The 1,153,433-nt window shown below is 38.5% G+C and overlaps 2 protein-coding genes, 4 long non-coding RNA genes and 5 pseudogenes across 69 annotated transcripts, besides 34 other annotated features; 5 read left to right on the forward strand and 6 right to left on the reverse strand.

The window, feature by feature from the left end:
• Positions 1–9,446: 9,446 nt before the first annotated feature.
• On the forward strand, positions 9,447–36,083 carry LOC124902125 (uncharacterized). Its single transcript, XR_007061425.1, has 3 exons — positions 9,447–9,689; positions 26,970–27,194; positions 35,996–36,083. It is a non-coding gene; the product is annotated as an uncharacterized LOC124902125 (long non-coding RNA).
• Positions 30,210–491,377, reverse strand: BNC2 (basonuclin zinc finger protein 2). Of its 40 annotated transcripts, XM_047423480.1 has the most exons (11): positions 453,917–466,196; positions 452,951–453,057; positions 359,067–359,192; positions 348,504–348,704; positions 306,252–306,335; positions 203,690–203,792; positions 173,237–173,472; positions 56,262–58,231; positions 55,745–55,806; positions 52,110–52,194; positions 37,111–40,350 (listed from the first exon to the last, which is right to left on the reverse strand). In XM_047423480.1, exons 2-11 carry the CDS (start codon positions 452,993–452,995, stop codon positions 39,696–39,698), a joined length of 3,567 nt encoding a protein of 1,188 aa, XP_047279436.1. In that variant the 5' UTR covers positions 452,996–453,057; positions 453,917–466,196; the 3' UTR covers positions 37,111–39,695. The 40 variants fall into 40 exon arrangements, with proteins under 40 accessions (XP_047279471.1, XP_047279437.1, XP_047279466.1 ...); XM_047423515.1 differs by lacking the exons at positions 306,252–306,335; positions 452,951–453,057; positions 453,917–466,196 and adding an exon at positions 491,052–491,377 and having other exon boundaries at positions 30,210–40,356; XM_047423481.1 differs by lacking the exon at positions 52,110–52,194 and having other exon boundaries at positions 30,210–40,356; positions 55,741–55,806; positions 452,951–466,196.
• Positions 55,968–57,167: an enhancer, noted in NCBI's record as "MED14-independent group 3 enhancer chr9:16435259-16436458 (GRCh37/hg19 assembly coordinates)". NCBI's record gives its function as "activates an origin of replication core promoter dependent on BRD2, BRD4, P300/CBP and CDK7 cofactors, and independent of MED14, by STARR-seq in HCT116 cells {active_cell/tissue: HCT116}" and the evidence as "EXISTENCE:reporter gene assay evidence [ECO:0000049][PMID:35650434]".
• Positions 80,533–80,612: an enhancer, noted in NCBI's record as "active region_28216". NCBI's record gives its function as "activates an Ori minimal core promoter by ATAC-STARR-seq in GM12878 lymphoblastoid cells {active_cell/tissue: GM12878}" and the evidence as "EXISTENCE:reporter gene assay evidence [ECO:0000049][PMID:35858748]".
• Positions 105,917–106,569: an enhancer, noted in NCBI's record as "NANOG-H3K27ac hESC enhancer chr9:16485208-16485860 (GRCh37/hg19 assembly coordinates)". NCBI's record gives its function as "activates a minimal SCP1, AML or CMV promoter by ChIP-STARR-seq in primed H9 embryonic stem cells {active_cell/tissue: H9 hESC(primed)}" and the evidence as "EXISTENCE:reporter gene assay evidence [ECO:0000049][PMID:30033119]".
• Positions 106,570–107,221: an enhancer, noted in NCBI's record as "OCT4-NANOG-H3K27ac hESC enhancer chr9:16485861-16486512 (GRCh37/hg19 assembly coordinates)". NCBI's record gives its function as "activates a minimal SCP1, AML or CMV promoter by ChIP-STARR-seq in naive and primed H9 embryonic stem cells {active_cell/tissue: H9 hESC(naive and primed)}" and the evidence as "EXISTENCE:reporter gene assay evidence [ECO:0000049][PMID:30033119]".
• Positions 134,797–135,379: an enhancer, noted in NCBI's record as "OCT4-NANOG hESC enhancer chr9:16514088-16514670 (GRCh37/hg19 assembly coordinates)". NCBI's record gives its function as "activates a minimal SCP1, AML or CMV promoter by ChIP-STARR-seq in naive and primed H9 embryonic stem cells {active_cell/tissue: H9 hESC(naive and primed)}" and the evidence as "EXISTENCE:reporter gene assay evidence [ECO:0000049][PMID:30033119]".
• Positions 135,475–136,043: an enhancer, noted in NCBI's record as "H3K27ac-H3K4me1 hESC enhancer chr9:16514766-16515334 (GRCh37/hg19 assembly coordinates)". NCBI's record gives its function as "activates a minimal SCP1, AML or CMV promoter by ChIP-STARR-seq in primed H9 embryonic stem cells {active_cell/tissue: H9 hESC(primed)}" and the evidence as "EXISTENCE:reporter gene assay evidence [ECO:0000049][PMID:30033119]".
• Positions 136,044–136,610: an enhancer, noted in NCBI's record as "H3K27ac-H3K4me1 hESC enhancer chr9:16515335-16515901 (GRCh37/hg19 assembly coordinates)". NCBI's record gives its function as "activates a minimal SCP1, AML or CMV promoter by ChIP-STARR-seq in primed H9 embryonic stem cells {active_cell/tissue: H9 hESC(primed)}" and the evidence as "EXISTENCE:reporter gene assay evidence [ECO:0000049][PMID:30033119]".
• Positions 136,625–137,185: an enhancer, noted in NCBI's record as "OCT4-NANOG hESC enhancer chr9:16515916-16516476 (GRCh37/hg19 assembly coordinates)". NCBI's record gives its function as "activates a minimal SCP1, AML or CMV promoter by ChIP-STARR-seq in naive H9 embryonic stem cells {active_cell/tissue: H9 hESC(naive)}" and the evidence as "EXISTENCE:reporter gene assay evidence [ECO:0000049][PMID:30033119]".
• Positions 247,671–248,204: an enhancer, noted in NCBI's record as "H3K27ac hESC enhancer chr9:16626962-16627495 (GRCh37/hg19 assembly coordinates)". NCBI's record gives its function as "activates a minimal SCP1, AML or CMV promoter by ChIP-STARR-seq in naive and primed H9 embryonic stem cells {active_cell/tissue: H9 hESC(naive and primed)}" and the evidence as "EXISTENCE:reporter gene assay evidence [ECO:0000049][PMID:30033119]".
• Positions 273,981–274,481: an enhancer, noted in NCBI's record as "H3K27ac hESC enhancer chr9:16653272-16653772 (GRCh37/hg19 assembly coordinates)". NCBI's record gives its function as "activates a minimal SCP1, AML or CMV promoter by ChIP-STARR-seq in primed H9 embryonic stem cells {active_cell/tissue: H9 hESC(primed)}" and the evidence as "EXISTENCE:reporter gene assay evidence [ECO:0000049][PMID:30033119]".
• Positions 325,107–325,861: an enhancer, noted in NCBI's record as "H3K27ac-H3K4me1 hESC enhancer chr9:16704398-16705152 (GRCh37/hg19 assembly coordinates)". NCBI's record gives its function as "activates a minimal SCP1, AML or CMV promoter by ChIP-STARR-seq in primed H9 embryonic stem cells {active_cell/tissue: H9 hESC(primed)}" and the evidence as "EXISTENCE:reporter gene assay evidence [ECO:0000049][PMID:30033119]".
• Positions 327,269–327,769: an enhancer, noted in NCBI's record as "H3K4me1 hESC enhancer chr9:16706560-16707060 (GRCh37/hg19 assembly coordinates)". NCBI's record gives its function as "activates a minimal SCP1, AML or CMV promoter by ChIP-STARR-seq in primed H9 embryonic stem cells {active_cell/tissue: H9 hESC(primed)}" and the evidence as "EXISTENCE:reporter gene assay evidence [ECO:0000049][PMID:30033119]".
• Positions 331,245–331,893: an enhancer, noted in NCBI's record as "VISTA enhancer hs307". NCBI's record gives its function as "enhancer in: hindbrain (rhombencephalon)[13/15]" and the evidence as "EXISTENCE:transgenic organism evidence [ECO:0001131][PMID:17130149]".
• Positions 347,104–347,605: an enhancer, noted in NCBI's record as "H3K27ac hESC enhancer chr9:16726395-16726896 (GRCh37/hg19 assembly coordinates)". NCBI's record gives its function as "activates a minimal SCP1, AML or CMV promoter by ChIP-STARR-seq in primed H9 embryonic stem cells {active_cell/tissue: H9 hESC(primed)}" and the evidence as "EXISTENCE:reporter gene assay evidence [ECO:0000049][PMID:30033119]".
• BNC2-AS1 (BNC2 antisense RNA 1) lies at positions 347,521–348,231 on the forward strand. Its single transcript, NR_151723.1, has 3 exons — positions 347,521–347,662; positions 347,738–347,813; positions 348,022–348,231. It is a non-coding gene; the product is annotated as a BNC2 antisense RNA 1 (long non-coding RNA).
• Positions 350,856–351,403: an enhancer, noted in NCBI's record as "OCT4-NANOG hESC enhancer chr9:16730147-16730694 (GRCh37/hg19 assembly coordinates)". NCBI's record gives its function as "activates a minimal SCP1, AML or CMV promoter by ChIP-STARR-seq in naive H9 embryonic stem cells {active_cell/tissue: H9 hESC(naive)}" and the evidence as "EXISTENCE:reporter gene assay evidence [ECO:0000049][PMID:30033119]".
• Positions 389,494–390,239: an enhancer, noted in NCBI's record as "OCT4-NANOG-H3K27ac-H3K4me1 hESC enhancer chr9:16768785-16769530 (GRCh37/hg19 assembly coordinates)". NCBI's record gives its function as "activates a minimal SCP1, AML or CMV promoter by ChIP-STARR-seq in primed H9 embryonic stem cells {active_cell/tissue: H9 hESC(primed)}" and the evidence as "EXISTENCE:reporter gene assay evidence [ECO:0000049][PMID:30033119]".
• Positions 389,494–390,392: a biological region, named in NCBI's record as "Sharpr-MPRA regulatory region 7975".
• Positions 390,098–390,392: an enhancer, noted in NCBI's record as "tiled region #7975; HepG2 Activating non-DNase unmatched - State 24:Quies". NCBI's record gives its function as "activates a minimal TATA promoter and a strong SV40 promoter by Sharpr-MPRA in HepG2 cells {active_cell/tissue: HepG2}" and the evidence as "EXISTENCE:reporter gene assay evidence [ECO:0000049][PMID:27701403]".
• LSM1P1 (LSM1 homolog, mRNA degradation associated pseudogene 1) lies at positions 395,955–396,450 on the reverse strand (annotated as a pseudogene).
• Positions 416,543–417,044: an enhancer, noted in NCBI's record as "NANOG hESC enhancer chr9:16795834-16796335 (GRCh37/hg19 assembly coordinates)". NCBI's record gives its function as "activates a minimal SCP1, AML or CMV promoter by ChIP-STARR-seq in primed H9 embryonic stem cells {active_cell/tissue: H9 hESC(primed)}" and the evidence as "EXISTENCE:reporter gene assay evidence [ECO:0000049][PMID:30033119]".
• Positions 429,698–429,992: an enhancer, noted in NCBI's record as "tiled region #8712; K562 Activating non-DNase unmatched - State 24:Quies". NCBI's record gives its function as "activates a minimal TATA promoter and a strong SV40 promoter by Sharpr-MPRA in K562 cells {active_cell/tissue: K562}" and the evidence as "EXISTENCE:reporter gene assay evidence [ECO:0000049][PMID:27701403]".
• Positions 430,695–431,222: an enhancer, noted in NCBI's record as "OCT4-NANOG-H3K27ac hESC enhancer chr9:16809986-16810513 (GRCh37/hg19 assembly coordinates)". NCBI's record gives its function as "activates a minimal SCP1, AML or CMV promoter by ChIP-STARR-seq in primed H9 embryonic stem cells {active_cell/tissue: H9 hESC(primed)}" and the evidence as "EXISTENCE:reporter gene assay evidence [ECO:0000049][PMID:30033119]".
• Positions 431,223–431,751: an enhancer, noted in NCBI's record as "OCT4-NANOG-H3K27ac-H3K4me1 hESC enhancer chr9:16810514-16811042 (GRCh37/hg19 assembly coordinates)". NCBI's record gives its function as "activates a minimal SCP1, AML or CMV promoter by ChIP-STARR-seq in primed H9 embryonic stem cells {active_cell/tissue: H9 hESC(primed)}" and the evidence as "EXISTENCE:reporter gene assay evidence [ECO:0000049][PMID:30033119]".
• Positions 449,585–449,754: an enhancer, noted in NCBI's record as "experimental_107116 CRE fragment used in MPRA reporter constructs". NCBI's record gives its function as "activates a minimal promoter by MPRAs in K562 erythroleukemia cells, with activity observed for both the introgressed and non-introgressed 9:16828961 variant alleles {active_cell/tissue: K562}" and the evidence as "EXISTENCE:reporter gene assay evidence [ECO:0000049][PMID:34662402]".
• Positions 488,141–489,340: an enhancer, noted in NCBI's record as "MED14-independent group 3 enhancer chr9:16867432-16868631 (GRCh37/hg19 assembly coordinates)". NCBI's record gives its function as "activates an origin of replication core promoter dependent on BRD2, BRD4, P300/CBP and CDK7 cofactors, and independent of MED14, by STARR-seq in HCT116 cells {active_cell/tissue: HCT116}" and the evidence as "EXISTENCE:reporter gene assay evidence [ECO:0000049][PMID:35650434]".
• Positions 542,375–542,982: an enhancer, noted in NCBI's record as "OCT4-NANOG hESC enhancer chr9:16921666-16922273 (GRCh37/hg19 assembly coordinates)". NCBI's record gives its function as "activates a minimal SCP1, AML or CMV promoter by ChIP-STARR-seq in naive H9 embryonic stem cells {active_cell/tissue: H9 hESC(naive)}" and the evidence as "EXISTENCE:reporter gene assay evidence [ECO:0000049][PMID:30033119]".
• LOC124902126 (uncharacterized) lies at positions 629,866–640,321 on the reverse strand. Its single transcript, XR_007061426.1, has 3 exons — positions 640,232–640,321; positions 638,985–639,144; positions 629,866–634,287 (listed from the first exon to the last, which is right to left on the reverse strand). It is a non-coding gene; the product is annotated as an uncharacterized LOC124902126 (long non-coding RNA).
• Positions 634,779–671,925, forward strand: LOC105375983 (uncharacterized). 3 transcript variants are annotated; one of them, XR_001746629.2, is made up of 4 exons: positions 639,105–639,496; positions 640,949–641,023; positions 669,626–669,748; positions 671,264–671,925. It is a non-coding gene; the product is annotated as an uncharacterized LOC105375983 (long non-coding RNA). The 3 variants fall into 3 exon arrangements; XR_001746628.1 differs by lacking the exons at positions 639,105–639,496; positions 671,264–671,925 and adding an exon at positions 634,779–634,928 and having other exon boundaries at positions 669,626–671,257; XR_001746630.2 differs by lacking the exons at positions 669,626–669,748; positions 671,264–671,925 and adding an exon at positions 654,286–657,788.
• Positions 674,608–674,909, forward strand: RN7SL720P (RNA, 7SL, cytoplasmic 720, pseudogene; annotated as a pseudogene).
• RPS29P33 (ribosomal protein S29 pseudogene 33) lies at positions 717,010–717,153 on the reverse strand (annotated as a pseudogene).
• On the reverse strand, positions 729,008–729,341 carry RPL31P42 (ribosomal protein L31 pseudogene 42; annotated as a pseudogene).
• Positions 755,747–1,149,341, forward strand: CNTLN (centlein). Of its 23 annotated transcripts, none has more exons than XR_007061321.1 (27): positions 755,747–756,132; positions 763,995–764,083; positions 846,910–846,994; positions 856,365–856,499; positions 857,116–857,295; positions 894,440–894,573; positions 918,897–919,059; positions 929,765–929,959; positions 951,339–951,515; positions 953,312–953,437; positions 961,534–961,655; positions 963,032–963,151; positions 987,324–987,424; positions 1,008,869–1,008,960; positions 1,015,241–1,015,776; positions 1,030,000–1,030,180; positions 1,036,495–1,036,588; positions 1,036,673–1,036,896; positions 1,078,231–1,078,422; positions 1,083,623–1,083,720; positions 1,085,204–1,085,330; positions 1,086,688–1,086,825; positions 1,087,413–1,087,598; positions 1,105,002–1,105,187; positions 1,107,696–1,107,773; positions 1,130,528–1,130,728; positions 1,149,095–1,149,341. XR_007061321.1 is itself a non-coding variant. In XM_017014839.2 (27 exons), exons 1-26 carry the CDS (start codon positions 755,773–755,775, stop codon positions 1,115,710–1,115,712), a joined length of 4,218 nt encoding a protein of 1,405 aa, XP_016870328.1. In that variant the 5' UTR covers positions 755,747–755,772; the 3' UTR covers positions 1,115,713–1,115,728; positions 1,123,258–1,124,630. The 23 variants fall into 23 exon arrangements, 20 of the variants coding, with proteins under 20 accessions (XP_016870328.1, NP_060208.2, NP_001351958.1 ...); XR_007061322.1 differs by having other exon boundaries at positions 1,030,003–1,030,180; XM_017014839.2 differs by lacking the exons at positions 1,130,528–1,130,728; positions 1,149,095–1,149,341 and adding exons at positions 1,115,614–1,115,728; positions 1,123,258–1,124,630.
• Positions 756,028–756,591: an enhancer, noted in NCBI's record as "H3K27ac hESC enhancer chr9:17135319-17135882 (GRCh37/hg19 assembly coordinates)". NCBI's record gives its function as "activates a minimal SCP1, AML or CMV promoter by ChIP-STARR-seq in primed H9 embryonic stem cells {active_cell/tissue: H9 hESC(primed)}" and the evidence as "EXISTENCE:reporter gene assay evidence [ECO:0000049][PMID:30033119]".
• Positions 911,425–912,030: an enhancer, noted in NCBI's record as "NANOG-H3K27ac-H3K4me1 hESC enhancer chr9:17290716-17291321 (GRCh37/hg19 assembly coordinates)". NCBI's record gives its function as "activates a minimal SCP1, AML or CMV promoter by ChIP-STARR-seq in naive H9 embryonic stem cells {active_cell/tissue: H9 hESC(naive)}" and the evidence as "EXISTENCE:reporter gene assay evidence [ECO:0000049][PMID:30033119]".
• Positions 915,447–915,969: an enhancer, noted in NCBI's record as "H3K27ac-H3K4me1 hESC enhancer chr9:17294738-17295260 (GRCh37/hg19 assembly coordinates)". NCBI's record gives its function as "activates a minimal SCP1, AML or CMV promoter by ChIP-STARR-seq in primed H9 embryonic stem cells {active_cell/tissue: H9 hESC(primed)}" and the evidence as "EXISTENCE:reporter gene assay evidence [ECO:0000049][PMID:30033119]".
• Positions 915,970–916,492: an enhancer, noted in NCBI's record as "H3K27ac-H3K4me1 hESC enhancer chr9:17295261-17295783 (GRCh37/hg19 assembly coordinates)". NCBI's record gives its function as "activates a minimal SCP1, AML or CMV promoter by ChIP-STARR-seq in primed H9 embryonic stem cells {active_cell/tissue: H9 hESC(primed)}" and the evidence as "EXISTENCE:reporter gene assay evidence [ECO:0000049][PMID:30033119]".
• Positions 942,909–945,080: an enhancer, noted in NCBI's record as "VISTA enhancer hs529". NCBI's record gives its function as "enhancer in: hindbrain (rhombencephalon)[5/8]" and the evidence as "EXISTENCE:transgenic organism evidence [ECO:0001131][PMID:17130149]".
• Positions 952,731–953,377: an enhancer, noted in NCBI's record as "OCT4-NANOG hESC enhancer chr9:17332022-17332668 (GRCh37/hg19 assembly coordinates)". NCBI's record gives its function as "activates a minimal SCP1, AML or CMV promoter by ChIP-STARR-seq in primed H9 embryonic stem cells {active_cell/tissue: H9 hESC(primed)}" and the evidence as "EXISTENCE:reporter gene assay evidence [ECO:0000049][PMID:30033119]".
• Positions 974,362–974,877: an enhancer, noted in NCBI's record as "H3K27ac-H3K4me1 hESC enhancer chr9:17353653-17354168 (GRCh37/hg19 assembly coordinates)". NCBI's record gives its function as "activates a minimal SCP1, AML or CMV promoter by ChIP-STARR-seq in primed H9 embryonic stem cells {active_cell/tissue: H9 hESC(primed)}" and the evidence as "EXISTENCE:reporter gene assay evidence [ECO:0000049][PMID:30033119]".
• Positions 1,017,916–1,018,437: an enhancer, noted in NCBI's record as "OCT4-NANOG hESC enhancer chr9:17397207-17397728 (GRCh37/hg19 assembly coordinates)". NCBI's record gives its function as "activates a minimal SCP1, AML or CMV promoter by ChIP-STARR-seq in naive and primed H9 embryonic stem cells {active_cell/tissue: H9 hESC(naive and primed)}" and the evidence as "EXISTENCE:reporter gene assay evidence [ECO:0000049][PMID:30033119]".
• Positions 1,017,958–1,018,252: a silencer, noted in NCBI's record as "tiled region #9002; HepG2 Repressive non-DNase unmatched - State 24:Quies, and K562 Repressive non-DNase unmatched - State 24:Quies". NCBI's record gives its function as "represses a minimal TATA promoter and a strong SV40 promoter by Sharpr-MPRA in HepG2 and K562 cells {active_cell/tissue: HepG2 | K562}" and the evidence as "EXISTENCE:reporter gene assay evidence [ECO:0000049][PMID:27701403]".
• Positions 1,067,709–1,069,322, reverse strand: SAMM50P1 (SAMM50 sorting and assembly machinery component pseudogene 1; annotated as a pseudogene).
• Positions 1,149,342–1,153,433: the final 4,092 nt, after the last annotated feature.

Raw genomic sequence — 1,153,433 nt, forward strand, 5'->3', positions numbered from 1 at the left:
GTCAATGTTCGTTTGATGGGAATAGCACTGAATTTATAAATTTCTTTGGGCAGTATGACCAATTTCATGATATTGATTCTTCTTATCCATGAGGATGAAATGTTTTTCCATTTGTTTGTGTCCTCTCTTATTTCCTTGAGCAGTGGTTTGTAGTTCTCCTTGAAGAGGTCCTTCACATTCCTTGCTAACTGTATTCCTAGATATTTTATTCTCTTTGTAGCAATTGTGAATGGGAGTTCTTTCATGATTTGGCTCTCTGCTTCCCTGTTGTTGGTTTAAAAGAATGCTTGTGATTTCTGCACATTGATTTTGTATCCTGAGACTTTGCTGAAGATGCTTATCAGTTCAAGAAGTTTTGGGGCTGACATGATGGAGTTTTCTAAATATAAAATCATGTCATCTGCCAACAGAGACAAAGTGACTTCCTCTCTTCCTACTTGAATACCATTTATTTCTTTCTCTTGCCTGATTGCCCTGGCCAGAACTTCCAATACTATATTGAATAGGAGTGGTGAGAGAGGGCATCCTTGTCTTGTACCAGTTTTCAAAGGGAATACTTTCAGCTTTTGCCCATTCCATATGATATTGGCTGTGGGTTTGTCATAAATAGCTCATTATTTTGAAATACATTCTATCAATACCTAGTTTATTGAGAGTTTTTAACATGAAGGAATGTTGAATTTTATCAAAGGCCTTCTCTGCATCTACTGAGATAATCATGTGGTTTTTGTCTTTGGTTCTGTTTACGTGATGGATTACGTTTATTGATTTGCATATGTTGAATGAGCCTTGCATCCCAGGAATAAAGCTGACTTGATCGTGGTGGGTAAGGTTTTTGATGTGGGGCTGGATTTGGTTTTCTAGTATTTTATTGAGGATTTTCACATTGATGTTCATGGGAGATGTTGGCCTGAATTTTTCTTTTTTTGTTGTGTCTCTTCCTGGTTTTGGTATCAGGATGATGCCGACTTCATAAAATGAGTTAGGGAGGAGTCCCTCCTTTTTCAGAAGGAATGGTACCAGCTCCTCTTTGTTTTTCTGGTAGAATTCAGCTGTGAATCTGTCTGGTCCTGGGCTTTTTTTTGGTTGGTAGGTTATTAATTACTGCTTCAATTTCAGAGCTTGTTATTGGTCTATTCAGGGATTCAACTTCCTCCTGATTTAGCCATGGTAGGGTACATGCATCCAGGAATTTATCCATTTCATCTAGATTTCCTAGTTTATTTGTGTAGACGTGTTTATACTATTCTCTGATGGGAGTTTGTATTTCTGTGGGGTCAGTGGTGATATCCCTTTTATAAATTTTTTGTTGTCTATTTGATTCTTCTCTCTCTTATTAGTCTAGCTAGCAGTCTATCTATTATGTTAATTAAAAAAAACAGCTCCTGGATTCGTTGATTTTTTGCAGGGTTTTTCGTGTCTCTGTCTCCTTCAATTCTTCTTTTACCTTAGTTATTCCTTGTTGTCTGCTAGATTTTAGATTAATTTGCTCTTGCCTCCCTTGCTCTTTTAATTGTGATGTTAGGGTGTCAATTTGAGATCTTTCTAACTTTCTGATGTGGACATTTAGTGCTATAAAGTTCCCTCAAAAATAAGTTAAATTTCTATGCATTAACGTAGAAGGAAATGTTATTAATATATAATTATATAAAAATAAAATACAGTTTTTATGGAAATCTGCATGGTACAGTACCATTTTTATTTTCTTGATTTCATTTTTTTAATTGACAAATAAATGCACATATTCATGGGGTACATAAGTGATGTTTCAATACATATAGTGTACAGTGATGAGATCAGGGTAATTAGCATATGCATCATCTCAATGACTTATCATTTCTTTGTGTTAAGAATGTTCATATCCTTCGTCCACTTTTTGATGGTGTTGTTTGTTTGAGTTCATTGTAGATTCTGGATATTAGCCCTTTATCCGATGAGTAGGTTGCAAAAATTTTCTCCCATTCTGTAGGTTGCCTGTTCACTCTGATGGTGGTTTCTTTTGCTGTGCAGAAGCTCTTTAGTTTAATTAGATCCCATTTGTCAATTTTGGCTTTTGTTGCTATTGCTTTTGGTGTTTTAGACATGAAATCCTTGCCCATGCCTATGTCCTGAATGGTATTGCCTAGGTTTTCTTCTAGGGGGTTTATGGTTTTAGGTCTAACATATAAGTCTTTAATCCATCTTGAGTTAATTTTTGTATAAGGTGTAAGGAAGGGATTCAATTTCAGCTTTCTACATATGGCTAGCCAGTTTTCCCAGCACCATTTATTAAATAGGGAATCCTTTCCCCATTGCTTGTTTTTGTCAGGTTTGTCAAAGATCAGATAGTTGTAGATATGCAGCATTATTTCTGAGGGCTCTGTTCTGTTCCATTGGTCTATATCTCTGTTTTGGTACCAGTGCCATGCTATTTTGGTGACTGTAGCCTTGTAGTATAGCTTGAAGTCAGGTAGCGTGATGCCTCCAGCTTTGTTCTTTTGGCTTAGGATTGACTTGGCGATGTGGGCTCTTTTTTGGTTCCATATGAATTTTAAAGTAGTTTTTTCCAATTCTATGAAGAAAGTCATTGGTAGCTTGATGGGGATGGCATTGAATCTATAAATTACCTTGGGCAGTATGGCCATTTTCACGATATTGATTCTTCCTACCCATGAGCATGGAATGTTCTTCCATTTGTTTGTATCCTCTTTTATTTCATTGAGCAGTGGTTTGTAGTTCTCCTTGAAGAGATCCTTTACATCCCTTGTAAGTTGGATTCCTAGGTATTTTATTCTCTTTGAAGCAATTGTGAATGGGAGTTCACTCATGATCTGGCTCTCTGTTATTGGTGTACAAGAATGCTTGTGATTTTTGCACATTGATTTTGTATCCTGAGATTTTGCTGAAGTTGCTTATCAGCTTAAGGAGATTTTGGGCTGAGACAATGGGGTTTTCTAGATATACAATAACGTCATCTGCAAACAGGGAGAATTTGACTTCCTCTTTTCCTAATTGAATGCCCTTTATTTCCTTCTCCTGCCTGATTGCCCTGGCCAGAACTTCCAACACTATGTTGAATAGGAGTGGTGAGAGAGGGCATCCCTGTCTTGTGCCAGTTTTCAAAGGGAATGCTTGCAGTTTTTGTCCATTCAGTATGATATTGGCTGTGGGTTTGTCATAGATAGCTCTTATTATTTTGAGATACGTCCCATCAATACCTAATTTATTGAGAGTTTTTAGCATGAAGGGTTGTTGAATTATGAACAGACACTTCTCAAAAGAAGACATTTATGCAGCCAAAAAACACATGAAAAAATGCTCATCATCACTGGCTATCAGAGAAATGCAAATCAAAACCACAATGAGATACCATCTCACACCAGTTAGAATAGAGATCATCAAAAAGTCAGGAAACAACAGGTGCTAGAGAGGATGTGGAGAAATAGGAACACTTTTACACTGTTGGTGGGACTGTAAACTAGTTCAACCATTGTGGAAGTCAGTGTGGTGATTCCTCAGGGATCTAGAACTAGAAATACCATTTGACCCAGCCATCCCATTACTGGGTATATACCCAAAGGATTATAAATCATGCTGCTGTAAAGAGACATGCACGTGTGTTTATTGTGGCACTGTTCACAATAGCAAAGACTTGGAAACAACCCAGATGTCCAACAATGATAGACTGGATTAAGAAAATGTGGCACATCTACACCATGGAATACTATGCAGGCATAAAAATGATGAGTTCATGTCCTTAGTAGGGACATGGATGAAGCTGGAAACCATCATTCTCAGCAAACTATCGCAAGGACAAAAAACTGAACACCACATGTTCTCACTCATAGGTGGGAATTGAACAGTGAGAACACATGGACACAGGAAGGGGAACATCACACACCGGGGACTGTTGTGGGGTGGTGGGGGGGAGGGAGACCATTAGGAGATATACCTAATGCTAAATGATGAGTTAATGGGTGCAGCACACCAGCATGGCACATGTATACATATGTAACAAACCTGCACGTTGTGCACATGTACCATAAAACTTAAAGTCTAATAATAATAAAATTTAAAAAAAGAATAAAACAGTTGAGCAAACAGAAAAAAAAAAGAATGTTCAACATTCTCTCTAGCTATTTGAGACTACATATTATTCTTAACTCGTCATCCTACAGTGGTACAAAATGCTAGAACTTACTGCTTCTATCTAGCTGTAATTTTGTATCCTTTAACAAATCTCTCCCTATCCTTCCCAGCCTCTAGTACACTCCATTCTACTTTTAACTTTAATCTTCTATGAGATCAACTTTTTTGAACATATGGTGTTTAACTTTTTTCTGTTCCTGGAATATTTCACCTAACATAATATCCTCCAGTTCCATCCATGTTGCTGCGAATGACAGGATTTCATTTTTTATAATGTCTGAATAGTATTCCACTATGTAAATATACAACGTTTTCTTTATCCATTTATCTGTTATTGGACACCCAGGTGGATTCCATATCTTGGCTATTGTGAATAGTGTTGCAATAAATATGAAGGTACAGATGTCTCTTTGATATAATTATTTCCTTTCCTTTGGATAAATGCCCACTAGTGGGATTGCCAGATCATATGGTAGGTCTAATCGTAGTTTTTTGAGGAACCTCCATACTGTTCTCCATAATGGTTGTATTAGTTTACATTTCCACCAACAGTGTATAAGTTCCCTTTTCTCTGCATCCTTACCAACACTTGTTATATTTTGTCTTTTTGAAAACAGCCATCCTAACTGAGGTGAGATACCTCCTTGTAGTTTTGATTTGCATTTCCCTGATGTTTACTTATGTTGAACAATTTTTCATGTTTATTGGCTTTTTATGTTTTTCATGTTTATTGGCTTTTTTCATGTTTATTGGCTTTATATGTCTTCTTTTGAGAAATCTCTTTTCAGATCACTTGATCACTTTTTAATAGGACTGTCTTTCCTGTTGAGATGTTTGAGTTCCTATATATTCTGTATATTAATCCCCTGCCAGATGAGTAATTTGAACATTTTTTTTCTGCCATTCAGTAGGTTGTCTTTTCATTTTGCTGATTGTTTCCTTTTCTGTGCAGAAGCTCTTTTGCTTAATATAATCTCATTTGTATATTTTTGCTTTTGTTGCCTATTCTTTTGAGGATTTATTTATAAAATCTTTTACCAGTCCAAAGTCCTGAAGCATTTCCCCTATATTTTCTTCTAGCAGGGTTATGGTTCCGGGTATTACTTTAGGTCTTTGATCCATTTTGAATTGATTTTTATATAGGATGAAAGACGGGCATCTAGTTTCATTTTTTCTGCATGTGGATATTCAGTTTCCCCAGAATCATTTATTGAAAAGGCTGTCCTTTCCCCAGTGAGTGTTCTTGGCACCTTTTTCAAAAATCAATTGGCTGTAGATAATGTGGATTAATTTGAGTTGTCTTTTCTGCTCCTTTGGTCTAGGTGTCTGTTTTTATGCCAGTACCATGCTGTTTTGGTTACTATAGCTTTGTAGTACATTTTAAGGTCTGGTAATATAATACCTCCAGTTTTGTTCTTTTTGCTCAGTACTGCTTTGGCTATTTGGGGTCTTGTGATTCTATACAAATTTTAGGGCTTTTTTTCTATTTCTGTGAAGAATGTCATTTGTATTTTGATAGGAATTGCATTCAATCTATAGATCACTTTGGGTAGCATTGTCATTTTAACAATATTAATTCTTCTGATCTATGAGCATGGGATGTCTTTTCATTTGTTTGTATCCTATTCAATTTCTTTCTTCAATGTTTGATAGTTTTCCTTGTAGCGATCTTTCAGTTATTTGGTTAAATCTGTTCCTATTTTATTTTATGTCGCAATTGCAAATGGGTGTCTTCAAGATATTCCAGGAATTGTCTTCAAGACAATCCAGGGAATCTGTGAGGTCCTGCCTTTTCCAATTATGTCTCTGTATGAGACTGAATTTTCAACTAAAACATCGCACCAGTCTGAACACAAAAGCAGATACGAGAATCCCGCTGTCTTCTATCGATCCAGACACTAAAGACATTTGTAAATATGTCAAATAATATCTCATTAGTATTTTGTGTTAGAAAACATGTTAGTTTTCCATAAAACATGTTATTTATGCTGGCATAGAATGAGCTTATTATTGCTATTTTTAAGAGAAATATTTTTTAAATTCTAAGTTTTAATTTTTATGTATAAAACATTGATAGATGTAACCCACATAAACAAAAATTACTTGGTGTCCTCAATAAAATTGAAGAGTGCAAAGAGGTCCTGACACTAAAATGTTCAACTTAGAATAAGGGGTCAGCAAACTATGGCCCTTGGGCAAAATCCAGCCCACCACCTTTTTTTTGAAATAAAGTTTTGGGTTTTTAAAACATTGTTATACTCATGCATTAATATATTGCCTACAGCTGCCTTTACACTAGTAGCAGTGAGTAGTGGTGACAAATCCTATATGGCCACAAAGCCTAAAACATTTACCATCTGGCCCTTTAACAAAACAATTGCCAACCTTGACTTAGGCCATCATGATTCATCACTTGGGAATCAGTTCAAAAGATGAATCTGATGAAGTCTGATTTTTTTCTACCCTGGAAAGAAAAATCAAAATAAATTTTAATCTATTTTCTATATAGGTCTGTATCCATTCAGAAACAAAAAATCAGGGTTCTGTTAGCTGTGAACAAGGCAGACCTAACAACCTCTGTCCCCATGAAACTTATTTTCCTGTTGGGAGTAGAGGGTAGAGGACAATCAATAAGTCAGTGTTGTGTTCCCAGCAGCCAGGACAGTGCCCAGCACAGAACATACTCAGAAGACACTGTTCGATTCTTGTCATGAGGAGTTTAGCAATCTGAGTTTCCTCTCAGCTTTAGTGGGCAGAATTTTCTAACATGTTTCTGATTCTAGTTCCCACTTCTGCAAGTAGCAATCTCCATGGACTTTTACAGTCTCTCTGTAATGCTGATCAATTATGATGAAACTCCTGCCAGGCATTCTTCCAGAAGGATTTCAGCAGCATTAACCTCTAATGAAACAATCTTTGCGGCACCAGGGTGGGACTATTTCCCCACTTCCATGTTGAAACTGACAGAACGAATTGTGTCTTAGAGACTCTCAAACACTAATGTCCCCTTTGACTATCTAAGCTGTTGAGCATATTTTAAATGGCTACTCTGCTTAAACCACACTGGCCCAGGGGAGTCTAACCTCTGCCCAATGTTGATAGTCAAAATATTTAGCAACCAATATGGCCTAGCATGGAAGCCAGCTCCAACAACCCTATGGCCATACTGATGCCCCCAAGCCGAAAATGAGCCCTGCCTCCATGGTCTACCGGGAATGGCTTCCTGAATTCCTCTTTTGGGGGTGTTGAATAAGGTTTCTCATATTATGAAACCACTATTTTCTAGATTCTTTGCAGTCCACTAAAAGAGAAAAGCCATTCTTCTGGAGATTATGCTATCTGGAAATGTCCTGTGGTCACGTCCTGACAAGACCTTTGGAGAAGGCATCAAAGCAGCATGTGTTAGTCTTCCCTGCCTAACCCAGCTAGAAGGCATGCCAAGGAAGAGAAAGCACGTGGCCCAGAGAGACCAGCAGGAGGCAGGAGGATCTTAATGCAGCTCTAGCTCTTATGACCCCAGGTGAGTGTTACATTTAGGCTTGGCTAGACTATCGTCCCCAGGTTATTCAATCAAACACTAGTCTAAGTGTTACTGTGAAGGTATTTTGTCAATGTGATTAAAATCTATAATCAGTTTAATTAAGGAAGATTATCCTAGATTATCTGAGTGGGCTTGATTCAATCCATTGAAAGGTTTAGGAATAGAACTAAGGCTTCCTTGAAGAAGAAATTCCACCTGTGGGGCAGGTGAGATTTCCAGCCTGATCTTCCTGCCCTGCCGATTTCAGATTTGTCTAGCTAGCTTCCCACAACTGTGTAAGGCAATTCCTTGCAATAAATTCTGATCTATATATTCTACATATATCTGTATGTATATCCATATATCTGTCTAGCTATCTAGCTAGCTATGATTTGAATGTGAAATGACGGACAAGAGAGGAAGTGTTCCAGGCCAGGATTTGCTGATGCCTGCCCATTCCAGGGAACCTCTTCTCCTCATGGGACTTTTGGAACTAGCTCTCCACTCACTAAGGAAAATGCATACTCTGTTGTCCCTGAGCTTCCTGCATCATCATAGCCATGGTGATGCCAAAAAGCAACAAGTGTAGAATGAGAATGAGCAATTTCATTTTTTTTTTTTTTCATTCAGCCAGTATTTCCTGTGTGCTACTCTGAGTCAGGCGCTGTGCTACATCAAGCATACAGCAGTGAATGAAGGAAACGGGCCTCCTGCCCTCTTGGAGCTTGTCATCTAGTGGAAGAGGCAGGCATGTCAATGAGTAATTCAGTGAGAATACATGGGGCTTTCATGGGGTCCCAGCAGGCTGCTGAGGAAGCACAAGGGAGGGGCACCCAACTCAAGCAGGAGGGCTCAGGGAAGGAAGGCTTCACTTAAGATGCAAGAGCCAAGTCAAGCCCTGAAGTCAGCCAGGTGAGGCTCACCAAGGGGTGCAGGGAGGAAATTCTAAGCACAGGGAAGAGTACACATAACCCACAGGTGGGCACCACAGAACATGAGATTGCCCGGGAACTTAAAGAAGGCCAATATGATGAAATGCAGAGTGCAAAGTGTAGAGATTAGAAAAGATCAGTCACCCCTTTTTGTACACACTGGTAAGGAGCTTTACACTTTATCCTAAACGGGACCCCCTTAACATATTTTTTAAAGCAGGGGAGTGACAAGGTAAAGTCTGTATTTTTGAAGTGTCAGCATGAGAAAGACAACAGCATGGTCAGAGAAAGCAATTGGGCCTGAGGAAGAGGATCTAACACAGGCTTTAGCTGCTCCAGGCCAAGGGCTTCCCCTCCCACTAGGGCAGCTGAGGGACCCAGGACAGTGTGTCTGCTGCTTAAGACCATTCCTCAGTGTGCCTCTCCCATCAGCCCTGCCATAGCCAACTTCTTCAGCCTTGAAGAAGTTCAAGGGTCTTTTTGGCTTTTGTTAAGACAACAGAAAGATGCAGGGAAGGGAGGAGAGGGAAGTCAGCATTTATCAAGCACAGTTTGTTTTCCAGGTGCTAGGGTTACGTTTTTTGTATGTCTTCCTTTCACTTAATCCTCACTCTAACTCGGCGAATATCTAACGCCCATCCCTCCAGGCATAGCCCAGTTGCTCAAGGAGACAGACAGGCTGGTTAACTGGTAGAGTGTCTGCCCCAAACCACGCTCTTCACCTTCCTGCAACACACCAGGAACCCCTGCAGCTCCTCTCCTGCCACGTCTAGGGTGGACCAGGTAAGGGCCCTCACAGCTAGAGTGTGGGAGCCAAGACAGGCTCGCTTCCTGTACAGTCACAGTAGCAACTGTGATGACACCAACACACATGCAGGCTTAGCTCAGGCCAGACCCTCACTGCTAAGGAGTTGCCATTATCATCCCCGATATGGAGGCGGGGAACCCAAAACACCAAGAGCAGTGGGTGCTTAGGAAGCCACAGAGCTGGGAGTAGAGCCCCAGCAGCCTGATCCAGAGCCCCTGTTCTTCACCACCACCCTGCCCTCCTCCAGGGAGCACAATGGGGGTCCCGGAGCCTCTTTCCATCTGTTGGATCTCGGTGAGAGGTACGAATTGATCTTGAATGAAAGCCATGGGCTCCTCACCTCTCTCTTGCAAGATTCCTAATTTTTAGGCACTCTTACTTGGTTTGATATAGCTAAAACTCTGATACCTTTCATTGTCCTTCATGATTTTACCAACCTCCTTGGTTCTAACAATTGGAGTTTAAGAGTTACTATAGAAAATGTTCTGTATTTTAATGTACAATATGATTGCTGGCCATTTATATACAAGGTATAGACTTCAAAGGAACAGAGTAGGAGTGATCAAATGACTGAATTATCCAAGTATTTCTTCCACAATCCCTTTTTTGGTGTGGGGTCATTGTCTTGGTGCATGTAGACATCTGCGCGATAGAGCAACCAGGGGAGCCGCAACACTCAGCCCAGCCTAAGCCTTTGTGTACAGGATCAGGTCCTAAGAGTGACAGCCGGCCGGGCGCGGTGGCTCACGCCTGTAATCCCAGCACTTTGGGAGGCCGAGGCGGGCGGATCACGAGGTCAGGAGATCGAGACCATCCCGGCTAAAAAAACGGTGAAACCCCGTCTCTACTAAAAATACAAAAAATTAGCCGGGCGTAGTGGCGGGCGCCTGTAGTCCCAGCTACTTGGGAGGCTGAGGCAGGAGAATGGCGTGAACCCGGGAGGCGGAGCTTGCAGTGAGCCGAGATCCCGCCACTGCACTCCAGCCTGGGCGACAGAGCGAGACTCCGTCTCAAAAAAAAAAAAAAAAAAAAAAAAAAAAAAAAAAAAAAAAAGAGTGACAGCCATCTCCAGGTCATATTCTTCCAAGGAAAAGTCAGTGGTACCATGAAGGGGCTGGGTAAGCATTTGGAAGCTCACCCAGAAGAGGGGGCCTCATTGGTCCACGCCTGTCCTTCTGAAGGCCCACAGTTGGACCTGGGGCCGCCCCCTCCGGGATGGCTTCGTGTTAATTATGATGCAATCCCCTGGCCATGCAGCCTCAGCAACAATTTCGGGAGTCAGGGTCCATGCGCAAGGCCATTAACACTAAACATGTTTTAATCCATAATTGTGTGAGATTTATTTAATTTAGGGGCTTTATTTATAGTTCGATTGGAATTGTAATGTATTTTCAGCCCTCCGCACTGTGATCTGTCAATTTTTATGGCGTCTTTTAATTGTGTTCTTCCAGGCCAGGTGCAAGCAGTTTTCCAAAGCAGGCTGATCAGAGAAGGCCTCCAATTATGTGTGGGGGAGGGGAAGTGGCCTCACACAGACATGACCCTGTGCCACCACGAAAGCAGGGACACTCATGCTGGGTCCTAGGTCTTCTGAGAGCCACCATTCACTGATTGCAGGCACGGTGACCCTCCACCCCCAGCCTAGCCTCCCATTCCCTGCTCTGGCAGAGCTTGTATGCTAGAATGAGCTTCCAAAAATTCCTCCACTCAGTTTGTTCCTTTGTTCATTCCTTTGTCCATTTAACAAACATTTACTGCGGGTCTACACTGTGGTAGACTCTGTGTTCAGAATAATACAAAGATGAATAAGACGATGGCCCAGACTTCAGGCAACTTATGGTGCCATAGGGGAAGACAAATAAAAAATGATAGAATTTGCTAGAATTTGCTGAGCATCTATCTAGTGCCAGGCATTGAAGAATGCACTAGGGACACAAAGCTTGTGGATTCAGGGGATTTGGTCAAAGCTAATTTATCCTAGAGTAATTTGAATGACTGTAAGTTGGCCAAGACCTAGGTGCAGGAACGCAAGTTTGTTAATACGGCAATTTGATCCAAACACCTCCAGGTCTCTCGCCATCCAAACTGAACAGCTCCTGATGGTGAGAAATACTTCACTTAGTTAAACATGAGTGTGTCTTAGTCTTGTTTGAGTCTTGGTAATTTTCAAACACCATGGGAGTACTTTTGCAATTCTTTATGCATCTTTAAGCATTTTATCTGTTTTTCTAAGTTATTTTCTTCCAAATCATACACTGCCACAAGCAATCAGTATTGGAGTACAGCACCAGAAAATGAAGTAAAAGAAGATGAAGGAATTGAAATGAGGTTCCCCCAGCTGGGAACACACGATGCAGAAAGGCTAATTCCAACAAAACTGGAGAATAATGTACCCCCAACTCTGTGCTAACACCGAGGCACTCAGCGAAGTCATGGGCCTTGTCCATGTGATTCATTGAGGTATCCCGGAACCTAGAACAATGCCTGGCATGCACAAGTGATCAACAAATGTTCAATGAATAAATAATGGGTGGGGATTTAAAAAACAACAACTAGAGACAATGCTTTACTGGTTTAAAAAATGAACGGGTTTTGTCAGGAAACAAGGGAAGAAATCTGTATTAATTGAGTCCCTACTGTGGGCCAGGCACAGAGCTAAGTGATTTAGTTCTAAGTCATTAAATCCTCACAACAGTGAGGTGAAGTATTGTCATTCCCACCTAACAGAGGACACTGAGGCTCAGGGAGCTTATGTAGCTTGCTTAGGGTTACCAAATGTAAGAGCTATAAGAAGAAAGGTGAAGGACGCCCCTGGCTAAGACGGTGTACTTTCCTGCAGGCTTGCATAAGGCATAATGCATCCTAATTCAGGAACAGCTAATCATGGCCAAACATTACTCCAGAAAGAATTTTAAATATTGTTAATGTGTAACTATTCAAAATGCTTTCCTTTTATAGGTTTATAGAAGAATAGTTTCAGGGCTGTAGCAGTGATATCCAGTAACATTCAATATGAAGGAGCTCTGTGAAGGCTAATTTACAGAATCATGGCTGTGCTTTTTTAACTCTTCATGTATATTTAGGCATTTTCCTGTGTTTCCAAATGAACCCTGTTCCTCCTGTTCCTCCTCCTCCTCCTGTTCCTCTTCCTGTTCCTGCTCCTGTTCCTGCTCCTTTAGGAAAGGCTCATGCAATGGAATCTGAGGCCTGTTGGTCATTTGCAAATCTTCATGGCAGTGGGCTCAAGTCAAGGGTGAGAGAGCCATGGGCTCTGATTTGGAAATGACCAAAGCTCAAGAAGCCTACATTCCTCAACATGAGTCCTAACTGAGGCTAAAGCAACGGGACACCCCCACAGCCACAAGACCATCCACCACCCAGAGGTCCTGTAGCTGAATAAAATATCAATCCTTTGGGAGTTAAGGAGAAATATAGCACCTGCTTGGGAAAAACTGGAGAATACAAGAAAATTCAGTGCCATTCACTAAGCACTTATTGAGGACCCCTGAGCTCCAAGCCTTAAGTAGGACGGAGGATTAGAAAAGATAGCAACTAAGACAAGATTGTTCTCAAGAATATTACCGCAAGTGTTGCTAACACTGCTAGCCCTTTAAGGCCAGCTGGGAAAAGCACAATCAGGCAGCCATCCAGGCAAACTGGAGAAAGCACCCATTTAGACATTAGAGAGATCGCAGTTCAAATCCCCACTCCTCCCATTAATACCTAACTGACATGGAGGGAATTACCTAACTTCTCTGAGCCCAAGTCTTCTCCTCAGTGTAACTAAGCTGAAGAGTTCTGAGGTTAAGGGGTGCCTTTGAAAGAAGAGGATCTGGGTGAGAGGAGGCAATGCTGAGGGAGTCTTGCTGGAAAAAGCAGCAATGTGGCAGAGGGCCTGATACAAAGGACACAAGTCACTATTATCCTGGAAGGTTGCACGTGGAGGCAGGTGAAACCTAATCTCCAGAGATTCTCTCATCTCTAGACTCTAGAGATTCTAGAGAACCTCCCAGTTTCTGTAGAGAGTCAGGAAGCCTTTATTTTCTTAAATCCATAGGGATTGATGAGAAGATTCATGGAACAAACGAAGGGCTAGTAGTAGATAAGGCTTTACAGGTAGGCTGGAGCAAATTGAGAAGTTGAGTGCTGTCCTAAGGCAGTAAACTTTATCCTTGAGGAGATGAAGGTTTGAAGACAGGAAGCTGGTGCCTTAGGAGGTTCACACTGGTGGCTGGGGTCTGGGAGAGCAGTTAAGAGGCTATACTGATGGGCCCAGTGAGAACCCACAGGAGCGGGAGGGAAGGAGGAGAGGTGTTTGTCAAGTGAAGGGATACAAGTGAGAATTGTTATTAATGGGATCTGGTGGGGAGAGAAGATGGCTTTATCACTGGAGAGTTCACTGAATTCAGAAACCCAGGAGGCAGACAAGTAGGGCTGGCAGGAAGAGGATCAGCCTAGATTTACAGCTGCCAAAACGAAAATGCTAGAAGGATGCTTGCGTGCAGGGAATATCCTGCCGGCAGCGGGAAAGGGGCACAGGGCACAAGGAGAAGCTGATGGCCAGATGTAGACGTGGGAACCAGCTTCACAAAAGTAAGGGCTGAAAATGTGTCGTTGGATACAAATCCCTAAGGGAGAAAAGGCAGGGAGAAGAGGGTCAAGGCAATACCCCGAAAGACCACTGAGAAATATAGACTTTGGGATGGAGACCAAGAAAGAGCAATCTCAAAGGAGTGAAGGGAGAAGAGTTTCAAGAATGGTGCTGTCCATGGCCAGAAACTGCGGCTGTCATGGGGTATGGAGGAGACAGCATGTGAGTAGGTGACAGCGAGGACACAGGTGACCTCTGTGAGAGTGACACAGTAATAGGTGAAGAACTGACATTGTGAGGGTTGAAGGTCAATGGTTGAAACTGCTGAAGAAGAAGCGGGAGATGACAGGAAGGGACTGGGCCTTCTAGAAGATCTGTAAGAGAGGAGAGGAAGGCCAGGTAGTGGTAGCTTGTAGAGAAAGTTTTCTTGAAGATTTGGTGTTTTCTACAGACACACAGGGGAGGGAGCAGGGGAATGAGACAGACAGGAAGACGTGAGAGAGAAAGGATTCATAGAAGACAAGAAGACAGGCCCAGCAGCCCTGAACAGGACCTGGAAATGCAGAACTCCATGCAAGTCTGACTTCTGGTGCTGAAGAACATCAGCCACTAAGCAGCACAGACAGAGCCCATGCCTGTGCTGTCCTCACACCCAACATGAGGACTAAGTATTGGCTTCATCATCAGTGAGATTTCCTAAGGAGAATTTCACACCGAGGTGATCAGTTGTGTGTTGCGGGAAGTCAGGGACCCCGAACGGAGGGACTGGCTGGAGCTGTGGCAGAGGAACATGAATTGTGAAGATTTCATGGACATTTATCAGTTCCCAAATAATACTTTTATAATTTCTTATGCCTGTCTTTAATCTCTTAATCCTGTTATCTTCATAAGCTGAGGATATATGTCACCTCAGGACCACTGTGATAATTGTGTTAACTGTACAAATTGATTGTAAAACATGTGTGTTTGAACAATATGAAATCAGTGCACCTTGAAAAAGAACAGAATAACAGAAATTTTTAGGGAACAAGGGAAGACAACCATAAGGTCTGACTGCCTGTGGGGTCGGGCAAAAAGAGTCATATTTTTCTTCCTGCAGAGAGCCTATAAATGGACTTGCAAGTAGGAAAGATATCGCTAAATTCTTTTCCTAGCAAGGAATATTAATATCCTGGGAAAGGAATGCATTCCTGGGGGAGGTTGATAAATGGCTGCTCTGGGAGTGTCTATCTTATGCAGTTGACATAAGGACTGAGATACGCCCTGGTCTCCTGCAGTACCCTCAGGCTTCCTAGGGTGGGGAAAAACTCTGCCCTGATAAATCTGTGGTCAGACCGGTTCTCTGCTCTCGAACCCTGTTTTCTGTTGTTTAAGATGTTTATCAAGAAAATATGTGCACCACTGAACACAGACCCTTATCAGTAGTGCTGCTTTTGCCCTTTTCATTGTCATCTTTGTTGGACCCTTATCAGTAGTTGTGCTTTTGCCCTTTGTCCTGTTCCCTCAGAAGCATGCGATCTTTGTTAGACCCTTATTAGTAGTTCTGCTTTTTGCCCTTTGAAGCATGTGATCTTTGTACCTACTCCCTGTTGTTACACCCCCTCCCCTTTTGAAACCCTTAATAAGAAACTTGCTGGTTTGAGGCTCAGGCAGGCATCATGGTCCTACCAATATGTGATGTCACCAATGGTGGCCCAGCTGTAAAATTCCCCTCTTTATATTGTCTCTCTTTATTTCTCAGCCGGGCAACACTTACGGAAAATAGAAAGAACCTATGTTGAAATATTGGGGCAGGTTTCCCCGATAGTTGTGGACTCCATCAGAGGCTGTTTCAAAACTCTTTGCTGTCTCAAAAGTAAGAGTGAAAACAGGTGACTAGGTCCTCACGACACACCTGAAAGTGGGTGTAGTTGTGACAGATGTTGTGTCCCTGTGGCAAGGCCCTAAGTTTCAGATTTCCTGGGAGGTTAAGGTCACATGTTGCGTGCATGCATAGGAACCTTGCTTCTCCGCAGCCTGGGCTTTTCTGATTTGAGAAAGGACAAGGCTGCCGAGCTCCTTTTAAATACTAGGTTCTTTTTATCTAGATTTACATTGCCAGCACTGTCACGTGTGTGTGTGTGTGCATGCGTGCACGTGTGTGTGTGTATTCTAATGGTCTCCAGAATCTGACCTTGCACAGTTCTACATTTTTATTTTAAACTTTATGATTCATGATTATACGAGTACCACATAAATACATTCTTTTTAATTTTTATTTATTTATTTATTTTGAGACAGGGTCTCACTCTGTCACCCAGGCTGGAGCTCTGTGGCACGATTGCACTGCAGCCTCAGATTCCCAGGCTCAAGCAATCCTCCTGCCTCAGCCTCCCAAGTAGCTGGGACTACAGGTATGTGCCACCACACCCGACTAAACATAAAGACATTCTCATGGTTAAAATTTTTCAAGCAAAATAGGTTTTGTCTCCAGCTCCCTATCTAATCCCATCCCTACCAAGGAAAATGTACTTACACATTCAAATATGTAATTATATTTTGTGGGAAGTTTTCCATAAAAAAATTAGATATTGATCTTTGCCTTGCTTTTTAAACTTAGCTACAGGTCTTAGAGATCTTTCCATGTCAGTATATTCAAATCTGCCAACATTATTTTGAAACGATGCGTAACTTGTTCTATAGTATGGATGAAGCATGGTTCATTTAATAACCACCCCCTCCCCATGATGAGAATACAGGTTGCTCCAATTTACAAGAAAAACAACCCCTTTAAAAAGTGGGCAAAGACATGAACAGACATTTCTCAAAATAAGACATATATGCAGCCAACAAACATATGAAAAAATGCTCAACATCACCGATCATTAGAAAAATGCAAATCAAAACCACAATGAGAAGCCATCTCTCACTAGTCAGAATAGGTACACTAAACAGACAAAAAACAGCTGCTGGAAGTTTGCGGAGAAAAAGGAATACTTTTACACGGTTGCTGGGAGTGTAAATTATTTCAACCATTGTGGATGACCGTATGGCGATTCCTCAAAGATCTAGAGGCAGAAATACCATTTGACCCAGAAATCCCATTAGTGGGTATATACCCAAAGGAATATAAATCATTCTATTATAAAGATACATGCACACATATGTTCACTGCAGCGCTGTTCACAATAACATAGGAGCATGTTATGTTCTTGAGGATGGGACCACTTCTCACAACTGCAACCAAAACGGCAGCTGGAATTGGTGGCTGAGTCATCATGCTCATTGGGATTGCAGTGAAAATGGTGTGACCCCTATCATGCATCAGAGGTTGCACAAACTACCTCCCAGTCACTCTGGGATATCTTTGGGAAATTTTTACTTACTCAGAGACCTCTGACTCAAGCCCCCACTTCCACTGTGTTGATGCTTCTTAGGGATCATTTCACCGCCTCAAGTGCACAGTCCCTTTCCTCATAGCACTATTCACACAGGGACTCTTGATAAGGCGGATTTAAAGTAAACCCTTTTTAACAATATCTTAAGGTTTAGTGCTGTTGATAGTGGGCATCCTTGCCTATCCTTGTTCCTGGGAATTTCTCATCGCCTCCTGTCTCCCAGCCAGTTGCTCAATACTCTCCCCTTCCCACCTTTCCCTCTGTATCTTTCCATGCAAAGCAGCTGCTCCATCCCCTTGTTTTCATGTGTTCTGTATAGATGATCCCCTTTACTCTTCTTCCCACACTCACAAAAAAAAAGGCTTGGGAAATTATTTACTAAACAAAGACTTTCCTATCCCTAAGAGGAGCTCCGATGCCAGTGATTAAGGTAACATTTTTTCACCTCTTAAACAGGTAACTACATTATCCTGTGATGCCAAGGTGGTACATGCACCCCAGGTCACATTGTAGGTACTCAAAAGATGTGTAGATTGGCCAGGCAGTGGACAAATGACATCACCCATTGAAAAGAGTGGATTGATGGACTGATTTAAGAGTGGCGGAAAGGAAATGTGTGGAATTTCATAGGTATGTCCCATACTAAAAAGAAAAAAAGTGGATTTTTAAAAACCATTTTAGATTACTTTTTAAATAGGAATTGCTTCTTTTGGACTAAAGTAACAAGAGGCTGGATCTCCAAATTATCTCCATGCCTTGGGTTAGCCAACACCTGGTACCACTGCCAAGTTCTGCCCTACCTTTTCTGAAAGGCCTCTAAGGCAAATTCTCTTTGGAATTCATTGGTTGACCTGCTTCTTAATGTAAGGATTCTTTTTAGTCTGTGAACCAAGTCTTAAAAACTGAACGTCATGAGCAGATGTGAATGAAATTGTGGAACCTTAAAACTTTCAAGAAAGCCAGGAAGTTGTGTTGAACTTAATTTCCTTAGGAGAAGAAAAATAATTTCATAGAAAACAGCCACAACTATGTATTTTCATTGTGTAGCTAAGAAATAGTAGATTCCTTATTTTCATTACATGTTAAAATAAAATATGTAACTACTTTTTTAGCAATAAAACCACCTAAAAACTAATTTGCTATTTGCGTGCACACACACACACAAACACACATTTTACAATGTTTTATTGTCTCAACTTGCCTTGAGTGTTTTTCACAAACCATTCTTTCCCAGCAGAAGCCTTCCCTGATCAATTTTAACATTCAGTGATTTTTTTAAGATCAATATAAATAATCTCTAACATACACACACCAGAGATTGTGAAGAATTTGCTGATTTTGCCCCAAGGGTTCTTCTACCCACGCAAACTGTGTACTCTTATAGTGCTGTGAGGACCATAGGGCAGCCCCTGGGAGAGCCACAGGGAAACTGAGAACTTAAGGAAGGTGACTCATTTAACATTCTATATTTACATGAATGTTCTATATGAAAATGAATTTTTTAATTGTTTGTTTTTTTTTTTTAACTTTTTGGCCAAGCATCTGAACTCTCTTTCTCTGTGTTTGGGAATTCTCCATCACATGTGTTTTGGTGAGAGCATGTATCAGTCAGATAGATTGCTTTATACCCTGGTAACAAATAACCCCTGCAAATCTTAGTGGCTTGCAAAGGTTTAATTCTTGCTAATGCTGCATGCCCCTCATGGGCTCGTTGTGGCTCTGTTCCATGTCATCTTCCACTTTTGGGATTCAGGTTGATGCAATAGTCCAATCTAGAACATTGGTGTTCTTGAGGCAGAGGGAAAGTAGATGGCAGAGCACGCATTGGCTCTTAACGCTTCCACTAGCACACCACCCACAGATTTTCCTCTAATATGCTACTGGCCAAAACAAGCAACGTGGTCAAGCCTGATGGCAAAAGGGCAGGGAAGCGTAATCCTTTCCCCTCGGAGGGAAAAATGAATATTTGGGGGCAAAATTACAGTTCTTGGAGGCAGAACCCTCCTTTCCACTATGGGCCTGAAAAGACTAGACTAGCAGGGATAGCCTAGGATTGACCAATCAGATCCACCCACTTGGACTCTCTGAATTGAGAGTTGGCATTACAAAAAAAAGCAGGAGCAGTGGAGAAGTCATTCTGGGTCTACATGGCAGCAGTGCTGGCTGCGGTATACAACATGCAGTGCCAATGACAGCAGCCAGGTCCTCACTGGGTTAGTTCTGTGATGTCATTTTGGCTGTCATTTGCCTGTTTTTCAGTCTGTCTTATTCCTGTTTGCTTTCTGTGCTTAGTAATGCAGCCTTCTTAGCAATTCTGTGAGCCACCAGTACTATCTATCTTTTCTGTCAGGGCTGTTCTCTGTTGCTTTCAACTAAGAACCTGATTGATACGGCAAGGCTTCCGGCCAACCCAAACCTTTCCTAAACTCAGTTTCTGATCACCAGATGATTATTGCCCTGGGCTTCTTATCCCTACACAAATTAAGAACATATCTGCCCAATTTGCACTAAAAGCTATCAGATAGGAAAGCCTGGGAGGTTCCCAATTCAGCATGGGTTCCCTGCCCTCATAGATTGAGAGGTACTGGGTATTTTTTGAAAGACAATAAATGTGAGAAGGGCCTTGTTAGTAGTTGGAGGCCTTAGTAATCTTGAATCAGGAAGTATAATATTACAGCAAGGTTTCATTAGGGTAACTATATGTTCTGATTTGTTCAGGACAGTTCCTAATTACTACTATTTTGGAACTGTTAATGCCAGTCAATTAATTTTAGTGCCTCCCTTTCACCTTAGACAATAAATTATATATAACATATAATAAATTTTATATATATCATAACTTTTATGTATAATATATCATAAATTATATGTGTGTGTGTAGATAGATAGATAGATAGATAGATAAAACCCTGACTGGTCTACTTCAAGCAGTCCCTTGCCATGTTACACGTATTTTTGTTTATTTCTCAACTATATTGGAAACTTTTAAATTTCATCCTGAGCCACACCCATAGGAAATCAGCAGGTGTGCTTGTTAATTATTAAGGGTATAAGATTCATAAATGGGGGAAGTATGAAAGGTGAAAAGATCAGGATCTCTCTCAGATAAACAGATCTCGGTTCAACTTCCAGTTTTAATGGTCTCTGTTATTTCCTGGGGCCTCAAATCTTCTGAACTTTAAAGCGAGAACAATCATGCTTATTTACAGGTGTTGTGGGGCTTAAATGAGGAAACGTGGGTAAAGTGCTTAACATAGAACCATGTGCACAGTACAGACTCGCAAATAATGCCCTTCCCTCCACAATTTGATCACTGTGAATATTCTGCAGTTCCTATGGCCACCAGGTAGCTGGCCATCCCTGGGCACTTCTCTGTCCTTTGGATATTTGTAGGAGAAACATGATTCTCCCTAACTGTAGGGCTGGATTGAGAGTCAGAATTTAGGTGAGTCACATAGTAGCATTCCTCACATTCTCTATCATGATTAAGTCTTTTCTCTTATTACACACACACACACACACACACACACACACACACACTTTTCTACCACGGCCCTTCTTCCCAATCCAACACAAGGTTCATTCTTTTAGACAGGTAACTTCGTAATAAAATTCCCACACATTCTCATCAGAGCAGCTGGACGGACCGGCACCATTATCTACCTCTCTCGGTACACATAGCTTGTGTCTCGGTCTCAGTCCATTTTGTGCTCCTATAAAAGAATATCACAGACTTGATAATTTATAAAGAACAAAAAATTATTTCTCACGTTCTGGAGACTGAGACGTCCATGATCGAGGCGCCAGTGGCTTCGGTGTATGGTGAGAGCCGCTGTTTCCAGGATGGTGCATTGATACTGTATTGTCTGGAGGGAAGGCACGGCGTCCACCCCCATGGCTGAAGGTGGAAGGGCAAGAGGGTCAAATGCTGCACGAAGCCTCTTTTGTAAGGGCTTTAATCACATTCATTTGTGAAGCCTCGTTTATAAGGACTTTTCGTGACCTAATTACCTCTTATAGGCCCCACCTGTTAATGTGATTGCATTGGCCATTAAGTTGCAACACCTGAATTTTAGAGGGGATGTATTCAAAACCATAGCAGTCTCTCTCTCTCTTGCTCTCTCTATCTCTCTTTCTCTCTTCAAGCCTGCTGTATTTTCCTCTCACATGCAAATGGCCAATCCACTTTATATCTCACAGTCCAAATCCTGGACAGAGCCAGGTGAAACAGCTAATTGTGATCTTTGTGCTAGGCCTCCTCAAAGGTCACCTACCAGCCTAGGAATGGGCTGCCCTTGAGTCAGGTGCCCATGCCTGGTCAGGCTCTGACCACTGTTTTGCGAAAATCAACCTAACACAGCTTGCCTGTGTAGGGGCTGAGGTTGAAGCAGTTTTAACCAGCAGGGGAAGTTGGGCTGGGCAGACACTGTGATGCATATATCATATGTTTGCACTAAAATATTGAAAAATGCCCTAATTATTAAATTCAATGAATGCTTCCCAATTTTTGCCTTACCTGACCTCTCTGGAGTGTTTTATATGGTCGACCACCCACTCTTTGATACTTCTAACTTCTTTACTTTCACTTAACTTCTTTCCTTTCCTTTCACTAGAGTCTAGTTCTCGCGTTACCACTCTTGTCGATCTCTGTTGCTGGTTTCTCTTCCCCACTCACCTTTTACTTTGAAGAAGCAGCTAGCCCATGACATTACCGACATGGACATAACATCTAAGATGTTCTTCATACCTAAGCTCTTGTTCCCCAGTGTTTCTTCAACCTGTACGTGTGTGAAAGCAACCTGGAGGGTGTAGATAGCGACTCAGGGGTTCTGTCTATTAACCGCAATTACAGGGCACTGAAGAGCTCTAGTGCCATGGTCAGGAGTTAGGAGTTATTTACTATTCTAGAGGGAAAGAACTTTGCTTGTTAATATCACAGAATTCCTCCTCTATCCCTGTCCATCACAAATTTTTGAAGTGTTCTCCATATCTACCAACATATGACATATCTACCAACATGAAAGCTGTTCACTTCAGACCAATCATTTTTGTAGTCACTAGCTGTACCTCCTGCTGTAACGTCTTATGCCACTCATCCGACTTTCAGGCTCTCTTGCTGGAAACGAGCCAAAGAATATTTAAACCTAAAGCAGAATTTAAGTCCATGGGTTTTCCTATCTGCTTTTATTTTAAATCTCATCATTTTTATATGAACTTCCCTCTTTTAAGGACATTCCTATAGAAACCAAAAGGAAGAAATGCATCATTTAGAGCTGTGGGGTGAGAGGGCGCGGGAGGCAGATTTCCTTCCCTTTTAAATCAGACTGCCGGGGGACCTAACTATATACTTCCTGTTCTTTTTTTTAGAATTAATATACAGTAGAATTGACTTTTTCTCTGTGTGTAGTTCTATGAAATTTACTACATATATAAATTTGATTTACCACTACCACAAACAAGATACAGTAATGTTTTATCACCTCAAAAACTCCTTCCTGCTCTCTCTCTGCAATCAAAGCCCACCTCCACCCCAAGACCTGGCCATCACTTACATGTCCTCTACCACTATGGTTATGTCTTCTAGAGAACATTGTAGAAATGGAAGCATACAGAGTATAGCCTTCTATCATAGTTGTCTTATGTATTATGTCCACATACATTGAAAATGCCATCAGATGGTGTTGTATTTTTTGCTTTCAAACCATCAAAAAACAACAGAATAAAAATAATATATTAGCCCATATATTTATCATTTCCATTGCTCTCTTTTTTTTTCTTAAGGCTCCAACTTTTCTTCTGGTATCATTTCTCTTCTTTCTGAAGAATTTCCTGTAGCAGCTCTTTTGGAAGATGTATGCTGGAAAACAATGAGAATTCCTTCCTCTGAGAATGTCTTTAATTCAGGTTAATTCTTGAAGAATATTTTTCCTGGATTTAGAATTTGAGTTGACAGTTATTTTCTTTTAGTACTTTGAAAATATTTTTCTACTTTCTTCTGGCTTTCTTGGTTTCTGATGCAAAAACACAATCATTCCAATGTCCCCCCTGTAAGTAAGGCATCATTTCTCTTGGGTTCTTTTCTTTTTGAGATTTGCTTCCTTATCTGTAGAATTCAGCGGTTTGTTGTGCTGCACGTGAGTGTGCATTTCCTTAGCTTTATCCAATTCAGGTTTACCGAGTCTCTTGAATCTGTAGGTTTGTGTCTCTTGTGAAATAAGTTTTTAGCCATTATTTTTGCAAATATTTTTCTTCACTGAACTCTTTCTCCTCTATGTCTGAAACTTTAATAACAGACATGTTAGGTGTTTTGTTGTTGTTTCATGGTTCCCTGAGACTCTGTTCAATGGTGTTGTCTCTATTGTTCAGATTGGATAACTGCTATTTTCCTGTCTTCAAGTTCACTGGATTTCTTCTATCATCTCCATTCTGCTTTTGAACTATCCAGTGGCTTTTTAATCTTAATGACCTTATTTTTCAGGCCAAAAATTTCCGTTTTGTTCTTTATATCTTCTATTTCCTCCTTAAGGCTTTCTAGCATTTCATTTGTTTCAAAAGTATCTGCCCTTATTGTTGGAGGATTTAAATAATCCTTGCTCTTAAATGTTTTTTCTGATAATTCCAACACCTTCATCATCTCTGTACTGGCATCTGTTTTTGTTTTCCCTCATGTAAAAGGAGATTTTCCTAGTTCTTCATAGACTGAAAAAATTTGGATTGTTTCTTGGACATACTGAATATTGTGTTGTATTAGTTATCTCTTGCTGCATTACAAATTACTCCAAAACTCAGTTGCTTGAAACAACATTTATTGTCCCATTGTTTCTTTAGTTTGGGCCTAGTTGAGTCCTCTGCTGTGGGGTCTCTCAAAGGGCTACAAGCAATATGTTGACCAAGGATCTGTGATCTTATCTAAAGGCCCAATTCAGCTAAACTGGTGGTCACTGGCAGCATTTAGTTCCTTGCTGGCTGTTGAACTGAGGACCTCAGTTCCTCTCTGGCTGTTGACTAGAGGCCACCATCAGTTCTTTTTGACATGAGCCTCTCTCACACGGCAGCTTGCTTCATCAAAGTGTGTAAGCCAAGAGGGCAATAAGTTAGAGTACTGAAGATAGAATACAGAGTATAGAGGCAGAACACAGAGTATGCAGACATTGCACATTAGCAGGACAGAAGCCAGAGTGTTTTATAACCCAATCATGGAAGGGATAGCTCAAGATTTTTACCATAGTCTCCCACAGTTAAGGAAAGGGGATATGAAACTCAGTATCTGGGATCATCAGGGGATATCTTAGAAGTCCGCCTACTGGTGGAAGCAACCCAAGTGTCCATCGATGGATGGATGAATAAACAAAATGTGGCACACACACACAATGGAATCATATTCAACCTTAAAAAGGAAGGAAATCCTGACACATGCTATACAACATGGATGAACCTTGACGACATCATGCGGAGTGAAATAAGCCAGACACAGAAGGACAAACATTGTATGATTCCATTTATATGAGGTAACTGGAGTCATCAAATTCATAGAGATGGAAAGAACGGCAAGGGAAATGAGGAATGGGGAGTTAGAGTTGAATGGGTACAGAGTTTCATTTGGGGAACACACAAAAGTTCTTGAGATGGATGGTGGTGATGGTTGCACACCAGTGTGGATGTGCTTTATGCCACAGAACCATACACTTAAAAATTATTCAAATGGTAAATTTTATGCTTTGTATATTTAACACCACAATTTTTGAAAAAGAAGTCTGCCTACCACACATGTTACGAGATTCTGGGTCTTGTTAAAATCTTATGGAGAATGTTGATATGATTTTTAGGAGGCATTTGACCTCACTGGGTTTAGGCTGCAAGTTCCAACCAGCCTTCTGAGGGTGATAGTTCCATCATCAGTTCAGTGTCCAAAATCGTTGCAGCACTGTTTGGATCTGTCCCATGTGTGCACCACGCAGTAGCCAGTTTGGGACATAGTCGACCATCTATCCCATAACACACTTCTCAATGTCTGTGCTGTGCAGGGTCAGCCCCGTGCATGCGCTCCTCAGGGGTAAGCTCAGGAACTGCTAACTCTAAGGGGTCACTTTCCCAAGGACCTCCCTCTCCATGTCTCCCTGGAACTTTTCAGCCTGGCCTTTTCAGTCCTCCGGCTGGAAGGCTGGTGCTCTGCCCTGCACCTACTGTCACTGTGCTCACTTCCAGGGCCAAGCGGTGGGAGGACAGATGGAAATAAAAAGCAAAAGGGAATTTGCCACCTTCTTGGGACAATGGCTCCTCCACTAAGGCAGGAGGATTCCCTCCCGCAGAGTTTTCACCCCTGACGGTTCCTGCTGCCACTGCTTCTTATGTGGGTTTGGGGCAGGCACGAGAAAATGGGCAAAAAAGAAAGAGAAATAGGAAATTTCTCCCTCTCTCTCTGAGCATTTGGTGTTTTCTTCTCTACTCCTTGACTGGAGGAGGGTTTCTTCTAGAGACCTCTCTGATCACACCCTGATGTCCACTTCCGGGTTTTGGATTTTGATGAGTTCGGCCCAGGGCATCCTGGAGGGGAACAAATGGCAAAGTGCCGCTATTTCGGTGGGGCTTTGGAGCCTGGTCTTCGTCCTCGGCGCTTCTGCTTACTGTTTACTTTTCAGAGCCCTCAAATGGCTGACCCATGCACCTGTCTGGGTTTTAAGCTGTGATCAGTGAGAGAGATGGGGTGTGCTTACCCCGTTTTAAGCCTGGCTCTGACTTTGGCATTTAACAAAGGACTCCATCCGCCTTCCCACCCCCATTCCCCAATCACTCACCCAGTTATGCTATTAATATGAATTGAATGCCTACTATGTACCACAAACTATGAGGGCAAGAGAAACATTGCATCTTGAAGGTATTTAGAACACAATCCCATCCAAGACACAGCTTCCTAGATTTCACCTACATTTCACCTTCCTGGATTTCACAACTTACTGGCTTCCCACGCCCCTCCCCTCCCCGTTTATGCTCACAGTAGATATAAGAAAAGTGAGTGGGTTTTGTGTTTTCTTGTTTCCTTGAGAAGGCAAGTACATATATAAGCCTGAAACCATCCTTACTTCCAAGCTCTGTGGGTGAGGCCGAGGGCTTTGGAAAGAGTGATATTTTCAAACACACAGGTTTGTGGTTTTTGAAAGAACAGAAAGCATAAAAGCATAACATCTTGTAGGATTACTTTCGGCTGAAGACCAATTGATGTGACATCTGAAAATAATCAAATAAGTGTCTTGTTTTGAGCCTGCAAATAAGTTTGTGAAACTTTGGGAGGAAATTCTCCACTTATGGAAAAAAAAATAAGAAAAATTGAAATTGAGATCATGGGGTAAGAACAAAGAACGGGAATTATGAGAGTGCTTTGAATTGTTAATAGCATTTATATTTGTAAAAATGAATCTCTCTAAAAAGGTGGAAGTGGCTAATAATCTTAAATCACCTAACACGGCACATGCCCCAAACCCTGATAACCTCCAAATTCCATTGCTTATAATCATTTTTTGGAGCATTCCAAAAACTCGAAGTTGCTGCACAATGCACGGAACTCTGGATTTAAAATTTTTGAAGCCCTTGATTTTTTTTTTTTTTTTCCTGAAAGATCTTACATTTGGAAAGAAGTCAAGGTATAGTCTAACCCCAGAAGATCAAAATATATTGAACTTTTTTTGTAAAGATGATAACAGCCAAGAAAACAAAAATTGAAGTGAACACGATGATGAAGAGAGTAAAGAAAGATAAAGACAAGGCTGAAGGTGGCATTCATAAAAGTCCCAGCGCTGAAGGGAGAGGCTGTGCTTGAAGAAGAAAAAGTCTGCTAGCCACGGTAAGACAAATTAAGACGGGTTGGTGAGGATACTCTGAGGCAAAGAAAATTCAACGTTATCAAAAACCCATGCTCAAGTTAGGAGAGACTGCAGTAAAGAGAAACTTCCCTCTTGCTTCCATGGTTAAAGGGTGACTTAGAGTTCCTGCACTGTTTCATTAATATACAAGTCGAGTGTTGCTAATACCAGTGGGGATGACAGACAGTTTTACTTTGTGAATTTCTGGTTTCTAATGATGCATTTGAGCTTTATTTTTTACAGCTGTCCTTGTCTTAATCCTTTACTTTTTTCTCCCTGGGGTTTAATGGTTTCTAGTTACATATCAGCATTTTAAGCAGCATGTTGCCCGTCAGGCAGCACAAGGCTTCTGATGGTTATGGCATTTGGGTCACCACTAGTTCTCTGGAAGGACAAGTGCTCCTGTGAACAGCACAGCAAACTCCCTCGTATGATTGGAACACGGCAGCGCAGGTTCAGGGCGCATGCTAGAAATCCAACCAAATGCCTTTTGCAAACAGCAGCTCAATGAGGATTCCTGCCACGAGGCAAAATGCTTGGAAAGTTACTATGCGCTGGCATCACTGGGTTTGGGGTCAGCATGCTGAAACCGGGACTCATTATGTTCCTACCATGCCAACTTGGTGCAATTAGCCTAACACGATAATTTCCTGAAGCCATATGTTGATCTTTAGGGGAGGTAGGGGAGGGAAAGCTTCATACGCCTGATGGCTCTAAGCTCTGACTGGCATGTCCCAGCTTCCAGCAAATTTCTGTAAATCAAGATAACACACAGCAATCAAAGATGAGGTCGGATGGCCAGCCTGGACAGAGAGAAAACTTAGAGCAGGGTTATGTACTTGTTGCAGAGAGTGGGGCTTTTTCTTTTCTTTCCAAGGAGGGTTTCAGAGAAAGGTCATAGGGGTAGCACTGTGTGTAAGGCTGTTCCTCCCCACCCCGCCCCCACCCAAATCAAATCAACAGAAGGACCTAGAATACAATAAGTTATGTTCCAGGGCTGCATGGCCTGTATTCCCATTGGAGACCTATCAATGTGAACTAGCACTGTTGGGAAATCTCCTCAGCTACCCCTGTTAATCAATACCTCTGTTCATTATACAGCTTTGATGAATATGGCTAATGATTGGGTGCCCAAGAGTCAGGTGACTAAAAATAACTGCTCCTTACTGAGGATCTATAGATTTTCCCCCCAGTATTACTTCAGGCAATTCAATATTCTCTGCTGCCCCTCTCCAAGCCCCCACCAATGCGATCCTCTCTAGTCTTCATTGATAGGTCAGCTCTGGCCTCAGAGCAGCTTTATTAAATTAGTAGCACTTAATCTACTGTCATATTGTCAACTGACACAGGGCAAACTAGCAGGCGGCAAGCCTTCCAGTGGCTCAGGAGAGCAAGTTGCCACAACCCAGGCAGTTTTGACTAGCTTTGTGCCAAGAGCTGCCTTCATGGGTGTCTCTTCACTGAACAGGAGTATTTCCATCATTTGATAGCATTTAAAACAACTTTTTTTTTTTCCTAAGGAGAAGGGGGAGCTATTCGAGGGAGAATTCTTGCCGATTACAGACTTATTATGACAGATGAAAAGATCATAATTATACTTGGATTCCCTGCAGGAGTGCCTTAACACATCTGTGACATCTAATAACCACATGCCTCAATGGGAGGCTGACTTTTCCAAAGTTGCTTAACCTTTCATTTCTTTGCTGTCACCGAAAACCCATCTATGGGTGCTCAGAGAAATCAAGGAGGGAGACACCATCAAGGCTAGGTGGCTGGCATCCCTGATGCTTTGGGAGAGACACTCAGTCAGTGATACCTGAGCCTGGGTAGCTCCCTACTGGGGGCCTGAGGGGTACAGGCAGCCTGTCCAGAGGCCTGAGGCCAGGGCATCGCTCTAGAGTCCAGGTAGCTTAGGTGTCTGCGTTAGAGTCCAGGGAAAACTGGAGAGGTGGGTAGGACAACCTGGGGAGATTTGAGCAGATCTGGTTCTGCAGATGAACAGACAATACTAAATCGAAGGGGAGATTTCAGCAAAAGTTATAGTCTTGGTTAGTCTAATTTTTAACTTGGATTGGTTTAAGAGGTGGGGGTGATATTAAACACTGCTGAGTTGAAAGCAGTTTTTATATAATTTCAACTTTTATCTTAGATACAGGGTGAACATGTGCAGCTTTGTGAGATGGGTGTATTGTGTGACACAGAGGTTTGGGGTACGAATGGTCCCATCACCCAGGTGGTGAGCACAGCACCCAATAGGCAGCCTTTCAGTCCTCGCACCCCTCCTCCTCTCCCCAGTGTTTACTGTTCCCATCTTTATGCCAGTGTGTGCCCAACGTTTAGTTCCCAAAACGCACCTTCTCTACGCTTCATCCCATAGTCCCCAGGCAGGACGACAGGAGGAGGAAATGTTGCTGATTATGACATCTTTCCATCTGCCAGTTTTATTTCTAGATTATAACAAGGACAATTTGTGGAAAGTTGCTGCCAAGAGACTATAAACTGAAAGACAAGCATTCAGTGTGAAAAAATATGAAGTCATCATCCTGGTGGCTGCTGTCCACAAATTTGAAAGGGTTGGGAAGAAAATTTATTTTTGAAAAGCTCAGGTGCAAAGACACCTAAGTTCTTCCTTTAGTCTTCTTTTCCTCAAAAGAGCAGGGGCAAAGGCTTTGGGAAAAGGACTTCTGGAAAGTCACAGAAAAGGCATCCCTGATAGCTGTGGGAAGGAAGATGGAGGGCAGTGTCTGCTGTGCTCCATTGGGAGCGGCCAGGACCTCTGCAGCTCTGACCCAGCTTTGCCATCTGAGCAAAAGATGAGCTTGGTCTTCCTGAGAAATCTATTAAATAATACAGTGGTTGAGCTTGGCTCTGAGTTCACCAACAAGTGTGCTTAAATAAGGTGAATTACACTGTGAGCTGAAGGGCTGCTCGGTGTATTTTGTAAAGATCTACTGGAGCGTGTGGAGGTTTCTTGAAATCAGAAAGGTAAGAAGAGATCAGTGACTGATAAATCTTTAATATAAAAATTGTACAAGAATTTTGATACAAATTACAAGAGGTATTTGGACAAAATATGAATAAAATTCCATTTACATCCCCAAACCCTTATGCATTTTATGCAAAAGACATACTGTAGGCAGTTATAGTACAGAAAATACAACCAAAGTAACAGCAAATTAAAAAATTTAATTACCTTAGCCTACCAATAAAAACAAAAAGCAAAACAGAACAAAACAAAAATAAAACCCTTGTTCAAGGTACATACAGTATTTAGGAAGCTACCAACGTCACAATGATTAGATCAGGGTGATGCACACTGTCCCATCCCTTGGTGCAGTTACCTTTTGAAGTACAGACTTTGATTCTGCGGCAGGCTTATTGCAAGAGACTGGTTTTATGCAGATGAGAACAATATAAACAAAAAAAAGGAATAAACAGCTAAACTCTGGGAGAGGGAGAGGACATATCTTAGTGAAAATTCCTTTTCTTCAAGATATTTCAACTCCCTCTGGCCACTTTTGCTGTCAAATATGGAGGCTGAGTCCAATAATTTTGTTACTGGAGACACACCAATGGGTCTGGAGTAAGAAAGGTGTGTGTTCTCCCAGCTGTGTGAGGGATCTTGCTAGTTCTAAAAGGCCTAGTCCATCACCAGCAGGAGAGAACAGAGAACTGGCTTTCCCAGATCCCCAACCAGCCCCTTCCCCTCACCTTTGGGGAGGCAGAAAAGCAGCAAGGACTTCATGGAAGAAGCCAGGCAAGGTGTGAGGGGAGAGGGGAAATGGGCATTTGCCTCACTTGGAAACCACCCACTGGTGTGTCAGTCATCCTCATACTGCTGAGTGAGCTACACATGAAAAGCCCAGGTCGTCTCAAGCCCAAGTCTTCTCCCCATTTCTCGACCGTCCTCACCCCTCTGACCTTCATGTACCCAGGTTTAGCTCTCCTGCATTCTTTATACTGGCACTGGCAGGAAAATGGTGAGATTCTCTGCAGGGCAGCTGAACCAAAGTTTGCACAGGAAAGCAAATGCACCATATACTAGAAATCTTAGATAGTCTTATCAGGTTAAGATATAATACTAGAACATCTCATTCACTTAATTCACGTTATGCAAACCCTGGACAGGGTAGAACACGTTTCCAAAGCAATTAAAACCAAGATGAGGGAGGGCGTGTTCTACCTTCTTGCTCAAACATGATTTATTTTTTAAGGGGGGTTGGTGAGATCCGAAGAGCAAAGGGTGGGATTGAGAAAGACAATGGAAAAGTCAGAGGAGATTAAGATACACAATGAGAGGAATGGATTACTCTGTACAAAAACATGCAAAAATACTCCAAATTGGGGACTAGATTTAAAAAAAGAAACAGCCTTGGTGTATACATCTCAAGTGAACCTATTAACTCAGCACATTGTCTGGGAGCTCAAGAGCATCATACCTCATGAATCATGCTTCTCGCAGTGGCCACAGCACCGATTCACAGATGGGGTAGAGGATGCTTTGTCTCCTAGCATGGAAAAGGCAGGCAGTGAGGCTCCCACTGAAACAGTGCCAGGTCAGTTCACCTTGCAGGGACTGGCGCTTTCTCCCTCTCTTTTGAAAAACATATCCAGGGCCAGATGAATGGAGCTCTCTCACACACCCAGGGTCTCCCCAGAGTCACCTCTCAATCCTTGCATTCCATGACAGAAGTGGGCAGAGCCAGTTAATAATTGATGGATTTGCCATCTTAGCTGTGCATTATCTCAACATCACATTTGGCAACAGGAAGCCCTATAAAATCTTGGTATAGCACTTAGATACTCTCTCTTCAAGAAATATACTTTCAATACTATCTACTTCTCTCCATTTTTCTTAAAATACTTCTTTCTGCTCTTCCTTCCCTTCAAAGATTCTTTTTTAAAAAAGTGAAACAAAGCATTAAAAAAACTATTACAAACGTCCTTAAGCATCCCTGGTATTTTAGAGTTAAGGGGAGAAAGCTAGTATCAGCGAGCAGAACTTGTGCAATTTTGGCAACTGGTTTTTCAATTAGGATTCTATTAAGATGTCTGATAAACGATTGTAACATATACATACTGAGGAACTTAAGAAGTATCATGTCAACTAATTGCCTTTGCTCGAACCCAAGAGTCCTTGCTCAAAGTGCTTTTCTTCCCAGTCCCCACACTGGTTCATGAAATTATTTAGCACAGATTTGTCAACATAGACCTGTTACATTGTCTATCCCTAAATCTGCTGCTGTTCTCTCCTTGCTAAAGTTCATATGGAAGATGATACCGATACCTGCACGTGTCTTACCTGGCTGACTAATATCTTACTGAAATGTGACTGTTTGTAATGGGGCCAACTATCTTCTCTGAGATGCGCTGCGGGAAGGTTGGAAGGAAGCATGGCATCCCCTAGTCCCAGAAAGAAGACGCTTGATAGATCTTGCACTTCATTTAGTCACTAACTAGTCACTTTCCAACCATCATTTGAGTATTTCAATATACAAAAATAGCAGCCAATCTTTGGGCTCAGGGCATTTTGGAATATAACATTTTCATGTATTCTTCCTTTGTACCTTTGGTCCCCATCACTCGATTTTCTAAAGCTCCCTGTACTTGTACTTACCAAAGTTCTTCAAAGTGGAGAATTTACCTTTTACTCATAGGGTGGTCCTTGTTTTAACGATTAAAGTCAAAAGCCTGACGCCATCTTTTTTAGATTGTCAGTCCAGTTTGACAAAAGTTAATCTATCATGTTACACTATGGATTTGGAGGGGTCATTGAAAGATGCATTTGTACACCTACGTCCATGGTTTGATGCCAAGGATAAGAAAAAAAAATGACCACTGTGCGTAACCAGTTTACAACATGTGCACTTTTTGAAGGGGAAGAAAAATATTTTAATCTTTTCCCTACAGATTAGGGGGCAATATAATCTTACTTATGCCACTGACTTGCAGGAAAATTTGCTCTAATTATAGGGCCACACCCATTACTCTCAAGATGGAATTGTTAACACTTAAGTTTTCAAAGAAGCAAAGGATGCCGTCACAGACAGCATCTCTCTACTGACCCTTTATTTAAGAAGTCATCTTGTTACTGTCCACTTAATAGCTGGAGAGGGCATCGAGAGGCAGCCTTGGGCTTCCCACAGATACAGTAGGTGTGTGTATGTGCTTGTATGTTAGGAGGGGAGAATAAGAGGGAAGGAGAGAGAGAGGGGAGAGAGAGAGAGAGAGAGAGAGAGAGAGAGAGAGAGAGAGAGAGACTGACTGATTGTGGATGTGTGTGTACATCAGGGAACTCGATGGGAAAGCCTAGCCCTTGTAGTCAATTTCTCCTTCACAAGGGGATAAACAGGCAATTACGCATCCTTTTATATTTGATGGCCAAGTGCTGAACTGGAAAGCACACTATTAGTTTGTGTCCCTTCAGGGCCAGGGCAATAAGTAGCCAGGAGAGCTGGGCTGAAGCAGAGAGGGTGTTGTCTGCTGTTAGTGTGACAGTCTTGTCAGCAGCGTTCACATTACTGGAAGGTAATAAAGTGACAAGTATGTTATTAGAAAGATACGAGGTGAAATTGAACTGAAGCTTCTTGCTGCTCAGCCCTGGCTTTTTTCTTTCCTCTTTTGTAATGGTCCACTATTTGTTACAGACTGAGCCTTGGTCTTCATATCCTATATAAAAAAGATTTTTTTTTTTCCTGCAGTAAAGGTCAAATGAATTTACAACAGCACTTTAGAGGAGAAGAATAAAGATAGTTTTATGACAACTATAGTATGTTGCTCCAAAAATATATATAGCATTATAATGAACAATAATGCTGATCCAATTCAGTGTACATGTAAAAATGCTTAGTTTTTTTTTTTTTTTTAACCTCCTGTTATTTGGATTTGGATTAAAATCATTTGGATTAAAAAAGATTTGGATTAATCTTTTGGATTAAAAGCATTTGGATTTTTCAACAAATGCCAAAAAGACAGTATGCCGAATAACATAGTTATTGCCGAATGAGCACAGAAAATCATTTTGCGCAAGATGTGGGAAGGATGAGGATGATGAAACTACACAAGGAAGGACGGGTATGTGGGCAACAGTGATGACAGATAACTCACTGGTCAGTTGTACAGCTGGAATTACACAATACTTTTTGAAAATGACCATTTATGGTGAGCAACACTCCAGCTACAGGAAATATGCGACTCGTCTGGGACAGATCAAACATGACCTTAGTACTAACGCAAACAAGACTACCACGTGTGGTTTATCTCTGAGGGAAAATGTGAAGAGAAGTTACTTACATACCTCATAGAACAGTAAATGAGCTCCCATTTTGATCAAGGTCTTTAGCCTAGTATTAATTACAATCATGGCTTTGTTGTGTTGCTACAGTGGCAAGCATGAGTAATGATCAAGAAAGGAACGATCCATGCTGGTGCCATTCGCACCTACTCCTCTGTTAGGATGAAAACGAGGTGTTACCACTGGCCTTTTCTATAGCCTTGCTGACCCCTGGCATCTTTCGGTTCTCAGGGGATTCCAGCAACACTTCCCACTCAAAAACAAAGCAAAAGCAACCAAAACCCCACAATTGTCGGCTCTTCCTGACCCCAAAGGAACTTCAGCTATTTCATGCAGCTGTACTTGCTTTCCTAACCCCTTCCTCAGAGCCGACTCACCTGGTCATAGGAACTCTGCAGGTCCCTACGATCAATACGCTCTCACCCACTGCGAGGCAGAGCTATGCCAGTCTTTTCTCTCGAGCCAACATTTCCAGTGCATTCATGATTTCCTTTTCTAGCTACCCCAAAACCAGGGCAGGAACCGACCCTCTACTTAGTTCTGATGAAAACACTGTGATCCCTCCAGTCTTTCTGGTATCTTTTATTGCTCATCTTACTCATTTAGATCCATCCCCAAAAAATAAACAATGAGAGGGAAAAGCAAAACCACCTAATTTAAATACTTCAAGTTTGGGAGAAGATAAGTGATTTTAAAGAATGAAATTCGTTTGTCATAATTTTAAAAAAGAAGCTCTTAAGAAAAGGGTGTGACCACAGGATGAAAAAAAGTTTCTTCTGGATGATTTGTTTCTTGATGATAGCAGATGTAGCGTGTCTTATGACAGGTGAATTTTATTTACTCTGTTAGTCAATCTAACCCAATGCTAACAGACCAGATACAAGTTAGGACTGCTCAGGTCAAGCTGTCAGCAGTTAGCAGCATGTCCATCTCAATCTGGTGACTAGCTTCTTTATGCTTTAATTGTCAACGGCCCTCATTCTCATTTGCTTGGCACATATCTGGGGTGTGTACAGAGAAAGGGGAAAAAAAGGTCACATTGTATTTGGTGGGAACCTAGTGCATAGTTTCTCCTGAGGAGAAGCCTCTGGAATAGCCCATTCTTGATATATTCAAAGTTTTTTTTTTTTTTTTTTCCTTAGAGCAATGTATAATAATGGGGCTGTTAACCAGTTAAGTGCCTTTCTCCTCTTACTGGAAGGGCCTGAAAATTCATGACCAAAGAAATAACACTATGAGGACAGTGGCACCATTGTGCCAAAAAGGTTTTAAAAAATGTTTGCCATGTTGAAAAGGAAAACATTAACACCTTTAAACCTTTAAAAGGCATCAGGCTGAACAGGGCAGCTGGACTAAGATCTGGAATGAGTTACATTGGGTTGACTTATTTAAATACAATTAATATCAGAACAAAGAATGCCAAGGATTTTTATCACACTTTTAAACCAAATTCCTCATTATCTATCCTTTTTTTCTCTCTTTCCATAGCATGCAGATATTCCCGAAAGCGGACTAAACCTGATATTTACAAAAACATAGTTTTAAATGATCAAGACAGTACAAGTTTCAACATCAGCTAGAGAACATGCACAGTCATACCGCCTAATTTTGTACCTGTGATAAACTCTGGCTAAAACCAATCACATGGGGAAAAGCTTGTCGGATGAACATCTACATCACTATTAATTTTCAGCCAGCATAGAATGCATGTGGCTTGAGAGAAACTGTTTAACAACAAAAAACTCCTATGAAAAAGCAAATGAGTAGGAATGGGCAAAGATGAGCTCCATGACTAAAACGCTGATCTCTTTATCCTTCCTGTTTGCAAATAAGCCATGGGATCACCATCTTAACTAGAATTCTAGTTAAGTCAAAACAAGACACTCAGGCACACACTCAAGAACGAGCAATACTTTGGAAACAGAAGAATTGTACATTTTATGATTTTCCATTGCATGTACTACATCCATCCACTCCCCTGTCCCTTTTAAGCAAATAGGCTTTATATTGGAAAATGTTATTTACTCATTTAGAAGGCCACCGTAACGACTGGGCACTTGAGGCACAAAAGTAGTAGCAAATAGGGGAGATACTTAAAAAGTGTCAGCTGTCCAGGACTTATTGCCACTTCTCTGACAAAACACAGGTGAACACATTCATGTTTCCAAGCAAGGGAAACTCTACTTCTAGAATCTCATTACTTCTGGACTTTTTCTAACTGGCTATACACATTAGCTTGGTTTGCAGCAAGTAACAAACATTTGTTCTAAGCCTGGTGCATTTGCTGATGTGACTGCCGACAGCTATGTAATTCACTCACGAGGGCTATCTGACCTTTTATTTGACATTAAATTAAACAGACTAAACATTGCTGTTGTACAAGATGAGTTCTAGTAACTCAACTGAGTGTAACTTTTCAAAGTTGCTGAAATAAAAATGTGTATTTATTTTCATAAAACTACATGTAGTCTATGCACACTGCAAAAGCCAGAGTTTCTATAATGTTTTGTTGGGATATTAAAAATCTTTTCCCACCCTTTTTGAATCTAACCATTTGGTAATGGGGCAACAGCACAACACAGAGAACGCTGAGAGGACCAAAATGTTTGCAAACAAACTTTCATTATTCTAGTTCAATCTTTCACAAACATACTGTACAGAGTCTTATATGGTATAAAACAAAGGAAAACATCTGTCTGTTCAATTTAACACAACACCAAAATAAAGCAATTAAGACTTTGGGGAATTCAAAGTACAAGAAAACAAAAACGATTATTACTAATTCCTCAGCTTTTTACCATAAACACTTGTCATTTAACATAGTGTTTGATATAGTTTCTTTTGTACTGCAAATACTTTTGGTCTTTCCTCCCCGTAGAACAAATGAAGAATTAAAATGGACCCCATAGCATCCTCTGAAGGAGGTGAAAAGATAAAGCTCCTAGACATAGCTAGCTTATCTTTAAGAATCTATTGTTTCTGAAATTTTCACAACAAAAATACTGAATCCCCAACTAATGATGCTTATTTTGGGAAACAATAAATACTGTGAGGTACAATAAATCCTACAGGAATAATAACAACAGAAACATATTAACAGTTTCCTTTGGCAAATTTAACGGAAGTGAATGCTGATGTGAACATAGAAAAAATAATTACAAAAACATGAAAAATGGAAACGACATAAAAGTTAAAATAAAGGGATATTTCTAACTTTTAGACTGATGAAAGAAATGTCTGAGGCCATTAAATGCAAAAAAGAAATACATTCTCTTTAAATTATTGTGTACTGTTTGACAAAATATTCCTTGTTTATCTCTTCTTTTCCCCTCCACTTAAAAAAAAAGGAAAAAAGAAAAAAAAAAGACAACAAAACAGTCTGCAATGCACACCCTAATGGTTTTGGCTGCAGACTGAACTTGAGTAAATATCATCATTTAGTCAGTATGTTGTGGTAGCTGAGGCTGCCGATGTGGTTAACCAGCTCAGGCAACATGTGTAAACATCGGAAACAAAACAAAACAAAAAAGGTTTGGAGAATAGTCTCTCTCCTCTTTCTCACTCTCAATTGCTTGGTTTCAGGCTTGCTTTCATTTCTCTCTGACAAATCGTGTGGGGAAACACAAAACACTGAACATTGAGAGATCCTGCTTTAAAACCCCCTTCTTCTGGCTTTTCAGAAAGGAGTGTTGCTCCATTCAAGTTTAGCACATGTTTTCAAAGCTTCCAAGTACTGCTGCTGTTAAATGCCTTTTGATTTTGTCTACCAAACAGGCCTGAATTATAGTACGACTGCAGAATTTGCAACAAATTAGACAGCCATACAACAGACCGACCCAGTTCAGAGGATTTCTTTTTAAAGGATAAGGGTTAGGGCCTTGGAAATGAGTGTTCGACTCTTTTACTGTATTCATCTTTGTTCCGTAGCGGGTAATTTGGGCTTTTGTATCCTGAAATATTATCCTGCCTCTGAAGAATAAATGCCTTGGCTGTTTCACACCACATAATTTTGTTTTCCTTTTATGTAACTTAACGTATAAGCAAGAAGGATGCAATGTTGATTCTAATAACATTCGGCACTTGAAAGAATCACCAAGTGTTTTTTTAAAAAGCGGTTTTCTGGTGGCCAACAAATTGGCCTGTGGTTATGTTGAGTGACTAATTGTATTTTCTTTTCTGGAAACTTGTGCAAAGTTGGCAGTTTTGTGTTAACACTAATACTTTGTTTGGCATTTGTGCCCTATACTGACCAGACCATTTTTATACAAGTGAATTTTTTTTAAAAAAGACACTTACTGAAGTATGGCAATAGTTTAAGGATAAAAAAGAAGCATGGTTATTACACATCCCCTTGTAGTGTATGAAAAAAAGTGCATGACGGGATTTATGTACTAGTACAGGACATTTTAAAAAATCAGATCTGTGCTGTAAAGCATGCCAGCACCTCTTTAGCACTATATCTAACAGGTAGTAAAAACAAGACCATGTTTTTTTCTTTTTTTAAAAATGTGCATTAATGCTAACATAAATGAATAGAGCTAGCCAGCAAACTATCTTTTCCTGCATATCTAACAGCTGGATGTAACTGTAAAAATTAAACAAAAAAGTTAAACAACCATCAATACAATTGTTTTACATCAATGGCCCCTCAAGGCTAAATATTTACAGGTGAATCTGCCATGCTTTAATTGAAGATTCTTTCAAAACCTTAAAGTTCACAAAAGACAACTATAAGAAGTTCCTTTTTGTTTCTTTTTTCTTTTTTTTCCCTTTTATTTTTGCAGGCAACAGTCATGGGTACAACAAATTGTCTCTTTGGGGAAGACCAAGAATTATTCTGTCAAAACTGGGGCTAGTTGCACACTGTGTGTGTGTGTGTGTGTGTGTGTGTATGTGCATGTGTGTGTGTGTGTGTTTAAAGGGGTACTCTGTTTTCACCCTGAAATCAAAGATCCCACTCCTTTCCCAAAACTATAAAGGGAAGTGAAAAAAATTCAAAAGCACCTAGTGTTTATCTTGTTTATCTCAAGGAAATACGTGTGTGTATATGTAGCCACAGAGCATACATAAATGCACACACACACACACACACACACACACCCCAAGTACATAAGCGCACACTGACTATGGCAGTTCAAACACGTAGGCCATCTGGTGAGAGCTGGCATTTGTAGTGTCCATTCTGAGACTAATCTACTGAAGTGAAGGGAATGTTTTTGTGGAGATTAGGGTTCTGACTGTGCCGATTTCGGCTTCGTACAGAGGAAAACATCATATTGCAACCTGGGACTTTGCACTTGTGCATTTCTCTCAAATGCACAGTTTTGTAGTGCACTCTCAGGGTCCCCTTGTTGCTGTACATTTTGTGGCAAATGTTGCACATGATCCCACCATTGCTCCCAGACAAGCTGCTGAACATAAGAGATCCTGAAACTTCAGCCCCTAGGCTGCCAGGGAGGGCAGGGGCCTCGGCCTTGTGTGCCGACTCCCCACTGTCACTCGCCCCGTCAATGTCATCGAGAAGAATCCCCTCATCGCTGCCTGCGTCGGATTCTCTGGAGGAATGGATACTGCTGCTGGACTGGAGGCTGGAGGTGGTGCTCAAGTCAAGGACCATGTAGTCCTCTGCCATGCCTCTCCCATACCCGTTCAGGTGGGAGTCTTCAGTCCCTGCGGGAGAGGAGGCGTCTTCCCTGACATCGAGCCCCATGGGGTGCTGGGCACCATATATCTTCACCAAAAATTCATCGCGGAGGTCCTTGCTAAGGGAGGGCTGCGACGAGTCCAGGCCCATGTCATCGAGTTCTTTGGTCAACAGTTTACGATGTAGGTTTATGTTGGCACTGTGTCTAGGAAAACAAGAGGGAAGGGGGGGTACGTGGATGGGGGGTGGGGAAAGGTGAGAAAAAGGAAAGCATTTTAAAATTGATTCAGCTTTCACTAGGTATCAAATAAGCACATTCACTTCTAATTACACCATTATAAAAGCAAGCATTCCCCTATATCCTCAGGATCTGGGAGTTAGTGGTGGTGGTGAGAGGTGCAATCAGGGGAACTTTCCATTAACATTATTTTTATAAGAGAGTTGACTCTGTCAATGGTAGGATGAATGCAAACCCGTGCACCTTTTTCTCAATGATTACTCTGTTAGTTTTACTATGTAGCAGCATCAGCTGCAGAGAATTTCATGGCAGAGATTTTAGAATATATATTAAATAGGATAAAAGAATAGAAACTTTCTGCTTGTCTAAATGGAATAGTCTAAATTTACCTAAAAACAAGAAAAAGTAAACATCTTTTCTATACAGCACACACTTTATTTTGAGGTATAGAAAAAATTCATTTTTTAAAAAAGTAGCCTAGATAATTTAGATATAACTTCAAAAAATAATGAAATCTTCCGTCTCTACCCTCCACATTTCAAGTTTTAAGGAAAAACAATAGCTTAACAGATTAAGCAATTTGAAATAGGGTTACAGACTGTCTTTTAACAACACGAATGCCTTTTCTCAGAATGATTTGGGAATCCCAGTTAAATCTAATAATAAAATACATTTACTTTTTAGAAGTATGTGCATTTTAGTGTCCAAAATATTTTCATCGAGTAGTTCTACTTTAAAATTTAATTCTTTAAGACAAAAACGGAAAAACAGAAACTTTTTAAAAAAATAAAACCCACCCACCTTTTTAAAAAAAATCACACTGAACAACAGAAAGAAAACTCAGAGGTACAAAAATTAAAACACAGTAAGTACAAAAAAATCAAGCACAACAATAACATAGGGTTCCTTTACTTTAACAACTGGAACCCATACTTCTTCGACAAGCAAAACTTTTATTCTACTCACTCAGTGCTTTGCTTGTATGTATGTATGTATATACATACACATATACATATTTTTTTACATATATATATATAAAGACAGGATTTGTCCCAGAGAATCCATAGGGACATCATGATTTACAAAGCCTGATATGTTATCATCTATCTGGAAACATTGTCTTTGTATTTATATCCCCCATTATTTTTAAAGTGCCCTTGGGCACATACCTCTCTCCACCTGCAAAGGCTCACATGTTCAACAGTACCTAAATTGAAGGTTACCCTTCCAAAAAATAAACTGACATATCTACAGATACATAAAAGCTTCTCAATACTGGTGGAAGCTCTACAGCTTGGAGAAGTAATTGTGATAAAAGAAATGACCTAAATGGCTGATATAAAGTTCAACAGACCTCCCGATTATACTTAAAAGTATGGAAGACCAAAATGTGTCATTCCATTTGGTGACAAACGTGGGTGATATTTCCTAGAGATGGTTGAGAGGTATGTGCCTCAGAGACAAGAAAGGTGGGGAAGACTTCTCCACCTTTCCACACAAGACAATATACAGCACTCTGGGTTTTAAGGGGCAGAGGGCAGCAGCCCTCTCCAACTGCACTTAGGAAGGCTGAGCTTACCTTGTGACAATAAGATCAGCTTTCTAATCTTTTGCTAAATCGATCACAAAAGAAAGCAAGAATAAGAGACAGAGAGAGAGAAAGAAAGAGAAAGAGAGAGAGAGAAAACAAATTCACATTCTAGACATCTGGTTTTGAAAAACTTAAACAATAAAATAGGGATTTAAAACGTTCTGATCACAAAATTATTTTCTGTCATAAGCGATCATCCCATACGCTGTCTTGATGATTTTCAGATCAGCTGTATAATCCAAAAATCATAAATCGAATTAACACAAACCAAATTCACAGCATCATCATCCACAAATGAGTTCTAAACAGATGCATGCAGTGTGTGGGTATGTGAATGATAAACAGAAGTTGTCCCCACGGTCCCTGCTCTGACACAGTAATTCCCCGTTTCCTTGGTGTCAGATGGCAGATGACTCCAAGTGCAGGTTGCTAAGCAAAGTGCAGGAAATGCCTACTGTGAGGTCTTTACTCTGACATGTGGGTACAACACCACCAGTTATTACAAGAATGTGGAAGTAGAGTTACGCTATGCGCTATTATTCTATTGATAAAACTATCTGCCAACTATGAGCAGCTCATGAAATCCTACCCGTTTATTATTTTTAACACCCTCCCCCTTTCTTAATTTCACGAGCACACATTTTGCGATGACTGTAATCTAGAACTCTGTTGCTTCTCACACATCTGCAGTTACCACTTCCTAGGTTCACTGCTGAGAAAACAGCAGCCAGACACACAGCAGTTGCATCAAGACACACTGAATAAGGAAGAATAAATTAACATTGAGAAAAGGACACACTGATCACCCAGATGGACACATCTTCCCTAAGATGACTTGTGAAATTACACATCTCCACCAATATGTTACCAGAAAGAGATTTTCTCTTCATTTCTCACTTACAGCAGTAGAAATCTGTAATCTAATTAGACGATGTACCAGCCCTCAATATCTGTCAACCAAACGATGTGCAGAAATGTGTAGACCAGCTCTGGCACTCTGTTCAACAGTGTCCCTTTTCCGCTGTCAGCAGTACTGTTGGCCTCTGCTAATATAATTACATTGACTTTTATTCAATTAAGTGCCATCCCTCACTTTAAAAAAAACAGCTACTTTATCAATTGATTCAGGTGTAATGCAATAATAAAGATGAACTCATGGCAGTGCATTAGCTCTGCTCTTCATAACTTCAGTACACGGGTTCATTCATGGTAGTCGATTTCCATTATGCAACCACAGTTCAAGAGAATTGATTCTTTTACGTTCAATTCCTAATCTATTTCATTTTTGTTTAATAATCCTCCTAAATGCCATATGCAAAACACTTGAAGTGGAGATGGGAAGGATGGACTGAGGAAAGTCTGCTGTTCACTCTCATGATAGTGGGCTTGAAGATTTTCTCACAAACTCACACAGTATTCCTAAGGTGGAAGGAAGGAAAGCACGAGAAGGAAAGCAGACTAAAATTCTTTAGAGGGTACCGATCCTACCCAAGAGGTTACGGTTCAGTCTCCAAAGAAGGGACAAAAGACAGCACTTGATTTTAACAAAGACCTATTGTTGGACTCTTGAATCAGTCAATCCAGACCATTAGCTGTCATAAAATACTGTCCTCATGAGACACAAAGACCTAGGGTTAATAGCAATTTGAGGACTATTACAAGTTTATCCGGATCAGCAAAACTGAAGAGGTGAAAAGAGAAGTTGGGAGAGACACAGAAAGAACTCTCACCTACTGATAATCAGATGTCGAGAGAAGACCCTAAAATGGCAGGAAGGCCAGAGAGTGCTGGAAACAGGAGGGGGACTCCCTGGCAGAGGAAGCCCTACTCAGTTGTATGTAACAATTGGAACAAAGAATCCAACAAGGAACCAATTTTGAGCTCTCCAGCGACAGAGATGGTTTTTCTAGAAACAGATTTAGTGTTCTGAATATTTATCTCTAGGAAAGAGGGAAGAATACTCAATAACAAATATCTAAGACTGTATTAGAACTTCTTACATTCTATAAGAACATGAACAGTAGAAAGGTTGTTTCTACTTGCTTTGATTTGGAAGGCAAGAAAGATATATGGAAGGAAGTTCCTCTTACAGAAAAAAAGTGACTGGAATGCAGAGAGAAAATGAGTTCATAGGTATAAGGGGTAAGGACTTGGTCTTAAGAAGTGCAGTGGTAATCATTAAGGCAGTGGTCCAAACCTTAGCCCCAGACGTTCACTTTCAAGAACATAACTAAATCTTACTCAATCTTATGTGTCCTGCACGTAAAGTAGAATACTTTGCACAGAGGAGGTACTTAAAAGTACATTGGTTTCCCTTCCATCAATAATATGCATGAGTCTTCAAAAAGTATTTCCCAAAATACACTGTAGAAGGGAAGAAAGCAATGATCCCAAGGTAGGACTCATGTAACAGAATATCCAAGGAAAGGTGGTGGCGACAAAACAAACGGTGATCCTGACGCTATTAATACCATAGTATGTTATAAGGGAATGCCACAAAATTAGGGCTTGAAAAAGCCCTGTAACTTGGGCTATGCTTGGAACTACAAATGCTTCCTTTAAACCTCTGTACTCTTTCTATACTGTGAATCTACCAAAAGCTTGTTAAAGACCAATATCACCCTTAAAAGCAAAAAGTTACAAAACCTTGGACTGAGGGGAGGGTGCTGCAGAACCAAACTTCCTTCTTCTTTGAAATGCTGAGTGGAAGTACTCTAACTGGACTAAAGTGGACTACCAGTCTTTTTCTGTTCCTTTGATGAAAACTTTACCATGCAACCACAGAAGACATGAAATCCATCAAACGTAGTCAAGTAAGTGCAAATGCCCTTTAGAGAGAAAGCAAGTCTTGCCTTGGACTTCTCTTTTCTCATCACATTAAGTTAGATTTAATGTGATGTCTGGCCCATAAAACTAAAAACAAAAACACTATCTAAAGAAAGTGTTTTGAGGTTTTAAACTTGGCTTTAAGATATCGGGGAGACACGAAAAAGAAAAAAAAAAAAAACAAGTTGCATGACCAAATTAGAAAGTAAGACTGTGGCAGTCAGAGACTGAATAATGAACCAAGCTATAGGTTGCATGAAGTGTCTTAATTCTTAATCAGATTTGAGACATTCTGAACTTGGTGAATTGAAACAAAATACTTAATAATTAATTAGAATGCCTCAAGGGAAAAATAACTGAGGCCCCACTTTGGATTAGTTTTTGCCTTTATTTTCCAGCTCAACTCTGCCGTTCAACACACACATTCACAAATTCTCAAATGATATTGTACAGAATGATCATAACAACATATACATAGCGTAACAATAACATATACATACCATATGCATGCCTATTTGTCTGTATGTATGTGTGTACATATATGTATATGGGGAGAATGGGAGAGAGAGAGATAAATTTATATCCAATCTGGGTAAGTCTAGATGCTAGGGTTAAGTACATTGTAAGACTACTGAGTCAACAATACTTTTGAGTAGAAATGTAAACCTGCTATCAAAATCCACAGAAATGAAAAATTAAAACTTCTGCCTTCATTAGTCCTTTTCTTATCTGGATTGCTACAACACTATCTATTACACTTACCTCAACATTTTTGTATTATCATTTATTAACGATAGGATGCTTATGGCTCTGTGCACAAAATGATACTTTTGACACTATACCTTTCTGTAAAATTAGTAGTTGTTCTACAGGTTATTATTTAAAGATTCTGTCCAAAAGATCTGAAAACCATCCCCTAGCTCAGGAAGAAAATTCAATGTGAAATTCTAGTGGGTAACACTCAAAAAGCCCCAAATGTAAGGAAGTACATATTAAATGCAAGAAACAAAATCTAAGCAAATTCTTGCAAATTAAAAGTATGAAACTCAGTCATTTCAACCCCTTTCAATATAAAACAAATCATCCATACTAGTCACGCAGACAGTTTCCTCTACATTCAAATTATTCACTTGAAGATAAGCTCCTACCAAACTCTTTAGGGGTTTAGCTAATTTACTGCACAGATACGGCACGTCTGTTGTAATAACAGGTAGGATGTATTGGGGTCGACCATTTATCAGAATTAGACTTCTTTTCTCAATTCACAGTGAATTATGCTGCCTACACGACTCCCCTCTCTCAGAGCCTGCCATCCCCGTATGGCCCCTAATGTGGCAGGCAGACAAAATTGACAGTCTCATCTTGTCAACAAGGGGCGATTCTCCTGAGAAGCCATTTAACTTTGCAGGGGAAGCAATGTATTAATGTGCTTGTCCCAGGAATGTTAATCATCTTCAAGCTTCCGATCTAACTTTGACGTGAACGAAATCACCAAATTTGTTTACTAAATGAATCGTAATATGCTAATAAGAAAGCATGACATATATGGAAAAGCCAAACAGATGGTTTGTTTACTCCACTTTGCAACTTTATAAATGTTGTAACTCTGAAGACGTTAGTGAGAATTATTGGTTTGTTGGCAGAGGCAAACATGTCTTTCGCATACTAAATCTGGCCCTACAGTTAGAAAACAATTTGTCATTGCTGTGGAATGCATAAAAAATGTTAATGTAGTGATGGCATTTGGGAAGGCAGATTGGTAGATGGAAAATGTGTAGCTGGATGCACAGGTTAAGTGTAGAATTGATATCCAGCAGCCCCATTCCCTAACCATTTTACTTTTGAGTTGTATCTGAGACATCGAGGCTTCTCAAGGGTGCTGATTATTCAATAGGTACCTGTTGCGCTGTAATGTGAGATGAGTGTTACACTGTGAACAGGATTATGTTTTCACAGCATTTGGAAGTGTTCTCAATCAAGCAGCTCATATGGTGCTCAGTTTACTACTATTGTTGGGTAAGAAAAAGCAAAGCCATGAGCCCTGGCATCTTTTAAGGACTTACTGAGAATAAATCTGAGCTTTGAGTTTTATATTTACACTGGACAAATTAACCCTCAAGCTTTCCATTCCTTGTTTTATATAGCCTTACTTTATAAAGATTTTAGAAGATATATTTCCAAAATAATAGGAGCTAATTTTTACAGGCATGTGCCACCATGCCCAGCTTTTTTTTTTTTTTTTGTCAGTATAGATGGGTTTTTGCTATGTTGGCCAGGCTGGTCTTGAACTCCTGGCCTCCAGCAATCTGCCTGCCTCAGCCTCCCAAAGTGCTGGAATTACAGGTGTGAGCCACCACACCCAGCCTAAAATGGTTAATTTATGATCTTCTTAAAAGGTAACAGTCAGGATGCATGAGTTCCCCAAGGGAGGTGACACTATTTTGTAGGACAATCAATATTAGTATTTAGCTATGGCTTTATCTAGAATTCTGTGTTGAAAATGAAACTAATAAAGACACCTGAACAAAAAGAGTGAGCATAATCTAATTTACAACTTTGATTAAATGTCAAAACTACCAGCCAAAACATGAAAACTTCATTTAACCAACCAGCAATGCATGCATGCTACTAAATGTTTTAATATTTAGAAACGGATGATTTTTGTGAAGTTCTTTTTACTTTTTATTTGCACAGGCAGAGTCTGAAATGCAGGATTTTGTATTAAAGAAGTACTTATTCCCTCTGATGTTATTAACCACTCCCAACATCCCAGTCATACAGATACATGTTGAGACTACCACTAATCTTGTGGGATTTCCTGGTGTATCACCATATAGCACTGAACTTTTTACCCGAGAAATGAGAGAGCAAAGTGATCTAAAGAAACCACTGAGTTCATCTTGCTGCCCAAGGATCACTTTGAAGCAAGAAGCATTAGCAACTGTTCCAGCCTGGTGCTTATATCTCATTTGAAACATCTCATTCCTGACCAACAAAGAAAATTTCAATAAAGTACTTTTACTGATTTAACAACAGTGAGCCCTTGGGATTGTCAAAGTGCTAAGCCTTTTCCAAGGAGAGAAGAAATCAGCAGCTCAAATATAATTAACCTTCCATTCTCAATGCAAACTGCCACGCATAGGAGCTCTGCAGTCTATTAGTGAAGTTATAATGGCCAACAGGCAGAAGCAAAATTGGTCAAAAAGTTGGCTGCTGCTGTCATATTTTTGGAATTATGATTAATGGCACTAATAATGTGGATGATTACTGATATGTGTGTTTCCAGCAGTTTATCATATTGCTTTGGCTGCCTACGTCCACAATAAACAGGATACTATCATTTACCTCTTTATTGAAGGCAATCCTTCTCTTGAAGGAGCATATTCTAATTACTTCGTAATGTTTTATGTCTTAAACATTTTGCAGCTCTGGACCTTGCCAACTGCTTCGTGTCTACCATTGATTAATTACTGAATGTTTAATCAAAATTTAGAAACTAATGTAGTCATTTATGAGCACATTGCAGTGCCAAAGTAGTTAGGCTTTGCTCCCAAGTTTGGAGAGTGTTGGGTTCAAAATCAAATCCCAGTCACGCATGAGGATCCAAGAATTTCACCTTGGGTGCTCTGAGGTTGCCAATTCCATCTCTGCTGATGAATGGAAGGTAATCTAACTACAGGGTAAACAGCATCTTTACCTACCCTCTCTTCACTGGATTTCCCTTTCCTCTTTCCTCAGTTCCCTAATCAACCGAGCACCACTGTCAGCTGTTGCTGAGAACAAGAAAGTCCTCGTGAACACCCGTCATGAGAATATAGTTTTGAAGTGGTTAAACAAGTGAAAAATAATTTGCTGGGACAAATACATAAGTTTTTTTTAATGTGGATTTTTTATGGTACTGTCATACAACCATTCACCATTGAAGTTAAGTGTTTTTTTAATACCATTACTGAACTGCTGAAATGGATGCTAATATAGCTTGGAGTGCTAATGTCAAGTCCTGGTAATAAAAAAGACAGACTGCTGAATGAAATAATTTCAAGTAAAAAATAGAACAAAAGTGCTCTCTCTCTTGCTCTCCACTTTTATTGAATTGGGACTGACTGAGCCAATTGCTTTAGAAGTCTGTAAAACACAATTACGAGTGAGCGAACTGACCCACCAGTGCCCCCTCAGTGACAGAGCAGACTAAAAAGGCAGCAGAGTTAGAGCGGCTCCCCTCCACTGCCCATCAGACCTACAGGGCTTCCAGCTGCAGGTCTGTGGTTCTTGGTGCCCAAATGGGTCTTGTTTTACTTACGAAATCTTATTTCCCATCAATGTGATAAAGTTACTTCATACATCACTTTCCGAGATGTAGATGTCTATTCTGGCAATTAAGAATGATCTGTCTTTTGATATTCTTATTTATGTGGATGTTTATGTGTAAACACACATATACATTACGTGGATGAATTTAGATTAGAACATTAGCACAATTTTTGAGTGGCTGGTAATAATTCAGATTGATATATGCAATAGCAATACCGAGGCATCGCTTACATATATTCTGTTAGAAACACTTGTCTTTTTTTTTCTTTCCTAAGGTAAAGTCAAAATTAGAGCAAGCAACAAAAAGAATTAAACTAGAAGTGGGTAACATTTTTCCCCCTAGTTAATAAAAGAAGTAATAAACTCTATAAAGTACTAGAGTTAGGATCACTAACACTTTAGGTGTAACAGCTTTTTACCAGGAATTTACAACTCCTGTTTTAATTCAAGCAGCTTGCATTAGGACATAAAATCTAGGTATATTTTAAAAGTGTAGTTTTATGTGAAATAACTGAAGAAAAATTGTCCTTTCCTAAAAAGTATTCTTTCTTCCTCGGTCTTAGCTTGCCTGCCTCTCCCTCATACACATATCTTGGCACTCAAGAATCAAAGTTACCAAATCCCTCTTTTATGACATTGCAATTTTTTGGCAAGGACAAGCTTCTTTCCAATTCTGCCACATTCATTTATTTGAAGCTTGTGGGAGTCTTATGGCAAGCACATTATTTCTGAGAAGGCTTTAAAAAAAGAAAAAAAATGCTTCATGGCTAAACCTTCACTATGGCATTTAGGCAAAGAAGGTATCCCTTCCTCTTAGTACAACCACGAATGATCACTTACAGCAAAAGAGTTGATAGCAGCCTTTCATCTAAGACAAAACGGAACTTACCTGAGTTATACAAGTGAATGTTAACGTACATGTACAGTCTTACCACCCTCTTCTGGGTAGAAACCAGCCCATGTTTTTTAAAAAGAAAAGATGGGCTACAAAAATGAGCATCTCAAATAAATGGTTAAATATAAGAAAGATTCACACCAATAAAGTCTGTGAGAAGGTCAGATAGATTCTGAGGGAGGTGGAAATCAGGAAGACCCTTTCAAAGTGGTCTCTTCATGAAAAATACCACCGGTGCACTCAGTATGTGCATTCTGCTCAGATATTTTGGCCTGAATTTTCAAGATAATGCTGGCAAGAACAGTAGATTGTTCCTTTATAAGGAAGGTAAAAATAAGAGTTATATAGAAGCATTGTATTTGTGCAACAGAGGTTATAATGCCACAAGAGACTTAATGTTAACTCTCATCAATAGAAATTTGTAAAAATCTCTTTGCATCATGAAAAGGAAATCATTCGTCAGCCATGAAGCTTTGTGGTCTATTTGGTGCACAGTTCTGAAGACGGTGGAAATGAGTGGTGCAGTTCTTGTAGTGGAGGAGTGAAAGGTCAGCAGAGGCTTAAACGAGCTTGTCTTGCATCCAGCTGGGCCAGCAGGAGGTCATTAGGAAGATCCGAGGCTCACTTTAGGCTTGACAGAGTCTCTCCCCATGATACAAGGAGACCGTTTTGCTCATTGCTCTTCTCCCAGTATCTAAAAAGAACCCCAGGGACAGGAATGACACTGAAGTTTATCTTACTACCAAAGTTTTGCTTGAGGAGGGCACAACTAGCAATTACTCAGGAGGGGGATGTATTTTGTGTGTTTGCTTCTGATGGAAAGTAATGGAAGATAAGTACAAAAGGTCTATTGATCTTGCTCTATTGTGAAACCAAATAGAGTAGCAGGGAAAAAAAAAAAACTCTTCCTTAACATTTAGAAGTCAGAGGACCTGCACAACTTCATGTTGTAAGAGAATTTTAGAAATGGAGACTTGTAGTTTGATTGGCAATGAAATGAAACAGCTAATGCTTTAAAATGTTCTCCTCTTTTACTTGGAGGGGATTACCACATCGTATTTGACAGCTAATTATATTAGGGCAAATATACTAATAGTTATCTTGAATTGGTGCTAAGTGGCTCATTTCTTAGAGGTATTGCCTGGTGAAATCATGTGTATTTACTGAAAAGCCCTCCCTAGAAAAAGTTCTGTATAAGTTTCCAAACATAGAGAATGATGGAAAAAATGGTTGTTGCTATGCTGAGAAGGTGGTAACAGGAGGCAGGTAACATGTTTTCGCATCTTCACCTCTGTCGTTAATGTATGCAGTGGCTCATCAGAGGTAGCTCATGTTAATTTATTCCTGCACACCTGTACAGGGCTGGAAGTCAGGTAATCAGACAAGCTAATACTATACATTTCTGCTTTTTAGCTACCGCTAACCCAGAGGCCTACAAAGGAACAAATTTAGTTCTGGAGACATCAGCAGGTTTTAATACATCAAATACACATGTCTTCCGCCATAGGAATACAGAACTTTCCACATTTAGATGTGGACTGATCAAACTAGCAATCGAATGGAAGGTTCACACTTGACACCAATGGTTACCTCATATTTATTTATAAATCACCCTCAGCAAATATAATTTGGTCTTTAAATTTATTCATATGGCTAAATCATCTTTCTACAACTTGAAGATCAAGCATATATGCTTACCTTTCAGATGAAATTTAAGACAAACCTTGACAACTACTGGCCACTACTCTGAGAAGAAGAAAGGAACAAAGATAGTAAAACTCATGTAGGATGAAAAAGAGACAATGACTTCTTACTATACAGATCATCTAGTTTCTGAGTACAAAGTCTTCATTTTAGATGGAATTTTAGAACTGCCAATCATTAAGACAAATATAAATAGATTTTAACATATGAGCCAATGATAAGAAATATTAGGAAACAGAACAGAGGGTATTTGTTATTTTTCTTCCTGAATAAAAACCAAATGCAACTTATAAATAGGCTTCCCTTCAAAATGGGTGACCTATGCCACTCAGCTCCTGGGGATCAAAAATCAAGTCAGAGTATGAGAAATGATGAAAGGTAAATTACACCCACCAGCTAATTCTGACTATCACGCTCTCTTCAAGAGAATCTCCCGTATGAAGACAGCAGGTTCCAGGCCGGTTAGAATTTCCTCTTCCTAGGAAAGATTTCATATGTATACTTCATAATGGAGGGGCAGCCTCCTGTTCCTTAACAGAACAGCACCTCAGCAGCAGACAGATCAAGGGATAAACAAGAAGGAGGAAAGGGTCTTTAGAGACTTTCAAAATCTAACACTACACCTTGCTATCAGGATATACTTGAAGACTTCAGCAGTCACCTTAGAGCAGCAGTCCCCAACCTTTTTGGCACCAGGGACCACTTTCATGGAAGACAATTTTTCCACAGATGTGAGTAGGGGGTATAGTTTTGGGATGATTCAATGATTCAGGCACGTTACATTTATCATTAGATTCTCATAAGGAGTACGCAGCCTAGATCCCTCACATGCACATTTCACAATAGGGTTTGCACTCCTGTGAGAATCTAATGCCACCACTGACAGGAGGTGGAGCTCAGGCAGTAATGCTCACCCACCCACCACTCACCTCCTGCTGTGCAGCCTGGTTCCTAACAGGCCATGGACCAGTACTAGTCTGCAGCCCCGGGGTTGGGGACCCCTGCTTTAGAGCATCAGAGTTCTTTACAGAGAAAATTCTTTACATTTCACTTCTATCACTCAGAATAAAAATTATTCTAACAGCTACCTAGTAACAAAGATGAATCAGATTTTGTGTGTATTAGCTTGCTCTTTGTCAGTGTGGAATGGTCCTCTTGGCTTCTGAATTTGTTAAACACACACTCATTTACAACTATATAGAAAAGAATAGCTTTGACACTGTTGCTTGGAATCTTCAGCCCTAACAAATCTTGCATGTGTCTCTCCCCTTCCTCTGTGTCACTTTACACAAAGAGCATTCTTGCTTTTGAAAAATCTTCAACTTGATCTTATAAAATCTAGAAGGACCATAAACAAAGACCTGGAAATCTTTGCTAATTAACTGCCAAACCTAAAAGACACTATTTAACATCTTTCTGCTTTCCATCTTACTAACATGCCTATCTGGAGACCAAAAATGCAACTACCTCATGTATAACCACTTTGGGAGAAGCCCAGGCAGACCTGTGTAAAACTCCTCCAAGGTGTTCGAATCATGAAGAAGTCTGCTTTCGTAAACAGAAGGAAGAGGGCAATTCTGTTAGCTTTATGACAGGAATCCTAGAAACCCTATAGCCCTGCACACTTCAGCCCCCACTCAAAATCCCCTCTAATGCTTTATTTGCACAAGGAAGACATTGTGGAGTCAAGGATGGATGAAACTGAGACTCTGGGGAGAGGAAAGAAATGGGCCTGAGGACAGCAGGATTAAAGACAAAGGAGGGTTTCTGTTTGAGAAGGTCTGTTGGCTCAAGAAAAAGGTAAGAAAACTTGTCTTAGCTTCACAGCAAATTAAAAGGGAAAAACCAAGGAGATAAAATTCCTGGGGTTCTCGTGACTAACAAAGTAAAAGTGAAGAGACAGGAGAAGGTAAGTCTAAGAGACAGATCAGAGATGTAATCCAAGAGGCTTTGTGAATAATGAGATTAAATCACAGGTTGACATTCATTGACAAAATAACAATAAAAGGCTAAAACAGGAATACAATTATGTTTCACAGTTCACTCTGCTGAGCTGCAGGAAGAGGCAGGCACCCCAATGGCATCACTGGTTATTTGGTGTAGCTAAACTCATAACATTATATTAATTCAAGTCATAGACTCAACCAAGATGAACACTTTTCTTAAGAAAATATAATGTCAAAATTAAAGTATCAGAACTTGTGTGTTTCTAACCTAAGATCAAAAGAGTTGCATATTGTTAAAAAGCAAAATTTCAAGTGAGAATAAAAAAAGTTTTTATTCTACAATGTTTGCAATTTGCTTTTTCATTTATCTTATGTGACAAAGCTCCAAAATGAAAAAGACTGGGCATACTGTGATTTCAGCCAAATGAAATGTATCAACTGTCTTCTGAAGCTTGCTATCTTCTATGTGACTGAACACCCTGGGAGCACATCTGTACTCTTCTTCCCACCTAGAATATCCTCGTCATCCTAGACGCGGGTCTAAACGTATATATGGCTAGTCACTCACTAAAATCCTGATACCTACAATAAAAATGAAGACTGAAATATTTTCCTGCTATCAATAAATGTTTTTCCTCAGATAAACCAACAAGCAGTACCTCAACAGTGCCTCCCTATGTGTTAAGACATAAATATACAAGCGCTTGCGTTTTCTAGGAATTTTACATAAATGAAGGCTTCAAACACTGGGTGTGTAGCCTTTTGGTCTCACAGCTATTTATTCCAGTGCTGTGACTTGCAATATTTTCAGCAAACCAACTAAAACTGTGACAGGAATTCATGCAATTAAGCTTAAATTTTGGCTTGTCTTCAAACACTCCATTTCCATAAATATTTTATGCAGGTTTTCATGAGTCTTTTATTTTTGTTTAAAAAAATACAATGCATTAACCTCGTTATTAGTAGTGTACTATCTCAAATTTAAAAGAATGAATATTACTGACAACTTGGAGGAGGTTGGGTACAGTATTTTATTATTCAAAATATAGCTATCTTATCTGATGCATTCTGGGACTGTCAATGATAACTTGGAACTGAAATAACGTTGTGACTATAAACCATGTTTACAGAACAAAGTAAATGGGGGTGGGAAAATCATTAAAAAAATGGTTTCTCCTCAAACCATGTTTTGGGTTGTATAAGAAAGTTACTTATTTTTCTTAAATATTTTGCTTTTCAAAGATTGGCCCCCTTTTATTTCAGTAGAAAGGAAAAAAATATTCTTCAAACTTTTATTTTAAAAAGGATTGATCTCCAAATATGAAGACAAAACTGAATATTCCAGGGACAGGACACTACTTTTCAGTGGTACTTTTAATGTTACTTTGCCAAAGAACTCTACACAATTGACAAGCACTAGAATTACTGCTTACTATTGGTGGCTCTGTAGAAACTTTCTAGTTAATTTTAATGTGTTTCTTCCATTGATTTCCACCATGTTATAAAATTTTCTCTAAAATATTTTTAGAAGACAATGTAGAACCAAAAACCGCATCTGATATAATGGGAATAACTAACTGCTGTGTGACCCGAGTTGGGCTGGTGGTGTATTATGTACGTGATCTGCTCACAAGCTTATCTGAACAAATGCAGGATAACCGCACTATCCTGCCACTGACCACCTTGACACATTCCATTTATACTGCATTTTCTTGAGGATTAATAAAGAACCTTGTAGGTTTAGGACCATCTGCTTCTGCTTAAGCCCAACTGTTTCAGAGCTGCAACTACATAGCAAGAGTGTGATGTCATCTGAAGGCTGGACATAATATATTCGTGCTGATCCTCAAAGTATATGCATGCCTCCCCTTCTGTGCATAATCCGCATGGTAGACTATAGTTTAGAGATGTGCTCAAAGACATTATGAAGTTAAGATAAAGAAACCCACACGACCATACCATTTTCCCACATCAACAATTACATCTATCCCATTTCCTTCTGATATTTTCACAACTCTTAAAGAATTCAAGGACACACTAAATACTCATGTAAGGAATGATAACATTACTGGTTATACCTACGGAGATGCAGGCTGTCTCGATGTCCTGGACCTATGGTTCTTTCCATCCGTAAATTTCTGTTTCTATATTGGATAAATATGTGTGTATGAAGATAATATACTGATTTAATTAAAAAGCCACATGGCAAAGCAGAAATATAAATATATAAATATATATATAACAGAAGCTGTGGCTTCTAAGTGAAGGTTCACGGGGAAGCAGGGAACCGTGTACATAGTTAACTTATTCACACCTAGATGCATGAAAACACATACACACACGTATACACAGAGCACAGAGAAAAATGGCGTGCATTACGGGTAAGATGGCACATGATTCTGCATGCTTAATCATCACAAGCACCAACTGCAACAATCCTTCATGAGCATGGCAGCCTAGTTATCACATGATCACTGTGGACAATCTTTACAGTGCACCAAAAACATCTAAGTTGGATTTCTTTTAGTGTGAAGTCCAACATGACTGAAAACTGGCACCCTCCACCCCCAGCAGGAGCAGCCAATGGAGATTTACTGACCTGTCTCGGCTTCGGCGAGAGGGGAATGCAGCATTGCAACCAGCCACTGTGCAGACGTGCATCTCTTTCAAGTGAACGTTCCTGTAGTGAAGTTTCACACTGTAGGAGCTTTTGAAACTCTTCTTGCACACATAACAGATTTTGGGGTCTGGGCTAGAACATAGGTCACCTTCTGGGGAGAACTTTTGAGGGCTGCCATAATTCAGAGACGATGTAAAGCTCTCATGCAAGGCGGCCATGCTGGCACCCCCACCATTGTACAGTCCATACTGGCTCATGTAAAACATGTCGTAAGTGGGGTCTGTAAATTCTTCCTTCACCTTGATGACGTCCTGGTGAGAGGGCTCACTGTGGTTCTCATCAGGCCTCTCACTATTCATCAGGACTTTTTCACTCACTTCGCTGTGAATGTGCTCATCCCCTTCCATGGATTCCTCGCCCAGTTTGGGCTCCGAAGACTCAGACTCGTTCTCATAGTCCCGCTCAGGTTCTTGGTCTTCAGAAGTCATGCTGTCGGCCCTCCTTATTTCAGTCCTTGAAATGCACCGGGTCCTGTTATGCTTAGAAAAGTCCTTCACAGACATGCCTGGGCTCATCTCCTCTTGGGAGTGACAATGATTGTCATGGCTCATGTCATTGACCACAGCTCCACCATCATTGGGGTCATCATCTTCATCATCAAACTCATCGGCGGTATCAATAATTTCCTTCTCAATCTTCACAGGCATGCTTGACTTCCTGGGCTTTTTCTTGGGTGCCAGGTCAGCACTGGGCTCATGGGTGGCCATCATCACTGCTGGCACTACTGGCTCAGAGGGTGGCGGGGGGTGCTGCTCTATGGTACCACTGGTTGGAATGATGGGACTGGTTGGGAGGGAGGTTGGAGGACTCACCATTTCCCCTGGAGTGAGTAAACTTCTATAAAATGGAGGAACTGGTTGTACAGTCTTTAGCCCAGAAAATACTAGCTGGCTAGGGAGAGGATTTTGCAAGACAGGGTCTAGAGGGGGAGTGGTAAAACCCATTGGGGGTCGGCCAGGGCTTGTGAGTGCCAGATTTGATTTTGTACTTGCTATGACAGGGGTGGCAGCTCCTGAGGTGGCCCGAATTAAATCTTTATCTCGGTTATTCCTTAGCATAGGCATGTGAAGGCGAGGATTGGGGTTTGCACTGTGGCGATTACGACTTCGGAGGGAGCTAAAGACCATGTTGCAACCTTCAATGGTGCATCGATGTTTGATCTTCAGGTGAACAGCATTGTAATGAATTTTGAGAGTACCTTTGTCATAGAATGTCTTCCCACATGCATTACAGAACACTCTTCCTTTCCTAGAGGCTGACCCCATCCTTCTCATCCGATGAATCCGGAATGAGCTTTTTGGGTGTTCAGTTTTGGTTAGATCACTGACTGGGGCAGAATTCTGAATGGGAGAGACACAGGCTGGCTCGGTTTTGGGCTCCACATTAGTAATGCTGGTCAGGGCATTTCTATTGGGTGTTTGATCATTCTTATAAGGTGTGGGAGAAACTTCGGATTCGCTGCTCTCATTATATTCATTCTGAGTTGAAAGGCTGGGTTCCCGCAGCCTCAACCCTGGTTGCTCTAACAGTAGCCCATTTGGAGGCAACCCTAGCAGTGGTGCTGAGACAGGGTTTATGTACTGGAATGGAAGCAGAAATGCAAGGCTGTTTGGGATGTTTTCGAAGTGATGAATGCTGGAAGGATTGCTGTTCTCTAAGTGAGCAAGGAGGCTGGGACTCCTGGTGCGATTATTGCTCTCAATGAAAGTCCTTATATCTGAGTCTGTCTTTGAAGATGGTACAGCCACGGCCTGCCCTTCTTTCTCCTGAATTGCCATCAGCTCCACAATGGATTTGGTTTCTCCAAACCGCAGAAACTGCTGAAGGGTGATGATTTCCTCTTCTCGAGACATGATGGCCCAGCGGTCCAGCACCTTGCCAGCAGCATCCTAGAGGCCACATCAAAGAAACAACAAAGACAAACACAAAAACTTATTGATTGTGCATAATTATTCAATGCAACTGAAGGTGCTCTGTGTGCTCATAAAACACTGAGCAAGAGCAGAAAACAACATGCAAGCACTGTTAATAAAAGTCAACCCACAAAGCAAACTTTTCTGCCATGCAAATGTAGTAATTAGAGTCACAGTTAGAGAAACAGATTGAGTTTAATAATGTCAAAGCAAACAAAATGTAGACCACTGGGGCTCTGTGATCTAAAATGCCTTCAGTACTGCTTTTTTAACAACAATGATCTATATACTATGCAACTATTTAGCATATATTAGTATAAGATGTGAACTCTTGCTGTGAAATCCAATATAAATGAAAAAAATGGTACCTTAGTCCTTATTAAATAGTGATACTATAGGAAGGAATTAAGTACTTCTTGTGAAATTTACTTCTTCAACATAAGCAGACATGACACTGGATTCAATGATGAAAATTCCTTTAAATAGGAGTTATGTGAATTTCTGAATCAAAAAGATGAATAAAGTAGCACTACCCCTCATACCTTGTTACTAAACTGTATCTTTTTTTTTTGAGTGGCTATATTTTAGTATCATTTAATAGCAGGCAATTTCATAAGGAAGAGTAAGAAAAACATCACTCATAAAAGGTAATTGTACTTTTCCTGAAAATTGGTTGTAATCCTATGATTCAAAGTTTGAGTTAGACTTAATGTATTTGACTTTTTATGATCTTGTTATAAATGACAGTCATAGATATTTAAAAAGTAAACATGTGATGGATTTAGACAGAATAAATGTGTAAAAAGTTGTCTCTCAGCATCCTCCTCTGATAGCAAAGGGAGTCCACAGAGAATACACATCAGTAATCACCAGACTATGTGTTGTTAAATATACATTAAAAAGCATTTCACACTTTCATTTTTGCCAGTAACTATGAGATTTGCCTGGAGGTAGGACTTTAAAATCCTGCAATGTAATGTCAGGCGATCCATTTCAGCATGGATTGAGAGAGATCTATTCAAACACTTAAATAATGACTCCATCACTTTCTAGGGCACCATTTCTTCCCATTGGGACAGCACACTTTGTATCCCTCTGTGAGTGACACTTGCCCTAACCCTGACCATGAATTTAAGAAAGCAAAGAATCTTCTTAAAAACAAAATGACAAGATACTTATTAATTACAAAGGGAAAATCATAACATTATCGCAAAAAACCTAACAGACCCTACCTTAAAAGGGTGATCGACGTTACCACCGTGAGTAGAAATCACGCCATCATGTTCCGCTTGTTAGGACACACTAAGAAGGGCACGACATCACTTTTGTGGCATTCTTCTAATGATATGGTTTGGCTGTGTCCCCACCCAAATCTCATCTTGAATTGTAGCTCCCATAATCCCCAAATGTCATGGGAGGGAGCCGGTGGAAGTTAGTTGAATCATGGGGGTGAGTCTTTCCCGTACTGTTCCTATGACAGTGAGTAAGTCTCATGAGATCTGATGGTTTATAAAGGGGAATTCCCCTGCGCATGCTCTTGCCTGCTTCCATGTAAGATGTGACTTTGCTCCTCCTTTGCCTTCTGCCATGATTGTGGGGCCTCCCCGGCCATGTGGAATTATGAGTCCATTAAAACTCTTTCCTTTATAAATTACCCAGTCTTGGGTATGTCTTTATTAGTACATGGGAATGGACAAACACATTGTAAAAATTTTACAACCTCAACTCAATCATCAGAAATCATCAGGCAAACCAAAATTGAGGGGCATTCTACAAAACAGTAGATAGTACTCTTCAAAGTGTAAAGTTCAGGAAAGATTTATAAAAAATGAAGAATGGTTCCAGATTAGAGGGGACTAATAAAAAATAATTGTGTGATCCTAGACCAGAAAAAAGACATTAGTGGGAAAATTAGCAACATTTGAATAAAGTCTCTAGATTAGCTAGTAGTAGTATACCCATCTGAATTTTCCGGTTTCAGCCACTGTGCTTTATGTAGGATGTTACACTAGGGGAAGCATGATGAGAGGCATAAGGGATCTGTACTGCTTTTGCAAGGGAAAAGTCTCTCCTCAACCTGTGGATGTAAAATTCTCTCTGAAACACTGCCCTATGGTCTGAATCATCACAGCTAGTTTGATTAAGTGGGTATTTGGCATTTACTTGAATTACTTTTTTAAAAAAGCTCTGATAGTTATGTGCCCCCCTTTGTAAGGCTCACTCCTAGCATCCTACCATTTTACATAAAGAATATGTGTGAGTACGTGCATGTGGGTGTCCATTCCTATGAAAACTGTCAAACACAGATGTCCCTCCTTCATCATGTAGATAGAATTGGCCTTCAGATCAAATACTCTTATACAACTATCTGCTCAGAAGAGTCACATAAGGGTGCAGGCACATGGCAACCCCAGATGATCCTGAAGTCCGGCCATCGCCATTTTCAAAACCTCACTCACAGCAGTTGGTATCATTCACATTCTGCTTTTGGAACAGGGGTAACATGGAAGAATGTTGGTGCTATAGGTAAATAGAGAAATAAGTTGTGACTTTAAATACATTATCTCATTTCACCCCTATCGTAACTTCCAGAGCTCAGAGAACAGATGAGAAATCAGGGGAGAAGAAAGCTAAGATAGGTTGTTAAGGCTGTCAAGATACTAATTGAAGGCCCAGGAGTTGAACACAAAAATTCTGACTCTAAGTTTAGAGTGTGTCCACAGTACTCAGTGGCTGTCATTCCATGATGCCATTCCCCAGGTAAGCCCATTGAGTCTGTGGTAGTAAAGAGCAGGACTTCTGAGGAAGTCTTTCTCTAGAGTGCTATAATGTCCTCTTCTATACCATCTTTCTTGTACCATCAAATCTACTCTCTTGAGTGTTCTTTTACAGAGCCTTTCACTACGGATTAATTTCTCAGGCTGAGCCTCAATCTGAGCAATGTACAGTCATATCTTCCCCAGGTTCTTCCAAGGTAGCCTGTACCTAAATCTACATGTCAGTGATATACTTATACAACTGGCAGCCTCTGGCATTAAAATGCACCTCAGAAACCATAGGAACTGATCAGTCCCACCTGAGGCATCTCATTTCCATCACCCTTTATCTTCTTTCTCCCTACAGTACAGAGCAGTCCCATATGGTTTCTCCTGGCCCACCACAATGCCCACTACTATTTCTAAAACCACTGCTTTTCAGATTGTCTTCTAGCGCTTAGTTGCTGTCTCTGCTAAAATGGAGTCTGTTACATTAAACCACTTGCTTCTGGTGAAAGAGATCCAGGTAAGTATGATTTAGAACTTTGCTAGTTCCTGAATCATAAAAGAGAAGCTTTATTTATAGTGGTAATAGAAGCAGCAATTTATATTTACACAGATAAACAACAAAGCATATTTGCAAACAAATAGACTTAAGAACGGGACACATAGCTCTATAACACCAAACTAGAGTCCCCTTGATAGTGCCATAGGTGTCCTTTCCAAAGAAGTCATCATTGGCTGCGCGTTGTGGCTCATGCCTATAATCCCGACATTTAGGAAGGCCAAGGTGGAAGATGGCTTAAGCCCTAGGCAACATGGCAAGACCCTGTCTACAAAAATTAAAAAACTAGCCAAGTGTGGTGGTCCGTGCCTATAGTCCTAGCTACTTGGGAGTTTGAGGTGGAAGGACTGCTTGAATCCAGGAGGTTGAAGCTGCAGTGAGCCATGATAGTGCCACTGCACTCCAGCCTGAGCAACAGAGCAAGACTGTCTCAAAAACCAAAAAATCATTATCAATTTGATCAAGATTATCTAATTCACCACATTTATAAATGGAGAGACTGCAACAAGAAACAAATTGATCTTACACAACCTAACAAGTGTGCAAGCTGGATGCTAAGAATGGCTAGCAGTTTTACTGTATCTTTGACTAACCTCGTTGAAGGGAGTTAGAAAGCATCAAAGGGAAAAAAGAAATGCCAAGTTTTTTTCTGAAGATCTTTGTGATAGAAATAAGTATGGTTTGGTGCTTTGATTCTGAATCACTAGTTTAAGAGTCTTCTGTGAAGGTAACGACCTCTATGCATGGTCTATATTGCTATTCAAAAATGGACCAATGTCAGTTGGATGGCTCTTTTCTTTTTTTAACTCATCTGGAACAAAAGTAACCATTTGGAAAATTTGGGACAAGTGGACACTGCTGCAACAACTAAAGGCATGATACATTTTTTTAGTCAATTTATTTTTATTGTATTTAACTTAAGTATTGGAAAAACTAGTCCTCCTTGCAAACAGTATAAATTGTCAAATAAACTTTACAAAAGTAAATTGGAGCTATAAAAAGAATTAGGTATTATCGTGGAATAAACACTAATAAAACAAAAATTCAGTCTGTTAGGCTAGGACGAAGATCCCAACTACCGACCAACTCATGCTGGGCCACTGGTCTTATGCATGAATAATATGTTAACATCAGAGTACATAACTGAACTCTTGGCCCTCCCTGCAATTTTGTAGCTGGTAAGTCAATTCTTTTAGGTTTTCCCATTTGTAACCAGAGTACAGTGACTTTTAACCCTTCAGGTTGAAAAATGTTATTGACAAAATGAGGATAATAAGATTTACCCTGTTAAGTTAAATGCGAGTTATTATCATAAGTGTTGATTTCCTGTGAAAATAACTGGCTATACTGTTAATTAAAAGATGAGTAACACCAAATAATATAGACTTATAAACCAGTTTTACTGGGTTCAGAAAAAGTATAAAAGACTTAAAATATTTACACCTACACATTTGAAATAAAAAGACTTCCTTTTGTTACTTCATTGGAACTGGTGATTATCACTTGTAGAAATCTGGCACCCTGTTCCTGTATGGCTCTGCCAAGTGACTTTTTAAAACTTTTTGTTGTAGGATCAAATGCATGGTTTAAATGGTTTTATCTGAGTCCTTTCCCACATCAAAGCACTTCAATGATTTATAGTTTTAAAATCAAAGTAAAATAAGGTTGATTGGTTTCCCTTATTGGGAAAGAGGGATAGTAGGGAAGGAACAGATGTGAAGAGATGGAAGAGAAACCAAATAAGGGGCTTTGGGATAATCAGACTGTCGAGGGACCTCAAGCTCAGTCCAACAAGGAGCCCACCTGTGTTCATGGCAGGCTACAACTCACATCACAGCATACAGGAAAACAACTGCTTTCTTTCTGTCCAAGAATGGAAGTGAGGAAGAAACACTGGACGCAGCACGGATCTAAGGCCTATGTGCTCCAGTAGTCAAATTGTTAAGAAATAAGCAGCCGGGCACGGTGACTCATGCCTGTAATCCCAGCAGTTTGGGAGGCAGAGGCAGGCGGATCACCTGGGGTCAGGAATTCAAGACCAGCCTGGCCAACACCATGAAAACCCGTCTCTACTAAAAATACAAAAAAATTAGCCAGGTGTGGCAGAGGGCACCTCTAACCCCAGCTACTCGGGAGGCTGAGGCATGAGAATCACTTGAACCCAGGAAGTGAAGGTTGCAGAGTGAGACTCTGTCAAAAAAAAAAAAAAAAAAAAGCAAAACAAGAAGCAAACAGTTTAAAAGACTCAATCATATGAACTTATTTTCAGTCAAGTTTAAGGTATAATTTAATGGAAAATACTAAAATGATTAGCTAAAAACTAAAAGTATTTCCCCCTTGATATAACTGTAGAGCTTTTAATTAAATGACACTGACCTGTAGGGACTGCTGACTACCTAAAACAAAATCAGAGGTTTGTGAGATATGTTTATTTTTTCATGTCTAGATTGGCACAGTGTGCTATCTTAAGAAATTATTTCATCATAACCACATTGGCAATTTATTTTCATAATCAGTTTCCTATTGTACTTTTCTATTCTTTTTCCTTCTGGGTTAATTCAAATATCAAAGCAAGAGAAACAGATTGGATAGAAAGTAGAGAAATTACCAAATTTCAAGCCTACCTAGCTTAAGTATTCCATTAGGTAAAATGAAACAGTAATTGCTGAATTAAAAATTGATGAAACAATGCTATGCAAAACTTAAATCATAAATTTTACCAGGTTTTCTAGATGTTCAAGTCTTAGGGGTAAAGAAATTGTGAGATATCTATACAATGGAATAGTACTGCACAATAAAAAGAACTAAGCTACCGACTACAACATGGACGACTCTTCAAAAGCATTATGCTAAGAATGAAAGACGTTAGACCCAAAGACATACATACGCTACTGTTCCAAGCATATGAAATTCTGGAAAAGGTAAGATTATGGGAACATAAAGTGGATTAGTAGTTGCCAGGGGAAAGGGACTGAGTGTAAAGCAACACTAGGGAACTTTTGGGGTGGTGAGAATGTTGTACACCATGATTGTGCTGAGGTTTTTATGGCCACATAGATTGTACACTTAAAATTGGCGGATTTTATTGTATGGAAAGTATACTTCAATGAAGTTAATTCAAAAAATTAAATCACGCAAATTGCTTGAACTCTCACACACATAACTCAACATGTACAGCTTTCCACTGTTTATAAGCCACCTTACTCCTTTCCTCCTGTATTACAGCACGGCCAAATCACAGGCACACATGCTCCCATTTGCTCCTATTAGTGGAATATGCAAGACAATCCACTGTGACATGGTGAGTCAACATGAAAACTCCTATTTATTTTTACCTAAAGGTGATTTTTTGCTAGTATCATTCATACACACACACACACAGAGTTTAGAAACAGCTTTACATATATATAAATGGGGGTACATGCTCACAAATTTTTACTAATGGGGTGTGTAATCATAAAACTATGGAGACTACCTCCCTACAGAGCTAACACCAATATATAGCAGGTATGTGCTATGCACACACACCTTCGCAGACACTCTGCAAGACACTGATAATCCGCCTTTGCTTGCCTACACCTGCCGGTGTGCTGACCTCTTGGTTAGGTGGACATGTATCAGAATGTGACCCAGAAATTAGGAGATATACCATCTAACTTCTGGATCACCTCAGGAGTGAGTGATAGGCTCAGACCATTATCTCAGGTAATATGAACAGGGGCATTCAACAAACTTCTAGCTAGGGGTCAGCAAATGGAAAACTCCTAGATCCCACATGTGGGTTGGAAAGAGGTGGCTCTGAGTGCTGAAAGCAGGAGTTTCAGGGAGATATTCTGTGGAAGAGAAACCTTTGAGCATTACAAACAGTTCTGAAGAAAACACTTATACATAATATGTGCAGTCCTCTTCTCTCTCATTCTCCCGCTATTTACCTGTTTTGTAACTGAGATGGGTCCATATGTAATAAGCAGATATTTCAACCTTAAATTGTCATTCTAAAGCCAGTATTTAAACCCTCAGTCAAAAAGTTTAACTGATCTGACTGCTCCCTACTATTTCAGAGTCATTTTTTCCCTTTTTTGTTAGATTATGTTTATCTCTCTAATTTATAAGACTTGGCTTTCCAAAGTGTGCATGGATCAATGTTGTGTGTCTATGTGCCTGCAAGTGTGTAAGTATGAGCAGGCAAGATGGGGAGAAGAATAAAAATGGCCACACAAAAAAAATTCTCATTGAAAACAATAGATTCTGGGAAGCATTTAGGGAAATTTTTCAAGCAATGTTTTGATAATTTCTGAGAAACACTTAAAATCGTGGAAAAAGAACTTGGCATGTTTATTTGTTTTAGCAGATTTACATTAAACACATATTTCTTGCTGGGCACTGACGGAGGAAGATGCACCGCTAGCATACACAATATACATCAGAGCACTTTGCTTGTGTAAGTAAACAAAATTACACCATTCTCTATTCACACAAAGCTCTTTTATGTGACTGTGCTTTTCCAGAACTTCGGGCTAATGTTTCTAGGAGGCCAGCTGGAACAACTGTAATATTTGTAGGCAGAATGAAACATACTCATTCATATCACGGTTGTATGTACCAAATGGTTCAAATTAGAACTTTTTTTTTTTTAAATCAACATTTGTTTTGGGTAACGAAAGCCCTACTCAATTTTCATGATTTGGAAATTTGTATTTTGCAGAATTTCTCAACAGCATCCCTTTACCTTCAAAATACAATGCTGACCAATCACATCCCTACTCTCCTCTCTAGGACAGGGATGCCCCATGAGTGAGAGTCTTCAGGGTGTGGCATGGGCAGAAAGAATGATTTCGAAATAAAAATTCAGACTGGACTTTACTTGTTAACATTGACCTATGTGAACAAATATGCTTTCCTCATCCACCCCAAACTGCCTTTGTCATGAAGTAAGTATGCAAACATTAGAGATAGGTGTATACCAGCTTGCTGTGATTACACAGCTAATGCTACATTCAGTTCATCCAGATAATAAAGGACTTAATTTGAAATATCTTTCCTATTCTTCCTCTGCCCAAGGGGAAATGAATGCTACAGGAATATCCACCATTAGTTAGAATGTTGGGGCTCTCAGAAAACTTTGTATTAAAGAAGTTCCCATCAAGATAAATAACTTATTAGTCTTTGTTAGCTGACATGCTAACATTAACATTAAATCTTCTTTCTGTAAACACTGACTGCATATAAAGATTGATACTTTAAAGGAGTTACTCATTACACACATGTGCATGTACACAAACACACACAGGAATACAGAAACTACTGACCTTGGCTCACTCTTATTATATACTACTCTCATTATAAATCACTCTTATTATAGCATTCAAAGTGCTTCAACTTAGCGAATGGTGATATAATGAGGTGAGGTATATCAAACTACTAGCAAAAAAAAAGTACATAGTCAAAAGAATGCCTCTCCTTGGATTAAAGTGGAAGTTTGAGGAGCATGGCCCTTGACTCTAGTTTTTAGAAGGAAGAAGCAACATGATAATTTTATGTGACTTTGAAGTAGTGGCTTTGATATATTTCCCAGTATACAAATATTTATAATTTTTTTCTGATCCATATTTGAAAAAAATTTCACAATGGAAAGGATATATTTTTAAAAGAAGTAATGTATTCACAAGTTGAACAATATACTCTCCAAAAATGATCACCTCTCTAACCAAAATAACATTATCAAAATGCCAGGGCACTAGTTTCATGTGGTTCTTCTGATTTTTAAAATATTGCTTGACATTTGATTTAAAAAATTTACTGTTACAGAATGTTCTTGATTACGGACCAGATAAGAATGTATAATTCATAGAGTACTATGCCTTTTTTCTTCAGTAACAGTCTATACAGCGTTTTTATTTTAAAAACAGTGATTATGATAGATCACTCTGGGGTACAACATATTTAATCATAGAAGCTCCAGCTAAGCTCTATTACAGGCCTGTCAGGATTTCTTCCTTGTACTGAGGAATTTTAGCTTGTCTAGCTTAAAACCAGCCATATGCATTTCCTCTATGGGCATTTGTTTGCAAATAAATAAAGCAGGTGCCTTGCTTTGCCATATTAAAAAAATTCAAAGGAGTAAATTACTTTCTGCAATGTCTGGAATTGGACTTCAAAGATTCCAAAGTATTTTTCAAGTTACCTCGCTGCATTGTAAATCAAACCTGAGAAACTTTTAAAGACACATTTTAATATTTAATAAGAATATCTTAGGAATCATTTAAGTTTCAAAATAGAAAATACTAAATCCAGTTGATATTCCTAGTATACCAATCTTTAAAATCAAATTACCTATGAGTCCTTAACTTAAGCACAGAATATCTAGCCCTATACCTTTAGGCTAAAGCAGATTTTGTATCTTGATTAGGCTAAATATAACATACACAAATTCAACCTCAGAGGAAAATAAAATTAATGTTCACATGTAAAGAGGAGTCATACTAAAATTTGTAAGCCTTACTAAAAACTCAGCTTTACAATTCTATTATTCTACTATTTATGCCTAGAATCTGAACATATGAATCACTTTAATTAAAATGTTAAAACCCTTTTACTTTTAACCAACTTGTGTAACCAACGTATTTTTAGAATATGTGTATTTATGACTGAAAGTATGCCTTTATCTGAAAGTTCCTGTATTATCGTATATTCTGGATGTTTCCCCTGATGTTTCTGTCTGGTGCTGCTTGTCAGTGATGTGATTACAGTCACTAATTCTTTTGGATTAATTTTGACTCCTGGTCAATTCAATCATCAATCAGTTCAAGTAAAAATTCTGCTTGTAAACTAAGGAAACTGCCCAAAGACTCCCTAAGAGGCCTTGGAAACCCCCAAATCATACCAGTAGGGTTTGTGAACATTCTGCAACTTGAAGGTACAAAATAAATGTTATATATCAAAAAAACTATGTAAACAAATATCGGTAGTCTTTCGGAAATCTTTGCAGCTCCAAAAACTAGCAGTATTTGTACAGAAGACCCTCACCTCAATTAAACCCTTTAATAGTTCTTCATATGGAGATGATAACTAGTGGAGATTCTAGAGGGTACTTATTTTATAGTTTAGAACAGCAAAGGAACCGTTTATGATCCTTAAGGAAAACACTAGAAACAGGAGGAAAGAAAGGGACAGTCCCTGCAGCGGCCTTGTTTTCTTGTCCACTCAGACATAAAGATAAATCCCTGGTCTTAGGACAGCTATAAATCTGCTTGCTTTACAATAAACAGAACTCACCAGAGCCCTCTCTGACATTTTTGCTTTGAGGTCTACATTTTCTAGCTTACCTCTCCTTGCATAAACCAAAGTTCCACTACTAAATTTGTAGATAGTTGAGGCTTTACATTTCTAAACATAAATGCCAGAGTCCCTGGGATTTCCAGATATGCTTTTCCACAATGTCTGAAAAACAGCAAAAATAGGCGCAAAAAATTTTTTTACATGATGATGGTGATTTTACACATCAAGTAAGGGCCAAAACTTGAACAATTCAAGGCTACAACCTCTTATCTTTGAGGTTCCATAAGGTTCCATCTGCACAATCAAGATTACTGATATTGGTATAGAACTTCCAAAGCTTGAATGGATGATTCTCCTTCACATATTATACTTTGAATTACTTTACAAATGAAGCTGATTGAACAACCCCAAGGAACTTTAACATATTCATTAGGATGTGAGGGAGCAGGGCGAGAAAGGGATGGAATACTTAGTAAGCAGTATTCCATAAAACAGTGAGGATTGAGTATTCCATAAAACACACTGAGGACTGAGTGTGTGACTGAACAGAAAGATGTATTAGGAGATTTAACTTTGTTCTTTTCTGGGTATAAGAATAGCCGTAGAACACAAAGATTAATTTCCTGCTTTAGCATTCATCAGGGAACAACACATTATTACTTGTAACACATACACAAGGCTGTTAATGGATCTACTTTCCTTTGATTGCTCAGATTAAATGTGTTCCTATAAAAGGCACCCACACATACACATGTGTGTATAATTATAAATCCACATATGCATTAATAGTTTGTGTTTCTGTATATTAATAAGCCACTATCAACGTAGAGATTATATATTTTATTGGGCCACAAAAGAGAGGTGTTTGGGGTTTGGTGGCTGACTGAAGAAATATAGATCAAATACAGAATAATCAGAGTAAACAATCAATATATGTTACTATAACAAAACCTCAGAAATTCAAAATGAAAAAGGATAAAAGGAGAAAGCGTACATTATAGAGCACAAGGTAATAACGGCGTCTGCGTGCCTTAATACCCTCTTGTCCCAGCAGTCCTGACTTTCTAAGCAGCCCACTTCTCCACATTAACGGTAGTCATTTGGAGAGCTGCAAACGTGCCATTAGAAGCACTTTTACAAGTGTATATTCATCCACCAATTAGCTTAATGTGGCCGCTTTCTGCATATTTTCTATCCAGGCTTGCACAAATCTTATTAATATTTCCCCCTAGCGCTTTGACAGATTACCTTGTCATTATGCATCCTGGAGCCTTTTAAACAATATGGGTAAACTACTGTTTGTGAGGTTAATGACAATTATCCCCTAATTACTGCATAAGTCACTCAGTCCACTTTATCTCATAGGCAGGGTTCTGCTCTGTGTATCTGCCATTGTGTCACCGTAAATGAATCTTGTATTGCTATGTTTATCTGCCATTGCCTTGTAAATTATACTGACAGAAGAATGAACAAATTACTGCATGTCATCACTTAAATACTACTTCTGAAATAAAAATAAAAAGGCTTTGGCACAGAGCTTAAATTTTAGCGGATCACAATTAGTAAAAACATATTTAATGTTCTATGTTGCATTTCAGAGCTGATAGCTTGGAATTTAGTAGTGGAATCACAACAATGGAAATGGGGGTGAATGGGAGGTGAAAAGCAATGGGAATAAAAGTTAAAGGTGGGGCGGGGGGGGAGGGTAACTAAAATTGTAATGCCAATATGATGACCTGAATACATTTCCTATTATTTTGATAGCTGATATGGCATTCTGGAAGTATTTTCCAAGGTTCATCAATTTTAAATCAAATTAAACGGGTTAGGTATAAGCCACACTCTTCAGCTGGCATCATTTTTTTTCAGTGACTTATAACTAGTCCAGACATAAAACACAGAATCTTTGTAATTGAGAACAGATAATGTAATAAAGGCCACAGGCTAAGCCAATTTCATTGATGCATTTTTAAACATTATTAAACAGGTTCAGAAACAATGTTTCCAAAGTTGCATTTGAAATTGTTTAACAATGTTTACATCAGTGAAATTAGTTTAGGCCACTGCTGCATCACAGTGACCACATCTGCTCTGATAAAATTTACAGGGAAAATTAGGACAAAATGAGCATCTTTAAATAATAATTTAAAAAAGACAGACTGCATCAACTGCAGATAATTTAGAAGAATTTGTTTTTAATCTGAAATCTATGATTCTGCAGATTATCAGGTAAATAAATGTTTGTGTGAGAACAGGAAGAAACATCTGGCATTCTGAGATGACTGCCATTTATTATCTTAAAACATTTTCAGATGTAAAATATTCAAAATGCTTCCACTATATGACACCAAGGTGGCTGATAACTGGCAAGCATAAGTAACAGGGCCACACCAATCTGAAGGATAGCTTTCAACTCTCAATTAATTGGGCATGCAGAAAGCTTAAATCAAATCGCCTTATGACAGCCACAGGTTTGTACAGAGAGGCTTCTAACACCGATGATAAAGCTGTTTGGTAGAAACATGCATGTACACCATACAGTAACTCTTGGTGCACTTGCTGAACAGGCTGGAAGAAACAGCTGCAGCAAAAGGAAAGGGAAACATGAAAGCCAGAGTTGACAGGCCTTGCCCAGGGAGTCTAAGCACAACCCCTCGGGTTCTGATCCCCAGAGAGTAATCTCAGTGTCTGTCCTGCATGAAAGCAATGCAACTTCAACTGAGCAGGTGCTGCAGGGAAAAATGGAAGTGCCATACTCTTTTCTTTTAGTCTTTGCAGTTAAGGGGACTGAGATGCCAGTTAAGACAGACATCACTGTGACAACCACTAAGGGGTTAAAATCTTTCCTGATTTATTTAACTATCTAGGCTATCTATGGATGTACAGCTGAGTAAAGTGAATTTCTAAATCATTAACTTTATCTTTTAAGGCTGGATTTCGTTGCCTTTTTACCTTTTGCTAATGATATATCTACTTTGCAGCCTGGGGAAAATAATGTGTGTTTAGGGGAGACAATTAAGAGAGATAAACTCATGGTGCCACCTCAAAGAAGGTAAGCACCAACAGGATTTTACTGAGTTGGTGAAATCGGTGCTGGTTACAGAAATGGGGGCAATCCTGGAAGGATCAATATAAATGCCAAAAGGTACCTGGGTATAAGTTAACAGATGAAGATAGCCATTAAAAAAATAGCAGGATTTCCCTACTCACTTTAATCCACTTTCTACACACTTTCATCAAATTTCAAAAACATGAGGTTGGGAATATTTCACTCCCCTTCTTAGCAAACCTTTCATGGCTCCCTATTGTACACAGAATAAATAATAAATCCTCTTACCTGGCATCTGAAGTCCCCTCAATATAGACTCAACCTACATTTCTAACATCATCTCCTGCCAAGACCTCTGAAGCTCCAGCTACAAAGACCTACTTGCCATAAATGATCCTGAACACTACAAAATCTCACCTACCTCTGCACCCCTCTGCCTTTCTGGTATGCCCATTTTCATACTTCAAAGCCCAACTGAAATTAACCTCTCCATGAAATGTTTCCTCTCCTATCTTTTTCCTTCCACCTTCCCACTCCCATTAAAAATGACCTGCCCCTTCAGTGATCTGCTTATATTTCAGGGATCTGCTTATATTTCTCTGTCAAGTAGGTCTCTTTATTTCAGGTTTATCGTCCTTGATATCCCCACTGCCAAGAAGACTCAATGCTCACAGAGTTTATAAATGCTATGAATGTAGGACTTGGGAGGCAGCTTAGAAATCATCTAGTGCCATGTTTTGTCTTTACATAGAAGGAAATTAACAAGTAAGTATCTTGCTCAAGATCAGGAGGCTAAAGTGTAAGTAGCTGACTTGGGACAAGAATCTAGCTGACCTGACCTGGTCGAGTGCTTTTCCTAAAAATGTAAACTAGTTCCCCAGGACCAATGGTGCAGGGAGGCAGCATCATTACTAGTACGCTAGGGGTGAAGAACAAGTTAAGAATGACAGTTTTTGCAAAATGCATACATTTTAAAATTTAATCTTCATTGTTTTTTCCCCTGCAAGTACCAGTAAGTTACCTATTCTTAGAAAATGCTTTTGGGAATGAGATTACCTTTATGTGGTACATTTTCTTGATCAAAGGTAAATCCCAGTGTACAAAAAATCAGCAAACTGCAACACTGTCTCTCATATAGTTGGCAGTTCTGTAAAGGCTTATGGAGTGAATAAATGAATTAAATGAGCCAGTTTAATATTAGACACATAAATAATGAACCATTACAATTATTATTATTATTATTTTTTAGACAGTCTTTCTCTGTCGCCCAGGCTGGAATGCAGTGGCACGATATTGGCTCACTGCAACCTCCGCCTCCCAGGTTAATGCAATTCTCCCAAGTAGCTGGGATTATAGACGCCTGCTGCCATGCCCGGCTAATTTTTGTATATTCAGTAGAGACGGGGTTTCACCATGTTGACCAGGCTGGTCTTGAACTTCTGACCTCAGGTGATCCACCCGCCTCGGCCTCCCAAAATGCTGGGATCACAGGTGTGAGCCACCACGCCTGGCAGAACCATTACAATTATAAATGTTCGTGGGCGCATACTTTCTTCCTTCATCTTATCTTCTGCAAATAACTTTTTACATTGATTAATTCCTGAATTCTCTTCTGGTCTTCCCCTCCTTCCTGCAATTTCTAATTTCTGTTCTGCATCTGTTCAATCTATTTTATAAGGAAAACTTCAACTCTAAGGATGTCTTTAGGGATCTGGCCTACAGATCAATGTAATCAGTTGCTCAAAAAGAACTTCTATCTGAATTCTGAAAACAAAACAAAACTAAACCCAAACCTAGAACACATAAAGGCACAGAGGCTACTGGACGGATTTAAACAATGCAGTCTGTGCCTTGGTCTCCTCACATATGAAATGGGATTAAAAGTAACTATCTGGTAGAGCAAAGAAAATGAAAGAAAAATACTAGTACCTACACTTTGCTGAGGCCTGAAAATGAGCCAAGTAGGATGCTAGGTAATAGATATGTATTCTGTTCATCTATACCCAAATCAGGCTTGAGATACTATTATCAAACCCACTTAAGAGATGGGAAAACTGAGGTGCGTCAAAGTTGTCTAATATCATGAAGTGAGTAATTTTCGAAGCCATGATTCAAAGAAGCAGTTTGAGTTGAGCCCTCCACTGAGATGCTCTTCACAGAAGGCACTCCTGCCTGCTCACACCCATCCAAACCCCATCAATGTCCTCTCCTACTTTATTTCCCACTATTCTTCTGAAATCCAGGCCTGAAGAGTTAAGAGAGTTTCATATACCTATCTCTTTATACCTATTCTCCCAAGCTTAGTAATGGCTCACATTACATCCTAACTGGATTATTTTGATAGGTGCTCATTGTTTCCATTCACTCCTTTCACCCCACTCACATTCTGACGACATTCTGGTGTCAAGGTGCTTTTTCTAAAGTGCACCTCTGACCACATTACAACTCCTCCCTTTAAAATAAACCTCAGCCGGGCCCAGTGTCTCATGCCTGTAAGTTCCAGCTACTTCCATATTCAGCTGAGGCAGGAGAACTGCTTGAACCCCAGAGGCAGAGGTTGCAGTGAGCTGAGATCATGCCACTTTCCCGAGTGACAGAGTAGACTCCATCTTAAACAAAACAAAACAAACAAAACCTCAACGGTCCCATTTGCTAAATGATTTAAGCATAAATTCTTTAATGCTGCCATTCAAGAACTGCCCCAATCTACCTTTTATGTCTTAGTTCTCACATACACACTCTGACACTGCACCAGAACTAGAGAACTTAGCTTTCAGTGAACACACTATATACTCCCACCACCAACGTTTTGCTTATGCTACCTCTTCTACTTAGAATTCTGTCATCAGTCTGCTGGGGAATCATTTGTGGCCCACCTATCAAATGTTATCTCTCTCTCTTGAATTCTGTGATCTGTTCAGAAGTCCCATTCTGCTTTTTTTTGTGTTTTTTTAATCACATTCTATTTTATATCTATGTGCCACATGTAATCTCAGATAATCCCTTACAGTATAACCAGCTGAGTACAGAGTCTGTAAAATACACATCTTTCTACCCCTAGAGCAGAGCTTGGATGGTACTAAAACCATCACATTTATAATACAATTATTATTTTTTAATTTTAGAGAGAGGGTCTCACTCTGTTGCCCAGGCTGGAGTGCAGTGGTGTGATCATAGCTCACTTCAGCCTGACTCCTTGGCTCAAGCGATACTCTTGGCTCAGCCTCTCAAGTAGCTAGGACTACAGGCATGTGCCACCACACCCAGCTAATTTTTTATTTTAGTTGTACAGAGATGGGATCTCATTATGTTGCCTAGGCTGGTCTTGAACTCCTGAGTTCAAGTAATCCTCCTGCCTCAGTCTCCCAAAGTGCTGGGATTACAGGCGTGAGCCACACAACACAATTTTTATGAATTATGCTGTTCTTATACCTAATTTGTTTCTGTTGAAAACTAACCACTTGTTACTTCTGTAAACTCAACTACCTTCTTTAGCGACATCCTTACTAAAAAATAAAACAAACAAAAACAGCCAGTGTGAGCCTAAAACCTGTTTTTCAATGTCTGATTAGGCAGTCACATTTGCAAATGTAGATATCCAGAAGTTTTACATAATATACTCAGAAATAAGAATATTAATATTTTCTAATACAAGTAAATATTCATCTTTCTGAAAATATTTTAAGACCTTGGTTGAGCCTATGATTCTTAGTTCATTTGTTACAGAATTGTTTATAGTTTTAAGGGCAAAAACTTAAATTTCCTCAAATGTAAAAATAAATGGCAAGAGAGAAAAAGAGTGGCTATCTCAGAAAAACAAGTTGGAAAGAAAAAGAAATGCAGGGACTAGAGACTAAGTATGAGAAACGGAGCCCCAGGTGCAAATGTGAGAAATGAATATACATTTAAAAGCTGATAGACTAGAGGCAATTTCCAATTGTGGGCAAAAACTGAACTGCCCAATGGTGAAACTGAATATTAGCACATTTAAAATACTTTAACCAAAACAATATGTAGTTGAGTCCTGGCCAGAGTTTGAGATATATCAGCATCTGCAGGTGGGGCAGAGGGAGAAGTGGTAGAGAGCATCTTTTACAGAAGACTTGGTAAGACTAAAATGGCCAAGAGAAAATAAACACATAGATACATGAAAGGAGAGACTAATTAATTTTGAATATATCCATTTAATTCTTAATATGGAGCTCTGCTCCTATACCAAAAAGAAAATACACAGAGTGGGGGGAGTAGGGGAAAGCACAGAAATAAAACAATGTTAATGAATGGATATGAAATGTATTTTAAAAGAAATATTGGCCGGGCGTGATGGTTCACACCTGTAATCTCAGCACTTTGGGAGGCCAAGGCAGGTGGATCACCTGAGGTCAGGAGTTTAAGACCAGCCTGGCCAACATGGTGAAACCCTGTCTCTACTAATAATACAAAAAATTAGTGGGGCATGGTGGCACATGCCTGTAATCCCAGCTACTCAGGAGGCTGAGGCAGGAGAATCGCTTGAACCCAGGAGATGGAGGTTGTAGTGAGCCGAGATTGCACCATTGCACTCCAGCCTGGGAGACAAGAGCAAAACTCCATCTCCAAAAAAAAAAAAATCATACAAGGAACTTCAGGCAGTCTAAGGTATAAAATATAAAAGGCTTTCACTTATTTTACTTTTCATACCTAGTAGCATTTGTTATTTCCAAATCTGTAGCTATAATGGTTCCATGGAATAAAAAAGCTTGCCTTATTCCAACTTTTATAATTAGTGAATTGCTTCTCTCTGTGAACTACAGTGCAATGAAAGAGCTCAAGCCACTGCTTAGGATCAACAGGTAGCTGATTTTCTAAATCACCAGGAGGACTTTGTTCTTACTCATCATATCTATTAGAGGAAGAAAAGGTACTATTACATGACAACTACCTATCAAGGACTTAATGCCAGTTTAACATGAAATTAAGGTCAAAATTTCACTAATGAAAAGAAGGTGGAAAACATTTCATTTTTTACTTGTAATTACCTACCAAGTCAGGAGGCAACATTTTTGTCACCTAATCTTTCTTTCAGCATCTGTTTTTATGGAGTCTCAAATAGACATTGCCTATAAATTCACATGTTCTATTTGCTCTATGTTCAATTTTCTTTGGAGTAAGGCATGAAGGTTACCCCACTAGATCAAAAAGGCAAAGTTTATGTGAGGTGAACACTTGCAGACAAAATCAGAGTCCTGGGAGGCTGAGGCAGGAGAATGGCATGAACCCAGGGGATGGAGCTTGCAGTGAGCCGAGATCACACCACTGCATTCCAGCCTGGGAGACAGAGCAAGACTCCGTCTCAAAAAAAAAAAAAAAAAAAATCAGAGTCCTACCAGGCCAAGAGCAGCAGGTAAAGTCACTGGTGGCCAGCAGCCACTCCTGCATCCAGTCTCTGTCCTGTACTTTCTCCCCAAATGCTCTGGCAGATATTTCCTAGCAGCACTTCTGCTTCTTTCTTGTCCTGATAAGGAAGCAACTAAAGAGTCCTTGAAAATGGAGATAGACATGAAAAACTCTAGCAAATTATCTGTCGGTAGGGTAGGGAAAGACATATTCTAGATAAATATCCAAGAAGTGGGACAGTGGTGGAATATTGTAAAAAACATCAAAAAATTTAACTCTAATTTCAGGTAATTTTTATTTTAATTTGTTAACTCATAAAGAATTTCCATATGAGGGTCAACTGTCACTTTATCAGTAAGAAGAATTCTAGTTAGTACTGGTTTCTAATTATTCAATAGTAGAAAGCAGGGAAAATGTGTGAGTATATGTGGTGGGGAGAGAGAGAGACAAAGAGAACGAACATTGTGTTATGTCTCTCTCCTTTATCCCTCAGTTCTAATGGTAGTGGAGAACAATAAATGAATTTGCAGTAATATGTAAATATGCAAGAAGTGCCTACCTGATTACATTATATTCCAAAAATATTCACTGACTAAACTCAATGACAAAATGAAGTAGTCCTTAGGAAGAAGATCATATGGAACAAGGGGTGTCAATAGAAAAAATTTTCAGGCACACCTTCTGAATTTCTGACTTTTCTCCTCATATGGAATCTTATGTAAGTTAGTTTTGGGGGGACTAACTTACTTAGGGACCTGTGTTGGGGGTCCAGGTCCCTAAGATCAGTCCCAGGATTGCGAGACTCACAGGACTCAGCACGTGGTCATACGCACACCTAAGACTCACTACAGTGATGGGATACAAAGCAGCATCAGCACAGGGCAACATGCATGGAGCAAACTCCAGGGGAAACCAAGTGCACGCTTCCAGTGGTGCTCCCAGAGGAGTCACATAGGATGCATGTAATTTCTCCAGCATTAAATTGTGACAACAGGTGTGAGGTGCTGTCTACAAGGGAAGCTCATTTGCAACTCAGTGCCCACAGTTTTTGTGGGAGTGGTCACGTAGGCATGCTTTGCCTAGCATGGACCAAAATTCCAGATTCCCAGAAGGAAAGCGCGTGTTCGGCATAAAGCATATTATTTACAGTGTAGAAGCAATGAGCCACTCTTTCATCAGGTGAGGAAATGGTGGGAATACTCCCAAAATCCAAGTTCCTGGATGCCAGCCAAGGGCCAACCTGGCAAGCAGGCCTCCCTAAAGAGGGCAGTCTCAGGCCTGCTAACCCTTTTTTCCACACCTTCCCATTGTTGTTTCAGATGCACTAGTGTTTCAGATCTGCATCCCCACTGCCATCCAACATAAAGAGAGATTCTGTGATGGTGGCTCTAGGTGGCCTTAAGCTCAGTTCTGTTGCTCGATCCAGGAATGGGTGGGTAGGTGGGAGAAAGAGGTAGAATGTCTGTCTTTATTTGAGCACAGAGAGGTGTGATTTATTAGTGCCCTCTACGGTGTCCAGTTAGGTTGAGTTAAAAAAAAATAACATTACTGAAAACATAGTCAGTCCTAAGGGGGAAAACCCCTACCATTATAAACTGTGCAATAACAGATACATGAGATTAAGGCTCATGGAAGCCAAGGGACCATGCTAGCTTCATTTCCTTTAGAGAGCAGCCATCAAATGAGTATTTAATATATCAAAAGTTATTTATTGGAAGATGCAACTAATCATTTCCCAAAAGAGGCTGCTGGTCCATTAGAGGCTGGAAAAGCAGCTTTTGTGGTCCTTTTCAACATTTACTTCTAAAATTTACTTCTAATAACAAAAATCAATATTGGGATATTAACAAATATCTTGGTTTTGATTTTGTATTCAAATAGGGTAGAAAATCTTCATTGTTGTCTGAAACTGGGTTGTCAATTCTTGGCCTACAAATATGATATACCCTACTTATTTATAGCAATCTGCTAGAGTCATGAGATAATTTAGGGAGAGGAAAACAATGTAGGTAGCATTTTTAAAAAACAATCCGCCAACTACATGTAGAAGTGTACAAAAAACATTTCCTACAGCCCTATGGCAAGAACACACTGACCTTCAGACTTAACTAATGGGCTATCATAAATATGTATTACAGAAAGGGAGGTGTGATATACATTTGGCTCCAATGAAAAGTAACAACTACTGTTTACTAAGCACTCACTATGTGCCGGGCACCAAGGGAACAAGCACTTCATATGCATTTACCTCACTTAATTACTCCATCACTCAGTGCACACATGAAGCCCTGAAACCACATTTCAGCTCAAGTCCAGCACGAGGAGAGAACAATGAGCAAATACATGCACCGTCCTTCTGTTTAGTTTCCTGGTTTTAATAAGAGCACCCCTGTTGAGGAGGGACATGGCAAAAGAAAACACATTCCTTCCCCTTCACAAGGGTGAAGCAAGTACAGAAACCCTACAGTCTCTTGTGAATAACACCATTAATCAAGAAGAAATCCTTATTTAAGGGAAAAAAGAAACAATTATAGAGTTAAATAGAAGCCAAAACACATCCATATACATGCATTTCCTCTCCCTTAGGATGAGTCAGAATTCAGTGTCATGAATCGGCCTGTGTCCTAGCATGCATTCTAACACGTGCAATCACGTTCTCCTATAGCATGACCTTCCTGCACCTCTACAAAAGAGTTTCATGCTCACATGTAGCTAGAAAGGAAACAAGAAACACAACTGAGGGTGTACTTTATAAACAGCATTCAGGGAGTTTCCAGGCCTTTGTAAGTAATGCTCTTAGGGTCACAGGTGTTGCATTTGTTTTCTGTGTCTTTAGGGTAAAGCTCTCTGCAAAGGATTTTACTGAGGGTGGTGGGTGGGATTCGAAGGCTCTGGGCAAAATGAAACATGGTGGTCTTTGATCACTCCAAGCCAACTAGGAAGAACACACCTATTTGTAAAAGTCCCTGATCCAAGAACATTACAATTCTCCACAGAAACACAAGCAATACACGGCAGGAGAATGGGGACTCAGGACTTGGGCCTGAGGCACCCACACACATAGCAACAAAGAAAACAGCATGCAAACAGCAGCTGCACTGCCATACAGTGAAGACGGAGGCTGGTTTTTAGATCCCACATTGGAGAGAACAAAGATGTCCCAATTAATCACAAGTTAGTCTAGTGGAAAGTTGGGGCTTATGCACCTTATCAACAAATAAAAAGAAAAAAAACCATAGTAAATGCATATATTTTGGCATATATTTTTCATGTATATAAACCACAGATTGCACAGACTTCCTATGGCCACAGCTGCCAGCTACATTATCCCTTTCTGAAACGGCTTTGAGAAAGAAAATGAAAGAGGTAAAAATATTTCCATCTTATTACCTAGAGAGGGAAAGCGCACGTGCAAGTGAGTAGACTGTTGTCAGGTAATTTTTTGTTTGCCCTAAAGACTATTTTAATACAGATTTCTGGTAAATTTTAAGTCATCTAATACATATTTTATTAAAGTTGATAACAATTATCAAAGTACCAACTTTAAGTTATAATATAGAGAAGTCATAATTTAAAAGGCAGCAAGACAACAAGAGCAATAGTACATCATTGAAGGGAAATTCAGTAAAAGATCACTGTTATTACAAAGCACTGGCCATCAGGAAAAAAGGATTAAGCTCTGGTTCTAACAACCCTGAAATTCTCCCTTCTTGGAAATAAGTGGAGGTAAAACGGAACAGAAAAAAAAAAAAAGTCAAAACAAAATAAGGCCGGGCACAGTGGCTCATGCCTGTAATCCTAACACTTTGGGAGGCCAAGGCGGGTGGATTGCTTGAGGCCAGCAGTTCGAGACCAGCCTGGCCAACATGGTGAAACCCCGTCTCTACTAAAAATACAAAAATTAGCCAGGTGTGATGGTGCAAGCCTGTAATCCCAGTTACTCAGGGGGTGGAGACACAAGAATCACTTGTACTCGGGAGGCAAAGGTGGCAGTGAACCGAGATCATGCCGCTGCACTCTAGCCTGTGTGACAGGGTGAGATTCTATCAAAAAACCCAAACCAAAACAAAATACAATGCAATCCTCTATTATATGAGGCATGGAGTCACAGAGCGGTGCTTCAACACCGAGTCTTTTACTTACTATGATCTGCGTTGACTACCCTGAGCCTCAGTTACCCAGGTGTAAAACAAGATGAGAAATCCCTGATTTTTAGCGTTATTATCAGGATTGAATTAAATGACACAGCAGTACTCGTGAAAGGCCTCACGGAATTCTAGGCATATGGCAGGCACTCCATAAATGGTTGTTCATACAGATAATACATACTTGTGGCCTTAGCATAAACCCAAGGATTAACTGAAATCTTGATCCTACATCTAGAAATATGACTGTACAACTTGATCTACCAAGACGGCAGACAAGATAGTATACAGTAAGTACCATAATAGACTTTTAAGGATAACATTTTTAATTACATCAATATTCATTTTTAATTACTAGAAAAACTATACTTTGATCAATTGAGGCTCTCTTGGTTATAGGTAAAACATGCAGGGATAAGATTCTTTATCATAAATAACAGAATAAATTTTCGGAACATTTTACATGTGAATGCCGCTCACTTGAATCAGTAAGTCTTTTTCAAAAATGATCATTTTATATCCCTCTGTTGATCTCTTTGTTGGGGCTGTGTGTGTAAGAACAAGAATGTGCACGTGTGGAGAAACCAGGCGCTTCCATGTTTTTAATTAAAGTATGGCAGGAATCTGTTTCTGCTTCTCCAGAAGAACAAGTACAGAACTTCCTTCACAGAACAGAGAAGCCACTTGAATGAGGATTTATGCTGTGATAAGAGGCAAATATCTTTAAAATGAAGCAATTGCATAGGTTATTTTGTAAATATTTTATTAATCCTCTAAGAGCCTCCTAAGTGAGGCCTCACAGATACTTAGACTCTTAATCTACTATGAATAAACGTTTCAATCCAGCGCCTGCATTCCAATGATCCAGGACAACGTGGTGGGGGGTGGCGGGGGGAGTTTGTAAGGAGGTTTCGGGTATCACAGGTGCAACTCCCTATCAAGGCACAGAGCCCTGCAACACGCTGCATCACCAGGGACTGCTCGCTCCAGTGATTCAAGGAGGTTACAAAAGTGCAACAGGCCTTGATGTCAGCTACGTGGTTTTACATACCTACTGTGTCAGGGACTCACAACCTTCTTGTGAATTTATTCAAGTATAAGAGTTATTTTGTTTCTAACATCATCTTGCACCTGCCACTGAGCTGGAAGCCTGCTCACTTCTCATGTGCATGCAGTTCACAAATGCTGGTAGTGTTCTCTTTAGTATGAAAGTAAACAAACTCTTGCTTCTGCTTCCTAACAAATAATTTCTTTAATGCCTTTCCTTGATTTCATTCACACACCTCCAGTTGTAGACATACAGTTACAAGATGAATCCAGAGCCGCCTGCCTTTCATCACATGCAGTTCCTATTAACATTTAATGAGTGTCCATTGGCAAGTCTATGGATTGCTTTTTCCTCAGCCACTCTCTCAGAAATCCTCCTGCTGTCTCTGAGCTAACCCAGGATTTCCTCACTCACGTTCTTTACTTTTTTATAACTCAAAACCATCTCCATCCACCAGCCAAAGAAAAAAATTATTAAAGCCAGTTAGAACATGACATGCCGACATCAATTCAATTTGGCTTTATTGTAAGAATTAATAAAGTGATACATCTAAGAACAGCTCAGGAGCCATCTCCTGAGATTCTGCCCCCAACTTTTATATTGAGATAAAGCACCTATGCCTATACCTTCTCTACCTTCTCCAAAGCTTGAATTAAATGTTTGCCTTTAAGTGTAAACTGGTGTAAAGTGGAAACCAAAACCAAATCTTGTAACTCCTGCTGGCAAAATGATTAACACGAAGAGCCAAAAGACAAAGTTTGGAGAAAAGTAAGAGAAAAAAAGCCCTATCTAACACCAGGAAAAAACTCCACATAATGGAAAGTGGCAAAGGCACACACGAAGGGCTTTACTTGTAGGATACTTTATCAAGTTTCTTCCAGCTACATCATACCTCTTCCACAATGGAAATGGCGGGGGAGACAGAACCTATCATCAGTCTGCAACACAGATCCAAAGACCAGATCATTTTCTCCATTCCTGCTTGTTCCTGGTCTTCACATTGTCCTCCTTTGACAAAGAGATGCCCCTCCCTCTTTCTGTTCTTTGTTTTTGTGTATGATGTTCTAGTTATTTAATATTATGTCTCTTTTGTGCTCCAGATCCTGAATGACCCCAGCTGAAGTTTCTTCCCTTCATCCAGGCTTGTTTGATGTCCTAGTTTTATGCCCAAATTTTAGAACTATCCTCTTCCTTCTCCAGAACCGACCATTTCTGGGGAACTGATCATTTCCCCCGCAGCCCACCCATTTCCTTCTTTCCTCACATTACTCCACTGGCCTCTCTCTTTCCATTTTTACTACTGAAAGCAATGTTGTTCTGAAAGGTGTGCAGGGAGACTAGTACACTAAGAGTGTACTGACTGTGTGTGTAACAGGAAACATGGATCATCTCACAGAAAATGAGACAGGAGTTAACTTTCAGGAGATTGAATGAGAGTGAATGACAGCACGTTCTGACAACATTTTGGAAAGTTAACAAAAATGACTATGCTGAAAATTTGCCACTGTGAGCATACAAGTATTAAATTCTTTTTTTTTTTTTTTTTTTTGAGACGGAGTCTCGCTCTGTCGCCCAGGCTGGAGTGCAGTGGCGGGATCTCGGCTCACTGCAAGCTCCGCCTCCCGGGTTCACGCCATTCTCCTGCCTCAGCCTCCCAAGTAGCTGGGACTACAGGCGCCCGCCACTACGCCCGGCTAATTTTTTGTATTTTTAGTAGAGACGGGGTTTCACCGTTTTAGCCAGGATGGTCTCAATCTCCTGACCTCGTGATCCGCCCGCCTCGGCCTCCCAAAGTGCTGGGACTACAGGCGTGAGCCACCGCGCCCGGCCAAATTCTTGACTAATCTATCCAAATGAAGGGTATACTTGATGCTATCTCACCGCACTGACAAAAACAGAATTAAATTTCCATTTGTTGCAAATGACGGTTACATATTAACAATGATAGGAGATTATTTTCTAATTCCTCCTCCAACTACAAAATTCACAACTGAAAAAGACAAAAATAGGGTCAGGCATGGTGGTTCACGTCTGTAATCCCAGCACTTTGGGAGGCCCGGTGGCTCATGTCTGTAATCCCAGCACTTCGGGAGGCCAAGGCAGGCAGATCACTTGAGGTTAGGTGTTTGAGACCACCTGGGCCAACATGGCGAAACCTTGTCTCTACTTAAAATACAAAAATTGGCCAGGCTTGGTGGTGCACACCTGTAATCCCAGCTACTTGAGGCTGAAACAAGAGAATTGCTTGAACCTGGAAGGCAGAGGTTACAGTGAGCCAAGATTGTGCTACCGAACTCCAGCCTAGGAGACAGGGCAAGACCCTGTCTCCAAAAAAAAAAAAAAAAAAAGAAAGAAGACAAATATAAATGATTTAAAATGGGAGGAGCTAGTAGTAGACCCTAATAATAGCTAACAACTCTTTAAGATCCTCAAATAAATAAATAATTGTTAAAAATGTATTTATTCATTTTCTCTCCAGGCTGATGTTCAGACAATCTGCACAGGACTGGCATGGCACACAGGCCAATGTCTGGACATCTGCTCCAAGAGTACAGTGTCTTTGCCATTCAGGTCATTAGGATTAAGATTAAATATTACCCATATTATTTTTTAATATTTAAATACTTAATATTTAAGTATCAAACAAACCTGGAAGAAGGGAAGAAACTTCAGCTGAGGTCATTCAGGATCCGAAGCACAAAAGAGACACAATATTAAATAACTAGCACATCATACATGAAGACAAAGAACAAAGACAGGGAGGGGCATCTCTTTGCAGACTGATAAGATTAAATAATTAATATAAGATTAAATATTTCCTAAACATATCTACTTTCCTTTCTTCTCAGAATATTTTGAAAGAACAGTCTTTAATTTTTGTCTCGGGTTCAAGCAATTCTCATGCCTCAGCCTCCATAGTAGCTGTGACTACAGGTGCCTGCCACCACGCCTGGCTAATTTTTGTATTTTAGCAGAGATGGTAACTATATCATTATATGATGTGATGCAATGGTTTTTTCAAAATTCATCTCCTATCCTTTCTACTTATTAATCCTGAAAAAGTTAAAACTAATCATGTTCTTCTTTCATAAGTCTTCCATCAAGATGGGTGATGTCTGTGACTGAACTATGATCTATATGCTTACACCTAAATAAATTAGGAAGTGATAGCTCCTCCTATGGCCTTTCCAATGCTAACTTAGCCCTCAGGATGATTCAGTGAATTCTAACACACGACTTTTAATCATTTCACTCTCTTGCCCAAAGTTCTGTAATGGCTCCCTGTCTTCCAGAAGAGTAGTCAACAGGCCCATGATCAGTTACAAAATATTAGCACACAGTGCCACTCTGGTATATTTACAGGAGTAAGATTGAAATGTGTTAATAAGGCCAGGCCTGGCGGCTCACGCCTGTAATCCCAACACTTTGAGAGGCTAAGGCAGGTGGATGATCTGAGGTCGGCAGTTCAAGACCAGCCTGGCCAACATGGCAAAACCCCATCTCTACTAAAAATACAAAAATTAGCCAGGTGTGGTGGCAGGCGCCTGTAGTCCCAGCTACTATGGAGGCTTAGGCATGAGAATCGCTTGAACCCAAAAGGCAGAGGTTGCAATGAGCTGAGATTGTGCAACTACACTGTAGCCTGGGCGACAGTGAGACTCCAACTCCAAAAAAAAAAAAAAAAAAGGGTTAATAACCGGTAGGGCCAGGCAACAAGGCAACAATCAATCTGAACAGATGCCAACATGCCATTACTGATTAGAACAAACACCAGCCATAAAAACAATTATTGGGTCACAATTGTATACTGGTTGACTATCACGTTCAAATTACATACACGTACTTACAATACTAATATTTAATGCCTTATAAATATATTACACATATAACATGAATATTATAAGACAAATTATAACAAGATAAGGAAAAAAATCAACAGAAATTCAACACTTTCTTAACATATCTCAATAAACTGCCTAAATTAGCTATCTAAAAAAAGTTCCACTTAGGAGATGACTGGTACAGAGTATGCAATTAAAATGCCTTCTTCTGGTTCTGGCCAGGGCATTCAGGCAGGAGAAGGAAATAAAGGGTATTCAATTAGGAAAAGAGGAAGTCAAATTGTCCCTGTTTGCAGACGACATGACTGTTTATCTAGAAAACCCCATCGTCTCAGCCCAAAATCTCCTTAAGCTGATAAGCAACTTCAGCAAAGTCTCAGGATACAAAATCAATGTACAAAAATCACAAGCATTCTTATACACCAACAACAGACAAACAGAGAGCCAAATCATGAGTGAACTCCCATTCACAATTGCTTCAAAGAGAATAAAATACCTAGGAATCCAACTTACAAGGGATGTGAAGGACCTCTTCAAGGAGAACTACAAACCACTGCTCAAGGAAATAAAAGAGGACACAAACAAATGGAAGAACATTCCATGCTCATGGGTAGGAAGAATCAATATCGTGAAAATGGCCATACTGCCCAAGGTAATTTACAGATTCAATGCCATCCCCATCAAGCTACCAATGACTTTCTTCACAGAATTGGAAAAAACTACTTTAAAGTTCATATGGAACCAAAAAAGAGCCCGCATCGCCAAGTCAATCCTAAGCCAAAAGAACAAAGCTGGAGGCATCACACTACCTGACTTCAAACTATACTACAAGGCTACAGTAACCAAAACAGCATGGTACTGGTACCAAAACAGAGATATAGATCAATGGAACAGAACAGAGCCCTCAGAAATAATGCCGCATATCTACAACTATCTGATCTTTGACAAACCTGAGAAAAACAAGCAATGGGGAAAGGATTCCCTATTTAATAAATGGTGCTGGGAAAACTGGCTAGCCATATGTAGAAAGCTGAAACTGGATCCCTTCCTTATACCTTATACAAAAATCAATTCAAGATGGATTAAAGATTTAAACGTTAGACCTAAAACCATAAAAACCCTAGAAGAAAACCTAGGCATTACCATTCAGGACATAGGCGTGGGCAAGGACTTCATGTCCAAAACACCAAAAGCAATGGCAACAAAAGCCAAAATTGACAAATGGGATCTAATTAAACTAAAGAGCTTCTGCACAGCAAAAGAAACTACCATCAGAGTGAACAGGCAACCTACAACATGGGAGAAAATTTTCGCAACCTACTCATCTGACAAAGGGCTAATATCCAGAATCTACAATGAACTCAAACAAATTTACAAGAAAAAAACAAACAACCCCATCAAAAAGTGGGCGAAGGACATGAACAGACACTTCTCAAAAGAAGACATTTATGCAGCCAAAAAACACATGAAGAAATGCTCATCATCACTGGCCATCAGAGAAATGCAAATCAAAACCACTATGAGATATCATCTCACACCAGTTAGAATGGCAATCATTAAAAAGTCAGGAAACAACAGGTGCTGGAGAGGATGTGGAGAAATAGGAACACTTTTACACTGTTGGTGGGACTGTAAACTAGTTCAACCATTGTGGAAGTCAGTGTGGCGATTCCTCAGGGATCTAGAACTAGAAATACCATTTGACCCAGCCATCCCATTACTGGGTATATACCCAAAGGACTATAAATCATGCTGCTATAGAGACACAGGCACACGTATGTTTATTGCGGCACTATTCACAATAGCAAAGACTTGGAACCAACCCAAATGTCCAACAATGATAGACTGGATTAAGAAAATGTGGCACATATACACCATGGAATACTATGCAGCCATAAAAAATGATGAGTTCATGTCCTTTGTAGGGACATGGATGAAATTGGAAACCATCATTCTCAGTAAACTATCGCAAGAACAAAAAACCAAACACCGCATATTCTCACTCATAGGTGGGAACTGAACAATGAGATCACATGGACACAGGAAGGGGAATATCACACTCTGGGGACTGTGGTGGGGTCGTGGGAGGGGGGAGGGATAGCATTGGGAGATATACCTAATGCTAGATGACACGTTAGTGGGTGCAGCGCACCAGCATGGCACATGTATACATATGTAACTAACCTGCACAATGTGCACATGTACCCTAAAACTTAGAGTATAATAAAAAAAAAAAATTAAAAAAAAAAAAATGCCATCTTCTGGATAACAAGGTCTCTCATGATCTGGTGCCTGACCAGGTTCTTATGCTTCAGAAATACTGATGCACAAAATCCTGGAACATGCTATCACTTCTTCCAATTCTATCCTTGAGTGGATGCTGTTCTGTTACTGTGTTCCTGAAAAACTCCTAATCTCATTTCTTTCTTTCTCTTTTTTTTTTTTTTTTTTTGAGACAGGTTCTCACCTGTCACCCAGGCTGGAGTGCAGTGGCACCAACATGGCTCACTGCAGCCTTGACCTCCTGGGCTCAAGTGATTTTCCTGCCTCGACCCTCCAAAGTGCTAGGATTATAGGCATGAGCCACCATGCCTGGCCCTACACTCATTTCTTGAGCATCACTTTGAATGCTACCTACCTCTTTTGCAAAGTCTTCCTTGACTGCCCAAGACACACTTAGAGACTCCTTTCGCTACTAGAGTTACAATAACAATAGCTAATATGTTTTGAACATTTGTTTTCCACCAAGTATTCTGCTAGGTATTTTATATGCAGTATCTTTATTTTTTTTTATTTTTTATTTTTTTGAGATGGAGTCTCGCTCTGTCACCAGGCTGGAGTACAGAGGCATGATCTCGGCTCACTGCAACCTCTGCCTCCCAGGTTCAAGCAACTCTCCCGCCTCAGCCTCCCGAATAGCTGGGACTACAGGCGTGCACCACCACGCCTGGCTACTTTTTGTATTTTTAGTAGAGACGAGGTTTCACCACGTTGGCCAGAATGGTCTTGATCTCTTGACCTCATGATCCCACCTCGGCCTCCCAAAGTGCTGGGATTACAGGTGTGAGCCACCACACCCGGACTATATGCAGTATCTTGAATAATTTCCCCAACAACCACCAGAAGGTAGGTACTATTATCATCTCCAAGCTGAGGTTTAAGAGGCTTAAAAGTGTTATTCAAGGTGACACAGCTAACAGAAGGCAGAGGAGGTATCTAGGCCCAAATGTGACACTGAGGTGCATACTCATATACCTCTAGTTGTCCATATCCCCAATAATACAAATATCACATAGCATTGCAATTGTCAGTTTGCATGACAACAGGGATAGTAACTTTTCACTCTTATATTCACAGAAAACTAATGAAAATGTTTGCTGAATGAATATATCTAGTTAAAATCTTGGATTTTAAAAATTAATTATGAGCTTTTCAGCTTATGTGCTATGGAACATTATACTTTATACCTGTGTGTGCTTTTTATATTTTAAACACTGCTAACAAACTAGGTACTGTATATGACTAAATTTTAGTTTATAAGGAGTAAAACTTGCTTTCACCTACAGCAATAAGCAGCTCAGAAAAAGTGAACATGCTCTCAAACAGTACTAATGATTTGATATGGTTTGGCTCTGTCCCCACCAAAATCTCAACTTGAGTAGTATCTCCCAGAATTCCCACATGTTGTAGGAAGGACCCGGGGGAGGTAACTGAATCATGGGGGCTGGTCTTTCCCATGCTGTTCTCGAGATAGTGATGAAGCCTCACGAGATTTGATGGGTTTTTCAGGGGTTTCTGCTTTTGCTTCTTCCTCATTTTTTCTCTTGCTGTCACTATGTAAGCAGTGGCTTTCGCCTCTCACCATGATTCTGAGGCCTCCTTAGCCATGGGGAACTGTAAGTCCAATTAAACCTCTTTTTGTTCCTAGTCTCTGGTATGTCTTTATCAGCAACATGAAAACAAACTAATACAGTAAATTGGTACCAGTAGAGTGGGGCGTTGCTGAAAAGACACCCGAAAATGTGAAAGCGACTTAGGAACTGGGTAACAGGCAGAGGCTGGAACAGTTTGGAGGGCTCAACAGACAGGAAAATGTGGAAGTTTGGAACTTCCTAGAGATGTGTTGAATGGCTTTGCCCAAAATGCTGATAGCAATATGGACAATAAAATTCAGATGACGTGGTCTCAGATGAAGATGAGGAACTTGAAGGGAACTGGAGCAAAGGTGACTTTTGTTATGTTTTAGCAAAGAGACTGGCAGCATTTTGCCCCTGCTCTAGAGATCTGTGGAACTTTGAACTTGAGAGAGATGATTTAGGGTTATCTGGCAGAAGAAATTTCTAAGCAGCAAAGCACTCAACACTTGCATGCTGCTAATGGCATTCTTTTTTTTTTTTTTTTTTTTTTTGAGATGGAGTCCCGCTCTGTTGCCCAGGCTGGAGTGCAGTGGCATGATCTTGGCTCACTGCAAGCTCTGCCTCCCGGGTTCATGCCATTCTCCTGCCTCAGCCTCCTGAGTAGCTGGGACTACAGGCGCCCACCACCACGCCCAGCTAATTTTTTATATTTTTAGTATAGATGGGGTTTCATCATGTTAGCCAGGATGGTCTCAATCTCCTGACCTCATGATCCGCCCACCTCGGCCTCCGAAAGTGCTTGGATTACAGGCATGAGCCACCATGCCCAGCCGGCATTCAGTTTTATAAGGGAAGCAGAGCACAAAAGTTTAAAAAATTTGCAGGCTGACTATGTGATAGAAAAGAAAACCCCATTTTCTGGGGAGAACTTCAAGCCAGATGCAGAAATTTGCATAAGCAGCAAGGAGCCTAATGTTAATCCCCAAGAACATGGGGAAAATGTCTCCATGCCATGTCAGAGAACTTCCTGTCAGCCCCTCCCATCACAGGCCCAGAGGCCCAGAAGGCAAAGGTGGTTTCATGGGCTGAGCCCAGGGTCCCCATGCTGTGTGCAGCCTAGGAACTTGGTGCCCTGTATCCCAGCCGCTCTAGCTGTGGCTGAAAGGGGCCAACATACAGCTTGGGCTGTGGCTTCAGAGGGTGGAAGCCCCAAGCCTTAGCAGCTTCTACATGGCGTTCTGTGCGCAGATGCACAGAAGTCAAGAATCGAAGTTTCGGAACCTCCGCCTAGATTTCAGAAGATGTATGGAAACACCTGGATGCCCTGGCAAAAGTTTGCTGCAGGGGCGGGGCCCTCATGGAGAACCTCTGCTGCAGCAGTGCAAAAGGGAAACATAGGGAAGGAGACCCCACACAGAGTCCCTGCTAGGGCACTGCTTCGTGGAGCTGTGAGAAGAGGGCCACCGACCTTTAGACCCGAGAATGGTAAATCCACCGACAACTTGTACTATGCACCTGGAAAAGACACAGACACTCAATGCCAGCCCATGAAAGCAGCTGGGAGGGAGGTTGTCCCCTGCAAAGCCACAAGGGCGGAGCTGCCCAAGACCATGGGAACCCACCTCTTACATCAGCGTGATGTGGATGTGAGACCTGGAGTCAAAGGAGATCATTTTGCAGCTTTAAAATTTGACTGCCCTGCTGGATTTCAGACTTGCATGAACCCTGTAACCCCTCTGTTTTGGCCAATTTCTCCCATTTGGAATGGCTGTATTTACCCAATACCTATACCTCCATTGTATCTGGGAAGTAACTAGCTTGCTTTTGATTTTTTTTTTTTTTTTTTTAAGATAGAGTCTCACTCTGTTGCCCAGGCTGGAGTGCAGTGGCACGATCTTGGCTCACTGCAACCCCCGCCTCCCGGATTCAAGCGATTCTCCTGACTCAGCCTCCCAAGTAGCTGGGACTACAGGCATGCACCACCATGCCCAGCTGATTTTTGTAGTTTTAGTAGAGACAGGGTTTCACTATGTTGGCCAGGCTGGTCTCAAACTCCTGACCTCGTGATCCGCCCGCCTTGGCCACCCAAAGTGCCAGGATTACAGGCGTGAGCCACTGCACCCAGCTGCTTGCTTTTGATTTTACAGGCCTGTAGGCGGAAGGGACTTTAGCCTTGTCTCAGATGAGACTTTGGACTGTGGACTTTTGGGTTAATGCTGAAATGAGTTAAGACTTTGGGGGACTGCTGGGAAGGCATGACTGGTTTTGAAATGTGAGGACATAAGATTTGGAGGGGCCAGGTGCAGAATGATATGGTTTGGCTGTGTCCCCACCAAAATCTCAACTTGAGCTGTATCTCCCAGAATTCCCACATGTTGTAGGAGGCACCGAGGGGGAGGTAACTGAATCATGGGGGCGGGTCTTTGCCGTGCTATTCTTGCAATAGTGAATAAGTCTCACAAGATCTGATGGGTTTATCAGGGCTTTCTGCTTTTGCTTCTTCCTCATTTTTTCTCTTGCCTCTGCCATGTAAGAAGTGCCTTTCACCTTCCACCATGATTCTGAGGCCTTCCCAGTCATGTGGAACTGTAAGTCCAATTAAACCTCTTTTTGTTCCCAGTTTCAGTTATGTCTTTATCAACAGCATGAAAACGAACTAATACATGATTTTCTTAAGATCTGTAAGGATATATTCCAAAGGCCTCACAAGCACTATATTGTCCTGTAGTAACACAAAGGGAAAGGAGTCTGGACAGTACAGGTATATAACCTCACTGCTTTCTCATCTTACTTCTCCTTCCCCTCTCACTTCCTAGGAGAAAGAGGGGAGAAAGGGTCAGTGTGAGACAGAGTTGCAGGGGTAAATAGAAAAGCTGGTAGTAAGCTTACATGAGGTGCTGCCCTGCATTTGTCAGTGAGAATGATGGAAATTAGGAAAAACTGAGATCTAAGCCTTCAAAACATGTTCTGGTAGCTTTACCTTCACCTAGGTTCTTATATATACCTACTCTCCTCTACAGGCTGTGCACTCTTTTAGGATAAAAATTCAGAAGAGGTCACATGGCTTAGTTACCTTCCAACTCCTTCCAGACTGGCTCGCCTATTCACTCAGTCCTAAACCAGCCTCTTAGCCTTCAAACATAGTGAAACTTCTAAAATCCAAGAATGGTCCACTTCTTATAATCCTTCTTCTTTTTACATCTCTTAGAGGCAAGTGCTGCTTTATGGAACTTTAGAAATGCCAAGAGATGCACCAGAAAATTCAGCCATTGGAGGCTCAATGAATAGTAAATGAAAGGTTAATGTTGGAAGTTATGAGAAACAGCTACTTAATGAAAGGGGTGAAATATAAAAAATTAAGTTTTAGTTATGTTGATATGGATTTGTGGATCGTGCCAACAGGCATCAGAAGTCAGTGGACATTTGAAAATGTGTAACTGGTACAGAAGGAAGGTGGAAGCATGGGAAATGGACATGGGTCATCCACAGAGAGGCAGCAGCTGTATGTGGATACTATGGCAGAGTCCCAAGGCACATCTAGACAGACAGGAGACAACAGTGGAAAAGGACACACATCTGGGAGACTACTTTGGAGCTAAGCATGATACAAGAAGAGCAAATCAGGTGGCTCTTACTTCTTTCCCTATTGAGGTGTTCCTAGTGTGTGGGCAGACAAAATGGCACTTGTCACAGTGGAACCTTACATCTCTGCAGAAGAGAAGAAACTATTTTAATTAGCATTATACAGTGGAATGCCATGGACGAAGAGTCAGAAGAATTCAGATTCTTTAACAACCGACCATCCTTCAAATTTCTCATCTTCAGAAGGGGATCCTACTTTTTTCCCTTGTGGGGTTCTAACAAGAAACAAACCGGAAAGTGCTCTGTAAAGGTAAGACTGCTATACAGGGATATGAGGTAGCACTTATGAATTCCTTTAAGAAACTAAAGTTAACTTTTCTGAATTAAAAGGCTAAGAGGAAGTATATTTTAAAATATAAAAATAAAAGTGTTGATCCCAGCTCCACCACTGTCAAAGCAACCTTAGACAGTCACCTCACCTCTCCATGTTCCAATTTAAAGTATTCAAATTCCATTCCTGACTATCTCATGAAGATACGATGATGGGACCGGGCGTGGTGGCTCATGCGTAATCCCAGCACTTTGGGAGGCTGAGGCAGGTGGATCACCTGAGGTTAGGAGTTCGAGACCAGCCTGACCAATATGGTGAAACTCTGTCTCTACTAAAATTACAAAAATTAGCCGGGTGTGGTGGTGTACTCCTGTAGTCCCAGCTACTTGGGAGGCTGAGGCAGGAGAATCACTCGAACCCAGGAGGCGGAGGTTGCAGTGAGCCGAGATTGTGCCACTGCACTCCAGCCTGGGCAACACAGCGAGACTCTGTCTCAAAAATAAATAAATAAGAAATAAAAAATTTAAAAAAGATACGATGATGATTAAGTACTTAAAAGTGTTTTCAGATCCACTGGGCAATGTCTTACCACTCAGGGGGCAGTCATGTGATATTATAGCTTGTCTAAATAACTTTTCAAGCTGTGTGATGTTTCTCCAAATTCTCTGGGTCTTTGATACCAAAGATAAACAAAGACACCCAATCTTGACTGATGTAGCATTTGCTTTAAAGTTCTGAGAGAACTGTAATTTTTAACTGCACTAACAGAATGCACAGTGATCAGCTGTAAAAATTAAGTCACTTATCCTTGCATACTGAATAAAAGTTAGGATTATACATCCTAATTGAAAAGAATATCTCCCAGGAAAAAATAAATTAACTCCACATACAAATCACTATATGTTGTTTTTTAAAAATTATTTCATGAAACAGCAGAAAGAAGAACACTTGGGAACATTAGATGTGAAAATAGGCAAGAGACAATGAGGACCTGAATGAAGGGAGAAAAGTGTTCAAGGGCTATTTAGAAGGCTGAGGCAATGGTATTTACTTAGATGGCTGAGGCAGCACCATTTTTCTTTCTTTTGTTTTGTAATTGAATAGAGGAGGTGACAAAGAGGAGAGCATGGGAGATGAACCCTCAATATTGCACCCTGGATGTCCTCCAGGTATGTGCTGGTGGGGAGAAGGTTTGATGAGAAAGATGAGTCAAGTTATTAATACACATACTGAGAATAAAGTATCTCTGCAACACTTTGTTTTGAAAATTGCCTTACTGACTCCTAGTTTATCTTCATATAGTGTAATAGAAAAACGCAAAGTGTTTTAATTGCACTTGAAGCTTTCGTTGAAAAAAAATCAAATTGGTAGAATGTTTAACTACTCAGAGAATATCCCAAAACTGAGTTATTTGTAGAAGGAATATTCACATACCATAGTAATTCTAATCTCCCAGTCATTAAAAAAACCCATGATGAACACCACATGGTGGGCTCATCTTGGGAGCTCTCTATCAAAAGGTACTGAAAATGGCATTAAAGCAAAAGAACTTCAATCAGACTTCTGTGTTCCAGCTTCAACACAGAAAGAACTACATAGACCTGGACAGCTGGAAATGCCATGCCATATGAGATTGCAGCAAAGGAGGGAAATATTAAAAGGCTTTTCCACACTCTAGGTACAACACTATTCAGAAAGTAGGTCTGACTTTACACCATGGTGAACTCCAGGAAGGCTTTACTCTCGTGAAAATAGCAGAGAATCTATTAAATTCATGAAGATAAGGACACTGGGTTAGATTTTTCCAAGCCATAATGTTAGCAGGGGTTAATGTGCCTATATAATAGATGATCTTACTGTACATATAACATAGCCTTGTGAACACATCTGTGTTCACCTGTACACATTATATATACTTGCCTCTTACCCTAAACATGGCTATGTTTTTTAAAACAATGTCAAAAGTTATTTTAGAAACTCACACTATGTTGCTATGGTGCATGCTGCTGCAAAGAAAAAGCTAATGGGCTCTCTACTTAATGTGATTACAGCCATTATTGACATAATGCCAGGAAGACGCAAAACCATTAGCATTACGCTACAGCTCACTTAAGCATCCACTCAGATTCGGTATTTGATCCACAATTTTAATTTTGTTCTGCTCTATTCAGAGCTGCATTACACAAAATGCATAATTAAAAGCTGCTGTGATTCTCTCTACTTCTCAAATTAAAAACATAGCAAACATTTGTAGTTCTAATCCACTAGAAATTAATAAATCAAACAGTGTCTTTTATCCCCTTTCCTCCATACAATTCAGATTGCAGGTTGGGAATACTTTTGCCTGCAACAGAGTATGCTACAGAAGGAGCAGCTGCTCAAAGAAAAGTCTCCAAACTGCCTACTGTAAAGGCAAGTGAGAACCTAGAGGGCCTAGCAGCACCGATAGCCTTACAATTCCAAGCTTTAAGCTGGAAGGGTTTTCTGGAAAGAAAAATTTTAATCAATTCACCATAAATCCTTTTGATGCATTTTCCTTCATTAGCTCACTTTGTCAAGCATACACATGCTCCTAATTTAATTTAATCAAATGCACCATGTCTTTCTGTCAACAGTGAAGCAATTCCCGTGTCCAAAAGATCTCCTATCAACTCCCTACCCAGGACAGCCTAGAGGGGAAACTGATGAGAACGAGGAGTTTTGCTTTATCCACCATTAAAACTGAAAGGGTTTCCCCCTAAAGATCTGCCATCAAGAGCTGAGCCACTGACGCCATTCCTAGTTCCACTGCTACTAGAAGCCTTCATCACTTGCAATAATAGAGGATGATGATTCATTACAATAAAAACAGTATCTACTCCCCTGTGGAAGATAATCCTAGGGAAGTTCTGGAAGAAGTATTAAAAACAGCAGCAGAGCAAAGAGGGGGAATGCGTATCTAAACCTAGGCTCCCACACCGCCCTGGAGTTTCTCCTGTACACACCTGAGGTGCTCCCTTTAGGTCGCCGTGGCCAGTTCTTTCAGCAGGCCATGCTTCTCCAAGTATCTCACCCCTCATCATCACCATTTTCCTCATTAATTGCAACTCATCCTTCAGACCTCTGCTCAAAGCTCACTTTGTCAAGGAAGTGATTCCAGAAGTACTCTAGATAACTTGCTTTTTAACCCGTGTGTGTGTGTTGTTTTTTTTAAAAAAAAAAAAAAACTCTGGCAGTTTGACACTGTCCCCTCCCCCTAGTCTGTAAGCTCCAAGAAAGCAGGGACCACGGGTTTATCTAGCTCACCATTTTAACTTCTAGAACCTCTCAGCTTTGGCACATAGTAGGCACCCAAAAAATACATGTCAAATGACTGAATGCTGAGTTAATCTACTGTGATCCAATGGTCTTCCTATACATGCCAAATTTCTGTCATTTTCTACAGCTATTTAATATTACAAGGTGATCATTCCTGAAATCGTATTTTTGAAAAAAGCATAATGATGCAAGGGGTTTGAAATGTACAAAAATTGTCCAATTTGTGGGTTTTACATGTGTCTGTGGTAGGGAAAGAACATTAGCAGGGAGGGTGTCAGAAGTAATGTAGGATCCAGAAGAGCCTTCAAGAGGAACCCCGATATTCAATGAGAACTTAAATACAAGTGTCCCAAACCACCATGTTGCTCCATCAGGGTAGAAAAGGAGAGGACAGGAAGAAAAGGAGCAAGAGAGAAAAAGACCTCTCCCTGAAGAACAGCCAAAGTATCATTTGGGTCTGTAATCCCAGCACTTTGGGAAACCGAGGCAGGAGGATCACTTGAGGCCAGGAGCTGGAGGTTCCCAAGTGAGCAATGGTCACTCCACTGCCCTCCAGCGTGGGTGACAGAGCAACACACTGCCTTTAAAAAGAGAAAATTTTAAAACTATCATGCAGCTTCGGAATACTCTTTGATTACCTTTAGGGTCTAGTATTGGCTTTTAAAGAAAATCTTTCCTTGATAACAATGTGACAAGGAGATTAAAAAAAAAAAGTCCTTGATTTTCTTAACAAATCAAGATTTTAAAATGTCTAAGCAACAGCCAAAGCTGTCTCACTTAGACAATCATTTATTAATGGCAAACTTAAACATTTTTTCAAAAAGAATTAGTTATTTGTCTCTTACTCTCTTGGATCTGTTTTGTAAGCTTCCTGACTTTAAATTTTTAGCTATTTCTTCTTGCTGAAAAGCTAAGAACTTCATTTAGACATTTAATATATCTAGACTATTTCCTTATAACCCTAAAAAAAGTTTAAAAATATTCATGGGGAAACATATATAATTATATTTCATTTCAGTTTTAACATTATAGAATTTTCTTTTTTATCAAAAATTTGATATCTCTATTTCTTTGTATCATGATCCTGAATCAAGAGGTGTTTTTTCTTGAATGCTTTCAAAAGGACAGGCATCCTCAGAGTAGGCCTGGAGGGAAACTTCCTTTGGCTCCTACTTTAGAAGCAACTCATAGAACAAAGGGGATAGTCTCCTCCGGTGGGGGTACCTGGCCCCCAATTTGAACTTCTCAGCATGTCTTTTTTTAGGTGCTTAGGAACTAAAATTTCTCCTTAGAAAAAGACTTGAGCGGGCCCCTGCATCTTTCCATATCCTGCAAACAGATGACAGGAGTAGTCAGGCAGGAAAAAAAACCCAGCTGTATCTGGCTCATCACAGTCTGAGGTAGTTCATTTCATTGTTTCATGGCTCGAACTGTTCTATGTCTTTCCTTCCACTGGGCTGAAATCTGCCTTCGTATAAATTTCGGTCCTCTGAGATATTAACAAAAGCAATATGCTTCCTGGTCCACGTGGAAGCCCTTACAGATGGGGAGGAGGACTCCATTCTGGCAGGCTTTTCTCCAGGCCAAACACTGTCAATGGCTTCCCCGTGGTCAGTCTGCAGACCCTTCACCACCCTGGTCATGAGTGGTGATCACATTTCAATTGCTCAATGCTCCTCATACACAGTGGTACCCAGAATTAAAAGCAAGATCCCAGAAGTGATCTGTGAAGAAGGAGATAATACCACCGTAATTCTGTTGTTAATGAGCAAAGACACTTTTTCTTAAAAAGGCATATGACATAAATGACACAAAATACAAACATTTTCAGCTTAATATTTCTTCCACATGGTTATAAAATACTGCCTTTTTTTAGATGTAATCTATAACCTAATTTCTGATCTTATTCTTCAATGAACAGTGTTAGTGTAACAGAATATTCAGCTTAAAAACATCTTTTACCACAAATTATAAGAGGAAAGGACCATTAGATGTTGTAAGTGTAGATCACAGAATGTACAGATGCTTATTAGCTTCAGAAAATGTGAACTCCATATTAACCATACAGCTGCTGGCAAACTCTTCTAGGTCAAAAAGGAATGTCAGTGTGTAAGAGTACCTCTAAATTGAAGTAACTATTTTGTGGCTCCCTGCATTCTCATCTCTCAAAGCTCTTCCCGCTCGGACTAAAGAAAAGAAGCATGACCCTGATATTAAACAGATGACCAATAAGCAAATGGGACTTCAATTCACAAAAACCAAGAGGACTCCAAAAAAGAAAAACTTGGTGGTTGGGGCTGGGCACGGTGGCTCACGCCTGTAATCCCAGCACTTTGGAAGGCCGAAGTGGGCAGATAACCTGAGATCAGGAGTTCGAGACCAGCCTGGTCAACATGGTGAAACCCTGTCTCTACCAAAAAAATAAAAATTAGCCAGGCGCGTTGGCGCACACCTGTAATCCCAGCTACTCGGGAGTCTGAGGCAGGAGAACTGCTTGAATCTGGGAGGCGGAGGCTGCAGTGAGCCCACTGCGCCACTGTACTCCAGCCTGGGCGACAGAACGAGACTCTGTCTCAAAAAAAAAAAAAAGAAAAGAAAAGAAAAAGAAAAAGAAAAGAAAAAATTGGTGGTTGGAAATTTATCCCCAACTTTGACTAAAATGGGATTTCAGAGGGTGTGTTCATGTGTGTGTTTCAGACCACTTCAACTGCTATCTCTCATGCCAAAGAATACAGCACCTAGCAAAAGTTTTCAAGTTTCAAAAAGGTTCATTTTCCCTTCAGTGATAGGGAGGTATAAGAGCCTTCCTCTTCAATATTTTATTATTAAAATTTTCAAATACACAGAAAAGTCGAATGAATTGTACAGTGAGCACTTATGTATCTACCATCTAAATTCTACAATTAACATTTTATTACATTTGCTTGTAAGAGTCTTTTTTATGTATCATTGATCAGCATAACAGTCCTATAATTTACAATTTTGGGGGGAAAGTTCCTGATATCACTGGGTCAGCACTCATTTTTAAAGTACAGAAATAAACATTTCAAGTGCTTAAGTTAGGCTAATATAATTTTGCTTGCATTTAAGATCTGACTTCTTTCTTTATGCACGTTGGGTAAAATATTTGTTAGATTATTTATGTTTATTTTAATAGCTCGGCACAAAGATACTAAAATGTTATCTGTAACAGCTTAACCTTTGGAAGAATACTTACCTTTGACAGTTTCCAAATGTTTCTAAAATCTTTAAAATTATTTGCAAGCTACTTGTGGTCCCCCATGAATCAGCTAAAGTTATTATCATAAAATAAGTATAGCAGCTATTATAATATTCAGTATTTACTATGTGGCAAGTACCATTCTAAGTTCATTCAACACATGTAACAACATTCAACACAGGTAACATCATTCGATACATGTAACATCTCCATTAAATAGGTACTTTTAATATTATCATCTCCATTTTAAAAATAAGAAACATGGGGCATAAAGAGTCAAAGACCTCACAAGTGGCAGAAATGGGATTCAAACTCTGGCAACCTAGCACTGCACACTTTTCGGCTTCTCAGTACACTGCACAGCCTCTCTAGCAAACAAAAACAACCCTCTGCCTGATGAAAACCCAATCTGTTAAATCATTACCATCCCATTGAGAGGTGACAGCGTGCTGGCAGTCCTCACAGCCCTCGCTCACTCTCGGCGCCTCCTCTGCCTGGGCTCCCACTTTGGCGGCACTTGAGGAGCCCTTCAGCCCACCGCTGCACTGTGGGAGCCCCTTTCTGGGCTGGCCAAGGCCAGAGCCGGCTCCCTCGGCTTGCAGGGAGGTGTGGAGGGAGAGGCGGGAGCAGGAACCGGGGCTGCAGGCGGCGCTTGCGGGCCAGCTGGAGTTCCGGGTGGGCGTGGGCTTGGCGGGCCCCACACTTGGAGCAGCAGGCCGGCCCTGCTGGACCGGGCAATGAGGGGTTTAGCACCCGGGCCAGCGGCTGCGGAGGGTGTACTGGGTCCCCCAGCAGTGCCAGCCCACTGGCGCTGTACTTGATTTCTCACCGGGCCCTAGCTGCCTTCCGGCGGGGCAGGGCTCGGGACCTGCAGTCCGCCATGCCTGAGCCTCCCACCCCCTCCATGGGCTCCTGTGCGGCCTGAGCCTCCCCGACAAGTGCCACCCCCTGCTCCACGGCGCCCAGTCCCATCGACCACCCAAGGGCTGAGGAGTGCGAGCACATGGCACGGGACTGGCAGGCAGCTCCACCTGCAGCCTGGTGCGGGATCCACTGGGTGAAGCCAGCTGGGCTCCTGAGTCTGGTAGGGAAGTGAAGAACCTTTATGTCTAGCTCAGGGATTGTAAATACACCAGTTGGCACTCTGTATCTAGCTCAAGGTTTGTAAACGCACCAATCAGCACCCTGTGTCTAGCTCAGGGTTTGGGCTCTGGTGGGGCCTTGGAGAACCTTTGTGTCCATACTCTGTATCTAACTAATCTGATGGGGAGGTGGAGAACCTTTGTGTCTAGCTCAGGGATTGTAAACGCACCAATCAGCGCCCTGTCAAAACAGACTACTCGGCTCTACCAATCAGCAGGATGTGGGTGGGGCCACATAAGAGAATAAAAGCAGGCTGCCCGAGCCAGCAGTGGCAACCCGCTCGGGTCCCCTTCCACATCGTGGAAGCTTTGTTCTTTCGCTCCTTGCAATAAATCTTGCTACTGCTCACTCTTTGGGTCCACACTGCTTTTATGAGCTGTAACACTCACCACGAAGGTCTGCAACTTCACTCCTGAAGCCAGCGAGACCACGAGCCCACTAGAAGGAAGAAACTCCAAACACATCCGAACATCAGAAAGAACTCCAGACACGCCACCTTAAGAGCTGTAACATTCACCGCGAGGGTCCGCGACTTCATTCTTGAAGTCAGTGAGACCAAGGACCCACCAATTCCGGACACACCATCGCTGATATCACTGCTAACTTAGGAACTGGTTATTTTCATTTCAGAAACTGAAGCAATGTTCAATTTCAATGAGTATTTTTTAAAGCCAACAAGTTGTTAGTTTCTGAGTAAAAATTACATGTACAAGGTACAGTGTGGTTATAATATATTTGGAAAAGAAAGTACAGATCTACACTGAGAATGAAATTAATGCCTATACACAAACACATACAGTCCAATATGCAAAGAATATGTGTGATCTTAGACAAGATAATTAATTTCTCTGAACCTACATCCTTGTTGACAAAATGAGGGTAATACTATAATCTTAGTACCAACTTCACGGGATCATTATGTGAATTATACTGGATAATCTGAGCTCCAAAGTATGTGTAATAAAATAAGTACTCAATAAATGTTAGCTACAAACACATATAAAAACCTTAGCACTATATGTGGCACATGCTAAATACTAAAAACTGTTGTCAGTAATAAAAATATTAGTAATAATAGAAGACCAATATATGTCAATAATAACTAATGTTCACTGATACCACAGGGGAAATTATAGATCCATAATTGTGTTTTAATGTTTTCAAAAGAATAAGTTTAATCTTGGCCAAACACAGTCTTCCAGCAGATTGCATCATAAAGGATACTTCTGATTAAATCAAAATGACTAAATAGTACTACAGCAGATTTAGCAGAATAATTTAATTTATAAATAAATCAAATTGGTATCAGTGCAAGGTCCCTGTTGGCTATTATATCCCATTGTGTCAACCCAATAGTGTTGGGAAACCTTTAAAAAAATGCTATAAATAGTCATCTATAGAAACTCAAACTAATAGGCAGAAAAAAAAAACCCTCTTCTTATATTGAACAACAAAAGAAGGAAATAAAGTCTATTTTGACAGTTTAAATTGTAAGCTAGCACCGATGAAGGTGATTGCAGACACTGATTCTAAGACTCTCGTTTCTACATACTCATAGAAGGATGATGAGACATATAATCTTACTTACTTTCCAACCCCACAGCCGGCAGATAATTTAGAAAATCTGCTACTTCTTCTCTATCAGGAATAACTGGGATCACAAGAAAAGATTCCCTTCCCTCTGTGTTTCTAATTTAAATGAATAAACTCAGAGGAATCAACCTCTGTATCATCACAAACTTCAGACTCCAGGACTCTCTGGACCAGACTGGGGTCTCAGAGAACAGCCACGGAGTCACTGAACCCCTCAGATGGCTCTAAGTGAAAAGTCATGCAAAGGTCCGGGGCTTTCCGTGGCCAGCCCATCAGTCTACTCATGTGTGACTAACACCCCAACTATCCATCTTTCTGGACCATTTAGTCTTTGCAGGTACAAATGGCAATTTGCTGTCCATTTTCGATTACACATGTATTTTCTCCACCACATCCAACAGCATGTAAAACAAAAAGTGCCATTTTGTATACACAAAGGCACTTACCAGGGCTCAGTGGATCTTAACACCATGCACTCTGAAAGGATTAATGATGGTGTGATGGGAATGAGACGGGAAATGAAAAACTCGGTTTTCCCCTGTTTATACCATAATGTAACTTGATTGCTAAAATGAAAAGTATATTCTCTACCACCTTGGCCACTGAAAAAGACACTGCTGAAACCAAGAGGCTTCTGTCCTGATACAAGCAACTGACCATATTTCATTTCCTTACATACTATTCCCTTCCTTTCATTTCCATTATTTCATTGCTCTCAAATTACATGTATCTGCATGGTTTCTTCAAGACACAAGATTCAAATACTATAAAGCTATGTGGTTTTGGCTGCAGGTGGGCAATCCAGTCCTTAAGCAGATGCTAAACAAGACCATGTCCAGGTTTCCCAAAATTTTGGTAAAACTTATTTAGCAATAATTAGCAATGATTACATGGTATACAGAGTGGTATACACAGTATATGCCATGAAATAGGAGGAAGCCATAAATCTCCAGAGATGAAAATATTAATTTCATACCCCACATAGCTAATTCTATTGCTATTGCAGGATCAAGAACTTTGAAAAGCATCTGCTTTAACTCAAATCCAAGCAAATTCACACGCATATGTGGAGATTATTTTCAGGGATACTTATTTCTACAGCAGCAAAAAGGGAGTGGGATAAAAGGCAAGCTGCCCTTGTATAAGATTTCCTAAGGAATGGTCCCTGAGCAAAAGGACTTGAGAGCCACCCATGGAAGATGTCACGGACTTTCAGGCTTCTAAGTACTCATCTTCAAGCATGACCCTGTCCTAAAGCTTTTCTTTGCTCCACTCACCCAAACTACTTTGTAGACTTTTCTATACGCCATGGGTACTTAATAAATCCTGGCTGATAAAGGTAATGGCAAAAGAAAAATCTACCCAGAACTCCAAATCCCCTGCCAACTCTTTTATTCTTTCTGGCTCTCCCAGGAGAAAGTGGTTGTGATTAACTTCTTAAAATGACCCCAAGGCTTTTGACGTGGTGTCATGTCCCCTCCAAACTCAGGCACCTCTATCTGACTACTGACTTTCTCCTGTTTACTTATTAACTCTGTCTCTTGTTAAATTTTGAACAGTCTAGGCCGTTTTACACCTTATAGCTCAAAAAAGGCAGCACAGTAGCTGGTGTAGGGATGTGACAGAATGTTTTTATTCCACCCCCGAAATAAAGCTCCTTGTTTTTGACACACTGGAAAATGTACAGCCAGAGAGTGCTCGAGGCGAAGATGCCACCCCAGCCTTACATCTGTCTGCTTTCATTTGTCTACAACTGTGCTTATAGATAAAACAAGCTTTCCAGATGTCATCACAAGCAGGGCTCATATGCTGACTTCACTGAGACACCATTGTTGGCTGCCAGCATAACAGAGTTGTAAAACTAAAATATTTAAACTCTGAGCTACTCAAAACAACTCTGAATGTCACACAGGATCTTATTTCGGGATTAATTAATGTACACCCCAATAAAATAATCATGCGTTAAAAACAGAGCTGGCTGGCATGCAAGTGGTTCTAATTTTCCTTTTTCCAACTGTTCCAATGGCATGCAACAGCATCATGAAGAAATTTCTGAAGGACAGCCTTTATGTATATACCCGATCAAGCTCTTAAGTTTCAGGTGCTACATTTCACTGTGCCACGACCTATATGTTCTCATTGTTTAAAACAGACATAATGAACCTAAGATGAACAAAAGCAATATGCCAGGCACAGACTATAAAGACATTTCCACTGTCAGAGGGGAAGACCAATGACAAGTGATGGGGGAGATTACTAATAGGCATTGTTTTACACATCCATATGTGAAGCTTGGCTTCAGGCAACCTGGTATCAGGGAGCTTGAATGTTTGTTTGAGAACACAATATCCCTGTGGTTATAATTACAACCACTGTACAAGAAGAGGACTGCCGTGGTTTCATAATGCCCTTAACAAAGAAGAACACATCATTCCTGTGCTTCCAGAGAAATTACACACACACACACAGAGACACACACAGACACACACACACACACACACTATTTCTATTTTTTTTCTCTGAACCTGCCCAACAATTTAGTTTTCACTGAGTGAACGAAAGGGAGTTCAGCTTCCATCTAAATGATCGTTCCTCATAACCATCTAATACAATTGTTCTGAATTGGAAAAAGAAGCCCTTTCACAGTTGGGTACATGAGACTTCCACTCATCTCCCACTAACTTGGGCTTTCATCCTGCTCTGATTAAGTCTCTTGTAGCCCAGTTTGCATTTTTGTAAAGTTGGGTCAGGGATGTTCATTAAGCATCTGTTACTCAAAAACCTGTTTTGTGGGTCATTCTGGTTTTAGAGGCCAAATCCATCACCCAGCCACAAGCCTTCTGGAATTTCTGCTTAATTTAATAAGAGACCCAACTTTGCATTAACCCAGTCAAGGGATCATATAGGCTCTGTCAGGGCCGGTCCTCCACCCCACTGGGCTCATTTCATGTGGCTAGGGCTTACCAAAAAATTAAAATTAAAAAGCACATTCTAGCCTGAGCAACATAGTGAGACCCTGTCTCTACAAAAAGATTTTTAAAAACAGAGAAGCGTGGTGGTGCATGCCTGTAGTTCCAGCTGCGTGGGAGGACTGCTTGAGCCCACGAGGGCGAGACTGTAGTGAGCTGTTACCACACCACTGCACTCTAGCCTGGGCAACAGAGTGAGACCCTGTCTCAAAAAGAAAAGAGAAAAAGAAAAAAGCATGTTCCAGGCAGTCCACAACCCTTCTCAATCCCCCATTTGTACCCCCAAGGGTACAAATTTATGTGGAATAAAACATTTACTTGTGATGGCTTTCCAGGAGACCATTTACAGAGAGGAAAAGGAGGGAGTCAGTTACTTTGCTTTCCCACCATCCTGAATGTTCCCATCTTCTCTTGAGCTGATCTTAGTTCGAATCCTCTGAAAATAAATCACCCCAAAGCACTCAAGATTTCCCCAAGGCTCCAGCAGGCTTCCTGCTTTGTTGTTTCCACCCCCGTGCTGGGAGGCTAATGTGTTTGAGGAATGTTGTTTTAATGCAAAGAACTTAGAAGAGTCAAAACAACCTGCCATAGGGATCCATCTGCCTCTGATGATCCTGGCCTCTGTCACTCCTGTTTCAGCCAGAGGAAAATGAAGTCAGAGGAAAATGAAGACCTGGGTATTAAATTCTGGTCATTTCTAAGTGTTAGGACAGTAATTATACTTCTTGAAATCAGAATAGTAGTATCATTCCTAGTTCTGTGGGACTTGATGTTCCTTCTTTATTTGGTTAAATGTTTAGGTTGGGGCAGGAAGAATTAATACTGAAGCACACCCTGTACTTAATCTTCTGACACCCAAATAAATGCGCACACCTTTTATTATCCTCCCAGTACTATGCTTGGGCAATGTCATCTGCAAGATTCTCTTCATGAGATTATTATGAGTGATGCTTACACTAACCCTAATTTTCAGCTTTTCAGCAAACATATATTCCTCAGAAACATTTAATGACACATTAGGCTCTCAAATATTTGCACTAAAGTTTACTTTCTGTTCTTTAAAGTTCTCCTGGGTTTCTATAGGGATGCAAATTATTAAACTGTAGCAATTTGGGAGATTCACAGACAATTTTTTTTTTTGGTAGAGACAGGGTCTCACTCTGGTGCCCAGGATGGAGTGCAGTGGTGGGATCACAGCTGACTGTAACATCAAACTCCTGGGCTCAAGCGATCCTCCTGCCTCAGCCTCCTGAGGAGCTGGGACTACAGGCACATGACACCATGCCTAATTTTTTTTATAGAGATAACGTCTCGCTATGTTGCCCAGGCTGGTCTCTCGGATCATGCAGTCCTCCCATCTTGGCCTCAAAAAGTACCAAAATTACAGTTGTGAGCCACCATGCTTGGCCATAGACATCGTTAATCTCATTTTTGCCTTTTAAATCCACTGGGAATCCAGAAGTGACACTTTCTATATTCCCCTTTTACAGATGAGAAAAGAGATGTGTAACTCAAGTTACCTGTTTGCCTAAAGGCAAGACAGTAAGCCTGGGGCTGAGTCAGTTTACTTGAAGAACAACTAGAAGCACAGTCTTGAGGGGGTCAAACGTCCTCTCCTAGCTACAGACCAGAGGATGTAATAACAGCAGTAAGTCTGTCGGCTGGGGGTGGAGGGGGCGGGCAGTTCTGAACGCTGACACCTAACAGGACATGGAGTGTTACTCTCGGGTCCTTATTTGAATACAACTGCACTTAAAAAATAACCCAATTTAACAATTCAGAAGTTCTGATATATGTTTTATAAAAATGTATGAGAGACCTAAAAGCCACGGAGAGCCATAACTTTGAGCTGCCTCATTTGTTTCTCTTTTATTACAGTACTGCACAGTGGGCACAAGCTCTTCACTGAAAAGAGAACATTAAATCTTTATTCTAAACTGTTTTAGCAGAACAATATTAATAGTTGAATATTATTTTGTCTGACTTATAAAATACCATTCAAATAAGACCAAAGAGAGCACTGAACCCCAGCCAAGTCCTATGAGAAAAAAGTGACAAGCTATCTTCAGAAACAATAATTTCTTGTCACTCTTAAGATTCCAGTAACATGTCCACTGCTATGTAAGCCCAAAAGCCGATTTCTTGGAATGAAGGTAAGCTATTCAGAAATAAACATTTCTCTGGGTCCCCCTTAACAAGGAAAGCAGCCATATGAAATATTCTTTCTCTTCCTCGAATGTCTGTGTGGTCTTTCCTAATGCAGGATCAGTAAGCAACCCATGAGGAAGCCACTTTGTTTCCATGGATATTTTACCATAGATGGTGAAACAGGACAAGATTTAAGTTTAGAAGAGAGGGCTCAATCCCGGAAAATATTCAGCCATCAGTACAATTCAATTCAGCAAAAACCCCAATACGACTATTTTTGGCCGCATCTTTGGAGCTCTTTGCTTTATCTTTGTACTACTAAGCTACATATTCCCCATAGCATGCAAAAAGGCACCGTTTCCCCTCGCCTTATATGGCAGTGTGGGTTACTACAGACAATTTCGGTGAGATTAGCCAAAAACCTTAACAATGGCCTTTTTCTTGGGTTTCCAATTTTCTATCAAATTCACAAAGGATTTTTCTCCCCAACGTACTATATCTTGATATTCCAAATAACATAAAAAATAAAATATTAACAACTCATAAGTTAGGAAGTCTGTTTTCTGCTCTAGAGACCTCTTTAAGTAATCAGAGTGGTGACAACAGTACTAACAGCTAAATAGGGTTTACGTAACACTAGCAGGCCTATACTTACACTAATGGAAAAATTATACTGAACCTAGTTGGAACTCACAGAAATAAATTAAGCAACTTTGTAGGAATATTCACAGTATTTCTACATAAACACTACTGAGTAAAATGTTTTAGTGGGAAACAAATTTTTTTCTAATTAGCAAATGAATGCGTTTAGTCTGGAGATCTTTTCATGCACTAAAATATCTAATTCAGGGCTTAGCCTGCAAATATGACAGATTAAGTACTGCCTTATATACTGTATTGACTGTAACTTCCTATAAAAAGGAATGCTGTAGTGAAAGCATTCATGAAATATTTGAATCTTAATCCCGATCATTCAGTTTGCCTGTCACTAGCCAATCAAGGAGCAAAGATTAAAGGCTAAACAAGATCAAAACCAAAACAGTCTTAAAAGGTGATGGCCTGAACAAGGATAAAGGCTTCTTTTAGCAAAAAAAAACCCAAAAAACTGATTAGTAGACCCAGTAAAAATTACAGGCAAAAAATGGTAGGAATCATTAAATCATCTATATTATGTTTCAGTCATTGCTAATCACTCTGCTTTCCAAAATGCCTAGTAAGCTCATTCAGTATAAACCTATACACTAAGACAATAGAATTAAAAATTAAAATATGAACTTTCTAAGTCAGTGTTGTCAAACAGAAATATGTGATCCACAGTAGTAATTTTAAGCTTCTAAGTAACAATTATAAAAAAGTAAAAGAGGCAAAACTTTTAATAATGTGTCTTACTTAATAAAACAATCCAAAATATTGTCAGTTCAACATATTACCAATACAAAAATTTGTCAGTATTTTAAATTTGGTTTTTGTAATACATCTTTAAAATCTGGTATTTTACCTTTACTGCACATCTCAATTTGGTATGGAATACTTGAAATGTGGCTATGCAACTAAGGAAATCAATTTTTAATTTAATTTACATTTAAATAGACACATGTGGCTAGTGGCTACTGTGCTAGACAGCATAGGTTTATAGTTTATTATCTAATTTACCTTTCATTGAGATAAGAGTTTTAACATGCAGCAAAATCCTAGGACTAGAGAAATCTTTAAAAAGACAAAATACAAAGCATCAATCATTGCTGGTCTCAGGGTAGGAAGGCTGAGTTGAAATGTATATGCAAATATGATCCATGGTTTACATAAATGTGTTGCTGACATTTTTCATTTCCATGCACACATGTGGTGATATGTGATTTAACATCCTAAGGAGAAAAAACACATCACCCATCTTCAAAGCCTCTCAGTTGATATTTTATGTTACCTGCCTTTCTCCTTCCCAAAGGCTAACTCCATGGCAGGTTTGAAGTACTCTGAAAAGGAAACACTCCTGAGTGATTTGAGTGTTACATAACGGGGGCTAAAAAGTTTCTTACCCTCTAAAAATTTCATACATATGTTCAGGTGACTCAAAAGAATGTTAACAAAACTTGAGGAGGCAGCAGAACTTACTACTCAAAACTACCGGCAGTAGAACAAGAGCCCTCGTGTATCTGCCACTGATTAGTTACAAGAACTTGATCAAGTTATTAAGTTCCTTACTTCTTACTTAACAATACTGTTTCTCCTTCCCTCAAAAAATTTTTCTGCAAGAAAACAATACACGGATCTTTCTATTCTTCCAATAATGCTCAAATGCAAATGTCTAATTTAATACAATTCAAGTAGGAACCCCTCCAAATCAAAGACCTTTCTCCCCATTGTTAGAGTGAAAGCTCACTGTATTAGTCCATTTTCATGCTGCTGATAAAGACATACCAGAGACTGTGAAGAAAAAAAGGTTTAATTGGACTTACAGTTCCACATGGCTGGGGAGGCCTCAGAATCATGGTGGGAGGTGAGAGGCACTTCTAACATGGCAGCCGCAAGAGAAAATGAGGAAGAAGCAAAAGCGGAAACCCCTGATAAACCCATCAGATCTGGAGAGACTTATTCACCATCAAGAGAAGAGCAAGGGAACGACCAGCCCCCATGATTCAATTACCTCCCCCTGGGTCCCTCCCACAACACGTGGGAATTCTGGGAGATACAATTCAAGTTGAGATTTAGGTGGGGACACAGCCAAACCGTATCACTCACCTTCCTCCAAACTTTCATCTAATACACACCTTTATTAGTAGAAATTTTAGAGTTTTCTCACTTCATATCAGACGTCTATGTATCTGTGTGGGTGTGTGTATGTGTGTGTTTAAGGACACATCTGTTTTCCATTAGACTGTGAGCACCTAGAGGGAAGGGACCCTGGCCTAGTGATTCTTATGTTTCCTCAATCAGGTCTTTCATACAGTTGTGCTGGGTTGAAAGTATTCTACACTCCCTGAAGAAGAGAAGCTACAAAAAGAGAAACATTTAAGAGAAGAGTCCCAACTTTCAAAGGGGTTCATTTGGAGTTGAGGAGATAAACACAACTACATAACAATAAAATGCAGTGCAGCTGGTTTCATGTCAGAATGAGCAGTCCCTAATCTCTAGGTGCTCAAAGGTTTGCGGAGGAGTGTTCCTTGGAAGAGAGTCAAGCAGAATTGAATAAGGACTTTTAGGACATGAATCAGTGGCATATAAGACCTAAGATCCTACAGACCACATGGCTCCATATGAGCAGAGGTGTGGAGGCGGAGCACAAGTCTGGAGGACAGAGACGCAGACAGACAACGTGATTGTGGTGGGTTCCCACAGGGCATAAAAGAATAGAGACTGATACCTGAAATGAGGATGGATCTATGTTAAGCAAGGCACCGAGAGCAAAGACAAATATTTTTACATTACATGTTGCAGTCAGTGAAAAGCCACTGAGAATCTTGAATGGAGAGTGAACTGCTGAGAATGGGATTTGTGAAAAAAGGATCTTGCCACAGCTTTAAGGATACAAATGGCTGGAGGCAATGCTGCTAATCAAGTAAGATCCTTCCACTGCAGTGATATACTCAACAGGTGGAAAGGGTCTCATGCTGGGGAGGCCACTCAAATGAAGAGGAACATGCATTTCTCAGAAATGACAAGATCTGGTAATGACAAAACTTAAGAGGATCAGAGGTAAGGGTCAAAATAATTTTAAAAAACACACATAAAACTCCTACAGCACACGCAGTATTCCTTCAAAATAATTTTTTTCTAGCTATATTGGATACCTTGATAGCTGGGGAAATGGCAGTAATTCTAAGAGAGCCTGGGAAATGGGAGGAAGGCTTAAGAAAACAGTGAATTTAGTTTGGGCCATATTACAATGAAAGAGGATGGAAATTTATCCAACTGAAAAAGTCAAGTGAGCAGCTGAAGATATGCATCATACCTTGTTCACATGTGCACTCGCTCATTAGGGGTGGATTACCAGTCTCTAAGGGTTATTTCACTGCAGTTTAGTTTCATCTCTTTTTAAGTTATACAGAAACACCAACAAAGAAAAAGTTACTACTACATGTATGCTTACGCTACCAGATTAATCAAAATCGTTTTTCTTCTTTAAAATATATTGATGTCCATAGCATGCTAAATAAACAAAACTAATAAACTACACTCTGGTATGCTCACATACTTCCGCTTTTACAAATCAATTTAGTCAAGGATCAGTTATTTTTTCTCAGACCTGATTATAACCGTTTCATCTACAAATACGATTTTATCATTTAATGAAATATTATAAAAACCAGTGAAATACGATTGTAAAATAAAAAGTTCATTCTATCAAAATTAAGTTGAATGCTTTAGGGAGTCCTGACAATGTTTTTTTCTTTTTTTTCCCCACCCTTAAAAAAAAAACAAAAACAATCCTGCTTTCACATGGTGTGGGCAAGACAAATGCAAAATATTGGAGGATTGGATGATTCTACACTCAACCTATTCATGTCTAAGTTCCAGGTTCACTTTAAAGCAGCAAGAGGTGAAAATCTTGGTGATACATCACAGTTGTGGTATATGTAAGAAGTCAGAACTTTAATGAGCACAACCATCCATACTTAAGTAAAGGCCTTGGCTAATCTCAAAATGCACATTTCTATATTTTCAGCTAAAAATGCTTAAAACATGTAGTTTGTTTGTTTTGGTAAAGATTCACCACTTCAACTGATTAACTGGCTGTTGGTCCTGGTTGTGAAAACAGGAGGAATTTTCTACTGCATATGATTTCTTTAAAGCAACAAAAGCCTCTGAGAATTAACTTTAATATGTGTTTACCTGGCAGGTTGTAAAGGTGTTCCTGCTGTGATGTATGGTCCACTGAGAAATCATATGATGTATTTCTTGTCTTTTAGGAATACAGGTTATGCATCGAATAAATACCAAAAGCTCCATCCTTCGAGGGTGGTAAAGGCCTGCCCATTTTTTTTTTTTTTTCTGTATAGCTATCCATCAAGTCTACTCAATTAATGATGAGTAGTAAGCATCATTACAAATCAGTCACAGAACACTGCTGCTAAAATCTTTATGGGTAATCTGAAATGGTGTGTCTTCAGTCTGGGTAGTCTGAAACGTTGTGTCTTAAGTCAACTTAACATGTAGGTTAAGTTTTTTACAGGCATCACTAAGATGAAATTCGTGATCATTAGTATAAATAACATTCAGAATATTATGATGCCATTAAGAAAATGTTTCCTGGTGATCATCCATACTGCAGAGTATGAAACAGACTTAGAGCTCCCCTGCTTTATTTCATTTTTATTGAAAAATTTCATAGAGGAAACTGTAATTGAATGATTAAGCCACTTTGTTTTCACGTAAGTCCTATTTCGAAGAAATAAAGTACGCACGCAGAAAAAGCACTCATTATCAACACACAGGTAAGCAAAACCACTGATCTGTGTTTCTCAGAAAATACACTAAGGTGCTCTATCCATTTCCCAACCAGTGCATCCTGATAGGTTTTAGACTCAGGAAACAGTTACATCTACCTTATCTGACCACATCCAGATCTGGCCAACAACCTGAAGTTAGAAGCCATCAATTCAGAAGATCTTTTCAAAGTACAATATTGATACAAAAATGATTTGAATTTTTAATTAGGGGTGGGTATGTGTAAGAGGGAACAAACAACTCATTCATTCAGAGCTGTCTTGAGCACCTACTGTAATAAACGTGGCAACATGGTAGGTAGACTAGGTAGACTAAGGATGGATGAAATCCTGAAATAATCTTCCAGTTCTATGCTGGCCTCTGTCCCTCCTTTCTCCAGTTAATAAACATTTAAGACATGCCTATACTGTGCTATGTGCAGACTGAGACTACAAATCCAAATAAGACCCTCAAGGAGCTTATGTGGTTTAATGGAAGAGCTAGGCAAAAGGATAAAAGTAAGGCATTCAGGTTGCTCCCATGCTGGGAAAGGGTACTCTACTTGCACAGCAGGGGGCTAAGGCAGTCCTTCTAGCAGAGGTGACTTCTGAGCCATGCCTGAAGAGCCAAACAGGTGAAGATGAACCATCTAAATAGATGCAGCAGTAAGTAGAAAGGCACAGAGAGTGGAGGAAAGCATGGCGTGTTTAGAGAGAGCAGAAAGATGGAAAAGATGTGGGCATGTAGGACATGAAGAAGTCTGATGACACACGAGGGTAGAGAGGCAGGCAGGGGCCAAGTTCATTCAGTCCTCCACTCAACTAATAGGTCTTGACCATATGCTGCATGTTTGGTTTTGTCCTAGGCACTGGAGATACAACACTGAATAAAACAGACAAACCCCTACCCTGGTGGAGCTTAAATCCTGGTGGAAGAGAAACAGACACACTAAATAAAATACGAAATATATTAGAAAATAATTTTCTTTTTCTTTTTTTTGGAGACGGAGTCTTGCTCTGTCACCAGGCTGGAGTGCAGTGACACAATCTCGGCTCACTGCAAACTACACCTCCCAGATTCAAGCGATTCTCCTGTCTCAGCCTCCTGAGTAGCTAGGATTACAGGCCTGTGCCACCATGCCCAGCTAATTTTTATATTTTTAGTAGAGATGGGGTTTCACCATGTTGGCCGGGGTGGTCTCGATCTCTTGAACTCATGATCCACCTGCCTTGGCCTCCCAAAGTGCTGAGATTACAGGCATGAGCCACCGAGCCCAGCCAGAAAATAATTTTTAAGGAAGAAAAGACAAAGTGGAGAAAGAGGACCTGAAATGGTGTGGGTGAGGAAAGGCTGAAAATTCAGATACAGCAGTCAGGGCAAGAGTCATTGAGATGAGTTCTGAGTCAAGGTCTGAGATGTGAAGGCAAAATTTTTCAGGGAAAAGGAACAGCGAAGAAGCCAGTGTGACCAAAGTTGAACAAGTGAAGGAGGGAGAGAGGAGATGCAGTCAGAGATGAAGGGAAAAGGAGACACGTCATGTAGGCCTGGCACGTCCTGTAGGGTTTTGATCAAGATTTGGCAGGCCGTGTAGAAGAGTTTGGATTTTCATGAGAACACATGGACACAGGGAGGGGAACATCACACAGCAGGGCCTGTTGTGGGGTGGAGGGCTGGGGGAGGGATAGCATTAGGAGAAATACCTAATGTAAATGATGAGTTGATGGGTGCAGCAAACTAACGTGGCACATGTATACCTATGTAACAAACTTGCACATTGTGCACGTGTACCCTAGAACTTAAAGTATAATAAAATAAAATAAAAGAGTTTGGATGTTCTTTCAACCCAGGAGAAAGTCAATGACGTATCATTAGCAAGTGTGACTTTCCATGAGTTGGAGTAAAGAACAGGTTGGCGGAGAGAAGATCAGTTAAGAGGTTCTGCAGAGATCCAAGTGGATAGGGGATTATTACAGCCTGAATAAGGTGGTGATAAATCATCAGCCTCTATCTAAATTATTAGCAGATCCTAAAAAAGGACAGTCGTAGTTTAACCTCATTGGCTTTCTTGGCCTAACATGAGAGAGGGTAGCAGGAGGAAAAAAATCAACAGCAAATATTCCCAGATATTATTTAAATTCGACATAAAATGAAACACTTTTCTGTTCCATATAGTGAGATCATGCCATGAACTCTGAGGATTTGGGGCTCAAAGGCCAAAAGACCACTGTGGACTTAAGCAGATCACATACTCAAAAGCACCAGCATTGTGACGTGAATGTCAATCTGAAAAATAACATGGTTCCTGGGTTGCCTGTAAACAGTGCTTGCGTTCTGGCTAGAGATTTGGGTCCGGTCCTTCTGGGGACAGGGTGCTCAACATATGCACTGCCCAAAGTGCCACCAAAGTGGCAAGTGGTGCTGAATGTAGTTCAGGCCTGGCTCACCACGGCCAAGCCATGTGCTCTGGTTTGGGCTTTATCCGCTCAGAAAGAACACCTTTTCTAATTTCATAAAGGCTCAACATGAGCTTGCTAGGGCCCAGTGGCTGGGGCTTAGAAATCTGCACTTGATTTCATGGCTCTCTGAAGGTTAACGAAGACTCAGACATCAGTTTGACTCAAATCTGTAAAACTGATCCTAACGTAGGAAATGGCTGAGACTCTTAGGAGTGTTACACTACCCTGGACTAGGCAGGCTCCTACTACAAAATGTTTTGTTTTCTTTTTTCTTTTTCTTTTTCTTTTTTTTTTTTTTAAGATGGAGTTTCACTCTTGTTGCCCAGGCTGAAATGCAATGGTGTGATCTTGGCTTACTACAATCTCCACCTCCTGGGTTCAAGTGATTCTCCTGCCTCAGCCTCTCAAGTAGCTGGGATTACAGGTGCCCACCACCATGCCCGGCTAATCTTTGTATTTTTAGTAGAGACAGGGTTTCGCCATGTTGGACAGGCTGGTCTCTAACTCCTGACCTCAGGTGATCCGCCCGCCTCAGCCTCCCAAAGTGCTGGGATTACAAGCGTGAGCCACTGCACCCAGCCCTTTAGAATGTTTCATTAAAAACAAAAAAACAAAACAAAACAAAACAAAAACACCATAATGATACCAGAACCCATATCTAATGTGGTTCTGTGCTTCTTTTACTAAGATAAAGAATTCGGAGTCTACATTTTCTCCCTAGTCATGATTCTGTTTAGGACACACACAAAGAATATAGTTTATTTCTTTAGAACTAGGATTGGACTATTAAAAATAGCACCATTATTGTGACAATGACAAATATTCAGAAGAGCCCTAAGTTGTGCTTAAGCACAATTACCTTAATGTCAGTTGATATTTTATGATACAACTGTGAGGCACTTTATTTTTAAGGCAGTTTAACCTGATTCCTTCATGCCTAAGAACAGACATCTAAGGTTTAAATCTAGGATTCTTAATAAGATGATTAAGCAATGCTCTGCAGTTTCTTTAAATATTTAATATAATTTTCATCACATAAATATTTACAGTTTATATTTTTTCTTGTGTTTATCAGGAGCAGGGGATCCATATCTTTTTTAAAGATGGGGAGGGGATGATCTCAACAATCAAAATATTCTACCAAGCTCTTTAGAAGCCCAGGCTATGGTGAGAAAACCTTATTCAAATATGTCTATTCAAGCCGATGCTGTATTTACCAGACACCCAGTTGCTGTTTATAGGGCTAGGATCTGGAAGGTGTTTGCTTCTAAAGGATCTTCTTACCTCACAACTTTGGTTCCATCATCACATCAGCAGCCTCTCCGCAGTACTACTACCATCATCAACATGGCATTAGATATGCACGATGCTCTTTTTCTGAAGATAGCAGAGTAATTCCACACACATTAGGTTGTGATCCATATGTTCTGCAGAGTCAGGCATTGCCTGGCAGGAAGGGGAAGGGCTCAGAGAGTCTGTTCACCCTTGTGGTCACTATTGTGCATGGCCACTCTGGTAGCCTTTTTGGAGCTCTAATATCAGAAAGGGGTTTCCTAGTCATCTCAAAGTGTGGAACAGGGAAGTTCCCTAAATACCCAGTTTATGATGTAGGCCTAATTTCTAGATATTGCAGAAAACAGTATTCAGTATCTCATTTATCCTAAAAACATTTCTGTGAAGTAGATGTAGGTAGTTATTATTCTGTCCATATTAGATGATGAAAGTATAGCACTGAAAGTTTTAATAATGTTAATCCAAGTTGGTTTTATCAGCAAAAGCAGAGACCATGCCCTTTGACATATGTCTGAATATTACATATTCTCTAATTCATGAATTCATTCTCAAATTCCTATTTATTGCTTATTATATGCCACACATTATACCGGAAACCAAGTACCCTAAATAACAAAACAGAAATGATCTCTGCTCTCATGGACCTAAAAGTTTGGTGGGGGAGATGGGTATAAATAAACAAATAGGTAAACAAATATAGGACTACAAGGTATAAAAATCGCTCTAAAGAAAATACGTAGTGGCTAAGAAAAAAGGGTAAAAGTCATTTAGATTGGGTGGCATTTAAGTTGAAAGTAAAGTCGGAATTAACCAAGTAAAAAGGTTGGGCTAAAAACATCCACCAACATAAAGGACATACTATATACCCTGGAAAGAACAATTATACAGAAAAACGCAGGTTAGCCAGTCATATCTGTGAACAGATAAAGAGACTTTAAGAAATTCTCTGTTTTCCAAGATACTTGTACATGCATGTTTACAGCAGCACAATTCACAACTGCAAAATCGTGGAACCAACCCAAATGCCCACCGATCAATGAGTGGATAAAGAAACTGTGGTGTGTGTGTGTGTGTGTGTGTGTGTGTGTGTGTGTGTGTATGTATTCCACCATATATATATTCCATCATATATATTCCATCATATATATATATTCTATCATATATATATTCCATCATATATATATTCTATCATATGTATATATTCTATCATATATATATTCTATCATATATATTCCATCATATATATATTCTATCATATATATATTCCATCATATATATATTCCATCATATATATATTCCATCATATATATATATTCCATCATATATATATATATTCCATCATATATATATTCCATCATATATATATATATTCCATCATATATATATATGAATATATGATGGAACACTACGCAGCCATAAAAAGGAATGAATTAACAGCATTTGCAGTGACCTAGATGAGATTGGAGACTACTATCCAAAGTGAAGTAACTTAGGAATGGAAAACCAAACACCGTATGTACTCACTGATATGTGGGAGCTAAGCTATGAGGACGCAAACACCTAACAATGATACAACGGACTTTGGGGACTTAGGGGGAAGAGTGGGAGGGGGGTGAGGGATAAAAGACTACAAATATGGTACAGTGTATACGGCTGATGGGTGCACCAAAATCTCATAAATCACCACTAAAGAACTTACTCATGTAACCAAATACCACCTGTACCCCAATAACTTATAGAAAAATAAAAAATAAATAAAATCTATAATCAAGAAAAAAAAAAGACCCCCAAAAAATTATATGTTTTCTTCTGTCTCCTACCTTAATTTATGATGCCTCATATTGGGAAACAGACCTTTACCGACAATGAAGAAGCCTGGATTCCAGGTCCAGCTCTACCACTGATTCTAAATCCTATTGTCCAATTCTCAGTGGCCCGCAGAGGAGGTGCGTGTCCCTGCCAGGGGTTGTCACCATCTTCTCTGGGCTACTGGATATCAAATAGTAGAATAATGTGAATACAAACAACAGAAACTCTACAAATACTAGACAGATTGAACATATTTAATAACCGTTTTATTAGTTAACACAATTACTATACCTGCCATAAGAAAAGCACAGGTATGTTCAGCACTTACAACAAACCACAATGTAATCAAATTCCCATTTTAAAATATGGACGCTAATGATTATAGTTAAAATACACTGCACTCTTACTATTTGTTGGGCATCATGCCAAGGACTTTCTTATATAAATAAGAATTAAATCTCACTTAATTCTTAGTAAATCTTCCAAGGTGGGTATTACTATTCTCATTTAACAAATGAGAAAACTGAGGCTCAGTCAGTTAAGTTACTTTTTTGAGGTCAATGTGGAGGTTACTGCTTACTTAGGCAGTCTGATTCCAGAGCCTATGTTTAGAAATTAGTTTGTATTAATCTACTGTTAATTAATTAAATATTAATTATATTACTAGAAAATGACCTGGCATTTTAATTATACCACACTAAATCACACCAATTCTTCCTCTGGTGTATCTCAAGCCCATCCCTTATCTTTCCATTTGCACTGCCATCAAATATAGCTCCTCCCTAAATATCTTTTTTTTTCTTTTTTTTTTTTTTTTTGAGACAGAGTCTCACTCTGTTGTCCAAGCTGGAGTGCAATGGCACAATCTCAGCTCACTGTAACTTCTGCCTCCTGGGTTCAAGCAATTCTCGTGCCTCAGCTTCCCAAGTAGCTGGGACTACAGGCGCCTGCCACCCTGTCTGGCTAACTTTTTGAATTTTTAGTAGAGATGGGGTTTCACCATATTGGCCAGGAGGGTCTTGAACTCCTGACCTCAAGTGATAAGCCTGCCTCAGCCTCCCAAAGTGCTGGGATTACAGGCATGAGCTACTGCACCTGGCCCTCCCTAAATATCTTAAATAGCCTTCTAATTGGTTCTCCTGGCTAAGAAAATATGATCAATCTTCATTCTAACTACTCAATTTACTACTATCATACTAAGGCTCTTGGAACTCAGCTTTCTGGATTTCATTCTTCCACTTTAAACCTTCAGTAATCCCAGACTATGAAATGGGGCCCCATTTCATAGCTGGGAATTCACAAACTCCCAGATTCTTAGCCTAGTGGCCTGCTACTCCCAACTCCTCCTCAATTCCTGCAGCCCAGCCCACTGGCTGAAACATGTCTCTAGCCACATGCATGCTGACTCTACCCTGGTTTCCACTACATTCCCTCTCTCCTCTACCCCTTTTCAAGACTATTCTCCTCACCATTCAGAATCCTACCCATCCACCAAACTCAACTCAAGTCTGATGTGTCTCATTAAGCCTGCTCCAGTTTTTAGTAACCTTGCCTGTCCCCAAACCCTGGGCATTTAATGAACATCCAATTCATTTGACTTCTTGCCAACTCCTGCATTCTTATTTAATGTTTACCCTTTTAATTTTCTAAATGTATAGCACTTGTCTCGGGAACCATATGAAAGCTGATAGCAAGAACAAACAATTTTTTTCTTTGATTTTCTAAGGGTTCCAAACCCAAAACACATAAATAAAAAAAATCTAGAATGAACAAAACATTTCACTCACTTGAAGTATATATATAGCTCATATATGACTAAACAATTACAGAGTCTACTTTGTCCTTGCCCATACAGTCATAAATGCAAGTCTGAGTTATGCTAACCAATCTTCTATATGCGCTTGCAAATTTTGGCCAAAGAATTTAGTTTTTCAGGGTGGATGGAGCAGGAGGCATGAGGGAGGGAAAATAATGATCATCCCTTAATCATTTTAAAATACAGATGTGAAAAAAGCATTTCTAGTGGCAAAATAGGACACACCCATCACTCTGTTTTAAGAGTACACTACTACTATCTGTTGGTGCTTTATACCTAAATAAAGTCCTTTTGCAGGAATGAGACAGGTGGTTATTGGGTTGTCTAATGTCTCACAACTAGTAACTAACCATCAGTATTTGAACCAATCTGTATAAGACAGTGGTGTGTCTTCTAGTATCCTGGTATAAATCATACTAAGACAGTGGTTAACAGCATGGACTCCAGAGCTAGACTGTGTGAGTTCAAATCCCAGCTCTGCCACTTATAACTATATGATATTGAACAAGTTACCTAAGTGATCTGCGTCTTAGTTTTCCTCTTTGTAAAATAAAGTTAGTAATCATACTTACTACAGAGTTGGTGTGGTAACAAAATGAGCAAATATAAGTAACGCACTTAAAATTATATATGTGCTCTCTAATGCTATTATGATTGTACAATAACAGAAATGTAATTAGCCTTTCAAACATTCTTCTGAAGGGAGTCTTTATTATTCATACGAATGAGTAATGCTTAACATTTTCACCAAAAATCTTGAGGAACAAGGGAAGTAACTTATCTCATGAGTCAGCAATGAAAACCATTCCTCAACACACCTCTTGACTGATGATAATAATGATACCAATGCTTTTTATATAACCTTCTCAAAGTTTACAACTTTTCAACACTTTTCATACATTTTACCATCACAACCACTCAGTGAGATGGATGGATAGATGGCTGGGTGTCCAAATGGAAGATGAAAGATATATAAAACCTTAGAGTCAGATGACTTCATTAGGGTTGAGTAGCTCTTGCAGAGCCTAATACATGCTTTTAGAACTAAACTCCAGTCTCCCACAGTCTGCATAACATAGAGTATTTCTCTACAGTTCACTTATCCTGAGATACATAGAAAATCTAAGAAGCATAAATAAGGGCCCTAAAAACTCTCTGTCCACAATTGGTTTGATGGAAACGCTGATCCCATTAGGGGCTGGATGAATGGCTAAGTGGGTTTTAAAAAAGCGAATGTAACCAACACTCAAAGGAAGGTCAGGAAGCTAAGGTCTATGTTACCCTGACCTCTGGTAAGGTAGGTAAGACACCCACAGAAAACTACAGCCTCTACTCCATTGGTTGAATTGCTAAAGAACAGAGAATAAGTGACTAAGCCTGGGGAATACCAAGACACTTTGCCATTTTCTTGCATATTTAAAATGCATTTCTAATTTGTAAGGGCTTTTTTGACTGCTAGTCCCAAGAAAAAGGTCTCCTCAGATAAATGAGTTTAGGAAATGTAACATATCCTTTTTTTGGTTGGCATGGAAGGAGTGGGGGTCTAGTGGTTTATGCCTGTAATCCTAGATCTTTGGGAAGTCGAGATGGGAGGATAACTTGAGGGTAGGAGTTTGAGACTAGCCTGGGCAACATGGTGAGATCCCACCTGTACAAAAAATAAGAAAAATTAGCCAGACGTGATGGCACACATCTGTAGTGCTAGCTACTTGGAAGGATCACTTGAATTCAGTTCAAGGTCACAGCGAGCTATGGTCACGCCACTGCATTCTAGCCTGGGCGACAGAGCAAGACTCTGTCTCTAACAACAAAAAGAAGTTTCTAAAAAGTTTTGAATATAGGATTGGGTTAATTTTTTTTTTTAACACAGGCTTTCCCAAACTTATCAGATCTTTGTAACTTTTAAAGCACAACAGTTACTAACATTCCATAGAATAAATGGTTTTGGGATACCCTTGGGGACACTAGTTTAGACACATTTCCACACTGTTTTGTTTTGTCTTTTTTCCCCCCCTCTTACTTCTTCTTGGGGTGAATGGCTTACTTGAAGAATATCATTCTGCACTTAGCTTTCTGTCTGCTCAGATTTAGAGTCAAGGTCTTCCACAGGTCTGAGGAAGCCACAGAATCATGTAGGAAAGCTATACAAAGTCATAGCCAGAATTGCAGGAAAATCATACTTTACATAAAAATATAAAGATGTTCCATTTCAAAAGATTGTATCAACAGTAAGATTTATTCTGCTGAAAAGAAAGTCTGTGAATTGGTATACAGGCTTTTACTTGATGAAGAGATGGGGTTAATCCCACAGAGGGCAAAACAAAGGCATAAATATCAGAAGGTGGTTTCATGTGGCCTCATGAAGTACCTAAAGGAAGAGCTACAACAAGCGTATTCTAATCTACCCTAGATTTATGGGATTGTAACTCAATCAATGAAAGCGTACCAAGACTTTCCAAAAGCACATGGAAGTTAAATGAATTCATGACAGTTAAATGAATTGTCTCTTGCCCTGAGATAAATTTTCACATGAAGAAGAGAAATTGCGCACAGTTTGCTACAGAGAGTATTTGAAAGAAAAACAGAAAAGAATATAAGAGGAAAAACATTTTTAAAGTGTAATATATATGGTTTACCACCCTCCTCCAGCCCCCTCCCACAATTTTGTCCCAAAACGTTACAACAAACATCATTTCTAAGGAACTCTGGGTATAGCCAAGAACGAGGATATTTTGAGGGTCAAAAAACAAAGCAGAATATCATTCTTCCTGGGCCAAGCTCCAAACACTATACCACGGATGTGCAGAAGGAGACAAATTAACAATCCTGTGCCTACTCTAATTCATGCCCTCACAATCCATCTAACTTTTTTTTTACTCATTTTTGTTTCCCTAAGAATTTTTTTTTCTAAATCAAAAATACAAAATACATGGGCCCAAAGGCAGTGAGGAAAGGGGAGAGGACATTCATGTTTCAGTCAACATCAGGAAATACAGTCACTCGTTGAGAACTAGGTCTCTAATCATATGGTGATAGGACAAATTCAAGAAATAGGAAAATGGGGTCAAGCAGTCTCTCAAAAAAATCTGATTAATGATAATCTGGAAGAGTGGACCTAAATAAGGCATATCTCAACTTTTTACTATCACTGATATCCACAGACATGACAATGTTTACTCAAGTTTTTCTTTGTCACCAGAATGTTATAAATATATATGGATATACAAACTACAAATCAATAACACCTTTATAAATACCTTAAGGACCATTATTTAGCAATTATGTGGGCCTCTTCATGTGCCAACACAATACACTTTTCAACATGCCAATAAACCCATTAAACATATTTATGGTGATAGTTATTAAGTTCAAGAGGTTTTATCCAGGAATTATAGTTCAGTAAGAAAAATAACCTTGTAGTGAATCAGAAAACATACTTATTCTAGTCAAGAAATGAATATACTCTGATCTTATAAACATACCCAGCACCTACAGGCAAGTCGGAATCCATATGGCAAATTTAAGCAAAAACACATCACCTGCACCTACTAGATGTCATCTTAGCAACAGCACCCATTTATCTAAGTCATAGTTTCCTCATCTGCGAAATAAGGATTATTTTCCTACACTGTATGTGAAAATGCTTATAAAGATAAGTAATCATGTTCCAAAAAAAGTAGTTAGTCATACCATTTACTGAGAATCAAACTTCTTAAAGTTTGGAATAATACATGTATTCCAGAATGAATACATGTATTAATACATGTATTCCAGAATGAATACATGTATTAATACATGTATTCCAGAATCCAAGTCCACATATTCTGAAATAATTGTCTTCCTCTCTCACAATTATATCTATTCCAAATGATACAAGATGCTTCATGAACCTCTGTGACATACTGACTCCCAAAATAGACTGGTTAATAACTTTGCTTTTTCCCTGAATTCAGATTAAAATGTAAACTCTTAAATAAAGTAGACCCTGAAAGCTGCAAGAAAGATACAGACCCTCCAAATACTGGAGATCAGTCAAGATTTGATAAATTCCATTATCTCTAGATCTTCTGTAAAAAACTAGAAATAAATAAATAAAAATTTCAATACTAAAAATGTGTTCTCATCCTGCGCTAACAAATTAGAACTGTGGAACCAGCCAGGCACAGTAGGACATGCCTATAGTCCCAGCTACTGAGGAAGCTGAGGCGGCAGGATCACTTGAGGCCAGCTGTTCGAGGTTGCAGTGTGCCATGACCGCACCTGTGAACAGCCACTCCACTCCAGCATGGGCAACACAGCAAGACCTCATCTCTTAAAAAACAAAAAACCCCACAAAACTGTGGGACCATGTAATGGTTACAAGAAGCTCAAATTCTAGGTAACATTATTTTAAACAGTGTCATCTTTGGAATTTCTTTATCATGTAGTAGGTAAAAGAGAAGACTATGAAGTCAACTGTCCAGGTTTGAAACACAACTATCTGCCACTCACAACGTAAGTTGAGGCAATACTGCTAACTTTTCTGAGCCTTGTTTCCCTCATCTGTAAAATGGAAAGAACAGAACCTATCTTCTGGGAAGATAAATGAGATAAAATGTATAAATGAGATAAAATGTATAAAAGAGATGCAGCACAGAACTCAGAAATAATTATAACTGTCAAGTCAGTGCTATCCTGCCTGAGTAGCAAATCACATCCCACACCATGCCACTGCAATTTTCCAGTAACAGTCACCACTGCTTGGGGCCCAGTACTGACATTTTTTGCTCTAATCTTTGTTTATAGAAGGAGTAAATAATCGAAACAAAGAACATTCCAGTATGCAGTGCTGATGGTTACACGATAAGGCAGGGCCAGGCACCAACACTAAGACTGGCTATCTATGAAGGTGAAAACACATAACTTTGATAATGAAGCTGTCTCCTGATTTATAGAAGCTAGGCTGTCTTAACTCTTGGGATTCAGAGCCAACCAAGGTCTGGAGAAAACTCTGCCTGGAGGGAGAGAGCCAAATATGCAGCCAGGATTTAAAGAGAGAAGATTTTAAGCTTGAAACACTAAAGCTGTTCTAAAAGAAAATAGTGCTTTAAGTTTACAGAGAAAACTTTTTAAAAGAGAATCAGAAAGATTCTGAGTCCTTATCAGTAACAGTTAAAGACAAAAAAAAATCATATATAGTTCCCTCTCCTAAATTCATCCATTAATCACAGTGCTAAGAACTTCAATCAGGTGATTTGAATTTCATGTTAGCATTCGTAATAATATTAACACCCCAAGCAGAACAAGTCAGTTTCTGAAGCTGTAAGGCCAGAGTCTCATTTTAGCACATTTGTAGGACAGTCACAGGTACACAAAGTCGCATTAACCACATTTACAATCTCTTTCAAAAATTCTGGAGTACAGCAACCAGAAACACTTCCTCAAATAAAAAGCATAATTGTAGCTTTCTGGAAGCTCTTTTCACTTTTAGTCCAAAGACTTAGTAAGAAGTGGACTCTGAAAAGCCAGTTGACGAAACTGGCACAGACACTGGGCCATGAAAGCTTTTAAAAATCTATCGCAAACTTTTCCCATTAAAACTTGGATGGAAATTGTAGAAAAGTTTTTACCTTTTTAATGGTCAAGTGTAGGTTAAAAAAAATACTGAGTTCCACAAACTTTTTACAGGCATAACAAGTTTTTAGAAAAGTCACAAAAATACTTATGTGAGAGTAGACGAAGGCCACCCACTCGGCTCTGGATGAGACCTCAAAAGACCTTCAGGAAGACAACCATTATTTGTCAAGGAAAGTCCTGGATATAACTAGCTTCTTTCCTGTGACTCTTCTTAATCCCACGCTTAAGTGAAATTATCTGCTGTTTCCTAAATAGGTCTCATGATTTTCTGACCCTGTGTCATCTGGCAAGTTGAAATTTTATCTACCCTTACTGGATCAGATAAAGTACACTTCTCTCTCTCTCTCTCCTCTTTTTTTTTTTTTTTTTTTTTTTTTTTTTTTGACGGAATCTCACCTTGTCGCCCAGGCTTGGAATGCAATGGTGCAATCTCAGCTCACTGCAACCTCCACCTCCTTGCTTCAAACGATTCTCCTGCCTCAGCCTCCCGAGTAGCTGGGATTACAGTCACCCGCCACCACACCCAGCTAATTTTTGTATTTTTAGTTGAGACGGGGTTTCACCATGTTGGCCAGGCTGTTTGTTTGGTTTTTTTTGTTTGTTTGTTTGTTTGGAGTTTTGCTCTTGTCACCCAGGCTGGAGTGCAGTGGTGCAATCTGGGCTCACTGCCTCCTCTGCCTCCTGGGTTCAAGTGATGCTCCTGCCTCAGCCTCCCGAGTAGCTAGGATTACAGGCACATGCCACCACACTCGGCTAATTTTTGTATTTTTAGTAAGAGACAAGGTTTCACACCACATTGACCAGGCTGGTCTTGAACTCCTGACCTCAGTGATCTGCCCACCTCAGCCTCCCAAAGGGCTGGGATTACAGGCATGAGCCACCAAGCCCAGCCTACACTTCTCTATAAGGCCCGCCTGACCTTCTGGAATAAAAGGAACCTTTCCTACTTTCAAAAACTTCTACAGCACTTTATATCTAGACATCTCATATTGTACATAGTATTTTCTACCAAACAGTGCAGTTATTAATAGAGAAATCTCATCTTTCTCCCTTGTCTACAAGCCTTTTGAGGGCAGTGTGTCCATTTGCTTTTTTTTTTTTTTTTTTTTTTTTTGAGACGGAGTCTCGTTCTGTCGCCCATACCGGAGTGTGGAGTGCAGTGGCTTGATCTTGGCTCAGCCTACGCCTCCTGGGTTCAAACGATTCTCCTGCCTCAGCCTCCCAAGTAGCTGAGGCTACAGGCGCATGCCCCCACACCTAGCTCATTTTTTTCCTTTGGTTTTTTGAGACGAAGTCTCACTCTGTTGCCCAAGCTGGAGTGCAGTGACACAATTTCAGCTTACTGCAACCTCCACCTCCCGGGTTCAAGCGATTCTCCTGCCTCAGCCTCCTGAGTAGCTGGGACTACAGGCACGCACCACCATGCCTGGCTAATTTTTGTATTTTTAGTAGAGACAGGGTTTCATTATGTTGGCCAGGTTGGTCTTGAACTCCTGACCTTGTGATCCGCCTGCCTTGGCTTCCCAAAGTGCTGGGATTACAGGTGCGAGCCACCGCGCCTGGCCTATTTCCTTCTTCTACGCTTCCATTCAACAACTTGCTCATATAGTAGGTCCATAATAAACACTTAGTAATAAATAAATGAACCTTAATTACACATAGCACTAGTACAAACCCAAATATAATTGAGAATATTCTCCCACTTGCTTAAAGCGGCCAAACTATTGAGAACATTCCAAAATAGAGTTAAATGGAACAGTACATAACAATCGTTCATTATTATAATACTTCACTACCAATGAGAATGCAAATTACAGAAAATTTTAGTCATTGAGTATTGATGACCTATCAAGCATTTTACTAGGCACAGAGTATAAGAAGATAAGCAAGAAATACTTTCTCTGCCACAAGGAATTTGAAGTCTAGTGAGAGAGATAAAACAGGTAACAACAGCATATAAAGTTTAAGTACTGCAACAAAGGTCCGCATTGCTTCTTTGTCCATAATTCAACACACTAACAAATTTTAAGATTCTGCTATAAACCCTAAAAGGAGACTTACTTATTCTGCTCCATAGGTCCTCAGGACTTCTGGTCAAAGACATCTTGGACTTGATCATCGCGGACATTTCCAACACATCAGTCAACTCTTAAACAGGTTTTGGTATGTAGAATTCTTGCCACATACTTGGGTAGACTGTATCACCAACATCTTGCAATTAATAATACAAAGCAACAAAAGAGACACAGTCCTTCGATCTCTCACTATTAATGCTCAGTAAAAAAACATCATAATTCTTGTTGATTCTCTCCCTACAAGACGTTCAAGCCACTATCCATTCTGTTGTATTTCTGGCATGTACATGTTGGCTTGAATATCTGAAGAAAATTCTTCTAATTTCTTCACACCTGAATTTATTATGGCCAGAATTCTTTGGTCATGAAATTTTCATCCTATTGTTCCACGCAGGTCAAAATTCTTATTGGTTCTTGGCTCTTTATGCCCAGAGGCCCAAATCCAAATTTTCATACACTATGCTAGCCCCCACAAAGTTAATTTTTCAACTATCTGCTTTTCTTCTATCCAGGATATTCTGCCTTCTGCCCACAAATCAGTCTACTTCTCTACTCTTTCCCTCCTCTGTGTATGTTTTGCACATCTTTTTTTTTTTTTCTTTTTAGGACATTGTCTTGCTCTGTCACCGAGGCTGGGGTGCAGTGGCACAATTAGCTCATTGTAACCTCGAACTTCTGAGCCCAAGCAATCCTCCTGCCTCAGCCTCCCAAGTAGCTGGGACTACAAGTACATGCTATCACACCTGGCTGTTTTTTTAATTATTATTATTTTTAGTAAAGACAGAGTCTTACTATGTTGCCCAGGCTGGTCTTGAACTCCTGGCCTCAAACTCCTTCCCTCAGCCTCCCAAAGCATTGAGATTACAACCGTAAGCCACCATGTTCAGCCAATGTTTTGCACATCTTAAACTCACCCCAAATGTCCACTTCATCTTCAGCAACTTTGATATCTAGGCACAAGTCTCACCTTCTCCAGGAAGCTGTCAAAGAAAGCCACCTGGCTCTGGTATCTTCTCTTACAGATCACCTCAACACTTAAATCCTCAAATTCTAACATATACATTTCTACTTATTGGCATATAAATGTTGGTAAATGTACTACAATCATTTCATGCAAGGCAGCTGTTGTCTACAGTCCTCGAGGACAGGAAACACATAAATGTCTCTAACTGTTGGGAGTAAGGACCTTGCACACATAAGTTACTCAGCCAATTTCACTAGTAACATTGGTATCAGACATACTGGGAATCCATACCACGTCACAAGGTTTTCTAAAACAGTATTAAGAAACAACCGACTCCTCTGTGCATATCCATCCCAGTTACAGAAAACCAGGATAGCAAAAGGAACAGTTTAAACTGAGAGTAAGTCAAAGTTACTAACCTGGGTAAAAGTAATTCTGAAGGCTTCAAAGATCTATTCAGTTCCATACCAAAGTATAAGGTTCCAAAACCTGTCAAATTTCTATTCAGGAAAGCAGGAAAATTGTTATCTGGCCAAAGAAAGCAGTATTACTTGCTATTTTAAAAAGAATCTCCAAAGCTCCAAGTTATAAAGTCATTTAACTACTAAAGAAGAAATATGTAGAGGTTGTTTGTACATTTCTAAGAAACAGAGGTCACCTGGATGAACTTTCAACTGTAATGGTTAGCTGACATGGTTCTCTGTCCAGATTTTGGGTTCTAAAATTAAGGTGACTTTGAGTGCAAGTATTTTTGAAGATTCTAGGCTGTTTCCAGGTCTTACACTGGTTAGACCATTTTTTCTTCTGGTGTCTAGCAAATGGCTAAAAGACCTGTTTGTATCTCAGATGTTGGAGAAACCGTTCAGGAACAATTCATCTCTGCAAGGCTATGAGTCATAACACATTGCCACGGTCAGGGAGACCTCTGTTAATCAAGGAAGCGCTAGCCACACATTCACTCAAGCTGTCTTAGAGAAGCTGGCCTCAGTGCCCACTGTTCTTTTTCCACAGATCATCAGTCATCTCTACAAAAGAGAAAATGTCCAACTTCCTCACTGGGTGGACAGCCTCCTGCTAGGCCTGCATCCTGGTTTCCTTTCTGCTGAGTTGCTGATTTTCCTAGAGGTGCACAATAGCTACCAAAAGGAAAGTCTCCTACTTCGTCATGAAAAGAAAGCAAGGAGATCCACTTAACGCCCCTCTGTAATAAAATTAGGATATAAAAAGGCAGGAAACACAGAGGTATCTGACCTCCTTTCACGTACTCTTTCTTCTTTCGCTTACCCTTACATTTGGTGTATAATCTACAAAGTCAGGGAAATTCACCAAGTCCCGACATAGCTACATGCTGTATATATTTGCACCAGCTCTTCAAATACAAGACCTAAAACTTGGTTAATTTCTTTTTCCTAGGTCAGAAATCAACAGATAAGCCTTTACAGATTTTTGAATCATTTCCTCTTCCTCAAACTATGGCACATGACAGGATAGGGAAGGTGTAGAGGAAATTCCAGGGGAATAAATTGACCTACAAATGTTATCAAATTTTATCACTGAGTGATGGATGAAATTCTCAGGTGATTCACTGCCAGGGTGGTATTTGGTGCTAAAGTGAGGGAACTGAAAATTTAACTGAGCTAGCTGGCTTCACTTTGTCTTTAATCTGAGTAATGATTGCGAGATTTTACATGGGCAAAATATTACATTTCCTTCCAGATGACCTCAATATGCAATTCTCATTGAAATACTTTTTCAGACCTACACATATACCTGAAGGCTGTCAGGAAACACACATTTGTTCCACAAAAGGCAGAGAGAAGGATAGGCAAAACTTGGAATAGCCACTTAGCTTTTGTTTAATATGAAATCTTTCTCAGAAAAGCTAATGGAGATCACTAAACTTACTTTTTTTTTTTTTTTTTTTTTAAGAAACAGGTCTTGTTCTGTCACCCAGGCTGGAGTGCAGTGGTGCGATCATACCTCACTACAGCCTCAAACTCCTGGGCTCACAGGATCCTTCCACCTCAGCCTCCTGAGTAGGTGAGACTACAGGCACCTGACACCATGTCTGGCTGGTTTTTAAATTTTTTTGTAAAGAAAGGGTCTTGCTATGTTACCCAGGCTGGTCTTGAACTTCTGGACTCAAGGGATTGTCCCACCTCGTTTTCCCAAAGCACTGGGATCACAGCCATGAGCCACCATGCCTGGCAATAAATTTACTTTTTTTTTTTTTTTTTTTTTTTTTGAGGCAGGGTCTTGCTTTGTCACCCAGGCTGGACTGCAGTGGCTCAAACATAGCTCACTGCAGTCTCAACCTCCCAGGCTCAAGTGATCCTCCTACCTCATTCTCCCAAGTAGCTGGGACTATAGGTGTAAGCCACCATGCCTGGCTAATTTTTGTATTTTTTTGTAGAGACGGGGTTTCGCTGTGTTGCCCAGGCAGGTCTTGAACTTCTGAGCTCAAGGAATCCATGGGCCTCAGCCCCCCAAAGTGCTGAGATTACAGGCGTGAGACACACTGCACCTGGCTAATAAATATACTCTTAACCTAACTCCAGGGGCAGAAGAATAAAGACCTTTTGCCGATAAAGTAAGCAAAGGTATTTTTTCATGTATCATAGAAGTAATACTATTTCACCAAAACAAGCACAAGGCCATCACACTAAAGGATTTGTGTACTTGTGTGTCTGTGCCAGCCAATAATACATTAAAACATTCATTTAAAATTCCATCAAAAGTGCTCTCCGTAAAAATCTCATTATGATACTTATAATACTAATGCAAATATATACAACAGAATCAAAAATTTATGTGAAACCTACTTTTATTTGTTTGAATCAAGCGATTAATCTATTGATCTATTTTACCTATTAATCTATTGTATACACATGTGAATACACACAAACATAATTTGAAGAAAGCTTCACACGCATTACCCTCCTCAATATTAATATTTTTTCTTTCCTTGAAGTGATGAGGAAATGAAATCCTTAAAAGGGTGTTTGATCATCAAATTACTGATGAAATTATTCTATTCTGTCAAATAGAAGGACTGAGTACTTTTAAAAATCATGCTATTTCAACATGTGGTAAATAAAATTCTGAGCAATTTAAAAAGTTATTGTTACTGAGGACACTAAAATATCATGAGTCATAATAATCCTCAAGCCAATAACTCACAATCAAACTGATGAGAGCTTGTTTCTGCCTCCGTGGCATAACCTGTAAAATGGGATAATGCTGACACACAGCAGTCCTAAAGACCAATAAAGGTAACACACGCGCACACACACACACACACACACAAATAGAACCTGAGCACAATGTAATTAAATAAACAACCAACTGAACTAACTTGTTGCATGATGACAAAGGCACATCTAATAAAACTACTTTGTTGTTTTACTTTATACATTTATTTGCGAGGTTAGTATGTGGACAAACACATCTTTTATGTACACTATAAAACTTTGATGTTTTAAGGGGTTTCTATAAAAAACTAGTAAGAATCTTTTTGATATAAAAGTATCATTTTTCATCAAATAAAACAATCATCTCAACCATCAATTAGTTGTTTTACTGGAGAAGGGTAGCACTGGCATAAAGCATAACTTTCTTCATACAAAATAAACTTTTAAAAAATAATGAGATATGGCTGGGCGTGGTGGCTCATGCCTGAAATCCAAACACTTTGGGAGGCTGAGGGGGGAAGATCACTTGAGGCCAGGATTTCGAGACCAGCCTGGCCAACATGGTGAAACCCGTCTCCACTAAAAATAGAAAAATTAGCTGGGTATTTTGGCGCATGTTTGTAATCCCAGCTACTTGGGAGGCTGAGACATGAGAATCGCTTGAACCTGCAGAGGTTGCAGGGAGCTGAGATCACACCAGTGCACTCCAGCCTGGGTGACAGAATGAGACTCTGTCTCAAATGAAATAAAAAAGAAAAGAAAAGAAAAACATAATAATGAAATAAAGTGTTCATGCAAATGAAAGGTATAGAATGTTATTTATTACTATTTTCCCCTCAAAATGTGAAAACTTTATTAAAGTAAATAGCTTTTATGAAGACACGGGTCTAAGACATGAGAAAAGGTTCTTTTTTTTTTTTTTTTTTTTTTTTTGAGACAGAGTCTCGCTCTGTTGCCCAGGCTGGAGTGCAGTGGCACGATCTCGGCTCACTGCAAGCTCTGCCTCCTGGGTTCACACCATTCTCCTGCCTCAGCCTCCCGAGTAGCTGGGGCTACAGGTGCCTGCCACCATGCCCCGCTAATTTTTTGTATTTTTAGTGGAGACGGGTTTCACCATATTAGCCAGGATGGTCTCGATTTCCTGACCTCGTGATCCTCCCGCCTCGGCCTCCCAAGTGCTGGGATCACAGGCATGAGCCACCGCGCCAGGCCGAAAAGGTTCTTAATAAATAAGAAATTTCTCTAGTACAACGAAACACAGAGGGGTACAGGACCAGGAAGAAAACTAGACTCTTCTTTGAAAGATGCTAGTTTCATTCAGAGTTGTACATGAGTCCATAGTCGGGAAGGACCGTAGGTTGAAGACTGACACACAACTCAGAAGAGAGAAGGGCAGTCATGGGCCTGGGGATTAGAGCTACAGGTGAAATACTATGAATGATGAACTAGGGAGTTTCTTAATGGAACTTCCTATGGATTAGCAAATTCATGGGGTTCAAAACATTAGGCTGTTATTCCACCCTACGCTCGTGTTTATGCCCTATGAGATTAAATGTTAGCTTCCGTGAAGGCCCAAAACTAATTTCTTTTCAAAAATATTAGCAAGAATATTATTAGCCAGATAAGCAGGAATCACCTATACGTGTGGCTATCTCCTGCAACTTTCTTCTCTGAGATGGCAGGATGTCACAGTTTTCCAGTGGAAATCTGAACCACCAAAGTCCTTTCTACACCCTGGTCCAACCCTTCAGTGAAGCACCACCAGCCAGCAAGGCAGGTTCACCTGATTACTCAAGATTCGTCTGGTTTCAAGGGATGAAATACTTCTATTGTCTCCAGACCATGCAGCCTGAGAGTTACTAGGTTTCAAACCAAATTTTCATGTTCCTTCTGTGCAAAGAATAAATGTACTCTCTACCATTCAAAGAGGATAGCTGCCAACACACCCCTGACTGGTCTGAGTGGCTGAAATTCCACTGGGAGGACAACAAAAGGAAGTGGGGCTTCAGTATGCAGAGCAGGGAGATCAGAATGATGAGCAAAAGCCAGAATCTTTTGTTATGTGTTTTTCACCCAATGCTGACATCTAATTGTTTAGATTTTTTTTTAAAAAGGGGGGAAAAATACTGGTAATAAAGGAGAGGTTCTGAAAAAGCAGCTCTGTACTAGCAATCTGTTATCTGTATCATAAACTTTCTTTCCTCTCTTATTTATCTTTCAGATGTTTACAGTTGACATGCAAATTTCAGTTGTCCTCCCACCAACAGGTGAGCACATTTGTTTCTTTTTTGAATTGTAATAATAACATTTTTCTTCTAAGGAGTCTTAATTTCTATAGTCACCAGGAACTGTTGTTAGCAAGGGATCCACGTCTCGATGATGACAGAATTGAAAAACAAACAAACAAACAAAAAAACACTTTCACATGGAGAGAGAAATAAGTAGTTGTCAACAAAACCATTTCTTTCTTCATTGCTAATGGCAATCACTGGATAAGCAGATCATCTTGATTTTAAAAATTCCAATTATTGAACTCCAAACCACCACATTGATTACTGATTCCAGATATATATTCTGGTTTCTGGAACCAGCAAAACTGTCTGGCAGTTACACTGACCCAGAAGGGAACAGACGGGAGGAAAGAGAACTCCCTTTAATGCACAGCTATCAGTACTGTTGGCTATTTACATAATTCTTGCATCAATAGGACCACTGAACAAGTGTTAATATTGCAAGTGGAAGCAACATCCAGAGGGAATTCAACATCATTAGCTGCATGGAGCAGAGCATGGAGATCCGAGAGGGAATCATGTCAGCTCCAAGAAGCCAATAGTCTGTGGCTGTCAGTGTCTGAAATGGAGCCGCTTCAAAGCCGACTGGGCTGTGACCTGAACACTGCATCCCTGCGCCCGGTGAGAAGAGGATCAATGACTGTGTTTGCTGGGCTCCAGTCATCCCCTTGGCTAATGAAAGCTGTGCTGAAAGGAATGCTACGGGGCCTCTGGGCAGCCTGCAGCCTGGCATTAGCGGAGCTTGGCTGGTGAATGCACCCGGCACCAAAGCCTCCCTCACCCTCACCCGCCCTCTTCCCTGTTCTATCCCACCAACTCCCCTCTGGCTGTCTGTTTAGTGTCACTCAGTTGGGATGGATCCCGTTAAAGATCTGACGCTTAGTGAGGACTCGGAGGTGTCTGGAACGTCTGTCTCTAATCATAAACACCACAGCTGGCAATGATGTGGTCGAAAAAAAATCACCTTGATCCAGTACACATTCTCTTTGATGTCTCTGCAGTGAGTTCACTGCCCAGAGAAAAAGGTACAATTTGAAAAAAAAAAAAAATTTAAAAAAAACCTCTGAAAAAAAAAATCAAGCTTGACATTCTCAAATCATAACCATATGACTTTCAATTCCATGCTAAAAAAAAGATATATATATATATACATCTCATTGCATTATGTTCTAAGAAATTCAGAAAAGAGGCATCTGACAATTGTAACATGAAACAGGTTTGGAAGATAATGGCAGTTTGAGAGGAAAACACTTCCAAAAGGGAAAAAAAAAAAAGTCAGACTGCCACTACCATAAAAGGAAGAAGTCTTCTGCCAAAGATTGCAAACTGCAGTGACCTTAAGTAAGAGACTGTAGCTGATTCAAGGGAAAATGAAAACTTTTCAAAGACAACACTGCTTGAGCTGAGCCACTGTTTCTAAGTGCCTTATGCCCTCTTGCCTTTCGGGTGGCCTGGTAAACACACAGCCTAACTGTGCTTCCAGCCCCAGGCCGCAGGGTTCTAATGAATATTCAGCCACATTAACATGCATTTTCTTTGTGTTGTTCTTGGTTTGTTTGTTTTTTTTCAGTCCTACCAAGATGGGGCTGGTGTAGATAACGTTCTTGTGATGCCGCCTCAGGTATCAGAACTCTGAGAAGCGTTTGCAAGTTAAATGCTAAGATTCCCCAATGATTATGCGGAAACTTAAAAAAAAAAAAACTAACCACACTAACCTAAAGAAGCGAGTTTACAGTGGATAACAGTTATGCAGCTGTCAAGATAACTCATGAGACCTTCTATACCAACTGAGATAAATATCACTTATGTATCATCAATGTCCAAATTACATACATAGGTACCCAGAAACCCCCCCAATACAGGGTGAGAACTCAAAGAGTCTTTATTTCTATCCCAAAGCGGGTTCTTTCTAGTACACACAGTCTAAATATACAAACAAGCACACAAAACAAACTCAGTTAAATGTGTGCTTCTTTTTTTTTCTTTTTTCATCTTAAAATCCAAAGTCATTTGAAAAATCTCTTAAGACTAATAGGAGACTAATTATTAATTTATAGTTTTATCTTAATAAAAAAGTGAATAAAAAGGTGTTTTAATCCAGATAGTTTTAAAATTTGTCGTATTAAAAGCATCTCTTATGCTTATTCCAAATGTAGTAAAATAATCAGGTGATTCTAACTCTAAATGAGGTAAACGTTAATTAGATGTTTCTGGTTTCTTTGATTGTGAGCAAAATAGCAAAAGGCTTTAAACTGGTCAGTTGCACTGTGACACAACCAATGTTTAAGAAATCACTCTGTAAACGGCATCCAGGAATGCAGCACCAACACTTGCAGTAACAATATCCAGACGAAGCCAAAAAGTTTGGATACTGCTGTGTTGTTCTAAACTGACTGAGGTTTTGAGGACTAACAACATTCCCCCATAATGATGGTGGTGTCTTTAGATTGAGATAAGATTCAAATTTATTGAGGGTTATTTACTGTTGTGTATAAGGTTCTGTGTGTTGAGGAGGGAAGTAGCCAGTTGGAGGAGGGCAACTTGGCTGGGCTCACAGCTGAGAAACCTCAGGAGCTTGCATATCCCTATAAGGTAATTTCTTTCCTTTTTTAACATAGGCAAGGTAATTAAATGTTAGTCAATCTTAACAGACTGAAAGGCAAGGATATGCTACTATATACTGAAATACTGGCATTCACTGCAATATTTGCCTTACAGTATTAAGGCTTTAGTGGTATCTCATTAAATAAATAAAGCTCTACAAAATGTTTTAGCCCAATTCTGATCATGAGTATGTGTTTTAAACAGTATTGCTTGCCAGAAAGAAGGGGCAGTGGGAGGGTAATTCCTATATGCTGTAATTTACCTGACAAATTAATTGCAAACACACACACACGTACACAAGTGCACACAAACTTAAGTAAATGTACAAACCTGACCTGGTGTCCTATGATGCAAAGCATTACATTTACAAGAGCATAAAGTTCATTAGTTTACTTCCTTCCTCCAAAGCTTAAAGGAGACAAAAAAATCATATCATTCATTTCATTTTTGAAAGGAAATATGCCTGGGGTGTTTATATAAACACAGTAAATTGTAGGTTCCATGTAACCATATACATTTTTATTTCTAAAGCAGGGTGGACAAGTCATAGGGTCCTGAGTTTTCTAAGATGATTAATATACTAGATAATTGCAGAATTCTCAGCCATACTTCAGATGTGTAAACCAATCCGAAATGGTACTTGGCACAAATATCTCATGCCAGGGTTTCTACCAAATCCCTTAAAACTTACTGGTCTCGAAGGAACACAGACTGGTTATTGGGCCTACCAGTTGCATCTTGAGAGTGAAATCTGGAAAGAAGGGACAATAGATGTGTGTATTCATTTTCTATTATATATACTTCGGTGTAGCTTGAATTATTTATAAAAATATAATAATGAAAATTAAATTTAAAAATATGGCTGAACGTGGTTGCTCATGCATGTAATCCTAGTACTTTGGGAGGCCAAGGCGGGAGGATCACTTAGCCCAGGAGTTCAAGACCAGCCTGGGCAACATAGGGAGACCCTGTCTCTATTAAACATAAAAAATACAAAATTAGCTGGGCATGGCGGTGTGCACCTGTGGTCCCAGCTACTCAGTAGGCTGAGGTGGGAGGATTGCAAAAACCCAGGAGGTCAAGGCTGTACTGAGTACTCCACTGCACTCCAGCCAGTGTAATAGGGCGAAACCATATCTTTAAAAATAATAATAATAAAATAAAAATAGAAAACATGCCTTTTAGGTATAAAGGGCAAATGCCCCCACCTTACTATTATTAATCATATTCTACTAAAGTCTCTGTTACATGAGATTTGGGATGTACAGGTGCAAAAGTCATATATATATATATTTTTTGTTGTTGTTGTTGTTGTTTGTTTGTTTTTTGTTTTTTGTTTTGTTTTTGAGACAGAGTCTTGCTGGAGTGCAGTAGCACCGTCTTGGCTCACTGCAACCTCTGTCTCCCGGGTTCACGTGATTCTCCTGCCTCAGCCTCCTGAGTAGCTGGGACTACAGGTGCCCACCACCATGCCTGGCTAATGTTTGTATTTTTGGTAGGGACAGGGTTTCATCATGTTGGTCAGGCTGGTCCCGATCTCCTGACCTCAGGCAATCCACCTGCCTCGGCCTCCCCAAGTGCAGGGATTACAGGCGTGAGCCACTGAGCCCGGCCCTAAAGTCATATTTTAATAAAACCAGAAAACAAATGTCTTTATCATATAGTTTGGTGAGTCAAACAAACAAACAAAAAGCAAGTGTGTTATCAGCATGTCTCTATGCTGAGAAGAGAAGGTGTGCTTGCCAGAATTGTCAGATTAATTTTTAGAAAGAGACAGAGGTAAGCACTGTGCTTCGTTTTCTTTTAAACAGGGATGAATGCCTCCTTTACTGGCCCTACCTTCTCAGCTGTCATTAAAATATAACCCAGTAGTGTCTAGGGACTGTGTCTCTGGGAGGTGTGACCTTCATTTGCATGATAAATCCCAGTGCATTCCATTAGCAATAGAGGGGAGGGATAGGTATGAGGGGGTGATTCTTACAGAAGAAATTTTGTCTAGAGCTGGAAAGAGGAGTAGCCCTAGTTGAATGGATCAAGGGCCAGAGACAAGGATTCTGAAAATTCTAACGTAAAGTCCCAAAAGATAGGAATTGGAGCTTTTATCTCAAATCAACCTTAGCAGATTTAGGAGATAACCTCTTCGGATGTAGAGATGTGTTCCTTTGGACAGGTAGAGACAACCCTCACTTCTGGGAGAGTTTCTCATTTTGTAGTGGCGAATGAGCCCTAGTGGCAGTGGGTGGACTTCAAAGGCAGCACACTAGTTAGACCTGGGGCTGCTGCTGATCAAGTGAAACATGAGGTTAGACGGAAAGGCTGTCCAAGGCTGCCATGCTGTTAGCAGACAATGACAACAAAAATAGCTGCTACTTGTGGAGTTCTCATTAGGTACTAAGCACTTAACTACCATTTTCTCCAGTTTTTTCTACAACCCTGTAAGGTAGACATTATCATTTCTATTTCACAGAAGAGAAAAGTGAGGTTCATGGAGGTTAAGTAATTTGCTCAAGTCATACAACTGGCAAGAGAAAGAATCAGACTTTGAAACAACACCAAAGACTGTGTTTGGCCTCCTTCCAGGTAGAACTAAAGGAGTTATGTTCCAGTGGAGGACAGATGACCATACCCACGAGACAGTCAACAGACACTGGCAGGGACCAGTGCCATAGTTCCTGGGACCAAACATGGCAAGGCCCAGAATCCAAGGACCAAATCAAATTATCTTTAAGAATCCTTCTTGAGAAACTCTAATGGGCAGATACCGACACATTTTGGCTACCATAATCTGACTTCTGCAGGATGATGTCTGCTCCCTTCTCTTCCAGCTAAATGCACACGCACAGTAGTTCCAGGAGGCCTACGAGGAAACCTTTCCCGTGCTTCTTGATGGGACTCTCAGGCAAGAGTAAAACAATCATCTCACACTGCTGAACACCAACCCGACACTTGGGCTCTTCCAGCTTGAAGCATTCTTGTCATAAGGGTCACAGAAAAGGAAACATCGAAGGTCAGTGCTTCATTATGTGAGTGATTTTGAGGGAAAGGGAGAGAAGCAAGAGAGAAAACCTTGAACAAGAAAGAAGCCAAAGATTCAAAAAGAAAAGCAGGAATGGTTAAGTACAAAATCGAGAAGGAAAGGAACTGGTGTAAGAACAATCTGAATGGAGAGCATGAGATTCCTATTCCTCTGCAATATTGCAGGTAGTTGCATGCACAGACATTTTTCACTACCTAAATCTGTCTTCTTCCTGTGTTTAGACAATGATAGCATAGATAGCAAGAGTTGGAGAGCAAGAGATAGGACATTCTCTGAACAGCACATAAGAGAGTGTAGACCAAGGGAGACTCCTTTCATCCCAGCAGCCCAATCTAAGTAATTTATCTGAATCCATATCATTCCTGAGTACAGAGAGCTCAAGTTCACACAGTAAGGAGTAACTGTACTTTGTGATTCCAGGTTCCACTGTACCTGCATAAGCTATGGGCATATATGTTGTGTTACTATAAGTTTCTTATATCAGGCCACTTGAATGACTTTATAAATAAGAAATCCTGTCTTCAGTATGGCACAAGCATAGCTTTAAAAAAATTGCAAAGAAAAACAGAAATCCAAGGCAATTTTGAAGAATTTCCTCCAAGAATGACTGACTTGGGTCTTTCTCCAGACATACTAATATTAGTATTTTACTCCAGCTTCTCATCAATTTACATGGGTTTACTTCAATCCCAAGGGAACTGTGGGGCCATCCCCACACCATGGAGCAAGATATAAGAGGAACATACATCAGACAGGAGAATCACTTAAAAAAGTGATAAAGAGACAGAATTTAGGCTTCTTAAAGATAAAGAATGGCTAGCCTGCCCTGGGAGTTTTCTAGAAAACTCAAGATATGACAGATGTGGCCGACATATTTGGAAGAGACCAGGAAAGGTCTGCCAGAGGCTGCTTTTCAAAAGAAAGGAACAAAAATAGTGGAAGCTCTATCTCCCTCTACCTCCCCTGTCTGGTGCTCCGAATGTACCCACAACCCAACTGAAATCTTAAGTTAAATTTCCACCGGAAATAAAAGGTCTAAGTGGGAATGGGGACAATGTTGCTGATTTGGCAATGTGAGCAGCAATGTCATGACACTTCAGTGCTTTATGATATAACGTGTTAGCATGGCAGTATTCGTCATATACTGGCCATAAATAGGTAAAACGTGAATGGTTTACATCATTAGAGAAGAAAATATAATTTGCGCACATATACCTATTTCCTGCAGTATGAAAAGAGTAATGTACTCTTCTGAGGGAGGGGACGGGAATTAAAGACTCACCAATAATTCTTTCTATGTGTGTGCCTTTATGGTTTTTTGACATGTATTTTACGTTTTCCTTCCAGAGATTCTTTGTAACGTGAGATTCCTTAAAAGTGCTACTTCCTACTAACAGTAGTCACCAACATTAAAACTCCATATCATGTTAAATTGGATTACTGAGTTCTAATTTTACCTTAAATGGAGCAGAGGGGGGTGTAACATTTTTTAAGCCACAGCAAGAAATCCATGGGATAGCTGCAACCGTTTTTAAATACTCATATTTTTGTATGAGTATTAGGCCTGTCTGTGACAATGTTCTTGGAAAAAATTAAAAAGCTCCCTTCCTCCAATAATATGCTCAACATCCTCTTTTGCCAGAGGCACTCACTCATTATATAAATCAAACAAGCACACAGCACTAGACAAAAAGTGACTAGTAATGCCCAGCACATTCCTCTGCTTGAGCTGAGATGATTTTGGTGCATTGCATGCAGATGTCAGGTATTTTAATAAAGAGCTCCATTGTGCAGGCCCCACTACTCCTCCTTAGCTCCCAGCACTCCCTGAAAAGGGGGGCAGGAGGAGAGGGGAAGAGCAACAGCCATTCCAGCTGGAGCTGGAACCTAGTCTGAGTCAGGAAAACCACAGCTCATAAGCAAAGAGGAAGCATAATGTTCTACAAGGACAAAACATTAGCAGAAATGTCACTCAGCCCCAGTTCCACATGTTGGCTGCCACGGCCTCTTCCTCCTAGCATGCCCGATTGATATAAATTCCATCTGCTCAGCAGCCAAGTGACAGAGAAGAAATACCGGCATCTGGTCTCCATTGCTGTCGGGTTTTTGTTCCATGTAAGACCTTAGCTAGAGACATATGAAGAGATGAAGGTGCTGGCAAGCGACTAAAAGGCTGAACTGGCAAAAGGAGACTTTCTGATGCTTTTCACACTTCTCTTTAGATTTTTTACAGGGATGGGGGAGGGTGTGACTGAGACTTGATAACCTGAACAGTGGGAGCCAAGAGGCCTGAAGGTCATTTCGTGTTTTTTAAGGTTTGAAGCTTTTTAAAAGAGTTTTAATGTTAAAAACGATAAAGCACAACACTTATTCCCCCTTTCCATCCATTTAATGCAACAGAAGGCAACTAAGTCACAGAAGAATGTTCTTCAGCTATTTTTTCCCCCTTCTCTTAAACATCCACCGATTTGGACCTGCTCCACAGGCACTTTATATTCTCCTGAGGAGCAGCTGAAAAATGCCAAAAATCAAAACCACCACTCTGTTTTAACCCCCAGCTGTCCAGAAAAGTATAAAGTCATCTATCAAGCCTAAAACCATGATGGGAAAGAAAAGCCAGTCTAAGCCTCATAAAGAAAGCTGGATGCTCCAAGAGTTCACTCCCACCAATCTCTCAGGTCATCATTTAATTATTCACTCAATCAGAAGACTGAGAACAGTGAAAATGAAACATGGAAGCAGAACTGGTGAGAGAAAACACAGGTATCGAGTTTCAGTGTCTATTCGTGTGTTTTCAAAGCGGTATCAATGAAAATGGCTCTGTTCACAAACATAACACGGAAAGGGTTTTTAAAATAAAACAACTGGCCGGACGCGGTGGCTCACACCTGTAATCCCAGCACTTTGGGAGGCCGAGGTGGGTGGATCATGAAGTCAGGAGATGGAGACCATCCTGGCTAACACGATGAAACCCTGTCTCTACTAAAAACACAAAAAATTAGCCGGGCAGGGTGGCAGGCGCCTGTGGTCCCAGCTACTTGGGAGGCTAAGGCAGGAGAATGGCATGAACCCGGGAGGCGGAGCTTGCAGTGAGCCGAGATAGCGCCACTGCACTCCAGCCTGGACGAAATAGCAAGACCCCGTCTCAAAACAAAAAAAAAAAACAAAACAAAAAAAAACAATTAATGTCAGGTCCTAACGCTGCCTTGAAAAACAACTGTGAAGGTGAATCTTGTTAAACCCTCTTCAAAGTATGACTAAAGAGAAGAAAGGTATAAACTTTCTGGAAAAAGAATACAAAAAAAGATTAAAAGAATCTTTTGGCCCAGCGCGGTGGCTCACACCTATAATCCCAACACCAGAGGCCGAGGCGGGCGGATCACCTGAGGTCAATAGTTCGAGACCAGCCTGGCCAACATGGTGAAACCCTGTCTCTACTAAAAATACAAAAAATTAGCCAGGCATGGTGGCAGACGCCTGTAATCCCAGCTACTTGGGAGGCTGAGGCAGGAGAATCGCTTGAACCCAGGAGGCAGAGATTGCAGTGAACTGAGATCGTCCAGGAGGCAGAGATTGCAGTGAGCTGAGATTGTGCTACTGCACTCCAGCCTGGACAACAATTCCATCTCAAAAAAGAATATTTTAATAACTGTTCTATTTTACAACTCTAACAGATTTTAGCTTCACCCAAAAAAACAAAACACCACCATATGAGATTATGCTGTGAAATAAGCTGCTTCTTCAATCTCCACCTTTTCCTCTTTACTACCTAATGAGCACTTGGGGTGAGAACACCATGCATGGTAAAAGAAGCGAATTATAATAAAGACAAAAAAGTTAAATAAAATGACAAGGAAACCAGTAGCAACAGAGTTGACTGTGACCCCTTTGAAACTGCTACCAGTGTTAATGACTGATGAAACTGTAATGAAGTACAGTATGAGCTACTAGTAGACACCAGATTTAACCTGAGAGTGAATGGGGCTTCAGCTCAGGTCTCTCATTTGCCTAGGTCGTTAGGAGTTTCAGAGTAAGAGAACATCCTAGGTGGTAAGGAGACGCCAGAGTGCAAACAGGCAAGATTTCTAGGTAAGCACTTCTGACAAGTTCCCTAAGGAAATTTAGAAGGAAAGGGCCCAAATCTCCTTGATTCCTGTTTCCATTTCCTGTTTTTTTTTGGGGGGTGATTTCTTATTCTAAATACACATTCAGGATTATACCTAAAAATATTAGGAGCTTAAATTAGTCTATTTGCTAAATAGGACTCTGATGTTCCTATGTATAATAATCTACTGAACATGTTTAACATACTCTGTGTAAATAAATGTCATTAAAATAACAATACAGTGGAAGAAAAAATAGATGAATGAAAAATCTTATTAATAATAAGCTCTATACAACAACATTTATTACCTTAAGAAAATAACAATCCTGGCTGAAAAATTTTATTCAGTAAGACTGAAATTCAGGCCAGATGCAGTGGCTCATGCCAGCAATCCCAGCACTTTGGGAGGCCAAGGCAGGAAGATCATTTGAGGCCAGGAGTTCAAGACCAGCCTGGGCAACATAGTTTGACCCTGTCTCTACAAAAAATACAAAAATTAGCTGGGTGTGGTGGCACCACCTGCAGTCCTAGCCACTCAGAAGGCTAAGGTGGGAGGATCACTTGAGCCTGAAAGGTCAAAGCTGCAGTGAGCTGTGATAGCGCCACTGCACTCCAGCTGGGTGACAGACAGAGACCCGGAGTGGGGGAGGGGGGGGGAAGGAGATTGAAATTCACTGAATACAATTACTACATAAAATACTAGTAGATAACATTGATAACTAGATAACATTAACTAGTTCACATTGTTTTAAGGACTTGAAGATCTTTCTAAGCCAGACTCAAGAATCAAAAGTCAATCAAAAGGTAATAAAACCACACAAAACTTAAAAAAAGAAAACCAACTACGCAACAAAAACAAATGAAAAGCAAAAGCAAAAACAAGGTAAAGAGCTGAAAACCAACTATGAACAACTATTCACAATACAGATATACTATGGGCTAATACTCTTTAGATACAAAAAGGTGCTAAAAATGAAACGGATTTACAACGCAATAGAAATATAGAAAGAACCTGAAAAGACGTTTAGAAAAAAAATGGAAACAGAAATGACTGATAATCATAAAAGGATGGTAAACCTTACTCATTAAGAGAAATGCAAATAAAAGCAATGTACTACCATTTATCCCCTATCAACAACCAGAATACCAAAGATCAAAAATATGTTTCATCACCTAGTCTACCAGTGTATGAAGGAATAGGCACACAAATTACGATACATCCATACAATGCAGCTGTTAAAAAAGAATGAGGTAGCTCTTTATGTGCTGATATGAAGTTGTTTACAAGATATATTATTAAGTGAAAAAGGAAAAGTGCAGAATAATGTGCTCACTATATTCCCCTTCACCATTTTTATCAAACACACAGAAAGATATGTTGTGTTTTACATGCACAGACTATTTCTAGAACTATACCCCAATATCACTTACTTTCAACCACAGTCCTTTATATAATTTTTTTTTGCTAAAGGCATGTATTCCTTTTTAGAATACATTTTAACTTTAAAAGTGTATTTGATACAGCACAATCAAGAGTCTATCCTTGAACTTATGACTAAATACTTTTTGTTTCTTATTTTATCATTCTATCTACTAGATACTGTATATAAGTTCCTACAGACATAACCTGTCCTGATCTTTATAAAGGTAAACTAAAATGCTTCATCCTGGGTTTTTGTTTTTGTTCTCCCTAAAATGCTAAGTTTCTTACTCTTTTTGGTCTTTTCAGATCACTGTTGTATTTAATTATATATAAAGGAACACATACATACACATATATGTATGTATATGTGGCATATGCGTACATCTGTGTGGCAAAGAATATGGTATTTTTCTGGGTATTAAAAATGTGATCATTTGCTAACTCCTTACACCCAGTGAGATAAGGATAACAAAGATCGTTTACGAGGTAAATTCCTTTCCAAATGAAAACCAAACCAACATAATACCTAACTGATTTACCTCCTTGGAGGATTTATTTTTAAAAACATAATGTGTGTCCACCAATGCTGGGATTACTTCCCAACATAGTTTAATGCTTTTTTTTTTTTTTTTTTTTTTTTTTGCCTTGTGATTCACCTTACTCTCGGCCATTTCCTGAGCCACGTCTGAAGAAATCCTGTACTGCCAAGATATATCCTCAGACAAAGAAATGTCCATTAGTCACTCACTAAAAGGGTAAAAAGCAATCGAAATGTTTTCCTATCTGAACCCCTGGTGCCAGCACAGTATACAGTAGACAATATATGCCATAATTTATTGCCTGAACTCCCCATTGATATGACCATGATATGTCAATGGAAAGTGAGTTCATAAAAAATAAATTCTCATTCTCTTCACATAAATTTATTGAGATTCTATGACACTCCCAGAACGTGGATATAGCAAACAACACTATGTACCATCCATGAAAAAACTTACAATCCAGTAGGAGAAAAAGACAAGTAAACAAGCAGTTATTGTAGAGCATAATAAGAAATAAACGAAAACTGCCATATGGGCATTTTAGTTGGTACAGTCAATGCCAAATAGAGAGAGCAGTAGCAGTTTCCTGAAAAAGTGATGGCTAGGTTGAGACCTAAATGCAGGTAGGAATTAATTTGGGGAAGTGTTGGAAGCAGCACACTTCAGGAACAGAGAGAGGAAGAGAGGAAGCAAGAGAGCACATGTCCAAACAGAGGAATGACACACTGCTAAAGGACAAGGACTGGGGGGCAGTTCACATCTTCCGCATGATAGCTACTGGCTTCTCATTCTTAAGCTTCAGAAACAGGCAGAATGCCATACCTGACAGATTCACTAACCTGATCAAACACATCAACTCTTAGTTTGCAAACATCAGAGGATGATGATGATGCCATGATAATTAGGTGCAAAGAGATAATTAGCATCAAAGAGACAGGAAAGTTTATTTGCTGTTGGTCATCTTCACCACCCATCTTATCTCCCCCAGACCCCTGTCTACCCCTGTGGCACTGTTTTGCGGTCTAAATGGGAGTCTTATCATCTATTGTTCAAAATGTAATGCCACCTTTATCAAACTGTACGAAGTGTTCAGCTGCCTGCTTGTGAAGCCCACCAACACAACTTCCTACAAGTATATGGCTGCTGGGGTGACTGAGGAGCTGAAAGAACCTGCATAAGCTTCAATAGCAGGCCAGAGCACCACTTTTCTGTGAACGACAACTGATAGGTCAAATCACTAGGGAGCGGCTAAAGAGTTATTAATGGTGACAGGTACACTACCTGGGAGACAGGTTGAGAGGCAAAAAAGATTATTTATAAGCGAATAGTTAACAGCTGTACCTACTGCTAAGCATTACACGGATGCCACAAACTGTAGAATTCAAATCCTGAGTTATTCAAGCACGAACAACTGCCTGTCACCCAAATGCAACGCATCGCTACAAATTAAGGTGGGAGAGATGAGATGCTGCAACGCTGCCTCACCCAGGAAGGCAATGTCATCCTGGAGCTCAGGTAAGAGGTGGAAAAAGGATGAGATAACCATGAGGTAAATTACGGTTCTTAACAATAATGATGAATTTGCAAGAACAGCTTTATAATTTTTCCTGAGGGCTTTAACAACAGAACAGATGCCAAATGCATCTTGTATTATCAACAGTAAAATGGACTTGGAAGTGAGGAAAGATTGAAGAGCTGTGGGGTTAGAATGACAAAATGAGAAGAAAAATCATGACAAAGAAACGATAGAGGTTTGGTCTTTACAATTTTGAATAATTATTACTTAAGATAATTGTTACTAACAAACTCCATTAATAATATATGACTTATTTTCTAAAATGACAATAGTTCTTGAATATAACTTTTTCTCTTATTTTTTCTTGTCATCTCTTTAACAGCTCTTGTTTCATGGTGGGAAAACAATAGGTATGTCACAGAAATTTTCAGTTCCTAGAGAAACGAAAATACAAAAACTTGTTGAGGATATTTATTCTCATAGATTTTCAACTCAGTATATATTGAGCTTTCAGGCTTTTCAGAACACTGAGTTGAGAGGAACAACTTCCACTGTTGATTTTCTAAATGTTAATATATGAGATGGTTTCTATAGTTATCTACTTTGTTTATGGTCCAGAGTCATGATAGAGTAGCATAAATATTCCTATCAAAGTGGCAGATGTCATATTTACCCAAAATACAATAGTTTTAGAAGTACCTACATAATGACCTGGCAATTCTACTTCTAAATATTTATTCTACAAAAACAAACATACACAGTAATAAACACATATAAGGATATTTCCTACAACAGTGTTTGAAAAGCCCAAACACTGAAAACAACCCAACTGTCTTTAAATAAGTGACTAAATAAATTATGGTATATCCACATAATGGGAAATTATATGGAGGTTCAAAAAATGGATGAGATCTCTCTATACTAACGTGGAAAGAGGCCTGTATTAGTTTCCTAGGGCTGCCACACCAAATTACTACCACCGTAGTGGCTTATAACAATGGAAACATATTCTCTCTCTGTTCCAGAGGCCAGAAGTTTGCAATTGAGGTGTGAGTAGGGCTGTGTTCCACTCAGAGGCTCTGGGAAATAATCTGTTGCATGCCTCTCTCCTAGCTTCCGGAGGCTCTGCCGCCATCTTTACCTCACCTCCTCCTTTGCATATGTCTTCTGCTCTGTATGTAATCTCCTAATATCTTACACGGATACACAGGATGGTAGTTAGGGCCTACCCACAGAGTCCGAGATTATCTCCTTATCTTAAAATCCTTGACTTAATCACATCTGCAAAAACCCTTTTTTCCAAATAAGGTACCATTCACAGGCTCCAGGGATTTGACATGGATATTTTGAGTGGAAGTGGGTAGATATTTTTTGGTCAACCACAAGATATATTTTTTAAACAGTAGGATATAAGAAAAATATACATAGAATGAATCCATTTACTAATAATCATAATTAGTGCCACAGATACATGATAATGATAACATATGGAGAAGTGTTATCTCTACAAAAAGGGGCTATGGACAGTTTTCATTTTTGCATTATACATTACTGCAATGTTTCAATTTTATATTAATTTTGTATTACTTTCATAATCAAAAACCAATAACACATATTTAAAAGGAAGCTTTGATATATTTTGACATCTTCCCAAATTTTCTTACCTAATTCTGGTCCCTGTTGTGGAAAAAGGGTTTAGTCAAAACTGCATAATAGATGATGATTACTAGTTGTTCTAGTGGAATAAAATTTTATAAATAATAAAAATATTAAGTCATAATTTTTGAGTATGCTATTCATTAAATAGACTGCTGTAGTTTCTAAGGATGAAAAGTTTCATCCTTAATCCAACCTTCTATGAATACCTGACAACTGTTCCACTAAATAAATCCCCAAACCGAAATCTATGACCTCTCCTTCAAAACTGAGGTTTTAGTTTTATTTTTTATTTATTTATGAGATGGAGTCTCACTCTGTTGTCCAGGCTGGAGAGCAGTGGCATGATCGCGGCTCACCACAACCTCTGCCTCCCAGGCTCAACCGATTCTTCTGCCTCAGCTTCTGAGTAGCTGGGATTACAGGTACGGACCACCATGCCCAGCTAATTTTTGTATTTTTAGTAGAGATGGGGTTTCACTTTCATCATGTTGGCCAGTCTGGTCTTGAACTGCTGACTTCAAGTGGTCTGCCTACTTCGGCCTCCCAAAGTGCATGAGCCACCGCACCTGGCCAAAAAAGTGAAGTGTTTTTTGTTTTTTGTTTTTTTTTTTAAAAAAGCCTTTCTAAGGTTGACTATGCACAGGCATGAACTACTGAAGCGGCATTACTGTTCACCCTGCCCTTTACGAAATTCCTCTCTTTGCAGATTTTCTCCCTGAATATAGCTTCATCTTCAAGTTTTATTATACCTGCAAAATTTAGTTAACAACAACTTCACCTTATTAACATCTTCTGGAACAAAAGTTCCAGAAATCACTGTACATTTCTCTACTCCACATTTCACCCCCTTCATGAGAATTGCTAAGCACTATGAAAGCCAATTGGGGTTCCCTGGATTTTCTCTCTCATAAAAAAACTGACAAGGCTTTTCTCTGTCTAGGAGAGAGGGCGATGATCAAGATCCACTTTTATGGAAAACATGATATTATGCTGAGAAATCTGTCAAGAGCGGGAAAAGCACTTCATAGAGGGAGAATGTAAACCATAATGCTGAGAGAAATATCTGCATTAACTTTTTGCATTTGTTCACAAAAGTTTATGAAATGCCTACTGTGTGAAAGATTGCACCACAAACCATGGTATATGTTGTAAGCTGTGTGGGCAGAACTTCTGGTGTCTGAGAATCTGACAAGAAGAGAAATGAGTTCACTAACGGCAGACTGTTGCTCTGACGCACGGCCAGCCAGCAAGCCGAGGCATGAGGAGATGCAGGGGAAGAGCATGAGCTGGACAGGTGTCATGCACAAGCAGCTCTGCAGCAGGGCTCACGGTGCCTGATAATTATGGATATTGTCAGATCTGCCAAGAGACATATTTAGCAATGAGCCGGGAGGGGGCAGGAGGAGGTAGGCATATTACGAAACTTGCCACCCACCTCCCATTGGCACTATCAGTTTCCAAGGCTCTATTAAAGATAAACAAGGATGCCTAGCCTCCCCTGAGATCAAGAGGAGATGGTGATTATGAAAATAATAACAGTTTTAAAAATTACTTAAATGTTCTAAGGGAGCCTTTATTTCTGGCAGTGTTAAACACTTGCAAGGAAGAAGGTAGAAAACAAAAACAAACTAGAAGACCACAGTAGCCTCAGTCTGAAAGGCCACTCCAGGGCTACTTAAACCAAACACTCTCTGTGAGTTCAGTGGTTAGGCTTTTCCCTCCTCTGGGTGGCATTCCAAAGGCTTCTCCTTCACATGTGCAAAAACAAGAAAGCGGCGACAAGATGCTACAGCAGATTTCTGTTTGAGACGATGTTTCTGAGGGAATAAGAAAAAAAAAAACAAAAAACCAAGCGAGAGAGGGAGAAGTTTTTCTTTCATTTAATTTTTTTTTTAAACAAAAACCTAGAGACACTGGTCTGTGAAGCCAAGTTTGTTAACGTGCAAGTATAATTTACTTTTATGTAAACATAACTTCACAGAGTTATCAGTAGGTTCCATTTTCAGTAAAAACAAACAAACAAAAAAAAAGAAGCTGCAAAATAATTATAAAACATATGGTGCAAACTCCGGCTGTGTTTATTTTATGACAGTTAACATTATTTACAGTGTGATCTGGTCAGAATTAATACTCAAAGGGTTATACACAGAATATGTCAAATTTTTCTTCTTAATCATGCACACCATTAGTTTTGTCAACCCATCTAAATGAATTTATCTAGAGATCTCCTGTATTCCCCCAAAGAAATCAATTATATTTTTTAACATATTATTTTATTCAAAATGCTTGACTAACACCACCGATAAGCTGCCAATAGTAATATAGGAAGGAGCTCACCCTCTTCTTAAATGGGGAAGTTTGACAAAATGCACTTAAAATTCTGCCATTTGTTGCATGAGATTCTTTAACTCCACACTGTTCATTTCGTTATCTCAGTTGCTAACGCATATTAAATTTTTAAAGATTTAAGTTCTTTTTTTTTTGGTAACAACACAGCTACTACTTTCTGTTAACACATAAATTATCAATATATCCTGTTGAGTAAAACTATTTAAGTAGCTTATCCTTGATACTGGAGTGGCATTAGGAAGCACTGACTATAGGATCTGCTTATTATTCAAGTGGGAGATATACAACAGCCAAGAGACATACAGAAAAAAAAAAATAAGAATAATTTTGCAATGAAAATCTTTATTTTTGTAATCTTTGTAATGAAAATATTTATTTTCCCTGTCCTTTTATTAAAAGACTCTGGTATTTTGCTCTCATTCAAGGCCTTATATTAATATAAATACCAAAATTTATGGGACCAGGTGGTGTTTAGTAATGTGAGCTGAAACAGAAAATGGCTGCTTTTCCTCCCTGGGCACGCAGACACAAGACATCCTCTCCTACAATAGACACTGACCACAACCTATCTTCCTATTCACCAGAAATGGTTTTGTGCAGTAGTGTGCTAGGGCTGGCTCATGCCAGCCTATGAGAGCTGATTGCTAAACATTCGGAAATTTTGGGAGTTGGTGGTTCAAACAGACGACATTAAAAATTAAATTTTAGAAACATGCAATGAAAAAAATTAAAAACAATGATAATAGGTACTCAAAATTCATCACTTCTAATTATTTGACATTTTACTATTATCTATGTTCTTATAATTATTTGACTACATTTTACTATTATCTGTGCTCTGAAGATTACTTGCTTCTACTTACGTCTGGTATGGTGGAAATACCATATAATAATGTGTGACTAAGCATCTCTTCCCAACTCCATGTTCAGTGACTCATGTTGACAGGCTGAAATCAGCCATCATGGGATATTTTCACCAGAGAAATCAGCAAACACTTGCAAATCAGGGTTGGCTGGTTGCTTGGTTTGTTTTCATTTAGAAAGCTATTGTAATGCTACCAACACAACGCTAGCAATGTCTAAATAATAAATTACTGTCTAGTTTCAAAACTTAAGACTTTATTTGTAAATATACACTCATTTAAACTTTATAATCCCATCTGTACCCTTGTGGGAAAAAGAAGAGAAAGAGATAATTTTGCTATGACAGAAAAATTAACTATAAATTTTATTTGGATCACTTATTTTTATGAAGTCTTGTAAAACATAACATGGAGCATGATTTCTGGATATGAAAAACATTAGATATGACAAATGAAATATATGGTTTGTGTCTTGGACAGGAAACACCCTGCATGCCTCTGGAAACAAACACAAAGATTAAGTATCAGGCACACAGGTTTTTAATGCCTAGATTATTCTGTTTTTATAATAAATTAGTAAATGAGATTCTAGCCATTACAAATCTGTGTGTTGTTGAAAACTGTCATTTGATCTATGATAAAAATACAAATAAGGAATAAAGCATAAAAGAGAAATAATTCTGAATCAAAGCCAATAAAAATAAGACAGCTTATAGATATTAAAATGTAAGAAAAATTTAGGGATAAGTTACTTTTGGTTAAACATGTGGCAGTATCTGTTAAGATGAAAATGAGGATGAATCAAATATTCATATTTTTAAAACTAAACCTAGGTAGGAAGAAAAATCTGCCTATTTGTATTTCATGGTACATCCACAAACTCATTACTTCAATCTGTCGTTTATAAACTTAAAACAAACATTACATTTTTCAACATTACTGCTATTTGTAAATCACATATAAAAAGGAAGCACAATGTAACTAAATAGCAAATGCCAACAAGGAGATAATTAGGCAGGAAAAATATTTCTGAGTTAAAATGTATGTTTTTATAGGTCTTCCTATAGCAGCAGGCAAAATTTTATAGAAGTGAATTTTATTAGAGAGAAACATAATCTAAAAATCAACTTTTAAGACAATCATTCTTAGTAGTAATACAGCAGATTTCAATGTAACTACAAAAAACGTCTGACTTCTAAAATTCGTTTTTAAAAACATCCACGTCTACCTAACACTGGTAGACTTTGTGACCATCAGCTAAACCAATAATGGTGTAAGTGCTTTTTAAAATAGTCCTATCCTGAATGAATTACTACTGTTATGATTTAAAGAGAAATATTACTCAATGCAAAGAGCTCTAGATGTGATATTAGAAGATGCAATTTTGAGGATTACTAGTTTTGGCACTGTTAAGCTTTCTTACCATTATCAATTATGGTTTTCTTCCTCGATCTAACATTGTGGAAGTCTCCCTGTTTTAGTTTTACAGTAAATAAGACTGCCCGTGAAGGAGAGAATCACACAATAGTAATGCAGGAATGGACATCTAACTGTGCAACCTAATTCTGATTTGTACCATGGTTGCAAAACCACATCATAAAAAATCATGAGAAAATCATTTCTAAAAATCTGTGTCTCTCTTCCTCCTTCATTACCCTTTCCCTTAATCCGTCTCTCTAAACTGACATAATATAAAATTGAAATACATTGTCATTTATCATACTTAATAGTTTATGTACCCTGATCTTAATTTAAATTATAAATTGCATGTTTGTCTTCTGGAAACAAATAATGCACTAAGTTGCTTTCTCCCCAAGTATCTCTCTTTATCGTCTTTTGTAGGTAGGTATACTCTTTAACAAAAAAATGATTCTCCACCCATCTATAAGAAGTACAGAGAAACCATGAACAAACTAGTTTTCTATTTACTCAGCAGGAAGATGGCTTTTGTATATTTTCATAAATAACCTAGATATGATTTCTTTAAAAAACATTCACAGTTTGGAGGAGTTTAACCTAGATGACAAAGTAAATGGCAGAAAAAATCAAAACTTTTATACTTTGGCTCTGAAACGTAACTAAATAGCAAACCATTCAAAAATCCTAATCTTTTGGTTAAACATGTAGCAGTATCTGTTAAGATGAAAATGTGGATGAATCAAATATTCATATTCTTAAAATTAAATCTAGGTGGAAAGAAAAATCTGCCTATTTTTTTCTGTAGATCTGTAGATAATAAAATGATTTCCAAATTTTTAACTTTTGTCACAATTGACATTTCTACATATAAAAATAATCTTCATCACCTATAAAACTAAGTTTCCAAAAATCCTAGGTAGCTGCTCAGTTCAGAGAAATGAAACTAGGAAATCCAAACTTTTGGGTTTATTGTTTATGGCAACGTTGCCCATATGTTTTTAAAAGATGGGAGAAAACACTTGGTGTCATTTACACATCTTTGCAAGGCTGATGGTAAAGAAAGCACTGGCGTAATTTTTAAGCAACAGTTTCAAAAAAGGAATTTCATAGATTCCATCTCTTTCATATTAATACTTCTGGACAGAGGAATAGAAATTGTTTAGGAAGTTGCATGAATGTCCTATGTTCACTATAAACATAGTTAGGTCTACAACCTTACCAGTTTCCTAGATTCCCATATACCCAATCTTGAAGCCTGGAATCAACCTATGAGCACCTTTTTTTCTCCCTCATCTAGTGCATCTAGTCAGCAAGTAGTTGTATCTAACCCTGCTGTTTATCCTCCCTGCCATTACTCTTAAATGCCAGCCTTATGTCTGCTTGAACTACAGTGACAGCTTTCAAGCCAGACATCCTGGCTCAGGACTCCTTAGTTCCACATAGATACCACTACCAAATGAAGCTTCCTAAGACACTAAATCAGGTGAGTAAAGATTACAGTACTGGTCCCCAAATTGCTCATGTCTTTGGTATCCATGTCCTGGAGTAGTCATCTGCCACTGCAGCTCTGGGCTTTGTAATGTGACTGGCTTTGGCTGATGGCATGCTAGCAAATATGAAGCAAGTAGACACTTTAGAAGTGCCTGCACACTTGGACTTGCCCTCTCCTGCTGCCCTTAAGAACCCTACAACTATCTGCAGGTGAACAAGCCCAAATTAACCTGCTGAAGGACGCATGATAAATTGCCCAGTTATCTCCACTGCCCCAACCAACAGCCAGTAACAACCTAATAGCCAGATATGTAAATGGGCCATCCTAGACCAACCAACCCCAGGTCAACATGCCAGCTCACTGCAGATATGCCCAGCTGACCCACAGACTTGTGAAAAATAATAAAATGCTGGGAATTTAAACCACTATTAATATACTAATATATGCTTTACTCACTTTAAAAAAAAATCAGCTTTCAGTGAAATGAAACTCTTTAAACTAATAATAAACGCCCTTGGTGCTCTGGTTCTTGTATACCTTTCTATACCTCATCCAAATCTTTTATAGACAATTCTATATTTCAGAATGGACTTTGTTAAAGGCATGCAACATTGTGGAAAAATTAAAAATGCTAACTAAATTTAATAAAAGTGGTCTAAAATACCCTATGTGGTCTTTCTTGTTGTGAAGTTCAGCAAAATTCTTTTCTGTAGAAGGTCTCAAAAGTCAATCACTAATAAGCTGAGGTATGTGAGTTTTTATTCTATCTAAATGTATTTCTAGCCTCACAATTTAAGACTCACAAAAACACAGCCTTTTGTTTTTATTTTTTTCCCTTTCTTTTCATAAATTGGACAGCCTGTTTGACATGGAGAAAAAAAATTCCCCTTCTCCTTCAGTCTTGTATTTAAGCCCTGTCTACAATAACTGTAACATTAAATAAAGCTTTGTATATATATCCCATAAATATTTCATAGAATTCTAACTCAAGCTAATAATGTACTTTAAATGAAAAGAGAAAATATAATAATCTTTCAGATGAATCTTCGTATTTTTGCTCTTTCTTCCAAAGATATATTTTGGAAGGAAATAAGAGAAAATTATGGGAACATTATCTAAGCCAAATTTTAGTTTCTGTCCTAAACCAAATTTCTATAAACAAAAGCAGTTTTTATTACCTGTTTGTTTTACTCATGAACTGTATGCTCCTCAAGGTTAGTTCGGCTATATAGAGGCAATTCCTTCCATTTAGTATATTACTTTTATCAAAACTAAATATTTGAAATGTTACTAACATATTAGCATCTATAAATCTCACTACTATCCTGCTCATAAACCCTATAAAGTGAAAATTATATGGCATATTGTAGAGCTCATCCTAAGCAGAAAAATATTCCTGAAACATGTCTAGAAGCTCCAGATTTAACATAATTATTTAGGTTTTTCAACTACCCTGGATAGAAGATGTCTATACCATTTATACATTTATTCTGCAGGAAAATATGCTTTAATTTTCTGAATGTCATTTCAAAGTGAATACACCTCTTTAGGACTATCTTTTGATGTACACTGTAAAAGTCTGGTGTTATGAAATGCATGAGTACATACGGTTTCCTTGAATCGCACTCGAAACACTATAGTATTATTTGAAAAATCTTTTAAAAGTATTCTTAAAAACCACATATTACTCTTTTAGAAATATTATTGCTGTAAAAAAAAGTGGACAACAAAAAAAGAACCACATATCCTCCCAAGCCCTCCTCAATAGTTATGTAATATTTACCAAGTGAAAATGATCACAAAATATATATATCAAAAATGAAAGAAAGAACACTGTAGAAAAATAATGCTTACCTTTTCCACCACAATGGTATTTAAATTCTACCATCTTGACTTTCTATTAATATAAAATAACACATGTAGGAGAAGGTAGATGTATCTTTCATAAACCCAATGCAACAATTTTAACAAAAGCCAAACCTTGACTAAAATAAATGGCAACCAGACTCATAGCAAGGCATATTTGACCTGTGGCATAGGCAAATCTAAAAAGTTTGTGAAATTTAAACTATCAGACACTCCTTAGGTCTAGGAAACCACAACTTATGCTCAGGATGCTGTTTGGGCCTTCAAAGCAATATGCTCAAGTGAATAAATCATACGTGAAAACCCTATACTATAGCATTCTTTTATAAAGTTCCTTTTTAAGAAGTGTTCTCCTTCTAAGGGTGTGCCCCTTTCAGGTCCCAGATACTTTTCCATATGGGAAATGTAATACAGTAAAGCTTCCTTCCATCTGGTGCCTTGAAAAACATTTATGAAGAAGTTTACATCTTTGATAATTTTGATACTCCAGACGTCTCTTTGTCAAAGTTATCCTAAAATATGAACCTTAGCAATCATAATTTATATTAACAGCCTGGATCCAGGTGTAAGGTAGAACAGAGGAAAGAGAAGACAAAGCAGATGGTACTGCCTGAAGGTTCTTCTCACTGTCCTACCAATTGGACACTGCTTTTCAGAAGAACCTACTGGCACTAGACTATCACCTTCTTAATTATATACATATATTACTTATCAGTCAAGCTATCAGATGAACTAAAATTCTATGTACTGAGTGAAGGAAACTAACAAAGGGAATACAGACTAATTCTAAATCTGGTACTCTACTTTAACAGGCACCACAACTTAATATAAAACATCTACATTTTAATTGGCCCAATTACTCCCCACGTGGCACTGGCAACAGCAATTCCACAGAGATCGTCTCGTTCTAAATGAGTGACTTCACAGGCAGTTTTTCTAAAATGATCCTGATGGGGCTAAAAATGATCATCTTTGATTTCTCACTAAAAGGAAATTTTAAAATAAGTTTTCATTAACTTGTCGAAACATTTTAAGGAATGGGAAGGAAATATATCTTTTGCTGCTTACCTTCTATAATCTAATAAATAAGTGGGTTTTCCATAATGGACAGCAAAATCTCAGTAACTGAAACTAATATAAATGTTTTTAATTCAAAAAGTGGGGGCCAGGTTGAAATTTACGTTAGTCAGTCATTTAATTGCAGAGTTTGAATTAATATTATTAAAATACAACCAAGACAGTTGAAAAATGTTTAAAATTCCTTAAAGCATTGACTTTTCAAGTAAATTGGTAGTATGTCCAAAGAGTCTATTTACATATAATTAATGACTGCAATAATTATAGATCATACTTACGTTTTCATTAGAAAACATACCCAGTGATCTCCCCTTTCCCTTAATTTAGCCTGAGTCACCAACTTCCACTAAACTGAAAGCTGTAACAGAGGGGCATGGTGTCTGTCTGTTTACCACTTGTAATATACCATGGTGTGTGTGTGTTTACCACTTATAATATACCACTTCCACTAAATTGAAAGCTGTAACAGAGGGGCATGTTGTCTGTCTGTTTACTACTTGTAATATACCAGTTATCTCTTGAATAAATACATTTTCCTGAATCCTCAAAACAGGGGGAAAAAAACAAATAGAATATTTGTGGGGAAAAATAAATACGACTGGGCGTGTTGGCTCACGTCTGTAACCCCTAACCCCAACACTTTGGCAGGCCAAGGTGGGCAGATGGCTTGAGGTCAGGAGTTTGAGACCAGCCTGGGCAATACGATAAAATCCCATTTCTACAAAAAATTAAAAAGTGAAAAAAATAGCCAGGTGTGGTGGCACACACCTATAGTCACAGCTGCTCGGGAGGCTGAGGTGGGAGGATGACTTGAGCCAGGGAGGTGGAGGCTGTACTGAGCCAAGATCATTCCACTGCACTCCAGCCTGGGCAACAGAGGGAGAGAGGGATGGAGAGAGAGAGGAAGAGAGGGAGAGAGGGGGAGGGGGAGAGAGAGAGAGACAGAGAAGGGAGGGAGGGAGCGAGGGAGGGAGAGAGAGAGAGAAGGGAGGGAGGGAGCGAGGGAGGGAGAGAGAGAGAGAAGGGAGGGAGGGAGGGAGGGAGGAAGGAAGGAAGGGAGAAAGGAAGGGAGGAAGGAAGGAAGGGGAAGGAAAAGAGGGAAAGGGAAGGGAAGGGAAGGAAAGGAAAGGAAAAGAAAGGAAAGGAAAGGAAAGGAAAGGAAAGGAAAGGAAAGGAAAGGAAAGGAAAGGAAAGGAAGGGAAGGGAAGGGAAGGGAAAGGAAAGCAAAGGAAAGGAAAAGGAAAGGAAAATCTGTGACCTAATTGGAATTTTGAAAAGGAATAGAGGATCATATTTTAAAGACTACACACTAAATAAACAGAATATATCAAATTATATATCTTAAATTAGCAGTAATGAGTAGCAAACTTCTATTCACCACCTGTAACTTTTCTAGATGCACCTCCCAAAGTTTTAACCAGATGTCTCAATTCATTTTTATTAAAAATTAACATGCATAGTAAAAAAAAGACAATTTTCTTTCTGTATCTGACCCCCGCAACCATGCAACTATTTAACGTGATTTTTTTTTTTTTTTTTTTTTTTGGTAACTGCAAGACACAACCCAGGGTAACCAGAAGTTACTGTGAAATTCTCAAACTTGCAAAAGAAGCAAATATCTGCATATAAAAATTTTGTTTCAGGAGAATACTAGGGGGAATTTAGACTGGAGAAACATTTCCACTTGTGTATTGAAAAGAATAAAATCATTATTTAAACACTCTAAGCTTCAAACTTTCCATTAATCCAAACTGACCTACTTATTAACTCAAAATGCTAGTGTTTTCTCCTATCATATACGTCAATACGCATATTACAATGGTTGGGCACATGAGTATAGGGTCTCTATATCTAAAACTTTGACTTAAAGTTAACCAACTATTTCTCAAATCCTTAAAATAATTTTTGTGGATAATTTTTCAATAGCCTTATAAGGCATACAAGCATAACTGGCTACAAAAAAGTGTATATGTAAAGGGAGTTAATGGCCTTGCTTAATTAAAATGTAAAACTTCAGCATCTTAAATTCCATTTATGTGATTTTAAAGGAGGCTTCAGTAAGTCGCTCTTTTGACAGGAGCATTCAGATTGCAGAGAAGGCTACAAAGGCGCTAATGACATTTACCCCCCTAATAAGAGCTGTTCACACTTCATGGTTTTTCCTTGTTATTGCTCAGGACAGACACTAGCACCTCATTGAAAGATCAGTGCTGCAAGGGAAAAAGGCCCCCTGAGACATCTCAGACCTGAGGAAAAGCACTAAATCAGGTGATGCTACAAAGATGACATGTTTGATTCTCCAGGGTTCTTACTCGCCCTATGGCCATGGATTTGAGGCAGTTAACACACAGCCAATCAAAACCCTCCCCTACTCCCAGAAGACAGGGCCATCCTCTTCTGCAGCAGGCATAGTAAAGGCTAGAGAGAAAAGAAATAAACTTCCTTCAGGTGCCCTAGGTCTGGCAGGATCCAAATGTCTTGTACTGCTCTCAGTTAATCTCCATCGATGTGTGGCTGAATGAATAACACACTGACCTTTTCACCTAAGAGACCACAATTTGAATCCAACGGAAAGTCACCAGAGAATCAATGGACAGAGGCACTCATATTTTAAAGCAATAAAGCACTGCAAGAAAGGAAAGGGGGAAAAAGTTTTTTACCACGGTTTTGGCCACAGATTCAACCCGGTTTCCCTGGCTCAGCTATTATGAATTGGAACCCTGATTCAGAATTGAAAAGCTCCCAGAACTGCCTCTATGGATCTCAAAATCTGGCACAAGCCCATGGCTACTGCAAGACAGACATTCCCTCACATGTCAATACGTGGAAAAGCAGAAAAGCAATCCCTGCTGGTGATGGAATGATGGCTGACTCAATGGAATATACTCAGCAGGAACTCTAATTCTGGCAGAGATGACAGCACAGAGACAAGTAGCTCTTAATTACTCTTTCCAGGGGAATTTAAGTGTATTTTGTTGTTGTTAATTCAAAATTTCTCAATGTGTGTGCATGCTTAAAAAGAGGCAAATGAATGCAGCAATTTAAGGTGCTTCCCTGGTTACCTAATTTTCTTATCAACACATCATAAAATAAACAGACTTCATATTAACAGACTCTCTAGAGACAAAACCTATGGGATACTCTATTGTCAGTTTCTCTGAGGAAGCCTGACCTACCATGACCATAAACCAATATTGTCACTGATCTGTGTTCCAAACATTCTCCTATTTATCCTACTAAGGAATCTGAAAAAAAATGCCTATTGTGCACAGAGCCTTCCTTCAAAATTGCATCTCAGAGAAGATGCAATATACGCCAGTCTTCAAATAACCACATTTACTCAACTGCTGTTTTTAAAATCAAGAAAGAAAAAAAAATCCACAGCAGGAAAAGCACATTAAAATAAAAATAGAAAATACAGTAACCACATTACTCACACTAACTAGAAAGCTGCCTCTGACACTATTATTATGGCTTTAAGAGAGAAAATTACATGAGAACAAGGAAATCAGGTTAACACATTTCCTTACAGAGAGAACCTTTGGTTCTCAAAGTCTTTGAAAAATGCTTTTCTGGGGGCTAATGTAAGAAATACACAGAAAAATGACGATGAGTTCGAGCAGAAAATACATCCCAGACAATGTTTCACTCTCTTATTTGGGGGGCCTCATGTATTATGATCTACTATAGCCATGCAAGTCCCCTATCTCAAGTCTACCTTGACTGAAAAAAAGAGAGAAAGAAAAGAGAGAGAAGAAGATGGGGGAGGGGACAGGGAGAGAGGAAAAGTAGACATAACAGATCACTCAGTTGCCACCAACAAATGAAAAAACTTCCTAGATACCAACAGGACCACAATGGTAGGTTTCTAAAACAATTGTTCATGCATCACTAGCTAGTTAGCCACATCTTTAAAATCTAAGGCTATCGGCAACAAATGCCAAGTTTGTAAACAATCAGAATCACTAGTGACTTCCCTAAGAAAGAAGTGTATGCAAACATCAGACAAATCAAGAAGAGCTTCAGATCATCAGGCCTAGATGTGGCCTAACCATGCATGGTCACTCATTCTCCTAGCAAAGTATTGGCCCACATTTTGTTTTACACTTCCGTCAGCATTACATACAGGTATCATGAAGAAATCAAATAAATGTATCTTTATTTGCATTTGTCCCATCTGTATGAATTTAGCAAAAGCTTCCAGAAACCCACACAGATCCTTATCTCATTTTCTACTTTTCACAGCCCTTCAAGATTTCATACACCAGCACTTGAAGTAAGTCACTCAAAAGAAACAGATAGTAGACTAAGACTCAGCCTTGAGAGTTTTCTCATGACTCTTCATTATAGTCACAGAGGATTTCATTCCTGTACAAGTCCCCCTCATCTTCCACTGGGCTATTCTGTCAAATTGGGGGAAATACTAGAAAAGGACACAGTAGCTCAAATAAAACGTATGGGCAACTGGAAGACTCATAAAGCTCCCGTTGCTCTAGAAACTTAAGGGTTGGGGTGGGGGGACTAGGAGATCATTCTACTTCAGGAATTAAATTTACTAAGCTCCACTATGAATTTAACATATTACTTCTCTTCATCCTGAAAGCTCCTTTAAGAAGGCACCATCAAGAAAATACGGCTCATAGAAATTTTGTGCTTTTTGTATGGCTAGAGAGTTAATTGGTGCTAGAATTAAGGTTTAAACCCAAAGCTCAGAGCTTTCCACTTTAAATTCAACAAGAAGGATGTATGAGTGCTGCTCAGGAGATCATATGATTTAATCAGTGCCATCACAGACAATGTCCATTTCAAGTAAATCTGAACTGATTCTTATCAAATGGAGACTGGCCAGTGAGCTGTGGACTCATTTCTGCTCCTCCTGGGGGAATGCAAAAGCCTCTTCATGTCCCACAGGCGCAAATCCTATTCCGGCAGTCACTGCATTCCATCCTGGAATCTGGTAAGCCATATATTTTTATTTTGCAAGAGTAAAGGGAGGAATATTTTCATTTTAACTCTGAGCACAAAACATCAAGCTTTGTCCTTGGATCTAAGGTGTTTATTTTCATTGCCGTTCAAATAGTTAGAGCTTTGGCATGGGATTCAAAATCCCTGTATTCCACTTCCAGCTTTGCCTCTGCCTGAGGCCTCCCCATCACGGTAACTTTAAAACCAAGGATAATAGTCTCTGAAACTATCTCTCTAATAGGGAGGTTAGGAGGCTTGCCAGGACAGTGTTTGTAGAGTGGTCCAAGCACTTTAGAAAACAGACACTATAAATACAACACACTGCTCTGAATCATCTATTTTTTGTATATCCCTGCCAAAGACAGGGGGATCCTGACCAATCATACATGTGATCCTTCTTTCCTGAAAAAGAATCACATATTGGTGACATAATGCAGCGACACCTTCCTTATGTCATGGTGTTGATAATCCAATCTTTACTTGGTATCAAATAATCCCCCCTTTATGTCAATTTTCTGGGTGATCTGAATATTTTTGTAGTTTATATAATACAACTTTCCATCATTTGTTTAGAGCTCACCGATTAGAGTGCTGGTTTTCTGAGAGATCTCCTATCTCAATATATACCAATAAATCAATTTTTTTTGCTATTTGAAGGATTACCTAAATTAATTTATATCTAGATTCATTGATCTTTCTGCTCCAGAAATTTCCTAAAAACCTGTGAGGTCAGATAATACCTATTTCAAAGGCTGTTTTAAATGTTTTATTTTATGCGATAAGGTGCAATCCTAGATACTCTAATCATTTAAACAAATATATCAAGTAATCATTCATTCTGTGCCAGAGCTTGGAAAGTATTGGAAGAGTTGATAAAATAGGGAAATATAAAGGTGATAAAAATGACAGTGTCATATATAGAATAAACCATTACTTGGCCGGGTGCAGTGGCTCATGCCTGTAATCCCAGCATTTTGGGAGGCCGAGGTGAGTGGTTCACTTGAGGTCAGGAGTTTGAGACCAGCCTGGCCAACACTGGTAAAACCCCATCTCCACTAAAAATACAAAAATTAGCTAGGTGTGCTGGCAGACACCTGTAATTTAGGAGGCTGAGGCAGGAGAATCACCCGAATCCAGGAGATGGGGGTTGCAGTGAGCCGAGATCATGTCACTGCACTCCAGCCTGGGAGACAGAGTGAGACTCCACCTCAAAAAAAAAAAAAAAAGAATAAACCATTACTTTAAAAAATGCACACATGAAAATACACATCTTCACAATGTAGTAATGTTAATATTAATAAGAGTACTATGGGCTGGTTATTGCACTACATACTTTTAAAATATTCTTTGATTTAACCTTTATAGATGAAGAAACTGATGTTCAAGTATGTTCTCTCTGCTGGCTAACAGAGCTACCAAAAAGTGAAACCAAGATTCACAACCAAGTCTGTCCAACTCTGAAGTACAAAGTCTTTGTTACTGCATACTCCTGCCTCTTATTTATATCCAAGTACATTCATATGTACATACATATATACGTGTGTATGTGTATGTATTATTTATTGATAATTAAATAGTAGCTGCTCTTTTTCTCTACTGGTTAGAAAGGGATTCTTCTCTAAGAGGTACAGTGAAATCCAGGATTTAAGGCTACTTTATAGAAACAAAGTTCTAAAATCATCAGGTTGGCAGTAGTCTGTAACAGTCTGTATCATCATCTTTTTCACTATCATATTAATAGTTAGCATTGCCTGGATACTTAGCAAGTGGTACTACTAAGTGCTTTCTGTGAATCATTCTACTTTGTCTTCACATCAAAGCCATGAGTACTATTATTATCCCTGTTTTACAGGTGAGTGAACTGAGGTGAATAAAGACACGGGCCTAATTTTTTCACACATCTAGTAAGACCTGAAGCCAGGATGCAAGCCCATGAATCTGCCTTCACTGCATGACTCTGCTGCATTAAGCTTTTCTGGTCCAACTCTATAAAAAGAAGGCATAATTATAGCTATTCCACCACACATGAGTGGAGCACAGACCTGTACTCATTTTCCCTGAGAGTACCTGCCAAGCCCATACATCCTGGCTCCTCCTCTCAGTCACATGGCCTCATTTACAAATCAGTTCTGGTCAGTGATGGGAGAATAAGCACCCTACTACACTTCTGAGCCACATCCATGAAAATATCCCACAGAGAACCTTCATCTTCTCTCAGGGTTGCCACCTGGATGAGGAATCTACGATCCGAGAAAATGGCAGAGCCATAAAACAGCAATAGCCCTAAATTACCTCTTGTCAAATCACTTATGGAAGGAAAGCATTCACCACTAGACTAGGCTTGCAGAGAAAAGAGAAACTTCTGCTGTGTTATGCCACTAGTAGTATTTCAGGATGTACTTACTAAAACAACTGCAATTTATCTTATTGATACTAACGCCTAAAATGCATTCCCTATTTTTTTAAACATTTGGCATTGGTAGAGAAACATGTTTAGCAACTGATATTTCTCTGTTATAATTACTCAGAGTTAACTTTACACATAGATATAAGTGAAAAAATGCCAATTTATTGAGAAGGAGTTCACAACATACATTTCATCTATATTATTTCATCTTTTTAGACACTCAAAGGTAGAGACATGAAGGTTATCTTAATTTTAGAGAGGTATGGGGAGTTATCTTAATTGTAAAGATTAAGAAACTATGACTAAGAATGGCAAAGTCTTCCAGATTTAACCCAATCTTGTCTCAATATCCAGAGCCCTTTTGCCATCCAACTTGAAATGCTTTTATAAACCCAGGAAAGACTACTTCATCTCTCTTCCAATCCCTGCACATGGTATAGCTGAAATCTTACTAACTAGGTACAAAACCTTTGTTTTTATGCTCAACTACAAAAGGTATGTATCCCTGGAAAGGCCAAGTCAAAGACCGGAATTTACAATAAAGCATTAAGGATAAATACCAGATCTGGTTTTAGTCACAGAAATGAGAGCGAATAGAAGTAAAGATAACAAAATGGAGTATCAGGAAATAGGCAAGAAAAGGAACACGAAAGAGGAATCCATTTCACCCAATTTTACCTAAGGTCAGACATTTGGTGTGCCACTGAATATACGAGATCTTAAGTTAGTCTGTCAGTTCCAGACTCAGGCCTCTTCTCTTCCCCCAAATCATGCCACACTGCATCTACAGACTCTCACATATTACATTCTGGAAAGACAGGCTGGTAGCCTTAAAAACAAAAAACAAACATCCAAATATTGCCCATAGAGTCAAAGACCTGAATTCAAATCAAACTTCAAAACATCCTCCTTCCAATATTTAATACACCCTTTTATGTATAAGCCTGGGTGCTGGTGCTGGGAAGCGAGTTACAGTGATGAATAAGAGACATGTGTTATCTTCAGGAAGCTTACAGTGTATCAACTGTGCCAATTAACACTTCTGTGATCAGGGGAAAGTCACTTATTTGAGCCTCAACTATACCAAATGTTAATTCATTGGCAACATCTATAAGAGGATGGTGTAAGAGGAGGAAAAGAGGTAACTTACATGAACTTGCTCCGCAAAGAGCTGTTTAAATACAAGTGTTTGCTTAATATGGATGTTTTCTACCACATGGATACCATAAAACACTTACTCTACACAGATCACTAGCTAGAAGGCATGGGAGCCTTTACTTTTCTTCTTATTGCCCTCAACAGCCCAGCTGCTGCTATAGCAGTCAGTCCTTAGGAAGCCTGGAGAAAAAACTAAGGGCCTTTTGACAAACTGAAGTTACTGGTTATTCCATGAGTTCCATGGTGAAACATCAAGCTATACCAAGCTAAACAGGTTTCCCTAGCCATTCACTTAACAAATACTTATTCAGTGCTCTGCATTTGTGTTGTTCCCTAGTGAGGAGGCCAGAAAAATAAACATTTTAACAGTTGACTTAATTGACTGATTTTAAATTGTGATAGGAGTTTGAAGGAAACAGAGTCCTAAGATATAGCTACACTACAAAAGACCTACATTGGCTAAGATGGTCCTCTGTAAGAAAGTGAGACTTTGGCTGATGCCTAGAAGAGAAGAAATTACCCACGCAGAGACACAAGTAAGGTATTCCAGGCAGAAGAAACCTTACATGCAAATAGCTCATGTGGGAGAAGAACTGAGTGTGTTCAGAACTAAGTACTTCAAATGAGCTTGAAGGGAAGAGGTTATGAAGTGGGAAGGGTTGGAGAAAGCTACTTCCCTACTCTTACAGGCTCGTACCCTAGACCTCCTCAGAGCCTGTGTTATACTAATGAGTATCATGAAGGTTAAGAGAAAGATCCAGTATGTAGTTACTCCCAAATCTAAAGCTGGACCTCTAAAAGACGGATGGCCCCATTCGTCTTTGAGAAATGCTCTTCTAATGTACCAATTGTGCTGGTAAGACACAGAAGAGTTGAGAGGGGCATCAATACCACTCTTCTTATAAGGCTGTTGACATCTCAGCTAAATATTCAGAGTGTCTCAACTGCTTCTCTGAATTCTGGCAGGACCCACCTGCAAATGAGAAGATTTCCACAGACAGGCTGGTGGATGAGCCCAGGCAAGTCAGTTATACGTTCAAACTGAAAGAGACTATAAAAACTTGATTTTTAAATGACTAAATTCAACAATGATAATCACCCGTATTCTTATTTCCTAGGTCAAGGACAGAGGGGAAAATGGGGAAAGGACAAAAGAGGGGGCCACTGCTTCCATTCATGGTCAATAAATGTATCACAAGATACAGACCTGAACTAAGAATTCTTCTTCTTCTTCTTCTTCGTTTTTTTTTTTTTCTTTCGAGATGGAGTCTCGCTGCAATGCCCAGGCTGGAGTGCAATGGTACAATCTTGGCTCACTGCAACCTCTGCTTCCCGGGTTCAAGGAATTCTCCCACCTCAGCTTCCCAAGTAGCTGGGTTAACAGGCACATGCCACCATACCCGGCTAATTTTTGTATTTTAGTAGAGACAGGGTTTCACCATATTGGCCAGGCTGGTCTCAAACTCCTGACCTCAAGTGATCTGCCCGCCTTGGCCTCCGAAAGTGCTGGGATTACAGGCGTGAGCCACCACGCCTGGCCAGAATTATTCTTTAGTAGTAGAAAAACATCATATTCTCCCTTGTATTTAGATTTTATCATCTAATTGCATATTCCCATTTTTGTGGTTTTCTGGAAAATGCTTAAAAGCTAACTTTCTGTACTTTCTGAATAAATACTTTAATAAGTACACAGGAGAATATTGGGTTCTTAATATATTACCTGACTTCTTAAGTAGTTGTAGTCCAAGTTATGTTATGCATTTTATACCCAACTGGCTAGCTTGTGAATTATATAGACACTCACATAGGTGAAAATTAACTTTATAAAAAAAGTACAGGATCCTTGACCGATGTGCCAGCCTTTTAAATGTATCTGTAGCATCACTATCATCTCCCTTTTTCTAATAATAACCTCTTAAACCACATACTTTTGAAAGTTCTGCTCCCCTCTTCCCCCTACATCCAAAAATTCAAAATCAGATCAGACAACTGTCATTCTTCCACATTTAAAGGTATCTCAGAAGGCAGGAGTAGCTGTGTACACATAAAGGATGCAGGCTTTGTCCCACAGAGAGTTAAATTAATATCCTGGCTTGACTAGTTCAACTTACCGTACATCTTCATTTGCCCAGGAACACAATCTGTAGCCAACTGCTAACCAAGTCAATATGTGGTAAGACTAACAGCCACCCTAACCTGCCTTGATAATTATTCTCCTTTAACTGACATAATATTCAATATACTGTTGTTGAGAGCAATAATGCTAAAATTGATGCCTTGAGGGCTACAAGACAATTGAGTTTTAGCCAGATAAAATGACTTGTACACTAATAGAGCATTATGGGGTTCCACAGCCTTCGGACACACATTTTATAGCCTACTTTTACAAAAACGCCATATACAATTATATTCAAAGTAATTTGTGCACACCTTATCATTACCACATACAATCTTTAAAATATTGGCCAATTATCAAGTAACATTACTTTAGAAGAATGGGTTTACTTTTACAGTCTCTCTCTTTTTTCTTTACAAAACAAAGCATTTTCTCACTACAAAAGTGGTAACAGTTTTGGTGTTCTGGGACCATTTGCTTTTTTTTCCAAACCGAGAACTGTTTTAACAAAGAACAAGTAGATTATAAATGCTGAATGACAAAAACCATCATTTAAATAAAATCTATATTACATCAATTCTACCAATAAAACAAGACAGAAACTAAACCTAGAACTCCTCTAATGTAAAAATCATCTATCGTTTTCTCAAAATGTCAATTTTAGACTGAATGGAGAAATATTATATTAAATTTGAGACTGTCAAAATCTATATTAAAATAATAAAAATTAATTATAATTTAAGTATTACAATAAATGAAAATGCTCTCTATAAGCAGTATTTCACCCTAAAATAAGAGATTTATAAATTTTAGTTCCTGGTTTTACTGAATTTTCCTCTCAAATTTCATTTCTCTTGCAATTTTGTTTCTTTAAATCAAGCTTGTCCAACCCACAGCCCACGGGCTGCATGTGGCCCATGAAGGCTCTGAATGCGGCCCAACACAAATTTGTAAACTTTCTTAAAACATTATGAGAGTTTTTTTTTAAGCTCATCAGCTATTGTTAGTGTTAGTATATTTTATGTGTGGCCCAAAACAATTCTTCTTCCAATGTGGCCCAGGAAGCCAAAAGATTTGACACCCCTGCTAAATACTGGGCCCTCCCATACAAAGAAATACAGAGTACATTTACATTTTTTATACCTGCATTAGAGATATGTTCACAAGTTGGGGAAAAACTAACATCTAAATAATTATTTCAAGTAAAATAAAAAACAGGCACTGGCCAAGGCAGAACAATAGGACCATAACACAGAAACATTATCAGGCTTTATGTTTACTCCTATCAAAGTGCTACCTGAGCTTTGTTAAAATGGCAAACCAACATAGCCCTGCACATACCTATTTGTTTGGACAGAAAGATACAATGTATATGCTTGTGTCTCTGCGTAGGTATACAGGTGTAAGTATCTTAGGCAACACATACACATGAAACTGAAATACAATATTAATGACAGAAGTATAAGCAGCATAGTGGAGGTAATAAAGATGGTACCAGATTGGGGCAAAACACTTGTTGGTTTGGAATAAAGAAAGGACTGTTAGCCAAGCTAACAGTTCCATACAAACAACTGTAAGAGGTTTTTCTCTTTGTGTAGGGTAAAATCCATTCAAAACAGACATTAATAATCACGCTGTAGAAATGACTGTAGAAAGACGCAGCACTGTATGCATCTTGGGGCCAGTATAAGCAGGGATTGTGAAACCAGTTCCTGATTTATTTTTCCTGGCCCCTTCCTCCTAGATCTTGTTCCCCCTCATGCCCCCTGACCGTCCAAGACTTATCTTCCTACTTTAACCCACTGAAATGTCCCCATCCTGAGGCAAATGAGATAATGCTTGTAAACATTCTGTATAAACTGAAAACGTAATATATAATTGCTACTATTATCACCATCATCTCATCTTTTGAGGGCCAAATTTTCTGTGTCTTCCCAGTTGAGATTCTCACTAAATTAAGACGTCATTCTATTCTGAGAGCAGACAGGTTATTCCAACTCCCTTCCCTTTCCCTACTTCTACTTTCTATCCTTCCACTGCTCTCCTGTCCCAGCTAACAGCTGGAGGTACCACACAGGAAAATGACAAGAATCTGTGTGTTCTGATGCCAGGTTAAAACGAGAGGTAGACTGAGGCTCCCCACTCCTCACATGCCAAGCTGGCAGCTAATGCCCTTCATGTAACACACAGTAGCTCAGGGAATAAACAGTGGAGATATGTCTAGCACTATACAAGGCTGGCACAGCCAAAACCAATTGTTTTTGAAGGGGTCATGTCTCCTGGTATTATCCTCATGGGAAATTTGAAAAATTGCTTCAGATTCTACCTTCTCAAATTGAGATGTCCTTCGGCGAGAGGGGTATTTCTTCATCATCCAGTGTAGCCTCTTTGGATCCTGGGATCTCCCAAAATGCTGTTCTCAACATTGACCCCTCAAGGGTTACAGGAAGACAGATAGCCATAAACACATTTCAGAGGCAAAGTATACAGTGCAAATAACACATGACACATTGCAAAAATGAGATGAAGAAAGAGAGGGATGGGAGATGGGGGTGCATGAAGGCTGTGGGCCTCCCAGAAAACTCTTAGAGCCCTTACCAGGTCAGAAGTGCCATTGACACAAAGGAGACACTCAAGGCTGGAAGAACAGGTTCTGCAAAGACGAAATCTAAAATCATGTCTGTGTGTTTCAGAAGGTAGAAATCTGAAGGCTATCATGTGAGGGTTTACTGGTTATATAAGTTTATATGGATTATAGTTCTACCTTTGAGTTGGCTGAAAAAACAATAAATAGTAAAATGTGTACCTTTAGGTACAAAGACAACCAAGAAAAACACCGTACCTGCAAACTGAGTATGAGAAAAAGCCCTAATAAACCCAAATGAAGGGTAATCTCAGATTTTCACACACCCATTACCCGCCTCAAAGAGCCCTCCTTTTTAATAGGGTTATAATAAGACTTGTTGAAGAAGCCAGAAAGCCCATGATGTAGAGAAAGAGTTGAATTCAAAAAGGTGCAAACAAAGGTAACGCAAGTCAAGAGGCCAAGTTTTCCTTCTAATACAGCCTGAGGCCCGATGGTGGCCTGCTTTGTCTCTCTCCTTTCCCCTTCCCTGACAAGCCTGCTGAAACGACCACTTTAACCAGAGGAGGGTGTGCAGCCCTTCCTGCGAGGTTTGTCAAGGACTCTCACCCTTCCCCACCCACAGTCGGCCCCGGACACGGGCGGCGTTCAAGTCCTCTCCCTACCTGAAGGATGTATCCTCGGACATAGTCCCGCAGAGTCCAGCCAAGGCCGTGCAGTATGTGCAGTACCTCCTCTTGCTTCAGGACGCTGAAGAGACGGTCCAGCAGGATCTTTAGCCGCACAGGCACTGCTTGTGTCCCATAGAGCATCAGGCTGCTGATGTCAAACACGACGTTGGACTGCACAATCTCCACTTGGGTGGGGTGGTACAGGTGCTGCGTGCTGAGCTTATCCAAGGCTGTGGTGGTCCCGCCAAAGTTCCAGAGATGGGGGTGTTGGGAATAAGATAAAGAGAGAGAACAGGAGTTAGAAATATTGCTGGAAGTTACCAGGGCTCCATTTCTACACATGAATGTTCGCCATAGGTGTTTAAGCAAGATCTTGCAAAGAAAATAGTTCTCTGACACCTCCTTTCTGTTTTACCCCTTTTCTTTCCTATTTTTTTAATTGGATGTGTTTATAAATTGCAGGCAACAACAAATAGAAAACACATTCAACTTTCAGATAAAGAGTCACTGAGGGGGTTTTCAAATGACCGTGGCTGGTGCTAAAAACCTCATTGATTTGTTAACTGAACTGTGTTTCAACCCGAGTGACGATGGTGTCCCCTACCCCCCACCAAAAACAAAACAAAACAATTCCTAACTCATGCCATATGGGCAGGCTCAGTGAATATCACTTTTCTGAATAAGATTCACCCCTTATAATACCTGAATGGTTAAAGAGGAGGAAGAGAGTGTTCTTTAGACGACAGGGGTGAAAGACCTAATTTGGAGGGAATAAGGAAAGCTGACATCTGTGTGGAGGGCTAGTAATTTAAGTCAAGTCATATTAGCTATAGGGGGTTATCCAAAAACTTAGTTCTCTCAATTTCTCTCGTTAGTCACCTGTTAGATAGCTTTTGTGTTCATTGGCATGTTTTCTGAAAGTTATTCAGGATAAAAAAGAAAATTAAAGTCATAATTTTAAAAAGAAAGAAATAACAAGTCACTTTGTTAATAGCTCTAAGGGTACAGATGAAAATGGAAACAAATGACAAACCAACATTTGAGAATTTCTGGTGTATTTCAGCTAACTGTATTATCTCAGTAGAAAAAGCTGAGGATGACCATTCTCAGAGTAAACACTTTTAATAAAATGAAAAGTTCAACAATTGGGTGCTTTTTCTCCTCAAATTTAAGAAACGCCATCTCTTCTCTAGAACTAAAGGCCAAAATAAGGTCATAAATTCCAGTCCCCATCCATATCTGAGTTACTGCACACCCTATTGCTGATAATATAATTACATTTTGCCTCAGTTTCTCAAGCAATAACACTGTCTTATCTGTAGGGCTTAAAGAGATGCTGCAAAGATTAGTGAGATAACGAGTGAGAGGCACTCTAAACTCCTTAAGAGAACACAAAAGGCATTCAAAACTGTCAGAATTATATGCATATGCCCATTTAGGAATTAAACAAGATGAACACATAAGCCTGAAGGATGGTCATCTAACCTCATGAGTCAGGCAAATGGGTATCAGCCAACATCTAGGCTCAAGTCATAACTACACCTAAGTTATGAACCTAAGGTTTCTGCAAATTCTAAACTACAGTGTGGCCTTTCTCAGCGGCTTTTCCTAACACCTTATCCCTAATGGTACGGGCTACACTACACGTGCATTCTCAGCAACTCCTATTTTACTACACCAATATTACTGCATAATCATGGAGGAATTTAAAAGTGCGTGCACACAGATTTTTTAGTATTTCATATGTATTTTTTCAGGGCTCCTCCTCCACTCTCATTTCCTCCTGACTTGTGGTCACTAGAGAGTTCATGTACTCTTGATAAATTGCTTTCTTACATCCACAGTGTAAAGGCCCTTATCATTTACCCGCTGGCTTCATTCAACACATTTACTCCCAGGAATACTTTGTCAAAGAGTTCGGGTTTTCTCATACTTCATTTCTTGCAGCTGATTTGTCTGATCTTCCCTATTCTAGTGGTTAAGTCAACTTTGAATAAATAGCCTTAAAAATTAATTTAACGTTTGGGAAAGATAAGGGCTTCACAAGCCTAGGGATTGAAGTTTTCTCTCACTCCACAGGGCATTTAGACTGCAAAAAAGCAGGGATGGGGTATTACTATCCCTGTTCTTCTTCAAGTACAGCTTAACTACTCAGCCTTCTGATGAGTGGCTGCTCTGCTAACAGAATCCAGTGACCAGATCGGGGGCGATCTGCTCCTCCTCCATTTCCCTTCATCAGCTCTCCTCAACCGTTTCAGATAGTTCTTTACAAAACAGACTTCTATGACAACAGCAAATATGAAACTGACAGGAGTCAGTAGAAAGGAAATAAAATGACACAAAATCCTGATTTTTGTGTGTGTACTTGGCACCTTGCATGTCTGCATTAAATACATGCAGGTGTGTGTGCAAATGCGTTCAAATTGTAGGTGAAAAAAACCACAATCACTCTCCCTCCCACTCATTAAAAAAGGTTGGTTGTTTTATTTTGTATTATTTTTTAAGACGGAGTCTCGCTCTGTCGCCCAGGCTGGAGGGCAGTGGCGCGATCTCGGCTCACTGCAAGCTCCGCCTCCCAGTTTCACGCCATTCTCCTGCCTCAGCCTCCAGACTAGCTGGGACTCAGGCGCCCACCACCACGCCTGACTAATTTTTTTTTTTGTATTTTTGGTAGAGACGGGGTTTCACCATGTTAGCCAGGATGGTCTCGATCTCCTGACCTCGTGATCCACCCGCCTCGGCCTCCCAAAGTGCCGGGATTACAGGCATGAGCCACCACACCCGGCCAAGGTTGGTTGTTTTAAAGATGAAGAGCACTAAACTGTTAAGGGTACAGAAGAAAAGAGAATTAAAAGAGCACAGAAAGAACAAAAATATTTCCCTAGATATGCTTTCGAGAACACCTGAGACTGAGGATATTATAAGGACACTAGTTGATTCTTCTTCATAAGTGTACCATATGTTAGTAAGTATGAATACAGCTGGGCAAGGTGGCTCACACCTGTAATCCCAGCACTTTGGGAGGCGAGACGGCAGATTGCCTAAGCCAAGAGTTCAAGACCGGCCTGGGCAATGCGGTGAAACTCCCACCTCTACAAAAAATGGAAAAATTAGCTGGACATGGTGGCGCCCACCTGTGGTCCCAGCTACTCGGGATGCTGGAGTAGGAGGATTATCTGAGCCCAGGGGAGATCCAGGCTGCAGTGAGCCATGATTGTATCACTGTACTCCAGCCTGGGCAACAGAGTGAGACCCTGTCTCAAAAAAAAAGAAAAAAGTAGAAAAACTGTTATAAACCACATAAATATAGAGCAAAGGTCAACAACTTATTCTATAAAGGCCAGATATTAAATATTTTAGGTTTGTGGGTTATGCATTCTCTTTCACACCTATTCACCTCTGTTGTTATAGCAAGAAAGCAGCCATACACAGATAAGACTTAAACTATTAGGTGTGTCAATGTTCCAATAAAACTGTACTTAGGCCAGGTGCAGTGGCTCACACCTGTAATCCCAGCGCTGTGGGAGGCCAAGGCAGGAGAATTGCTTGAGCCCAAGAGTTTGAGATCAGCTTAGGCAACACATTGAAACCCTGTCTCTACAAAAAAATAAAATATTAGGCAGGCATACCTGTAGTCCCAGCTACTTGGGAGGCTGATGGGGGAGGACTGCTTGGGCCCTGGGGGTCAAGGCTGCAGTGGAGCAATGATTGTGCCACTGCACTTCAGCCTGGGTAGAAGAGTAAGACCCTGTCTCCAAAAACAAACAAACAAACTTTATTTACACAAACAGACACCTCACCAGCTTTGTTTGGGCCCTGAGGACGATGAAAAGGCGGACTAGATATTTAATGGAAGTCAATAGTAGATCACAAAAAAGCTCTAAGAGTGTGGTTTAGGAAGCAGTTACCTAGGAGATGAGCCATAGATGAAGACTTAAAAAATATTAAACTGGGCCAGGCACAGTGGCTCACACCTGTAATCCCAGCACTTTGGGAGGCTGAGGCGGGTGGATCATGAGGTCAAGAGATCAAGACCATTCTGGCCAATATGGTGAAACCCTGTTTCTACTAAAAATACAAAAATTAGCTGGGCATGATGGTGCGCGCCTGTAGTCCCAGTTACTCAGGAGGCTGAGGCAGGAGAATCGCTGGAACCTGGGAGGTGGAGGTTACAATGAGCCAAGATCATGCCACTGCACTCCAGCCTGGCGACAGAGCGAGACTCTAACTCAAAAAAAAAAAAAAATTAAACTGCCTAACTTGCAAATTTCAGCATAAACATATCATCAAAGATTATGATCTGTCAAATTTCTTGAATATATCAAAATTTTCTGCTTTATAATTACTAGATCATATCGAGTCACCAAGTTGTGACAACTTTTGGGGAAGTATCCATGGAACTATGATACATGATGATTTTTTAAGTGTCATAAAATCTGTAAGCTGAGAACTAGACTGCTGCCTAATTTCATGATCTTCACATATCTGACTGTGGAGGAGTCAGGTCTGGATCTTGTAGGGTTAGGAATATGAGTTAGGCCAATGGCGCTGTGGAAAAGGTAGGTCAAGAACTCATTTATCAGGATGGAGTGGGAAAAGATGTCACCTACTTTAATATATTATGGGCCTAACCATCTGCTGATGTGTCCCATACCAATGGTATTGTTAAGATTCATTTTCAGGCCAGGCACCGTGGCTCACACCTGTAATCCCAGCACTTTGGGAGGTTGCAGTGGGCGAATAACCCGAGGTCAGGAGTTTGAGACCAGGCTGGCCAACATGGGGAAACTCCACCTTTACTAAAAACACAAAAATAAGCCGGGCATGGTGGCACACGCCTGTAGTCCCAGCTACTTGGAAGGCTGAGGCAAGAGAATCACCTGAACCCAGGAGGCGAAGGTTGCAGTGAGCTGAGATCGTACCACTGCACTCTAGCCTGGGCGACAGAGTGAGACTCTGTCACAGGATTTAAAAAAAAAAAAAAATTCATTTCCAAATGCAATCTAACCAGAAGTTGCATATACAAAATATATAAAAGTGAAGCTGTTCTAGGTGAAGCTGGAGTAATCATGGGTCAGAGAACATCCAATCAGGTATTACTCCCTTTTTCTCTTCAACTTGCTTAAGTATCTCAGTGGGCTGAACTGTACTTGCTTAAGTACAGTTTGAAAAGCCCTTTTCTCTATAGTGAGTTGATACCAATTTTTTGCCTGACTTGTGTCCACTCCCCTTCACTCTGGTAATAGAAGCTACATTTCCTTTTGGGAACTTGTCCCTTACACTCAACACCAGTATTTCTTTCTTTTCTGTTTTTTTTTTGTTGTTGTTTGTTTGTTTTTTTTTGAGACAGGTTCTAACTCTATGACCCACGTTGGAGTGCAGTGGCAGGATCGCGGCTCCCCACAGCCTCCATCTCCTGGGACTCAGTCTCCCAAGCAGCTAGGACTAGAGGTGCATGCCACCATACCCAGCTAATTTTTCTGTATTTTTTTTGTAGAGATGGGGTTTCCCCATGTTGTTCAGCCTGGTCTCGAACTTCTGGGCTCAAGTGATCCACCTGCCTCGGCCTCCCAAAGTGTTGGGATTACAGGCATGAGCCACCATACTCAGACAATACCAGTATTTCATAGAACTGAATACTCCTTAGCCAGGCCTAGAAAACCAGTCTGCTCCCAGCACCCTGAGCATAACAACTGGTTCAAGAATAGGCAAGTGACCTAAGTCTGGACAGTGCAATTGAATCCAGGAACTTACTTAGAACTACTGGGAATTTCTTCTCTTTCCTCTAAATTTGTACCTAATGAATATGCTTGAGAATGCAAATCATATGAAGAAGATCTAGGCTGCAAGACAATCTGACAAATATCTAGTACTGATAATATTGTTTGATTGAGAAGATTTGGCAGTGCTTTGAGGCTGGTACTATCCCTGGAATCTTCTGTTACATGAGCCAACAAAATCTGTATTTCCTTGTCCCTCCACTACCTCTCCCTGTCCCCTCTGCCATTTTCTCACTGTCTACTTGAAGTCACATTCTGTAAGTTGGAACTAAAAGAGTTCTATTACAACTACCCTTTGAGGTACTTTTCTAGCTGATTAAAAAGTAATTTCAACGTCAGGTGCGGTGGCTCATGCCTGTCATCCCAGCACTTTGGGAGGTTGAGGCGGGCGGATCATGAGGTTAGGAGTTCGAGACCAACCTGGCCAACATGGTGAAACCACGTCTCTACTAAAAATACAAAAATTGTCCAGGCACGGTGGCGCGCACCTGTAGTCCCAGCTACTCTACTCAGGAGGCTGAAGCAGGAGAATCACTTGAACCCGGGAAGCAGAGGTTGCAGTGAGCTGAGATTGTGCCACTGCACTCCAGCCTGGGTGACAGAGCAAGACTCCGTCTCAAAAAAAAAAAAAAAAAAGTAATTTCAAAGTAGTGGTCGGTGTTCAACTAAAAGTATGTTAGTTCCAGGCTGAATGCAATTCACAATTTCTGCAATGAATGGAATGAAGAGTATTCTAAACAATTTCACATCTTATACGGATTTACAAAGAGGGACGAATGCCTTCAACAGCATTAATAAGGAAAAATAATGGTGAGGAAGAGTATAAAGAAAATAACCCTTTAAGTATCAACTATATATCAGGCATCATTCTAGAGCAAATTTGTCCAAACCATGGCCCAGGATGGCTTTGAATGCGGCCCAATACAAATTCATAAACTTTCTTAAATGAGATTTTTTTTTGCCATTTATTTTTAGTTTATCAGCTATCGTTAGTGTGTTAGTGTATTTTATGTGTGGCCCAAGCCAATTCTTCTTCCATTGTGGCCCAGGGAAGCCAAAAGATTGGACATCCCTGTTCTAGGGGCTATTAGCTCATTTAATCCTTCAATTAAAAAGCATACAAACACAGTATTATTATTATTGCTTATTCTGAGATTATAGGCTCAATCAGGTTAGGTAACTGGCCTAAGGTCACTTAGCAACTTCATTCAAGAAAATTCTGTTTTCACCACATGTTCGAATAAATAGTCAATATGAAACCTGCAAGTCCTCATCATGTCGGAAGTCCCTAACTGCCAGCAATCTGGGCTACTTGCCCATCACTCTGCTGAAGCAAGCATTTCAAAGGTCACCAACACCTGCCTTTCTGTGAAATCCAATAGCTTTTTTCCTTCATTATTCTCCACAGTCTCTCCATAGCAGCTGACCTTATTGATCACCACTCCTCCTAAAATGCTCTCCTCCTTCATTCATGCATACATTCATTTATCCACCAGCACCTATTAACTTATCTCTGAGGTACGTGCTGTATGCAGATGCAAAAGTAATTTATGTTGTGGCCTCCACCTTCAAAAGCAGACAGATGTAGGCAATATAAATGCCATAAAAAAGATTTGACAAAGTACTGTGGGACACAGAAGAGAGGGCAATGCTGCCGGGAATGCAGTCTCCTAACTCGGAAGTCAGCAGGCAAGAAAGGAGGAGGAGACTACTGTAGGTAGACGGAACTAAGGCAGTGATTCTCACTCATTGTGTGCATCAGAATCAAGTGGAGGACCTGTTGAAACAGACTGCTGGGCCACCTCCCCCAGAGTTTCTGATTCACTGGGTCTGGGCATCAAGAATCTGCATTTCTAACAAGTCTCCAGAAGATGCTGATGCTACTGGCCAGGACCATACTCTGAGAATCACTGAATTAATGGGTATGTGTTAGGGAACCATCTAAAGAATGTAACACTTGCAGCAAAATAGTTGGAAATTAGTCCAAAAAGATCAGATTAGCAGACTGTAAGTAAGGAGCTGTATTTATAAAGGCAAAGACCTGTGGAAAGCTTATAATTTTATTTCTTGTTAATAGGATTAGGAAAGTATTAAACATTTTATAAGAGGAAAATGGGTAGGTGTGGTGGTACATGCCTGAAATCTCAATGCTTTGGGAGGCTAAGATGGGAGGATCACTTGAAGATAGGAATTGGAGATCTGCCTGGACAACACAGTGAAACCATGTCCACAAAAAAAAAATAAAAAATTAACGAGCCAGGCAAGGACAAGTGTGGTAGAGCAAGCCTATAGTCCCAGTTACTTGAAGCAACAGAGACAGGAGGATCACTTGAGCCCAGGAGTTCCAGGCTGCAGTGAGCTATGATCCTGCACTATACTCCAGCGTGGATGACAGAATGAGACCGCATCTCTAAACAGCAAAAGATTAAAAGATAAAAATGATTTTTAGTTTTAGATGTAAAATTCTGATAAGAGTGCAGAAATTTAATTAAAGCAATAGTTGTCACATGGGAGACATGACACCTATCCAGCAGGAACAAAAGCTGGTGAAGGTACTGGATGAACCTTGGCCACAGAGCCAGAACCAACCAACGCAGGAAAGTTCAGAAGTAAGAGGGTTGTTTTAACTTTGAAAATTGTGGCCAGGCATGGTGGCTCATGCCTGTAATCCCAGCACTTTGGGAGGCCCAGCACTTTGGGATCACCAGAGGTCAGGAGTTTGTGACCAGCCTGGCGAATATAGTGAAACCACATCTCTATTAAAACTACAAAAATTAGCCAGGCATGGTGGTGGGCACCTGTAATCCCAGCTACTCAGGAGGCTGAGATAGGAGAATCTCTTGAACCCGGGAGGCAGAGGTGGCAGTGAGCCAAGACTGCCCTATTGCACTCCGCCTGGGCAACAAGAGTGAAACTCCGCCTCAAAAAAAAAAAAACAAAACCCACAGCCTTTGAAAATTGCCCCAGATGATCATGACACATATGCCCCCACTCACATACCACACTGAAAATTGGAGATAGAAACGGGGAGGGATGGCTTAGAGCCAAGTGAAGAGAGCAGGGCATTTTTGCATTACTCCACTGGGACATGACTTAATTCAGTGGACTTCTCAGTAGAGTATGCCTAAGCTCAGGGTATAAAAAGGCCTTCCATGAGGTATGCAAACACAAGGACCCAATTTCCAGATCTTGCAGTTCCATATTTACTCTAAAACTGATCCACTTGAGAATGGGCCTCCAAGTACATGAATTCATTCTTGTTTCTCTTCTGAAAATTGTACCCTTCCTTCTTTACAAAATAAAGGTAGATACTTGGCTTATATTCTATATGGTACACTAGCCCAGGGTGTAAAACTCTTCTGAGTGCTAAAATAATTCACAATTTGATTATTAAAAGAATTAATAGGCCAGCTGTGGTGGCTCACACCTGTAAATCCAGCACTTTTGAGAAGCTGAGCCAGGTGGATTGTTTGAGCCTAGGAGTTCGACACCAGCCTGGGCAACGTGGTGAAACCCCATCTCTACAAAAAATACAAAAATTAGCTGAGCATGGTGGCACGTGCCTGTAGTCCCAGCTACTCGGGAGGCTGAGGTGGGAGGATCACTTGAGCCCACGGAGGTCGAAGCTGCAGTGAGCCGTGACTGAGCCACTACACTCCAGCCTGAGCAACAGAGTGAGACCCTGTCTCAAAAAATAAACAAACAAAAAAAACAATTAATAAAGGCTCATATTTCCCTGACTATACACAGATGAGTAAAGTGTAGCTAGATCTCATACAGGATTTAGGACTATGCTGGAATGTTCAGAATTCAGACATCATGTAAAATGGGCAATGATAATGAACTCTCCTCTTACATTCTTATCTATTTTAGTAATGTATTGCTCTTTAGAAAGCATCCTATGGGAGCAAAGCATGAGTGTCCAATAATGAAAATGGTCTCCCTCCTCGAACCCCACATATTCAAAGCTAAGATATTCTTTTCAACTATCCTCAACACTCATTCATCCCTAGGAGGCGTCTTCACCTGGGAAGAAAAGCCCCTAAGCAAATGTAAGTGATGCCCACTCTTTTAATTTTAGTTTGAATATTTTCCTGTCCCTACAAAATTTGTAGAACACACTGAATAAAAGGTGTGGATAGAAATGTTACCTAATTTCTTTCAGAAACTATGTTTATCATTTAGTAAGGTAGTTACAGCCTACATAATCAAATAATAGCAAAATATTTACCATTAATCATCATTTTCATCTTAAAAGATTTTGAATACCTTCTACATACTGCTAATAAAATTAACAGAATAAATTATAATCCAAATGTCAAAGCACTTAATTTTTAGCAAGTATGTAAGTTCCTCTTTCATTAAGCATATAAAAACAGTTTGGTCATGATACCTAGCAAAATTGATAAATATTTTTATATATTACTCTTACCTAATTTTTTCCTAAAGTCCAACACTAAATTGTGTGATACACATGGAACCGTATTTATCAAAGTGATATCATGACTTCTAACATACTTCTCATTTCATAAATAAGTTATATATTATAGTACATAATTACTAATTAAGTAAAGAGAAATAGCATGTGTATTATAAGCTGAATAAATAAATTTTACTAGCACCACATTTTATTCTGGACTGTTTTAGTAATGTATCATAAAAGATGCATTCCATAACTTATTGATATGTTTTTATAAGTTTTCACAAAGTGCATTTATTTGAAGTGAAATGTGAACTCAGCTTTTTCTAATAAAAATTAAGTCAAATTTGTCAGTCCCACTGATCAAATATGATCATTTGACCATATCATTGGATTTGCAAATTAGGCTACCTGGTGGAAATTTTCATCAATTAAGATAGCTAAGTCTGCAACAGTAAGATAAAAGCATTTTGTTAAAAAAAAATTGCAGAAGTTATTTGAATTAAAAACTAATACAGTATTTTTATTTTCTCAATCTTTTCTGGGTATACAGGGATAAACAACATGCCTCTAAACTGAAGACTAACGATTAAATTTATAGGGCAGGACTTGGTCGCTCATGCCTATAATCCTAGCACTTTGGGAGGCCTAGGAGGACAGATCACTTGAGGCCAAGAGTTCGAGACCAGCCTGGCCAACAGAGCGAAACCCTGTATCTACCAAAAAAAAAAATTATAAATCATTATTTGATATAATTTCTTAAAGCCCTTTTCCATAAATTGAAAAAGAAATGACTATAACAATATCTGAGTAATACGTAGGATGGTTTCAATTTCTTAGCTTTTAGCAAACCAATCAAGTGCTGTGTAATTTTTGGCATATAACTTGAAATGACTTCTAAGAAATGAATGACAATGTGGTAACAAACCTCCTAGTCCCATGTATTCATGTGAACAGATGTCTCAGCAGTTACAGCTGTAGAAATGAAAATTGGGACTAGAACTGATAGTGTACCTTTTCTCTTTTTTGTAATAAGTACTATTCATCCATGGATACATGAACTAATCTGAGAAGAAAAAAATTTATAGTCCCAACTATTTCACCGGCAGATACTTCACTGACAGATACATTTCTAACAAAAACCCACTTTATGTTTAACAAATTGTTAAAATTAGTAATATTTATATCGCTTGGATTTTATCACTGTGATGACAGTTTTTAAAATAAAATTTCTATTTCTAAATATTTTATTAATTTTCATTGTAGGCATGCATGTTGAGTGATAAAAGACTTTCCAGTGAACATTTATGGTAATGTTATTTGGGGGAAAAGGAGTGGAAACAACAGTTAAGGTTAAAAAATAATGACAGAAAGCAACAATTTCATGTTTCCAGTGTTTTTAAAAGATGCTCGTTGTCTTCCAGATTAAAGACAGAGTCTCTAGGGCCAGAGTCTAATCCCAGCTCTGCCACTTACTTGCTGTAAGATATTCGTAAGTAACTCAGCATATGAGAATGTTAGGGTAGTCCTTAGTTTTCAAAATTATTTTAAGTATAAGCAAGCCAGTGACCTGAAGACTACAATCTTAATGTAAGGAGAAAGGAGAAGAAAGCATAAAATCAAGACCAAGCTAAGAAGTAGGAGGAAAAACAGATGCTTGTAGTAAAGATGAGGCACAGCTACAAAATGATTGGGATTTTCCAGTTTGGAAGATCTGGAGGCAAAATCAACGAGATTCAGAGGAAACATCAGGTTTCCAGACAAACTGCCTCTCCACCTGCCCACCTGTGATCATTTGCCCCTAGGAATCCAACTATTCCTACACTATGCAGATGATCCCTAACCTTTAAATTTCGCTCTGCCCAAGCTCAACTCCAAACACATACTTGACTCCTTTTGCTGTGAAAGGTAGAACTGGGAAACTAGGCCAAAATATTTGAAATCAGACTTCTTTGTGTGTCATTTTCTCATAGGTGCTTATTGACAAAATGTTCTAAATTCAAGAAAAAGGAAAACAAAAAGACAATTACCCATAATCCCACCACCCAAAACAATGATTGTCCACATGTTAAGATGTATCTACATCTACTTTTTTCAATACATAACTTTATATAGTTGAGGTCATACTGTAGATAAAAGTTTCTATCTTGGTGGCGGTGTTGTCTCCCTTAACATTATCTAGCACGAACATTCAAAATTATCTCTGACTACTTTCCCTTGCTTCCGTAGGTCATCGTCATCCTTAATCACTTTAAACTCTTCCATTGCAGTTTTTCCTGGATCAATTTCTTCTTTCTAGTCTAATTTATACCATTTTAGAGCAGGCTTTTAGACCTTCATAACTTCATTACTACAAGGGCTCCTAACTGATTTGGTCTCTCTCTGTTCTCACTGGCCTATTATATGCTAAAGAAAACCAAGTCAATCTTCTCAAAATACTGCTTAGTCTTTCCTCTGTTCAAAATTTCCAATGACGTCCCCAGCCTCTTCACACACATAACTGCCCCACTTCTCTCTCACCCACACACAAAATCCTTAACCTGGGTCAGAAGACCTTGGACAGATTGATTTACTTTCCAGTCTAGTAACTCTCTGACATGGGCCCTCTGATCTGCCCAAAGTAAGGTTCCCAGCACCTTCACATATTACTAGCACTTTACTATTTGGTCACTAAATGTGTATTTCCTGTCCCATGCTAAGTTTTAGAGATTTAGTGAAGAACAAAACAGCTATGATTTGGGCCCACTTGAAGTTAATACACTAGTGAAGAAAACAGACTTTTAAAAATTACACTGCAGGGCACAGTGGCTCATGCCTGTAATCCAGCACTCTGGGAGGCTGAGGTGGGTGGGTCACTTGAGCTCGAGTTTGAGATCAGCCTAAGCAACACGGTGAGACCCTGTCTCTACAAAAAATACAAAAATTAGCCAGGCATTGTGGTGCACACCTATAATCTCAGATCCTTGGGAGGCTGAGATGGGAGGATCACTTGAGCCTGGGAGGTCGAGGCTGCAGTGAGCCAAGATTGCGCCACTGCACTCCAGCCTAAGCAAAAGAATGAGCCCCATCTCAAAAAAAAAAAAAGCAACAAACAAATAAACAAACACATTAACACACAAAATTACAAACTGGATATGTGACATGAGAACATAATTTCAATGGGGTGGGAGTCGGGTATTCCAGGCAAAGCCAATTCGGCCAGGACATGAACAAGAGAAGAACCAAGATGACGCCAGAGAGATAAGCGAGGTTCCATCCGTAAAGCTGTATTTTCTCAGAACGTTTACTTTCAACGCTGTTCAAGTGTCTTTCTTCTTTCTTATTAACTCCTCTAACTACCTTTTCTTTCCCGTTTCGATTTATATTCTATTTTCTTTTTCCATGTAGCCTAGAGAGGCTCCCTCATATAAGAGGAAATGGACTCTACCATTTCCTGGGATCACTTATGTTCCTACTTATCTCAAGACCTTGATTTTGAGCAGCAACCATACCTGAAACAAAATCACTAAAGAGTGTTGAGTAATCATACTGTTGGATGGATGAACACAGTTAAGTGTATATAATAGAATAAAAAGCCATTATTCTATTTTCAATGGAAGGGGTAAATGTATGATTCCACCATGCCACCAAATTCTTAATTTCATCCATGTCCCTTTCTCAACCCTTCTTTTGTTCTAGACAGCACCCCCTCACAGAATAAGTGAAGGTGGGTAATTAAGGCAATTTGGAGGGTAAGGTGGCGCTGCTAGCTAAGCAGGAATCCTGAGTAAACTTGGCATATTTTCTTTCTTACTAGGTCAAGTATTACTTGGGAGATTACAATGCACTTTTAGTAGAAAAACAGGATAGAAGTCTAATATGGTTAAGAAAAAGAATCTTAATTGCAAGGTACACAGACTGAATCATAATACACAGACTTTATGAAAATCATCCATAATGGTAGCACAAATCACTAGATTTGTGATCAATACGCTAGACTGATGGCCTTATAGCTATAGAAAAAGGTGTAGTATAGACCCTGGAAAGTCGTCAGAGAATAGTCACACAGTAAGACTGTAAGAAGAGCATCTATAAAGACAGGATTATTTTTCTTTTGTAAAAGACCTGGAGGAAAAACAAACAAAGGGTCAATTAATCTCTTTTTAGTATGCAGAATTTCATCTGGAAAAAGCAAAAGCTTTAACTGCAAGATAAAGATATTAGAAAAAAGGAAAAAAATTCATACAATACAAGCTCCTTAAACTGTGAATGAGGTTACTGATGGGACATAATTTACTTGGATTTCCTAAAATGCTAGAAACAGAGGCCTAAACTGGCAATTTTATGGCTACAAAACAAAGGAGAAATTGAGGCCTGGATATAATTTCAATAAATATTTTGATAAGATCTATAGTTTTCCAAAGGAACATGGTGGCTAAGCCACAGGACCCCAAAATGACACTTGAGTCTGAATGAAGAAAACTCATTTATGTGGGAACAGAATTGCCATAAGGACAACAGCTGAGATTTCTGTGCTTCATTAATGTATGTAATATAAATGTAAAATGAGCATAAAACATAATGCAAAATGGGTAATAAATGTAAAGTAATATGTACTTTTAACTATACTGCTAACTTAAAGAACAAAGTAATGTCCTTTATAAAATTCAGTTTTCAAATGTATAAAATAGTGCTGGGGGTGGGTGAGGGGTAGTTATAAAAGAACACATCTATCACATGAAATGCGAATAACAATTTTTTATTTCTATTTTAAATAACAGGAATTGCTCCTCAAACCTTCAAATAAATTAAAATAAATGTAAACCTGTAATTCTACAGACTTCACTTCCAATATTTTCTGTGAAGGTCACAGAAATAAGAACATATTCAGATACTTTTTTTTCTTAATGTAAGAGTATAAAAGTGCTTTTCACTGATCCTACAAAATTGGCTCTCAGTGATAGTTTATAGTTCTTAGTTTTCCACAACTTTTTTTAAACACAACTTTCCTTAAAAGTCAAATTCAAGTGACTCAGTTGGTTTCCACAGGAATATGCTCATTTCAGGTCCTGAGGTCCAGTGGAGTCCATCTAGCTGTTCAGGCATGGCAGTGTGAAGCTAGCAGCCATTCAATAAGATAAGAAGTATGTGAAGTACAATGATTTTTCAAAACCACTTACTTTGTAGAATAAAACAATTAAAAATCTGTACGAAAAGGGTCTAAATGGAAACCTGTTATTTCACTAATTTTCAGTCCTGCCCTGGATATTTCAAAATTTTTAATGCTAATTTGAAGTAATTTTACAAGTTAAAAAAGAAGGCTTATTCTTTTATTTTGGGAGAAAGCCAAGTGAGCCTTAAATTACAAGGCTAATTGTTTCGAGAACTCTGGGTCTCTTGCCTCAACTCCCTTTAGAATTCCAAATTACAAGCATCAAGTGGTCAGCTTTTAGGAGCTCTGGATCCTAGACTACTATTTGAATTTCCAATAGATTAACATTTAACACACGTCTTTAGGGATTGTTTTTATGAAACTCTTTCCACGATTACTTTAAGAGTTCTAAAAGTTGTTAGCGATGAGATTTTTATTGGAGCAATTTCTGGGGTCAGATTTTAAAGTTTTCATTATTTATAAACAGAATATTTTTACCACTCCTATCTCAAATGTCCAGGCCATAACCTCTGAATTTATGAGGGTGGTGGCTCTTCATTTTTGCTAATACGACCAATAATTTTCAATTATACCACACTTCATAATAAGCACACTATACCCAATATAATGATATGTCATTTCAATGTACCTAGCCCATGCACTTCCACAGGTTTAATGGGATTTTGCGTATTTAGAATTTCATCATAAAGGGGCCCTTTGGAATCATTATCACATCAATCCTTTCCCATTGTAAGACTCAGCTCTCTTACCAGGCAAAAGCATCAGGGCTCAAGGCAAAGACTTAGTCTACTCTTAGATTGTAAGCTAGATCCTAATAAAAGCCTTAACACTTGGGGAGAACATTAATATAGGGCAATGATGACACATTAAAACTTTTTAGTGAATCAGGAGATCGTGAAGGCAGGCAACAATTGTGATTAAGAGAAAAATTTCTTATGACGTGAAGTAATATTTAGATCTGCACATTTTATTCACTACTTCTGGGGGAAAGAACTATGTAACTGGGAGCAAGTTAAGTACAAAATAACTCATGTTCCATTTAAGTCACAACTTTCTAACTGTAACTGTCAAGGTTGAATTAATTAGGATATTTAATACCAAGGCTTGCTTCTAGAGTTTTTTTTTTTTTTTTAAAGAGAAGAAGAAAACGAATGGTATTTAGCTAAAAGAGTTGATCCCCAAGTGTGGTGATAAAAACTGTCAACCCTTATGTACAAAGGGTTTTTTTTTTTTTCTTCAACAAATAGTGTGTCAGTGTTTTTTAAAATGAATAAACTCCACTGAACCTCTACAAATCCTCATTACATTACTATACCTTATATACATTATGTGAATGGCCCTTGATTTTTTTTCTCATCTCTTAATACATGAGGGATAATGTATAAATACTCTCATGGTTTATTATGAATGTAATTCCAAACTGTAGGGAGGGAAGAGGGACAAAAGTAGTTCCAGTTAAGCCCCACTGTCCTACGGATTTTAATCAACCTCAGTTGACATGTAGCTTTCAGGGTATGTGGATATACATACACATATAAACACCCACAATTAGTCCAGGGTAGACACTGAGCTCCACTCGAGACTATACAGCCAATATTTCAAACTGAATGGCATTTCCCCCTGTGGCCTTACGCATAATAAAGTCCTCAAAACAGACTTTGAAAAGCATTAAAGTCTGACTGAGGCACACATAAAAGTATTTCACCACTCGGTTGTTCAGAAGCTCTCTCTCCTGGCTAGTAGATTAAACAGGTCCTTGGTTATACTTATTCTCCCGCTTCTTCTTTCTTACATGGCCCACTTTTGGGGGCATGCCTTTGCTCTTTTGCAGCAACTCCACATGAAGGTGGTAACAGGCAAAGAGAAAATTTTATCTGCAAATTTGACAGTAGATCTAAGAAGAGATTTAGTAACTGAATCTACTTGCTGAAACCAGGTTTGGGAATTATTATTATTGCCACTGCTGTTCTATCCAATCTCCAGTTGCCTCAGCCAGCTTAAAGTTGGCTACACAAACCCTGCTTTATCCAGTTTATGTACCAATGGATTTAATACACAGTACACTGACTATAAAACATATCTCATTTTAAAAGTAACTATTGAGATTTGCTACCTGAATTAACTATGTACATCCTTTTATTAAACAAAAATACGAATTCTTCTGTAAGAAAATAATCACCCTACCCCCCAGTTATTCACTTTAAAGACTTAATTTTCTTAAAGGAACATATATCTATATAAGAATTTCATTAAGCAAAAAGTGCAAAGGCAAGGCATATTTACTATTTGATAAAATATATGCTTTAAACTATCACATGTGAAAAAATATTTCAAAATTGAGAGTCGTGGTATAAAAAGCCAGCATCTGGTAGGGAAATATCTAAAAGAAAGAAATTATTATACTCAGTCTTGAAAAAGAAAAATGAATGTCACCTTTGTGTCACAAGTAATTTTTCCTCCTTCCCCCAGTAATTCAGGCTGAAATCTCACTCTAAATCTATAATCAATCTGTTTTCCCCACTGTAATCCCTTAAAATCTCTAGGCTATCACACACACTTTTGGCACTGACGTGTGTTTTCTTCTGGACTGCTGGATTTGCTTAATGCATATATCAAGTATCAAACTGCTTTGTATCAGTAACCGGTGGGATAAAAAGACCCTATGTAAAGATTTCCTCATAAAAACGGGTTAAGAGGGCAGTCCTAGGGCTTAGGAAAAGTCTAACCTAACGAAATCTTAAATGCACAAGTAGAAAATGTTAAGAACTAAAGCAGTATCTGCCGATTTTTCCACTAATGTGATCAACATATCATTGAGCAGATAGGGAAACCTAAAGTTACCATCCCATTCTCTATTAGTGGGCTGTTTGACATGTATGAGTTATCAACAAGGCAAAAACTCTTTTGGGATTTAGACCATTGGCAAAACGAAAGTATTTTATACCATCACACATATTTAATGGAGCGCAAACTTTCAGAAAAGAAGTGACATCTGAAATAATGTGAATAAAGAAACAGAGGGGATATATTGGTTAGTGCTTTGAATTCTGTTTACTAATTTGATCATGATAGTAACCCTAATTTCTAATTAGAAAATTTCTAATTAGATAAGTTCAATTAATCAGTACCAACGGGCACAATCAAAAGAGTCAATACAAATTGTAAAATGTAGCAATTTTTCCTTGAGATATTTTACTGTATTTAAAAACCAGTAAAAGAAAACACTTGCCAAATTCATTTAGTCTCTGACTGAGGCACACATATGTGATCTCCTAATTTACAGCTTGCACATACAGATGTTCACACTTAGTAAAAGGGCTTCTTAATAGCTTTTTTTAATTAAAAGTGTGTTGATAATAGGTGTTTTAAATATATCCAAACAACACAGCTGAACTGACAAATGCCTGTCTTCATGCCTCACCATGTCTCACATTGTAGCAAGATTTTGTAAGAGAGAAAAGGTTATATGATTCATTCACATATATATAGGATAAATGTTATCCCCCAAGAACTCCAAATGAAATCTTTCATTAATTTTTCCTTCTATGATCTGTTTCCAAGTAGAAAATGTTAGATAGCTACTCGGTTTATGTAGCCGAAAGCAGAACCACACAGCCGTTGCTTGCTGCCTGCAGTTTTTTTCCTTTGCAAAACTTTGAACCCCATCCAGCTTTGACACACTGCCTCTTCAGTTAATAACTATCAAGTTTCCCCTTGTCTCCTGTCTACTTTTCTTTGAGGCAATTGCGCACTCAGCACCCCGAGATAATAACACACATCTATAAGATAAAAGCAATGGCATTAATGTAATTGTCTGCCTCTCTCTCTTTAGCCTAATCTTTTTTTTCCTTCAGTTTTGACTGCCTGTGTGACACCTGTTTTTGTCTCCTCTGATCCTACGACAGGTTTTCCGCTGACAAGGTTTTTGCCTGACACAGATTCTGCAGACAAGAACATAATAAAATATGAAGAACTGCTTGTCAGAGTTTCTGCCAATGCTCACATGAAATATAGAAAAAAAAATGACTTTTTTTTTAAGGGGCCTTGTGATGGTCGCTTTTGGCATGTCAGAAAAAACACCTCCCTAGCCAAGTTCTCCAAGCCAAACAGGTGTTTTCTTTTATGTTAGAGGTTGATTTGTTTTTTAATTTTTACTGATAGTGGAAAACACGATTAGCCAAAAGGAGGCGGGTGGGTAATGTCTTACCCTCAGATTTTTGCAGGCAAAGGAATATAAAAAAACTGGAAAGCCGAAGGTATTTCACTCAAGATCTTATCTTCTGAATAAAACAAAAACACCAACATCTGTTAATGATTAAACAAATTTAACTTCTCTAAAATTTACTTCCTGGATGTTTGGGCTGCTAAAACCTCCCACTTACCTTTCACTTATTTTGTTGTCTGAAGACAGAGGGAAACAGCAAAGGTGAAAATAGAATGAGAACTGGAAAAGAAAAACGCACAAATGGGCATAAAGACAAGGTGTTTGTGGGCTGTGCTTATACCTTAAAATGGGAAGAGGCTGCTGGAAAAGCAAATGGCAATTAGGAATCTGAGTGAGACTTTTCCATAAGCTTAGAGTTTCAATAAACCTTTGTTCCATGCACCACATGAGATGCTGCAGTATGTTCCAGCACACAAAGGTGAAGTGCCCTTCCTGAGCTTTTCAAGTTAGTGGAAGGATCAGTATTACCCAGAAACCTCTGGTCTCAGCAAAGTGTATTGAGAAAATAAAGAAGGGAGCACTTAATTGCTCCGGGGGTGGGGAGTGGTGGTGCAGAGGGGAGTAAAGGGGTGGGAATCCCACTTTCTTGATGAACAAGGCACAGGAAAAACTGGCCAGGATCAATAGTGCAGCAAGCGTCAAAGTACGAAAAACTGGGAAAGAGTTTACAGTGGTGACTCAAGGGACAAGAGCCTGGATTTAGGGTGTTAGGATTATCACACCAATTCTAACTACTCTGCCACCAAACCACTTTAACCTAGGCTTTAGCTCTCCAAATATATTCTCTCATACCTAGAGCCTACGATTACCACGTCTAATGGAAATATAATTTATGGCCGGGCACGGAGGCTCACAGCTGTAATCTCAGTGCTTTGGGAGCCAGTGCGGGAAGATCATTTGCATCTAGGAGCTTGAGACCAGCCTGGGCAACAAGACGAAACCCTATCTCTACAAAAAATACAAAAATTAGCTGGGCGTGGTAGCGCACACCTGTGGTCCCAGCTACTCAGGAGGCTGAGGTGGGAGGATTGCTTGAACCCAGGAAGGGGAAGTTGCAATGAGATGACATTGCACCATTGCATCTGGGTGACAGAGCAAGACCCTGTCTCAAAAAAAAAAAAAAAACAGAAAAAGAAAAAGAAAGAAATATAATTCAAGCCAAGATACAGAATTTTAATTTTTCTAGTTTCAAGTAAAATAGTAAAAAAGTGATGTTTAAAAACGTATTTGACATGATAAATCAAAAATATATGGAAGAACAACTCTTAATGACTATTTTACATTCTTTTTTTAAATAAGATGACAGCTCCAAAATTTGGTGTACACTTTATACCTACATCACATCTCAATTTGGACTAGCCACATTTCAAGTGTTCAAAGCCATAACAGTGGCTTCCTTATTGGACAGCCAGGTGTAGAGTTGCCTTTACATTTCTTGGCGAGTAGAATCTAAGGCCCAAGACTGTCCTTTCAATTAGATGGGTTTGCATTTAAATTTGTAGCGTCACTTGACTGTACAGAAGGCAAAGAGGCCCATGAGGTCAAAGTGGGGATCTCCCTGGGTACCAGGGAGCAGCTGAACGAAGAGAGGAATCTCACTACTGGGCCTTTTAACAAATACTGGTTACAAGTCTATCCAGTTGTGGTAATACTTAAAGTAATACTTAAAGCACTTCTTATACAATTCTTTGGGTATATGCGAACTAATAACAAATTAATTCAAGAACCTTTTGAAGATATATAAACATCTACAAAGGCAAAACCTGGTAAGAAATGGGATGTATAAACAACATTTTAGGGCTCCCAGAATACAATTCAGAGTTATCTTTGAAATACTGTACTTATCCAGCAATTTCACACTTCAGTAAAGAGGGGAGAGGAGTTAGAAGTCACCATTTATGACATAATAGAGAAGGAAGAGTGGTTGAAAGGATCAACATGATATTGCTGAGGCATATGGGGTCCTTACGACCCAGCCGAATCTCCTAGTTTATCCTGAGTAAAAGGAGAGGAGTTGAGTGTGTTTCATTTATAAACCCTTCAATTTGTGTTCTGCTTAACCTGGTGAACTCCAGTTAATTAAGATGCTCCTATAAACAATTAAGCTTCCTGTAGGATCGTTAGCAAGATATAAAAATTTATGATGTAATAAAATGCAATAAAATGATAAAGTGGCGAGCCCATCGAAGCACTTCACATGCAAAAAGACAGGTGTGAAAATAGGTAAAAGTAGCCTTAATCCTACCTAAAATTCACCTACTTATAGCTTTTGGATTTTTAGCAGGTAAATATTACTATAATTTATTTTAACTGGCGCAATTCTCAAAATGACTTTTGGTGTAAAATATTCCTTACTGTGTTCAAATAAGGGCTCAAATGACATTTTAGGGGAAATGGAAGGTATGGAACTATACTGGATTTGCTTGGGAAAACAATTTCACCTACGGAACACTTGGTCCAACAGCCAAAAGAACTGGTGACCTGACCTCTGCAACTGCATACTGAAGAAAACCTTCCCTGGAAGGAGAAATAGTTTCATCCCAACACATTCCACATTCGTACCTTAAGGGAGACACTAGATATTATCATTAATATTGATGTTTAATATTATTTTATTGACTTAGCAATAACAATACTAGCTCCTAAAATTGTTGTGCCAGAATATTGGGCTAACCCTACTCTTTCATGTAATCCTCTCTCAAAATGAATCTGTGTTATTTAGATGCATTGCTATTATTATCCGAATTTCTCGATGAAATAACTGAGTCTTAGAGAAGGCATTACTAACAAAAGGCAGAGAAGGGATTTGACCACTGGCCTGGCCACACCCAACTTTTAATCACTCTACTTTGCTAAAACATGTCTATCATGTCCACAGTGTTGAAGTCTTACTTTTATAGGAAGTTAGTGATAACAGCAACTAACACTTATTAAGTGTATACTATGTATGAGGCATCTGGATTATCTCATTTAATCTTAGAAGAACACTATGAGCTAGGAGCTATCATCACTCACATTTCACAGATGACAGAACAGAGAGATTATACAACTTGGCAAGATTCTACCTACAGTAGGTGACAGAGCCGCGACGTGAATGTAAACAGTCTCATTCAAGAACAACATTCTTACCTATTTTGTATATTGCCTCCCATTCATTCACCCGAAGCGGGATACAGCTCTGTGTGTTTCATTCTCAACACCCTCCCACGAAACTCCTTACCAGCAGACCAGCAGTGACTACACTGGAGGCCAGGTCTTGCCAGCCTCACTTTATGTTCCATCTGAATAAAACATAGCTAGGAAAAAAAGAAAATCTGGGGAGCTAATAGGCAGACAGCCCAGGACTTTGAAGGGGAGGCACTGTTTGCGCTGGGTTTAAAGAAAATTTAAGGAGTGCAAAGCACCATCCAAAAAGTGTGCAGGCTGAGAAACAAATCAAAAGCTGCTCAGAGACACAATAAGAAAATACTTAGTGCCATTAATCAAGCACCAAACCTTTGCATTTATGAGGATGTCTTCCCTTTAGAGCTTATCAGCAGTGATCAGCAAGTAAAGGAGAGAGGCAGAAGAGGGCACTGTGCCCTCAGGTCAAGCCCAAAAAAGCCTCCTGTGCCAGGCAGGAAAATGGCCTTGCTTTTGCTCTCTAAAACGAAGAAAAAAGTCCAAGGACTTTGCTCATGGAGAGACCAGAATCCAGCTGCCTCACCAAAACTAGGAGGCAGCTAAAAGCTGTTTTCCCTGAGCAAAAGAGAATTTTGCAGCTAGGCAAAGCCGGGTTTCAGCATTTACAATCTGGAAAAACTAAGTCCACTAGAAAGACAAATTCTTTAAGCAGATACTGCACCAGCTTCCGCTTTTTCCAAACGAGTGCACCAAGGGAAGAAGACGATAGTGTTTCTATCCTTGTGTTTCTGAACAAAGCCCTAGAAACATTTCCCCTAAGGATCTGGTTCTTACTTTGCCACTGCTAAGCATGTACTTCCCTTCCCCTGAGGACTCAAATTAGTGCCTGTGCTACTGTTCACCAAACCCTAAACACCCCTCTGGAAAAAAATTTCTACGAAAGAAAATGTTGTTTTCGTTGGGATAGTCTCCAAGCCAGAGCTTGCTGGGAACATTATCTCCCTTTGTCAGACGAAACTTAGTTGTTTTTTAGTCTCCTCTCTTTATCTTGACACATTTACAAATTATCATATGGACACTGTTGTGGAGTCACTCAGAATGAGCATGATATCACAGAAATGTCATGCTTTATTCTTATGATAAAGGAATTTCTATGCGGAGTGGGAAGGAGAGAAGACTAGGGAAGAAAAGAGATTGGCAAGGAAAAGACTGGACTACTTTAGTTATGCTAGGTTTTGGACTCAAGTCAGGGAGAATATTAGAGAGTTACCAGTTGGGAACAAACCACTTTCACAGATATTTAGACAATTTATAAGAACATAGACTGGGACAAATAATAAAGACATGTGAACTTTCATAGGACAAAATGAAAAATTACTTGTTTTGATCTGCCTTGCTTGTAAGTCCTTACAAACTACCATGCCTCCAACGAACTTGAGGAATTTGTAAATAAAATACTGAGATCTCATGATTCTAAATGTAGGACTGATATAATCAACAGCTTTTTTTGTTGTTGTTGTTGAGATGGAGTCTCGCTCTGTCGCCATGCTGGAGTGCAATGGCACAATCTCGGCTCACTGCAACCTCCACCTCCTGGGTTTAAGCGATTCTCATGCTTCAGCCTCCCGAGTAGCTGGGATTACAGGTACGCACCACCACACCCAGCTAATTTTTGTATTTTTAGTAGAGACGGGGTTTCACCATGTTGGCCAGGATGGTCTCAATCTCCTGACCTCCTGATCCACCTGCCTCGGCCTCCCAAAGTGCTGGGATTACAGGCGTGAGCCACCGCGCCTGGCCCAAAACCTTTTTGATTATAGGATGCTTATGACCAATAGCCCTGATTTAGGATTTATGCAAATTGAGTCTGAATAGGATTTTCTTTTAGGTATGGGCTTGCCAGATTTAGCAAATAAACATAAAGGACTCTCACCTAAATTTGCATGGTAATATTTATATTTAAAATCATTTATTGTTTATTGATATTCAGATTCAATCAAAAATTCTATATTTTCTATTTGGGTGAAGGTCTCTATAAATACCCCTGGTCTGATAAGACATATCAAGTACAAGCTGAAAATTCAAATTCAACCATGCTGAGAAAAAAAAAAGAAAAATTATATCCAGTGAATACAAAAAAAAAGGTTTGAAATTAATGGGTTATATGCATATTAAGTCTTACAGTACATTAAACCATAAAGCTGGTTGGTATATGATACTAAATTAACTTTATACTTCTCATCATTTCCGTGGAAGAACTGAAGGCTACCTGGCACAATCCTTCATGTATGAGATAGGTTTAATAAATATCTACTGACTGATGATCTGGATGATGTAGACCAGGTCTGCTTACTTTACATTAAAAAAAAATCAGGAGTTTGGAGAAAATATAGGCAGGAAAAAAGCTGGCTTAATTAGTAAATAATTAAAGTAATAATGTAAAACTATCTTTTCCTCGAATGAAATGCATGCAGTAAAAGGAAATCACATTTACAGAACATAATAAAAGAAAGGTCTCAAAATTCCAGTGCAACAAGCATTCTTGCAGGCAGACCTCAGCCAAAGGAAATAACACTGGTATTAATTCAGATCTCTTGAAAGTGAATGAAGATTCTAGTATTCATGCAGCTTGTTGGAATGGTATATCCTTTCATTTAAAGTCAAAGAAAAAAAAAGAAAATAATTTGCACAGAGAAAGCTGCTGTGGGTGCGTTAAGCTATAAAATGTATTTTTTATTCATCAAGTCTCATATTCTTGCCAAATGCTCACCTCACATACCTAGGAAACAGTGGAATTAAAAAAAAATTTTTTTTTGTTTTTTTCCAAAAAAGAGATGGTCTTAACAAATGAGCTTCATCAGAAGAAAAAGTTACTGATCTAGTTTAAAAAAAAATTCTAAATGAATTACCTCTGTAAAATCTGCCCACCTCTTTTATCAAATACACAAATCAAATATCATGGGATAAAAACAATTTTCCAGTTGTACTGGATTATCATTAAATATTTCCTAAAACGCCTTAGAATTCAGTTTGTTTTCTTTCTTATTTTTACTATTTTATTTACCTTCATCTTAATGGTTTAGAAATAAAGTCCTCATCTAAACTATGGACATTAAAACTAACTTGCAAATATTAAACAATAAAAATGGTTTCGTGCAGCAGTCCTCAACCTTTACATCATGCCTCCTGTTTTTTTTCACGAAGACAGCAAACTCCTATTGGTAATGCTTCCTGTTAGAAGCAGGTATTCTTCAAGGGAGAATAGTAAGTAGGACTCACTCCCACCTGCACCCAATGCTGAGTGTATTCTAGTTGTACCAGCTAATTTTTAACATTCTGTAAAATATTTGGCTGAAGTCTGAATTCTGTGAATGGCCAAATTGCTACTCTAGTGTGGAGGCAAAGGGTAAAAAGAAAAAAAAAAATTACATCACCAGAAAAGGAGCCCATTACTGCTCTTATCCTGATATCTTAATCTTATTTTGCCACTTTCGAACCAAAAAGAGCTCTAAAAAACTTTTGTTGTTATTGTTTTTCAAGCCATACTCAGATTGTTTTAGGTGAATGAAGGAAACGCACTGAGAAGATAAAGCAAACAAGGGAAAGTAAAAAATATAGTATTTATAGTATTTCAGTGAAGTAGTGGCAGTAAACTGGAGTCCTTTTACAGAGACTTGACAGAATTAGAAATTCTGAGCCATTTCTGGCCCATCAACTAAATTATTACAGACTAGGTATGGCCATCTTTTACCAAGAGAAAAAAAAATGTTTAAGTAAATTCAATAAGCCCTGCTTTCTATTATCAGAGTGAAAGAGCTAAGATTCCTTAATGTGGGCAGGGTGGTGGTAAGGTAGGAAATCCTTTATTAATTTAGTGGGAAATACCTACTGGTATTCAGAACTGCTCTGAGATTCCTTCCTCCCTTAACTCAATAGTGCTAAGGATTTTAAGAAAATACTCTGTGAAAAGTAACACAGCCCACTAAGTATTAATAATTTCAAAACCCAGGTGTTGCAGTATAATGAATTAATCACTCTTTAATTTATTATTTTTTTTTTATTTTTGAGACAGAGTCTTGCTCTGTCACCCAGATTGGAATGTGGTGGCATGATCTCAGCTCACTGCAGCCTTGACCTCTTAGGCTCAATCAAACCTCCCACCCCAGCCTTCAAAGTAGTTGGGACCGAGAGCACACGCAAACACACCGGACTAATTTTTGTACTTTTTGTAGAGACAAGATTTTGCCATGTTGCCCAGGTTGGTCTTGAACTCCTGGGCTCAAGCGATCCACCTGTCTCAACCTCGCAAAGTGCTGGGAATACAGGCTGTCAGACACACCACACCCAGCTTTTAATTTTTTAGAAACACATTTCTAAAGATTTTTGTAAAGTAGTTAACGTCAACAACTTACGCAGCTTTAGTAAGCAATCTGTAAGTCAACAGAGAGAATGTGCGTGTGTTTCTGTGTGTGTACATATACAGAGACACACATATGTGCATATATATGGTAGATAATGACCCATGAAATCCAACATCTTAGGAATGAACTGAAAATGCTGTTAACAAGGATAATTTATTCAAGAAAGGAGGTCAACAAATTTCTAAAAATCTGTTTTAGAGAGAATACATGATTTTGGCATTTGGTTATTTTTTAGCAGCAGATATTAAAAATTTTTTTATTGACATAATGACAGGTAGAATGCATTCAGTGCTACCATGAAACCATTCTGGGCAATGTATCTTGGTAGTTTTGTTGCTGTTCCATGCATTTCAGAGGAAAATTACACACTAGAAAACCCAAGTCACTTCCTCATTGCCCCACACCCAGGACACTGCACAGTATAAGGCAGCCGGAAAGAATGCTGTGTTTCACCTCTGAGCAGAAGTCATTGGAGACACGATTTCAGGGTTTCTGTGCAGAGAGAGGGAATGAAGCAATTAGTTGTAATGCTAGGGGCAAAAAGAGTGGGTGCTGTCATCCCACTGCCAACTCCAAGGCTAGAGGCCAACCCCTCACTGCTGTATTTGGCCTCATGAATGGGGAGAGTGTGGGATTCACATGCTTGGGTGTATGCATTTTGAGCTGTATACAGATATCTCCCTGTTGTGGGAAAAAAGAGGTCAAGGTGATAATTGTAAAGGAAAGAATTAGAATACATTTTGCTAAGGTCTGAGAAACACCAAAATTAATATCCTAGAAACATAGAATTTTTAATGGTACAGTAGAAAAAGCACAGTCTGGTGTAACAAAAACATCTTATTCAAGTTGGGTGAAAAATGACATTCTTCAGAAAGTCCTCGAAACAATCACTGGCCAGGAATAATTTATGTTGTTCAAGAAGGAAAAAACATTGCTTTTTCCTTTACATTACTAATGTAATATGCACATGGACATTAAATAGATAAAACAAACTGGTGACACAGTTAACTTTTATACTCCAAGGCTACCATAGTAGATAGATAATGATAATACAAGATGGCTTTGGCAAAAATGAGAGCGAATAAATGAAACGCCTTTGTTCAACGACTGGCCTCCCCTTTAGTGCTCATCTACTGTCCATTTTACTTTTAATATGTATTAGTTAGAAAGGCTTCATATATTTTCTCTTTAATTTTCATAATAAGACTGTAAAGTAGGAACTATTAATCCTATTTTACAGGCAAGAAAACTGAAGTCCAGCAATATTAACATGTCATGAGGTGACAGAGCCAGGATTTGACCTCAGAACAGTCTACAACCAAACTGCCTCCAATATTCATATGGTTCTGATGAGTTTAGGATATAAGCTCTGTACCTATTACCCAGCAAAACCAATACTTCTTCAGAGAAAAAAAGGATATTTGGGAACTGTTATGGGCTTGTGTTCTCCCAAAATTACTATGTTGAAGTCATAACCCCTACTACCTCAGAATGTGACTATATTTGAATATAGGGTATTTAAAGAGGTGATTAAGTTAAAATGAGGCCCTTAGGGTGGGCCCTAATCCAATCTGACTGGTGTCCTTATTAGAGGAAATCTGGATGCACAAGAAGACACCAGTGCTGGGCACAGTGGCTCACACCTATAATCCCAGCACTCTGGGAGGCCGAGGCTGGCAGATCATGAGGTCGGGAGTTCGAGACCAGCCTGGCCAACCTGGTGAAAACCCGTCTCTACTAAAAATACAAAAATTAGCTGGGTGTGGTGGCGCATGCCTGTAATCCCAGCTACTCAGAAGGCTGAGGAAGGAGAACCGCTTGAACCCGGGAGTTGGAGGTTGCAGACACCAGGGCATGCTCCCACAGAGGAGAGACCATGTAAAGGTGACCATCTACAAATGAGGAGGAGAAGCCTCAGAATGAAACCAACCCTGCCAACACTTTGATCTTGGAATTCTAGCCTCCAGAGCTTTGAGGATATAAATTTCTGCTCTCTAAGCCACCCAGCCTGTGGCATTTTGTTATGGCAGCCCTAGCAAACTAATATATGAAGAGAGACGAAATCATTGAATGTAGTAACATAAAGAGACTGCAGAAGTAAATGCAGCTCATCTGTTGTTCAAGACTGGACTGAGACCTGTTGCTGATTTGGGCCTTGTTAATAAAGCAGGAAAGCGCTCTATCCCTGTGGGCATGAAGGACTGCAGGATTGTGGCTGCATGGTGGAAACATACCCCTTCCCGGGTATTCCTCTCAGAGTACTCTCTCTCACAGAAACATGGCTGAAATGTCCCCGCAACTCCATCACACACGCCCTCACAAGCAAGGTACATGATAAATTAAAAGCATTTCGAGGCATGGCCCAGTGTTGTTACCTCAGATGTTGCTAGAATAACATGACATTTATAAAAATACAACCCACTGGATGTTTGGCACTGCTTGGGAATGAAGAATATGTCCACTTAAGAGGCAATACCCGGGGCTGTCAAAAAATCTCAAGCCAGGATTTCTTTTTATAAACATTACCTATCTTTTTAAATTCTACAGTCTGGGAGGTGGAAAAAAAAACGTCTGCTTATTTCCAAGTCTCCTTTTACTTAAACAGAATAAACATAAACCATACACAGGAATATGCTGAACGCTCGGTCAGGGCACACTGACAGAACGGCTCTGTGCACCTGGCAAAAACCCTCAACACTCATATCCTTCGCGTGGGGTCTCCCCACCCCAGCACACACCTACACAGAGCTCACACTCTACCTACGTCGACCACCTCCAATCCCCATGCACACTGAAAGGGAGTATTTACAGGTTATATTTTCAGATACCAGCCAAATAATGTTCCCGTTCACTCTCTCGTCCACCTGAGACCATACAACATTTAACATCTAGAAGGATAAGCTCAGCCCCGAGCACATACGACAAGGGTGAGCAGTCATCGAGGAGTTCTCAAGCAAGGAGGATTTGCCAGCTTCCCTCTGAGGTCCAGGCCCTGAAAGGCCAACTGTGGTATGTTTGAGTTTCCATCAGGCCTGGTGCTTGCTGGCTGCGCCCATGCTCAGTAAGAACTTCACAGCCCAACTGTCCTATAAACATCTTGGCCTTCTGCTGAGAGCTGCTCGCCTAGCTCCTTGGAGCTGAGAATATGCTGTTTTAGAGCCGCAGGCTGAATCTTAACTAACACTTGGAGCACAGCTGACCTCTCTCTTCTCCAGGCCAGTGACTCCTCTAAACAGACACACACACACACACACACACACACACACACACACACACACGAACATGAACATAATAAGAACGGGAAGAAAAGCCCAGATTTTCCTCACCATGTGCCACCCAGCCATGTTTACACTGATCACAAGTCCTCAGGTTAATCTTCCCTGGCTGAAAACATTCACATGTGCAGTTTACCAGTGTGCAACGGATGGCCTGAAAAATAAAGGAGGAAAAAAAGGTCAGCATCTGTTCAAAGATACTATACTCTTTTCACCATTTCAATAAATATTGCCCACTTCTATTTTTAAAGATTTTATGATGGTAGGGGCCTGGAGAGTTTTAAAAATAAATTTAGATATCACCAAAATCTCTTATTAAAAAAGGTAAAGAAAACAAAAGCTCATTCACTAATACAATGTTTTAGGTCATTCACAGTAACCTTTAAATTACAAACTTAGAATAAAAATAAAGGATTACATATTCGATAAGATACCGGATTTACGACATCACAAATCCAAAAAAGAAAAAAGTATATTGCTGCTAATATATATTTCCACTTAAATTTCTCTACTTGTCAATAAAGCAAAAAATACACTGTAACAAAATAATATTCAAGTGAAATGTTTGTGAAAGTAAAATATGGCACACAAATATTATTATTAGAATATTACTTTTCTTCTGCTGAATTTCAATTAAATGTTGTGCTAAACTCTCAAATATATTTTAAAGACACTCCTGTGCTCAATAAGACCTAACATATTTCTATTATTATTTAATCACATCCCAATTCCTTGAATATTTTTTATTCTATTTTCGTTCCTGTTTTGAAAAATAAAAAACAATCCTCCTCTTATTTCAACAGTGACATAAGAAAGAAAATAAGTTTAAATTTTGGTTTCAGATCAGACATGGAACAGAAAAAATCATTTATGTGAATATTTTATATCTGGAACAGTACACCTGTATTGCAGAAAACTGAAAAACACACTTAAAAATCTTTCATTTCCTTATAACCACTTTAAAAAACCATCTCACCAGTTAATATTATAAAATGAATCCATAGAAAATTAGCATAAATGGAGTGTAACTTTTTATGAATAAAAACCTATGTTTAAGAATAGTGCTAAAGCTGACCTAAGCTCCCGGACTACAGTTAATAAATTTATCTCATACAGTTAATTCTAATTTGCATAGAAATTCTGAAGACAGAAGGGATTTAGTCTGATCATTCGCAGATTAACAATCTACTGTAACTACTTGAACTGCCAGGAAAAGATCTCTCTGCAGATTTAGATGCAATCAATGATTACTGATTCTGGGGTGGAGGGGTGGGCATGGGGATACCTGAAACTGCAGCTCTGTGCCTGAAAGCCATGCTCACTCACACAGCTCCAGATGCTCATATTTCTGGAACCATTAGGATTTTTATAGAAACTGTCTCATTTGTAACAGGCAGTATTTTGGATATTGTTAACATGACTGGGACAAATTCCATTCACAGAGAATAAGACTGAGCAGGCTTTTACCATTCCCTATGCTTTAGATCAGGCAAGTGTAAAATATTTCTCTTCCATTAATTAATATTAAATCTATGGATCCCTATTGGTTTCAGATGTTGGAGTCCTCACTGTAGACTCCATTCATACTTCACCCCCATCTTTAATTTGTGCTTCAATTTAGCACTAGGGAAATATTTAATTGTATAATCTCCCTGATATTTCAGGATCTCTCTTCCAAACATGGTCCAATTGTAGCTAGGTTGTAAACTTTGTTGTATATAGAAGTGATTAATTTGTAGACTATAAGGAGAAACGTTTCTTCCAGAAGTTCTTAAATTTCAATAATTTGTTAACTGAGAAATATATCAGAACATCCCAAGTCAGAAATAGTTTATTTAAATAACATGTTCATTAGTTAATGAACTCAAAACTTGATTGTACTGTGACCAAAATAAAAAGAGCTTAGAGGACAGCATTTCCACTAAAAACAAGAACTTTACAAATTATCTAATTATAAATTCAGATACGGGAACTATGTTGACATTAAAACATTCATATAATTTGAAGTGCAATAATAAAAGCTTTCATAAATGCTTTAAAAAAAATAGCTCTGCTTTACCGAAATCAAGGGAGGGCCAATAAAATGAGATGGTATTTCAAGGACAGTTAATATAAACTCCAGCACAAAAGACACAAATATTTAAATCATTAATTTGATAATATTTAATTATTTTATAAAAATATCCTAATTTTGTATTGTCTTTAAAGCACACTTTCATCAACTTTAATTACAGCCATATTTAAGACGAGAACAAATTAACAGACTGTGGATTTGATTTATTTTTATGTGTATTTATTTTTTTTACTGGTTGAATCATTCATTCACTTACTCTGAACAAGTTTATGATTCAAATATTTTGTCTTCCTAAATAACTTTACACATTTGGTACATTCGGGAATTCAACTTTTTAGATCATTATTCCTTTTTATGAATTCTATTCTTTTTGTACCTAAACATGCAAACACTGGAACACCTCAACTCCTTTTGTATATAAACACTTAAGCACTAGAATATCCATTTTGTATATCTATGAATTCCAGAAGGTCTATTTGTTTTAAATTCAGATTTATATAGACTACAATTTTCCCTTAAGAGAATTATATATATTTAAACAATATGGTCTAAATAAATATTTTGAGTAAGAGACTATTGCCGCTTCAAAGGAAGTTTTATTCTAAATAACATTTTTGAAACAGCATAAAACTTTGACATACTATTTATTCACAACAAAATAGAACCAACGTGATCACTGGCCAACTCACCCACACGCAAATAACATAAGTTATCATAAAACTATCAAAACCAGTTAAGCCTCAAAAATGTACATGCATTACAAGGAGACAGTTGGGAAGAGTCGAAATGAATATGCTTTCATTCTTGTGAGCATGTTCACAGCTGCCTCCATTCAGCTCATGTCTGAGTGCCTCCAACCCTCTTCTGGGCACTCGGGACAAGACCAAGCTGTTATATTCTGTGAACTACACACTTTGAAAATGCAGGTATGCAGAAAGGAGCAGAGAGTTCAGTCAGAGTGTTCCCACCTATCTATGCAGAGATTAGTATTCAGGTCTGGGTAAAGCAGGCCTCCAGGACCCAGCCTAACAAGGGTGCCAGGGTGCCTTGTAATTCTTTCCTCAATTTCCATTATTGGAAACTGTCTGCTCTTTTCTTTATACCTGCATTTTCAAAGTTTGTCGTTCACAGAATGTACCACATACAGCTTGGTCTTGTTCCGAGTGCCCAGAAGAGGGTTGGAGGCTCTCAGACATGAGCTGAATGGAGGCAGCAGTGAAGATGATCAGCATATCCCAACTCCCCAAGAACAACCATAACAACAACCATACATTTTCTTAAGTCTGCACCTTATTGAAAGTAATTATTCCTTCTGCTTACCTTTACCATTGACTTCTTGAAAGAGAAATCCATGCACCCAGCAACCAGTGCTCCCACTTCCTCACCACCACCTACATTTTAACTCTACAATCCAGATTCTGCCCCACACGTGCCTGAAACTGTCTCTCTGAGAGGCAATGTTCTCATCCCATCTGGTCCTTTTTTCTAGTCTCCTTGTCCTCCCAGACTGTGATGCAGCTTGCTGCACTAACTCTCCTTCATTCCTGGGCTGTAGAGACTGACTATCCTAGTTTTTCTGGCATCAACTGCTCTCTCCTCTCTCTCTCTCTCTCTCCACTGTAAATAAATACAGGTGTTTCCCATGGCCAAGCTCTTCATTCTTTAATTTGGCAACTTCACGCCCTCCTACAGCTTCAAATATCACCACTAAGCAAAAACCGTCACTGTGGAGCCAGGCACTGCCTCTTAAGTGGTGGGAAGTGGATGGCAGTGTCCCTGTGATCAAGGACTTGATAGTTTGGGGTTTGGGGGCAGTGAGTTTAGAGGAGAGACCCTAACTAAGAACATAAATGAAACCCTTACACAGATTGGAGGACTATCTCCTATGCATTATTCCTCCTCTACCAAACCTCAGGATTTTAATTTATTTATTTACAATAGTAAATTATTACCTGTTATAATAATAGCTAGATGTATTGAATATCTTCCATTTTCCAGACACTGTGCTACAGAGTTTACAAACATCAGCATTCTTAGTTCTCAGAAAATAGCATAAAGTTGTTACTACTATTACTTTTATTTCACAGAGGAAACTAAGGTAGAGATAATTTACTAACTTACCTAAAGTCAATCAACTAGTAAAGTCACAGATCTATAAATCAGAAACAACTCTCCATTCCACTGACTAGGAATCTTTTTTTTTTTTTTTTCCTTCTGTTTTTCAAAGAGACAGAGTCTAGCTCTGTCACCCAGGCTGGAGTACAGTGGTGAGATCATGGCTCACTGCAGCCTCAACCTTTCAGGTTCAAGCAATCCTCCCACCTCAGCTTCCCCAGTAGCTGGGACTACAGGCGTGCACCATCACGTTGAGCTAAGAATCCTGAGCTACGATTCCATTCACAGCAAGTTATAGGGCAGAGTTTTCACTGATATTCTGCCTTTCTCCAAAGATTATGTATCCCTTCCTTTCCTGTCTTTTATTCTCACGGTTACTACCATAATTCCAGTCTTTTTTTCTAGACTATTTAAACTGTCTCCTAATTAACCTACACGTTTCTCTTCTCTCCCCATCTGCATGAACATTCTCTCTTCTTAAGAGATCCACACGGTTGATTGCTATTTGCTTGACTGAGGTTATTTTCACCCTCCTGTCAGATTCTGCCTACTAGAGTAGAAACAGTGGCTGTCCATTCTCCTTGGTTGGACAGCTGACTCCTCTGCTATCCAAATTCTCAATCCCTACTTCTCCAACACCGTGCTCTCTAGCTTCCCTCCTTCCAAGTCCTGCTTAAGTTGTTAACGGCTACTTATTCTTTGGAGTTCAAGTACCACTCATTTCCCAGGGCAGCTGCCCTGTCTCCCATTCAAGACAAGTTCCCCACTAGACTTCTGTATCATAATTGATCTGTCATAATGCTTAGTACAGGTTGTGAATATTATATTTATTGGTGTGATTATCGATATGGGTTTGTTTTCCCCTCTAGAATTTAAGTTCCATGAGGGCAGGATAGACATGTCTGTTGGGCTTTCAATGTATAGTGGCAAATAACAGGTGCTCAAAAGGCACTTTAAAAATACATGATTCTCTGAGCCCGCTTCCTCATCTGTAAAATGATAGTAACAATGACATTGCAACAGTGGCAAAACACTCAAATGAAATAATGAAGAAAAAGTAAGTGTTAACCTATCCGGCAACAGGAAAAGCTCAATAAATGACAACCATTTATGGCCACAAGAAACTTTCCACATATTACATTTAAATGATTGTTTTCTCTCTTATGATTCTTCCCAATGTATTGTTTTACTCCAACACCTTGCAAATTGCTTAACACATATTTAGTCTTAATAAATAAATGAACACTTTGACATACATAATACCATATTATTCATACTATAGTCCTCTAAGGTAGGCACACAGATTATTATTTCTGTTTTACTATTATGGTTCAGAAACGTTTATGTGTTTTACACGGCTCTTAAATGATCTAGTGGAGAAGAAGACAAATCTCCCAATTATGACTCAGTTTATTTCCATTACCTGTAGAAAACTAAAGAAAACTTACAATAAAAATAATTATAAATATTCATATGCAAAAGTACATCTAAAATATACAAAGAAGAATAATTTAGTAAAAAAACTAATCAATGTTTGGTCAGTAACACTTTTATATCTGAATATTAAATAAAAGTACATTTGAAAGTATTTTGGATGCATTCCAAAGCTCTAATACAGAGGATAGGTTCTGTTATCACTAAAGCTGAGGTCTCTAGCTCTACAGTTGGTTCCAATTCTGCAAGTTTATGTGAATTGAACCCCAATCTTCTGACCAAATCATATTTCTCAGGAAAGCACAAATTGTTGTTTCAGTAAATATATAGGGTACTTCACAAAAGAACTACACACAAGGCTAACTGATAAAACTCCTATTAGCAGTTGTTTAGGGACACTTATCCCAGTTATCTGACGCAAATTTAAAAATGCAAAATATGGCCTTTGGGCAAATAGAAGCATAAAGCACATATTCTGAACGACTAATCATAATGAGAGGGGAAAAAACTGATTCCGGTTCTGGGTTTTGGTGTTCCACACACAAACAAAACCAAAAACAACTATTCACAAGGAGCTCCCTTCATGGGTTCATTAACCTTCACCAATCTCCCATACATAACTAAAAAAAAAAATTTTGTTGTTTTTTTCTGAGACAGATCTCGCTCTGTTACCGAGGCTGGAGTGCAGTGGCATAATCTCGGCTCACTGCAACCTCTGCCTCTTGGGCTCAAACAATCCTCCCACCTCAGCCTCCCAAGTAGCTGGGACTACAGGTGCACACCACCACTTCTGGCTAATTTTTGTATTTTCAGTAGAGACAGGGTCTCACCATGTTGCCCAGACTGGTCTCAAACTCCTAAGCTCAAGCGATTTGCCCGCCTCAGCCTCCCAAAGTGCTGGGATTATAGGTGTGAGTCATTGCACCTGGCCTAAAAGCCATTTTTTGTTTGTTTGTTTGTTTGTTTGTTTTTGAGACGGAATCTCACTCTGTCACCCAGGCTGGAGTACGGTGGTGCAATCTCAGCTCACTGCAACCTCCGCCTCCAGGGTTCAAGTGATTCTCCCACCTCAGCCTCCTGAGTAGCTGGGATTACATGCACGCACCACCACACCGGGCTAATTTTTTATATTTTTAGTAGAGACAGGGTTTCACCATGTTGGTCAGGCTGGTCTCAAACTCCTGACTTCGTGATCCACCCGCCTCGGCCTCTCAAAGTGCTGGAATTACAGGCGTAAGCCACGGTGCCTGGCCCTAAAAACCTTTTTAACTCTTCTTTCCCCTTGTTAATTTCTGGAGAGTATAGCAAGATTTACAATATGAATTATGAAATTTTAAAATATTTTAAAATGCTTAATAGTTAAGTACATGACCTACATTAATATTAAATTATAGAAAAAGCTAGTCATTAACATAAGCAGCCACTCAGGTGTGGTGGCTTAAACCTGTAATCCCAGCACTTTGGGAGGCTGAGGCAGGAGGATGGCTTGAGCCCAGGAGTTCGAGACCAGCCTGGGCAACATGGCAAAACCCGGTCTCTACAAAAAATATAAAAATTAGCCAGTATGTACAGCGGTAAAAGAAAATGCATCACAATAATTAATAAAATGCTCTAATGGAGGGAAAAGAAGAAATTTTTTTTTAATTTTTCTTTTTGAGACAGAGTTTTGCTCTTGTTGCCCAGGCTAGAGTGCAATGGCACAATCTTGGCTCGCTGCAACCTCCGCCTCCCAGGTTCAAGAGATTCTCCTGCCTCAGCCTCCCACGTAGCTGGGATTTCAGGCGCCCACCATCATGGCTGGCTAATTTTGGTATTTTTAGTAGAGACAGGGTTTCACCATGTTGGCCAGGCTGTTCTTGAATTCTTGACCTCATGTGATCCACCTGCCTCGGCCTCCCAAAGTGCTAGGATTACAGGCATGAGCCACTGTGCCTGGCTTAAAAAAAGAAAATTTGTTCTTCAAAGACATTTCTATCCTAGCAGGGAATAGTGGCTCATGCCTGTAATCTCAGCAATTTGGGAGGCCGAGGAGAGCACATAGCTTGAGCCAAAGACCAGCCTGGACAACATGGCGAAACCTCGTCTCTATAAAAATATGAAAAATTCGCCGGGCGTGGTGGCATGCACCTGTGGTTCTAGCTACGCGGGAGGCTGAGGCGGGAAGACTGCTTGAGCCTCAGAGGTCAAGGATGCAGTAAACCATGATCATACCACTGCACTCCCAGCCTGGATGGAAGAGTGAGACCTTCATCTCACACACACACACAAAAGACGTCTATCCTAGTGGACGAAAATCTGGAATAGCAAATTATCTGTAATGAATCTGAAAGCTAATTATTCCAGGATTGCCATAGAATACACTGCAATAAACAAACTAATGGCTTGCTAGCATTGTGGATGCAGAGAGTGATCTTATAAACATGACCAAAAAGATGAAACAAGCACTTTTATATAGGTTGTGTATGATATGCTAAGACAGTACTTCAAACATTGCCACAAAGACTAAAAAACTCACATGATAGTAATGGTGATTAAGTCAGCAAATATCTCCCTGTATAATTTTCAGAATTTATATAATACTGCCTTGGGAGAAGAAATCAGCTTCCTAACTGGCCACATCACAATACAGCTTGAGCGAAAAAATTCTGCATTTTTTCTTGCACGGTGGACAACTACTAAGCTTACTTAAGACCAGCATGAACTACAAGACTACATATCAATTTCACTTGTACTTGATTACAAAACTCATCTATGACGAATGTAAAAGAATATCCACCTGTTGTACTGAAGAGTTTTGCAACCAAGTATCAAAAGGAGACAAGGAAGAGGTGAGTCAGAAAGATACAGAACATGGGTCAAAAGATCTACGGTTTTAAACATCCCACAAAAAAGCTTTATTAACAACCTAAAACGTCTATCTAATTCTGACCATGAGAGTATTAATATAAATCTATAGTTTTAGTAAGGTGGGTATGTTTTCTCCATTTATACAAAGAAATACATAAATCTAAGTCTGAATGAACAATGCACACAGAATTTACATGCTATGATTATCAGTGATTATAAAACTGATTATAAATGTTAAGGGTCCACAAGCATGTTAAACCATAGTGCAAATGTCACTACTCCTAATGTAATAGTAACAGCAGCAAATGAGAAACAATGAAGTTATTCTGTCTCCTTAAAAAAATCTACTCAAACATTCATATGATGGAAAATTATACCTAAAAGTATGTCTCTTATTTGGTGGTAACCAGAAAATTAAAAATTAATTAACAATTCAAAGAAAGGTCCTTACATTTGTCTAATTGTTTTTAATGTCATATGAAGAAATAGCAAGCTGGTAAAAAATGATTATTTTGTTGTACTTAATGTGTTCTGAAATTTCTTGGTGTCTTCTCAACGAAAAAACACATTAGATCTTATAACTGAGACAGGAGATTCGCAAGAGCCTGGGTTTGCTGGACTCACTAAAAGGCCAGGTACCATTGGTTTAAACTGCAGGCAACATGGTAAAAGACAAAAAGCTGGGCAATTTAAAGATGGTTAACCACCCCTCCCCTCCCCCCAAAAAAAACCTTGAGAAAAATGTTATGAACCAAAGAAATACATCATCTTCACAATAAACACATCCAAAATAATCGAAAGAGATTCACTGGGAAAAGTTGACCTTTGAACATCAAATGATGTTAAAAATCAGGAGATTTAAAACTTCATTTTATAAAACGCTATCCCTCCATCCACTGACAAATGGATAAACAAAATTCAGTATATTAATATAATGAAATTTTATTTGGCCATAAAAAGGAATGAACCACGGATACATACTACAACATGAATGAACATGAAAAACACTAAGCTGAGTTGCAGGAGCCAGTCATAAAAGACCAAATATTATTATTCCATTCAGATGAAATGTTCAGAAGAGGGAAATATGTAATGATAAAAAGTAGATTAGTGGCTGCCTTGTGGGGGATGAGGCTTAGGGTGACAGCTAAAGGGCATGGAGTTTCTTTTTGAGGTGATAAAAATGTTCAGTGATAACTGAACCTAACCATAAATATAGTAAAATACAGTGAGTATTTTAAATGGGTGGAATGTATGGTAAGTGAAACATATCTCAATCAAGCTGTTTAAAACAGGGAAAGGGTGGGAGGAATCCCACTGCCCCACCTACTTTCTTTTAGTGGTGTTAAAACCATTTAATCCCATAAGATATCATTCCCCAGGAGACATAATGCAGCACATCTTTTGCCCAGTAGGTCTCCAATACACAAATGCTAAGTGAGTTAATACACGGACGGTGAACAAAGAAATTTTACTGTTGCTTATATTTGAAAATCCTTTCTACTTTGAAAATATTAAAACCTAATATATCCATTTAAAAATCCACTGCCATTTTTCTATCCGGAAAAATCCAGTACATCTTTCAAATATTTGCGGGGCAAAAAAGCAAAAGCAAAAACAAAAACAAAACTTCTCAGTTATGATGCTCAGCAATATTAATATCAAAGTATTAAAAAAATTCTAAGATAATTTGTTAAAAATTGACAATGCTGAATTCTGTCATGTATACCAGCAAAAAAAAAAATCCTCAATTTACTGTGATGAAAAAAATTATTTCAGCAAAAGCCAAGATACAAATTTGGCTTAGGGGGAATAGGCAAAGAGGGAAAACCAGAAACTTCTGGGCATATGTTTATATATGAGTGTAAATGTTTCTACAACTGTGTGAATATATAAATACAAACAGGGAGAAAGGGACACACACAGGCATATAAATTTTCCCAGACAGAGATCCAATAAGCATCCATAGTCATTACCTACTATCACAACCTACTATCAATCGATATAAGAAAGGCCCCATTTAAATAATTTAGAAGTTCAGAGTAAAAATCAACAGCGGGATATAGCCAATTATATAAGGAAAATACCCATGCTTCTATGGCATCAAAGCATACGCAAGCTTTGGAGTGCGTGTGTGTGTGTGTGTTTCAATTAAATTAGGCCTATGATAATACATGCGATTTTGTTAGGCAATTAGTAATATTAAAGAAACATGAAATGAAAAGGCATTTCAATTTAGGCAAAAACATTTTATTTTCTTACCTAACATTTAACAATTAAGATACTCCATTTATTGCCTGTATACTTACAAATTTTACAGGCTACTTAGGCAGCTGTAATAACATAAATAGAAAGTAAATAGTCCTTCCATGAACAGACCTATCACCTAATTGAAAATAAGGGGTTAGCTCGCCATTAAAAAAAGAAAAACACACATTTTAACTCAGTCTATATTTACCAGAACACCTAACTTTATAGAAGGAGGCAAAGCACTTCTCATATCTGATGATGCTAAGTAATAATAATCTCATTTCATCTTAATGTTGAATCAGCAATTTTGTATTCCATTGATATATATTTTATTCATTTTCACTAATGCAATTTGAAAGATGGTAATGTGATTACATTTCTCTGTGGCATTCATGAAAACAATTACTAATATAATATGATAGAGAAGACATTAATAAGGACAGGATTTATAATGAGATGCAAAAAGACTTATAAACCTTTAAGCACTTTACAAAGAAACTATTCCTCATTAAGCAAGAAGCAAGACAAGATGAAGCTTAAATTCTGGTATGTTTCAAAAGCACCTCCAATCCTAGAAAGAACAATCGATTTGCATGATTATCACACACTTTGGTGACGAAGCAAAGATGTACAGAAGTAACACAAAAGTTGTCCCAAGTTGTGCCAAATATAACACCTCATCCTAAGTCAGTATCTTTCCCTTCCCAGATGCAATGTGAAGGGCTCCCTAAAGAAAGGAGTTCCTCTAAATCTTTACCCTCTTTATAAAAGGAGCTGCCCACCTTATTTCAAATGCCAAAGCACTGTAATCAATCCATTTCCTAAGCAAGAGCATAGGTAGGTGACCTTTTAACTAAATTTACTCCTCTAGGTTTGTGATAAAATTTACCCCAGTAAAGCAACAGGGGAGAAAAGTTGTTACGTTTTAGAATTTAACATTTCAGATGACAACTGATTACCCAGGCCAATTGAGACAGACTGTAAGACTAATAATATCCCATGTTTGTACAGTGCTATGAAGCTTGCATAACATTTCAAATACATTCTTGTATTTAATCATCAAAATCCCTAAAATTAGAGATTTTTTCAAACAGCAGAAAATGAGGCTCTGAGATGTCCCTAAATGGCCACAGCTACTAATCCAGGGCTCTTTCTACTCAGCCTGGGCATGGGAGGAAAGGAGCCTGATAATCCCCCTTGTTCCCCTCCTCCTCAAACAAATCTGAGATTTCCTCAGATATGTTTTCAGTTCCAATAGGAGCTTATAACCAAATAGGAGATGTGAACAAAACTACACAAAAAGGGAGAGGGATGGGTAAAGGTTTAAGCAACTTGAAAAGTGAAAATGCTAAGTAAGCAGTTAACCATATATACTAGGATTTTCTGCCAAAAAGTGGTACACTTTTAAATAAAGAAAGTGACCCAGCACAGTATTTTATAGTCTTTATATGGTTATATTAAGAAATGTCAAAATCTGAAAACAGTGAGACAAGATATTCCCAGGAACACTTGGTTTATTCTACAGCATTTTACTTATACCTGTCTTGGGACTGTCCATCAGCGACACATCTCAACAAACATTTTAATACCTTCTATTGTACATCTAACTGTGTATCATAATTATCTCTGATTATAAAAGAATATGTTTCTTCACTTAAAAGCAGGTATCAGCAAAGGAATCATACCTGTTACAAATAATAATAGTGATATGATGAACAGTCTATGTGCCCCCTTATACGTTATTTATGTTAGGTCATAGATTCCCCAGGGGTCTGTGCTGAGACCTGGACTGGCTTCATTAGCGCTTCACATAAATCAATGAAGGCACATCTTGATTTTACCAGTGGCTAGAGTCACTGGAATTTTTCAAGTGAAACCTCTCAGGTAATACATTTTTAAAAAACACAAATACAATGTTACCATTTCTTCTAAAAGGTGGTTTTCTCAAATTCAAAGGGCTAAATTCATATGCTCAGAGAAATTCCACAAATTTCTATGACATCTATATGAATCTGAAGGTAAAATGTGTGCTAGTATGCTGAAAAAAAATTATTCTCTTTTTTCTTTTAAAGATTAGATGGTTTTTAAAAACAGACATAAAGAGAAAGACAGGAAAAAACAGACTGACTAGCTAAAAACAAATGCTTCAACATCACTGAGCAAAGCAAGAGACCTATGTAATGGTTGTCAGGAACTTTGAGCTAACTCTTGAAAATTAAGAAATAAATACAAAGCCTTGTGGAGAAAAAAAAAGTCTTCTAGAACAACGTTAATGTCATCTTGGGCATGTGGACTGGGTTCACATGTGTGTCAGCTGAATCAACATAATGGGCTATAACAGCTTCGAAGCAGCTAATATGGTCCATTGGGTCAATAATCCGTGAACTAAGAAGGATTTACTTGATAGACTATAAATGGCTCGTAAGAACTCAAGAATCACTCCATCAGATCAAAAATCCAATTTTCATATGGTGCCTTTCTACAAATTAGTCAAAAGAAAGTAATGGCTATGAAGGACTTTAAGGTTTATCAGCTACAAATTCATGTTTTAAAGAACAGTGTAGAGGAAGAAATAAAAATTAAACATCTTGGGGCAGGGGAGATCAACCTATTTAAGGGGAAAAATATATTTTCTGAAGGAAAGCTAATATACAGTATGAAATATCCAAGGGGCTTTTTATGTTTTCCTATAGGTACGTGAATGTACAAATACAAACCACTAAAATACATACACATATACATTCATATTTTTCTCTCTCTCCCCTCCAGATATCTACACACACTAGGTAAATTGCAAAACCCGATTTCTAAGATAGCAACAATGCAAAATGAAAATTCGTATTTTATTTTTACCTCTTTACACCATTTGTTTGTGGATCTATGGAGACATTTGGGACAGAATATGGATACTGGCAAATTCTTTCATTTTCACTTACAGAGAAGCAGGCAGAAGAAACTACAAAAGGTAAACAGTAAAAACTACAATATATTTTGAACATTTAAGAGAAAGAGGAGAGTTGATTCCCTGGCTGGCCAACGATTATACAGCCAGCATTTTCAGATAACTGCAACTTCTGCCCTCTCTAGACTGCAGAGAAACAGGAGCCTTTACCCTGTGATTGTGAATTTCATTACATATTCATGCTAGGTGATTGTGGTTGTAGATTAATTTTTTAAAAAATAAGCCTATCTACATGAATAATTGTATTTACTAAGTTCATGGCAACGAAGAAAAGCAGAGAAAAATACTCCAAAAATATAACAGGCTGTAATTAGAATTCTTAACAAGAAAGAATTCCTTTACTCGGGAAGAAAATGTGATCTATCACCTCTCTCTCAAAATGCTATTAGCTTCTCTTCATCATAGGAACAACAAAAAGAAATCATTTCTTTTTCTTTTTATAGAAGTGACACTGAATAAAATAATGGATGTTTTTACATCAAAGTATATTAGCTATTGACATAAGCTCGGTCCTCTTAACTTTTACACAAGGGAAAGAAAAATTCCAATAATTCTGAACTAGACAGATAAAACTTTTCTCTGTGGCTACAGCCATGTACTATTGTATGTAACTGCTTATTTTTAAAAAGAGCCTTACTGGTGCTCTCTGAAGGATTTTCTTTTATACATAGCTTTATCCTATAATTTTGTCCCTGTTGGGCACGCTGCCTAAATTTAAACACAAACAGTCAAGCAATGAAGAAACATTAACACATTTACTGTGAACAAAAACTCCCAGTTGTACAGTGAAATTTTAATACATTTCAACTTATCACTTTTACTAATGGGGAGAGTACAAACCCTGCAGGAATTTGCTCTGCAAACTGGTAATTACAGTAGACTCACTTTTTTATAATGCATATGTATAGCCAGACAAAAAAAACGCTGGCTGCCCTTTTGATGTAGGTTACAATAGAAATGTTTTTAAAAAATTATGAAAATCTACAGCAATTCTAAAGGAATGTGTTATTTCATGGAAAAGTGTCCTTTAACTCTGTATGTGGACACAAATAGACATATATTTAGATATTTGTTTTACACATGAGAAGGCATAAGCTTTACCTGCATGAGCTTTTATGTCATTTCCCCCATAATCTTAAGTGTACAAAATAAATCTGCTCCTATTTGTACAAAGCTAGTTGTGATTTAAAATATAAATTTATCTATTTTAAATATAATTTATTTATTTATCGTATAAAGATGATATTCTTTCATTCCGTGCCTGGTTTTCGGGGCAGTTTTGAAGAGTTAAATCCATATATTGGGATCTCACTGTAATTTCTCATTAAATAATTAAGGACTGCAAATCAGTAATTTGTCTCTCAGTCCAGGTATATGTGCTTCTTGATGAAAGAGACCCTATGTGCATGCCTGAAGAGTAAGAACCATATACTGTAATATTCATAATAGTAGCATAATTGATAGAAATGAAATAAAATCTTTGTTACTATTCACATCACGTGCTAGACACTTTACATTTATCTGTCAAATTTTTGGTTCCATAACATCTTTCTAAGAAATTGAAATCTGCTAGACTGCTAAGAAGCTATCAATATATAATTTATGTTAACCTCAGGTTTTCTAAGTATGATCTGACTGGGGAAAAAATAAAAGCAGATAAAGCTTTTAAGTGGACATAACTTTTGTAAAATTATGTGAATTAAAAAATAAAAGTGATGAAGTTGCTAAAATGTCTATTACTGAGTATTATCTACAAATTCCAGGGACAACTTTCTAAAAATAGAAACTATAAAATTCACATGAAATATTTAGCATGTATTTACTAGCAGAATATGCAAAAGTTGCTGTTCAGAAATCACTGCCTTAGTCATCCAACTTCACATAAGAGAGACAAAAGATAATCATTCCTGGTAGGCTTGGCTGTGGCAGAATGAACTCACCACTACGGGGAAGAGACGTTTTGGATACACTAGAAATAAGTACCTTCTTCTAAGTCCACATGCCTTACTATTCTTCCAGGCAACGCTAGTAACATTCTAACCTTAGATCTCCCTGTCATTATAGAAAAGCATATGTTCCCCTCCACCATTCTCATCTCTACCACCAAAGGCTACTTTTACCATACTGTACCTGAAACCCAAAATAGGAAAACAGACTCATCACAGCTTAAGAGGCGGGCACTGGCTCACAGGCAGTGTATATATCCTGGGCAATACCTATTCCTTCTACCTGGAAATTAAATGAGATGCTTTGCATTTTTGAAAAAGCCAAACATCAAAATATGTATTTTTCACTTCTATTTCCTTAAAGTTGGTTTTTGCACAAAATATTAAATAGGGTTGTGCCTTAAATATGAATAAATTAACAACAAAAGTATACTTCAAGGACATGTAAAACTTTAGTCTCTCCAATATCCATTCACCCATATAAAAACAACTGAACATTAAAATGTATGTAGCCTATCACAAAGCATTCATCCCTTCATTTGCTAAGATTTGACTACTCCAAAGACAATGCTAGAAATTATGAAATATAAAAACATAAACAAATATACTTCCTGCTCCCTCATAAACAAATATGCTTCCTGCCTACAAATAACTGAACTGTGGAGCAAAGTGATTTGGAATATGAGCTTAATGTCAATCATATTCAAGTAATTTGGAGAGTTAGGTCATAACTTACATACTACAGAGATTTACAACTTTCATAGGATCAAAAGGAAAGAAGTAGAAATTCAATACTCTCTCTTGCTGCAAGGCAGAGATGGCTGTGAACGGAAGCCTAGGTACAAAAACGTGTCATAACAAAACACACACACCCTTCTAACACCTTCTTCAAATGAATGGTTCCCTCAACTTGTCTTTAAGTAAAGGTAAAAAGCAGTTTGAGGCCAGGCGCAGTGGCTCACGCCTGTAATCCCAGCACTTTGGGAGGCCGAGGTAGGTGGATCACCTGAGGTCAGAAGTTCAACACCAGCCTGGCCAACACGGTGAAACCCCATCTCTATTAAAAATACAAAAATAAGCCAGGCGTGGTGGCACATGCCTATAATCCCAGCTACTCGGGAGGCTGAGGCAGGAGAATCACTTGAACCCGGAGGCAGAGGTTGCAGTGAACCGAGATCACGCCACTGCACTCCCACCTAGGCGAAAGAGCGAGTCTCCATGTCAAAAAAAAGTAATATATTAAGATATGCTTAATACTTTCATACATCTGCATTTTTCATTGATAAATTGATAACAGCGCATGCCCATGTGTTGTGGTGCTTCCACTTCTTCCATACAAGCACCATAGGACAAGCCAATATATTATCGGATGACCAAATACACACAAACCAGCTTTGCTGGTCTACGAAGAATGATAAAGGAAAACAGGGGCAACCAACGGTTTTACTGTATCACTCACTCATATTTAAAACCCTGATATATAAGAAACCTATATCTAGACTACGGTATGTACTTTAAGTAATCCAAGAGGGGCCCTACATTGATGACCACAAATACTGCTATTTATGACACTGAACATCAGTTGGATTTCTGTAAAGTACCTTGTAAGTTTGTGAGATGGCTGTTTCCTACCCTATTTGCACAATTAGTGTGTTCTACTTGAGTGAATCATAAATAGATAAGGAAAGCACAATTCAATATGATTTTTCACTGAAACATTATCTGAATATCCATAGAGCTGGTGATAAGCATGCTTTAATACTTTGATCATATCCAATAAATGTGAGGCTATTATTTTAATTGTCAAATATATTACCTGTGCTCAAGTTGTTTAACACTGAGACACAGCTGCCAGATGGTATGTCTCCTAAAAAAGTAAAGCAGACGTAGTACAATTTTAAGTGGGTGTGTATTTGTACAGTATTATTTTCTTTAGATTTCCAGTCTATTGACAAATTCAGCATTTTATTCCTTAATCAGAAAATAACAGATTTTAAAGTTAAGGTATACATGCTTCCTCACCTAACCATATTCTAGCTGAAAAACATCATTTTTAATGTTTACCTATATTTAATATTTCAGTTTTGTGTTTCAATTAGTTAAAATAGTAACTCTCCCTCCCCTAAATCAACCTACTTGTTTTATTTTAAAAAGGTAATGATGCGGGGGTGCGGCGGGTGGCGAGAGTCTTCTGGTGTTAGAAGTAATATAAAGAGCTAGGGTTATACATGAATAAAGTTAGTTTGTGTATGAAGGAATTACACCTGAGCTAGTAACCTGAGGATCTCTGTACACAGTTGTCAGGTGTCCTACCTTTCATCTGAAATAATAATGCACAACAAAGGGTAGAAATGTAAAATATGTGCTAATAACGCCTTCAATGTGAAAGTGCCTCTTGCTTTAATTTGGGATCACAGAAAATGATGATGATACATCTTTTATTATTTAAACATCTTGGAAGGGGCAAGAGGAGTCTGTAAATTAAAGGTGAGATTTATCACGTGCTGCGAAAACAAGGTTCCACAGCACAATCTCATCTTCTTTAGCTATGAACCAAATGTCTCCACTTCCTTCAGCAAAAGAAAACTCTTACCTATTAAATATAAAAAAGAACAGGTATATGTCAGAATCATCTGTGGTGCTTTACATAAGTACAGATATCCAGGACCACACTCCAGAATCGGGGAATCGCAACTTCCAGTCCACTTGCACAACCCGAGAAGAAGTGCCTCCTCAAATTTTGTACCTCGGGCACCTCATTTGGCTCACCCTACTCCTGGCCCTATATTGTTAACACTTGTGGTACCAGAAGAGGCAGGGAACTGTGCTGAGATCTAAACGAACAGACACAAATGCAAGAAGATGCTCTGTTTAAAGGACTTCAGGGGTAAAGGGAAATCCCAAACTTGTTTCGAATCCCCTGGGACATTGCAAGAGAAGTAAGCAGTTTCCTGAGGAGGGCCTCATGAGCTTTTCCAAGATTTGAAAGCAGAGCTTCTCAGAGGGAGCTGAGTCCAAGCCAACTGTTGAAGCAAGATCCTACTACACACTCCTGAGCCTGAAAATGATGGAGAGGGGAAGAGGAAGCCAGGGAGGGCAGGGTCTGGGTACCTAAATGGCTATCCATTTTCATTTTAAATGGATGCAGGAGAAAAGATATAAATGATTAATATGACTAATCAATTCCCTTAGTAATTCCCTTCCTCCCCACTGCCACCACTCACTAATTTTTCAATACGCATTTAGGAAAGTAGAGAGATTGCGTACAACTGGCCGTAACTGCAGTCACACTTTTCTATAACCAGGAGTCTGGTAATATCTCTAAAGTTTAAAAGATAATGTTCTGGAAAGTACCCAGCACAACCCCTCCAATATAATAAGTGCTCAGTAATGTTTCTCTTCCCTGTCTTCTACATAATCGTCAAAGTATGGAGCCATATACAGCAATCAAGCTTTGACATAGTTAAAAGTTGTTAAGAGGAGGGTACCATTCTGCTTTCATAATTTTTGTCATTCTAACCCCCTTGCAGGAACTAAATCCTTCACTCCTGACCCTTATGAATACAAAGCAGGTTCTTTGCCTAATTTATGGTAATTGTAACTGAACTGGGCCAAGTGGCTCCCAAAGTGATTTCTGAAAGACTAATATGCCCTCTTCTGGTTTCTTATTTAAGAAAAAAGGAAAACAAAATGTTAGTTTATTAGATGTGTAAAAATGTGAGGTAAAAATGTGTACTTATTTATTGTATTTACTACTAATCATCTTAATTACTTCATAGAGATTTTCATAGGTAACTTAGTATTTGGAAGTCCCAACATTAGGTAAGGTGAAAATACTTTCTAATGACATGGTATTCACCAATGGGGCTTTGGAAAAATTTTTCCCAAGCCAGATGACAGCATAAAAATGATATAAATTGCATGAACAGGGGTCAGAAAACAAAAATCTAAATGTGGTATACTAGGAAAATCTACAATGTCTTTTCAGTGGTGCCACATACCCCCTCAGTGCTCCCCACTCTATGCCCACTCAGGCCCGCTTTCACAGCCCTGGGCCGAGAGCAATGCCAATTAGTGTCAGTTGTGATGGGGTTTTGGAGACATGGACCTTTGTCTTAGAGGAAGTGGGCTGCAACCACCAACTTACTGTACAGAAGCAACCTAACAACCCATTAGGTGGAAATGACTTTTCAGCCACTTCCTCCAGGGACTGTATCAGAAACTGATGGCTTAGACAGATGGGAACATTTTTACATTTCTGTTTTAACTGCATCCAGGAACATGGATTTTTATCATTTGATGCTGCCAAACCCTCATTTCATCTACTGCTCTTTTCTATAGTATTCCTTGACTAATAAAATGATAAACTAAATACTTTAGAAATAGAAGATGCCATCTTACTGTATATATTAAAAGCATTCTATGAGTTATCCACTGAATTTTTGGGAATTTCCGAAAACAAGAAATTTCCTTACTGGAATATTGTTCTCCAAGTAGCATTACATGCTTCGAAAAGATGCTGATGGTTACCCTTTATGCCTCCAATTGTCAAACCAGTAATAGATTAGGTTAAATCTATCAAGAAGCAAAAGTAATCCTTCCTTGGTCCAGGAAGCAATGAAGTCAGGCACTGCAAACAGAAATGTTCACACACTAGCAGATAAGTCAGGGCCAAAGGCTTTAATCCAGCATTGTATTTATGTGGTTACAGAGCTAAAATCAAAATTTACTTCTACACAGTGTCAGGTAGAATGCTAATGTTATACAAGAAAACTTGTAACCAGTTAAAATTACATTTTTCATATTATTTAAAACATATGATTTTAAAAATAAACATTTAATACACATTAACTGCTACCAATGCAAATATTTGTTAAACTTTTAACAATCAGGTTCACCCTAACATCACACACCAAAAGTCACAAATTTTTTGTCTGTGTGCAAAATTGCTCCATTGAAGAAAATAATTTTGAGACGCTAAACATATAGTACATAAACACTATTTATCAGCAATAAGCAGCTCTCAAATGCCATAATAAAGACTCAACAATTAGAGCATCCTTTCTGGTCTAAGATGCTTCACTTTAGGCAAAACTAAAAAGGAGGTTGCAAGTGCCATGAAATCTGGCAATAACTTAAAACTTTTAACTTAAGATTTTTAGGTAAGCTTCACTATCAACATCCCAAACCTGCTGTTAGTATTTCTGCTCATAACCTTGGCTGATTTTATTAATGCCCAGAAAAATATACACTTTTCTTTAATTTTTTTTCTGTTTAGGTATATTTTCAAACCTCTCTCAAATATTCTCTTAAAAATTAGGTATTTTATAAAAAAACATTCTGTCACAGTACTGCTTAAAATGTTAGAAATTTCATATAAATTGTCCATTTTTTTCTTTCCTCAAATCAAAAAGATACAAAAGAATGTAAACTCTAGTAAATAAAACTTTACATGAGTTTGTATACTAAATAACATCCTAAATAATAATAAAAGTCTAAATTTTATTTGATCTGGATGTTGGCAAGATAGATGTTCAATTCTCTTCGTATTGTTCTAATTAGTTCACAATTTTAAAACCACTAACAACTACCTGCTTAGTCAACAGAAGTACAATACAAACCAATACAAAGCAAACATCTGGGACCCATCTTAATTAGAACCTCTTTCTCTCTCTCTCTGTAAGAGAGATTTTTTAAAAAACACTTTATAAAAGAGAAGCAATGCCCCATTCATATTAATTAAATGCCAACTTTTGTTTAATTTTGTGAAACACAGAACTGCTATGTTTATTTTAGAAAAGCTGCATGACATAATTTAAATGCAAAGCAAAACTCATAAAACTTTAAATATAAATCCTTTTCAATTAGAAAGATCTTGAGAGACAGATGGCTACAAAACTATGCTAAACCTACGCTAAAAGCCACTGAATTATATACTTTAAAATGGTTAAAATGGGCTGGGCACGGTGGCTCATGCCTGTAACCCCAGCACTTAGGGACACTGAGCTGGGTGGATCACTTGAGGCCAGGAGTTTGAGACCAGCCTGGCCAACATGGCAAAACCGCAGCTCTACTAAAAAATACAAAAAAACACAATTAGCCGGGCGTGGTGGTGGGCGCCCGTAATCCCAGCTACTTGGAGGCTGAGGCAGAAGAATCACTTGAACCCAGGAGATGAGGTTGCAGTGAGCCGAGATCGCGTCACTACACTCCAGCCTGGGCAACAGAGAGAGATTCCAACTCAAGAAAAAAGAAAAGAAAAGAAAAGGTTAAAAATGATTAATTTTTATGCTATGTGAATTTTACTTCAATAAAGAAACCAGACCTTGTAAAACAAGACAAAAATACTTGTGGGTGTCAGTCTGTTTTTGTGTGTTTGTTTTAGTAAAGCTAATAAGGCTACTGTACCAAACAAATCCCTCCACTCTCGGGAATTACACAAATAGAGCACCAACTTTCTTAATGGACACATCTTTTTCAACAATGACTTCATGTGATGTCCCCTCATACACGCCAAAGAATAAGTCAGTATTTCAAAAGGAACACAACATTGTAACTACTTTCTGTAAAACACATGACTAGATTGTGACCTCTATCTAATTCACCAACAATAAATTAGTAGAGAATGAAAAGAGGAAATTATCCTAAAGATTTCATGTTTTCAAGTATATATTTCTACTTATTTGCATATTTCATATATTATCTGCAAAGTTAAGTTTAAAAATACTGGCAACGCTTCTTACGCACTTACTATCAAGCAGTGTTCTAAACACTCTGAATGGACAAACTCAGCTTATCCTGACTTTTCCCTCTTAGGAGGGTATCACGCTATCATTATCTCAATTTTACAGGTAAAAACAACAACAAAGCACAGACATTAACCACCTTTGCCAAGGCAGAGCCAGGACTTCCGATCAACTTCACTACCTACTCTCTAAACCACTATGCTTTACCACCTCTAAGCTTCAACATTTTTCTTTAAGTCCCATGACTACTGTTAAGTAACAAGTGCTACATAAAACTGTTTTCCACATTTAAGATGGACTGAATGGAAGCTTTTCTTATTGCCAAAGAAAGAACTCAAAGTGACAACTTCAGAAAATATGAAATGGAAGTTTATTACAGCACAACAGAGACCAGAGCCATGAAAACAAGCATTCTTAGAGTTCAGAGTCTGTGATATAATTAGTGATAACTAATAAAGAGTCCAACCTTTCAAGAATTCTTTTTTTTTTTTTTTTTTTTTTGAGACATGGTCCCGTTCTGTCACCCAGGCTGGAGCATAGTGGCACAACCACGGTTCACTGTAACCTTAACCCTCCCAGGCTCAGGTGATCCTCCCACCTCAGCCTCCCAAGTAGCTGGGACTACAGGTGCACACCACCATGCCTGGCTAACCTTTTCAAACCCCTGGCCTCAAGTGACCCACTCACCTTGGCCTCCCAAAGTGCTGGGATTACAGGCGTGACCCATGGCGCCCAGTCAAGAACTTTTTTTAAACAAGCCATTTAGAGTGCCTGCTGCTAGAACAGAAAATAAGGGCTTACAATTTCAATTATGAGCAACATTTGAGTCCTAAGTAAGAGAAGTAATTATAGTATTTATAAACCAGCTTACATGTATATTTAGAACAATGACTTAATTCAAACATGTATAAAAGACAAAAACTTGAGAGAATAGAAAAAATATTTTTTAAAGGATTAGCTTTAAAAGTTAATAATAAAGAAAAAAGTTCACTCTGTCAGAGACTCTGAGGAATGGATTAGAGGGGAGAAATATATAGGCATTCAATTTTATTTATTAATTTATTTATATGGTTTGGCTCTGTGTCCCCAACCAAATCTCATCTTGTAGCTCCCATAATTCCCACATGTTGTGGGACAGACCCATGGGAGATGGCTGAATCATCAGGGCAGGTCTTTCCCATGCTATTCTCTTGACAGTGAATGGGTCTCACAAGATCTGATAGCTTTTTTTTTTTTGTGGGTAGGGGGACGGAGTTTCACTCTTTCACCCAGGCTGGAGTGAAGTGGCGCAATCTCAGCTCACTGCAACCTCCACCCCACAACGTTCAAGCAATTCTCCAGCCCCAGCCTCAAGCAATTCTCCAGCCTCAGCCTCCCGAGTAGCTGGGATTATAGGCTCCCGCCACCATGCCCAGCTAACTTTTGTATTTTTAGCAGAGACGAGGTTTCGCCACGTTGGCCAGGCTGGTCTCAAACACCTGACTTCAGGTGATCCACTCACCTGGGCCTCCCAACGTGCTGGGATTAGAGGTGTGAGCCACCACGCCTGGCCGGCGATCTGATGGTTTTTAAAAACAGGAATTTATCTGCACAAGCTCCTTTGGCCTGCGGCCATCCACATAATGTGTGACTTGCTTCTAAACGGACTAACACATTTATTGAGGCAGGGTCTCACTCTGTCACCCAGGCTGGAGTGCAGTGGTGTGACCACAGCTCACTGCAGCCTCAACCTCCTGGGCTCGGGCGATCTTCCTGTCTCAGCCTCCCAAGTAGCTGGAACCACAGGAGTGTGCCACCACACTTGGCTGACTTTAAAAAAAAAAAAAATTTATAGAAACAGAGTCTCACCATGTTGCCCAGGCTGATCTCAAACTCCTGTGCTCAGGCAATCATTCTGTCTTGGCCTCCCAAAGTGCGTGAGCCACAGTGCGCTGTGGTATCCAGTTTTAAAAAGGGGATTCGTTTTGATAAAAGTAATGCAAAACCTCAGAGAAAGAAAAAAACAGACAACAAGGAGAGACGGAGAAAATAATTAGGGAATGTAGAAAAAAAGGGGTGGTCTTATGAAGTGGCATTTAAAAGAAACACAGGACCAAGTCCACACTTGTAAACTTGGCTGTAACAATTCAAACTCAGTGGTCCTTTAGGCAGGTGGTTAAACTAAACACGTCTAAAGGAAAGAGTTTTGATAACGGCTACACTTTAGGGTAAGTAAACAATTTTATTATATTCTTACAGAATAAATTTTCAAAGCAAAAAAAGTTTTGGTTTTCCTACTTTACCAATCTTGTTTAAAATAATACACAGAGAAATTAACAACTCTACTTGAACATAGCATAGTGTGCTAATGTATTTGTATATGCTACACGGATGCTTTCATTTTCAGATGAGGTTCATTTTAAGTCTTTTTGAAATCTAAGGTGATGTTTTCCTACCCTGTCTAGGCAGTTAAGACTTCCAGATGGAAGGCCCCTTAATACTGTAGTTCCAACTCTAGTGACCTAACTTATAGATTAACAAAATTGATCTCTTTTTTAAAAACACAAAACAGGCAAAATAAATTTGACTCTCCTGAAACATTAATGTGTGAACACAGTTTTTAAAGAGTAAGACAGGGTTCCCAGGATCCCCAATTTACTCTTATGACCAATATGGAGTTCCAGGTATCCAAAAACCCCCATGGTACAAGCATCAGTCACACTGCCAGAAGGGACCACAAAGCACTGTTTAAATAAAGCCTTCAAGAAATTTGAGACATCAAATTTACGTCAGGGGAGGGCAGGCTCAAAAAGAGTAGAAAGCTTGTGATTAACTAAATCTACCCTTATCCTCTACTTTCCATGAGCAGAAAAAGATTCCTTAGGGGTACTTCCTACTTCCTATTTTTAAGTTATTTATTTTCCCTGAGACCCCAATTCCTCACTTGTAACAACTGAATGGTACTACTTTTCACACAGCAATTTTGTACACATTAGAAATATTTTGCTTAAAAAGCTAAGCACAGTGATAGACACAGAGTAAATGGTAAATAAAAACGTTTCTTCCCCCTCCCTCTGTCTCTGTACAGGGGAGCTTCTTTTTTCTTTCTTCCCCCTTCTTTCTTGTCTATTAAACTCCCTGCTCCTTAAAACTAAAAGAAAAAAAAAGTTTATTATGATTATTAATTCTTAGACAAAATAAGCATTTAAAAATAATCAATTTTTTAAATTTTGTTTTAAAGAGATAGACTCTTGTTGTGTCACTCAGGCTGGACTCAGTGGCAAGATCATAGCTCACTGCAGCCTTGAACTCCTGGGCTCAAGGGATCTTCCTGCCTCAGCCTCCCAAGTACCTGGGACCACAGGTGCACACTGTACATTTCCAAAATATATGGCTCCCAGACATACACTTTACATGTTAAAATATGCCCTAATTACTTAATAGATAAGTTGATGTCATGAAAAGATAACCTGACAGGGAGTCAGTGAGATCTGAAAAATAGAGGTACTGTTTCCAAAGCCCGGCAGAAGCATGCAAACTTGAAATAGGCAAAAGTCAAACTCCACTTCCTCTTCCATTACATGCATAAGTTTCAATATGCTCAACATTTCTTCAAAGCTCTAGGTTTCCATATTTTATAATGTTTTTATTATGTACTTAAGGTTCCTAAACATCATACCTTGCCAACCTAAGTTCAGTCTCCTGTACAGGAAGGGATCTTGGGATTTTTCTGTGTTTCTTTAGCACCTAGAACACAGCCTTGTGAAAGATGCGCAACATGGGCTGTTTGAATGAAAGGGGATACAGCAGGCTTGGCTAACTCTGATCACTGATTGCCTAGAGAAAAGTGCACCCCAGGGGACCTTTCGGAGCCACTTTTCAAAGGCTCAGAGAGCTTTTATAACAAAAGTCTCAGACATGAAATCATTACTACAACAAGTATTTTGTGAATGCCTACTCTGTGCTGGGGATTGTATACATAGTATAAAACCCACAGTATCCTCAAGAAGCTTGAGCTGCAAGGAAAGTAAATAAGCAATTTCCAATAGAGGGGGGGAAACCATAGGGTGTTATGATATGAAGAGAAGGCGCACCAACCTAGTCTTGCTTCATGGAGGTGAACTGAGATAGGAATCTACAGGCCCAAAGGTGAAAGCTTGAGCTGCTCCAGGACAACAAAAATTGGAGCTCAGCTGGAAAACAAGCTAAATATGAGCATATAGAAATAACTGCTAAAACTGTGTCCAGCCTGCTAAGGAGAAGACCGAACTTCATCCTTGTATCTCCTATGCTTCCTTATGTTACAGGTAATAAAGGTATGTAGAAGATGGCTACAAACTATTCAGGTACCTGGACAGCAGAATCCCAGGAGTGTGCTTTATGGAATTTATCTATGGGACATATTTCTATTCTAGTTCTTAATTTAAACTAATCTCAAGAAAGGTCTTCTCTGCTGGACTTCCAGAAAGATCACTGATCTTTTTCTTTTTGACAAAACTGTTGCTCTTCCCCCTTGTCTCCAGTAGGTCTTGAATCCCTTACCTGCCCTTCTTACCTTTCCCTTGGTACCCCCTCCTCTCAGGACTCCTGTCTCTTAGTATCCTCCATTTTGACTGAATTGACAATAGAAGAAACAGGTTTGGCTTTGTTTTGCTCTTATTCTTCTCTGCCATCTTCTGTCTGATAATCACAAGCTCTTAAGAAGGCAAATCACTTATGTCCCTTAATACCAAATCATTTGTATCTCATCCATATTATGGATAAATATACCATTATTTCCACAAATTCTAAAGGAAAGGCCCAGCAACATAATATAGATATCACACAATGCAGTGATGAGGGAAGGGAAAAGGGGTGGCAAAAACTGGGCGCACCATGTAACCACAACCAGAAGGATAACAGTACAAGGCAATGTACCTAATAACGCAACTGAAGGAGGATTGCTGAATCCGAAGCATTTTAAATTATGCTCATAGAGTGGCATTTGGGAGCCCCCTTTGCTCATCTAATGGTTTTCATGCCTGCCAGATGCACCACTATAATTAAATTCAGTAAAACTTGAAAGGAACGGCCAGTGAGTAACATCTTTCCTTAAATACCCCCAGAAGGAATCCGAGGTTCCCAACAATGTATGTATGACAAGAAAGCAGACTACAGATACAAGTTTGAAGGAATGATAAACTGACAAAATATTTAAATTACTATAATTTATCAGGGTTATAAGGGTCTATGAATTGAAACAGAGATAGGTAGTCTCTGATCAGTTGGCCCAACAGAATTTAAACGCAATCAGTGAAGAAAATACAAAGTAGATCTTAAAAAACTCCTATCTGCTTTTAAAATGTCATCTACCCTGTGGTAACTTAACTCTCATTCTCATACATGGTATTTCACCTTTCCTTGCTTCACAGTTGAAGAAACGCAACACTCAGAAGATCATTAGGTACATGGAGTCTTTCCAGGGGTACAACATCATACACACACTTAAAATAATTAGTCATGAGTGCATACCCATTTTCAAGATGACGTGTATATAGCAAATTCTGTTGCTCCCTGGCACTTAAAAGAGTTTTTTAATTTGTCATGATAAAGCAAGGAGAAAGTAGCTGTCACTTAGGCTGCCACTGCTGTCATACTTTTTAATAATACAGCTCCTGTAATTACACTGCGGTTCTTTATATTAACTCAGTGAAAGCTTGCTTGGTTTTAGCATGAAAACAATTTATGAAATTATAGAAACAGACTGAACACAGCAGTTCATTTGTTGAAGCAATTATCCAGATCCTTGTCAAAAAAAAAGTACAAGCAAGAGAAGACTGTGATGTGCAAAAAATGGTTCTAATTCTATGCTTTAATATGTACAATATGTCTGTGGTTGTGCTGAATTATGTTAATAAACTGCAGCCGAAATATATTTGTTACAACACAAAGGAAAGGCGCTATCAATCGTCCTGCCAGATACTTTAAATTAGTCACCAAAGCATCCATCCAGCCAGAGTTTTTTCTATAACCTGCACATGAAGGGAAGGGCTCCAGGATAGTTTTCTAAAGGACCAGATGGATTTTTCTAGTATTTTGAATTATCTGGAAAACGGCTGTAAAGTGAACTGTGGCACAAATGCCATTTTTAAATGACACATAAAAATCCAACCCTGGACATCAATCTTATGTTATTTTTTGACTGGTTATCATACAAAAATCCAGGTTCCCAAGCAGCTCCCAAGATAGGAATTTAGAATACTTGTTGCTGAAAAGGTGAGGCTAATAGCACAATCAAGTGATGCCAGAGCTATTGTTTAAATGATTGCATAAAGAACAACAACAAAAAAATTCAAGGTAAAAAAAAGGTCTCACTTTACACTCTGATAAAGCAAGACATGCAGTCTGTTAGCATTCAGCCATGAAAATAATAACTTGTAAGACCAGCTTGTAAGGCTATGCCATCCAAGTTTCACTAAATGTGTTTATCAAATTCTCTGGAATAATGATTAAGCTCAATTTTAAAATATTCTACCTGCAGAGTAAAGGAACAATTCTTGATTTAACAAAATTTTTGAAAATTCATATACAAGTAAATTTATCATATAAATGTCTCCAAACAAAATAAATAACTCGAGGAAGAACAAATATTCCTCCATATAAAAATAACCTAGTCTCTTTCTTCTAACTAGACCACCTAACTTCAATAAAAGCACATTACTAAATGTTTCCTTTAAATTATTCTATTAGTTAATTTGTAAGAGGTAGAAGAGAGAACAGAGATCTAACACTAAAATAAATAACTAGAAAACAGAAGCAAAAAAAAAAAACCTCTAAGCTCAAATTGTGAATTGTGCAACAAAGTGTTATATGCAATAAAATGTGGACGTCTTTCTTTCTCCCCACATCTGGAGATAGTTTAGTATACCGACTTCCAGAAACCATGCAATCCTCCAGCCTGACTAGCCCCTTTCATTCACAAATAAACAATTAATAGAATGGGCAACTAATTTTCCAAGTGTTCATATTCATTAGGCTGTTTCCTGAAATTAAGTATCTGCCTCATGATACAATACTGTACACATGAAACAGTCTCACACACCCACCCCTTCCCCAGCCACTTTCTCATACCAAACTTAGAGAACTAGGCATTCATATTTCCATTTTCCATCCTTTTATTAGAGTAGAATTTGAAAATTAAATTCCCTTAACTGTACTGAATAAGAAATACAAAATATTATATGACAAGATCCCCTCACCAATTCTTAGCATGGATTTTTATTCTTGTGGCCCCATCAATTCAATAAATATTTATCAAATACCTACTATGTAGAAAACAGAATTCTAAACCCTGACATGTAAACATAAATATGTCCTTGAGGAATTTACAACTGAGTAGGGAGATAAACCTGACCACAAATAACTATACTATAAAGTGGAATGTGATCAATGTGACAAGACAGGCATAAACAAAATGCTTTAGGGTTCAGGGGAGACAGACTACTTCTATTGAGGTAATGAGAAAAAGCTTAGTGAAGGAAGTGGTTTGGAAGATGGATAGGCTTTCAAGAGGCACTGGACTCAAAGGTCCTCAAGGTCAGAGACCATGTCTTGTTTTACTTGGCACCCACACATATCTCCTAGCTCAGTGCTGGACCATCATCACTTATGACAAACCTATTTAAGTGATTTCAACAAGCCAAGATGGGGAAAGAAGATCATCCAAGAAGATGGACAAGTACTGCCAATGGTACGGAGGTAAAGCAGCATGGGGCTTGTTCAAAGAACATATGAGTTATAGCAAGGAGAATACCTAGGACCATAAGGTTAGAAAGGTAGTCTGAAAAATCAACTGGATCAAAATAAAAGATAGCAGTGAGTTTTATTTTAAATTTGTGAACCATGGGGAACACTGACAATTTCCAAGCATATGACTAATTATTAGAGCCTGTATGCCTATTGTGCCAGTTTGAATAAGCAAATACCCAGTGTACTTTTCCAATTTTAAAATGCAGATCACACAAGGGAAGGAAAACGTACTGTGTTAAAGAAATAACAAGAAATATGCAAAACTTCTAGGAAAAAAATCCATTTTGTGCTTGCAACCCAGAAAAATGTTGCTTTAATAAATTTTAAATGTAAAAGACAAAGTCAAAAGGAAAGGTGGCCCCAAATGCCACATGTTATTGAAAATCACTGGGGACAGCAGGTTATGGAGTATTCCCCATTACTGCTGTGCAGGCTTCTCAGAATAGGTATTTATAACAAACGCCAACACCTGTACCTTTTCTGAAAAGGAGATCAGCTACTACCTTCATTTTTCAATTACTGAGATTGTGCGCAAGAAGATCCCCCTGCTACTTTTCCTGAGTGACAACAGGTAAATGTAAGGAGGAGCCTCTTAGACCTCTTACCATAATTTGGGCGCCCCTGCATCCTTGAATCCAACCACCAATTCAGCTTTAAGTGAGAAATCCTGGGTAACCAGGACAGCAGACTATGACAATTCCCTGGGATTTCCCAGAAGAAATAGTGACAAGCACAGCTGTCACTGGGCATGTCATGGAAGACTGCAAAATTTTCTGAGTTGTCTCTGATTCCAGACAGGCAGTGTATTTTCAATTAATTGCCTCGATGACATCATGAGACAACTCGATTACAAAAGAAAGGTAACAGTCACAAGAGGGAGATGAGCAGTACCATATGGATAACAGCCACAAAAGAAAGGAATGAAAATAAGTTGTTTTCTGGTTTGTGTGTCCTTGGAGCCAAACCTAATGAAACAAGGCTCAAAACCAAATTACAGCATGTCCTATATATTAACACTTGGGAATGAAATTAACCAGAAATTAACGCTTGGGATTGAAACCCAAAAATGTTAAATTTCACTGTCACAAGCCTGAAGAAAAAATACAAAAGCAACAGACGTAGGGGTACACCCTGAGATCTACGGAAGAACTTCTAGTAGAAATAGTTGGCCATTGGCCAAAACTTAGAAATCTTTCTATAATATTACTGTCATAAAGACCTTATTAGCAAGGATGGGGGTCTTACTCATCACAGCCTCCAAAATCCAAGACAGTACCTAGCACAGAGTTAGCAATCAACACATGTATGCTTCAAAAGAGAAACAGATTCAGTTTACTGTGATTGCTTTTGTTTTAAAAGCCAACAAAACCACTTGGAAAAACCTTTTCTTGAAAAAAAAAAAAATCCAAAAAACTCCATCTAATCCATGTAAATGCCTTCACTATCATGGTAAAATGCACCTTTTCTCTAAATAAAAAGAAAGCAAGGTTAGAGTTTCCAGGTACTATTTAAAAGAAAGGTTTCTGGGGTATTGTTCCCTTTTATACAGTAAGGTGATATGGAAGAGCTACATGCATGAAGTTAAAAAAAATGGCCAGGAGTGGTGGCTCATGCCTGTAATTCCAGCACTTTGAGAGGCTGAGGCAGGAGGATCCCTTGAGCTCAGGAATTCAAGACCAGCCTTGGCAACACAGGGAAGCCCTGTCTCTACAAAAAAATAAAAATAAAAATAAAATAGCTGGGTGTGGTGGCACATGCCTGTGGCCCCAACTACTTGGGAAGTCGAGGTGGAAAGATTACTTGATCTCTGGAGGTCAAGGCTGCAGTTAGCTGTCATCGGGCCACTGTATTCCAGCTTGGATGACAGAGTGAGACTCTGTCTCTTTAAAAAAAAAAAAAAAAAAAAAAAAAAAAAAAAAAAAAAAAAAAAAAGCCAAGCAGGCCAGTTACCTTTCCACATACAAGAACAGTCTGCAGACACACCAGCATGCCCCAAATTAGGCAACATTTACTGCTAAGCACAAGGAACACTGCTTGCAAGAGTGAGGATACAGCATGATAAACCCATTATTATTGCCATAATTAACGAATGGTGGGCAGCTCATAGGTAATTTAGCAGGTAAGTTTACAATTCTGCCCCACATCTTCCTAGATGTCATAATTTTAGAGTCAGCATTTCTTAAGCTCTTGATATGTGCCAGGCATTAGGCTAAATATTTTTACATTAATGTTGATGGAGCTCAGGACATGCTACCCCAAAATATGGCACCTTGACATACTGAATATTTAAGATTAAGAGTTTTGAGAGATGATATATGCAAGGACTCTCTGACATTTCCCCATCCTTTTCCCCAGAAGCAGGCCATAAGATCGTCATGTGAGAGGTGCCCTTCCCAAAACCCAGAGGAAAAAAGCAACTGTATATCTGAAAATGGAAGGACATCAAAAGGAATCTAAATAAGAAGGCCTTGCTACGTTTCCTTCGGTTTACTACTCTTAGCACATACTCTTTTTTGTCTTATCACATTTTTCCAGGACTGTCCATTCTTCATCGAACCTATAAAAACATTCAGCTTTAATTGTTTCCTCAAGTCTTCATTTCCTTATGAAGGAAATGTGTCACATAAAATTTATATTAAATAAATTTGTATGCTTTTCTTTGTTAATTTGTCTTTTGTTACAGAGTTAGCAGCCAAGAACTTAGACGAGTGGAAGGAAAATAAATTTTTCTTCCTCTATAATGTAAATACTTCACATGCATGAATTAATTTAATTTTCATGACAATTGAGCATGATTGGTACTATTATATCGCCATTTTACAGATAAGGAGACTAAGGGTCAAGGAGATTAAGGAACTTGACTAAGGCCTCATAGCTGGTCAATGGAAAAAGTGGAATTCAAAACCAAGTCTGAGAGCTCAATGGTCACATTTGTTCAATTCCATTACATCAAGATAACTCCAATTAAGCTGAGAAATCAAGCAACTGTGTCCAGTTGATAATGTTTCCATAACCATATTGAAAATGTTCCGGGCCAGGCATGGTAGCTCACACCTATAATCTCAGCACTTTGGGAGGCTGGGGTGGGAGGATCATTTGAGTCCAGGAGTTGGAGATCAGCCTGGGCAACAAAGTAAGACACTGTCTCTACATAATAAAAAATAAATAAATTAGGTGGGCCTGGTAGTGCATACCTATAGTCCCAGCTCCTTGGGAGGCTGAGGCAGCAGGATTGCTTGAGCCTCGGATGTTGAGACTGCAGTGAGCCATGATCACACCACTGCACTCCAGCCTGGGTGACGGAGAGAGACCCTGTCTCGCAAAATAAAATAAAATAAAAGAGGCCAGACATGGTAGCTCACACCTGTAATCCCAGCACTTTGGGAAGCCCAGGCAGGTGGATCACTTGAGCCCAGGAGTTCAAGACCAGTGTGGGCAATATTGCAAGACCCTGTCTCTACAAAAAAAATTTTTTAAATTAGCCAGCCCCATGGTCTCAGCAACTTGGGAGGCTGAGGCAGGAGAATCTCTACTTGAGCCCAGGAGATCAAGGCTACAGGGAGCTGAGATTGTGGCACTTCACTCCAGCCTGGGCAACAGAGTGAGATCCTCTCTCAAAAAAAAAAAAAAATTAAAAATTAATGAATGAAAGAAAGGAAGAAAGGGGGAAAGGAAGGAGGGCAGGAAGACAGGGATGGGAGGGGAGGGGAGGAAGGAGGGAAGGAAGGAAGGAAGGAAGGAAGGAAGAAAGGAAGGAAGGAAGGAAGTTCTACTGACACGTGGGAATTTCGTAGGTGGCTCTCTATAGCATTTCATAGTATGTTCTTTCCTCTTGTTTTGAACCATTCTGTCCTAGTTGCCACCACTTGTGCAAGTATTATTACATCTTTGAGGAATCTTTAAAAAAAATAGTTGCCACAGATAATATGAAACCCAGTTTTGTGAATTACAACAGGTAATTTGTGAAAGGCTTAAATCACAGTGTTGGCAATCTGGAGTAACTATTCAGACAACCATATAATGCATTTGAGAACACAGAAATTGATATGGGGTCATGATCATCATCGATAAACGTAAATTTCAGTTTACTGTCAAGTCCACTTTAACCGTGGCCCTGCAATCAAAATGAGGTACTTCTTATAGAACAAACAAACAAACAAAAAAACCTACTTTTGAACTAAACTTGATTATCAGATATATCTTCTTAGCCACATGTAAATTGAAAATTAATCACTTTGGTTACGAAAAAATACAATTGAAAACATCATTCTATGACAAATTATACCTGATAAAGAATGTATCACCCAAAGAAAACAAAGCGGAATATGAAAAGAATTATGAAAATGGCCCTATTTTTAGTTCAAAGTAGAGTTTCCTCAGCTACACTGTCACCCAAGAGAATCCCCACAAAGCCCTGTAGAGCCAGCTCCTCCAAATTTTACGTACAGATGGAGGAAAAAAAAAAAAAAAAACCACGATTATCTATAGGAGCTTCTATACAAGGCACATATAAGTATGGTTTTTGTGGCAGGCACAAAGTTTAGTAAAACCTTGGGGCCTTAATGAAGGGTCAGGTTCCAGGGGTTAGGTTTCACTAATGGTTTTCTGAAGCATCAGCAGCTCTCAGCACCCAGTTTTATTTTACTACATAAACATGTATGCAGCATTTATTATGTTTCAGGCACTGTTCTAGGCACCATACATTCATTAAATCCTCACAATTAACTTCAGCTATGCAGGAAGTAGGTATTATCCCATTTCACTGATGATGAACTTGGGTGCCCAGACACTTCAGAAACCTGTCCAGTATCACAGAGACAGTACAAGTGGTGGAAACAGGATTCAAACCTAAGCAGCCTGGCTCCACAGTCCATGTTCTCTGCCACTGTGACATGCTGTACTTTCCCAGCAATGGCAGTAAAGCCATGCCTGGACTGAACTCTAAAATGGAGCGCCACTTTACGGTGACTAAAAGCAACTTTCGGGGCTACCTATTCTACGTGCCCTCACTGACAGACCTGTAACAATGCCATCAATAATCCCTGATCCCATACCCAATGGAACGCCAGCTACCCTCTCAGTGAGGCCAGTGCCTTGGGGACTGGTTGGCTACACTGGCTCTGTGACTTAAACCAGATCATCTGGACACCTTATTCTCTGAGCTGGGTTATCCCTGAAAAAAAATGTTCAGGTTGCATTTAACACCTCTTCTCTCTACCCAATTTTAGCTCTAGAGCTATTCTACGTAGATTTCAGTTCATTCTATAACAGCATAGAGAAAGCTATCCTGTGGACTGCTTTTTAGATGATGAACCTTCTCATTACCAGAATCTGTTCACGGGAGGACGCCAGGAGGAAGAAAGCTATATCGAGCATGGCCACGGACTAGGGACACAACATCAAACATCATGTTCAGAGCTCTCCCTTTATTTACAGAATGCAATCAGCAGCAAGATCTGTAAATTTCATCTTCAAAAAAGAGGAGTAGGACTTCACATTACAGTACTTAATATACCCTAGGATAAAAGAATCTACAAGTTCTCCAAAACTATGAATCAAAGATCAGGTGGAAACAAGGAGTGATAACAAGAGGTCCAGAAAGGACAGATACTCATCCTTTCCACATGAGCCTTGATTGCACAATTACTTAAGTTAAGTTATGCATTCTCAGAAAACCAATTAATTGTGCTGGTGCTCTCTGAAGCTCTAACACCGGCTTTGTCAACAGCTGAGTGGTTTCATAAAGGTGGAGGACAACAGTTGCAGCTCAAACAGTCCTGAAGCTCTAAGAAAAGGCGCCCTTCTAAAACTCAAACGACTTTCAGGAAAGAAGAAATGAAAATGATTTGTCACCAAAAATATTCATTTTCTGACATGGGAACAACTTTAGCTAAGTCACCAAATTTACCAGCATTTCTATAAGTGAAGCAATTCAAAGCATTCTTTATTGAACACCTAAGGTATGCTGGGTGCAAAGATCACTAAAACCAAGAATCTAAGGGCTCTCTATCCCCTGGGGACTTAGAGTGAGAGAGGGAAAGAGAATAATTCAAGAAAATTATAAAAATTCCAAGGAAGAGGTGACTCTGTTCAGGAGGAAAAGGGAAACATGAAGCCAAAATTCCTGGTTAAAATATTCACAGAAAAATAAATATGTACACCATCAATGTTTTTCTCAAGAATACGAAAGAAGGGAGCAAGGAGAAAATTCAAACCCAACATAATGCTTTAGAAAAACAAAAATAGTTTTCTTTAAAAACAAAAAACAAAAAAAAAATACCAAAAAGCACCCTTCTGGCACAGCAGGCTTCCTGTGATTGCAGAGTGAAAACTGTACCATAAAAATCCAGTCCACAAGTGCCAGAGGAAAAGAAACTTTCCCCAAATAACAAAATAAAAATAAACCTTCAGTTAAAATAATATATTACACACTGATGTAAACTGAAATGCTCTTGTCCATGGGTTGAGCTTATGAAACCCTTAAACATGAACATGTAACACTAACAAACTATTTGACATTATTATTTGGGTTCAAAGACTCCCTTTCTCTAAATGTTTATAGCACCATACCAGTTATTTCAACTGAGCTGACACAATGAATTTCAAATGATCTAATACTTTTGACTTACCAGAGGATTAGCACATGATTACCCTGAGTAAAAGGATTATTATTACTGCTGCTCTAAGATATTAACACTTTCTGTAACACACTCTAAGGGCACTGTATAGATCACTGAAAAATGTGACAAAATGCATGGGGGAAAGGGGATTTTAAAAAAGAAAGGTGGTAAGTGTTCTTCTCTTTTAAGTTTCCTTGCTTAAAATACAGTGGGCCTCCCAACGGTAGAATCAACATTTTGCATGATGCTTTCAGTGGACATACAAGTCACAGAAAAATAAGTCCAGCATTCAATGCACTCAGGAAATTAAGCCACGTATGGCCTTCTTCCCGTGAAGATCAGGCTCCAAACAAAAACCCCCACTTTGTAATAGACAACTAATTCTCATGTAATGAATGACAGAACACAGCATTAATGTACTTAACAAGACAGAGCTAAATTCAATGAAGCTTGACGCCATTGATATGAAAAAGGGCTACATTTGTAGACAGAGCCAAAGGGAGAGAAAAAATCATTCTGAATTCCGAGTTAAATAGTGCTGCTTCTGCTTTGGTTTAGCCCTCTCACTGGAAATAAAGATCAGAGCTAAAATATGACCCTTAAAACTGGCAGCAGCAAAGAAAGCTAAATACCACTGTATTAAACTCTCTTACTGACTGACAAAGAGGCAACAGCTAACGGACTTTGCTCGGAGCTTTTACTGGCAAAAGTGTTATTTCTTCATGGCTAAATTCCTGATCCATTAAAAATGTGCCCCTTCACTACCAGACTTCATGATATGCAATTCTGCCACCATCTGATATCATTATAAAAATTTCAGACAACCCAAATGATGACTTAGTAGCTACTGAAACTTCTACATACAGCATCAAAACAAAAGATATGGAAGCAAACCATGTGACACAAAATGAGTATGTAGCAAAGTTTCTTATGTAGAGCCACCATAAGAAAAGATTTGTAAAAGCCTATAAATACCATAGTGCCAACTCCCTTTTTTCAGTGTTAAGTGCAGAAAACAGATTTTAAACTACATTTTAAAATTCAGCATATGAACAATGCTGATCATTCTGAAAACAATTTATAAACTATAAGTAGATGAGTGAATATTTAAACTCCTTGAGCAGGATTACAGTAAGAACACTGATCTAAATAGCACACTTTATGCATCTGGTGATATGACTTATTTCTGTAGGATGTTCTTACACACACAGAGGTAACACCACCTGGAACTGCTATACCTTAAGGCAGGGAAACCTCGACTTTCCACTTCTCTCCTCTATCCACAATGTTATCTGGTTCCGCTGTTGTCACAGAGCCAGGGAATAAAGCTCTTCCAGAAAACTCACCCAAGATCAAATTGAGCCTGGTGACAGCAATGTCCAGGCCGTAAGTAATGTTCAAAGGATTCAACAACGCCTGTGACTGATCATTCTTTTTCCCTTGCCATCACCTGCTGATTTTGTCCAGGTGTTTTATGGCTATCTTGAGGATCTGGAGAGCAGACAGAGGGAAGACTTTGCCAATTTCTTTTGTCTGGGATTGTGAATTCCTTACACAGATGGTGGACAGCCTCAGTCCAGGGCAGCACCAGGGTATACTGCCTTCAACCTCCAAAAGGAGAAACAGAGGGAAACTTTTTCTTCTCCCACAACACTGCCTGTAATGTGTCTGTGGTTAGCAAAACTGAGACAGTATGGCTTCACAGGGAGTAAAGTGACGAAGGAAAAAAGTCTACAAGTAACTTGAAAATATTTACTTGAAGTATTACTAAGCATTTGCCAAGGAATCAAAAATGTTAATGAGAAAGATGATTCTAGAGCAATGTGCTTCTATTATAACGACTTATATAAGGTTTCAGTTACTTTTTCACTTGTATATCAAAGACACCAGGTCTCCTAAATTAACCAAAATAAGACTTTGAAAATCCAAGTCAACCCTTTAAAAGCTACTACACTGCTGTGGTGGAAAGAAAATTGGACTGGTGTCTAGACCTAAGCCATCCAATATGGTAGCCACTAGCCACATGTGGGTATTGACCACGTGAAATGTGGCTAGTCCAAGTTGAGATGTGCTGAAAGTGTAAAATACACTGAATTTTGAAGGCTCAGAATGAAAAAAGAAAAGAAAATGTCTCGATAAACACTCATATTGATTATATATTTTTTATATTTATTATACATGGAAATCATAATTTTTGATATACTGGGTCAAATGAAATACATTATTAAAATCAATTTCACCTGTTTCTTTTTACTTTTGTAGTGTGGCTACTAGAAAATTTTAAATTGCATATGTGGCTTGCAGAATTATTTCTATTGCACAGTACTGGTCTGGACACTAGGATTCTTGTCCATTTCAATCTCTTGTTGGTTGTGATGACCGTGGTCTTCTTAACCTCCTGAGCTTCATCATTTCCAAATGAGAGGGATGAAAATCAAGGAAATGGATTCTAAATTTTATAGCTCCCCAAATTATAAAATTTTATCTAGTTACTTTTCACACTTTCATTCCTAAACTCCATGATTCATTTTCATCTGCGCCCACTCTAAAAGAAGCAGTGAAGAACACCCAATAGGAAAATAGGTTTTATTCATTAGTCAATTAATTTAAGAACCTATAGCTCCCTCTGATGACTTTTAGACTAAAATTTTTCAGGATTTGTGTAATATTTTTAATGTAGACAAACTTACTAATCATGATGAATAAACCAAGATGACGTATCAAATAAAGAATATCTATGCCTTAAGTGGATGTGGATTAACAAAGCAATGAATCGAGTTGCTTGTTTTGTGAATTCAAGCTCACTATCACAGGTACACTTGATTGCAATCCATTTGGTCAGAAGGTTACCAAAGCCTCAGAGAAGGTTTTTCCACTAAATCCAAGAAAGTGTATCTGAAATTACAAGATATAATGTAGCTGATCCCTCTTGGAGGCACAATTTTTGACAGAAATAGCTGCACAGATTGCATCAGTTATACCTAACTTTCTGATAATTCACAAAACACCTCTTCACATGGTTCTTAGGTGGGTGGCCAGGCCAGGAGGAGGGTATTTTTAGAAGCCTGTTGCTCCCACAACTGGCGCTAACTGGCAGTGTTAGGTAATTACAAAGGGCTAAGGGAAACGCATGTAAAGAACAACAATTTCAGGTGACAATTTAAGTGCTTAATTATATACTAAAAAAACCTTATTATTTTTATTTCTCTACTGTTAAAAAACGATGAACAACTTTATTCTCTGGGTACCCTAATATTAATAAACCTTTGGTTTTATAGGTTATACTGAAGATTTGAATCAGTTTGCTGTCTGAATCAAAGAAAGAAAACATAAAACAGGAGGAGAAGATTAAATGCAAGTCAGAAATTCAGTATCTGTTTAATACATGTATTTTTACCAAAATGATGGTGAAACTAAGCCACACATCCTGGCTCACTGAAAGCCTTTGTTGGAATACGTTGTTGGACATGTAAGACACACATGTATCCTTGCTTTATGGACGTATTCCAGTAAACGAGACACAAAGTAGTCAGGTTAGCCACCAGAGATTGAAAGTGCGGCATACAAGACTCAGGACTTAAAAACTAGGAGAGAGAGGGCATATTGTACCAGACTGAATTATTTCCTGTCATGACGTGTTTAAAATTCTAATACAAAGGTAGCAGAAAAGAGAGATCAATAAATGACGTTATATTCTATGTATCCAAAAGGAAGAACTTTCTAAAGAAACGAAAAGACCAAAGTAAAAGGCACTAACAAGTAGATGCAAGTGAAGGAGTAGAACAGTATTGTCAAAGCTAAGGAGCCTGCAGAGAAAACCATCAGAATGGCTTAAACAACTACACTTTGTAAAGCAATTCAGTCGACTATTTAAAAATTTCAAGTTAATATGATGTGTAGCTGATTTTAAGGATCTAACTTACATGCAAGAAAAACATTAGTTTAAATTATTTGCTTTTTAAATATTCCTAATGCATAACAGATAAACACTGAAGTGAGGCTGGATTAATTCATAGTTGCTCTAATACCAGATGTATGTGGGTCATAAAGTAAATGGATCTTTCCAAAAGCCTTTGGGAAAACCCCGTGAGGCCAGTTTTGAGATCTATCAGTAGCAGGAAAGGTAAAAAGGATTCAGTAAAAAGCAAAGCAGAAGGTAGGAAATAATGTTACCTTAGAAACTGATGTATTGTGTATTTTTGTCTCCTTGTTTAATGTTTCTTAAAACAGAGAACATGATTTGCTTAAATGTCAAACTTGGAAATCATATTGATCTCAAAAGATCACTTCGTTCAATATTAAGTTTTAGCCTAGTCAAGAATTTCTTAAGATATACCAAATGTATTTTAAAATATTTTAAAGTGCTACTTCAAAACTCTAAACTACAATGTTTTTTAAAAGCCTTATTTCTTCACAGCAAGGAGCTTCCAGAAACCACTAAAACATTCTTGCCCTTTGAATGTCTGGGCATGGTCTCTTCATGTGTTATTAATAAGCTAGACGAAGTATTTATATTAATGGCCATACAATGAATATTCAACTGCATGTGGACTCATACCACAGGGCTATGAAAACCGAAAACCACCTTCACGTGGACTTGCCAAACTACCCGATTATACCAAACTTTTCATGGCTTAAACAAAGTTATATAAATGTTCACTATGGCAACAACACCAGATGTATGCACAAGGAAATATCTGCAATTTTAAAGGGGGAAACAAGAAAAACTGCTCACACAACATAAAAGTTAATTTTACATTAGTATCATTAATATTATACTCACACTGTAACAGCCAAATAAACCTTGTGCTTTAAAAACAGATCAGGTCACTTGAGTCGTCTGCTGCATTCCGCTAAGAAAGCAAAACCTACCATGCATGGCAAGTGTTGACACTCTTCCTCAATGACTTTTATTGTCTCTGGTCAACCTGTAGATCTTCTTTTTCCAAGCATGGAATCAGAATACCTCACTTGTAGAAAGTTACATCAGTGGTATTAAAAGCATATTGAAAACTTTAAAAAGTTGATCCAAATGGAAGTCATGTTTTTAAAAAAAATCAAAGTTATTTCTCTAGTTTATCGGAGCATTTAAGGTTTTTTTAATCCAACAAGTATTTATTTAAAGAATGATCTTTATGTGGCTGAAATGAGAATGCACACATGATAGTTTTTCAAGGCCAGCAAGCACTTCCTAACCAAATCCCCCACTTCCTTTGCTAGCTAAACATAACTACTTCAACTGTGTACATCCTTTAAAAAGTTAGAAGAGAGCACCTCGCATGTAATAGCAGGCAGCTGGGAAGCCAATTGGTGCAGTCGGAGTGCACATTTTAGAAAGCAGCTTTTTAACATTCAATAACTAAGTGGTAATTGGACACAGAAACATAAACTGTCAAACTGAATCAAAACCCCTTTGCTTTTCAGAGAATTATTTGTAAGATTATACTAGAATTAAATTTGAACATGCATCTACCCTATGCATTAGTCAAATTATGAAACAAAAAAAATGCTGTGCTTTCTTTGGATAAAATTAATGTCAGCTTTGCGTCCTTAAACCAGACCCGATCGGGAAATGAAATATGTTTAGTCCTGAAATAGTTGTGGTAATTCAATCCCTGCACTCTCCTTATTTTCTTGATGACAAAGAAAAACTCCCAACTGGCAGGGCCACCTGCACTGATTACTCCTCCATCCACACCCACAGAATATGAAAATGAGCCAATGATCATTAACCTTAATTTCTTCTAACATAAACCTCAGCTCTTTTTCAGTCTTGCTACTCAGGGAACTCCCCTGAGATAAAGGAAAAGAGAACGGGGGAAATAAGGAAACAGGGAGTGAATGCTCAGAGCAAAAGGCGGGGGGCGGTCCAAGTGAAAAGCGGAATCCACTGGCGTTTTAAAAACTGCACAGCCGGCTTATTAAACTTCATACAGAAAAGAGGTTACAAAGATAAAGAGATTCTGAGGCATCACTAACTCTCTAGATAGTGGGATACTTTCCTTTCTGAGCAAACAATGAGAAAGGCTGCTTCCTCTCCACCCTCCCTATCCCCGACCCTGGGCATCGCACTCCTCTACCTAGACATCACTATAAAAAGACAGCCAACAATAAAGATGGGTCTGGACAGTAGGAATGCATGTGTGGCGGTATGATCTCTAGTATGAGGACCAAAGGACCTCTACAACCAAAAGAGATTTCCAAGGTAAGCACTTGCAATTACAGTGGAGAATGTCTAGCACCTTCTGGTCATTCACATTCAAATACAGCCAACTGGAATCATTTTTGGTCCAAGCTGTGTGGAGCTAGATACCATTAGCATTACATCATCTTCTAATGGATGAGGAGCTAGTTGGGGCCCTTAAAAGAAACACAACTTGGAGGGGAGCAGGAAACCTTCAGAAATGCCAGTCTCTTTAGCACAGACATGTGTACTGAAAATTGTCTTGTAATGTTTGCCTACAGACCTTGGTATATCTAAAGAGGACTCCTCAAAGATAAGACCACAAAAGTGAGGAACAATTCAACAAGGCAACCACACATGACCCTGTGTAAAGCATTCCTGAAGCTGAAGGGAAAACAAACTTCAAAAATCATGACATTGCTGAATGAAAGCAGAAAGTCTTTAAAATGCGAGTTTTTCATTAAAAATATTAAATGCAAAGGCGATAAATGCTTAAAGAATATAATAAAAGTCGAAGTGTTTTTTCCTGCAAGTACATTTGCAAGATGCATGGTGCCCACCCAGTGCAGGCAGACAGAGCAAAACTTTCATCTCTCAGTTATCCCCTCATTATTTCAACCACAAATCAAGTAGCAGTCATGAGGAGGGTGAGACAGAAAGGCAGAGAAAATAAACAACAACAAAGACAGAGACCTGGTTGCAATTTAGTATTGGATTCAGAAGCCCAATTTAAACTAAAACCTGGCTCTGGGGTGCTGGCCCTCATCTCCTTCTTGCCTAGCCTACGAAACGTAAAAGGCAAACACACACACACACACACACACCCTGTATTCTCTTTTCTTTCTCCTTTTTTTCCTTCCGTAATCAGGCTCTCAAATGTCAACGGTCCCCTCTGGAAGGAAGCGAGAACAGGGTATTGAAGTATGCAGTGCCATGAGTCATCTTACTAGATGCTCTAGCAACTGCCTGTGACCCAGCAGTGAGCCAAGATAGCAGGGCTTTTAATAAAGCAGCACGTTTGCACACTCACAGCCCTGTTAATTTAATACCTGCCGCTTGTTTACCAAACAGCACGGGCATGTCTCCGTGTCGGTAACTTCCCAGTGACAGTGAGGCGACTGAATCAGGGCATGGAACAGATGCACCTTTTTACGCTCTGTTACACTGTGTCACAGACTACAGCCCCTGAGCGCATTCCTTTATTTATCCTGCAGCCAGTTGAGCTAATTGTCAGAGACAGACCTGGTTCTAATTCTGCAGAGTCCAGCAACTGCTGGAGTGTATGTAGTGAGGCATGAACGGTGCAGAACTTTAGAAGGGAACAGTTGAAAAACAGAGTCTGAGGGTAGAGGCATAATCTGCCAATATTTTACTTAGACTTTGAAAATACCACCTGTCTCAATAGCAGGCTATGGGAGTGGGGACAAAAGTAAAACAACTCCAGTGTCAGAATGAAGCAGAAGCAAGCAAATGTCAAAGCATATTCCTATGTAAGGAGAACACAACACAGCAGCAATGGCATTCATTTTCCAAAGAATATGGTTCGGCCTGTGCAGTTGTAAAATATTCACAAGCTCAAAAACCTGGTGATAACAGGCCAATATTCAATGCGGCTCACACCAGCAGTTCTGCACAATACCAGGATTGAGCATTACAGAGATACTGTGATGCAAGCCCATTAATGACACCAAAATTACTTAAAAGACTAGTCTCTCAATCCTCCAGCCATACAATTTGAGTCTGCTTGATCATGTGTAGACAAAGAAACTCCCATTTATTGTTCTCCTCACACCCTGTGGTATTAGAAGTGTTTCTTATGAGCTGTAATACCATACTCATATTTTATCAGTAGCAAGAGTTCACTCCAGTTAAAGTTCTTCACCCGTCATGGGCATTTTTCAGCAAATTAATGTCTTTTACTTGCATGACTTCCCTTCATATTATAATTTGGGGTTTAAACGGATCATAATACTTTGCAGAAAGTAAAAAGAGAAAAAGAGCTCAGTGTTGATAATTTTTACCACTTATGACTGAATGACCTCAACTGAGGAATAAAAAATTAAGTCATTTGTCTTATGAGGTACAAAGGACATTTTACGGTGTACAATTTAGCTAATAACGGGTTCAGGCCAATCCTTAAGAAGTCACATGTTTCCATTGTCCCTTCACCCCCTGCTTGTGTTTTTACCACATCCTAACAAAAACATGACCAGAACTGGTGAAAAACATACGGTTCCAACTAATGAATCACATACTTTCCCGCAAGTACAGTAAGTACTACCAGCTGTGTGACAGTCTTGCTTTGGCAGTGGGACCAGCTTAGAACAAGCCGGCTCATCTGAAAGCAGCTGTACTGAAAAACCACAAGCAATATAAGTGTGTCTGCCTTCTCAGGGCGGCTTTGTCTCTGTTCTATGTCTCTGCTCTGTCCCCATAATGTGCCAGCCATCTTGTTTAGAGAAAGTTTCAGAAATTACAGTGGTAGGGAGAAAATCCACACATTCAAAAACCTTAAGTTTTCAGAAAATGTTGTCACTTTATCAAGTGGAACGCCGTGAGAGGTCAATTAAAGGAAAACACCTCTCTCCCACATCCAGCCTTCCACATGCATCTTTTGGGGTTTGCCTTAGATGTAAAAGTGTGCGTATTTATGTATCTAAATAAGTGAGGTGGGAAACAGGGGGAGGAACGGCACAGGATCCAGCTACTTACAGATGGGCTGAGGCATGCATGCGAACACACACAAACACACACGCAGAGCAATTCGCAGATTATCAACTCATGCCATGAGCTACTGCAAAAAAGTTCTATGATTTTAAACTTGCCATTTATACAACAATAAGCTTCATTTGTAACCACAAAGCATTCTGAAAAAGATTCCCTGGCAAGCCCCAGATATTTTTACACAAATGCACTTTTCCTTTCTGTGAAACAACATTCAACTGGATAATCATTGCTGTTAAAGGGAAAGAAAGTCCAACAGCATTGGTCTAGAAATTTAAGTGGAAATAGTAGGATTTTTAAACTTCTGTAGTGTCTGAAGGCAATAAGTAATTAAAATTTTTTTAATGTCATTAAGTGATCAGTAGCTTGTATGTAAGCACCTAAGTACCATCTCAGGCTTGTTCTGCAAAAAAGAAATACCTACCGTTGTCATTCTTGACTTTTCCAAAGTCTCAATCAGAAAAATAAATACAGAGTAGTGAAATTATTTTTGGTTTTTGTCAGTGTTTCACATACAGAGAAGTCAAATGTAAGGACTAATCGGGAAGGTTTACCTTTTATGTTTACTTTTATTGCCTAATTTAGCCAAACACATTACTCTAAACTATAATGTTGTAAAGATGCTTGATTCGGCAATAATCTAATCCAAAAATTATATTAACATCACATCTTTTTATTTACACCATAGTTGTGTGAATAATTTTCGTTTTGAATGAGCTATCAATGTAATACTCAAAAAATGGCCAGAAGACTCACTACATTCAGAAGATTCACTACATTAATTAGAGAAGATCTTGGCCTCTGTGGTTTCTTCCTAAAATTCACTCTTTCTAAATGAACTTTAATGTTTGTGTGTTTGGGGGAGTTCAGTGCTGGGCTGATCAAGGGCAAGTACTTAGGGTGAATCTAGAAATCACATTGAGGCTTACAATTGGATAAAGGCAGACAGCAGAACTGGGAGCACCAACAGTAGTGGGGAAAGAGTAAAGGATGAGCATCTGCAGGCAAACATCGGACGAACTCAGGTTCCACTCCAAACCACCACATAAACCAAGTCACATGATTTTTTTTTGGTTTCCCAGTGCATATAAAATTTGTTTATTCGATGCTGTAGTCTATTAAGTGTGCAATAGCATTATGTCTAAAAAAAACAGCATACATACATCTAAAATACTTTATTGCTAAAAAATGCTAACAATCGTCTGAGCCTTCAGTGAGGTGTAATCTTTTTGCTGGCAGAGGGTCTTGCCTAGATGTTGATGGCTGCTGATTGATCAGGGTGGTGGTTGATGAAGACGGGTGGCTGTGGTGTCTACTCATAAAATAGACGGTTTGCCGCATCAATTGACTCTTCCATTCAGAAAAGATTTCTCTGTAGCATTGATGCTTTGGATAGCATGTTATCCACACTAGGACTTCTTTCAAAATTGGAGTCAATTCTTTCAAACTCTGCCACTGCTTCAATTTGTAAAAGAAATGCAGTATCTGCAGAGTGCAGTAAAGCCAAGTGCAATAAAAGGAGGTATGCCTATGTTCAAGCCTGAAGAACAGACTTAACTAATACATAGACTTGAAACAGTACACTGATAAACAGACATATAATTTTAAAAAAATATTGACTCATTTATAGCACTTAGTTCATGTTAAATCTAATAAAGAATACTAGTCTAAGTGGGAAAAGTCCAAAACTGGATTATTAAATTACACAGTAAAATCTATCAAGAAAGAGCTAATATGGCTGAGCCAAAATTATGATTAAATTATGATAAAAGCATTAAAACTCAGTTATTAATAACATGGAAAGATAGTTACAAAATGTTGATAAGCAAAAAGCAGCTTACAAAGCAGTGTACGCAATATGGTCCTCTATTTTTAAAATGAATACAAAAGACAAGTGAAAACAAAAAATGATTAACACCTGTGTGGAAGGAACTATTGGCGATGCTTTTACTCTTCTTAAATTCCATTTTCTAAACTTTATTTATTTAGCATGTATAAACTACACATAGGAAAAATAAGTGTACTTCTTTTCCTTTTTTTAAACAGTGTGAGAAATTTTATTTTTAAGAAATCTAGTAACTAGATTTCTGGTCCTCACCAGTAGTTACACTGCAAAACCTGTGTATTATTTAAAAATGTGGAGCGTTTCTTTTTTTGAAACAGAGTTTCACTCTTGTTGCCCAGGCTGGAGGGCAACGGTGCGATCTCGGCTCACTGCAACCTCCGCCTCCCGGGTTCAAGCGATTCTCCTGCCTCAGCCTCTCGAGTAGCTGGGATTACAGGCATGCGCCACCACGCCCAGCTAATTTTGTATTTTTAGTAGAGACGGGGTTTCTCCACGTTGGTCAGGCTGGTCTCGAACTCCTGATCTCAGGTGATCAGCCCACCTAGGCTTCCCAAGGTGGTGAGATTATAGGCATGAGCCACCATGTCCGGCCTGGAGCTTTTCTTAAAATCAAAAATTGATTTACTTTGAACAATTCTTTAAAACTACATTTATGGGGTACGTGTGTGTTCTCTATAAAATCTCAAGACAAATAACCAAACTTACTTATCCTCTCCCCGATACCCAGTTTCCCAAGAGTATTCTTTCATAATTTGAGCCAAAAACTAGCCTTTGCTAATTCAACTTTTACATAATTAATGAACCACAGATCTAAATCCTTATCTTTCTAACAAAAATAATACCTTTAAATAGCACTTAATTGCCAAAACACTCCCATAAAATAAGAACCCATACCCCCACCGAATCACCATTACTTAATCCCAAAGTCTAGAGGCTGCCCTGTAGCGCACAGTCCAGGGCACTGGAGTAGTATATAACACCATCACAGGATCAATGCAACAGAGCGAATCTGTTAAATACGCTTATCCACATTGAAACATGGCAGAAATAACTAGGTTAATAACCATACTCCTATAACAAGGGACTTAGAATCACAGCCAATAGTCAAGAAGATTTATTATTAAAGAAGCATTCAAAGTTTTTCATTCTGCAACTGAGAGGGCTGGTATGAACAATCATTTGGCAAATACTTATTAACTGATTTCCGTGGCCTACCATCGTGTCCAATGTTTGGGTTTGAACAAATATAAGGAAAAGCATCTTGACATAAAAACCATCTAGTGAAGGAGAAAATTCAAATAATTTATCACGTTGTGCAGAAGAGCAGAAACACACAGAGATTTCCAGAGAAACAGAAGAAGGCACCAACTCAGGTAGGGCTTTAGAACAACTTCAGAAAAAAAGACAGAACATAATGAAGCTTAAATACAAGTTTAGTAGCCAACCAGGCAAGATAAGGACTAGGGAGAACAACATGGGAGAATGTTCCACGATAGGAAATAGCACAAAATCGGCAAAGAACTACCAGCTGATCTGTGTTGCTGGGGCAATAAGGCTGAGGCAAGAAATGACAAGAATGGCAGACAGGGTAAGGGGCAGGTCCAATCATGTAGGGTCTTGTTTGTCCCTTTTAAGGAGATTCTAAGTTTCCCTTCACCTAATTCAGCAGTGAGAATGCTCAGTCTCCTTACTCCAGAAGAGTCAGGACTACCCATGTCATCTTGCATATGATGGTAGGAACTATTCCCTCCTTTTTTTTAATCGTTATTTTTATTTCAAACAAGTATTTACTGAACCCCTTCTATGTTTTAGGCACTGAGATCTCAGGATCAGACAGTCTTGCTCCTCCTCTGTCCCTCCAGGAGTTCACTTTCCGTGGATCCCCCACATTCGGTAATAATTTCTTTAAAAGCACAAACAAAAAAACTGGCATAGCCTTGTACATCTTCTGGAGTCTGATGGCTAAGAAAGACTAAAACGGGAAAAAAAAAAAATCTGTGTATGTAAAAGCACCATATTCCCAAATCATTTTATCAGGTCACATTCTGCCAAACTGATGAACTCTTAATTTAAGGGAACAATTTGTCAAGGCTCTGCTAATTGCAGATATTAGCATATCAGACCAACCAAAACTTAGAAAACTTATTCTCTTGATAAAATAACAGATGTGGCCATTTTATATAAGCCATAATGCAGACAGCATACACTTAGGTCTAGAACACATCTTTGCTCACCCATTACACTGAGTACAGACTGCCATGTCTCTGAATGAGACACCCATCCCAAGGTCTAATTTAACGCCATCTGGTAATATTCCAGATGCAAGAGTGTGATGCAAATTTTGATGAGTCAAATTTTAGCACCAACTTTTATGCAAAAGTCTATACCCTGTAAAAACCACTTTCTCAATAATTCCTAAAGCAATACTCTTAGGGAAAACAATATAATCGAGTTTTATAGGAGGGTAGGTTTCTTAATACCAGCTGGCAATATTTGGGCCCCGAAGCATGAGAACTGATCATATTAAAATCCAGATACCAGCTATTATATCTAAAATTGTTGCTTCATTCATATTTAGCATGAAGAGGAGCCTATCTAAAGCAGGCTCTATTTAATACAATGTGGTTTTAATTGGAGTCTGTTTTAGATGAGCCACCTGTATTTCATCTTTTTAAAATTATCCATAATTTTCTGCGCAATTTGCCTCTGCAACATAACGAAGAGCAGTTAGTTATAAATTATTGCCATTGTTTAGACGTCTAAGAAGAGAAAAAACTCTCTATTTACTGAAATACGATGGCCCTGTACCAAAGAACAAAATGGGGAGCCCAAGGTTCTAGTTCTGTCCCAGTGCACAAATGAACAAGGCCATACATAAATGTTATTAATAAGCCTTAACTAGAAAAACAACAGATTAAAACCCTGTTAGTCTTACTCCAGCTAAACTTCATTTATGGCTACTCTGAAGCCTACTGTTACAATAACTAAAGTCTCACATTCTTTTCTACTTAAAAGAGCCTCTTTTTAAGCATTTCTAACCGTGAAAATTCTGCTTCCAGCAACTACCTCAAATAACTTTTTTTGGTAGTGCGGTAGCTCTACTTTGCAATTATGTCTATACCAATATATTCTTGGTTTGTTTTCAACTAAAACCATTCAAAAGTTTTTATAATATCATTATTTCTTCAATATTTTCCATCTTCATCGTGTTTATCTAATAATTGTTAAGGTATCCGGAAATACAGTATATCGTAACATCGTGACAATGTTTCCTATTCAGATCCAAGTAAATAGCGGTTTGCAAACTAAGGTATGTTTATTTCTGTGATGGCTACAAGAACCACCCAAAGAAAACATCTAAAATGCAACTTTTAAAGAAGATTCTTCAATCAATCTGTTCTGAATTACCAAAAACATACCCCAACAGGTAAGTCAGAATTTCAGTGGGTGCCAAATATATTATAATTATTTTTGATAACATGCTAAAATAATGCTTACTCTAGGCTATTTAGCAAAAGATAAAACTGTCACAATCCATGTAAATGTGCTGACACTGTTTATTAAACTACCCTATCCAAGCGTTTCTCTTGATGCTTACCAGCTAATACAAGTGATTCCTAACTAGTACTTCTCTAAACAAACTGTTCCACAAGACTCTACTCATCCCGTGTTCTGACAGGACTATTTATATGAATAATATTCCCCAATTGCAATTTGTCCACTGTGCAAATTCAATGGACTTAGGTATGCTATAGAAACAGCATCTTTCTCTTTGCAAATGTCAATGTATTTTTTTCCTTCAATATACTGTATCTATTCCTCTATTATTAAGTTCTGAGCTTGCTTTACCTTGTCCGCTATTTAAAACATTCTGATTTGAAAGTATCACCAACAGCTTATGTGATTTTCCAAATTTCTCAAAATACAGTTGTCACCATTAGTCACATGAAGTCTGGATACTGTCTGGTGACAAATAGGTAAACCAAATATGATTATTGTTATTAAGAGTAACCTCTTAGTCACCAAATTTATCCTATAATTAGACCTTCAAATATCTTTTTTTTTTTTTTTTTGAGACAGAGTCTCATTCTGTCACCCAGGCTGGAGTGCAGTGGCGCAATCTCTGCTCACTGCAAGCTCTGCCTCCCGGATTCACACCATTCTAGTGCCTCAGCCTTCCGAGTAGCTGGGGCTACAGGCACCTGCCACCACACCTGGCTAATTTTTTGTATTTTTAGTAGAGATGGGGTTTCATTGTGTTAGCCAGGATGGTCTCGATCTCCTGACCTTGTGATCTACCCGCCTCAGCCTCCCAAAATGCTGGGATTACAGGCGTGAACAACCGCGCCCGGCCCAAATACCTCATTCTTAAACCCCAAAGTCTGAGCCCAAGAAGCAGTGTACACTGAGGGGAGGGGGAACACATACTAATAAAGGTGTTTTTTTTTTTCTTTTAATCCAACCCAATAACACCAGCAATTTCCTTACATATTCCATTATGGACATTGTAGCTTGAATTCAGTGCCACTTGACAGAATCTATTAGTAATGTGGTCTGTATAAATTACATACCGTATACTCCATATGGAAACCTATTTTCAAAATAACCTATGCTTAATAACAAACATAACTTGGGGTATCTTTTGCAGTTTCTCTTGCAGTCTTAGCTGCATTATTTCAGCAATTTGTCTGTTCAGGTATTTAGTCTATGAAGCCAAGGCTTTTAAATTTTCTCACTGTAGTTAAAAAGAGATTAACTTTAATCCCATGTCATATTAGTTACAAGATAACTAGACTCTTTAAAAGCACCATCAGAAATTATCTTGATTCAGAAATTACTCTGAACACTAGTAGGTTAACAGTGCTCCTGCATAAACATACTTGTTTGTGGAAATTACTGATTTTGTTTATTTACTTTATAATTTTATGTATTTTTTTCTTGGTCTCTGTCAGATAAAATTTGTTAGTCAATGTGCCACAAACTCTAACTTTATTTAATATTTTATAATACTTTTGAATACCTTGATAACAGCAAGTATTTTTTCATTTTAATAAATGTGGTCTGGTGTTTATGTCAAAAATTTACAAGAAAAAGCTATTTTACTGGAAAGTAACAAAAAATAATTGTGATTAGGACAGAGCTCAAATTAATACTGCAGATTTTTGTGTGTATGCAAAAGATATAATTAGAAGTCATATTTCAAAATTGGACAGACAATTCTATTATACAGATTTCTTGGCCAACTTTTGTTGGCAACTCAAACAAGCTAAATAAATTTCTAGATACGATCTATAATAAACTCAACAGATAAGCTACAGAAATGTTTAAGATTTGGTGCCTAGAGGCCATAATCAGTTTTTAAAAGTAAAGGTTTCTTCAACACAGAGAAGGCAAATTTGCTTATTTAAAACCTAACAAACAATACATCCCACACTCCATATGGCAAAGGGTAGGATGGTGGTGAGGGCAGGGGACAAAAGAGTTCCCAAAAAGTAAGGGAATGTGTAGAACAGGGGATACATTAAGAGGGTTGGTTTGTTTGTTTTATTAATATTCAGAAACTGGAAACAATTTAAACTTAAGATTGAAAAAGACTCAAAATCTGCACAAAGCATATGGCAAAATAATCTTAGGAATGTTCCTTGGACTACTCCAGAATTTTAGAATATGGAGACTGTTAAGATGAGTGAACCAGCAGACACTCAAAGGCTAAAATGTGAAATTACATTCGCATGTTGGTCATATAATCATAATGCTGAAAAATTATCTACAGAAAAAAAAATCTGCTAACATAAAAATAAGAAGGTCTGACCATCCATAGTTCATGGTTCTAGAAGATGCAAGTTTTTAGGTGAAGACTTTCTTTTTTTTTTGGAGACAGGGTCTTGCTCTGTCACCCAAACTGGAGTGCAGTGGCACAATCACAGCTCACTGCAGCTTCAAACTCCTGGACTCAAGCGATCCTCTCACCTCAGCCTCCCAAGTAGCTGGGACTATAAGAGCAGGCAACCACACCCAGCTAATTTTTTAATTTTTTGTAGAGATAAGGTCTCACTATGTTGCCTAGGGTGGTCTTGAACTCCTGAGCTCATGCGATCCTCCTACCTCGGCCTCCCAAAGTGCTAGGATTACAGGTGTGAGCCGCCACACCCAGCTAGATAAGCTTTTTGTATAATGCCTACATATCTATATGCCATGAAGCATGGATGAAAGAAGAATCCAGTAACAGATTCCAAATCTAAAGAACAACAAGAAAATACCTGAAGGGAAGTGGAGAACTTCCAGGTTATTCTATCTTTTATTTCTTCCTTTTTTAGCCAAGCTACTGGAATTCTACATCTCACCAGATCCTCAAACAAGGCAAACAGGTGGGATGTTATTTGAAACTACAGCATTTATTTAACCAATAAACTAGAAGAGTGTTCATGCAAAATCTAGATTCAATTTAAATCATTTGTCCTATATTATTCCATGATTTAAATATATATATATATGTATTTTTTTTTTAAAGCTCACATAGTGCTTTCCTAGCTAATGGGAAAAACAAGCTAGAAGACCCTTAAGAGTAAACCCTGCTGTGGTTCAAAGACAACTGCTCTTAATTTTTTTTTTCTTCTTCTTGCCATATAGAAAGAGGCAATTTTTTTTTCTCTATCTTCTTATCTTCTTTTCCTACCATACCCTTATGGCTTTTATTAGCCACATCAAAGGGTATAGAATTAATTTTGTGTTCAAAATTACTCAATAACAATCCCCATATATGAGCTCTTACAGGAAATCACATAAAGAAATAAGACTCTTAAAGTGCCTAACTGACAAGCAAAATTTAAAAGCAAACTGCCCCCTTTACTGTTCATGTATTCAGAACTAAAGTGAAGTTGGAATTATGTGAGAGATGCAGTGAGAGATTCAGCAAGCATTCTTACAGTGTAAACACAGCAGTTCAAGTTGTGATGTTCACCCAACATCAAAGCCATCTATCCAGAACATGCAGGGGCAAGCCTCCGCCAGGGAAGACCTGTCTGTGTCAAGTAGATTGCTCTAACTCCCCAAAATAACCAGTGTGTGATTTAAATCACAACAGTATATAATAAACTCTGGCTTTATCATGCTAATTCCAAGTGTTCAAAGCCATTACTAAATTTCTGAGGCTGGCCAAAATATTTATTTAAAAAAAAGCAAAAACAGTAACTTTTCTAAAAGGCAGCAGCCTCATGTATTTCAAAGATGTGTACACACAACCATGCATCTAACACACCTGTAGGGCAAAGCAGGCCTCACCTGGGTGAGGAGAGTGCCCCAGCTACTAGAAATTTTAAGATACAAATGAAACTAGATTAAAAGAAAAAAAGCCATCTGTCTCATCAAGGTTGAACAAGATATATCAGGCAAAGAAAAAAAAATGCATAGATTCAAAATGCGAACAGTATTGTGGTGTAATATACATACAGTGAAATAAACAGATTTTAAGTGCCCAGCAAGAATATATTTTGGAGGGAACATGCAAAAAATCAGAAATATACTTAGGTGTGGCTGATAACAAAATCACTGGGACATCATAGGCAACTATAATTAGCAATGGATGACTCCGAGCAGGATTGGATCCGCCTCCTAAATTTTAAATGATTGCTTCAAGCTAAATTTCTGGGAACTTCTTTGGTCTGGTAATCAGTCTGGGAGTCTTGTAGGAACAAGCTTTCTCGTGATATTTCCACTGCCTCGTGGTTTCTGGCAAGGTTGAGCCGTCTACAGAAACAAGATTTTCTAACAGTGTTTTGTTATTTCCATTTCCTATCTCATCTGAAACCAAGTGCATAGACATAAAAATGTTGAAAATACATACATAAGCAAACTTTTCATCAACAAAGTTGTTTCTAAATCAACTCAAATGAAATTCATCAATAGTACTTTGAAGAATCAAGGCAGATCATTACTGATTACTGGATAAAACAGAAAACTTGGATAAAAATAATTTTATATTTTTTAATATTCTCCTAACTGTCCAGCATTAAGAAAGTTTAATAATTAAGACATTTTAGTAAGTTAAACACCCAAAAAAAGTCTTAAGATTACAAGGATTTTTCCTACACATGATTCTTCAGGCTCAGGTTCTCCCCTGTACCCCTCAAATGGCCTGTATGGCTCTAATTACCTGTAAAACCCTTACATATAGGTTATGTTATCATGCATTATGTGACATTCCACTCATAAAACTATAGTCCTAGAGATAGACAACCTTTAAAAGAAAAAAAAACCTTCATCTACGAAAATACACTAAACAGAAAATGGCAAACTACAAATAGAGTACGATAATACTATTTTTAATGTTTCCTTCTCTCCATTTATTTTAAATGAGTAAAATTGAGTCTCTTTCTAAACGCACATAAATTGCCTCACTTAAAACCACTGGATAGGATTTATGATTCTCAGTAGGGAATGTAACATCTAAACACAATGATAATATAAATTGCAAAAGTTAAAGATAATAATTAGAAAGTAATAATGTCTAGCATAGCAATGTAATGTAAGAATAATGATTCAATTATTATTGATTTGAAAATACATTCTAAAAGTCCAAGGTTTAAGAAACTCTCATAAGAAGAAAAAGGATGTCATGTGTAATAGGCTATTTTCCCTCAAAAGAAACTTTTCCTTAATGTGAACTTAATAAGTTTGAGGTTATCAAAAAAATTACTGTACTTATTTTTTAAAAACAGAAGTTAATAAAGTATTCTTGGATGACACTTTAGGAGACATTTTATCAAAACCAAATTTTAGTTCAATAACAGAAATAATGAAAATTTATATTCATAACAATGTTGTTATTGGTCTCTGTTAAGCAATGGAAAAAATCTGGTCATTTTATTCTAATATTAAATTTTAGCATTTGCTTACTAATTACCAACATCTAGAAAGAAGAAAAGCTCAGTGTCTGGCATGTTTGTTTCTGTAGACATAGGTCTAACATATGTATTTCAAAAATGATTTCAAGTTTTAAGAAATAATTGCAATCTCAATACACCACTGTTGAATGCTACCACTATATTCTTTTCTATTATCTTTATGTTAGTGCCTCTTCGTTAATTCTCATATCAAATTTTTTTATGTCCTTATTAACAACAATAACAACAAAACCAAATGAACCTTACAACAACACATGTGAAAACACAGGAAAAAAAAAAATCTCAAGTCAGGCACACTGGCTCATGCCTGTAATCCCAGTGCTTTGAGAGGCTGAGGCAGGAAGACCGCTTGAGCCCAAGAGTTTCAGACCAGCCTCGGCAACACAGCAAGACCTCCATCTCTACAAAAATTTTTTTTAATACTTAGCCAGGTGTGGTGATGCATGCCTACCATCCTAGCTACTTGGAAGGCTGAAGCAGGAGGACTGCGTAAGCCCAGGAGTTCAAGGCTTCAGTGAGCTATGATCGCACCACTACATTCTAGCCTGGGCAACAGAGTGAGACCCTGTCTCATTAAAAAAAAAAATCTCCAAAGTGGATTACATTTTTTCCCCCATTAGTGACAGACAGCTTGAGGGATTTTTTAAGAGTGATTTTGATTTTTACAGATCTATGAACCCATTTCTATTATAGCTCTTCTAAAGATTATAAATAAAACGTAGTAATACAAATCTCTTCTTCACAAAAAAAAAAATAGAGACTAGCAAAGAATTTGATACACCTCTGTCCTTAATTTTGCCAAGTCACATTTCAGGTTAAGAAAATTAAGCAAAAGAAGAAAACAAAGTCCTCAGACTACAAAAGCCAAGAGTAATAAAATAAGTGCATTGGTGATTAAATCCAGAAACCAAATATTCAGAGAGGGTCTCAATCTCTCTCTCTTTCTCTCTAAGCTACAACCATCATTCCTATCACATTTCATATCCAGATCATCTAAACAGATTATATTAAATACAAATACATGAGAGTTCAGCTAATTTTGACACTTTTACAATGTTTAACAAAACACATGAGGGATAAAATCCTTTCATGTTAGAAAATGGCAATTATTAACTACTAGTTTTCAACTAAATTTTCATTTACTGGTTAATAGTTTCCAAAGAAAGCAGAGAGTCCTCCTGTTCTTATTGCACTTCAACATTTCAAATTATACAACTCAATTAAGCGGTCATTCTATTAGGCTGAGAAAACATGTAGAACATATTCAAGTTTATGCAAGAAACTGTGAGGGATGGTTTGCCGTATACATTAAGCATGACCTTAGGCATGTATTTTAAGAGTGTTTGATAACCCTATACACCCTTCAGAAATACCCCAACAGGAGGCATCAAATTTGTAAACTTCAGCTTGCAGCATAACAGACTAGCTAGGGAAGAGTCCAAACTGGGCATCAGAACAGCTGCAACCAAGACCTGGCTCTGCCCCTTGTGGTCACAGGACATCCAGGTTCTGGATTTCAGTTCTTACAGTGAAACTAACACTAGGATCCTGTTACTTTAGAAAGAGAGGTGTCTAAGAACTCAAGAAGCAGTACGTTCACAGCTCTAGAAAGAGTTAAGACACCATCACTGTGAGCATTTACAGATGTGCCAGGATGTGAATATAGGAAATTGGACCCTCAGAACAAGACCTTAGAAATGCTCACAGAGAAATGCATGAGAATTACTGGATAAAGTAACTACTGGAAAATACAAAGAATGAAGGCTTTGTTCTATGTTGTAGAAATCATTACCAGAAAAGTTCATTCTCAAAGAAAGACCACTGATTACTTTTTTAAATCCCTGCACAAAAGTAATCACACTATGTACAGTATGCACAGTATGATAATTTTTCAAAATACTTCAGATTGTAAATCATTGAAAAAGTCAGTGAGAAGATTAAAATAAAATCATGGAAAAGATCTTAAATTATAACAGAAAGGAAGTGGTCAGATGAGTGGGACATTTCTTCTCTCCTTCAAGAACCTTCCCTTTCCCATGTCTGGGAAACACAAAAATCTACACCAAATAAATTTGCTGAGGCACTTTCTCAGATATTTTAAAGTGAGCTATTATTAATATTACAAATAGGTTTACTATCCCAATCTGTTGCCTCTATTTAATTAATTTCCTGATTGTTTAGTCTAATTTGCTAGACTGTTTCAAAAGATAACTTAATTTCACCACTAAAAATTTCTAGATTAATAAAGTATTCGGATGCAAATTACATATTGGACTAAACAATCCTGCTATCACATAAGTGTCTGAAATCAGTGGTTCCAGCTAAGATTCCAAAACTTCTAGTCCAAATAAATGTTACATTTCAATGGGGGCATATGGATTAAATGAAATAAAGCATATATACAAAGATATGGCCATGTTAAATATGTATCAAATATGTAATCAAATATGTAAACTCTCTTTCTCTCTAAGCTACAGCCATCATTCCCACATGAGAATTCCCTTTTTTTGGAAGATGCCAAGAAATAATCAAAATACCATGTAAGATGATGCTATTTAATGGAATGGCCATTTTTCTGTTTGCTGTTAACATTTAATTAAAAGTCACAGGCAAATATCTACTAACGTACTGGTTAAAGATTTTTCCTTCGCAATTCAGTAAACACCCAATGCAGCAAGTTATTAAGCAACATTTATCATCTGATTTACCATCATGTTCTATAAGCCAAAATAAGTAGTGACCCTTCTTCTAAAACACTCACCTGATACTAGAAAATTACCTTGCCAACATGCTCCTTCCACTTCGTTATCCTTGAAATTACACCTAATATAATACAAGTTTTGTTGTTTACTTTTATACTTTAAAGTGAGCACATAAGGATTTTTTTAAGGAAAAGGAGAAAGAAAACAGTATCTGTAAACATTAACAAGTCTCAATAGCGTTCTGTTTTATAAATTCTATTTTAGGCAATACTGCAACAGCTTTTCATTCTGACCTAAGAAACATCTCCAAAGTTCTTTCAGGTGGCACTAGCATTGCTACTCACCCTGGACTCTTCTTTGAAAGGTAGAGTACATATTTTAACATATTCTTCCTTACTATATAGCTTTCCTTATTTTCTCCACACTGAGAAAACAACACAAACCATACTACAAAACCACTGACCAAACCACCCTTCCCACAGCATGTGCCTCACTAAAATTTTTCTTTCACTTCTGAGGACACAAAATCTTTGAAGCAAATCTACAACTAGTGGCCAAGCGTCCATTTGGCAGTAGGAAGACTGTCATCACTAATATCCCATGCTGTCTTAAGATTCAAGAATCAAGGAAGAAAAACAGTGAGTGCCTTGGGGCCACATTTTTTGTTTTCTTAATTTTGGCTTTCAAAATACAGTCTACAGTCCCTATGGCTTAAATAGTCTACACAAAACTTTGTTTTGGAATGAAAAGCAATAATCAAATCCTTCTAGGAGAAGGTACAGTTAAGTAGTTCAAGAGTCACAGTTCTGGAATCTAACTATCAGGGTTCCAATTCCAGCACCTCCACTTACTCTTGCTCTAAAAATGTAGACAAGTTACTTTCTCTTTGGGCCTGTTTCCTCATTTGTGAAACGAGAATATGAGTATACTTAATTAAGAAAGTAACCCTGTAAAACTGCTGTCATGGTGCCAGGCCAACAGTAAGTGCTCCCTAAACTGAGCTATGATTATCACAGTAGAAAGAAAACTACACAGATGAATAATGATCACAGACCTGTCTTTTCTATATAGAGCTGGCATTAATTTGGGATTAAAACGTATGAGGTTAGCCGGGCATGGTGGTGCGTACCTATAATCCCAGCTACTCGGGAGGCTGAGGCAGGAGAATCGCTTGAACCTGGGAAGTGGAGGTTGCAGTGAGCCAAGATCACGACAATGCACTCCAGCCTGGGTGAAAGAGCAAGACTCTGTCTCAAAAAAAAAAAAAAAAATGAGGTACCAAATTCTGGGAGACCAGAATTTGGGTCTCAAATAATTAGTTATCTACTCACAGAATAATTTTACTTTCTGTAAGTCTCAGCAACCCCAAACATAAGTAAGAAAGGCTGGTCTGGAATCCACATTCCTGGTTTTCAACCTTGGCTATACATTTGAATCACCTACGGAAAGTGAAAAAAATATCCACGCATAGCCCCCTCCAGCAAAGATTCAACTTTTACACTGGTTATGGTGTAGCATCTTAGGAGCTGCACCATATATGATCTTAGGTCCCTCTTATTTTTAATTCTAGAATTCTTTGCTTTTTTTGCATGAAAAAATATGGAGAAATTATATTCTAAGCATGTGAAAAGCAGCAATCACATCTGATGTTTCTTGGTACTTATAAGGGTAGCTGCTATTCAAAAATCATTTTTAGCTTCTTCTGGAGTAAATGGGACAAATACATGGCTCTTTTTCTGCCCCAAACTGACCTTCCTCAGCATGGTTTAAGATTAAAGATTTTATATTAAAGAAATCTTCAAACAGCTGTCTTCAGCACAATTTTCCTCAAGAACAATAGGAACAAGTAGCCAGTTTTAAAAATCTTGAGTTCTCTTAACACCATAAACTTTCAGAAGAACCTATGGGAGGTGTGGAATGGGGTAGGGCTACACCTATACGCCTGTAATAAGTACCCCAAGAGAACCTTAGAAGAGCTTTCTGATAACCTTTCAGGAAGTCAAAGCAGAGATTCACAGATTTACAAATGGTAACCTACATCAAAAGACTTTGAAATATCTTTTATTTCTATTCTGCCTTTCTACAATGATATCAAAGTTTCCTATACATACCAAATCAAAAGATATTCCAGAGAGATATTTTCATTCTCAATTTATCAATGGAGTCAAGGGGCAAGAAGAGGAAAAGAATCTAGATATCTAGAATAACCTTAGGTGGCCCCCTCAAGTTATTGCAAGATGAACAGAGAAATGACAAGGTTGAATCAAGTGATCCCTTAGGTTCCAAGCACCTTAAATATGTTTTGATTAAAATTTTTAAACAAGATTCTCTCTTGGATGGTATTGAGCATTGAAAATAAACTTCACAGGCAACAAAACTTAAAATTAAAGCTGGTACTATCTAATCATGATGACTATTAATAGAAAAAAATAAATCAACTCGGTGCATTCTAGATATGCTAAGTCATTTATAGTCATAGGGATTCTGAATAATCCCAAATTCTCTAAAATGTTCATCTTTTTCTTTAAGCTTATGTATTGTGTTTATAGAAAATCACCATTTATCCTTTAAACTAGTCATAACAAAGATGAAAGGAAAGATGTAATCAGTGGCATAAGACAGTTAACACAGTGTCAGTCTAAGAGCATCAAGAGAGAAACAGAAAGACAGTAAATAAGTAGCACATATCAAACATTGCACAGCCAGCCCAGCAACTGTCAAGGAGGGGATGAGCTTCCCAATGGAGAGTAGCTGCTGCCTTGTGCAGGTTTCTTTTCTCTTTCTCTTTCTTTTCTTTTGGCTAGTGCTGATTTAGGTACTTACTTTGCTTTTTCTCTTTCAATTCAAAGTTTGAAAGAAACTAGAAACTGTTCCAAAGTACACTTCGTAAAGCAGCCCCTAACTCTTCAACTTTCTCTGCTTCACAAAGTCGTCAGCATTGTAAATCTAAGCCATAATGAAGACGCTACATTTACATACTTTAAAGAAATCATTCCTGACTGCTGTCATAATAGTCTCTTAGGTAAACTCTTAACACATACAAGAATTTCTCTAGTCCTTGTCTATGACTTGCAGGTAAAAAAGATAACAATTAATAATGTTCCTTGAACCTTGGCTTGGATAAGAGAAAAAGAAGATTTGAAAGAGTAGAGGAAGAGGCACAGGGAGACAGTCTAGGTTTCTTCTAACTCTATATTGCTGTGGAAAAGTTAAAGAATCTTGTCTCAAAATCTTCACCTTCAAAATGTGCACAACAGTTCTTACTACTATTCTTTATAAAAAATTATTATTTTCTGCCTTTTCACATGTTCTAAGACCCTTAAATGAAAAGAATTCAATGCAGTTAGAGGCTCCAGTTCACGTCACATTTTTATACTTTTCATAATATTCAATAGCTTAACAATTATATTACACTGGATATTTTATACCCAATACTAAACACATGTACATTACCACACTGTCTATTTTATACTTGGGAGGAGATGTCCAGAAAGTATTTGTGGGACTTAGAATAGAATGTTGGTGGGACTGGATGTCAGATCTGGAATCACATCCTTGTCCCATCACAGCACAAGAGTTGTATAACCATGGGTAAGTTATTTAGGCTTAGTTTCCTCAGCTAGCAAGTGGGAATAATAACAGTATTAACATAAACAGGATGTTAGATTATATATAAATTAATGTACATAAATTCTTAGCATATTGCTTATAATGGTTAAATAGTTTAATAAAGAATAAGTATTATTAACCTAATCACCCAGCACTTCTGTCCTAAAGGTATCTAGAGACCAGCAGGATTACAAGATCCTCTCAAGTAGCAACTCAGGTCCAGAACCATTCTGGGACTTCTGAGGCCTTTAAAACCTACAGAGAAAAACACTGAGGGCAGGATACATTATCGAAAATACACATCAGGAGACGCTCAAAGACAAAGTTCCTTTCAGGTCATTCCACAGGGTTCTGAAAAGGCCTTCGTATTGTTTCAGAATCCTCACTTGTACACAGCAACACGTCTACCTTCCAGTTAGCAAAACAGTTTCACAACGTAAGTGAGGATAGCAAAAGTTTTAAGATGTTCTAAACCATCTCAGTGAACTGGAGGTCACCATTCCTTCTGAAGTTCAGGATGTGAACCAAGAATACCCAGAAGCCTGAGAATTTGGGATGGGCATTCAGCCCACAGCTGGGGAATTCCAGCACCCTTGGGCAGGGAAGTAGTAAAAAAGTGAAAGTCTGATGACAGTCAACTATTTGTTAAACTCAAGAGTTGCTGCAATTTTAAGATGTCTCCACTATATAGAAACAACTCATAAAATATGTCTAAATATTCATTTTTTAAATGGCTGTTGTTTACAGTGAAATACTACTTGGTAATAAAGAAGACACAAACTACTAATACACACAACAATATGAGAAAAACAAACAAAAAAAGCCAGACACAACATAGTACATACTGTATGATCCAATTTATATAAAGTTCTTGAACAGGTAAAATGAATCTATTGTGACAAATCAAAATAATGGTTGCCTTAGGGGAAAGGAGATTAACTGGAAAAGGCATAAGGGAACATTATGGGGTAAAGAAAATGATACGTACTTTGGTTGGGGCGATAGTTTAATATGAGTATACACATTTTGTCACAACTCATAAACTGTACACTTAAAATGGGTCTATTTCATTCTGTGTAAATTGTACCCACATTTAAGAAATTCGGGGTTAAATTAAAAAAATCCTAAATTTCTAAAAGGGATGCAAAAATAGAAGAAAAGGTCACAAAGGGTATGAGATATTGTAACAGCTGGGAATCCATAGAGGGTCTACTGGGATGTCATCCATAGCTGAGTCCCCCGCATAAGTTACATAAGGTTCCCCATATGAAGTATCACAGACAGATCTGTTTCATTTGTCAGTTTAGTAGACCATGCCCACCCATGAGCAGACATGAGAGAGCAAGTTAAAAGTATTACATGTGGGGGAAAGGGGTGTCGGAAGACAAAGAGGAGAATGATGGTTGATTTTATTTAAATGCAACCTGGTTGTAGATGATATTTCCCATGTACACTCATATTCCTCAAGCAAACATCTACATATGGTTGTGTTTTCCTGATGTCTATCAGCCCTTCTTTGTTGAGATTTGGGCACAGCACATGTTCCAATTAACTCCACTCTTTGTTGCAACTTGCTGACTCGGGTGTCCCTTGCCAAAAAGGGGTAGGTGGTAGGTTACATAACAAGGATTGGGGTGGAATCTTATGTCAAGTCTGCACAGAGAATTGGCGGAATGTGTGTGGTACGGGTGGGGGCCGGTAGAAGGTAGAAAGAAAAAGGGAGACCACAGGAAGAATAACATCCTTAGACAGACTTTGACAGAGGCCGACCTGGTTAGCTATGTGGCTCAGGGAAAGGAGGTCAAAGGGTAGCCAAATGGAAGATAATGAATGGTCAATGCATAGAATGCAGAGAGAGTTTTTCTATTACACAATCATTTTTCCCCTAGGGTGACGCTTCTGGGAAAAGTGTAAGATGACAATGACTTTATGAAGAAGCTTGATCCAAGTGCAACCATGATGAGATTTTTGAGAATGAGGGAGAGAGAGGGTTTATCAGGTTAAAGGATAAAGTAGCCTTCAACAGAATTTTTCAAGTAAAATATAAGAGATTCATCAATATGTGTATTCCCATCAATTTAGTAAGTACAATACTGCTCACTAGAAAATAAATATTAAATATGATCCTCTTAGGCAGGTTTAATAAAGGTATCTTATACATTTAGATCAATATGCTATTCCAGTTCACTTGTGGATTAGCTAGTCTATTCCACTGCCATGAACTATATTTCTAATCTTATTCAACCATCTCCCAATTTTGAAAAATTTTATACATTAACAAAAATGAATTCCCACCACCAGAAAAAATTAAGTGACAGAAACTAAATACTAAAAGGCAATCACTGTAAAGTATCTCTGAGACTGGTCCCTTTGAAGACAAAATTACAGAGAGTCACCAATGTACGCAATAAAATATGTGTGTGTGTGTGTTTAAAAAAAGACATATGAAGTTTCTCAGCACTAAGCAACAAACATGGGCAAACATAAAAATTATTCACTAGAGAGATAAATGCTCTGCTGCTAATGTGAAGATTTCCTAGATGAGGCAGATGCTATGAAAAACGAAAACTGCTCCACTACTGGAATTATCATCACAGTTACTACTGCCATACACTTGGCTGTTTTTAACTAAAACTATATGGTTCAGAGATTCTTTGGGTTTCTATTTAAGACAGTAGAACATCAGGACACCAAGCTCTGAGGAGAAATGACAGAGGGCTAAATAAGGACTGCATGGTGATAGCAGTGATTGAGAACACATCCAGGTTCTATTAGCCAAGTCAAGAGAGATGTGTGTAATGCTGGAAAGCAGCTTAAAAACACAATTCTGAACATGGAATTCCTTTGGCTTCCTCGAAGACTAAGGACCTGGGAGAGGTGTCACAAGACAAACACTATTCACTGTGCCGAATGCAAAGTAATGAGGACAGAACTTATCATGACATGTTTAATAACATAATTTTGCTAAGGCGAACTAAGGGGTGGTTAATGAGGCTCCATCAAATAAGTTATGGAAATTGTGTCACCTGCAAACCACAAACTATCACATTAGTTAAGAGAAACATTTGACAAGCAGTTTCCAGTCTCTTGACCAATTCCACATTAGACAATCTTGCAAATGACATAATTAACACAGCTTACTTAACTCATCTCCATTTGCAATTCATTAGGAATAGTTTTTTAGCAGAATTATGCCCTCTAAAGGTGACCATGCACATAAGGGCAGTGAACAAGTATGAGGTACTCAAACTATGATAAAAATATAGTTTGAGTCAATCACTTTGAGTTAAAACCAATGATATCTTTATGTGCTAAAATAGCATAACGACTTAGTCGCCTTAGACTCTGTATGAAAGACAAAAACATAGAAGAAGTGTATCTTTGATATGTAAGTGTGTGAATGCATATATCATCCCATGCTTTGTACACTACTGGGATATCAAATGATTTCTACAAAAATCTGTGCGCACATCAAGTGAAAGAGAATGAGCCTGACTAACACAGAATTTCCAAAGGTCTTCCAGGACGGACTCACGGGCCCCAGCACACCCACTGCATCTTGGAGTTGCAAAGCAGTGTGTGCTATCCACCTGAACCACCCAGTGTTTTGAGAGGCCAGTGGTCTGCAGCTGACCAATTCTTTAAGAACCATTAGTTTTGAACAAGACTTTCCCAGAGTCCTTGAGAAGAGAAGACCTGGAAGACTGCTTTCTCAGACCCTTATAAATCACAAGGGAGAATCAAGTCCACTGGCGACAGATCTTTCTTTCCATAAGCCTAATGCTTTTCTTATGAACTATCACTAAACTCAGAGGAAAAGTAGGAGCACTGGTGCACAAGAGCTTACAATTAGAGACAGAAAAGGGAAGTATGGGAGAGGGAAAAGCATATTCTGTCTTCCTTTGTTTTGTGTTGTTTAGGGATTAAAAAACCATCAGTGACTACAAGCTTGAAAAGCCACTTCTACAGGCCTCTGTTTCTTTTAATCTTAAAATCTTATTTTATGTTCAAGTGGCACAATCTATAAGAGAAAGGCATCTATTTCTGATGTATAAATTATGAATTAGCCAAAATTTTGTTCCAGATGATACGTCAATAAACTTCATTTGTTTGAGAGGCCAATGCTATAGAATCATAAATAATATAGCACAAACTTTGGCTCAGCCTATACTAACATGCCAAGATCATTCGCTCAGTAGTAAACTTCAGAGGTACCCCAAAGAACAGAGCTATGGAGACACAGAGGCCTTCATAAATCTTCTGTAATCTTGCATTTTCAAAGTGTGGGCTAGGGGAACATTAAATTCTCACCCACAGTTTCCAAAATGGAGACACCGAAGAGGTTCATCCAATCTGATAAGCTTAGACCTGCAGTCAGCACTCAACCCTGGGTGCATGGCAGAGGAAGGCAAAGACCAAGAAAGCAAAAATGGAGATAAATGCACAGTTGGTTTCAAAAGGACTCTGCCCTGAATACGGAATATTAAAGGCATAATGTCATTCACAAGACACAGGAACTCTTTAAAATTCAAAACAATATTGACTGTCTGCAGGTATTCTTAAACGGAATTTTACTTGTCGACCATTTTTAATAAGGAACAGAGGGCATAAATAGGACCATTCCATTTAAATTAGATGTATTTTTAAATTGAAAGTGCATTGTGTCTCAGTGTAGGCAGGACTGAGCTCAACTGGTTAGGGCATCACTGATGTGTTCATGCCTTAGTGGTAAAATATTCTGTTTTTACCTATTCTTTAAAGAAAATTAAAGCCTTTTCAGTTCTTCATTCTTCCCTGTACACTCAAGGTAATTCCCGTCTGACATATGAATAACAGAGTCCACCAAACTGCCTGGCTGTTTTCACAGTAGAAAAGATTATTTCAAAATTTTTTTTTATTTTTTTTACACAGTAGACTAATTACTCACTGATTTGTGTTTATAAATAATGGCATTTCAGACCAAAGTCTGACTTCTATAAATATGTAATACAGCTTTAACTGGATTATATATAGGTAAATGTAGTATTATGCAGTATAGCATAATCAATTGCATTCAGAAAAGGGAAATATCTTATAGAAGCTTCTAGCTCAAAATATATTGCAGCTTCCAGGTAGCAAAAAAATTATTCACAAAGCTATGCCTTTTCCAATCCTAAGTGTCGCCTACTTTCCAAACTTTTAGAAAATTATAGGTCCACAAAGTTATGTTTGTGTAAGTTTTGTAAATATTGACATGTGCTATACGTAATGCAAAATATTTTTCACTTCTAAAAATTAATTTTATCTTGCTTTTCTTTCTAGTCAGATAACTCTTTAAAAACAACCATTTCTATATGCCTCGGTTTCCTCACCAGAAAGGATAGTAACTGTTTACCCTAAGATGCCACCCACTCATCCTATTCCACAGGGATATTTTAAGGATTAATGAAAAAATAAAGGTAAAGTGTTGTAAGCTATGCAAAAAAGAAGGCTTGAATACAGAAACAATGGTCATCTTAAGCTATACTTTCAAAAGAGACCGTTACGATGTTGTAACTATATCTACCTGTTCCTTTTCCAAGCTATCAGGTAGATATTACATCATGTATATTTCAAAATGAGAATCTGTTTATTCAATTGATGACTTCAATCAGTAAAAGAAAAACAAGTAACTTAAAAAGCCTATCATCTTAACCTTAGATTTCAGCTATAAGCAAAATCAGACCCACTTTACATTTCCCTTTATTACTCTGACAGATTCTAAATGCATCTTTACTTTACTATTACTTCAAATGATTCATATTACAAGATTTTGTCACAGAACTGGGGAAAACAATACAGGGTTTGGGTTTCTTACCCTCCACCAGTCACTTGTCCTAGAAGCTAAACAAAACTCCCAGCTCTGGCTGATCATGGCTGGGAGCTCATTAGGCTGTTCCTCACGTTAAATTACTGAAAAGGGTGATGTATTTATAATACAGCTTGCGATGCTATAAAATGGCTCATCAATCTGTTTTATTCATGGAAAGTCCACATAAGGCCACTAGTCTGTTACTGGCAATAAACCTTGGGTGCGTCTTCAAAAGACCTGCATATGAGATAGTGATTTATGTCTCTGTCCAAGAAATCAAACATGATACTAACAAGGCAAGGGATAACTCAACTGACACTTTCAAAAGCAATATAATTTCAGTAGTAAATCAAGTGACTATAACATATACGGAGAAGAGAGAAAGACGATTAGCATGTATATATTAAAATAAAAAATAGAGTGTTAAGAAATACCAATCCTGAGTGTTCAGATCTTAAACCATTCCTAATCTATTCTATGCATTATTTTTCTTAGATGGTATTTCTTACACAGCATATGTGTTCCTCAGCTCCCATTTTATAAGTGGAATATCCTTTTGTAAAGACATTGATATATCCTAAATAGTTTGCTTATTTTGTTAATACCCAAAGGCAGACTTGTTCAGCTGTTTCTAACCTCAAAATGTAAATCTGTTTTGGATGAGACATAAAGACCCAACAAAGAGAAACAAGAAATATTTAGAATCAACATAAGAAACCAAAATAATTAATTGAGTCATTGTTTTCAGATAATAGCACTTTTATTAGAATTTTTTTTCTCTCAGGAGTCTGCAAAACTCAATACTACACAGAGATCTCATACTATAAAAACAAGTAAAAACTAACTATAAAACAAATGTTTTTTTTTAACCATTGGGTTTTCTTTTAGGTTGCCAAACCAGTCACTTAAACAAATAGGATGAATGTGAAAATGGAGATGTAGAAAATAATGGGGCTTTTCACGAAAGTGAATGCCTTACTTGTTATTTTTATCTTCAGTGGTCTACTTTTTGAAAAATTCACTTTAATAAAAGATTTAAAGTGAATTATACAAATGTAATATAGTATTACACACATTGAACCTGTCTGCATTATTTTACTTGAAAAAGAGAAACCTCGTTTTTAAAGGAGAGGTTTTTACACCCTAAGTGCACATGATATCATCACTTTTCTTCCCCATCAGTGTGCCTCATATTTTCCTTCGGGCAAATCTGAAATCTACTGGAGTTTTTCCTCATGGACAGCTCAATCTTATGGACAGAAGTTGTGCATGCAACAACATTCCTAAAAGTGAAAGGGAGAAAGGCATCCTCCCTGTTATTGTTAGTCAAAATAAAACACTCAGCTTCAGCAAAGAGTAACTGAAACACCTTCTACTTGGAGGCAAGCATTTCTGGCAAACCGAAGTCTTGACACACCAAGCCCAACAGGAGATAGGGTATACTTCCTCAAGGGCACCCTGTGGGCCCTACTCCCTAATGGTTTACGGGATCAAGTTTTGAACTCTTGATTTCAAAATGTTGGCGGTTATATGTTTCTATTTATATTAGATGATCTCCAAATTACAAACTAGTATTTTTAGTTTAAAATTACCTGATTTTCAGAATAAATGAATTTTTTAAATGCTGCAAAATGACTTAAGAGTACAGTGAATTTTAAGACTATAAAGAGACCTGCAGATTCATATGGACAAATGGGTCTGTGTAGTTTTACTGTTAAACAACTTTTAAAATAACTGCAGATCAATTAAGTGTGACAGTTGATTACTCTTCCCCATCTCACCAAAGCTTTTGAAATAGAGAAGAGGGGAAACACACGCACTCACAAATGTAAGTGCCCACACACAGAAATCTCCCCTTCGATATGTACAAACAGAAAATAAACTATCTCCTCTTGCCGCCTTAAATACAAAATGCACACATATACACCATTGCCCAGACATCCTTCAGTTTATCTCACGGACAAATGAAATAAAAAGGGCTTCTTTTTGTGTGTTTTAAGACACACACAAAAAAGCACACACGCTCCCTCCAAGAATCCTGCCTCCAATTTTCTGTCACAAGGAGCACTCTGGGGGCCTGGCGGGGGAAGTGTTTGGGAAACAGAAGGAGCCGTTTCAGCAGGCATCGGTTTCTCTCTGTGCCTGTGAAGTGGACATTGGCATATCTTGCCTAGGCTGCTCCTGTGGGGTTCATCTGGTCGGCAGGGTGGGGAATAGTTGTCTGCACCATACCAAGGTCAGCCTGCTAGGTCTGACAGTCTCTGTCTCTGTACAAAGAAAAGAATCAATACTTTTGGACTACGGCTGTGCCCTCAGTGTAAAACAACAAACATGCAGCGTCTGACATGTTTCTAGGTGATTTGTGGCAGAACCTCTTGTCTGATCTGTATCCAGGAGCTGCTGTGTTACTGCTCTTTGCTTTTCGCCTCCCCCACTCCTTCCTCGGCCCCCCTCCTGCCTGCCCCAGCTCTGTGATGTCTAATACTTTACTCAGGTACAGAGGCGGGTGTTCTACCCTACAGCTACTTGTCACTCAATAAATCACACCTACAAGCGCAGTCTGCACAGAGTGATCTGGGCTTTAACAAAGGATCAGAGGGACAAAGTGCAGGCAAGATGCTGTAATTATAGCAAAAATAAAACATTCAGAGAGAGGGACAAAAGCACAGGCTCTTAGGCAACTACAGTAGAAATTGTATTTTTTGTCCTCTCTTTTGGTTTCACTCTCTTAATGCACTCCTCCCATCTTTCCTCTGCCGAACCCCAACACCATTTATTTTTGTTGTTCTTGCTCATTTTCATTCTAACTAGAGTTCAGGGCATAACATAAGCATTATTAAAGAGTCCATTAAAATAAACAATGCTCATCTCAGATGTTAAAATGTACGTAAGTTGTGCTAATGAAAGAGAGGCACTTTTAATAATTACCTTTACTATCTTCAGTTTATATCCTTATCTAAAATATTTGCGCATGCAGGTCCCAAATCCTCCTGAAACAGACCAAAACATAACAACAGTACCAAAAGACAGCTATTAATTATGACTTGAACTTAATTATTTGAACAGCCATTAAACAATTTAACTTACACAAAAACACACTTGTTTTGTCTGAGTTAATTTGTGTAGATATACTTCTTCAGTAAAATATTAACATATAGGTTGCTCAATTTGCTTTGGAACAATTTTATACTAGATCTGTTCTTTTTTACCCATCCCCCATGCCCCCAAATTTATTTTCCAGAGCCTGAACCATTAGCCAAGTCAGATAAGAAGGTTTTGGACAGTGTATTCTGTTCTAAATATTTTAAATGCAGCAGTTTGAGTTATCCCAGCAATTTCAGTCACATCAGACACCTCTTAATGCAGGAAAAATGACGTTCCATCATGGAGGTCTTGCACAAGTCTCTACTGTAACTGTTGCTGATGAAAATAAAAGTGAGTTAGAATAGCTCTACACTTCCTTCCTAGTCAATCAATGCCTGACAGCACCAGTTCCTTCAGCCATGTACTTCAGAAATGATAGATCAATAACTGTGGTTTAACAACAGGGAGCCACCAATCATTATACGAATGATTAAAAGGGGTCTCACTCACATACACCTCTGCAGACAGACTAGGCCACGAGATCAGAATCCTTGCCACATTATGCTTCATATTACAGAAATTCAAGTAAAGGAGGAAAAAACTGGGGGAGGGAAAATCATTACGATACAGCATAAAGGAAATATTAAATGCTTCATGACCATGCTAATTTTAAGCCACTATCTTAAAACACAAATTCTCCAAATTCACTAAAATAAAGATGAATAAAAGCAAATATGGGGGGACAGTGCTTATTGCTAAATCCTACAAAGCATCAATGTATTAAGATTACTTGGAATTTGCCCCTATACACACCTGCAGGCCGCATCTGCCGACAGTATGAGACTCAGGTAACTATCTTGGAAATCTCCCCTGCAGTGACTTATTTTATCTCACTGTATTACAGTTCCTCCTTGACTATCTATCTGAAAAGTCTAAAAGGCCATAAAAAGGCAGGACTATTTCATCCAGGAATAAAAAAAGTCCCTAGCACAAAACAAAATTCAAGCATTACTGACAAATTAATTAAATGAATGAATCAGACTTTTAAAAAATCGAGTCTCTTTTTGAAATAATTCTAACAAAAGATATTATACAACTTCCCTCACGTGCCTATTATAGAATATTTTCCTTGAATTCACTTATTACAAAGCAAAGCCTTTTATCAAACTACCAAACTGTTCCAAATGGCAAAATTCTCCACAATTGCTGACTTTCCTTTCTCATTTGTCTAGAGCAGCAGCGAACGACTGTCCTGGCATGCACAGTCAGGCAGCAAAGAACACGTGCTGACTGGGGGCCACTCTGATCTCAGTACTGTTCTAGAAGCCACAGATGTACTGACCTCTGACAGAATGAAGATGGACACGTGTGGACATATTCGCCACGCATTGTAAGTACTTCAGAAGAGGCACATACAAGGCAGTGTTCTTAATAGGGGAGGTTTGTCACCCAGGAAACACTGGGAATGTCTGGAGACACTTTTGGTTGTCACAACTGAGTGTGGAGGACAGTTACTGGTAGCTATGAGTAGAGGTCAAGAAGCTGCTGAATATCCCACAGTGTAGCACAAAGAATTATCCAACACAAAATGTTACCAGTTCCAAGGCTGAGTAACCCTGTGTGTAGGTGCTCAGGGAACACAGAAGAGAATGTGCTTAATTCTACCTCGAGAATGGAGGAAAGGGAGAACTCTACTCACCCGTAAAAGCAGGAGACAAGAAAAGTGGTTACAAGAAAGGACAAAGGGACGACAATGGGGCCACCCATGCTGAGGAGTTTCTGTCTCATTCGATGCACCAGGAGAACTGATGGTAGGATTCGGGGGTGGGGAGAGACAGAATTCACAGTACCAGTAGGAGAAACAGCCTCAAGAATGTTGAAAGTGGAGTCTGAAGTCAAGAAATAATGGAAGGCTCCCTCACCTCAAGATTTGCTGAGGTATAACTGGTATACAAAAAACCACACAAAATTAATGTCTACAATTTGGTGAGTTTGGATATATGTATGCATTCATGCTACCATCACCACAACCAGAATAATAAACATATTCATCATCTCCAAAAGCTTCCATGTGGACCTTTAGGGTTTTATTTGTTTTTGTTTTGTGGTATGAATGCTTAACATGAGAAGTACTGTCTTAACAAATTTCTAGATGCACAATATCATATTGTTAACTGTAGGCAATATGTTGTACAGCAGATCTCTGGGACTTATTCATCTTATATAACTAAATTTATACCCATTCAAAACAACTCCTCACAGAGGGAATCTTTACAAGATTAGAGGCACTGGGGATGCAGAATAATGAATGGGGAAACAGAAGTCAGTTGCCATTTAAAATTGGGGAAGGAGGTATGAGCTAGGGAGAAGGACAAGTCTAAGCTGACTTTCTGGTTTCTAGCCAGATGGTGATGCTATTTAAAGAACGGTGGAGGCTGACTATAGTGGGGCAAGGGTAGACACTAAAAATTTAGCTTCTGACTGGCTTAGTTTTGAAGTGGATCAACCGAGAGAGCTCCATACAAATATGGAGCCCTACAGAGAAGCCTGGGTTGGAGAAACAGGTGGGCAGTTAACATCAAATCTGCAGAAATTTAAAATAATGGGAATGAGTACAACTACCCCAAGTGTGCAGGTGAAAACCCAGTATAGAATACCTGGAAAAGATTTATGTTTAAAAGGATACAAAGATGAACTAGAAAACAAGGAGTCAGAAAAATAAAGATTGAACTGGAACAATGAAGAGTTAGAAAATCCAAAGACTTAAAGGTGGAGCAAAAGTGGTCAGTGGCATCAAATGTCACAGAGAAATAAGTAAAAAAAACAGAAACGCTTCTACAATATGCTTCAGATGAGAGGTCAGCGCTCCAGAGCTGTTGTTGTGGAGAAGACAAGAAACAGAAGCTAGACTGTGGGAGGCTAAGGCAGAAGAGGAAACAAATTTTTTATGTCCTCTTTCTAAAGGCTGAGTTCTGAATGGAAGTTGAGAGAAAGGGACTGCCAGATGGAAACAGAGGTGTGACTTGGCCATCAGTAGGCTGAAGGGAATGTGCTTGGACCAGAAAGAGGCTTATCGTGTATTAATAATAGGAAAGAATTAGAAATAAACTCTAGGAGAACTGTTTTATCCATATAATGGAATAATGTGCAGACTCTTAAAGATGATAGAAGGCTGTTCATAATATCAGACATACAAATACACAAATGCATCAATGACATTACATCATATCAATATTATATATCATACTATGATGTCACCTGAAGCATAATTTGTGGGGGCTACTTGGGATACATAGGTGTGTTGATCTTAGGGCAGGCCAGTTAGGGTTACAGATGATGTTCCTGCTTTTTGTAATCTCTGATTTTCTAAAATTCTTATGTTTAATATATGTAATAATACACTTTTAAAGGAATCAACCCCCTAAGTAGAATAAACAGAAGTTCAATAATAGACCGGAATTTCGGGACAAGAGAAGGGATGGCATCCATAGCACTCAGAGGTAGAAGGAGATCCTAATTTACTAATTTGCAAGGGAATGGGGACATCTCTACATTGCAATAAAACTGTGCAGCAATTTAGAAATTCTCCAAATCAGTAATACATGTAGAATGAGTGAAAATTTTCATTGTTAAACTATTTAGACATTTACAAAAATTTTCATATGTGTGCCATTAAGTGTTTTTGCAGTAATCTCAAAACATGGAAACAGCTATAAGGCTGGAGAATTTGGAGTCAGGGGGAGTACTGTAAGGGAGAGGGGGAAAAAAGAAAACAAAACTTTAAACAGCCCAGTATATTTTAGTCAATGTTCCTAAATGTCACTGTGAAACAAAGCCACTTCAGTTTCTACTACCTGAAACTAAAACACACATTACCCTGGTCAAATGCTTGGGTAAATGCTTGTTTTCACCGTGAATAGTCCCCATATTGTTCAGCATATCACCTCCTGGATTCCTTAATATTTTTTTTCCCATCAAATGGTCTAAGCCACAATTAGAGGGAACAGTTCCAATGTCAAATTCTTAACAATTCTCTTATCCTTCCAAATTCTGGGAAAGATCATAGGTCTTATAAGCATGTGCCCAGCCCTTTTCCTCCCCAGCATCAATAAACAACTTGGTCTGTCTCTTAAGGAAAGACTGTACTTTGCCTCACAGCTAATTTACCAACTATCCCAGAACAGACAATCCAGCTACCAAATAACCAGTGCTCTCTTTACCCAGATGTTGAAGGCACTCTTTCTTATGCCCACACCCCCCACCCAACTTTTTTCTCTTACACTCTTTTCCCTCTAAAAAGCAATGGCTGAAGGACACATTAGATTTTAAGGTGACAGTTTACATTGTCTTAAAATCATCAACTAGGATCAGAAAAATACATTACGCCGATACACAAACCATTGATCATCGCAACTGTCTCTTTTTTTGAATGTGATTAAACTTAAGCATGAATTCATTTGAGAGCTAGGTCCTAGAACAGTGGCTAACTTAAGAGAGGTACTCAATAAATATTTGCTGAATGGCTGAATGGATGGATAGATGGACAGGTGTGGGTAAATGGCAGATGGATGGCGGGGGGGGGCATGTGAATGCACACACGTGCACTGACTTAATGCAGAGGGCCCTGACAATAGTATTACAGTCAAATTCTATTGTACCGCCATGTAAAAGGGCTCTCCGTTTCATCGTGCCCTTCTGCAATTTCAGGACCCCTGTTCACTGGCAACCACGCTGCTTCTCAAAATCCCAAGCTTGCGGCGGGCACAGTGGCTCACGCGTAATCACAGCACTTTGGGGGGCCGAGGTGGGCAGATCAGGAGGTCAGGAGATTGAGACCATCCTGGCCAACATGGTGAAACCCCATCTCTACTAAAAACACAAAAATTAGCTGTGTGTGGTGGTGCATGCCTGTAATCCCAGCTACTCGGGAGGCTGAGGCAGGAGAATCGCTTGAACCCAGGAGGCGGAAATTGAAGTTAGCCGAGATTGCACCACTGCACTCCAGCCCGGTGACAGAGCGAGACTCCGTCTCAAAAAAAAAAAAAAAAAAATTACCAAGCTTGTTTCTGCATCAGGGTCTTTGTCATTGTTGTTCTCTCTGCTAGAATATTCTTCCCTTGATCTGTGCAGGGCTTGCTCTCTCATTTTATTCAGTTCTCTGCTCAACTGTCATCTCCTCAGCGTTGCTTTTCTTGGCCACACGATGTAAAATAACAGGCTCCTCTCTAGCCTCACTTCCCATCCCCTTATTCTCTGCTTTTTTCTTCATAGCCCTTATTATACTCCCTATCTTATATGTTCTTTACTATTTGTCTTCTCCACTAGAATATAATCTCCAAGGGGAAAGGACTTTGTTACACTGTACCTCCAGCAACCAAATAGATGCCTGAAACAGAATTATATGTTCAGTTAATATCTGTATTCAGCCAAATTATTCCCTGCAAAATATTTTACAAATCTAACATCTCACCCCCAAATAAGTTTTACTCACACTAGGGACCCCATAATTAGTTGTTCTCCAATTGTACTATTTACTAGCACTTTGCATCCCTTGCCCACAATGTCTTGGACTTCCCCTTGAAAATTACACATCTTTGGGGCCGGGCGCGGTGGCTCAAGCCTGTAATCCCAGCACTTCGGGAGGCCGAGTCGGGCGGATCACCTGAGGTTGGCAGTTCAAGACCAGCCTGTCCAACATGGAGAAACTCTGTCTCTACTAAAAATACAAAATTAACCAGGCGTGGTGGCACACGCCTGTAATCCCAGCTACTAGGGAGGCTGAGGAAGGAGAATAGCTTGAACCTGGGAGGCAGAAGTTGCAGTGAGCTGAGATCGTGCCACTGCACTCCAGACTGGGCCATAAGAGCGAAAGTCCATCTCAAAAAAAAAAAAAAAATACATACCACTTTGTATTAGTTCCTTGTTTATGTGTGCACCTCCTACTCTTTAGCAGAACATAAGCTGCCTAAGGTATCCAATAGCACGGACTATAATTAGCCTTCACAAACAAAGCCAAACTTTATTGGATAGCAGAAAAAGAGAAAGGACAAAAAGGGGGAAAAACTAAGTTTCCACAGAATGTGCCAGCCAATATGACTGCTATACAATAGGCCCTCTGTATCTGTGGGTTCTGCATCCATGAATTCAACCAACTGCAGATTGAAAATACTCAGGAAAAAAAAATAACAACACAACAATAAAAATAATAGTAATTTAAAAATCAATACAGTATACCAATTATTTACATAGTATTTACATTTTATATTATACTATGTATTGTAAGTAATATAGAGATGATTTCAAGTGTACGGGAGGATGGACATAGATTATATGCATAGTAATGCCATTTATAAGGAACTAAACCGTCCTCAAATTTTGGTATTTGAGGGAGGTCCTGGAACCAATTCTCTACAGATACTGAAGGATGACTGTAGATGATCTAACTTAATCCTAAATATTCTAAAGTGTATATACCATTATTCCCATTTTAAATGTAAGGAAACTGAGGCTCAAGAAAAGCAATTAACCTTCCCAACGTCATGTGGTAAAATTGATTTTACAACCTAGGGGTTCCTTTCTTCATTCCTAGAGAGAAAGAAGGTGTGAGCCCTTACCTCATTCCTGTATCATCAGAAGAACAGATGTAATGGGTAATATACTCATCTTCTAACAAAAAAACCCTAGGTTTTAAGTCTTACTATAGCTAGTCCTTATTAACTGTTTGAACTTACTTGGATAAACCACATAAACTCTCTCAACCAGTTTCCTCATTTATAAAACAGCATGTACCACCTGCCCTTACTAAATCACAAGTTTACTTGGAGACTGACTTCAATAGTATATGGGGAAGTGATCAGTATACTATATAGCTGTATGTTAGTTCCCCAGAGATGAAAACAAAGCTAAGGTATGTATTATAGAAGACTCTGGAGTCCTCTGTCTCATAATTTCCGAGGCCATTAAAGTTTAGTGTTATCAGTTTCCTCTCTGCACTCAGGGATTCCCTCCATCAGAGTTCCAATATATTAATATTTCTATTGCTTTGGAGACTCCTATTAAGCAGGCATGAACATCTAATGATCTTATTTTCATGTCTATTTCTAAAGACTACATGTGTTGTGTGTGTGTGATTTGTTGTGAGAACATTCCTGAACTTAAAAACATCAATAAAATTAATTTCTTAAGATGTTTTTAATGTCCATGTAAATACACATAAGAAAAATTATTTTGTAAATGTCTACTACAGAGTTAAATAATAACAGAGGTTTTTAAAAATAAAACCAAACCATTTAATGCATAAAACTAATCTGAAATTATTTAACTCAACTACTTAGACAACTCCTTAGCATCAAAGACAAGTGACAGAGCAGGTCTAAGCTTTAAGTGTGTAGAAAACCACACTAACAATTGTCTTTAAACCACTAGTTATTTCGAACAGCTGCCAACATGTTTCCCTAGAAAAACAGATTGGGATTTAGGACCTTAAAAGTGATACCAGTTTGGTTAACCATTCAAAAGGAAATTTCTACTCAAGCTGTTAAACTCCCAATATTTCTCCTTCAGAGGGGAAAACATTCACATATTAGTTCATGAGTCTACTTTGTGTACTCAGAATAGATATTCTGGTCCTCTAAATGGTAGATGATGTGATGCTACATATTTAAAACATTCTAGAGCATATGGCTCAAAAAAGTAAACACAACAAACCTATGAAGTGTACAACAGGGCAAGGTCTCATTCTACTCTACACTAATTACACCACATCGCCAATACTTTATTTAAATTCTAGGAGTCATACCTTAAAATAAATACTGATTACAATGAGGCATGGTCAGAGGTAATTGGCCAGATTTTAACTCATCACAAGAGAAAATACCCGGGCTGAGCGTAGTGGCTCATGTCTGTAATTCCAGCACTTTGGGAGACCAAGGCAGGTGCATCACCTGAGGTCAAGAGTTCAAGGCCAGCCTGGCCAATATGGTGAAACCTCGTCTCCACTAAACATACAAAAATTAGCTGAACATGGTGGTGCATGCCTGTAGTCTCAGCTACTCAGGAGGCTGAGGCAGGAGAATCATTTAAACCCAGGAGGTGGAGGTTGCAGTGAGCTGAGATCAGGCCACTGCACTCCAGCCTGGGTGACAGAGTGAGACTGTCTCAAAAAATAAAATAAAACAAGAGAAAATATCCTACCTAAAACAGAAAAAGGAATGAATATTTGATGGCATAAAATCAGGGAGACTTTCTACTGCTTCCTTCTCTAGAAACACCATTCTTAAAAGGTTACTAAATCAATGTGTTTTTATTATAATTTTAAACAAATGCTTTTAAAGTTGCTATTACCTGCAGTAAGTGCCTTAAACAGTAGTAGCAATAGAAAAAGGAAAGCTTATGATCTGCCCTCAAGGAGGTTACAGTCTATTCTGGTTATACCCTTTCTGATTATCTCATCTGCTTCACTATACAGCCAAGTGATTTCATCAATAACATCCCTAACACCTCCCCTACTCGCTCGCTCAATTCCAGTGATCCATAGGCACTCCACTCTGTTTACTCTTTTTTTTTTTTTTTTGGAGACGGAGTCTTGCCCTGTTGCCCAGGCTAGAGTGCAGTGGCGCAATCCCGGCTCACTGCAACCTCCACCTCCCGGGTTCAAGCCATTCTCCTGCCTCAGCCGCCCGAGTAGCTGGGCTGATTACAGGCGCCCGCCACCGTCCCTGGCTAATTTTTGTATTTTTAGTAGAGACAGGGTTTCACCATCTTGGGGCTCGTCTCAAACTCCTAACCTCATGATCCACTGGCCTCAGCCTCCCAAAGTGCTGGGATTACAGGCGTGAGCTACCATGCCTGGCCCACTCTGTTTTCAAACTAATACAAATATGAGTTCTTTCTAATTTACCAAGAAGGTTATGTATTCCAGCTCTGTGATTCTGGACTATACTATAAAAAGAAGGGACTGAACTTCATGATCTCTAATATTATGATATTCTTGGTACTAATATTCTAGTTCTTAGAATATTTGCTCTAAAATTATGTATTTCTGTAACTGCATTCCGGTGACTTTACACAGGTAAAAAACACAAAAGAGCATTTCAAAAATCTCAGAAAGAGTAATAATGTCCAATAGCGTCAATTCAAATGTGCCTGCTGGGATATCTAATCCACTGAACAAAATTTTAAAGAGTCAGGTGTGAATATTATTTCCTTACTTAATAAGAAAGAAAAAAATCTGAAAGCAGACACATGAAAACAGATTTTTCCAAATAAATTTTTGCCTTAATAAGTAATTTCCTCATTGAATAAATGTACTGTTAAACCTATAGAAACTTGCCTAGAGTCTACCTATAAAGTCTTGCTATATTAAATGTGTGGTCCAAAACAAGGGAGGAGGTAAGCCCCTGGCAAGAAAAGGGCTAACCCAACTAACGTGCCATTATTATTAGAGATTAGTTATGAAAACTTAACCCTCCATTGATCCTCGATTCCACCTTTATCCTGCTTCTCGAAATAATAGGCCTTTATTCCTCCTGTTTCCCAATGTAAAGGGAAATACCACGACAAAAAAATGACACTCTGGACTTGTGACATCAGTATTCATTTCATCTCAAACACTGAATTTGATAGGGAATGCTCCACGTTATTGATTTCCTAAACATACTTCAGAGTCCCAAGGTTGTCCCTCCTTTCCACGCCAGTCCTTCCCTGGCTGGCATCTACATATTTTGTTGCTCAGAGGCATGCTAAATCTTCCCTAATGCTGCACTTTGCCCAGAATGTCTGACTCTCACTACCCCTCCCAACCACAAGTTCATGGGTCCAGAACTTTCCTATCCAGAGAAATTCCACTACAATTGCATCCAACCATGGTCTTGACTCATAAGCCTATACCAAGTTTTTGCTCAAGGCCTCTCTCCTTTTAGCTGAGACTGTCTGGGGACACTGAAGAGAATTTCTGGCCTTGTAGGAAGCAACTACAACTTCAGGGTTTCTATGCGGTAAAAATTCCTGTAAACTGCCTGTATCCTAATCTGGTCTGGTGTTGGGTAGGATGCTCATCAATGACAGATTCATAAAAATGAAAGGAAAATAAAAGTAGGGGCAATAAGGGTATTCAGGAAAAAAACAAAAACAAAAAAAACAAAAAAAAACAAAAACAAAAAAAAACAGGGGATCTACAAGAGACCCAATAAGGAGAAGGTTTTGTTGTCCTCAGCTGAAAACGCTGTTCTGCTCTGGAATAAACTCTCAGAATTCATGTCCACGTGAAATGTGAGCACCAGAATGCTTCACCTATACCATAAGCATTGTGCTGATGCTGCCTACACCCTGCCTATTCTTAGATTCAGAATATAGTGAATCTTAAATTCAGAATAGGCAGGTTATAGGCAGCATTAGCACAATGCTTCATGGCAGAAGCAGGGAAGTGCCTTAGATATCACAGCAACTATCCTAAACTAGACCTGTAACTTCTTTATAAATTAAGGAAGTACCTTAGAAATCATAGCAACTTTCAGCCGGGTGCAGTGGCTCACGCCTGTAATCCCAGCACTTTGGAAGTCCAAGACGGGTGGATCACCTGAGGTCAGGAGTTTGAGACCAGCCTGAAAAACAAGGTGAAATCCTGTTTCTACTAAAAATAGAAAAAATTAGCCAGGCATGGTGGTGCATGCCTGTAATCCCAGCTACTCCAGAGGCTGAGGCAGGAGAACTGCTTGAACCTAGGAGGTGGAGGTTGCAGTAAGCTAAGACCGTGCCACTGTACTCCAGCCTGGGCAATAAGAGTGAACCTCTGTCTCAAAAAAAAAAAAAAAAAGAGAGAGAGAGAGAGAAAGAGAGAAAAGAAAGGAAAGAAAGGAAAGAAAAGAAAGAAAGAAAGAAAGAAAGAAAGAAAGAAAGAAAGAAAGAAAGAAAGAAAGAGAGAGAGAGAAATCACAGCAAATTTCCTAAACTAGACCTGTAAATTCTTTGAGGTTGAGCAGTTCTTACCATCTTATTTTACCATTTGACACTATTTTATGCTACTAAGCATGAAAGTGTGTTTAATATTTGACTAGCATCATGAATTTATAGTCAAGACTGATTCAGAGATATGAAAATGCATAATGCAAGTTAATTTTCTAATCAGAACAAAATTTATTTCCTCTGAAACCAAGCCCTGGAACTGCACGGATCTAGGCACTCTGGAGTTAGTATCATTACAAACATGATCCTTACTAAGTAGGCATTTCATTTCTTAAAAATTATAATCCTAAACGATCTGTAAACAAATACTTCCTACCTGTTGAACCTCTCCTAGTAAATCATCTGTAACTAATTGAAAAAAACACATATTTCCATGATTAGTTTTTCAGTCATACTTGCAATAAGGACTTCCAGGATTAAAAATATTAAAGAAACTATCTTTAAAATTTTATCTGGTAAATTATCCCCATTTTTTTCCTTGTGCCATTTCAATGCAGATATTTATTTGTTAAAACACAGTAATTTTAATAACTACTTCATTGACAACTACTTTCAATGAGTTATTTCTTGTATAAAATTTGAATTCATATTTCAATAAATAGGAGATCATGTGGGTTTTTTAGAATATTTTTCCCATAAAATACATTTTTTTTTCTATGAAGAGCTACCTTCTAACATACTTTCCTCCAGAGCTATAGTTTGCCAGAGGGCATCTCTATCTATCTGATTTTGGTCTCATCTTCAGTTCTCTGTTTTCTTCACTCTGGTAATGTTGGCATTCCCTTGATCTCTGCTATGTCCGCTGCAAATGTTCTCTCCTATAACTCTATATAGAAATTTTATTTGGTTTTTCTCAACATCATGAATCCTCCAATAAAGCAGGTAGGTGGCATTAAAGATATTTAACGTGCTTCATTAAAAGAGAGAAACAACAGCTTAAAAACACACGCACAGAAAGGTTACCGACCAACACTATCAATTCTCTAAATGCTACAATGCAACTGACAACACAGTAAACAACATCTAAGCTATCTTGGCAATTAAGTAAAAACATCTTTCAAGAAACCACAGGTCAGCTTTCATTACTGAGACTCACTGGGTGATTCTGGAGCTAAACACTTCAACACACATCCAGCAGACCTGTTTTCCTAGTTTAAACATGGTATCTAAACAGCAAATATATCTGTTTTGCCGCCCATCTGAAATGTAGTCTACACTAATCTATACAAAGCCAGATGCACACACGTTTTGAAGCAATATATTCTTAACAAATTTTTCATGTTTTGAGGAAGTGCTAATTCACTTAAATGTAGTTAGCATTATTCAACCTGAACATTTTGTTTGCCTGACATATTTTGATTTTTTTTCTGCTTCAGTCTACAGTTAAAAAATTCACAGATAAATTCAAATAGTTATGAACTAGTACCAGAGTGATATTACACTCTGAAAAAATTTAAAACCAATAAAGAACACTGTAGGCTTCCTATTTCCACTAAAAAGCTAAATACTAATTTCAGAAAAGCACACATCACTCAGATACACATACACACACACACACACACACACACACACGCACACACGCACACACGCCGATGTTATAAAAGTACTGTCACTAGAATACATGTTTTGGTTGTTTATCCAAATGGTAATGAGATGTGATGATCTACCTTCTTTAGCCAAGTCCTCTTTTGTAATAATAGCATCCATTTATTTAACAGCTAACCAAAATTTGGAGTGCTGTCTATGTTTATTCAAGGAGTTTTTCCTTTTGCAAATTTAACCGGCCTATACAAGAATAAAATCCACAATCAAGCTCTTGTTAGTTCCATGATCTCCTCAACTGAGATTAGGTGGTAAAAACAACTAAAGCATTGTTACTGACAAGATAATCAACATTGTAGTTAATTGAAAATTAACAGTGGGACTCTCCACTTAGTGCCAAATGTAGTAATTTGAGGTGGTCATCCTTAACAGTCCAAGAAAGTCGATTTCCAATTATCAGAAAGTGAGGATTATCTGAGCAAATAATACTTTCAACTTCTTCTTGACATAATTAAATTAAATGAGATAGCCTTTTGACAGCATTTTCTTTCTAGCATAAATTATTTAGATATAATCAAACAAGAAATGTTTTGAAACCAAAACATTTACCACATTTGTAATATGAAAGTTAAGAAAGGTATAGTTCAAGTTTATATACAGAAAAAAATATAGCATATGTTTTGAGGACCTACTATGTATGGGGCACTATGCTGGATACAAGGATATACAAAGATCAACACAACTTTATTCTTGCCCTCAAGGAGAGCATCTTTTAGGTGGGCTTACCTATTCTCCACTCTATTTGCACCCCAAAACACTATTCAAGAACTCAACTAAAACTCCATCCCCTTTTTAAATTCTTCCTTGGTTTTCCTGTCCTCTGTGATTCCATGGCACAAAGATTGGCATTTATCACATCAAGCAATTATTAGGTACGTTCCTACTAAGTGCCAGACGCAATGGTAAGTGCTGAGACCTGAAAGATGAACAGGACTAAACCTGTCCTTCGGGAAGATCACATTTAGCGAAGCTCCCATGGAAAGACCAGCTTATTTTTATGCACCTTGTTTTTCTTCTAAAGGAAGGAGACCTCACTGGGAGACCTCACTGTGTTGCCCAGGCTAGTCTGGAAGAGATCCTCCTGCCTCAGCCTCCTGAGCAGCTGAGACTATAGTCACAAACCACTGCACCTAGCTTCTTCTTATGCATCTTTACACTGCCAGCCCCTGGCATACCGCGGGAGCTCGATGTGTTAATTAAGTATCCTATGAAAAGACCTTTAGATGAGAAATCAGAAAACCATTGTGACACTCTGGGCCTCACTTTTTCCACCAAACAATGCAGTCATTGTCATTCTCCGATATGATCTCAGGGTATACCATACATGAGTGAATATTCTGATTTCAAGTGAGAGTGGTAAACATACTTAACAACGTCAGGATGTACTTTAAACAATTTTAAACCCCTCTAAGCTATGATTAGTTCAATGACTAGGCCTATGCTAAAATACCATCTTGAAACATTATTGTAGCCATTATTGTGGAATTTACTTTCTGATTTTGATATATTGAGTTCTTTTCTTGTCTCCCCTTATCCACAGATGTATAATTTGGGTCTGCTGTATTCTTTCAAAGGAAGAATTGGCAGGGTGGTTGCTGTTACCTAGGGTAAGTGTGTAATCTCTTTGACTTTCTCTTGTTGGGCAAACTGCCCAGTGAATATCAATTTTTTTAGAGCTACAAATACGGTTTTAATAGATTCACAGATTTTAAATTATTATAATTCAGAGCACGTCTCTCCCAGGGTGAGCAAATAATTCACAACAATCCATGAGATGCAAAGGAGATGACAATGGATCAATCTGTATGTGAGTAAGTTGACGCAGTGCTTTACTGTTCCTTCTGTCTCTACAGACCCCACCCCCCTCAAGACACACGATTTTCATATGAAAAAAATTGCTTTGGTGTATGAAAGTTTAAATTAGTCATAATACCCACTTTGGGGACTGAGGAAGACTTACTGTAAATCAGCCACTCAGAAACCACATTTGACATATTTTGGTTATAATGTAACTATAAGTTGCATAATATTGTACGTATTGATTGGAGCCTGAGAATATAATGGAAAGCAACTGCCATATATTGAAAGTGACCAACCACAAGATAAAAAATTGTTCCTGAAGAGCCCACTAAGGGAGTAATTTTCCTTATAATCTAAAACTCCTTATCCTCTAGATGGAATATTCTATCACACCCCCAGGTTACATTTTGCCCTAAAGGTGCTAAGGTATGTTAACCTCAAATAATCCAACTATCCAACTCCCTCAGATCAAGAGAAAGTTCTAGCAGAGTAAACTAAATTTTTCCTTTATTGAAACAGTACTGGCTATTGTGAATTGGAGCAAAATAGCAAATGAGATGCACATCTCACTAGACAGCAACTTCCAATTGGTTGAGGATCTTATAACAGTTATAAATTCTTAGTAGAATCAGGCCCTCTGTTGTTTCTCTGTCCTGGTCTTTTACCTTTAAAATACAATAACTTATTGAGGGAATTAAAGTATGTGAGATACTATGTTATGCATTGGCAAGGTGTTCCTTCCATCTACCTGCACAAATAGAGAACTACTTCTTCTCTAACTGCTTAAATTATCATTCCTATAAGCAGTACATATTTCTTTAAACAGAAACAACCAGAAAGAAATCAGATACCACGGAAAAAGAAATGAAGATCAGCTCATCCACTTATAAGAAGCAAAAACGTGTTAGAAACTTGAACTGCAGCTTAGAGTGGACGGTAGGAAACTTTGATGTGGTTTCATCTCCTCTGCATGATACATGATAATAGTTAACCTTATAATTTGTGGACCATGACTCCAATAAAAATATGTAACTACAATTTAAAAACATATAATAATTGTGTAATTCAACTGCTTTTGTTAGAAGTTGGTTTCTGAAACAGATTCTTCTATCAAATAAGTACTGAAAGCATGCATAATGTTTCAATCCCACTGGGTACTATTTTTAGTTTTTCCTTACACTCTTCTCTAAATCTTCACTGATCTATCATATGTCATGGTTTAATAGAAGCATTAACTATACCTATTCGGGTTCCTAGGACCATTGGAAAATGCCAGTAAAGATTTGGGTCTACTTTTGAACATCTGAAAGAGCCAAATTACCCTGTGGCAGAATTCTGCTAAATACCTCTATTTAGAATATACATATAGAATATAAACATAAATAAAATATATTAGAGACAAGGTCTCACTCTGTCACCCAGGCTGGAATTCAGGGCGCGATCATAGTTCACTGTTCCCTTGAACTTCTGGGCTCAAGTCATCTTCCCACCTCTGCCTCCCAAAGTGCTGGGATTACAAGCATGAGCCACTGTATCCAGCCAATTTAAGAAGAATATTAAGAGTGGCTGAATAGCTGACAACTTTCTCCCACTCCAAAATCAAGGACATAGGATATAACTGTTTTATGCTTTAGTGTGGATAAAGCAGTAGACTTGTGTTAATAAAAGGGAAATGCGTTACCTATTCTAGATCATTCTGGTCCTAATGGTGAATGACCAATGTTCCAAGAGGTAAGATAAAATTATTGAAGGAAATGCAAACAATCCCTTCAAGTAACAAAGTGATGGTAAAGGTATACGTGAACTCACCTGAGAAGTACACTACAATAAATGCAAGAAAAGAGAAATTCAGAACAGCAAATACTCCAGAGCTCTCTATGCTTTTAGACCAAAACCAAAAACAATGTATGGGTTCCTTGGACTACTTAAAAATCCTCTCTGTCACGTCTCTTATTCTAGCCGCATGAACCAACTTCCCCCACTGATCGCTAATTAGCACCTTCCCCTGAGCTTGCCCCACCTGAGTCATGCTTCCTGACAACCTGAAGACGCACATGCACAAGCCAAAAAGTGTGGGAAGTTCATGCTCAGACGGCCATACGGATCAAGGGAAATGAGAGCCAATGGTTAAATATTTCCTCAGAAGGCCTCAGAGAGAATGAGAACCCATCAGTTGTGGCACTGATCATCTCAGTAATTCATCTTTGTGTTGGTTTTCCCTGGTCCTTCATTTCTACTCTAGGATCCTCCCTAAACAAAATGCCTTCATGCAAGTCACTCTCTCAACTGTTTACATAAGGGCCCACATCACATCGGCTCCTCCTAAAAGACATCCTAAAATGTATGGATAAAATAATATGTGATTGCATCAAAATGAACGAAAAGGTGAAGCAATGAAATAACTCACAGGAAAAAGGAAAGGATAAGTGGTAAAAAGAAAAGAGCTAGGGAAGTGCAGAAAGGCTGGAGAACACATCTAGCCTTTCACATCCAAAAGAACAGGCAGCCCATGGAAAAGCCAAACTCAGGAGACAATCTCTGTACAGTGCCTTTACCCCAACATCAGCCTTTACCTTTACCACGAGGGGTTCTGTTTGACAGAAAATTAGACTATATCCCAGAGTTTCTCATCAGCTCTGGTCCTATGCATCACTTCCAAAATAGAAACTGGACATACAGCTCATACTGTTTACTCAGCTCATTGAAGCCTGCCTCCCATGAGATTTGAGAAGCAGGCTCTGGTTGGCAAGTAAAGGAGAGCAGTTGGCCCACCGTTAGTCACCTCTTTAACCCAGAAGGCATCTTGTTTCACCATATGCCTGAACTCCAGTCAGCAGATCCTGGTTTTAACACTGGTTTGACAAGTACTGTTCTGAAAGGCTTACAGAAAACAGACCCAAACTCCACCAAATATATCTACATAGCTCAACAATGACTGAAAATGCAAGTTGCATAATCTAGAACAGAGCCAAGTGTAACAGTGAAAATATACCTGTACATACATTGTAAGGTTGTCTTATGCCACAGTTTCTCTCATTAAGCAAACTCTGAACAAATCATTCATGGGTGATTGGTCACAAATCTTTTAGTGGTTACTGATTCACAAAACCACAGAAATAATACATACTCTGCTAACAGCAAGGGGTGTTGCTATGGCATCACAGATAATCACAGGTGAAACAGGGAGATCTGGGGCACTCCTATGAAGATGAGACAAAAGATCTTTAAAATAATACATCCAAATATCTGACATGTCAAATTGAAAATGTTTAACATTGGCCGGACGCGGTGGCTCATGCCTGTAATCCCAGCACTTTGGGAGGCCGAGGCGGGCGGATCACGAGGTCAGGAGATCCAGACGGTCCTGGCTAACACGGTGAAACCCCGTCTCTACTAAAAATACAAAAAATTAGCTGGGCATGGTGGCGGGCACCTGTAGCCCCAGCTACTCAGGAGGCTGAGGCAGGAGAATGGCGTGAACCCGGGAGGCAGAGTTTGCAGTGAGCAGAGATCGTGCCACTGCACTCCAGCCTGGGCGACAGAGCAAGATCCATCTCAAAAAAAAAGAAAATGTTTAACATCAACTATAGACCAATCCAGAGCAAAAAATCCTAACTGTTCAGGACAAAATGAAATCATAATTACGATTTTATCGTATCACACTCATAATCACCCTATGCATAATCCTAAAAGAACATTGTTCTAAATCCATTCTCTTTATGAGATTAAGTAGGAACAACAAACTCCAGCCATCAGGCTCCATTCATAAAAGGTTTTACAAGAGAGATTACATGTGACATTTTTTTCCTACAATTTATTAGTTACTTTATTGGACACTGTCGCCAAATTCTGCTAAAGAGTAAGAGAACACCATGGAGTAGTGAAGCAATCTAAGAGCAAGGTAAATAAAATCTACATCTTTAACTTTCCAAAAACAAAGTTCTCATTTGGGGACATAAAGAAACCAACTTCACGGAGTCAAAGGAATAGAGACAAGGAAAGAAAGCAGGGTAAACAACACGAAGCAAAAATCCTGAATCAAATAGTAAATAATGACGCTGACAATTTTCCTACGAGCTGGAATCCCTGTTTAGTTTTGGGGGGGTTTTTTATTTTGTTTTGTCTTAGTGTATCTGTTTTCTGCTCTTTAGGTGACAGGAGTGCATTCTCATATAAAAGATAATGAATGATGCTTGCATGTATTAGACATAGACTTATATGACTATAATTACAAACAAAATTCCTCTGCATATCAAAGGGAGAAAAACCTTTGTTTATTCAAGAAATTCCTAATGGTTTCATTTATAAGTAAAACTTTCTCTTTATTTGAGACCCAGTAGCATAGCACAGTATAGCTGGAAGACAGCAGGTAGCTCTTATAATAAACTTTGCACAGTTTTGAGGAAATAACATCTGAAAGCACTTCATTCTTCTAGGGTGAGTAGATGAATGATTCAAAAAGAATAAACTCCCAGGGAACATTCTGAGATTTAAAAAAAAAAAAAACACACACACACACACACACATACAACTGAGAGGTGGAGGCATTCTTGCTAATTAAAATTTCCAGTTCTTATGGTCTTCTATATACACAAGTCCCAGTCAAGAAAGATCTGCAGGATCAGGCCTGTACCGAGAAAAAGTATACCATCATCACATCACATTAATTGTATTATTACTTCACAAGGCTAACCAGCCAGGTTTATACAGAATAGATTAAATAACAAGATAATCTCATAAACAATGATCATTTCATCAGTGTACCAAATAAGTTTGATTTATATCTTTGACTGTTCTAATTAATTTCTGCATCCACATGCTTTAATTTACACAGCCAGACACCTACACTGCAGTAGGGACAGCCATTTTTTTAATGTGTTGAACTCTGAGACGGGTTCATGTTTAGTCTCCCCAGCGTTGCTGTTTTAGTTCCCCTACACTTAAAAAATGAAGTGACTGTTATAATACCTTGCACTAAAATTGAAGCATGCAGAAAGAAAATATTTTATCAAACTCAATACCTATCTCTCTTGCCAACATTTTACATTTAATTTTAGTTGTTATAGCTTTACTCAAACGTACAACTAGAACTGTTCATTCCAAAGTTCTGAACCTGCCTTTTCGGACTAATATTCCACTCAAAGCCTTTTAGATATATAAGTTCATCTCATTACAGCATCAATTTCATATCCTCATCTTTGTTTTAGTGCAGTTCCCAGAGGCTTAGGGGACAGCTAATTTTAAAAACATATGATTTCTAATCACAGTGAGGGTCTGGATAAAATTTTTAAACTGTCCTCTAGAATGCTGGTTTACAACAGCAAGTACTACCATTGAATAGTTAGAAATAAAGAAATTCCAGAGATGGAGGAAAATTAATCTCATCCCAATTTCCTAGCCAGAAAGACAAAAACATCCCTGAATCCAGACCCACTTACAATACACCATCAGTGACATCATATTAATGTCAGCACTCTTTTAAAACCCCTAAAAAAAATAACAATCTAAAGGAGTATCCTGGTGTCATGATTATTTTAGTTTAGTCATTTTACAACTCGCATGGATAGTCTCAGTGTAGGGAAGAAGATGTGTGTTTACTTATTTAATCAGGCAAGCAAAAAGGTTTTTACTTGTCTTTGATATCAAACTTTTATTTATGGATCTAATCGATGTTTATTTGTAGGACTTTAAGACAATAACAGATATCAGCTATATCATCTGTTTTTGATTATAAACTCCTAGAGGGCAACGACCCTATCTATTCAGCTCACTTCTTATAAGATGTAAACATAGTACCATACCCAAGAAGGCACTTAAAGATGGTTTATATAACATTGATTTCAAGGGGACTTGGTCTGCGTATATGCTCCTTGAAGCTCTCCACTGGCACTCAATGAACAGTAGAGATTTACACTTTTATGTTCTTGGGCAATTCCACTGTTCAGTTGTCTATAATGGCAGTTTTGAAACAGATTATTAGATGGGAATATTTCCGATTCTTAAAGTTTAAGAATCGGCATTTGAGCAACACCCAAATTCTAAACTAACTGACACTAGAAAAGTAGAAGGGAAAAAATAAAAGCAAGACCCAAATATTCCATTTCTTAGCATCAAGCTAGCACATTTCACACACAGTGCAGGAAGATCTGCTATTTTCACAGGGAAACCTGCCAAGACAACTACTACAATGCCTAAAAATGTAGCCTCCTTGCATTCTTCTTCACCTTTCCCTCACCTTTCCTGAGGTCTAACTGATATTTACATCCTTTATTTAAGTCCACTTGGATTATACAAAACAAGGACTAAATTGAGTTAATTTTTTTTTTTTTAAGTCTCACTGTGTCACCCAGGCTGGAGTTCAGTGGTGCTGTCGTAATGTGATATCGACTCACCACAACCTCTGCCTCCGGGCTCAAGTGATGCTCCCGCCTCAGCCTTCAGAATAGCTGGGACTACAAGCACATGTCACCACACCCAGCTAATTTTTGTATTTTTATTTTTAGTAGAACCAGCCTTTTGCCATGTTGCCCACACTGGTCTTGAACTCCTGGGCTCAAGTGATAGGCCCACCTCGCCCACCTTCCAAAATGCTGGGATTAAAGGCATGAGCCACTGTGCCTGGCCTAATTTTCGAAGAAAAGAAAAAATTTAGAATACTGCTATATAATACTTGTTAAACTCTAAAGGAATAAAACCTAGTAAATTGTATCTTAAAGACTCTGACACATCAGCAATGAAGAATGTGTTACTAACTACGTGATTTTGGTTAAGTCTTAAAAGTTCTCTACCTTAGTTTCCAAATCTGTAAAGATATTAGGTTACATAACTTAAGTAATTTCCAGCTTTGGCCGGGCTCGGTGGCTCACAAGGGAAGCCGAGGCAGATCGATCACTTGAGGTCAGGAGTTTGAGACCAGCCTGGCCAACATGGTGAATCTCAGCTACCCATGTGAAATTTTGTATTTTAAAATACAAAAATTAGCTGGGTGTGGTGGTGCACGCCTGTAATCCCAGCTACTCAGGAGGCTGAGGCAGGAGAATCTCTTGAACCCGGGAGGCAGAGATTGCAGTGAGCCAAGATTTCACCACTGCGCTCCAGCCTGGGTGACAAAGCGAGACTCTGTCTCAATCAATCAATCAATTCCAGCTTTTAATTTCGAAAACATGAAAAAATACTGATCCTAAAGAATTGAAAACACAAATTGAGATTCCATTATCTACTCAAACAAAAGAATTTTTCTTTTTCTTTTGTGTACATGTAGGAGGGAATGTGTGCTCTTAAATTATTAATTATGACTAACTCCAACAAAATATTTGAACAGAACATCACTAGCTATTCTTATATAAAAATATGGATATATACATATATATGACATGTGTGTATGTACATACAAAATCCATGCATAGGCACACACCCAAACACAAACGCGTAATTCTATTTAAGCCAAGAATTAAAACATTTTGTTTTTCTCTATGTTTTCCTTCTTCTATGAAGCTGCTATGGCTTAGGAACATACATAAACATAAGCATCTTATTTAATACTTCTTACATTAATACTGGCAGTTGCCAACATGAACAGTGTATGTTAAGTTGGTTGTCCAAAATCTAGGTAACATTCTCTCACAGAAATATTGGTATTGAGAGAGAATGCAGAAATGTAGTTAAGTTCTCAGGCCATTCAACCAAAGTTTACTTAATCCACAATGTATCTGACATATAGAACCTGAGACACAGGAATTCACAAATTTAATGCTGCCTAAGCAGATGCTAAGTTAACCGCAGCAGCGGAATAAAGAAGGTCTCGAAAATATGTAGGGGCATCCAGTTCACACCACACCCAAGTGAGAACAAGGGAGGAGAAAAAAAAAGCAAGTTCATGAACTGTTTTTTTCCCTGTAAATATTCACTAACACACTTCTGAAAGAAAGCACAAGTCACTGTTGAAGATATTATCATTTTCTTATTTGTTTTGAGAAACAGATGTATTACAGAAGGCGAATTAAGAAAGATAAAAAGAAAAACATAGTTATCTTGTTCCAAAATTTTCTGTGTTCTTTAGATTCCTTATTTTAGGGAAAAATTATAAAACTGTTTTTAGGTAAATAATATTTAATTTTTCAAGATATGTGAAAATTTCAGAAAAAAATTCTGTCTAATTTTTATGTGCTTGGCCACCACAAGCTAGTAAAAGTAATTTACACAGTAACAACAATGCATTCACTATTAGCCAAAAGCTAATACACAGGCACAATCTCCTTCAATCTGTCCGACAGTGTCAAGAGATAGGCTGAAGAACTCATCTTTCTATACTATCCATCAATTAAAATAAAATTTAAAGATAAAAACACACATGGCCAGGCATGGTGCCTCACACCTGTAATCCCAGCACTTTGGGTGGCTGAGGCTGGCAGATTACTTGAGATCAAGAGTTCGAGACCAGCCCAGCCAACATGGTGAAACTCCATCTCTACTAAACATACAAAAATTAACTGGACATGGTGGTGAATGCCCGTAGTCCCAGCTACTCGGGAGGCTGAGGCAGGAGAATTGCTTGGACCTCGGAGGTGGAGGTTGCAGTGAGCCAAGATCGCGCCACTGCACTCCAGCCCGGGGGACAAAGCTAGACTTTGTCTCAAACAAACACACACACACACACACACACACACACAGTAGCAATATCCTGACTACTGGTCATTCTATTCAACTTCAAACACGTCTCAAGTTAGGGGAAACACAAGTGTTTCAACCTGAATGTCTTCCTCCTGTGTCCGGAGTTAAGAAGGGAGAGGGTAACCCAGAGCTGCAAACTTCTAGCTGGCTTTCACTAATAACAATTTCATTCTGGTCCAGGGAAGAGGATAACTCAATGAGTATTCTGCATTCCTTTTAAAAAGCTTAATCAAGGTTCAATTGCTTTCTTTCAAAAAATTCGCCAATGGTCACACAACTTTATGTAAAAATGTAACCTAAATTTTATAATTTTACAAACTAAGTAATTATAGATATAAATCTTTTAACTAGTAGCAGGAAAACCAACATTATAAATGAAAATGGAATTGCAGTTCACTTTCTGTGACGGTAGAGGATGAGAATCAATTGTAACAAAAATGAGAGGATGCAAAATAAAAAGAGAGAATAATGGAAAGGAAAAGAGAAAATGGAGAGAGAGGAGGAAGAAAAAAGGCAGCAGGTGACAGTGAATAAGAAAGGCAGTAAGGTAAGGGAGGGACGAAGGGGTGAAGGGAGATAAAATATTTTTAGCAAAACAACTCTTGTCCAAATTTGCCGAAGTTCCAGACCATAACTTGTAACTGTTTTCTTTCTTTTTCTTTTTTTTTTTTTTTTTTTTTTTTTTTTTGAGACAGAGTCTTGCTCTGTCGCCCAGGCTGGAGTGCAGTGGTGCAATCTCGGCTCACTGCAGCCTCTGCCTCCCAATTCTCGTGCCTCAGCCTCCAAATAGCTGGGATTACAGGCACACGCCACCATGCCCAGCTAATTTTCTGTATTTTTTTATTAGAGACAGGGTTTCACCATGTTGCCCAGGCTGCTCTTGAGCTCCTGACTCAGGCAATCCGCCCACCTCCCAAAGTGCTGGGATTACAGGCGTGAGCCACCGCGCCTGGCCATGTATCTGTTTTCTGACAGAGGTATTACCTACCTCTCCAGTAATTTTTTTAAAATTCTTTCTGTACCTAAACAGTAACAGTCTCTTTTTTTTTTTTTTCAAATTTCCATGATTGTTTTTACATAAAAGTTCAACTTTGAAAGCTTCACTTGTGTGTAAAGGAATGGCTTTTATTTTACAAATATACTTTGGAACCTACACACCATTGATCCATTTAGTGCACAAAAACTCAGAGTTGTCCTGACATTCCAAACCCAACAGTTTTTCCTTTGTAAAGAAACTGGAGATGTCTCCTTCGGTAGTGCCTGAAAATTACAATCGAAATCAGTGTTCACTGATTGTGCAAAGCCTTATAAATATGTTCCCTTGCTTGAGGAGTAACCTTCTATCGCCCAAGATAGTTGTTTTTAATAGCAAGAAAACAACATGGATGGGCCCAAAGTGTCAGAGGCTCTCACAGGAACATTCGTATCTGGTCATCAGAGAGAAACTGTCCTCCAAGCTGCACTATGTACACAGAGCGAGGGCACCTAATATTGCAATCACAGCCAGACTCTATAGAAAGCTACACTGTGCCTCAATTCAGCCTGGCAAAACACCTCCCACCCACCTCACTGCACCTTTACCTGGTGGCTTGCTTCTTTCTGCCCATCCACCTACACATCCTCTCTACCTACCCATAAACCACTGGTCCTTACTATACTCCATACCGTAGGAATGTTTTATAATATAAAAATTCATTAAATAATATACCACTTTTGATACAGTGATCCTACAAACTGTAACTCTGTGAAATGGTTCAACACGATGTCATCGCTATACAGCAACTTGTTTCATTTACAGTATCTGTTTCACTTCTACTCATGAGCTAATATAATTCAATTTCTTTTAACTGCACACAGGCTGCTAGACACATGTGCATGGCAAATGGAATCTGAACTTAGCTTAACAGCCTCATTTATTCCTGATGGTTTAAATTATTTCATCACAATTAATGACACCCCCTCAGCTTCCTGTGCAGCGCTGCCAGATGTTCAGAGACCACAAAGCCACTCTCTTCTTTGACGGCTGGTGACAAGTTGTCCTCTGAAGGACGTTCCCTAGATGCGCGGGCCGGATGACACCTCCATTGCTTAGCACCTCTCTGCCTCCCAGAGTAACCATGGAGAGGAAAAGGCAGGAAGGCGTGAGAAACCAGCAAATGCATTAGCAAGGGCACATTATGTGAAGTGATCTAAACTCGGAGGAACTTGGCTCCTGCCAGAGGAGTTCCTAACCTTGTTGTTTTATAAAAGGGCTCTTTGCCTCCACCTTCCACCACTGGTATCCACTGAGTGCCTACCATGGCGTCAGTCCTCAGGGAAAGTCAGAACAATAATCATACAAACTTTTCCACAGGGATCTGTTTGGTTCTTAGTAATTTTGTTTCGCATAGGGGGAGTGTTATTTAAACTTAACCCCTCCATCATGATCTTCATCTTCTTTTTAAGGGTAAACAGTTTGAAATCACTGTCCTCATGTTCAACTGTGATTATGTTCTATCCTATTCAGTGAAAACTTTCAATAGAAACATACAACATTTTGGCAACTTGTGGTAAATGGTTTTCCGCCATTTACTTAGGTTTAGGAGGATTTAATCTTTTCAGGGGCTTTTGTTGTTGTTGTTGTTGTTAGCTTTGTCGTTTTCTTAATTTTTTAAAGAAAATATTGAAAAACAGGCTTCACACTTTTTCTATGTTGATTCTGATGTGGGTATAATCACTTACCTCCTTTAATAACAAAAAATTTTTCCTCAGTACGGGAATTCAGAAATAATAATTATACTCCTCATTTAAATTTCATATAAAAATATAAATTCACATAATCACAGGTAGCTAAGAAGGTAGCAGAAATAGTAAACACACTAATACTTTTACAATAAGAATCCAATTCCACAAGTCTAATTTGGCAAACATTTCCATAAACTAGAGAACATGTGGCAGACATTTTATGGATTATTTTTTAAATGTTTAAAAAAAAAAAAACGTTGATCTTATTCAGGGAATAAGGGGCCTTTCCATTTGCCAAAAAGTGTAAAAGGAAAACAGACAGGCCACCTGTGTCAGCCCACCCTATGGTATGAACATGAGCTATAAGGGCATTTTGGAAAATATTTTCAAACTGAGATGAGAAAAAAAAAAAATCAGTATCAATACAGATTCCAAGCAGATGCAAAAGGCTTCTGTGCATGTTAGTGATTACGTGTGTGGCCTACACAGGCTAACTTCAGATTCCTCTGAAACTCAGTGTACTTTCTCTTTTTTAAGCTACTTGTGATTAAAACTAGAGCCTCATCCATATCAATTTCGACAATGGACACAAACACAGAGTAAACCAATCAAACCAAATAAGTTGAATTTTCTCCCTCTTAGATGGCTTTTTAAATTCTAAATGACTACTGAATTTTACCAGACACTCCACACTTAATATTTTGACAGCTGTTGATTAAAATTACTTTACTGGGAAGTCCTGTGAAACCAACAGTCTAGTTTTTATCAGAATTGAGGCACTCAAAGGGAAGCTGAGATGGTGGCATACTTGCAGCAAGCAGACAATAGGAAACTCTTAGCACTCCCAGAGTTACGTCAAATTTTCCATGGACCGAAACTAAAATGAAATACTTCAATTACTGAGAGGTAGATAAGTAAAATAAACAATTAATTTCATACGGTGAAGTCAGGAGAGAGTCATATGGACCTCATTCTGTTGTCTCCAAACATTTTATCGGAGGGGAAAAAGGAGCTGAATAAACTTTAAACTCTCATGTAGGGATGTATTGCTTGTGTGTCCCTGGCAGATGTGGAAAGGAGATGAAATGGGCAAGGGAGAATCAAATATCCCATCGCTGCAGGTTTGCTGAGGGAAAGAGCACTGCAAAGATCTCACATCTGGCAATCATTTGTCAATAGCTGGAAAGAGAACTGCAGGAAACTTTCTGGCTCTTGGAGAAGATGAAAAGACAAAAACCATGTGTCACACACACAAACTCACACACACACTCACTCACTCTGCAATGGTACAATGACTACTACACTTATTCTCTACCCCTCCCTTCCCCCACTAAATTTAATGATCTTCAGATATACTCTACTCCATGGTCAAAAACATGCAGTCACTTGACTTGTTAAAGCTGCAGTGTATGTACATTTTTCAAATAAACCGCAGGGCTGATGTTAGAAAATCAAAATCAGTCAAGCATAGACCGCCTGGTACTTTGGGCAGGAATCCTTGCGGTTTAGTCAATAAACAGAATCTGAATGAAAGACACCACAGTAACTAGACAGTAACGTTTTGAACAGATCTTAACCTGAAAGAGGGGGTTGGGGGACCGGTGCGCTGGTGACCAAGGATGTAAGGCTACTGGTCCACTTAGACTGCTCTACCGGCAACACCACTTTGTTTAGCACAAGGTCATCTATTTGGAACAGAAAAAAAAAAGAGAGAGTGAACTTTTATTTGGGGGGATGTTGTGGATGTATCTGTGAAGGAAACAACCTTTTTTTAAAAATAAGTTATACCCATTTAATAAGGTGGTAAGGAGAACTTCAGATTTTGTTTAGTTCATACTGTTGTTAAAAAATATAGAGAATTTGCTGGCTTCATTGTGAGTTCATAAACATGACCAGCTTTGCCCCAGTAGGTTTATCATGTAATAAAAAGTTTCAAGACACCCTATACAAAATTAATTAACTTCTCCAACATCATAGGAATTTAAATCCGTTCATAGTGATCGACAGACTTCGATGAGCAGCTTTTGGTTCACCCTTATGCTGCATTTAACTAGCAGCAGCAGCCGAGCTCATCTCCGTGATTCCAGAAGTGAATGCTGCAGGTTGTTTAATAACCTGGCAAATTCACAGTAGCTTGTCAAATTATTACAGGAACAGTGTCATCACTAAACAAGCCTGATCACGGTTAATTACAATGCAGACCAGAGAGCAGCCACAGTTGTTCATTAATTACAGGAAGCACCTCATTTAACTTTTATGGAAATTTACACTTGCACCCCAGTATGTCTGGAAAAAAAAGTGATCCTCCACGCATTCACATAAGAAAGGAGCCTGTGGTTTATAAAACATCACAGCAAATTGTGTCTAATCTAGTACTGAAATATTGGTTCATTATTTACTCTAATTTTTTAAGCACTTCAGTGGTGAAAAATACCAAGTCAAACCTCACATCCTGAATTCCCAACCAAGAAAAGAACTGTGCTGAGCTAAATGTAACAACTTAATACATGATGAGGCACAACTGAACTAACAAAGTAACTTTTCTCTGATAAAAGTAAAATATCAGCAATTAAGGAGAGTCTAAATTAGAATAACCATTTCTTAGAAGATGATTGCATAAGAGTGGGATTCTTTGCTGCTGTTCATCAGTTAACCTCCCAAACTGGAGTACCCACTTCAAAAGCCACTGGGGAAAGTAAATAAAGTTACAGAATCAAAATCTTGATTTCCAGTTATTTTTCTGAATCAAGCAATATTAACACAAACCACAGCAGAAGTCCTTGCAAAAGTCAAATCAGGCACAGACTTGAAGGTTGACAGTCATTCAAAACCAAAGATACATTCATTGACCACAGTAGGGGATCTTGGGATTATTAAAAATAAAGCTGCTAAGAAATCTGAAATTTTAGGAATAAAAGGCAAAGGTTTAAAAGGAAGAAGGCAAAGAGCAGAAAGGGGCTCCACCAGTCATGAGAACTTACGTCAGCTAAAACATAAAAGTAAACCAGATTTCAGGGCTGTATGTCTAAACAAAAATCCTTTCTAAGAAAGAATATAAACAAACCGCTGCTCCTAAATTGAGGTGTACGGAAGGTTATTCTCAGAATCAAGAGGCCAAACAGCAAAACCTCTAGTGATGATAATGCCTAGCCCTGGGGCAAAGCCTATGATACAAGCAGGAAAAGGAGATGACTGGCAAGTCCTATAGTGAGCTCCCTAGAGTATAAAGCTATGCTGAACAATAAGAAATGGCTCATTCTCTAGGAAAAAATTTAAAAAGGACTAGGACACATGACATGGCAAGAATGAAAGCAGTCTAAGCTAAAAAATACTCCTGAAATAGATAGCTGGTGAAAAGTATATTAAGCATCTTTATTATGGTGGACATAATATGTATATGTACTAGGTATTTCTAAAATGTGCAGAAGAAGCACATTTAGGAAGGCAGAAGAAAAAGAAGAGAGGAAGAAATGCTTCAAGTGGGTCCCAGCTACTTGACTAACTCTCCATAGCTGATCATCTTTTAACAGATTCAATCCTTCCACGCAGTCCACCAAAATGATGATCCACAATGAGGAATATCCAATAATGTCACTTTCATTACTTTGTCCAGGAACTTAGTCTTCTTTGCAAGGTCCTTTCTGAACTATCAACCCCACAATCTGGTTCATCTACAACCAGAATGTTACTTTAACCTGTAAATATAACATTTTCTACATTTTCTCCCATAGTATGTCAATGTACTCAATAGGTTTTTTTTTCCAGTTTTATTTTACACACTCACATCTGCAAAACCCAATTTTCTTTTCACTGTAATTCAAGGTTTAAAAACAGATTTCCAACAATCACCCATGACAGACCATTCCAGGTGATGTGTTTGAAGAACATCACTCGTCCTACCCAAAAAAGGTCAAGGATCAGACTACTCTCCACAAAAAGTCTTCCATCACTCTGCATTTGCATGTCACACACAAGCTGTTAGCTTTCTAGAACTAGGAAATACATGATCGTGTCTCATGTGTCCCACCTGCTTTTCTGTTGTATCACAGACATACACCACCCAGACAGTACCAGTTTGGGGCACAGCAGAGCTCAGGTGGTCTTCCCTGGGCCAAGAGCAGGTGTGCTAGAGATGGCATACCCTTCGGTACCATAAAAACTGAAACCTCCTCCTACCACCACTTCTACCCTCATTCTCACTGCATAGAAGTCCATTTTTTAAATGGTTCTCTCTTCTCATTTGTGGTTCTAAATCAGTAAAAACGTTTTAAAACTGAGCTCACTATGCTCATCTTATAAGCCTGAAAATTTAGAAAATAAGGCCAAATGGAGGTCCTAAAAAAAAAAGTATGAGTTTCCTCATGCTAGGGAGTGCTACCCATGTTGAAACTTCAGCCTGCATCTTTGCATTGGCACACACATTCCTTAAATATTATTATGTACATAGAAATGGAGGCATGCCTTTAGCCAAAATGTCACATTTACATTTTTAATTTGCAATACACCAAATCACTTCTAATGCCTCAAGACCATACAAAACGAACTGAATTTCAATCCAACAGTTTCACCAAAAAAAAAAAAAATGTACTTTGCTAATATACTCCTATTACACCACAAGACATATCTTCCAACGCATGAAGACAGAAGATATTTCATTAAGTCCTGCTTTTCTTATAAAGCACTCAGTTGAATGGCTGCTGTTCTCCTGAGCCGGGAGACCATATTGTAGGAAGCATGACTTACTCACATATATCCCAAAAGTCTTAGAAGATGAAAGCTAATATTTACTGGGTACCTGTTATGTGCCAGGTCCTGCACTAACTGCTGAATATATGTCAGGTCCTTTAAATTCTCATCATCACCTTGTGTGGTAAATCTCCATCTTACAGATGAGAAAACTAAGGTTCACTTAAATTAAGTGACTTGCCAAAGGTCTCACAGCAACTTGTATCAACTCTAGGTAGTCAACCTTCAGAGACCATGTACTTACTACAGTATGTATATATGTCTTGACTGAACAGACAAATGATCTACAGTTACAGACAACGCATCCTGAAAAGGACCTATGGCTGCACATACGCTACACTGGTTCCTCTTTACACCTAACTCAATGGTTGTCTTTTCCTGATGACGCTGATATACCCAAATGGCTTTCCAGGACCACTGTTTCTGTCACACCACCCCTAGCTGAGAAAACAGTTAAGACTCTAACCTGGACTTCCAGCCTGTGGTATGGCTCCTCCAGGTTTGGGCAGAAGTCTGCCCCCAGCACTCTGCCAGTACATGCCAATGGAACCTGAGGGAATACAGCCACGTTAGATGCTGTGTATGGAGGCTGCTGAGAACTGCACACAGTCACACTTGACCCAGGCAGAGAGAGGAAATCCCAACTGCGGGTCTCTAACAGGTCATCATGGCTTGACATGTATGTGACACTTAGTATGTCAAATATATAGTGAATACCATGTAACAAAGTTTATTAACTACCAGAAGGTAAATTCCAAGAAGAAAAAAGCAACATAAATTTTGTTCCTCCTTGTATTCACAGCAGGTAGCACACAGTAGGCACCTAATAAATAGCCACGGACAGGAGGAGGGAGACAGAAGGAAGGAAATGCAGGGATGGGAAAAGACTAAAATAGATAATTTCTGTTTCACATTGGTGACATAAATTTTTTCTTTTCCTCTTTCCTTTAATTTTCTTATGTAGGAATTTAAAAAAAAATACATTCAACAATGCCTAAGTTCCTTTACGTTCTTAAAATATTTGTTCAAATTTATTTTTCCTGTTCCTGGTGTAGGCTAGCACAGGCAGACTTCTATTTATCAATATTTATTATTAATAGTTACTCATTTAAACATGTTATCTTTAAGCTTAAAAACCTTGTTTTATGTATCTGTCCTAATAATAAAAAAACAAGGTTAAAACTTAATGAATGTTTCTCTATATCTAAAATTCTAAACTGAAAGCCACTAAGATCCCTTTTTAAAACTAAGCTATTATAATTAGTCAATATCATCCCTAAATACTGCCTACTGTCCCTTGCTTATTTCATTTCAGATTTTTTTAAGATTAAACAAGGTTTTAGATTCCACCTAAACATGTTTTCTGCTTTTTAAAAATTTCTAATTGTTCCTCATTATTTCCATACTTATACTACTCACACTAATCATATATCTGTCTATATGTCTCTAAACTCAATACATCAACTAAGCATCATCTCACCTTTGTCTTCTTTCCCTATCAAAGCACTCCTCTGTTTTGTTTTCTTTGACTTTTTTAAAACTCCAATTAAGATCATCTGTGCTAATCAATTTGCTTTGTTCAGACATCAGTTTTCAGCCATGCATGCTAGCTTAAAAGGTGCTTCCCTCTTTCTTTTCACCCAAAAATCAGTACAATCGTCCAAACTTAAACAACGTTCAGTATACTCCACTTTGCAAGTTCACTAGTGAATATCACTGGAAAGAAAAGAAAAATAAAAGGTACTCGGTCAACGCTTCAAACATTTTTAGGTCCAGTTCTCTCATTCTTTTCAAGTCTTTTATTCTTCTTTACTAGGCTCATAAGGTGAAATGGACAGAGTGTCATCTGTCTTTGAAGTTTACAACCACTCTTTACCCAAGAGTTTCACACGTGCAGGCCAATGCGCGAGTCACTATGTGGGGAATCTTACGTGTAGATTAACCCTCATTTTCCTCTCAACACTCTTACGGAGTATGAGCATCTCCAGTCTACAAACGAAAAAACTGAGGCTTAGAGTAGGTAAATAACTAGCTCAGAGTCACATGTTATTAGGTTGTAAAACCTGGATTCAAACTTAAGACATGAGAAAGAAAAGAAAGGTTGAGAATACATTTCCAAGAATTTAATTTTAAAAAAAAATGTAATAACTACATTTAGTGGCATCCATTCTAGAGGTATTTGTTGATGTTTCATATGAAAGAAATTACAAAGAAGACAACAAAGGAAAAAGGCGCTAACCGAAATCAAGACCTGCTACCTGCTCCTTGGTCTAGGACAACATAAGTAACAAAAAAGGGAATTTATCCTCTTAACTGAGGAATAAGAAAGAAATGCAGCAGGGAGAAGAGCGGGGGCACTGTGCATTTGTGTTGTGTCACACATAGAAATAATGCTCATTCTACCCCTCAGCTGACATATGGAAGGCCACTAATGAGTTCTGCAACAGTAATTCTCCCCAGGGAGCAATAGAAGGGAAAAGAAAAAAATTAACCTGAGAATATTCCAAATCAAAATGAATCCCCCCAAAACCTTATTATAAAACCTCAATAAATGGGACTTAACTAAGGCAGATTCAGTAAGCCATATATTGCAAATTAAGTGTAAACCTCACCCGATCTCACATACACAAAACAAATTGCTACTTACCTTAAGATTATTTGACCACGTCACAAACACTAAGTTTCTAGTTCTTTTTATCTTCACAGTCACAGAATGCACTTTATAAACATTCTCAAGAGGGAAGGAGAAAGTTAAACAACTAAAATTACATGCAATTACAACTTGAGACACTTAGAAATACACTGTTTCTAAGAGAAAACATAAAGGTCTGTGAGTAAGTTGGGAGGAAATGGTGGCAAACTACCAGTATGTTTCAACAATCATAATCACAAAAAGGAACTAGTAGGGAAGTGGGTACATTTTCAAACTTAGAGTGCTAGGATTTCTGAGCAGAAAAATATATCCATAAGAATCTTTGAAAGTTGACTCCCATATTCTAAAAAATGAGGGATAAGAGATTCAAATCAAAATTGGTTCACAAAGTTCACTGAACGGTTCATGGTCTAAAAATACACCACACTCTCACCCCATCCACCACAATCAGCGTCATCAGTTAGGGAAATCTTTCAACACGGAAAGGCAAACCATATCTCTTTCTGAATTCATCAAAATGTACTAAGGAAGATACAAAAGAGATAAAAGCTGATAACCTAATTAGTTGTAATTTAGCACATCTCATTCCACCTTTTGATTTAGAAGCCTCAGAAGTTAGCCAGCCACAAGCAATCAAAAAATGATTGAAGAAAAATCAGATATCAATTGTCTAACCCCTTATTATTAGTCTATTGTAAATTAGGATAATAAAATATGGGGTGTGCCTAACCATTATTTAATATAAATTTTAAACTGATTTGGGGAATTCCGTTTTATCCACTTTTCCTCTGTGCTAACACCTAGTGCCTGTTTTAATGACATACTTGACATACTATATAGTACAAAGTTCTACAAAGATTTTCCAAAATGTTCACAGTGATTAAGATTATAGGTACTTAACTTTTATTCTTTTTGTATGATTGTATATGTTGCTTTAAAAGTAATAAAATCATTTAACTTAAAAACAAAAAAAAATGGTGAACTGTTCAGCTAATATTTCTAAACATTATGCCACAGGTTTAATTATGGAATAACTGCCTACAACTGATGTAAATTTCATTATCTTAGTACTGTAACAGGAGGTCAGAGGCCTTGAAAGGGACCCTCTGAAATCCCCAGGGCAAGTGGAGGCTGAGTACATATCTACTCTCCTGTATATACATACCTTGAAGGAATCATGGTGTGTGAGAGAGCTATTTACAACTTACTTTGTGTATAATCAGCAGAAACAAAAGATATGACAAGTATAAAGGCCTCTCTCTCTCCCCTCAGGAGAATTCAACAAGGGAGGGCCAGTGGGCATTCACTTCGGTGTCAAAAGGGCTTCCAGAAAACATATTTTCTGTGGGGCAGGGAGGAAATATGGCAGGCTTCCTACACACATAACCACACACACACACACATACACACACTCTTTGTTTACTGAGATCACAAAAAAAAAAAAAAAAAAAAAAAATGTTAGGGACCAGACTTCTGAAAAGAAGACATAAAAAGCTCCAGGTTGTAAATGGGAGCTACCGTTGAAAATATTTGAAGATGAATGGCTGTGAAAAATGGGTGGCAGAAAGGGGACAAAGGAAAAAAGAGAAAAGTCACAGAAATGATAACTTGAGAGAAGAGTCATGTTACGATGAAAAGGGCTCGTAGTCAGGGATGCCCCCTGCAGAGCCAGGGTCCACTTGAAATTTCCATTTTACTTTTAAATATTAAACACGCAGGTAGGCATCTGCCTGATAGACACTATGAAAGTCACAGCCTAAATAAACAAACTAACTTCCATGTGAGCTCCAGTCTCCTCAGTCAAGCTGGCCCCAAGCCCAGATCAGTTCTGAAGTGTATGTGTTTTGGTGGCTTCAGTCTGGCAGTGTTGAAGGGACAAAGACCTTGGAAAAGAATGATATACAATGTAAGTTTAAAAAAAAAAAAAGAGGGAGAGAGATAAACAGAAATAAAGCCCCATCAGAGTGCTCCTCAGAGACATGGCTAGGTACAAGCACTGCCGGATTCCAAGCCAAAAGGAAGACCCAATAGCACTCCAGCCTAATTTCAGTGGTTATACAATGCCAAGCGGCAAGAGGAAAAATCACTCAGATAACACAAAGAGTTCAGGAAGACCATCAAGTGAAATAGATTTGACAATAAGCTCACCAGGAGTCCCTGTGAGAAAGAGCAGATAAAGAAATAAACAAATTATCCAACACTGTAAAGATGAAGATGCACGCTAAACACACTGCTGCAAAATAAATGAATACAAAAGCAGAAACACAGGAAGGTGAGCTACGTGGCAGAGTATGCAGTTAAATTATATCTCCATTTTTCAGCCTACAATTTAACTAGGAGACAAAATTCTGGGCCTAAACTTTCTCTACCATGGGACCCCAGACTAAGACTCAGAAGGACCAAGAATATAGAACCTAAGGGCGAAGAAGGAACCCACTGCTCACTGATCAGAAAGCAACTGGTAAATCAAAACAGAGTCAAATTGGATGTGGTGGATCACACATGTAATCCTAGCACTTAGGGAGGTCAAGGCAGGAGACCAGGAGTTCTAGACCAGCCTGGGCAACACAGAGAGAAAAGTAATAATGAAAGAAAAATTAGCTGGGTGTGGTGACATGTGCCTGTAATCCTAGGAGGATTACTTAAGCCCAAGAGTTCAAAGTTAAAAGGAGCCGTGAGTGTGCCACTGCACTCCAGGCTGGGTGACAGAGTGAAACCCTGTCTCAAATATATACATACATACATACATACATACTAACGACACAGTATTTATTATCCAGCCTGAGTGACAGAGTGAAACCCTGTTTCAAATAAATAAATACAACACAGTACTTATCCATTTTCAAGGATGGAATGACCAGAAATACATTCATTGTTATAGAGTCAGATAAGGCAGAGTTGTATCAATAGGAACATGATAAGGATGGGAGATATTTTATAGGAGAAGAACTGGATAGGACAGATGCCAGTGCCTGAAGGAGACACAGATCTCCTCTGGAGTCATCTCAGAGCAATGAACTATAGGATCAGCATAAGATAAAAGAAAATGGAAAAGAGTCAATCAGTATGTGATTCTGTTATGCAACAGGTTGAAAGACACAGAAGGTGACGGAGGTGGGGGGATGCCAGGGTGCGGGGTGGAGCAGGCACAATGTCCTCACAGCCACCAGGAGCTATTTCACTAAGGTTCACTCTTGCTCTTCCCTCAGGAGCTGATCCTCTGGGGTGAGCTGCCAAAGAACAGTGCCCTGGGCTCTGTGATAGGAGCAACCTCTGCAGGTACAATTACAGGAGATTTTTCACAGCCACAAACAACAACAGAAATACCTTGTTTTTATACTGTGAAATATGGGATAAAAGGTAAAAATCTCTCTTCCCTGGTGACACCCTGAGGAGCCTAATGGACCACGAATAATGCTAAAATTACATAGAATCTTTCTTCCAGAGTGCTCAAAGGGCTTTACACGTAATATTTATTAATTCCCACATCAGACAAGTAAGGAAGGGGAGAAATTTCCATTGTACTCCTTTTACTTCTAAATGAGAAAACTGAGACCTATCACTATGGTCTCCCTCTACATTTGATAAAAATGGATAGAAGTGAAATTAAGACAAAGTTCTCTCAATGACTTCGCTAGTGCTTTACTCGAAAAACATCCTACTATTGGACAGATTTCACGTACTTCCTGCAATTCTTGCTTTACCTGGGTTTTAGCATTGGAGAAAATGAGAATGAAGTCACTTGTACCAGATCCACGGATGGGTATGGGTTCTTTTTTTTTTTTTTTTTTTTTTTGAAACAGAGTCTCATTCTGTCACCCAGGCTGGAACGCAGTGGTGCGATCTTGGCTCACTGAAAGCTGTGCCTCCTGGGTTCAAGCGATTCTTCTGCCTCAGCCTCCCGAGTAGCTGGGACTACAAGCACCCACCACCACGCCCAGCTAATTTTTTGTATTTTTAATAGAGATGGGGTTTCACCACGTTAGCCAGGATGGTCTCGATCTCCTGACCTCATGATATGCCCGCCTCGGCCTCCCACAGTGCTGGGATTACAGGCATGAGCCACTGTGCCCAGCCATTTTTTTTTTTTTTTTTTAAAGATGGAGTCTCACTCTGTCACCCAGGCTGGAGTGCAGTGGCGCAATCTCAGCTCACTGCAACCTCTGCCTCCCGGGTTCAAGTGATTCTCCTGCCTCATTCTCCCGAGTAGCTGGGATTACAGGTGCCTGCCACCATGCCTGGCTAATTTTTGTACTTTTAGTAGAGATGGGGTTTCTCCATGCTGGCCAGGCTGGTCTTGAACTCCTGACCTAAAGTGATCTGCCCACCTTGGCCTCCCAAAGTGCTGGGATTACAGGCGTGAGCCACTGCACCCGGCGGGTTCTTATATTTAAGAAAAAAAGGTACAGAATTCTATTATTCTATTGGTTTGCAATCATTCTTGTAATACATTATTTTGGAAATTGAACACCACAGGTTGTTGCTTATGGGCAAATACATTGTCAACTCTGACAACTGACATTAAATGCAATTTCAAGTATGCCACACCCAGGTTAACTTACTTTCTATCCTCAACACTCAACTCCAGCTATCTTAAAGACAGGTAATACTGAAAGAGTTCTAGCTTTGCAATTAGATCTCTGTTTAAATCTCTACCGCAATATCTTGTAAAGTTGCTCAGTTACGTATCTCCGAGCCTTGTTTCCTGCACCTGTAAAATGAGGATACTTATATTTATTGTGCAGGGTTGGCAAGGTTGAATGAGATGACACATGTAAAGCACCTAAGGATTCAGTAGGTACACAGTATATCTGTAAATGGTACTCTGCCCCCAGCCCACAAAAGCAGCACCACAGCATACCAATCCAATGAAGGCTGAGAACTTTGAGACCACGATGGAAGCCGCATAGGGGAAAGGAAAGCAAGCCACAAGGGTCAAAGGAATATTATAAGCAACTGGGGAAACTAAAAAGAGACAGAGTCACTTGGTCTCACTTAGGGACCAAGGGCCAACTCAATCATCTTTTAGAAGGCTTCCTAGAGTGATGCTGTGTTTGGAATGACCGAAAAGATCGCTGTCAGCTCAGAGGGACTTAGTGTTAAAGACTTCACTGGGTGCTGGGCGTCGTGGCTCATGCCTGTAATTCCAGCACTTTGGGGGGCCAAGGTGGGTGGATTACCTGAGGTCAGGAATTCGACACTAGCCTGGCCGACATGGAGAAACTCCGTCTCTACTAAAAATACAAAAATTAGCTGGGCATGGTGGCGGGCACCTGTAATCCCAGCTACTTGGGAGGCTGAGGCAGGAGAATCGCTTGAACCTGGGAGGCAGAGGTTGCAGTGAGCCGAGATCTCACCACTGCACTCCAGCCTGGGCAACACAGTAAGACAGTCTCAAAAAAAAAAAAAAAAAAAAAAGACTTCACTGGGGGATGAGGGGGTGAGAGTGGCAAGAAGCAGCATATCTGCCCCTCCTGCAACCAACCGTTTCACAATTAAAATATAAGGTAATTTTCTGAGTTCTCTTATGCTAGCAGCCTGGCCTATAAATTATTAAAAAGTAAAGAGTTTCCAGAGAACGTGCATGAATAAAATCTGAAGAACCCAACCCTCTGGGGGTGGGCAGCACACTGACAGACAAGACCAATAGTCTCGGTCAGTGCCCAAGGCATGCTTCTTGGCCAAAGATTATTGTGATCATCACCTGAGAGCATGTCTGAAACTCATTTGCATGCCCCACCTGAGACCCACTGTGACAGAAACTGGAGGTGGAGTCCCTCACCTGTGTTTACAAGCCCTCCACGTGATGCTGATGAGCATTAAAGTTTGAGGCTCCCTAGCCCATGTAAACTAGAAAACCAAAAAGGAACCATAAGACAAAAGCTCTACAGATCATAACTTAGTTTTAGAAAAGATATAACTTAAAACAATGGAGAGAAAGAAGAAGGAGCATACACCAAGGCATAAAATTCTTATCTCCCAACATCTCACTCTGTAAAGAAAAGAAAGGAAGCCAGGAAAGGAAAAGCTTACGAGAAAAAGCCAAAATGAGCAAGCAGCTTGAGCAGTGGTAAGGCCAACTCCACATCTGCTGCAAACATTAGAAAGAAATTATGTGGGGACAGACATTAACTGTAGCATTTACATGAAAAGCACTTTAAAATGATCCAGGTCAACTTGAACTCAGCCATTGGGTTTGCTCCACTCAGCTTCTCTACCTATCTTTCCGCGGCAATCAAGAGTGAAGATGTATTTACCTCTAATGAGGAAAGAGACTGCCTTCAAGTAATCACCATCAAGCTATTGAATGCTTTATTTTGGGGGGAGGGTGTGGCATTTTTTTAGAAAAGAGTTTACTTAGGAAGAAAATACATCCGTCTGAGTTGCTCTTACTTCATCAGAGGCACAAAAATGGAACAAATTGAAAGGGTTTCCTCCCTTGCTAAACAACACCAAAGGGAAAAAGGGTGATTGAAAAACTTATGTGAAAAAAGCAGAATAGTGAATTTGAATGAAATAGGATAGAAGAATATGTTGTGGCATCAGAAAGGGAAAGAGCAAATATTAGTTCCCAAAAATTCAACTTCACAAACTACTCATTGAACCACCTACATTAAACCAATTATGATTTTAAAAAAAAGTTTCAGTAGCATACACAGTTTAAGAGACAAATACAACAGGCATTTACTACTAGAGTAAATGCACAGTGGTTGGCTAGAGATGCAAATTACTCTGGACTAGCACCTTGGCCCATTTGACATGAGTTAGACTTACTATGAAGACTGAGCCTGAAGGAAGGCCACAGATGGTACCAACAGACCAGAGGAATTCCGGCTGCTCTAAACAGGGGAGCCAGGGGAGCCTTTACCTTCTGCCAAGGCTCATAATGTAGCATGTCGAAGATCAATGAATCAACACGGTTTTCTTTGCATGCAAAGCTTGAACATAGGTAATGTTAAAAGAAGAAAGGAAATGAGAAAGCAGATTCAGTCCTGCTGTTCCATACAGGAAAAATTTTCCCAAGTCAAACATAAGTCATACTGTATACTACACAATCCCCCCTCCAAGCCTGCTGAGGACCCCAGACTAAAAAGAGAAAAATGTGCAAACGCATACAAAGTTGATTTCTAAGGGATACCCCCCCACCCCCATCCCAAATGCATGGATCTCAACTGGGGTGAGAACTAGGGGAGATGAAAAGCTGTAGTAGTCTGTATCAGACAGGTAAAAAGTGAATGTAAACCCGTCCTACCAGTAACATCTTTGTTACTAAGGTTCTCAGGAAGTGGAGAGAAGATAAAGTCAAAGGGAGTTATATTTTCCTTGGGAATCTTATGAAAATATTTTTTCCCCAAACTGAACATACTTTACCCCTGAAACCTAGTAGCTTTAGAAGCTAAGAAGAGAAGCTTAGTGGACAACAGAATGCTTTATAAATGGTAAAATACATGAGAGTTTCTTTTTTGCTTTTCTTTTGGTATTAGTTGCCTCACAAAAAGACAGAGCTACTTACGTAATTGACTTACCCAATGGTAAGTAATACTTAAAATAATACCATTTTCTTTTTCTTTATTTTTATTTTTGAGACAGGGTCTTGCTCTGTCACCCAGACTGGGATGCAGTGATGTGCATTTGTGACTCGCTGCAACCTTAAACTCCTAGACTTTCCTTTCAGTTTACTTCTGAATATCTCTAGAACATGACTCCAACTAAAGCAACCTTCTAGAAGGGGGAAAATACCCACGTGCCCTGCAATTTAGCTGAGAAGTGATTCTTTTTAGCTAAATTTTTTTCTTTTTCTTTCTTTTTTTTTTTTTTTTTTGATAAAAATGGGGGTCTTGCTAAGTTACCCAGGCTGGTCTTGAACTCCTGGCCTCAAGTGATCCTCCTGCTGCGGCCTCCCAAAGTACTGGGATTACAGGCATGAGCCACATCATGTGGCCGCATTTTCTCTCTTACACGCATTCTCGTTAAGTGACGTGAAGCTCTTCTCAAGTCTCATCTGTCACGTACCTCTGTGTGAACAGGGCTCCCAAATCCCTAATCCTTACCTCTCATGTGAATTTCAGTCCTGCATTTTCAAACTCTCACTAGATTTTTCTAAGTGTCCAGTTAACATCTCGAGCTAAACAAGCAAATAGGTTCACTGGTCTCCTTTCTTTACTACAGCTTTCCCTGGATTTTTCTATATTTTTCAATGTTATTACCATAAGCCCATTAACAAAGACTCAGAACCATACATCATTATTAAAAGGCTTCTCCTTATTTCCTGAACCCAGTCAGTTCTGATAGCCTGTCCATTCTGCCCTTTCAATCCCCTCAGCTGTCCCCCACACACTTTCCAGAATAATTCTAACAAGTACATGCTCAGACCTCTGCAATAACCCTTTAGCAATAATCCTGACTTTATCATTCCATACTTGCCAACTAGTGCTATACACCACCCCTCCAATTGTCGAACACATTCTCCTAGATCATGTTTATAGCTCCCCACCAATTACCAATTACAGTTCTTTCCAGGCCCTCTACAATCTAGCTCTAACCTGCCTTTCCAGCTTTATCTTCTCCTCCTTCTTCATGAAAAATGCTTGATAGACACTCTAATTAGAATATTTTATGTCTCTTGCATACTGATTTGGACTTTCCTAACCTGAAATAGTTCTCATGCTGCTCTTTTTGGAATACCCTCGCCTGTATTCTCCCTTTGAAAATGTCCCTATTTCCTGATGCCACTTCTTCCATGAAATTTCCTGATACCTTTGGATGAAAGGGATCTCATCGTCCCAAGTGCTCTATGTTCCTTAGGGCTCTAAGCACCACATGACCTTGAACCTTAAAAACATGTTTTTCTCTCCTTAGGATCAAGAACTAACTTATTTCTCTTTGTATTTCCCAATAGCACTTGCCATACTGCTTTACACATAGCAGATAGTCAACAAATACATACTGAATAATAAATAAATATCTTAAAATTCATAAGGGCACCAGTGACACAATGTTACAAATAGAGTGATTTTAACTATTTCATTATTCCAGCAGATCCTCAACAAATACCCGTAAGGCAAGTAGAGGCCAATAATTCCTGTTTTATAGAAACTCAAGATGCAAAAAGGTTATTATTTATGCACAGAGCATTTTTTCAAGTATAATTTAGCCTATTAAGGTTCAGTAACTAACTCAATGTCACCCTGTTGATCTGTGGTATATTTCTGCTGAAATGATTCTTCTCCTCTTATTGGACTTTCCTTTCAGCTTACTTCTGAATATCTCTAGAACATGACTCCAACTAAGCAACCTTCTAGAAAGGGGGAAATACCCATCTGCCCTGCAATATAAATTAAAGAGTGTGCCGTGCACGGTGGCTCATGCCTGTAATCCCAGCACTTTGGGAGGCTGAGGCGGGTGGATCACGAGGTCAGGATTTCGAGACCAGCCTAGCTAATATGGTGAAACCCTGTCTCTACTACACTACAAAAATTAGCTGGGCGTGGTGGCACGTGCCCGTAGTCCCAGCTACTCAGGAGGCTGAGGCAGGAGAATCGCTTGAACCAGGTAGTGAGCCGAGATTGCGCCACTGAACTCCAACCTAGGTGACAGAGCGAGACTCCACCTCAAAATATACAAAAATAAAATTAATTAATTAATTAAAGAGGTCGTTCCTTGCCCAACAAGTTGTCAACATATGCTGAAATCTAAAGTATACGATGTGGCAGGGCACGGTGGCTCACGCCTGTAATTCTAGCACTTTGGGAGGCTGAGGCAGGTGGACTGCTTGAGGCCAGGAGATCAAGACCAGCCTGGCCAACATAGCAAAACCCCATCTCTACTAAAATATTTTAAAAGGCTGGGTATGGTGGCACATGCCTGTAATCCCAGCTAGTTGGGAGGCTAAGAGGCACAAGAATTGCTTAAACCTGGGAGATGGAGGTGGCAGTGAGCCGAGATTGCCACTGCACTCCAGCCTAAGCAACAAGTGAGACTCGATTTCCAAAAAAAAAAAAAAAGTATAGAATGATAAAAATATATACTGGTATATATAACCTCTTAGTTTAAAATTTACTAGGCTTCAGGAGTAGGAGCTGGTATGAGAAGCTCCTTTAATAAGTTCTTTAAAATTAAGTATTGATTGCCACGTACCTGGAAAGAAAGTCAGTCATCAGCCCATTACATTGCCCTGAGATAGGAACACATTTCTAAGAAACTGTAAAAGCAGTTTACAGCAAACTAGGGATAAATTTTCATCCCAAATTAGTTTCTACTTAGTTTCAAGTCCAGGGTAGGCAAACAAGCCTGTGGGCCAAATGCTATCCTGCTGCCTACTTTTGTAAATAAAGTTTTATTGAAATAGAGCCCTGCCTATTCCTTTACATACACAGGGGCTTGGTCCTACAAAAACTTCAATAATTGCTACAGAAACCATACATCTACCTATTTACCATCTAGCCCTGCACAGAACAGATTTGCCAATCTCTCTCTTAAGCTGTGCAAAATTATGCTGCCTTCCCTAGCAGTATCACATCTGTCTTCACCTTTAGGAAATAAGCATACAAGGGCAAGCAAGGATGTTCATATTTAAGCACTACTGTTTATTAAAAAAAAAAAATCCACAAACCAAGAACTCATTAAATAAACTATGATACAATGGCAAGCTAAGAATCCATTAAAAGTCATGATGAGGGCCGGGCGCGGTGGCTCACGCCTGTAATCCCAGCACTTTGGGAAGCTGAGGCGGGAGGATCACCTGAGGTCAGGAGTTAGAGATCAGCCTGACCAACATGGAGAAACCCCATCTCTACTAAAAGTACAAAAAAATTAGCTGGGCGTGGTGGCGCATGCCTGTAATCCCAGATACTCGGGAGGCTGAGGCAGGAGAATCGCTTGAACCCGGGGAAACAGAGGTTGCGGTGAGCCAAGATGGCGCCACCGCACTCCAGCCTGGGCAACAAGAGCAAAACTCCATCTCAAAAAAAAAAGCCATGATGAATACCTATATTTACGGACATGGAAAGATACTTAGGATAACAATGCATTTTTTAAAAGTCACATATACATGTAACATCATCCCTTTATGAAACTACCACCTATTCATACATTGGTAGGTACTTGTAAATGAAGAAAGACGACTAAAAATACATTAACAGTTCCTTGGTGATAGCCCTTCAGGCAGTTTTCTCTCTTTGAGGTTTTCTTAATCAGATCTGCCCTATGAACACATATCCTTTTGTACAGAAGTTGTATTTAAAAGTTTTAAAACTATTAAAAATTAATATCAGTATGCAAACTTTAGATTCTACATTTTATAAAGCACTGGGTTTTCCAGAAAGCTAAGATGGTATTTTTAAGTTACTTTTGGTTTGGGTAGTGATTTTGTTGTTGCTGTTCTGTTTTTGTTTTTGTTTTTGTTTTGTCCTTTCCCTTTGTTTTAAAAACAGAAAGGCTATAAGGCTTACCAGTAACCTGCACATCTACAAACTGTCATCCCCACTATATGTGGCAACCTAAATAATGCAACAAAAAAGTCCCTTATAGAAGCATGCATGGGTTAGGAGGAGGAAGACAGGCCAACAGAATAGTCCCTTGATGGAAATGTATTAATTCAATCAGTGCCTTGCTTCTGGGTTACCATAAAAAGGTTCATAAAGTACCCAAAAGCCACATAAGATTTTAGAATTATGCTGCTCAGTGACTGATTCTCAGTGAAGAGTAAGAAAGAAGAGATTTCTCTCCACCCTCATTTTCTTCTGCAAAAGTAAGACTTCTGCAAGAGTGACACAAGTATTTTTTAAACTAGTAATTGAAAAGGCCAAGTATGTACATGATGCAAGTATAAAGAACACTGTGGCACTGTTGATAAACAGATACCAAGTGCAAACTGCATAAGACTAGCAATCTACAATAGTAACAGACAGAAGAAGAAATTGGTCTAACTAACCCTCTCTGTGCCAGAATTCACAGGCATCATTTACTTCTAAGCCCCATTTTATAAATGAAGCAACTAAGATTCAAAGAGGTTATATAACTTTTACAAAGTCACATAGGAAAGAGATCAGTTCAAATGCAGGTAAATCTAGCTAAAAAGTCTGGACTCTTCTCACTATATTCATGAAAGAGACATATTTCTAATAAAGAGCTACATAAATTCCCAATGTAAATTTATCTGGTGAGAAAACCTGTAATTTCTGGTTTATAAAGATATTACAGAATTATCATGGCAGTTAATTTGTTTTACAAGCAATTTATTTAAAATAGTGATTTTGACATTATTTTCCCAGTTAAGTTGATCCACTTTATCTTCTCCATCCTTATGTTTACACATATATGCCTGTATGATATGTATATGTCTTTAATAGATATGCTATAATGTGATATACAGCACCCAAACTTTAACCTTCAAAATGAAGTAGAGTCTGTAGACACAGACTTCAGTTAGACATAAAACTGTGACTTAGTTTTTTCAGACTCGTTCCATAGTAAAATTACTTCATTGCTATGGATGAAACAAAATTTATACCCTGAAAATTAACATTTACAATGAGGCCAAACATGGTTGCTCATGCCTATAATCCCAGCGCTTTGGGAAGCCGAGGGAGGAGGACTGCTTGAGGTCTTGATAGCAAGACCCCATATCTACAAAAAATTAGCCAGGCTTGGTGTAGCACAACTATAGTCCCAGCTATTCTGGAGGCTGAGGATCACGTGAGCCCAGGAATTGGAGGCTGCAGTGAGCTATGATCACACCACTGCACTCCATCCCAAGCAACAAAGCAACACCCTGTCTGTGCTGCGCAAGCTGGACTCAAAACTCCTCGGCTCAAGCAATCCTCCTGACTCAGCCTCCCAAGCAGCTGGGACTATAGGTGCGTGCCAGCAACCTGGCTTGTAATTTTTTTTGCGGTGGTATTTACCCCACAGTCTTTCATAAGCTTTTAAAATTATACTGATTAGCAGTCAGGTGCAGTGGCTCATGCCTGTAATCCCAGCCCTTTGGGAGGCTGATGCAGATGGATCACCTGAAGTCCAGAGTTCGAAACCAGCCTGGCTAACATGGTGAAACCCCATCCCTGCTAAAAATACAAAAGAAAAAAATTAACTGAGCGTGGTGGCACACACCTGTAATCGCGGTTATTTGGGAGGCTGAGACATGAGACTTTCTTGAACCTGAGATCGGGCCCCTGCACTCTAGCCAGACTCTGTCTCAAGAATAAATAAATAAATAATAAATAAAATTATACTGATTAGCTTTTCCTGTGAATTCCACATAATAACATCGCCAAGCACAAGATAAACAAAACCTTCAAGTCCCAGATGGGGAAACTGAAGAGTTGCACTAGGCCCCATTTTCTGGGGTGTGGAGGTATTAGGCTAAGGCTTTCTCATCAAGTATTCCAGGGATCCCTAGGAGAGGCTTAAAAGATGGGACTGTGGCTCTATCTCTTTTCATCTAGAACAACTCTGATTTTTATCAGTTCTACATACTGACTTCCTCATAAAATTTAATTTGAAAGGAAATAAAACCAGTGGTTTCTACAACTAACTTTCTTTTTTCTTTTTAAATAGCTAGCTTAAATGATATATGAAGAATGCAGCAAGGGGGAAAGCAAGGGATTTGGAATCAACTTTGCTGGATTACACATGTTAGGCCTTGATTTCTTCATCTGTAAAATGAAAATATGGGTACCTTCCATGAATGCTTTTGTAAGCATAAATAAGATATCATGACTAGCATCCCTAGCACACTATGTGTGCTAAAAGGTAGCAATAAAGTTATTAGTTAACAATTTTCATTTTTTTATGCTTACTAACAAGCCAAAGTAAACACTAAGTCAAATATTTATTTTAGATCTTAAGATGCAGTATGTTCAAACTTTGGCAGGCTAAAAGAAGTTAGATGTTAAGCAAAATAGCAATACTAAATAAAGACCATCTACAGGCAGGCGTGGTGGCTCACACCTGTAATCCCAGCACTTTGGAAGGCTGAGGGGGGCAGATCGTTTTAGGCCAGGAGTTCAAGACTAGCCTGGCCAACAAGGTGAAACCCCGTCTCTACTGAAAATACAAAAATTAGCCAGGCGTGGTGGCAGGCACCTGTAATCCAAGCTACTCAGCAGGCTGAGGCAGGAGAATCACTTGAACCCGGGAGGCGGAGGCTGCAGTGAGCCAAGATCATGCCATTGCACTCCAGCCTGGGTGACAGAACGAGACTCTCCAAAAAAAAAAAAAAAAAAAGACCAACCACAATAATATTAATGTACTTCACATGGGAACACAATTATTTTTTATGAAAACATAATCCTGGGCTAAAAAACAATAAAAAGAAGCACATTATTTTGCTCAACAAATAGTTCCTAAGTCCTTAACTACCCTTTAGGCATTCTGCAAGATTCTAAATGAAGATAAAGTATTGCCCAGATACATGTATGTTGACTGCTGCTGTTTTGTTTAATTCTACAGAGGTGTAAACACTCGAAGCTTTAGTGTGGTCTTAGTTCCATGATTATAAGTAGATTTTCACAAAACCAGGGACAGACGCTGGAGTCTAACTTGCAAAATCAAGTTTCAAGATCCACTATCAAATGCTAATGACTATAAGGCAGGAAGCTTTAATTCAAGCAAATGATTAGAAAAGATTATACAAAAGTAAACAGGATCCAACAGAATCGGCCAACTTTACTTGTAAACTACCTGTACCAAAACTGGTAACACAGAAATGATAGCATCACTCTGACATCCACAAAGATCAACCTAATGAAAATTTTGCAGAGTGGTAAAAATGTAGACTAATAAATAACGCCAGAGTTTCTTTACTTAAAAAAAAAAAAAAAAAAGACATCTGCTGATGGCCTAATATCGCCTTTCCTAGAGATAAATGAAGAACCTAAAACATTTTATTTAAACTTATTCCCCTACCATCCTACACTACTATTTCCAAAAATTCAAGCTTCCCAAGGGATAAAAACTGGAGAATAAGCCACAGAGCAGGTCAAAGGAGGATGACCTAAGGTTTATTAAGTATCTACTATGTACTGGAACTTCAAGTGTGTTGTCTCATTTCATTTTCCTGACAATCTGTAAGCTAAATGTCCTTTTCCCCATTTTAAAAGCAAAGAAAATAAAGGTCAGGGATAAAGTCACTTATCCAAAGTCACAAAGCTAACATGTAGCAGCATTAGAATCTGAAACAACACCCATTTTTTCACTATTCCACGAAGTTTCCAAAGCCAAACAAGTGTGCCTGGCACAATGGGAACAGGAAAACACTAAAAGAACAAGTGATGATATTTTTTAAGAAAATTTTACTTTTATGCGGAGAAGATTCCTAAATCAGCTGAAATTTTCTTATTAGAGAGATGTGATACTGGAGTAATTCCACTCTTCCCCTCTTGGATTATGAAAGGAAACTTTTAATAAATCAAATTGGAAAGGGCTGAACACAACTACAACATCCTTTTCACAGTTTAAAAAAAGTGCTTCTATCACTAGGAAAAGAAATATAACTTCAGATAATCTAAATGTTAATTGACAGATTTTTCTCCTAAATTTGGCAACATTAACTACTTTTTCTAGTATTTAAATAAAATAATTAACTTTAAAATTGGCTGTTAAGTAAAAGAAATAAAAATCCAGCACAGAGCAATATTCTCCGGAAAAATCACATTTTAAAATGTACAACTAAAAAACAAATCACTAAAAAAACTATCATCATGTTACTAGACCAAATAGAACAAAAAGAAATAATTATTGAAGTGGGTATTCTCTAGAATATAAGAAAAAAATATCTAATGAATTCACCTAAAATTTGAAGTGCCCAGCCCATAAACACAGCTTGATTTTCCTATGGAGCTGATCGCTTATTGGTGTAAGACTTCCTATAAATAATGTCAATATATATGTTTAAGAAGAACAAGCCATCATACAAACACCATTAGTCAGATTAAACTCAGGGGTCTATCTTGACAAAATCATTGTTTTATAAGATATATATAACATGTACTTAAAACTCTATAAATAGGGCACACGGGTCCACTCATAGTTTACTTTTCTGTGCTATATTCTTGAGTTGAATTTTTGTTACATGACTTTCTGACTGATAATGTATCAATGGAAAAGTAACTTAGCAGCTCTCCAAGTTTTTTCTTATAACTATTTGGCAGTTATTAAAATGTGCACACACTCACACACACATACAAGTATATATGTATTATTAAGGAAAAGAAAAATAACATCTGAACAGGAACATGAAAACAAAGAAAGAATTAAGGTTTGAAATTGAAGAGAAATGCAGTCCAAAAGTAAAATTCAAACTATTATTAATATATCCTTTCTTAGGTCATCTTAGGATAATACATATTTCTCCTATACATTGGGGGAAAAAATCAGACACATGAATATTTTATAAAGGCACACTGCATTATCAGAAAGCTGTTCCACACATCCACACTTTAATCTGTTATAAATTAACTTGAGTCAGTTCAAATGTTATATGTAATGCACACGATTACAACTGAAGTCAAATCATACACACCCTCAGTAACTGTAAGCCTAAAACAACTCCAACAGTGAATGAGACGGCTAGAGTTTTCCCTAAGGAAGGATAGGGGTTGGGGGCAATCTGCAAAATGGATATAACTGAGACAAATGCAAAGACTGAAAATATCCTAAAAACCTGAAGATGCTCGTGTGGTTTCACAACAAAGTCCCTTTATAAGATCCACAGCCCAAATGACTGCATCTTTCAACTGCTCCATTTCCAGAACTCCTGATTTTAAATCACACTGAAAACCTTTGGCTGCAATTGAATTAGCATGGTTGGATTTAGCCCTTCTAAATGCCAAAAAGGAAAAAAAAAAAAAAAGTACCATTCTAAAGTTTGTTTTGTTTTAAACTCGGATCTTCTGCATTCCAAAATTGTATCCCTCTGACTAATATAAACCGTTATTACAGAGAAATGGTTTTTTTTTTTAAAAAAAAAAAAAAAAGCCAGTGAAAAAGAATGAGGGAGTAGTAATGGTAACATACAGTACCATGAGCTGCAGCGGCCTCCCAGCCAGTGGTGCAAGGTTAACAGATCAGTCCTGGCCTTCGGGCAGACAGCAGAACACAGCCTTGGGGAAGGGGGGACAGGGACGGAGGCCAGGGGAGGGGGCCCGCTCTCAGGCAGTTTACACAAGAAGGCAGCTCAGCTCCTTTCTGGCGCACTCCTCCTCTCTATCTCCCAACCTCTTTGCGTGTGTCTTGTCATATTTTCTTCAGCTGTTAATTGTCCAGACTCCAAGACTTTAAACAGCCACAGTTTAGGAAAAAGCGAAACCCTTCTAAGTGACCATCACAGCAAATCAGCTTCATGCTAGTGGGTAAAATTTTCCAAGGGAAGTGTTCTTCTGATAGTTCCTGAGTCTCTAAGTCACCCCCACCCCCACCCCCACCGGCCGCCACACACACTCCCCTGGAGGGCTAAATGCACTGTGGCAATAAAACATTCATGCGACTTGGAATTTTAACACAATGCCATTTCCCTAGTTTAACCTGAAAGGAATGCACTAGTCACAACAGACTACATCATCCTGCCATTAAACCCTGCCAAGGAACCGCTTTTTTGGCCGCGCTGGGCCAGCTTTGACGGGAAAGGAGTACACAGACCCACACACTGAGCACAGAGGGGCCACCTCTGCTTCCTCAGCCTTATCCAGCAACACCCTGCTCTTGAACATGACCCCTGACCCCTTGCATTGTGACCAGCTTGTGAGGCATGTGTCACCCTGGAATTTCTGCAGAGCCACACACTGCGCAGGCCATTTGCTGCTCCCTCTCAACAGGCTCTTGGGCAGACGCCAAAGGTTCTTTCTTATTATTACTGCTACTATTGAAAGTCTTCTGTTTAAATGTAGGGATGCTTTTTCCTCGAGTTGTATGATAGTGTGGCTTGGGTTTTTTTTTCCCTCCTTTGTTTGTTTTGGACTTTTTAAAAAACAAACTTTACATTTGCATTGATAATTATGTTATTATTAATGACAAAATGATTCAGTATGGGGACTACTTATCAAAGGTGCCAGTTCTTTCACATTTAAGTGACATTCAATTTAGATTTACAAAACACCCAGAAACAATTCCTATTTCTCCAGAGAAGTTGAGAGAAAAATTCAAAGGGATTGAATCCTAAAACACCTACACTTAACCATTTTTATTTACATGCTATTATTACAAAACAAACAAGCAACAATATTAGATCAAAAAACTGGATTTACTGACTTATTGCTTGTGCAGAGAGTTCTGCCTTCCAAGCAACATAACTGACAAGCAACTATTTTAAAAAGTATGTATACCAAATGAAAAATTAAAATCATACTAAATGTTTACAAATGTTTTTATAATTTTAAAATTGTTCTCATGTAGCCCTTTATAACCAATCACAACAGTACTAATTTTTGCAAGTTAACAGAGGTCATAGTTTTGCACCCCAAAATACCCCTTTCTTCTTCTACCACTGATTCTCCTACCACTGAAGGATGTCTTCCAGATTGTCTTTTTCTGATCATTCATCTTATTAACTATCTTCATATGATGCACATTCACTTTCAATCTTGTCCAATTGTTTTATTATTCCTCTTCTCTACTGTAGTCATAGGCAATTCTAAAAAGCACAAAGTCCCCTCTTTTTGCCCTGACCTTGAGCTACAGCCAGGTGAGCTGTGATTATCCCTACAGAAGGCAGAAGGTGTTCCAGCTTTAATCTCCTGGAGTGAGGCCATGTCCCCTTTCAGTAACAAATGAAGAACATCTTACTTCATCTAAGAGAATACCCTAAAATACAAAATGATGATCTCAAAGCAGGTTAACATGCACATATAAAATAAAACCAAATTGTCTTCTTTAGAGTAATTTTTGTCTCCTTAGTAGCTGGAATTAGTCTTAAGCCCTAGTTAAAAGACTTTTTTCTTTTTCTTTCCTTTAAACAGACATTATCATGCCTTGAAAAGTCATTCTAATCCCTTCACCTTAGCCAAGCCATGCTAATTCATGAGAGGACAGCAATTAATTTTTAAAAAAAAGGAATTATACTTGACTGGGGGGAGGGGAGAATCAATCCAACTCAGAAGCAAAGGTTACCAAAACCTATGTGAAACACTTCCATTTCAAATTGCAAATGCTGAAATCAAATTGTCAGTTTAATCTATATAAAATACAGCAAGAAGGCTGGGCGCGGAGGCTCACGCCTGTAATCCCAGCACTTTGGGAGGCCGAGACGGGCGGATCACGAGGTCAGGAGATCGAGACCATCCTGGCTAACACGGTGAAACCCCGTCTCTACTAAAAATACAAAAAATTAGCCGGGCGTGATGGTGGGCGCCTGTAGTCCCAGCTAATCGGGAGGCTGAGGCAGGAGAATGGTGTGAATCCGGGAGGCGGAGCTTGCAGTGAGCTGAGATCGCGCCACTGCACTCCAGCCTGGGCAACAGAGCAAGACTCCGCCCCCCCGCCAAAAAAAAACAACAGCAATAGACATTTGATTTTTTTCAAGTAATCTGATTTATTATCAATGTGCATATTCAAATTCCAATTTTGATGTTACTAGTGTGAAGTTACTAGAGTAAAACCCAGTAAAATTGAAGGAAGAATCAAGTGATGCCGTGAGATTAAAATTACAGAGGTTAATTTCTATTTTAGTCCAAACAGATACACTTTTCTTCTTATATCAAGTTAATCAACACAGTGACACCAAAGTATCTTGGACCAATATTCAAAGGATGAACCGGGGCCTATGAAAAGAGGTCTGTGAAGTTGCACCTGCAGTACATGTAACCCTCTCCATGGTAATATATCTCCTCTGAAGACCTCTGGAACTCTGGGATACATCACTAAAAGAAGGATAAGCAATCTCATTTTAGTTCTAAACAAGTTGCCAAGTAATTATTACTATTATTATTATTTTTGAGATGGAGTCTCACTCTGTTGCCCGGGCTGGAGTGCAGTGGCACGGTTTCAGTTCACTGCAACCTCCACCTCCCAGGTTCAAGCAATTCTCCTGCCTCAGCCTCCTGAGTAGCTGGGACTACAAGCATGTGCTACCACACCCGGCTAATTTTTACATTTTTAGGAGAGACACGGTTTCACTATGTTGGCCAGGCTAGTCTGGAATCCCTGACCTCAGGTGCTCTGCCCACCTTAGCCTCCCAAAGTGCTAGGATTACAGGTGTGAGCCACCACGCCGGGCCAAAGTAATTTTATAATCTAAGTATTCACTACTATGGTATAGCGATGCATCACATATTAGGAAATCAGAGCATGCTACAAATACCACGATGAAAACTATTTTCTATGAAATTGTACCAGTACAAATAAGTGGAATCAGAACAATACAGAACCTGCTGAAGAAAAAATGTCGTATCAGTAAGTTCACTGAAATTCAAAAAGGTGCCCAGAGTTTTGTAGAAATGTTAATTTATTTTGGTGGGTACAATGTGAGTAGATCAAATCTGTGATAACCAGCCGTGATTTCCATTTTCCTTGAGCCAAAAGAAAACTTTACTGTGTTAAATGGCATTTAGAAATAAGAGTTTTAAAGTTCTGTAAGCTACGTTTTAATTTCTAGAAAGCAAAATAGGTGAAAGTTTTCTCATGAACTTCTATTAAAAACAGGACATGCATGTGCAAACAGGCATACGTTAATTTATTCTGCTCTGCAGGGATTCATTTGGAGTCGAGAGATTGGCTAAATCAACCCCCTCCTCAACACACACATACAACATGCACATGCAAGCAAAGGCAGTTAACAGACACCAACCCTGAGTGAGGGAAAACTCACTCAGAGATGAGAAAGGACAAGATGTGTATGGACAAAAGAGAGAAGGAAGGAAAAGCAAAGAGATGGTGTGGGAGGAAAACCAGATTGAGACAAAAGCAAGCCACAGGAAGGGCGGGGTGAGAGAGAAAAAGAAATAAGAATGAGATGGGGAGGAGCAAAATGGAAAAAAGCAGAGAAGGAGTCAGTAGGGAAAGGGAGAGAAAAAGAAAAGGAAGACCGAAGGAAAAAAGGGATTGCTGGCAGAGAGGAGGAGCTGGAGCCCCACAACAAAACAGTGGATCAGGCAGCTGGCCTGAGATGCTGATTCAGCGCTTTAACAAATCAATGCCACTAGAAAAGCACAATGTGAGCCCTCACTGGGTAGATGTCAGGGGACTCAGAAAATGCATTCTCAAGTATTTCACATTAAGAGGGAATAATGTGTTAATTTATAACGCTTCACCCTATACACTTGGATTATCTATCTGTGTCAGCGATTTGACTTCTTAAATTTATCAAAAACGCACGCAAAGGGAGGCAGCTTCGGCTTCACCGCTGGGAAATGGAGGTTTAGGGAAAGCCTGTCAGCCAGTCCTAGGTAGTTCTGCTGTTCTTTCCGCTTTCCTATTTGGGCTGAAGTGTTGGTGGGGGTGGCAGCAAGGAGTGAGCAAGCCACTGAAGGGGAGATGAAGTGGGGAGGGGAACTCCTGGTCCAGTTACTAAAGCAACCAAAGAAAAGGCTTTCTCGGCCTGTGGTTGATTGCATTAGGTACCATCCGTCAAAAGTGACACAGAAGAGAAGGAATAACTTGAATCAGCAACCCACGCTGCCATCGTCAGAATTTACTTTATGGAAACTTACTTAAGTCTCTCAGCACACCCAGTGGAAGAGAGCCTGCTGACAACTGGATTTTAATTAAACAGTACACTTGCAATGCCACCACAGTTCCACAGAGCTTATCAAAATAGGAAGGGAAGAGAGAGTTAAGCGAATTTTGTTTGGTTAGTTTTGAGACATGGAGGAGAGATGTTAAAGAACTCAGATGCCAGCCCAGCATTCAGGAGCCTCATTAGAGGGACTATTTCTTTCTCAAGAAAAACCTATTTTATTAAACATCAAATTCTTGGAATTGTTTCCTAATTATTCCTTAATAAAATTTAGTTAACTTTTAATATAATGATTGCACAGTTTCTAACCTGTGGGAGAGACAGGGAAAGACTACGTTAGTAAGTTTTGTTGCCAAAATTAAAGTATGATCAGACTTAAATTTTCAAAGTTTAAGCATTGTCAACATACAAAGGCAAGTGTGTTAAAATTTTGGAATAAATAGAAGAGAGTAGGTTTCAAGAAAGTGTTTTAATTAAGATTATGTCTTCAAAGATATGAAGGGGAAAAGTGGTTATAGGTATAAAGGAAAAACAAGGCCCAATCACGAATAACTTCTAAGATTGCCCAGACTACACACAGTATTCTAAACTGGAGGCATTCTTATTTGCTACATGTACAACTGCAACAGAAACAGACATTCTCTTATTTTCAAGACATTCATATGTAAATGAATGCTGATGAATGGAAATGAGATGCTAAACATGATGGGCAACGTTCAACATTTAAAAAAAAAAAAAGTTACTTCACTTGCTGAAGCTTGAATCTCTTCCCCTCCTACACCTGGGCACAAAAAGAAATGAATGACAATGATGGACCTTCCACCAGTTTCTATTGGTTAAACAACACCTTACAGAGATACTCAAGACAGAAAACAAACATTCTTTCAGTCTTATGCTTTGCATCTTTCCTATGACATGTATCACACAGAGTCCATTGAAAATAAATATTAGAGATTGAAATTATAAGTAAATAGCCAGAAATATTACAGTGGCATTGAGCCAAAGGGCTAAAATATCCAAAACAGTGTAATTATTTAATGAATGTTTTCTTTCTTTCAAATGAGATAATTAATAAGGAATTTCCTGGTTCATGACCACAGAGTACACTATTTTCCCTTTTCATAAAATCTTAGGAGACCGAACATATATTCTGGGCAGTGTGTTTGCAGTGGGAATTATATATATGCATGTATGCTTTTCAAGGGTCTCTATTTATGCCCTCAGAGTAGGATTTGTTCTATCCCCAGTTTTTGCATGAATTACCATTCCTGTCTGTCCCATCCAAGCCACCCCCACATAAACTATCTATTCTTATCATTATGGTACCATTAATCCCATTCTCCCCTCCCCCTCCCAACTCACCTAAGGGGTTAAAAGACTTCAGTACATTTGTGACTTGTCAGTGACATATAATACCCAGGTCCTTCATGCAATCAACTTTTACTTGACATGTATTTGCTCATCACAGGACCCACATTACTACTGGGAAAATGAAGAAAAACCTAAATTAACACTTGACATTCAATATGGTCAAGTCCTTAATTGGCTGGGCTTCCTGAGAAAGCAATTTTCTATTCCCCAAACTGTTCGCGTGTCATGTGTAGAGTGCAGCTCTTGGCCATCACTGCTGTCCCTCGCTCCCTCTAATGAGAGCAGATGAATTAGTGCTACGTGACACGATTTGAGCAGGGCTTCCTCCTCCTCCCCTCCCCCCAGTCTTTCTCCTATACCAGTGACAGCTGTGTGGCAAGGGGAAGAAAGAAAGAGAAACGCAAGAGCAAAGAATCCTGTAAAGGATGATCATTTTTTTAAATGAACCTTAAATGTCTCGTTGAAACTACAGAACAACAGGGTCACTTAATTGTGGAGGTGGGGAAGGGGGGGCGGTTGTTACAAAGATCAGGGGAATTATCTGGCTGTGGTTGATTTGGGTTGTATTAACTTCCAGCACGTTTCTTCCATTCCTCGCTAGTTGCAGTATTAGACTGCACTGCTCTAATTAAAACGGAGTTTACATCCACTTAAAAAGTTTTTGAAAGGTCTGGAGAATGGGTCAACTAGGAAAAAAAGAACAGCATGAAGTGATTATTGTTCGAAGATAAACATACCTCTAAACTAGAGAAAGTCCTTTCAACAATCACTTAGGTCAGGAAGAACCTACAGCACAAAACTATAGTGATACTTTGTTTTCAAATATTATTCCATGTCTGAGCTTAATGCAAACTATTCTTTCCTAACTCATTTTGTTTTGTTTCCATTGATTGTTGAATTACTGAAATGAAAAATTACTTGATCACTGATTTCATTCTATTATTCTGGAGAGAAGGAATATATTCTACTTTAAATGTGCTTGTCTCACTCAGTAAGAAACAATGAATACATGCATGAAAGGAAGGCAGGACAGAGTCTGCTTTATTCAAAAATACTAAAAGGCAAATTAAAGGTATTTCTCTGAGTCTTCACTTACTCGTTTTGAGACCAAAGAAGTAGTAATTTTAAATCCCTAATCGCTCACCCAATCTGATTAGGACAAAACAGAACTACAGGATAGAAGAGCATGTGGCAAATCATTTAGGAAAGTAATTAGTACAAAATACATGGATAAGTGAAAATAATTAGTGAAAGTCACAAATACCTTAGCACTTTGGATCATTACTCAGTTTTATTTAGGTGAGAACCAAGACAAAAATGTTACCTGTGTACAAAAAATTATATCAAGACTGCACTGTGGTGTCACAAAATCAGTTTACACACGCAAAACACAAAACTATGTCAAGTATAGCTCCCCCGCTTCAAGTAGCATGATCATTAATTGTTCTTCTATAATTCTGAATATAATTTAAGCAGTAATAAATACTGAATATAATTTCAGTAAGTAAATTGTGAGTAGATTTAAAGATATAAAAAGATGGTGACATCCACTTTTACACTATGTGTAAAGTTATAACCTAAAGCCAAAAATGCTATTTCCACATTTTTATATTTGTGGGAAATAATGGGAATGGAAATGAAGCTTTATAAGATTTTTTCCAAAATAAAGCAATTCATAACATCTTAGAGTATTATTGCACTAACAGAAGACAAAATGTAAATAAAACTGTTTTTTAACACCTTGAATTTTCAAACTTGTTGGAACATGATTAGTTTCAGACAACTGAAACACTAAAAGATGAGTATAATTTTAGAAGTATTTTCGTGGAAGCAAAACAACACAACGGACACACACACTGCACAGATTATCTCTTCTGAGGCCAAAGCACTGATATTTCACTATCATTAAGATCCCTTTTGAAAATACACTTGAGACAGCTTGTAAATGGGCATTTTATCAGGTGTTTAAAAGAAATAAATAGATAATTTGGTATTCTGGAAAAGTAGCTCAGTCTAATACATCCAGTTAACTGCTACAGTAGCATTATCATCACTGAGCAACAAAGGGCAGTGTATTCTGCCAATAGCTTTAGGGTGACCTTTGCAATGCTGACTAGTCCGTCAAATTCCATCTCTGAGATGCAAGGCATAGACAGGGATGGTTTATTAACTGAGGTAGGAACTAAAGACTAGGAGGCTCCAAAAGGGTAGGCGTTTCACATTCAGGAAATGGGGAATTCCTTTCCCTAAGAAGAGAAGCAGTGTACCGTAAGATCAGGCTGAGCAGGCCCATCGTCCTCCCCATGGAGCATTCCATGGTGGGAAATTGTCATGTACTAGGACAGCATTAGCAATTTTACAGTTTTACATGTTCCTTTTCTCCCCAGCTACACTTTTTTTTAAGGACTGCAATGGAAACCCAAATGGAAATGGGTAAAATGGGATCAATGTCTTGAGCCCTAGGAATAAAGCTGCAAAGGGATACTTACATAGTCATAGACCTTTCAACAAATTGTGACCAATACTACTTTTATTTGGAGGTAGTTTCCAACCATCACCAACAGGATAAATCTACAGAACTCAAGGGGGCAGAAACAACGGGTAAGAAAAATGACTGTACTGAACTGGGAAATTTTTCAAGGATAACCTGTAGAAAACCAGCCTAGGAAAAGGCACTTTTTTTTTTTTTTTTTTTTTTTAAGAAAGTTAACTGTGACTATGGCAAAGTGACATGCTTAAACTTGATATTCTCTTAGGGATGTGCAGGCTTTGAAGCTCATAATAAACTTGAAATGGCTCTGTGGAATGTTAAGGCTTAATGTAGATGGTTGGTGCCACTGTCATGCCTATACAAAAGTATGTCAACTTAGAAATAACTGCACTAACAGCTCCAGGGTATTTAGAATGGAAGGCTTTCCCCCGCCCTTTTTTTTTATTAAGAATTTTACTTTGAACCATAAGAAGCTGCATTAAGTTTCCAACCTAGTTAGTGCAGCTAAAATTAAAATACTTACTCAATTTTGGCTGGGCGTGGTGCCCTCATGCTTCTAATCCCAGCACTTTGGGAGGCTGAGGTGGGCAGATCGCTTGAGCTCAGGAGTTCAAGCCCAGCCTGGGCAATATGGCAAAACCCTATCTCTACAAAAAATACAAAAATCACCTAGGCATGGTGGCGTGTATCTATATTCCAGGTACTCCAGAGACTGAGGTAAGAGGACTGCTTGCGCCTGGGCGGGAGAGGTGGATGCTGGCCATGAGCCCAGATCTCACCACTGTGCTCCAGCCTGGGCCACAGAACCACACCTTGTCTCCCCTCAACCACCAAAATGATACTAATTTCGGTTTACTGTAGAAAGGCAAAATGTCTGCCACCCACTTCGTCTGTGTTACCTTTACATTACACCATTCTCAAAAAGTTTAAACACGGCAGAGGAGAGAAATGAATGCTTTGAAATAGCCTAGCATATGTAACAATAAAACTATCTAGCAAACACAAAGCACAAATGTTATTTTATAAAAATTAACAGCATCTAAAGGGGTATATTCTTTTATCCTCCATTATTCGCTACCTCTTTTACTTCAGTGCTTCCCTCCCCTTATATTAAAGATACTTTATCTAATTCCCAGTTGAAAGGTTTCTGAAAGCGTTAAGTCACAGCTGTGTTGATGCTGAACTTCTTGAACATGGCATACCAGCATCATTCTGACACATTTATAGATGTTTCCTTACAAGCTGCACCAGCACTTGATTTGAAATATCTGACTTACTCTAACACAAACTGTTAATCTCTGGTCTTTTCTCCAGTTGAGTTCTTCTCTGAAGTTTTGGAAGCAAACCAACAACTTGTTATGTTTAAAACACAAATGGCTCCCTTCTGATTGGTTTCTGACACTGTTCAGTGATGCTGTTAAACAAGACCCTAGAAAGAGCCTAGATATACCTAGGCCCCATTTGCAGATCATTTTAACAGGATGTTCTTGTTTCCTTTTCCCACGAAAATCAATAACAGGATGACCTTCAATTTGAAATTCAAACCAATTAATTACCTGTTCTGTTGAAAATGCTGATAACTGATTTGCCTGGAGAATTTCAATTATGAATAGATAATTTCTTTTAAAGAGACCCTTCAAAAAATATAGACAGGCATTTTAAACCTCATCTTATACAATATAAATAATGTTTTCTTGAAGCAGGTATAAAATATTGGCCTTGCATGAATTAGTAGGGGGAAGTTTTCCCCCTTGTGGTCCATCTCCTCCTTGTGACATCATAATCAATTGCTTGGTAAATTATAGCAATCCCACAAAGATTCAGGGCCAAGAATCTACCGCTTTAAGGTGAGACGAAAAGCTTTTTATAGTTGAATTCGGCTTTTCATCTACATCAATTACTTACACAAATCATGGGATTATTTTCAGAATTCAGAAATCTTTTATTATTTTAAAATCCTTATGCTTCTACCTTTATTTAAATTATTTGACTATTTTTTTGTTTTGCCCACACAGGTGATTTTTCTTTAAATGTGGGTCATAAGGAGAAAAGCTATACATCAAAACTATCAGCACCAGAAATATATTTACTAAACTTTTTTTCTAATCACAGGGGAAAAAATGAAGAATTTGGTTGATCCCAGTGGGGAATTCCCAAGATGAATGATCACATGCAATGAAACTATTATCTTCATCCATTAAAATATTATCTAAAACAGAGGTTTCTATCTGGCAGCCAGAGGGCTGAATGTAGCCTGCAGATGAGTTTTGTTTAGACCACACAGTTTTTAAAATATTTGAATAGGTTGCCAAGATTTCAAAATCAGGAGATTTCACATAAAAATCTGGATTTTTGGCTCATCATTATAAAGCAGCAGCAGTGGATCTGGCAAACTGGGCGTGCATTCCCACCTGGTAACAATCGGCTGGAACCAAGGAGCAGCTACCTCACTGTGGTTGAGACATGAGCTTTCTGGTCCACCACAGTTCCCACTAGACTCACTCTACTTGTTTTAATTTTTGTTACCTCCACATGGCCCTTTTAGACAACTACTACTCCTTAAAATGTCATACTACTCTAGAGTTTCTGGGAAAAAAAGAAGAGGGTGTTCTCAGAACAGAGATTTAAAAATACATATTTCACAAGTTTACAGAATATAAGACAATGGGAAGCAAGTTTCATTTCAATGAAACATTCGTGCAAACCAAAGGAAACTCATTTTCATAATTAAATGTTTTTTAAAATAGTAAATCCAGAACTGATGACCCAGCCTTACAGAGTGGTTCAACAATCTTTACATTGGTTTTCAATCAGCCACCTATTTCTCTGAAGCCCAAAATAGATGCTCATGTCAAAGCATTACTCAGATTTTGTTCCTTCACATGTTAACACTTCCACACTTCCTTTCTAGAGCTATCATGTACTTAAGTGAAAATGTACTGTAATATGAAAATAGGATATGTCTTCAAGGTATATTTTAAAAGTCAACATTTAAGATGCATGACTATTATCACAGCAAATATTCATCTTTACTGACTCCACATGTATGCCACCATCTGACATTTATACTTACATTAAATAGACATTATTATGGGTTCAAATGACCCAAAAAGTCATGGCATATTTCTTTACAAATGATTATTACCTAAAAGCAGATGTCTATGACACAGTCACCATGCACTTCTTTATATCTACTTTTTTTTTACATGAAAGCAATTGCAAGGAGAATATCTTTTACATTTCATTATTCCCAATCAATCACAACGACACAGCATTTCTACCTATTAATGGATTTTAAAAACCAATTAAAAATACCCTATTTAGCAGAGGGAAGCAACGGCCTTCTCATTTCATCCAACTATATTAAAAACAGGCTATCTCTGACGTATTACTACAGTACAGAAATGCTTACGTATCATGCAAACTGTAGTACGTAGGCTATGACCAGTCATATGCCAACTAATTTGGATCAACTATACTATAGTGTTTTTACATTATGTTTCATCATTGCACCACATGCTTGAAAGATTAGTTTTTAAGGTGTTTCCTTCCGAAAGGAAGCATTTTTCTTCCATTTTTACCTAAAGAATGTAATCCCTGAACATATGCCAAATTTACTTCACAATCGGACTTTAATCCCCAAATTCTCTTGATTCTTAGCAACTTGCACAACTTTAAGTAAACAGTTCACAAAATCATAATGATCATACTGTAGCATTCCTTAACTCCTAGGTGAATAGAAAAAAAGAAAATACCGTAAACATGAACTCCATAAAGGCAGTCTTAGGTAGGCCTGAATGACAGTGTATTTCTTATGGGAAACATTTTTCCTTAATTTCCATTATGATTGAAATGTGAGCAATTAGAAATAGACACCTGGAACTCAGTTGTTAATTTATCTCTCCGCACCCCTTTCACACTTTTCTTCAAACCATTTCTTACGATGCATCTGAAAGATATGATCTTATAGGATGACCTGCATATAAAGGGCACTGAACCAGTGTTCACATTACTTTCTTTAAAATGCCTTGTTGTAATCCAAGACTAAACTTACTTTCTTTCTTTTTTAAGTATATAGCTTTAGGGAAAAAAAATGGAAATTTCTCAACTAATTACTGAGTAAAATCATTTAAAAAACAAAAATTAAAACAAACATTCTAAGGAAAGTATATACTTCATTACATTCATGTTAATTTGCCTTTTATACCATCTTAGAAAGAGAATTTTATGAAATACACAATTCCCTACCATGATGTGATGACCAAAGCTTTAAGCTGGTCTCCTCAGGTTCACATCATGGCAGCTGACTGCAAATATGTAAAGCAGTTCTGGAAGACTCACAATTCACAAATTTTTGTTTCTACTTAATTGTTTTAAGATGAAAAATAAAGTGTGAGATAATGGATGTTTTAGTTAATCTGTGTTTTATGGAGAGAAAAGTATTACTGTCACTTAACTCCTTCTATTAATCACTCTATTAAGCCTACTTTGAGAAAAGAGTATCTCAAAGTAGGCTTATATTGAAGCTCATTTTCGGCATTCTGCAGTTGTAAAAAAAATTTAAAAGATCAAAAGTACAGGACTGCTGGCACATACAGGAACAGTGATTATCAGAATACTCAGAAGGTAAGCAGCAGTTGGTTTATTAAGAAATTATTTAAAATAACTGTTTACACAAGTTAAAACAACCAACTTCTCACTTTTACTAAAAGGATGTTTTCAATATAATGAACACCCAAGCTTTTCTGGTCATGAGAAAACCTGGAATATATTATACACGCATGAATGTGGCCCGGGATGCAGGATATGGGATGTGCTTCCTATCAACAGATTAACACTTCATTTTCATTACTCTAATCTCACCACAGGCTGTGAACACTCTCTTTTTCTTATTTGAACAACAATGGTACATGAAAAACCAGGCTGACAGGCAGGCAGGGTTCATTAAGTGCACAAGGCCCTTATTCCCATAACACATCTCACCTGTATGAGGCCAGCTTTCCGGCTGCCCGGCTGGCTACTGAAACAAGCTCTCCCAGATGTTGGAGTTTGAATTCTTCTTATCCCTTCCTACTTACATTATAATAGATGACAAAAATAAAGTAAAAATGAAAAAACTCCTCTCCACAATGAAGAGTATTTAGTCATGATAGGACTGGTAACATATTTTAAGCTCCATTCAGTCCCATGATTACTTTCCAAAGTTGTCCAAGAGAACAAACAAAAGTTGCTAGAAAGGGAAATAATGAGACATCTGAAATTTGAGTCAGAGAGACTCATCCTGGTGTCTCTATCCTAGCGCAATTCTAATTTATCTGAAGTAAGCTGTAGTCTCCCACTTGCTGAAAATGGCAGTTCACAAAATAAGAAACCATCATGCTATTTTCCAATGAATGACACTGAGTTTCACCAAAAAGCTATAGTCAAGAAAGGAAAAAGGCTATATAGATAGCATAGTATAAGGAATAATTACAACAAGATTCTTAGGATGGAGAATGCCTCTTTGGGGAAAGCCACCCACAGGCTCACTGCCTCTGAGGAAGTCATTAGCAAATCCTCAACATACATAGAATTAAGTCACCTAATTGTCACCAGCCAACCAATGGAGCAGGCATACACTTTCTGCATGTCTACGCATTACATATAAATGCACTACCATAATGTGGCAATATGGGATTTTTAGTACTTTCAAGACAGTAAGTCCTTCCACAAAGTTTACAGCCAGACTTTGGTTTTGGTTCTTTCTGGTACTCTAATATTTATACCTAAAAAAGAAAGAATAAAAGAAAAGCAATATTAAACAGCAGCTAACTCGCTGACTCCAAGTTAGGTTCTGGCATGAGGTCAACAATGAGAATGTTTGCAGGCATTCTCACTCAGGGACACTCTCATGAATATGCTCAGTGTATAATTACTCCCCATATCTTGCCGGTGACATCCCAGCCATGTCCACTGACCTCCAGCACTGGCAGAGGGCGCAGTAGTGGGCAGCTTTCTTAATCTATGCCTGATCAGGTGTCCCAAATAGCCACCCTAATGATTTAAATCAATGAAATTCTTCTTGATTTAAATGTTAATGGAAAGGGAAAAAAATTATTAAAATCCTCTAATGGAGATTCTCATTTTAATATTAGTTTTGTTATTATTTTAAGCCAGCTGAAAGCAATTACTTGTTGTCATGTAAAACGTTCACTAACCTGTTATCTTCCTTTTCAGACACCCAGTTCAGGTACTCCGATCATAAAATGTGAGTTCTGAAGAACTGTCTAGAGAACCAATAGCCACTAAAAGACACCTTAATAAAGTTGAAAAATTCATGACAGTCTCAAAAAAGCACAGCAGGTAACAATATTGAAAGCTATGTCTTTCCCATACAGAATATGTTTCAGTCTTGTCAATTTTAACAATCTGTATGCCTTGTGAGACAATGGGTTAAAATTTATTAAATACAAAACAAGAGTGAATCCTCCTCATGTGTTATGTATACTGCATGCTTTAAATTTTAATTTCATAATACCATCCATTAATACTGGTCCTACCATCATTTCAAGTCCTTTTTTAAATGTTTCTGTTAACTCTTACTAGCTGCAGTTTGTCTGAAAGAATCATCCCTTCAACCTACTGCACTGCCCTTGGTATCTTTTCCTTCTTGTAGGGAAATAAGCTCGTGTAGAAGTCTAACTGCACAAAATAATAAGTCCAAGAATTAGGTTTTTAAAAGAAGAAAAAAGGAAAGCAAAATCTCTCTTCAACTAAGTACTTTCTTATACAGGCTAAGGATCAAATTGAGCTGCCTTTCAGCACCTCTGAATGATAAGCCAGGGCCCCTGGTTACACGTTTTTATCATGCCCTTACTCAAAGAACCCTTCTACAGCAACACTCGAGACAGTCCTGTCAGCACTCACAGAGGACCACACCTGAGGGTGGCACCTCTCTCTCATGCCTCTGCCAGAATGATGTATTGGCAAAAGGGTATTTATTCAATTACTGCTACGTTTCAGGTGCATTTCAATTCTCTTCTATTAAGGCAAAAAGGGCCAGTGAAAGTAAGGAGGAATTCAGAATGAGAGAGATGAGAAGAAAAGAGAATAAAGTGAGAAAGAAATTACCTCTATGAGAAAGGAAATAGGAACAGAATAACCTTGTATTTAGGTCATTAAGTAAATTTCTGCCAACCAAATATGAATGAGATTTATAAATCAACACCACTCAATGACACATAAACCCTAAAGACAGTAGCGAAATAACATTACAGTTCAAAAGCATTGAGTAAATAAGACGTCAGATATGCTCAAGAGAATCAGTTGTTTCAATGAGTAACTTCCTACTGTTCAAGATTATTTTCATTTTCTTTACAGAGAGAAATGAAAAACTGATGGGCTTAATTAAAGAAAAACAAAAGGATATTATTTTGTTGTTAAAGGATCAATTCTTTTTTTTAATCGGAATGATGATTAATAAGTTGAGAATTTGGTTCCTAAACTAGCCAATTTGAGTAATGTGTTGTTTTTCCACAAGCATTTCCATTAAAGAAAGCTCTATGAATGAAGAAAACATACAGCGATTCCTCTCTTCTCCTGATCTCTGCACTTCGTGGCATGAAATGCTACATACAGCATTTGAACAGAATGACACTGCACACTGTCTCCACCCAAATGAACTCCAGTCATAAATTTTTCACCTGAGGGTTTGAATGTACACTGTGAAATCTGCGAGGCTTCCTACAGGGAACGCACAAATTAAAAAATAATCAATACTTTTATTTTTCCTATTCGTTAAACTTTCTTTAAACCTGGGGAGAAAGATGGCAGTACAGGTCAGGCTCAATGAGGAGGAAATGTGGGGACCCTGGATGTCATGGCCCCAGACATCATTTCTGGGATGCCATCTGCACATTTTAAAACTTCTTAGACCTTGAGCTGCTTAGCAGATTTTTTTCATCTTATTTTTCCTGCATCTTTACCAGTTTTTCTTATAGGAAAACATTCCCTCTATTACCCAATGTTTTGTTTCTATGTGAGGATATAAAGGCTGTTGTTCCTGAATTATGTCTCTTTTCCTTTGTTTCTCTAAAGCTTAAAAATAGATGTCAGTTTCTTGAAAGGGTCTTTGACTCCCTTTCTCCTGTCTCCAGGGTCCTTACAGTAGATGAAGATCGCCCAGCAAAATGTAGAAGCCAGCTGCTTTTCTGGAAATAAAAAATGGCATCAGCTTTGGCAGACAGTAGTGAGATCCATCACTTCCTAGGACCCCCAAACAATCTTCTGACCAAGGTCTGGAGAAGGGTGGTCACTGAGCAGCACCATAAACAGACCACAAAAGCGTACCACCAAAGGTACAAGAGGATTTTCAAATGGCGAATTATTTCTACACGCATAACAAACCAGGCTCCAAACCTACCGTGAAAGGAAATCTTGGAACATTATATTCCATGTTCTTTGGACAATAACAAGCAGGGAATCCCACAGAAAATTTCTCTCACTGAAAAAGTCAACCTACCCGATTCACTCTGTTTTCTCTACAACCACAAAGTTCTCTGACAGCACTCTGGGGGGAAAAAGGAGTTAATTCCTAGATCGATTCAAACACTAAGGTTCAAATTATAGACACAAGCTAAAAACAAATTCCAATTTCTTTTCCTCTTTCCTTTTGATATATGTGCTAATCTAGAGTGCCAAGTTCAGAAAATACCTCTTGGGCTATACAGAATCATTAGCTATTCACGTTTACAAGGAAAATCCTCTCAAAAGCTTTGCAGACAGATGACGGCAGATGCCCAATGCAACTTTTTTTAAGTGAGTGTGTGTAATGCATACAAGGTAGAGAGAGGGAGGCACCAGAATTTGTGTTTTTCATTCAAGTGGATGACGCCAGCTCACTATCTGTAACGGACTGTTCCTTTGGAATCAGCTCCCTGTGTCACAACGACCTGGCAAACTTGAATGCTTTCACTATCACTGGAGTCCTTGCAATCCTGCCTTGGTTGTGACCCATTCACTTCTGCCCCAACTTCTCAGAGATGCCTTACTCAGCATCTAATTAGTCAGGGAGGATTTGCCGTGGCTCTTAACCCTGACATGGGAGTGGGAGGATGTGCTGCTGTGGCAGCCCAAATCTGTCCTGTCACTGCATTAATCAGATTTCCATAAAGCTATGCATGAATAATTGGATTTATCAGTGAATGTGAATATACACTCATAAATATAATTATAAAAAATACCTACAATTATAGATAAGATATCTGCACCTTAGAGGGATTTATTTTTCAACTGCAGTTACTTGGCTCACCTTAGCAAAAGGCTTTACAAATTACACAAACATAATAGACCTGTTTGCAGATGACAGAAAGGTGAGAAAATTAAATAATTTCAAAACGATCACCTACTGTGTTCAAATTCATTTAAATGAATCATGTTGAAAATAAACTCCAAATTTGTGCACAGATTTTTAACATATACAAAATACACACCTGAGAATATGTTTGTGCATGCTTTACTTGCGTTAACGTTTACATGTACATAGAATACCATATATATAAACTGTTACTTTCCCACTGCATTACAAATGAGACGGTATCTCTTATGTGAAGTCTGCATGTTATCCATAGACCTTCAAAGTTTAGGACAAACCAAGCACCTGTCTCTATGCTACAATTTGTATCTTAACAAATACAAATACCCAAATATTCCTACTTTAGTGTTACATTATCAGACAATATACTGAGAATTATATTTGAATATATGTCTATTGTTAAAAATAAAACATATTACCACTCAAATTAAGAGGGGCCTAAATTGGAGGTCGTAGCCTAGTAATTCAACAGGCTAAAACTGCATGCCTCTTAATATAAATATTTATTTTAGCATTAAGACCACAAGTTTAGTCAATTTAATCCTTTTTTAGTAAGACAAGATCATCCAAACATACTAACTGTAAGGAAGGGAGTAAAAAATGGAGAAAACTGCAGAAAGCAAGCTAGGGATGGATGATGCCTGGCAATGAAAGTCGTTTTCAAAGACCATTAACTATCAGCTGCTTTACTCAGGGCTTTGATTAAATAAGAATATACATCCTATGTAAAAAGGGATGTCTATTTGAGTGGGACAGAGTTTAGAATAAAAATGCGTTGTATGAACTATAAAGAAGACCCAAACCACAATGTACAACTAGGCGTCTGACTTGTAATACTATATATATATATGCCTTTTAAATGACTAGTGAATAAATACTCAAAAAAATTGGGGGGGGGGACAAAAACATTTTCATTTAAAAATATAGATTCCAGAAACTGAGATTGTTGGCCTATATGAATAGAAAAAAAAGATTTCTTGAGGAAAATTCATATTGAGCACTGTTTTAAATGGATTCTAGCAATGTTATTATACATTTCTTATATTTTATTTATCATTTCTCTGAAAGGTGCTAGATTTTTATATTAGTAAGAAAGTTTGCTTTTACTCTGTCATATCTCTGGTGAGCAGACGCTCTGGTATTAATGTAAATCGTTGATTTAATTTTTAGCTTTCTTGGTTTGCCCCTCACCTATCTAAAAAATGATTTCTCTGGTGATAACTAACACATCATGCTAATGAGAGAATCTAATGCACAATAGAAAAATGTCACTACTAATAATATTTGCATGAAGTTAAATAAAGCAACTGTAAGAGAATGTCAGACAGTTGTTCTTTAATAAGACACAGTTTCACAATGAAATTATGTTGTTAATTTTGTTACATCATCGGGTGAATCCTAAATTACTACATAATGATGCAGAGAGTCATTTATAATCCTAACTTAGTATTTCACTCAAGTATGAAAAAAGACCTTATTAAGGGATCTACATTTTATTTGAAACAGGTTAAATATACCTCACCAATAATAAAAGGTAAATGTCTCTAGTAACACATTAAATGTGGGCTATAGCTATATACCTTTATGGTTTCCTTTCTAAAAAGATTTTTAAATAGACTGGACTATTACATCCCTTGAGATAGCTACAAGAATTTTATTTACTATTCTCTCAAATGCACAAAATATTTATACAAATAGAAGAATTGCCTCCTCAAGTGTGATTAAAAAAAAAACTTTGAAAAGCAAGCCTCATTTTTTGCTTTTAACAGTACCTTGTGAAACTAAAATAGGCAAAATAAGGTTCTTTCTCCACCTGTCACTGATCAAACTGATCCAAAGAAGAACTCCCTTTACACAAGTGTCATACCCTTTAATGTTCTCAAATACTCAGCTATATACATAGAAATAATTTGAGAAAATCATACTTGAGTATAGAAGAAAAAATGTACAGGCACAGGAAAATGTAGTCAAATAGACTTCACTTGAACTTTAGGGGCACATACTTCATCCCACTAAATCTAAATTGGCTTCAGATTGTGATTATTTGTTACTATTAGACAGAATGAAAGATGTACATTTAAGCAGATCCAACTTTGCTCATATGAAACAAAAGACAAAGATTTTTGTATCCCTACTTCCTAGTTTACTAATAGAACACATAAAACTAGATTATTAAATTTCAGTATTCATGGACATTTCCCACAATTTTCTCTATAGTTAAATACTGATGGTAAATTATCTGTAACTCAGTTTTGAAACCTTTTATAGCAGCCCTACTAGTCAGAGTTTTCAAACGTCTAAATAAATAATCAGGAAAATATTAGTTTTTATACTATTAAAGAAAACTTTAAAAAAAATAACCCAATAAATTTTATTCATTTCATAAGCTAAGTAAATTTTACTTAGAAATAAAATAATCATAATCTAGAGAAACCTCTTTATGCCTCAGCAATGAGATGTACAGAATTCTACATATTTGATTAAACTGGACAAACTTTTACCTGTAACAAAAACTAGCGTAACTGTATATATTGAAAGTAATACTCGTTTAAATGGCTGGCTTCAAGAGATATCAGAGATATAATTTCAATAAGTCTCTCTCTCTCACACACACACACACACACACACACACACACACGTGCTGAATCAGCATTGCTGATGAACTACAGGTAAGAAAAACAAACATATTAAATATGAACAGCACACATACTTTCACTCACATAGTTTGAACTTAAGTTATGTAATATTTATACAAACTAAAATGTCATCTTGAAGAGAAAAAAAATGCAAGCTCATATCCTCTTTTACATGCTTTCCAAAAATGCACAAGAGGTAAACATTCAGTGACCATGACAGAAAAAGGTGGGTTGGGGGGATAGGAGTGATTGCTAACTACATCAAAACCAAAAAAAAAAGAAAACATATTTAAAACTGTGATTTCTCTCCTTTTGTTGTACTACTCTATTTCATAAATAGCATAATATTATACAGTTTTAATAGCATCCATTAAGCATAAATTAGTTCCCTATATTTCTATTCTCTCCATATAATCACTGATGCTCACCATTACACATATATGCACACACAGGTACACACAAAATATCCACACAGTCAGACAGCTGGATCAAAGACATCATAAATTGTCCTAATTCTGACCCATCATTTATATTACTTTATTTGTTTTTTAGTTAAAATGTTTTCCATGACAAAATCTCCTTAGATTCAAATCTACTTGGAAATGGGCTAGTGCCAAATAAGCAATCTAACACCATCTATGTGGTTCAATAGCCATTTATCAATTGATCATTATCTCTATCTGGTTTTATTAACTCTTTTCTAGCTAGAGGGAGACGTAAGCCAATCTTCCCTTCTAACACACACACACACACGCACACACACACACACGACCTCCACTAACTCAAGGAAAACCCTGAAGGTGACATCTAGTTTTAAAAGTGAAGCACAAGTTATTTGGTACTAAGGTTAGCGAAAACACTGCATTCCAACACGCGAGAGCCACCCAGGCAGGGATGCGTCGCGGAAAACACCTCTCACAGCGCTCTGCAGTGACAAGGAGCATCTCTGTGTGGAAATGAACTTTTCACTTGAAAGAATGGGAAATTGCACATGAAGAGTTACTTATTGGGTTGATGTTGATTGCATTTAAATCCCAGCTTACTGTATCAGCAGTAATCAGGGTCCCTCTACAGGATATGTCAAAATATACCTTATTCAAATGCATTTATCCTATTTAGAATTGTGTGCTAAAACTGTTCTCTAGCTAAATGCTACAAAACCCTGGTTGTAGGTATTATCGCTTGCAAATGTATTTCTAAACTTGTAGTAGTTTATAGCCTGGCAAATTGTTTTTTTTTTATTATCAACAACTTTAAATATCTAACTCAAAGTATTTAATTTTCGTGAACTCTTACAAACAAAAGCTTTTTAAAAAAAAAAAAAAAAAAAGCAGTTGCAGTATTTTTTTCCTCTTGAGTGGCACAACATTTCTTAATAACCGCCGTCAACTTAAAATCCAAGTATATTTGTCAATAGTACTTTCGTGCTGTGTGGATGATAATATCAAACTAACTTGCTTTGTGTGTGGATGATAATATCAAACTAACTTGCTTTGTGTGGGTTTGGTGTAGGCTTTGGAAAAGCAAGACGTGTCTAGGAGGGAGGCACCAGGGAACTTCCCTCCCTCACTTGAGCACAATCCAAGATGAAAGTTTCTGGGTTGTGTCCCCTTCGCTTCCTCTCACCCTCGCTCCCCCGCGGAGCCAAGGAGCCAGCAATTGTGCAAGAGGAGACCGGCGCACAGGGCGCGTATCACGGAGCGCATGGTACGAGCCGCCGGCTCCGGTGATTAATTATCAGTAACCGATGGCCTCGCGCTACCACGTCGGCTTTCCCAGCAGAGCCAGCAAGCCGAACGCCTCCAGCGCGGCCGGGACGGAGGAGCGGCTCTGGGGAAGACGCCGAGGCTGCGCCCGAGTGAGTGCGCCGGCGGGCCGGCGGGCGGGCGGGAGAGCGGGCCGGAGCCGGCGAAGGGAATGCAGGGGCGGGCGCAGAGGGCTGGCTGGCAAGGAGGAGCGGAGCGGAGGAGCGAGGACCGAGCAGCACAGCCCGCCACGCACGCCGACTCCTCCAGCAACCCTCGGCGCTGGCAGCCAAGCCTGCACAGCCTCGTCTCTCTTCTCAGGTCTGAACGAAGCTGCCTCCAGCCACATGAAGTCAGTAGGGCTGTTCTGAGGGGCCCCGAGATTTGATGACTGTTTTTTAGGTTGCGGAACCTACTCCGAGAGAGCAAACACTTTGGACGAAGTGATTCATATTGATAGATACATTTGTTGGGAGGTGGCTTTTTTCATTCTCAACAGAAAACAAAGAAATAAATTAAGTCTTCCCCTGACCCAGATTGTACTGTGAAACTTTTCAACAATGTCTCTGCTTTCTTTTACTTCGGTATCCTTTCCCCTTTTTCTTTTAAGACGCCCTTAGGGAAACCATGAAGTAACCCTGCACATTCCAGTAACACAGTTATGACAAAACAAGAGCCTAACTAGGAAGTGACCACATTTTAAAAAGTATTTAGAAAGAAAAACACCAGAAACAAAAGTGCCCATAACAATTCAAGGTTTCTTAAAAAAAAGAAAAAAAAAATCAAGAAAGAAAGTAACTTACCTGTTGGGACATTCTGAATAAGAGGTTAGTATCAGCGTTTTGCCATGTCCCCATGAACCCTGGTTCAGCCGTAGTCGTTCTGGTTCCGAACTGCATGGAGTTGTCAGTACAGGAGTCTCTTAAAGTCAAGTCTCTTGCCCTCTTTGGCTCTCTGTCTCTCTGTGTCTCTCTTTCTCTCACATCCACTTCTGCCTCTTCTGACTGAAAAGTGAAGGTGGATTTTTTGAGCCTCTTGGCAGCCAGTAGCAGGAGTGTAGTGTAGTTAAGAAGCTGGCTGAACTGTGCATTTCATTTGGGAAGGGGGAGATTTGGGGGAGGGAGGGGGTCAGAGCTTCTTTCGCACCTTCTGCACAGATATCCCTATCATTTATGCATAGATTGTGACTCCCCAAGCTTGCCTTTGCTCAGTTTAACAGCTGCCTGTCAGGTGTGCAGGCGGCACTGGAGACCCAACCATCAGCTTCAAACTCTCAGCCACTGCATGTCATTGGATAGCAGAGCTAAGAGTCAACTGCACTGTTCCACTGTCAGGCACCAAATGACACCCTGCACTAACCCCTCTCCAGATATACAGATAGATACACACTTATGCACACTCCAGGCAGCACCACAATCACGGTGCACAGGGCAAGGGGAAGCTAGGGCCCTTCCCCGGGAATTTTTCTCAACAATGCTTTCTGATATAACACATAATATCTGACACCAGTCTTTGGCTTTAACATTTGTAAAACTGTGATACTTAAATTTTTTTTTAATTACACTGAAGAAAGTAAAATATTCAGCTGTAAGAGAATGTAAAGTTGGCTCAGTTATGGTCTAAATGTTAGCTCCTGAAAGTCATCTCGTATGTGCTGGGCTATTTATAACCACATAGAAACTCCTAAATAACGTACATAGAGATGTGACCTTATACTCTAAAGAGTAAGCAAATAAGCCTAGCAGTTTTTATAACATAGAAGATGCACAATAAACATTTGCCAAATATAAATATATACTATTTAATATCTAGTACCTCAGGCTATTAATTACTAAACTGGATGTTAGCTAATGAGAAACTGAATGGCAAAGGAAAAAAGTATACCTTTTCTTAAAGCTCAGAAGTAGAAAAAAATCCTTTGTTAAAGTTCCTAGATGAAGCATCTGCAATATCCTTTCAAATCGTTAAGAAAAGAAAAAGATAAACAAAAAAAGCCTGTCCCATTTCAGGCAAAAAGTAATGAATATAAAAACTCCATTTTTTATTCAAGATCTCTGTGGAAAATTCTATAACGTTTTCCTGCCTGATGAAATACACCCTTGATAACATGTCGTATTTTTAATTAAACAAGTCTTAAAACTATTCACCTATTTATTAGATAGTATTTGTCTGCCTTATTTATGGAAAAGCAGCACTGAACAAAATGCACTGTACATAAACAGTAAGTTCAAAATGGAAAGCTAAATTCATGCCATCTCATAAAAGTAGTCAGCAGGAAAAAGCCATCCTTCCTAAACTTAACATGTAAGGAACATTAATCTTCAACCACCTACAAATATCGAGGACAAATGTACCACTCTCCTTGTTCCTTCTTAACTCAAGAATAACAATAAACCTTACTCTCTGAAACAACAAAAGAAACAGAAAAGAGCTTCAATGGCAGCTCTGTGTCATTAGTGGACAATGAGAAAAGATGAGAAAACGTACACTATGTTGACACAAATGTGCCTTCCCCTCTAGAACCGACATCTCCTGAAAGCTTTTCTGTTAAACTTCCCTCCAGTTCCCCACCATTAAGCACAAAAAAGTCTCAAAAGAAGCAAATTCAATATCTGAGAGGAAACAAACAAGAACCCAAAGAATTGTTGCCTTAAAATATATTAAGTCCACCTGTGGTCAATAAAAATATTCTTGCTGGGGGGGAGGGCAGGAAAATCCCCTACGAGTCAATTGTCAACAGTGACTGTACCTTTAGTGCTAGCTATTACCCACTTAAACTCCCTCTAAAATTTGCTAGCCTCTTGATTTCTGAAGTGGCACTCAGTGCCTCAGTCAAGCTGCCTGCTCAGCTCCTGACCTTCCCACTAATGGCTGTTATTTGTGGGAGGCTTAAGGACACTGTCAATAGCAAGCTTCCTCCTCCTTCCACTCAGGCTCTGTTGTATCGCTTTGCCTGTGTGTTTTTGCCTGTGTTCTCTCTCGCCTCTCACTCGCCCTCTCCTTGTCTCTTTCTCCCCCTCCTTCACTCCCTCTTCCTCTTTTTCTAGCCCCCACCCCGTTTTTTCTCAGTCCTGCAGTCCTCTTCTTTCCCAGGTATCCTACCCAACACCCCACACACACACTAACAACACAAAAATCAACTGGCATGCAGCAGCAAGCACCTGCAGTAATAGACTCTTTTATTAAAACTGTTATTCTGCAAGACTTGAAATTCCCCGTGGACCGGGCCATGTCAAAGCCGATATAATTAACTAGAGGCTCAGCAACGGATCAATTACCAGACAAGCAAGTGATAGTGAAATCAATGAAAGATCATCAGCCACATTATCAGTGTTGCAACTCATTAGGGCAAAACTGAGAAATGTGCTCAAAGCAAGCCCAAGCAAGGTGGCATTACAAAACAAAGGGCTAATTTGGAGACCCTGCTGTGAACAATCTGTAACAGAATTAGCCTTTTTTCCCCCTAAACTGCACAGCTCCGTAACTAAATGTGACAGACTGAGAGAAGCAGTTTATTAAGACACCAACCCCAAGTTTATTTAGTTCATAAACTCTCTCCTAGAAAATCAATACAGTCTGTACAGGGTTATTAGGCTGACTAGCTAATACATCCAAATCTAGTCTGCCCAGCCAGCAGTCTTCTGACAAAATGCTACCCAGTATAGGCAAACTGAGCTCCTTCAGATATCATGGACTGAGGTGGCCCTGGCTGAAACACGTCTGCAATATAACATGTTACTGCCACAACACGAGCCTTAAAAGCAGCAGGATATCTTTCTAAGTTTTAAAAAATATTTTTTCATAAATATACAGTACTGCACCTGCTAAATGGATTTGCTCAAACAAAATCTTAACTACTTTGTAACACAAATTTACAAAGAGGACAAGCTCTGTTACAAAAAGAGACAACAATTAATCCAGACTCAATAATAAATAAGATTTTAAGTTTCTCTAACACTCATTTTAAAATAAATATTTGAAAAGAACATTTAATCCCTCTATAAATCCCCAAGATACATGATCTGAACTTCCACATATAACATACTGTGTAGAACATTTGACATTAGGATAATTTCTATCTAGCAAGTGGGACATCTGTATCGTTTTACAGACACAGGTACAAAAAAATACACCTACAAGGCACAAATATGTCTTCTGAGTTTTTTTCACTGGCTACATAGTCTGACAATTATGGAATAACTCTCTGGAATCATTTATATGAAAATTATTTAAAACTAGAAGGAAGAAGACAAGTATCACTTCCACAATAATTGCTTTTTGCTGCTGATTCTGAGTATTTCAGGTTAAAGAATCAGAAGTACTTAAAGGCCATCTGTTGGCTTTCCCACATTTACTGATAGTGAGAGATGGACCATGGAAATTATGAAGTCCACCAAACTAGGTTTCACTGCATCCAAGTTAAAGACATTGTGTGAATGTGAATACTTCCCCCACACCACACCACATAAGTAGAAATATACTTACACAAAGTAAGAAACTCAAAAGCATTTTACAATGGTAAAATAGATTGGAGAACTGAAGGGGAAAAAAAGGCAATGGCTCTGAAAGTGACTTCTGATGTTGATGATGTTTTAACGTTTAAAATCTTCCAAGAAAAGGAATGCACTATAACATGCCTTTCATATACTGGCTCTAATACACTAAATCCTGAACTTAAAAAGAAATCTTTATTTTCACATAACTATAGTAAAATTCAATTTATAGACTGCTGTAATTAAACATTTTCCCTGTAACTTTCGAGCTGACACCTTATTAAGCATTTCATAGCTCATGTTTTTGAGTAATCTGTAAAAAAGTCAGACATATATATTCTAAACCTGTGCTATAGGTACCATGTTTTGGATAGTAATTAAAAGTTGTAATTGCAGGAAAATTTTACTTTTTAAAACCTTTTTGCATATAACTACACACTGTGCATGTACCCTCAATGAGATCCAATTAGTTACAAAAAATTTGCATTTCAGTTAGTGTGGGATAACAAGACTATAGGGAGGCACAATGCAATTCCACCAGCAGAGTAAAAAAGTGTGTTCTTTCTTGTTAGCTCTGTAAGCAATAATTCCCACAACCGTTTAAAATGTTACTGATCTTTTCAGTACTTGAGTATTACGGTGGGTTTTGGGTTTTTCCCTCCATTTCCTGCAAAAAAAAAAGAAAAAGAAACAAAAAAGAAAAAACCTATGTTGGTGTAAAAAATCAGCCACAATGAATACATGAAAACGCAAGTGAGCAAAGAATTTTGTTTTGCATGTATGTTTGTAGGGTGTTTTCTTTGAGGGGAAGGGGATATAACCTATGTTTTCTTCTTTCTACTTAATTTCTTTAAAAGCACATTGCTTTCATAAAATAAGTTATGTAACTGCAGGCAAAAAAACCTCATTGAGTTCTATGTAAATATATATGATTTTATGATGAAAGCATACATTTACTGCACTGAGAAAGTACTCTAGGATTTTTATTTTTTCTGTCTCCAACAATGTAAATCCTGCACAAATATAAAATAAATGTGTAGTTTTTGTATACAATTTAACAAGCATCTCTAGAACTTCTGCTGGTTCACAGAACAATACCTGTAATTCCCTGGGTTGAGTTCAGCAACTGTTAACAGATTCTATAATCTGTAATGTGCTCTGCCTTTGCTCTTCTTTTATTCACTATTCATTTTCAAGGCTTGGTTAAGTACAGAGCTGGGTTAAAGATCAGTGGTTTTTCATGTGACACACGCTGGTATTCATCTAATGGCTTGTCAAGACAAAACTGTCCCTGTTCTTGCCAAAATAATAAAAATGACGCTCCACATCGCATGACAATCAGCACTTCCTTATGGCGAAACAACTCAAGCTTTTGTAATTCATTTATTTTATAGAAAAAAATGTTAAAAACTGGCTATCCAATCTTATATGTGGACTCAGGTTGCCATTCTCGAAGTAGAGTTTTAAAATGTTTTGCCCTCTCTTAATTCTACAGCAACATGTAAACTAGTTTCTAATCAAACCAGACTTTACCATGTAAAAATAATGCTGAAGATACAAATTCATATGGCATTAAGGTATATAACTTAATATATGCAAATTATGCAGCAGGCTGGACTCAGTCACAGAAGTGGGGGAACCAACTAAGGAAATGTCATTTTTCTTGAGAACAAAGTATGGGACTTGCTCTCCAACATCTGTTGGGCTGTGTGAAATGTTAACAGATGTCTTAAGTGAAAAAAGAAGTAATAAAGGAAACCTCTTCTGAAAAGATAATCCACCCAAATTTCCATATTCCTGAGGAAAGAAGTTGACAGCAAGCTTTTTCCCTTGTGAAACCTGCCATCCTTACTTTATTGTGTAAAGTTTCATTTTCTATGTGAAGTTAAGGGGAAAAAATTTTTGACTCACTGTAAAGAAATGAATAGAAAAGAAGTAAAACAATAATTTCAATTCAGGTTTTCCCTTTGTAAAAAATTATATCATAATTTAAGCTGCCTGTTTTCCCTGGACTCACATATGTAAATAGATGGAAAGACAGTAAAAAGTTCACCTCCTCCCGCCCAAAAAAAAAAGAAAACTACACACACAAAGATGAAATATTACTCTACTATGCTTACATTAACTCTGTTGGCATGGAGCGGGGAGAAAGAGGAAGAGTAAAGAGTAGCTTGTAAGATAAAGTTCTGATATGAAGCCATCTCTACTCATAAAGGTACTCATCTTCACAATTAAGATTCACCTATCATTAGCCAGGCATGGTGGCAGGCACTGGTAATCCCAGCTACTCAGGAGGCTGAGGCAAAAGAATCGCTTGAACTTGGGAGGTGGAAGTTGCAGTGAGCCGAGATCACGCCACTGCACTCCAGCCTGGGCAAAAAGAGGGAAACTCCATCTGAAAAAAAAAAAAAGATTCACCTATGATTTACACCTAAGTCCCTGCACTCTCCCACTGGCTCCTAATTTCCTTTCATTACATCCTTATGAGAGATGAAACACTCCTCTTACAACAGCCAAGTGTTCCACAGCAGTAAAGTCTGATATTCCTGAAAAATTTTGGAGAATACTAGTTGGATCCCTGTATTTAAACTTTAAGGAACCTGGACAGCTACTTTCCTAGTTAACAATTCTCTTTTGGGTTTCAATTTATAGATGATCTAGCCAAGCCTAAATGTAGCAGCCTTTAATTCCGATTAACATGTTGATGCATGCACGCCAACTACTGGATCTAACCTAGTGCCTATCTGTGAATGAATGAACTATACACCTATCTGCTTCTGTACGTCTTCCTCTTTGGAAACGCCTATATTCTATTGCTTATTCTCTTAAAAACCTGGGACATGAATTTGGGTTAACAGCTTATAGATGAACAAATTCAAAGTGCTCTTAAGGGTCTTTACAGATTCAAATAGGAAGGAAAAAGCTTGTGTCATCTCTGATTGCCAGCCTCAATCACTGGCCCCTCTCATTATAAGAGTCCATTAGAATTATACATGTCACTTCATATTTACAACTCTACCTTCTCCAGATGGTTCTGGCCACCTTGACTGGGCATTTCAACATACAGAAGGCTTCATCAAAACAGCCTGAAGATTTCAAGGGGCAAGATCATGGTCCAAGTTGGAAATAAGACATAAAGGCATGCCTTCAGTTTTCAGTTAGTTTGGTTTTTGCCAAAGTATTGTGAGTACTATATGGTCCAGTGTTTACACATAAGAACATGATATCCAAGCCCGTGACAAAAGAAAAAATAATAACCACTCACCTACAGGGAGGGAGAAAGCTTGTGTGCTGAAGACTTCATTACATGCCCTTAGACCAATAGAGGAAAATAGGCCTTCTAACTTAAGGTTGGAGGAGGACACAGGGTCAAATCACTTTAAACAGTGGCACAAACATCCTCCATAACTAAATATTATCTAAAAGCTTCACCCTTCTCAGCAAAAGGGAGAAACTGCTCTAGCTGACACGTGTGTCTGTACCAACTAAAACAATCAATGTAATACAGTATCTGCTGACAGCCTAATCAGGGGCTCAGTTTCATAGAAACACATCAAGGAAATATCCAAAAGCCATAATCCCTTGATGCACTACAAAAATTTTAAAATAAAAGGATTTGAGTAGGGTATGGTAGATGAGGTAGTTTACAAAATGTTAGGGAAATGATGAATCCTTAGACTCAAGATATTTGCAGATAATAAAAGCAGCTGAGGTCAGCATGAATCTTGTGCCTACAAAAGGTCAAACATTTTACCTACCTTGTTTTGGTTTAAAAAAAGAAAAGTGACTTTATTAATCTTCTCTCAAGTCCAAACAGTAACAGTGGCTTCTTTATACCAAACCTATATTCAATGTTTTATGAGAAAATCTAGAAGGAAAGAACCAGTGATGGCTTTACTTAAATGAATTTAAAAAAAAAAAAAAAAAAAAACAGGCTGGGGGCGCACACAACGGGAAATTAACATGAACATGAAAGTTGCAAGAATTATAAAGGTAATGTTAATTTCTTTGTTTTTTGTTTTTGTTTTGAGACAGGATCTCACTCTGTCTTCTAGGCTGGAGTGCAGTGCCGTGATCTCGGGTTACTGCAAGCTCCACCTCCTGGGTTCAAGCAATTCTCCTGCCTCAGCCTACCGAGTAGCTGGGATTACAGGCGTGTGCCATCACCCCCGGCTAATTTTTGTATTTTTTGGTAGAGAGGGGGTTTCACCAAACCCTGACCAGGCCAGGCTGGTCTTGAACTCCTGGCCTCAATTGATCTGCCCGCCTTGCCTCCCAAAGTGCTGGGATTACAGGGGTGAGCCACCATGCCCAGCCAAGATAATGTTAATTTCTTTATTTACTTCCTTCTAAAGTCTGTGGACCAAGAAGCTTGCAGCCTCAGTAAAGGTGTCATAATAATGGTTTAAATTACTGTCAGAAAAGAAGATTGAGATTCACCAACATCCAAGAAAATCATGTTGCAGGCCAGGTGCGGTGGCTCACACCTGTAATCCCAGCACTTTGGGAGGCCAAGGCGGGTGGATCACTTGAGGACAGGAGTTTAAGACCAGTATGGCCAACATGGCAAAATCCCATCTCTACTAAAAATACAAAACTTAGCCGGGCATGGTGGCGCATGCCTGTAATCCCAGCTACTCGGGAAGCTGAGGCAGGAGAATCACTTGAACCTGGGAGGCAGAGGTTGCAGTGACCCAAGATCGCGCCACTGCACTCCACTCTGTTTCCAAAAAAAAAAAAAGGAAAGAAAGAAAAAAGAAAACCATATTGCAAGGCAGAGTTCAGTACCTTACAAAATTATTGAGAAACTCAACACTGCCTTTAGAATTATCACAGGAAAAAGCAACACTAAAAATGATACTCCTTCATATGCAATTTACAAACCTAACAAATAAACTTAAAAAATAAAATCCCAGTATACTTAAAGTTTCAAAAATTTTTATAGAAACAGAGACTATTTATTATTATTATTGTTTATTATTATGATTATTTCTTTTTTTTTTTTTTGAGACAGAGTCTTGCTCTGTCACCCAGGCTGGAGTGCAGTGGTGCAATCTTGGCTCACTGCAATCTCCGCCTCCCAGGTTCAAGCGATTCTTCTACCTCAGCCTCCTCAGTAGCTGAGATTACAGGTGCACACCACCATGCCTGGGTAATTTTTTTATTTTTAGTAGAGACGGGGTTTCAACATGTTGGTCAGGCTGGTCTCGAACTCCTGACCTTGTGATCCGCCTCTCTCGGCCTCCCAAAGTGCTGGGATTACAGGTATGAGCCACTGGGCCCGACCTATTGTTTTTTTTTTCTTTCTGAGATGGATAATGGATACACTTTTGGCCTGCCTAGCTCTTTCACTCTTGTTGTGCAGGCTGGAGTGCAACGGCACCATCTCGGCTCACCGCAATCTCCGCCTCCCAGATTCAAGCAATTCTACTGCCCCAGCCTCCCGAGTAGCTGGGATTACAGGCATGCACCTCCATGCCCGGCTAATTTTGTATTTTTAGTAGAGACAGGGTTTCTCCATGTTGGTCAGACTGGTCTCGAACTCCCAACCTCAGGAGATCCACCTGCCTCAGCCTCCCAAAGTGCTGGGATTACAGGCGAGAGCCACCATGCCCAGCTCGGCCTATTATTTTTTAAGAGCTAGGATCTTGCTCTATCGCCCAGGCTAGAGTGCAGTGCACAATCATAGCTCACTGGAACCTCAAACTCCTGGCCTCAAGCAACCCTCCCACCTCAGCCACCACACCTGGCCTTTTTTTTTTTTTTTTTTTTTTTTCTTTTTTTGAGACAGTCTCGCTCTGTTGCCCAGGCTGGAGTGCAGTGGCGCAATCTTGGCTTACTGCAAGCTCCGCCTCCCAAGCTCACACCATTCTCCTGCCTCAGCCTCCCGAGTAGCTGGGACTACAGGCGCCCGCCACCACGCCCGGCTAATTTTTTGTATTTTTAGTAGAGACGAGGTTTCACCATGTTAGCCAGAATGATCTCGATTTCCTGACCTCGTGATCCACCCACCTCAGCCTCCCAAAGTGCTGGGATTACAGGCGTGAGCCACCGTGCCTGGCTTTTTTTTTTTTTTAAAGATGGGGTCTCGCTATGTTGCCCAGGCAAGTCTGGGAACTCCTACTCTCAAGCAATCTACTGGCCTTGATAGAGACTATTTATATACATACATATTTAAATCGAAAAATGTTGAAACAGAGCAAATGTTCATGAACTTAGAGATTGTTTTCCAAATGAAGAAACCCAAAAGATGCCAGAAACCTATTAATGGCAAGTTAAAAATACGAAGACTTAACAGGTCCCTTAGAAGATCTGCATAGTGATTGGCTTTGATGGAGAATAGTGGCTGGGCTAAGGGACACTTTTGGGGTTCAGGTAGTGTTATGTATCTCCATCTAGTTGGTGGTCCTGGGTATATTCAGTGTGTAAAATTTATCAGGCTATACACTTTTATTTGTGCACTTTTCTGTAAGTATGTTAAACTTCAGTTTTAAAAGTTTACTACTAACACTATTAATATAGTATTATTATTAAAAATAGTGATAACAATAAACTAGCCCTAGAACAATAGGAAAGAAAGAATAGAAAAAGGAAAAGAGAAGTAAGTGCAGGGAGAGAAACAATAGAAGGCAGATACTTTATCACGTTCAAAATCATTCAAATAACCATCATTAAATCTACTTTCAATTATTTCTTCAGAGGCAAGAAGTGTTAGGAAGCAAATAAATACCTGAGTTTCATAGAATGAGGATAAGTATGAAAGACAGTAAAAGAGTGGCAGAAAGAAGAGGTGAGAGATATATCTTAACTAGGTAATCAAAGAATGCAAGTGTGTCCAAGTAACTTAAAGGGGGAAAAAAAAAACCAACATACCTCAATTTGAGATGTATCAACCCCACAACATGGGACCTTGAAATATGCTGGCCAGTCTTGCTCACTAAGCCTGTCCTCTGATTTGTAATTAAGGCTATGTGGAGGTGGGGTGGGCCCAAGGTGTGCCTATTGAGAGATTGGGAAAGGAAATTACATATGCCCAGACAGTATTACTTAAAAGCATTGAGTACATCAAAACTTTAAGAAATTGCAAATATAACACACCAATGACCAACTAAACACATTTTTTAAGAGTTAATAGTTTCTAAGGCTGATAGTAGCCAACAGCTAAATAAACTTTGGTGAGAACTAAAGTAACAAAGTGGGAATAACTGAATAATTTGCTGATTGATAATGGATACACTTTTGCCCTGCCTAGCTCAATTTCTTACTCCCTTTTCTTCCACTTAATATGACACTTTTAACTGCTGTTAGGGAATACTAATCACCCCCACCCCCATCCTCCCGCCCCAGCCCCCCGCCCCGCTCCCTTGCCAAGTATAAGAAGCTGTGGAGAACACAAAAGTTAAGACATACTCCTTGCTCACAAGTTTACAATCTAGTACAGGAGATAAGCTATGAACAAAACAACCTTAACAAAAACAGAATAGGAAAAGAAACAAGAGCAGAATTCCATACAACTTAGAGATCCCTTCCAGCCAGTATGGTTTAGAAAAAAAAAAAAGCTTCTACACCGAGGCACTCTCACACTGAGCGTAGATTATATTCCTAGAGAAGTAATACAGTTTGACTGGAACATAAGGGAAGATGTACATAGAAGAACCATCAATGAAATGGATGCAGTGGTTGATAGGAACTATTATAAAAGTAAGGGCCCTATACTCCACTACAAAGAGTTGCTATTTAGCCTGTTATCTACCAACAGTCCAAACTACCAAAAGCTTCTCAACAGCAGTAACGTCTGATCATTATTTTGCTCCAAGAAGATTTATCTGGCAACAGTATGACAGATGGACTGAAGTGTGAAAAGACAAAAGCAGGGTCCAATTAGGAAGACATTAAAATAGGCCGGGCATGGTGGCTCACGCCTCTAATCCCAAAACTGTGGAAAGCCGAGGCGGGCAGATAACCTAAAGTCAGGAGTTCGAGACCATCCTGGCCAAAATGGTGAAACCCCGTCTCTACTAAAAATACAAAAGAAGTTAGCCAGGTGTAGTGGTGCATGCCTGTAGTCCCAGCTACTTGGGAAGCTGAGGCAGAGGAATCACTTGAACCCAAGAGGCAGAGGTTGCAGTGAGCGGAGATTGTGCCATTGCACTCCACCCTGGGCAACAAGAGCAAAACTCCATCTCAATCAATCAGTCAATAATCTGGGTAAATTACTGGCAATACGGCTGGAGAAAAAAAAAAGGACAAGATACAGAAGATACTGTGAAGATAAAATCAAGGGGACCAGAATGACTGTAACAAATGAGAAGTGTCAACAATGACACTAAAGTTCTAATAGTCTGAGCACAGGAAAATGGTAGCATTATCAACAGAAAGGGGGATGAACTAGTTTGTGAGAATATATAGCAAGTTTAGTATGGGGGGAACAGCAGATCATGCAGATAACCAGGCAACTGGAAATGTTAGAAAACAGACTGATACTGAAGTTATCACATCCAGCAGCCATCTACACAGACCTGAAACAAGAGATAAAACAAGTGGCCAAGGTTAGTATCTCAGGGGATATCCATGGTTATTAGGGGAAAAGACAGAAGGAACAGCGTTAACAGGAGCATCGTGATTGTCCAACGTTCCACCTGATAAGGGAAAACAGTTGACAGAAGATAGGATGCTTGAGAGTTTTAAATGATCTAGAACAACAAGACTTATATTTAGGGTATGGTTAAAACCAAGTGAAATAGTAAGTAGAAGCAAATACAGTAAGAGCAAACCAAAAGGCATGGGAATAATAAATACCAAAATCAGAATAGTGCTTAAGGATGGAAAATGGGGAAAGGCAGATAGGGAGATTGACAGTGACTGACACAGTATAATTTAAATGGTAACTCTAGTCTTCAGATGTGTTTGTACATTATTAGTTCCTAAACTCGGGTCAATGAGTGTTCAACATAACATTCATGTATATTTGTGGCTAAAATATTTTATTAGGCTTTGTGTCATAAGAGTGAATGTCTTTGTAGACTGATAGGTATACAGAATCCATATTGCAGAGGAGTTAAGAAGTAAGCAAATTGTGAAGACAAAGAAGCAGAAAAGATAAAACATTCTTTGGAGAAATTCTGCAAAGAAAACAAGTAAGAGAAACGTGGTCTGAAAAGTTAGAGGAGCTCAGACAGGTTGTGTTCATAAGTTGGCAGTTTGTTTTTCACTACAGGGAAAAAAGAGACTATCACAGGCAAAGGGGATGAAGCCAAGAGAGAAAACGATATTGAAGATCTAAGCCAGAGGGAAAATGGTATGAAAGGGTCCGAGGAGAGAATATGATCAAGAGCACAAATGAAAAGGGTGCCCCTGGAGGGAGAAAAAAGAAACCCTTTTTTTCCCTCAGAAACCAAAGGTAAGAGATACAGAAAAAAAATCTGTGGTTAAGAAATACATATATTAAAACTGCTCATGTTAGAAAACCAATTTATTACCAATTTTTTCCACTAAACTGTACACTTCTTAAAAGAGACAGAATTTATCTTTCCTAATTCAGGGTCTAACAGGGTGCTCAATAAATAACAGCTACATGAACAAAATAATCATCTGAGGAAAGTTAAAGATGGGGCTATCTGCTAAGGGAGACATGATAGGAAGGAATCGAGGAGTACTAGAAGGAAGAAAACATTGGGTCCAACTGGAAAGGGTAAAATGAAACTCTGCTATAATCCCAGCACTTTGGGAAGCCGAGGTGGGCGGATCACCTGAGGTCAGGAGTTCGAGACCAGCCTGACCAACATGGAGAAACCCCGTTTCTACTAAAAATACAAAATTAGCCAGGTATGGTGGTGCATGCCTGTAATACCAACTACTCAGGAGGCTGAGGCAGGAGAATCACTTGAACCTGGGAGGTGGAGGTTGCGGTGAGCCGAGATCACGCCACTGCACTCCAGCCTGGGCAACAACAGCGAAACTCCATTTCAAAAAAAAAAAATGAAACTCTGAATCAGTAAGAAATGAGTAACAGAAATGGCAAATAGTAGAACTCAGCCTGGTTCCCACAAAAGCGTGAGAAATAATAAACAAGCTGACTGGGTCCAAGAAAGTATAGCTCAGAGTTCCCAGTTTGGGAAGTGAAATACTTAGAACCAGCAAGGAGTTCTGGACACAAAGAGAAAAATACCTTGCTCTAAAACATGCACCATGACAGGTGCGGTGGCTCACGCCTGTAATCCCAACACTTTGGGAGGACAAGGCAGGTGGATCACCTGAGGTCAGGAGTTCAAGACCAGCCTGGCCAACGTGGTGAAACCCCGTCTCTACTGAAAATACAAAAATCAGCCAGGTGTGGTGGTACACGCCTGTAGTTCCAGCTACTTGGGAGGCTGAGGCACGAGAATCGCTTGAACTCAGGAGGTGGAGGTTGCAGTGAGCTGAGATCACGCCACTGCACTGCAGCCTGGGTGACAAAGTGAGGCTCCATCTCAAAAAAAAAAAAAAAAAAAAAAGACAACAACACGTATACCTTGATGGGCAATAGTATGATATAAATCATTGTCATTATGCAGCATTCTCATAGTGTATAGTTCTTATGAAGAAAATAAAGTAAAACACTGAGAATTGATTTTGGATGAAATTACTTAGTCTTTGTTTAGGTTTTCCCAAATTCGAAGTGTTTAGTATGTAGTGGTCTAATGTCTATGAATTTATTTCTGGCTAGGAAATTCCCCAAAGCCAACAAAAATCAAAATACTTTATGCTATGTCACCTATGTGATTTGAACAAAGGCATAAAAGATGTGGAATAATTTCACTTCATTAATAAACATAAGACAAAGCTGAAGAGAGCCAAGTTCCACTCCTTATTGCCTGATTTCTGTCTCCAGAACTGCAATTGTGGTCCAAAGTCACACCAGCTTTCTGCCCAATTAGCAAGGTCTGCATTAGCAGAACTCAGCACTTCTAGTCCAGAATCCCTCTGGAGAGCAGGGAAATGATGGGTTCCATCACCTGGCCAACATCAGCAACCGCCAGAGTCACCTTAGGGACACAGACAAAGACATTCATCTACTATACTAGCAGCCCCTACAGCCTGCTTTCCTAACAGAGTCCTTTCTGTGAAGACCACTGTCTAAGTGACCTGTCATAGAGCTTTATAAAGCAGCATTAATACTGTGGGCCAAAATGAGATTGATCTTTGAGCTTCGTGGTCTCCTGTTGTCAACAGTGCATTATAAAACCAATACTAAATACTTTATAAACAGGTCTCCCTACAGTATATTAGAAAAACAGTGCATATTTCATGCCCCATAGTTAGGTAGCCACATATCCATCAGACTAATAAATTATTTATTAGGTGCTCAGAAGTGCAATAAGAGTCAATAAACTAACTTCTGGATACTTATAAGCTACTATTTCACTGGAAATTGTACCTGAATGAGAAAACTGTCTCACTAACTGAATGGGGGATGGAAACATCTCAGCTCTCTCAAGTGTACTGTCAGAAGGAAGCATGGACCTCATGAGTGAGAAAGGACAAAATCCCCACACCCTGAAAAGAGTCCTAGTTATTAAATTACCAAGAACCCATGCTCATTTCTTTTCTCTTGTGTATAGATTCCTCTGGTTCTACCATCCTTGGAGACAGCTCAGGGAAATAAAAATCGGTGGAAACATTTCTAACACACCCTGAGTCAGGCCAGATGACAACCACCAACGATGGCTTGCATTTGACATCTCCAAAGAAACTACACGATGACTTGAGTGTACAAGCTTTCTGCTACATGCATAGCACAGAATTTCGAATTTATTAATCTAAGGTTTAGAGGAGACTTTTTACTTTTTTTTTTCCCCATGTTTGGTTAAAGCTCCTAAGCCTACAGACACCCTGTGCTCTGTCCAACATTATAAGGCATCTCTTTCCTGGTTCTACCCCTCTGAAAGAGGACCTTCCATTCTAGAATGTATTCTAGGCCTTCAAAAAGGAATTTCTTCAGACGGAGTTATTTCTCAAACTATCAGAGGCGTGGACCTTTGTGTAGTATTGTGGGTGTCATGGTTTCACATGTTGGCCACATTAATACCGGAGAGCAAGCATCTGTAACCCACAGCTGTGTGTGCTCCAGCCCCAAAGCACCCGCAGGGCTGATGCCAATGCAAACCACTCTTCCCATCCCACATCTGAACCACACTGGTTTTCTTCAGGAGCCAGAGGCTGAGATACAGTTCTGAAAATGAAGGTTTGGGGTTCTTTCCATTCACATGATGGGTATAGGGTGTTGAGAGGAATACTGCCAGATGGACTGGCTCCTTTTTTCTCCCCCATTCCATACCAAGTGAGTAAACCATAAAGAGGCTTATGGTGTCAAAGGGTATTCCAAAATACCCCAGGGGAAAAACCTAAATGGATAAATACATAGATTTTGTTCACACTATTCTCGGTTTTTTTCCCCTACCATCTTATACTTTTATTCCTACAGACTGCAGTTTGTTTGTTTGTTTGTTTGTTTGTTTGGAGACGGAGTCTCGCTCTGTCACCCAGGCTGGAGTGCAGTGGCGCGATCTCTGCTCACTGCAAGCTCCGCCTCCCGGGTTCACGCCATTCTCCTACCTCAGCCTCCCGAGTAGCTAGGACTACAGGCGCCTGCCACCACGCCCGGCTAATTTTTTTTTGTATTTTTAGTAGAGACGGGTTTTCACCATGTTAGCCAGGATGGTCTCAATCTCCTGACCTTGTGATCCACCTGCCTCAGCCTCCCAAAGTGCTGGGATTACAGGCGTAAGCCACCACGCCTGGCCTAGACTGCAGTTTTTAAGGTTGAAAAATATTTTATGCTGGTATGAAAAAGTGGAACTAAAGGAAAAACGTGGGAGAGACTTAGTTTCACATCACTTTCTCAAAAAGACCTCCCAAATCCTACAAATAATGAATGCTAATGTAAAAATATAGGAGAAGACTGGTTTCTTGTATTACTTTTGCTACTACAACCAGTACTGCTAAGATGATTATTCATATTAATGAGTTTGGTATGTAGACAAACTATAAAAGACGCAGTCTCTGACCTCAAGTACTTATCTCTGTCTTCTGGGATTTACTCCTCCTGCTAGATTTACTTTTATTCTTCATACCCTTGCCCAGAGGAAGGGATCATCACTCAGGACTTGGAGCATTTCCATGGGTGGGGTTTAAATATGACAATGAGAAGAAAGAGAACTTTTGCCCTTGGACACAGACAACGTTGGCCCCAAAGCTCAGGATGTCTAGTTTGTGGCAAGGAGAAATATAAACTCCCTGTGAAATTTTTACACTGGTCTCACTGAGCTTTATCAGAAAAACTGTGTAAAATGTGAAAGCTTATAGCATTTCAGTGCTTTATCACATCATGCCCACATATGCAAACATATGTACATGAATGAACTAATAGTAAACAATTTCTCTTCATCCTTTATAGTGTTATTTACATTTTGTGTGTGTGCTTAGAGCATATATAGAAGAAACATATCCAGGAAATCAATTTTGCCAAGTGCTTAAGTGTCAGAGTTCTGCAGCGCAATTTCTTGGGTTTGAATAACTGCAGAACCTTTTACTAATTGTGTGATCTTGGCAAGTTACTTATCCAAAGTTCATCTCTGAAGTGGAAATAAAAGTACCTGTTCACAGAATTGTTGTGAAGGTTAAACATTTTTATTAGTGCAAAAGGTGTAGCCAAGCGCCTAGCATACAAGTACTAAAGTATCAGTTGCTGCGTAGGTACGTGTGTGAAAAGACATTTCAAAGTAGAAGACCACAGGCCAAGTTTGGCTTCAGATGTGTTTTGCTTGGCTCCTCCTAAGTGAGTGTGTATGAGTGTGCATATGTTTAATTAATGACCAACATGTAAAACACAAGAAATTTTAAATTAAAATATGGATATTCAGCTGCTGAGGGAATGGGCAGGGAGAGGCAAAAGGTGAGGCGTTAAAGAATTAAAGATATGGTAACAGAAACGTATGTTCCTTCCTGACAACAATCAGCAAGGGAGGAGTAGAAACTACTCTCTGCAGCACGTACTTTCATTTTATACCCTACCAGGTTCTCGCAATTCCTTTACTTGCCTGGCCACTATTGCCATCTAAGTTCATGATGCCTGGCCTACAAGCATCCATTAGCATATATGGAGAGTTCATTCACACATAAATGAAAGTCATATTTAAATAAAGTATCAAGTACCAAAATGTTTTCTATTATGCCTGTCTCTGATAAAAATAACACTGAATTGCATTCCATTACTTTTCCGTTTTCCTAAACCCTAGATTGTTTACTGTAGTATATATATAAGGAATAAGTAAACCCATTACATGTGACTGTATCAGGGGCCCTGCTGGAAGTACAGACATGGGCTTTGAGACAGCTATTTTTTCAGTAACAGTGGTTCTCAAATATATTTGCTTTAACTAGGGGAGACCTTTTTTGAAAAGAAAAAAATATTGATATTGTGAATATGAGACAAGTCGTATAAAGCCTGGGCTCCTTGGCTTCTGCAGCCTTACACACACAGAATTGTAAGGTCATACCAAAAAATCTTAGGAAACAGATCTAATCCCATTGCTTTACTATACAATCAAGGAAACTGAGGCAAAGTCAAAGAATAAACTGGTAGCAAAGCCTGGACCATTTTTCACGAATTGGTTCTCCTAACTATGTTTACACCGGAGCTCAAAGCAGTCACCCAGGAGGTTGATAATCTAGTAGTATACCAGATTTACTCTTTGCGACTTGTGAGAACTGACTATTAAATTTTTAGGAAACTTACAAGCCAGTTGACTTCATATTGGCCATGTTGAACCTGACTGCAATCAGTGTCAGAGCCCCCCACATTTAACCCTATGAATCTTATTAAACTCGTTTTTGTTTTTTGTTTGTTTGCTTTTTGAGACAGGGTCTTGCTCTGTCACCAAGGCTGGAGTGCCATGGTCCAATCTCTGCTAACTGCAACCTCTGCCTCCTGGGTTCAAGGGATTCTCGAGCCTCAGCCTCCAGAGTTGCTGGGATTACACCCATGTGCCACCACGCCCGGCTAATTTTTGTATTTTTAGTAGAGACAGGGTTTCACACCATGTTGGCAGACTGGTCTCGAACTCTTGGCCTCAAATGATCTGCCCTCCTCAGCCTCCCAAAGTGCTGGGATTGCAGGCGTGAACAACCGCGCCTGGCCTAAACTTAAAATTCGGCCAGGGGCAGTGTGGCTCAGGCCTGCAATCCCAGCACTTTTGGAGGCCGAGGCAGGCGGATCATGAGGTCAGGAGATCGAGACCATCCTGGATTAACATGATGAAACCTGTCTCTACTAAAAATACAAAAAATTAGCCGGGCGTGGTGGCGGGTGCCTGTAATCCCAGCTACTTGGGAGGCTGAGGCAGGAGAATGAAGTAAACTCTGGAGGCAGAGCTTGCAGTGAGCAGAGATTGCACCACTGCACTCCAGCCTGGGTGACAGAGCAAGACTCCATCTCAAAAAAAAAAAAAATTAATCCATGTAATTGAAAAAGAATTATACTTTCCACCTAACAGATATTAAAACATCTGAAATTCTTCCCATTTTTAAAATATACAAAATATCACACCACGCAAAGAAATACAAAGTATACTACGAAAGTACAGATTATTAAAATTTTACAAGCACAACCACTGCTTGAGATGTTGACATTTGGCCAAGTTAGGCATCTTCACAGGGTACATAAATAATTAATTGTCCTTGTACCCGCTTCTAGAGATTTGAGAAATTTCATGAAAAGTTTCAAGAAAACCAAGCCAGACTCTTAAGAATTACAGAATAAATCTACACATAAATGTGGACTTCTTACTATGTACAAGACATTGCAAGTTTTATAAAAGATACAATTAACAGTAAAATCTCAGCATCCAGAGCTCTTAGGAAATTAATCATTCTGGAAGGGCACAGAGTCAAGGAGATGGAACTTTATATTTATTGAGCACCTGTTGTGTGCCAGGTACTATGCAAAACATAAAAGATTTTTTCATTCATTCTTCACAAGTCCTCTGAGATAGGTATTATTATTCTCATTTTACCAATAAGGAAATCGAAGCTAAGAGAGTTTAGTCACTTGGCCGAAGTCTTATATTAAGGGTCAAACTGGGAATTCAAGACCAAGTTGGTCTGATTTCAAAATATGTGCTCATCCAAATATCCAGCATTGCCTCTCCAGGTTTCTACCATTTTAGACAAGAATTTTCTGAAAAGGTGCTGCCTATTACCCTGTTTTAAGCAGGACATATCTTTCTTGATAATTAAACATCAATTAATATCTGGTAATATCTTTAGGCTTCTAAGTGCTTAGGGCTTCCTACTTGACTTGGCATGGGAAAGAGGAGCTCTGGGAAGGCTCTGTTTTCTTAAATTCAACTATCTACCATTTTATCCTTTCATAGTTAGTTATAATTATTAATTGTTTGCCTAACATTTGCCTTCTTCCCAGTTCTAGAATTTGCTATTTTATTTTACTATGAATCTTTCCAATGGAATATTAAGTAGTCATTAAGAAGAATGGAAAAAAAAACTGTAAATACAGATAAACAACATCTCCAAACAAAACATGAGTAAAAGGCAAGATGCAGAACAGTAAATACTGTGTACTATCATTTATGGAGAAAGAGAAAAACAGGAGAAAGAGAGAGTAGAAAAGAAAAACTGAGGAGGTAACAAATACTTCTAAAATGGGGCTAAGCTATTGCTAGAAATACCTTTCAGGATCTGGCAAATAAGTCTGGGTGTGATGGCTCACGCTTGTAATCCCAGCACTTTGGGAGGCCGAGGCAGGAAGACTGTTTGAGCCTAGGAGTTCAAGACCAGCCTGGGCAATATGGCAAAACCCATCTCTACAAAAAATACAAAAATTAGTTGGGCATGGTGGTACGTGCCAATGGTCCCAGCTACTCCAGAGGCTGAGGTGGGAGGGTCACCTGAGCCCGGGGTGGTCGAGGCTACAGTGAGTCCTGAGCGTGCCACTGCACTCCAGCCTGGGAGACAGAGTGAGACATTGTCTTAAACATTTAAAAAGAAGGAATCCAGTAAACAGAAAAAAAGGAGAATTTGCCCGGGTGCAGTGGCTCATGCCTGTATCCCAGCACTGTGGGAGGCCAAGGTGGGTGGACCACTTGAGGTCAAGAGTTCGAGATCAGACTGGCCAACACGGTGAAACCCCATCTCCACTAAAAATACAAAAATTAGCCAGGCATGGTGGCAGCCGCCTGTAGTCCCAGCTACTCAGGAGGCTGAGGCAAGAGAATTGCTAGGACCCAGGAGATGGAGATTGCAGTGAGCCAAGATCAGGCCACTGCACTCCAGCCTGGGCAACAGAGCGAAACCGTCTCAAAAAAAAAAAAAAAAAAAAAAAAGCAATGGACCATTTGTTTTCTCTGTGTAAGCTTCTGTACTTTTTTTCACTTTTTATACTATATATATATATATATATATATATATGAAATTAACAAAATAAAAAAATTAATATATAATGATGGCCCTGAAAACCAAAGAGAGTTTTGGAATTTTCAGGTTCTAAGCAATATATGGGGGAATGACTATCTTAGAAATTCAGTATGTAAGCTTGTAAGCTTTGTTTCATTCTCCAGGATGCTCAAAGCACAGTTCCTGCCTGCTTTTCAACTGTGCTCATATTAGCCCAGTATGAATATTTAAAACAAAGTCCTCTGATTTCACATCATTTACAGTATAGCTGGAGAGACTATATGTAAATGTACAAGTTAAATAAAAGATGTAAATAAGCACTCTCTTACAAAAGTAGAAGTCTACAAATCAGTACACGTGTTGTTAGTTATAATATATCCAGGAACATACGTTATTTGGTTAAAAGAGCAATTTGAGCCAAGATTCTTAGACTAAGGAGAATATCAAAAGGCAAAGAGAAGAGAACATTCCAAATGGGTGGGGGAAGCACGAATAAAAGTATAATAATCCCAGCACCCTGGGAGACCAGGGCGGGAAAGTCAACAGCTTGAGCCCGGTTGTTTGAGATCAGCCTGGGTAACAGAGTGAGATCCCATCGCTACAAAAAAATTAAAAATTACCCAGGTGTGGTGGCACATGCCTGTGGTCCCTACTACTCAGGAGGCTGAGGTGGGAAGATTGCTTGAGCCTGGAAGGCTGAGGCTGCAGTGAGCCATGATTGTGCCACTGCTCTCCAGCCTAGGCAAGAGAGAGAGATCCTGTGCTTTAAAAAAAAAAAAAAAATAGTGTAAGGATGTAAAGATGCACTGTTCCTTGGATAGATGAAAGATATTATTTAATAAGACATGAGATTAGAAAGCGTATATACAGGCAAACTGTAGAGGCCTTGAAATTTGGACTTCAAATTTCTGAACACAGTAGTTAAGTAACAGAAGTTATGTTTCATCTAGGAATGGTGAATGCAGCAGAAAACAGAAGTATTAAATTAGGGGATTTGTTTGTATTCAAATATTCCCCTAGAACATAAGCTCTAAGAACGAGGAATTTTATCAGTTTTATATTCATTTACACTGCATGCATTTACACTTGAAACTATAGTAGACACTAATAGGAAATGGACAGCCCATCACAGAGCATGAGGACCTAAACTAGGTAATTGTGAGAAATAAATTAACAATTTAGAGTTTTGTTTTCTGTTTTAAAGAATCTACGAGAACTGATACCTAAAATAATTTTAGCTCTAAGGGAAAAGAAGCAAAAGATAATTATAGGATTTCTAGTTGGAAAAAATGGTGAAGGTAGAAATATAATTTGATACTTATATTTGTACCAATACATGTACTATACAGTTAAAATATTTCTACCTAAAAATATTTTCTGAAATTAAAAATGGCTGAACACTAAAATTATGCTCTATCTTCAATTCTCTACCATCTACTACTGACTGGCATCACACCCAACAGCATATGGCTTTACCACTCATCTCTAAACTAATGTCATATCATTCCCCTTACAGAACCTACTTTTGCCTTGCATTACGGAGATGTTAGACATCATCTATACATTTGACCAGTAGATCATCTATCCTGTCAGATGCGAATGGGCATCCCTCCAGAATGCCTGGCATACCCAATGAGCAAATGCAAGAGATCTCTCAAACAAACTCTAGAATCTGCCAGATTTCTACAACAGAATATCCTTCTTACTTAGGTCCCAAGTTCAGTATCTCTGAATTAGACCGTAACACATTCTTGCCAAAACCGCTGCCACCCTGTTTTCAACTCTTTGTTAATGAACGATTAAGCCTCCCACTCATCAAGGCTTGAAAGCAAATTCATGTCTGCTTCACCACTATATTCCTACCATGCTTGGCATGCTGCCACATATTCAGAAATGTTGAAAAATTTGGGTGAATGAATGAACACAAGATGAATAAATGAATGATTACAGTAACACAGAAGTTTCTGGGCTAGGGAGATGAATTCAGGAGATGCTTCCACTGACTGGTACTTCAGCGGCAATGGCAGGCATTGCTAACCAAGTACAGAGTTGTGTCTTTTTTCTCTGGCCCACCTCAGACTCTCAAAGCATTCACCAACCATCAGTCTAAATTCACCCACAAGATTAAATATATCTGTCATCCCAGAATTATACCTTTTTTAACATTCCAAATTGGTATCATTTAAAAAGCTTTTCCAGGTAAGCACAAGGAAAACATTTAAAACATCACTGAAGTCTAAAAAAAAACTACAAAACTGTGAAATAAAAAAAACTACAAAACTGTGAAAACTTAATTCTAAAATATTCTCTTAAATTGCATTGAAAATGGTTTAAAAAAAAAAAAACCCTAGTATATTGTGAGCACTGGAGTACTGGATGAGTAAATGTAAACTAAGGAGCTCATGCGTTCTCCATGATCCATTCAGCACACAAATGTTACATGCTTTCAAGGAAAACACAGTATCACATCTAAGAGATCAGCAATGAACTCTCTCAAGAAAAAGTCTTATCTTTGCTCCCTTTCAAGAAATCTCCCTATCTCTCGACTTCCCTTGCATTGCAGATTAATTTTTCTCAAAATAAAAGTAAATATCAAACACTGTGAAGAGTCATAAATCATATAAAAAGTTATTATTGTTCTAGAAATATAAAGCTGCTGTCCCCAGCACAAATATATATATGTGTATATATATATGTATGTATATATGTATGTGTGTATATATATATGTATGTATGTGTATATATATATGTATGTGTGTATATATATATATATGTATGTATATATAAAATTAAAGATTTTTAACAATTATTTTCAGCCAGGCGCAGTGGCTCACGCCTGTAATCTCAGCACTTTGGAGGCCGAGGCAGTTTTATCACTTGAGGTCAGGAGTTCAAGACCAGCCTGGCCAACATGGTGAAACCCCATCTCTACTAAAATACAAAAATTAGTTGGGCATGGTGGCGGGCGCCTGTAATCTCAGCTACTCGGGAGGCTGAGGCAAAAGAATTGCTTGAATCCGGGAGGCAGAGGTTGCAGTGAGCCCAGATCACGCCACTGCACTCCAGCCTGGACAACAGAGCAAGACTCTAAAAACAAAAATATTTTCATCTTAATAACATAAAGATCCAGTTTTTTATGTACGGTAACTTGAACTCCTAGCTGAAGACTGTTCTAATAATTTCTTTTAAGAAATTACGTCTTTTAAAAAATAAGAGATCCGAAGATAAACTGGGTTTACATTTCAGATGATAAGCTGTTTTGGCTCAAAATTTTGTTTTGTTAAGTTATGTTTTACCAGTGCTTGAACATAATAAACAAACTACTATGAAAAATTAAAGGCTACAATATTTGCAAATGCTTTCACTTCCTTTTTAGATAGTCCAAAGCCTACTGCTTTAAATACAATTAACTATAACCTGAAAGTTTAGCTTCAGGGCACATTCAGACTGTATCTTCACAATATTAAAACAACTGATCAATGAAGTCAATGTGTTTGGGCGGCAGTAGTTAAGTCAAATGAGACGTTTCATGCTGTTGTACACAAAATAACCAGCTGACTGAAGCTGTGAATTAGTAGTTTAATCTTAGAAGTAAAATTCTTACGCAGTCTTAGAGAACAAGTCATTCTTACAAATTACTTGGCAATCACACATTTTAAATACAGCCTCTCAAATTGCTAGATTTTTTTAATGACACACAAGTTACAAAATAATCTGTATAGTTTTCTTTTTATTCTAGATTCTCTCTCTAGAAACATATATATCATCAAGTAAACAAAATCGCAACAATCTTTTTTAAAATAAGAAAGAAAATACAATAACTTGCCGTATTTGTGCATTCCAAAGAAACTACAGGAGTGTGAGCTGGCACAGCCAATGCTAAATGTATTCCACATGGTTATTAGCCAGTAAGTTTTGAAAAAGGGAGAGAAAATCTGACACTTAGGGTTTCTAAATGAATACAGTGCACTACATTCACTCTCAGTTATGATTCTGGATGCACAGTTTAATATGATTAAAACTTACAGAACTGCACAGAGCCTAATGTCAGGATGTTTCCATGTCCCTCAACATCATATGAATATCCCAGGTCAAATATAACATGACACTAAAGGTCTGGAAGCAAAGTAGATGACCTGAAACTGTGTATTTTAACAGATCTCATTGACTCTTCTTTTCAATGACTGTGGGACAAACACAGCAGTTTGAATAGTAACAATGGCTGTTAAGGTAAAGCTTAATCCCAAATGTGTAAGCATAAAACTACATTCTTCAAAAAGATTTTAGAGTATATTTTATTAAATCCTGAAATGCATGTCCTGGTAAATTTCTATATAAATTTGATTTACAAATTCCAGTGAAAATGTGCCACAGCTGGCAGAATAAATTACTGCAATAAATCATTATTAAATAACTGTAAATCTTTGTAATGACATAAAGCCTAACTTTTAAAAGTATGCAGAAGTCAACATTTGGTTCAAGAAAAGCACTCTTCACACGGGAAAGCAAATTACAAAACTTATCATGCCAACACTACAATGTGATTCAGTGACTAAACAGGGAAATAAAATTCACATAAATAGTGCTTAAATCTACAGTGGAGTTGTGTTCACTATTGCATCAAAACAAATTGTATGGCAAGGGGTAAACAGACTCAAGTTTTTAACAGTATCAATCACACTGCCAACGGGTAAGTCTTACATGTACAGCTGGATCCAATATTTTGTTAGACAATAAAAGCATATTCCAGGTATCAATCAGCAAGCCCAGTATGTCCCTTCTCTGAAGCTTCATAAATATTTCTTCAAAATAATCTATTTTTCCACCACCACCCTCTCTTCCATATAGAACACCATCCTACTTCAAAATAAACTTTAAAAATATCTATACAGAGTTCTATTCTTTTTGATGTGGAGCAGATGGGTAGTTACAGTAATCCATACTTTAGATATCACTTGAAGTGAATCACACTGAATGTCTATGCCTTACTGAGCGCTGTGAAGCCTCCATATGCCAAAGTGCAGACACTTGGTACTTGTGTCACAACCAATGGGGTCCATGGCTCCAGCCCAGATGGGCTCCAGCAAAGCAAGAAGCCTCAGAGTGCTCGCTTATAGCCTGTAATTGCTGCCTCTGTCTCTCAGAAAGGGTAAATTATTAACCGACACTCTCAGAACTGTCTAAGATAAACTCATTAGAACTGGTGGTCTACAGAATATTTCACACTGCCAGTTGGTAAAATCTTTGTCCAAGGCATCACTGCCTACCTTTTTATGTATTTATCTTCAGCTCACAGTCAGTCATCACAAAATGAAATGTCCCTGAGCGCCATTTCTACCTATTTTCCTACTTGCCAAACCCCAGAGTTCCCTAAAGTGTCTCTGGATAAGAACCTTTGCCTCCTCCACCAAGTGCAGAATTTATCAGTACATGAGTCTGATTCAGAAAAGTTGCCCCAACCCAACAAACTTGCAAACTGACCTGTCCGATATAATAAAGAGCAAAGGTCACTGCTATTTTAATCCAGATCTAAATGTTCTTGTAAATACAAATGGGAGGGTCTTTCCCCCACCCCATATTTCATTTTCCAATTATAGGTTCAGTTATAGATTCAAATAGTCATTTTTTTTTCTTTTTTCTTGAGACAGAGTCTCGCTCTGTTGCTCAGGCTGTAGTGCAGTGGCACAATCTCGACTCACTACAAGCTCCACCTCCCAGGTTCAAGCGATTCTCCTGCCTCAGCCTCCTGAGTAGCTGGGATTATAGCCACCCACCACCATGCCCAGCTAATATTTGTAATTTCAGTAGAGATGGGGTTTCACCATCTTGGCCAGGCTGCTCTCGAACTCCTCACCTCAGGTGATCTGCCTGCCTCAGCCTCCCAAAGTGCTGGGATTAGAGGTGTGAGCCACCGCGCCCGGCCCCAGCCATCTTGTTTTCAATATGCAGCAACTGATTCACTAAGATCATTATTAAATGCATCCACCCAAGAAGCACTTGAGGGCCACAGTCAGCTATTTCTTCCCAACAAGATACTTCCCCCTTCACCTCCACTTCCAATCCACACAAAGCCATTCTCCACATATTGCCCACACTTATGGGAGAGCAAAGCATCTGTGCTGTGGCCTCAAAACCTGACACATTCCAGACCAAATAAATACACCAGAAAAAGGATACCTGACTCTGTAAAAAGGTATAAACATCTAGAAGTTATGTGTGGAAATAACTGAAAATATTTCCAAATAAGCAACAGTTCAAAAAGAGAGAGCAAGAGAGCATGAGAAGACACATGGCCTCAAATGGAGGGAGGCAGAAGCACACTGGGTGCAGGAAAACAGTCCACAGGAGACCCAGGGGACTGAAGAGAATGCATAATCAGTGAACAAAAGGAAAGGAGGCTGTGGGGGGACACCACCTCAGAACATACCCTATTAACAGAAAAGGGCAGGAGTCTAGATTACAAGAGTAGGTGATGTAAACTTTTAGCTACATTATCCAGGAAAAGTAGTCAAAAGATGAAAGTGTCGACCACTGCTGCGCTTAACCATTAGGGTAATATCACTATGCTAACTATGCAATTATATGACAAAAGAGATGACCCCCCCATCCTTTCTTCCCCATCCCACCGTTCCATGTCCCTAAGCTACCCAGTACATTCCCAGGGTTCAGTACTACCTGTTGACGGCTAGTAAATGTCTATATTTAGCCTAGATCTCCCTTCTCCACTATGAATGCACTCCTGTCATTTCCGGGGCAGTGTCTAATAGAAACTTCAAACTTGACATCTTCCCAAGTGTCTGTCTTATTACTCCTCAAATCTGCTCCTCCTCCAGCGCTGCCTACCTCAGTAAATGGCACCATCTGCTATTGAGGGCTTGGAAAATGATTTTCTCCATTTATAAAAGACCATTTTATCCTTCTCCGCTTTTCTTAGGAGTGTTTCCTTGGAGACATTGTGAATCTGAGTCCTTACTCTAACCTTTGGAACAGAGATAAATCTCTCTAAGGATTAAGTTCAGTCTCCAGTTTTTACAATGTAGAGATACGTCTAAGTCATGTGCCAAACCAACGCTAGATATGTGAAAAACAACCCTCTGGGATTAACTCAGGTGTCTCTCATGAGATGTACAGAAGACTATCAAAAGGGACAACCCTTTCTTTGTCTCTCAAAGGGATGAGAAGTTATTAAGAATATACTTTCTTCTGCTGTTCTGTATTAACTGTGATTTTGTCCCCAACTTCATAGCCACTTTTGAGATATCTTACATACCTGCAAAATCTTTTTATGCCTACTCAATAATAAATTATATTCTCTCTCTCTTCGCTGTGGATAATATGTCTTTTTTGTTGGCATGATTATTTTATTTCCCCAACTACCTCTCCCTGCCTCTCTGACACCCCACATGCAGTCAACCTCCAAATCTTTCTAGTTTATCTCCTAACTGTCTCTGGATCTATCCTCCATTCCTCTCTCTATTACTCTGGTACAGACTCTCATATTTTGACAGCTGAAATAGCCTCCTACCTCAGCTTCTTGGAGTCACCTTTTTCTCCCTTCCAATACATTCTTCAAATTGCAGCTGAGGTTCCAAAATCATTTAAGAGGACCCTGTAAGATTTGATCTCTGCCAACCTAACCATCTTATCACCTTCTCACAGTGATCTCAGATTTTCTCTGCTCCAGACATTCTTTCTTTGCTTTAAAGCTTTTTTCTTTCCTCATTCCTGAACCTCTCCCCTTGCCTTCAGAAATGGTTTCTTAAACTAGACCTAGGCTGGGCACAGGGGCTCACGCCTATAATCCCAGCACTTTGGGAGGCTGAGGCGGGGAAATCACAAGGTCAGGAGATCAAAAATATCCTGGCTAACACAGTGAAACTCTGTCTCTACTAAAAATACAAAAAAAATTAACCGGGCATGGTGGCAGGTGCCTGTAGTCCCAGCTACTCGGGAGGCTGAGGCAGGAGAATGGCCTGAACCCGGGAGGTGGAGCTTGCAGTGAGCCAAGATCACACCAATGCACTCCAGCCTGGGCAACACAGCGAGACTCTGTCTCAAAAAAAAAAAAAAAAAAATAGACCCAAGAAGGTAACTACCTATTCCTAAAGTGCCCTGTACTACTTTCCAACACTAGTAATTACTTAATTTCTTTCTTATGGGTCAATAAGCACCATGATGGCAGGGCTCTTTGAACCTATATCCCCAGTGCCTAGTACAGACAGACTCAATAAATACTTCTGATTGAATGTTCCAACATACTAGCCATGAAAGTAGACAAGCAGCTTAAAAGCTATTTAAAAGCATGTAGATTTACCTAATTTATTATACGTATTTACAGTGATCTTAAATCTCTTGCTATATGGTACAACATCTTGAATCCTGTCATTTTCTAACTAAATAGGAAACGATTATCTGAAGAATCAGAACTCCCCATCACCACTACTTTCTGGCTACCATCAGTGTCCAGCTTATCAAGACAGAGATAAACTCACTCATGCCCTGGCGCTTGAGTCCAATAAACCCTTGAGCAATTTCTTGACAACTGTCGAACATGACAGAAATCGAAATGTGAGAAATATCTGTCAAAAGTTTGGAGATACTTCTTAAGACCTAACACACTTACATTCCTACATTTCCTTAAGCCCCTTTCTCAAAACTCCATTGTTAACAACAACATTAACAATAGCTAATGAAAATGTTGACTATGTAATTTTACTGTTTCCAACAATTATTGACTGCCTACTATATTCCTGGTACAATGGTAGCAAAGCAACCCTTGATTTTAAAAAGAAAAAAAAAAAGCATACTTGCAAGGTCGCATCAAGTTCGTTCTGTTATTTAAAAGCAAAATTAATTGTAACAATCCATTATAATAAAGTCTTATAAATTACAATTTTATATGCAAGCAAATAGCTTTTTGTTCCTTTACAGTATTTAGAGAGTTTGGTGATAATTTTATTCAAGAAATTACAAACACAAAGCAAGGTATATTAGTTTTCTATGTCTACCCTAAAAAATTACCACTAATTTAGTGGCTTAAAACACACAGTTCTTATCTTACAGTTATATTGGTCAGAAGCCTGACAGGTCTCACTGGGCTAAAGTCAAGATATCAGCAGGGCTGCCATCCATTTAAGAGACTCAAAAGCAGAATCTGCTTCCTTGTATTTCTCAGCTTCTATCCGCCACCAGCATTCCTTAGCTTAGGGCCCAGATGCTCCATCTTCAAAGCCAGCAATGTTAGAGCTCTCTTACTATTCTTCCATGGTCATCTCTCTCTGACCACAGCTGGGAAAAGTTCTCAGCTTTTAATGATTCATGTGATTAGACTGGGTCCACCTAGAAAATCCAGGAATATCTCCCTCATCTCAAGGTCCTTAACATTAGCCGCGTTTGCAAAGTCCCTTGTCTTTCCTTTTTTTTTAGATGGAGTTTCACTCTGTCGCCCAGGCTGGAGTGCAGTGGTGCCATCTTGACTCACTGCAACCTCTGCCTCCAAGATTCTCCTGCCTCAGCTTCCCAAGTAGCTGGGACTACAGGTGCACACCACCACACCCGGCTCCTTTTTGTATTTGTAGTAGAGACAGGGTTTCACCGTATTGGCCAGGCAGCTCTCAAACTCTTGACCTCATGATCTGTCCACCTCGGCCTCCCAAGGTGCTGAGATTACGGGCATGAGCCACAGCGCCCAGCCCAAAGTCCCATTTCTTATGTAAGATATATATTCACAAGTTCTTAAAAGTTGGTCATGCTTGGGTGGCCATTATTCTATTGACCGCACAAGACATACAAAAATGTTAGGTTAGCATTCTACACTGAGAATTAATAGCATTTCTAATTATCTGGTATTTAAAAATCTGCCAATTTAATATAAGGCTAAGGCACAATATATCCATCAATCTTATTATCACAATCAAAAATCTTTGAAGAATCAACTGGTTGTATTTATACTCACAGATGTAAAATTAAATCAACCTTTTAAAAATATTGTTTAAATTATCTTTCATTTGAATGGGAAAAGTATTCTACGGTCAAAGTTCATGTTTTTGTTATAAACACAGATTCCTAAGGAAATTTGTTCTGATTTTTAGCAGTAATAAATTCCAGGAAACTAATTCATTTAAAGTAGGTTATAACACTTAACTTCATGGTAATCATTTTCAGTTCACACCAAAAACCAACGTACAGAAATGGATTACAAGTTACTACTCCAACAGCTGGCTATAATCTCACACTTCTATAATAAGAAAGATATGATTTCATACAAAAAATCGAGGCAATTGGAATTGAGGCTTAATTCACTAATTGCTTTTACTATTTTTGTACTTTGTTATGATAAGGGTCTTTTTCCACAGAAGTCAAGGACCACAAATTAATTTTGTTTTATTCAAGAACAGTATGTTTTCTGTATAGATATTAGAGAGGACTTTAATGGAAAGTATGGTAACTTTTAAGATTTCAGGAGGAGGAAAACCACCAAATATATTTTCCTTAATTTTTTTTTACACTGAAATCTTATTGTCTTGATAGAAGTTTATAAACTGAAATGAAAATTAACACTATCTATATGACTCAGTGTTAAATCCCTCAAAATACATAGGAAGAAAAAAGGAATACTAAACATAGCTTGAAAACAAATCAAGAGAACAATCATTCTTAACCATGCCATTTATATATAATTCCATTTTATTGGTATCTATTTTAAATCTGTGAAGGCATTCTACAATCACAACTGAAGGTAGAAGTCACATAAATATCATAGAATACCTCAATTTTTGGAGACATAAACTATTTTTTTTTTTTTTTTGACACAGAGTCTCGCTCTGTCGCCCTGACTAGAGTGTAGTGGCACCATCCCGGCTCACTGCCTGCTCCGCCTCCCGGGTTCACACCATTCTCTTGCCTCAGCCTCCCGAGTAGCTGGGACTACAGGCACCTGCCACCACGCCCGGCTAATTTTTTGTATTTTCAGTAGAGACGGGGTTTCACCGCATTAGCCAGGACGGTCTGGATTTCCTGACCTCGTGATCCGCCCACCTCGGCCTCCCAAAGTGCTGGGATTACAGGCGTGAGCCACCGCGCGGGGCCAGAGACAGAAACTCTTACGAGCTAAGTATTTTCTGAATTTTATTTGCAGTGAGAATGTATAGGAAATAGCTATAATGATACTTCCATGGGGGAAGGCAGGACAGGAGAGGGTCCTATCAAAGACCATCTAAGTATACCACCAAGTAATCAGCTTCATTTTAAAACTAAGCCAAAAAAGACAAATTCAATGTAACCTCCTCAAGGTGAGTAGTATTTTTCAAAATACCACTGCTGTTCAGCAACTCTCAGAAAAATGTACCCACACTATTGGGTGGAATATAAATAGCTAAGTCATTTAATAATTTGTGCATCCACATATTGGGTCTAAATCATGCATTTTCAATAGGGGTGAAAAAATTTAGATATTACAACGGTTTATGGTCCTTTAAAGTTCAACCCTGCCAGACAAAATCTTATTCTTAGGATGTAATGAGGGCCTGGCTGGGAGGAGGTTGGATAAAATGCCTAAAAAGGCTCCTTAGGCCCTGATAGTGAAAAAAAGGTCCAATCCAGGATAAATCCAAGCCTGGTTAGCAACTACAGGGATATGAATACCAGGAGATCCCCAGTAATCTGCGTTAAGTCCATCTAATCCTACAGCCAACACCTCCACTGGTTCTAAGGCATCTCTAAGGATAACCCAGTTGGACCATGTAAGAAATCAACAAAAATCATCATAGTCCAATGAGTCATTTGTGAACTCACCAAAGGTGTATCTAACCACAGAGAAGGTGGCAAGGGAAATTAATTTAAATTGTGTTTGAATTCTAATGAACAGAAAACAAAGTTGCTGACAGGAAATTTGGGGAGGAGAGGGAAACAGGGGAAAAAATAATGAGTGCTGCAGCATTTCTTTAAAAAAAGAAAGAAAAAAGAAAAGTAGGTAACAATGAACCAAGAAGTTCTGTTATCCCTTATCCCCACTTAAGAATTTTCAGGGCCAGGTGCAATGGCTCACACCTGTAATCCCAGCTCTTTGGGAGGCTAAGGCAGGAGGATTGTTTGAGCCCAAGAGTTCAAGACCAGCCTGTAAAACACAGAGCGGCCCCGTCTCTACAAAAAAAAAAATACAAAAATTAGCTGGGAGTGGTGGCACATGCCTGTGGTCCCAGCTACTTGGGAGGCTAAGGCAGGAAGCTCACTTGAGCCTGGGAGGTTAAGGTTGCAGTGAGCCATGATTGTGCCACTGCACTCCAGCCTGGCAGACAGAGTAAGACCGTCTCAAAACAAAAAACAACAACAACAACAAAGTTTTCACATGTGGTATGAAAAGATGAAAAAATATTTCTGGTATAGAGGTAGCAATAGTTAGCTGCAATTTCAGAGGTAATTCCACTTGTTTTACTCTTGATGCTGAAAAACTAATATTATACCTATAGCAAACATACGTCTCTGATTTTCCACAACAATCCCAATTTCATATAATTGTATTCTTCCTCTTCAAGAAACTGATTCTAAAATACAAAACTATGATATAATCTAAGATTTTTCAAACAAACAAATCAATACCAGAAAATCCATTGTTAGACTCTTATGCTTTTGCGGGGAGAGGGAGTCAGAAAAGCAAACCATTCTATTTAATTTATAAAGCAACATACTCGTAAGTTCAGGATTCTAGTTATGGAAGCTGGAAAACCAAATAATAAATGATGGATGTCTTTACCAATTTATATTTATTTATGGCTTAATTATTCAGTACTCATAATTATTCCAGGGCTCCCTTAAATAATATTTTTGATGAACAGAAATAACTTACATTTCAGACCATGACACTCAACTGTCTTAAGTTCCACCTAACTACAAAGGCCCATGTTTGAGGAATTAGTGCTCTGTAGCTGATGAAATTGAAAATGCTACCAAGTTACATGTAAATGGTGGAGCAGAGTAATCAGTCCACAAATAAGGTAACAGAAGTAAAATTTATCATGATACTCAAAGTACCAAAAATTAAAAAGAATGAACATGGAAAGTAGCAAAACTTTTTAGCCAAGAAGAACCAATAGAGTCACCAACATCAGCTTCAGAATGTTAAGATAAAGGACAGGGTAGGTTACTTTAGAATAGTGATATTTGTGAGATCAAAAGAACCCATGCTCCAGGAAGCAAACTCTTCACTCTGGAAGGTGAGCGTTGATCCTCTATTTTTTCATGGACATCATCAAGTTGGTGCCATCCAAGGCCATATGGAAGTACCTCACCTTCTGGAATTTTTTATGAGGTGCAAGGGAGGAAGTATTTGAGATGAAATGCCAGAAGGGGCTGATGTAGGAAATACAATCATCTCGTACAAAATGCCTTTGAACACTATCCAAAGACATCCAGAGATCTTTACCCACCCTACCCCCAAATGTTTTTCTCTTTCCTAGTAAAACAGTATTTCGAAAAAACAAAGAAAATGAAAGTTGCAAGTGGGAATGAATCAAAGCCCACAATCCACTTCAAAACCCCTGGATGTGCACATTACAGAAAGGGGAGATCAGTATCCAGAGAGGCACAATGAACTTCCCACTTTAGGAGACCCAACACCAACAGCAGTTCCCAGGAAATAACACGAAGTAGACTACAGCTACCCCATTTGTCTCAATTTTCTATTTTCATTTTTGTGTTCCTGGTTTTGCTATTTGTTCTCCAAAGTAACAGACAGAGACAACGAGGAACAGAGCCTGGCTTCAAGAAGAAAGAGAAAGATAACCTGACCGCTTAAGGTCCTCTGTCAACTTCTGGATTCCACAGAACATATTCTGAGATGACTGTTTAGCATTAAAAAGTGCCCCCTTTGTATACAGCACTGTAATAAAATAACAGTAATGATAACAACAATGAAGAGGCCTTGCATCTAGTGCCTTATACCTTACTTAAAGTGCTTTAATGACTTTAATGGATTGAAGCATCCCTATGAGATCAAAGGCAGATAGATACTATCATTTCCAGTGTACATAATAGAAAATCAAGGAAGAAAGGTTAAGTGACTTGACCAAGACTCACTTATCAATACAGTGATGTTCTGATCACAGTTAAGGGGCTGCTAGTCCCTGTGCTGCTTAGATGGTCACTCAGCTCAACCTGCAGTTGAACCCAAAACGGCTCTCTAGCTGAGAGGTTATGGTGATAAGGGCTTTAGAAAAAAGATCCATTTAAACCTTGTTAGCAAAGGGCTCCAGAGAATGTCAGAAGATAAATTTATTTTTATAGAGAGTAATTCCGTTCCCCTCCATTTTTGTGGTCCATACCCCCACAAAATAGTACAATGCAAAATCACCTTCAGGGTCAGGCATGGTGGCTCACACGTATATTCCCAGCATTTTTGGAGGCCAAGACAGGAGTATCGCCTGAGCCCAAGAGTTCATGACCAGCCTGGGAAACATGACAAAACCCCATCTCTACAAAAAATCAAAAACTTAGCCGGCCATAGTGACATGCACCTGTGGTCCCAGCTACATGGGAAGCTGAGGCAGAAGGATCACTTGAGCCCAGGAGGTTGAGGCTGCAGTGAGCTGTGTTCACACCACTGCACTCCAGCCTGAGTGACAGAGCAAGACCCTGTCTCAAAAAAACAAAAAAAAACCATCATCACCTTCAGATGATAGTGATTTTATATGAAGTTAGGAAACAAATAAAACATACAGCATGAAGGGGTCAAGAGGGAGAACCCATCATTCAGGTCTTCTCCAGGCTAGTGGTGAGTGGCAGAAAACTACATAGCATGTTACTTTCCAATGATAAAATCTAACCTTCCTACATCCCATTCATTCTGCTAAAAATGAACACAACACACCCCGCAAAAGAATGCTCAAGTACCATGTCACAAAGGGTGGCAACATCATCTTTAACCAACACCTAGTGTTTGAAAACTACAGAGCTATATATGCACTGGTGTCCACCAGGCCCTCCTGCTGAACACTAATCACTCCCTACCGGAAGACTATAGCAAGTGGGGGGAAAACTAATCCTAACACAAAGTCCCTTAATGTCCCTTTACTACCTATTTATTTGAGTTACCAAGTATGTGACGAGAATTAAAATAAGAGCTGGGATTGGTTCCTAATAAAAGTTAACATTGCTCTCTCTTTCCCACCCACACAAAAGTAATTCTGTTTAGGAACTTTAATTTTTTTGGCCCCAACCCACCCTTGGGGTGTGTAGCTCACTCACTGCCAGTAATTGCTTCCATACAATTCTGTGTTTTAAAACATGTTTGCATACTTATGATGATACATGACATTTATATTACATTTGAAACTCCAAACAGGCATAAAGATTGTATTTTCTGCATTAAGAAACAGAGTCTATGCACGGCATACCAAAGTAGCCACTAGAAAAAAAGTGACCTCAATTTCATTTTTATTTTCAAATCTGTCAAATTGTTGGCCTCCTGAACTTTAAAAAAATTAAGTGGAAACACAAACTCATTCATCTGGTAAGTAACCCAACCTAAAAATCTGTGACAAGAGACCATGAGTATATATCCTGTCATGTACCCAAATTAATATTACCCAAGTCAATATGCCATAAATTGTATTGGTTAATAATCATTTTACTTAAGGCAATTTCATTGGCCCTTTTACAAGACTCACCTTAAATGTAACAAAAATAGAAAACATATAATAATTATAGCTCACATTTCCTTTCTTGAAACTACTAATATAACATTTTAACCCATGTACTAGCTCATTAATGTGGAATTATACAAATTGACATAACTTTACTTATTTGTCTGTTTTTTTTTTAATAAGAAGCAATTATCTTTCTACTTTAAAAATCAAATTTTAAGATTTGGTAGCTAAATTTGATAAACTGAATTTGTTCTTCACAATAAGCTTATGGTCAATGAAAGAACTCAAAATTATCCCAAAAATAAATGAGAGGGAGGGAAAGAAGGAGGGAAGGAGGGAGGAGGGATGGGGAAGAAGGGAAGGAAGAAAAAAGAAGGAGAGAGAGAACATCTTCTGTAAGGATACGAAACCCGCTGTGGCATATACTCTGATTTTTTGGAAGGTTATATCTTCCATCTTGGCTCTTGGTTTAGGAAGAAGTAACAACTCTTTAGAGTCAGACAAGGGATGAAGCAGCTAAGGACGGACGTTTGTACTATCCACACTCTATCGTACACAAATATTTAGTATTCTAGACCCATTTGAGGGATTTTTGTCTCTAATATGGTAAACATACACAAAGAGACAGTCTTATTAGGTAAAAACTAAAGCAATTAGAGGATGTTTTCTGGGGTCACAATGTAATTTTATGAATTGAAAATGTAATCAGATTTTATTCTGGCTAAGACTCCTAAAATGCAATAATAATTTGCTTAAAATATACACATAAGATTTAAGATCTATTTTGGAGAAGCAAAAATCCACCCCTGAAATGAAGGGATAAAAGCTAAATTTTGGTTTCTAAACAGATGGAAACAATATTACTCAATATTATTAAATCTGTTATTATTAACATTTTAGTCAAAACTAGTGCCTTTTAAATAGAAATATTTGACTTTAGAAAAGCAGAAATAATTTGACTTTAGAAAAGCTGAAATATGTTAGGTAATGAAATGCACAGAGTCACAGAATCACCACCTGGTCCCCTCCAAAGCTAAATTTTAAAACCAACCCCAAACTCTTTTGGTAAAAGTAACAGGTTTTTTTCCATGGGCTATAATCAGTCATGAATGATGCCTTAATTAAAGCTGGGCAATGAAACTGTGTATTAAGCTTAGTATGTGAAGTCAAAAAACTTACTTCTTAGCACAACAGGGCACTCTCGTAATTTTTTTTTTTTTTTTTTTTCTGAGACGGAGTCTAGCTCTGTCGCCCAGGCTGGAGTGCAGTGGCACGATCTCGGCTCACTGCAAGCTCTGCCTCCCGGGTTCACGCCATTCTCCTGCCTCAGCCTCCGGAGTAGCTGGGACTACAGGCGCTCGCCACCACGCCTGGCTAATTTTTTTGTATTTTTAGTAGAGACGGGATTTCACCGTGTTAGCCAGGATGTTCTCGATCTCCTGACCTCGTGATCCGCCCGCCTTGGCCTCCCAAAGTGCTGGGATTACAGGCGTGAGCCACCGCGCCCGGCACTCATAATTTCTTAAGTGTACCCTGTTAGGTCTCCATATTAGCAGAGATGTAAACGATATCACTTTTCAACCTTAACTGTGAATTTCTTCACTTTTAGTGCTTTCTGTCTCAACTTTAATGTGCTTTTAATGTAGTTTTTCCTGTGTGATATATCATACTTATCTCTGCAACCATCCATCACTGTTTCCTTTAATTGAGGTTAATTTCTTTCAACTTGGGGGAAGGTGGGAGGGATGAGGGGAATCCTCATTCTGCAGCTCTGAACACGAAGAGCATTCGCAGCTGCTGATTTTTTAATCATGAGGACTGATTTTCAGGATGCTTAAATTCCTCAAATCTGCCCCACTGCCCTCCAATCTGGACCTAAATCAACAATCTACTGGGATGGGAACCCAGTTCCCACCCAGAACCACTTAATGAAAAATTTCTATCTAACTAAAATCCCTCCAGCTGCAATCTAAGTCCTTTTGTTTATTTTCACTCAAATGGCTAACAGCTGGTACTACCTTCCATGCAAAATAATTTCATGTGTTTGAAAACAGTGATTAACTCATACCTTGGTCTTTACTTCTCCAGACCACAAAAATTAGTTCATTTCTCAAATCTTTTAAACATCTTCTACTTTTACCTCTGGGCTACAGGTCCTGTTGGAGTTTGGAATCATCAAATGGCCAGAAATAAGTGAAATGAATTAAATGGTTTGGGAAGGTTACTTTGCTTTTCCTGAAGAGTCTAGTGTAGGGGCTTTAGAGTGGGCTCTCACAAAAAGCTGGCTGGAGGTTGCCCTCCCCACACAAAAAAACAACTCCCCTACCCAGTTTTATGGAGTAAAGATGAACCAAAGAGAGGAAAGAGGGACTTAACAAGTGTAAATACAGAGCCTAACAATTTTTAAAGTCACCATTAAGAAGAGACTGGACAAAGGGTTTTGACATGCCAATCACTATCTGGCTACCTTACATGGCATAGTCTACCTAAGCATCTCTGAACATTATATACTTCATTCCCAAAGGAGAATCTAGGAAGATCGTAAGAGTGAGGGAGAGGGATGAAATGTACAGCCAACGTCAGCCCAGAAAGCCAGATGGTAGACTCTCTCCATATTATAGACCAGAAGCAACCAGTCAATTAAATCTCAAGTATTCATCAAGTGCCCAACACTCAGTAGGCATGCAATGAGTATTAAACTGAAATACTGGCAGGCTGGGGAGAACCTTCTCAGTTTGGGCAGTCCTCAGTACTGGGATAAAACTGGCTGGGGGTCAGTGCTCAGAGAGACACAAGGAAACAATTACATACAATGTGAAAGGCCCCTAAGGGCGGTACATGCTAAGGGATATGGGAGAGAAAACTCAAATCAGGCTAGTAAATTAGGCCAGGGAGGATTTTTTTTGTAGAGCTGAGCCTTTCCGGAGATCAATGCTGAGGACAGAAATGGCTTCAGAGTAGAGTCAGCCTGTATACAGAGTTGAGGGAGATTAGAAGCCAAATGAGGCACTGGGGAAAAAGTATGAGAGGGTTGTATGCTCTGCCAAGAGGTTCATATATTATCTATAGACAGTGTAAAGCCAAAATTTGCTGTGTTTTATTTCAAATTTTTATTATTGAAGTTTTCAAACATGTATTATACAAACGTAAACAGTATAATAGCCCCTCTGTGAGTCTCACTACCTAACTTCAACAATTATCAGCACATGGTCAGTCTTGTTTCACCTCTCCCAAAATCCCCTTTAGCTCTCTCCTCCACTGGATAATTTTAAAGAAAATCCAAAACATGACATTATTTCACTAGTGAATACTTCAGTAGCTATCAAAGACTTTTAAGATCCGACATGCTCAAATCTATCAGGGCAAGAAGTGAAGAGGCAGGTTATGCAATTTTTTTTTTTTTTTTTTTAGATGAAGTTTTGTTCTTTCACCCAGGCTGGAGTGAAGTGGCACAATCTTGGCTCACTGCAACCTCCACCTCCTGGGTTCAAGCGATTCTTCTGCCTCAGTCTCTCGAGTAGCTGGGATTATAGGCACCCACCACCACGCCTGGCTAATTTTTGTATTTTTAGTAAAGTCGGGGTTTCACAATGTTGGCTAGGCTGGTCTTAAACTCCTGACCTCACGTGATCCACCCACCTCAGCGTCCCAAAGTGCTAGGATTACAGGCGTGAACCACCATGACAGGCCAGTGTATGCAATTCAGACACAGAAGTCAGTAAGAGCCACCAAGTAGTGGCAGTGAAGGTAGGGAAGTTATGAGAGATGCCAAGGAATCTTTCCTTAAATCAATCTTCCTATTCAGAAGATGGTGAGAAAACGGGAGTGTTACAAGAAACTGAGGCAAAAGGGATTTGGATAATGGCAACAGAGACATTTAACAAGAATTGGAAATAAGGAAAAAATGCAGAGTTGGGGAGATGTGTTTAGTTTGGGATATGTTCAATTTGATAGACCAAATGCACATGTTAGTAGAATAAATGAAAATGCTAGGCAAAGAGATGAAAGAGAAAGAGCTGATCCAGAGAAGAGAATGAGGGGGGTGGAATCCAACCTAACTCAGTAAGTATTTGAAAACAGACAAGCAGCTGGGATAGGTACCAGAGAGACAGAGAAGTGGTCCCTACCCTCAAAGAACTTTTAGTCTAATTGGAGAAACAGAAAAACTGCCTACATAAACAAATGCAAAATTAGGATAAGTGCTTAAAAAGACAATTTATCAAAAGCGATATATGACTTGAAATAATGGAGACTAGACTAAGATCTTATTAAATCAAGCGTTGAATTTAAACAGGGTTCAGAAACGAGAGAAAGACAGAAAGCAGAGCAGGAAACCTTAAGAAACAGACAAATGGCGCAGACAGTGGCAGGAGAATAGAAGAGGGGAAGAAGAAGCTGAGAAGTAGGTAGGGGGCGGAACTTCCAGGTTTCTGACTTCCAGAGACCTGAAATGGGGAACAATGGAAGAGGATTAGGCAACATAAAAGAAAGCAACGGGTCTTCTGTAAGAATTACAAATAGGACCCTGGAAAAGCATAGTGCCTGCTGAGGCTGCAGCTTAAACTTGAAGTCAAAGTTCCTGGGCCTTAACAACTATATATGATTCAGACATATAGCACAAAACTAAGTGCGCTTTTTGTTTAAGTGTCTTGCCATGCCTACAGGTCTGCAGGCTTCATGAGCAGGGACCACGTCTGTTCGTGTCACTGCTGTACTGGAAGTTCTAGCACAGTGCCTAGCATAAAATAGGTGTCTAATAAATAACAGAGACATTATCTCATTTACTCCTCACAACAACAGGTTAAAGAAGAAGGATCATTCTCTCCCATTTTACTGACAGGGAAAATGCCACTCAGTCAGTGAAAAGACTAACAGTGTCACCTGGTTAATAAGTGATGGGGGTCACGTGACAGGACCCCAAATCAGGGACGGAATCATTGCACAGGCATGAGAGCCAACGGAAAGGAGAGCTCAGGGAGGCCATGCAGCTTAAAGGATGTGATGTCAAAGGCCACGGACCTGGGAATGAGACCAGGCTTGGATCTAAAAATCCCAGTGCTGCCTGCCCCTTACTAGTCACACCGCTTCCTCATCTACAAAATGAGGTAAGTAGTCTCCAAGTCGCCAGCTTAATGTAAAGAGCAAATGATGATGGATGTAAAGCATCTAGCAGAATGCCTGGCACACAATAAGCACTGGATAACAGCAAGCTCTGCCACCACTTACAAGATTCATGTGGGTGGAGCTTGTCATTGAAGCTTGCAAACGTGAGAAAACCCTGATGCTGTGAAGTATAGACCAACCTGTGGCATTTTCAGGCTCTAAGTGGGTGCTCCAGGATAAGTGGAGCCCTCCGGAATTACAGAGAAATTTCCCAGGCCTTGGGAAATTTACACAAACCCTATGGGGAGGAGAAGCTGTATACCTAACCTACAGCCTACGGTTTTGCTCAATGAATTACTTGACCCAAAATGAATGTAAGGCCCAGCAGTCACCGCCAGAAACAAGGAGGTCTTTTCTTCCTAAAGCAGTTCAACAGCAGAGGAAACTAACATAGTCCCATGGCTCAATGCTAACCTGGAAGGTATGGGCCAAATCTCAGAATGCGAGGCACTGAACACCCAGAGATACAGGAGAGTTGACAGTGGATGCTCATCCACTGCCACCCTAAGATCAGGGCCAACCCTGTGTAGTCACAGATATGGGCTGATTGTGCTCTTTCTATTCAGGTAAAACAGAGATGGTGGTTATGAAAAACCTCTCCCCAAAGCTCATTCACCTTAGAAAAATAGTAAGATACTTCTTAAATAATTCACTGACAATCAGAAGGTAAATTACTGACATCGACATCTCTAAATTAACTTGGTCTTTGGCTTAAGAACTCAATTGACAGGCTTCTGAAGCCAGAAAGGAACCAAAATGACCCATATGAATACTGGAGCAACTACTTCCAAATCAGGAGTTTACCCACAATGACCATGGTAACCAATCACCCAGGGGCTGTTTCACCTGAGAAGTTCTACATCTAACAGCACACCTCTATTTTTCAAAAACCCTACCCTCAAGTCATTCAAGAATTTTTTTTTTTTTTCCAGCATGGGCAACATGGTAAAACCCCACCTCTACAAAAAATACAAAAATTAGCCAGGCATGGTAGTGCACGCCTGTAGAGCCAGCTACTCAGGGGCTGAGGTGGGAGAATCGCTTGAACCCCAGGAGGTGAAGGCTGCAGTGAGCCAAGATAGCGAGATCATGCCACTGCACTCCAGCCTCAGCGACAAAGCAAGACCCTGTCACAAAAAGAAAAGAAAAGGGCTGGGCTCGGTGGCTCACGCCTATAATCCCAGCAGTTTGGGAGTCCGAGGCAGGTGGATTACTTGAGGCCAGGCGTTCATGACCAGCCTGGCCAACATGGCGAAACCCCTCTCTACTAAAAATACAAAATTAGCTGAGCATGGTGCCGCATGCCTGTAATCCCAGCTACTCAGGAGGCTAAGGCACAAGAATCGCTTGAACCCAGGAGACAGAGGTTGCAGCGAGCCAAGATCACACTACTGCTCTCCAGCCTGGGTGACAGAGCGAGACTCTGTCCCCCAAAAAAAGAATTCTTAGCAAGGATACCTAATATGGAGTGGAATGTGCTATATCTGTCCTCAGGACAAGAGGTGGCACTGAGTCTAACAGACGTGAAAAAAGGTATCAATTTGCTGAGACTGATAGGCTTACAACCCTCTATACTTAAAACAAGGTTTTTAACACAAGCTACTTCAGAAATAATAAATCTTTCAACAGATTGTGTAGGACAATGTGTTCCCAGGTATGTGAGATCAAAACTTGGCTCTTACTGTCTGCAATCCCAGAAGTTCATTAAATACTGCTATATGGCACCCAAGGTTTGGTTTTAAGATATGTGTTCATTTTCATCCAAGAGGCAGCTACAAGTATAGGCAGAGTATGTGTCACAGTTGGCTTGCCTAGCATATCCTGCATGAATAGTCAGCAAAAAAGATAAGACGTTTATAGATTTTAAAAGCCCACCAACAGCAATACATGAACTATAATGACAAGACAAAGCCTCACTCCAAAGGACATTCAACTTGATAAAGGTGTCACTATTCACAGTTACACTCTTACCATTTATATTTTTTCTCATAAAAGAATGTATTTAACACTTTCTTCAATTTTCCCTAGAAAGGCATCTTTTGCTAAATGACAGATAAACTCCGCCAAGAAATTCAAGACTGATTTTATTACCCTCACAACCCTAATCCTCTATAAAGAGGCAACATTTCCAACATTGAAATATTTTAGCAAGCACAGTTTTAAGTTAAAGTAGTATCTTTACAGTTCATGGTGGGGGGAGGATGGCAGGGACTATAAATGGAAAAAGAATTTTTAAATCCCTGTTGCATTATCTACCAGATGTAAGTGAATAATAACTAATATGTCTGCAGCCTCAGCCTTAATCTTAAAACAAATGATAGTATTCAAATACAATATTTTACACATGCAGACTGATAACAGGTTTTTCCTTTATTTCTTGAAGAGTCTGTGAAAGACACAATACAAAGTACAATGTATTTAATGAAAGGTTTCCAGGCTGATTTCCCTACAGGTTATTTTCTTTCTTTTCTCTGGAACCCACACACGGGGTATACTGCAGGGACCAGGGGTGTATATAAAAATAAACTGTGAGCCAGTATCAGAGTTGATACCCTTCTCCTACAGGGGCAAGTGAATTATTAGATCTGTGTCATGAGTGTTTTTTTTTAATATGCCATTGTTCCCACTTGAGCACATTAAATTTTCCATATCCACTTTTAAACCAATATAACATTTTTTTCCTTGTTCATAATGTTCACGCTGTACATTAACAGGCAGAAAATCCAATAGCTTAAGTCATCATATAGTAGTTATATGTAAAGCTTAGTAGATGAAAACCTTTTGCATTTTCCCCCTCTTTGAACTGATACTATATGAAGTTGGCTAAAACCTAGGGAAAAAAAACCTCACACCTCATGGGAAACTGTACTAATTTTTTTTTGTCTTTTATGATTGATCACAAATCCATTTTGAACATTACACATTTTTTTAAAGTTTATTATAACTGGTTCAACGTCTTCAAGCCCAACAAATTGAAGGTGCTGGAATCTTTTGGTCTGGAGGATGTGTTTGCCAATTATTTTTGCACTAGTGCACATAAACAGGGAAGACTGGATCTTAGGTAGGAGTTATACATTCCCGTACAAAATAATTGTATATTCTATGAAGACTGATTCTTTTTCTGGAGAAACATACAACAACACAAGGGAAATCTTGTACTAGCAGCCTAACTGAAGTGGCAAGATACAATATTAGAAAAACAGAGCTACTTTCATTACTGTGATGCTGTGTGTCAGAATGTCTCTCCTTAATGAACCTGTTTGCAATAAGACTCCGGGTGCAAAGAGGCTATTTAGAGAGACTACTGTGTCTATAGTGAGTCCTTCAAATATCTTCCCACTATTAGACATGCCGCATTGACCAATTCTGTCCTGATTGCTGTTCTTTTTACTATCAAGGGACACTCTTGCCCAGACAGACGGATGGATCAGACACTGCAGTTCATAAAATGTTTGCACTGTACACACACATGCACTATGGTACAAGCTACTGAACTCCAGATCATACAGTGAGTTGAATGTGGCAGTGTCATATGAAGGCTTATGACTTTGCAATATCAATGAAAGGATTTAGGTTAAACTTTGCTCATCCTGCCTGCCTGTCACTCTCAACAAAAAGCCTTTTTTCCCCTCTCTCTTTCAGTGTATGTCCATTCCCACTGCTTACATGGAACACTTCAGGCAAATCTTTTCAGCGTCACAAGGTTTTCTCGTTCTGTTGAGATTTTTCTCCTAATTGCTGACAAGAAAAGAGGACTACACGTCATGCAATCAGAAAAAAAAAAAAAAAAGGTGAGGGACAGTGCAATAATAATAATTTTAAAATGGTCCAAAAGACTTCCTAAAAAGATGTGAAATTCCAACTCACATTGACAGCCGCTGAGATAAAGGGGCTTGTCGCTACAGTAAATGAAGCATCAGCAACCTTTTTACCAAGTCTTAACATGAGAGCCCAAGGTGCTTGGAGGAAACTTTCCGTTCATCTTACACTGTGTATGGTCTTATCAGCTGCTGGGTGTTGCTGTAGCCTCACCTTTCATACACCTACATGCCAAATGACCTCTACAAAAGCCTTTTTCCCTTTGCGCATTTTCTAACAGTACGTCCTTTCTATTTGAATACAAATAATGTGCTTGCCAACAAGTTGCAGATGGTATTATCCCACGCCCCCAATCTCAGCTGTCATATAGAAAAAACTTCAAGCCCAAAGGTCCAAATTGACAGTATGTTTTTTTGTTTTGTTTTGTTTTGTTTTGTTTTTAAAGACACAGTCTCACTCTATTGCCCAGGCTGGAGTACAGCGTCACAATCTCAGATCACTGCAACCTTTGTCTCCCAGGCTCAAGGGAGTCTCATGCCTTATCCTCCCAAGTAGGTGAGATTACAGGTACCCGCCACCACACCCAGCTAATTTTTTTATTTTTAGTAGAGACAGGGTTTCACCATATTGGCCAGGCTGGTCTCGAACGCCTGACCTCGAGTGATCGGCCCCACCTCAGCCTCCCAAAGTGCTGGGATTACAGTCGTGAGCCACCGTGTCCGGCCTAAATTGCCAGTATACTAATAAGTACAACTACTATTCGTTACATCTGATAAGGAACCAGAACTGCACATCGAACTGAATCTGGATCTGATGAACCAAATGCATCCAATGACAGTTTCGATTCCATTTAAAAATTTCTGTAACCACCTCCTTTTTTCTGGGCTCAACCTTACATTCTATCAGGCCTGACATACAGACCATAGCTTGTGCTGTAGCTCAGGCTTCGAAAGACATTTGGAATATCTATGATTTCAATGTTTATTTCCTCATCCAACTTTTAAATCTCCATTGTGATAAAACTTACAAATAAGGCTTTTATTAAATTACTCTGAACATTTACTAAAAACATACAAGCATTTCTTAATCAAGATATTTGCAGTATTGTAAGCCTGTTTAAACATACTGAATATCTGACTACAGATTTAGGAGTTAAAGGGTCCAGAGAGATCTGGTAGCAGTCGCCATTTTTCTACAAAAAAACTAAGGCTACAAAATATTTAAGGAAACCTGTTTTGGGCTGAACAACCCAGGACCCTGAGTGCTTTAAGCCTCTGGATGCCTTATCTGCTGGCCTATCCCACAAAAGACTGTATATCTGTTATCCAGTGACCCTCTTGTATTTTGCCAATGAAGCGTTTTTTATTTGTTTTTGCTTTTACTAAAATATGCTCAGTTATATCTGTCATGTACAACAGTAAAGAGAAAAAATACATGTAATTACAAGGAATACAGATAATGCAAACATTATTTCTAGGTTCCTTTAGAACAGTTGTTTTCAAAGTAGTGTCTCACAAGTAGCAGCAACAGCATCATCCAGGAACTTGCCAGGAATGCAAATTATCAGACCCTGACCACTACAGAATCAAAAGACCTGGGGGTAGGGGCCCAGCAATCTGTGATTACACAAGACAAGCAAGTGATACTGATGCATGCTCAAGTTTAATCGCTTTTTGAGATTCATGGCATCTTTTGAGATTTATATTTTATTTATAAGTAAATGAAGAATGTCCCCTATAAACTCTAATTTGGGATAAGAAGAGCAATATACAGAAGTAGCTGCTGGCTCCACAGTGAAGGAGTCCATACCACTGTTTCCTTAAACACTGATTTCGTTATTAAAAAAAAAAAAACTCCCATGATTTCTTCATGTTGTATGTGTGCTAGAATTAAAACTAAAAATGATTTTTCAGAAACACTACAGTCCCTGGTCAAATGTGTGAGGTAACCAGGGTATCAGTTTCATTCAGTGACAGCCCTTACTCTTCAAGAGCAATAGCTTCTGAGCAGAGGACTTAATACTCATCAAGAGTATCTGCTCAAGGAATGGAAAGACCTTGATCCCAGTGGGCCTGAACTTTCAGTTCCTCTACTTCCAGCCTGGTCTGCTGGTCCACGCTTTGGTCTTCTAGGATTTCTTCAATGGATACTTGCTGGAGGGGTGTGTCATTCTCATTTTCCAAGTCCAAATTGATCAATACTTCTTAAGTCTATTAAGTGTCCTTCCATCTTGAAGCAGGACCAAGTATTTTTTGTCAATGTCCTCAATGAGGCTGGTGGTGCCGGGCCTCCACAAACTGTAGTCCTTGCAACACGAAGGCTGCAGAGGAGCTCAGCAATCAGTTCATTTTGAACTGAAATAATCCTGCAATGTACAGCGGCGGTGGGCCACTGTGTCCAAAACCAAAACCTACCTGACCAACGCAGCTGCTGCCTCAGCAGGACTGAGACCAGAAGTGGAACCCCGACCAGGTCAGGCACTTCTACGCTGACTTTCAGCCACGGGGACCTGCAGGAAACTCCTCCGTATTACCTACCCCTCAAGTTTATAACTATGGCTTTAGAATACACACCATGATTTACTTATTCATATTTTTTTAAGAGGGAGTTTCGCTCTTGTCGCCCAGGCTGGAGTGCAATGGAACCATCTCGGGCTCACTGCAACCTTCGCCTCCTGGGTTCAAGCGATTCTCCTCTCTCAGTCTCCCAAGTAGCTGGGATTACAGGAGCCCACCACCACGCCCTGCTATTTTTGTATTTTTAGTAGAGACGGGGTTTCACCATGTTGCCCAGGCTGGTCTCGAACCTCTGAGCTCAGGCAAGCTGCCCACCTCAGCCTCCAAAAGTGCTAGGATTACAGGGGTGACCCACAGCGCCCAGCCACCTTGATTTATTTAAATTCAGATTAAAATTATTTAAAATGGCTAGTACTCCTTAAGGATATAATCAACTAGCTGTAGGCAAGAAACAGACACAAAGGAAAGAAAAACAGTCCTGGATTTAAAATAACTTCAGAAATATCCCAATTTAGAGCAACAGCCAATTAATTGTAAAGACGTAATTTTAATTGTAATGCATAATACAAACCACTCCACTAATTCTGTTATGTGAAAGAAAGCAAGCACTCTCTTTCAGAATAATTTAAAAAATTAAACACTTAAGTAATTCCAAATTTGAGGTGATATGATGGGCAACACGAAGGAAACAAATTAATGAAGTTAATAATAAGGGTCAATTGAAAGAAACGAATATGAAGGAATCATTCTTTAAAAGATAGGACAGTGGCAGCCAGGCGTGGTGGCTCACATCTGTAATCCCAGCACTTTGGGAGTCCAAGGTGGGCGGATCACCTGAGGTCAGGAGTTCGAGACCAGCCTGGTCAACATGGCAAAACCCCATCTCTACTAAAAAAACAAAAATTAGCTGGGCATGGTGGCACACGCCTGTAATCCCAGCTACTCAGTAGGTTGAGGCAAGAGAATCACTTGAACCTAGGAGGCGGAGGTTGCAGTGAGCCGAGATGGCGCCACTACACTCCAGCCTGGGCGACAGAGTGAGACTCCTGTCTCAAAAAAAATAATTAATTAATAAATTAAAAAATAAAAGTAAATAAATAAATAAATAAACGATAGGACAGTGGTTTGGGGCAGACAAAGGCAAGAAGAGTCTTAGCCAAGGTAAATGGATGTGGGGGTATGAACACATTAGAAAACTAGTACCAGATGAAGAGCAAAAAGGAGAACAGGGACATTCTGCCACATGAGTTGTAATATTCAAAAGACCTGTGAAAAACATGAGGAGCAAATTTGAATTGAATTTATCATCAAACCTCAGGGAAATTATTTCATAAGAACTGTTAGGGGCTGGACACGGTGGCTCACGCCTGTAATCCCAGCACTTTAGGAGGCCGAGGCAGGCAGATCACGAGGTCAGGAGATCGAGACCATCCTGGCTTACACAGTGAAACCCCGTCTCCACTAAAAATACAAAAAAATTAACCAGGCATGGTGGCGGGTGCCTGTAGTCCCAGCTACTCGGGAGGCTGAGGCAAGAGAATGACGTGAACCCGGGAGGCGGAGCTTGCAGTGAGCGGAGATTGCACCACTGCATTCCAGCCTTGGCGACAGGGCAAGACTCCATCTCAAAAAAAAAAAAAAAAAGAACTGTTAGGATGTAAAAAGCATGTCAGAATCACGCATGACTGTAAAATCAAAGCAAGCACTGTTTATAATAACAAAAAATTGGATACAACCTAAATGTCCTCCCAAAGAGAAGTGGTGACAATAAGTATGGTACTCCCATACAATGGAATTCTCTGAGACCGGAAAAAAATTATATACATTCCATGTTACTAAACACTGAAAATATCTATACTGGCAATGAGAAAACAGCAATTAAACAAAACACATACTATTATCTAACTTCTACTTCCAAAGCCACACTAACATATATGTATGTAGATGTGTATAGAATAAAGACTAGAAAAGTATAAACTAGAATGGCCACAGTAGGTGACTAAATGGCAAATGAATTTTATTTTCTCCTCCCCTTTTCTCTATTTTCTGCATTTTCCTATTTTATAAATGAAAAACAATGACTCTCATAATGAGGAAACTGTAAAGATACATACACACAAATACTACAATTACTCTCATAATGAGGATATTGTAAAGATACATACACACAAATACTTTCTTTTTAAGGCAATAAATGATGTTCTCTATTGGCAGAGACCCAAAGGAGTGCTGCTGCCTGGCAGAGGTATTAGAGCAGTGACAAAATTCCAGAGTCTTCATGAAAACAGGATTCTGAAACAAAGACACAAACTTTGGAAGAAAAAACCCCCAAACTACCAACAATGATCATAATATATATAAATCCTTCTTTTCAGCCAAAAAAACATGATGACCTAAGCCACTTCATTCAAAACAATAATCCAAAAAAGAAACAGAAAGGACAATCTATTAAGCACATATTATGTGTCAGATACTTTCACATTATTTCTCTTTCACAACAACTTGCAAGGTAGCATCTGTATTTTGCAGATAAAAGGCTCAAAAGGAACAAGCACACTTCTAGTGCACATTGGACCGCAGAGCCTATACCTAGTTTACCAGACTTCCAAGCCTGAGCTCTTTCCACTGCACAAGGCTTCAAACGAGATCCTTAATGCATAGTTCTCAAAGTGGTATAAGCTGAAATCTCAGATGCCCAAACAACTTCAGAAAGGACTCCATTATCCTCTGTTAAATACAAAACAAGTATTAAAGAATAGGAGGGCAGAGGAAGGGGAAAGGCAGCAAGGGTCTGATGTGAAGGCAGCCAAGCAGGTTATGTTAAAGACTTCTGACCCCTAACATAAAACGATATTTTTAGAAATGCTCCTTTTGCCTTCTTTTGGGGATGGCAGTGGTAATGCAATGTTCAAACAAAAGATGTTAATTAGATGTCAGACTCCTGCCTGTAATCCCAGTACTTTGGGAGGCCAAGGATGGTTGATTGCTTGCGGTCAGGAGTTCAAGACCAACCTAGGTTACTCCATCTCTACAAAAATTGTAAAAAAAAAAAAAAAAAAAAGAAAAGAAAAGAAAAAAAAACCAGCCAAGCATGGTGGCGTGCACCTGTAATTCCAGCTACTAAGGAGGCTGAGGTAGGAGGACAGCTTGAGCCCAGAAGGTGGAGGCTGCAGTGAGCCAGTATCACACTACTGCACTCCAGCCTGCGTGACAGAGAGACCCTCTCTCAAAAAAAAAAAAAAAAAAGATTTTGATTAGATAGTTACCAGAGGTAAGTAGAAGAAAGCAGATTTAAGAAGTATCCAAGAGGTAAAACTGACAAGATCCTACTGATTGATGTGCTATTATCTTAAACCCAACAACATATAAGCTTAATTCTAAACATACTTATATATACCTTAACGACTAACAAGCTCTGAAGGCATTTCCAATTTAGGATATCACAACTTCAGTTCTACCTTCATTTTTGCCTTTATAAGGCACAACCACCCAAGCTGATTTACATATTTAAAAGTATTTGATTGACCAACTGATGGATAAATAAAACTGTGACCTATCCATACAATGAAATATTAAGAGGCAAAGAAAATAATAAAATATTGATATATGGCACAACATGGATGAACCTTGAAAATATAAAAAGAAGCCAGTTACAAAGTACCACATATAGTATAATTCCATTTGTATGAAATGTCCAGAAGAGGCAATCCATAGAGAAAAAGTAGATTATGGTGGCTGCCTATGGCTGGAGGAATGGCAGTGTTGTGGGGGGGCCAGGAAGGTGAAAGCTAAAGGGTACGGGTTTCTTTTCTGAGGTAATAAAAACGGTTTAAAATTGAATGTAGTGATAGTTAGACAATATACTAAAAACTACTGAAACTGGCCGGGCGTGGTGGCTCACGCCTGTGATCCCAGCACTTTGGGAGGCCGAGGCGGGCGGATCACAAGGTCAGCAGATCGAGACCATCCTGGCTAACATGGTGAAACCCCATCTCTACTAAAAATACAAAAAATTAGCCGGGCGCGGTGGCGGGTGCCTGTAGTCCCAGCTACTAGGGAGGCTGAGGTAGGAGAATGGCGCGAACCTGGGAGGCGGAGCTTGCAGTGAGCCGAGATCGCGCCACTGCACTCCAGCCTGGGTGACAGAGCAAGACTTCGTTTCAAAAAAAAAAAAAAAAAAAAACAAAAAAAAACTACTGAAACTAATAAAAACATCTTGGCTGGGCTCGGTGGCTCACGCCTGTAATCCCAGCACTGTGGGAGGCCGAGGCTGGCAGATCATGAGGTCAGGAGCTCAAGACCATCCTGGCCAACATGGGGAAACCCCGTCTCTACTAAAAATACAAAAATTATCTGGGCGTAGTGGCGGGCGCCTGTAGTCCCAGCTACTCGGGAGACTGAGGCAAGGGAATCGCCTGAACCCAGGAGGCGGAGGCTGCAGTGAGCCGAGATCACACCACTACACTCCAGCCTGGCGACAGGGCAAGACTCCGCCTTAAAAAAAAAAAATCTTAAGTAGGTGAATTGTATATTATGGGAATTACATTTCAATAAAGCTTTTTAAAAAGTATTGGGCTTTTTTAACACTTATTGGTTATCTATGATGTACTGGACAGTAAGGCAAACACAGGATAAACAGATGAAAACAACAGGACTTCAGCCCCAGAAGAGCAAAAAATCTGCAAAAAATAAAACCCCTGTAAACCAAGTGGCTTCTAGTATTAAGATAGAATACCTTGCTATGTGGGAAACATCCTTGACATCTTTAAGAAAAAAAATGTTTACTTTACCTAAGAAACAAGTCCAGTTTTCTTTTAATTCTTAACTCTACAGAGGTATTTATTTAATAACAGATCTATTCCAATTCACTAACCAAAAAGAGTACTTAATCATGCACTTAAAGAAAATTCTCTATAAGATATAATTCCTTTGTTTGAAAAAAAAAGAGAGAGAGAAGCTATCTCCAGATAAAACGCTTTATCCAGGGACTTCTTTTTTTTAGAGTGGGCACTCTAAAAAAATGGGATCTAATTGTTTCATGTTTTTATTAATGCAAAACGACATTACCCTTCAGTTTTGTGTCCAGCCACGTAACATTTTGTTCAGCTGATACGCTTTTACTTGAACAGATACAAAAAAGATTCATTTTCAAATTTGCACCAAAGGTCTGAAGATCAGGGCTGGACTGATATTGGAGGCAGGTGGCAGACAATGCATACCTACAAAAAAAAGCAGGGGCACAGAAGAAAGGCTATAACTTTATTATTATTATTATGTATATTTTTTTAAGATGGAGTCTCGCTCTGTTGCCCAGGCTGGAGTGCAGTGGCGCAATCGTGGCTCACTGCAACCTCCACCTACCAGGTTCAAGCAATTCTCCTGCCTCAGCCACCCGAGCAGCTGGGACTACAGGCGCAAGCCGCCAGGCACAGCTAGTTTTTTGTATTTTAGTAGAGACGGGGTTTCGTTGTGTTGCCCATGCTGGTCGCGAACTCCTAAGCTCAGGCAATCTGCCCGCCCTGGCCTCCCAAAGTGCTGAAAGGAAATATGAAAGATTTAATTAAATGTTTCAATATAAACACATTCGTGGCAGAATTTTTAAAACAACAAGAAGTTAGAAACAATCTACTTTTCCAATACAAGTATATTGGAAAATATATAATAAATGATGTATAAATGAATAATAGTTGATGATAGAATATTATACAGCCATTAAAATTGATATTTTACAAATACTTCCAATGATATGAACACAATGTGCTTTTTATGTTAACTGTAAAATATCAGTTACAAAATAGCATATTTGATATCATCTCAATTTTATAAAACCAAAGATGGAAAGGAGAAAACTGGTAAGGATATTTACAAAATGACAAGTAAGATTATCTATATAATATTATTATGACTTTCAATTTTTAATAATTTTGTATAGGCTGGGCGTGGTGGCTCATGCCTGTAATCTCAACACTTTGGGAGGCCGAGGGGGGCGGATCACGAGCTCAGGATATCGAGACCAGCCTGGCCAACATGAGGAAACCCCATCTCTACTAAAAATACAAAAATTATCTGGACGTGGTGGCGTGCACCTGTAGTCCCAGCTACTCGGGAGGCTGAGGCAGAAGAATTGCTGGGACCCAGGAGGCAGAGGTTTCAGTCAGCCGAGATTGTGCCACTGCACTCCAGCCTGGTGACAGAGCAAGACTCTGTCTCAAAAAAATAATAATAATGATAATAATAATAATAATTTTGTATAATTAAATTTTTTTAGAATAAATGAGTATTTCTATCGGGGTAAGAAATCAATAAGTTTGTAGTCATTTTTCATCTCCTCATCAAGTAAAATGCAGAGGAAAATTTTTCTGAGCCAAAATGAGAGTTCTAGTTATTTGAGTTCTAGTTGCCTAAAGTTTTTACATACTAGTCTAATGTGCTGACTTCTCTATTTTCTCTGGACTTTTACCAATGTTGTTCTTTGTACCAGAAGCATTTGTAGCAACCCTTCCTAGACCCCTTCCACTGGCTGACTCTGAAGAATAAAGAGGCAGAGGTGTCACTTCCTCCAGGAAGACTTTGGGCACCACTCACATATGTGCCGATGGAACTCTGGGCTTAGGGGTTCCACACCATTTATCATAGTACGTGGTACTGTGGTTGCCTGGTTTCATATTCTCCTCCCCTACCAGACTCTAAGATACTCTGAAGGCCAGAAACGTCTACCTTTTGTTCACTACTATATCCACTATCATTCCTAGCACATAGTATGAACATGGAATATTCATTTTTGGAAAAAGTGAATGTATTAATGAATGAGTGAGTAAGTGAATAGTCTACCTTAGAAGCTAGGCATGCCTAATTCTTAGAAGCATTTACTCTGAAGTAAAGCAGGGGTGTTTCATATAATGAAAACATCGGAGTGTAATCACTCAGTACTTTAAGCAAAAGACAGGTCTTAATGCTGCTTGTGTTTTCAGAGTTCAAAACTCTGAAAGCATGAAGCTAGTAGAAAGTTAAATATATCCAATAACAGGGTATTAAATATGTTAATGTCTTAAATACACAATTTGCAAATAAACAGAAGTAAGTTGAAATTAAGGGAGACAATTAAAATAGATTATACCACATTTCCTGAACTTGGTTCCCAAAGATCAGATTCAGATGTTGCTTTTATTCATAAGCTTTGAAAAAGTAAATAAAACATTCTGCACACTGCTCACCATAAATCTTAACTCACCATTCAAATTTAATCTAAACACAAACATAAACCTAAAACCTCCTCCAGTCCCACAAATACTCAGACAACCAAAATCTGATTTCCAGGACAAAAATGTTACTCTACAAGTACAATATTTATGCTGAAGAGATAAATTATGCAAATCACAATGGTTTATGCTTATGTTATAGCTACGCTTACGCTTCTGCATACGACAAGTTTCAAGAGTCTACAAATTTACATAAAGCTCAGGTTGTCTAATGATTAAACAATTTTACTATTTAGGACAGTTTTAATATTGATTTAGCTTTAAGATATATTTGGGAACAGCTTCAAATGATATGCACTGCTTTACATTATTGACTTAGCACTTGATCACAGTATCTCTATAACAATCTCAAAAATTAATTCACAAATTAAACCTCTACTTCATTTAAACCACTATTATATTCACCTTTCTTCCATGCTGTCTAGAAATATTTTTTCTTAAGTAATTTCAATGAAATCGCAAAGCTATATTTAAACTAGATCAATCATCCCTAACCTTTGGCTAACTGACAACCCAATTAGCCAAAACTGTATTGGTAAATTTTCCAAATGTAAGTTTTAAAATTCTTTTATATTTTTAAAATATCGATACATATATGAAAATGTTGGAAGATTTTAGAATAATTGAAATTTCAAGCAAAGTAATTAGTGACACCTCAATTAACAGTGGAATAGCATCCGATTTTTCCAGTGAATTTGGGAAAAAGGCAAAATTTCTGCTTAAAACAAGAAAAAAAATTCCTATTCAAGGAATGGAGGAAAGCATCACATGAATAAGAAACAAACATGACTATCTTCTTAGTCAAAAAGACTTTCCTGCCACACTGCTGTAGCACTGGAGATTCTGGGAGCACAGTCCCAGCCCTGGAGTTGCTCACAATGTAGCAGGGAAGACAGCTGTGCAAACAGATAATTAGGGTTCAGAGTATTCAGGGGATGTTGCCCTAAGGTCTTTGCAGTAGTCTGGTGCTACTTTTTTAACTATTTACCACTACTACTACTATACTACCACTACTAAAAGTAAATAAAGTATTTTCAAGAATTTCTAAATCTAGTTTGGAGCGCTATACAAATGTACAAATAATTGTCCCACAAGGGACAAAGTAATAAGTGCCTTAAGAAAAAGACTGCAAAATAAGAGGTATTCCTGGGAAACAATATGGATAGGACACAATATCAAAAGAGTGTCAGAAAGAGATGGAGGTAGAAAGGTAAGCAAGCCTACACTCAAGGAGGGATACTGAGCACAGAGGTAAGGGCTTACTCTGAATACAGAGAGTCTGCAATAAATGAAGTTTTGGGGCTGAGCACTGGCAAAGTCAGAGGTGTTTTTAAAAGCCTCCAATCTCAATCACTAGAGTATCCTAGAGAAAGTCTAAAGTTAAAGTGGGCAGGTACTGCAACAAGCCTATAGTAGGTCAGTGGGAATGAAAAGGAGTTAAAAGAGTGATGTGAACTCACAGTATAAACCACTCCCCTGCCCTCCAACTGCGGAGCAATAATAATGAGACTTTTTCTTTTAAGGAGAGGACTGTTCCAGAAGGCAATGCAAACTAAAACAATCTACTTCCAGGACTTGGTAAATGACAAGAGTGGAAGAAGAAATAAGATGACGATCATTCAAGTTTTTAAGCCCGTGAGACCCAGAGAATGGACACTTACAGAGGCTGATTAATACAGTATGAATACAGTATTCTCTGTATGTGCTTATGCTACAAAGCATTTTATAAAGACAGCTTCCAGTGTACCTTTTGGAAAGGGAATGTGTTTGCACTTTGTAGAAAAGAACGGGAACTTTAAACCCACCTGTGCTGAACCCAACTACCCACTAGGCGAGGTTAATATGTGTCCACATTTATGCTCTCATTGCAGTGCAAGACAAGACTGCCCAAGCCTTAAAGTATCCCACTGGGCAGGTTTGTGCGAGGGCCTTCACCTCCTGTTTAATAGTGTGGATGAACAGTTGTTCTCCATTTCACAGATATCACCACTGCAAAAACTGAGGCCACGGGGAAAGTAAGGGGATCAGGTGACTACTTAAGGTGATGGAAATTCTTGCTATGTATTTCTTTTTTTTAGTTAAGACAGAGTTTTGCTCTGCCACCCAGGTCGGAGTGCAGTGGCTCGTTATTGCCTAACTGCAACCTCCACCTCCCAGGTTCAAGCAATTCTCCTGCCTCAGCCTCCTGAGTTGCTGGGACTACAGTCCTGTACCACTACACCCGGCTTTTTTTTTTTTTTTTTTTAGTAGAGGTGAGGTTTCACCATGTTGGCCAGGCTGGTCTCAAACTCCTGACCTCAGGTGATCGGCCCGCCTCGGCCTCCCAAAGTGCTGGGATGAGCCACCACGCCCAGCCTATGTATTTATTTACGAAAGAATGGATGCAGGCTGGGCGCATCCATTCTTGAGTAAATCAGTGAACCAAGCTTGCACCATTGCACTCCAGCCTGGGCAACAGAGCCAGATGCTGTCTCCAAAAAAAAAAAAAAGTATGCAAAAATAAAAATACACAAAAACTTGACAGAAACAAATGGCAATGTGAACACATTGCTGGGGCCTTTTCCCAGGGCCTTGAAGGAAAATCCACCTCTGGGCCTGTGCACCTATTTAGAAGAACTGGAGCTTGCTGGTCCTCTGAGGAAGCTGAAAGGAAGGCAGGAAGAGGGTAGTCTCGGGAACCACAGACACCTTCCCTTGTGAGAAGCAGCAGTAAACTTTCTGGACAGCACCCAAAGAGTTAAAATTACCCATGAAAATATAAGTCAAAAGAGTGGAGTGGCTTAGAATGGCTGATTACTCTTCTAAGAATCTCATTTGACAGAGGTAAAATACAAAGAAAGTGTGCGCTAGTTTTTACAGAAAACATATGGGAACTTACCTGGGGAAATTTGCTTTCTCTTAACTAAACAAGGAGTCTTTTCAGGTATTTTGAGTTGAAATTGGGAAGGACAGTCTTAATTATAGAAAATGTGGAGAAAGACTGAGCCATTGGAGAATGGTGACCATGGTGCATTAATATTCAACTTCATTCCTGGGTAGGTGGAAGAAGACTAGAACAGGACTTAGAATTTTACATACAAAGACCCAGTACAGAAGAAACGGAGGGAAAAAAAAAGTCAGTCTCTACCTGAATAAGCTTACACACGAGACTTTAAGAGAAAGATCAACAAATATTAAAGAAAATTACTTTATCCCCCAAACTGTGGCTCTTCAAAATAAAGTTACAACAGATATGAAATGTAAACCCTTTTCTGTCCCGGATACCATATAATCAGGGTTCCATGAGAATGCATGCATGGGGCAAGCAAATTTCGTCAGAACTCCCTCTCTAGCTCTGAACCCCAACTGCAGAAAGGGGGAGAGGCCCTGCCCCAAATGTGGGGGGCAGAGTCCTGCTGGGAACCCACAGGATGACTGTGATACAGGTGGGGCAGAAAGAGCAAAACCACAAAGAGTGGCATCCTCAAGGGAAGGTCATTGATCTGCGGCACAATAACTCCCACCCTGCAACAGTCTAATTCCCTTCCCCCATCCCAAAACTCACCCCAAACCCACGTGGTTGGGCAGGTTCTCCCCTCTCCTACTTCTTAGTGGGAAGGGACTGGAAAGAGCAAAAGATCTGACAATCAGTGATTAAACAGGACAGGCTAGAGACGAGTAACAGTGATTCCAGGCTCCCTTGAAAATAATAAATGGCAGAGGGGACAGGAAGAGAGCCAATTAGTACATTCCCAGGCAAGAGAGAGCTGAGGCCAAAGTAAAGAATGGAATTAAACACCAATTTTGCCAGTCTGCCTACTTCAGCAACATCTCTCTTCACTGATGTGAAACTGACAAGCAACCAAGACAAAGGTACAAAACTTCCAAGAGTGTCAGAAGCCCTGGGCAGGGGGAAACTAGTTCTCCCTCCATCCACCATCACCTGTGATCTTGAGTCAGTCATCTCAGAGCCCTCTCTAGACTTTACTCCTATTAGCTGTAAAATGAAGAACGGGGAAACAAAATAATTTTCCTAAGTCGGCCTGGTGCTAGCATTCTAGAATTCTGAAAACAGCATGATGTGCATGAAAGAGTATGGACTCTGGAGCCACGCTGCCTGAGTTTAAATCCCAGCTCTGCCAGAATTAGCTGTCTGTCACTGGGCAAGTTACTTGACCTCTTTGTGCCTCAATTTCCTCACTTGTAAGAGACAAGAATGACATGCTTTACATCATGGAGCTATCCTGATGATGAAATGATCTGTTAGCTGAAGTTACGGTAGTGGGCTTATTCTATATCCGGTACCTTTTGAGTGTATTTTTGTGGTGAATCACCTAAAGAGGGTAACTACTCTGGCCACCGCTTCCTACAGTGCTTCCCCTCCTAGGCAAAAGGTAGATAATATTTTCTTTCTTCTTTGTAGAGACGAGGGTCTCACTTTGTTGCCCGGGCTGGTCTTGAACTTCTTGCTTCAGGTGATCCTCCTGGTTCAGCGTCCCAAAGTGCTAGGATTAGAAGCATGAGCCAACGCGCCCTGCCCTTAGACAATATTAATCAAGCACAGAATTATTTCCTTAGCCAGGATGCAGCTTCAGAACCGTTACTGAATTAGAATCACTGAATCATAGCACACAAGATGAGTCAGCCACATCCTAAATATGGGTAATATTGTGTCCCTTCATCACTAATTCCATCACATTTGGTTCAAACTGGTTCAAATGTAGTACCCTCAAACATACAGTTCCAGAAAACTCCTTCTGGTGGAAAGGATGTCCAGGATCTTTACAGAAGAGAATCTCCAGCCTGGATTTGTGACAACTGAACTCTCTGACTTCCAGTTCCACGGACCAAGCAAACCATAGCTATCTCCGCAGATATTTTTACGTTACCAGTGAAAAACAATGGGTAACCACAGATGAACTGACTTGGCTGATGACACTCCATAAAGAGGTCATTCCTGGGCCAGGCGCGGTGGCTCACGCCTGTAATCCCAGCACTCTGGGAGGCCAAGGTGGGCAGATCATGAAGTCAGGAGATCGAGACCATCCTGGCTAACATGGTGAAACCCCGTCTCTACCAAAAATACAAAAAATTAGCCGGGCGTGGTGGTAGGCTCCTGTAATTCCAGCTACTCGGGAGGCTAAGGCAGGAGAATGGCGTGAACCCAGGAGGCGGAGCTTGCAGTGAGCCGAGATGACGCCACTGCACTCCACCCTGGGCGACAGAGCAACACTCCTTCTCAAAAAAAAAAAAAAAAAAGAGGTCATTCCTTTTAAACATGACAAGTTGATTCAATGACAGTCTACAGTCCAAGGCAAGGCCTTGGGAGCAAATTCTTGGTGGTGATATGGTAGGATAAAGAGAAAAGGGAGCCCTTTAATTAACAAGATCAGTGCCTAGCAAATTTGATCCTGGCAAAGATCAGAGGATAAGGAAGGAGAGAAATCAACTCCTTCATATGCCTCACACCCTGCCAAGGTTGACTTGCAGGACAATCCCACACTCCTCAGCCTCAACATGTCCAATATGCAGGGCCTCCTCTTTCCCACCTGTTTTTCCTTCTAGATTCCCCACCTTAGTTGAAACGAATTCCACCTCCTACCTCAAACCAAGCTCCTCCTTGGCATCTCTATTCCCTCTACTCCATTAGCACCTGGTTAAATTGTAATACAATCAAAGTCTCTAGTCTTGCTCCTCTCAAATCCATCCTCCAACCAAATCTCACAGATAATTCTGCTTAAAACCCAAAGGTTCTTACATGCAACAACATGGATCAATCTCAGAAGTATTATGCTAAAGGAAAGAGACAGAATTAAAGCACTACATACTGCATGAGTCCATTTACATGATATTTTGAGAAACACAAAACTATAGGGGCAGAAAACATCAGTGGTTGCTAGGGACTGGGGGTGGGAGGAGTTAGTCACTCAGGAGCACTGGGGGATTTTAGGGAGTAATATAAATGTTCTTCGTCTTGATTGTCACGGTGGCCATGGCACTTATATCAAACACACCAAACAATACAATAAAATGGGTCCATTTTACTGTGTATAAATTATACCTTAATTTAAAAGAAACTAGGGGAAAACCCTATAGACCCTCCCCATTGCCTACAAGTTCCATGGCGTTCCTGATCTGGCCCATATCTTACCCTACACACTTCAACAACACTCAACTTTTTAAAATGTCCTGTGCTTTCCATGCAGAAGCATCTCACCACTGTACCCTTCTTCAACGCAGCTTTTCCAGATTAATTCCTAAGTCCTCCAGGCATGTCTCCCTGCTTCTCCCACCTCTCATACACTCAGGCTATGTGTTTGATAGGTGTCCTCTTGGCTCTTACAATGCCTGGTGTTTCATTATTATTTCATTCACAGAAATGTATTATACATGTTATAGGCATATGTTATAGTATAATGGTCTTGTCTCTCACCAGTCAACTAAGATCCAAATTCTCTGAGAAACGAACTACTATTCATTCACATGTGTACATGCTGCCTGGCACACTGCAGACACTCAATAAGCCTTTATTGGAATAAATGTTTCTTAAAGGCAGGTTTGGCCTGTCCACTTTGTTGGTATACCCTCATCACTTACAAGAGTGCCTACTTGGCTCAATAAATACAGGTAGTCCTCATTTTGCATGATAATGCAATACCACAAAAGTGATCATGCGCGCTGAAATCATGTGAAATGATTTTTTTTTGAGATGGAGTCTCGCTCTGTCGCCTAGGCTGGAGTGCAGTGGCGCGATCTCGGCTCACTGCAAGCTCCGCCTCCCAGGTTTATGCAATTCTACCTCAGCCTCCCAAGTAGCTGGGACTACAGGTGCCCGCCACCATGCCTGGCTAATTTTTTTTTATTTTTAGTAGAGACAGGGTTTCACCATGTTAGCCAGGATGGTCTGGATCTACTGACCTCGTGATCCGCCCGCCTCGGCCTCCCAAAGTGCTGGGATTATAGGCGTGAGCCACAGTGCCTGGCCATGAAATGATTTTAATAATCAACAGAAATATTATGATTGTTCTATGACCTTTAATTTTTTTGTCAAAACAGTAAAAACTGTCTATCAGCTATAAATGTGTAGGAAAATGAAAAGTATATTTATTTAGTACTCTAAAACATCAGAAACTCTGAGAATTGTTTTATTTATTTATAAAAAACTGTGTCAATAGTAGTTTCAATGGGAATGCCTTATTCTCGTTGCTAATTTACAATTCTAAACAAGCATCTTTTCCATGCCTTGGTAGATAGGTATACTTCCTTCTAAGTTCAGACTTGCTTCCAACATTTTATCCTTTGTGTTTTCACAGTTATACAATATCTGTGAGAGTTCCTCTCATATGATTTTTTTTGCCAGCATCTTTCCTCTGTTACATCTTCATCCTTTTCATCACAACCACTTCATAACTGACTTTGATAAGTTAGTTATCTTTCACTAAGTGCTCCTAGCTAAATATATAGAGCCTCTAGAACACTGGCTGAGTTGACATTCCCTTGGTAAGCTTTTTTTTTTTTTTTTTTTAAGAATGCTGTTTACAATTAGCTAAAATTTTAATCCAATTTTAACACTTCATTTATTTGATGCACTTTGATCTTTGACAATTCTCCCCTTTAATTATCCATTTTTATGAAATGCTACATGGGTCTATCACTGGGAGACAAGAAGGCAACACGACTACATGCTTTGCTGTCCGCTGATGAACAAAATAACAGGAAGTGCTAGTGTATGGGATTTTATACAATTATAGATTTTTTTTTTTCTTTTGAGATGGAGTCTCACACTGTCGCCCAGGCTAGAGTGCAGTGGCATGATCTCGGCTCACTGTAAGCTCCGCCTCCCGGGTTCACACCATTCTCCTGCCTCAGCCTCCCGAGTAGCTGGGACTACAGGCACCCGCCACCATGCCTGGCTAATTTTTTGTATTTTTAGTAGAGACGGGGTTTCACCATGTTAGCCAGGATGGTCTCGATCTCCTGACATCGTGATCCGCCTGCCTCGGCCTCCCAAAGTGCTAGGATTACAGGCATGAGCCACCGCGCCCGGCCACAATTATAGTTAATGTAACATGATAACTGAAACTTGGACTGTGTTGAGGGACTAGTATTATTTAGTTAACCATGGCAACTGAAAATTGTGTATATTAAAATCATGCAAAGTGAGAAATATCTGCATTTAGCAAATACAAATTATTTTAGAATGAACTGGCTCACCACTGGGCCAAATTTAAGAAACAGAGATTGATGCCCTTCCCATTACACCTTCTGACTGATAACATCACAGAATCACAGCAACTTCCTAAAGACCCCATTCACAGTCAACTATAACAGATGAGAGGAGAAATCTAGATTATAATTCGAACACTGTTACTAGTAACAAAGTCACATACTGACACTGTGTTTCTATGACTTGCCCTATAAAATAAGTAATACTACTACCTCTTCACAGGGTGGCGTGAGGACCAAAAGAGAAAATAGATTAAAAAGTACTTTTAAAAATTCAACTAGAGGCCAGGCACGGCGGCTCACACCTGTAACCCCATCACTTTGGGAAGCCAAGGCAGGTGGATCACTTAAGCCCAGAAGTTAGAGACCAGCCTGGGCAGCATGGCAAAACTCCATCTCTATCAAAATACAAAAATTAGCCAGGTGTGGTTGCTCGTGCCTGTGGTCCCAACTACTTGGGAGGTGAAGGTGGAGGGATCCCTTTAGCCCAGGAGACGGAAGTTGCAAGGAGCCAAGATCATGCCACTGTACTCCAGCCTGGGTGATAGAACAAGACCTTGACCCTCCAAAAAAAAAAAAAAAATCAACTAGATACCATCATACCAACTATACACTCAGTATGCACCAGGAACTATTTTAAGAACATTTTACAAATTTTCACTTACAATCCTCATGACAACCTACGTGATCAGTTGCATTATAACCCCCATTCAGAATACCAAAGCATAAAGAAGTCAAATAACTTGTCCAAAAGCATGCAACCTGTAAGCAGTGAAGTCAGGATTTGAACTCAGGAAGTGTAACTCCGTAAGTGAAGTTCTTCAAAACTTCATCACTAACTTATCTGCTTTCCTCAGAAAGAAGGATACAGTCATTGAGAAGGGTATAATATTGACTCCTAGAAGCCAGGCAAACCTGATTCATATAATTCAAAGATCATTGCCAGTTAGTTCTGCTGGGAAATTTTCAGGTTTCTGGCAAAAGAACAAGGATGCACAATATGCAGAGATCTGAGAAGCTAGAAAGACCATTCCCAGTCTGCAGAAGGGGCCAAAAGAATAGTTCAAATACATTCAATTCCTTCAATTCTAGTGAGTAGAAGCATAAATACCAGCGGGGGGAACCAACTAAGAAATAAAGTTTACTTTGCAAGAAGAGGGAAAGAATTCGTATTTATCATAAGCGTATAAAAAAGCTAGAGTGCTATAAAAACAAGGTATGTAAAACCAACAAACTTCATTGACATTTTCAGTAACACTGACCCTGAAAGTTAATAACATTGTTTGCTGAGGTCTGATTTCACAAGGAATTCCATATGGAATAGGAACGTGGGAGCCTAATAAGGATGTATGATACAAAAGCAAAGGGATTAGTTAACTAAAATAAGTGGATTCCTCTCTAAATATAATCTACTCATAAGGATACATTTAGAACATTTGTATCTCATTAGGGGTATTAAGTGAGAAAAGATTCTCAATACCAAATAGTCCTAATTATAATTCATCTTAGGAAATAAAGTGAGTTTTCTTAACTAAAAGGGAAAACATACTGCAAGAAACAGCTTTAATATAACAACAGGATTGTCAACAAAGTCAGACACCAAAACAAATCCAATTGCCCAAAGGAATACTGTGAAAACTGAATAACTGCTCCAACAATACAATGTTTTTTTAGACTATTTCTCAACACTTTACATTCTTTTTTCTCTTATTATCAATCATAACAATCCAAAGCCGAAATCAGTTACCTAAGCAAAGAAAATCCAACTATAAACAGCAGAAACAAATTAAATTAATATAAACCATACAAACCAAACACGAATGTATTTACCCCATCACACCTTTCATCAAGGTTCTGCCAGTGGTGAAAATGACATGGTTAGGATATGACTTAACAAGCCAGTGAACATTTTCTTTGGGAAGGATCAATTCTAGTTTTCTTTTGTCCTTTTTATTTTTTTTGACAGGGTCTCACTACATCATTACCCAGGCTGGCCTCAAGGGATTCTCCTGCTGCAGCCTCCCAAGTGGCTGGGATTACAGGTGGGTGCCACTATGCCTGGCCAATTCTAGATTTCGATCCCACCCAAAGGGGTACTTGCCTTCCACATCTTTTTTTTTTTTTTTTTTTTTTTTTTTTTTTTTTTGAGAGGGAGTCTCACTCTGTCCCCCAGGCTTGAGTGCAGTGGCGTGATCTGGGCTCATTGCAAGCTCCGCCTCCCGGGTTCACGCCATTCTCCTGCCTCAGCCTCCCGAGTAGCTGGGACTGGGACTGCAGGTGCCCGCCACCATGCCCAGCTAGTTTTTGTTTTTTGTGGTTTTTGTTTTTTTGTTTTTTTTTTTTTTTAGTAGAGACGGAGTTTCACCGTGTTAGCCAGGATGGTCTCGATCTCCTGACCTCGTGATCCTCCCATCTCGGCCTCCCAAAGTGCTGGGATTACAGGCGTGAGCCACCGCGCCGGGCCTTGCCTTTCACATCTTGAAACAGAAAATTATTTAAATGATATACATTGGATTGTGTGACTTAGTTATAGGTTATAAAACAAGTGAGAGGTAGCACCCAGTGCTGGGTATCAGTGACATGGCTCTGCCTTTCTCACTGCAAGGTATTGTCCTCAGGCTGGCCAAGAAGGTCCATCTCCTCTGTAAGCATCTCAGCCACATTTCAAGCAGTGATGTGTTTTTTATTCCAGATGGGAAACTCTCACTACCGTCCCCCAGCAGACTTCCTCTTACAAAGTATTGGTCAGAACTTAATCACATGACTGCTCGTAAACCAATCACTGCCGAGGGGAATGCAATTATCATGACTGAGCTTTTTTCACATTAATCTTGAGATATCTCCTGTCTGTTCATTAAGACCAAGGCTCTCCTGTTTCCAACCGCCACCCCCAGCCACCTGGGAAGAGAGAGGTGGGATAGACATCATTAACAGGGTTGGCATTAAAATTCACCTCAATTATTCTAAAAGATCCGTATGACAACTGTAAAAGGGCTGTTTTTTGTAAAGATGCACTATAGTCATTATCATCATCTAGGCCTGGGTCCCTGTAACTTAAGAAAAACACTCCACCATTAGACAAACAAAGGCACCAGAATGCAATGAACTATAATACTTTACCCATTAGGTGAGTAAGAGCCAGTAAATCAAAGGGCTTTTAAAAAACACAATTCCTCAGCTAACACCATGAAGCAAAATTAACCATATTAGTTCTCTTCAATTTTACACTTTTGGGGGTTTAGACCTCTCAATCACTCCAGATTTGTTTTTCAAAAAATTAGCTGTCCTTTTTCATTTACACAATTTTCCCCTTCCTCAAGAAGAAGTGTCAGGCTCAAATTACAACAGCTTATCTGATGGGGGAAAAAAAAAACCCATGCAAGATATATTCCTATATTTGGGCCTTTAGTGATAAGTTCATGATAAAGGAAAATACAAATACTCTCTCCTCCTCCATGCCCACGAACAGCCCAAGACTTGGAATCATTCTTCACAGGGTTCACTCACTATCCAGTCCAACTCTCAACCTCCCTAGGCCTTTAGCAGATCCAAGAAAGATGCAATCCTCTCAAGTTTCCAGAACAATGAGAATAAAAAGAAGGCTGACTAGAGTTGAAAACAGGAACACTGCCTGCATCTTTTCTCACTTTTTTTTTCAGGGAGTCCTTTAAAGCAGTGTAGGCGGAAAAGAATAAGCAAAGGAAGTAGGAAGGTTCAACACAAGATAGTAAGGCGAACTCCACATGTGACCGGTCTTTCTACAGTCCAGAGACGCCCAATCTGCACGCCTCTACACACAACAGAACTGACACAAACAAATGATGACTGCTAACTGCTAATTCTGGCTTTTTTTTTTTTTTTTAAACACACTCCAGAAGTCATTGCAATACCGGAAACATTGGGAGACTGAGCCATCTGATGACAATTACAGGAATCCTGGAAGGGAAAGAATGCTCAAGGAAGGCCAGACGGCCATGCAATTATAAACCCTAGCTCAGCCCATGTCCTCTCCACACCCTCCACATCACTGCCAGCGAGAGGAGGATGGTGACACCATTAACCAACATTCCCAGGCTGATCCCAGGCTCACACACACTGCTCCAGAGAGGATATCATGATTTTGGTTTGCTTGGTTTTCTTATCCTTTGAAGTAAGACACTTCATGATTGTCATGAGTTTGGTTCCCAAGGGTGTGAGATTTATAGGAACCAAGACTTTTACAGTAAAGAGATGATTTAAAAGGCAAACCACTAAAAATGACAGTATGAAACTAAAACGTTTCCAAGTTGCTTTAATCCCTGAACTAATCCTTGCAGAATGCCAGGGAAAGAGGATGGGAGGTAAAGGTCATGGTTAGGAAGAGAAAAAGAGCTAACATTTACTAAGCACCTCCAAGAGCAAGCCACTTTCAGGATAAAGAAACCTTGCAAAGGAGAGAGCATCCAAGTCTAACCAGAACTAAGGCTCAGAGAGACAATTTACGCAGTCTCAAAGCTCTTAAATGAAGACAATGGAGTGAAGCCCCAAACCCATCTCACTTCAAAGCCCACACTCCTTCTACTAAGCAACACTGTTAGTGAGACAGCAGGTACATAAAACAGAGACAAAGCCAGTATGACACAAAATGGCATTAACCATTCACTATCTAACCAAGGCACAATTAACTTGGCTTCTTTCGTAAGTACTTTATATAGTTTTACATCCATTTCTTTTCAATTAATATAGCATAAGTATAATCCCATATAATTAAAAATTTCACAAAAGTCTAGTCCTTTAAATAACTACACCCTGATAGATTTCATAACTGATGTCTTCTAACTTAAAGCCCTGTGCTGACAGGACTAGGAAATTTAAAACATTTGAAATAGTACATATTTAATGAAGAAGTCTCAGGAAGCAAGGAAGTATAGGAGACTGCTTAATAAGAAATCATGAAAGGCAGGAGAATGGTGTGAACCCAGGAGGCGGAGCTTGCAGTAAGCCGAGATCACGTCAATGCACTCCAGCCTGGGTGACAGAGTGAGACTCCGTCTCAAAAAAAAAAGAAAGAAAAGGAAAGGAAGGGAAGGGAAGGGAAAGGGAAAGGGAAGGGAAAGGGAAAGGAAAGGAAAGAGAAAAAAAAAGAAAGAAAAGAAGAGAAAAGAAAGAAAGAAAGAAATCCTTATTCCATAGAATTCCTGCTGTTTCAAGAGAATGTACTTGAGTAGAATCGTATTTGACAAATCTTTATAAATGGGAAACATTATCTATAAACACACACACAAGTGTACAAAAATTCAAATTAGGATTGCTAACTACCATTTATTTATCTTCAACTAATGCCTTTTGTGGGTCTCTGTACAAGGTCAAATACTGTCAAATTTTCCTTAAATTGTCGCAAGTTGAACACTTGCTTCAGTCTGTTAGCAAAAGTGGGGCTTCTACGATATGGCACAAAACAAGAGGTAGCTTTTGTTAAGGTAGCTACCTGACTACCTCACAAAATATGGTGTTGGTAGTAATAAAGTGCAACAGGAATGATAAAAGTAAAAATGATGATGATGACAATAATGGCAGCTTTCATTTACTATATCTTTCTCAGTGTCTGTCACTATTCCTAAAGCTTAATATAGATTTTTTTTTACTTAACCTTCTCTAAATCCCATAAGGTAGCTACTACTATTATCCCCAAAAAGTAACAAGCAAGTTGAACTCAGAAAACTTGAGTTCAAGTCCACACTTGGCTCTAATAAGCTGGAAATAGCTTCATCTTTCTAGATACCCAACTTCTCCACTATACAATGGAAAGGATGAGGTTGGGGGCACTGTAGATTAAATGAGCTCCTCTGTACTATAGATTTGACATCCCTCTGAAAATACATATATGCCCCTCCCAATCCATGGCAAACACACATCACTAAACAATCATGCCAGTGAATCTCATTATGACTTCACCATCTTTCACAGCACAACACACTAGGAAGTTACTAACAATCAACATGAGCTAGCTTTTAAAATGAAACCTCGTTGGCCTCTTAAGGATGACACAATATCACCTAGCTGGAGGCTAGGTATGCATCTAGTAAGAGTGTCACACAAGTCCAAAAGCTAAAGTTTGGCAACTTAAAATTTGAACACCAAGATGAGATTGAGTCTGTCAATATCTGGTATCCAGCTGAAAAGTCTTAAAAGAAACTGGGGTTTCTTGCCACCCTAGAAACCAGCAGACCTAAGTAGTCACATATCCCCACCAAAAGTTGCCCAGGGCAACAAATGATACAACTCCAGTCTACCAGTGTGGCATGAAAATTTATGCCATGTCCTAGGAAAGGAAGCAGGCCTATCCCACCAAGAGAAGACTGCCTTCAGAAGGAAAGTATGGGATATCCACAGGAAAGGAAGAGATCCAAATTCTGATTTTCATCTGGCTCTGATCCCATGTATTAAGTTAATGTTTTAGCTCAGTGAAAGTAATTACCAGCTAGGCTCTGCAATCCATCAGTTCACCCTGGGCATTCCTGCTGATTCTTTCTTTGGTCTCTAGGACCCAAGAATCCCTTTTGTTGATCTGGAAGTGTGAAGGAAAAGTTGGTTGTTACTAGCTTCTGTCTTTCTATTCTAAATTTCTGCCAAGTAATTAGGAAGAGAAAATGAACTATTTTCAAGTTTTTTAATGGAAGCTATGCAGATTCGAATAGGCACAGCCTCTCACAAAAATAAGATTAAAACCATATATCTTTGATGTCCCACCTTCCAAGTAGAATGGACAAATGCAATTTGGCTCTAGGCTGTGAACTCAGGGACTTTATCCAAATCACCACCATTCTAATTTAGGTAATTTGGCAAGATTAGCTTAGTCAATAAATTAAATATATATGGATTTACAAAAGATTTTCACATATCCCCACAACTACCCTAAAGGAAAATATTATTTGTATCCCCATTTTGCAGACAAGTATGACAAAGTTCAGAGGTTAAAAGTACTAACCCTAAGATCAAAGTGACAAAGCAGTCTCTTGACTCCAAACACTAGACTTCTAAGTAATTTTTTCAAGTATGGTAGTATCTTATGATTTAAAGGAGTTCCTCCAACCAGAATTAACATTCAAAACTACATTAAGGACTTTACCAAGTGCCATTCAGACAGCAGGCAGGTAAATTTTTCATTCTCCACTAAACTACGTAGAAATTATAGAGGAAATACTGAAATTATTCCCCTATGCTCCCCACCACCCTGTAAGTCCATTTCCATTGCACAACTACACTGAATGGGCAATATAAATATAATAAACATATGCCCACAGAGAGCAGAAGGTAAACAATCACGCACAAGTAATGGCAACAATGGTGAGCCCTTTCTGCCACTTAAGCTGTAAACACAATTGCTGACTTTGGTCACCAGCAAACCCCATGGGAAGGTGGCCCACAGCTAAATACACCACTTTCTATCTATCCAAATGTCAGGGGGCTCTGAGAGTCATACAAACATCAACAAGCCTGTAGTTTTTATGGCTCAGAACCAAGGTTCTGGGATCTGCAATTTGAATGGCCAGTGCTTGTCTCCTTAGGCATGTCAAAATCAGTTATAATGCACATTATTTTCCTTTTTTTTTCCGATTCTACAAGTAATACACTCTAGCTGTAGAAAATATAAAAAATGTAACAAAGTATAAAGAAGCAGAAATTAGTCATAACTCCAGAGGCAACAACTGATAATATTGACCTATTTCCTTCCAGTCATTTTTTTTCCTGAAAAACATTGTTTCCTTTTCTGCAGAAAGTATTTACTTTCTATTTTATTTATTTATTTATTTTTGATATGGAGTCTCACTCTCTCACCCAAACTGGAGTGCAGTGGCAGGACCTCAGCTCACTGCAACCTCCACCTCCCAGATTCAAGCCATTCTCCTGCCTCAGCCTCCCAAGTAGCTGGGATTACCAGCACCTGCCACAACACCTGGCTAATTTTTGTATTTTTAGTAGAGACAGGGTTTCACTATGTTGGCCAGGCTGGTCTCGAACTCCTGACCTCAAGTAATCTGCCCACCTTGGCATCAGAAAGCATTTACTTTCTTCAGGCAATAACAAGAAGGGCAAAATAGCCCAAAAAAAAATTAATCCCATTGTATTTACAGAACTAACTCAAATTTCCCCAGTAAAATCTTGATGCTAACTACATAAAAAATGCATGAAAATCCTCTGGAAAAGCCCAGTAAGGTAATCACCCAAGTCCTTCTACTGGAACACCCACAAAACCAGAAGAAACAATAATCTATAGTGAATATAAGCGGTAACCTTGTCAGATTTTGTTTTTTCAGAACTTTTTTACCTTCCAAAATCCTATTTTTGCACTGAAACTATTAACCCTAATTATCTTATCAGTGACAAAAGGAACTTTGGCTCACACAGAGAAGAAACTATGTAGAGGCCGGGCGCGGTGGCTCATGCCTGTAATCCCAGCACTTTGACAGGCACAGGTGGGCAGATCACCTGAGATCAGGAGTTCGAGACCAGCCTGGACAACATGGGGAAACCCCATCTCTACTAAAAATACAAAAATTAGCCAGGCATGGTAGCAGGCGCCTGTAGTCCCAGCTACTCGGGAGGCTAAGGCAGGAGAATCACTTGAGCTTGGGAGGCAGACATTGCAGTGAGCCGAGATTGCACCACTGCACGCCAGCCTGGGTGACAAAGCAAGACTCCATCTCAAAAAAAAAAAAGAAAAGAAACTATGTAGAAAGGGGTGGCATGGGATGGCAGGTGGATGGAAAAACAGTCTTATTTCCTTCTCAAAATTACACTTCTAGAAGAAACGAAATACTATCTAAGTACCATATACATGTCTTTTTGCATAGTATATAACCAAGGAGCACAGCGTCTGTCCTCTCTAATTTGAAATGGATAGCTCAAAAGTAAGGCAAATCCTGTCTAATAAAGTTGAGGGGATATTCTTTTCATATCAAAAAAAATAGAGACTTAAATGCAACCAGTTACTTAACCAGTAAAAGCACTACTTTTGTAATGCGAAGAGGCACTGGAACTCTTTTTTTTTTCTGGCAATTTCATTGATCATGTATTTCTAAGGTACCTATTTAAGAGGAATTCATAGAAAAAGTACTCTTGTACTACTTATCGCTAAGTAAAGATAATTTTTAAATAATTTTCAGTGCAAGAGATCTGGAATTTTACTCCCTACAGCCTAGTGATTTTAAATGCCCTGTGACCCTCTGAGGCACTGCCAACATCAACATCTGGTACCTGGTACAAAGAAAATGTATTTTCAACAGTTTTTAAAAACCTCTTCTTTTTCATCATGTGCTTTAAATATGTTTCTAAGATAGTTGTCTTTCTCTCCTTTCTGATGTAGAAAAAAAAGGGAAGCTATTCTATCAGGCAACTACGTGTTTTAGAAGCAAAAGGGAAAAATAATAACCAAAAATTAAGTTGTTGCTAATGTTTTTTCATTCCTCCCAAAAGAAAGATTACACAAAATAGACATCTTCAACCTGACTAGATGAAAAAAGAACCCAAAATGATTGTAATTATTGCCCCACAAGTATATACACTTCTAAACAAGACTTCAAAATCCAAAGTATATCCCCTACACAATTCTCCGTATTTCTGATTTCTTCCTCCTTTTTCACATGTAAGTCTTTTTGTGACCTTCAAATCTCCCAAAGACTTTAGCAAAAATAATAATGATAGTACTATTGATAATACATTCATCACCTTTATTTTTATTTATTTTGAGACAGAGTCTCACTCTGTCACCCAGGCTGGAGTACAGTGGCGTGATATTGCTCACTGCAACCTCTGCCCCCTGGGTTCAAGTGATTCTCCTGTTTCAGCCTGCCGAGTAGCTGGGACGTGCCCGGTTAATTTTTCTATTTTTTTTTTTCTTAGTAGAGATGGGGTTTCACCATCTTGGCCAGGCTGGTCTTGAACTCGTGACCTCGTGATCTACCCACCTCAGCCTCCCAAAGTGCTGGGATTACAGGCGTGAGCCACCGTGGCCAGCCCCATTCCTCACCTTTAAATGCTGTACTTTAGCAAACAAGCTCATTCAACTAAACCTCAAGTACTTAACCTAGAAGTTTCAAGTTACTTTTAAAAAGCAATACAGCTATAAGCAAAACTGACCATACTTTACAAAGGAGTGAGAAAGCCATGCCAAAAGAAGCTGAAATATTTTATTCTAAGACACCCCCTTAAATTAAAAAAAAAAAAACACACACACACAGAAAAAATAAAACTGCCTCTCAACTGTAAGTTAATTAATTGAAACAAAGGGATAATCCCTTACTGTATAGCTTCAAAACAGCTGTGTGAAGGTTCATTTCTATGTAAACTTCTCCTTCTCTGTGGTTCTGGCTCAAGTCTGAAGTTATCATTATATAAGTAAAACAGCCCATAAAAGTTTTTCCCGTTTCAGTATCATCAACTAGTATACAGGAGACATGCAATGGGGCAGTCCACAGCTAATGCATCAATTTTTTTCACAAGCACTCATGTTATGCCACACGCCTGCTTCGTATCCAAAATAAAACGACTGTCTTCCACATTAGAAACATTTTCTCAAAGAAAAAAACATAGCTATCATTCATTTCTTAGCCAAACATGCTCAAGGATACGCGGCATTGGGGCCAGTTAAGAGTGCAAATATATTAGCTGCGACTTCAGCAAGTGCCTGTCATGTTGAATAGCATGAAGAAGAGAGATAGTAATTATTGCCGAGAAACCATTAGAGGGCTCCTTAGTAAAACAAGATGCCCGAGCAAACTAATGGACCAACAGTCCACTGCAGTGTCTTTTCCTATTCCATTTAGCTGCATGTCAGTCCTATCAAATCATCTGACACTTGCAATGCAGCCAGGCTCAGTACAATTAGCAATATCCTTCACTCCCGTGCCCATTCACTGGTGCTACAATAAGCTGCTACATTTGTACAGCAAGAAATGATTTCTTGATTGTTTGTGACACAGAGATCTAAAGCCCTTCCTGCAAGGCAAATGTGCATTGGTCTTGCTTCAGCAACAGAAGCTTCAGGTCTTATGTTTATACAAGAGAGACAACTCCTAGAGTAGAGACAACTTGCTTCACATTACTCATCTCTCCCATTCTTTGTCCATCTCTAGCAAGACACTTTTCAAGCCCATAGACAAGGACCGAAGGGTTTTTGTAAGAACACACTATTTGAAATTCCAAGACTGAGATCATGGTGGGTTCTATGTGCTCCACATGTGAAGCATTTTCAGACCTAGAGATTCTGCTGGGACCAGAGAATGTTCTCTGGATTTGGAAATAGGCAAAGCAAGTATGATGTTTTCCCTTCATTTTCTTGACCAAATGGAGGGTCACTAACTTTGGGGAATAAAGACACGCAACTTTGTACTACTTGGCAAACTTATTCATAAGCTATTGCATTTTTAAAACCAGGTAGCAAATATTTGGTTGGTAAAATAGAGTAGACCATCACACAGACATTGACTTAATATTCTCCCCAAGTGTCTCTCACTTCATAATCTATCTACAAGTGAACCTCTAAATGGCCATCTGTTTTAGTGATTGTAGTTTTCCTATATTCCTAAACATTTGGACTTGCAGAAGGACCCAGAATGAACACCAGCTCTAGATGTATCCTGTGTGTTTCCAACAAAGCAGGAAGGCACCACTCCTTGGCTCAATTGTGAAATGCTGCCATTTCAAAAATCATCAGTGCCAAAACATTTATTCAAAAGTGACAGTGGAGACAATTCTGAGGACAGTGCTGAAATCCTGCTGGAAATGTTTTAGCCCTCAACTTTAGTCATGCTATATTTCACCTAACAGCTAATTTATAATACGTACCTCTGCCCCAAAAAGAGCAAAGTTAATGAGTTTTATTACAACGAAGGGAGGCAAGGGCTGGATTATCCAGCACATAGCAAGCCTTCAAGGAGGGAAGTGACGAGTTAACATGAGACATTGTGAATATTTGGAAGACAACCTTCCTTTAAATGAGACACTGCTGGTAACGGTAATGGGGAATTTGCAATGAAGGGAAGGACATGCAATTATAATCTGGCTGGGCCCCACTGGACAAAAAGTGATTTACTTGAAAGCTGCCTTTGCACTCAGTAAATGTTCCTGTTATGGGCTACTCAGCCGGTGACAGCTTTCCAGATGTCAATCAAATTATCATCTATTTACAGTTGATTTGGTAGTGTCATTTGCAATATTCCCTACGTTTCTGATGAAATTGGAAGCACAGAATTTTCTCCAGTTTGCCCTGGCACTCGAGTGGGCAAACTGCTCTTTGCAAATGTCATGTGTCCGCTTATCAGCACTCTAAGGAGTGCGATCTTGCATTCGGCTGAGTGAATCGCTACCAGATGCAAATCTCTCAATCGTCAAGGGAAGACTATGGCAAATTTTAATGTACTTTGAAAAACTCAGTTTACATCAGTGCTCAAGGTGCAGCTTTACCCAGGCTAACAGTTTTTGTATAACAATGAGCCTAAATTAAAGCCTGAAAAACAAGGAAATACTTTTAACTCTTTCAGGCTTCTGCCTGCTCCACGCTAAAGAAAATGATGTACAGAACTATACTTACAAAATGAAATGTCACAGTAGTTTGCCGCTAGCTATAAAATTTAACTCTTTGAGGAAAGATTTGCATATGAGTTATTATTCTTGTCAATAAAGCATCATAAAATAATTTTATTCTAAAAGTAATGCACAATGATTAAACACTCATTATCGGCTAACTGTTCTAAATATTTCACATGCAAATACACAATCCCCAGAACGTTTTGATGTAAGTACTATCATTGTCTCCAAATTACAGATGAGGGCATTGAAACACATGGAAGTTAACTGACTTCCTCGTGGTCACAGCTAGAAAGCTGCAGTATCAAGTCCAAATCTAGACTCCACTGTCTTAGTATGCTATACTCTATGCATGCATATACATGCAGATGCTCACAAGCACATATGCTGGACATGAGATATATGCCTCAGCACATGACCGCTCATGAAAACAGAGGTTATTTCCCTTTCAATTTTTCAAAATAAAACTGCATGTCCTGGAGATAGGTTGTTTTTAGAGGATCTCTCCAATTCCTTAAAAACCAACTGGAACACGAAGTGGAGTATGATACGCACAGAATGAACAGCCACTCAAATATTAGTATTTGCAAGCAAATGGTGCATTTATTTCACATGTCAGAAAATGTATTTTCACTGCTTGGGGGAGATCCTGGTGTGGTTTAAAAGTGGTGTGGAGAGGCCGGGTGCAGTGGCTCACGCCTGTAATCCCAGCACTTTGGGAGGCCGAGGCAGGCGGATCACAAGGTCAGGAGTTTGAGACCAGCCTGGCCAATACAGTGAAACCCCGTCTCTACTAAAAATACAAAAATTAGCCGGGTGTGGTGGCATGCGCCTGTAGTCCCAGCTACTCGGGAGGCTGAGGTGGGAGAATCTCTTGAACTCGGGAGGTGGAGGTTGCAGTGAGCCGAGACCACGCCATTGCACTCCAGCCTGGGTGACAGACTGAGATTCCGTCTCAAAAGAAAAAAAAGTGGTGTGGGGATCTGTTTGGTAGGTAACACCACTGGATCAATATAAAACTATCTCGAATCTTCAAATGAGCATTATAAATAATCCATGGACATAGTAGGGTTTGTCAGAGAACACATGCCATCTTTAGAATCTGGAAGACTTTATGCAAAGGTCTGCAAGGCTACATAAGCACAGTCAAATTTCTATGTGAATGTAGCCAAACACATGAATTCCCTGGCTATTGTTTCATTCAAAGGAAATTCATTATTTTTTTGTTGGTTTTTTTTTGAGACAGGGTTTAGCTCTTGTTCCCCAGGCTGGAGTACAATGGCACGATCTCAGCTCACCGCAACCTCCGCCTCCTCGGTTCAAGTGATTCTCCTGTCTTAGCCTCCCGAGTAGCTGGGATTACAGGCGCGTGCCACCACAGCCTGGCTAATTTTTGTATTTTTAGTACAGACGGGGTTTCATCATATTGGTCAGGCTGGTCTCGAACTCCTGACCTCAGGTGATCCGCCTGCCTCAGCCTCCCACAGTGCTGGGATTACAGGCGTGAGCCACTGTGCCTGGCAGGAAATTCATTTTAAACTACATGGAAACTGCATGAGAAACTGCAATGAACAAATTAAAGTACTTACATGTATAATTTGCATACATGCACACACACACACACACACACACGCAAACACAGTGTCCCTTCTGAATTCTGCTTTAGTAGGGAGGGGCAAAAAAACCTAATGGCTTAAAAATAAAATTCACTTAAATGTAAAACACAGATGGGAATGTGAAAAGTTTGATGCTCAGGCATTAAATACTGATACATTAAGATATATTTTACCTATATTGGTAACTGATTACAAATTTTTAGTGTAACAGTATATTTTGATTCTAATGTGAAATAGTTTGTGAAGCAAACAGTACAAATGATTTGCTTCCCCAATGAAGCAGAGAGAAGCAATGCCCTTAAAGAAGGAAAGGTGTGACCAAACTGAGGGAAAGTCTCAAACCAGTCCCAAAATGATTTAAAAGGGGAGAATACTGAAGATTAAACAGATATTAAATCAGTTTTTTGTAAATGACCTTGGCTAAAGCTTTAACAGGGGGTGATATAAAAATACTCAAATATTTAAAGAAAATAGGCCAGGCACAGTAGCTCATGCCTATAATCCCAGCGTTCTGGGAGGCAAAAGCAGGAGGATCACTTGAGCCCAAGGGTTCAAGACCAGCCTGGGCAACATGGTGGGATCACTGCAGTGAGCAGTGATAGTGCCACTGCACCCCTGCCTGGGTGACAGAGTGAGGCTTAGTTTCTTTCTAAAAAAGAAAAAAGAAAAGAAAAGAAAGAAGGAAGGAAATAATGCAGAGGAACGGAGTGCTATTTTGAAGGTTCACTTGGAACATAATGATAAGAAGGAATTTAAGCAAAGTTTAGCTTGATTAAAACTTGTTGTCAATACCCAATAATCCTGGGAAATTACGCCATAAGTAAAGTGTTGCTTTTTATTTTCTAATTACCCAGGCAAAGTTGTATATGTTTGTCTGAAGGGGTGTTGGAGAAATCAGAGAAAGACCCAGAAAAATAAGGACAGTTTATAACATCTCTGCTTAAGTAACAGCCTTAATGTAACTTCTTCATATTAGTTCTTCCTATCTTACAGTTCTCAACAAGAAACTACAGTCTCCCTATGGGTTCAAAACATGTTTTAAGATTCTAAATTGTCCCCTAATCAGACTGAAAACCTGGTTTGGCATAGGTGGAGGAAGTTAACAGGTGTCAGAAACTATCCTTGAATTAAACTGAGAATAGAAACTCTCTCCCCAGATTGCCAGCTCTGCATGCTGACCAGAAAGAGACCATCCAGAATCTGTCTTTGTCAGTGCAGCACTCACTAGGCTTTATAGTAGAGGTGTGCTATAAATTTAACTTTGATAAGAAATAGTCTACTTTCTTCTCTTTTTTTCAGGTTAGACCCAATGTAATGTTAAGCAGATTATACTTTCTTGACTAATATCATGATTATTATCTATGACTAACAATTTCCATTAGGCAAAGTTATATTTCTCTTTCCTATGCAAGTGTTTTTAAGTTTTAGTATCCTTCTTGTTTGAAACCACCTGACAACTTACCATTCTGGGACAATAAAAAGTCAGTGTCAACACCACAGATCTCTTTATGACTAGAATGAATAAGAATAATGGCAAATGCATTAAATGTTATCTACAGAAAGTTATTTTTAAGTATCAGAACACAACATAGTATCAATTTCCATGAAAACAAGGTTTATAGGACAGAAACTATCATTTTATTAACCCAAATCTTCTTCTAAATCTTCCCATGATCACAAAAAGAAATAAGATACCATATTATTACATCAGTCTACAAAATATATCCTGTTTTGCAATATGCACCAATTGTCTCTTCATGCAATTAAAAAAGATGGAAGTTTTACTGGGGAGAAGGTTACAGCAAAATGAAGAAAGAAAATGAGAAGGAGGTGGAGGGAGGGGAGGTCAACAGGGAAATGCTCCATGAAGAGAGGGACCTAAAACGTTCTAAACACTATCTGTGGGAAGGAAGTAAAAGAGTGACAGAAGACACTTAATTCCTGCTTACATTACTAAATTGTTTAATTGAACCCATTGAGGATAAAGACCTGTAACTAATTCATTGATTAACATAAAGCTATTGTTATCTAAAATATAAAAAATTCCAGTTAGAAAGTGATTTCTGACACCTGAAAATTATCTTTCTGTCTAGAATGCCTTTTTTCTCACTCTGGAGTGAGAAATGAACTTAAAAATTTCCTAACAGATAAACTCATAATATCCAAAAATAGAATTTTATAAATATACTTTGTAGAATAAAAGAACATAGGCAAATCCTAGCATGGCTACCTATGTGGCAGTCAGACAAGATAATTAACTTTCTGAGCTTAAGTTTCCTTGTCTGTAAAATAAGAATAATAATACATGGCACAGAACCTGGCAAAAAGGAGGTGGGCCATATATGTTAATTATATGAGTATTAAAAATGTGTAACTCACCTATTTAAAGAATAACAAAATTTCAGAGTATGTTTCTGATAGCTACAAGTGTTAGACGTATTTCAATATTCAACCTTAAAATTTTTTAAACACAGGAAGAATAAATGAACAATAAGAAATACACACTAATAGAATACTGACAGCAAATTATCTTTTGTTAGGCTAATTACCCACCATTTTCATTATTATTCTCTCGGTTTATTTCATTAAAATTTATTTGACAAACAGCAGAGCCTAGAATCCTGTGCTATTCCCATTAGAAGGATCCCTCAAATTAAAAGTTAGAGGTAGAGGCTAACAGCTGTCAGGCCCTGGAATCACACCAACCTGAGCCCCAGGCCTGAATCTATCAATATCCTAGTTGTGTGATCTTGGGCAACTTTTTTTTTTTTTTTTTTTTTTTTTTTGAGACAGAGTCTCATTCTGTCACCATGGCTGTACTGCAGTGGTGTGACCACGGCTCACTGGAGCCTCAACTTCCCAGGCTCAAGTGATCCTCCCACCTCGGCCTCCTGAGTAACTGGGACTACAGGCGTATGTGACCACAACTGACCAATGTTTTTTTGTAGAGATGGGGTTTTGCTATGTTGCCCAAGCTTTTTTTTTTATTTCAACTTCAATTTTCCTATTTATAAAATAGAAAAAAATAAGAGTAGCTACAATAAAGATCTAAAACCTGGGTAGCAAAATAAACACTGTAAGGTCTGTGAATTGCTTTGAGGCCCAGAGACTCTGAAAGCAACTAGCCCAAGGCAAGCAAGCTGGTGACTGGGACAGGAAAAGAACATAAATCTCCTACTTCCCAGACCAAAAAACAGAGGTACTAATGTACTTGGCTGTCCCCTAAAGAAGAGAGCTCCACCTCCTCTTTCACCAGCCATACTGAGAAGAGAGGCTCATCTCTGCCATCTGACAACAGCTCATTCACAGACTTGGAACCAGGCACAACACTGGTTCCCAGGCAACTTCTTAGATACCAGAATTGTTTCATATCAAATTCTAAAGTAGATCAGTTGTTTCGGCTGAGGCTTAAATGGCCTGGGTCTAAGTGCCCTTTGTCAGAACAAGGGCCTTGTCTCAGCGCTGCATGTGATGGGAGCTGCCGCTAGAGGAAGAACTGTTGACAATGAGATAAGAGCCAAAAACAAGCCCCCTCCTGGATCACTCTCTGATGACCTTTTCAGTGGTCTACAGTGTGTTATCACTCAACACATTAGGGCTAGGAGAGATTTGAAAACATCAGAAAGCTCAATTTTTTTTTATGGAAAAAAAAATGCCTTCGATTGCAGAAATCCAATAACTTCAGTGTTAGGATAAGAGCCCTGGGATGAGGAGCAAGAACTCTCTCGGTCCAGTTTTTGCTTCTGTCACAGACTTATGCAAATAAATATGTGATACTTTTATTTCCACACCAGCTTTCAATAGGTCAAACGAGGGTGTACCTGCTGAATTCCCTTCCTAAAAACTCAATGCACAGCAATTCAGGAGTCTCCTGAACCAAGACCGAATGCGTTGTAATGTACTGAGTATTAGCTGGGTGTGGTGGCGCGTGCCTGTAGTCCCAGCTACTCGGGAGGCTGAGGCAGCAGGATTGCTTGAACTCTGCAAGCAGAGGATGCAGTGAGCTGAGAGCACACCACTGCACTCCAGCCTGGCGACAGTGCAAGACTCTGTCTCAAAAACACAAAAAAAGAAAACAGTGTGCCCAGAACAAGAAGCCACATCTTCTGACTCAAAATTCTGAGTTCTTTCTATATGATAAAGGAATAAAATTTGAATGGCTGAATAAGAATGTATTATTTAAATTGTATAAAAAGATGCTTCATCTTTCCTAATCAATGCTTTGATGGCCATGGTCCATTGATGGTCCTGATGAGTAAGAGGCTTCTCTGCCTCCCCTCTAGGATGATAAAATGCAAAGGTATGATTAAAGAAGCTCTTTAGTCTTTTTCTGCCCCCTGCCTACTGACCCATCTCAATTAATGACAGTACTTAAAAATCTGTAATGCAAATGTAAAGCCACTAAGGTAACTTATGGTTAAAAACTTGCTTTGCTTTATAAAAAGAATATCATTATAATATGAATTGTCCCTGACCTGTCTACTAGGGCCCACTGTTATGCAATCCATAGGACAGGCTTAGTGTAGTCTTCCACAAGACAGCATATTTTCTCCCCGTTCATTTACCTTGGCAGGGGTGGGGCTAGAAGCTGAGGTGAGACACAAGACAGGCATTCACTCTGCCTTTGTCTTCAGCCTTGCAAAACCAAGGAGTCGTGAAAAGACCAGTCCTCACCTGGATACCCACAGCCTAAATAGGGGCTACAGGCTAGGCGTCCCACAGAGCTGTTTGTTTACCTCATGTGAATGACAATGACAATGAGTCTGTGAAACCAGATGCTGCCGCTGCAGGCCAGGAGTTAAGCAGTGATGCACATTCATGGGGAAGGCCCTGGCAAGCAGACCCTGCAGCCAAATCCCAAGCACTGCTTCTCAAACTGCAGGTCACAGGCATTGGTGGATGGTGAAAATCATTTTAGTGGCTCTTAACCATTTGTGCTTAAATGAAACTGAACAAAATGCATCACACATAGTAAGGATAAGTTCATGCACATGTCTATGTCAAAAATGCTTAAAGCCAGTGATCCAAAGAGAAAAGCCGCTAGCCAGATACCCTACCTCAGAGTTCCATGGGAATGTAGACAAGGTGTTGCTAGACCCTCCAGTTGCTAGATCATCCTTCTCTTTTTCAAGAGAAACCAGAACTCTGAGCTGTCATATGAAATCTCCCCAAATTTTTTTTAAAAGGGGCTCGAACTCTTTTAAAACAGTGTACAGGGGCCAGCGCAGTGGCTCACGCCTGTAATCCCAGCAATTTGGGAGGCTGAGGCGGGCAGATCTCAAGGTCAGGAGATCAAGACCATCCTGGCTAACACAGTGAAACCCCGTCTCTACTAAAAATACAAAAAATTAGCCAGGCATGGTGGCGGGCGCCTGTAGTCCCAGCTACTCTGGGACTGAGGCTGAGGCAGGAGAATGGCATGAACCCGGGAGGCGGAGCTTGCAGTGAGCCAAGATCGTGCCACTGCACTCCAGCCTGGGCAACAGAGCGAGACTTCGTCTCAAAAGACCAAAAAAAAAAAAAACCAAAAAAACCACAGTGTATAGGGGGCCAGGCACGGTGGCTCACGCCTGTAATCCCAGAACTTTGGGAGGCCAACGCGGGTGGATCATGTGAGGTCAGGAGTTCAAGACAAGCCTGGCCAACATGGTGAAACCCCATCTCTACTAAAAATACCAAAAATTGGCCAGGCATAGTGGCGGGCACCTGTAATGCCAGCTACTCAGGAGGCTGAGGCAGGAGAATCACTTGAACCAGGGAGACGGAGGTTGCGGTGAGCCGAGATCGAGCCATTGCACTCCAGCCTGGGCAACAAGAGTGAAACTCCATCTCAAAAAAAAAAAAAAAAAAAAAAACAGTGTACAGGGAAAATCAAACCCATGTGAAGGCTAGACATGGACTGACTATTCAGTACATATGTAAACAGAAATGAGGCAGCAGAACTGCTCTTAAGAAAGGAGTGCAAACCTTTCTGCAAAATGTCCCTGGGAAGCTATGCATGTGGAGGCACTCCAAAAACGCATTTGCCAAGACAACACTAGTGTTGAAAGGAAAAGAAGAGCCCCTAGTGAATGGCCTTAGTGAAGGGGGCAAAGCAGTAAAACATTGGTGGGCCTGATGGTTTCTACAAAGCTGTCTTGAGTTGGGTTAGATGATGCAGCGGAGGTCTCAAACAGAAATCTACCTTGACCTTCCCTTCAGAGGTATACATACCTGATTTCTTTAGGGAGGTGTGAAAAAGAATTAATCAGAAGTCATCTCTGAGTGCTACTGCAGAAAGAGCTCTGCCTGCCCACAAGGTTTTCCAGCCTTAACTGCTTCCAGAGTTCTGCTGATCAGCTGCAGGGGAATGAAGCAGGGACTGGCAGGGAAGGAACCCTTCAACTGGGTTCACCTTTTGCTACCTGCCTGGCTACAGAACTAAGACTGAAGAGGGCACAGATCCTCAGTCTCTGGGTTTCTGAAGTGAAACCTGCCTGGCAGGCAAAGCTCTGGCTTGATGTAAGGGCTCTGGGCTTGGAGGTTGGTGGTGCTTGCGCTGGGGCTTCTTCACCTCTCCATCCCAAGAAAAAGATTCACAAAACCAGGGAATATTATCCACCAGCAGTCCCATCTGCCTATGTTAAAACACTTGGGAGTCTTCTGTGCAAATGTGGGGGCTCCCAGCCTGAGAGCTGGTCTCGTATCAAAAAGAAAGCAAGGCCAGACGCCAGCTCCAAACCCATCTGTTCCCCAAGCTCGAGGTGCAGGTGTGAGATCATCCCCACAAACCTCACCTGCCTGCAGTTTGTCACCTCGTGTCATTACCACAGGCAGAGATGCAATTGAGGCTTTTGTTTTACTTCACACCAGGGGGAAGTCATTTTTGGAGTGTTTCATCTTAAACAGTTTTTTCTTAAATGTGTGTGACACATATTCCTCATAGGACTTAATAAAATAGATATTTCTCATGCCTGGAAAGTAAACTACAGCTGCACAGGTTGAAACAAAATTTATTTTTAAAAACTAACATTCCAGTTGGATTCATTCAAAATACGTTTAGCTATAACTTCTGAAAAATGTTAAGCAACAAAAATAAAATAAAAATAAAACTGCTAATTAACAGGACAAAAACAATACTAACAAAACACACACTTAGTAGTATATTTTAGTGTCTCTGGTTACCTCAAGAAAAACAATATAAATTTTCAAAATAGAAAAATTCCTGGCCGGGCGCGGTGGCTCACGTCTGTAATCCCAGCACTTTAGGAGGCCGAGGTGGGCGGATTACCTGAGGTCAAGAGTTGGAGACCAGCCTGGCCAACATGGTGAAACCCTGTCTCTACTAAAAATACAAAAATTAGCCGGGCGTGGTGACGCCCCAGCTACTTGGAAGGCTGAGGCAGGAGAATCACTGGAACCCTGTAGGCCGAGGTTGCAGTGAGCTGAGATGGCGCCACTGCACTCCAGCCTCGGACAGAGCGAGACTCCGTCTCAAAAAGAAGAAAAACTCCTAAAGGTCTATATACCCACAACATTACCATAACGGAAGCAAGCAGAAAAACCATTTTTTTTTTTTGTTTTGAGACGGAGTCTGGCTCTGTCGCCCAGGCTGGAGTGCAGTGGTGCGATCTCGGCTCACTGCAAGCTCCACCTCCCGGGTTCACGCCATTCTCCTGCCTCAGCCTCCCGAGTAGCTGGGACTACAGGCGCCCGCCACTACGCCCGGCTAATTTTTTGTATTTTTAGTAGAGACGGGGTTTCACCGTGTTAGCCAGGATGGACTCGATCGCCTGACCTCATGATCCGCCCACCTCAGCCTCCCAAAGTGCCGGGATTACAGGCGTGAGCCACCGCGCCCAGCCAAAAAACCATTATTTTTAGAGTCTTAAAAATCTATCCTGAACCTGACATTTCTGTGAGAATGGAAAGAGGGGATGAATAATCATAACTACAAAGCTTCTAGCTGCAATTACAATGATTCATTATAAATACAAATAAAGCAAACTCATTTTCTTGCAAGAGCTTTGGTTGAATTGTAGAAGAGGAGGTATTCTTAATGTGACCTCAATGCAAAGAACATAGGTTTTTCACTTGGTTGGTTTTTTGTTTTTTTGTTTTTGTTTTATATATATCAAACATGTTCCCCACCCAGTAAGTGTCCAGCAGAAATAAAAGCAATGGGAATATGGTTTTCATGACATTCTCAGATGACTTCCAAGATCTTGTCACAATCGAGACTGTTAAAATGACAACTAATCTCTGAGACTCCATAACCTCCCCAGACACGGTGTACTAAAAGGATTTGGCTTGTCTCGTCTGTCCTGATTATGCAATATATGCTAGAAGCAGAAGAATGGTGACACGGACCACTGGGCTGTGGACAATGTTTTCTGGCCCTACTTGTTTCATCTCCTCATCTACTATTTTGTAGGTTGCTCTGACACTTGCAGTAAGATGAAGGTGGACATAACTCCAGGCAAGAGCAATGATAAATGTTTTTGCCTTGTCTATAAGGTAAAGAATACAGGAGGGTACATATTTATATAGTTGGTGGGCCAGCACGTGAGTGCACACAGGGACACACACATACACACACACTCTCCCTTTCATATATCTAGGCACTCAATATGTCTTTATTGGCATAGATATATAGATATGTTTAGCTTTATACAACAGACGTTTTCCTTCAGGTTGTGATCAGTATTTTGCAACTCAAATATTCAAAGGGCCTAGAGAAGCCTTACTATTTAAAAGAAATTTTACTCCTTTCATAAACCACTATTTGCTAATATAGGTAATTACCCCTAAATTATCCAAGTTTGTATTTATATATTCAGAAATGCATGCAAACCCAAACAAAGAGATCACAGTTAAACTACCTTTGGAAGTGTCCTCAGTAACATTTCACCTTATGGGTAAACAGATGACCACCACTAAATGGCAATGTTTGAGATAACAGATATCAGCTAGATACTGTTCAAACAACAAAAAATGGCTCAAGGATTACTGTTGGGAAGAGAAGCAGGGAAATTCAACATAATGTGCCAAATGCCACACCCACCAAATATCTAGGGGGGCTCCTATACATTATGGTGATTCTACCTCTCAAAGACATACCAAGATAAATCACATCTGTCCATTGGGATTGACAAGTGCTTTTTTCTTCCCTATTAGTTCTAAGACACTCAAGAGAGATAATGTTATTCACTTTACCTTATGATCTCCAAGGAAACAAACACTTCAGATGATTATCTCTAACTTGCCACCCCCAAACCCTCAAAGTATAAATATTCAGTGTAAGGAATAAGCTACCATGAAAAGAAATTATAAGGAAGACCCTAGGAAATTATATAATAATGATATATAATCAGCAAGACTTACACTCGTTTGACCAGCCTTTGAAAAGCAGCTGCCCAAATTAAAGGACTTAATTAAGAAGTGTAGAATAAAGCACTCCAAAAGCAAAGTCAAGGAGATAGAGGAAAAGAGCCCTGCATTGTGTTGAAAGAACAGCTAAACTAGATTAAGTACAGCTGGAGTGTAGGGTAAACATAGATCAGATATGGTAAGCTGTCTAAGGACCATGGCATGGAAAACTCAAACGCTGTGCAAAGTTTGAAAAGATTAGTAGCATGATCAAAACTGAGCTTTAGGTAAAATCTCCCTGGCAGCAACAGGAAGGATGGACAGCAGTAGGAGAGATTAGATATGGAATGTTTGTAAGGATACTACTATTCAAAGAGTTGAGGCAGGCAACTGCAATGGTCACAGTCAACTTTAATATAGCAGGTAAGAATGAGGGTATATAGATGCAGAATCCCTAAGATCTGGGATCTAAAGATAAGTCAATGATGATAGAGTTCAGCCTTTGGTGATGAGTGGCGGATCCATTAACATAAATTTTGGACATAACACAATCCAACTAATACTCTGGTTAACCATAATAGGGAAGAGGTTATTTCCCCCTTTCTTTTTAGCCTAAACTTCCTGCTATATCTGTGCTTCCCACATCAAGATTTGTACTACTATTTATTGGCTTTCTATCAGGTTCTGACTTTGAAGAACTCTTCTCCTACCAAGTAAATAGTTAGTGGTTAGCAAAAACTGGTAAGGGGCATTATCTTTCAAGTAAGACAGAGTAACTATGCCTTACATTCTTCGACACAAAGATGGAACAATCTCAAATTTGGATTTCTAGCACAGCTGAATAATGCTCTGTAAGGAATAAACTACCAGCCATGCCTAAAATATTGGTCTTTTGCTTGAAGTTCTTCATGTTTTAACTGGAAAGTTAAAAACAATTTCCCAACTGCCTATTTGCCCCTTGTGTTTATTTATTATTTTTCATGTTTAATTAAAAAACACTTCTACTTTAAGCAAACATTTCCCTTTTTTCCCTTTAATTACCTGACAAACGGTAGCAGAGCTGCATAAATTTTGCCTGAGGTTAAAGCTGGAGTAAAGCCTAATCACTAGCTTGAGACATTGTTCTGGCCAAGTAAAGCAGAACACATTTATCCCCCGTGTTTGGACAATACTTAGGCACTTCCATTAAGACCTCTTTTTAACCAGTGTTGATTCTGATGAACCCTCTTTCCTGATTTATGTGGGAAATCTGAGTGTTCTTCACACCACCACTTCAAGATGAAGGAAACGAAGCTCAATGCAGGGGCATGTAGGTGTGCACGCTCTCTTCAGTAGAGAATACAAACACAGGCCAGTTCTGCGCTGTTAAATACCAAGCTGGGCAGCCTTCCCTTGACTGAACTGAGTTTGTTCTAGACAAACCTCCAAATTTTTCTGCTGCCTTCCATAAAAAAGATATACAAAGTATAACAATGACAGCAGATTTTAAAAAGTCAAGGGAAAACAAGGATAGGTGAAATAAATGGCAAATCTAATATTAAAGCAATTAGAAATATAATCTAAGAAAAACTGGGAAATCACGGCACTTGTTAAAAAATTAATCTCAAGGGCAAACAGGACACAATACACACACACAAACATGGATAACGTGTGCTTTTTCTTTTTTCCTTAAGAGGCCCTACTCCAAACTGGGAGGCTCAGGCCCAAGTATGTAGTCTTACATGTGCGGTCTAAAGATGCTCAAAGCACTTTTCTTATCCTATAATTCAATCTAGTAATAAAAAGTATGGTGCTCTGGAAGAGTGAATTTAAGGCAGCTGGTAGGTTTCACTGGAATCAAGTGATCTCATCTGCCAGCCATCTAGGACTCCCCAAAGTTTAGAAGGACTTTTGTGTCACTGGCCATCTCTCTCCAGCAACTGACAAAGAAAAAGAAAGTGGAGAGGGTGAAGAGGCAGCCGCCTTTCCATTTAGGAAAACCTTCCTGCATTCCAGCTCACTTTTCCATCTAAAATATCAAAATTACATAGGCAGAACACTCTGATTCCAACTTAAAAATCTCTTTGACTTGAGTAGCTGGAAGGGATCTCAGGTAACAAACACCCTTACTCAGGTAGCCATTTGCATACACACACAAGAGACTGGTGTAGATTTGTGCTGTAAGGAATAAGAGGATCTAGAAACACTGCTGCCTGAACCATTAATGTTCTCCTCTCCTCGCAAAGTAATGTCCCACCCTTTTTAGAGGCAACAGGCTGCCATTTGAGGACAACTTTGTAAAATCTAAAGGTGATAATGATGATGATCATGATGGCAATTAAAAATAGTAACAGCAATTAATCATTTCTTATACTGCTATGGATGTCTGGAAAATATAAGGGTCTAGAGTCAGAAAGATCCCAATTCAAATTCAAACATCTTGGACAATCTGTTTAAACTGAGTTCCCATTTCTTCATTCAAAAAATAAAAAAGGTGAAGAGGCATAAACCCACAAGGCTGATGTGGAGATAAACTGAGCAGTATTGATGAAAGCATCTGGCACACTGAAGGTGTTTCTCAAATACTCCTTCATTCCTCTCCCTTGCCAGAGTATGGTTTAACGTGCCTTAAACAAATCAGAAAGAACTAGGCCAGCAACAGAAGTAGATCCAGGATTTACAGCTTTTGCTCATACTGGAGACTTTTAGTCACTCAATAAGCATTTACTGAGTTTTCAGTGTGTGCCAGGCACTGCTTGGGACACTTGGCATATATTTTCTTTAATGTCTGCCGTCTTGAAATTTGATTTACTTTTATGTTTTAGGGTCAGGGATTGAAAGCAAATTTTCTCAAAAAGGAAGCAATATGACAATGTACTCATCTCATTCATTTGATGCAAGCATGGTTCATAAGCATTGTTTGTGTTGTTAGTCTAATGCCAAGCTAAAATGTCATAGAAAAGGCAGGACTGGGGAAGAGGCTGGAGATGGACCAAAATTAATACAATGTGAAATTGCAAGCAAAAATGGCAAGCCTGCAACTGCAACTATAAAATAAAAATTAAAAAAAATTTAGGCCGGGCACGGTGGCTCACGCCTGTAATCCCAGCACTTTGGGAGGCGGAGGTGGGCAGATCACGAGGTCAGGAAATCAAGACCATCCTGGGTAACACGGTGAAACCCCGTCTCTACTAAAAATACAAAAAATTAGCCGGGCGAGTTGGCGGGCGCCTGTAGTCCCAGCTACTTGGGAGGCTGAGGCAGGAGAATGGCGTGAACCTTGGAGGCGGAGCTTGTAGTGAGCCGACATGGCGCCACTGCACTCCAGCCTGGGCAACAAAGCGAGACTCCGTCTCAAAAAAAAATTAAACCCAAAAACGAAGGGAAGGGAGAGAGAACCGGTTTGGAAGTTTAAAGAGAATACCAAAATGGAAGTCCACAATGAGCTGCATGAGCTTAAGTGTCTCTAGAGATGACATTTCGATCACAGGCAAGGAGCTCATGATTCATAATAAATGGTCAAAAAGTGATGGCCATTATTATGGTGATTATTACTGTGTCTTTTATCTGAGTCTCAGTTTTCTCAAGCATCAAAAAAGTTCAGACTAGATCTATGAATTTTAATGGAGAAGAGTCTGAACTAGTTTTTACTGTTGTTGTTTTGAGATGAGGTCTCACTAAGTTGCCCAGGCTGGTCTCAAACTCCTGGAATCAAGTGAGCCTCCCACCTCAACCACCCAAGTAGCTGAGGTTACAGGCACGTGCCACAGTGCCTGGAATGAATTTTTAAAAAAAATTCATTTAAAGGAGTGAGGCATTTTTTAAAGCGGTTAAGAAGTACTTTAGCTAGAGAATACTGCAGATCTCTTCCATTTCTTACATCCTATCTTAACAATATACTCTGGCTTCACTGGACCTCAGAACCTTGGCAATAAAAAAAAGTCCCTTCATCTCTTATCCCCATCAGAAAATCAAACAAGTAATCTAACAAAAATTAGTGAACAAAAGAGGGACATTGCATGAACCAATGACAAAACTGAGTCATGAATTAAGAAGTGAGGTGAAGTCAACCCTCTGCATCTGTATTTAAACAAACAAACAAAACCTATAAGCTGTCTGTACAACAAACGGTCAAAGAAAAAAGCAAATAGTAGAGATGGTATTTGACAGATTTTATTAATTCAGGTATAAGATTATGGTGTATCCATTTCTATTTAAAAAATACTAGTTGGAAATGTGTCATCGTTTTTAATAAAGTCTACCATAGCAGCAGAAATGATGCCCTAATGTCAGCAAGCATAAAAGGAATCATTAATAAGAAATATGCAGTCCAGGCTGGGCACAATGGCTCATGCCTGTAATCCCAGCACACTGGAAGGCCAAGCTGGGTGGATCACCTGAGGTCTGGAGTTCGAGACCAGCCTGGCCAACATGGTGAAACCACGTCTCTACTAAAAATACAAAAATTAGCCAGGTGTGGTGGTGTGTGCCTGTAATTCCAGCTACTCAGGAGGCAGCAGAATCACTTCAACCCAGGAGGTGGAGGTTGCAGTGAGCTGAGATCATGCCACTGCACTCCAGACTGGGTGACAGAGCAAGATTCCTTCTCAAAAAAAAAGAAATATGCAGTCCAAACCAATATCCACAGAAATTCAAAAGATCATATACTATTAAGACTACCTTTATGTTTCATGCCAGTAGGTACCCATACCAAGCACTCTGAAAATATCATCTCATTTAATTTCCACAACTCTGTGAGATATGTATTTTTTTTTTATCTCTAAAAATGGCAATAGGCCAGGTGTAGTGGCTCATGCCTACAATTCCAGTACTCTGGGAGGGCAAGGCAGGAGGATCACTTCAGGTCAGGAGTTCAAGTCCAGCCTGGCCAACATGGTGAAACCCCAGCTCTACTAAAAATACAAAAATTAGCTAGGCGTGATGGTGGGTGCCTGTAATCCCAGCTACTCAGGAGGCTGAGGCAGGAGAATCGCTTGTGCCCAGGAGGCAGAGGCTGCAGTGAGCCGAGATCATGCCACTGCACTCTAGCCTGGGCAACAGAGTGAGACTGTCTCAAAAAAAAAAAAAAAAAAAAGGGCTGGGCGTGGTCGCTCACATCTGTAATCTCAGCACTTTGGGAGGCCGAGGCAGGTGGATCACCTAAGGTCAGAAGTTCAAGACCACCCTGGTCAACATGGTGAAACCCCGTCTCTACCAAATATACAAAAATTAGCTGGGCGTGGTGGCAGGTGCCTGTAATCCCAGCTACTCAGGAGGCTGAGGCAGAAGAATCTCTTGAACCAAGGAGGCAGAGGTTGCAGTGAGCCGAGATCGCACCATTGCGCTCCAGCCTGGGCAACAAGAGCAAAATTTCGTTCCAAAAAAAAAAAGCAATAATAAGGCCCAGAGAAGTAAAAGGTTTTGCCAAAGGTTATATTGCTAGGAAGCAGAAGAACCAAGATTCAAATGATAGGTTTATTCAGCTCCACAACCAGGCTTAAATAACTATGCCTTTCCTCTCATTAAAAGCCACCAGGAAAAGGTACTTCCCAAGTGGGAAGCTTGTTACTCTCAGAGCATGTCATATTTTATTCCATACTGATGATATCTGAATATTAAGACTCAGTAAGGTTACTACGGTCCTAGAGGAAAAATATTTCTCACAAATAGAGATCATGTTATATAAACAAGTGGTCTTTTTTGAAGTTGACAAACAACTGTTCAACATTAAAATGAAACAGGCCAAGTGTATAAAGGGAAAAAAAAAAAACACTAAAAGTTTAAAGTGGATTAGTATTCAATTAATGAATCTGAAAATCAAACAGCAATGGGAAAACCCCTAACCAGGGCAATGATGGCTTAAAAGGATTCAAGTAGGCCAGGCGCAGTGTAATCCCAGAACTTTGGGAGGCCGAGGCAGGAGCACTGTAATCCCAGAACGTTGGGAGGCCGAGGCGGGTGGATCACTTGAGGCCAGGAATTCGAGACCAGCCTGGCCAACATGGTGAAACCCCATCTCTACTAAAAATACAAAAATTAGCCAGGTGTGGTGGCACGCACCTGTAATCCCAGCTACTCGGGAGGCTGAGGCAGGAGAATCACTTCAACCCAGGAGGCGGAGGTTGCAGTGAGCCAAGATCACGCCATTGCAATACGGCCTGGGCAACAAGAACAAAACTCCGTCTCAAAAAAAAAAAAAGAAAAAAAAAGGATTCAAGGAGGAAATAGAATGATAAAGTGATAAACAGCAACAGGGTCTGCAGGCCTCTGAAATTTTGATATTACTTTTATACTCTAGATCCTGTTGTTCTTGGAGTGGCAGGATGACTACAGTTATTTGTTTGCTTTAATAACTTAATAATGCTTACCTTTTATCTACAGAGAAAAAAAAATTATTTCCAATGCAAGGCAATGATCCAGAAGCTATTGGCTTCTTGAATGAAAATTAACTTTCTTTTGTACAGATTTTATATGACTATAAAACATGCCCTGGCAGTCAGTGTCTTAGCTACCTCCACAAGAGTGGACAGTGTAAACAGCAAGAGGTTACAACATATCAGGCTAAACTGTAGAAGTTGCAAGGAGCTTGGGAAAGAGTATTATAATTAAGAAGAACCCAGCAGGGCGTGGTGGCTCATGCCTGTAATCCCAGCACTTTGGGGAGGCTGAGGCAGATGGATCATTTGAGGTCAGGAGTTCAAGACCAGCTGGGCCAACATGGTGAAACCTCATCTCTACTAAAAATACAAAAATTAGCCAGGTGGGGCTGGGCACGGTGGGTAATGCCTGTAATCCCAGCATTCTGGAAGGCCAAGGCGGACGGATCACGAGGTCAGGAGATCGAGACCATCCTGGCTAACACGGTGAAACCCTGTCTCTACTAAAAATACAAAAAGTTAGCCAGGTGCGGTGGCGGGCGCCTGGAGTCCCAGCTACTCGGGAGGCTGAAGCAGGAGAATGGCATGAACCCGGAAAGCGGAGCCTGCAGTGAGCCGAGATCGCGCCACTGCACTCCACCCTGGGCGACAGAGCCAGACTCCATCTCAAAAAAAAAAAAAAAAAAAAAAAAAGCTGGGGTAGTAGTGACATGCCCGTAATCCCAGCTACTCAGGAAGCTGAGGCAGGAGAATTGTTTGAGCCTGGGAGGCGCAGGCTGCGGGGAGGAAGAGGTTATAACAACAGTAATTATTAAGTATTGTACCCTCCTCTACTATATATTAGGCTTCATACTAGACTCTGTTTTCTAACATTACCTCCTATTACCCTAATACATACCTAAAATAGGCCTTTCTTTTTAAATAGAAGAAATCAAGACACAGAAGTTAAGAGACTTGCCCACGGTCAGAGATCAGTTATTCAAATCCAAGTGAGTCTAGATGCAAAAACGCAGCCTTTTAAACTCTCAGTGGTATTTAAAGTAGGGTTAGTACAGCCATCTAGAGTGAACTAGTTAGTTTCCCCCAGTATGGCCTTTAAGGAAAAAATTTAAAAGAGAGGCAGAAAGATGGCAATCCATTAACAACTTACTGGGAAACTGCCTGAAGCTTATTGAAGGCTGATTTCTGGAACTGGAACATTTTAAAAACACCAAAGTTGTTGTCATTTGCCCAAACGTGTCAAATGCAATAAAGCAAATTCACATCAGATTTTTTTAAAAGCTGTGTGACAAGTAAGTAAAGATTAATGTGGTGTTGAATAAATGGAAATATTCTAGCTGAAACTATTGTAGTTCAGAAATTATTATAGTCAACTATGTGGAACACTAAAATCTAATCAAACGTTCCAACATCATTACTATTCTATAAATTTGAATATTTTTTTAAGCCAAGAAAAATTACAGAAGCCTTGAACTCAAAAGTTCATACTATGAATTGAACTTAATATTATTTAGGAAGTGCCCCCTTCAAATTACTGTAATTGGTCAAGTAGTTTCAAGAACCTAGAAAATGGTTTTGTCTCATCAATGTAATGTCCTCCTCCACACAATGATTGAAACCATATTAGGTCTCTACTACTCCAAGCTATCAAATCAGTCTTCTTCATACTAGGAAATTGAGCTAAGTTTCCTGAATAGAATTAACTAAGTTGCTTTGTTTTATTTACAAGAACCACAGTAAATAGTTTATTAAAAAACAAACAGTACTCTTATTAAACTCTCTTCAGTGACTTTCTAACCAACAAATTCTTTTTCTAAAATAGCAAGTAGAAAAGTTTATAGGTCAAACATTATATATAAAATAGTTCTATAGTGACATGTAAGAATTACACCTGCCAGGCCAAGCACAGTGGCTCATGTACTTTGGGAGGCCAAGGTGGGAGGATCACTTGAGCTCAGGAGTTCAAGACCAGCCTGAGTAACATAGTGAGATCCTGTCTCTACAAAAAAAAAAAAAAAAAATTAAAAAATTAGCCAGGTGTGGTGGCATGTCCCTGTGTTCCCAGCTACCTGAGAGGCTGAGATAGGAGGATCGCTTGAGCCTGGGAGGCAGAGGTTGCAGTGAGCTGAGATCACACCACTGCACTCTAGCCTGGGCAACAGAGTGAGATCCTGTTTCAAAAAAAAAAAAAAGAATTACAACTGAAATGTGTAACTTAACAAAAACAATTTAAAATCTACTCAGAAAAATTTTGATTGCCTTCATGTTGATAACTATAGTAACATTTGGTATCCAGGAATTATTTCTTTTTTAAACAGGTGATCTTTGACTACCCAGAAAGCAGAACTATGAAAGAAGAGAAATCTCAGGAAGTAACTTCAAGCTCTGCCCAATAAAAACATTCACTGACTTTCTCTAAAGGTCTTTTTCCTTCTCTGTGGAGGTGATTTTGAAATTTCATTCAAATCCCTAACAGCTCCTATCAAATTATATTAGAATTGTGACCTTATAAGATGCCTACAGACAATTATAATTAATCTTAGTTTGTAGAATGGATTAATGAATACATTTTGTAGCTCTTTGCATAGATTACACATATGTCCATTAATCAGTAGTGAGAATCTAAAACTAATTCCTGGAAAATCTACAAAGGAACCCAATGGTTAGGAGTGATAAGAAACTTCTGACATGGTCCTTTGATAATCAGTCATAAAAATAGGCTGTGACCGCTACCATTATCACTAAGGAGGTAATGTGTCTAACGACAGTGAGGAGGATAATATACTATTTATTGACTCTTTTCCCTGAAGTGTTAAAGGGTTTTTTTTGGTTGGTTTTTTAATGTTTGGTCATTTTATGATACAACACACAAAGAAACTGTAAGTCTAATGACAGAAATTAAAAGACTTGAAACTTCTGGAAATTCAAAGGTCCCTTCTTTTGTGGCCCTGGACAAAGCTTGTTTGTATGCCTTCTTTCTAAAGGCCACATATATGACACTCTTTCAAGTAAAATCTACTACAAGAAAATAAAGGGAGGGAAAGGCACTTGCCTGTCCTCAGTCACCTCCTGGCCCTGTTCTCCCAAACTGTTATCTCCTTGATAAGCAGTGGTGCTCTCAGGTGCTTTCATATTCTCAATGCTCCAGCAGGAGTGATGACTGAGAGGCCCCCAGGCACCTCGAACCAATGCTGTCACTTCTAGTCACTGCTAGGCCCAGCTAATGCCATGCCTGTCATGACAAGCACCAGCCACCTAAAGGCACCACACCTCTGCCTCGACAAAACATACCTCTGAAAAAAGTATGAGCCACAGAGGGAACCTGTTTCAGGGGTTGCCAAGGGAAGCCAAACTTGTCTATAAACAGCAGAGGCACAGTGAAAGAGAACCCAAAGCCACAGATACAAGAGGACTGTTAGCCTGGAGTGCAAATAATTGTTCTACTTCCTGTGCATAGATTGTTTGGGAGGGGAGGGGGAAAAGGACATACGAAGATACGGTTTGACCAGGCTAAACTGGGTTTAGTTGTCAGCCTAAACCTGCCATCTGGTGTTAAGATATAGCAGATCACACCCCAGATGTGTTCCTTCAAACAAATCACATCTTTTTTCTTACCCCTCTTTTTTTTTTCTTTCTGTAAAGAGAGAGGTGCCTGCCAAAGATACGAATCAGTGGAAGTTTACTTTATACTAAAAATTCTCGTTAATTTACTCAGCCGAATGAGGAGGTATGTCATTTATGCACTCACAGCCCAAATGCAACCACTTTTCAAAGATGGTACCTAGAGATGCTGAGCTGAAAATCATTTATTTTCTACTCATCAACCGTCAAAGTTGGGGCTATCCTTAGTCACCCAAAAGCCATTTCATCTGAAAATCAAAATTTATTTCAGTACAGTAGAGTTCTGAAATCCCTATTCTCCTCTTTATTTTTGTCTCAATATCTCATTCCACAATTGGGGTGGGGAAGGGTTATGCAGTGCTATCATTTGCACCTCATTACACTTGGGCTGGAGCTTTGAGAAAGCTGATATTCCCTCTAAATTTTTACAGATGCTTCTAGTTTACCAGTTCATGACTGCACTACTAGAAAAGACTTCCTGCCTCTAAACTGCTTGCTGGCATGTATGCTGAATTTCAAAATCCCTGAAAAAAGTAAACCTTTGTGGTGTTCTCTTAACTTTCTTCCTGGGGAGGAGGAGGAGGGGAGGGTCACCCAAACCAAGCAAAATCTTTTTCTCCTATGGAGTGAGACTAAAGCTCAGAAACATTCCCTCCTAACTACTGGCTCTTCATTTTGATTTGGAAATCACTTCACAAAAATGTTCATTAACTGAACGTTATTTGTGGAAGGTGTTTTTCATTAGAAATTATGATTGTGACATGTTCATTAAATTGTGAAAATAGTTCAACCACAGACAGTCTTTCACCTGAGCATAACTGTATTTTTTTTTTGCATGTGTCATTTGAAAAACACTTTGGACAGAGAGAAGGGACACTTTCTAAACTAGCAAACCCCTTTGTTTAATGGTTCCAGGGTTTTTCAAAGTTCAGGGCAGGTGACACTGGTCTGTTCCTAATCTTTACTGTGTTAGCAATGTTAAGGCTGATGACGAGGGACACAAATCCCCTGATGGAACTGAATGCATTCCAAGCTCCCCGACCCACTCAAAGCCATAATCCCCTGCAGCTGGATCTTACTTACCACCATGCACAGCTAACACATTTTTTAAAAGCTAGTCACTGGTGACAAATGTAAACTGGACACAACAGCCCCCCTTTCTCCTTACTTCACTCCCCCCCGCTCAATCTTCCCCCATAACCCAGAGACTTGCTGTTTCTGTGATGGATAGGACCTGCCTTTTAGAACCACCAAGCCTGTGCCATATAGCTCTGCTCTAAGTAACTAGAAGGTTTTAAAAGCATCTTCAGCTGTCAGACTGTAACAAAAACAACAAAAAAGTCATCCTTAACACAAACATTTCACAACTGAGAAAACCCTCTAAGTTGCGATTATCACTGCCATACGGAGGTCCACTATTTATTTAGCTCTCACATGCAGGAAAACTGTCTGGCACTCTTGCTGCTTGATTAAATTAAGCTGCTTGCCATATTCTTGGGTATAATAAATGCAAAAGAAAATTTTAAACTTGAGATTCTTTTCTATCTTTTGGACTCTTTTACTTTTTACTTTTGGCAGAAAAATGACTGAAATATAGTAAACAAGTAGCCCTTTATGGAAGGCAAGCATGTTTTCACCATGGATTTTGATCATCTACTTAGAAAGGGAAACCCCAATAACCCAAGTGGACAATAGCTCTGTGCTGGATCAAGTCTCCAAATCCAGGGCAACAAACTATGGAAAATAGCCTAAAGACAGATGAAATGATGGATGGATAGATGGATGGATGGATGATCGATGGATGGATGAATACACAGAGCTATCTAAATAAGAAAAAAATTTTCTAAATGCTATCAAAATTCCATATAATACAGATGACAGATTTTGATGAAGGGACAAGCTATCCACTTCACCTGATGCAGAAAAACCAAAGGTTAATGTATGTAACTTTTTTGGTTTATTCCAGTTCCCAGATAACCAGCAATAAGTGCTATGATTTAAGCGATGTTACCAATTAGACTTGGAGATAGCTACCACAGCACTGACTATAATGCTTACATTGCATTAGGTTTAATTACTGTAAAGTTACATCTGGAGAGGAAAACATAATTTTATAACCACTCTCAGCATTCTAACTTGTGCTCAGTCTCTGCACGATACATATTTGCCCAAGTAATTGAAGCCCTACAAGGCACCACAGTTAATAATGTGTAACTAGGAGAAACACATGGAAAAGCGACAAGCAGGTCTCTGTGAATTAAATTCACATGTAATTATGTGACCTTTCAGTGTTCTTCTAGTCTTCCTGAGAGCAGGTACTCCAGAGCAGCTGCGACCAGCCTCAGTGGGACCCACTGAACAGGAATTTGACTGAGAGTGGAGGAAAGAGGTATTGTACTGATGGAGAAAGATGAAGACAATTGCTTGGGTGAGTCCAGCTCTGATTCTCCTACTTGTCACTCATTGTCATATTCCTAGAATCCGGAGAACTCAGTCAACACATGAGTAATTCGATCAAAAAGGAAAACTATAAACTTTGTTGTTCATGGTGACTTAAGTGCATTGGGTCTCAACCTAAAAATGGGGTGCGTGCAAAGGAGTGGAATTTGTGAGTACTGGTGAAAGAACAAGAAAAGGAGATTAAGAGATTCTATGTGCACACGTGTGTAAAAGAGTATCATGGTACATATGGGAAGAAGTGTGAAACATGTATAGCTGGCTACATTTTTCAAGACTGAATTACAGTACAGGAATACAAAAACAAAAAAGAAAATGGGCCCCTATAATTTATAAATCTCAGACTCATGATTAATGGCAACATGTATTTTGTTTGAATCCATATGATATGCCCATTCATCCAAAAAACATTTATTGAGGCATGTCTGTATTCTTCATAAAGTGATCAAAGATGGCAGTGCTTTATAGAATTACCTTATATATCCATTATAAACTGAAAGCAGTATTTCTACTACTAACACTAAATGATCTCAGGTCTAAATTTCCATGTCTGCAATGATATGTTCACACTATAAAGTCATCCAAAATCCTACACAAAATGTAAAAAGTACCTCAGGAAAAAAATTGACAGACATAACCAGACATCTGCATGCTACTTAAAATGTGATAAAAATGGAGTAGCTTAATCAAATCTTTTAATACCAAAATATTCTATAACTGTGCCCAAAAAAAAATCACAGGTTCAAATAAATTTGTAACTAATCCAGTGAGAAATACTGATTATATTTTATAGAAAAACCACAGCAAACAACACATTATATTTACCTGAACTTCCAGGTATCAATTCATAATACTTACAAAACCCTAACTGAAAATGCTTAGTCTTGAGTAAGCATAAACCCTTCCCATGAAATGAATATAAAATTAATACTGTCTCTTTAAGTTACAGGACCTGCTATAGTTAGGTAGTATGAAGCCAAGAATACGTTCTGAAGCTTAACTCTCAGGAGCAAACATTTTCTACTTGTGAAGTAAACTCTGTTGAAAGACAGCAGACTACGGTCCCACCAGTAAAAACAGGAAAGTTTTCAGCCAGTGACAGCTTTGCCTACAGAGAAAAAAAAAGTGTCACAGACTCACTTTATTAAACCATATGCTCATTGCCCTGTGAAGAAAGCAGGGTCACTAATTAGTTCATTCTGTGAAAGAAGCCCTTCCTGATCCCGTTGACTTTTGTCCCCCTGGTTAGCTCCAGCTATTTCTGTCATGCAACTTGAAAATCACTGGAGGGAGGAAGATCGCCATAACAACCGCTGAAATGATCTTGTGGAATGTGTCTAGTGGCACTGGAATAACCTGAATATGTGCTCCAGATGTGTCGGCTGTCAGGAAAAAAGTAAACACATCTGATGGACAGCGTATGACTAGATGGCCCCGAAGCGACTCCAGAGGCTGGGGCGCGGGGGAGAGGCCGCATGTGTGAGCAGGGGGGCGGCGGGGTGGGCTGGGCAGAGCAGAAGGGAGGCGAGCCAGGAGCCGGCACGAGGCACCAGGGGACCTGGGGCCTGGGGCGGCCTGGGAGGACTGAGCGCGACTGTTCCGCCCGCGTCCCTCCCCTGAGTGGCCTCTGCGGGACTGCAGCGGCCTCTGCGAATTTCCGTCTGGCACGGACTTGTGAGCATTAGGGAGCAAACTACAACATGAATGCTGAGGAAGGGTAGAAGAGAGGAGCGGGCTCAAAACGCTTTCTGTCTTAAATATTAATGGCAACATGTTTTTAAAGCATTCTATCTTCAGGGTAGGGCTGTCTCCTGGCCCCTACTCACCCTTTACCAAATGAATGGTTTTGCTTTTTTGTTCCATATGCATACTCAAGCACTCTTTTTATTAGGTGACTGGGTGATTACATTCCTGATCCGAATATGTTGTCTTTTTTGATGGTGGTGGTGTTCCGCAGACTTTCACAAGTTGGACAAGTGGGTTGGTTCCCTAACCCAAAACATTTTTTAAAAATATTTTTCTAATAAAATACATAGAAATGACTAGAAAACACGATATAGGCCAAAACACATTCTCACCTTAGTTCCTATTCTCAGGGGTGTTTGCAAAGAGGAGGATTTAGATCTATGCCCAGTGCTAACATTCACAAACAAAACGGCAATTCTACAAACATCTTAACGCACAGTAGGCACTTGTTAAATATTTGCTGATCAAAATATTTTTAATGTACAAAATTCAACTACAAATGCTACTTGGGTTCTACATATAAACAGTGGCAGGGATTACTTAAAAAAATAAGTAACCAAGCTTAAAAATACTTAAGAAAAATAAATAGGAAGTTTATTTCCCCAGGGGAACAGAAATGCCCCCCTAAAGAAAATAGAAAACACTATATTCACACTATAGGACACAAACCACCTACTTGTGCATGAATCCACCACATTTTAATGCCTATTTCTACTCCAATCATTTGTAGAATGGGCCTTACTTAAGTTTTAGAGACTATGTATAAAAATATTCACTACATTTCTGCTATAAATGCTTATATCTGTGAAAAGCCTAGAAGGTCTGTAAAGAAATTTACAATCTATGTGAAAAGCTTTTGAAACAACATATTCCATATTTTCTTTCAAAAACTCCACACAATTATATTTCAATAAAATATCTAACGGTTTTCCAACATGGTATAAACAAAAAACAAAACTGCATTGGAGGGCAATTATCTCTATAACATACACAGTTATCAGCTTGGCTAAGGCAAGGCAGTATTCACCTAGTATAGCTGTCCCTCAGTATCAGGGTGGTACGGAATGGTTGCAGGTCCCTCTGAGGATAGCAAAATCTTCGAACGCTCAAATCCCTTAAAAATTGGTGTAGCATTTGCATATAACCTACACACATCCTCTTATACTTGAAATCATCCCTAGATTACTAATACAATGTAAATGCTACGTAAATATTTGATATACTATACTGTGTAGGCAGTAATGACAAGAAAATATTCTATACTGAAACATCAGCAACGATGTAACATTTTCTGGATTTTTTCGCATTATTTTTGATCCACGGTTGGTTGAATCTGCGGGCGCAGAAACCATGGATACAGAAGGCCAACTGTATTTTCATTCAAGGTGATTGCCAACTTACAAATCTTGTTTCCATTTCTAAGTATCTAAGTACATTTTTCTCCTTTGATAAAACTCATTTAGTGACTCAGATTCTGAAAGTAGATCACCAAAGGGAAACAGAAAAAAGAAAAACATGAAAAATTATTATTTGAGAGCAGGAAATGGAAGAAATCTTCAACTTACTCTTTACTCTGTAATTCACACATTTAACCTGGCAGAGGAATACCCTAAGGATTCTTGGAGGCTGAAAGACTTAAAATTTGAGGAATGAAAGAATAGCAAGGGTGAATGGCACTGCTTCTGCCTTCTAGAAATTGGATTCCACTGGCAGCTGGCTGAATGAAGCCAGTAACAGATTCATGGTCGTGGAAAATGTTTCATCCTCTCAACGAAAACGTCATTATTTCCTCGTAACAGAAACTGTACTTCCTGACAAGTTAGACAACCTAAAACAATCAGTGTCAAGGTCCAATATATAAAATCTGTTGGCAACCTACAAAAAAGAAATAATCTGTGTATTTGCAATTATTTGCAGAGCCTACTTTATTATTATTCCAGTCTAATCTACCTCCACTCCCAAATTAAAAGACTTCAAAGGGGCTAACAGATTTCCAAATAAAATGCCAAACATTTAAGCCAAAATTATCAATGTGCACATTTGCACAATGAAGTGCCAAATGTCTAAAAGATGGATGAGCTTCAATGACCATTTTCATTCACCTTGATCTTGGCATTCAACCAATAAGTAAAGAGTTCACGTATATTCAAAGAACTGGAATATATCTGTATTCACTTGTGTGACATTTACTTATTTAAAATTTCTTAAACAGAACTTGCAGCTAACTTTTATGAGAAAAATGGCAAATAATGCGTTGACTCTCATGTCAAATTCAAAATAATGGTTTTTCAGTGAGAGGTTTTCTTGTTTGTTTTTTGGGCTTTTTGGGGGTGGTGCAATGTTGGTTATTAACAGCATCACAAGGTTAGAATGAAATTAAACCTGGAGTCAGCATAGGAAGTATTCAAGTTCCAAGAGTTATAAGATACCCATATGAACAGATTTGGTGGTTGAACTCGACACACTTCTGTCCTTAATCTACTGTGTGTTTTAAAAACTCAATCAAGTGCTCCTGGGTTATGGTTCCTCAAGCCACCAACTTTTCTTAGACAATGTCACACCAATTGCATCAAGCTCCATAGAGACTCTCCCTAATGCTTTTCTGTTTTACTCCACTGAGCAAATAATGGCAATGGTTATAACATGCACAGGCTATTAGATTTGCACTCCTATCAACCAAGATCTAGGAAACTTTGAAGAGTTTACCCATAATTTTTTGACCTTATCTACAGGTTTACAGACCAGCCATAACTATGAAGTTAAAGAAAGCCAGAAAAGTTGAATCCTCAAGCAAAACAAAACAAAAACTAATAGGACAATCAGCAAGCCAATCTATTAGAATTCCAGCTGGCTATGAGTAAAATACTGCAATGCAGCTTCCTGGATGTAGGATATTTCAACGGTCCATTTAGTAGGTTTCATTCATGCGCCCTTATTAAAACTACAAGGTAGTCTTCAAAGGAAAAATATGAAACTATTACATGTAGTTAAATACCAGTAGAAGAGAAAATCTAGAAGGTTCTTTGACGTCATCAGTCATGTGTCATGTTATCAAGGGAAAAGAAGCCATGAAGCACAGAATTCCAGAGAAAACCAGGCAATCTGTGAAACAGAACAGAGAACACAATATGTTTTGCCCAGTTTTAGAGGCCTAGAAGAGTTCCTTTCAAGAACATAGCTACAAGACTTGATCTGCTTACTATCATGTCATCAGTGTAGGCAATAGATGACATTAATTTCTGAAGACCTCCACCCCACTCGTGTCCTGACTGTAAAACAAGTGAATCAACGAATCCGAACCCAAGTTCTATAATAAACACAGAATATTCTCTCAAGGGTCTGTGAAATCCTCAAGACAAAACATACAGCACGTTAATTCCCAAAATACATATTTTTCCATATAGCATTTAGAGGTAGAAGGAGAACAAAGTGGTAAGAGCTGAACAAAACCTGAGAAAAGTCCCTGAATCCAAATTCCTTTTTTTTTTCTTTTTTTGAGATGGAGTCTCGCTCTGTCACCAGGCCGGAGTGCAGTGGCGCGATCTCGGCTTACTGCAACCCCCGCCCACTGGGTTCAAGCGATTCTCCTGCCTCAGCCTGCCGAGTAGCTGGGACTACAGGCACGCACCACCATAACCAGCTAATTTTTCTATTTTTAGTAGAGACGAGGTTTCACCATGTTGGCCAGGATAGTCTCAATCTCTTGACCTGGTGATCCGCCTGCCTTGACCTCCCAAAGTGCTGGGATTACAGGTGTAAGCCCCCCCGCCCTACCCAAATTCCTTCTTATTACAGTCCAGGAATCAGTCTTACAGAAGTAAATCAATTCACCCAATGTTGCGTTTATTTGTATCTGGAGAAGAATTAGAACAAAACCCTCAGGAAAGTGATATGCTTCCTACAAATCCACCCTTCTCTTGCCACCACCAATTTCGCTCCCTCCTCCCAAGTGACAACTGACCTATTCATCAGACGATGAATAAGATCTTCTCTTAGAAGCACTCTGCCTTCAAAGAGGACCAAGATTAACAAATCCAAAAACACTCTTCTTGACAATTTCAACCTTCTGTCCCTGTAAGCATTTTACCAGGATCGTCAAAAAGTAAAGACCCACTTTGAGTCTGAACTCCATTCTTTTTCCATTTCCTGGAACAGTTTTCTCAAGCAATGAAATGCCAAGAAGGAAGAGAAAAAAAACTAGCTTGGGAAGCCAAGAGCTTCGAGGTCATTAGCCTCAGAGCAGTAATGGTTGACTATATTCCTTTATGGTTCCTTTAGCCTTACTTCACTAAGGGCAAAGAGCAATTTTTTTTTCTCTCTGATGTTTTTCAAGTGTTACTGTCCTTGCAGGCCCATTATGGGGGCCTCACATGCTGGGAATTGCTGGTTATTTGGCCACTTGCCATAAGGAATTATTACTACTGCACTTAAGACAAATGGTGTCCCTGACTCCAGAAGGAAGACCACTCCAAAGGGAATGACGGGTGGCTAAGCAAGCCCTTCAAGAAAATCATGTGAACTCAAACCCTGCTTAAAACCTCCTCATTTCATTTAGAGTAGTAACTCTTGGTCCTTAACATGGCCTCCTAGCCCCTTCCTTCCCTTCAGTCTGATACCAGCTCACCAGCATTACTCTACTAGGTTCTCTCGGAACCAATTACAATGGCCTGTCCACACCTCCAATGTCCCAAGCAAGCTCTCTCTAATCTCAGGCCTTCAGTCCTTTTGCAATACTCAGCACCCTCTACCTTGCCCTCAGACAACCTAGTTAATTTCTCTGCATCCTTCAGATCTCAGCTCAAACAACCCTTCAGAGAAATCTTCTCTGACCCCACAAACTCCAGTTGGTGGTCACTGCTTTGTATTTTTGGATTCTGAGTAATATTCTATCTGAAAAATGAAGAGTGGTCTCAAAGCTCAAAAAAACTTTGACCATCACTGGCCAGTCAAAAAAAAAATCCCTTAAGCAAAATAATTCTGATATTTGTAGTATTTAATTTCTACTCTTAACTATACTAATAAAAAATTCAGTGTTACAGATTTTTGGAAGCAAACCCCAAATCCACTTGTTGGGGTCAATGTTCATTTATTTCAAACACTCCAAAAACAGATCAATACTTTTGAAAACTGTAGCCACTTAATACTCCTCCTTTCCCTGTGTTGGTAGCAATGACAGACAGTTGCAGAAAAGCAAAAAATGCACCAGGCTTAGAGTCAGACTATAAGTCAGACCTTGCTATTACCAGCTGCCTGACCATAGCTAAATCCACTACCTTCTCTATGCCCAGTCACTCTTCTGTAGAAAGAAGAAAACAATGCTACTTCCTTAGAGTACTCAGGAGACATGCATCTTGAAGCCAATGTTTGCCTTCCACAATTAGCATTTTACATTTTTGCCTGATTATCTAATAATACCGGTCTCCTCACCCATTTGTGAACTCCCTACAAGTAAGTGATTTTTAGTCTTTTTTCTCTATCACTGAATCCCCAGAGTCTAGTATAATGTCTGTCCTATATATAGTAAGCACTCAACAAAGAGTTTTTAAATAAATGGATTAAGAGATAGTGCAGTATGAAAACAGATTCCCCCATCTCCGCATATTAGTTTTGCTTTTTTTTTTAAGTGAGATGTTAATAATTCTACAAAGGGTAATACATCTTCAGCAGTCTCCCCTGTGTATGACTAGTTACTATTCTTTCATAGAATTCAGTGTTCACTGGGATCCAGTCGGTCATGGATATCCACGGGTACTTAAGAAAAGTCTAGTCAGCGAGTTTCATTCACTTATAGTGGCTTCATTCCTCTAGTATCACAAATTGTTCAAAAGAAGAACTGAGTTACAGAGTGTTGTGCAAATATCAACACTGTCCTTCCACACAAATAGAGAAACAATTCATACAGATGAGATGTTAAGAACAGCAACTTCATATAATAGCAAACATTATTCGTCTTTTCTGCATGTCAAAATAGTTTAATACTTTAACAACTGATTGATCTTCAATCAATAGCATTGATTTTTCTTTGTTAAGTATGTTTATAATCATTTTACATGTAGTAAACTCATCTAATTCTCACCACTACAACCCCATGAGTTAGGTACCATTATTATCCTTATTTGATAGAGAAGGAAACCTCACTGCATTTGTGGTTATAAAAATTGTGTACTTGGCCAGGCATGGTGGCTCATGCCTGTAATCCCAGCACTTTGGGAGGCCGAGGCAGGCAGATCATTTGAGGTCAGGAGTTCGAGGCCAGCCTGACCAACATGGTGAAACCCTGTCCCTACTAAAAATACAAAAAAATTAGCCAGGCATGGTGGCACATGCCTTTAGTCCCAGCTACTTGGGAGACTGAGGCAAGGAGAATCACTTGAACCTGGGAGGCGGAGGTTGCAGTGAGCAGAGATAGCGCCACTGCACTCCAGCCTGGGCAACAGAGCAAGACTCCCATTTCAGAAAAAATAAAAAATCGTGTACTTAATATCTATCTAGCAGAAAACTATTGTGTGCAAGGCACAGTTCTGGTATCCTATTTTAAATATGAGGTTTAACTCTCTTGCCAAGAAAAACAGATTTAAGTTAAAGAGGTTTTAGAAGAATTGGCGTCTAAAGTTGAATTGTTTTTTCCCAGACTTACCAGTTTGAGACTTGCTCTAATAGGATAAATCTTTCAACTGCAGGGAGTCTTCAGTAAAACACAGCACCCATCCCACCTAGTTAAGAATCCTGGCACTAGAAATCTATTTCACCCCACTCAGCAGGCTGCAGTACATAATTATTTTCATCTGGTTATAACACGAGGTAGTGAGTTTAATCTCTAAAGGCCTACAGGGATTGATTTTAGCAGTTTTAGAAATTGCCTCTCACGCTATGAATGTGCCTCACAGCAAGACGGTCCTGCTAATGGTTCCCAGATTAGGATTTGGGAAGACCAACGGCATGGCTTCCTCCTCTTCATAATTTCCTTTCCTTTGTGGGCCAAGTCTATGGTCATTCAAGGTAATTCTCATGGCGCTGCTTTCAAAAACAATTTGTTCTGATTTAAATGAAGAATCAGAGGTCGTTTTTTTAGGGTATAATCAATTATTACTATAGCTGGAGTCAAACGAATGCATATATAAAGTAGACCATCAGAAACATATTCTTAGAAACATAAAGGGGTATATGAAAATTAAATAGAATCCCAAACAATAATATGGCCATGAATGTGAAGAAACCTCTAGTTTGTCTTGATTTTTAAAACTTTGGCCCAGCTCTTCCTTTCAGGAGAAAAAAAAAAAAAAGAATCCTAGAAAACCAGTTCAAGAATATATTTAATGTCTCCTTGATTCTTATTAAGTTTGATCCTACTCAACCAACTCTCATTTGTCCCAGGTTCTAAGTGAACCCTCCTCACCACAGAAAGTCATCAGAAATGAAGAGGACATTCTGCTAATCACGAATTTTAAAGTGAAATTGCTACAAAGACTGGGACTAACAAATCCCATAAAGTAAAAATTATCTAATAATACTTTTTTTTTCAGTTTTTGGTAGAAGAACCAACCTCAAAAAAATAAAAAAGAAAGAAAAATATATAGGCAAATTAAACTTCCTGCTTATAAAAGATTCAGAAAAGGCCCTTGGGCTGTCCACAGCATTGAGTGATAGCAGGCCACTTATATTAACAGTGACAACTACATGTCTAAAAGGTATTCAACTTACACACCTGGTTCAACATATGTTACAATATTTTGGCTCTGCCAAAAAAAAAATTTACCACATCATAAATTCTCTCCCCACTGTCCTGGTATCTCAGGTGGGGGACTACATAGGTAAGTTCTAAGAGTCAAATTTTTATAAGCATAGAGAAGTAACAAAACACTTTCAAAATGCTATCTTTTCATGTTTTTGAACCCAAAAAATGGACCCACAACAAAGATCTCAGTAATATAAACCTGAAACACTATGAAACATAATCTTAGAAAACCATAATTCTGGCCAGGCTTGGTGGCTCATGCCTGTAATCCCAGCACTTTGGGAGGCCAAGGCAGGTGGATCACCAGGTCAGGCATTCGAGACCAGCCTGGCCAACATAGTGAAATCCCGTCTCTACTAAAAATACAAAAATTAGCCGAGCGTGGTGGCAGGCGCCTGTAATCCCAGCTACTCAGGACGCTGAGGCAGGAGAATCACTTGAACCTTGCAGGCAGAGGTTGCAGAGAGCTGAGGTCGCGCCACTGCACTCCAGCCTGGGCGACAGTGCGAGACTCCATCCCGAAAAGAAAAAAGAAAGAAAACCATAATTCTACCAGACTGGGAAGTCCTTGGTAGACTGCCAAGTTCTTCCATCTCCAGCCTCGAAGTCGATGTCTGGTGAAGAGGAGGTTCTCAAATTATATTTGTAGAATGAGATAAATAAAACCTCAGAATTATCTGAAGTACTTTCAAACATGTTATCACACTGTGATCCTCTGAAGGTATATAAGACAGGTATTCTTGAACCATTTCAAAGATGAGGAGCCCTAACTTCAGAGCTATCAAATTAGCCTGGTCTTAGGGCTCCTAAGCTACTGCTTTTCTATTACTATCAACTCTGCCTCAACATTTAAAAAGCTCAGGGTTTCCAGGAGGTGGAGGTTGCAGTGAGCCGAGATCATACCATTGCACTCCAGCTTGGGCAACAAGAGTGAAACTCTGTCTAAAAAAAAAAACAAAGGGTTTCTACTCTTTCACTTTTGCTCTGCTTTCTGTATTTTATGATACCTGGTATAAAAACGCCAAAAGGAAAAGGCAACCAGATCATTCAGATGCCAAACCCTAACAAGATCACTACTGCCCTTTGGAGCTATGCAAGTCTGATGGCTCAGGCTACCAGGTATTTAGGTCTACTTAAATAAGGCATACATAATGCGATATTTACACTGTACACAAGTTTCAACCTACCACATATTTTTAACCAAAAATGTTTCTTTGGAATTTTTTTCCATGTACAAATACATACTGACAGTTTAATTCTAGATAGACTTTTACAGGAAAAACAAAGCAGGCCAGGCATGGTGGCTCACACCTGCAATCCCAGCACTTTGGGAGGCCAAGGCGGGCGGATCACCTGAGGTCAGGAGTTCAAGATCAGCCTGGCCAACATGGAGAAACCCCATCTCTACTAAAAAGAAAAAATACAAAATCAGCTGGGTGTGGTGGCGCATGCCTATAATTCCAGCTACTCGGGAGGCTGAGGCAGGAGAATCGCTTGAACCCCAGAAGCGGAGGTTGCAGTGAGCCAAGAGCACTCCATTGCACTCCAGCCTGGACAACAAGAGCGAAACTCCGTGTTAAAAAAAAGAAATGCGAGTTGTTACCTCAAATGTTTTAGTTCTGTGGATGTCACTGTAAAAACTGATCACCACAGAATCACATCACACTACCACATATGAACTGCATAATGGTAAATCCAGTGTTTTCAGATTCCCCAACTTAGACTTCAAAGTAGACATGATCTTCACCTGGTAGCTCACAGTTGCTCTTAGGTAAAATTGTATTTCAACTATGGATTCAACATTATTTATAGTGTACTTATTGTATGCGTGGCTTATGCTAGGTTGGGTGATTCCAACATGAGTAAAACATGACTCCTGACCCACAGTAAGGACAACATTAATAGTACTTGAGAAAGATACAAAGAAATACAAAAAGGCTATTGTATTGGTCTATGTGTGCCACAAATGTGGTTGCTACATACAGTTTCTTAAGGAACACACGTGAAAGAAAACTACTAATTTCACTAGTCAGTAGAGGTGAGCTAACAGAAGTTAGCTCTTAATAATTCCTCCTTGCAGAAAGAGCTGATACATAAAAGTTTCTAACAGAGTTTCCAACATAGTGGATTAAACTGTTAACAATTCTGGATAATTTTCTCAGATAAAAGACACTAGAAACTTAAGGATTCTTTTCCTTAAAAGTGAAGCAATAATTCTGCAACAGTTTGTATATAATATACATATCTGAAAGTAATCTTAGTTGCTTTCAATACTGCTCAACCAATCATAACTAGCACTCGTTGCTAAGGCTATGCATCTTTTAATGCCATGTTTATATTATGCTATGTATCAATACGGTAAAAGTTACACGCCATCACCCATTTTGTACCAGTCTTCCTTCTATGTAGTACTAAAATACTGCCCAAATTACTAGTTTTGAAAGCTATCCTAGAATAGAAATAAAATGCCCTATACCAAATATTAAGCAATGATAAACATTTAATTAACTGTGGCTCATTAGATGATTACCTATCTGAAAGGACCTACTATGTTTGACTCACACAGATATGCAGGTTAGAAGAGAACCCCATGCAAGTCTAAAGCACGCTGCGCACTCTCTAGCTCTCGGACCAACGATTTCATTCCTTCTTAGGCGCCATCACTATATGCCTATTAGGCATCCAGCTCTATAGCACGTAATTCTCTCCCAAAACTAGAAGTACACTGGCTTTCAGTCAGAAAAATTAAAGGCTGATTAGAAGATCCTCTCAACCTTACAGCCAAGAAAAACGTAATTTCCAATATATAGACTGAATTGAAAAGGATTTTTACAAATGATTAGTCAACCAATGCGGTGTGGTGCATGTACCTACGTACAAACATGCATGCCTGCAAGCACACACCCACCACCACCCCATGACAGTCACCAGAAACTGCTAAACTAATCCCAGAACTCCTTCCAATGACCCAAGCAAGACACAGCTGCAGGATTCTCTTCTCAATAGCCTTTACCAATCTATCAATATTGATAAGAGTTGAAACCTGTTTTCCATCTTTAACTTACTCTTTACATCTTTACTGTTTTACATCTTTAACTTCAGATAAGGAGGTCTAAAGAAGTACCAAAGAAGTTACAAAGATCAAACAGGCAGTCAGTGACAGAGTCTGGGTTAGAAAAAAATCCAGACCTTGTGCCTTCTGGTCCATACCACAGAGCCTATCTGCAATGTTTATCACATACCCACTAAACCTTACTATTCCTTAATTTCTCTGTGTCCTGATCATTTAACTTCTTACCATCTCATTTTGGCAGCCACATACGCTCCTCTCCCTTTTGCTTTTACAGAATCCAATGCCCCTGGCATAAAAGGGGAGAGAACTTACTGCCATTTCATATCCACGCAGTTAATGAATGCCCATAGTTAACATGGCGTCTCCCCCTTAAGCCACTAGCTGTCACTCAAAAGTTCACTCTAAAGCTTGACCTTTGCTTCTGCTCAGAAGTATTTATTCACCCTATCACAAGTGTTTTTCCTTTAATGTCATGATGGCAAAAATACTGCAGTGGTTGTATGCCTTTCCAAATACGCACATCTGTGACAAACACTATACAGTTTTGTCACTAAGACTCAAGAACTTAGATGGTAAGATATACCAAAAGCAAAAAAGAATTACCAGGTCAAGGGACTGGGTAAAATTGGTATTCCTATGCTTGTTACCTGCCACAGAAACCAAGTACAATGTTTATAAACCTGACACCAAATAAACATTTCAATCATAGTTATTTCAGCAGTTCTAATGTCAAATGAGCCTACAACTGCTCATCAGAGAAGGGTTACCACATGTATGCACTCAGATTGGAAAATATCTTCACTACTCTTTAAATACCATAACATATTTTGGCCACTCCACAATAAACAGGCCTAACTGTAGATAATATTGTATCTAACAAAATCAGCTTTTTTGACTGAAATCCCACCAGTTCCACCACTATAACCTCTCAGCTAGGGTAATTAGTATTTTCGTTGTTCTTCCGATTCCACATTTGAACACTGTAGTTCTCTACTTCACGGGCAGAAATGACCTCATGGGCAATGTTCTAGGCAGATAAAAAGGTCACAAATTAATGGGCAAAAGAGTCCTTTCTTTAAACAACACATAAGCAAATCTGAAAGATATCCACCGTTTTAATGAGTTTTTGTTTGTCAGGCACTGTGCTGATCCTTACCCAAACTATGTCTTATTGAATTCTCATTCCAACCCTAAGCAATGACAGTTATTACCCTCCATATTTAAAAATGAGGAAATCCAGGCTTAAAGAAATTCTGTCCCTTGTCAAACTTCCCACAGCATAGTTGGGATTCAAACTCAGGACTCCGACGCTTTCTATACCTACACTGCCTATGCTACTTCCACTACACTATAAATACTTAGAAAACATTTGTAAAAATGTTGTGAGGCCATCAGAACTGTAACTAATTATTCCTCAAAATGTAGATATCCTGGCTAAACTGTATGTCCATAATCAAACCATCATATCATCAAAAGCTAATCAAACCAGGGCATAAGGTCTGTGTGGGTCATTTAAGTTAACAATGGAACCCTTATGATCCTTGAGTGGTTTCACTGCACTGTGGTATTCACCATGCCTTCTTATAAAATCAAAAATACAAAGTTTGAAAATGTTTAAACACTTAAAACGTGAAAAAAAAGATAAAATACTTCAAAATAAAAGATTAATCCATGAAAAGAGCTGCATGCATGATGACTGCCCATTGCAAAAGATGTATTTCCGAAGCCTATGTCTGCAAGACATTATTATCAAATTTGTTTTTTTTTTTTGAGACAGAGTTTCACTCTTGTTGCCCAGGCTGGAGTGCAATGGCACAATCTCAGCTTACTGCAACCTCCACCTCCCGAGTTCAAGTGATTCTCCTGCCTCAGCCTCCCAAGTAGCTGGGATTACAGGCATGCACTACCACGTCCATCTAATTTTCTATTTTTAGTAGAGACAGGGTTTCACCACTTTTGGTCAGGCTGGTCTCGAACTCCTGACCTCAGATGATCCACCTGCCTCGGCCTCCCAAAGTGCTGGTATTACAGGCGTGAGCCACACACCCGGCCTGCAAGACATTATTTAATGCACATATTTTTTGGAGTTTTGAAGCTGCTTTGCCTTATGTTATTTTAACATATGAACCTCCACTATGATTTTTAGTATCTTGCAAACTGTTGACCTACCAAACTAGTAAGAGAAATTCACTTAGAAAAGATGCTGGCATTAGAATTTCCAAAATAGTTCATGTAGATATAAGTATGATACTTTCTGTTTCTGTGATAGGAAAAAGAAACGAATGGGTGTTTGGCACTTGCATTACACAGATACCATGCTAGGAATTTTCACATATGTCATCTCAGAAACACTCCAGCATAAATATTATTATACCTATTTTATAGAAAACAGTGGGTCAAAAAGTAAAAGATGCTAAGGGCTGGGGAGGGAGAATGGAGGATTTACTGTTGAGGATAGAGTTTCTCTGTGGAGTGACGAAAGCGTTCTAGAACTAAATAGTGTTGATGGTTCCACAGCCTTGTGAGTATACTAAAAACCAGTGACTATACACTTGAAAATGGTGAATTTTATCTCCATTTTAAAAACTGAACAATCATGGCAAACATTAACATTTGGGAAATCTGGTTAAAGGATATATAGGAATTCATTGTATTTTTTTTTTCTGACTCTTGTGTAAGCCTGAACTTATTTTATTTTTGTTTTGTTTTACTTTGTTTTTTGGAGTCTCCTTCACTCTGTGCAGTCTTGCTGCAGTGCCATCTCGGCTCACTGCAATCTCTGTCTCTTGGGTTCAAGCAATTCTCCTGCATCAGCCTCCCAAGTAGCTGGGATTACAGGTGTGCACCACCACACCCAACTAATTTTTGTATTTTTAGTAGAGACGCAGTTTCGCCATGTTGGCCAGGCTGGAGTCAAACTCATAACCTCAAGTGAAGGCCTGAACTTATTTCAAAATTCAAAGTTTTTTAATGAAACAACAATATGAATATATTTAACATTACTGAACTGTACACTTTAAAAAGTTGAGGGTAAATCTTATCTGTTTTTTACTATAATTAAAAATAGATTTGATAGATAGATAATTGACTGATGGAGAGATAGATGAATTTGCCCAAGATTCTACCATATTCAGTAGCAGAATCAGTATTCAAATTCAGGTCTTTACAACTCCAAAGCCAATACTCTTTAAAAAGGGCAGGGTTATAATTCTGTTTGTACTAGATAGTACTGAGATGTCATTTATGGTCGTTCGAAAGGTGTACACTAAGATACATTCCTTTTTTGTGTGTGAGACGGAGTCTTGCTCTGTCGCCTAGGCTGGAGTGCAGTGGCAAAAATCTCAGCTTACTGCAAGCTCCGCCTCCCGGGCTCAAGCCTCAGCCTCCACTGCCTCAGCCTCAGAGTAGCTGGGATTACAGGTGCACACTACCACACCCAGCTAATTTCTGTATTTTTAGTAGAGACAGGGTTTTGCCATGTTGGCCAGGCTGGTCTCCAACTCCTGACCTCAAGTGATCCACCCGCCTTGGCCTCCTGAAGTACTGGGATTACAGGCGTGAGCCACCATGCCCAGCCTACATATTCTTAAGCTCCTTTTTTATAAATGAAAAATCTATTACCAAGTAAATGGGTTTTAGTAAATGTTTCTGAGCTACTTTAGGTTTACCATGTAAGACTACAAATGTGTGTGGAAGGAGAAGAGGTTTAGGTACTACGCTTTTCATCAAACAGTTACTCCCAATTGAATAGTATTTGAAAACAAGCAGAATTCATGTTAGAATTCAAGCAGAAATTCATGTTAGAATTTTTCTTCCAAGTCAAAATGCCAGAACTGATAATGCCATGAGGATGCAACGAGTATGTGAAATATCTGTTTTTATCAAATTCTGGTTTTTACTCTTAGGTTTTTTGTTGTTGTTGTTGTTCATTTAAAAATCTTTTGGCCAGACACGGTTGCTCACACCTACGAAGCACGAGGATAGCTCAAGGCTAGGAGTTCAAGACCAGCCTGGGCAACATAGTGAGTCACCATCTCTACAAAAATAATAATAATAAATCTTATAAGAGTTTAGCAATTTCTCATAAGTTTTTTTTTTTACGTTACAAAAAAAAATTACAGACAGGAGTTTCAACACACATTTTAAGTGCTAGTTTACCAAACACTGACACAAAATCTGATGGGTGTTTGCAAAAACGGGTATATCTGGGTTTGAGTTGGGGGCTTACGACTAAATACTATTAATATACCAACTGCATAAAATATCCATATGCCTTTACAAATCATGTTTACTTAAAAACGTTAAGAAGTAGAATTCAGTGTTCAATCAAGTACACACCTTAAAAAAAATCAACATTCCTTTAAAAAAAAAAGATGTCAGGTGGTAATTCTAGGGATGGGGAGCAAGAGTAGTATTTTTACGAATATTTTTCTTTTCTTTTTTTTTTTTTTTTTTTTTTGAGACGGAGTCTCGCTCTGTCACCCAGGCTGGAGTGCAGTGGCGAGATCTCGGCTCACTGCAACCTCCGCCTACCAGGTTCAAGCGATTCTTCCTGCCTCAGCCTCCCGAGTAGCTGGGACTACAGGCACCCGCCACCACGCCCGGCTAATTTTTGTATTTTTAGTAGAGACGGGTTTTCACCATGTTGGCCAGGCTGGTCTCGGACTCCTTACCTCAGGTGATCCACCTGCCTTGGCCAAAGTGCTGGGATTACAGGCATGCGCCACCGCACCCAGCCATTTTTCATTTTTTTATATCAATAACTATCCAGTCATTTCTGGGAAAGGTATTATTGGTATTTGGGGCAGAACAACTCATCACTGTATGTAAATTGTTCTGCAATCCTGATGCTGCAGTGTCCCTGACCCACTAAATAGCAGGAGGCAGCCCCCCAGTTGAGTCATTTGTGACAAACAAAACATCGCCCAAGATTTCCAAACACTGTGTAGGTAGTAGCATCACCAGGTTCAGAACCCAAAGAAGCCTAAACCCCCTCCACCTGTCAGTACTTCACAGCGAACTGATGAGTAGGAAGTTCCTATCAGTCGGGCTGGGGGCCAACCTTCCCAGGCACTGCCAGGATGCCCCATGTTTTGAAATAACTTTCTCTTAGGCAGCCTATCAGTGTAAATTCGGATTTCTATCATGTTATTCTTAAAACCAAACATACCTGCATTAATTTGACTGACACCATAAAAATTCTAAGAGAAATGGGCATTTTTTTAAAATGGAGGGAGTTTTTAATTATTCAACACCAGCTTTTTTACAGTTACAGTCCTCAGAAGTCACATGGCCTAGACCATGGAGCTTTTCAAATGCTACAAGTCATAATATACGCATTAGAAAGAAACCACGGTAGTTGGGTTTTCAAAATAGGAAAATTGGCCGGGCGCGGTGGCTCACACCTGTAATCCCAGCAATTTGGGAGGCCAAGGCGGGCGGATCACAAGGTCAGGAGATCGAGACCATCCTGGCTAACACAGTGAAACCCCATCTCTACTAAAAATACAAAAAATTAGCCGGGTGTAGCGGCGTGGGCCTGTAGTCCCAGCTACTTGGGAGGCCGAGGCAGGAGAATGGCGTGAACTTGAGAGGCGGAGCTTGCAGTGAGCCGAGATCGCACCTCTGCACTCCAGCCTGGGCGACAAAGCAAGACTCCGTCTCAAAATAAAATAAAAATAAAATAGGAAAATTATACCAAGAATCCAAACCCCACGTTCCAGAACACAAAATGTTCAAGTTCAATGCCTCTGCATACTTAAGTTACCATATGACAGAAACAATGCAGAATTTATAAAAACTAATTTAGTGGCCCGGGCGCGGTGGCTCACGCCTGTAATCCCAGCACTTTGGGAGGCCGAGACGGGCGGATCAGGAGGTCAGGAGATTGAGACCATCCTGGCTAACACGGTGAAACCCCGTCTCTACTAAAAATACAAAAAAATTAGCTGGCCGCGGTGGCGGGCACCTGCAGTCCGGAGGCTGACGCAGGAGAATGGCGTGAACCCAGGAGACGGAGCTTGCACTGACCCCAGATCGCGCCACTGCACTCCAACGTGGGAGACAGAGCGAGACACCGTCTCAAAAAAAAAAAAAAAAATTAATTTAGTATAAAATTAAAAAGAGCTACGTTTGAAATATAGTTTTGGTGAATTTCTAACTGTAAAAAAAGAAAAGATGCTTCAAAGTAATACATTAACTTAATAAGAGGAAAGAAAATCCAGCATTTTCAGTGTTAAATTCTAAACCATTATCAATAACAGAACTGTACAATCTTTTCACTATTTCCTTAAGCAAAGCCCAAAAGGTCTGCTCATTAATAAGAAAAGTCATCGTATTTCTCTTTGAAAAATATTTGTCACCAATTCTGTGGTATATTCTTTCCCAAGTTCTGACTAGAATCGTGTAAGTCCACCACGCAACACAGCACAGCGCTAAATACCACAATCTATCACCAGCATTAACTGCTCCCAGTCCTAAGACTTTAATTTCGACAAGGCTGCAGCTCAGAAACTGAAGACTGGTAGGGTTTCTCTTTCAGCAGGCATGGACAAGGACCACATATTTTCATACAAGCTGGTGCATATGAGAAACAGTTTGCGGCCCCAGTCATAAGCATATCTAAGACAGGATTTCTAAGTTTGTGAAAATTCTACAATACACTTTTACAAAAGAAGCCCCAAATTATTTTAGACCAATCCATGAAGAGTAAGTGACCAAAGCACCAGCAGGTTTTCCATCAGCCACAATCTTTTGAAAACTTTGAGTAAAAAGAAATCCTATAAAATTTTGCTATCACAGCACTAGGCCATCAATTTCCAATTCACAGATGAAATATCTCAGTCAAAACTGCAAAGGCAGTATTAGTGTATAATTACTGGTAAAGACAGATGTGCTTTGGAAACACCCGAAACTTAACTTCCCTGAAAGTACACTATTTCTGCAAAACACAAAGTAGATAATATATTTAAAATAGTAATATCTGTTCACAATGTCAAGTTGCTGCATGGTAGAAAATGATCTCTGTAGCAGGTCCTCAAGATAAAACTAAATGTGAAGATGTATGCTGCGGTAGGTCTACTTTCCAATTACTAGAAGTAAGCATATAAGAGATATAATTAGTTATGACACTAGGACAGGCATACATGTTTCAACACACACGCAGCTCAAAACAAAGTTTTTGGCACTATATGACAGAGAACTTAAACCAAGACTCAAAGAAAGGTTATGGAGTGTGTGCGTTTATTTTTTTTATTTATTTAAAACTTGCCACATCAAATTACCTTTTTTACACTTTAAGTATATTTTGATTTGTTTAAACATCTCTCTGAAGATTTCTCGGGGCGGGGGGGGGGGGGCGGCGGGCAACAACCCTGAAGCTTTCACTGAGCCTACATTACAAATTAAGGAAGTTGACTTTATAAAATTCATTTGGTTAAAAAGGAAAAAAGAATTGACCAAACACGTTTAGGAAATTTTGAAGTGCTAGTCACAGGTTTTTCAATCAGGAATAGAACATTAAATTCTAAGACTAAAATATACAAGGTAGTATAACTTAATTTTGACAATTAAAAGCTTGTCCGAGATATATCAAGATATCCCCAAACCATAACCATTGAGCAAGGCTTTAAAAACTAAAACACAAAACTATTGAATAAATCCACAAGTAAATCATGATCCAGTTAGGATCATTTATTCCTTGATAAAGACAGAAAAATGAAAAGACCATAAAGATACACCTGAGAATCTACGGAGCAGCATGTGCGGTAGATGTGTAAACAGTTGATTATTTAAAATAAAGTATGATTAAGCTCATATGAAGCATGAATTCAGGAAACTGGAGAGACAGGTTACATAAATACATAAAAAACAAATCCTGTAAGAAACCTGTGTGTTCAATCTCAAAAGACTGAAACAAGAAATATTCCAAAGCATCCCTTTTCTAAGTCTCTGTTCAAAGACAATGAAACCTATGATGCAGTAGCTTATGAAAACACAACAAAATTCAAACTCTTAAGATATTCTAATTAGGAAACATCCAATATTAATAAATGCTGCCTTTTCCCTTAGTATCTTATCAAACATAAATTTCTTTTGCTGAGAAAATTAACCTAAAAACAAATTTTAAGTTAGAAAGGTTCAAAATATCAAAGTAAAGAGAAGGCACCAAAAAAAGGAGGCAGACTTCAAGTCTGACAGCTTCCATCTCCCAAGTCAATCTACAAATGAAATTCCATCGATGAAGTCAGGTGTAGTGAAGAGGAGGTATTGTGAATGGGTGCTGGAAACATAAAGCTTGTAATTAAGTGCATTCTTGAGTATAATAATCCACCCTGGAACAAGATAAAGCATTCAGAACCTATCCAATGCAAAACAGCTAGACGTTATACTCCCACAGGAGTTACAGTACATGACAATGAATTATGAACCAAATCCCATCTTATGAGCCAAATGGTCCATGAAGACAGCACAAACAGTCCCTCCAAAGACACTGTTAATTACGCCCTCAGGTTTTGGTCCAGCAGAACTTTACACCTGAAAACAAGGCCTGCTAAGGACCCTCTCTACCTTCATAAAACAATGTAGGAAATCTAGCATATTAGTTATAAAAAAGACTTTGGGATTTGGTTAAAAGAAAGCACCCAGGAGATTTCAACTAACACAAGAAAAGTTTGACCCTCAAGTTTACAGGCTGAGCATCCTAAATCCAAAAATCATAAAATGCTCTAAAATCCCACACTTTTTGAGTACCAACATGTCCTAAGTGGAAAATTCCACACCTGACACCATTGCTTTCTGATGTCCACGTACACAAACTTTAATTCAGGCATAAAATGTAAAAATATACAAAATTACTTCCAGGCTATGTGTATAAAATATATAAGAAAAATTAATGAATTTCATGTTTAGACTTAGGTCCTGTCCCTGAGATACCCCATTATGTAAATGTAAATATTCCAAAATCTGAATAAATCTGAATTTTGGTCCCAAGCATTTCAAATACCAGAGGCTCAACCTGTATGTCCAACACAGGTTGTTCTAGCTTTCTTTTAAATGAGAAAATTCCAGAGTTTCAGAGAGCCCCAGGGAGGAATGAAGAAACAAATGTAAAATTAGCTTTCCTGGAGTCAAATTTATTTCATTTCTTTTTATTTCCCGAACTCTCATTCCCCCCACCAAAAAAATCTATAAATTTTCTAGAGTCTGACTTCACAAAGCAGACTGAATTTTCAAAATTGCTAGTTATATTTTTAACAATAAAATGATTCCTAGATCTGCAGATTCCATGCAAAAGATTTTTTTTTTTTTTTTTTTTTTTTGAGATGGAGTCTCCCTCTGTCGCCCAGGCTGGAGTACAGTGGCGCAATCTCGGCTCGCTGCAACCTCCACCTCCCAAGTTCAAGCAAGTCTCCTGCCTCAGCCCCCAAAGTAGCTGAGATTACAGGCGCATGCCACCACGCCCGACTAATTTTTGTATTTTTAGTAGAGATGGGGTTTCACCATGTTGGCCAGGCTGGTCCCGAACTCCTGACTTCAAGTGACCTACTCGCCTCTGCCTCCCAAAGTGCTGGGACTATAGGCGTGAGCCACCGCACCTGACCCCATGCAAAATTTGCATTTTACGCTGTGGAGAAGAGGTTGTATACAAATTGGAAGAAGTTCAACAACACAGATTTTTCCAAAGCACTAATGCTTTTCTTAATTGATAACCAAAAAGTCAACATAAAAAAACTGATTAGTATTACCTCAAACCATAACTTGCTGAAATTCAAAAACAAACCCTAAAGTACAAAAAAAAAAGTCATATTCCTCTTTGGCAACTACTTTTTCCTTTGACTTTTGTCAAAGACCAGTATGAATAAGGCTGTCCCACAAACAGTGTTATGTGCACAAATTTGTACTTCACTAGCTTTCTGATTTCTAATGTCACTAGTATTTGTTTATGCCCCCCACACACAGATTTGCTCAACTAAAAAAACAGACTAGGTAGGTTATCTGTCAACCTCTCTAATTTCTTATCTAAGACCTATATATAAAACCATTTCGTATCATGAAGCACTCATGCAGTCTCACATCTTAGTTAAAACTTTTCTTGATATCCTTTGCCTTTAGAAGCCTTCTCAGGCTCCAAAATTTTACTTAGAATAGAAAAAATTCACTCTACAGTAGAATTTATCAGGCACTTAAAACATAGAGCTGGCTACAAAGGGCTACAAAATAATAACACACTTTGGTCAGTGGAATGATATTTATAAGCATGCATGTATGGTACGCATGAATCTATAAGTGCACAAAATATGATACCAATTCTTATATAGTGAAATGGCTTTTTATAGATTTAAAGAAGCTCCATAACTAGTGGGAGGAAAGAATCAATGTCAAAATTGTCAGCTTAAGACACTGTACTTCTTCCAACAATGCTACCATTGCTCAAAATATTTCTAGAACTCATCATCTGTAAATACTTCTAGGGCCAACTTGTAAACTATATGTGAAAAATCAATGTTGTCTTTTTTCTAAATCAAAAATAGGCTGGGGGTGGTAGCCCATGCCTGTAATTCCACCACTGTGGAAGGTGAAGGTGGAAGGATCACTTGAGTCCAGGAGTTGGAGACTAGCCTGAACAATACCTCAGGAAGCTGAGGTAGGGGGATCGCTTAAGTCCAAGAGTTCAAGGCTGCAGTGAGTTATTATTGCATCACTGCACTCCGGTCAGGGTGACAGAGGGAGACTCTGCTTCTAAAAAGTAAATAAAAAAAAAAATCAAAAATAGAATTATCTTGTTTTAACACCCACCAAGTAAGTTAACACCAAAAGACTTTTGAAGATTCAGAAAATCAAAGCTTATGTCATGGAAGATTTGCTAGCACCAAAGACGCTTAGAAGAACTAGACACAGGCTGTCTGAAATCAATGTAAAATGAAGACCTCCAAGAGCATTTTAAGCTATGACACCATCACTGCATCATCTTCTAGGGTGACTATTTTATAAATAATAATACTTATTTGTAACTGCTTATTTGTGGTTTTCAAATTTCCTTAGTGTATTCATTAGTATAGTAATTATTTCAATGCTTCATTCAAATTTATTAATCCTGTCAAACATTTTAAGTTCTTCAAATGTTATAAAATCTCATTTCACTTAAAAAGTATTTAAAATCAGTACAGCGGCTGGGTGCAGTGGCTCATGCCTATAATCCCAGCACTTTGGGAGGCCAAGGCAGGAGGATTGCTTGATCCCAGGAGTTTGAGACCAGCCTGGGCAGCATAGTGAGACCTTGTCTCTACAAAAAAAAAAACTTACCCAGGCATGATGGCTCATGCGTGTAGTCCCAGCTACTCAGGAGGCTGAGGCAGTAGGATTGCTGGAGCCCAGCAGGTCAAGGCTGCAGTGAGCCATGATCATGCCACTACACTCCAGCCTGGGTGACAGGGTGAGACCCTGTCTCAAAAAAATAAAAATAAAATGAAAACATAACTAGACTTTCTTCCAAATTCTAAGCATACCATTTCTTTATTTTCCTGTGTCTTGAAAATCACATGTAATTATAAAATGGTACTGTAAAACTTTTCATAGCAATGAATTCTATGGTATGCAAATTATTTCTCAATAAAACTGTTTTTAAAAACTTAAGTCACAGATACCCAAAGAAGCCAGTGAAGCATCATTAACAAGCCTGAACTATTAAAAATGAAGGAAAAAGTTATTCAAAGATTAATCAAAAGCCCAGATCACGCCAAAACAGACCAATCAAGTAATAATTTTTTCAGTCACTGAAAGAGCTCACATACTTCTCACACATATGTTAGCACAGGTACAAAGGACCCCAAAACAGGTATACCCTGAACTGAAGAGACTTGTAAATTCCACCAGAGGATGAATATTAAATAAAACATATAGATATACACATTCATGCTGAATCTCATATATAATATTTCACTTTCAACTCAACATGAGATGTGTGATCTTTTGAAGAGTGGGAACAGATTTTACACTCTCACCCGCAGTCACACCGCCTTATTATACAAAAGCACAAAATCTGTAAAATAGCCTGACTACAGAGATACATTTTGCTTTAAACAAAGTTAACCATCCTGTCCAGATCATGCTCTATCCAGTCTCAGTTTTTTTGACAGCACAATGTTCCCCTTATATATATATCATGCACACTATAAAACACAAAAATAGGTGAACAAGATAAATCAAATTTCTAATATATTTTCCCCCAAATCGTAAAGGATGATTTCTGCATACCCCTTGAAGTGTTTACATCTATCCTGGAAACCACTATTCCAACTGAGCTAAGCATAAGCAGTTCAGAAAAGTTCAGCAGCAGATGCCAAAGAACTCTCAATGGTTATAATAAATAAGTTTTGATAACTATTGATAAAGAATCCGTTCATATTCACAAGGACAATCATATGTGAGATATTCATCCATTCATTCATTCAATAAATATTTGTTGAGTGTTGCTACAGGTAATGGAAATGCAGAATTAGTAAGACAAAGGACCCTGTTCTTATGGGGCTTCATGGTGGTGGGAAGATAAACTACATGTAAATAAAAAAATTAAATATACTTTCAAGCGGCAGTGTGCTGTGAAGAAAAAAATCAGGGTAAGAGACCAAAGAAACATACACTGATAGGGACACAGGAGGGAAGGTTGGCAGGAAGGTCTCTTTAAAGGACTGACATTCCAGAGGAGACTCTAGTGAAATGAGGGAGGAAGCCCTGCAAAAGTGTGAAAAAAAAGAACCTCACAGGCAGAGAAAAACCCCATGCAAAGGGCTGAGGTAGGTACCAGCTTAGCAAAGTTCTATGGCCTGTGGAAAATCAGCAAGGCTGGATTAGAGGGAGCAGTGGCAGGAAACGGCGTCAGAGTTGGGCTGGGTCACAAACATTACATATCCTTTTCAGTGATGGTAAGGAGTTGGGATTTCACTGCAGGTATGATAAGAAGTCACTGGAAGGTTGTGAGATAAGAAGTGATCAACCTGTGGATAGTCTTCTAGGAGTAGTGGGAGGAGAGAGGCAAGCATAGAAGTACTAGGCCACTTAGAAGATACAATAGTATTCTGGGCAGGATACAGTGGCTCACGCCTGTAATCCCAGCACTTTGGGAGGCCCAGGCAGGCGGATCACTTAAGGTCAGGAGTTCATGACCAGCCTGGCCAGCATGGCAAAACTCCATCTCTACAAAAAACTAGCTGGCCGTGGTGGCATGCAGCTGTAGGCCCAGTTAGGAGGCTAAGGTGGAGGATCACCTGAGCCCAGGGAGGTCGAGGCTGCAGTGAGCCATGATCATGCCACTGCACTCCAGCCTGAGTGATGAGAGTGAGACCTTGTCTCAAAAAAAAAAAAAAAAAGCATAATGACACTCATTTTAACTAGTTCTTTGATTTTCAACGTAACTTTCTAATTACATTTTAATCCATGTTCTACAATTCCTGTGCAATTTCTCCATTCTCTCCAACACCTCCCCTCACTTTATTTTCATTTCAGACACATTTTCAAATTTAAAATTTGCAGCTGGGCGCTGTGGCTCGCGCCTGCAATCCCACCACTTTAGGAGGCTGAGATGGGTCAATCTCTTGAGGTCAGGAGTTCAAGACCAGCCTGGCCAACATGGTGAAACCCTGTCTGTACTAAAACTACAAAAAATTAGCTGGACGTGGTAGTGCATATCTGTAATCCCAGCTACTCGGGAGGGTGAGGCAGGAGAACTGCTTGAACCTGGGAGACAGAGGTTGCAGTGAGCCAAGACTGAGCCACTGCACTCTAGCCTGAGCAATAGAGGGAGACTCTGTCTCAAAAAAATAAAATAAAATAAAATTTGGAGTTCATTAAGCTCTGCGGGTTTAAATAATAAAATTCTCACATTACATGCTTGTACTATGACTGCTCGGAAACTTACATGTCGCCTGAACTTATGGATGTAAGTTCATAGACATGGGACTTCTAAAGTCAGACTGGAGCCTAAGGACACCAGGCCGGCAGGCTGCTCCCTGGACCACCAACTTCTGTCCTGCTGCCTAACATCAAGTGGATGTTTGTTCAGTGTCTTTCCTTTCTACTTTCTCTTCCCATAGCAGATTATTCTTGATGTTCAAGTGTTTTAAAAGGAAGGAAAGATTGAAAGGTAAAAAAATGACACTAATTGGGAAGCTGCTAGAATTAACCAATGTGAAATTAAAGGTACAGCTTTAACTTTCTGGTCCATAAAATAATACCACAAATAGATGGTGGGCATCACACAATGTACAGAATTATTAAGAATCTTTAAAACCTAATCTTAACCCTTATTTTAGGATGGAAAAGAGACACAGAAAACAGATACAGAGATTAAATACACATACTCCCTCTTGATTTCTAGAGCAGTTTATTCCACCTGTATATAAAGTCAATTTCAGATCAAGATATTTCTCTATAAGGCATTTAACAAAAGAAACTTTCTCTACCAGGTATTTAATAACTAGTTTCTAAGTCTTTTTTTTCTTGCAATATATATCTTTTTTTCCACCATTTCCACTTATCCGTATACAAAACATGTTATGTGTAAGGCAGTAGCATGAGGTATCCCCCAAGAAAATTTGAAACGAGTGAAATGAGACTGCCATCTGCATTAGATCCATAAAAAACCAAAGAGAGGCAAAGTCACCTTAACAACTAGCTCCCAGGACAGTTGCCTAATATCTGCTTGAGAATATTAACGTATCTAAAGAAAGAGAAATTTGTCTATCACAAGGGCAATGGTAGCAGAAAAAAAGCAAGAGGGGTAAACACTGTCAATACTCTTACAAGCACAGCCCAGGAAAGGAGTCCAAAGTGTGCACCGTGAACATCACAGGTCACTGGAAAGAATTTCTCTATAGGAGGAGAAGACCCTCAGGCCCCCATCCCACCCTTAATATTCTCTGCTGAAATTCCAACCCCATAAAGAGATGAACAACATTTGGATTATAATCTGACTCCCCATTTAAATTTGCCTGCCAAGGAGAAGACGTACTAATCATTTCAATATGAGTACATGAGTATTCCACCTCATATGGTATACAGATACATACATGTTCACATGGCGTGTGTGTGTGTGTGTGTGATCTCCACTCCTCAGCTGGTGAACAAACTGAATGCATCCATGAAAAGGTGATCTTTCTCAATGGTATGTTAACAAAATTAGGTTCCTAAGGCTTCATATGCCAGAGGAAGACCATGGACTATGGTTAATTCTTTTAAGATAATGAATATCCCTTTACCAGTGAATTTTGTGCTCTCTCTTAGGATGACAGCTTCTACTTCATCTGTAATACCTATGGCACCTAATAGAGTATCACATACATCATAGAAATTCAAACGCTTGTTAAATTGTTGTATTCTAAAATAAAAAAAGGTTGTTATACTTTGGCAAATGAAGGCAATTAGAAGTCCCATGCCTACGCCAAATGTACAGCTTGAACATCAAAATCTAACAATTTTTAAAAGCATCTTTTTTTTGTTTTTTGAGACGGAGTCTCGCTCTGTCGCCCAGGCTGGAGTGCAGCGGCGCAATCTCGGCTCACTGCAACCTCCACCTCCCGGGTTCACGCCATTCTCCTGCCTCAGCCTCCCACGTAGCTGGGACTACAGGCGCCCGCGACCACGCCCGGCTGATTTCTTGTATTTTTTTTTTTTTTTAAGTAGAGACGGGGTTTCACCATGTTAGCCAGGATGGTCTCGATCTCCTGACCCCATGATCTGCCTGCCTCGGCCTCCCAAAGTGCTGGGATTACAGGCGTGAGCCACCACACCCGGCCACATCTTTTTTATTTTTACCAAATCAGTACACAATTGTCTAATGTTGTTTCATGGAAATCTGCAGCAAGTTATTCCATATATAGTAAGTAAACATTTACTTGCTGGCTGCTAGCAGATTTATTACCTTAGCATATCCGTACTTCAGGAATGCAATTTGACAGTCATACTAGTAAAACAGTAAGTAAGACACTCAACATTCATCCATGCCATCCATAAATATATGTTAAAAACCACAAAAAACAATGTATCAAGTATTATCTATTGCAAAATGAAAGTACATTAATGGTAAACCCTGCCCTTCCCCTCCAAAAAAATTTCAGTCAACTATACTATTCTACCTTCTATTCTGCCTTCTACCCTCCCCCATAAGGAAGCAGCAAACTACCAGTTTCTCATCCATATTTCTTCACACACACTCTCTCTCTCTCTCACACACACACACACACACACACACAAATTCCAGCATATCTAATTATCACTGTCCTTTGTACACAAATATGTCATGTCAGCGACTGGTTGCTGTTTACAGACAAAAGGGAAGCTTCAAAGACCAATGCACAGATATAAATAAATTCTTGAAGCGAAAATATTTCTTATTTATTTTTTTAGAGACAGGATCTCACTATCTTGCCCAGGCTGGACTTGTACTTCTAGACTCAAAATGATTCTCCTGCCTCAGCCTCCCAAATAGTTGGGACTACAGGCATGCACCACTGCACCCAGCCCTTCGTGTAAATATATTTCTTACAAGGGACATTTACTGGGTGAAAAATATGGCTCCAGACCTGGTAGAATTTCTGGGTTTAAAAAAATTTTTGTTTTTTAGTATCCTTTAGCGTTAATGCACATTAAGGCAAATTAATGTTTTAGTCTATCAAAAGCCAATTCAGCCAAGTATGTTTTCTTTTAAATCACCATTTTGAATCAGAGAAAGATCTGAACTATCACATTGTACTTCCAGAAGCCTACCTGTTAGCATTCGTGTTGATAGAATGAACTTCTCCAATCCTAGATGGTGAAATGTGTATTACAGGGAGATTAGATACCACAGGGCAGAGAATTGAGTGGCCTTTCTTTGAGCAAATGTATTGTTTCAGTTACTTACATTCTTTATGACCTCCAACCACATAAGATGCCAAATAATAGCATATATGATTTTGTCAGTCCATACATATAAAACATACATCTAAACACATGTCAAAATACATCATAAAAAATAGAAAAGTAACATTAATGTTTTATTCAGTATGAATAAAATGTGTCAATTGGGATAAATGTATATGTAACCAAAATTTACGTCTGGTAAACATAAAATTTTTACTGTAACAATTTTTAGAAGTGATTTCAGGCCAGGCACAGTGGCTCACGCATGTAATCCCAGCACTTTGGGAGGTTGAGGTGGGCAGATCACCAGAGGTCAGGAGTTCGAGATCAGCCTGTCCAGCGTGGTGAAACCCCGTCTAAACATACAAAACAAAATTAGCCGGGCGGGTTGGCAGGCACCTGTAATCCCAGCTACTCGGGAGGCTAAGGCAGGAGAATCACTTGAAATCGGCCGGCGGAGGTTGCAGTGAGCCGACATTGTGCCACTGCACACCAGCCTGGGCAACAGAGTGAGACTCTGTCTCAAATAAAAAAAAAAAAAAAAAAAAAAAAAGAAGTGATTTTAAATCCTCTACAGAATTTTCACAGAATTGTTTCCCCTAGGGAAAAAAAAAATTATCCTTAAAATACATCATATCATTTTAAATTGGATAATTACTCTTTATGTACGTAAACACTTATGATGAAAAAATGCACACTCGCTTTGTATAAATTTGAACAGTTACATATCTAATTAATAGTTGATGCTGACTAAATAATGAAACTTTTGTCTAAAATAACTGGCAAAAGGCCAGAAACAGACAATGCAGTGAAGAATGGTCCATCAGAATACTAGAAAAGCAATTACTTAGATGAAAATAAATATCAGCCTTTATTAGCATGAATAAAGAGAAAATTAGAACTGTAAGGGAATGAATATTTCTTTTAATTCAACAATGAAGCAATATAGCTGCCTCTAAATTAAGTTACCTTTCATTTGCTCTCAAGTTTCTCTAATTCAACGATGAGGTATTTTAATTACAAAATTTGCCAGGTAAACTGTAAAGCAAGCTCATGTTTCCAAATATGCTATACCAGATTTGAACATGGTTATTTATATAAAACTTCACTGGACCAGTTATTTTGGGTTTGGAGATCATACAATAATTTTTAGTTTTATCTCTGTTGGTGTTTTTCTAGTCATGACGGGATGTCTAGGAAGACAAATTTTCTCAATAATGGTTTTCTTCCCCCTTTCCTTTTGAGGTATTTATAAAACCAAAAACAATTATTTCTGGGTACTTAATTCCACCCTTCAGGGCATGAAGTGTGTCTCTTATCATACGGAACACCTAGAATGCTTTTAAACTCAATGATAATTAAGAAACATCAAAGTAAAACCAGGGTGTTTCACAGGGAACCAGGAGCTATCATTTTTTGGCTACCAAATGACATATTTCTTGTCCCCTGGAGTACTACCAAGACTTTTTTACCTAAACAATAGAATGTACTTTTTTAATGTAGCCTTTACTCTTCTGAGGATCAGACATATCTGAGCTTTAAAAGTAAACTGCTAAAGGCAACAAAAGCAAGAATAGACAAATGGAACTGAATCAAACTTAGAAACTTCTGGCCAGGCGCGGTGGCTCACGCCTGTAATCCCAGCACTTTGGGAGGCCGAGGCGGGTGGATCACGAGGTCAGGAGGATCAAGACCATCCTGGCTAACATGGTAAAACCCCGTCTCTATGAAAAATACAAAAAAATTAGCCAGGCATGGTGGCGGGTGCCTGTAGTCCCAGCTACTCGGGAGGCTGAGGCAGGAGAATGGCGTGAACCCGGGAGGCGGAGTTTGCAGTGAGCCAAGATTGCACCACTGCACTCCAGCCTGGGCGAAAGAGGGAGACTCCATCTCAAAAAAAAAAGAAAAAAAGAAAAAAGAAACTTCTGTGCTGCAAAAGCAAAGGAAACAATCAGCAGAGTGAAGAGATAAACTATAGAAAGTGAGAAAAAATGTGTAAATCATATTTCTGATAAGGGGTATAGACATATAGACAACTCTTAAAACTCAACAACAACAAAAAAAGCCTGATTTAAAAATAGGTGAAGGACTTGAATAGATATGTCCACAAAGAGGACATATACAAATGCCCAAAAAGCACGTGAAAATATGCTTAACATCAGGAATCAAGGAAAGGCAAATCAAAACCACACTGAGATATCACCTCAACCATTTTTGAATGGTTACCATCAAAAAAAAAAAACAGGAAATAATAAGCTGTGAGGTTGTAGAGAAATTGGAACCCTTGTGCACTGTTGGCAGGAATGTAAACGATGCTGCCCTTATAGAAAACAGTATGGAGGTTCCTCAAAAAATTAAGAACTACTGTATGATCCAGCTATCCCACTTCTACATATATGTCCAAAGATTGAAAGCAGTATCTTTTACAGCTATTTGCATACTTATATTCACAACAGCATAATTCACAAGAGCCAAGAGGTGGAAAGCAAACTAAATGTCTATCTACAGATGAATGGATAAAGAAAATGTGGTATATACATATGATGAAATATTATTTAGCCTTAAAAATGAAGACAATTCTGTTGTATGCTACAACATAAATGAACCTTAAGAACATTAAGTTTCTAGCTAAGTGAAATAAGCCGGAACAAAAAGACAAATATGTACTGCATGATTCCACTTCTATGAGGCATCTAAAGTAGGCAAACTCTTAGAAATAGAAGCTAGAATAGTGGTTTCCCAGGGCTGGGAGGAAAAGGTAAACGGGAGTTGTTATTCAAAGGTTAAAAAATTTCAGCTTTGCAGAATGAAAATGTTCTAGAGATCTGCTGTACGTTAAGTTACAGAAAACACTACTGAACTGTACACTTAAAAATGGTTAACATGGGCCAGGCACGGCGGCTCACGCCTGTTATCCCAGCACTTTGGGAGGCCAAGGCGGGCAGAATGCTGAGGTCAAGAGTTGGAGAACAGTCTGGCCAACATGGTGAAACCCCATCTCTACTAAAAATACAAAAAAATTAGCCAGTCATGGTGCCATGTGCCTGTAATCCCAGCTACTTGGGAGACTCAGGCAGGGGAATTGCTTGAACCAGGGAGGTGGAGGCTGCAGTGAGCCGAGATCACACCACTGCACTCCAGCATGGACGACAGAGTGAGACTCCATCTCAAAAAAAAAAAAGGATTAACAAGATACATTTTACGTTGTTTTCTACCACAATCCAAATTGCTTTTTAAAAAGTCAACTTCTAAGGAACTAAGAATGGCTAAAACAATCTTGAAAAAGAAGAACAGAACGAAGTTGTAGGACTCACACTTCTCAATTGCAAAACTTAATACAAAGCTACAGTAGTCAAGACAGTGTGGTACTGGCACAAGGACAGACAGAAAGATCAATGGAATAGAACAGAAATTCCAGAAATAAACCCTTATATATCATGGTCAATTAATTTTTGACAAGGGTACCCAGACACCTCAATGGAGAAAAACTGTCTTTTCAACAAATAGTGCTGGGAACAACAGACATCCACATTCAAAAGAATAAAGTTGTACCCCTACCTCATACTATTTACAGAAGTTAATCCAAATGGATTAAAGATCTATGAATCCACCCTGTGGGAGCTCAAACTGTAAGACACTTATCAAAAAAAACACAGAGGTAAATCTTCATGATCTTGGGTTAGACAATAGTTTCTTAGATAGCATACCAAGGACAGAAACATCAACAACAACAAAAATTGATAAATTAGACTTCATCAAAAATTTCTGTGCTTGAAAAGGCACCATCAAAAAGTCAAAAGACAGCCGGGGCTGGGCGTGGTGGCTCATGCCAGTAATCCCAGCACTTTGGGAGGCCAAGACCAGCAGATCACCTGAGGCCAGGAGTTTAAAGAGACCAGCCTGGCCAACATAGAGAAACCCTATCTCCACTAAAAATACAAAAATTAGCCGGGCATGTTGGCACATGCCTGTAATGCCAGCTACTCGGGACGCTGAGGCAGGACAATGGCTTAAACCCAAGAGGTGGAGGTTGCAGTGAGCTGAGATCACGCCACTGCCTGAGCGCCAGAGCAAGACTCTGTCTCAAAAAAAAAAAAAGACAGCTGCGCACAGTCACAGTGGCTTATGCCTGTAATCCCAGAATTTTGGGGGGTCAAGGAAACAGGATCGCTTGAGGCCAGGAGTTTGAAACCAGGCTGGGCAACATGGTAATACCCTATCTCTACAAAATATATATATATATATATATAAATTAACCAGGCATCGTGGCTTGCACTTGTAGTCCCAATTACTACGGAGGCTGAAGCAGGAGGATTTCTTGAGCCCAGGAGTTCAAGGCTGCAGTGAGCCATAATCATACCACTGCACTCCAACCTGCACAACAGAACTAGAAAGACCCTGTCTCTTTAAAAATAAATAAATAAATAAAGACAACCCACAGAATAGGATAAAGTATTTGCAAACCTTGTACCTAGCAGAGGGCTTGTACTCAGAATATATAAACAGCACTTAAAACTGCATAATAAAAAGACAAATAACCCAAGTGAAAAATGGCCAATGGAGACATGTCTCTGTTTTCCAGAAAAGATACACAAATGGCCAATAAAGTGCATAAGATGCTCAACATCACTAGCCATCAGGCAAATGCAAATCAAAACCACAGAGATATCACTTCATAGTCACTAGTATGATTCAAATAAAAAGATACTACTTCACACCCACTAAGATCTGTAAAAATAAAAAGACAATAACAAGGGCCAGGCGCGGTGGCTCACGCCTGAAATCCCAACACTTTGGGAGGCCGAGGCGGGAGGATGACGAGGTCAGGAGATCGAGACCATCCTGGCTAACACAGTGAAACAACGTCTCTACTAAAAATACAAAAAATTAGCCAGTCATGGTGGCGGGCGCCTGTAGTCCCAGCTACTCAGAAGGCTGAGGCAGGAGAATGGCGTGAACCTGGGAGGTGGAGCTTGCAGTGAGCCGAGATTGCACCACTGGACTCCAGCCTGGGCGACAGAGCGAGACTCCATCTCAAAAGACAAAAAAAAAAAAGACACATAACAAGTGTTGAGGAGGGTGTAGAGAGACTGGAAGAATTATACACTATTGGTTGAAAAGTAAAATGCTGCAGTTGCGTTGGAAAACAATTTGGAAGTTCCTCAAAAAGTTATAAGTAGATAGGCCATACTATCCAACAATTCTACTCTTGAGCATATACCCAAGAGAAATGAAAACATTATGTCCACAAAAACTTGTACATGAATGTTCAGGGCCACATTACTCAAAAAGTGTAAACAACCCAAATGTGCTTTCATTGAATGGATATATAAGAGGTAGTACATCCATAAAATGGAATATTAATGTACATTTTAAGTGGGTGAGTTATATCTCAATAAAGCTAATAACAGCAAACTGCTATGATTATATAGTGTTATATAAAATATGAAATGTACCATTTGGAAAGGCACTTAGAAATTACCAAACTCACTTGACTTACAAATGAGAGAACACAGGCTATCAAAAGTAGGTGGAATAGAACAGGGCCTCTATAGATACCCCGTCCCAGCGCTGTTCTGAGTCTCTAACAGGCAACAGTACAACTGCCTTCCAAGAAACAGCCAGTCACCTGCGTAGAGATACTGACTGGATAAAGAACAAGTGCAGGATACCTGCAGAGAGTAGCTACTGCCATGTATTCCTCTCTCTTTAATTACCACACAGCACTAACCTATTTTGTTCTAATTTGGGGGTTTTCATTGCCAGGGGAAGAGTTAAAATTATGGCCTTCATCTTCACAAGTCCCTCTTTTCTCTTCTACTACTCCCAACACAAACCATAATAAATGGAAATGAAACTGTTAGAAAAAGGAATGTTAAGACACTCATGCTTTTTCTGTGGGAAGGTCACCAGCCTTAGATGACCACGGCAGATTCATCTATATATAGCTATATATAGATAGATTTTTTTTTTTTTTTTTGAGACAAAGTCTTGCTCTGTCGCTCAGGCTAGAGTGCAGTGGCGAGATCTTGGCTCACTGCAACCTCCGCCTCCCAGGTTCAAGTGATTCTCCTGCCTCAGCCTCCCGAGTAGCTGGGATTATAGGTGCCCGCCACCACGCCCAGCTAATTTTTGTATTTTTAGTAAAGACGGGGTTTCACCATATTGGCCAGGCTGGTCTTGAACTCCTGACCTTGTGATCCACCCACCTGAGCCTCCCAAAGTGCTGGGATTACAGGCATGAGCCACCACGCCCTGCCCCATCTCAATATATTCTACACAGTACTTCCGCCCGCTGGCCAAAAGGCTGGGGCATAGCCCTAGGATAGGATAGCTGGGCATTTAGCATCCCACCTGGGGGAAAGACTATGAAAAATAACTCTCTCTCCCTAAAACAAGGATAACTTAGCCCATACTTTCACAAGACACTAAGAAAAGCTTAATAGAGGTGGCTGGGCACAGTGGCTCACTGTGGGATCACACTGTAATCCCAGCACTTTGGGAGGCCGAGGCCAGTGGATCACCTGAGGTCAGGAGTTCGGGACCAGCCTGGACAACATGGTGAAACCTTGTCCCTACTAAAAATACAAAAATTAGCCAAGCGCAGTGGCGCACGCTTGTAGTCCCAGCTAATCGGGAGGCTGAGGCAGGAGAATCTCTTGAACCCAGGAGATGGAGGTTGCAGTGAGCCAAAATCACGCCACTGCACTCTAGTTTGGGCGACAGAGCGAGATTCCGTTTCAAAAAAAACCTTAACAGAGAAAGTACAACTGTTAAAAAGCCTTGCCTAAAAGAGGTAAGGTCAAGAAAAATTAAAAATAACTTTACAGGGATTTGGCAATAAGTCATTAACATATTTGAAAAGTTATTGGAGAACCCCAAAAGAGTTTGGAAAACTGACAAAATCTGTTGAAATCAGGAGACAAAAATATTTTATTTACCCTCAGTAAAAACGGTTCTCCTAGTTTAAAAAAGAAAAAAAGACAAACTTTTGGGTAAAGAGGGACAAATGTATTATAATGTACCATTTTCTATTCAAGTGTTTTCAGAATTCTTAAAAAGGTAATTCTCTTCATCTCTAAGATTTTAAAATAATATTTTCCAATACAAAATTTACAAATACTTATTTTATTTATGATTTGAAAATGACCACATTATCATCCTTTTTCTCCTCTGCATCTAGCCAATTAAGCAAATGTATTTCTAAAGAACCAGGCTATGCTAGAGGAAAATCAAAGGAGGAAAAGAGCAAAGGAAAATTAATAGGCTACATTATTTTTACATAGATTTTAAAACATATATATGACATCTATGAAATATCTTTTAATTATTCTCTAGATATGGAAAAAGATAAACTGCTAATAGATCCATTCATATATATGATTTAGTCAGTACTAAAAATAGTTATGTTAGTCACCAGAAATACTGCTTTTGTCCTCTGAAAGATTTGAAAAAAGAAAATAAGACTTTCCATTGCTGTCAAATGTATTCAATTTTCCCCTCAAATGAAGTTTGGATGAAAACAATGTGACTGACAAGCCCCGCACAGGCAAATCTTGGCAACCCTCAACTCTGTCTATCTCCTTGGCCTGTTAAGCAAAATTCCTTCACAAACTGTTGGTCTTTGCAATAACTCCTACAAAGCTCATTACTGCCAGCGTCGGCCTATCCCCCATGTTGTGCATTTATCCCTGGGATGCATATCAACATGTGGCACATGTCCTTGACATGCACAGAAGAGCTGCACCCCAGGACAGCAGCATGCACGACAATAGTCTCGACGCTTACTTCTTTACGGTTGCTGGGATGTAACCGAGAAATCTAATAACTGTGACAGTGGGGCCTTTCGGTTTTTCCTTGCCTTTCCAGACAGTGAAGCTGCACAGACACTAATGAAAGGTTAAATGAATAGGAATAGTTGACAAGAGGTACAATAAAGAAGGAGCTTGGTAATCCACAGACACTGAGCAGAGATCCTTGGCTCAAGCAGAGAAAGGACAGCACATCGTCGAGTCACAATATTTAAAACAGCTTGCTATACACAGAGGCTTTTGTGTCTGGGTACACGTCTGGCTTTGGACTGAAAAAAAAAAAAAAAAAGACACTGAAAAGGAATTTCAGCATGGGGCACTTTGGCAAATGTAAGGTCATTATAAGAGAAAAATGTTTTGTGTAGGTTGTTACATCTTTGTAATAAACACAAAAAAGCAGGGACTATGAACTCATGAACCACAAGTTCCAAGACAATACTGTACATTTTGACAACTATTAAATACTGTATCTAGAAGGCTGGCTTGATGCTATTCCCACTGGTAAGATACATACACAGTGAGTCATTTAGGAGTTTCACATTCTGCCTTCCTTATGGAAGAATTCCTGATACTCATCTTATTAGAGTTTTATAGTCAAGTTCTAGTCTTTAGTGAACGTAATTTGTTACAAATACAACCAAAACTCTCAAAGCCACCTTCTACTCATTGAAAAACTTCACAGCAGTTACTAGCAATTTGTGAAGTACCAGGCAAACTTTTTGTAATTGTAAGTGATTGCAACTGTGAAATGGCCTCAGCTAGAATTCTTAATTATCGAACCTATTATTTTTTGGTGCCCTTCTCACTATACCTCAAGGGAAGGTTGTATTCCTTAGGAAGTTTATTTTAAATTATAACAGCAAAACAATTTAAATCACCAAGAGAAAAATACTCTAGAATGTCAAAGAGAAAATAGAGCAAAAAGAACAAAACTGATATTGTTATGTACGGATATTTTTAAAGGAAAAAAGTTATGACGATAGCAAAAACTTAAAGAATGATATATCTGTAATATCATTCTTACGCATATTGAGTTAGAATATAGGTTCTTACGCATTGAGTTAGAATATGGGTTCGTAACAAATGGTAAAAGCATACTGAGAATATATTTCAAAACAAGGGAGGCTCTTTGAACAGCCAAATTAAATTATAGCTGAACTCTTGAGTGTACTGAGGGTTCTAATAAGCAACAAATAAAGACTTTTATTGGCTAGCAACATAATGAGAGCTACTGTGCAAAAGATTTTAAGAAGGACAAATCTGGGTAGTTTATCTCACTGGATTATATTATTTACTTAAATGATAAATATGTTTGTCTAAAGTAATGCTCCTAAAAACTAGTATATAAATATTAAAGTGCAATTATGATCAATGACTCTTTAACATAACTGTATCACAAATGTTAATGGAAAGTGGTAAATATGAAATTAAATGACAATTATTGAATGTAATATCATTTAAATCCTATTTCTTTAACTTATTTTTTGATCCATAATAAGTCAGGTTTATAAATAGTTTAACATTTATGCTTATAACAGGAAGCATTTATTTTAAAGAAAATTTCTCTCTGGAATACAGAAGTTGTATGTAGAACTACTCCAAAACCATCATTTACAGAAAAGGGGTTGTCCTTCATAAACTAAAAGAAGTTAACCCACTTCTCGGTGATTTCGTAGGAAGCTACTTTTAATAGAACTCTGAAGACTGGCCTCCTAAAACGAGAGTAACTCCCTCAGTTGACAAAAACTACAAACAGTAGTTAGTCAAACCAAAACATTTAAAATATAGTATCTGGTTGCATTTTGCCTGATCTTCAAATCACCTGAAAGGCAAAAGCCTAGAAAGCTTAGCTGACGCCTTGACTGTTCTTGTAGAAAGTTCTTTTGCTTCTGTCACTTTTAAAAAAAAAAAAAAAAAAAAAACCATAATAGCACCTCCCAGCCTCAACACTGAGCCAGTATTCATTACCTACTCTTTTTGTGCAACATTCTGATGGCCAGAGTGTTTTTTAAACCTTAAGTATATCTAATAAAATCATGAGGCTCCCTCTAGCTCTTCAGAGGGGATTTTACTAACCAATGATACTATATAATTCCCATCCAACAGGAAAGATTTGAGGAGGCTACCTCCCCTTCCACAAGAAATGTTTTCCACTCTGTTTCTTGTAAGGATGTAGATGGTAAATGAGACCATCTGCTGAGTAAATCAGAAAGCGTTGCTCCTTATATATTTATCAAGTTAAGAATCTATAAACTGCTTCCAACCTAAGCTTTATGTACAGAATTCTATAGTGAAACTTTAATCAGATTAAACCATACGACATAAATTTACCCATCCTGTCTAAAATTAATTTTAATGTCAAAAAACAACAACATGTATGAACATCCACAGAAATTCAAACTTGTGGTCTGGTCTCAGTTTTAAAAATCTACATTTAAATGCAGAATCTCAAAAATTCAGGAAAAAAACACTTCATGAACTGTATCTGTGGGGTTTATATAAAACAAAGATGCTAATAGTATAGAAAACATTTTCATGTACCATAGTATTTATACACAATACTAGTATAATGACTTTTTTATTGTTTAATCTTACCTGCAATTTAGTATTGGATATTTGGGGATCGTAGGTTGTTTAGAAGACTATAAATAATACAGTTGAAGTATGCCATCTTACAATAACCATAAAAGCCACATTGTCAACTGGCAAATCATCTCAAACAAGTGAATGTGAACAGTACTAAATTGAACTCCTCATATTCACTAAGGCCATCTTTCAAATACTTAAGGAATATTTAAAACCGTGCTGAACCCTTAACTGTAAAATTAAAAGTAAAGGAAACCACTAACTTCAAGTCATCATCTATTTTGGACTCCCTTAATATAAGAAATATTCCCAGGAACAACAACAAAAAGAATAGCTCCCTCTACCCCCCCACCCCCACCCCTTTTTGAGCCAGTGTCCAATTTCTTCTTTTCTGAACAGCTGTATTATCCAACTTAAGTTGCTCTGCTAATTTCAGTCCCACAAGGACTAACTTGGAAGGCAAAAAAATACAAGAAAAGATCAATTTGCTGGGAAAGATCAAATGAGAAAACTGTGGGGACAGCACCAGGTCAGCGTGTGGAGAACTAAGCAGACCTGTTCTTCATTAACTGCGGCTCTCTGGGGATGTCACACACTACCTGTCCGTGGGCTTTATTGAACCGCCTAACCCGCCTCTCTGTTCCATTCTTCTGGGCCCAAGTGAATCATATCCTGCTGCTGACAAGTTAGCAGGGGACTGCGGCTGCAACATGAAAGTACTTTTCTTTCTTGTCTAAATCAGGCAGATTTTTGAAAAGACGACACAGCATTGACTCGTGACATGGCAAGATGAAACGAGAGGTCTGGGCCGGTCTTGGAGCTGTGCAGATAAAAGTAATCAAATGACACTCCTGGAATGCAAATTGGCATTCTTGACTGCAGCAATTGCACAACCATGAAACATCCCTGACAGCAAGCAAGATTAGGACAAAATGTTATGTAAAGCACTGAACTCAAGAACTCTCACTTGAAAATTCAAACTGTAACACTTACATTTTAATATAGCAATAGTCAGCTCTGCTTTTGTCTGCTTCTTTTTGTAATCACATATCTCTATCTGACAGATATCTTACATCTCAAATAGAAGAAAAAATCAGGTAGTAGGAATGTACTGCTATTAACATTTTCCTAATATTAATTGTAAAATATAATGCACAGTTTATTCTTATTCAAAGTCTTACATGCAAACACCACCCAACTTAATATTCTCAAGAGGAAAAAAAGTTTCAGACCTTTCTCAAAAGATACTCAAAACAAAGTTCAGGTTCAAGCTCGTTATTACTTCCCTCAGGTAAAGATACTCCTGTACTTTGGTAAAGTGATTAGCAATCTGGACTTTTAATACAGCGCACTCTGGGAACTAAGAACTTCATTAAGACTGAACAGTTTACATGAAACGGCTACAAATATAAAACACAGATACTCTCTAAAGGCTCACAAGGGATTGTGTGTGTGTGTGTGTTTGTCCAAAAAGTAAATGTTCTGTTAACTTGTACAAGGTCTCACTACTAGGGTACATCTTCAGATCAGACACACTAAGTAACGTGCCAGAAATAAATTCCTCCCATTTAAAGCATGTATGCGTGTGGACAGTAACACGTGAAATTGCAGAATACAAAGCAGTGGAAGGCAGACAGGCTTAGCCACAGTTCAAAGTCATTAGGATATAGGAATACATGTGTAGACAAATAGTTAACATAGGCTAGGGTAAAGGGAAGAAAAATAATACCTGCCACCGGCTTTTACAGTGTTCTTGTGTAAAACGCCCGTTAGAAGAAAAACTCTCAAGCTCTAAACAGATATATTTAATATTGTTGTGATGTCTCACTTAAACACGGCTTTCAACAATTCCAAGTGTCCACGAAGTATATAAAAATAAAACAGGCCACTTTTTGCCACTTTAATCCTGGGTACACAGGATTATTTTATGATGTCTTTTGTACGTCAGTTTTACAACAGCTTGACTCTAGGGTAAATGGGAACCATCATAAATCGCACGCTGCTTTCAAAACCACTTTAATTTCTGTCAGCGTTACTGTAACCACAGTCCTGGGCTCTTGCTTTTGTGTGTGTGTGTGTGTGTACGCGCCCCTGCATTTGACAGTCCCATCTCCTACACTCCAGTTGTGACTTTGATCACTGAAACAAGAGATGTCACATTAGGGAGCAGGGAAGAGGAAAAAATGCCAACCCGCTATCTCACCTGTATTCTCATATGTTCCCTCTATATACGGAATACACCATGTCAGATCCCCAAGTGGGGGTAACAATAGCGACGCTGGGAGGAAGCAAACTAAAAAGAAGGGAGTGGTCAAGCCCCATTTCTAACAAATCACTTCCCCGAAAGCGGACAGAGCGGCTCATCACCAGGCGAACTAATTGCACGCTTCCTCGCTGCAAAGAAGTCGCTTCTCGTAGAGGGGCTGTGCTGGAGTCTCGCTTGGCAAAGCCAGCCCATCTCCTCCACCACTTGCACTTGGAACTTTTTTTCAACCTTAAACTCACTTCACAGGAGATTTCACCTAGGGTTTTTCAGCATATATAATTTTTTATTCTGCTCCCTCCCCAGGCCCCAAATCCCACCCTCCAGTCAACGTGCAAGTAAAACAAATCGGCTCCTATAGAATTGCACTTCGAAAAGAGCCGTCTCTGCAAGGTTGATTTTCCTGCCCTGCGTTCTGCACCTTCTCCGTAAAGCCTGCGGGAGCATTTCCTCCCATCTCCATTTACCACGGGAAGATTCCGAATGTGAAGACAAGGGGAGAGGAAGAGTCAACGTGCCGGGCCCGGGCGGCTGCGCCCCAGCGCACCCGGCACCCACGCCCAGCCGCCGGTCCCTCACTCGGCGGCAAGTTGTAAAAGTTCCCGTAGGTCCCAGCCGCCTTCCTCTCTTCCCCGAGCTCCTGCCAGCGCTCCATTCATCCCCCACTCCCCTCCACCTCGTCCCCCCAGCCCGTCCCCAACGCCCTGGAGCCTCCCCTAGCCAGCCGCTCACCTTCGCGCGGAAGCCGCGAGCGGGGCCGACCTTGAGAAGCCCCCTCTCACGTGCACCCTCCCACCTAGAGCTCGCCTCAGAAACTTGGGGCCAAGTTTAGGGGAGGCCACTGGGAGCGCAGCGGGGATCAGGTCGGACCGGGGTTCTGGTCCCCGGCCCGCCCTCCTCAGCGCCCCTTGCCCCTCACGCCGCGGGCCGGAGGGCGGACACGGCCCCCGGGCGGCCCCGGTGGCGCTCGGGCGCGGGGGTCATTTCTGAGGAAGTCTAGAATAAAAGAGGAAGGAGGGTGGAAACTTCTTACCATCTCGGCATGCTGGTTGTCAAGTGCAGCCCCCGCCTCTTGGTCTCCTCTTAGCGGCCGCGCCTGGACCAGCCCCTCGGCCGCCGCTGGCTCCCTCCGTCTCGGCCTTTCTCTCCCTCCCCCTCCGAGTTCCTCCGGGCCTCCGCTCTCGCCGCCTCCGCCTCCCCGCCCGCCCGCGCGCGCCCTCGCCGCGGCCCCTCTGCGCTCAGGTGACTGATTTACACTCGCGCCGGGGTCGCGCTCGCGCCCCGAGTCCCAGCCGGCACGGTTCCCCGGCTCCTCCTCGGGACAAAAAAAAAAAAAAAGGGAACGGCTTGTCCCGGGAGGGGGCTGCCCTGCTCGCGGGAGGCGGGGGACCGGCGGGCGAGGTGACCTCGGCGGCCGTGCAAGCCCCACAAGTTTTTCCTCTCTCTGCAGAATTGTCGTGACTACAATGTTGCTTCCCTTTTGCAAAATAAAAGTCGGTCGTTGTGTTGTTTGTCCTCAGAGGTCCAGGGGCTTGGGGAAGGAGGATGTATGTTTCTCCCTCCCCCCACCGCCCCGTGACTTCTTTGGGGGCTTGTTTGTTGTTTGGGTTGTTCTTGCTCTCTCTTTCTGGGGATGGAAAAAACAACTTTGTGGGGATGGAAAAACAACCCTGGCGCCCCCCCCCCCCCCCGGGGAGCTGCGGGCGTGGAGGTAGAGGTGGCCGCTAGCGCCCAGCTGTCACACACACACAAAAAAAAATTGCGGGGCGGGGGTGGGGAGCGGAGCAAGGAGAGGAGGCTGCGAAACGCCGAGGAAAGGGCGCGAACTTTATTCCGACTGCAGCAAACCGCGGCAGCTCTTTCCTTTTCGGGCACTCGGGCGTCTCTGTCCCCTTTGACCAGTTCCTCCTCCCCAGCCCCGCACGCCCCCTCCTCCCCTGCCCCTTCCCCAGCGTCCCAGCCGCGGCCGACCCGGCTCCCCGCGACCCTCTCAGCCCAGCTCCTCCGCGCGCCGCTGGGGAGAAGGCGAGTGAGGCGGAGGAAAACCCAGCGGACAGAAACCTGGGACGCGAACGTGCTGGGAGAAAAGGCCAAAAGTTGCGCGCAGCTGGGGGAAAAAAGTTTTTCTGGTGGCGGAGCGTTTTGTGCCGGCCCAGACGCCGGCTTGCGGCGAGGGCTTCCTTCCCTTTCCCGTGGTCTGGGCCGCGGGCCTCGGGCTGGAGAGGAAGGAGGCTGTCGCGCCCGCGGGGGAAAGAACAGTCACATCTGTGGGTGACACTCAGCCGACCCAAGTCACCCTGCCCTGGAGACTCAGAAACGCCGACTACAGCCTAAGCGCGCACACGCCTGCAGCTGAACGATATTTCTTAAATACAGGCAAAACACACTCCCCGGCCGCAAGAATGGGGCGGGGGTGGGGGGGGAGCTTAATCATCATCATCTAACTAACGTACACTTTGTGCCAAAAACATCTCCGAGTTATGCAGATTTATCATAACTACAGCAAACTTTCTGGTTATCTAACATGGGAGGAAGGCATAGGTTTCAAGCATACTCCCTGAGCACTAAGAAATCAGAGAATCGGCGAAGACTTGGCAGAACAGCAGGTATGGTTACCGGTTCCTAGTGAAAAGTGAGAATCATCCCTTCTTCCCTTCTCTCTTCCTCAAACGGAGAGAGAGAGAGAGAGAGACTACTTAATTGCATTCAGAGGACAGAATTAAATTCCTTTGAAAATATGTAGCCTTGGAATTACATGGTTTTATTTTCTTTGCAGAGTCCGGTCTTAGTTTAATATAAATTTTCACAGTAACTGATTTTTTTAAATTTTTCGGGAGCCGCTGATGAGAGTCCCAAGTAGCCACAGCTGTCTTGAAAATGTGATTAGGTGGCCGGGCGCGGTGGCTCACGCCTATAATCCAACTTTGGGAGGCCGAGGCGGACGGATCGCCTGAGGTCAGGAGTTCGAGACCGGCCTGACCAACATGGTGAAACCCCATCTCTACTAAAAATACAAAAATTAGCCAACTGTGGTGGCGGGCGCCTGTAATCCCAGCTACTCAGGAGGCTGAGGCAGGAGAATTGCTTGAACCCGGGAGATGGAGGTTGCAGTGAGCCGAGATCGTGCCATTGCACTCCAGCCTGGGCGACAGAGGGAGACTCCATCTGCAAAAAAAAAAAAAAAGAAAGAAAATGGGATTAGGCTTATTATTCACGTGGATCCAGCTTTTTAACACGCACTTGCAGTTCCCTATACTGATTGGGTCCAAATTCCTGACTGTTTCCTGGCCCTTTCAAAGATTTCTGCATTCGTGGATTCTGTGCATCATTTTGTTGTGGAAAAATGTGTGGTAAACACTTCTCGCATATTATTTATCGTAAATACCTTAGAGTTCTGGGGACAGGTTGCATCTGCAGGTTTCCAATGAAAGACAAGATTACTTCTCTCACTACAGCATAAATCAAAGTATAGACTAGATCTCCCAACGACCATCTATATATATATATATTTAAATGTGTGTTATCTAAGAAGGCTCATCTTTAAATGATTTGATTAAGGTGTAGAGCATGTTCCCTTATTCTCTAAACATAACTAACATCATCCTGTAGTTTGCAGAAACTGATTACACAAGGGATAATGATGACCAAATGTGCATTTTGAAAAATTGAGGATCATCACAAGAATTTTCCAGAAATGGGCCAAGTTCCAGTATGTTTTTCTTGCATCATGGAGAGATGAGAAAAGCTAGTTGCTAATTTCAGAATCATTACCTATACAAATCCATTCACACACTTACCGCTTTGGACAAGTGACAGATCAGCAATTGCCAAACAATTGTATTCACACAGTGCATTTTTGGCTGCGCACCTACACTGACCAACATGCAGAAGTTACTCCACATCAAGCGACCTGTAATTTACATTCCCCTGATTGGTTCCACATCTGTCTGTTTTTGACGTTAGCATAACAAACAATTTATGTGAGGCAAGATGCGTCTGTTTGGGATCTCATGCCTTTCTGGAGAGTCATCATGATAAAAATGGGGCATGTGTTAGGCTGAAGAGCAGCACTTGGAGAAGGTGGAAGAATTTACAGGAGGAAGCAAAGCCTAGCATTTAAGAGGATTCCATAGTCTCATTTCATCTAGCGGTCTGTATGGCAATTGGAATAAAACCTTAAGTCCTTTTTGTATCCTGCAAGACCTGAATTATCTAAACCTGCCTGACTTTTTCGACTGTTTTATACCATTTGTTCATTACCATGGTGGACTACACTCAAGTCACATTGGCTTCCTTTCTGTTCCTCTAACTTGCAAAGCTCCTTCCTGCTCTTTGTCCCTGCTGTTCTACCTGGAGTGTTCTCCCAAGTTTTCCAATGATTCCTTCTTATCATTTATATCTCAGCTCTAATAGCAATTCTGCAGACTCTAGTTTAAATAGCCCTTGGCCCACCACTCAAAACACCCCTCATACTTCCTGTTATTACTTATTGTTGTATCCCTTTTCTATCCCTTATCAATATCTGAAATTGTCTTCTTAGTTTATATATTTATTATTTTTCTTCAACTAAAATGGAAGCTCCATAAGGGAAACAACTGTGCTGCAGGTCCTTGAATAACATCGTTTCATTCAATGTCGTTTCATTCAACGTCCTTTTGTTACAAGGCTGAGAAAAAAAAAAAAAAACTGATTCCAGCCAGGGCCACTGTATGTGTGGCATTTGCACATTCTCCCCATTGTCTGCATGGGTCTTCTCTGGATACTCCAGTTTCCTCCCACATCCCAAAGATATGCCCCTTGGGTTCATTGGAGTATCCACATGGTCCCAGTGTGAGTGATTGTGAGTGTGTGTGAGTGTGCCCTGCAGGGACTGATGGCCTGTCCAGGGTTGGTTCCTGCCTTGCACCCTGAGCTGTCTAGATTGGCTCCAGCCACCTGCACCTCAGAACTGGAATAGCTGGGTAAATATTTTAATTATCTAGCTGGGCATGGTGGCTCACACCTGTAATCCCAGCACTTTGGGAGGCCAAGGCAGGCAGATCACTTGAGGTCAAGAGTTTGAGACCAGCCTAGCCAACATGGTGAAACCCCGTCTCTACTAAAAATACAAAAAAATTAGCCGGGCATGGTGGTGTGCGCCTGCAATCCCAGCTACTGGAAGGCTGAGGCAGAAGAACTGCTTGAACCCGGGAGGTGGAGGTTGCAGTGAGCCAAGATCGCACCACTACACTCCAGCCCTGGGCAACAAAGCCAGACTCCGTCTTGAAAAAAAAAAAAAAACTTAATTATCCTAATTTTATTAATCTTTAAGTGTATGTATAGCTCACATTTATTTCAATGTTTCAATATTACAAGTATTTGGGGGTGTTTATTTAGAAGTTTGGTGATGTTTTGTGACCAGAAATAACCTGCAGGATGCTTGTTTATAGCAGCCTATGGTAAAATGCGTTTTGCTTATTGTCGTTTTGCTTAAAGTCACAGTTTCCAAGAACCTAAGCATGACACCGTTAAGTGAGGACTTTGTTCACTTACATAGCCTCAGCCCATAAAACAATGCCAGGCACAAAATAAACTCTTTTAAGTATTACTTGAAGTAATGAAGAAATGTCAAGAGGATTACACTGCATTGATCTGAAGACCTTAGGGCCAAACAAGTTCAGTGTAAGAATATGCGGGGGGGGGAAAGCTTTTTCTTTTGGAGAATGTAGGAAACACTGTTGACTTCCTACGCCAGCCATCCTCAAAGTATGGTCTCGGGACCCCTAAGGATCACCAAGACCCTTTTAGGAGGTCCATGAAGTCAAAACTATTTTTATTACAATACTGGGAAATTATTTGCTTTTCTTACATTCTCTCCTGTGTGTACAGTGGAGTTTTCCAATGACACTGTAACAGGTGGTATCACAACAGACTGAATGCAGAACCAGATACGAGAACCCACCTGTCTTAATCAGCTGTTAAAGAAATGTGCCAAAAATGTAAATCAGTGCACTCCTCTTCTCGCTTTTTTTCTTTTTGTGATGGAATCTCTCTGTGTCGCTCAGGCTGGAGTTCAGTGGCGCAATCTCGGCTCACTGCAACCTCCGCCTCCCAGGTTCAAACAATTCTTCTGCCTCACCCTCCCGAGTAGCTGGAACTACAGGTGCGTGCCACATCCGGCTAGTTTTTGTATTTTTAGTAGAGACGGGGTTTCATCATTTTGGCCAGGCTAGTCTCAAACTCCTGACCTCAAATGATCCACCCACCTCGGCCTCTCAAAGTGGAATTACAGGCGTGGGCCACCGCACCGATCCTGTTTTTGTTTTTCATTTTAAAATGTGAGTATATATTCATTTCCTGTAGCTGCCATTGTGTCCGGAATTCGTGGATTCTTACTCTGACTTCAAGAATGAAGCCGCGGACCCTCACGGTGAGTGTTACGGTTCTTAAAGATGGCGTGTCTGGAGTTTGTTGCTTTTGACGTTCAGATGTGTTTGGCGTTTCTTCCTTCTGGTGGGTTCATGGTCTTGCTGGCTCAGGAGTGCAGCTGCAGACCTTCGCGGTGAGTGTTACAACTCTTAAGGCAGGGCCTCTGGAGTTGCTTGTTCCTCCCAGGGGGTTCGTGGTCTCACTGGCTTCAGGAGTGAAGCTGCACACCTTCGCAGTGAGTGTTATAGCTCATAAAGGCAGTGTGGACCCAAAGAGTCAGCAGCAGCAAGATTTATTGCAAAGAACAAAGCTTCCACAGGGTGGAAGGGGACCCAAACCGGTTGCCCCTGCTGGCTCGGGCAGCCTGCTTTTATTCTCTTATCTGGCCCCACCCACATCCTGCTGATTGGTCCATTTTACAGAGAGCTGATTGGTCTGTTTTACAGAGAGCTGATTGGTCTGTTTTGACAGGGTGCTGATTGGTGCAGTTACAATCCTTGAGCTAGACACAAAAGTTCTCCACCTCCCCACTAGATTAGCTAGATACAGAGTGTCAATTGGTGTATTGACAAACCCTGAGCTAGACACAGAGTGCTGATTGGTGCATTTACAAACTTTGAGCTACATACAGCGTGCCAATTGGTGCATTCACAATCCCTTAGCTAGACATAAAGGTTCTCCAAGTCCCCACCAGATTAACTAGATACACAGTGCCGATTGGTGCATTCACAAACCCTGAGCTAAACACAGGGTGCTGATTGGTGTGTTTACAAACTTTGAGCTAGATACAGAGTGCTGATTGGTGTATTTACAATCCCTTAGCTATACTTAAAGGTTCTCCAAGTCCCCACCAGATTAACTAGATACAGAGTGCTGATTGGTGCACTCACAAACGCTGAGCTAGACACAAGGTGCTGATTGGTGTGTTTACAAAACTTGAGTTAGATACAAAGTGCTGATTGGTGTATTTACAATCCCTTACCTAGACATAAAGACTCTCCAAGTCCCCACCAGACTCAGGAGCCCAGCTGGCTTCACCCATTGGATCCCGCACTGGGCTGCAGGTGGAGCTGCCTGCCAGTCCCGCACCCTGCGGGACTGGGCTCCATGGAGCTGGGAGTGGTGCTCGTCAGGGAGGCTCCGGCTGCACAGGAGCCCATTGGAGGGGCGGGGTGGGCTCAGGCATGGCAGGCTGCAAGTCCCAAGCTCTGCCCGGCTAGGAGGCAGCTAAGGCCCCTAGAGAAATCGAGAAGGAGCACAGCAGCTGCTGGCCCAGGTGCTAAGCCCCTCACTGTCCGGGGCTTGCTGGCCTGCTGGCCGATCCAATTGCGGGCCCGCTGAGACCACACCCACCCAGAACTCGTGCTGGCCCACAAGCGCCACGCGCAGCCCTGGGTTCCCACCTGCACCTCTCCCTCCACACCTCCCGGCAAGCTGAGGGAGCCGGCTCCTGCCTTGGCCATACCAGAAAGGGGCTCCCACGGTGCAGCGGTGGGCCGAAGGGCTCCTCAAGCACAGCCAGAGTGGGCGCCAAGGCCTAGGAAGCGCAGAGAGGGAGTGTGGGCTGCGAGGGCTGCCAGCACGCTGTCACCTCTCACCGTGACAAATTACCACAGATTAAGTGGATTAAACAACACAAATTCATTATAATTTTAGAGGTCAGAAATCTGAAATAGGTTTCACTAAACTAAAACATGTTTGTGAGCCTGTGTTTCTTTTTGGAGTCCCTAGGGGAGAATCTATTTCCTTATTTCTTACAGATTCTAAAGGTCACCCCCAATGCTTGGCTTATGGCCCCCTTCCATCTTCAAAGCCTGTAATAACCAGACATGTCTTTCTCATGCCATACCACTGTGACACTGAGCCTTCTTCCTCCCTCTTTCAATTATAAGTACATGAGTGATTACACTGGGTCTATCTAGATGATGCAGGATAATCTCCCCATCTCAAGATCGTTAATTTAATCATATCTGCATATTCACAGGTTTCAGGGATTAGGATATGAACCATCATTAAGGGTCATTATTCTGTCTACCACAGTATAGTAACAAGTGATGGGTTTAATATTGTTATTTTAAATGAATTAATAACAAATTTTTCTCATAAAATAAACATCAGTAGCTATTGATGTTTATCAACAAAAGCTCTAGGTGGCGTGGTGGCTCACGCATGTAGTCCCAGCACTTTGGGAGGCGGAGGCTGGCAAAGCACCTGAAATCAGGAGTTCGATACCAGCCTGACCAACATGGGGAAACCCTGTGTCTGCTAAAACTACAAAATTAGCTGGGCGTGGTGCTGCATGCCTGTAATCCCAGCTACTCAGGAGGCTGAGGCAGGAGAATCGCTTGAACCCATGAGGCGGAGGTTGCAGTGAGCCGAGACTGTGCCATTGCACTCCAGTCTGGGCAACAAGAGCGAAACTCTGTCTCAAAAAAAAAAAAAAAAAGCTCTTTGAATTCTTCAATAATTTTTAAGACGTCATGAGATCGTGGCTGGGCGTGGTGGCTCACGCCTGTAATCCCAGCACTTTGGGAGCCTGAGGTGGGTGGATTGCCTGAGGCCCGGAATTCAAGACTAGCCTGGCCAGCATGGCAAAACCCCATCTCTACTAAAAATACAAAAATTAGCCGGGCGTGGTGGCGGGCACCCTACTGTAATCCCAGCTATTCGGGAGGCTAAGACAGGAAAATCCCTCGAACCCAGGAGGCAGAGGTTGCAGTGACCCGGGATGACGCCACTGCACTCCAGCCTGGGCGACAGAGCAAGACTCCGTCTCAAAAAAAAAAAAAAAACCAAAGAGATCGTTAGAGAATGGCTGGTGTACACAACAGTTAGTGTCCCTTCCATACCTCAGGTTAAACTAGATTGTTCTAAACCCATTATGGTGGCCCTCTTCCCCCTTGCTGTCATTGGTTTAAGGATGAGCATGTTAGTTCTAGCCAATGAAGGATGAGGAAGTCATTGGAGGGGTGTCAGGGAAAGATTATGCATTAAAACTAAAAAAACCAAAATGGCAAGAAATAGATTGTCCCTTTTCTGCTCTGGATGTTAGTATATGAGACTGTGGTACTTCAAAGCAGCTGCATCCACCTTGTGACCAAAAGGGACCCCACATACCTGGAATGATAGAGTGGGAAGGTGGTAAGCCCCTGAGCTCTTGTTGATGTTACTGACTTACTGAATTAACTAACCCCAGATGGCGTGAAACTTCTTGTTATGTGATATAATCAATCCCCTTATCATTTAGTCTATTTTGAGGTTGCATTTTATTAATTGCAGCTTGAAGCTTTCTAAATTACAGAGAAATGACATGTCTATTTACAGTTTCCATGTAGGAATTCCCTCCTGTCATTTCCTATAAAATTTACATATTTTTTTCCAAATTCTGAGAAAAATCTATGAAGAAATCAGTAAAACGGGAAAAGTATTATCATTTATCATTCCCCTGTGAGAATTAAAAGTTAACAATCAACAGAGACAGTACTAGTTAGCATGAACTCAACAGCAGGAAATGCTGACACAAAGTGGAGTTAAGGTGACATTTTCAGAAGTGGTTACCATCTAATCAGTTAGTTTTATTTGTAGTTGTGGCCACATAAGTGTGTGTTCCTGGCCCCCATCTGCTCCTGTTGATGAGTCATTCTTGCAAATTAAGTAAATGTAAGTTTATTGCATAAAATATTATTTACAAATCCTATGAGTTGTCTTTCAAGAAATAACATGTTTTAGAAACAAAGTAAGTCCTTACATAGACAATTTCAACACACGATTTTGTGTAGTGCTCTTAACTTTTCTAGGAGATCCTGAATGTTACGTTATTCAAATACTACCCAATATATTCACAATGGACTACAGTTCTTGGTAAATAAAAAGAAAAAATATATAAATGTTATGGAAAAAAATATGAATTTTAAAAAGCAATTCAATCTCAGTAGCAAAACAAAAATAAGAGCAGACAAAATATTGTCATCACTAAAAGAGAAAATGAGTTTATACGGAGGAATATATACACTAATGTCAACTTTAGCATGCTTTCTGACTTAATCTTAAAAATCTGACTTCCTCTTATCAATTTGACCAATGTCAACAGGAAATGAAAGAAATTTTCTACCTATGGAAACTTTATCAAGAAACCAAGATCAAGACTATCAGATAGGGCAACTTATGTTTTCTGTTTAAAATGTTTATTTTAACAATGGTAACTTTCTTTTTTTTTTTTTTTTTTTTTTGAGACGGAGTCTCGCTCTGTTGCCCAGGCTGGAGTGCAGTGGCGCAATCTCAGCTCACTTCAAGCTCCGCCTCCCAGGTTCACGCAATTCTCCTGCCTCAGCCTCCCAAGTAGCTGGGAGTACAGGTGCATGCCACCACACCCAGCTAATTTTTTGTATTTCCAGTACAGATGGTGTTTTGCCATGTTGGCGAGGCTGGTCCTGAGCTCCTGACCTCAGGTGATTCACCAGCCTCAGCCTCCCAAAGTGCTGGGATTACAGGCATAAGCCACCGTGTCTGGCTCTTGCCCTGTTTTCCACCATGTCAAGGCAAATTGTAATGTCTTCTTCTCAAGGCTCACTTTTTTTCAACGCCCACACCTTGTACAGTGCCTGGTACCTAATAGTTGTTCAGCAAGTTTGTGTGGAATGAATAAATGATTCACCTTGTTTATACCGTGTTTTTTCCCAACCCAGCAAGAATCCACTGCTCTGCTGGGATAGCCTTCCCTGCACACATGCATAATTATTTCTGTATTTTTCTCTTGACTCTCCAGCTGGATGCACTACTTCCTCTTTAATGATTCGTGTCTGTGCCAACTTAACTACCACCTATTTCCAAAGGTGGATTGAAGCCCCTCTGAAAAAGAGGCACAGCTACATTTAGATCATTTATGATTACAGAATAATTGTACTAAGTATCTGCTATGGGTCAAGTTCTCTATCATTTTCTTTATATTACTGAATCATTCCAACAAACTGCAGAGCCAGGCATTATTATCGCTATCATATGGTTGAGAAAGACTCTGAAGCTTTAACTATCTGGTCTAAGGACTCAGCATGTAGCTGTCCCCCAGGTTTTTTTTTTTTTTTTTTTGAGACGGAGTTTCACTCTGTTGCCCATGCTGGAGTGCAGTGGCGCGATCTCAGCTCACTGCAAGCTCCACCTCCCGGGTTCATGCCATTGTCCCACCTCAGCCTCGGGAGTAGCTGGGACTACAGGCACCCGCCACCATGCCCGGCTTTTTTTTTGTTGTTGTTGTTGCTATTTTTAGTAGAGACGGGGTTTCACTGTGTTAGGATGGTCTCGATCTCCTGACCTTGTGATCCGCCCACTTCGGCCTCCCAAAGCGCTGGGATTACAGGCGTGAGCCACCGCGCCCAGCCAGGTGTCGCCCAGCTCTTAAATCCCGCCTTGCTCTCAAGGACTTGATCAGATTACACATCCTTCATGAAGCCCTTATTTCTGTGGCTCTTTTTCTCCTTTTCTTTTTCTCTCCCCTCTAAAGCTCTTGCAGCACATAGAGCCTGGAATATTGATTTCTCATGGAATCACACGCCCTTACACATTTGTGATTGTTTTATGTATGTCTGATTTACCTCCTTAATGAGAAGTAAGCTCTTTGAGAGCAGAGGCCCTATGGAGTGCAGCTTTCTCCACTCTCCACCATCCCTGGTACAGTGAGATAGGCTCAGAAACAGAGAAAGGGGTTGAATGAAATAATTTATTCAAACGAAGTTCTAACACTTAAGCATGAAATATCTTAAGAAAAACACATTCCTATAGGAATAAAAGTCCCTTATCACAAACTCTAACATTACATGTGCTTGTAAGTTTTGACTCCACTTACACCTGGTCACTGGGGCATTCAGACCAGGATACTTTGTTTCAGTTGCATGCTCTGCTGATGTATCAGCTTATTGCTTCAGCTGTGTAGTTGTATCCACTGCTCAACTAGAAAGGAACCACTGTCAAAGCCCCATTTATGCTGAGGGACATGTGTATGACTGCAACACAGTTGTGTCAAACAGAGTACCCCATACATATCTTTTTCGTCTTCTGTGTTCTCTGTCCTTTAATATAGCCAAAAGTTACCTCTCTCCTACTGGGTCCGGAATTTATTCCTGCTGGTGAGTTCTCGATCTAGCTGACTTCAAGAATGAAGTCTCGGACCCACGCGAAGTGTTACAGCTCTTGAAGATGGTGTGTCCAGAGTTTGTTCCTTCGTATGTTCACATGTGTCCAGAGTTTCTTCCTGCTGGTGGGTTCGTGACATCGCCTACTTCAGCAGCGAAGCCACAGACCCTCACAGTGAGTGTTACAGCTCTTAAAGTTGGCGCGTCTGGAGTTGTTTGTTCCTCCCAGCAGGTTTGTGGTCTTGCCGACTTCAGGACTCATTGACTTCAGGAATGAATCCCCAGATCCTTGCAGTCAGTGTTACAGCTCATACAGGTAGTACCGACCCAAAAACTCAGCAGCAGCAAGATTTATCGTAAAGAGCAAAAGATCAAACTTTCCACAGTTTGGAAGATGAGATAGCGGGTTGCGCTGCTAGCTGTGGTGGCCAGCTTTTATTACCTTATTTGGCCCCGCCCACATCCTGCTGATTGGTCCATTTTACAGAGCACTGATTGGTCCATTTTACAGAGTGCTTATTGGTCCATTTTACAGAATGCTGATTGGCCCATTTTTACAGAGTGCTGATTGGTGCATTCACAATCCTTTAGCTAGACACAGAGCACTGATTGGTACATTTATAATCCTTTAGCTAGGCACAAAAGTTCTCCAAGTCCCCACCTGACACAAATGCTCGACTGTCTTCACCTCTCACTACCAAGAAATACATATCTCGTTTAGGCACTATATACTTCTGCTCAATCTTTTTTTTTTTTTAGATGGAGTTTCACTCTTGTTGCCCAGGCTGGAGTGCAATTGTGCCATCTCGACTCATTACAACTGCCACCTCCCGGGTTCGAGTGATTCTCCTGCCTCAGCCTCCGGAATAGCTGGGATTACAGGCATGTGCCACCACACCCGGCTAATTTTATATTTTTAGTTGAGATGGGTTTTTGCCATGTTGGTCAGGCTGGTCTTGAACTCCCGACTTCAGGTGATCCATCCACCTTGGCCTCCCAAAGTGCTGGGATTACAGGCCTGAGCCACTGTGCCCAGTCTTTTTTTTTTTTTTTTTTTTTTGAGACCGTCTTGCTCTGTCACCCAGATTGGAGTGCAGTGTTGCAATCATGGCTCACTGCAGCCTCGACCTCCCAGGCTCAAGCCATCCTCCCACGTCAGCCTGCTGAGTATCTGGGACCACAGGTGCGCCACCACACCTGGCTAATTTTTTATCTGTGTAGAGATAGGGTCTCCCTATGTTGCCCAGGCTGTTATTGAACTCCTACGCTCAAGCAATTCTCCCACCTCAGCCTTCTTAAGTGTTGGGATTCCAGGCGTGAACCACCGCACCTGGCCTTTTGCTCCATCTGTACATAAATGTTTAACTCTTGTCCTGAGAATGCTTAGAAAATGTGTTTGATTGGTTAAATTCTAAGGCTCTCACTCTTACTCTTAATTTACGACTGAGATGCTACAAGCTGTTAATCTTCTAATTTGCCTCAAGTAAGGTAAGACATTTATTATTTTGCTAGACTAATCTTATTCATTTCTTCCGAACTATGACTCAATTCGTGTAGCCTAAAAAAACACAAGATTTTCATGGAATGTGGTGAATCCCTCCCTGAATTACCAACCAAAGTTAAATACTTTAAAATAGGATTTACTTTTGCAACCAAATAAAAGTCACAGAGCGAGTAATCTACACGAGTCCATTAGTCAACAGGGGTGAGACTGATGGCCATTTTGATACAGTTGATGAGGTCAGAATGCTGTAGAGCTTTAGGCAAAGGGTAAAAAAGCTGTAGTCTTGCTGGGCACAGCGGCTCACACCTGTAATCCCAGCACTTTGAGAGGCTGAAGCGGGAGGATTGCTTGAGCCTAGGAGTTTGAGACCAATATGGGCACCATAAGGAGACTCCATCTCTACAAAAAAAAAGAAAACAAAAAACAATTAGCCAGGTGTAGTGACACACACCTGTGGTCCCAGCAGTGAGCTATGATCATGCAACTGACTCCAGCCTGGGCTACAGAGTGTGACGATGTCAAAAAAAAAAATTAAATAAATAAATAAATAAACATGCTGTTTACCTAGGAATGTTTCTGTTTACCTCAGGCTGAGATACTGGATCTTCGGGGACCAAAAAATAGGAGCTAACGTTTAGTAAATAACTTACAAAGCACTTTACCCAGAGTAACTCATTTTATTTTCTCAACAACCCTGTGAGGTAGTTATTTCCATTGTACAGATGAAGAATTTAGAGCTCAGAGAGATAAAATAAACCTTTACAAGGGTCACAAGGCACAAAAAGAGACAACCCAAGATAGCACAAGCTAGCATTTCCTATGTTAATGCTTTGTCCACTGAGGGACATATGGACTAATCAGCCATATCGTCTCATGCCCTCTGACTCTTATGTCACTGAAGACTTTGGGGAAGTCACAATCACTTCGTTACACAGCATTTATCTGCACCCCTGCCGGCAAACAGGCCTGACCATTTTTTTGGCACTCTGTCTACTTGACACATATTATGTAAGTGCACTGTTTGCTGTTCCAAATGTAGTCTTACATAGTTCTTTATTCTCTTTTAATTCCTAGATTTATACTAGAGAAATAAATGTGTATTTATCTGTAGCTTAGAAGTAGGTTAACACTCTTCCCTCTCACAGATTTCAGTGTAATAAGCATCAACAGTGTTATTATTTAAGAATTTTTTTGACAAGTGCCTTTCGGCATGGCAGGCAAAAGTAATCTGGTGGCTTTGTGCAAATGCTGTACACACTTGGTAATGAATAAATTCTGTTGGCTCTTTTGGAACAGTCAGAAGGGAGTCCTGGTTTATTAGAGTTGTGGCCTAAAAACACCAAGCCAGCTCATCAGTGCTGCTGATCTCGTGCCCTTCCTCTGGCAAACCATGTGTCGGATGTGGTAGAGGAAAAAAAAAAAATCTCCCTTTCAGCAACAGAATGTGTGCAAGCTACACCCTGAATTATCCCATGATGACCTTGCAAATGTAACACATGCCCTTGTGACCACAAGGCCCGACAACTGTAATTTCCTCTGCTTTTCATCAGAGCTCTTCTGCTGCCTGCAGCAGGCACAGCATGCTAGGGTACAGCTGCTCCCTGACGCCCAAGACACCTGCCCTCCATCCTTTACTACGAATGTGTAAAAGATTGTCCAATAGGAAGCTGACCCCAGCTGTGGTTATGCAAACTCTGAGTTCATCTTCCTGAGTGATCCATGAAGGCTGGCTTATGTTTACTATTCAGCCAGCCCACATTTTGGAAATACTACCTAATGCACTTGCTGAAGTCATTCCAGAAATCATTATTAGGCAATTTCTTAGAGCAATTCATGGGTTGAAGAGGCATTTCCTGCAGTGACATCATTGATGGATATTTCATTTATGCAATGTGTGTGTATACACATATATATGTATATATACTTTTTATATATACATATACACACACACGTATATATATTTAGCACTTACTAGATGCTGGGTGCTGCTCTAGGTTCTAGGTGCTGGTAATGAAACCTTGAGTAGGTTAGACAAGGCTTCTACTTTCCCTGAGCTTACTCTCTAGAGAGTAGGAGAGACAATAAGTTAACAAATTCAAGTAGAGATCAATGCATTAATGAAAATAAAATAGGATGTTGTAATCCAGAGTGAGCAGGGGTGAGGCGTTGGTGTCAGATAACCGTGAAGTAAAACGTTACAATATTAGAAAGTCAAAGAAAGCTTCTCTGAGGTGATATGCTGCTGGGATTAGAATCATGATCAGCCTTGTAAAGATCAGCGGGAAGCTCCTCCTAGGCACAGAAAACAATATCTGCAAAGGCCCTGAGGTGAAAAAGAAGTGAGAAAGGAATTTAAAGGTTAGTGTGATAAGTGTGTCCCAAGAGAAGGGGAAGAGGGGGAGGTGTTAGAGAACTTGTGTGTTCAACCGAAACATGATGAAAACAGGGAAAGCCCCCAAGATACCTGTCATTCCCGATGATGTCAGATTCAGCAACCAGAGAGTCCACTGTGGGATAGGGGTAACACTGGAACCTTGATTATATGGTGGGAATCCTCAGTGATTTTCCCTCTTCCAAGATATATTTGGAGGCCAGAATTTCCAGTCTTTGCTAATTCTGATACCCAGTTCTACAGTTTTATCGCTACCACCACCACATACATTTCGTCATTGGTATCATTTTAAATTTTAGCATTTCCTAGGAATTCATGTGATGATGTCTTTTTTTTTTTTTTTTTTTTTTTTTTGAGACAGAGTCTCGCTCTGTTGCCCAGGCAGGAGTGTGGTGGCGCGATCTTGGCTCACTGCAAACTCTGCCTCCCAGGTTCACGCCATTCTCCTGCCTCAGCCTCCTGAGTAGCTAGGACTACAGGCGTCCGCCAGCATGCCCAGCCAATTTTTTTTTATATTTTTAGTAGGGACGGGGTTTCACCGTGTTAGCCAGGATGGTCTCGATCTCCTGACCTTGTGATCCACCCGTTTCGGCCTCCCAAAATGTTGGGATTACAGGCGTGAGCCACCGCGCCTGGCCGATGATGTCTTGTTTAAAACTTGATATTGTCTTATCATTTTGTGTGTGTTACACTCAGAGTAAGAGATGGACATGCAGGACTATATATTTCCCATAAATGCAAAGTGGCTTGACATTTAAAATAAGTATCCTCAAACCCTGTTAAGTATTTACTAACCACATATTTTTCTAAACCATATTTTAAAATGCTCACTCGAACTTCCAGGACATCATTGGCCCTTACCCTGACTCTCCAAATGACTCTCTGGAAGTCTCTCCTTGTGCCTTCATCCTTTCAGAGCTAATGGGTATCCCCTTCAAGGAACGTTGTGTGGCCTCATCAGCAAAAAGGCGACATACCTGTGGTTTGGTACAGGGTGAACTGAGCCAGGAATCTGGGGAGCAATCCTTTATTCCCATCATTGCCAGTCACTCTGGGATCTTAAGCTAATCAAATCCTCCCTGCGCTTTAATTTATACCCGTGCAAAATGGAAAACACAGTACTGTAACGGTGCTCTGAACACGCACAGACAAATCAGATGGAAACAAAACATTTAGGGTATTTGATTTGCTTCGAATTCGAAGACATGACCTGGAAACATCCTGTCACAGAGACTAGGAATTCTTAAGGGAGCCTAACATCAAATAGGATGGAGAGAATTTTGGTTCTAGTTTATTTTGGATATGGGCATGTAGATCTGGCCATTGTCTCTTCCTTTGGAGGGCTATGATGAAAAGAATATTGAAAAAGAGCTAACCAGAGGCTAAATTGCAAGAATTTCCCATGCAGAAAGGCTTAACATTCACCTATTCATGCCCATAAAAGCACATTAAAATATAAGAGAATCTGATGTTGCTTAAACTCTCTTTTAACTAGCTTGGCTCCAGAATGGAAGATTCTATTTCAAGAAAGTCTATCAAATTCTGACTTTAAATAGGCCATTGTTCTCCCCATAAGGGGCAATGATAATGTGATTGTTTACAAAGTATTGGGAAGATAAGCATAGTAAGGTAGGGTAAGAGAAGACCCATCAACAAAACCCAAATAAAGACTTGTGGCAAGTCTAAGGAAATGAGACTGTTCTTCTGGTGGGAAGAATAAGTAGGAAGTGGTATTTGAGATGGGCTTAGAGGGCCTAGATTACAGGTAGAAAACATGCATGTGCAAAGAAAGAACATGCATGAAGCAAGGAATATTTGTCTGGGATGAAGGAAAGACAAATAGTATGTGGTAAGAGCAGTCGTTCCCAAATCTGGCTGCGAGACAGAATTAACTGGGGAGATTTAATAAAAACACAGCTTTCTGGTCTCCTTCGCAGACCCTATAAATGAGAATTTTCAAAGAGATCTCAATTATGTCTCGTCTTTTTTTTTTTTTTTTAAGAAAATAATTTCAGCCAGGCGCGGTGGGTCACACCTGTAATCCCAGCACTTAATCCCAGCACTTTGGGAGGCCGAGGCGGGCGGATCACGCGGTCAAGAGACCGAGATCATCCTGGCTAACACGGTGAAACCCCGTCTCTACTAAAAATACAAAAAAATTAGCCGGGCGTGGTGGCGGGCGCCTGCAGCCCCAGCTACTCGGGAGACTGAAAACAGCAGAATGGCGTGAACCCGGGAGGCGGAGCTTGCAGTGAGCCGAGATTGCGCCACTGCACTCCAGCCTGGGCGACAGAGCGAGACTCAGTCTCAAAAAACAAAAAGAAAAAAAGAAACTAATTTCAGTTCTCCAAGTGATTCTAATGTGCAGTCAGGCTTGGGTATCACTGGAGTAGGTCCTACAGGGCTCTGAAGAAACTTGCCATATTTGGCCATGATGTAGAAGCACGTTTTCCAAACTTTAGGTTTGAAAACCAATTTAGTGAGCCCCATCACATATTTTTTGTTTTAATTTTAAAATATCAGAATGCAGCCAGGTATGGTAGCAGGCACCTGTAGTCCCAGCTACTTGGGAGGCTGAGGCAGGAAGATCACTTGAGCCCAGGAGTTCAAATCCACCTTGAGCAACACAGTGGGACCTTGCCTCTAAAATATAATACATATATATAATATGTTTTTTATTATGTATAGTAAATATATCGATATATTAACGTATTGATATATATTAAATACACTAATTAATACATTATATATTACATGTTATATTACTATATTAAATATGTTATATTAATACATTATATGTTAAATATGTTATATTAATATATATAGCAGAATGCATTTTATGTAGTAATGGTAGGAACTTTTTTTTTTTTTTTTGAGATGGAGTCTTTCTCTGTCGCCCAGGCTGGAGTGCAATGGTGCAATCTCAGCTCACTGCAACCTCTGCCTCCCAGGTTCAAGCCATTCTTTTGCCTTAGCCTCCCAAGTAGCTGGGACTACAGGCATGCGCCACCATGCCCGGCTAATTTTTGTATTTTTAGTAGAAACAGGGTTTCATCGTGTTGGCCAGGCTGGGCTCGAACTCTTGACCTCAAGTGATCTGCCCGCCTCGGCCTCCTGAAGTGCTGGGATTACAGGCTTGAGCCACTGTGCCCGGCCATGGTAGGAACTTTCTGTGAAGGATTTGTTTCTATTGTTTGGGCGTGTGTTTATATATATGTTTGTGTTCTGAGTCACAATATAAAATTAACATTTTACTGATTTTTTGTGTCAGAAAAAGATAGTATCTTAGTCTGTTTTCTGCTGCTTAACAGAATACCACAGACTGGATAATTTATAGAGAAAAGAGATTTATTTGGCTCATGGTTCTAGAGGCTGGGAACCCAAGACCATGGCACTGGCATCTGGCCAGGGTCACCCTGTGGTTGAAGGACAGAAGGCAGAAGTGAGCATGCAAGACAAAGAAAAGGGGTCCGAACTCCTGAGATAAATAACCCACTCCTATGATAATGGCAGAGCCCTTATGACTCAGTAACCTCTCAAAGCCCTGCCTCTCAACACCACCACAACAGCAACCAAGTTTCCAACACTGGAACTTTTGGGGGATGCATTGAAACCATAGCATATGGGAAGATCCTGAATTATAGAAAACGATTGTATTTATTTAAGTTGGCAATGGGGAGCTTTTGAAGGTTTTGAGGTAGGGGGTGACATGATCAGATTTACACTGTTAAAAATTATTCAGGCAGCAATGTATACAGTAGTTTAAAATGAAGAAAAATAAAAATGAAGAGTTAATGAAAACCTATATTCATTACCAATTTTGAAGCAGCAGACTAATTAAAATATACTTAAATCCTAAAATTATTCGTAGTTACCATCATTAACATTTTTCTCTGTCAGGCTGGAGGGCTCATCAGGATTCAGCAGGCCTTCCCATTATTATGAACATCCATTATTACTGAGCTTCTATCAGCTCACAGGTTGTGATTAAGTGATATACCTCATTGTATGAATCCTAGAGGGGAAAAATAAGAGGAAATAACTAGAGATGTTTCATAGGCAATGCAAAAAGTGGGTTTTGATCCAGAGTAATCATTAAATTGTGGACAATGTCTTAGTTCATTCATGCTGTTGTAACAAAATACCACAGACTGGGTAATTAATAAAGAACAGAATTTTTTTTTTTTTTTTTTGAGACAGAGTTTTGCTCTTGTTGCCCAGGCTGGAGTGCAATGGGACGATCTCGGCTCACTGCAACCTCTGCCTCCTGGGTTCAAGCAATTCTCTTTCCTCCCTCTGCCTCCCTCAGTAGCTGAGATTACAGGCACCCGCCACTATGCCCAGCTAATTTTTTTGTATTTTAGTAGAGACTGGGTTTCACCATGTTGGTCAGGCTGGTCTTGAACTCCTGACCTCAGGTGATCCACCCACCTCAGCCTTCCAAAATGTTGGGATTACAGGCGTAAGCCACTGTGCCCGGCATAGAAATGCATTTCTTATAGTTCTGGATGCTGGAAAGTCCAAGATCAAGGTGCCAGCATCTGGTGCCTGGTAAGGGAGAACCCACTCCCTCAAGCCCGTTTATAAGGACACTAATCCCATTTTGAAGGCTCCACCCTTGTGACTTAATCACCTCCTAAAGGCCTATTTATTTATTTATTTATTTATTTATTTATTTTTGAGATGGAGTCTTGCTCTGTCTTCCAGGCTGGAATGCAGTGGCATGATCTCAGCTCACTGCAACCTCTGCCTCCCAAGTTCAAGTGATTCTTCTGCCTCAGCCCCCTGAGTAGCTGGAACTACCGGTGTTCACCACCACACGTGGCTAATTTTTGTATTTTTAGTAGGGACAACGTTTCGCCATGTTGGCCAGGCTGGTCTCAAACTTCTGACCTCAGGTAATTTGGCTGCCTTGCCTCCCGAAGTGCTGGGATTACAGGTGTGAGCCACCACGCCTGGCCAAGGGCTCTCCTTTTAATACTATTACATTGGCCATTAAGTTTCAACCACATGAATTTTGGGAGATACTTTTAGAACGTAACAGACAGTGAAAATACATGAACAGACATTTTTCCCAAAAGATATACAATTGATCAGTGAGCAGAGGAACATCATTAGACATCAGGGAAATCTAGATTAAAAACTACACGGAAAACATGCTACAACATGGATGAACCCTGAGGACGTTATGCTAAATGAAATAAGCCAGTCACGAAAGGACAAATACTGTATGATTCCACTGATAAGGAGGTACCTAGAGTTTTCAAACTCATAGAGACAGAAAGTAGAATAATTGTTGCCAGGGCCTGGGGTCAGAAGGAAGGAGAGTTATTTACTTTTTTTTTTTTTTGAGATGGAGTTTTGCTCTTATTGCCCAGGCTGGAGTGCAATGGCATGATCTTGACTCACCACAGCCTCCCGGGTTCAAGCGATTCTCCTGCTACAGCCTCCCGAGTAGCTGGGATTACAGGCAGGCGACACCACGCCTGGCTAATTTTTTGTATTTTTAGTAGAGACGGGGTTTCTCCATGTTGGTCAGGCTGGTCTCGAACTCCCGACCTCAGTTGATCCACCCGCCTGGACTTCCCTAAGTGCTGGGATTCCAGGCGTGAGCCACCACGCCTGGCGAGAATTATTATTTAATAGGTACAGCGTTTCAATTTTCACAATATGAAGAGTTCCGTGGGTGAATAGTTGTGAAAGGAGCACAACAGTGTGAAAAGAACTTATTGCCACTAAACTGTATACTTAAAATGGCATAGATGGTGAATTTCGTATTATGTATATTTTACATAATAGAAGACAATATTGATGTTAGGGTATATGCCTTAAACTGGCAGTTTAAGGCCCCAGACCTGATTTTGACCCTTACCTGCTGCATGACACTAGGCAAGTTATATAGGACATTTGAGCCGCTAGGTCATCACCAGGGAAATTACTGTAATAAAACTTAACCCACTATTGTATAAACCCAGAGTATGTTACAGGGTTTTTTCTACTTTAAGGCATTGTAGAAAAGCAACTTGTAATAACAGATACTAACGTAAATAACAGCCATTTGATAATACCTGATGAAGGGTGTGAGGAACAGGCATACTCACACATTACTGTTATAAGTGTAAATTGGTTTAGCAGCTAGAGAAATCCATTTGGCAATATTTTTCAAAATTGGAAATGCATATATCCTTTGAGCTTCTAGGAAATTCCAGATACACTTCCACTTGAGGAAAGCGACATAGTAATCCACTGTAGCTTTGTTTAAATAGCAAAAGACAGAAAAACAATCTAAGCGTCCATTCAATAGGATACTGAATAAATAAGTGATGGCACATGGAATACCACGGAATACTATGCAGCTCTAAAAGAGAATGCAAATCTCTTTAGATATTGAATGGAGTAAGATATAATAAGGAAAAAAAGCAAGGTGAAAAACAGCATATGTAGTATGCTACCTTTTGTGTAAAAAAGGAGAGAAAGGGAATATCTCTATGTATTTGCACATATGTGGATAAAATATTTCTCGAACATAGAGGAAAATGATAACACTAATATTCAGAGAGGGAGATATGAGTGAGAGTGAGACCGTTTTTTCAGAGACAGAGTCTCATTCTGTTGCCCAGGCTGGAGTGCAATGGCATGACCATAGTTCACTGTAACCTCAAACTCCTGGGCTCAGATGATCCTCCCACCTTAGCCTCCTGAGAAACTAGGACTACAGGCATGTGTCATCATTCCCAGCTAATTTTTATTTATTTATTTATTTATTTATTTTTGTAAAGACAGTGTCTCGCATGTTGCACAGGCTGGTCTTGAACACCTGGGCTCAAGCCATCTGCCCACCTTGGCCTCCCAAGATTACAGGCCTCCCAAGATTACAGGCGTGAGCTACTGTGTCTGGCCTAACTTAAATTGACATATAGAAAAAGGACCCTGTGGCTGGGTGTGGTGGTTTACACCTGTAATCCCAGCACTTTGGAAGGCCGAGGCGAGTGGATCACCTGAGGTCAGGAGTTCAAGACCTGCCTGGCCAACATGGAGAAACCCCATCTCTACTAAAAAATACAAAAAATTAGCTGAGCATGGTGGCAGGCACCTGTAATTCCAGCTGCTCGGAAGGCTGAGGCAGGAGAATTGCTTGAACCCGGGAGGCAGAGGTTGTGGTGAGCAGAGATCACGCCATTGCACTCCAGCCTGGGCAACAAGAGTGAGACGCCGTCTCAAAAAGAAAAGAAAAGAAAAGAAAAAGGACCCTGTATAAACTTCAGGTATGAGAAGAGCTGGGTTTTGACCCAATATTGATCATCTGTAGCAATGAAATAGGAATTCTGAAATGCAAAAACAACCACTGTGAAGGACTAGTTTTTACATAGCAAGTGTAGTAGCTTGCAAAGCATGGAACAAAACCCACCTGTAAGGCCAGAGGAAAGTTTCCTCTCTGCCCTCTAAAGGTTCCTTGAAATAAAACTGACAATAGGCAGATTAATAGAGAAAAAGGCCTACAAATTTATGTAATGTGCATAAGCATGGGGAATCACAGGAGAACGATACCCAGTAACCAAATAGGTTCCAGATGCTTATGTACCCTTTTTCATAGAGGAAAGGGAGAAGGGGCAAATGTGGTTATTTTGAGGGGGTAGTAAATGATTTTCAGGTAGAATGAATGGGCCCAATGATCAGAGAATGGTTAGTATATAGTTACCTGGGAAATGAATGGGAGCTCAAAATAGACAAAGTTCCTCTTTGTTCCAGGTGTAGTGTTAAATCATCAGTCTGTTCCTCTCTGATATGAATTTTCATCTCTGGTTTGTGAAATTTCAGGGGGAGGATTAAAGGCAACTGTGTTATTCTTTGGCGGGTCTGTTTTTTTGTTAGATAAGGGAATTTCAGAGAACAGCCTCATCCTGTGCTTTGGAAGAGGCAGAGGATTGAGGGGTGATGTGGTGGGGTGGTCAGAGACACCTTAAGGCTGCGTCTTTAGTTCGACATGTCAAAATGCCGCATTTTGGGGTATCCTTTCCTGAGCCCCAACACATCCATCCTGGTATGTCCTCATCTTTGCCATGTGGCTTCTCTGCCACTTTCATCAAGAGGTGCAGTCTGTTTCTCCAATCCTGTGAATCTGGGTGGACCTTAAGTCTTGCTTTGATCAGTAGAATGTGGGAGACGTGATGTTAAGCAATTCCCGAGGCTTGACCTCAACGGGCCTTGCAGCTTCCTCTTTCACTCTCTTGGAGCATTGCCCTGAGAACATGTGAGGGGGCTGGTCTACCCTACCAGAGGATGAGAGGCCACTTAAAAAAGAAGCAAGATGGCCAGGCACGGTGGCTCACACCTGTAATCCCAGCACTTTGGGAGGCCGAGGTGGGCAGATCACAAGGTCAGGAGTTCAAGACCAGCCTGGCCAACATGGTGAAACCCCGTCTCTACTAAAAATACAAAAATTAGCCGGGTGTGGTGGTGCACGCCTGTAATCCCAGCTACTCGGGAGGCTGTAGCAGGAGAATTGCTTGAACCTGGGAGGCAAAGGTTGCAGTGAGCTGAGATCACCCCACTGCACTCCAGCTTGGGTGACAGAGCAAGACTCCATCTCGGGGGAAAATAAATAAATAAATAAATAAATAAATAAATAAAATAAGAAGCAAGATGCCCAGCCCACAGCCAACGCCAACTGCCATTCCTGTGAGTGAGGCTAGCCTCTCCAACCCAGCGACTCTCCCACTGGTCATCCTCTAAAACCAGTCAGTAAACAGCCCAGCCAACCCACGGAATTGTAGGAATTAATAAATTGTTGTTTTATGCCATTTCAGGGTTGCTTCTTGCCAGAACAGACTAACTCAATTAGTAAGGTACTTTTATTTTTATCTAGCACAAATTGTAACCTGAGCCAGGGTAGGTTCCTTGTTTGTTTTATGCCGTCACTGGTATCTCTACCACTGTGCCTATTACAGTCCACCACACATACTGTAGGCACTCAATAAATACTTGTTAACTAGTCCCAACACACATATTAGCCTTTGGGTATATTTATATTTCTAAATGTACTAATTTACTAATTTGCAAACTGCTGAAAATCAACGTAATTATCATCAACAATTTGCATCGCTCTCATATCACAAGTGAAACAATAGAACATGTAATTGGGATATTACTCCCTGGCTGCAGTGGATTATAACAACGGTCATGATAATGCCGGTAAGATTATACAGCAAGCTATCCCTCAAACGTAGGTTAATAAATGAACCAGTGGACTTCTGCAAGTGAAACCCTAAGACGATTTTTTAAATTGCCACTAAAATTGTACTGGGTAGGGTCGTAATAAACAGATCAATGAATCTTGGCAATGGACCACACATCCTTCTACTGATAAACTAATGATGGCTTGCAACTTGTTTACATAGCTGTCTCACTTAATACCAAGATCACAAAAACTGATCCAAGTTAACAACAATAAATATGCTGCTTGGGAAGGAAAGCAAAAGCAAATAAGGAAACAGGAAAATATTAGTATAAAATCAGTTATCTCCATGGTAAGGAGCTTCACAGACGCTAGTTCACTCATTCAAGCTATCACTACCACTTTGATGTCAAATCAGAAGACACTTGGCATGTCACCAAATGTGATTCCAGTAATGGACCACTAATGTGCTTGATCAGCAGAGGGTATGCTGCCACTAAAAACACACCAGTCTGAACTGCAAACTATGTATACATGTGTCTATTCCAAGAGGCTTTCAGATGTATTGCCTCTCATTATTATTCTCAGAATCTTCGGGAAACTAGGTACAAGATATTGGACAGGTCTGTGTGATCCAGGGAGTCAGTATTGGAGCAGAGACTAAAATGAGTCGTCCACATTCAGATTGTATACAGCAAGATGCTGCTAGTAAGAGAATTCTTACAGAGCACAGTTAGAGGTAAAGAAAGAGAATCAACTATCCCACATGGTTTTCCTTCATTTCAGGGGTACAGCCTCAGCCAACTCACCCATCCTAGAAGAAACTCATATATGGTGTGACTGGCATGTGGAGTACCGAGAACATTAATAAGAAATAAATTCATTTGTCATAAGCTGGTTACCTTGAGGATGCAAGTTCTCCAAGCTGGTTACCTTGAGGATACAGACACCTGTAATCCCAGCTACTTGGGAGGTTGAGGCAGCAGAATCACTTGAACCCAGAGGCAGAGGTTATAGTGAGCTGAGATCACGCCATTGCACTCTAGCCTGGGCGACAGAGCGAGACTCTGTGTCAAAAGAAAAGAAAAGAAAAAACTGGTCATCAGTCACCCCTCTGGGATGAACCAACTTTAAGGTGCAAGACTGGAATGAATTGAACCATAAAAACCCTTCAAGCCCCCTGTGTGAGGACCTCAAACTTGCAATAAAAAACCCAAGTGCTGGATCTGCTGCTTTTGTCTACAAACGGAGATGCCAACCAATAACTGAATGCTTCAGAGTCAGATTTCCGTAGACCAGTTTTCTTTTCTTTTCTTTTCTTTTTTTCCTAAGATGCACTCTTGCTCTGGTGCCCAGGCTGGAGTGCAGTGGTGCGATCTCAGCTTAGTGCAACCTCCACCTCCGGGTTCAAACGATTCTGCTGCCTCAGCCTCCTGAGTAGCTCGAATTACAGGCGCCTGCCACCACGCCTGGCTAATTTTTGTATTTTTAGTAGAGATGGGGTTTTGCCATGTTGGCCAGGCTGGTCTCGAACTCCTGACCTCAGGTGATCCCACCCTCCTCGGCCTCCCAAAGTGCTGGGATTATAGGCGTGAGCCACCACATCCAGCCCATAGGCCAGTTTTTAATTACCTGCCTTTACCTCACAACCTCTCCCTCCCCATTTCAGTCTCACCCTAGTGAAAGACGTTATACCCCCACACAGCTTCTGTTTCTTATCTCCTCTGGGAGAGCCGCAGGACACATGCTTGTAGAATAAATGTGGAAAGAAAGAGACACCTTAGCAAAGAAAAACTGGGAGTGGGTGAGAGAAGAAATTCTTTTTTTTTTTTTTTTTTTGAGACAGAGTCTCACTCTGTCACCCAGGTTGGAGTGTAGTGGCATGATCTCCGCTCACTGCAAGCTCTGCTTCCCAGGTTCAAGCGATTCTCCTGCCTCAGCCTCCCGAGTAGCTGGGACTACAGGCGCCCACCACCACACCCAGCTAATTTTTGTTTTTTGTTTGGTAGAGATGGGGTTTCACCATGTTAGCCAGGATGGTCTTGATCTCCTGACCTCGTGATCTGCCCATCTTGGTGCTGGGATTACAGGCGTGAGCCACTGCACCCGGCAGAAATTCTAAATGAAGAAAGCCATCCCTTTTCCTGGGGTCTCTTAAATTTCGTACGTTTTGAGTGTTAAGACATGAGAGGTGCTTTTGGGAACTCGGAGCTGCCTTTCACTCCAGAGAATATGATTTTCGAATTCTGTAATTTTAAAACTTTATAATTAAAAAGTAAATGCACTCTGGGTTTTAAAGTGAAAATCTCATAGAATTGGGTAATGTAGAACATAAGTCACTTTCATCCATACTACACCCCTTGGCTCCTGTTCATATCGTAGTGCAGTGCGTATTCCTGACTCTGGAGAATACCCAGAGGAAGGAATCTAGAACCTAACATGACTGGGGCTGGCTAGAAGCTTAGAGGAAGAAGGTGCAGGCTAACTGTATTAGTCCATTCTCCTGCTTCTAATAAAGACATACTGGAGACTGAGTAATTTACAAGGAAAGAAGTTTAATAAAGTCACCATTCCACATGGCTGGGGAGGCCTCACACTCCTGGTAAAAGATGAAGGAAGGGCAAAGGCATGTCTTACATGGTGGCAAGCAAGAGAGCTCATGCAGGGGAATTCCCATTTATAAAACCATCAGATCTTGTGAGACTTATTCACTACCATGAGAAAACTATGGGGAAAACCGCCCCCATGATTCAGTTATCTCCACCTGGCCCCACCCTTGACACATGAGGATTATTACAATTCAAGGTGAGATCTGGGTGGGACACAACCAAACCATATCAGTTTCCATGCCATTTATTTAACTTATTTATTTTATTTTAGTTTTTGAGACAGTCTCACTCTGTCGTGCATGCTGGAGTGCAGTGGCATGATCTCGGCTCACTGCAACCTCTGCCTCCCAGGTTCAAGCTATTCTCGTGCCTCAGCCTCCCAAGTAGCTGGGACTACACGCGTGCACCACTGCGTCCAGTCCCCCACGCCATTTAAATGTCTCTTCAGAATTCTGAACATCCTGCTTCAGAGTAGGGAAGCAGAAAAAGGTTCTGGATAAAAATCCTATTCAGTAATAGATACCTGGGATGGTGGTTGGCAAGCCCCTTGACGAAAGGAAATCCTCAACCACTTAAATGGATATTATCTTCATTAACTCTGACGCATGTGACAGTAACTGGAAAATATGCTTTCCTCTCTATCCAAAGTCCCTGCTGAAACCCTTATTTCTTCCATTCAGTTTTTGCATCCACTTACTGTTCATACCATTCATTTTAGCCTGCAGAGACACTAACCTGTTGCCTTACATACATTGACACTCAAATCTTTATCAGATGAATGGATGGCAAAAACCCTTCACTGGGTTCAGGAAATGTGGCTTAAAATGAAACTGATAAAAATATCAGACTCAGGGTTAGAAATCTTCAACAGTGCATTGAGTGCGTTAAATAGTGGAGCCTTACAGCAAGAGAGACTCACATTTGAAACATAAGTTACTTAATGATGCTTAGAGGAATTCACGTCTGCTTATTTTACTATAACAGGAAGATAAAATTATTCATTAAATGTCTTCTGAGAGGTTGTTGAGTATAGGGAACGTATCTTTTCTGCCCTGAGTCCCTCAGCACTGAGCATACTGCCTAGCACATAATTGGTACTCAATAAATGCCGGTTGAATTATTGAGTGACCAAAGAAAGACTCCATCGAAATGAATGCCTGGGAATAACTGAGAAATTCTTCAAATATTGTGTAGAATACAGCAATATCTCAAATTTCAGAGCTAAAATAGTTTCTGTAATGGTATAAATTTGGGAAGTATGGTCAGTATCTGAGAGAAAAAAATAAAGTAATTGTTATTTTAATTCTTATGTGGTAAAATATGTTCTTTAAAAAAGCTAGTAAATTTCCATTTTATGCTTGTGATAGAGCTTGAAGAAGAATAAAGATGAGTGATAAGAATGAGCTTTTGTTTTTTTAAACAAGTAGGCTGTTTAAAAATTAAGAGGTTTTTTTATTAGAGTGCTAGTTAAATTTTTTAAAATCTCCATTGTCTGCCCTTTTTATTTCAAGAGGAGGAATAACTAAGACCAAGAGATTTTAGCATGATTTGGGGTCATCATGTTCATCTTGAGCCCTTTTGGGGAAAACATCCACAAAATAAATTTGCAGTTCTCTGGCTTTTGACTCTTAAGCTACAAAGAAATAAAATTTAGAGACTAATATGTCTCTCAGAAAAGGTAATTTAATTATTTTCTTCTTATGCCTTTATATTTGTAAACTCTACTAGCATTATGGCATCAGTGGAACATTTTTATATGAAAACAATGGAAATGTTTCCTTATATTGACAAGTCGTTGTTCAGAATGAAAAGCAGTGTCTGTTCTCAATTTTCAAGTCTTGAAGTGTTGATAAACACAGGAATGCTTGAGCCAAGACCCATCCCTACCAGAGCCTATTTGTTTCACTGAGAGGAAACAAGATACACAAAAGGAAACATTAAAACCTTACACTACGAGTCAGCTATGAATAGAATCTAATAGTGGCTCCCTGTTGCCCTGGAAAGAGAGGTTGCCTAAACACAACCTGGGTTTAAATGCAGATTCTTCTATCCACCAGCTACATAACTTTCTCACAATTATGTGACCTCTGCAATGTGGAATCCTCCTCAGGAAAATGGCTTTAAGAACACTGGCTTCCTGAGGTTGAAATTATTAAATTTAACAAAGGAAAAGTATCTTTAAAAAAAAAAGAAGTAGCTAACACATATTGAGTGCTGTATGCTCTTGTATGATGCTGTGGACATTTCACTTACTGTTATAACATACATTTTCAGAGAAGGCATTGAGACTTAGAGAGGTTGACTATTGGTTTGAGGGCACACAGTGACCTGAGATCTGTCTGAATCCAGGACATATCTTTAACCACCACATTTTATGCCAACAGTTTCCCCTCTAGTAAGAGAAATAAGAATAACATAAATAATAATCTACCTTAAAATACAGCAAGTGCCATAAAAGAAGTCAAAAAGGGAAAATGGAAGAATGGAGAGATTATTTCCAGCTTGTGGATCTTTATGACAAAGCTCTTGATAAGAACTGAGTTTGGCCGGGTGCGCTGGCTCCCGCCTGTAATCCCAGCACTTTGGGAGGCCAAGGCAGGCGGACCACGAGGTCAGGAGATCGAGACCATCCTGGCTAACACGGTGAAACCCCGTCTCTACCAAAAATACAAAAAATTAGCCGGGCGAGGTGGCGGGCGCCTGGAGTCCCAGCTACTCGGGAGGCTGAGGCAGGAGAATGGCGCGAACCTGGGGGGCGGAGCTTGCAGTGAGCCGAGATCGCGCCACTGCACTCCAGCCCGGGCGACAGAGCGAGACTCCGTCTCAAAAAAAAGAGAAAGAAATAAAATAAAATAAAAAATAAAAGAGCTGAGTTCAAAGAAGGAAAACTGAAAGATGTGGTGGGTTTTTGGAGTCTGAAAAACGTACTTTATCTAAGTGGCAATCTGGGGAAAAGCCTACACATTGCCATTCCTAATGGCTCCTCATGACAATTTTTCATCCCTAATGGCATAAAAATCCAGTTTAAATCAGTGACTCAACTTCAAAACCTTGAATAAAGATTCTTAAGATATTCAAGATTTACTCTCCCAGCCGACTCCCCCAACATGCCGGGGAATTGGATACATTCTCAAGCAGCAGAGGCTTAGAATAGTAGTGACTTTTTTTTTTTTTTTTTGAGACAGATCTCGCTCTGTCGCCCAGGCTGGAGTGCAGTGGCGTGATCTCGGCTCACTGCAAGCTCCGCCTCCCACGTTCACGCCATTCTCCTGCCTCAGCCTCCCGAGTAGCTGGGAGTACAGGCACCCGCCACCATGCCCGGCTAATTTTTTGTATTTTTAGTAGAGATGAAGTTTCACTGTGTTAGCCAGGGTGGTCTCGATTTCCTGACCTCGTGATCTGCCCGCCTCTGCCTCCCAAAGTGCTGGGATTACAGGTGTGAGCCACCGTGCCCGGCCCGTGACTTTTTAAAGTAGTGATTTTTTTTTGGCCAGGCGCGGTGGCTCACACTTTGAGAGGCCAAGGCGGGTGGATCACGAGGTCGGGAGTTCGAGACCAGCCTGGCCAACACAGTGAAACTCCGTCTCTACTAAAAATAGAAAAATTAGGTGGGTATGGTGGCAGGCACCTGTAATCCCAGCTACTCAGGAGGCTGAGGCAGTAGAATCGCTTTAACCCGGGTAGCAGAGGTGGCAGTGAGCCAATATCACTGCACTGCATTCCAGCCTGGGTGACAGACCTAGACTCCATCTCAAAAAAAAAAAAAAAAAAGTAATTTTTTCTCACTTCTGACTCAGGAATACTCCAGGTTGACTCCTGGTTTCCGGGCCAGCCCAACAACCTGGCTGTATCTCCCTATTTCAATTTTTGGTCCTCTGACTCATTCCCTTAGCCCTTCTTTCTGCTACAAGTTTGGTTAATTCTGATAAAAGTAATAATGCCCAATACTGTACCCATATGTTAGCTTTTAAATTGTGGCCTTCCAAGTGAAGTTAGTAATGGGAAATGATTTGTCATCAAAGGCGTTGCATAATCTCACAAATGTATCATGTAGGCAGCTATTTGCCCCATAATCACATGACCAATCTTCATCACCAAAGACACAGATTCTACCCCCAAGCAATATAATTAATCTATACAACATTGGTTACTATTGTTTTGCTTCAAATAGGTTATGACAGATCCTGACATCTGTCCTTCTCAAAGGATAAACTCAGCATTCTCTAATCTCAAGAATGGAACCACTTTGACATGTACTTTTTACTCCATTACGCTATAAGCTCCCCGAGAGCAAGGACCCTATTTATTTATTTATTTATTTATTTATTTATTTTAATACTTTTTTATTATACTTTAAGTTCTAGGGTACATGTGCACAACGTGCAGGTTTGTTACATATGTATACATGTGCCATGTTGGTGTGCTGCACCCATTAACTCGTCATTTACATTAGGTGTATCTCCTAATGCCATCCCTCCCCTCTTCCCCCCACCCCACAACAGGCCCCGGTGTGTGATGTTGCCCTTCCTGTGTCCAAGTGTTCTCATTGTTCAACTCCCATCTATGAGTGAGAACATGTGGTGTTTGGTTTTTTGCAAGGACACTATTTCTTATTCTAATATTTCTAGCGCTCAGGATGACTGAGTAGCCATTGTAGATACTCAAAAAATGAATGTTGAATGAATAAATCTGCTTATCAAGTTTCCTTAGACCTATATACTTCTGTGCTTTTACCCTATGTGCAATAACAGAAATAAGAAAATGGGAAGGCTCTCAGATATCTCCTAGGTCTATTTTCTTTCAAACAGGTGTGTTTACCCATAGGCACTTAAGAAACCTGCTGCGTACTGTCATGTCTCAATTATCTTTGGCTACAGGAGATTGAGAAACCAGTTATACACCGTTATATATATGCAGAGGAAGGGACACTACAGATAAATAAACTACTTACAGACTTCTTACTTTGTTGCTGTTGTTGTTTTTTGAGATTTAGTCTCGCTCTGTTGCCCAGGCTGGAGTGCTATGGTGTGATCTCAGCTCATTGCAGCCTCCACCTCCCAGGTTCAAGTGATTCTCCTGCCTCAGCCTCCCAAGTAGCTGGGATTACAGGCACCCGCCACCATGCCTAGCTAATTTTTGTATTTTTAGTAGAGACGGGGTTTTATCATGTTGGCCAGGCTGGTCCCAAACTCCTGACCTCAGGTGATCCGCCAACCTCAGCCTTCCAAAGTGCTGAGATTACAGGCGTGAGCCACCATACCCAGCTTCAAATCACTTTGAAGACTTCATTTCTTTTATTTTTATTTATTTATTTTTTTGAGATGGAGTCTCACTCTGTCACCCAGGCTGGAGTGCAGTGGCGCGATCTCAGCTCACTGCAAGCTCTGCCTCCCAGGTTCACGCCATTATCCTGCCTCAGCCTCCCAAGTAGCTGGGACTACAGGTGCCCGCCACCACACCCAGTTAATTTTTTGTATTTTTGGTAGAGACGGGGTTTCACAATGTTAGCCAGGATGGTCTCAATCTCCTGACCTCGTGATCCGCCCGCCTCGGCCTCCCAAAGTGCTGGGATTACAGGCGTGAGCCACCGCTCCCAGCCTGAAGAATTCATTTCTTCTCCCCGTAAGCCTTTTATTCAATAAATAAATAAATAAATAATTTACTTGTTTTATTTGAAGAAAGATGTCTCAATACTTTTATATATTATTTTTTCTTTTTAGAGTGGAAGCTCTATTATTGACCGAGACAATGGGGATTACCATCTATGGCAGAGACACAGCTCATTGCCCACCAAAGATTTGTGTAACCCACTTCCATGGTGTAGAGTTGTCAGTGACTAGACAGGTCAGTGACCACATTTACCAACCCTTTATATCTAGGTGGAAATGTGACCCCACCCGTTAAGAAGTGTGCTCTCAACCCTCTCTTTCCCTATCTGTGGACTCATCATCAAGGAATCTGAAGCCCTACAAGATGGTGGAGGCACAAGATAGAAGGACCCTTGTCCCACAGTTACCATATAGAGGAAAAAGTCAGCAGTCAACTCTTCTGTTACGTAAGCAAGACATACATTTTTATTGCACGCGGCCACTAAAGTTGGTGAGTTTATCTGTCATGGCAGTTAGTGTGATTCATGTGTGATGTTTTTCTTTCACCCAATCTCTGTTGGAGGTGCAGGAACAATTCTGACACTTTGTCTAAGGCACATCGTTATTAGCTCCATAACCAAAAATGAAATGTGGAATTAGGGTGTCAGATTGTCCGTGTTCAGGTCTCAGGAGACAAGTTAGAGGGCATGTCTGAATGCTGACAAAGGTGTGCTGTGAGCCAAGGGTGACAGAGGAGGCCAGGAGCCAACAAGGGGGAAGGCAATTGCTAAGGTGTGAGGCAGAAAAAGAGCAGAAGCTGTTGTCTAACAGTGTATGTTTTAGATTCCAGATTTTAGAGGGAGGGTTCTAAACTAAAGGAAGAGATTGAAGGCTGGCCTTCAGACTTGTAGCTGGAACAGAGTGAGCATTCTGAGTATAGACTAGCAGTGCACCTGAGGCTGTCCAACAGAGTCTGGCGGCAGAAAGAGCAGGAAACCAGGCAGGTGGGACACTAAACCCCTGAGAGCCAACTGGGATATAGAATCCCAGAGACCTGAAGGGTATGGAGAAACTCCAGGTAACTGAGAGCCTTGATCAAAAAAGGCCCATATGGCTGACCTTTTTCGTTATGGTATTTAGGGATCTGTTATTTGATAATGCCATTGAAACACCAGGCTCTGGCTTCAGCCCTTGAGCACAGTCAATAGAAAATGATTTCTACACATCTCCGGAGTGAGAGCCACAGGCATGATGTTTGGTGGACCTTTATTGGCTCTAGAAAGGGAAGAGCAGCCTTCTCCTGGTTACTTATTGCAAATATGCGGGACGGCCCTGGGACCTGGGGCAAAGACTGACACAGATGCCCTGCCGTTTGGATGAATAGCTGTCTTAGCCAGCTCCATAAGACCAATCATTCTACAGCTGACTGTGCACCAGGAGCAAATTAGAACGAAACTGAAAACTGATAGGTCTAGTGTTTTACCTCACCTGCATCTATAGCAAAGCTATATGGCTGCAACCCCAAAGAACTGGTTAAAGTTCTGAAGATTGAAATGAACATTACTGTATAAAATATTTTCTATTCCTCTGTTTACTACATATGAATGTATGTAGTAAAAGATTTGGGAAGGTGAAAGACAATAGTTATTACTGTGGTGTGGAAAAACTAATACTGAACTTCTCTGCCTGAGTTTTAGCCTCCTATTTGCCCAGCTTTCTTTCTGTTTTCTTTCTTTTCTTTTCTTTCTCTCTCTCTCTTTCTTTCTTTCTCTCTTTCTTTTTTTTTTTTTTTTTTTTTTTTGAGATGGAGTCTCACTCTGTCCCAGGCTGCAGTGCAGTAGCACGATCTTGGCTCACTGCAACCTCCACCTCCCAGGTTCAAGCGATTCTCCTGCCTTAGCATCCTGAGTAGCTGGGATTAGAGGCGTGTGCCACCAGGACCAGCTTATTTTTGTATTTTTAGTAGATACGGGGTTTCACCACACTGGCCAGGCTGGTCTCGAACTCCTGACCTCGTGATCCACCCGCGTTGGGCTCCCAAACTGCTGGGATTGCAAGTGTGAGCCACCGCGCCCGACCTCTTGCCCTTTTCTTACTCAGTGTCTGCCCCATTCCCATCCCATCCTAATGATTTAGAATTTTATTATGCAAAGTAGTCAGCTGCTTACAGCTTCGGCTTCTTAATTCTTTTTTTTATTTATTTTTTTTATTTTATTTATTTTTTTTTTTTGAGACGGAGTCTCGCTCTGTCGCCCAGGCTGGAGTGCAGTGGCGGGATCTCGGCTCACTGCAAGCTCCGCCTCCCGGGTTCACGCCATTCTCCTGCCTCAGCCTCCCAAGTAGCTGGGACTACAGGCGCCCGCCACTACGCCCGGCTAATTTTTTGTATTTTTAGTAGAGACGGGGTTTCACCGTTTTAGCCAGGATGGTCTCGATCTCCTGACCTCGTGATCCGCCCGCCTCGGCCTCCCAAAGTGCTGGGATTACAGGCGTGAGCCACCGCGCCCGGCCTAATTCTTTACCCTCACTATGCAGTTGCGCATACTCAAAGCCAGCCAGCTACACATTGAGCTGTCTGTTCTGATTCTCACTCTCCAGCCCCAGCCAGCTTCTGCAAAGGAGGGCAGCAATGTAGCTGGTCCTTTCCCAACTAGGGTTGACAGATTTAAGCAAATAAAAATACAAGACAGGGGAAAGAGAGGAGATGATTAGGCAGAGAATGGAGAATTTTTAGAGCAATAGAAATACTCTGTACGATTTTGTAATGAAGGGTGCATATCATTATACATTTGTCCAAACCCATGGAATGTACAACACCAAGAGTTAACGCTAATGTAAACTATGGACTCTGGAAGATAATGATGTATCAATGTAGGTTGTCAATTGTAACGAACCACTCTGATGGGGAATGTTGATCGTGGAGAAGGCATGTGTAGAGGCAGGGGACGCATGGGAAGTCTGTGTACCTTCCTGTTAATTTTGCTGTGAACCTAAAACTATTCTAAAAAAAAAAAGTCTTAAAAATAAAGGATGGCCAATTAAATTTGAATCGCTTTCTTTCCCTGAGTGTGTGTGTGTGTGTTTGTGAGAGAGAGAGAGAGAGACAGGGTCTTGCTCTGTGCAGCGTCTTACTGCAGTCTTGAATTCCCTAGGCTTAAGCAATCCTCCCACGTCAGCCTCCCAGTAGCTGACTCTACAGGTGTGCACCACCACGCCTGGCTAATGTTTTGTATTTTTAGTAGAGATGGGGTTTCACCATGTTGCCCAGGCTGGTCTTGAACTGCTGGACTCAAGCAATTTACCTATCTTAGCCACCCAAAGTGCTGGATTTGCAGGTGTGTGCCACTGCACCCAGCTACATTTGCAGTTCATTAGACAATAAGTAATTCTTTAGTACATGTTGCATGGAACATATTTATAATACAAATGTATTTGTTGTTTATCTGAAATTCAAATTTAACTGGGTGTCCTGTATTTTATCTGGCAAACTTATGTCCCCAGTGACACTAATTCAGCCAGCTTCCTTCAAAAGTAGAACCAGTTATATTCATTCTGGGTGGAAATGCATTCTTTTTCTTTTTTAAAAATTAAATTTAGCACAGAACATTGCTTAGCTTGTTGTAGATACTCAGTAGATATTATGAATGAATCACTGAGTGGCTCCTCTTTAACCCTGGAGGTAGCTTAGAGTGCCTTTTAAACGCTAGCAACTAGAACAGTGGGGTGGGGGTGAGGATGATAAAAAGCAACTTTGCTTCCAATGTGTTTTCTAAAATTTATACTTGAGGATTAAGCTACTGTCATATTATGAAGTGCAAAAATTGTTGCCATGAAGACGAACTAGTTTAAGAAAAGACTTTGGATGAATTTACATTTTGACTACTTAGAATTTTTTTGATCAAGTTTTAAAATATATCTTTTGGCTGGGTGCGGGGCTCACGCCTGTAATCCCAGCACCTTGGGAGGCCAAGGCAGGTGGATCACTTGAGGTCAGGAGTTCGAGACCAGCCTGGCCAACATGGTGAAACCCTGTCTCTACTAAAAATACAAAAATTAGCCAAGCATGGTGGCAGGCACCTGTAATCCCAGCTACTCAGGTGGCTGAGACAGGAGAATCGCTTGAACCTGGGAGGCGGAAGTTGCAGTGAGCTGAGATTGAGCCACTGCACTGCGTCCTGGGTGACAGAGCGAGACCCTGCCTCAAAAAAATATATATATATATAATATATATTACATAATATATAATATATATAATATATATTACATAATATATAATATATATAATATATATTACATAATATATAATATATATAATATATATTACATAATATATAATATATATAATATATATTACATAATATATATTACGTAATATATAATATATATAATGTATATATTATATATTATATAATATATATAATGTATATATTATTACGTAATATATAATATATATAATGTATATATTATATATTATATAATATATATAATGTATATATTATATATTATATAATATATATAATGTATATATTATATATTATATTATATATAATGTATATATTATATATTATATAATATATAATGTATATATTATATATATATACACATACACACACATATATTTATATAAATGCATTGGATAAGTATTTGTCTTCATTTAGAACGTGATTTATGGCTTTGTCAGGACTATAAATTACATTCTAAATTTGGATCCAGATTTCTTATTTCTTTCCTTTTTTTTTTTGAGACAGAGTCTCACCATTGCCCAGTTTGGAGTACAGTGGCATGATGATAGCTCACTGCAGCCTCCAACTCCCTGGCTCAAGCAATCCTCCAGCCTCAGCCTCCCAAATAACTGGGATTACAGGCAGGTGCCACCACACCTGGCTAATTTTTGTATTTTTAGTAAAGATGGGGTTTCACCATGTTGACCAGGCTGGTCTTGAACTCCTGACCTCAGATGATTCACCATCCCCCTGGGCCTCCCAAAGTGCTGGGAGGAAGTGTGATTATAGTGTGAGCCACCACACCCTGCCCTCTTTTTGTGTCTTATAACTGCCAGATAAAAGGCATTCAATTAGTTTGGAAGAAAAAAATGAAGAAAAGAAGAATGAAAAAGAAGGGCAAGAGGGAGGGAGGGAGGGAGAGAGGGGAAGAGAGGGTGGGAAGGAAGGAAGGAAGGAAGGAAGGAAGGAAGGAAGGGACTTAATAATTCATGGAAAAAAGGAGAGAAAAACCAATACTTTTCATTCATATGAAATACTTTTTCAAAGAATGATCTCAAAATAAGCAAGACCCAAAGAATCATCAAAAGTGAATTATCTTATTTCAACGAACATAGAAAGCTCAGCAATTCAATTCACAAACTTCAATTCTAACTCATCAAACAGGTTTTGGAGCACCCACTACAGGCAAAGCCACCATAGTAAGCAGTGTTACATAGGTTGTTAAAAGATAAAGTTAGACACATTAAAATTTTAAGGCGTTTATTTGAGCAGACAGCGAGTGACCTGGCAGCACCTGACTGCAAGTGTTTCAGGGTTCCACTGAAGGTGCTTGAGAGGGAGACTTATTTTTATTTATTTATTTTTTGAGATGGAGTCTCGCTCTGTCGCCCAGGCTGGAGTGCAGTGGCATGATCTTGGCTAACTGCAACCTCTGCCTCCTGGGTTCAAGCAATTCTCCTACCTCAGCCTCCCGAATAGCTGGGACTACAGGTGCCCACCACCATACCTGGCTAGTTGTTTTTGTATTTTTAGCAGAGACGGGGTTTCACCATATTGGCCAGGCTAGTCTGGAACTCCTGACCTTGTGATCTGCTAGCCTCAGTCTCTCAAAGTGCTGGGATTACAGGCGTGGGCCACCGCACCCGGCCGAGAGGAAAACTTTTATAAGCATGGGAAGCTAGACAAGGAAAATATTTGGTTGGCTAAAGTGGAACAGTAACCTTAAAGTACCTAGTAGACATTAGTTGGTGGTTTCTGGTTGGTAAAGTCCGTAGTTAGAGGTTAGTTAGAGTTGTTGGTTTCTGACTCGTTAACTTACTCTGAGTTTGGCTTGCTCATGTAGGAACCCAGAATGCTGGAGAAAGCCATCTCAACTAATGGACTCCCAAATATTGTCTTGTAACAAGGTGAAATTAACATGTTGTCCTTTGAAAAATTTATTAACTAGTGTTTGTGGGGATGGAGGAAGGGAAAGAAAGAAAAGAAGTGTAATAATTAGTCAGCTTAAGTCAAGGTAAAATAAAATATGTGATATGGTTTGGCTGTGTCCCCACTCAAATTTCATCTTGAATTGTAGCTCCTGTAATTCCCGGGTGTGGGACAGACCCACTAGGGGGTACTTGAATCACGGGGGTCTTTCCTGTGCTGTTCTCGTAATAGTGAATAAGTCTCATGAGATCTGATGGTTTTATAAAGGGGGGTTCTCCTGCACATGCTCTGTCTTGCCTGCCACCATGTAAGACGTATCTTTGCTCCTTCTTTGCCTTCCACCATGATTGTGAGGCCTCCCCAGACATGTGAAACTGTGAGTCTATTAAACCTCTTTTTCTTTATAAATTACCCAGTCTCCGGTATGTCTTTATTAGCAGCATGAGAACAGACTAATACAATGTGTCATAGGAAAGGGACCTAAAAAGGAATGAAAGAAATCACATCCAGTTCTAGACATGAGGAGAGGCTATGCCACTTGAGTTAACTTTGAGCCAAGTCCAAAAGGTGGGTATTCTAACTAGAGAGCACAGCCTGAACAAAGACACAGAGGCAGGGAAATCCAAGGTCCCTGTGGGGACCCCAAGTGCAAACATTTTAGGTGGATATCACCCCAATAATCCCACCCACTTCTAGATATATCCCAAAGAATTGGCAACTGGAGAATGAAGCAGGTTAAAAGACAGGTAAATACAGCCGTCTTTCAGAGTCCTTTTATGAATGAAACAGGCTAGGAGTATATACATGTATGCATACCTACATGCTTGCATGTACACACAACATAAATATATAACATCTTTTAAAAGTGTTTCTCTTTATGGTTGAAAACTGCCCAGCACAAAAGCACTTTAACATCTTTATGCCAGTTACGCCTATGAGCTCCATCGCAGCGGAGGAAGTTTAACTCACATAGGAACTCCACAGTTGTGTTCTGGGAACATCTTCCATGTGCTTTTTGTTAACTAATATGTCAGAATATCAGGAAAACTGAGTTATAATGCTCAGTGCTGGAATGCTGAATCCTTAGCTACATATGCCTCCCAGCTACAATTTCATGCTTTTTGAGAAACTAATCCAGGCATTACATTATTGTCAGTGCCTCCCCAAATATTCCTTGCTAATTATTCTGCTTGTTTTCAAAGGTTCTCTTAGTACAGGTATTTCCTGTTTTATTTCAAAATTAATGATAAATGATAGGCTTTTGAAGATTTGGAGAATGAATTGTGGTCCAAGAAACATTTTTTTTTTAAATTATTGGATAGACATTGGCTAAAGTGTTCCAACAGTTTTCCTTCTCTCAAGTTGAAATGGTAACTATTTTTTTTCCACAGTCATAAATTCTTGAGGACTTAAATATATTTTGAGAAGTTTATTTGCAGAATATATTTTCAAAATGAAAGCATCACGATATATTTTCACAACGAGTAAAAGTCGCACTTTTGCATTCATTCAATTCTGTGGCATTGTCTCCATAATAGCTACCATTCTAGTACTTAATCATTTTAATATGGGTTAGTGCTTTTATTCTTTTTAATTGCCAAGGAAACTTAAGAGAAATGCTTTTGAATTGACAAATACCCATTTTAGGAAGTATCTGTCAATTTTTTTCACTGTCAGCATTGCTGGTGATGGAATGGTTTACAGAACATCCATTTCCTTTTATTTTTCCTTTAAGGAGATGATAGTATCTCAAGAAGTTACAAGGTAAATTACAGTCCAGTTTCCAATGTTAAAGCCATCAGTGCAAACCCTGATGGGCAAATAATGTCCTTGAAAGTTATTATTATTAAAAAAAATTTGCACTTCATATAGAAATTACAGTTTTATTCTTTGCCTGGGTTAGTCATAAGGGAGACGTTTTTCTTGGGTCCTAATGGGGTTCTACTTTACCCCTCAAATTGTACCTTGAACTTCCCCTTTTCTACAGTTTTGTACCCACTCTTGCCTCTTCTGACTCAGATTCTGTGCCCCAAAACCTGCACTATGCTTAAGATAAGAATGCTCTTTCTGGCCGAAAGTGAATATGACTGGCACCACTTGCACTCCCTGAAAACCTGGGCAGAGAACCAGAGAATCACACCTGGCACTCTGCTCCTGTCCAAGGAAGATGGAAACGGGGCATGTTGAACTTCAGCTGCCAACATGACTGAAGTTACCTGGCCCTCCACACGCCTTTGTTCTGGTCATGAAAGATCACAGTGACCTAAGGCCATACCCAAACCTGAAGGAGAGCCTCTCTTTTCCTTTGTATCACTGCCATGGCCTCTGAGATTATGAAAACTAATCTTATATTTGTAGCACTTTTTTTGGATCACCAGTTCTATAATAGAACTGAAAAAAAGTTTGTATGTATGCGTATATATGTGGGTACACACACACACACACACACACACACACATACGTACTCACATACATGTATGTATATCCTAAAAATAAACTTCTCAAAAAAATTAAGAGAATTGTTTTCAGAATTTCATTGTCATACTGTGTTCCTTTGGGCAACAAATAGAAATTTTAATACATTTAGATTAGAAAATTTAATACGATGTATTAAATGTAAGGACAATGATGTCCTTACATTTACCAAAGTTATTGAATTGCTTGTCGCAACCACCTGGTGGGTTGGCAGTTAGGTTTACATGCTGAGAAGTAGGAGGAAAAGTAGTAATGATTAAAAATACATTTAAGTGCTACTCTTGCCTCCAGCTGGTTTATTTTGGACATCATAAACCTTTTTTTTTCAGGATCCAATATTTGGGAGTATGCTTGAGAAAACAGAGCTTCAGGAAAAGCTAAGAACAACCTCGTTTTGGCTGACTCATTCTGACTTTAAAGTAATATGTCTTTATAGAACATGCTAAGAGTTCAAAGTCTACTTTTATATTTTCCATATTTCTTATTAGAGAAAAATATTATAACCCATGTATTTGTTTAATTCCTGCTTTTATTTCAATGGGATAAGCACAGCATCCTTTTGTCATGAAAGGAAACATGACAGCATAGTTTCTTTCTTATCATCTTCTTGGTGTTCCTTCAGCCCCACAAGCTACAGAAGTGGGGTTGAGGCTCTTATCAGACAAGCTGTCTCCATGCGCTAGTCTTAAAAAACATAGTAGATAGGAATAAAGTATAGAAACAAAGAATATTCAGCAGTGTTAGAACTGTGGCTCAGAAAGAATACAAACTTGGGTTGTAAATCTGTGCAAGATATTTAACATCTTTTTTTTTTTTTTTGAGACGGAGTCTCGCTCTGTCGCCCAGGCTGGAGTGCAGGGGCGCAATCTCGGCTCACTGCAAGCTCCGCCTCCCGAGTTCACGTAATTCTCCTGCCTCAGCCTCCCGAATAGCTGGGACTGCAGGCGCCCGCCACCCAGCCCTGCTAATTTTTTGTATTTTTAGTAGAGATGGGGTTTCACCGCATTAGCCAGGATGGTCTCGATCTCCTGACCTCGTGATCCACCTGCCTCGGCCTCCCAAAGTGCTGGGATTACAGGCATGAGCCCATGCGCCCGGCCTTAACATCTTTTTAAAAAGTTAATTGTTTTGTTTTTTGTTTTGTTTTAGATGGTGTCTTGCTCTGTCGCCCAGGCTGGAGTGCAGTGGCACCATCTTGGCTCACTGCAAGTTCCCCGTCCCAGGTTCAAGCTATTCTCCTGCCTCAGCCTCCCGAGTAGCTGGGACTACTGGCGCCATGCCACCACGCCTGGCTAATTTTTTGTATTTTTAGTACAGATGGGGTTTCACCATGTTGGCCAGGATGGTCTTGATCCCCTGACCTCGTGATCCGCCGGCCTCGGCCTCCCAAAGTGCTGGGATTACAGGAGTGAGCCACCCACCGTGCCTGGCTTAGTCTTTATTTATTTTATTTATTTACTTTTTTTTGAGATGGAGTTTCGCTCTTGTTGCCCAGGCTGGAGTGCAATGGCACAGTCTCGGCTCACCGCAATCTCTGCCTCCTGGGTTCAAGCAATTCTCCTGCCTCAGCCTCCCGAGTAGCTGGGATTACAGGCATGTGCCACCACACCAAGCTAATTTTGTATTTTTATTAGAGACGGGGTTTCCTTATGTTGGTCAGTGTGGTCTCGAACTCCCAACCTCAGGTAATCTGCCCACCTTGGCCTCCCAAAGTGCTGGGATTACATGCGCGAGCCACCTCACCCGGCCTGGCTTAATCTTTATTTTATTTTTTTTATTAATACTATTTAATTTTTTTAAATATTTTTATTTGTTTATTGAGACGGAGTCTCACTCTGTCGCCAGGCTGGAGTGTAGTGGCGCAATCTCAGCTCACTGCAACCTCTGACTCCCGGGTTCAAGTGATTCTCCTGCCTCAGCCTCCCAAGTAGCTGGGATTACAGGCATGTGCCACCATGCCAGGCTAATTTTTTGTGGAGATGGGGTTTCACCATGTTGGCCAGGATGGCCTCGATCTCCTGACCTCAGGTGATCCGCCTGCCTTGGCCTCCCAAAGTGCTGGGATTACAGCCATGAGATGTTTAGAGATGGGATCTCATTATGTTGCTAGGCAGGACTTGAACTCCTGGGATCAAGAGGTCCTCCCACCTCAGCCTTCTGAGTAGCTGGGACTAAAGGCATGTGCCATGGGGTAAGATACTTAACTACTTCATTTCTTGGAGCTTAAGTTTCCCCAGTAACATGGTGATGAGCCTGACTTATGGTGTCTTCATTATAATAAAAAAAATTACAGCTGTAAAAATACTCACATTGTACTAGTCACCCTAGCAACTTCCACAGGTACATGGGTATAATTAGCAAATTGTTTCTTTCTATTCTCAGGCCGTTTTCGAAGTGTAAATTTTCTTTTCTGCAATTTTCCCCTCCAGATCCTACTGCTAAATTACTTCTGGATTTACTAATCAGGGCTTTCTTGCTACTTTCCACATCGCCAATCTTCGAATCTGGTACATTTTCTTTTTTTTTTTTTTTTTTGAGACGAAGTCTTGCTCTGTCGCCAGGCTGGAGTGCAGTGGCGCGATCTTGGCTCACTGCAAGCTCCGCCTCCCGGGTTCACGCCCTTCTCCTGCCTCAGCCTCCTGAGTAGCTGGGACTACAGGTGCCTGCCACCACGCCCGGCTAATTTTTTGTATTTTTAATAGAGACGGGATTTCACCGTGTTAGGATGGTCTCGATCTCCTGACCTCGTGATCCACCCACCTCGGCCTCCCATAGTGCTGAGATTATAGGCCTGAGACACCTCGCCCGGCCCCAATCTGGTAGACTTTCGAAATCCTTCTTTCCTTGTTGTATCATACAGCTCGTGACCTTGGTTCCACAATGGCCCATGCTCTACTTTCCTGTTTTCCTCCATGCTTCTCTGCTGCCTACAGCAGCAAGAAAACCAAACCCCTCCCTGAATCAGGGTACCTGCTCCATATCTTCTGGACCAGTTCTCCAAACTGGCTGGGCATTGGGAACAGTGGGGAAGTTGTTGAAACACTCAGATACGTGCAGATTCTGATTCACTAGGTTACCACCAAATATGCGTGGTGACATGGCACACTTTAGCTGGACGAACTCACCTCCAACTGGAAGATGTAAGGAACAACTCATTTTTCCTTTATCTCACTTTGCGTGTCTTCTGAGGACCCCATTTTCTTCTATGTACTCTAAGTCACTGGACATAATCTTAGTCTTCTTGCTCTTCTGATGACTAACTCTTGGCTTTCCCTAGAGCCTCCAGCATGCCAAATCACACTGGTTCTCAAAAAACTTTCTTCAGCTCTCATGTTCCTCCCTCTTCCATCTCTTTTCTCTGAACTTGAAGCAGCTATTCCTTCTCCTCTCCCCTGCATGCCCTCCAGACCTCTCTTCCAACCAGGTGCACTGGAAGGCCCCTCTGGGTTCCTGTCTCTGCACTATCCTCAGTGTGGTCACATCCTCTCCCTGCCTTGACATTCCTGCTGGCCTTGGTTGCTACAGTAATATCATCTCCTGGTTTGCCTCCAACCGCATAAAAAATGTAGTGAGAGCTGGTTGCCTGCCTGGGCTCCAGCCCTGGCCTGACCTTTCCCCCTCTTGGCAGGACTGGCCCCCAGGGCTTTGCTCTTGCCATCCCCACTGCTGCCAGCTGGGCCTGCCAGGGTTACCATAGAATTGGGCTGGTAAGTTCCCGGACCTGAGAAGGCTGTGGATGCCTTCTGGCCTCCGATCCCACTTTGGAGCCAGCTCAGCTGCAAGGGTGATTCTGTGTAACTGATGTGCATCTCCTCACAGCCTGGTGTGGGGGCCCGGGGGGCTGGGCAGTTGGGGGGCCAGGGGAAAGGCTTCTAGCTATAACTCGCCAGAGCTGTGAGTGCTAGGAGTTGCATAAGAACAAGGCAGTCAGGGAGGAAAGCTGGCATGAGGGTTAATTAAGCTTTCCTTATGACTGGAGTGTATCTCTTTTTTTAAATTTCTTTTTTTGTTTGTTTGTTTGAGACAGAGTCTCGCTCTGTCGCCCAGGCTGGAGTGCGGTGGCGTGATCTCTGCCTCCTGGGTTCACGCCATTTTCCCGCCTCAGCCTCCCGAGTAGCTGGGACTACAGGCGCCCGCCACCACGCCCGGCTAATTTTTTGTATTTTTAGTAGAGACGGGGTTTCACCATGTTAGCCAGGATGGTCTGGATCTCCTGACCTCGTGATCTGCCTGCCTCGGCCTCCCAAAGTGCTGGGATTACAGACTTGAGCCACTGTGCCCGGCCTATGACTGGAGTGTATCTCTATGAACGTGATTCCACACTTCCAGCTCTTTCTTCTCGCCAAACTAAAACAGGCAATTTACTGCCCACTGGAGGCTACCAACACTCCCCCACAAGCCTTGCTTTAAAACAAAACTTATGGCTGGGCACAGTGGCTGTCGCCTGTAATCCCAGTACTTTGGGAGGCTGAGGCGGGCGGATCACGAGGTCAGAAGATCAAGACCATCCTGGCCAACATGGTGAAACTCCGTCTCTACTAAAAATACAATAACTAACTGGGCGTGGTGACTCGTGCCTTTGTCCTAGCTACTCGGGAGGCTGAGGCAGGAGAATCTTTTGAACCCGGGAGGCGGATGTTGCAGTGAGCAAAGATGGTGCCACTGCACTCTGGCCTGGTGACAGGGCAAGACTCTGTCTCAAAAAACAAACAAGCAAACAAAACTCATCTCCTCTCCAAAACCTATCTCCAACTCCACACATCCTTATACTTGGAATTCTTTCTCCTTATTATTTAGGCTTGAAAGTATGGATTGTATTGGTTTTCTGGTCTCTTCTCCCGATACCAGCATTTGACCATTTTAATGCCCCCATTTGAAATGCCTCCTCCCTTCCTTTGTGTTGATTTTATGGGTGGTAAGCCATAAGAAATCAGCAATATTGGCCGAACGCGGTGGCTCATGACTGTAATTCTAGCACTTTGGGAAGCCGAGGCAGGCAGATTGCCTGAGGTCAGTTCGAGACCAGCCTGGCCAACATGGTGAGACCCCGTCTCTGCTCAAAATACAAAAATTAGCCGGGCATGGTGGCAAGCGCCTGTAATCCCAGCTACTAGGGAGGGTGAGGAAGAAGAATCCTTTGAGCCCAGGAGGCGGAGGTTTCAGTGAGCCGAGATCGCACCATTACATTCCAGCCCAGGCAACAAGAGTGACACTTCGTCTCAAAAAAAAAAAAAAGAAATAAGTAATATTATAATAGAATATCATATACGATATGGTTTGGCTGTGTCTCCTCCCAAACCTCATCTTGAATTGTAGCTCCCATAATTCCCATGTGTCGTGGAAGAGAAAAGGGACCTGGTGGGAGGGAACTGAATCATGGGGGCGGGTCTTTCCCATGCTGTTCTCGTGATAGTGAATAAGTCTCATGAGATCTGATGGTTTTATAAAGGGCAGTTCCTCTGCACATGCTCTTTCTTGCCTGCCACCATGTAAGACTTCCTTTTGTTCTTCCTTCATCTTCTGCCCTGATTGTGAGGCCTCCCCAGCCATTTGGAACTGTGAGTCCATTAATCCTCTTTCCTTTATAAATTACCTAGACTTGGGTATGTCTTTATTAGCAGTGTGAAATGGACGAATATATAAAAAAAATCCTTATACAATGATATCTGAAAATACCCTTTCCTCATGTGAATGCCTTACTCAAAACCTTCAATGAATTCTCATTGCTTACAAAACTTAAATCCACCTCTTGATTTTGCATTAAAAACTACTCACAATCCAGTCCTTGGTCACATCTCTAGTAGCCCCTCACTTTTCCTTGGGAGGAATTTGTTGCTTCCACCAATCAAGTCTCTTATTGCTCATTATTCGACAAACTTTGATTGAGTCCTTTGGGTGGTGCATTCCGAGGGCATCATTCACAAACACGCTGTCCACATTTCTGTTTGTGACTTTGTTTTTACCCCACTGCCCGTCCTGCTTTCCCCACTTGCATCTCAGGTTTAGATCAAACTTAATTTCTTTTAGTCTGGAGCCTTTTCAGGAAGCTCCAGGTCTCTGGCTTTCCTCGTTCTCTTTGATCCTTACGTTCCCAAATATCTACATTACTTCTTGGTACCTACCTTCTATTCCCTTTATTTTGCCTTTTTGTTTAAGCTCACGTTATATTAATATCTTCTTTACTCATATGTCTCTGATAATAGTTCTCCATTGTATTGTTATTTCAGGTCAACAGTTCTCAGTTTTTGGTCCCTGAGGAGCAGCATCATCATCACCTAGGAACTTGTTAGAAAGGTAAATATTCAGACCCCATCCCGGACTTACTGAATCAAAATTCTGGGGGTGGGGCTCAGCTTTGTGTCTTCACAAGCCCTCTGGGGAATTTCAGATGCTCCTTGAAATTTGAGAACTACAACTCCACCTCTTGGACTTGAGGATGAGGAAGGCTTGGTCAGCTTGTTTATTCCCTAAGGATACTACAAGGTATTTGAGACCTTTTCCTTTCTGATGGTGTATTTGAAAGCCTTTGGAAAACTCTAAGCCTTCATTGCATACATACATGTGCAATGGTTTATTTTTACCCCATATCTTCTCAAAAAGTATAATATTTTAGCCAACTTAAAAAGATGATAAAGTAGGCCGGGCATGGTGGCTTATGCCTGTAATCCTAGCACTTTGGGAAACTAAGGTGGGTGGATCACTTGAGCCCAGGAGTTCAAGACCAGTGGGCTTGTCAAGATGACAAGGACTTTTGTTGTGGGGATGGGGTGCTTTTATTTGGTGCTTGATAATTGTATTAGTCCATTTCTATACTGCTGTGAAGAATGTTTCACCATGTTTGGTGAAACCCGGTGTCTACAAAAAATTAGCTGGGTGTGGTGGCTCGTGCCTGTAATCCCAGCTACTCGGGAGACTAAGGCAGGAGAGCTTGAGTCTGGGAGGTAGAGGTTGCAGTGAGCTGAGATTGCACCACTGCACTCCACACCACTGCACTCCAGTCTGGAAGACATAGCAAGACTTTGTCTCAAAAAAAAAAAAAAAAGAATGAGAAAATGGAAAATCAGAACAAAGGAAAGGAAGGGGAGGCAAATAGTAACCACAATGGTTACTATTGTTCTCGTAGTATCTCTAAGCTTCCTGGCAGCAAGGAAAATAAGGAAATTAATGTGTTACTTGTGCCGGTTCCTTTCTACCAGAGGAGGTGAAAATTCTATTTGTGAATTCCAAAAGAAATTTCCCATATGGCAACTACTAGAGGAGCCACTTAGAGAGCTAAAAGATAAAATCCTCAGCAAAGGTTTTATCACACAGGCACCAGTGGTTCTCCCATGCCTGCTTTGTTCACTATCACCATTACAGAAATTGTGCCAATGCTTAGCATGTAAGAGGCGCTTATTACTAAATCTGTGACAAGAACTCACTCCGTCATTTCTTATAAGTTGGTGGCTGGAAGGGAGGAGTTTATTTTCCCCCAGCAACCCAGCCACCAAGAAATAATATAGAGTGTTTATTGTCTTGGACTGTGATCTGTTCTGGCTGGACCCTGTTGGAGACGGGAGAGGTGTGAGATGAGTGGGCCATTATCTGCAGGAAAGAGTAAACATCTAAAGGAGGGCAGCCCTATGAGAGGGCCCAGGTCCTGTCTGACTGGCCCCAAGGTCACTGAACCTGAACAAGGTGAGTCTGGACGTGACCACAAGGTTCTACATCAAGTAGAAGCCAAACGCTGTGAGGCTGGAACTGGAAGACAAAGCATCTATGAGATTAGACAAGGTTCTCCTTAGTGCTGTTTACCATGGAGAACAGCTTACAAGATGACAAGAGCTTCTGTTGTGGGGATGGAGTGCTTTTATTTGGCGCTTGATAATTGTATTAGTCCATTTCCATACTACTACGAAGAAAGATCTGAGACTGGGTAATTTATAAAGAAAAAAGTTTAATGGACTCACAGTTTCACATGGCTGGGGAGGCCTCACAATCGTGGCAGAAGGTGAAGGAGGAGCAAAGGTACGTCTTACATGGCAGCAGGGAAGGGAGTGGGTGCAGGGAACTGCCCTTTATAAAACCATCAGATCTCATGAGACTTACTCTCACGAGAACAGCGGGGAAAAACCCACCCCCATGATTCAATTGCCTCCCACTGGGTCCCTCCCACAACACATGGGAATTATGGGAGGTACAATTCAAGATGAGAGTTGGGTAAGGACACAGGCAAACCATATCAATAATAAAGGACATTATAAGGCTTTTTCTGAAATTTGGAATTTAAAACAACATCATTATATAAGCTCAGGGATTTTTTTGTTTTTGTTTTTTTTTGAGACGGAGTCTCGTTTTGTCCTCCAGGCTGGAGTGCAGTGGCACAATCTCGGCTCACTACAAGCTCTGCCTCCTGGGTTCACGCCATTCTCCTGCCTCAGCCTCCGGAGTAGCCGGGACTACAGGCACCCGCCCGCACACCCCGCTAATGTTTTGTATTTTTAGTAGAGACAGGGTTTCACCATGTTAGCCAGGATGTTCTCGATCTTCTGACCTCGTGACCCGCTGGCCTTGGCCTTCCAAAGTGCTGGAATTACAGGCGTGAGCCACCGCGCCCAGCCAGATCAGGGATGATTTTAGATAAGACTGATATGCAGGTGAATTTATCTTCAGTAAGTCCCTATGCATTTTGGGCATAGCCCTCTGTATCCACAGGCTGGATCCTTTTCTCGCTCTTGAATTAGACAACATTATGACACACGGACACCAGTTGGGGGAAGAGTGGAGTTTAATTCCCAAGCACCAAGGAATGCTTGGCTATAGAGTGCTCTTACCCATCTTTCATCAATAACCTTGCACAAGCAATTTTCCTGAAGACAGCACTATAACGAGTCTCCAAATATTTGATAGAATAAAATGGTGATGAGGAAGAAAGATCATAAAACTAGAGTCAGGATTCCAGATTCTGTAATTTACTAGCGCGTGCCCTCCTCAGAGAAGATGCATGAAAACATTTTAGGAATTGAAAGTACTGGCTGGGCACGGTGGCTCATGCCTGTAATCCCAGCACTTTGGGAGGCCGAGGTGGGCGGATCACGAGGTTAGGAGATTGAGACCATCCTGGCTAACATGGTGAAATCCCATCTCTACCAAAAATACAAAAAATTAACCGGGCGTGGTGGTGGGCACCTGTAGTCCCAGCTACTCGGGAGCCTGAGGCAGGAGAATGGTGTGAACCTGGGAGGTGGAGCTTGCAGCGAGCCGAGATCACACCACTGCACTCCAGCCTGGGCGACAGAGCAAGATTCCATCTCAAAAAAAAAAAAAAAGAAAGAAAGAGAGTACTACGTACGTGGGTTGTTATTTCTTATACACGGCCAGGGAACTTGATCTTTATTTTTGTATTTCAAATACAAATCACACTAAATCAAGAGGCTGGGCGTGGTGGCTAACACCTGTGATCCCAGCACTTTGGGAGGCTGAGGCAGACGGATCACCTGAGGTAAGGAGTTCGAGACCAGCCTGGCCAATGTGGCAAAACCCCGTCTCGACTAAAAATACAAAAATTAGCCGAGCGTGGTGGTGTGCGCCTCTGATCCCAGCTACTCGGGAGGCTGAGGCAGAAGAATTGCTTGAATCCAGGAGGCGGAGGTTGCAGTGAGCCAAGATAGCACCATTGCACACCATCCTGGACAAAAAAGAGCGAAACACCGTCTCAAAACAAACAAAAAAAAACAACCCTTAACCCCAACCCACATGCTGTTAGTTACTGAATGTCTATCACCTGCTAGGTGGTGTGCTAAGTTAACAACCATTTCACAAATGAGGATATTCTAGTACCAACATGTTAAATTCTTTATCCAGGCTCTCACAGAAGGACTAGATCGTTTTAGACAGGGCTTCCACTAGAAGAGAAGGACAGAAAGAAATAATATTAACAACAACAATAATTACAGCTGACTCAACGCCTTGCACTTTGTCAAACATTTTATGGCATTGTCTTGTTTGATCACCCATTAACCACCCTGTGAGATGGGTATTAGTCACCCAGTTTCACAGTTTAGGACACTGAGGTTCATGGTCTTTGAGGGAGGTCCCTAAGGTAATTCAGCAGGGATTAAAATCAATCCTTCCTGGAGACTTTGATTTTCACTATGTTCTACTGCCTCCCAGAGTAGAGCAGGAATAAAAACCACCATATTTCTCATTTCCCGATCAGTTAATTTATTGACATCAAATTTCTGAAAAAGTTCCTCCCCTAAAATGTAAGTAAGTTTAAAAATTTCCCAGAATGTAAGTACTGAAAAGAAAGCAATCTATATGGCTGTTCCCCTAGAGGTTTCTAAGGTGATTTAGGTTTATATTGCATTTTAATGGAATACAAAAGTTTCCATGAAAAGAAAATCACTACCTGAATTATTCCCTTCAAGCTAGTATTATATCCTCTAATACAAAAACAATGTAAAGTCATCATTCCTTTTTCTAATCCTTCTCTTACATTCTTTAGGATACTCTAGTCATCTTCATATAAAATGATCAAGGTGAAGAAATATAAAATGATCAAGGTGAAGAAAATAACCAAGGTGAGGAAAGAGAACCCTTTTGCTTTCTGGAATGTGGTTTGCCTTATTCTTTGAAAAGAATGTATAGAGGATTAAGTATACTTCCCCCTCTTAAACTGTGCTTGTTACTTCCTACCTCCCATCAAGTACGTAATTTGCAGATCCCAGTACAAAATGAAAACTAGGTCACCCTTGTTCAAAAATTATTAAGAATTCCAAGATAGCAACAGCAGGGCATAAATGGATGCACAGGACCCTTCTAACAGGGTCTGGCTTCCTAAGCCACTGCGCAGATCTCAAGCTCCTGAAACCAGTCCTGCCTCCCATTACCATGGTAGCTCCACAGATGCAACAGTAACAAACTTAGCTCGCTTTAGCCAAGGAATAAATATCTTTGATGAGCTACCAGTGGGGCCTCTTGGTGTTGTCCAGCTAAGGAGTGTGTGAAGATACTGCTATGAGGCTGGGCATGGTGGCTCACGCCTATAATCTCAGCACTTTGGGAGGCCAAGGTGGGTGGATCACGAGGTCAAGAGATCGAGACCATGGTGAAACCCCGTCTCTACTAAAAATACAAAAAAAATTAGCCTGGCATGGTGGTGGGCGCCTGTAGTCCCAGCTACTCGGGAGGCTGAGGCAGAAGAGCATGAACCCAAGAGGCGGAGCTTGCAGTGAGCTGAGATTGCACCACCACACTCCAGCCTGGGCAACAGAGTGAGACTCCGTCTCAAAAAAAAAAAAAGAAAAAGATACTGCTATGAGTCACTGAAGACATCCTGTCTCTTACTTAGGAGCTTACATCAGTATATAATTGCCACAAGTTATTTCCTTGTAAAAAGTCATTGAAATATTTTAAGTCAAGAATCATATAGAGTATTTTCAAATTCAAATACAATGTTAGAATAGTGGTATTGACTTTGTGTCCAGAATTAGCGGGTTCTTGGTCTCACTGACTTCAAGAATAAAGCTGTGGACCCTGGCGGTGAGTGTTACAGTTCTTAAACATGGTGTGTCCCGAGTTTGTTCCTTCAGATGTTCATAGATGTCCAGAGCTTCTTCCTTCTGGTGGGTTTGTGGTCTCACTGACTTCCGGGGTGAAGCGGCAGACATTCACGGTCAGTTTTACAGCTCTTAAAGGCAGCGCGTTTGGAGTTGTTCGTCCCTCCCAGTGAGTTCGTGGTCTTGCTGGCTTCAGGAGTGAAGCTGTAGACATTCGCAGTGAGTGTTATAGCTCATAAAGGCACACAGACTGAAAGACTGAGCATCAACAAGATTTACTGTGAAGAGTGAAAGAACAAAGCTTTTCCAGCATGGAAAGGCACCAGAACAGATTGCCACTGCTAGCTCCGGAAGCCTGCTTTTATTCCCTTATCTGACCCTACCCACATCCTGCTGATTGGTCCATCTTACAGAGAGTTGCTTGGCCCATTTTACAGAGAGCTGATTGGCCCATTTTACAGAGAGCTGATTGGTCCATTTTGACAGTGTGCTGACTGGTGCATTTATGAACCTTGAGCTAGACACAGAGTGCTGATTGGTGCATTTACACTCCTTTAGCTTGACACAAAAGTTCTCCAAGTCCCCACTAGATTAGCTAGACACAGAGCACTGATTGGTGCATTTACAAACCTTGAGGAAGACACAGGGTACTGATTGATGCGTTTACAAACCTTGAGCTAGGCACAAAGTGCTGATTGGTGCATTTACAAACCTTTAGCTAGACTTAAAAGTTCTCCAAGTCTGCACCCGACTCAGAAGCCTAGCAGGCTTCGCCTAGTGGATCCCGCACCGGGCTGTGGGCAGAGCTGCCCGCCAGTCCTGTGCTGCGCGTCTGCACTCCCCAGCCCTTGGGTGGTCGATGGGACCCAGGCGTGCTGAGTAGTGGGCGGCAGGGAGACTCCAGCCGCATGAGATCCCACAGTGGGGGTGCGGGGGGGTAGTGGGTGTTTGGGCATGGCAGGCTGCATGTCCCGAGCCCTGCCCTGTTGGGGAGGCGGCTGAGGCCCGGTGAGAATTCAAGCGTGGTGTGGGCGGGTCCCCAGTGCTGGGGGATCCAGCATACCCTCTGCAGCTGCTGGCCCAGGTGCTAAGCCCCTCACTGCCCAGAGCCAGCAGCGCCGGGCACAGGGCCTGTGGAGCCCGCACCCACCCAGAGCTCACGCTGGCCCGCGAGTACAGCGCGCAGCCCCGGTTCCCGCCTGTGCCTCTCCCTCCACACCTCCCCACAAACGGAGCCATCTCTGGCCTCAGCCAGCCCAGAGAGGGGCTCCCACAGTGCAGCAGCGGGCTGTAGGGCTCCTCAAGTGTGGCCACACGCCGAGGCTGAGGAGGCGCCAAGGCTGAGGAGGTGCTGAGAGCGAGCGAGGGCTGCTAGCACGTTGTCACCTCTCAACTTCTGATTTTTTTATTATGTGTGTGTGTGTGTGTGTGTATATATATATATGTGGGGTTTTTTGCCAAAGAGGGGGTATATTTAGCATATGATCTTGGTGGCTATCATTGCTTAGTGGGCTAAGAAAAGAAACTGTCACAGAAGAAGACCAAAGGACCTGGGCAGCACAGGGAGCAGAGTGCCTGTCCTGGGGGTGGTCCTTGCTTTTGTGCACACTCCATTCACCCACACACCAGAGAAGCAAGAGGAAGATGGGAGAGGTGCAAACACAGGGTATTACATGTCTTATTTGTAGAATTCTAGATGTACAGATATATAAAGATTAAAAACTACAATTGTCTAAAAGAGGCTTTTCTGGAAAAATTGTTTCAATAGTTAGAATAATTATATTTTAGAGAAAAACTTAAAAGATCCCCTTGCTTGCTAATATTTTAACTACTAACAAGTAAAGAACATAAAAAAATATAAATCCTTCAAAGTCCTTTTTTTCTCTTTCAGCATCTCTGTAGATTTTCACTCAGGGCCCTGAATATAAGCAAAGGAAAATTTACACAGAAAAAAAAAAAAACAAAAAAACAGTAAAAAACAACACTTAAGTCATAGTTTAAAAATGCAAAAAGAAGCCAGGCATGTGGTGGAATGCCTGTAGTCCTAGCTACTTGAAAGGCTGAAGTGGGAGGGTCACTGGAGCCCGGGAGTTTGCAAGCAGCCTGGACAACACAGTGAGACCCTGTCTCTGAAAAAAAAAAAAAAAAAAAAAAGCTTCTAAATGAAGTGAGCAGTTTTCCTTGAGTAGGTTCTAAGGTGGAAGAAGTGGAGAGAAAACTGCTATATAACTATCATCTAGAAAATGATCCCCTCCTTTGAAATGAGTTTCAGTTTCAAACTGGGATAGATAATATCAAGTCTGCTTGTTAAATGTCATGTTGGAAAGCAAAAGTGTCCTTTCAAAGTATGGAATACACTGAATAAGATAAGCAGTGGATCCAGCAGTATGAGTTTTTAAATTTATTCAAAAAGAAGAAATAGAGGGGTACATTTAGAAGCAAAGTACAGGGCCAGGCACGGTGGCTCACACCTGTAATCCCAGCACTTTGGGAGGCCGAGGCGGGTGGATCATGAGGTCAGATCAAGACCATCCTGGCTAACTCAGTGAAACTCCGTCTCTACTAAAAATACAAAAACTTAGCTGGATGTGGTGGTGGGCACCTGTAGTCCCAGCTACTTGGGAGGCTGAGGTAGGATAATGGCATGAACCCAGGAGATGGAGCTTGCAGTGAGCCAAGATCACGCCACTGCACTCCAGCCTGGGTGAGAGAGCAAGACTCCATCTCAAAAAAAAAAAAAGGAACAAAGTACAGAAAACTGAGGAAAGGATTAGCTGCATACAAAAACATACTGCTCAGGAGAAAAAATTCTCACAGATCAGCCATAAAAAATACAACTTAGGGCTGGGTGTGGTGGCTCACGCCTGTAATCCCAGCACTTTGGGAGGCTGAGGTGGGTGGATCACCTGAGGTCAGGAGTTCGAGACCAGCCTGGCCAAGATGGTGAAACCTCATCTCTACTAAAAATACAAAATTAGCCGGGCATGCTGGAGGGCGCCTGTAATCCCAGCTACTTGGGAGGCTGAGGCAGGAGGATTGCTTGAACCTGGGAGGTGGAGGTTGCAGTGAGCTGAGATCTGCACTGCACTCCAGCCTGGGCAACAGAGCAAGACTCCATCTCAAAAAAAAAAAAAAATGGCGTAGATCAAGTGTCTCCACAGGTATCGAGTGTAGAAACATTGGCTTGAAAAATTGAGGTTAGGTCTTTAAATACAAATTGAATTAGATTTATCAGAAAGACTTTCCTAGAATTACCATAAAATTTAGGTAAAAGTTAAATCTGGCCTTAATTTGTCAAAATTATATGCCTTAATAACTTCACTTTCTGCGGTTGATTATAACACTTATCCCATATATTCATTCAACAAAACATTCACTGAGTGTGTAGTAAGTGCCTGGCACTGGGCTAGGCCCAGAGATGGGAAGGGGGCAAACGACATACGAAGATGTAATAAGACAAGGTAAGTGCAATAGTAGAGGCATGCACATGGTATTGAAAGGGAAACCTTGCCAGGCGTGGTGGCTCATGCCTTTAATCCTAGCACTTTGGGAGGCCAAGGCGGGCGGATCACCTGAGGTCAGGGGTTCGAGACCAGCCTGGCCAACATGGTGAAACCCCATCTCTACTAAAAATATGAAAATTAGCCAGGCGTGGTGGTGCGTGTCTGTAATCCCAGCTACTCAGGAGCCTGAGACAGGAGGATGGTTTCAACCCGGGAAGTCGAGGTTGCAGTGGGCCAAGATCGTGCCATTGCACTCCAGCCTGGGTGACAAGAGTGAAACTCTGTCTCAAAAAGAAAAAAGAAAGAAAGAGAAACCTTACCTAGAGAAAGCCACATGAATGTATGTGTGGAGGGATAATGCTATCTGGAAGACTTTGGGTTGTCTCCTAAAGTGATGAGTGTTGTAAGATGAGTAGGAGTTGGCTAAGCTGGGGGTCTGAGGACGGTTTGGGAAGGTAGAAGCAGTAAGCAGAAGCAGAGCACAAAGGCACGGAGAACCATGTGTGAACTTGGAAGCACAGCTGTCTTTGGAGCATAAATCATTAGGCAAAGACTTAGGTGATCTTGGTGAGATACAATGCATGGCTTGTTGGCGGCGTGGAGATTTGGAAGGGTTTTAACCGAGGGAGAGCCCTGCTGAGGTTTTGCATTGTATGGATGAGATGAAAGGGAGCCAAATAGCTCACTTTGGCTGTGTTACAGATGATGGGCTTGAGTAGGACTTACTGGAGACCAGTATTATAATCTAGGGAAAGATGGCAAGGGCCTAAAGACAAGGAAACTAGCAAGACTTAGGACAGATTAGATGTGGGAGTTGGGAAGGCGAAAGGGGAGGGTAAAACAGAGCAGGACTCAGGTTTAGCCTTCCCGACTGGGGGTCTATGCTGCTGCTAATTGAGTTAATGAATACGGAAAAAGGAATGTGTGTGTTTTGGTCAGGGTACCCCCCAGAACAGGAACACACTCAGGTTGGGCAACTGAGAAGGCCTTAATAACTAAATCAGTTACACAAAGTTGTGGGCAGGGTATAAAGACACCACGAGTACTAATGTAGCCCTTTGGAGCTAATAATAGTGGGATGAGGGAAGGAATGCTGTTGTCAACCCAAGATCTGAAGGAACCATTTTTGGGAACCTGAAAACAGAAGGTTGCTGTGTGGAAGGGCTGCCTGGCAAGAACTGTGACCTTGCTCAAGGGATGGGGAAGAAGCCATCCTGCTGCAGCCTTGCAGGGAGGTGAAGGAGGAGAGATCAGCACTGTGACCTCATTCTGGTCTCTTATTCTGACCTCCTGCTGGGATTGCTCATGGCCAAGCCCAACCGGAAGCTGAAGCAGAGTGAAGAGGTCCGCAGCATAGTTCATACAGGTTATCCTCCTAGGGCAACAGAGGATCTGGAGGGGAAAATGCAGTTTATGCAGCTCAATGTTAGGGAAGAACATAGTGAGTTCGGTTAGAAACAGGTGGACTTTTAGTTTTTAAAGGCTATCTGGGGTCTATATAGAGACAAAATGTGCCCTGGTGGCAGAAAAGCTTATATTTGCCTCTGTGATTCACCACTTACTAGATGTGTGAACTTGGACACATTTCTTAAACTGCTCTGTTCTTCAGTTTACTCATCTGTAAAAGAGAGCATAGTAATAGTACCTACCTCAAAGAGCTGTTGTGGATTAGCAATGAGATGACACATATGAAGTACTTAGAATAGTGCCTGGCACATAGAAAGCACTTAATAAACATCTGCTGTTAGCTATTATCCATATGGAAATGGTAAACCGACAGGGGAATATACAAATCTGAAGGTCAGGGAAGAAAGGAGATTTGATTCATACAATTGTAAGGGAAGTTGTCATTCTGAGCGAGCTCACCCAGGGAGACTGTCTTGAGTAGCACTGTCCAAGAGACATAGAATGCAAGCCGCATATGTAATTTTGAAAATGTGAAATTTAAAAAAGAAAAATAACCTGTGACATTAAAAAAACTAAAGAGGAACATGTGAAATTAATTTTGAAAAAAATAAACTTTTTTGAAAAAATAAACATTTGTGTTGTTTAACACAAATATATCAAAAATGTTACAATTTCAATGTGTATTTTTTTCTTTTTTTTTTTGAGACAGAGTTTTGATCTTTCCCCCAGGCTGGAGTGCAATGGCACGATCTGGGCTCACTGCAACTTCTGACTCCCAGGTTCAAGTGATTTTCCTGTCTTAGCCTTCCAAGTAGCTGGGATTATAGGCACCCGCCACCATGCCAGGCTAATTTTTGTATTTTTAGTAGAGACAGGGTTTTGCCATGTTGGCCAGGCTGGTTTTGAACTCCTGACCTCAGGTGATCCACCCGCCTTGGCCTCCAAAGTGCTGGGATTATAGGCATGAGCCACCACACCCAGCCGTATTTCATATTTTAAAAATTGAGATGTTTACTTTCTTTTTCATTTTTTTACTAAGTTTTTGAAGTTTGGCCTGTATTTTCTACTTACAGCACATGTCAGTTTGGATTAGTACATTTCAAATGCTGAATAGCCTCCTGTGGCTAGTGACTACTATATTGGACAGTGCTGGTCCAGAGATAGGAAAGCAGAAAGATTAGGTGAGGTCCCTGAACAATATTTGTCAGTAAGGCTCTGGGGCAGGATGAAGAAACAAAAGTGAAAAAGGAAAGGTTATAAGAATCAGAAAAGTGAGATTCCACAGAGAATCCAGGGTACAGAGTTTTTAGTAGCATTTTAGAGAGGTTAGAGCAGCCAGCCCAGTAAGGACAGGTCTATAAAATGACCACTGCATTTGCAAATAGAATGTTGTTGGTGATCTGGAAAGAAATTGTTTTCATAATAAAAATGATCTGCTGCTGGGTGTGGTGGCTCACACCTATAATCTCAGCACTTAGAGAGGCAGAGGTGGGAGGATAGCTTGAGCCCAGGAATTTCGAGACTAGCCTGGACAACATAGTGAGACTGTTTTCGACAAAAATGAAAAAACAAAAGAACAAATGTGGCCCAAAGGCCGGGCGTGGTGGCTCTCGCCTGTAATCCCAGCCCTTTGGGAGGCTGAGGCAAGCGGATCACAAGGTCAGAAGATCAAGACCATCCTGGCCAACATGGTGAACCCCCGTGTCCGCTAAAAATACAAAAATTAACTGGGTGTGGTGGCATGTGCCTGTAGTTTCAGCTACTTGGGAGGCTGAGGCAGGAGAATTGCTTAAACCAACCCGGAGGTGGAGGCTGCGGTGAGCCAAGATTATGCTATTGCACTCCAGCCTGGGCGACAGAGTGAGACTCCATCTCAAAAGAAAAAAAAAATAGTGGCCAAAAAGTGGACAGGAATGAATTATCTGGTTGTGGTGGAGTGAGAGGTGAGGCCAAGGAAAAATGTTGCTTTTTGTTTTTTTGTTTTTGAGAGAGTCTCACTCTGTCACCCAGGCTGGAGTGCAGTGCAGCAATCTCGGCTCACTGTAACCTCCGACTCTAGGGTTCAAGAGATTCTCCTGTCTTGGCCTTCGGAGTAGCTGGGATTACAGGCATGTGCTACCACTCCCAGCAAATTTTTGTATTTTTAACAGACAAGAGGTTTCAGCAGGTTGGCCAGGCTGGTCTTGAACTCCTGACCTCAGATGACCCACCCACCTTGGCTTCCCAAAGTGCTGGGATTACAGGCATGAGCCACCCTGCCTGGCCAATGTTGCAGTTGTTATTTTTTAAGAATAGGAGTCACTGAGCCTATTTATAGGTTAGGGTGAACAGGTTTACAGGGCATCCAGACAGATAACTCTGTCTAGGAGGCATTTTAAAATGTACTAGGGAAGAATAGCACATACCAGTGCTTCTCAGCTACATCTTTAAGGAGGGACATGCTCAGAAGTGTCGGATCCAACCTGGGCAACAAAGTGAGACCCCATCTCTACAAAAAATTAAAAAATTAGCTGAACATAGTGGCTTACGTCTGTAGTTCCAGCTACTGGGGACCAGCGGGGAGGGGGTCTGAGGTGGGGGGATCGCTTGAGCCCAGGAAGTTGAGGCTGCAGTAAGCTGTGATTACACCACTGCACTCCAGCCTGGGTGACAGAGAGAGACCTTGTCTCAAAAAAAAAAAAAAAAAAAAAAGAAAGTGTCAGATCCACTCATTCACTCTCTATCCCTTCTTCCTATCATGACTTTCATTGTAGTATCCTTCTTACTGATCTTATTGCCTCTAGTCTTAAGAGTTTCATCCACCTCCTCTACAGTTGCACCAGAGAGATCATATTAGGTTGCAAATACCATCAATGCCAGATATTATTTGTCCATTTGGGAAACATCTATTGGGGCCAACTTGTACACTTGGTGTTTATTCTTCAGCAATCAACATCCTTCTTTTCGCTTTCTATAAGGCTTTTGTTTCTATCTTGAAATCCATGTGATTCTGCCAATGGAGCATGTGACCTAGAATATTCCATCTCTCTCTCTTTTTTTTTTTGAGACAAAGTCTTGCTCAGCCACCCAGGCTGGAGTGCAGTGGTGCTATCTTGGCTCACTGCAACCTCCGCCTCCCAGGCTCAAGCGATTCTCCTGCCTCAGCCTCCCGAGTAGCTGGGACTACAGGTGAGTGCCACCACGCCCAGCTAATTTTTGTATTTTTAGTACAGATGGGGTTTCACCATGTTGGCTAGGATGGTCTCCATCTCTTGACCTCGTGATCCGCTTGCCTTGGCCTCCCAAAGTGCTGGGATTACAGGCATGAGCCACTGCAACCGGCCTCCATCTCTTTTGACACATAGGTTGGTTCTTTTGTGACATCTGACCTAGGGTGCCAATTGGAGCAAAACTTAAATTCTGCTTGGAATGTTCAGATAAAGGGTGTTCACTTTCCTTCCAGAGGGTATGTAGCTGTGAGACATGGAATTGTTACAGCTATGTTTGTTCTATGAGGAAATGTAGTCTGAGAATAAAGCAAGCACAGAGGGGACAGCAGAGCCAAGAAAGTCAGAAAAATGGACCCAGAGCCCAAATGATAAGAAATTCTGATTCAAGCCATGCCTGATGTCTCTGACTGGACATTTTGTTTCATGAACCAATAAATTACCTTTATTATTTAAACCAGATTGAATTGAATTTTCTATTATTTGCAACAACAACAAAAAATCTGCTCAAAAGCTTACTGTGTGCTAGGGTTTATACTAGAAGCTTAAAGCCATTTCACTACTTCAATGCTTCTCCTTGCCTATAGTGTTATTGATAATTAGTATAATCACATGCAGGACAAAGTCTCAATTCCTTTCCAAGGAGTTTCTCAATCAACAATGTTCTCCATGAAATGGCCTTGTCTACTTTTTTTGCTGCATCCCTTGTGGCATTATATATGTGTGTTTTCCGTTTTCATATTGCTATAAAGATACTACCCAAGGTACACTCTTCCTTAATTTATAAAGGAAAGAGGTTTAATTGACTCACAGTTCTGCATGGCTGGGAAGGCCACGGAAAACTTACAATCATGGCGGAAGGGGAAGCAGGCACGTCTCACATGGTGGCAGGAGAGATAGAGTGTGTGTGAGCGCAGGAAAAACTACCATTTACAAAACCATCAAATCTCGTGAGAATTCACTCCCTATCATGAGAACAGCATGGGGGAAACCACCCCCGTAATCAAATCACTTCCCTCCATTAACATATGGGGATAACAATTTGAAATGAGATTTGGGTGAGGACACAGAGCCAAACCATGTCTGTCTGTCTGTCTGTCTGTCTGTCTGTCTGTCTGTCTGTCTATCTAGCTATCTATCAGGCGTGGTGGTGGGCGCCTGTAGTCCCAGCTACTCAGGAGGCTGAGGCAGGAGAATGGCGCGAACCCAGGAGGTGTAAACTGCAGTGAGCCGAGACCGCGCCACTGCATTCCAGCCTGGATGACTGAGGGAGACTCTGTCTCAAAAAAAAAAAAGAAATATTCACTTTGACGAATGCTGCACTGACCGTCATATTCAGCAGGATTTGGAATTATCATTAGAATTTGTGCGTACTTGGCAAGAACACCTTTCCCTTCATTGTCCAGGAAAATTCTCATCTGAACCTACAAGGCTAGAATAAAATTACCACCTCAGTGAAGTCTTCCCTTAACCCCTTGCAGCCTTACATTTTCTTTCTGATGTTCCCATAAGTAATTTATAAAGCTTATAAATTATCTTGAAGGATTTTAATTGTTGGGGTCTGTTTCTGTACTGGAGTATAAACTCCTTGAGGATAGCAACCATGTCTTTTGGCTTTCTATCTTTCAGGTCTTGTCGTAGTGTGTGGCACGTGGTAGGTGTCCAATAAGTGCAATAAAATGATGTGTTATGCTAAAAGTGTTATAGAGTTCAAATATAGTACTGTCCAGAACCATTAAGGAGCTGAGAAATGTTACAGTTAAGGGCCAATATTGTCAAGAACTGTGAAGGGTTTGAGATTTTACCCTACTTGTAAGCTATTAAGTTAGCTTGCCACAATATCATGGATGTTGTCAGAGACATGAGGCTCCTTGATCAGAGACAAAATAATGTATTAATCATGACAGTATTGGTAGACAAAGTGCCCAATAATGGCAATTTCTACAAAGTGATACAAATAGGGTGAAGTGATGTCTGAATATGCTGTGGGTTGCATTGTAGGAGATGAATTGTTAGCCTAGCGAAACTGAATCTTTTAGCGTAGAGAAACAGCCTGCCCTTTGCCCTAGAGAGAGACCTTAATTTTGTTATTCTGCACAGTAAACAAACCTGCTCTTGGCTCTGGAGGAAAATACTATCTCGGTCTTCCAAGGCTGTCTGTCATACAAGCATCCTTGAAAAGATAGTCTAGAACACAATGAGTTGTTCCACTGGCAAGATGAGCAGAAGTTTTATAGACCCATAGAGATTGTCTCCCCAAAAAAGACAGAATAGTTACAGTTGTGATTTCAATTCATGAAAGTGGTCGAAGAGGAGGTGATACTTAAGCCGAGGCTTAAAATATATGAGTAGGCATTCACCAGACAGATAGGATAGTAGGACATTTCATGAAGCTGGAGCAATGAGGAGGAGCATGAAGGAAAGGTGACTTAAGATGGTCTGACAAGGACAGCGTGTGAGGGAAGAAGGGGTCTCGTGAGATACTAGAAAAGGTAGGCCAGATGCAGCTCCCAGAAAGTCTTCTCTATCAGGCTGAGGACTACTTTATCCTGAGGTCAACAGGGAGCCAATGAAGGTTTCTAAGCAACTGAGGCATGTAGTCAGATTTGCATTTTAGAAAGATCTGTCTGAAACAGAAAGGGCATTCAAGGCAGAAGGAACAGCACGGATAGAACACACATTCAAGTGCCCAGTAAATTGAGGTAACCATAGGTGTCTCTGAATATGATGGTCAGTGCAACATTCATCAAAGTGAATATTTCTTTTTTTTTTTTTTTTTTTGAGACAGAGTCTCACTCAGTCACCCAGGCTGGACTGCAGTGGCGCAATCTCAGCTCACTGCAATTTACACCTCCTGGGTTCACGCCATTCTCCTGCCTCAGCCTCCCGAGTAGCTGGGACCACAGGCGCCCACCACCACACCCGGCTAATTTTTTCATATTTTTAGTAGAGACGGGGTTTCACCGTGTTAGCCAGGATGGTCTCGATCTCCTGACCTCGTGATCTGCCTGCCTCGGCCTCCCAAAGTGCTGGGATTAAAGGTGTGAGCCACCACGCCCAGCCCAAAGTGAATATTTCTTAAGAGTGACTCAGCACTTTTAGTCAGTCACCAGGTGCCAGCTGTGAAGTTGGAGCCTAACCTGGGGAAGTCTAGGGCTGTGCCATGTTAAATTAGGCTAAGCTAATTTTTTTTTTTTTTTTTTTGACAGAGTCTCACTCTGTCGCCAGGCTGGAGTGCAGTGGCGTGATCTTGGCCCATTGCAACCTCCACCTCCCGGGTTCAAGCCATTCTCCTGCTTCAGCCTCCCGAGTAGCTGGGACTACAGGCATCCGCCACCACACCCAGCTAATTTTTGTATTTTTAGTAGAGACAGGGTTTCACCATGTTGGCCTGGATGGTCTCAGTCTTCTGACCTTGTGATCCGCCTGCCTCAGCCTCCAAAAGTGTTGGGATTACAGGTGTGAGCCGCCGTGCCCAGCCAGGCTAAGCTAATTTATGTCTGAATAATCCATAGTAAAGAAGAGATTTGAGTTGGCAATGAGGTTTCATCTTAACTGGCAACTTTGACTGGTTGTAATGGGCCACCTGGGTCATGATGCTAAGGAAGGATTCTCAGTCCAATTCTGGGCTTTGTGGGATAGAAGAAAGTAGTTATTTAGTTTTGTTTGTTATAGGCAAGGAATGGTAAGTAACAATACACTTGCTGACAATAGCTAAGGAATAAAGTTTAATCCAAGCTTATTATTCAGAAAAAGAAACCTAAACAAGGGCTAGGACCTGTGTCAGGAGCACTTAGACAGCCATGGGCTGGTTATGAGGATAAGTGAGATGGGAGGAGGGCACAAACAGGATGGGAACAGTAACAGTTGGGATTTTAAAGCCAAGATATGTCCTTAAAATATAAGGTAAGGGAGACAACAGCCAGATTGGGGATAGAGATACTATCAGGTCATACCAAAGGAAAGAGTTTTCAATGCAATATTTTTTTAAATGAGGGAACTTGGATCATCTTGCCCCAGACCCAACAATTTGACTCTGGCACTTGATAGTAACAGAGATGAAAGTGACACAGAGAAGGATGTCATGGTCAGTACTCAAGGAGGCAGAGACTGGGTCTTCTTTGGCTCAACTCAAGGTTATATAATTTTTCTGAAGAGTAAGCACTATTGTATGTGGGTTTGCTGTATTATTTGACAATATTCACTTATGAAGGATAAGAAAAATAAATGGGATGGGTGGAATTCATATGGCATGTTGAGTATGGATACTGCATAAGCAAGTGACTTGTAAAACATAGATAAAGTTAATTAGCTTTGTTAAATATAAATAAATAATAAGCTAGCTAACTATAACACATATTAAATATAGATATGATAATTGGAACATGTACTAAAATGGACCCAAAAAGTTTTTTTTATATATAGATAGAAGGACCAAGAGACACAAAATATTAATATTATGCTAAATAGACATGAGGCACACGAAGCACTCACTATTCAATATTAAGCACTCTGTTAGATTGGCTGTTGATTGGTGACATCATTCTGACCTTTTGCCACCTCTGCCCCAAAAAGCTGCTCATCAGGCTGGTTGGTATGCTACAGCTTTTTCCTTGCATCTCTCAAGCATGTATAGGTTCTAGTCACCTCCCATCTTCTTAGCCCCTTGGCTTAAACCTAATTCTGGTCCTTCAGACTACCTTTAAACTACATCAGTGGAGAAGGCTGATGTTGCAGAGAAATAAGACATGAACAGCACAACCCAGGATGCATGTAGTGTGGTCCTTCTATCCTGTTCACCCTATACTTTCAAAACTTTCACAGGCACATTATCTAGACAGAAAATCAATAAGAAAACATCAAACAAACTACACTTTAGACCAAATGGATTTAACAGGCATATACAGAACACTCCATCCAATAGCAGCAGAGTACACATTCTTCTCAAAGACACATTCTCCAGGATAGAGCATGTTAGGCCACACAATAAGCCTTAACAAGTTTAAGAAGACTGAAATCATATCAAGAATCTTTTCCTACTACAATGATATGAAACTAGAAATCAATAACAGGAGAAATTTTGAAAAATTGAAAAACACATAGAAATTAAACAAAATGTTCATCAACAATGGGTCAAAGAAGAAATTTAAATAATCTGGAAAACATGGAAACACACATACCAAAACTTAGGGGATGCAGCAAAGCAGTTCTGAGTCATAAGTTTAAGGCAATATACTTATCACAAAGGAAGAAAGATCTCAGATAAACAACCTAACCTTACTTCTCAAGGAACTAGAAGAAGAAGAAAAAACTAATTCCAAAGTTAGTAGAAGGAAATAATAAAGATCAGAGCAGAAATAAATGAAATGGAGACTAGAAAAACAAAGAGAAGATAAAACTAAGAATTTTTTTTAGAAGATAAACAAAATTGACAAACCTTTAGCTAGACTAAGAAAAAAAGAGAAGACTCAAATAAAATCAGAAATGAAAGAGGAGACATTACAACTGATACCACAGAAACACAAAGGACCCTGAGAGACTTCAGTAGTTTCCTCTTATCCTTGTTGAATATGTTCCAAAATTCCCAGTGGATGCCTGAAACCACGGATAGTTTATATGTACTATATATCGAGTCCTATGCACACTGTGTTTTTTTCTGTTTATCCATACCTATGATAAAGTTTAGTTTATAAATTAGATAGAACAAGAGATTAATAACAATAATTATAAAATAGAACAATTATAACAATAATGTGGGTCTCTCTCTCAAAATATATTATTGTACCCTACTCATCTATTTGCTGACTGTGGTTGACTGAGAGTAACTGAAGCCTTGGAAAACAAAACCACAGGTAAAAGGGGACTACTGTCTCATGAACAATTATACACCAACAAATTGGATAACCTAGAAGAAAAGGATCACTTCCTAGACACATACAACTTACCAAGACTAAATTATGATGAAATGGAAAATCTAACTTGATCAATAACTAGTAAAGAGACTGAATCAGTACTAAAAAGTCTCCCATTAAAAAAAGCCTAGGACCTGATGGCTTCACTGCTGACTTCTACCAAACATTTAAGAAAGAACTGGCCGGGCACGGTGGCTCACGCCTGTAATCCCAGCACTTTGGGAGGCCGAGGCGGGCGGATCAGGAGGTCAGGAGATCGAGACCATTCTGGCTAACACAGTGAAACCCTGTCTCTGCTAAAAATACAAAAAATTAGCCAGGCATGGTGGCGGGCGCCTGTAGTCCAGCTGCCCGGGAGGCTGAGGCAGGAGAATGGTGTGAACCCGGGAGGCGGAGCTTGCAGTGAGCCGAGATCATGTCACCGCACTCCAGCCTGGGCAACACAGCGAGTCTCCGTCTCAAAAAAAAAAAAAAAAGAAAAGAAAAGAAAAACAAAAAGAAAGAACTAATACAGGGTGGGGGCAGTGGCTCACGCCTGTAATCCCAGCCCTTTGGGAGGCCGAGATGGGCAGATCCCCCAAGGTCGAGAGGTGAAGACTAGCCTGGCCAACATGGTGAAACCCTGTGTCTTCTTTTAAACGCAAAAATTAGCTGGGTGTGGTTGTGGGCACCTGTAATCCTAGCTACTTGGGAGGCTGAGGCAGAAGAATCGCTTGAACCTAGGAGGCGGAGGTTGCAGTGAGCTGAAATCGTGCCACTGCACTCCAGCCTGGACGGCCAGAGAGAAACTCCGTTCAAAAAAAAAAAAAAAAAAAAAGAGGAAAGGAAGAAAGGCGGAAAGAAAGAGAAAGAAAGAAAGAAAGAAAGAGAAAGAAAGAAGGAAGGAAGGAAGGAGGGAAGGAAGGAAGGAAGGAAAGGAAAGAAAGAGAAAGAAAGAAAGAAAGAAAGAAAGAAAGAAAGAAAGAAAGAAAGAAAGAAAGAAAGAAAATCAAACCTTCTCAAACTCTTCCGAAAAATTGAAGAAGAAGGATTATTGCCAAACTCACTTTACAAGGCCAAAATTACCCTGATACCAAAGCAGATTAGGACACTACAAGGAAAGAAACTTGCAGGCAGTATCCTTGAAAAACATAGATGCAAAAATACTCAACAAAGTCCTAGAAAACTAATTTTACAACACATTAAAAGGATCATTCACCATGATCAAGTGGGATTTATCCCAAGGGTTCAAGGATGGTTCAACATATGCAAATCTATAAATGTGATAAATCCACATTAAAAGAATAAAGGAAAAAATTCATGATCATCCCAATAGGTGCAGAAAAAGCATTTGACAAAATTCAACATTCTTTCACAATAAAAACTCAACAAATTAGGTATACAAGGAATGTACCTCAACACAAGAAAGACTATATATGACACACACACAGCTAACATTATACTCAATGGTGAAAACTTGAAAGCTTTTGCTTTAAGAACAGGAACAAGACAAGGATGCCTACTCTCTCTACCTCTATTCATGAAATGCTAGCCAGAACAGTTAGGCAAGTGAAAGAAGTAAAAAGCACCCAAATTAGAAAGAAGTTAAATTATCCCTGTTTGCAGACACCATGATCATATACAGAGAGAATCCTAACTACTCCACTAAAAACTGTTAGAACTAACGAACAAATTCAGTAAAATTGCAGCTTACAAAATTAACTTACAAAAATCAGTGGCATTTCTATACACTAAACAATGAACTGTCTGAAAAAGAAATCAAGAAAACAATCTCATTTACAATAGCTACAAAAAATGCATTGGAATAAATTTAAGTAAGGAGGTAAAAGATCTATAACTAAAAACTATAAAACATCGATTAAAGAAATTGAAGGAGACACAAATAAATGGAAAGTATCTTATGTTCATGGATTTGAACAATTAATATTGTTAAAATGTCCATATTATCCAAAGCAATCTACAGATTCAATGCAATCCCTATCAAAATTCTAATGACATTTTTCCAGATTAAAAAAAATTTTTTTCATTGGTGTGGAATCACAAAAGAACTTGAATAGCCAAAGCAATCTGGAGCAACAACAAGGCTGGAGGCTTCATACTACCTGACTTTAGAATATACTACAAAGCTAAAGTAATCAAAACAGTATGGTACTGACACAGAAACAGATACATATACCAATGCAACAGACTAGATAGCCCAGAAATAAATCCATGTATTTATAGCCAAATGAGTTTTGAAAAAGGTGCCAAGAACCATAGGAAGGGGGCAGTCTCTTCAACAAAGGATGTTGGAAAACTGGATATCCCACATGCAGAAGAATGAAATCAGTTTCTTTCTTTCTTTCTCTTTCCTTCCTTCCTTTCCTTCTTTCGTTCTTTCCTTCCTTCCTTCCTTCCTTTCCTTCTTTCCTTCCTTCCTTCCTTCCTTCATTCCTTCTTTCTTTCTTTCTTTCTTCTTATTTATTTATTTATTTTTGAGACAGAGTTTGCTGTGTCACCCAGGCTAGAGTGCAGTGGTGCAATCTCCGCTCACTGCAAGCTCTGGCTCCCAGGTTCACGCCATTCTCCTGCCTCAGCCTCCTGAGTAGCTGGGACTACAGGTGCCCACCACCATGCCCAGCTAATTTTTTGTATTTTAGTAGAGACGGGGTTTCACCATGTTAGCCAGGATGGTCTCGATCTCCTGACCTCGTGATCCTCTGGCCTCGGCCTCCCAAAGTGCTGGAATTACAGGCGTGAGCCACCACATCTGGCCGATCAGCTTTTTCTAATTATAAAGTTGGGAACAGTGCTCTTTCTAGTTCTCTGTATTCTTTTTTTTTTTTGAGACGGAGTCTTGCTCTCTTGCCCAGGCTGGAGTGCAGTGGCACAATCTCAGCTCACTGAAAGCTCCGCCTTCCGGGTTCACACCATTCTCCTGCCTCAGCCTCCCGAGTAGTTGGGACTACAGGTGCCCGCCACCATGCCTGGCTAATTTTTTGTATTTTAGTACAGACAGGGTTTCACCGTGTTAGCCAGGATGATCTCGATCTCCTGACCTCGTGATCCGCCCACCTCAGCCTCCCAAAGTGCTGGGATTACAGGCGTGAGCCACCGCGCCTGGCCTCCAGTTCTCTGTATTCCAAGTGGAAGCTTGCACCTTATCCTAAGAGTGTTAACCTACTTCATCTCTTTCCCCTTGCTTCTCATTATGTACTTAAAATTAATTTAATAAAATATGAGATGCAGCCATGTTAATCTGATCTGTGAGCTTCTCTGCTCTCTAACATCAGTGAGAGTTTGCCTGATAAGTACTTTTAGGTCACCACTGCATCAGTGTAATTTCCCACACAGCCGCTATTTGCTTGGTGTGGACAACACTCCTTCTCCTTGATGAAATTGTTTCCCGAGAGCGTGAGTGCTGCACTGGGGCATATTACTCATGATTTTATAGAGGTATCGAAGAGCAACAACGCTTTCACACACAAACCTTGTGGTGTTAGACAATATGTAAAGCATACATGTATACAAGCATGCACGAAAATGAATATTTTTTTCAGATATAATAAACCATACCTCTGTTTCTAGTTTTCTGGCCCCAGTTTCTTGAAATTAGAGAGGTACAAAAGACCTTAAGATTATTTTTGTTTAAGTTCCTTCTTCAAGAGTTCCAGATTGGTGGAGTGACATGTAAGGCCACAGAGCAGTTAGATCTGGGATCTGCCCTTTGTTCCCTGAGCCCCAGAATGTGGGAGTTTAGAAAATATTTTTAAAACTAAGAAGTCAACTCTAGTAGGAAAATGTCAAAAACATACAGCTTGTTCTTCCGTGAGTAAATGAGTGAATTTTCATTTGGCTACAAGTTTCAAGGAACTTGACCAACCCTATCTTCAGCATGTGTTATCTCATGAAAGTCTAGAGTGGGTGATGGCTTCAGGTATAATTGGTCAACAGTGTCATGGTATTTATCTCTTTCAACTCTGACCTCTTCACATATTGGCTCTTTATCCTTGGGCTTATTACAGGTGGTTACAAGGTGGCTACTGCAGCCCAAGACACTACATCCTCATGTAGCTTTGTTCCAGGAAGTAAGAGGAGGCAGTCCTCCTTGCCTTTATTTTTTTCATGAGGAAGTAAGGTTGTTATTGGGAGTCCCAACATCAAACTTTTTCTTACATGTCTAAGACCAGAAAAGGATCATATGCCCATTCATATATTAATCACTAGGAAAAGGTTTGTGGTTACTACACTTTCCGTAGTCTCTAAACCTAAACTGTGTATAGACCAATCATGGTCTAGTCCTTGGGGCTGGCAGAAGAGCCCATCTCCCAAATGCATGTTGCTTCTTGGGGGTTCTATAATAACAACAAAGACAGGAATAGCCATTGAGTACAGCCAACATTGCCTGACTCAGGGAGGTTCAATAGATGGTATTTTTGCTGCATTAAGAATAATCACAATGGGCCAGGCACGGTGGCTCATGCCTGTAATCCTAGCACTTTGGGAGGCCAAGGTGGGCAGATCACCTGAGGTCGGGAGTTCGAGACCAGCCTGACTAACGTGGAGAAACCCCGTCTGTACTTAAACTACAAAATTAGCTGGGCGTGGTGGTGCATGCCTGTAATCCCAGCTACTCATTATGTGTTTTAAATTAATTAAAGGCTGAGGCAGGAGAATCTCTTGAACCTGGGAGGCGGAGGTTGCGGTGAGCCAAGATCACTCCATTGCAGTCCAGCCTGGGGAACAAGAGCGAAACTCCGTCTCAAAAATAATAATATAATAATCACATTGAAATAAAGCAGAAATAATCAGATTTGGAAAAAAGTAATAATTATTTCTTCAAATTTATGAACTATCTCTAACTATTCAGTTGAGGGTGGTCTTTTACTGTAGCATAGTCCCAGAAATTATACCTGGCTTCTTCACATTGAATATCTTGAGGAGAAAAAAATCAGGTGATGATGTTAAGATTTTCATGTATGATGTGACTGCATTATCGAACATGCCTATGATGCCTTCAAATAAAGCCTGGGAAAAATGAGAAGAATGTAAATTTAAGGTGAAAGGAGTGCTACTATTTTTAATATCAAGAGGTCTTATTCCTTTATGTTAGCTTAATAAAGATTGTCAAAGAAGGTTCTCATTAATTCTCTACGTGTTTATCCTCACAACTTCAAGTAAAAGTAAGACTTGAGTAGAATTACTAAAACACAGCTAGAGAGAAAGGGGAATAAAAGTGCCACAGGCAAAGGTACAGAAATGGTGGAGGGATTTGTCTATTTTCCTGTTGCCCTGTTTTCACATTGGGCTGCCTCCTTCAGGACTTCCAGCATAGATTACATTATTATCACATCGAGGGTTGATTTCAAGTCCTCTATTTACCCTCTGTGACCTTGACCACATGCTTCCAGCCAGAATGTGAGCTTCTCCCTGTACATTTCCATGAGCACCTGACTCATATATCCATTAGTATCACTTTTAATCCAGGTAACCCATATAATTATCCAACTCTGTGTTTGCATCTCCATTATTAAGTTGATTTCTGAAGGAAAGGGACCTCCCTTATTTACCTTTTTATCCTCAGTATCTAAATCAGTCATTAAGAAGTTCAATGCATGTTTGTAAACTGATCCTTAATTAATATCCACCTTGCAATTGTTGTAAGGATTATGTGAGATTGTGTACATGACAGAGTATTGAAAGTGCTTATTAATAGAAAGTGCTTATTAATAGAAAGTGCTTCCCTGAGGTTGGTTATTGTTATTATGGGCTAAATTGGTTTTGGTGGAAGGACCAAGCTAGTAACATGACTTCTATTTATATCAATGATTCTGTGACAAAGTAATGATAGTAGTAATCATTGATGGGCGTTAGATACTTAAATAGCACAATAGCCGGCACAAAGTGCTTTTGGCTATGTTTTCCTGACGTGTACAATTGCCCTTTCTTATGCCACATCTCTGGGCCTCAAAATGTGTATTTCTTTGCTCTAATCTTCATGTTCTGCCCAGAGCTAGTCGGCTGTCTCCTCCCTCAAGGGATGGAAGCCTGCTTCTCTTCCTTCAGACACTGCTGCGGGCCTGCTCTTTGCAGTGCCCATCACCTTAACTGACTGGCTCCAGTGATCCCTTCTTGGGGACGTCATCAGTTATGTCCTGCCTGTGAGACCAGAAACTGTTAGGTGTTGAAATAAATTAAGATTAAGCCAAGACTTTTTTTTGAAGAAATTGGCAGTCTGATCCTAAAATTCATTTGAAGGCTGGGCACGGTGGCTCGTGCCTATAGTACCAGCTACCAGGAGGGTGCAGTGGGAGGATCACCTGAGCCCAGGAGGTCACTGCTGCAGTGAGCTGTGATTGTGCCACTGCACTCCAGCCTGGGTGACAGAGTGACACCCTGTCTAAAAATTAAAAAAAAAAAATTATATAAAATTGCAAGGAACGCAGAGTAGCCAAAATGATTTTGAAAACAAAGAATAAAGTTGAGATCTCACATTTCTTGATTGTAAAACTTATTATAAAGCTACAATAATCAAGACAGTGTGGTACCGGCATAAAGATAGATATGTAGATAAATGAAATAAAGTTGAGAGTCCAGAAATAAGTTCTTATATTTACTGTGAATTGATTTTTGGTGACAGTGTCATGACAATTCAATATGGAAATAATATCTTTGCAACAAATGGGTGCTGGAACAACTGGGTGTCCACAAGCAAAAGAATAAAAGTTGGACCCTTACCTCATACATATACAAAAATTAGTTTAAAATGAATCCAAAACATAAATATAAGAGCTCAAACTATAAAACTATTAGAAGAAAACATATGCATAAACCATAATAACTTTAGGTTTAGGCAATGATTTCTTAGATATTACACCAAAAGCACAAGTAACAAAGTTTTTAAAGATAGAAAAGTTGAACTTCACCAAAATTAAAATCTTTTGTGCTTCAAAGGACACCATCAATAAAGTGAAAAGTCAAACCACAGAATGAGGGAAAGTATTTGTAACTCGTATATCTGACAAAGTAGTTTTATCCAGAATTTATGAATAACTGTTACAACTAGACAGTTAAAACTCAATGTAGTTAAAAAATGGGCAAAGGGGCAGGTCTCAGTGGCTCATGCCTGTAATCCCAGCACGTTGGGAGGCCGAGGCAGGCAGATCACCTGAAGTCAGGAGTTTGAGACCAGCCTGGCCAACTTGGTGAAACCCTGTCTCTACTAAAAATACAAAAAATTAGCCGGGAGTGGTGGCTCACGCCTGTAATCCCAGCTACTTGGGAGGCTGAGGTAGGAGAATCGCTTGAACTGGGGAGGTGGAGGTTGTAGTGAGCTGAGATAACGCTGCTACACTCCAGCCTGGGCAACCAGATCGAAACTCCGTCTCAAAGGAAAAAAAAAGGGCAAAGGATATGGATAGACGTTTCTTCAAAGAAGATACACAAATGGCCAATAAGCACCTGTAGTGCCATGTAACATCATTAATCATTAGAGAAATACAATTCAAAACATAATGGGAGACCATTTCACACCCGCTAGAATGGTTATAATAAAAAAGATGAACAATAAAAAATGTTGGTGAGGATGTAGAGAAGTTAGAAAACACATTTACATTGCTGGTAAGTTTATAAAGTGGTACATCCACTTTGGAAAACATTTTTGCAGTTCCTCAAAATGTTAAACATAGAATTTACCATAAAACACATCCATTCTACTCCTAAGCATATACCCAAGAGAAATGAAAATTAAGTCCATAGAAAAGCTCATACATGAAGCCAGGTACAGTAGAGCATACCTATAGTGCCAGCTACTTGGGAGGCAGAGCACAGGAGGATTGTTGGAGCCCAGGAGCTTGAGGCCAGCCTGGACCACATAGTGAGACCTCACCTCTAAAAATAACGACCAGAAAACACACAGAACCTGCAAGACCCTTCCTATATAAATGTTCATAGCAGCATTATTAGCAATAGCATCAAAATGGAAAAAATCCAAATGTCCATTCAATGCATAAATGGATAAACAGAATGTTGTAAATACATAAAATGGAATATTATTCACCTACGAAAAGGGACGAGGCACTGAAACATGCTACAATAGGAAGGAGCCTTGAAAACATGCTAAACAAAGAGGCCAGTCACAAAAGGCCATGTATTGTATGGTTCAATTTATGTGAATTATCCAAATACATAGAGACACAAACTAGATGAGTGGTTGCCAAGGACCAGGGAGAGGGGGCCGTGGGGTGTGACTCCAGATGGATATATGTGAAATGTTTGAAATGTTTGGGAATTAGATATTGGTAATATTTGCACAATTCTGTAAATATACTAAAACCCACTGAATTGTACACTTTGAGAGGCTAAATTTTATGATATGTGAATTATATCCAAATAAAGTCGTTAGTTAAAAAAAAAAAAAGATTAGGCCAAGATTTCCTTTCACCTCTGTGGCATTAGAATTTGTCCTTCCCACCACTAGCTCTGAAGTGGTGTCGGTACACTCGACTGCCTCACTCTTCAACTTTCCTACATTCCCAGGCTTGATTCTGCGGTTTCTATATACTTTATTGACAAGCTAAATCAGAGTAGATTAATGACATTTTCTTATTAATCAGCAATAATATTTTCAAACTCCTGAATGAAATACACACTATTAAGCTACAGCAGTATGTTTCAATCCATATCTAAGCATTTCATATGTTGATTACATTTGGGATTTTTTTTTTAACAATCAAGGTCACTAGGTTAGATATTTGGAATAAGAGATTCACATGTAATTGTGTTTGCATAAAAACCACCTATTTTTTAAAATATTTTATTTCGATCATTAAAATTCTCTGCACACTGCTACTTCACTACGATTTCCCAAGAGAAGTTTCTCTTTCAAGAAACATAGTATTAAATAGTGAAAAGAAACTTGTTTCTATGTGAAGTGTTTCTTCAAGTTGATTTTAACAATGAAATCTTAAATTTGCTTTATTTCCCCAAACAACTTACCCACCAGGAGACTTGGGGCAAAGTATAATTATGTGGAATTCATTCTTGACATGTTCCTGGAACCCCTATCGCACTGTTCAGCGATACTTATTGCAACAACAGAGAATATAATCTCGCAGTTTTTCTACTGAACAAATGTAATTTGAGCCTGAAATGAATGACACTACACATCATCAGGTGCATGTGAGAAGGCTGTAACCTAAACAGTGAACCTGCTTATAATGCACACTACACTCCTAATTTCTGTTTTGGTCTTCTGAGGCGTGTTGTTAAATCCCTTTCTACATTAAAAACACTCACCACACCCTCCACTTACCTGACAGACTGCAAAACAGTGGAGAATAAAAATTCTGCTTGGATATCATGTCTTCACCGTACACACAGCAGCCACACACAATGATGGTCAGTAATGACTGAAATATGGCACTGAATACAATCCCCTCCATGTGAATTGAATTAATTGATTTATTAGGTGCAAAATAGCCAGGTGGATTTAAGCTAATTAAGAATTTGATTGCTAATTGCCAACAAGGGGCGATTAAAAAAATGAGAAAGTTAAATAAGGGATATGCAAGCCACAGGCTGTCTCTTCCGGCAAGAAGAGCAGTTATAGGAATAGAGTGGTAGTAATTATGGAGTTTGAGGAGCAGTAAAACAGCCTATTCTTTTCATCTTTCTGGGTCCCATGCATGTTTCTAATAATGTCACCTCCTCTTAGTAGTAGACACCCGTAGAAAAATCAGTCAAGACAAAAAAAAACATGTTAAGTATTCTCAAAAAGGTAGACATGAACTGTGAAATAGTAATAAATCAGGATGACTGGCTTAATTAAAAGAAAGATATGGAATAGTGTTTTATTGCATACTTCTATATCCACTTATCCGTTCTGTGCATCCATCCACCCACACATCCATCTGATCATTTATTCAAATTTTGTTGAATACTTTATGTACACTTTTATATCCTGCTTTTTTCTTGATACCGTATATTAAGGATGTCAACACGTTAATAAAAGCATACCATAATCATTTTTTCAACGATGTATTTAGCACTCACTATGTGCTATGAAATGTGTTAAGCATTTCACATGGATAATTACCTTTATCCTAGCAAAAACCAACAGATGAAGAAACTGAAACTTAGACATGTTAAGTAATTTGCCCAAGGACATGAATCTAGTAAGATTCACTGGGGCTCAAACAAAAGCAATCTGTCTCCAGTGCTCTTGGACTTAATGATTTCCCTACACTGCCTTTCCAGAAATCTTTTTAATGGCTATATCATATTTCAGTGTTTGATATGCTATAATTCATGTAACTATTCTTCTATTTTTAGACATCTAGGTTGCTTCCTGTTTTGTTTTTTTGCTACTAAGTACATAGCAAAGTACCTATTGCTGTAATGAGTACATATTGTTGTAATGAGCATATGGATATATAAATGTGTTCACTTCTCTTGTTATTTCTTGGCCATTTGTCTATCTGCTTTGGAGAAATGTCCATTTAGATGTTTTGCCCATTGTAAGATTGGGTTGTCATGTTATTATTGAGTTATAAAACTTCTTTATGTTTTCTACATGCAAGTCTCTTATTGGATATATGGTTTGTGAATATTTTCTCCCATTCTATAAGTTGTCTTTTTACTTTCTTTTTCTTTTCTTTTCTTTTTTTTTTTTTTTGAGACAGAGTCTCGCTCTGTTGCCAGGCTGGAGTGCAGTGGGGCAATCTCGGTTCACCAGAAGCTCCACCTCCTGGGTTCATGCCATTCTCCTCCCTCAGCCTCCCGAGTAGGTGGGACTACAGGCATGTGCCACGAATCCCAGCTAAGTTTTGTATTTTTAGTAGAGATGGGGTTTCACCATGTTGGCCAGATGGTCTCTATCTCTTGACCTTGTGATCTGCTCGCCTCGGCCTCCCAAAATGCTGGGATTACAGGCATGAACCACCACATCTGGCCTTACTTTCTTGATAGTGCCCCTTGAAGCACATCTAAGATTTTTGTTGTTTTGGGTCTTACTTTAAGGACTTTGGTCCATTTTGAGTTAATTTTTGCATATGATATTAGGTAGGGGTTCCAACTTCATTCTTTTGCATGTGAATATCCAGTTGTTCTAGTATCATTTGTTGGAAAGACTATTCTTACTCTATTGAGTAGTGTTGGCACCCTTGTACAAAATCAACTGATCATGGATAGATGGATTTATTTTTGGACTCTCCATTTTATAAAATTGATTTGTATGTTTATCCTTATGCCAGTACCACACTGTCTTGATTATAGTTGCTTTGCAGTAGTTTTAAAATCAGAAAATGTGAGTTTTTCAACTTTGTTCTTGTTTTTCAAGATTGTTTTGGCTATTCTGAGTGTCTTGCATCTTCCTATGAATTTCAGGATCAGGTTATCAATTTATGCAAAAAAGCCAGCTGGTATTTTTATAGGTATTGTTTTGAATCTGTAGATCAATTTAGGAAATATTGCCATCTTAACAATATTAAGTCTTCTAATCCATGAACACGAACTGTTTTTCTTTTAGTGGATCATCTATAGCTTCTTTCAACAATGTTTGGTTATTTCAGAGTATAAATTTTGCAATTCTTTGGTGAAGTTTTCCTAAGTATTTTATTCACACCAATGTTAATGTAAGTGGAATTATTTTCTTAATTTCACTTTTGGATTGTTCATTACAAATGTACAGATATACAATTGATTTTTATATCTGTATTTATTTATATTATATATATATAATATATATTAAAAAGTTTGTGTTTTAGTTCATGGATTGGAAGACTTAATATTGTCAAGATGGCAGTATTTCCGAAATTGATCTACAGATTCAAAACAATATCTAGGAAAATACCAGCTGGATTTTTCTGTACAAATTGATAAACTGGTCCCGAAATTCATGGGAAGATGCAAGACACTCAGAATAGCCAAAACAATCTTGAAAAACAAGAACAAAGTTGAAGGACTCACATTTTCTGATTTTATTTAATTAATTAATTAATTAATTAATTAATGTATTTATGTTTTGAGACAGAGTTTCACTCTTGTCACCCAGGCTGGAGTGCATTGGCACAATCTCGGGTCACTGCAACCTTCGCCTCCCGGGTTCAAGCGATTTTCCTGTCTCAGCCTCCCGAGTAGCTAAGATTAAAGTAAAGGCACCTGCTACCATGCCCAGCTAATTTTTTTTTGTATTTTTTAGTAGACACGGGGTTTCATCATGTTGGCCAGGCTGGTCCTGAACTCCTAACCTCAGGTAATCGACCTGCCTCAGCCTTCCAAAGTGCTGGGATAACAGGCGTTAGCCACCATGTCCGGCCACATTTTCTGATTTTAGAACTTACTACCAAGCCATTATAATCAAGACAGTGTGGTATTGGCATAAGGATAAACATACAAATCAATGTAATAAAATGGAGAGTCCAGATATAAATATCTATATAGCTATAAAAATGAATTATATATCTGTGTTTATTTGAATATAGGTAAATATTTATTCATATCACAATATCACAATCAGTATACAAAAAATATATATATCTTTGTCCCCATTTCTTGGCAAACAACTCCTAAGAACCTTGGAATCTCCAGCGTGCTGTCTTTTTGTATGCTAATGTTGACTAATAGCTTCAGCGTAGGGCTGGTCACTGGAAAGGCAAAGGCGTGATTAGAGGGTTGGGCTTTCAGTCCTATCCCCTAACCTCCAGGGAGAGGATGGGGCTGAAGGTCAAGTTGACCACTAAAGGCCAACGGTTTAATCAATCATGCCTATGTAATGAAGCCTCCATAAAAACCCAGGAGGGCAGGGTTTAAAGAACATCTGGATAGCTGCATGCCTGGAGGTTCCTGGAGGGCAGCATGCCTGGGGAGAGCATGGAAGCTCTGCACCCTTTCCCCATACCTCTCCCTAAGTATCTCTTCATCTGTACCTCTGTAATATCCTTTATAATAAACTGGTAAATGTAAGCAAGTGTTTCCTTGAGTTTTGTGAGCCACTTCAGCAAATTAATTGAACCCAAAGAGGGACTCATGGAAACTCCAACTTGAAGCCAGTCAGTTAGAAGTTCCAGAGGCCCGGACTTGTAACTGATGTCTGGTGAGGCAGGACAGTCTTAGGGACTGAGCCCTCAACTTGTGGGACCTGACACTATCTCCAGGTAGATAGTAATTGTGTTTTTACCATTACTTTTAAATTACATAAGCTGCAATTACTTTTGCACCAGTCTAATAAATTGGAGGACACCCAGCTTGTTTCTGCTTCTTACTGTATGGGGAAAACCCCCCACAAGTTTGGTCATAGAAGCTTTCTGTTTTGGTGATTATTGTTGTGCTGGTGTGAGAGCAGACACTGATATTGCCTCCTGCAACTTTATGAACTTCTGTTAGTTCTAATAATTTTTCAGTTGATTTTTTACGATTGCTTATATATAAGATATCACTTTCAAATAGAGACCATTCTGATTCTTTCTTTCCAATGTGCATGACTTTTATTTCATTTTCTTGTACAATACCCTGGCTAGAACCTCTATTACAATGTTGAACAGGAGTGGCATAAGTGGACATCCTTATCTTCTTCCTAATGTTAGGGGAAAAGCATCCAGTCTTTTTTTTTTTTTTTTGAGCTGGAGTTTCTTTCTTGTTGCCCAGGCTGGAGTGCAATGGCATGATCTCAGCTCACCCTAACCTCTGCCTCCTGGGTTCAAGTGATTCTCCTGCCTCAGCCTCCCAAGTAGCTGGGATTACAGTTGCCTGCCACTACACCTGGCTAATTTTTTATTTTTACCAGAGACGTGGTTTCACCATGTTGGCCAGAATGGTCTCCTGAACTCAGGTGATCTGCCCACCTTGGCCTCCCAAAGTGCTGGGATTATAGGCGTGAGCCACAGCACCCGCCCAATTCAGTCTTTTACCATTAAGAATGAAGTAAGTCGTGAGTCAGATGCCCCTTATCACATTGAGTAAGTCCTTTTCTCTTCCTAGTTTGTTGAGTGTTTTTATCATGAAAAGGTACTGGAGTTTGGCAAATGCTTTTCTGTATTGAGATGATACTGTAGGTTTATGAGGTTTTTAAATCCTGTTGATTGATATATTAATTGATTTTCAAATATTAAGCTGACCTTGCATTCCTGCAACAAATCCCACTTGGTTATGGTGTATAATTCTTTTTATATGTTGCTGGACTCAATTTGCTACTATTTTGTTGAGGATTTTGGTGTCTATATTCATAATAGATTGATCAGTAGCATTTTATGTTATTTTAATGTAATATCTTTGTCTGGTTTTGGTATCGGGGTAATACTGGCCTCATAGAATGAATTGGGAAGTATTCTGTTCTCTTCTAATTTTTGAAAGTGACTATAAATAATTGGTATTACTTCTTTAATTGGTAAAATTAACCTGTGGAGCCTTCTGATTATTTCTTTAGACAAAATATCTGGAAGCAGAATTATTGTGTCAAAGATATAAATGTTTACAAAACTCTTTATATATATTGTTTAATTGCATTTCCTGAGGGGGAGGCAGATGACAATTCATACTTCCACTAGGAATACATGAACTCTCACATAGTTTTGCTCACAGTTGGCTCTCAATAAGTGTATGTTGAACTGAATTTTCTTATTGACTGGTTCTTCCCAACTTTGAAAAACCACACTCACTAGTATATCAATCAAGTACTTTTTCTCAGTACTGTACTTTAAGAAAAAGATAGTATTGGCCGGGCACGGTGGCTCACACCTGTAATCCCAGCACTTTGGGAGGCTGAGGCAGGCGGATCGCGAGGTCAGGAGATCAAGACCGTCCTGGCTAACATGGTGAAACTCCATCTCTACTAAAAATACAAAAAAAAAAAAAAAAAAAAAATTAGCCAGGCGTGGTGGCATGCAACTGTAGTCTCAGGTACTCGGGAAGCTGAGGCAGCAGAATGGCATGAACCCAGGAGGTGGAGCTTGCAGTGAGCCGAGATCACACCACTGCACTCCAGCCTGGGAAACAGAGCGAGACTCCGTCTCAAAAAAAAAAAAAAAAAAGAAAAAGATAGTATCTCTTGCTTATAGTAATTAAAATTTTGTGGGTTTGCTGTATTGATTTCAGGTCAGTCTCAACCACATCTATGTCCAGCATATTTTAGAATTCAACAAGTAATAATGGCCTACATCTGCTTAATACTTTCACACTTTAGAGAATCTTTTCAAGATTTACTATAGTAAGTAATTTTCTTTCTTTCTTTTTTTTTTTTTTTTGAGACAGAATCTCACTCAGCTGCCCAGGCTAGAGTGCAGTGGCGCCACCTCAGTTCACTGTAACCATTATTTCCTAGGTTCAAGCGATTTTGTCATCTCAGCCTCCCAAGTAGCTGGGATTACAGGCACCTGCCATCATGCCCAGCTAACGTTTTTTGTATTTTAGTAGAGACAGAGTTTCACTATGTTGGCCAGGCTGGTCTTGAACTCCTGACCTCAGGTGATCCGCCCGCCTCAGCTTCCCAAAGTGCTAGGATTACAGGTGTGAGCCACTGCACCCAGCCTATAGTAAGTTTTTCTTAGTGAAGAAATGCAGGAAACTTTTTTTTTTTTTTTTAAGAGACGGAGTCTCACTCTGTTGCCCAGGCTGGAGTGCAGTGGCATGATCTTAGCTCACTGCACCCTCTGCCTTCTGGGTTCAAGCGATTCTCCTGCCTCAGCCTCCTGAGTAGCTGGGACTACAGGCATGCGCCACCATGCCCAGCTAATTTTTGTATTGTTAGTAGAGATGGGATTTCCCCATGTTGGCCAGGACGGTCTTGATCTGTTTACCTTGTGATCTGCCCACCTCGGCCTCCCAAAGTGCTGGGATTACAGGCGTGAGCCATCACACCTGGCCCAGAAACTTCTTTATGATATGCTAAGCATGAATCTGGTCACAAGCTAGCTCAGTTTGTTTTGCTGTTGTCATTAACAAAAAGTGATAAAGGATTTATGATTTTAACTATGATAAATATATATTAAAATGCTTGCCAGATTCTTGTATCACGGTTATCATATACAAGAGACTTCATAGTTTCATCACAGCCCTTCACAAGTATTCTGGATTCATTTTCCATATGGATGAACTTACACACCTACAACTATTTAATTCTCATCTTGATTGTATCCTAAGAATTTTCTGATGGATTGAGATTCAGGAAATAAACATAAAATGTGGGCCTTAATTGTAGCATGTAGCAAATCTTAGTTATGTGTCTATAAACTTAAGAGAGTACATCAAGAGGAGAATGACCTCTTGATGTACTCTCTTAATTGAGGAAGGCTCCTCCTCTTCATGAAAGGATGTGGAGCTTGTCACCCACTGTCTACTTAAGTGCAAGGATCATTTTAAACCTGCCAGATCCAGGTTAGTATACTTCTTCTCTCGTCTTGGTTTTAGTACTAAGAAAAACAACTCATAATAATTTAAGACATGTTCTATACAGGTTGATTGCAGTGGAGGTGTAGACAACCAGTTAGGTATATTCTTTAATCGCTCTGTTGCAGAAGCTTGTATTACTTAAAATGGTATTCCAGGCACTAGTCATTCTAAGTCTTGCTTCATTACATTTGAGTGTCTTATTTTCCTTGTCTTTTATTGCCTTCTACTTTGGTGGTTGTTTATAGCCCTGCTGGGCTCACTTGTTTCTTTATTTAAGAGTTCACTGGGTTTGTATCTGATCTTATCTTTAGTGTCACCACCTTCCCACCTCTTGCTGGTTGATTTAATATTCACAGTGACATTACCTCCAACTCTCTTGTGAGTGAATTCACATCCAACTTAGAGCAAAGTACTGCATGAATTATACACGAAACATTGCCAGTGTGAGTGGCAGAAAAGGTTAAATTCTGGATTTATTTTTTTCTGGTGACTGGTTCTTCATCTCTCCCATCCCATTTCTGTGTGTGTCTGTGTGTGTGTGCACATGTGTGATGTTTTAAAGTCCCCTAGGTTTTATTGAAATTTCCTAAACATATACAATTTTCTCCTCTAAACTTTGTTGTTCTTCAGCTTTAGGTACTGAAGGTAAAATTATTTTATATTTATTTTCAAATGTAACTATTGCTGAAGCCTGTGGCTTCCCTTTCACATTTGCTAAAGAGTTCACTGGAGACATGAGCCTGAACCTTTACATCACATGAAAGTTCCAAGCGTATTACAGATGTGCTTACAGTGTGTGTACTTCCCATTTCTTAGCTAAGTTGTTTTGGTTGGAAGTAAGAGAAACTAACTGCTTAAGAAGTAAAGGAAATTTATTGAAAGAATTTGGGAGTATCTCAAAGAACCTAAAGACAGCTGGCCTGCCCAGGGACTAAACCTGGAGAGCCCCCAGGCCTTATGCAGGCATGACTGCTCTGCAATCGTTAGCTCTGCTTCCCCCGCGCACATCTCTGCGGCAGCTCTATCTGATTCTCTGGATACACGATAGAAGAGGCTTGCCCCAAAGTTCCTGAATTTACTCCGTCTCTCTCGTATTTCAGATTTCAGTGAAAATAATTAGCTTGGCCTAGTTTAGATCAAGTGTTCATCTCTGGTCCACATCTGTGCCTGACACCCCGTAGCTCCCTGTGGATATAGATAGATGGGGCAGTTCTCCACTAAAAAGGTGTCATATAAGTTCGACACACACCCTGTAAATTGTTTAGTGTACTGTTTAGGTGCTAGTTTCTCAACTGCAGAAAGTAACTTTATTTATTTATTTATTTATTTATTTATTTATTTATTTATTTATTGAGACGGAGTCTTGCTCTGTCGCCCAGGCTGGAGTGCAGTGGCACGATCCAGGCTCACTGCAAGCTCTGCCTCCCGGGTTCAAGTGATTCTCCTGCCTCAGCCTCCCTAGTAGCTGGGACTACAGACGCCCGCCACCATGCCCGGCTAATTTTTTGTATTTTTAGTAGAGACGGGGTTTCACCGTGTTAGCCAGGATGGTCTCGATTTCCTGACCTCGTGATCTGCCGGCCTCTGCCTCCCAAAGTGCTGGGATTACAGGCGTGAGCCACCGTGCCTGGCCGAAAGTGACTATTTAACAGACAATAAGCGATATCCGTTCTCCTTCAGAAATGTGTATAAGGTCAAAGTTTCGTCAGTATGATGGTGTTTGTTCTCTTCATTGCCTTTCATCTGTCATGTTCACACTTATTCTCATGGCCTCTTGGGCTCATCCTTTTATTCATTTATATTCCCTATCCAGAAATAAGGCAAATTATAAATCGTTTGCAAAATTTTCTGATTCATTCATTCCTGGATAGCAATAAGTAGAATGAATGGAACTGCCCTAGTGAGATTCAGTTTCATGCTCTTCAAAGTTGATGTGGGTATTATTTCTCCAATAAGCATTCTTAATGTTCTCAATAATACCAGCTGCTGTCATTTTCTTTCAAACGTGGTCTTTAGTGAATTGCATTCCCTGGCTTGTTACAGCACATCTGTGTGACAATGGAATATTTTACATAACTGAAATTTTGAGATAATGTTTCCGGAGATGTATCTATTTAGAATCTGGTGATAGCAAGTTCTATATCTCTATGTAATATGTTGCTAGAACAATGTTTTATATTCACTTATTGATTAACCTTTATTTTATTGAGATCTTAAAATGAACACAGCACCTTATGGGCTGAAAAGGAGTGGAAAATGTTTCCACAGCTGCTTCCAAATTAAAAAATAGGAGACTTTAAGATAAGCATTTGAAAGATAAAGGACATGATATCAACTAAGTCATGGAGTTCAAGGTAGGAGGCCTTCAAAGAGGAGGGGTTCAATGCCATCAAGAAAAGGGTTATGGCATTTGGCAATTAAAGTGACTATCAGAGTGGACTTTAAATAGCTAATTTTAAATTATTTCAAGAGTATATTTTTGCTGTTTTTCCTCTGTTTTGGCCATTGTTTGTATTTAACACTCTCCTTAATACTTTTAAAACACCAATTATTTACCCTATTCGTTAGTGTGTACATTGTATTCATGTGAGTGGGGAGAAGAACTAGGCTCACCCCTGTTATTTGCAGGGCCTGGGGCAAGAGGACAAATGGAGACCCACAGACCATATGTCTAAATATTTAATTTAAAGTTATAAATTAAACTTAAGAAATTATAAGGTAACATTTATTTATTCTAAATGTATTTTACATATAAAATTAAAATGTATTAAATCTTATTAAATTTCTATAAAAATGAAACAATTTTCAATTTTAGCTCCAACGTCCATTTGCTGACAACATAGTCAACATCACACTTCACACATTTAATGTCTAGGCCTATTAGTATACAACTGTAAGAGTAACAGAAATTATTTAATCTTACAAAACTTTCTTCAGTTGTCCTGGCAACTGTAGCAAATATTGTGTACTACATTTGTGGTTATATCCAGAACTCTGTGGTACCATTACATTTAATTCAATAGGAAGCCAGTGTTTAGATGCTTGGCACTAATGGGAAAAGATAGTTCCTTGTGCAACAATCTGTTGAATTCATGCTGTCTCAGAAGGGTTTGACAATTCAAATAATTTGTCTTTTTTTATAAGCATTTTCACCTCTCCAATCCTCCCCGTCTTCTGAAGCTGAGTCCCTCTCTGATGTTGGTGGTGGTACAACCTTCAAACCTTCATGGTATTTGGACACAGTCACCTTTTCTTTCAAAGACATAGGGTAAGAGATGTAGAGAAGCATGTCCCTTGGGCCTGAATGACATTAGTCCCTGGCCAGGGGTTAGAGGGCGGGCAGATATTTATGGTTTCATGCTGGGCAGAGTCAGTGCTACATGAGAGCACCAGTTTCTCTATGTGACATGCCCAGCTGTATTCCAAGCCTAGAATAATGTCAGGTACATAATAGATGCATTTCATTCCAGAAAATAAACATTTATTCCTGGAGGTATGACTAGTGTAGGGTAGTGGTAGCCATTCGGCTGGCAGTATCTTTCAATGCTATGAGTCTTCATTTTTTAAAGTAATAGTTGTTAAATAACTATCCTTCCAGGAATCCTCTTGATCATATTAAGACAACAAAAATGAATAGTTTGAGCACTTTCGTTTAACTCATTTCTTAACTGTGAAACTTTCTCTTTTTTTTTTTTTTTTTTTTGAGATAGGGTCTCACTCTGTCACCAAGGCTGGAATGCAGTGGCATAGTCATGGCTCATTGCAGCCTCGACCTCCTGGGCTCAAACAATCTTCCTGCCTCAGCCTCCCAAGTATCTGGGACTACAGGTGTATACCAACATGCTTGGCTAATTTTTTATTTTTTGTAGAGATAGGGTCTTGCTTTGTTGCCCAGGCTGGTCTTGAACTCCTGGACTCAAGTAATCCTCCTTCCTCAGCTTTCCAAAGCTGGGATTACAGGCTTGAGCCATCACACCGAACAATTGTGATATATTCTTTCCAGATTTATTTTCCCAGGGATCACAAAACATGAGACCCATGGTCCATGTGCTGCTTTGACTCAGGCTGTTGTATTTAGTGATGCTGGTGGCATGCTGCAAGATCCTCAGAAGGGTCTGTGTGCAAGGTGCCACATAAGCACTGTGCTCTGCATATGTAAGTGAGGAGCTGCTCAGTTGTTTCTCTGCAGGGACAACTGTATTGTTTTTAATTGTCTGTTTTAATGGGCCTGAGTAAAATACTTTTCTGTTTTATTTGATCTCCATCCCCTAGTGAGATTTCTCCCTGCCTTCTTCTTACCACTGTGACAGTTTTCTAGTTAGACATTTAGTTCTTTCGACAGGGGCTCTTGATTATCAGTGGCAGTGACTGTTTTTCCATCTACAGGCGTTCAATCCTAGCAGTCCTTAACCTATGGGATCATTTGCAAAAAAGGGTTGAGTTTTGAGCATCTGGGATGAATGAAAGAAATTCCATAAAATAGCAAACAACAACAACAAAATCAGGCACAGGTTTTGGTTAATCAGCCAAATGAATCTGGATTGATTTTTTCCCCAAATGTTTGTAGCAGTGATCATAGCACCCGAGATTAATCCTAGTTTAACCACACCATGCCTCCGCTATATGAATACCATTAACAAATATAGGGCCATATTAGAATGAAATTCGGACTGCAGAATTTTCTGGTAGGAAAAGTATTTGGCTGACATACGATGACATAATGAACACAATCTGGGCTAGAAGGCAGGAGATACGAATTTTAGTGCAACTGTGCCACTGCATGACTGTGTGGGCTTTGTCAAAGCATGTAGTTCCTCATTTGAAAACATTTGCAAGTTGTACTAAGGCACCTACCTCCCTGCTTCTAGCTCTATGACTGCGGACAAAGCATTTGCATCACCTAATATATTTGAAAAAATTGACTGTCTTTTATTTGAAGTTTCAGGTGACTCCACTGAAAAACAAGCCCCTGTGACTCACTTTATCATTGAGACCTGGCTAAGAAATGGGTGTAAGGAAAAAGAGGTAAGCTTTGCAAAATCTTAGGGTAGATTATATTTTCTGCATGTATGTTATTCATACAGCACTTTGCTATTCACATAGGGGGTCTCGTTTTAGAATGACAAAGCTGGGAAGTCCTAAATGAAACTATGAAATCAGTGGAATTGTCTTTGGACTGACCTTTCTGCTACCTGCCCCTTCATGCCCTTTTCCTCCAGTGCCCATGGTCTTCAAGCTGCTTATCCCTGCAGACAGCTGACCCTAGCCCAGCACTCAGGCCTAAAATCCTAAGACTATGCTGTACTTTAGGATCTCCCAAACAAGTCGAATGGCAGCATTTGAGAGTGTTCAGAATTCATCTGCCCCTGTACATGGTTTTGGCAGCTCTGGGCACCTGATCGGGCCTACCCAATCGTAGCACCCAATCCTCCCAGACACAATGAGTGGTTTAGGGATAGCCATGTACACCAAGGTGGGAAAATCAGACTTTTTGGGAACTCTCAGGAAAAAGACAGGCCCTCTTCTCCTTGGGATACCAGCTAGGAGGAAAGTAAGCCTAGGTTGTCCTTAGTCATCCTTGCAGCTATCTGGGAAATTGGCCAGACAATGAAAAGCTATGCAGAGGGACCATCTACCTTAAGGGGTGGAGAATGGTAACTAATTCCTGATGATATTGTTTTAACCCTGGAACAGCTATGACTGAAACTTGATTGATTCCTTAAAATCCCCAGTTATGTGATTCTATAAATGGCTATGCAATCTGAGTTTTTCACTTGCATACAAACATTCCTGATACAATTTTTTCAATTCACTTCACTCTCATAATTGATTTATTTTTAATTGCCCTTTTTACATCCCAAAGGAAATTCCATTGTGATTTCTTTTTCCCTCCACAGTTCCCCTCCTGCTTCTCCCTCTGTTTACAGGCACTTCTGTCCCTACGGTTATACGATGGTGCCTTAATCCCTTTCCCTCCCTTTCTCTCCACCACCAATCCTCCAATCTCATCATCATCAACTCTGCTATTAAAACACCTCATGGACCCATCTCTCAATTGGTCCTTCTTCCTTCTCCGCATTTTCTATACTTCGGCCAGTCCTGAAGACGTGGGGGTGTTTCAGCATCCTCTCTACTCTGCCTCAGTCCAAAGGAAGGAGGATGCATCTGATCATCTAGTACTGCCTTCTCTAGTTCTTACCCAACGGAGAAGGAGTGGCTGTTCTGATGAGTCAGAGCACACTCTTTGGGGGCATGTTTTGCTTATGGAACAAGTGACTACCTAAACTCTACCCTCTCTCTTATCCAGGGCCTACAGGCCATGTGCCCTCTTTTGGGTTTCCCCATGCTCCATTTGTCAGCTGACTTGGGCAGTGTGTGCCTCTTTGAGGAAGGTGACTGCTCTGGGCACACCCTTTGTTCTGTGCCTCCACCTATATGTAACTGGGTGAGTCATCTGGGTCTGTTCTGTGGACCCGGCCATTGCAGAGTCAGTGACTAGGAGCTGAAAGTCTCACGTGGGGTTTGAAGTTTAAAAATGGGGCTTCCAGCCAATGGACTGGCAGAAAACCCCAACATGAGGTGAGGAGATGTTGCGTTAGCAGCTATTAATAATCAATATCTGGCTAGGCGCGGTGGTTCACACCTGTAATCCCAGCACTTTGGGAGGCCAAGGTGGGTGGATCACGAGGTCAAGAGATTGACACCATCCTGGCCAACAAGGTGAAACCCTGTCTCTACTAAAAATACAAAAATTAGCTGAGAGTGGTGATGCGAGCCTGCAGTCCCAGCTACTTGGGAGGCTGAGGCAGGAGAATCACTTGAACCCAGGAGGCAGAGGTTGCAGTGAGCCAAGATCGCGCCATTGCACTCCAGCCTGGCAACAGAGCGAGACTCCGTATCAAATAAATAAATAATCAATATTTTTATGTATCTTCTTCAGTCAGAATCCCAAAAGTAAGAGGAGTTGTAGGATTATTCAGGAGCACAAATTGATAACAACACCCCTCCTTGAAACCTTTGGTTATTTCTATTACTCAGGATCAGCTCTAAGCTTACTTGCATGTTGTTAAATATCAGCACAACCTGCTTCTCTGAACATACCTCCCACTCCTCCCCATGCACAGTCTATCCCATAATGACATTGAGTACTTTCCATTTCTCATCATGCCAGACACTTCCATGCTTGTGTTTCTGATACTTTTCTCCACTCTACCTTGGCTCCTTTCCTCACGATTCTATCCTTTCTTATTTTTCAAGGACCACTTTGAGATGCCAACTCTTTCATGAAGTTTTTCCCAGGCTTTTTTTCCGCCCCCCCCCACCCACAGGTTTTTTGTTTTTGTTTTTGTTTTTGTTTTTAAGACAAGGTCTTGGTCTGTCACCCAGCCTGGAGAGCAATGGCGTTATCACAGCTCACTGCAGCCTCAAACTCCTGAGCTCAAGGGATCCTCCTGCCTCAGCCTCTTGAGTAGCTTGAACTACAGGCACCTGCCTCCATGACCAGCTAATTTAAAAATTTTTGGTAGAGACAGTCTCCCTCTATTGCCAAGGCTGGTCTCAAGGTCCTGGCTTCAAGTGATCCTCCCGCCTTGGCCTTTCAAAGTGTTGGGATTACAGGCGTGAGCTACTGCGCCCAGCCTCCAAGTCTTACAAAAATAATCCCTTTAGGTGGTATGGCACTTTGTTCTTACTTTCCTTAAGTTATACTCATGTTCTCTATTGTCTTACAGTTGTCAGTGTGCATGTCAATTTTTCATACAAGAATATAAGTTCTGTGAGGATATGAATTATATTATTCCTATTTTTACTGCCTCACTCGTGCTACAACAGAGCCTTGCATAAAATAGGTGTTTAATATAAAATGTTCTCTCAGCAATCCAATGGAAAACTGAGTTGGCTGTGGGGGTTGGTGTATGTTGGTTTTGTCCAAGATTCCTAGCCAATTATTTTCCTGTAGTTGAGTCCCTGACTGCCTCTCCTGTTTTACCTACACCCTCACTCAGCCCTAATGTCTCACCCTCAAGCCCCACAGAACTACATACAGCTGCCTGAAATTGCAATAATATTTCATGACACTGTGCTTTCATTAGCATTGTCTTGAGTGTTTTTCTTATTGCTTTCAGCTTGTCAGTCCCCCATTAATCCTTCAACACGGTTTACATGTTACCTTCTTTCAAAGCTTTTCCTGACCCCCTTACTACTCACCCTCTACTATCCATCCTGGAAGAACTGGCCCCTCTTCTCTCTGCCCTGTAGACTTAGCATAGACTGCTTTCACAGCACATATGTTGTTTCATAATTTCCCATTTTTACTCCTATCTCCTTCCTTTTATTATTATTGTATCATAACTACTTGAGGTCAGGTCCCTTGCCTCTCTCATCTGTGGTTCTCAACTGCCCCAAAGTTTGAGACATATGTCTTGCTTTGTATTATATTTAGAGACTTCTCCATAGCCACAAGAATGTAAAGTCTTTGAAGGCAAGGAGTATGGATTTTTTTTTTTTTTTTTTTTTTTTTTTTGAGATGGAGTCTCACTCTGTCGCCCAGGCTGGAGTGCAGTGGTGCGATCTCGGCTCACTGCAAGCTCCGCCTCCCGCGTTCACGCCATTCTCCTGCCTCAGCTTCCTCAGTAGCTGGGACCACAGACGTCCGCCACCACGCCTGGCTAATTTTTTGTATTTTTAGTAGAGATGGGGTTTCCTCGTGTTAGCCAGGATGATCTCGATCTCCTGACCTCGTGATCTGCCCGCCTCGGCCTCCCAAAGTGCTGGGATTACAGGCGTGAGCCGCCGTGCCCGGCCTTTTTTTTTTTTAAACTTTTATTAAGTTCAGGGGTACAAGGGCAGGTTTGTTACGTAAGTAAACTTATGTCATGGGAGTTTGTTGTATAGATTATTTCATCACCCAGGTATAAGCCTAGTACCCGTTAGTGATTTTTCCTTATCCTCTCCCTCCTCCCACCCTCCACACTCCAATAGACCCCAGTGTGTGTTGTTCCCCTCTATGTGTCCATGTGTTCTCATCATTTAGCTCCCACTTATAAGTGAGAACATGTGGTATTTGGTTTTCTGTTCCTGTGTTAGTTTGCTCAGGATAATGGCCTCGAGCTCCATCCACATTCCTGCAAAGGACGTGATCTCATTCCTTTTTATGGCTGCATAGTATTCCATGGGGTGTATATATCACATTTTCTTTATTCAGTCTATCACTGATGGGCATTTAGCTTGATTCCATGTTTTTGCTATTGTGAGAAGTGCTGTAATGAGCATTTGTGTGCATATGACTTTATAATAGAAGGATTTATATTCCTTTGGTTATATACCAAGTAATGGGATTACTGGGTGAAATGGTATTTCTGGTTTTAGATTCTTGGGGAATCACCACACTGTCTTCCACAATGGTTGAACTAATTTACACTCCCACCAACAATGTGTAAGCATTCCTTTTTCTCCACAACCTCGCTAGCAACTGTTATGTTTTGACTTTTTAATTATAGCCATCCTGACTGGTGTAAGATGGCATCTTGTAGTTTTGATTTGCATTTCTCTAATGGTCAGTGCTATTGAGCTTTTTTCCATATGATTGTTGGCCACATGTATGTCTTCTTTTGAAAAGTGTCTGTTCATGTTCTTTGCCCACTTTTTTATGGGATTGTTTGTTTTCTTCTTGTAAATTTGTTTAAGTAAGGAGTATGTTTAATTTATATTTGTACTACTTTGCTTCTATTCAGTCAACATTTTCAGTATGAGCAAATAAAGAACAATTTCCATACTCAGGCCAGGTGAGCCTTGAAATCATGGAAACTGGCTCATTTATGCCAACATAGTAATTCCCAGTGCTTACTTACCTGGCATTGGCCTGGCATCTTTGCTTCAAGGAAGAGACTCATTTAGATTCCACCTGTTTCCCCATCCCCTTTCTATTAATCTTCTATACTTTTTCAAGTTGTCAGGAGAAATATTTTAAAAGGACCCCAGTCGGGAGGGGAGGTGTGGGCAAATTTTCATCCTCGGACTTTCTTCCAGCTGCCTCTGGTTCATTTCACTTTTCACATCGTCTGGCCTTCTTCCCTTCCTGGCCCTGCCTTGGCTTCTGCGGCTTGACTCCTGTGTTCAGCCTGGTCCTCTAATATGCGTACTCTCGTTTCGACCAGCCACCACCCATCCAATTTTCTGTCCTTCAGCTTCACAACACAGCCATGTGTAAGAGGTGCCCTTTCCACATATGCCACCATGGTCCCAAGGAGCCCATTCAGGTCTTGCTCAGCCCTCGCCTGACTCTCGCTCAAAAGAGAAAAATAAGTCCGTCAGAGCTCTGAATTCCCACTGTGAGGCCTCCACTCACTGCAAAGTAGCATTCCCACCTGATTAGTCACTTGAATTGGATTTCATGAGTAGGATGGAGGCATTGGTTTCATGTTGCACTGTAACATGGGTTACAGTGTAAGATGGGTTAACTTTATTAAACATATTGGTATGTTGTAAATATGTATGACTCCTTAGAAACCATCAGTTCGCCAAGTCATACTGAGTCATTCTTCTGGAGGAGAGCTGAGGGGTTAATTAAAAACAGCTGCATCTAGGCCGGGCACGGTGGCTCACGCCTGTAATCCCAGCACTCTGAGAGGCCGAGGCAGGCAGATCGCGAGGCCAGGAGACCGAGACCATCCTGGCTAATACGGTGAAACCCCGTCTCTACTAAAAAATACAAAAAATTAGCCGGGCGTGGTGGCGGGCGCCCGTAGTCCCAGCTAATCAGGAGGCTGAGGCAGGAGAATGGCGTGAACCCGGGAGGTGGAGCTTGCAGTGAGCCGAGATTGTGCCACCGCATTCCAGCCTGGGTGATAGAGCGAGACTCCTTCTCAAGACAAACAAACAAACAAACAAAAAACAAAAACCAAAAACCAAAACAGCTGCATCTAATCATGCACTAGCATGATATACTTCCTTCTTGGACAGCACAGGTAAGACAGAACTCACAAAACAAAAAGGAGGCCTTCCATGGAGACGGGAGTTCTCCAGAAGGAAGATGAGCTCTAGTAGAGTATGACTATCTGAGAATCAGAAAAGAATCGGACCAAGCAATTGGCCATAGTTAAGTACAAAAGTTGTCCTAATGTGGCATTAAACAAGAAGAAAATATTGAGATTAAAGACAAAAAGCATGATTAGTTATATAAAGTATGAACAGTGTGCCTTTTCTGTTTAAATTCTTTCTTTCTTTCTATGACTTGGTATTGCTTATGTTATCCACATTTTAAAGTTAATTTAAAAATAGTGTGCATTAACTGAAGTTAAAATTATGAGTTTCTTTTCTTTTTCTTTTCTCTTTTTTTTTTTTTTTTTTTGAGACAGAGTCTCACTCTGTTGCCCAGGCTGAAGTGCAGTGGTGCGATCTCGGCTCACTGCAACCTCTGCCTCCCAGGTTCAAGCGATTCTCCCACCTCAGCCTCCCGAGTAGCTGAGATTACAGGCATGCACCACCATGCCCAGCTAATTTTTTATGTTTAGTAGAGACGGGGTTTACCTATGTTGGTCAGGCTGGTCTCGAACTCCTGACCTCAGGTGATCCACCTGAGTGCTGGGATTATAGGCGTGAGCCACCGCGCCCAGCCTATTTTCTTAAACAATTTTTTTAAATTAATCTTTTATTTTATTGTGGTTAGAACATTAAATAGGAGATCTACCTTCTTAACAAATTTTAAGTGTACAATATATTATTATTGACCATAGGTATGGTGTTGTACAGCAGATCTCTAGAGCTTACTTAACTGAAACTTGATGGGTGTTAATTAATAACTCTCCATTTCCCAGTGCCCCATCCCCTAGTAACTACCATTTCAGTCTTTGATTTTCTGAATTTCACTATTTCAGATACCTCATGTAAGTGGAATCAGGCAGTATTTGTCTTTCTGTTTCTGACTTACTTTGCTTAGCATAATGTCCTCAAGGTCTATCAATGTTGTTGCACATTGTAGAATTTCCTTCTTTTTTTTTTGGAGACGGAATCTTGCTCTGTTGCCCAGGCTGGAGTGCAGTGGTGCCATCTCAGCTCACTGCAACCTCCACCTCCGAGGTTCAAGCGATTCTCCTGCCTCAGCCCCCCGAGTAGCTAGGACTACAGGCGCACACCGCCAACCCTGGCTGATTTTTTGTATTCTAGTAGAGATGGGGTTTCGCCATGTTGCCCAGGCTGGTCTCCAACTCCTGAGCTCAGGCAGTCCTTCCGCCTCGGCCTTCCAAAGTGCTTGGATTACAGGTGTGAGCCACTGCGCGCCTGGCCGAATTTCCTTCTTTTTTAAGACTGAATAGTATTCCATTGTTCATATATGCTCCTTTTTTTTTTTTTTTTTTTTTTTTTGAGATGGAGTCTCGCTCTGTCCCCCAGGCTGGAGTGCAGTGGCACGATCTTGGCTCACTGCAAGCTCTGCCTCCGAGGTTCACGCCATTCTCCTGCCTCAGCCTCCTGAGTAGCTGGGACTACAGGTGCCTGCCACCACGCCCGGCTAATTATTTTGTATTTTTAGTAGAGACGGGGTTTCACCGTGTTACCCAAGATGGTCTCGATCTCCTGACCTCGTGATCCGCCCACCTCGGCCTCCCAAAGTGCTGGGATTACAGGCGTGAGCCACTGCACCTGGCCTATATATACTACATTTTTAAAACCATCCACCTGCTGATGGACATTTAGGTTGTTTCTACACTTTAGCCATTGTGAACAGTGCTGCAATGAACATGAGGGTGCTAATGTCTCTTCAAGATCCTGATTTCAATTCTTTTGGGTATATACACAGAAGGGGGATTGCTGGATTACACAGTAGTTCTATTTTTAATTTTTTGAGAAACTACCATACCATCTTCCATAGCAGCTGCACTACTTTGCATTCCTACCAACAGTGTGCAAGGGTTCCAATTTCTCTACATCCTTGCCAACACTTGTCGTTTGTTTTTTTTGTTTGTTTGTGTGAGACAAGGTCTTGCTCTGTTGTGCAGGCTGGAGTGCAGTGGTCCCATCAAAGCTCGCTGCAGCCCCAACCTCCTGGGCTCATGCTATCCTCCCACCTTAGCCTCCTGAATAACTGGGTCCACAGGCGCACACCACTATGCCTGGCTAATTTTTTTTTTGTTGTTTTTTGTAGAGACAAGGTCTCACTATATTGCCCAGGCTGGTCTTAAACTCCTGAGCTCAAGCAATCCTCCTGCCTCAGCCTCCTAAAGTGCTGTGATTACAAGGGTAAGCCACCATCCCCAGCCTGTCCTTTGTCTTTTTTAAAAAAATTATAATAACCATCCTAACAAGGGCGAGGTGATAAGCTTAGGCTTTTCACGTCATATTTATAAAATCATTGTCAAGACTGGTGTCTTGAAGCTTTTCTTCTGTTTTCTTCTAGGAGTTTCATAGATTCAGGTTTTAAGTCTTTAATCCATTTTGAGTTGATTTTTGTGTATGGAGTAAGTCCAATTTCATCCTTTTACATGTGGATATCCACTTTTCTCAGTACCATTTGTTGAAGAGACTGTCCTTTTCCTAGGTGTATACTCTTGGTACCCTTGTCAAAGATCAATTGATTGTGTATGTACGTGGTTTATTTCTGGACTCTATTTCCTTATGCCTTTGTGTATAAACAACAGGGATCTATTACTTCTTTTTTTTTTTTTTTTTTTTTTTTTTGAGATGGAGTCTCGATCTGTTGCCAGGCTGGAGTGCAGTGGCATGATCTTGGCTCACTGCAACCTCTCCCTCCCGGGTTCAAGCAATTCTCCTGCCTCAGCCTCCTGAGTAGCTGGGAATGTAGGTTCGTGCCACCACTCTCAGCTAATTTTTTGTATTTTAGTGGAGCTGGGGTTTCACCATATTGGCTAGGATGGTCTCAATCTCTTGAACTTGTGATCTGCCCGCCTTGGCCTTCCAAAGGCATCTATTACTTCTACGAGTAGAAAACTAAATTTAGTAATTTTATTTGCCATCATATCAGAATATAAATCTGTATTGCTTTGCTATTTTTGTTTTTCATCCACAAAGTGTTAAGTTCCTATGCTTCACTATAATATCCAAACAATGAAAGTATACATGGTTTTCTTTTCCTTTTTTTTTTTTTTTTTTTTAAGAGACAGAGTATCGCTCTCTCGCCCAGGCTGGAGTGCAGTGGCGCCATCTCGGCTCACTGCAAGCTTTGCCTCCCAGGTTCACACCATTCTCCTGCCTCAGCCCCCTGAGTAGCTGGGACTGCAGGCGCCCGCCACAATGCCCGGCCAATTTTTTGTATTTTTAGTAGAGATGGGGTTTCACCGTGTTAGCCAGGATGGTCTTGATCTCCTGACCTTGTGATCCGCCCGCCTCGGCCTCCCAAAGTGCTGGGATTACAGGCGTGAGCCACTGTGCCCGGCTGAAACTATATACGGTTTTCTTTACAGCTTCCCCTGTAGCTTAAGCTGCATCATCTACTGCTTGTTGCTAAGGGAAGCCAAGTCAGGCTGTTCATGTTTATGTGATTATTGACTGAACCAAAGTTTATCTCATTTGCGGACTGCCAGGTGACCCATAAAATCATAGCACTTTGTTGAGGGAGGTCCCTGTCTCACTGAAGTAGCTAGTTGCTAGTATTTCTGTCAGATTTTGGACCAGAAAATATGGTGAGAATTTTCTAGCTTGGGATGAAAGAAAAATGGAAGATTCATGCAAAGGGAAATAGAGACTGTATGGTCAAGAGAGAGCTGAGACATCTAGATTTGCCTTGATTATTTGCAACCTTCCTAACAGTAAGTGATACGTAAGGCGGTCTAATGAAATCTGTTTCTTGCAATCAAGAGAGTCTACTAGTTCCTTGCTGCTCAAAGTGTGGTCCACAGACCAGTAGCATTGGCAGCATCTGGATGCTTGTTGGAAAAGCTTGTCTTAGATCCCACTCCAGGCCTATTGTATCAGAAGCTGCATTTCAGCAAGGTCCCCAGGTAATTTACATGCACATTAAAGTTTGAGAAGCTCCATTCTAGTATACCTAGTGTAGCAGACTTCTGTTATTTTTCCATGTCCATTCTCTCCTACTTCCATAACAATAGAATATCAACTGGTCACACGGGTGAGTTCCCAGCTCCACATTTAGGTACCTCCCCTCCAGCTGAGTGAGACTACATTCTGGCCAATGGGATTGAAGGAGTGATGGGAGCTACTTCCAAGTCTTGTCTTTAAAATAATTAGATCTTTCCTAGCTGTGAGATGGGGAGAACTGCGGCAACCACTTTGGACCCATAGGTAGGAGTCAGAAGTTGAGGATGTCATGGCCACCTACTAGCCACGAGTAGGCTGCCCACCTACCTCTGGACTGTTATTTAAGAGAGGAACAAACATCTTTCTTGTTTCAGTCATTGTAAATTGGGATGTCTTTAGCTCAGCAGCTCAACATGTACACTAACAAATAGACTAAAATGAACAGAGCTAGATGAGCAAGGGGACAAAGTGTGATTCACAGATCTCAGAATCAAATATTTAACTCATTAATAGTGCTGGAAGCAGCATTGCATCTCTCTGCTCATGTCGCCTACGTTGAAATGGGCATGAAGTGATTAAAAAGCAAACCCCTAGTGGGAGTAGAAATGCAGCTCAGAAATAACCATAGAATCATTGGTTTTTGATTAATGGGCAAAGATTGTCTGATATTGATTCTCACACAGAGGTTGTTTCTTTCTTTCCTAAAAAAGCTGAGCATCAATAAACCTTTATTCAGCCAAGATCAGTTGGGTTTTCAGGATGTGTAGGATGCATATTCCATATAATCCGTTCAATTTACATAATCCCAACTTCTAGATTTAGATAAATCTCCAGCTTTGCAAATCAGAACAGAAATAAAATTTATAATTTATAAGGTTTTTTCTTTTTTTTTTTTGGGACAGAGTCTCAACTCTATCACCCACATGTAATCTTGGCTCACTGCAACCTCTGCCTCCCAGGTTCAAGCAATTCCCATGCCTCAGCCTCCCGGGTAGCTGGGACTACAGGCCTGCACCACCACACCCAGCTGATTTTTGTATTTTTAGTAGAGACAGGCTTTCACCATGTTGGCCAGGCTAGTCTCGAAATCCTGGCCTCAAGTGATCTGCCCCCCTCAGCCTCCCAAAGTGTTGGAATTACAGGGGTGAGCCACCATGCACAAAGTTTATTTTTAGAAATATGAACTTCTGGCCAGGCACAGTGGCTCACTCCTGTAATCCCTGCACTTTGGGAGGCTGAGGTGGGCGGATCACCTGAGGTTAGGAGTTCGAGACCAACCTGGCCAACATGATGAAACCCTGTCTCTACTAAAAACACAAAAAATTAGCTAGGCATAGTGGGAGCGCCTGTAATCCAAGCTACTCGGGAGGCCTGAGGCAGGAGAATCACTTGATCCCAAGAGGCGGAGGTTGCAGTGAGCTGAGATGGCACCACTCCACTCCAGGTTGGGCAACAAGAGCAAAACTCCATTTCAAAAAAAAAAAGAACTTCTAGCAATGTTCGTCAGAGAATTTGCAGTAACTCATGACTCTACTATGTTATAAGGAAATAACCAAATCCATGTGTGACTTGGAGCATTTTGAGACACAGAATTGCTGAACTACTTGGAACCAGGATGACCAAACAGAAACTCATACCAATCCAGGGATGGAGATATTTTCTTAATCATTCTTGGCTAAAAGTTTTATTAATGCCTTAGTGTAGAGTTGTAAGAGGTAAAATACCAGATGCATAATACTGGATGTATAATTATTATACATCTTAATTGTACTTTGTGCTGTTTTTACAGTTATGTTTAGGGACATTGTCAAGAATAGGCAGACACATTAACTAGCACCCATTACTGACTGGGGTGTAAGCAAGTCTCAGCCCTGTTTCTTTGGTACACAAAACTCCCTTGTCTCTACTGCAAGTGCCTGTTGAAGTTGGAGCCAGAGAATACTGAAAAGGAAATGATAACTGTGATTTATCCCCTTTTCTGGATCCTTTCTGAGGCTGAGCACTCCGTGAAAAATCTCACCTGCCAAAGAATACCTGGCCTTTGTCTCTATATTCTATTCTCTCCTGTGTCACCTTCCTATTTTCAATTTCTCATTCTTTCTCTTTGTCAAGGTTTCTTTAATAGTGCCCTGAACCTTTGGGAGTAAACTCAGTCATCTTTTCTCCTCTAGATAGGGTGATTTTATTGCCTTTTTTCTGAGTTCTCAGGTATGAAGATGAGACCAGTTTATGACTAAAACAGATTGAAGGTTATTTTAAATACTTATTACTTAGTACCCTTGTCCAAAATCAAACTCATTTATTATTGCTTTTATTTCTAATTTGAGAGCAATTTTTATCCTGTCTTTGAACTATTGGCCAAGATACTACAACAATAAGAAGTAACCACTGTATCACACTTCACAGTTTATAAAATGCTTTTCAGGCCAGGCCTAGTGGCTCACACCCTTAATCCCAGCACTTTGGGAGGCTGAGGTGGGAGGATTGCTTGAGTTCAGGAATTCGAGGCCAGCCTGGGCAGCACAGAAAGACCCCATCTCTAAAAAAAAAAAAATCAGCCCACCATAATGGCACATGCCTGTGGTCCCAGCCACTTGGGAGACTGGGGTGCAAGGGTAGCTTGAACCGAGGAGGTTGAGACTGGAGTGAGCCATGATTGCAACACTGCACTCCAGCCTGGCCAACAGACCAAGACCCTCAGTAAAAAAATAAAAATAATAAAAATTAAAATAAAATGCTTTTCATATACCTTCCTTTTGAATTCTCAAAGCTGCCCTGTGAGACAAGTATTATTGTTATTACTCTTTTTTACAGGTGTGTAAATTGAGACTTTAGACGGCTAATTTGCTCAAGACACAAAGCTAGAGACTCAGGTGGTTTTATCTCAATTCAAGCTCTGTTACCATGTTTAATATGATCATGATGACTACCATTATCACCACTGATATGGTTAGGCTTTGTGTCCCCACCCAAATCTCATCTTGAATTGTAATCCTCATTGATATGGTTTGGCTGTGTCCCTGCCCTAATCGCAACTTGAATTATATCTCCCAGAATTCCCACATGTTGTGGGAGGGACCCAGGGCGAGGTAATTGAATCATAGAGCCAGTCTTTCCTGTGCTAGTCTCATGATAGCGAGTAAGTCTCATGAGATCCGATGGGTTTATCAGGAGTTTCTACTTTTGCTTCTTTCTCATATTCTTTTGCCACCACCATGTAAGAAGTGCCTTTTGCCTCCAGCCATGATTCTGAGGCCTCCTCAGCCATGTGGGACTGTAAGTCCAATTAAACCTCTTTTTCTTCCCAGTCTTGAGCGTGTCTTTATCAGCAGTGTGAAAACGGACTAATACACCCATAATCCCCACATGTCAAGGGAGAGACTAGGTGTAAGTAATTGGATCATGGAAGTGATTTCCCCCATGCTGTTCTCGTGATAATGAGTGAGTTCTCATGAGATCTGATGGTTTTTGTTTTTTTTTGTTTTTTTTTTGAGACAGAGTCTTGCTCTGTCCCCCAGGCTGGGGTGCAGTGGCATGATCTTGGCTCACTGCAACCTCTGCCTCCCATGTTCAAGCGATTCTCCTGCCTCAGCCTCCTGAGTAGCTAGGATTACAGGCACGCGCTACCAAGCCTGGCTAATTTTTTTTTTGTATTTTTAGTAGAGACAGGGTTTCACTATGTTGGTCAGACTGGTCTCGAACTCCTTACCTCGTGATCCACCCACTTCAGCCTTCAAAGTGCTGGGTTTACAGGCTTGAGCCACCGTGCCCAGCCGAGATCTGATGGTTTTATAAGGGGCTCTTCCCCCTTCATTTGGCACTTCTCCTTCCTGCTGCCTTGTGAAAAAGGTGCCTTGCTTCCTCTTTGCCTTCCACCATGATTGTAAGTTTCCTGAGGCCTCCCCAGCCATGCTGAACTGTAAGTCAATTAAATCTCTTCCTTTATAAATTACCCAGTCTCAGGGAGTTCTTTATAGCAGTATGAAAACGGACTAATACAACCACCATCATCATGGCAGCCATCAGTTACTCAGTTCCTACTCTGTTACTAAGAAGACGGTTAATTATGTCATATCGTTTAATCTTTAAAATATTCCTGTGGTCCTTTATCAATTAGGAAAGCTTTCAGCTTTGAGTTCCATAAAACCCAAATAACTGTGGCTTAAACAAACTGAGTGATCCACTCTCCTCAACCTCCCAGAAGCAGAAGTCCTATCATTGGTTCAGTGACTCAGGGGTGTCAGGGCTCTAGGTCAAGTCTCTTGGCCTTCCATTCATGGTTTTATAAAGACCACCATAGCCCAGAGTATTGTGCCATCACATGACTACATTTAAAAGTGAGAATCAGGACAAAACTCGTCTTCTCCCATGCCTTTCCCTTCTCGAGGAAGCTCCTCAGCTGACTCTTCCTTTTCATCTCATCTCAATTCAGCCATGCTCCTGCTTAGGCCAGCACTGGGCCCATCTTCCTTGTGATCAAGGAGTCTCCATCTAGGAACTAAACAAAACCTAGGTCTCACTAAGGGTCTCACTGCATAAAGGTGCCCAGCAGAGGCCAGAATCAGTCCACACTCTGTACAGCCCACACCTTAAGCTGTGGGACCTGGCTGTGTCAGTCTAGAGGAAGGGGTAGCATTTTGCAATTTGTCTGCCTATTGGGCCACATTTTTGCAAATCATATCAAAGCCCAGGACCTGCTAGGAATAGCCCTGGTTAGTGAAGAAGACAGTGGTGGGGTTTGGCATTTTAGGAAGCATGCAATGGTGTCTGCCACTGGAAGTTATGAATAGTCCATTTGAAAGATGAGGAAATCAAGTCTTGAGGAAATTAAATAAATAAATTTGCCAAGGTGACACAGTTGCCAACTCACAAAGTAAAAGTTGCAAATGAGCTTTGGCTGACTCTGAGGCCTGGAGTCCCATCAGTCATCTGGTTTTTTTTTTAAGCCTAATATCGGCTCTGCAAATTGATACAGACTCACAATCCTAAAAGCTACACAAAATTGATTTTTGAAGGAACTAGTTTCCTGATGAACAAAAATGGAGAACTGATCAATCTACTGACATGACTACTTTTAGAGGCTTCCAAGGTGTCATTAGTTATAAATGGGGCAAAGGATACTGAACATGATACATATTGGTAAAAATTCTTCAAGGCTTTTAGCCTTTCCTGACTTGTAAGGAGAATCATCCTGTCAGAAGAATTAGGAATTCTAACTCTAGTTGCCAAATCTATCAACAATTTCCTTTGTGACAATCTATATTCACTTACCTACATTTTTTCCTCAGGCTAATAATTTATGTCAGTTGGAGCTCAGTGTTTTATGAACCAAGGGTGAAATTATTAAATTTTATTGTTTGTGATTCTTTCCTTAAGTTATATTTCTATAATTGCAAACTTACTGCATTCCCTAACCTCTATTTTGAATTTATTACTAGCCTTCTTACTGCCTTTTCAGATCTCAGAAGTAAACTTCAAATATTTACAAATCTCAATTTCATGTTTTCCCTTTCATAAATCTGTGGGCAAATTCGGTGCTGGAGACAGAGAGTAATAAATCTGGATATTTATGTATTGTGCCAGGAGGCGCTGCACAAACTTCCCTGCATAGCTTGGTCAATGAGCCTCAGTCTTGACCTGTAACACTGGCTCTAGTCTAATCCGGAGGCTCATATTAACAGAATCATTATAAAACATCTGGTGACTTGTATATACAAAAACCCTTCCCTCAGTCATAATTTGCAATCAGGCAAGTTTAGTGGGCACATATGTTCTCCATGTTAGCAAAGGAAAGTGCATCAGTGGTGTTTATTAACGTTTATTATATCTGTCTTTAAAGATATGGACATAGCGATGACCTACCCTAGTTTTAAGGTTATGACCAAACCTGCAAATGATATGAAAATCTATTATTTTTGAAGATCTCTCATTCCACGCATATTTGATGTGCTACAAAAAATGAAGTATAAACGTTCTAGAAGAAAACACTGTGGAATTAAAAAACAATTTTACAGTAGAGAAGGCCTTACTTAAACATGACACAAAATCCAGAAGCCATAAATGAAAGGTTGCTAAAATTGACCATGTAAAAATTTAACGTTTATGTGACAACAACATCCAAAACAAAGTCAAAGACAGATGACAAACTGAGGAAAAATATATGCATCCCATATATACAAGGGCTATTTTTAATATGCAGATCTTATAAATGAAGATGAAAAAGATAAATTACTCAATTATAAAAGCAGATAAAAAACCCAAGTAGGAAGTTTACAGATAAACTAATACAAGCAGTAAAAGCACACACACACACACACACACACACACACACACACACACACACACACAAACCAAGTTTAGGCCAGGCGCAGTGGCTCACGCCTGTAATCCCAGCACTTTGGGAGGCAGAGGCAGGTGGATCACTTCAGGCCAGGAGTTCGAGACCAGCCTGGCCAACATGGCAAAACCCCATTTTTACTTGAAATACAAAAATTACAGGTGCCTACCTGTAATCCCAGCTACTAGGGAGGCTGAGGCACAAGAATTGTGTGAACTGGGGAGGCAGAGGTTGCAGTGAGCCAAGATTGGACCACTGCACTCCAGCCTGGGCAACAGAGTAAGACCGTGTCTCAAAAAAAAAAAAAAAAGTTTAACATAATTTATAATTCAAGAAATAAGGATCAGAACAAGAAAATTTCAACTATTCCATTAGCAAAAATTAGAAAGTTTTAATGAAACCCACTGTTGGCAAAGGTGTGAGCAAAAGCCCCTTCATATATTGTTGGTGGGAGGATAAATTAGTGAAGCCATTTTAAAGGGCACTTTGGTAGAATCTTTTGAAATGTAACATACACTTGTGTCCTTTGACTTGGGAACTCCCCTTATAAAATTCTAATTTTCTTGCCTTTTGTACAAAGATATATGTGTTTGAGTGCTCTTTTTCGCATTGTTTTTACTTTCAAAAAGTTGTAAACACCTCTTTGGTTTTTTTTTGTTTTTTTTTTTTTTTTGAGATGGAGTCTCACTCTGTCACCAGGCTGGAGTGCAGTGGCACTTTTTTGGCTCACTGCAACCTCTGCCTCCCGGATTCAAGCGATTCTCCTGCCTCGGCCTCCCGAGTAGCTGGGACTACAGGCATGCACCACCACACCCGGCTAATTTTTGTATTTTTAGTAGAGACAGAGTTTCACCATGTTGGCCAGGATGGTCTCCATCTCTTGACCTCGTGATCCGCCCACCTCAGCCTCCCAAAGTCCTGGGATTACAGGTGTGAGCCACTGCATCCAGCCTGTAAACACCTCTTATGTGCACCAACTGTACATGTCTACAATGGAAAGTAGGAATGTATGTAGCTCTTTAAAAAGATTATTAGCTCTGTATGCTCAAGACTAGAAATGACTTCTGTAAAATTTCTTCAAAATAAAACTATATAAAGCTTCATTTTTTAAACCAAAAATAAAATGTAGAGGAAATTCTCTATAATCATTGATTATCTGAATATTTATTATTTGGGTCCTCATAGCAACAAGATTGAGAATAAAGTAAAAGCCATCACAACATGAAAATATACACGAAATAACTAGTCATTCAAATCTTCCTTGCTATCTATCTCTGCCCATCAGACGACCAGAACAGCTCAAATCATACACATAACAATTGTTTGTTAGTTTTAGTCTAATCAGCAATTAAAGAAGCCAAAAACATTAACAATGATGACAAGGGAGGCATTTCAAAACAAAATAATGTGAATGTCAAATCATTTTATTTATTTATTTTTATTTTTATTTTATTTTTATTTTTTTTATTGATCATTCTTGGGTGTTTCTCGCAGAGGGGGATTTGGCAGGGTCAGAGGACAAGAGTGGACGGAAGGTCAGCAGATAAACAAGTGAACAAAGGTCTCCGGTTTTCCTAGGCAGAGGACCCTGCGGCCTTCCGCAGTGTTTGTGTCCCTGGGTACTTGAGATTAGGGAGTGGTGATGACTCTTAAGGAGCATGCTGCCTTCAAGCATCTGTTTAACAAAGCACATCTTGCACCGCCCTTAATCCATTTAACCCTGAGTGGACACAGCACATGTTTCAGAGAGCACAGGGTTGGGGGTAAGGTCACCGATCAACAGGATCCCAAGGCAGAAGAATTTTTCTTAGTACAGAACAAAATGAAAAGTCTCCCATGTCTACTTCTTTCTACACAGACACGGCAACCATCCGATTTCTCAATCTTTTCCCCACCTTTCCCGCCTTTCTATTCCACAAAACCGCCACTGTCATCATAGCCGGTTCTCAATGAGCTGTTGGGCACACCTCCCAGACGGGGTGGTGGCCGGGCAGAGGGGCTCCTCACATCCCAGTAGGGGCGGCCGGGCAGAGGCGCCCCTCACCTCCCGGACGGGGCGGCTGGCCGGGCGGGGGGCTGACCCCCCCACCTCCCTCTCGGACGGGGCGGCTGGCCGGGCAGAGGGGCTCCTCACTTCCCAGTAGGGGCGGCCGGGCAGAGGCGCCCCTCACCTGCCGGACGGGGTGGCTGGCCGGGCGGGGGGCTGATCCCCCCACCTCCCTCCCGGACGGGGCGGCTGGCCGGGTGGGCCGGGAGGAGACACTCCTCACTTCCCAGACGGGGTGGCTGCTGGGCGGAGGGGCTCCTCACTTCTCAGACGGGGCGGTTGCCAGGCAGAGGCTCTCCTCACTTCTCAGACGGGGCGGCCGGGCAGAGACGCTCCTCACATCCCGGACGGGGCGGCAGGGCAGAGGTGCTCCCCACATCTCAGACGATGGGCGGCCGCGCAGAGACGCTCCTCACTTCCCAGATGTGATGGCGGCCGGGAAGAGGCGCTCCTCACTTCCTAGATAGGATGGCGGCCGGGCAGAGACGCTCCTCACTTTCCAGACTGGGCAGCCAGGCAGAGGGGCTCCTCACATCCCAGACGCTGGGCGGCCAGGCGGAGACGCTCCTCACTTCCCATACGGGGTGGCGGCCGGGCAGAGGCTGCAATCTCGGCACTTTGGGAGGCCAAGGCAGGCAGCTGGGAGGTGGAGGTTGTAGCGAGCCGAGATCACGCCACTGCACTCCAGCCTGGGCACCATTGAGCACTGAGTGAACGAGACTCCGTCTGCAATCCCGGCACCTCGGGAGGCCGAGGCTGGCGGATCACTCGCGGTTAAGAGCTGGAGACCAGCCCAGCCAACACAGCGAATCCCCGTCTCCACCAAAAAAATACGAAAACCAGTCAGGCGTGGCGGTGCGCGCCTGCAATCGCAGGCACTTGGCAAGCTGAGGCAGGAGAATCAGGCAGGGAGGTTGCAGTGAGCCCAGATGGCAGCAGTACTGTCCAGCTTCGGCTTGGCATCAGAGGGAGACTGTGGAAAGAGAGGGAGAGGGAGACCGTGGGGAGAGGGAGAGGGAGAGGGAGAGCGTCAAATCATTTTAAACTAGATCCTTGGGAAAGCTAGAATAAAGCCCAGAAATAGTTTTGTACAAATGACTGTCCTTAAGATAATGCTGTGAAAATTAAATGTGAATGGAAAGATATTATATTGAGCTATCATATGATTTGGAGTGGGGAAGGACCCAAACCTTCACCCCCACCTACACTTGATTTCTTCTTCTAACAAATGGCACATGGTTGCTATTAAAATACAAATTTTTTTTAAAATGAGAAATTTATTTTTCTTTTCTTTCTTTTTTTTTTTTTTTTTTGGTTTTTAAAAAAATTAAATCCCAGGCCGGGCATGGTGGCTCATGCCTGTAATCCCAGCACTTTGGGAGGCTGAGGCGGACAGATCACCTGAGGTCAGGAGTTCAACACAAGCCTGGCCAACATGGCGAGACCCCATCTCTATTAAAAAATACAAAAATTAGCTGGGCGTGGTGGCGGGCACCTGTAATCCCAGCTACTTGGGAGGCTGAGGCAGGAGAATTGCTTGAATTCAGGAGGTGGAAGTTGCAGTGAGCTGAGATCACAGCACTTCACTCCAGCCTGGGCGACACAGCGAAGCTCCATTTCAGAAAATAAAAAATAAAAAGAATTAAATCCCAACAAAAACATTTTCTCACTCTTAACTATATTTTGGTCTCAGTTTACAAAAACTCTTTTTCAACTGCTGTTACCTTGATATAACCTCTTGCATATCCATAAGTGAATAGAGCAGGCCAAATTGTTTCCTCCTGCTTGGGTTAAAGTTTTAAAATTATATACATATAAAAATATAAAAAATTTTAAAAAGAAACAACAAAAAAATTATACATGTATAATTACAGATGTATGTGTGTTTGCATATATATAAGACATTCCTGGTAGGACACACAGTAAACTATTCATGGCAGTACCTCTGGTGAGAGAATCATTGAGAATTTCAGGATCAAGAAGGAGACATTTACATTTTACTATTAATTCTTTGTATAATTTTTGAATCTTTGAATGCGAGCACATATTAATTCTATAATTTTAAAAAATCTACCTAACAAAATTAATGAATAAATTAACAGAATCAAAAGGAAATAACTAACTCTATCAATAGGTGTTTTCAATCATTGTTGAAGATTATCTTATTGTTTAGTAACAAATTATACAGGGTGAACAATAAAGCAAATATTTCACCAAAAACAATCCTGTACCTTTAATGAAAACTCTCCCTCACTGTGAGGCCAGGGCCAATCATCCACACACAAGTGTCTTAAACCACAGTTAAATTTATAAGAGGGGCCGGGTGTGGTGTCTCATGCCTGTAATCCCAGCACTTTTGGAGGCTGAGGCAGGCAGATCACATGAGCTCAGGAGTTCGAGACCAGCCTGGCCAACACGGTGAAACCCCGTCTCTACTAAAAATACAAAAAATTAGCCTGGCATGGTGCTGCACACCTGTAGTCCCAGCTACTCAGGAGGCTGAGGTAGCAAAATCACTTGAACCTGGGAGATGGAGCTTGTAGTGAGCTGAGATCGCACTCCAGCCTGGGTGACAGAGCAAGACTCCTTCTCAAAAAAATAAATAAATAAAAATTAATTTATAAGGGGATTCACACCACTATGTTTCTTTCCCCTAGTCTCTCATTTCCAGCATCTCATAAATTAGGCATCTAAACTTCCCAATGAAACTGATGGTTGCAATTAAAATCTCAATTTTGTTTAAAATATGAAATTTCCGTGAAAACGTTTCTTAGCTGAGCACAGTTGCTCAGGCTTGTAAAATCCTAGCACTTTGGGAGGCCAAGGTGGAAGGATTGCTTTAGGCCGGGAGTACAAGACCAGCCTGCACAATATAGTGAGACCTGATCTCTAACAAATAAACTAAATAAATAAAATGCTAAGAAAAAGAAAATGTTTCTCTTCCAGAGTGAATTAGGTACATTTTAGAATTTCCTCAACTATTTCTAGATGTGTAAACAAGTCTATGTAGAGGTCAAGGTCAAGAAAACATACTACTTAAACTTTGGAGGACCCTTTGTCTTTCTTAGAAATCTTGTCTTTCTTGCACTTTCCTTTGTCTTTCTCTTTCCCTTTCTATCCTCACTCCTGAGAGAGGTGCATGGTTTGGCATCCCTGGTCTTGCTATCCATCTCAGCCCCCAGGTCCCTGAGTTAGTCTCGAACGTGAGCAGCCCTTGTTATCTACTCCAGGTTGTAAGCTTACAGGGCTGCAGTTGTTCCCTATGGTCTACTTAGCTAATTGGTAGTAATAAATAACATTTATTGAATGCTTGCTATGTACTAGGCATGGTGCTGAGGGCTTTTCTCAAGATGGATTCTCAAAATCATTCTCATTTTGCAGATGAGGAAACTGCAAAAATAACGTGATTCTGATCCGGAAGACACAACTGCACAAACTCTAAAAGCATCCCTCATCTAACCTGTCCATCAGCAAATCCTGTCTAAAATCCAACCATTTCTTGGTACCTTCCCTGCTGCCACCGTAGACACTGCCAGCACCATCTCTTGCCTGGGTTATTACAAGGGAAGGGCCTCCAGCTGGTCTTCTTTCTTGTTCCCTTACCCCATTCTTAAAAATCTTTAAAATGTGAGCTAGAGCATATCACTCCTCTGTTTCCCATCTTACCTGAAAGACAAACAAAGTGCGTAATGGCTCGAAGGCCCTACACCATCTGACTCTACCCCTCTGAAATCAACTACTACTATTGGTCCCTTGGTTGACTCCACTTTACCCACACTACTTTTACAACTCCTGATTTCTGAATTTTAGAAAACAAACTAATTCCATTTCAGTGATGCTCAAATGACTTTAGTTTTTAAATAGATAGGGATTAAATGTTGCACTATGAATTTGTTTACTGTCTACCCCCAGTAGGATGTCAACTCTAAAAGGTCAGAAACTATTTGTTTTGTTCACTAGTATTTCCAGTGTCTAGAACAGTGCCTGGTACATAGTCTGTGTTCAAAAATATTTGTTCTATCTATGAGTGAATGAGTGGGGAAAAAAGCCCACATACTTTGGAATTAGATATAACTGGGTTCAAATTTCAGCTTCATCAACTATTATATGTATGTTCCTTTATAATGTTTTCCCTTTTCAGCTGGGCATGGTGGCTACGCCTGTAATTCCAGCATTTTGGGAGGCTGAAGGAGGTGGATCGCTTGAGATCAGGAGTTCGAGACCAGCCTGGCCAACATGGTGAAACCCCGTCTCTACTAAAAATACAAAAATTAGCCAGGTGTGATGGTGCGCACCTGTAGTCCCAGCTACTGGGGAGGCTGAGGCATGAGAATTGCTTGAACCCAGGAGGCCGAAGTTGCGGTGAGTTGAGATGGTGCCACTGCACTCCAACCTGGGCGACAGAGTGAGAACTCCACCTCAAAAAACAAATAAACAAAAAAAAAGTTTTCCCTTTTCTGAATATCAGTTTCACCTTGCACAGAATTGGAATAGAGATAGCAATTTTATACATTTTGGGAAATGTTTAATGATATCACAGATATTGTGTGCCTGGTATAGGTTTTGATAAATTTTAACTATTTCTAGCCCCTTCTCTCCTCTTCCAGTTTCTCTGCAAGGGAGGTAGGGAGAAATGAATATTAAAAGTCAAATTGGTATTCGCTGAAGTCATTTAATAAATGTTTCTTGAGCATCTACTTTGTTACAGACTAGAGATACAAAGATGAATGAGTTAGTATTCACATCCTCAAGGAACTCATTTTAGTATAATGATTATTAAACCAAGAATAATAAGATATGCATAAATAAAAATTTCTCCTCATAGAGCATGAAAATATCAATCCTGCACTTACCACTATTCTCCCTTGTACCTGAAAAAATTATTACTTTAATATTCTTAGTTTTTATATTTTTTAATTATACTTTAAATATATAGCTAAACATTTAGACAAACACAACAATCTATATCCATTCAGGTTTAATTAGTGTCATTGAATTTTTCAGGTTTCTTTATTCTTCCTAGTGATATCATATTAAATTTGCAGTTTTAAAACAAATACTATAAAAACAGTATGAAAGAAGTTTATTTTTAGGACTGTTGAATGATTTTTTTAATGAACAAATGAGAAAGAGTGTTTTCATATAGCATGCGTTAAGGAAAAAATTATCCATTTGAAAAAACTTTTATTTTTAATTTACCACTCAATGTTCATTAAACAGAGAATTGTTGTGGATCTGTGCACGGTTCAGAAAAGTGAATATCAATGAAATATAGCACACACAACAGTTGAATGGTCCCTAAATTGTTATTACTATCATTTCAATTATTTATGCAGTAAACTGTATAATATAACAATAACATTAAAAGATGAATACAGACCTTAGCTCCCTGATGTGCTACTTCTTCCTCCAAATCATATTTACAATTAACCAGAAGTTGGAATTCCAAGTCTTATTGAGAAATAGTTCACTTGCTTTTGAATTGTACCAGCTTCTTCTCCGAGTCTCCCTACTGAACTCCATGTCTGATGAAACATTTATTTGAACAAACAAAATACATATGTACAAATAAATACAAGTGTCAGGAGCTGACATACGAATGCAAACACATGTCTTTCCCCAGGCCCACTATGACACCGTGACAGGCTAAAGAGCCTTTTGAATGGAAACTACATAAAGCATCAAGCCCCTGAAAAGAATGACCAGACAAAAGTGCCACAATCAATTGAATGTCTTTAGGAGATACACTTTTCTTTTAAAAAGCGTGACGCTTTGATGACTCAGTGGCAGGACAGGTGACAAAGGAATGGCTGCCTGGAGGCTGTGCATGGCAGGAGGAGACACCACAGTCTTCCCGCCCTGCCACCCGTCCCTGCCGCCTGACTGTGGAAGGATGAAGGACACTTTTAGAAATTTCCCTGCGCGGAGATGCCAGGAAACCAATCATCGCCCAGCCACTTTGTGGGGCCATTAGCAGAGCGTCAAACTCCATCTTTGTTTAAACGAAAGCACAAAGAAAATAATTTTTCATCTGAGGAATCACCTTAAGATCCCCAAATGGAAAGTAAGGGGAGCAGTAAACCTCTCACTCCGGGTGGGCAGCTCTAACACAGGGCATTAAGGTAAGAAGGTTATTTATGACAGAAGAAAGGAGACAGGATTCCAAAGTGGGAGACGAAGGACAGAGGTGATTGGAGCCTAGCTTTATCCCCTGCCCCATTCAAATGCGGAGGGCAATGACTTCCATAAGAAACCAGGTGCCACACGTGACCCAAAGGCAAAAGCCTCACTTTAACTCCTTGATATGGTCTGGCTGTGTTCCCACCCAAAATCTCATCTGGAATTGTAGTCCCCATAATCCCTGTGTGTGTCAAGGGCAGAACCAGGTGGAGGTAATCGGATCATGGGGGCGTTTCCCCCATGCTGTTCTCGTGATAGTGAGTGAGTCTCACGAGATCTGATGGTTTAATAAGCGTCTGGCATTTCCCCTGCTGGCACTCATTCTTTCTCCTGCTGTCCTGCGAAGAGGTGCCTTCTGCCATGATTGTTAGTTCCTGAGGCCTCCCCAGCCATGCGAACTGTGAGTCAATTAAACTTGTTTTCTTTATAAATCACCCCGTCTCAGGTATTTCTTCATAGCAGCATGAGAATGGACTAATAGGCTCCTCTTCCAGGTAAGTTAGGCAGAGTACGTTTCCTCCACAAAACAAAAGATGGTTGCCTCAGAATGCCTCCTAACTTTGCCTGCAAGAAGCCTGCAGTAAGACCTTTTCTTAGGGCCAGTCTGAAGGCCACACCCTCCCCTTATCCCCTAATTTTGGATGCAAAAGGTCTCCCTGAGACTTCAGGTGAAGAGGATTTGACTTTGGAATCTGGGATTCACTTTTCAGACTGACCTTCTGCTATATTTTGTTTTGCTTCTCTGGGATTTCAAGCTTGAGAATAGAGTAAGGAAAAAAGTTCTGTGTTCTCCTTTGGGAAATTATTTTCCCTGGTCCCCTTGGTCAGAGGGTAGCAGGTAAGTCTTGATGGGATTGTTCTGTGTTTCCAGGCTTCCCTCTGGAATTAATCTCAGAGGCATGGAAGGGAGCCTGATGGACTCTTCTGGGCTGTGTCCCAGTCAGGAAGCGAGATCTTTCTAATTCCCAGACAGGCCAGCGCTTTCTGCTGAACAGAGGCCTGCTAGACCCTGAGTAGGGGAAGCCCAGGCTGCTTCTGAGGCAAATGATGACCTTAATCATTTTCAGAGGTATGGTTTTCACCTGGGAAGGGACGTGAGACGGCAACAAGGCATTCAGTGAATATTTATGAGTGAGCGGAAAAAACTCTTTCCTCCTGTACGTGGCAGAAAGGGTAGCTGGAAGCTGTGCCAATGTAGGAGACCAGGAATTCCTAGCCTGGGAGGAAGGAAGGGCAGGGATGCAAAGGGACAGAGGGAGAAGAGGAAGCAAATTCCAGCCAGGCTGGCTCTCCTAGGAGGAGTGGCAGTGATGAAACCCTCTTCTTTAGACTCTGTCTTAGAGAAGGATGGGGCCCGAAGAGGTTTCCTCTTTCAGCAAGTGTTGGGGTGTGTGTGTGTGTGCGGGGATTTAATCAGGGGATCTACGAGCACATTCACAGACCCTTAGCTACTAGTGCTGCCCAATTCCAAGCATGTTTAGCTTTAAGTACCTCTTGTCTGGTAATCCAGGGCCAGATATCTGGAGGTGGGAACTGGCTGCCATAGCCTGTTGCTCCCCACAAGGATGAGGACAAGGGCTCCACTGGGCACCTTTCCTAGGCATGGCCAGGGTTGTTATAAAGCATAGGGTGGGAGGGTGGTTGTGGCTTTCTGTGGTATAGCTACTGATCAATGTAGCATTTGATTGATCCATTTTCTCCAGAGGAGAAGGGAGTGTGGTGGGAAAATCCTGAGGCTGAGGAGGTGGATACTTACAGGTCCTGGTCCAACTGACTGGGATCTTAGGATCACTCCCTTCTCCAACCTGAGTGGTTCCCCGCCTTTTTTTTTTTTTTTTTTTTTTTTTTGAGATGTAGTCCCACCCTGTTGCCCAGGCTGGAGTGCGGTGGCATGATCTCGACTCACTGCAAGCTCCGCCTCCCGGGTTCACGCCATTCTCCTGCCTCAGCCTCCAGAGTAGCTGAGACTACAGGCACCTGCCACCACGCCTGGCTAATTTTTTGTATTTTTAGTAGAGATGGGGTTTCACCGTGTTAACCAGGACAGTCTCGATCTCCTGACCTCGTGATCTGCCTGCCTCGGCCTCCCAGAGTGCTGGGATTACAGGCGTGAGCCACCATGCCTGGCCAACATTTTTTTTTTTTTTTTTTTTAATTACAGAATCATCTGACAAAGGAACTCTTTTAAGGAGCCTTAACATATCAAAAGATCAAGGCAGAGCCGCCCTCATTGAAGGGTTTGGAGGACCTGGAGCTTACCCTCTTCTCTCCTTCCCTGACTGGGAGGAAGGATGGGGTGGGGGCAGGGGTGGGGAGTCCTCGGAGCAGTGTGCAATCTTTAAATCTCATGATTAAAAATATCTTCCTTCTGGAGTGCTGGTATTGATGACTGGCAAATTTGGGAGTGGAAGGAGAATGAAGGAAAAAGGGAGGGAGAAAACCACCCTTATACATTTAGGACTCACAGGGCAGGAGTCCCAGACTGGGAGAAAGTCTGGACGTTTCAGCAGAGTTCAGTGTGCTGTGTCACTGTTTGTCTTGGCCTTTTTCGGCTGTGAGCAGCAGCAGCGTAAATGAATGTGCTTCATTTCCTCAGCAACAAGACTGGGTCACACATGTCCCCTCCCCTGGTGAGCAACCCAAGGAGTGAGTGGGGTGTCATGGTGTTGCCAGGGACAGGCTGACAGTAGTACCAAATTAGGAAAAGGACCGACTGAGGATGCCTGGCCAATCTGCATCCCCAATGCTCAGCCAGCAAAATCAGTGGAAGTGTGTGTAATTCTGCGGAGACTAGGATGGCATGTGCTCCGCCAGCAATGCAGGAAAAAGGATAATCAAGCGGGACATGGTTCTTGAATAAGTGTAAAGCTAAACATCATCAAAATGCTGCAACACAATACGAGGGGCTGGAAGTGGTTAGTATTGTGATTACAGAGAGGGCATCAGTATAGGATGTCATTTCTCACAAAGATCCAGGAAAATGTCTAGCATTCATTTTTATAAACAAAGCATAGCACACTGGAGTTATTTCTTATTTCAAACGTATAGTCATACTACCTTTATTTAGAACATGGGCGAGGGGATTGGAATGGTATATAAATCCAGGACAAGACTTGGTATGTAAGTTCCTCCTCAAAAAAGCAAAACGCAAGGCCTATTCTAAACAAATCCAGGGCAATTCAGCTCTGAAGCATTGTTAATCTTTTCATTAAAGGTACAGTCACTATGTTCCAAATCCTTCTTCCAAAGATCAGATCCAGATTTTCCAGCTAATGAAACAATGAAGTCATTTCTACAAAAACCAGAAGAGAGACATTAGAAAAATATTGCAGACTAGATCATTACGGTTGCAGAGACCAATAGATTTGAGTGGGACACATACACACTCACACAGGGGCATGTAAACTGTAGTCCCTATGAGGCAAATCTTAGAAGCTAAAGTGATATGTTAGACTGTGAATAAAAGACAACATGAATCAAATATGTCATCTGCAGCCACCCTCTCCTCCTGCTGCTGCTCCACAGTAGAGCTTTGTGAGTGTGAGTGTGTGTGTGTGGGTGCGTGTGCATGTGTGTGTGTTTCCTTTCAGTTCCTGGCATCAGTTTAAGAACCACAGTTGTGGCTTGTGACTGTGCCTCAGCATGCCAATCCAGGGTGTTGCTGTTTAGAGTAGTTAGCCTATTGGGAACAAAAGGTATTTGATCTTCTCTCTTCTCCTTAAGCTCAAGCTACCTAAATGTGGCTTGGCTTTGTGGTGAGACACATGCTGAACTGCTGGAAAGGGCAGAGCTTAAAATATATGGGTGCCAGTTCATTGTTGGCGACCACACTTTCCCTTGTGGTAAAAATCTTACAGACAAGCATGAGCCTACATTTCCAAATGCATGTTCCCTTTGAATTAGTTCCCTAAAGTGGAAGGTCGGGGGAAGAATATACTGGGGAGGCCTGTGTCATAAAAACTCAGGGCCTGCCCTCTTTCTGCATTTCTGCCGTGGAGTGTGCTAGCCTGTGAGTAGTGGGGGAAAGGAATAAAACATTTCTACTCACGGAAACATGCGGGGTGGTAGGGAGGGAGAAGGAAAGCATGTTGCCAATGTATATTTTTGGCACGGGCAAATACTTCTTGGTGAAGTTCTAAACGCTAGATTTAGAAATCCCCTGGCCTTTTTGAGTTGTGTCGGGGCCTTTTTCACACACACTGATGAAAACTACACTCACCTTAATGCCAAAAAACCCTTGAGAATTTCCTGTGCCATTGGGCACATTCTGTGAGTAGAAGGAATGTGGAATTAGAGGGGGAAATTGACTTCACTGATGACCTCCAGAAGAACTGAATGGTACAGGAAAAAAGTGTTTCACTGATTTAGTGCCTATCTCAAGAGAAAAAGGAGACTTTACAGCTATTCATCACCAATCATTATGCAAGTGTATAATATGTATCATATGTAAGTGTATCATGGTTTCCTGGAAGTACACTGGCTTCAGGTTATGTAAGTATCAAAAGGTGAGTGGTTGGTTGTAGTTTCAATGGCAAACCAGTGGCAAGAAGTGTTATTTTTCTTACTGGCCTTGCCTGTAGCTGTGAAGATTCGGATATGGGATCAAGTGGAGTAAATTGGTGGACCAGTTTGCCTTTAGAGGCTCTTAGCCAGTAGTGGCACTAAGCCCCCACAAACATCCATCAACAAGCATTCAATCCAAGGAGAAACACTCTGCTTCCTCTGCAATGCAGCTTCAAAATAACTCCCCTAAACCCCTTTCTCTCCAACCAGCTTTTGGTACCTTTCTATATAGACATTCTGCCACCAAAACTGATCTTGCACTTGGCAAAAATGATGCCTCCTCATCAAACTGCAGTGGGAAAGAGATGGGTTTCTGTTGTTATTGTACAAATCAGCGTCCTGACAGAAAACAGATGGCAGACTCCATGTAGGTAACATGAAGGGACTGTTTACAAAGGTGTTTGCAGGTTGGAAGGAAACCATGAGAGGTAGTGCCGCATCCCAAGGCTACTAACAAAGGTGAGCTCCTCTAACCTGGAAAGGTGAGGAGGACCAGGTATTGGAACTGAAGGGACATAACTGTGAAGAGGCTCACCTGACTTGAGATGCAAACTTCAGTGAGCCTGGAAGTGAGTCCAAGAAGGAAGTGGTGAGAATGAACACACTGACCTCACTCTCCTTCCTCCTCATATCCTGCTGGTGCTCGTCAGCGGCCAAACCTAATGGGAAACCTAGATCAGTGATACAGTCATATAGATCAGCCTCCCAAGGCATAGGCAGCATGAGGAGGATGGAAAGTGGATCTGGGGGGCAAATAAGTGCTGTCCAGCATTGATAAGCCTGGCTTCAAATCTTGTTTCTTTCCGATTAGCTGATGACTTTTGGCAAGTGATTTAATTACTCTCAGCCTTTCCTCTGAGGAGACAGTCACTTAGATACCATTTCTGTTCCACAGCCTCCGTCTCCTTTCCAACTCCAATAAAAGGGGATTGTTAATGTTATGATTTCTCAAAAGCAGGAAGACTTTAAATGACATTCACATTTATCCTACTTACCCAAATGTTTTAACTCAATAATGTACAGTTTAATGCTTAATAATTTCATGTTTGTTATTTATTGTGACTACAAAATTTTTAGCAGCTTTACCGAGATACAACTTACATGCAATAAACTACACATGCTTAAAGTATAAAATTTGTTGTTTTGATATATGTAGACACCCGTAACACTATCACCACATCAAGATAATAAACAACACCTCAAAAGTTTCCTCATGCCTCACTGTAATCCCTTCCTCTTCCTTCCTCATTCCTCTTCATCATCCATTGATATGCCTTCTGTCACTATGCACTGGTGTATTAATCAGGCTTCTCTAGAGGGACAGAACTAATAGGACATGGGAGTTTATTAAGGTGCATTAACTTACACGATCACAAGTTCCCACAATAGGCTGTCTGCAAGCTGAGGAGCAAGGAAGCCAGTCTGAATCCTAAAACTGAAGAACTTGGAGTCCAATGTTTGAGGGCAGGAAACATCCAGCATGGGAGAAAGATGTAGGCTGGGAGGCTACGCTCTTCTCTCTCTCTGTCCATGTTTTTCTGCCTGTTTTATATTCATTGGCAGCTGATTAGATTTTGCCCACCAGCTTAAGGGTGGATCTGCCTACCCCAGTCCACTGACTCAAATGTTAATCTCTTTTGGCAACACCCTCACAGACACACCCAGGATCAATGCTTTGTATCCTTCAATCCAATCAAGTTGACACTCAGTATTAACCAACACATTTGGGTTGCATTTATTAAAAGTTTTTAGAAAAATAATCATATGTATTCTTATTTAAAATCTGGTTTCTTTCCCTCAGCATAATTATTTTATGATTTATCCATGTTGTAGCATGCATCAATATTTTATTCTTTTATAAAACTGAGTTACTCTATTCTGTGACTATACCACAGTTTATCCATTTGCTTGTCTATGCAGATGTTGATGGATGGACATCTGGGGTTTTCCAGTTTTTGGCTCTCATGAATAAAGCTCATCTGAACATTTGTAGGGACATATGTTTTCATATCTCTTGGGTAAATAACTAGGAACAGAATGGCTGGGTCATATGGTAGATATGTGTTAACTTTTTAGGAAACCGCCAAACTGTTCTCCACAATTTTGCGTTTCCAATAGCAGTATATTAGAGTTCCAGTTCTACAGAAGAAATTCCTCAAAGAAATTAAATAGAAAATTACTATATGATCCAGCAATTCCACTTCCAGTATATACCCAAAAGAATTGAAAGTAGGAACTCAAAGAGATATATTTGTAAACCCACGTTGATAGCAGCATTATTTGCAATAGCCAAAAGGTGGAAGCAGCACAAGTGTCCATGGACAGATGAATGGATAAACAAAATGCACACACAATGGAATATTATTCAGCCTTAAAAAGGAAGAAAATTCTCACACTTCCTAAAACGTGGATGAATCCTGATAAATCAGTCACAAAAAGACAAATACTGTATGGTTCCATTTACATGAGGTTCCTAAAGTACTCAAATTCATAGAGACAGAAAGAAGAATGTTGGTTGCCAGAGGCTGAGAGGGACCAGGGAGTTGTCTAATGGATATAGACTTTCGGTTTTGCCAGATGAAAAGAGTTCTGAAGATTTGTTGTACAACAATGTGAATATACTTAACACTACTGAACTGTACACTTAAAAACGATTAAGGTGGTAAGTTTTATATTATGTGTATTTCACTACAATAAAAAATAAATACAATACAATTGCAGAATTAATGACTGGCTATCCATACAGGAGGAAAACCAAGCATCCCTGAAACCAAGAAATTGGCCACTGATTTCAATTGATGGCACTTAGTTTGAAACACTAGGTTTTAACTTATTTCAGTTTACTGAAGGTAGTGCACATACCCACAAGGGTTAAGGCTGTACCAAGATTATTAAGGAGAAAACAAACACAAATGCAACCCACAAGACTTTATAGATTAGTCCAAAAAGCAATACTAAATAATGTCTAAATGGCAATAAAGATGAAGTATCAGAGATAAACAAAAAACAAACACTAGAACTTTGGCCATAGCCCCTCCTTTGTTGTTTTTTAAATGTTAACCACCTCCTGGTCTTCCACTTATTTCTGTTATCTGTCTACACTCTTCTATTAGCTCCTTCTTCTCACTCTACTACACTTCATTGTCAAAGACCCTGCTCCCCACCATTCCTCCCACACACACACACTCTACATATACACACATGTATGTAGCTCCCACCCCGTACACTATCATGGCAGTTCCCCAGATGTGACTAGTAGTTTCATTGTTCCTCTGCAAATACTGTTCCATCCATCAGAAATACCCTTCCCTAACCTGTCCACTGGATGATCCAGCTTGCCTTTCTACACTCAGCTGGAACAGCTCTTCTGTGAACAGTGTCTTTTGCATGTATAACTAGTGTTATATAAGAGGTCATACTTCTGGAAATCATTTATAGGATACTAAAAAAAGTATATACTTTTGAGTCATTATTCCATTATAGAATTTAAAGAGGAAAAGACGTACAAATGAGCATAATTTTAACATATTTCTCTAACGAAGTATATGCTTTTTTTTTTTTTTTTTAAGACGAGGTTTCACAACATTGCCCAGGCTGGATTCAAACTCCTGGGTTCAAGTACTCCTCCTGCCTCAGCCTCCCAAGTAGCTGCACCACTGCACATGGCTTAAGATATGTGCTTTTAAGAAGATGTTTAAAGATACACCTCAGAAGAAAATAAGCTGTCATCCTAAATCATTGTTCCTCAATAATGTAAACAATCTATACACCATGGAAAAGGTCACTTAAAAACGTGCTAGCAGCCTCACATAACATGAGAATTAATAGAAAAAATCCTATTAGATTAGAACTATTTAAAAGAAGAATGTTTGGAAACTAAAAAATCAAACATACATTCTAGAACACAATGAAACCACCATGAAGATAAATGAAAAATCAGAAGGGCAAAGTACTAATGTAGAAAATATGCTAACATGAATTCATTTTTCTGGACACCTCCTATTTAATAGCCTTCTTCTGAAGTGTTTCATTCAGCTCATCCACTTTGACCATAATACTACCCTAAAAGATTTCCAATTGCCAGATTTGGAAGATGGAATGGGAGGAATGTGGCCAAATAAAGGTATACGAGGTATTTGGTTGCTTTGCACCTTATGTGTTTTTATTAAATAGTTGTTAAATTTCGTATTCCCACTGCTTTACTCCAGATTCAGCTGGTTTATCCCCAGGGCATGACTAAACTGGAGCAGTGTTCCTTGGGTGTGGTTTTCTTTCTCTGGATGAACTTCAAAAGGAGCAGGCCTTACCAGTGTGGGGTTGAATCTCTCTTTAATCATGACACCTTGGAGCAAAGAGACTTACCTTTCAAATAGCTAAACTTTTAGAAGAATTACCAGTTATTGTCTTTGAAGGAATGGTTAACAGGAGGATTGATGATGTATTCTGGGTATGTTGGTTGAATATTTAGGATACTGTTATTTCGAAGCTATTACAAATAGCAAACGCTTTTAAAGCCTTCAGACCTGGCCCCAAATGAAATTAGTAGGAAGTTCACTATCATTAGTTGAACAGACAATTAAGGGCCAGACATTGTACATCTCTTATTTAATCCTCCAAATTTTTGTGAGGTCAATAGCATTACTTTATTTTTTTGAGACAGAATCTCACTCTGTCACCCAGACTGGAGTGTAGTGGTGTGATCTTGGCTCACTGCAACCTCTGCCTCCCAGTTCAAGGAATTCTGCCTCAGCCTTTCAAGTAGCTGGGACTACAGGTGCATGCCACCACACCTGACTTTGCATTTTTAGTAGACGGGGTTTCACCATGTTGGCCAGGCTGGTCTCGAACTCCTGACCTCAGGTGATCCTCTCACCTCGGCCTACCAAAGTGCTGGGATTACAGGCGTGAGCCACCGCACCCGGCCTTTATTTTTGAAAGAAAGCAAAGTAAGGCTAAAGAAACTTAGGTAAGTTAACCCAATTAGTGGCAGAAGGGTAGCTTTACCCAAGCGTCTCTGAGTCTCATTCTTTTCTACTTCACTATGATGGCTCATGATCGGTATGTCTCTTGGGGAGACTGTGAACTTGCATATATGTATTTTTAAAGCTCCCATAGTAATTATAATGTTTAGTGGAGTTTGAAGACAGTTTTCTATTACTGAGGACATTGATTCAACTAAGATGTGAAAGATTTAATGTGATAGTCCTGCCAGGAATACAATATAACATTTATATTTCAAAAGGCAAACACTGGGAATTGCCAGTGTTTAACATAAAGGAATTTATAATGCAACAGTGAGTTTCACTCACTGAGGAGATTTTCCTGGTGGACACCCAAAGACCCTTACAAGCTGTCCTCAAATCATACCAGAGGCAGATTTCTTTACACTTTTCCTTTCCTTTTCGTGTGCTCCATTCTTTAACTATGACTTCTCAAACTCTATTAAATTTCTCTATCCGCTATCAACTTTAAGAAAGAAATTTATTTGAATTTAGCAGAAAAACAATAAATGAAAATGCCAAAGTTTAAATAAATATTGTTTCAAAACAAAATATTTTAGTTTCTTAAAATCCCCCTTCAGTTTTCAAATAATGAAAAGCATTAAAATTATGGAGATTTTTTAAAAATGACATTTCTTAATTGGCATAGTTTACCTTTTCAGGTAGGATATGCTCCTGTTTTTCTTTTTGTGCTCTGAGTTCAGAAAGTCTAGAAAGTCTAGCAGTTTGTGCCTTGGAGGCTCTTATAACAGATGTCCAGGTTGGAGCCAGGCCTACCTTGGCAGTCATAATTCTCCATCATTTCTTCAGTTCAGAGAAATGATAGTTAATGTCCTTTTACTGTTGTTTTAGATGATTTCTTTCTTTCTTTCTTTCTTTTTTTTTTGAGATGGTGTCTCACTGTCTCCAGGCTGGAGTGCAATGGTGCCATCTTGGCTCACTGCAACCTCTATCTCCCGGGTTCAAGCGATTCTCCAGCCTCCCGAGTAGCTGGGATTACAGGCACACGCCACAAAGCCCGGCTGATTTTTGTATTTTCAGTAGAGACGGGGTTTCCCATGTTGGCCAGGCTGGTCTCGAACTCCTGACCTCAGGTGATCCACCCGTCTTGGCCTTCCAAAGTGCAGGGATTACAAACGTGAGCCCCCATGCCTGGCCTCTTTCTTTCCTCTCATTTTCTTCTTTCACTCTGTCTGGGGCATCTTTGAGATGGATATAGAATGTGTAGGCTGTATTCTTTTGTCTTTTAGCTGGTATCTCACCATTTTTGTCTCTTTATGGTTAAGTGCTAGAAGCTTTCCTGCACTTTCTCATTTCCTATTATTGTTTCCTTTGGGGTCATTCTGTTTGTTCATGTCTATCTTTTTCTTTCATGCCGTTGATTTTCCTCAAATGACTAGTGATCCTGTCTACACAAATGAAGGAGTCAGTTGATAGCTAAAATCGCTGGGGTGCATTTTTCTCTGTAGTTGTTTTAGTTTCCCAAGTATTTTCCTCCCTCAGATAGAGTGAGTATCTCTTGTCAATAGGTCTGCAACAAATCTGGAGATTGCTGGACCTTCTGGGTTCTCTCTCAGCCTTTCTGTGCCAAGAAGGTGGGATGCTGGTCCTAGTTCTTCCCAATCTCTTCTCCTTAGAGTGCAGATCTTGCTTCTCTACTCCATCTGGACTAAATTTTCTTTTTTCTACCAGCTTAGATATTTTCTAGTCTCTGCCTTATGCCTCTCTGGCCCTAACTCTGTTCAGGATCCCTCGAGCTGACTCTTTCTGGATGTCAAAACTGTGTGTGCTTAGCAGCATAAACTCAAATTTAGGACTGGAGGAACTGGAGCTGATCTGATGTCCCTGTATTTCTGGATTCCCTTTGCTTTCCCCACTTCTTTTCTCTTCTCTAGGCTTGATCATAAACCTCTATTGCAGCGTGTGAGGGGTTAATCATGATACAAGCCATTCATTCTCACTGAGCTTGTTTCCTCCTCCATCACACTGGACAATATCTGTGCCCACTTCCCATGGGTTAGGTGGCAAGTACATAAATGCAATTATAGACTCTAAAGTGTTCTATAAGGGAGAAACTGGCTTATGAAAGAGTTATAGAATATGCAGTCTATGCAAAGCATTTTTCTAGAGTTTTTAGGAACAAACAAAAGATATAATAAACAACTATAACCAAAGTCCACCTTCTTTAACTTTCTCCATATCAATTAGCATCAACTTCCAAATTCAGAATGTAAATCTTTTCATCACGCAGATGAAGATATTAGCTAAGCCAAATTCACTGCAGAAATTGTAGACTTAGCAAGACCATATCAGCCCTACTTAGGAAGCTAGCAAACTTGGAGCTCTAGAAAACTATGATCATGTCTATGAAAACCATACATAGAGGAGTACCTGACTTTAAGACCTGTATTTAGGGCCAGGCGCAGTGGCTCATACCTGTAATCCCAGCACTTTGGGAGGCTGAGATGGGTGGATCACCTGAGGTCAGGAGTTCGAGACCAGCTTGGCCAACATGATGAAACCCCGTCTCTGCTAAAAATACAAAAATTAGCTGGGCATGGTGGTAGCCACCTGTAATCCAAGCTACTTGGGTGGCTGAGGCAGGAGAATCACTTGAACTCAGGAGACAGAGGTTGCCTTGAGCCAAGATCACACCATTGCACTCCAGCCTGGGCGAAAAAGTGAAACTCAGTCTCAAAAAGAAAAAAAAAAAAGACCTGTATTTAGGAATGAGAGAAAATATTTGCAAATTACCCATCTGACAAGGGATTAATAACAAGAATATATAAGCAGGTCAAACAACTCTATAGGAAAAATATCTAATAATCTGATCACAACTGGGCAAAAGATTTAAATAGACATTTACCAAAAGAAGACATACAAATGGCAAACAAGCCTATGAAAAGGTACTCAAAATCATTGTTCATCAGAGAAATGGGAATCAAAACTACGATGAGATTTCACCTCATCCTGGTTAAAATGGCTTAAGTCCAAAAGATAGGCAAATGCTGGCAAGGATGTGGAGAAAAGGGAACCCTTATAGACTGTTGGTGGGAATGTAAGTTAGTACAACCAGTATGGAGAACAATTTGGAGGTTCCTCAAAAAACTAAAAATTGAGCTACCATATGATGCAGCAATTCCACTGCTGGGTATATACCTAAAAGAAAGGAAATCAGTATATCGAAGTGATGTCTGCACTCCTATGTTTGTTGCAGCACTGTTTACAATAGCTAAGATTTGGAAGCAACCTAAGTGTCCATGAATGGGGATAAAGAAAATGTGGTACATATACACAGTGGAGTACTATTCAGCATAAAAAAGAATGAGATTCAGTCATTTACAACAACATGGATGGACCTGGAGATCATTACTTTAAGTGAAACAATCCAGGCACAGAAAAACAAACGTCGCATGTTCTAACATATTTGTGAAATCTAAAAATCAAAACAATTGAACCTATGGACATAGAGAGTAGAAGGATGGCTACCAGAGGCTGGGAAGGGTAGTGGAGGGCTGGTGGGGAAGTGGAGATTGTTAATGGGAAAAAAAAAAAAAGAGAGAAAGAATGAGTAACACCTACTATTTGATAGCACAACATGGTGAGTATAGTCAATAACAACTTCATCATATGTTTTAAAATAGTGTAACTGGATTGTTTGTAACTGAAAGGATGAATGCTTGAGAGGATAGATACCCCATTCTTCATGATGTGCTTCTTTCACTTTGCGTGTCTGTATCAAAACATCTCATGTACCCCATAAACATATACACCTACTATGAGTCCACAGAATTTTTTTAAAAGACCTGTATTTAGGCCTGTTGCATCTTATATATACTAACAGGTAACATTGATTGAGTGCAAACTATGAACGAGATACCTGTTTAAGTGCTTTACAGTTATCACTTCATGGAATTCTTACATTAATTCCATGGGGTAGGGACAGTATTGTTACAGCCCAGCAGGTTCTTCTTGCCTGCTGCACAGAAAAAGCCAATATACTGAAACAGCAGGTATTGCAGCAGAGAAGGAGTTTCATAATCTCAAGGCATCTGAGTGATCTGATCTGAAATGCCAGTCTTAAGTTTCACAATAGCAATGTTACCCATAGGAGGAACTGGGGAAGTTACAGATCTTTTGATCACTGGCTATGTGACTCCTGAGAAGTAAGCAATTATAAAACAGCAAGTTAGGGAACAATGATTGGTTACTGTATAACTATGCCTATATCTTAGCAGAATTCAGACCCCTATTATAGTTCTAATATTATGACCTTACATTAGTTCCACAAATGCAGTTTCAGTCCCTAACAAGGGAAAGGTTAGTTTTGGGAAGAGACTATAATCATTCTTGCTCCAAGGTTAAAGCATAAACTAAATTATTCCTATAGTTATCCTGGCCTACGTACAAGAATAAGCAAAGGTGGTTAGCTTGTGAGGTTAGAAGCAAAATGGAGCCAGCTAATTAGGTTTCTCTCATTCTTGTAATTTTGCAAGGATGGTTTCAGTATTACCCTCATTATTCTGATGAGAAAGTTGAGGCATGGAGAAGCCAAGTAACTTGCCTAAGGTTTCCTACTTGATAGGGGTAATAGGGAGATGGAAACCTGGGAAGTCTGATACAGGACACTTAATTTTGACCATTATGCACACTGCTTCTCATTAGTCATGCATAAGACATATAATGCTGGAAAGACTTTCACACACTTAGCTCAAAATGTAAATTACATTTATGTTTAAATGTAATTTACATTTTTTGGGATTTAGTTATTTGTAACCTATCTTTATTATTCCTTCAATAACCTTACTCCATCTCTTAATTTAATACAAAAGCTAATGCAACCCCTCCCTTTTTGTTCATAGAGTAGGGTTCAAATTTCTTTTCAAAATAATACTTAACATTTACTGAGCTCTGAACTAGCCAAGTGCTCTATTGAGCATTCTATAAACATTATTTCATTTAATGCAGGAAGCTTATGAAGGAGCTTCATAATTTTATTATTTTATTGATGAGGACATCTACTTAACATGCCCAAGTTCCAGAGATGGTTAATAGTGCTGTCAGAATCTGAAGGCTTGGTTAATCTCTAGAGCCTGTGGTAGACAGAATTTTAGATGGCCCATGTGACCTTTGTTCCCTGGTGTTATTCCCATGATTATGATATATGACATGGCCAGATAAATTTTGCAAATGTAATTTAAGTTTCTAATTAGTTAACCTTAAGAGAGAAATTATCTGAGTGGGATGAACCTAATCACACAAGCTCTTCCAAGGCTGAGAATTTTCTTTGGCTATTGGCAGAAGTCACAGAGATTCAGCGAGGCAGCAGGACTTTGTGGATTGCTGCTCTAAAGATGGAGGCAGGCACATGGGAAGAAATGTTAATGGCCTGGAAGAACTAATGGTAACATCCAGCTGACGGACAGCATGGAAACAGGGACCTCAGACCTGCCGCCCCAAGGAGGCAGATTCTGCCATCAACCTGAAAGAACTTGGAGGAAAGTCTTCCCCAGCACTTCCCAGCTGACACCTTCATTCTGGTCTTGTGAGACCCTGAGTAGAAGAACCCAGTTGAGCCAGGCTGGATTGATTGATTGATTGACTGATTTTTTAGAAACAGAGTCTCGCTCTGTCACCCAGGTTGAGTGCAGTAACATGATCATAGCTCACTCCAGCCTGGAACTCCTGGGCTTCCAATATTTGTGAACTCCCTTCTCAGCTTCCAGAGTAGCTGGGACTACAGATGTGTGCCACCATATATGGCTAATTAAGAAAAATTTTTACTCCAGGCATGATGGCTCACACCTATAATCCCAACACTTTGGGAGGTGGAGGCGGGCAGATCACGAGGTCAAGAGCGAGACTATCTTGGCCAACATAGTGAAACCCCGTCCCTACTGAAAATATAAAAATTAGCTGGGTGTGGTGGCACACACTTGTAGTTCCAGCTACTCAGGGGGTTAAGCCAGGGGAATCGCTTGAACCCAGGAGGCAGAGGTTGCAGTGAGCTGAGATCGCACCACTGCACTCCAGCCTGGCGATAGAGTGAGACTCCATCTCAAAAAAAAAAAAAATTTTTTTTTTAGACATGGGGTCTCACTGTATTGCCCAGGCTAGTCTCAAACTCCTGACCTCAAGCAATCCTTCTGCTTCAGCTTCCCAAGTAATTGGAATTATAAGTGTGAGCTACAGTGCCTGGTCAGACCTACAGAAATGTGAGTTAAAAGATAGTTATTGTTTTAAGACACCAAGTCTGAGGTAATTTGTTATGTAGCATAGGAAACTGATACAGAGCCCACGTGATTAACTCCAACAGTAACAGAGGCCTCTCCCTCCTTGAGACCCCATATGAGGTGGCTCTCACTTCATCTTGTCTGCCCATATGGCTCCTTATTGTTCTCCTGTTCTCCACTGCTGTGGCTTTTGCCTAGGTGTTGGATGCACCTCATGTCTTCTAAGCTTAGGATGGATATGGAGTTCTCCTCCTCAATCCATTCCCTCCACCTGGCCAACTCCTTTTCATCCTTTGGAATGGATTTAAAATAGTGCTTCCTGCAAGGAAGAATTGGCTGATGCCTCAGACTAGGTCAGGTGCTCTCACAAGACCTTGTATATGGCCCTCTTAGCTCTTAAACCATTTGTAAATATATTTGTATGAGTTCTTTTGATAATGTCTCAGTCGGTCTCCCATTTATTCTCAATATGATCCTGTTCAGGATTCAAAACCAGTAAACAATTTTCTGAATATTTATCTTGATATCGAGTTATTTGTTTTCCTTTTTATAATAGGCCTTCTCTACTTAGACTCTTAAGTTTGTCGAGGAAAGGTACCATGTCAATGTCTCAACATTGTTGGCATTTAATAACCATGTTAACCAGTGAATGAGGAAACTGAGAACTACTAAATTTCCACTTGGCTGACACTAATCTCTCTCTCTCTGTCTGTCTTCTCCTCACCACTCTCCTCCACCCTCCCCACCTACACACACACACACACACACACACACACACACACACACTATTGCCAACTGCTGCGGAGCCATCTATGAATTCATCTGTGCATTCACTCTTTGTTTTGAATTGCTTTTCTGCCAATTAAAAAAAAACTTGCAAAAATAGTGGCTAAAAATAAAAAAGAAAATTTTTTGGATTACTAAAACCAACAGGTTAGCTTTAAAAACTTTTAGAAAAGGGACTTAAATTATAATCATAGAGGAAGTCTTAAAGAAAATAAAATATATAGTAGGTTGGAAACTGGGAAAACTGAGTTTAAACTTTGGATGAGCTGAAACTGTTATTAACCTCTCAGGGTCTACTTGTCAAATTAGAGTTTGAGACTAGATGTATATGAAGTCCATTTTTAAATCTAATTTCCCTAAATTGTACACCTATGACTGCTTAATTTGGCAATACTACTTTGAAGTTACTATGTCATGGAAGTAACTGTATATGTTTAATTAAACAATCTATAAGACTAATAATTTCAGACACACCTCCCCTAATAGTAAGGAATAGATGAGTTTCTAGCAATGGTGGCATTATGAATTTTTATTAAGCAACTGCTTTTCCTTCATCTCTACTAGCAAATTACAGATATGACTCACTAGAAATGCCATCTCAAATAATATGTATGATTATACTAAAATATTAATGCTATGTTGAAATAAAATAAAGTGAAAAATATGCAATACTATTTTTACATAAATGTTCATTCTTAGGGAATTTTCAATTCCTTAAGAAGTTCAATCAGTCTGGCCCATTTTTTTCATCAATCTCAAATTACCTTACCCCATACCGCTTTCAACTGAAGCAATTCCCAACATCTTCCCATAACAAATGTTTTTCCGTGTCTTTTGCTTAACTTTTCCTAGTATCCCAACACACTTGAAGAATCTGTTTATTAGTTGCATATTTGACAGACATTTATTGATGTTCTACTTTTTGCCAGGCAAAACATGATAAGAACACATCAAAAGGAACTTACTTAGTCATATTTATTTATTTATTTTTTCTTTTCAAAATAATTTTCTTCTTACTGCCAATAATGGCTAGGTATGGGTCTGACACTCCAGTGTCATCCCTTTACAGGGCTGGTTGATTTGGCAGGTGAGTTCTTCCACACTCCTTAGTGGATTCTGACTTCCATGCAACCATCCTGGTAAACTTGGTCATAGTCACCCTTCCTGTGAAATATGCTCTGAGACTTGTAGCTGTCTCCCACCAAGCTGTATCTGACAGTCACCAGGAAATGCATAGACTTAGAAATATTGTTGCATTTCCAGTATTAGCCAAACTCATGAAGTTTGGTGAACTGGACATTTCAGCCAATAATTAGATGTTGATCATAAGATAGTAGAATAAACCCCTCTCTCAGTTCAGGGGTGTGGTTTAGGCTACTTATGGTTTCAAAAAAAGAAAAAACTCTGTAAATTATCTTGAGCTAGTTTGAGCAAATAAGGAGGAATTTGTTAGAAATCATGTGAAGGTGGCTTACAGAATCTAAGAGCAGAAATGCAGCTAGGCCCAGACATTTCTGGAACCAAGGCCTGGAAAGACCATCAGGACTTTCTCCTCCTCTGATCTCTGCTTCTTTCTGAGCATCTGTTTCACTACTGGCTTTCTCTTTTTTACAGTCCACATGTTAGAGCAATGGCCTTTACAGCTAGCTCTTCAGTGCTGTGGCACAGGTCAAGCCACATGGGAACCTAACTGATTTTATCCTGTTTTCAGTTCCACTTTCTCTGGGAAGGAAATTTGACCGGCTCAGGTTGTGTCTGGTGTCTTCCTCCTGCCCAACTGATTGAGAATCATGAGGAAGCCGTGCTGTACCATATGCTTGCTAGGGGTACACTTCAAATTTGTAGGGACAAAGTGTAGGGAAGTCTAGGCAGATGTACAGTAGGTGTTGACAAGGGGGACTCCAGGGACTCTCAGTAAGAAACTCACAAATTTCATGGAGGTAGGGAGAGAGGCAGGGAGTATCTTCTGTTAGCAAATATGCCTTGCTTAACATGCAGGCATTGCCTATGATTGTGCTGTGATCATCCTGATAGAGTAGGTGAGGACAAATGGGGATGGAAAAGATGAGGAGAAGAGGTGTCCAGAGCCCTAATGCAGTGGGAGGATTTGGCTGACAGAGAGGAATGAACTTGATGAGGAGAGTAAGGGTGGAAATGGGAAAAAAAGGACATACTGCATGATCTCTTTTGCGTTTCTCAGGGGTTCTTCTACCCCTAGGTGAATAGTGGCCCTACATTTGAGCATTTGCTTTCTAAATAGTAATGTGAAAGAGTGTTTCCAGATTAGTGTGTATACGTGTGAGTGTGTGTGTGTGCATGTAAATATAAAAGTGAATATGTATTTTAAGGAATTGCAAATTGCATATTACAATCAGACTACATGCTGTTTTAATTTTCTATATGACAACTTGCTTGTGATCACTTTTAATTCAGTGATTATTTTCTGTGTTGTTCCTCTCTATAGATTTTTGGAGGAAATATTCTTTAAGTTAATATATGTTCCCTTTTATTCTTATATTTACTTATATGAAACCCGTTAAGTTTATTTACATCCTCTCTTATATTCACTTCAGACCTCTTTCCTAGACAGTGTGGAATTCTTTGGACAGTGTTAAGCTTGTACTTAGCCTGTAAGAATTACTATCTCAAGTTTGCGAGGAGAAAAATGTAATTTTAAGAAGTTTAATGATTCAACTCTTTGTTACAAATCAAAGAAACTGGAATTCAAGTGCATAATACATAAGAAAATAATGTGAAATGGCTTAATTGTGATGTTTGAACTGGAATAGTCACTGGGCTTATATTCTATAAGGAAGTAAGCCCCTGTCAATGTTCACTGTGGCTTACTGAACATAATACTGAAAAATTATGGCTGGGTGCGGTGGCTAACGCCTGTAATCCCAAAACTTTGGGAGGCCGAGGCGGGCGGATCACGAGGTCAGGAGATTGAGACCATCCTGGCTAACACGGTGAAACCCCGTCTCTACTAAAAATACAAAAAATTAGACGGGCGTGGTGGCACGTGCCTGTAGTCCCAGGTACTCGGGAGGCTGAGGCAGGAGAATTGCTTGAATCTGGGAGGCGGAGGTTGCAGTGAGCCGAGGTTGCGCCACTACACTCCAGGCTGGGTGACAGAGCGAGACTCTGCCTCAAAAAAAAAAAAAAAAAAAAACAAAAAAAAAATTATGGTTAATATTTGTTCTCTCTAAAGAGAATGTATGAAAGAAGTATGAATTTGTTGGTTGGAAACATTTTCAGTCCAACAATCTCCTCTACACTAAAATTACAATCTTTATTAGCTGGGCATGGTGGCACGTGCCTGTAGTCCCATCTACTCAGGAGGCTGAGGCAGGAGAATCACTTGAACCTAGGAGGCGGAGGTTGCAGTGAGGCGAGCTCATGCCACTGCACTCCAGCCTGGGTGACAGAGTGAGACTCCGTCTCAAAAAATATATGTTTTTAAATAGAGATAATTCTATAGTAAAAACAATGTACATACATTGTTAAAATTTCTGAGAGTATAAAAAAAAAAAGGAAGAAGGGGGAAAAGAACCACATGGACCTTTTATGTTTGGGTTCAACCCAGAAAGCTTGTCACATCTGAAATTTAATAAAGGCAACAGCAAAAACCAAAGGGGTGTGATTTGCATCATCTATGAATCACTTATTGCAAGTAACACTCCTTCAAGGAATTGTAAATTGCTGGATGTAGTCTTACATTCTGTTTTCATTTTCTATTTGACAAAATGTTGTGGTTGCTCTTTTTTTCAGTGGCTGTTATTTTATGTGTTGTTCCTGCCTCTCTATTGATTTTAGAGAAATGGTCTTTTAGACAGCTAAGTAAATATAAAGAAATATTTGTATAGTAAAATACTATAGTATAATAGGATGTGAAGACACTCTGCCTGTAAGAAATACTTATGAGTTGCCTCACTAGTAGCCAAGATGTGATTCACAGAGCTGGCTGAGCAGGCATGAGAGCTGTGGAAGCTGGTTAAAGAGAAAAACCTGGTACTCCGGCACATTTCAAGTCATGTTCTGTAAATTTCAGCTATATGGTGAGTCTCCACAGAAAGCCTATATGCAAATTTCCTTATAGTCATTTATACTGTAACTTAGGAGTAAAGTTGATATAAATCAAGCATAAGTTATTTTTGTAGTAATTAGAATTTAAAATTTTTAAAATTCAGCTTCTCCTTTTATGTTGATTTAGTAATAAAACCAAAACTCAGTGATTAACACACAACTTTAATAAATCTCGTGTGTAGTCATCCTTTCAAATTCAGAGACATACCAAGATGCGTGAACTTTGGATTTGGGCATATCTATACCCCCAAAGTAGCTGAACTACAGATTTTCAAACCGTCTTTTGGAAAGAGTTGACAGTAAGCTAGAGATTTTGTTGGCTAAATTTTGTCACAAAGTCATTTTCTAAACCTCTGAGTTTATAACTGCCAGAAACAAAGAGTAATAAGAAAAGTGCTGATGACAGAATAATTTACAAGAGGGGTATATGGGGGCTTTTTAAACTACAACACTGAACTGGGAATTAGGAATCCTGGGTATCTCATCCGTCCTGCCACTAATTCTCTTTGTAACCTTGGGTGAGTCACTTGACCTTTGTTGTGGCTTGACTGCCCATTGGTGCACTCAGAGAGAGAGAGAGAGAGGCCTTAAAATAACGAGATGGAAGGTGCTACGAAGGTGCAGAGTATCACAGCCTTTCCACGACTCTCTGATTTTACTTTTCATGAAAATTATTAACATTTGGCAAAGAGTCATTACTCGACAATTTATTATCCTGTTCAAATCCAGGTAGGTTAAAAGTTTAAACTTTTTTATACCAAAAGTCAAGTCTCTTTTGCTTTATAGAAACCCCAGATACCACATGGTAAAAAAAAAAAAAAAATCAAAAAAGCTTATGAAGTTCATTTGAAAAGCCTCTTTTCTGGCACATAGGCTCTGCATTATAATGAAATATTCCATTGAAACGTCTGCTCTTGGCACCATGAACGGAGAAAAGTCTTGTGTTTGTATACTCTGTGAAGTTGAACAACAATTTCCAACATATGTTAGGAGAGGCTGCCCTCTTTGGAGATGGGAAAATGGATAGCCCCAGAGGGAAAAGAAAACCGAGCGCTGAAAAGTTTTTGTTAATCTTTTACTGGTGAAACAGAGCTGGGAGCAGAGCAGCCTGTTGGCTGCAGAGAAGGCTGGAGCCAAAAGGCCCGGCCCACAGGAAATGAACGCTGTCCTCCTCAGCGAGGCTACTTAAGCGGAGAGAAAACATTTACAGTACTTGTAATTACGATGGTTTTCGGCACCTAAATTGTCATAAATCACATTTATAAAAGCCATCTTCGCACCAGTCAAATTTTGAAAGCTGCAAAATATATTCAGCTGGTGGGTAGTTTGAAACGGTGGTACATATGTTTGGAATAAATACATGTTATAATTATGGTTTTTAATACTGGGAGCTTTCTTATGAGGATTTATACTCACATACTGATGATAATGGAGTACATTGTGAACATAATAAAGTGGTGATGGGTGGTATTTGTTCCAGCATTTCTGCAAAATACTACTTCCAACTCTGAGGGGTATGTTCCTATGTAAATCCCCATACATCAAGATAAAAATATACTTCTCAGTGTATTTCCTGGAGCAAACTACCTAGAGAGAAAATACCTGCATTTTCACAACCAATTCATGGATCTTAAAACATAATTATGTCTTATTGCATTGTTGATCCCAGAGCAGTATTTGAATTAAAAAGGAGTGCCAATAGAATTGGTAGAAAGTAAAAGAGCTCTATTTTATAGCCAAGAGCATGGTGGAGCGAAATCTAGTTTTAATAAAAGACTAGTATCATAATAAGCAGATGAATCTAACTGGTAATTAGAGTTTTTATTACATATGTATTACCTAACACCAAAGCCTATTCTACCAAGCAGAAAACGAAGGGGAGAGATGGGTAATGAATTATATAGTCTGGTAGGGCCAAGGAGAAATCTGAATTAACTCTTTACACAGTTCTGATACATTGGACAACTGTACTTTGGACTGGGGACCTGGTCTGAGATATCTTTCTCTATAGTAATCTTTCATTCAATCATTTACTCATTTGACAAATACTTGCTAAGCACCCCTTGTATGCCAGACACTAGCCTAGACGCTGAGGGCAGAAACGAGTAAGTCAAGTTTCTGCCTTAAAAGTTTCTGCCTTTGAGAGAAATAGAGTCATAAATAAATACAACAGAACAGATGATGTGCACAGATAGAGATATAAATAGTAATTTTTGTCTGGGCATGCATTTTCACTGTAAACTCTATAATAGAGGACATATATTATGGGTTTCTTGTTCCTGGCACTGGTCAGAGATCATAGCAGTCTAGGCAAGGAACTTGTTTAAAACTGAGCTTGGTAAGCAGATTCAGGGTGATATCCTACAGCTCTTGGTCTTACTTCATTTCCATAAGCATTTTAAAAGTGTGGGTCTCTGCTTATTGCGAAGGTATGTATTCCATAGGATCCCTTTTCTGTTTTGACAGTTTCTGTCTTAGTCCAGAAAATGTGATTAGACTGATGAGTTTACAGCCTACTGTGGGAATGCAGGGCCTTATCATAGGTAAAATAGGCAGTAATTGGGTACAATAGCAGAGTTTTGCTCCCTCTCTAAGTACATGTCTGTTTCTACCCTCATACCGCTACCATGTCAGAAAATTCTGTTGTAGAGGTTTCATTCCATTAGCTTAAATTTTCATTTTTGCTTTGTTGTAATTCACCTCCTAGTGTGATTGAACAACAGATTCTTTCTTTAGAACAAATTATAGAAATGAGATTAAGAAGAATATAGGAAGGAAGAAGGGGTTATGTTCAATGGGGAGCCTGCAAAAGTACATCAACTGGACTTCATAAGGGAGGCAGGAGATTATACTGAAGAAGCTATATGACCTAGCTAGCTGCCGATGGCTAGGGAAGATCTTCGGGATTGGATTTTGAAGGCGTTTGATCAAGGGAGTCAATATGTATGTATGAATTCATTGACTTCAGGACACAGGATTTAACATGATGGCGTGAACCCCAGGGAGTAAGACAAATTCACTGCAACCATGGCTCCTAAAAGTGTGGAGAAAGTGATGGTTAATGCTGAGTGGAAAGGAAATGCCTAAATTGTGCCAAAAGATGATACAGGAAGGAATAAAGAGCCTGGAGAAACTAGTCATGCTAGAATGGATATATTTTGCCAGGTCAAAAGACTTCCTGGAGGATTATACTCAACAAGAGGACCCAGAGGACACACCACTTACCAAGGTCATTAGGAATGAGCTGGTGAGGCAACCAGCATCACTAAATGTTTAGTGGTGACAAATCTCAGTGGGAGAATTGGAATTCAGGACCCTGGGATTCTGGAACAAGGCCATGCCATTTGCAGCAGCAGATAATTATATGCCTTTTGATAAACATCTCCTGGTGTGTTACTGTGCCCTGGTAAAGATGAAACACTTGACCAAAGGATACCAATTGTCTGTGCATGGAGACCTGCCCAATATTGGCTGTGTTCTCTCAGACCCACCAAATCAGGAAGTCAGATTGGCCTAGCTGCAGCCAATTGTCCATTTTAAGATGGAAATGGTATAGCCTGGATGGGCTGCACAGGCAGGTAGCCCAGATCCCTTGTCACTCACCACAGTTTGAGTAACCCTCTCGCTTACTCACACCTATGGCTGTATGCGGGTTGGGGAGAGGTCCTGTATAACCAGCTGAAGGAGGGGGAGAGAGCCATAGTTTGGTTTACAGATGAGCTGACTCAGTATGTGGGTGCAAACCAGAAATGATTGGTAGCTGCATTATAGCCACATTCAGTGGTGTTCTTCAAAGACAAGGAAGAGGGAATGTCTCCTCAGTAAGTGGAGCTACAGTCACGATGTCTGTTCATCCAGGTGTGGTAAGTGCTTATTTGATGTTCAGTGAATGAATGAATCACTCAATGAATGAACACAGAGCATAGGAGTAATTGAACTCCATAGATCGTTTCTGGTCATGTTACAGTTGGCGAGAAAAGTATCAAATGGTTGCAGAAGCTGGACCTCTAGAACTTCTGGTCTCCGTTAGTTAGAACAGTTAAGAAAGGAAATTTTTGTCCAACCTCTATTATGCTAATTCCAGACAAAGAGGACTCCATCTGGACTATCAGAATGTTTCTTTGAACATGAAGTGATTTTTGTTAGAATAAATTATAGAATAAATATTAGAACAAGTTGAACAAAAAGGCTACACTGAAAGCCGGAGTAGGAAATACATTGTGTGGGAATCTACTTGCCTACAACTCAGAGCAAGTATTCTAGAAAATAATAGAAAGGAGATGAGAGAAAGCTCATCTATGTTAAAAAAAAAAATATACCGGCCTGAGAAATACTTTGCAAAGGAGTACACCTATGCAGTCAGTGGCACATTTATCTCAACAACACTTTAAATACCATTTTTGGTAAATAGGCACCATTTAAAAATAGTTTGCACTCAACATTAGTCAAATTCTATCCTCTTCCTTTAAAATGAATGCTGCTATAAGGAGAATGTTGACACATATGATCCTGTCTGATTCATTTGTAGGGAGTAAAAGGTCTGTCTTTAAATTGTACCAAACCAAAATAAATAAATAAATAAAACCAAGATTCAGACTTACATATGCCACATTATAAATTATTATTATTCTGCTGCTATCTTTTAAAAATGTACTTTACCCACATATTAGAATAAGAAATAGGCTTCTGGTATGTATTAAAGAAAAGTAATATTATAAAGTGTATTTTGCCCTATAACAAAACCTGGTGACATTTCTGGTTGGATTATTGTCACAAATTAAAAACAAAACAAAACAACAAAAAAACCAGAAAACACTGGTTAGATTATTCCTGAGCTCTCAGAGCAAAAGCATTCCATAGGAAGCCAAGAAATATAATTTTAGTTGAAGTATAATTTTCCAGCTGTTGCAAGTAGGCATATTTTGGCATGTTTCAGAACTAGTGAAATGTAAGGAAATATTAACCAGATGATGGTTGAATCTGTTTTTATTTTTAACTGCAGGGAGACAAGATTTAGAAGCCGCCGATTCTTATCTGATTTCACAGTACCTTTGCCACAAATAAAGCCAATAACTTAGTGTCATAAAATCCTAATGACTCTCTAAGATCCTTGGGGCATGTGCATATGAAAATGACTTTCAGGGATCTGGACACATCTCCTTGTTTTTCATATTACTTTTTGAGATCAAGAAAAGATAAAATGTTAAAGTGTTCTCTTTCATTCCACATTTCAAGTAAAAATCTCATTAAGTGAGCAACAGCTGAATATGAACCAAAATCACCTGCAAGTCCGAAATTGATCATATTTGCAGAAAACAGCCCAAATTAGACCCATCTGAAAAATGGTCCCATCTATTCACAGTCCCAATCAATAGGACCTTCATCCATTTCGTAATAGCTGAATATAACACCACTCGCAGAGGGTAGAGCAAACCCATTTGGCAGTTTGTTGAAGTCTCTAGTCTTCTCAATGTTTTCAATTCCCGTTTAAAGCATGTTTATGAAGAATTTTAAAAATACATAATATTGCAAAGGAAATCAATTACAAAAATATAGCCATCAAAATGTTAAAAAACAATTTTGTACAGTAATGTGCTTTCTCACTAATGCATTGAATAACAAGATCTAGCAGCAGGTCTAATAACTACCATAATTTCAAAATAGTGATGAGTATAAACAATATTTTTAAAATATCTATACTAGCTGTGTTGTGTTATGAAAATATCTGTGATTTCTCTTAGTGTCAACATCACAGCTACTGCATATGCTAATATTGCTTACCTGTATTATTTAAGAAATGTGACTTTTCAGTTAGAGATTAGTGAAAATATTAACATATTAGTCTTTCTGTTTCAATTTACCAATGCCCTGAATTTGAGCCCTGGTATAGAGAATGGACCTAATATTTCAATTAATTTCTCTGTGTCAGGCACTGTGTCAGGCCCTATGCATTCACTTACTTCATCTCACAGAAGCCCTTTGAGCTGGGTAACATTGACCCCATGTTACAATCAAGGAATCTGAGATTCAGGTTTCTTGCCCAAAGTCTGGAGTTCAAACCCAGGTGTGATTGGTTCCAAATCCGACAGGTCGCATATCTTTCTGTTTTACTATCCTATTTCCCAGTAGAAAATCTTTTTTTCTTATTAATAATCTCAGGCAAAAGCTTTAGCTCCTCTGTAGCAACTACCTAGCTCTTTGTTTTATTAAAATGAAGCATGTGTGTGTTTCTTCTAAGTAAGTGTAACACCTCTGTAGGAGTCCATAGACGATACATGATAAACTAGTCACATGTTTATCAATATTCTAACTAAACCGAGTTCCAGCTTTCTGGGCTACAGCGTTTTATTTCCTTCTTCTCTAGTTCTAGTCTGTGTTATCTAAACGGAAATGAAGTTTGGCATTTGTATTCCCCCAAATGATGAACTTCCTTACCTTATGCTGACAAAAAGCTCTTTCATTTCATTCTCCTTCAATAACCAGCTCTCCATTTGCAATGTGAGTGGGCAGCTCTGCCCCAAGAAGACCTCCACCTTCCCCAAGCCAGAAAGGGAGCCAAGAGCTGTAGCACCATCCTCCCATAGTTTCCAACCTCAGCCTAGCCTGAAAGACTGTGCTCCTTCTAATAAGAGGCCATTCAGTCTCCCTGGGCTCATGGGGAGGCTCCTCCTGATCAGAGGCTGTGGGTTCTAAACAGTGCCAAATTGTGTGGGGTGGTTTTCCTTACTATGTACTACTGTCCACTGGGGATGGAACTGAGACCACTAAAATAATTCTACGTGGTAGTCTAGGTCTAACTCATGTTTAAGAGAAATATTTGGATACTTGGTGTATTTTAACTTCTGGATGATACTCTTAGCAATTCCCTGATGAAGTAGTTTATGTAACTTAGAGGAATTCTAAACATGATAAATGTTTCACACACACATCTTGATGTCAAGGATAGAATTTATCCAATATAAGAGCAGACAAGTTTAATAAACCACTTAAGTGTTATAAGGCATGTTTCATACTGCAATGAATTATGTCCCTATCTGTGGTTCAATGTATATGTTCTATCATTTTGAATATTGAATTAAAAAAAACCTGTATAAATAATGTGAAAGGTCTGATTTAAAGCAACAAATGCTAATAAAATCAAATTGAAGGCTGACAGAACTTCAGTAACTCACAGATATTTCTTAGGAAAGGTATAATAGGGAAGGTATTAAAGAGGGCGTCTTGATATTTTCTTTAATAAGTCTGTTTGAAATCATGTTGAATATCCAGATTTTTCAAAGGCAAATTCATTCAATTTGTAGAACTTTAAACATCCACAATTATATCTGGTTCATGGCACCTGTTTTAATAATTAGGTTTTCCAGAAAATATGTATTTCCAAAAAATTGATCTTTTAATTGAGTTTTCATATGACAGCACTAGAGATATTCCTTACACTTATGGAGAGTTATATTTCTGCTAGAAGTTCCTGTAAGAAAAATTATTTAAATCAAACCATTCTGATTTTTTTTTTTCATATTGAATCAATAGCACAGCCATGTTATACTGGTTGAGAACCTGAAGCCCAGCTTCTTAAAGAAATGATCTCAGGTAAAATTTATTTTAGAATACCTTTAACAAATTGGGAGTTAAGAAAACATCTAATCAGAGTAAGGATTTGAGAAAAAAAATCTTTCCTTGATCGCAAGCAATTTTGAGAATATTTTTGAGAGACCCAGGATCATTTGATAAATTTTCAGGAAAATTTATCAAATTTGATAAATTTTCAGTTTTGTTGCCTTCTTGTTACTATCACAAATGTCCCTGTGGCTAGGATGGGCCTTAGGGGACAAAGTGTCAGTCCTTTTACTGCCTTCAAGAAACAAAGTCTTTCTGCTCTCTGGAACTGCCACCTCAGCACCTGCTGCTTCATCTTGCACCCTGATGTTATATAAGGCATCACTACCTTTAAAATGCATGAACCAAGCCTTATTTGCATTGAACTTTTCAGCCTTTGATCCTACATCACAATGTTGTTTCACCATGTAGAAAAGCTTCAAAGCTTTGGCTTGAGTAGTAGCCAAACTCAAAGCTAAATTAGATCCTGACTTCACAAAATCTTAAATCTTTTCCATCTTAGCCTCAAATCTTGTAACTTTATCTGAATTAATAATGGACAGCAACCATTGCTAAACTACTTTCAGTCATTTTAAGGACCAGGTCTGTAGTATGAATACCAGTTTGAACTAGTGAGACTAATGTTTTCAAGAAATGGAACAGAATGGACACTTACAGAAAGGAGTGTTACTCTGGAAAGTAGTCTCTTTGGGAAGTCATATACTTAGTTCAATAATGATCTTATTTCTCAAAACATTTTTGGAGTTATTCTTTTGGCTTTCATAGAGAGAGAGAGAGTACTGTTTGCAAAGGTAAACAAGTTTTATTTCTTTATAGCCAAGCAGGTAAAAGTCTCAGGCTGCAAAATCCTCTGTGCAAAAAACAAATATAACATTATTCTGTAACTGAACTTAATTTCAATCATATTCAACTCAGGCTACCTTTGGTCAATTATTTATTAAGTCTGTTCCGGAGTTTTTTTTCCCCCACCATTTTCTCCCTGAGTTGCCTCTAAGTTCTGGGGCCTTAAGTCATCATACTTTGATGTCTATCAAGAGGGGGACCTTTGTCCTCAGAAATTCTTGTTTATTTGTGATGGCTCCTATTGGCTTCCGGGCATAGTGATCTATCCTTGCTGGTATCCTCAAGATGGCCTTGTTCTCCTCTGGACTTGTGTTTCCAGTTCATACAACTTTCAAGACTGCTAGACTGCTTGAGGTCACTCCAGCCTTGTCTTTTGCATCCCTCTTGAGGTGAGAGGACAGGGAAGCACAGGAAATATTTGGATGCCTTTTTGTGCTGCTCTGGAGCTCTGGGAGACTTGACGGAGCTATGCCATGCCCATTCTGCTCTGACGTGCTCAGCAGGCCCCACCTTTACTTTCTCTGCCTGTGACTGGTGGAGGTATAGAGAGAGAGCAAGGGGAGGCTTGTTGCTCCTTCGGTTCCACTAAGGAAATGAGGCACAAGTCTCCCTTTGTTTGGATCCCCACCCTACCTGGGGAATTCAGCATTTCTTTGGGGGTATGTCACACCTTCCACTTAGATCATCATGCATCATTTTTCTAAATCTATTGCTGCAGCATTAACTTTATGCTCAGAGTCTTTCAGGATTTCTACTTTTGTCTTTCTGAAACCTTTCTCTCAAACTCTTCTCTGCCATGAGTTTCAAGGCATCACAATGTAGTGGTTAGGAGCATGGACTCTGGCGTCCCGTGTGCTGGGTTTGAATGCTGGCTCCACCATGCACTGGTTTTAGGGTCCTGGACATGAGTCTGTGCCTTGGTTTCTTCATCTGTAAAACAGGGGTGATGATAATAGTGCTTACCTCATGGAGCTGTTATGGGAATTAATGAGTCTATATTTATAAAGCACTTAGAACAGTGCCTACCCACAATCAACATTGCATATTATTAGCTGCATTTGTAAAATAAATCCATAAACCTGAAAAGCTGAATATTAGCTCTTTTTTCCTTTGGTGCCTAATGCTGCCTGAGTGGGAGAAAGGCCAGGGGTAGGAGGAAAATTTGAAGAGTGATACTGTGATAGTTAATTTTATATGTCAACTTGACTAGGCCATGGGATGCCCAAATATTCAGTTAAACATTATTCTGGGTATGTCTAAAGGTGCTTCAGGGTGAGGTTAACATTTGCAGCAGTCGACTGAGTAAAGCAGATTGCCCTCCCCAAGTGTGGGTAGGCTGCATCCAATCCACTGAAGGCCTGAATAGAGTACAAAGGTGGAGTAAGAGAAAATGTGCTCTGCGTTACCATCTTCTCCTGCCCTTGCATTCAGACTTTGACTGGAGCTTGAGTCATTGGCTTTCCTGGTTCTCAGGCCTTTGGACTTGGACTGGAACTGTACCATTGGCTCTGCTAGGTCTCCAGCTTGCCCATTGCAGAAAGTGGGACTTCTTGGCCTCTCTCTCTCCGTAGGTATGTATATATTCCTATGGGTTCTCTTTCTCTGGAGAGCCCAGATAGATGTATAAAATAATATTTCAAAATATTGACCAGCCTCAATCATCTCAAAAATCTCTCTCCCTCTCACCCTGTATCTCCTTATTCCTCTCTCCTACCCTCCTTTTTATTCATTTTCTTCTTTGCTCAGCTTAGTTTAGCTGACTCAGGCTAAGAGGAGTAATAAATGAAGGAAAGCCAGTCAGGCCAGACTAAGTTGGAAGTTTGAGATCACTCATGATACAGGTATCTGTAGCTTATAATGGACATGGCCTGACAGGATCTTATCCCTGAAAATTGTGGATGTCATCAGCTTATTACATAGGAGGCAATAATAGGTTGTGCCTATTCAGAGTTATCACCATACCCAGCATGATAAGAATTGATTGTGTTAGGCATATATTAATTTCTGATTTTTGTATTATATATTTTTTACTAAATAGGAGATTTATTTTCAGCAGACACTTGAGATAAATTATGTGATTTATTTAAAATATACATTTATTACTGGCAATTTCAAAATTGCTCACATTACAAGTTTCAGGTTCATGAGATCCTATTTGTCAAAAAATATGGTATCATGTATTTTATCTTGCTTCTGTGATTTACAATGAAGACTAAAATTCAGAATCTTCAGTGTCCTAACCCTCTTTCTAGCACTTTATCTTGTTATGGTGTTCGGCAGGTCACTTAATCTCTCCTGGACTCATGTTCCCCATTGGTAAAATGAAACCATTAATAATATTTGCCTCCTACAGAATGGTTGTGAAGATTAGTCAGTTAATATTTGTAAAAACTCCTTAACCATGGAAAGAGCGTTATCACTGCGGACCATTAGAAAGGGCACTGCCCACATTTTCCTTCTATAGAATGGTCGCTCTTTAAAATGTCCTTCAAATGAGCCTTGCAGATCAACAAATTTAGTGTCTGTGTACTCTAAGTGGCTACTTTAAAAACTTTTTGTAGAATTTTTATAAAAGAATTCTTGCAGAAAAAATTTCAAAGAGTTCCAGTATATTGTTATAATTATTCTCCTTTTAAAGATTTTTTTTTTGTGGTGCTACACATTTATATTCACACATACACATACACTTAACACATTCATGTATTATGTAGGTGAATGGTTTTCTGTTAATATTTGTAATGTACAGTGTGGCTTTGTGTAGATTAGCAATTTTAATTATTTGCCTTACATGTGTGGTGCCCGATTTTTCCAGAACCCATAAAAGGGGATTGTTAATTTGAACTTTTTTGCCTTTTTTTTTTTTTTTAAGGACTAGGACTCATAGGGACAAAATAAAATAAAACATATGTTTAGGTCTTTGATACAGGGAAAAAATGGCATGGATGACCATTATTCTGTTCAACCTGGAATCATGTAAAAATAACAATATAGATGAAACTCTCTAAGACAGGTTTTGTACTTGGATTATCGCATTCCATTGGAAGATACTGCTAGATTTCAGTGGACAAAGTACAAGAGTGTTAATTTTCTTATTCCACAGAGGTTTTTGAGTATCCAGGGGAGATTGAAATGACAAACCCAATAGTTTCCCTAATTCCATTATTTACTGTTTTTCTAGTCCACTACATCGAAGCATCCATGCAGCATGCTCCCATCTAAATCACATCAAATTAAATTAAGGAGGCAGCAGGGGCACATCATATTTTCCCAGTGATAAACATTATTATAATTGCCCAGTGTTTATTGAAAGGAAAATTTTCAATAAAATGTCAAATAATACTAGGAAGTGATCACAATATCTTGAGTTTGGAAATGAGGAAATCTGGATAGAAAAAAATACTGAGCAACCACTTTACTGCTAAGTATATTTTTCAAGATAAGAAGATAAGAAAGATTTTGAGTTTATAAACGATACTAAGAGAAGGTTGGAAGACATCCACTGCTATAAACCCTCTGGAAGGATGAGTCTGAAACAGGGAACAAGTGAAAAGAAGAGTCAATGGCTTGGAATATGGATGTGGCCTAGGAGGGGGTAGTGGCGAGTGACATTCTTTCCTAGGTGACTGGCAAAGTAAGAATTACTTATTTGAACGTGGGAGTCTACAGTATGCCAACTTTTATATGTTTCCTGGGAAGTTTAAGAAATAACTGGATAAAATCCTTTCTTCATTCAACTACAAATCCCGGAGATACCAGGCAAGAATGAGGCGAGGAAAAGAAACAATATTTGAATTCTTTACTCTCTGGGAGATCAATGATCACCTTCTGAACGTCCTTCCTCCTTTGCTCTCATTATCCATCATTCGGCTTAGAGACTTGGGGAATGGAGAACCATGAGTATTATTTTAAAAATCCTTTTCTGGCTGCTTATCCCACTTTCCCTGCGAAGTTTCTCATCCTTTCCTTCCCTCCCTCCCTTTGTTGTAGGAAAATCTGGGTTCTTGTCACACAACCAGCAAAGATTAGGCTCACAAACGCTTTGAAGGGTGAGGGGGATGGAATTTATTGGGCAAAAAGGAAAAAGGAAAAGCATGCAGCAAAGTGAGAGAGGGGTTCCTGTTAACAGGACATCATCTCACAGATTGAATCCCAGGTTCCCACACAGGAACAGGAGGGACCAGGCTCCTTCCCCCTGCAAACAGCATGAACTTCCATGGCTCCACCCTGTTCTTCCCATGCACAGGCCGGTTGGAGGTTCTCCAGGGACCCCTTTATACTTAGGTGTCTTGCCTGCCTGCCCTGCCTGCCTCCCTCCCTCCCTCTTTCGAAAAATCATTATTATTAGTTTGAGTACATACATACAAGTATCCCAGAACCTGCCAAAATGCAGTATAAATGTTACCTAAATGTCCCATCTTGAAAGGAACTTTAGAGAATTAAACTTTAACATGGTTTTCTATCAACTGTGATTTCCTTTTTAGAGATTAGCCTACTCTTCTTACCCGAAGTTTTCATGGTATTTTTTAAACCTTGACCTTGGAAATTCTGATTTCTACCCTGCTTGAAATAATGTAAAACTTAAAAACCCACTCACAAATTTTTGAAACTCAAAAATCATGAGTTTGATCTGATTCACGTCTTCTACAATACAATAAATTTTTAGGTGAAAGACTGATAAGGAGGAAAATGTTGTTTCCAGGTTGGTCAGAACTTTAGGAGGATGTATTTACTGCATTTTTCTACCTATACTCATGTCAGATGTACATACATACATGAGACTAGTAAGTGAGACCTGTCAGAAGAACTCAGAGAAACAGAGTAGCCCTTCCCTTCAACGTGGTTTCTATCAACCATGATTTCCTTTTCAGAGATTGGTCTACTCTTCTTACCTGAAGTTTTAAAAACATAAACAGAAGACCACACTCCCTGAAAACAATTGCCTGACACTGATTATTTTTTCCTGAAACACAAGTCTGTAGGAAAAAAAAAACAAAATACCCAAAAACGAAAAAAAAAATAAATAAATAAACACCACGCTCCTCATCTCAATTCTAAAGAAAAGTCTCTGCGTTGGCTTGGAATTCTGTAAGCTCAGCGTCCTCCAGGCCAGACGGAAACATGAGGCTTCAAATGTTTCTAGAGCTGGCTTGGGTCAGTCAAATAAGTCTCTCAGAAGTGGAATAATTAAGAATAAGTACTTTGAGAGTGCATTCACATCTTTTATCACTTAGACGTAACTAACGGTTCCTTTACAGAGCCATCCTTTTTCTTTTCCTGAACGTGTAATCTGACATTCATTAGGATGAAAAAGCTTAAAATGTGTTCCTGAATGAATAGCGGTTCAGAATTCAGAAGAGGAGACCGGCTTTCACAGAAATGTGCTGATTGTTTAGTTGTAAAATAATGAGTCAAGGGAACAGGGACATATACTGTTCAGTCCAGCTCATAGCGTGTGGCTGCCAGCTCACCAAAAGAGATCACATAGTTTGGCCCGGCAAAGGACCAGACCACAGCCAGGGACTGCAGGGGTAGTGAGGAGGGCATGCGGCTGAAACATACCAGCTCCAGCTCTGCAGAGCCCAGCAGCGGGATCTGGGAGACGCTGCCGGACAAAGAGTGTTCATTACCTTCCAGCCAAACCGCTCTGTGCTCCTCGGAGCCAGCCTTCTTCTGAGCAAGGCCCTTAACACCCCTTCTTGTTGAGCTGCCTCTGCTCTCCCTGGATCCTCTTGGCTTAGCACCTCTCCAGCCCCTCCCAACTGGACCTCTCCTGGGACAGCATGTGCTCTGCATGGAATAACAAGGTTAAATGGACAAGGCTGAATGGCCCTGTGATGGGGAGTGCCTTTAAGCCACATGACGGAAATGAAACAGGAGCCATAATGACCATGACTGGAGGAGAATCAGATTCTGGCCTGGCCTGGTTCTGTGAGATACCTTAAATCATACTTTCTGTAGCATCCCTTAAAGGTGGGTAGAGAGAAGGAGAGAGTTAAGTGTGGGTGCAGTCATCCTCAGGATGGTTGATCTCTAAATCTATTCTTGGGCAAAAGTTTAGAGAAAAGCTGAATCACTCAGCCCAGAGGAAGCCTGAGGAGGCATAAAGAAGTCTTGGAAATCCCCTGAAAAAAAGAATCAGGTAGAGTTTGATTTTTGTCTTTGTTGTCAAATTTTTGGCTCAGTCACAGTTGCAGCAACATGAGAGGTTCCAGGCAGAAAGGAGCAGCCAGTTATTAGGAGGTGGAATTTTACACATGGTAAAACCTGGTGTAGAAGCTAGAAAAAGGAGAGCAGACAGGTCTAAGGAAGTGCTCCGGTCGGGGAAATCAGAGGGGAGCCCCAGCATGGGCCAGTGGGTCACCGTTCTCAGCAAACAGGGGTATGAAACTCAGAAAGTGGTTAGGTGTACAAAATCACCTTAATGAACCAACCTGCAGGCAGGCAGCCTCAGTGAGGTTGCTGAAGAGCTTGAGTATTGGAAGGTAAGGCAAGGGAAAGCAGTTGCTCAAAGCAGACTCCAGGAAGCTATAAATGCTGTAATAGAAAAACAAAGCGGCAAGTCACAGACCCTGCAAGCTTTGATAAACCAGGTGATCGGCAAGAACTAAAAGCTGGAAACTGATGTCAAGTCCAGATTTAGGGAGTGGCTGGGAGTGAGACCCAAGGCAAGCTAAGCTGCAGACTTTGGTGGTTCTTCCAAACAGGAAGATCTTGATCCAGAGGCAACTTTCACTCCAGCTAGGAAGCCTCTTAGATAAGATAAGTCTATTACTTTTTTTTTTTTTAACAACAAATATGCTATGCAAATAAGTTTTGGGAAATGATACATTATTCTCCATAACCTCTTACCTGGACTATTGCAGCAGCTTCTTACCTTGTCTCCCTGCATTTGTTCTTCCTTCCTGAAAGCCCTTTGCTCATACAGCTGCCAAAGCCATTCTTCTAAAACACAAGTCTGGTCATATCTCTCTGTCTAAATCTTTCCACTGGCTGACTATTATCATAATTTCCCAAAGTGCTTTAGTGAATACAAGTTCTGTGAAAAGCATGTGAAGTAATTAGCCAAAGAAGGATGTGTAGTCAGATAAGTTGGGAACTCTACAGGTTGCATTCCTTTTCTTAGAGGTTTCCAATGGAGATATGCATTTTAAAGTCTCTGAGAAGTCCCACAACAACTTATTGAATGATAAATGTTTCAACAATTTGTTGAAAGTAATTAAAACCCAATACTTTGCAGGCAGTTTTAACCATGGGGCACCTTTTCTTTTTCTTTTTTTCCCATAAACTTTATTAACATTGATTGGAAATACTCTGAGAAATACTGAACTATGGTGGGGGGTGGGGGATCCATCTTGCTTAGCATGAAGTATATACAGGTCTTTTTGATGTGGCCTCTCCCTGTCTGTCTGTGCTGTTCATCTCTCATCAATCTTCTTCTTGGGTTTTATACTCTGGGAAAACACAGCAGACTGTTGTTCTCACACATATCACTATGTTTCAAATGTTTATTCTTTTTAATAAAAACATTTTCTTTGCATCTTCCCTAACCCTTATGAGTAAAATGTTTCTTATTTTTCAAAATCCTTTTCAGATATCACCTCCATAGGAAGCTGTCTCTCTGCTTTAGAGCAAGAATCAACAAACTTTTTCTGTAAAGAGCCAGATAGTGAGTATTTTAAGCCTTGAGACTCACACAGTCTCTGTTGCAACCCCTCAACTCTGCCATTGTAAAGCTATAGCAGCTACATACAATCCATACATAAACGGGCATGGCTGTGTTCCAATAAAACTTTATTTATGCACAAAGGCAGCAGGCTTGATTTGGGCATGGCCTGTAGATTATTGACCCTTGCTTTAGAGTTACACTTTATACATTTATCGCTGAGGCAAAAGTTAAGTCTCTAGATGTGAAAATCCGTGGCTTCCAAGTGAGAGCAGTATATGGATGTAGTTAGTTAGACTGGACACAAGGTTGGTGATACAGGTGAATCTGCCTAATGTAGCATATGATACTGCTTAGAGTTATTTTATTTTTAATTAATTAATTTATTTATTTTTGAGACAGTGTCTCACTCTGTCACCCAGGCTGGAGTGCAGTAGCGCAATGATAGCTCACTGCAGCCTTGACCTCCCTGGCTCAAGTGATCCTTCCACCTCAGTCTCCCGAATATCTAGGACTACAGGTGCACACCACCACACCCAGCTAATGTATTTTTGTGTGTGAATACAGGGTTTTGCCATGTTGTCCAGGCTAATCTCAAACTCCTGGGCTTAAGCGATCCACCCACCTCCACCTCCCAAAGGGCTGGGATTACAGGTGTGAGCCACATAGCCCAACCTAGAGTTATTTTAGATTCTCGTCATCCCAGTTAACTGAAAGAACTGCCTGCTAAAGGTAAGGTAAAATTAGAGACTCTTCTGTAATGTTGGTTTAGGAATCAGCCCTTGAAAAATATTGCTAAAGGCAAAAATGTCTATTATAAGTTGGCTGAGATATTATTTTAAGGGAAAAATTATGTCTAAAGTGCTAAGCCTTCATTAGCTGCTTAAAGAGAAACTCTACTCTTCTGAACTGCTGTCTGGAAAATAAAGTGAACTAGAACTGGTACATTAGCAAGAGAGAAATGTAATGGGCCCAGTGAAACGTATTGCCCCATCTGGGCCACAGTGCAGGATTGGCTGATGGGGATTGTCAGTGTTTGGGGGACAAGAACGGGGGTGAATCGGAAAGCTGGAAGAGAGGTGGATACCTGTCCTGGAATGGAAGTGACCAGAAGACATGACCAGGGGCTGTTCCTGGGGAAAATAGTAGGTAGGAATCTCTGGTTAAGTAAATTCAGGAAGTGAAATTCATTAGATGTCTGAGATTAAAACCTGACAGGAACAAACAAGCCATGGTAGGGTTTAGACAGAGGGGATTGCAAGGCATTGCATCAGAAGGCTGAATCCCTTTGTAATGGCAGAGTTTCAACTCCACAAAATGCTCCTTTTTGCCTTCTAGTCCTAACTTTCTGTATTGCCTGGTAATGGTGAAAATGGTGAATGACTAGCTATACATTAAATGTTCAGGCTCCCTGTCCATGGTATCCATGGTACAGAATTATTACAGGAACCTAATTTCCCAGCCTTTCTTGCTCATAGGTGGAGCTATGAGAGTAAGTTCAGGCCAATGGAATGTAGGTGGAAATGAATTACATCTCTTGGGCCTGACCCATAAAATCTCCCACTGGCTTCTCCACTGTTTCTCTACTCCATCTGCTGACTAGATTCGGGCAACTTCAGATATCATCTGTTAAAGGCAGCAAAGATTCTATAAAACTCAAGTCTTTGATGGATTCTGTGGAACAGAAAGAATCCCCTATCCATTCAAACATGTAAAACTACCAACATAAACTTCTGTTGTGTTAAGCCATTGAGATTTCAGAGTTTATCTATTATGGGAGGTAGCATCTGCTTGACAAGTACAAGCAGAAAATGAGCATTGCTGTAATAATTAAAGGAGCTCCACTCTATAAAGCAATTCTAGATAAGAACATGGAGCCCACTGAACCAGAAAACATAAGGAAGACACGTTTCCAAATATGCCATTATTTCCAATTTTCAATAAGTGTCACTTGCTTTAACAAATCACATTTTTGGAAATAAATTTTTATGTGTGTTACCATCTCTACTGTCAAATGAATCAACTGAAATATGACACTTCTTCTAGAAGCTTTAGGAAACAAACACCCAGAGGAATAAAAGTTTTAAAAAACGTAAAACCAAGCAAACGTGGGGAACATAGATGCCTCATTGCTCAAACCCAAAAAATGAAGTTAAGCCATTTATTTCCAGGTAGAAAATATCAGGAATAAGCCATTTGAACAATATGAGAACACAATTAGCCGGACCAATTATATTGTCTAAGGGACCGTTATCAGCAGGTTGATTTAGAAAACTACTCAATTTGCTTATCTACCTGCCAAAAAAGTCGTGGTGAAACTCATTTGAAAAGTAATTTAAATTTTTTTATTAAAAAATTTCATCTCTATTTTTTCTTCATAAAGGGGTCATTGGAACAGCATGATTCTTGAGGAAAGGTTTTCCTAGGTGAGATTATGTTTGTATCTTTATCATGAAGAAAAAAAAACCAGAATTGTTCATAAACTATGTGATATAAAATTCAGTTTGATCATTAAAGACAAGCTGTTCAGTTATAGATAATCAATCATAGCTTATTAGGCCACTCTGGATAAACACAACTTTGAAATGTCAATTAAATAGGTTTCCTAAGATATCCATTATTATAATGACACTAAAAATTATGATCATTTTCCAGGATTGAAACAGCGTAGTGTGGTAGTTAAGAATATAATCACTTTTGTTCATCAGGACACCTTTACAGAAGCGAAAAGGCAAAAGAGAGTAATAAATGATAATTACGGCAAAGGATTATTTGAGATATATATTTTCTTTTTTTTTTTTTTTTTTTGAGATGGAGTTTCGCTCTTGTTGCCTAGGCTGGAGTGCAGTGGTGTGATCTCAGCTCACTGCAAACTCTGCCGCCCGAGTTCAAGCGATTCTCCTGCGTCAGCCTCCTGAGTAGCTGGGATTACAGGTGCGCACCACCATGCCCAGCTAATTTTTTGTATTTTTAGTAGAGACGGAGTTTCACCATGTTGGCCAGGCTGGTCTTGAACTCCTGACCTCAGGTGATCCATCTGCCTCAGCCTCCCAAAGTGCTGGGATTACAGGCATGAGCCACCATGCCCAGCCAGGATACATATTTTCTAATAAAGGATTTGTGACAAACGATTTATTTAGGATATATAAAGACTTTTAAAACTCAGCAAAAGATGAACAACCCAGTAGAAAAATGGGCAAAAGAGGCTGGGCACAGTGGCTCACGCCTGTAATCCCAGCACTTTGGGAGGCCGAGGTGGGCAGATCACGAGGTCAGGAGATCGAGACCATCCTGGCTAGCACAGTGAAACCCCGTCTCTACTAAATATACAAAAACAAAATTAGATGGGTGTAGCAGTGGGTGCCTGTAGTCCCAGCTACTCGAGAGGCTGAGGTGGGAGAATGGCGTGAACCCAGGAGGTGGAGCTTGCAGTGAGCCGAGATCATGCCATTGCACTTCAGCCTGGGTGACAGAGCGAGACTCCGTCTCAAAAGAAAAAAAAAAAAAACAGAAAGAAAAATGGGCAAAAGATTAAAACAAGGCCCAGTGCGGTGGCTCATGCCTATAATCCCAGCATTTTGGGAGGCCGAGGGCGGGAGGATCACTTGTGTCTAGGAGTTCGAGACCAGCCTGGGCAACACAGTGAGACCCTGTCTCCACAAAAAAAACACAAAAATTAGCTGGGCATGGTGGTGCATGCCTGTAGGTTGGTAAGGTGGGAGGATTGCTTGTGCCTGGGAGGTCAGCTCCTTGGGAGGCTGAGGTGGGAGGATTGCTTGTGTCTGGGAGGCTGAGGTGGGAGGATTGCTTGTGCCTGGGAGGTCAAGGCTGCAGTGAGCCATGATTGCACCACTGCATTTAGCCCTGGTGACAGAGTGAGACCCTGTCTTAAAAACAAAAGAAAGTGATTTTCTTAACGTTGCTGGTTATCAGAGAGATGTAAATCTAAATCACAATATTATTATGCATCCAGCAGAAAGGCCAAAAATAAAAAGGCAAACAATACCAAGTGTTGGCGAGGATGTGAAATAACTGGACCTCTCATATGCTGCTAGTCAAAGTGTAAATTTGTATAAACACTTTGAAAACAATTTGATGTTTTCTAATAACATGAACATACACATGCCCTATGACCCAGCAATTATACTTTGAGACATATGTAATATGCTCAACAGAGAAATGTACATATGTGCACCAAAATACATGAATAAGAATCTTTATGGTAGAATTATTTTTCATAGCCCCAAACTGGAAGCTACTCAAATTTACCTCAACAGTAGAATGAACTGTAGTCTAGTCATATATTACAATACTATACAACACTAACAATAACATGGCTAATTCTTTACACATGGCAGGTTAACTTTTATAATCATAATGTTGAGTAAAAGAAGCCAGACCCAAAAGAAAAAATACTGTATAATTCAATTTATTAAAAAAATGAAATTAACCTGTGGTGTTAGGAGTCAGGATAGGACTTTTTTTCTGGGAGGGGATAAAAACTAGCAGGGGCACAAATGGAGGTTCTGGGGGCTGTCATGCTCCATTTCTTGATCTGGGTGCCAAGTGGGCTTACTTTATGAAATTTATGAAAATTAACTTAGCCCCACACTTATGATTTGTGCACTTTTCTCCATGTTGATTAGAAAAGGAGGAAAGAGTGTAGACGTTGGTGTCAAATTGCCTGGTTTCATATTATAGCTTTACTCCTTACTAATCAATGTCCTTGGGAAATTTATTTTACCTTTCTTTGTCTCGGGTTACTCATCTGTGAAATGGGGATTATATGATTACCTTCCTTTTAGACTATTAGGAGGATAAATGTGACCATGCACCCAAAGCTCATAAAAGAGTACTGGGCACATGTTTAGCATGTAATAAGTGTCAATTGTTGTAATAATTATCATTAACTCTCAAGAAGACTGGTTGATAAATATTATCTTACAATGTCACTTTTTCCAAGGTAAGAATAATTAGAATAACACAGAAAACCATTCAACATTTTTATTTTGCCTTAGTGTTTTTTAACTCCTTGACCTTCAAAAATAGGGAGTTTCTCAAAACCAACATGGACAACTCCCAAAGCAAAAAGAAAATTCATTTGAAAACTATGGTGTAGTCTGTCTCAACTAATATAAATATTATTGCCACACAAAGGACATCTGTAAGTAGGTACAGTGCCTGAGAAGAAGAAAAAAGATCAGGTTTCAATTATGTAAGGCATGAATTCTTATTTTAAAATGGTCAGTAATGCAATGCTCATACCTCAAGATGGAAGGAATTAGTCAATTTATCCTTGTGTGCAATGGGGTATGATTTTTTATTATGTAGATTTTAAAATTCATTAATAACATTTTAAATTTTTACCCTTCTGGTATACTAAGTTTTTACATCAGTATATAATCTAATATTTATAAGATCTCTACTATATTTTTGTATTAACCCCGATCTCATTTGTACACAAATTCATCCTGTGTTTGCTTTTATATAAAAAATTGGTTCAGAAAATTAAAACCCCAAACACCAATATTAGGTTAGGAAATTTAGACCATAACTTGGACTGTTTGTAATGTTAGTAGTTGATTTAGAGCTTTTGAAACACTGGTGTCCATATTTAAAATTAGGAAATTTAGTGTTATATTTCTATACTAACCATGAGAAACTTACAGTAAAAAAATCTCTTAGGCTTCGTGTACTTCCATCTTCCATCATTTGCACTGTGTGATAACTGTGTTTGCTTCAAAAGTTTATAGTCTGTTACTATTTTTCACTTTCTGTCAATTTTTATTTTCTAAGTGGAAAACCTCAAGAGGAAGGGATCATGTCTGTATTGTCAATTATTATATTACCAGTGGTTAGAACAGTGCCTGGAACATAGTAAGTGTTGAGTAGATATTTCTGGTAAAAGTGAATTAGTGTGAGAATGGGAGCTGTTCAGCCAAAATTCTTAAAGGGCACATGGCTCAAAAATAATAAATTGAAAATATAAAATGAAAATAATCAGGATTTTGAGTTCAGATTGATTTGTATAGTCTGGTGCTCTAATCATAGGAAAAACAAGGAAATTACTTCAAACGGTTCACAGATGTGGGATTTTCTTCATACTCTGATCTCTTTAATGTGACTCGAATGAGAGACTTGATGTGAAATAATCCACCAAAGGACCTTGGCTCACCAGAGAGAAGAGTGAAAGGCACCTTTTGTCTTTTATTCCAAGTCTGGAGGTGTCATCGTGGACAGACATAGGAAGGATGGCTTCACAAAAAGTGTTTCCCCAGGGTAGGCTGTGACAGCGTGGGGCAGGGAGTGGCCAGGAGGCCCTCAGTGAGGCTCCTTCAGAACTGCCTGTCACTTCCTATGGCAAGAAAATGTGGGCATGCTCACCAGAAGGATTTTCTGAACAAGGGCTATAGTAAAAGAAAGTTTTTTGAAATTATAATGTCTTGATATTATCTAATTCTGGGATATTGTGTCTAATCAAGGATTTCTGGTAGATTCTAAAAGATAATTTTGGAATTATATTATCACAGTGTTTCTGGTGTCCCAGGTAGTTCCAGTTTTTCCAACAACATAACAAAGTTACTTATGACCACCCAGGTCCTCTCTTCTCTTTCCCCGTTTCCCACTCCACTTTGGAGAGAGAATCAAACACCTATCAGAAATATGCAAAAATAGTGCACAGTGTTGCCATTTCTTTAAATTTGTTGATATTTATCCTTTTTCCCTGAAGTTTATCTTGCCCTTCCATTATTTTTATTGAGGCATAAAATACATAACATAAAATTCATCCTCCCAACAATTTCCAAGTGTACAGTACAATAGTCAACCTCATGCACTGTATTGTATAACAGATCCCCAAAGCCCCCCATCCTGTGGGACTGAAATTCTATATCCACCAAACAGCTCCACTCCCCTCCCCAGCCTCTGGCAGCTACCAACATCTTTTTTTGTGGGAAGTAAGAAAAAGAAAAATTGTGTAACTAGCAATGAATTTTTAAAATTCTTTTTTTTTTTTTTTTTTTTTTTGAGATGGAGTTTTGCTCTTGTTGCCCAGGCTGGAGTGCAATGGTGCGATCTCAGCTCACTGCAACCTCTGCCCCCTGGGTTCAAGCGATTCTCCTGCCTCAGCTTCCCAAGTAGCTGGGATTACAGGCGCCCACCACCATGCCCGGCTAATTTTTTGTATTTTTAGTAGAGACGGGGTTTCACCATGTTGGCCAGGCTGGTCTCGAACTCCTAACGTCAGGTGATCCACCCGCCTTGGCCTCCCAAAGTGCTGGGATTACAGGGATGAGCCACCATGCCCAGCCTAAAATTCTGTATACATTTTCTCAATTATGAACATAATATATGCTGTTTTTCATAGTTCAAATAATACAGATGTATATAAAGAAATGTTAATAATCTGTCTTATACCCCTCTCATCTAAGCCCCTTGAACTCAGTTAACAGCTTAATATGTAAATATCTTTCATATATTTCTCTATGCTCATAGAAAAAATGTTTATTAATATATAGGGGCTTTCCTATTTCTTAAAAAAAGAAATAACCCTATTTACATTTCTCTGCAATATTTTTTCATTTAATATAACATGGAAATCTTTCCAGGTAGATATACAGACTGTAAGTTAATATTTTAATAGACATGTAATACTACAAATATGAAGCTATTGTGATTTATTCAACTGTTCCCCTATTGATGGATATCCAGGTTGGTACCAGATTTTTGGTCACTGCCAATGATGCCATAATAGCTGCACAGACACACCCATGCCACACACACCCAGTTTCATGTATTAGTCCTTTCAGTGTTTCAAGATAGATTCCCATTGTTACATTGCTGGATCAAAAGTTGCACACACTTTGAATTTAATAGATCATGTTAGGTTACCTTGCAGAAGACCGCAGCAATTCACAAACACATCAGAAATTCGTAAAAGTGTTGCTAATCATTAAACAATAAGAAATGAAAAAAAATTAGCCAGGCATGGTAGTACACGCCTATAGTCCCAGTGCCTCAGGAGGCTGAGGTGAGAGGATCACTTGAGATTGAGAGGTGGAAGCTGTAGTGACCCATGATCGCACCACTGCACTCCAGCTTAGGTGACAAACCGAGACCCTGTATCAAAAAAAAAAAAAAAAAAAAAGTAAAAGATATACCACTATTATTCATGTTTAAATTGTGAAATATATATGCAAAAGAGAATTTATAATACAAATGTACCATTAAAGGAGTTATTATTTTCAGAACTGTGTGCTCCCACCCAACTTGAAAAATAGTTCATATTCTAAATGAGGTTCAGCACCACCTCCCATCCTCCCTGATAGTGTTAACCCTACTCTGATTTGTTTTCTTTTCTCTTATATTTCTTCATACATTTTACCATATATGTATGTATCTGTACATAGTATGTCATTTAGTTTTGCACATTTTGAGTTTTATACACATATGTGTATAAATTATACACGTATGCATTCTGTGACTTGCTTATTCTACCTGACATTATCTTTGTGGTATTCATGTGATGTGTGTAACTATAGTTCATGGGTTTTCACTGTTTTATTATGTATGAATGCAACCTATCTCAAATTGGTGGACATTTGGGATGTTTATACATTTTTGCTATTGCAAACAGTGGCACCACGCACATTTTTGCCTATTTCCTGGTACTCATGTCCAAAAAGTTTCCTATGGCAACAGTTCTCAAACTTTTTGGTCTCAGGGACAATTTATACATTTAACAATTATTAAAGACTCCAAAGAGCTTTTGTTTATGTCAGTTTATTAGGTTGGCACAGAAGTAATTGCGGTTTTTTTGCCATTACCTTTAATTTAAAAATATTTATTAATTCATTACAAACATAAACACATAACATGTGAACATAAATATTTCTAATTTAAAAACAATGTGTATTTTCCAAAATAAAAATACTTAATGAGAAGAGTGGCATTGTTACAAGTTTTTGTAAATCTTTTTAATGTCTGGCTTAATTGAAGACAGCTGGCTTCTGTTATCAGCTTCTGCATTAGTCCTTTGTTGTTTTGGTTGAGATGTAGGGAGAAAATCTGATCTCACACAGATATGAAATTGGAAAAGGGAGGAACATTTGAATAGCCTTTCCAGATAAGTGTGGATATTCTTGTCTGACCAAAACTTGACAAATGGTAACTTCTTAAAGGCTAGATACATTATAGAATTTGAAATAATATGAATATTTATACTCTTTTACGTTAAAATACATTGATCTGTCTTGTACTTTGAATGAACATTTTACCCATGCTTGATTTTGTAACATCGTATGTTGGTCAAAATATTGGTTAACTGGTAGTTATGCAGGTGTTCTCAATGTTGATGTAATTCTTTATACAATATCAAAAACCACATTTATTAATGTTATTACCAATCTCAATAGCAGGGCCAGGACTAGGGGGAGGCAACTGAAGTTGCAGAATTAAGAAGGAACACACTCTCAGGGTCGTGTAAGTACTAACCCTGTGCTTGCGTGACCCTGTAAGTGAGGCCTCCTTTAGAATGACCTTCCTCCCCAAGAGTGAAACATCTTTAAATTTTGTGCCCAGGCATCTCTCTTGCTTTACTCCTAGGCCTGGCCCCCCTCAGGAGAAAAATCTCTAAGAATGGGGAAGCTGTCATGGTCACAGTGGTACACATTTAGAAAATTCTAGAATTTTCTTAACTACTTGAATTTTATCGTTGACAACAAATAGTTGTTTACCTTAAAATGACAGGGTCACTTTGTTCATTTTTGAGAAAATGTCTTCTAAATACCGAAGTCTGAAGATAATAGTTTGTCTGTGAGTCACACTTTAAGAAAAAATGATGTTCTATGAAAACAAAAAACAGAAAGTGGCTAGTTCAGCTTGCAACTCAAATAATTTCACAAGTACTTTTCCTGGAGATGATCATCATGCTTCTTATTTATACACATGCTAAGGAAGTGTTTTATGCATATTTTCCATCTTGTCACACACACTATTAAAAAAGATCTGCTCAAAGGTCAAGTTTAAAAACATTAATAATATTTACTTCTTCATCAAGGGTATTCTTAAGTGAAATTGCCTTTGGTTTTTAACTTCAAGTGTGAGGTTGGTGAAGAATACAATAACTGCTAGCACAATTTCATGCCACTGCAAATGTCAACATAGTTGTTCCAGGCTAGATGAAGGGATTTTAAAAGTTATTTGACACTTTGGGTATTTTAGCACAACCGATCTCTACTCCCTAGCATGCACATAAAATAAGATGTTCAATGTTTAGTTGGTGCCAATACTGGACAGATACAAGCAAAACAGTCACATTTGTAGATTCATCCATTTATACGACAAAAGTACAGTTTGACAAAGAGTAACCCAATCTTCATATTTCTAACTGAATCATTAATTCAATGAGTTACTGTTTCAGGAGAAGGTGGCAGTGTCATGAATCAATTTACAGCTTTTTATCCAGCAGGTATTCAGCAATTCAACTGTTCCAGGCTTTATTTGTTCTCAGTTGTTGTGTGGACTCCAGCTCATGTTGTATGATGACTTTCCCTGTAATATACCTCAGGGGCTTTTTCATTTCTGGTTCAAAATGCTTTGTCAAACAATCTTTGGCTTTCGAAGTGTTTCATTTATTTTTCTTTACACTCTGATCGATTGGTCTTAAAATGAGGCTGCAACCAGCCAGGCGCAGTGGCTCATGCCTGTAATCCCAGCAGTTTGGGAGGCCGAGGCAGGTGGATCACGAGGTCCAGGAGATCAAGACCATCCTGGCTAACACACGGTGAAACCCCATCTCTACTTAAAAATACAAAAAAATTAGCTGGGCGTGGTGGTGGGCGCCTGTAGTCCCAGCTACTCGGGAGGCTGAGGCAGGAGAATGGCGTGAACCCGGGAGGCAGAGCTTGCAGTGAGCTGAGATCGTGCCACTGCACTCCAGCCCAGGGGACAGAGTGAGACTCCATTTCAAAAACAAACAAACAAACAAACAAACAGGCCACAACCTAACTTGCATGAAAATAATATTTTAAAATATTCTGTTGCCTAATACATAAAAAGGTAAACAATTACCACCCGTACAGTGGAGGGAAGGGAAGATAGCTTCATTATATATTTTTTCTCTTTCTTTCTTTTTTTTTTTTTTTTTACAGTTTCTCTGTTTCTTTGGTGTAGATATTCTCCTTTCTATGAGTAAGACAGCTCTCTGATATGACAGTCTCATATTTTTCAGCATTGCAAGTCATAGATGGTGCAAATGTGGATTAAATAAACAAGCCCTTTAATTTCTGTTTTTAAAAAAATGCTGGTAAAATACACATAATGTAAAATTTGCCATCTGAACCATTTTTAAGCATTTGCTCTAGTAGGACTAAGTAAATTCACATTGTTGTGCAACCATCACCACCATCTGTTTTCAGAACTCTTTTCATTTTGCGAAACTGAAACCCGTTAAGCACTGATTTCCCACTCTCCCTCCTCCCAGCCCATAGCAAACCACCATCCCACCTTCTGTCTCTATGAATTTGACTACTGTAGGTATTTCAGAAGTGGAATTATACAGTATTTGTGCTTTTGCGACTGGCTTATTTTACTTAGCATAAGGTCCTTGAGGTTCATCAATGTTATCACATGTGTCAGAATTTCTTCTTTTTAAAGCAGAATAGTCTTCCATTGTATGTATGTACTGCATTTGTTTGTCAATTTATCTGTCAATGGACATTTTGGTTGCTTCCGTCTTTTGGCCATCATGAATAATGTTACCATGAACATAGGTGTAGAAATGTCTCTTTGAGCTCCTGCTTTCAAGTCTTTTGGGCATATACCCAGAAGTGGAATTGCTGCCTCAAATGGTATTCATATTTTTAAGTTTTTGAGAAACCACCATACTGTTTTCCGTAGTAGCTGCAATATTTTACATTCTCAGCAGTAGTGCACAGAGATAAGTCTTTTCATACCATTGCCAACATTGGTTCTTTTTTTTCTTTTTATTTTGATAGTAACCATCCTAATGGGTGTGGCGTAGTATCTCATTGAGGTTTTATCATTTTCCTGATGATTGGTGATTTTGAGTATCCAAGTGCTTGTTGGTCTGTCTACTTTGGAGAAATATCTGTTCAATTCCTTTCAATTGGACAGATATTGAAATTGACAATTTTTAAGTGACAATGAAAAACATCACTTTTTTAACTGGATTGTTTATTATTGTTGACTAATTCCCCTTTTTAAATCCAGTGATCCGTTATCAGTATTGTAACATTTGGAAATAGTAACACTTTCACATAAAATTAAAACCTATAAAAAAGCTTTCAAAAAGAATTTTACATGCTTTTATGAAACAAGACAACAAAATATCCTTATTCTTATTGTGTGTCTGCATAGGCACTGGGATAATTTTGGAATTTATAAATAACAATTTATTGGATGATAGAGGATAACAAGGTTTTAGAGATGATAACAGATATAACTGAAGCTAGCTCATAAGAATGCAGTAGAATTTTGGGCATGAAATTGAGTTAATCTCTGAAACTCTACACTTTATATCCTAACTGGCTACATTAGAAAAATTAGAGGACACATAAATATTCAAGCACAAATTCCATTAGTTGTGAGAGCAAGCATGTTTTTACACATCATGAAGCCACTCAAAACACCAATGTACAGTCATGAGAAAATGACAGTCAAAAATATAGTATTATTACAAAAATAATTCTGAACTTACAGACCCCCTAAAAGTGTCTTAGTGACCTTCACGTTTCCCTGGAACACATCATGAGAACCACCTTTCTTTTTTTTTGAGATGGAGTCTCAGTCTGTCACCCAGGCTGGAGGGCAGTGGCGCGATCTCGACTCACTGCAAGCTCCTTCTCCAGGGTTCACGCCATTCTCCTGCCTCAGCCTGCCGAGTAGTTGGGACTACAGGTGCCCGCTACCACACCTGGCTAATTTTTTTTTTGTATTTTTAGTAGAGACCGGATTTCACCGTCTCAGCCAGGATGGTCTCGATCTCCTGAGCTCGTGATCCACCTGCCTTGGCCTCCCAAAGTGCTGGGATTACAGGTGTGAGCCACCGTGCCCAGCCGAGAACCACTTTTTTAGGTTATCTACCTAGAAATGGAATTTCTATGTTGTTATGTTATATACCTCTTTGGCATCATTACAAGATGCCAACATTTTTTCCAAAGTAGTTTTACCAATTTATAATCTGAAGAGCAGCATAATATTGTTTATATTTGCTTATATTGTTATTTTGTGTTATTCTCTGTTAGTCTGAGTCTTCTCAGAAGCAGATGTCAAGACAAGATTATACACTCAAGATATATTGGGTAACATCTGTGAAACATAATGGAGAAGAAACAGGAGAAAGCAGGGAGAACTTTTGCACCATGATGCAGGACTGGCACCTCAGAAGGAGAGTGGGAAGGAAAGAGGATTGAGTAGGAAAAGCCTTAAATTTCAGCACCATTCTAAGAAAGCTTCAGCAAGACTATTGGGTAATCCTTGAGCCAGTGACCAGTTGAGAGTTCTACACGTCACAGTAATGAACTTGCATTAGTGCCTCCATGGTGCTTTTAATCATCGGCTGGCTGCCACCTGGGAAACTTGGCCTTTGTGGATCCAGAGGGTCACCAATTGGTATCATGACTCATTTATGCTCCCCACAGATGAGATCTGACCATTTCATGGCCTCCAACCCTTGGTCAAGTTGAGTATCAGATTATATGATATTGTCTGTTTGCACTTCATATTCTGTAAATTTTCTATGCATTTTCTTTTCCCAGATTTCTATTAGATTGACTTTTTTCTTTCAAATTCATAAGAGCTTTGTTTGTGTATAAAAACACAAACTCCATATTTTGTCATATATACCACAAATATTTTCTCTCAGCTTACCATTTATCTTTAGATTTTGTATGTGTGGTATTTTTTTTGTTTTACAACTTCTTAACATTTTGAGCTGTTTAAATATGTTTCCCTAACTTTTCCCCCTAAATCATGCATTATACAAAATATTCTCTTAAATTTTCTTCTAATGTCTTACAGTTTTGTTTACACTTATATCTGTAATTCATTTAGATTTTTTTTTTTTTTTGGTGTATGTATACCCAATAAAGTAGGAGCTTGAATTTGTTTTCTTCTAGCTGGATAGCCAGCATATGAGTATTACTCATTAAAATATCACTCTTTTCCCATGGTATTGGAATGCCATCTTTATTCTGGTTAAGCTGAGATTCCCTAGGAACATGTAATTTTGATATCCTTTAGTACAAATATTCATTTCAGTGCCTGGAAGAGAACAAAACATTCAGCTCTTTCTGAGAAAACAAATGATACTAGGTTGATACTTGTGTGAAGCAAGTGCCAATTCAAGCGTTAGTATAAGATTGCCAGGCTTAATATAGGTACTGTTTCTATTTTTTTTAAAAAGAAAGGAAAAAGAAAGTAAAAGTTCTGCGTCCAAGTGGTGTCACAATGATGATTTTAATGTTAAATTTGACTATATGGTTTTTTAGAAAAGACGGGAAGAATTGTAGCCAAAATATATGGGATGGTGTAAGTTCTCGGCTAAAGAAAGTTTTTAACGTGTTTGCTACTTCAAAAATGTAAATATTCTAATAATTAGTTTATGAAAAATTAGATAACTATAGTAATATATAAATTCCCTCCTTACTGAAACAGTGATCTGGTTCTGATCGTGGGTTTATTATTTACTAGTCATATAACTTCATGCAAATGTTAGCTTTTTTTTTTTTTTTTTTTTTTTGAGACGGAATCTTGCTCTGTTGCCAGGCTGGAGTGCAGTGGCATGATCTCGACTCACTGCAACCTCCGCCTCCCTGGTTCAAGCGATTCTCCTGCCTCAGCCTCCCGAGTAGCTGGGACTACAGGCACACACCGCCACACCCAGCTGATTTTTGTATTTTTAGTAGAGACGGGGTTTCACCATGTTGGCCAGGATGGTCTTGATCTCTTGACCTCGTGATCCACCCACCTTGGCCTCCCAAAGTGCTGGGATTATAGGTGTGAGCCACTGCTCCCAGCCAAATTTTAGGTTTTCTAAAACTCAAATTTGAATAGTCAATTGTGATGAATGGTAACTGTAATGTCATCAATAAAATCTCCCTATGCTAAATCTTTTGATCCTAAGTGCTTAGATGATATACTTAATCATGCCATTTATAAATTCTTAGACTTCTGAGCCAATGATGAGTTAACTATGCTAACTCCTACATCAATCTGCAGAGGCAAGTAAATGCTGACAACACTACCTACCCAATACTAAATTTGGATATTAGTCTCTAAATGTTTTCCCCAAATTTTGGCTATTGCTGGAGAAGCAATTTTCTCACCAGTGGAATGATCACTCTTGAAAGCAATGCACACTTAATTAACTGAGTATGAAGGAGCAACCTTTTCAAGGAAATCCCTAGGGATGGGTTATTTTCCTAACAAGTAGAGATCAGGTAATGATGGTTTCTCTACTCACTGGAAGACACTTGGCCAAATGAAAACTTGGAAGTTGTGGTTTGCAAGGGGTGTGTGCAAATCTCAGTGTAATAGATCCTCATCTGGGTATCTGAACATAGCATGACTACCAGTATAATTGTTTTGTGGGTGAAAATACAAAGATATATATCTTAGCAACAAACAGGAGCTCGGGGAAAATCAGGCTAAACCCTGAAATGGCACAACCCTGAATGTTGATGTCATTCCTAAAAAGCATTTTAGTATTCTCTTTAAAGCTACACACAAATGCTGCCTGAAAGTTTCATGAATGCAACTCTCTCTCATGTGCTCCTGGCCTGTTATTGAACTAATGCCACAGCTTAGGAGCCTAAGTACCTTTGAATGTTTGAAGAAAATAGGGATTTTCTAGTATTAGAAAGGAGAACTTAGCCCTTTGAAAGTGGTAATGACTATCATTTCAAACTTAATTATTTACATGCTTTATTCACTGTTAATTTTCAATCCAAACCATGCCATGGTAAATGGAGAACAAAATTCAAAATCAGACTCTTTTTTTTTTTTTTTTTTAGGGCTATGTGTTTTGGGGATCTAACACAAAATGATATTTACATGTTGTATTATGCTGGTGACATACATTGTCTCACAGGGATCATTTTTCCTGGCTATTCTTTTCATTTTTGGTGTTTCTTACAAAATTTTTCAGGTAAAGATCATTTATGTATGGAAACTTGACTTTGTAGCCGCCTCAATTTTAGGTAGAGTAAATGTATATTTCTGCCAATCAAAACATTCTCTTCTCATCACTTAAATACTTTGCAATTTTCTATAAGCAGCTTCATATGTACCCTTACTTTGTGATTTAGCAAAATTTGCACACAGCAATTAGACCTGACAGGCCATATTTATATAATAAAGTGTTACTTAGCAGTTACAATAATATCAGAGAGTAGGAGAGAGGAGTGTTAAACCAACCTCTGAAAAATTGGGGTTGGCAAAATATTTGGAAATTTTATTGTTAATATGTTTGGCTGGTCCAGTATTTGTAATAGAGGTTCCATTTGAGCTCCTATTTTTCCTGCACTTTAAGGAAAGCACAAAGAACTCCAGGCATTCTCACCTTTGTTGGAATTTTATCGAGAGGACTTCTTGAAGTCAGGAAGGGTCAATGCACCATGTTCTATACCATTCAGAGGACTATGCACAGAGATTAGTCAATATGTTTTCTCCTTTACTCCATATCTGCTTTCAATCACCACCTCTGTTTTTAACATGGAAAATTTTTTGTCTGGCCTTAGAAAAGAAGACTGGCTCAGGTGTGGACAGTCAGTCTTCCACAGGTTTATTAATCCCAGACAAGAGAGTATTCTGGGCCCTGAGGTTATATGTTATATGAAGTTATATGCCCATGAGGTTATATGTTGTAACTGACCTAAAGAAGGGCTTTCTATCTCTTGTTCTAAGGCTTTTTTCTCTTAGTAAAGTACCCCTTCCAAAGGAAATGTAATTCTGAATCCTCTAAAGCCTTGCAAAATAATGTGTTTCTACTAAAGTATTTTTTAAAGATTCTGCAAAGGGACAGAATTACATCTCACAGCACTAAGTAAAGTAAAACTTCCTAAAAATTCGTATTATATTGTTGTCTCCTTAAAGGTTCATTGTCTTAGAGGTAGCTTGTTAGCTCTTTTCCATATCTTTCTGAAAACTCTGGCTAGTACATAGTCTCTGTTGATTCTCTTTGTAGATTTTTCCTTCCTGGGGTGGCTTGATGCCCTTTCCTATGTGCATTACTCTGCAAATCTACTCCCTGCTTCTGGTGGCTTCAGTTCTGCAACTCTACCCATTACTACAATTATTAAAACAGAGGCCCCAGCCCTTTAGCATGTCAAACAACAAAGAATATTTTCTTCTTGGTAGCAGAAAGGGGGCAAATGATCTATTTTAATAGTTTTGTCCGTGTCATATATGTTGCTGGGTATGTGTGTGTGTGTATATATATGTGTATATATATATATAATGAAACCTACAGTAGATGCCTTCTGGAAGATGACTTCTTACGTACTCAAGATAGCCCAGCAGATCAGGAATGAACCAGCACTAGGAAAGTTAATACCTAAAGTTTACCAATCATGATCAGAAGTCATACAGAAGTGTAGCAAATTAACAGAAAACTCTGATATTATCTGGAAACACTTAAATCTATACCAGATTTTCAGATGTATAATGAAAGCATTAAAATTTAGGAGAAACCAGAGAAAAATGTACACTTTAGGTAAAAATGAGGCAATAATTGGAATTTTGCACTTGGCTTCATTGGCTGCCAGCACTCTGAATGGTGCACAATGAAATCTATAAAATGTGTTGCCAAATCTCTGATCAGTTAAAACTGCTTCGTTTCATTCTTCTCTGGTACAAATGTCTTAATTTTGGTCATGTGATGTTATTTGTCTCATCTGGTTTCTTGGAGACTGAAGGTCTCTTGTTAACTGTAGTAATAATTTCCCCCAGTGTCTTTGCAGCAAAGACACTGGGGGAAATGATCCAGCAACAACACCCACTGAGGTCACCGTGGAGGTGATGACTGGTGACTGGAGGCCCCACTAAAGTTTCAAGAATAAGGAATGTGGAGCTCTTTTAAGACTGAAAACTAACTGGCAGACTGGCTGGGAAGGAAGGGTATGTGATGCGGTAGAGGGTGCTTTGGAATCACACGGGACAGTGTGGCCTTAGGCAAATTTTACTGATCCTCTCTGAGCTAGTTTCTTCTTTATTTTATTTTATTATTTTATTTTATTTTTAAGAGAGAGAGTTTTCGCTCTGTCACCCAGGCTGGAGTTCAGTGGCGCAATCGTAGGTCACTGCAGTCTTGAACTCCTGGGCTCAAGAGATCCTCCTGCCACAGCCTCCTAAGTAGTTAGGTCTACAGGCACGCAACACAATGGCTGGCTAATTTTTAAAATAATGTTTTTGTAGAGACAGGGTCTTGCTATGTTGCCCAGGCTGGCCTGGAACTCTTGGCCTCAAGTGATTCTCCCACCTTGGCCTCCCAAAGTGCTGGGATTACAGGCATAAGCCACTGTGCCTGGCCCAGTTTCCTCCTCTCTAAACTTGGAATTTTAATGTCAAAGCTCCTCTGCCTGTGAACTTGCAATTGAACACATTTGATTGCTTCTAAGATGTCCCCACTTTCCCCCCTCATTTTAACATCTCTGAAATGGAGTGTGTTTTATAGTCAATAGTTGTCTACAATAACTGTTGTTTCAATGCAGTTATCATTGTGTGTGTGTAAACATCGAAACTGTAAAATTGCCGAAGGAGGCTTGGAAGAAAATTGCAAGTGTAGAGAACAGTGGAACATTCTTTTAACCTTTAGAAACTAAATGATGATAGGGAGGGGGTGAAGAGGTAATGAATCAGAAGTATTAGCAGTATCTCCAAAGCTGTAGTCAAAGTCAGCCAACTCTACATAATTGCAAAGCAGACTTAAGAATTCAGAACCAGTGGTTTGATTCTTTCATGGGTTCTTTTAAGAAATGCATCACCAACACTGTTGATGTACAGAGGACAGTACTGCATTGAAAAACATGGGCAACAGCAATTCTTAGTGAGTAATTCAGAAAACTCAGCCTCCGAATGTGCAGCAGGTTTAGGACACTTTAACTAGTCTATTTCACTTATATTGTCCTCTGTATGTGTGCAGAAGAGTGATATATGGTTTAAAAAGGCTAAGACTGAAGGAGCTTTTTCAGTAAGTGTAAGATGAACATTGTAAGTGACAAGAAAGTGTAGTGTTTCTATTTAATTAGAAATACTTTTTGCTTTTTTATTCTTAAAACATTCCTATTTTAAGAATGTCTTAATAGCAAGTGTCTTAAAATTTTTCAGTGCCTTAGATTCAGCAAATTGCAGTGTATCAGTCCAAATCTTCCTGTAAAAGCCAAAGCTTGTTAATGCTGCCTAACACCAAGAGACGATGTTAGTGGACACTCGTAGAATGACTCTCTTGGCTCTATAGCCAAGAGATTGGAAAATACACTGTGGAACGTGTTCATAATTAGAAGAGCTTTGTAGCTTCTTCATAGGGTTAATATGAGAATTATAAGCACTTTGTAAAAAGATCCTTCTCTAGTTTCTGTACGAAATATATTCTCAATATATAATAGTCACTGTTATTAATAATAATAGGCTTATATTTATATGTGTACAAGCAAGACAAAGCGACTTGGGCGAATAAACCAATTATAGACTTGTGTGATTCACATTTAGTTGTAGGATGGTAAAGTGACTTACCCAAACCATATAGTTTGCTATGCTAGAACCAGGACTAGTATTGAATTCTGTCTCTTTTTTTAAAAAATGAATTTTATTGTGTATATTGAAAGTAAACAGCATGATATTGTGGGATACACATAGATAGCAAAAAGGTTACTGCAGTAAAGCAAATTAACATATCCACAATGTCACATAGTTCTCCTCTTTTGGTTTTTGTGGCAGGAGCAACTAAAATCGAATTTAGCATGAATCCCAAATGTAGCATAATTTTATTACCTGTAGTCCTCATGTTGTTCATTAGATGTCTATACTTGCTCATCCTACACGTCTATTACTTTGTAACCTCAGACCTACATCTCCCCATTTCCTCCCCACCCACCTTCTGCTCCTGTTCTCTATCTCTGTATATTTGATGGGTTTTTTTTTAAGATTCCACATATAAGTGAGATCATGTAACATTTTTCTTTCTGCATATGGCTTACTTCACTTAGCCATGTTCTTCAGGCTCGCCCATGTTCTGGCAAATGGCAAGATCTCATTCTTTTTAAGGGCTGGGTAATATTCCATTAAATATGTATACGTGTGTGTGTGCGTGTGTTTGTATGTATGTATGTATGTCGCAGTGTCAGTTTTTTCCCCATCTGTCTGTTGACAGACACTTAGGTTATTTCCATCTTGGCTGTTATGAATAACACTGCAATCAACTTGGGAATGTGGATATCTTTACAAGGTAGTGACTTCATTTCCTTTGGGTATATGCCCATAAAAGGGATTGCAGGATCCTATGGTAGTACTACTTGTAATTTCTTTCAAAACCGTCATACTACTTTCTACAATGGCTGTACCAATCTACCTCCCCACCAACAATGTTAAGTGTTCCCTTCTCTCCATACCCTCAACAGCATTTGTTATCTTTTGACTTTTTGATAATAGCCATCTTAAGTGGTGTGAGGTGGTATCCCACAGTGTTTTTGATTTGCTTTTCTCTGATGATTAATGATCTTGAGTGCCTTTTCTTCTAACTGTTGGACATTTTTGTCTTCTTTGGAGAAATGTCTATTTAGTTCTTTTGCTCATTTTAAAATTTCTACAATTGAGTTACATGAGTTCTTTATAAATTTTGGATATTAACCCCTTGTCAGATATACATGGTTTGCAAATATGTTTTCCTAATCCATAGGCTGCCATTTCATTTCATTGTTTCCTTTGCTGTGCAGAAGCTCTTAGTTTGAGTTCTCTTGATTCCATTTATTTTCATGTTTGTTCATTTGCTGAGTATCTACTATCTGCAGGCCACCTCACTGTGTCTGTGGGTGATACAAAAATGTCTACAGTGCAGTCACATTTCATGTGCATTTACCTTACCCCAAATCAACTAAGGCCCTGGGAAATGTGGGAGAGAACACAAGGGAACAATTTAAACAGAGCAGCTAGTTCTGCCTACCTTCCTACCAATAAGCACAAGTCCAGAGTGAGTGTGGGATGGGAGTTGTGAATATTTCTTTCCCTCAATAGTCTCAGTTCTCAAGCGCTTTTCATGATGTGACCATCTCACCTCACGGCAGATGATCACCATATTTAAACATACACATTTTTCACACAAGATAGCCCTTAAACACAAAGTCAACTACCCCATTGAGTCTTCAACATGAAGACAACAATCTGTTCTAATGCAAGAAGAACAACCAACTACTTTGGGCTTACCAAGAGATATAAATTAAGTGCACTTACGTTTGCTTGCTAGTATGTGCTTGCATATATAGTTTATACAGTGCTTCATAGGCCAAGATATTTAAGAAATTTGCAAAGGTAACCTTGAATGTATTTTTAATATCTCAGAGCTTGAAGTGAAGGAAGAATACAATAATGGGTTTGTGGATGGGGAATTTGCAAGATGGACCAGAGGGGTGAAAGACTGAAGCAGGGGGACCAGTTAGGAAACTCTCACAATGCTTCACACAAATGATAGCAGGAGCTTCAACCAGGACAGTGACAAAGGAACAATGGAGAAGATATAAAGAAGGCAGAAACAACCAGTGGGCGATGACTAGCGATGGAATCGTCTAGAGAAGGAGGGGTTAAAGCTTACTTTGAGTTTTCTAGTCTGGTGAATTAGGACAATGATTAGGATAAAAAAATGACAATTGCCGCAGGGAACATACAACATGGATCATTTTATCAGTTTGAGGGAAGTTTGGGCAGCCCAAATTATGGGGTCAGTTTTGGATATATTGAGTTGGAAGTATTTGAGTGACATCCTGGTGAAGCTGTCCAGCAGGGAGAAAATATGAGACTTGTATTTAGGAGGATTTAGGGCTCCATATTTTGATCTAATGAAAATACAACATGCCTTTACTAGGCTGAGATATATAAAATGCGATAGTATTGAATTTTCATGTCCCAAATTACACTGGCTCCAGCCCTACTGACTCACTGCCCAACCACAACTCCACTTTGTCTTATTCTTTGTTCCCCAGAAAGTAAAGCCTGAGGCAAAAGCTTGTGAGGACTTCTTTGTTAGGGACCACAACCCCAGGTAACAGAAGTGAGACTATGGGGGAGTGAGGCTGGAAAGGTGAGGAGACCCCACGAGGGTGCGCTACTGAGCTTGCCACCCTTTGAAGGGAGACTGATTACCCGACCTTCTAAGAATCCATATAAAAATTAGTTCCCAGGAGAATGCAATGCGAGGAATTGGGATGAATCTATTCCCTGGCTCCATTTCACATAGGTCAAAGGTTTGCGATATGGAATATCTTCCTTATACTTACAGCGATGCGTGCACAGGTACTGTGGGGTCCCACAGCTTTTAAAGCCCCGTGTCAATAAGGAAGCTCTGGGGCAGAAAGCAACATGTGGCAGATGTGGCATGGGGTGAGGGACTGTTGCATTTCACTCACAGACTCATGGCTGGTCACCACAGCAATGTCTGGGTGGGAACAAGTTGCTTAAGGCTATGAAGATTGGGAAGGTCAAGCTTACCTGAGGGGCGAATCTCCAACTTCAGTGTGCCCTGGTAAATTCCGAGTCCCCAAAAGGATGCCTGTTATGGGGCCACAAAGCAGCTTTCCCACTTCATCTAGCTTGCTCCCTCCAGTGCGGCTTCCCCAGCTGCTGCTGCTGCCCTGGGTTGAGCAAGGAGACAGCACCGCCTCTGCTGATGGCGGTCCCCAGGAAACAGATTTTCTGATGCTGCCACAGTCTTCTCTTTGGGGTGCCAGAATTGTTCTGGGTCAATGTGAAGGATGGAAAACGGCAGGGGAGAAGAAGCCAACCTCTAACCTCCCACCACATTTTGTCACCAGCTCCTGAAAACTTTGCTCTCACTGGCTCCATGAAGTCCCCCAGGGGAGCTTATTTTTCTTTTCTTTTCTCTTTTCTCTTCTCTTCTTTTCTTTTTCTCTTTCTTTCTCTTTTTTTTTTTTTTTTTTTTTTTTGAGACGGAGTCTCACTCTGCCACCCAGGCTGGAGTGCGGGGGCATGATCTTGGCTTGCTGCAACCTCCACTTCCCAGGCTCAAACGACTCTGCCACCTCCTGAGTAGCTGGGACTACAGGTGTGTGTCACCACGCCCTGCTAATTTTTGTATTTTTAGTAGAGACGGGGTTTTACCCTGTTGGCCAGGCTGGTCTCGAACTTCTGGCCTTAGCTGATCTGCCTGCCTTGGCCTCCCAGAGTGCTGGGATTACAGGTGTGAGTGACTGCACCTGGCCAGAAAGCTTATTTTTCTTTCTATTTCTTTTCTTTTCTTTTTTTCTTTCTTTTTTTTTTTTTTTTTTTTTTGAAACGGAGTCTCGAAAATCTGTCTCTCAGGCTAAAGTGCAGTGGCGCAATCTTGGCTCACTGCAACCTCCGCCTCCTGCGTTTAAGTGATTCTCATACCTCAGCCTCCCAAGTAGCTGGGATTACAGGCGCCCGCCACCACACCCTGCTAATTTTTGTTTTTTTTTTTTTAGTAGAGACAGGGTTTCACCATATTGGCCAGGCTGGTCTTGAACTCCTGACCTCAGGTGATCTGCCTGCCTTGGCCTTCCAAAGTGTCGGGATTACAGGCGTGAGCCACCACGCCCAGTCTTGAAAAGCTTATTTTTCAATGGACCCTTCCATTTCTCATCTTCTTCAAACCGTCCCCCTCTCTCTACATGTCTCTATGCAGGATTCCTGCAGGTGATCCAACAGAGAAGCCGATTATGAGAAGCAGGAGATGCCTGTTAGGGAGCCACAGTGAGGTGCTGTGGTTGCACCAGTGTGAACCTGGTCAATGTCTGTGAGCACATGGTCATCACAACATTGGCTGGAGGAGACAGTGGAGTTGAGAGGATCTGAGGGGGACACAAAAGAGGTGCCTGACTCAGTGAGATTTCCCCAATGGAGCAGGGGAGAGAGATGAGGCCCAAGACCTGCAAACACCTGGGAGGCTGAAGAAAGACAGAAGGGGCTGAGAAGAGACCAATGAAAAGGCATCAGAGAGGTAGGAGGAAAATACTACAGTAGTAAATATAACCGCTAAAGCCGTAACAACAACTCTAGCAGTAGTGGGGATAGTCATAGCAGTGAGCTCTGTATAAACGCGGACTCTGCGGCAGGCACTGTTCTAAGGTCTTTATATATATTAACTCGTTTAATACAGCTGGATGAGGTGGCCACAGTTACTCTCCCCAGTTGCACATGGAGTCACCAAGTTACTGAGACATTAAGGTTCACAACTCAGGATTTGAGTCCACAGCCTGTACTCCTCACCACATCACCCTGTGGACCCAAAGAATATAAGGTACTCCTGAGGCAAGGGAGGATGAGAATCACAAGGAGGGAACAGGCAAGGGCATCTCTGCTTCCTCGGGAGAGAATGAAGACTAAAGAAAGGAGGAAAGGCCATGTGATGTGTGAACAAGAAGAAATCAGTCACTTTGGAAAATGTAGTGTGATTTGGGTGGTGAGAACTCAGACTGCAAAGGGCTGAGGACAGCGTGGGGCCCAGGTCAATTTTTGAAGTCCTTTGCTAGTGAAGAGAAGTCAGTGTCTTATTTTAGTGTAATACTCTCAAGTCCTGGTTTCTTAATGGAAGAGAGGGATCCTGTATCTGGGGAAGGACAGTGTCATCAGCAGGACCTTAAATGTTACTATGCTTGAGTTGGCACAGTTCTCTGAGGTCTAGAAAATGTCCTCAGGTGGTGTCTCTCATGCTAAATGCCATTTAAAAAAGTGAAGAAGCAACACAGTGCTCATTAGAGACTGAGGAAGCCTTTGAAGACAGGAATAATGAGCATATTTTTACTCTCATTCTTTGCCATTTCTGGTTTCCCACAAAATGGCAGAAAGGGACACGCTCTCTTGCCAACCTTCTACTTTCCCTCCTCCTGCCTCATTATCTGGGCCCAGTCATTATACTACATTTTCTGTGTGTTTGGATAGAAAAGCCAGCTCTTCAAACCATAACATTGGCAGCAATTTTCTTCCTACAGTTTGTAAAAATTAAATCACAAATCAAAAGAATATGAGCCAAACATGCCGCAGCCATTTGGAGTTACATAAAAGGGAAGCCATCAACACCTCCCTATCTTGGCTGATGAATGTATCTGATATTTCAGACTTATTTCTTGGTTCTTTCATGACCACAAGACCAAAACTAATCAGTCCAATTAGACAAACTTCCAGATTATAGCTCTGAAGTCAACTCAACAAGTAACATATCCAACAATATAATTTGCCAAGTGTAATTTGCAGGATGCAGGGGTGGGGTGGGGTCAGGGGGAGGCGGTTCCTGATTTATCACAGCAGCTAAAGCCATATTCCAGTCTGAATACAAAATAGACAAAGAAAGAGAAAGTTAGATTAGGGGCACTGAAACTACTGATCATCATGTTTTTCCGATATTAAAAAAAAAAAAAAAGAAAAGGAAAAGAAAAGCTGAGGTTAAGAACACCATCCAGTAAAAGCCCTCAAAACAGTTACAAAAATATGTAAAACACATTCCAAAGGAATTAAATGTAAAAAAAAAATCAAACTCAAAGAGAACTAGAAGAATATATAGATATTTTTCTGATTATAATGGTAGGATGGTCTTTCCTAGCATGCAAAGAAAAAAAAGCCCATGAAAATTAAGAGATTTTACCACATGAATATTTAGTTTTTCTGTACCCCACAAAAACCACCATAAACAAAATCAGGCCTAAGACAAATATTTGTAACCCATATGCTAGAAAAATGATTTACATTCTCAGCTTTATTTTTAACTGATTTTATTGGGATATAATTTACCACACCATTCACCCATTTAAAATGGACAGTTAATGGTTTTTAGATATTCACATAATTGTTCAAACATTACCACAATTAAGTGTGTAATATTTTTATCGCTTCAAAAAGAAACTTTTGTACCCACTAAAAGTCACTCCCCGTTTTCTCCCAACCCCCTAGCCCTGGGGGGTTTCTACTTTCCATCTCTATATATTTGCCTAGTGAGAATATTTTATGTAAACGGAATCATACAAAAAATGCTCTTTTTGTGCCTGGCTTCTTTGATACTAGGAGGGAATATACAACTTTCCTGTAGAGTAATTTAGGCATATTCATAGTTTCAAAGTTATTTATAGTGGTTATCCAATAATTCTTATTTCAGGAATTTGTCTTAAGGAAATAAGAGATGTACACAATAATTTATGTACAAAGAGGTTAATAAAGCATTATTTGTAATAGAGAAAAATGGAAAGAATTCAAATGCTCAACAATAGCAAAACAGATAGATCCATATCCATAAAATGGAATGCTACACCATCATAGATAATTAATTGCTACAAATATGCAAGGTCATAAGAATATGCTCATAATATATTATTAAGTCTACCTACCTATTTGTCCATTCATCCTCAATATTTTATTGCTGGATAAGGAAATGTAAATCTGAGTGATTTGTTCTCTTCTTTATACCCCTTTGGTTTCTCCAATTTTAAAATTTAATTAACATGTATGACTTTTATAACAAAAAGCCATCATTAGAACAACTCACTGAATTTTAGAATCACCTCATCTAGCTCATTGTCTAACACTTTGGCATTCCTTGTATCAGTTAGATTCTCTAACTGACAGAAAACAGTTACATTATAGAAAGGCATGCAACTCAAACTGGCTTAAGCAAAAAAAGACAATTGATTGTCATGACTGAAAAATTCACTGGCAGTAATGGTTTCAGGCATAGCTGGATCCAGGGGCTAAAAGGTATCATCAGGAATCAATCTTCCTCTTTCAGCTCTTTGTTTTTGTTTTCCTCTATTTGGTTTTATTCTTAGATGGGCCTTTATTTTTTTAGGGTTGTTCCTAGTAGTTTAGAAACTACATAAGAGGGAAGAAATTTTTCCTTTAATAATTTTAGCAAAAGTCTCAGAATTTAATCTGACTGGACCAACTTGGGTCATGTGCTTATCCTGGAATCATTACTGTGGCGAAGTGGATAAGAAGACCTGAATAGCTCTCCACCCCCAAATTATCTGTTAATTCTTTTAGCCAGGGAACAGTTTCACGTTAATTTTATGAAGAGAGAGAGGTGAAAGAATGGTTCTCTGAAAGAAAATCAGTGTGCTATTGCCAGAAAAGAGAATGAGTGCTTTGCAGCCAAAAAAAAAAAAAAAAAAAGTCTTTAATTTCCCTGGTCTGTAATACATGGTCTCCCTGCATCTCCAGTGTCTGAAGCAGTTAGCTCCATTGAGTTCACTTGGGTTCATTTGAGTTCTTCCTTACACCAATCCAATATCTACCTCCTGCTAAGTCCACCTGATATGGTTTGGTTCTGTGTCCCCACCCAAATCTCATCTCAAATTGCAATCCCCACGTATCGGGGGAGGGATCTGGTGGGAGGTGGTTGGATCATGGGGGTGGTTCTCCCATGCTGTTCTCATGATAGTGAGGGAGTTCTCATGAGATCTGATGGTTTAAAAGTGTGCGCCTTTCTTTGCTGTCTCTCTCTTGCTGTCATTAAGATGTGCCTTGCTTTCCCTTTGCCTTCTGCCAGGATTGTAAGTTTCCTGAGGCCTTCCCAGCCATGCAGCACTGTGAGTCAATTAAACCTCTTTTCTTCATAAATTACCCAGTCTCAAGTAGTTCTTCATGGCAATGTGAAAACAGACTAATACACTACCCTCTGCCACTCTCAGTAATTTCTTTGGTCCATATGAATAAAAAAAGATGTATCCACCATCTCTTCTTGGAAATTAAACTGACAGTGGGTTTTGTTTGGCTTACACCCACCTGCAGGAGCTGATTACCACTCCTTAATAAATCTCTACTTCTAGTGAAGCTTCTTTAGTCCTCAAAGCAGACAGCCCTGTTGCGAAGTGGCCTGAGGCCCTGACCCTGCCGACAGTTGGAGGGAGATAAGAATGGGGAGCCCGTGAGATGATATAGTGTGGGAGTGGGATGAAGGTTTTGCATCTTGGGAAAGGAGGGAGTCTGTAGCCCGAGCTAAAGGCAGAGCAGGATCCTGGCCATTCTAGCTCAGGTTCTGGAGGAAATAGCCAGCAACATCTTCAGCAGGTAGAGGGGAAATGACAAGAAAAAGAAGCAAGCAGTGTCTGTGACCACCTCCCATCCCGATTCATTGTTACTCAAAGTATCATCTTCAGCCCAGCAGTGATCTCACCATGAACCTCTAATCAAAAAAGAAAGTTGTTTCTAAAAATCTTTAAGAGTAAACATTCCCATAAGCCTTTATTTATGCTTATGAGTAAGTGCTACGTATTGATAAATTCTAATTAAGTATTACTAAAATATGGTAAGAGAATGAGCTATTAAGGGAAAATACCCCACATTATTTTTGTTTGTTTTATTTTATTTTTTGGTTTGGGGTTTTGTGTAATTTTGGGATTTTTTTTTCTCCAGCTGTAGGCTAACCCAAGAAGAATAAAGCATCGGCTTCCCTGACATGCTGCTCCCCCCAAAACAGAGTGCCAATATGATTCCAAGGTTCTTAGCACACTGTATATTACCTCACTCCTCCTACAGGTAAGTAGAAGTTCAGGGCCATTGAAGAGATTAATAAGGGCTGTTGGGAGTTGGAAAAGTCAGAATGGACTGAACTAAAGTGAGAAGGCAGAGGTTGAGAAAGAGACAGTCTTGGGGATTTGTGAGCCCAGCAGAAGCTCAGGTTAAATTTGTTTACTGATGAGTTGCCTGCATGGTGCACTTCATGAGACTGGAAGGCAAGGCTGCCTAGGAGCAACATGAGACTTGGGGGTCTATGTTAGACCTGAAGGACTGGAGACACCTGCCTTCATTCAAAATGGACTAGGCTGCCTTAGACAGTGTACATCTCAGCAGTGACAGTGATGGACCAAAGACCCTCTGTATAAGTTCAAAGACTCTGATTGGACTGTACAAGTAGAGTGAGCCTGCTCTCCAGTAATGATTTCGGGCGTCTCATTAACCTGGGAAGTAGGGACTTAGAGGTCCCCATTTTAAAAGTTATAAAATTTTTCTTGCATGGAGTGCTGTGGCTTGGATTCACATCATTCTATATGGCAGTCATAAATCAAAATTATTAGCGTTTGCAGAAGACTAGTTTGGCATTTTATTTATAAGTTTAGTGGACACACAATAATTTGGCTTTTACTCAGTGAGATACTAGGAATTCCTGCCAGAATCATCAGTTTTGATTGGAGTTTTCCGTGGTTTTCAACTACTAATATTCTAGCTTTTTAGTTACAAGTTATTATTGGTTTTGCTTCATCTTTATCATTTTAATTTGCTGTGATTTGCCCAGTTAGCCTGTGATAGTATATATTTTCATCAACAGAGTTTTACCCTATAACTTCCTGATATATAGATTTTTAGACATCTGTTGATAGCTTGAATATCATTCAGTCCCTACTGTTCATATAATCAGTGGCACCCCCCTATCAGCTTCTAAAGTGGTATTTTATTCTAATCATCATTTTTTTTTTTCTGCTAGAAACTCGGAATGAGTGGGGTACGTGAACTAAGGGGTTCTCTGCTTAGCCAGTGGGCCTTGATCATAGTTTGGCAATTGCTACTCGGAGGCTATAACATCCCTGTAGCCTCTGAGGCCCATGGCTTCCTCCCTACTTATTCTTTTCCTTACCTTTTATCTTTGGAAGCTCTAGGAACAAGAGATGAAATCCTAGTTTATCACTTTCAGTGTTGGAACCATATATTTTGCAGTTGTCATATGAAGATACAAAGAAGTACCTGATGATTTAGATACACTGAAAAAGAGTCTTGATGTGTCGGCAGCAAAAATACAGTAAACTAAACTACCTTTGATGATAATTTATATAAGATTTCATTTCTTCCTTGCAAGTAGGCTGTTTTCTAGTATTGATGTTGAATTAGATTTTTAGGGTAGTGTTTTAAAACTAGGAAAAAGACTTTTTAATACTTAAACATTCAGAAACTAGTGTCATCAATGTCATTGTGCCCACCACTCACAATGAATAAATGTTAACATTTTATAATATTCCCTTCATTTATATTTGTAAAACTGAAATATTACTGATCCAGCTGGAGCCTCTTTGTACCTGGTCCTATTTTCCTCCTTCTCCAGAGACAACTGTGCTCATGATTTTGGTATGTATCTGACTTCTAGTATGTGCTTCCATACTTTGACTACACAGGTATTTATCCCTAAACAAGTGTTGCTATTGTATGTTTTTAAACTTACTTAAATGGCACTGTAATGTATACATCAGTCTGTAACTTTGATTTTTCATTTAGTATTATGATTTTGAGATTTATCTTTACACACAGATCTAATTGTTCATTTCATCTAGTTCACTCATTCTAGGAGACAAAGACACATGTAGAGTATTTCTTTAAGTAAATATTCTCCTATGGATGGCCCAATTAAAATGTACAGTATTCTATAAGTTATCAGCTTAGCTACTGTCACTTGCTGGAAGCTTTTTCTATTTCTGTCTTTCTCTCACCATTAGAGTGTAGTAGAGGCCCTTCCTCTTCCTGGTCCCCTGTGCTCATGTGTGTTATAGACTCCACCACATATTGTTGAAAAATGTCCTCCTTTGCCTTAGACTGTGGACTCATCAACATCAGGGACCTGTAATCTGTTCATAATGTTCATGGTGTAGCCCCCAGGTCAGTGCTGTGCAGGAGACAATGCTGGCACATTTTGATGAACAGATGAATAAATGATTCTATGTCATGGAGTAAGCTATGTCAGTGATTTATTGATGTAGCTTAAAATCAAAGTCCCAAGTAAGTACTTTTTTTTTTTTTTCTTTTTTTTGAGACAGAGTCTTGCTCTGGAGTGCAGTGGCACGATCTCGGCTCACTGCAAACTCCACCTCCTGGGTTCAAGTGATTCTCCTGCCTCAGCCTCCCGAGTAGCTGAGACTACAGGTGCGTGCCACTATGCCCTGCTAATTTTTGCATTTTTAGTAGAGACGGGGTTTCGCCATGTTGGTCAGGCTAGTCTCGAACTCCTGACCTCAGGTGATCCACCACCTCAGCCTCCCAAAGTGCTGGGATTGCAGGCGTGAGCCACCCCGCCTAGCCAGTACTTCTTTTTTTTTTTTAGACAGAGTCTCGCTCTTTCACCCAGGCTGGAGTACAGTGGTGTGATCTCAGCTCACTGCAACCTCCGTCTCCTGGATTCAAGCGATTCTCCTGCCTCAGCCTCCCAAGTAGCTGGTACTATAGGTGTGTGCCACCACACCCGGCTAATTTTGGTATTTTTAGTATAGACAGGGTTTCACCATGTTGGCCAGGCTGGTCTTGAACTCCTGACCTCAGGTGATCCACCTGCCTTGGCCTCCCAAAGTGCAGGGATTACAGATATGAGCCACCGTGCCTGGCCACAAGTAAGTACTTCTTAAAGCCATTGCATTCTGTCTGCTGGACCTAGTTGTCCTCCCCCATTGAACAATGGCAGTCCTTTACTATTTGAGTCTTTTACTATTTTAATAATAGTCTTTTACTATTTTAACTTTTACAAATTAAGCTAATGGAAATAATATTCTCAATTTCATGTTTGTTAAATCTTTGCCACACATTACCACTTTCTTATTTTAATATCTATTAGATGGTATCTGTTTTAGTTCTAAATGACATATTTATTTTAAATTAAATAAGTGACAGTTTTCTGGTGTTTCATCATAAGCACCTGTACTTCCGTGTGCTCTGCCACTTTAATGAGTATGAAGACCACTGTGCTAACTACATCAAAAACTAGGCACTCAAGGCTGGGTGCAGTGGCTCACGCCTGTAACGCGCTTTGGGAGGCCGAGGTGGGTGGATCACGAGGTCAGGTGTTCGAGATCAGCCTGACCAACATGGTGAAACCCCATCTCCACTAAAAATACAAAAAAATTAGCCAGGCGTGGTGATGCACACCTGTTATCCAGCTACTCAGGAGGCTGAGGCAGGAGAATCGCTTGAACCAGGGAGGCGGAGGTTGCAGTGAGCCAAGATCTCACCACTGCCCTCCAGCTTGGGTGACAAAGCGAGGCTCTGTCTCAAAAAAAAAAAAAAAAAAGGAGGCACTCAGATCACCCACTATTTTCATAAATTATGCTTTTCGAAGATGTTTTTCAAAATAGTAAATTTTCAAAAGCTTAAAACTCATCTCACATGTTATAAAAGGGCATTCTCTTCCCAGAGAGCAAAGCCTTAAAAAATTTATAATAATTACTACTGTACATTTTGTCTCCTTCAGCTCTCACAACATGGTAGTTTCAAGGGTTCCTTCAGGGGCTTACTGGGAAGGAGGCAGCTATGGGCATGGCCCAACAGTCATTCCCCTGTTGCCATGGTTACTAGCCAAGCTAAGCCCTTCTTATGGGTTTCAGCCTGTCCCTCATTCTTCCCCAGAAGCTTGGAAGGCCCAAACTTTAAAACTTCCTATGCAAGCAGGGAGAGGAGAAAGGAGTCATTCCTCCCCTACCAGAATGAGAGTGCCCTGACCCCTAACTGCACATGCAGCTTCCTTGGTAAGAGTCCTGCTACTAGCTGCCAGTCACCTACTACCCTGTCTCTTGTCTCTTTACCCACCGAGAGGGAGGAAGGTCGTGGGCAGGAAAGGGGAACATCAACTCCATGGGATTGTGCAGAACTCTTTTTGGAGGGAGTTGGACTTTCCAAAGTGTTTGAGCAAGGCTTCAAGCAAATCTTTAATCTCATGAGGCAGGGTGACCTCAGCTGGCGTGTGAGTTACACATGTGTTAGCTTCTTTATTCCTCAAAATAACCATAAAATGTAAGGATTATTATATACCTATTTGGTAAATGAGGAAACTAAAATCTGGATAAGTGATTTCCCAAAATTACAAAGCTAAGTAGGGATGGAGTTGAGATTCAAGCCAGGATTGATATGAGAACCCAAACTCTTACTCATGACATAATATAGCCCCTCTATGGACATACATTTTAATTTATTAGCAAGATCTCATTTGCACACAAAGCACTCCTATGGAAGTCAGAGTGAACTGATCAGAGGGCATCAGCCACATGAGTGTTTCAGAGAGGTCATCACTTTTCCTGCTATGGTTTGCCTATTAATTCATGTTCAAAAATTATTCAACAGGCCAGGTGCGGTGGCTCATGCCTGTCATCCCCGCACTTTGGGAGGCCGAGCGGGGCAGATCACCTGAGGTCAGGAGTTCCAGACGAGCCTGGCCTATGTGGTGAAACCCTGTCTTTATTAAAAATACAAACATTAGCCAGGCTTGGTGGCAGGCACCTCTAATCCCAGCCACTCAGGAAGCTGAGGCAGAAGAATTGCTTGAACCCGGGAGGCAGAGGTTGCAATGAGCCAAGACCAAGCCACTGCACTCCAGCCTGGGTGACAAAGCGAGACTCTGTCTCAAAAAAACAAAAAAATTATTCAACATTGCCGGGTGAGGTGGAGGTGGCAGTGCCTGTAGTCACAGCTCCTCAGGAGGCTGAGCTGGGAGGGTCTCTTGAGTCCAGGAGTTCTGGGCTGTAGTGCACTATGCTGATTGGGTGAATGCACTAAGTTGGACATCGATATGGGGACCTTCTGGGGGAGTGGGACCACTGGGTTGCCTAAGGAGGGGTGAACTGGCCCAGGCTGGAAACAGAACAGGTCAAAACACCCCTGCTGATCAGTATTGGAATCACACCTGTGAATAGCTAAAGCATGCCAGCCTGGGCAACACAGTGAGACCCCCTCTATAAGTAATTAAAGTAAAAATTATTTTTAATTTAAATTATTCTTTTTATTATTACTATTTTTTGAGACAGAGGCTCGCTCTATCACCCAGGCTGGAACGTAGTGACGTGATCGTAACTTACTGCAACCTCAAACTCTTGGGCTCAAGCAGTCCTCCCACTTCAGCCTCCTGAGTAGCTGGGATTACAGGCATGTGCCACCAGACCCGGCTAATTTTTTTTTTTTTAATGTAGAGACAGGATCTCACTATGTTGTCCAGACTGGTCTCGAACTCCTGGCTTCCAGTGATCCTCCCACCTCTGCCTCCTGAGGCATTGGGATTATAGGTTTGAGCCACCACAACTGGCCAAAATAAAAATTATTGAATATTCATTTTATTCTAAGCACTAAATAAGAAATAACTAGACATTGGTCCTACACTGAGTTGTTTACAGCCTGTACTCAAATAATTATGATTCAGTCTTACAGGTGCCCCAGAAGGGGAATGTGCAATGTGTATGAGAGTCATAGGAGTGGATGACAGCTTTGGAGAATTGTTCAAGTCTTGAGAGAAGACACGAATTTTAGCTTAATCTATGTAACTGGGTAGAATAGAGGAACCAGAAATCTTACTTATTTTTTCTCTTTAAGATCTTGATTTCTTCTTTTTTTTTCTTTCTTTTTTTTTTTTTTTTTTGAGACAGAGGCTCGCTCTGTTGCCCAGGCTGGAGTGCAGTGGTGTGATCTTGGCTCACTGCAACCCCTGCCTCCCGGGTTCAAGCGATTCTTCTGCCTCAGCCTCCCGAGCAGCTGGGACGAAAGGCACATGCTGCCACGCCCAGCTGATTTTTGTATTTTTAGTAGAGATGCGGTTTCACCATGTTGGCCAGGATGGTCTCTATCTCTTGACCTCGTGATCTGCCCACCTCAGCCTCCCAACGTGCTGGGATTTCAGGTGTGAGCCACCATGCCAAGCCTAATTTTTATTTTTGTTAATCTTACTTTAAGTTCCGGGATACCTATGCAGAACGTGCAGGTTTGTTACATAGGTATACATGTGCCATGGTTGTTTACTGCACCTATTGACCCATCCTCTAAGTTCCCTTTCCTTGCCCCCACCCCCAACAGGGCCTGGTGTGTATTGTTCCCCTCCCTGTGTCCATGTGTTCTCATTGTTCAACTACCACTTATGAGTGAGAATAAGTGGTGTTTGGTTTTCTGTTCCTATGTTAGTTGTTGAGGATGATGGCTTCCACCTTCATCCATGTCCCTGCAAAGGACATAATCTCATTCCTTTTTATGGCTGTGCAGTATTCTATGGTATATATGTACCACATTTTCTTTATCCAGTCTATCACTGATGGGCATTTGAGTTGGTCCCATGACTTTGCTATTGTAAGTAGTGCTGCAGTGAGCATACAAGTGCATGTGTCTTTATAGTAGAATGATTTATATTCCTTTGTGTATATACCCAGTAATGGGATGGCTGGGTCAAATGGTAGTTCTGGTTATAGGTCCTTGAGGAATCACCATACTGTCTTCCACAATGGTTGAACTAATTTACATTCCCACCAACACTGTGAAACCATTCCTATTTCTCCACAGCTTCACCAGGATCCATTGTTTCTTGACTTTTTAATAATTGCCATTCTGACTGGCGTGAGGTGGTATCTACTTGTAGTTTTGATTTGCGTTTCTCTAATGATCAGTGATTTTGAGCTTTTTTTTCATGTTTTTTTGGCCATGTAAATGTCTTCTTTTGAGAAGTGTCTGTTCATATCCTTTGCCCACTTTTTGATGGGGTTGTTTTTTTCTTGCAAATTTGTTTAAGTTCCTTGGAAATTCTGGATATTAGACCTTTGTCAGATGGGTAGATGGCAAAAATTTTCTCCCATTCTGTAGGTTGCCTGTTCACTCTGATGATAGTTTCTTTTGCTGTGCAGAAGCTCTTTAATTAGATCCCATTTGTCAATTTTGGCTTTTGTTGCAATTGCTTTTGGTGTTTTTGTCATGAAATCTTCACCCTTGTTTATGTCCTGAATGGTATTGCCTAGGCTTTTTTTCTAGGGTTTTTATGGTTTTGGGTTTTACATTTAGGTCTTTAATCCACCTTGAGTTAAATTTTGTATAAAGTTTAAGGAAGGGATTCAGTTTCAATTTCCTGCATATGGCCAACCAGTTTTCCCAGCACCATTTATTGAATAGGAGATCCTTTCCTCATTGCTTGTTTTTGTGAGATTTGTTGAAGATCGGATGGTTGTAGATATGTGGTATTATTTCTGAGGTCTCTGTTCTGTTCCATTGGTCAATGTGTCTGTTTTGGTACCAGTACATGTGGTTTTGGTTACTGTAGCCTTGTAGTATAGTTTGAAGTCAGGTAGCATGATACCTCCAGCTTTGTTCTTTTTGCTTAGGATTGTCTTGGTTATAGGGTGTTTTCTTTGGAATCAGAGATCTTGTTCAAAAATCTTAGTTCTATATCTGCTGTGACTTTTGGTAACTAACTTAATATTTCTGAGCCTTGTGACAGGAATGAGAAAAGACACTCCTCATAGGGTTGGTGGAAATATTACATAACATAAAGCATGTGGAGTTTACATATTAATGAGAGTGAGCATTGTTACCTGTAAGATTATTGTCGTAGATGGTGGAAAAGGGGTTCACAAATAATCAGAGAAACTTCATTCCCGAGCGAAGTCCCAGTGGGAGCTGTAGTGATGCTACAAGTCCATTTTTTGTTATTGCTTTCTTTCTTTTTTTTTTTCCTTGAGACGGTGTCTCACTCTGTCGCCCAGGCTGGAGTGCAGTGGCACGATCTTGGCTCATTGCAACCTCCACCTCCCAGGTTCAAGTGATTCTCCCGCATCAGCCTCCTGAGTAGCTGGGATTACAGGCGCCCACCACCACACCCAACTAATTTTTTGTATTTTTAGTAGAGATGGGGTTTCACCATATTGGCCAGGCTGGTCTCGAACTCCTGGCCTCAGGTGATCCTCCTGCCTCTGCCTCCCACAGTGCTGGGATTATAGGCGTGAGCCACTGCGCCTGGCCTGGTTATTGCTTTCAACTATACTGGACCATAGGATGTTGATTTTTTTGACTTTATATGCATATGACTGGTCTCCAGACTCTGACCCAAAGCTATCCCTAGATGGAAATCTGGGGATATATGGCCTGTAGCCTGGGGAATCCTATGCTGCTTTGGAGATCAGCTGATTGGCAGTGACTCACGGAGGGAGGCAACAGATGAGGGAGGTGGGGGTGGGATGAAAATACCTGAGACTCCAGGTATTTTCTCTTTTTGTCCCCCAGCCATCACCACCCATCTCTGTTTGTCCCCCACCCGTCACCACCACCAATCAGAGAACTTTACCTAGACCTCCCAGGTTTGCTTCTTTGGGTTTCCTCTCTTGTCCAGACCAGTTTTTCACTTTATTCCCTTAACAGCCCATCTAGAATTTCCCACAACAATAAAAACTATTATTAACAATTTATTTGGGCTGCATAATTTTACGGAGAATGCATATGCCTATAACTAATTTAGCTAGACTTGTGCATAATTATTCCCTAAGCCATCTCTGACTGAGTTGAAACACAGTAATAGTGCCTCTCCTGTGCTTGGCACGATCCTAATTCTGTAAGTCTATTTACCCATTTAATTCTAATCACCTCCCTAAGAGGCCAGCACTATTGTCACCACAGTTTTACTAACAGGGAAACCAAAGTGGAGCAACACAAAGCACTGTGACCAAAGTCCTGTTATTAGTCAGCAGCAGAGCTGAAATTTGAACCTGGCAATCTAGGACCAAAGTATGCGCTCTTAATGCAAATTAATGCCGTACTGTACCTATAGAGAAGTCAACCAATACCTGTATACTTGGTGTTTAAGGATAAAGGTAAATTTTTTGTGGGTCAAAAAAGCCACTTTCTGGCCTGTACTCTGAGCAGGTGGTTTTAGCTATACCGTAAATAATTTGTTTTGTCTGAATCTTTCAGTTGGTGCCTAGAGTAAAAGAAAAAGAAGATCCTGGCCGAGCACGGTGGCTCACACCTATAATCCCAGCACTTTGGGAGGCCGAGGCAGGCGGATCACCTGAGGTCAGGAGTTCGAGACCAGCCTGGCCAACATGGCGAAAGCTCGTCTCTACTAAAAATACAAAATTAGCTGGGTGTGATGGTGGCGTGTGCCTGTAATCCAAGCTACCCAGGAGGCTGAGACAGGAGAATTGCTGGAACCCGGTGGGGCAGAGGCTGTAGTGAGCCGAGATTGAGCCACTGCACTCCAGCCTGGGCGACAGAGCAAGTCTCCGTCTCAAAAAAAAAAAAAAAAAAAAAAAAAAGAAAAGAAGATCCTAAGTAGGTCGATATATGATTGGCTTGTTTTGATATTCCTGTAGTTCTCAGTTTTCTAAGATGACTCCTTGGCCTCAGCAATTTTCTGGCACAGTGTGAGGGCGTGTACTCAGTCCAGCAATTTGATAGAAAGAGAGAGGACAATGAGAACACAGGTAAAGATAAATATCAAGTGGAGTGAAAGTTGTAGCAACAAAGTGGTCAGACCTAAAAGTGTGTAATAGGTACAGAATTTATATGCCTTTTGAAATCATTTATATATATATATATATATATATATATATATATATATATATATATATATTTTTTTTTTTTTTTTTTGAGACAGAGTCTCACTCTTTGCCCAGGCTGGAGTGCAGTGGTGCCATCTCGGCTCACTGCAAGCTCCACCTCCCGGGTTCACGCCATTCTCCTGCCTCAGCCTCCCGAGTAGCTGGGACTACAGGTGCCCGCCACCACGCCCGGCTAAGTTTTTTGTATTTTTTAGTAGAGACGGGGTTTCACCGTGTTAGCCAGGATGGTCTCGATCTCCTGACCTCGTGATCCACCCGCCTCGGCCTCCCAAAGTGCTGGGATTACAGGCGTGAGCCACCGCACCTGGCTGAAATCATTTGTATTTTTAAAAATTTAGCAGCAATGAAAATAAAGACCTCAAGAAAAGATTAAAAAGTGAGTGTTAAGCAGATTCAGGGAGGTTGCCAATGGCTACCACTTTATCAATGTTCTTTGGAGTCTCCAATGACTTGCTTGATCATTTAACTAATGTCTTCTCATTTCTTTTCCATATAGTCACCCTGAACACATTAACATCAATAATGGTCAGGCCCAGCTGATTCAAACTCTATACATTATAGAGCAGGATATTTTGTTAAGGTAACTAGTAATAAATCAATTTTTAAAAGCCATTTTAGTTATCTGCAAAAATAAGTGGTTTTAGGTTTCAGGTATCATAGTTTTTCAACATACACATTATCTTCTTAAATGGAATTTTGTCTTGGGAACTTTTAACATAAAATTTTTAAGGCTGGAATTATCCAATCGCAAGAGAATCCATTAAAGCAAAGAAAGGGAAAGGCAAATCATGTTCTCTTGATATCTGGCCCAGTTAGGTTGCCAGTTATTGATTTAGTCTGGGATATACTAGCATTAAATCTTCCTCATTATGCAAGTCCTGTGTGTCTTCTTAGCTTCTCTACCTATCCTTTAATCTCTGGGTGCAAACCTAAGTGCAACAGGCACAAAGCACTTTAATATGTCCTGTGTCACTGGGAATACATTTATTCAGAAAATTCCCCCCACCATTATGAGTTGGTTTGGTTTGGAAGGGAATCCTCTTAATAATTAAAGCATCCCATTGTTCACCCCACATAGTGACCTGAACCAAAAGCCATTCTAGATCACAATGATTGTGTTTGTGACTTCTTCTTTGGAACACTAAGAAGAACACTAAGAATGTTCTTCTTTGGAGCAGCCTACATTTTTGAAATCCCCACTGTGAATTATGCATAATAATCTAGGTCAGAGTGACTCCTTCAAGTCTTCTAGGACTTGCTACTCAGAATACGGTCTGTGGACCAGACCCCTCAAAAACGCCAAATCTCAGGCCCCACCCTCAACAGACCAGATCAGAATCTGCCTTTTACAAGAGAACCACTTGAACCTGGGATGGGGAGGTTGCAGTGAACCAAGATCACGCCACTGCACTCCAGCCTGGGTAAAAGAGTGAGACTCCATCTCACAAAAAAGAATCTGCTTTTTAATGATCTCCAAGTGACTGGTATATGCATTAAAGTTTCAGAAGCTCTGCTCTAGTAAGTGGGTACAGAGGATAAGGTCAGTAATTCGGAGCTAATGCAACTGGACAAAGAAGGTATCTTCCTGCAACTCACCCATAAAGAAATAAAAGAATTATCCGTAGGCAATGCTTATACAAGTTATTAGTTTCCAAACAAATTGCATTCTTGAGCTGCAGTTGGGTTTATTTCTGGACAGAATAGCATGAAAGTGTTAAAGAGGATGAAATGATAAGGTAGTGGGTTAATTTGACTGGAGGAGGTTCAATCTGACCAGGTGTGAGGATAAAATCAAGTCTTATCTTTAGCACACTGATCTACTGGCTTTGGTCTTTATCTGTCACTTTTATTCATCATTTTCTTAACTCCCACTGACAACCCACAGATCACCAGACATGATTAGCTGTTAATTGTTTTGGCAAGATGCTTAATATTACCACTTTGACTGTTAGTAGCATTGATCTAGGAACAACTTTTATTTCTTCTTAAAGCATTTCCATGTCATTTTGTAGACTTTCTTTGTCTACGTCATCATAATAAGGAATAAGGCAAAAGAAAGACATATGTGAATAATTTGGTTTTGTAAATATACTACATATGCTACATGTGGGCATTGACTTGAAAATATTCCAGAAAAATCATTTAAGTTGCTAGATTTATGATCATTAATATAATTCTGTCTACTGGACTATAAGCATAATAGTTATAGGGACTATATTTTCTGGATCCAAAATTAAAACAATATATAACCAAGAGCAAGGTATTTAAAATTATATGCGTCCTTGGAAATTTGATGAGTAGGTTAATTATTATTCACTAATACAAAAATGATTCTATAAAAATTTACAAATGACAGGATCACCGTTGAGTTAAATGAAACTCTTTATTTTGGGGTTACATCTCTAATCTTTTTGGGGACACTCAATAATGTATGTTATGGCTTACGTTATTAAGACTTTTAATTGAAGTATAATGCACATGGAGAAAGGCACATATTATCCTAAGTATATCACTTGATACGTTTTCACAGAACAAACACACTCATCAAAAAACGGAATAGAATCAGAACCACGGAAGCCTTTCTTGTGCCCCCTTGTGTTTTTTTCTGCTTTTCCTCCTATGCAGGTAACCTCTATCATGCCCTTTAACAGCACAATTTAGTCAGTTTTGTACTTTTATATAAACAAAATCATACAGCATATTCTCTTTTGTATATGGCTTTTTAATTTCAATATTGTTTTTGAGATATATCAAATTGCTGTATAGAATTCTACTGTGTGAATATACGACACTACGCCTTTTACAGTTGATGGCCATGAAGGCAGTTTTAGTTCTGGGATATTACAATCAATGCTGTTCTGAACATTCTAGTACATATTTTTGGGTGAACATAGATAGGTATTTGTGTTAGGTGTCTATCTGACAGTGGAGTTTCTGGATACGCAGTGTTTCACTTTGGTAGATTCCACGAGCTAAAGGGGTTATATCAATTTACATATCAGTGTATGAGAAATCAAGTCTTCCCACATCCTCTCCAGAAGTTATTATTTTCTGACTTATAAAAAACTTTAGCCATTCTGCATGACTAGTGATACCACATTTAGATTTTGATTTGATTTTTGATATGGCTTACATTTAACCGAGGTTCGAGGAGACTCATGTTGAATCTCTATTATAAGTGGTTGTAGTGCTGCAATCACTGGTCGATTGGGATAAAACTAGGCATGATTTGTGAAATCTAAAATGTTTATTTGCTTAAAAAAATCTACTCTGTGAAGTTTTACTTGAAATTTTTATTATTGACACTTACCCTTCAAGCTCTTATGCAGCTGTGGACCTCTTACCTGAGGTAGATAATTATGCAGCCTGTAGAAATTACTTAAGTCATAACTGAATATGTTTAATTTGATTAACTCATCACCATTATTTATCATGATGGTGAGAAGATCCTTGAAAAGTGGTATGCATGATTTTATTGAAGAGTGTTAGTTAATAGAACAGGGAAGGTGGTAGGTGTATGAGTGGGCAAGGAAGTGCAGAAGTGTCAAGCTCATGGCACTGAATAAATACGTGGAGTCTTTGGGAGGTTGGGATGGCCAGGGGGCCTCCCATCATGGGGTAAAAAGAGTAACCCAAGAGTGTATTATTGCTTTACTAGTCTAGACCATAAACAAATTAGACTTTTACCCCTGATTGGCCCTGAATGCAATAGACAGGTGCAGATTCTTTTGTGTAAAGAGAAAATAGCTGTATACTCCTAGACAGCAAATGTTCATCAACTTCAAATTACACCTCAAATGCTGCTGGTGTCTGGACCATTGATGGATGAGCTAGGTCTTTCCAGGTCTAATGCTGAGTAATGCAAATTAGATTCTCTTGAGTTATGCCTAGTGCAGCTGTAGGGCACAAAACAGTTGCCAGGGACATATCTCCATGCCAAATTCTTGCCAATGTTGTTAATAGTATTGTACCCTGTACATGTGCAAGCACTCTTAGTTTTATTAATGACGATACTATGCTTTTGCCCTTTCTTTCACCTTTTAATTTTTGAATAGAGAATAACTTTGGTTTCATCCTGTTTGGAAAGTAAGTACTAAACTGAAAGGCATGCCCACAGCCTATTCTCCTACTAAGCAAGCAGCGAGTGGGATCAGCTCATTTAAACAGCTCTGCTGTTTCTTGTGGATTTGCATGCTATGGGGAATGGAGGATGTAGAGAAGAGACAGAAAAATGCCTAGGTCTTGTAGCAAGAGAGGAAAGCATCTTCATGGGCAGGAATTCCATTTCTGTGTTTCTTAGGGTTTGTGGCTGGCCATCAGTTCAACTCAGCCCCTGTCCCCTGATCCAGCAACATTTCCGTAACTACCCTCTAGAAGTCATGCAAAGAGAAATGATGACCACAGAAGCCATGATAATCACTTGTTATAAGTGAGCATATAGCAGAAAAAGGGAGAAGATTATTCTCCCTTCTACAATAAGAACAGAAAGATGGCTCTAGATTGAGTTGCTCTTGTGCTATGGCATGTTAGTTTGCAAGCTATATAACAAAAGTAACTGTTAAAATATATGTTAATTGTGGTAGCTCTGATAGGTTTTTTATGTACCTTTATCATGTGCTTCAAAAGCTCTTTTTAACCACATCAATTCAATCCAATTAGTCTCCCCCAAAATATGGGATTACTGGCAAAAATGTGTAATGTTTTGTATGTAATATTACAAAGAGGTACTCAATTTGCTTCCCTCAAATCGTGTCCTACATACTTTATTTAGGTTTCATTTATAATCTCAGATATTGTCTTGTCAAAAAAAATTCTCAGCTGTCTATGATATACAAACATGTAAAAACAGTGTTCCAGTAGAACCTCAGGTGGAACCAATAGCACTGAGACCCACCTAGTCATGCTAACCACTAGAGGGCAATATTGGCCATGTACTTTGGGCTCTAACTCCACCGAGGAGAGCAGTGTAGCTACAGAACTCAATACATACAAATAGTCTTTGTTGAACATCTTATATGTGCTGAAATATTGGCTTGTGATGCCCTTGTACATGAATAAGACTTCATTCTTAATCTTGAGGAGTACATGTTAAAAAAGAAGAGATTATAATCACATATCCATTATGATGAAACCATGAATTGTATTTCAAATTTTGTTTCCATACTAATTGATAGATGATGCACCAATTCAATGCTGATAGCATTAAATAGAGATACAAATATTGCCACATGAAAACTATTCAAAGCATAAATGGAATTAATTTGGAGGACAGAATGATCTGTTTTTATTATTCACTATAGAATGATCTAATTTAAATAAACATATCTTGCTGATTTTTTAATGGGTCAATGATTTATCTTATAGTATAGGTAGACCATCTATTTTCTCTTAGTAGGACTCATAATTTTCATTAGTTTTACTAGTAAAAAGATGAGAGTAAGTTCTTACTGAATTATCTATCATTCATCTCCAGAATTAAGTATTATTTTGTAATTTAAATGAAATATCAGCTTAACTGGTTATTTCATAGGTTAAATGAATGCTGAAGTCATTCAGGGTAAAGCCATAATCTTACTACTTTATTGGCTTTTCCATTAGCATAAAAATGGTATGTCAGGAATATCAGATATTAAACACTTCCTAGATACTTTGTAAAATTTCATCAAGTGTAAGTTCTTAATTTTTAACAAATAGCAGACACAATCTTGGTATATTAATGTGATGTCAAAAAAATTAACCATTTCAGATTAAGACAACATTTGTGTGTTTCTTAAACATTAAAGATAAAAAGATGTAGTACCATTAAAGCTGACAGCTTTTCAGTCAACATTGATTAAATTAAGCTCAGTTTGGAGAATAGGAAGTGAAGAAACCAGACTAGAGCAAATAAAAAAATCTCAGTTAACAACATTACAGTTGTGACATGTGGACAAAAGCCAGATTAAGCAGATGCTATCATCAATTCATTTGTTGCCATGTTTGCAATGTGGCAACTGGCTTCAGAGACAGAAGATATTCTGGAAGTGGTGCATCCTGGGATGCCGTTTTTTGTTTACTCCACAAATGATCATCAGTCATAATGATGCAGTGATATTGGTCCTCACATCAGGAACTGTCAAAGGGAATCAAGGGAGACCAAAGCATTAGTTCTTATTCTTTTAAAAAAAGAAAAAATCTCAAATATTTCTAGATTTTCCCTAAAGGAAAACAAACTCTCCTTTTCCCTGAAAAACAGAATCTATAAGCATTTTTAATATATTTAGGAACTTATTTATGACATATATAACTTAGGTAGCTCAACAGACCAAAATTCCATCAAGTGAAGAGATAAGCATGCATTACATGGCTTCTTTATTTAATTACAAAATACAAAAGCCCATTAGCAGAATAGCCTGTTGGCCTGGAGAGAGAATGCTGGCCTGCCATGTGGTAGACCTGCAGTTTTCTCCCCTGCTCTGGCTTGCCAAGTTGGCGGGGGCTTGGAGAGGAGTCACTGTGTACAGAGTCAACATCAAGAAGGAAATGTGTAATGATGCTGAACTCTGACCACTTCATTGTCTTCACATTAGGGAAATAAACATTAAATTCCTACAAAATATGATTATAAAAGGCCTTTTATAAGTGTTTTATTTATAATTTGAATTTGAACCAAATATCTCTAGAAAAAATATTAATGAAATTATAAATATAAACCTATATTCTAGTGTGGATTCTGTTACCAGCTATGCAATGAGGGAGAAATCATTTTAAATAACTTAAAATGTCTGTTTTTTGTATTTGCTTTGTATTGATAACTGACCTGACTTAACCGTAGGAAGTGTATGTGGATCAAGTGACATTATGTATGTGAACAACACCATGTACATTGGAAAGCAGAGGTCCTTGTTCTGGCATTCATGGCTTGTTGTAAGGCCTTCCCTGAAGTGACATTAGAAGTAGATGTGAGTACCCTTATGTTTACTAGGAGGGCTTACATCTACTTCTCAAAAGTGTTTTTGACCCTGAAGAAGATTTGAAGAAAAATCACTGCTGTAAATGTGAAATATATGTAAGTTATCTTATTTTCACTATTATTCCATTAAATGATTCATTTTAAAATCTTTTAACTCTTTTGTTATTTCAGAGTTGAGTGGTAATTTTAATTTCACGTTGATAATTTGTTCCCCAGTTTACACAGATGCATCCTTCTCAAATGCAAAGAGAAGACAAATCAATGCTCTTGATGGGAGACTATCATACTTTCAGGTCGAGACATTTTTTAATGTAATTTTTAAAAGCCTGTAATACCAGATGTTCACTGAAAGGAGGAAAAAAGGCTTGGGAGTAGGCAGAAGTGCCTCAGAGAGTGGGGATATCCCCTCTCCAAGGAGAGCATTTGACAAGGAGAGAAGAAGGGGCATCCCCATTGGCTGGATATCTATCGGGCTTTCTTTTATTTTTATTTTTATTTTTTTGAGACAGTCTTTCTCTGTCGCCCACGCTGGAGTGCAGTGGTAACCATCTTGGCTCACTGCAACCTCCACCTCCTGGGTTCAAGAGATCCTCCTGCCTCAGCCTCCTGAGTAGCTGGGATTACAGGTGCCTGCCACCACATCCGGCTAATTTTTGAATTTTTAGTAGAGACAGGGTTTTACCATGTTTGCCAGGCTGGTCTGGAACTCCTGACCTGAGGTGATTCACCTTGCTCGGCCTCCCAAAGTGCTGGGGTTACAGGCGTGAGCCACTGCACCCGGCCCTTTCTTTTATTCTTTAGTCTCATTCTGTTTATTTGAAACAAAAAATTAGTACTGTTTTTAAATGATAAAATAGTACCTGTTTATGGAAATTTCTCAGATAATACAGCCTTGCAGAGTGAAAAATCCTTCATCACCCAGTCCTCAACTCTGCAAATGGTAACTTTTATTAAATGCAAAACAATTTGTAACATTCTAAGTTACAAATTGGATATTATTTATATCGAGTTATTTTTGGATATTATTTGTTTGATAAGTGTTTATGGAGTGCTAACTGTACCTAGCTCTCTGCTTGACTCAGGGGCAGAAAAAGTGAACAAGATGGGTGCAGCTACTGTCATCATAGATGTGCCAGTCATCGGGGGCATAGAAAAGCAAGCAGGTGAGACTCTGTCTCCAAAAAAAAAAAAGAAAAGCAAATAGGCAATGACAATGCTGTTAAAGAATACTATCAGAGGCCAGGCATGGTGGCTCATGCCTGTAACCAGCCCTTTGGGAGGCCGAGGCAGGCGGATCACCTGAGGTCAGGAGTTCAAGACCAGCTTGACCAACGTGGAGAAACCCTGTCTCTACTAAAAATACAAAAGTAGCTGGGCGTGGTGGCGCATCCCTGTAATCTCAGCTACTCGGGAGGCTGAGGCAGGAGAATTGCTTGAACCTGGGAGGAGGAGAATGCGGTGAGCTGAGATCATGCCATTGCACTCCAGCTTGGGCAACAAGAGTGAAACTCTGTCTCAAAAAAAAAAAAAAAAAAAAAAAAAGAATACTATGAGAAATTACAGGAGGACCATCTGAAAGGGAAGTAAAGCTAAGCTGAGATTTAGAGCAGGAGTTGGACGGCCAGTAGGTAGTGGCAGGGGAAGGTAGTAGAGCGGTCATATTTTATTATAGGACATGTATATAAGTAATTTACTCATATAATCAATTTAAGCAAATCTTGTTTTGTAGTCTTTCTGTAAACTTCTTATCTGCTCTATTCAATCACTGGCTGATGTGATGGTTGTTTTATAAAATGTTCTCCACACCTACACAAAATCCAAATTCTATTCACTTTCAGTGGCACCAACCACAGTACCAACTCACCTGTCAAAGCTCCCTAATCATTCAAATTCACATCCACATTCATCAAGTAAAACAGAATTGAATTAGAGATAGTCATAGACTTGTTCTCTATTTCATATGCACAAATTTATTCTTCTCAAATAGACTTCAAGCATATTAGGAGCAAGAAATATGTATTCTTCTATACCCTGTAGCACAGTATTACTCAATATTTTGTACTGGAAACCACAGGAAAAAAATACAAATTATGTTGAGATTCAGTATGTACATATGTAATGCACTCTGCTATTTTCTATTCAATTCTATTTCATTTTATTTGTAAAAAAAAATGCTGGTCGAGACCCACCAAAATGATTTTATGACCCTAAATTGATTTCCTTATGGGTTTCAACCTACAGTTTGAAAAATACTTACGTAGAATTTATAGTACAATGTTTGGCACAGTTTTAGGGGTCAATTAAAAAAAACACTTGCTAATTGATCTGTTTAATCAGAATGTTTCTTTCAGCCACATAGGAGGGAAGGCCTTTGAACTTATAACTTACATTACCTGGCACAAGGAAGATAGGAAAATTAAAGGGAGCAGGACCATTCTTCCCAGGATTGTGATTTTTATCAGTCTAAGATGTAATTCCTTTTTGTTGTTGTTGTTTGAGACAGGATTGCACTCTGCTGCCCAGACTGGAGTGCAGTGGCGTGATTGTAGCTCACTACAGCCTCAATCTCCCAGGCTCAGATGATCCTCTGATCTCAGCCTTCCCTGTAGCTGGGACTACAGGCACGTGCCACCACGCCCAGCTAATGTATTTTGCTTTATGAAGACAGAGTTTTGCCATATTGTTCAGGCTAATCTCAAACTCCTGGGCTCAAGTGATCCACCCACCTCTGCTTCCCAAAGTGCTGGGATTATAGGCGCAAGCCACCGCATCTGGCGAGATCTAATTCTTTTTATCCCTATCATGGAGTAAAACACAAGGAGCAAAATGGGGAGGTGAAACAGTTGTCTTGTTGTCATGAGTCAAATCTTCACAGCATCATTTCTTTTGTATTGCTTGAAATGTTTTGCTGGAGAACAGTCAAATGTAGATGACGTGACATTATTGGTTATTCTGTTTTATTTTCCGAGTATATAACAAAAATGTCCAGAGTTTGGGGAACATAAAAAGGAAATGATTAATTCTGCAAGAGTCGTGGATAGGTGTGGAGGCTGTGGAACAAGAATGGTGGGTGGTTTAGGAAGCCTTCACAGAATAAATGAGGAACTTGTTGCTGTGAAGGAAGGGAAGCAGGCATTGTAGAGACAAAAGCATTAGCAAAATCACCATATAAGGTAGTACCAGGAGGATCAGATGTTGTGACTGATAGAAAAAGAGCCAAAAAAGAGAATAATCAATGATAATGTCTTCTACAATTAAGTGACTGTTGATGACAGGAAAAAGGAACTCAGGAAGAACAGGGCTGAGAAGTTTGAGGAAGATAATGCATTTGTCTTTAGACATGCCAATGTCAGGGTTCATTTAAAGTAAACTATTTGGGGAAAAATTTACAAAATCAGTGAAAAATGAAATACAGTGAAAATTATATAATCTGTTTTAAAATTGTGCTATTGCAAATTATTTTCTATACTGTTTCATGAAATTACTTATGAAGCTAGTTCAAGTTGGCTGGAATAAGACTACTGTCACTGGTATTAAAAATTGGCTTTGGCCGAGCGTGGTGGCTCACGCCTGTAATCCCAGCACTTTGGGAGGCCGAGGCGGGTGGATCACAAGGTCAGGAGATCCAGACCATCCTGGCTAACACAGTGAAACTCCGTCTCTACTAAAAAATACAAAAAATTAGCCAGTCGTGGTGGCGGGCGCCTGTAGTCCCAGCTACTCAGGAGGCTGAGGCAGGATAATGACGTGAACCTGGGAGGCAGAGCTTGCAGTGAGCCAAGATCACGCCACTGCACTCCAGCCTGGGCAACAGAGCGAGACTATGTCTCAAAAAAAAAAAAATGGCTTCAAGGATTTAATATCAGTAACGATAAAAGGCAATGTATTAGGTATAGGGAGTTGTCTAAAGGTGTGGTTGCTATAAAGGCTAGCCTTGTTTAACACATTATTAATGAGCTGGAAGAGGAATTTAACATAAGATATATGGGAAGATTAGAAGAAGAAAAATAGATCGATGGGGATAAATTTAAATTATATTTGAAAGATGAATATATTTGTGGTTAATGAAAAAACACAAATATTCAGTGGCTAGGGGAAAAACCTGTAAAGTTACAAGAACAAAAGAGGTATAGTGTGCAGATAGGCACCAAATTAAACTTATTCATAATAATACATAACAAAACTGAATGTAGTCCATTGCATTACGAAGAGTTGTTGTTTTTTTTTTTTTTTTTTTCAAAACATTGTGGTAATAGTTTTTTTCCCCACAGTCTTTGGGAATCTTAGTCTATGTCATATAGAATATTAGTAACAATTGGTAAGGGATATGAAATAACAGGTAACAAAAAACCTGGTCAGCTAGGCTGATTAGGAGTTTTCATATCTTTGAAAACTTACATAAAAGGCACCATTTTACATCATAACAGTGTGGCTCTGAAATGAAAATAAAATATAATTGAATTTTGAAAACTAAGGCTCTTCCTTTTTTTTCTAGCATTTTAGATAGCTGTACAGGTCCAGTTGCTAAAGATGAGGACTATTGTGAAAGTAAATTTTCCTCTCTGAACATGTACAAGAGGAATTATTTCTAGAAGTATTTAAAGAAATCTGTTTCATTTAAAATTAATCTTGGGGTATAAACTAAATGGATGGCCTTTTTTCATCTTTGCTCTATTTTCCTTTTTATGCATATCTTTTTCTGATTACAAAGTAGTGTTTATTGTAAAAAATGATTTTAAAAAAGCAGAAATAAGTGATTTAAATTATTCATAATATATCATCATTTAGGGCCACCCAGAGTTAACCTTTTAGTGTTTATTCATCTAATCTGTTTTCTATGCCCATAGAAACAAAATAAAATAGAGAACACATTTCAAATGGTGTTTTGTAAGCTTCTTTTTCATTTAATAATAAATGATGAAAAATTTCCATGCTGTTAAATTGTCTCCTATAACATGACTTTAATGGCTACATAGTGTTCCATCACATGAACGTGCCATATTTTATTTAATAGCATTTTATTTTGCATATGAGTTGTTTATGATTTTTAGCTGTTACAAATAGCAGTGATGATCATTCTTTTATATAAACCTATGTTCACCTGATTTATTATAACTAAAGGGTATAATATAATTCCTAGGAGTGGAACTGTTGGATTAAAGAGTATTAATGCTTTTTTAATAGCATTGAATATGTATTCCCAATATTCCTTCCATAAAAGTTGTACCAGGCATGAAGTGCCTATTTACTTCTTCCCCTGCCTAGAAGGCTACTCAGGGAGGATATATTTACACACAGATAACACAATAATAATGTGTTTTATGTGTTTAGTGTTTGCCTTTTTCCAAAGTATTTTCTAATTTGATTCTAATGAAAACTTACACAAAGTATATCACACATCATGGCCAATCCTGGAAAGCTAGTTAATGTTTTTTGTAGGGAAGAATAATATTTAAGTGAAAGAAATTTCCATATTTGACACATCTAGAAACAATCTATGCATCTGAGCCAGGGCCATGTAGTTACAGGGTTACAAATTTGTGATAGAAGTGAAGCCCAAGAATATTAAGTCATGCTAAGAGAAATCAAAGGTCTGGTGTAGGAAGTACACTGATGGGTCAGATGATCAGCATGTACCTGGCAAAGGTCAAAGTGATGCAGGAAAACATAACCCAGGGAGTTAATCAGAAATCAAAATATACAAGGGACGTCTACAGAAAGCATAATATAGGATGGCAGAAGTGAACTGGACGTTTTGGAACCGCATTCTGGAATGGATGTGGAATGCTCTGGAAATGGAACATCTGGATTTGAGTCCTTGTTCGGCTCCTTATTTATTAAGTGATCATGTTTTTCTATAAGCCTTATCTTTCTCATCTGCAAAGTGGGTAACACAGGCTGCAAGTATTGCTCTGAGGATTAAATGAGATAATTTGGTGATACTTTATACATTTTAAATTACTATAGAAAGATCAGTTATTATTGGGGTGAAGGGAAATTCAGTGAAGCAGGTAAAAAATCTGGGATGAAGGATGAGTTCATGTCCTTTGCAGGGACATGGCTGAAGCTGGAAACCATCATTCTCAGCAAACTAACACAGGAACAGAAAACCAAACACCTCATGTTCTCACTCATAAGTGGGAGTTGAACAGTGGTAATATATGGACGCAGGGAGGGGAACATTACACACCGGGGCTTGTTGAGGGGTTGGGGGCAAGGGGAGGGATAGCATTAGGAGAAATACCTAATGTAGATGATGGGTTGATGGGGGCAGCAAACCACCATGGCACGCATATACCTATGTATCAAACCTGCATGTTCTGCACATGTATCCCAGAACTTAAAGTATAATAAAAAAAATCCGGGATGTCAGAAGTTAGGAGACACATCAGACAGGACCTAAAGGACTTCAGAAAGGCAAGGAAAAGGTCCTATGTGATCATTTCTACATTTTTATTTTTAAAATAATGCCTATAAAATGTATTATTTTGTGATTACAGAAGTCCTACATGCCTACTACATAACATTTAGGAAATTTGGAAAAACCCCCAAAAAACATTATAAACCACCTTTGCTTTCGCCACCCAATGACAGCTGTGCAAAATGCTTAGTTCAGATTCCAATTCTGTCTTTTACTGACAATGTTGAGAAGTGACAGCGTGCTGGCAGTCCTCACAGCCCTCGTTTGCTCTCAGCGCCTCCTCTGCCTGGGCTCCCACTTTGGCAGCACTTGAGGAGCCCTTCAGCCCACCGCTGCACTGTGGGAGCCCCTTTCTGGGCTGGCCAAGGCCGGAGCCCACTCCCTCAGCTTGCTGGGAGGTGTGGAGGGAGAGGCGCGAGCGGGAACCGGGGCTGCATGCAGCGCTTGCGGGCCAGCTGGAGTTCTGGGTGGGCGTGGGCTTGGCAGGCCCCACACTTGGAGCAGCAGGCTGGCCCTGCTGGACCGGGCAATGAGGGGTTTAGCACCCGGGCCAGCGGCTGCGGGGTGTACTGGGTCCCCCAGCAGTGCCCGGCCCACAGGCGCTGCACTCGATTTCTCACCAGGCCTTAGCTGCCTTCCCGCGGGGCAGGCCTCAGGACTGCAGCCCGCCATGCCTGAGCCTTCTCCCACGTCTGTGGGCTCCTGTGCAGCCCGAGCCTCCCCCACGAGCACCACCCCCTGCTCCAGGGCGCCCAGTCCCATCGACCACCCAAGGGCTGAGGAGTGCGAGCGCATGGCGCAGGACTGGCAGGCAGCTCCACCTGCAGCCCCCGTGCGGGATCCACTGGGTGAAGCCAGCTGGGCTCCTGAGTCTGGTGGGGCCTTGGAGAACCTTTATGACTAGCTCAGGGATTGTAAATACACCAATCAGCACCCTGTGTTTAGCTCAAGGATTGTAAATACACCGATCGGCACTCTGTATCTAGCTCAAGGTTTGTAAACACACCAATCAGCACCCTGTGTCTAGCTCTGTATCTAGCTGCTCTGGTGGGGCCCTGGAGAACCTTTATGTCTAGCTCAGGGATTGTAAATACACCAGTCAGCACCCTGTGTTTAGCTCAGGGTTTGTGAGTGCACCAAATCGACACTCTGTATCTAGCTGTTCTGGTGGGGCCTTGGAGAACCTTTATGTCTAGCTCAAGGATTGTAAATACACCAATTGGCACTCTGTATCTAGCTGCTCTGGTGGGGCCTTGGAGAACCTTTATGTCTAGCTCAGGGATTGTAAATACACCAGTCGGCACTCTGTATCTAGCTCAAGTTTGTAAACACACCAATCAGCACCCTGTGTCTAGCTCAGGGTTTGTGAATGCACCAATCGACACTCTGTATCTAGCTGCTCTGGTGGGGCCTTGGAGAACCTTTGTGTGGATACTCTGTATCTAACTAATCTGGTGGGGACGTGGAGAACCTTTGTATCTAGCTCAGGGATTGTAAACGCACCAATCAGCGCCCTGTCAAAACAGGCCACTCTGCTCTACCAATCAGCAGGATGTGGGTGGGGCCAGATAAGAGAATAAAAGCAGGCTGTCCAAGCCAGCAGTGGCAACCCGGTCGGGTCCCCTAACACACAGTGGAAGCTTTGTTCTTGTGCTCTTTGCAATAAATCTTGCTACTGCTCACTCTTTGGGTCCACACTGCTTTTATGAGCTGTAACACTCACTGTGAAGATCTGCAGCTTCACTCCTGAGCCAGCCGAGACCACGAACCCACCAGAAGGAAGAAACTCCGAACACATCTGAACATCAGAAGGAACAAACTCCAGACGTGCCACCTTAAGAGCTGTAACACCGCGAGGGTCCGCGGCTTCATTCTTGAAGTCAGTGAGACCAAGAACCCACCAATTCCGGACACAATGTGACCTTGGGTTAATTACTTAGCCTCGTTTTTCTCATATATAAAAGGGAGATAATAATAGTTATAATGGTTAACACTTATTGTACACTAAACATTGCTAGTCCTGCAATCAGTAATTAATTTAATTTTTTTTTTTTTTTTTTGAGACAGAATCTCACTCTCTTGCCCAGGCTGGAGTGCAGTGGTGTGATCTTGGCTCACTGCAACCTCCGCCTCCCGAGTTTAAATGATTCTCATTCTTCAGCCTCCTGAGTAGCTGGGACTACAGGCACGAACCACCATGCCTGACTAATTTTTTTGTATTTTTAGTAGAGATGGGATTTTGCCATGTTACCCGGGCTGGTCTCAAACTCCTGAGCTCAGGCAATCTGCCCCCCTCGACCTCCCAAAGTGCTGGGATTACAGGCCTGAGCCACTGCACCCAGCCAGTAATTCGTTTAATACTTCCATTGACCTTATGAAGTAGACCTTTAGAATTATCCCCGTTTTACAGAAGAGGAAGCTGAGGCTTAGAAAGGTTCAGTAATTTGCCCGAAGTTACACAACTTGTAGGATCATCAGGAAATAAAATGGGGGCATAATTACTTGACATTAACAATAATGTGTAACCCAAGTGCATGGACAGGACATGAGTGTGGAAATACATATAACCATTTGACCATAGCTAAGAAAAGTTTTGGGAAGTGTGAATAGAGTAGACTTAAGAAATTATGGTCTCTAAATAATGCCACAGTGTTTCCTGATGAACTAAAGTATAGTAAATACATGCTATGTAAGCAAGGAGTACCCCTCCTACACATACATGGTAAAAATCACTCATTGAAAGATTGAAAGCAGGCTGGCCACAGTGGCTCAGGCCTGTAATCTCAGCATTTTGGGAGGCAGTGGCGGGCAGATTACCTGAGTTCAAGAGTTCGAGAGCAGCCTGGCCAACATGGCGAAACCCCGTCTCTCCTGAAAATACAAACATTAGCTGAGTGTGGTGGCACATGCCTCTAATCCCAGCTCTTGGGAGGCTGAGGCAGGAGAATCACATGTACCCAAGAGGAGGAGGTTGCAATGAGCCAAAATCGCACCATTGCACTCCAGCTGGTGACAAGAGCAAAACTCCATCTCAAAAAAAAGAAAAAAAAAAAGAAAGGTTGAAAGCAACAGAGTTTTCCAGGAACTTGCACTCCTAGAACCCTTCTGTATTGAGTCAAGATTCTCCAGAGAAACAAAACCAATGGGAGATTCTTTCCCCTTCCCTTCCCTTCCCTTCCCTTCCCTTCCCTTCCTTTCCCTTCCCTTCCCTTCCCCTTCCCTCCCCTCCCCTTTTTTCTTTCCTTTCTTCTCTTTCTTTCCTTCCTCTTTTTTCCTTCCTTCCCCCCTCCTTCCCTCCCTCCCTTCCTTCCTTCCTTCCTTCCTTCCTTCCTTCCTTCCTTCCTTCTCTCTTTCTCTTTGTCTCTTCTATTTAATCTGGCTCAGTGATTATGAAGGCTGAGAAGTCTCGTGATCTACTCTGCAAGCTGAAGGCCCACGAAAGACAATGTTCTAGTTTGAAGGCCTGAAAGCTGGAGAGCTGATAGTGTAAATCCCAGTCCAAGTCTGAAGGCCTGAGAGCCAGGAGCACCAAGGGCAGGAGAAGATCGATGTTCAGGCTCAAGCAGTCAGGCAGAGAGCCAGTTAATCCTCCCTTTCTCCATATTTTTGTTCTATTCAGGCCCTCAAGGGAATAGATGATGCCCAACCACAAGGGGCAGGGCAATCAATCTGCTTTCCTCAGTCCACTGATTTAAATGCTGATCTCTTCTGGAAGCGTAGAAACACCCTCACAGACATACTCAAGGTAATGTATAACAGATATCTGGGCATCTTGTGATCCGGTTGAGTGGACACATAAAATTAACTGTCACACCTCCCCAACACAGTCAGCCAGAAAACCACTTCTCAAATGATCAGAGTTAAAGCATGAGATAAAACTTGTTTGCCTTTCTGGTGAAGATACCATGCATGATAACATTTCAACTTATTAGGGCCAGGACTGGCAAATGTTTTCTGTAAGGGGCCAGATAATGGGTCTTAATAGGGTTCCATTCAGATCTCTTCTACTTCACATGTTATAAATCGGCACTTCCATCAGCCTGATGCATTCTGCTGTGTTTCTTAGAGATGTTATCTCATGCTTTCAGTCATGTGGGTGGTACTCTTCCTTTGTATCTACAGCTGATATGTATCAAGGATGTTTTCCTATTTTCATATTCCTTCAGTGACTTCTATATGATTCTGGGGGTGGAGGAGCAGTTGAATGCAGTTTAACATTTAGGTTTAGTCTACCACTTTTCTATGGAATCTGAAGAATGATTTTAAGTTTGAGGCTGGGTGAACTACTAGCAGAACCTATCCAAGCATTCCCTATATCCCCTTTTTCATAGTTTTCTGTGAGCCTCTTCTTGAAAGAAACTACCTGCTTCCCAGTGGGTGGTTAAATCTAGATCCAGGCTACTCTGGAAAAAACACAGGATTAGGAATGAGACATGATTTCCAGTCTCAAGTCTGTCATCAATTATTTATATGACCTCAGGCAAGTCATAATCTCTCTAGGCCAGGTTTCTTATCTATATATTAGAGGTTTGGTCTAGATTGATGGTTTTCAAACCAAGATCCTGTGCAACATGTGCCTGTTACCAGTGTAACTGGGGTTTTTGGAACTTGATATGGGGTAATGGCCTGACTTTTCCTAACTCTCAAAAACATAAGGTACTGAAGAGACTTTTTTTTTTCTCAATTTAAGGCTCTTTACCCATAAATCTTTTTTTTAATTTATGACTATTTGGACTAGCAGATGAAAAGTGTCTGTGATCTCCTGACCTTGTGATCCGCTCACCTGGCTAACATGGTGAAACCCCGTCTCTACTAAAAATACAAAAAATTAGCTGGGCATGGTGGTGGGTGCCTGTAGCCCTAGCTACTTGGGAGGCTGAGGCAGAAGAATGGCGTGAACCCGGGAGGCGGAGCTTGCAGTGAGCCGAGATCGCGCCACTGCAGTCCAGCCTGGGTGACAGAGCAAGACTGAGTCTCGAAAAAAAAAAAAAAAAAGAGTATGTGAAAAAGTAGTAAATGATTCTCATTTGAAATATTTGGAAACAACCATTTATTTCAGTTTTGAGGAAGTATATGCTTGTGATAGTGACTTTATTTTTTTTTAATTTTTATAATTTATTTTATTTATTTATTTATTTTGAGACGGAGTTTTGCTCTGTTGCCCAGGCTGGAGTTCAATGGCGCGATCTTGGTTCACTGCAACCTCTGCCTCCTGGGTTTAAACGATTCTCCTGCCTCAGCCTCCTTAATTGCTCGGATTACAGGCACCCACCACCACACCCAGCTAATTTTTGTATTTTTAGTAGAGACAGGGTTTCGCCACATTGGCCAGGCTGATCTTGAACTTCTGACCTCAGGTGATCCACTCGCCTCAGCCTCCCAAAGGGTAGTGACTTTTATATTGTACACATACAGTCATGTTATGTTTAAGTGAAATTGGTCTCAGTTCACATGGTATTCAAATATATCAATACTGTAGTATTCTGAAAAGGTGCTTCCCATGTGAGCAAGTGTGAAACTGCTGTTCATATGTGTATTTTGGGACTTAGTATTCAATACATACAATATAGCTATATTTTCTTCTGGCAAAATTATTTTCAATTCACATGAAATTAAATATATCAGCACTTCATAATATATAGCAAAAAATGCCATGGATTTCCAGGTGCTTACCATCTGGACAACTTTGAGGATGATGAAACGTTGTATAAGGTTTCTCCCAGATCTTTTGGAAGCTCTTCATTTTAAAGAGTGTCTCCTTAAGTTATGCTTTCTGCTCACCCTCCCTTGCCCTTTTTTTGTGTGTGTTTTTTCAACCAAACATCAGCTCCTTCAGTATCCTGATATTATCTGTTCTCTACACATCCAACCTGGGAGAGTTGTTTTGCTAAGAGCATAGCACCAATGGGAAGGACTGCCTATTTTCCAGAACATCAGTGCTGTTATACCATTCTGCCATTTAGCCCTAGGCTCAGTCCTTGCAGTTTGACTGACAATCCCAAACAATGTGTCAGTGTAGGTTTTACACAAACAAGTTGAAAATCAATCCATAATGGGACTTCTTTTTTTGAGGTCTAAATGGGAGACAAAGATGAAGACTAGATGTCCTGGAGGTACCTTCTGGGCTTATCTCTGCCTTATGATCTTTGACAGCAGTAGGATACTACCTTGTTGTGGTGGTTTTGTACCTTGTTAACTTGGTTAGGTTGGAATTATTTTCCCCTGAATCTCCTTGCCTGTGTGTACTGGGTTAGGGTTGGGGACAAGAGAAATTTGCACAAGATTTGGGAGGCAGCTGTTAAATTCCAAAGGCTGGTGCCTGGTGCCGGGAGTTCCTGCAGCTTGTGCATGCGGTCGCTGGTCTGCTGACCCCCATGTGTCCTCTCTGTTTCCTGTGTCACATCTAGTGTATCTTCCCAACTGCCGGGCCTACTGACTGACAGTGGCTTCAGGCAGATACAAAGGCCACATCCTTCCATAGATTCAGCAGCTCCCACAATTATGTAGGTTCTAATTCCTATAATAAACTCCTAATTCCATAGTGATCCTGCTTGCCCAATGGAACTCTGTGTGATACACTTGCCAATGGCACTGTTTGCTGTTTCAACTTTCCTTTACCGCAAAGAGGTGTGGAGTGGAGGAAGGAACGCATACATGCCTTTAGTTGATTCTGTTTCTCTGAAGAGCATAGCTGGCTGATAATAACTCAGAGCAGCACTATTTTCAGGAGACATGGAATGGATAAAATGGATAAAAAGATGGAAAGAAAACGCATCCACTAAAAAGGTCATCTCTGCCTCTGGCATCAAATTTATGGCTCGCCTCCACTTATTTTCAAGATGTTACTTCAGTTTGGTTTTATAATTTCTGTGGTCCCTTAAACCTCAGAAACCAGCGTATGTTATAGATAAGTCAATGTTTATTTGCAAAACTCACTCTATTACTCTATCCTAAATGGGACTCTGCTTCTTACCTGTGCTATCAGGAAAGAGTTGAAGTTTTGATGCAAGGTTCATGGAGGTCATTACTACTTTTCCAAGCAAACAACCACAGAAAACAGGACTCTCTCCCCAAGTCCCCATCACCACCCTGAAAATAGATCAGGGCTGTGACTCTCTACCTACATGGGAAACCAGAGACCAAATACCAAAAGTGCTTTTACTTTCAAGGAAGCCTAGAGTCCAGAGATTCCTTTTATTATTATTATTATTATTTTTATTTTTTATCTTTTAGGGTTAATGCTAATGTGTTACTCTGACACTTCCAGCTGTGAGGTCCTGAAGTCAACTTCCTTGTGTCAGACCAGTGTTTTACAAAGTTCACTCATTTGTGTTCCCACCTTCATAATTTTATACACTTGGACTATTAATTTAATAATGTTTACTTAAATGTATTTACCATATTTTTTGAATCTTATGTACTATATACTGTAAGATGCACCCTTATCTTATCTTTTTTTTTTACCTCCAAAATAGAAAAAAAAAAAAACCTGTCAACTAAATTATAACACAATGCCTTCTTATCCTAGGAGTTTTATTTTTCACTTACTGAAAAGGCTCACTGGCCGGGCGTGGTGGCTCACGCTTATAATCCTAGCACTTTGGGAGGCCAAGGCTGGTGGATCACCTGAGGTCAGGAGTTTGAGACCAGCCTGGCCAATATGGCAAAACCCTGTCTCTACTAAAAATACAAAAATTAGCACGTCCTTGTAATCCCAGCTACTCGGGAGGCTGGGGTAGGAGAATCGCTTGAACCCAGGAGGCAGAGGTTGCAGTGAGCTAAGATTGTGCCACTGCACTCCAGCCTTGGAGACAGAGTGAGACTCCATCTCAAAAAAAAAAAAAAAAAAGGCTCACTTAGACTTCTACTTAGCCCTGGATGAGTTTCTGAACTATTTCCCAGTCAATTTTTTAAAAGTCTTTTTGGTTCTGCGTTGAAAGCTATGAATGTTAATAGAGTCATGGCCTACATAAATCTACCTTGCTTTGCACCAGTCTTGTCCAGTGTAAAATCCCTGAGTTTTTAGTCCAGGGACTCCTGGTCTTGAGTTCAGGAGAGAGGTGAATGGGACAAGGAGACTGTATGGACTGGACCCAGGAGGGTTGGGGAGGGGAGTTGCTGAGTACACGTTTTTTTTGTTGTTGCTTGGGTCTGCTCTGTGGGGCAAGAGGGCAGCCAGAGACAGTGAAAGCCCAAAGATTATTAGACACATCTTGATTTCAGAGATATCAAAATATGGATGGGAAAATTTCAACTGAGACTGAACAATATCACTTCTTAAAAAAGAAACTTTATATTGCCATCCAAACTAGAAAGCCAATACAGCTTGCCAGAAGTATAAATGGAAAATAATACAATAAAATATATGATATTAAGTTCTAGCTGGATTCCATGACTATGGAGGGCTCTCCACCTGAGGCAGGCTCCAAAAGGGGAAATTTGTCAGTGTTGGATAGGTTTTAAATCATATTAATATCTAACAGAGGCTTTCTTCTTTATTGAGTCAGAAGGATTGGAGAGTGTTAATTAATGCTAGGTCCAGGAACCATCTAAAACCATGTTAATAGATACCACCAGTAGTTATACTTTGGAAAACATAGTATAAGTAAGTACTGCCCTTTTTTTTTTTTAGACAGAGTTTCGCTCTTGTGCCCCAGGCTGGAGTGCAGTGGTACAATCTCGGCTCACTTCAACCTGCGCCTCCTGAGTTCAAGTGATTCTCCTGCCTCAGTCTCCCAAGTAGCTGGGACTGCAGGTGCTTGCCACCACACCTGGCTAATTTTTGCATTTTTAGTGGAGCCGGAGTTTCACCATGTTGGCCAGGCTGTTCTTGAACTCCTGACCTCAGGTGATCAACCTACCTCACCCTCCCAAAGTGTTGGGATTACAGGTGTGAGCCACCACGCCCGGCCTGACCTTGATGTATTTTGCTTTTTTATCTGCTGGCAAGAATGCAAATAAGTAGATCAGGAAAGGCCAAACTAAAGGTGTAAGTCAGGTATAAGCAAGGAAGTGTGGATAGATAAACAGAGATAAGTCAGAATTGAAAAACAAACAAAAACCGAGTCTTTCGATAAAGTCAGAATTGGCAGAACAATCTGCCAATCTGAATGTTCAGAGGCACTGTTTCGTAAGTTTTCTATTGCTTCCTAACAAATTACCGCAAGCTTAGGAATTGAAGACAACACCTGTCTGTTAGCTCCATTCTGTCGTTCTGTGGGTCAGAAGTCCTGCAAGTTTCCACAAGGTTTTTTGTTTAGGGTCTCTCGCAAGGTACGAATCTTGCTGAGCTCTTATCTGAACTCTCCGGGGAAGAATTTGCTTCCAAGCTCATTGAAGCTGTTGTTGGTATTCAGTTCCTTGTGATTGTAGGATTGAAATCGCTATTTTCTTCCTGGCCATGGGCTGCGAGTCAAGTTCAGTTCCCAGAGGCCTCTCCTTGCTCTGATCCTTGCACAGGGCCCCTCCATCTTCAATGCTAGCAATGGCATGTCGAATGCTTAAGCTTTGAAGTCCTCTGATTTCTCCTTCTGCCACTAGTCAGAAAATTCTCTACTTTTGAAGGACTCCTGTGATTAGATCAGGATTTTCCATCTGCAAAATCCCTGCACAATAGTACCTAGATTGGTGTTTGATTGAGTAACGAGAGTCAGGATTCTTGGTGGGCCATCCTTAGAGTTCTGCCAACCACAGTTTTCCTCCAGAATCAAGCTTGATTGTACAGAAATGAAATGGAGACCCTTGAGAAGTTTCAGTAGTAATTCCAGAGAGAATTAAAGGACCTTAAACTAAAGTCTGCCTTCTAGTGGATCATGTTACAGTAAGGCTCCAGAGTAAATCTCCAACCATAATAAATACAGAAGAGTTAACCTTCTATGTATTTTTACCTGAATGCAAGCCATTTCATGGTAATCCATAAGTGAATTTCACTTAAATATAACAATTTGACAAAAAGATAAAATGCCTAACCTCTAAACACTGAGATACCCTTAAATGCGAATAGAGGTTTTATTTTACTTACTGAATTTTGTTGTTAAATCTTAAACAGGACACAATTTTATAATCAAGTTAATTCTCTCATCCTTTTAAAACTAATGTATGGGTCGAAAATACTGATATTTAAATATGTGAACTACATACACACATATGCACTTTTATCTGATTCTGCTTAAAAGTTAGAACCGTCAACTGCTGACTCCCACTTTATTATTCAGAACTCAATCACTGTAGGAAGGCAGATAAGTTCAAAGATACAACAGGATTCTGGAGCCAAAATACACTAACTTCATCCTACTGAAAGGAGACAGTTGTGTCCCACTGAGATGATAGAGTTCAGGCTGCAGTGAAAGTTCAGGCAGGCCGGCTGTAGCACCTCCCTGCTCTGCAGCGTGCAGCTTCTATCTGGCGCTCCCTGGAGCTGGGAATTTACCACAAACACCACCTTGGGGAACAGTGTTAGCAGCTGAGAAACTGCAGAAACAAGCTGCTTCTCAGCGACTCCCAGATACTATCAGAATGCTAGAAAATAATTAAAATCCTAATTAAGTAGTTTCTCATCTGGCTCATTTGAAGATGCTCCAAAATGGTCAGATTTAAGGCCTGGTAAACAGCTGAAGTGTTAAATTTGCTTGGTAGTTGAAACCTTTGTTAGAGATCAGGTTTACATAAAGAATGTGAAATGGAGAATAAGATAGTATCTGCATAATTCAAATGCAAAACAATTTTGCTTGAGTTATTTGTATCTTTCAAGCACAAACCTATCTATTTTACTTTTTTGGCATCAATACTGGTTCCTTCTTGTTTTTAGCATACTACTGTGCAAAGAATAAATTTCATATTATAAATAATATAGAAAATATGGGAGACAGGTTGAAAAAGAATACAATGAGATTTTAAATAATAATTAAACCTGTTTAAATTTTTCTAGTTTTGACTTTCATTACATATAGAATTATAAAGTTGTATATGTTTTACTACCTGGTATTAGTTTTATGCAAAAAAGCTCATGTAAAATGTATAAAATCTATGTACATTTATAAATGAAATTTAATTTTGGCTTTGTATTTTGGAAGATAATTTTCTTCTGATTACCTTTACTCAGGTTTATTTTACTTTTCCTCTTGTATGGATCTAATAAGGACCAAACGTTACTGTGTTTTCCAGAGACAGTTTGTCAGGAGACGTCTGTTAAAATTATAGCCTAAAGATGCATCCAAGTCTACACATACTAAACCTTTGAGATCTGTGTGTGGGTGTGTGTGTACACATACTGTACAGATTACTCAGTAGTCATTCGTTATGTTATTATTTTAAAATTGCTATTTAGAAGTGACATGCGACTGGGCGCGGTGGCTCACGCCTGTAATTCCAACACTTTGGGAGGCCAAGGTAGATCACTTGAGGTCAGGAGTTTGAGACCAGCCTGACCAACATGGTGAAACCCCATCTCTACTAAAAACATAAAAATTAGCTGGGCGTGGTGGCGGGCGCCTGTAATTCCAGCTATTTGGGAAGCTGAGGCAGGAGAATTGCTTGAACCCGGGAGGCGAAGGTTGCAGTGAGCTGAGATCATGCCACTGCACTCCAGCCTGGGTGACAAGAGCACAACTCTGTTTAAAAAAAAAAAAAAAAATAAGAAGTGATATGCACATACCAACATGTAAATTTTTAAGTATATTGATATCATAATTAATGTTAGCTTCTGGCAAATTTTTAAATAGAAGTATGTGTCTCCTATGGTTCCCACCCTTTTCAGACTTCAAACCCACCCTTTTGCATGTTTTGCTGCTGCCAAACTTTGCATCTGGGACTCTTATTATTTCATTACCTGCTTTCCTCTGTTTCTTCCTCCCAATCTTCCTCTCTCATCCAAACCTTTTGATTGGAGAAAAGTGTAGTGCTTGAAAGTGTTAACTTTGGAACTAGACTGCCTGGTTTGAATCCACCCTGTGCCACTTACAAGCCATATGATATTGGGCAAGTCACTTAATCTCTTGTGCCTGTTTTCTCAATAGGAAAATGGGAATAATATTAGCATTTACCTTATAGGATTATTGTGAGGAGTGAGTGAATTAAAGCACATAGATAGAATGCCCTTAATAATTATATTATTTCCATTACAGTATTATTTCTGGAACCTGATCTACCTTAAACAAAATCTCCTACTTCCTTAGCCTTGACATATCCTTTACCTGTTGGCCCCAGTTGAAACTTAGATTTTTTTCTAAGGACAATTTTAATAAGTCAAGCAAAGGTGGCCTTTCTTCCAAATCTAGCTTTCTTCAGTCACTTCCAATCTAGTATTCTTGACCAAGAAGCAAAATTTCCTCTTCATTTAAAGCTTCTATCAGTATTTGCCTTCATCTACCTTCTTTCTACTTAGGCTTCCACATTTATTGAGAATTTGACACTTAGGTCAATAGTTTTCCTTTCTTCTGCAAGTCAACATACTGGCTAATTTCAGTGTCCATGCAGAAGACCCAGCCAACACTCCAGTTTCTCAATACAGTCTGCCCCCTCTTATCTGTGGTTCACTTTCCATTGTTTCAGTTACCCATGGTCTACTGCCATCCACAAGTGTTAAATGGGAAATTCCAGAAATAAGTTTTAAATTGTGCACTGTTCTGAGTACGAGGATGAAATATCATGCCATTTCGCTCTGTCCTACCCAGGACATGAATCATCAGTTGGTCCAGCATATTGTTGCTGTATCCACTCTCACTCAGTTGTCATTGTCTTGGTTATCAGATTGACTGTCACAGTGTCACAGTGCTTGTGTTCCAGTAACCCTTATTTTACTTCATCATGGCTCCAAAGTACAAGAGTTGTGATGCTGGCATATTGTTATAATTATCCTCTTTTATTATTAGCTATTGTTGTTAATCTCTTACTGTGCCCAATTTATACATTAAGCTTTATCATAGGTATGTAGGTATAGAAAAAAAACATACTATATACAGAGTTTGGTATCATTCATGGTTTCAGGCATCCACTGTGGGTCTTGGAACATATCCCCTGGGGCTTAGAAGGGACTAATATAATTGATCTCCTTATTCTGATGACCTTCCCCTTCTTAACACTCCAGTCCCACCCTAGACAGTATTCTCCTAGGTCTGCTGTATCTCAGAAATCATATACTTAGATATCATATTGTTTGACCACAGTGGTGGTCAATGGAAAATGCTGAATGAACGACTGCTCTACTTAGACTGTAAGTTAGATTCTTGACAATAAGGCGTGGGTCTCTCTCTTTTTTTTTTCTTCGACAGAGTTTTGCTCTGTTGCCCAGGATGGAGTGCAGTGGTGCAATCTCAGCTCACTACAACCTCCACCTCCCAGTTCAAGAGATTCTCCTGCCTCAGCCTCCCAAATAGCTGGGATTACAGGTGCCTGCCACCATGCCTAGCTAATTTTTGTATTTTTAGTAGAGATGGGGCTTCACCATGTTGGCCAGGCTGGTCTCAAACTCCTGACCTCTGGTGATCCACCCACCTCGGCCTCCCAAAGTGCTGGGATTACAGGCGTGAGCCACCGCGCCCCGCCAAGGCTTGGGTCGTATGCTTGCTTATGTGCCTTCCCCACAAATCGCATAATAGGAGATTGAGATCTTGTTTGATTGGCTTATTTACTGAAACCTTTCCAAACCTACTGGAGTAAGCTGATACCTATTCTCTTTCTTTCTCTTAATGGAATTGGAAATAGAAGTTCTTATTACAGGCAGTCAATATTTAGTAATAGAGACTATTATGTCACCTGAATATAGGTGTGGGCAATACTTTCTGAAGAACTGAATTATATTTTCATGGAAATATTCTGATCTCCTTTGCTAACTGCCACTGAGGAATTTCCAGTCCAGTTAGATTACTTTCAGATAATTCTTGTAGCTAGTCACAATTCTAGGAGAAATGTATTGGAAGGGATAAAGGCCAAAGAGATTATATGCTTTAAGACTATTGTTACAGAATATTCTAGATTAAAGGTAAGAAACCTGATGTACATTTGTAAAGTTACACACCAACAGTGTCTTAGTTTTCAGAATCCGAATTGTAGGACCATATCCTTACCTGTATTTTTTGTTCTTATAATAAATTTTTATATTGCAAAAGCAATACCTGATTATTTTTTAAATATTTGAAAAAAAGAAAAGCAATGAGGAGAAAGAAATACCACCTGTGATTCCACATCATATTATAACAATATAAATATCTGACCAGGCGCGGTGGCTCACGCCTGTAATCCCAACACTTTGGGAGGCCGAGGCAGGTGGATCACGAGGTCAGGAGTTCGAGACCAGCCTGGCCAACATAGTGAAATCCCATCTCTACTAAAAATACACAAAATTAGCCAGGCATGGTGGCAGGTGCCTGTAATCCCAGCTACTCAGGAGGCTGAGGCAGGAGAATTGCTTGAACCCAGGAGGCGGAGGTTGCAGGGAGCGGAGATTGCGCCACTGCACTATAGCCTGGGTGACAGAGTGAGACTCCGCCTCAAAAAATATATATATATATCTTTCAATATAATAACAAATGTCTTTTGCTAGGTACTTATTAATATATAATACATGCAGATATACATGTTCTCTTTTATAAACAAGGAATTATTAACACTGTGCATGGTATTTTGTAACCCTTTTCCTACTTAATAATATATAGTCAGCTCTCCATATTTTGTGGGTTCCACATAGGTGGATTCAATCAACTGCAGATAAAAAAATCTTTGGGAAGGCCAAGGGCAATGGCTCACACCTGTAATCCCAGCACTTTGGGAGGCCGAGGTGGCTGGATTGCTTGAGCACAGGAGTTTGAGACTAGCCTGGGCAACATGGTGAAACCCTATCTCTACTAAAAATACAAAAATTAGCTGGGCATGGTAGCATGCACCTGTAGTCCCAGCTACTCAGGAGGCTAAGGTGAGAGGATTACTAGAACCTGGGAGGTCGAGGCTGCAGTGAGCCATGGTCATGCCACTGAGCTCCAGGCTGGGCATCAGAGCAAGAACTTGTCTTGGAAAAAAAATTGGGTCTGTACTAAACATGTACAAACGTTTTTATCTTGTCATTATTCCCTAAACAATATGGTATAACAACTATTTACATAGCATTATATTGTATTCGGTATTATATGTAATATAGACATGATTTAAAGTATACAGATGTGCACAGTATATAGGCAAATACCACATCATTTTGTATCAGGGACTTGGACATCCACAGATTTTGATATTGCAGGAGGTCCTGCAGTCATTCCCTCATGGATAGTGAGGGACAGCTATATATTTCATTTCCTTCCATGTTAATAAACAATATAGTTTGCTATAACATAATTTTTAATGAGCCTGTGGTATTCCACTGAATAGATGTAACATACCTTAACCAAACTACCATTGTTGAACACAAAGGTTGTTTTAAGAATGCTATATTGAACTCTTTTAATACTTCTTTTAACTATTTCTTTGGGCTACATTCCTAAGTTAATTCCTAGATCAAATTGCATATACTTTAAAATATTTTCTCTTAAACATTACACAAAGAATACATGCTAGTTGTTTAAAAAAATCCAATTCAGGGAGGCCGAGGTGGGCGGATCACGAGGTCAGGAGATCGAGACCATCCTGGCTAACACGGTGAAACACCATCTCCACTAAAAATACAAAAGATCAGCCAGGCGTCGTGGTGGGCACCTATGGTCCCAGCTACTCGGAAGGCTGAGGCAGGAGAATGGCATGAGCCTGGGAGTTGGAGCTTGCAATGAGCTGAGATCGCGCCACTGCACTCCAGCCTGGGCGACAGAGCGAGACTCGGTCTCAAAAAAAAAAAAAAAAAATTCCAATTCAATAATGTATAGACTCAATGTGTATTTGTCTAGTCACACTCTCCATATTAAATATTGCTGAAGTGAAATTTTGCAAAAATAGAATATTTTTCTTAGACTAATTCCTAATGTCATGTTGCTGAATCTCAGGATGTGCATTTCTAAAAGCTCTTGACATACACTGCCAAATTGTGCTCAAGGAAGGATGTATGCTTTTGGCCATAAGAAAGTAGGAGAGTCTTGCTTTCTTATGATACAGTCCAACACCAGATATTATCATTACAAAAATCTGTCAGTTTGGTAAGTGAAAAACTGTAACTCTTTTTTACAATTTTTCACTTACCAAATTACAGTTTGGGAAGTGAAGTTGCAGTTCGCAAGTGAGTTGCCATTTTGAGACTGGGTGCAGTGGCTCATGTCTGTAACCCCAGCTCTTTGGGAGGCCGGAGGATGGCTTGAGACCAGGAGTTCAAGGTTACAGTGAGCTGTGACTGGGCCACTGCACTCCAGCCTGGGCAACAGAACGAGACCCTGTCTGTCTAAATAAAAAATAAATAAATAAAATAAAATTTGCATTTTTGATTCATGATGATGTTAAATGCCTTAAAATAATGATTGGTTTTACTTCATTTAAGTTTTCATATACTTCGTTTCTTTTTCTATTGACTCATGCTTCAGGAACTGGCTAGTTGTTCAACAAAACTATTTCACTTTCCTCAGAAGCACACGGCTAGATCACATTTCCCAGCCTTCCATGCACTTATATCTGGCGGCTTGACTGCATTCTAGTTCAAACTGTCATAAACCTCTGTAGGTTACAAATCCTCTACAAGTCTAACCAGGCTAAAATAAAAGCATCAGTAGATCTGTGTCCTTTTCTGAAGACTATAGAGGATGATCTGTTTCTGTGTTCATTCCAATTGTTGCGCGAATTCAGTTCCTTATGGTTGTAGAATTAAAGACTGTTTTTTGCTGGCTCTCAGGTGAGGACTGTTTCTAGCTCCTCGAGGCCTCTTGCATTTCTTGGCTTCAAAGCCAGCGGTGGGTCTACTCCCTCTTACGCTACGAATTTCTCCTGCTTTATCTCTCTGACTTGTGATTCTACCTTCCTCTTTTATTTTAAGGACTGCACTGGTCCCATTCAGGGATAATTTCCCTACTTTAAGGTCTACTACTTAGCAATCTTTATTTTATCTGCAACCTGATTTACTTTTGCAATGCAAGGTACCATATTTATAGGCATACACACTAAGCCAAAGATAATAAGGGCCAACATTCACTGACCATAACACTCTCTTTTTCGATGTTTTGAATACGATGTTTAGGACAGACATGGTTGATATTTGTATTCCTTAAGTTTAGACCAGTGATTGGCACAAGTAGTGTAAATAAGGCTCTACTGATAATACAGGAACAAAATTTTCATCCAATAACCTGATTAAACTGTACCACTAAGCCTCCATTCCAATATCCTTATATTTGAGTGCCTGTTCCAGGTGGCTTTAAATATTTCTGTGAAGAAGATTTTGGCATAAATAAATAACATCTATCTTCTGAAACATACCATTAACCTTTTTCATAATGCCATTTTCCCTTATTTTGTATGTTATTTTCTACACTGACCTTATTCTTCTTAATAACTCCTTTCATTTTCCTTCTGCAAGCCTTCTGTGGATGTGGAAAATACAACCACTGCCAAGTGGGAATTGAGGTATAGAATATTTATGTGATTCTCAAAGATAAGCACCTTGTATAGACAGGACTATAATGACTGCACAACTAATTCTTTGTGGGTATCCTCATCACGGAACCAAATAATCTCTCTCTTTTTCTCTTATTGCTGTAAAATAAATGTAACACAAAATTTGCCATTTTACCCATTTTAACTGTGCAATTCAGTGACATTAACTGCATTCACACAGTTGTGCAACTTTTTCACCAGTTTCCAAACTTTTCCATCACCCCAACATCACTCTACCCTTAATCTCTTTTTGAAAATCTCTTTAGTTAACTAATTTCAATATTTACTTATTTTGTGAAATTTAAATATTTCTACTCCTAAGAAAAATCAGTGCCATTCTGTTATTTAATTCAGAGTAACCTCAGCTGGGTGTGGTCGCTCATGGCTATAATCCTAATGCTTTGAGAGGCTGAGGCAAGAGGGTCTCTTGAGGCCAGGAGTTCCAGACCAGCCTGGGCAACATAGCAAAACCCTGTCTGTACAAAGTTTGAAAATTAGTTAGGTGTGGTGGTATGTGCCTGTATTCATAGCTACTCAGGAGGCTGAGGCAGGATTGCTTGAACCCAAGAGCTTGAGGTTACAGTGAGCTAAGATTGAGTCATTGCACTCCAGCCTGGGTAACAGAGCCAGACATTGCCTCTAAAAAACCCAACTGTGATAATAATAATAATAATAATAATAATCTTTAGCAATTTAAATATGGAGATAATAAAATTTATTTTTTCCCCAGATTCCTCTGTACCCCAGGTAATTTTTTGGTTAATATTCTTGAATAGAAACATAATATTCTCTAGGCAAATTCTTAGAAAACAACTATTTTTTGCTAAATGAACACAACAGAAAACAATATGTATAAGGCTTTTAAATATATTTCTAACACTAATGGCCAGAGTACTTTTAAAAAATCATTTGATAAGTAGATGTAGAACACGTTTGCCTGACTGTCACCCACAATATAAGTACAAGTGACATAAACCTCAATGTAACTTCATTTATTAAAGACAAATTTCAATAAAACTATGTTCTACTTACATGACATTTAACAGATTTAAATTACAAAATTGCTGTAAGAATCTCATTATAAGCTTGTCTTTCCCATATGAAGGCCCCATGATTTTCTCAAAAAAGATCTTGTGAAATTAGAAATGCTAATTATACATAATTATTATAAATACAGTACTACAATTACTAGTATAAAAGTAATTTGTGGTAGAATGATTAATTACAAATAATTTGAACTAGAAAATTATTTCCTACCTAGTAATTTGAGAATTAAGTAATAAGATCTCATCTCATTGTTTCTTTTTCAGAAAAATTTGACTGTAAATATTTTTCTACACATATGCAAATATGTGCACATACAAGGTAATGAATCTGAATCTTTGGATTAATCGTAGTTTCAGTAGTATAATGTCTCTTTGTGTTTTATCCTTTTAGAGTAGTGTATTATTATTATTTATTTTGATACTTCTTGAAAGAAGATCGAACTTAGATTTTACTTTTAGAACGATGATCCTGGCCAGGCGCAGTGGTTCACACCTGTAATCCCAGCACTTTGGTAGGTCAAGGCGGGTGGATCACCTTAGGTCAGGAGTTCGCGACCAGCCTGGCCAACATGGTGAAACCCCATCTCTACTAAAAATACAAAAAATTAGCCAGGTGTGGTGGCGCACGCCTGTAACCCCAGCTACTCAGGAGGCTGAAGCAGGAGAATCACTTGAACCTGGGAGGTGGAGGTTGCAGTGAGCCGAGATCGCACCATTGCACTCCAGCCTGGGCAAGAAGAGCGAAATTCGGTCTCAAAAAAAAAAAAAAGTTTTAACAAAGATGATTCTTATGACTAGTTTAACAAAAACAATTTCCTTACATGTCTAGAATACATTTGAAACTTGAAAGTATTTAAATGGTATGATTTTGTAACTTTTCTGTTATAAAGGCTTCTTCTTGGGGTTCTATTTACAAAAATGTGGTTGTTGAGGTTTTTCGCTTTTAAGTTTAATTTTTATGTTTTTTATATATTTTTCATTAACTTACCCAGGCTTGTTTATTTTTTTAAGGTCACCTTTGAATGGCATTACAGTGATCATTATTAAGTAATTCAAATGGGGTATAATACAATAGGTTGTAATTATTATTATTTGCACTACAATTCTGGTTAGTTTACATTTAATACATGAATTATGACACCTTTTGCAAGGGATTCGATATGTTGTAAATTCCAGTATGTTAAATATAACAGTGTAATTCCTGTGTAGTATTATTAATATTTCTAAATCATGAAAACATGATTTTTGACTCAATAATTTGCCAAATTTAGTAAGGTTAAAAAAATTTAAAGAGAATCAGAAGAGAAAATGGGTTTCCCTTCACAAACTGATCTTCACCCAATATACTAAATAACTTACACGATTTATTTTAGTGAACTGAGTTCTACTATCTGTTGCTCTGGAGTAATAGTTGCATTTAATTTGTTTTATTAAAGTGCACTTTAGTTTTAGTTTACTTACTGATGGCTCTTGAAACAAGATATTAGTTGATTCATTTGAATGAATCTGATTAAAAAGCTATGATTGAGAAATGCAACTGAGAGAGCCTTTTTTCCGCCTAATATGTAGACTTTATTAATGTCAGAAATCATTGTGGAAGGATGTGATACCATGAAAGGAGCATTTAACATGTAACTTAGCAGAAGAATAGAAGTAGTTTTATCTGCAACAAAATGTTCTTATTTATTTACCTAACTAAATACACAGTGGATAGCTTTCCATGACAGTCGGTGATCACAGTATAAAATTCAAGAATTCACAGATATTTGGAATAGGTAAGTTTGATAAAAGCCTTTTTTGTTTTAACCGTATGCCTCCTGAATTGTGTTATCTCAATATATTTTCTATCATGATTTTGAAACTATCTTCCTCTGAAAAATATTTTAGTCCAAATATGTAATAAACAAAGATCAACAAGCATAAAAGAAAATGTCAAGACAACTTTCTGATCAATATTAAATAAAATATTTAGAGAAACCACAAGGAGACTGGAAATGGAAATTACTAGAACTTGTACAGGTTGGAATGAGAGAGAGAATTAGAATAGTCAGTTTTGGGATAATATGAAATTTGTACTCCATAAACAGCAGAGAATCAGGATAGGGTGTTGACGTTTTCCCACCTACCTCCCACTGCCAGTTTCTTGTACTGCTGTTAACATTCACGTAAATTTTATAATCCTTCCTTAATCTTCACCTGTTAATGGAGAAAATGTTTGTTGCTTTTATAATGTTAAAGAATTATAAAAACATTCTCCAATTCTGCCTTCTTCTCACTCTTAATTTAGGGAGATAGTATCAAAACCTTGAGGAAAAATCAAGGAAATCTGTTTTCTTTTTTTAAATTCAATATTGACAGGGATTAGATTTAAAATTGTTTTCAAGGAGACCTCAGCATTGTGGAAAATGGATTAGTAGTAAATCAAATTCATTTACTAGTTTGGGTTACACGATGTTAAAAGTATGAATATTTAGTTGTTACCTGTAACAAAGTGTATGTATATCTGGAAAAAAATCTTTGAGTATATTGAACAACGAAAACGTAAAGAAACTTGTTGTTTCTTAAAATAATGGACAAGCTTCATTTCATAAAGTATGAGGAGATGGAATCTGGTGGCATTAAAGAAGAAAAACCCATTTCATTCCAAATGCAGCTAACATTTGAAACATAAACTGGCTCCCTCTCTCCACAGATGCCTCCTTGGAGTCAGAGGACGCGATATAAATGGGGGTTTTGGTGTTGTGAGATGATGGATGAGGGTCTCTTCTGGTTGCCCGAGGATCTGTGACCAGCACAAAAACTGCTTGGTCTGGGTTAATTAATTGCAGGAAAAGTTTATTCAGATGCAGGGCAAGCACCTTGGCTAAAATCTCAGCATCTGTGTTGATTAAAGATCTGAGGCTGAAGAAAGCACATAGTTGGGGGTCTTAGATAGGTTTGGAAGCCATATGGACTTCTTTTAATGAGGGAGGGCTTTTGCAATCCAAGTCTCAAAGCTGTGTTGTTCTAATCAGCATTAATGGAATATCTCCTGCCCAGCACCAAGTCACTTCACAGTACTGTCAAGGCAATATTTTTTCCCTGGTTATTTGTTTCAATATTTTATTCAGAATCTCACCATTATTTTTCATTTCCTACAGACCTGGTGATAAAACACGGTGCAAAATCTTGCTGGCTTTGTTTAAGTCCAGGGCAGACTGAACAAAAATTTATTTCTTTTAAAGGTCATTGTCAATGAAATGTCCATAAGGCTATTATGACACCTTTAGGATGTGAATTGTAGAATGTGTATTCTCTGAAATTTTATCTTGCGGATATTGTGTCTGTAATCAGTTTTTCTTGGCTTTGACTTTCTTTTTATTATAGCCATGAAAATTGACTCAGAGGTTCAGATGAAAAGGGAATAATCATAAAAATGGAAAAATGTAAGCTGCATCAAAAACTAAACTTAGGCTGCTACTTTGGACATTATAATTTGGACATTCATAATTTGGTAATATTATGGCCCCATTCCTTACAAAACTGTGGAGTTTATCGAAGGATCTCTCAGAATTATAAATTTAAACTACCCAGGGATCATAAGTCAGTTGCAAGTTTAGGCGCTCACTTAGGGAAACAAAACTTGGGTCTTGAGCAGTAGTTTTTCTCAGGTGCTTTGTTCCTTTTACACAGTTTGATTTTCAGAGATTTAAGTCAACTGCCTGTCTTAGAGTCTATTCATTTAGGTCGTGAGCGTGACTCACATTTTATCCTGCTTTTGTTATTTTTAAACTTTTACATTATAAAATATATCATAAATACATAGAGACATATAATGTACAGGTAGATTTTAAAAATAATAATAAAGTAAGCATCTGTTTCCCCCTCATGTTAAGAATTAGTACATCAGTTCTTCCTGGTGCTTTTTCAAATCCATCTCTTCCAACTCCCCTCAAAGGTAATCACATTATACATTTACTTGATACTTTCCCTTCTTTTGCTTTTAAATTTTTAACCTACATATGTTTCTACACTATATATAAGTTGGAGTTATATTGTATGTTTTGTTCTGCAACTTGTCCGTTTTGCTCACTATTATACTCCAGCAGTTCATCCATGTGGATGTGTACAGTTGTGGTTCATTTATTTACAATGTTGTTGAGGAATTCATTAAATGAATGTACCATAATTTGTGAATTCATTCTACAGATGAAGTTTCTTTGCATGGTTTTAATTTTTGCTATTAGAAAAAGAGAAGATAAGAACATGTCTTCTGGTACAAGTGGGCAAGAATTTCTGTAAATAGACCAAGGAGTGGAATTACTGGATCATGAAGTATGCATGCACCAAATTCAAATTTCTAGGTTATGCCTAGTTGTTTCCCAATGTGAATTTCACCAATTTCCACACTCACCAGCAATGTATGAGAGTTCCTGAGGCTCTAAGTCTTTCCTAATGTTTGGTATGGTGTGTGCATGCGTGTGTGTGTGTATATATATATATAGATATATATATACACCCACACATATATATTTTATGTATATATATAAAATTTGTAATCCTGTTGTTATGCTGTATTGTTATAAGTTTAATCAGCATTTTGCTAGTTAGTAATAAGATGCACCACATTTTTATATGTTTATTGGTCATCTGTCATCTTCTGTGAAGTGTCTTTGCCACTTTTCTATTGGGTTGTTGATCATTTTCTTTCTTATTCTTTACAGTCTCTATATTAATCCGTTGTTACTAAGACAAATATCTTCTCCTGGTTTGTGCTTATCTTTTCACTGCCTTTTTTGTGCCTATTGATGAATAGGAGTGATGAATATCTTAAAAGTTTCATCTTGAGATAATTTTAGATTCACATACAGTTATAAGCAATAATACACAGGGATACATATACCCTTCACTCAGTTTCCCACAATGGTACCACATGGCTTAACAATATCACAACTAGGAAATTGACATTGATATAATTCATCATCAACTTTACTCAGATGTCACCAGTTTTGCACACACTCATTCGTGTGTGTGTATTTAGTTCTATGCAAATTTTTTATTTTTTGAGGCAGAGTCTCGCTCTGTCGCCCAGGCTGGAGTGCAGCGGCGCGATCTCGGCTCACTGCAAGCGCTGCCTCCCAGGTTCACGCCATTCTCCTGCCTCAGCCTCCCGAGTAGCTGGGGCTACAGGCGCCCTCCACCACGCCTGGCTAATTTTTTATGTTTTTAGTAGAGACGGGGTTTCACCGTGTTAACCAGGATGATCTCGATCTCCTGACCTCGTGATCCACCTGCCTCAGCCTCCCAAAGTGCTGGGATTACAGGTGTGAGCCACTGCGCCCAGCCAGTTCTATGCAAATTTTATCACTTGTTGTAGCTTGGTATAACTACCACCGTGTTCAAGATAAAGAACTGTTCCATCACAACAGGACTCCCTCATCTTTTTAAAAATTTTATGTACAAAGATCTAACATGGTTTCTTTCATTGGTAGGTGGCTTGGATATTCCATTTAAGGAAGATCACTTCATCCAGCTTAATAAAAGCTATGTCCTTTGCATACTGACAGAAACACTGGTGGCACATATTGAGGCCCTATTTCCAGATCAGACCAGGCCGGTTTGAGCAGACCAGAGCGAGAGTCCTGGCCAAATTTTTGCAGGTGGCTCCAGTAGAATGCAACTTCTTTATAGCCATGTTCATCACCTTTCTTCCACCATCCCTAACTCCTGGTAACCACTCATCTGGTATCCATGTCTACAACTTTGTCATTTCAAGAACATTATATAGAGCCATACAGTGTGTAACTTCTTGAGATTGTATAAATCATATGGACTCCAGAGATGACCCAAGCAGACAGTAAGCATCTGCCCACAGCAGGGAATTCTATTCAGGGGTTCTTAATCTTTCTGTGGCAGGGTTGCCTTTGGCAGTCTGGAGAAATCTATGGACCCCCTTCAGAATAATGTTTTTTTTTTTTTTCCCTATGTTTTTATTTGTCAGGCTGGGTAAACATGCACAAATGAAAATAGTGGATCATGTAGTAGATGTATTTAACTTGACATACGAAACTTTTAAAATTTTCCAAAGTAGTTGTACCATTTTACATTTCACCCAAAAATATAAAAAAGTTACCTCACATGCTTGCCGGTATGGTTAGTCTTTTTAATTTTAACCATTCTAGGCGGTGTATAGTGGCATCTCATTGTGTATGTTTTCTAAAACAGACTTTTATTTTTAGAGCAGTTAACTGCAAAATTAAGCAGAAAGTAAAGAGAATTCTCATATAAGCCTCCTGCCCTACACACTCACAGCCTCCCCCACTATCAACATCCCACACCAAAGTAGTATACTTGCTACAATAGATGAACCTACGTTAATACATCATAGTTACCCACAGTCCATAGTTGACATTATGGTTCACTCTTTTTGTTGTACCATCTATGGTTTTAACAAATGTACAATGACATGTATCTATCATAGTAATATCACATCAATAGTTTCACTGTCCTAACAATATTCTATACTCTGTCTATTCATGCTGTCCTCCAACCTAACCCCTGGAAACTACTGATCTTTCTACTGTCTCTATAGTTTTGTCTTTTCCAATGTCATATACTTAAAATCATATAATATGTAGACTTTTTAGATTGGCCTCTTATGTTTATAATGCACTTAAATGTCTTATCTGACATTTAGGATAACTATCCTAATAAATGTCCTAAAGTTTGAATAAATGTCCATGTCTTTTCATAGCTTAATAGCTCATTTCTTTTTAGACCTAAATAATATTCCCTTCTGTGGGTGTACCACAGTTTAGTTATCCATTCACCAACTGAAGGACATCTTGGTTGCTTCTAGGTTTTGGCAATTGTATTAGATTGTTTGCATCACAATCTATGTGATGCAAATCATTTATGCACAAATAAGATTTATGCACATATCTATACATCACATCGCTATAAAGCAATAGGTGAGGCTGGCTAATCAATAAAGAAAAGAGGTTTAATTGGTTCATTGTTCTGCAGGCTGTACAAGCATGGCACCAACATCTGCTCAGCCTCTCAAGAGGGCCTCAGGAAGCTTACAATTGTGGTGAAAGGCCAAGAGGGGCATGTCACATGGTGAAAGCAGGAGCAAGGGGCACGGGGAGGTCCCAGACTTTTAAACAACCAGATCTCCTGTGAACTACCTGAGCAAGAGCTCACTTATCACCAAAAGGATGGTGCTAAACCATTCGTGAAAGATCCACCTCCATAATCCAGTCACCTCGCCCCAGGCCCTACCTCTAACAATGGAAATCACATTTCAACCTGAGATTTGGAGGAGACAAACATCCGAACTATATTAGCCATTATGACTAAAACGGCTATAAACGTTTGAGTACAGGTTTTTGTGTGGATTTAAGTGTTCAACTCATTTGGAAAGATACCAAGGAGTGCAATTACTGGATCGTATGGTAAGAGAATGTTTCATTTTGTAAGAAACCGCCAGACTGTATTCCAAAATAGCTGTACCACTTTGCATTCCCGTTAGCAGTTAATGAGAGTTCCTGTTGCTCCACAACCTTGAAAGCTCTTAGTGTTGTCAGTGTTTTGGATTTGGCCATTCTAATAGGTGTGTAGTTATAGCCTGTTGTTTTAATTTGAAATTCTCTAATGACATGTTGTTGATCATCTTTTCATAAGCTCACCGGCCATTTCTTTTCTTTTTTCTTTTTCTTTTTTTTTTTTTTTTTGAGATGGAGGCTCACTCTGTCTGTCACCCAGGCTCGAGTGCAGTGGCACCATCTCGGCTAACTTCAACCTCTGCCTCCCAGGTCCAAGCAATTCTTCTGCCTCAGCCTCCAAGTAGCTGGGATCACAGAGGTGCGCCACCATGCCCGGCTAATTTTTGTATTTTTCGTAGAGATGGGGTTTCACCATGTTGGCCAGGCGGCTCTTGAACTCCTGACCTCAAGTGATCCACCTGCCTTGGCCTCCCAAAATGCTGGGATTACAGGCGTGAGCCACCACGCCCAGCCTCACCTGTCGTTTCTATGTCTTCTTTGGTGCATGTCTGTTCAGATCTTCTGCACGTTTTTTAATTGGGTCGTTCATTTTCTTATTGATGAGCTTAAAGAGTTACTTGTATATTTTGAGTAACAGTGCTTTATCAGATATGTTTTTTGCAAATATTTTCTCCTGGTCTGTGGCTTGTCTTCTTATTCTCTTAACAGTGTCTTCCACAGAGAAGTTTTTAGTTTTAGTGAAGTCTAGCTTATCAATTATTTCTTTCATGGATTGTGCCTTTGGTGTTGAATTTAAAAAGTCTTCACCATACCCAAGGTCATCTAAATTTTCTCCTATGTTATCTTCTAGGAGTTTTATATTTTTGCATATTACATTTATGTCAATGATTAATTTGGAGTTAATTTTTGCTGAAAAGACTAACTTTTCTCCATTGTATTACCTTTGCTTCTTGGTCAAAGATTGACTATATTTATGTGTGTCTATTTCTGGGTTCTCTATTGTTTTCCATTGATCTGTTTGTCTGTTCTTTCACCAATGTCACACTGTGTTGATTATCATAAGTTTACAGTCGTTTTTGAAATCAGGTAGTGTCATCAGTCCTATGATTTTGTCTCCTTGACTAATGCCTTGGCTATTCTGGGTGTTTGCTTCTCCATGTAAACTTTAGAATCAGTATGTCGATATCCACAAAATAACTTGCTGTGAGTTTGATTAAGATTTATTGTGTTTGTAATTTGCATTGATATCTAATAATATTGAGCATCTTTTCGTGAGTGTATTGCCATTAGTATTTCCCTTTGATAAATTATCCTCAAAATTGTTGCCTATTTTTAGATTGAGTTATTTGATTTCTTACTGGGTTTAGAGAATAATCTTTTCTGTCTTGAAGACCTTTTTTGGTGTATTTAGTCAGGTTTTCCAGAGAAACAGAAGCAGTAGAGAGAGAGAGAGATATGGAAAGAAATTGATTATGAGAGATTGACTCATGCAACTATGGAGGCTAAGAAGTCCCATGATTTGCCATCTGCAAATTGAAAGCCCAGGAAAGCCAGTGGTATAGTTCCAGTTCAAACCCAAGGCCTGAAAACAAGGCACATCAATGTCTCAGAGCAGGAGAAAATGGATATTCCAGCTCAACCACAGAGCAAATTCACCCTTCTTCCAGTTTTTTGTCCTCTTCAGGCCCTCAATGGATTGGCTGGTGCCTATCAAAAATGACGATGGCAATCTTCTTTACTCTGTCTACCCATTCAAAGGCTAATCTCTTCGAGAAACAGCCTCCCAGACACACCCAGAAATAATGTTTCATGTTGTGAATCCCTTAACCAAGTCAAGTTGACACATATTAATAAAATTAACTGTTACTTATGTGATTAGATATGTTAGATACGTGATTTGCAGATATTTTCTCCCAGTCTGTAGCTTGTCTTTTCATTCACTTAATAGTGTTATACTAAAAGGTTTAAATTTTAGTTTAATTTACCAATTATTTAGTAATGGATAGTGCTTTTTTTAAAAATCATATTTAAGGACTTTTTGCCTAACACAAGGTAGCAAATATTTTCTCCTAAAAGATTTATAGTTTTATATTTTATATTTAATTCTAGGGTAAATTTTCAGTTAATTTTTTATATCATATGAGGTATTGGTTGAGTTTCTTTTTTTTTAAAGTGTATCTTTTATGAGCAACATTTATTGAAAAGACCATTCTTTTTTCACTGAACTGACTGTTCATCTTTATCAGAAGCTGATTAATGGTCTGATGTAGTGGCTCATGCCTGTAATTCCAGTGCTTTGGGAGGCCAAAACAGGAGGATTGCTTGAGGCCAGGAGTTCGAGGCCAGCCTGGGCAACATAGCAATACCCTGTCTCTACAAAAAATTTAAAAATTAGCTGGACATTGTGGCATGTGCCTGTAATCCTGGCTACTTAGTAGGATCACTTGAGCCCAGGAGTTTGAGGTTACAGTGAGCTATAATCATACCAATGCACTTCAGCCTGGGAAACAGAGTAAAACCCTGTTTCTTAAAAAGAAAACAAAAAAATCCATATTTACATAAGCCTATTCTGGATATCTTTTCTGTTCCTTCGATCCGTGGTCTGTCCTTTCTCCATTATGACACTGTCTCCATTATTGTAGCTTTGCATTAAAACTTAAAATCAGGGAGTGTGAGTTTTCCGATTTTGTTCTATTTTTCATAATTGTTTTGTTTGTTTGGGCTTCTTTGCCTTTTACATAAAGTTTAGAATCAGCTTTTCTATACCTACAAAAACATCCTACTGAGATATTGCTATGGTTTAAATGTTCCCTTCCAAACTCACGTTGAAATTTAATTGCCATTATGATGATATTAATAGATGGAATCTTGGCTGGGCACAGTGGCTCACGCCTGTAATCCCAGCACTTTGGGAGGCCAAGGCGGGCAGATCAGAGGTCAGGAGATCGAGACCATCCTGGCCAACATGGTGAAACCCCGTCTCTACTAAAAATACAAAAATTAGCTGGGCGTGGTGGCGGGCGCCTGTAGTCCCAGCTACTTGGGAGGCTGGGGCAGGACAATCACTTGAACCCAGGAGGCGGAGGTTGCAGTTAGCTGAGATCATGCCACTGCACTCCAGCCTGGCGACACAGTGAGACTGTCTCTCTCAAAAAAAAAAAAAAAAAAGGTGGAATCTTTACGAGTGATGAGGTCATGAGAGTTTTGCCCTCATGAATGGATTAATGTTATGAGCATTCATTCCCCCCTTTTCTCTCTCTGTCTTGTGCATGCACTTCTGTGCCATGTGATGCTTTCCATCATGTTATGATGCAGCAAGAAAGTGAACTGCGCAGGCTTCAGAACCAGTACCCAAATAAAGGACCATTTTCTAATTTTATTTGTTTATTTATTTAGAGATAGGGTCTCACTTTGTCGCTCAGGCTGGAGTGCACTGGCATGATCTTGGCTCACTGCAGCCTCTAACCCTTCCCTCCCCACCAGGCTCAAGTAATCCTGCCGCCTCAGCCTCCCAAGTAGCTGGACCACAGGTGCATGCTACCACACCTGGCTGATTTATTTTTATTTATACTTTTTGTAGGGACTAGGTCTCCCTATGTTGCCCAGGCTGGTCTCAAACTCCTGGGCTCAAGTGATTCTCCCACCTCAGCCTACCAAAGTGCTGAGATTATAGGCATGAGCCACCACATCCAGCCTTTTCTCTTTAAATTACATAGTTTGTGGTATTCTGTCATAGCAGCAGAAAATGGACTGAGACCAACATTGACCAGGCCTGTGTTAAATCTGTAAAGTTTGGGCATTGTTGACAGAGTAAGTAAACTGAATCTTTTAAATCATGGGCATGGTATTTTTTATTGGTTCATTTAGATCTTAGAATTCTTCAATCAGCATTTAATAGTTCTTAGCACTTATCTTGTACATACTTTTTAAGATTCTTACCTAAGCATTAATTTTTTTCAACTATCTTTAATGGTACTGTTGCAAAATTTTGGTTTTCAATTGTCTGTTGCTAATATATATTTACAGAATGGGTTTGTATATGTTTTGTTGTCGTTAGAAAATTTTGGCCGGGCACAGTGGCTCACTACTATAATCCCAGCACTTTGGGAGGACGAGGTGGGCCGATCACCTGAGGTGGGGAGTCCGAGACCAGCCTGATTGACATGGAGAAACTCTGTCTCTTTTAAAATACAAAATTAGCCGGACATGATGGTGCATGCCTGTAATCCCAGCTACTCAGGAGGCCGAGGCAGGAGAGTCATTTGAACCCAGGAGGCGGAGGTTGCGGTGAGCCAAGATCATGCCATTGCACTCCAGCCTGGGCAACAAGAGTGAGACTCCGTCTCAAGAAAAAAAAAAAAAAATTCCCCCAGCTTCATTTACAAATAATTAGCTAATTAAAATTGTATATATTTAAAGTGAATAACATGTTTTCATATAAGTATACATTGTGAAATGATTACTGCTATTCAACTAATTAACATATCAATCACCTTGAATAATTACTTCTTTATGGTGGGAAATTTCTTTTGGTGAGAATATTTAAATTGATTGTCTTAGAATTTCATTTAAAAATTTAATAACAATTTATTTCACTTAAAAAAATTAAATGTTTTTCTCATATTATTTTACAATAAGAAGAAAAGAAATGAAGAAAGATCTTGTAGCATTTCAAGTATGCAGTATAATATAGTTTTTTAACTGTAGATACTATTCTGTTAGATTTCCAGAACTTATTAATCTTGCATAACTGAATCTTTGTACCCTTTGACCAACATCTCCTTGTTTCTCCTAACTCCTAGTCTCTGGCAACTGTCATTCTGTTCTCTACTTTTGAGTTCTGCTCTTTTAGATTCCACATATAAGTAAAACAATGCAGTATTTGTTTTTATGTGTCTGGTTTGTTTTACTTTATGCAGTGTCCTCCAGTTTCATTCATGTTGTTGAAAATGACAGGATTTCCTTGTTTTCATTTATTTTGTTTTTTAAACCTTTGTTTTAGGTTCAGGGGTACATGTGCAGGTTTGTTATGTGGTAAATTGCATGTTGCAGAGGTTTGGTATATAGAATATTTCATCACCCAGGTGATAAGCACAGTACGTGATACATAGTTTTTCTATCGTCACCCTCCTCCCACCCTCACCCTTAAGTAGGCCTGGTATCTATCGTTCCCTTCTTTGTGTCCATGTGTACTCAATGTTTAGCTCCTACTTATAAGTGAGAACATGCAATATTTGAGAAACAAACAATATTTGTTTCTTTGTTAGTTCATTTAGGATAATGGCCTCCAGCTCCATGCATTTTGCTGCAAAGGACCTTATTTTTTATGGCTGTGTAGTATTCCATGGTGTATATGCACCACATTTTCTTTATCCAGTCTACTGTTGATGGACATTTAGATTGATTCTTTATTGTTGCTATTGTGAATAGTGCTGTGATGAACATATGCATGCCTGTGTCTTTATGGTAGAATGATTCATATTCCTTTGGGTATATACCCAGTAATGGAATTGCTGAGTTGAATGCTACTTATGTTTTAAGTTCTTTGAGAAATTGCTACATTGCCTTCACAGTGGCTGAATTAATTTACACTCTCACCAGCAATGTATAAGCATTCTCTTTTCTCTACAACCTTGCCAGCATCTGTTATTTTTTGACCTTTTGATAATAGCCGTTTTGTCTGGTGTGAGATGGTATATCATTGTGGTTGTGATTTATATTACTCTAACGATTAGTGATGTTGAGCATTTTTTATATGCTTGTTGGCCACATGTATGTCTTCTTTTGAAAAGTGTGTGTTCATATCCTTTGCCTACTTTTTAATGGGCTTGTTTGATTTTTTTTACCTGTTAATTTGTTTAATTTTTTAAATAGATTTTAGATATTAGACCTTTGTCGGCGGCATAGTTTGCAAATATTTTCTACCATTCAGTAGGTTGTCTGTTTACTCTGCTGATAATTTGTTTGGCTGTGCAGAAGCTCTTTAGTTTAGTTAGGTCCTATTGGTCAATTTTTGTTTTTGTTGCAATTGAATGGTTTTGTTTGTTACGAAATGTTTGCTAGGACCTATGTCTAGAATGGTATTTCCTAGGGTTTTTATAGTTTTAGGTTTTACATCTGAGTGTTTAATCTTTCTTGAGTTGATTTTTGTATATGGTAAAAGGAAGGGGTCCAGTTTTGATCTTCTGCATATGGCTAGCCAGTTATCCCAACACCATTTATTGAACAGTGGGTAATTTCCCCATTGCTTGTTTTTGTCGACTTTGTCGAAGATTAGATGGTTTGTAGGTGTGCGGTTTTATTTTTGGGCTTTCTATTCTGTTCCATTGGTCTATGTGTCTGTTTTTGTACCAGTATCATGCTGTTTTGATTACTGTAGTCTTGTAGCATAGTTTGAAGTTGGATAATGTGATGCTTCCAGCTTCTGCTTGCTTAGGGTTGCTTTGGCTAATTGGGGCCTTTTTTGGTCCCATGTGAATTTTAGAATTTTTTTTTCTCATTCTGTGAAAAATGTCATTGGTAGTTTGATAGGAATTGCATTGAATCATAGATTGCTTTGGGTAATTTGACAATTTTAACAATATTGATTCTTCCTATCCATGAGCATGGAATATTTTTCCATTTGTTTTTTTCATCTCTGATTTTTTTCAGCAGTGTTTTATAATTTTTGTTGTAGAGCTCTTTCACATCTCTGGTTAGCTGTATTCCTAGATACTCTGTTTATTTATTTTTTTGTGGCTATTGTGAATGGGATTGCATTCTGGATTTGGCTTTCAGCTTGGACGTTGTTGGTGTATAGAAATGCTACTGATTTTTGCATATCGATTTTATATCCTGAAACTTTGCTAAAGTTGTTTATCAGATCTAGAAGTTTGGGGACAGATATTGTGGGGGTTTCTAGTATAAAGTCATATTGTCTGCAAACAGAGATAGTTTGACTTCTGCTTTTCCTATCTGGATGCCTTTTATGTCTTTCTTTTGCCTGATTTCTCTGGTTAGGACTTCCAGTACTATGTTGAATAGGAGTGGTGAAAGTGGGCATCCATGTGTTGTTTCAGTATTCAAGGGGAATGCTTCCTGCTTTTATCCATTCAGTATGTTGCTGGCAGTGGGTTTGTCATAAATGGCTCTTATTATTTTGAAGTATCTTGCTTTAATGCCTAGTTTGTTTTTTACATGAAGGGACATTGAATTTTATTGAAAGCCTTTTCTGCATCTATAGAGATGATCAGGTGGTTTTTGTTTTTATTTCTCTTTATGTGATGAATCAAATTTATTAATTTGCAAGTGTTGAACCAACCGTGCGTCTCAGAGATAAAGCCTACCTGATTGTGGTGGATTTAACTTTTTGATGTGCTGCTGGTTCAGTTTGCTAGTATTTTGTTGAGGATTTTTGCATCTGTGTTCATCAAGGATATTGGCCTGAAGCTTTCTGTTCTTGTTGTGTCTCTACTAGGTTGTGGTATCAGGATGATGTTGGCCTCATCTTCTTTTTAAAGGCTAAATAGTATTCCATTACGTGTGTGTGTGTGTGTGCATGTGTGGGGTTTGTGTGCATGTATGCATCCTCACATTTTAAAAATTCATTCATCCCTTGATGGACATTTAGGTTGAGTCCATATGTTGGCTATTGTGAATAATGCTGCAATTATTGCAGTTATTATGGGAATGCATACATTTCTTCAACATACTGATTTCAGTTCCTTTGGATATATGCCAGGTAATGGGATTGTTGGATCATATGTAGTTTGATTTTTAATTTTTTGAGCATGCTCCACATAGTTCTCCATAATGGCTGTATCAATTTATATTCCCACCAACAGTAAATAAGGGTTCACTTTTCTTCACATTCCTGCCAACACTTGTTATCTTTTTTTGAAAATAGCCATTGTAAAATGTGTGCAGTGATATCTCATTGTGGTTTAGACTTGCATTTCCCTGATGATTAGTAATGTTGATAATTTTTTTCATGTACCTGTTGCCTACCTGTATATCTTCTTTGGAGAAATGTATATTCAGTTCCTTTGTCCATTTAAAAAACTTAATTATTTTCTTGCCAGTGATTTGTTTGAATTTCTAATATATTTTGGATAATAACCCTTATCAGATATATACTTTGCAAATATTTTTTCCTATTCCATAGGTTGTTTATTCATTCTGTTTATTGTTTCCTTTGGTATACAGAAGCATTTTAGTTTGATGTGATTCCATTTGTCTATATTTGTTTTTGCTGCATGTGCTTTTGGGATCATCTTCAAAAAGTCTTTGCCCAAACCAATGTTAAGAAGCTTATTATATTTTGTTCTTCTAGCAGTTTTATAATTTCAGGTCTATATTTTATTAATTTTGAGTTGTTGTTTTTTTTTTTTTTTTTTGAGATGGAGTCTCGCTCTGTTGCCAGGCTGGAGTGCAGTGGTGCGATCTCGGCTCACTGCAATCTCTGCCTCTGGGGTTCAAGCGATTCTCCTGCCTCAGCCTCCCGAGTAGCTGGGAGTACAGGTGCATGCTACCACGCCAAGCTAATTTTTGTATTTTTAGTAGAGACGGAGTTTCACCGTGTTGGCCAGGATGGTCTCGATCTCTTGACCTTGTGATCTGCCCACCTCGGCTTCCCGAAGTGCTGGGATTACAGGCATGAGCGACCACACCTGGCCTTGAGTTGATTTTTATATAGAGTGTGAGGTAGGGTCCAATTTCATTCTTCTGCATGTGAATATACAACTTTTTCTAGTACCGTTTTTTGAAAGACTATCCTTTTCATTGTTTGTTCTTGGCAACTTTATCAAAGATCAACTGACTGTAAATGAGTAGATTTGTTTCCTGGGCTCTCTATTCTGTTTCATTGGTCTATATGCCTGTGTTCCTGCCAGGTTCATGCTATTTTGATTACTATAGGTTTGTAGTATGTTTTGAAATCACATAATGTGATGCCTCCAGTTTTGTTCTTCTTGCTCAAGGTTGCATTAGCTCTTCGGGGTGTTTTGGGCTTCCATATAAACTTTACAATTTTTTCCAGTTCTGTTAAAAATGCCATTGGAATTTTGATAGAGATTGCATTGAATTTGTAAGTTCCTTTGGGTAGTATGGACATTTTAACAACATTATTTCTTCTAATTAATGAACATGAGATATCTTTCACGTTTTTTGTGTCTACTTCAAATTCATCAATTCATTTTTCAAATAGTTTTCAATTATAGGTCTTTTACTTCCTTGGTTAAATATTTTCTTAGTTTATTCTTTTGATACTATTGTAAATAGGATGGTTTTCTTAATTTCTTTTTCAGAGAGTTTGTTAGTGTATAGAAACAACTAATTTTTTAATGTTGATTTTGTATACTTAAGTTTTACCAAATTTGCTTATTACTTCTAACAGTTTTTTTCTGGAGGGAATCTTTAGGGTTTTCTGTATGTAAAATCATGCCATCTGCAAAGAGACAGTTTTACTTTTTCGTTTTCCAAATTGGGTGGGTTTTATTTCTTTTTTTGCCTAATTGCTCTGGCTAGGACTTCCAGTGGTATATTGATTAGAAATGGCAAGATTAAGTGTCCTTTTGTTGTTCCTAATCTTAGAGGAAAAGCTTTGAGCTTTTTAACATTGATATGATGTTAGCTGTGGGCTTGTCATATGTGAGCTTTATAATGTTAAATTTCATTTCTTCTATACCCAGTTTGTTGAGAGGTTTCTATCATGAAAGGATACTGAATTTTGTCAAATGCTTTTTCTACATCTATGTCAATGATAATGTGGTTTTTATTCTTTAATCTGTTAAAGTGGTATATCGTATTTTTTTATTTTTTGAAACATCCTTGCATCCCAGAGATAAATCCCACTTGATCATGGTGTGTGATTCTTTTAGTAAAAGACAAAAGATTTATATTATCTGAAAAGAAACCAGATATCATAGTGTATGATTCTTTTAATGTGCTGGTAAATTTATTTTGCAACTATTTTATTGAGGGATTTTGCCTATATGTATTTTTTGTGGTTTTATAAATTTGACAATTAGAAGTTAGCTCTCGTCTACACTGACTGTAGATTTTTACAAGTGGTAACAGGTACATAGGTAACCAAACTATAGAGCTTGTTTGGTGAAACTTCATCTTCAGTATATTTTCTGGACTAACACACACTGACATGATATGGGAAATTTCTTATTCCTTCTTATTTCTTATTCAGTGCACACATCTCAGGTCTCTATCTCCTTCATGGCATATTTCTGGATCATTTTGTGCGCCCAAGGGCCACACTTTTTGAAGTGAACTCCATAGATGTACTTATAAATATTGGTTGTATTTTCTTGGGTAGGTACCTCAATAATGGCAGAATAGCTCTTCTTTGTCTTGCTACCTTTGTAGGACCCAAGTTGGAAAGAAAAGTATGAGGGATTGTTTCATCTATATTCATCAAGGCTATTTTACTATAATTATTTTTTCTTGTAGTGCTTTTTTCTGGGTTTGGCACTGTAAAATGCTGGCCTTGTAAAATGAGTTCCAAAGTGTTCTTCCTATTTAATTGTCTGGAAGAGTTTGAGAAGGATTGGCATTAATTTTTCTTTACATGGTTGGTGGAATTCACCAGTGAAGCCATCTGGTCCTGGGCTTTTGTTTGTGGGGAGGTTTTTGATTACTCTTTCAGTCTCTTAACTTTAGTCTGTACAGATTTTATATTTCTTCATAATTCAGTCTTGGTAGGTTGTATGTGTGTAGGAATTAATCTCTTTCCTCTAGATTATCTTTTTTTGGGCATATAGCTGTTCACAGTATGCTCTTATGGTACTTTGTATTTCTGTGGTATTGGTTGTAATGTCCCCTCTTTCATATCTGATGTTATTTATTTGTCTTTTTTCTTGGTCTATCTAAAGATGTTTTTTAGATCTTTTTGTCTTCTCACAAAACCAACTCTTAGTTTCATTGGTCTTTTCTATTTACTTCTAGTCTCCATTTCATTTATTTTTTTCTCTGAACTTTAGTATTTCTTCCTTCTGCTAACTTTGGATTAGCTTGTTCTTTTTCTAGTTCCTTGAGGTGTAAGATTAGGTTGTTTATTTGAGTTCTTTCTTCCTCTTTGTAAATGGTTATTGCTATAAACTTTCCTCTTAGAACTGCTTTTGCTGCATTTCATAAGTTTTGTTCTGCTGTGCTTCCATTTTTGTTTGAAGATTCTATTTTTGTTTCCCTTTTGATTTCTTTTTTGACTCATTGGTTGTTTAGAAGTGTGTGGTTTAATTTCCACATATTTGTAAATTTTCCAATTTTCTTCCTTTGACTGATTTCTAGTCCCATACCATTGTGTTTGGAAAACAAATTTCCAAGTTCTTAAATTTGGTAAGACTTGTTTTGTAGCCTAACACATGATCTATTCCAGAGAATGTCTGTGTGTGCTTCAAAAGAATGTGTATTCTGTTGCTATTGGATGGAGTGTTCTATATGTCTGTTAGGTCCATTTGGTCTATAGTGTTGTTAAAATCTGCTGTTTCATTATTCACTTTCTGTCTGGATGCTCTGCCTATCATTGAAAGTGGGGTATTGAAGTTCCCTATTATTGTTTTATTGCTCTCTATTCCTCCCTTCAAATATGTTAATATTGTTTCATATATTTAGTTGCTTCAACATTGGGTACATATGTATTTACAATTGTTATATCTTCTTAATCCATTGACTGTTTTTTACTATATAATGACCTTCTTTGTCTTCTGTAGCAGTTTTTGACTTAAGGTCTCTTTTGCTTGTTGTAAGCATAACTATTCCTGCTTTCATTTAGTTATCACTTGCATAGAATATCTTTGTTAATGAATTCTTTTCTATTTTATGTGTATCTTTAAAGCTAAAGCGAGCCTCTTGTAGGCAGCAAATCATCTGAGCTTGTATTTTTAATCCATTCAGCCACTGGCTTTTGATTGGAGAAATTAACATTTACAACTCAAGTAATTATTGATAGGTAAAGACTTATTACTGCTATGTTGTTAATTGTTTACTGTTTTACAGTTTTTGTTCTTTTTCTCCTCTCTTGCTGTCCTCCTTTGTGATTTGATGATTTTTTTTTATAATAGTATGCTTTCTCTTTATCTTTTGTGAATCTACTACAAGATTTTCCTTTTGGTTACCATGGGGCTTACATAAAACATCTTCTACTTATAACAGTCTATTTTAAGCTAACAACTTCAAATGCATACAAAAACTTTTGCTTTAACTTCTCCTCCCCCTACATTTTTTGTTATTGATGTCACTAATTACAGTTTTTACACTGTGTATCTATTAAGAAATTATTATATTTCTAGTTATTTTAATTCTTTTGTTCTTTAACTCTTATACTAGAGTTAAAAGTGATTTATGAACCACTATTACAACGTTGGCATTTTCTGAACTTTACTATACTTTAAATTTTACAGTGAGTTTTATAATTTTACAGTATTAGTTAGCATCTTTGTATTTCAACTTGAATAACTTTCTTTAACATTTTTGTAAGGCTAATCTAGTGATGGTAAACTCCCTCAGATTTTGTCCGGGAAAGTCCTTATCTCACCTTTATTTCTGAAGGGTAGCCTTTTCAGGTATAGTATTCTTAGTTCACAGTGTTTTTCTTTATCAATTTGAATATATCATTTCACTCTCTTTTGGCCTGCAAGATGTCTCCTAAGAAATCTACTGATAGTATTATTATGGCGAAGGTATACTTTTGTAACTAGTTTCTTTTCTCCTATTGCTCTCAAAATTCTCTGTTTTTGACTTTTGAGAATTTGATTATAATGTGTGTCAGTGGACATTTCTTTATGTTTAATCTGTTTGAGGTTTTTCAGGTTTCATGGATCTGGATGTGTCATTTCCCATTCCAGATTGGGATAGTTTGCTGTCATTACTTTAAATAATCTTTCTACCCCATCTCTTGTTCTCCATTTTCTGTTACTTCCATAGTGTGTGTATTGGTTCTGCTGATGATGCCCCATTAAGTTCTGTAGACATTCTTTAATCTTTTTCATTCTTTTTTCTTTTTGTTCCTCTGACTGGGTAATTTCAAAGGACCCAGTTTCAAGTTCACTGATTCTTTCTTCTGCTTGATCCAGTCTACTATGGAAGTTCATTTGTGTTCTTCAACTCCAGAATTTCGGTTTGGTTCTTTATTACGGTTTTATCTTTTTGTTGAACTTCTCAATTTCTTCATATAGTGTTTTCTTAGTGTTATTGAGTTGCCTATCCATGCACCCCTTTACCTCATGTGGACCCCCATTTTTTTAAGGTCGGTTACTGGTGCTTTATTTTATTCCATTTGTGGTGTCATGTTTCTTTAATTATTTCTGATCCTTGTGGTCTTGAATTGGTGGCTTTGCATTTGAGAAAGTAGCCACTTCCAGTCTTTGTAGATTGGCTCTTTATGCAAGGCCCTTCACCAGTCAGCCCATCCTGAGATTCTGGGCAAGCCTGTTCTTTGGGTCCACTGGTGGGTGTGTCTGGTACCTGAGTCCACAGGGGCCAGTCTGGTTTCTGAGTCTATGGAGGCAGGCCTGGAGCTAGGTCCACTGTGGGGGGAGCTTGTGCATGTATGAGTAGGCCTGATGCTTGGGGCTATGGAGGCCAGCCTGACACTAGGGCCTGGAGGCTGGGTTGATGCTATGGTCTGTAGTAATGTCAGGTGCTCCCTTGACTCTCCTTTCCCCATGTGGGAAGTATAAGCATACCTCATTGTATTGTATCTCACTTCATTGTGCTTCATAGATATTGTAGTTTTTACAGATTGAAGGTTTGAGGGAACCCTGCATCAGGCAAATCTATTGGCACTGTTTTTTCCAACGTCACATGCTTACTTTGTGTCTATCTGTCAGCATTTTTTAGCAATAAAGTATTTTTTTAAAATAGGGAATGTGCGTTGTTTTTTAGACATAAAGCTATTGCATACTTAATATACTACAGTATAATGTAAACATAACTTTTATATTAACTGGGAAACCTGAAAACTTGTGTGATTTATTTTATTGTGATATTTGTTTTATTGCAGTGGTCTGGAACTGAACTTGCAATTTCTCCAAGATATGTCGGTATCTCTCTCCATGCTGTGCTGCGTGGGCTTTGGGAGCGGTGATGTGGACCATTTGAAATTGTCCTTGCTACCTCTTTAATGCATATTTTTATATTTCTATGCTCCACCCAAGTGCTGTAGTCTCTCAACTGCCTTCTTTTTGTTCTTCAGCTTTTATGAAGCTATTTTCAAGTGTGAGTAGTTGTCCAAATTCATGTTTCTTGAGGGAACAAGTGACTTGTTTGTAAGTTGACTTGTATATCTTTTTATAGCTGAGATTTTATCCTGTGATCTTACTAACTCAGGAATTTTTTGGAGATTCTTTGCAGTTTTCTAAGTAGAATAACCATATTATATTTATTATTATTTTCCTTCTTACTTTGGTTTTAATTTGCTCTTTTTTTACATGTTTTCTGAGTTAGAAACTTAGGTTATTGATTTGATACCCTTATTCCTTTATAACATATGCATTTGATTGTGTAAGTTTTTCTCTAAGCACTGCTTTAGTGCATCCCACAAATTTTGATCTGTTGTATATTTTTTATTTACTTTAATATATCTTCTAATTTTCTTTTGACTTTATCTTTGACCAATGAAATATTCAGAAATGTGTAATTTCTAAATATTTGGGAGATTTTCTAAATATTTCTCTGTTACTGCTTTCTAGTTCAACTCCACTATGGTTAGAGAACACACTTTGAATGTTTTAAATCTGTTAAGATTTGTTTTATGACTTAAGACACAGTTGGTATTTGTGAATGTTTCATGTGCACTTGAAAACAATGTTTATTCTGCTTTCATTGGGTCAGGTGGTCTAAAAATGGCATTTAAGTTAATTTGGTTGATAGTGATTTTCAGGTATTATATATCCTTCCTGATTCCTGCCTAGTTGTTCTAATGATTACTGACAGAAGACTGTTGAAATCTCCAATTACACTATTATTTTTGTATTTCTACCTTTACCTCTATAATTTTTGCTTTAGTATTGTCACAATATTTTGTTGGGTGCATACCAATTTAGTATAGCTATGTATTTTTGGTAGATTGGCACTTTTAACCATTATACAATGTCCCTCTTGGTCCTTGGTAACTTTCCTTCATTGGAATTCTACTTTTTTTGATATTAATATGACAATTCTAGCATTCTTTTGGTTAGTATTTGCATGGTATGTCCTTTTCTATTATTTAGCTTTTAGCCAAGCTGAGTGTTTTTATTTAAAATGGGTTTCCTGCGACTAAAAATCATTCTAATCTTATTAGATTATCTAATAACCTAATTATCTCTCTATTGGCTGAACTTAGTCATGGGATAGAACCTACTTTCAGGGAAGGTTGCATAATACAGTCCTTTATCTGGCCATATTGCCTGCACACTTAAATGTAACCATGCACCTGTATATACACACATTCACATATATCTGTGTTTTGTTTCTAAAGAAAAGGTGAGAGTGGGTGTTTGTATAAGCATCTAGCTATTTCTGCTTTCATATGCTTTTGGTATTTGTAAACTGTCTTTACCTGTAAAATAAGGACATTTCTAACCATTATTTCACTTCTAGAATAATTAATTTATCTGATCATTTTATATAACATTTTAAGTGTCTTGTTAATTTTTTTGTTGAAGTTATTCAATATGTATTGAATATAAAAACACATCATTCCTAGTAAATTATAGGGAGATAATTTTGTCTTTGTTTAAAAAAATAAGCTTGCTTTCTCAAGGGGGGCTTAATATTTCAAATTTCATAGCAGCCATTTATTGTCAGCAACTTAAAGACTGTTTCTGTTTTAAGAATACATTTTTCTTCGAAATAAAGTCAGAAATTGGAGCATCAGCCATCTTACATATCTCCCCATGCAGTATAAATTAATTTCCAGACTTTCGGGGACAAACTTTCATCCTAGAAAACCGGAGTGTCAGCAGTGAGCTAGGGAGAGCAGTGGGCTGTTACATGACACCACTGTTCAAAGTGTCAGGTCACATGTAGCACTTTATGAGTTCCCCCTTTCCTGACTGAAACAAACTATTTTAATACATTTCTAAAAAACCAAAAAATACAAAATACTCTTTTAATACAACATGCATATATGTTTACTATGACTAAATATATTATGCCTCTTCCTGTCAAACAGCATCCAATGTGGTGAAATGAAAAACAATAAATCTGGGCTGGGTGTGGTGACTCATGCCTGTAATCCCAGCACTTTGGGAGGCTGAGGCGGGTGGATCACCTGAGGTTGGGAGTTTGAGACCAGCCTGACCAATGGGGAGAAACCCCGTCTCTACTAAAAATACAAAATTAGCTGGGCGTGGTGGCGCATGCCTGTAATCCCAGCTACTCGGGAGGTTGAGGCAGGAGAACTGCCTGAACCCGGGAGGTGGAGGTTGCAGGGAGCCAAGATGGCACCATTGCACTCCAGCCTGGGCAACAAGAGTGAAACCCCGTCTCAAAAAAATAAAAACAAAAATAAAAACAAAAACAGTAAATATTATATATCAGCATTTGTGATATTTATTCCTTCTGTTTAGTTATTTGCCTCTAGATTGAAGCATTCAAAACAGAAAATTATATTCAGAGTAAAAACTCTTAGCTGGATAATGGAACCTATCATTTTAAGTTTTTCCTATATTTCCTAAAAATACCTATATTAGGTATATTTTTTCCAATATTACTCCTTATCTTTACCTTAGTTCCCTTTCATTTTTGATTGTCATTGTGCTCTCAGCTACACCTGAAAATTTCTCTGATTTTTCCCAAGTTGGGAAATTAATCCACTTTAAATTCCATTAAAGTTTGAAACTCTTTTTCCATTGTCTTGTGGTTTTATTTGTACATTTTAATTTACTGTAATTTTAAAATGTCTCTTTCTAGTTTTGACAAATGTCATACTTTTCCTTGGAAAATTAACATCTACCAAAAAATTACTTCTTAAGCTACATTTATATATCATATATATATATAGTTCTTAATAGTAAATAAAGATATTTGGTTAATAACAGATTTACACATTTTCTAAAGCTGCTCTAAACAAATGTATAAATATGAACTAAGTATAGTGATTTAGATGGGGGGGAAGTTTACAAGAAGATGGCAAGAAATAGGCCAGGTGTGGTGGCTCACGCCTTTAATCCCAGCACTTTGGGAGCCCAAGGTGGGCGGATCAGGAAGTCAAGAGATGGAGATCATCCTGGCCAACATGGCAAAACCCCTTCTGTATTAAAAATACAAAAATTAGCTGGGAATGGTGGCGTGCACCTGTAGTCCCAGCTGCTTGGGAGGCTGAGGCAGGAGAATCACTTGAACCCAGGAGGTGGAGGTTGCAGTGAGCCGAGATCACTGCATTTCAGCCTGGTGACAGAGCGAGAATCCGTCTCAAAAAAAAAAAAAAAAAAAAGATGGCAAGAAATAAACCCAAAACGGTCATTTCCGAGACTCACAGGTTATTACCAAAATCTATATGTATAAATAAATTCTTGTTTCCATTTTAAATTATGCTATTTTATATATTTTCTTCATACATAGAGATAAAATGCACAAAATAAAGATATAGCATGTAAATCTGAAATAAATTTGCTGTTCTGAAGATGTAGAATGATTATTAAAGGTAAGTGAGATGCTTAAAATTTCATAACCTGGAATGAGAGATAAACAAAAAAAATAAGTGGTTGACAGAGGACTACTTACAGTTATGGCCTCAGCCTCTTAATATTATTTTCAGTTAATACAATTCAGACAGAAGCAGAAATTTTTAATTTAGACCACAGAAACAAATCAAATGGCATAAAACAAATGTCATACAAAATAATTATTGAATGTCATGGCAAGTAAAAATTTTATGAGGCTCTGAATTGACTCCGACTTAAATAAACACAGGAGGATATAGAAAAGGGAAGTCCAAGAGAAAGTGATCAGCACATAATTATTATAAAAGAAGGGCAGACTTTCAAATAATTGCCATGCCATGAAGTAATTTCCATTATTTCACAAACATTTAATTAATGTTTTCCCTAGCATGACGATAGGCCTATAATGACTGCCTCTTATACACTGTTATTTTGTTTGGGCTAGACAGTAATTATGAGAGGTAAAGTTTCACCCAACATGATAAAAGTTTATTCAGCTGAAATTAAATAAGGATGCTGTTAAAGACTTGCTTCTGGAAAATGCCAAAGCCGAGAATGTCTAGACAAATCTTGAAAGAACACGTAATTTTCTGTAATTTTACACATGTACAGCAGAGGGCACTAATATAATTATAGTAGTTAGTCCTTATGGGAGTAATTATCTGTGAATCTGGGATTCACCGGAAGTAGTAAACTAGAAAGTTTTTCTCATCTTTATCGATGAATAGTTTCCTCCTATCTAAATAGGGAAATTCTGTGCATGAAATTTACTTAATTTTTATAGCTGAAGGGCCATAATAATAGAGAGTTAATGTTGATTATTCCCTAAGAAATCAACAACACAATGAGTGATCTTTGAGCATCATAAACCAGCTTCCTCAGAAGGCCAATAACACTCTATCAACTTTTCTCCCTCTTCCTCTTGCTCTCACGTAGCTACACTCACCTAGCTACATTTTCTCCCAAAACACCATCCCAGAAATCTGAAAGTGGAAAAACTTTTGGCTATGTTAGCAGCTTTTTATGATACAGTTGAAGCACTGTTTGTAATGATCTCCACGAGGTGATGGAAACTTTGAGACAAGTGGAAAAGAAAAAGACCAACAATTTGCTGTTACAAAAGAATGAGAAAGCTAACCAAAATCATACTCAAAAATGTTGTTTCATCACAAAGTGGGAGAACAGATGGTCAAAACAGTTTCTCATTTTCCGGGTTAAATTAATAGAAAAATTGCTACACTATGCAAAGCATAGAGTGTGTATCATAGAGAAAATTATCCCTTGATATATTAATTTAAGTGTACTAGATGCATGGTAATACAGATGTGACCACAGCAAGTGCCTTGCTTTCCAGAGCTGAAAGTCTAGTGGTAGAGAGCAGACGTACTAACACATACTCACTTATAAATTAGGTAAAATGTGGTGAGTCCTGAGAGTGTGGGGAATAAAGTATGGCTCTGGGAACCTCTAGGAGCCAGAAAGGGCCTGCAGAAACAACGACATTTAAATTGGGCTTTAAAGAATGGGTAGGCATTTTATTAGCTAAAGAAGTGGTGAAAAAATCTACCAGGAAGGTAGAAATTGCTCGTGCCAAGGCTTAGAGGCATGAAAGGCTAATCCCAAAATAAACACATCTCTAGTTTTCAAGGGAACATCCAACTGGAAGCCACGATTGTATATTAGGTAGAAAGTAATTTTATTATGCTATTAAAGTAATTCACTGTGGATGCTTAAGAAATTTAAAAGGGGAGTTAGCTTTGAATTTTAACAGAAGACTTTGTTATTCCCAGAGTGTCTTTAATTGTATGTGGGTATATGGAAGTAGGGAGAGTATTTGTTTCAATGCTTGCTTTTTACTACAGCATTTTCCTATTTTGAGAAGCTGACAGGAGTCAGGAACTTGGCAGCTTGTTTCTGAAAGATTGTTGCTCTTGATTCTAGAAATTTCTGATTACTAGTGCTTAGCTGGTGTTATGGTACATCGACTCTGGGAAACATTTTATTTTATAACCAGAAATTGTAGAGGTAATATATATTATTTTTGTTTGTTTTTTATTCTGGTTACTGCATTACTGTTGAAAAATTAGTTATGGTCAGTTATACGGTCAGAAGCAAGTGTCCTAAGATGGTGAAAATGAGAACTATTTTGAGATCAAGAATTACTATGGAGCCAATTACACATATGATTATGGCCTGTGCATATTTAAGGGCCTATGAAAATATTTGAGACCTGAAAAATAATTTATTGGCCTTGAAATACTAAAAAGTGGCAAAATAAAAAGTAATATATATCTAATTAAGTGTTCATAAATACGACTAACCACTTAGCTTCATCTTAATCCTTTCCTAGCTATCTTAAACATTTTAATGTGCGATCTAATGCATTTTGTATGTTTGATGTGGTAAGGCCTCTAAAATTAAATGGTCTTCAAGCTCTTCATATTTATATATCTCTGCTCATTCTATTCATTGCATCCATATCATTTTACATTTCCATACTGTTCCAGGAATCCTAAATTACAAGTATCTACCCAATTGTTTCTAGGGAGACAGCAGGAGACCGCTCCTGTCACAGAAGCCACAGGCCCCAACACTTGGCCTTGATCCCATTTCATTTTTGTTAGTGGGGGCTGGTTAACAGTAACCCAGTTCCCTATGACACTGCTTAGCCCAGGAATCATGTCTGTTTCTGGGAGGTCAAAGAACCAAGAAATGTCAATGAATCATATTTCAGTTTACAGATAAATTTTAAGTTATTTCATAGGAGATATACATCAGTTGCCAACTTACATGTTACCTACAATATGTTTCTTTTAAATTTGCTTTCTAAAGCTTAGAATTCAATGAAACGTATTACATGTTTTTTGTAATCGAAACGTGTTACAAATCATTAGTAATTTTTTAGTTTGACCCACAAAATCTCATGGATACATAATATATCTGTATTAGGGTTCTCTAAAGGGACAGAACAAATAGGAGATCTATCTATCTATATCTATATCTATCTATAGATATATCTATGAATCTATAGATGTAGATATATCTATAAATAATAGCTATAGATATATAGATATATACAGATATGTAGATATATATCTATAAATAATAGATATCTATAATAGATATATATCTATAAATAATAGATATCTATAATAGATAGATATATATCTATAAATAACAGATATATAAATAACAGATATATATAATATATATATAATATATAATATATATAATATATATTATATATATATAATATATATATTATAATATATATAATATATATATAATATATATCTATAAATAATAGATATCTATAATAGATATATATCTATAAATAATAGATATCTATAATAGATAGATATATATCTATAAATAACAGATATATATAAATAACAGATATATATAATATATATATAATATATAATATATATAATATATATTATATATCTATAACTTATAGACATCTAGCTATTATGGATATCTATTATTTATAGATATATATCTATATATCTATATATGTCTATTATCTATGTATAGATAGATATCTGTCTATAAATATAGATATCTATCTATAATTATAGATAGATATCTATAAATAATTATATATCTATAATTTATAGATATATATCTAAAAATTATAGATATAGATATAGATAGATATAGATATATAAAGTGGAGTTTATTAAGTATTAACTCACATGATCACAAGGTCCCACACTAGGCTTCTGCAAGCTGAGCAGCAAGAAAAGCCAGTCTGGGTCTCAAAACTGAAGAACTTGGAGTTCGATATTCCAGGGCAGGAAGCATCCAGCAGAGGACAAAGATGAGACTGGGAAGCTAGGCCCATTTAGTCTTTTCACGTTTTTCTGCCTGCTTTATATTCTGGTCACGCTGGCAGCTGATTAGGTAGTGCCCACCCAGAGTAAGGGTGGGTCTGCCTTTCCCAGCCCACTGACTCAAATGCTAATCTCCTTTGGCAACACCCTCACAGACACACCGAGGATCAATATTTTGCATCCTTCAAACCAGTCAAGTTGACACTCAGTATTAACCTTCACAATACCTAATTTATTTTAACCACAATTTCAACATTGTTTAAAATATAGTTTCTCCCAAAATAATTAAAAGCAGAGGCTGAAACAGCTACTTAAACACCAATGTTCATAGCAGCATTATATGCAATAGGCAAAAGATGAAAACAACCCAAATGTCCATCAGCAGGTGAGTGGACAGAGAAAATGTAGTGTATAAGATAATGAAATGTTATTCAACCTTATAAAAGATTGAAATTCTGATGCATGCTACAATGTGGATGAACTTTGAAAATATTATGCCAAGTGAAATACATCATACATCAAAAGACAAATATTTCATAATTCTTCAAACATAAGGTACCTGGAATAGACAAATTCAAAGGGGCAGTAAGTATAAAACAGTAGGGGTTGGAGAAAGAGGGTAATGGAGAGTTAATGTTTAATGGATAGAGAGTTTCTATTTGGAATGATGAAAAAGTTCTGGAAATTGATCCTGGTGATGGCTACACAATATTGTGGATATATTTAATACTACTGAGTTGCACACTTAAAAACGGTTAAAATTGTGAATTTTATATTAGATATGTATCCTACCACAGTAAAAAAAAATAGTTCCCAAAAAATAAACTCTTTCTTGATTTCCATCTCCAAAAACCAGGAGCCTAGCTTCTCAAATATGGAACAGGGAAAGATGCTTCCAGCAATTGCAGTGATAGTAGGGTTTGGTATGAAAAAGAATTTTACATTTTTCTAATTCTGTGTGTTTAAAGAAAATGTAATAAGTTACACCAGAATTAGAGTTCATACTTTATAAGCTTGGCATCCAGAGCCATGCCCCATGCTAGCCCTTCAGTTTCCTTTCCCAGTACCCTCTGCTTCTCTCCCCAACATCACTAACACTGTAAGAAAGAGTGGTTGCTCCTACCTGATTAAGTGGGAAGGGCAGGAAAAATGGAGTAATGGGAAAGCAAGGCTATGGCCAGAACAACATGGGAGCTGTGATTTGAAAGAGTGAACTGCCCCTGCTTTTATTGTTTGTTTAGTGTGGGAAAGATGGAGGCAAAATCATGAATTAGAAGAATTTTAAGTAAAATTTATCTGACTGTGTGTGTTTGATACTATTGGTTTCCAACTGTAGCAGACACTTTAGGCTATCTTGCTAATATGGCCTGTCTTCCTCTTTCTTATTAAGAGAACACTAATTTTTGTTTGGGATCATAATGTGTTCACTTAAAAAAAACTTGCTTTTCCATCTCTCTTTCAATTAGGTGTGGCCCGATAATGTAGTTTGGTCAGTGAGATATAAGTGGAAATCTAGAGAATTTGGGGAAAGCTTTTGCTTTTATGATATGAGTACATGCCCTTCCTCTTCCCCTTTGTTTAGCCAGTCATGAAGGTGTAATCCTAACAGTTATAACAACTTTTTTTCATTAAGATGGAAGTCATTTGCTCAGTTCAGTGGAGTAGGAATTTAGAAGGAGCCAGCCGGTGTTCTTTGTGATGTTGAGTAGTGTGGATTCCCTAAATCTGGGCTTCTTGTAAGGTGAGAAAATAAACACCTATGTGTTTAAGCTACTAGTAAGTAGAAGTCGCATGCATCTATTGGGGAAGGGCAGAAATTCCAGATGGAAGGAACAGAATCCCAGAGATCAGAAGTAATGGCCATGTAGGGTAGAGGGTAGGGCTGTAAAGTAAGTGGTTTATTTTGGTTGCAGCATAGAGTATGGAAGAGAAAGTAGGTGTAAATAATATTAAAAAACAGTGTTGAGTCAGAAAGTAGTAGAAGGCCTGACATACTAGTTTAAATAATTGGATTTTGTTATGAAGGCAACAAGGAACCACAGAAGGTTTCTGTATTAGTCGTTCTTATGCTGCTGTGAAGAAATACCTGAGACTGGATAATTTATAAAGAAAAGAGGTTCAATTGACTCACAGTTCTGCATGGCTGGGAAGGCCTCAGGAAACTTACAATCATGGCACAAGGCACCTCTTCACGGGGTGGCAGGGGAGAGAATGAGTGCTAGCAGGGGAAATGCCAGATGCTTATAAAACCATCAAATCTCGTGAGAACTCACTCGCTATCACAAGAACAGCATGGGAGAAACTGCCCCCATGATTCAATTACCTCCCACCAGGTCCCTCCCACAACACGTGGGGATTATGGGAACTAAAATTCAAGATGAGATTTGGGTGGGGACACAGCCAACCTGGATCAGTCTCTGTTTTGCAGAGTGCCATGCTGAGAGCTGTGCTTAGTTAAGCAAGGATTGGCTGTAGTAGTTCAGTTGGGTGAGAACAAGACTATTTTAGTAATCTAGGTTAGAATGAATGAAGGTCTGAACTGGGGCAGAGGTAGTAGGAATAGATGGGAAGTGTGAGTAGTGGGCAAAATATTTAAGGCAAAGTGGACAGATACTGATATGTGGAGTGAATGGAGGGAGTCTTCCTACTTCTGACTTTCATATTTTGATAATTGAATAGAAAATATACAGGTTGGCTTGGCATCCTGATTTCTTTCTTTTAGAATAAAATGAGAAAAAGATATTATAGTTGAAGATTTCTTTCTAAAGACCGAAACCCTGATATATGGCCTTTTTTTTTTTTTTTTTTTTTTTTTTTTTTTTTTTTTGAGACGGAGTCTCGCTGTGTTTGTGTTGCCCAGCCTGGAGTGCAGTGGCGCGATCTCAGCTCACTGCAAGCTCCGCCTCCCGGGTTCTGCCTCCTGAGTAGCTGGGACTACAGGCGCCCACCACTACGCCTGGCTAATTTTTTGTACTTTTAGTAGAGACAGGGTTTCACAGTGTTAGCCAGGATGGTCTTGATCTCCTGACCTCGTGATCCGCCCGCCTCAGCCTCCCAGAGTGCTGGGATTACAGGCGTGAGCCACCGTGCCCAGCCGATATATGGCCTTTATTTGTCTTCCTCCTGATTTCAAAATTACCTTGGTCAAGATTTTAATGAAACAAATCCTTTGGAACATAGACTACAAGAGGTTAGAGATGTTTTCTTCACTGCTGTTTCTGCAGCACCTAGAAGAGTGCCTGGCACATAGTAGGCCTTAAAAAAGTGTTTGTTGAATAAATTAATGAATGGATTATTCATTATCTTTGGAAATTTCTTAGAAATGCAGTTGTTTTTTATTTAATGATATTAGTGATTTTTAGGTCAGAAAAGGACTCAAAGGATTGCCTGACCTAGTCTGTTCATTTTAAACAAAAGGAACTGGATTCACAGGGAATTATGGTATACAGATGTCGTAGTTTTGCTTGTGTATATGTGTTATATTTCTAGGGACCAGTAAACCAAAAAGAGAAAATAATCAATACCTATGTGCCCATTCTGTTTAGGACCATCTTCGAATTAATAAGTACATATTTCTTAGCTTCTGTATTTCTAATACTGTTGAAAATGTGATAGGACATTTTAAAAGGAGACTGAGACCTGATCCTCATCTTCAAAGAAATTACAGTTTAGTTAAGGAGGTAAGATTAAGGCATATGAAATATCTATAATGCAATCAAGAACTATAATTGGGTAGGAATGGGTAGGTGAGTTCAGGAAAGGGAGCGATTAATGTGTCTTACAGACTGTTCTGTGAAAATTTTAAAAATATATTTATATAAGAACATAGAATGATGACATTTATCAAATAACAAGCTAGCACGATAGCTAGCTTAATAATGCTTAATAAGAATTTAATTATAGCTAATATTTATTGAGCATCTGCTATGAAACAGGGAAACAATAAAACAGTATTTACTGACTTTGTTGCTTTTGATCCATAATGCCCCATTAAGCTTGTTTTAATCCTTATTTTTAGGTTAGGTAATGTTCAAAATGTTAAATAATAGATAAGTCATGAGTCCATGCTTCAAATTCAGATTTAGGCTCTTACCTACTACTACATCACACTGCCTCGATAGCTTTAAAAAGGATAAATGTAACCTTCTACATTTATATATTTAGTATGAAGCACCTCATCCTTTTGGAGTACAAATATGGTCACTTATCCTTATGATAATCAAAGTAAATATTCAAGACCCCATCAGCACAATTAACAAGATGCTCATTCTCTGTTTTGAAGCTTCCCCCTTCTGTTGTCTAGAGTCTAATTCTGACTAAAGAGGCTCATTATGATTCCAACAGCAAGAGGAGAAGAGGTCTGGAGATGTTCCTATTTTGAAAGTTCTAATTTCCAACTGTCATTGCTTCCATGGCAGCTTTGTCTATGGCTGAGAACTGACCCTGCACAGTTGGATGCAACTTTCTTGTCTGAAGTAGTAATGGCACCCTTACTGGTACAGAACCCTACACAGATCACATCCATTCTCTTTAGGGGGAGATTATCCCACACTCTCCAGCTGCATGCTGGACCAAGTACAGTTACCCTCGAACTTCCAAGTTTACAGCTCTTTGGTTTACATTCAACTGCTCAGTCATTGTCCTCAAACAGATATGGGGAAAGTTAATTGACAAACAAGTAAGCAACTTAACAAACAACAACATAGAGAACGTAATAGGTGCTAAAAAGGAAAGAAAAGGGTGATGTGACGGAGACTATCTGGGCAGGTACTACTTTCATTAAGTCAGTTAAGGGGGGCCCTCTGAAGAGGTAGAATGTGAGCTGAAATCTATAAGATGAGAAGGAATCAACTATTCAGAAAGTCTACGGTGTGAATGGAAAATACAAAACACCAGAGGTACAAAGTTGCTTGGTATGTTCGGTGACAAGAGTCAACTTGAATTTCCAGTGTAAGTCATGCACTATGATCAAAACTGGCCCTCACTCTACAAGCTCTTTCAGTCAAGTACTCTATCTGGGCTACTAACCCAGACTTTCCCTTCTCTCATGGGCCCATTTCTACCCCTCGGCCTCAGTCAGGACCATCTCAGTTCACTAGATCTAAAACAATGTTTAGACCAAGTGCGGTGGCTCACATCTGTCCCAGCACTTTGAGAGGCCAAGGCAGAAGGATTGCTTGAATCCAGGAGTTCAAGAGCAGCCTGAGTAACATGTCGAGACCTCATCTCTATAAAAAATCCAAGAGTTAGCCAGGTGTGGTGGCACGTGCCTGTGGTTCCAGCTACTCAGGAGGCTGAGATGGGAGGATTGCTTGAGCCTGGGAGGTTGTGGCTTCAGTAAGCCGTGATCGCACCACACCTCTGCACTCCAGCCTGGGTGACAGAGTGAGACCCTGTCTCAACAACAACAACAACAACAAATAAAACAATGTTAAGTCTCCAAGAAGAAGAGGACTTGATGCCTTTCCTTAAAAACACTATGGGTCTCATGCATATTTATCTAACTGCTATATACCTGTGAGTTCTACACACCTTACCACACATATGCTGATGACTTCCAAATGTATATTTTGAGATCAGAATCTCTTCCAAGAAGTTCATGTTTGTGTGTTATTTTGCCTACTCAACATCCGTAATTAGAAGTCTCTTAACAGTTCAAATTCGGTATATCTCACAGGGAACTTTTTTTTTTTTTTTTTTTTTTGAGACAGGGTCTTGCTGTATAACCCAGGCTGGAGTGCAGTGGCTCAATCTCAGCTCACTGCAGTCTCCACCTCCTGGGTTCAAGTGATTCTTTTGCCTCAGCCTCCTGAGTAACTGGGACTACAGGCACATGCCACCACACCCAGCTAGTTTTAGTATTTTTAGTACAGACGGGGTTTCACCATGCTGGCCAGGCTGGTCTTGAACTCCTGACCTTAGGTGATCTGCCAGTGCTGGCCTCCCAAGGTGCTGGGATTACAGGCGTGAGCCACCGTGCCTGGCCTCAAAGGGAACTATTGATTCCCTGCTTCTAATCCTGTTTATCCAATAGTCTTCACCATCTCAATTTATGGTACCTTCAACTATTCAGATTCCCAAACCAAACTCTGGCAGTCAGAGCAGATACTTCCTTTGCCCTCTTCTTTCACACCCAATCCATCAATAAGTCCCATCAGCTTAACCTTTGTAATCCATCCTGAATACCATCAATCTCTCTTTTCCCTCTGCAAACACCCTGGTCCAAGCCATCATTACCTCTTGCTTGGACTGGTCTTCCTGCTTCTGTTCTCCTTCCCTTAACCCCAGAATCCATTCTCTCCACAGCAGAGTGGTTTTTCATTAATGTAGTGAAATAATATCTCTCCTCTGCTTAAAATCTTTCACTCATTTCCGATTAGTCTTAGAATAAAGTCCAAACTCATTCCTTCATCTTACACCACATTTCCTTTCACTTTTTCTGGTTCTAGCCATACTTACCTTTGTTCTGTTTTTAGAACATACCAAGCAACTTTGTACCTCTGGTGTTTTGTATTTTCCATCCACACCCTAGACTTTCTGAATAGTTGGTTCCTTGTCATCTTTCAGATTTCAGCTCACATTCTACCTCTTCAGAGGGCTCCCCCTTAATTGACTTAATGAAAGTAGTACCTGCCCAGATAGTCTCCGTCACATCACCCTTTTCTTTCCTTTTTAGCACTTATTACATTTTCTATGTTGTTGTTTGTTAAGTTGCTTACTTGTTTGTCAATTAACTTTCCCCACATGAGTTCATGAAGGTAGGAACTGGTTGGCCTTGGCTTTTCTGTAACTCCAATGTTAAGCTCCTAGCACATATTAGGTATGCCACACATAATTTTATTAACTACTGACTAAGTAAATAATTGTGTGACATCTTTTGTGCATCCCAGAAGCACAAAAGCATAGGATATTTTTTGACAGCTTAACTCAGTGATTCTCAATTCTGCGTGCATGTTAGACTTATCTGGGGAACTCTTTTTTTTTTTTTTTTTTGAGATGAAGTCTCGCTCTGTCACCCACGCTGGAGTGCAGTGGTGCAATCTCGGTTCACTGCAAGCTCCGCCTCCCAGGTTCACACCATTCTCCTGCCTCAGCCTCCCGAGTAGCTGGGACTACAGACGCCGGCCACCATGCCTGGCTAATTTTTTTGCATTTTTAGTAGAGATGGGGTTTCACCATGTTAGCCAGGATGGTCTCGAGCTCCCGACCTTGTGATCCACCTGCCTTGGCCTCCCAAAGTGCTGGGATTACAGGTGTGAGCCACCGCGCCTGGCCTCATCTGGGGAACTCTTAAAAATAAAATAACAATGCTGGGTCCCATACCACATCCATTGAAACATAATCTCTGGAGATGGGACCCAGGTAACATTCTTTTAAAAGCTCCTTTGTGTGATTCTTATCTACAACCATCACAAGGGAACCAGGGGTAACCATCATTCCTTTTTCTTTAAACCCCAGGTCAGCTTCTTTATCTTATTTAAGTCTTTCAGCATGATTTATATTGGGGATTTTCTTGTGGATCACAAAACTTGTTCCCTTGCCACGTGGGTATTTTATCCACTTGGGGATCAGCTTCTTTGAGATTGCAGGATAATAGGCATTTCCTGGGAAATGGCGTGTAAGAATGTGTTATCCCTCACAATCTATAAAGCGCTGCAGTGTTCAGATTTCACTCAACCTTTTGATTTATGTTCATACCTTCAATGTCCTTGTTGTCTGATAGTCTCCCAGATATCTCCATGGTGTGCTTCCCAGTCAGTTGAGGTGCTTGCTTAGATATTCTTTATTAGAAATGCTTTTCTTGACTAGTCTACCTAAAATGGCACCTTACCACTGTTATTACTCACTGTTCTTCCTTGCTTTTTAAAATATATAACATCACTAATTAACAATATATTTATCTGTTTATGATATGTTTTCTCCTAGTAGAGTATAAGCTCTGCCAAAGCAAGAATTGTGACTGTTTTGTTCATTGCTGTATTCCTAGAAGTGTTCAATAAATACTTGTTAAAAGAGTTAAGGAATGAGTAAAGAACATTGTTCTGGCAAGGGGTCCCCAAATTGACTGCATTTATCCTTTTCTGCCTTTTTCTCTTCCCAAGGAATTTGCTGTAGAAGTTTGCTACATCAGAAAACATTGTTTGGGAAAAAGAAATTTTGGTGGCATCAGGTACCTTTTTTTTTTTTTTTTTTTTTTTTTGAGACGGAGTCTCGCTCTGTCGCCCAGGCTGGAGTACCGTGGTGCGATCTCGGCTCGCTGCAAGCTCCGCCTCCCGGGTTCACACCAGTCGCCTGCCTCAGCCTCCCGAGTAGCTGGGACTTCAGGCGCCCACCCCCACGCCCGGCTAATATTTTGTATTTTTAGTAGAGATGGGGTTTCACCGTGTTAGCCAGGATGGTCTCCATCTCCTGACCTCGTGATCCGCCCGCCTTGGCCTTCCAAAGTGCTGGGATTACAGGTGTGAGCCACCGCGCCTGGCCACCAGGAACCGGTGTTTCTTAACAGTTTCATTTCCCACCAACAGTAGTTAGCATACTGCTACTATGTGATCAATTTATCTCAAATATTAATTTTGATATCTGATACTCCACAAAAACATTCTCTGTTCATAGCAAAGCACTGTCTACTAAAGTGAGATATTAGTAACTACCATGAGGAATGTCCATTAATTGCTGAAGGCAAGAATTTCTGTGGCTTATAGAAAGCTAGCTGGTAGACATTTATCAAGTGATTCCTGTGTTAGGGCACTGTGATAGGTATCATCAGTGATACAGAAAAAAAAAAGCATTTTCTTCCATGTAGGATCTTATAATCTCTAAATATATACAAATATAGAGCTACCAATCACATGTAAATGAAATGTGAGAAGAATTATACAATTATAAAAGAGATGCAAAATATAAAATTAATGCAAAAGACATTGAGTACCTATTATCTTGGAATATATAATATTTAGGATAATCAGAATTACCTAGTGTAGTCTAGACCTTCTGGAAACTGGGTTTAATGAAGAATATGAAGATGATAAAGAAAGTACATAGACACATTCCCTTTGGTGCTTGTAGAGGGGTTTCTGTTTAAAAGCCTAACTCTTTGCCTAACTCTTGCCTGAATTCTTTTCCCTCTACTTTGTAGTGTGTGATTCACTTTTTCTATTTTGTGGGCTTGTTGTAAATTAATGTCCAACCAGCTTCCATGAGAACAACATAAGAGTTGTTACTTTGAATCATTTATTGTCTATAATAGGATGCAATTTGGGCCGCATCCCAATTGTTGCTTATTAGACTACCTTGGCCTCTTGAGCTAGATATATCATGTTTGCCCCTCTAGATTGTTTCCTGATGTTTCCCACCCTGCTCCACGTCCTGGTGGGCTGACCTGTAAGAACTGGTTGGGTTCAGCAAGTGGAGTACAGGAGGAGGTGGGTATGAGGGAAGAAGTTGGAGCATTTGTTTCCCTGGGTCCGAATTTCCAGAGTCTGTGCCTCTCACCAGGCAGCTGTCTGTACCCAGCCCTTCTGTCTCCTGGTACCATTAGCTGCTCTTTCTCTCATCCCTTCAAGCCTAGGGTGCTAACATTTCCTATCCTTTAAGAAGTCTCAGGGTGGCCGGCCGCTGTGGCTCACGCCTGTAATCCCAGCACTTTGGGAGGCAAAGGTGGGCGGATCACGAGGTCAGGAGATGGAAACCACAGTGATACCCCGTCTCTACTAAAAATACAAAAAAAAATTAGCCGGGGGCGGTGGTGGGTGTCTGTAGTCCCAGCTACTCGGGAGGCTGAGGCAGGAGAATGGCGTGAACCCGGGAGGTGGAGGTTGCAATGAGCCGAGATCAAGCCACTGCACTCCAGCCTGGGCGACAGAGGGAGACTCCGTCTCAGAAAAAAAAAAAAAAAAAGAAGCCTCAGGCTATGGTGTGTTTCTCTCAGTCCTACTCTTACCTTTGTAATTAGTCCTTGTTTCAACTGTTCCTTGAAGTACTCAATGAGTTGCCATTAACTTCGTGTTGTACTCTGATTGATCACCTCACCAAGCAGAAAGGGAATTGACCCTCTGATGGTAAGATGACATGTATGTTCTCATCCTTGAGACTGGAATCAGTGCCTCTGTGTGGGTTACTTAAACACATTCAGTAGAAGTGGGATTCTGCCATTCAATATTGCTGCCATCTCCTTGGCCATTTGATAAAGTTTATCTCCTATTGCTAACGTGGAAGATGAGGATAAAAGTCAACTACCGGTAGGGACTAAGAAAATCAGAAAGTTTGGATTTGGCTGCTGCTATTGAAAGTCTGCTATGTGTCATAAGTGGGTATGTGACACGTCAGGATGATGTTGGGTTGGGAAAAAGTGCTCTTTCTCTGGTTATAGAAGCCCCTTTACTAAGGCAAAGAAGTGGTGGTGACTGAAGAGATGGCATTCTGGATCTTCAACAGGGAAAATGCTTGTGTATGTGTGTGTAAGTGTGCGAGACCACTGTAATGTGGAATAAGTAAGAATCTTCAAGACAGAAATGTCAAACCAGGTCATTGGCAGTGGAAAAAGAAGGCCTTCATGTTTAGGAAAAAATCAGGGGAGAAAAAGGGCTGGAAGAACTGGAGTACTTTTGTAATACTGCTTTGAGGATAAACAATATTCTATTAAAATACCTAGGACCATGGGTGTATAATCCCATCTATTAGGGAGGAGGAAATTTAAATATAAATGAGAAGGCTGAAAACGTAGGGTGTTGCCTCACTGTGGTCGTGTGTTGAAATGAAGAGCTGAAACTATGCAACCCTGTGTTTTGTGGAACCAACTGAACTTCTCAGGGAAACGCACTATATTCCAAACTTTTCTGAACTAAATAAACTGATACAAGTTACTCAAACCTAAGGCTTACAGGTTACTTCCCCTGTGCCCCCACCGAACAACCCACACACTTAGAGTTGGGGTTCAGTGGAGATAATTTTTGCTTATAATTAGAAAAAACAACAGATGTTTGAACAGTTTTGCACTGTTTGACAACCTTTGGAGATGAAAATGGAAAATGAAATTCTTTCATAGCTCTGTTGGGTCATAATTTTTGAAAAGGAACTGATGATATCTCCTTGTATACCTATAATTGTGACCTAGAGCATTCTCAGGACTGATCAGGGGATCAATAGTTGCCAGGAATTGCTCAATCAAAATTGCGGTAATTGAAAGCACAAAACAATCCTCTTTATTTACCTCTACTAACTTCTGGATTGAGATTTGTCCACACTAGGCTGTCATGATGCATCTACTACTGACTCAAGCATCACATCGGCACATTCTAGCTTATGGATTTTTCTTTTGATGCTGAAGCAAGTGATTCTTGATTTAAATCTCTAGGACATGGCAAAGACTAAAAACTGAGATAAATTCCTAAAATGATATGAAAAGAAATCTAAGATGTTTGAGGTCTTACCAATACCTAATAGTGTTTTAAAACTTAATTAAATTATGCTGACCAAATAAAGATTACACAAAACTGGTAAAGCAGAAATACATGGGTTTTAAAATTCTTCATTCTTTCTGGAAACAAAGAAACATAAAGGCTGAGAAACGGCTAATACATTTTTTCTCTTTTAAAACAGAAGTTAAAAATAAATTTTAAAAATTAAAGTAAAAGAGGCAATTTAAGTACCATATTAATTGGCACATTTCTTCCATTATTTCCCAAGATTTCGACTATACAGTGATGATATTGAGAGAATTATGTGTTTCTCTATTCTAATATACTTAATCCTCAGCAGACTTCATTATGTATTTCTTCAGAACAGACACTATCACTTTTAAATATTAGGACAAAGAGTTGAACAGGAAAAACACCTTGATTGTTTTGCACATTTTTATTCACATAGCAGTGCAGATATTTAACTTATCCTTCTGAGTCATAAGTGTTTGTATTTAACATTTCATCCGTTTCTGTCATTTCAGCAAATAACTAATACAAGAAAGAACTCCTTATGCATACTTCTAGAAATGTGCACGTTTCTTTTCTTAAAAATTGTCTGCCAGTAAAGAACTTTTATAACTCTACAACAAAAAGACAAATAACCCAATTAAAAAATAGCAAAGAACTTGAATAAATAGATATTTCTCCAAAGAAGAGAAACAAATGTCCAAAAAATACATGAAAATATGCTCATTGTCATTAGTCATGGGGAAAAATACAAATGAAAACCACAAGGAGACAGCACTTTACACCCACTAGACTGGCCATAAAAAACAAACAACAACGCATGCTCTCACTCATAGGTGGGAATTGAACAATGAGAACACTTGGACACAGGGTGGGGAACATTACACACTGGGGCCTGTCATCGGGTGGGGGGAGGAGGGAGGGATAGCATTAGGAGATATACCTAATGTAAATATGAGTTAACGGGTGCAGCACACCAACATGGCACATTTATACCTATGTAACAAACCTGCACGTTGTGCACATGTACCCTAGAACTTAAAGTATAATTTAAAAAAAGCAAATGACACAAAACTAAAACAAAAAATAAGTGTTGGTGAGGATGATGAGAAATTAGAATGCTAATACATTGCTTATGGGAAGGTAAAATGACACAACCACTGTGGAAAAGAGTTTGGTGATTCCTCAGTAAATTAAACATATGACCTAGACATTCTACTCATAGGTATATAAACAAAAAATTGAACATAAATGTTCAGACAAAAACCTGTACGTGAATGTTTATAGCAGCTCTGTTCACAATAGGCAAAAGGCAGAAAGAACCCAAAGGTCCATTAACAGATGAATGGATAAACAAAATGGAGGATATCCATACAATGGTATATTTTCAGCTATAAAAAAGAATGAAGTACTAATACATGCCATAACATAGATGAACCTTGAAAACATTATGCTAATAAAAGAAAACAGACACAAAAGGCCACATATTATATGGTTCCATTGATATGAAATATCCCAAACAGGCAAAACCGTAGAGACATAAAGGGAATTAATGGTTGCTTGGGGCTCGGGGGCAGTGAGAATGTGGAGAGACTAATGTGGGTATGTGGTTTCCGCCTCCGGTGATGAAAATATTCTGGAACCAGATAGTGGTGGTGGTTGCCTAACATGGTGAATGTAGTTAATGCTGCTGAATTGTTTTTTATTTGTAGCCATTTTATTTATTTATTTATTTTTTGAGACAGTCTTGCTTTATCACCCAGGCTGGAGTGCAGTGGTATGATCTTGGCTGTTTGCAACCTCTGCCTCCCGTGTTCCAATGATTCTCCTGCCGTGGCCTCTCTAGTAGCTGGGATTACGGGAATGCACCACCACTCCCAGCTAATTTTTGTATTTTTAGCAGAGACGGGGTTTCACTATGTTGTCCAGGCTGGTCTCGAACTCCTGGTCTCAAGTGATCCACCAGCCTCGGCCTCCCAAAGTGCTGGGATTGCAGTCGTGAGCTACCACGCCTGGCCTATTTGTAGCCATTTAAAATGCCTACGATGGTAAATTTTATGTTGTGTATTTTGTGTATTTTGCTCCAATAAAGACAAAATTTAAAAAAATGCCTAGTCAAAGAGTCAGGATATTATCCTTTTGGGAGGTCACATATACATATTTATACCACTGCTTTTCAAAAGGATCTTTTTATGATCAGGTGAAATGATGTCCTTTTGAGTGAATGACATACAGCAATTAAAAATGTGCATTAATACTGATTTGGGGCCAAACACGTAACTTATGTGGTTAGACTTCCCAGTCTTAAGTCTAGTGAAATCTCACAGACTATCAAGACCAAATGTTGTATTTCAAGTCACAGGTGTGGAGACAGGGTAGCGATCAAAGTACAGGTTTTCAGAGTTAAGTGGAATTCAGTGAATTCAAAGCCTAGCTTTTCTGATACCAGACATGGCACTTCAGAGAAGTTACAGTAACCTTGCAAGTCTGTTTCCTCACTAGTAAAAATGGAGATATATAATAATCTAATTGAAGGTGACATATGTATTAAGTGAGTTCATATATGAAAAGTGCTTAGCACTGGACTCAGCATATGGTAAATGTTCAGTAGGTTAGCTAGTTCTAAGACAGGCTTATAAACATACTTTTTCTAATGTACTCTTTAATAAGTTTTTGTGAGGAATTCACCTTCAGTTTGAAAGAAGTCCACTTATCTTGGTTGCCTTGGCAGGATTCTAATTGGGAGGGTGTCTTTTGGCATCCTGACTAGATTCTCATGCAGAGATGGTGATATTTTGGTTAAATGAAGTTAACAGTAAAGTGGTCATCTCTCTACTTCTGCTCTCAACCCCCATCTCAGCTTTCCCCAAGTATTCTGGAACCCTTTCTGAAGAAGAGGGCAGTTCTAACTTTCAGGGATGTTCTGGTGCCAGCTCAATATGCATCTCATTAATCTTATCAATAGTAACAAAGTATTTGAAGGGCAAAGAAAGATACGATTACTACCTATTTGAAGTTTATAAAGAAAGCCAGAAGAAAAAGAAAAAAAAGAGAACAAAAGATAAAGTAGGTCTTGTTTCTTCATCCACGCTCCAAATTACTGATTTCAAACTGCTCCAAGGACCCAAACTGTTCAGCAATGTGGGCTACACTTCCTCTGATATCCAGCCAACGCATAAAGAAGCTGACATAAAAACTCAAAGGAAATCATGACTCCTGCAAAACAAAAGACAAAGGGTGTACAAAGGATCATCATTCAAGTTGGAAACCTGCTTGATAGTCCCAGATCAGCACAAGGCTTTCCACATCTCCTTGACATTAGTCAGCTGGATGTCAGCTGTACTAAAGCAGTTTTGCCAAGGGGTGTGAAGAAAACACTTAAGTGTAAAACGTATTCCTTGATCCTCAAGGAGCTTACAACAGGGCTGGGGAGATTAGCCGTGTAACTGACACTCCAGGGCGGTCAATGAAACGTGTCACACGAGTTGGCAGGGGCCTTGAAGGAGAGGGATTTCACAGTTAAGGATCATTTGGGGCTGGGGGCTTGTCAAGGAAGGCTTTAAGAGGTGGGATGTAAGTGGCAGGCAGGGCTTTAGGTGGGCGGGAAATCCAGGCGATCCTGGCCAAGGACTCAGGCACAGGACGCTGGGATGGCCTGCCCGGCGGACCGGCCTTACCCTTTCGGGCCACGGCGCGTGCGTACCCCAAGGCTCGCGCTGGGCGCATTGCCCGCGGGAAGCCGGCCAGGACCAGAGAACACGGGACACCGCGGGCCAAGGCGGGAAAAGCCTCGCGCATGCGCGGTTCGGCGTTCCGGGCTCGCCGGGTTGGGGAAAGGGAGGTGGAGTTTCCAACAGGGAACTTGACCCGTTAGCAGCCGCAGCCATGGCGGCGCGTTCGCCTCCCTCACCGCACCCTTCGCCCCCAGCGCGACAGCTGGGCCCCAGGTCCCCACGTGTTGGGCGGGGAGCTGAAGTACACGCAATGCGCAGCGAGGCCTCGGGTTTTGCCGGCGCAGCGCGGGAGGTGGTCGCGGACGAAAGTGATAAAATCTGGGTGGGTGAAGAAGGGTCAGGGGGCCGGCGAGGGCCTGGGGGGGCAGCTCCGGCTCATGCTCCCCTCCTCAGCGCGCCCATGGGGTCCAGACGGCTAGAGGGCATCTCGGTAGAGGAGGCGATGGTGACCCGGACGCAGCTGCTGGAGGAAGAGCTGAGCAGCCTAAAGGAGGAGTTGGCCCTGTGTCAGGTATCGAGGAGTCTCGCAGTCCCCCTTTCCCCACCACAGCGGGGCCGGGACCCGTGGGGAGGCGCGCCTTTCTCCCTCTGCCTTGGGACCTACCCCGCCCAGCGACGCTCCCTGGCAGATGCACACCCTGCTTCGCTCGCGGCCGGGGGCTGGAGGGACGCGGCTGCGCCCGGCTCCCCAAACCCGGGCCCCTGCCCCTTTCCGAACTGCGGCCAGACAGGCTTCGCCTCCGCGCCCGGGTTTGGTTTTGGTCACTTGGATACTCGCAGTCGCATCCTCTCCGCTTCCCCCCCAAGCCCAAGTTCTTGGTGGTGACGGTAGCTGATACCTGCCGGGGGCCCAGGAGTGACATGCAGTCCACTAGTTGAAATGAACAGGAAAGTGTAAACACTTCGGTTAGAGTAAAATCCATCGATGAAGGAGCCTGTTTTTAAAATTTCAAACCCACACTTGGCTTTGTTTTTACCCAGTCAAACTTAAGTTGTAAACACAGACGAGTAACGTTTAGAAAGTCTCAGAGCCGGGAACTTAACAATAGATGATGCTTGGTACTTGTTTATTAACCAGCTATGGTAATTCCGCGGTCCTTGAGTGAGAAATCACATTTTCATGTGATCTTGCCAGTGAAAAACATTTGCTAAATCAATTGCATTAAAATTACTTTCCTGTTTGTAGAGTTTTTGTAAGGATGGACTTGACTATACTCATGTTCAAAGAGATTGAATTTTCCTTTAGTTTTGCATCCTTACCATCATCTCTTTTGATTTTACCAGAACCTTTAGATAGGGTTGGGAGATTGGATGTGGGAAACTCACTGAACAGTAGATCTTTAAGTCACTCTGTCTTCAACTTAGAAACCAATTAGGAGCTGCTGAACATCAAAGTAACTTTGTGAACAGTATCATCAGTTTAATAAAACAGTTCATGAAATTCATTCTCTGTCGCCCAGGCTGGAGTGCAGTGGTGCAGTCTCAGCTCACTGCAAGCTCCGCCTCCCGGGTTCACGCCATTCTCCAGCCTCAGCCTCCCGAATAGCTGGGACTACAGGTGTCCGCCACCACGCCTGGCTAATTTTTTGTATTTTTAGTAGAGATGGGGTTTCACCGTGTTAGCCAGGACAGTCTCGATCTCCTGACCTCGTGGTCCGCCAGCCTTGGCCTTCCAAAGTGCTGGGATTACAGAAATTCATTCTCTCATAGTTTGTTCTGTTGGATTCTTTTGCCCATTTTATAGGTCCTTGCTGACTGAGTGAAGGGTGTAAAAATGGGACCATCTTCAAATTGAATGTGCCTTTGGTTAAACAAGGTTGGGACATTTAATATGGTGCCCTCTTTTCGTTTTACCATTTTTCTGTTCTTCGTTGGATAAGGAGCAAAGGGATAAATAAATGACAACAATGAATTGAAGCATTTGTCATCTGCAGACCTCACCCTTTGGGGAGTTTTAAGATGTGAACCCATGATAAAGGCCTTTGATACTCTGAGTCCTAATCTAAGACACTCTTTGGCATATTTTCCGCACTCTTTCCTCCCACTTCTGCCTCCCCACATAGTTAGGCCTTTAGCTGGCTAAAGAGCTAAGATACTTTTTTATGACCGACTTGGTTAAGGAAGTCAGTCTATTGGAAACAGCCTGATGAACCTCTTCCCACAAATACTTACATTCTTTAAAAATGTGGCTCCAAACATGGTGTTGGCTTTTGTGACCTCGGACATATATAGACTAGGAAAATGATTGACATACTCTTGGCAAATGTAAGAATACAGAGATGGTCATAATAGTCTAGAATGATGATCTCTTAGATTTTGTAATATTAATACTCTTATATAATTGTAGGCAGTATCCCGCACCATAAAAATCTTAGTCAAATCAGACTCCTGCTCTTCGGGAATCTTGGGGAAAAATAGTAATTGAACTCCCAATTGTTTTGTAAAAAGCATTTAGGTGATTAAATATTCACTTTTATATCTTTTAAAGTATACTCTCCCGCTTATTTATTCAGCTAGAGATCACAGTACCCAAGAATACATAGCATTAAAACTGCTGAAAATTACAACTCGAAGTAAAATTTTGTATCTCAATCTAGTAAGTACACACATATACAAACATATATTTTCAGAAAGAATACATGCCCTAATACTGTGTGGGCTGATATTTTTTCAGTTCTATTCCTTTAAAAAATGCTGTCCAGATCTAAATTAATTTCAGAACCCAACAAGGCTTGAAACATACAGTTTAGGAAAAAGAACACTGCTAATTAGTCCATGGTCATAAGTAGTAGCTTCATTTAATTTGTTTTGCTTTCACATTCAACTTATGGGAATTCAGTGATGTGTGCTTGGTGAAGTTTGAGTAATTCCCCATACCATTCTACATCATTGGAATGCCTCAGAATAAGCATGTAATAGAAAGCAATCAAATGTTTCTCTTAATATCAGCATCTCATCCCACTCTAAGTGATTGTATTATCTAATTAAACTTTAAAAAAATATGGCCCCCTGATTAGCAACTGAACTATAAATAATGCTTATATGAAGAAAAAGTGATTAATTTCAATGAGGGAAGAAAAGCTATCTGTATTGGACTTACTGAGGGTAGTAGGTAAGCTTCCAAATGTAGCTTTTTCCTAAGGAATTTTTCAAGGGTGTTCCAAAGGGTAATTTTGCATCCATGGCATTTAATGCCCTATTTCACTAATTTAGAACCTAACTCCACTACACTTTTAATTTTGATTATATATTTCAAGAATGTGTTCTGTTTGTGATAAAGGATGCTGGGGCATGTGTATTTGTACATTTATCACCATTTATAGAGTGAGATGAGAAAAAAGTGTTATGTTTACATAGAAAGAGTAATATGTTTATATAGCATTTATAAAGCTTATTTTTTGGTATCAGGCAAAAATATTGACTAAACCTATAAGCCAGTTTTAGGAAAAAAATTAGGGTATTTAAATGAAATATGAAATTAGTTTCATCATTAAAGCTCATCCACTTTAATGATGAAACCAACTTTTGAAGCAGGCGATGTTGGAATTGTATGTGATCAGAGAAGTCAGCCAGTTATATTTTATGTTAGAAATTTAGATGTGTTAAAACTTCATTTATTCACAAAGAAAAACAAATTTGAGAACTTACTGTGTAATTCCACCAGTTGTTTGTAGCTGTATTCTACTTGGCGAGTCTTTTTGTGAAATTATTTTTCATGCTAATAATTTACTAAGTGGCTACCTGGTGCCATATTTTGTAAGTAAACTCTTGACATCCTTTGCCCTGAGCTCTGATGACCAAATATTTGTTTAGATTTAGGAAACAGTTTCAAGTGTTTGTTGAGTTCATTCCTCCAGTAGAGGTCAATTGAGGGCTTAATATATTGCCAACACTAAATTATTTTTTGTGGGACTAGGTACCCAGTGAAAAATGGCAATTTGGGGTGTCTGTGTTTGTATAGATGGTATCTATTTCCAGGTCAGTTGATGAAAGACAAAACCAATCCACCTCCAGGGAAATTTAGACCTAGTATTTAGTATTTAGTCAACTGTTTCATAGCCCAAGTTTAATAAACTTTGTGAAAATGATTAGGAATTTTTATTTTTAATTTTTAAAAATTATTATTTGATTCTGTTTGGAAGTTCTATAGTGAGAAAAAAGAATTATTATTTTATTTTTATTTTTTATTTTTAGATGCAGTCTCGCTCTGTCGCCCAGGCTGGGGTGCAGTGGTGCAATATGGGCTCACTGTAACCTCTGCCTCCCTGGTTCAAGCTATTGTCCTGCCTCAGCCTCCTGAGTAGCTGGGATTACAGGTTCATGCCACCACGCCTGGCTGATTTTTGTATTTTTAGTAGAGACGGGGTTTCACCGTGTTGGTCAGGCTGGTCTCAAACTCCTGACCTTGTGATCTGCCCGCCTTGGCCTCCCAAAGTGCTGGGATTACAGATGTGAGCCACTGCACCTGGCCTGAGAATAAAGAATTTTATAATGACAGTAGTTTGGGAGGCTGAGATGGGCGGATCACTTGAGGTTGGGAGTTTGAGACCAGCCTGGCCAACATGGCGAAACCCAGTCTCTACTAAAATACAAAAATTAGCGGAGTGTGGCAGCATGCACCATTAATCCCAGCTACATGGGAAGCTGAGGCAGGAGAATTGCTTGAACTTGGGAGGCGAAGGTTGCAGTGCACTGAGGTTGCGCCACTGCACTCCAGCCTGGGCAACAGAGTGAGACTTTGTCTCAAAAAAAAAAAAGGAATTTTATAGTGAGTAATGTTAGGTTTTTATTTTTTGTTTTCATTTTATTTGTGACAGTCTCCCTCTGTCACCCACGCTGGAGTACAGTGGTGCAATCATGGCTCATTGCAGCGTTGACCTCCTGGGCTCAAAGGATCCACCCACCTCAGCCTCCAGAGTAGCTAGGACTACAGGTGTGTGCCACCACACTAGGCTAAGTTTTGCATTTTTTGTAGAGATGGGGTCTCTGTCTCCCTGTGTTGCCCAGGTTGGTCTCGAACGTCTGGACTTAAGCCATTTGTCCATCTCAGCCTTATAGGGGTGAGCTACCGCACCTGGCCAAGGTTTTTATTTTTGTTATTTAAAAAGAACATCTTTAAGTGCCTGAAGGAAGGGAAAATATAAAGAGAATATGAGTGATTGATAATAGTTTCCTTGTATTAATGTCTGGAACAGTTTGGAAACTAGTTCTGTGTTTTTTCGGGGGGGGACTTTATTTTTTGTATATGAAAGTTTTTTTAGTAATTCTAGGTGTAATCCAAATTGACCATAGTATAGCATTTAAATAACTGAAAAACTCACAAAATTCATATATAACATAGTTCCACAATCCATTTGTAACATTTTATTGTTCACAAAAGAATTTACTGTTTTTCATATCACCAGACTTACTGTACAGCATGGTGTTATAGTTAATAACAATAGATTGTGCACTTGAAAATTACTAAGAGAATAGATTTTAAGTGCTCTCATCACAAAAAAATGGTGGGTGTATGAGGTAATGGTTATGTTTTTTTCTTTGTTTTTTGAGATAGGGTCTTGGTCTATTGCCCAGGCTGTATGGTTTCATGATCATGGCTCATTCTAGCCTTGACCTCCCGGGCTCAGCAATCGTCCCACCCTCAGTCTCCTGAGTAGCTGGAACTACAGGCGTATTCCACTATGGCTAGCTAATTTTTAAGTTTTTTGTGGCGATGGGGGTCTCACTATGTTGCCCAGGCCAGTCTCAAACTCCTGGGCTCAGATGATCCCCTCCCATCTTGGCCTCCCAAAGTGATTACAGATGTGACCCACTGTGCTCGCCCTAATGGTTATGTTAATTAGCTTGATTTAACCATTCTAAAATGTATACATAAAACATTATGTTGTATGCCATAAATATATGCAATTTTTATTTGTTGATTAAAAAATATTAAAAAACAAAAATTCCAGAAGAAGAAATGGGTAAATATATTTCTAATCTTGGAATAGAGAAGGCTTTTCTAACTGGTACATAAAATCCATAAGCCATAATTGAAAAGATGGATACATTTGAGTATGTAAAATTAATAACTTGCTTTTTCAAAAAAATCATCATAAATAAGCAGCAACAGACTGGGAAGAATATTTCTAACAATGGGTAGACACAAGTCTAATTTTAAGATTTCCTTTAAGTTTCCAACAGCACTTATATTTCATTGACAGAACTTAGTCATATAACCCATAAGGCAAGGGAGGTTGGTCTGTTACTTGGGCAGAATTGTTTCTGTAACTAAAAAGAGAGAATGGATGACGGAGACAGAAATTGAGATATCTGCCACACAAGTAAAACCAAATCACTAAACATACAGGATTATTAAATGAAATGTGCTGTGAAAAAAAATTGTAACTGGAAAAGGGGTTGCTAGAGACTTGGGGTTTTGGTGGCTGTGATAGTAGTCAGGGGAGAATTCACTTGAGATATTATTTAAGAAAAGGCTTGAATGAAGTGAGGGAATACTCTATGTGAAAGTGTGATGGATGATGCAGTATGTGCATTGGCCCTGGTTCAAGTAGAGCAAGTAGAGTAAGAAAGTCTGTGTGAACAAGGAGGAAAGTGACAGATGAGGTTGGGGAGGTGTATATGGGCCAGGCCATATGGAGTCTTGTAGCCTTGACACAGAGTTTGGATTAGTTTCCTAATTTAATGGAAACTCACTGGAGAGTTTTGAGTTGTAAGGCTATGAGACCATGATACATAGCTGGGCAAGAGACGGAATTGACTTGGACTAGGGCGATAGTGGTAGAAGTGGTGAGAGTGGTCAGAATTTGCCTATCATGTAGATAAGGACAGTAGGGTTTATTGATGATTTGGATATGAAGTATGAGGAGAAAAGAATAACCAAGATTGGCTGGGCACGGTGGCTCATGCCTGTAATCCCAGCACTTTGGGAGGCCGAGGCAGGTAGATCATGAGGTCAGGAGTTCGAGACCAGCCTGGCCAATATGGTGAAACCCTGTCTCTACTAAAAATACAAAAATTAGCTGGGTGTGGTGGTGCGTGCCTGTAGTTCCAGCTACTCAGGAGGCTGAGGCAGAAGAATCACTTGAACCTGGGAGGCAGAGGTTGCAGTGAGCCGAGATTGCGCCACTGCACTCCAGCCTGGGCGACAGAGCAAGACTCTGTCTCAGAAAAAAAAAAAAAAAAAAAAGAAGAATAAACAAGATTGACTCCTAAGTTTTAGATCAACCTAACCCTAACACCCGGCTCATAGGTGGGCCGCATGCAGCCCAGGATGGCTTTGAATGCGGCCTAACACAAATTCTTAAACTTTCTTAAAACATTATGAGATTTATTTTGCAATTTTTTTTAGCTCATTAACTATTGTTAGTGTTAGTGTATTTTATATATGGCCTAAGATAATAATTCTTCTTCCACTGTGGCCCAGGGAAGCCAAAAGATTGGACACCACTGTTTTAGATCTTTGAATAAATGAATAGATGGCAGTATCAATTTCTGGGAGGGAGAGGGGCAGATTTGTGAGAGGGTAAGGAACCAATAATTTTTTTTTGAACAAGTTAAATTTAAGATATCTATTAGATTTTCAAGTGGAATTATTGAATATGCAGTTGGAGATGTAAGTCTGGACCTAAGAGTAGAGGAAATGGCTCTAGATAGAAATGTGCGAGTCTCAGTGTAGAGTTGGTACTTAAAATCATGGGCCTGATATGAGGTCACCTAGGGCAGTGGTTCTCAACCCAGAGTGCACAGATTCACTCGAGGCACTTTTAAAACATACTGATGCTTGGCTCTAACCTAAGGCCAATTAATCAGAATCTCTAATTCATCCCTATTTTTTAAAAGCTCCTCAAAAGAGATACCTGTCAGCCAAGGTTAATAACAACTAACCTAGGTAATAAGGACTGAAACTACCCATTGTCCTTTGGATTTGGCAATATAGAGGACCTTGAATAATGATTTTAGCATAATGGTGGTTAGGAAAATCTTACTAGGAAGCATTATAGAGTGAATGGGAGATAGGAAACAGACATAGTAATTACAGGCAACTCTTTCAAGGAGTTTTGATAAAAGCGGAGCTGAAAATGGGGCAGCAGGGAGGGAAGTTTCCTTTTAGAGCAAGTTTAACTAGATATTTAGCATTTCAACAGTTGCATCCCAAAATATAGGTGATAGAAATAGTAAAAGTGAATATGGATTATCTGTGTAATAACTTTTTAAAATAAAGTTTTACCCCATTCCTTTAAAGAGAATCAGTTGATGTAGTTATACAACTAGGGATCAAGTAATTGTTTTTTCATTTTAAAATTTAATGTAGTATCTTATTTCACTACCACTACAAAGCAATGCATCTAAATTCTCTTTTATTTCTTTAAGGCTGATAAAGAATTTGTATGGTCTTTGTGGAAACGTCTCCAGGTTACAAACCCAGATCTCACACAAGTGGTCAGTTTGGTTGTGGAAAGGTGAGCTCTCAAATTATTTTTTCATGAGTATTTGGTGTGTTGAGTTTGTTTCTCTTCATTATTAAAGTTAGTACTTATCATTAATCTCCTAAAGAGATTCATTTAATTTCTGAATAAATGTGGAGCTAAAAATTAAATTGTTGGATTTATTATGAAGGGTGCCAGTTCACCAAGTACAGGTATGCCCTGTTCCTGTTCATATTCTGACATATTTGGAGAGTGTGTAGCTAAGAGATAAAACTATGTCTTAAATACTGTGTGTGTGTGTGTCTTGAGCTGTTACAGTTCAACCTTAAAAGTTGGCGAAGTCCCTGTTGTTTGACTTTTTACTCCATGGACTGCCTCTATAGGGAACTTACTAGACGTGACTCAGTTTTCCCCTTAGATAATTGCAGTGTGTAATTGAAAGCCGGGGATGACCTTGCCAGTGTAGAGTAAGTGTTCTGGAATAGGTTAAAGGATTTTACTTAGCACTCCATATTATCCTGTAGGAACTGCCCAGTCATTTAACTGTAGATTGTTGGGCCTCTCCTTGGTTATTAGAAACAGTGGAATGATGCTGGGTTCTCTCTATCAAACATTTGGTATACAGTATTCCCATGACACTTAGCACAGCAATGAAAACACTTGCTTTCTTAGTAAATGGATTTCATTATACTTTTTAAATGAGAAGCTAAGCATATGGATACCTTTTCCTTTTTTAAAAATTGGAATCATGATCCTAAAATCTGAATATCATTTTTTATTACTTGAATTATATTCACCCTTGTAGTCTCTAGTCCTGGGATCATTCCAGCGTTGTCTGAGATTTGACTTGTTAAAAATCTGTGATACATGCCTGAGTATGTCTAATTTTACCATCTTTGGTTATTATGAACACTTAAAATAGTATAATCAGTTTCTTCTCATGTTGCTTGTACGTCTAATTCATCAATCATTTTTTTCCTTCTGATGATCAGAATTAAGTCTTTTGTTGAAGTACCCTTGTTACTTCCTCAATCATTTTTGAGATGAAATGTGATCACTCTCAGACTCCCTCTGTTTTTTTAGTAGAATAAGCCTTCTAGAGAAGCCTTGGGACTTCAATTGTCATTTCCGTGATTCTTTATTCTCCTCTCCTTTTATTTGTTATTTTTTAAAACTTTCTAAACCTATCCATAATTTTTACTTTTCTCTTGGTTAAACAGAAGCAGATATTAAATTATTGTTAGGTCATTTTCCTCATTCTTTACAATGTCTGTTTTTCATATTTATAATATACAGAGTATATATTCATATAACATAAAATTTATAAATAAATGTACGTATGTATATTAGACGTAGGTGTTCAAAAGTCTTTTGTTGATAAGGTGTAATGAGAAATTTTGGAGATTACTGCTTTATAACTATGACTGTCAAAATTTAGTGTGCACAAGTTATACTTGGAGAATTTATTTATTTATTTTATTTTATTTTTTTTATTTTATTTTTTTTTTTGAGACGGAGTCTCGCTCTGTCGCCCAGGCCAGACTGCGGACTGCAGTGGCGCAATCTCGGCTCACTGCAAGCTCCGCTTCCCGGGTTCACGCCATTCTCCTGCCTCAGCCTCCCGAGTAGCTGGGACTACAGGCGCCCGCCACCGCGCCCGGCTAATTTTTTGTATTTTTAGTAGAGACGGGGTTTCACCTTGTTAGCCAGGATGGTCTCGATCTCCTGACCTCATGATCCACCCGCCTCGGCCTCCCAAAGTGCTGGGATTACAGGCGTGAGCCACCGCACCCGGCCTGGAGAATTTATTAAAATGAAGATCTCTGGGCCTTTTACCTGATCTACTGAATCTCTAGGGGGTGGGACCTAGATTTAAAATAAAGTTTAAAATAACATTTCCAGGTAATTCTGATGTCTGTAGATTACACTGTGAGATACTTTGGATTTTGAGTCTATTTTTGAAATTGGAAACGATAAGTGGCATTTATAATTTTATGACTATGTAAATACTTCCTAGAGAACCATGTAGTATGTTCACATCCATTGAGAAGTGAAAATGATATGCTGAATATTCAACCTATGTCTGTTAAAAAGAATATTCTAAATATCAAGGTCAAATAGATGATCTTTCTGTATAGTCCATTAGTTATCCAAATTATGATCCATTTAGGTCTGTTTAATTTTTAAACCGTGGACTTCCTGGACAGCATTTCCCCCCTGGAATTTCTCATTGCCCTTCTCTTTACTTTTTCTTATAAAGAATGTCTACGTCCTTTGTCAGACATTTGTATAACAGGCTGAGAACATTTTTCCTTTTCCTCTTTGGCTTATGGTATGGATTTGGACGAATTAATTTCTAAACCTACTCACGTTTGTCATCATAGGTTTTCTTTTCGTTGTACAGCTGAACTTATTACACAGTTTCTAGGATGCCAGATTATCCGTTTCTTTTTTGTCGGATTATTTTCAAGTATTTTTTTTCTCAGAAAGGATGGACAGGTGGTACGTTTTCTGACTCCTTAAATGACCGAAAATGTCTTTCTTTTGCCCTTAAGCTTAGTTGGCACTTCAGCTGAACATAATATTTTATGTCCATGTATTTTTGCCTTGGATTTTTGAAAGCATAGTTCTGTTATCTAAATTGAGCATACAGTAATGCTACCAAGGAGCCCATCAGTGTGATTCTTGTTTCTTCCTAGATAACTTGCTTGAAGCTTGTAGGATTTTCTCTTTAGGTGCACTATTGTAAAATCTCAACATCATCTGTTTATTTGGGTCCTTTGAAAATTTATCCTTCTTAGCCTTTGGTGGGCCTTTCCATTTCAAAACCTAAGATTTTCTTTTCATTGATAAAATGTTCTCATATTTTTTCTTCATTGTATTCTTTGTTTTAGCACTCTGTTAGAGGTTGGATCTTATGGATTTGACCTTCTTCTCTCTTTTCTCTCTTATCTCATGTTTTCCATCTTTTTATCTTTTGTTGTATCTCCTCAGTGGCCTTTGTACTTTTTGTTCCATCAATAAGTGGAATTCTTCTGTTTGCTCTATGCTATGATCTGAATGTTGGTGTCCCCCCAAAATTCGTATGTTGAACCCTAATACCCAATGTGATAATATTGATGAGGCCTTTTGGAAGTGATTACATCATGAGGGCTCGGCCCTCATAAATGGGATTAGTGCCCTTATAAAGGGGTTTAAGGAGCCTCCCTTCTCTTCTGCCATGTGAGGATACAGAAGGTGTCATTTACATGGAACAGACCCTTACCAGACACTGAATCTGCTGGTGCCTTGATCTTGGACTTTTCAGCCTCCAGAGCTGTGAGCAATACATTTCTGTTGTTTATAAATTACCCAATCTAAGGTATTTTGTTATAGCAGCCCAAATGGATGAAGATTCTCTTTGATTATTTGAATTTTAAAATTTTAGAAATCAAATTATTACTTCTAAAAATTACTTATTTTTTAATTTTTTCCTTTTTCAAAGTAGCTTTCTTTAATAGAATAATTTTTTAATCTTTCTGATTATAATTTTTGAATTCTTTTCTGTTTCTTGCATTATCTTTGTTTTCTGTTGGGTAACTTCTGTTTGTTCTTCCTAGTCTTTCTCTGTTTTAAATTAAAAAAAATTTCCTTGTCTTTCTCTTTGATGCTGTTGATTTTCTTCAAGTGTATAATGAACCTTCACTGCCTTGCTTTATATAGGTATGTTGCTCATATGGGTTTGCTTTGTGTTTTTTGTATATCTGTTTACCAGAAGGTTTCTCCTTTGAATGTAAGGTTTGCCTATGGGCTTTTTGTAAGGCTTGGGGAAGGGCCTATCCACAGGCTTTCCTGAAAGGTGTGTAGTAGATAGACTTCATTGTAGTGAATGAGAGTTAGGTCCTTTAAGTCAGGCCCTTTTCTAATTCTGTTGCTTGCCCAACACTCTGAGTAGGGATCTTTTCTGGACAAATGATTTTGAATGCAGTTTTTGGCCATTTGATGTAGGCAAATGCTGCAGGTAGCTGTTCTGAACATGGATGAGTGGGAGGCTCAGCTTTTTTTGGTGAATGGTTTCTTAATTAATTGTTTTGATTCCTGTGGGCTTCTGCTCTCTATACTTACTAATTGGGTACTTATAAGCCTTTCTGGGGCCTCTTCTATGAAAAGCAGCATCCTCTTCTGTAGACTTCTATTTAGGTTTTGGATTATAGTTTTTCTCCCTCGGTTTATTTGTCTCTATGAGTCTATGCTTCTGTTTTTAAGATATTTGTCAAATTTATAGTTCATTTATGGCTGCTGCTGTTGTTTCCCATGCTGATAAGGATTTATTTAATGTGGTGTGACTTGGGATTGTCAGTGTTGTGTTGTTAGCTCATCCCCTCAGAAAGAAGTATAATATCATTTTTAGGGTTATAGTATATTCTATTATTTAGATATAGCATATTTGTATTTAACCACTGTAATTTTGTTGTACATTAGGGCTATTTTTAAAAATAGTATAATAATGCCGTGATGAATGGCTTTTTGGATAAAGTTTGCCCTGTATTATTGGTTTCAACCGGTTGTGCTACCGACCTAGTGAATAGAGGCTGAGATTGCTAAACATCTTGAAATGAAAAGAATAATCCTGCCCAATTAAAGAATTATACTACTATACTTCATATGCCAGTAGTACCCATTTGGACTGTCTGTGTAGATGTGTTGTGTGTATATGCTTTACTTTTTATTATGGAGAAATTTTAATTAGATGCAAAGACAGAGAGAATACATTATTGAACACTCGTGTACCCATCACTCACCTTGAACAGTTATCAACACACGGACAATCTTGTTTCATCTATAAACCTCTATTCTCTCTCTCCTTCTACCACTAATGGATTTTGAAGCAAATCCTAGATATCATGCTATTTTACCTACAGTTACTTTAGTGTTTACAGACAATTCTAGTTATTAACAGTAATGTTCTGTAAAGTCACTACAAATACTTAATTAGCTAACACTGAACTATTACTCCTAGAGGAAGTAAGGGGTTAGGTTCCTGTAAGCCTCTGGTCACAACAATTTTGTCAACTGATCAATACATAGCCTCATTTTATGTGTGTTTCTGTTTAAAGATACTTCATTTATTGTTGATTCATTGACGTCGAACTCTTGGCCAAAAGCACTGTTAACTCATGCCTGAACAAAGCTTATCTAACCCATTGTTTTCTCCCTATGGCATGTCACAACCTTCTTAGGAACACTAGCCAGCACTTCAGCACTGTGCTTGATGATCATTTGAAGGACTGAAGTCATCAAAAACAAGCACCAAAATGTGACAAATGTGGTACTAAATAAACCGTGAAAAGGAAACTTGTGTTTATAGTATAAGAGCTGAAGCAGAGTGTCACTTTATTTGACATCAGTTGGAAACATGTGGGTTGTGTGACTCAAATTTTTTGCCACTTTGTGTGTACCTGCAAATGACTACAATAGTGCCACAATAATTTTTTTATTTTTATTTTTATGATTATACTTTAAGTTCTGGGTTACATGGGCAGAACGTGCAGTTTGTTATGTAGGTATACATGTGCCCTAGTGGTTTGCTGCACCCATCAACCTGTCACCTACATTACGTATTTCTCCTAATGTTATCCCTCCTGTAGCCCCCACCTCCGACAGGACCCAGTGTGTGATGCTCCCCTCCCTGTGTCCATGTGTTCTCATTGTTCAACTCCCACTAATGAGTGAGAACATGCAGTGTTTGGTTTTCTGATCTTGTGATAGTTTGCTGGGAATGATGGTTTCCAGCTTCATCCATGTCCCTGCAAAGGACATAAACTCATCCTTTTTTATGTCTGCATAGTATTCCATGGTGTATATGTGCCACATTTTCTTTATCCAGTCTATCATTGATGGACATTTGGGTTGGTTCCAACTCTTTGCTATTGTGAATACTGCCACAGTGAACATATGTGTGCATGAGTCTTTATTGTAGAATGATTTATAATCCTTTGGGTACATGCCTAGTAATGGGATTGCTGGGCCAAATGGTATTTCTAGTTCTAGATCCTTGAGGAATCGCCACACTATCTTCCACAATGGTTGAACTAATTTACACCCCCACCAACAGTGTAAAAGTGTTTCTATTTCTCCAGATTCTCTCCAGCATCTGTTGTTTCCTGACTTTTTTTATTTTCTTTCTTTCTTTTTTTTTTTTTTTTTTTTTTAGAGACTGGGTCTCGCTCTGTCGCCCAGGCTGGAGTGCAGTGGCTCGATCTCAGCTCACTGCAAGCTCTGCCTCCCGGGTTCATGCCATTCTCCTGCCTCAGCCCCCCAAGTAGCTGGGACTATAGGCGCCCGCCACCATGCCTGGCTAATTTTTTGTATTTTTAGTAGAGACGGGGTTTCACCATGTTAGCCAGGATGGTCTCGATCTCCTGATCTTGTGATCTGCCCGCCTTGGCCTCCCAAAGCGCTGGGATTACAGGCATGAGCCACTGCACCTGGCCTGTTTCCTGACTTTTTAATGATCACAATTCTAACTGGCGTGAGATGGTATCTCGTTGTGGTTTTGATTTGCATTTCTCTAATGACCAGTGATGATGAGCATTTTTTCATATGTCTGTTGGCTGCATAAATGTTTTCTTGTGAGAAGTGTCTGTTCATATCCTTTGCCAATTTTTTGATGGAACTTTTTTTTTCTGGTAGATTTGTTTAAGTTCTTTGTAGATTCTGGATATTAGCCCTCTGTCAGATGGATAGATTGCAAAAATTTTCTCCCATTCTATAGGTTGCCTGTTCACTCTGATGATAGTTTCTTTTGCTGTGCAGAAGCTCTTTAGTTTAATTAGATCCCATTTGTCTCTTTTGGCTTTTGTTGCCATTGCTTTTGGTGTTTTGGACATGAAGTCTTTGCCCATGCATATGTCCTGAATGGTATTGCCCAGGTTTTCTTCTAAGATTTTTATGGTCCTAGGTCTTACGTTTAAGTCTTTGATCCATCTTGAGTTTATTTTTGTAAAAGGTGTAAGTGAGGGGTCCAGTTTCAGTTGTCTGCATATGGCTAGCCAGTTTTCCCAACACCATTTATTAAATAGGGAATCTTTTCCCCATTGCTTGTGTGTGTCAGGTTTGTCAAAGATCAGATGGTTGTAGCTGTGTGGTGTTATTTCTGAGGCCTCCATTCTGTTCCATTGGTCTATATATCTGTTTTGGTACCAGTACATGCTGTTTTGGTTACTGTAGCCTTGAAGTGTAGTTTGAAGTCAGGTAGCATGATGCCTCCAGCTTTGTCCTTCTTGCCCAGGAGTGTCTTGGCTATGCGGGCTCTTTTTTGGTTCCATATGAACTTTAAAGTAGTTTTTTCCAATTCTGTGAAGAAAGTCAGTGGTAGCTTGATGGGGACAGCATTGAATCTATAAATTACTTTGGGCAGTATGGCCATTTTCACGATATTGATTCTTCCTATCCGTGAGCATGGAATTTTTTTCCATTTGTTTGTGTCCTCTCTTACTTCCTTGAGCAGTGGTTTGTAGTTCTCCTTGAACAGGTCCTTCACATCCTTTGTAAGTTGTATTCCTAGGTATTTTATTCTCTTAGTAGCAGTTGTGAATGGGAGTTCACTCATGGTTTGGCTGTTTGTCTGTTATTGGTGTATAGGAATGCTTGTGATTTTCGCACATTGATTTTGTATCCTGAGACTTTGCTGAAGTTGCTTATCAGCTTAAGGAGGATTTGGGCTGAGACCATGGGGTTTTCTAAATGTACAATCATGTCATCTGCAAACAGAGACAAATTGACTTCCTCTCTTCCTATTTGGATACCCTTTATTGCTTTCTCTTGCCTGATTGCCCTGGCCAGAACTTCCAATATTATGTTGAATAGGAGTGGTGAGAGAGGGCATCCTTGTCTTATGCTGGTTTTCGAAGGGAATGCTTTGAGTTTTTGCCCTATCAGTATGGTATTGGCTATGGATTTCTCATAAATAGCTCTTATTATTTTGAAATATGTCCCATTGATACCTAGTTTATTGAGAGTTTTTGGCATGAATAGGTGTTGAATTTTATTGAAGGCCTTTTCTGCATCTATTGAGATAATCGTGTGGTTTTTGTCATTGGTTCTGTTTATGTGATGGTTCTGTTTATGTGATTACATTTATTGATTTGCATATGTTGAACCAGCCTTGCATCCCAGGGATGAAGCCAACTTCATCATGGTGGATAAGCTTTTTGATGTGCTGCTGGATTTGGTTTGCCACTATTTTATTGAGGATTTTCGCATTGATGTTCATCAGGGATATTGGCCTGAAATTTTCTTTTTTTGTTGTGTCTCTGCCAGGTTTTGGTATCAGGATGATGCTGGCCTCATAAAATGAGTTAGGGAGGAGTCCCTCTTTTTCTGTTGTTTGGAATAGTTTCAGAAGGAATGGTACCAGCTCCTCTTTGTACCTCTGGTAGAATTCGGCTGTGAATCCATCTAGTCCTTGACTTTTTTTGGTTGGTAGGCTGTTAATTACTGTCTCAATTTCAGAACTTGTTATTGGTCTATTCCAGGATTCGATTTCTTCCTGTCTTGGAATTGGGAGGGTGTATGTGTCCAGGAATTTATCCATTTTTTCTAGATTTTCTAGTTTATTTGCGTAGAGGTGTTTATAGTATTCTCTGATGGTAGTCTGTATTTCTTTGGGATCAGTGGTGATATCCCCTATATCATTTTTTATGGCATCTATTTGATTCTTCTTGCTTTTCTCCTTTATTAGTCTGGCTAGCAGTCTATCTGTTTTGTTGATGTTTTCAAAAAACCAGCTCCTGCATTCACTGAGTTTTTGAAGGGTTTTTTGTGTCTCTATTTCCTTCAGTTTTGCTCTGATCTTAGTTATTTCTTGTCTTCTGCTAGCTTTTGAATTTGTTTGCTGTTGCTTCTCTAGTCCTTTTAATTGTGATGTTAGGGTGTCAATTTTAGATCTTTCCTGCTTTGTCTTGTGGGCATTTAGTACTATAAATTCCCCCTAAACACTGCTTTAGCTGTGTCCCAGAGATTCGGGTATGTTGTCTCTTTGTTCTCATTGGTGTCAAAGAATATCTTTATTTCTGCCTTCATTTCGTTATTTACCCAGTAGTCATTCAGGAGCAGGTTGTTCGGTTTCCATGTATTTGTGCAGTGTTGAGTGAGTTTCTTAATCCTGAGTTCTAATTTGGTTGCACTGTGGTCTGAGAGACTGTTTATTTTGATTTCTGTTCTTTTGCATTTGCTGAGTAGTGTTTTACTTGCAATTATATGGTCAATTTTAGAATAAATGTGATGTGGTGCTGAGAAGAATGTATATTCTGTTGATTTGGGGTAGAGAGTTCTGTAGATGTCTATTAGGTCCCCCTGGTCCAGAGCTGAGTTCAACTCCTGAATATCCTTGTTAATTTTCTGTTTCATTGATCTGTCTGATATTGACAGTGGGGTGTCAAACTCACCCACTATTATTGTGTGGGAGTCTAATTCTCTTTGTAGGTGTCTAAGAACTTGTTTTATGAATCTGGGTGTTCCCATATTGGGTGCATATATATTTAGGATAGTTCACTCTTGCTGCATTGATCCCTTTACCATCATGTAATACCCTTCTTTGTCTCTTTTGATCTTTGTTGGTTTAAGATCTGTTTTATCAGAGATTAGGATTGCAACTCCTGCTTTTTTTTGCTTTCCATTTGCTTGGTAAATATTCTTCCATCCCTGTATTTTGAGCCTATGTGTGTCTTTGCACATGAGATGGTTCTCCTGAATACAGCACACTGATGGGTCTTGACTCTTTATCCAATTTGGCAGTCTGTGTCTTTTAATTGGGGCACTTAGCCCGTTTACATTTAAGGTTAATATTTTTATATGTGAATTTGATCCTGTCATGATGTTAGCTGGTTGTTTTGCCCATTAGTTAATGCAGTTTCTTCATAGTGTCAATGTTCTTTACAATTTGGTATGTTTTTGCAGTGGCCGATACCAGTTGTTCCTTTCCATGTGTAGTGCTTCTTTCAGAAGCTCTTGTAAGGCAGGTCTGGTGGTGACAAAAATCCCTCAGCATTTGCTTGTCTGTAAAGGACTTTATTTCTCATTCGCTTATGAAGCTTATTTTGGATGGATATGAAATTCTGGTTTGAAAATTGTTTTCTTTAAGAACATTGAATATTGGCCTTAACTCTCTTCTGGCTTGTAGGGTTTCTCCAGAGAGAGATCTGCTGTTAGTCTGATGGGCTTCCCTTTGCGGGTAACCCAATCTTTCTTACTGCCCTTAACATTTTTTCTTTCATTTCAACCTTGGTGAATCTGATGATTATGTGTCTTGGGGTTGCTCTTCTCAAGGAGTATCTTTGTGGCATTCTCTCTATTTCCTGAATTTGAATGTTGTCCTGTCTTGCTAGGTTGGAGAAGTTCTCCTGGATAATATCCTGAAGAGTGTTTTCCAACTCGGTTCCATTCTCTCCGTCACTTTCAGGTACACCAATCAAATGTAGACTTGGTCTTTTCACATAGTCCCATATTTCTTGGAGGCTTTGTTTTTCCTTTTTATTCTTTTTTCTCTAATCTTGTCTTCTCTGTTTATTTCATTAAGTGGATCTTCAATCAATGATATCTTTTCTTCCGCTTGATCGATTCGGCTATTGATACTTGTGTAGTCTTCGCAAAGTTCTCATGCTGTGTTTTTCAGCTCTGTCAGGTCTTTTATGTTCTTCTCTACATTGGTTATTCTAGTTAGCCATTTGACTGACTCTTTTTCAAGGTTCTTAGCTTCCTTGCATTAGTTTAGAACATGGTCCTTTAGCTCAGAGTTGTTTGTTATTACCCACCTTCTGAAGCCTACTTCTGTCAGTTCGTCAAACTCATTCTCTGTCCAGCTTTGTTCCCTTGCTGGCGAGGAGTTGTCATCCTTTGGAAGAGGAGAGGTATTGTGGTTTTTAGAATTTTCAGCCTTTTTGCACTGTTTTTTCCCCATCTTTGTGGATTTATCTTTCTTTGATCTTTGATGTTGGTAACCTTTGGATGGGGTCTTTGAGTGGATGTGCTAATCCTTTCTGTTTGTTTCTTTTCCTTCTGACAGTCAGGCCCCTCTTCTGCAGGTGTGTTGGAGTTTGCTGGAGGTCCACTCCTGACCCTGTTTGCTTGGGTATCAGCAGTAGAGGCTGCAGAGCAGCAAAGATTGCTGCCTGTTCTTTCCTCTGGAAGCTTCGACCCAGTGGGGCACCTGCCAGATGCCAGCCAGAACTCTCCTGTATGAGGTGTCTGTTGGCCCCAACTGGGAGATATTGACAGGTGAAGCCAGCTGGGCTTCTGGGTTGGGTGGGGACTTGGAGAACTTCTCTGTCTAGCTAAAGGATTGTAAACACACCAATCAGTGCTCTGTGTCTAGCTAAAGGTTTGTAAATGCACCAATCAGCACTCTGTAAAAACGGACCAGTCAGCACTCTGTAAAATGGACCAATCAGCGCTCTGTAAAATGGACTAATTATCAGGACGTGGGCGGGGCCAAATAAGGGAATAAAAGCTGGCCATCTGAGCCAGCAGGGGCAACCTGCTCAGGTCCCTTTCCATACTGTGGAAGCTGTGTTCTTTTGCTCTTCACAATAAATCTTGCTGCTGCTCACTCTTTGGGTCCGCACTACCTTTGTGAGCTGTAACACTCACTGCGAAGGTCTACGGCTTCACTCCTGAAGTCAGCAAGACCACGAACCACTGGGAGGAACAGACGACTCTGGATGCGCCACCTTTAAGAGCTGTAATACTCACTGCAAAGGTCTGCGGCTTCACTCCTGAAGTCAGCAAGACCACGAACCCACTGGAAGGAAGAAACTCTGGACACATCTGAACATCTGAAGGAACAAACTCTGGACACACCATCTTTAAGAACTGTAACACTCACCGCGAGGGTCCGCAGCTTCATTCGTGAAGTCAGCGAGACCAAGAACCCACTAGAAGGAACCAATTCCGGACACAGTATCTCCTAGTCAGTATACATGGGAGTCAGGGACCCATTTGAGGAGGCAGACTGACCCTTAGCAGACCTGGAATGCTGTGCTGGGAGGTCCGCTGCTCTCTTTAGAGCTGTCAGACAGGGATGTTTAAGTCTGCTATAAGCCCCTGACTGGGGCTGCTGCCTTTTTTATAGAGATGCCCTTTCCAGAGAGGAGCAATCTGGCAGTCTGGCCACAGCAGTTTTGCTGAGCTGCAGTGGGCTCTGCCCAGTTCGAACTTCCCAGCAGCTTTGTTTACACTGTGGCCGTGAAACTGCCTACTCAAGCCTCAGCAATGGCGGACGCCCTTCCCCCACCAACCTTGACTGTCCCAGGTGGATCTCAGATTGCTGCTGTGCTGGCAGCCAGAATTTAAAGCCAGTAGATCTTGGTTTCTTGGGCTCAGTGGGGGTGGGACCTGCTGAGCCAGACCACTTGGCTTCATGGCTTCTCTCTGGCTTGTGTTCTGGGCGCCAGTAGGGTATGGAAAAAAAAAAAGCTCCTGCAGCTAGTTCGGTGTCTGCCCAATTGGCTGCCCAGTTTTGTGCTTGAAACCCAGGGCCCTGGTGGGGTAGGCACTGGAGGGAATCTCCTGGTTTGCGGGATGTAAAGACCGTGGGACAAGCACAGTATCTGTGCTGGAGTTCCTCAGACTCAGTCCTTCATGGCTTCCCTTAGGTAGGGGAGAAAATTCCCCCACCCCTTGTGCTTCCAGGTGAGGCGGTGCCCCACCCTGCTTCGGCTAGCCCTCTGTGGGCTGCACCCACTGTTCAGCGAGTCCCAATGAGATGAACCGGGTACTTCAGTTGGAAATGCAGAAATCACTCACCTTCTCTGTTGATCTTGCTGAGCTGCAGACCAGTGCTGTTCCCTTTCGGCCATCTTGAATCTCAGTAGTGCCACAATTATTGAGTTTCGTGTTAACAAATAAATTGTATTGAGTAGGCCAGTTTACAAATTCTGAATCCATGAATAAGGACTATCTCTAAAAGATAAGGGGTGTTTTAACAGAACCATCGTATCATCATCATGCTTTGAATTCTATAATTATTCTCTATTATAATTAAATATCTAGTCCGTTTTCACATTTCTCGGATTGTCTAATACCTTTTTTAAAAAAGGTTGGTTTGTTCCTAGGAGGATCAAACATGGATAGTCTACCTGCTGAATATATAGGTTCATTTTTTTCCTCTTCCATCTTTCTCTTACTCTTTTTTTCCTTGCAATTTATTTTTGGAATAAATTGGGTTATTTATTCTGTAGAGTTTCCCCAAATCTGACTTATTGTAGTACTCTGTACCCTATAGTTGCCATAAATAGGATCTTATTCAGATTCATTTTTGATATTTTGGCAAAAATAATCTTTTTAGATGTTACTATTTACAAGGCTTACTGTGGAGATTTTACAGGTTCAGTTCCAGACCACTGCAATAAAGCAAATATTGCAATAAAGCAAATATTACAATAAAGCAAGTCACACAAATTTTTTAGTTTCCCATTGCATATAAAAGTTATATTCAGAATGATTTATAATTGAAATAATAAAATAGAATTGAAAGCACTCTATATTAGCTAGCCTATGGACTTAATCCTTTGGGAAGCAATGTAATTGTGTAAAGTAGCAATTAATGTTGCTAGGTACAAAGTTGTATTTAAATTTGTAATTATGTAGAATTGATATCACACTATGTAGAAAGATACTGGAGGCTGAAGTGGACGCCACAACAAATAATGTTAGTGATAACACTGTCTACTGTCTCCTCGATAGAAAATAAAGAACGGAAGGAGAATGCAGCAAAACACATTGGGGTCTTGGTTGAGTGTTAGTGTTGTTCATTGAGCAACTTCAGCCAGCATGTTTTGAGAAGACTCTTTTTCTGATACCATTTGGCCTGAATCCCCATTCTTCAGTCATAGTGTCATGACTTACCATGTTTCAAAACCATAGCATAATATATTTGCTGATAACAATCAATACGTACCAAATATTAGTAATGATTTATCTTTTTCCATTAGAGAGGTTTCAGGATTATCCTTTGCTAATACCATTACTTTTTACTAAAATTTCTTGTGCTTTCCTGAGTGAGAAGATGTCTGAAGAATGAGAAGGTTGAAGCAAGGTGAAGGTAGAGAAAGGGGGTGGGGTAAGAGGAAGAAAGAAGAGAAAAGAGCATTTCCTCAATGTGAAAGTTAATTTTAATTATCAATTTGACTGGGCCATCAGATGCCCAGATATTTGGATTAACGTTAGTTTTGGATGTGTTTGTGACAGTGCTTCTGGAAGAGATTAGCGTTTGAATTGATGAACTGAGTAAAGCAGACTGCCCTCTCCAATGTTGGTGGCCATCATCCGGTCATTTGAGGCCTGAATAGAACATGAAGGCTGAGGAAAGTTGAATTTGCTCTCTGCTATGATAATATGTCTTTGCCAAGCATGCCAGACATGTATGTCATATTTTTTACTTAGTACTTATTTGTGAATAAGTATAAGAAAATGATCGCTTATCAGTAGTGCATAAATTTAGATTCAGGAAGGATAGTGATGCAAAGCAACCACAGGTTGTCCACATGGGTAGCTGAGATAGTGACACCTTTGCTTTCTGAGGGATCAGTGTTCACAAACATTGTTTTAAGCACAAAATCATTAAAAAATATTAATTAAAACTACCTTCAGGCTATGTATGTAAGATATATGTTAAACAGAAATCAATTTTGTGTTTAGGCTTGGTTCCCATTGCCAAGATAGCTCATTTATGTATATGAAAATATTCTGAAATCCAAAATTTGAAACACTTCTGATCCCAACCATGTCAGATAAGGGATACCCAACCTGTATCTTTTCTGTCTATTGAGATGATCATGTGATTTTTGTTTTGTATTCTATTGATGTGATGTAGTACATAAATTGATTTTCATATGTTAACTCAACCTTGCATCTGTAGGATAAATTCTTGGTCATGGTATATAATTTTTTTATATGTTCCCGAATTTGGCTTGCTGGTATGTTGCTGAGGACTTTTACATACCTATTTATAAGAGGTACTATAGTTTTCTTTTCTTGTAATGTCTTTGCTTTTTATATGAGGATAATAGCCTTGTAAAATGATTTGGGAAGTGTTTCCTTAAATTTTATGAAGAATTTTTGAAGAATTGGTATTAATTCTTTTTTAAATATTTGGTAGAATTCAGTAGTAAATCCATTCAGGTCTAGGCTTTTCTTTGTGGGTAATTTTATAGTTATGAGTTCATTTTCTTTGCTTGTTATAGGTTGATTCAGATTTTCTATTTTTTCTTGAGTCAGTTTTGGTAGTTTGTGTCTAAGAATTTTCACATTTCTTCTAGGTTATCTAATTTGCTGGGTATAGTTGTTCATAGTATTCCTTACATTTTTATAGTTTTTTAAAGATTGGTAATATCCCCCCCTTTTATTTCTGATTCTCGTAATTTTAGGCTTCTCTTTATCATGATCAGTCTAGCTAAAGGTTTGTCAATTTTGTTGATCTTTTTGAAGAACCAGCTTTTGGCTGTATTGTTCTTTCTCTTCTGTTTTTCTTTTCTCTATTGTATTAATTTCTCCACTAATTTTTATTATTTCCTTCATTCTGCTTGCTTTAGGTTTAGTTTGCTTTTATTTTTATTGACTTGAGACTTTTCCACTTCCTTGATATAGGCATTTATAGTTATATCCTTCCATCTTAGCACTGCTTTAGCTGCATTTCGTAAGTTGTTATATTTTGTTTTTATTTTCGCTAATCTCAGAGTGATGTCCTCTTTGACCTGTTGCTTATTTAGAAGTGTGTTGTTTAATTTCCACTTATTTGTGAGCTTCTCAGTTTTCCAATTTTGATTCTGATTTCCAATTTTGTTCCATTGCATTAAAATTTTTTGACATTTGTTTTATGGCCAAGCATATGGTCTATCCTGACTAGAACTTCTAAGCTTGAACTTCTCTACACTGTGTTGCAAATAAAGTCAGTTTCTTTGGAAAGAGATTAGGCCTTGTTTTACATACTGCTTTTCCTTTCAAGCAAAGTCTCTGAGTCAGGCCTCTGGAGCTGAGGATGTGAACAATATTATGCTTCTCTTTGAGTGACCCCCCAACTCTAGGAGCTGATTGCTTAGTGGAAGGGAGGCAGCAGCCTAAGGTTCTCTTGGCTTGCCTCTCCTGGCATGACACCCGTGCATCACAAGCTGGGGTCTCAATATGCTGCACCCAAAGTAGAGCCTATATTCCATAATTTGGAGCTGGACAGAAGAAAGGAGTACCCACTGCTCAATTGCACTTGCGTTGGACTTAGCCTCAGCAGCAGTTAGCTGGGGACAGGATGAGAATTGCTGATATCCTGTTCTTCCCGGGAAGAAAACCCTCCAACTGGGAACAGGAGGAAGAGGGAGCCCTGTGTTCTTGGCTGCAGCTGTCTGGAATGGAGACTACACCGTGTTGAGCTGGAAAGGTGGAAGGAGGCAGTGGTTTTGGTTTAGATACCACAAACATTGCCTTTCATACTGATTGATAGATTTTCTTGGATAGATGTTTCTTCATTTGCTGTTTGATCTTAGGACCATTTTTAGAGGCTTTAGGTGATTGTTAATAATTTTCACCAGTTTCACTGGAGAGTGGGTCAGGAGAGCTCTTCAATCATCATCTCTCAATGTTTGTTGTTTTAAAACTGCTCAATTTTGGGGTAATTTGTTATACTTCAATAGATAAATACTGGATCAAAAGATACAATGGCAATTGTGATAGAGATTGTGAATTCACTGACTTTAGAAGTTGTACCAACTTACACTTCCACCAGAAAATATAAGAAGGTGCTTATTTTTTCTACATTCCTGGCCATCATATTGTTTTTAAACTTTTTAATTTTTTTATCTGAAATGTAAAAAATGATATCCTGAAGTAGTTTTCACTTGCATTTCTCTTATTATTTGTAAGTGAACTCTAAGGGCCATTTTATATCGTTTTCTATGGGATTTTTCTTTTATATATCTTTGTATATCCATTGTCGTGCCATGTCTAATTCATGTCCTATGGTGCCCTTCAAACTCACTATATTATGTAAAGAACTTATTGGCTTCTTCTTTTAGTTATTTTACTACCTAACTTTCTCACTATCACAGGCATGACATTTTCTTCCCTTTCTTTAAATTTCACATCTTGAGGGTAATCTTTGATACCTTTTGGACTCTTTGAACAGAAAATCAATGCCCAAGTTCAGTCACTTCCTCTTTTGCAGTGTCACTCAAATTTAGTAATTCCTCTGTGTCCTTAACTTTCAAATCCTCTATCTTGGTTCTCAGTAGCTCAGCTCTGAACATCTTATTGATTTCTTTTCCAAATATCAGTTCTGTTTTACATCTTTACTTTGAGACAAAGGAAGATATAAGCCACCAAAGAAAATAATTTGTAAAATTCAAGTTAAAGGTAGCCAATGAAAATTCTAGGACTTTCTTAATGAATATCTGGAGGAAAAATGTAACCTTTAAGCTTGGATGCCTAGAGGATACCTCATGTTGCAAAGTAACCTGACTGTGAGATTTAGACATGCATGGCCATCATTAAAACAGATATTTCCACCACATTTACCCATTCATCAGGTATCAATTGAATGTCATTTGATTGTCAGACCCTCTGAAAAAGTTAGAGAAAGAGATAGCTCTGCATTTAGCTATTAAAGAATACTCTCTAATAGGAAAGACATTTGTAGAAAGAGACAATTTATAATAAGAATTTGATAAATACTATAATGATATTCATATTAATGTAATTATTTGATCTCTGGAAAAAGTTAAAAAAGTTCTCACTCTCACTAATTCTAAGTAATTAGAAGTTTATGTTGTTGAAAGTCAAATTTTGATTTCCTTAGTAGAATAATATCATACTAGAAAATATTTTTATAGTATGATTTTATTCTTATAAATTTGTAGAAAATATTATTTTCTATGATATGTAGATATTTAAGTTTACCTGTCACTTTATGAGTTTGTTATAAATTACTACTGGAAAAAGGACATTTTGAATATATCATTTGTTTATTAGCTCTACAAATCTAATTTCCTTGCTATTATATATAAACTCTCACTTTAGATTATTGGTATCATAAGAGTACAACCACTGTATTTTGTCTTTAAATGCATAAGGAAACATAATCTCAGGAAGCAGGAGTAATAAACATTGAAGAAACAGTAACATGGAGTTTCATAGAAATATAAATACATTAGGAGCCATAAGAGCTTGAATTGTTCAACTTTTCTTTGAATAACTACAAATGTGTGCCAAACTCCAGTATCTTTGCCTTAGACACAAATTTCATCCTGGCTTTAAAAATTAGTATTAGTAATACGTTATTTTTTCCATAAAGAACTTTGAGTTTGGAGTAAAGCAAGAACAACTGCTATTATTTGCCTGCTAAAATTATATTGTGAATAATTTTGTAGACTTATCCAACAATGTGCTGTCCTGCATTTTGTGTAACTCTAGGTACTGCAGCTTGTAATCCACCTACTGTTACAAATAATCTCAGGAAGTGAATTACTGTGTTTCTTTGCTGCTGCAGATCCATCCAGAGTTGAGCTATTAATCTGTTTCCTCCAGTCCTTTTTTTTTCATTACATTTGCTTCTATGGTTAATCTTTTTTGTGTTACTTTCTGTTTTTTCTTTTCCATCAATAGTTATTTGACATCTATTTGTCTTAGGGCAGTGATCTCAGTATGGTCTGTCTGAAGACCTGTGCTAGTAAGGAGAATGTGCCAGAATGTATAGCAACCTCGTGCCCTCTTCACTGAGAAAGCTTTGATACTTGTCTTTCTTTATTTCTTTTTTCTTTTTTTTTTGAGACAGAGTCTCGCTCTGTCACTGAGGCTGGAGTGCAGTGGCGCGATCTCAGCTCACTGCAAGCTCCACCTGCCGTGTTCACGCCATTCTCCTGCCTCAGCCTCCTGAGTAACTGGGACTACAGACACCCACCACCGTGCCCAGCTAATTTTTTGTATTTTTAGTAGAGACAGGGTCTCACTGTGTTAGGCAGGGTGGTCTCCATCTCCTGACCTCATGATCTGCCCGCCTCGGCCTCCCAAAGTGCTGGGATTACAGGCGTGAGCCACCGCACCCAGCCTCGTCTTGCTTTCTTTTATGGCCAACTAGTAACAACCAATTCACAGTCCTGCATTTTGAATAGCATTGCCTTAAGTTCCTATACTTTGTTACACACTACCTTCACTAGAGATACACTAAGCTTTGTTGGTAGAAGAGAATACAGTATGAAGAGAACTGGAATAGTGGTCTTCAGGGAATCACCAAATGCTCTTGAGGACCTCATTAAACATATAGGTGGTATAATTAATTATTTTTCCATCTGGATGTTTCCTTGAGTTGTTGCATTTGCTTTACTTTTATTGCACCTGAGGATGGAGGGAGGGAAGTGGTTTGGTGGGCAGGAGAGTGCACAGACTATGGGGCGTAGAACAGTTACCATAAAGTCAGTCAATAGAAACATTTCTAACTGGGCAGGGTGAAGCTCTTTTTCATTTTGGTTTCAATGGATGGAGTGACTTCTCACATTAATTACTGATTTGGAATTAGATTGGAGGATGTTAACTGTATTTTTAGGCAGACTTCTGGTTTTGATGAGGTATTAGTCTGTTCTCACACTGCTAATAAAGATGTACCTGAGACTGGGTAATTTATAAAGGAAAAGAGGTGTAATTGATTCACAATTCCACATGGCTTGGGAGACCTCACAGTCATGGCAGAAGGTGAACGAGGAGCAAAGTCACATCTTACATTGTGGTAGACAAAAGAGCATGTACAGTGGAACTCGCTTTTATAAAACCATCAGGTCTTGTGAGACTTGTTCACTATCATAAGAATGGGGTTGAGGGGCTAAGATTCCTCCCTGTGATTGAGTTACCCCCCAGCTGGGTCCCTCCCACCACATGTGGGGATTATGGGAGCTGCAATTCAAGATGAGATTTGGGTGGGGACACAGCCAAACCATATTAGATGATATATGAATCTACTAATGCATTGTTTTATTGTTATGATAATTATGCTCTTCCCCCCATTTTTAGAAATTTTTCTAGAAATAAGAGTATAACAAAGTACAAGTTGATACTGTGTTTTTGTGATTCATTAGATATCATTGGCAAATCATGCATAGATAGATTCTGCTTATTCAGTAATCTCTTGAATATTGATTTAACAGCATTTATATTTCATTGTAATTATTTCTGTGTGTCAGTTTGTTGCCTTTTCCATTGAACAGTGGGAGGACCATATTGTGCATATTTTCCACAGTGCTTATTACAGTCGCTGGCACAAAGGCACTGAATAAATGAATGAATAACTGAACAAGCAAATGCATGATATTATAATACAAGGTAGTGGAAACTAGTATCTTGAAGATAAGAATAAATAAGTGTATTTGCATATTGAAAAACATTGATCTGGCTGGGCACAGTGACTCATGCCTGTAATCCCAGCACTTTGGGCGGCTGAGGCATGTGGATTGCTTGAGCTCAGGAGTTCAAGACCAGCCTGGCCAACACAGTGAAACCCTGTCTCTACAAAAATTAGTTGGGTGTGGTGGTGCACATCTATAGTTTCAGCTACTTGGGAGGCTGAGGTGGGAGGATAGCTTGAGCCCAGGAAGTGTAGGTTGCAGTGAGCTGAATTCATGCCACTGCACTCCAGCCTGGGCAACAGAGCAAGACTCTGCCTGAAAAAAAAAATGGCCAGAAGCAGTGGCTCACCCCTGTAATCCCAGAACTTTGGAAGGCTGAGGCCGGCGGATCACTTGAGGCCAGGAGTTCAAGACCAGCCTGTCCAACATGGCGAAAACCCATCTCTACTAAAAATACAAAAATTAAACTGGCATGGTGTCGCGTGCCTGTAATCCTAGCTCCTCAGGAGGCTGAGGCAGGAGAATCACTTGAACCCGAAAGGCAGAGGTTGCAGTGAGCCAAGATTGCCTGACTGCACTCCAGCCTGGGCAGCAGAGTGAGACTCTGTCTCAAAAAAAAAAAAAAAAAAAGTTGATCTATTGAAATGATCTTTCATTCTTTCAAAAAAAAAAAAAAACCATTTGTTAGCTTTAATCGAATATGTATAAGACCAAGTCCGGATTTAACATCAAATCTATAGAACTCCTTATTTTTATGTTTTTTTTTTTTTTTTTTTTTTTTTGAGGTGGAGTCTAGCTTTGTTGCCCAGGCTGGAGTGGAGTGACGCTACCTCGGCTCACTGTGACCTCTGCCTCCCTGGTTCGGCCTCCCGAGTAGCTGGGATTACAGGCGTGCTCCACAACAGCCAGCTAATTTTTGTATTTTTTGTAGAGACAGGGTTTCACTATGTTGGCCAGGCTCGTCTCGAATTCCTGACCTCAGGTGATCTGCCTGCCTTAGCCTCCCAAAGTGCTGGGATTACTGGTGTGAGCCACTGTGCCCAGCCAAGAACTCCTTATTTTTATGTAAGACTTTAACCTCTCTACTAGAATAAAAGTCCAGATTCTTAGAACATTTTTCTTTTTTTTTCTTTCTTTCTTTTTTTTTTTTTTTGAGACAGAGTCTCACTCTGTCGCCCAGGCTCAAGTGCAGTGGTGCAATCTTGGCTCACTGCGACCTCTGCCACCCGAGTTCAAGTGATTCTCCTGCCTCAGCCTCCCAAGTAGCTGGTATTACAGGTGCCTGCCATGATGCCCGGCTAATTTTTTTTTGTATTTTTAGTAGAGATGGGGTTTCACCATGTTGGCCAGGCTGGTCTTGAACTCCTGACCTCGTGATCCATCCTCCTTGGCCTCCCAAAGTGCTGGGATTACAGGCGTGACCCATTGCGCCCGGCCTCTTAGAACATTTTCCTAAGTGACTTTTCTTAAAATAATTAATTTCAACCTTTGATCCCATGTATTGAGAGAATACCACATTTTTTTTCATGTGAAGTGAAAATTTGAAACTATGACAGTAGGAATTTAGGTTAAATGTGATGGGTTAAGCATAAGTATTTATCTTTACCTCCTCCCCAAATCCCACTAAAATGACTAGTAGAGTTTTAAAAGTGTAGAAGCACCTAAAGAGAAGTAGAGAAAAGGTGACAGTGGATGACAGATGTTAGTAAATTCTAGAATGATGTAAGGTGAATTGATAAGTGGTAACTGACTTAGCAGAATGGGGAAAGTTGAAATACATAGAATGTAGAAATTTCTAGTAATAGGTTACATCAGTAATCTGTGATGGTTGGAGTGAAGGATGAGGCTACAAAATGGGAAAATTGAATTAAAGTCTATATAAGGAGCATGTAGACTCTCTGGTCCTCCTCTCATTAAGGCAGGAGGCAGGAAGTTTATTTCCTTGAAAAATTGAAATAAGTATCTTCTGGACTTAGGGACCTCAGGCATATCAAGGTACAGGATTAGCTATTATGAAAACTGGGGGAATAAGTGAATGCCTATTCTACTGAACAGTGGGACACTAACTGAATTATTCAGCCTCAGAGTTGCTGGAAGCAGAGTCCTGATCTATCCAGTCATAAGACAAAATAATTCTTCTCTGGAGAAACTAAGCATCCCTAGAGAAACAACAGAGACACACTGACAGGTCCTAACAAAATGACACTTCCCCCACACTGTTAACTATAGAGACCTTTGGGCAAGCCCTCCACCCCCATCCTAGGTCAAGTAAAACTATCCAACATCATTTTTAGTTCCTCATTCTTAAATATGAATGTGAAACAAATGATCATAAGACATTTGAGTAAAACTTTTAATATGAAGGATAAGAAACCAGAAGTAACAGAAAAATGGAGTTCAGAGAAGACAGAGATATGCTGAATAAAACAAAGGAAAAAACTCCTATGATTAATATTGTAAGACATGTAAGGGAAAATTTGGTGGATGTGAAACATGAACAGGTGACAAAAAAAGAGAAAGAGTACTTGGAAATTAAATAAATATAACAATAAATGATTGTCAAAATAAAAAATTAACTAGAGGGGCTAGAAGACGAGGTTGAATAAATATTCCAAAGATTATAACAGAGACAAAGGAGTAGTAAATAGGAGCAAAAGGAAAAGAATAAGAATCAATATAGGTGCTATAACAGTCATTAATAGGAATTTCAGTAGCAGAGAACAGAGAAAAATGGACATTTTAAAGGAAGTAATTCAAGAAAATTTTCAAATTCAGGCTCAGGAGTTTAGGATTGAAAGCATCCATTGATTGTCCAGCACAAAGAACTATTGCAAGGCACATTATTATGCAATTTTAGAATGTTGGAGATAGTGAGATCATGAAACCTCTTAGAGGGGAAAAAATACAGCCACATACATAGAGTTAATAATTAGAATAACAGTGATTGTCTCAATTGCTAGAAGCTGGAAGACATGGAGCAATGCTTTTGTAATTCTGGGAGATAAATTGTTTTCAACCTAAAATTCTATAACCAGCCAGATATTAATCAAGTTTAAAGTAATAATAAAGACGTTTTCTGTAACACATGGTCTCACATCTCCCATTACATATTCTTAGGAGGCCACCGGAAGATGTGTACCACCAAAACGAAGAATATACCAAAAAAGATAAAAAGTTGGGATTGAGAAAATGTGAGATCCAACACATGAATAATATAAAGATATTCCAAGGTGAAGATGAAAGAAGATTGAGAAGACTTGGTAGCAGTAGTTCTCAATGAAGCAGGACTACAGCAGTTCTTTAAGAAGGATGACTCTGAAAAAATTAGCAGTGATAGATTGTAATGTTTTTGAGAAAGATATTTCATACTTTTTGAGAATTTTAGAAAGGATTAGTGATAAGTAAACAGAAAACTGCACAAATAAAAGTGACATAATTTTTGTTTTTTAAAAAAGGTAAAAGAGCTTTATTAACATTTCTCTCCATTACATTAATTAACACAACTACTAAATCATCACTTACTTGCAGGATTCCAAATGTGATGCCATATTGATTGTAAGGGGTATGTGTAAGTTTCTTGAGAGTTCCTACTCTAGATGAGTTCACTTTAAAAAAATTCTTTTCAATATCCTGTTCTTTCTCATCTCTCAGTTTTGCCTCTTATCTTTCACATGAGGAATGAGAAAAGCTGTCTATACTGATTTTCTTTTGAGATCCACACACAATTCAAGGACCAAAAGGTCAGCATAAATTTATGCTTCTCTTAGCAAGCATGTGTTTAATGTCAGAAGGAAGGGAAGGTGCATAGGCTGTTAAGGCCTGATAGAACCTAAAAGGCAGAATATACCAAAGGTATTTGTAGGGGCACTAGAATGCAAGCAAGACATTTTCTGCTCTGATGTTAACAGTTGTCAGTAAGTGAAAAATTCTACAATGAGGTATAGCATGTGTATCTTCACGGTGAGATTAATGCAGTCAGCTAAACAGTGAGGTTGTTAATAACAGAGTGATGCAATTTTTAACTGTTCAGAAAAAACAAAAAGTTATATATGAAAGGAAGTGTCATCATAGTACACCGTGTTGCTTAGCTGTGAACCATACATAATAAGTATTATGTTAAAAAACTAGACTAAAAATCAGGATTTACACCTGCCATGTAAACACTGGTCAGACGGCACAGCCCCCAGAAGTGCTGGGGTAGTGTACCCTGAGGAAAACTCACAGAGAGGGGCTCCCTGGCAAGTGTGTAGGTACTCCATTGTCCTCTTCCTTCTGGGGCAGTATAAAGCAGTCTGACAAGATTACACATGTCAGACTCTGGGAAAATTACCCCGTCACTTCTGGTATGATGAGAGACTGGGAGACACATTATAAAATGTATATAATAGTTTTTGCTATTCAAATATGTTTATTTCCTGAGTGTGACTAGTAAAAAGTTAGATAATAAGGCATGTTGAGTTATTGGAATCCTCTTTTGATTCTATGTGTTGGTTAGCAGATAGCAAATATTATAATAGCAAGGGATACTAGCCCTCTCAAACACACAAAAGAAAATCTGTCTAAATGTGTTTAGATCCAAGCGCTATCAATGTTGGGAGGAAATGGGTAAGAAGGAAAAAGATTATGTTCCTGTCTTTCTTGATGTTAGTTAGCAAAGAAAGTAAAAAAAGAAAAAAGTTATATCCCCAAATTTAAGAAATAAGTAATATATGACCTAATGAATACATTTATGGATGGTACTTGGGACTGCTTTTTTGGTGGTGGTGGTTGTTTTTTGGTTATGTCTTAATAACTGTGTTTAAGTTGAAAAAATAACATGTAACTTGGATGATATTAAGAATTAAATAAAAATATGTGACTGTTCATGCTGATTCTGTATGTGATCTTCGATTAATTTGACAGTTGCATATAAGTTAGCATAGCAGATTTTTAGGCTATTTATTATTTTGAAACTCTTAAGTTTACTTGTTGAATAAATGTCCTGTATAGCAACATTTATTAACCACAGGTATCTATTTATTTTGTTATACTTTATATACCATTTATGATAAAGACCTTTTTTTTCAGTTTTGGTTTATTTGAAACCATAGATGGCTCTATTGAATAAGGATTATGAATAAGAGTGGGTTATAGTAGAGTAGGTGATGAATTGTGAAGTTTTGTGTTGGATCTAGTGAAGGTGATAGTTTTACCGAAAGACCAGGTCAGCAACAAATTACAGGGGCAGGAGTTATGGAAAGTTTGTTCACTGCCGTAGTCTGGCATCCATTTTTTACCTTTTATTTGAATAGATTTAGAGTCTTTTTATTTTTTAAGTGACCGCATCTTGCTTTGTCACCCAGGATAGAGTATAGTGGTGTGATCATAGCTCACTGCAGCCTCGAATCTCTGGGCTCAACTGATTCTCCTGCCTCAGCCTCCCAAGTAGCTAGGACTACAGGTGTGCACCCAACATGTTTGTCTAATTTTTTAAAAATTTTGTACACATGGGGTCTTGCTGTTTTGCCAGGCTGTTCTTGAACTCCTGGGTTCAAGCATCCTCTTGCCTCAGCCTTAGAAAGTGCTGGGGTTACAGGTCTGAGCCACCACACTTGGCCTTAGAATCTTGAGTAATCCTAAACCTGATAGAACATAATGACAGCCTTGTGAATATTAGGGGTCTCTTTTGATTGCTCCAGATATCCTTGGTACATTCCTTTGAATTGTTGAATATGGTTCTCACTCTAGTTCTATGAATTGAAATCAAATATTAAACTGGAGATTATAAAATCTTTGACAAGACCGATGTCAAGGAGCTTTTCCCTATTGTTTTTTCTAGTTTTGTGATTTCAAGTCTTAGGATTAAGCCTTTAATCCATTTTGAGTTGATTTTTGTGTATGGCATAAGATAAGGGTCCAATTTTATTCTTCCACATGTAGCTATCTAGTTTTCTCGGTACCATTTATTGAAGAGACTTTCCTTTGCACATTGTGTATTCTTGGCACCTTTGTTGAAAGCTAGTTGACCATTTGTGTATGGATTTTTTTCAGATTCTCTATTCTGTTCAATTGGTCTGTTTATCTGTGTTTATGCCAGTACCGTGCTGTTTTGATTACTATAGCTTTGTAATCTGATTTGAAATCAGGAAGTGTGATGCTTCAGCTTTGTTCTTATTGCTGAAGATTGCTTTAGCTAGTCATGATCTTTTGCAGTTCCATATGAATTTTATGACTTTTTTTCACTTGTATGAAAAATGCCATTGGAATTTTGATAGGGTTTACATTGAATCTGTAGATTGTTTTGGGTAATATGTATATTTTAGCAATAACCATCCTTCGAATCCATGAGCTATTTTTCCAGTTATTTGTGTCTTTAATTTCTTTCATCAATGTTTTATAGTTTTCAGTTATAGATCTTTCATGTAGTTGGTTAGATGTATTTCTAAGTATTTATTTTTGATTCTGTTGTTAATGGGATTGTTTTATTAATTTCTTTTTCAGAGAGTATGTTTTAGTGTTATAGAAACACAACTGATTTTCATATGCTGATTTTGTATTCTGAAACTTAACTAAATTTGTTTACTAGTTTCTAACAGTTTTTTGTTTTGGAAGGAGTCTTTAATTTTCTTTATATAAGATTGTGTTGTATAAAGACAGTGGCAGTTTTACTTCTTCCTTTCTAATTTGGATGGCCTTTCTTTCTTTTTCTTGCTTAATTGCTTTGGGTAGGACTTCCAGTAGTATATTGAATAAAAGTGGCAAGAGTGGGTTCTCCTGATGGTGTTCCCTAAGTACTGTAGTCTTTCTTTACTTTTACATTCCTTTTTACATTCTTTCTGTTCCTCTAACTGGGTAATTTCAAATTATCTGTTTTTCAGTTCACAGATTCTTCTGCTTGATTAAATCTGATGTTGACACTATTTCATTTTGCATTTCATTGTTATATTCCTCAGCTTCGGAATTTGTTTCTTTTTAATGATTTTTATCTGTCTGTTTTCATTCTTTTGTTCATGTATTGTTTTCTTTATATATCATTTAATCATCCATCTGTGTTCTCTTGTAGCTCGGTGGGCTTCCTTGAAACAATTAGACTCATTTTCCTCATTACAATGTTTTGGTCAATGATGGACTATATATCTGATGGTAGTCCCATAAGATTATAATACCGTATTTTTACTGTACTTTTTCTATGTTTAGATATGTTTACATGCACAAATACTTACCATTGTGTTACAGTTGCCTATAGTATTCAGTACAGTAACATGCTGTACAGGTTTGTAGCTTGAGAGTTATAGACTGTACCATATAGCCTAGGTGTGTAGTAGTCTATATCATTTAGGTTTATGTGAGTACACTCTGTGACGTTTGCACAAGGACAGAATCACCTAATGATGCATTTCTTGGAATGAATCCTTGTTGTTAAGTTACACGTGACTGTATTTTGAATGCTTTGACAATTCAAATATCTGCACATCTTTGGGATTGGTTACTGGAAAATTGTCATTTTGTTTTTTGGTGGCATTTTGTTTTTTGGTGGCATCTTGTTTTTGGTTTTTTTGTGTTTGTTGCCTTGCATTGATATCTGTGCATTTATTGGAGCAGTCACTTCTAGACTTTACACATTGATTTCAGTGGCCAAAGACTTTCACCTACAGATGGGTACAAGAGTGCTGGCTGGATGAGGTGCCATGGTTCCAAGCTTTGGTGAGGATACAGTGGTATAGTCTCCATGCAGTTTTGTCAGCTGAAGTCAGTATCTGCTAAGATTGTAGGAGTCCTCAGCAGCCAAGGCTGCGTGTGTTACAAGGTGTCTGCAGGGGGAGCGAGGGCTTTTGGGTTCTTTGATGGCCAGGGCTGCTGAGGTCTTCCTGATCTCTTTTTCTCTTGTGCAGGAAGTTGTGGTTGAGGGTATCCCTCTTGGTGCTGGGTCTAGCTTAGCACAGTGCCTATGGAGTGGCCATGGAGCTGATGTTTGGAGCTCAGGCATGTGTGGAGGGAGGGATGGTGACTCCAGGGTCTGGGGTAGCAGTGGTTCTAGTATCCAGGGCACAGGCACCCCCACCGGTTTGGTAATGGTATGTACAGTATGGGTGCTCGTGGAATAGCTAGGGAGCCAGGGTCCAAAGTGTGGTTATGTGCAAAGTTATAGGTAGCTCCAGGGTCCAGGACATTGTTACTCTCCCTGTGGTGGTGGCTTCAGTGTCCTAGGTGCAAGCACATTAGAGTAGCCATGGAGCCAGGGTCCATAGTGCAGTTGTGTGCAGAGTGAACAGTGGCTTTAAGATCTGGGCACAGGCTAGCCTGCTGTGTTGGTGGCTTCAATGTTTGAGGCATGGATACTCATGGATCGGCCATTGAGCTGGGGTTTGGAGTGCAGGTGAATAGTGCAGCTGTAGTTCTGGGATCTGTTGCATATGTGAGGTTGCGGCGGGTGGCAGCTTCTTCTAGGGGGTGGTTATGGCTACTGTTTATCTCAGTGGTGAAAGCTGCTGGTGTCCTCTGAGGAGCAGGTTGCTGGAGTTTGTACCTATGAACACTAAGGAGACAAAATGCAGAGAGTCTGTGACTGCTTTTGGGACTGTTAAGCTCCTTAGCAGTAATGGCTGCAAGAGTAATCTGCAGAGTAGGCTGTTGGGGACCATGGTAGCACCTGCTGTGTAGCTGATACTGATTTTCCTACACTTCTTCTTTGTTCCTAGTTGTCCCCAGACATTTTAGGTTTTATGGAATACCCCATCCATCCTTTCTGTGCAGTTATTCACCAATTTTTCCTCCATTTTTCTTGTGTAGATTCTTATTTAGACTCTTGAGACCTCTTTGGGCTATTTTGCTTATGGATAACTTTCTAGTTATTTTTAGGGGAGGAAGACGAAGGCTGGTATTTCTTACTCTGTCATCTTGCTGTATACTGCCTTTAAATAATATATTTTTCATAATTGTAAAAAGTTTTAATGCCTAACATTTTTCTATTTTCATTTTTATTTCCTGGATATTATTCTAAAATTGCCTAATTTAAAAAAAGGGAAATTTTACTTAGAAAAGGCTGAACTTAGTAAAATACATAATAGGTCAAATATAAACTTCTAGGTTTCAGTGCACTTTATTGCTAAGTCTACTTATAAGTGTGTACACATTCCTTCATAAACTATTTGATCTGACTAGCCTTTACATCAAGGCCTCCAACATGATTAATATCATATTTATTTATGCTGATGTTTCATCTTTGATATCATATACTATAAGGGAATCACTCAGGGAAACCTGAGGGAAAAGCTTTTTGAATTTTGGAAAAAATAATGGTTATATCCTGTTGGAAGATTTCTACAAATTTTTTGTGGAGAAAAGGAAAGTTAATGGCTTCAGCATCAGTGAAGACCAGCATATTAATTTCAAAGAAGTCACTGTCAAAAAGAACGAATAGTACATCTTTTATCATTTATTGGAAAGCCAGAAATGTTGAGTACTACCTAAACATTATGAGTATGAAGTTATAGCTATAATGCTGAATAATAATATCTAATATTTGTATATTACTTTAATTTTAATGTAAAATATCTCATTGGAAATTTCATGTCTTCTAACCTGATAGATGAATAGTAAACAAATTAGGGTATACATTTTCTTAATCACCAGTGTTATGAAGACAGATTTGTCCTTTAACATAATAACTTTATGAAATACATGTGCGTATGCATATTTAATTTTAAAAATAGTTTCTACCATTTGATACCCTGATGCGTCTTATTTTAAGGAAACAATTTATGTAAAACTTGTTTTCTTGTTTCTGCCATAGTCTTAAAATAGGGGTATTGTAGAAGCGTGGACAGATGCTTATCACTCTTGAGCTCATAAGGGTTAATCCGTGGCTGAAATTATGGTATTAAAAGTTTTCAACATTCTTATTCCTGATTTTTTTTTCTTAAATTGGAATTGTAACGGTGATTCACAGTAATTAAGTCAGAAATTTGCTTTCTTCTCATCAAAACAAAGAAACATTGTTGGAGAAGACTAGTGGAAGACTTAAAGGGTGTTTTCAATTGATTTTAGGGTCAGCGATTTTTTAAGGAAATAGTAGGTAGCCATTTTTTAAAAATTAAACTTTTCATTTTGAGATAATTGTAGATTCACATGCAGTTACAGGAAATAATACAGAGATTTGGCATATGCTTGAACCATTTCTTTCCAATAATAACATCTTGCAAAACTATAGTACAGTATGAAGACAGGATATTGACATTTATACAGTCAATGCAGAACAATTCTGTCACCATAAGGACCCCTTTTATAACCCCACTCACTTCACTCTTTATGCTCCACACCCTAGCCTGTTTGTAAATCCTGGCAGCTGCTTATTTGTTCTCCATTTTTGTAATTTTATCATTTCTAAAATGTTGTATAAATGGAATCAGACAGCATGTAACTTTTTAGTATAGGCTTTTCATTCAGCATAATTCTCTGGTGATTCTTTCAAATTTTTGTATATATCAGTAGTTCATTTATTTTTATTGCTGAAGAGTGTCCCATAGTATGGATGTACCACAGTTTAGCCATTCACTTGTTGAAGGACATCTGGGTTGTTTCCAGTTTTTGACTATTATGAATTAGTTGCTATGAATATTTGTGTACATACTTTTTTGTTGTAAACCTAAGTTTTTATTTATCTGGGATAAATGGCCAGGAGTGTAATTGCTGGGCCATGTGATTGTTATAGCCTTAGTTTGTTAAGAAATTGCCAGCTGGGTGCAGCGGCTTATGCCTGTAATCTTAGCACTTTGGGAGGCCGAGGTGGGTGGATCACCTGAAGTCAGGAGTTTGAAACCAGCCTGGCCAATATGGTGAAACCCCATCTCTACCAAAAATATAAAAATTAGCCGGACGTGGTGGTGGGTGCCTGTAGTCCCAGCTACTCGGGAGGCTGAGACAGGAGAATTGCTTCAACCCGGGAGGCGGAGGTTGCAGTGAGCCGAGATTGTGCCACTGCACTCCAGCCTGGGCAACAGCACGAGACTCCGTCTCAGGAAAAAAAAAAAAAAAAGAAAGAAATTGCCAAACCGTTTGTCAGAGTGTCTATACCATTTTACATTTTATCCAGCAATGTGTGAGAGTGATTTGGTTTATCTGCTTCTTCACCAGTATTTGGTGTCACTATGTTTTCTTTTAGCCATTCTGCTGATGTATAGTTATACCTCATTGAAGTTTTAATTTGCATTTCTCATGGTTAATGATGTTGAACATCTTTTCCTGTATTCATTTGCCATCTGAATGTCCTCTTCGATGAGGACATGTCTTTTGCCCATTTCCTATTTGGATTTCAAAAAATTACTGTTGAGTTTTCAAAGTTCTTTTCATATCCCAGATACTGGTCTTTTGTCAACTATGTGGTTTGCAAATATTGTCTCCCAGTCTATAGCTTGTGTTTCATCCTCTTAACAAGGTCTTTTGTAGAACAAAATTTAAAATTTTGATGAAGTCCAATTTTAATTTTTTCTTCAATGGGTATGTTTTTGGCGTCAAATTGAGATTTTGTTTTTGCCTAGCTCTAGAGACCAAAGATTTTCTCTTATTTTTTTTCCTAAAAGTTTTATAGTTTTATGTTTTGTACTTAAGTTCACAATCCATTTTGAGTTACTATTTGTTTAAGAAGAGATTTAAGGAGGTCAAGTTTCTTTTCTTTTTTTGCCTGTGGATGTCTAATTCTTCTAGCACAATTTGTTAAAAGTATCGTCCTCTTCCCATTGAACTATTTTGCATCTTTGTCTAAAATCACTTGGGTATATTTGCATGGTTGTATTTCTTGGTTCTTCATTCTGTTCTATTGATCTATAGGTCTGTTTTCTGTCAATACCATACCATCTTGATTACTATAGCTATATAATGCATCTTAAAATCTGCTAGAATGATTTCTCCTGCTTTTTCTTCCTTTTCAAAATTGTTTTAGATATTTCAGTCCTGTGCTTTTCCATGAAGTTTAGAAGACTCTTGTCTCTATTTTTTAAAAATCTTGTTCAGGTTTTGAGTTGAACCTAGATATCAATTTGGGGGAGAATTGTTGACTCCTAATCCATGGACATAAGATGTCTCTCCATTTATTTAGATCTTCTTTGATTGCTTTCACTACCATTTTGTAGTTTTCAGCATGCAAGTCCTATATATTGTTAGATTTACACCTATGTATTTAAACTTTTTGGTATGATGGTAAATGATACTGTATTTTTATGTTTAGTGTCCGTGTTTGCATTACTAATATATAGAATAAGGATTTCCGTGTGCACTTATTATTTCTAAGATTTTATTTTTTTAATGATCCCTTGATTTTTCTACATAATCATGTTAATTATCTATTGTAATTATCTATTGTAATTGTAAGCAAGTGGAGTTTTATTTCTTCCTTTCTGATATGTGTGCCTTTTATTTTATTTTATTTTCCCTTATTGTGTTGGCTATATTTTCCAGTACTATGTTGAGTAAGAGTGGTGAGAGTGGCCATCATTGCCCTGCTCCTATTTTAGAGAGAAATCAGTCTTTCACTAAATGGTCCCTGCAAGTTTTTTGTAAATTTTTTTTTTATCAAGTTGAGGAAATTTTCTGTTCCTAGATTGCTGATAATTTTTTTTTTATCATGAATGGGCATTTGATTCCATGAAATGCTTGTACTGCATCACTTGATATGACCAGGAGATTTTTCTTCTTCAGACTGTTGATATGGTGGAATACATGGATTTATTTTTGAATACTGAACCAGCTTTGCCTACTGGAATAAATTTCACTTGGTCGTGGAGTACAATTATACATTGCTAAATACTATTTGCTAATGTTTTGTTAAGGATTGATTGCATCTCTAATCATGAGGGATATTGGTGTATAGCTTTCTTTTATTGTACTATCTTTGGTTTTTATATCAGAGATAAGTAGCTTCATAAAATGAATCAGGAAGTGGTGCTTTCTCTTCTGTTTTCTGGAACAAATTGTGTAGAGTTGATGTTATTCTTCTTCAAATATTTGGTGGAATTCTTTAGTAAATTATCTGAACCTGGAGGGTTCTTTTCTGGGAGTTTCCAAATTGCCAATTCGCTTTCCTTAATAGTTATAGGATTGTTCAGTTATCTATTTCATGTTGGTGAAGTGTGGTAGTTTGTGCATCTTGAGGAACTGGTTTTTCTAAGTTGTCAAATTTATGTGTATAGCGTTGTTCACAGTTTTTTCTTGTTATGGTTTTATGTCTGCAGTGTCTGTTGATAATCCTGTTTCTTGATATTGATAACAGATGTGTCTTTTCCCTATTTTTTTCCCTTGTCAGTCTGCTAGAAGTTTTTGCAAAGTATTGCACTTCCAAAAAGTTCTTAGTTTCATTGATTTTCTCTATTATTTTTCTGTTTTCTATTATGTTGATTTCTGCTTTTTATTATTTCCTTTTTGTTGTTATCTCTGTCAATAATTTTCAGTTTCTTGGCTGGGCGCGGTGGCTCACGCCTGTAATCCCAGCACTTTGGGAGGCTGAGGCAGGCAGATCACGAGGTCAGGAGACCGAGACTATCTTGGCTAACATGGTGAAACCCCGTCTCTACTAAAAATACAAAAAATTAGCCTGGCGTGGTGGCAGGCACCTGTAGTCCCAGCTGCTCTGGAGGCTGAGGTAGGAGAATGGCGTGAACCCGGGAGGCGGAGCTTGCAGTGAGCTGAGATTGTGCCACTGCACTCCAGCCTGGGCGACAGAACAAGACTCTGTCTCAAAAAAAAAAAAATTATTTTCAGTTTCTTGAAGTGGAAATGTGTCCGGAATTGGTGGGTTCTTCGTCTCACTGACTTCAACAAAGAAGCTGCGGACCCTTGTGGTGAGTGTCACAGTTCTTAAAGGCGGTGTGTCCGAAGTTTGTTCCTTCTGATGGTCGGATATGTTCGGAGTTTCTTCCTTCTGGTGGGTTCGTGGTCTCACTGGCTCAGGAGTGAAGCTGCAGACCTTTGCGGTGAGTGTTACAGCTCTTAAGGCAGCACATCCGGAGTTGTTCGTTCCTCCCAGTGGGTTTGTGGTCTCGATGGCTTCAGGACTGAAGCTGCAGACCTTCGCGGTGAGTGTTACAGCTCATAAAGGCAGTGTGGACCCAAAGAGTGAGCAGCAGCGAGATTTATTGCAAAGAGCGAAAGAACAAAGCTTCCACAGTATGGAAGGGGACCTGAATGGGTTGCCACTGCTGGCTCAGGCAGCGGTGCTTTTATTCTCTTATCTGGCCCCACCCACATCCTGCTGATTGGTCCATTTTGACAGGGTGCTGATTGGTGCATTTACAATCCCTGAGCTAGACACAAAAGTTCTCCACATCCCCACTAGATTAGCTAGATATAGAGTGTTGATTGGTGCATTCACAAACCCTGAGCTACACACAGGGTGCTGATTGGTGTGTTTACAAACCTTGAGCTAGATACAGAGTGCTGATTGGTGTATTTACAATATCTTAGCTAGACATAAAGGTTCTCCCAGTTCCCACCAGATTAACTAGATACGGAGTGTCGATTGGTGCATTCACAAGCACTGAGCTAGACACAGGGTGCTGATTGGTATGTTTACAAACCTTGAGCTAGATTCAGAGTGCTGATTGGTATATTTACAATCCCTTAGCTAGACATAAAGGTTCTCCAATTCCCCACCAGACTCAGGAGCCCAGCTGGCTTCACCCAGTGGATCCCGCACCCGGGCCGCAGGTGGAGCTGCCTGCTAGTCCCGTGCCCTGTGCCCGCACTCCTCAGCCCTTGGGCGGTAGATGGGACTGGGCGCCCTGGAATAGGGAGTGGTGCTGGTTAGGGAGGCTCGGGCTGCCCGGGATCCCACAGCAGGGCGGGGGCGGGGGGTGCATGGGGGACTCAGGCATGGCGAATTGCAGGTCTGGAGCCCTGCCCCACAGGGAGGCAGCTAAGGCCCGGTGAGAAATCGAGCACAGCAGCTGCTGGCCCAGGTGCTAAGCCCCTCACTGCCCGGGGCCTGCCGGCTGGCCGGCCGCTCCAAGTGCGGGGACCACCGAGCCCACACCCACCCGGAATTCACGCTGGCCCACAAGGGTTGCGGGCAGCCCCAGTTCCTGCCAGCGTCTCTCCCTCCACACCTGCCTTCAAGCTGAGGGAGTCAGCTCTGGCCTTGGCCAGCCCAGCAAGGGCTCCCACAGTGCAGCGGTGGGCTGAAGGGCTCCTGAAGCGTGGCCAGAGTGGGCGCCAAGGCCGAGGAGGCGCCGAGAGCGAGGGAGGGCTGTGAGAGCTGCCAGCACGCTGTCACCTCTCAGAAGTGTAGATTATTGGCCGGGCGCGGTGGCTCACGCCTGTAATCCCAGCACTTTGGGAGGCCGAGGCGGGCGGATCACGAGGTCAGGAGATCGAGACCATCCCGGCTAAAACGGTGAAACCCCGTCTCTACTAAAAATACAAAAAATTAGCCGGGCGTAGTGGCGGGCGCCTGTAGTCCCAGCTACTTGGGAGGCTGAGGCAGGAGAATGGCGTGAACCCGGGAGGCGGAGCTTGCAGTGAGCCGAGATCCCGCCACTGCACTCCAGCCTGGGCGACAGAGCGAGACTCCGTCTCAAAAAAAAAAAAAAAAAAAAGAAGAAGTGTAGATTATTGATTTGAGATTTTTCCTGTTTTGTAACGTACACCTTTAATTTTATAAATTTTCCTCTCAGCTGCTTTAACTTCATCCCCCATATTTTGATATGCTGCCTTTTTATTTTTATTCAGTTCTATGTATTTTTAACTTTCCTGTGAGACTCTCTGTATGACCAAGGATTATGTAGAAATGTGTTATTTAATTTTCAAGTGTTTGGCGATTTTTCCTTTGCCAGATTTTTAGTTTGATTTCATATGGTCAGAGAATGTACTCTGTGATTTAAATTCTTTAAATTTGACAAGGTTTGTTTTGTGGCCCAAAGTATGGTTTATCTTTGTATAAATCTATGGGCATTTGAAAATAATATATATTTTGCTGATGTTGGTGGATTGTTCCATAAATATTGATTAGATCCTATAGGTTGATTTTGTTGCTGAGCTCTTCTGTACCTTTGATAATTCACTGGCTAGTTCTATACATTGTTGAGAGAGGCATTTTGAAGTTGCCAAACATAATTATTGATTTATCTATTACTCTTTTCAGTTCTATCAGTTTTTTTTCTGTATATTATTTTGAGCTCTAAAGTCTAAAGTTGGTACGTACACATTTAGGATCACTACGTCTTCTTGGTAGATTCTTTTATCATTGTATAATGTCCCTTACTTTCCCTAGTAATTTTCTTTGCTCTGAAGTACACTTTATTCAATGTTAATATAACCACTCTTCTTTCTTTTGAAGAATGATTACATATCTTTTTTCCTTCCTTTTACTTTCAACTTACCTATATTGCCATATTTGAAATGAGTTTCTTTTAGTTACTATATAGTTGCATCATATTTTAAAATCTACTCTGTTGAGCACTTTTGATTTGTATATTTTAGATTATTTACATTCAGCTTGATTATTGATATGTTAGCATTTACGTGTGTCATTTTGCTTTTTTTTCTGTTTGCTATCTCTGTTTTTTTTTTTTTCCTGCCTTCCTGTTGGCTATTGGAACGCATTTTAGAATTTCATTTTGATTTATCTGTATTGGTTTTGGTGGTATCTCTTTGTATATATCTTTAGTGGTTGCTCTAATTATTATATTATATTATATTATATTATATTATATATACATAACTTAGCACAGTGTACTGGTATCAATATTTTACTACTTTAAGTGACATTTATAATAGAAACCTTTCTCTCTATTTTCCTTTTCTTTCCCCTATATAATATAGTTGCCATGAATATTTTTTGACCCACATTTAGAACCACATAAGATATTATTATACTTTTTGTTTCAGCCATCAAACCTAATTTAGAAAACTGAAGAAGACAAGGAAAGTCTGTTGTATTTATGCAGATTTTTGCCTTTACTCTTTTCCTTCTTCCTTCTTGATGTTCCAGGATCCCTCCATTTAAAATTTCTTTTCTATTTAGAAAACTTACTTTAGCTATACTTTTTTGTTTGGTCTCATGACAACCAATTCCTAGATTTCCCCCCTCCTATTTTTTAAGAATGTCTTGATTTCCTTTAATTCCTAAAAATTATTTTCACTGGTTATATTATAGAATTGTGCGTTGATTCTTTTCTTTTCTTTCGGTATTTGAAAAATGCCATGCCCCTTCCTTCTGGTTTTGGTGGTTTCCAGCAAGAAATCTGCTGTCATCTGAATCATTGTTTTTAGGTAATAATGGTATTTCTGTGTCACTATCTTCAAGATTTTTTCTTAGTTTTTAGATTTTGGAAGTTTTCGTATGATATGACTTGGTATAGATTTATTTGAGATTATTGTGTTCGGGTTTGTTCAGCTTCATGAATCTGTATGATTATGTCTTTTGCCAAACTTGATAAATTTTGAGTCACTGTTTCTTTGTATATTTATTGACCTGCCTTCTTTCTCTTCTACCTAGGCTCAGGTGTTGTAAATATTAGATCTTTGACAGGCCTCTGAGGTGGTGTTCGTTTTGTCTATTTTCCATGTTGTTCATATTTGGTAAATTCTGTTGTTCTCTTTTGCTTTTCACTGATTCTTTCCTGTCCTCTCCAGTTGGCTGTTGAGCCCATCTATTGAGTTGGGTTTTGTACTTTTCAGGCATAAAATTTGTATTTGTTTTTTCGTTGTATCTTCTGTCTCTTTGCTTAGACTTTCTGTTTCTTTGCTGAGGCTTCCAATTTGTTTCTTTTACCTTCATAACTGCTCATTGAAGCATTTTCATTATGGCTGTTTTGAAATTGTTGTCACATAATTCTGACATCTCTGTCATCTTGGTGTTGGCATCTGTGGATTTGTTAACAATTCAAGATATTCCTGGTTCTTGGTATAACAAATGATTTTCTGATTGAATCTGGATGCTTTGGGTATTACATTATGAACTCTGTATCTTATTTAAACCTTCTATTTTCTCTGGCTTTCACTGATGACATTCTATCAGAGGAGGAGTTAGCCCCTCCTATTTACTGCCGGAAGAGTTTAGAAGTTTAGGTTCCCCTCTGGTCTCTGAAGACACCTGAGGAATATGATGCTCTTTTTTATTGCTGGATGGGTGTATTCTCACCCTTTATTAGGCCTTCACTAATGCCACCCTAGGTGGAAGGGGCAGGAATGTCTCCCATGTGGCTTCCACTGTCATCACGGGAGGAAGGGAGCCTTGTTATTGCTGGGCAGAGGTGAAAATTCTGACTCTTCCTTGGCCTCCTCTGACACAGTTCCAATGGGGAGCAGGGGCTGGAGGAGTGGGTAACCTCATTACAGTATCGTGAATATGAAAGTCCTGGCTCTCCACTTGTCCTTCTCTGAAATTCTTCTGGCAGCAATTAGGGAGGCTGGGGAGCCTCATTATATAGACTTGCAAAGATTGAAGTCTAGGCTCCTCTCGTGGCCTTTGCTAGCATGAGTGGTGGTAGGGCCACATTTTTTTTTTTTCCTTTGGTACTTGTCAGGAGTAGAGTGGTTAATGTCTAAAAGTTTTTTGTTTACTAGCCTACTCCTTTCCTGGTCCGTAGGGTAGAGAGCAGACTTTCGTTGAGGCTTTTTTCTTTCTGTACTTAGTGGTGTTTCTAGGTTGTCAACTTTTTCTGTTCCATATCTGCTGTGCATGAGGCAAAAGGAAAACCCAGGGAACTTATTGCTGTTTAATAACAAGGTCCCAAGGTCTCTAGTCAATCTGCCTTTTTTCCCCCACTTCAGAGTTTTCTCATGTTTATTTTATATGTAGTATTCAGGGTTTTTAGTTGTGTTCTGAGGGAGGAATCAGGAAAATACTTCTAATCCATTTTCCTGGGAATGGAAGCTGACCATGCTTTAGAAAATTTATTTTGTCATTGTATTTGGTGAGTTAATTGAAGTAGGTAACTTGACATTGTTGACATTTGCTCTTTAGAGTAAGATTAAAAAGTTTGATAGATGACGAGTTTACCCTAGAGGGAAGGTGGCAAATACCTGATCCTTGTGCCACTTCTCTTACCCTTATATACCATAGCAGTCTTTACTTATTGTTCTCCATTCTTCTTCCTGTTGAGTCGTGAATTAAAACAGCATTCCAGATAGCACATTGCTAGAGTTTTGGAGAGAAGAGAAAACTTATTTGCCATACTTGCCATGAAGCTGTATTCAGTTGGGCATAATTAGTCATGTGAATTCTAGTGGGAGGGGCCCAGTTGAGATAGATTCTAGTGCGTGCAAAATTGATGCAGTTACTCACGAAAACAAGTGAAACAGGTCATTAGTTGTTACTGGAGGTCTGTGTCTTCAAAGTCTGGTGTCTGCATCTGTGAGTAGATAATAGTATGATAGAATCTGTATTTACTAATGATTCTAGTAGTTAAGTGTATCTGTGAGTAGATAATAGTGATGGATAGAATCTGTATTTACTAATGATTCTAGTAGTTAAGTGTGGACCTTCAAGTTTGGTCATCAGGAATTATCATTTACATATTTTTTTGAGGGGAGATAAATTTATAATTAGTAAACCAAAATGTTTTAAAATTCATCCATAAATCCAAACCATCTTATAGACATGAATGGGACATATCCACTCTGTCATTTGGAATATCACAGAATAATTCTCATTCTTTTAACAAATTTATCATTTTATAAGGTTATTCAGGAGAATAAACCTAGAAGAAAAGAGTGTCCACAAAAACTCATTGAGTAGGGTTGCAGTCTTATATGTAGACTTTTGAAAACTGTCTTGTTGCATTAAAAATTAATGAACACTTTTTTCTATTTGTTTTTTTTTTGTAAAAAAGGAGAAGAATATAAGTGTTTAAATAGAATTGCAAACAATAAAAACTGTAGTTATGGTAACTTTAAAATGTTCACGTGAAACACTAATAATAATCTTTGGCCATTCGGTAAGATTGATAAAGTCTTGCCTATTCCTTTCAATGCCTTTGGTTAATTTTTATGTTATCATCAAAAATAAATGTTTCAAAGGCAAATGAACTAGATATAATTATATATAAACAATGCTGAGATCAATAGTATTTAAAGTAGTTGGGAAGTATACTAAACATGAAATACACTTCTGCATCCACTTATTTGAAAATACCTGGAGGCCTTTTCTTATCCCAAAGGCATTTCTAATTTGCATAGTAAAGATAGTATTATTTATATTTTCCTTTAATATTCAGATATAGTTATATTCACCAGATAAGAAATGTACCTACCCTGTGAAAGCTAGTATCTAAATTTGTTCTTAAGAACCAGTCAAGTGTAAAGTAAGTAATTTCTGGTTGAAATGGAAAATAGTGAGCTTTTTGAAGTTTCACATTGAGGTCATGAGATAACCTGATTTATGATAGCATATGAGAAGCAACGAATAATCTGAAATGTTCATCCCACACTGTAGATTAAACTGAGTTTTTAATAGACATAACTAATTTTGAGGAAGATTTTCGTGAAATAGCTTTAAAGTATTTGGTGATTTTTACCGACAAACGGACTTATTCGAATCATAAATGAATTTAATTATTTGAAAATGATCAAGCATATATATGTATAAAAAATTCTTGCTATTTTGGAATTTGAATTTTCAAATTACGTAAACATGAATATTTGTTATAACAGAGCACATTTTTGTAGTACTATTTCAACAAATTTCAAACATTTTTATTTTGGTAGTTAAAATCAGAAGCAATTGTATTTTAAAGTGCAATACGTATGATAACTAGCTATTTCAAAATCATACGTTATGCATAAGATGTTACTTTTCAAGAATGAACATTAATGTAGGGAAGAAGTACTATTAAAAGATAAAACCAGACACTCTTTCACTTGAGAATGTGGATAGATGTGAGGTAGGAATTTGCTTTTAGAATTATGAATTGTATTGGGGGAGAAGTGGAGAGTTATTACTATGATCGTGACTACAGTTGCCATTGCCATTGTGAATTGGCTTCATTAGTGTTCAATCCAGCCACTTTAGCAGAACTCATACTAGCATAATTGCTATTGCAGGATTAATTCATTAAAACAACAATAGGAATACTCACACAATAACCATATTCAGAAAATTAACCCCTTTGAAATGAACACGTCTTTATTCAAAACCTGATAAGGACTAAGAGGATCACTTAGGCAAAAATTTGAAATGGTGGAGGAAAGTATCCATAAATTATTACCGTATTTTTCTAAAGGATTGTAGGTTAGAGTGAATTATGATAAAAGCAAATCTGGTATTTAAACTCACAGTGTATTTTTGGATATCCTCTAATTAAGTCTCAGAACTTTATAAAAGCTTTAGCCAATAACATTTAATTTATCTACTCTTGAAGTCTGAATAGAATATTCTAGCCAAATGCTCCTTTGTTAGAGATTCTTAAGCTGGTGTGAATGTTTTCATTATACTGGAAAATAGAATTCTTTTGGAATTCTAGAAATGAAATTTTCTGTTGAAACCTGTCTTCTGGTAAAACATTCAAACACATTTACAATTTATATTCCAAGGTGAAGTGTGTATTCTTTAATTTCCACGGAGGTTATCAATTTTATTGCAATAGATAATATGTCTAAAACATGAGTAAATCAAAAGAATATCAAAAGTCATTCAACTTCTGGTACGTGTTCATGATTTTGCCAGAAACTGGATGGCTCCAAACAAACATGACATTTACTTTCAAAGGGTTTATCAAAAGATAATAATACATTCCTAACTAGCATGTTGGCACAGCATTGTTTCTAAGATAAGTCACTATTTGTCACAGCAAACGTTTTCTTTTTAATTGTCATTTGGCTCAGATCTTTCTGTGATTGCTTTTAAATATATGCTAATTCTTTTAGTTTACTTTTTTTTCTTCTAGTTTACTTTTCCCTGTTAATATCTCTTGGTTTGTGAGTTTGTGAATGACGGGTGGGATCTACTATAAGGGTTCCCCAGAGCATTGAAGAGGTTTCAGAGACCAAGGAGGTGAGGGAGATGCAAAACACATGGAAAGATCTTTCCTATCTATGCCTTGCACATTTCACTCTGTTAGAAAGGCTTTTCTCTCCTCTTTGCTTTTTGAAATGTTTCCCATTTGTGTGTGTGTGTGTGTGTGTGTGTGTGTGTATCTGTGTGTGTCAGGGTCCTGCTCTGTTGCCCAGGCTAGAGTGCAGTGGTGAGCTCATGCCTTACTGTAGCCTCTACCTCCTGGGCTCAAGTGATTCTCCCACCTCAGCCTCCTGAGGAGCTGGGACTATAGGCGCGCACCACCACACCTGGCTAATTTTTAAATTTTTTGTAGAGGCAGGTCTCACTGTGTTGCTCAGGTTGGTCTTGAACTCTTGAGCTCAAGTTATCCTCCTGCCTTGGCCTCCCAGAGTGCCAGGACCACAGGTATGAGCCACCGTGTCAGCCCCTCCCATTCTTTAGTTATCAGAATAAGCTGAGGATAATTTATTTCATCTTGGACTTTGTTTATAATTTTCTTATAGGATTTTCCATATTCTGCCACATGTTCATGCACACTGAGTAGAGATGAATTCCTTGAAAAGGGTATTCATCTTTGAATGACTGGTAATAGTACATCATTCATGTTGTGTAGTGTCTGTTCAGTGCTTTTTTAGAGTTGGTCTCAGCATGTCTCTTTAGAAACTGGGTAGTTGTCATGTTAAAAGAATCTCAGCAACAAAATAGGATTCATGTTGGTAAGCATTAGGAAGTATTGGGAGCATATGGTAGAATTCATCTTGATTTTCTCAATTGAGGACATTTGTTAACTCTAAGGTTATCAATCTGTTGTTCAAAAATATTTATTGAATATCTACATTGTATATGATTTTGGATTAGAAATTCTTGCCAGGCCACCTTGCTTAGTGTAGTTTAATAGTAGGTGCTCACTTCTCTATCTCAAGGTTGTAGCTGTTATTAGTTTTTTTTCCTGGTTCTTGTGATTCTTAGTTTATAGCACACTTTTAGCTGCTAATCATGTGTATATATTTAGGTTCTGTTACCATTTATAAGGCACACTAAGCAAACATTACCTTATTTAATTTAGATACTTATTGCCTGAAATGTTTCAGAATATCATTTGATCCTCCATATATGGATAGTTCTGATAAGTAGTTTCTTTTTCATATTTAATATAAATATTACTATCCTTTCTATATAATGCTTGAGTCCTACATTTTATGCCCTTCCAGACTACCTACTTAATTTTTTATATGCAAAACTGAATTTGATGGATTAGGATTCCTATATGAGACTTTTGGATGGAGTTGCAAATTGTTTTAGTTTTAGAGTTGTGTCTCTGATGTCTGGATTGTTTGGTTCTTGATAATATTATATACATTAATACTTTACCTTGACCAGCAACATGATTTCTGACCCCTGATCTACCTGCATTTTCAGAAAGATTTTGTCATAAGATGGAATGAGCGCATACATGGAATTAAAAACATGTTTGAATTTTGGCTTTGTTACTTATTAGCTTTGATTTTGGGTAAGTTACATAACTTCTAATTATTATAAATTTCCTAATCTGCAAAGACAAATATCTGCTTTATCTACTTTCTGTGTTAATAGGAGCTAATTTGAAAATGTCAAACTCTTTTGTAAGTTATTACATACTCTATAAGTTTAAGTGGCTGCCAATATTCCTTCTACCTGGTTCATTTGATGGCAATCTTAGTTTATTCCTGCGCTTTCATGTTTTTAAGGTTGAGAAAATGAGAGTGTCAGAGGAGGGTTTAATTTTTTTTATAAGAACAAGTAGTAATGGGGTCATTATAGAAAATTTGAGAAAATAATCATAGACCTACTATCTAGGGATAAATCACTTCTCTAATAGTTCACATATATTCCCCTAGTATTTTTTCTGTGCAAATAAATTATTTACTTTTGTTTTATAAAAGTTGGATCATGTTTTTGTAGTGTGCTAATATGACTAGCATTTTCTTATTTTCCCCTTGCTTTGAAAACTTTATTTTTCAATGCCTGTGTAGTATTTCACTTTATGAATTTAACATAATTTATTGTTATGTTATTGTTTTGATATTTATAGAGTGTCATATTTTTACTGTTAGAAATATTGCAATGATGAATGTATTTGAACATAAGTCTTTGCTTGAAAATCTTGAGTCCAATATTGGAACTTTAAAAGAACCTATGTAATATGTAACCAGAAGCAGTTTATGAGACCTTTTGTGGCATCCTCTCCAGCTTTGTGTGAGTTTTATCATGAAATATTTTGAGTGTGTGAAAATGTATAAGGAATAATTTAATATTTATATACTCTCTACTTTGCTCAATAATTATATATACACTATATATATACACCATATATATATATATATATATACACAGCATATTTATGTATATATATAAATTGTAGTTTCCTTTGAATTCTTTCCCACTTCATGCTTTTCCTCCGCAAAGTTTCATATCTGAAGATAAAAAGAATTAACAAAGTGTAATGTCAGTTTTAAATAAAGAACTTGCTAGATTTTTAAGAAGAATTCTGAAGGATTATTTCTATAAAATATAAATGTCTCATCAATGTTTGTGAGAGAAGGCATGGAAAAAAATCACGTTTAGATTTGTTATTTGTATTTCTGTGTGAAATTCTGAAGATTAGCCCAGTTCTACCATGAGGGTATATATCATGGAGCATATTTTTCATATTGAAGGCAAAGCAAAGATAGTTTTCAAAAACTATGACCCTTACATTTATATTGACAACATCTGTAGACCATAAAAAAGCCCATTGTCTTTTTTTGGCATTCTTTGCAAATGACTTATTTTACCGATAAGAATTGCTAGTGATCCAAATGAATATAATATTGTTTAGGCAATATTGTTTGGGAAAGACTATGATCCTCATTTATGAAGCAGTATTTCAGTGAAAGGATCTTAGGCAATGGGAAGCAAATAATTCAACTCTATTTCGAATAATTTTTATTCAGTGGTTTCAAGTTTTCTGATATTTTCTTCTGTACTGTTTAATCTGCTGTTCATCCCTTCTAGTATATGTTTCATATAAGATTCTATATTTTTCACATCTAGAGGTTCCATTAAAAATATATATTCACTTTCTCTCCATTATGTTCATGTTTTCTTTTAAATTATTGAGTATCTTTTAAATGTTTATAAAAACTGTTTCAAGGTTTTTGAATTGCTTAATTTCATTATCTGAGTCATTGACTTTTTTTTCCCTCCAGATTATGGATTATGTGTTTCTACTTCTTTGCATACCTAATAATTTTTGGTTTGATACTTGACATTATGAATTTTATCTTACTGATTGTTTGATTTTTGTTGTATTCCTTTAAGGAATTATGAATTTTTTTTCTTCCATGCAGTTAAGTTACTTGTTAATCAATTTGAGCTTTTTGGGACTTAGTTTTTTTTTTTTTTTTTTTTTTTTTTTGAGATGGAGCATCCCTCTGTCGCCCAAGCTGGAGTGCAGTGGCGTGATCTCGGCTCACTGCAAGCTCCGCCTCCCGGGTTCACGCCATTCTCCTGCCTCAGCTTCTGGAGTAGCTGGGACTACAGCTGCCCGCCACTACGCCCGGCTAATTTTTTGTATTTTTAGTAGAGACGGGGTTTCACCATGTTAGCCAGGATGGTCTCAATCTTCTGACCTCATGATCTGCCCTCTTCAGCCTCCCAAAGTTCTGGGATTACAGGCCTGAACCACCGTGCCCGGCCAGGACTTAGTTTTAAACTTCATTAGTGCAGGCTTAGAGCGATAGAGCAGCTTTTTTTCTAATCTAGGGTGAATTTAATCCCACTATTAAGCTTTTTGTTGTTGTTTTTGTTTTTTTTTTTGAAACAGATTCTCACTCTGTCACCCAGGCTGGAGTGCAGTGGCGTGATCTTGGCTCACTGCAACCTCCGCCTCCCAGGTTCAAGCGATTCTCCTGTCTCATCCTCCTGAGTAGCTGGGATTACAGGTGCCCACCATCACACCTGACTAATTTTTTTTGTATTTTTAGTAGAGACGGGGTTTCCCTATGTTGGCCAGGCTGGTCTCGAACTCCTAACCGCAAGCTGGTCTCCTGCTTCAGCCTCCCAAAGTGTTGGGATTACAGACGTGAGCCACCGTGCCTGGGCTCACTATTAAGATATGATCGTTCTGGGGACTGTACTTAATTTCTTGAATATTACGAGGTCTTTTCACTCTGACTGATGGGAACACGAACTATTGTAAGTCCTCTCTTACCTTTAGGAATTTTTCAGTCTGCTGCTTTCCAATGACTCCTTTCCTTTGTCTGGAGTAGCTTTTCTCTCAGGCGTGGACTGATTAATACTCAGAACTTCCGGAACTCTCTCTCTCAATGCAGCTCCATCCTCTAGTATATTGCCTGGCAAATTCTACCTGCCTTGAGCTTCCTTACTCCAGTCTGTGTCTGCACAACTTAATGAGACCCAGAGCTGTTTGGGTCTCTTCTTCCTTTGCTGTAGCTGGAACACTGTCTCTATCTAGTAAGCCGGGGGCAATCATAGAACTTACTTCATTAGTTACCTTTCTTCAGGGATCACAGCCCTTTGTTTCCTGTTGTACAGTGTCTGATAATATTTTGTATATTTTGTACAGTTTTCAAGGTTTTTTAAGGCAGCAGGATAAATCAGGTTCCTGTTACTCCCTTATGACTAGAAGTTAATTCAGCTTTGTATGCTGAGGAATGGCTCACAACTTTCAGATAATTTAATACATATATTGCATTGTGAACAGATAGTAAATGACTATTAAATTGTAATTGTACCATGAAAGGATTTTTTTATCTTGTAAGTTTATAATTTTAACATGGCTATTAAAATTTTTCATTTAAATTACCAGATATAAAAAGTTTAGCACATTTCTGTTGTTGTTATAGTGAGAGTTTCAAATATCCGCCTCCTAATGAAGTTGATTGACAGATATAGGTAGTGATCTTTATATCTGGAATTTCTTAGTGGTCAAAAATTTATGCAAAAACATCTCTTTTTAAACTTGAAGGTATGTGACTTATTTCTCATTAACCGAGTTGTCATATTCTTATGCCCTTTGATTTTAGACTTGAAAAGTATGAGTCTGGTGAAATGCTGAAAATGGTACAGGAAGAAGTGAGATTAGGAAGAGTGAGGCTGTAGGAAAATTATAATTATAGCAATTAAGAACTACCAGGGAGTTGAAAGACTTTTTGGTAAAGACCTCTGTTACCATAAATGTTGCAATTAGTAACTATTCACATATTATAATTCATAGTCATTTATATAATGGATCTGTTTTCTTTAACTCAGGGATTCCTAAATGTTTTCAGTTCATAATGCCCTTACTACCTCTCATTTTTTCATGATGCCTCAAGGCAAAGAGAAATACCTAATAGTTCCGTGGATTAAATATTTATGTCCTAACAACTTAGTAGCCATTAGAAGTATATGTATAAATTAAAAGAAACAATTATTTTCTTCTTAAACAGCCATAACTATTTACTAATAGGATATGTGAGCCTTTTGGATACTGGACAGCTTCTCATACTTTGAAATCAGATTGGACACTGCCACCCTCATTTCCTGTTTTATGTTGCTTTTTGCTCTGTGTTTGTTTTTTATCACAGCAGTTGTTAAATACCCAGCTTCATGATGCCATGCAAGGAATGTAAGGCAATCTAACATTGTAATCCTAAACTTCCTTTTGCTAGTAGTCTGTGCAGTGTCCAATAGATGTCAAGTATTGCTGTTTCTTTCAAACCCTTAGAATATTTCACAGTGCCCCTGTGTGTCTGCTACAGCACCCCTGGGAAACTTGACACACATTCTGGGTACTATGGGATTAACTAATTTTCTTCTATTGTTCATCACTGTTTTATATGGCATTCTGGCATGATTAAGATCCTAACTAATTTCTGTATTTTGGAATAGAGAATCTTTTTGATACAGTTTCTTAAGAACCTGAGTTAGTAATGGTGAAATTAAGGAATAATATATGACATTTTTTTGATGGAAAAATGCTTACAGCAGAGGCTTCATGGAAAATTATTGAATAAGTTGGTTTTGTGTAATTTTACAAATAATCTGAAAATATGAAGAGAAATAGTGAATAAATATTGAAATATGATATTTAATAGGATAAAAATGAAGGAAGATGAGGTGGGATGAATAAACAGAAAAGAAAAACATGAATTTTATTGTGAGGATGTGTAAGGGAAAGTTATCAAAACTATCTGTGCTATTATTGGGTGTCTTGGCATCAATTATTGTCTTGTAATGGACTAAGGATGTTGCTGATTGATCCTTACAGGTGTCTGCCCACTGAACTGTACTAAGCTGTTTTTTTGACTCAAAAATGATTTTTTAGAATGATACATTTTACAAAGAAGTATATTCTGTACCTTGTGGGAAAATATTCCTATATACTATCATAAGTATACATTTGTGATTCTATGTGTTCATAGTTTAACAAGCATAATGTTAATTAATGGCTAATAATATATTGAGTATTTATTATGGGCCATACACAGTTCTTAGTGCTTTCCATATATTGACTGAATTCTTGCAGTAGCCCTCTGAGGTAGGCCCTATTCTTTTTTTTTTTTTTTTTGAGATGGAGTCTCGTTCTGTCACCCAGGCCAGAGTTCAGTGGCGCCATCTCGGCTCACTGCAAACTCTGCCTCCCGGGTTCAAGCGATTCACCTGCTTCAGCCTCCTGAGTAGCTGGGATTACAGGCGCCTGCCACCGTGCCCGGCTAATTTTTGTATTTTTAGTAGAGATGGGGTTTCACCACATTGGCCAAGCTGGTCTTGAATTCCCGACCTCGTGATCCACCCACCTCAGCCTCCCAAAGTGCTGGGATTACAGGCGTGAGCCACCACGTCCCGCTGAGGTAGGCCCTATTCTTATTTTCATTTAACAGATGAAGGAACTGAGGTACAGAGAACATGAGTAACTTGCTTAAACTCACAGAGCTAATGAATGGTGGAGTCAGAATTTGAAATCTTGCAGTATGGTTCCAGAGCCCCTTGTTTGTAATATACTACCTAAGGGGAGAATTAGCTTTTACCTAAGTGTCAACAATGAAACACTAGTCAGGAAAAAGAAGACAACAAGTGAATGCAATTTACATTTATTTTAAGATCCTAGACTTATTAAAATCTTCTATTAATAAATTGATTCAAGGAAAAGAAGCTGTAGTAGTTTGTTTTCACGCTGCTGATAAAGACGTACCTGAGACTGGGAAGAAAAAGCAGTTCAGTTGGACTTACAGTTCCACATGGCTGGGGAGGCCTCAGAATCATGGTGGGAGGCAAAAGGCACTTCTTACTTGGTGGCAGCAAGAGAAAATGAGGAAGATGAAAACGTGGAAACCCCTGATAAAACCATCAGATCTTGTGAGACATTTTCACTACTGTAAGAATAGTATGGGGGAAACTGCCCCCATGATTCAGTTATCTCACCGGCTCCCTCCTACAACCTGTGGGAATTATGGGAGTACAATTCAAGATGAGATTTGGGTGGGGACACAGGCCAAACCATATCATTCCACCCCGGCCCCTCCGCATGTCATGTCCTCACATTTCAAAACCAGTCATGCCTTCCCAACAGTCCCCCAAAGTCTTAATCCATTTCAGCATTAACCCAAAAGTCCACAGTCCAAAGTCTCATCTGAGACAAGACAAATCCCTTCCACCTATGAGCCTGTAAAATCAAAAGCAAGCTAGTTACTTCCCAGATACAATGGGGGTACAGGTATTGGGTAAATATAGCCATTCCAAATGGGAGAAATTGGCCAAAACAAAGGGGTTACAGGGCCCATGCAAACTGAAATCCAGTGGGGCAGTCAAATCTTAAACCTCCAAAATTATGTCCTTTGACTCCAGGTCTCACATCCAGGTCACAGTGATCAAAGAGGTGAGTTCCCATGGTCTTGGGCAGCTCTGCACCTGTGGCTTTGCAGGGTCCAGCCTCCCTCCCAGCTGCCTTCACGGGCTGGCATCGAGTGTCAGCGGCTTTTCCAGGCAAATGGTGCAAGCTGTTGGTAGATTACCATTCTGGCATTTGGATGATAGTGCCCCTCTTCTCACAGTTCCACTAGGCATCGCCCTAGTAGGTGCTCTGTATGGGGGCTCCGATTCCACATTTCCCTTCTGTGTTGCTCTATCAGAGGTTCTCCATGAGCGCCCGCCCTGCAACAAACTTCTGCCTAGGCATCCAGGTGTTTCCGTACATCTTCTGAAATCTAGGCGGAAGTTTCCAAACCCCAATTCTTGACTTCTGTGCACTTGCAGGCTCAGCACCACATGGAAGCTGCCAAGGCTTGGGGCTTGCACTCTCTGAAGCCATGGCTCAAACTTTACGTTGACTCCTTTCAGTCATGGCCAGAGCAGCTGGGACACAGGGCACCAAGTCCCTAGGCTGCACACAGTACAGGGACCCTGGGCCCGGCCCACAAAACCATTTTCTCCTAGGCCTCTGGGCCTGTGATGGGAGGGGCTGCTGTGAAAACCTCTGACATGCCCTGGAGACATTTTCCCCATTGTCTTAGGGATTAACATTCAGCTACTAGTTATTTTTGCAAATTTCTGCAGCCAGTTTGAATTTCTCCTCAGAAAATGAGTTTTTCTTTTGTATCACATTGTTAGGCTGCACATTTTTCTAACTTTTATTCTCTGCTTCCCTTATAAACCTAAATGTCTTTAACAGTATCCAAGTCACCTCTTGAATGCTTTGCTGCTTAGAAATTTCTCCTGCCAGATACCCTAAATCATCTCTCTCAAGTTCAAAGTTCTACAAATCTCTAGGGCAGAGGCAAAATGCCGCCAGTTTCTTTGCTAAAACCTAACAAGGGTCACCTTTGTTCTAGTTCCCAACAAGTTCCTCATCTCCATCGGAGACCACCTCAGCCTAGACTTTATTATCCATATCAGTATCAGCATTTTGATCAATGCCATTCAACAAGTCTCTAGGAAGTTCCAAACTTTCCCAAATTTTCCTGTCTTCTTCTGAGCCCTCCAAACTGTTCCAACCTTTGTTACCCAGTTCAAAGTCACTTCCACATTTTCAGGTATCTTTTAAGCAACCCCCCACTCTACTGGTACCAATATACTATATTATCTGTTTTCACACTGCTCATAAAGACATATCTGAGACTGGGAAGAAAAAGAAGTTTAATTGGACTTACAGTTTTACATGGCTGGGGAGGCCTCAGAATCGTGACAGGAGGCAAAAAGCCCTTCTTATGTGGCAGCGACGAGAAAATGAGGAAGATGCAAAAGCGGAAACCCCTGATAAAACCATCAGATCTCGTGAGACTTATTCACTACCATGAGAACAGTATGGGGGAAACCGCCCCCATAATTCAAATGGTCTCCCACCGTGTCCCTCCCATAACGTGGGAATTATGGGAGTACAACTGAAGATGAGATTTGGGTGGGGACACAGCCAAACCATATCAGAAGCTAAACAGAAAACCTTGAAACTTTAAAGATAAAGTAATATGTTACTTTGTGTTATTTCATTTATGTCATGATGAATTCAAGATTAAATTGGAAGGTGTTTCATGATGAGCTCAAGGAATTGGATTATAAAGCAAGTAGTTACTGAAAGCTAAGTCGGTTTGAGAGGTCATACTAATGATTTGGGGAGGAAGCAGAACCATGCTTAATAATAATTTGACCTGTAATATTGCTGGAAATGAAAGGTATTTGGTTAGTGGGTCAGCAGTGTGATCTTTTCCTTGTATCCTTTGCTTCTTGATGAAGACTATTGTTTTTTTCCTTTTTGATATACTTTCCCATCTCAGAACGAATACCAAAACATTCAATTATTATCTGGTTTTATTGTCTTGAGTCTTCTTGGAGCTTGTTTTTATGAGTTTTTAAGTTCTAGGTTTATGTAGATTATAGTACTGTTTGTATACTTATAGGTACTTAATAAATACTTCTAAATTAATTCAAAATTATTTACTGAATGGCTAATATGTGCCCAGCATTCTGCCAGTAGCGTGCCTGGAGAGAGAATCGGGAAGGAAAAAAGATAGCCCTTTTTGTGAAGGTGGTTTTGGTAAAAAATGTAATCATTAACTTAAGAGTGGTCTTCCCTGACATCCCTTATTGACTAAAGAAACTCTCTTCCCTGCATTTATTCTATCTCCACTTCCTGGTTTTATTTGTGGTACTTATTAAATTAAAAGGATACTTTTTCTGTGATGAAAATTTTACTCTGCATGGTAATTTATTATAGCTTTACATGAAATCAGAACTTTTGGTGATCTACATAAGATTAAATTTTATTATAAGGAATTTTGAAAATGATAGTAAAGATGGTTAGGAGCACAGAATTAAAAGTCATATAGATCAGAGTTTTTTATTATTATTTTTTACTTTTTTGAGATGGAGCCTTGCTCTGTCACCCAGGCTGGAGTGCAGTGGCGCCATCTTAGCTCACTGTAACCTCCGCCTCCCAGGTTCAAGCAGTTCTCCTGGCTCAGCCTCCTAATTAGCTGGGATTACAGGCGCCTGCCACCACACCTGGCTAATTTTTCTATCTTTGAGAGGCACGGGGTTTCATCATCTTGGTCAGGCTAGTCTCGAACTCTTGACCTCAGGTGATCCACCTGCCTCGGCCTCCCAAAATGCAGGGATTACAGGCATGAGCCACCAGGCCCGGCCTAGATCAGAGTTTATATCCTTAAATATTTCTGATTTCCTTATTCTTTAGACCTCAGTTTTCACATCTTTAAAAGGATTTTATAAAGGGATTTTTAAAGAATTATGGAATATATACATAAAAATTTAGTTTAAAGCTTCTCTAGTAGTAGGTACTCAAAAATGGCAATGATACTTTAAAAGTTATCTTGAGTGGTCAGAACTTTATTAGGAGTTATGTAAGGAATGACATTTATTTTTAACCACTGAAGACTTTAAAAAATAAGACTTATATGAATATTTCCTTCACTGAGTTGTGGATTCACTTAAGATTTTTAAATTTAAATTAAATTAATATTTTTAATGTTTATATATTTTATATGTAATAATACATTTTTAATATTAAATATTTTTAATTTTTAATTTATGTGGGTACATAGTAGGTCTGTTTATCTATGGAGTATATGAGAGATTTGGATACAGGCATACAATGCATAATGATCCCATCAGAGTAAATGGGGTGTACATTACCTCAAGCATTTATACTTTGTGTTACAAACAATCCCATTATATTATTTTAGTTATTTTAAAGTGTACAATAAATTATTGTTTAGTCACCCTGTTGTGTTATCAAATGTTAGATCTTATTCAGTCTATCAAAGTGTATAGTTGTGCCCATTAACCCCCTCCGTTCCACTACATTTCCCAGTCTCTGGTAATCATCATTCTGCTCTCTGTCTCCATGAGTTCAATTGTTTTAATTTTTAGCTCCCCTAAATATGTGAGCAAATTACTTACACTCACGGTACCTCAGTTCCTTCATCTGTTAAATAAAAATAATAATAGGGCCTACTTCAAAGGGCTATTGTATAATAAGAGTTCAGTCAGTATATGGAAAATGGGGTATTTATAGTTATTTTCATATATTGACTGTTCTAATTTACGTGTTCACCAACAGTATACAAGAGTTCCCTTTTCTCCACATCCTTGTCAGCATTTGTAATTGTCTGACTTCTGGATAAAAGCCATTTGACTGGAGTGAGATGATATCTCATTGTCATTTTGATTTGCATTTCTCTGATGATCAATGATGTTGAGCATCTTTTTATTTATTTATTTATTATACTTTAAGTTCTAGGGTACATGTGCACAGTGTGCAGTTTTGTTACATATGTATACATGTGCCATGTTGGTGGAGCACCTTTTTATATACCTGTTTGCCGTTAGTATGTCTTCTTTTGAGAAATATATATTCAGATCTTTTGTTCATTTTAAAATTGGATTATTACATTTTTTCCTATACAGTTGTTTGAGTTTCTTATACTCTGGTTATTAATCCATTGTCAGATGAGTAGTTTGCAGATATTGTCTCCTATTCTGTGGCGTGTCTGCTCACTTTATTGATTGCTTCCTTTGCTATGCAGAAGCTTTTTGACTTGATATGATCCCATGTATCCATTTTTGCTTTGGTTGCCTGTGCTTATCGAGTATTACTCAAGAAATCTTTGCTCAGTCCAGTGTCCTGGAGAGTTCCCCCAATGTTTTCTTTTAGTAGCTTCATAGTTTGAGGTCTGAGATTTAAGTGTTTAATCCATTGTGATTTGATTTTTGAGTATGGTGAGAAATGAGGGTCTAGTTTCATTCTTCTGCATATGTATATCCAGTTTTCCCAGTACCATTTATTGAAGAGACTCTCCTTTCCCCAATGTATATTCTTGGTGTCTTTGTTGACAATGAGTTCACTGTAGATGTATGCCTATATTTCTGAGTTCTGTATTCTGTTCCATTGGTCTATGTGTCTGTTTTTATGCTAGTGCCATGTTTTGGTTACTATAGCTTTGTAGTATAATTTGAAATCAGGTAATATGATCCATCCAGTTTAGTTCTTTTTGCTCAGGATATCTTTGGCTATTTTGGGTCTTTGGTGGTTCCATATAAAGTTTAGAATTGTTTTTTTCTATTTTTGTGAAGAATATCCTTGGTATTTTGATAGGGATTGCATTGAATCTGTAGATGGCTTTGGGTAGTATGGACATTTTAATAATATTGATTCGTCCAATCCAAGAACATGGAATGTCTTTTCTTTCTTTTTTTTTTTTTTTTTGTATTTTTCTTCAGTTTCTTTAATCAGTGTTCTATAGTTTTCATTGTAGAGATCTTTCACTTCTTTGGTTAAGTGAATTCCTAGGTATTTACTTTTATTTGTAATCATTGTACATGGGATTACTTTCTTGATTTTTTTTTTTTTTTTTTAGATTATTTGCTGTTGGCATATAGAAATGCTACGGAATTTTGTATGTTAATTTTTTTTTTTAAGTTCTGGGATACACGTGCAGAATATGCAGGTTTGTTACATAGGTATACATGTCTCCCTCCCCTTGCCCCCCACTCCCCAACAGGCCCCTGTGTGTGATGTTCCCCTTCCTGTGTCCACGTGTTCTCATTGTTCAACTCCCGCTTATGAGTGAGAATGTGTGGTGTTTGGTTTTCTGTTTCTGTTTTAGTTTGCTGAGGATGATAGCTTCCAGCTTCATCCATGTCCCTGCAAAGGACATGAACTCATTCTTTTTTGTGGCTTCATAGTATTCTATGGTGTATATGTGCCACATTTTCTATATCCAGTGTATCATTGATGTGCATTTAGGTTGGTTCCAAGTCTTTGCTATTGTAAATAATGCTACAATAAACATACATGTGCATGTGTCTTTATAGTAGAAGGATTTATAATCATTTGGGTATATACTCAGTAATGGGATTGCTGAGTCAAATGGTATTTCTGGTTCTAGATCTATGAGGAATTGCCACACTGTCTTCCACAGTGGTTGAACTAATTTATACTGCCACCAACAGTATAAAAGCATTCCAATTTCACTGCAGCCTCGCCAGCATCTGTTGTTTCTTGACTTTTTTTTTTTTTTTTTTTTTTTTTTGAGACAGAGTCTTGCCCTATTGTCCAGGCTGGAGTGCAGTGGCATAGTCTTGGCTCACTGCAACCTCTGCCTCCCGGGTTCAAGCAATTCTCCTGCCTCAGCCTCCTGAGTAGCTGGGACTACAGGCATGTGCCACCACACCTGGCTAATTTTTTGTGTTTTTAATAGAGACTAGGTTTCACTGTGTTAGCCAGGATGGTCTCAATCTCCTGACCTCGTGATCCACCCTCCTTGGCCTCCCAAAGTGCTGGGATTACAGGCGTAAGCCACCATGCCCAGCTTCCTGACTTTTTAATAATCACCATTCTAACTGGCATGAGATGGTATCTCATTTTGGTTTCATTTGCATTTCTCTAATGACCAGAGATGATGAGCTTTTTTTCTATGTTTGTTGGCTGCATAAATATCTTCTTTTGAGAAGTGTCTTGTCGTATCCTTTGCCCAGTTTTTGATGGGGTTGTTTTTTTCTTGTAAATCTGTTTTGAGTTCCTTGTAGATGGTGGATATTAGACTTTTGTCAGATGACTAGATTGCAAAAATTTTCTCCCATTTTGTAGGTTGCCTGTTCATTCTGATGATAGTTTCTTTTCCTGTGCATAAGTTTTTAGTTTAATTAGATCCCATTTGTCAATTTTGACTTTTGTTGCAATTGCTTTTGGTGTATGGTCATGAAGTCTTTGCCCTTGCCTATGTCCTGAATAGTATTGCTTAGGTTTTCTTCTAGGGTTTTTATGGTTTTGGGTTTTACATTTAAGTTCTTAATCCATCCTGAGTTAATTTTTATATAAAGTGTAAGGAATGGGGCCAGTTTCTGTTTTCTGCATGTGGCTAGCCAGTTTTCCCAACACCATTTATTAAATAGGGAATCCTTTTCCCATTGCTTGTTTTTGTCAGGTTTGGCAAAGATCAGATGGTTGTAGATGTGTGATGTTACTTCTGAGGCCTCCATTCTGTTCCATTGGTCTACATATATGTTTTGGTACCCGTACCATGCTGTTTTGGTTACTGTAGCCTTGTAGTATAGTTTGAAGTCAGGTAGCTTGGGGCCTCCAACTTTGTTCTTTTTGCTTAGGATTGTCTTGGCTATAAGCGTTCTTTTGGTTTCATGTGAAATTTAGGGTAGTTTTTCCTAATTGTGCTAAGAAAGTCAGTGGTAGTTTGATGGGAACAACATTGAATCTGTAAATTACTTTGGGGAGTATGGCCATTTTTACGATATTGATTCTTCCTATCCATGAGCATGGAATTTTTTTCCATTTGTTTTTGACCTCTCTTATTTCGTTGAGCAGTGGTTTGTAGTTGTCCTTGAAGAGGTCCTTCATATCCCTTGTAACATGTATTCCTAGGTATTTTATTTTCTTTGTAGCAATTGTGAATGGGAGTTCAGTCATGATTTGGCTCTCTGCTTGTCTATTATTGGCATATAGGAATGCTTGTGATTTTTGCACATTGATTTGTATCCTGAGACTTTGCTGAAGTTGCTTACCAGCATAAGGAGTTTTGGGGCTGAGCTGATGGGGTTTTCTAAATATACAATCATATCATCTGCAGAGACAATTTGACTTCCTCTCTTCCTATGTGAATACCCTTTATTTATTTCTTTTGCCTGATTGCCCTGGCCAGATCTTCCAATACTATGATAAATTGGAGTGGTGAGAGAAGGCATCCTTGTTTTGTGGTGGTTTTCAAAGGGAATGTTTCCAGCTTTTGCTCATTCAGTAAGATATTGGCTATGGATTTGTCATAAATAGCTCTTGTTATTTTGCGATACGTTCCATCAATACCTAGTTTATTGAGAGTTTTTAACATGAAGGGATGTTGAATTTTATTGAAGGCCTTTTCTGCATCTATTGAGATAATCATGTGATTTTTGTCATTGGTTCTGTTTATGTGATGGATTACGTTTATTGATTTGTGTTTGTAGAACCAGCCTTGCATCCTATGGATGAAGCCGTCTTGATCGTGGTGGATAAGCTTTTTTGATGTGCTGCTGTATTCAGTTTGCCAGCATTTTATTGAGGATTTTCGTATTGATGTTCATTAAGGACATTGGCCTGAAATTTTCCTTTTTTTGTTGTGTCTCTGCCAGGTTTTGGTATCAGGATGATGCTGGCCTCATAAAATGAGTTAGGGAGGAGTCCCTCTTTTTCTATTGTTTGGAATAGTTTCAGAAGGTATGGTACCAGCTCCTCTTTGTACCTCTGGTAGAATTCAGCTGTGAATCCGTCTGGACCTGGGCTTTTTTTTGGTTGGTAGGCTATTAATTGCTGCCTCAATTGCAGAACTTGTTATTGGTCTATTCAGGGATTCGACTTCTTTCTGGTTTAGTCTTGGGAGGATGTATGTGTGCAGGAATTTATCCATTTCCTCTAGATTTTCTAGTTTTTTTGCGTAGAGGTGTTTATGGTATTCTCTGATGGTAGTTTGTATTTCTGTGGGATCAGTGGTGATATCCCCTTTATAATTTTTTATTGTCTATTTTATTCTTCTCTCTTTTGTTCTTTATTATTAGTCTAGCTAGTGATCTATTTTGTCAATCTTTTCAAAAAACCAGCTCCTGGATTCATTGATTTTTTTTTAAGGGTTTTTCAGGTCTCTGTCTCCTTCAATTCTGCTCTGATCTTAGTTATTTCTTGTCTTCTGCTAACTTTTGAATTTGTTTGCTCTTGATTCTGTAGTTCTTTTAATTGACATGTTAGGGTGTCGATTTTAGATCTTTCCAGCTTTCTGATGTGGGCATTTAGTGCTATAAATTTCCTTCTTAACACTGCTTTAGACGTGTCCAGAAATTCTGGTATGTTGTCTCTTTGTTCTCATTGTTTTCACAGAACTTACTTATTTCTGTCTTAATTTTGTTATTTACCCAGTAGTCATTCAGAAACAGGTTGTTCAATTCCCATGTAGCTGTGAGGTTTTGAATGAGTTTCTTCATCCTGAGTTCTAATTTGATTACACTGTGGTCTGAGAGACTGTTTATTATGATTTCTGTTTGTTTGCATTTGCTGAGGAGTGTTTTACTTCCAATTATGTGGTCAATTTTAGAATAAATGTAATGTGGTGCTGAGAAGAATGTATATTCTGTTGATTTGGGGTGGAGGGTTCTGTAGATGTCTGTTAGTTCCCCTTGGTCCAGAGCTGAGTTCAAGGCCTGAATATCCTTGTTAATTTTCTGTCTCATTATTGACAGTGGGGTGTTAAACTCACTCACTATTATTGTGTGGGAGTCTAAGTCTCTTTGTAGGTATCTAAGAACTTGTTTTATGAATCTGGGTGTTCCTGTATTGGGAGCATATATATTTAAGATAGGTAGCTCTTGTTGCATTGATCCCTTTGCCATTATGTAATGCCCTTCTTTGTCTTTTTTGATCTTTGTTTGTTTAAAGTCTGTTTTATCAGAGCCTAGGATTGCAACCTCTGTTTTTTTTTTTTTTTTTTTTTTTTGTTGCTTTCCATTTGCTTGGTAAGTATTCCTTCATCCCTTTATTTTGAGCCAATGTGTGTATTTGACCATGTGATGGGTCTCCTGAGTGCAGCACACCCATGGGTCTTGACTCTAACCAATTTCCCAGTCTGTGTCTTTTAACTGAGGCATTTAGCCCATTTACATTTAAGGTTAATATTTTTTTGTGTGAATTTGATCCTGTCATCATGATGCTAGCTGTTTATTTTGTGCATTAGGTGATGCAGTTTCTTCATAGTGTCGTTGGTCTTTATATTTTGGTGTGTTTTTGCAGTGGCTGGTACTGGTTTTTCCTTTCCATATTTCGTGCTTCCTTCAGGAGCTCTTGTAAGGCAGGCCTGGTGGTGACAGAGTCCCTCAGCATTTGCCTGGTCTGGAAAGGATTTTATTTCTCCTTCACTTATGAAGCTTAGTTTGGCTGGATATGAAATTCTGGTTGAAAATTATTTTCTTTAAGAATGTTGAATATTGGTCTTCACTCTGTTCTGGCTTGTAAGGTTTCTGCAGAGAGATCCACTGTTAGTCTGATAGGCTGCCCTTTGTAGGTGACCTGACCTTTCTCTCCGGCTGCACTTAACATTTTTTCCTTCATTTCAACGTTGGAGAATCTGACGGTTATGTGTCTTGTGGTTGCTCTTCTTGAGGAGTATCTTTGTGGTGTTCTCTATTTCCTGAATTTGAATGTTGGCCTGTCTTGCTAGGTTGGGGATGTTCTCCTGGATAATATCCTGAAGTGTGTTTTTCACCTTGGTTTCATTCTGTCACTTTACGGTACACCAATCATTCGTAGGTTTGGTCTTGTCACATAGTGCCCTAATTCTTGGAGGCCTTGTTTGTTCCTTTTAATTCTTTTTTGGTTTGTTTTTGTTTGTTTGTTTGTTTTTTGAGACAGAGTCTCACTCTGTCGCCAAGGCTGGAGTGCAGTGGCGCGATCTCGGCTCACTGCAAGCTCCACCTCCCGTGTTCACGCCATTCTCCTGCCTCAGCCTCCTGAGTAGCCGGGACTACAGGCACCCGCCACCACGCCCGGCTAATTTTTTGTATTTTTTAGTAGAGACGGGGTTTCACCACGTTAGCCAGGATGGTCTTGATCTCCGGACCTCGTGATCCACCCGCCTCGGCCTCCCGAAGTGCTGGGATTACAGGCTTGAGCCACCGCACCCGGCCAAGATTAATTCTTTTTTCTCTAATCTTGTCTTCACACTTTCTTTCGGTAAGGTGATCTTCAATCTCTGATAGTCTTTCTTCCACCTGATCGATTTGGCTATTGATACTTGTGTTTGCTTCACAAAGTTCTTGTGCTGTGTTTTTCAGCTCCATCAGGTCATTTATGTTCCTCTCTAAACGGGTTATTCTAGTTAGCAGTTTTTGTAACCTTTTATCCACGTTCTTAGCTTCTTTGCATTGGGTTAGAACATGTTCCTTTAGCTCAAAGGAGTTTGCTATTACCCACCTTCTGAAGCTATTTCTGTCAGTTTGTCAATCTCGTTCTCCATCCAGTTTTGTGCCTGTGGAGATGAGGAGTTGTGATCATTTGGAGAAGAGGCATTTTGGTTTTTGGAATTTTCAGCATTTCTGCCCTGTTTTTTCCTCATCTCCATGGATTTATCTTCCTTTGATTTTTGAGGTTGATGACCTTTGGATGGGTTTTTTTTGTTTGTTAGTTTTTTTGTTTTTTTTATGTGGGGGTCTTTTTTGTTGATGTTGATGTCATTGCTTTCTGTTTGTTAGTTTTTCCTCTAACAGGCCCCTCTTCTGCAGCTTGCTGGAGGTCCAGTCCAGACCCTGCTTGGCTGGGTATCACCAGCTGAGGCTGGAGAACAGCAGTGATTGCTGCCTGCTCTTTCCTCTGGAAGCTTCATCCCAGAGGGACACCGGCCTGATGCCAGCAGGAGCTCTCCTGTATGAGGTGTCTGTCAACCATGTTGGGAGGTTTCTCCCAGTCAGAAGGCATGGGGGTTAGGGACCCATTTGAGAAGGCAGTCTTTCCCTTCTCTGAACTAGTGCACTTTGCTGGGAGAATCACTATTGTCAGGATCAGCTGCTCTCTTCAGAGTTGGCAGCCAGGAAAGATTAAGCCCGCTAAAGCTGAGCCCACAGCCGCCCCTCCCCCCAGGTGCTCTGTTGCAGGGAGATGAGAGTTTTATCTGTAATCCCTAGACTGGGACTGCTGCCTTTCCTTCACAAATGCCCTGCCCAGTGAGGAGAAATCTAGAGTAGCAGTCTGGCCACAACCGCTTTGCTGTGCTGTGGTGAATTCCGTCCGGGCCAAACCTCCCAGCCTCCTTAGCACTGTCAGGGAAAAACAGCCTAGGAAAGCCTCATTCATTGCAGGTGCCCCTCCTATCACCAAGCTCGATCATCCCAGGTCGACTTCAGACTGCTGTGCTGGCAGTGAGAATTTCAAGCCAGTGGTTCTTAGCTTGCTGGGCTCCGTGGGAGTGGGACCAGAAAGCTGGGCTCTGTGGGAGTGAGACCACTTGGCTCCCTGGCTTCAGCCCCCTTGTTCTGTGTGGGAAACGTGAGAGGGGAGAATAAAGAGCACACACACTTGTTACCTTTAAGGGTAAACAAGCTTTATCCCATGTAAATGGCAATGCAGATATAATAAATGATATAATAAGCAAATTAACATGATAAGCAAATTGGTATAATAAGCAAATGATATAATAAGCAAATTGCATTGGGAACAGGAGAAGGGAAGAGACATACATATATTTATGCTTACCAGACTGGAAGATTCACCACCAGACTGGGAAGCAACAGCCTGGGCACCAGAGTCGGACACCGAACTCACCAGACCATGATGTCTTTATGAGGCTTGAAATTCCTGTTATGACTTGGGTCATGAGTTCCCCTAAAACACACCAGTTCTGATGAAGGAAGCGGTGGGAGCAGTCAGCTGGCTGAACTAGTAGTGGTCCTCTGAGCTATTCAGGAGGAGGCCAGAGGGATTTGTCACTTGTATACCAACTCTTGGTCAGTAGCAAATGGCCTTACTACTTGGATGCCCCAATGGCAACAAAACTAATGGTTAATCGGGAGTAAAGAGGTTTGGGGAAAACAATACTGGGAAGATATCTGAATCCTGCTGCATGCTACCATTATCACTGTTTTCCATGTTGATGCTGATGGATCTCTGCTTTTTCTTGACGGACTATTTAATCAGCAGGCAGATCAACAGGCCAAAATTCCACCATAACTGCAAACTTAAATGCAGATGAATGGATTACAACATGTTCAAGCCTTGCAATGAGAGGCATTATAATGTATGATGGTATAATTAATGAGAATAACCTGTCTGCTAGTAATAAGTACATGGGTCATTATGTCTGAGGCTGAGAATGAGTTCATCAACTGGGTAGCCACCACTGCAGCAGGAGCCAACTGCCGTCAGTGCTGGGTATGCCTCAAGTTGCTAGAGGCTGCCAGGAATGGGCTACCTTGGAGAATCGTCCCTGCTAACATTTCTGGATGGATATGCCGATACCAATGGGGGTGGGGTAATAACACTTGTAATCCAACCTGGACTTTTTTTTAACCAAACCAAACAGTCTATTTTTGCCTAAGCCCTAACTAAACACAGCACCCTTGTTACTTAAATTACACATTACAGCAATAAGCTACATGTAGAAAAAGATCTTAATGATAGTATCACTGGACTTATGTTATCAGATGAATTTGCTCAGCTGCGTACTGTTGTGTTGCAAAATCGGATGACATTAAATACGCTTACCACAGCCCAAGGAGGGGTTTGTGCCTTACTGTATACTGAATGTTATGTGATATACCTAACAAATCTCACAATATTACTCTCCTTGCAAAGCCATGGTGGGTGTGGTTTTTATTAATTGTGCTTTTAATTCTCCTGTGCTTATCCTGTATCTGTAATCTATATCAACTTTGCCTTCCCCATGTATCTGTAAGGGTATTTTCCTACAAATGAGTATCAAATTGAGTCTGAATGTGGAGGTAAAGTTAAATATTAAATTTGAACTCAATTGACCATTTGAACTCAATTGACCACAAACAGTGGTCACCAAGTCCTGGAATGGGTTGTATGAGTGAGCCCCTTTAGGCGTTCATCCAGTGTTGTTTCGGAGAAATCTCTGTTTCAATCTATTCCTATATGTTAGTCATTGAAAAACAATAGACAATCACAAAAACAAGTTGACCTTTTTGTGTTCCTTGAGCCCAGTTGCAAAGGGCCCTCATGACTGGGCCTCATGCCAAACAGCTTGTTAAAAAAGAGCTAGGGTCCCAGACTGCACCAACACTTCATGAGACCCCTCCTTGTCTGTGCACTGATGAGTAGTGGACTCTGGAGCCCAGGCTGTTGCTTCCCAGTCTGGTGGTGAATCCGCCACAGTCTGGTGAGTGCGGTGTCTGACTCTGGAGCCCAGGCTGTTGCTTCCCAGTCTGATGGTGAATCCTCCATAGTCTGGTGAGTATAAATGTGTGTCTCTATTTTCCCTTCTCCTGTTTCCATTGCAATTTGCTTATTATATCAATTTGCTTATTATATTAATTCGCTTTTTATATCATTTGCTTATTATATCTGCATTGCCATTTATGTGAGATAAAGCTTGTTTACCCTTAAAGGTATTGTGTGTGTGCCTTTTCTTCTTCCCTTGCGCGTTTCCCACACAGAACACCCCTTGCCAGGGGAGTGAACCGTTTTGTCTCACTGGGGTTGCAGGTGCCACTGGGTATGAAAAAAACTCCTGCAGCTAGCTCGGTGTCTGCCCAAAGAGCAGCTCAGCTTTGTGCTTGAGACCCAGGTCCCTGGTGGTGTCAGCACACGAGGGAATCTTCCGTTGTGCAGACTGCAAAAACCGTGGGAAAATTGTAGTACCTGGGCTGGGTAGCACAGTCCCTTGTGGCTTCCCTTGGCTGGGGGAGGGAGGTCCCCCAGCTCCTTGTACTTCCTGGGTGAAACGGTACCCCACCCTGCTTCTGCTCACCCTCCGTGCTTTGTACCTACTGCTTAACCAGTCCCAATGAGATGAACTGGGTCCCTCACTTGGAAATGAAGAAATTGCCCACCTTCTGCGTTGGTCTCGCTGGGAGCTGCAGACCAGATCTGTTCCTATTTGGCTATCTTTTCCCCTCCCTTGTATGCTGACTTTTTATCATGCAACTTTACTGAATTTATCAGTCCTAATAATTTTCTTGTGGAGTCTTTAGGTTTTTCCAAATATAAGATGATATTTTCTCCAAACAAGGTTAATTTGACCTCTTCCTTTCCACTTTGGATGCTCTTTATTTCATTCTCTTGTCTGATTGCTCTAGCTAGGACTTCCAATACTATGTTGAATAACAGAGGTGAAAGTGGACATCCTTGTCATGTTCCAGATCTTAGAGGAAAGACTTACAGTTTTTCCACATTCAATATTAATACTAGCTTTTGGTTTGTCATTTATGGCTTTTATTGTGTTGAGATATGTTTCTTTTATACTCAGGTTTTTGAGGGTTTTTATCCTGAAGCAATGTTCAATTTTATGAACTGCTTTTTCACGTGACATCAATTGAAATGATCATGTGGTTTTTGTGCTTTATTATGTTGATAGGATATATCTCATTGACTGATTTGCATATGTTGAACTATTATTGCTTCCCCAGGATAAATCCCACTGTGTCATGATGAATGACCTTTTTCATGTGTTGTTGAATTTGGTTTGGTAGTATTTTGTTGAGGATTTTTGCATCAATGTTCATCAGGGGTATTGGCCAGTGGTTTCCTTTATTTGATGTGTCTTTGTCTGGTTTTGGTATCAGGGTAAGACTAGCCTTGTTGAATGAATTTGGAAGTGTTCTCTTCCTGTTTTTCCAACTACTTTAAATATGATTGGTATTAGTTCTTTAAATGTTTGGTAGAATTCAGCATTTAAGCCATTGGGTGCTGGGCTCTTCTGTGCTGGAAGACTTTTTTTGTTATGGCTTCAATCTTATTACTTGTTACTGGTCTGTTCAGGTTTTGGATTTCTTCATGATTCAATTTTGGTAGGTTGTATGTGTCAAGGAATTTATTTGTTCTAGATTTTCCAATTTATCGGCGTATAGTTGCTCATAGTAGCTGCTAATAATCCTTTGAATTTCTGTGGTATTGGTTGTAATGTCTCCTTTTTCATCTTTGATTTTATTTGTGTCTTCTCTCTTTTCTTATTAATTAGTCTGGCTAAGGATTTGTCAATGTTATGTATCTTTTCAAAAACCATCTTTTTCTTTCATTGTTCTTTTTCTGTTTCAATTTCATTAATTTATGCTCTGATCTTTATTATTTCTCTTCTAATTTTGTGTTTTGTTTGCCCTTTCCTAGTTCTTTAAGATCAATGGTTAGGTTGTTTATTTGAAGTTTTCCTACTTTTTTGATGTAGGCGCTTATAACTATAAACTTTCCTGTTAGTACTGCTTTTGCTATAGGTTTGTTTTGTTGAGTTTACATTATTATTTAAGAAAATTTTCAATTTCCTTCTTAATTTCTTCATCGTCATTCAAGAGCATATTGTTTAATTTTCATGTGTTTTTAGAGGTTCCAAAATTCCTCCTGTTACTGATTTCTAGTTTTATTCCATTGTAGTCAGAGAAGATACTTGATATAATTTCAATTTGTTTGAATTTTTAGGAATTTTTTATTGAGTCACATATGGTCTATTCTTGATAATGATCCATGTGCTGAGGAGAAGAAAAGAATGCGTATTCTGGACCAGTTGGATGAAATCATCTGTAACTACTTATTAGATCTATTTGTTCTGCAGTGCAGATGAAGTCCAGTGTTTCTTTGTTGATTTTCTGTCTGGATGATTCTGTCTAATGCTGGAAGTGGGATGTTGAAGCCTCCAGCTATTCTTGTACTTGGGCCTTGCTTTTTAGCTCTAATAATATTTTCTCTATATGTTTGGGTTCTCCAGTGTTAGGCACCTATATAATTATAATTGTTATAGCCTCTTGCCAAATTGACCCCTCTCTTATTGTATAATGAGCTTGTCTCTTTTTATAGTTTTTGTCTTGAAATCTGTTTTGTCTAAGTATAGCTACTCATACTCATTTGAGAGATTCTTGAGCCACAACTATAATTCACCCATGACTTCTATAAGAATGTGGTTCACCAAGGTTTAGGAAGAGATTGAGGTATCTGCATTTTAAAACATATTCATAGGCAATTTTGATATTCACCTTAGGGAAAATACTATGATTTTACAGAAGATAATCTAAACTTGAAAAGTAAATATTTTTCCATCTTTATGGATGGAGAAACCCAAGATCCAATATTTAACAGTTTTAAAGACTACTAGAGAAAATTTGTACATCTTTCATTGTAACTTGCTTAATACTTAACTCTAACATTTGGACAGAAGTTATTTTTATTATTTATTTATTTATTTTTATTACACTTTAAGTTCTGGGGTACATGTGCACAACGTGCAGGTTTGTTACATATGTATACATGTGCCATGTTGGTGTGCTGCACCCATTAACTCGTCATTTACATTAGGTATATCACCTAATGCTATTCCTCCCCGCTCCCCCTACCCCACGACAGGCCCCGGTGTGTAATGTTGCCGTTCCTGTGTCCAAATGTTCTCATTGTTCAATTCCCACCTGTGAGTGAGAACATGCGGTGTTTGGTTTTTTGTCCTTGCGATAGTTTGCTGAGAATGATGGTTTCCAGCTTCATCCATGTCCCTACAAAGGACATAAACTCATCCTTTTTTATGGCTGCATAGTAGTCCATGGTGTATATGTGCCACATTTTCTTAATCTAGTCTATCATTGATGGACATTAGGGTTGGTTCCAAGTCTTTGCTATTGTGAATATTGCCGCAGTGAACATACGTGTGCATGTGTCTTTATAGTAGAATGATTTATAATCTTTTGGGTATATACCCAGTAATGGGATGAGTCAAATGGTATTTCTAGTTCTAGATCCTTGAGGAATCACCACACTGTCTTCCACAATGGTTAAACTAGTTTACAGTCCCACCAATAGTGTAAAAATGTTCCTGTTTCTCCGCATCCAGCACCTGTTGTTTCCTGACTTTTTAATGATTGTCATTCTAACTGGTGTGAGATGGTATCTCATTGTGGTTTTGATTTGCATTTCTTTGATGGCCAGTGATGATGAGCATTTTTTCATGTGTCTGTTGGCTGCATAAATGTCTTCTTTTGAGAAGTGTCTGTTCATATCCTTTGCCCACTTTTTGATGGGGTTGTTTGTTTTTTTCTTGTAAATTTGTTTGAGTTCATTGTAGATTCTGGATATTACCCCTTTGTCAGATGAGTAGGTTGCAAAAATTTTCTCCCATTGTGCAGTTTGCCTGTTCGCTCTGATGGTAGTTTCTTTTGCTGTGCAGAAGCTCTTTAGTCTAATTAGATCCCATTTGTCAATTTTGGCTTTTGTTGCCATTGCTTTTGGTGTTTTAGACATGAAGTCCTTGCCCATGCCTATGTCCTGAATGGTATTGCCTAGGTTTTCTTCTAGGGTTTTTATGGTTTTAGGTCTAACGTTTAAGTCTTTAATCCCTCTTGAATTAATTTTAGTACAAGGTGTAAGGAAGGGATCCAGTTTCAGCTTTCTCCATATGGCTAGCCAGTTTTCGCAGCACCATTTATTAAATAGGGAATCCTTTCCCCATTTCTTGTTTTTGTCAGGTTTGTCAAAGATCAGTTGGTTGTAGATGTGTGGTATTATTTCTGAGGGCTCTGTTCCGTTCCATTGGTGATATCTCTGTTTTGGTACCAGTACCATGCTGTTTTGGTTACTGTAGCTTTGTAGTATAGTTTGAAGTCAGGTAGCGTGATTCCTCCAGCTTTGTTCTTTTGGCTTAGGATTGTCTTGGCAATGCGGGCTCTTTTTTGGTTCCATGTGAACTTTAAAGTAGTTTTTTCCAATTCTGTGAAGAAAGTCATTGGTAGCTTGATGGGGATGGCATTGAATCTATAAATTACCTTGGGCAGTATGGCCATTTTCACAATATTGATTCTTCCTATCCATGAGCATGGAATGTTCTTCCATTTGTTTATGTCCTCTTTTATTTTTTTGAGCAGTGGTTTGTAGTTCTCCTTGAAGAGGTCCTTCACATCCCTTGTAAGTTGGATTCCTAGGTATTTTATTCTCTTTGAAGCAATTGTGAATGGGAGTTCACTCATGATTTGGCTCTCTGTTTGTCTGTTGTTGGTGTATAAGAATGCTTGCGATTTTTGCACATTGATTTTGTATCCTGAGACTTTGCTCAAGTTGCTTATCAGCTTAAGGAGATTGGGGCTGAGACGATGGGGTTTTCTAAATATACAGTCATGTCGTCTGCAAACAGGGACAATTTGACTTCCTCTTTTCCTAATTGAATACCCTTTATTTCTTTCTCCTGCCTTATTGCCCTGGCCAGAATTTCCAAGACTATGTTGAATAGGAGTGGTGAGAGAGGGCATCCCTGTCTTGTGCCAGTTTTCAAAGGGAATGCTTCCAGTTTTTGCCCATTCAGTATGATATTGGCTGTGGGTTTGTGATAAATAGCTCTTATTATTTTGAGATACGTCCCACCAATACCTAATTTATTGAGAGTTTTTAGCATGAAGTGTTGTTGAATTTTGTCAAAGGCCTTTTCTGCATCTCTTGAGATAATCATGTGGTTTTTGTCTTTGGTTCTGTTTATATGCTGGATTACGTTTATTGATTTGCATATGTTGAACCAGCCTTGCATCCTAGGGGTGAAGCCCACTTGATCATGGTGGATAAGCTTTTTGATGTGCTGCTGGATTTGGTTTGCCAGTATTTTATTAAGGATTTTTCTGTGGATGCTCATCAGGGATATTGGTCTAAAATTCTCCTTTTTTGTTGTGTCTCTGCCCGGCTTTGGTATCAGGATGATGCTGGCCTCATAGAATGAGTTAGGGAGGATTCCCTCTTTTTCTACTCATTGGAATAGTTTCAGAAGGAATGGTACCAGCTCCTCCTTGTACTTCTGGTAGAATTCAGCTGTGAATCTATCTGCTCCTGGACTTTTTTGGTTGGTAGGCTATTAATTATTGCCTCAATTTCAGAGGCTGTGTTTGGTCTATTCAGGGATTCAACTTCTTCCTGGTTTAGTCTTCGGAGGGTGTATGTGTCCAGGAATTTATCCATTTCTTCTAGATTTTCTAGTTTATTTGCATAGATGTGTTTATAGTATTCTCTGATGGTAATTTGTATTTCTGTGGGATCGGTGGTGATATCCCCTTTATCATTTTTTATTGCGTCTATTTGATTCTTCTCTCTTTTCTTCTTTATTAGTCTTGCTAGCGGTCTATCAATTTTGTGGATCTTTTCAAAAAACCAGCTGCTAGATTCATTGATTTTTCTGAAGTGTTTTTTGTGTCTCTATCTCCTTCAGTTCTGCTCTGATCTTACTTATTTCTCGCCTTCTGCTAGCTTTTGAATGTGTTTGCTCTTGCTTCTCTAGTTCTTTTAATTGTGATGCTAGGGTGTCAATTTTAGATCTCTTGTGCTTTCTCCTGTGGACATTTAGTGCTATAAATTTCCCTCTACACACTGCTTTAAGTGTGTCCCAGAGATTCTGGTATGTTGTGTGTTTGTTCTCATTGGTTTCAAAGAGCATCTTTATTTCTGCTTTCATTTCATTATGTATCCAGTAGTCATTCAGGAGCAGGTTGTTCAGTTTCCATGTAGTTGACCGGTTTTGAGTGAGTTTCTTAATCCTGAGTTCTAGTTTGATTGCACTGTGGTCTGAGAGACAGTTTGTTATAATTTCTGTTATTTTACATTTGCTGAGGAGTTCTGTACTTCCAACTATGTGGTCAATTTTGGAATAAGTGCGATGTGGTGCTGAGAAGCATGTATATTCTGTTGACTTGGGGTGAAGAGTTCTGTAGATGTCTCTTAGGTCTGCTTGGTGCAGAGCTGAGTTCAATTCCTGGATATTTTTGTTAACTTTCTGACTCGTTGGTCTGTCTAATGTTGACAGTGGGGTGTTATCGTCTCCCATTATTATTGTGTGGGAGTCTAAGTCTCTTTGTAGGTCTCTAAGGACTTGCTTTATGAATCTGGGTGCTCCTGTATTGGGTGCATATATATTTAGGATAGTTAGCTCTTCTTGTTGAATTGATCCCTTTACCATTATGTAGTGGCCTTCTTTGTCTCTTGATCTTTGTTGATTTAAAGTCTGTTTTATCAGACACCAGGATTGCAACCCCTGCCTTTTTTTGTTTTCCATTTTCTTGGTAGATCTTCCTCCTTCCCTTTATTTTGAGCGTATGTGTGTCTTTGCAGGTGATATGGGTCTTCTGAATACAGCACACTGATGGGTCTTGACTCTTTATCCAATTTGCCAGTCTGTGTCTTTTAATTGGAGCATTTAGCCCATTTACATTTAAGATTAATATTGTTATGTGTGAATTTGATCCTGTCATTATGATTTTAGCTGGTTATTTTGCTTATTAGTTGATGCAGTTTCTTCCTAGCCTCGATGGTCTTTACACTTTGGCATGTTTTTGCAGTGACTGGTACCGGTTGTTCCTTTCCATGTTTAGTGCTTCCTTCAGGAGGTCTTGTAGGGCAGGCCTGGTGGTGACAAAATCTCTCAGCATTTGCTTGTCTGTAAAGTATTTTATTTCTCCTTCACTTATGAAGCTTAGTTTGGCTGGATATGAAATTCTGGGTTGAAAATTATTTTCTTTAAGAATGTTGAATATAGGCACCCACTCTCTTCTGGCTTGCAGAGTTTCTGCCAGGAGATCTGCTGTTATTCTGATGGGCTTCCCTTTGTGGGTAACCCGACCTTTCTCTCTGGCTGCCCTTAATATTTTTTCCGTCATTTCAACTTTGGTGAATCTGACAATTATGTGTCTTGGAGTTGCTCTTCTCGAGGAGTATCTTTGTGGCGTTCTCTGTATTTCCTGAATTTGAATGTTGGCCTGCCTCACTAGGTTGGGGAAGTTCTTCTGGATAATATCCTGCAGAGTGTTTTCCATCTTGGTTCCATTGTCCCCATCATTTTCAGGTACACCAATTAGATGTAGATTTGGTCTTTTCACATAGTCATGTATTTCTTGGAGGCTTTGTTCATTTCTTTTTACTTTTTTCTCTAAACTTCTCTTCTCACTTCATTTCATTCATTTGATCTTCAATCACTGATACCCTTTCTTCCAGTTGATCAAATTGGCTACTGAAACTTGTGCATTCATTACGTAGTCCTCGTGCCATGGTTTTCAGCTCCATCAGGTCATTTAAGGACTTCTGTACACTGGTTATTCTAGTTAGCCATTTGTCTAATCTTTTTTGAAGGTTTTTAGCTTCTTTGTGATGGGTTCGAACTTCCTCCTTTAGCTGGGAGAAGTTTGATTGTCTGAAGCCTTCTTTTCTCAACTCGTTAAAGTGATTCTCCATCCAGCTTTGTTCCGTTGCTGGCGAGGAGCTGCATTCCTTTGGAGGAGGAGAGGAGCTCTGATTTTTAGAATTTTCAGCTTTTCTGCTCTGTTTTTTCCCCATCTTTGTAGTTTTATCTACCTTTGGTCTTTGATGATGGTGACGTACAGATGGGGTTTTGGTGTGGATGTCCTTTCTGTTTGTTAGTTCTCCTTCTAACAGTCAGGACCATTAGCTGCATGTCTGTTGGAGTTTATTGGAGGTCACTGCAGAACCTCTTTGCCTGGGTGTCAGCAGCGGAGGCTGCAGAACAGCGAATTTTGCTGAACAGCAAATGTTGCTGCCTGATCATTCCTCTGGAAGCTTCATCTCAGAGGAGTACCCAGACATGTGAGGTGTCAGTCTGCCCCTACTAGGGGGTGCCTCCCAGTTAGGCTACTCGGGGGTCAGGGAACCACTTGAGGAGGCAGTTTGACCATTCTCAGATCTCACACTCCATACTGGGAGAACGACTGCTCTCTTCAAAGCTGTCAGACAGGGACATTTAAGTCTGCAGAGATTTCTGCTGCCTTTTGTTTGGCTATGCCCTGCCCCCAGGGGTGGAGTCTGTGGAGGCTGGCAGGCCTCCTTGAACTGCGGTGGGCTCCACGCAGTTCGAGCTTCTTGGCCGCTTTGTTTACCTACTCAAGCCTCAGCAATGGTGGGCACCCCTTCTCCAGCCTCGCTGCCACCTTGCAGTTCGATCTCAGACTGCTGTGCTAGCAATGAGCGAGGCTCCGTGGGTGTGGGACCCTCTGAGCCAGGCGCGGGGTATAATCTCCTGGTGTGCCGTATGCTAAGACCGTTGGAAAAGCGCAGTATTAGGGTGGGAGTGACCTGATTTTCCAGGTGCTGGTTGTCACAGCTTCCGTTTGCTAGGAAAGGGAAATCCCTGACCCCTTACACTTCCCGGGTGAGGCAGTGCCTCACCCTGCTTTGGCTCACATTCGGTGGGCTGCACCCACTGTCCTGCACCCACTATCTGACAAGCCCCAGTGAGTTGAACCCGTTACCTCAGTTGGAAATGCAGAAATCACCCATCTTCTGAGTTGCTCACTCTTGGAGCTGTAGACTGGAGCTGTTCCTATTTGACCAACTTGGAACTGTCCCCCAGGCTATTTTTAATAATTAGTGGTTAAGAACACAAGCCGTTGAGTCAGGTAACTGGATTTGTAATCCTGGCTTGCTAGTTGTGTAAATTTTGAAGATGTGGTTTGCTTTCTTTTTAATATTCTGTACTTTTTTTGTAGACTTGTTAATACTTTTTTCTTGTGCTCACTTTCCTATTTTCAGTTCTTTTCCTCCTCCTGTTTGGTAATGAAAACTCAATTCTGGAAAATTAGAATGGTAAAAGGGAATAAAGGCAAGATGATTTTTAGATTTTATTGACATGTTTTTATTGGCCGGTTTATTAAGATTTTATTGATACATTTATCAAGGATATGTGTGCTATATCCTTGATACACTTGGTTCAAAGATTTAATTTCATAGTAAAGGAGAGATTGTCTTATTTTTATTTCTATTTCTTATTTTATTTCAATTTTTAGAGTTAAAGTTTACATGTTTGCATGTTTGATAGGGAGACTATTTCTGTAAGTTTATGTTATATTCTCTCACTACTGGGACCACCTCCCTCCTGCTCCTTTCCACTCTAAAGCACTTGGGTTACACAGCTGCTATATGGTTGTACCCTGTCCCATGTGTATTAAGCCAACATAGGCTGCAAAGGGGTTGCAGTTTGGAGCATGATAGTAGCGTGGCTGTTTGGAGACCCCAGAACTGTAGCTGCCAGAATTATGCCATCTGGTAGCAATGCTGCCAGGCAGTTCCACCCAGGGCATAAATGTATTTTTGCTGAGCACTTTTCGTGTTGCAAGAGCCATGATTGCCTAGGCAGGGATGTGGATGGATGGTCATGGGAACTAACTGAAAGGTGTTTAATTGGAACCACTCTAATGTTCAAGGTGAGAGTACTTGCAATAAACATGAAGAATCACATTCAAACTTTTACAATAGATGCAGGAAGCTTAACCAAATAGTCTTTTAACTTTTATGAAGATTTTTAAATTAAATAATTGTGAGATTATAGTAAGGAATAGTTACTTTAAAAATTTAATCTTTATACACATGGCAGAAGGTGGTACAGAAACATAGCTTTTGTTTTTAAGGTAAAATAATTGTGATCACCTTTATTTGTTGAGAGTTTATTTCTGTTTTCTTAAAAATTCCCAGAACATTGAACGTAATTCAACATTCCATGGGGAAGAAAGTATTATGCAGCTTGCATGTGTGCATATCTGCATATCGGAGCACAAAATATTGACATGATAATTGTAGTCAAGCCTGAGTGAACAGTGGCCTGTGGGAATTCAGCTGGTGTTGTACCAACTGGATGGCTGCTCAGGACACAGTTTGAAATGCAAGGTGCAAGTTAGCACTTTATTCAGCACAGGCAGGCATCATTTAAAAATCCTTGGGGGCAACCCTGGTGATGTGCAGATGTTAAAACAGTCTGTTCTGAAGTGCTGATTTTCAAACACTGGAAGAAACTTCTAGATTCTGGGTGAAAAATATTTGCACAATCATGAAAGGCATATAATGCACAATCATAAAAGGCATATAATACACAATCTTTTCCTACTCTTTTATGTTGTTTTACATAATAAATGTTGAGTATATGCAGAAATATCTGGACAAATAGTTAAAAGAGATGAAATATAAGAAAATCAGGAAATAGTCACTTAATTTCTAACTATAAAACAGAAAAAGGTTTTGTTTTGAGTTTCAGCTTTGTATATTTAGAAATGGTGTTGAATGAGTATCTGATATATAAAGAGTATCTGATCTTATTTAATACTATATTTAATATAAGCAGATGTGTTCTTTTGAATTGTTGCTTCTTTGTTTAAAGGGTTCATCTGTACTCCATAATTTACAGATTCAGATTCACATCTTAGCCTGATAATCTTCTGCATTTTAGTCTGATTGAATAAGGAAAAAAATGTCCATCATTTGTCGTTTGCCAACTTCTCCAGCACAAGTTTTGGCTTTCAAATATAATTTTAAACATGTATTTTATACTGGAAATTAAATATAATAGTTCTAAATTCTGGATTATACAATAAAAACTCAGTTTTGTATAAAAGCAAAGTAGATATATTAACTATACTTGAGCCTTTAAAACATTTTATATCAAAGTTTTTACATGAATTAAGATCTGTTGAATTATTTTTATTCCACATATTAAAGTTTTCTTTTTTTAAATATTTGCTTTTACTGTGGAGTAAAATGTGTTTGTACAATATTTTTGCAACCTCTTTTTCAAGTTTTATTATTGTTATATTGTTTATAGATGCCATTCCAGTAATTCACTATGCGTATTCATAAGAAGAAATACTTATAAAATAGTTCATGAATAAATGGATAATTTGATGATGGCATAACTTTGATTTCTCTGAACTTCTGTTATTAAGTCTTACTGTTTTAGAATCTTAGTGTTTACTAGAAATTGGGAATTGTTTAAATTGCAAACCATTGATATGTATAAAATCTGCATTTTAATAGGTTCTCTACTCAAATGAAAGAAAACGTTAGTCCAATAAATAGCTTTATTTTGTGTGTTATTTATGTCTGTAAATCAAAAATAACCAACTTCAGTAAGTTTTGCTTTTTTATTTTGTTTATAAATTCAGACCAATATCACTGCCTCATTTATAGTTGGATGTTTTTTTAGACTCTAATATTTCATTTTGACATCTCATTAAAAGTGGGCTCAAACCCAGAAAATATGATCCTGTTGTAGTGTATAATATATGGCATGGTCTATAACATAATAAAATTTTGTTTCTTAATGATTCAGAATAATTTCTCAGATTTTTGAGCTTAGAAAAATGACTGAAAGTTAGCGTGGTAATTCATGTGGCTAAGTACAGCATTGTTAAAATGTTTAAATGGGAAGTACTCTTGGGAAAAATGATTGGTGCTTAAAAGTTGTACAGATTTGACAGCCTCTCTTCGCTTCATTTTTCATTCTAAAGAAGTCGGCAAATATTCTTCGCTCACATCATTATTGCACATCAGTGGTTCTAATTAGCTAAACAGGAGTTTGTCTCAGTCATTGATCATCATCAGCTCCTGGCAGTGTCTTTTTTTTTCTTTTTAAGGAACCTTTTTTTTTTTAGGTCTTGTAAGTACATAGAAGTACATGTATTAATTGAATTGACCAGATTGGTTGGTGACATTATAAACTTGAAACAATATTTAAAAATTTTATTTTTTCAAGTAGAAAATATTGTATTCCTGTTACAGCACCATTTTATCTTGGGAGCATTTTCCTGTTATGAAAATGTTAGACATCTCATACCACCAGGAGGAGCTGCTAGACAAATTGCCATATTTTGAGTTTTGATTATCTTTCAATTTCAAAATTATAACATATTAGTCAATTTTGGAGGTTTTTGGTTATAAGATATACCATTCAGGTATATTTTTGAAGTTTTTATTTTATATGGCACTTATGACCCATTTTTTCAATATTATGTCACTCAGATTAATCTACTGGGAAGTGTGTTATTGTTATTTTGGTGACTCTCACACTTTAGTGTGCATCAGAATCGCTTGAGATCTTGTGTCTTAGTCAGTTCTGACTGCTAAAACAGAATCCTGGGTGGCTTAAATAACAAACATTTATTCTCATGGTTCCAGGAAGTACAAAATTAAAATGCTAGCCAATGTGGTTTCTGGTGAGGGCTCTTTGTAAATGGCTGCCTTTTTGTTGTATCCTCATATGACACCGAGAGATCTTCTCTCTAGTGTCCCCTCTCATTAAGGTGCTACTCCCATTCATGAAGGAGTAATCCTCATGACCCTAATTGCCTTTCATAGGCCTACCTCCAAATACTATGACATTGGTTATTAGGGCCTCAATATATGAATTTTGAGGAGACACAAACCTTCAGTCCATAGCACCTTGTTAAACACAGATTGCTGGGCCCCCACTCTTACAGTTCTTGATTCAGTGCATCTGGATTGGGCTGAAGAACATGCATTTCTAACCTGGGTGATGATGATGCTCGTGCTCTGGCAACCTAACCACTAGTTAGACTGTGAGTATGTGTACATACTTGTGTCATAGGAGATAATTAGCCTAGTATCAAGCTCATTTGGAAGCTGTAATAATGCTTTTGTTTGGGTTTGGTGTCACATAATCTAGTATTATCCGTATCTCATTTAAAAGTACTACCAGAATTTATTTGGACATTAGTGGGGATCTTAAGTTTATTATAGAAGAGGGGATTATAAAGACTAACCGTACAGTTTTTTTAAAAACATTTAAGTTTAGGGGTACATGTGCAGGTTTGTAATGTAGTTAAATGTTTTTTAGGTAAACTTTAAAGGTAAACTTGTGTCATGGGAGTTTTGTTATACAAATTATTTTATCACCCACTTATTAAGCCTAGTACCCATTAGTTATTTTTCCTGATCTTCTACCTCCTCCCACCCTGCACTCTCTGATAGGACCCAGTGTGTGTTGTTCCCCTCTGTGCAGCCATGGGTTCTCATCATTTAGCTCCCGCTTATAGGCGAGAACATGTTGCACATGCAATATTTGATTTTCTCTACCTGCATTAGTTTTCTGAGGATAATGACCTTCAGCTCCATCCCTGTCCCTGCAAAGGACATGATCTTGTTCTTTTTTATAGCTTTGTAGTATTCCACAGTGTATATGTACCACATTTTCTTTATCCAGTCCATCATTGATGGGCATTTATGTTGATTCCATGTCTTTGCTATTGTAAACAGTGCTGCAGTGAATATATGGGTGCATATGTCTTTATATGGAATGATTTATATTCCTTTGTAACCCTATAAATTAAACTAATTCCTGGACAGTTAAAAATAGATTCATGGTATATCTGGAAAAGAACTTACAAAGGAACTATCTGACTGTAGTTAATGCTTTGACTTTCATGATCTGGGTCTTTGTCCCTGGGTAAATCCTATAATGCCCTAACTTTTGGGATCCTGTTATTTTCCTCCTAATGTATATACCTCTAATAGATTTAGTATTCTTTTGCAGTACTTCTGATTTTATAATGATAAGCTAAACATTCAAGTGGTAATTTGAGATAATATATTAGTGACAAATTATAGGTAAAGTTCATATATTTTAACATAAAATAGTTGTATAAATCAATAAAAACACACTAAAATATAAAATGGCAGATATATCGATAGGCAACGCCAAAACATAAAATAAAAAGGGGCAGAAATTCATCAGTTTCTGAAAGTACATTATATTTTATTATTAATATAAGAAACAAAAGAAGGCCTAGTTGTACATAATGGATTGCAATTATGTATTAAATGTACTATTAACGTATGGTAAGTAGACAACAAAATAATAAAGCAAGATAAAGTGCAAATGGTAAAAATAAATCATCATAATATACATGTTTGCAAAATTTCCAGTGTGGTTTATTCCAATTCTCCGCCTTTTGTGTGCCTACATCCAAAGGGCTAAACTTGGCTTGAGAAAGACCTTGAACCATGATGACAATGATCTTGTATAAATTTATGACCACTAATTTTAAGTGGCCCTCAGTACTGCCTGTTCATCATCCTATTTTTTCCTGGCCCGCTTACTATCTCAGTATCCTAGAATGTTTTGTTTTCTCTTTTCTCAACTTCCAACACTTCTTTTCCCATTCTTACTTTCAGCTGTTGGATACCCTTGCTTTCATATACCATTGAGAAAGTGGAAACTCTTAGAAGGGAGCTTTTATTCCTTCCCATAACTGTATCTACCAACATATCTGAATCTGTTCTCATATTCTCTCTTTTTATTTCTTTGGAAGAACTGTTTATATTTACCTAAGGCCGAACAAACTATATGTACGCTTCAAGCCTCAAGGATTCAAAGATGTTGGACTGCAGTTCTCTTTTCTGTCCTGCATTATCAGTGTCTCTCACTGCCCTGGATCATTCCTGTCAGCATACACACAGGCTGTCTTATCTCCCATGTTTAAAAAAAACAAAAACAAAAACAAACTCTTGTGATCTCATATTTCCCTTGAACTATTTTGCCATTTCTCTGCTCCTTTCTGTGCAAAATTTCTCTGAAGAGTACTTTTCAGTATTTCTGTGTTTTTCTTTCTCACTTGAACTCACTCTAATTAGGCTTTGTAATCACCATCCTTCTAAAATAGTTCTTGTCAAGATATCAACTACTGACCTTAATTGATATGGTTAGGCTCTGCGTCTCCACCCAAATCTCATCTTTAGTTGTACTCCCATAATTCCCAATGTGTTATGGAAAGGACCTAGTGGGTAATAATTTGAACCATGGGGGTGGTTTCCCCTGTACTGTTCTCGTGGTAGTGAAATATCGTGGTATATGAAAGCAAGGGAGATCTGATGGTTTTATCAGGGGTTTCCGCTTTTGCATCTTCCTCATTTTCTCTTGCCGCTGCCATGTGTAAGAAGTACCTTTCACCTCCTGCCATGATTCTGAGGCCTCCCCAGCCATGTCGAACTGTAAGTCCAAGTAAACCTCTTTTTCTTCCCAGTCTCGGGTATGTCTTTATCAGCAGTGTGAAAACAGACTAATACATTAATATTGCTAAATCCAACAGTCATTTCTCAGTCTTTAGTGTGTTTGCAGCATTTGGTATACTTGATCATTCCTTTCTACTAAATTCTATTCACTTAGCTCTTTCTCTTTATTCTCTTAAATTACTGGCTTATCCTTCTTAGTTTCATGTGATGTTTTTTCCTTATCTTACTAATCTATAAATGTTGAAATGTTCCAGGACTGAATCCTCATACTTCTTTATGCAAAATCACTCCCTAGGTGAACTTATCTACCCTTATGGTCTTAAAAATATAGTAGTCTGCCTTATCCATGGGGGATACGTTCCAAGCCTCCCAACGGGTACTTGAAACCATGGATAGCACTGAACCCTATGTACACTACGTTTTTTCCTACACGGTAATAGGCAGGTTGTGTTTATAGCATGGATACTTTCGACAAAGAGATGATTCATGTCCTACGTGAGTTGGGACTTGGACAGTGCAAGTTTTTTCATGCATTCAGAACAGCACTGCAATTTAAAGCTTATGGATTGTTTATTTCTGGAACTTATCATTTAATATTTTTGGATCACAGTTGGCTGCTGGTAACTGAAGCCATGGAAAGTGAAACTGAGGGTAAGGGGGAACTACGGTATTTGGATGACTCCTAAAGTTGTATCTCCAGCCTTAACTTTTTTACTGATTCCAGACTTTTTAATTCAACTGCCTACTCCTCTTGGATGTTGATTAGGCATCTCAAACTTAGTATGTCCACATTTGAAATCCTTGTGTCCGTCCACCAAACTTCTTCTCTGTGTCTCAGATAATGTCTGCTCCATTCTTCCAGTTGTGTAGGCAAAAGCTTGGGAGACATTCCTCACTTTTCTATCAAGAAATCCTGTTAGCTCTACCTTAAAAATATCCAAAATTTAATCACTTCTCAATGCCACTGCATCTGCCTATCATGTACAATTCACCTTTCTTTTTTACCTGGCTGTTTCATTTGCCTTCTAACTTGTCTTTTTGCTTTCTCCCTTGACCCTTAAGGTCTGTCCTCAACCCACCAGCCATTGATACTCTTAGAATGTTATATGTTATTTCTCTGCTCATTGCCTTCCCATTTCACTTCAGATCCAAATTTCACAGGGCCTAGAAGGCCACATATTATTTTATCCCCAGTGATTTCTCTGTTCTTAGCTACCATTTCCTTATCTACTTTACTATAAATGTGTGTACTTCCGTGCTGTTCTTTGAATATACCAATTGCTCTTGCTCTTGTGTCTTTGCTCTTGCTACTAGTTCCATGACTTGACTTGGAAAACTCTTCCCTAGGGTCTTCATGACTCTTCCTTCCTTCCTTTAGATCTCTCCTCAAATATAATATTACTTTTAAGGAGAGTTACATGTTAACTATTCTATATAAAATAACAACAACCTTCGTTTCACTCCCAGCTTCTCTAGGACTGGGAATTCCTTTCTTCGTTACCCTAATTTATTGTCCTTATTATACTGATAGCAATTTGACATACTATGTATTATTTATCTTCATTATCTATGTACTGAAATGTTAATTCCATGAAGGCAGCAACTTGGTTTATTTTGTTCCCTCCAATATCTCTAGTCCCTAGTCCAATGACTGTTATATAATAAATGTGCAATAAATACTTGAATGAGTGATGGATTAATGTATTAGATGTGACTTTTATTTATTCTGGTAGGTATTCCTTCAATCTGAGAACTTTATTTAATTCTAAAATATTCCCAGCAGTTACCTCCTGAAATATTGCTTTATTTTTCATCCCCATAGTTATTACTTCTGGAATGTTGTAGGCATATGTTGGAGTTTCCCAAAGAAACTTGTCTCAACTGTGTTTTCATGTTTTTAATCTCACTATTTTCCTGTGTAGTGTTCTGGATGAATCCCTTATTACTATCCCTTATTTCACTAATCTCTTTTTGTGTCTAGTTTTGAGCTTAGTCCATTTAGTTGTTTTTTACTTCAGTGATTATAATTTTTTATCTTCAAGATTTTAATAGCTTCTTTACATCTACCTGATTGTGTTTCATCTCTCAGCTTTACTTTTAACATTAGTTATTCTTTTGTCTTTACGGACCTTTAACTTACTTATTGTAGTCTTTTTCATTATATTTGGTTATTTTTATTTTTTCTAGAGGATTGCATCTTTTGACTTGAACTAGTATGTCAGTGTATGGGGATTCATGTATTTTGAATTTTTTTGTTTGGGGTCATATCTCAAGAGGGAAGATTGCTGTTATTGTTACTGTTTACTTCCTCCTCTTTCTCCACCACCACGTCCTTAACTAATGCCTATCTTTTTTTCTAGAAATTTTATAGTTGCCTTTAAATTGTCAATCTCACCCTAGTCTCTTTCCTGAAATAGGTTTTATAGAGGTTTTGCTACACCTAGCCTCAGTTGCAGGGTGTTTTGGCTCAACTCTTGATTGGGGAGCTACATCTATAAACTTTTGCCTTTCTAGACTCTAATATAAGCCTTGGTTCTAGGCAAGGATGGGCAGAAGCTTTTTTCCAGCTTCATTTCATGAGTTAGCATTCCCATCCCACACAATGAGCCTGGTTGTGCTTCTGCATACTGGGTAAGGCACTTGTATTCCCTATTAACCCCAGAAGTCAAGCTCCTTTCCACCTCAGCCTGCATCTGGCTCTGGGGGACAGCAAATAGTAGCTTCATCCCCATTTATAGTTTTCTATTTTTGTTTAATTTGTGATTCTCACAGATATAGATTTGTCTGTTTAATTATTTATGTTTTTCTATGAATACCATGTATTTTATTTGTGACCTTTTAAAAAATGTAAATCAGTGTCCAATCAATTTCCCCTTATTTATAATATAAATTGACTGGTGTCAGCCTGATTATACAGTCTCTTCAGACCTTTGTTCCTTCCTTTCCCTTTTCCTCCTTTGCTTTATAAAGCTATATTTGTTTAAAAGCTATATTTGTTTTAGAAGATAGTCATTCTTTACAAGTATTGTGATTTTCTGTTTCCCAGAGAACTATGCTTTGATTGTACAACTACCATTTAGTTTAGTTAATAGTATTCTCAGAGACTAGAAATGTATAGGAAGGTGTCAGAAATCAAAAAATTCTAGTTATAGGGTATCGACTATAAGTAAATCTCTGTCACTCTCTCTTTTGAGACTCTTAAAAAATGGTAAATTTTATCCTTAATATAATTGTGTATATGAAAGCTTAAATTAACAAGAACATGTTTACTTAATTGTAATTATTTTCAAAGCGATGACAGTATGGTTATTGCAATCAAGGTTAAACTATGTTTTATGTAATTTTTATCATATACCTAAATCTAGAAATGAAACTGTTCTTTTAGTATGAAGTTGTCTTAGTTTTCAGCAGTTGTAAGTTGCTGTCACTTGCCATGTGGTCAACTCAAGATGATTTAATTTTCTATATTTTAAAGTGATATTAATATTTGGGATATGAAAATTTAAAGTATTAGCTACCAGTTATGACTAATAAACTCTCTATATTTTATATCTAGAGAAAAACAGAAATCTGAAGCTAAAGACAGAAAAGTTCTAGAAATTCTGCAAGTCAAGGATGCCAAAATACAAGAATTTGAACAGGTTGGTGTTATAATAAAAATATTTAAATTAACTATATTTGTTTTGGGTAGTAGATCTTCAAAATTATTTTTATTTTTTTGCAATAGTGTTTATTGAGAATATCAGGGTCCTTATGTTAAAGCATTACTATTTTGAAGTCACTAGTAAGATTATTCTTCATCATTAATACTTCTCTTGTACCCTTTTGTTTTCTGAATTAATAGATTATAACTCTTCATCTAATGTTACAGTTTTATAATAGTATCTAGCTATTATTCTTTATTTTGTTGAATTTTGACATTATTAGCAGTTATCATTTACTTCTGAAACTTGTAAATTTTCAGATGGTTTTATTTGTAGAAAAGATAAAAATTGAGATCCTATTATTTACACTTAAAACTTGTATTTTTGTGTTAGTACTATATTAGGCTGTTCTTCCACTGTTACAAATAAATACTTGAAACTGGGTAATTAATAAGAAAGAGGTTTCATTGGCTTATGGTTCTGCAGACAGTACAGGATGCATAGCAACATCTGCTTCTGGGAAGGCCTCATGTCAGAAGGCAAAGCATGTGACACTTCATATGGTTATAGCAGGAGCAAGAGAGAGAGACAGGGCATGGTGAGGGAGGTGCCACAGACTTTTTTTTAATTTTTTTAATTTTTATATATATATTTTTTTATACTTTAAGTTCTAGGGTACATGTGCACAACGTGCAGGTTTGTTACATAGGTATACATGTGCCATAGTGTGGCGATTCATCGGTGATCTAGAACTAGAATAACCATTTGACCCAGCCATCCCATTACTGGGTGTATGCCACACACTTTTAAACAACGAGAGCTCATGAAAACTCACTCCCTATGCAAAATCAGCACCAAGCCATGAGGGATCCACCCTCATGACCCAAACACCCCTCACCAGCCCCCACTTTCAGCTTTGGGGATTACAATTCAATGTGAGATTTGGGCAGGGACAGATATTCAAACTATATCAAGTACAGTCCTATCTTTTATGTATAATCAGTAAATTATACAATTACATATAATTATATGTATATGTAATATGTAAAATTACGTGTGATTATATAATCAGTATGTAATCACTGCAAAAGTGCATGTGGTCATGCTTCCTGGAACAATTTTCAAGATACAAACATTTCAAAAAAGAAGTGAAAGAAATTTAAGAGTGGCTAATATCGTTATATAATATTTAAATTCATTTTATACTCAAGCTCATTACGGAGTAAATAAATTATAATTTTTCTTGGGAGGTACCTTTTTGGCAACCATGTTCTTTTGACTTTTGAATTTATTTTCCTTTCTAACCAATTAAAGGTTCATGAGAACTTTGATCTAGGATCAGTTATTGTTATAAAGTTGTTTTATGAAAAGACTAAAAGTTCCATTCCCTACATTTCTATCTGTTCTTTCTAAAAAGGAATATTGATTCCAATAAACTTAGAAATTTGAAATTTACACGTTTTCCAAAGTTGAGTTTTTCTTATAGAAAATGTCATAATTGGTACTATGATGATAAAATGTTAAGAATAACATTTTAGTAAATTTGTTCTGGAAAGAAACATTTGTATTTACCACCCAAGTATCAAACAACATTAAAATGTACTCTAAAATAGGTAAATGTTGTCATGTGCCTGGTATATTAATTGGATTAGGCTAAGCTGCTTGACAAGTACAACCTTATGAGCCAGACATGGCAGACATCATTTGTATTTACATTTTACTGGAAAAAAATTTGGCCACCCCAAGATTCAGGCGATTTGAGAAAATGTAGATACAAGTTTAGCGGTCCCTTCCTCAATTACACCTCTATTCTGTTAGAGCAGGAAAATCTTTAATATCCTTAGGCATTAAGTTTGCAATGCTTTAGTGAATGCTCTTTGGTTTACCAGCTTTGGATAACCATAGCACACCCTTAGAAAATGTTGCCTTTTGTAAATGAAAATATATTTTCCCCTTTTCTTTGCTAAATTCTTTGTCTACTTCTGCATCCTTGAGTAGGGATTGTTTCATTATTTATCTTTTGAGTGGAATCACATAGCTTATATATAACATATTAAACTCTCATAATAGAAATTATTTGCTTTGTAGGGACCCAAATTTCTTAGGATTAATCATTTCATTTTTGTGCAATGATGATTATAACTTTCTACAAAGTATATTTTCAGTTAGGTGCAACAAGATAATGTATTAAATGTATATATTATCCTGTGATGGTGTTGTAGAATATTCAGAGTTACATTTCTTGCCTTTAACGCTTTTTAAATCTCTTTGATGATTAGGTGATGATAGAAGTAAGGTGGAAATTGCCATATTCTCCTACACTACTTTGTTTCTATGAGGGCAGAGTCTGTTTCTCTTTCATCCACTCTTTAGTCTCATACAGACGACTGTATACCCAGTACGTAATTATTAATAGTTATTTCATAGTCAGGTCCACTGACATGGACCTGAATTATTAGGTTGGCAGGAATTAAAGGTATGTAAATGGAACCATAAGGACTTGATAGTAATTCTGAAAATGACTCTTAGGTTTTCAGCTTAGAGAAACCAGGAGAACAGTGGCGTTATTATCAAAAATAGGCTTATTTTCAGGAAGTATAAATTGTTTTGAAGGTAAGGTTTTGAGCTCCTCTTAGAAAGTTTGTGTTTGAGATGCTGATAGGAATTCCATTTAGAGATTTTTAGCAAACTGTTGGAAGCATGAATCTGATGAAGGAGTTTTGACCTGGAGATGTGGGTATTTAATAGTTTAGTTAGAGGGAAGACTTTAAGCAGTGAGAATTTTGAGAACAAGATATTTACTGATATTTTTAATGAGGAAGGAAAAATTGTAGTGAAAGAGGTGAAAAGACTTTATAGAAGTAAGGAGAGAGTACAATGCAATATCTCATGAATTGAGAAGAGAGAGTTTCAAGAAGCAAAATGTTGTCATTGTCGTAAAATGCTGCAAAAAATGGAGTGGGTTTTTGAAAAAGACATTACATTTAGCAGTCATGAAGTTTTAAAATGAATTTTAGAAAGCAATACAACAGGGATGGCATATGAAATTTTAAGAGATCATTGAATTCTGACAAAGTAATGGAAAGGAATGAAGAAATGTGACATTATGGGGTGGGGAGATAGTGGGATGGATTGATTGATTGACTGATTTGTTTTAAGTAATAGCTCACGCAGTCGTGGGCTGGCAAGTAACTCTGCAGGGCAGCCTGGCAGAATGGAGACCTAGGGAACAGTTTATGTTACATTGCAAATCCTAAGGTAGCCTGGAGGTAGAATTTCTTCCTCCTCTGGGGATCATAGTATTTTCTTGGGGCCTTCAACTGATTGGATGAGGCCAGCCCACATTATGAAGGGTAATCTGCTTTTCTCAAAGTCCATTAATTTAAATGTTAACCACATCTAAAGAATACTTTCACAATAACATCTAGACTGGTGTTAGATAAGAACGTGTGTACCATGGGTAGCCTAGCCAAACTGACATATAAAATTAACCAAATGGGTAAAAACAGCTGGGGTAAATAGGTTTTATGTTTATCTGGCTAGATATTAGGCTGTCTCCACTGTTCGCTGTGGTATGAGTTAGAGGCAGAACTCTGGTATCCGTGCCTTTTATTTGAATTTTTGTAGAGATTTTATAAATATCCTTGATATGCATAATTCAGTTTTCTTAAAAAGAAAAACCTTAGACAAATTAAATTCAATGGAGTTTAATTGAGCTGAAAAAAATTCACGAATTGGGTAACACTCAGGACCAAAAGTGGTTCATAGAGCTCTGCTCCGCAGTGTGGGCTGGGACTGTGTACAGCCAGACAATGGAAGTGACACACAGAAATAGCCAGATTGGTTACAGTTTGGTGTTTGCCTTATTTGGACATGTTTTGGCAATTTGCACTTGTGATTGGCTGAATGCTTGGCTGCTGTGATTGGCTGAGACTCGGCTACTATACAAAAATATACTCTCAAGTAGGGTTGTGTTTACATGTTGTTAGGTTACAGTTAGCTACCTACAGAGGCAATTTAATTTAATAGTTGCTATTTAAACTGCTTTGTTTGGTCAAACCTATTAATTATACAATAGTCCCATTGATGTGGTGGTGGGGTGTTGGGGGAGGAGAGGAAGCGGTCTGTAGTGTTATGTTTGGGTTTTTTTCATGGTGAGCTGTGCTTCTGGACTGTGACCTTCAAAAGTGCTTCTTAGTTTTTTGTTTGTTTGTTTCCCCCCTCCCCTTACCCCCTTAGGAGAGACAGGAAGGCTAGAAGGTGCTAGAGTTGGGTATTTCCCTTTTCCAAGTTGGTTAGTTAGGCTCAGGTAAAACCCCATGAGTCTGGGCTCTGGTAAAATAGTTTTTCTTGATGGCAGGCCTTGGTAAGAAGAAAAGAATACTCTGAGTGTGTTTAAAGATGGTTACTTTCTCCCTCCACATACTGGAAACAGGAAGGAATAATTGTGTGATCTTCCCTGTGACAACATGACAGGGGTCCAGTAGGTTAAACTTATGAAAATGTGTCACCTCTTATTGTTTTATGGTTCCTCTGAGTACTGCTTGCCCCCTTCCCCCAAGCATGACTGAGCCATCCTTGAGTTTTAAACTCTCAGACTTGTCCATATTGATCTTCCAGTAATTCATTAATTACAGAATAAGTTTTTCCACCCTGGTGCTGGCTCCTGTGGAAGTTTTTTCTCCTGGGCATCTGTTCCATTAAGTTGTTATTCTCTCTATTTTCATGTCTGTCTCTTCAATTTTGGGAGCGTTGGTTTGCTGGATAGTCTCAATTCTCTGATGGATCTGAAAAGAGTTGTTGATTTTCAGTTTGTTCAGCGTTTTTTCTTATTGTGTAAATGAGAAAGATGACTGCCAAGTTCCTTATATGCTGGACTGGAAACCAGAAGCCCCCTCCATTGAATTGTTGTTGTTCCACTGAAAAATATTAAATAGCTCCTAATGTTCAAGATTTATAGCTATGAGATAGAGTAAGAATTAGAATGACAAATCCTTCAGCTTATTTAACTCTTACTTCTGTATCTAGTGAAATTACTAGAAAGTTACACACACACACAGTTTTTTTTTAGCTGTTTGCAGAAAAACTTTCCTAGGGTGCAATCTAATAATTATTAGTATAAAGAATTGCCTTTTTTTGGGTAAGACTATGTTTTAGCTTTGTCACTGTTATAAAACAATGTTAATACATTTCCCTTCTAGTATTGTGCTTTGATAGCATGACTTATGATAACCTAGTAAATTGTATTTAATTAGATGATAATTGCTCTTTAACATTATATTTCATTTTTTCCTTACCTTCTAGGAAGCTCAGAAGTTTTGTTTCATAATTGCAATTACTTCTTTTATCCCTTCCTTTTTCTCCACTTATCATTGCTTTAGTTATTGTGGTTTAATTACTGCTTTGTTTGTTTTTTGTTAAAAGTTTCATGTCCATTTTGAAAATAGGTCAGTATAAATAATAAATTAACTATGCTCAAGTATTGCCTAATAGAGTTTGGGGTTTGGGCCTTATGCCCCTTCCCTACCCCCCACCCATTTTTATGCCTGCTTCATACTCACTATTATTCTCTTGTTACTCTGTAGACTTCTCTTGACCATTATTTGAATTATTCATTCATTTCATGGCTTATCTGTAATAAATTATTTGTTCCAGACATTCTCTCTCTTGTCATCCCTTATTGCTTTATGGTTCCTCTGAATTCTGTTTGCTGTTTTAATATTAACTCAAGCCAGGCTATTAAGAATTTACCTGCCTCTATTCAGAAAGATTTGTTGAAAAATATTAATAAAGCTTAATTTTAAAATGAACTTTAACTGTATATGTCTGTGCTTTCATTATTTATAGAGGGTATATTTTATTAGGAAAATATGTTGATTTATACAAACTTTTACACTTTTAGAGTTTATCAGTGCTCTTGTGTTGGGAGAGAATCTTTGTCTAACTTATTTTCTTTAATGATTTTGTGATATAAGTAACTATATTATGCAATTTAATATTAAACTAATTATCGGAATATAATAATTTTGGTTAACCAATTTTTTAAATTTTATTATGCTTTTTAATTTACAGATTGAGTCTGTGTTTGTCCTTTTGAATTACTATTATAAGTTCACTCAAATGCCAAAATCTAAATTATTAAATAATTCTCATGAAAGGACTCTCTATTGGTATCATTTATATTGTCAGTGCCTGTTTAGTTTACTTTAATGGGAAAACTCTTTTAAAACTTGTCATTTGGTTCTTCCTAGAGTTTAACTAATTTCAGAATAGACAAGATATGCTCAAATTTTGTCATTTCTCCTTCAAAGGATAGGCTTATGGGTATTTTACAAACAGTTTTAATGCTTATATTATTGAATTTATTATTTAGTGTCAATTTCATCTGTAAACACTTAACAGTCTAGTTTGGGAGATATTATGAGTAGATAGATTATTAGCAACACTCGGTAGTTTGTTGTGTATCAAATGTATAATATAGATAATACAAAAATTTAGAAATGGCAAGAATTACAAAATACTGAGATAGTAAGGGAAGCTTTTATTGAGGAGGTGGAAGTCGAGTCTTAAAGGGGCATAAGACTTAGCTGAGAGTAGAAAAATTGATTGTAAATTGTGGAGGAGCCATTTTTATGCATCTATTTTTATGTTATTTGATTGATGTCAGGCACATTTTGATATGGCCTAATAATTAAAATAGAACAGAAAAGTTAAAAACTGAGATGCTATTTGTACTTACTGGATTTAAAAAAATTTCCAACCCTGAGAGTTAAGTGTTGGTATGGAGGTAGAATAATGAAAACTCTTGAAATGCAAATAGTCTTTGACTTAGCAATTTCACTTTTAAGTGGATATAATCCAGAGAAGTGTTCTTCAAACTTTTGTTAGTATGATCCCCACGCTGAAGTACATTTTACTTCATGACCCATTATACACACATGAAGTAAGTTTCGTATAAGTTATTTTTACTACATATAATTAAGGTAAATATATGAAAATGTTTATATCAAATGTGAATTTACTAATATTTAAATACAATAAAAATCTTAAACATGATAAAAATTTAGAAAATAATTTATGAAGCATGTCTGTTTTATAAGTTTATTCCTTTAACTGTAGTTTCATTGCTAAGAATGTGTGCCTATTACCTTGATATTTTCTATTGTATTATAATCCGTTTAAAAAAATGCCACTTATTGTAACTAAATCGATTTAATGACCCATTACTAGATTGCAGTCTGCAGTTTGAAAAACACTGCTTGGGAGAAATTCTTGGTCATGAATATTTGCAGTCATGCTGAAGAGTGTTCATAGCAGTATTGTTTGTATACCCCTTTACCTCAAATGGGAAACAGCTGAAATACACACTGATAAAAGATGGATAAATATAGCATAGTTATCTGATGGACTAATACTGTACATCAAGAAATTGATCTAGTTACATTCATTATTATGAATAAATTTGGGAACATATGTTGAGCAAAAATAGCAAGCTATGTAATATGTGTAATATGATTTAAGTTCAGAAGTAAGCAAAACTATACAGCATATTAAATAGGGACATATATCTGTCTTTGAACTATAAAGAAAAGCAAGGCAAAGATAAGAATCAGGGTTTCAGGATAATGCTTACCCTTGGAGGGAATAAGAGGTACTAGAGGATAAAGGGTCATTTATGAGATATCAAAGATAATGGTACAGTTGTGTTTCCTAGCTGAATGTTGGTTACGTACAGGACCTCTCCTTTTACTTATTTTTTTAAAAAATTATTTACACACTGATCACAGATTATTTTTGTATGTATTCAGCGTCTAAATTATTTTTTAACTATAAGTAAAATAAAATCAATAATTAATATTACACTTTTAAAAATTAGAGTATTGGGGTTGGGCACGGTGGCTCACACCTGTTATCTCAGCGGGGCCAAGCTGGGAAGATTAGTTGAGTCCAGGAGTTTGAGAAGGTAACATAGTGAGACCTCATTTCTACAAAGAAAATTAAAAATTAGCTGGGTTGGTGGCACATACCTATGGTCCTTGCTACTTGGGAAGCTGAGGTGGGAGGATCCCTTGAGTCCAGGAGTTCGAGGCTGCCGTGAGCCATGATTGTGCCACTGCACTCCAGAGTGGGTGACATGACAGAGCGAGACCTGTCTCTCAAAAAAAACTAACTAAATAAAATAGAATATTGGATATATTTTCACTTTATTCCTAAAATCCACTTTTCATCATAATCCTGGATCTTCCTCTCATTTTCAGTTTATTCCCAAGTCCTTTGGAGACAATTTGATAAGGAAGAAATGTGAGAGTATAAAATAAATCGATATTTAGGGATCAGCACCAGTGATAGATCAGAAATGGAATAAAGGTCAACTGAGCATATTACTTAAAAAAAAAAGGTGTTTCTATCTTGATGTGTCTCTTTCTTGGTTGACAGACAGAAGGTGTTATTGAGTCTGACTTGGAGGCTTCCAATAATTGTGTGAGGCTAGATACTATGTGTTTAATAAATATTAGTTGAAAGAATGGATGGATTGATAAAAGTTGAAGAAGTTTAGGAAAGAGATAGTATCAGGATATGGATTTCATTTTTAGTAAGTTAGTTTGAGATAGTAGACAATCCAAAGGGAGAGGTCTTGTATAGCTGGAAATATGAGATTGGTGATTGGGAAGGTGAGGGCTGGATTATAGATTAGATAGTCTTTCAGACAGAGGAAAGATCAGCAGCCAAGAGAGGTGCTACATTTTCTGAGAGAAAAGATGTACAGAGAAACAAGGAAAGCTAAAAATTGAGTCTGGGGTACATCCACCTCGTAGGTGTAATTTAGGTATCTCACAGGTGAGAAGAATGTTCGGTTAAAAATTTTGGCAGCCTTAACATTCTAAATATTCTGTCTACAGAGCAAGATATTATTAGTACTAAAATAAACTTGCCATTTTAAAAATTTTAAAGTGATTTATGCTTTTACAAAATCATAGTTTATCAGAAAAGTTCCTTCTAAATGACATTCAAATAAAAGAATAAGGAATTATGTTAGCTATAAATATATTTTCTTTAATTAGAATGGTTCGTAAAATCTTGTTTTTCTCCTGTTACACACCTAAATTTTGAAAATTTGCTTTCTGAGTATGATTTAATATTTAATATCCAGTTTTTATGTGTTCTTCAACATAAATAGGCCCTGTACTTGCACATTTTAGTTAAAAATTCATGGGCATGTTACAGGAGATGAGAATTGTGGTGACAGACATTATTATGAAAGCTATTTAATCATCACATTAGCAAATCAAAATGTAAAACCTTTAAAATAAAATACTGTTTTTCTTAGAAATAAAAGCTCACCAGTAATTTAAATTTTTTTCCACAGAGAGAGTCAGTACTGAAACAGGAAATAAATGACCTTGTAAAACGGAAAATTGCAGTAGATGAAGAAAATGCTTTCTTAAGGAAAGAATTCAGTGACTTGGAGAAGAAATTTAAAGATAAAAGTCAAGAAATTAAGGTGTGTTGACTTGTACATAGTTTTGTGGGACTGTTGCTTTGAAGTTCTGCTTTAAGCTTTGTTAGCCTTTGTGGCACAGAAAGTGACAGATTTGGAGGAAAAATTGCCTTAGGCCCTCCTGTACCATACAGTTTTCTCACATGCAAAAACTCTGATAAAGATGCTTTAAAGCCAGAACTCCAAGCTTTATAACTTTTAGATAAATAGTTAATGATGGAAATGGAGCTAAGAAAGTAGGAGTGTGAATATGTGGCTTCTTGTAATTAGATTCTGATGGGACTGGCATTATTAATTGATAAAACCCAGGTCTGGGAGGATATGTCTGTATGGGTCTCAAAAATAGCTGGGGACAGCATCAAAGGCAGCTTGATCAATTAATGGGCTCTTTGCAAATGTGTACTCATCAAAGCTGTCATCCAGTGAAAAAATATGACCCATCCACCTGCATGAAAAGAGGCCAATAAAAGTACACAGGTGACCTTGGCTATCAAATATAGAAGAAGCTTCTGTGAGGGTAAAACTGCACAGTTTGTATTTGCTGATTAGTGCTCACCATTTTTTGGGTTTTTTGTTTCGTTTTGTTTTATTTATTTGCCCTTGTGGTACTGTTCTACAGGACACTAAGGAGTGTGTACAGAACAAAGAAGAGCAAAACAGACTAGTTATAAAAAATCTGGAGGAGGAAAACAAGAAATTAAGTACCCGCTGCACTGACCTGCTAAATGACCTGGAGAAATTGAGGAAGCAGGAAGCACATTTGAGAAAAGAAAAATATAGCACTGATGCAAAAATAAAGGTATACAATAGGAATGGAATCCATACTCCTCTTTTGGATCTAACTTTTTCTAGGAAGTTTAATACATGTTATTTTCTTTAACAACTTATATATTCATATCCACCAGTGGGGACTAGCATTAATTTATATTCTTTCACTTAAGACCCATAGCTTTTTAAAAATTGATGTTGCAAAGCAGGAAACTGACTTCAAATGGTTATCCTAAAATGTAATCATTAAAAAATAAAGGCTATTGCATTTTGAAAGAAAATGTGTTTTCAAATAACATATTTAGAATCATTGGTTTTAACTTTTTCACTTAAGGCTTAAGCTTACAAAGATAGCTATAATTTGTTGCAGTATAGTTTTTAAGACTATTTTCTAGATCCTTTGAAATATAAAGTGTAAAAAATACTAAACAGTTAAACAATACAAATACGTGGTTCTATGGTGGTGCTTTCTTTGACTTTAAAGGTGCTTTCTTTGACTTTAAAGGGCCTTATTTATGGGAAAATTTTATTTTTATAGAAGATAAAAGTTACAATCAATCTTTATAATCTTATACCCTTTTTAAAAGGCTAATCAAGTGAGGCAGTGGTTTCTTACAATTTTATTAGTATTTTTCAAAATAATACTTTTTTATGGCATTCTCTTTGTCTTTAGAGGTTTTTGCTAATTTCTTTTCTTATTAAATTACATTTTTTTTTAAACTATAGATTTTGTTGAAAAGGGCAGACACAGATTTTAGTACTAGTAAATATGGTGGTCTCTCCATGTATATGCCCCTACACACACACACACACACACACACACACACACACACACACACACACACACACGGTTAGTCAACAGTTACAAGCAGTTGACCATATGTATCTGCAGGTTCTGTATCAGTGGATCAAGCTATTCAGAAAAAAAAAACAACACAATTAAAAGTAACAATACAATAATTAAAAAAAACAAGTAAAAGATACAGTATAACAACTGTTTACATTGTATTCAGTATTTTAAGTAATCCAGACATGATTTAAAGTATATGGGAACGTGTGTAGGGTATTTGCAAATACTATGCCATTTTATATAAGAGACTTAAAGCATCCATGGATTTTGGTATTTGGAGACCCCTGGCTGGGTTCAATCCTCCAGGAATACTGAGGGACGATGGTAATATGTATGGATATATGTGTGTGTATATGCATGTGTGCAAGAATATTTAAGTTAGGGGAGAAGGATACATCTTTCTCGGTGTATAAACCTGTTGCAGATTATTTATGGAAATATTTAAGTCTATTAGTGCACAATCATGGGGTGACTGAGCCATTGAGAGAACTGAATTCTGGTGGATTTATTTTCTTAATTTTTATATCAGTTTCTGCTTCTGTGCAGCATTAAAACAAATTGGAAGTGTGATAAGGGTAAATCAGTACTTGTATTAATTCACAGCTACATGATTATTTGGTGATAATTTTTATTTCCTTATTTATTCTACTTGAATAATCAGTTCTGGGATTTGCTGTGACTTGTGTTACATTTTTTTCTCATGGGGTTATTGTCTTTTTCTTATTGCTTTTTGGGCATTCATTACTTATTTTGGATACTAATACTTCATATCTTATAAATACCTTCTGTTCTACAGACGTTGAATAAAGAAAACTGGAATTTCAAAAGTTTGTGAATTTTGGTAGTCATTTTATTATTTTCTTCTCAAATGTTTAAAGGTTTTATATGACAAAGTTTTTCCCACCCTAAAGTCTTTAATCTATTCATAATTTATTTTTGGATGTGATGGTCCACATCATTTACTCAATACCCACGGAAGCAGCAAGATTGTTCACTGATCTTCTCCCAGCTTTCTCCCATGAAGCATGGTCATAAAAGAATTCTCATAGCTACCTTCCTGGAAAGTAGATCTTATGACCCTCATTCAGAGAGGTTCTGTCTTGTACCTAGAGTCCAAGAAGAATCTCAACAAACAGGCCTTTCTAATAAGTTTATTTTACCACAGAATCATATGCCTTTGTCCTCCAGTCACAGTTTTGCACGACTGTCCATAAAAATACACAGTTTTCCCTGAGTCTTCTGGTCTTCATTTCCAACATCTTCTGTGTCATGTAAAACTTTGGTTAAATAAATGTTATATTTTTCTCTTAGTAATTTATCTTTTATTACTGGGATGTCAGCCATGAACTTTGCCATGGGTAAGGAAAAGATACTACTTTTTATTTCCTACATGTATATATATTTTCATTTCTCTTGGGTATATACTTAGGAGTGAGATTATTGGGTCATATGGTAACTGTTTTTAAGCTTTTGAGGAACTGCTAGACTATTTTCCAAAGCAGCTGCGACAGTTTACATTCAGACACTTTGAGGATTTTGATTTTTCGATGTTCACATCAACACTTGTAATTGTTTGCCCTTTTTGTTATAGCCACCTCAGGAATGTGAAGTGATATCTCATTATGGTTTTTTATTTGTTCGTTTGTTTGAGACAGAGTCTTGCTCTGTTGCCCAGGCTGGAATACAGTGGTGTGATCTCAGCTCACTGCAACCTCTGCCTTCCCGGGTTCAAGCTATTCTCCTCCCGAGAAGAGGCAAATTACTACAGGCGCGTGCCACCACATGCAGATAATTTGTGTATTTTTAGTAGAGATGGGGTTTTGCCATGTTGGCCAGGCTGGTCTGGAATCATTGTGGTTTTGATTTGCATTTTCCTGATGGGAAATGACGGTGAGCATCTTTTCATGTATTACTATCTTTGGAGAAATGTCTATTCAAATCTTTTGTGTACATACTGGATCCACGTTCTTTATCAAGATATATACATTGAAACTATTTTTTCTTAAATTCTTTGTTACTTTTTACTCTTTTGATGGTGTTCTTAAAATACCAGGTTTTAGTTTCGATAATATTTTATTTATCTACTTTTTTTGGTGTTACCCATGCTTTTGATGTCATATCTAAGAAACCATTGCTAATCCAAGGTCATGAAGATTGACACCTTTGTTTTGTTCTAGGAGTTTTATAGTTTTATGTCTTACATTTCATTCTTTGATACATTTTGAGTTAACTTTTGAATATGGTGTGAGATACAGGCCTAATGTCATGCTTTTGTATGTGTTATTTAGTTGTTTCAGCACCATTTGTTGAAGAAAATTCTTTTTTCCCCACTGAATTGTCTTGATACCATTATTGAATATCAGTTGACTGTAAATATAAGGGTTCATTTTTGGACCTCAGTTCTGTTTATTTGATCTATACATCTGCCCTCCTGTCTATGCCACATTTTCTTGGATGTTGCAGATTTGTAGCAAGTTTTGAAATTGGGGTATATGTGTCCTCCATATTTTTTCTTTTTCTAGATTAGTTATTCTGGGTCTGTTGTATTTTCATATGAATTTTACAATTATCTTTTTTCTTCTGGCCAAAAAGGCCATCAGAGAGTTTAATAGAGATTGCCTTGAATCAGTAGATCAGTTTGGGGAGTATTACCATCTCAATAATATTAAGAATCTTCTGATCCATCAACATGTGATGTTTTCCACTTATTTTGGTCTTCAATTTTTTCAGTTGTTTTGTAGCTTTCAGGGTATAAATTTGCACTTCTTTGGGTAAATGTATTCCTGAATATTTTATTATTTTTGATGCTATTGTAATCGGAACTGTTTTAAATTTTCTCTTCAGATCATTCATTCATAATGTATACATACACAATTGAGTTTTGTATACTGATCTTGTATCCTGCAACCTTTCTGAATAGGTTAACTAATTCTGATTTTTTTTTTCTTAGTAAATTCCTTAAGACTTTCTACGTATCATATCATGACAGCTGCAAGTAGACATAGTTTCACTTCTTCCTTTCTAATCTAAGTGCTTTTAATTTCATTTTATTTCATACTTCCCTGCTGGAAACCCTGGTATAGTGTTAAATAGAGAAAGAGTGGATATCCATGTCTTTTCAAATACCTATTTGCCATTTGTTTGTCTTTTGAGAAATGTGTATTCACATCTTTTGTCCCTTTTAAAATCAGATAATTAGATTTTTTTTTCACATAGAGTTGTTTGAGCTCCTTATATATTCTGGTTATTAGTCCTTTGTCAGGTGGATAGTTTGTACATATTGTCCCATTCTGTTCACTTTATTGATTGCCCTCTTTGCTGTGCGGAAGCTTTTTAAGTTGATATGATCCCATGTGTACATTTTTACTTTGGTTTCTTGTCCCTGTGGAGTATTACTCAAGAAATCTTTGTCCAGTCCAATGTCCTGTAGAGTTCCTGCAATGTTTTCTTTTCCTTTTTTTTTATTTTTGAGGTGGAGTCTCGCTCTGTCACCCAGGCTGGAGTGCAGTGGCAAGATCTCTGCTCACTGCAAGCTCTGCCTCCCGGGTTCATGCCATTCTCCTGCCTCAGCCTCCCGAGGAGCTGGGACTACAGGCGCCCGGCACCACACCCGGCTAATTTTTTGTATTTTTAGTAGAGACGGGGTTTCATCGTGTTAGCCAGGATGGTCTCGATCTCCTGACCTGGTGATCCGCCCACCTTGGCCTCCCAAAGTGCTGGGATTACAGGCGTGAGCCACCGCAGCCAGCCTGCAGTGTTTTCTTTTAGTAGCTTCACAGTTTGAGGTCTGTGACTTAAGTCTTTAATCCATTGTGATTTGAATTTTGTACATGGCAACAGATAGGGGTCTAGTTTCATTCTTCTGCATATGTATATCCATTTCCCAGCACAGTTAACTGAAGACACTGTCTTCCCAAAGGTATTTTCTTGGCACTTTTGTTAACAGTGAGTTCACTGTAGATGTATCACTATATTTCTGAGTTCTCTATTCTGCTCCATTGGTCTATGTGTCTGTTTTTATGACAGTACCATGTCATTTTGGTTATTATAGCTTTGTAATATGATTTGAAGTCAGGTGATGTGATTCCTCCAGTTTTGTTCTTTTTGCTCAGGATAGCTTTGGCTACTCTGGGTCTTTTGTGATTCCTTATAATTTTCAGATTAAAAAAAATTCTGCGAAGAATGTCATTAGTATTTTGATAGGGATTGCATAGAATCTGTAATGGCTTTGGGCAGTATGGACATCTTAACAATATTGATTCTTCCAATCCATGAGCAAGGTATTTCTTTCCATTTTTTTTTGTATCCTATCTTTAATTTCTCTCATCAATGTTTTATAGTTTTTATTGTAGAGATCTTTAACTACTTTGGTTAATTCCTAGGTATATAATTTTATTTGTAGCTATCATAAGTAGGATTACTTTCTTAATTTTTTTCAGATTGTTTGCTGTTGGCCTATGGCAATGCTACTGATTTTTGTATGTTAATTTTGTATCCTGCAACTTTACCGAATTTATTTATTCATTCTAATAGGTTTTTGGTGGACTCTTCAGGTTTTTCCAAATATAAGATTATATCATTGGCAAACAAGGATGATTTGACTATTTCCTTTCCAACTTGGATGTCCTTTCTTTCTCTTGTCTGATTGCTCTAGGGCTTCCAGTACTGTGCTGAACAATAGTGGTGAAAGTGGATATTCTTGTCATGTTTCAGATTTTAGCATCAAGCTTTCAGCTTTTCCACATTCAGTATCATACTAGCTTCTGGGCTGTCATTTATGGCTTTTATTGTTTTGAGGTATGTTCCTTTTATATCCAGTTTTTTGAGAGTTTTTATCATGACACAATGTTGAATTTTATCAAATGCTTTTTCACCATCAATTGAAATGATCATGTGGTTTTTTTTTTTCCTTTTGTCTTTGAGATGGAGTCTCGCTGTGTCACCCAGGCGGGAGTGCAGTGGCACGATCTTGGCTCACTGCAACCTCCACCTCCTGGGTTCAAGTGATTCTTGCCTCAGCTTCCTGAGTAACTGGGATCACAGGTATGCACCACCACTGGGCCTGGCTGATGTTTCTTTTTTTAGTAGAGACAGGGTTTTGCCATGTTGGCCAGGCTGGTCTCGAACTCCTGACCTCAGGTGATCTGCCCACTTCAGCCTCCCAAAGTGCTGGGATTACAGGCGTGAGCCACCACACCTGGCCAGGTTTTGTCTTTCATTCTGTTGATATGATGTATCTCATGATGTATCCCAATGATTGATTTGCATATGTTAAACCATCCTTGCATCCCTAGGATAAATTGCACTTGGTCATGATGAATGATCTTTTTGATTTGGTGCTAATATTTTATTGAGGATTTTTGGTATCAGTGTTCATCAGGAATATTGGCCTGTAGTTTCCTTTTTTTGATGTGTCTTTGTCTGGCTTTAGTATCAGGGTAATACTGGCCTTGTAGAATGAGTTTGGAAGTATTCCCTTCTCTATTCTTCAGAATAGTTTGAGCAGGATTGGTGTTAGCTCTTATTTAAAAGTTTGGTAGAAATCAGCGGTGAAGCTGGGAGATGTCTTTTCTGGTAGACTTTAATAAGGCTTCAGTCTCATTACCTGTTATTGATCTGTTCAGGTTTTGGATTTATTCGTGGTTCTGTCTTAGTAGGTTGTATGTGTCTATGAATTTGTCTATTCTAGATTTTTGAATTTATTAGCATATAGTTGCTCATAGTAGCCATTAATAATCCTTTGAATTTCTGCAGTATCTGTTGTAATGTCTACTTTTTCATCTCTGATTTTATTTATTTGGGTTTCTTTTTTTCTGAGTTAATCTGGCTAATGTTTTGCCCACTTAGTTTATCTTTCAAAAAACCCAGTTTCTTTTCATTGTTCTTTTGTATTGTGTATTTCAATTTCATTGATTTCTGCTCTGATCTTTATTATTTCTTTTCTTCTAATTTTGCATTTTGTTTGCTCTTGCTTTTCTAGTTCTTTAGGATGCATTGTTAGGTTGTTTATTTGTTAGGTGCTTTTTTGATGTAGATTCTTACAGCATAAAATTTGCTTTTAGTACTACTTTCACTGTAGCCCATAGATTTTGGTATGGTGTGTTTCCGTTATCATTTGCTTCTGGGAATTTTTCAGTTTTCTTCTTAATTTCTTCATTGACCTACTGGTTATTCAGGAGCATATTGTTTAATTTCCATGTGATGTGTCATTTCCAAAATTTTTCTTGTTACTTATTTCTAGTTTTATTCCACTGTGGTCAGAGAAGATGCTTGATATAATTTTAGTTCTTTGAATTGTTTACACTTGTTTTATGGTGAACATATGGCCTATCCTTGAGAACGAGCTACATGCTGAGGAAAGGAATGTGTATTTCGCAGCCATTGGATAAAATATGGTGTAAATATCTATTAGGTACATTTGTTCTGTAGTGCAGATGAGTCTGTTGTTTCTTTGTTGATTTTTGGTCTGGATTACCTATCCAATGCTGAAGGTGGGGTGTTGAAGCCTCCAGCTGTTATTGTATTGGGGACTATCTTTCTTTAGCTATAATAATATTTTCTTTATATATCTTGGTGCTCCAGTGTTGGGTGCATATATATTTATATTTGTTATATTCTTTTGCTGAATTGACCTCTTTATCATTATATAATGATCTTTATTTCTTTTTATAGTTGTTGTCTTGAAATCTATTTTGTCTGATGGAGGTATAGCTACTCCTGCTCCTTTTTGGTTTTCATTTGCATGGAATATTTTTTTCACCCTTTTATTTTCGATCTGTATGTATTTTTATAGGTTAGGTTTTTGTTTTTGTTTTTTTTTTTGACACATGGTCTCGCTCTGTCACCCAGACTGGAGTGCAGTGGCACGATCATGGCTCACTTCAGTCTCCACCTCCTAGGCTCAAGCAATCCTCCCACCTCAGCCTCTTGAGTAGCTGAGGCTACAGGCATATACCACTATATCTGGCTAATTTTTTGCTTTTTAATTTTTGTAGAGATGAGGTCTTGCTATGTTGCCCAGACTAGTCTCAAACTCCTGGGCTCAAGTGACCCTCCTGCCTCTGCCTTCCAAAGTGCTGGGGTTATAGGTATGCACCACCATGCCTGGTCCCCTGAAGTTTCTTGTAGGCAACAGATCATTGAGTCTTGCTTTTTAAAAATATATATACGTGGAGAGTTTGGTCTGTTTACCTTCCGCATTATTAGTGAGTGTTTGTTTCATTTACCTGTAGCATTATTATTGATAAGTAAGGACTTACTCCTGCCATTTATTATTTGCTTCCTGGTTGTTTTGTGGTCTTCTCTTCCATGTTTTCTTCCTTCTGTTTTTCTTTTAGTAAAGGTGATTTTCTCTGGTGGTATGATTTAATTTCTTATTTATTTATTTTTGTATCCATTGTATGTGTCTTTATTTGAGGTTACCATGAGGCTTGCATGTACTGTTTTATCACCCATTATTTTAAACTGATTACATCTTAACACTGATTGCATATACAATTTAAGAAACACTCAAAGAGAAAACTAATATAAACTCTAATCTTCATCCTGTTTTGTAACATTTTGTTCTTTTTATTTATATCTTATTCTACTGTATTATGTTTTGAAAGTTGTCACAGTTATTTTGGTAGATTTACCTTTTATTGCTTTTACTCCAGATACGAGTAGTTTACACTACAATTACACTTTTATAATACTCTGTATTTGTCTATATACTTATTATTGCCAGTGAGCTTTGTTCCTTTGTATGACTTCTTATTGCTTATTAATGTTGTTTTTTATTTTCTTTCAAATTGAAGAATTTTTTTTAGCGTTCCTTGTAGGACAGATTTGGTATTGATGTAATCCAGCTTTTGTTTGTCTGGGAAAGTCTTTTGTTTGAAGGATATTTTTGATGGATATACTATTCTATGTTAAAAGTTTTTTTTTTTCCTTCAGCACTTTAAATATGTCATGACACTCTCTCCTGGCCTGTAAAGTTTCCACTGTGCAGTCTGCTGCCAGATGTGTTAGAGGTCCATTGTATGTTATTTGTGTTTTTTTTTTTTTTCTGCTGTCAGTATCCTTTCTTTATCCTTGGACTTTGGGATTTTGATTATTAAATACCTTGAGGTAGTTTTCTTTGGGTTACATCTACTTCATGGTCTATAACCTTTTTGTTCTTGGATATTGATATCTTTCCCTAGGTTTGGGATGTTCTCTGATATTATCCCTTTGAATATATTTTCTAGCCTGACCTCTCTCTACCTCTCTTTAAGGCAAGTAATTGTTAGATTTGCCCTTTCACTTTATTTTCTCAATCTTGTGTGTGTGCTTCATTCTTTTTCCTCATTTTTCTTTTGTCTCCTCTAACTGTGTATTTTCAAACAACCCGTCTTCAATCTAACTAGTTCTTCTGCTTGATCATTTCTGCTTTTAAGAGACTGATGCATTCTTTAATATGTCAGTTACATTTTTCAGTTCCAGAATTTCTGCTTTATTCTTTTTAATAACTTCAATTCCTTTTAAAAATATATCTGTAGGATTCTTAATTCCTTATCTGTGTTATCTTGACTGCACTTCCTCAAAGCAACTATTTTGAATTATCTGTCTGAAAGATCACATATCTGTGTCTCTCCACGATTTGCCCTTGGTTATTCATTTAATTCATTTGGTGAGGTCATGTTTTCTTGAATGGTTTGATGCTTGTGGATATTCATTGGTATCCAGGCATTGAAGAGTTAGGTATCTATTGCATTCTTTACAGTCTGGGATTGTTTGTACTCATCTTTCTCAGGAGGGCTTTCCTAGTATTCGAAGGGACTTGGATGTTGTGATCTATGTCTTTGGTCATTGTAGCCTTATCTGCATTAGAGGGCACCGTAAGCCCCGTAACACTGTGCCTCTTGTAGACTCATAGAAATACTGCCTTGGTGGTCTTGTGTGATATCCGGGAGAATTTCCTAGATTACTGGGCAGAGACTCTTGTTCTCTTCCCTTACTTTCCCTGAAACAAATGGAATCTTTCTCTATATGAGCTGCCTGGATTTAGTGAATGGGTGACACAAGCACCCCTGTGACCACCAACATTGGAAAGGAGCTGGGTCATACTTGAAGCTAGTGCAGCACTGGTTCTCACTAAGGCCCATGGATACCACTGTGTGGTTTTTGCCTGTGTTTACTCAGGGACTAAGGACTCCACAATCAGCAATTCGTTAATCCAGCAAGACCTGTGTCCTTCCCTTCAGTACGGCAAGTTTGCCCTGGCCATGTGTAGAGAAGCCATCCGGGAGTCAGGGCCTGGAGTCGGGAAAAGTAGGAATCTACCTGGTCCTCTATTCCATTATGGTTGAGCTGGCAACCAAGCATCAATACAAAGTCCTTCCCACTCTTCTCTCCCTTTTCTTCAAGCCGAGAAGTCTCTCCACACGTCCATCACCCAAGGGCTCTTTAGTCAGCAGGAGATGAATCCTGTTGGGACCAGGTCTCTCCCTCAGAGGAGTGTTTTTTTTTTCTGGTCCAGGGCATGGTTAGAAATGTTGTTCAGGAGCTAGGTCCTGGAATGCGTGCCTCAGGGCACTCCCTGGTGCCTTATTGTAATTTGGCTCAGCTGGTGTCTAAGTTGCAAGACTAAGTCCTCTTAATTCTCTACTCTCCTTTAGCAGAAGGTACGAGTCTCTCCTGGAGCTGTGAGCTGCACTGCCTTTGCTTAGATGATGGGTGATACAAGTATTCCCTGTGCTGCCCTGGGTGGTATTTTATTAGGTCACATGCACCTCACGTCCACTGGCTCTGAGTCTAGCACACCACCAAGACTGCCTGGGAATTGCAATCCTTGTGGCCTAGACTGCCTTTCAAGTTTATTTAGGACCTCAGATCACCTTAGCTCATTGTGACAGGGCTTGCCTGAACTCAGATTCCAACTGCTGGGTTGGGAGATTTGCTTCTGGCTAGGGCTGGTCTACATGTTCCCTCCATGGTGCCAGCTGAGTTCTGCCCCATATTGCTTTCTACTATGACAGAGTAGCACTGAGTTGTAGTGCAAAGTTCCACAGTCCCTGTGCTCTGCCTCTCCCAATAACACAATTTCTGTCTCTGCACCATGCAGCTACTGTTGGGGGATAGGGAAGGGGTTGTGTGTGTTACTTGAGACTGTCTGTCCTTCCTTCTTCAGTGCCTCTTTCTTTAATACGATGTTAAAACCAGGTACTGTGATTGCTCACCTGAGTTTTGGTTCTTAAGAAGGTACTTTTTTGTGTGTGGATAGTTGTTCAATATGGTGTTCGTGCATGGAGAATGATTGCTTGAGGCTTCTATTTAGCCATCTTGCTCCACTTCCTCTCACCAGGTGTTTTTCATTATGAAGGGAATATTGGATTTTGCCAAATACTTTTACTTTTTTTTTTTTTTTTGCATCTATTGAAATGATCATGTGGTTTCTCTGTTCTTTCTTTTTTTTTTTTTTTGAGACAGGGTCTCACTCTGTCAGCCAGGCTAGAGTGTGGTGGGATGACTCAGCTCACTGCCACCTCTGCTTCCTAGGCTCAAACAATCCTCCAACCTCAACCTTGGAAGCAGGTGGTACTACAGGCATCAGCCATCAAGCCTTGCTAATTATTTGTAGAGACAGGGTTTTGCCATGTTGCTTTGGCTGGTCTCGAACTCCTTAGCTCAAAGCGATTCACCTACCTCAACCTCCCAAAATGTTGGGATTACATAGGCGTGAGCCACTGCACCCAGCCTCGTCTTTCACTATACTGGTGTGGTGTACTCTATTAATTGATTTTTTTGATGTTAAACCAACCTTACATTATTGAGATACCTTTATTTTACACTTGCTTTGGTATAAGGATTATGCTGTCCTTACAGAATGAGTTAGGATGTATTTACATCCTCTTCTAGTTGTTATAACAGTTTTAGAGGGTTTGGTATTCTTCTTCAGAAGTTGGGTAGAATTCACCAGTGAAGCTACCTGTCCCTGAATTTTTCTTTTTTGGGAGATTTTGATAACTGATTCAGTCTCTTCATTTGTTATATTGGTTAAGACTTTTCTTGAGTCAGTTTAGGTAATCCAGGTGTTTCTAGCTATTTGTCCATTTTATCTAAATTATTTAATTTGATGGAAAATTATAATTTATAAATATTTATAATTATAAATATATTTAATAATTTATTATATAAATATAGAATATATACTAAATAAATGGAATCAAAATGTGTCACTATAAAAAATCAACTAAGAAAATCAATAATAGAAGAAATGAAGGACAAAAATGCTGTTTTATGTATATAGAGAAAAAATAATAAAATGGCAGCTTCCTTATTAATACTTACTCTAACTATCTAATAATCCATTTTATAAGGTATTTAGCATTATGCAAACCTGAACGGACCAGTAATGAGTAGCAAGATTGAGTCAGTAACAAAAAGTCTTCAAACAAAAGCCCAGAATAAGATGGATTCATTGTAATATATCTAATAATTCTTTTTATTATCTTATAATCATTTTTATTTCTTTATAGTTAATCATAGTGTTCTCATGTCATTTTGGATTTTAGTTATTTGCATCCTTTTTTTTCTTTAGTAATCTAGCTAAGGGTTTGCAAAATTGAACATTCTTTTAAGGAAATAAACTTCTGCTTTGATTCTCAATTGTTTTTCCATCCCTTCTCCTTTTAAAATTTCAACTCTAATATTCATTATTTATTTTCTTCTATGTTTGAGTTTAGTTTGCTATTCTGTTTCTGGGTTCTTAAGTTACTAGGTTCTCAAGATACAAACTTAGGATATTAATGAGATACATCTTTTTAAAATGTAGGTTCTTATGGCTATAAATTTCCTTCTGAGCAACTGCATTTGCTACATGGTATAGTTTTGTCGTGTTGTGTTTCTTTAAAATTCATCTCTAAATATTTTCTAATTCCCTTGTGATTTCTTCTTTGATCCATTGGTTCTTTGATTGTTTTTTTTGTTTTTTTTTTTTGAGCTGGAGTCTCGCTCTATCACCCAGGCTGGAGTGCAGTGGTGCAATCTTGGCTCACTGCAAGCTCTACCTCCCAGGTTCACACCATTCTCCTGCTTCAGCCTCCCGAGTAGCTGGGACTACAGGTGCCTGCCACCACACCTGGCTAATTTTTTTGTATTTTTAGTAGAGACAGTGTTTCACCATGTTAGCCAGGATGGTCTTGATCTCCTGATCTCATGATCTGCCTTCCTCGGCCCCCCAAAGTGCTGGGATTACAGGCACGAGCTGCTGCATCCAGCTGAGTGTGTTTTTAAATTTCCACATACTTGTGTATTTTCCTTTTTCCCTTCTGCTGTGGATTTCTAGCTTCATTCCATTTTATTTAGAGAAGATCCTTTGTGTTATATTACTGTTTTAACATTTTTTGTCAGTTATTTTATGGCTTAACTTATGGTGTGTCCTGGTGAATGTTTCATATGTACTTGAGTAGCACGTTTATTCAGCTGTTTTGGGATAGAGTATTTCGTATATGCCTTCTAGGTGTATCTAGTATGTAATGTTGTTTAAGCCATCTTTATCCTTAATAACCTTCCATGTAGATGCTTTTTCAGTTATTTAATGTGGAATATTGAATTTTCAACTATTATTGTAAATTTTTCTGTTTCTCTGTCAATTCTTTAATTGTTTGCTCTCTATATTTTGGGGCTCTGTTGTTTGGTGCCTACATGTTTATTATTGTTATAACTTCTCGATAAGTTGATTATTAGATCTTTTGTCTCTTGTAACCATTTCTGCCTTAAAGTCTCTTCTTTCTGATATGATTATGTCTACCCCAGCTCTCTTCTGGTTACTATTTTCATGGAATATCTTTTTCCATCATGTTCCTTTTAACTTGTTTGTATCTTTGGATTTAAAGTGAGTCTTTTGTAGATAACATATTGTTGTAGAATGTTTTCTTTATGTTTTATGCCAATCTCTTTTTTTCTGACTGGAGAATTTAATTCATATATATTTAGAGAAATTATTAATGAGGAAGAACTAACTTCTGCCATTTTTTCTTTTTACAGCTTTTTATGTCTCTCATTTCCTCTGTTATTGCTTTCCTTAGTTGATTTTTTCTAGTGACACATTTCGATTTTGTTTGTTTAGTATATATGTTATTGATAATTTCTTTGTGCTTACCATGTAGATTGCACATATCTTTCTAAATTTATAGCAATAAAATTTGAATTGATACAAAGTGTTTTTGATAGTATACAAAACTGTTCTCCTCTACAGCTTTGTCCATCCATTTTATGTTATTGTTGTCACAAGTTATATCTTACACATGTGTACTTAATGTGTAAAAAGTTTATACACTATTTATGTAGTTTTTATGTAGTTTATATAGTTTTTATGTGTTTGTTTTTGAAATCATATAGGAAATAATAAGGATAATTAGAAGCCAAATAGGTAATACTGGCTTTTATATTTGCTCACCTATTTACCTTTACTAGAAGTCTTTATTTCTTCATATGGATTTGAGTTACTGCTTTACATCCTTTCATTTCAATCTGAAGGATTCCATTTTGCATTTCTTGTAGTGCATCTGAAGTGGTAATGACTTCTCTCAGTTTTTATTTGTAAATGTCTTAATTTCTCCCTTTTTAAGGACAGTTTTTGCTGGATAGAAAATTCAAGGTTAATATTTGTTTTTTCCTTATTACGTTAAATATGTTATCTCAGTGCCTCTGTACTTCATGGTTTCTGGCAAGAAATCAGCTTTTACTCTCATTAAGGATGCCATGTATGTGATGAGTCACTTCTTTCTTGCTACTTTGAAGATTGTCTCTTTTTTGTAGGCTGAATTTCAAGAGTTTGATTATAATGTATCTCAACATGAATCTATTTTGTTGATCTTACTTGGAGTTTATTGAGGTTTTTGGATTTGTAGATTCATATCTTTCATCACATTTTGGAAGTTTTGGGCCATCATTTATTCAAATAGTATTTCTACCATTTTCTTGGTCCCTTCTCCTGTTGGGATTCCCATAATATGTGTGTTGGTCTGCTTGGTGGTGTCCCACTGATCACTTTTTTTCTTTTTTCTCTCTTTATGCTCTTTAGACTCAATGATTTTAATTGTTCTATCTTGTAGTTATCTAATTACTTTTTGTGCTGAAATCTGCTGCTGAACCCTCTAGTGAAAATTTTATTTCAGTTGTATTTTTCAGCTCCTGAATTACTTTTGTGTGTGTATTTTGTTCCTTTTTTTCCCTTTCATTGATATGTAATAATCTACCTATTTATGGGCTATATGTGAGTGTTTGTTACATGCATATAATTTGTAATGATGAAGTCAGGGTATTTGGGGTCTCCGTCACCTTGAGTTTTTATCAGTTGTATGTGTTGGTATCATTTATAGTCTCTTTCAGTTGCTTCGAAATACATGTGACGTTGTTCCCAAGTATAGGAACCTGAGTGTGCTATCAAACACTAGAACTTATTTCTTCCATCTAACTGCATATTAGTTCCAATAACCAACCTTTATACATTCCCACTCTCCCACTTTCCCTTCCTAGTATATGGTATCTATCACTGTATTCCCAAGCACCACGAGATAAGGTTTTTAGCTTACAGATGTGAGTAAAAATATGCAGTATTTGTCTTTCTCTGCCTGCCTTATTTATTGTAATGACCTTCAGTTCCATCCATGCTACTTCAAATGGTATGATTTCATTCTTTTTTATGTCTAAGTAGTATTCCATTATTTATATATACACCACATTTTCTTTATGCATTACTTTGGTTTGTGGATACTTAGGTTGATGCCATATCTTTGCTATTATGAATAATGCCACAATAAATGTTCAATTGCAGCAACCTATCTCTTTGATATACTGATTTCTTTTCCTTTGGATAGATACCCAGTAGTGGGATTGTGGGATTGTATGGTAGGTCTGTTTGTTTTTTTGAGAAATTTCCATACTCTTTTTCTTAGTTGTTACACTAATTTACATTTTCACCAACAGTGTATAAGAGTTCTGTTATATACGCTGTTGTATCCTCACTTACATCTGTTATTTTCTGTCCCTTTAATAATAGTCATTCGAACTAGGATGACATGACATCTCATTATGGTTTTGATTTGCATTTTCCTGATGATTAATGATGCTGAGCATTTTTCATATACCTGTTGGCCATGTGTATATCTTCTTTTGAGAAATGTCCATTTTTGTACATGTTATAATGTGATTTTTTAAAAACTGTTGAGTTCTTTGAGTTCCTTGTCGATTCTAGTTACTAGTCCCCTGTTGACTGAGTAATCTGCAAGTATTTTAACTCATTCAAAAGGTTTCTTGCTACTTTGAAGATTGTCTGTTTTTTGTAGGCTGAATTTCAACCTATTTTTTCTTTTGCTGTGCAGAAGGTTTTTATTTAATATAGTTCCATTTCTCTATTTTTATTTTTGTTGCCTGTGCTTTTGAGTTCTTAGGCATAAAATCTTTGCCTAGACCAATGTCTTGGAGAGTTTTCTCTATGTTTTCTTCTAGTATTTTTCTGTTTCCATGTATTACAATTAAGCCTTTAATCCATCTTAAGTTTATTTGTTGTATGGTGAGAGATGTGTCCAGTTTCATTCTTTTACTCATGGTTATCTAGTTTTTCTAGCACCATTTATTGAAGAGGCGCTATCCTATTCTATCGCCAATGTATATTCTTAGTTGCTTTGTTGAAGATCAGTCAGCTATGAATTGGTGGATTTACTTCTGGGTTCTATATTTTGTTTCATTGGTCTATGTGTCTATATTTATACCAACACCATGCTGTTTCAGTTAATATATCCTTGTAATATGTTTTGAAGTCAGATAGTCTCATACCTCCAGCTTGGTTCTTTTGCTCAGGATTGCTTTGGGTATTCAGGCTCTTTTTTGGTTCCATATCAATTTTAGAATTGTTTTTTCTATTTCTGTGAAAAATGATGTTGGTAGTAATAGAGATTGCATTGAATCTAGATTGCTTTGGGCAGTTTGGTCATTTTAACAATATTAATTAATCTGACCCATGAGTGTGATATGTTTTTCTTGTTTGTGTCCTCTTCAATTTCTTTCATCAGTGTTTTGTTTGTTTGTTTTGTAGAGATCTTAACCCTCCTTGGTTAAATTTAATCCCAGATATTTATTTGTGTTTTCTGTAGCTTTTGGAAGTAGAATTGCTTTTTTGATTTCTTCTTCAGCTATTTCATTACTAATGTATGGAAATGCTACTTATTTTGTACATGATTTTGTATCCTGCAACTTTACTGAATTTATTTATCAGTTCTGGAGTTTTTCTGGTAGAGTCATTAAAAAAAGAAAAAGATGTAAGATCATGTTGTTTGCAAAGAGGGACAGTTTGACTTTCCCTTTTTCAAACTGGATGTCTTTTCTATTGTTTTTTTTTTTTCTTTTGCCTGATTGCTCTGACTGGGACTTCCAGTACTGTGTTGACTAGAAGTGGTAAAACTGGGCATTCTTGTCTAGTTTAAATTATTATAGGAAAGGTCCTTAATTTTTCCCCATTTAATAGGATGTTAGTTATATGTTTGATATATATGGTCTTTATTATTTGGAGGCATGTTCTTTGTTTGCCTAGTTTGTTGACAGTTTCTATAATGAAGGTGTGTTGAATTTTATCATGATTTTTCTGTATTAATTGAGATGATCAGATTATTTTTGTCCTTCAGTTCATTGATGTGATGTGTTACATTTGTTGATTTGTATATATTGAATCATCCCTGCATCCCTGGGACAAATCCCAGTTGAACATATTTGTATTATGATGTTGACCATCTTTTCATATGCTTCTTGGCCACTTGTATATCATCTTTGGAGAAATATCTATTGAAGTCCTTTTGTTGCCTTTTTAATCTGTTCATTGTGTCCTTTGATGAACAAAAGTTTTCAATTTTGAGGTAGTACCATCTGTATGCTTTTGGCATAGTCCCAATTTTATGTTTTTGCTTTTGTTGTCTATGCTTTTGGTGTCATTTGCAAGAAATCATTGCCAAATCCAAAATCATGATGTGTTTCTGCTATGTTGGGAATTTTCTAGTTTTGGCTTTTATATTTTGGTCTTTAATCCATTTGGAGGTTTTTTTTTTTTCTTTTGTGTGTATGGTGTAAGGGTCCAAATTCATTCATTTGTGAGTAGATATCTAGTTTTTCTGGCAACATTTGTTGAAAAGGCTGCCCTTTAGTCATCAGTTGGTCTTGGTACCTTTGTGAAAAGTGATTTGAGCACATATAGAAATGATTATTTCTAGGCTATTTTTCATTGGTCTGTATATCTGTATGTCAGTACAATACTGTTTTCATTACTGTAGCTTTGTAATACATTTTGAAATGAAGAAATATGAGTTCTCCAATATTGTTGTTTTTCAGAATTGCTGTGGCTGTTTGGGGTTGCTTAAGATTTCATATGAATTTTAGGATGGTATTTTAACTTTCTGCAAAAAGTGTCATTGGGATATTGATAAAGAGTGCATTAAATCTGTAGCTCACTTTTGGCGTTTTTTACATCTTAACAACATTGTCTTCCAATCCAGTGACATGAGATGTCTTTCCATTTATTTGTGTCCTCTATAATTTCTGTTAATAATGTTCATAGTGTTCAGTGTACAAGTCTTTCACCCCCTTGGCTAGATTTATTTCTAGTATTTTTTTCAGTTGTAAATGGAATTGTTTTCTTAATTTCCTTTTCTGGTTATTCATTGTTAGTGTATAGAATCTTAAGGTTTTCTACATATACATGCCATCAGCAACAAGAGATAATTTTACTTCTGCCTTTTTGATTAGGATGCCTTTTATTTTTCTTGCATAGTTGCTCTGGCTAGGACATTAAATAAATACTATGTTGAATAGGAGTGGTGAGAGTGGGCAACCTCATCTTGTTCCTGATCTTAGAGAAAAAGCTTTTAGTCTTTCACTATTGAGTATGATGTTAGCTATAGGCTTTTTGTATTTGGCCTTTGTTATGTTGAAGTAGCTTCCTTCTATTCCTAGTTGGTGGGTGTTCTTTTAATCATGAAAGGGTGTTCAATCTTGTCAAATGTTTTTTCTGTATCGAGTGAAATGCTTGTATGATTTTTGTCTTTTATTCTTTCATCGTGGTTTATTTCATAAATTGAATTTTGTATGTTTCAATTCCCCTTGCATTCAAGGCATAAATTCCACTTGGTCATGTTATGTAACCTTTTTTGCTAGTATTTTGTTTATGATTTGTGCATCAATATTCATCAGATAATTGGTCTCTAGTTTTCTTCTAGTGTTGTTTTCTAGCGTTGGTATCAGGATGATGCTCTCCTCATAGAAGGAGCTTGAAAATACTCTCCGTACTTCAGTTATTGGTAGAGTTTGAGGAGGATTGGTGTTAATTCTTTAAATTTTTGGTAGAATTATCCAGTGAAACCATCTAGACCCATGCTTTGTTGATAGGTTTTTGATTACTGATTCAGTCTTCTTACAAGTTACTGTTCTGTCAGATTTTCTGTTTTTTCATATTTCAGTTTTCATAAGTGTGTTTCTAGGATTGTATATACTTCCTTTGGATTATCCAATGTGTTAGAATACAATTTTGTATTTGTTAGAATACAGATTTTTTAGAATACAGTTTTGTATTTGTTAGAATACAGTTGTTCTTAGTATTCTTAGTTTTCCATTTCTGCATCACTTTGCTGAGGATAATGGCTTCCAGCTAAATCCATATTGCTGAAAAGGATATGATTTTTTTAACTGCTACATAGTATTCCATAGTGTATATGTATTATATTTTATTTATCCAGTCTGCTATTGATGGTCACCTAGGTTGATTCCATGTCTTTGCTATTCTGTTGTGATGCATATACAAATACATGTGTGTTTTTGGTAGAAAAATTTATTTTTCTTTGGCTACTGAGTAATCCCAGTAATGGGATTGCTGGATCAAATGGTAGTTCTATTTTTATTTTTAGCTCTTTGAGAAATCTCCAAACTGCTTTCCACAGTGACTGAACTAATTTTCAAACCTACCAACAATGTATAAACATTGCCTTTTCTCCACAGCTTCTCCAACATCTGTTATTTTTGACTGTTTAGTAAAAGCCATTATGATTGGTGTGAGATGGTATCTCATTGTGTTTCTGATTTGCATTTCTCTGATGATTAGTGATTTTGAGCATTTCTTTCATGATTGTTGGCTGTTTGTATGTCTTCTCTTTTTTTTTTTAGTGTAAAGCTCTTAGTTGTCTTTTATTTGCAATTCTAGAATCATGCAGCAACTCATTCTGTAAGGCAGAATGTGTATTCAAATGAGCCGATCTGGGGAGGTTGGTTTTATAGACAGAAAAGGGCAGAGAAAAGCAGAAACAGAAAACAAAATGTCGTTTAAAAGTTACTTTTCTTGTACAACTCAAAGCAGAGGGGATTTGGGGATTTCTTTATCCAGTTTTCACTGGCCTGTTTCGATATTTGACTGTTTCTCTCTCTTGATTTTTTGGAAGGTCAAATAATTTAGTTTCTGCTTGGTGGCCTGGAACTTCAGAATGAATGATTCCATTTTGGTTTGGTTTGTTGGGCCTAGTGCAGGAGCTCAGTCCAGACCAATGACCTCCTATACATTTTGTTTAACATTTTTTTTTTATTATTATACTTTAAGTTTTAGGGTACATGTGCACATTGTGCAGGTTAGTTACATATGTATACATGTGCCATGCTGGTGCACTGCACCCACTAACTCGTCATCTAGCATTAGGTATATCTCCTAATGCTATCCCTCCCCCCTCCTCCCACCCCACAACAGTCCCCAGAGTGTGATGTTCCCCTTCCTGTGTCCATGTGATCTCATTGTTCAATTCCCACCTATGAGTGAGAATATGCGGTGTTTGGTATTTTGTTCTTGCGATAGTTTACTGAGAATGATGATTTCCAATGTCATCCATGTCCCTACAAAGGACATGAACTCATCATTTTTTAAGGCTGCATAGTATTCCATGGTGTATATGTGCCACATTTTCTTAATCCAGTCTATCATTGTTGGACATTTGGGTTGGTTCCAAGTCTTTGCTATTGTGAATAATGCCGCAGTAAACATAGGTGTGCATGTGTCTTTATAGCAGCATGATTTATAGTCCTTTGGGTATATACCCAGTAATGGGATGGCTGGGTCAAATGGTATTTCTAGTTCTAGATCCCTGAGGAATCGCCACACTGACTTCCACAATGGTTGAATTAGTTTACAGTCCCACCAACAGTGTAAAAGTGTTCCTATTTCTCCGCATCCTCTCCAGCACCTGTTGTTTCCTGACTTTTTAATGATCACCATTCTAACTGGTGTGAGATGGTATCTCATTGTGGTTTTGATTTGCATTTCTCTGATGGCCAGTGATGATGAGCATTTTTTCATGTGTTTCTTGGCTGCATAAATGTCTTCTTTTGAGAAGTGTCTGTTCATGTCCTTTGCCCACTTTTTGATGGGGTTGTTTGTTTTTTTCTTGTAAATTTGTTTGAGTTCATTGTAGATTCTGGATATTAGCCCTTTGTCAGATGAGTAGGTTGCAAAAATTTTCTCCCATTTTGTGGGTTGCCTGTTCACTCTGATGGTAGTTTCTTTTGCTGTGCAGAAGCTCTTTAGTTTAATTAGATCCCATTTGTCAATTTTGTCTTTTGTTGCCATTGCTTTTGTTGTTTCAGACATGAAGTCCTTGCCCATGCCTATGTCCTGAATGGTATTGCCTAGGTTTTCTTCTAGGGTTTTTATGGTTTTAGGTCTAACGTTTAAGTCTTTAATCCATCTTGAATTGATTTTTGTATAAGGTGTAAGGAAGGGATCCAGTTTCAGCTTTCTACATATGGCTAGCCAGTTTTCCCAGCACCATTTATTAAATAGGGAATCCTTTCCCCATTGCTTGTTTTTCTCAGGTTTGTCAAAGATCAGATAGTTGTAGATATGCGGCGTTATTTCTGAGGGCTCTGTTCTGTTCCATTGATCTATATCTCTGTTTTGGTACCAGTACCATGCTGTTTTGGTTACTGTAGCCTTGTAGTATAGTTTGAAGTCAGGTATCATGATGCCTTCAGCTTTGTTCTTTTGGCTTAGGATTGACTTGGCGATGCGGGCTCTCTTTTGGTTCCATATGAACTTTAAAGTAGTTTTTTCCAATTCTGTGAAGAAAGTCATTGGTAGATTTATGGGGATGGCATTGAATCTGTAAATTACCTTGGGCAGTATGGCCATTTTCACGATATTGATTCTTCCTACCCATGAACATGGAATGTTCTTCCATTTGTATCCTCTTTTATTTCATTGAGCAGTGGTTTGTAGTTCTCCTTGAAGAGGTCCTTCACATCCCTTGTAATTTGGATTCCTAGGTATTTTATTCTCTTTGAAGCAGTTGTGAATGTGAGTTCACTCATGATTTGGCTCTCTGTTTGTCTGTTGTTGGTGTATAAGAATGCTTGTGATTTTTGTACATTGATTTTGTATCCTGAGACTTTGCTGAAGTTGCTTATCAGCTTAAGGAGATTTTGGGCTGAGACAGTGGGGTTTTCTAGATATACATTCATGTCATCTGCAAACAGGGACAATTTGACTTCCTCTTTTCCTAATTGAATACCCTTTATTTCCTTCTGCTGCCTGATTGCCTGGCCAGAACTTCCAACACTATGTTGAATAGGAGTGGTGAGAGAGGGCATCCCTGTCTTGTGCCAGTTTTCAAAGGGAATGCTTCCAGTTTTTGCCCATTCAGTATGATATTGGCTGTGGGTTTGTCATAGATAGCTCTTATTATTTTGAAATACGTCCCATCAATACCTAATTTATTGAGAGTTTTTAGCATGAAGGGTTGTTGAATTTTGTACAAAGGCCTTTTCTGCATCTATTGAGATAATCATGTGGTTTTTGTCTTTGGTTCTGTTTATATGCTGGATTACATTTATTGATTTGCGTATATTGAACCAGCCTTGCATCCCAGGGATGAAGCCCACTTGATCATGGTGGATAAGCTTTTTGATGTGCTGCTGGATTCAGTTTGCCAGTATTTTATTGAGGATTTTTGCATCAATGTTCATCCGGGATATTGGTCTAAAATTCTCTTTTTTTGTTGTATCTCTGCCCGGCTTTGGTATCAGAATGATGCTGGCCTCATAAAATGAGTTTGGGAGGATTCCCTCTTTTTCTATTGATTGGAATAGTTTCAGAAGGAATGGTACCAGTTCCTCCTTGTACCTCTGGTAGAATTCGGCTGTGAATCCATCTGGTCCTGGACTCTTTTTTGTTGGTAAGCTGTTGATTATTGCCACAATTTCAGATCCTGTTATTGGTCTATTCAGAGACTCAGCTTCTTCCTGGTTTAGTCTTGGGAGAGTGTATGTGTCGAGGAATTTATCCATTTCTTCTAGATTTTCTAGTTTATTTGCGTAGAGGTGTTTGTAGTATTCTCTGATGGTAATTTATATTTCTGTGGGATCGCTGGTGATATCCCCTTTATCATTTTTTATTGCATCTATTTGATTCTTCTCTCTTTTTTTCTTTATTATTCTTGCTAGCGGTCTATCTATTTTGTTGATCCTTTCAAAAAACCAGCTCCTGGATTCATTAATTTTTTGAAGGGTTTTTTGTGTCTCTATTTCCTTCAGTTCAGCTCTGATGTTAGTTATTTCTTGCCTTCCGCTAGCTTTTGAATGTGTTTGGTCTTGCTTTTCTAGTTCTTTTAATTGTGATGTTAGGGTGTCAATTTTGGATCTTTCCTGCTTTCTCTTGTGGGCATTTAGTGCTATAAATTTCCCTCTACACACTGCTTTGAATGCGTCCCAGAGATTCTGGTATGTTATGTCTTTGTTCTCTTTGGTTTCAAAGAACATCTTTATTTCTGCCTTCATTTCGTTATGTACCCAGTAGTCATTCAGGAGCAGGTTGTTCAGTTTCCATGTAGTTGAGCGGTTTTGAGTGAGTTTCTTAATCCTGAGTTCTAGTTTGATTGCACTGTGGTCTGAGAGATAGTTTTTTATAATTTCTGTTCTTTTACATTTGCTGAGGAGAGCTTTACTTCCAAATATGTGGCCAATTTTGGAATAGGTGTGGTGTGGTGCTGAAAAAAATGTATATTCTGTATGTCTTCTTTTGACAAGTGTCTGTTTATGTTCTTTGCCCACTTTTTAATGGGATCATTTGTTTTTTTGCTTGTTGACTTAAGTTTCTTATGGTTTCTGGATGTTAAACCTGGATGTTAGAACCCTGTTAGATGCATAATTTGTGAAAATTTTCTCCCATTCTGTATGTTGACTGTTTACTCTTTGATAGTTTCTCTTGCTATGCAGAAGCTCTTTAGCTATGCAGAAGCTCTTTAGTTTAATTAGATCCCATTTGTCAATTTTTGTTGCAGTTGCTTTTGATGTCTTCATCATAAAATCTTTGCCAGTTCCTGTGTCCAGAATGGTATTGCCTAGGTGGTCTTCAAAGGTTTTTTTAGCTTTTGTTTTCATATTTAAGTCTTTAATCCATCTTGAGTATGGTGTAAGGAAGGGGTCCAGTTTCAATCTTCCGCATTTGGCTAGCCAGTTATCTCAGCACCATTTATTGAATAGGGGGTCTTTTCCCCATTTCATGTTTTTGTCAGCTTTGTTAAGGATCAGGTAATTGTAGGTGTGCAACTTTATTTCTGGGTTCTCTATTCTGTTCCATTGGTCTCTGTGTCTGTTTTTGTACCAATAGTACCATGCTATTTTGGTTACTGTAGCCCTGTAGTATAGTTTGAGGTTGGATAATGTGATGCATCTGGCTTTGTTCATTTTGCTTAGGATTGCTTTGTCTAATTGGGCTTTTTGGTTTCATATAAATTTTGGAATAGTTTTTGTAATTCTGTCAAAAGTGACGTTGGTAGTTTGGTAAGAATAGCATCGAATTTGTAGATTCCTTCATGGAGTAGGGCCATCTTAATGATATTGATTCTTCCAATCCATGAGCATGGCATATTTTTCAATTGGTTTGTGTCATCTATGATTTCTCTTATCAGTGTTTTGTACTTCTTCTTGTAAAGATCTTTCACCTTCTTGTTTAGATGTACTCCTGGGTATTTTGTTATTTTTTGTGGCTATTGTAAATGGGATTGTGTTTGATTTGCTTTGCAGCTTGAACATTATTGGGATTTAGAAATGCTGCTGATTTTTGTGCATTGATTTTTGTATCCTGAAACTTTACTGAAATTATGTATTCCCTAGGAGACTTTTGGTGGAATTTGTAGGGTTTTCTATGTATAGAATCATATCATCAGTGACAAGGGGTAACGTGACTTCTTTTCCTATTTGTATGTCATTTATTTTTTTCTCTTGACTGATTGCTCTGGCTAGGACTTCTAGTACTATGTTGAATAGGAGTGGTAAGAGTGGGCATGGCTTCTAATTAAACTAAAGAGGTTCTGCACAGCAGAAGAAACTAGCATCAGAGTGAACAGTCAACCTACAGAATGAAAGAAAATGTTTGCAATCTACCATTCTGACAAAGGTATCCAGAATCTACAAGGAACTTAAACAAATTTACAAGTAAAAAACAACCCCATCAAAAAGTAGGCGAAGGACATGAACAGACACTTCTCCTTCAAAAGTGGACATTTATGATGCCAACAAACATAGGAAAAAAGCTTATCAGTAGTCATTAGAGAAATGCATATCAAAACCACTATGAGATACCATCTCACGCCAGTTAGAACAGCGATTATTAAAAAGTTAGGAAACAACAGATGCTGGCAGTGCTATGGAGAAATAGAAACACTTTTACACTGATGGTGGGAGTGCAAATTAGTTCAACCATTGTGGAAGACAGTGTGGCGATTCCTCAGGGATCTAGAACCAGGAACACCATTTGACCCAGCAATACCGTTACTGGGTATATACTCAAAGGGTTATAAATCATTCTACTATAAAGACACATGCACACGTATGTTTATTGCAGCACTATGTACAATAGCAAAGACTTGGAACCAACCCAAATGCCCATCAGTGATAGACTGGATAAAGAAAATGTGGTAGATATACACCATGGAATACTATGCAGCCATAAAAGAGAATGAGTTCACATCCTTTGCAGGGACATGGATGAAGATGGAAGCTATCATCCTCAGCAAACTAACACAGGAACAGAAAACCAGCACTGCATGTTCTCACTCATAAGTGGGAGTTGAACAATGAGAACACATGAACACAGGAAGGGGAGCATCATACACTGATGCCTGTTGTGGGGTAGTGGGGAAGGGGAGGGAGAGCATTACGACAAATACCTAATGCATATTTCGGGGTTAACACCTAGTTGATGGGTTGATGAGTGCAGCAAACATCATGGCACATGTATACCCATGCAACAAACCTTCACGATCTGCACATGTATCTGAGAACTTAAAAAAAATAAAATAAAGAAAAGAAAGATTAGGTATCTCTGTATTTTTCCAGTTCTTAAAGGGAATGCTTCCAGCTTTTGCCAGTATGATCAGTATGATGTTGGCTGTGGGTTTGTCGTAGATGGCTCGTAGTATTTTGGGGTGTGTTCCGTCAATACCTAGTTTGTCGAGAGTTTTTATCATGAAGGGTTGTTAGATTTTATCAAAAGCTTCTCTGTGTCTATTGAGATGATCATATGGTTTTGTTTTTAATTCTATTTTATAATTGAGTTTTAAAATCTAATTTATCTAAAGGTTTATCAATTTTTTTAATTTTATTATTATTATACTTTAAGTTTTAGGGTACATGTGCACAACGTGCAGGTTTGTTACATATGTATACATGTGCCATGTTGGTGTGCTGCACCCATTAAGTCGTCATTTAGCATTAGGTATATCTCCTAATGCTATCCCTCCCCCCTCCCCCCACCCCACAACAGTCCCCGGAGTGTGATGTTCCCCTTCCTGTGTCCATGTGATCTCATTGTTCAATTCCCACCAGTGAGTGAGAACATGTGGTGTTTGGCTTTTTGTCCTTGCGATAGTTTGCTGAGATTGATGGTTTCCACTTTCATCCATGTCCCTACAAAGGACATGAACTCATCATTTTTTATGGCTGCATAGTATTCCATGGTGTATATGTGCCACATTTTCTTAATCCAGTCTGTCTTTGTTGGGCATTTGGATTGGTTCCAAGTCTTTGCTATTGTGAATAGTACCACAATAAACATATGTGTGCATGTGTCTTTATAGCAGCATGATTTATAATCCTTTGGGTGTATACCCAGTAATGGGATGGCTGGGTCAAATGGTATTTCTAGTTCTAGATCCCTGAGGAATTGCCACACTGACTTCCACAATGGTTGAACTAGTTTACAGTTCCACCAACAGTGTAAAAGTGTTCCTATTTCTGCACATCCTCTCCAGCCCCTGTTGTTTCCTGACTTTTTAATGATCACCATTCTAACTGGTGTGAGATGGTATCTCATTGTGGTTTTGATTTGCATTTCTCTGATGGCCAGTGATGATGAGCATTTTTTCATGTGTTTCTTGGCTGCATAAATGTCTTCTTTTGAGAAGTGTCTGTTCATATCCTTCGCCCACTTTTTGATGGGGTTGTTTGTTTTTTTCTTGTAAATTTGTTTGAGTTCATTGTAGATTCTGGATATTAGCCCTTTGTCAGATGAGTAGGTTGCGAAAATTTTCTCCCATTTTGTAGGTTGCCTGTTCACTCTGATGATAGTTTCTTTTGCTGTGCAGAAGCTCTTTAGTTTAATTAGATCCCATTTGTCAATTTTGGCTTTCGTTGCCATTGCTTTTGTTGTTTCAGACATGAAGTCCTGGCCCATGCCTATGTCCTGAATGGTATTGCCTAGGTTTTCTTCTAGGGTTTTTATGGTTTTAGGTCTAACATTTAAGTCTTTAATCCATCTTGAATTGATTTTTGTATAAGGTGTAAGGAAGGGATCCAGTTTCAGCTTTCTACATATGGCTAGCCAGTTTTCCCAGCACCACTTATTAAATAGGGAATCCTTTCCCCATTGCTTGTTTTTCTCAGGTTTGTCAAAGATCAGATAGTTGTAGATATGCAGCGTTATTTCTGAGGGCTCTGTTCTGTTCCATTGATCTATATCTCTGTTTTGGTACCAGTACCATGCTGTTTTGGTTACTGTAGCCTTGTAGTATAGTTTGAAGTCAGGTATCATGATGCCTTCAGCTTTGTTCTTTTGGCTTAGGATTGACTGGGTGATGTGGGCTCTCTTTTGGTTCCATATGAACTTTAAAGTAGTTTTTTCCAATTCTGTGAAGAAAGTCATTGGTAGCTTGATGGGGATGACATTGAATCTATAAATTACCTTGGGCAGTATGGCCATTTTCACGATATTGATTCTTCCTACCCATGAACATGGAATGTTCTTCCATTTGTATCCTCTTTTATTTCATTGAGCAGTGGTTTGTAGTTCTCCTTGAAGAGGTCCTTCACATCCCTTGTAATTTGGATTCCTAGGTATTTTATTCTCTTTGAAGCGATTGTGAATGTGAGTTCACTCATGATTTGGCTCTCTGTTTGTCTGTTGTTGGTGTATAAGAATGCTTGTGATTTTTGTACATTGATTTTGTATCCTGAGACTTTGCCGAAGTTGCTCATCAGCTTAAGGAGATTTGGGGCTGAGACAATGGGGTTTTCTAGATATAGAATCATGTCATCTGCAAACAGGGACAATTTGACTTCCTCTTTTCCTAATTGAATACCCTTTATTTCCTTCTCCTGCCTAATTGCCCTGGCCAGAACTTCCAACACTATGTTGAATAGGAGTGGTGAGAGAGGGCATCCCTGTCTTGTGCCAGTTTTCAAAGGGAATGCTTCCAGTTTTTGCCCATTCAGTATGATATTGGCTGTGGGTTTGTCATAGATAGCTCTTATTATTTTGAAATACGTCCCATCAATACCTAATTTATTGAGAGTTTTTAGCATGAAGCATTGTTGAATTTTGTCAAAGGCCTTTTCTGCATCTTTTGAGATAATCATGTGGTTTTTGTCTTTAGTTCTGTTTATATGCTGGATTACACTTATTGATTTGCGTATGTTGTAACAGCCTTGCATTCTAGGGATGAAGCCCACTTGATCATGGTGGATAAGCTTTTTGATGTGCTGCTGGATTCGGTTTGCCAGTATTTTATTGAGGATTTTTACATCAATGTTCATCAAGGATATTGGTCTAAAATTCTCTTTTTTTTGTTGTGTCTCTGCCAGGCTTTGGTTTGAGGATGATGCTGGCCTCATAAAATGAGGGAGGATTCCCTCTTTTTCTATTGATTGGAATAGTTTCAGATGGAGTGGTACCAGCTCCTCTTTGTACCTCTGGTAGAATTCGGCTGTGAATCCATCTGGTCCTGGACTCTTTTTGGTTGGTAAGCTATTGATTATTGCCACAATTTCAGAGCCTGTTATTGGTCTATTCAGAGACTCAACTTCTTCCTGGTTTAGTCTTGGGAGAGTGTATGTGTCGAGGAATTTATCCATTTCTTCTACATTTTCTGGTTTATTTGCTTAGAGGTGTTTGTAGTATTCTTTCATGGTTGTTTGTATTTCTGTGGGATCGGTGGTGATATCCCCTTTATCATTTTTTATTGCATCTATTTGATTCTTCTCTCTTTTTTTCTTTATTATTCTTGCTAGCGGTCTATCAATTTTGTTGATCTTTTCAAAAAACCAGCTCCTGGATTCATTAATTTTTTGAAGGGCTTTTTGTGTTTCTATTTCCTTCAGTTCTGCTCTGATGTTAGTTATTTCTTGCCTTCTGCTAGCTTTTGAATGTGTTTGCTCTTGCTTCTCTAGTTCTTTTAATTGTGAAGTTAGGGTGTCAGTTTTGGATCTTCCTGCTTTCTCTTTTGGGCATTTAGTGCTATAAATTTCCTTCTACACACTGCTTTGAATGTGTTCCAGAGATTCTGGTATGCTGTGTCTTTGTTATCATTGGTTTCAAATAACATCTTTATTTCTGCCTTCATTTCATTATGTACCCAGTAGTCACTCAGGACCAGGTTGTTGAGTTTCCATGTAGTTGAGTGGTTTTGAGTGAGTTTCTTAATCCTGAGTTCTAGTTTGATTGCACTGTGGTCTGAGAGACAGTTTGTTATAATTTCTGTTCTTTTACATTTGCTGAGGAGAGCTTTGCTTCCCAGTATGTGGTCAATTTTGGAATAGGTGTGGTGTGCTGCTGAATAAAATGTATATTCTGTTGATTTGGGGTGGAGAGTTCTGTAGATGTCTATTAAGTCTGCTTGGTGCAGAGCTGAGTTCAATTCCTGGGTATCCTTGTTAACTTTCTGTCTCGTTGATCTGTTTAGTGTTGACGGTGGGATGTTATAGTCTCCCATTATTATTGTGTGGGAGTCTAAGTCTCTTTGTAGGTTACTCAGGACTTGCTTTATGAATCTGGGTGCTCCTGTATTGGGTGCATATATATTTAGGATAGTGAGCTCTTGTTGTTGAATTGATCCCTTTACCATTATGTAATGGCCTTCTTTGTCTCTTTTGATCTTTGTTGGTTTGAAGTCTGTTTTATCAGAGACTAGGATTGCAACCCCTGCCTTTTTTTGTTTTCCATTTGCTTGGTAGATCTTTCTCCATCCCTTTATTTTGAGCCTATGTGTGTCTCTGCACATGAGATGGGTTTCCTGAATACAGCACACTGATGGGTCTTGACTCTTTATCCAATTTGCCAGTCTGTGTCTTTTAATTGGAGCATGTTGCCCATTTACATTTAAAGTTAATGTTGTTATGTGTGAATTTGGGCCTGTCATTATGATGTTAGCTGGTTATTTTGCTCGTTAGTTGATGCAGTTTCTTCCTATCCTTGATGGTCTTTACATTTTGGCATGTTTTTGCAGTGGCTGGTACCGGTTGTTCCTTTCCATGTTTAGTGCTTCCTTCAGGAGCTCTTTTAGGGCAGGCCTGGTGGTGACAAAATCTCTCAGCATTTGTTTGTCTGTAAAGTATTTTATTTCTCCTTCACTTATGAAGGTTAGGTTGGCTGGATATGAAATTCTGGGTTGAAAATTATTTTTTTTAAGAATGTTGAATATAGGCCCCCACTCTCTTCTGGCTTGTAGAGTTTCTGCCGAGAGCTCCGCTGTTCGTCTGATGGGCTTCCCTTTGTGGGTAACCCGACCTTTCTCTCTGGCTGCCCTTAACATTTTTTCCTTCATTTCAACTTTGGTGAATCTGACAATTATGTGTCTTGGAGTTGCTCTTCTCGAGGAGTATCTTTGTGGCGTTCTCTGTGTTTCCTGAATCTGAATGTTGGCCAAACTTGCTAGATTGGGGAAGTTCTCCTGGATAATATCCTGCAGAGTGTTTTCCAACTTGGTTCCATTCTCCCCGACACTTTCAGGTACACCAATCAGACGTAGATTTGGTCTTTTCACATAGTCCCATATTTCTTGGAGGCTTTGTTCGTTTCTTTTTATTCTTTTTTCTCTAAACTTCTCTTCTCACTTCATTTCATTCATTTCATCTTCCATCACTGATACCCTTTCTTCCAGTTGATCGCATCGGCTAATGAGGCTTCTGCAGTCCACGTAGCTCTTGTGCCTTGGTTTTCAGCTCCATCAGGTTCTTTAAGGACTTCTCTGCATTAGTTGTTCTAGTTATCCATTCGTCTAATTTTTTTTTCAAACTTTTAACTTCTTTCCCATTGGTTTGAATTTCCTCTTGTAGCTTGGAGTAGTTTGACTGTTTGAAGCCTTCTTCTCTCAACTTGTCAAAGTCATTCTCCATCCAGCTTTGTTCCGTTGCTGGTGAGGAGCTCTGTCCTTTGGAGGAGGAGAGGTGCTCTGGTTTTTAGAGTTTCCAGTTTTTCTTCTCTGTTTTTTCCCCATCTTTGTGGTTTTATCTACTTTTGGTCTTTGATGGTGGTGACTTACAGATGGGTTTTTAGTGTGGATGTGCTTTTTGTTTGTTAGTTTTCCTTCTATCAGACAGGACCCTCAGCTGCAGGTCTGTTGGAGTTTGCTAGAGGTCCACTCCAGACCCTGTTTGCCTGGGTATCAGCAGCGGTGGCTTTAGAATAGCGGATATTGGTGACCCGCAAATGCTGCTGCCTGATCGTTCCTCTGGAAGTTTTGTCTCAGAGGAGTACCTGGCCATGTGAGGTGTCTGTCAGTCTGCCCCTACTGGGGGGTGCCTCCCAGTTAGGCTGCTCGGGGGTCAGGGACCCTCTTGAGGAGGCAGTCTGCCCGTTCTCAGATCTCTAGCCGCGTGCTGCGAGAACCACTACTCTCTTCAAAGCTGTCAGACAGGGACATTTATGTCTGCAGAGGTTACTGCTGTCTTTTTGTTTGTCTGTGCCCTGCCCCCAGAGGTGGAGCCTACAGAGGCAGGCAGGCCTCCTTGAGCTGTGGTTGGGCTCCACCCAGTTCCAGCTTCAGGGCTGCTTTGTTTACCTAATCAAGCCTGGGCAATGGCAGGCACTCCTCCCCCAGCCTCGCTGCCACCTTGCAGTTTGGTCTCAGACTGCTGTGCTAGCAATCAGCGAGACTCTGTGGGCGTAGGACCCTCTGAGCCAGGTGCGGGTTATAATCTGGTGTGCCGTTTTTTAATCCCGTCAGAAAAGTGCAGTATTAGGGTGGGAGTGACCCGATTTTCCAGGTGCTGTCTGTCACCCCTTTCTTTGACTAGGAAAGGGAACTCCCTGACCCCTTGTGCTTCCCGAGTTAGGCCATGCCTCGCCCTGCTCTGGCTAGCGCACGGTGCGCTGCACCCACTGTCCTGCACCCACTGCCTGGCACTCCCTAGTGAGATGAACCCGGTACCTCAGATGGAAATGCAGAAATCACCTGTCTTCTGCATCGCTCATGCTGGGAACTGTAGACCGGAGCTGTTCCTATTCGGCCATGTTGGCTCCATCTGTATCAATTTTTAAATATCTCTTCCAAATCCAACTCTTATTTAAAATTTTTTTTCTATTGTTTTGTTATTTAATTAACCACTACTCTAATCTTTCTTATTTCCTTTCTTCTGCTAACTTTTGGTTCAATTTGTTCTTCTTCTAATTGTTTCCAATGTGTAAATTTAGGTTGTTGAGATTTTTCTTCCTTTTTAATGTACTACATACTTAACAGCTATAAACTTGCCTCTTACCATTCCTTTTTCTGCATCCCAGAAGTTTTGGTTTTGGTATGTTTTCTAATTTTTATTTGTCTCAAGGTATTTTCTAATTTCTTTCTTTCATGATCTCTTGTTTGGTCAATTGGTTGTTTAAGAATGTTTTGCTTAATTTCCATGTGGATGAAAAATTTCCAGTTTTCCTTCTGTAATTGATTTCTGGTTTTATTACATTGTGATCAGAAAAAATACTTTATATAATTTTAGTATTTTAAAAATTGTTGAGCCTTGTTTTATGGTCTGTCATGGAGAATGTTTCATGTGCCATTAAGATGAATGTATATTCTGTTGTTGTTGAGTGGAATATTCTGTATTATTCTTTTAGTTCCATTTGTTCTGTAGTGTTGTTCTACTCCTCTATTTCATTATTTTGGTTCTAGACCACCACAATAAAGGGAATATTGTAATAAAGTGAGTTACACAAGTGTTTTTGGTTTTTGACTTCATATAATTATATTGTACATTTGTTTTAAGATTTATTTCTGGTTATTTTATGTTTCTTGTTGGTATTGTAAATGTTTAGTTTTATAGAAAATCATCTGAGTTTTGCACAGTCATCTTTTATAATCTTGCTCAACTCTAGCTCTAAGTGCTTACACTTTGTTTTTGTTTTTTTGGTGGAAGATCATATTGGCTGCTAATAAGAATGGTTTACTCTTTCTGTTAATATTTATATATTTAATGTCTGTTCTTTTTTCCCTTCTCTTAGTATATTACCTAAAATCCCCAGGACAATTTTAATATAAAACCAGTTTGTTCTTGATTTTTTAATGAACATTTCACCATTAATTATGATATTTGCTGATTTTTGGCATTCATATTACTAAAGTAAGAAAATTCTTCTGTATTCCTATTTTGTTGTTAGTTTTTGTTTTTAAATCGTAAGGTGTTGGATTGTTTTGGATGATTTTTCTGACTCTATTGGCATCTTCATATTTTTTTCCTTTAATCTCTTAATGTGGTAAATTATATTAACAGATTTTCTAATGTTAAGGCATCCTTATATTTCTGGAACCAAATCATCTCAATAAATTACCCAAATCTTTCTTCAATACTAGTATAGCTTATTTTGGATTTTTGCATCTATATGCCTAAGTGATATTGCCCTGAAATGTTCCTTTTTATGTCCTTCCCTTTCTAACGTGGATAACAGGTCATTTCATAAAATGAGTTGAGAACATCCTTTTAAAATTCTGTGTAATGTTTCTCACAAGATGGGGGTTATTCATTTATTGTAATGTTTATAGACCTTACCTTTAAACCTTTAGGACCAGATAAGGTGTTTTTTTGAGTCAGCTTCATATAATTGATTAAATGTGTTGATATTTGTAACATTTTAAATTATCCTTTTGAAATTTTCTATTTTTTCTTTTTTTGAATTTTTAAATTTAGAATGTGTAATATAGTCGCATGGCTCAAAACTGAACAAGATATAGTGGGAAACAATGAAAAGTTTTACCTTAATTTTGTATTAATATCAAGGGCATTTCCTTCAGAGAGGAGTTCTTTTTTTTTTTTTTTTTTTTTGAGACAGAGTCTTGCTCTGTCGCCCAGGCTGGAGTGCAGTGGCTCAATCTTGGCTCACTGCAATCTCAGCCTTCCGGGTTCACACCATTCTCCTGCCTCAGCCTCCGGAGTAGCTGGGACTACAGGCACCCGCCACCACGCCCGGCTAATTTTTTGTGTTTTTAGTAGAGATGGGGTTTCACCATGTTAGCCTCGATCTCCTGACCTCGTGATCTGCCCACCTCAGCCTCCCAAAGTGCTGGGATTACAGGCGTGAGCCACCGCGCCCAGCACTATTTTTGTTTTTTACCTTGGGAGCATGATTTGTGGGGGCGCACCATAAATCATGCACCAGATTTGCGGTTCACTGACCTTCCAAAAATGGAAACCCAGGCTGGAATTCTGTGTGAGGGCTAGCTTTAGGACCACCTGTACTAAGGGGTGCATTTTCCTCCTTCGTTTTCTTTCTTTCTTTGCTTAGTATTACAAATGAAGTTCTGTTACTTATTCTGGATTCCATTCTAGTAATTTAGGTTTTTCATGAAAATTGTTCTAGATTTGTATACTTACTGGAAAACTTGTTCTAGTATTTTCTAATGATTAAAATACATATATTATATCCACCAGAAGCTGACATTTGGATTTCTGTTTTCAGCCTATCTTTCTTGTAGTCTGCTTTATCATGATGAATGGATCCACCATTCACCTCTTTGCTCCCAGGCCATATCCCTACGAGAGATCTTTAATTCCTGTTTTTATCTTGCAACTCCACAGACACTTATCAACAGGTCCTGTCATTTTTACCTTCAGAATATATTTTAAATTTGACTCTTCATCACCTCTGTTATTACTTATCAAGCCACCATCAGCTTTGGCTGGATTATTTTCAATAATTTTTGATTTGGTTCCTCTATGTCTACTCTTCACGTAAAATAGTAGTTTTTTCATTTTAGCTGCCTGGTTGTTCCATTTTTGCTTCATAATATTTGTCTATTTTAGTATATTCTGTATATTTATAGTCCTTTTGAATTGGTTCCCATATTTGCATTTTGCTAGGATAGTGTCCCCTCCCTCCCTCCCTTCCTTCCTTTTTTCCTTCCTTCCTTCCTCTCTCTTTCCTTTCTGTCCTTTCTTTCCTTCCTTTCTTTCCCTCCCTCCCTCCCTCCCTTCCTTCCTTTCTTTCCTTTGGTGCGATTTCAGCTCACTGCAACCTCCGCCTCCTGGGTTCAAGCGATTCTTTTGCCTCAGCCTCCTGAATAGCTGGGACTACAGGTGCGTGCCACCATGCCCAACTAATTTTTGCATTTTTAGTAGAGGCGGGGTTTCACCACGTTGGCTAGGATAGTCTCGATCAGTTGACCTCGTGATCTGCCCGCCTCAGCCTCCTAAAGTGCTGGGATTACAGGCGTGAGTCACTGCGCCTGGCCAGATAATGTTTATTTCTGATTGTTCACTTCATTGACTCTGTTTTTGAAGGTTAGATTTTGAAGGGTGTGTCTTGATGGGAATGTTTTACCATCCTCTATTTCTACCCTGGTGTTCGTTTATCGCTTTTAAGCTATTTTGAGGTTCCTGGTACTTTTTGGTACCTCAGTCTGGAGCTAGATCTTCTTTCCAGCCTGAGGCATCTTGTCCCTCCCTGATATTTGGCAGAAATCAGATTGAATCTTGAGATGAGCAGCTTTACCCAGATCCTATCTGTGGTGTGTTAAAAAATTTCTTCTGTGTCTCCAGACCATAGTCATAATCTGTTTTTGGTTTCTTTTTTAAGAGTATGAGAGCCCTTCTGTAGTCCCCAGTTTCATTTTCTGAGTTTGGATTCTTTCCCCTGCTAAGCATAAAAATACATTTACTCCTAACTGTCAGTAGTTGAACATCTGCCACCTCTGTATATGTTGGGCACAAAGATAGAGTAAGTTTTTAAAAAGGCTTGCTTTCCCTCCCTCCCTCCTTCTGCCCTTATTTTCTCCCCTCTGTCTTCCTCTCCTTCCTCCATCTAGTTGTTTATAAACCTTTGTTATTTATCTATCATTGTCTTTTCTTTTTTTACAGATAATTAGGAATTTCTAGTGCTTTATCTAAAACTTGGTGTTTATGTTTGGAAATAATGAATGTATGGTGTTTCTGTTGGCATACTTTATTTAGATATATATTTAGTTCTTTGCAAAAGTAATTAAAATTAATTTTATAATATATTTAAAACACCTAATTTTAAAATCCTTTCACAATGAAAAATATTTAGAGAATGATCAGGAGGAAAAGATCAGCTTTCAAGAACTTTAGGTAAATTTCACCACAGTCAAGAGAATTGAACACGATCTGAGTCTCAAACTCTGAAAAACTTTTTTGATGTCTTTGAAGCACTGTCCTTTCTTCTTGAAATGTATCTGTGTATTTGCACTTCAAACAGAGAAAACAGGGAAATAAGTAAATGTCTATAATTTGTTGTGATTAATGTTGAAGTAAATGAGTTCATTTTTGTTCAGCTAATGTATTACTTTATTGTACAATAATTTAATAACTACATTTTTTATACATATCTTCTAGTTTATTTGCTTCAGATTCTTAACTTTTACACCAAGAGGCCATGATGTTTTTAAGTTTTTGAAAGAAAAAATCTGTGACTGGTATAAAAGTTATTGTTTGTGTTAAAATTATTTTAAGTAAGTGAAAAAATTAAAACTATTTTTCTCTGTCATTTTGTAGAATAATTAAATATAACAGATGTTTTGTTACATGTAGTATTTATTATGTTTGATTATTGATATAAGCACTCTAATTTTAGACCTTTGAAGACAATTTAATTGAAGCAAGGAAAGAAGTTGAAGTATCACAGAGTAAATACAATGCTCTATCATTACAGTTGAGTAATAAACAGACTGAACTTATCCAGAAGGATATGGATATTACCCTGGTCAGGCAAGTATATTCAATTTTTAATTTAACATCATAGAAATGTCATTAGTTATTCAGAATGATACCATTTATACTTATTACTAACACCCTAAAATAATAACTATGTTTTCTGTGGTTATATATGTTTGTGCATTGAGAATCTGGAGTTATTTACACTAACTTGAAAAATTGCCTGGAAGAATGAGTGGGTCTACAGGATTGGACGAGCATGGTCAAGGGGTACCCTAGTTTCAGTTTTTAACAAGGATATTGCAATGCTTTCATTCATTGTTTTCTTCTAACATTTCTAGCCATGTGTTACATGATGCTCATATTGTTACAGTGAACAATAGTAACTGAGAAACAAATTTTGACTTTAATTTTATTATATTCTATATAGTTTGTTTTAAAGCAGTCTTTCTATATCAACATAATTGATTTTGTAATACTATTCATAAAGTTGGATTACTTGAAAAAGGAAGCACGATACTCTTGTATTTCTGTTTTTTAAAGATGTTAAAACTATTAATTTACTTTGTAATTACCTTTTCCAGAAAATAGTATGAGAGAGAATAAATTAAGACAGAACTTTTCCTTGGTTCATAGATCAATATCTATCTATCTATCTATCTATCTATCTATCTATCTATCTATCTATCTATGTATCTTTCTATCTATCCATCCATCCACATGCATGAAAGGACATGCATGCATGTTTGTATTTATTTTGCATGCATGTGTTTATTTATTTTGGTAGCACCAGAGCATGGGATCGAAGATATGCTTCTAGAGGTATATAATAGAGTTTGATTGTATAATTTATTTTAATTTAAAAACTAAGTGATAAATAAATGATGGATACATCACTGCCATTCTGGTACACATTGGGTGGAGTTCTTTGGTAAAACTTGTCTGGGAATTTTCCTTCATGTTAGTGGGCATTGGTAAGGGGGTCAAGTTAGTGCTGTTTATGACGTAGTTTTTATAGTTCCATTAGGCAAAATACAGTTTTGTAAATTTAAATATGCCATTGTGAATTTAGTTTGGATGAAAACTGTTTACCATTACTGAAGCCAATAAAGTTAAAATGAATTAGGACATTAACAGATTCCTTGTATCACATTTTAAAAACTTTCTCATCATAAGGGTGAGGAAAAGTATAAACTTTATAGATGATAGACTGGTTAACATATCAACTCATGTTATAATTATTTTTAAAACAATAACGAAGTCAGAAAAGTAATTCTAAATAGGAATAGAATCTTAGATTTGGATGAAATTTAAAAATTATTATTTATTCTTATCCTCTTCCTAGTAAGATTGCATAGCGTTTAGTCTTTCCTTGAAAACTTAGTTTAAAAGTTTCTGATGCTTTTCAAGACTGCTATTTTCATTTTATATTGTTTAAATTTTTGAACATTGTTTTACATGTACTTAGTTGAAATTTGCCTTTTTATAATTCCCACCCATTTATTGTAGTTTTATTATCTGGAGAATCTCAGAAACCATCTAATCCCTATTCTGTAACATAGCTCAGTGGTCTCAGACATTTATCAATGACAACATTTTTTCACTAATTGATCAACTACTCCTATTTCTTACATAAACTCTCCATGTACATATTTCACAGATGTTATCATGTTTTGGGTTACCTTTCTGACTGTTTTCCATATTGTCAATCTTCTTAAAATATAACATCTGGAACTGCATAAAATATTTCAACAAAGACCTTTACATTTTAGAGTATGATGGTGCTAGGCTATTAGAACAAACATGGTGTTCATTCTAGGATACAGTGCAGTGTTAAGGACATGGGATATAACAACTATGTTTTCTTCTACATTTTGCGTGAGTTTGTATATTTAAATTTAGTGTATTGCAAGAGCTGTAAGTTATTATAAATAAAGCAAGAATATCCTTGCATGCACTTTTTCTTATACAATAGTAAAAGAATAATAGCTAGTGGGCCATGTGTAATTCTAAGAGTTTGATTATAAGGACCTATAGAGGCATATGGCCTATGTGAATTAATGCAGGAACAAAAAACCAAATACTTCATGTTCTCACTTATAAGTGAGAGCTAAACATTGGGTACCCATCGACATAAACGTAGGAGCAGTAGACACTGTGGACTACTAGACGGTGAAGGGAGTGAGGGTGCATGGGTGGAAAAATCTACCTGTTGGATACTATATTTACCACCTGGGTAACAGGATCCATACCCCAAATGTCAGCATCAAGCAATATAGCCAGGTAATAGTACTACACATATACCCCCTGTATCTAACATAAAAGTTGAAATTTTGAAAATAAGGACTCACAGAGGAGAAGAATAATAGCACAGAGTTGGTAGTTTGGAGCAGTGGACTTTCTCTTGAATCCTCATTATAGGGTAGTAGTTGAGATGTCTACAGTGTGTCTCCTAAGTTATCTTGTATGAGGATTACTGTTGGATATACTGTGTGTCTTGTTTCTTTCATCATTATTTCACTGGGAGAGGGTGGTTATGATATACCAGTCCCAGTTTATTGAATCTTTATGTTGTAATCAAGACATATGAAGCCATAATTGTGGAAAAAGTGGTCTAGGCACTTTCTTATTTGGATACACTTTTCCTCACTGATAAATGATGGAGCTACTGTTTCTGTATGGATTTCCTTCTTTGAAGTTCATAGTCATTTATATTTTATTGAATATTTGATCCATGTCACCCATTGTGCTAAAGGATATTTTTGTGAACTCTACCTCAAATGATTTTTGCCTAGGTTACAGTATAAATAAGTATATACAGTCATTCCTTGGTATCTGTGGGGGATTGGTTTCAGGCCTCAATATGGATACTAAAATCTACAGATGCTCAAGCCCTTGATATAAAATGGCAGTATTTGCACATAACTTATGTGCATCCTCCTGTATACTTCAAATCTTTAGATTGCTTATATTAATAGTATCAAATACAATGTAAATGCTATATAAATAGTTGTTATACTGTATTTTTTGTTTGTATTGTTTTGTTGTTATATTTTTAAAATTACTGTTTTTGATCTATTGTTGGTTGAATTTGTGGAAGCAGAAACCACAGATATGGAAGTCCAACTCTATGCATATATAATGATGTACATGTCTGTAATCTGTATAGAGCATATGAATATATTTACCTAGCCATTGCATTAAAAAGGATAACTAATTAAATTGCCTAACCAAAACTTTTACCTGATGGTAATGATGGAGCTACTGTTTCTGTATGGATTTCCTTCTTTGAAGTTCATAGTCATTTATATTTTATTGAATATTTGATCCCTGTCACCCATTGTGCTAAAGGATATTTTTGTGAACTCTACCTCAAATGATTTTTGCCTAGGTTACAGTATAAATAAGTATATACAGTCATTCCTTGGTATCTGTGGGGGATTGGTTTAGATGGGGTAGATGGGGTAGAACCATTACCTAATGGTTCTACAATTGAGATGAGAATTTTTGTTAGAAATTGAGTCAAGACAGTGCAGTCATAATTTTGGTTCAGAAAATCTTCAGACAGAATCCTGAAATTGGATTAATACATCTGGATTGCTGGTTTTCTCAGATGCTTAGCAGAAGCAAGTGAGTTTTCTTTGGAGAATGATAAAATAATCTGGACTTAAATTATATCTAAAGTTTTACAAAATAGGGTCTAGCACATAGTCAGAAATAACAAGTATGTAGTAAGGAAAGAAGAATAAAAAGATATAAGACCTAGAAATGAAAGCAGAAATCCTAGTTATTTGGTAAAACATGATTAATTCACGTAGAGAACCCAAAATAATTTATATATAGTTTAAACTAATAAGTTTATCATGCTTGGTGGATACATGGTCAGTATATAAAACTTAATTGCATCTTTTATACCAGCGAAACATATTAGGAAATAAGAATTTACAATATTACTGGAGGTATGAAGTGCACATATAATGAAAAATGTGTATTACCTCTATTCAGAGAATTCTACAAATGTTGAGAAAAATAGAAGGTGTAATATATTCAGGGAAATATCAAAGTTCATGGTTTGGAAGACTCACTATCATAAAGATACCAGTTCTCTCTGAATAGATATTAGATTCAGAAAATGCTGACCATCGATTATCAACAACAGGAAACCATTACCACCCTTAGCCAGAAGGGACAAGAATTAGTATCCTGTGACGGAAGCTGCCCAATAAGACCAATAACCTTAGACAGAGGAACACAGGCACTATCAAACTGTGGCTCAGCAGAGAGTGAGCTGGGTAAATAAATATCCGGACCTCTTTCTCCTTTACCCTGGAATCACCAGCTAGTGCCTCCAACTGATGAAATTCAGTCACAGCCAGAGAACAAGGAGCAGTATAACTAGTCTGTAGAGAGGTTGGGCTCTTAGGCTAAGCAGAGTAGAGATGATGAAGACTGGCCCATTCTCAGTTACTACTCTTTTTCAGAACTTTTCTGGCCATTATTCCCTGTTAGTTTTTGCATATGAACTTTAGAGTAAACTTGCTTATTTTTTCTTTGGTATGTTAGTAGCACATAAAATTTACAATAATCTAAGAAGAATTGACATCTTTATGATGTTCAGTCTTCTTGTCCCAGAGTGTGGTGTGTCATTCCATTTGTTTCAGTCTACCTCTGTGTCTTTCCTCAAACAGATTTTGAACATTTCTCATCAAATTTATTCCTAGCTCTTTCATGTTTCTTGTTACTATTTTAAATGTAATTTTTCCTTCCCATATAATTTTCAAATGATTTTTCTTTTACTGCATATAGTTTTACTGTACAGCTTTTTTGGTGGATAAAAATAAGTTGTTTTGTTTTTACTGTGAACTGTGCTATAGTTATTTTGGTATAAATGATAAACGTGAATTATGTAAAAATAAATACATGCAGTACAGAAAAGTACAAAGAAGGTAAAAGAAAAAAACGTTAGACTAAAAATGCATCCCTAGAGAATTAACAGCCATAAAATTCTGTGAGCATTGTTCTACATTTTTCTCAGTCCTGATTTATAAATTGAAGATTGGGTAGACAGATGTTTTTAAATAAAAGGGACTATATTGCACATGTTCTTTTGGTAACTAATAATTTTAGGTTTTTTTTTCATATAATGAAACAATAAGGCTCTCTGATGTGAAATTGAGGAGATTATTACATCTTAGATAATTATTTTTTCTCTATAAGGAACACTATCTTTCTAAAACTAAGAACAAACTGATACGAAAAACCTTGGCGATTCATGTTATTATTTTTTTTTAAACTACATTTCATCTGTAGTTGATTTTGGCACTCTGCTCTGTATACTCTGGAAATAAGCACATAAATTCAACCATTTTGACTCCCCCCAATTTGTATCTTAAGAATTACAGCATTTATCTTCTCTTGTATAACCACAGTGAACACAGATGTTTAGGCATAATTCTATATAGTACTTCAGTGTTCATCACTAAACTTTTTTACTCTTGATTTGTTCATTCCATCCTGTTTGTTTTGATTCATCTCATGAGCCCATTTTTACCAGGGCCTTCCCTATTGCTACCATATGCTTTTCTGCCCCTGTTGGCATCCAATTTAGCCATGTGACTTATTTTGGCCAGTGAAATGAGAGGCTTTGCAAATGTTTTAAAGGAGCCGTTGTTTGATTTGCCTTTGCTTTTCACCTTTTTCCAGGAGAACAGCCTATTTCCACTATAGTCTGATGCTCCAGTTTGGTTCTTAGAACAGAGAAAAGCAAATGTAATGTGAAGAAGCCATAGATCTTTGTTTTTGGAAGGTGTCAGGTTTTTTTTTTTTTCCTGCAGAATTATGTAGAGCAGCTGCTCGAAACCCTCTGTTAGTGTTTCCTGTCAAACCTGGTCTTTAAAGGGATAGTCCTAATTTAATCACATGGCCTACTCAACTCCTGAGACAGCATCACTGCAATGGTTTGAATATTTGTCCCATCCAAAGTTCATGTTGAAATTTAGTCCTCAGTGTGGGACATTGGGCTCTGCCTTCATGAATGAATTAATCCAATTCTCATGAATGAATTAATCCACTCAGGTATTAATGGGTTATTATGGGAATGCGACTGTTGGCCTTATAAGACGAAGAGAGACCTGAGCTAGTATGCTCAGCTTCTTTGCCATGTGATGTCTGGCACTGCCTCAGGACTCTGCATAGAGTCCCCATGAGGAAGAAGGTCCTCAGCAGATGGAACCCTTCAACCTTGGACTTCTGTAAGAATAACTGTAAGAAATAAATTCCTTTTTCTTTATAAATTACCCAGTTTTAGGGATTCTGTTATAAGTAACAAAAATGGACTAAAACAATCACTAGTAACTGAAAGATTATTAGATTTATATTTCAGCAGTAAAATATATTCTACAGAACTTAACATCCTTCATGAGGTGGGAAGAAGTATTGTTGGTTCTCAGTATCTTCTCTTTCAACTAACCTAGATTGTCCTTAATTCCCTTTGATCTGTATCTAGAGGAACTTCTCAAGTTTGAACCTAACAATTTTATGTTCCATAACTTTGATTTTGCTTATAACTACTCTCATTATGGATTTAAAGCTATGATGGCATTTTTTTTTCTTTGTATCAATCCTTTTTTATTATCTTTTTCATTTCATTCATTCAACAACTGTTTTTACATAGCCTAGTAAACAGGGCCTGAGTCACGGATTACATACTGATTACTTGGGAGATTCACTTCCAGTACAGAGTGGGCAAAAGTACAAGAATCTGAGGCAGGGAAGGATAAAAAGTAATTCGAGGTAATGCATTGTTGTTCTGGCCATTGCTTCATGATAAACCGTGAAGACATCAGGTCACTGACTTAGCCACCCAAGAACTGAGAAACTGTGCCCTAGAGCAAGCCATCAGATGGAAGAAGATAATTTATCTCTCTGGTTTCCTTTTGTGTTTTGTCTTCCAGTTTGTTGTTCATACCATCCCCTGTATAGTAGCATTGTTTATCCCAGTCTGGAAATGGTAAATGCAGAAAAAGACTCTAGGCATGCAGCTGGTTATCCTCACGTGATGGAGTCATTTGAACTGTATATATCTGGTAGGCTGATGTAGCAATTAGTAGGCTGAGGCAGAGAGATGGACTCAAAATTCTAGTAGCTAGCTGAGGTTGAATCTCAAAAGATGCATAAGACACATATTTAATAAGAGACAGGAACTGTCCTAGGTGCTCTGTTTATAGCAGTGAACAAAAAAAGTTCCTGCTCTCACAGAGATGTCCTTACATCTTGGCTTTCTATTGGTATTTCACAGCGGCATAATGGCTTATTTTTTGTACTTTTTCTTCACTTTTCTTCTAAGTTCTTATGTTACTCCTACTGAGAGGTATACTCTTCCTCTAAGTATTCACAATTGCATTTCGTTTTTCTTAATTTTATTACCCCCATTCCTTTTAGATGTCCTGTTATTTTATTTTATTTTTTAAAAATTAATTTTGTTTCAAGTTCCAGGATACACGTGCAGGATGTGCAGGTTTGTTATGTAGGTAAATATGTGCCATGGTGGTTTGCAGCACCTATCAATCTATCACCTAGGTATTAAGCCCCACATATATTAGCTATTTATCCTGATGTTCTCCCTCTCCCCGCACACCACCCTCCCCACTGACAGGCCCCAGTGTGTATTGTTCCCCTACCTGTATCCGTGTGTTCTCATTGTTCAGCTCCCACTACGTGCAGTGTTTGGTTTTGTGTTCCTGCGTTAGTTTGCTGACGATAATGGCTTCCAGCTCCATCCATGTCCCTGCAAAGGACATCATCTCGTTCCTTTTTATGGCTGCATCATATTCCATGTTGTATATGTACCACATTTTCTTTATCCAGTCTATCTTTGATGGGCATTTGGGTTGATTCAATGTCTTTGCTATTGTGAATAGTGCTGCAATGAACATAACACGTGTATGTATCTTTATAATAGAATGATTTATATTATATTGGGTATATATACCCAGTAATGGGATTGCTGGGTCAAATGGTGTTTCTGGTTCTAGGTCTTTGAGGAATCGCCACACTGTCTTCCACAATGGTTGCACTAATATACATTCCCACCAACAGTGTCAAAGCGTTCCTGTTTCTCCACAGCCTCGCCAGAATCTGTTGTTCCTTGACTTTTTTTTTGTTTGTTTTGAGACGAAGTCTCGCTCTGTTGCCAGGCTGGAGTGCAGTGGAGCGATCTCGGCTCACTGCAACTTATGCCTCCCCAGTTCAAGCAATTCTTCTGCCTCAGCCTCCTGAGTAGCTGGGACTACAGGTGTGTGCCACCATGCCCAGCTAGTTTTTGTATTTTTAGTAGAGATAGGGTTTCACCATGTTGGCCAGGATGGTCTCGATCTGTTGACCTTGTGATCTACCCACCTCAGCCTCCCAAAGTGCTGGGATTACAGAGTGAGACACCGTGCCTGGCTGACTTCTTAATAATATCCATTCTGACTGGTGTGAGATGGTATCTTATTGTGGTTTTGATTTGCATTTCTCTAATGATCAGTGATGTTGAGCTTTTTTTGATATGTTTGTTGGCATCATAAATGTCTTCTTTTGAGAAGTGTCTGTTCGTGTCCTTTGCCCACTTTTTAAATGGGGCTGTTTGTTTTTTTCTTGTAAATTTAAGTTCCTTGTAGATTCTGGATATTAGGCCTTTGTCAGATGGATAGATTGCAAAAATTTTCTCCCATTCTGTAGGTTGCCTGTTCACTTGATGATAGTTTCTTTTGTTGTGCAGAAGCTCTTTAGTTTAATTAGATAGCATTTGTCCATTTTTGCTTTTGTTACAATTGCTTTTGATGTTTTTGTCATGAAATCTTTGCCCGGGCCTATATCCTGAATGGTTTCAGTAGATTTCCTTCTAGGATTTTTGTACTTTTGGGTTTTACATTTAATGAGTCTTTAACCTATCTTGAATTGATTTTTGTATAAGGCATAAGGAAGGGGTCCAGTTTCAGTTTTCTCCTTATGGCTAGCCAGTTTTCCCAGCAGCATTTATTAAATAGAGAATCCTTTCCCCATTGCTTGTTTTTGTCAGGTTTGTCAAAGATCAGATGGTTGTAGATGTGCGGTCTTATTTCTGAGATCTCTGTTCTGTTCTATTGGTTCATGTGTCTGTTTTTGTACCAGTACCGTGTTGTTTTGGTTACTGTTGCCCTGTAGTATCGTTTGAAGTCCGGTAGTGTAATGCCACTGGCTTTGTTCTTTTCGCTTAGGATTGTCTTGGCTATACGGGCTCTTTTTTGGTTCCATATTAATTTTAACGTAGTTTTTTCTAAATCTGTGAAGAATGTTAATGGTAGTTTAATAGGAATAGCATTGAATCTATAAATTACTTTGGGCAGTGTGGCCATTTTCACGATGTTGATTCTTTCTATCCATGAGCATGGAATGTTTTTTCATTTGTTTTTGCCCTCTCTTATTTCTTTGAGCAGTGGTTTGTAGTTCTCCTTGAAGAGGTCCTTCACTCTTTCACTTCTCTTGTTAGCTGTATTCCTAGGCATTTTATTCTTTTCTTAGCATTTGTGAATGGGAAGTTCATTCATGATTGGGCTCTCTGCTTGTCTATTGTTAGTGTATGGGAATGCTTGTGATTTTTGCAGTTGATTTTGTATACTGAGACTTTGCTGAAGTTGCATATCAGCTTGGAAAGCTTTTGGGCTGTGATGATGGGGTTTTCTAGATATAGAATCATGTCATCTGCAAACAGAGACAGTTTGACTTCCTCTCTTCCCATTTGAATACCCTTTGTTTCTTTGTCTTCCCTGACTGCCCTGGCCAGAACTTCCAATACTATGTTGAATAGAAGTGGTGAGAGACAGCATCCTTGTCTTGTGCCAGTTTTCAAGGGAAATGTTTCCAGCTTTTGCCCATTCAGTATGATATTGGCTGTGGGTTTGTCATAAATGGCTCATTATTTTGAGGTATGTTCCATCAATACCTAGTTTATTGAGCATTTTTAACATGAAGCGATGTTGAATTTTATCGAAGGCCTTTTCTGTGTCTATTGAGATGATCATGTGTTTGCTGTCTTTAGTTCTGTTTATGTGATGAATTAGATTTATTGATTTGTGTATGTTGAACCAGCCTTGCATCTTGGGAATGAAGCTGACTTGATCGTGGTGGATAAGCTTTTTGAATGTGCTGCTGTATTCAGTTTGCCAGTATTTTATTGAGGATTTTGTTTGTTTGTTTGTTTTTTTGAGACAGAGTTTCGCTCATGTTTCCCAGGCTGGAGTACAATGGCGTGACCTTGGCTCACTGCAACCTCCACCTCACAGATTCAAGCACTTCTCCTGCCTCAGCCTCCTGAGTAGCTGGGATTACAGGCGCTTCCAGTATGCCTCGCTAATTTTTGAGGATTTTGCATCAATGTTCAGGGATATTGGCCTGAAGTTTTTATTTTCTCAGGGTTTGGTATCAGGATGATACTGACCTCATAAAATGAATTAGGGAGCAGACCCTCCTTTTCAATTGTTTGGAATAGTTTCGGAAGGAATGGTACTAGCTCCTGTTTGCACCTCTGATAGAATTCAGCTGTAAATCCACTGGTCATGGGCTTTTTTTTGGCTGGTAGGGTATTTGTTACTGCCCCTTCAGAACTTGTTATTGGTCTATTCAGGGATTTAGCTTCTCCCTGGCTCAGTTTTGGGAGGGTGTATGTGTCTAGGAATTTATCTGTTTCTTCTAGATTTTCTAGTTTATTTGCATAGAGGTATTTATAGTATTATCTGAAGGTTGTTTGTATTTCTGTGGGGTCAGTGGTGACATCCCCTTTATCTTTTTTTGTTGTATCTATTTGATTCTTTTCTCTTTTCTTATTAGTCTAGCTTGCAGTCTATCCATTTTATTAATTTTTTCAACAAACGGCTTCTGGATTCATTGATTTTTTTGGAAGGGTTTTTCATGTCTGTATCTCCTTCAATTCTGCTCTGATCTTGGTTATTTCTTTTCTTCTGCTAGTGTTGTGGTTTATTTGCTCTTGGTTCTCTATTTCTTTTAGTTTTGATGTTAGGGTGTCAACTTGAGATTTTTCTAGCTTTTTGATGTGGGCAGTTAGTGCTATAAATTTCCCTCTTAACACTGCTTTAGCTGGATCCCAGAGACTCTGTGTGTTGTCTCTTTGTTATCATTGGTTTCAAAGAACTTCTTGATTTCTGCCTTAATTTTTTTTTTTTTTAATTATACTTTAAGTTTTAGGGTACATGTGCACATTGTGCAGGTTAGTTACATATGTATACATGTGCCATGCTGGTGCGCTGCACCCACTAACTCGTCATCTAGCATTAGGTGTATCTCCCAATGCTATCCCTCCCCCCTCCCCCCACCCCACCACAGTCCCCAGAGTGTGATATTCCCCTTCCTGTGTCCATGTGATCTCATTGTTCAATTCCCACCTATGAGTGAGTATATGCCGTGTTTGGTTTTTTGTTCTTGTGATAGTTTACTGAGAATGATGATTTCCAATTTCATCCATGTCCCTACAAAGGACACGAACTCATCATTTTTTATGGCTGCATAGTATTCCATGGTGTATATGTGCCACATTTTCTTAATCCAGTCTATCATTGTTGGACATTTGGGTTGGTTCCAAGTCTTTGCTGTTGTGAATAATGCCACAATAAACATACGTGTGCATGTGTCTTTATAGCAGCATGATTTATAGTTCTTTGGGTATATACCAAGTAATGGGATGGCTGGGTCAAATGGTATTTCTAGTTCTAGATCCCTGAGGAATCGCCACACTGACTTCCACAATGGTTGAACTAGTTTACAGTCCCACCAACAGTGTAAAAGTGTTCCTATTTCTCCACATCCTCTCCAGCACCTGTTGTTTCCTGACTTTTTAATGATTGCCATTCTAACTGGTGTGAGATGGTATCTCATTGTGGTTTTGATTTGCATTTCTCTGATGGCCAGTGATGATGAGCATTTTTTCATGTGTTTCTTGGCTGCATAAATGTCTTCTTTTGAGAAGTGTCTGTTCATGTCCTTCGCCCACTTTTTGATGGGGTTGTTTGTTTTTTTCTTGTAAATTTGTTTGAGTTCATTGTAGATTCTGGATATTAGCCCTTTGTCAGATGAGTAGGTTGCGAAAATTGTCTCCCATTTTGTAGGTTGCCTGTTCACTCTGATGGTAGTTTCTTTTGCTGTGCAGAAGCTCTTTAGTTTAATTAGATCCCATTTGTCAATTTTGTCTTTTGTTGCCATTGCTTTTGGTGTTTTGGACGTGAAGTCCTTGCCCATGCCTATGTCCTGAATGGTAATGCCTAGGTTTTCTTCTAGGGTTTTTATGGTTTTAGGTCTAACGTTTAAATCTTTAATCCATCTTGAATTGATTTTTGTATAAGGTGTAAGGAAGGGATCCAGTTTCAGCTTTCTACATATGGCTAGCCAGTTTTCCCAGCACCACTTATTAAATAGGGAATCCTTTCCCCATTGCTTGTTTTTCTCAGGTTTGTCAAAGATCAGATAGTTGTAGATATGCGGCGTTATTTCTGAGGGCTCTGTTCTGTTCCATTGATCTATATCTCTGTTTTGGTACCAGTACCATGCTGTTTTGGTTACTGTAGCCTTGTAGTATAGTTTGAAGTCAGGTAGTGTGATGCCTCCAGCTTTGTTCTTTTGGCTTAGGATTGACTTGGCGATGCGGGCTCTTTTTTGGTTCCATATGAACTTTAAAGTAGTTTTTTCCAATTCTGTGAGGAAAGTCATTGGTAGCTTTATGGGGATGGCATTGAATCTATAAATTACCTTGGGCAGTATGGCCATTTTCACGATATTGATTCTTCCTACCCATGAGCATGGAATGTTCTTCCATTTGTTTGTATCCTCTTTTATTTCATTGAGCAGTGGTTTGTAGTTCTCCTTGAAGAGGTCCTTCACATCCCTTGTAAGTTGGATTCCTAGGTATTTTATTCTCTTTGAAGCAGTTGTGAATGGGAGTTCACTCATGATTTGGCTCTCTGTTTGTCTGTTGTTGGTGTATAAGAATGCTTGTGATTTTTGTACATTGATTTTGTATCCTGAGACTTTGCTGAAGTTGCTTATCAGCTTAAGGAGATTTTGGGCTGAAACAATGGGGTTTTCTAGATATACAATCATGTCGTCTGCAAACAGGGACAATTTGACTTCCTCTTTTCCTAATTGAATACCCTTTATTTCCTTCTCCTGCCTAATTGCCCTGGCCAGAACTTCCAACACTATGTTGAATAGGAGTGGTGAGAGAGGGCATCCCTGTCTTGTGCCAGTTTTCAAAGGGAATGCTTCCAGTTTTTGCCCATTCAGTATGATATTGGCTGTGGGTTTGTCATAGATAGCTCTTATTATTTTGAAATACGTCCCATCAATACCTAATTTATTGAGAGTTTTTAGCATGAAGCGTTGCTGAATTTTGTCAAAGGCTTTTTCTGCATCTCTTGAGATAATCATGTGGTTTTTGTCTTTGGCTCTGTTTATATGCTGGATTACATTTATTGATTTGCGTATATTGAACCAGCCTTGCATCCCAGGGATGAAGCCCACTTGATCATGGTGGATAAGCTTTTTGATGTGCTGCTGGATTCGTTTTGCCAGTATTTTATTCAGGATTTTTGCATCAATGTTCATCAAGGATATTGGTCTAAAATTCTCTTTTTTGGTTGTGTCTCTGCCCGGCTTTGGTATCAGAATGATGCTGGCCTCATAAAATGAGTTTGGGAGGATTCCCTCTTTTTCTATTGATTGGAATAGTTTCAGAAGGAATGGTACCAGTTCCTCCTTGTACCTCTGGTAGAATTCAGCTGTGAATCCATCTGGTCCTGGACTCTTTTTGGTTGGTAAACTATCGATTATTGCCACAATTTCAGCTCCTGTTATTGGTCTATTCAGAGATTCAACTTCTTCCTGGTTTAGTCTTGGGAGAGTGTATGTGTTGAGGAATTTATCCATTTCTTCTAGATTTTCTAGTTTATTTGCGTAGAGGTGTTTGTAGTATTCTCTGATGGTAGTTTGTATTTCTGTGGGATCGCTGGTGATATCCCCTTTATCATTTTTTATTGTGTCTATTTGATTCTTCTCTCTTTTTTTCTTTATTAGTCTTGCTAGTGGTCTATCAATTTTGTTGATCCTTTCAAAAAACCAGCTCCTGGATTCCTTGATTTTTTGAAGGGTTTTTTGTGTCTCTGTTTCCTTCAGTTCTGCTCTGATGTTAGTTATTTCTTGCCTTCTGCTAGCTTTTGAATGTGTTTGGTCTTGCTTTTCTAGTTCTTTTAATTGTGATGTTAGGGTGTCAATTTTGGATCTTTCCTGCTTTCTCTTGTGGGCATTTAGTGCTATAAATTTCCCTCTACACACTGCTTTGAATGCATCCCAGAGATTCTGGTATGTTGTGTCTTTGTTCTCGTTGGTTTCAAAGAACATCTTTATTGCTGCCTTCATTTCATTATGTACCCAGTAGTCATTCAGGAGCAGGTTGTTCAGTTTCCATGTAGTTGAGCGGCTTTGAGTGAGATTCTTAATCCTGAGTTCTAGTTTGATTGCACTGCGGTCTGAGAGATAGTTTGTTATAATTTCTGTTCTTTTACATTTGCTGAGGAGAACTTTACTTCCCAGTATGTGGTCAATTTTGGAATAGGTGTGGTGTGGTGCTGAAAAAAATGTATATTCTGTTGATTTGGGGTGGAGAGTTCTGTAGATGTCTATTACGTCCACTTGGTGCAGAGCTGAGTTCAATTCCTGGGTATCTTTGTTGACTTTCTGTCTCGTTGATCTGTCTAATGTTGACAGTGGGGTGTTAAAGTCTCCCATTATTAATGTGTGGGAGTCTAAGTCTCTTTGTAGGTCACTCAGGACTTGCTTTATGAATCTGGGTGTCCTGTATTGGGTGCATATATATTTAGGATAGTTAGCTCTTCTTGTTGAATTGATCCCTTTACCATTATGTAATGGCCTTCTTTGTCTCTTTTGATCTTTGTTGGTTTAAAGTCTGTTTTATCAAGAGACTAGGATTGCAACCCCTGCCTTTTTTTGTTTTCCATTTGCTTGGTAGATCTTCCTGCATCCTTTTATTTTGAGCCTATGTGTGTCTCTGCACGTGAGATGGGTTTCCTGAATACAGCACACTGATGGGTCTTGACTCTTTATCCAATTTGCCAGTCTGTGTCTTTTAATTGGAGAATTTAGTCCATTTACATTTAAAGTTAATATTGTTATGTGTGAATTTGATCCTGTCATTATGATGTTAGCTGGTTATTTTGCTCGTTAGTTGATGCAGTTTCTTCCTAGTCTCCATGGTCTTTACATTTTGGCATGATTTTGCAGCGGCTGGTACCAGTTGTTCCTTTCCATGTTTAGCGCTTCCTTCAGGAGCTCTTTTAGGGCAGGCCTAGTGGTGACAAAATCTCTCAGCATTTGCTTGTCTGTGAAGTATTTTATTTCTCCTTCACTTATGAAGCTTAGTTTGGCTGGATATGAAATTCTGGGTTGAAAATTCTTTTCTTTAAGAATGTTGAATATTGGCCCCCACTCTCTTCTGGCTTGTAGGGTTTCTGCCGAGAGATCCGCTGTTAGTCTGATGGGCTTCCCTTTGAGGGTAACCCGACCTTTCTCTCTGGCTGCCCTTAACATTTTTTCCTTCATTTCAACTTTGGTGAATCTGACAATTATGTGTCTTGGAGTTGCTCTTCTGGAGGAGTGTCTTTGTGGCGTTCTCTGTATTTCCTGAATCTGAACATTGGCCTGCCTTGCTAGATTGGGGAAGTTCTCCTGGATAATATCCTGCAGAGTGTTTTCCAACTTGGTTCCATTCTCCCCATCACTTTCAGGTACACCAATCAGACGTAGATTTGGTCTTTTCACATAGTCCCATATTTCTTGGAGGCTTTGCTCATTTCTTTTTATTCTTTTTTCTCTAACCTTCCCTTCTCACTTCATTTCATTCATTTCATCTTCCATTGCTGATACCCTTTCTTCCAGTTGATCGCATGGGCTCCTGAGGCTTCTGCATTGTTCACCTAGTTCTCGAGCCTTGGTTTTCAGCTCCATCAGCTCCTTTAAGCACTTCTCTGTATTGGTTATTCTAGGTATACATTCTTCTAAATTTTTTTCAAAGTTTTCAACTTCTTTGCCTTTGGTTTGAATGTCCTCCCGTAGCTCAGAGTAATTTGATCGTCTGAAGCCTTCTTCTCTCAGCTCGTCAGAATCATTCTCCATCCAGCTTTTTTCCGTTGCTGGTGAGGAACTGCGTTCCTTTGGAGGAGGAGAGGCGCTCTGCATTTAAGAGTGTCTAGTTTTTCTGTTCTGTTTTTTCCCCATCTTTGTGGTTTTATCTACTTTTGGTCTTTGATGATGGTGATGTACAGATGGGTTTTTGGTGTGGATGTCCTTTCTGTTTGTTAGTTTTCCTTCTATCAGACAGGACCCTCAGCTGCAGGTCTGTTGGAATACCCTGCCATGTGAGGTGTCAGTCTGCCCCTGCTGGGGGGTGCCTCCCAGTTAGGCTGCTCGGGGGTCAGGGGTCAGGGACCCACTTGAGGAGGCAGTCTGCCCGTTCTCAGATCTCCAGCTGCGTGCTGGGAGAACCACTGCTCTCTTCAAAGCTGTCAGACAGGGACACTTAAGTCTGCAGAGGTTACTGCTGTCTTTTTGTTTGTCTGTGCCCTGCCCCCAGAGGTGGAGCCTACAGAGGCAGGCAGGCCTCCTTGAGCTGTGGTGGGCTCCACCCAGTTCGAGCTTCCTGGCTGCTTTGTTTACCTAAGGAAGCCTGGGCAATGGCGGGCGCCCCTCCCCCAGCCTGGCTGCCGCCTTGCAGTTTGATCTCAGACTGCTGTGCTAGCAATCAGCGAGACTCCGTGGGCGTAGGACCCTCCGAGCCAGGTGTGGGATATAATCTCATGGTTCGCCGCTTTTTAAGCCGGTCTGAAAAGCGCAATATTCGGGTGGGAGTGACCCGATTTTCCAGGTGCGTCTGTCACCCCTTTCTTTGACTCGGAAAGGGAACTCCCTGATCCCTCGCGCTTCCCAGGTGAGGCAATGCCTCGCCCTGCTTCGGCTCGCGCATGGTGCGTGCACCCACTGGCCTGCGCCCACTGTCTGGCACTCCCTAGTGAGAGAAACCCGGTACCTCAGATGGAAATGCAGAAATCACCCGTCTTCTGTGTCGCTCATGCTGGGAGCTGTAGACCGGAGCTGTTCCTATTCGGCCATCTTGGCTCCTCCCCTGATTTCTGCCTTAATTTCATTATATACCCAGGAGTCATTCAGGAGCAGGTTGTTCAGTTTCCATGTAGTTGTGTGGTTTGAGTGGGTTTCTTTATCTTGAGTTATAATTTGATTGCGCTGTTTTCTGAGAGACTGTTATGATTTCAGTTCTTTTGTATTTGCTGAGGAGTGTTTTACTCCCAAGTACGTGACTGATTTTAGAGTAAGTGCTATGTGCTATGTGTCGCCAAGAAGAATATATATTCCATTGTTTTTGGGTGGAGAGTTCTGTAGATATTTATCAGGTCCACTTGATCCAGAGCTTAGTTCATGTCCTGAATATCCTTGTTAATTTTGTCTTGGTGATCTGTCTAATATTGACAGTGGGGTGTTAAAAGTCTCCCACTATTATTGTGTGGGAGTCTAAGTGTCTTTGTAGGTCTCTAAGAACTTGTTTTATGAATCTGGGTGCTCCTGTGTTAGGTGCATATATATTTAGGATAGTTAGCAGTTCACATTGAATTGAACCCTTTACCATTATGTAATGCCCCTCTTTGTCTTTTTTGATCCCTGTTGGTTTAAAGTCTATTTTGTCAGAAACTAGGATTGCAGCCCCTGCTTTTTTCTGCTTTCCATTTGCTTGGTATATTTTCCTCCATTCCTTTATTTTGAGCCTATGTGTGTCTTTGCATGTGAGATGGGTCTCTTAAATCCAGCACGTTGATGAGTCTTGACTCTTTATCCAGCTTGCCATTCTGTGTCTTTTAATCGGGGCATTTAGCCCATTTACATTTAAGGTTAATATTGTTGTCTGTGAATTTGATCCTGTTATGATGGTAGCTGGTTATCAGACTTGGTGATGTAGTTGCTTTATAGTTTCATTGGTCTTTGTACTTCAGTGTGTTTTTGCAGTGGCTAGTGGTGGTTTTTCCTTTCTATATTTAGTGCTTCCTTCAGGAGCTCTTGCAAGGTAGGCCTGGTGGTGACTAATTACCTCAGCATTTGCTTCTCTGAAAAGTATTTTATTTTTCCTTAGCTTATGAAGCTTAGTTTGACTGGAAATGAAATTCAGGATTGGAAATCCTTTTCTTTAAGAATATTGAATAATGGCCCCCAATCTCTTCTCGCTTGTAGGGTTTCTGCTGAGAAGTTTGCTGTTAGTCTAATGGGTTTCCCTTTGTAGGTGATCTCCCCTTTCTCTCTGGCTGCTGTTAACATTTTTTTTCCCTTCATTTTGACCTTGGTGAATTTGATGATTATGTGTGTTAGGGCTGATCATCTCATGGAGTATCTTACGAGGGTTCTTTGGATTTCATGAATTTGAATGTTGGCCTATCTTGTTAGGTTAGGGAAGTTTTCCTAGATGATATCCTGAGGTATGTTTTCCACCTTGGTTCTGTTCTCCCCATCTCTTTCAGGTATCCAAGTCAGTCATAGGTTCGGTCTTTTTACATAATCCCAAAGTTCATGGAGGTTTTGTTTCTTTTCATTCTTTTTTCTCTCGTCTTGTCTGCCTTGTCTTATTTCAGCAAGATAGGCTTTAAGCTCTGAAATTCTTTCCTCTGCTTGGTCAGTTTGGCTGTTGATACTTATGGTTGCATTGTGATGTTCTCAGGTTGTGTTTTTCAACTCCATTAGGTTATTTATGTTCCTTTCAAACTAATTATTCTGGTTAACAGCTCCTGTAATGTTTTATCATGGTTCTTAGCTTCTTTGTATTGGGTTAGAACATGTTCCTTTGGCTCAGCTAAGTTCATTGTTACCCACCTTCTGAGGCCTACTTGTGTCAGTTCATCCATCTCCACCTCCGCCCAGTTCTGTGCTCTTCCTAGAGAGGTATTATGATCATATGGAGAAGAGGCACTTTGGCTTTTTGAATTTTCATTGATTCTTTCTCATCTTTGTGAGTTTACCTAGCTTTGATCTTTCAGTTTGCGAGGACCTTTTTGTTGATGCTGTTATTGTTGTTGCTTTCTGTTTGTTTTTCTTTTGACATTCAGGCCCCTCTTCCGGAGGGCTGCTGTGGTTTGCTGGGGGTCACTCCAGACCCTATTCACTTGGGTCCCTTCTGCACCTGCAGGTATCAACAGTGGAAGATGCAGAATAGCAAAGATGGCTGCCTGCTACTTCCTCTGGCTGGGATCTTCGTCCCAGAGGGGCACCAACCTGATGCCAACAGGAATGCTCCTGTATAAGTTATCTGGCAACCCCTGTTGGGGTCTCACCCAGTCTGGAGGCAGGGGTTCTGGGATCTGCTTAATGAAGCATTCTGGCTGCCCCTTGGCGGAGCGGGTGCGCTGTGCTGTGGCGAATCTCAATCATCTGGACTGCCTGGATTCCTCAGAGCTGGCAGGGGGAAAGTCTAAGTCTGCTAATCTGTGAATACTGTGGCTGCCTCTCCCACTAGAGGCTCAGTCCCAGCGACATCAGAGTTCTGTCCCTAAACCCCTGGCTGCAGTTGCTGAAATTCCTGCAGGAAGGTCCCACCCAGTGAGGAGGGATGGGTTAGGGTTCCGCCTGAAGAGGCAGTCTGGCCATGATCTGCCATAGCCATAGCCACTGTGAGTGCTGTGGGGAATTCCATCTGGGTCCAAACCATCTAGTCTTCCTGGCACTGGCAGGGGAAAATTGGCAGACTGGAGCTGCAGTGATGGCTGCCACCCCTTGCCCCTACTCCCCGGGAACTCAGGCATCTTAGGCAAAAGGCAGGGTGGTGATGATGACCTCCCCTTCCATTAGGAAGTTGGTAGTCGTAGGTAGTCACCAGCCCATTGGCTGCTGAGAGGCCACCAAGAGGCTGCCGAGAATCTGGACAGCTCTGCACTTGGGACCCAAGGCCCTGGTGGCATGGGCTCATTGGGGGACCTCCTGATCTGTGGGTAGCACGGATCCGTGGAAAAAGCGTGGTTTCCCAGGCAGGGTAGTAGTGTGTCCAGAATTGGTGCGTTCTTGGTCTCACTGACTTCAAGAATGAAGCCACGGACCCTTGCGGTGAGTGTTACAGTTCTTAAAAGCGGCGTGTCCGGAGTTTGTTCCTTCTGATGTTCAGATGTGTTTAGAGTTTCTTCCTTCTGGTGGATTCGTGGTCTCGCTGGCTTCAGGAGTGAAGCTGCAGACCTTCGAGTGTTACAGCTCATAAAGGCAGTGTGGATCCAAAGAGTGAGCAGCAGCAAGATTTATTGCAAAGAGTGAAAGAACAAAGCTTCCACAGTGTGGAAGGGGACCCAAGGGGGTTGCCACTGCTGGCTCTGGCAGCCTGCTTTTATTGTCTTATCTGGCCCCACCCACATCCTGCTGATTGGTCCATTTTACAGAGAGCCGATTGGTTTTACAGAGAGCTGATTGGTCCATTTTGACAGGGTGCTGATTGGTGCGTTTACAATCCCTGAGCTAGACACAAAAGTTCTCCAAGTCCCACTAGATTCTTTAGATACAGAGTGCTGATTGGTGCATCCACAAACCCTGAGGTAGACACACGGTGCTGATTGGTGTGTTCACAAACCTTGAGCTAGATACAGAGTGCTGATTGGTGTGTTTACAATCCCTTAGCTAGACATAAAGGTTCTCCAAGTCCCCACTAGACTCAGGAGCCCAGCTGGCTTCACCCAGTGTATCCCGCACAGGGGCCACAGGTGGAGCTGCCTGCCAGTCCCGTGCCCTCCACCAGCACTCCTCAGCCCTTGGATGGGACTGGCTGCCGTGGAGCAGGGGGCAGAGCTCGTCGGGGAGGCTGTGGCTGCGCAGGAGCCCACCGCGGGGGGAGTGAGGGGAGGGAGGGGGGGAGGGTGGGGGGGAGTGGGCGAAGGGGGGAGGGCGGGGAGGAGGGGGGAGGGCGGGGAGGAGGGAGGAGGGCGGAGGGAGTGGGGGGAGGGGGGAGTGGGGAGTGGGGGGAGGGCGGGGGGGAGTGGGGGGAGGGCGGGGGAGGCTCAGGCATGGTGGGCTGCAGGTCCCCAGCCCTGCCGCACAGGGAGGCAGCTAAGGCCCGGTGAGAAATTGAGAGCAGCGCCGGTGGGCCAACACTGCTGGGGGACCTGGTGCACTGTCCGCGGCTGCTGGCCTGGGTGCTAAGCCCCTCACTGCCGGGCTGGCGGGGCTGGCTGGCCGCTCTGAGTGCGGGCCGCCAAGCCCACGCCCACCCGGAACTCTAGCTGGCCCGCAGGCGCTGCACGCAGCCCCAGTTCCCGCCCACGCCTGTCCCTCCACACCTCCCTGCAAGCTGAGGGAGCCGGCTCTGGCCTTGGCCAGCCAAGAAGGGGACTCCCAAGGTGCAGCGGCGGGCTGAAGGGCTGCTCAAGCGCCGCCAGAGTGGGCGCCGAGGCCAAGGTGGCGCGGAGAGCGAGCCACGACTGCGAGGGCTGCCAGCACACTGGCACCTCTCAGTAGGTCGATCACTCACCATTTCCCTTGGCTGGTGGTAGGAGCTCGCATTACTCTGTGTGGCTCCCAGGTGGGCCGTCGCACCACCCTGCTTTTCCTTGCTCTCTGTGGGTTGTGCCAGCTGCCTAGTCAGTCCCAATGAGAGAACTTGCATACCTCAGTTGCCGGTGCAGGATTCACTCATTGTTTTTGTTCTTCTTGGTGGGGGGCCTCCGACCACAGCTGTTTCTAGTCGGCCATCTTGGCCCGCCCTGTTTTTCTTTACTTATTTTCAAATGAGGAAAGATCTGGACAAATTCAGTGCTTTCCGCTGGTTCAGATGTGTGAGTTGTGCGAGCTTTGCTTGCTTTTTGTATTTGCAACATTGGTGTACATATCATCACTTGTACTTTCCCGAGGGTTGTGTGGGGCGATAGAAATAAACATATCTACATAGTATAAGAGTATCCTTCAATTCCACTTATTGAGAGCATGCCCAGAAAATACCATGAGGTGGTAGAGAAAAATGTGCTTTTTCCCAGGTTGATTTTTAATTTGCAAAGAGTAATAATAGTATGAGCATCTCCCTACTCTTCAGTGAGAGAGAGAGAGAGAGAGAGAGAGAGAGTGTGTGTGTGTGTGTGTGTGTGTGTGTGTGTGTGTGTGTGTTAGATGGAGTCTGGCTCTGTCACCCAGGTTGGAGTGGGGTGGTGCGATCTCGGCTCAGGATCAAATGATTCCTCTGCCTCAGCCTCCTGAGTAGCTGGAACTACAGATGTATGCTACCATGCCCAGCCAATTTTTGTAATTTTTGTAGAGACGGGGTTTCACTATTGGTCAGGCTGGTCTCGAACTCCTGACCTCAGGTGATCCATCTACCTCAGGTGATCCACCTGCCTCGGCCTCCAAAGTGCTGGGATTACAGGTGTGAGCCATCGCACCCTGCCTAGTGTGTTTCTTTTGACTAAAGATACATATATTTTGTTGTACGTTGTCCTTAAATGCAGACCAGCTACGGATTCGGGCCTTCTCATTAAGAAATACCAAATGTCTTCTAACATGGGAATATAAATAAATTTGCTATGTTTTAACACTGTATTGAAAGATGATATGTTTTATCTTCATCATGTCTCTTTTCTAAATGTGACATTTTTTTAGGCCTCCTGGCTAACGTATCTTAACTGTGATGGAATTTTCTCCTGCCCTGTTGCGTATTTCCTTTGATAATTTTTGCTAATGTTATTAGTGAAAAATGGCAGTAATCATCATGCATGATTACTGTGGGTCTTTTTTCCCCTCCTCTTGTATTACATTTCCTGAAGGCATTGTGCCATTATTGGTTCTCTTCTCTCCCCTTTCCCGTTTTTGACTGCTATTTTCTGCATGTTTCAGTTTTTTGAATTGTTACAGGAAAATTGTGTATATCCATGTATCTGTATGGATGCAGGGGTTGTGGTTGTGGTTTGAGAACATTAATGTTCTAAATCTCTAAGGAGCGGAACTCCTTGCTCCCATACTAATTTTCATCCATGTTCAACAACTGTCTCCGTATCTCTTTTATTCCTTCTTTCTTTTAAGACATTTTATGTGAATGAATGACTAGTTTAAAGTTATAGGTAAAAATAAGTTCCATTAAGAAATACAATCTTCAAAATATTATGTAAGTACAATCGGCCTTTCATATCCATGGATTCCATATCCACGGATTCAACCAATCATGAATTGAAAATATCAGGTGAAGAAAAATGAGTGGTTGCATCTGTACTGAACGTGTACAGACTTTTTTCTTGTCATTATTCCCTAAACAATACAGTATAACATTATTTGCATAGCATGTACTTTGTATTAGGTATTATAAGTAATCTAGAGATGACTTAAAGTATTTGGATGTGCATAGATTATATTCAAAACTACATCATTTTATATAAGGACTTGAGCATCTGTAAATTTTCATATTCAAAGTGGGTCTTGAAACCATTCTCCCATAGATAATAAGAGACTACTGTTTATAGTATATTTTGATGTAATAGTGCTTTATAAATATTTCTCGGTTCAAATTAATTATACAAAAGAATTCCCAGTTTGTATAATCTGTATCACACAGGATTCACAACCACAGCAATCTGGAAACCTCTATCTCAAAGGTGTAGTTCTCCTAGACTCTTAGTGCCATCATTACCACCACCAGTTCATTTGTCCTCCTGCTTATCAGTTTCATCCTGGGTAGGTTCGAAGGACTGGATTTTTCTTGTGACTTTCTGACTCTTTTACCTCATCAGTTCCTTCAAGCTGAGTTAGAGGAGTCACAAGTATCCCAGCCCAGGACCCTGAGGTTACAAACTAGAATTGGCAGTTGTGCTTTAAGGAACTTTGGTTTGAAAACTTAAGTTTGCCCTTTGGGATTCTTTTTAATATATTTAAAGTTCTGTATAGTAATATAAAATGAAAGGTTGACGTACCCTTTGTTCAAAACTGTCTAATAACTATAGCTGATCTTACCACTTGTTAATTCTTGAAACTGAAGTGTTTACTTAAATAAAAGGTTGTACTATGTATATCCATGGTTTTTATTACTATAAAGCTACAAAAGAAAATTAATATGTATCTGGCTTTGAAAGTCATAGTCGTTGTATCAATACTTTCTGTGTGTATGTGATAAATATTAAATATGTCATTATTTCTTTTATTAATAAGTTTGCCTGCAGTACAAATAACAGATGCAAAACAGGATGCCAATCTGTAACCTTAGATGAACACAATTATTTAACTGAGATGATCTTTATCCATACTTTTCTCTATTTATTGCTTGCTTTGCACAGGAAGGAACTGCAGGAGCTGCAGAATCTTTACAAACAGAACAGTACACATACAGCCCAGCAAGCAGAGCTGATCCAGCAGCTTCAGGTTCTCAATATGGACACACAAAAAGTACTGAGAAATCAGGAAGATGTTCACACAGCTGAAAGTATATCATATCAAAAAGTATGCTTTTATTCTGTAATAAAGATGTAAATGTTTATGTATGAACTTATGAACATATATAGAATTCAGATTTTTTCAAATTTCAGCATTTAATTTTTACTTCCTTTTACATGTGTTTCCTCAAAATTTAGAAGTGAAGGATGGTTCAATTTGATAACATTTAAAATTTTTTGAATTTTCTTTATGGTAATTAGAGCTGAATCACTTAAAATATAGATACAAACTTACTCTATAGGGTATTATTTTTATAAATTGGCATTCAGACAGCTTCTGTGAAACATACTAGGAGTATAGTCTCAAAACTGGAATGGAATTCCTCGGCCTGCTATTACAAGAAATTATTTTGTCAAGTATGGCAGACTTTCATTGTAAAATTTGTACATTATTTTTCGGCAAATCTTCACAAATACAAAGGGGATTGCTGAGGAGGGCTTTAGGATCAATATTTTCCAGGATTTTTCTCTGTTTATTTTGTGTGTTTCTGTTCAGTAGTCTTTTACTTTACAGTTGTTTTAGGAGCCTTTCAAGAAGGTTTACCCAAGTATTTAGGTGTGCTAACTGACTCAGCAGCAATAATTTAATCTACTAATTAAAAAAAATACCTTTATTGGCCGGGCATGGTGGCTCATGCCTGTAATCCCAGCACTTTGGGAGGCTGAGGCGGGCGAATCACAAGGTCAAGAGATCGAGACCATCCTGGCCAACATGATGAAACCCTGTTTCTACTAAAAATACAAAAAGTTAGCTGAGCATGGTGGTTCATGCCTGTAGTCCCAGCTACTTGGGAGGCTGAGGCAGGAGAATCACTTGAACCTGGGAGGCGGAGGTCGCAGTGAGCCAAGATCGCACCATTGCACTCCAGCCAGGCGACAGGGGGAGACAACGTCTCAAAAAAAAAAAAAAAAAAAAAAAAAACCTTTACTGAATTCTTCATATGTTTTGTGTAGTGTGCTAAATTATTTTAATAAATAATGTAGTTTATATAGTGTTATTCTCATTTAATGATAGTAGTTGAGGCAAGTGAGGCTTAGAGAGGTTAAATAATACACAGTTCATATTATCCCTCTAGAATTACTGGATTTTTACTTCTGATCTTACTTTTCTAAAAAATCACTGTGAAAATCGAATGTCTATAATTAACATGAAATTAATTACCTTAAAACTTAAACACATATTTTTAAATGATGCTTTGTAACAGTGGTTTTCAGTGTGTGTTTTGTGTTGCCTTTGTGTTTTCCCAAGGACCTAGATGATAGCAAGCAGGAAGATACAGTCTTCCACTTCAGCTAGAGCAGTGCTGCCTTTTTGTTTTATGGGGTGACATTGCCCACTGTGTTTTTTGTTTCTAAAGCACGTTCCATTGCTAAAATGATTTGAAACACTGTACTTTATTAATACTTGTTAATTGTTATTAATACTAATTAATTGTTTTCTCTTTTTCCCCCATTGATGACTTTCTGTTGCTTGGAACATTTTTTTTCTGTTGCTTGAAACATTTTTTTCCCCTCTTGGCTTCCATTGTACTATAATTGGGTGGCTTTCTTCCTTCAGTTTTTAGCTGTCCCTTTTTAATTTCTTTGTGGTCCTCCCCAGTCTCCATGTCCTGTAAAGTGTGAAAATGTTCCAGGCCTCACTCTTAGGATCTCTCCTTTTTTTTCTGTTTATCCTCACACCCTAGGTGATTTCATCTAATCACCTTGACTTTCAAAGTTACACTGCAGGTTCAATATCCCTTATCTGAAGTGCTTGGAACCTGAAACCTGAAGTGCTTCACATTTTTAGCTTTTGAGATTTTGGAATATTTGCATTACATTTACTGGCTGAGCATCCCAAATCTGAAAAATTGAAATCTGAAATGCTCCAATGAGCATTTCCTTTGAGCATCATACTGGTGCTCAAAAATGTTTTGGATTTTGGAGCATTTCAGATTTTTTGATTTGTATGCTCTACCTGTGTCTATAGGCTGATGATTCCCAAATTTGTAAATTTGTTTATCTACCTTGGATCTCTTCTGTATACTCTAGGAAAGAGTATATCTAATTGCCTACTTAATATCTCTTCACTTGGATTCCTAATGGGCATCTCATACTGAACGTGTTCAAAACAAAGCTATTGCCTTTTATGTTTTCAGTACAGGTGCAGAATTCGACTACTTCCCACCACCCTTGCTGTCACCATTCTGTCCAGGCCACTATCACATATTACCTGGATTATTGCAGTAACTTGCCAGTTTCTTTGTTCTGATCTTAAGCCTTTTGACATAGGTGCCAGGATATTATTGCCAAAACTTTGTGAGTCAAATCAGATCACTGCTCTCTTCAAGTCCCTCCAGTGGTTTCCCAGACCATTAAAAATAAAAAACCTAAGTTCTTACTACAACCTGTGGGACTCTACATGTTCCGACTCTACATTACCTCTCTGATCTCATCTTTGCCTTCTTTTCTTATTCACTCCAGCAACACAAACCATGTTTTTATTCCTTGAACATAACAGGTATTTAACCTTTCAAGGTAATACTTTCTTCCAGTGCCTGAAAGCTTTCCTGCCCAGTTATCTGCATAGATACCATTTTACTTCCTTTATTCTACAACTCTTACAGTTTAAAATTAGTTGATAGCAGACATTAAATGGTAGAAGCAAGAAAAGAATGATGTATGTTGTAATAGTAGTAGAGGGAAATATGGGAGCATAACTGGGGGCCTGTTCCAAGACTAAGGATAAAGAAAGCTCTCCTTGATGGTGTCATACCAGTAATACTTTGCTGAGAAGATAAGATATCAAAGAGACAAATTAATTTCTGATAACTTTTCCAAATGGACTCTAGTTCAAACCAGAAATTCCCTAGTGTATGTCTTTACTAAATTGGGAGAAGTAGAGCTTATATGCCCCTATTTGGCGAACTTGCCGTAACCTAAATTGTGATCTGGGGTACATTTTGAAACCGTAAACACTTTTCTTCTAGGATTATGTTTATCCCTTCCAAGAATCATTATAGAAAATGAGAGATGTAAATGATGGGGTTATGTTGTGTTTGTGAATGATATTGAGGCAGAATAAAAATAAAAGAGAACAAACTGAGATGTGCTAACCTAATAATTGGCTTACTTTTCCTTGTGTTTAGTCTGTTTTTTGTCATTTCTTTCTCTAGATTGAATATCATTTTTCTTTTATTTTTGTTTCTCAGAGATTACCTTGGGGAGTGTGGGAGTAGGGGGCTTCACTGATACTTAAGTTGATTCTCACTTTGAAATTGTACCTCCCACTGTAATATTTTAATTTTGTAGTTGTTTTAGATGCTTGTAGTTGTTCATACAGTTTTCATTAGTATCCTCAACTAGACTCAATTTGAAAATATTCTTCTTATTTATTTATTCTTTATAAATTTTGTCTACAGTTAGTAGACATTACAATTGTTTTGGTGGCTGTATGTAGTTATTTTAAAAAACAAAGTCTTTTATAATTCCATCTCCCAGAGGCAAATACTGTGAACATTTTGAATATTTCACTTTTAAAAATGCATCTTAACATATTTGTTAGCACACTAGTATTTTTCACTTTAACATTATATTTTAAAAAATCATAACATATAACTATTTTAGATGGTCATATAATTTATTTTTCTACTGTTGGTTATATATGTTATTTGTTTTACTATTGTAAATAAAGCTGCAATAAACATTTCTTTGTCAGTTCAGACTATTACTATTCATTATAGTGTACTGACTACACATATGTGTACACACACACACACACACACACACACACACAGACACACACACACTGACCTATCCACCCAGGGAAGACTTCCTTTTATGAAGCTATAACATCATATTAACCATATGCAATTCACTTTTTTTTTTTTTTGACAGTGTCTCACTCTGTTGCCTAGGCTGGAGTGCAGTGGCACGATCTCGACTCACTGCAACCTCTGCCTCCCAGGCTTCAAGCAATTCCCCCACCTTAGCCTCCCCAGTAGCTGGGACTACAGGCACGTGCCACCACACTCAGCTAATTTTTGTACTTTTCGATAGAGACTGAGTTTCACCATGTTGACTAGGCTGGTCTCGAACTCCTTACCTCAGGTGATCCATCCGCTTCAGCCTCCCAAAGTGCTGGGATTATAGGTGTGAGCCACTGTGCCTGGCCCAATTCACTTTTAATTAGTTCGTACATAACATACCCTTTTAAAATTATGCCATAATAAGAATGTACGGGGGTCATGGATTCTAAGGGGACCTGCCTACTACATGATCAGTAAACGTTAAGTTACTGAAACTTGAGACATTGCATGCTATGATGTCCCACTTTGGATAATGCAATTTAAAAATCATAATTGTATTTTAAAACTTTATGGCGATGTTTCTATTTTAATTTAAATATTACTCTAGTCCATTTAATGTTTGACTTTGGGTGGATGAATGGTTCTGCAGTGGTGAAAAATGTGGAGAAACAAAATACAAGTGAGAAGTCCTTCCAGTTAGATCACAGTTATAAAGACAGAATGTAAAATTGTACTATAAGCCAGGGAGAATCTGAGTTTCCATTTACACAAATTATTTTAGAAATGTTTTATGTAAATCGAGATAAAAATGTAAATTGCTCCTAGTAACCATATAATAATAATAGTTAACATTTTTTAGCTTATTGTGTATCAGGCACTGGCGATAGGGCTTTTGCCTGATTGTTTAAGCCTCGCACCAACCTGATGTGGTATTGTTATTTTTATCCCTGTTTGTAGATCAGGTAACTGAAGCTTAGAGTGTTGTCTAAAGTCAAACAGCTACCTGTGTAGAATTCAGATCTAGGTAATCTTGGGTCCAGAATGCAATTCTTAAACTTTATTATAAAGCCAACAGTATAGTTCAGTTTTAAATGGAAAGGTGAGGTCTTATCCCTAAAAGCCTCGGTAAACAGATTCTACAAACTTGCATTATCCATTCTCATCCAAATTTTTTCAACACTTAATAATTTCTAATGTTGGAATATTTATCCTGATATCTAAGTTAAATGTTATTCAGAAGATTTCATTGCTCTCTTTTTGGTGACCAGAGTATAGCAGTTACCTTTCTCTGTGAAAAGGGCTTCCATCATTTTTCTCTGGCCATTGTTTCTCCTGATTGTATCCATTTGGTTTCTTTTATCTTGCTATTACATCACACTTTTTAACTTTTTGAGCTTCTGAAGATTTTTTACTAACGCTTTTTTTTTCTCCTCAAAAATGTAGTAGTTGTGTAGTGCAGGATTTTAAAATTTGTGAATGATCACATTGCCTTATTTGTCAGGTGTGTTATTGTTCATACTTTAGTGTTCATTTATGTCAGATTATTCATTCTTATTCTAGAGCATTATATGTATTGTCTTTATTCCTTGTCTACACATATTTTTAGATTGTTTTCTAATTTGAATAATCTTGCAATAATGAGATGAAATTATTTATTCAAAATTTCAAACATTTTCACATAGATTCATTTTAATATTTTCGAATAATAATTGGGATTTAGCTCTAAGACTCAGGTGAGTTGAATTAAAAGTATTACACTAACAATTTGTCTTCAATTCTTATTAAACTTCTTTAAGAATCAGATCTTAGTTTACTGTTTCTAATGAAGTTTGTTTCCTCTGTTCTCTTTCTCTCAATTCTTCACCCCTTTTTCTTGCCCTTACATTACCCATTCTTTCTCTCATTTATTAAGTAGATCTGTATCATAATATCTGTTTAATTATCTGAAAAGATGAAAACAGTTGTCCCAGGTGGTAGGATGTGGGAATTGAGGAGGGGAGACAAAGGTGAAGAAAGAAAACTGAAAAAAGTTTTGAGCACAGAGGTGAGTCATATTGTCCCAGAGCTCTCCGTAACAAATCATCAGTCTCATATACAAGTCTACCAGTCATATAGTGTGGAAGGCTTTTCTAGGAGAAAAACACCTATCAAGATAAATAAAAGTAATCTAATGTGTTCTCTTCCTCTGAGCATGTAGCCGTTCATACAATTTTTAATATTTTTATATCTGCACCTTTATATATGTGTATGAATTAAATATTGATAAGGAATTATATCAGCATTTATGATTTCTAGACCATCCAACATGGTTGGGGTACTAACATGTATTTTATAACTTTTTGGTCTATTTAGTGACAATATTACTCAAACTATTAACTAGGAAAATAAGGAGTTAGCATATTAAATTACATGTTAAATTAGTGTTGTCATTTTTGGCTATAAATAGTACAGTTTTCACTTGAAGAATTTATTGTTTCAGTCAGTGTTGCAAATACAGTTGGCACTCTGTATCCATAGGGCATATCCCCATTCACAGATTCAACCAACCTTGAATTGAAAATATTTGGGAAAAAAATGAAAAATAGCAATACAACAATAAAAATTAATAAGAAAAAGTATAACAACTATTTACATAGTGTTTACATTGTAAACACTGGGTAGATTCCATCTCATTCTTATAAGTAATCCGGAGATGGTTTAAAGTATACAGGAGGATGTACATAGGTTATAAGCAAATACTGTGCCATTTTATACAAGGGACTTGTGCATTTGCAGATTTTTTTTATTCACTTGGGTCCTGGAAACAATATTGTGGATAATGAGGGAATGCTGTAGTATATTTACTAGATTTGGATGATTTCAATTCTTAAACAAATTAGTATCAGTGGATAACAGAGCATATACATTTTCAAAATTGTTAAGATATATAAAATATCATTTAGTTCTTTAACACTAATAAAATATTCGAAAAGGCGTTCTTCAGTCTAAGCCCCTGAAAATTAAAGGAGTTGGAGGTTGAGGTCTTATTTCTAACTTGCTTTCTGTCCCCTGGAGATCCTTTTAACCTTTTTCACTTAATTTCTTCAACAGAAAATAGCATGAAGAATAGTAAGGATAGTATATTGCTTATGAATTATAATGATTGATACTTCTAAAGCATATAATGTAATACGTGGTTACATTTTTATAGGCCAGAATCTTACAAAAAAATTCTTATCCATTCGAGCTTTTTGGATTATTAGAGGAAAGAAGTTATAGAGAAAAGAGCCTCTCTGAAAACTGTTGTAAGGAATCTTATTGCTAATAGGGAAAAAGATAACTCAGTATGCCTAAAGCAATGCAGATGAATGAATTTATCATATTGCCTAATTTACTCACTTGAGCACTGTTTTTTTTTTTTTAAACTCTACTCTTATTAATGGAATGAGAATAAGATGGAATCTACCCAGGGCACTGGAACATCCTAAGCTTTTGCCTTCTTGCAGGATCTCCTAGAGAATTAAACATTTGATTACCCTGAGGTCTTGTCACCAAAAAACACTTTAGAAATAAAGCTAGATTTAACCTTGTTGAAGGCTGTTTTAACCAAGTTTACTGCTGGACTGAGGCCTAGAGTTAAAAATGGCTGGAGGACTATCTTTGCTTCCTGTACTCTAAGTTCACAACTGAGTGATCTCATTACTATTAAATACATGAAATCCAGTCAGCCAACAAAGAAAACAGGCAAGTAGGAGATGTATATTTGGAGTAAGCTAAGGAATAAGATAAGAATTTTTCCCAAAACCTAGAGCAAAGCTGACCTAATTTGTTCTGGGCTTTCTCAGTTCTTTTTCACCTGCTGCTTGGAAGGATGGATATTCAGTGCAAGACATAGAGTTTTTCCCAGTGTAGTCTTACACACCTAGTCATATCACATCAAGTCAGGGCAACTTCTGAATAGGAATGCAACTGCTTAAACTGCATGTCAGAGAGAGCAAAGTAGAGAACACAAGAAGGGTGCTATTAGTCGTCTATTTTTTTTTTTTTTTTTTTTTGAGTTTGAGTCTTGCCCTGTTGTCCTGGCTGGAGTGCAATGGCACGATCTCATCTCATTGCAACCTCTGCCTCCTGGGTTCAAGTGATTCTCCTGCCTCAGCCTCCCGAGTAGCTGGGATTACAGGCGTGTGCCACCATGCCCAGCTAATTTTGTATTTTTAGTAGAGACAGGGTTTCTCCATGTTGGTGAGGCTGGTCTTGAACTCCCGTCGTCAGGTGATCCGCCAGCCTCGGTCTCCCAAAGTGCTGGGATTACGGATGTGAGCCAACGTGCCTGACCAGTGCTCTATTTTATGAAGCAAGGCAGAAGTTAGATGAGAGGAGATAAATTAAGATAGAGCCTTCTTCCATGAATGAATCGGCCTAAAGCCTTATATTTGTGGAAGAAGGTCCCAAGATGTGACACCCAAGAGTAGGGTATACCACATCCTTGGCACTAGTGGCCAGTAAATTGGTCCTCGATCCTGACCATACCCTAGCATCATGCCTGTACCTTGGTCATTAGGATAGAAGGTATGTAGTTTTCTTTGTCAGCACTTATCAGTGTCCATGAGATTCTCAAATATTTGAAATATGTGAATTCTTTAATAATATGTTCTATTATTTACCTCAGAGGGATTAATTTGTACTGATTGGGTAAATATTGGTTAGTGTAAATAATGCACCCGAGATTAGAAAGTGGTTAAATATTCATTGAAAAAATGACTATGCAGTGAAGAGAAGACCGTCACTCATCATAGCTTCAACTTTCCCTAGCCAGGTTAGCTCTTGTGTCCAGGGTTTGCTTTTTTCTTTTCTACCCTAAACCCAGTTATGAGAGCAGCAGCACAGTACAAGTAGGCACGCTGAACTCTTCATTGTCCCTTTAAGCTGTCAGGTTCCTACTCTTTCTTGCCTCCTAGAATATTTGATGGTATCAGCTGTGGAAATGACATTGGACATGCTCCTTGGTATAAAGGTAATGAGAAGGGAAAGTATAAATTGATGTTCTAAATTTTTTTATAAATCATATAGGCAATACTTTCTTTTAAAAGATTGCCTAGACTTTGGCAATAAAGTGAAGTGGATTATTTTAAATATCTCCACAATAATATCGATAGATAATTTTATTTTTTTTTAAGACAGTGTCTCCCCATGTCACCCAGACTGGAGTGCAGTGGCACAATCTCGGCTCACTGCAGCCTCGACCTCCTGGGCTCAAGTGTTCCTCCCACCTCACCCTTCCAAGTAGCTGGGACTACAGGTGCATGCTACCACGCCTGGGTAATTTTTTGTATTTTTGGTAGAGACGGGGATTCGTCATATTGCCCAGGCTGGTCTCGAACTCCTGAGCTCAGGTGATCTGCCCATCTCGGCCTCCCAAAGTGCTGGGATTACAGGCGTGAGCCACCTTCCCAGCCAGAGATACATTTTTTTTTAAAATAAAAGATAAAAGGTATATTGAGCTAATTATATGCCAGTGGAGTGGAACTTTGGAGGGTCTTATTTTTGTGACAAAATTATGTTTCAGGAGATGTATTAATGAAAGGTTTTACAAGCCTTTTTAAATTTTAAATTTAAAAAACGGAGGTAAACATGCATACAGAAATGTACACAAATCCTAGGTTTCTAGATGAACTAAAGCTTTACAATCTTTTATGTATGTAAGTTTCTTCCCATGAGGCAAGGCAAACTGATGGAAGATGTTCGTATCTTTAAGTAAATGAGCAAACCTAAAAACTTACCGTAGCTGTATATAATTTTGAGATTTTTACATTTGAGGGTTTTGCTCTTATTGTAAGATTTTACTGTTAGCCTTTAAAACCACACACACACACACACACACACACACACACACACACACACACACATTTTCGTTCTTAGGTCACTTTTCTAGTGTCAGCCACAGATATACATACAGATTATGTATGTAAATCAACTACCAGAGATTGGATTATATCTCATTAAATCACAATTATACATTAGGATCAAGTTCACAAGTTCTGGAGGCATACCATTGTTAACCTTATATTACTGTCTGTATGATAGCACTTATATGTCATGTTATCTCATAGTTTTAATAAACTTAAATTTATTTAATGCATATTGCCTTGACTTAAAAAGGTTTTAAAGTTATTAATAAGTCTTCAAAATATTGCTTCTATTTTTTCACAGTTTAAGGTTTTCAGTAACTCCCTGTTGTCTGCAGAACAAATCCATCCTCTTAATCCAGTATTGAAGAGCCTTTACATTCTTTCTACAGCCTTACTGCTTGACTTTGTCTCTTACTATTCCTCTGTTCCTCCTAGCAGTAGATACTAAATTATACTTAATAAGAATGTAGAATTCAACATTAATTAACTGTTAATGAAATACTCCTGATTTTGTTTTCTTTCAAATGTATATGTTAAGTCCGATTAAACTGATATACCTTGTGCTCCTTTCTGTCCTTTCCTATCGTTGTACATAATTTTTTTTCACATTTCTTCTATCTTTAGAATGACTTTTTGTTTTTGGTCAATTCCAATTATATTGTCATGGTTCATTTCAGGTCCTTTTTCATAATTCCCTCCATGATTAATACAGCTAGCTTAAAGTATTTTCTTCCTCAGAAATTTGGCATTCTTTTCCTATATTACACTGGCTAATAATACATATTGCCTTTTTAACATATTTTCTAGTTTTTATCACATTTTAAATGTTAAAAAATTAAATATTAAACATATTATTATATAAATTAGTTATTTTTTGTGTTTATATCTTCTTTCTCTCTGAGACTATTAAAATAACCTGAGGGCAAGAACTGTGTTTATACAGTTCATATGTATATATACACACACACACACACAGACACACAGACACATAGTTTTATTGATTATTAATATAATTTGGATATATTTTTTGAAACAGCTTTACAATGAGTTACATATTTGTTTTGAAACCACAAAATCAAATGAAGCTATGCTCCGGCAAAGTGTTACTAATCTTCAGGATCAGCTATTACAAAAAGAGCAAGAAAATGCTAAGTTAAAAGAAAAACTTCAGGAATCACAGGGAGCACCTCTTCCTTTACCTCAAGAAAGTGATCCAGACTACTCAGCACAGGTGAGAGACATTTTCTAAAACTGTTATTCAGTGTAATATTAAATGAAATCATCTCCTACAATTGACTAAAACATAAAAATTTAAATATATTTGCATTTATTGGAGTATAAGAAGTGTGCAGATTGTTTTGCATTATACTGTTTTTATACTGTTTGTAGGCATGAATATTACATACAATACAAATTTATATAGAAGTGCATGTAGAAGTACAGGGTCTAGCAAATATAGTTATCGTGATGAAACATTTGGCTGATATACATTATTGAAAAGCAAATTAATAGGTCATGCCCATTTTGAGACTTTTTAACTGAATGAGCTAATGGAATAGAAAGTATCTAACTAAGTTTCATAAAGTACTTGCCATAATGCCTGGTATTCGGTACTCAGTATCCAATAGTCCTAATTCTACCACTACCTTGATAACATGATTTTGGACAGGTCATGTAACCTTTCTTACTATTTCCTGTGGTAAATGAAGGTAGTATAAATGTATAGATAAATATGTAGGATCTGGTTGCAGAGCTTAGCATATAGAAAATGTTAAGTGGTACCTTTTTAGATAATCTTCAGGGCAACTTTCAACTCTAAACATCTTTAAAAAAATCTCTGTGAATTTATTTAAGTGTTTTTAAGGCTCTCATAGCTTTTCTTTAAATTTTATAATGTATTAATTCAGTAATGGATTGTAATTTTTGAACGCAGCACATTTGTCTTGCTAATTAACCTTATGACAACAATTTTTAAAATTGTACCATATTGTATGCATTTTTTGGACTTCAGGCATACAATATTGGATCAATGATAAAATTTGTGTTATGACATACTATTGTATGCATATGACAATTTAATTTAATGGCTTTGTTTAGTTCTTTATTATAATAAACACCCTTGGTTCAACCAACTTATCCAAAGACTAGATCATTACAAATGGCTTACATCCACTTGTATGTGCTTTGATTCTCTTACAAGAGGTAACCACCAAACTTCTTATCATTTTGATTTTTTTAAACAGTTTTATCATATACAAATTTATGAGGAAACAGTTTATTGTTTAGTCATTCAAAAAAATGATATAATGTGTTGTTTATGGGGTTAGGCAATTTTGACTCATCATTATGTTACTAAGATTTATCCGTGTTTTTTGATATAGGTGTTTGTTTTCACTGTTTAAAAACATTCTATTATATGTGAGTATATCATAACTATTTTTACATGTATCTCTAGATGAGAACTTTGGTTATTTCCATTTTTACTGTTATGGGTAATATTACTGTTGACATTTTCGCACATGTTTCTTGACGTACACGTTCATGCATCTTTGTGGGTTATATATCTAGGAGTAGAAATCCTGGACTATAAAGTGTGAAAATGTTACTTTTAGGTGATACTGATCACCTGTTTTTCAAAGTGGTTTTATCAGTTTTACTACCACCAACAATATAAAAGAGATCTGGTTGTTTCCTGTCCTACTCAACACTTGGTGTTGTCAGACTTCTTAATTCATTACCAATTGAATGAGTATAAAATAATATTTTATTTTGTTTTTTATGTGCATATCACTGACTAGCCAGTATGTGTCTTCTTTTGTGAACTATCTGTTTATGTCTTTTTTGTTCAATCTTCTATTGGATTTTTTCTTACTGATTTTCAAAAGCTCTTTATATATTCTTAATATTAATCCCTAGTAAGTTAATATATGGCAGATATCTCACTGTGTACTTGTCTTTTCTTTTGATTTTCTTCAAGGTGTCATTTGATGAACAGAAATTAAATTACTTCTTTTTTTTTTGAGACAGAGTTTTGCTTTTGTTGTCCAGGCTGGAGTGCAATGGTGCGATCTCAGCTCATTGGAACCTCTACCTCCTGGGTTCAAGCAATTCTCCTGCCTCAGCCTCCCGAGTAGCTGGGATTATAGGCGCCTGCCACCACACCTGGCTAATCTTTTTATTTTTAGTATAGACGGGGTTTCACCATGTTGGTCAAGCTGGTCCTGAACTCCTGACCTCAGGTGATCCACCCGCCGTGGCCTTCCAAAGTGCTGGGATTACAGGCATGAGCCACCGTGCCTGGCCACCTCTTAATTTTAATTTAGGCGGATTAATCATTTATAGTTATTGGTTTGGTATTTCATTTAAGAAATCTTTCTGTTCCCCCAAAGACAGAAAGATTCCCAATCAAAATCCCAGGAGGGTTTTTCTGTTTTTTTTTTTTTTTTAAGGCAGAAGATCCCAATCAAACTCCCAGGAGGCTTTTTCTGTTATTTTAAGAAATTGACGGCTGGGTGCGGTGGCTCACGCCTGTAATCCCAGCACTTTGAGAGGCCGAGGCGGGCGAATCATGAGGTCAAGAGTTAGAGACCATCCGGGCCAACCTGGTGAAAGCCCTTCCTCTACTAGAAATACAAAAATTAGCTGGGCATGGTGGCGCGTGCCTGTAGTCCCATCTACTCGGGAGGCTGAGGCAGGAGAATTGCTCCAACGTGGGAGGCGGAGGTTGCAGTGAGCCAAGATTGCGCCACTGCTCTCCAGCCTGGCAACAGAGAGACTCCATATCAAGAAGAAAAAAGAAAAAAAAGAAATTGACAAATCAATTCTGAAATTTGTAGGGAAATGCAAAGAACCTAGAAGAGCAAAATCAAGTTTCATAAAGAAGAAGTTGGAGGACTTACACTCCCTGATTTAAGACTTATTTATTGAGCTAAAATATCAAGACAGTATGGTGTTAGTATAATAATTGACAAAATAGTCAATAGAACAAAGTCCAGATTATATGCCTGTTCATATATGTAGCTTTATAGTAACTTTTGAAATGAGGGTAATGTAAGTTACTTTATTCTTTTTCAAGAATATTCTGTATGTTCTTGCTCCTTTGCTTTTTTGTAGTAATTTTACTATGAGCTCCTCAATTTCTACAAATAAGCATTCGTTTAGAAATGTTTCTGATTTTCCTTTGGATTTTCTATTTGCTGAGTTTAAGTGTCTTGTTTACTTTTGAAATATTTTTGTGTATGTGTGTTTCCTGTTTTATTGTTACTGACTTCTAATCTACTTCCATTGTGGTCACAGGTAGTACTCGATAAGATTACTGTATTTATATATATATATATATATATTATATATATATATATATATAATTTATTTATTTATTTTTTTGATACAGAGTCTCACTCTGTCGCCCAGGCTGGAGTGCAGTGGCGCGATCTCGGCTCACTGCAAGCTCCGCCTCCTGGGCTCACGCCATTCTCCTGCCTCAGCCTCCTGAGTAGCTGGGACTACAGGTGCCCGCCACCAAGCCCGGCTAATTTTTTTTTTTTTTTTTTTTTTTGTATTTTTAGTAGAGACAAGGTTTCACCGTGTTAGCCAGGACAATCTCGATCTCCTGGCCTCGTTATCCACCCACCTCCGCCTCCCAAAGTGCTGGGATTACAGGCGTGAGCCACCACGCCAGCCTGTATTTTGATATTTATTGAGACTTGTCATAAAGCCAAGCATATTGTTTTGGTGAAAGTACTATATGTACCTGAGAATAATTTGTATTTTGCAACTACTGGGCAGAGTGCTCCTTAAATATCAATATTAGTTATGTCATTGCACTTGATAGTATTCAGATCTTTTATGTCTTTAATGATTGTGTTTAGTTTTTCTATCAATTGCTTTAGAAAGGAGTGTTAAAATCTCTCACATAATTGTAGATTTTTGTTTCTCCTTTGAGTTTTCTCAATTTTTGCTTCATGGGTTTTAAAGCTGTTTTATTAGTTGTATGCATATTTATGATTGTTATGTCTTTCTGATAAATGGAACCCTTTCTCATTATAAAATGTCATTTTTAACTATAATATTTTGTTGGCTTGAAATGTACCTTTATGATGTCAGTATAGCCAATTCTTCCCTTTAATGGTTATATTTTGCATAGTATAACTTTCTCATTCTTTTAATTTCAGCACATAGGTTACTGTATATTTAAAGCGTATATATTCGGATCCTGTTGTTTATAATCCATTCTGACAATTTCTTCCTTTTCATTGCAGTGTTAATCCATTGAATTGTAACATAATTATAATATGATTGGGTTTAGGTGTACCATATTATCATTTGTTTTCTGTTCATCCTGTTTTTCGTTTCTCTGCCTCTCTTTTTCTTCCTTCCTTTTGGATTAATTAACTGGCTTTTTTTTTAATCTAAAAGTTTTACTCTTCTATCCTCTAGACCCACAGTTTCTGATGGTAATTCAGTGGAACTCATTTCATTATTCACTTAAACGTAATGTGTCAGTTTTGTCCGGCTTTCCTTTTTTCCCCAAGATTTTAACTTTTGACTCTTAGCATTTAAACTATGATGTTCCCAAGCTTGATTTTCATTATAGTAATCCATCTTGTGGTTTGCTGAGCTTCTTGATTTTCATAATTTTTAAACCAAATTGGAAAAAAATTTTGATGTTATTTTCGCAAATATTTTTGTTTCCTGTTCTTTCTTTTCTCCTTTTGAGATTACCATTTCCCTTATGTTAGATTTTTCAGTGTTGGTCCACAGATTAGTAAAGCTCTGTAAATTTTTATTTTTTTTGATACAGAGTCTCTCTGTGTTGCCCAGGCTGGAGTGCAGTGGCATGATCTCTGCTCACTGCAATCTCTGCCTCCTGGGTTCAAGTGATTCACCTGCCTCAGCCTTCCAAGTGGCATTCAGCACATGCCCGGCTGGTCTCAAACTCCTGACCTTAGGTGATCTGCCTGCCTTGGCCTCCTGAAGTGCTAGGATTACAGGCGTGAGCCACTGTGCCCGGCCAGCTCTGTTAATTATTTAAAAATTGTTTTATATCTATATTATTCAGATTAGATAGTTTCTATTACTTTATATTCAGTTTAACTGAAATTTCTGTTATGCCCAACTTGCTCTTAAGTCTTTTATGTGAATTATTCTGCAAATATAAGTCCTTGTTATAGTAGTTAAAATAGCTCCTTTAAAATCCGTATTTTCCTTCTCTATTGGGTCTTCTTTGGTTTGATCACTATTGTTTTCCCTTTTCTTTTGAATATGGGTCATACATTGTTTCTTCTAACTTGGAATTATATGGTGTATATTGTAAAATATATGTTATAGAGACTCTGGTTTCTGTTGTATTACTCATGGAAGTGTTGAAATAAATATATGAATCAGAATTTTAATTAGGTCAGATTTAAATTCCAAGCCCTGCGTCCCAACAGGTGGGTGGCAGTGAATTGCTTTTCGGTTATCTTAACCTTATTCAGATTGCTTAGAGGTCTGCTTAGTGCATGAACAGTTCATTTATGAGTTCATAGTTTTGACTCTCTCTTTTCTGGAACTTTTCCCCTCAATTTGTAGCTGCAGAGGTATGACTGAACTTCCAAAGTTTCTGTTGGAATTTTAGTCTCCTAACGTTATTTCTGTTGTGGGCCTTGCTAAGGTAAAAATTCATCAGAATGGGTAACTTAGCCAATGCTGTTCCATTTTCCAACTATCAGTTCTTATCTAGATTCTGCCTACATTTGATCATTCTCTGTTACCTTCAGGTAGTTGTTTATAATTTGCTTGGAGTTTAAATGGTCGTGTGTGGTAGATTTATTCTGATAGGATCTACTCTGTCATTATTGTAAATGGAACTTCCCAATCTTTGACTTTTTAAAGACTATTTTAACTGATTTTTTAAATCATTTTCTATACAATGCAGTGAACTTAATAGACTATAACTTGTTGATCTTATCACCAATTATTGTTATTGTCTTGCATTTTAATTATACATCTATTTTACCCCATAAAATATTATTGTTGTAAAAAATCAATTTCATTTAGAATTTTTACACTTTTTAATCCCTTTATTCTTTTGTGCAATTCTGTATTTCCCACTAGGATCTTTTGCCTTTTGCCTTAAGCACTCCTTTTAGTATTTATTTTATTGGGCATCATCTCACAGTGAATTCTCTCATTTTGTATTTTTTGGATAATGTCTTTCTTTTGCCTTTATTTCTGAACAGTATTTTTTAGATGGATAGAACTGTTGATTTGCACCATCTTTTCTGTCTTTATTTTAAAGATGATATATGTTGTTTTTTGTATTTTGTATTGAGAAGGCATGTCTCTTATTGTTGCAACTTTAACAGTAGTGTGTCCTTTTTGTGTTTACTTTTTATAGCTTCTCTTTATTTTTGGTTTCTAGCAGTTTTTATATGATTTCAATGTGGTAGTGTTTCTCCTTTTCCTGGTTTTTCAGTTTTTAAAGCTTTTGTCAGCCATGGCCTGTGGCTTTGGTTTTCTTCATTCTTAGAAAATTTGTGGTAAAAATGTCTTCAAATATGACTTCTGCACATTCTTTCTCTCCTGTCCTTGTGAGATTCCAATTACACACATATTAGACCTTTTCACTGTATTCCATATATATTTTGAGCTCTTTTTTGTATCTTCAAAGATTTTTTTCTGTTTGCTTGAACCTTGATGTTTCCTTGAGTTCACACATTCTCTTTTCTGTTGTGGTTACTCTGATGTTTTACCCATCTATATTGAATTCTTGAATAGAATATGTATCCTACTTTTGTGGGTAGAATATTCTATAAATGTCATTTAGGTCAAGTTTCTTGATATTGTTGTTTAGGTCTTTATCTGTATAGATTTTCTCTACCTATTCTATCAATTACTAAGAGAGATGTTGAATTTTTCCAACCATACTTGTAGGTTTGTCTATTTCTCCTTTCTGTTCTATTCTGTTTTTTCAGGTCTGATTGGCTTGTAATGTTCTTCCAGTCTTCTGTTTCCATGCTGATCTTCTGTCTAGTTTTTTTCCCCATCATTATTGTTTAATTGTCTTTTTTTCTCTTTAATTCTATCAGGTTTTGCTTCATGTATTTTGGGGTTCTTTTGTTAAGTGCATGTATTTTTATAATTGTTATCTCTTTTTGATGAATCGATTCTTTTATCATTATAAAATGTCCTTTACCTTTAGTGGCAATTTTTGTCTTAAAGTCTATTTTGTCTGATATTAATATAGCCACCACAGCTTCCTTTTGGTAACTGTTTGCATGTTGTATCGTTTTCCATACTTTTACATTCAATATATGTGCCTTTTAATCTAAAACGTTTCTCTTGTAGACACCATATAGTTGAATTATGATTTTAAAATTTATTCTGTCTTAAATTCCACCTATAATTTGAGGGCTTAATGTATGCTCTTTAACTTAGGATGGGGCTATGTCCTGATAAACCTATTGTAAGTTGAAAATATTGCAAGTTGAAAGTGCATTTTTGACATAATATTTTCAGCTTATAATTGGTTTATCTGGTTTTAGCCATATCATAAGTCAAGGAGTGTACTGAATGCATATTGCTTTCACACCATTGTAAAGTTGAAAAATCATAAGGTAAACCATTTTAAGTCAAGGGCTGTCTGTATTGGTAAGGTAAGATATAAATCTGCAATTTTGCTATTTTTAATATGTGTTATGTCTGTTTTGTTCCTCTTTTCCTCTATTACTGCCTTTTTTTGTAATATTTTCTAGTGTGATATTTTAATCCCTTTGTTTTTCTTTTACTATATATTTTTCAGTTATTTCCTTAGTGCTTACCCTGGGGGGGATTATAACTAACAATTTACAGCAATCTCATAGAAATTCATGTGAACTTAATGTCAATACATAACATTGTTCCTGTGTACGTTTGTTTCTCCCCCTGCCCTTTATGCTTTTATTGTCACAAATTACATCTTTATATATTGTATGCCCATCAGTACAGATTTATAATTTTTTAAATGCAATTGTCTTAAACCAGACAGAAGAAAAAAGTGTTTTTTTTTTTTCTTAATGTTGAGAAGATATCATGTCGTTATCATTGGGTTTGCATAATTTTTGGTGAGAAATCTGATGTAATTTTATTATTGTTCCTTTGTATATGTCATACATATGTGGAGTTTGAAAATCGTGTGAATGAATAATAGATGGATACTGTTTAGCATGTTTCTCTGAATAAGAATCTTTGTGTAGCTAGTGAGGTGACCTCAAAATACGTACATTTTATGGACAGTTTAAATAATGGCTCTCATGTTATATGGAAGATACAGACAGGTAAATAGATAAATAGAAAATTTGAAAGTATATTTTTCTGTAAAATTTATAGTAAAATGCAGGAATCATACTGTTAACTACAACTCTCCATCAATTAATATATCTAAATATATATTCCACAAATATTTATTGATATTCTACTATGTGTTAGGTGCTATTCTTGGTGATGAAGAGCTGTTAGGGAACAAAACAAGGCCTTTGTGCTCATGGAGCATACATTCAGGTCAGAGGGTTACCATCTGATAAGCACATGACACACGGTAATAAGTGCTATGGAGAAAAATAATACAGCATGAGATGGAGCATGATGGAGAGTGATAGGGCTTTTTTGTGTATGGTGGCAGAAGAAATCATTCTGATTAGGTGACATTAGAAAAGAAATATAGAAGAAGTGAATCATTTAGATATCTGATGAAGAGCATTCTAAACAGAGAGAACAAATGCAAAGCTCATGAAGCAGGAGCTTGCCTAGTAAGGAGGCGAGTGTGGCTAGATTGAGAGCTATGGGGAGAGGAGTGAAACATGATCTCAGAGAGGTAAATGTGGGACAGGTCTCCTTGGGCCTTGTTAAGTTACTATAAGGATATAGATTTTACTCTGAGTGAAATGGAAAGCCGTTGGTGTGTTTTTTGTAGAAGAGCAACATGGAACCTATTGGGGTGACTTATTCAGAAGAGTGGTGAGATCTAACTGAATTTTTTTTTTCTTTTCTTTTTTTTTTTTTTTTTGAGAAGGAGTCTCACTCTGTCGCCCAGGCTGGAGTCCAGTGGCATAATCTCAGCTCACTGCAAGCTCCGCCTCCCAGGTTCACGCTATTCTCCTGCCTCAGCCTGCTGAGTAGCTGGGACTACAGGCGCCCACCACCACGCCCGGCTAATTTTTTTTGTATTTTTAGTAGAGATGGGGTTTCACCGTGTTAGCCAAGATGGTCTCGGTTTCCTGACCTCGTGATCCGCCTGCCTCGGCCTCCCAAAGTGCTGGGATTACAGGCGTGAGCCACCGCGCCGGGCCCTAACTGAATATTTTTAAAAGATCACTCTGGATGCATTGCAGAAAACAGAATATAGGAAGGCAAGGAAGAGAGGAGGGAGACAAATTTAACAGGCAATTGTAATAGTGCAGGCAGAACTCAGTGGGTACTTAGACTATGTTATAAAAAGGAGTTAGAGCCTGTAAATAATTCAAAGTTAGAATGCATAAACTTTGATATTGACTTATATGTGAAATATGAGAAGAAAGGAGGAATTAAAAATGAATTCATGCTTTTCAGATCTAACCACCTGGACAAATGAATTTGCTATTTTTTGAGGCAAGAAAGATTATTCTCACAGCTCTCCTAGCAGTAGGAGGACTCTGAAGTTAGATAGAGGAGAGATGTGGAAGCCCAGAATTAGGGAAGTAGTAATGAAGAGAAATGTGTGACTTAACATTTCTGCCCATTAGTAACATATACTTTATCATGTCAATACTCTCTTTTTAGTATTCAGTCCAACTAGACTCACCTCTTCATCCATCCTTTATTCCATCCATCCATCCATCCATCCATCCATCCATCCATCCATTAAACCTTCATTTATTCAGTTATGTAGGCAATATTTATTAAAATCCCATTGTATTTTTACAGGGGATACGAAACTGAACAACACCATTTATGTTTCTATGAATCTTATAGATAGGAATGCAGATAGAAAATAGTTACAAAATGTGTTGTAATTGAAGTATGAAACAAATAGGAACCTGTGGAAAGAAGCTTTTCAAGGAGCATGTTTATGGAGAGGAAGGGATTACCAAAGCTTTCACAGAGAAAACAACGTATGTCATTTTGTTAAGGGCTTTCTGGTTTCTTGTCAGAAGCGCACTGGCATAGGCCCAGAGGTGAGAAAGTTTGTGGTGTATCCTAGAGAGTGAGGATAGTCTGGCTAAGTACTTCTTGTAATCTACATCCAAGCATCCTAGGGTGGGAGTAGTTATTATCCTAATTCAGTACGTCTGGGCTGGGGCCTGAGATTCTGCATTTCTGTCATGTTCCAGGTCAGGCTGATGGAGCTGGTCTAGCGATCATACTTTAATGATTAATAGGAGACTAAGTGGAAAGTGAAATATACAGTCGAGGGGAAATGGTAGAAAGGTTTTATTTCATTTTTTTCTATCTGTAAATTTGTAAATACTTCTAGTGGGACTTTTTTGTGCAGGATTTTGGGGGTGTTATTTACAGAGTAATGGATAAAAACATAGATTCTAGAGTCTGAATGCATGGATTTGGAACATAGACTTGATCACTTAATTGTGTGACCTTGGGCAAGTTACTTCTCTGTCAACTCAGTTTCAACATTTATAAAATGGGTATTATAATAGTACTTACCTCATTAGAGTTTCATTAAGATTACACAAGACAATGAATGGTGGGCATTTAGAGTAATAAATGTTAGCTCTTAATTTATTATACAGGGAAGAGACTTGTTAGTAAATTGAGATTTTTTTTTTCTTATATTGGTGGGGATTTATCTTTCCTTTCTCCTATCTCAACTTGTAATCCAAATTATTGGTGAGCTGACAGTCTTTGCCATAGAAAAGGGCAAAGCTAATTGGTTCATAGGGGATTGAAACCTGTGACCCTTGATTTCTAAGCACCCTGCTCTTCACTAGCTGAATTCTGAATGACTGCCTATTCTTATCTCAAAGCGATTGTTTATCTTTTTCATGCAGAAATAATGTTTTTTGCCTTGGAGGAATATCTTGCAGTAGAGGACAAGAGAGAAAGCCAGGGTTTACTATATTTATCTGTGAATGAGATACATGCCATGTGGCTAATGGCAAGACCACAAGATGAGTTGCAAATTTTAACCAGTCTTGTTGATTTTTATTTCTTTTCATAGTTACTCTCTCTTCCTTGCTTTCCTCAATTGAAGAGAATTTTCTTTAGCTGTTTTCCCTTATGTTCTTACTCTCTTTTTATAATTTTTATTACAAAATATTTGCAACCTCTAGAAGAATAAATGTAATGTCTGTATACTCACCAGCAACTGTCACAAATAATCTTGATTATATCTATGTACTCTTTCCTGATTCCATCTTTCTTTTTTTTTCCATGAAGATAACTACCATGTTGGATTTTTTGTTTATGAATTCCTGCCTCTTAAAACTATGTTTTCTTAAATAATATATTCCAATGCCTTTTGTTTGTTTGTTTGTTTGTTTTTTTGAGATGGAGTTTCACTCTTGTAGCCCAGGCTGCAGTGCAATGACGTGATCTTGGTGCACTGCAACCTCCGCCTCCTGGGTTCAAGTGATTCTCCTGCCTCAGCCTCCCAGGTAGCTGGGATTACAGGCACGAGCCTCCACACCTGGCTAGTTTTTGTATTTTTAGTAGACACGGGGTTTCACAACGTTGGCCAGGCTGGTCTCGAACTCCTGATCTCAGGTGATCCACCCACCTCAGCCTCCCAAAGCGCTGGGATTACAGGCACAAGCCACCGTGTCTGGCCTCATTTATATATATTTATTCTGATCCCTGATTGTTTCCTCAGGATGAATTATTAACACTAGAATTACTTTGTCAAAGATTATGAACCTAAGGCTTTTGAATATATATTCCCTGCCAAACTGCATTCCAGCAGGATTATACCAAGTTATCTTCTCACAGTATGTGAGATTGCCCACATTTTGTATTCTTGCAATTATTTATTATAATTTAAAAACAGCCTTTTGTTTTTCAAAACAAATTTATTCCTTTATTATCTCTTTGGAAACTAGTGAGGTTTTTCACTTTCACTTTTATGTAGTTTTCTTTTGTAAATATTCTGTCAGCTTGTATTTTTATCTTGTTTGCTTACAGATACATATGACCCTTTAAATATATGTTAGGGAATGAGTGCTATACAATATTCGTCACAGTATATTATTTGCCCACTTTGTTAATACTTTCTAGACCTTGTAGATTCAGTTCCAAGATAATTGAGACCTTTTTTTGAAGACTTTTTCTTAAGATTGAGCTCCACGTACCTCTTTCTGCATTAGCAGATGTTAAACTTAATTGTTTTCCTTGTGTATCTCCATCTCTGGACTCTGAGCTCCTTGAGGGCAAGGAGAGTTGATGCCTTATCCTTTTCTCCCCACTGCCTTCTCCAGTGATTGACAGTCTTAAGTTCAATAAATGCTTTTTGAATGAACACATGAAAATCCTTGACATAACAATTGTAGGAAGTAGGAAGTAAGAGCAGTAAAGAATTAACATTTGGAAGGGTATATCTAATTGTGACGTGGAGAAAAAATGTCAGTAGTAGTTAGCTTTATTTTCTTGCCAGAGGGTCTGATATTGATAGTGACTATTTGGCATTAACTAAAGTACAGTATTCTGGTTTTTCAGGTGGTAGGGAGAAGATCTGATTGTAGTACCTTTACTTGGGCTCAGAATGCTGGTAACTTTTGTCATACTTTAGTTGCAAAATATTATGCCAGAGTTAATAATTGGTTTGCTTTTGTTTGGTTTTTATGATTTTTACTTTATTATTGTTTCTATTCCATTTTTTTCTCATTTTCAGCATGGAAGAATATCAATCTTATACTTTCTCTAGGTATCTTACTGTACAGGATCAAAATAACTTTCAATATATTAGGTCAAGGTGCCACAAAGATAGTACTTTTATATTATGCTTATCATCGTATTTTTATACTTAATTAGTTTCGAGTTTATATGTGTAAACTTAATTTGAAAAGTTGACTTGATTTATTCTTCAGCATTATTGTAAATGAAAACTGCCTTGTAATTTGTTGCTTGATTTAATTATATTCAGTAATTTATATTTTTAATTCAGTTGTATATGTAGATATGACCACACAAATATATGGGAAATGATTTTTGGATAGTTTGATATTTAATCAATTTTCAGGAGAGAACAACTTAGCAGTAAAATATAATGTTATGATATGATTTTTAGCCTTAATAAATGAAAGACATTTTTATTTAAAAGAAAAATTTGAAGTCTTTATCTTTTGTAAGTCTTAACTATAAACTTTTTTTCTAAAGGCCATTGTGTATTATATTCACAAAATTTGAACTTGTTATCATTCAACTCCACTATCCTGCATGAAAAATAAACCATTTCTGCTATAAAAAGAAGGCTGCCAATAGATATTCTGATATTTCAAGCTTACTTTAAGTTCCAAGCAGAATGAAACAGCCCAAGATATTAAAATCTAGAAATTTAGCATATCTAATGGAAACTGCAACTCAACTTTAACTACTCTATAGTGGCACTTCTCTTGCCGCTGTAATAAAACTTAAGAATGTTTAGTGATTTTTTTTTTCCTACTATTATTCAAAATTACATTACCCTTACTGAAATCTGAATGGCTTTTAGTGGATTAATTAAACTGTAGCTGGTTTGCCATCTGGGTGCAGCTTGTTTAGCTGCCTTTCCACAGAAAAATTTCTCATGGAGTAAAGAGTATTTTTTGTTAGAATACAGCTGCTAGGCTTTACTTTCTAAAAAAACAAATAGTTTATGCTTTCATACATGAAATTTGTGATGAAAATTAATTTGTAAAATATAAAACCTATGATTGCCTTTTAAAATAATACAACACAAGCTTTTTTATATTCTTTATGAATTTGTAAAAAATGTATGCCTTGATAACTTGTAATATTAAATAGAATCCTAGGTTTAGGCTAAATATGAAAAAATGGGTAAGAGGGAATTAACTAAATCTGATTTTTATGGCTCAAGTGGTTTCATTAAATTAGAGTGCTCTGTGTTGTTCATTAATGAACTTATGCCATATGCTTTAACTGTTCTGGTCAATAGCTGATAAAGGCTTGTGGATTTGCTTTTTTTTCATATAAAGCTGGATAAAAATATCCATGTGATGGGCTTTTATCAAAGGAGTTACTCTGAATTCAGTAACTACTACTGAGGCAATATGGCTCGCAATTTGCAACCCAAAGGTAGTCATACATTATTGGAATACAGCCTACTGCGCTTCACATTACACAGATGTGAAGGCCTGATTATAGCTGCTTCATAATTAACAGTGATCCGATTTGTTTTGTGGCATAAATGGTGCATGTGTAGAACATTAGCCATGGCACTCTCATTCAAATTCAACTCAAGGGCTCAGCGGCAGGCGGGTCACGAGCTTCAGGGAGTAGAAGCACAAGCTCCTCCATATGTTCTTGCTGCATCTTACTATGGCTATGTGTGCAAGATAAGTTCCCCAAAGAACCTAATCGTGTTCTGTAATTACAGCGCGGCTTTCTGCTGGCTAGAAATGAGGGAGAAGCTAAAACACTCCCTCATCAGATAATTTGTAAATTACTTTACATGGCGGATGCCTAACTCAGTTGGTTTTCAACTGCTGAAATTATAAATAATTGTAACAGATGTGGCAATATGGCTGGTCTCCAATAAATGAGGCCCTTGATAATTTGGCCAACCCTTTGACAGGCCAATTTAATAAAATGTGAACAAAATCTTCTTGCTAATAATTTATCATCCTTTTTCCCAGTAGAATAAATTTAATTACCCTAGCAGTTAACAAGGTCACACCCAGATGCCAAACTCGGCTACAGTTTTGATAATGCAATCAGGAATTGAGAGGTGATGACAGCGTTGTTGTTTTTTTCATTACCTGGCTTCACATAAACACAGGTGGCGTAGCTTTCTTGTCAGTTTTTAATAATTACAGGCTATTATGGAATGCATAGTTAGCAGATTGAAAACCACACTTTAGTGAATTCGAGTATGATTGAGGTTTTAATGTATAGAGATGATAATGTATAACAAGCATAGTCCCTTGCTTATACCATTAATGCACAAATTTTGGTTGTTTTACTGGTGACATAAGTGTTTATAAAACTTAGAGTATGTATTATAGTAAGTAATGGCTTATACCCCGAAGTCACATATTTAGAGATACACCACAAAAAAGTTTAATTCCATGAATTTTAGAAATTCATTTTAGGATGCCACTAACAGAAACATTTTAAATAACCAGATTTGCAAATTCTGGCAGAATGTGAGGCTTATAACATATTTTGGAAAAATCTGAATGTGTTTTATTTTGCTATTTAAGATAAAAAGAAATTTATAGAAAAATCAGTCTTTTCATTCTAGCTTTTAAGCACTGTCAGGATTAGTTTACTCTTAGGATTGGAATCTATAGGTAATTTGTAAATTGTGGAGTTATTCTAAACCCTCTTGTGTGACATGTAAATATTACTAATTTTTGTCAGTACAGTGTGATATTTACATGTCATAGAATAAATACTTAGCTTGTGGTTGCTCAATTTTGTACCAAAGATGCTACTGTCATTTACTGGATGTATGTATATACCCATAATTGTCATCTACTGGATATAAGTATAATTGGGTTGTAACCCACTCGGTGTTAAGTTTTATTTGGTATATGGAAGAAGTTAAAGTTTTGGAATTAATTTTCTTCCATTTTATTTTGCTGTTAACAACTTGACTGTACCATGTAAGTATTTAGATACTAAAGGAAAGCTAAATTTGACTGACTTGTTTATTACTGAATTTTGCTATAATGTGATAGTGTTATAAGCGGAGATGGTGATAGTTTATTTTTTACTCAAATGTAGTCAATAATTTAATTTTATTTTGTGAATTACAAATGCTACCTGAAAATATTTGGTTAAAAGTGAGTAGATGGAAGAAATGCAAATATTTATATTTTTAAAAGGAGTGCTAGATGAATTTGTTGATATTAGACATTTTATTACTCAATATAGTGGTCTTTCTAAAAATGAAGTATAAATTTAAACTAGTACCCTTAGTTTTATTTGTGAATTTTTATTATAACACTATTTTGATTTACAATATTATGTTAAATTGATATTCTTTTTCTTTTTCTTTTTTTTACAAGAATATATGACTATTATTAAAGTCATTTATTTTCAGGATATAGATGATTCAGCTAACAATGTTTACTTTATTAATTGGTAATAGACATATTGCTGCATTTCTGAAATCAATTTTAAATATAAAGTTAATCTCTGAATATGGGCATTTCATGAGAAGAAAAGTGTGTGTGCATGTGTATGTATGTGTGTGTGTGTGTGTGTGTGTGTGTGTGTGTGTATGTATACACAGACAATTATATACTCTGTTGTATTCCCAGAGGGTTTGAATTAGTTTTCAGAGAACCGTCATTCAAGTAGTTAGTTTTTCTGATATATACGTGTATGTTAGATATGTTATATACACATGTAACAGATTTTATTACACACACACACACACACACGCACACACACACTTGACCCGTACTTGATTTTCAGTGATATATTGTTTTAAGAAAAAGTATTTCTTTTGCTGAGGTATCATGTGCTTTTAGAAATGTTTTTGTTTTGCTATAGGCTTTGTTATGTGTTGACAGGTTTGGAATTCGTAAATTTCTTAAAACAAGTGAGATAATGTATGCAAAATGCTTAGCCAGAGGTAGGAACTAAACACTTTTTTGCTAAATGCTAATTATTATCATCATTGCAATGTAGTAGGAAAAAATATTTAATTATAATTTGCTAATAAAACAATTTAAGTTACAATTTTTGTAATTATTATAGCTGTGAAACAATTTTCTATGTATTAGGCAATATTCAGTCGGCCCCCACTGTAATAATGCCCTACAATATTTCTTGGATTTAATGCAACATGACTATATATTTAAGTTGTATAATTTAAAAAATAGTAATTTGTATAACACCTAAAGGCCCTTCCCCCATGCCTTCTATTCTATTTAATATATATCTTCTACAGAACTTTTCAATTAAAATTAGCTCTGTGAGTCAGTGTGAAAAATAAAGTTATGTGTTAACAATGGCAATTTAAAAAGATTATTTCCACCTGGGAGCCTTTAGCCGTGTAGTCAGTCCACGAATCATTTTTCTTCAGATTAATTATAGTATAGCACTATACCATTGTATTTCAAGAATGTAAACTAAAAGGGAGCAAAATATTTTTAATATTAGAGAAAAAAATTTATTTATAAAATGTGAATAATTGTTAGGAAGGAAAGTTAACTTTTCAAAGATTCTAGGATTTTAAGGGTAATAGAATGAACTTCCACAGAGAGGGGATTGGTTAACTTGATTTTGCTATACATGTAAAGCAGCCCTTAAAAAGGTTAAAGATATGTAAGGATATATGGAGATCTATGATGATATACATGTATATCATATATTTTATTACTTATACATATAATAGTTATATGTGTATATGTTTGAGATTATTAAGTTTTTAAAAAGCAAGTAAAAAAGTACAGTATGGCTGGGGAGAAAAGAGTAGCTTTACAAGTGGAGTAATCTGACAAAACTCTACTTCAGCCAGGTGATCAAACTGAATATCAACAGTCATAAATCATGTTGATAGCATATACCCTTGATATGATGTGATGAAAATGGCACTTTACCTCTATGATCTTCCTTCTCAAAACTCATAACCCCAGTCTAATCATGAGAAAAACATCAGACAAATCCCAAAGGAGGGGCATCCTACAGAAAACTGTCAAGGTCATGAAAGACAAGGAAGGTCTGAGAAAACAGCCAAAAGGAGCTCTAGGAGATATAGGAACTAAATGTAATGTATCCTAGATGGGATCCTGAAACAGAAAAAGGACCTTAGGAAAAAACTAAGGAAATATGAATAGACTATGTCCTTCAGTTACTAATAATGTATGAATATTGGTTCAGTAATTGTAACAAATGTACCATACTAATTTAAGATGTTAATAATAGGGGAAACTGAGTGGGTGGGGGTAGGAGGTCAGGGAGAACTCTGCATAGTATCTGCTTAGTTTTTCTTTACATAAAAAAACTGTTGTAAAAAATAAAGTCTATTAATTTTTAAAAAGTATGTTAAATGACAAAAATATAGTAGTTAACCTTTTTTTTTTTTTTTTTTGAGATGGAGTCTCACTCTTGCCCAGGCTGGAGGGCAGTGGCGCAATCTTGGGTCGCTGCAAACTCCGCCTCCCAGGTTCACGGCCATCCTCCTGCCTCAGCCTCCCGAGTAGCTGGGACTACAGGCGTCTGCCACAGTGAGACGGGGTTTCACCGTGTTAGCCAGGATGGTCTCGATCTCCTGACCTCGTGATCCGCTCTTCTCGGCCTCCCGAAGTGCTGGGATTACAGGCATGAGCCACCGCACCCAGCTGTTTCCTTTTTTTTTTTTTTTTCAAAGTCTGAGAGATATATCACAAACTTACTAGTAGGAACTTTGAGGGATGAGATTGTGAAGAGACTTTTATTTATATTTCCCTTACCTATACTGAAATTTTTACATTGAACTCATAGTCATTTTATTTGCAAAAAAATAAATATTTCTATTTTGAAAAGCATTTAGGCCGGGTGCAGTGGCTTATGCCTGTAATCCCAACCCTTTGGGAGGCCGAGGCAGGTGGATCACCTGAGGTCAGGAGTTCGAGACCAGCCTGATCAACATGGTGAAACCCCTTCTCTACTAAAAATACAAAAGTAGCTGGGCATGGTGGCAGATGCCTGTAATCCCAGCTACTCAGGAGGCTGAGGCAGGAGAATTGCTTGAATTCAGGAGGCAGAGGTTGCAGTGAGCCGAGATTGCACCATTGCACTCCAGCCTGGGCAACAAAAGTGAAACTCCGTCTCAAAAAAGAAAAAAAAAAGCATTTAGTGACATGTCCATTGTAAAATCTTTAAGGAAATTCAGGTAAGTACAAAGAAAATAATTCATATTACAGTCCCTCTACTTAGAAATCACACTGTAACATTTCAGGGTTGTTTTTGTACCTTATGCATGTTTGGTGAAATCTATTTCTACATATAATATACCCTTTTGTACCCTACTTTTCTCAGTTTATCATAGATATCTTTCCATTTTAGCCTTCAGCATAATTAGAAGTAAATTAAAGGTTTGGTACATTTTTATGAGCTTTGATGCATCTTTCATAATTTCTCTAGAAAATTGATAGCAGATTATACTTCTACCCACTACCACATTCTCAAAGTAACCCATAAACTGGGTCCAACCAACATTTGAAAATTTGGACACTCTCCTTAGAAATCCTAATTCTTTGCTTTTCGTGAAAAATCAGTAAATCTAGCAACAGTGGGGCACATTCTTCCCTGAAAACAATTGGCTGGAGTTGAGCGGCAACTGCCCTGAATTCCCTCCTTACCACTCAGCAGTGGGGCTGAGTGTTGACACTTCATTTTGCTCATATTTAATACTTAAAAAAATGGTTTTATTAGGAGAAATGTAAAACACTTCTTGTAAACATGTCTGTAACAAAAGTGATAAAAGGCAAGAGAGAGACAAACCAGACTTAAAGAAAATGGGAACATGAATAAGTTACTTTGTGAAGGGGAGGAACATATCTACTTGGTTAATATGTATGCAAAATGCCTCTGTTGGATGAATTTTAAAGCTATTACTTTAAAACACATATTTATTTATCTGCATTATCTTCCTGGCTTCTATTCACTCTTTGATAGTATTTTAATTGTGAAGTTCTCTGATTTTTTATTGAGGAATTTTGAAGGAATGCTGCCTAAATATCCTTTATTGTTATCAAAAATATTAATATCATTAATATAATATCAGTAGAAATATTAAAAATGAATCCATTATTATAGTGACAGTATCCACTGTTGGAGCATTGTTAATGTCTTATATTTGAGTTATTTATCATAGCTTCTTGACTGAATATTAATTTTATAATATTCCTAGCTATAGCATTATAATCCATTGATGACTTAGGAAGTTCATTTATTGACGAACACAAGTTTGCTTGTTGGATATACCAATAAACTAAAATTATGTTTTTCTGATTTTATTCTAAGTTTTTGTTTGACCTTAAACAAATTATTTAAAATTTATTTTGTATATGATAGGATGTTAATATAACATTTATAATTTTATTAAAGGAAACCTAGACAAGAGCAGGTAGCCTTTGAAATAGTTTAGCTTGGCAGCCCAACCAAAGGAAATATTTCTAAACCTCAGAAGTTTGACTATAAAACAGGAGAAAAGATAAAAAATAAAAGTTGTACAACGATTAAAATGGGGATAAAAGAATAGGGCAAAATCATTTAGACTTCCTGGAAGAGAAATGCTTAAAATATTTTAATTTGATGTTCAAAGCAAGATAATGAAATAAGTAATATATTGTAAGTATGGTAACAGTACAATGTAAACAATACTTTGAGGAAGATAATCATATGGTAGAATAAAGGTTGGAAACAAATGAGGTGATTTAAATATGAGAAAAGTGTAATAGTATAAATCAAATATGGTCCCTCTCATTATACAAATTGCAGGTTAGAATTAGGAAAATTTTGCGTATCCTCTCAAAAAAGAAAAAAGCAGGCACAATTGGAAAAGGATGATGTTTCCCATTGTTGGTTCAAAAAAGTTAACCGTATATATTTTTCTCATAGTACTTAGGAATATCATTTAGGAAGGATGGGGCCCTTCATCAGTTTAAGTGCAAATATTTTCAGGGCTACTAGATCCTTATTGATAATGTTAGAATCATAAGATTTGACATTTGTTTGCCTGTAAGTCAACAAAAACTGTTTTCATGTGATTCTGTGTTTTTGTTTTTGTAAATGTAGTTGTTAATTTGAAACAGCGAATTTGCATGGGTTTTAATGGCCTCAAATACATTCAGTGGAGATGGTAGTCAAATTTTGCAGAATTCCAGTTTTCATGAACAGGTTTCCTACAAGATTAGTTTTCCTGTGACTTCTGTTGTTAAAATGTGGAGCTTACCATTAGCAGTTTATCTGAAACATGAATAAATTTCAAAGGAGAATGCTGTAAACTATATTGACTTAAAATTGTCAGGGTTCTTTGAGGAGTTGTTATTAAATTAGTTTACAGTAAAAGCTGATTGTACTTATAATGCTGTTGTTTTCCTTTTCCCAGGTTTATATTCTATGGTATTGTATGACTCTTGATGACCAGATGGTGGATTGACTGTTTTGTGAGGCAATACATATGTGTATAATCAGAAATTTGAAATGACTCATTTATAGATGAGTGGTGTGTATCATGCAGCCATGCTTTAAATTTTTTTCCTTGAAATCTATATGACAGCATTATTTATGAAAATACTTGCATATAGACTCTTGGTTATTTTATTGGAAAATACTATTCTATGGAATGAAAAGGTTCAGCTCCTGCTAGTTTATTATTAAAAGGAAAATTTCCTTCTCTGAATATTTACAATTTCTATAATATAGTGTTACATTTAACTATTTATTTATAAATAATGTAAGATACAAACATAGATATCTATTTACAATTATACTTTTTAAAATAGGTACCTCATCGCCCATCCTTATCAAGCTTAGAAACGTTAATGGTTTCACAGAAGTCTGAAATTGAGTATTTACAGGAGAAACTAAAGATAGCAAATGAAAAACTGTCAGAAAACATATCTGCCAACAAGGGTTTCTCCCGAAAGAGCATCATGACAAGTGCTGAAGGAAAACATAAGGTAGGGACATTTTGTCATTTTGTGAATTTGCCAGGATGAGGCTGGAAAGACAAGAGATGAAGTTAAAAAACAAATGGCAGCATTTACTTCTCTGCTTGTATTTCGGGAAACTTTTGAAAAATATTATGTACCGAACTCTTGTTAAATAAGTTTTAGGAGTAAGGAGTTTTCCCTTTTTAAAGACTGAGTTATATTCCCAAATTAGTTAATTAAATATATTATTAGTGCTATACCCATTTTGTCAGTAAATTAACATTCTTATATTAAAACTTTGGTAAGTATTCCTCATCTCTCTCATATATTAATCTATCTGATTAAAAATTTATTTTTAAATGGTATTTACTCACTTTTCTAATTTGAATTAAAAGAAAAATATATCTAATATGTCTTTCAATCAGATATGATGTTTAAAATACTGTCTGTGTGGAAAATAAAATAGTAAATGAATTTTAACACTAACTTCTGCACTTGTTATATATTTTTATAGATTTAAAGGGATAGCATTAAGAGAAAAATAAGCAAATTTTACATGTTTCTCGTTTATTAATGTCTCAATTTTTTTTAGTATTCATTACATAGTTGTGTTACGCTGTAAAAGATTCTACAGAATGTTGACTAATATAAAAATTCTAAAATATCATGTAGTACATACATTATTTCTAGATAAATTGAAATAACATTTTCCTCAGAGTAAGAGTTTTAGCATATTTTTCACACGCTTGTTACTTCAGCAATAAAGGAATAATAGTTTTTATAATAGGAAGCCATGTTGTTAAGATAATTGTTTTTGTTTCTTTCCATTTTTTCTTATGGGTAGGACAAACTATCTTAATAAAGGAAGTATTTAAAATTTGAACCATGTTTCTGTGGTACTGTTATTCATGCTCTCTGAAATTATTAGTAATTTTCAGAAAATGAGATTTATTTATTAAAACATAACTGCATTATACATTTCTTGCCATTTTGAAGTAGTTTCACAAGCACTGAACTTTATTTAAATGAAAGAAAACATTCATAAAATTGAAATACAGCATTACCGGGCCTAATTTGGTTGCTTGCTCGATTGCTGAAATTTAAAAATGTATGACTTTGACTTTTTTCTGCCTTTAATAAAAGTCAAGAAAAAGAGAGGGGTATTATGGCCAAAATTTTCTTTCTTTTTGTAAGGCCATGCAGTAAGGATGAGCACTGTGTTGCCCAGCTTAATAGTTGCTTTCACATATTCTTTCTCCAGATTGGTATATGAAGCTGTACATAATATAAACGTATTCTTGTCTCTAGTTAGCCACATTATAGTTAATGACCATATGGTCATTATGGTATAAGATCTACTGTCTGTTGTATTTATATTCCTCAAGCATATTGTTCCTTCAACTTCACAGTGTGTTAAACTATTTCAAAGGGAAAAAAATCCTTTCCCTCTTGTTTCTGGTTGTCCTATCAAGTGTAACCTTGGACCCTTATAGAGCAATTAGACCAGCCTCTATCCCCTCCTTTGTAATGAGGTTTCTTGCATTTCTGAGTCTATAACCCTTTAGTCTTCCCTAATGGGACATCATTATTCTGAAAGAAACAATGTAAATGTAAATGAATATTCTCATTAACGAGTCACAGAGAAACCTTTAGCGGTAGCACTGTGGTAATTCCGCTTGTTATTTCTCTGGTATTCCATGCAGGATTTTTTTTTTTTTTATAATTCATTATTAGTATTCAAAATTACTTGTTCTTTAATTTTGCATGTCTTTCATAATCCAGTGTTCCAACTAGTTCAACCATGTCCTTGTTTTATTCTCGAGGAACCACCTGTGAAACGTTCAAGGTCTTTGTCCCCAAAGAGCTCTTTCACAGACTCAGAAGAGCTACAGAAGCTGAGAAAAGCTGAAAGAAAGATTGAAAACTTAGAGAAGGCACTACAACTAAAGGTGAACATTAAATCATTTCTTTAGTAGTAACCTTGCAAAGATAAAAATATACCAAAGTAAACATACAGTTCATAGATTACTAGTTGTCCTTTTTCTTTCCTGAATTTAATTGCCTGTATAAAAGTGTATAATCAGTTCATCTTGTTATTAAGATTTCTGAGGATGATAAAATAATATAAAATATTTGCTACTTGAAAAGTAAATGTTTATTTACTACTTTCAAGTTATTTGGTAATATTTTGTCTTAAAATTGGGAATAAATTTCTTAACCCTTTCCCAAAGGCAAAAAATAGAATTGTAGCAAGTGAAAAGAGAATTTCTTCTTCTTTATATATGATAAACATATGTAAATGAAAGTGAGTTTAAAAGCATATTAACCTAGCTCAGATCACTTACAATTATCCTTTATAGAAAAATTACATTTAGTCAAAATGAAATATATATATATTTTTTCATTTCAGCTGAATTTGTCTCAGAACATGTGACATTTGAATGAGCACTCTACCATGTTTAAGAAACATGTATGTTATCGACCAGTCTTTGAGAGCTTATATTAATACTTCCTAATTCATACTTTGTGAAATCTCTTTTTCAATATGCAAGTTGTTCATACATATTGAACCCATTTTGTGTGACTACATTGAGGGTTTTTTTTCTCTTTCATTCTTCATTCACAATTACCTGAAGCTGTGCCCTATTTGAAGTTTAATCATATAATTCTCAAGTAGTTTTATGATATTCTGTAAATCTAGTGCTTTACACATGATTAGAATGCAGTACACATGAAGCTCAGATTCTTTGTCATATAATATAGATTACTCTTAAGGAGATAAATGTTCAGTTTAGATTATGTGTGTTCTAAAACAAAATAGGGTTTATGGGTATAGTTAACAATAAGCTATAATTAATAATTTTAGTTTGCCTTAAGTTTAAACATTAAGTTTTAGTTTATGTTTATTCATTCAGAGTTAAACTGCTCTAAAACATGAAAATTATAATGTGTTTCTACCAAAAATAACATGTCCAAATGACCTCAGCTAGCATTTAGCCTACTTGAAATTTATAAAGAACTTAGATAAACACCTAAGTTATTCTCTTATTCATTTGTTTCCTCAATAGCAATTACTGAGCATTGCAATTAGCTAAGCATCATACTAGTACTTGTCTAACAGGAGACTGTTAAATGAGTTGCTATCCTTCAAGACCCTTTCTCTAGTTAAGAAGGTAAGTAAGTAGTTAACTCTTGTGTTAATTGTAAATGTGTGGTTAGGCACAGGATATTATGGGCATTTTTGAGGAGCAAGTCTATCATCTTCCTCCTTTTGCATAATTTTTTTTCTTTCCCTTGAGACAGAGTCTTACTCTGTTGCCTAGGCTAGAGTGCAGTGGCATGATCTCGGCTCACTGCACCCTCTGCCTCCCAGGTTCGAGCTATTCTTCTGTCTCAGCCCCCCGAGTAGCTGGGATTACAGGCGTGTGCCACCACTCCTGGCTAATTTTTGTGTTTTTAGCAGAGATGGAGTTTTACCATGTTGGCCAGGCTGATCTCAAACTCCTGACCTCAAATGATCCTCCTGCCTCAGCCTCCCAAAGTGCTGGGATTACAGGCGCGAGCCGCTGCTCCTGGCCCTTTTGCATAATTCTTGAAATTTGTTACCTGGGTTCTCCAGAGAAACAGAGCCAATAGAATACACACACACACACACACACACACACAGAACAATTATTTACTATATTTATATAATTCCTTATAGTAAATTAGATTTATATGAGATTTCCTATAAGGAATTGGCTTACGTGATAATGGAGGCTCAGAAGTATAAGATCTGTAGTCGCTCAGGGAATGCTATGCAGCCATAAGAAAGAATGAAATCCTGTCCTTTGCAGCAACATGAGTGCAGCTGGAGGTCATTGTCCTATGTGAACTAATGTAGAAACAGAAAACTAAATATCACATGTTCTCATTTATAAGTGGGGGCTAAACCTGAGTACACATGGACATAAAGATGGGAACAGTAGACACTAAAGAACTGCAAAAGGAAGGGAGCAAGGGCTATAAACCTTCTTATTGGGTACTGTGTTCACTATCTGGGTGATGGGATCAATAGAAGCCCAAACCTCAGCATCCTGCAATATACCCTTGTAACAAACCTGTACATGTGCTCCCTGAATCTAAAATTAAAAAAAAAAAAAAAAAAAAAGATTTTCAATTGGCAAGCTAGAGAGCCAGGAGAGCTGATGGTATAGTTCCAGTTTGAGCCCAAAAACTATAGAACCAGGAAAGCTGATGGTGTAAGTTCAAGTTCAAGTCAGAAGGCAAGAGAAGACTAATGTCCCAGCTTGAAGGCAGGCAGAGAGAAAGGAATCTTTCTTACTCAGCTTTTATTCTATTGAGGTTTTCAACAGATTAAATGACATCCATCCATATTGGGGTTCATGCTTTTAGTTCAGCTTATTCTCATCTAGGAACCTTTGTTCAAACCTGAAGATTAGATAAAAAATTATTGGCTGGGCGCGGTGGCTCACGCCTGTAATCCCAGCACTTTGGGAGGCCAAGCCGGGTGGATCACGAGTTCAAGAGATCGAGACCATCATGGTTAACATGGTGAAACCCTGTCTCTACTAAAAATACAAAAATTAGCTGGGTGTGGTGGTGCATGCCTCTAATCCCAGCTACTCAGGGGGCTGAGGCAGGAGAATTGCTTGAACCTAGAAGGCAGAGGTTGCAGTGAGTCGAGATCGTACCACTGCACTCCAGCCTGGTGACAGAGTGAGACTGTGTTTCAAAAATTATTTATGTTTTTAATCAATTCAGAATTAGAATTGCAAAGATCTTTGAGGAAAAGGTCAGTTGATACATTTTTTCCTGTTTTCTATTTCCTAATGTTTCATTCATTCATACTTGTTCGTACACAGAAAGAGCCTTGCCAGGCACGATGGCTCAGGCCTGTAATTGTAGCACTTTGGGAGGCTGAGGTGGGTGCATAACTTGAGGCCAGGAGTTCAAGACCAGCCTGGACAACATGGCAAAACCCTGTGTCTACTAAAAATAGACAAAAAAATGAGCTGGGTTAGGTGGTGCACACCTGTAATCCCAGCTACTCAGTAGGCTGAGGGATGAGAATCGCTTGAACCCAGGAGGCAGAGGTTGCAGCAAGCTGAGATCCTGCCACTACATTCCAGCGAGTCTGTCTCAAAAACAAAAACAAAAACAAAGTTAGAGCTTCTAGTTTAGCTAGTTTAATTACAAAATCCAAAGGAAGTACTTAGTAAATGTTTTATTGAATGATCTAATGAACTGATCTCATTCAGCACCTGCCTGTGGAATATTTTTGTGTGTATCCTGTAGGAAAATATATTAATTAGTGATATAAAATACATTTTTCAGGTCATACACTTGACTTGTTGTAAGATCTTTGGTGGTAATAGTTCCCAAATAAAGTACTATTATTTTGCCTTTGCTTACTATTTGTCAAAGTTTGGATCATAATCCAAACTACAGTTAACCTGTGTTTGTTAGAAGGTTATAAAGAAAGTATTTGGATATTTTGAAAAATATTTATTTTAAGATATCCAACTTTTGATGGATGACTTCAGCTGGCATGTATTCTGGCGCCATTAAAATGAAGAAGTGTTTTTCTTTGAACTGTATCTATCTTATATTTACATTTTTATAAAACTTTACTCTCTATTGCTGAAGTAAGATAAAGGAACAATAGTCTCTAGGACTAATTTAATGCATGATTTACACTTTGACAGCAGCGTCCCCAAACATGAATCTTTGGATGAAACTGCATTTTAAAAGATTTTTTCTTATGAATTATGTCTATCAAATGATTTGCAAATAATAGCTAGTTGAATTTTATTTTTAATAGTTTAGATTTTGATAATTTTATAAGACTTATGTAAACACTCTGCTGTTAGATATAATAAATTAAGCAAGTAAAATTAAAGCAGAAGGCTCATCTATAAAACCTTTTTTTAAAAAAATTATACTTTAAGTTCTGGGATACATGTGCAGAATGTGCAGGTTTGTTACATAGGTGTACATGTGCCATGGTGGTTTGCTGCACCCATCAACCTGTCACCTACATTAGGTATTTCTCTAAATGCTGGGTCAAATGGTATTTCTGGTTCTAGATCCTTGAGGAATCGCCACACTGTCTTCCACAATGGTTGAACTAATTTACCCTCCCGCCAACAGTGTACAAGTGTTTCTGTTTCTCCACATCCTCTCTAGCATTTGTTGTTTCCTGGCTTTTTAATGATCACCATTCTAACTGGCATGAGATGGTATCTCATTGTGGTTTTGATTTCCATAATGACCAGTGATGATGAGCTTTTTTTCATATGTTTGTTGGCTACATAAACGTGTTCTTTTGAGAAGTGTCTGTTCATATCCTTCGCCCACTTTTTGATGGGGTTGTTTGTTTTTTTCTTGTAAATTTGTTTAAGTTCCTTGTAGATTCTGGATATTAGCCCTTTGTCAGATGGACAGATTGCAAAAAATTTTTTCCATTCTGTAGGTTGCCTGTTCACTCTGATGATAGTTTCTTTTGCTGTGCAAAAGCTCTTTAGTTTTATTAGATCCCATTTGTCAATTTTGGCTTTTGTTGCCATTGCTTTTGGTGTTTTAGTCATAAAGTCTTCGCCCATGCCTGTGTCCTGAATGGTATTGCATAGGATAAAACTATTTTTTCTGTAATTAATACTTAGTGGAAAGAGCCACTTATTGAAATTACTATAGGAAAATCAAAATTATTTGGTAATATTGAACATTTTACACTAAAGCTTTGGGAATCAGAAGGGGCAGCATTCACTGCTTTTATTAATTAAAGTGCCTAGTACAGAGTCTGGCACATCATGAATGACATATGGAGCTCAGGAGATTTTTATTGATTCTTAGTCTTTGGTTTAATGGTGTAATATAGTTAGTTTCTATGGACAATTAGGGAAAACACATGAATTCAATGACTAATGGTAGTTGAGGCAGTACTGAAAAATCCTTAACATAGTGTCAATACATATAAGAATCTCAGTTTGTTCCATGAATTTAACAGAGAATCATTGTGAAAGTAATTGAGAAAATTTGTACATCCTATTCTATTTATTTTCACATCTTGGTCAATCTTTGAGGTTCTATTTACTCAGTTTCTGATGACTCTAACAAAAAACTTTAGTCATTCCCCAAACAGTTTATATATAATAATTTTTAAGAAAGTCATTGTAAAATAAGAGTTTGAGGGAAGAACTTTGATTCAATGAAGAATAATTATAGAAAGCTATCATAGAAGTCTTTAACATAAGATACACATTTTAGTTTAAGTTTCTTTTGAAATTATGTTTTGACATGAATCTCTTCCAATATAGTCTGTTAATTTCCCTCCCTCCTTCTTTCCTTCCTTCCTTCCTTCCTTCTTCTTTCTTTCTTTTTCTTTCTTTTTTTTTTGACAGAGTGTCTCTCTGTCGCCCAAGCTGTAGTACAGTGCAGTGGCGCCATCTTTGCTCACTGCAACCTCTGCCTCCTGGGTTCAAGCGATTCTCCTTCCTCAGCCTCCTGAGTAGCTGAGATTACAGGCACCTGCTATCACTCCTGGCTAATTTTTGTTTTTTTTTTTTTTTTTTAGAGATGGGGTTTCACTATATTGGCCAGTCCGGTCTCAAACTCCTGACCTCAAGTGGTTTGTCTGGCTCGGCCTCCCAAAGTGCTGAGATTAGAGGCATGAACCACTGTGTCCAGCCTATTAATTTCTTATAATTAAATTATTAATAAATTTCTAATATGTCTTGCTGAAATCACTAATATTGTTTTCTAGTTTTTAAGCAATCTCAATAAACATAATTAACTCATGTTCATATATGAGAAGGTACCAACATTATTAATTTTTAATCTCTTGTTTTGCTAACTTAAATTATTTATTTCACATACTTAACAATAGAAAGCTTTTTGTTCAAAGACATTAAGTAGTATTTGGATTGTTAACCAAATTAATATGAAAAACTCAAGTTCAAGACTAAATTATTCTCTATGTCTTAGAAGAAGAGATATAAATAGCTTCTATTTTGAAGATGGATAACCTGAGTTAACTGAATTTAAGTAACTAGATCAAAGTAAAATTTAGTTAACTTTGAGCAGCTAGATTTGAACTCTTATCAACACAGCATCCTACGTGTAATAGACTCTTCATGTATGGTTCTTAAATTGAAATGAACAAAATTGAACTCAGTAACCTGAGGTTTTTACTTTTACTTCATATATTAAACTATCCTACTTTAGCAAATTTGCATTATGTGTGATTTGTATATCTTCTAAAACTACTTAGGAAACATTTATTTTGAATGCCTTTGTCAACTGAATCCATTCTGCTTTTTCATCAAGCACTTTCATTTCTGTACGGCATATAGAACACTTCTTGTTACAAACAAGACTCAAATACTTCTTAATAACTACTTAAGAGAACTATCCTAGTAGAAATATAGTGAAAGTAGAATGACAGACTACCCATACTGCTAAGACAGCTAGAATTGCAGTAAAATAATGCAGACTCTATAAAGTATTATCTCACTGTTTAGATGAGAGGTCAAGAAACAGTTACTTGGTTTCTAAAAGATAAGGGCATCACTGTTAACATGTGGGAAAAGGAGACTGAAAGAAGCTAACTTTTGCTTTGTGTCCTTAAAAGGGCTGGGGCCCCACCACCTAGGTTAACTTATTTCATCAAAATTTAAACCTCTTTTTTCTCTTCCATATTTTGCAGGAAAAAACTTGAATTAATTTCAATGGTGTTCTTAAGATAATGCCACTAACAGGAGCAAGCTCCAAGAATGGAATTCAGATCTTTCTGATTACCATATGCCTACTCATATCACCTCACTATAATATTAGAGAGTATCTGTTGCCTCCACCACATAAGTATACAAGTTCATTCATACAGAAATATGAATAACAGTTATTAAAATATTTGAAATTCTCATGAGGGAAGAAACTGGAGAAGTTACTTATTTTACTTTGAGAAACACAGTTTATAGTCATGTGCATATATCTTCTGAGGACTAAGAATTTCGTCTTTATAAATTCATTTTATATATATCTAAAAATGAAAATTGATCTCATGTGCTATATATTGGAAGTAGTTGACTGTGCCACACACGGTGGCTTATGCCTGTAATTCCAGCATTTTGGGAGGCTGAGGCAGGAGGATCATTTGATACCAGGAGTTCGAGACCAGCCTTGGCAACAGAGTGAGACCCTGTTTCTACAAAAATAAAATAAAAAATTGGCTGGGTGTGATACTGTATGCCTGTAGTCCTAGCTACTTGGGAGGCTGACATGGGAAGATTGCCTGAGCCCAGGAGTTTGAGACTGCAGTGAGCTTTGAACTCCAGCCTGGGCCACAGAGGGAAGCCCTGTTTCCAGAAAAATAAAAATAAATAAAAAAGAAGTAGTTGACTATAATTGTCTAACCTAGGTATTGACACAACAAAGCAATGTTTGGATGGCTTGTTTTATAACCTCTTTAAGAGTTGTAAGCCTAGCTTTCCCATTCCAGTTCTTCATGGTACAACCCCAGAAGGTTAAACTATGCTCCTTCTAACATAGGGTCCAATCTCATTTTCTTCCTTATGTGTAATCCTTGTGCCTTAGTAAATATTAGTTATGAATTCATGTGCTAAATAATTGTTCTTACTCTGATTAATGTTCTTATACTAATTATATTTGCACTTTAATAAAATAATCATGGTTTATGTATAGATAAAACCTTATGCTGAAAAAGAAAATAATTAAAAACATGTAAGATAGGTTTATGAATGTATACTAATTAACAACAGGGAAAGGAGTGAAACTATCTTAATGGTAAAATTTTGAAATTATGTGAGCAGCTTAAAAAATGCATTGACTGAGTTGAATTTATCAAGCAAATGTATTCTGTGACTAGAGAAATTCTTTTTTCTGCTTAAATACATATTACAGATTCATTTATGTTTACACACTATTTTCTTTCAAATTTCATATTTAGATGGGTAACCTTTTATTTGAAACATTATATTAATACTTTCTTCAAACTTATATATACTTGCTTTTTTGTGTTCTACAGAGCCAAGAAAATGATGAGCTAAGAGATGCCCATGAAAAACGCAAGGAACGGCTACAGATGTTACAGACCAACTACAGAGCAGTAAAAGAGCAATTAAAACAGTGGGAAGAAGGCAGTGGCATGTGAGTTACATAGCTCATAAAGGCATTTCCCTAAATATTAAATGGAATGGAGTAGCATTATATAGGTGTCTTAATGGCTTTTGTTTGGTTTTAAAGAAATTATTTGGTAGTCAAATCTTTATTGTGAATTTTTAAATGGAGAATATAACAAATTAAAACAGAGGAATGTGTTGGTAATAACTATAGATTTTCCTCACATTTGCAGATATCATTAGCAGTCAATGATTATGAATTATTGTACACATTTTTAATATCAATGGAATAACTTAATAAAATTATGTAATTTAAAGCAAAAATGGTTAATATCCGTGTGATTGAAAAACTTGCTTTTAAATAAATAAAATACTGGTGTTAAAATGTTTATAACTCCAAAAGTATTTAAATTTTAGTGGAAAGACTAGAGAAATATGAAATTCACATATATAGTTAACTATCTTAAAACTACTTCAACCTAGTATGCAATTTGAAGATCTTTACTATCCATCAGTTTGTTCTCCAGCTTATGTGAATGAATTGGCGGTCTCAGTTCAATTGCTCTGAACAGGTGTTCAGATCTTGGTTAGTCGTAAGTGGCTCCCCTGTTAACTGTATCAACAGAGGGCAAAGGACTGAATGAGTACAGAAAATCTACTACCTTCTCATCTTTTGAGATGGATCCTTTAGGGCAATGTTGATGATACACATTGGTCTGTTCTGTAGAGAAATACTGTTTCTAAATTGGCCAGTACGGCACTTTTACAAAATAAAAATGAAGAATTTGTTTTATGTTCAGAAAATGAAAATGTAAAGGGCATTTGGCATCACTTGTAGATAATTGTCACATCTAATTTTTTTCTTTGATGAGTGGAAGTGTTTTGTATCACTTGTCAGTAAAGCAGTGATAAAGCAGTTTGTCCTAGATTTATCCTCTGTTCACCCAGCTTAACTAATCATTAGAAGAGTGAAATCTACTTTCTGACATATTCACTGGTAATAGTTTTTTTAAAAGATAAAGGCATCTGTACCACATTCATCTTGGTTAGCAGCAAATTCCAGATGAGTTGGTTGCATATAGATTTTTTTGTATGCGGGGGGGACCGTTAAAATTCTACAGTGTCTGTTTTCATTACTACTAGACTGAATGGGAGCAATAGACCTTAGAATATCATGTGTCTGCTTAAAAGTTTGCTTTCCACAGTAGCAGTTTAGCTTCAAAAAATTATGATAGAGGGTTTTGATTTCTACATGCTTAGGTTTTAGGAAATTCATTCAATAAATGGTGAACTCGAGTTAGAAATTTGGTCAATAGATATTTTTAAATTTTAAGGAATGTATAAAATAATTTTTATTGCACTTCAGACATGTTAATTGAAAAAGCAACTTTGTTTTAAAAATAGGACTGAAATCAGGAAAATAAAGAGAGCAGATCCCCAACAACTTCGACAAGAAGATTCTGACGCTGTGTGGAATGAACTGGCATATTTCAAAAGGGAAAACCAGGAGCTAATGATTCAAAAGTGAGTTTCATTTTTAACAATATGGACTTAGATAAAATACTTGGGAGAAATTTTTTCATGGCTTAAAAGCTATTAAAGAAACACTTTATAAAATTTGAAATAATCTGATTTTTGCCAATAAAAGTAAAGAAAAAAAGACTAGCTTTTAAAAATATATATATGTATTATGCAATAACAAGTTGCACAGTTGCTAGCTCTAACAGAAACTGGATAATATGATCTAGGGATTGTGTTAATTAGTGTGGCTCTCATCTGTTGGAGGTGTCGCTCTTCATTAGCCTGTATTTTAGACGCTGCCGTGCTTCATTTTTGGAATGAGGTGGAGAGGGGATAACCTAGCCAGCCATCCTTGTTTGATCTCCTAGATACATACGCAATGCAGAATGCCTGAGCTCTCTTGGTTCCCTGCCCTGTCCTGCTAATCCCAGCTGAGCTCATTATGGTGTAGCCTTGCTGCTACTCTTGGAGCTGGAGCTGTCCAAGCTAATTACTGGTAGCAGCAGAACTGCCTGTTAAGGGTCTGGTGTGGATCTGCTAACATGGTCCTTGGTAGTGACCTGCAGAAGACACAAGGGAATTGCCTTCTTTCTTGCTGTGCCCTGCCTGTCCTTTGGGCTTACTGCTGATTTTTCCACATAGGTGTTTTAGCTGCCCTAAGTATAAAACTTGATGAAGGATACTCATATTTTAGAAAACATACAGTTGGTCGCTTGATCTTATAATTCACAGGCTATTATATTCAGCCTGGCAAAGAAAGAACATTTATTTATTTAATTTTAAGACTAAAAGGAGTTAGACCAATATAATTAACCTCTTCTGCTACTTAACTATTTCTTCATTTAGAGTTAATGCCTGACACTCAAGCATACAGTTTTTTAAAGCCTAGATGTCTTTCAGATTGCTAGAATATAGCCTCATTATGGTGTAATGTAATTAAATGTCACTGAATTTTCTTAGCTGTAAATGAGAAGCTTATTTTATATACTACATGATAACATGTATAACTTTTGTTTACAGCCTTTTCCATGTAATGATAAACTTTTGAGGAAATGACTAGACCATATGAGATTTAAATGTTGTATGCTCCCATTTACCACTTAAAGTGCAGTATACTCTATTAGTTCTAAATATTTGATGCTATAATGAAGGCTCTTATCTTGAAAACTATTTTATAGACTCATAGATTTGTCTCAGAGGCATTTCCTAATAATTTCAGTAGCTTTATTGAAATATAACTCACAAGTCATACAATTCACTTATATAACGTATATAATTCACTGGTATATTCAGAGCTGCACCGTCCATTATCACAATCTATTTTAGATTTACAGTTTTATCACCCCCCGCTACTCTCCCCACCAAAGCCCATATGACTTTGTTGTCACTCCCCAGCCCTCCCATCCATCCTGCCCAGCCCTAGGAAACTACTAATCTTCTTCCTGTGTTTACAGATTTGCCTATTCTAGACATTGCATATAAATGGCATCATTTAGTACGTGGTCCTAGACTATCTTCTTTCACTTAGCATAACGTTTTCAAGGTTCATCCATGTTGTAAATGTATCAATGCTTTTATCTGATGATCTTTAATGACCCTTCTGTCTCTAAAAAAGAAAGTAATTTTGAATAAAGTGAATTAGTTGAGAGACCTAATCTAACTATTCAAGAAAATTTAGGAAGGATTACCTATAAATGATTGATTTGGAGTTTATTTTATTTGTTAATGAAATAGAACTACAGAAAAAGTAATGAGGCCTTTTTAAAATTAGAGAACTCAGAATCCTGATCTGTTCACTTAGCAATATTTGCACTTTACAAATAGCTCCTTGAATTAAATGCCGTGTCATTCTTAAAGTGTGGAATTTTTCCCTGAAATATGTTAATATTCATTAATGTGAGAGCAATTTGTGAAATAGTTATTTTTTAGATCAGTCTTAATTTAGTAACAGGTAAGGAAAAAATTTTTAAAAGAATGCTAAAGAATGGAATAAACTTTAACGTAAGCTTTTTTGGGGGAGGGTTGCATTATTTTGTGAAACATTTATTCAGGTAACAAACCTGTTTGAGCGCTGTGTGATAGTCAGTCTGCTAGGTCAATGAAATGAGAATACCAGACAGACTTTCTACTCTCAGGGAACTTACATGGAAACATGTTTAGTATTAAACATTCTTAATGAAATGTGATGTTAAAAATAAATGTCAAAAATGTTAAAAACTAATGTCCAAAAGTGTCATGATAAAACAATAAGGCATTAAATATCAGTGCTATAGTCATTCAAGTTTGTTTTGAGGACAGAAATTTTTTAACATTGTATGTAGTATGTTGAATGTTTAATGTGCAATTTTATGAGTTATATCATATATATAAATTTGAGTAACTACCACTACAATCGGTATGCAAAATAGTTCTATCATCTCAAAAAATTTCCTCATCCTGCCCCTTTGTAGTCAAATCTTCCTACCGCCACTAATACCTGATTTGTTCTCCTTCCCTATAGCTTTGCCTTTTTCAGACTGTCATATGCACAGAATCATACAGGCTATTTACTTTCTGAGACTGGCTTCTTTCCGCATAATGTCTTTGAGATTCTTTTGGGTTGGTTAATCTAATATGTTCCTTTTTATTGCTAAATGATATTCCATTTTATGGATGGACCACCTTATCCATCTATTGAAGAACATTTGGGTTTTTTCTAGTTTTTTGCAATTATGAATACAGCTGCTATAGACAGGTTTTTGTGTGAACATAACTTTTATTTTTTAAGGGAAATGCCCAGGAGTTGCATTACATTCTGTAGACTGCCCTTTCATTCTCTTACCTGTGTCTTTTGAATGGCAAAAGTTTTTAATTTTTATGAAATCCAGTTTCAAACCATATCATTTTTAAATTTTACATTGCTAGTGTATGGATATTTTGCATGCTGACATTTTAGCTTGCATTATTGATAGAGCTAAGTCTGCCATGTTATTATTTATTTCCTGTTTGTTTCCTCTGTTTCCCATTTAATTCCTTCATATGGGTTACTTAAGCTTTTTTTTAGAATTTCATTTTATTTTTTCTGTAGAGTTTTTGACTATATCTTTTTGAGTAGTTTTTTTTTTTAGTATTTGCTCTTGGTATTATATTATGCATACATACCTTATTACAGTCTACTGGTATCAACATTTTATTACTTTAAGTGGAATCTAGAAACCTTGTTTTCATTTACATACCTTTACCCTTCTCCATTATAATACAGTTATCTCAAATATTTTCTCTAATTACATTGAGAACCTCATCACAAGATGTGATAGGTTTTGCTTCAACTGTCAAACATAATTATAAACCACAAAACATGGGTCGTCTCTTATGTTTACCCATAAGAGATAAATAATTTATGTATGGGTAAATATAATAGAGGTATTGTTTATCCTTTCTACTGTCCTCATTGCTAGTCTTCCAAGTTTCTTCTTTTATAGTTTTCTTTCAGTTTGAAGAACTTCCTTTAGAATTATTAAAATAAGTTGGCTGGTAAGAAATTCTCTGTTTTCTTTTAAAATATCTGGATTTCTTCTTCATTATTTGTATTATTCTGTTTTCACAGTATAAAGAAATACACAAAACTGGATAATTTATAAAGGAAAGAGATTTAATTGACTCACAGTTCCACACGGCTGGGGAGGCCTCAGGAAACTTACAATCATGGTGGAAGGTGAAGGGGAAGCAAGGACCTTTTTCGCATGGTGGCAGAGGAGAGGAGTGAGAAGTGAAGGGGGAAGAGTCCCATATAAAACCATCAGATCTCACTAGCATGAGAACACACCAGCATGAGATCTCACTAGCATGAGAACAGCATGAGAACTGCCCCCATGATCCAATCATGGGGAACACATGAGAACACACTAGCATGAGATCTCACTAGCATGAGAACTGCCCCCGTGATCCAGTCACCTCCCACTAGGTCTCTCCCTGAACACCTAGGAGATTATGGGGATTATGGGAATTACAATTCAAGATGAGATTTGGGTGGGGACACAGCTAGACCATATCACTACTGAATGGTATTTTCACCATATGTAGAATTATAACTTAGCAATTGTTTTTCTTCAGCACTTGAAAAATTTGCTACTTCCTTTTGGCCTCTATTGTTTCTGATGCAACATGCACTGTTGAATCTTTGTTCCACAATAGGTAATGCATCATTCTGTTTACTTGCTTTCAATCATTTTTCCTTTTCTTTACTCTTCAGAAGTTTGGTCATAACATGTCTTGGCATGGATTTGTTTGGGTTTATCCTATTTGGGTTTCTGTTTCTTGAATCCCTAGGTTTGTGACTTTTGTCAAATTTGGGAAATTTTTGTCATTATTTCTTTAAATCCTTTTTAAACCCTACATTTCTTTTCCTTTGACAGTTCTAATCACATGAATGCTAGATCTTTTATGATTGTCCTACAGGTCACTGAGGGTCTCTTCAATTTATTTTTCAGCCTTTCAACCTAATTTTGTCTCTGTTATTCAGATTTGGTAATTTCTATTGTGTCGTGTCTTCAAGTTTACTGATTGTCTCTTCTCTCATGAGCTCATGCAGCAAGTTTTTAATTTTGGCTATTGTAATTTTTAGTTCTAAAATTTCCATTGGGTTCTTCTTTATGTATAATTGTTTATTTGCTTAGAGTTTCTATTTAATTTATTTTAAGAGTGTTCTTTAGTGGTTCACTGGAGCATTTTAATCATGGCTGGTTTAAAGTTCTTGTCAAGTAATTCCGACATGTGTTATATCATGGTGGTGGCATCCTTTGAATATAATTTCATCCTTTGATTATAGATTTTCCTTGTACTTTGTATGATGAATTATTTTTTAATTGTCTCCTGGACATGTGGACTACAGATGTTTCTCAACCTACCTTGGGTTATGTCCGGATAAATCCATCATAAGTTGAAAATATCGTAGGTCAAAAATGTTGCTGGGGCACAGTGGCTCATGCCTGTAATCCCAGCACTTTGGGAGGCTTAGGCGGGCAGATCACTTGAGGTCAGGGGTTCGAGACCAGCCTGGACAACATGGTGAAACCCTGTCTCTACTAAAAATACAAAGATTAGCCAGGTGTGGTGGCGCACGCCTGTAATCTCAGTTACTCAGGAGGCTGAGGCAGGAGAATCGCTTGAACCCAGGAGGTGGAGGTTGCAGTGAACCGAGATCATGCCATTGCACTCCAACCTGGGTCTGGGTGACAGTAAGACTCTTGTCTCAAAAAAAAAAAAAAGAAAAAGGAAAAGAAAAAGAAAATGTATTGAATACATGTAAACTACCAGACATCATAGCTTAGCCTAGACTACCTTAAAATGCTCAGAACACTTCCATTAGTTTACAGTTGGGCAAAACTATCTAACACAAAACCATTTTATTTTATTTATATATATTTTTTGAGACAGAGTCTCGCTCTGTCGCTCAGGCTGGAGTGCAGTGGTACCATCTTGGCTCACTGCAACCCCTGCCTCCCGGGTTCAAGGTATTCTTCTGCCTCAGCCTCCTGAGTAGCTGGGGCTATAGATGCTAGCCACCACTTCTGGCTATTTTTTGTATTTTTGTAGAAACGGGGTTTCACCATGTTGGTCAGTCTGGTATCGAACTCCTGACCTCAAGTGATCTGTCTGCCTCCACCTCCCAAAGTGCTGGGATTGCAGGCATGAGCCACTGCGCCCACCAAAACCCATTTTATGATAACGCACTGAGTATGTCGTACGTCACTTATTGCCAGCCTGGGAAAAGATCAGAATTCAAAATTTGAAGTACGTTAAAATTGCAAAAGCTTTACACCATCATAAAGTTGAAAAATCGTTAAGGAGAAGCATTGTAAATCAGTGATTATGTGTATTCTATTTTGAGACTGTGGATCTTATTTAAATCTTTTATTTTAGCAGGCCTCTGATGATATCATGCCTGAGGGAGAAGGTCACGTCAATACTACTAGGAAAAGATGGGAGACTTACTCCTCCCTTTTACCTCTTTTCCTCTGCTGACATTGCATCGAGAGAGTTTGAAGGGGTTCCTGCTTAGTGTTGGTGAAAGTGCAGGCTTCTCACTCTGCTTTCTTTCTTTCTTTCTTTCTTTTTTTTTTTTTTTTGAGACGGAGTCTTGCTCTGTCGCCCAGGCTGCAGTGCAGTGGAGTGATTTTGGCTCACTGCAGCCTCTGCCTCCTGGGTTCAAGTAAATCTCCTGCCTCAGCCTCCCTAGTAGCTGGGATTATAGGCATGCGTCACCACGCGGGGCAAATTTTTGTATTTTCTGTAGAGATGGGGTTTCACCATGTTGTCCAGACTGGTCTTGAGCTCTGACCTCAAGTAATCCACTTGCCTTGGCCTCCCAAAGTGCTGGGATTACAGGTGTGAGCCACCGTGCCTGGCCCTCACTCTGCTTTCATTGACGGAGCATGGCTGCTTTTTGTTTTGTTTTTTCCCCCTAGTTGATTATGGCTGGAGTAGGGTGGGCATGGTGAGCAGGGTTTTTGTTTTACTGGTCCTCACCTTTCCTGTACCTTTGGCTAGAGAGAGTAGGCTTTCCTTGAAGCATTTTTTGTTTCTGTTCATTGGCACTTCTAGGTGGTGAGTTTCTCTAGGAACTAGCTTGGGGTAGGTAGGAGGAAAGAAGAAAACTCAAGGAACTCACCACTGTGAGTCACTTCTCTAATGTTGTTCCACTACTCCTGAGCTCCCTATTCTATCCTTCTTCTTTTCCCTACTTTTCAAAGTCTCATGTTTGTTTTATTATGTTCTGGGTTTTTATAATTAATTAGCAGGAGGAATAGAGATAAATACATCTACTCCTTGTTGGGAAACAGAAGTTTCAGCTTGTTTTTCTATGGGCCAGGCAGTCTTACTTTTGAGTCATTCATTAATATCTAGTTTCATACTCAGTCTTAACTGTTTAAGTAATAAGATGTACCCCTTTTTCTGCAATAATGTTTCTTTTAAATGTAAGGTTAGAATCTACAAAAAAAGATATACTATTAATACTACCTTTCAACTGAATTTAAATAGTACTTCCAAATCGAATTTTAAAAGTTAACTTTTAAAGACTTTTATAAAACATTGTATGACAACTGTACATCAATTTACAAAATATAGTTAAAAATATAATGCTACCACTGACTGAAATTATAGAGTTTCTACCATTGAGTATGGTCGGAAATATTAGTTGCTGCTATCGCATAGGAATCTGAGGACTTAAAAAACTTACATGGAATATAGTTCCTATAATATTTCATTTATATTTATAAGATATATCTATCATATCATAACTATATTTTAATAAAAAGGCCAAGAACTTAGTAATCTGTGAACTGATAAATTGGCTGGTTCCTTCAGTATTTAATGAGCATTCATGTGTTCATTTATTCATTCATTCAATATTTTAACAATATAATTCAGAGCCAGGCACTAACCAGGGGCTGAACATACAGTATAGTTTCAAGCTCTAGGAAGGCTTAATTTAAATAGGGGTATCTGCCATTTGCTAGTTAGGTGAAACCACTCTTTGGAAGCTAGATAGTAAGAGGCAAGCTTTCAGAAATGCCAGCAGGCTTAGTCAGCTTTCTCACTCAGTTGAAGTTGTTGCCTTACCAATGCTAAATTAGATGAAGTACCCATCACAGTCCAACATATGTTAACATTCTTCCAAGTGAAAGTATTAGTAAAAAAAGTTTGTGTACATTCTTTCAGAATGGTGATATAAAACTATAATAAGGGGCTCAAGTGCAGCAGAAAATTAAGCTTCTCTAATCCAGCAAATTATATATTACACATTGTCAACCACAATTGCATGTTTTTGCTAGGAATCCTGGGTGTACTGACATTCGTGTGTGTTTTCTGTGACCTTGGCTAAGTAAATCAGAAATGTGCAGTGGTTTAGTAATAGGTCTTTCTATACTAATCTGTAGCCTATGTAAAATGCTTTAGATGGGTACTTTTTTAGGCACAGGTAAACAAAGAGAAATAATGTTACCCCTTTTATCAGGTCCTCATAGCTTAGCAGAGAAGACAAGCAAAAGTGTGATTAAAAGCAATAATAAGAGAATATTAGGGACACAAGGCAGGGAAAGCTGTATTCTGCTTGTGAGTGGAAAAAGAGGTAACGCAAATCTCTTGCTGATATAACAAAACGCCATAGGCTGGGTGGCTTAACAGACATGCATTTCTGATAGTTTTGGAGGCTGAGAAATTCAAGATCATGGTGCCGATGGATTAGGTTCCTGATGAGGGCTCTCTTCCTGGCTTGTAGATGGCTGCTTTCTCAGTGTATTATCACATTTCAGATTTCTCATCTTAAAAAGCCACTCAGTCCATCATGAGGACCCCTTTCTATCCCTAATTGCTACTCAAAGTCCCCATCTCCGACTATCATCACATTAGGGGTTAGAGTTTCAGCTGAGTTCAAATCTGATGTATGAACACAGTTACAGCTGACCAACATATGTCATATATAACACATATGTCACATACAGATTTTGAGAGGACGTAATTAAGTTCATAGCAATCAATATTTTAGACTACAATTTGTTAAGCATAATTAAATCAAAGACAGAAAAATCTAGGTAAATTGTTAAATAACCAGGAGGTAACTAAAGGATACTTTTTCAAATTCTCGCCAGTATATGAAAAAGCTGGTCACACTCTTTAAAACAAATTTTTTCTTCAACACTCTGGCACCATCTCTTCTGGTTTTATCTCTGTACCTCTGGCCACCTATTCACATTCTCCATTGCCAGCTTTTCCCCCTGAAATCAGCTGTTTACTGTTGCAGTATTTTTGAACTTTGTCATAGGCGTTCTCTGTACTTCATTTGCATATTTGCCTATGACAATGTCATCTATCATCCCATGATTTTAGTCATTTCTTGCCAGTTGACTTTCAGACCTGTATATCTAGCATAGAACCCTCTTTCTGAACTGCAACTAAGTATATCCAAATGTCTACACAACATCTCCTTTTGGAGGTCTCACTGAGATTCAACATGTTTGAAACCAAATTCACGATCTCCAAATTTATTCCCGTCCATTATTCTAAATCTTAGTAAATGGTATTATAATCTATCAGTTTCCTCAAACCAGAAACCATGGTGTTATAAGTTTATGTATTATTTTTTTTCTGACCTCCCCTCATTGAAGTCCATACTAAGCCTTAATATTTCACATCACAAACATCCTATCTTATTTCTTTCCATCCTCACTGTTACGCCCTTATTCATACCACCACCATTTCTTCCCTAGTCAACTAGAATAAACTCATAAACATCTGCATCCACTCTTATCTCTTCATATCTATTTTCAACAGTGCTGCAGATTGACCTTTTAAACTATAGTTCTGAGAATGTCTCTCATCTGTTTAAAAACTTTAAGTATCTTTCCATTGCTCTTTAAGCAAATCTGAGTTCATTATATAACACACTTGAATATCAGCTCCCCCCTTTTATTTTTTTACAATTTCTGCTTTCCCTTTTGTTTCATATCTAAAAATAAGTATGAGAATGCAAAATACTTGCACAGAATTACTAATGTTTTCCTAGCTGATACTGAGAATTCTGGGTGGCAAGTTTGTCAATGAAGGCAGTTGAGCTGGAGTCAGTAGTAAAGGGGTTTTGAATTCATAATACAAAAACTTTTTTATTTCATAGAAGTAGGAAATTTTACCCCCATGTATTATAAGTAGATATATCTTCTTTATTTCAATGATCTTTTGGTCATTTTTCCTTAATGATAAAATGTAAGCTACAGATCAGTGGCATAGCTCGGATTGGAGTACTTCTCTTTGGGGTTAAATATTAAATATATGTTGGCCATAGTTTTAAAGAATATCCTATAAAATCCATAATAATTGCTTAAGTAGCTAAAATCAAAATATTATCCTAGGAAAGTTCAGCCATTATTTTTTTCCTCTGCAAAGCAAGACTCCCAATCTTCTCAAGCTAGAATATATATATATATATATATATATATATTTTTTTTTTTTTTGGTATGTAGAAATGAGGATTTTAGGAACTGCATTTTTCTGAGATGGAAAGAAAATGCTTAGCAAAAAATGTCTGCCAATGATGACATATTTTGAAAACAAATGTATTTTCAGGTAACCATTAACAATATATAAATTTCACATTAGTTGTATTTTAAAGCATAGAATTCAGTGGCATTTAGTGCATTCACAGTGTTGTTTAGCAGTGAACTTTAATTCAAAAGCATTTTCATCACCACTGAAGGAGACCCCATGCCCATTAACCAGTCAGTCTCTGTCTCCCCATTTGTCCCTTCTTTCAATTGCTGGCAACCGCTTATCTGCTTTCTGTTTCTATGGATTTACCTATTTTGAATATTTCATATAAATAGAATCATACAATATGTGACCTTTGTGTCTGGCTTCTTTCACTTAGCATAATATTTTCAAGATTCATCCACATTGAAGCCTGTGTCAAAAGTTCATTACTTTTTTATGGCTGAATAATATCCCTTTGTTTATGTATACCACAATTTGTTTCTCCATTAATCCCTTGGTGGACATTTGGGTTCCTTCCACATTTTGGCTACTCTGAATAGTGCTGCTATGAACATTTGTATACAAGGGATTGTTTGAATACCTGTTTCCAGTTCTTTTGGGTATAAACCTATGAGTGGAATCACTGGGCCACATGCTAATCTATGTTTGTTTTTTATTTTTCTATTTTTTGTAGGGTCGGGGTCTCACTTTGTTGCCTAGGCTAGTCTTGAACTCCTGGCCTCAAGCGATCCTCCCATGTCAGCCTCCCAGAGTACTGGGATTATAGGCATGAGCGATAGTACCCTGCTTTATGTTTAATTTTTTAAGGAACTGCCAAACTTTTTTTTTTTTTTTTTTTACAGTGGCTGCACAATTTTATATTGTTTGCCGTCTATGAGGGTTCTAATTTCCCCACATCCTCACCAATACTTGTTATGGTCTGTTTTTGTTTTGTATTATTTTTGTTCTTTATTATCGCCAAAATTGTGGGTTTTGATTTGCATTTTCTTAATGAGTAATGATGCTGACCATATTTGCATGTGTTTCTTTGGCCAGTTGTTTATCATCTTTGGAGAAATGTCTGTTCGTGTCCTTTACCTATTTTGAAAACTGGGTTGTTTATCTTTTTTTATTGTAATAGTTTTGTTTTCGTTTTTTTTTTTTTTTAACTGAGACGGGGTCTTGCTCTGTTGCCCAGGTTGAAGTGCAGTGGTGTGATCTTGGCTCACTGCAACCTCTGCCTCTTGGTTTCAAGCAATTATCCTGCCTCAGCTTCCTGAGTAGCTGGGATTACAGGCGTGTGCCACTGAGAGGTGACAGCGTGCTGGCAGCCCTCAGAGCCCTCGCTTGCTCTCCGCACCTCCTCTACCTGGGCTCCCACTTTGGTGGCACTTGAGGAGCCCTTCAGCCCACCACTGCACTGTGGGAGCCCCTTTCTGGGCTGGCCAAGGCTGGAGCCCACTCCCTCAGCTTACAGGGAGGTGTGGAGGGAGAGGCGTGAGCGGGAACCCGGGCTGTGTGCGGTGCTTGTTGGCCAGCTGGAGTTTCGGGTGGGCGTGGGCTTGGCGGCCCCGCACTCGGAGCAGCCGACCAGCCCTGCCGGCCCCAGGCAATGAGGGACTTAGCACCCGGGCCAGTGGCTGCGGAGGGTGTACTGGGTCCCGCAGCAGTGCCAGCCCACCGGCGCTGCGCTCAATTTCTCACAGAGCCTTAGGTGCCTTCCCGCCGGGCAGGGCTCGGGACCTGCAGCCCGCCATGCCTGAGCCTCCCACCCACTCCATGGGCTCCTGTGCAGCCCGAGCCTCCCCGACGAGCACCACCCCCTGCTCCAGGGCGCCCAGTCCCGTAGACCACCTAAGGGCTGAGGAGTGCAGGCGCACGGCACCGGGACTGGCAGGCAGCTCCACCTGCAGCCCCGGTGCGGGATCCACTGGGTGAAGCCAGCTGGGCTTCTGAGTCTGGTGGGGCCTTGGAGGACCTTTATGTCTAGCTCAGGGATTGTAAATATACACCAATCGGCACTCTGTATCTAGCTCAAGGTTTGTAAACACACCACTCAGCACCCTGTGTTTAGCTCAAGGTTTGTGAGTGCACCAATCAACACTCTGTATCTAGCTGCTCTGGTGGGGCCTTGGAGAACCTGTGTGTGGAAACTATATCTAACTAATCTGATGGGGACGTGGAGAACCTTTGTATCTAGCTCAGGGATTGTAAATGCACCAATCAGCGCCCTGTCAAAAGAGGCCACTTGGCTCTACCAATCAGCAGGATGTGGGTGGGGCCAGATAAGAGAATAAAAGCAGGCTGCCCGAGCCAGCGTTGGCAACCCGCTCCAGTCCCCTTCCACACTGTGGAAGCTTTGTTCTTTCGCTCTTTGCAATAAATCTTGCTATTGCTCACTCTTTGGGTCCACACTGCTTTTATGAGCTGTAACACCGCCAAGATCTGCAGTTTCACTCCTGAGCCCAGCGAGACCACGAGCCCACCGGGAGGAAGGAACAACTCCAGACACGCTGTGTTGAGAGCTGTAACACTCACCGCGAAGGTCTGCAGCTTCACTCCTGAGCCAGCGAGACCACGAACCCACCAGAAGGAAGAAACTCGGAACACATCTGAACATCAGAAGGGACAGACTCCAGACGCGCCACTTTAAGAGCTGTAACACTCACCGCGAGGGTCCGCAGCTTCATTCTTGAAGTTAGTGAGACCAAGAACCCACCAATTCCGGACACACTGGTTAATTTTTGTGTTTTTAGTAGGGACGGGGTTTCGCCATGTTGCCAACACAGGCTGGTCCTGAACTCCTGACTTCAAGTAATCCACCAGCCTTGGCCTCCCAAACTGCTGGGATTACAGGTGTGAGCCACCGTGCCCAGCCATAGTTCTTTACATATTCTAGATGTTAGACATTTGCAAGAGTTTCCTCCCATTCCGTAGGCTATATTTCCCCTTTTTGATAGTATCCTTTGATGCATGAAAGTTTTTCATTTTAATGAAGTACATATTGTTTATTCTTGTTGTAGCTTATGCTTTTGGTGTCATAATCTCAGAATCCATAATGAAATCCCATAGTCAGAGATTTATCCTCATGTTTTTCTGTAGTTGTTTAATAGTTTTAACTCTTATATTTAGGCCTTTCATCTACTTTGAGTTAATTTTTTATATGTGGTGTGAAGTAGGGGGTCCAGTTTCATTTTTTACAGGTTGATACTCAGTTATCCCAAATAATAATTTCTGTAGGTTTAGAAAACAGGCAGTATGATTATGTGCAATAATTAATGAGATTGATTAATAAGATAAGAACTTGAATGTATCTGTGCCTAAGAAATCAGTCCAGGCTGGGCGCAGTGGCTCACGCCTGTAATCCCAGCACTTTGGGAGGCTGAGGCGGGTGGATCACGAGGTTAAGAGATCGAGACCATCCTGGCCAACATAGTGAAAGCCCGTCTCTACTAAAAATACAAAAAATTAGCCAGGTGTGGTGGCGGGCGCCTGTAGTCCCAGCTACTCGGTAGGCTGAGACAGGAGACTGGTGTGAAACTGGGAGGTGGAGCTTGCAGTGAGCCGAGATCACGCCACTGCACTCCAGCCTGGGCAACAAAGCGAGACTCCATCTCAAAAAAAAAAAAAAAAAAGAAAAAGGAAATCAGTCCAACAGGAAAAAGCATTGCATATCATAAGTCAAGAGCAAATCAGAATATTAAGGTCAGAGATAATAGTTTAATCAAGAGTTGTGTAAGTTTTTCTTATCAGGATCTGTTTTAAAGAAAGACAATGAACTTCAAGGCTATGTGGCAAAAAGTTTTGAATGTTAGTTACTTTATGATTGATAATCAAGCACAAGAAACTCATACACTAAGATTGTAGCTCAGAGGAAGTAAACTCATCTGTTAATTATCCCTAGGTAAGAGTGGAAAGTTTCAGAATAAGATTAACCTAAAACCTAATTATTTGCTAAGTTAGAGTACTGAAGCCTATGGTCAATTATATTCCTCTTTTCTATGTCTTGAATGCTTCAGAGTCTGATGCAACATGACTTATAGATAGGCTTTGAGCAGTGACTCTTGATGCTCTAAAAGTACTAGGGCTTGGGACCAGGTAAACCGTTATAGCTAAGAAAATAATATATGGGAAAATGCTTTTAAACTATGGAGTTTTATAATATTAGTTACATGTAACTGAATCTGTGTGACCTTTTGTGCTGCTTTTGCTTTCCTTTGTTACTTCAATAAATATGCTGGGCACTATAAGTAAAATATTTAGCAGAACACACATGGCTCCTGGCCTCATAGAGCTTCAACTTATTGGAGAATGCAAATAGTAATCAATAAGCATACAGATATGTAATTTAAAATTGTGATTAATATGAAGATAAAGCTCTTCTATGCGTTTCCATTTTTATGTTTTTCCCCTTATTCTTTCCACTTTTTCCCCTTTCTGTTTCCTGCCCTCCCCATATACCTAAAATATAGAAATGATTTACACATTTGTTTGCTGTACAATTAGCCTACACTGTAGGTGAGAATGTATTATGAGTGTGTGTGTGTATATATACATATTTGTTTCTCATTTCCTACTTCTCACAGCCCCTGTCTCTTTCTGCTTTCTGTCTCTATGGATTTGCCTATTCTAGGTGCTTCATGTAAGTGGAATCATTTAATATTTGTCTTTTTTGTATGTGGATTATTTCATTTACTATTTCTTCAAGATTTATCCTTGTTGAACCATGTGCCAGAAGTTCCTTACTTTTTAAGGCTGAATAATGTTTCATTTTATGTATATACCACATTTTGTTTATTCAGCCATTGATGGATGTTTGGGTTTTTTCCATGTTCCAGCTTTTATATTTTTTAGTTGTATTCTAATTTGTATTTTGCTATAAAGTCAACAGGATTCTTTGTATCCTCCACAGGCAGATATATCACTTGAGTAAATGGCAAGTATATTTTGGAATTTTATTTTGTAACTCTGGAGATTAACTTTCAATGTTTATCCCTTAGGTTGTATTCAGACATGAGTCCATATACATATGATATTTATTTTTTGAGGCCATACATATATTATTCTAAATTTATTTACTACTATAGTTTGTTTCCACATATTTTGGGTACCATGTATATATATAAATACTACATATATATATATATAAATACTACATATATATATAAATACTACATATATATATAGTATTTTTAAATTTTCTTAAAGAATTACATAAGAAAATCTTGAGTGTTATAATCATTTGATTTTTCTGTGAAAAGACAGCAAAGTTACTTTCCATAAGTCAATTTTGTCACACGAACTCATTCTATTTGATAGTATTTTTTTCTTTAGAATAAATAACCTTAACAATGTTGGGTTTGAACATCTGAATTGAATGCTAATGACTAAATAATAAAATTTATTTTGAATGACAGGAAACTGATACAAAGGGTTTGTTTAGTCTGGAAAGTATTTCAGGCTTTAGAACAGTTTGTTTTCAGTGTAGATTAGTTGCTTCTTAAGAAACTTTGTTCTGAAGAAAAGAATGATATATAATCAAATGTAGGAATGTTACAGGTAAAGTTATCTTCAGATATAAAAAAGTTTTAAATTTGGTAATATATTTTCCAATATTTGTAGTTTTATCTAGGGAATATAAAAACCCTTGAGAGAAAAATTTTACTCTTAAAGAGATTCTTATGATGTTTTTAAAGGTAGTGAAACAGGATGCATGAATAAGGGTGTTCGCTGCAGCAGTTTGGTAATAGTGAACAATTAGAAGCAATCTAAATGTCTCTTAGTGATAGATACAAATACATTGTGATACATTAATATAATTTGATACTCTACTGCATTTAACATGCATAAACTAGATCTAAACTTATCAAAATAGAAATGCTTAAAAAGCAAAAGTTGATTGAAAAGAAGAAAGTTGAATAACAGTATATATACTATGATATAATTTCTAAGTGTAAAATGTTTAGAAATCACAAAATGATACTATATATTTTTGTAGATGTATATGTAGACATACACATTTGTAAAAATATAGTTACACATAACTGCACACATGTAGACGTACACGTGTGTATGTACTACATATACACTATACACATACATATATCAAAAATCAAAGTGATGAATTAAATATGGCATAATGTGAATATTTTAAAATCTAGTTGTTACATTAATGTTGATTATATTATTTTCCATACTTTTTTAATGTTTGAAATATGCTTTCTACTTTTTAAAGTATGTACTAAAAAAGTAATAATTCTACTTCTAGTTAGAAACACTAAAAGGAATCTTGTATATGAGCACATATACAAGAATGCTCACTACAGCATTGTTTGTAATTATGGAAATTTGGAGACAACCAAAATAGCAGATGATGTAGCTACATAGCTAAAATTCCAAAAAAACCTATTTAATAGAATATTTTAGCCAACTCCAAACCCAAAAGTCAGTTTTAGATTGATTATAGTCTAAATGTGAAGGGTTAAGCAGTAAAGCTTTTAGAGGAAAACATAGGAGAACATCTTTGTGACTTTGTAGTAGGCCAATATTTATTCCTCTCCTCTCCCCTCCCCTCCCCTCCCCTCTCTTTTTGAAATAAGGTCTTACTTTGTCACTCCGCTGGAGTGCAGTGGCACAATCTCAGCTTGCTGCAGCCTCAACTTCCTGGGTTCAAGTGATTCTCCCACCTCAGCCCCCCAAGTAGTTGGTACTACAGGCGCATGCCACCATGCCTGGCTAATTTTTTGTACTTTTGTAGAGATAGGGTTATGCCATGTTGCCCAGGCTGGTCTCAAACTCCTGAGCTCAAGCAATCCACTTGCTTTGGCCTCCTAAAGTGCTAGGATTACAGGTGTGAGCTACTGCACCTGCCCAATTTCTTAAACCAGGCATAAAAAGCACTAAATAGAAATGAAAAATTGATAAATTGGCCTATGTTAAAACCAAGAACTTAATGTTCATTAAAAAATACCATTAAACGAATTAAAAGGCTACTTTCTGAGTATGAAAAGATATTTTCAGTATATATGTCCAGGAAAGTAGTAGTACTCAGAATATATGAAGAATTCCTGTGACTAAATAAGAAAAGGACAGTCAACCCAATAGAAAAATGAGCAAAACACTTGAACAGATATTTCACATAAGAGGACATCCAGGCCGAGTGCGGTGGCTCACGCCTGTAATCCCAGCACTTTGGGAGGCCGAGTCGGGTGGATCACGAGGTCCGGAGATCAAAACCATCCTGGCTAACACGGTGAAACTCCGTCTATACTAAAAATACAAAAAAAAAAAAAAAAAAAAAAAAACTAGCTGGGTGTAGTGGCGGGCGCCTGTAGTCCCAGCTACTCAGGAGGCTGAGGCAGGAGAATGGCGTGAACCTGGGAGGCGGAGCTTGCAGTGAGCCGAGATCTTGCCACTGCACTCCAGCCTGGGCAACAGAGTGAGGCTGTCTCAAAAAAAAAAATAATAATAAAAATAAACAAATGAGAGGACATACGGACATACTAATGGCCAATAAGCACATGAAAAAGTGTTCATCTTGATGTGTCTTATTTTTCTAGATTTTTAAATTGGAAGCTTGCATCATTATGGATATTTCTTTTTTTCCAATTTAAGTATTGTATGTTGCAATATAGATATCCATCTAAGGATTGCTTTTGCTGTGCCTTACAAATTTTGAAGTGTATTTTAAATTTTTCTAAGTTCAAAATAATTCCTAGTTCCTCTTGGATTCTTCTTTGAAAGTAGAACTGTTTAGAAGCATTATAGAAAAATGTTATTCAATGAAACTTGTTAAAGTTTGGTAAAGAAGACTATTTAGGACCATCATCATAGGTAGGGACCACTGCAGTCGGATTTTGCAGTTGGGGAGAAAATTGGACTCAACTCCTAATACAGCATGGGTAAGTGGGAATTTATAGCTAAGGTAGAGGTCAGTGGATTGGAAAATTAGTAAGAGGAAACATCAGTGGGAAGGGAGATTCTGGCTAAACTGACCTTATCAGGATTTTGATTGAAGACAGGCTAGGGTGATCAGATACAGCCTAGGGGGTGGTGGAGGATGAGGAACCCAGTTAGATATTGGCCTTGATTTATATATTGTGGTGGAAGAGATTCTTGCTAAACTGACTTAGTGGAGTTCCTTGCTAAGACTGGATTTTACAAGGAAGTGCACAGATGGGCTTAGGAGAAGGTTCAGGAGAGTTGACTAAAGATTGGTTAAGCAGAACCTCTTTGTCAGAAATAGGTTCTTTAGTTTCAACTATTTTGGGATTTTGCAGACGTCCTTCTGGTATTTATTTTTAATTTTATTATTCTATTGTGGTCATAGAAGATGCTTTGCATGATTTTAAAATGCTTTTAGCTTTACTGAGAATTGTTTTATAGCCCAGCATGTGGTCTTATCTTGTTGAATGTTCCATGGCACTTGAAAAGAATATTTGTTTTGCTGTTGTTGGGTATGGAGTGTTTTATAAAACATTCAGTTAGGTCAAGTTTTTTGATAGTGTTTTTCAAATGTTCTGTATCCTTACTTATTTCTGTCCACTTTTTCCATCAATTACTGGGAGAGGTGTGTTAAAATCTCAGTTTAAATATCTTCAGTTTTTTTTCCATTTTTTTAAATTATTATTATACTTTAAGTTTTAGGGTACATGTGCACAACGTGCAGGTTTGTTACATATGTATACATGTGCCATGTTGGTGTGCTGCACCCATTAACTCCTCATTTAGCATTAGATATATCTCCTAATGCTATCCCTCCCCCGTCTCCCCACCCCACAACAGTCCCCAGTGTGTGATGTTCCCCTTCCTGTGTCCATGTGTTCTCATTGTTCATTTAAAACACTTTTTTAGCACAGGTTTTAGAGTATCATTTACTAGAGGCTTGTTTATCTCTACTCATTAGAATGACCCATCTGTGTTCTCTATTGAATGCCTCTGATGTTCAACTAAGATTCTCTCTTCTCTGACTGGTCGCAACTCAAATGTATCCCAATCCTGTGTGAGAAATATTCTGGGAATATTCTGTTTATAGCTCCTGTTGTTCTTTGCCTGGCCTTGTTGTGTTTCATACTATGCACATGCAAAAAAAGAAATAAAGATTAGCCACATACTCAAAGGAATTCTTATGCAGATTTCTTTAGCTTTTTTCCACTGTAGATTCCTCCTCACTTGGTCATATGCCTCACAAATTCTGGCTGTTTTAGACTTCCTAAACTGCAGTCTCTTGTTTCAACTCAATGAGACTGTCATGTTCTTCTTGGGACCCCTCTCCCTGTCTGGAAAGTGCTTTCAGGCAGAAATCGAGCCATCATTAAGGGCTCTCTCTGTTTATTTGCTTTCTCTCAGGGATTACAGTTCTGTGCTGCCTATTGTCCAGTGGCCGAATACAGTTGTTTCCTATCATTTGTCCAGTAAGAAATAGATTTTAAATTGTGGTCCTCATACCAGAGTATAAGAAACACCAGTGTAAGTGGATAGTAAATCAGAGTCAGTAGCTAGTCAGTGCTCATCCTGGTCAGGAGTACCAGGGCTCTGCCTCTGTCAGCTCCTCCCTCAAACACACAGTAAGATATGGTTTGTTGGTGCTTAGTTTGACTCAAGAACAAGGTGGTCCCTGATGTCTGTAAATATTTATTAAAAGTAGGGACTGTGTGTGTTCTTTCCAAAAGAAACAAGCTGTAAGTATAAAGTATGTTTTAAGAAGCAAGAAATAACTTTTCCAACAACTGCAGCCCTACCTTCTGTTGGGTTAGTGATCTGAGAGCCAAGGAAAACTAAGTTGAGGTAAGTTACACCTGCTTTTTCTTTGTGGGGCCATCTTGCTTCAGTATGTTCCACGTTCTTAAATAAACAAATCAGGAACCTAATCCAAGCTTAATCATTGTGTGGTTGAGTGTATGTGTGTGCATGTGTATGTGTTCCTCCTATCAATCTGTAATGGACCTGGGAAGCTGCCAGTATATATCATGGGATCCCAGTTTTTAAAATCCTTATGTGTGTGAATTGATGTTTATAATATATGAACAAAAAATGAGAGTATACATATCAAAGTGTAAACATTATTTTTTTTCCAGGAAGTATACTGAGTGAGGGGAAGGAGAGGCTACCTAATTTTTACTTCAAATAACTTTTTATTGTTTGAATAATTATAACAATAATTACAACAACTTGTGTTGTTGAGTACATAAAAGTCTAGAACTAATGTATTTTCCTGGTAAATCATTTTTGATCATTGTGTGATGACTATCTTTATTTTTAATTTTTTTCTTGCACGTTTTATTTTCTTATGCTCCTTTTTTTAAAATTATACTTTAAGTTCTGGGATACATGTGCAGAGTATGCAGGTTTATTACATAGGTATACACGTGCCATGGTGGTTTGCTGCACCCATCAACCCATCATCTACATTAAGTATTTCTCCTAATGCTATCCCTCCCCTAGTCCCCCATACCCCAACAGGCCCCAGTGTGTGATGTTTCCCTCTCTGTGTCCATGTGTTCTCATTGTCCAACTCCCACTTATGAGTGAGAAAATGCGGTATTTGGTTTTCTGTTTTGTTAGTTTGCTGAGAATGATGGTTTCCAGCTTCATCCATGTCCCTGCAAAGGACATGAAGTCATCCTTTTTTATGGCTGCATAGTATTCCATGGTGTATATGTGCCACATGTTCTTTATCCAGTCTATCATTGATGGGCATTTGGGTTGGTTCCAAGCCTTTGCTATTGTGAACAAACATACAAGTGCGTGTGCCTTTATAGTAGGATGATTTATAATCCTCTGGGTATACCCAGTAATGGGATTGCTGGGTCAAATAGTATTTCTGGTTCTAGATCCTTGAGAAATCGCCACACTGTCTTCCACAATGGTTGAACTAATTTACATTTCCACCAGCAGTGTAAGAGCATTCCTGTTTCTCCACATCCTCTCCAGCATCTCTTGTTTCCCGACTTTTTAATGATCACCATTCTAACTGGCGTGAGATGGTATCTCATTGTAGTTTTGACTTATGCTCCTTTTTAAAAATGACTTTCTTGCCTTTGATTTGATACAGTTTTTTTTTTCATTTCTCTTCTGACCTCTAATTTTTATTTTTTATATTTATTTTTTATTCTTTAAATAATTATTCTTGAAATTATAACATACATCATTTATTTGACAAAGTCTAAAGTTCATCACTAGCTGTATCCTCCTACAATACAAGGACCTTGAAATGTTTAACTATGGTATCTTTGATGATCCAATATCGTTTTGTTGTTGAGAATGTTAGTTCTACCTTATTTTAGCTCATTCAGATATTGCTATGATTGCTTTAGATAATAAATGTTTATTTAATTCCTTGTATATATCTGTTAGTGTCTTTCTTCATCACTGCTTATTTTGTTTTATACCTTGCTTTTGAGTACATTTTCTTCTTAAAATATATATTTTAATGATTTTTTCATCTAGGATCTATGAGTAGTAAACTTTGGCATGTGAAAGATATTAATTATTTTCCTTCTGGCTTTGTTTGTTGATATGAGAACTCTGCTGTTATTCCAGAGATCTTTAGTTGTTAGAAGTGTTTTCTTCTCAATCTGGTTCATTTAAAGATTGTCTCTATCTTTGTTGTCCTGAAGTTTCACTAAGACATTTTTAAGTGTGAACAGAGTTTTATTTACTCTTCTTGCAATTTTTTGATACTCTTTAAGGCTATTAATTCATATCTTCATCAGTTCTCAAATCCTGAGCTATTAATATTTTGACTGTTATCTCCCATCTGTACTCCTGCCTTCAGTCTTTCAATTCTCTCCTTGAATAATTTCTATTAAATGCTTTCTATACTTCTTATTGCAACATGTTTTGTATACCTCTACTGTTTTCCTTCCTTTACCTCCTTCTGCTCTCTTCCATTTTATCAATTTCCATTAGCTTTTTCTACTTGCTATTGAACCCATCCATTGAGTTTTAAATTTCTGGTATTATGTTATTATTATTAATTTTCATTGCTTTATTTCATATTTTTAGATATATTATTTGATTATTTTTGTCTATTTTCTGTTTCATAAACCCCTGTTCTTTTTTAATATATGTTTATCACTTCTTTATCTTTTTAAAAACATTTTAAAAACTCTAATGGTGAAAGTAATTTTGATTATTCTCTTATCTCTATTTTATTGTTTTACATTATCCCATTTTGGGCAGTGGGATATTTAGACTGTCATTCATGGCTTTGAACTTATTTATATACTTATTGTCTCCATGCTTGACTCGAGAATTATTTTCTGTGGTGGCTTTTCTCCCATACATTTTCTTAGTTGTGGAAGCCTCCCTTTAGGGATGATTGTGTCTTCCTGAACCCTCCAGTATACTCTGGCCATATGTCCAGTTTTTGTATTATTTTTGATTGTTCATGTTTCTGTAAATTGTATGGCTCAGTTTTGAACCTATTGATTTAGGCTTGGGATTCTGATATCATGTGGTTGACTCTGTCCTGTCCCCATCCTAGGGCTGGAGAACTATTTTAGTGAAACTCTAACCAGATAAGTTCAGATATTCAGGTTTTCATTCAGCAGATTGTTTTCTCCCAGTTTCCTGTCGTTAGCTCATTTTTATCTGTCAACCAGGTAGGGCCATGGGTCTAAATGTCCATCTGATATGGTTTGGATTTGTGTCCCTGCCCAAATTTCATGTCGCATTGTAATCCCCAGTGGTGAAGGAGGGGTCTGGTGAGAGGTGACTTGATCATGTGGGCGGACTTCCCCCTTGCTGTTCCATTGATAGTGAGTTCTCATAAGATCCGGTTGTTTAAAAGTGTGTAGCACCTCCCTCTGTGCTCTTTTCCTCCTGTTCCAGCCATGTAAGACCTGCCTGCTTCCTGTTCCCCTTCTGCCATGAATGTTAAGTTTCATGAGGCCTCCTCAGCCATGCTTCCTGTACAGTCTGTGGAACTGTGAGTCAATTGAACCTCTTTTCTTTATAAATTACGTAGTCTCAGGAGGTTTTTTTTATAGCAAAGTGAGAATAGACTAATACACCATCCCTACTCAGGTCTCACATTCTGAGGTCCCCATGGGCAGTATTTGGTTCTGGTCAAATACTCACAATGGTAGCTCAATTCTGTTTTACTGGAAAGTCTTTTTGCCTTTATTTGGCATCTAGGAATTTACCATTCTTGTTTTCAGTGTTATGTATTAACATTTTTCATTACTATTTTGCCTAGAATATCTCTGTGTTAGGATGTGGTTGAGCATGGCGGGTGTTGTGGCTCATGCCTGTGATCCCAGCATTTTGGGAGGCCAAGATGAGTAGGTTGCTTGAGTCCAGGAGTTCAGCCTATGCAACTTGGTAAAACCCTGATTGTACAAAAAATTAGCTGGGCATGGTGGCACACACCTGTAGTCCCAGCTACTTAGGAGGCTGAGGTGGGAGGATCACCTGAGCCTGGGAGGTAGGGGCTGCAGTAAGCCACGATTGTGCCACTGCACTTCAGCTTGGGTGACAGAGTGAGACTTTGTCTAAAAACAACCAAGAAGTGGTTGAGCAATTTAATACATAATTTTTAAAATTATATAGTCTGTATTTTAAGTGTTTAGCATGTTTATTGAGATAAAGTTAACAGAAATAACTTACTTAAAACATTTGATTTTCCAGGTCCTCAGTAAATTCAATTGTAGTTTTTTGGATTTGGGCATATTATTACTATTTTTTATTTTATGGAGACAAGGGCCTAATCTTTTGCCCAGGCTGTAGTGCAGCAGTGAAATTATAGCTTACTGTAACCTTGAAGTCTTGGGCTGAATTAATCCTGCTGCCTCAGCATCCCAAGTAGCTAGGACTACAGGTGCGCGTAACCATGATGGGCTAGTTGTTATTGTTGTTGTTATTATTATTATTATTGTAAAGACAGGGTCTCTCTGTGTTGCCCAGGCTGGTCTTGAACTTCTAGTCTCAAGTGATCCCCTTGCCTTGGCTTTCTAAAATGCTGGAATTGTAGGTATGAGCCACCATGCCCAGCCTGTGAATATTATTGATTTATTTTTGCTTTCATTTTACTCTTCTCCATTTTATATACATTAAAATATCTTTACTGACTTTGATATATTATTTAGAAATATATTTAAATGTATATGTTTGATTTTTTTAAATAAAACAATATGGTTTTAAGTAAATGTTTATTGCTTTTTCATAGGATGAATCTTGAAGAAGAATTAGATGAACTTAAAGTACATATATCTATTGATAAGGCAGCAATACAAGAATTGAATAGATGTGTGGCAGAGAGAAGAGAAGGTAAATTTTCAGAAAATAAATACTTAACAGAGGAATTTTAAAATTGTGTAATTCTTGATGTTTTAGTTTCAATTTCTTTTAAGAATCTTACCCTTTTTGTTTCTTTTCCAACACTTTATTCATTGATAACTCACTAACATTTTCATCCTGAGAAAATTAAATAAATAGAACATCTAAAAGTCAGCTTTGTAATTTATTAAAAAATCTAGGGGAGAACGTACAGCAAGATGGCCAAATAGAAGACTTTATGCTGTGGGAACTCCAAATTTAAGAACTACCTACACACACAAAAAAAACACCTACATAAGAATCAGAAATCAGGTGAGCACTCACAGTACCTGGTTTTAACTTCAAATGACTGAAAGAGGCACTGAAGAGGGTAGGAAAGACAGTCTTAAATTACCAGTGCCACCCTTCCCCTATCTCCTGGCAGTGGCCATGTGACATGGAGAGAGAATTGTGCACTTAGGGGAGGGAGAATGCAGTGACTGTTGGACTTTGCATTGAACTCGGTCTTGCCCTGTCATAGCAGAGAGCAAAACCGGGCCAAATGCATCTCATGCCTGCCCACAGAAAGAGCATTTAGACCAGACCTGTCCAGAGGACAATCACCCATCCCAGTGGTTGGAACCTGAGTTCTGGCAAGCCTCATTACCACAGGACTTTGGGGCTCTATATAAACTTAAAAGACTGTCTAGGCCACAATGACTTCAACTCCTAGGCAAGCCCTAGTGCAGAGTTGGGCTCAGACCAGTGGACTTGGGTGGCATGTGACCTACTGAGACACCAGCCAGGGCAGCTCATGGGGTATTTGTGCCACTGCTCTCCCAACCCTTGGCAGCACAGCTCATGGCTCTGAAAGGAACCCCTTCCATCTGCTTGAGGAGGAGAGAAGAAAGATCAAATAGGTCTTTGTCTTGCATCTTGGACAGCAGCTCAGCCACAATAGGATAGGGCGCTAGTTAGATTTATGAGACCCTTATTCTAGGCCCTAGCTCCTGGATGACATTTCTAGACACATCCTGGGCTAGAAGCGAACCTGGTGCCTTGAAGGCAAGGATGCAGTCCCGGCAGGATCTATCACCTACTGACTGAAGAGCCCTTGGGCCCTGAATAACCAGCAGCAATACCCAGATGGTACACTGTGGGTCTTGGCTGAGACTCTGAGATGTGCTGGATTCAGGTGAAACCCAGGGCATCCCCAGCTGTGGTGGCTGTGGTGAGAAACCCCTGCATGAGAAAAGCAGAGGGAAAAGTAAAGGGTAATTTGTCTTGCACCTTAGGTACCAGCTCATCCACAATGAAGTAGAACACCAAGCAGCTTGTGGGGTCATTGATTCCAGGCTTTGGCTCTTAGTTGGCATTTCTAGACCTGCCCTGGGCCAGAGGGAAACCCATTGCACTGAAAGGTGAGTCCCAGGCCTGGCAGCATTTGTGGCAAGCTGACTGAAGAGCCCTTGGGCTTTAAGGAACATTGACAGTGGCCTGGTAGTACTCCCTGTAGGACTGTGGTGGTGGTGACCACAGGCAGAGACTCCTTTGCCTGTGGAAAGGGAAGGGAAGAGTGGGAAGGACTGTGTCTGGTGGTTTGAGTGCCAGCTCAGCTGCAGTGGACTAGAACACCAGGTGGATTTCTAAGGTTTTTTACTCTACTCCCTGGCTCCTAGATGGCATCTCTGGACCCACCCAGGGCTGGAGGGATCCTGCTACCCTGAAGGGAATGACACAAGTCTGACTGGCTTCACAGTCTGCTCTTTGCAGAGCCCTAGGGCCTTGAGCAAACATAGGTGGAAGCCAGATAGTGGTTACAGTGGGCCTTGGGTGAGACTCAGGGATATACTGGTGTCAGTTCTGACCCCCAGCATAGTCCCAGTGGTGGTGGCCACAGGGGTGCATTTGTCACTCCATCCCCAGCTCCAGAAGGCTCAGCAAAGAGAGAGAGACTCTGTTTGTTTGGGAGAAGGAAAGAAAACAAGAGTCTCTGCCTGGTAATCCAGAGAATTCTTCCGGATCTTATCCAAGACTGCCCAGGCAGTAGTTCTAGAAGTCGGCAAGAACCCCAGTCTTACTGGACTTGGGGTGCCCACTAATGCAGATATGGACTAGATCACAACACCCAAGTCCTTTCAAATACCGGAAAGTCTTGGGCTGAATCAATCCTACTGCCTTAGCATCTTTGTACCCATCTTCTCAAGAAGATTGGGTACAAACAATCCCAGACTGCAAAGACAAAAATAAATATCTAACTTTTGTATTCCCAGACACCAGCAAACATCCATAAGGATCAAGACTATCCAAGTGATAGGTTACGCTTTGTGTCCCCACCCCAGACTCATCTTGAATTATAATCCCCATAATCTCCACGTGTCAAAAGAGAGACCAGGTGGAGGTAATTGAATCATGGGGGTGGTTTCTCCCATGCTGCTCTCATGATAGTGAGTGAGTTCTCATGAAATCTGATGGTTTTGTAAGGGGCTTTTTCCCCGTTCGCTTGGCACTTCTCCTTCCTGCTGCCTTGTGAAGAAGGTGCCTTGCTTCCCCTTCACCTTCCACCATGATTATTAGTTTCCAGAGGCCTCCCCAGCCATGCTGAGTTGTGAGTCAATTAAATCTCTTTCCTTTATTACTCAGTCTTGAGCAGTTCCTTATAGAAGTATGAAAACAGGATAATATACCAAGAAAACATGACTTCATCAAACAAACGAAATGAGGCACCTGGGATCAATACTGCAGAAACAGATATGTAGCCTTTCAGACAGAGAATTCCAAATAACTGTTTTGAGGAAACTCAAAGAAATTCAAGATAACATGGAGAAGGATTTCAGAATTCTATCAGAGAAATTTAACAAAGTGATTGAAAAAATAAAAAAGAATCAAGCAGAAATTCTGGAATGAAAAATGCACTGGAGTCCCCTCATAGCAGAATTGATCAAGCAGAAGAAGGAATTAGTGAGCTTGAAGACAGGCTATTTGAAAATACATAGTCAGGGCGGGTGTGGTGGCTCATGCCTGTAATCCCAGCACTTTAGGAGGCTGAGGTGGGAGGATCACCTAATGTCAGGAATTTGAGATGAGCCTGGCCAATATGGTGGAACCCTGTCTCTACTAAAAATACAAACATTAGCCAGGCATGGTGGCACATGCCGGTGATCCCAGCTACTTGGGAGGCTGAGTCAGGGGAATCGCTTGACCCCGGGAGGCGGAGGTTGCTGTGAATCGAGATCACGCCACTGCACTCCAGCCTGGTGACAAAGCGAGACTCCATCTCGAAAAAAAAAAAAAAGAAAATACACAGAGGAGATAAAAGAATAAAAAACAATGAAGCATGCCTACAAGATTAATGAAATAGCCTCAAAAGGGAAAATGTAGGAGTTATTGGCCTTAAACAGGAGTTAGTGAAAAAGACAGGAGTACAAAGTTTATTCAAAGGGAAAATAACAGAGAACTTTTCAAACCTAGCAAAAGATAACAATATTCAACTATGAGAAAGTTGTAGAACACCAAGCAGGTTTAACCCAAAAAAGACAACCTGAAGGCATTTAACAAACTCCCAAGGGTCAAGGATAAAGAAAGGACCCTAAAAGCAGCAAGAGAAAAGAAACAAATAACATACAATGGAGCTTCAATATGCTGGCAGCAGACTTTTCAGTGGAAACTTTACAGGCTAGGAGATAGTGGCATGACATACTTAAAGTGCTGAAGGAAAAAACAACAACAGACTTTTGCCCTGGAATAATATATCCTGCAAAAATATCCTTCAAACATGAAGGAGAAATGCTTTGACAGGCAAACAAAAGCTGGAGATTTCATCAACACCATACCTATCCTACAAGAAGTCATAAATGGAATACTTAAATCAGAAAAAGGATATTAATGAGTAATAAATCATCTGAAGGTACAAAAGTCACTGGCAATAGTAAGTACACAGAATGACATACAATATTGTAATACCGTAACAGTGGTATACAAACTACTCTTAAGTAGAAAGACTTAAAGATGAGCCAATCAAAAAATAACTATAAAAAGTTTTCAAGACATAGTATAATAAGATATAAACAACAAAAAGTTAAAAACAGGCTGGACAAAGTTAAATAATTTTTATCAGTTTTGTTTTTGCTTGTTTATGCAAGCAGTGTTGTTAATCCAGTTAAAATAATGGGTTATAAGATAGTTATATCCCATATATATAATGGGTTGCAACATTCATTGTAACCTCAAATCAAAAACCATACAGTGGCTACGCAAAAAATAAAAAGAAAGGAATAAAATTTTCGTTTTATTTTAGGAGAAAAGGTAAGAGAAAATTACCTTCACTACAAGGAAAACAAGAAAGAATGAAGGAAGGAAAAGAAGACCACAAAATAACCAGGAAACCAACAACAAAATGGTAGGAGTAAGTTCTTACTTATTGGTAATCACATTGAATGTGAATGGACTAAACTCTGTAATCAAAATACACAGAGTAACTGAAAGGATGTAAAAATCAGAGCCACTCTCTGTTGTATATAAGAAACGCTTCATCTATAAAGAAACATATAGACTGAAAATAAACAAATGGAAAAAGATACTCCATGCCAGTACAAACCAAAGAAGAGCAGGAGTAGCTATACTTATATCAGACCAAATAGATTTCAAGCAAAAACTGTAAGAGACAAAGGTCATTATATAATGATAAAGGTGTCAATTTAGTAAGAGGATATCATAGTTGTAAATATATATTCACCCAACACGCTAGTACCCAGATATATAAAGCAAATATTATTAGAGCTAAAGAGAAATGTAGACCCTAATTCAATGATAGCTGCAGGCTTTAGTATCCCACTTTCAGCATTGGACAGATCTTCCAGACAGAAAATCAACAAAGAAACATTGGAATTAATTTGTACTGTAGACCAAATGGAGCTAATATTTACAGAACATTTCATCCAATGGCTGCAGAATACACATTCTTCTCCCCAGCACATCGATCATTCTCGAGGACAGACTGTGTGTTAAGCCATAAAACAACTCTTAAAACATTCAAAAAACTTGAAATAATATCAAGCATCTTACCTGACAACAATGGAATAGCACTAGTAATCAATAACATGAAAAATTTTGGAAGCTCTGCAGACATATGGAAATTAAACAATGTGCTCCTGAATGACCCGTGTGTCAATGAAGAAATTAAGGAGGAAATTTAAAAATTTCTTGAAACAAATGATAATGGAAGCACAACATACTAGAACCTATGGGATACAGCAAAAGCAATACTAAGAGGGAAGTTTATAGCTATAAATGCCTACATCAAAGAAGAAGAAAAATTTCAAATAACTTAACGATGCATCTTGAAGAGCTAGAAAAGCTAGAGCTAATCAAACCCAAAATTAGTAAAAGAAAAGAAGTAGTAAAGATCAGAGCAGAGATAAATAAAATTAAAATGAATAAAACAATATGAAAAAATCATTAAAACAAAAAATTGGTTTATCAAAAAGCTAACCAAAATTTACAAACGTTTAACCAGACTAAGAAAAAGAGAACACAAATAAATATCAGATGTGAAAAAGTAGACATTACAACAGATACTGCAGAAATTTAAAGCATTGTTAGTGGCTACTATCACCAACTATATGCCAAATTCATATCAGCTATATGCCAATAAATTGGAAAATCTAGAAGAAATGGATAAATTCTTATACACATACAACCTACTAAGATTATTGAACCATGAAGAAATCCAGAGCCTCAACGGAACTATAATAAGTAAAGACACTGATGCCATAATGCAGAGGCTCCCAGCAAAGAAACAACCAGGACCTGGTGACTTCACTGCTGAACTCTACCAGACATTTAAAGAAGAACTAACTCCAATCCTACTCAAGCTATTCCAAAAGGTAGAAGAGGAGGGAATACTTTCAAACTCATTCTACAAGGCCAGTATTAGCTTGATACCAAAACCAGACAAAGACACATCAAAAAAAGGAAACTATAGTTCAATATCCCTGATGAACATTGATGCAGAAAAAACCTCTGCAAGATACTAGCAAGCTGAATTCAACAACACATTAAAAAATTAGTCATCATGACCAGGTGGGATTTATCCAAGGGTTGCAAGGATGGTTCAACATTTGGACATTAATCAATGTGATACATATTATCAACAGAATGAAGGACAAAAACCATAGGATCATTTTACTTAGTCCTGAAAAAGCATTCAGTGAAATTCAACATTCTTTCATGAGAAAATCTCTCAAAAAACTGGTTTCATTGGAACAAACATACATCAGGATAATAAAAGGCATATAGGACAGAGCTATTGCTGGTTATCATATTGAATCAGGAAAAACTGAAAGCTTTTCCTTTAAGATTTGGAACGTGACCATGATGCCTACTTTCACCACTGTTATTCAACATAGTACTGGATGTCCTAGTTAGGGCAGTCACACAACAGAAAGAAAGAAAGGGCATCCAAATTAGGAAGAAGTCAAATTATCTTTATTTGCCAATGATAAGATTTTGTATTTGGAAAAACTTAAGAGTCCATAAAAAAACTATTAGAAAGGATAAACAAATTCAGTAAAGTGGAGGATACAAAATCAACATACAAAAATCAGTATCATTTCTATATGCCAACAGCAAACAATCTGAAAAAGAAATCAAGAAAGCTAATTCCATTTACAGCAGCTACACCTAAAAGTCAGTACCTAGGATTTAACCGGAGAAGTGAAGAATCTTCCTACAATAAAAACTATAGAATATTGATGAAAGAAATTGAAGGAGACACACAAAAAATGGAAAGACATCCCCTTTTAATGGATTGTTAAATTGTTAACAATATTGTTAAAATGACCATATTACCTAAAGCAATCTACAGATTTAATGCAAGCCCTATAAAAATACCAATGACATTCTTCACAGAAACAGAAAAAACAATCCTAAAATTTATATAGAATAAAAGAGACCCAGAATAGCCAAAGCTATTGTAAACAAAAAGAACAAAACTAGAGGAATCACATTTCTTAAATTAAATTGTACTATAAAGCTACAGTAACTAAAACAGCATGAAAATTGACACATAGACCAATAGAACCTAACAGACAACCCAGAAATATATTCATACCTCCATATAAACTAATTGTTGACAGCGTTGCCAAGACATACATTGGGAAAAGGACAGTCTCTTCAATAAATACTGCTGGGAAAACAAGATATTCATATGCGTAAGAATGAAACTAGTCCCCTATGTCTTGCCATATACAAAAATCAAACACAATGGATTAAACACTTAAATCTCAGACCTCAAACTATGAAACTACTAAAAGAAAACATTGGGGAAAGTGTCCAAGATGTTGGACTGAGCAAGGATCTTTTGAGTAATATCCTACAAGCACAGGCAACCAAAGCAGAAATGGACACATGGGATTACATGAAGCTAAAAAGCTTCTGGACAGCAAGGGAACAATCAACAAATCAAAGAGACAAGCCACAGAGTGGGAGACAATATTTGCAAACTACCCATCTAACAGGGGATTAATAACCAGAATATATAAGCAGCTAAAAACTACTCTGTAGGAAAAAATTTAATAATCCAATTAAAAAATGGGCCAAAGCTGTGAGTAGACGTTTCTCAAAAGAAGACATACCATTTGCAAATAGATATATGAAAATGCTCAACATTATTGATCATCAGAGAATACAAATCAAAACTAAAATGAAATATCATCTCATCCCAGCCTGAATGGCTCTTATCCACAAGACAGGCAATAACAAATGCTGGGGAAGATGTGGGTAAAAGGGAACTCTCATATATTCTTGGAAGGAATGTAAATTAGTACAACTACTATGGAGAACAGTTTGGAATTGACTCAAACAATTAGAAATAGGCTGGGTGCAGTGGCTTATACCTATAATCCCACACTTTGGGAGGCTGAGGTGGGTGGATCGCTTGAGGTCAGGAGTTTGAGACCAGCCTGGCCAACATGGTGAAACTCCATCTCTCCTAAAAATACAAAATGAGAGGGGTGTGGTGGCACACACACCTGTAATCCCAGTTACTTGGGAGGCTGAGACAAGAGAATCCCTTGAACCAGGAGTTGGAGGTTTCAGTGAGCCGAGATTATGCCACTGCACTCCAGCCTGGGTGACAGAAGTGAGACTCCATCTCAGGAAAAAAAAAAAAAGGAAGTAGAGCTGTGATATGATCTAGCTATCACACTGCTAGTTATATACCCAAAAGAAAGGAAATCAGTATATTGAAGAGATATCTGCATTCCCATGTTTATTGCAGCATTATTCATAATAGCCAAAATTTGGAAGCAACCCAAATGTTCATCAACAGACGAATGGATAAAATGAATGTGGTACATACACACAATGGTGTACTATTCAGCCATAAAAGAATTGAAATCTTGTCATTTGCAACAACATGGATGAAATTGGAGGTCATTGTGTTAAGTGAAATAAGCCAGGTATAGAAAGACAGACTTCACATGTTCTCACTTATTGGTGGGAGCTAAAAATTAAAACAATTGAACTCATGGAGCTAGAGAGTAGAAGGATGGTCACCAGAGCCTGGGAAGGGTAGTTGGAGGAAGTGGGAATAATTAATGGATTACAAAAAAAATAGTTGGAAAGAACAAATAAGACCTGGCGTTTGCTAGCATGACAGGGTGACTATTAAAAAATAATTTAATTGTTGGTTGGTTTGTAATGTAAAAGTTAAGTGCTTGAGGTGATGGATGCCCCATTTACCCTGATATGATTATTATGCATTGCCTGTGTATCACATGTCATCTACCCTGTAGATACATCTACTGTGTACCCACACACAAAAATTCTAGAGATTATTTTATAAGGATAAATGATACTCATTTTTATTATTCATTGATAAAGTTTTCCTAGTTTTGTTTGTTTACAGTTTTGTAGGTACTATAGTGTTATGCTTAATATCAATAATTCGTTAATATTTTGGTTAGGCATTACATTTTTTGGGAAATTATTTAGTTCGTATCTTTTTTCCTGGAATCAAAATCTTAGAGTTAGAAGGAAATTTGGAGATCTTCAGATCTGCAACCTCCCTGACAGCTAGCTTAAATATGACCAGTAACGGGGAATGTCTCACTGCTCAAATTGCAAGAGGATTATCTCTTTATTAAAGCCAAGATAACTATATTTCGTATATAACTTCAGTACCTCATTAGAAAAATTAAAGATTGATATGACAGGATTTTTTGTTGTTTAACCTGCTACATTCTAACCACTGTACTTTTAGGTTTTGACAATTTATACTTAATAATTAGTTTTCATATACCCTTCACTTGGCTTTTGTCCCAGTTACTGTTGTTGCTCCAATGCTCGCATTCAGGTTACTGGTGACTTGTTAAGGCCAATATTTGAACCCCTCCATTTAACACCTTTAATTTTTATCATATTTCAAGCTTATCTCTTTATCAGCTTCTGAATCACATTGTCTCATTTTATGTCCTACTCTTGCTGTTATCTTCCCGTCTCTTTCAGTGGAACAGTTTTTCATTTACTTCTTAATAACTAGGGTTTGCTAAGACTTTATCCTTGGTTTACTTTTCAAAATTAATGACTTTATGTTTTTTTGAAAAATTATACATACTTACATTCGAGCAGTAAGAAAGAAAAAAGAAGAAAGCAAAGAAAAAACTAGTTCACAACATGTTAGAGATAAAAATTTTTAATATTATCATATAACCATCTCTTTTTTTTCTTTTTCTTTTTTTTAAATTTTTTAATTTTTTTTTTTTGAGACGGAGTCTCGCTCTGTCCCTGAGGCTGGAGTGCAGTGGCGCCATCTCGTCTCACTGCAAGCTCCGCCTCCCGGGTTCACGCCGTTCTCCTGCCTCAGCCTCCCAAGTAGCTGGGACTGCAGGCGCCCACCACCTTGCCCGGCTAATTTTTTGTATTTTTAGTAGAGACGGGGTTTCACCATGTTAGCCAGAATGGTCTCGATCTCCTGACCTCGTAATCTGCCCACTTTGGCCTCCCAAAGTGCTGGGATTACAGGCGTGAGCCACCGCACCCGGCCATAACCATCTCTTAATGGCCAGATACGGAGAAGGCTAGATGGGTAGACTAATTATATAAAAAGAGTGTCATATTTTTGAAAAAGAGATTTACATTTATTATATTTATTTGGAGCCAACTAAATGAAGAGAAACAGAAGTAAAGGTAAATGAACTGTAAACTTTAAATAAATGTTTGCTTCAAAAGAATTAATTTCTTTAAGATTAAAAACAATTACAAAAAGAAATTAACACCTTGCTATGCAAGATGGAAAACCCAGAATTTTTACAAAACTTTTTTGTAAAAGTTTTTTGTTTCCTCCTCATCTTGAGTTTTGTTCATTAAATTTCTTTTTAAAAATTTTACCAAAGTCTGTAACTTTATATATTACAAGAATAATTTCCTCAGCTTTAAAGTCTTGTCTCTCTATATAACGAATTCAGTACTCATCACATTTTTAAAAGCCATGGCTTTTCTATTTATGAATTCTTTCTTTTCGTATGTTTCTTGATTAGCCAGATAAAATTCAAAGTATTACTAGGCGCGGTGGCTCACGCCTGTAATCCTAGCACTTTGCAGGCCGACGCAGGTGGATCACCTGAGGTCAGGAGTTTGAGACCAGCCTGGCCAACATGACAAAACTCTCTACTAAAAATACAGAAATTAGCCGGGCGTAGTGGTGCGTGCTTGTAATCCCAGCTACCTGGTAGGCTGAGACAGGATAATCCCTTGAACACAGTGGGCAGAGGTTGCAGTGAGCCAAGATTGCGTCATTGCACTGCAGCCTGGGCGCCACTTCACTCCAGCCTGGGTGAAGGAGCAAGACTCTGTGTCAAAAAAACAAAAAACAAAAAACAAGCATTTTTTTCAAGAAGGAATGAAAGTAGCCATATTTGTAAGAACCTAGATGTTTGAGAATATGATTCAACAGGGATTAAATGGGCTGGGTATAATTTTATTGGGTTACACCCTTTTTTCCTCAGAACTTTCTAGATGTTACTCATTTATAGAATCAGTGGTTGCTGTGAGGATGTGTTACAGAGAGGTGTCTGAATTCCCCAACCTCCCCTGTATCACCCCTGCTGTGGATGTCACTTGCCTTTGCTAAGTGGATGCCTGAAAATTTACTTTTTTCAACTTGATATTCAAAAACTTAAATAGAATATGTCAATATAATTTGTTCTAGATCACATATTCCTGAAATACCTATGCATTTATTGTCAATTAAAATATTACTTTGTTCCAAGGATTTCTCTTTTGCATATATTTTTGCATACTTTTCTATTCCACTTTTTATACTCTAAATCAAGGAAGTTGTCTTTATGTTAGATTATTTTTTGTCCGGCCTTCATATCTATTTTCTTAACAATTCTTTAATCTTTTGTCTTCTGCATCCAGTTTATCTCAAGACTTTCCTTCATCAGTAATTCAATTTTTAGCCATGTTTTATCGTTCTTTTGTTCTTTTTTTGAGACGGAGTCTTCCTCTGTCACCAGGCTGGAATGCAGTGGCACAATCTTGGCTCATTGCAACCTCCGATTCCCTGGTTCAAGCAATTCTCCTGCCTCAGTCTCCCACGTAGCTAGGATTACAGGCATGCACCACCATGCCCAGCTAATTTTGTATTTTTTTAGTAGAGATGGGGTTTCACCATGTTGGCCAGGATGGTCTCGATCTCCTGATCTCGTGATCCACATGCCTTGACCTCCCAAAGTGCTGGGATTACAGGTGGGAGCCACCGCACCCGGCCTTCTTTTGTTCTTTCTTACATTTCTATTTAATCTGTAATAATGTTCTTTGTTATTGTTGTTGTTTTCAATTTATTGTCTCAATTCTTCAAATTCTTATTTTATTTTTGGATGTTTTATTATTTCTTTTCTGAGCTTGTATTTTATTAAATTCAGGTTTTTGGTAAGTTCTTTTCTTCCTTTGTGGCTTTTCTTTTACAATTTGGATTCAAAATCGGTATTTTGTTAAATGTACACTTTGCTCCACCAACTACAGAGTGTTTTCTATTGTAGAAGGGGTGACCCAGGATTTCAAATTGTTGTCTGGCTTCAGCAGAGTGTGTTGGATCTAACCAGGCCTGGTAGTTCTCAGTGTTTTTTGCTGAGAACCATTTCTGCTGCTCTTCATTCCTTTCTGTAGATCCATATTTCCATCTGGTGTTATCTTCTTTCTGCCTGAAGGACTTCTTTAATATTTCTTAGAGTGCACATCTGCTGGTAGTGAAATTCTTTCAGCTGTCATACACCTGAAAAAATCCCTATTTTTCTTCATTTTGAAAGGTATTTTCAGTAAGTATAGAATGCTACATTGACAGATTTTTTTTTTTCTTTAGCAGTTAATTACTCCACTGTCTTCTGGTGTGAATTGTTTCTGATAAGAATTCTGCTGTCATTCTTACTTTGTTCACGTTAGTATAGCGTGCCCCACTTTTTTCCCTCGGCTAGTCAGAGCATAAACTACTACTGCACCTGTATGAGCTTTGCAGTTTGTTTCCTCTAAGTTTTCTCTAATCCTTTTGGATGTTTTTTTTTTCTCTTAAACTTGGGTAGTTTCCTTAAATGCATGTGCTGATTAGTACTTGGCTGAAGACTTAAGGTTCTCAGGTCTGTACATCTTCAGAGCTCTCCCTGTATCTGAGTAGATCTCTCCTCTATGACACTTTGCCCTGCAAACTCTAGCTCACTTGACCTCCCTGGAACCCAGGGTATGTCTCCTTAATTTAGGAAGATTACTGGACTACATTTAGGTTTTCTGTTTCTGTGCTGTAGCTTGGAAGCTCTCTGTAAGCAGTAAGCTGGGGTAATTAAAGAACTCACCTCATTTGTTGCCCTCTCTCAGGGATGACATTGTCTGATGCCCAGTATCTAAAAACCATTTTTCATACATTTTGTCTAGTTTTTAGTTGCTCCATATAGAAGGGAAAATCTGCTCCCTCTAACTTACTTTTCTTCTTATTGAACATGTTTTCTCTAGATTAAATCCCAAAACTTTTTCCATGTTCCAAATATATATTTCCTATTTTCTGACACCTGTTTCCTTCTGGCTGCTTTTACAAGTATCTTAAAAGTTAAGCATGTCATCCAAAAAAACTCATTGCCTTTTCCCTCAAATGAATTCAGTCTCCTCTAGTCTTCCCAAATGAATACCTTAAGCCCCTACCATGCTAAATTTCTCTTTACTGAAAATTGCAATTTATAACGTAATGGGTCTTGAATAGAATCCCACAATACCTCTGTCAAGAGCTTAGCTGAACTGGAGACAGCTGAAATGCCAGGTGTATGAATAGCTGCTCGAAGAGAACAAACCAAAATGAAAGTTACAGCCACCTTTAATTAATTACTGAGATAGTTTAAGCAAGAGGCTAAAGGGGAGAAAGTGCCAGCTCCCCATATTTTATTTTCCCCCATTGGTCAAGTGGATCAACATAGAAATGAGGGTTGTCTCATTGCCAGTGGATCCTCAAACAAAAGTTTCTTGCCATGTGATAGACCTGAGGCATTGGGGGAGGGTATGGGAGGATGGTTGGGAGAGGAAAAGTATAAAGTCAGAATGAGTCAGAACGAGGACAAGTATCTTCAAGTTTACTGCCTCCTCCCAGTCTCCTAAGGAGGTTTCTCGAGAAACACCTAAGCAAGCCTCAGCCAAAGGCCCCCAATAAAAATGCCTCCATATTGAGACACCTGTGGTAGAGATACAGATACGTGTGTAACAGTGTGATTGGCCAGGGAAACTAGTGTCCTTGACCAGGACCTGTGTCCTTGAGTGTAACTCCCTTCAGAGACTGCAGTCCATTGACGTACAACAAGTCTGGTTGGGGAGGGCAGCTTTCCCCCATGAGGTGTGCCAGGTAAAACCTTTGTAATTACCTATGACCAAGCCTGACAAATCACATGTAAGGTTTGGCCAGGAGCTAGATTCCTCAGTCTTTACTGAGTCACAAGTGCATGAATATGTTCACAAACCATTTCTTACCATGTTCGTCATTGAAAGTTGAGGGCTTGTGTATCAGACAATGCAAGAAACAAGCAGATGGGGAAACTCATTCATAAACAATAGCAAGCATTTATTTATTGCATATAGGTCTGTGTGTTGGCTGAAACAGCTCTTACTGCTGCAGGTTTTCTGGTCCAGCTCTGTTTCAGGCTGCAAGTCAAGTCCACTTCTGCTCCATGTGTCTGATTCTTGAACACAATGCAACAAGTGTAAACATGAAGAGCTTCTTTTGCCTATGTTTGGAACTGGCACACTGTCACCTCCACCCGTGATTTCTTTGGCTAAAGCAAGTCTTCTTATTAAATACAGCCAACAACAATTCGTACTGTCAGTGTTAGTTTCTATGGAGGATTGGGGTAGTATTTTTAGGCCTTTACCCAGAGTCTACTAGGCCTTGCATTATTCCTTTCAGAAATTATTAGCAACAGGCATGACAGCCAAATCCCGAGCCATGTTTTAATGTCAGCATCTGAGATTTGGCCTTTATGCTGCCAGTGATTTAGTGTCCACTCCTTTGATATGGTAACAAACAATTTCATTTTCCAACTCTAGAAGTACTGGAACTTATACACTTCCCAAATTTCAATGGCCAGTGCCTTTCTGAGCTCTGATCTTTCTTAGAGTAGCTAGTCAAGTGCAGCCAGCAATAACCAAACTCATACTATCAGCATTCTGCACTGACACCTCCTCACTCAGTATAAAATTTATTAAGTTATTAGGTACATTTTTTGCCTTCCAGGTTATGCCAGGTGGCAGTTTTCCAAATGTTTTGTAACTACATAACATGGGTTACCATTTTCTCAGCATCCTGTAACATATATTTTGCCACCCACCACCCAGTCCCAAAATCAGTGCCACATAATTTAGTCTTTTATCATAGCAGCACCCCACTTAAAGTTACCAATTTCTGTATCCCATCAGCTTTTGCTGCAGAATAAACAACCACAAAGTCTCACTAGCATGCAGTAATAAACATTTATTTCTTGCTCATGAGTCTATCAGCTGGGATAACTGTGCTGCAGGCTGCAGGTCTGTTGGTTGGCTGGAGTGCTTCACCTTGAGGCAATATTGGATTTAGGTCTGCTCCATATTTCTTAATCCCAGTCCCAGGCTGAAGGGGCAGTGACTACCTGAACATGTTCTTTTCAAGGTGGATGTTGGAAATTTCCAAGGGGTGATCAGAAGCATACAATTTCTTGAGTTCTAGGCTCATTTATACCCATGTTTCCCTAGTCCAAGCAAATCACATGGCCAAACTCAACATTAATGGAGCAGGGATCTGTACTGCATCCATGAAGGTATCCATGAAAGGAGTAAGCATTTGCTGAGTAATAATCTACCATAGTATGATATAAAATCTTAAGCCAGTGAACAAAAGTATGCTGGAGCTGTTAGTATATGTTGCGAGCATATGGCTTTCTAGATAGTCTGACCCAATCCAGAAATAAAGCATCTAGAATGGAGTAAATGGATTGCAAATTTCAGATTGTCCTTATTAAATATTAATTTACAAAAGCATAGACTTTCATAATAGCTGGGCAGCATACAATTTAAGTTCCAGATTTCTGGCAAGTAACTCAAGTTTACTTACTATTAAGAATAGATTGTGTTGGATACATACCAAAAAGAACATCACCAAAACAATCAAGCCTTCGGAAATGGTCATCCTACTTTAACTTAGAGCCAAATCAAGGGAACATCTTGGGAACAAAAGGGAAAACCTTTTAGGCATATTCAGGTTTTCTCCAATAAAGGCAAAAACTTTTCAACATCAATAAAAATGTTAAAATATTTACTTCTTGGAATGATTAATATTAACTAATTCTTTGTGACCATAATTTAATGCACAGTCATTAATCTGTTGAGCATATACCTAGTACCTAAACATTTAAGGAGAATAACAAAAATTGTTCTAAAACCCATGCAGTATATTTTATAAATAAAGGAAGGTCAGACTGCAGTTTCGTTTTATACTACTTACAATTGCTATCCAATCTAGCATAAGGGCATTCCTTCCAGCCCTATTCTTGGTGTGTTAATATTTCTGATCTTATTCTCTTATTTAGTGACTTCTGCTAATAGCAAAATAAAGCCCAAATTCATTTATCCCACTGAAAATTAGCCCCTGCCTACCTCATTAGCCTTATCTTTCATATGTTTAGCATTATTTTTTCCTCCCTGGAACTGAAAAATCAGCAAAATAAAACCCCAAAAGTGCTTTAGCGTTTAACCTCTGGACCAGTGTACACAGTACTATATTCCTTTCTTGCAGGTTCCATGTAGAAAAGACCTCCTCATCTTTAACAATAGAACTGAGGTGTGACCTCCTATCTAAAGCCTTTTTCTGTTCTCTTTGTTTGTACCCTCAACATATATAAATATATAAAATATTATATAAAACATATGCATTGTACGTATATGTATATACACACACAAATATATCTATATAAATGATTTATACACAGATTTTGGTTGCTTCTGTTATGCTTAAAGTCATGCTTCTTTGTAGTTGTTACCAACATGGCGCTGTGGCTCACACTGTAATCCCAAGATTTTGAGAGGCTGAGGCAGGTGAATCGTTTGAATCCAGGAATTTGAGACCAGCCTGGGCAACCCTGTCTCTACCAAAAAAAAAAAGTTGGGTGTGGTGGCACACACTTGTACTACCAGCTACTTGGGTCGCTGAGGCTGGAGGATCACTTGAGCTCTGGAGGCGGAGGTTACAGTGAGCTGAGATCACGCCACTGCATTCCAGCCTGGGTGATACAGCAGGACCCTGTCTTAAAAAAAAATGGGAATTTTAAAATTAAAAAAATTATTTTTAAAACAAGCCAAAGGAGTATTAGGAATATAGAGAAATATTAAAGTAAATTGAAACAAAAGTTAATTGCAAGAAGTAATTCGTAACATGAATTTTTTTTTTTTGAGATGGAGCCTTGTTCTGTCACCCAGGCTGGAGTGCAGTGGCGTGATCTCGGCCCACTGCAAGCTCTGCCTCCTGGGTTCACGCCATTCTCCTGTCTCAGCCTCCCGAGTAGCTGGGACTACAGGCGCCTGCCACCATGCCCGACTAATTTTTTTGTATTTTTAGTAGAGATGGGGTTTCACCGTGTTAGCCAGGATGGTCTCGATCTCCTGACCTCGTGATCTGCCTGTCTCGGCCTCCCAAAGTACTGAGATTACAGGCGTGAGCCACCTTGCCCGGCCCGTAACATGAAATTTATATGAAATCAGAAACACAGTTACAATGTTAAACTTCACAAAGCTAATTCATTTAAATATAAAGATCGAAATTAAAATATAATGAAGCACTTGGAAGTAGAAAATAAACAGTCTAAAATATTTTAAAAGTGTGGGCTTAAGGAATAGCATAAAATAAAAAGAGGGTGTTACACATGGCTTTCAAGCTAGCTAGAGGAATTAAAGATAGCATGTTCAAATTCCCCTGATTCATCCAGCGAGCTAATAGGATCGAGTTCATCAAGTCCCCAGCTTAAAGACATTTTATTTTTAAGGCAAGGAAGCCTATTTATTGGGTGTAATTTACAATAAATAAAATGAAAAAAAAAAAACTACTTATCCTTCTGTTTTCCTACCTCTCGTCCTAGAAAAAGATACTTACATCGTCCTGGTAACTTCCTTTTTAGAATATTTGTGGCTGGTAACAAAAATGGGCTAATTGTCTTTGAATTTTCACTGATTGAATAGATTCTTCCCAGGCCTCCTGCCCAGGTAAACTCAAAGGGGATGGTCTGGGTCTCCAGAAAGAGGTGCCAAGTGTAACAGTCATATCAAGTGATTGAAATTCTCTCCTACTCATCAGAAACAGGATTTATTTCTTGCCATTTCATTCATCAGAAATGGGACTTCAGTTTTCATTGGCTTATGGTTACTTCTCGGAGGAGATGGGTTCTAATTATAGTTGGCTGATCTGACTTTATTTTGCCTAAGACAACAATTTTAAATTAACACAAAAACCAAAAACTTTTTCATGGCAGTTCTTGCTGATTATTGCCTATTTATCCCCAATTCACTTATCTGAAACAGTGTTCAGAGTTATTTTTACTCACAATACTTCTGACACCAATTTTATAGGTTTTTTTCTTCCACCCAACAACTAACTCATTGCTTCTCTAAACTCCAATTGGGCAATTCAGTTCAATTCTAGCTACTTAGAATTAGTGCAGACCCTACAGATTAAGGACTGTGTCCCACAGGACTGCCTCCATTTTAGATCCCAGTCACAAGTCCCAGGTTTCCACCTGTATTTCTGACCAACTGAGTTTAAATTGGGGGTTCCCAGGAGCCCTTCCTCAGATTAGTTAATTTGCTAGAATGGCTCAAAAAAGTTTTCCATTTACTATTGCTTGTTTATTATAAAGGATACAACTCAGGAACAGCCAAATAGAAGAGTTGCATAGTTCATGGTATGGAGGAAGGAAAAGGAAGCTTTTGTGTCCTTTCTGAGCATGCCACCTTCAGCACCTCAATGTGTTCACCAACTTGGAATTTCTCCAAACTCCACAGAGTTTGTTATGGAGCTTCCATTAAGTAGCCATCATTGATTCAATCATTGGCCATTGGTGACTGAATTCAGTCTCCATTTCCTCTCCCCTCTGCAGAGGCCTGGTGGTGGGGCTGGACGTTAAAACCATCTAATCACATGGTTGCCTCCTCTTGCAGCCAGTCCTCATCTTGAACCTATCTAGGGGCTCACCAGGAATCATCTTATTAAGCATAAACTCTGGTATGGTTGAAAGGAGCTTGTTATGCTTTGCTTGTAATAACAAAAGATGGTCCTATTACTCAAGAAATTCCAAAGGTTTTAGAAACTATGTTTCAGGAACTGGGGACAAAATCCAAATACAGTGGACCCTCTGTATCCACGGGTTCCACATCCCTGGATTCAACCAACTGCAGATCAAAAATATTTGAAAAAAAATTGTATCTGTATTGAACATGTATAGACTTTTTATCTTGTTATTCCCTAAACAATGTAGTATAACAATATTTACATAGCATTTACATTGTATTAGTTATTATAAGTAATATAGAGATTATTTAAACTATACAGGAGGATGTGCATAGGTTATTTGCAAATGCTACATCAGGGACTTGAGCATGGTTGGATTTAGGTATCCCAGGAAGGTCCCTGGAACAGGAACGACTGTATGTGTTTCTTATTGTATCACAAGTACCTTCTGAAGTAAAACCTACCCACTATGATTCTCATTTTCTTTTCCTAAAAGTGAAATAAAAATAGCAATATTCTTTAGGAAATTGCCCATACAATAAGTTGATAACTGTTTTCCTTTCTTAATCCCTCAAATTGATATAATCACAAACTGACCTTTAAGAAACTTTTTGTATGAAGCTTCATATTAAGATCAGGGAAAAAACAATGATAATAGATTTTTCAAATCATTTGTTAAATTAATTAAAAAAAAGAATCTAAAAGAATACAAAGTAAAAGATTGCAGAAAACTTTATATTAATTATTTAAGCCAAGAGGATTAAAAGAAAAAATATAGAAAATAGAATATACTAAGCTCTTAAATAACTATGAATAAGCAAAATTAAAGGTTAATGAGAAAAAGAAAAAATGGAGAGAAGAAACTCCTGAGAAAGAATATAAATTAGAATGAATGTTTATACTAGTAAAAGTAAAGCATTTAAAACTAAAATATCAAAAATAAATCTCCAGTAAAGTGAAGCATATGCTCACATCTACCATAGGAAAGAAATAGGAGTGTGTATTTCTAACTAGGTCTTGTTGGTTTATTTCCCAAATCCTGGGATCCTTGAAGAGAAAGAGAATCAAGGGCCAGAAAATTGGATCCTTGTTTCTTTCCATGGCATGAGCTTATCTTCTTGAGCGTTCTGTATAAACCGGTGAAGGGGAGAAACAAACGTCAGCAGATAAGTACAGGTGAACATGGTTAGCCAATCTACCAGTGGACCTCACACACATCCAGGAGCAAACAAGCAGCACACAAATTCATTTTTAAATCAGTCTTCACCATTTACTTTATTGGAAGTATTTAGCTATTGTTGGCATCCCATGCTCTTTGAATATAGAACTATTATTTTTAAGATGAAATATTTCACTCAGAAGTATAACAGATATTTAAATGACTAGAAAGGATGAATTGTATTTGCATATTATTTCTATACTGCTGAAAGATTGCTGTAAATGAATTCAGCACCATGGTGTTAGGGGACTAGAAGAAGAAACTTGGGAACTGATAGATTATTATCAAGGTAAAGGTACTTATTCCCCAGGTGGCAAATTCTACCTATCCTAGCTTTTATTATCCTTCGGATACTGTTCTAATTATTTCATAAGTACAGAAGTTTTAATTGGGTATGTCATTTTTCAAAGACAAAAGAAATGCCTAATTCACTCTAACAAACTTGTTAGTCACTGTTTATACCAGGAGGATTTCTACTCTACAGAGAATAATATTGTTTTCTTTTTCCTTTGTTGAGAAATCAAAGTTTTACACTGACCTACAGCAGCCAAGCATACTTTAAAGCAAAATAATCTCAGGCTAACACAGATATATATCCTTTTAGTTTTATATATTCTTTTTTGTCCCCTTTTTATTCCTTAAGAAATGTTATATTCCAGAATTAATTCACTAAGAAAATGTTAGTAAAATTTGTCATAGTAATTTATCTGATAAGAAAAAAGTTATTTATAGGATTTGATATATTTTGATTTTAGTATTAACTGAAGTTTTATGACTTTGTTTTTTCTTTAAGGTTGTTAAGTTACTTGTAGGTTTTGGCTTGGTTGAAAAGGTTTTGGCAGTCAAATGTATAGCTAGTGTAGGAATGATTTGTAGCTATAACCTCACCCATATACCTAGCTTTCTATTTGTTATGAAGTCACAGTATTTCTAGAAGAGTGATTTGTATGGTTTACCTCACCCAGTGCATGATCCTTCACTTGAAAAAAAGGTTGTGGTAGGGGTTGTTACAATTTCAATCCACCCTAATTCTGTTACTGTTTGCTTTGTTCAGCAATCACTGTGATCCTCCTGGCAGGGAACAAGATCCAGAGAACAAAACTAGTAGTGACTGTGTAGATAAAAAGGTAATGAATTCTGCTTTTAAGGCAAAGGGGGAATAGTCTACAAAAGAATGAAAATAGGAATAAAAGTGTAGCATTGTTAACCTGAAGATCTATTGTACTTTTGAAAAATCTTATACTGAAAAAAAAAAAAAAAGGTGGCACTACAAAGATACATAATTATGTTGCTAAAAATCTTGAAAAGGGTCATTGTTTAGTTACTGGCCAAATACTTGACAAGAAAATAGCCTAGATTATTCACAGTTGAAAAACCATAGAACCCTTTTTCTTAAAATGACAGGACAGTATTTCAGCAGTACACGTGGTATCATAATATATTATTTATTCTCTACCAGAACAGCTCTTTAGATCTGGTGAAGATGATGAGGTCAAGAGGAGTACTCCAGAGAAGAATGGAAAAGAAATGTTGGAGCAGACATTACAGAAGGTAGTCTAATCTTTAAGATATTGAGCTGAGCAAGTTAAATCTGAATTTTAACATAAAGGATTATATTTTAAAACGAGGGCTTGTAAATGTAAACCTTGTGTGAATCCTTAATTTAAATTCATAATTCAAAATCATTGGCTTGCCAAAATGGGGTAAAAAAAATCAATGTTAGTGAAATAAATGTGTAAACACTTGTGCTTCCATTGATGTAGATTAACATTATTTTCAAAAGGTGAAATGGAGAGAATGAGAAAAATAGAAATTACAGAAATGTAGACTATATGTGCTTGTTAGTTATAACTTAGTTTAAAGTATATTTTAATAAGACTGCTGTACTTCCACAAATATAGAGATTTATAATATTTGATCTAAAATACTGAGCATAGTTATAGTTTTGCCACAGTAAAATGGTAATATGTTTATAGTTTTAATGTTAAACATGAAAATATACGTGACTCTTCTCATTTTAGATAAAAATTTATACCAGTATGATTTAGTACAGCATTTTATGTTTTAATAAGATCATCCATGTAAACCTTAGTCATATTATAACATGTCTATCATTAATAGTAAAATACTGTTTTAAAATATTAATATTTACCTTTATAATTTTATACTTAATTTGCATTTTTATAAATAAATACATTGTTATCAAGTTCAATTAAGTGGATCTAATTATTAACACTTTGTTATAAAGAAAATAATCTTTAAATAGTTTGTTCTTGTGATTGTCATTTGGCTACATTAGATTGATTTTAGTTTTTTACAGAACCTTAATACTTAGATAAAGCTGAAAATGTACAAATATATAAATAAAAATATTAACATAGTAACTTATATATTGTTGCATCTCTGAATTGACTTGTAGGAAATCTAGTGATTTACAGCAGATAATGTGATTGTTCATACTTCTAACACTTGTCAGGTCACAAAGGCTGTCATCTCATTATTACTGAATGACACATATCAAGTTAACATAGTAACACAGAGAACTAGAAATGCTTACATTCATTTATCTTTAGGTAAAATGATTAATTGAATTAATCTATGCACTACCAGCTAGGATGTCATACAGTTCACACTAGCTTATCACCGTTTTTTCAGAACAATATTTTTATTTGCCAGGTTTTGTATAATTTTTGTATCTATGGATATGTAATACTATGCTACTATTTCTTGCCTTAGGGTAGAAACCCTGAAGAAAGCCATTATTTCATTCCATCTGCCATAAATGAATGCTACAATAGTAGATCCAGACATCCATTTTAAGACCTGAACAACCAATATAAATTATTTTCATTGTACTGTATGTCAAGTTGGTATACTATTTTTTATATTTACCTAATGTAGTTTTATCAAGCACAAGTTAATTCCTCATGTTTGAGTTTCATTATTTTAAAAGGTTATATATGAAACTCACTCAAAATAAATTTAAAAAATAGTAATAAGATGAAAACAATATTTGTATATAGTAGAAATGAAACATATATGCAGATTATTTTGAAAATAATATATTAACATTTCACATTGTTATTGGCAGAATTGTGTCCTGTCCCCCACATTTATATATATTAAGAGTCCTAAGCTGTATTATCTCAGAACGTGGCTGTATTTGGAGATAGGGTCCTTAAAGAGGTAATTAAGTTAAAGTAAGGCTATTAGGGTGAGCCCTAATTCAACATGACTGGTGTCTTTATTTAAAAAAAGGAAATTAGAATACAGACAAATACAGAGGGAAGTCCATGTGAAGACACAGGGAAAAGATAGCCATTTACAAGCCAAGGAGAAAGGCCTCAGAAGAAACCAACCCTGCTGACACCTTGATCTTGGACTTCTAGACTCCAGGAATGTGAGAAAATAAATTTCTGTTGTTTAAGTCACCTACTCTGTTATACTTTATTATGGCAAACCTAGCAAACTAATACACACATTTCATAGCTTCATAATATCAGGCATTGTATTTCAGTTTTGAAAAGAGCCTCTTTTTTTTTTTTTTTTTTTTTGGAGACAGAGTCTTGCTCTGTCACCCAGGCTGGAGTACAGTGGGCAGTGTTGGCTCACTGCAACCTCCGCCTCCCAGGTTCAAGCGATTCTCGTGCCTCAGTCTCCCAAGTAACTGGGACTACAGGTGTGCGCCACTATGCCTGGCTAATTTTTGTGTTTTTCGTAGAGATGAGGTTTCATTTCACCATGTTGGCCAGGCTGGTCTCGAACCCCTGGGTTCAACTAATCTGCCTGTCTCAGCCTCCCAAAGTGCTGGGATTACAGGCATGAGCCACTGCACCCGGCCTGAAAAGAGCCATCTATTTGGTATATTATTTTAAATGTTCAGAACTATAAGAAAATATGGGCTTGAGCTGAATTATAACCCACAGATTGAATACTTTTAACAGTTCCCCAGACTTTCATTCTCAAATATGTATTAAAATTTACTTTGCTGTTTTTGAAGGATTAAAATCAGTTTAACAATTTTTGAGAGTATACCTTGAATAACACTTTAATAAGTGCTATGGATTTTCCCTTTTCAAAATGTTTAGAAGTAGTGTCTCTGTTTTGTTATTTGTCCTCCATTTTAAATTTAAATAATTTTGACCAGTTCTCATGATTAAACATACATTCATATTAGGAAGTTAACAGACCTTAAAACCACAGACATCTTCAGTTGGTATGTATATAGGGGTGGAAAGTTGTGGCATCTTTCCTCACCTATCATAAGGGCCACAGTTGACACTCCTATAATAAAAGGCAGGTTAACACGAGAAATACATAACATTTATTTAATCAAAGTTTTATGTGCCACAGGACGCTTCAAAAACAAAGACCCAGAGAAAACTGTCTATTTATGTGCTTAGGTTTGATAAAGAAAGGATAGCCATGTAGAAATGTATCTGTACAAAAGGATATGTCTATGGTAATAGGCTAAGGAGGGGCAAACCAAGCAAGGCCTGTCTGCTCAGATTCTTCTTGCCCTCTGTGTAGACTTCCTTCCTCCCTGGGTATAGGACAGGACCCCTCTGGAATGAAAGTCTTCAAGGCAGAACTGAGAAGGGAGAAAGTGACCTTTCTTGGTTTTATGGCTTGCTTTTGGGGAGAGGAGTTCTAGTTTGTATGACCTGCCTTAGGGAAGAGGAATTATGTTTGATATGACTTCCTTTAGAGGAGAAAAAGGGGAGGGTGACAGGAAGGCAGGAGATCTTGCTTCTGAGGCACTTCCAGTGACCTTCAATTTAAGGTACTTGGCAAGCCAAAGTGACATACTTTGGTGTGTTGTATTCTGAGCCCCAACGTATGTAAAATTTTAATGAGTTGTCCCCAAACTTAAATGGATTTCAGTCAACAGAAAAAAAATGCTAATTTCCAGAATTGGAATCTCAAATTTAAGATATTTATTTGTTATATTTGTTTATAACATAATTTAATTGAAATATACAGCTGATTTAATGGCTAATTCAGACTATTCAGCACAAGTAATTATATTTTAGTTACAGCAGTTTTATTAGGTAGATGTTAAGGTGAATGATAATAGAAACAGTAATAATGATAATGATAATAAATTGTTTACTACTTACTGTCAGGAATTATGGTTTATGATCACATTTAATACTCCCAACAAAACTGCAAGATGTAGGTATTACTATCCTCATTTCACAGATGAGGAAACTAAAGGTAAAATAACTTAAATATTTTACCAGCTAAAGCAAGTAGAGTTGGAAGTGAGATATAGACCTGATTCAAAATTCTGTTTCCCCTAAAACATACTGCTTCTTAATAATATTTTTGTATCACCAAAGTCACTGTTTAAAGAAAAAATGTGGACCAATCAAGGCAACACAATGCGACCCCATCTCTACAAAATATAAAAAATTAGCCAAGTGTGATGGTGCATGCCTCTGGTCCTAGCTCCTTGGGAGGCTAAGGTGGGAGGATCACTTGAGCCCAGGAGGTCAAGGCTGAAAAACCATGATCGAGCCATGGCACTCCAGCCTGGGCAATAAAGTGAGATCTTGACTCAAAGAAAGTGTAATTACTTACTTGCATCAAATATGTATTTAAAAAATAGAGTATGTTTTACTCACTCCCCTTTGGAATTTAATATGCAAAAGTATTTTAAAATATATTTATGAAAAGTATGCTGATTTGGGCAGTGATTAACACTCCTTCAATAAAATTTAGAGGTAGAGTGATTTGGAAAAAGTAAAAAGGATTCTGGCATAGATTTTTTTCTTGAACACTGTATTTTTTGTCATATTAATCAGCTCCCCAATAAAGTGTTTACATTGAGAAGGAACAATACAATCTCTTTCACAGAAATATGCAGAAGTCTACAATAGTTTGAGACAAAATTTTTCAGATACCTTTATTCCAGGTCATGTGTAGGTCCTTTAAGGACATAGGTCCAATAGTAGGTTAATATATCATACCATGGAATAGAAGTGATTAAAATTAGGTGAGATTCTTCATACTGTGTTGAGAAATACCCATGCCCCAGGATAGTGTAGTCACTTAGTAAATTAATGTTGATTTAAATGAAAGAGGTTGAACATTAAAAAAAAAAGGGTAATATAGAAGGATGTGTAAATCAGACATGACTGAAATTCATGTTTAGGAAACAATTTACATCTTCACTATTACAAGTAAAGTTTAGTAAACTGGAAAGTGTTAAGAATATGTATGTTTTATCTTGTATATTTCTGGAATATTATTATTTTGAATCATTGGTTGTTGTCTTAGTCTCTTCAGTTGGCTATAGAAAATGCTAAAACTGAGAGGATTATAAACAATAGAAATTTGTTGTCCAAGATCCAAGTGTCCAAGATCTGAGATTCAGTGTCTTGTGAGGACTCTCTTTCTGTTTCATAGATGGTGCCTTCTTGCTGTGTCCTCACATGGTCTAAGGAGCTAGCTAGCTTCTGGGGTCTCTTATAATAGCACTAATCCCATTCATGAGGGCCCCACCCTCATGATCCAATCACCTTCCAAAGGCGCCACCTCATCATGCCATCAAACTAGTGAACAGGTTTCAACATATGAATTTTGTGAGGGACACAAGTATTCAGACCATCGGAGTTGTCAGTATATCAAACATGTTTCTCTTTGAAGAATTTTGTTTTAAAAGTAAAAATGAGTTCATATACTTTTTCAGTCATTTAGATTGTTTTGCTTGTCTCCAGTTTTTTCTTGACTCCAAATCTTTGTTCATTTTCCATACACGTCTGAGTAATTTTTCTTTCTCATATGCCTTGTTGAATAGTGGGAAGGGCACAAAATCCTGAATTTGGATCCCAGTTGAATCCCAGAAAAGTTTACCTCTGTGAAATTTAAGTTTTCAGAACCTCTCTTTCCTGTCTGGAAAGATAATTGTTGGTTCTACATACCTCACGTTTTGAGATGGTCAGAAGAGATCATGTTGATCATGTTTTTGAAACTATTTTGTAAATAGTAAAATGTACTTTACAAACAATAACACTTATTATTAATAAGATCTAAATGTAAGTCAACTCCTCCATGAAATGTTTGAAATTATGAACTAGAATTAATTGCCCAGACTTATGATACTTAGATTATATCCTTTATTAGGTTTATGTATGCAGGTGTTGGTCTTTTCAAATAATTTTGAAATTCCTTAAGATTAACAAATGTGTGTTGCCATTGCTATGTCCTATAACACAAGCATTGTTTATTGAAATAAATGGGAAAATTTTAATTTATGTGCAACCTTGAAATCATTATAATTTAAAATTGTTAGACTTTATTATTTAGTAAACTGTTCCCTTATCACATAAACTGAGGACCACATGACTACTAAAATTACATTTTTCTAATTTAGAAAAAAAGCAGCCTCAGTAGATTACTTTATATTGTCATTCCTTTTTCATATGATTGTCGAATATTGAAAAAAAGTTATTTATTATTACAGTTTATCTACTTTTAGACATTTGTGTATATTATTTTTCTCTGAAATATTTTTTTCCACAATGAATAGAATATATAGCCAAGGCACTTATGATCTCAGAAGACACTGCAGTTTATTAGCATACTTAGTTCTGTCACTGTGTAGAATTTTACCTTCTTTTACCATCTGTCCTTTATTCAACAGATACATTATTGCATTTTTGAATGTATTCATCTGCACTGCCTTAGAATTATCTAGAAATTAAGTACTTTATATTTATTTTGTCCTTGTGCTAAATGTGATTTTTATTTCATAAGTTAGAAATGGTAATAAAGTATAGTAGATTATGGTTTTTGGATTCTTAAAAGAATAAACTCTTTCCTTTAGGTCACTGAGTTGGAAAATCGGCTGAAATCTTTTGAGAAAAGGTCGAGAAAATTAAAAGAAGGGAATAAAAAATTAATGAAAGAAAATGATTTTCTGAAATCCCTCTTAAAACAGCAACAAGAAGATACAGAGACCAGAGAAAAAGAGCTAGAACAGATAATAAAGGGGAGTAAAGATGTAGAAAAAGAAAATACTGAACTTCAAGTAAAAATCAGTGAGCTGGAGACAGAAGTCACTTCCCTGAGGAGACAAGTGGCAGAAGCTAATGCATTGAGAAATGAAAATGAAGAGCTGATCAACCCAATGGAGAAATCACACCAGTCAGCAGACAGAGCTAAATCCGAGATGGCCACCATGAAAGTGAGATCTGGACGATATGATTGTAAGACAACTATGACCAAGGTTAAATTTAAAGCTGCGAAGAAAAATTGCTCTGTGGGTCGTCACCACACTGTTCTCAATCATTCCATCAAGGTTATGAGCAATGTGTTTGAGAACCTCAGCAAGGACGGCTGGGAGGATGTGAGTGAAAGCAGGTAAGGCTCTCATTAACTTAGCTCTGTGGTGGGGACACTGCGCATATGTAAAGCACTAGCAAATGGAGATTGAATTTCAACTACTGTCGATTTGGTATTCAGAAAAAATACTGTCAGATCCTTTGAAATATCTTGGGAGGTCTTGTTCTGAGCTTATTGACTGAAATTTGCATGCAAAATTAGCCACAACTGCATGAGTACTTGAATAGGTGCCAGGAAACCCAAAAGAAGGCAATGCTTGATTTCTTTCAGTGATGCTATTTTCATGCAGTCATGAGGCTTGAAATTGACAGTTTGGCAGGTTGATTTAATCTGCTGGCCCTTTGCATATTCACCACTGACAGCTAAGGATTCCCAGGCAAGCCTACTAAGTCGGTTTAGTTATCTTGTGACATACCAACCTGGGAGGAGAAACAATTTTCCCCCTTAATTTAGTTAGATAAATTTTGAATGACCCATTTCAGCTTGTTACCAGATGTCTACAAGCTGTTTAACATCCTTTAAATTAAGAACCATCTTCACTAATTATTTTATGTATGTATTATGCAAAGTCATTGTATTAACTTTAATTGAATGGTGGTTAAAAATTAGTTCTTTAAAGTTATAGCTCTAAAGATTCCTAGTCTTAAGATATGTACCCCTAGTGAACAGCAACAGGAGGATACTAAAAATCTATAATGCTTCTTTCTCTTACCCCTGGCTATACATTCATATATGCACTTGAAACACATCAGTAAAACTGTCAGAGGCCTGTGAACCAGAGCAACTCCATCTTAAATAGGAGCTGGGTAAAATGAGGCTGAAACCTGCTGGGCTGCATTTCCAGATGGTTAAGGCATTCTAAGTCACAGGATGAGATAGGAGGTCAGTACAAAACAAAGGTCATAAAGACCTTGCTGATAAAACAGGTTACGGTAGAGGAGCCAGCCAAAACCCACCAAAACCAAGGTGGCCACAAGAGTGATCTCTGGTTGTCTTCACGGCTACACTCGCACCAGCGCCATGACAGTTTACAAATACCATGGCAACATCAGCAAGTTACCCTATGTGGTCTAAAAAGGGGAGGCATGAATAATACACCCCTAGTTTAGCATATCGTCAAGAAATAACCATAAAAATGGGCAACCAGCACCCCTCAGGGCTACTCTGTCTATGGAATAGCCATTCTTTTATTCCTTTACTTTCTTAAAAAACCTGCTTTCACTTTGCACTGTGGACTCGCCCTGAATTCCTTCTTGTGCAAGATCCAAGAACCCTCTCTTGGGGTCTGGATCAGGACCCTTTCTTGTAACAAAACCACAAAGACGAATGATAGAACACCTCTTTTTTACATCTAGACAGTAGGGAAGTTCAGTGTTGCCATAATTGCTAACAAATTGCCCAATTTGCCATAATTTTAAAAATTCTGCCTTGTTTTATAATGACATATGTCCTTGATTTTCCCTAGTTTTTTATTTTGTTTTGTTTTTAAATCCCTAATAGTGATTCTGTTTTAGATTTGGGATGCCTCCGGATACTTTTCCTAATCACAGACATAGAACTGAAAATTACCTTAAAATGTGGTCCCCAAACTTGTTTGCATATTAGAAGCACCTGGAGGTTTTATAAACATTCCAAAGGTTAGGTCACACCCCAGACAAATTAAATTATAACCTTTGGAGTGGGATACAGGCCTAAGTATTTTTTCAAGTTTCCCTGTTGAATCCAATGTGCAGACAAGTTTGAGAAACACTGTTTTTAAACATCATCTACTCAAGCCCCTTGTCCTCAGGCAGTTAAAGAAACTCAAAAAACATATTCATGAAGGAAAGGCCAAAGGACCAAATCTGCATTCCCATTTCGGTGTTACCGAGGTTCTTCTTTCCTTCTCTCAATAGCAATTAGAGGTAAAAACTTACTTCCCACCCACTAAGCGTTATCTTTATATCTCATTATTCCTCTGTCTTCAAGGAAATTCTAGTGCTAGCTACTAATTCTATCTTAACCACTTGGTACTACCACACTATTCAAAATAAAGTGGTGCCATTTACTTATGTGCAAATATGTATGTATGAATAAATAATCAATAGTTAGGTAATTCACTAATATACTTTTTAAATTTTATCATATTAGTGTTTCCAGAAAGAGGTCCCAATTCAGACCCCAAGAGAGGGTTCTTGGATCTCACGCAAGAAAGAATTTGAGGCAAGTCCATAGAGTAAAGTGAAAGCAAATTTACTAAGAAAGTAAAGGAATAAAAGAATGGCTACTCCATAGGCAGAGCAGTCCCCAGGGGCTGCGGTTGCCCATTTTTATGGTTATTTCCTGACTATAGGCTAAACAAGGAGTGGATTATTCATGCCTCCCCTTTTTAGACCATATAGGGTAACTTCCTGACGTTGCCATGGCATTGGTAAACTGTCATGGCACTGGTGGGAGAATAGCAGCGAGGATGACCAGAGGTCACTCTGATCACTGTCTTCTTGGTTTTGATGGGTTTTCACCGGCTTCTTTACTGCAGGCTGTTTCATCAGCAAGGTCTTTATGACCTGTATCTTGTGCCGACTTCCTATCTCATCCTGTGACTTAGATTGCCTAACTTACTGGGAATGCCTCCCGGCAGATCTGAGCCCTATTTTACCCAGCACCTATTCAAGATGGAGTTGCTCTGTTTCAAACACCTCTGACATTAGTGCATGTGCACAAGGTCACATACTTTGAGAGACATATCATACAATATCTCTTAAAATATAGGATTGTCATTTGTGTTATTTAGCAGTAAAACTCAATTTTACACCATGATTAGTGTTACATTTCCTGCCTGACAGAATGCCTTCAAGAGTCACTCAGCTGCAAAAGAATTCTCAAACGGCTAGAAATTCTTGCACTAGAGCTTTAGGGACTTCAGAAGATTCTTTCTTTTAGATTTTTATAGACAAAAATATAAGAGTTACTTGGATATTGAAAAAAATAGTATGTATATATATAATTTTGTATATATAAAATACTATATCATATGATTATCACCTTCTCAGTATTTATTTCCCATAGTTGAATAGTATTTACAAGAGCATGCCTTTTCAGTGATGGGTTTTATCAGGAGGAGGTGTTTATATCTTCAAGAAGAAAAATAGAATTTCAGTATTCCAAGCAAATTAAAGAAAGAGAAGTGAAGTTTGTAGTGTTATTGAATAAAAGGGGCTCGTTGCCTTATGCTAGAAGTCAATACTATGACACTGGGTTTTTGAGAAAAGAAAAGCTTTATATTGCAAGTTGACTTACAAGGAGACAGGAGTGTCAAGCTCAAATCTGTCTCCCAGGCTGGCTTCAAAGCAGTATTTTTAGAAAGTGATGGGGGGAGGGGGAGTTCTGAGATTAATAGGTGATTGGTGAAAGGAAAGGGGAGATCTGCAAAGTCCTTGAGTGGTTATCTCTTCATGCTATCATAAGTTGCATATGCAATTCTGGGATAGTATGAAACATGCAGTGGAATTTCAGTCTGTGACATCAGCAAGCTCGTTCTGTGCAGACTCCAGTCAGCCACATTGGTTCCAACTGATTTCAGCTAGTTCTTTTATCTCATAAGCAGAGGGAGTTTCATTAAGTTGTTTCTTTTTTATTTGCCGCCTGCAAACTCAAGAATTTCTGTTTATCATTGGTTTCTTTAACTCTTTGAGGCATGGTTTCAGAAGCAGAGAAATAAGAATTTATTGAGGAGATTATAAAGGGTTGCAAAACGTGCCATACCAAAATAAGCAATTTTGGCATAAGAATTATTTCAAACTGAAGCCAGTTCAGAAAAAGCAGTTACAAGAAAAGCTCTCTTATCTCCCGCTAAAAGCAGTACATACATTTACCAAGGTATTCCTTCTTCCCTCTCTGCCAAAAAGGGATAAAAACTAATCACTGGAGACAACTTGAGTCCCTAATGAGCCTGGAGGTAGCACCAGAGGAAGCTACGTTAACACATTTTACCAACTAGCCTTCATCTACCATTAGTTTTCCATATATTTGCCTTCCTACAATTTGCTGTTCCTTGGGACGCAAGTCCTTTCTTTTCCCTTATCACTTCTTTAAATAGTTGTTGTTCTTTGCTGAAGATGCTATGTAAACTGGAGTTCTAAGCCACCTCTTTGAGCTACTCACTTCCACGTAGTCCCATGTATTATATGTGTGATACACATGTTAATATACTTGTTTTTCACTTGTTAATCTGTCTTTTGTTACAGGGGTCTCAAATGAGAACTTAGAGGGAAAATCATTTTTTTCCATCCCTACAGTCATACTTTCTACTTCTATTTTCTCTTATCATTAAGTTACTTATTTAATTGCCTGGTCACATTTCTCAAACACAACATAAACTTCCATGATTCTATGTATTTAGCCTGTCTGACTTCATGTCTCTCCCTACTAGTGCATTTTATTCTCATTCAAAATTATTTTACAAGAAACTGATGCTCTTTGACTTTTCTTTTTCTTTTTGCTTCAGGAATATGGCATTTGGATCCTTTTAAAGTTTTCAACCTTAGTGCTAAAGCCCTTTCCATCTTCCTTCCATTTTATAAAGCAGCATATTCACTCACATTACCACCTTTTGTAAACAGATGATAACAACTGATGGGGTTCAGGACATACTCCTCCCAAAATATAGTTGAAGGAATTTGAAAAATGGCAGGTGCTAGAATGACTCTGTGACCTTCTCCCCTGAAACAGATTATAAGATCCTCACATAAGAGGTGGCTTCCTTATACCAGAGGAAAGGAACGTCCTTATCTCAAAAGACAGAGGAACACCAAGATGAATCTGAATGAACAGCCACACTAAGTGTCCCCCAGTTTACTATGCTTAGCTCATACTCTTTTGTCTTACCACATTTTCCCATGACTTTCTATTTTTCATCAAACCTCGCATGTAACCGTTTCTTCGGGTCCTCATTTCCTTATGAAGGCTCCCTTATCATGTAAAACTTATATTAAATAGATTTGTTTGGTTTTCTTTTGCTAATCTGCATTTTTACGGTGTCTCAGCCAAGAACATAAGTTGGATAAAAGAAACATATTTTTTCTCCCCAACACAACTCTACCATTATTTATTTATTTATTTTTTTGAGATGGAGTCTTACCCTGTCACCCAGGCTGGAGTGCAATGGCGTGGTCTCGGCTCACTGCAATCTCCATCTCCCAGGTTCAAGCGATTCTCCTGCCTCAGCCTCCTGCGTAGCTGGGAATACCGGCGCACACCACAATGCCCGGCTAATTTTTTGTATCTTTACTAGAGATGAGGTTTCACCATGTTGGCCAGGCTGGTCTGGAACTCCTGACCTCGTGATCTGCCTGCCTCGGCCTCCCAAAGTGCTGGGATTACAGGCGTGAGCCACTGTGCCTGGCCAACTGTACCATTATTTAGAGTATATCTTAGGGATTAGGAACGTGGAATCTGTTACCAAACTACTTTTGTTCAAATCCTAACTCTCATCCTCTAGCTGTGTGACCATAGGCATGCTATTTGACCTGTCTATGCTTCAATTTCATTATCCATAAAATAGGCATAATGATAGGATCATATTCATAGATACGTTGTGAGAAAGAAATAGGATAGAACATTAAAATAGCACCTAAAACATGTTCAGTACTGTATGTTTATTATTATTAAAAGGAATCATTTTTTTTGGCTATCTGAAACACCCCTTACCCCATCCTCAGCATATTTGTATGTATGTGTGAAATGTATATGTTAATTCATTCATTCATTCCCAGTTGTGGTCAAGAATATGAAAAATTCTGCAATCAAACAGTGTAGTCTCACATAACAAAGATTTATTTTTCAAATTGTGAGTACAGGTCTTTTTTAGGCCTGCATTTTGTTGCTGTTTATAGATTCCACACACACATAAAAATCTTTATGATTGCAAAGATTTTTAATCTTGGAAATTTTTATACTGCTATTTTTTAATGACCTATACATTTCATTTGATCCTCATTGAAGTCCTGATTCTTCTGTGTTCTCCACTAAATTGGTCAAAAATCGGTTTGTCTGTACTTTCTGAAAATAGCAATCTTGCTTTAGGTTCCTAGCATTTTATTCCTAGGTTACTGTAGATCTAGATTCCATAGAACTTTGCATATAGTTAGTCTCTTGACACAGTATCTTAGGATAAAGTAGTAGAGTTCCTTTCATGTTGTTAAGTTTTTGATGGATGACCAGACTATATATACATAGCAGACTGTGAAGAATAAGTGAACAAATACATTTCTTGAATCATTAAATAATATTCATTGTCTGACTACCTAATATAGTACGGTACATTAAAGCAAAATCCATATAGAGATTTTTTTTTTTTAATGACGTGGAGTCAAGCTCTGTTTCCCAGGCTGGAGTGCTGTGGCACAATCATGGCTCACTGCATCCTCGACTTCCTGAGCTCGAGCTACCTTCTACCTCAGTCTCCTTAGGAGCTGAGACTACAGCACGTGCTACCGTGCCTGGCTAATTTTTCAAATTTTTTGTAGAGATGAGATCTTGCTACATTGCCTAGGCTGGTTTTGAACTTCTGGTCTCAAGTGATCCTCCTGCCTTGGCCTCAGAAAGTATTTGGATTACAGATGCAAGCCATTGTGCTTGGCCTAGATTAGAGGTTTAATGAAACAATGAAAATTTTAAAAGTATTACAAGAAATTACAAGATTACTTGTTTATAACTTTGGAGCATCTCTAGGAAGTATACTTAAGCAAGAGATGAAAATACAGAGCCAGATATGAAAAAGCGTTAATAGAACTTTAAACATCTATATAGTAACAGATATATAAAAAGAGTTAAAAGTCAAATGACTAACCAGAAAAAGGTATTTACAACACATAAAGAAGGTAAAGGACTAATATCCAGAAGATTTAAAGATCATCTACAAATTATATAAAAAGACGCATCAATAGAAAATGGGCAGTGCTATGGACAGGAAATATTAATGGCTTGAGGAGATGACTCAGTGAACCAAAGATTATGAATATGTCTGTAGCAGACAGAGGTGGTATGTGGAATGCCTGACAAGCATGACAAGAACCACATATAGACACCTAAGGCTATGCGATTTCTGTTGACAACTGTTCTCTATTCAAAAAGCTAGTACTACTGGGAAGAGGCTGCAGCAGTGGCAGATATTTTATTTCCACAAATCCCCCATCAAAATAAACAAAACAAATAGGAAGGCATAGCCAAAATCTCAAGGATAGCATCTACAATAGAATTAGTGACAAACCCAAAATATGAACAGGTAGGGACAGCCATCGACAGCTGTATGACTTGCACTGTATCAAGAGAGAGAAAATTGGTGTCCGGAGAAAAGAAAAATACAGTTCTTCTATGAGCTATCTATACCAAAAGACCAGAACTTCCTCACTGAACTAAGTCCCACATGGAGGGGATGACACTGTGAAAAGAAACTGAATTATAGGGACAGTAGCCCCCTCTGTTGGTTATGTATCAACTTGTTATGTGTTTTTGGATGAGATTAACATTTAAATCAGTGAGCTTTGGATAAAGCACATTGTCCTCCAGCATGGAGATAAACCTCATTTAGTCTGTTGAAGGCCTGAATAGAATATAAAGAATGGCCTCTGTGAGCAAGAGGGAATTCTCCAGAAAATTGCCTTCAGATTTAATCTGCACCATCAGCTCTCCTGGGTCTCTAGCCTGCCAGACTTCACACTAGAACTAGAAAATTGACTTTCCTGGGTTTCCACCTGCTGGCAATTGGACTGAAGCTACACCATTAGTTCTCCTGAGTCTCTAGCCTACTGGGCCATACTGTAGATTTGGACTTCCTAGCCTTCACAATCACATGAACCAATTCCTAAAGATATATACGTGCATGCATACATCCTGTTGGTTCCATTTCTCCAGAAAAACCCTGACTAATCCACCTCTCTACTTCCCACTCCCACTCCAAAAAAAGTAGTGAAGATTGAGATCAATGTTGAGGGAGTGCGTCAAAAGAGGCATTTTTCAGTATATCAAAAACTTGGAAGGAAAAGTTGGAAGATTGGTGACAGGGAGGTCTGTGGGAAGGTTGGTGGAAGATTGGTGGCAGGAAGGTCTGTGGGGAGGTTCGTGGATGGACCTTTTGGAAGAGATACACACAAAGCCCATTCTGTGAACAAAATGACCCATTGTATAGATCTTGCCTATTTCACAGCTATCTGAGGGCTTGCTTAATGGGTTCATGAACAAAGTGGCTATGGCAACAGGTATAGCTTCTACATGGCACAGGTGTCCTGCCACTAATCTTCCAATTTTTCCTTGCAAGCTTTTGAACAAAATTGACTTTCTTTCACCAAAACTTGTCTGGCGACTGGGCTACTGGCACTGTTGAATATTCAGCCTGTTCACAAAAAAGACCAATTGCAAATCCCAAAAAAAAGCTTCATTCTCCAGAGGAAACCAACCAGTCTCTTAGTGTCAGGTTGATTACAGTAGGCCTCTTCCATCATGGAGGAGGCATCAATTTTTTTTTTTTACAGTAGTTTTAAGTATTTTAGGTATGGTTTTGTCTATTATATTTTTACCAATATTACCATTCTTAGATTTACAAAATGACTTATATATCCCTATGATATTGCAGAAAACTGCCTCCTTGGATGCACTTGCTCAATCTTGATCTCAACCTTGGAGGTAGGACTGGGAGGTAGGGAGGTGGCCTAGTCAGCATTTTCCCAGAGAAGCAGACTGAAAGACACATTTTCTTCTTAGTTTGAGACAGAGTCTCGCTCTGTTGCCCAGACTGGAGTGCAGTGGTGTGATCCTGGCTCACTGCAACCTCTGCTTCGCGGGTTCAAGCGATTCTCGTGCTTCAGCCTCCCAAGTAGCTGGGGCTAGAGATGTGTGCCACAACACCCGGCTAATTTTTGTATTTTTAATAGAGATGGGGTTTCACTATTTTGGCCAGACTGGTCATAAACTCCTGACCTCAGGTGATTCACCTGCCTCAGCCTCCCAAAGTGCTGGAATTACAGGTATGAGCCACCAAGCCCAGCTAAAAGACAGAGTTTATGGCAAGGGATATATGACAATGCTCTGTGTCTTCAAATTCACTGGTATTACTATATTTTTCATTATTCAAAGGCAACTGGCTGTATACGACAGTAGATGATCAATAGGCTCCGTTATGGCACCAGCTAGAAGACAATATTGAAGTTAGGGTATATGCCCTAAACTGAGAGTTTATTATTTTATCTCCAAGAATGCATAGGTCCAGGAATAAAGTATTTTAGGTTGGCGTGGCCGCTGTAATTATTTAACCAAGTAACCCACTGGAGGAGTTTTTGCTTCTCATTAGTATGATCTTGGGCTAGGGGATTTGAGAGTCCTGATGCCGAAGGTAGGAAAGTTCTTTGAGGGAACACAATTATGGTCTGTAGAGGTAGACGCTGAGATTGTACCCTGGCCATTTTGGATTCCCTATACTGAGCTAAAAAGCGTCAAAAGGAGCTACGGTATTAGCCAGAGCAATTATCCCAATTATTGAGGTAAAATTAGGAGGACCATGTTTGGAAACCAGAGAATTCATTATACACCTGTTAGTACTCCTTTACCTAGTAGTCCTCTGTATTTGCTGTCCTTGGCAGTGAAATTTTAAAAAGTTGTGTACAATCCTTGTTTCAAATTCCATTCATCCCTTCATCATCCTTCTGAAACAAATTTTTTTTTTTTTTTTTGAGACAGAGTCTTGCTCTGTCTGCCAGGCTGGAGTACAGTGGCGCGATCTTGGCTCACTGCAGGCTCCACCTCCTGGGCGCAAACGATTCTCCTGCCTCAGCCTCCTGAGTAGCTGGGACTACAGGTGTACGCCACCACCCCAGGCTAATTCTTGTATTTTTAGTAGAAATGGGGTTTCACCATGTTAGCCAGGCTGGTCTTGAACTCCTGACGTCAGGCAGTCTGCCCACCTCGGCCTCCCAAAGTGCTGGGATTACAGATGTGAGCCACCGCGCCCAGCCTAAAACAATTATTTTGAGGGTCACTACCACTTTGCCAAATTCAAAGGTTGATTCTCAGTCCTCACCTTACTTGACCTCTCAGCAGCATTTGACACAGTTGATTTCTACCTCTTGTTATTATAGTTTGCCATACCATACTCTTTATTTTCTTCTTCTCACTGATATTTAACTTCAGTGTCATTTGTTAGTTTTGTGACATTCCCCCTCAGTCTCTCAATTTTTAAGAGCTTCAGTCATTGGACATTGTCTTCAGTCAGTGGACATTTTGTGTTGCTATAACAACACACACAAAAAAATACCACAGACTGGATAACTTATAATGAAAGGAAATTTATTTCTTACAGTTCCGGAAGCTGGGAAGTCCCAGGTTGAGAGCGCCACATTTGATGAGGGTCTTCTGGCTGTGTCATCATGGCCGAAGGTGGAACGGCAAGGAGCCTGATAGAGCAAGAGGGGGCCAAATTTGCTTTTATAACAAGCCTGTTCTTATAACAAACTCACTCCCATGATAACATTAAATCGTTCATGAGGACTCATGATCTAATCACCTCTTATTAGATTCCACCTCCCAACACTGTTGCACTGAGGATTGTGTTTCCAAGATGTGAACTTTGGAGGACACATTAAAAGCTGCACTCATTGTTTTGTGATCTCATAGTATTTATTAACATCATTGTTACCACCTATATTCCAGCCACCCCAAAATGTATGTATCCATTCTATACCTCACTTCTGAATTTTATTTTATTATTATTATTTTTATTTTTTTAGATGGAGTTTTGCTCCTGTTGCCCTGGCTGGAGTGCAGTGGCGTGATCTCAGCTCACTGCATCCTCTGTCCCCTGGGTTCAAGCGATTCTCCAGAGTAGCTGGGATTACAGGCATGTGCCACCACACCCAGCTAATTTTGTATTTTTAGTAGAGATGGGGTTTCTCCATGTTGGTCAGGCTCTGAATTTTAGACATGTAAAGTTGACTGTCAACTTAGCATCATACTTGGATATCAAATAGCCTAATACAAATTCCTGGGCTTTACCCCACCAAGCCTATTTCAGCTGCTGTCTTCCTCTTTCTCACTAATGATAATTCTATCTTTACAGTTGCACTGACCAAAAGCTTGATACCATCTTTGATTCCAGTCTTTCTGTCAGTCATTACATCTACTCTGTCAGGAAATCTTGGTGGATTTCTTTAGAAAAATATCCAGAAGTTGACCATTTCTTATCAATTTTGTTTGTCATCACTCTTATATCTATCATCAGTTGCCTGGAATATGAAAAGAACTTTCCTAACCACCCTCCCTGCTTTCAGCCTTGTTTTTAGTCCATATTTACTGTGTTCTACCTACACTGGACTGACTGTTGCTCGCTGAAAGCAGGAACTTTTAACTTAGGGATTTTAGTTTGATGTCTTCTGCCTGGAATGTATTTAGCCAGATATCTAAAACAACCAACTCCCTCTCCTCTAAGTTTTGCTTCAGTATTACTAATGATCAATCTATTTCAGATTTCAGCCTGCCACCATTTTACCTCCCATAATTTGGATTCCTTCCTCTTATCTTGCTCATTTTTTCCCCAGTGGTCCTTAATAATTTATAACATACTATATCATATTTCAGATTTATTGTGCTTATTGTTTTCTTCGTGGATAGACTAAATTTATTCATGGATAGACTGTAAAGAATTTGTTCATCAATTCTTTCACATGCATAGGGCATAGTAGCCATTCAATAAATGTTTTTTGAATAATGAATGAATAAAGAATTATAAAGAGAAGGAAGCACTCTGCCCCATCACTAAGACACGTCTCCCTCCTTCTGCCCCTGCCCACCCCCCACCAAGGGCTCTCCAATCAAATCTAAACAGTTTGTTTTGAGAGTGTCTTATTGTGAAATATGCTGCTTTTTATGACACTTTTCATACCACTTTGGCCATTACATATTGAATTTCTGCTAAGTTTTGGCCAAACAAAAAAGAGGAATAGAACATAAAAAGAGGTAAACAATTATAGTAGAACACATAAGCAAATAGATTATAGTATTCTGATTCAGAAATAATGAATTCTGGGATACTGAAATAACTTGTAGATTTGATCAATTGCTGTTGGTATTTTGAAGGAGAACCCAAATGATATGAGAATATGGGAAACAGAAAAGTGTAGTTGTGACATTAAAAACACAAAGATGGGTAATTCTATAGTTGGTGTTTTTGAAATAAATCCTAAGTAAGGTTCTGGGACATTATAAAAGAATACTTTGTGAATGTTTCTTAAAAGAAGTAGTGATTTCTCAAAGCCAGTATGAGTTCTTCAAGGGAAATTCTTATCAGACTAACCAGTAACCTTTTAAAATAGAATTACACTAAATACAGAACATCTGAATTCCATCAAAGCATGTTTATCAAATTGTGATTAACATGACGTTGAGAGGGATGTAAAATACGTCACACAATAGAATCAAGATCCCCAAAGATCTCAGTAGACTGGGAATATAGTTACACAAATGCCTACAGGGTAGTTTATTTGGCTATAAAATACCAGTTGCACTGTACAATGGGAGAAATATGTGGCTTTAATAGTTGTCTGGGTGGTTTTGTTAAATCTTATTTGAAATACTTTAGGTGGTTTTGTTAAATCTTACTTGAGTCTATAGTATGATGTATACGCCAGAGAAGCTTACACACTTTTAGTCTGCATCTACCAAGAGTTTTACTCAGTACCTCTCATAGTGTCCCAGGAAGATGAAACTGAATTCTGGACATGATGCTCCATCATGATAAGCTGAAACACATTCAAGACTGACCAGGGAGGCTGGGCGTGGTGGCTCACGCCTGTAATCCCAGCACTTTGGGAGGCTGAGGTAGGTGGATTACCTGAGGTCAGGAGTTCGAGACCAGCCTGACCAACATGGTGAAACCCCATCTCTCCTAAAAATACAAAAAATTAGCCAGGCATCGTGGTGGGCACCTGTAATCCCAGCTACTCGGGAGGCTGAGGCAGGAGAATCGCTTGAACCCTGGAGGTGGAGGTTGCAGTGAGCCGAGATCGTGCCACTACACTCCAGCCTGGGTACAACAGAGTGAGACTCTGTCTCAAAAAAAAAAAAAAAAAAAAAAAAGACCAAGGAGATAAGGCATCTCAAAAGTATATACGTTAGGAACATTTGAACAAGCTAGGGATGTTATTCTTCATGGTGTCTCAAGCAGCATATAATGATGTCTAAATAGTTAAAAGCTCATCCATGTGGGAAAGGGACTTACTTAAATGTTCCACACAACCTCAACACTTCCTGTCTCCTACCCTTGTTTATTTTTATTTTTTTTCTCTTTAACACATCACTATTGACATAGTATGTATTTTACTAAGTATTCTTGTTTCCTGTCCCTCTACCCTGACCAGGATAAAGGTTACATGAGGGAAGGGATTTTTTTTCTACTTTGTTCACTACTGCCTTAGCCTTCATGCCCACAAAAGTCCCTGGGCCCGGCTGGGTGCAGTGGCTCATGCCTGTAATCCCAGCACTTTGGGAGGCTGAGACGGGCAGATCACGAGGTCAGGAGATCGAGACCATCCTGGCTAACACAGTGAAACCCTATCTCTACTAAAAATACAAAAAATTAGTCAGGCGTGGTGATGGGCGCCTGTAGTCCCAGCTACTTGGGATGCTGAGTCAGGAGAATGGCATGAACCTGGGAGGCGGAGGTTGCCATGAGCCAAGATCGCGCCACTGCACTCCAGCCTGGGTGACAGAGCGAGACTCTGTCTTAAAAAAAAAAAAAAGTGCCTGGGCCCATAGTTGGTGCTTAAGAAGTATTTTATTCAGTGATAAATAGCCATAAGGGATGGAACTAGAATCAGTGGGTGAAAGCTTCAGAGATTCAAATTTTGTTTCAGGTGAAGGAAAAACTTTGTTAGAAATATTAAACTTTTCTGGCCTTGTTGGGAAAGTAGTGCATGCTCCAACCCTGGAAGTGTTACAACAATTGCTTCCTGAGTTAACACTTGGTTGAAGTACTATCGAAATGATGTTAGTAGGGATTTGAAATTAGATAATCTGTTTTCTTGATGGGATTCTATAATTTTGTACAATATATTTAGATTCATTTTCCCTTTCACATTGAGAACCAGTAAATGCCCACGTTAAACTTGCAGTTTTATATACAATCTATGCTAAAATATTATTTGGTCTTGAACTTAAGACAAGTACATGTAACAACTTTTATTCTTGGATTTTATGTCCCTACTTTTTTCTAAAAAGCAGTGATTCTGAAGCACAGACCTCTCAAACTTTGGGAACAATTATTGTAGAAACATCCCAGAAAATAAGTCCTACGGAAGATGGAAAAGACCAGAAAGAAAGTGATCCAACAGAAGACAGCCAAACACAAGGAAAAGAAATAGTACAGACATATTTAAATATAGATGGCAAGACCCCAAAGGTAAATGACATGATTTTGCTTAATTGTATGCTATGTTTTAAATTTTATCTTATGCTTTATAACTTAAGTAAATAAATGTTACTACTGATTTAATTTGAATTCTTACAAGTTAAGTCTTTAAAATATACAGTGAAAATATTCACTTTTAAATAATTTTCAAGTACTTGTTTGTTACAGTCTTTTTCATAGACGAAAATAAATACTATTCTTATAAATCTTAAGGTATTTATATCTCAGCAAAAAAGTGGTTAATAAGCTCATTATTGTTTTCAGGTATATGAAATATTCCAAATGATGAAACTTCTTTTTGTATATTAGTCTTTGCAATGATAAAGTCATTTAGTCTGACTAAATCTCTAAATTACTTATTTCTAACTAGCCTCTCAATGTATTTTACATTTTGAAAAATTGAAGTTCTAATACAACTTATTCAGTAATTCCTACTGCTGATACATCATGGCACCAAATGTTTACCTATTTAACATAAATCAGTGAAAAATTAAGGAAAGTTCATTTCTATTTTGTTGTAAAAATTAGGTTGTCTTTGAATTAACCTATAAGATTCTTTTAAAACATAATTCAAAAACATTTATTTTTTGAGCTCTTGCCAGCACTTTGGAGGAAAGGTCTTCTTTAGTTACTACCAGAATAAAGTTCAGACCAAGAATATATGCTAAATGACTGCTGATTGATTGATAAATAGATTTTATAGAAATTTTTGCTGCTCTTCATTGATACTTGATAGGTTAATCTTTCTCATTTCAGCTACTTTTTCATGTATGTTGAGGTATATCATTGTGAGTTAAGTTTCTGTGATTACTAATACAATGTTGAGTACTTTCTCATGGTTATTGGGCATTTGGAATTTTTTAGTAAATTGCCTCTTCAAGTCTCTGCCCATTTTCCAAATGAGTTGTCTGTATTTTTCTTACTGGCTTAGACATTTTTATATATGCTATATATGAGCCTTTTGTGGGTTATGTATTGTAGATATCTTTTCCTACTCCATGGTGTGCCTTTTTTCTTTTCTCACTGGAGTCTTCTGAAGAATATAACATCTCAATTCTAATGTGGCCAAACTTACCAATTTTTTGTTTATGAATAGCACATTTTGTGTCCTGTATAATGCATTGCTTACTGCAATGTAGATATATCCTATGCTACCTTCCATGTTGTCTTTTCCTATATTTTTCTGATTTCCTATATTTTTCTGTTTTGATTTTCACATCAATGTCTAGCATTGATTTTTTCATGTGATGTGAGATAGGGATTAAGTTTACCAATTTTTCCCCAATATTTGTCATTAACTTTTTCCTTACTTTATTCAAAGGTGCCACCTTTATTGTAAATCCAATGTACGTAAACATAGGGATATTTCTCTAGGCTTTTTCTTCTGTTCCTTCAGTAAATGTATCAGTATCATGCTGTCTTAGTTACATTTTAGTAGTCTTGATTGCATGTTGAACAAGTTTCCCACCTTCTTGTTCATCAAGAGTCTCTTCTTGGTCCTTTACTCTTCAAAATGAATTTAAAATCAGCTTAAGTTCTACAAAAACTTTTTTTGGGATTTTGATAGTGACTCTATTAACCTAAATTAATATAAAACAAGAAGAAGACGCTGAAAGGTAGAGAGAAGGCAGCAGACCAGCTAGGTACCTCAGCACTCAAGGAACAACATGGTGGTGAGTTCTTTGGGTTTTCATTTTGCTTCATGTATCCTGGCCTGGATACCTGAAATCCCCAACCTAGAAACCTCAGTAGGTCAGACAATACATGCCCTGGATAAAACCCTTCTTTTAGCCAAAGGACCTGGAAAAGGCCAGCCTAGCAAGACAGAAAAGCTTACACAGTAAGTGTCCTACTCCAGGCAAACACCAGAGAAAAATTGCAACCCTGTTTCCAGCCCCATCTGTAAAGGCCTAATGGGAACCTAGACTTTCACTCTTACCTGGCAATAAGTAGGCACTCTTCACCTCTCCTCCTCCTATCAGGGTGATGCCAGAGAGGACCAAGTGTGGAGCTAGTGATAATGACCTCCTCCTGGGATCCCTAACCCCTGGGCTGCAGACTGGCACCTGTTGTGGCCTGCTAGGAACTGGCTTACACAGCAGAAGGTGAGAGGTGGGTGAGCCATTGTTACGGCCTGAGCTCTGCCTCCCGTTAGACCAGCGGAGGCATTAGACTCTCACATAAGCATGAACCCCGCTGTGAACTGCACATGCAAGGGATCTAGGTTGCTGCTCCTTATGAGAATCTAATGCCTGATGATCTGAGGTAGAACAGTTTCATCCCGAAACCATCTCCACCTCCCCGACCCACTCCACCCCCTATCCATGCAAAAATTTTCTTCCACAAAACTGGTTTTTGGTGCCAAAAAGGTTAAGAACCGGTGACTCCCTCCTTTCCATGTCATTGGAGATCACATAGGGAACCTGGATATCCACCTCCATTCAGCATTGAAATGCCTTTCCCTTCTGAGCAAGATAATTTCAGAGGCCAAGTGCAGAGATGGGGAATTTAATTACTACTTATACCTAACAAGCCCCCACCCCCTCCCCATGATGTCAATGGAAGCCCAGTGGGGAACATTAACTAAGTCCCCCTCCATTATCCAGCCATGATGGTATCAGCAGATGCCTATTGGGTAGCCTGAAGTTCTGCCCTCCCCAAGCAGTAATAAGGTGGCCCTCTCCAACCAGGTTGTCAACTAAGACTGGATTTCCACTTCCAACTGGCAGTAATTAGATGGTGTGCTCCTTGCCCCATCAGTGTGGTGTCAGATGAGTCCCATTCAAATGAGATTCAAGTAAGATACAGAACCTTGAAGTTCTAATACTTGAAATATAATAGCCAAAATGTCCAGGATACAATTGAAAATCACACCTCATACCAAGATCCAGGAAAACCTCAACTATATCAACAGAAGCAAAAAGCAAGATGACAGATGTTGGAGTTACAGACAGTCCCCAACTCACTACAATGGTTTGAGTTAAAATTTTTCTACTTTATGTTGGTGTGAAATTGATACATGTTTAGTAGAAACTGTACTTTGAGTACCCATACAATGGTTTTTTTAATCACTTTCAGGGCAGTATTCAATAAATAAATTACATGACATATTTAATACTTTATTATAAAATAAGCTTTGTGTTAGATGATTTTGCCCAGCTGTAGGCTAATGTAAGTGTTCTGAGTAGGCTAGGCTAAGCTATGATGTTTGGTAGGTCAGATGTATTAAATGCATTTTTGATTTATGATGTTTTCAACTTAATGAGTTTATCAGGACGTAATAATGGATACCCATTGTATGTCAGGAGGCATCTGTATATGACACGTATATTAAAGTTGCTGCCATCAAAATGCTTCAACAAGCAATTATGGACAGGCCTAAAACAAAACAAAATAGACCTAAAACAAAAGCAATAGACTATCTCAGTAAAGAATTAGAAAGTCTCAGCAAATAAATAGAAGATATAAAAGTACCCAGATCTAAATTTTAGAACTGAAAAATTAAATAACTATGTTTGCCCCACAGATGGTGGCATTAATCCTTATCACCCAAAATTGATTCAGATGTCAAGACTGATGGCACCGTACACCCGCCATTATTATTCACATAATGGAACAGAGAATCTAGAAATGGATCCACATAAGTATGAACAACTGATTTTTGACCAAGGTGCAAAGGAAGGATAATCCTTTCAAAAAATGGTGCTGGAGCAATTGGATATTTCTACGCAAAAAATATAGGAACCTATACCTAGACTTTACACTTTATACAAAAATTAATTTGAGGTGGCTCACATATAAATGTAGAATATTAAATCATAAAACTTTCAGAAAGAAATATAAGAGAAAATCTTGAAGTCTTAGAGCTGAGTGAAGAGTTTTTAGACATGATACCAAAAGCATGATCCATAAAAGAAAACAACAGTAAATTAGACTTCATTAAAATTAAGAACTTTTGCTCCTCAAAAGACACTATATAGAAGAGGAAAAGACAAGCCACAGAGTGAGAGGAATATTTAAAAACCATGTGTCTGACAAAAGTCTCATAGCTTGAATATGTAAAGAACACTCAAAACTTAACAGGAAGAAATTAAACAATCCAGTTACAAAATAGGCAGAAGATATGAGCAAACATTTTACCAAAAAAGGATATACGGATGGCAAATAAGCACATATAAAGATTTTCAACTTCACTATTAGGAAACAGCTAAAGTAAAAATTAGTGAAAATACCAAGTGCTGACCAAGGGACAGGGAAACTGGATCTCTCATATATTGTTCATGTGAATATAAAATTCTATATTACAGCACTCTGAAAAAGTTTGTCAGTTTCTTAAAAACTAAACTTACCATACAACCCAGCTATCACACCCTTAGACACATCCCACAGACATGAAAATATATGTTTACCAAAAAAACTTGTACATGAATGATCATAGAACCTTTGTTTGTAATAGCTGAAAACTGGGAACAACCAAAATTCTCTTCAATAGCTGAACAGCTAAACAAACTGTGGTACATCTGTAACACAGGAAACTTCTCAGCAATAAAAAGGAGCTAACTATTGACGTATACAATGTCCTAGCTTTCTGACCTGAAATTTCTCATCTTGGATTGTGAACTAGGCTTTCTTTCTTGCCTTCTGCATTCTGTGTTGCTATTTAAGTGGAATTTCAAGGTCACAAGGGATTGTCAGTTCTACATTTTGCTGGCCACTTTGTTGGTCACTTTTGTATGGTCTCTGAATTTCTGCTTTCACTTCATTTTTGACCTCTGACATTTCCCTTGTATTTTTTGCCATGTTAGAAATACACTTTAAGTGTGTTTGTTTCATAGCATGAGAGTTTTCTTGAGTTTGTATTCAGTAATAGTACTGGAAACAGAAGCCCACTTCTTTGTAATTTAATTTTAGCTACTGTTAATTTGATACCAAATCTGGTGACTGATATTAGTACTTCAATTGGTAGCTGTAGTTTGGATTTTTTTTTTAACAGTGCTCAGTGCGTGGCTGATACTTAAATACTAATTAAATCTTAATAAAGCAATTAAAAATTTATATGCCAGTTCTGAAGATAAGCTTAAATGAAGCATTTCAAAAATATTTTGAGAAATGAAACATTGTTAGGGTTTTATATTTCTGAAACTAATCATTTGAAAGGAAAACCTTATTTTAGATATAGGCTTCTGTTCCATGTGTTAATCAGTTTCATGACTTTCAGGCAATTTGTTGCTGGATTGGGATCTTTTAAAAAGTTCTTTTTAAAATAAGAAATAATTTTCTAGATTGCATATATCTATGTTTCCCAGCCAATACATTCTTAAACAAGGCTAGGCACTGTGGCTCACGCCCATAATCCCAACACTTTTGGAGGCCGAGGCGAGTGGCTCACTGGATACCAGGAGTTTGAAACCAGCCTAGACAGTATGGTGAAACCCCATCTCTACCAAAAATTCAAAAATTAGCTGGGGGTGGTGGTCCCTGTAGTCCCAGGTACTTGGGAGGCTGAGGCATGAGAATTGCTTGAACCTGGGAGGCGGAGGTTGCGGTGAACTGAGATTGTGCCACTGTACTCCAGCCTGAGTGACAAAGCCAAACTCTGTCTCAAAAGAAAAAAAAAAAAATCTTAAGACCACATGTTTTACTACTAATATATACAATTTTAAATTGGTGAAACGTTTTGAAACCAAAAGTCAACAAGGCTTCCTTTTATTCAGCCTCAGTGTATTAGAATGCCATGAGGAAAACATACAGCTTCAGGAAGTTATTTTATTATTGTCAGCATTATTTTTAGCTTTATTTGTCAGAAGGCTATTAGCTTCATTTGTCAGCATATAATAGAGTATTTGAGAAAAGGGCCTATATTTTCAGAGAATAAGTTATTAATTATTCACATTTTACTTTTGTTACGGTTACCATATTTACTCCTAAGTTTTTAAGCTATCCCTAGATTAAATTTCTACTTCTTTGGAGTTGATTTTGTATCTGTATCTTCTGCCTGCTGGTTTAAGTTCAGTGTATACAATAAGTTCATTTGTAAGTTCTTGGTATCAGTTATAGAATTTTATCATCTAGAGTTTAAAAAATATTTTTTTCAATTTTTTTTGTAAGAGGCAGTCTTGCTCTGTTGCCCAGGCTGGTCTCAAACTCCTGGCCTCAAGCAGTCCTCCTGCCTTGGTCTCCCACAGACTTAAAAAAAATTCTGCATAAACAATTGTATTTTTTAAGTAAAGAGATGTTATTTATATCAGTTCACTTGATGTTGTTATTGAAGAATAATACCATTTTTATGAAATCTTCAAATTTAGGACTATTTTCATGATAAGAATGCCAAAAAACCAACTTTTCAAAAGAAGAATTGCAAGATGCAAAAGAGTTCACATACAGCAGTTCCTACTAGAGGTAAGAATGTATATGCAATTAACAATATGTCTTTTACAATTTAAATCTAATTTTTAAAATATGAACAATATTGTTTTTATGTAGTCAACAGAGAAAAGTACAAAAATATAACTGCCCAGAAATCAAGTAGCAATATTATTTTATTACGAGAACGGATTATATCCTTGCAACAACAAAACAGTGTACTTCAGAATGCCAAGAAAACAGCAGAATTGTCTGTTAAAGAATATAAAGAAGTTAATGAAAAGCTCCTCCATCAACAGCAAGTATCCGATCAACGATTTCAGACAAGCAGGCAGACAATAAAGGTAAAGAGAACTTTAAGATTGAACAGTAGTATACTATATTGTAAAAGTGGATATTTTGTTTTACATGTATTATTTAGTTTATATTTGTGTTAGGCAGGTCTATGAGTTTTAAAAAATCCCAGGCACTGTTTACTAGTGTAATTAGTTTAATTACTGGACTTCTTTAATAAGGCCCATATTAAAGGATAACATACATGAGGGAAGGAACTCTGAATCTAAAAGACACTTTACTAGCGTTCCTGTTCCTCTTAGTTTTTCTCATCTTTGAAATATTTTTACATATTCTGTATTGTGTTACATCTTAGTGTTTAAAAGCAGGCTTCATACATACACATAGCTTACCCGTTTGCCTATGTTTGAAACTTTGTGTTTATGATAAGTTACATTATTAAACTAATATATTCATCAGTTACTCTTTGCAAATGCTAGTATAAAATGTGAAGATTTTAATGTAAGTATCTATTTTAATGTATTCCAGTAATCTATCTGTGGTTCTTTTTACTCAGGCAAATAGTCAACATTATACCTTACTCCTGGTAAGGTAATCTTAAAGCACAAGTTTAACTTACACTTTGAGATGAACTTAAAGCAAATGAAAAAGAAAAGATTTTTTGTTCTTTAGGTCTTCATTCTTTACGCTATTTGCTTGTGTAATGAATGATTTGTTAGAAAATTATTTTGCACAGAAAAATTTATTTCATTATATTAGAAAACAATCTTTCAATCACTGTCTCACATAATTTTAAGTTACACTTAAATTCTCTAATTCTAGTATCTAGTGCTTTGATTCAAACAATACATATAAACACTTTAATGGTGAAGGATTAGTGTTATGCCATTTAAGAATTGTGTTCTGACTTTATTCCCAGAGTAGCCTTATACCCAAACCTTAACTGCATTCCAACTTACACCAGAAGTTTCTGGATTTTACAGGCTTGGCCATTGGAAATGTGGCAGTGGGATACCAGATAAGACTGAGCTCTATGTTAGAATTTAGACACAGCCACTGATACCACAACCACTGTATAGGAACCACATTTCCCAAAATGATTTCATCCCATATACATTTTACTGGCTAGAATTTTCTTTTCTTCTCTTTAATATCCTCTCTTTCTTCCCTTTCCTTTTCTTTTCTCCTACGCTTCCTTTCTTTCTTCTCTAGTTAAATGACATTGTTTTATATCTCACCGTGATATTATAAACTATCTGTATTCCTAGGTTTTTTTTGTGCAAATAGCAAAGTGACATGAAAGAACATTTTTTAAAAGAAAGAAAAAATTCTCAACTTTAATTGTTCAATCTTATTATACAAAAAACATTTGAACTTTTTGGTGTTCTCTTAAATAATTTACTAGACCACTGGCTTTTCATAAGAGTAAATTCTGATATTGTCAGAGGAAAATTATAAAAGATTAGAGTTGTTACAAAAATTATTTTCCTCATTCTCCTTGGAAAAGGATTTTCTTCATTGAGAGTTTGAAAAGTAGTGGTATAGTTACTTCTTGGGAGTTCCTTAAATTGCATACACTATGAGAAAAATAAAAATAGTACCCTAGGGATTCAACTAAAAATCTGTGTTAGACATACTTTTTTTTCCTTTTTTGCAATCAATTTTAATGTCCTTTCTTCTAATTTTTGAGGTGCCATACTTGGTAGTATCAAGTAAGAAATCCACATTTTAGCACAGATTTCAACTACTTGTAAAGATAAAATTAGGAGGTATAAAAAGCACCTCAGTTACTGCATGGTTCATCTGCATTTTAGAGAGAGTATAGTATAGATGATCAAATGAATTACTTTCATATGAATTTCTCCCTGAAGTTACCCTCAATTCTAGCTATTTCAAATCTCATCTATTCCAAGGTAAATGTCTTACTTTTGCTACTATGTTATAGGTATAACTTATATTTCATTGTTATATGTAATTTTATTTTTTAATACAAATTTTCTTTAGATGATAGAAAGGTCCAAGAACATCTAATATTCAAAAAAGTACTTTAGGAAAGAGTAAGAATCAGAATTTAGAAATTTTCCATCTCAAAAATCGCTATGAACTCAAATAAATGTAACTAGTGATTAACTAGAATTAGATTTAATTTGAATATTCTGTACATATGGAGAAATAACTGATGTGGTAACTAAACTTAGAATTCTCTACTGATAAAGTAACTCCCCAAATATTACATAGATACAGACAAATTCTCTTTAGTTAATACATTGGTATAGTCTTTCTGGGCTCTAACATAATAACCAAAGCTTGGGATGGAAGATGTCAAGATCCCAGATTCTCATCTACTGGGAAATTTTTCAGGTTACCAACTTGAGGATTTGGGTAGTATCTGTTGATTTCTGTGATATTTTTAATAACTGAACTTAGGTAAACAGATTAAGTTCAGCCTTTCTTTTCCTGCCTATTTATGGTAGAATTCCTATATGCTCGGTAAATATTCTAATTTAATTATTTTATATCTGTATCTTGTGATTTTAAAACCCTCAACATTTTTTTTATTCTAAAGTATTGAATCAGGCATCAGTAGGTTTTGAACTTATAGGTCTTGAATTTATTGTGCATTAATAATTAACATTTAAGACAGATTTCAATATTTGGGCAGCCTCCATACTAAAGATATTACTTTACACTCAGGAAAACTTTTCAAAGACTTTCAACTTTTTCATATGTAATTAAAGTACCATTGTTCGTTAAGAGGTTGATAAGAGGAACACAAAGTATTCTTTGGTATTTTTTTCCCTGTCAGTTTCATTGCAATGTGTTTTAAACCATTGTAGAATTTCCTCAAAAAAGCTTAGAAGAAGAAATTTGAACTGTATAGGCCAAACTGCTAAAGTTTTGGAAGAAAATTTTAACCAAGATAATAGATTTTTTACATGTTTAGACTGAGCTGTCATCACTTTAACTGTATTTTTTTGTTTGTTTGTTTGTTTTTTTTACATTTTGCCTACTCTAAAGATATGTGTTACATATAGATAGTATTTTACAACTATGAGCTAAATGGTATACTAGGTAAATGGCAAAGATTTGTGATTCCCAAAAGCAGGTACTGTAAATATCATTGTAAAATATTCTAAACCTATTTTGAAATGCGCTATAGCCCTATACTAAGCATTATTCTATAGATGGAATATATAAATAGCCATCAACTATTTTCAAGAAAAATTAAGTATAAATCTTTTGCATTTGTTCAAAGTATGTATCCGTTGCCACAGGTGTAAAGATACGAGTAAAAAACATGCTAGCCCCATTCTTCAGAGCTCCCTTTTAATATGAGGAAAATGTTATACACATGCAATGTTTAATTTTATAAATTTATTTATGCTTCTCAGGTCATACACTATTTAATTTAGACAAAAAGTAGGAAAATAATGATATTTTCTCACACTAGGCATTCAAACATGAGAAATTAACTTTGTTTTCTATAAAAGATTTTTGGAAAGTTAGGAGATACAGAGAAATAGAAAGCATATATAAGAAATAACCTTATACCCTTCAGAAATTAACATATATTCTTCCACTGTATATTTTAAAGATAGAAAATGTGATAAATAAAGCTAAATTTTTATTTAATCATTATCTACAGCCCCATCCTCTTCTACCTGTCTCTGGAGACACTTTCAGGTGTTCATACTAATTTTCCAATAATTTAAAAAATTGTTGCATACATATGTACATTGATAAATAATATACAGTGTTATTTTTATTGTAGTATAGTTTTTTGTTTGTTTTTGAGACGGAGTCTCACTCTGTCACCCAGGCTGGAGAGCAGTGGCGCAATCTCGGCTCACTGCAAGCTCCGCCTCCCAGGTTCAAGCAATTCTTCTGGCTCAGCCTCCTGAGTAGCTGGGACTATAGGCACGCAACACCACGCCTGGCTAACTTTTGTATTTTCGGTGGAGTTGGGGTTTCACCATGTTGGCTAGGGTGGTCTTGAACTCCTAACCTCACATGATCCACCCACACCAGCCTCCCAAAGTGTAGCCATTGGGTCCTGGGCTTTTCTTTGCTGGGAGACTTTTTATTAGGCTTTGCTTTTGTTACTTGCTATTGGTCTGTGCAGGTTTTGGATTTCTTCATGGTTCAATCTTGGTAGATTGTATATGTCTAGGAATTTGTCTATTTGTTCTAGATTTTCCAGATTATTGGCATATAGTTGGTGACAGTAGCCACTAACAATGCTTTAAATTTATGCAGTATCTGTTGTAATATCTGCTTTTTCACCTCTGATATTATTTGTCTTCTCTTTTTCTTGGTCTGGTTAAAGGTTTGTATGTTTTGTTTTACTTTTTGAGAAACCAACTTTTTGTTTTATTGATTTTTTTCATATTGTTTTGTTCGTTTTAATTTCATTTATTTCTTCTCTGATCTTTATTATTTCTTTTCTTCTACTAATTTTGGGTTTGGTTTGCTCTAGTTTTTCTAGTTCTTCAAGATGCATCATTAGGTTGTTTATCTGAAATTTTTCTTCTTTTTTGATGTAAGCACTTTTAGGTATAAACTTCTCTCTTAGTATTGCTTTTGCTGTGTTCCATAGGTCTTGGTATGTTGTGCTTCGATTATTTGTTTCAAGAAATTATTGAATTTTCCTCTTAATTTCTTGTTTCTTAATTTCTTCACTTGTCATTCAGGAACATATTGTGTAATTTCCATGTGTTTCTATAATTTCCAAAGTTCCTCTTGTTATTGATTTCTACTTTAATTCCATTGTGATCAGAGAAAATGCTTGATACAATTTCAACTTATTTGCAATTTTTAAGATTTGTTTTGTGGCCTAACATATGGTCTATTCTTGAGACTCATCCATATGCTAAGGAGAAGAATGTGTATTCTGCAGCTGTTTGATGAAGTGTTCTGTAAATATCTATGAGGTTCATTTGGTTTATAATGTAGATTAAGTCTGATGTTTCTTTGTTGATTTTCTATCTGGATGATCTGTCCATTGCTGAAAGTAGGGTATTGAGATCTCCAGCTATTATTGTATTGTCATATTGAAGTCTGGCTCTCTCTTTAATGCTAACAATATTTGCTTTTTATATCTGAGTACTCCGGTGCTGGATATATAGGTATTTATAATTGTTATATCCTCTTGCTAAATTGGCCCCTTTATCATTATATAATGACCTTTTCTTTCTCTCTTTATATTTTTTTGTCTCAAATTTTAAAAATATGATATAAGTATAGCTAGTCATGTTCTTTTTTGGTTTCCACTTCATGGAATATCTTTTTCTATCCCTTTATTTTCAGTCCATGTGCATCTTTATAGGTGAAATGAGTTTCTTGTAGGTAGTGTATCATTGGGTCTTGTTTTTTAATCCATTCAGCTACTATGTATCTTTTGGTTGGAGAGTTTAGTCCATTTGCATTCAGTATTATTATTCATAGATGAGTACTTGCTACTGCCATTTTGTTATTTATTTTCTGGTTGTTTTGTGGTCCTCTCTTTCATCCTTCCTATTTTCCTTTGTGTAAAAGTGATTTTTCTGGTAGTAGTTTTTAATTTCATGCTTTAGTGTGTGTGTATATATCTGTTGTAGGTTTTATGATTTCAGGTTACCATGAGGTCTGCAAATAATGCTTTGTAACCAATTATTTTAAACTGATAACAACTAAACTCTGATTATAAAAACAATAGACAAGCAAAGAGAAACCTAATATACACTCTCCATTTTAACTTGATCCAATCCCCACTTTTACAGTTTTTGTTGTTTATATCTTTTTTGTTTACACATCACAATTACACTGTTATTCTGTATTTGTGTATGTACATGCTATTACCAGTGAGTTTTTTTACCCTTAGATGATTTCTTACTGCTTATCTACATCCTTTTCTTTCAGGTTGTAGAACTCCCTTTAGCATTTCTTGTAGGACAGATCTGGTGTTGGCAAAATTCTCAGCTTTTGTTTGTGTGGGAAAGTCTTTATTTCATATTAGTGTTTGAAGGATATTTTTGGTGTGTATAATACACTACGATAAACGTTCTTTTCTTTAGCACTTTGAATATGTCATGTCCCTCTTTCCTGGCCTGTAAGGTTTCCACTGAGAAGTCTGCTGTATTAGAGCTCTTTTATACGTTATTTATTTTCTTTTTCTGCTCTTAGGATCCTTTCTTTATCCTTGACCTTTGGGATTTTGATTATTAAGTGCCTTGAGGTAGTCTTCTTTGGGTTAAATCTCTTATTTGGTTTAATTCTATCACCCTCTGATACGTGAATTATTCTCCTGTGTATTTTTAAATAGCCCATCTTTAAGCTCACTAGTCTTTCTTCTCCTTGATCAAGTCTGCTGTTGAGAGACTCTAATGCGTTTTTCAGTTTGTCAATTGAATCGTTCAGCTCCAAAATATCTGATTGGTTTTTAAAAATTATTTCAATATTTTTGTTAAATATCTCTGATAGGATTCTGAATTTTTTCTCTGTGTTTTCTTGGTTCATTGAGCTTCCTTAAAACAGTGATTTTGAATTCTCTGTCTGAAAGGTCACATATCTCTGTCACCCTGGGATTGGTTACTGGTGCCTTATTTAGTTCATTTATTGAGGTCATGTTTTCCCGAGTGTTTTTGTTGCTTGTGGATGTTTGCTGGTGTCTGGGCATGAAAGTGTTAGGTATTTATCCTAATCTTTGGATTCTGGGCTTTTTTGTGCTCATCCTTCTTGTGAAGGCTTTCTAGATATTCAAAGGAATTGAGTGTTATGACCTAAGTCTTGGGTCACTGAAGCCACAAATCCGCTAGGGGATACCCTAATCCCGGTAACACTGTGATTCTTGCAGACTTGTACCACCTTGGTGGGCTTAGGTAAGATCCAGGAGAATTCCCTGGATTGCCAGACAGAGACTGTCATTCTCTTCCCTCACTTTGCCCCAAACAAAAGGAGTCTCTCCTTCCATGCTGGGTTGCCTGGAGTTGGGAGAGGGGTGACTGAGTCACTTCGATGTCCACCACTGCTGAGGCTGTGCTAGGTCACTCCTGAAGCTAGCAACATAGTGGTTATTGCCCAAGGCCTTTGGCAACTAGTGCCTGGCTGCCACTGATGTTTATTTGAGGTCCAAGGGCTCTTTAGTCAGCAGGTAATGAATCGTGCCAGAACTGGGTTCTTCTTTGCAGTGCAGCAGGTTCTCTTCTGGCCCAGGGTGGGTCTAGAAATGCCGTACAGGAGCTAGGGCCTGGAATCTGGGGCTTCAGAGATCTGCTTGGTGATTTATTTTACTGTGGCAGAGCTTTTACCCAAGTTGCAAGACAAAGTACTCTTTACTCTTCCTTCTCCTTTCTGCAATCAGGAGTCTCTCACTGAGCTTCCCTGCCTGGAGTAAAGGGAGGGGTGATGTAAACACTCTCTTTACTACCACAACTGATGTCTCAGTGGGTTATGTGCACTTCAGTTCAACTGGCTCCAAGCCCAGCACAGCACCCAGACTTGCCCAAGGACCGCAGATTTTATTATTGCCTTTCATATTTATTCAGTACTGCAGGACACTTTAGTTAGCTGGTAGTGGAGCTTGCTGGAAGTCAGTTTCCTACCAGTGGGGTGAAGGACTCCTCTAGGGCGGGGATAGTTTAAATGCACCTTCTCTGGGCACCAGCAGAATTCCGCCTTGTGTTGTGTTCCGCTGTGACAGGACTTTGCTCTGTCCCCCAAGCACACAGATTCTCTCTCGGCTCAGTGTAGCACTGCTGGGGAATGAGGGAAGGATGATGTAGGCAATGCAAGACTCTCTTTTCTACCCTCTTCAGTGCCTCTTTCTTTGCTATGATGTTAAAACCAGCTTTTAACCTGGTTTGCCTGATTGCTTACCTGAATTTTGGTTCTTAGGAAGGTGCTTTCTTCCCTGGATAATTGTTGAATTTGATGCTTCTGAGGGAAGAAAGTCACTGGAGTTCTGTTTGGCCATTTTGCTCTGCTTCCCTCCCTCAATCTCATTTATTATTAAACTTAATTCGTTAGAATATATTTAAGGTAAATTTTCTTAAAATTTGTTTCTGATTAAAACAATGTATTTTTTCTCCTTACATATTAAAATCTGTATTGCAAAAGTGAACATCAAGGGATAGAAATAGGGTAAGGCAGACTATATTGACTTACTCTTCCAGTTTGAATGATCAGATTTTTGACTTAAAGGTGTTACTCATAATTTAATTGAAACATGAAAATTAGTCCCAAATCTTAAGACTAACAGGATGTAAATGCTCTCTTTTTTTGTTCCAATAATATTACTTAAGTGTATTATGGCTGTGGATACCTCTTTCTAGTAACATATGTGTCATCCTAAAGACTCAAACAGTATTAGCTCACAGAGACAAACTACCAGAATCATATTATCAAAGAAAATGTGGCCATTACCCATAGCACACTTTTTAGAAAGTCTGTTGAATGTTTTATAGTAGGCACTAAATATGTATAAAACTTCAGCTGACAGATTTTGCTGTGGTTTCAATATGTCCTCCAAGTTTTATGTGTTGGAAACTTAATCCCTAAATTCTTATGTTGATTAGAGGTAGGGTAATTAGGATTACATAAGGTCATCAGCAGGGTCCCTATGATGGAACTGGTAGCTTTATAACAGGAGGAAGAGAAACCTGAGCTGACTGGCACACTCTTGCCCTTTCACCATGTAATGCTCTCTGCCATGTCATGACCTGGCAATAAGGCCTTCACCAGATGCCGGAACCATGCTCTTAGACTTCCTAGCCTCCCAAACCATGAGCTAAATAAAACTCTATTCTTATAAATTGGCTAGTTTGTGGTATTCTGTTGTAGAAATAGACAGCAAACTAAGACGGATATCACATGAAATTTTTGTGGAGTTATACATGCTGTTTAGTGTATCTTCTAAAAAGCTCTCTCCTGAAATAATATCTATATTTAGCGAAAACAGAGTAACCTTTATCATTCATTTATATATGAATGGATGAGTTATTTTATTGATTATCTCTCAATGTTTGTTTAAATAACAAAATTGGTTTCAAGAGTTGTATTATTGCTACAGACTGAATTGTGTTCCTCCAAAATTCATGTTGAAACCCTAACTCCTGGTTTGATGGTGTTGGGAGATGGGGCCTTTGGGAAGTAGTTAGAGTTAAAGGAGGTCCTGTGGGCCCTCATCATGTGGTTAGTGTCCTAATAATAATAATAAGAGACACCCGATTCTACTCTCTCTTCCATAATAGGACACAACAAGACACCTGGCATCTGCAAGCCAGGAAGCGATCTGCTGCTAGAAGCTGACTGTGCTGACACCCTGATCTTAGATGGCTAGCCCTCTAGAACTGTGAGAAAGTAAATTTCTGTTCTTTTAGCAACCCAGTCTGGTGGTTTGTTTTGACAGCCCAAGCAAACTAATAGATTTTGGTGCCAAGAACAGGGTGCTGCAGTAACACATCAAATGTGGAAGTGGCTTTGGAATTGGGTAATAGCTAGAAGATTTTTGAGGTGCATGCTGGAAATACGTAGGTTAAGGGTGATTCTACTGAGGTTTCACATGGAAATGAGGAACATGCTACTGGAAACTAGAGGAAAAGCAATCCTTATGATAAAATATTTTTTTTAAAAAAACCTTGGATTGGCTGAATTGTGTTCTAGTGTTTTGTAGAAGATAGAACTTGTGAGTGATGAAGTTGGTTGAAATTTCTAAGCAAGCATTACAGGAATGGCTTGATTTCTCCTGATTGCTTGGTTAAATCTAAAGGAGAGAGATAAACTGAACAGAAATTATTAAGCATAAGTATACCACAACTTGGAAGATATGGATATTTTTCAGCCTACTGATAGTGCAAATAACGAGAAAGGTTGTTTTGAAGAGAACATTAAGAGTGTGGCTGTACAATCATTTGATGAGGAGATTTGTGTGAATGTGAACCAGGGACCTAATCCTTCTTAGCAGAAATCAGGAACAGAGATTGGATTATGCCAGGAGCAACCAGCTGGGTCTAAAGGAAATGAAGAAATAGACAATGAAGGAAAGCTGTCAAACTTCTTGGATTTTCTGGATGGGCCAATAGATCTATTTAACTATAAACCTGCACAATCTTTCAAGAAAAGAGAAGGACCCCAAAAGCAATTCACATATTGCCATGTTGCCACTCCCATCACGGGCCCAGAGTGCAAAGGCTAAGGGATTAGAGCTACCTCCACATTGGTTTTAAAGAGAAAGAAAGTGTATAACTTCTAAATTGTAGTAAGAAATAGAATTTTTAAAAGTGTAAAAAGTAGACTAATATCCATTAATCTAAAACTATTTACTGTTTGTCTTGTTTCGATAGTCTTCCTACATCTTACATATTGTTATCTGAGAGAGCTAAAGTCCAAAATTTTTGTCATGTTGTATTTATATCCATATGTACATGTATATAATATATATACATTTTATATATGTAATAATTTTATTTGAGTTATTAGAATCTTTTTTATGAACTCTTGTTCTCTTCTTGGACTTTAATTTCTTCTTTTGTATCTTTAATCATTTTAAACAAACTTATATATTCTTTCAAGTCACATGTTCTTGAGGTTCTAATCTTCCTGTTTATTTTTTCTGATTACTTTGAGCCAGGATGGGATGTTTCTACATGTGTGTACAGTTTTAATTTGCAGCTCAGCAAATTAAAATTGTAATTCATTGTGGTAATTCCTTGAACCCTGTCTTTGGGGAGCATTCATCCAGACTACACTACTTAATATTTATGTTAATTTTCAGGGTAGTAAGATTCCTGACCTACACTGAAAAATTCAGATTTCAACCCACATGAGGTAAAGTCACAGATATAAACATTCCCAGTAGAGATAACTGAGAATTTTTGTACTCTGCCCTGGTCCCAATCAGAGACATATTTCTTTATTACCTTTCTATCCTAGCAATATTTTTTAGTCTACCCTTGAACTGAAGTTGCAGCACTCCAGAGGATTCTCAAATTTGGCCTCTCCGAGCCCAAGGTCAAAGTTTCAGCTCCTGCTCCCACAATTCCTGAAGTTGCTGGCCCTGGTGATTTCCATGCAGCAGGTGCTACCGAACCTCCAGTCACATGCTCCGTGCTCTGCTGCTGGCTGCTCTCTATAGGTGACTATGATCCCAGCACTTGAGTTGCTGCTTCTTTTTTTTTTTTTTTTTAGATTTTTCAGCAATACTCGAAAAGAATACTTGATATCATATATTTTCTATGTGATACAGAGGGTTTTCAGGTTATATTGTCTTCCAGACTGCCAATCTTTAGATAGTTTAAAAAAAATTTACCTGTATTTCCTGTCAAATATGATATCAAAGATTGAACAAAATATTTAAAATTTCATGAGTAAAGAGTACAGTGGGTGTATTTTAGCCTGTAAATCTCACATGAACTTTCAGTGGCTGTTTTCTTTTTTTTCTAAATTATTTACTAGAAGAACAAAGACAAATCATACTAATACATATAGGCATGACAGTTCAATACTATTCCAATTCCTTTTCCCACTTAATATTTTCTTTACTTCATGATTCTGTGTATTTGGTGGCTAAGGCAATTAAAACTACCAACATTTAAGGACTGATCCTTGAAAATATTATTGCCCTTAGTTGAAGTAAGCCAGTGTTGGGGCTCTCAACGGTGGATTATCACATCTGTACCATAGTAGTCATCTTTCCTCTTGTCTCAGATTTCCAAATTTGGCTGCATAGTAACCCATTAAGATCATTCTTTCATTCATCAAGCATTGCTTGGGTATCTTCTGTGTGCTAGGGTCCATGAAGTATAATGGGAACACAACAGTGAACTAGACACAGGTATGGTTTTACTCTCATGGAGCTTATTTGTGGTAAGAGACAGAATATAATAACCATGCAACAGAATAAGTAAAATAATTAAAGATTACAGAGAGTGCATTGTAATTAGGGATAAAGGGAGAGAATGGTTGGTTTTAGATCACCCTTGTTCAAGGAATGGCATTTCTGAGAAGGTGACATTGACACCAAGGCCCAAAGGATGAGAGGTAGTGTAACAAAATTAGCAGAGTCACTTTCAGGTTTATTAGGAGTCCTCTTGCACTTTTCAACTTCATGAGTACACTGCCCTGCAGTACAGAAGAAGGATAATAAATATTAATGGGGAAAAGTTAGTCCAGACAGATTATGATAATAATAATAGTGAGAATAGCTAACCTTTACGTGCTTACTACGTACAGGGCATCTTCTAAGCACTTTGTGTGCAATCATTCATTTAATTTTCACAACATCCCTGTGAGATTAGATACTATTTTTATCTCCATTTTACAGAAATTAACTTGTATAAGTTCATATGCCTACTGAATGACTCAGCTACTGTATGCCTTCTCAAAAGTTTATTTTGATTTGTTGTATTTATTTTTTGAAAAAGCTGATTTTGTTTTTCAGTAGGTTATATTTGCACAGTGGAAGCTTTTGCAAACTTAGTATTTTTCTTATTTGATCTTTATAAACTGTGACATAATTATTCTCATTGAAAAAATAATTCAGTTGAGATCCAGAGAGTTTAGTTAACTTGTGCATGTTTATTTCACTAGTATGTTTTAGATCTTTTGCTCATATTCTGGTGTTCTGACTCTAACTAGTAGGCCTTCTTTACTATGCAATGTTTCAAATAAATGCATTCTCAAGGTCACAATAATACACAATTATAGGAAGGAAAGTTATTTTGGTGTTCTAAAATCAGAATAGCATATATATTAAATGATTAAGAACTTTAATCATTGGATGACCTTTGTTATTTACTTTTTAAAAAAATTATATTTATTTATTAATTTATTCCAGCTCATTCCTTGAACGATTTGAGGCAGTTAGTGTCTATTATCGTGAGTTATTTTTATAGATTCTTTGAAAATACAGAAATGCTCTAGAAATATCATCAGATATTACATATTTGGCTTTGTATATTTATATAGATGTTTTAAATAAAAATACCACTTTATAGTAATAATTAAAAACAAATCTGCATAAAACTCATTATATGAGCCAACTGTGGAAGTAGTCAATAAAAATATACATAAGCAGATTCATAGTAGCAACACCCTATTTATCTGAGCTTGTCTTATCTCAACAATGCTAATATATAAGACTTCTTAGCTGTAACAGAAGTTCCTGGAGACTTCTTAGCTATAACAGAAGTTCCCCGTGATAGATTCAAGAATTGTTAATGGAAGCTATTGTAGACTGTGGCAACAGTTGTATGACTATATTCGCTACAGCTGTAATTGTTGCTTAAAGTACCCATGGGAACATTCTTCAATTAATCATCTTCAGAACAAGGGATATCATACACTGGAATATATAAATAAAGTATTTGAGTATGTATTTATATTTCATATCAAATTAAATTTAAGGCACTTAGAAATATAACATTTTTATGATGCTTTAAATTTGCAAAGAATTTTCACATACTTTCACAATTTGAGAAATACAGAATATCCATGAGTTAATTGGATAAGAATTATTATCCTGTTTTTATGCAGGAAAAAAAGAGACCGCGTGGGTAAATGACTTATCCATGGGTCATGGTTAGTAAATGGGAAGTCAAAATCTTGAACCTTGTGTTCTGACTATAGAGTCATCTCTCTCTAATCATCCTGCACAGATTTTTAAGAAAATAAAAATACCGACATATTTTACATTTTACCCCTTTTAAGTATAGTAGAATTTTTTCAAAATTATATTAAAAATATAATAATTTGAGTCCAAAAATTTTAGATTCACATATGGTTAGCCAAGCAAAGGAATTTTATTGCTCTTACTAGTTTCATTTGAATGGACATTTAATATTTGGCAAAAAATTTCAACTTCAGAATATGGCTTCTGTGATTTCCATAGCTAAACACTTTGAACACATTTTCTGAAAACTTACCATATTGTATTTGAATTGATTGTTCATCTGTCTGAAGAAGGTATGAAGTTATTGACATCCGTACTTGTATATTTAATCTTTATTTCTAGTCTGATTCTATAACTTTTAAATGTAACTAATATAAAATAAATGATCTCATCAGGTGTGTGATTTTATACATCTCCTAAAATTCTCCCTAGACTCTTTCCAAGAATCATATTCCTGTTCCAGTCCGTGTTATCATAGCTGGCTTAAGATTTCCTATAATAAACTACTCTTTTCAATTGTCACCCATTAGTAATTAATATCATTAATATTACCAAAATTACCTATCTTTTAAATCATACTATTTGAAAACTCTCTAGTATTCTGTCACACCCCTTATTTACCCATTTTAAAATTATTGATACATAATAGTTGTTCATATTTATGGGGTACATGTGATATTTTGTTACATGCATACAATGTGAATTGTATGCATTGTGTGGGTAATTATAATATCCATGATCTCAAAAATTTATTTCTTTGTGTTGAGAACATTCTAGATCTTCTCTTACAGCTATTTTGAAACATACAATAAATTATTGCTAACTGTAGTTGCCCTACTGTACTACTGAACACTAGAACTTATTCCTTCTATGTAACTGTATTTTTGTACACATTAACCAAGTTCTCTTCACCCCGACGCCTGCCACCCTTTGTAGCCTCTGGTAACCACCATTCTACTCACTACCTTCAAGTGATCAATTTTATTTAGCACCTGCATGTGAGTGAGAATATGTGATATTTGTATTTGTGTGCCTGGCTTATTTTATTTATCATAATGTCCCTCAGTTACTCCCATCTTATTGGAAATGACAGGATTTTATTCCTTTGTCATGGCTAAATAGTATTCTATTGTGTATATATATCACATTTTCTTTATCCATTCATCTGTTGTTGGATAACTAGATTGATTCCGTGTCTTGGCTGTTGTGAATAATGCTGCAGTAAACATGGGAATGGAGGTATTTTTGACATACTGATTTCATTTCCTTTAGCTGTATACCCCAGTAATGGGATTCTTGGATCATATGGTAGTTCTATTTCTGGTTTTTTTGAAGAAACTCCATACTGTTTTCCATAGTGGTGTACTAATTTGCATGTCCATCAATAGTGTATGAAAATTCCCTTTTCTCTACGTCCTCACTAGCATCTGTTAATTTTTGTCTTTTTGATAACAGCCATTTTGACTGGGGTGAGATGATACCTCAATGTGGTTTTGATTTGCAAATCAGTTATGATTAATGACATTGAACATTTTTTCTTATACCTTTTGGCCATTTATGTCTTTTTTTAGAGAAATGTCTGTTCAAATCTTTTGCCCATTTTTAATTGTGTTATTTGTTTTTGCTATTGTTTGAGTTCTTTGTATATTATTGTTATTAATCCCTTTTCAGATGGATACTTTGCAAATATTTTTTCTCATTATTTACGTTGTCTCTTTGTTGATTGTTTCCATTGCTGTGCAGAAGCATTTTAGCTTGACATAATCCCATTTGTCTATTTTTGCTTTTGTTACCTGTGCTTTTGAGATCTTACTCAAAAAATATTGGCCCAAACCAGTGCCCTGAAGTGTTTTTTCCCAGTGTTTCTTCCTAGTAGTTTCACAGTTGTGGGTTTCGTATTAAAGACTGTAATCCATTTTGATTTATTTAGCCATTCCTGAGACTTCAGTGAGCCATTAATTAACAGTCCTAGGAACATTGTTTAATGTGTAGAAGATTAAGATCTGTCCCAGCTACATCACTTACTAGGTATAACACCAGAAGGAAGCAACACATTTTCTAAGTGATTAATTCCTTATCTTTAAAAAGATAAAGGATCAAACAAATATATTTCATAAACTAGGAAGCATCTTATTAAAGCACTTCTCTGCATGCTTAGGGATACTGATAACTCTTCTGCAAAAGTATTCCTCTACATTGTGTGTAAATAGTAGAATTGCTGCCTTTTTGTTTTCCATATTAAATCATTAGTTTTAAGGTAAAGTTATTTTCATCCTTATGGTGATCTTGTATCAATGTGAGAGACCCAGTACTTTGAAACATGAATGAAATGAAGTAAATCCAAACCTGGAGAAATCAGGGGAAATAGCAGACCACTAGAGACAAAAAGTAAAATTTATCAAGGCACTAAAAAAACAAAAAACAAAAAACAAAATCCTTCAATGGAATGAATGAATGACAGCTTAAACTGTCAGCCAACATGCTAAAAAATATTTGTAAAGCACAAGAAATTACAAGTGGCCTGATGTATTTGAAAAGAACCATAGAGAGTGTTTAGAAGTGAAATCATACAGTGAGTAAAATTAAAAGTTCACTGACTGTAATTACATACAGGAGAAGAGCTTCAGAATTAGTTAACTGGATGAGGGAAATGACTAGATGATAGATAGAATAATTTATTCAGAAAATGGCATAGAGACAAAGGAATGAAAAACACAGAAGATATATGAGTTATGAAGGGAAAAAGAAGGTCTGTCATTAATTAGGACTCCTGAAGGATGGGAGATTAAATGGTGAAAATTTTTTTTTCAAGAGAAGTTAGAATGGCAACTGACTTCTCAAAAGCAATACTAGAAACCATAAGACAGTAGAACAGATCTTCAGTGTGTGCTGAAATAAAATGCATCAGTATAAATTCTATTCTCTGTTAAAATATTTCTTAAAATGAGGATCAGGCCAAGTGTGGTGGCTCATGCCTGTAATCTCAGCACTTTGGAAGGCAGAGGTGGGCAGATCACCTGAGGTCATGAGTTCGAGACCAGCCTGACCAACATAGCAAAACCCCGTCCCTACTAAAAATACAAACAATTAGCCGGGCATGGTGGCATGTGCCTGTAATCCTAGCTACTCAGGAGGCTGAGGCAGGAGAATAGCTTGAGCCCAGGAGGCAGAGGTTGCAGTGAGCTGAGATCATGCCACTGCACTGCAGCCTGGGTGACAGAGCAAGACTCTGTCTCAAAAAAAAAAAAAAAAAACAAAGATTAGGAACAGAAAAAAAATGTCTAACCTCCAAATCTAACATTATTCTCCACTAAATTCCTCACTAGAGGAAGCTATTTGATTAGAGTAAAAGTGATCTGAGATATAATAAAATTGAAGAGTAAAAAAAGTGACAAATAGCTTGACTTATAACTGTCTTTAAAGTTAAGCTTTAAGTATGATGCTTACTGTACATTTTGATAGATAACATATCAAGTTAAGAAAGTTTTCTTCTATTTTTAGCTTTCTTTTTTTTTTTTGAAATGGAGTCTCGTTCTGTCGCCCAAGCTGGAGTGCAATGGCGCAATCTTGGCTCACTGCAGCCTCTGCCTCCTGGGTTCAAGCGATTCTCCTGCCTCGGCCTCCTGAGTAGCTGGGATTACAGGCGCCTGCCACCATGCCTGGCTAATTTTTGTATTTTTTAGTAGAGAGGGGGTTTCACCATGTTGGCCAGGCTGGTCTTGAACTCCTGACCTCAGGTGATCCACCCACCTCGGCCTCCCAAAGTGCTAGGATTACAGGCGTGAGCCACCGCGCCCAGCCCTATTTTTAGCTTTCTAAGAGTTTGTAGTGGTTTTTTTTTGTTTCTTTTTTGTTGTTGTTGAGACAGGGTCTTTCTCTGTTGCCCAGGCTAGAGTGCAGTGACGTGATCATGGCTCACTGTAACCTCAAACTGCTGGGTGTGTGTCACCATGCCCAACTATTTTAAAAAATTTTTTGTAGAGATGGGATCTCACTTTGTTGCTCAGGGTTGTCTTGAATACCTGGCCTCAAGCAGTCCTCTCACCTTGGCCTCCCAAAGTTCCGGGATTATAGGCATGAACTACCATGCCCAGCCTGTAAGAGTTTTTAATTAGGAAAAATTGTTTAGTTAAATAACTTTTTGAAATTTATGGAGATGATAATAAGAGTTTTCCCCAATTTACTCTGTTGATATAGTGAATTACATTAATAGGTTTCCTTATGCTGATCTATTCTTATATTCTGGGGGTAAACTCTACTTAATGATATTGTTCTCTTATTAGATTATATAACTGCAAGATCTGTAGTGATAGTCCTTGTTTCATTTCTGATAAGAGGATTTGTGTCTTCTTTTTATTTTTCTTGTTCTTGCTAGAAACAACAATTTAGTTGATTTTTCAAGAGCCAGCTTTTTGTTTCATTGATTTTCTTTGTTTTTCTATTGTCAGTTTTATTTATTTCTGCTCTTATCTTTATTAGTTCCTTTTTTTCTGCTTGCTTTGGGTTTATTTTGGTCTTTTTCTAACTGCTTGCTATAAGATCTTAGAATTCTCTTTTCTGATATAACTGTTTAGTGCTATAAATTTCCCTTCCATCACTGCTTTAGCTGCATCCCATATTCTTTTAATATACTATATTTTACATTTCATTACGTTCTTGCTTTTTAAATTTTCTCTGAACCTTCCTCTTTGACTTGTGTATTATTTAAAAATATATTGTTTAATTTATGAGTGTTTGCAGGTTTTCCTTTTTCTTTTTTGTTATCAAATTTTAGTTTTATTCCATTATGACCAGAGGCTAGTCTGTGTATATTTCCAAATTTGTTGACGTTGGTTTTATGGTCTACATATGGTCTATCTTGTTGAATATTTCATGGGAACTTGAACAAAATTACGATTTCAGCTGCTGTTGAATAGAGTGTTTTATAGTATTTGGTAGCAATTAAGTATGTTTAATTAAGTTATGTACTTTTTTTTAAGTATATAGGTTGTCTGTGAAGTCTCTCTTCATTCCTGAAGGATATAGAATTTGCAGACAACAGTTCTTTAAGAAAAAAAAAAAGTTGTTGTTTTGGAAAACAATTGTGCCACTTTTCTTTTGGCCTCCATAGTTTCAGTTAAGAAATCTACTGTCATTCAAATTAGCATATCCCTATAAGTAATGCATTATTTCTGTCTGGCTACTTTCAAGATTTTTTTGTCTTTCATTATTAAAAGTTGGCTTTTAAAAGTAGTCCATTACTTAAATTTTGACTTCTCCAAAAACAAGTTATTAAGAATGTATTCTGTATTGCAAGATAATATTTTTTCTTCCTGACTGTACGAGACTAGAAAAACTGTCTTTAAATAATCAATTACTCTTGGCTTATTTCTGCCCTGCTTTACCTCGGTTCTGGAGCTTAGTGCCTAGAGTTCTACTAGGAATATTCAGTGGTTTTGTTTTTTGGTTGTTGTTTGTTTCTAAGAGATATTTTTGGAAAGAGAGGCACTCATTCTGGTCTCATCTGCTTTATAGTTTCTACAAAGCCCTTACTGTTCCAATAATGCTTTCTGGACTTAGTTATTTTTATGAATTTATTTTTATACTGCATTTGCATTACAGTGGTATAACTACCCCTCCAAAAACGGTACCTTTTAAACTTTTATTTAAGATAACACACTGTCACAATGGCTGTTAAGACTATGATTAAAAGATGGTAGGAGGAGCATTTTGAAATATGAAGTGGAATTTGACCTTAGACTATGAAAGGTAGTGAGAGTACTCAAAGAGTGGCTCTTTTTTTTTTTTTTCTTTGAGACAGAGTTTTGCTCTTATTGCCTAGGATGGAGTGCAGTGGCGCGATCTCGGCTCACTGCAGCCTCTGTCCACCCCGGATTCAAGAGATTCTCCTGCTTCAGCCTCCTGAGTAACTGGGATTACAGGTGCATGCCAACACGTCCGGCTAATTTTTGTATTTTTAGTAGAGACAGGGTTTCACCACGTTGGCCAGGCTGGTCTGAAACACCCGACCTCAGGTGATCCACCCGTCTTGGCCTCCCCAAGTGCTAGGATTACACGTGTAAGCCATCGTGCCCGGCCAGGGTAGCTCCTTTTTTACGGGCACACTTCCCATCTGACCTGTCAAGGTAACAAATTCCCTAGCCCTCGTCCACCCAGCTGGTATTTCCAGATCTTTATATTAGAATGTGGCTGTGCCTCTAGGCTAGGGGATATAAGAGAAACAAATAAATGTATTTCCTTATTCTTATCCAAGTGGTGGTCTAGCCTCCTTTTGTGATATTTATTTACCTTTTTACATTATAAACAATTTAAAAGCAAGAATATGCTTTACCTAATTTTGTATGTTCTATAGTGCCCACACCATAATTTGATAAATATTACATATTTTCTCAATATTCATAGAAAACATTATATACTATTGTTTAGTTTATGATTAAACATCATTATCTTCTCTGATTTCTTGATGAATTATTGATTCCCCTACCGTCTGAGTCAGATCCAGCTAAATTCTGCAGAAGCACGTTTTGCTGCAGAAACTTTTTCGGCAATGGCAATCTTAAAGCAGTTTCCTTTTTAGAATTTGAGCTTTCAAATTTGCTTCATATGTTGTCCAATTACATTAACCAAATAATCTTAAATTAGTTTAATCAAGCCTCAAATAAAAGACTTTTGCTAAGTGTCAGAATTTGGAATTAAAAACAGCAGAGCACAGCCCATTCAACAAATGCCTTGGGTTTTCTAGTTAATCTAGCATATAAACATTGAGCATGAAAACTACTAAATCTGAAGAGACCTTTAGCAACCCTTTAACACTAAAAGGGCCTTATTTCGTGGATCTTCATTTTAAAAATTTCTGTATTTGGAGTTATGTGATTGTTACTGTATCCAAACTTATATTTGTCCTTGGTTTATATTTATTTACAGAATTCTTATTTGAAAGATAAAAGGTATTAAACTGTACCAGAGCCATTGTTTTTTTCCTGTCAGGAATTGCAGAATTTTAAATAGCCTCATTTCCGTTTTTGTGATCTGTGTTCACACCGCTAGTAATAATGAAGTAGAAAACTACTCTTTTTGTACCTTATTGCTAATCTCCAGAGTTTTCTTTTACCTTACCCCAATAGTTTGTGTAGTACACATTCCTTGTAGGGTATTCATTTTATATACGTCAGATTCTCTAGGGCCGTGGCTTTTGCCAGATGAAGCACTTTTGATTTTGAGGCTGATGAAACACAGTGCGGTTATTGATCTGTGCGTGACATAGCCTGTCTCTCTCCTAGCAGAGTGTAGCAACATTTATCCAGGAATTTGTGAAATGTCACTCGGATCATGTTCGCAAGGCAAACTGTGCAAAACCCAGGATCAGAGCTGAGAATCCATGTGGAATTGGACGTGACTGTCTTATTCCTATGTCCTGTCTTCTATTCTAGATGAAGCAAGTGGTATTTGTTAACAGAATATCTGTGTCCTATATTAGACTTTGTAGGAAACTATTATTACCACTTGGAACACTGTATACTATAAAATTGCACTTCTTATACTCTGTTTTCAGATTCATTTCTTATCTTACCAAAGAAAATATTAATATGAGAATATGTGACCTGAATAGCATCAGTTAGAAATTTCTTTTCTGTTTAAAATAAAGCAGTGTTATAATATATTGCACAATTTTATATTTCTGGTAGTGTCCTGATTTTTTACATCAACATACTTTCAGATAGGTGTGTCTCATCAATATCAATGTTTCAGGAAGTGAAAAATTGTAGCATATTTATCACTATTGAATTGATATACTATTTAACTGTGCATATATTTTAGAGTTTGGTTTTAAATGACTAGAATATTTGTATGCACATGGATAAGTATGTTTGTTACAATTCAATTTAGTTTAATGTACCTAACACATGTAAAGCGCTATAATAATGGAATATTCAACAATGAATTAAATATGAACCTTGTCCCCGATAATAACACAGTTGAACATATGTATAATAATAAAAGGAAACTGTGAGATATAGAGATATATATGTATATGTGTGTGTGTGTATATATAACATGGATGTTTAAATGCATGTGGAGAGAGAGAGTTATTCGTTCCTGTCATTCTTGATTAAGGCTTTTGAAGGAGTGGTATTTGGGCTTAACCTTAAGGTTTTGTATGATTTTGGAAGTTGTGTGCATTGAACAAAGTCATTAGAAGAAAGGATAGCTTGAAAAGACATCTAGCTGACATAGCAGTTTGTTGAGAATAGTGAATAATCTGGTTTGGCTGTGGTTCTCAACCCTGACCACTTATTATTCTCACCTAGGGAACTTTGAAAAATACTTGTGCCAAGGCCTGACCGTAGACCAATTAAATTTGAATATCTAAGAGTTAGGCCCTGTACCTTGGTAGTTTTTTAAAGCTCTCAGGTGATTCTGATGTAGAATAAGGACTGAGACTAAGGCTCGAGAGACTAGAGATTGAATGCAAGCAACTAGATAAATTATTGTTTAAATATCAAGGCAAAAGATGATTAGGAAGAGATCTAGACAATATTAGTAGAAATAGAAAGTTTTTTAAAAAACAAGAGACTTTGCAGTGTTATAATCCCAAAAGTTTGATGACCAATTGCATATAGGAAGGTAAAGAAAAAAGAGGTATTTAAGATATTTTTCAGGTTTTTAACAAAGTGAGTAGAAAGTTGATGATAGAAGAATTGTATTTGTGACAATGTAATACACTAAATATTGTGGTGAGAAAATACCAAGAAAGTTGAATAAAATATTAAAAAGGGCCTCATAAATGCATACTAGAACTTGCAAAAAGAATTAAAAAGAAACTAAATCCTTAGGATCTAAAATCAACAACAGCTTATCGTTTGTAGCCAAATGGTAATTTGTTAGTGAACTGGAAATATCAAGTAAGTAGTAGGATATATGAGTTTAAAATTTAGGGGATAAGCCTGGGCTAGACATATAAATTTTGCAGCCATGAGTATGTAGATGGCATTTAAAAATGAAGCTGAATGAAATCACCAAGGGCGTGGAGATAGGTACAAAAGAGATAAGGTCCAAGATCTGAGCTCTAGGCCCTCCAATATTCAGAAGTTGGACAGATGAGAAAGGACCAGAAAGGAGAGCCAGTGAAAGGGAAAAGCAAGAGAAAAGAGAATCTTAGAAGCCAAATGGTTAAAGTATATCAAGAAGGGAATGATATACTTTATCATTCTCTATGCCAACTGCTGCTTATTAGAATCAGTTCATGGGAGGAATTGAGGAATGGGAACAGAAAGAGAGGAATTGGAGGATATAATTAAATATGCATACATTTTAGAGTTATTTTGAGGAGATTTGCTGGAAAAGGGAGCAGAGAGCCTCTAAAATATAAACATCTAATAACTTAGGCTCAAAATAAATAATTCATGTATTGATAATATCAGTACTTTTAAGTAATGCTGATAAAAAGTCATTAAAGATATACATTATTTTAACAGAGCAATAAAAAGTCTTTCTCTAAGTATTTATCAAAAATGTTCACATAACTAGGCCACAAAACAACATTCCATAAATTTCAAAGGATTTGTATCATATAAATAGTATTATCTAACACAAGTGAAGTAGAAAATACTTTAAAAAGTTAACTTAAAAATATCTGATGCGAATTTATAGAGGCATTTCTAAAAACTAATGGGTCAAAGAAGAAAACAAAATGAAAATGAAAAATACTTTAGATTGAATCACAATGAAATAACACAGATGGAAACTTTTAGAATGTGACTAAGGTGGTACTCAGATGGAAATTTATATCCTTAAATACTTGTAGTAAGATTAGAAGAAGTCTAAGAATCACAGAGCTAAACATTTTATTTAAGAATGAGAAATTGAATAAACCCAGTGTTGTAGACTAAATATATGTGTTCCCCCATAATTCATAACCCCCAATGTGATCATTTCAAAAGTGGAGCCTTTGAGAATTAGTTAGGGTTACATTAGTTCATGAGGGCGGGGCCCCCATGATGGGATTAATGCCCTTATAAAAAGAGGAAGAAACAGGAGATCTCTCTGCTCTCTGCCATATGGCAACTTGGAAGAATGGCCTCACCAGACACCAGATCTATCCACAACTTAATCTTGGACTTCCCACCATCCAGATCATAATAAGTAAATGTTTGTTATTTAAGCCATGCAGTCTATGATAATTTATTATAGCAGCCCAAACTAAGACACCCAAATAAAATAGAAATATTAAAATAAGGGCAAAGTTGATACTGTAGAAAGTAAAAATGCAGCAGACATGATCAACAAATCCAGAAGCTGGATCGCTGAGACTAATAAGTTGACAAACATTAACAAGTGTTGATAAGGATATAGAGAAATTGTAACCTTCATACAATGCTATGGGAATGTAAAATGGCACAGGCATTTTGGGAAATGGTTTGACAGATCCTCGCAAAGTGAAACATAGAGTTACCAAATAACCTACCATTTCCACTCCCAGGTATACATTTAAGAGAACTGAAAACACGGCCGGGCATGGTGGCTCAAGCCTGTAATCCCAGCACTTTGGGAGGCCGAGGCGGGTGGATCATGAGGTCAGGAGATCGAGACCATCCTGGCTAACAGGGTGAAACCCCTTCTCTACTAAAATAAAATACAAAAAAAAAAAAAAAAAATGAGCCGGGCGTAGTGGCAGGCGCCTGTAATCCCAGCTATTCGAGAGGCTGAGGCAGGAGAATGGCGTGAACCTGGGAGACGGAGCTTGAAGTGAGCCGAGATCACACCACTGAACTCCAGCCTGGGCGACGGAGCGAGACTCCGTCTCAAAAAAAAAAAAAAGAACTGAAAACATAAGTTCACATAAAAAACTTGTACATTAATTGATAGAAGCATTATTCATAGTAGCCCAAAGGGGAAACAACCTATGGGTCCATCAACTTATGAATGGAGAAAAAACTGTGGTGTATCCATGCAGTGGATTATCATTCATTAATAAAAAGGAATAAAATACTAACATATGTTACAATATGGATGAACCTTGAAAGCATATTGCTGAGTGGAAGAAGCTAATAATAAAAGACCATATACAGTATGATTCTACTTATATAAAATGTCCAGAAAAGGCAAAATCCATAGACAGAAATTGGATTCAGTGGTTGACTAGAGCCAGGGATGGGAAAGGAGTTTCTGTAAATGGGCATGAGGTTCTTTAGAAGTACTCTACAATTAGTGTGTGGTGATAATTGCACAACTCTGTAAATATACAAAACATCCTTAAGAAATAAACTTAAAGAAGTGTACACCACCTTTAAAAGATAAAAACGTGCCAACCAAGAATATTATGTCTGGCAAAACTGTCTTCAAAAATGAAAGTGAAAGAGACTTTCCCAGACAAACAAAAGTAGAGGGACTTCATCACCACTAGACCTTTCTTAGAAGAAATACTAAACTGAGTTCTTCAAGTTGAAACAAAAAGATGCTAAACAGCAATACTTAAAAGCATGTGAAAGTATAAAGGTCACTGGTAAAGGTAAACAGTGGTGTGTAATCACTTTTTATTCTGGCATAGAAATTACAATAATAGGTATTAAAAAACATAACTAAAAATATGATAATGAATACATAATATAAAAAGATGTAATTTGTTTCACCAAATTACATGTGAGAAGTAAACGTATGAATATTTTGTATGTGATTGAAGTTATGTTGTTATGAGCTTAAAAGATTGTTATAAACAATATATTTTATGTAAGCTCCATGGTGATCACGAAGAAAATACCTATAGAAGATACATGAAGAAAGTGAAAAAGGAGTCAAAACGTGTCACTGCAAAAAAAAAAAAAAATCAATGAAATACAATGAAAGATAGCAACAGAGGAAAAGACAGACAAAAGAGCTATAAGACAGAAAACAAGGTAGCAATAGGAAATTTTTTCACCATCAGTAATTAAATATAAATGGATTACATTCCCCAGTCAAGAGATGGAGAGTTGCCGAATGGATTAAAAAAACAGAATTCAGCTATATCCTGTCTCTATGAGACTCACTTTAGTTTTAACGACACAGGCTTATAGTGAAGGGATGGAAAACTATATTCCATACAAAGGGTAAGCAAAGGAGAGAAGGGGTGGCTATACCAATATCACATATTAAATCAAAAACCATTATAAGAGACAAAGACATTCACCTGAAAGAAGGGCCTATTCACCAAGAAGATAAAACAGTTATAAATATTTATGTGGCAAACCTCAGAACTCCTGTATGTATAGGAAGGAAACTTTGACAGCTGAAGGGAGAAATAGGCAGCAACACAATAATAGGAGACGTAAGTACTCCACTTTCAACAATGGATAGAACAAGATTAATCCGGAATCAGAGGACTTGAACAAGACTGTGGACCAATTGAACCTAACAGATATGTAGAGAATACTCTACCCAACAACAGCAGAATATATATTCTTCTCAAGTGCACATGAAATATTTTCCAGGATAGACTACATGTTAGGCCAAAAACATACCTTAAATTTAAGAAGGTTGAAATAATACAAGGTATCTTTTCTGATCATAATGGTATGAAGCTAAAGAGCAATAGCAGAAGGAGAACTGTAAAATCCACAAATGTGTAGAAATTAAACAAAACTTTCTCTGTTTTTGAGATGGAGTCTCGCTCTGTCACCCAGGCTGGAGTGCAGTGGCATGATCTCAGCTCACTGCACCCTGCACCTTCTGGGTTCAAGTGATTCTCCTGCCTCAGCCTCCTGAGTAGCTGGGATTACAGGCGCGAGCCACCATGCCTGGCTAATTTTTTGTATTTTTGGAGAGACAAGGTTTCGCCATGTTGACCAGGCTGGTCTCAAACTCCTGACCTCAAGTGATTCACTCGCCTTGGCCTCTTAAAGTGCTGGGATTACAGGTGTAAGCCACCATGCCCAGCTAAACCAAACACTCTTAAACAACCAATGGGTTAAAGATGTCACAAAGAAAATTAGAAAATACCTTGAGACAAATGAAAATGAAAACATAACATACCTGAATTTATGGGCTGCAAGCATAAGCAGTTGTAAGAGGGAAGTTTATGTACTGTACACTTGAAAATTTGTTAAGAAAGTAGATCTCATGTTTTTTTACCACAATAAAAAAGGTAAAAATTTTCTGATAAAATTAAATATCTGTTCATGATAAAAATTATCTTAGCAAACTAGGACTAGCAGGGAACTTTCTTATTCTGTTAAAAGGTGTCTACCAAAAACCTGAAACAGTTCTGTTAAAAGGTGTCTACCAAAAACCTGAACTAGCCATCATACTTAAAGAAGTTAGATGCATTCTTTTTGAAATCAGGAAGAATACTTCTATGCCTGCTATCATTGTTTGTCTTTGATGTTGTACTTGAGTACCTAACCAGCACATTAATATAAGAGACAGAAGTGAAAGTTAAATATATTAGAAATGAAGAAACAAAACCATCATTAGTTCCCATGCATTATGCTTGTCTCCACAGAATCTGAAGACAAATTACTATAATTAGTAAGAGATTTCAGCAAGATTGCTGGATCAGTAATATACAAAGATAATAGGACTCATATTCACCAGCAATCAACAGAATATGCAATTTAAAAGAAAAATATTGTTTAAATAATAGCAGGTATTGTGTGGTATCTAGGAAGGGAAGTTGTATTACAATTTCAGGGATTGTTAAAATGTGAAATAGTGTCTTTAAATTGCTATATGGTTGAGGAGTCTATATGTGTATATATTCTAAAAGTATAAAGAAAGGTAAGGGAAAAATAAACAACAAAGTTATTCAGGATAGTGATTATTTCTGGTGGATCAGGAGAGACGTTCATAGCTTCAACTGTATTGGTAATATATTGTCTTAGTTGACTGGTTAACACATGGGCATTCATTGTATTTTTCTTTATATACCTATGGTATATTGAAATATTTCATTAAAAATGAAGAAGGAAATCTACTGATGTCATTAGCCCAGAGAAAGAATGCTGGAGGTGGAACAAATCTTTGCAGCAAGATCTTAAGTTTGGGGGAGTTATCTGCTATATGGGCAAAGAGGAGTCAGAGAAGGAGATCCAAAAGAACTGTACAGAGAATGTGGAGGAAAAATTGAGTACTTTAATAAAGAAACAAGGGAGAGAAAGTTTTTAACAAGAAAAAGAGAAGCTTTGGTCAACAGTGTCAGATCCCATAGAGGAACTGATAATAGAAAACTGAGAAGAGACTGTTGGACTTTACTAAGAAGACTGTATTAACAAGACTGTCTTGATAGCAAGTGATAGAAACAGACTTCAAACTAACATAAGAAAAAAAACACAAAATCAAAGGATGAACTGTAGATCATAGACTTGGTAAAGGTACAGAAAATTGCAGACAGACACTCTAATGTTTTTAACGCTTCTTTCTCACATCTCTTCATTCCAGACCAGACCAGCTTTCTCCATGCAGCTCTGGCCATGCGTATTGGCCATGTGGTAAGCCTACATTCTTATAGCTCTACCTCAGAGAAGGAAAGAACTTCTCTGCTTAAATTTGGGGAGCCACAGGAATACAAATACTTTGTCTGTATGTCATTTTGAGTTAGGATTTAGGTTATTTCATTATATGTTAATTGTCACCTACATGAGTAATTGACAGGAATTTCAGAGTCATGAGGGTACAGAGTAGTTTCTATTGGGCAGGACTGATTTATACATTGCAGTACTTATGTATTCTTTGCTGTCACCCACTTCAGTTGCCAATCATTGTGGCACTCAAAAGTGCCCCAACAAATTTCCAAAATACACACACATCTGGGTAGTATGTACTATTTGAGAACTACTGATTTAGAAGAAAAGCAGATCAACTGGCTTGATTAATAAAAATGGAAGAACACCTAGACTTACCCTCTTACTAAAGATCTACATGAATCATTGTCCTTGATGTAGCATAACTGCCTGAGAGTCAGGTATTTATTTGACTTTATTTATTGAGTGACCTACTTTGTTAGGTCAAGCCTTTTTACTTGAAAGAATATGATAAACAGAAAACAATTCTGAATAGAAAATGAAGGGAAGGCTGATGGTAGAAGTTCCTATGTGGAATTTTGTGTGTTGGAAAAAATAGCTTTTCAGTGAAATCTATGAGAAATACCTTGAATAATATAGTATAGGTCAAAACTTTGCAAATCTCTTTTTTCTATATAAAGGAAATTTCTACTCTATGCTATGAAAGACTTTTTTTGGTAATTTTTACATATGTTGGTCCTTAGTTTTTTAAAATCCCATTTTAAATGGTATCAGTAACTTTTTATTTTATCAAATCCAAAGATTTTTAAAAGTCCTTTCTAAAAATGTCCATTTTTCACTATCTTGAACCTTATGAAATTTATACAGGGAATAGAAAAAAACATTATTGCTTCTCTTGAGAATTTTTATAGGGTATATTTATAAATGATCAACATGATATGAATACTTAGTACTGCTGCTGTTAAATTTGTAATGAGTTGTAGGGTTTTGAAATTCCCTGACTGGCTTTCATCCAAGCACTTTATTTGCAAGACTTAGATACGGTACAACCAACGAGAGACATACAGTTAACTATTGACCCTGTGGGGAAAAGCAAGAGAGATCAGATTGTTACAGTGTCTGTGTAGAAAGAAGTAGACATAGGAGACTCCATTTTGTTCTGTACTAAGAAAAATTCTTCTGCCTTGAGATTCTGTTAATCTATAACCTTACCCCCAACCCCGTGCTCTCTGAAACATGTGCTGTGTCAACTCAGAGTTAAATGGATTAAGTGCGGTGCAAGATGTGCTTTGTTAAACAGATGCTTGAAGGCAGCATGCTCCTTGAGAGTCATCACCACTCCCTAATCTCAAGTACCCAGGGACACAAAAACTGCGGAAGGCCTCAGGGACCTCTGCCTAGGAAAGCCAGGTATTGTCCAAGGTTTCTCCCCATGTGATAGTCTGAAATATGGCCTCGTGGGAAGGGAAAGACCTGACCATCCCCCAGCCCGACACCCGTAAAGGGTCTGTGCTGAGGAGGATTAGTAAAAGAGGAAGGAACGCCTCTTGCAGTTGAGACAAGAGGAAGGCATCTGTCTCCTGCCTGTCCCTGGGCAATGGAATGTCCCGGTATAAAACCCGATTGTATGCTCCATCTACTGAGATAGGGAAAAACCGCCTTAGGGCTGGAGGTGGGACCTGCGGGCAGCAATACTGCTTTGTAAAGCATTGAGCTGTTTATGTGTATGCATATCTAAAAGCACAGCACTTAATCCTTTACATTGTCTATGATGCAAAGACCTTTGTTCACGTGTTTGTCTGCTGACCCTCTCCCCACAATTGTCTTGTGACCCTGACACATCCCCCTCTTCGAGAAACACCCACGAATGATGAATAAATACTAAGGGAACTCAGAGGCTGGCGGGATCCTCCATATGCTGAACGCTGGTTCCCCGGGTCCCCTTACTTCTTTCTCTGTACTTTGTCTCTGTGTCTTTTTCTTTCCTAAGTCTCTCGTTCCACCTTACGAGAAACACCCACAGGTGTGGAGGGGCAACCCACCCCTACAGACCCTATCATGAAAATATTTCCGTTTTTAAGTATTAAGATGTAATTCATATTTAGGATATATTTAAGAAACATATGTCTTTCGCTAGCTTGAATATATGAATTTGGAGCTGCAAATGATGATCTTTAGCCTTTGACTCTATAACCCCCAAAGTTGGTAATATTTAATTTAGATTAATGTGATAATGTAGTCTTCCTAAGAACTGATTCAAATGTAATTTAATGTTTATATTCATACTTTTCAGAGGCTTACTGAGAAATTCTTTATCTTATAAAATTTAAATTTCAGAAATATATCATGGTCTATTATAAATTTTTAGAAGTCAAAAATTATTCTAAGGAATACTGATGCCTCTCTTTTGAAGCTTATGTAGGAATTAAGTATTATGAGCAATTTAATACTATATATGGATATTGATTTCCTCTGGCTAGTCCACAAAGGCCTTTTAGAGCAATAAAATACCATAAAATAAGAAGTAATACTATTGTAATAGCACACCACAAGGACAAGAAAACAGTCAAATAAAAGTATTGAAATCTGATTTCTAGGAAAACCAAGTTTAATCAGAGATGAATCAGCAGTCTTCATGAGACTTCTGCAGATATTTCATAGTCTGTTTCTGATAACTCAGTCATTATAATTGTACTTTAAAAGTTATGGCCTCTTTTCATGTGTATGTCTTTAAAATTTATGAATGCGGTATTTCACATAGACTGCAGTCAAAGAATCTCTCATCCGCATTTACTCTGAGAGAAATTGCCTGGTGGGCAACTCACTGCCATCAGGGTCCCAGAGCTTCTCCCGCTGCGGTGTCAGCTACAGGAACCTTATCCCAGCTCAAAACTAGATGCTATCACATATCCTGTTGCCTGTCTGCACTCCCATAGGAAAGTAGTAATTAAGTTCCAACAGAGCCATGTTGCCAAGCCTAAAGACAATCCTGGTGCCATAAAACTGGCAGATACATTCAGCCAGCTCACGAATACACTTTGGGGCCCTCCCCATAGTTGAGGTTGCAGAGGTTTCCTGTGTTGAGAAAAAAGTGTTTGGAAAAGTTCTCCCAAACTGCCCTGGCTTGGCTTTAAACGTGTTGGCGTACACAGTTGCGGTCCGCTGGCCCAGCGTGCTTCTCCACCTAGGTGGTCGCCTGCACTCTGCTCCGGTGCTGTGCATGCTGAATCCTTGGACACTTGTTGGTCCCCCAAGGTGAAACTATCAGCAGGACTCACAGTTTATCACCATGGGTGCCAACATCCCACCTCAGAGAATTGCTGAAAAAACTGAATCAAATATGAGTGGTTTATTCAACTGAAGTTCAAAATCTTTGATGAAGCTTATATCCCTTGTAGTGTAGCCTGTCAGTTCCTGGTTAACTTTCAGCAAAACACATTTTCTTGGTAAGATGGAAGAATTCTGAAAATCGATGACCATGGCATGTGAAAGACATGATTTAAGTGAATGTCTGCCTTACTTTCAAACAGCAAATGATGCTGTCCTTAAGTGACAGCCCAGGTCTCGCCACATGCCTTTCCAATTGTTGGTGTGGCTGGTCTTTCATATGGGAAGACTGTACTTGGCTGATCATCTTCTGTTCATTTCCGGAAGTGAGCTCCAAGGGAACTGTTCAGTAACTTCATGTAAGTTTACAGATAAATTCCTTTTGAAGTTTCCGGGCCATGGTTTGAAGAAAGGCCATGGGAAGCGTCTTTTGTTCCATGGGAAAAATGAAAAGTCGCCTTTTCTGCATAACCTAGAAGATCAGGGAGTTTGAGGCCAAGTACCGTACTCCCTTCATTGTTTCCAACCATGGTGTTTTAACTGCCCATTAATTTCCTTAATTCAGTTACTTCAAAGGTAACATCTAACCCATTTGGAAATGCATTGTCACCTTGACATGTATCACTCAAAAAATTCACTTGTCTAAAAAATTCCTGGATGAAGAAATTTTTCACGGGCTTCATGAGAATTCCACATTACCTCAATGAGATTTTTAGCCTTAAAAACATCTCCAGTTTTACAAACGGTGATATTATCTTTATTTAGTCCATCCAAGCCCATAAAAATGGGCATGTTGAACAGCCAGATCTTTGTTTTTAAGAATTTCCTGTTTAGCTTCACTTTCACCTTCAGCAAATTCAGTTTCATTTTCTGATGCTCCAAAGCCAGATCCTCTTGGTGGAAGAGGCTCCAAACTCTGCGTGTACAATGTCCTCAGGCTTCCTTCTCCTGCTGCCACCTCATAGAGCTCCCCAGGCCTGACCAAGCCTTGGTTATGAGGGCAGGAGGCTGCCGTTCTTTACTTAGATACAGATAATGCTGTTAACATCACCCTGAAACATCAAGTATTATTTTTGTTGATCTGGCATGTTTATTTTTTTTCTTGGTTCTTTGAGTGGACATTCACTTAAAACATCTTTAAATTGGGATGGATTCTTTTCTTCTTACTGCCACTCAACTCCAGTAACAAAAAAATATTGACAAAGAGGGTGAAGGAAGAATATAATTAAAGTGGTGAATAGTAAATAGGACATGTGAGGAATAGCTATTTCTATGTTGAATTAACTGAATTTAAGCAGGAGAAGGAGAGTGAAAAAGAGGAGTTCCGAAAGACATTGCACAGTTTCTCCTTTAGGACATCAAATAGCGCTACCATCCTCTTTCTTTCCTATTGAGGAAAGGAGTCAGAATGGGTATGCATTGCAACCTCATAGTCATTAGTAAGCATGTCATATGTAAGTCTCGTGTTTAGGAGGGCTATGACTGAACTCATAATATTACCATATAAACATTGAGAAATTATGTTGGTAGTGAGGATGATGAATTATTCTGGATATACTTTTGGTTCCCATTATCTGTCCCAGTATTTAGTACCTGGTATTTAGTTTTCAAGAGAGCTTTTCTTCTACCATTAGGTATATCTCCCAGTGCTATCCCTCCCTCCTCCCCCCACCCCACAACAGTCCCCAGAGTGTGATGTTCCCCTTTCTGTGTCCATGTGATCTCATTGTTCAATTCCCACCTATGAGTGAGAACATGCGGTGTTTGGTTTTTTGTTCTTGCGATAGTTTACTGAGAATTAGTGGGTGCAGCGCACCAGCGTGGCACATGTATACATATGTAACTAACCTGCACAATGTGCACATGTACCCTAAAACTTAAAGTATAATAATAAAAGAAAAAAAAAAAGAGAGAGCTTTTCTTCTCGTAACTTAAACAGAAGATTTGAAATAACAACAAACCAACAGTCAAACTCTTTTTTCTGTGAATAGACAAATGTTTATTTTTCCCGTGAATACTTGAAAGTCAATTGTATTAGTTGACTTTCTAAATTTCACATATAACGTGTTTTTACTATCCATTATTTTCCCCATACTTGTGGGAACAGAAGTTTAAGTGATGTGGTTCAACAAATCCAATTAAAATGCGTTCATTTAGTTATTCAGATTATTTTGAAAGACACTACCTTGCTAATATCACATAGGTTAAAATTTGCTATAAAGGCATATAATGTTAAAACTATTCATATAAATTAAAAGTACTTGTTAAATGTTTTGAGTATTTTTGGTCTTTCAGAATTAAAAGTATTAGTAAACTGTTTTGAATAATTTGACACTTGAAATAATAGTGTTGATTTTCATTTTGAGAAATATTTAAACACAGTTACAAAATATTTAATTGGACATTAGCTAGAACTTGTGTTACAAAGTATAAGGGCATTGAATTAATTTAACTCCTTGTAAATGTTATTGAGAGTAGCGTATCTCTTATCCATATGCAGATATCCATATTTCTCTGATAGAACCTAATTTGAACACATCAAGACAGATTGGCATTTTCAGACCCATAAAAAAACTGCTTTGTTAATTGTAAACCATATTTAGTATGACCTTATAACAAAGTAGCACCTTAAGTGTCATGCTGTGTCTTTAATGTGCACACTGGAGCTGGGTTCATCTGTAGCAGACAACTACACTTCATGAAAAGAGTTTTTTTTTCTTGATAGGCAATTAGCAGTAATTAGGAAGATTCACCTCAATAAGATGTCAACATGAGATTGTTTAAAAAAGTTGAATGTCAGTGACTTAAAAAAGAAAGTTCCTCTGACACCTATGTATGGCATGTGAAACATGAAATGTTAATTTAACTTTTCTGCTTATTATTCATGCACAATATTATTTTGTCATTCAGACTCTGCACTGACAGAGTGTAAGGGTGTTAAAATAGTGTTGCTGGAATAAAAAGAGGATTAATCTACCATTGGCCAATTAGCCAAAAGGTACTTAATGGTCTCTAAAGGCTACTGAAGTCTAACTACTAGCAAAAGCATTGGTGAAAAGTCCTCTATATTACCTTCATTTGCTTGACATTTTGTGAAACATAGTGTAGCCCTTTCATAACTGCAGTTGTCAGAAAATAGTATATAAATGAGTGATGCAGTAACTCAGTGGATTTTTCAGAAGAAATTTTGTTACATAAATAATTACATCTCTGCCTAAGGGTTTTTTTTGGTTATTGGTTTTTAATTTTTAATTCTTTCTCTTAGTGATCTCAAGTATTGTAACAAGAAAATTAATGTTTTAAATTTAAAAGTCTTACTTTTAAATTACTAAACTTGGAAGTTATTAATCTGAACTATTTACCTTTTTAAATAAGTTGTATGGAAAATATTTGTTAATGACATAGAAAATGATAGCATTGTCTTGATAACTCATACATTTGAATTGACTGTGAATTTAGTCCTATACCTGGACAGCATGCAGAATTTTATTTCTTTCAGTTTTATCCCCTTTAAAAGTATAATATTCTCAATAAAAGAACGTTGATTCTATTCACAGGAGGGAGAATATCATTAAGATTATGGTGACTTTCTAGGGAGTTCTTGCCTGTAGAATTTACATATATTCTGTTCAATTAGAATTTTCTCTCCAGTCTCATTTATTTACATTCTGGTAACAGAATTTATGTTGTAATTTTTTAGAAACACAATAATAAGATTTTAAAATTGCTGCCTGTACTTAATTATGAATCAGAATAATCAGATTATGAGAATGTAAATGAACTTATTTCTGTATTCAACATTAAATAGTCTTAAGTCAGTCCTAAGCAGAATTTAAGATGAGAGATTTTGGAGAAGTTATTGGAAACAGATCATTCTCGTTTAATGATTGCTTTTCTCTACTTGGATTGTCAAGCCCTTTGTCTTTCAAAATGAGAAAGAAAACTCGGAGAGTACATTATTGTTATAGATGGGAACTAAGCCTCACTTTTTACTCTGGTTACTGATTGGCCTTTTTCAATATTGAGCGTCTCACCGTTGCTCCAGCATGGACTGCAAAGTGTTCTTTGGCCACCAGCTGTTTCCTCCATGGGCCTCCAAGAAACCCTGATCCAGTGTCTCTGGCATTCCACCTCATGTTTGGCTGGATTTACTAGAATTTTGTGTCTTTATGTTTCAGACTCCACTATCCCAACTAAGAATATTTCCAAATTTTTTAAATGGTTCATTACTTTAAATTTTTAATCCAGTGGTAAAAAACAAATGGGAAAGACTGAACTGTGTCTTTGAATGCTGTAGGATGGATATTGTCCAGAAAAAAGCTGTAGGTCAGAATCACTTTCATTTTAGAAGTAAAGAGCTATACCCGATCCCATTCATTTCCCTTGGAGCACTGCTTGTAAACTAGTTGGATACCCAACAGCATTTTCTTTACATGTGCTACAACTAGCAACATGTTCGTTGAATAGGCAGATATTGAATATTTTATTCTTTAGAGACATCAAGATCAGAGAGTATCTAAAAATATATTGTTTTGGGAGTAATTAGGGAAATGATTTTCTCAGCTTTTTTTCTACGCCCTTTATTTCTCATTATTGGGCCTGAAGAATATTTTCCAAGGGCCTTGTTTTATTTTTTCTGGTAGTTCATTCCTAAACATTAAAATGTTTACCAGGTCTCCCTGATGGAGAAGGGATGCCTGATGTCCTCAGACTGCCCCCAGTTTACTGACCAGTGACTTGGCAACTACCTTCTCTTGACTAAAAGTTGGAAAGCAGAGTGGTCATAGATCTAAGCTAGGACATTCAATGCTGTACTTAGCTTCTAGATCACATTTTACAGAACAAATCAGGGGAATACGGGGAGGGAAACAAGCTCTAGCCAGCATTTACCAGACAGGAATTGAAGGTAGCAGCAGTTCCCTCAGCTTCCTGTTTTGTTTCTTCATAGCACTTACTATAGTTTATTGTTACATATTTCTGGATTATAGACCAGTAGCTACCTAAAGGCAAGGATTATTTATAACCTTTTTCTTACTGAAAACAGAGAACTAGTATAGTGCCAACTACATAGTGTGTGTAAAAAGAATAAATGATAGATATTGAATCGGGTTCTGAATCTAGGTACTGCATATCTAAATCTCCCAGCAAATGTCAAGTTGGGGCCACGAAAAAAAGCAGTTTGTGAATGAAATCCCATATAAGAAAACAAGGGAAAATAGGCCAGGGGTGACTAATTTACCCTATTCATGGGATCCTACAGTTGCAGCTGAGAGCAGCAAACAAAAGCTTCTGGTCAGAGGCTTTTTGCTTGTCAGTTAAACTACAAAATGCAGATCTGGTAGAGGCAATTTATATTTCTAGCATAGAAAATGGAACATACAAATAAATTGAAAAAGAACAAAAAAAATTAAAAAGAAAATGGGGGTCAAGCACAGTCGCTCATGACTATAATCCAAGCATTTTGGGAGGCCGAGGCGGGAGGATTGCTTGAGGCCAGGAGTTCGAGACCAGGCTGGGCAACACAGCAAGATCCCATATCTACAAAAAGAATTAAAAATTGGCTGGGTATGATGGTGCATACCTGTAGTCCCTGCTGCTCAGGAGGCTGAGGCAGGAGGATCCCTTGAGCCCAGGAGTTTGAGGCTGTAATGGGCTATGATTGAGCCACTGCACTCCAGCCTGGGCAATAGAGCAAGACCTCATCTGAAAAGAAAATGGGACAGTTTGTAAAGCAATTGAATAAATAAAATGAATACAAAATTATGGATAAAGAAAACAAAATTAATCCAGAGTGAGAATATTATATAAACTCTACGCACTGTGGGGTTTGGGATACTTTCTTGAGATGGGACAGAGTGGTAGTAAGAGAACAAGAATAAGTTCTAGAAAGGTGTTGATTAAAAAAAATCAGGACCCATATTAATTTTCTGTGCTACAAAACAAATTACCACAAATTTAGCAGCTGAGAAACAACATATGCATTCGTTACCTCACAGTGTCATTGGGTCAGGAGTCTGATACAGCCTAGTGGGGTGCTCTGCTCAGAATGTGGCAAGGTTGCAATCAGTGTGTCAGCCAGGCTGCCTTTTTTGAAAAATTCAGTTACTTGTGGGTATAGGACTGAGGTCCGTGGCTTGCTGGCTAAGAGCCAAGGATCATTCTCAACTCATTGAGGCCTCCCTTAGGTCTTGACTTGTAGCTCGTCTCATAACATGGCAACTTACTTCTTTAAAACCAACGGGGGAATCTCCCTGATCTCAGAGAATGCCTCTGGCCTTCTTTGAAAGGGCTCATCTGATTAGGTCAGGACCAGAGAAGAAAAGCTTGCTTTTGATTAGCTCTCAGAAACTTGATTAGGGACGCTGACCCTAATTACATCTACAGAATCCTCTTTGCATATAACGTAATGTAATCATGGGAATGATAGCATATCGTATTTCTGGGTCCCATACAAGGGGAGGGTATTGTACCAGAGCATGAGTCATCTGAGAATTGTGTCTACCACAGGATATTATACTGAAGAGTAAGTTTTTCAGTACATTCTTATTTCTTCTTACAGTCGCTTAGAGAGTTCTTTCCTTTTCAGGGATTTATGCTTCCTCAATGTTAAATTTAAATAAATTATTAATAGATAGTGTCTAGTTTAAAAATTTTATAGTGTTAAGTTCTATTTTATAACCTTTGGTTAGAAATAATTGACTACACATAAATCAATACAAATCTCAGTACTTATTGAAGTCAACTTTTAAATTGAAATAGATGTTTAGGAGACTGTAGACGGATTGCACTGCTGCGGATATAGAGTCAGAGGAGCATATCTGCCTTCAATACCTGTGTAGTAGTGTAGGAGGGATCCTAGATTGATTCTAGTCAAACAAGTAACTATGACTTAAGACGAGCTAAAGTTTTCTGTCATGGGAGAAATTACCAGGTTATTATGTATATACGTGTTAAAGTTTTATTAATCTAGCTCCTCAGCCTTTAACACGCTTCTCAGACACTATGTAGTAGCCTTTACCACAAGATAACAATGCTGACAATAATGCTGCACGTTGAACATCTACTACGTGCAATCACAGACGTTTTAAGATTCTGTCCTCGAGATCACCTTTGTTAGGTAGACAAGCACCATCTCTTTTTAAATGAGGAAACAAAGCCATGTGTTTATGTAAGCTCACTCAGCTGGTAAGCAGTAGACCCAGAGAATTCGAATCCGGAAATTATGACTCTTCCATGTGTGTTTTGTTTTCACTTGTTCTTAACGTGACTTAAATGCTTATAAATATTTGCTTGAAGATGGAAAGGTAATAGTAGAGAAATAGGAATCATGCTGCTAATAAACAAGAAAAATCACAATTTTAAGAGTAATCTTAATTTGTTGGTAGATTTTATAGCACAGTCTCTTTCTAACAAGGTCACCCACAAAAGTTGTCTCACAGCCTAGAGCACTTGTAAGCAAAAGAAAGTTATTTATACATTTTTTTCTCATCTATAGCTTTCTCAAGTAAGAAGTAGAATTTTTTAAACCGACAGAAGTTAGTAATAGAGCTCCAGTTATTTGTCCACAATGCTAAGGAGAACCAAAGGTTTCCAAACTGATGGAATGTGTGATTTGCATATTTCCTCTATTTCAACAGATGCTGCATAGCATTTCTATGCATATATACCTAACACTGGAAATATGTTTTCAAGATTGTAGATTTTAAATATTGTTTAATCAAAACATTATATTTTAATAAAGTACAAGTCATTTAGTTTACTGCCTCCATAATTTCAGTATTTCTTCATTTAATACATTTTTATATTGTTAAATTGAAGTTGAAAGTTACATATGCATGTCTTTTAGAAGAATGTATTTATTGACTTGGTCTTTCCTCAGTGGAGGTACATTTATAGTGTCAGGATCTGCCAGGTAGAAAGATTAGACAGAAATCTAGTGGCATACAAGTATAACAAATGAGAGAAGCCACCTAAGTATCCCAGTAAGAAGAAAAGAACAAAGAAGCCTTCAAGAAGGAGGAATACTAAGCTGCCCTTTAAAGATGAGACAGATTTCAGCAGAAAGAAACACCACGTGTAGAGTCATCCATGTAAAAATGGCAGGCAGGTTTGGGGAGTGGCAGGCAGGTTTGGGGAATGGCAGGCAGGTTTGGGGAATGGCAGGCAGGTTTGGGGAATGGCAGGCAGGTTTGGGGAGTGGCAGGCAGGTTTGGGGAATGGCAGGCAGGTTTGGCTTCATGTGATGCCTGACTGCAACACAAATTGAAGCCTAATCTTAGAGAGCCTTATTATCCACAAACATTTGAGCTTTATTCTGTTGGAATGAAGAACCTATGAAGGGCTTTGATTAAGGGAATAACTGGTCAGTGTAGTTTTAGGAAGTTGTATAAAAGGTGGAATGAAGGTAGGGAAAGGTTGACGGGAGAGAGAGGGTTGTTGTAATAATCTTAATGAGATAATGAGGGTTTGCATTAAGAGAGTGGCTGAAAGGAATGAAAATGAGAAACACTGTGTAATTTATAGAACCTGACGATTGGATGAATAAATAGAGAATGAACAAATAGGGAGGGAGATGGATTCAAGGTTGAATATTAGCCAGGAAGATTTCCAGGTTTAAGGAGATTAAGAGTTTACTTTTAGATATTAATTATTAGGCTCTTTTGGGGCAACTCATGAACAAATTTCATGGAACAAATTTCATAAACAATTTCCTAAAAATCTATAGAACCATACTTTTAGATTATAAAGCTAAAATATAGCCAAATAGTTTTTTTCACCACAGCATACTTTTTATGTTACCAAAACAGTTTGATCTCAAGTATATCAAGTTCTAGTTTTGAGTCCATGATCTGAAATATTCATATTTAATAATATGCACTTACATATACAAATACATATATAATTATGGTATAGTTTCTAGAAATTGTGTTTTAAATATAGTGTTAATACTTAAGTAACATGTTTCATGTTTATCTTACTGTACACTTTAGCTACATCTTTTGCTATTTCTAATTGGAATTTCAACAAAGAAAGATTTTTCCCCCTCTGAGAGATTTCAGTATCATTTTGTCTAATTGTACCTTATGTTAAGGTACCACATTATAAGCTTCTTTGGAATAATAAAATAGTAATGCAAACACCCTCTTAAGCAGCTCTGAGTTGTTATGCCATTATAGTTTGGTGACATTCTGCTCACTATAGATGGGTGAATGAGAAAGGCTAACGTTAAGATGGGTTTCTTTTATACTCCTTCATAAAAACATTACTATTATGTCATTTAGCAAAATGTTTATGCTATTAAAAATTCAAAATGTAAGGAGTTTAGTGCATTTCTACCTCAACATTAGAAACAGGACTTTTCAACAATCAATCAAGTGCATAAAACTGAGCGAGTTTGTTTGCACGCTATTTATTTGAACTAAATCTCTAACAAGCCTCGTCTGCTAATTGGACTTAACATTTATGTTGCTAAATGAGAAGCATTTTGGCTGCTATATAGGATGGTAAGACCTACCCAGTGGAATAAACAGCTAACATCTGTTATCTTGTCCTGCTCCAGCTTGGCTTTTCCCAGTTAAGTACTACATCAGCTCTGAAGTCAAGGTTATCAAATATGTGAATGTCTGGCTCACCCATGTATGTGTGAAGGTAAAGAAATAGTGCATCATGAGTCAGGACCAGCCAACCAAAAGATATTGAGTATAGCTGGTTCACTTTGTTTTACCTTTGCAAGCCATACTACTATAAGCAAAATCTAGTAGAGGTTAAGATTTTTGTAAAGTTTGTATAATAACTATAATTAATTTCAGTTCTCTTTAATATTTTCCTAGCTGTAGAATTTTATGCTGATAATTGTTAGATTAAATATAGTTACTTTTAAAATATATTTATATTTATTTTCTTTTTTTAAAAAAAAGAAGCTAAATTTGGATTTGGCTGGGCTTCGGAAAGAAAAAGAAGATTTACTAAAGAAATTGGAGTCCTCATCTGAAATCACAAGTTTGGCAGAAGAAAATTCCCAGGTAACATTTCCACGGATACAAGTTACATCACTTAGTCCTTCAAGGAGCATGGATTTGGAAATGAAGCAATTGCAGTATAAACTAAAGGTGATTATAAAATTTATTAAGCATGAAAACATACATTATGCTTGAATCCTGCAAGACATATTTATATGAACACTAATTTATTCTAATAAAGGTAAATTATGTTATAGATAATCCAAAAAATTATTAATATTGCCTTCATCATTAATTTTTAGCCTGGTAGATTCTTATCTGGTAATCAATACTACCATTCTCTGAAAAAGACAAGATACCATGAAATCCTAATTTAGGAGCTGATTTAAACTGGCCAATATCTGCTACTCTAATACTTCTTTCTGCCCCCATGCCTCCCTCCAGCTGAACAGAATCCTTTCAGGCATGTAATGCGTCAACATAAACAGAATTGCTTTTCTCTACATACTTCCAGCAAGTTAAACTTGAGAATGAAACCAACCCACTTTTGCTCTCTGCTTCTTCTCCCTCCCATTTATCTCCTCCTTCTCTGTCTCCAACCAACAACCAACTTAAAATAGTAGGAAGTATGTAGAGAAAAAGCAATGAGAGGAGAGAAAAAAAAAAAAAGAATCTAAGACCAAGCGAAACTGTCAGCAACTTAAAAGTAAGGCTGTCCTTAGTTTAAATAGAATTACTTTGTAAGAAATAGGATTTGTGAGTGATCCTCACACTTAATTGGAAAGTTCATTTTCATGCTTCTTAAGCCCATTTATTCCTCACATATTTAATTATTTTCTTCAGTGGGGATTGCTAGCTAGAAGCTAAAAAGAGCAGTATATATGGGACCATTGCTATAATGTGAGTCACTAGAAAGAAAATCCTGATTGTAAATGCACAGAGTACATTAGAAATGGAATAATCATCCCTGTTAGGAGGGTATTGGAATACTATGTTGAATTGTCAAATAGACTCATCATTGTTTTCGGTCCCAAATAGGATATGTGCACCCTTCAATAATACATCTTTTAGTGCAGATTTACTCATAGGATAAATAGGCTAAAATTTAAAATGAATGAGTTTATTATTGCTTGAAAATAATTTGCTTTATTAATAGTAACCAAATATACAAACTAGCATTGGGATTCTTCTTGAATACCATCTTCTTTAGTCAATTTATGTGTATAACTTGGGTCAGTCACAACATTTTATAATCTTAAATAACTTATAAAATATTAGAAATGTGAAGGAAGAAGTGTTGTGCAATTTCGGGGCATGAATCCTAAAATGTGTCTCTGAAAATGTGGGATAAAATGTGTAAACTGAACATTTCAGTGTTAAGGTTTCATATAGAGAAGATAAAATCATTGAGCTATTCCTTGATCTTATCTATCACATAGACTTTAATTCTTACTTCTGTGATTCTTCATATATTTAAGTCCTCATGATTCTGATATAACTTTGTTTTTCACCAAGATAAAATAGAGTGCTAGGTCCAGTATTGTCTAATCTGACTTCTAAAAGACATAAATAGTTTTAAGTTGATTTATACATAAATCATAATTTATAATTTTTACATAAACAGTTTTTAGTTGATTTATATTTTACTTATTTTACTTACTACAAATGGTCTAATAATTTTTGGTAATAATAGATCCATATGAGTGTCTGTAAGTTCTTTGCATTATGGTTTTCCATGGTATAAGTTTTTACCCCACATACAAATCTCTCTCTTGCTTTGGAGGAATGTGTGAGTCAGAAAGAGAACTAAAGCAATTAGTGTGAAGTGATTGTCCATAATCTAACATAGAGTCTTGGAACACTGACCAAACTGTATAGGGACAAAAAGGATAAGTTTTTACTTTTGTCTTGTTTCATGTTTTCACATAGAAATTTCCTAGAAGACCAAGTACCTTTAAGTACATAATATTGTCTACTACTAAAAATTTTTGTTTTGATGCTGGTTTGTAGAGATTCCGTAACAAAATACCACAGACTGGTTATCTTAAATAGCAAACGTATATATTATTCTCACAGTTCTGAAGGCTGGAAGTCTAAGATCAAGGTGTCAACAGTTTTCATTTCTTTTGAGGCCTCTCTCCTTGGTTTGTAGATGGCTGTCTTCTGCCTGTGTCTTTACATGGTCTTCCTTCTATGTGTCTGTGTCCTAATTTCCCTTTTTATAAAGGCACCACTCAGACTGAATTAGATTCCACCCTAATAACCTCATTTTACCTGAATTATCTGTTTAAAGGCCTTATCTCCAAATACAGTCACATTCTAAAGTACTGAGGGTTCGGTGAGAACTTCTACATACTAATTTGTTTAGGGGAAACAGAATTTAGCACATAACAGATATCAAACTGCTAATATAGTGATTTTCTAATAAGTAGCTTATTTTCTACTTAATGTTTTTAGACTTAATTGAGAAAATTGGCTAGATTCGAATATACTAAAAGTTTATATACATCTTTTCTATACTATCCAGTTAATATTAGACTTTTCTGTGTAATTTTACATATACTTTTCTGATGTCTCTGGTTCATTTACAGTTGAGAAAACTGAGACACAGAAAGAATAAGTTACTTGTCCGAGATCACACAAGTACTGTACATAGAGCCGAGATGAGAACTCAAACCATCTGGCTCCATAGTCCATGCTCCTAATTACTATACTATGCAAATTTTAAAAAAATATTCAATAAACTTAGTATAGGAAAGCTGTAACAGGGATGACTTTTTACCATTGTGACATTTTTGATGTGTGTGTTTCACATCATACATCAAAGGATGTATTACAAGGAAATTACCAGATTTTAAGTTATGTTACAGATATATATTGTATAGTAGGGAATGGAAAAGGGACAAAGGAGCTGGGTTTCGATCACTTTTTGGCCATTAACTTCTCGTCAACCTGGTCAAGGAAATTACTTAACTTCTCTAGAGGTCTAAAGCAGGGATACCTTTCTACCCATCTGATAAAAATTTTTGAGGATCAAATGAAATAGCTGTTAGATTTAGAGATCTTGGCCAAAGTGTATCTCAACCTGGCATTGTTTTATTTATTATAAATTGCTTTTCTCTCAATTCTCCAAGTCAGAGTTAACAGCATTTTCAGCCACATAATACAGCCTTAAGTCTAAAAACAGAAAAGAATCAACTAGTTATCTTAATATCTACTTAACTCATTGCATTGAAGATACTGTCAGGCTTTATTTACTGCCTGTATCTTTTATTTTAAATACAATTCTAAGTTTATTTTACTTCTCAGCAGAAAACACCTTCAGTGCAGCACACTAGAAGTATGCGTATTAAGGGGTAGGATGATTGTTTTTAGGCAGGAATAATGACACAGAAGCAAAAAATTACAAACAAAAGATTGACAGAGAAAAAAAGGCAATATGAAAATGTTAAGGTAAATACAAAATTAGAAAAGCACAGTCTGGGACCATTTAGAGGAGCGATAAGTAGACGTTTATATCACAGTAGTCCCTAAAGCCATCACTATATTATAGTATAGTGATAATATAATACATATTAGTATATCATATATAATTTATAGTGATAATATTTATGATATGATATCACTATATTAACATATCACTATTAGCTTAGCATAATCATGGGTGTCCGTATTTCTAACTGAATGAACAATCATCAGAGAAAGAATTGAAAATTAATGATTGAAGCAAACGCTTCAATTATTTGATAAATTGACTAGTGTGACTAGTGTGGAACATGTTATTCAGGCAGTGCTGGAAATAAGACACAATACATCACTGTAAACGTGCAAAATATGGTAGAAATTTTGATTACATTACACACACATTTGATCAAAACATAACATTCAAAAGAGTTACCATGTTGAGGTAGCTTTGGGTTTTTAAGAAAAATTAATGTTTCATGTAAAAATTAAAATTATTTCAAATGTTTTATTTGTATGTTATACCCATGAGATATTTAAAGTCAGTCTGATGAATTACATTTACCTTGGGTAATTAATAGTTTAATCTTTTCAAATTCAAATTATTTTTAGCATGAGTCAAACATCCAAACCTAGGAATAGTTCTAATAGAAAAAATTTATTGTAGTTTAGAAATATTAGCTAAATAACTACTCCAAATATTTTAAAAGCTATTATATTTTATTATATTTATATTCATTTAATACCTTTAAAACTTAACAAATGGATTAATGTGAGTATGTCAACACTATCTTGAGTGTGGAAAAACTAAATACCAAAAAGACTAAGTGATGTCTTAGATTACACATTTAGTTGGAACTAGAGTCAAAATTGAAAGGTGTTCTAACACTCTAGTTACCACCTCTGGTTCCTAGGCTCTACTGACAACAAATACCACAGAACAAACATGTTTTGCTTTGAAAAACTAATAATTATTTACAAATAATGTAATAAGTAGCATTATTAATAACTTCAAGTAAAGAAGGATTGAGTATTCATGAGGTTTTCTATCAGTTACCATTATTCTCTAACAAACTATCCCGAAACATCGTGGCTTAAAACAACAGTTTATTATTTCTTAAGATTTTGTGGGTTGACTGGGAAGTTCTTTTGCTGGTCTCTTCTGGGCTACCTCATATCCCTGGATTTTTTCAAACCAAAGATTTCCCTAGTTGGAAGATACAAAATAGCCTCACTCATAGATCGGACAATTGGTCTACTACCTGTCAGCTGGAGTACCTTGGTACACTTCCACATGATACATCAACTGTATTCCTAGCAAGGTGATCCTGGAGCAGCATTCCAAGAAGGGAAAGAGAGAAGCCACAAAGCTTTAAGGCCTGGGAACTGAAATTTACACAATTCATTTCTGCTGCATTCTTTTCGACAAAGCAAGTCACAAGCCAGACTACGTTCAGTGGGTTAGGAAATGGATTCCCCTGCTTGATGAGCAGCAAAGCATTTGTGACCATATTTCGTCTAAGATGTTAGTAAATCCAGTATTTGTTTTAAGTGATCTTCTTAAATCATTAAAATTCTTAATTATTCACATATTTACATTATACCAGGACAACTCATATTTCCTGTAAATGTATTTTGGATACATACTCTTTGCAATTCTTAAATGATTGTGTTCCTCTATAGTTTGGCATGTTATATAAAAGTTTTAGTATTATTATTTCTATTACAGCATATAAAATAAAGCATTTAAAATATTAAAATATTCATTTTAATTATTGTTTACCATAATTATTGTAGAGGTATTCTTCTTTAGAATGGCACTTATTTTTATGCTGCCTTAGACCAAGGTTGTAAGGTATATTTAAATTTATTTCTATTTTTAATCTAGAATGCTACTAATGAACTCACTAAACAGTCATCAAATGTGAAGACTTTGAAATTTGAACTCCTAGCAAAAGAAGAACACATAAAGGAAATGCATGAAAAGTATGGTTTTTGTATTTCTATCCATTGTATTTGGTGCCACCTAGTGGCAACCAGCTCTATTAAACGTGCTCCAAGAAACTGCTAATGTTTACGTTTTCCTTCCCTAGTTCATATTTAAACCTACCTAAGATGAAAGTTTAAGGAATACTATGTATAGCATGATTAATGGCAAGCTATTTACTTTTTTAAATTAGATAATGATGAAGTTAAATTTCCGTTATTAAACATATTTAATTTTGAATAAATACAAATTAATGGCTTCGAGACAATGAATGAAAAACTTTACAACGTGGTGGTTATTTGGCCCCCCAAATATATGATTAGTATTTGTATTGGATTTAATGCCTAAGCTTATAAAGCTAAGGTAAAAAAAGGAAAGTTTTGTTTGTGTTTAAAATAACTGGAGGTTATGGAAGTTTGTACTCTTGTGTTTATCAGTACAAAGATTTTAAATGCTCTATCCCACTGAATCAAAATTATTTTCTTTCTGTATCTTTCAAAGCTACACTATTGCTTAGAAATAGTAAGATGTTTAGATAGAATTCCAGTTGTCACTGATACATTTGAGATATATGTATCTCACAAACACACCTGTAGACCTCATTATAAGTGAAGAGCACTTAAAAGTGATATGAATAGATAAAAGCATTAGACAAAAAGCTTGGTTAATTTTTTAACTGATAATATTTTGAAGTTTATTTATCAATTAAGAGTAAGTCTTGCTTATTGTTTAACAGGGCTCTAGATTAACACTCTTTGAATCCTGGCTTCCCTACCTACTAGGCCTATGCCTAAATTTAATAATATTAAATTAGGTTCTTACGAGGAATAAATGAGTTAATACATGTAAAGCACTTATAACAGTGACTGGAACATTGTAAGCCTTCGATACATGTTAGCTATTGTCATTCTTGTTTTAGTAGTAGCAGCAGCAGCAGCAGCAGTAGCAGTGGTTCTCACAGCATCTACCATTTTATACTTAATAGTTCATCAACTTATGCTAAACAGCTGTGTGGATTGAATCTCAAATTATATTAAATTAGAAGATATTATGGCTAATTTAGTTTCATTACAAGAGTTTGCATTTGTTTATTGAAGTATAAGATTTTTTTCTTATCATTTTTATGCTTTTGATTATCTTCATATATCACTTTGATTTTTCACAGCAATGTAAAAATGTAATTTAAATGAAATAGTTCTAAGTTTTCATAAGTGTTATTAATTTTTCTCATTTCTTATATATTTTGTTTTAATACATATATGTAATTATATAATTACCAAGTCACAACTATAGATTTTACAAGTGTTCAAAATATTAAAAGAACAATATCTTATGCAGTGCAATTCATTTTACTGATTTACAGTGTCAATATCACGTAGCATTTAAAAAGTAACAGTAGGTATAATATTGGATAAAATGTAAGATATCACCACTGTTAAGGTATTTTCTGTCACTCTTGATGTCACCTTTTTTTTTTTCAAGGATATCTCGAATGGAGAGGGATATAACTATGAAAAGACATTTGATAGAGGACTTGAAATTTCGACAGAAAGTAAATTTGGAAAGTAACAAGAGTTTTAGTGAAATGTTACAAAATCTTGATAAAAAGGTATCAATTTTTATCTTTACTGACACTAAAAATATCACTTCCTGTTGTAATTACTCTCTTACCACAAACATTTAATCCTAATAAATGTATAGAAAATATTGATAGGATATGTATTTACTGTTACAAAGTAACACTCTTTGCTCTGAAAGTACATTATTTATTTTAAAATTCAATTCTCTAAAACCTCATACATAATATGGCCACACATTCTGTTTCTATTTATAAATATCCCATGAGAAGATTAAAAATCCTCAATATTTCTAGGATACATAATTACATTTTATTCAGTATTTTATTTAAAACTGTAATTTATGATAGAATCAAGCTTATATTTCTTAGTGAAAACTTGATTACCTATAACTATCAGAAGTTCTTTAAAAATGTACTTTCTTCTTGGATACCCTTAATGAATTTTACATGGGAATGGAGTTGTACATGCAAAGGGAGTTGTAGTTAAAGTAGTTACGTAATATATGACCCAAAGTAGAAGGGTTTTTTTTGTTTTTTTTTTTTTGAAGGTGCTTTTTTCACAACTCATAAAGCACCCTGTGCTTTGGCATTCACTAAATGTTATCCACACCTGAGAGAACATCTCCTTTACTTTCCTTGTTGAAAATGAAAATTTAAGTATCTCTTAGGTCAAATTGATTTAAGAAAGAAACTTTTACATGAGCATGACAAATCCATATGGATTTTCTTTCTCTTCTCTTCCACACATCTGTGCAAGTTAAAATCACTTCCTATAGGCTTTTTCAATGTTATCCTTTCAATTTTGCTATTTTTTAACTTCAATAATAATTTCATACATAGCCTTGGAATCTTTATATAAATAACATATATCTTTAGTGGCATTAAACTGAAAAACTATTTTTTCTGTTATGCTTTGAGTTACATACACATATTATAATCTTATAAATAAGCTATATATATATATAAAATATCCTATTGTTTTATTTCATCCAAAAAAAGGTATGTAATAGTTATTTTAGAGAATACAATGGAAAGTTACCTTTAACTTGGCTTGTTTCAGAGTCAAAACAATCATCTCCTGCCTTAGGAAGTTTAGATTAGTAATTAATGGATATGTAGTGAACATTAATATTGTGTTATTGGGTGCAAGAATAAACATACCAGTATTCATTTAGTTTGTGTGCAATTTTAGTTTTTGTTACTGATTTAAGGATTGTTACTTTCATTCATAATATGAGTTCTGTAAGTATAATACTTGAATTTGATAGCGTTATGAGAAAATAAATGGAAGTAGACTCATTCACTCATTTAGTTTCTGTTGGAACAAACACAGTATATTACTAGAATGCCTTCAACAATAATAATTACCTTTATGCTTTTAATGTAGGTAAAGACATTAACTGAAGAATGTTCCAACAAGAAGGTATCAATTGATTCACTAAAGCAAAGACTTAACGTTGCTGTAAAAGAAAAGTCACAGTATGAACAGATGTATCAGAAATCTAAAGAGGAGTTAGAAAAAAAGGTATGCTTTTAAAAAGGGCATTTTAGATTACAGATGGAATATAATCGTGTTTGTTTCATTTTTAACATTGTTGCTTTTTCCTTCCCAAAACCACAAGCTACTTAAACACTTCAGATAAGTGCAAAGAGGATTTGTATCTCTACATGAAACGCCAAACATTGGTTTAACATTAAAGATATTTCTGTATTAGAGAAAACAGGTTGTGTTTGTCTTGATAGTTTTTAAGAAATGAAAACTATTATTGAACACTGGTATTTATACAAGTAGATCTAAATTTTGTAGGCCCACTTAAACTTTCAAACTAAATGTTTCCATGTTATGTGGAGGATCTTTTGGTCTAAAATAGCTTCCATGCTTTTAATTATTTGTAATCTTTAAAAATCATAAACTAATTTAGATGATAAGTATATGAGAATATGTACTTAGGATGTTTTATTGAAAGTTAATGAAAATAATCATTAATTTTACCCAAATAATAAATACATAGAGAGAATAATAAAATATTTTCCTTATTTGACATGTATAACTAACTCTTCCAAATCTGTTTATAAAATATCTTTTATTTTATGACTGCTGATCTTTTGCAGGATCTCAAGCTTACTCTCCTAGTATCAAGAATAAGTGAGACTGAATCTGCAATGGCAGAAATTGAAACAGCAGCATCTAAGCAGCTTCAAGAATTAGCATTGCAAAGTGAACAGGTCCTAGAAGGTGCACAGAAGACATTGCTGTTAGCCAATGAAAAAGTAGAAGAGTTCACCACATTTGTGAAGGTTTGAATTACTTGTCGTTTACTAACTTGTACTTTACTTTAGGCAGATAGGCAGTAGCCTACTTGAGATGATTTGGGGAATAAAGTTTCTTTCTGCTTTCCTAACACAGAAAGCATCTTCTTCTACCCTATTTATCACATTGCTAATAATTCCTCCATAAAGAATTTATTTTTATAGTTTGAATTTAAAATTTTCTACCATCTTATTAATATTTCTTTCTTAATGTCAATTTAGTTATGAAATTGTAGTAGTCAAGTCATCTGGACAGGTTTTAAGTTGAAAGAATTAAGCTGTTCCCACCCTACTCTCCTTTTGAAAATCGTTCAAGCAGGAACAACCAGAAACTTGCTCAGTGTTCAGTGATGCTAAGAGACATCTGAATCCCAGGCCACAAACTATCAAGACATGGAATAGACAGAGGAATGGCACATGACAAACAGAACAAAGAGAAGACAAACTCAAGTATCTGCAGAGGTGTACCATCTAGAAATTATCTAAAAGCTGAAGAGCCCTAGAAAGCCTTCATTCCCCTAGACATAGAAGTTAATAACATTTTATGCCACTATTGAGTACTCCACGAAGAGGAAATTCCTTACTTTGCTTCTTTGGAAATCATAGATACCTTGGGAGTTTTCTCATTTTAAAAATATCTGCAAAATGAATTGATAAAACATTTTATCTCCTTTATCTCTTTTAATGAATATTTCAACTGGTGTGAAGTCAAGCCAATAATGCCTGCCTCTGAGGATCCTAAATGATTGCAAAGTATTAATTTTAGTAAATGTAATTTACCTTTTCCAGATTCAAAACACTATTTTTTGTAAATGCTTGTTGAATAGTTTCACTGTTTAACTTATAGTGAACACTTTCATTAAATATTGTGACTTATACCCTGCTGGTGGGAATGTAAATTAGTTCAGCCACTGTGGAAAGCAGTTTGGAAATTCTCAAAAAGTGAAAAACAGAACTACCATTTGACCCAGCAATCCCATTATTGGGTACATAACCAAAATAATATAAATCCTTCTACCATAAAGACACATGCATGCGTATGTTCATTGCGGCACTGTTAACAATAGCAAAGATATGGAAGCAACCTAAATGCCCATAAACAATAGACTGGATTAAGAAATTGTAGTACATACACACCATAGGATACTACACAGCCATAGAAAAGAATGAGATCAAGTCCTTTGCAGCAACTTGAATGGAGCTGGAGGCCATTATCCTAAGTGAACTAACACACAAAGGAAAAACCAACACCACATGTTCTCACTTATAAGTGGAACCTAAACATTGAGTACACATGGACACAAAGAAGGCAACAATAGACATCGGGGCCTACTTGAGGGTGAGGGTGGGAGGAGGATGAGAACTGAAAAACTACCTATTGGGTACTATGTTTATTACCTGGGTGATGAAATAGTATGTACATGAAACCCCTGCAACACAAAATTTATCTACAGAACCAACCTGCACATGTATCCCTGAAACTAAAATTAAAGTTATATATATATATAGTCATTATTTTACTCATGATGTAGAACCATTTTTATTATGAGTATTACCTTCATAAATCTTGGTTTTTGTTTTATATTCAACTTAGCATTTTGTTTGTGGAGCTTTTGGCTAAGATATAAAATATGAAATATATAATTATGAGATTTATTCAAAATGCTAATCATTGTTTTTCCTTGAAACATTCTTTGAATGTGGCACTTTAAAAAAGAAGGATGAATGAGAATCAGAAGTTTTCAAAATAGAAAAATTAATTTCATGACTGTATATCTGATTATCATATACTTGAAGTTTCATGACTTCCATGATAAGGTAATGGGTATATTTCTCCATACAAAGTAGTTCAGCAAAAATTATCTTTAAGAAACTTTTTCTTTATATCCAATGATATAAATAGTATTTAATGATGAAGTGGGTATCTAAACTCTAATTATTCAAGGGTAATGTTAGTCCTTCATATTGTTCAGCAACAGTGATATTGAGTAGATGTCTTAATAGATGAATTCAGGATTGCTGTGTTTTCACGACTTTTTAATTTGAATAATGTTTCAAAGATTATATAATAGGGAAAGATGATAAATATGGACAGGCTGTCTTCGGTACTCTTTCAGAATTTTTACACTTTGTTTCAGGTTTAAATTACCTTCATCAGAATCCTGTTTCTACTGCATTTAAATATAATACACAATATTGGGCCCCAAATCTATTGAATCAAAATCCTGTCTGGAGTGGAGCCTAATCTGCATTTTACAAGTTAACGAAGTGATTATTATACATAATAAAGTTTTAGAAGCACTTCCTTACATTGTTTTTAAGAATTGAATTCAAATAACAATACATATCAGTTTGACATTTAGTAAGACCATTTATAACTCATGACTTCCAATGGCAATTTGACATTTGTTTTTCTTAACCGTGTCTTAGTGCCAACATATAGTTGCTATTGGTACCATGTCTGCTGTATAACCTATTTTTCAAATATAGGGCCACCAGCAAATTAATAGCCAAAACCATATATTGATGGCAGAGACTGGATATTTGGGTCTTAAGAAAGGCATGATTATCATCTTTCTTGTCCTTGCACATATGGCCCTAGGTCTAGGCAGAAATGCTTAGGACCCACCATCTGAAGCAGCATATCATCAATGACTCCTTAACTACTACCACATTAGGTGCGTTAGATCAATGCTTCCTCCTTTTTAAATACTTAAGACCTTCCATAGCTGGGTGTTATTCTGCTGAAGTCTAATCTTCTTTCCCACTACTCTTTCACCCATATTGTGCTTACTCCTGCCTTTGCTCAAGTTTTCTTTTCACCCAAAATGCCTTCCCCTCTTTGTTCTCTCCTTCAGATTTAACTCTGGGCCTTTCTCTGTCATGAATCTGTCCTTTAACTCTGTAGTTAAGAGGATAGAGCTCAACTCTGCCATTTACTGGCTCTCTGACTTCAGGATCGTGACTGATTCCTTGTGCCTCAGTTTCCTTATCTGTAGAATGAGTTTAATAATGGAACATAAGCGAAGTGAGAATTTAAGTAAGTTACAATAGCTAAAGATCAGAACAGTGGCTAATTGCTATCTCAATATCAACTATTATTATCAGTAGTAGTAATAGCAGTAGTAGTATGGCTCTGACTCGTCTCCTGAACATTTATTATATGTACATTAACACAGTTGTAAACTTGTATTTTTCTTTCTGTTTCAAGTAGATTAAAGCCAACTTGAGGAAAGGAACGTTGTCATTTGTTGTCTTCAGGGTATTGTTACATAACAGGGCTCAGTAAATTCTTGAGGAATTGATTTACGTCTGCTTCAAGAATAGTACTGGACTTATAGTCACTGCTCAAATGGAAAACTCTGTGAACAGTGAGAACTATGTGCATTCCTTAATGAGCGTAGTTAAGGAATGCACATGGTACCTACATGGAACATTATGATCACCAGGACTCATTCTATGCAGAGCTTATTAGGGTATCATGTACACAAAAGTACTTAATAAATATTATTAGTAGTATTAATAGTAATAATGTTTGTTCTGGCCCTGTTGTGGAATCTATGTTCCCTTTAGTCTTTTCATTTATTCATAGGGCGCAACCAGATTATGGTAGAGGTGGAGTGGCCATCTGTTCTAGATCTAGTCTTGAATATGGAATTTGGCCCTGGGGTGAAATCAAGTACTTTGAGCATCTGGGCTGGATATATGTGGCAGAGCTGAGGCTTTGAATTCTCCTAATAACTGAATAAAACACACAAGGGAAATTTCTAGAAGTATTTGCTCAGTTTGACTCAGCCCTGATACAGGCTTGTTAATGTGCCTGTATGTGAGAGTCATTTGCCAAGCTCCATCTTTTCAGTGGATTTTGTTAGCTATGAAATAAATACCAGCCAAAAAAACAGTATTTAGCTGGAAGCATAAATGGTTTCATTATCAATATGTACTTGCTTTGGTAAGATTTAGTAAGATGCTTTTGGTATATAAATTTCTTGCTTCTTTAGTGAATACATTTGTGGAGCATTAGAATTTTAATTTTACACATACAATTGTTAATACCTTGGCACTGTTAATTAAGATTTATAAACAGGTCTATGATACAATTCAAGTTGAATTAACTCTTTTCACCCTGTCATTATACTGAAAAAGGAAATGACAGCTGTGTTTAGAGAAAAGTTTCATAATAAAAATACATTTCCTTATTTGGAAAACTTTATGTAAATTATATCTCAATAAAGCTGTTTAAAAACCTGTTTTTTAAAAATTCATTTTTTATCCCAAAAACCATGATGGGAAGAGTGACTCCAGAGTCTTTCAGCCACGAATTTTTGCCTTCCTCACAATGTAATCTTACTGAAAAAAGTCCAAGCAATCCATAATGATTCGATGAAACTAAAAATGACATGTATCGCAGACAAAGACTCAAAGAGTGGAAAACTAAATCTAATAAGGCAGAAGTGGGATCGTGTACTATATTTTCCACAAACATTATTGGTGGCTGGTTACAATAAATTATAGTAATTGAAAAGTAAAGTAAATTGATATGTATGTCTAAAAACCATTCATATTTTGACAATATCCTCAGATATTGGGATAATTCCTAGCTCATGATATCCCAAGAATTGCAAGAAGGCTGACATCAGTTTTTGGAAATTCAGTTAACATTTATTGAATGCTTACTTTGTGCCATACAGTGTTTTTACTTAACTTGATAATAAGTGTTAGCTATGGATCATTATTCCACTGATATGTGTAGAGTGACACTTTTTAAAACTTACAGTGTTTTTAGCAAATGATAATTTACAGGGTTTTTCAAAACCCTTTGAGGTGGCTTTAGAGTTGCTCAGAGAGCAACTGAGCAGATTTTGAACTGGTAATAGAAGGCAATTTTGTAACAGATAAGAGAGAAGTAAAGATAAAGGCCAGATGGAAGTAGCACCCAGTGTTGAAAACAGGCTGATTTGTTTATTTTAAAAAAGAGGAAAGTAATGCTGAGACCCAACATGTAAATACAAGGCAAGTGTGACCTTATAAAAATGAAAAGTTAGCTTTGATATATGGGTGGAAGGTAAAACATTTCAGTGAACCTAGCACAGTGAAGGCTCTACTATATCTGAAAGATACACTTTGGATGGGAAAATGATCATTCATGCATTATGAAGTATATTTCAACCAAACAACATAGTATTTTCTAATAATCAATGCATTGGAATTGAAGGCATATGGAATATATCATGTAGTAACAACACTACTCATTATGTAGGCCACCTAGTATTGCTTATACTTCATTTAGGTACCTCTTTAATGATACTTACATGGTACATGAGGGTTGATCTTGGAATTCCTGTATTATTCATACCTACTTAGAAATTCTGTTGGGATGAGTAAGATGTAGGAATGAATATTCAAATAGATCTCAGAAGCCAATTGGAACATATTAGAGTCACGCACCCCAATTATTTGTATCTCATTTTAGAATGCTAGTCATACAGCTTAGCACCCGGATTATCTTTCTCTCCAACACAATTCTGTTATGACTTATGGTGACTTCATATCCATGTAAGCCATCCAATCCCCTATTGGATATTCCCTTTCTATTCTTCAGCATCCTCACTTCCAATGATTATTCCCATCATCATACCCCTGATGTATGGTTCTCAACTTTGGATCACCACCTACCTTAGGGAGCATTTGGAAATGTATGTGGGTGCTTTGTGTTACACTGACTGGTAGATGCTACTAGCATTCAATACCCAGGAGCCAGGGTGGTTAAAAGTTCTGCATTGGGAAGAAAAATCTCATACAGTGAAAAATTGTCATTTTTCTCAAATGCCAAAAATGTTCCCACTAAGAAACACTACCCTTGGCCTTGTCATTACGCATAACTGAATTCCAAAATCTCCATTTCCAGCATTTTATTCTTTGACCACTATTTCTTTTTGTGCTCATAGTGCAACAATTTTTGACCTGATCGTAACTCAAATTCACTGGCCTTACCACTTTTTCACTAATTACTACCACCCTCCTTCCCACTGTGCCCTTACTTCCCTCCTCATGCAGCATGGATTCTGTGTTGTATCATCGTCACTTTCTTGCATATATCCTCAACTTCCTCATATGTCCCTTTGTCATATTCATGTGGAAAAAACTCAAACCTACTTTATTTTGAATCTCTGCCTACTTCCCACCTGAACCCAAGGAAGTGAATGTGATTAAATAAAAACATAACCATGCTGATTCATCTTTATTTAAACAGATAACCAAGAACTTCAGGTGGGCTCTCAGCACTATGTGATAATCCTAATTATATAGTTCCCAGTGCATTCAGGCTCCACATTTCCCAGTCATTCTGCTATCTTCTCAAACCTCCAGCATCCTCTGCTTAGCCACTCAATCTCAGCTGCGTCTTTCACTGAGAAAACAGAAGCAACCCAGAGATAATTTCCTCCTTTTTTTCATTACCTTTATTTTTCACATTCCTCCCAAATCTGTACCCACATACTGTCCCTTCCCTCCTATTGGGAATGAACCATCTGCATGCCCGTCTAGAGCTAATACCTCACTTTGCACACTGGATTTTATCTCCTCATATTCGCAAGGACTTTGGCCCTGTAGTTTCAACCCTACACTTTGTATCACCAATATTCCCTCTATATTGGATCACTTTCATTAGCAAACACACACCATTTACCAAAAAAAAAAAAAACAAAACAAAAAACAACCCTTCATTTGACTCTGTATCTCCTCTAACTGCTGACTCATTTTTCTCCTCTTTTATGTAGCAAAACACCTCAAAAGTGATACCTATTCTCTACCCACTTTCTTATCTTCCATTCTGTTTTGAACCTTCTCCAATTAGGCTTTCAATCTTATTACCCCGCCAAAGTAGTTTATTCAAAGTCACCAGTAACCTCCATATTGCCCAATCTGTGATCAGTTCTCAGTTCTTAGTTCTTATCTTATTTGAACCCTTGGGAGCATTTGATATCGTTGATCACTCCTTCCTCCTTGAAGCACTTTTTTAAAGCCTTCCTTATGATGTACTACACTGTATTGGTTTTCCTCATCACATCTAGCCGGTCTTCTCTGACTTCTTTGCTAGTTCTCATTCTCTTCCTGACAGACATAAGTGTTGGAGTTTCCTAGGGTTCAGTCTTTATACCTTTCCTCTTCATTATCTATACTCGCTCTCTAGACAATCTGTACCAACACTGTAATTTAAGATGCCATATTCTGACCTATGACTCCCTAATATATATCTGTTCTCATCCTGTCTTTGAAACTATGGATTTTTAAATCTTCCTGCCTAGTTGTGATTTTCACTTGGATGTCTAATAGGCATCTCAAACTTAACATGTACAAAAAAGTTGAAAAAAAATTATTTTGCTTCTCCTAGCTTTTTTTCTCTATCCCAGAACAATATTTTCACTAGTCATCCAGATGGTTAGGCTCCAAATCTGTAATCATCTTCGGCTCTTCCCTTTCTCTCATGTTGCATTTCTGATACTTCAAATCGTGTCTGCTCCTGTTTGAAAATAGACCCAGGAGTCTGCTACCTGTCACCACTGCTGTGGTTACTATCACTTCTTGCTTGTACCTATGCATTAGTCTGCCCTTTCAGCTCTTGATCCAGAACAGTCTTTTCTCCATCTGTTGGCAGAATGATCCTTTTAAAATGGAAAACATGGGCAGGCATAGTGGCTCACGCCTGTAATCCCAGCACTTTGGGAGGCCGAGGTGGGTGGATCACTTGAAGCCAGGAGTTCAAGACCAGCCTGGCCAACATGGTGAAACCCCGTCTCTACTAAAAATACAAAATTAGCCAGGCATGGTGGCAAGCGCCTGTAATCCCTGCTACTTTGGAGGCTGAGGCAGGAGAATTGCTTGAACCTGGGAGGCGGAGGTCGCAGTGAGCCAAGATCGCGCCACTGCACTCTAGCCTGGGTGACAGAGTGAGACTCCACCTCAAAAAAAAAAAAAAGGGAAAATATCCAATTACTCCCTTACTCTAGTCTCCTGGCATGACTCCTTATTACTCAAGAAAATGGAAAACCTTGACTGCCCATGAAGGACTCCATGATTAATTTTATTGTTACTTCTGCAACTTCACTTTCTACTACATTTTACCTCACTATTCCACTTTAGCCTTTCTTTCTGACTGACTTTCTTGCTCTTTTTTGAACACTGCAGGCCCTCTTCTCTCTCAAGGTCTTTGTCCTCCTCTTCCTTATATTCAGGTAGTTTATCTTGTCACTACTTGAGGTCTCTTTGCCCTGTCAAATTTCAAACATATGAAACAATGGAAAACAAAGAAGCTAGTAAAACCTGTAAGCTGGTTAAATCTAAATCATTATTGACCTTAACGATTGCAGTATTAGAAATGGGGGTAATGGGTTGGTTGGAAGAGTTGAGTTTCCTTTTTGCTTTGGTGGAACAATATGGGGTATGAGAAACTCTAGATATTGATTCAAAATATAATATTAAATATATATTTGAAATATTTAAAGATGGCCATAAGAATAAAAATATTTAATTTGTAAAGAATATGATGGAAAAAAGAAATAAAGAAAGCTCCATCAATCTAACACAAGCCGGGAAATAAAAAAGAGGGGAGAGAGGGAATGAACAGGGAAAGAAGGAAGGGAGGGAGGGAGGGAACAATAAGAAAAATAGTAAATAAAGAAGATAGGGGCCGGGCACAGTGGCTCACGTCTGTAATCCTAGCACTTCGGGAGGCCGAGGTGGGTGGATCACGAGGTCAGGAGATCAAGACCATCCTGGCTAACATGGTGAAACTCCGTCTCTACTATAACTACAAAAAAATTAGCTGGGCATGGTGGTGGGCACCTGTAGTCCCAGCTACTTGGGAGGCTGAGGCAAGAGAATGGCGTGAACCCGGGAGGTGGAGCTTGCAGTGAGCCAAGATCGCGCCACTGCACTCCAGCCTGGGTGACAGAGCAAGACTCTCTCTCAAAAAAAAAAAAAAAAAAGAAGATAGGATGTAGCTGTTCCTTAAATACAGACATACCTCATTTTATTGTGTTTGCTTTATTGCTTTTCTCAGATGCTGTGTTTTTTACAAATTGAAGATTTGTGGCAGCTTTACCTCAAGCAAATCTGCCAGCTCTATTTTTTTTTCCAACAGTGTGTGCTCACTTTGTGTCTCTGTGTCACATTTTGGTAACTATTGCAGTATTTCAAACTTGTTCATTATTATTCTATCTGTTATGGTGTTCTGTGATCATTAATCTTTGATGTTATTATTTTAATTGTTTTGAGGTGCCATGAGCTGAACCCATATTAATTAGGCAGTGAAATTGATAGATAAATATTATGTGTGTTCTGACTGTTCCGCCCAACTGTCTTTTCCCCCATCTCACTCCCTCTCCCTGAGCCTCCTACTTCCTGAGACTCAACAATATTGCAGTTAGGCCAACTAATAATTCTGTAGTGACCTCTAAGTGTTCAAATGAAGGGAAGAATCACATATCTTTCACTTTTAATCAAAAGCTAGAAATCAGAAGCTAGAAAAACTTAGTGAGGAAGGCATGTCAAAAGCTGAGATAGGCTGAAACTAGGCCTTTTGCACCAAACAGCCAAGTCATGAATGCAAAGGAAAAGCTACTGAAGGAAGTAAAAAAATGCTACTTCATGAATACACAAATGATAAGAAAGTGAAACAGCCTTATTGCTGATACACAGAAAGTTTTAGTGGTCTGGATAAAAGATTAAACCAGTCACAACAGTTTCTTAAGCCAAAGCTTAATCCAGAGCAGGGCCCTGTCTTCAGTTCTTCAAAGGATGAGGGAGGTGAGGAAGCAGCAGAAAACTTTGAAGCTACCTGAGGTTTAAGGAAGGAAGCCACCTACATAACCTAAGAATACAAGGTAAAGCAGCAAGTGCTGATGTAGAAGCTGCAGCAAGTTATCCAAAAGATCTAGGTAAGATAACTGATGAAAATGACTACATATTTTCTATGTAGACAAAACAGCCTTCTATTGGAAGAAGATGGCATCTAAGAGAAAGCTACAAAGGAGAAGTCAATGCCTGGCTTCAAAGCTTCAAAGAACGGGCTGAGTCTCTTGTTAGGGGCTAATGCAGCTGGGGACTTTAAGTTGAAGCCGATGCTCATTTCACATTCCAAAAATCCTAGGACCCTTAAGAATTATGCTAAATCTACTGTGCCTATGCTCCATAAATGGAACAACAAAGCCTAAATGACAACACATGTATTTACAGCATGGTTTACTGAATATTTTAGGCCCAATATTGAGACCTATTGCTTAGAAAAAAAGATTCCTTTCAAAATATTGCTGCTCATTGACAATGCACCTAGTCACCCAAGAGCTTTGATGGAGATGTACATTGAGATTAATGCTGTTTTCATGCCTGCTAATATAGTATCCATTCTTCAGCTCATGTTTCAAGGAGTAATTTCAACTTTAAAGTTGAAGACTTTAAAGTCTTATTATTTAAGAAATACATTTCACAAGGCATAGCTTCTGTAGATAGTGATTCCTCTGATGGAGCTGGCCAAAGTAAATGGGAAACCTTCTGGAAAGGATTCACCATTCTAGATGCCATTTAAGAATATTAATGATTCATGGGAGGAGGTCAAAATAGCAGCGTTAGCAGGAGTTTGGAGAAGTTTGTTCCAACTTTCATGGATAACTTTGAGGAGTTCAAGACATTAGTGGAGGAAGAAACTGCAGATGTGGTAGAAATAGCCAGTGAACTAAAATTAGAAATGGAGCCCAATATGTGACTGAATTGCTGCAATCTCAAAATAAAATCTGAATGGATGAGGAGTTGCCTCTTAGGGACGAGTAGAGAAAGCGGTTTCCTGAGACGAAATCTCCTCCTGGTGAAAACGCTGTGAACATTGTAGAAATGACAACAAAAGTTTTAGAATATTCCATAAACTTAGTTGATAAAGCAGTGGCAGGGTTTGAGAGGATTGACTCCAGTTTTGAAAGAAGTTGTGCTGTGGTAAAATGCTACTGAACAGCATCACATGCTATAGAGAAATCTTTCATGAAAGGAAGAATCAATTAATATGGCAAGTTTCACTGTTGTCTTAAAGAAATTGCCACAGCCAGCCCAGCTGTCAGCAACCATCACCCTAATTTGTCAGCAGTTATCAACCTTGAGGCAAGACTCTCCACTAGCAAAGTTTTTACAATGTGCTGAAGGCTCAGATGATCATTAGCATTTTTAATAATAAAGTATTTTTAATTAAGATATGTACATTTCTTAGACATAATGCTATTGAATGCTTATAAACATAACTTTTACATTCACTGGGAAACCAAAAACATTGTATGACTCACTTTATTGTGATATTTGCTTTATTGTGGTGGTCTGAAATGGAACCCATGATATGTCTCAAGTATGCCTGTATTTTGGCTATTAACCTCTATCAGATATGTGATTTGAAAATATTTGTCTTCCATTGTGTAGGTTGCCTGTTCACTGTTGTTTGCTGTGCAGAAGCCTTTTAGTTTGATGTAGTCCTACTTATTTATTTTTGATTACGTTGTCTTTGCTTTTGATGTCATTTCTAAAAAAATCATTGTCCAGACCAGTGTCATAGAGATTTTTTAAAATGTTTTCTTGTAGGAGTTTTTTCTTTTTTTTTTTAAGAGATGGCGTCTCACTCTGTTTCCCACGCTGGACTCCCGACTCCTGGACTCAAGCGTCTTCTAGAAATTTTATGCTTTCAGGTCTGATACTTAAGTCTTTTATCCATCTTGAGCTGATTTTTGTCTGTGGTGTAAGAGAGGAGTCTAATTTCAATTTTTTTGCCTTTGGATATCCAGTTATCCAGCATCATTTACTGGAGAGACTGTCCTTTCACCGTTATATATCACCCTGTCGACTATATTTATGGATTTATTACTGGGTTCTCTATTCTGTTCCATTGGTCTATGTCTGTCTTTTTGCCAGTATCATACTCTTTTAATTATTGTAGGCTTGTTGTATGTTAAAAAATAGGTTAAGGACTTTAATACAGACTTCTCCAAAACACACAAATGACCAACAGAAACAAACTCAATGTCACTTATCAGGGAAATGCGAATCAATGCCACAGTGAGATAACACATCACACTTGTCAGGATGGCAGCTATTTAAAAAAAGATAATAAGTGTGAGTGAGGATGTGGTGTAATTGGACCCTTTGTACACTGTTGGTGGGAATGCAAAGTGGTGCAGCTGCTATGGAAAACAGTGTGGAGATTCCTCAAAATGTTAAAAAGAGAACCACCATTGGACTTAGTAATCCCACTTCTGGGTATTTATCCAAAAGAAGTGAAATCATGATCTTGAATGGATGTTAGGACTCCTGTGTTCATTGCAGGACTAGTCACAACAGCCAAGATGTAGAAACAATCTAAATGTCCATCAAGAGATGAATGAATAAAGAAAATGTTGTATAAACAACAATTGATTACCCTTAAACAAAGAAGGAAATTCTGCAGTATGCAACAACATGGATAAACTCCGACGGCATTATGCTCAGTGAAAAAAAGCCAGTTACAGAAAGACAAGTGCTGCACGGTTCCACTTCTATGAGTGTTTATGATAGTCAAATTTATAGAATCAAAGAGTGGAATGGTGTTTGGAAGGGATTGGGGAGACTGAGAAATGGGGAATTTTTAATTAATAGGCGTAAAGTTTCAAGCAAGATGAATAAGCTCTAGAGATTTGTGTACAACATTGTACATATAGTCAACAATGATGTACACTTAAAATTTTGTTAAGAGAGTAGGTCTCATGCTAAGTATTCTTACCACAATAAAATTAGAAGAAAAGAAAAATTCATGAAGGAAATAGTTGACTCTAGAGAGAGAAAAAGAAGATAGAATAACATGACTGGTATAAATCCAAATATACCAATAACTATAATATAAATAATAGAGCTGAAATGTATCTTTTGAACAAAGAGGAAAGAAGACAGACTATGATAGAAAAAAAGATGCACTTAAAATATAGTTATCCAAAAGCTTTAAAAGATTTAAAAAATATGGTATCCTGGGACTAGCTTGTACCACAAGAGCCAGTTTTGGGTGTCTCTTTCCAACCCCTTATTCATGTTGGTTGCTTGAAATCAATCATGGTGCATATATTTATTTCACAGAAATTGACCGGTCATGGTGGGCTCATGCTTGTAATCCCAACACTTTTCAAGGCCAAGACAGGATGATCACTTGAGCCTAGGAGTTCAAGGCTATAGTGAGCTATGATTACACCACTGCATTTCAGCCCGGGTGACAGAGCAAGACCCCATCTCTAAAAAACAAAAAAACATATCCGTACCAAAAAATCAACAAACATTACAAGTCATGCTCTTCCCCCAACATCCAAAGAACTGATTTACCAGCACACAACTAAATATACATCAGATAAATGCTAAGAAAAAGAAGATATAGCAATATTATTCCAAGACAAAATTAATGGCAAAAAAAAAAAAACACATTAGGAATGACAAGAATGGATAGTTTGTGAAGAAAATGTAGAAATTATGAAATGTTTATGTATCTGAAAACATGTTAAGCAAAATTTGATGGAAATTGATGAATCCTTAGGTGTATTTACTGTCCTGCAGTATATTTAGTATGTACTATACTCAGAAATCAATAATTCAAGTAGAGAAAACATAAGGCTACTTTGTTTTCAAAGCCATGTGGAACATTCACAGAAACTACTGACATCTTAAGCCACAAAATTTAACAAATTCAAAAACAGAAAAATTGTTTTAGCTATCTGCCTCGAATATGGTGTAATATAACTGTGATTTAACAAAATAAGTGGCCAAAATTTATCTATCCACTTAAAAATTGTAAACCCTTCTATCTGATTTAGGGTTAAGGAAGAAATAAAAAGTAAGTTCATGAACTGTTTCAAATTAAAAAGCAGTAAGAATATTAAAACCTTTGTAATTCAGCCAAAATGTAACTTTGAATTTTAGATATTAGAAAAATAATACAAATGAAGTGTAATCAAGGAGAAGTACATAGGAATCTTAAGCTATGTGTGTAATACACAAAAACAAATTTGTCAAGTCCTTGCCTAGACAGGGAGCCAAGCTGACAATCTTGCCAGAGCACAGCCTCTGGCCCTGCCCACCTTGAGACCTGGAACAGCAACCTTGCCAGCCCCAGATCCCAGCTTACGTACCCACCCAGGCAGGGAGCCGCACCACAGTCCCTACCCAACTGTGGGGCACAGTCTGGACCCCGCCGACCAAGGAGCCTAGTTAGCAACCCCACCTGGCTATAGAGCTCAGCCCACAGCCCTGCCCATTTGCTAAGCACAGCCTATGGCCATGCCTGGGCAGAGAGCCAACCCATTGACCCTGCCAGACCCCAGAATACAGTCAGTTACCTCAATTGATCATGGAGTGCAGCCTTTAGCCCCAACAACTATGGGGCACAGCTGACAGCCCCATCCAACCAGGGAGCTCAAGCGCAGAGCACATCAACAGCCTCACCTGGTCAAGGAACCCAGCCTGTAGCCCCACTTAATCATGGAACCCAGCTTGCAGCCAGCCTGACCTGGGAGTCCTGTAACAACACTGACCAACCACACAGCAAAGCCAGTAGTCCTGTCCAGAGAGAGAACCAAGCCAATGACCCCACCCAACTGCAGCGTACATCTTGCAGCCCTGCTTCATCATGCAGCCCAATGTGCAGCCCTGCCTGAGCAAGGAGTCCAACCAGCAGCAATATTTGACCAGAGAGCCTATCCTGGATGCCCCCCAACTGTGGATGATTATGAAGCCTACCTGCAGCCCAACTGCAAAGCCTAACACATGGCAGCACATGGCCAATGAGCATAGCCTGTGATCCTGCCCAACAGGAAGCAATTCTAGAGCCTAGCCAGCAGCCCTGTCTGACTGCAGAGCCCAACCAGTGGCCCCACCTGACCTTAGCAGTATGGGCAGCAGCCCTGCCCAGCTAGAGAACCTGACAGCAAGTACTGCCTGCCTACCCATGGATGTTGTCTGCTGGCCTGTTCAGATCCAAAGGTTGGACTGACTGGTGAAGGACTATTCCTGCTGAAGAAAACCTGTAAAGGCTGGAAGAAGTGGCTGCTTCCTTAAATGTACAGACACCAGTGCAAAGATACAGGGATATGAAGAATCATGGAAAAATGACATAATCAAAGGAAAATAATAAAGCGCAAATAATTAACCCTAAGTAAATGAATATATAGAAACTGACAACAAATTCAGATTAGCCCTCTTAAAGTTCAGTCAACTATGAGAAAACATGATGGACAACTAAACCAAATTAGGAAGACAACACATGATCAAACTGAGAGGTATTATATATAAGAAAGGAAAAGTAAATTAGAGGTATAAAGATTTAAAAAAGGAGATAAAGTTATCAGTCTTTGCAGTTAGTTATTTGAATTCCTAGAAAAAGTAATCAACTGAAAAACTCCTATAAAAATAAGAAAATATATGTAAAATAAAATAAAATGCCCAGAAATAAACTAGATCTATAAAGAGAAAACTTTAAAACAATCCTTTGAAACACAGATAAAGACCTAAACAAATGGAAAGGAATACCATGTTCTTTGATTAGGAAGACTCAGCATTCCAAAATGTCAACGTGCTCCAAATAAAATGTAACATGATTGAAATAAAATTACCACAGTAAGATATTTTTAAGGGGCAGAGAATCTACACAAGCTGAATGTGAAATTCATATGGAAAACCAAACAAGCAAGAACAGCAAGAAAAATCTGATAAAGAAGGGTAGTGAGAGAGATTGCTTTACCCAATGTTAAAATGTGTTGTAAAGCCTCATTAGTTAAAATATACTCAAATATAAAACTTAACTAATAAAAAGAGATGGAACAGAATAGAAAGTTCAGACACTGACAAACATTTATGAAACCACTTGGAGAAAGATGGACTGCTAAGTGGTGATGGGACAAGTGAGTATGATTTTATTTAATAATCTTCTAAATGATTACAAATGGATAAAAAAATTTTAACTGAAAAATAAAAAAGTAGCAAAAAAATTGTGGTTTGAAAGTATTTTTATATACCTCATTGTGGAGAATGCTTTTTAAAGTATCCCGCTAAATTCAAAAGCGAGAAAGGAAAAGATTCATTAATTTGAATACATACAAAATTAAAAATATTTTTCTGTGACATCAAACAGTACTGTCAAAAGAAAAAGAACAAATAATGAAATAATTGAAATATATACAATAGGCAAATATAATTTCCCGAATACGTGAAGAACTCCTATAAATCCCTAAGAAAAAACAAAAAATGACAAAGAAAATATAATTATTTCTTAAGGCTGATGCTCAACTTTGTTTATAATGAGAGAAATGAAACTTTAAAATACAGCAAAAACACAAGCTACTCTGAAATAGCATATTGGTATTTTGCTAGTTGTGTGGAGAAACAGATACTTTTTATACATTCTTTGTGGAGATATATATTAGTGCTATCTTGGATGGAGAACAGGGATAGAATTAAGTAACAGCTGTCAAAATTATAGTTATACACACCCTTTGATCCAGCAGTTTCAATTCTAGCCATATATCCTGGAGATGCAAAAGTAATATCTGAGCACCATTATTTATTCTAACATTGCTTGTGCTAACAAAAGATTGGAAACAGCCCAAACATCTAACTAACCTGCTCTCAGCTCACAAAGCCATGTATTGAAGCACTCTGTCCAACCAAATTAAGGAGTAACTTTTTGTTACCCACACGTAGGTGTGGTATGGGCTAGCTTTTACTGATTTCTCAAAGAGGCAACTTAAAGGCTTGTGAAGTAGTTCTTGATTTTTTAATGATTTTTCTTCAATCCTTCATTGTTGTCTTGCCCACTCATAATTTACCACATGTAATTGAACTTTGACCCAATTTGTCCTTCTCAACTTCTTCCAAAGCATTTGTAATCTACTATTGATAAAATAGAAACAGTTCTTTCTGCAGTAATCTTTCATTGGTTTATGTAACCATTAAATGAATTATGCAGCTAACCTGTTACAAATAATATATGCACATTGTGGAATAATGAGAACCTGACTCTTAGTGTTAGGTCAACTAGTAGAAGTTGTTGTGCTGATTAAAAATAGCCTGCCTGCTGTAAGCATTCACCAAGCAAGATACCAGTTGGTGTATCTGAAAGAGGGATGGGGGAGCTTTGCTTAATCCAGCAAGTTGGTTAAGTATTCATTGAAGAGAACTTTTATTGCGTGCTGACAATAGGTAAAGAGCAATCCACTATATTCCAGAGTAATTAAAACCAGAGTAATCCTAGTAAAAAAATGATTTGTTAGTATCTTCATATTTTTATGTTATTACTGCTTTGTCTTCATTATGACTTTAATATAAGCTCAATTTCTTTCCAATATGTTACAGGCTTTGGCCAAAGAGTTGCAAAATGATGTCCATGTGGTAAGGCGACAAATAAGAGAGCTTAAAAAAATGAAGAAAAACAGGGACGCCTGTAAAACCTCAACCCATAAAGCCCAGACCTTGGCAGCTTCTATCCTGAACATTTCACGGTCAGATTTAGAGGAAATATTAGACACAGAAGATCAAGTGGTAAGATCATTTAAATATTTATTATTAAAGGGTTTATTATACACTGGACTTAAGTAGATATTTTTATTTGTTTTATACCTCTTAGAATTTCATCTTTAAGAGAGTGTTAATGATGGTAAGATGGTTAAAGTGCCAATGAAAGATACACATCAAGTATTAACTAACTCAAAAAGCCTTTAAAGAAATTTAACTTTATAATATAGAAATAAGCTAGTACTTATAACCTTTCAAATTACTTGTTATTCATTTATTCTTTCCTATCTCCTCCATTTTCTTTAATTTAATCATATTATATATCATGTAAACCAGTATACTTAATTAAGCTAGCTTAAATGGATTTAGTTAAGCTGATCTCCATTGATTTGAAGTTTTTTTCTCTTTGTGATATTTTTTAAAAAGTGCCAAATCTATTGGCTTTCATAGCTAAATTCAAAATTATTATTCACCAGTATACGCTTTGAAAATATATTGTTGAAAAATATTTATTGCTTAAAATTGGTTAAAATACTTCTGTCTGAGTGAATTTATATGCATACAGGCATAGTCTTTAATAGCATTTCAGCACCTCTTGGGAAAGACACTGCATTTTTTACATAGCCACTGCCTCATAACAGCAGAATCTCATACCACGCAGTCTTTTGCGAAACATGTGTAGGATGCTCATTCCTATCCTACTATGGCTCTGAGCTTTAATTCATGAATATTAGATTTTTATCCTTTGGAATGCTAAAAGATGGTGGCACTAGCAGCTTCTCAACAAATATTTGTTCAATGATAGACTTGGGTGTCTGTATGAGATCATCCTCTGGCCCCCTCTTCAGCTTCTGAAAGATCTTCTGGAATAGAGCAAATCTACAATATGTAAAGATTTTTGAACTACCAAGAATCCTCAGATAATAGTTAAAAGGAATCCTACAGGTATTATTTTCATCCAGTGGGTGAATTCCCAGTTTCTGTTTTCAGCAGCTATGCCAAAACGTCTGCGACTTTCTATCAAATTCTAAACTTTGAAGTATAAGAACAATATCACATATAGTACCAAATGTAAGACACATGGGAGTAATATTACTTCTGGCAAGGGTGTTAACTAAGCCTTATTATAGGCATTTAATTAAAATATGTCGATTGATGAGAAACCTAACCAAAATTTAAGGGTAAGGCCTCTACTGTTGCCTAGAAATTTTAAAACACACAGATTTAGCACAGTGTCTCATGTGAGTATGCCTGTGTGCATGTATGTGTTTACATGTACATGATGCTAACACATGTACATATTCTGGAACACAGAGCCACCATGTTTTTTGAGACCAAGTAATCTCTAAAATGATGCACTCTCTGGGCTAACAAATTAGCAAAAAAAGCCCTCTTTGAATGAGCAAATCAGAAAGGTTGTCCTCTTTGAATATGTGAATTAGAAAAGGATCTCTCTTGATAGCCCCAAAGACTAGATGGTGCATGTCTGTGAATAAGTGACACCTCTGCCTCTGGGCAGGTGGAATCTGAAGACAAGAGTACACAGCACTGTAATATGCATGTCACACAATCTTAAATCAAGTCCCTCCTGAAAGAATAAGAGATATAAACACACTGTTCTAAGAGGGATAGGTACATTTTGATATATTTACTAGATTTCATTATAGACCAGAGCTTATTTAGACTGATCCTGTCATCTTCCAGAGGTCCAAGGATTTGCCCAAGCAGAGCCCAGATCACCTGATTTATGTTCTTTACACTATATCGAACTGTAGTAAATTCACATCAGAAACTGTGATAGCCTATCTGAAGTGCCTAGCATGATGCCTGCCATACAGTAAATTTCAACAAATAATAGTTTCTCACGCCCTTCCCTTCTTGGAAAGTCAGTTTTTTTTTTCGTAAACTGAAATTACAATTTCAAGTGAATCATCAACTGTACGTGTGAATACATTTCAATTCCAGAAATATTCTGTCATGATAATTGATGGGTTGAAAATACTTTGTGACCTATAGCACTTTAAGTTGGAGTGTCCCTGGCCTATCAGTAGATTATTGGATAGTTTGAATCAACAAGCATTTAAATATACCGGAGTCATGCCATGTTCTATTCTGTTTGTAATGAACAATTACTCCTTAGTTATCTGCTGACAAGTCAGATTTTGGAATATTAGGTTTTGTATTATCTCATGAGAGTCACCTGTAAATGATTCTTTTATATAACTCCATCTGATTTTTCACTTTAATTGCTTTCACCCCCATATTAGCCCCTACTTTGAGCTCCACTGTGAAGGTAGAAATTAAATATTTCTGAATTACTGTGAAGTATATAAATATAGCTATATCTTCCGTAGTACGTATCGATAAATTAAATTTTAAAGAGCATGGACTTAAATATTTCTACTTTGAGATGACAGACTGTTCTTTGTTGAATCTAATTCTACTGATATTACTCCAGATTTATTCAGTATCTAATAGTATAAACAAGTTCATATAAATTTCGTTAACACCAGTGTTTTTATTTTTTTTCTTCAGGAAATTGAAAAAACAAAAATTGATGCTGAAAATGACAAGGAATGGATGTTGTACATTCAGAAACTTCTTGAAGGACAGGTATTTCATTTTTCTGTTTCATATATTAAGCTTCCAAATAAGAATTCCAAGCCTTACATTTTCACCAGATGTCTAACTTTTTGTAAACACTTCCCCATTGTTTACTTCTGTTAGGTAAAGAAGTATTCCAATAGGTAGAAAGGAAAGTTAACCCTCTATTTGTACTTTGGGACTTAACAAATGAAACAAATACCTTGGGATAGAGCCAACATGGGTCTTAGCAAATGCATTAATTAAATTATTGAGTCAACCTCTGTGCTTGCTAGACTGAAAAGGATCCATTCTCCCAGACCTCTTAGGAAAAGAGATTCTTTATTATGTGTCTTTAAAGTTAGTATTTGATATGGACACCTGAGGAGTTCATGGGTTTCAGTGACCTTTTACTATGGACCTGTTTCCAGTCAATTCATGTTTTCCTCACAGCCAGACAGCTGTTTATTACTGTGTCTTCCCGCATTCTCTACAATATTTTCTACTGAGACCTCGAGCAGCTTGTTAGTGGGAAGTAAATATTGATTTGGCATCCTGTCAATGCAGAAAGAATGAAAAAATTTCCACCAGAGGCCCCTCAAACATTTTCCTATCGACATTTTCTGGGCCGAGTGGAAAGCTGCATAGAGGATGACAAGGCCAAGACGAGTTGAAATCCCTGAGGGGTCTGTTGAGACTGCTGCTGTGACCTGTGTGATACTTTTTCTTCCCTTTCAAGTATTTTTTTAATACACATATAGTCTGCTGGGATGCGCCCCTCTTGTAAGTGATCAAGGGCAGTTTATTGGCAGGTGAGAGCCCTGCTTTTCTAGTCATAGCCAGCTTTTGTTTTGACATCACTGACAGCATGTAATGTATTCTAAAACTTTTTCATTATAGTTCTTTCGGCTTAACCTAATTTTTTATTTTTTAAATGGACTGGAATAAATAAAAGCCAAAACATATTTGTCAAAATACCCCAAAAATTGTCCTGTGATTTTTGGAAAGTCATTGTAAATGTTTCTGTGTAAAGATTAAAAATAGAAACTGATATTAAATGCAATTATTTTACATTTATATTAACAAGTATCAGTTTCCGTGCTTTTAGTAAAGTCGAGAATAAATAAATAGTATATCAACAATTCATGTTAGTATCAGTTTGATATATTTTTGAAACATTGTCTGGAATCACTTTAATAACAATAGGTGATTAAAAATCATTTGCTGAAAGTTGTTTAAGTGTAGATGTGCAGGTGCTAGACAAAGCCTTTTACACTGACTACTTGCTTTTGAGAACAGAGGCCATTTCTTAATCATGTGGTACTCCCAGAACCTAGCTCAGTGGCTGACACATCAAAGAATTCAATAATGATTGTAATGAGGTTTTTCTTTTCAACTTGAAAATGATAAAAATAAACTTTTTAATGAATTTTTAAAATGTTCACTTTGTAAATATGGCCTGTATTTATTTGAATTAGAAATTTTATCATAATTATGACTATAAAAATAATAAATCTGTACGTGTAAAGCTTTGTTAAATTTTACTAAAACTGTACTGACACTGGACCTGAGTTTTTTTGGTTAACACGTGGAGAGGTATATACATACATTCTGCATTAGCTGAATGTATGCTTATTCTGTCCAGTGAGTATAAAAAAATTCTGTTGAAAATGGCATCAGACTGCTTAATACTGCAGCTTGATATAGTGCCTTTTTGTGCCACTGAGCCTGGACTCTGGAATATAATTGCCAGGCAGTATTGATTTAATTGCCCAGGTTTATTTGTGGACTCCTAATTATTGACTGGAGGTAAATTTAATGGAGCAGCCTTTATGAACACTGGGAAACCGCTGCTGTTGCTGTTATACGTAATGAACTGCATCATGTGCCTTTAGATCATTTTTCAAGCTAATTTTATTCCACTGTGACAGTATGATAACATTTAAAAAGTCAAAGACTTTTTATTTTTATTACTGACATAGGTGGTTTTGCTGATGTCTTTGAATTTTGTGAGAGAACAAATAGGTACTTCATTGGTTGCACTTGAATGTCACTTTATAATTACACCCAAGAGAAAAATCTATAAAATAGAAAACACCTTTTTTTTTTAGCCTACTTTTCTTCTCTCTCAATCCAAGCAATTATATTTGTCCTGAATTTTAGAAAAGGTTTTCTTTGCCCACCAGCCTTTTTTTAGAGTCTGAGTTACACTCACAGGATTGTATGGGCAAAAGTGTAAATATGTTCATTCATACATTTTGTTTAGTTTATGGCTTATTGCTCATTGGGTATGAGCTTACATCATCTTCACATTGTGGAATAACTGAAGACATTTTCTAAAAATTACTAATTAGTCCAATGTTGATTTTTTTATTCAAATATTTTGATAAAATTATTGGAAAACCTCTCTTTTATGTCCTCTCTGTGTGTTGGGTGCTGTATGTGATCAAATCCTGAGATTATCAGGGTGAATCTGGCCCTGTGATTTTGTCTTTTGTTTGATTGGGCCACAGAATTGCTTTCTGTTAAAAAAAATATTTTTTTTTCTGCTTTTGTTTGATAGAATGTCATATTGATAAAATATTCACCACAAAATAAAAAGCTGTTCTTCCATGTGGTAATGTGGAACTAATAATAATATGATACCTACTGCTGTTGTTAGCTACAAGTGCATGAGAACTAAAAGGTCTAAAATTTTAACTTATGTATATTTGATACAGAACTCAGATATATGCCATTATTTCAAGTAGTTGTGATGCTATTGGTAATTTTTTATATTTGACATTTATCTGCAGCTTGTCTTTGTCCCCAGAGATTTCTAGTAATAAGAACCACACTGAAAAAATCTTACTAAGTCTACTTTCATCTTTCTATGGCATAGCTGCCTTTAATTTCTTTGAACATTTTTAATCTGTATAAATCTCTCTTTTCACATTGATATATTTTTTAAAACTTGTAATTTATGGCAGAGACAAAGAAGCAAATTGATAATTAAAGCAGGATGGGAGAAACCACCAAAATTACTTTGTCTATAGTTTAGGGAGTGGGAGAAAAGATAGAAATAGGAAAAGTAGGCTGGGACCAAATTATAAAAGCTTTTGAGCAGGGTCGGGATGTAATCAGAGTTGTGCTTTAGAAAGATGCTGAAGGCCAACATTGTAGGATGGTTGGAGAGAGGAGACTGGGAGCAAAAAGGTTCTAGGTAAGGGGCAGTGAGAGTCTGGATGTGGCCTGGCCATGGTATTAGAAAGGCTGGAGACAGATTGTGATCTACATTCTAATGAGTGAATAGATAGCAGTAATGAGATTAGATGAAAGGGGTCTGGGTGGAAACCAAAAGATGGGTGAGTTTAATATACTACATGAGGAGAGAAAGATAATGATATCTTTGGAGGTTTAGGGAACAAAAGAGGTAAGGCAGTTTTAGTTAAACAAAAGAAGTAAAGCCAGGCATAAAATGTTACATACTTTATGATTCCATTCATACAAAATATAAAAATAGGCAAATTTATAGACAGTATGTTTGTGGTTGCCAGAGGCTGGGGGGATATAGAGAGTGACTGCTTACGGATAGAATTTCTCTGAGGATGATGAAAATGCTCTGGAATTACTAGTGATGGCTGCACAATTTTGCGAATGTACTAAAAACCAATGATTTATATACTTTAAAATGGTGAGTTTTGCTATGTGAATTTTATCTCCACTTAAAACAGTTAACTCCTTGATAATGGAAAATATTACAAAAAGAAAAAAAAGAATACATTTAAAAGTAAATTTAATAAATTGCTTATTTCACGTGTGTTGTGCCCCCCACCAATAGCAGAGATTTCTTTAAATGCAATTGAACTTGAATTCTGTCTAGTGGCTGTAAATATGAGTAAATGATATAAATATTTTTATTTCAAACTCAATAGTTTCTTTTCAGTTGGCACATAAGGAGATGTACTACCTTTATATTCTAATTGGTCTTACCTGTTCACATATCCAAACAAGGAGTCAGTTTTTTAAACTTTGCCCACTAAAAGACAGTGTTTATCTGTTCTGCCCATTCTGATCCCCCAAATTAAAATTATAATAAAGGTCATTTTTAGGCCTTTATGATACCCAAAACAGTCCTTTGCACTTGTGACTTTATAAAGGCAATGAAAATAATTAGTGGAAATTAAGCTGAGCCTGTGCTCGGGAATCATTAAAAAATATATATATGAGTACCTTCTACATGCCAGGTATTATTTCAGGTTTGGAGAATATGGCAGTGAATAAAAGAGATAAAAATTCACTACTGTAATAGAATTTACACTTCTGGGGACGGAGGACAATAAATAGTTAAAATGTATAAACTATGAAATTTACTAGGTAGTTAACTTGAGTAGAATTATGGGTGGGTAGATACATTAAAATATGTATATATGTATAAAACAAATATTACATAGTTATAACCAGAGTGTGGGTCTTTACTAAGATTTCTATAAATACCCTTAGACAGGAATGGCTAGAAAATGTGTTCTTGATTTATGGTGTGTTGCTTTATTCTTTGTTATTTGCTAATCCTTTTTTAGGTTTCATTTTGTCCATTTTAGTCCACTTTGTATAGATCATTTTCTTCTATTGGAACTATATAAAAAATTCTGTCTGTTTGCCTTCAGTTTTTGAGAATTTAAAGTAAAGACTTTGATCAGTGGCTTTTCTTTACCTTTAAATATCTCTGTTCCTATTAGTTGCTTCAGATCTTGCAAATGCTGAAATTTAAAATGGCTAACTTTCCCCAGTGTCCTCTCTGCAAAATATGCTTACCTTCTGTAGAATGCCTTGCAGTGTGGCAGTGGGAAGGGTTTTATAAATCTCCCTGGCTTTTGTAAATAGAATATACTACTAGCCTGAAGGTTAACTGAAAGTTTCTCCTTGCATCTCTGAAGCCATTTACTCTGTGGTTATTTCCTGTGTTGCACTTATAACAAATGCATTCAGAAACTGACATACTCACTCACTCACTCTGTCTCATCCATGTAAGCCTACACACTCAGTAACCCATACAGAATTAATCCTCACATTTAGATGAAGTAGCAAGAGTTTAAAATTCTCTACTCACAGCCTTGCTGTTTTTTTTCAATTTAACAAAGTAAGCCTACTTTCGTATCACTAGAATGTGATTACAGTTAAAAGGATCCTTTTAATAAAATAATTAAATTTATTTGAATCTACAATATCAGTTTTTTCTTGTAATTCCTTTTTCTTTCTTTCTTTCTTTCTTATTTTATTGTTTTCTTCGTGTAGTTTTACCTCCTCTAATATATATTCTTGTGCTATAAGAAAACAAAGAAGTTTGTAACCAGTATTCTAAAATTAAGTCTCAACCAAATATAAAGAGATTTCTGCCTGGAAGTTCTTTATTAACAGCTAATTCAATTGCTGTATCTATTTGAAGTTAGCAGTACTATTTATTCAACAAACTTTTATCGAGTGCTGATAGTATGTAAAAGTGCTAGTCAGCATGGGAAACAAATGGGACAATTCATGTCTTTAAAAAGCTTAAACTCTAAAGTAGGAAATTAATAAGTGTTAGGAGGCAGAGAAAATTGTACACTTGTATGTTGCTAATGATAATGTAAAAGGGTGCTGTTATTGTGGAAAACGCTATGGCAGTTCCTCCACACATTAAGCATAGAGTTACCATATTATCCAGTAATTCTGCCTTGGGGTATATCTCCAAAAGAATTGGAAGCAGGAACTCAAACAGATATTTGTACACCAATGCTCACAACAGCGTTGTTGACAATAGCCAAATGATGGAAATGATCCAAATGCCCACCGATGAATGAATGGATAAACAAAATGTGGTTTATGCATACAGTTTATTATTCAGCCTTAAAAAGGCATGAAGTACTGAAACATGCTACAATATGGATGAACCTTCAAGACATTATGCTAAGTGAAATAAGTCAAACACAAAAGGACAAATACCCTGATTCCACTTATTTGAGATTAGTTAAGTTCATAGAGACAGAAAGTAGAATGGTGGTTGTCAAGGGCTGGTGGAACGAGGGGAATGGGGAGTTACTGTTTAATATACGTGGAATTTCAGTTTGGAAAGATGAAAAATCCTAGAGATAGAGGTGGTGATGGTTACACAACAACATGAATGTAATTAATGCCACTGAGTAAGTGACTTAAAAATGATTCAAATGATAAAATGTTTATCATTTCTATAACATAAAACAATTTTTAAAAAATCTAAAGTAGGATTTATAGTCAATATATGTGGGGACACAGGTAATATTCATTTCCATTATGATTTCCAAAATATTGGGAGGCTCTTATTAATATAAGAGCCAAAATAGTATAGTCAAATATAGTATGGAACAGTTTTGCCTTCTAGATAGACAAGTTCCTTGAGAGCACAGTGAGTAATCTTTTACCTCCTATACCGTGCTAAGGGAAAACAAAAAGTCAGTAAATTGTGCCCTAAAAATATGGATTACCCAGAGAAGCATTAAAATGACTCCTATTCTTGCACCTTGAAAAGCCCATCCTATGTCACCTCATTCTGTTTTTTTAACTTTCGAGGGATATTAGCAAGAACATTTTTCATCTAGATTTAGAGCTAGATTTTTCCTTGGCTGCAGAAAATAGAACAAGATACGTGAAGCACAATGGGTAATAAAATCAAAACTCCATACTTAAAATGTTTGCATTGTAAAATATCTAAGCCAACCACTCTTCCAGAGCATGAGCTCTGCCTTGTGGAATAATAGGAAACTCAGTAACTGCTGAAGAAATCCATGTTCAGCACGTGAGTGCCTGAGATTCATTCGGTTTCTCCTTATATTGACCAGAACTCTCTCCACACAGTAAACTTACAATGGCTTATAGTCAGAAGACCTGGGGTTGCGTTCTGTCTCACGTTAGCATGAGAAGAAGTTAGCTCAAGGCAAGTAACTAAAGCCTCTTTAATTCAATATCTTCAACTATAAGATAGAAAGAATACCACCTGACAGATTTGGAATGATAAAATAATGCATGCCAAAATGCATTGTCCCTTGTAAAAGTGTTTTGTCACCCTTAAAAAGGATAACCGTTTGAGGCCTGGGGAAAATACATGGAAAATAACTCAAACTTAGTATGCTAGTGATTTCTCATGTTTAATTATTTTTAATTTATTTTAAAAGCATATCTGTTTGCTAGATTTGCTACTAGTCTCCCCAGAAGATGCCTAACCCATTGCCTACTATAGAGTAAATACAGTCATCACTGCATGAGGACATTTTGGCCAATGACAGACCACACTATACAATGGTGTCCCCATAAGATGATAATGAAGCTGAAAATTTTTTTTTAATTAACTTTTATTTTAGGTTTAGGACTACATGTGCAGGTTGTTATATAGGTAAACTCATGTCGTGGGGGTTTGTTGTATAGATTATTTCATCAACCAGGTACTAAGCCTAGTAGCCAATAGTTATTTTTTTCTGATCCTGTCCCTCCTCCCACCCTCTACCGTCAAATAGGCCCCAGGGTCTGCTGTTCCCCTTCTCTGTGTCCATATGTTCTCATCATTTAGCTCCCACTTATAAGTGAGAATAGGCAATATTTGGTTTTCTGTTCCTGCATTAGTTTGCTAAGGGTATAATGGAGCTGAAAAATTCTTATCCACAAGTGACACTGTAACCATCCTAAGGTTGTAGCACAACACATTACTCTCGTTTGTGGTAATGCTGGTGTAAACAAACCTGCTGTGCTGCCACCCATAGAAAAGTATAGCGTATACAATTATGTACTGCACATAATACTCAATAATGATAATAAATGTCTGTTACTAGTTTATGTATTTACTATACCATACTTTTTTTTTTTTTTTTTTTTTTGGTCACAGAGTCTTGCTCTGTCTCCCAGGCTGAAGTGCAATGGCGCAATCGTGGCTCACCAAAACCTCCGCCTGCCAGACTCGAGCAGTTCTGCCTCAGCCTCCTGAGTAGCTGGGACTACAGGTGCGTGCCACCATGCCCAGCTAATTTTTTTTATCTTTTGCAGAGATTGGGTTTTGCCATGTTGCCCAGGCTGGTCTCCAACTCCTGAGCTCAGGTGATCTGCCTGCCTCAGCCTCTCAAAGTGCTGGGATTACAGATGTGAGCCGCTGTGCCCAGTCTACTATGCTACGCATTTTATCATTATTTTAGAGTGTACTCTTATACTTATTAAAAAAAAAAACTTAACTGTAAAACAGCCTAAGGCAGGTCCTTCAGGAGGTATTCCAGAAGAAGGCATTGTTAACATAGGAGGTGACAGCTCCGTTTGTGTTATTGTCCCTGAAGACCTTCCAGTGGGACAAGATGTGGAGGTGGAAGACAGGGATAGTGATGACCCTGACCCTATGTAGGCCCAGGGTAATGTGTGTGTTTGTGTCTTATTCTTTAATTAAAACGTTTAAAAATAAAAAAATACAAAATTATTTATATCCTTACAGAATAAGGATATAAAAATGTTTTTATACAGCTGTACAGTATGTTTATGTTTTAAGCTAAGTGTTCTTACATGAGTCAAAAATTAAAGCTTACAAAGTAAAGTTACAGTAAGCTAAAGTTAATTTATTATTGAAGAAAGAAAAAGGTTTTTTAATACATTTAATGAAGCTTAAGTATACAGTGTTTATAAAATCTACAGTAGTGTACAGTAATGTCCTAAGTCTTCACATTTACTCACCGCTCACTCACTGACTCGCCCAGAGCAACTTCCAGTCCCACAGGCTCCATTCATGGTAAGTGTCCTATTCACGGGTACCATTTTATAAAGTCTTCTATACCATATTTTTACTACGCCTTTCCTATGTTTAGGTATACTAATACTTATGATTGTATTACATTTGCCTACAATATGTAGTACAGTAACATGCAGTAACAGGTTTCTAGCCTAGGAGCAATAGGCCATAGCATATTGCCTAGGTGTGTAACAGGCTATATCATCTAGGTTTGGACAACGCCAAAATTGCCTAACAATGTATTTCTCAAAATGCATCCCTATTGCTAAGTGATGCATAACTGTATTTGTAGAGTGCTTTCATTGAGGAGGTATAATTCACTATCCACATTCATCCAGATTCTGGAGCAACATATTTAAATCAACACTGAGTGACACAGTGATGAACAAGAGACTGAATAATTCAGTTCTCTTTTGGATCCTTCCCCATCCCTTTATTTTTCCTACCTGTACTATTAAGTGTTCTCTTAGTCATATCAGGCTGTTATCACAGAATACCATAGACTGGGAAACATTTATTTTTCACATTCCTGGGGTCTGAGAAGTCCAAGATCAGGCATTAGCCATAGGAGCCTTCTTCCTGTTTTGTAGATCTTGGTCTTCTCATTGTATTCTCACATAGCAGAGTGAGCAAGGGAGCGAGTAAGCTCTCCTATCTCTTTTTATAAGGCTACTAATCCCATTCAGGATGCTTCCATCCTCATGACCTAATTACCTCCCGAAGCCCTTATCTCTTAATACCATCACATTGCAGTTTAGGATTTCAACATACAAATTTTGGGGGAACACAAGCATTTAGTTAATAACAAGGGTCTACCTGCTAAATACTTTTTATATCAGTTAAGCTTTCTTTTCCTGAACTCGGAGTTTGTATCCATGTGATAAACATTGGTATTCACACCTAGTCCTATTGAGCCCCCAAATTCTTTCTTTAATGTCTACATTAAAAGGGACTCCTTGTTAACAGTGGACTGTAGACTCTTAAAGCATTATCTCTAGCGTGTATATCTCACCTAGTCATGAAGGAGCATACAAGGAATGGACATATCCCCTTCAAGTATATATACTACACAGTTCCTGGCATTTGAGAACGAAGTCAGTCATATTAGGATAGTCTGAATACCAGTATTAAGATGTATTTGTCATTATGTGTGCTGGCTTTGTGAGAAGACAACTGGGACTTCAAAAATGTCTTGCAGGGGGTTGGAGAAGGTGGGGTAAAGTAATGTGTCAGGCTTTGTGTAAGACCAATGTCCAAACAATTCATAGGGGTCCAAACTGATGTCCAAGGGAGCTCAGGGAATTCAATTCCTTTTTGTGCTGGTATCATTGCCCAAAGCATTATCTTAAAGGTGAAGGCACAGCAGTAGTCTCTGATCTATGAGAATATTGGTCATCAGTTAGGGAAAAGTGACTTGATAGGAGTGGAAAATGAGGGAGGGGAAGAAACTCCCAGCTGCTGAGGAGCCAGTGACAAGGGTTTAGCTCTATCTAGGCAAGTTTTGGGGACGAGAATTATAGTGTCACACAGGAACCAGACAAGAAGCCTAATCACAGCCTAGAGATGCTTCTGGATTTGAAGGAAAGTCTATGGCTAACTTAAATTTCTCTTCTATCTTACATAACTTACCATAGCCCTAAAGAACTTGCTGGCAGTTCATTTTACTAAATCCTGAAGTAAGTTACCAAGCATCTCCCCAACCCCAAGGACTTTATAAATAGAATAGATCACCCATTTGCTTTAAGTGTTACGGAAGCACTCCTTGAAGCTTTTTTCTTCATTCTGTCTTACAACTTCTAGAGTAATTCAAAATTAAAGAGAAAAAAGCTATAGCCTTCAACAGAGTTTGAAAGCAGCAGGCACAGCCTTCTCTGTCCATTTTTAGCAGAACTCCAAGAATTCTTTTTTTCTATTATGATATGCAGCAGAAATAGAAACAACCATTTAGGAGATGTGACTCAAAATTCAGTGCCAAATTTAAATTATAAATACATTGTTCTTTCTGATAGCATTCTTGATTATTTTAACAAGTTCAGTCTTTAACTACAAGATAACAGAGTGGATGCTAACGACGCAGATTTGTGTGTGTGCTTGTATGTATATATATGTATGTAAATAAATGCATATACCAAATGTTGCACCTTTAATTTTATAATAAACTACATTATCGTATCTTACTAAGGTCTCATTAAGTCATATTTTAAGAGCAGATATAATTCATAAAATTTTATATTCTTCACTTTCAATATAACTCTAGATAAAAGTCACATTTTATCTTACAAGAAGTATCTTTTTGGTCATAGTCTTCAAACAGAAAACAAGAATTAAAATGGCCAAATTGTTAATTTTGTCCTTTATACTTAAAAGTTATCCTTATTTCCATTTTTTCTTTCAATGCAAAAGAATTTCAATTTTATATTGAGTATATTCCCATTAATGCTGATGTAATAAGTTATTTTTATGTTTTGCAATCATTTAAGCTCTGCTATTTTTCTAAGATAGTTCTCAAGCATCTGCAGTCATCATTTATATCATTTATATGTCACCTCTAAAGGAAGCCACAATTTGTAAGTGTGAGTAATAAATTTAAGATTGTGATAGTTGCATACCAGTTCCTAAAGGTAAACTTCTGTAGGTATTTATATGTCAGAGAAGCTAAAAATCTGTGTGAAATCAGGGGAGATCCCTCCAGTAATGGAAATCACTCTTTGCAGCAGGAACAGCCAGAATGACTAGGAAGATCTGCCTTAAGACTACCTATAGACCGAGGCAAACTTTGTCAGATATCCCCGTTAAATTTCTATGCCAAGAAATTTCACTCAGTATGAAATCTTCACCTGTCCATTTTTCTCTTTATGCTAAAGAGTTCAAGCATGTCTAACTCTGTGCTGATATGCCCAGGAATATCATTTCTCCTTCTTTATCCAAGAGAGAAAAAGAAATCATGCAGGCTCTCTGGACTTTGTAATCCCTGGCAAATACCATCTGAGATGAAACCCACAGCAGCATAATGTTGGTTTGTTGTTTCAGATGTATTTGATAGGGTGCAAGATCTTTGCTGTGGTCAGTCAGATTGCCACTTCTATCCAACTCTAAAATCCTATTAGTAAAAGGGCAGCTATGCCTGTCTGTATGTCTCCCTCAGAGATTTCTAAGGGAGACGTAGCCCCTTCCAGAATGCATATAAAGATAATATAATTAACTATAAACTCCTTGTATGAAATAAATATGCATTTAATCTGGACTTCAAAGTAGAAGGTTTGGCTCTCTTGTTCTTAGTGTTTTTAAAACATTTTGCACTCAAAAAAATATGGCAAACAAATAAGCAGACCATGTGAATTTTTAAAGTGCTTTCCAAGGCATGTTGTATTTTAAGTACAGTGTCAGTCCTAACTCTAACCAACCTAGAGCTACATGCTGAGAATTGATGTTCATGTGGTACTATAAGATTTTGAAGAGCTTTCTTGAATCACTGAAGATTAAATTATGTTCCATCTGACTTTCAGGTTAACTATAATTTATGATGTTTAAGAGTTAGCGTGTTATAAGTAATAACTCTCAATTAACCAAAATAGCCAGTTAACTTGAAAATTCCACTCTTAGCCATTTTTATAAACAAAATCTTTTGGTAATACATTCTAGACTAAGCAGAATTGTTTTGTGTACAATCTATGAAAAATGTTTGCTAAATAAATGAATAGTATAAACTTGGTAAGAGAGGTTATTTTTAAAACCAAAGTTGTTAGTGCATTCATTATTTGAATACATATTGAATCTGTTCCATAAACCAAGAACTATTTGTAAAGCAGGAAGGCACAGCTACTTAAATTTTTTTAAATTGACAGTTACTTTAAATTGTTGCATTTATTTGAAAACATAAGTAGATTTTACAAAATATTGTTTTGTAGTTCTGACTTTTTCTTAGTCTTCCTCTAAATTTGTTTCAATTATTAACTATTTTGTCATATTTTCTGTTATAAAATTACCTTAATTATGACTGAGCCTTATGTATTTAAAAAATAATTTTTGGAAGACCTCTTTGAAAGCTGAATTTACAGTTAGCAATAAACCATAAGGTATAAACAGCAAGTAGAGTGAGCACTGGGTTTAGAGGAAAATATTGTCAATTGGTTCATAGAAAGGGAAAATAGAAAAATTGAATTAAAATAAAAATTTTAAATCTCACACTAGTAAGATATATGAAATTTTGTCTAAAGTTATGTAATGACAAATAATATGATTCTTCTGAACGATTATAGACAAATAGGTTCCTGCAAGGGCAGTAGATGTACACATACTCTGCATTTTGATTTAAGGATTGACTCCTTTTTGAAATCCAAAATGTGTTATCCTCTATAAAAAGCTTAAAGGAAGCTTATAATCTAATAAAACAGGGTTGGCATACAGTTGTGTTTAACTCTGAGGCTTTGAGTTTTATTGGGAGCCAGGGCAAGAGAATAAAGGGAGTTGGTAATAAATTCGTAAATGGACTTCCCATTCCACATTGGAGGCTTTCTGGAAGAGTTATTTGAGCTTGACTTTTTAAAGGTAATGTCCATGTTGAAAATTGTTCAGATTACAAGATAATAAGAGTAGATTTAGATTTAAATTTGAAAATGAAATTTGCAAACAATATGATTAATGCCAACACATTGTGGACTGGTGAAAGGTCTGTGACATTATTACACAGGAAATGATACAACCAGCATGTTCCCCAAGCTGTGTTTCATGGGCCACTATTTCCGCCTGATAAATAGACCATGAGAACAGGATGGACAAGTGAATTTAGAAATAGGATATTATATTGCCCTCTTGGAGAGATCAGTGCCTGTTAGCCTTTTAAAGACTCTTAAGAGGTAGAAGTTTGGTTTGTTTCCCAAATGTATTTGATTAGAGAACAATTTTAGAAAATGAAACACTTCTGCCTTGTTTCCACCAGTAAGGGACGGGAAATTACTCCCTTCTTGTATTTTCCTTTTAGATAGGAATGCGTGTAGTACTGCGTGACATCATTTAAATGAAAGTTGCCCTGTAGTCTTGTCATTTTTTTGTGCATTTCTTTCACACCTAAAATTAATGCTCTCAAGGTTTAAATTTTTATTTGTAAAACTGGCATCTTTGTCCAAGGTAACTCTTTTTTACATCCAAGAAAAGCAATTTGTCAAAATTAAAGCGTACTGCTTTTATCATTATCCTCCATAAGAGAACTGATCATATTCTTTTTGCTTATCTCTAAGATATGCTTTTCCCACTTCTTCACATTCCTGAAATTGGGATGCATGTGCAATATGAGTGTGTTTGATGTGGTAGGTTTTTCCCCCTAGAAAAGCTATTTTAAAGTCAATGTATATGTCTTCTATTCATCTGTATCTTAAAACTGAAGAAATGTGCTCTTTTGGTATCTTATACTTTCTTTAGTGGTAAGTTTCAAGTAAGACAAATATGTGAAGCTCCTGGGTTTCTAGGGAACAGACACAGACTCAGGCTACCTTAAGGAGAAGGCAGATTACTGTAAACATAAGAAGGGACTTAAACTAGAATGCTCTTTGGGTCTGAGGCAGTTTTCTGGATCAGATGTGGTCTCTATTTCTCTTTCATGGCTAATGTGGTCTATTTGTTTTTGCCTGCCTGCTCTTTAGTTCTACTACCACAGCTAGTCTTTTCTCTTTTCTCCAGTCCAAATTTAGCAAAGAGCCATTCTGATTGGTTTAATTATAGACACCTTAGCGGAGCATAGCTGAGGACCCAGACAAAGGCCGTTAGGCCATCTTGGGTCAGATGCCGACAGTGATGCTGTCAGTCGTCCATCCTAGCACAAAAATGGGCCTGATGCTACTGCCCTGCAGGGAAGGGGGCTGGGCATGCTAAGCATTCCCATTAATATATTCAGAGAAACAGAAGTAGTCTATCCCTGGTTGATCTAAAGGACAAGTCCAAGAAATGACTTAACAAACTTCTTAATTATGACAGACCTCTTATGTGAGGCTATGTAGCTGAGAATAAGGATAAGAGAAATTTCTAGGATTCAGAAGTAACTGGGGCTGCATTTCAGATTGTCTTTTACTTACCACCTATAACTGTATAACTGTATTGGATGAGTTGGAGTTCTACAGGCAACTCAGTGAAGCAGAGGGAACAATAAAACTTGACCAGAAAAGTTATATAAATTATGAAATTTAAAAATGTAGTCTACATTTCATAAACTCAGCAGTTTGCAACATGTGTATTACACTTTGATATGCCAAACAACTTTTCTATAACAACTTAATCAATGGGTATACTTTTGCGATTTTTTCCTCTGAAGTTTTCACTCTACAATTCTTGAGATTTTCGGCTCTAACGCAGACATGTGGATTGATGGTTCTCTCTCATTCTTTTATGAGTGATGAACACACAGTACTACTTCTGTGGGCCCGTGTGCCCTAGAGATGACTGTAACCTACTATTGATCAGCTGATTGAAGATAAATGGCTTAGCTGCTTGTATTGCAGATTACATCATTAACATGGTCAGTAAACCATGAATTGTTCAATAAGGCGTTTATCTTTTTTCATTTTACTTTTGCTCTTTTGTCATTTTTATTAGAAAAGACAAAATTACCCACACTAACCAGCAAGATCAGTAGAAAAGAGATCCAGTAGGGTACCATTATGGCTGCAAAGTTGCAGACATCTAACTTCTAATGGTTTAATAATATTTAGTATGTTTTTGAACTGAAGAAAATATAGAGTTTTAATAATCTTTTTTGTGTTTCTTTTACAGCTTCCTTTTGCCTCATATTTACTAGAAGCAGTACTGGAAAAAATAAATGAAAAAAAGAAACTAGTTGAAGGATATTTCACAATTATGAAAGATATTAGATGATATTAAAATGGAGAGCTTTATTGCAAATGTGAAAACTTTTTATGTGGTGTGATTGGAATACATGCATTGCAATCCTGACACGGTATCTGCTCCAACTATCAATAGTCAGGTTCAATACCAAAATAAGAAGTCTCTGAAAATAATTAATTGCTGAACAAGTGAAACTAATTAAGTACATAGCCATTTAAAAGGAAATAGTGTAGCATCTGATGGTCGAATACAAATATTGCCACAAATCAGTGCAAACTTAAAAATGATTTTCCTTCTAGTGCATTAAAAGAAACTGAGCAGGCTTGGTACACACAAATTGGCCTGAGCATAAGAAGAAAAAGTATCAACTAAGGATTTAATGTTTTACGTTTCATGAAGAAACTAGACTTTTTACATAAAACTGCTATAGATGGCCATAAGTGGTCCAGGGAGCAACAGATTTGTAGTATGAGCAAATATAAAATGAAGCATCATAACTTGAGCATTTATTGAAATAAATTGTGTGGTCCAATTGAATCTGTTCTCATTGATGTGCTGGTTTATGTAGGAGATACTGTGTATTTCTACAACTCTTTGGCAAAAACAAAAACATTTTCTTCTTCTCTCTCTTAACTTCACAATACTATACGTTGTGTAGTCATATAAATTTGCAGGGAACCACAAACCCAATGTATAAAATTAGGCTCTATTTAACAGAACTACTACTGTGGTCAGCTAATTTAAGTTACATTCTTAACCATGATGTCATCCTTATTTAGATTCCTGGACATTCCCACCTCATTTCACCTCTTCACCGTGTTCCTGCCATACCCTTTTTGGTTCCTCTAATTCACCATACTGGTGCCTGCCTCCCACATTTGCCCTTGGTCTTCTCTCTTTCTAGAATACTCTGCACTCAACTTTCCTCATGGCTGGCTCCTTGTCATCATTCAGCTCCACCTTCCCCGGTCCCTCAGAGACACATTCTCTGACCAGCTTACTATTTTATTTCCTCATAGCACAAAATTATCTATCTGTTCATGTATTTGTTTTCTTGTTTATTTTCTTCTTTTCCCTCTTTAGTATGTAGGTCCCATGAGATTAAGGCAAGGGTTGGCAGATTATAGCCTGCAGGGCGAATCTGGCCTGCCACCTGTTTTGTATGGCCCACAAGCTAAGAATGGTTTTTGCCTTATTAAATGGTTTTTAAAAAATCAAAAGGAGAATAATATTTTGTAGCATGTGAAAATTATATAAAATTCAAATTTTGGTGTCTGTTAATAAAGTTTTATTGGAACACAGTGGTGCTCATTCATTTCTTTACTGTTTATGGCTGCTTTCACACTACATGAGTGTAGATGAATAGTAGTTAATGGAAGAGACTGTGCTTCTCTCCTGCTTGGAATGCTACAGATAACAATGACACAGTTACAACTTGACAGAATTTTAGGTGACACAAATACTGCCTTACTGCAATTAAAAAAAAAATACCAGTACACACTTTTCATGTCAAAACAGGAAAAGAAGAAAGAAATGACCATCAAATGTCACACACTTAAGGCACAATGAAGTGTGGATTTTGTTATTGAATTGGATGGCGAAGCATTGTGTTTATTATGTGATGACACTGTATACCCAAAGAATGCAATTAAAACATTACCATACTAAGCATTCATCACAATATTCCCAACTCACAGGAAAGCACGAGTAATAAAAAATTACAAAACTTAAAATGTAATACCTCATTACGACAGAATTTTATTACAAAGATAAAAATGAGACTGCTAGTATGACCTTGATACCAAGACTAAACAAAGACAGTGTACAAAAAAAGAAAATATGGTAGACTGAGAAATGGCCCCTGAAGATGTTCACTCCTTAGTCCCCGAAACCTGCGAATGTGTTACTTTATATGTCAAAAGGAAATTTGCAAATATGATTAAGTCAAGGATCTTGAATGGGAAGATTATCTTGGATTACCGATGTGAGCCTGATGAAACCACAAGTGCTCTTATGAGAGGGAGGTAGGAAGAGTCAGAGAGAGAGAATAATGTTACCAGAGAGGTAGAAAGAGAAATTTGAAGATGCCACAGTACTGGCTTAAAATATGGAGGAAACGGCCATGAGCCAAAGGATGTGGATGGCCCTTGGAGACCAGAAAAGGCAAGGAAACAGATTCTTCCTGGAGCCTTAGGAAAAGCTCAGTCCTGTCAGCACCTTGACTTTACCCCAGTGAAACTGATTTTGGACATCTAGAACTGTAAGATAATACATTTTATCTAATTTAAGCCACTAAGTTTGTGGTACTTTGTGACTGCAACAATAGAAAACAAATAGAATTTGCCAGAAATCTGTTTAGAAGTTTTACATCTATGTTCATGAGGGATATTGGTCAAAAGATACACAATCAAAGCTGGTTCAATCAGTGTAAACCACCATATTAAGAGGCTAAAAATACCCCACAATCATAAAATTTGATATAGAAAAAGCATGTGACAAAAATTGGCACTCATTTATTTTAAAAAAAACTCAGAAAACTATAAATAGGAACTTCTCAATTTGATAAGACCATCTTTTAAAAGCCTACAGCTAACATTGTATGTAATGATGAAGACCAAACACTTCCCCCTATAATCAGGAAGAAGGCAAAGATTTCAACTCTCACCACTCTCTCTCAACATAACGTGGGAAATTCTAGCCAGCCTAATAAGGCAAGAAAAGGAAATAAAAGGCATCCAGATTGGAAAGGAAAAAGAAAAATAACCACTCAAAACAAAAACAAAAAACTTTACAGAATTAATGAGTCCAGCAAGATCTCAAGATGCAAAATCAACATGGAAAGATTGTGTTTCTATACACTAGTAAGCTAGTAAAAAAATGTGGAAAATGAAATTAAAAATACAATACAATGTACAATTTCCCGAAAAAGAGAAATACTTAGGTATAAAACCTGCAAAACATGCATAGTACTTGTGTATGAAAATTATAAAACACTAGCGAAAGAAATGAAAAAGATCTAATAAATTAGGAGACATAGTAAGACCATGGGTTAGGATACTTATGTTAAAGATGCCAGCTGTCTCCAAATTTATATAGAGATTTAACACAATTCCTACCAACATCACAGCAAGAGATTTAGGAAATAGAGAACATTTTTCTAAAATGTATATGGGAACTCAGAAACTAGAATAGCTTTTAAGTAAAACTAAGAGCATAATAGTGGGAGACATCACTTTACCCAGTTTCAAGGTGTATTAAATAGCTACACTAATCAGGAGTGTGTGGTGCTGGCAGGTAGAGGGCTGGACAAATAAATCAATGAAAAAGAATAGAGAACCAAGAAATACACCTAAGCAAATATGCCCAACTGATTTGAGACAAAGGTTCAAAAGCAATTCAATAGAGGCATAATCACCTTTTTGACAAATGGTCCTGAAGCAGTTGGGCATCTTGGGTTAAAAAAAAAAAAAAATCTTGACCTAAACCTCACACATCACACATTCAGACATAAATTACATCAAAATGGGTCAACATTTAAATGTAAAATGTAGAATATAACATGAGAGAAAATCTTCAGGACCTCAGATTTGGTGAAGAATTTCTAGCCATGACACCAGAAGCATGATGCAAAAAAGAAAAATTGATAAGTTTTACTTCATCAAAATTAAAAACTTTCACCCTGGGAATAGACAAGCTACAGACTGGGAGAAAACATTTGCAAATCACTGACAAAGGATTCATATCTAAAATAAACAATTCCCAAAACTCAACAGTAAACAACAACAAGGCAGTCCTCTGTGAGTAACATTTATTTATATCCTGGGAAATTATGAAATAAGCTTGGGGCTATGGCTGCTATAAGTGAAAGTTGTCATGTTTATGTGTGTTTCAGAATATGGGACAGCGGAAAGAGTGAATTTCATTCTTCAACGCTAGCCCTTACTCATCTACTGACAGCTTTGCCTATTTTAATTTCTTCTCCATATTATGCAGGATTCTTCCCAGTAGCAAAAATGACCTTTGGATTTAGAGGGTCGAAAGTGAAAATTACTATAATAAATTTGTAGCCACAACAAGAGAAGCTTACTTAATGTTCTCAAATAACTGTAAAAACAACAAAATGTACCAGAAAACATTTGAGAGAGCCTTTTATTGGCCTATGTTCAGAAGAGTTCATGAGATACATGGGCAGAAGAGTTGCTATTTTTTTCCTCTTAAAAAATTTTTAATTGATACATAATTTTACATACGTATGGGGTAAAATAGAATGTTTCAATGCATGCGTACATTGGGTAATAATTAAATCAGGGTAATTATATCTGTCACCTCAAACATTTATTACTTATTTGTCTTAAGAACATTCAAAATCCTGTCTTTATTTTATTTTAGATTCAGTGGGTACGTGTGTAGGTTTGCTAAATGAATACATTGCATGATTCTGAGCTTTGAGTTTCTAATAATCTCATCACCCAAGTAGCAAACAGTACCTGATACATAGTTTTTCAACCCTCTCTCCCTCCTTTTCCCCACTTTTGGAATCCCCAGTGCTTATTGTTTCCATCTTTGTATTTGTGTGTACCCAATGTTTATCTCCCACTTTTAAATGAGAACATGAGGTATTTTGTTTTCTGTTTCTGTATTAATTTGCTTAGGTCAATGACTTCTAGCTCCATTTCCACTGTTGCACAGGCTATGCTTTTGTTCTTTTTTATGGCTGCATAGTATTCCATGGTGTATATATCTTCCACATTTTCTTTATCCAATCCACCATTGATAGGCACTTGGGTTGATTCCATATCCTTGCTATTGTGAAGAATGCTGCTATGAACATACAAAAGTAGATATCATTTTAATAGAATGATTTACTTTCCTTTGCATATATAACTACTAATTGGGTTACTGGGTCAAATAGTAATTCGGTTTTTAGTTCGAAGAGTTGCTATTTCTAATTCCTACATTTCCATGCACGTAACTGCCTTTGGTATTAACACAAATTTATATAAGTGGCTTAATATAATGGATAAAAATGACTTTTTTGTTGCCTGTGACATGAAATCTTTCATCAAAAAGATGATTTTTTAAAAAAGCTTCGACTTTTAATTTTTAAATACACAGACATATTTGATCAGAAATTTTTTTCTGCTCACCAAGGAATGGTAGACACTACAAACACTTCTGCGCATAGTCCAATCCTCAGTTTCCTTCTTTCTTCAGCAGACACAGTCTACAAAACCAGAGTTTTGACATCAGCTCCTTCCAACACTTTTTGCCACATTCAACTTTCCTTTCACCTAGGAAATGATCATTAGGGATAATTTAAAAGAAGGTGGTGCCCCTGCCTTCTGTACTCTTACATTTTGTGTTAGAGAAAATGTTGCTCTTTGTTAATGCTGACCCTAGCGTGAAGGCCTCAGAGTCACCCAGAGAGAAGTATTAGAGACTTCCCTGGGTTCATGCTCCACCCTGTAGGTCAGAATTGTTTTAGCATACAACCCTCTGTGTTCTTCCTTAGTGCACTAACCGTGACACTCTCCTCATGAATTCAGTGATGGACCCAAGGCAGAAAAAGAAAAGCATAGTCAAGACATTTTTATTTTCCAGATTTTTCTTTATTTTTATATGACATTTTATTTCAAGATAATTTAACATTCACAAGAAGTTGCAAAAATAGTAAGCAGAGTTTTTGAATACACTTCACCCAGATTCCCTGAATGGTAACATCTTACATAACCACAGTACACTGTCCAAACCAGGAAGATGGCATTGGTACAATATTTTTAACTAAAATATAGACCATAGATGGATTTAAGTTTTTACATTCACTTCGTTGGAGTGTTTTTAGGACATTTTGTCACATGTATAGATTATACAAGCATTACCACAATTGAGATACAGAACTGTTCCATCAGCACAAAGACTATTCCTCATGTTACCCCTTAGCACTCACACCCTCCCTTTAACTCTAATCCCTGGCCGCCACCGACCTGTTCATCATCACTATAATTTTGTCACTGAGAGTGTTATATAAATGGAATTATGGAATGTATAGCCTTTTGACATTGGCTTCTTTCAGAGAGCATAATGTCCTTGAAATCCATCTAAATCATTGTATATATCAATAGCCCACTTATTTTTAATTGCTGAGTAGCATCTCATTATATGGACATACCACAATTGGTTTATTCATTTACCCGTCAAAGGACACGTGCAATTACACACCACTCTTGAAGGTCAGGGACTAGGAAAGAATATGATTGAAAAATTGGTTACAATGAAATCTGGAGAAGAGGTTTTTAGATGGACCCCTCTGAATGAGCAAATAATGTGAAGATATTTACATCCCATGTCATGCTCACCAAAGGGTGACCTCAGCGAGGAGGATTTTAATAATCAAATTGATAGGATAGGATAACCTGCTCTGTAGATGCACGTCAGCTTCTTTCTCCAACCACCCCTGTCTTTGCCCAGTGGGCTTCTGAGCAAAGTGGCCATGGTGGCAGGGATAGAAGTTATGGCATATGCTCAGAAGCAGGAATTTTCACTCACCAAGGCTGACCTGGCTATGGCCACTACTGAGTGCCCAATCTTTCAGTAGCACAGACCAACACTCAGCCCTTGATATGGCACCATTTCCTGGGGGTGATCAGCCAGCTACCTGGTGGCATGTTGATTACATTGGACCACTGCCATCATGGAAGGGGCCAGGTTTTGTTCTTACTAGAATAGACACTCTGGATGTGGGTTTGCCTTATTTGCACAAAATGCTTCTGCCAAAACTACCATCTGTGGACTTACAGAATGCCTTATCCACCACCATGGCATTGCACACAGCATTGTTTGTGATCAAGGAAGTTACTTCAAGCAAATGAAGTGTGGCAATGGGCCTGTGCTCATGAAATTCATGTTCGTCACCATCCTAAATCAGCTGGTTTGATAGAATAGTGGAATGGCCTTTTGAAGACTGTTACAGTGCCAGATAGGAAGTAAAACTTTGCAAGGTATGGCAAAGTTCCCCAGAAGGCTGTATACACTTGAAATCAGTGTCTAATATATGGTGCCATTTCTCCCATAGCCAGGGTTCATGGATCCACAAATCAGGGGGTGGAATTGGGAGTGGCACCTCTCATCATTATCCCTAGTGACCTATTAGCAAAATGTTTGCTTCCTGTTCTTGTGACTTTATGCTTTCCTATCCTAGAGGTCTTAGTTCCAAAGAGAGAGATGCTTCCACCAGGAGACACAACACTGATTTCATTGCACTGGAATTTAAAACTGCTGCCTGGCTGCTTTGGCTTCCTCATGCTTCCAAAGCAACAGACAAAGAAGGGGGTTACATTGCTGGCTGGGGTGAGTGATCCTGACTACCAAGGGGAAATTGGACTACTACTCTACAATGGAGGTAAGGAAGAATATATCTGGAATACAGGTGATCCTTTACGGTATCTCTTAGTATTACTATGCCATGTGGTTAAAGTCAATGAAAAACTACCACAACCCAATTCATTCAGGACTGCTAATGGCCCAGACACTTCAGGATTGAAGGTTTGGGTTTCCCACCAAGAAAAGAACTACAACCAGCTGAGGTGTTTGGTGAGGGGAAAGGGAATAGGGAATAAGTAGTTGAAGAAAGTTGTTAGAAATACCACATAACCACAGTGACCATATGACCATAGTGACCACATGACCAATTACATAAATGAGAAATACATTTATCTGAGTATTTCCTCCATATTTTGAAATGAATATGTTTGTGCATGTGTGTTCAGTTGACAAGGGTGGACTTGATGAATTTTGTGTGTCAACCTGATTGGGTCATGGTGCTCAGATATGTGGTCAGACATTCTGGATGTTTCTGTGAGCATGTTTTTGGATGAGATTAACCTTTAAGTCAGTGGACTTTCAGTAAAGCAGATTGCCCTCCATAATGTGGGATGGGCCTCATTCAGTTAGTTGAGTACAAGAAAAAGACTACTGTCCCCCAAGCAAGAGAGAAGTCTGCTAGCAGTTTGCCTTTGGACTTGAATTACAACATTGGCTCTTTCTGGGTCTCCAGCCTGCCTGCCCACTCTGCAGATTTTGGACTTGCTAGGCTCCATAATTCCATGAGGAAACTCCTCAGAATAAATCTGTCTGTTTCCCCATGTTGGTTCTGTTTTCCTAGAGAACCCTAATACACCAAGTTTTGGCTATTGCATATAAAGCTATCATGAATATTCAAGTACAGGTTTTTGTATGAACATAAGTTTTCACTTCTCTAGAGGAATTACCCACAAATATGATTGCTGGGTCATATAGTAAGTGTGTGTTTAAATTTATAAGAAACTGCAAAAGTGTTTTCTAGGGTAGCTATAACACTCTGCAACCCCACCAACCATGTCTGAGAGATGAAGTTGGTCTGCATCTTCTCCAGGACTTGGTACTCTTAATAGTTTTAACTATTCTAATGGGTATGTAGTAGAGATATTTTTCTTTTTGAGTTCTAGTCCAGCTCCACCATTCTCACCCCAACATTTGTCATCATTTTTTGTTTTTCTGTCTCCAAAACCTGCTTATGTGGTCTTTTTAGAAAGCATGGGATGATAAGGACAGGTTGATGGGAATTGGATCAGACATATATAACTCTTCTCCAGAACTATTACCTGGACAATCACCTCCCAGCAATTATCATGGGTTTTACAAGGAACTTTGAAAAAGCAGGTGTCATTATCTATCACTGCATAATAAATTTCTCTAAAACCTAGTGGCTTAAAACAACATTTATTTGGGCCAGTGTCTGTGGATCAAGAATCTGGGTCCTCTGACACTGGATCTCTCACAAGGCTGCAGTCATCGCAAGGCTTGACTCAGAAGGATTCACTTCCTAGCTCTTCCATATGGCTGTTGGCAGGATTCAGTTCCACACAGTTCAGTTGTTCTCAGTTGGACTTAGGGCTTCCTTGCTAGCTATTGGTTGGAGTCTGTCCTCAGTCCTTTGCCACACGAGTCTCTTCAATATGGCAACTTGCTTTATCTCTCTCTCTCTCTCTCACACACACACACACACACACACGCACACGTGCACACCCACACACACACACCAGGAGGGGATTAGACAAGAGCGTGAATAACAAGTGGTGGGAATTATTAGGAGCCATTTCATGAGCTGCCCACCACAGCAGGTGTTTAGGTTTGGTGCTCTAGATAAAGGGGAGGCTACTGGGGAAATTGCCTTGAAGCTGTCTGCAAGGTGAGCATAGAGTGGACTTAGAATAAATATTTATTTGTGAAGGTTTAGGGGAGGAAGACAGATGCAGCTTATGGGTTGCAAAATTACAACTACTTCTTGGTACCACCATAGGATATACATAAAAAGAACCCTGCCTAGAGTGAGGTCTGTCACATAAAGATGCTCAACAGGTGAAATTATGGAGGTATTTAATACCATTTCTAGACTTGAGATCAAGAGGTTGGGACAGCACAATTATTCTTCCACAGTAAATGAACTAAAACCAGTGTCAGAAATCTACAAATTTAAAAGGCCAACTAAGTCCATTCTATAGACCTTTCTCAGATTTGAACTGTGGAAACAATGTTGAAAGCAGGAAGCAGGCAGTGTAAAGCATTAGAGATTCAAAGCCAAAGTAGAATAAGCCCTGGACCCCTGAAATCTACATACCGTATCAGTAGCCTTAGGAGGCCTTTTATCAATTTAAACTGAAGCTAAAGAATACTTTTCATAAAAAAGAATGACATCATTTCCTTTGCAGCAACATGGATGCAGTTGGAGGCCATTATCCTAAATGAATTACTGCAGGAACAGAAAGTCACATACCACATGTTCTCACTTTATAGTGGAAGCTAAACAATGGTCCACATGGACATAAAGATGGAAACAGTCGACTACAAAATAGGGGAGAGAGTAAAGGGGCAAGTGTTGGAGAAACTACCTGTTGCATACTATGTTCACTAGAAGAGCAGCAAACCCCAGCGTTACATAGTACATCCATGTAACAAACTTGCACAGGTACCCCCCAAATCTATAATTAAGAAAAGAAGAGAGTTCAAAAAAGAATACTTTTCAAAACATGTATTTTCACAGCATATTCATACTCCTAAAAAGAAATACCAGAATCTGATAAGATTAGTTACGTCTGGAGAGAGGACTGGGAGCTCTGTGCTAGGAGACACACAGGACTTTTATAGTCTATCATTTTTTTGTTTTTGTTTTTGTTTGAGATGGAGTCTTGCTCTGTCACCCAGGCTGGAGTGTGGTGGCGCGATCTCAGCTCACTGCAAGCTCCGCCTCCCGGGTTCACGCCATTGTCCTGCCTCAGCGTCCCGAGTAGCTGGGACTACAGGCGCCCACCACTATGCCCAGCTAATTTTTTTTGTATTTTTAGTAGAGATGGGGGTTTCACCGTGTTAGCCAGAATGGTCTCAAACTCCTGACCTCGTGATCCGCCCTCCTTGGCCTCCCAAAGTGCTGGGATTACAGGCCACGGTGCCCGGCCTAGTCTATCATTTTATACTGGTTGAATTATGTTCCCATGGACATAAATTAAAAGAAAAATGAAAATACTTTTAATAACAATTTTGACTCTTTTAAACCATCTGTGAGGCAAAGATAAATAGGATGGAAAAGGCAAACTATCTAGAAAATAATGAAAATGAGAATACTTTTTTTTTTTAATCCAAAAACCTATGAGACATAGCTAAAGCTCTATTTAAAAGAGAATTAATAGCTCCAAAAGTGTTCATGTTAAAAATGAACTGAAAAAATTAAATATAGAACTTAAGAAATATAAAATATCATGCTGGGTGCAGTGGCTCACGCATGTAATCCCAGCACTTTGGGAGGCCCAGGCGGGCAGCTCATTTGAGCCTAGGAGTTCAACACCAGCCTGAGCAAAATGGCGAAACCCCTTCTGTACAAAAAATACAAAAAACTAGCCTGGTGTGGTGGCATGCACCTGTAGTCCCAGCTATGCAGGAGGTTGAAGCGGGAGGATAGACTGAACCCAGGAGGTTGAGGCTGCAGTGAGCTGTGATTGTGCCACCGCACTCCACACTCCAGCCTGGGCAACAGAATGCGACCCTGTCTTTAAAAAACAAATAAATAAGAAATAAATAAAATCAAACCTAAATAGAATAGGAGGAAAGAATTCATAAAAGTGAAATTATTTTAAAAGAAAAACAACTGAAAAAAAGATATAACGAAGCTGATCTTTACAATTAAACTAACTCTGGTAAGCCTAGTTAAGGATAAAAGAGAAAAGTGAAAACATGCAACATTAGTAATTAGAAAAGATGCAAAAGGCATTTTAAAAATTGTGAAAGAATAGGTACAGGTCAATTTTAAGGTAATATATGATTTGCTAGCCAAATATAAATAACCCAGATTCACTTAAGAAGTGGTAGAAAGTCAGCCAGGCACAGTGGCTCACACCTGTAATCCCAGCACTTTGGGAGGCTGAGGTGGGAGGATCGCTTGAGCCCAGGAGTTTGAGACCAGCCTAGGCAACATAGTGAGACCCCATTTCTGCAAATAGGTTAAAAAAAAAAACTGGGCGTAATGACACATGCCTGTAGTCCCAGCTACTGGGGAGGCTAAGATGGGAGGATCGCTTGAGTCTGGGGACTTGTGGGTGCAGTGGGCTGAGACTGCATCACTGTACTCCAGCCTGAGAGACAGAGCAAGATGCTGTCTCAAACAAAACAAAAGAAGTGGTAGAAAGTCAAATAAACCGTGACACATAACAGAAATTAGAATATAGATAAAGATCTGCCATTTAGAAAGGCAGCAGGACCAGATGACTTTATCATTAACATCGATCTAGCCTCAAAAAACAGACAATTCCTTTTCTTATAACTACACACAGAAGAAGATGAAAGGATCCCATAAGTGATGGTATGAAACAAGGATAGGCTGAATAACAAAATCAGATAAAAATACCTAAAAAGAGAACTATAAATCAATATTTACTAATAAAAACATAAGTATTCTAAGTAAAAATAGAAATTTTAGTTTATTCAAAAAACAGCATACTTGGCCAAGTAGATTTTATTCCAAGTGTACTGGTTTTTGAAGGGAAGCCCGGCCTAGATCAGCTGACTGTCAGCCAAGCCATAGACTCCTGAGCAATATTAATGCTTACTGTGGCATGCCACTGAGATTTTGTAGTTGTTTGGCATACAGAATTATTGTGACTGTAACTCTAGTTAACTATTATAGTTAGCTCCTCTGAACCATGTGCCTTTATGACCTTTTCCACTTGTTCCTTCATGTTCTTTTGTAGGAACTAAAGCCAGCATTTTGAGGATAGAAGCCATGTGCTAGGATAAAGGAAAAGAAAACTAGAAGGAACCTGGGTCCTAAATTACCACAGGGCTACCATGTAGCCCTGGACTACCTACACTCAGATGTTTTTATGTTTATTCCATTGTCATTTTTGGTGCTCTGGCATATGAAGTCAAACCAAATCCTGACTTATATACAAATGGTCTGTACATTGTCAAATCCTATGGCCAGTTTTCAGCCTTTCTCCTACTTCATCCGTCAGCAACATTTGGCCCTGCTGGTCACGCTTTCTTGAAAGCCTGTCTTCACTTTGCTTCTTGTACCCCACTCTTTCATGAATCTTCTTTTAACTCATTGGCTACTCCTTCTCAGCCTCAATTTCTAGATAGCCCTCATCTTCCTTAATTCTAAATGTTAGGGGTACTACCAGGCTCACTTTTAAGAATTTTTTTTAATAAATATTCAGTCTGTAGTTGATCTTAACTAATTCCTTGACCTTAAGTACAATCTATAAGCTGTCAACTCCCAACCTTATTTTCCAGCCCTGACATCTCCCCTGATCTCATCTTACTGCTTATTCAACATCTCTACTTGATGGTCTAATAGGTATCCCAAATGTCACATGTCCAGAGCTGAATTTGTGCTGCATTCCTATCACTCCCCCCAGTCAGTAAGTGGCAACCCTAAACTTCCATTTTGTTAGGCCAAAAAATCTTAGCATCATCCTGTCTCCTCTTTTTACTCATACTCCCTTCAATGTATCGGGAAATTCTACTGACTCTACCCTCAGAACGTATCCAGCATGCAACAGCTCATCACTGCCTTCCCCATTTCCACTCCAGTTCAGACCGTCAACTGAACTACTGCATCACTTTAATTGGTCTCCCTGCTTCAGCTGTTGCTCTATAATACAGCATATTCACCACCCAGCTTTCATTTAAAACACATGAGACCATGTCATTCCTCTGCTCACAATCCTCAAGTCACTTCCCATCTTACTCAAAGTAACAGAAGAGTCTTTCCTTCAGCCTTCAAGGCCTGCATGACCTGGCCACCAGTTCTCTATCACACTTCATCTTCTTCCTCTCCTTATACTCACTCCACATCACTACAGTGGCCTCATCAAACACACTCAAACTGTGCCCAACTCAGTACCTTTGCACTGCAGTTCTCTGTCTGGAATTCTGTCTCCCTGGCAGCCACATGATTTTATCCCTCCTTTCATTCAAACCTTTACTCAAAGACACCTCTTTAAAGAGGCTTACCCTGACTACATTCTCCACAGCAACATATTTCACATTGCACTCTCTACCATCTACCCTGCCTTATCTTTCTTCTTAGTGGTACCATGTTGCACATATCTGTGTATCACCCATCTCTTCTATAGACCGTAAGTCATGTAACAGTGTGGGGGAGAAAAAGGAATAACTTTGCTCACCCATTGCAAGGGTTGTGGCTGACGCTCCTGTAACAAAAGATTAACAAGAGAAAAGCATAACAAATTTATTCAATTAATGTTTTATGTGATATGGGAACCTTCAGACATGAAGACCCGAAGACCCAGGAAAAAGGGTATAACTTTATACCCTTAGGTTCAATGAAGAAGGAACAGTTGTGCAGAAATGTAACTGGACAAAGGGGGAGTCTGACTTCACACACTACGGAAAACTCAACAGTCCCTATTTGTTTAGATTCTTCTTGGCCCCCCCTGGATAATATGCCTTTACTTTGGGTATAGGGTGGGACATCTGTCACATCAGGGTCCTATGGCCTACTTTCATGGAGGGTAAGTCAGCGAACCCCTTTATGGCCAGCTCTCACATAGACGGGTGGAAGGTCAGAGAGTGGCCTTTCCATTTCTGCTGTTTTCTCAGTTTCCAAGGTGCCATATTTTGAGGTAGCATTTTCTGAGCCCCAACAACAGCAAGAACTTGATCTAGATTTTGTCTCTTTGTTTTGTTGTTATAGATGTAATCCTAGTGCCTATAACAGTGCCTGACACATAGTAAGGATCAAATAAATATTCATTGAGGAAAGGAATCTTTCTATCTCGAGCACAATCTTTCCATCTCCTGGAATGCAGTGGGCACTGCAATAAATGTTACATTCCTAAAGTAATGGGATCAAAAGGTATCTTGAGTTGAATCCTGTCCCCCAAAAGATATGCTGAAGTCCTAGCTCTCCTGTATCTCATTTGGAAATAAGGTCTTGGCCGGGCGCGGTGGCTCACGCCTGTAATCCCAGCACTTTGGGAGGCCGAGACGGGTGGATCACAGGTCAGGAGATGGAGACCATCCTGGCTAACATGGTGAAACCCCGTCTCTACTAAAAATACAAAAAAAAATTAGCCAGTGTGGTGGCGGGCGCCTGTAGTCCCAACTACTGGTGAGGCTGAGGCAGGAGAATGGCGTGAACCCAGGAGGCGGAGCTTGCAGTGAACCAAGATTGCACCCCTGCACTCCAGCCTGGGCAACAGAGCGAGACTCCATCTCAAACAAAACAAAAAAAAAAAGTTAAAAATAAATAAAAATAAAAATAAATGAAAAAAAAGAAATAAAGTCTTTGTAGATGTATTCAAGTTAAGAAAAGACTGGATTAGCATGAGCCCACATTCAATACCTAGTGTCCTTAGGAGGGGAGAGAGATTGGGAGACACAAAGATACACACAGAGGGAAGAGGACCATGTGCAGACGGAGGTATAGTTTGGAGTTAGGCTGCCTCGGCTGAAGGAAGGCCAAGGACTGCCAGCCACCACCAGGAGCTAGAACAGACCCATGGGACATTCTCTCCAGCAAGGCCATTGGAGGGAACATGGCCCTGAGGATACCTTGGTCTTGGATCTCCAGCCTCTAGAAGTGTGAAGGAATACATTTCTGTTGCTTTAAGTCATTCAGCTTGTGGTCATTGGTTATGGCAGCCCTGGGAAAGTAATACAAAGGGTGGGGAGAACTAGGCTTTCAGCATGATCAGTTACCTCATCTGATTAAATGCCAGAATTAGAACTCAGGCCTTCCGACTCTGTGCTTCTCAACTTTATTTCCTTTAACCACCCCCCAAGGAGCCTCTTTAGGCTTTTTTTCTTCCCTAATCACCTCCTACCCCCACCTCCATAAAGTTTTTTTTCTTTTTCTTTTCCTTTTTTTTTTTTTTTTTTTTTTTTGAGACGGAGTCTTGCTTTGTCACCCAGGCTGGAGCACAGTGGCATGATCTGATCTCGGCTCACCGCAACCTCTGCCTCCTGGGTTCAAGTGATTCTCCTGCCTCAGCCTCCCAAGTAGCTAGGATTACAGATGTGCACCACCACACCCAGCTAATTTTTGCATTTTTAGTAGAGATGGGGGTTTCACCATGTTTGCCAGGCTGGTCTTGAACTCCTGACCTCGTGATCTGCCTACCTCGCCCTCCCAAAATGCTGGGATTACAGGCATGAGCCACCGTGCCTGGCCTCCATAAAGTTTTAATACCACAGATATGCAGTATACTGTTTATGTGCTGTGGCCCTTTGAAGGGCCATAGATCATTAGAATATCTAAGTTTTAAGATTTTGCCCCTCCTTCCAAGAATTCCAAATTTTTACCTCCTGGCAGAGGGAAGTGTGGCATTGATAATGCATGCTTTCAACTGAAATATTATCTGATAATGGCCATAAATGAAATATTTATTTTTCTGTTATCAGGAAAAGAAATGTAGGTACAGCTCATGAATATTTATGTCAGCTCTCCCTCTGTCCTATGATGGGATTATACTTCTATACCTGCTCAGAAGTGGAGTGAGGCCCTGTGACTTGTTTTAGGCAATGAAATGTGAGTGTAAGTACCATGTATCACCTTCCAGTAGAAGCTTTGAGACATTGTGTAATTCCCTACCTTCTCCTTCCTGCCCCTGTAATTATGGAAACACAGGGTGTGATGGAGCCTCTGGGAGCTGGGACCCCAAGTGAGAGTGATGAACAGAGCTTCCCTGATGGCTCCCTGTGCACCACATCTATGAATAAGAAATAAGCTTCTGCTGTGAAAAGCCACTGAGACTTGTTTGTTTAGTTTTTGAGACAGGGTCTCTGTCACCCAGGCTTGAGTACAGTGGTACGATCATGGCTCACTGAACCTCTGCCTCCCGGGCTCAAGTGATCCTCCTACCTCAGCCCCCTGAGTAGCTGGGACTACAGGTGTGTGCTACCAGGCCTAGTTATTTATTTATTTATTTATTTTTTAAAGAGAGGGCTTCATTATGTTTCCCAGACTGGTCTCAAACTCTTGGGCTGAGGCATTCTGCCCACCTCAGCCTCCCAAAGTGCTGGGATTACCAGCGTGAACCACTGCCCCAGCCACCACTGAGATTTGAGTGTTTTTTTTTTTTTTTAATCAAAGAAAAACGTATCCCTTCCTCACAAACACAGTATTGCATGAGGGAAAAAGTCAGATGCATAAAATTAACTGTTCTTTTCTCCTTACTTTTAATTTAACATGGTACTCACAAGGGAAAATAAAAACTCCAATAATGTTTTAAAATGTAATTAAATAGAACATTTCTGAGCTTCTTGTTTAAAACTTAACTTCTCACTCACTTACTGTATATTAAATTCTGAAACATAAATAAAACAAAGGTTCACTGCTCTAGAACTCTAAGTTAGAACTTCAATTCAAGTATAGATTGAACTGTTGTAAATACATGGGATGCAGGGAGACTTGCCAGGACTGAGGGCTCAAAGCTTTTTTTACACTTTCTTTGCAAGATATATGGTGCTGGATCATGGACTCCATCACCGATGAAAAATAAAATTATGTGTTTATTGGATTTGAGTGACCTTTTCTTCCAACAATCTCAGGAAACCAAACTTTTAGCACATCCACTCCTTAAGTAATTTTAACATGCAGAGAGGATGAGAAGGTCAAACAGTTACAAGAAGTCTGCTAGCCAATGTCAGCGGAATGCATTAGGTGTCAGTAGAGTTTCTATTTCAAATATTAACAAACAGGACATAAAGCTACAGTATAGCTGGGGTGAAGCAAGAGGCATGCCGGGAAATGTGCTAAATAACCCTCAGGAATCGGGCAGTGCAGCCAGCCTTCTCAGAGAGTGCAGGAGAGGAAGAAGTAAAAGGCAATGTTTTTAAAACCGAAAGCTAGGATTTTTATCAGGAAAGATGCCTCACACTGGAGCCTTACCCTCATTCAAATATTTATTTTGCTTGTGTAAATTCAGTCATTTGTAAAGGTAGAAAACTCTCTTTTCCATTTGCTTCATTAATTACTGTTTGCCTCCTTTCACTGAACAAATTTTGCAAGATTTTATGAAGTGTTTTCTTTGTCTGATCTTCTGTAATAGCCACCTATAGTTTTTGACACTGGAAGTGGATTCAGCCCAGAAAACAGAGCCACTGCAAGTGTTACAGGGGCCAAAGGATTTAATAAAGGAATTAGGGTTATACATATGTGGGAGAGCTACTGGGAGCGTGGGGCTGAACAGCAGGTAGAGGATCAGAGAAACAGTCCCTTAATAACTTCTGCCTAAAGAGCTGGAGCAGGAAGGGAAGCTGTTCTGGCCACCAGGTCCTCCTGAGAATAACAGCTTAGCTTTTCAAATCCCATGCAAGTTCCTCTCACTGGCAAAATCCAACCCTGAATTGTATGGGAAGGGCATTCTGAAAAACATGGCTCCCCGCTTGGAGGTGAGAGGTGGTACTGCTCAGATGACCAAATGCAATCCAGCATAGTTAATTACACATGAAAAGGGAGCTCTATTTATTGAAGTTGAGTCTGTTTATTTTAACTGATAATTGGGTTGCAAGCTAAAATTATGAATTCAGTTCAGTAAGTTGCTCTGTTAAGAGCAAAATATCAGCTGATGTATTTTTAGTTTTTCATGAAATGATTTTCATCACATTTGAGATGTGTGTTTGCAACAAAGAAAAGCTCTAATGCTAGTGGTCAGGGCAGCATCCCCCACCCTGCCTTGTTGCCTTGGCGATGGAGGCTAGACAATGGCAATATTTTGAGTAGCCTATTTTGTCTTCATCAAGAAAATAATCGAAGCTGCTTCTTCTTCTGGTTCTGAAACGTAATTCAGGTCTGAAGCATGAAAAATTCTGTGGATTGTTACTTGCACTAGAATTGAAAACTGGCTTGTAATAGGAGTCTATAAATGAATAAATGAGCATTTAAACTGTTTATCTGTAAGTAATCTAACTAGACAAGGCACGAGATAATTATCAAGGTGATGTTTTAAAATGAAGAAGAAAATCCACAGGCTTTGGTTAAAGATTCTGCATTATTTAGGATGTGATTCCCAAACCTTCAGGGTTCCCAGAAGACAGAAAAGAGGCCCCTTGTGGTTTAGAAAAGCTAGAGAGAGAGAAAGGGAGAAAAAGAGAGAGAGAGAGAGAGAGAGAGAGAGAGGAAATGGAACATAAAGAATGGTAAAGGCAGCTACAAAGGCACTAATAGAGCAATCTTAGGTGTAAGTAAGAAAAGAGAACACTCCTGTGATCAGGTTCTGTAACAAGCTGAACAGAAATGTGATTTAGCTTGTTCTAGAAAAGGACGACTAGCAAGAGACTTGCTTAATTGAATAATTCTTTTTTTCCCCCGAATTCACTCTTGAGTATGTCTGGTGTGGATAATACTTGTTTAATAGCCTAGCTTTTAGCCATTTTTACATAGAGAAACCTATTCCTTGAACAAAAGCCAGACTGCATTTTTTCAGCTTATTTCATATTTAGGATCGCCCTTTTCTCCTAGATGGTGTGGAACTCTACTATCACCAGGTGGCAATTCACAACTTTGCAGGTGAGAGACAAAGGTGAAAGGAAACTGTTCCTTTCAAGTGCTAACAGCATTGCAATTATGATCATTTTTGACATTACAAGCCATAATTGCCAGGACAAAATGCATTTCAGAGTTTGGGCTGCTTCAACAAGTCCTGAAAAATTAATTACTAACAGTTTCCTTCAGAGTTGCTCTAAAAAATTGCAAATGCTGATTTATTTATAGCTATAGCATTTCAAAGATTTTATTTTTTCCCTTAAAATTGCTGTCAATATTGGGAAAACCTGAGTATAATTCTGCCTATATTATTTTCTATCATATTGGGTTGTAGAATCATGACCTGTTAGCTCAAATAGGCATTAGCAACTACTGTTTACAATGAGATACCCCCACCCCACCTGTATGCATTTTCTGCTATACTTTGCTATGATAGTCTCAGTTTCCAGTCTCCTGTCTCCTATGACATAGGACTACCTAGCTCCCAGGGATTTTTTAAGGATTAAGGAGGTAATAATACATGGACGTGGCTAGTATAGTGCCTGCCACATAGTAAATGCTAAATAAATGTCAGTTGCCTTCCCTCCATCCATACAATTTAGGTGCGTAATGGGATGACTACCGATTGTCGAGCTGTGTATCAGGCATTGTGCTAACCGGTTTCATTCCTCAAACAGCCCTATAAGGAAAAGGAGGCTCAGCCGCTAACTTGCCCAAGATTCCACAGCAAATACCTGGCCGACCTGGAAATTAAACCTCAGGACTTTCAAACCCTTTACTGCTATGCCATCCTGACCTTGATTCTTCACACCAAATATGAAATCCCATCATACCTCAGGCAGCCTTTTCATCACTTCGGGGGCTGGGCTCCTATGGGAGAAAGATTCTTGTGGTTTTACGACATTTAGTTTTTGAAACTACAGTACAGCCTTGCCAATCCCTAATGCTTGAGATTGACACAGAGAAGCAGACTTGGCTGGCACACAACCGAAAGTCGGCCTGCCTTCCCTCCAAGGTACAAGGATATTCAGGCTATCTAGCTTTTTGTATGACACACGTGAGACTAAACTAAAAAAAACCCACTTTTTTAAAATTTAAAAGATACTTTTATTCCAAGGATTGATGCCCAAGCGTGTATCCAACGCTGCCCCCTGCCCACCTTGATTTTCCATTCACCTGCATGATGCCCGCTGACAAAATTCTCTTGATTCCTGTCTACTTCTCCAAGTACCATTAAATTCTGCTTCTCTCTTCCTGGTTCCTGTGATTTCCAGAGAGTCACTGTCTTCTCATTTGGTGCCCAGCTTTTTGGGCTCCAAAAAACTCCATTTCCAAAATCACTGAGTAAAAGGTACGAATGTCCCTCTGGGTATGTGGATAGGTTGGAAACCTTTAGAATGCAGATGCCTAGAGTATGTTGAGAGGCCCCCAGTTTCATCACCACCAGAGAGCACCTTTATGACCAATGTTGACACTCCACTATCTGGATAATGCCTCATCTAAAAAAGCCTTATAACCATAATATTGGTCCTAGAACGTGAACAGGGGTTTTAGGTAACTTCTGATGGACTTATACATACGTTTTTTGTTTTTGAGATGGAGCCTCACTCTGTGGCCCAGGCTGGAGTGCAGTGGTGCAATCTCAGCTCACTGCAACCTCCGCGTCCTGGTTCAAGCGATTCTGCTGCCTTAGCCCCCTTGAGTAGCTGGGATTACAGGTGTCCACCACCACACCTGTCTAATTTTTGTATTTTTAGTAGAGACGGGGTTTCATCATGTTGGCCAGGCTCATCTCGAGCTCCTGACCTCAAGTGATACTCCTGCCTCAGCCTCCCAAAGTGCTGGGATTACAGGTGTGCGCCACCATGCCCAGCCCATGTATATTTCTTCAAGGTGCCTTACCTAGTGAAAATAAATATAGATATAATTCTACCTTGATTTTTCACAGTGGAAAAATGAACTGGAAGATTATCTTATGGATTATTTGCTTTGTTTTTATTTAACGGTAGAACTGAATGAACTTCAGCCATGTACAATCCTTTTTTTGTCATTTGCTTAATATCTCTGAGACTTCTAGAACTTTTACACTAATATCTCAGGAAGTAGAATAGCTGGTATCTTTTGAAACTTTTAAGAGGGACCCCGTAAAGAAGCTTGGTCCTATAACAGAGGAATCAATTAAAGCTTTTGCGTTAAGGAGCACTCATCAGTTGAACATATTCCTCCATTACAGGGTTGACCCCTGTGGATCTGTAGAAATTTCTTTGGTCAAAAAACATTAAGAGCAGTTTTCACTAATAAATCTCTTGCTTTTTCCTCTTAGAAACGTCCCTTTACTCTTATGTCAAATGTGTGAAATGTTTTCTAAAATGAGAAAGGTTCAAAAGTGACTATTTGTAAATTGACAACCTGTATGTCAGCTTTCTGTATATACCAGTTAATGGTAATTTGATATTTAATCAGAGTTTTCCAGAGAAGCAGAACTAATATTCTGTATGTGTTTATATGTATGTGCATACATATGTATTTTATTTATTTGTTTGTTTTGTTATTTAGTTATTATAAGGGATTGGCTCATGGGGTTATGGAGGCTGAGAATTTCTAAGATCTGCCATTGGTAATAGAGACCCAGGATAACTGATGATGTACTACCAGTCTAAAAGCCTATATTTCAGTTTGAGTCTAAAGGCAGGAGAAGACTGATGTCCCAGCTCAAGGCTGTCAGTCAGTGGGAGTTTCCTCTTAGCCTTTTTGTTGTATTAGGGCTTCCATCAATTGAATAAGGCCTTCCCATAATTAGAGAGGGCAGTCTGCTTTATTCAGTCTACCTTTTCAAATGTTCAAATGTTAATCTCATCCAGAAACATTCTCATAGACACACCCAGAATAATGTTTGACCAAGTGTCTAGGTACTGGATGTCCCATTCAAGTTGACACATAAACTTAACAATTACAATATTCCATTGCTCATAACATTGAATGCAGCTTAAACTTTCATTCTCAGCTTATATTAAGGCTGTTAAGAACTTGACTATTTGTTGTAAACTTTAAATCCTTCTCTTTGTTAATTATGATTCAGTAGCTCTATCAAAACACATTTTATGTGTGCTTTAGGCATGTTTTTAAGAATAAAACCTTGGCTTGTATAATACATGTATTTCCAAGTTTAGGCTCTAGAGAGTTACAAAGAAAAAGAAAAGCAGCCCCTGACACCTGGGAGACGGCTTCTTACTGTCCACTTGTCCTGTTGTTGCTAGGAGCTAGCCTTGGTATTTTCCTCTTAAACAATTTCACAGAATATCAAAATCAGTTAAGACCACTCTGTGACCATCAGAAATAAAGACAAAAACAAGATCACTCTCAAATCAGGTTTGAACATACACAATAACATAGACATTGTTGGACATTTTACTAATTTGTTTCATTTCATAAAGAACCCTATATGGAAAATGAGGCTCAGCTGCTAACTTGCCCAACATCCCTCAGCCAAAACATTACCCAAACCATAAAAATGACCAAAATATCCCTCCATCCTGATTAATATGCGTGACTATTGTAAACTTTAAAACTTAACTGATAAAAAAAAAACCTTTCAGTCATTTTTGAGGTACTGCAGGAATATTAAGTACATATAAACAGTAAATATTTTCTAAAAGAAAGGTAAAGTCACTAAATTATGTTTCTTTTTATGGGTACTGGAAAGTGTTTTTATATAATAACTTGTTTTTATAGCTATGAGATAGAAAAGATTTTAACTTCAAAATAAAAGGGAATATTGGCATGATTCAGAGTTTTTAAAAACTGGTTTACCATATAAAAATGTTGTTAGCATAACATTTTGATTTGTTCAAGACCAGTGTTATTTCTTATAATTCAAACTTTCCTACATTGGTTTGCGAGTTAAATGATCTACGTATGTTTCTGTAGCTTGTTTAAAATTAAAAATTACATATGTAATTGTATTCAACTAAATAGAATGATAATAAATATCCTTTTAAAAGACCTAATTTTATGAAAATGTATAATACTGTAAATAAAAAATATGTTAGCTAATTTGAAATTACCAGATCCTTCACTAAATTTAAGGTCATAGAGAAATGACTGAATTCATTATGAAAAGATCTTTGAAGGCCTAAACAATTACTAAACAACTTTTTAAAGACATACAAAACACTGGTTATGAAACATGATTTGACTCATTTCTTAAAATAACAATACATTAACAAAGCATACAAATGTCTTTGGACATTTTTATTTTTATTTATTTTTCTATTTCTATTTTTATTTTTTTTGAGACAGAGTCTTGCTCTGTCGCCCAGGCTGGAGTGCAGTGGCGCAATCTCGGCTCACTGCAAGCTCCGCCTCCCGGGTTCACGCCATTCTCCTGCCTCAGCCTCCTGAGTAGCTGAGACTACAGGTGCCCACCACCACACCCAGCTAATTTTTTGTATTTTTAGTAGAGACGGGATTTCACCATGTTATCCAGGATGGTCTCGATCTCCTGACCTTGTGATCCACCCACCTCGGCCTCCCAAAGTGCTGGGATTACAGGCGTGAGCCACCGTGCCCGGCCTGGACATTTTTGTATACATCATTTCCCTACTCAAAATAGCCAAAATGATTTGAAATAAGTGCTCATAGAGCAATAAATAAAATTAATTAGGTATGTCTAAAATTCTCTAAACTGTAATTAAGTAAATTACTATAAGAGACTTTGTCTACCAGACTTAGTACAAAAAAACTGACAAATTATAAAGTTTAACTTCTTTTGATAAATAAGTTGAATATGCTAACGTAAATATCTTTCAATTACTGAATACTTCCAAGTTAAAAGGAACATCTCATGCTAAACATCTCAGGGCACAAAGATTGATAAGACTGATACAATAAGTGTGCACCAAAATATTTTCCAGAATTCTAAATTCACAAATATTTTTCTCTTTTACTCATAAAGGGTCTGGACATACTGTAATGGGAATCATTTGAAACCTATTGCTTCTTTCACTCTTTCATTAGCCCCAATAGCCAAGTCATACGTATATTCTCTAAGAGCTTTAAGAACAATAGTAAAACATGTAAAAAAATTAATTAATTTAGCTCTAGAGTTTCCACTAAATAATGATTATCATGCTTTACAAACTCTTTAACAAAAATGCTTACAATTTTTCAGTTAAGTCACCTAATCTCTCTTTTTTTTTTGAGGCGGAGTCTTGCTGTGTCACCCAGGCTGGATTTTGAGGCGGAGTCTCGCTGTCGCCCAGGCTGGAGTTCTGTTGTGCAATCTCAGCTCACTGCAACTTCCGCCTCCTGGGTCCAAGTGATTCTCCTGCCTCAGCTTCCCAAGTAGCTGGGATTATAGGCGTGCATCACCATGCTCAGCTAAGCTATTTTCTGTATTTTTAGTAGAGATGGGGTTTCACCATGTTGGCCGGGCTGGTCTTCAACTCCTGACCTCAAGTGATCCGCCTACCTCAGCCTCCCAAAGTCCTGGGATTACAGGTATGAGCCACCGTGCCCGGCCACCTAACTTCTTATAAAAAGCTTTCCCTTGACACATCACTGTCCATTACTGTGACACTCCAAATTCAGCCACCCGCCCTCCTTTACCTGAAAAAGAAAGAAATCCCATTGTTCATACCCTGCACAGCCTTTCTACTGATTTGATTATCTTTGTTAATTCTCCATATTTAAAAAGAAAAACTAAAACTTTTCAAGCAGGCTATACTATCAGAGAATTAAATTTATCCTTAAATAGATAGAAGCTCTCACTGTGCTCTAGTTGATAAAGTTGTTTCCCATGGAGTACACACTGACAATTCTGATTCTGCGATGCATGTATACTGGGACGGAAGAATTCAGTACATTGATGGCAAATGGTGGGAGCTAGGATTCTTACTGGTGGAGTGGGTACTTACAGATAAGCAAGGGGAGGAGAGGAGAGTGATGTGTGTGGTAAAGAATTAGAGTTGGCAATATCAGCATGAACTCAGCTGAGACAGCCTGGAGGTAAAGGCACTGGAGTAGCAACAAGCACACCTAGCACTCAGATTTTGGTTTCCAATAAGAGGAACCAGGGCTCTTGGGAGAAATGGCTGATTCTGGAATTGGGGCAGGAAATATACAAGATGAGCCTGGAGTGTTGTGTAGTGCCAGAAGGTAAGACAGTGCTCAAAGAAAAACAAAACACAACAGAAAATCCTGCATTGATGGGGGTGTGTCAAAGAGATACAGGAGCCAGGGGAAAAGAGTCCCCAGTGGCTAAAACTGGAACAATTTGATCAACAAAATAAATATTTTGTGGCACACATTACAAAATAAAGATTAATGAGTCCATACTGACACAAATAATAGATTGAATAAATACCTGAATATATGGAGAAGAATAGACAAGTCTCCCAAGCAGAAGAAAATAAAGATAGAAGAAACATAGATATGTTTCCAAGTAATTTATGTAGAAACTCTGCCCTCAAAAGGGCTGGGGAAAACCCCCTACTCCTTATGTGTGGGCTGCATGTAGTGACTTTTTCCTGAAGAACACATTATAGAAAGCAGGGGGAAAATAGCAGCTGTACAGTGGAGAAACCTGACAAACACTACCTCAGCCAGCTGATCAAGGTTAACAATGGTGATAAGTCTCATTGGTAATACTGTGTGTACCTTCACATGCTGTGATGAAAATGGAGCTTTACCTCTGTGGTCTTTCTTCCCCCTAATCCATAATCCCAGCTTGATTATGAAGAGGACATTAGACAAACGCCAGTGAAGAAGCATCCTACAAAATACTCGACCAGAGCTCCTCAAAACTGTTATGCTCATCAAAAACGTCTGAGAAACTGTCCCACCCGAAAGGACACTGAGGAGATATGACAACTACATGTAATATGGTATCTGGGTAAGATTCTGCAACAGAAGAAGGATATTCGGTAAAAATAAGGAAATCTGAATAAACTATGGATGTTGGTTAATAAAAATACATCAGCATTGGTTCATTCATGGTAACAAATGCTCTGTACATTAAAAAATCCAGAGCAAAGCCCTACTTCCTTAAGCCTTGAATGCTGTAGTAAGTCCTTTCTGACACATTCTTAGTGAGATGTCCCATGAAGTGTGTTCTCTCTCAATGCCACGTGTAATAACACAACTCCAGGTGTATTTATAGTGCTCTTTGGCATTGGCAAAGCCATGATTCAATCAAATCCATGATGACCCTTAACAGGCTGACAGTGGGGAGTTTTAGATTTATGTTTTCTGAGAAGAAATCCTGTTTTTGGCTTAGTGTTGTTGTTCTTATTTTTATTTTTTAAACTTTTATTCAAAATATCATGCTCTTTTTTAATAGTATAGATTCTCAACAAGACTAAGTATTTCTCTAATTGACCTCAAGATGGCAGGCTTGAATAAAAGATATTTCCATTTTAAAGTTCTGGGCTTCTCAAAAATTCTCTTTGAATTTGGAATTACAAATGAATGCTGTTTTCCTCACTCTTTGTAGACTTTTTTTTTAAGTATCTGTTTCTTTTATATTTGTTTTCTTAATTGTCTCCTAAAGGGTTATGACATTTTATTCAATTTTTTTTTCTTAGAATATCAAAGACAGTCATAAGAATCTGGAGATTATCTTCATTCTTTAAAAAAATGATGATAAATGGAAGAGGTACATTTAGGCAAATGTTGTCCTAGGATGAGATCAGTGATACACACTCCTGTACTGCCTCAGGAGAATGCTAAATTACTATTATTTTTTCTTTTTTTAAAAAATTTATTTTAAGTTCTGGGATACATGTGCAGAATATACAGGTTTGTTACCTGTGTGTACCAAACACATATACATGTGCCGTGGTGGTTTGCTGCACCTATCAACTCATCATCATCTAGGTTTTAAGCCCCGCATGCATCAGGTATTTATCCTAATGCTATCCCTCCCCTTGCCCCCTACCCCGCTATAGGCCCCGGCGTGTGATGTTTCCCTCCCTGCGTCCTTGTGTTCTCATTGTTCACCTCCCACTTAGGAGTGAGAATATGTGGTGTTTGGTTTTCTGTTCCTATGTAAGTTTGCTGAGAGTGATGGTTTCCAGCTTCATCCATGTCCCAGCAAAGGACATGAACTCAGAGAAGGCTAAATTATTATTACACTTTAATTGCAAAAAGGCTTGCAATAATCTAAGTTACCATCATGCATCTACGATAATTTTATCCTGGAGTTTTGGGAGATGAATTTTATGTACTATATCAGCAAGTCGTTGAAAAAAACAAGCTAATGTGGGAACTCTAACCAGTGGTTCCATAACATCGTCGTGTCTAAAATTCTCCCATAGTAAGTAAAACAATATTTTGATTCGATTTGGTCTTTAAAAAGTATGTCACATATTCCTTCCTTCTTTCTCCTAATTTTATTAGAAAAAGCAATATAGTATGGTAGTTAAGTACATAGGCTTTAGAGCCAGACAAACTCAAGTTCAGGTCTAATTCAGCCTCTTATTTGCTGCTTCTTTCTTCTTGGCCAGGTTGCTACTTAACCTCTCTGAATCTCATCTGAAAAGTGGGTATAATATTTCTCATAGGGTTTATGAATGGAAAGCACTTAGCACAGTTGAATAAATGACAGGCATTATTATTATTTGGGGGAAAAGAAGGAAGGGTGAAGTGAGGAGTATCACCAAACAATACTGTAAATTGTGAATTACAGCTCCAAGGAGATTAATAAAATTATATGGATTTTTAAACTGTGATAATCCATGAAAGCTCAGAAGACCCACCTTTCCATAATGATCCCACTAAGGATTTGCTGTGAAATTCAAAGCAAATTATCTAATGACTTTAGGACTCAGTTTCCTTATCTATTTTCACAGCATGTCCATGACCACAGATGTGGGTCAAAGGCCAGAAGGAATTTCCTGAACGTTCTGTTCTTTATAAGACCCCTCAGACCCTCAGTCAGTTCTGAAATTAGGGTGAGGGTTGGGTCATTGGAAACCCCAATAGTAAGCCTGATTGAAAGCCTCACCAGCCCCACAGGACTGGGGTTCAGAAAAGCTTCAATTTAATTTAGAACAAATAGAGTGTTTACACATCTAATGATAACAAATTTGCACTCATTCATAAACACAGACACAGTTTTTTTTTATTTTGAGACGGAGTCTTGCGCTGTCTCCTGGGCAGGAGTGCAGTGGCGCCATCTCGGTTCACTGCAAGCTCCACCTCCCAGGTTCAAGTGATTCTCCTGCCTCAGCCTCCTAAGCAGCTGGGATTACAGGCACCCGCCACCACGCCGGGCCAATTTTTTTGTATTTTTAGTAGAGAGGGGGTTTCACTGTGTTGGCCAGGTTGGTCTCGAACTCCTGACATCGTGATCCACCTGCCTCAGCCTCCCAAAGTACTGGGATTACAGGTGTGAGCCACTGCACCCGGCCACAGATTTCTCTTATATTCATTATAGAGCCTTGAGGCCTTACAGGAGTAAAGAAAGATATTGGTTTGTTGAGTGTACTTGGTGACTCAGCTTAGCTGATGTGACATGTGCTGAAAAGTGAGGAAGATACTTCTAAACCTAACCTGGACCTTTGGGCAGCAACTGGTGACAAAAATTGACACAGGATTTACAGGAATCTAAGGAAATACCTAAATACCATTGAGATCTACCTGTTATTTTTTACTTGAAGTACGTGCTTTTGGTGAATAGAATACATTCTCTACCCCATCAGATCTCTCACCAGACATGTTAACTAGTGACCAACTGATGGACTGGTGGTTAATTGCCTCTGTCAACCCCCAGAGCAGAAAATGCTAAGAAATAGCCAAGAGCAATGTAGCCAGAGGAGGACAATTAAGCCTTTGTTTTAGAAATTTGCCTGAGTAGTTTTCACTGGGAATTAGGGGGACTTTCTTTTTTCCAATTAGTATCCATTTTGAAATATTCAACACAGGGCTGAATACTCAAAGCAACCCCTCGGATTACCCAATCCTTACTCTCAAGTTTGTTGTGTTCCAGGTGTTTCGCTGTTGCCTTAATTTTTAGGCTCACTATTCTGAATACCACATTTTCGACCCAGGAAGACAGTGAGAATTCACTGAACAGTGAGCAACGCAAGCAATTTTTACTAAAAGTGAAAGAGAAGTCAAGAAAGCACCACCAGGGTGCTGTTCTTTTCAAATAAAATACACGTGTCAATAACAGCAGTGGACACCGGGGGGCAGTAACACACAACATAGGCAGCCTTTTTTTTTTCTTTAAATTTTATAATTAAATTGCATAAATTAAATAATGGTTTTCCAAGTTTCCACTTTGAAAAAAGAATTTCCCCAACAGTGTCTGCTGGTCAGGAGATACCACGCAGAGATACATGACTCAAAAGGTTGTCTTCTGGATCTTAATCAGAAGATCTGATTCTGTTTGTGAATCCAGTAATATTGCCGTTTTACATCTTTGACTTGAAATTAGGACAGACTATCTTTTTAAATTGGCTTTTACTATTTTCTCTCATCTCATGGCAGAATGACCAAAAGCTATATATAGTTTTTTTTTCTTGTTTTGTTTCTTTATTTGAGATGGAGTCTCACTCACGTCGCCCAGGCTGGAGTGCAATGGCGGGATATCGGCTCACTGCAATCTCCGCCTCCCGGGCTCAAGTGATTCTCCTGCTCAGCCTCCTAAGTAGCTGGGATTACAGGCACACACCACCACACCCAGCTAATTTTTGTATTTTTAGTAGAGACGAGGTTTCACCATGTGATCCAGGCTGGTGTCACATATAATTTCCTATATTCACGTTTGTAAGTCAGCCCTTCCTAGTTTGAGAGGACAGACTAGGCCCTGGGGTTGTGTGCAGTCTTTCCCTGGCCATGGTGATGGGCTGGAGTGCAGGGGCCGGGGGATGGAGCTTCTGCTTAACAATGGTTTTAGGGCCGCGGTCATCTTGAGGCAGGTGTGGCAAAGGCACCCTGGAGAGGAGAGGTGAAGAGACCTGGAGGCGCCAGGGGTTTGAGAACAGATGGAGAGCAGGTGACCCTGGAGCTCACCTTCCTCGGGGCAGGGACAAGAGGAAGGCCACATGTGCCCCTGTGCAGA

The sequence above is a fragment of the Homo sapiens genome, chromosome 9, assembly GCF_000001405.40.
Source record: "Homo sapiens chromosome 9, GRCh38.p14 Primary Assembly".
Lineage (NCBI taxonomy): Eukaryota > Metazoa > Chordata > Mammalia > Primates > Hominidae > Homo > Homo sapiens.

Bases quoted from the DNA above. Each gene is read 5' to 3' on its own strand.
- BNC2 (XM_047423480.1), bottom strand. From the start codon at position 452,995: ATGACTGATGACGTCAAAGAACCTTCTAGATTTTCTCTTCTACTG. The intron at 203,793-306,251 runs GTTAGAGTCTTA...TTTATTTTTCAG, and splicing joins ACCACAGGCTGGAAGTCCAG to GCCATCCGTTGCACACTGGT. The intron at 58,232-173,236 runs GTAGGGAGAGGA...TGTGGCCTCTAG, and splicing joins TCCGAGGATACATCCTTCAG to GATGCTGCTGGCAAGGTGCT.
- CNTLN (NM_017738.4), top strand. From the start codon at position 755,773: ATGGCGGCGCGTTCGCCTCCCTCACCGCACCCTTCGCCCCCAGCGCGA. The intron at 987,425-1,008,868 runs GTAAATTTTCAG...ATTCTCTACCAG, and splicing joins TGTGGCAGAGAGAAGAGAAG to AACAGCTCTTTAGATCTGGT. The intron at 1,107,774-1,123,257 runs GTATTTCATTTT...TTTCTTTTACAG, and splicing joins AGAAACTTCTTGAAGGACAG to CTTCCTTTTGCCTCATATTT.